The sequence below is a fragment of the Bos indicus genome, chromosome 28 (genome assembly GCF_029378745.1).
Source record: "Bos indicus isolate NIAB-ARS_2022 breed Sahiwal x Tharparkar chromosome 28, NIAB-ARS_B.indTharparkar_mat_pri_1.0, whole genome shotgun sequence".
NCBI lineage: Eukaryota > Metazoa > Chordata > Mammalia > Artiodactyla > Bovidae > Bos > Bos indicus.
The window spans coordinates 29,837,500-30,687,776 of NC_091787.1; the positions used below are offsets into that span (position 1 = coordinate 29,837,500).

At 38.2% G+C, this 850,277-nt stretch overlaps 4 protein-coding genes and 2 pseudogenes across 17 annotated transcripts; 4 read left to right on the forward strand and 2 right to left on the reverse strand.

Annotated features, from left to right (window-relative positions):
• The first annotated feature begins 27,510 nt into the window (after nucleotides 1-27,510).
• Nucleotides 27,511-36,066, forward strand: PLAU (plasminogen activator, urokinase). 3 transcript variants are annotated; one of them, XM_019954159.2, is made up of 13 exons: nucleotides 27,512-27,614; nucleotides 28,778-28,882; nucleotides 29,984-30,094; nucleotides 30,427-30,514; nucleotides 30,963-30,996; nucleotides 31,135-31,242; nucleotides 31,864-32,038; nucleotides 32,228-32,319; nucleotides 32,507-32,726; nucleotides 32,937-33,085; nucleotides 33,669-33,809; nucleotides 34,155-34,303; nucleotides 34,946-36,066. In XM_019954159.2, the coding sequence occupies exons 4-13, from the start codon at nucleotides 30,458-30,460 to the stop codon at nucleotides 35,120-35,122; spliced, it is 1,302 nt and encodes a 433-aa protein (XP_019809718.1). In that variant the 5' UTR covers nucleotides 27,512-27,614; nucleotides 28,778-28,882; nucleotides 29,984-30,094; nucleotides 30,427-30,457; the 3' UTR covers nucleotides 35,123-36,066. The 3 variants fall into 3 exon arrangements, with proteins under 3 accessions (XP_070638369.1, XP_019809718.1, XP_070638368.1); XM_070782268.1 differs by having other exon boundaries at nucleotides 27,511-27,614; nucleotides 29,984-30,514; XM_070782267.1 differs by lacking the exons at nucleotides 27,512-27,614; nucleotides 28,778-28,882 and having other exon boundaries at nucleotides 29,966-30,094.
• A 77,668-nt stretch (nucleotides 36,067-113,734) lies between these two features.
• On the forward strand, nucleotides 113,735-222,905 carry VCL (vinculin). 4 transcript variants are annotated; one of them, XM_070782216.1, is made up of 22 exons: nucleotides 113,735-114,013; nucleotides 156,298-156,368; nucleotides 179,018-179,168; nucleotides 179,350-179,458; nucleotides 181,624-181,746; nucleotides 183,162-183,322; nucleotides 191,262-191,355; nucleotides 192,331-192,478; nucleotides 195,866-196,019; nucleotides 196,714-196,889; nucleotides 198,960-199,150; nucleotides 200,381-200,580; nucleotides 201,857-201,985; nucleotides 205,872-206,021; nucleotides 207,561-207,669; nucleotides 208,785-209,087; nucleotides 210,560-210,684; nucleotides 212,387-212,572; nucleotides 215,685-215,888; nucleotides 217,898-218,101; nucleotides 218,506-218,610; nucleotides 220,832-222,905. In XM_070782216.1, the coding sequence occupies exons 1-22, from the start codon at nucleotides 113,846-113,848 to the stop codon at nucleotides 220,976-220,978; spliced, it is 3,408 nt and encodes a 1,135-aa protein (XP_070638317.1). In that variant the 5' UTR covers nucleotides 113,735-113,845; the 3' UTR covers nucleotides 220,979-222,905. The 4 variants fall into 4 exon arrangements, with proteins under 4 accessions (XP_070638317.1, XP_019809320.1, XP_070638318.1 ...); XM_019953761.2 differs by having other exon boundaries at nucleotides 191,265-191,355; XM_070782217.1 differs by lacking the exon at nucleotides 215,685-215,888.
• A 1,893-nt stretch (nucleotides 222,906-224,798) lies between these two features.
• On the reverse strand, nucleotides 224,799-246,360 carry AP3M1 (adaptor related protein complex 3 subunit mu 1). Of its 4 annotated transcripts, none has more exons than XM_019953836.2 (9): nucleotides 246,208-246,360; nucleotides 237,250-237,525; nucleotides 236,379-236,550; nucleotides 232,216-232,353; nucleotides 230,686-230,771; nucleotides 229,855-229,988; nucleotides 228,807-229,014; nucleotides 227,349-227,493; nucleotides 224,799-226,882 (listed from the first exon to the last, which is right to left on the reverse strand). In XM_019953836.2, exons 2-9 carry the CDS (start codon nucleotides 237,520-237,522, stop codon nucleotides 226,782-226,784), a joined length of 1,257 nt encoding a protein of 418 aa, XP_019809395.1. In that variant the 5' UTR covers nucleotides 237,523-237,525; nucleotides 246,208-246,360; the 3' UTR covers nucleotides 224,799-226,781. The 4 variants fall into 4 exon arrangements, with proteins under 4 accessions (XP_019809395.1, XP_019809394.1, XP_019809392.1 ...); XM_019953835.2 differs by lacking the exon at nucleotides 246,208-246,360 and adding an exon at nucleotides 245,861-245,980; XM_019953833.2 differs by lacking the exon at nucleotides 246,208-246,360 and adding an exon at nucleotides 245,615-245,849.
• ADK (adenosine kinase) lies at nucleotides 246,087-796,368 on the forward strand. Of its 6 annotated transcripts, none has more exons than XM_070782218.1 (11): nucleotides 246,087-246,196; nucleotides 291,534-291,608; nucleotides 320,674-320,727; nucleotides 422,537-422,615; nucleotides 512,228-512,400; nucleotides 515,855-515,963; nucleotides 629,347-629,517; nucleotides 691,095-691,130; nucleotides 703,185-703,299; nucleotides 764,296-764,382; nucleotides 795,570-796,368. In XM_070782218.1, the coding sequence occupies exons 1-11, from the start codon at nucleotides 246,132-246,134 to the stop codon at nucleotides 795,692-795,694; spliced, it is 1,089 nt and encodes a 362-aa protein (XP_070638319.1). In that variant the 5' UTR covers nucleotides 246,087-246,131; the 3' UTR covers nucleotides 795,695-796,368. The 6 variants fall into 6 exon arrangements, with proteins under 6 accessions (XP_070638319.1, XP_070638323.1, XP_070638322.1 ...); XM_070782220.1 differs by lacking the exon at nucleotides 246,087-246,196 and adding an exon at nucleotides 272,107-272,264; XM_070782222.1 differs by lacking the exon at nucleotides 764,296-764,382.
• Nucleotides 467,182-468,052, reverse strand: LOC109553633 (axin interactor, dorsalization-associated protein-like; annotated as a pseudogene).
• A 33,811-nt stretch (nucleotides 796,369-830,179) lies between the features above and the next one.
• LOC139180421 (large ribosomal subunit protein eL24-like) lies at nucleotides 830,180-835,087 on the forward strand (annotated as a pseudogene).
• Nucleotides 835,088-850,277: the final 15,190 nt, after the last annotated feature.

Consider the following 850,277-nt stretch of genomic DNA (forward strand, 5'->3'; position numbering starts at 1 on the left):
AATGGTTTCTGTTTATTGAAGTATGGTTGATTTACAATGATATGTGAGTGTCAATTAAACAGTAAAGTGATTCAGTTTTATATTTTTTTCTGGTTATTTTCCATTATAGATTATTACAAGTTACCAAATATTGTTCCCTGTGCTATGCAGTAAATCCTTGTTGCTTGTTTATTTTACATATAGTAGTTTGTATCTGTTGATCCCATACTCCTAATTTATCCCTTCTGCTCTTCCTTTCTCTTTTGGTAACCATAAATTTGTTTTCTGTGTCTGTGAATCTGTTTCTGTTTTGTCAATAAACTCATTTGTATTATTTTTTAGATTCCACATGTAAGTGATATCATACAATATTTGTCTTTGATTTCGCTTGGTATGATAATCTCTAGGCCCATCTATGTTGCTGCAAATGGCAATGTTTTATTCTCTTTTTTAAGGTTGAGTAATATTGCACTGTCTATATATACCGCATCTTCTTAAACCAATCCTCTGTTGATGGGCATGAAAATGAGGTATTTAAAAGCAAGAGGGGGCTTCCCAGGCGGCACTAGTGGTAAAGAACCTGCCTGCCAATGTAGGAGACCAAAGCAAGAGGGATGACACTCTTGAAAACAAAGAATAATTACCTGCTTGTTAGGGGTTGTTGTAAAATAAATTTGAAGAGAATTCACTCTTGTACTATAAGGGGTTTTGAAATCCACAGAACCCTATGGGTTACATGGTCATGCTCCAGCAGCTGCTCAATATACTGGGGTTCCATGTAAGAGTTTGTTAAGAAAAGAGTCCTTGGCTAAAAGAAGTCCCTGAAAGAAGTTTGAAACCCACTGGACCTTCTGAGGTCCCCTCCAGCTCTAAGATTCTATAATTAACTTTGGAGAATTAGGAGTGATGAGGTCATGGCCTTTCTCTACAGACTCTGAGAAAATTTATTATTTTGAGGCTTTTGAAACTAGTGAGAAGATGTGATAATGAGCACAAGTAACAATGAGAAAGACAAATGAAAACATTTAAGTAAGTAATTCCCAAACTAGGAGGGGATGTGGGGTGCCCCTCTCCCCTGGAAGACACTTCAAATCACAACCATGAACAGAAAAGTTGATATGACCCATCCTCAATGAGAACTACTCCCAACAAAGCCACTGACCTTGATGAGAGTGTTTTCCCATCCCCACTATGACTGAGAGCTGGAAAAAAAAGGGTTAAGAACCACAGACCAAATCAATGACTGCAATATTTCTTAACGGAGAAGCTGAGGTTAAGTGAGGGACTCAATTCCTATTGGGCATAGGGGATGAGATTTTGGGGTGAAAGTCTGAGAATGTTTGGGGTGAGGGCTAAAGCATTTGGTGTGAAGAACTGAGGTATTTGTAATACCTATGGTCTGAGATACCGAGCTTGGAGCTCAGAATTTCAGGTGAGTTGTAGGAGTGGGTTTCAAACGAGTTATGAGGAGTCAAAATAATTGGAGTGAGGGGCTGAGGGGTCAGCAGGGAGGAAATGCCTTCTATTTTCCAGCTAGAGGGCTGGTTCTGAAAGGCAGTTAGATTCTGCCTTTGGGTCCTGCAAGTCCAGATCAGCGCTCCCTTGGCCTCTCAGCCACTCTCCCCTCCACTATCTCCCACAGACTCTGTGCTCCTTGAGGACAGAGGGTATCAGATCTTTCTCCCAGTATCCGCAACTCCTAGCACAAAGCCTGGCATATACTAGGTGCTCAGCATGTATTGTGGAATGAATGAAGTATTGGGGCAAGGGGCTGAGATAGTTCGGGTGAAGAGGTAGCACCGGTAGAAAGGTGACAGATTGTCATCACAGAAAAAAGGAACTGAGGCGAGGGGCTGGCTGCCTGCATCAGCGGGTATGGCTTGGGCATGCGGGGCCCCCTGGTGGGCAGACCCGAGGTGCACAGGGTGCTTGGAGGGAAAGACAGAAAAGCCAGAGAAGACGATAAAAATGACAGTTCTCCATAACATCTGTGGAGAGCTTGCTACACAGAAGACACAGGCACAAAGCACTCAGCAGGGGCTATTTCATTTAACCCCATTACCGCCCTGCCAGTGTAGGAGCCAGCAGCCCCATTTTACAGAAGAGGAAACTAAGTTTAGAAAGGGAAAGCGGCTTGCCTGAGGGCAAATAGCTACTCTGTGGTAGAGCTGGGATAATGTGATTGAAGGGAAGTGAATAGAAAGAGATGTGGGGTGGCATGGGGGTTCAGTTTGAATATGCTTATCCAACCTATGGGGCCTTCCCTGGTGGCTCAGCTGGTAAAGAATCCGCCTGCAATGCAGGAGACCTAGGTTCAATCCCTGGGTTGGGAAGATCCCCCGGAGAAAGGAACAGCTACCTACTCCAGTATTCTGGCCTGGAGAATTCCATGGACTGTTCAAAGAGTCAGACATGACTGAGCAACTTTCATATCCAACCTATAGGATCTAGATTGGATTCTTAAACCTAACCCACATTTATCCCAATGTAGACCTGGTCCTGAATCCAGGCACTTACATAGAGGGGACACTAATCCATCCATTCTTTTCTTCACTTTATTAAGCACCTTTTCTCTTCCCTGGGTTTCCTGGTGGCTTAGATGGTAAAGAATCTGCCTGCAATGCGAGAGATCCAGGTTCGGTCCCTGGGTTGGGAAGATCCCCTGCAGAGGGAATGCTAACCCACTCTAGTATTCTTGCCTGGAGAATTTCACGGACAGAGGAGCCCGGAGGGCTACAGTCCATGTGTTTGCAAAAAGTCTGACACAACTAAGCGATTAACACTTTCACTTTTTCTCTTCTAGTCACTGGGGAAGCAGAAGAGAACAATACAACCATACGACAAAACTCCTACCCTCAGAGAACTTACATTCTTGTGGGCAGGTGGTAAAGCTACAAAGAGGTCATTTTAGATTGGAATTCTACAGAGAAAGTAAAGCAATGGGTCAGAGAGCCAGGGATGGGGAGGGACTAGAAAACTCCTTTAGCTGAAGTTCTTAGCTCTGGCTGCCCTCGGAAAGTGACTTGTAAGGGGGACCTAAATGATGACAAGGAGCTGGTCACTTCAAGATCTGGGACAAGACCATTCCTAGGGGAAGAAAGAGCAGTGATAGCCTGAGAAAAAATATTCAAGGGGCGGGAAGAAGACTGGTATGGTGGGAGCAGAGTGGGCAAGTGGAGAAGTAGGAGGAAACCAGGGCTCAGAGCCTTGTCAAAGCCCGCCGCCTGGTACCACTGCCCTAGTGCTCCTTCCACAAGGACGGGCTGCCTCTGTGCTCAGAGGCACAAGACCCCAAACCCCAACTCAGTGTGAGAAGATCCCTTGATCAGAGATGGACATAAATCTGGGCCTGAAGCTGGGAATGATATTCCTTGGATACCATAAAGGAGGGTGGTGAGATAAGCACAGGATGCCCTCTCAGCACTCTAGGGCCTCTGGGAGTGGTGTGCAGAGGGCTTCTTGCAGAAATAACCACTGTTGTTACTCTGCTTCTTACAGAGCCATCTACTGACCCTGAGTTCTGGTGAAGGGTAGTACAGTGAATATTTCAGGATGCCAAGCAAGGAGAACAGGCAACTCATGCTCAGAATATCCAAACTTCTTGATGGCTTTCAGGGAATGGTTTTTAAAGGCAACATTAGGGGTGAGGGTTGCAGGGTATGTGATCAGCTCAACAACTTTGTTCCTTTTGGTTGGTGGTAAGGTAACAGGGTGATGTTTTGGGAATCTCCGTCATTAACTTTCTGGTTCCAACCAGTCTGGGGTCTAGAGCTTGTGGTCAGAGTATAGTCACCATCCCCCACCTGGGTCAGGGTGGGGGATAGTTTCTGCAGAACAAGTCAAAGATATGCATCGAATTGTTATCTGTATCTCTTCTGGAGGAACCAGGAGTCCTGTGATTATTCTAATCATTAACCGCTCGAATCTGCTCTTTGAAATTCCAGGAAGGCCTAGGAGACTAAAGCTTTCTCTATAAACAAGAAATGGGTAGACACAGAGGGTCTCTTGTACCCAGGAAGGCTCTAGAGTCTTGTTCAGTTTCAACATCCCCTCAGTCCATTTAGATAACCATCTCCCCAGAATGGGTAAGCTTCAGTCCTAACTCTTCTAAGGGATAGAAAGATGGGCCAGAAATAGTTCCTGCCTTAAAGGAGCTTTATTCCCTGGGGACAAGAAGATAAGCATGGTAATAGAAGGACAATATGAAAGATTAGTACCACAGTACAAAGGGCTGCCTGAATCACATTTTCCCTCCTCTGCCTACCCTCCGTTTCTCTGCTGAGTTGTCACTTTCTCAGAGTGGTTTTCCCTGGCCTCTTGACCAGATCAAATCCCTATCATGACAGCCCCCCAAAGTCCACACACCACTCCTTCAAAGCACTGGTCCCAAGTGTGATCTCACATTTGTCGGTATGATTATACCTCTTTTGTGTAGGGTGTTTATGTTCATCCTGGTATCCTCCATGTCTAAAGCCCCTGGGATATAGTAGGTACTCAGTAAATGCAAAGAAGATAAAAGCAAAGTACTATGGGGCTTTGAGTCTTGTCAGGTGGTGCTAGTGGTAAAGAACCCACCTGCCGATGCAGGTGATGCAAGGGGCGTGGGTTCAATCCCTGGGTAGGTAAGATCCGCTGGAGGAGGACATGGTAACCCACTCCAGTATTCTTGTCTGGAGAATCCCATTGACAGTGGAGCCTGGAGGGCTCCACTGGGTCACAAAGAGTCAAAAATAACTGAAGCTCGCATCCATGCATGGGATTTTTAAAGGGGGAATAATCAGATCAGTTGGAACCATCAGAAAAGACTTAATGGAAGAGAGAGAAGAAGGGAAAGGATGTTGGCAGATGGGGGTGGAGATGGGAGGGCATTGCTGGCAGGGAAGAGAACGCAGGGGGTGCCGTGGTGGCCTAAACGTTAGTTTTCTGGCTTTCACTGCCACAGCCTGGCTTCAAGGGTTTAATCTCTGGTCTGAGAACTGAGGAGAAAAAAAGAAGAGAATTCAAATCAGGCCTTGAGATACGGAGGGCCTGGCAGACGTTTGGGCGACTGTGTGGTCAGGGGAGGGCATGAAAAGGAGAGGAATGGGAACCAGCCAGATGAAAATAGTGTCTGGCTGGGGATATGCTTACAGGTCAGGTAGGGATGGCTTCAGGAAGGACCAATGTCCAACTTTCTGGACTCCAGAGCAGGTCCCAAGGCTCTTAGATTCCAGTCCTGAGTTAAAGATGATCACACATCAGATAGCCCCACTTGAATGTCCTGCTGGACCCCCAAATACAACATGGATGGTTGGTCTATGGTTCTGATACGGTCCATTTTCTTGGTAGTGGTGCCATTTCGTGTACTCTTGACCATGAGTCTAAGGATGGAGAACTTGGAGATCTTGGGGGCAGAGAGGTGTGGAAGTTGGACCTCTACCCCAAAAGGGCAATGATTCTGCTTGTCCACTAGAGGCCGCGGTAGGCCTGGTTTTAGAGAGCCAGCAGGGCTGTGGCTTGCTCAGTCGACCCCACCCCCAGGAGTCATTTCCAACAGCAAGTCTGTTCTAGAACCCAAGGCCACAAAGAGGGCCTATCAGTGTCTCTGGCTTCAGTTTCTTCTGATAAGTCATCAGATTCCCAGATGTGGGACAAGTTAGCTCCAGAAAAAGTTGCTGATGGCAGCTAGATAGCAGGAGAAGCACCAAGTAGTTCCAGATGCCCCTGAATTAGCCAAATCAAGGAATGTATATGGAGCGACCTACTGAGGTCCTGCCCGGTACCATGCAGCGTCCCAGACTCCAGATCTATCTCGGTGAACCGGACAGACTCTGTTTCTGCCCTTCCTGCTCTTATGATCTGAGGAGACAATTAAACATAAAATCTAAAATAAGCTGCAGACATGGTTTAAATTCCAGGATTAGTTTTTCCTTGCGTCTTCAATTCACTGTGGATCAACCCATGTGATATCTACCTAATCTAGAGAAAGGAAATACAGGCAAGAAAAGAACCTTTGCCTGTATTTGGAGAATCGCTGTAGGGCCCCCTCCTCTCTTGAGGTGGAAGGATTCCCAGTGGTTCCTAGCACATCTGAGGGTGTCTGGGGGCAAGGAAGTTCCAGGGCACATCACCACAGCCTTTCTGGTCTCCTTTCTCCAAGCAGCCTAGGAGCTTTGCTTGGGAAGGGAAGTAGATTCCCCAGATTTTGGAGTGTGACCCAGACTTCTGGCTTTCTCATTGCTTTCTCTTTACCTCTCTTTTCTTTGTTCCTGGTCCTCAGGTTATCAGCAAATCAGTATATTTACCAGATGAATAGTATGTTCAGGGCATGTTTTTTTTTTAAACCAGGAAACATGAGATTAAGGAAATTGCAACAGAGTTGAGTAGATAAGATAACTAGAGAGAGGGGTAGAGATAGACACCCAGGCTATGCAGCATTTTGATAAGGGCAAAATTGGTAGCTGCAGGCAGTCATTGTCAGGGTTGATCCCTGGGGGCTCAGGTGGTGGGGGAGTTTTGCTTCATGAACAAAGTGACCAGGCTAAGAATAAGCCCTCACTCTGCCCAATGGTGGGGTTTTTCTGGAAAAGGCATCCTTAGAGAAGAGGAAGAAGGGTGAAACATTCCCCACACCCCAGCTGTTCATTCCACTGTGCCTGGACAAGGGCTCAGAGGCCCATGTGCTCAACATTCCTGAGAAGCAGCTTCTGAGTCAGAGTCCCAGAAACAGCTGAGGCAGCTTCAGGCTGGAGTCTTGGCTCTCTTTTCCCCTTTTGTGTTCAAAAGCAACTCCCTCCCTAGCTATTTGGATGTGACCAGAAACCCAAGCAGGGATCTGGTTAGGAGCCTGGCTCAGCCAGTCTGTAAAATGCATTTGGTCCCCCCATCCCCTCCTGGGCGGTGGCCCTCAGGTTAAGGCATGTTCCCGGTGCCACCTGTGCCAGGAAATCCAGGGGTGAGGGAGACTCATCCATTGCCTATAAGTTGCAGCTCCCAATGTGGTCATTGCTGGACTGCCCTCCAGAAAGGGGGTCTTCACTGGGAACTGGCTTAAGACAGCAGCGTTCCCTGGGGCAATCTGCCAGTGCCCTCTCACTGCCTGGGCGTGGGGCCCAAGACATGCCAGGGCGATGCCAGAGAGCTGACTCAGGGGGGCGGCATGAAGGGAGTGAAAAACCCTTTGCCCCTGCCAGCTAAGAGACGATGGAGCTGCCCTGATGCCTGTTGTGACCACCCTGTAGTGCCAGACCACCCACAGGATGTGGGGCAGGTCCATTCCTCAACCACTGATGCACTAGGCCCCACATTTGCTGGGGCCACCAACAGAAGGCCAAGGTTCCCCTTCTCTCTCTATACTCCCCTCTCTATAAAGACCTCTAGATGTACAGGGCTAGGTTCCCAAACTCCCTTCTGCAACTGATTCAGGCAACTCATTGTCACTTTGTTGACTATGACCTTGGGCAAGTCACTTGCTTTGGTGAATCCTAGATTCCTTATATTTAAGGTGGGACAAATCATACCTGCCTGCCTCATGGGGCTGCAGTAAGGATTAAATGAGATCACATCCGTGAAGGTAACATAAACTATGAAGCACATTTATAGCATATTGCTACAGTTATTCCTGTGATGGCCATTATAGCCACTGGGCCCTGAATCTCAGAGTCTTCCTCTTTGCTCTTTGGTTGGACAAGTTGCTCAGAAGCCAGTGCTGACACCTAACTGAGTCCTGAGCCCAAGAAGCATTGAGCTCTTCTGCCTGGTGCTGTGTTCCCAGCTCAGGGATGCAGCTCCCACTACCCCAGCTCTGTTAAACCGGTTCTTTCCCTTCTAATCAGACTCCCTCAGTCCAGTTTGCTTGCAGTGATGACAAAGGAACTTAAAATAGCACAGGTTCTGCGAACACTGCTGGAGACGGCTTGGCGTAAGGTGGTGCCTGTCGCCCGTGGACCTGTCTGGGCATCTCAGCCAGGCACAGCCCTCTGCCCTCCGGGGCCTGGCGTATCTTCCTCTGTGCAGCACCAGGATGACAGTGCCTCCAGTCAGCACTTTGGATGCTTGAACTGGATGACTACCAGAAAGCTGGCTTGGCAAGAGGTCCCAAAAGAAGGGGCTCTCGGCTTCCTGCATCAGCTCCTCACACACAGTCGCAGAACCTCTCCTTGCGCCAGGAGGCCAGGTGAGCTGGACCAAGATGGTGCAGAGCAGCAGCTGCCTCGTGGCTCTGGGGTGGATTGCTGACTGGGAACCAGGAGAGTCTGATTCTGAGGATCCTGGAGCTGGCAGGCTCTGGCTTGTCACTCTTGCTGCAGAACCAGTTTGGTGTAGGCGGCTGCTGGGCCTGCTGAGCGGCTCTGAGACTTCCCATGGGGCCTTCATGTGATTTATCCTGGTGGGAGTGGTGGCTGCCGGGCACATTCAAATGAGGAAGCATACTTCAGGGAGCTGCGGGTAGGAGCTGCCATTCCAGCTGCCACAGCACTGCCCAATTCACTTCAGTCAGTTCAGTGTCCAACTCTTTGCAACCCCATGAATCGCAGCACACCAGGCCTCCCTGTCCATCACCAACTCCCAGAGTTCACCCAGACTCACGTCCATCGAGTCGGTGATGCCATCCAGCCATCTCATCCTCTGTCGTCCCCTTCTCCTCCTGCCCCCAATCCCTCCCAGCATCAGAGTCTTTTCCAATGAGTCAACTCTGCATGAGGTGGCCAAAGTACTGGAGTTTCAGCCTTAGCATCATTCCTTCCAAAGAAATCCCAGGGCTCATCTCCTTCAGAATGGACTGGTTGGATCTCCTTGCAGTCCAGGGGACTCTCAAGAGTCTTCTCCAACACCACAGTTCAAAAGCATCAATTCTTCGGCGCTCAGCTTTCTTCACAGTCCAACTCTCACATCCATACATGACTACTGGAGAAACCATAGCCTTGACTAGATGGACCTTTGTTGGCAAAATAATGTCTCTGCTTTTCAATATGCTATCTAGGTTGGTCATAACTTTTCTTCCAAGGAGTAAGCGTCTTTTAATTTCATGGCTGCAATCACCATCTGCAGTGATTTTGGAGCCTCAAAAAATAAAGTCTGACACTGTTTCCACTGTTTCTCCATCTATTTTCCATGAAGTGATGGGACCAGATGCCCAACTCCTCTCCAATTCCCTGCCACCCACCATGGGTTTCCACCCTTAGGAATTTTCTCATTCATCTCTTTTCTTAAACATCCTTTAGCAAACATGTTCCCTTTCCTGGGTGACTGATGAAGTCTTAGCTTACATCAGGAATCCCAAACTGATGCTTTGTTGCCTAAATCCAACCCTTAAACCTGTTTTTGTTGACATGCACAATTCTAACTGGGAAGTTTTAACATAAAGAAAAATCTGCGTTTCAAATCTTTCTTAACATTTTGTGTCCTTGGTTTCTCCCAGAGGCAGACCCTGAGACAAGGCTTCAGTTGCAAATAGTTAATTTTGGAAAGAAATCCTGGGAAAGTCCTGTCATGGAGTGGAGAAGTGGGATAGAGGAAGGAAGGGATCCAGGGCAAGTTATCAAAGAAATTACCATATGGGCATCTGGAGCTTAATTCTTCCCTGGGAACTCAGGGAAACAGTGTAGAACACATGTTTCAAAGTTATCTCAACTGAGGGGCAAGGGCATTAGTATATTTATCCACTGCACCCATCAGTCATTCATTGGTTGGGAGCTGCTACTGTGTGGGGGAGGTGGGGTACTGGTGGTGTTAATTCCTGGGGAACATCCAGCCTGCTGTACGGTAGGGAAGTGGAAGTAAAAGTAAAGTCGCTCAGTCGTGTCCGACTCTTTGCAACCCCATAGACTGTAACCTACAAGGTTCCTCCATCCATGGAATTCCAGGCAAGAGTCCTGGAGTGGGTTGCCATTTCTTTCTCCAGGGAATTTTCCCTACCCAGGGATCGAACTCGGGTCTCCCTCATTTCAAGCAGATGCTTTTACCCTCTGAGCCATAGTCCAGGAGTGGGCTCCAAAGGCCAGAGGAAGCTGAAACTGACAACAACTGCTGCAAAAGGGAAGATCTAGCAAAATTGGTCCTCAGTTCCTACTTGGCAACAATTCGTGGTAGCTGAAGAGCAGTTGCTTCCTTTAAAGGAGACAAGAAATCTCCAGTCTGCCATAGTCTCTACTCCCCGCCTACCCCCAACGTCCTACCCTCCGCCTGCTTTACTCTTTATGTTACCTGCTTAGCTTTAGTTTTTGTGTTTATGACCTCTGGTTTATGTCTATGTGTGGGCTGTGAATCCCGCTGTCTCTGTTTCCAGTAGGGTGTTTCTTATTCTTCTTTGTACCCCACAGGGAAGCTAGCCCAGTGATTCCAACAGACGCTGACTGATTACTTCTGTTTCTGTAGCCCTGTACTTCGAATTGTTAACTTCTCTGTGCTGAGTCTTAGACCACCTTAACTCCATGTTGTTACATGTGCTGATTCAGAGCATGTGAAATAGACCCTCACTTTGGGGACTGACTTGGGGGGAGGCCCTTGGTTATCTCTTCAACATCTCCAATCTGATTGGCTTTCATCTGCCTCGGGTCAATTCCTCTGCCTGGAAAGTTCTTTTTACTCTTTAAGATAGGCTAACTCATATTCACCCTTTTACGACTTACCTTAAAAGTCACTTCCTCAGTGAAGCCTTCCATATCATTCATCCCTCCACCCCTCACTAGGTTATGTCCTCCACCATACATTCTTACAGTGCATTGTGTTGCTCTTTAACATATCTGCAATAATTACATGAAAGTGAAACTGGCTCAGTTGTGTCTGACTCTTTGCAACCCCATGGACTATAGCCTGCCAGGCTCCTCTGTCCATGGAATTCTCCAGACCAGAATACTGGAGTGGGTAGCCATTCCCTTCTCTAGGGGATGCTCCCAACCCAGGGATCAAACCCAGGTCTCCCACATTGCAGGGGGATTCTTTACTGTCTGAGCCATCAGGGAAGCCTGGTTACATACTTATTTGTAAAATTTGTATTTACACTGGAGTCCCATCGTTCAGGCAGTTAACTTATGTAAACCCAACTATAAACACGCAGCTAAAAGAGCCAGAAACAAAGAAATTACTTTATTTAAAGTCACTTTCCATCATTAAAACCAGATCTTGACACCTACTGCCCCAGGGTCATGAACAAAGTGCAAAGAGAAATAGATGTTATTGCTTGACTTTTGTGCTTCTAAATGTCAAGGTTCTGGTGAATTAAGGGGTCTTCAAGAATAATTTTGCAATCTTTGACTCATGAACTTATTTTAGAATCTACTACGACCCCACAAACACACAGAAGATGAAAATCCACCGTACTATCTGTCTCTCCTTCTAGATTAAATTTCCATGAGGACAGACAAGATGCTTGCCTCCATCATTGCTGGATCCTCGAGTCTAGCAAAATGCTGAACATGTAGTAAGTATTCAATAAACGTTTGTTGGATGGATGGTGGAATGATGGGTGATGGATGGATGGATGATGGAGGAAGGCCTGCTCTTCTACAGTAAATCTCACACTCTACTTTCCCCCAAATCAAGATTTCTGGATTTGAGCCTTATCCCAGACAGCTCAGCCACCTGTGAGTCACTGCACAACACTGCTGTAGCCCTTAGGGCTCAGACTGTGCACACCATCCGGCGGCATGGATTCCTAGGCCAAATCACAATTTCCACATAACCCCCTACTGTGATCCTGCTCATGACTCCCTTCCTACCCTAACCCAGAACTTTGCTTTGACCCAATTCCAGCCCTGATCTTGATCACAGTTGTTTTTACAGCCCTAATGCCAGTCCTGACCTTGACTCTCATCTTGACCCTAACCTTGGCCCAGACACATCCTTGCTTCTGACCTTGAATATATTATAATATTATACATCTATGCTCTTTTGGCTTTATTTATAGAACTTTTATACAGATTATTTAATTTGATGTTTATAACTCTATGTAATCATCTCTATTTTACAAACGAGAAAACTGAGACTCTGAAAAATGCCCAAGGTCACACAGCTAGTAAATCAGGGAACCCAGATGAAATTCAGGTCTTCCTGCTCTAAATTCAGGGCTACAGGAGTGTGGGTTACTGAAGTTCCATATATGGTCTCCATTGTGGCAAAGCAATCCTAGATAATCAAAGACTTCAGGGTACTAATAGTAATGCTGATAATTATAATAACCTTAACTTACTGGGCAGTTTCTCTGTGAAAAGTGAAAAACTCTCTCCATGTGGTTATCTTACTTAGTACACACCACAAGGCTATGGAGTTCTGTAACCCCATTTTACAAGTAAGGAAATCATGGCTTTTGGAGGTTAAGTAATTTGCTCAAGGTCACACAGCTAATGGGGGGCAAGACAGAATTTGAACCCAAGTCTTTCTGACCTTAAATGCAGTTCACGTGAAACTTTACAAAGAACTGAGATGGCAGCAAGGAGCAGCAAGGAGCCTGGGTCTTGCAACCATGTTCCCACCATACCTTTTGGGCTGCACTGCTGATTCCAGAGTGTTGTGTTTGATTACCAAAACTGTGTCAAAAATGAATCAAGCCTTGGTAGGACTGACTCACTGTGGTGTCTGTCAGCTCTACAAGGAGACAGGAAGCCTCAGTGGGCCACAGCCAGCTGACCACTGCCTAGTGGATGAAGGTCCCAGAAGCATCCACCACAAGCCCCGTGGCGGTTAAACTCACATCCCAAAGAAGCATGCAGACTTAAGACTCATTTTAAAAACCAGGCCCGCCAATCCCCATTTCTTTCTCCATACTCAGCTCTACCCCATAATAGGGCTCCATTTTGGCCAGCTTCTCTGTATTTCAGCTCTGACTCCCACACTTTATCCATTTTCCTCATGGACAGATTGCTTTGTCTCTGTCTCAGTTCCCATGCGCATCTCAGCTCAAGACTCTGAACATCTGTGCTGCCGCTTTTTCATGTTCTGTTTCTCTGTGTCTTATTCTCAGTGCCTTGTCGATCCCTGAGTCCTAAGGTCCCCCCTTTTTGCAATTATTTTTTTGCAAAATACACATAATGTAAAGTTTTCCATTTTTAACCACTTTTTACATTTCAATGGTATTAAATACGTTCAGTTTGTTGCGCAACCAACTTTCATTTCCAGAACTTCTTTATCATTTGAAACAGAAACTCTGTGTCCATTAAACAATATTTCCTCCAAACACCTGGTAACCTCTACTTTTTCTGTCTGTATGAATTTGCCTATTCTATGTACTTCATAGAAGTGGAGTCATACAATATATAGCTTTTGTGTCTTGCTTATCTCACTAAAGAATGTTGTCAAGGTTCATGCATATCATCCCATGTGTCAGAATGTTATTCATCTTTAAGGCTAAAAAATATTCCATTCTATGCCTGTACCACCTTCAGTTTATTCCTTCATCTGTCAATGGACAGTTGGGTTGCTTCAGCTTTTGGCTACCATGAATAACGCCACTATGAACATGAACTATGAACTCTGCTCAGTTGCCTAGTCATATCTGACTCTATGTGAGTCCATGGACTGTAGCTCACCAGGCTCCTGTGTCTATGGGATTTTCCAGGTAAGAATACTGGAATGGGTTGCCATTTCCTTCTCCAGGAGATCTTCCCCACCCAGGGATCCAGCCTGGGTCTCCTGCATGGCAGGTGGATTCTTTACCATATGAGCCACCGGGGAAGTCTATGAACGTGGCTGAGCCAAGTATTCTGTTTCACTCCCTGCTTTCAATTCTTTTGGGTATATACCTAGGAGTGGAATTGCTCTACCATATGGTAATTCTATGTTTAATTTTTTGAGGAGCTGACAAACTGTTTTCCACAGTGTCTGCATCATTTTACTTTCCTACCAGCAATGCACAAGGGTTCTAATTTTTTCCACATCCTCACCAACACTTGTCGTTTTCCACTATTTTGATAAAAGCCATCCTAATGGATGTGAAGTGCTATGTGAGATCCCTTTGGACCACAGCACTCCACAAGTCCAAGTGTTCCAGATTCCCAAGGTCTGCTTTGCTCCCTGGGGCTCCCACGAGGCTCCCTGGCTCTGAGAATGGTCTTTCCAGCCAACACACTTCTTTCTTTCCATGCCCTCTGGCCTCTCTTCCGGGCTCTGACAAGATGCTGCCCTTGTCTCTGCCTTTTGCTTACGGAGAGTTGGACCCAGAAGTAGCACAGACTTTGGGAAGAATACAAATTAGATTTCTTTAGGCCCTACAATCTTCTGAGCTGCTTTTTCCATGTTAGCTTCCAGACCAGAGACAACTGTGCTGGCTCCACGCGACCAACTTTATGACTTTGACCTGCCACTGACCTCAGCACTAGAACACCACCCAGCTGCCTCAAGCAAAACTGTTTATTGGTCTTACCAGGACCTAAGGGAACAACTTACATTCTAGCTACACCCCGGGGGCTGGATAAATCAGGACTTCCCTGAGCCTCTTCCTTTGCTGAGGCTCATATTTGGTGGTTTAGGGCTTCAAGATAGATCCTGGGTGTGGTGATTCACCTCCTCATCAGCCTCGTGACTCCTTCAGGGGAACTTGGAGACCTGGAATTTTGGTTATGATACCCTGTTCGTATTCCCAGAACCCAAACTCTCTGGGGCAACATTTCTTTATATTGTTTAATGCTTACATCCTCTCCATAGACCTCTGATGTCAAGGGCGAGGGTGTGTCAAACCTGGCCCCCTGTCCTCAGGCTTTGCTTCAGCCCAGACCTCACCCCCTCATTTAAATTCTTTTTCTTTCAGCCACTTCTTTCTTCCATGGAAGCAGGTGGAAAAGACATCCTTCTGCTTTCACAAAATAGGAAACAGAGGCCCACGGAGGGAAGTGAGTTACCCAGGTTCAAAGGTGGATTCAGCAACTGAGACGGGAATGGAACTCCATTCTCTGACTCCGAAACCACAGCTTTCAACATGGCAGTCACCCATTTCCTTAAGAGGAAGCTCTCGGCTCATGCTTGGAGACACGGCCTTTGTACTTGACAGGAGCCTCTGGGACTGGACAGTGGGACTCTCTGCCCTCAGTTGAGACTATTGTTGAAACTATTGTTCTGGCCTTCAAATATGGATTTCATGGTTCAGCCCTTTAAAAGAACTTTCTAAAGATCTTTATAAAGTAAAACATATGACCCTGCAAGTTTGGAAAAACAAAAGTCCCTAATGATTAGGAACAAAGACAGCTACACATGAGTCTGGGTCCCGTTTCCTCCTTGAATTCTCACTTCCCTTTGGTGTTCTCTTATTTCAGTTCTTACTCCCCCTCTTTACCCAGCACTGGGGGTTTATCATTTCCCCATTCCCTCCAGCTCAAGCCCAGACAAAACGCAAGTTGCTTTCTTAACTTCATTTATTTTCATTGAGACCGGTGTGAATTTTCAGCTTTACTAAAAATCTTATACATATCCTTGTTCAAGAACTTACAGTGCTTTTCCTGGAGTCTATGTTATCAAGTATAGGCTTCTATTTGGCTTTTAAGACTTTTTATAATCTGACTTCACCCTACCTATCTGTACGTGGTTCTCACTGCTCTTCAATGTAAATGCTCCCTAATTGGGCAAGATTTATCACTGCTTACATGCATACACATACATACACACACAGAGTTAAACACACACAAAGTGTACTCTCCATAATATATACAATGTTTATTTAAGCTCCTGTCTTGCTTAGAACTTCTTTTTTCCTGTCTTCTACCAATCGTAACATGACTCATCCTTTAAGATTTGTTCAGGTCCAGGAAATCTCTAATTTCAGTGTCTTTGTTCTCAGTTTTTACTTCATTTATGGTCAGTGTACATAATGTTTAATGTTAACAGTTTTTTTTTTTTTAATTGTGGTTAAAACAAAACAAAACAAAACACAACACAGGGACTTTGCTGGTGGTCCAGTGGCTAAGACTCCGTGCTCCCAATGCAAGGGGCTGGGATTTGATCCCTGGTCAAGGAATTAGATTTTACATGCTGTAACTGAGAGCTCACACGTTGCAATTGAAGACCCTGCATGCCACAACTAAAGATCCCATGTGCCACAACTAACTTTATTTGGCACAACCAAATAAATAAATAAATAATTTTAAAAAACACATAACATAGAATTTACCATCTTAATTCTTTTTGAGTGTACAGTTCAGTAGTGTTAATTATATTCACTTTTCTGTGCAACAGCTCTCTTGAACCTCTTTATGTTGCAATATTAAGCTCTATGTTTTAAGCTCTAAGACAGAGAGGGCCCCAGTAAATAAAATCAGAAGTGAAAGAGAAGTTACAGTTGACCCAGAAATATAAAGGATCATAAGAGATTACTGTGAAAAATTACATGCCACGAAATTGGACAACCTAGAAGAAATGGATAAACTCCTAGAAACATACAATCTCCCAAGACTGAATCAGAAAAAAATAGAAAATATGAGCAGACTGATTACCAATAATAACATTGAATCAGTAATCAAAAAACAAACAAAAGTCCAGGGCCAGATGGCTTCTCAGGTAAACGTCACAAAACATTTATAGAGGAGTTAACACTTACCCTTCTCAAACTATTCCAAGAAGTTGGTAGGAAAGCCATACTTCTGAACTCATTCTATGATGCTAACATCATCTTGATATCAAAACCAGGCAGAGACACCAAATAAAAAAGAAAATTTCAGGCTAATATCACTGATGAATATATATGCAAAAATTTTCAGCAATATATTAACAAACTGAATTCAACAATATATTAAAAGGATTATACTCCCCTATGCCAGGTACACAAGCATGGTTCAATATGCACAGATGAAATGATGTGATATACCACATTAACAAAATGAAGAATCAAGATCATATAAGGATCACAGTAAATGCAGAAAAACCTTCTGACAAAATTCAACATACATTTGTGATAAAAACTATTTAAAAAATGGTACAGAAGGAACATACCTCAACACAATAAAGGCTGTATATAACAGAACCATAGCAAATATCATATTCAATGATAAAAAGCAGAAAGCATTTCCTCTAAGTTTGGGAACAAGACAACATGATATTGTAAGTCCTAGCCACAGTAAACAGACAAGAAATAGAAATAAAAGGCATACAAATTGGAAAAGAAGAAGTAAAACTGTCACTATTTCCAGATAACATGATACAACATATAGAAAATCCTAAAGGCTCTTCCAAAAGCTATTAAAAAATGAATTTAGTACACTTGCAGGATACAAAATTAATATATAGGAACCTCTTGCATTTTAAGACACTAATAACAAACTATCAGAAAGATAAATTAAGGAAATAATACCATTTATAATTGCATCAAAAGAATAAAATATCTGGGAACAAATCTAACCAAGGGGGTGAAAGATCTGTACTCTAAAAAACCATAACACACAGGTGAAAGAAGTTAAAACTGACACAGACCATTGGAATGATATGCCATGCTCATAGACTGGAAGAATTAATACTATTAAAATGTCCGTACTACCCAAGGAAATCTACAGATTCAAAGCAATCCCTACCAAAATATCAAAAATATTTTTCACCAAACTAGAATAAATAATCCTAAAATTTTTATGGAAACACAGAAGACCCCAGTTAACCAAAGCAATCTTAAAAGAGAAGAACAAGGCTGATCATATCAGTCCCTGATTTCAAACTACACTACTAATACAGTAATCAAAACAGGACGGCACTGGCACAAAACAAAACACGTAGATCAATGGGATAGAGATCCCAGAAATAAGCTTATTCATATATGGTCAGTTAATATACAACAAAGGAGGCATGGGCTTCCCAAATGGCACTAGTGGTAAAGAACCCGCCTGCAATGCAGGAGACCCAGGTTCAATCCCAGGAAGATCCCCTGGAGAGGGAAATGGCAACCCACTCCAGTATTCTTGCCTGGAGAATCTCATGGACAGAGGAGCCTGGCAGGCTACAGTCCATAGGGTCGAAAAGAGTCAGACACGACTGAATCGACTTAGCATGTAAAGGAGGCAAGAATATATAGCCTCTTCAATAAATGGTGTTGGGAAAATTGGACAGCTACTTGCAAAAGAATAAAACTGAACCACTTTCTCAAGCCATATACAAAAATAAACTCAAAATGGATTAAAGATTTAAATTCAAGACCTAAAACTATAAAATTTCTAGAAGAAAACATAAGCAGTGTACTCTTCAAGAATAGTCTCAGCAATATTTTTTTGGATCTGTCTCCTCGAGCAAGAAATACAAAAGTAAAAAAAAGCAAATGGGACTACTTCAAACAAAAAGCTTTGTACAGTGAAAGAAACCACCAAAAAAATGAAAAGACTGCCTGCTGAATGGGAAGCTGCTGCTGCTGCTAAGTCGCTTCATTCGTGTCCCACTCTTCACGACCCCATGGAGTGCAGCCTCCCAGGCTCCTCCATCCTTGGGATTTTCCAGGCAAGAGTACCGGAGTGGGTTGCCATTGCCTTCTCCAACTGAATGGGAAGAGATATTTGCAAATAATATATTTGATCAGGAATTAATATCCAAAATATATAAAGAACTCACACAACTCAGTATTTCTTTTAAAAAGCCAAATAATTCAATTAAAAAATTGTCAAAATGTCTATTGACCTAAATAGACATTTTTTCAAGATGACATACAGATGGTCAACAGACACATAAAAAGATGCACAACAGCACTAATTATCAAGGAAGTGAAAATCAAAACCACGAGATACTACCTGATACCCGTCAGAATGACTATGACCATTAACAAGAAAACAACAAATAACAAATATTGGCGAGGATGCAGAGAAAAGGGAATCCTCAGGTATTGTTAGTGGGACTGTAAATTGGTTAGCCATTATGGAAAATGGTATGGATGCTCTTCAAAAAAAGAAAGAAAGAAAGAAGCTACTATACAATTTTACTTCCAAATATTTACGTGAAAAAACAAAAGCACAAATTCAAAAAGATACTTGCACACTACTGTTCACTGCAGCATTATTTACAATAGCCAAGATATGGAAGGAATCTAAGTCTACATCAGTAGATGAATGGATAAAGAAGATGTGGAGTATTTATACAATGAGATATTCAGTTCAGTTCAGCTCAGTCGCTCAGTCGTGTCTGACTCTTCGAGACCCCATGAATTGCAGCAGCACATCAGGTCTCCCTGTCCATCACAAACTCCTGGAGTTCACTCAGACTCACGTCCATCGAGTCAGTGATGCCATCCAGCCATCTCATCCTCTGTCATCCCCTTCTCCTCCTGCCCCCAATCCCTTCCAGCATCAGAGTCCTTTCCAATGAGTCAACTCTTCGCATGAGGTGGCCAAAGTACTGGAATTTCAGCTTTAGCATCATTCCTTCCAAAGAAATCCCAGGGCTGATCTCCTTCAGAACGGATTGGTTGGATCTCCTTGCAGTCCAAGAGACTCTCAAGAGTCTTCTCCAACACCACAGTTCAAAAGCATCAATTTTTCGGCGCTCAGCCTTCTTCACAGTCCAACTCTCACATCCATACATGACCACAGGAAAAACCATAGCTTTGATTAGACGGAACTTTGTTGGCAAAGTAATGTCTCTGCTTTTCAATATGCTATCTAGGTTGGTCATAACTTTCCTTCCAAGGAGTAAGCGTCTTTTAATTTCATGGCTGCAGTCACCATCTGCAGTGATTTTGGAGCCCAGAAAAATAAAGTCTGACACTGTTTCCACTGTTTCCCCATCTATTTCCCATGAAGTGATGGGACCAGATGCCATGATCTTTGTTTTCTGAATGTTGAGCTTTAAGCCCACTTTTTCACTCTCCACTTTCACTTTCATCAAGAGGCTTTTTAGTTCCTCTTCACTTTCTGCCATAAGGGTGGTGTCATCTGCATATCTGAGGTTATTGATCTTTCTCCCGGCAATCTTGATTCCAGCTTGTACTTCTTCCAGTCCAGCATTTCTCATGATGTACTCTGCATTTAAGTTAAATAAGCAGGGTGACAATATACAGCCTTGACGTACTCCTTTTCCTATTTGGAACCAATCTGTTGTTCCATGTCCAGTTCTAACTGTTGCTTCCTGACCTGCATACAGGTTTCTCAAGAGGCAGGTCAGGTGGTCTGGTATGCCCATCTCCTTCAGAATTTTCCACAGTTTATTGTGATCCACACAGTCAAAGGCTTTGGCATAGTCAATAAAGCAGAAATAGATGTTTTTCTGGAACTCTCTTGCTTTTTCCATGATCCAGCGGATGTTGGCAATTTGATCTCTGGTTCTTCTGCCTTTTCTAAAACCAGCTTGAACATCAGGAAGTTCACGGTTCACATATTGCTGAAGCCTGGCTTGGAGAATTTTGAGCATTACTTTACTAGCGTGTGAGATGAGTGCTTAGCCATAAAAAAACCCTTGCCATTTGCAATAACATGGATGGATCTCGAGAGTATCATGCTAAGTGAAATAAGTCAGAGAAAGACAAACACCAAATGATTGAACTTATATGGGGGATCTAAAAAACAAAACAACAAATAAATAAAAACAAAATGAAAACAGGCTTGGAACTTCCTTCAAGGGGTTAAGAATCTGCCTGCTAATGCAGGGGACACAGGTTCGATTCCTGGTCAGGGAAGATCCCACAAGCCAAGAGCAACCAAGTCCATGTGCCACAACTACTGAGCCCACTCACCACAACTGCTGAAAACACATGCCTGGAACCCATGCTCCACAACGAGAGAAGCCACACGAGGAGAAGCCTGTGGAAAGCAATAAAGAGCAGTCCTTGCTCACTGCAACTAGACAAAGTCCACAGGCAACAACAAAGATCAGTGCAGTCAAAATTAAGTAATTAATTAAGGAAACAGGCTCTTAGAAACAGAGATCAAATGGGTGGTTTCCAGAGAGGGAAAGTTTGAGGGAACTAGGTAAAGAGAATTAAGGTTTTGAATTTCCTGTTATAAAAATAAATAAGTCACAGGACAGGGATGTAATATACAGATTGAAGAATATCATCAATAATATTAAAATAACTTTGTATGAGAACAAATGGTTACTAGATTTATTATGGTGTACATTTCATAGTGTATTTAAATGTTAAATCACTATGTTGTACAGTGAAACTAACATAACATTGTATACCACTATGTTTCAATTAAAAACAAAAAAAAAGCTGAAACTTTATAGCTATTTCACAACAACTCCCTAGTTCTCCTTCCCACCAATCTCTGGTAACCACCATTCTCTGTCTCTACAAATTTGGTTACTTTGGATACCTCTGTATCTATAGATATGTGTGGAATCTTATATATCTATGTGTGATTTTTGTGACTGGCTTATTTCACTTAGTATAATGTCCTCAAGGCTTCCCAGGTGATGCAGTGGTAGAGAACTCTTCTGCCCATGCAGGAGACACAAGAGATTCAGGTTCAATCCATGGGTTGGGAAGATTCCCTGGAGTGGGAAATGGCAACCCACTCCAGTGTTCTTGCCTGGAAAATTCCATAGACAGGGGAGCCTGGTGGGCTACCAGGGTGTCAAAGTTGCACACATTGAGTGACTAAGCATGAGCCCGACAATGTCCTCAAGATTCATCCATGTTATATAGCAAGTGACAAGCTTTTCTTCCTTTTAAAGACTGGATAATACTCCACTGTATGTTTATACCATTTTGCTTATCTCTTCATCTGTCAGTGGACACAGATTGCTTCACCATGTGGCTATTGCGAGTAGTGCTGCTATGACATGGGTATACAAATTTATTTGAACTCTGTTTTAAGTTTTCTTTTTGATATATACCCAGAAGTGGAATTGCTGGACATTTGCTAGTTCTAGATTTAATTTTTTGAGGAACTGCCACACTGTTTTCCACTGTGGTTTGCAACATCTTACAATCCCACCAATAGTGCAGAAGAGTTCTAATTTATATCCTTTGCCAACATGTGTTACTTTGTTTTTTTTTTAATAAGTCATCATACATTATTTCATGTATATTCATTTTTTCTTTTTTACTAGATTTTAAACTTCTTCAGGGCAGGGATCATGTCTCAGGGCCTAGAGTAGTGCTTGGCATACATTAGGTATTTGAAAGTAATTTTTAGTTCATTGAATGAAATGAGCAGTTTGAGTTGAGTTCCGTTCTTTTAGTTTTAGAACTTGGCGTTGAATTTTCTTTATGATTAGACTAAGCTGACTGTGACAATGCAGACTGAATAAGTCTTTAGGACACTTTGCAAAGGAGCAGAGGGTGTGCATGGGGAGAATGACACTGCTGCTTCCTTCTTGACTACAAATACAAGCATTGCGGTCATCCCATACGTTGCTGGGTCCATTGTTGAAAGGCATAGTTCCCACACTCCCTGCAAAGGGATAATGCTCTGGAAACCCAGTTCTATTCATGTGGAACCAGAAGAAAATAAACAAATAAACTGACCTTGGGAAGCTCAGAAGTTGGGCCAGCATAAGATCTGTGAGGAAATATCACAGACAGACAAATACCAGTAAGAGACTTCCCTGGTGGTCCAGTGGTCAAGAATATGCCTGCCAATGCAGGGGACACGGGTTTGATCCCTGGTCTAGGAAGATCCCACATGCCACGAGGCCACTACGCCAATGGGCCACAGCTATTGCAGCCCATGTGCCTTGAGCCCATGCTCTGCACCAAGAGAAGCCATTGCAATGAGATGCCAGCACACTGCAACTAGAGAAAACCAGCACAGCAACAAAGACAAATACAAATTTTTAAAAAGAAAAGCACCAGTCAGTACAAGTATTCTCAATTCTTCTTTGTTCTCAGGGTCACTCAGCTTCTCCCAATTTTTCTGAAGCCTTGAGTTGTCAATTTCTTATCCATTCCCATGACTTTGACGGTTACTCTGATTCCCCAAATTCTTTTAGTTTCTACATGGAAAAGTCCCTCCATTAGCCATACGTTTGGCATTTTTAAAACTATCATTATTATCTAAACAAGGAACAAGTACAGAGGTGCTGAAGCAATGAGCTTTCAGAGAACAGATTCTTTAGAAAAATCGCCTCAGGGTGACTGGGTTGGCACAAGGCTCTCAGGTGTACATCCCCTTCTTGATTCATCTGTCTGTGAAACTCCGTCCCAAAGTCAGCCTTCCAGCCCTGGATTTTCCCACCTCTGCTCTCTTCGGGCCTCCATCTCAAAGGATAGGGTTAGAGTTGAAGCCCCAGTCGATAGAAAATGTGTGATTTAGTTGGGCATTCCTAGGGGGAAAAATAAAGTAACACTCCCTAGGCATGCACTGACTGACATTTTCTCCAAGCTTGTTTGATGGTAAGAATCTTCTGGGATGTATATAAAGAATAAGATTCCTGAACCCACTTCTGGACTTAATGAATCAGAATTTCCTAGGAAGTTACCTGAGATTTTGTAATTTTTAAAACATTTAAGACAAGGTTGGAAAACATAACATTAGTAAATATTTATTATTACAGATTTTCGGGGAACCTACTTAACAGGGTATATTTTTTCCCCTCAGAAAGAGGTAAAGGGACAAGACTATTGATATTGACTTGGCTGTGTGTCCTCAACCTCTCAGGGCCTCAGTTTCCTTATCTGAGGGGTGGATACTGCATCTCCTTCACTGAGGATTAAATGAGAGAATGCACACAGGATGATTACTCAACGCCTGCTAAATAAAATCCATGCTCAGTGTAGAGATGCTATTGTTATTTCCCCACAGAAAAACCCTAGGTATCTCCATCATATAAATATGCGTGAATAACAGTTTTGAAAAAGAAAAAACTCACCTTTGATGCTTCCAGAGAGCCACACAGAAAAATAAGCACATGCAGAAGACCCAGTGAACTTCTCTGACTGGACCCTGCAGATACAGCCATGGCTGGGTTTATTAGGCAAAAGGAGGAATATTTTTTCAGTCTGGCTCAAGCTGCACAGATAGGACTCAACCCAGACATGACTTGGACTACTGGGGCACTCTGGGATGGCACCATGGGGTTAGAATAGGGATATTAGGTATAATGACTAGCATCTCCACCTTCCTGACTGAATATGATATTGCCTCAGAGGTAGTTCTCCAAACCCGGGAATCAACAAACCCTGGGTGTGACTCTCAGCTCTACCATTTGCCTGCAGTGTGACCATGGGTAAACTGCTTAAACTCTGGGACCCTCAGTTTTCTCATCCATAAAAGGGTGATATTAATAGTACCTTCCTTAAAGGTTGTTGTTAACACTGAAAAAATGCTGATGCTGCTCAGTCGCTTTAGTTGTGTTCAACTCTTTGTGACCCCATGGACTGTAGCCTGCCAGATTCCTCTGTCCATGGGATTCTCCAGGCAAGAATACTGGAGCAGGTTGCTATACCCTCCTCCAGGGGATCTTCCCAATCCAGGGATCAAACACATGTCTCCTGTATTGCAGATAGATTCTTTACCGCTGAGCCACTGGAAAGGCCAGAAAAAGAAAATGAATGTAAGCAACAGAAGTTGGCTATTATAATCTATCTTCAACAAGGGATAGATTATAATATCCCCTTGGAGAGAACTGACTTCCTCTTTAGTTTCTGTCATATTACTACCATCACTGTTCTCAGAGTAAACAGGAGCCTCCTGGTTAGATTGTCTACGTACTATTCCTTCTCTTCACTCTGCACACAGATCTCTTCCAGGGGCTCCCTGCCATGCCGCCTGCCCCCTCTTCTCACAGACTTCCATACATTCCATCCTCTAGTATCTTCTAAAAGGGAACTGACCTCTCCCCAGGATTTGGTTGCCTCATCACACTGTTATCAATCACCGTTTGGAGAAAAGAAACACCTTCCACAGGTGGGTAGGAAGACAAAGAGACTGAGGGTAGGGATTGAGGGTGGTCAGGAACGGAGGAGAGCAGATTCAGAATAGGAGGGGGAGGCGGGGGAGGAAATGTGTCACGAGGTTCCTCAAAATTGGTGAATTCTGAATCTCATTTTCAGTGAATGAACTCAGATGATTCACTTCCCTTCTTCAGCCCTCTACTTTCCTCTCTGTGTAATGGAAAGGGAAGTGCTGCGTTTGTGTTAAAGGCAGAGTTATAGGATGCAGCGTGCGAGAGTCCTAAACCCATGAAATTATACCTCATATAGGCTGTGGATGTTATGTTGGTTTTCTTCTGAACAATATTTTTGAGTATGCTAGCTCCTAGTTGAACATACTTCCTTTAACGGCATTGACTTCTTGGCAGTTTTTAGCAAACCCATCAGTTTTTGGTTTCCCATTCTAGTCTTTTGTTCCTGGAATCCCTTTTAGCTTCCAGCTAAGAAGCTATTGCCATCCAATAACGTGTTCTGGGCTCCAAGCAGAAGTCCTAGGACCAGGGCCTAGCTTTGTTTCTGGTAGGTGGCCTCAGAATCCAGAAGGTCTGGAAAGCCATAACCAACACTCTTTGAAGTAATAAGTTCCTGATTTAGGAAGTAACCAGATTTAGATTAGGGACAAAGGAAAATCTGGCCAAGGCTCAAAATAATTAACTCAGAGTTCTGAGCTTCCTGGCTTGGGTGGGGCTAGAAATTGGACCAGACATGATGAGGCAGAAATGATGAGAATGGGTAGGGATCGTAAGATGAAGCTGGAGGGTCCAACTTGGCCCCTTTGTTCACTGAGGAAAGACTATAACCTCAGGGTATAGCCCCTGGGCTTTTTGCTTTCCATGAGTAAGGAAGCAAGTATGTGGTTTCCCCCGCCCTACTCTTTCCACAGGCCACTGGGGGCCTAGCAGCTCCAGCACCTCCCCTATCATGTTACAGGCCCCAGACGTGGCTTCCAATGCCTACTGTGAAACAGTATCTTCCCCCTTAGCATTAAACATGCAGAGAGACCCAACATGTCTTCAGACCCAAGGAAATTATGCGACCAGCATTCAGTACCTCCTTCCCAGAACTGCAGAGGAATCTGTCTGTCCCACGAGTGTGAAAGAAAGAAGAGTTTCAGGTCACGGACAACTAAAGAGGAGAAGGAGAGAGTGGGAGTCAGCGCTGTGGGGGTGAGCAGCGCACACAGCTGGCCGGTTGCTGGGAACTGTTGGCTAAGGACATAGCATTGCCACTTGACTGGAAGCCTGGGATGAAGTCCCAGGAATAGCCTGGACTTCTGAGCCAGGACAGTCATAGACAGGAAGGCAAGACAAGCATTTGAGGTAGGAATTATAGTTTACAAATTTCATCCGTGAATCTCTAGCATCTAGAACCGTACCTGACGCACACAAGGCCCATGATAAATACTGAGTGATTTAATAAAGGAATGAACAAATGATTTCACACACGACTATGACCTCATTCAAAGTGAGGCACAGGCAGGGCAGGCGTTGCCTCTTTTTGTACGTGGTCAACTGAGACCCAAAGAATTAACTGTCTTGCCTGAGGTCATTCGACTGGGACGTGGCTGACCTGTGGCTAGACACTGTACTTTATACACAGTACCAAGTTGAATATTCTTGGTACAGCATCCCAGGAAAACATCCTGTGACTCTACATGAACTTCCCTTTGGGTCCTGCTAGTCAGAAAATAGCCCTTCAGTGGGCCAGCTTCCTAGACACAGTCTCAGGGCCAAGTTCGGCATCCGGGTCCTCCTTGCACATTTGGCCTCCGCCTGCTTTTTTATGAGTCTCTCCAGGAAAAGGCGCCTCTCCATTAGTCTCTTTTGCCACATCTAACTTGAGGGGTGTGGACTGCTGAGATGTGGAAGCAGGAGGTTGGTGGGTTTATTCTGAGAGTCAGGAACAGAATGAAACCACATATATTCAGTTCCTTATTTTCTCACACTTGATAGAAACCTCAGATACCCTAGACCACTAAGTTAGTTTCAGGAATTCAGGCAAGAGACTAACTCATAATATAGCCGGGGCCTCCCGGGAGCTCAAAGTCCATGGTCCAAGGTGTGTTTCCAGAAGGAGGTCTCCAAAGCCAGCAAGAGGGCTCCCCTAAGCAGGAACATCTTACATCTGATCCTTCTCTTCAGAGTCTTCTGTTCTGAATCCTTCTCTTTGGAGGCAGTGAGGTATAGAGCACAGGACCAAGGATGAGAAAATCTGGATTCTAGTGCTTGCTTTCCCACTTATCAGTTATGTCTCTTCTCTCCACCTCATTTTCCTCATTTACAGAATGGGAAAAACAATTCCCAACTATGTAAGGCAGCTCTGAGTTTAAAGAGGAATGGTTTGTATCAAGGTGCTTTTTAGCAAAAGACAGAAATTATGTCAGTACTATTTTTTTATGGCAAGGCAAAAAAGAAAAGACCAAAAGGAGGAGGGAAACTTCTAGGGTGCCCCAGAATGCTTTGTTCTCACTTGTTCATGGATTCCTTCATAATAAAGCACCAAGGTGCATCAGGTGCTGAGGGAGAGAAAGATACTTAAGATGTAGTGTCTGCCCTAAAAGAATTAAAAGATGACTGTGCACCAAAAGATGAACACAGATTTCAGAGAGCACCCAAAGGTCACAGAGTGGAAAAGAAATTCTATCTTCACAGAAGCTCTAGGATTGTTCAACCAGGTGAAGAGGCCACAACAGGAAGGAGGGGGAAGAGGAGTGTCATGGTGCATAACGGTCTCCAAGTCTCTTTGTCCGGGAGGAAATGAGGTCATCCTGCTCTCAGAATCAGCATGACAGCCTCCAGCCAAGTAATCTGAAGTCATGAGAGCTGCCGGGAGAGTGCTGTGAATCACAAGAGTCAGCTGGGAATTTCCTGATAACTAACCTACAAGTTTCGGGGTAAGTCCTCAGGCTGCAACATCTCTGTTTACATTTTGATCACGTTTATTTACAATTAGTGGGTTCTAACTCCAAACAAAGCATACCACGATCTTCTAGAGGAAGTAGCAAAACTGGTTCGGAGGCCTCTAGCATTCTGACTCAGTACGTGAGGCTGGCAGCTCAGAGCTGGGCACAGAGAATCCCTCCAGAGGACGATGGGTCACCGGCCTCACAAGCTGGATAGTGAGCTTGTACTTTCCCCAGGCAGAGGCCGGAATCCTGAGACCTCTGGCTGGAGTAGAGTAAAGAGGCTTCCCTTCTTCCTGCTCTCCTGGTACTCTCTCCTACCCGTCTCAGGTGAACCCAGACCCAGGGTCCAGGTTTGCCAGGCAGCAAGATGCTGTAGGCCTCTGGTGGCCCAGACGGTAAAGAATCTGCCCGCAATGCGGGAGACCCAGGTTCAATCCCTGGGTTGGGGAGATCCCCTGGAGAAGGGAATGGCTATCCACTCCAATATTTTTGCCTGGGAAATCCCATGGACAGAGGCTACAGTCCATGGGGTGGCAAAGAGTCAGACATGACTGAGCCTTTAACACTAGGCAGGGAGAGGGACCAAGCCTTATGCCTCTTTGGGCCTCCCCGTGGGTCCCTCCTCCTAAGCCTTGGGAGGATTCAGCCTTCTCCCCTTCCACTGAGGTGACAGGGTGGATTCAGGTGACTCCAAGCCCTGGTTCCCAACACTAGGGGGAAAGGGATGGGGGTGACTGAACTTCAGAGTCCCTACTGTGGTTCTTCAGCTCTGCCTGAGAGACAGGTGTACATGCATGGACTTGTGTGTGTGTACACAACTGGGCACTTGCCCTCAGGCAGGAAGTATAAGTAGAGTTCTTTACACATGGTCTTTCTGAAGACCAATCTTACTTGATGAGCAATTATTTTACCTTACTAGAAACCAGGTTTTATGATATAGAATACTAAATAAACATGCATTTAAAACTGTAATTATCTTTTTGGAATGGGTGATATACAAGGATATTTTCAAAAATTTAACAGTGCAAAAGGCCATATAGTGAAAAATAAATCTTCCTATTCGTGTCCTCCAGTTTCCCAATTCCTTTCCTCAGAGGTTAAAACAAGTTTCTACATTAAGAAGGCTTTATTCTTCCACTGTCTTTATTAAGTGACAATACTATGGATGGTTCATTAGAGGAACTTCCTGGAAGACACATCAAAACTTCAATAGAAAGCATCGACAGTTTGTGCCCTGAGACTTTATTCTCACGTGGGTGAGTGTAAAATCGCCTCAATCGTGTCTCTTTGGAACTTTATGGACTCTAGCCTTCCTGTGTCCTCTCTAGGGAGATTCTCCAGGCAAGAATACTGGAGAGGGTTGCCATGCCCTCGGGGGATCCAACGCAAGTCTCTTATGTCTCCTGCATTGGCAGATAGGTTTTATGCCACTCATGCCACCTGGGAAGCCCTGTTCTCACAATCCTACAGAATCATAGCAGGATTCTTATCCAGTCCTTATCAAGCCCTCACTTTCAAAGACCTCCCTTAAATCAAACTGCAAAAGTGAAAGTCGCTCAGTCGTGTCCGACTCTTTGCGACCCGTGGACTAGTCCACGGAATTCTCCAGGCCAGAATACTGGAGTGGATAACCTTTCCCTTCTCCAGGGATCTTCCCAACTCAGGGATCGAACCCGGGTCTCCCTCATTGCAGGCGGATTCTTTACCAGCTGAGCCGCAAGGGAAGCCCAACCAATCTACAAATTCTCAATAAAATCCGACGCCCTCCCCCACCCCTTGACACGACCAAACTGCCTTACTGCAGTAAGCAATAAACTCAGCTTGTCTTATCCACTGGTTGTGTTGATTTTGGAGAAGCTGGCATACTACAGGGGCAGCTCCAATAAGCAGGGTTTTTGGCTTTTTTTGGTGTTTTCAGCGAGCGTGCATTTTCACATTGAGAAAGACTTCACAGCTGTATGAGCTGCGGGCTATGCCCCTAAGCCCAGGGGTCCGAATCGCTGTCCTAGGCAGTTGGAGGCCGAGGGTGGAGAAGAGCTGGTTTACTGGAGGGGAGCGTCTCCCTAGCGCCTCTCCTTTTGGCAAGTCGGGAGGTGGAGGGTGCTGCACCCGGCGGGCCCAGGCCAGGTGAATGGAAGGAGGGGGCGGTGAATTTAGTTACCTCTCCATGTCTAGGTTCAGACCTGGTTCGTCCCCTCCCCTGGGGACCGCGCTGCCCCTCACGGTTTCGGTTGTGGAAGCCTGCGGGGTCCAAGTGGCGGCGCGCCCTTAGGGGAGGGGAGGGAAGGGAGCGGACCGGGCGATCCCGGGCTGGGGCGGGGCTAGAACTGGGGCGAGTACTAATATAGAGCCTGCAGTGCCGGCTGGCAGCACAGCGCAGAGATTGGAGCCCTAGACCCCGGCGGAGCATCAGAGTGCCTACAAGTCCCCACAGTCCCGGTCCTGCGCCCCTCTGGCCGTAGCCGCGGGTGAGTGTGAGCCTCCCTGAGAGCGCAGAGTGGAGGCGGGGGACCCCGATCCTGCCGGCTTTACTTCCCCTTACAGTCTGCCCCTGCTCGGCTGCGTCTGCGCGCTGAGTCACCGCACCCCGTGCCTATGTATACCCCTACAGCGGCGGGTCCAGGCTGTGCTACGACCCCCTGAACCTCCAGAGAGGGGAGACGGGCCAGGCCCGGGGAGCCAGGTCACCGCGGGCTCGTCCCGCAGGGAACCTAGGGGCTCCAGCCCTGAACTGCAGTAATCCACCCCGTCCGCCTTCGCGCTCCTCCGCTTCTTCCCCTGACTTCTCCTTCCCATGCAGAGCTTCTGTCTAGAGCCCCAGCCTTGCCACCATGAGGGTCCTGCTGGCATGCCTGCTCGTCTGTGCCCTGGTCGTGAGCGACTCTGATGTGAGTGGCTTCCCTGCTTTGACTCTAGGTGGCGGGAGGCGGCTTGCAAGACCCCGGAACAGCGCAGGGGAAGGAAGGGGCTGCATAGGCAGCCCGAGTCCTCCAAAATTAATCAACAGTAGAGCCAAACAGGGAAAAAGGACAGGTGTGGCATTGGGGCCTTGAGAACTGGGGAGCTTGCACTTGCTGGCAAGGGAAGAAGAAGCCGCAGGGACTGCCCCAACCTGCTGGCACCTGATTTGTGAAGCTTATTTGAGTCAGTTCATTTCTCCCTGCTGGAAACCTATGATCTTCCATATGAGATCTAGTTAGACATGAACAGGGTGAGGAGAGAGGCAACTGGAGGGAGGGTGAGTTTTGGGATTGGAGCCAGTTCATCTTCACTCTGGGGTCTCAGGAGCATGGAACCTTTGATGAACTTTCTCTCTCCACTCCCCTTCTCTTCCAGGGCAGCAATGAAGTTCATAAAGAGTCTGGTGAATGTGAGTATCTACCGCTTGAGCGCAGATATCTTGGAAAAGCCTCAGGGGGCAGCCCCTCCCTGTTCTTGCTTCAAGGCTGGTTCTCCCCTGGCCTACTCCCACGCTCCTTGCTTACCCTCCAACCTTTGTGTTTTCCAGCGAACTGTGGCTGTCTGAACGGAGGAAAATGTGTAACCTACAAGTACTTCTCCAACATTCAGCGATGCAGTTGCCCAAAGAAATTCCAAGGGGAACACTGTGAGATAGGTATGGGGGTCCTGACTCTAACTGGGAGGGGACAGGGGTACCAGTGATTTGGGGACAGGGAGACATGGGTAGGATGCAAGAGCAGGCAGGAGTTTGGAGGTGGAGTGGAGGGCATCTTCACCCCCATGTGATGTACAGTGAACACACACTGCCTCATGAAGCTGCTGCTGCTGCTGCTGCTGCTGCTGCTGCTGTTGCTAAGTTGCTTCAGTCGTGTCTGACTCTGTGCGACCCCATAGACAGCAGCCCACCAGGCTCCCCCATCCCTGGGATTCTCCAGGCAAGAACACTGGAGTGGGTTGCCATTTCCTCCTCAAATGCATGAAAGTGAAAAGTGAAAGTGAAGTCGCTCAGTCGTGTCCGACTCTTATCGACCCCATGGACTGCAGTCCACCAGGCTCCTCCGTCCATGGGAGTTTCCAGGCAAGAGTACTGGAGTGGGGTGCCATTGCCTTCTCAGCTTATGAGGCTGGGGCTGCACAAATGTAAGATGGGGGTGGAAAGAGACTCTTTCTAGGACCTTCTACCTCACTGAAATCATCTGAGGCCTGGCAAGTTCTCTAAAATGCCTGTCTGAACTTCCTTCTCTAATATTTTTCTCATCCCCACATTCTTCCACAGATACATCGAAAACCTGCTATCAGGGGAATGGTCACTCTTACCGAGGGAAGGCCAACAGAGACCTCAGTGGCCGGCCCTGCCTGGCCTGGGACTCTCCCACCGTCCTTCTGAAAATGTACCATGCCCACAGATCTGATGCCATTCAGCTGGGCCTGGGGAAACACAATTATTGCAGGTAAGTGGTAAGTAGGGGTAACAAGGACCTTCCTCATGGCCTCACAGAAACCCCTGTTACTATCCTGTTTGCCAAGTGCTGGCCGTAGTATGAGAAATCAAGGCCATTGGTTGAGTCTTCTCTGAAGGGGAAGATACAGAAAAGGCAATTTGGCTTGGAATGACACCCTCCTCCCCTCTATGTTGCCAGGAACCCAGACAATCAGAGAAGGCCCTGGTGCTACGTGCAAATTGGCCTAAAGCAGTTTGTCCAGTTCTGCATGGTGCAGGACTGCTCTGTTGGTAAGTGTCAGTGGCCTGTTTATGATGGTGGGGTGGAAGGTGACAAACTCCTACGTTCCCTTATTGCATCACAGGAGGGATGAGGAGGGAGGCCTGCCTGGCCCTGAAAACTGGGTGGTCAGAGGACCAGGAGCAAAACACTTTATCCTACCTCCCTGCCCAAGACATCCCTTTCTTTCTTCTCCAGGAAAAAGTCCCTCCTCTCCTAGGGAGAAAGAAGAGTTCCAATGTGGCCAGAAGGCTCTGAGGCCTCGCTTTAAGATTGTTGGGGGACAGGTCACCAACGCCGAGAACCAGCCTTGGTTTGCAGCCATCTACAGGAGGCATCGAGGAGGCTCCATCACCTACTTGTGTGGTGGCAGCCTCATCAGTCCCTGCTGGGTGGTCAGCGCCACACACTGCTTCATGTATGTTCCTTCTTTCTTGGCCCTGACCCTTCTGCCCAAAGGAATCCCTTCCTCCTTCCCAGCAAAAGATTCTCCTTATTTCTGATCCCTCAGCCTCTCTCTACATGGCCCATGGCCTTGGGGAGAGGTGATGCTCTCAGGTCATTGTGGTGGGGAGGGGAGAGTGACAGGCTCTCACAAGATCAGATTGTCTGACTGATCTCCCCACAGTGATCACCCAAAGAAGGAGAACTACATTGTCTACTTGGGTCAGTCACGGCTTAACTCCGACACACGTGGGGAGATGCAGTTTGAGGTGGAAAAGCTCATCTTGCATGAGGACTATAGTGCGGAGAGCCTTGCTCACCACAATGATATTGGTGAGTGGAAAACCCTCATCTGCTCAATGATGATAGCTGGCGGGAAGGGGATCTGGAGAGACCTGAGTGGGAAGTTGGGGTTGTAGGGGAACTTGAAGACCCTGCTTTAAAGGGAGCGGTAGGGAAGGGTTCAGAGTGAAAAACATGAGAGCCCTGGTGCTCCTCTGTAGAGTCCCTGAATTTCCAAACAGGGAGCCTCCGCTGGGTGGCAATAGCTTGGACTGGGACGCCCTTTCCGTTGCGGGATGGAGCCTCTGTCCGTCCCAGGATATAGAACTTGGAGAGGGTACTGGGGCTGGTTTCAGCCCAACTACCTCTGTCAGGGCTTTCTGCAGGAAAAAATCCATACAGCTGTATGCAGTAGCCCTGGCTGTGTAAGCCTCTGTCAGCAACTGGAACAAAACCCTTGAAGCATGGAACAGAATAGGCTTGTTTTAGGTGACAGGCTACCACCAGACCTCCCAGGATGCCCTCTGACCTTAACTGATTCAGGAACAGACAGCCTCAGGGTTTGGAGGGGAGTGATGGTAACCCCCTGACCAGGTGGTGATCTTTCTCCTCTGCCTCCTTCCTGCTCCCCTAGCCTTGCTGAAGATCCGTACCAGCAGAGGCCAGTGTGCACAGCCCTCCCGGTCCATACAGACCATCTGCCTGCCCCCAGAACATGAAGATGCTCATTCTAGAACAAGGTGTGAGATCACTGGCTTCGGAAAAGAGAATCCCTGTAAGTGACATTTGGGTCTGGCTGAGAGGGTCCTGGAGAAAGTGCTGTAGCCTGGAAGTGAGCTCAGCTTGATCAAGGGAGGACTGTGGAGAAAGAGGTGGGAGCACGGTGGAAGCAGCAGATGGGTCTAGGGATGGAGTGGGGAGCATTATTTAGGAACTGATGAGCCATAAATTTAAATGGGTGAGGGACTACAGGTGGGGTAAAGACCTAGATTTTGGGTGGGAAAAAAATAAGGGCTTTCCCTGGTAAGGACACTTTTTGGTCCCCTCCCTGACAGAGCCCCAGTGTGCAGACTGGACAGACACATCTTAACATAAATTCCTCCCTGTTTCCTCCATCCAGCTGACTATCGCTACTCAGATGAGCTGAAAATGACTTTTGTGAGTCTGGTTTCCCATGAGGTGTGTCAGCAGCCCCACTACTATGGCGCTGAAGTCACTGACAAAATGCTATGTGCGGCTGACCCACAGTGGGAAACAGATTCCTGCCAGGTGAGAGTTCCAAGCATCTTTCTCCATCACCCTGCTCTCCCAGGGCTTCTGGGCTTTTTCCTATCTACTTTGGGGAGTCTCTCTCCAGTCAAATTCCCAAGAAGCCAGGACCAGGACCGGGGCTCCAAACATTTGTCAAGAGCCTGGCTCTGTGCTAGGCACTTCAGACTCAGAAAGGGACAGGGACTAAGACCGTAAGAAAGAGAAAACATTAGAAAATCGTACAATGCAGTGCTCAGAGTGTCGTGTGAATTATCATTGATCAGCTGTTTAGAAGGAGGTGAGCACCAGCTAGATGGCCATGGCCATGGCAGGGGGCGCTTTAGCGAGAAAGAATGTGACTCTTATCCATAGGGAGGCAGAGGGAAGTCTAGAGAGCATTTCAGTTTGCAAGATATAAAAATGAGAATGACCACAGCATATCTTGGGATGGGAAGGAGAAGTATAGGGTCTGAAAATGTAGATGGAATTGTAGATAACAGGACTTTGAAAGGCAAGCAGAGGATTTTTAAATTTGATGTGGTAGGAAATGGGGAGTCACTAAGGACTTTGACTCTAGGAAACTCTCTTTCCTCTCTTTGGCATGACTGGCCCCCTTCTCACTTCTCCTAGGATTCACCTTTTGTGTCTTTGGCTTAACAGGGAGACTCAGGGGGCCCGCTGGTCTGTACCATCCAAGGCCGCCTGACCCTGACTGGGATTGTGAGCTGGGGCCGTGACTGTGCCATGAAATACAAGCCAGGAGTCTACACAAGGGTCTCAAAATTCCTGCCCTGGATCAACACTCACACCAGGGGAGAGATTAACCTTGTCCTCTGAAGGACCCCAGAGAACCAAGGAAAGCACCACCCACTCCCATGCTGACCGTCATTTTTGCAGTAGGGCCAGCTGCACAGCTATATGTAAGGAAGAAACTGAGGAAGATGGACTCTGCAGAGGTGGTTTTGCTTGTGGTACCCCCAGGGTGAACGACAGTAGACTTAGCCTCACTAAGTCTACTTAATGAGTAGATATAGTCTGGGTGCTGGACGCCCAGATCCTTCCTGATCAGGATGGAAGGGTGGTCCTGAACCGGGATGGTATTGTCCATTTCTGGACTAAAGCTTCCTGGAGTTAAAAATGGCATCTCCTGTGCATAGGTGGAAGGAGACCCAGCTCCCTGGCAGTGGGCCATTCATGAGGCCCACTGTTGGGAAATGAATAATTTCCCAATTAGGAAGTATAACACAACTGAGGTCTCTTGAGAGAGCTCAACCAATGAAAGAACAATGGTTTGGAGAGTAGAGACACTAATAACTTGAGGGAAGGGCTCTGACATTCCATGGATGTATCAGGAAACGTAATATATGCGTGCGTATGTTTGCACACTTGTGCGCAAGCTGTGTCAGTGTAAGAGCTGGTGTTCTGTGTCTGACTGCAAGACTAGATACTTCCCCAAATTGTCTGGATGTGACGTCATACAGAATAGCCTGTTTGGAGAAGTCGTGGGTCACTCCTGGGGCCTCTTGGGCCTCCCAAGTGATGATGTGTATAAATGTATCATTTTGGGGCAGACTGTGAGAAGCACTAAATTTGCAGTTTAAGTTTCACATAGATGTTTTCTTGGCCAGTTATCCCTTCCGACCTTCTAGCTGAGTTCATCCAATCCTCACTGAGTGAGGCAAGGACCACTCCTGTACACTGAATATTTAATGATTATATTCTGGTATTTTTATTTATATCTATTTTTGTAATTTTGAATAAATATGATCAATCAAATGTGATTTTTCTGAAGATTTTGGCTCTTTCCTGGTGCTTGTATGGGAGGGAGTTGGGAGCATAAAAAGTAGAAGATGACGATGGTGGAATGCATCCCAGGGTTTTCCATGGGGCTATATCTTGGACCTAATGGGCCTTCGGGAAGGAGAATCTAGGAGAGTTGTAGAGCAGATCCTCCATAGCACATAAGGTACAAAAAGGTGCCCCAGGGACTTCTCTGGCGGTCCAGTGGTTAAGACTCTACCTTCCAATGTAGGAAGCGCAGGTTTGATCCCTGGGGAACAAAGGTCCCACATCTGGTGGTGTGGCCAAAAAAAAAAAAAAGGTGCCCCAAGCCAGAAGTCCACAACGTGATAAATGGTGTGCAGGCTTTGTCAACTCTCAGTTCCCCTCCCGAGCCTGATGCCTTTGGGCAGTGCACATCGTATTCAACTTTACACGGTGATCCCTCTTTAGGACTGCGTGTGTGCTACGTCGCCTCAGTTGTGTCCAACTCTTTGAGACCCCATGGACTGTAGCCAGCCAGGCTCCTATGTCCATGGAATTCTCCAGGCAAGAATACCAGAGTGGGTTGCCATGCCCTGCTCCAGGGTCTTTAGGATTAGTCTCACCATATTCTCTTCATTCTATCCCCAACGATCCTTGGGCTGAATTCACCAAAGCGGGAGACATGCACAAGCTGCTGATCCAAAACCCAGCCCAGCTTGAGTTGGTGGCATTCAGGAAACAGAAAACGTAATTTCCCATAATTTGTGTATGAGGATGGTGCTGAGTTTCCCCGGTGTGTTAATGAAGTTCATGACCAGCCTTTCCTATCCCCAGTATCGGGAAGTTCAGAATCTAAAGCTGAGTGATATCCTAATGTATGTGTACATGTATTTTGAACCAAACATCAACTTCTTAAAGATTGGATGTAGAAGGCAAGCCAGGAGTTATAGCTGGATGCCAAAATACTGAAATTTCCAAGCTATGTTAGTGAATTTTGGCAGTGTTTCTTTACTAAGTCACCTGAGAACTTTAAAAATAGGTAGATAGTCTATGCTCCACCCACAGAGGCTGTGATTCAGGTCAGGACTGGTGCCAGGGCTCGTGAGTTTAGAAAAATTCCCCAGGTGTTTCTGATATGCATCCCTGATTCAGATCTGTTGGGGACAACTGGCCTGATTATGTGAAGAACTCAGTAAATTCAAGATGTGGTCAGGATATTCTGTTCATTCTCTGCATGAACAGTTAGATTTCTGAGCAGGGTTTGAAGGTACAAGGTCTCCTAGCCTTTCTGTTCAGAGAATCTCCAGACCATGGACCCCTGGAGGGCAAGGACCCAGAGCATTCAGTTTTTAATCCCCATAATCTAGCTTGTTTCATTCAGTATGATGCAGTGGTTCAGAGCATGGATTTTGGAGTCAGGTGGCCCAGACTAAATTCCTGTATGACTTGGGAACAACTCTAAACCTTTTGTGCCTCAGTTTCCTGATTGGTTCACAACAAACTGTGAAAAATTCTTAAAGACATGGAAATACCAGACTATCTTACCTGCCTCCTGAGAAATCTGTATGCAGGTCAGGAAGCAACAGTTAGAACCCGACATGGAACAATGGACTGGGTCCAAATGGGGAAAGGAGTACATCAAGGCTGTATATTGTCACCCTACTTACTTAACTTATATGCAGAGTATATCATGTGAAATGCCGGGCTGAATGAAGCACAAGCTGGAATCAAGATTGCCAGGAGAAATATCAGTAACATCCGATATGCAGATGACACCACCCTTATGGCAGAAAGTGAAGAAGAACTAAAGAGCTTTTTGATGAATGTGAAAGAGGAGAGTGAAAAAGTTGACTTAAAACTCAACATTCAAAAAACGAAGATCATGGTATCTGGTCCCATCACTTAATGGCAAATAGATGGGGAAACAATGGAAACAGTGAGAGATTACATTGTTTGGGGCTACAAAATCACTGCAGATGGTGACTGTAACCATGAAATTAAAAGATGCTTACTCCTTGGAAGAAAAGCTATGACAAACCTATAAAGCATATTTAAAAACAGACATTACTTTGCCAACAAAGGTCTATCTAGTCAAAACTATGGTTTTTCCAATAGTCATGTACGGATGTGAGAGTTGGACTATAAAGAAAGCTGAGCACCGAAGAATTGATGCTTTTGAATTGTGGTGTTGGAGAAGACTCTTGAGAGTCCCTTGGACTGCAAGGAGATCAAACCAGTCAATCCTAAAGGAAATCAGTCCTGAATATTAATTGGAAGGACTGATGCTAAAGCTGAAACTCCAATACTTAGGCCACTTGATGCGAAGAGCTGACTCATTTGAAAAGACCCTGATGCTGGGAAAGATTGAAAGCAGGAGAAGGGGACAACAGAGGATGAGATGGTTGGATGGCATCACCGACTCAATGGATATGAGTTTGAGCAAGCTCTGAGACTTGGTGATAGACAGGAAAGTCTGGCATGCTGCAGTCCATGGGGTTGCAAAGAGTCGGACACAACTGAGTGACTGAACTGAGCTGAACTTCTTCATTGGTATAAAAGAAGTATCTACCTCCCAGGATTGTTATAAGGATTCATGCACTCAAAATCTCTTAGCCAAAACCCTGGCACCTGGTAAAGGCTCATAAAACAGTGCCTACTATCATAAAACTCAGTACATTCTTATAGAATTGAATTAGGAACCCGCCGCCCCCTCTTCCACACCAGGACTGAATACGTGTGTTTTGTGGAGGCTGAAATCTGCTAGGAGAGAAAGGCACAGTGTGAAGGAGCCCAGCCCACACTGAGTTGCTTCTCAGCCTCTGCATTCTCACCCAGGGGCTAAGAAAGATCGTGTTCCAACACGAGCAGCACCAGCATCAGGGCTCCAGACACTGAAAACAGGAAGTATAAACCCCACTGGCAAGTTGAGCAATGCACTGCTAACAATCTTCAGACCATTTCCCAGCCACCTGACTGACCCCCAGCCAGCTGCTGTCTCTTCCCTGTCACAGACTTCACTCGGGGTTAGCAAGGATCAGCCACTTCTCCAGCAACCAGTTTTGTGGCTCCAGATATGACTCTGACACTCACTTTAGGGAATACCTTTTTCTAGTGTCCCCATGTTCTGGACCTTGTGCTAAAGATCCTTCCCCAAGGATCTGGTTTAATCCTTGTAACTATCCTATTGATGGGGGAAGGTGCCATCCTTAGCCCCATATAACAGTAGAGAAAATGGAGGCACAGAGAGATTGGGTGACTTGCCCAAGGCAGTGTGGCTGGTAAGTTGTGGAGCCAGGCTTCTGACCCAGGCAGCTGGCTCCAGAGCACACAGGCCCAGCACTATGACATATGACTTCTCAGCAGGGCCCCACCTGAGGGAAGGTTAGCAGCCCTCTTTTCAAGCTCCCTACTTCAGGGATGCTGGCTTTGGGGAGGCTAGGTGTGTCAGAATTTCAACCCTGGCCTAGATTATAATTCTTCTCTCTTAAAAGACTCCCAGGCCAAGTGACCAGATCACATTCAACCACCAGTTGCAAAATAACACTTCACCCTTCTCAAGTGAACCTCAGCCTTTTTGGTTGAAATCTGATTTCATTGAAGTGGTTTTTGCTTTCACCAGAACCCCACCTTCTGAAATAGTCTGTGGCCCATTGCATTATCAGGGCCTGACTTGATTTCCACTCATGCTCTGCCTTTCCCAAGCCAACCTCCCACAACAACCACACCCCTGCTTCCACCCTCACCCCAACTTGCCCACCTTCTTCCCCAGCTGCAGACACTTGAGCCTGCCCTTTGAATCACAGTGAGAGGAGTTTGCTGAGCTGTACTTTAAACAATAGTATTATTGGGATATACTAATTCACATGCCATACAATTCACCCATTTAAAGTGTACAACTCAATGATTTTTAGTATATTCACAGAGTTGTGCAAATACCATCACCATCAATTTTAGAACATGTTCATTACCTCAAAAAGAAACCCCATACCAGGGAAGAGGGATAAATCAAGAACCTGGGATTAACATATACACTCTACTATATATGAAAAATAACCAACAGGGACCTACTGTATAGCACAGGGAATTCTACTTGGTGTTCTGTGATAACCTATATGAGAAAAGAATCTGAAAAAGAATGAATATATGTACAACTGAAACTAACACAACATCACAAATCAACTATAATAAAAAAAAGAAATCCCGTACCTGTTAGCAATCACTCCCTTTTTCTTCCCAGTTCCCTCAGCTGCTAATCTACTTTCTGTCTCTATGAGTTTGCCTACTCTGGACATTTCACATTAATGGTTTGCCATCTCAACCTCCTCCACTTGGCCCTGAATATTGGGCTCCCCAAGACCAGACCTAAGACCAGTTCCTCTTCCCGCCCTGAACTTACTCCCACACAGTCTTATTCACACTCATGTGTAAATTACCATCAATCAACAGTTGACTTACAGATGCTTATCTCCAGCCAGACATCTCCTCTGAGCTACAAACCCTTAGTTTTTATTGTCTACTTGACACTCCTTTCGGCTTTCACATACAGGGCACTTCAAACTCAGCCTGTCCCAAATCAGCCCTGTCTTCAGGCCCCAACCTGATCGACTTCTATTACTCTCTGTCTCAGGTGATGGCACCACCTCTATTCACATCCAGAAAGCTAAGAGTCATCTCAATGCATCTCTCCTTTCACCCTCTTCATCCCATCCATCTCCAAATTCTGGCATTTTGTCTCATAGTGCTTGAGGTCATCCATGTCTCTCCACTTTCACTACCACCATTACTTGAGCCCCTGCCACCATCCACTCTTGCTTAGACCACCACAATAACTTCCCAAATGGCCTCCCCAGGTTGGGAAGCTATTGACTTCTAGCTTTGACTCTAGAGTCAATTTGACTCATTGACTCTATCACTTCTTTCACTCGCTCCACACTCCCACCACTACCACACTACTGCACAACTGCCCTCATCTCACACGCTAGCAAAGTCACGCTCAAAATTCTCCAAGCGAGGCTTCAACAGTACACAAACCATGAACTTCCAGATGTTCAAGCTGAATTTAGAAAAGGCAGAGGAACCAGAGATCAAAGTGCCAACATCCACTGGATCATTGAAAAAGCAAGAGAATTCCAGAAAAACGTCTACTTCTGCATCATTGACTATGCTAAAACCTTTGACTGTGTGGATCACAATAAACTATGGAAAATTCTTAAAGAGATGGGAATACCAGGCCACCTGACCTGCCTCCTGAGAAATCTGTATGCAGGTCAAGAAGCAACAGTTAGAACCCGACATGGAACAATGGACTGGGTCCAAATGGGAAAAGGAGTACGTCAAGGCTGTATATTGTCACCTTCTTATTTAACTTATGTGCAGAGTACATCATGTGAAATGCCTGGCTGGATGAAGCACAAGCTGGAATCAAGACTGCCGGGAAAAATATCAATGACATCCAATATGCAGAGGACACCACCCTTATGGCAGAAAGCAAAGAAGAACTAAAGAGCCTTTTAATGAATGTGAAAGAGGAGAGTGAAAAAGCTGACTTAAAACTCAGCATTCAAAAAATGAAGATCATGGCATCTGGTCCCATCACTTCATGGTAAATAGATGGGGAAACAATGGAAACTGTGGCAGACTTTATTTTCTTGGGCTACAAAATCACTGTAGATGGTGACTGTAGCCATGGAATTAAAAGATGCTTGTTCCCTGCAAGAAAAGCTATGACCAACCTGCTGCTGCTAAGTCCCTTCAGTCGTGTCTGACTCTGTGCAACCCCATAGATGGCAGCCCACCAGGATCCCCCATCCCTGGGATTCTCCAGGCAAGAACACTGGAGTGGGTTGCCATTTCCTTCTCCAATGACCAACCTAGATAACATATTAAAAAGCAGAAACAGTACTTTACCAACAAAGGTCCATCTAGTCAAAACTATGGTTTTTCCATTAGTCATTTATGGATGTGAGAGTTGTACCACAAAGAAAGCTGAGTGACGAAGAATCGATGCTTTTGAATTGTGTTGCGGGGAAAGATTTTTGAAAGTCCCTTGGACTGCAAGGAGATCAAACCAGTCAATCCTAAAGGAAATCAGTCCTGAATATTCATTGGAAGGACTGATGCTGAAGCTCAGGCTCCAGTGCTTTGGCCACCTGATGTGAACAGCTGACTTATTTGAAAAGACCCTGATGCTGGGAAAGATTGAAGGCAGGAGGAGAAGGGGACGACAGAGGATGAGATGGTTGGATGGCATCACCTACTCAATGGACACGAGTTTGAGCAAGCCCTGGGAGTTGGTGATGGACAGGGAAGCCTGGCATGCTGCAGTCCACGGGATCGCAAAGAGTCAGACACAACTGAGCGACTGAGCCGAACTGAACACCCCCACCAATCCATTCTGCTCATTGGAAGTAAGAAATCTTTTGAAAATGCAAATGGGCTTAATAACTCCCATAACTGCTGCTGTCTAGCTTGGGCACGGTCCAGCCTCTACCTCTTCTCCAGCTCTGCCTGACACCAACCTCTTCCAGGCTTGCCTTACTCAGCCATTCTCTTACTCATCAGTTCCTCTCTCACCACAGGGCCCTTGTTTGTCATGATCCTTCCGGCTGGGGTTTTTTTCGACTGGTTAAGTTCTTTCTATGCTTCAGAGATCACTTTGCCAAGGAAGTTTTTCCTGGGTTGCCTCTATCTATAGATGATCCCAGGGCTTTCCTGGTGGCTCAGACTGTAAAGAATTCTCCTGCAAAGCAGGAGACATGAATTCAATCCTTGGGTCAGGAAGATCCTCTGGAGGAGTAAATGGCAACCCACTCCAGTATTTTTGCCTGAAGAACTCCATGGACAGAGGAGCCTGGCAGGCTACAGTCCAAGGGGGTCACAAAGATTGGGACATGACTAAGTGGCTAACACACACACACAGGTGATCCCACTATTTTGTCTACAATCTCATTACACTATGCATCACCTCTCTCATGCACTTGTCAGTGTTGCAATTTTACTTTTGCTGTATCGTATCTGATCAACGTTTGCTTTTCCCTACCAAGTTGTAACCTCCACGAGGGACCGTGTGTTTTGATCACCACTGTATCCCCAGCACTAAGCATGATGTCTAGAATATGGCAGACGTTTAACAAATGTTTACTGAATGAATGCATTCTGATGCGTTTCTTTCCATTTTTTTCCTCTGCTTCTTTTTTACGTAGTTATGTTCACATTCTATACATAATTTTGTATCTTGTCCTTTGCCTTTTTCATATTTTATCATAAGACACTTCCTGTGGTATAACAAATTTCTCCAAGCCTATTATGTACAATGTAGTTAATAATAACACTAATCCAACCTACCTTTCTGGATTGAGGCATCACAGATAAGGTATGTGAAAGTTATCTGTAATCTATATGTACATATCAGACAGTACTATTTTCATTTAAAAGGAAATGGAGGTAAAATTTCTCTCTGGTGCCCTCCCCACCCTTACCCTTATACCTCTTTACCTTGGGCATTTTTTTGTTTTTCGGTGCCCTTGTTCTGCCTGACCACATAGTTAAGGTTTAAAATAACTCATTAACTTTAACATGCTACCAGCCCAAAGAGTTTCGAAGGTTTTCTAAAAGAAGGGCATTCTGGCCAAGTTGATGAGCGTTGGGGGCTAGGAGAGGACTCAAGATACTTGCTGATTTATTCTTCACTCATTCATTTAACAAATGTCTGTCAAGGGCTGGTCATGGGCCTGGCACTATGCTATGTACTGAGTGTAGAGATGAAAGCTCTAGTTGTGGCCTCAGTGGGCTAGAAGTCAAGTAAGGAGCAGACGTGCAAATAGCAGAGCACAATGAGAGCACAGCTATACGACATTGTAAGAGATGGGCACGGAGGGCTGCAGCCGAATCTTGAAGGGCAAATATGGAAGGGACAAAGACAATCTGAGTAGAGGAACCAGTGCATGGAAGGTAAAGAGGAAGGAGAACACAGGGGGCACTCAAGGAACTGGATTCAACTGGATGGGCTATAGGGCCAACGCTGGAGAGACAATTTGGGTGGAGGGATTGGCGAGAGCTGAAATCTGAGGGCCTAGAGGACTCTGCCAGCCTCGTGAAGGACTTTGGACTTCATTGTAATGAAGAGTCATTAGAAAGTTTGCTGTATGTGGTAGCAGTGTGAAAGACTGAGTAAAAGATTCTTTGGCCTAGATGAGACTATGGAAAGAGAAAACCAGCTTAGAGACTAGTACAGTCAGCTAAGTAGAAGCTGAAGAGTGTTTGAACCAGGGCAATGGCAGTGGTGTGGGAGTGGAGGGTATAGATACGGGAGATTTGGGGGTGGGGGGCACAGGGGAGACTTGGAGTCTGGCTAAGGTGAAAGGAGGAGAAGGACGTATCATTTGATTTAGCCTCCTGCCTTTCGATAAGCAAGATATCGCATAATTTTACAGGTGAGAAACTGAGGTTTCGCTGTAAGTGATTTCCCTAAAGCCATATCTATTAAGTAGGGCTTCCCTGGTGGTTCAGATGGTAAAGAATCTGCCTGCAATGCAGGAGACCTGGGTTCGGTCCCTGGGTTGGGAAGATCCCCTAAGAAGGGAATGGCTATCCACTCCAGTATTCTTGCCTGGAGAATTTCATGGACTGAGGAACCTGGTGGGCTATAGCCAATGGGGTTGCGAAGAGTTGGGCACGACTGAGTGACTAACATTTTCACTACTTCACTTTCACATCTAATAGGTAGTTGACCAGACTTGGGTTACTACTGGTGCAATTTTGGGGCTCAGCTTCTACAGGGTAAGCTAGACCTGCTGATGACCTCTGTGACTGTCCACACAATCAGAACAATTCTCATCATCATAACCGCAAGTGGCACCCAAATGTGTGGGGGTTGACACTTGTTCCCTAAACTTCCCAGGTCTGTTCAACCCTGTGACTGTGGTTCTGAAATGAAGGAACTTCTCTAAAACCTCACAGTCCTGTGATGCCTTGTCAGTGAACTGGTGGATGGGTTGTGGTGTGTATAAGGGGATTAGCAGGTGCTGGATCTAGCTCTTTGCCTTCCAGCTTCCCAAAGCTGAGGCATGACTTCTGGTGTTTGGGAGGATCATACGCACTTGGCACATAACCAAGTTCTGTGCTCAGGGTGTGAAAATGAAGTGGATTTTGTAAGAACTCTGATTGATAGCATTTTCAGCCCAATCTCTCCATTCCCCCTTTTCTGTGACCTGCCAATTGCCTTTACTTTCTCACTCCCTGTTAATATAAAGGAAAGGAAATGACTTTCTTCTGTCCCTTGGCTCTTTGCATCTTTGCTCTGTAGTCTCTTTAGCTCTCTCTCCAGAGCTGGTGTCAATACCATGGGTGAACAGGACTCTAGCTCCAACTTGACTTTCCCCCTAACTAGCTTGAGTGTTACCCACTCCAGTACTCTTGCCTGGAAAATCCCATGGACAGAGGAGCCTGGTGGGCTGCAGTCCATGGAGTCACTAAGAGTCGGACACGACTGGGAGACTTCAATTTCACTTTTCACTTTCAAGCATTGAAGAAGGAAATGGCAACCCACTCCAGTGTTCTTGCCTGGAGAATCCCAGGGACAGGGGGAGCCTGGTGGGCTGCCGTCTGTGGGGTCGCACAGAGTTGGACACGACTGAAGCGACTTAGCAGCAGCAGCAGCTTGAGTATAAGTGTCAACCCCTACTTCAGATTTTCTCTTACTTCTCACTACACCTGCTGGCTTCCCTGGTGGCTCAGATGGTAAAGAATCTGCCTGCAATGTAGGAGACCCGGGATCCATCCTTGGGTCAGGAGGATCCCCTGGAGAAGGGAATGGCTGCCCGCTCTAGTATTCTTGCCTGGAGAATTCCACGGACAGAGGAGCCTGGCAGGCTATGTCCATAGGGTCGCAAAGGGTCAGCCACGACTAAGCACACACACACACCTGTATATCTCTTACTATCATGAGCTGAGAGGCTCTGCCAGGGAAACTCTAAGCTTCTGAGCCTCAGGGGAGCTGGATGTGTATGTGGAGTTAACAGCTATTGATACGATCACTTTTATTCCCCACTGTAATTTGGCTACCATCCTTGGCCTTGGAGAGTTATTAGAATTCTGCCAGGAGGCCCCAGTGGTGAGCTTACCGGAAGTCCTGCTCTGACAGCCCTCTCTAGCAGTCCCGTCAAGTCAAGACTCCCTCATGCACTTACCTCAACTCTTTCTCTCCCCCTGGCTGGACCCCTTCATAGCTGAGAGAATGAGGATGGAGGATGGATACAGGCAAGGGGTGGGATAAACACTTTTCTTAAAACATCCGTCTAAAGCAGTGCTTCTCCAAGTATGGTCTTTCAAATAGCAACTTCAGATGACTTAGCTCTTGTTAGAAGTGCAAAATTATTGGACCCCACTCAGACCTATTGAATCAGCAACTCCAGCAATCTGTGTTTTAACAAGACCTCCAAATGATTCTGTCACACACTCAAGTTTGAGAACCACCCATCTAAGCCATTTATTCTCAGACTTCAGTACACATCTGAACCACCAAGCTTGTTAACAATAGCCTAGTTAAACAAAACTGGATTGGTACCTGGGCAACTGTATTTTTAGCAAGCTTCCTGATATTCTTCAAAGACTGAGAATCACTGATCTAAGGAATTCATTTTATCAGTTAGCTGAATCTTCTGGGGAGGGAGGAGACAGAAGGCTGTAGAAATGTCGCAAAGTTCCAAATGCTACCTGCATCAGAACCTCTGGGGAGCTTGTTAGAGAAGCAGAATCTGAGTATCAGATGTAGTGACCCAAACTCTCTGGCTCTGAAGCCTTGGCAGCCATATTCAGAGTTCTCTAGGTTATTGCTATGCATGTGAATGTTTGACAATTCTAGAACGATAGGTCGGCAGGCATTCTCAACGATGGATGCCCTTTAGAATCACCTGGGAGCTTTAACAATGACCTGATATCTGAACCCCACCTCCAGAGAATCTGATACAATTGGTCAGATACGGGGCTTCAGTACTTTATACAAGTTGTTCCTCCCACCCCCACCCAAGTGATTTTAACATATAGTTAGGGTTAAGAACCATCGGGTTAAAGGATGGTGCCAGACTTCCCTAGGGGTCCAGTGGCTAAGCCTCCACGCTCTCAGTGCAGGGGGGCCTGGGTTCTATCCCTGGTCTGGGAACTAGATCCACATGCTGTAACTAAGAGTTTCTATGCCACAACTAAGACCCAGTGCAGCCAAATAAACAAATCAATATTTTTTTAAAAGGATGATTCAGATCTGGAAGGAATCAGGAAACAAGAGAAAGTGAAGGAGTGCCAACGAAACAATTGGTGGAAGCCTGTGGGGGAGGTTAGTTAGAAATGGAAAGGTGGAAGGGGCCTCAGGTGGGAGGGCGAGCTGCTGCTGCTGCTGAGTCACCTCAGTCTTGTCCAACTCTGTGTGACCCCATAGACGGCAGCCACCAGGCTCCCCCGTCCCTGGGATTCTCCAGGCAAGAACACTGGAGTGGGTTGCCATTTCCTTCTCCAATGCATGAAAGGGAAAAGTGAAAGTAAAGTCGCTCAGTCGTGTCCGACCCTCAGCGACCCCATGGACTGCAGCTTACCAGGCTGCTCCATCCATGGGATTTTCCAGGCAAAGTACTGGAGTGGGGTGCCATTGCCTTCTCCAGGGGGGGCGAGCAGGTTGGCTCAAATGGTGTGGAACTCAGTGTAGGAAAAGGGTTAGTGTATTAATTTTCTACTGTTGCTGTAACAAACTACCACACATTTAGTGGCTTACAATAACACAAAGGTATTATTTTAAAATTCTAGAGATCAGAAATCCAAATAGGTCAGTAGGGCTGCATTCCTGCTGCATTTATTCTGCTCTAGGGGAGCATAATCCATTTCCATGCCTTTTCTAGCTTCTAGAGGCCCCCCACATTCCTTGATATCACTCTGACCTTTGCTCTGGCATCATATCTCCTTCTCTCACTCTGACTCTCCCATTTCCCTCTTCTAAGGAGAGCCTCTTATGCATTGTGATTACATGGGTCCTACCCAGATAATCTAGAATAATCTCCCCATGTCAAGGTCTTTAACTTAATCACATCTACCAAGTCCCTTTTGCCATGTAAACTAATGTAGTGATAGATTACAGGGGTTAAGATGTGATCATTGTTTGGCCTGCTACAGTCTGCCCTCTTGCCCCCAAAGATTCACAATCATCACATATACAAAATACACTCACCCTCATTCCAGTATCCTCCCAAATCTCAATGCACTAGAGCACCAACTCAAAGTCTAAAATCTTATCACCCCCAAAGCCCCAAATTTCATCATCTAAATATTCTTAAATATGGTATCGAAGAGGAAAGTTAAAATTTTACATAACCTCCTTCTCCTTCTGCCTCTGTAACTCAGCTTGCCCCTCGCAAAGTCTAGATCACGTAGGTCACGTAGTCTCAGAAAATGGGGACTTGCAATACTAGGAACTGGAGTTCGTCTCACGCACCCTTGTCCTGCTCTTTGCAATTGCCCAGCCACTGCAAACCTGCTTAATCATGCCTGTCCAGGCCAGGCATCCCCCTCCCCATCTTGACTGCTGTTCCCACTCGCATGAAGCCCCTTAGTTTAAACCAGCCTATTAACAGCTAGTGTTGCCCACTATAGCCTGTCTATAAAAACTCTGTGATCCCTTTGTTCGGGGCTCAGAGCTTGGAGTGTTAACTCCCTTGGGCCCACTGGTGTAATAAACCTGTTCTCCAACTCTCCGAGTGTGGTGTTTGGTATCTCAAGTACTGGTTTCTGCAACATTTCTAGAGGCCCCAGCGAGATTCCAACCATGCCAGCCCCTTGAGCAGCCGGACTGGTGGCTTGGTAGGGCTGGAGTGAAGGACCCCCGAGACGAACAAGGAGGCGCGCCACCTGACGGTATTCTGGGTTCTCTTTCCAACCAGTGTTCCTGCTCTCCGGATGACTGAGCACCAACTGAACTCATTGGAGGAACAGACCAACTCACCAGGAATGGCCACAGGATAAGGTGAGGCCCAGGGGATGGTCCCCAGGCAGGAACCTACCCCAACTGGTAGAAGAGGAGACTGGTCACCTTCTTGGGCTCCCAGGAAGGGAGCATCAGATAGAGAGACCTAGGGACTTGGGAGGAAGGAAGGCACCGTGAATGATAACCTCCTTGGAGCTCCCAGGAAGGGAGCAACAACTAAGGAAACCTGTAGACTCAGGAGGAAGGGAAGCATCATGACTGATAACCTCCGTGGAGCTCCCAGGAAGGGAGCAACAGTTAAGGAAACCTGGGGACTCAGGAGAAGGGAGGCATTGAGATAGCCTCTGAATGATTGTGAGTGTATGATTGCTGATTGAACGAAGTGAGAGAAATTTTTCTTTTTGGAAACTGCAAAATCAATTCTTTTTGCACATGCAATTAAAAACAACTAGCTTGTTATAAGGGGCTTTCCTTGTAGCTCACTCAGTAAAGAATCTGCCTGCAGTGCAGGAGACCTGGGTTCAATCCCTGGGTTGGGAAGATCCTCTGGAGAAGGAAATGGCAACCCACTCCAGTATCCTTGCCTGGAAAATCTCATGGACAGAGGAGCCTGGTTGGCTGCAGTCCATGGGGTTGCAAAGAGTCAGGCACGACTGAGTGACTAACACTTACTCACTTAGCTTGTTATAAGGCCTTCCCAGGGAAAAGCTTGAAGTTAACACTTTCCTTGTCCTTGAAATACACAGCCAGCTTTGCCAGAGACCTCAGCCTTGGGCAAATTAGGACTTCAAGCAAAGAGAAAAAAAGGGAAGGGGTCAAAGAGATATTTTAAATTTCAAACAGAAAACTATAAGATCTCTGTCAGTCTGTCTGTCTGGATTTATGTATGTCTCAGTGTATGTCTTTTTTTCCGATAATATTGTTGAAGTTGTAAATGAGTTCTAATTGGCCTAAAGAAAAGTAAGCGCTTACAAATCAAATAATTCTAAATACAAGAAAAATTAAATAATTTCAGATTCATTTGAATCCAGGAAATGGGAAATATTCAATATTAAATATCTAGTATTCATGTTTGTTTGCTAATCTAATAAGAAAGTAGGATGTATATTTTAATAAAAAATATAAAAAAATAAAATTACATTTTATAAAGGGAAAAGAAAGTACGTCTGACTTCCATGTGGCTGTTACAGAAAGTGATTAAAAGGTTTGTGGAAGGTGAACCCTGAAAAAAAGTTTTGTGCATGGTTGTTACTGCTGCTGCTGCTAAGTCGGTTCAGTCGTGTCCAACTCTGTGCGACCCCATAGACGGCAGCATGGTTAGGACTAACTAATTTAAAATCAATTTAATTAAGTTTACCTAAATGAGTTTAAAGCAAGCTAGTGCAAAAACTTGAATTCGGCCTTTCTCTCTGTTAAGAGGACATACTTTCTTCAAATGTTGAACTGCTTTTAAATAATAGATTTAAGTTTCTTTACCTCTTAATTGATCTGTTCTATATTTACCTTTGAAATCTTTTTAACTTTGGCTAAGTAAATAATTATTATTTCATAGTAACTTATATCATCCTTTTTGACTGAGTGGTATAAACCCTTTTGATATTTATTGACAAAACCTCCTAAATAACTTGACTTCTAACTAACTTTGGGATGCTTCAGAGAGACATCCCAAAGAGCTATCAAGCTACCTGGGTTCATTGGACATGTTAAATTATATGGAAGTACTGTTCAAAGGGTGAAAAATCTTCTCAGGTACACTGTATGGTTGATATTACTAATAAAGATATTCTAAAATTATGTGAAATTCATATAGATCTGATATGCCCTGATAAAATATGGTCAATAATAGTTTTAGTTATCATATTAAAGTGTTATGACCAGATTTCTTTGTCAATTGCAATAGAATCAGATTTTAAACATGCCTTCTATGGTTTTCCTCTCATGCCTTTAGAAGAATACTGCCAGTTCTTCAAGATTCATGGAAAAGACTTTCTAAGACTAAACAGATAAACAAATTTTGTTACTAACAGTAAGCTGGATCCAGTCTGGAATTTGGTCTTCTCTCTGTTTAGAGGACAAAGTTTTCTTAAAATCCAGCTTTCAATAACAGATTATAAATTTCTTTGCCTTTAAATGATTTATATTTGTTTTTAAAATCTTTTTGTTACTTTGGTAAAGTAAATAAACATTATTTAAGATTATGGTACATGTAGACAAAGCTCATTCTGCTTCTACAAAAAATAACCCCTCATGGTTAGACTTTGGCCATCTTGATGTCCTTGAAACATGGCAATAGTCTGCTCTTAAATCAGGAAATTAAAAATAAATAAACAACAGCTAAAAATCAAAGAGCCAGGGCTATGGGAAATCCAAGATGGCTGCTTGGCTTTTCCGGGCTCCCTGACAGACCTCATTTTTATTTGATGGGTTAAAGCCTTACCTGGCTACAGTGTTAATGCCCTCACAATGAGTTCTCCAAAAAAAGAAAAAATTAAGTTTCACTAAATATTAAGTTCTAGTTTTGTTAATTAAGGTCTGTGCTTACTAAAAAGCAAGAGAGTTCCAGAAAAACATCTATTTCTGCTTTATTGACTATGCCAAAGCCTCTGACTGTATGGATCACAACAAATTGGAAAATTCTGAAAGAGATGGGAATACCAGACCACCTGACCTGCCTCTTGAGAAGCCTGTATGCAGGTCAGGAAGCAACAGTTAGAACTGGGTATGGAACAACAGATTGGTTCCAAATAGGAAAAGGAGTACGTCAAGGCTGTATATTGTCCTCCTGCTTATTTAACTTTTATAAAGAGTACATCGTGTGAAATGCTGGGCTGGAGGAAGCACAAGATGGAATCAAGATTGCTGGGAGAAATAACCTCAGGTATGCAGATGACACCGCCCTTATGGCAGAAAGTGAAGAAGAACTAAAGAGCCTCTTGATGAAAGTGAAAGAGGAGAGTGAAACAGTTGGATTAAAGCTCAACATTCAGAAAACTAAGATCATAGCATCTGGTCCCATCACTTCATGGGAAATAGATGGGGAAACAGTGGAAACAATAGCTGACTTTATTTTTCTGGGCTCCAAAATCACTGCAGATGGTGATTGCAGCCATGAAATTAAAAGACGCTTGCTCCTTGGAAGGAAAGTTATGACCAACCTAGACAGCATATTAAAAAGCAGAGACATTACTTTGTCAACAAAGGTCCGTCTAGTCAAGGCTATGGCTTTCCCAGTGGTCACGTATGGATGTTAAGAGTTGGACTATAAAGAAAGCTGAATGCAGAAGAATTGATGCTTTTGAACTGTGGTGTTGGAGAAGACTCTTGAGAGTCTCTTGGACTGCAAGGAGATCCAACCAGTCCATCCTAAAGGAGATCAGTCCTGGGTGTTCATTGGAAGGACTGATGTTGAAGCTGAAACTCCAATATTTTGGCCACCTGATGTGCAGAGCTGACTCATTTGAAAAGACCCTGATGTTGGGAAAGATTGAGGGCAGGAGGAGAAGGGGATGAAGAGGATGAGATGGTTAGATGGCATCACCGATGCAATGGACATGAGTTTCAGTAAACTCCAGGAGTTGGTGATGGACAGGGAGGCGTGGAGTCCCGCGGTTCATGGGGTCACAAAGAGTCGGACATGACTGAGCAATTGAACTGAACTGAACTAGACTGTGCTTATTAAGACTCACTTCTGAGATAGATTCTTGTTATGTTATATTGCTAAAAGGTTTAATTAAGTTATTAAAAAGGACACTCTAAGATTGTTTCCAAAACTTATCTCAGTAACTAGTCTTTGGATAAAGGTCAGATGTTCCATGATGTACAACCAGGAGATTAACACTTGGCTATAGTCATTTAACTGAGGCAGGTGACCTGGGGTATATTGGGCTACACCCAGTGAAACTTCTTGACTTAAATTTTTGCTTGTGACCTTACTAATAACTGCTAGCTATATGTCTGGACCTGGTTCTCCTGGCTAGCCCCTCAGCAGCTTTCCTACTTCTATTAATCTTTGGGCCAAATATCTTTAACTTTCTTGTTAAGTTTGTTTCTCTAAGTAGTAGTATGACAAGAATATCCCCCGGCCAATGCCCAGCAATGCTAGAACAAGCTGCCTTATTCTGTGAATTCTCATTGACCTCACACCCCGAGGTCCTCATGCTGTTCTCCCTTTGAGATCTTATACGGGAGACCACCCCCAGTGATAAAAAACTCAAGGGATGCCACGAACAACTAGCTGACCTGTAGATTTCCCAACACCTCCAGGCTCTGGGAAAGTCTTCCACCATATCACCCAAGAAACCTGAGAAAGGACACCCATTCCACTGGGCAATTGGGTTCATCCCTATCAGCCAGGAGATGAGGTATGGGTTAAAGACTGGAAAAAGGAACCACTTCAGCCAGTTTGGACAGGTCATCACGCAGTCTTCCTGGCAATCCCTACTGCTGTTAAAATTATAGGTGTCATCCCTTGGATCCACCACACCAGAGTCAAGAAGGCAGCAGCTTCCTATAATGAGGACACCTGGAAAGCAGTTTGGGATCCCCAAAATCCCCTCAAGGTCTGCTTCCAAAAACAATGGCCCTTACGTGTGAAGGACGCTGAGCCTTGCTCTAGTCACTCTGGAAGCTGACTAGTCCATGTCCTGCAGAAGCTTGAGGATTCTTCAGCCTTGCTCCAGCCACATTCTGGCAGCTGGCTGGTCAACGCGTGGTGGAGGCTGGAGGATCCAACTATCAAAATATCAATGGATTTTCACTGTCAACCCTGGACTCTATCCCTGATTGCTATTATTTCTGTGCTCTTCGCTACAGGACTAACTTCAGTCACACACCGGGACTAGGATTTGGGTCAGAAGCTGTGGTTAACTGTCTGTTATCTCACTGTAGTGGGAAGGCTCATTCTTATTAGATGTCTCTTATGATTGATCCTCCCTACTAACTAAACTGCTCCACAGTATAGCTGAACCCCCTTCCTGAGAGTCTCAGTTGCTATAGTCGTGACAACCCAAAGATGGGGAGAAAACCTTTTGCTAGTGTTCAGTTATCTGTTATGTGCAGGCTGCTTTGCAGCCTTTTGGTGTCCCTTGCTGTGACAGATGGTGCCACCACCATCAAGGTTTTTTCTTTGTTTGTGGGACAGATGCTTACTTATGTCTACCTGTCAATTAGATGAGTATCTGCACCTTAGCTTTCCTCACTCCCCAGATGAATATTGTCCCTAACAACCAGACTCTCACAGTACCTTTGGCAGCACATACATGGTCAAAAAAGAGCCATCCAGCTTATACCCCTACTAGTTGGTCTGGGAATCACGGCTGGGATAGATATGGGAATAGGAGGAATTGCTTCAATCAACCACCTTTTACCATACACTATGCAAACACTTCACAGATGACATTGAGAGATTGGCCAAATCTTTAGTGGCCTTATAGGACCAACTAGACTCCCTGGATGAAGCAGTTTTACAAAATACGAGAGGGCTAGACCTACTGACAGCTGAAAAGGGAGGACTCTGCCTCTTCTTGAATGAAGAATGCTGCTTTTGTGTAAAACAATCAAAAATAGTCAGGGACATGGCCCAACAGCTAAGGGAACAAATAATAAAGAGAGCTGTTGCTGCTGCTAAGTCGCTTTAGTCGTGTCCAACTCTGCGACCCCATAGACAGCAGCCCACCAGGCTCCCCTGTCCCTGGGATTCTCCAGGCAAGAATACTGGAGTGGGTTGCCATTTCCTTCTCCAATGCAAGCATGCATGCTAAGTTGCTTCAGTTGTGTCCGATTCTGTGCGACCCCATAGACAGTAGCCCACCAGGCTCCTCTTTCCCTGGGGTTCTCCAGGCAAGAATACTGGAGTGGGTTGCCATTTCCTTCTCCAAAAAGGAGAGAGAAACTAATTCCTGGGGTAACTGGAACAATATCTGGAGCTGGGAATCGTGGTTTTTCCGTTTAACAGGTCCTCTCTTCATGCTCTTTGTGATGCTCTTGTTTGGCCCTTGTATTCTCAATGCAATTACTCAGTTCATAACCTCTAGGATTGAATCCATAAAGTTACAAATGATAATAGTTCAAAACAGCCCCCTAAACGATGGGGAGCTCTGAATGTACTACTAGAAACATGAGATGATGCTTTCTACAATGGGTGATAGAAGCATCAAAAGGGGGGAATGAAGAGGAAAAGTTAAAATTTTACATAAACTCCTTCTCCTTCTGCCTCTGTAACTCAGCTTGCCCCTTGCAAAGTCTAAATCATGTAGTCTCAGAAAGTGGGGACTTGCAATACTAGGAAATGGAGTTTATCTCACTCACCCTTGTCCTGCTCTTTGCAATTGCCCGGCCCCTGCAAACCTGCTTAATCATGCCTGTCCAAGCCAGGCATGCCCCTCCCCATCTTGACTGCTATTCCCACGCGCTCAAAACCCCTTAGTTTAAACCAGCCTATTAACAGCTGGTGTTGCCCGTTACAGTCTGTCTATAAAAACTCTGTAATCCCTTTGTTTGGGGCTCAGAGCTTGGAGTGTTAACTCCTCTGGGCCCGCTGGTGTAATAAACCTGAGTTCTCCAACTCTCCGAGTGTGGTGCTTGGTTTCTGGAGTACTGGTTTCTGCAACAGTATGAGTGAGGCACTGAATATAATCAATTCTAAGGCCCATTTTCTCTCTATCTGTGAACCACTGAAACTCAAGAAACAAGTTATCTGCTGCTAGGAATAGGTATACGATAATAGTTATAGATATTCTCATTCAAAAGGGGAGGAAATGGAAGGAAAAAAGAAGTCACTGGTTCCAAGAAATTTCAAAATATTGCTAGACAAACTCCCTTTAGGTTTCAAGGCCTGGGAATAAGCGTCTGTGGCTAAAAGCTCTGTCCTCTGGGCTTGCTCCTCCTCTCTCAAAGTCATTCTTCCTTTTACTGGGAGGATAATATATTCCCAGCAAGAAATTTTATCACCCTATTTCCTACCTGTAGAATGTTAGGAGTCTGACGATCTTTCATTTTGTTTTCTCCCTGTCACTTCCAGTCCAAACTAGCAGTCTTTCTGCTAGTATAAAATTCTCAAGAGTCTTGTGGGTCTTCCACATATATCGTAAACATTCTCTCCATTAGATAAGAAGTTCCTCCACAGATTTTTCTAGATGATCCCTTCTCTGTTTCTGGATTCTGCTGAGATGGTTGTGGGGATCCAATGAGTAACATGCCCAATCCATTTTAAGAGCACTTTGTATTAGTAAATACGCTGACGTTTTGCATTACCGAAAGGTTTCCCAGCCACAACTTTGACTTTCTTTCTAGAGTATTCTCAAGAGGCAGATCAGGTGGTCTGGTATTCCCATCTCTTTCAGAATTTTGCACAGTTTATTGTGATCCACACAGTCAAAGGCTTTGGCATAGTCAATAAAGCAGAAATAGATGCTTTTCTGGAACTCTCTTGCTTTTTCCATGATCCAGAGGTTGTTGGCAATTTGATCTCTGGTTCCTCTGCCTTTTCTAAAACCAGCTTGAACATCAGGAAGTTCACGGTTCACATATTGCTGAAGCCTGGCTTGGAGAATTTTGAGCATTACTTTACTAGTGTGTGAGATGAGTGCAATTGTGCGGTAGTTTGAGCATTCTTTGGCATTGCCTTTCTTTGGGATTGGAATGAAAACTGACCTTTTCCAGTCCTGTGGCCACTGCTGAGTTTTCCAAATTTGCTGGCATATTGAGTGCAGCACTTTCACGGCATCATCTTTCAGGATTTGGAATAGCTCAACTGGAATTCCATCACCTCCACTAGCTTTGTTTGTAGTGATGCTTCCTAAGGCCCACTTGACTTCACATTCCAGGATGTCTGGCTCTAGGTCAGTGATCACACCAGCATGATTATCTGGGTCATGAAGATCTTTTTTGTACAGTTCTTCTGTGTATTCTTGCCATCTCTTCTTAATATCTTCTGCTTCTGTTAGGTCCATACCATTTCTGTCCTTTATCGAGCCCATCTTTGCATGAAATGTTCCTTTGGTATGTCTGATTTTCTTGAAGAGATCCCTAGTCTTTCCCATTCTGTTGTTTTCCTCTATTTCTTTGCACTGATCGCTGAAGAAGGCTTTCTTATCTTTTCTTGCTATTCTTTGGAACTCTGCATTCAGATGTTTGTTTCTTTCCTTTTCTCCTTTGCTTTTTGCTTCTCTTCTTTTCATAGCTATTTGTAAGGCCTCCCCAGACAGCCATTTTGCTTTTTTGCATTTCTTTTCCATGGGGATGGTCTTGATCCCTGTCTCCTGTACAATGTCACAAACCTCATTCCATAATTCATCAGGCACTCTATCTATCAGATCTAGGCCCTTAAATCTATTTCTCACTTCCACTGTATAATCATAAGAGATTTGATTTAGGTCATACCTGAATGGCCTAGTGGTTTTCCCTACTTTCTTCAATTTAAGTCTGAATTTGGCAATAAGGAGTTCATGGTCTGAGCCACAGTCAGCTCCTGGTCTTGTTTTTGCTGAGTGTATAGAGCTTCTCCATCTTTGGCTGCAAAGAATATAATCAGTCTGATTTCGGTGTTGACCATCTGGTGATGTCCATGTATAGAGTCTTCTCTTGTGTTGTTGGAAGAGGGTGTTTGTTATGACCAGTGCATTTTCTTGGCAAAACTCTATTAGTCTTTGCCCTGCTTCATTCCGTATTCCAAGGCCAAATTTTCCTGTTACTCCAGGTGTTTGTTGACTTCCTACTTTTGCATTCCAGTCCCCTATAATGAAAAGGACATCTTTTTTGGGTGTTAATTCTAAAAGGTCTTGTAGGTCTTCATAGAACCATTCAGCTTCTTCAGCGTTACTTGTTGGGGCATAGCCTTGGATTACTGTGATATTGAATGGTTTGCCTTGGAAACGAACAGAGATCATCCTGTCATTTTTGAGATTGCATCCAAGTACTGCATTTCGAAGTCTTTTGTTGACCATGATGGCTACTCCATTTTTTCTGAGGGATTCCTGCCCGCAGTAGTAGATATAATGGTCATCTGAGTTAAATTCACCCATTCCAGTCCATTTCAGTTCGCTGATTCCTAGAATGTCGACATTCACTCTTGCCATCTCTTGTTTGACCACTTCCAATTTGCCTTGATTCATGGACCTGACATTCCAGGTTCCTATGCAATATTGCTCTTTACAGCATCGGACCTTGCTTCTATCACCAGTCACATCCACAGCTGGGTATTGTTTTTGCTTTGGCTCCATCCCTTCATTCTTTCTGGAGTTATTTCTCCACTGATCTCCAGTAGCATATTGGGGACCTACTGACCTGGGGAGTTTCTCTTTCAGTATCCTATCATTTTGCCTTTTCATACTGTTCATGGGGTTCTCAAGGCAAGAATACTGAAGTGGTTTGCCATTCCCTTCTCCAGTGGACCACATTCTGTCAGATCTCTCCACCATGACCCGCCCATCTTGGGTTGCCCATGGGCATGGCTTAGTTTCATTGAGTTAGACAAGGCTGTGGTCCTAGTGTGATTAGATTGACTAGTTTTCTGTGAGTATGGTTTCAGTGTGTTTGCCCTCTGATGCCCTCTTGCAACACCTACCGTCTTACTTGGGTTTCTCTTACCTTGGGTGTGGGGTATCTCTTCACGGCTGCTCCAGCAAAGCACAGCCATTGCTCCTTATCTTGGACGAGGGGTATCTCCCCACCGCTGCCCTTCCTGACCTTCAACGTGGGATAGCTCCTCTAGGCCCTCCTGCTCCCGCGCAGCCATGGCTTCTTGGATGTGGGGTTGGTCCTCCCGGACACCACCCCTGGCCTCAGGCGTGGGGTTGCTCCTGCTGCCCGCTGCCCCTGGCCTCGGGCTTAGGGGCGTGGGGTAGCTCCTCCCGCCCGCTGCCCCTGGCCTCGGGCTTGGGGCGTGGGGTATCTCCACCTGATCTGTCTCTTGAGAAATTTGTATGCAGGTCAGGAAGCAACAGTTAGAACTGGACATGGAACAACAGACTGGTTCCAAATAGGAAAAGGAGTTTGTCAAGGCTGTATATTGTCACCCTGCTTATTTAACTTATATGCAGAGTACATCATGAGAAACGCTGGACTGGAAGAAACACAAGCTGGAATCAAGATTGCCGGGAGAAATATCAATAACCTCAGAGATGCAGATGACACCACCCTTATGGCAGAAAGTGAAGAGGAACTAAAAAGCCTCTTGATGAAAGTGAAAGTAGAGAGTGAAAAAGTTGGCTTAAAGCTCAACATTCAGAAAACGAAGATCATGGCATCCGGTCCCATCACTTCATGCGAAATAGATGGGGAAACAGTGGAAACAGTCACAGACTTTATTTTTCTGGGCTCCAAAATCACTACAGATGGTGACTGCAGCCATGAAATTAAAAGACGCTTACTCCTTAGAAGGAAAGTTATGACCAACCTAGAAAGCATATTCAAAAGCAGAGACATTACTTTGCCAACAAAGGTTCGTCTAGTCAAGGCTATGGTTTTTCCTGTGGTCATGTATGGATGTGAGAGTTGGACTGTGAAGAAGGCTGAGCGCCGAAGAATTGATGCTTTTGAACTGTGGTGTTGGAGAAGACCCTTGAGAGTCCCTTGGACTGCAAGAAGATCCAACCAGTCCATTCTGAAGGAGATCAGCCTTGGGATTTCTTTGGAAGGAATGATGCTAAAGCTGAAACTCCAGTACTTTGGCCACCTCATGCGAAGAGTTGACTCATTGGAAAAGACTCTGATGCTGGGAGGGATTGGGGGCAAGAGGAGAAGGGGACGACAGAGGATGAGATGGCTGGATGGCATCACTGACTCGATGGACGTGAGTCTGAGTGAACTCCGGGAGTTGGTGATGGACAGGGAGGCCTGGTATGCTGCGATTCATGGGGTCGCAAAGAGTTGGACAGGACTGAGCGACTAAAATGATCTGATCTAGAGTATTCTTTCCTGACAGTGAATATGCTAATTTTTTAACATCTTTTCCAATCTAGATAAGAGAACTACCCAAACACTAAGTCCTGGTTCCTTTTTATTTAGAGTTCTTCCCTCAATTTCCCTCTTTCCTCTCATATTTTATTACAAAGATCAAACATAAACCAGGATGTACCTTCAACACTTTGCTTGGAAGTCTTCTAAGCTAAATACTCAAGTTCATTTTTCACAAATTCTGCTTTCTATAAAAGTTTAGGATACAATTCAGCTAAGTTTTCTGTCATTATATAACAAAAGCCCCTCCTCCCCAGTTTCCAATTAAATATTCCCCACTTCCAGGCCCTCACTATACCTTCAACGTCTATATTTTCACCAATATTGTGTTTATGATTTAAATATTATCTAAAACAATATAATTTTTTAAAATCTGCTCTTCACTTCCTTCTTATCCGTCACCAGTAGAGTTTTTAACATCCATAGCTCTACTAACAGGCTATTCAAGACAACTAGACTCTTTTAAAAAAATTTTATTTATTTGACTGCATCAGATCTTCATTGCATCATGGGAGGTTCAGTAGTTGTGGCATGCAGGGTTATTTGCCCTGAGGCATGTGGAATCTTAGTTCCCCAACCAGGGTTTGAACCCACATCCCTAAGTTATAAGGTGGATTCTTAACCATTGGACCACCAGGGAAGTCCCAACCTAGGCTTTTCCTATCCTACCTCTAAAAATGCTTCCTTTCATTGCCTACTGCCCAACTCCAAAGCCTCTTAGTATTTGTTACATCAGTATCCTACTTCTGGTACCAAAATCTACGTTAGTTGCCAATTTTTGCTATAACAAAGACCGCAAACTTAGTACCTTAGAATAATACAAATGTATTATAGTTCTAGAGGTCAAAAGTCCAAAATGAACCAGCAGGATCGAAGGGTCTAGACAGAATCTATTTCCTTGTCTTTTCCAGTTTCTAAAGGCTGCCAACGTTCTTTGGCTCATGGTCCCATATCACTCTGACCTCTGCTTCCTTCATTACATCCCTTCCTCTCACTCTGGTCATTGTTTCTCTCTAAGGACCTTTGTGACTAATTGGGTCTACATGGATAATTCAGGAACATCTCCTCATCTCAGTTTAATCATACCTGCAAAGTCTCATTTGCCATGTAAGGTAACATATTCATAAGTCCCAGAGATTAGCATGTTGACCTCTTTGGGAGGTCACTATTTAACCTTTTATAGTTTGCACAGCTTAATGGGAGTGCAAACAGTTGCTTCAGGGACAGTGAAAGTCAAGCAGAGGTGAGGGTGCCCGTTTGGAGTCCAACCTCTCCCAGGGTTGGGTTGGTCATATCTGGCTGACTGAGATGTTTGGCCAGTCGAACATGCTCATTGGTGTTCCTCAGGCCCTAGACTTTCCCCTCAATTCAGAGAGAGGAGAAGGGAAATGACATTTGTTGAGGGCCCACTAAGTGCCTGTTACTCAGATAAGCAAAGGAGCCCTGGATTGTTAATTCTCTACCCTAAGGCCTTGCCCCTGGCCTGGGACTGTGAAGTCCTTCACAGAGCATCAGGGGCTCTTAACATCCATGATCAGGCTTGCGGTGGTCCTTGAAACCCCCAGCGGCTACTCTCCTTCCTGAGCAGGCGGATGTGTCGTGTGGGGCAGCGCCTTTCCCTCCCTGGCACCTGTGTGTGACTCAGACCCCCAGGTAAAGCCCAACCCAATGGGAAGTGACTAAGCATTGAACTTTGCTTCCTCTTACTGGGGAGAGAGGAGGAAGCCTGAAGCTGGGCCTGGCCCTCCCCCTCACTCAGATGTCTCAAGATAGTGAGGGAGAGGGTTGGGTTTTGTAGGTGACCACACCAGGGCAGTCCCCTAGAGCAGCCCATACGTCTGCATTTACCCTGCGCGTATGCATGGCTGTGTGTGTGTGGGTGTGTGTGTGTGTGTGCACATCAGTGCAGTTCAGGAGATTTGAGGGTGGTGGTCATGCTGGGATCTACCAGATTTTCTCACCTTCTATAGTTTGTTTCCTGCTTTCAGTGAGTCAGTTGTCTTGAGTATGTAAAGTGGGATTTAGGAAATGAGGAGGACTCTGGCTGATTGCCTAAGTTGGAGTCCTGACAGCGTTAAATTACGAAGGCTCTGTTTAAAATGCATCATTGGACATCTCTGTAGCTGCTATTGTAGTTGTCTCTAGGAAGGGAAAGTGGGTGATTGGGCAACAGGAAAGGGAGCCTTACTCTTCTCTCTTACTCTCCTTTGATAACTTTTAAATTTTGTTCCATTTGCAAGTGTTCCCCATTTAAACAGAAAGAATACTTGATAACCCAAGAAAGAAGAGAAAAAAGAGGATCCTTTTCCATATTAGTGCTAAAATAATTCACAATGTTAGTCATTGACTGGATAAACATTATGGCATCCCTGTTGGATGTCAGGCACTGTACTAGGTTCTGGAGATGCTGCAGAGAGCAATACAGCGTTCCTTGCTTCACAGAGATTCCAGCTGGGAGAGCGATTGAGACAGAGAACCAGGCATTGACCATGCAGTGTCAGAAGCGTGATGATGGGGAAGGTGCAAAGGTTTCTTTGCCCAGACTTGGGGAGAGGAAGCCTTCTTGGACCTGGTGCTGTCCAAGCTGAAACTCAGAGCACCTAGGAGTTAGCCAGGGGAGAAGAGAGAAAGAGAGGCATAGGGAACAACACAGGTACAAAGACTGTAGGGGCCACAAAAAGAAACTTGATTACATCCCCGGAATTGCAAGCACTCGATAGGTCTGGAATGTTGAGTTTGGAGGAGGTGTTGGAGAAATAAAGTTGGAGAGGTAAAGTCAGATCATGATGTGTTTTATAAGTGAGTTTTAAGATGAGTTAGTGGTCACTTTGTATGCAGGGGTGGAACACCGAGGGACAGGGGTTAATAATAACCTATAGAAGAGTTGGAATGCTCTTTTGTGCCGGGGTACTATAATCTTTTTAAGTAAGCTTCTTCATTTAATCCTTGCAACAAGCCTAAGATATTTACTATCATTTTTTCCTCTATTTTTTGAGTGAGGAAACTGAGGCTCAGAAAGGTTAAATGCAGTGGGAAATATTACAGAGTCACACAGGAAATAGTATAGATGTTTATGCACACAGCTGTATGTGTTAGTCGCTTAGTCATGTCCGACTCTGCGACCCCATGGACTCCATGCGACCCCCATGTCACCTATTGTGACAGGCCAGGGCTCCCAGCTCTGGTCCTGCCAACACATGGTACTGGAGCCCAGCATTTTTGGTCAATGCATAATTTTAGCAAAAGATAACAAGCAGCAGCCAAGAGAACAGAGACACAAGAAGAATATTGCAAACCTTATTGCCTGAATCTGATACTCTTACAAGTATTCCTTCCACCTCAGTCAAGAGAGGACATTAAGTGGGTTAGCTGCCTGCTCACCGACTTAACACACTGGCTGGGAGCCCACTCGTCTTTCTACCTGTAAACTTCACACTCTTATAAAGTGGATCTTTATAGGAGGCTTGTAAAAGCTCAGAGGATGAGGCAAAATATTGCCTTAGTTTCCAGGATATTTCATGATGGGTACTTGGTCTCCTGATCCTGCATATCTCTTGGTTTCTGATCTTTGTGTGCTAAATCGCTTCAGTTGTGTCTGACTGTGCAACCCCATGGACTGAGCCCACCAGGCTCCTCTGTTCGTGGGGTTGTCCAGGCAAGAATACTGGAGTGGGTTGCCATTTCCTACTCCAGGGAATATTCCTCCAGGGAATATTTCAGGGATCGTACCCATGTCTCTGGCGTCTCTTGCATTGGCAGGCGAGTTCTTTACCACTAGCACCACTTGGGAAGCCCCTTCTGACCTTTAGCTGAACTCTTAACTGTTTCCCTCCTGGTTCTTGTCTGACTCTGTGGTTTGACTCTTGACAGAGGTATCTGTCCTGTTAGTTACTGGACTTTCCAGCAGGCCTTATCTCTGTTCCAGGCCTATGTGAATCATCAAAGCCTTGCCTCTGTCTTCCCATTATAATTTTTCATCTTGCCCATAGTTGTAGTGCTGAGTGAGGTAAAATCATCCCCAGGGTCTAGGTTCTAAGAGCGCTCAGGAAGATCCACCTTTTCCTACATCTGAAAGTCCATTCTTAGAGAGTTAAGTTCTTATAAACATCCTGTGTATATCAAAGCATCCACACAAAAATTCTGCATTAACTTATATTAAGTGGAAAAAAGAGTTTGTAGCCAAATAAGTTTAGGGAATGCTCTGTAGTCTTAGTTTCTTGTCTAAAACAAGGTTTCTCAGACCCCTCGATATATTATGTTCAGGATAAAAATCCAATAAGGGCATTTATACACTTCACAATCCTGTACCCCAAACCCTTGGGATGAGATATATTTGAATTCCAAATTTTTCAGATTTCAATACGGTAGTGCAGTGAATATATGATTTATCCCATAGCATCCCCAGCAGAATGGGAGAGGCCCTGTAATCACATATTTCTGCAACAAAACATATGGATATTCACACTAAGTAGGTTAAATAAAGAATCTGAAAAGTTACATATCAATTTAGGTCATGTTCTGTCCCTGAGTATGAAAAAACATTTATTTTTCAGGACTTTTTAGACTTCAACATTATGGATAAAAGATTGTGAACCTGTATATGAAGCCCCCCTACTCCAAACATATTTGACCACAGAATCCCCGTTTTCCGGGGGCATCCTGCAGGAACAGGATCCACAGACTCTGGAGGACACTCAAGCTATCGGTCTACATTGCAATCTTCCCAGGGGAGGGGACACACTGCCGTCTCACTGGGCACTCACATTAGTCATCTTCTCTGGGGACAACTGGATGAGATGGGGATTCTCATAACTGAATGAGGAGGAAGAGATGAAAAGATGAAGCTCCGACCAGACATAGCAGATCTGGTCAGATAGTCATGGTGCTCAACCTTCAGGCCCCGGGTGGAAAAAAAGAGCGTGAGGAAGAACAGCACTGTGGGAACACAGGCTCGAGTTTGCCTCTTAGCACTCTTCCACATTTTCCTCATTTCCTTAAAACACGTCACTTTTTTTCTCTCCCTGATTGTTCTTTTCTCCTGCAAGGAGTTATTGTTCTGAGTGTTGCTGAGGGAGAAAGGCAGGCCCAGGGCTGATGCTGGGTCTTCGGGAAGAAGGCTTCCCGTTGCTCTGGCATCATCGTCCCAGCCCAGAGCTGAGGTGGGGTGGCTGGAGTAGGGTGCACGCCTAAGGCCAGTGTCCCCTGGGTAAGGAGGAGGATGTTGGATTTCTGGAAGATTTCCAGGAAGACTTCCTGCTCTGACAAAAACAACACAAACACAGGAAAAGGCTCTGGGGCCTAAGGGGAGGGAATAGTGGACCAGAGTAGAGACTTTGGAATGGGACAGCCTGATACAGAGAAGCCTTCCCCTCCTTAGCCAGCTATGTTCCTCCAGCCAACTGAGAGCATTTCTCCACTGAGGGTGAAGGTTGGGAGCTGGAGGAGGGGGACCAGTAACTCTTGAACCCTCCTCACCTTCCTCTTTTATCTACTCTGCACTTAGTGTAATATTTCGCTATGGCTTGGTCCATGGTGGTTGGAGGTGGAGAGGGGGCAGTGAATCAGAGGGCCATTTAGCTAGGGCCTCACATTTGTGAAGGGTCTCAAATACAGACCTTAAATGTGTGTGGTTGCATATCCAACGAGGAGCCTCATTCACCGAGATTAGCAGAAAACATGCATCCCAAACTTGTCCCATTACCAGACCAACCACCTGGGCCAGAAAAAATACAAAAGCTCTTAAAATCTGAATAATGTCTGAATTTAGGTTACAAGTATAGTACAAATGTTAATTTCTTAGTTTTGATGAATAGACTTTTCTTCTTATTGCTGTTCAGTTGCTAAGTCGTGTCCAACTCTTTGTGACCCCATGAACTACAGCACTCCGGGTTTCCCTGTCCTTCACTATCTCCAGGAGTGGTATAAACTATTATTATTTTCATATGGTTTGTCAACTGCACCACTGGCTTCCCTGGTGGCTTAGACGGTAAAGAATCTGCCTGCAATGAGGGAGACCTGGGTTCGATCCCTGGGTTGGGAAGATCCGCTGGAGGAGGGCATGGCAACCTACCCCAGTATTCTTGCCTGGAGAATCCCCACGACAGAGGAGTCTGGTCGCCAAGAGTTGGACATGACTGAGCAACTAAGCACATGCTACATTATATATTCGTATGTATGTGTGTGTGTGTGTGTGTGTCCGGGGGGGTGAGGGTCATAAGCTTTAATTTGCTAAGTATAAACATTTGAAATAGGTTACAATTTAGTAACTGTTTTTTGGCAATTAAAAAACATATCAGGAGCCATAAAAATGGAAGTAGTAAACATTTTAAAATAAGAAAATGGAAATAATCTGGTGCTATCTTCACCTTTGAGAAGGATAAGGGGAGCCCCAGGCAGGAGGCTGAGGGTGCCTTCCCAGCTGTGTGCTGGGATTCAGCTTCTAGAGGACAGGATATTCTGCCAGCTCCTGGGCTCTCCTTTGACAGCTCCTGCCAACTCTGGCTTCATCTGCATCACTCTAGCGACCTCTGCTGGGCTGGGGCTGAAAGGCGACCGAGGATGGGATGGCACTCAGAACCCTGGTTGGGAAGTTGGGTGGGATGCTCTGGTGGGCAGTGTAAGGACATTGGTGTCAGAAGGAACTCAAAGAAGATAAGATCCGAAGACTTCGAGGTTGTTTATACCATGCTTTGCTGGAACGGGCTGTTCTGTTAGCGGTGCTGAGGACGGGAGGCAAGTTTAGGTATGACGGCAAGATGGCTGAGCCCAGGGAGAGAAATGCTGTATTGCTGAGTGGGGATTCATGACTCAGTTTCTCCTCTTCTGAGCCCTGACTCCATATAGTGACCACAAAGGGCTTAGCCTCTCTGAAAAGGGCCTGGCCTCTCTGAAAAGGGCAGCCATTCTCCTCTCTGCAGCAGGGTTGGGTCATGACCTCTCTGATTCAAAGAGAGAGAATAGGAAGTCCTCCGGAGGCCTCTTGCCACAGCTGAGTTCTCTGATGAAGCTTTTACTAAAGGACCTTGTTTTGAGGGCAAGCAGTAGCCTTACCCAGGCAGTTAATGAAAACCCTTCATCTTAGGCACATGGCATTTATTCCTGGGAGGTAGATGGTAACATTCAGGCCTCCGATCGCTTCTTTGAACCTGCTGGTGACCAAGTGAGTCCCAGTGAGTACTGGGAATAAAAATAGCACACGGGAGCCCACAGCTTATTGCAGCTGCCGTGGCTAGTGTCAGAAGCTGGTATTGGGTTATTGAGAAAACAGAGTCTTTTAGGTCTGGCAAAGGCTCACTTCAAACAGACAGAGGTTGTTGTCATCATGAGGAAAGCAGTTTATATCTTGATAGCTTGCTTCCCCCTTTGCTCTCTTTCCCATTTAACAGTGTATATGGAAACTTTATACTGCAGACAAAGCTGCTTAGTTTCATCTGGCCTGAGAACACTTATGTGTGAACTTTGGGCCCTTAAGTTGCTAGTGGTAGCAGCCTCCCCCTCTTTCCTCTTTCTCTTGTTTTGTTTATTATCCAGGGCCGCCTAGGGAGCTTGCCAGGTGACTCTAGCAGTAAAGAACCCACCCTCCAATGCAGGTAGACGTAAGAGACTCAGGTTTGATCCCTGGGTGGGAAAGATCCCCTGGAGGAGGGGATGGCAACCCACTCCAGTATTCCTGCCTGGAGAATCCCACGGACAGAAAAGCCTGGCAGGTTGCAGTCCATAGGGTCACAGAGAGTTGGATACAACTCAAGTGACTTGGCACACACATGCACAGGGCTGGGGAGAGCTGCTGCAGAGCTAACCCCTCAAGGCCATGGGGAAGTTAAGAGGTTCCTGAAATGACGCCCCTCCTCAACTCACATGCCCAGGTCAGCCTGGGCTGCTCGATGGTACAGGGCCTTATCAGGTTGTGGATTTCACAGGACATAGATGATGGTTCAACCACAACAGGGTGGTTGGTTTTTTATCTATTGACAGTAAAGAGGAAGAGCATATCTGGAATAACTGAAAACAAGCCCATTTCTAGAGTAGTCTGTATCTAGGAGTCAGATCTGTTCAGACTCAGGATTACTATCTCCAACGTACAGAAAACTCCCAAAGATTAACAAGAAAAGAGACCAGACATCCAGTGGAAGAGTAAGCAATGGACAGACTAGAAAATCATAGAAGGGAAATTAGAAAAGCTAGCAAGTGTGTAAAGAGATGTTCAACATTAGAAGCATTCTGAATGAAGCAAATTAAAACATAATATCACTTTGTCATTAGATTAGCAAAAATTAGGCAAGTCATGTATCACTTACCAAGTGTTGGCAAGAATGTGGGAAAAAGGGAAATGTTGGTGGAGTATAAACTTGTAGACAATTCTAGAAGCCATCTGACTCTTTTCCATCAGTTTAAATACGCAATGACCTAAGAGCCAGAGATCCCACTCTTGGGTATATTGCTCCCCCAAAACTCTCACACAAGCCCATAATGGAACATAAGCAAGTGTATTTGTCAGGGAATTGTTTATGGAGGCAAACCTGGGTGTCATCACTGGAAAGATGGAGCAGTGAAATGTGTGGGTGCCCTGTGTAGACACCAGACACAATGAACCAGAGGTACCTAGAGTCACACAGCAATCTTAAAAACATGAGTCATGTAAAGAAGAAATACAGTAAAATCTATGGTACAGTATCATTCACATAGACTGAAGTCATATCTCTCCACAAAAGAGCACTATGTATCTTTTAGGAATACCTATATACCAGAGGATATACATTACACGTATTACAGTAAGTGCCCCTTATGGGGTGGGGAGAAAAATAAATGGTTAGGGGAATGAATAGGAAAAATAAATAAATAAAAAAGAGGCTGCTGCTGCTACTGCTAAGTCACTTCAGTTGTGTCCGACCCTGTGCGACCCCATAGATGGCAGCCTACTAGGCTCCCCCATCCCTGGGATTCTCCAGGCAAGAACACTGGAGTGGGTTGCCATTTCCTTCTCCAATGCATGAAAGTGAAAGTGAAGTCGCTCAGCTGAGTCTGACTCTTAGTGACCCCATGGACTGCAGCCTACCAGGCTCCTCCATCTATGGGATTTTCCAGGCAAGAGTACTGGAGTGGGCTGCCATTGCCTTCTCCAACAGAGAGGCACTTACCTACTAATGATGAAATGATGTACCATCAGCTGAAGAGATTTGTCCAACTTTCTGTTCCAGAGACAAAAAAAAAAAAAAAAATTACTGTCAAAACTTTTCATACAGACTGTCAAAAATAAGGCGCATCTGGAGCTTTCCCTAACGATAGTTGCTGGTTGTATAAAGTTTGGATAGACATTTCAAATGAAAGACCGCAAAGATTGTTACAAAATTCTTCAGACATCTTAGAGGCACTTTAAGGTGACCCAGGAATTATATGAATGAGAAGGCAGGTAAAGGCTTAGGCCCCCAAGTGCCATGCCCAAGGAAGTCATGGGATGAAATTACAGTGGAAAGGGAAGATGTACATGGAGGGAAGTGAGACACAATGGATCTAATCTTATCTTGGGTGACATGTCTCCTGATGGGAATTCTCTGGTTCCTGGAATCAACCTGCTCAGAGTGAGCAGGATTTGCTTTACTAAAGGAGTCCTTCCAGAGATCTCATATCTGAGTTCCTTAAAGGCAGTCAACTGAGAAGAACAAAAGGACAGCAAATGTCTGGCCTGAAAGCAAGATGATAGAAAAATGAAGGCAGGCACTGTGACCCCGGGTTAGTGATACATGTGGGGAAAGAAAAGGAGCAGACTTGAGAAGCAGGTGAAATTTGTGAAAACTTTTTTGTCCCAATGCAATGTACTATCCTTGGACATAAAAAGGACGGAAGTGCAAAAACTCATAAAATCTGAATGTCTGAATTTAGGTTAATAGTATAGTACTAGTGTTAATTTCTTAGTTTTGACAAATGGACCATTGTTAGGTGTCTATAAGGGATTAGGGCAAGCTGAGTGAAGTTTAGACAGGAATTCTGTCTTTGCAAATTTTCTGTAAATCTAAAATTTTTCCGAAATAAAAAGTTTTTTTTCAAAGTTAAAGCTCCAGTCCAAAGACACTTAAAAGGAAATGGAAATAAGTAAATATATCAATCAGGTATATGTTACATCGAAGATGCGTGCATGCATCATATCACCTGGGGCTTCCCAGGTGGCACAGTGCTAAAGAATCTGCCTGCCAATGCAGGAGATGCAGGTTCAGTTCCTGGGTTGGGAAGATTCCTTGGAGTAGGAGATGGCAACCTACTCCAGTTTCACACCTGGAAAATTCCATGGACAGAGGAGCCTGGTGGGCTACAGTCCAGGGGGTCGCAAAGAGTTGGACACGACTGAGCAACTGAGCACAACACTATAACAACACGCATATGTGTTTATATGTGTATGAATTTTAAAATTTGGAAGAATTTACACCAAAATATTATTACCTCTGCTGCTGCTAAGTCGCTTCAGTCGTATCCAACTCTGTGCAACCCCATGGACTGCAGCCTACCAGCTACCCCGTCCCTGGGATTCTCCAGGCAAGAACACTGGAGTGGGTTGCCATTTCCTTCTCCAATTATTATTACCTCTAGATCATATTATAACTAGGATGTGGATGGTATAGCTTATTGATTTTTTTCTTTATACTTTTTTGTATTGTATATTTTACATATTATATAATACAAATATAATTACAAATATAATATAAATACAATATAATATATTGTATTATATATTTTACATAAATGCCATAATTATGAGAAAAAAACCTCATCTGGGTCTGCCAAAAGAACAGGGTGCCACACTCAGAAACTTCCTTGCATGTCTTGCATAGATTCCAACCCCTACTAGGTCCCAGGCCCCTCCTCTCCCAGGGCCTGGTTTGAGCAAATCTCCAGCAGATGAGCAGCCTTCTCCTTCTATGAGGCTGTCAGTGAAAATGTGTGGTTCTGCCAGTGTTTAGGGAGAAGCACTGATGCTCTTATTGGTGGTCAGAGAGCTCTGAGCATGCTCACATTCTGCCTGTTGCTGGACACGGAGATGCAGAGTGTGGACTGTATGTATAGACTGATAGTGTTTCTTTCTTTCTTTTCTGATCTTTAGTATTTTTTTTAATTACAAAAGTAATCAATATATGTGCACTGTAATAAAATTCAGAAAGCATAAATGTGTAAATAAAAAAGAAATATCCCCATATATGGCTCAGGAACTTTTTCAAAAATAGACTGTTTAAACAAAAGGTTTAAATTCACAATGAAATTGAGTGGAAGGTACAGAGATTTCCCATATACTCCCTAGCCCCATCCACACACAGCCTCCCCCAGTATTAACACCCCTCACCAGAGTGGCACATCTGTTACAATCAATGAGCCTGTGGGTTTTGACAAATGTACAATGATGTGTACACATGTCATTATGTACACGTCTTCATGTTTTTCATATCATACAGAGTAATTTCACTGCCCTAAAAATCCTTTGTGCTCCACCTATTCATGTCTTCCTTGACATGTTTCATATCAGTAAATGTACGTATTTGTCATTCCTTTGAGTGGTTACATAGTATTCCACTGAATGTTGTGCCATACTGTAGCAACCAAACAGCAACAGCAAGAACAACCATGCTGTAAGCATTTTCTAAGCCTCTGCTAGTACAAATACATCCATACCAACATTTGCACATATATCTTGCGCAGTCTTGCTATTTCTGTGGGAGAAATATTTTCCATGTAAATGTGAATCACACATTTACAATGTTGGAAGAGATTTCCTTCTAAAAGCATTTGTTCATTCAACAAGTATTTATTGGGTATTATTTTGTATCAGACCCTAGGAATTCAGCTATGAATTAAAACAGATACAGTTTCTAGTAGAGGACTCTTGTCACTAAACAAACCACCACACAAACCAATATATTACTGCAATTGTAACTTCTCTGAAGGAAAAGAAAAGGCTGCTGGAGAATATAGATGGAGGAATCTACTTTATACTGAGGGTTCAGAGACAGGCGTCATCAAGCTGAGAATTAAAAGATAAATAGGAATACACTAGGAAGAGTAAGAAAAGCAGAGACATTACTTTGCCAACAAAGGTTCGTCTAGTCAAGGCTATGGTTTTTCCTGTGGTCATGTATGGATGTGAGAGTTGGACTGTGAAGAAAGCTGAGTGCCGAAGAATTGATGCTTTTGAACTGTGGTGTTGGAGAAGACTCTTGAGAGTCCCTGGACTGCAAGAAGATCCAACCAGTCCATTCTGAAGGAGGTCAGCCTTAGGATTTCTTTGGAAGGAATGATGCTAAAGCTGAAACTCCAGTACTTTGGCCACCTCATGCGAAGGTTGACTCATTGGAAAGGACTCTGATGCTGGGAGGGATTGGGGGCAGGAGGAGAAGGGGACGACAGAGGATGAGATGGCTGGATGGCATCATTGACTCGATGACCGTGAGTCTGAGTGAACTCCGGGAGTTTGTGATGGACAGGGAGGCCTGGCGTGCTGCGATTCATGGGGTCGCAAAGAGTCGGACACGACTGAGTGACTGAACTGAACTGAACTGAGGAAGAGTGAGGGTCTGGGAGACAATAGAGGGAGAAGGAGCCTTCCAGAAAAGGTGAAGGCCTATGTGGAGGCCTTGAGGTGGATAGCGGGCTAAGTTCGAGGAACACCATGGCCAGTGTTGGGGAGAAAATCTGGAAGTGAGGCTGAGAATAAGGCTGGACCAGGCCATGCTTGGTCTTCTAGGCTGCCTGATCAGTCTCCCTAACAGAGCAGGAAGCTTTCATTTCCTGTATGCTTGAGACCAGCAATGCTTAGAGGTGCTTTCATCCCTCCATTCTATAATTACATGAACATTCAACACGAGCTTTTTTGAGAAGTGTGTAACAGCTCACGTAGAGATTGTCAGATTCAATATGCACATCAAATTACTTCACAAAGTTAACCAAATTCCCCAAATCCCTGCACATCCCAGCATATTTATTCTATTTTAGGACTTAAAGTATGAAAGAAATTTCCTGTTTTTTTCTGTAAAACCAATTTCTTCATCTAAAGCAAACAGTGCTTGTTCCATTCAGCTCATGTTCCAGAAGCTCCCTCTGGGGCTCCTGGATCCTCCTTGTTCTAGCCAATGAAATGCAAGGCCTGTGTGGGAGGAAGAGGCAGCTGGGCAGCTGGCCTTTTCAAGTCACGCTTCCCAGATACACACTTGATGCTGTGAGTGGTGCTGTCAAATACAGGGCTTTTAGTCTGTATGTCCCGCAGTATCCTGGGATAAACCTGTCATCACAAGGTCCACAGTGTTACTTAATCTTTCCCACTGGTGCTCAATGAGTATTTACTGAACAGATGTATTGTATTAGCAGAAGGTATAAAATATCTAAATTATGGTACATCATTTAATGGAATACTATGCAGGCATGAAAAATGGTGGGTAGATACATATTTACTGATGTAGAAAGATGCCCATGAGCTATTAGGTGGAAAATGCTAGCTACGGAACAGATATAGTACAGTCTTTTATTTTTAAAAATTGTGTACTCACATATATGGAAGACATTTGTGTTTTTATTTACACATTTCTGCATTGTCTGAATGTTACAGTGCACAGATGTGAGTTTTGTAATTAAAATGAATGAAGGAATGAATGAATAAGGGAATTTTTAGGATTTTCAGTGGGCTGAATGGAAAATAAAACTCAGTCTTTAAGTTCCTCTCCCTGATCTATTTACCAAATCTGACTTGTTCTTTCAATCTCTATTTGAATAATATTTTTAAAAAATTACCAAAGGGTGCTCATGATATAATAAGTAAAACACAGAGGCAGAAAACCTGGGAAAATTTTGTGTGTGTATAGAAAAGGGTCTCAGAGCAAAACTGCTTACAGAGCTATCCCTGAGTTCTACTTTTATTGGTTGAATATTTTGCAATTTGTATCTATTTCTCTCTATATCTATATGTATACATATATAATGAAGGGTTAAGTTCTTTTTTTTTTTTTTTTACTATTCCATACTTCTTATTCATTCATTCAGAAAATATTTACTGAGCAAGCACTATCAGCTTGACCCAGTGCTAGAAATTTTTCTTCTTCTTCTTTTCATTTGGCCATTCTAGTAGGGGGAAGTAGTATGTCATTTTTTAGCTTTGATTTATACTTCCCTAATAATTAATGATGTTGAGTAGCTTTTCATGTTCTTATTGATCATTTGTATGTCTCCTTCAGGGAAATGTCTATTCAAATCCTTTGCCTATTTTTAAACTGGGCTGTGGGATTTTTTGGACATATACACACTGCTGTATTTATTTCTTTATTTATGGCTGTGCTGGGTCTTTGTTGCTGTACATGGGCTTTCTCTAGTTGTAGAGAATGGGGGCTACTCTCTAGTCGTGTGCACAGACTTCTCACTGTGGTGCTTCTTTTGTGGTGGAGCATGGGCTGTGTGTGTGCAGGCTTCAGTAGCTGTGGCACTCGGGCTTAGTTGTTCCTTGGCACGTGGAATCTTTCCAGACCAGGGATTGGACCTGTGTCCCCTGAATTGGCAGGCAGATTCTTATCTGAGTTGTGGGATTTTAGTTCTCTGACCAGGAATCAAACCCAGGTCCTCCATAGTGAGAGCATGGAGCCCCAACCACTGAACCGCCAGGAAATTCCCTAAAACATTTTCTTCTTACAGAGCTCATGGTTTAGTGGAGAAGACTCACAAGAAAGCAATGCGGGGACTTCCATGGTGGTTCAGTGGCTAAGACTGTGCTCCAAATATAGAGAGCTAGGGTCTGATGCTTGGTCAGGGAACTAGATCCCACATGCCATAACTAAGACCTGGAGCAGTGAAATTAATTAATTAATTTTTAAAAAAGCAATGTGATGTGAGAGGATATATAATGCCAAGTATTAGGCAGGCCCCCATCTGCCAGGAGAGCCATAGAATGACCAGGGAGGGCTTCAGAGAGGATATGCTGCTTATGCTGAATTTTAAAGAATGAGGAGGTGTTTGCCAGTTGGACAAGGTGAGGAAGGGTATTCCACAGAAAAAGAATACCTTGCATGAAAACACCTTTTATAAAAATCTAGAGAAGTCTAAGAGGCTATCCTGCTCATGAATATTAAATGGATCAGCATGGTGGAAACACAGGGGACATGGGGAGAAGACGGGCCAGAGAAAGACACCCTCGGAAAAATAAGAAGCCTTTGAAGAAATTGTGTGAGCTATAGAGCTGGCATTGTTGTCCCATTTAATAGTTGAGTAAACTGTGTCACAGAAATGACATGCCCAAGGCCACATTAGGGTAGGAGGCCAAGCTGCAGCATAGTTCTAGGGCTTTCATGGTTCAGGCTACAGGGCTTCCTGGTCCAGGTCCTATCCTTGAGAGCCTTCTGATGTTCTGGCTTGAACCACTCCAGTTTGTTAGCAAAGAAGAACAGGGCCGACCTCATAGTAGGCTCTGACCACAGTGGCCACACACTTGGCACACCCTTGTACTAGAAGCCATAGGAGAGCTTTCTAGAGGGATTTTCCTGGAAAAGGACATATGTACACTCAGTCTTGAAGTTGCTGGGTACCCCTTAGAAATGATGGAGGAGGCAGCTTCCTGGAACCTAGCTGTCCTGGGGAGCCACTTTCCATTCTTGCTGCCAGCATGTAAGAAAGTGGTACTTAGTCCTCCTGTTCCCACCGAAGCCAGAGAGTCATGGATGTAGCAGTAGCTCAGATTCAGAGCTTGATGATGCTGTATCAGCTCTGGAATCAGAAAGAGCTAATTCTCACATTTACTCTAATGGCAAAATGAAAAGATTGACAATTCCATGTGTTGACAAGAATGTGGAGCAACTAATGATTTGGCAGTTATTTAATAAAATTAAATACATTCCTACCTAAGAAAAATGTTCATGACAGTATTATTCAAAATGCCCTAAAAATAGAAACAATGTAAATGTTCATCAACAAGTGGGTGGATAAATAAATTGAATGGTATATTCATGAAATCATATGCTATTCAGCAATAAAAAGGAAGGAACTGCTGATATAAATGGCAATGTGGACAAGCCCTAGACATACTATGTTGAGCAAAAGAAGCCAGATACAAGAGCATAATTTCAGTCATATGAGTTCAAGAATAGATAAATCAAATCTATGAGAATAGAAGTCAGATTACTGGTTACTTGAAATTTATGGGGCATGGGTATTTGCTGGAAAGCGACATGAGGGAAAGTTTGAGAGGGATGGAAGTGTTTTAATCTTGATCTGGGTGGCGGCCGCATAGGTGTATGCATGTTAAGTATATATAAGTGACAGTGTAATAAAGTATTCTGTGCATGTGTGTATGTGAGAAAGAGACAGACGACAGAGACAGAGAATTTAAGTCCTGATTCTAGTTCCCAGTTCTACCACTGTGGCTTCTGGGCAAGTTAGTTAACTTTATTTATGACTCCCTTGTCTCAACCACAAAATGGGGATAATAATAGTACTTCTCTCACAAGGTGGTTCTTACATTTTCATTTTACTGTGATTAGAGCACTTAATATGAGATCTACTCTCTTAAGAGGTTTTTAAGTGTAAAGTACAATATAGTTACAGTCACAACACTATACAACAGATCTAGAACTTATTCATTTTGTATTACTGAAGCTTTAAACCTATTGATTAGCAACTCTTCATTTCTCTCTCTCCCTTGGCAACCAATGTTCTGCTTTTGGCTTCTATGAGTTTGACTATTTAAATTCCTTATATAAGTAAAATCATATAGTATTTGTCCTTCTGTAACTGACTTATTTCATTTAGTATAATGTAGGGGTCCCCAACCCCCAAGGACCCTGGCCTGTGGCCAGTTAGGACCTGGGCTGCACAGCAGGAGGTGAGGTGAGTGGTGGATGAGAAAGTAAAGTTTCATCTGTATTTACAGTCACTCCCCATTGCTTGTCACGCCCACTCCCCATTACTGGCTGAGCTCTGCCTCCTGTCAGATCAGTGGTGGCATTAGATTCTCATCGGAACACAGTAAATGTAAAGCACTTGAATCATCCCAAGACCAAACCCCTCCCCGCCCTTGGTCCATGGAAAAGTTGTCTTCCACGAGGCCAGTCCCTGGTAGCAAAAAGGTTGGGTACCACTGGTACAATGTCCTCAAGGCTCCACCATGTTGTAACATATTTTTAGGATTTCCTTTTTTTAAGGCTTAATAATATTTCATTGTATATATATACTACATATTCCTAATCCCTTTATCCTTTAATAGACATTGAGATTGTTTTCACAACTTGACTACTATGAACAGTGTTATGGTGAGCATGGGAGTGCTAATATCTCTTCAAGATACTGATTTTAATTCTTTTAGATAGCTACCCAGGAGTGGGATTGCTAGATCATACAGCAGTTCTCTTTTTAAATGTTGAGAAATTTTGACACTGCTTCCCATTAGTGGCTGTACCATTTTGCATTACCACCAACAGTGTACAAAGGTCTAATTTCACATCCTTGCTAACTCTTCTTTGCTTAAGGTGGTTTTAAGAGTGGAATGAGATGATGCCCCAAACTCTCTGAGTCCAAGAGCCTGGAAAAAAAACTAAGAGTTTGGCAAAAGTTACTCTCACTGTTGCTTCCTCATCCACCACTTACCGCCATTACCCAACCAGGAACAGGCCTCTGATGCCTCACCCCTCAAAAAACAGTTACACCACTGGATTGTGTGAGATCCCCAGGCAGCGCTCCCAAGCCCTAACAACACTCAATGTTGTCATGCTCGCAGAACCCATGAGGCTCTAGTGACTAGAAAGACGCTTCATCGAGTTCTGAACAGGAAGCAGCAGTGGCAGCTGATAATCTGTGACCTGAATATAGCTATCCATTATCTCACTGTGGTTTCTTGTTTCCCTGACAGAGGAAACGCCTACGACTTTCTTGAAGTTATTCTAAACACTCAGTTCCTTGTTTAGCTCTGGCAGGATAAAGTTACCCCTGAGCACTCCTGCATTTTGGACCGGGGCCTCCCTACCAGCCTGGGAGGTCTCAGCTCAGCAGTCAACCTATGGGATAACTGTCCCCTCTACTTGGGAGGGTGGTGACATGCGCAAACAGGGAAAGAGGCCAACAGTATCTATAGCCGTTGGAAGAGAAAACAAAACAAAGCAAGAGACCTTTACCACAACATCCCCTTTTTGTTCCTGTTTAAGAAACCAGCCAGGCAAAACTGCCACGATGGGAGAGAGGGTGTCGCCAGTTTCTTCTCATCATCATTAGTTTCTGAGTTGCCCTTTGCCTCTAGTTGCTTCTCTCTGGTTCTGTTCTCCTCAGGGAAGCAAATCTGTCCTGTTGGTGAGTCCACCCTCCGGGTAAGGAGTAAAGTGCAGGCCCAAGCTTCAGGCTTGAGCAGGAAAGTCCTGTTGACTCTTGTTCTTGTAGAACTTAGAGCCCAGGAGGCTCTTGGACAAACTGCAAAGGAGGCAAGGTTTGTCTTTGACTTCTCATTCCCTTGGCTCTCCTCTGACCAGCCTGTTCTTCACCAAAGCTTTTATGACACCAATATACACCATCTGGGAAATAATTCATTCTGAAGAATTAAGGATTTCAGGTTCACCCTCTCTCAGGAGTGCTTATGTTTTAAAAGAGAACTCAAGATAGTAATGCTTAAATTAAAGAACTACATCTCTAACTGACGTCTGGGGAGCTGTGTTTGGCAGATGCGCAAGGCCTTTGGGCTCTCTCTGGCCCCCTGGTGGCCATCACTTCTTGGTCAGTTCTCCAGATGGAGATGACACAGAATGACTAGTCTTAGAAGACTGCTTTTTTTTTTTTTTTCTTAAGAGGAACAGGAAGGTAGAACTCCTGCAATCGGAACAAAATGGGGAAACTATAAAAGCAGGTGGCTTCAAAACACAGGAAAATGTGTTCAAAAGCTCCTCTCACAGGCCCAGAGTTTGTGCTCAGAGCTAGGAGGCCCCTAGGAAAGCTCGAAGAGTAAGTGGTTATTAATGAGTTCTGATAAAGAATCTGCCTGTAATGCAGGGGACCCAGGTTTGACCCAGGTTTGATCCCTGGGTCAGGAAGATCCCCTGGAGAAGGACATGGCAACCCACTCCAGTATTCTTGCCTGGAGAATTCCATGGACAGAGGAGCCTAGTGGGCTACAGTCCATGGTCACAAAGAGTCAGACATGACTGGGCGACTAACGCTTTCAAGGGGTTCTGAGATGCAGTGGAAGCAACACCAAATTAGCAGGGACAAAAACAGCCTTCTCAAGGCCAGGCTAAGCCATCAGCTAGCCTAACCCTGAGCAATCCTTAACCTCTCTGGTGTTTGTTCTCTTCAGTTAAAATATTCCAGGCAAGAAGAACACACAGTGAGATGTTGACAGAGGTCCTCCCTGGGTGTGGGATTACAGGTGGATTTAGTTTTTTTATTAATATCTGTATCAGCCAGTGTTTAATCAGAGACGCTACTAAGAATGTCATAGAATGAGTTTATTATAATGACTTGACATTTTGCAATTGTGGGAGCTGGTTAAACAGCTTGAGTGTGACTGTAGAGTATGCTTCTGGTGCTGGGCCTGAAGTTAGGAGGGCAGGTGGTCAGGAAGTGTAGCTAGATGTGAACTGTGGGAGAGCAAAGGCAAAGCAAACTTGGAAAAAAAAAATATATATGGTGCTCACAAGGGTGAATTGGAAGCTCTGTCAATCTCTTAGTGGGTCCTTTGTCATGGAGCTAAACACACACTGGGCCCAGGAGTTGAAAAAGCTTCACATGAGATTTAGTGGGAACTGAAGGAACTGTGGGCCTAATTGCTACCTGCGGCTAACAAGGTGAGCCAGCAGATGTGAGAATGTGTGTGAATTACAACAGCACCTGATTCTACACAGATCTTCTGAGCTTATACAAATGTTTTTTGTGGCTAATCCTAGCCCAGAACCAGACAAGGAAAGCAATTCTGAAAAACATAGTTTAAACATTTAGCTAGTTGGACATAGTACAAATTTACCATGATTCCTTTCTGTGTTTGCCAGACCTTCTTCAATTAACCCATATTACTTTAATAACCAGGAAAAATCTTTTGAGTCCCTAAAATATTCAAATGGCTAATAAATCTATGAAAAAAGACTCAATTCACTAACCAGTAGGAAAACGCAAATTAAAAGTGCAACATGATATCCGCACACATCCACCAGAATGGCTAAAATGAAGAAGATGGACAACAGTAAGTGCTAGTGAAACTATGAGCAACTGGAGCTGCGTTCATTGCTCATGGGGGTGTAAATCAGTACAGCTATCAATACTTTGGAAAATTGTTTGGCAATATCTGCCAAAGTTGAACATATGTGTACCCTATGATTAGCAATTACATTTCTAGAAATACATATGTTCACCAAAAGACACATACAAAAATATTCAGAGCAGCACTATTTGTAATAGCTGAAGAACAGGAACAATTCAAATGTCCACCAGTAATAGAATAGATAAATAGTTCATGATGGACTTACATAATCCACTATCCAACAATGAGAATAATAACCTGCATACGACAATAAGGATGAATATCATAAATATAACATTAAGTGGAAGAAACCAGACATAAAGAATTCATACTTCTAATTTCATTTATGTCGAGTTAGAAAATAAGAAAAATTAACAGATACCTTTAATCTATGAATAGGGATTGGCCTTGAGCCATTAGTGACTGGAATGGGTCAAAAGGGGGCTTCTGAGGTGTTCTGAGGCTTCTGAGATGTTCTGTTTCTTCATTTAGGTTTTGGATACATAGCAGTATTTGCCTTTTGAGAATTTATAGAGCTGTATGTTAATGATTTGTGCACATTTCTGTATACAAGTTATACTTCCACAAAAATTTTTAAGAATTAGTAGTCCCTGGCTTAGGGAACTAAAGATAACTACTTTTGTTATATCACAAGTTGAATAGATCAAATTCCACAATGTGCTCAGATGGAAAAAGAAAAAGAAACCCTGATGAATATGTAGACACAGGAATGAAGAGAGAAAATAGAATATTTAATCTGGGTTGGTATCGTTTAAAAAAATGAGGTAAAATTTCCACAACATAAAATCCATTTCTTTATAAGTTTTTTTTTAAAGAGAATGTGTGTGATTGTGTATGTGGAAGGGATGATACTTGTTAGGGGAAAGTGGGAAGGAAAGACAGGTTTCCTAAATTCTTGACTAGCTTTGGCCATGGCCTGCCCTGATGTGACAAGCATCTGCTCTGCTTACTAACCTAAGGTCTTGTGACCAAACAGGGAAATGTCACTGCTCCCCCTGAAGTCAGTCCCTTCATTGATTAGGAGGTGACTCTTCATCCCCCGAAGCCAGGCTGGGCCAAATGATAAAAGTGACTACAAATTTCAGAAATGCCACTGAATCCAGGCCCCACTCTGCTCCCTCTAGTCCAACAACACACATTCAGCTTCACCTGTGACTATGTCTGTCCCCAAAGCTTCTTTCTTCATTAGTGGTCATGAGACAAATCAGGATGACAAGTTCAGCAAGGGCTTTAGTCGTCCAGCGTGGTAGCTGTCATTTTGCTGTACAGATTTGTGACATGTCTGTACTTCTAGACTCACTGGGGCAGCTCTTTCTTTGTTCATCTCGCACACTAGCACCAGCACCATCTGGAGAGGGAAGCAACCCACAGCTCCTAAATACCTACACTGGAGCAGAGGCCAAGGATCCCAGAAGCATTTGTCCCTAACAATACCTGGAGAAAATTAATTGAGTGCCTACTGTATGCTTGGCGTGACACTCCCAGGAATATATCTGAGCCTCTCAGACACCAGCAGAAGGCTTGGGACTCAGCCAACGTTCCCTGAGCTAGAGCTTTTTAAGGGCAAGAGAAATCTGGATCAATTACAGTGGGTGACTCATTCTCCCTCTTTCTAGAAGCCTAACCAGCATCAGACTTTATTTTCTTAAAATCATATTAAATACTATGAACATGTATATAAAGAGAAGTCTGGAAGTACAACAGCAGAGGTTGTCTTTTGAGTCCTGGTGTGAGGATGATATATCTCTTCTTTATACTTTTTTTTTTTTTTTCTTTATACTTTTTAAGGCAGCATGAGTGCATGCTTACTCTGACTCTTTGCCACCTCATAGACCTTAGCCTGCCAGGCTCCTCTGTCCATAGGATCTTCCCCAGTAAGTATACTGGAGTGGGTTGCCATGCCCTTCTCCGGGGATCTTCCCGACCCAAGGATCAAACCTGGGTCTCCTGCATCACCTGTATTGCAGGCAGGTTCTTTACCGCTGAGCTACCAAGGAAGTCCTTTAAGACCACAACCTTCAGAGAGAAAACACTAGGGTTCAAATCTCTGCCTTGCTGTGTACTAGCATTGTAAGTTTGAGCAAGTTACTTCTCCTGTATGAACTTGAATCTTCTTACCTGTAAAAGGGAATGAAAATAAACCTACTTCATAGGGATATTATGAAGTTTGAACAAAATGATGTGACTAACACACAGATGATCACAACAACAGCTCCCATTTATGGAGTATTTTCTCTGTATGTGTTAGTCGCTCAGTCATGTCTGACTCTGCGATCCCAAAGACAGTAACCCGCCAGGCTCCTCTGTCCATGGGATTCTCCAGGCAAGAATACTGGAGGGGGTTGCCATTTCCTCCTCCAGGGGAATCTTCCCCTCCCGGGAATCAAACCCATGTGGGCTGTGTCTCTTGCATTGCAGGTGATTCTTTACCCACTAAGCCATTGGGTGTTACATTTCTATACTATTTGAAAATTTTTTCAACAAACATATTTTTAAAATAAAAGCTGTAAAAAAAACCTTTTTTTTAAGAGAAGTAAAGGATAGCTGTATAGCTGTTAGGGGAAGAGAGTTAGTAAGAGGGCATGTGCAGACGCAGTAGGGATCTGGGCAGGAGGGGGGGGCTCGGATGTGGAGGAGGGAGTGTGAGCCTCTTCTTTGGACTCTAGCTGAGGAGCCATCTCTTTCTGTTCTGGGACACTGCCCCCTGCTCTCTCAGGTCAGACATAAAGACATAACTGGAGACAAACTGCTCCAGTTAGCTCTACTTTGGCAACATCTCTGATTCTCATAGAACCCTGAGACACACTGGCCAGCAGAGGGTTTCTTGCCATATCTGGGTCCAGGGTAACCTAGCTAGCTCAGCACAAGGTTGGTATGATTTTATCTCCTGGTTTGACAGGCTGTGTCTGTGAAAATTGCCCTAAAAGGTTAGCTCCTTGAAGATGCTCTTCATTAGTCCCTGAAGCTCAGGATTCATCTTACTTTTAATAAATAGCCACTGCCATGATATCATCAAGATAACTCTAGACCGGAGATAGTCCTTAGCTGTGGTAGCCTCTCTCCCCTTTCCTAAGGCTTTTCATTTTCTGCTAAGTGGATGCTGGCTCTGGCCCTTCACATCTGGCCTGGTGCTCAGCATACACCGTGAAGTTTGCCTTTTGTCACACTGAGCATGCCTTCTGCAACCACGCTGGGGCACACATTCTCCCATATTTGGGAGTAAGCCGGAGACTTGGCGGCATGTGGGTTTCTGTTTAAAATTCCAAAGCCAGCGGGGCGTATATTATCCATTTCCTCAGATCCAACATGCTGTAAAGCATGAGTCAGAGTCGGATAAGCTTCTTCCCAGGGGAAGTTGTGTCAGTTGGTTAGTGAATGTAATTAAACAAGGATAATGTTCACTGGCATTAGCTGCAGATTAACGCAGAGAAAAACAAAATCTCCATCTCGAGTTTACCATATTCCTGCCAAGATAAAACAACTTTCCCAAGTGTCACTGATCAGAGAAGGCACAATCCAACCTTCACGAAATTTGAGGGGTACAGGAAGACCCTTCCATCAATACTCCCCTTCCACATAAATAAATAATGCAGAAATGAGGACCTCTATGGGGAGAGATTATATTCTGATTACTTTTAAGGTATATTTGTGAGTGGGGTTACATGTTAGCAAATATCCATGAGGGTTATTTTATCTGATTTAATCCATCATCGCTGAGGGCCAGGTGGTTGAAAGCAGACTTTGGGGGAATGGAACATGGGATAGATAAGATTTCATAAGCATTGAGGATAACATCCAGTTTATTGTGCTTTGCATACCAATGGGCCCTTTGGGAGGTTCCTCCCAGAAGCCAGGAAGCAACTAAGGCCCTGAGCTTCAGAAGGGCTGAGGGGGTAAGAGTACCAAGAAGGAAGTTAGGAAATGAGGGGTGGGTCTAGACAGCATTGGAAACCATGATTTTCATAGCATATTTTAGCCTAGAAAAGCCCTTTTCTCAATTATGGAAGCCATAAACAGAAAGACAATTCTAGAAAGGCTGTTGGAAGTCACTTAGTCCAACTCCTCTTTGGAGAAGAGCAAACTGAGGTCTAATCTGAGAGGTTGATTAAGTTGCCCAAGTTTCAATCCCTGGGTTGGGAAGATCCCCTGGAGAAGGGAAAGGCTACCCACTCCAGTATTCTGGCCTGGAGAATTACAGTCCATGGGGTTGCAAAGAGTCGGACATGACTGAGCAACTTTCACTTTCGCTTTCACCCAGCAGGTTAGTGGCAGAGTTGAGACTTAAGTCTCCTCTTTTTGTCTTTCTAGGGATGACAAGAGCCAATACTCAGGTTGATCTCACTGGCCCATATCTACAAATATCTGTCTTGCCTTTTCAAATATAACCTCTACCCAGGGTGTAAAAAGCAATGCTAAACCATTGCTTCTGAAAAAGTAGTCTCCTGCCACTCAGGTCCCTCCTGACATAAATTAACAATTTCAAAATGCATTTTTTTCTTAACTCCACTAAAAAGTATGCTAAATTTCATATGTTAGTTGCTCAGTCATGTCCAACTCTTTGCGACCCCATGGACTTGTAGTCTACCAGGCTTCTCTGTCCTTGGGATTCTCCAGGCAAGAATACTGGAGTTGGCAGCCATTCCCTTCTCCAGGGAATCTTCCTGACCCAGGAATTGAACCTGATCTCCTGCATTGCAGGCAGATTCTGTACAGTCTGAGCCGTGAGGGAAGCCCAAATTTCATATAACTGAGATTTAAAACATGACTAACTGGAATAACTTCTGGAAATAAAAAGGAATTTGTGAATGTTCTTTTAACTCTCTGATGAAGTATTCTCACCCTCATACCACTCCCACCTTCCACCTGAAAAAATCATTTAGAAATATACTTTTTTTTTTTTTTTTTTTTTTTGCATTTCTCTGTGTTTTAGTGTTTTCATGTACCCCTTCTGATTCAGGTCAAAGCATTTTGTTTTTCTTAAATGTGAGATTGTATTCTTTCTGCCCAAAGAGGATCGAAGACTTTTCCAAATAAGGAAGTTTTGCTGGAGAGTGTGTGGCCCCGGCAGCCGCAGTGGCTGGAGTCTTAAGTTAGTCAAATACAGTAGCTCCACTAAGCCGGAAAGCACTTAGGGCTCATTAGCAGTACTGCACAGCTGAGCCAATGGGGGCCGGGGGTGTTGCCAGCAAGTGGTGTGGCAGGGACACAAAATAGATTTGTAGAGAAGGCAAAGTTTGGTTTGGGCACAGCTCTGCTCTCCTCACTCCCTCTTTCCCAGCGCACAAGTCCTGCTTGTGTCTACCTTTTATTCAGAATAGAAAGAGGATGCTCCGATTCTTTGGAATCAGATAGATCCAAGTTTAAAACCCTAGCTCCTCACACAGAATCTTTGTGACCTTATAAATTTGCTCAACTTTTCTTTAAAAGCAAAAGTAATGATGCTTATCTTACAGAGTTGTTATGAGGAGTAAATAAATAAACAGAATGTGCATAGTATGTTCCCAATTCCCCTTTTTAGGTTTTAAAATTACAGTTGACCCTTGAGCAACTCAGAGGTTAGGGTCACTGACCCTCCACGCAGTCAAAAATCTGGGTATAGTTAGCTCTCTGTGTATTCGGTTCCTCTGTATCCTCAGTGTCCCATTCTTGTATTCAATCAATCACGGATCCTATAGTACTGTAGTTTTGACTATTGAAAAAAATCTGTGAATAAGAGGACCTGTGCATCTCAAACCATGTTGTTCAGGAATCAACTGTCCTCCTTTTCCATCCTTTCTCTAGTACCTCCTCTACTATCAGAAACACCTTAGTTTGATTTAGTACTTAATTAGGGATTAGGAGGGAAATGTGATTATTAAAATAATTTGTGGTAAGGTGTGAGTGACTACAGTGAAAATATATTATTAGCCCATATGAACTTCCATAACCAGGGATGTTATTGTAAATGCTATGAAGAATTCCCTTGAGACACTGGGGACATTTAATTTTGCAATGCCTTTAATTTACACCACTATGCCTTGTCCACCTGCCATGAAGCCTTGTCAACCTCTTAAGGTGAGAAGAAGCAAGTGCTCCATGAGAGTCTATAGTATTCTGGAAATCTGATAAATAAGATCATTCTTTTTTTTTTCCCTAGACAGAGGAATGCTAATCATCTTATTTTCAGTTCAGTTCAGTCGCTCAGTCATGTCCGACTTTTTGCGACCCCATGAATCGCAGCACGCCAGGCCTCCCTGTCTATCACCAACTCCTGGAGTTCACTCAGACTCACGTCCATCGAGTCAGTGATGCCATCCAGCCACCTCATCCTCTGTCTTCCCTTTCTCCTCTTGCTCCCAATCCCTCCCAGCATCAGAGTCTTTTCCAATGAGTCAACTCTTCGCATGAGGTGGCCAAAGTACTGGAGTTTCAGCTTTAGCATCATTCCTTCCAAAGAAATCCCAGGGCTGATCTCCTTCAGAATGGACTGGTTGGATCTCCTTACGGTCCAAGGGACTCTCAAGAGTCTTCTCCAACACCACAGTTCAAAAGCATCAATTCTTCGGCGCTCAGCCTTCTTCACAGTCCAACTCTCACATCCATGCATGACCACAGGAAAGATCATAGCCTTGACTAGATGGACCTTTGTTGGCAAAGTAATGTCTCTGCTTTTGAATATGCTATCTAGGTTGGTCATAACTCCTTCCAAGGAGTAAGTGTCTTTTAATTTCCTGGCTGCAGTCACCATCTGCAGTGATTTTGGAGCCCCCCAAAATCTTATTTTAAGAACTTTTAAAAAACACATAATCTTTTAGATTGGTAAATCCAGACCATTCTATGGTTAGTATCTTTGACAGAAGTTTCTTACCTGAACAGCAAAGACCTGTTCCCAATTCCATACCCAAATGGAAAAAATATTAGCCCCAGACCAAGTAGCTCTTAAGACAGTCTTGATGTAAAATGGTATACTTTGTAAAACAGTCTGGCAGTTTCTCAAAAGGTTAAACATAGAGATACCATATGATCCAGTAATTCCATTCCTAGGTATATACCCAATAAAAATAAAAATATATGTTCACACAAAAACTTGCATGTGAATGTTCACAGCAGCATTATTCACAATAGCTAAGTAGAAACAATCCAAACTCTCATCAACTGATGAATAAACAAAATGTGGTACATCTATACAATGGAATATTATTGCTATTTAAGACCATATACCATACGATGCCATTTGTAAGAAATTTCTAGAAAAGGTAAATCCATAGAGACAGAAAATAGATTAGTGGATGCCTTAGAGCTGGGTCAAAAACAGGAGTACTGTTAATTGGTATGGGGTTTCTATGTGGGGTGCTGAGAATGTTCTAAAATTGGTGTGGTAGTTGCACAACTCTGTGAATAAAGTAAAAACCACTGACTTGTACTCTTTAAATGAGTGAATTGTATAGCATATAAGTGCTCAGTCGCTAAGTTGTATCCAATTCTTTGTGACCCCATGGACTGTAGCCCACCAGGCTCCTCTGTCCCTGAGATTTTCCAGGTAAGAATACTGGAGTGGGTTGCCATTTCCTTCTCCAAAGCATAAACTCAATAAAGCTGTTATACACATGTGCGCGCACACACACACACACACACACACACAAAGATAGCACAGTACTTGTTATCTTGTAGGTACTTCCAGATTGGTTGGTTAAGAGGCTACAGGTCTCCTAAGCTCTCCAAAATGAACCTGGTGTCCTGTTTGGAGATCCTAGGGAGTGATCTCTTATGAGTCCAAGCATGGATGGGAGGAACAGGATGAGGACTTCACAAGTTCTGCATTCTGTATTTCTAGTCTTCTGGCTGGAAACATGTATAAACAGTAGAAAATAGGCCAGAAAATGGCTTCTAGTATTGCTACTGTTTTTTCTTAAAAACCTAATTTCTCTGTAAGCCCTATAAATAGAATAAGCCTTATTAGAGGGATATTATTATTTAAGATTGAAGTCACTAGAGAAATCATATGATTACTAATTCCACAGGCAACGAATTAAAATGGAACGTTCAAATCAGCTATAGGGAGATGAGAAAGGATCTTTGGCAAGACGCTAGATTATTAACAGAGTTCTTTTGCATTAAAACAAAAGCCTTAGGGGTCAGCAAAAGTAGTTATAATTGCTTTGTTTCAAAGATTCAAGTGATTGATGGAATAATAAAGGTAATTCTTTGTAGCCTAGGAAATTTAATAGTATGTGTTTCAGGATCAATTTTGGTAAAAATGGCACCCCATCTCCATGAATTTTTATTGTTTTGCTCAAGAAATTCTCCCTCTTTGATTTGTAAAATGGAAAAGAGTAACTAAAGCACAGTTCAGACCTTATGTCATTAGTTTCCATTTCCTCAGTGAATCTAAAATGCAGATACCAAGTAAGTAGTATCGAATCTCTGTTTTCCAGCTTGAAGCATGATCTGGTAATATCAGTGTATTTAAATTAGTAAACACACAAAATTAAGATTGACCTCACACATTTTAAAATTGCTTTTAAAACTTCAAATGTTCAACAGGTTTTGAAACCTGAAACCTAAGTATGATAATTGACATTTGCTTTTCTCCCTGTGTGATGCCATTCCTTCTTCATTCCTCTCCCTTCCCTGTGTTCCATTCCCTCTCCTCTCCCCTCCTCTAGACAAAACAAAATGGGGCACTTTGTAGGGAATGCTGAGATAATTATTGTGGTTTTTAATCATTCATGCCCTAGTCATTAAACATGCACCACTGGAATGTAAACAATGTTATCTTAGTATGTTAATTGGTTATAATATTTTAAATAAAAAAGAAAAAAGTGATATAAAAAAAATAAAACTTCAAATGCAATGCACGGTCATATTAAAAGTGTAAAACACTAGGTTTACAGTTATCTACTTTAATCCTCACAACCATCTTATGAGGCATATTTTCCTCCATTTTCAGACAAAGAAACTAAAGAGAGGTTCAGTAACTTATTGAAGGTCACACATCTTCCAAGTGGTAGAATCATGATTTTAAACCAGGCAATTATATACCTCAATATCTAAGCTAAGTTCCTTTATACATTGAGTGAAGTTCTCATTAACTTCTCCAATCCTCTTCCTCCAAATTAACTGTTATTTTCAGTTTACCATATATTAGAAAGATGAAATTTAATAACTGGAAAATAACCTTTAGCTTTCTCATTCAAATCCAGGTATATAGATCCAGGTATATCATATAATATATAAAACCAATTAAACATATAAATGTAATTAAATATAATTAACTATATATAATTGTGTAAAATTAATTAAACGTATTATAAAATACATCACAATTTTCACAGGCCCAGATATCAACTCCCCCAAAATGAAAAACCAGATTCACACAAAAATGTTCATAGCACAAAAATGTGAATGTTCATAGCAGCATTATTTATAACAGCCCCAAGGTGGAAACAATTCAAATGCCCATGAACTGCTGATTGATAAAGAAAATGTGATGTACTCAAACAGTGGAATATTATTCAGCAATAAACAGGAACGAAATACTGATACGTGCTACAAGGGTAAAACTTGAAAACATTATGCTAATTGAAAGGACTAAGTCACAAAGGACTACATATTGTAAAATTTGATTTATAGAAACTGTCTAGAACAGGTAACTCAGTAGGAATGGAAAGTAGGTTAGTGGTGCCTACAACTGTGGGTGGGAACGGTTGAATGGGGAGTGACTAAAAACAGGTAGCAAGTTTCTTTTGGGGGTCATGAAAATATTCCAAAATTGATTGTGGCGATGGATACACAACTCTGCAAACATACTAGAAACTGTTGAATTGTATAGTTTAAATATATAAATTTTATAATATTTAAATTATGTTTCTTTTTTTAAATAATGAAAGTAGTTTTTAAAAAATGTTTATTTATTATTTTTTTTCTGGCTGTGCTGGGTCTTTGTTGCTGTGTGGGCTTTTCCCTAGGTGCAGTGAGTCGGGGCTTCTCTCTCGTTGTGGTGCGTGAGTTTCTCATTGTGGTGGCCCCTCTTGTCGTGGAGCACAGGTTCTAGGGTGCTCAAGTTTCAGTAGTTAGGCTCTCAGGCTCTGCTGCACAGGCTCAGTAGCTGAGGTGCAAGGGCTTAGTTACTCTGCAGCATGTCGGATCTTCCTGGATCAGGGGTTGAACCTGTGTCTCCTGCATTGGCTGGTGGATTGTTTATCTGAGCCACCAGGGAAGCCCTAAATTATATTTCATTAAAGCTGCTAAAACTTCACTCATGATAGTGAATTATAATCAAAATCCATTTGATTATTTTAACCTGTCCTTGAAATTTAAATAATTAATAAAATTTTAATCAAGAACACCTTCATAAATCAAGGTCATTAGTTTGCTGTTCAGATATGTCAAGGTTATAATGAGAAGAGAAAGCAAAATTTTAAAAACCACAAGAAGCAACCACAACTTACATACTGGTCACGTAGAAGGAAGAAGAGGCTACTTGTACAAGAATCTAGAGTATGTCTCAGCTTTAATCTATACTACTTTGGTTCTTATCTTATTTGGCTTTCAACAGACTACATACTTATTTAACATGATTTTAAAATGTAACACATTTTTGGCAGAATGGCTGGTATATGAACCGTGATGGTGTGGCAGCTAAGCCCCAAAGACAGATCCTGATATAACTCCTGCTATTCATGCTTTTGGGAGAAGGCAGTGGCACCCCACTCCAGTACTCTTGCCTGGAAAAATCCCATGGACGGAGGAGCCTGGAGGGCTCCAGTCCACGGGGTCGCTAAGAGTCGGACGAGTCGGACACGACTGAGCGACTTCACTTTCACTTTTCACTTTCATGCACTGGAGAAGGAAATGGCAACCCACTCCAGTGTTCTTGCCTGGAGAATCCCAGGAACGGGGGAGCCTGGTGGGCTGCCGTCTATGGGGTCGCACAGAGTCGGACACGACTGGAGCGACTTAGCAGCAGCATTCACGCTTTTGTGTAGTCCTCTCCCACATAGAATCTGGACTGACCCTGTAGTTCATTTTTTAAAACTGCTAATAAATTTTTAAAAAATTTACTTTTGGCTGTTCTGGGTCTTTGTTGCTACCCTCAGGCTTTCTCTAGCTGCGTCACGGTGGGGCTACTCTTTGTTGCGCTGCACTGGCTTCTCATTGTGGTGGCTTCTTTTGCTGCAGAGCACAGGTTCTAGGGCGATCAGGCTTCAGTAGCTGTGGCACATAAGCTTGGTTGCCCCACAACATGTGGCATCTTCCCAGACCAAGGATGGACCTGTGTCCCCTGCATTGGCAGGTGGATTCTTAACCACTAGACTACCAGCGAAGTCCCAATTACTAATAATTTAAATTTGATTTCGATACAAAAATTTGAAGCCAGGTGATGAGTACATGAAAGCTCGTATCCTTATATAGTACATTTGAATATTTCCCCACTTTGTTTTGTTTTTGTTTTAACCGGTACAGTGAAAGCGATGACTAGTTCTAGACATAAGCCTTCAGAATACTTTGCAATTCTTGCTTTCGCACTTTTGAAGAGTCTTGAACTGCCATGCAAGAAATCTGGCTCCCCACTGGAGAGGTCACTTAGAGAAGTGACTTAGAAAGGCCATGTAGAAAGGGAGAGACCCTGAGACTGAATGGAGAAAGAGGCCCAACCATCCCAGCAGTCCATGTCCAGCCTTCCAACCATCATCACCAAGGAACCAGACATGTGACTGTGCTGTCTTGGATGTTCCAGCCTCAAGCATCCCCCAAATAATGGCAGTCCCATCTGACACCTCATGGAGCAGAACTGCCCAGCTGGCACCAATCAATCCACAGAATAATGACAGATCATACAGTGAAGCCATTGAATTTTGGTGTGGTTTATTATGCAGCCATAAATAACTGAAATGAATATTTCTATTTTGTTTTCCCTAAGCCTCCTAATCCCACAAGTGTTTGTGGGCTTTGATGTTCTTAGAGCTAGTCAGGGAATAAACTATCACAGTTTTTCACTTTAAAAACTTTTAATTTGGAAATAATTTCAAATTTACCAAAAAAGGAAAGTTGCAAAATAGTACACAGATCTTCCATATACCTTTCACCCTGGTTCTCTGCTTATTATTTCTGAATCATTTGAGAAGGAGTAGTAGACACAATGTGCTATATTATGCTTTAACATCTCAGTTTGTATATCTTGAGTGTAAGGATACAGTACAACAATCAAAATCATGAAATTAACATTGATCCAACAATATCATGTAATCTATGGACCCAATTTAAACATCCCCTATTGTCTCAATGGCAAATAGACGGAGAAACGATGAAAACAGTGAGAGAATTTATTTCTTTGGGCTCCAAAATCACTGCAGATGGTAACTGCAGCCATGGAATTAAAAGACGCTTGCTCCTTGGAAGAAAAGCTATGACCAACCTAAACAGCATATTAAAAAACGGAGACATAGCTTCTCAGCCTTTTGGCTAAGATCAAGTGTAAAAAGCAGAGACATTGTTTTGCCAACAAAGGTCCGTCTAGTCAAAGCTATGGTTTTTCCAGTAGTCATGTATGGATGTGACAGCTGGACTATAAAGAAAGCTGAGCACTGAAGAATTGATGCTTTTGAATTGTGGTGTTGAAGAAGACTCTTGAGAGTCCCTTGGACTGCAAGGAGATCAAACCAGTCCATCCCAAAGGAAATCAGTCCTGAATATTCATTGGAAGGACTGATGCTGAAGCTGAAACTCCAATACTTTGGTCACCTGATGTGAAGAACTGACTCATTGGAAAAGACCCTGATGCTGGGAAAGATTGAAGGCAGGAGGAGAAGGGGATGACAGAGGATGGGATGGTTGGATGGCATCACTGACTCAATGACATGAGCTTGAGTAAGCTCCAGGAGTTGGTGATGGACAGGGAAGCCTGGCGTGCTGCAGTCCATGGGGTCACAAAGAGTCAGACATGACTGAGTGACTGAACTGAATTGAACTGAATGTCTCAATAATGTCTCTTACAGGTCCAGGATCCAATCTAAGATCTAATATAGGGTCGCATGTTGGCTTTAGTTGCCATGTTTCTTTAGTTTTCTTCAATCTGGAATAGATTCTCAGTTTTCTTTCATGATCTTGAGAGTTTCGAAGAGTCCAAGGTAATTGTTTTGAGAATGTTCTACAAATATGGGGGTTTGTCTAATGTTTCTTTATAACTTATTCTATTTAGCAGGAATGTCACAGAAGTGAGGCTGTGCTGGTCTCTGGGCATCATATGAGGAGGCACATGGTGTCAGTTTGTTCCGTTACTGGGGATGTTAACTTTTATCACTTAGTGAAGATGGTAACTACCAGATTTTCCATTATAAAGTAATGAACAATTATTTTGTAGCAAAAACTTTGGGATCATGTGACTATATTGTTTCTTATAAAAATTTCACCAGTTTTAGCATCCATTAATAACTCCCAACTTGAATAAATTATTATTCAGATGGTCACAAAAGGAGGGTTTTCTAATCCTATCATTTCCTTCTAGATTTATCAGATGGAGTAGAGTTTTCCTTTCTCCTAATTAATTGATATCAGTAGAGACTCATGATTTCTCTTTCACTCATAGGGCTGCAATCTGTTATTATTACTTTGCTTTAATACTCCAATTGTTCCAGACTTTGCCAGTGAGAGCTCCTTCAAACTGATAACTTGTAGACATGTTCCCATCATTCTTTGGGGATATCTTTACTTTCTATTGTCCTGAAATGTTACTAACATACCTTGTGTTTTCCCTGCTCCAGTTCTGGAGTCAGCCATTTAATTAAGAGCCCTGTTTCTTTTTAGTGGATAACGGTATCTAGAAACCAAGATCTAAATATGCTCACTGTTATTGGAATGCCATTGCTTCTAGAACTTGCCAGCAAACAAACACACACACACACATACACACCCGCTCACATACAACTATATTTGTCTGTCTAATCAGACCATGATACCAGCATCTCCAATTTTTATGCACCGTTCTAGGGTATAGTGTAGATTTCTCAGTTTTCACAGTTGTAATTCCTTTCCCAGTGAAAAATCGATGTTTATTTATTTCCTTAACCCCAGACATGCCAACCTCTGCCCCTTACTGGATACCAGTGCAAAGGTTGGCCCCAATGAAGGGGAGTGAAAGTGAAGTTGCTCAGTCATGTTTGACTCTGCCACCCCATGGACTGTAGCCTGCCAGGCTCCTCTATCAATGAAGGGTAAGAGGGAGAAAAAAAGGCGTTCCCCCACAATGTGCCAGAAGTTTAAGCAAATATTTATGTATATTCAACCATTTTGACTATGCAGTTCACAGATCATTCATTTTGTTAAACAACAAAAAAATACAATTAAATTTGCTTAAGTCTTCATATATTATAATTAATAAAGGCTTTAGCAAACAAGATTTTTTAAAAAGTATTTATTTTGGTGAACTCTGTCTTAGTTGCAGCATTCAACACTTTTAGTTGAGGTATCAAGGATCTAACCTGAGCCCCCTGCTTTGGAAACACAAGAGTCTTAGCCACTAGACCACCACTGAAGTCCCAGCAAACAAGATTTGTAATGGCATCTCTGAAAGCAGTGGAAAGACATGAGATTGTGAGCTAGAAGGAGCTGGGTTTAATTTCTGTCTCTAAGACTTAGTGGAGAAATCTTAGGTAAATCCCCTAATTTCTCTGAAATGATTTCCTCTTCTGTAAAATGGAGATGAAGACATAACTGTTTTAGGATTAACTGAGACAATACATATGCAATGGATTGTCTTGATAGAGACTGGATTTTGACATTTGAAAAGCAGAATGGACACTGTAACTTAAAATTTACAAGCAATTCCTTCCTAGTAAGACGTGAAGATTTGGATACACATTGAGAATCCACTGCCCTTTTTTTTCTGGAAAAGTTGCCACGTTGTCTTGAAACTATGCAAATGTACACAAACTAGCCATCCACTGGTCTTGGGGAAAAAATTGAAAACAGTAACAGAATGCAAATATAGTGGTTTTCCATAAAGAAATTATGTGTTTGATAATGTAAATAGAGTATAATTTTAGCAACCTTGATGGGGAACCTCTCCTTTCTTCTATGAATTTAGGCTGCCCTTTGTTTACAAATTATTCCTCATTCTTGGAGAACAGTGTAATTTTTTTCCCAGTTGTTTTTTATGAGGGAACCCTGAGAACTGTAGGAGGAACTGTGGGCGTAACTTGAGCTCAGATCAGAGGAGGAATTGTACGGTGACAGACTTTCACACAGTAGTTTTTAAGACAGAATAATCTAGAATGTATTGATGCTGGATGTGTTATTCCAGGCCCTCTCAGATGGTATTAGATGTGAAAGAAATGTATTAAGGAAAATGTCTGAGAGAAAATGGGGAAGGAACCCTGAGAGCTGGGACAGTCATTTTTCATACTGTGGATGAAAAAGGAAAGAGAGTCAGTACAGAGAGGGGGGAATGAAGCAGGAGCCCAGGAAAATATAGAGATAGATTTCTGCCACTGTACTCGGCTACTCCATACTCCTTTTGTTCTGTGGCTGACGAGGGTAGGCTGTACCTCCTAATTTTGATTCTGTGAGATAATCTTCTATCTATGCAACATATGCCTTTTCTGGGGTTGTTTATTTAAATGCATTTGACTCCTAAGAACCACCACCTGTGAGAGAGGTAGCTAAGAGCAGAGCAACACCCGTTTCCTGATGCCAGACTGTGGATACCCATGGAGAGAACTGTGGCAGTAGAGCAGGGAGCACACAGGTGTCCCCTGCCTTGATGATCTGGTCAAGGTCCCTGAGAGAGACCATGAGGTAAGGAGACCAAAGTCACAGAGTCCTACAGATCTAATCCTGACCCCTCAATAGATAGTCCTTCTCACCAGGTCATATTGAAAAGGTGACTTCTTGGCAATGAATGAGTATTGAGTATTTGTTTTAGTATTAATGGACACACGGCTTAAATTTGTAAACTTAGGCTGATGAAGCTCAAGCATTTGGGTTACTTAGATAGATAAAGTAAGGGTTTCTTAACAGGCCTACAATTAATGCTACTTATTTTCCACCTACTATCCAAGATTCTCTGTCATTCTATAAAATGTCATGCTCCAGGGTTGCTTTATTTACAAATCTACTTTAATTTCTGTAGAAATCACTTCTGAGCACATAAAGGATAGCACAAGTCCCCCTTGCTTAGGAAAATAAATAGCATTTTAGGAATTTTGCTAGGTGGCTTACACTCTCTCACTGATTTCCATTTAAAAATTGCCAAATCAGGGGTCTCTAAAATGTGCTGATTATAACAGTATTTACAAAACATGGCAAAATAAAAATAAAATTTCTTTAAAAAAAAGCAACATTTGTATAGATTACTGTAAAGAAAAAAAGAGTTTGCTTAGAAAAGATAGTAATATAGTTATTCACAGTACTCCAAACTATAATACTGTGCTGTCCTCAAAACGAGCCCCCAAATAAAAATATTAAATATGTGCCTGATGCTGAAGGGTGTGTATTGGGAGTGGTAGGAAAAGGGAAAAAAGACCTCTTCTCTTCGAGTGAATTGAATACCTTTATCTTCTCAAACTGGTGCAAATCATTTGGTATACTGTTTCCTCCTTTTTCTCAGGCTAAGGACACAGACAAGACTGGGGAATAGCAGGGTATGTTAACCAGGGCTCTTCTGACTGCTGATGAGAGAATCCTAACTTAACTGAGCTAAAGCCAAAGGGAATTTATTGGTCCTTACATTGGAGCGGTTTAGAGCAGCCTCTGGCTTTAAGCATAATCCATAACTGGATTCAGGGGCTCAAACAATGGGACAAGTTTTTCTTCTTTCCTTGTCTTTGTGCTCTGCTTCTCTCCATGGTTTGGCCTTATTTTTTATTTATTTTTTTCTACTTTACATAGACCTCTGGGGACGCTGTCTTCAACTCCGATTTCACATCTTTCAAGTTCAGTAAGTCCAATGGAGAATTTCTCTCTCTCTCTCTGTCCATTTCTCTTATATGTCAATTTCAGGGAAGGATTTTGATTGACTCTGCCAGGATAGTGTGTCTATTCTTGAATGGTTGACTGTTACCAAAGAGGTGGGATATTATGATTGGCCAATCCTGGGTCATAGTCACTCTACTTTGGTAATGGTGAAGGAAAAATGTTAGAGAAAAGGGATAACTGTAATTAGGAGCCTCACCCGATCACATGAAGAAGGCTTCCCCAATGGCTCAGTGGTAAAGAATTCGCCTGTATTGCAGGAGATGCAGGAGATGCAGGTTTGATCCCTGGGTCAGGAAGATCCCCCGGAGGAGGGCATGGCAACCCACTCCAGTATTCTTGCCTGGAGAATCCCATGGACAGAGGGGCTTGGCAGTCTACAATCCAAAGGGCCGAAAAGAGTCAGACACAACTGAACAACTGAGCATGCACGCCATCATATGAAGAAGGAGAGGAATATGCCAAAGCAAAACGTTTTGTACATTAGAAGGATAAGAAACATATTGAGTGTTAAATATTACAGCTCACAGAGGGTAAGATGCAGAGCCCAATCTAGATTTTTCTACCTTTGGTCTTCCCTATGTCTCAATTTCTTAGGCTAATAAGTATCATTTGCTTAAGCTGATGAGATTCAGTTCCAAACAACATGATAAAATACTCTTTTGCTTTTTCTTCCTATAGCTTTTGAACTTACTGCTCTTTCCTGATTCCTCAGCTTAGCAATAACCATATAACTTATTACCTTTGGACTTGAAGAGACAGTGGCATCTAAAGTTAAGATACAAAATCTGTGAGAAATGAATTGGATTTTAATTTTAGAGCCCTAGTCAAGTTTCTTGAACTTTCCTTCTGCTTTGACCAAATGCTACTTAGAAAAGAAGCAAGAAAAGGCAATAATGGGAAGCATGGGGGTGCTATGCTGTGTGTGAACATTTTACCAAATTTATAAATTTCAGGCTTTCTCTTAAATGAATTTCTGAAAATCATGGCATTCCTGTACCAGCCAAAGAGGTTTTATTTATAGGCACATAGAACTCCACACTGTAGCAAGTATTGTTCTTACAGATGGAGTGGGTAGCTTCCTAGGTTAGTTTTTAGCAAATGCCAGATCTGGGATTCATTGTGTTGGGATCACTGAGGGATCTTATTAACAATACAGATTCTTTGGCCCCTACTACAGAACTACTGAGTCAGAGTATTCTGGGCAGAGCCTAGAAATTTGTATTTTGAAGAAGCTCCCTTTGTTGATTTCAAGGTGTAGTCATATTTTAGAACTACTGACCTAGATATCTGGAAGACTCCATGCCCCTGAAAATTTTGGCTGTTGTCCTACCACAATGCTTGAAATTCTCATGTAATACTTAAATACTGAAGATTACAATTGACGTGCAAACGTTATCTGTGTGTTTTAATTACGGATCTTTCAGTTGTCAGTGATAGAAACCTAATTTAAGTGAACTGGCTGACCCAACTGAGAGGAGGAAGGAGAGGTTTTTCAATCATGGCTTGCTTTAGTGATTCAAATGATGTCATCAAGGATGGGGTCTTTCCAGCTCTCAAAGTAATGGGAAAGAAAGCTGTTGTCAAGCTATGATTCACAATGTGGGCAGGTTGTGGGGGAGAGAGAGAGAAATTATCTAATAGTTTAGCACGATAGTTTCCAAGAGTCTTTGGCCAATCAGAAGTCACATGTGTATCACTGAGTTGGGAAAGTGGTGTGTTCAGCCTCATTTGGACCATCTTAAATAGGATCTCTTTAGGAAAAAAGGGTTTTGTCACCAAATAAAGATGACTGTGATGCTGGGAAGTCAAAAATAAGAGATGATTGCTACAGTATGGACAAGGAACTCATCAGCATGGACCAGTGGCTCAAGGTGTAGTGTAGGGATCCCTTTGAGTCTCTGAAACAGTTCCAGGGTGTCCACATTACTTTTCACAATAATTTAACAGTAAAAATATGTTTTTTATGTTAACATACGGTAGGTTTATTTAAAAATGACTAAATAAATATATGAAAGTTTGATAATTTCTTTAAAGCAGTAAATATTGATAAATGTAGTCACATAAACAAAAAAATCTTTGCGGTCCTCAACAATTTTTAGGAATGTATAGAGGTCCTGAGACCCAAAAGTTTGAGAGCTACTGGCACATGCAGAAATTAGCTAACCAGCACTTTTGCTATGCAGTGGCTTAACTCACTAGGGTTAATTTGGGATCTGCAAAAAACATTGCTGAAAGAAGTTCTCTGCATAAAAATCTAGGACTGAAAGTTCCACTTGATGGGTTAAGAAAACCCATGGGAATGAATAAGATATGAAGAACTCATTTGCACAGCTAAAAAAACATTGTCCTCTGATTATTCCTTTACCATTATAAGTACTTAAAATGTACAAATTAAGGGTTATTTGGAGCTGTTTAAAAGGTATGATTGAGTTTATAGTCATTTTCAAAATAACAGCAGGACAAATTAACAAGTAAAGTACCAGATCAGGCTGTTGGTCAGGAAAGTTAGAAGAAGCAAGAAATACTACATGAAAAAATGGCTTCCAAGAAAAATGAGTGTATCTGTCTGATCAAAAGACATATGAGTGTTCACAGAAGTTTTATTCATATATGACCAAATTTTGGTTAAAAAATCAAATGTCCACCAATAGCAGAAAGGATAGATTTTGGTATATTTATGAAATGAAATACCATGTAATAAAGAACGGACTACTGCTGGATGTGTTTGGATGAATCTCACAGGTATAACAATGGGTTGAAGAAGCCAGGCACAAAAAGAATACATATTGTGTGAGTCCATTTGTATAAACATTAAGAACAAGCAACACTAATCTACGATGATGATAGAAATCAGATTAGTGAAGACTTCTGGGGGAGGGGTGTACTTGATATGTATTTCTGTGTATCAAATTACCTAAACTCTTAATGGCATAAAACAACAAAAAAATGATTATCTCACATAAATTTTTCTGGGTCCAGGATTTAGGAACAGCTTATCTAGGTGGTTCTGTTTTGGAGTCTTTTGTGAGACTGCATTCAAAATATCAACCAGGCTTCAATTACTTGGATGTTATGCTTTAATAACAATTTGTTTTAAAGCAATAGCCTTCCTGGACTTCCCCAGGCTCAGCAGTTAAGAATCCACCTGAATTGAGGGAGCTGCAGGAGATACAAGTTCAATCCCTGGTCATGGAAACCCACTCCAGTGTTCTTGCCTAGAGAATCTCCATGAAGAGAGGAGCCTGATAGGCTACAGTCCATAGAGTCACAAAGAGTCAGACATGACTGAAGCGACTTAGCACACACGCACGACCTTCCTACACACATTGCTCTACTATAAGCTCTGTCTTAGTCACTACTTCTGTGCACCAGACACAGTCTGGCACACAATAGGTGCCTATATCGAGTTCGCCTCTTTTGATTGCAAGTGATAGAAGACCCAAATCAAGGACTTTCCTGGCGGTCCAGTGGTTAAGACTCCATGCTTCCATTGCAGTGGGCACAGATTCAATCCCTTATGGGGATCTACAGCCAAAAAACTAAAAAGAAAGAAAGAAAAGAAACTACATCAAACTGACTTAAACCACAAGATTGGTTTCCTCAGTGTGCTGGTTAATTTTGTGCCATCTAGACTGGACCATGAGGTGCCCAGATATTTGGTTGAACATTATTCTGGGTGTTTCTGTGAGAGTGTTTCTGGATGAGATTAACATTTAAATTGGTAGACTAAGTCAAACAGACTGCCTTCCCCAATGTGAGTGGGCGTCATCTGATCAATTAAAAGCCTGAATAGAACAAAAAGGGTAACCACCCTGGAAACAGGAAATTCTTCCTGCTTGCCTTCCAACTGGCATAGGAATTTTTTCCCTGCCTGAAACATGGGCTTTTTCTGAGTTTGAGCCAGTCAGCCCTTGACAGGAATTATATCATTGGCTCCTCTGGTTCTCAAGCTTTTGGACTTGGACTAGAACTTAATCACTTTCCTGGGTCTCCAGATTGCCAATTCAACTGGTAGATCTTGGGACTTTTCTTCCTCCACGATGAATCAATTCCTTTTAATAAATCTCTTTAATCCCTATTAGCTCTGTTTCTTAGGAGAATCTTGATCAATATATTCAGTAACTGAAAAATCCTCAGGGCAGTCTGGCTTCAGGTGAGAATTGAGTCCAAAATAAAAAGTTTCACTGAAGACATAGTTCTCTCTTTTCTCCACATTGTTGCCTTCAAATTCAAGCTCTTTATGGTGTTCCTCAGAGTTCTAGATTCTCCCATCATGGAAGTGAAATGGCTGCATATGCTTCCATTTTTACACCATACCTTGAGGGAAAAGAAAGCATGTCTTTGGTAGCTCCTATACCTGGGAGTCGTACCTCTTTCTCAAAATGGACCAAATTGGATCAATTGCTTATTCTTGAACCAATCTCTATGAACAGGTGGAGAGACTATAGTGATTGACTTGTGCCCATTAAGGGAGTGGTGTTCCTGTGCATCAGAAAGAGGCTTATATCTACCTCAGAAAAGCAAAAGATTTTTTAGATCTCTGAGTTTTGTTTCATTGAGCAGAATCGATCACTTGGCTATTCTAGTTGCAAGAAAGTCTGAGTATTTTTGTATCCTTAGCTGAGTTCTGATAGGAGGAAGAGGAAAATTAATTTGGGATAAGCAACAGGTAGTGTCTTTTTCTTGGTAGGAGCATGCTGCAAAGCATATGGGATCTTAGTTACCTGACCAGGGATTGAACCTGAGCTCCCTGCATTGAGTCTTAACCACTGGACTGCCAGGGAAGTCTCTAGCACTGTCTTTTATATTAACAACAAATACTGGGGTTATCATAGTTGGTTCAGACAAAGCATGGTTCATCCCTTAGGTTTGGGGAGGGGCCCACCTTCTCTGAGCATATTTGCCTTCTTTGGCAGATAATAGTTTTCAAATGTTCTCTTTAAATGGAATACTTCTCCATCAAGAAGTGAGTCTATGTTCCCTTCATGGAATCTGGGCAGACTCATGTATGATTCATGTGGAAAGTGATATTAGGTACCTGCAAGGCTAGGTTAGAAAAGGCAATACAGCTTCTGCATAGCTCTTGATTTCTTGGGAGATGTGCCTTTGGAGTTCTGAAGTCTGGCTATCCTGAAGTCATCATGCTTGAGAGACCATGGGAGGGATCACACAGAAATAGAAAGAGATGCCTGATGGGTCCATCATTTAAGCCCCCAAGCTCTTTGAGTCTTCCTAGTCCAGTTATCAGACCTATGAATGAAGAAGCTTTTGAGATGACCCCAGCTATAGCTACTATCTGACTGCAATTTATGAGAGACTCTGAGCTACAACTTCCCAGCCAAGCTACCTCCAAATTCCTGAGCCACAGAAAACAAGAGGAAGAATAAAACATTATTGTTTTGGAGTAATTTATATGTAGTAATAGATAACTGATATATTACTCCAAATTAAAAGATTCTACAAGTTAAGGATGAAAGAGAAAATGCCTATTGAGTAGGCAACCAATAGGCATAGATATTTGTTCATCTCATAAGTGGCAAAGATGTTAAAGCAACAATTCAATGCCTATAAAAATAAAAATCCAAGGCTATTTTTTAAAGCACTATTTACAATAATAAAGAGTTGGAGACAAGAGACAACTTAACTCTCCAAAAATAAGAAGTTGATTAAATAATTTATGGTTCTTGTACACTTTAAATGTAATATGTCTATAAAACAACTATAAAAAAATCAAGGTTTGATGAATACTCAATGTCATAGGCATAGTTCTTGGCATAATAATGTTCAGGTGAAAACATCAAGAATAAAAATTGAACACCATAATTTATTTTTACTTTTTTAAAATTTGTTTTTAATTGGGAGAAATTGCTTTACAACATTCTGTTGATGTCTGTCATACGACAATACAAATCAGTCATAATTATACATACATCACCTCCCTCTTGAGCCTCTCTCCCCTTCCCCATCCCACCCCCTCTAGGTCATCGCGGAGCACAGCCAGGCTGGGCTTCCTGGAACACTATATTTTAAAAGAGTGAATTTTGTAGTATGTAAATTATCTCAGACAAAATTTTGTACGATAAAAAAATTGAACACACACAAAATATGTGAGAACAGGAAACAAAGGCTAAAAGGGTATCTTTTAAATGTTATTAGTAGTTATCTCTGGGAGCTATAATTCTACATAATATTTAATAACCTTCTTTGTAGCTTTGTCACACAATGAAAAAGGTTGAAATGCGATAAAAAAGTGAGAAAACTTAAAAAATGTGTAAAACTGGAAAAAGATTTCAATTCACATTGAATTTTTAAAAGATTGGTCAAGAAAGAACAGGATCATATGGTAGTTCTATTTTTAATTTTTAAAAAATCTTTATTGAATTTGTTTCAGTATTACTTTTGTTTTATGGGTTTTTTGGGTTTTTGGCTGTGAGGCATGTGGGATCTCAGCTTCCAGACCAGGGGTCGAACCTGTACCTCCTGCATTGGAAGATGAAGCCTTAACCACTGGACCACCAGGGAAGTCCCTCTATTTTTAATTTTTGAGGACATCCATACTGATTTCCATAGTGGCTGTACCAATTTACACTCCCAAAAGTGTATAAGGATTGACTTTTCTCCACATCCTTACCAACACTTGCTATTTTTTTATTTTTCACCCCACCTTTAAAAAAAATAATGCATTTATTTTTAATTGGAGGATAATTACTTTATCCTGTTGTGTTGGTTTCTGCCATACATCAGCACGAATCAGCTGTTGGTATACGTATATACTCTTGCTCTTGAACCTTCCTCCTACCTCCCACCTCATCCCACCCCTCTAGGTTTGTCATAGAGCATCGGGTTGAACTCCCTATGTCATACAGCAAATTCCCACTGGCTATCTATTTTACATATGGTAATGTATATGTTTCAATGTCACTCTATTTTTTTACTTTTTGATAGGAGCCATTCTAACACATATGAGGTGATACCTTAACGCTGTTTTGATTTTCATTTCCCTGATGAATAGTGATACTGAGCACCTTTTTGGATGTCTTCTTTGGAAAATGCAATCCTAATTCTGGGAATATATCCAAAGGAAACAAAATCTAGTTCTTGAAGAGGTATCTTCACTCCCACGTTCATTGCAGAATTATTCACAATAGCCAAGGCATGTAAAGAATCTAAGTGTTCACCCAACAATAAAGAAAATGTGGTATATGTACGCAGTGGAATATTATTCAGCATTTAAAAAGAAGGAAACTTTGCCATGTGCAACAACATGGATGAAACTGGAAGACATTATGCTAAGTGAAATAAGCCAGACACAGAAAGATAAATACTGCATGATCTCATTTACATGTGGAATCTAAAAAAGTCAAACTCATAGAAACAGAGGGTAGAGGGTACTTACTATGGGAAGGGCTGGAAGGAATGGGAGAAATGGGGAGATACTGGTAAAAGTATACAAACTTTCAATTATAAGATGAATAAGTTCTGGAGACCTAATGTACAGCCTATTAACTATAGTTAATAATAACATATTGTATACTTGAAATTTTCTGAGAGTAGATCTTTAAGTATTCTCAACACTCATGGAAAATGCTAATGATTCAATAAATGAGATGATGCATATGTTAATTAGCTTGATTGTGGTAATCATTTCACAATATATCTGTATATCAAAACATCACAGTTTATCCTATAAATGTAAATATACATATATGATACCATATGCTTTATGTAAGTAAATAAATAAATAAATAGTTTTTATTTGCTAATTATACCTCAAAGCTCGGAATAAAAAAAGAAAAAGAACCACATTTTTTTCAAAATGATGGTGGAAGTGGTTGTGGTTTTGGGTGGGGATGGCGGATGGGGTGGTGTGTATATGCAGCATTTGGGGAAGGGAAGGAAGGAAGGACTACTGACTGAGCCACTGTGTGGTTCGTATGTGGGGATGGCCTGGGGAAGGGCTTGGTAATGTGTTCTAGAGAGAGAAGGTACATCTGTGGTGAGCTGGGGGAACGCTGTGTGTGTGTCTACGTGTGAGTTGTAGATTCACCCATGTGGGCGTGAAGTGCACTGGAGTGTACTGAGAAGGTGTAAGCAAATCCTTAGACACATGACCAACATACAGCAGTCCAAAACCTCATCAGAAGGAGAACACAAAAACACGGAGCAAAACTGAGCATCCCAACTGAATACAGAAGTCTCTCTATCCCTGATTAAAGTTTCTATAAATTGTGCTCATACTGACAGTTGCTATTATGTGTCAATTTCCCAGTCTGTGTAAAAAAAGAGGATGTGTACTTCTTGTTTTCCACTTACCTCAGAGAACTGTTATGGACTTAAAAGAAACTAAAGTTTCCCATGTCATGGACACTGTGTAAAACAGCCACTGTTGATGCTAAATTTTTACATATCTTACAATGTTCCCTATCATTAGTGGTCTTCGGACTAATTACATGGCAAACAGTGATGTTGAGCTAGCCACAACCACGAGCAAATGCCACAGAGTCCTTAACCTCTGTATGTTATAATCTTGTGGAAATTTACCTTTTTATCTTTATCTTTGAGTTGTATGAACATTTACTTCCTTCTGACTAATATAATCACTGTCCTGGAGCATGCTCCATTCCAGGTCTTGCTCATTCTGGAATATCTGTGTCTTGCCTGCCTAACCAAATGTTATTCTTCCTTTGAGGCCAGATTTGATTTCCTCTTGCTTGGAACTTGATCATATGCTCGTTTCCACATTATTTTTGACTTACTCTCATGATGGTTCTTAGTCTCAATTCAGTTCAGTTGCTCAGTCATGTCTGATTCTTTGCAATCCCATGAACCACAGTACACCAGGCCTCCCTGTCCATCACCAACTCCCAGAGTCCACCCAAACCCATGTCCATCGAGTTGGTGATGCCATCCAAACATTTCATCCTCTGTCATCCCCTTCTTCTCCTGCCCTTAATCTTTCCCAGCATCAGGGTCTTTTCAAATGAATCAGCTCTTCGCATCAGGTGGCCAAAGTATTGGAGTTTCAGCTTCAACATCAGTCCTTCCAATGAACACCCAGAACTGATCTCCTTTAGAATGGACTGGTTGGATCCCCTTGCAGGGCAAGGGACTCTCAAGAGTCTTCTCCAACACCACAGTTCAAAAGCATCAATTCTTCAGCGCTCAGCTTTCTTCACAGTTCAACTCTCACATCCATACATGACCACAGGAAAAACTATAGCCTTGACTAGACGGACCTTTGTTGACAAAGTAATGTCTCTGCTTTTTATTTTTTATTATTATTTTATTTTATTTTTTAACTTTACAATATTGTATTGGTTTTGCCATATATCAACATGAATCTGCCACAGGTATACACGTGTTCCCCATCATGAACCCCCCTCCCTCCTCCGTCCCCGTACCATCCCTCTGGGTCGTCCCAGAGCACCAGCCCCAAGCATCCAGCATCATGCATCGAACCTGGACTGGCAACTCGTTTTATATATGATATTATACATGTTTCAATGCCATTCTCCCAAATCATCCCCCCATCTCCCTCTCCCACAGAGTCCAAAAGACCGTTCTATACATCAGTGTCTCTTTTGCTATCTGGTATACAGGGTTATTGTTACCATCTTTCTAAATTCCATATATATGCGTTGCTGCTGCCAAGTCACTTCAGTCGTGTCCGACTCTGTGCGACCCCACGGACTGCAGCCTACCAGGCTTCTCTGTCCATGGGATTCTCCAGGCAAGAACACTGGAGTGGGTTGCCATTTCCTTCTCAAATGCATGAAAGTGGAAACTGAAAGTGAAGTCACTCAGTCATGTCTGACTCTTAGGGACCCCATGGGCTGCAGCCTACCAGGCTCCTCCGATATATTGTATTGGTGTTTTTCTTTCTGGCTTACTTCACTCTGTATAATAGGTTCCAGTTTCAGCCACCTCATTAGAACTGATTCAAATGTATTCTTTTTATTTATTTATTTATTTTTTTTTAAATGTATTCTTTTTAATGGCTGAGTAATACTCCATTGTGTATATGTACCACAGCTTTCTTATCCATTCATCTGCTGATGGACATCTAGGTTGCTTCCATGTCCTGGCTATTATAAACAGTGCTGCGATAAACATTGGGGTACACGTGTCTCTTTCGATTCTGGTTTCCTCAGTGTGTATGCCCAGTAGTGGGGTTGCTGGGTCATAAGGCAGTTCTATTTCCAGTTTTTTAAGGAATCTCCACACTGTTCTCCATAGTGGCTGTACTAGTTTGCATTCCCACCAACAGTGTAAGAAGGGTCCCTTTTCTCTACACCCTCTCCAGTATTTATTGCTTGTAGACTTTTGGATCGCAGCCATTCTGACTGGCGTGAAATAGTACCTCATAGTGGTTTTGATTTGCATTTCTCTAATAATAAGTGATGTTGAGCATCTTTTCATGTGTTTGTTAGCCATCTGTATGTCTTCTTTGGAGAAATGTCTATTTAGTTCTTTGGCCCATTTTTTGATTGGGTCATTTATTTTTCTGGAATTGAGCTGTAGGAGTTGCTTGTATATTTTTGAGATTAGTTGTTTGTCAGTTGCTTCATTTGCTATTATTTTCTCCCATTCTAAAGCCTGTCTTTTCACCTTGCTTATAGTTTCCTTTGTTGTGCAGAAGCTTTTAAGTTTAATTAGGTCCTATTTGTTTATTTTTGCTTTTATTTCCAATATTCTGGGAGGTGGGTCATTGTCTCTGCTTTTCATATGCTGTCTAGGTTGGTCATAACTTTCCTTCCAAGGAGTAAGCATCTTTTAATTTCATGGCTGCAGTCACCACCTGCAGTGATTCTGGAGCCCCCCAAAATAAAGTCAGCCACTGTCTCCATTGTTTCCCCATCTATTTGCCATGAAGTGATGGGACCGGATGCCAAGATCTTAGTTTTCTGAATGTTGAGCTTTAAGCCAACTTTTCACTCTCCTCTTTCACTTTCATCAAGAGGCTTTTTAGTTCTTCTTCACTTTCTACCATAAGGGTGGTGTCATCTGCATTTCTGAGGTTACTGATATTTCTCTCAGCAATCTTAATTCTAGCTTGTGCTTCCTCCAGCCCAGTGTTCCTCAGTTCTTAGTCTAGTGCAGGCTATGAATTGACCTTTCTCTCTGGCAACACTTTTTGATTGGCTGCTGCTGCTGCTAAGTCACTTCAGTCGTGTCCGGCTCTGTGCGACTCCATAGACGGCAGCCTAGCAGGCTCTCCCATCCCTGGGATTCTCCAGGCAAGAACACTGGGGTGGGTTGCCATTTCCTTCTCCAATGCATGAAAGTGAAAAGTGAAAGTGAAGTCGCTCAGTCGAGTCCGACTCTTAGCAACCCCATGGACTGCAGCGTACCAGGCTCCTCCATCCATGGGATTTTCCAGGCAAGAGTACTGGAGTGGGGTGCCATTGCCTTCTCCATTTGATTGGCTATTAGGTGCTAATCCTTTCTATTCAATAAGATTGAAAACATTTTATCCTCTTTTAGAGATGAGAAAACTGAAGCTTTGTAACTTTGTAACTTGCCAAGTGTCAATTTGAAACCATGTGGCTAAGTGCCTAGCTATAAATCTGGGGTTCTGTTATTGTAGAAGAAGAGGAAAACAGACATTGGGAGACATCTAGCAACCTCTGTCATAGAGAGATGGGAGATAAACGTAAAATGGTCATCTAATAGAAGGACAATTGTGATACGTGCTATGAAGGAGGAAGGATTGTATAAACAGTTCAGGCTTTGAAAAGAAGTCAAAGAGAGAAAACTAGATGTGGGCCTTGAAGACAGGTATATTAGTTATTCTATTGCTATGTAACAAATTATCCCACAACACCCACTTATTATCTCAAAATTGTATAGGTTAGAAGTCCTGTGTGTGTGGCTGAGTTCTCTGCTCAGCATCAAAAGGCTATAATCAAGGTGCCAACTGGACTGAGTTCTCATCTGGAAGCTCTGGGGTAAATCTGTTACTGAGATCATTCTTCTTGTTGGCAGAATTCAGTTCCTTGTGGCTGTGCGAATGAGGTCTGTATTTCCCTGCTGTGTGTCAGCCAGGGCCAGGCTTAGCTTCTAGAAGCTGCCTACATTCCTTGATATGTGGCCTCTTGTATCTTTAATGCAGCAATAGCTTGTCAAATCCTTCTTGTGCTTCTAATTTTTAACTTCCTCTCCGTGATCAGCTGGAGAAAGCCCTCTGCTTTAAGGGGGTTAATGTAATTAGGCAAGGCCTGCCTGGAAAACCTTCCTATCTTAAATTCAACTGTATTATATAATGTAAATCATGTAATTAAAACCTATTATAGTCATTGTACCGGGGATTATACCAGGGGCCATAAATCTAGGGGAACATCTTGGAATTTTACTTGGTGGTGGTTTAGATGCTAAGTCGTGTCCAACTCTTGGGACACCATGGACTGCAGCCTGCCAGGCCCCTCTGTCCATGGGATTCTCCAGGCAAGAATACTGGAGTGGGTTGCCATTTCATTCTCTAGAGGATCTTCCCAACCCAGGGATTGAACTTGGGTCTCCTGCATTGCAGGCTAACCCTCTTAGTTATAGGGAAGCTCCATAAGACATAGACAAGCAGAGAGAACTTTCTATATGGGGAAGAAAAGCAGGCAAAACTCAAAAGAGAAACTGCACAACAGATTCTTGGATATTAGAATGTCTGTTTGTGACTGCTCCAATAATAATAGCTTCCTTTTACTGAGGTCTCCTTGGTGCTTGACACAAATTTATTCACTAATCCTTATATCAGCTTTATGAGGGTGGTATTATTTCACTTTTATAAAGAAAGAAATTCAGGCAGAGAGAGGAAAAGCCACCCACCACAGTTCTATTTCAATCAAGTAGTAAAGCTGGCACTATGGCTTGAGCTCTGGATGACTTCCAAGTTTGTGCTCTTTTCATTGCTTAACCCACCTGACTGTGGGTCTGGATGGGAGAGCAGAAGTCAGTCATGTTGGTTTGAGCTCAGTCTGTGGAGGCATGGATGTTAAAATGTGTTAACAGGTGTAATGGAAGATTTTAGAAGGAACATGTGAATTGTGGGAAAGGAAGGGGACAAAAGTAGATATGGATGTGGATGGAGGGGAACACATGGACTGGCTGTGCAGTATGGTATTTTAGGGAGGTTAGTTTGATCAGTCAGGAGGATCCTGGATGACAAGATTGTAGGCAGGGATGATATGTTCCAGTTGACTACTTCGTGACCAAGCCTCTGAATCTCACTGCTAACTTGCAGGAAGTTCACAGAACAGAAGAACATGTTAAATTGCACATAAGTATACAATCAGCAGAATGGAGGCAAAAGGAGGATTACAGATAACAAATCATATACAGTTTCATCATCCAAATATTGCTATTACTAATGTGAAATAACAAACAGGGAAAATAGCTTTGGTAGCTGTGGTGTGTGTTAGTTGCTCAGTCGTGTCTGACTCTTTGGGACCCCATGGACTGTGCCCACCAGACTTCTGTCCATGGAATTCTCCAGGCAAGAATAGTGGAGTGGGTTGCCATTCCCTTCTCCAGGGGTTCTTCCTGACCCAGGGATAGAACCTAGGTCTCCCACATTGTAGGCAGATTCTTTACTGTCTGAGCCACCAGGGAAGCCCAACTGTGGTAGGACTAGATAACAGTTTTAATAGATTTGATAAGAGGCTCCATAAGGAATGGGAGTTCCTAGGGAGCTGTTTAATAATTAAGTCAGTCATGGTCAGATGTAGGTTACCAGCTATGTAACTAGGGCCAGGTTCATGGGTACACAATCAGTGTAGTTACACAGGGCCCTATATTCAGAACTTCATATTTGGGGCCACATGCTTTGCAGTCACTGTCTTGATTCTTAATAATTTTATCTTTGAGTTTGTACTTTAGCAGAGAAGTCCATTGGGACAACTGGAACAAACACCAGGGGCTAGGAGCCTCAGCTACTGCATGGTCCTCCCTTCCACCACATCCCTTGGATGGTCTAGACGCTGGCCCTCAGCTACTGCATGGTCCTCTCTTCCACCACATCCCTTGGTGGTCTAGACGACAGCCCCTAGACCCCAGTCAGGCTCCCCTGCCCCATTTAGTGACTATTACCTACTACTCTGCCTTACTCTGCCTTGGGCAGGGCTCTGTGTGTTCCACCAATAGTATCTAGGGTTAGGCAAGTGGGTGGCTATTCTCAACCTAAGCTATTTAATATCGATGCTGCAGCATTTCTTTGCACTTAACTCAGTGGGGGTGAGCTTCTTGCCTTTCTTTATCATTACAGAGAGGGTCTCAGTGTGGAGGTTGTAATACCTTTGGAGGTCACCCAATTATGTGAGTTTAGGAGGCAGGCCTATGGGAAGGGGAGATGCTCGACTTGGCCTCCTTGTCCTTCGCTGGGAATAGCATGTTAGTCCAGCAGCTAGCAGGTGGGGGCTTCAGGCAGCCAGTAGGTTGCATGGGCCCCCAACTTCCTATGGGGGGATCTGAATTTATGCCAAAGGTATACCCCTGCCCAGGAAGTGTGACATTAAATAGCAGATAAAAATACTATGACAGGTTGAGAGAGAGACCACCAAAGGAGTAAGCTTTACATTTTAGCATCTTTAACTGCACTTTTTCCTGCTTTTTGATCCACATTTTTATTTTGCACTGAGCCCCACAAATTTAGTAGCTGGTCCTGTGTGTGATCTTAGAAATTACAAAGTATCAAATTCTAAGTTTCTTAGAACTTCAGTTCAGTTCAGTTCAGTCACTCAGTCTGTCTGACTCTTTGCGACCCCATGAACTGCAGCACGCCAGGACTCCCTGTCCATCACCAACTCCCAGAGCCTACCCAGACTCATGTCCAGTGAGTCAGTGATGCCATCCAGCCATCTCATCCTCTGTCATCCCCTTCTGCTCCTGCCCTCAATCTTTCCCAGCATCAGGGTCTTTTCAAATGAGTCAGCTCTTCGCATCAGGTGGCCAAAGTATTGGAGTTTCAGCTTTAACATCAGACCTTCCAATGAACACCCAGGACTGATCTCCTTTAGGATGGACTGGTTGGATCTCCTTGTAGAACTTAGAAAATAACAAATAAATGTTAGCTTAAAATAGAGAAATCCATTGCCTATAAGGACATGAAAGCAGTAACAAAAAAGTAGAGCTACTATGAGAAGGAAAAGTAGAGGACTTAGTAACACAAGGTAGAAACAAGATGTATACTACTAGGCAAAAACAAGAATTGCACAGTGAAACACACACTAGTTTAGCCTCTTGCAAAATGCAGGTCCTTGAAAAACACTTGCCTTTGACTTGAGCATCTTCTGCTTGGAGGTATCAATGAAAGTGTTTCATCTTGGAATGGGGAAGCTTAGGCAAGAGATTTTGAGGTGAGGAAGACATTTAGAAGATGTCTTCTACACAGCATGCTGTGAGAAGATTAGGCAATTTGGTCTTATCTATCAAAATGTATGGATTTTTGCATTTTTCACTTCATTTCTAGGTTCTCCTTAAATACATCGAGGGGCTTCTCTGGTGGCTCAGTGGTAAAGAATCTGCCTGCCAATGCAGGAGATGTGGGTTTGATCCCTGGGTTGGGAAATGCCCTGGAGAAGGAAATGACAACTCACTCCAGTATTATTGCCTGGGAAATCCCATGGACAGAGGAGCCTGGAAGTCCATGGGGTGGCAAAAGAGTCAAACATGACTTAGTGACTAAAAAATAACAATACAGAAGCAAGAACCATTATATTCATGCAGAAATGTTGAATAGGGAAAAACCAAAATGTCCATTACTAGGAAACTGATTTCATGCAATGGAATATCATGCAGCCATCAAAAGAATGAGATCCACCTAGACTTGTATTTACCAAGAAAGAGATAACCAAGGGGATTTTATTTAAGGGGGAAAAAAAAATCAAATTCCTGGAAAATGTTTAATCCCACTTACTCAGAAAATATATATGTACAAGATAGTGAGTAGACAGGGCTAAAGCAAAGGTGTAAATCCTGCACACCGAACTGTTAAGAGTGACTATCTCTGAGGATGGGAGTGGGTGAAGTGTGTGTGTGTGTGTGTGCCTGCGCTGTGTGAATGAATGGGACACATGTTCCTCTGGGCACCTCTGCTGTTTGAAAGCATTACGGAGAGGAAGTGGAAAGAGTATTTTTAGGGCGTCGTGTGAAGGGAAAACTTGGGGAGCAGGGAACAGACTAATGGCTCTCGGGTCTCCTCGGACTCCAGCGCCGCCAGAGGTGAGGAGACCCCGCCCCACTGAGGTGATTCTGCAGAGGGGCGGAGTTCTGCAGAGCCGGAGCGGGAGGCGGCCTCGGGGGCGGGGCCCCCGGCTCCAGCCGCTCACTCCGCTCCCACCATGCCCTTATAAGGAGCGCCCGGCGTTAAGGCTCGGGAATCCGGTCGCAATCCCTGCGGCGCAGCCCCAATCCCAGGCCCCTCCCTTGGGAATGGGGGCGGGGCGGGGTCTTGGCGGCGCGGTTGCGGGGGCGGAGCATATCAAAGAGAGACCAATAGGAGTGGAGTCCTGGGTCTGAGCGGCGCTTCCATTGGGCGCGGCGACGCGAGTGGGCGGAGCGCCCGTGAGGCTGGTTACACTGAGGGAAGCCCCGACTCTGTAGTCGTTGCTCAGAGTCCGTCTCTGTGCGGGTCCCCGGCCCCCGGTTCTCAGTTCTCTGTAGCCCGCGGTTCGCCGCCCCGCTCGCCGCCGCGATGCCGGTGTTTCATACGCGCACGATTGAGAGCATTCTGGAGCCGGTGGCGCAGCAGATCTCGCACCTGGTGATTATGCACGAGGAAGGCGAGGTGGACGGCAAAGCCATCCCTGACCTCACCGCGCCTGTGGCCGCCGTGCAGGCGGCGGTCAGCAACCTCGTTCGGGTGAGTGCGCTGGGCCTGGGATGGGGATCGGGGGCGGGAGACGTTCCTGGGGTCCTGGCTCGCCTCACGGTTCCCGGTCACTGCCTTTGAGTTTGCGCGTGGACTCGGGAGCCAGATCGCCTCAGGTTTGAATATTGACTCCCCCGCTCTCTGACCTTGAGCGAGCCCTCGGGCCTCTCTGAGCTTCAGTCTCCTCATCTATAAAATGGGGACAATCCTAATAATGCCTGCCTTGCGGGTTTCTTGTGAACATTCAGTGAGGTGGTATTTATAAAGTGCTTAGCCCAGCTTATGACCTGTAGTAAGCGCTCAGTAAATGCTAGGTGTTAGGTTGTCTGATAGCCCCTTTCCTTAAGCTGGGTGTCGCCCCTCCCGTTGACAGCTTTGCTCTCAGCTCCTTTTTAGGCCTCCCCAGCCTGGCCTCTGGGCTGGCGGGTTCCTCTACTGACTCCCTGCCTCTCCTTCCAGGGATTCTTAAATAGGAGCCACGTTGTTCTCCCTTCTGATACTTCTGCCCCTCACCTTGAAACCTGCCTCACCCACCACCCCTTCCCAGAGCTCCGCGGGTCCGGCCCTTTTGTCCACTTGTCTTACTGACCCCTCAAGTCTGTCTCCTCCCTTCCTGAGGAGTCTACTTCTGCTCACACCTCTGGCACTCACAAACGCCGGGTGACTTCTTTATGCAGTAATTCGTGGGCACCAATCCCTTTCCCCCTTTCGCTTAACCCCGCTGCTTTTCATTCCCGCCCCCTCCCCCAACTCCTGTGGAGATTTCCACCTGGCTTTACCTGCTGTCACACGGCTTCCTCCCCCTGGGGCCTTTCCAGACCCGGGGGCCCTCCTCCTCGGCCCCTCCTCCTGACAGGAAGCAAGATGGAGCTGCCGGGAGAGGCCTGTGGAATCTGGGATCTGCGGCCCCTGCCGGAGAAAAGAACGGGGCGTCTCCTCCCCAAGCCACAACTTTCCTGGATGGCTAAGTGGCTCCGCAGACCCCTGTCGCCCACAGCGGTGACTCGTAACTGAGGTGGTTCCTGGAGGAGGCGGAGCCCGCTTCTGAAATGGGAAAAGAGGTGCCCAGTCTCCTAACACCCCGCTGGCTAATATCACACTTTTCTTTCCCACCCTGGGTGGGTGACTCAGAAGGCTGCTGCCTGTGAGAAGCAACTTCGGAAAAAGTTCCTAAGGCTTCCCCACCGAGCTGTGTAAATAGAGTGTGTCAGGGTAGTTAGGAGGCTGCGAGGCCACTGTGAGTCTGGGTGCGGCTTGGGCTCCTTATCTGATTAGAGCACTTCAATGCACTTCAGCTGCTGAAAGTCTTCCTCAGTCTTCAGGGGCCCAGTTCAGGAGACTGGTAACTAGAAGACACTACTGACCAAATTCCCCATCTGTTTTCCCTGTAGATTTAGTTAGACTGTACTCAGGAAGAATACTGTGTTCACTCAAAATGTCTAGTTCTACATTGTTCATATTTTTTTTATAACTTATTTTAATCTAAGGCTCCAGAGTACATTCTTATGTAGTGTTGTCTAACATGGCTGCATTCCAGGCCTCCATTTTTCAACAAATAGGAAACAATGTAAAGAGACAAGGTAATAGTGTCCCTCCAAGGAGTACTTCAGGAAATGAAATCTTAAAACCACATGTTGCACTTGGAACAGAGCTGGTGTAGTCTAGGGGCTGATATCTGGCTAGGCTATTTAGAGAAAAGTTATTTATGAGCTTCAGTGCATGAATTAATAAGAATTGAATGTCTGTTGTATAGGGAACATTTTAATAAACCAGGTTTTCAGGTTGAAATGTGCATTAGAATCACCAGTGGGGCTTTTTAGAAATAAAGATGTCCAGCTCCCATCCCAGACTTACTGAGGAGGCTGGGTCAAGGTCTTTGTGTTTTTAAGAAGCTCCATAGATGGCTGTGATACAGTCCCTTAGTAAACATTGTAATAGATTCTGTGAGACAAACAGAAGAAACGAGGGCAGTGATAAGCTAAAAACAAAATTATTACATACTTTCCAATACATTACAAAAGAAGAAATTTGATAGGCGTTAGCAGAGAGAAAGTGAGGAGGATTGTGCTGATAGTCAGTGGTGAACAAAAGTACTTGTGATTAAGTCACTTCCAGGTTACAGCAAGTAGATTGTCTTGACTCGCTCAGGGAGGCAAGCTGGAGAGAAACTGGAGCTGAAGTTGGTGCATGCTGTATGGGCAGTTTAACAGAAGTCCAATAAAATGAAAAAGAATGGAAGGGAGAGGATAAGAGTGTGTGAGGGAAACTGTATAGATTGTGTTCTGGGGAGCCCAGAGGATTTACCCATTGCTTGGAATTCTGGGTGACTGTTGTCGCCCTTGTGTATATGCTACTGAATTGTGTACATGTGTCAAGTTCCTAACTAGATTGTGTCTCATATGATATGTATGTGCTCCCCAGTTCCTACCCTTAACATTGGCACATGGGATGGCTTGATATTGTTGAAGGAAAGAAGGAACTATGGGAAGGCAGATAAATTAGGAGACTAAAAATTGGTTGGTCATGAAGAAAATGAGAGGACTTTGGGTTTGGCAGGCAAAATGGAGCAGGAAATAGGACTATTTTAGAAATACAGTAGAAGAAGAATTAGTAGAGCCTGATTATAGAACTCTCAGGGAAGAAATGTGATGTTCCTCTAATGAATCTGATTTTTGAACAAGTATTCCAAAATGTATGCAATTCACATTTCTTTCAGTTACCTTGGGAGGCTATATCCCTATTCCAATGTTTCTCTTTGGGATTTTTTTTTTTTTTTTAACAGATTATATATATACAAATAAATTTGTTTTATTTTGGTCAAGAAAATTTTGTCTGAAGTGGGTATTGCTTAACCTTACTACTATTTTTGAGTCTAAAGTGACTTTTGAATATTTCCAAAATGAAAATATACCCAATGATGATGAAATTCTGCATTGTTAAGCAGTGGTCATCCACTTATCAGATCGGTATTTATTGAGAACCCCCTTTTAACATCAAAGCAGTAAGTATTATGTTGGCCAGAGTAAGTATAATATTGGATTGAAAGTCATAAGTGGCCCAGAGAAAGTGATGTATGGAAGTTCAGAGGAAGATGAGGTCACTTTTCTTGAGAACATGGGGAAGACTTTATGGAGAAGGTAACCTCTGAACTGGCCTTAAAGAAGATGGTATTTGAACATTTAAGGATGTGGTAATCCCGGGGATGGGGGAGCCTGGTGGGCTGCCATCTCTGGGGTCGCACAGAGTCGGACACGACTGAAGTGACTTAGCTTAGCTTAGCTTAAGAAAGGCATTATAGGTAGAAAGGACTACCTGAACAGAGGCATAGAATTACTGAGAATCTGAGGGAGGACCAAGTTTTGACTTAGGGAATCATTAAGCAAAACATTTGGATTTGCAATTTTTCATGTTATTTGTTAAGTAAAAGTAGTCTGGTCACTTGATATATGTATCATCACAATTGAGTCATCACTTTTACTCCACCCTTAGAGAGAGGGTAGGATGAGATTATTTACATGTCTTTTTTCTAGTGAATAAGATCATTTTAAAAAAAACAGCTTTGTTGATATATAATTTACATACCATACAATTCACTCATTTAAAGTGTACAATTCCCTGTTTCTCAGTGTATTTATAGAATTGTACAACATCTCCAGAGTCTAATTTTAGGACATTTTTGTTCCCTCAGAAAGAAACTTCATACCCATTACATTCACTGATTTTCTCCCATCCCCTAATACCCTAGCCTTAGGCAACCATCAATTTGCTTTCGGTCTTTATGGATTTGCACATTTTGGACATTTCATGTAAATGGAATCGTAAAATATGTGGCCTCCTCTGTCTGACTTTTCACTTAGCATAATGTTTTCATCTGTGGTGTAGTATGTGTCAGAAATTCATGCCTTTTTGTTGCTGAATAATATTCCATTGTATAAAATAAGGCCATTTTAAACACAGAGAGTGATTCTAATGCAGTAATAAAACAAAGAGGGGACCTAGGAGAAAGAAGGGTGGGAAAGGAAAAATAGAGGAGGGGTACAAGTTTTAAAAGCAACGTGAAAAATTCAGACGTCTTCGGCTGTCTGTGTTGTAGCATGGTATATAAATTTTTCTTTTTTCCCATTGAAGTGGCCCATAGAAATTTGAGTCTTTGTGACCGTAAAGTCATGCCAGTTTTGTTAATGGGGTTCATACACTTTGCCTTCTCCATTGCATCTGAGGGCATGTGTTGTAATTACTCCTGGGGCTCATGAAATATTTATTTTGGGAGTTTTGTGGCTTTGACTTTTATGAGCCTCACCCATATATCATACCCTGTTGGGACCAGCTCTGGGACAAATAGCAGCATTGTCTTTAAACTGATAGATGGGTAAGACTGTTCTGTTCTTAAAAAGAAATCAGCAGTTTATTTTGTTGTTAATACGTTATCTGTATTAACATCTGAAATTATTCCTACTTTAATTTCTTTTGGTTGATGTTGGACTCACTTCATTTAAAATAGATAGCAATGTTTGGGTGACAGGGCTATGGGTGACCTTTCTCTTCTTAATATTCTGTATTTTCTAATTTTTAAAATGGAAATATTCATTCCTATATTAAGGAAAAATTAAGGTAAATAATAAGAATATATAATTCTTTATAGTTTATAAAATGCTTTCATATAAACATATATATAATCTCATAGCAATCCTTTAAGGTAGATATTGCTATGTTCCCAATTTTACAGATGAAGATACTGTAAATCAGTTACGTAACCTGCCTGCAGTGGCACAGCTGCTTAGTAGTGGAGCTTGGACTCGAACTCTGTTTCTCTCACTCTGGACCCTCTGCTTTTTTCACTTTACTTTGCTGTGTCCACTTGTCCTGGATCTGGCAAGATTATCTGTTTAAAGCCTGCCTTTGGCATGGCCTGTGTGAAGGGCCTATATTAAAAAAATGATGTGAAGGTAGTGTTCTGTTTCACAGCGACATTTAATTCTGCAGCTTAAAAAAAAATAGATACAGATAGTACAAAAGTATTTATGTCTGTAAAAGATAGACTTTTTCTAGTGTATTTAGAGGCTTAGCTTGAAGTCTATTAGAACTAAATAGTATTTAAAGTAGGTTTGTAGGATTTCTTTATATTTAAATAGTATTTAAAGTAGGCTTGTGGGTTCTTTGGGGAATTATGAAGTTTCATTTGGAACAGATCAAAAGAGATATACAAATGGGACTTAAATCTGCTCATGACTGAGAGAATGGAAGAGTTTTGGAGACTGTGTTTCTACAACTATGTTTATAATTTTAGTGGAGCCCCAGTTTAAGTATTTGTTTATATATATACTGACACTATAGAAAGTTGGGCTTTTCTAAAGCTGTTTTATAAATACCACTGGTATAACAGTGGACACAATAAAAGTTATTTTATATTTCATGGACAAAATAAAAGTTATTTTATATTTTATGGACAAAATAAAAGTTAAAGTCCTGTGCTGTCAACCACAGTATCCTAAACTGACTCCTTTTGCCCTTGTCAGGAGTAAGGACGGCTTTAAGGCAACTGCTTTTATGGATGTGGGACTAATTTGGATTTTAATATTTCTTGTATATTTGTTAAAAGAGTAGTCTGGTAATTTTATATACTTAATTACTGGTTATTTTTACACACACACACATATATATCTATAATACTTATGTTTTATATGTATCACAACTGAGAGGGTCATTATTTTAAAAGCTTTCTGACAACTTCCTGGTCTTGCTGGCACACCTTGAAAGAGGGTAGGATGGGAACATCTTAATACAGTATACAGCTAGCATAGCAGGTATTGTTTTTCTCTTTTGACAGCCATCATACTTGGTCAGTATTTGTCTTCACTGGGTTGAAGGTTTCTCAATGGCAGGGACCATGTCTGTGTGTTTGCTTCTTTATTTCCAGTGTCAAGTTGGTAATAGGTATGAAATATAACTTTAAAAATACTAAATACATAGCATTCATTTTTTATGCACAAAATATTATAATAGAAATTTTTGTGTGGCAAATATCTTCCATCCCCAGCTTTTAAACATGTGGTGTACTGAATTTGAACAGTCTCTTCAAATTTATAATAGGCCTCATCTGAAACAAGTAGAATGTATACTGAGAGGGAGGAATGAATGGCTAACTGCCCATTGTTTGAGATAACAAAAGTGTTAGGCTATTTTGGGTTGTGGTTCTCTGTTTCAGAGTCATTTCAACTATGCAGGCCACTTACTAAATTCATAATGTGCGAATATGTTGCCTCCTGTCTGAAAGTGGCATTGAGATTTTGCATTCTTTTTGAATTGTTTTGTCTTTTTAAAATTTAACAGTTTAGTCCAGGGGTTGATATAGTGTTTGGAGCTCTGCTAGTTACAGTGCAGTATCATACCATGAGTCATCAATGCCTCATTAAAAGATTTTTATTTCCTTGAACCATATGGCAGAAGACAAAGATTTCAGAAAGTTGATCTGGTTCTTTTTTGTGTTGTGGCTGATCTGCGGCCCAACTTTTTCAGTGAACCTTATGTCATGGTCACGACGGTGGGGTATATTTTTACATAATAAACCAGCATTAGAGCAGTATCAAAAGAAGTAGCTGTATGGAAAGAGCAAATGTCAGAGATCAGTTGGTATCCCAGCAAGTTTTCTCTCTAGGATAATGCTCCGTGCTCAGGACTCTTGCTGAGAAGGGTTATTCTGTCAGTTCATGTTGCTTTCAGGCCAGTCTGCTTTTAAATCTTCCCAAATAGAAAGGACTAAAAGAAGAAAACAAACTTTAGCCTTGGCTTTTTAAAGCTCCAACAGCCTTCAGTGCTATGTAGTATAAATATTTCAGAGTGAGCTTTAAGGGGTAAAGTTCAAATCTGTAATAAGACTCTGAAACACCCAGAGATGAAAGTTTATATATGTGAGGAAGGACCTCCCATTGGAGGCTTTCATCTGTCTTTCTGTTACTTGTCTGGACCTGTAGAATCCTTACAGTATACATTTGGGTATATTGGGCCACACAGTTAAGTTCAGATAACATACGTTTTGAGTTATCTAGGTGACTACTCCTCTGATTTTTTTTCTGTAATTTTCTTATTCAGTTTCTGTTGGGAATGGTTATGAGAGGAAGGCTATCTTACTTGTTTCTCCTTAATAATTTACAAAAGAAGTTAATTAGGGAAGGAAGTTGAAATAAATATATAAGTAGAGGATTTTTGTTCATTTGTATTTTTATCATAGTTAAACTGTTTTATCTTTCATTTAAAATAATACTAGTGAATAGTATACTATCAATAATTATTTTTTGTCATGCTGAGCCTTCATATAGTCTTTCAAAAAGAACAGTTTTTCTTGTTACAACAGTATTATACTTTTTATTGTTGAAATTTATAAAAATCTATAGTCACAGTCTTCTTACAGTGTTTCTCAGCCTTTTCCAGTCTTTTTCCTCTAGTCCAAACCCATTTGTTTCCACAGATATAAATACAAAGTTAACTATATATAGATGCACCAGTTCTTATCCTTTTCCACCACTAACACCCCTCCTCCCAAACCATTTAATTCACTTTACTGCTCAAAAATTTGCAAACAAAAGCAAGGAAACCCAGTCTGTTATAACTGTCCAGGATTTTCACTGCCATGTGCTGTTTGGGGAGCCATAATACTTAGCTAACAGCTCTTTCGGAGAAGACAATGGCACCCCACTCCAGTACTCTTGTCTGGAAAATCCCATGGATGGAGGAGCCTGGTAGGCTGTAGTCCATGGGGTCGCTAAGAGTCGGACACAACTGAGCGACTTCACTTTCACTTTTCACTTTCATGCATAGGAGAAGGAAATGGCAACCCACTCCAGTGTTCTTGCCTGGAGAATCCCAGGGACGGGGGAGCCTGGTGGGCTGCCGTCTGTGGGGTCGCACAGAGTTGGACACTACTGAAGCGACTTAGCAGCAGCAGCAGCAACAGCTCTTTAAGTGAGTGACGAATGAAATAAGTTCAAAATAATGGGCTGGGTCCGGAAAGAACTTCTAATCTCAACATCCTCTTTAAAGATATGGGGTCTTTACATTGAATAAGTTTGTGCATTTTATGTACACAAAGGGATAAGGTATGATAGAGTAATGAATAAAAGAGGACTTGTATAATTAGATATAGGCAGTTAGGGAGTGCTTGCTTTCTTTCCAGTCCCTTGGTAAAACTTTGTAGATCTTCTGTTCTTATATGCTGGGTCATCAATCTTTGGATAATTGATTTGATTGATTGTGTGCTTGTTACTCTCTCTCTCCCTACTCCCCTAGGCTGTCTCCCTCTAAGACTGCTGGTTTCTGGAGGGCAAAGACTGGTTATATTCTTCTTGATATTCCCAGCATTGTCCTTATCTTGGTATCCCAGGTGGTGCAGTGGTAAAGGATCTGCCTGCTGGTGCAGGAGACTGGAGTTTGATCTCTGGGTCTGGAAGTTCCCCTGGAGGAGAAAATGGCAACCGGTCCCAATATTCTTGCCTGGAAAATCCCATGGACAGAGGAGCCTGGTGGATCCTCTGTCCATACAGTCCATAGGGTAGCACAGCATCAGACATGACTGAGTGCACATGCACATGCACACTTATCCCATCTTGTGCTCATAGTATTCCTGTGATAAATGTGTTGTGCTTTGATATTCACTGTAGCCGCTAGTCATCCTAGGTTTATTCATGATGATAAAGATAGCTCACTATCTCTTGCCTCCATTGGATGACTTGGTATTCTCTTCTGCCCTTCAGTTCAGTTCAGTTCAGTTCAGTCGCTCAGTCGTGTCCGAGTCTTTGCAAGCCCATGAATTGCAGCACACCAGGCCTCCCTGTCCATCACCAACTCCCGGAGTTCACTCAGACTCACGGCCATCGAGTCGGTGATGCCATCCAGCCATCTCATCCTCTGTCGTCCCCTTCTCCTCCTGCCCCCAATCCCTCCCAGCATCAGAGTCTTTTCCAATGAGTCAACTCTTCGCATGAGGTGGCCAAAGTACTGGAGTTTCAGCTTTAGCATCATTCCTTCCAAAGAAATCCCAGGGCTGATCTCCTTCAGAATGGACTGGTTGGATCTCCTTGCAGTCCAAGGGACTCTCAAGAGTCTTCTCCAACACCACAGTTCAAAAGCATCAATTCTTTGGCACTCAGCTTTCTTCATAGTCCAACTCTCACATCCATACATGACCACTGGAAAAACAGATTCATAAATATTATATTGTGTTGGTTACATAATTGGAACTTTAGATTCCAAAAACTGTAACTTCTATCAGAAGTCAGCTTTTTGGATTGGTATGAATGTGGGATGTGTGTATGTATAGAGGATGAGAAGAAGTGAATCTTAGAACTAAAAATGTTTTACAAGTATTGTTAAGTTGCAGAAAATAGACTCTTGGCCCTTAGAGAATTTCCCACTGATAAGATTTCCAGTTGAATGATTTTTAAGGGGAAAGTGGCTGAATTTCATTGCAGTTGGCCACAGTCCAAGCCAAAGTCATTCCTTCTTTTGAAATAAGCTTAACTTATTCCCATAGGTAGGCTTTCTGTGAAGAAAGAAAAATGGTATATTTGTTCTTAGATTTGAAAGTTGAGGGACCAACTAGCAACTTATCTAGCTTCCCTGTATTTCCAGCCTTCTCTCTGTCCCCACCCCATCCCTGGAGAACTGGATCATCTTTTATCTGTAAGGTGGACAACACGTTTTTATTCATTTAATTCAAATAGATAAGGATATCTGAATGTGCCGGTAAATTTCTAGTAACACTCAATTTTCTTATTGTATGGCTGTCACTCAACAGCAAAATTAGTTATCAGACTCTACTATGCACATTGCCTGGTGTTCTGAATGATTTGTTGTCATGCAGTCACTAAGTTGTGTCCAACTCATTGTCACCTCATGGACCACAGTATGCCAGGCTTCCCTGTCCTTCACTATTTCCCAGAGTTTGCTCAAATTCATGTCCATTGAGTCAGTAATGCCATCCAACCATCTTATTCTCAGTTGTCCCCTTTCTCCTTCTGCCCTCAATCTTTCCCAGCATCAGGGTCTTTTCTAATGAGTCGGCTCTTCACATCAGATGGCCAAAGTATTGGAGCTTCAGCTTCAGCATCAGTCCTTCCAGTGAATATTCAGGGTTGATTTCCTTTAGGATTGACTAGTTTCATCTTGCTGTCCAAGGGACTCTCAAGAGTTATCTCCTGTGCCACAATTCAAAAGCATCCATTCTTTGGCATTCAGCCTTCTTTATGGTCCAACACTCAGATATGGTCTGTGGCCTCAAGTTGTTAAAACACAGGTGAAATTTATGATCTTATAAAAGATTTAGCTTATCCACATTCTCTCCATGCATCAAATTATTGTGGAATTTAAATTATTTACTTAAAGGGTTGTGTGTTGATAACAATAGTTTTTATTCCTTGGAGCCATGGAGAAAGTATGAGTGGTCTAGCAGCAGAACGCTCAGGTGGTGTGCCCCCAGTTAGGAAAAGAATTCTGATCATTGGCTTCAGCTTCCCTCTTCCTGTGATTCTCTAGGCACAGTGGGTATTCATTTCCTCAAAGCTGGGTGCTGCTTGTGGGCTATCACATGGGCTGTTCCCTCTGCCTGAGCTACTCTTTACTTGGATTTCGAAGTAAAGCTGTTCTTTACTTGGATCATTTCTGTTAATCCATATTAAATATCAGCTTTTTAGGGTTGACTCTAAAAAGTCAAAGGTTGACCTCCTTGACTCTGCCTTCAAAACTATGTTAGGTCACTCTATCATATGATTATTTTTTTCTTTATTGTGCTTTTTATAATTATAAGTCATTATTTGTGTGATGATTACTTCTTTAACATCTTTTTCCCTCTAGAGTCCCATGGGTAAATACTGGCTCTGCTGTGTTTGCCCCTGAATTTCCAGCACCCATTGAAGTGCTTGACACATAGAAGAGTCTTAAGGAATGATTGTTGAATGAACAAGAGGGAAGACCACTTGCTGCTTCCCTACCCCTAGACTGTTCTATGCTTCTTTGGAAAAATGTATATCATGCATGGGTGAATCTTGGCAAAATTTAGCTGTCAATTAGGAAAGCAGCTGTAAATCATTGCTTAGCATGGGGTATTGCATGCAGTAGGATCATCCAATTCATGTTTCCTGAATGAATAAATTCTAGGCATAGAGTCCTGGAGTGCAGATGGGGATAATCCTTTTCAGCACAGAATCATGCAGGGTATGTAAATGTAAATAAAAATATAGCGTGGGTTTGGGATTCTCTATTAGTTTTGATGCTTTGTAAATGAACAGCTTTGGCAATGTGCATCTAGTATGAGTTAGCAAATACCAAAATCAGATATAGATATAAGGTACTCCCCTGGAGAAGGGTATGGCAACCCACTCCAGTATTCTTGCCTTGAGAATCCCATGGACAGAGGAGCCTGGTGGGCTATAGTCCATAGGGTCACAAAGAGTCAGACATGACTGAAGTGACTTAGCATGCATGCACGCACACAAGGTAATTCAGCCTAGAATATAATGGTTAAGAGTAAACACTTAAGGTTTAAATCCTGCCATTGATTGACACCTACAACATATATAACATTGGAGAAAGTATTTAATTTCTGTTTCTCATAGTCCTCTTCTGTAAAACAAAGCTAATATTAGTATCTGACTTAGAGTGTAGTATTGTGAAGATTAATGAGTTCATAAAAATGTTTAGAACTATGCCTGACAGGTAAGAGCTCAGTGAGTGTTAGATATATTAATATATTTTCACATGATTTTTAAGTTATATTTTAAATGTTAGTCTAATGAAAAGGCAATGTTGATTTTTTTTTTTTAATGTCTAACTCCTAACTTTTACTGAACAAGGCAAAGTGCCAGTGAAAGCTTTCCATAGAATTCCATATGTTGTGGAATATACAGTTTTATCAACTGTGGGGAAAATATATCTCACAGTTTAGGTGCCTGAGCCTTTGATTGCCAGTTTCTTGCGATTTAAATCAGACATCTAAATTTATGATTGATATCCCCTTTATTTGGAGCAATAGTGAGGGTACCCACCCCAATTTAAAAGCAAAAATTGAGACTTAGGATTTGAGCTGTATTCCAAGCATTCATTGTCCTATTTTCTAAAAAAGAAAAACACTGAAGGGGTAGTCACTAAAATAAATGGAATTGGCTCTTACAGGTGGGGTTGAAAACTATCATGCATTTGTGAGATAGAATTCATCTTGTTCTGGAACAGCCAAATTGATTTAACAAATATTTAATGACTACATGTTATGCTGGATACTGGAAAAGGTTAGTATCTCTAGCTTGAAAGGAAGGATAGAATCTCTTCAAATGTCCCATCAATATAAGAGTAATAGGTGGACTTCCCTGGTGAGTAAGAATCCACCTTCCAATGCAGAGGATGTGGGTTTGATCCCTGGTTGGAAAACTAGGATCCTACATGCCCTGAGACAGTTAAGCCGGTATGCAGCAACTACCGAGCCCCTGTGCCACACCAAAGACCCAGCACAGCCCTTCTCTCCCCGCCGCCCCCGTCCCCCGCCAGAAGAAATAGTGAGTTAGAAAAAACTATTATTTCTAATGTTTCAGTGGTTTTCTTTTAACATGCATATTTAGCTTCAAAATCTTAAATTAATTGGCACCTTTACTGTTTACTTGAATAAAATGGCAAAGTATTTGTAATCCCACTGTCCCCTTATATATGGTTGTATGAGATTTTGTTTCTCTCTTGATTTTTTTTCACCCTGTAAATTAGACACTGTTGTTCTCTTATACTGTTGCTTTCCCCCTCATTTACCTATGTGTTCACCGTTTTCTTTGTGATATAAGAGAAACTGAACAAATCTCCCTTCTTCCTGAAGTCTCTCCTTTACTAATATCTTTAGGTGGGTCTTTGGGCAGTACACACTCTAGTTCTTTTATCTGAAAATATCTTTTATTTTGCCATCTGTTTTTTGAAAGATAATTTCATTGGATATACAAAAATAGGCCAGTAGTAATTTTTCTCCAGCACCTTGAAAATATTATTCCAGTGTTTTCTGCGTTCACATCTGCCATCAGTCTAATTGTTATTTTGCTCCAGATGATGATTTTTTTCCTTAGTGAGTTTTAAAGTCCTTATTTATCTTTCTTGGGATTTTTTGGGCTCCCTGATTTTGAGGGTCAGTTTCTTTTATCAATGCTAGAAAATTCTTAACTATCATCTCTTTGAATTTTTGCCTTTCTTCATTTTGTTCTCACCCTTTGGAAGCGTAGAGATTTTCTCACTCTATCCTCTGTATATCTGAACTGCTTATATTTTCCATTTCGTTATTTCTTCAGCTCTTCCAGTTTGTTCGTTCTCATTCAACTGGGTCTAATATGCCATTTAATTCAGCCATTGAGTTTTTAATTTTTTTTTTTTGAGTTTTTAATTTAAATGGCAGTATTTTTCATTTTTAGAATTGTATCTTTTTCAAATCTGGTCAGTATTGGTAGTCTCTTGTTCTTTCATCATACTTTTTTAAAAAGATTGCTTTTATTTTCATTTTGTTTGATGAAAAACATCTTGGAGTGTAAGGAATTATGAGAGTAGAAAGGCACTTATAAAATCTGTTGAAATGCCAGGAAATCATTACTGTTGAAGTCACTGATTCGTTTTTTTTTTTTTTTTTCCCTCTTTTAAAAAGTTTTTATTGTAGTAAAATATACATAAAATTTACTGTATTAACTATTTTTAAGTATATCGTTTTGTGGCATTAAGTACATTCACATTTTTCTTTAGCCATCACCATGATTTCCAGAATCTTTTATTTTTCTCAGTTGGAACTTTGTACCCATTAAACCCTAACTCCCCATTTCTTTCTTTGGTAAGTGCAATTCCACTATCCATCCCACTTAATTTGACTTCTCTAGGTACCTTATGTAAGTATAATCATACTGTAAGAACAGTATTTGTTCTTTTGTGAGTGGCATATTTCACTTAGCAATGTATCTTTGGATTTCATCCATGTTGTAGTAAGTATCAAAATTTCCTTCCTTTTTAAGGCTGAATAATATTCCATTTCATCACATTTGGCTTCCAGCGTTTGGCTAAGGCAAGTAATGCTGCTATTTCATCACACTTTTAATGCTTTCTGAGGTCTGGATTCTGTCCCCGAGGGGTATAAACTGACGAACTCATGGGGGACTGCAAACCCAACTTCTAATATAAGGGAGCAAACTTGTAATCAAAGTCTGAAGGACCTTTTAAAGAGTAAGGTGGAAAGAAGACAAGAGGGGAAGTTCATTCTGTGTTACAGAGAAGCAGTGTTTGAAGCATGAGAGAGTGCTCCAGCCAGAGAAAACCTGGAATGCCTTCTGAGCAGAGAGAATGAAAAGATAGAAGAGTGTGAGTGTGCCGTAGGGAGTGGGGAAGCTTTAGTGATGATACTGTTAAGGTAGATTGTGCTAGTTTGTGAAGGGACTTACATGCCATAATCACTGAACAAACCTTCAATTTTTGAATAAGTGAAAATTTTACCCTGGTTCAGAATTTAAAATAGTGAATTGTCTCCATCCCACCCTTGAATTCCAGCCACCTTGGTTCCCTCCTCAGAGGAAACTAATGGATAAAGGAGACCAAATGTCTTGAGTGTGCTTCTAGAGATAGTTATGCATATTCAGGCAGTTGTATTCCTCTTATACAAATGGTGACCTATTACCTTGTTTTGTTCCTTGATTTTTCCCCACTTAACCTGTTTAGATGGAGAAGGCAATGGCACCCTACTCCAGTACTCTTGCCTGGAAAATCCCATGGACAGAGGAGCCTGGAAGGCTGCAGTCCACGGGGTTGCTAAGAGTTGGGCACGACAGAGCGACTTCACTTTCACTTTTCACTTTCATGCACTGGAGAAAGAAATGGCAACCCACTCCAGTGTTCTTGCCTGGAGAATCCCAGGGACGGGGGAGCCTGGTGGGCTGCCGTTTATGGGGTTGCACAGAGTCGGACACGACTGAAGCGACTTAGCAGCAGCAGCAGCAGCAGCAACCTGTTTAGAAGAACATTTCTTATCAGTTTATGTAGAACTTTCTCTTTTTTTAAATTACATTTTTTTTCTTTCTGGGCCATACCACGTGGCATGAGCGGTCTTATTTCCCTGACCAGGGATCGAACCCCAGGCCCCTGCAGTGGAAGTACAGAGTTCTAACCACTGGTCCACCAGAAAAGTCCTATCTTCCTTTTGTTTTGAAATTGAAGTATAGTTGATGTACAATATTATATGTTATAGATATAGTGTTATAGATACAGTAGAGTAATTCACAATTTTTAATGGTTATAGTCCATTTACAGTTATTATAAGATATGGGGAATATTTTCTGTATTGAATAGTATATCCTTTTAACTTGCTCCATCCAAGCTTTCTCTTCTTTTGATAGTTACATGATGATTCACTGATGGTTGTAACACAGTTTATTTAACTAGACCCTTGTGGAAATACCTTAAGTTACTTATGATCTTTTACTAATTCAGGCAGTGTGGCAGTGAATGACATAGATATGTCATTTTATATGTGTGCAGGTACATTTATAGGATAATTTTTAGAAAGGGAATTATTTTCGTGTTATATTATGTTCATGAACTCTGTTTCATGAACATTCTAAGCCCTGGATGTTTAGGCAGTGGAGGGATTTTAAGCTGACGTTTAACATGGATAGTTTTGAGCTTTAGTAAGACATCCCTGGTAGTGGTGAGGAGATAGATCAGCAAGTGAGACACAGGAGTTGGAGAGCCACCCATTAAAAATGGTTAAGGTTGCCTTCAAGCAGCGGGAGGGATGCAGATAAAGAGGGGACATTCTAGAGAGAGCGTCTTTATTATGTAATTTACATTTGGATTCATAGTATTCTCAACAATATGTCAGTAAAACAAATGTTTTTAAAACTATTTTACGTATCCTCAATTATTTTATTTATACTGTGTGCTTATCATTCCCATTTTATAGGTGGGATAACTAAGGCTCATAGAACCTTGAGCTAGTAAGTGGCAGGGCCAGTTTTAATTATGCAAATAAAATCACTTTGAACTGCATGACAGAATAACTAGAATCCTTATCAAATTTCAAAGAAGTCAACAATTTTATTGACACAGCAAGTTGTATCCACACTTTTTTGATCTCATGTGGAAGCAGGAAAACTCTAGAGAAGACAGAAAGAAAAGATCTAATTGAAATTGGAAGCTCAAAGAAAGGTCTGTAAAGGAAGGACTGACTATACTTACCCTTGAACTCAGGTATGCCAATAGTTTTTAATTACTCCAATGTGTATTCCAAGATGGCATGGAAAGATTTGTATGCTAAGATGTTATGCACAAAACAGCAGACAGATATGTTTAGAATGATCCCATTTTGTATTATTTTATATATGGAAGAGCATATACTAAAATGCGGTGGGATTGAGTCGTGGGATTTCAGGTTAAAATTTTTTGTTTTTCTTACCCTAATTCATGTTTGTCTTTTAACAGTAAACATGTACAACTTTTGAAGTGAAAAAAAAAAGAGATAAGCAAGTATTTTCCCACATCTTTGTATCATTATTGTTTGCATTATTCTCACTGCCTGGAATTATTCTTCCTCTCCTGTTTAGAAGGGGTCCAGAGTTGATGTCACCTTCTCCATGAAGCTCTGTTTAGGTTGCTTAGTTGAAATTAGTCTCTAATTTTGCTATGTTTCCACGAGGCATGGCCATGTTTCCTATTAAATACCACCATGAATTAGAGCTGCTGTACTGTGTGCGTGCCTGTTTGCACCCCTCTTCTTCCAACTCCACCCAGCTTCCAAATTTGAGTTCTAGAAACATGTAGTGTTCCCATTGACTCTGATTGCTCACACTTGATGGAACCTAGAATGTTGAATTGGTTGTATTTGTAGCAGTGCAATATTTTCCTCTGTCAGAGCAAACAAAGATAGATATAAATTCTGAGTCACAATCAGCAGGGTGATTTTTAAATTCTGAGGGCAATGATATATCTATGTACACTGGATGAATACTCTTTCCTAATTTGAGAAGGCTGCTGAAAAATATCTGGAGTGAAAGGAGCCATAAATAAATAAACATCACCTTTATAACTGCCGTATCTATTGGATCTCTAAAACCAAAACATAAAAGCTACATTTTACCCGAGAACTTTTATCTTGGAACTGGAAATTCTAATTTGGGTTGTTTGTTTGAAAGCTTCCACAGAAAGGCAAATTCCTCAGTCATGAACTCGACTGCAGGCACTGAGGAATGGGAATGCAAAAATAACCTTTTTCCCCATCCCTGGAAATTGACCTCTTTTATTATGTTTGTGAAATAAACCTTTTCCTCATCATTTTTAAAAGTAGTGTTTTGTTGATCCTTCCATATCATCTCCCCGCCCCCCTTTTCTTAAAGCTACTTGCCTAGATTAGGCTTTAATATTACCTGTTCTTGAGAGTTGTCTACTAATTTCTCACTCTCATCTATTACTGGCAAGTAAAGATTCTAGGATCAACTCTGATCTCAACACTTTCTTGTCCAGAAACCGGCACCTCCTCCCATTGTTTTCTAAATTCATCTAAATTCCTTTTTCCAGCTCTTTTTAAAAATTGAATATATTTGACATATAACATTGTTAAAATTTTAGGCATACAATGTTTCTTATCAAAGAAATATATTTTATATGTTCATATATTGCAATATGTTGCTGTTTAGTACTATTTATCACTTATAATTATAGTACAATCTTGTCTATCTTATTCTAGCTCTTGATGGTTATTACACTTTACCCCCTTTTGTTCATATTTCTTTATGGAGTAGAGAAACTAGCAAATTACAGCCTGTGGGCCAAATTTTATACTGCCCAGGAGCTAAGAATAGTGTTTAATTTTGAAGTATTTGAAAAGTCAGAAGAAGAAGAATATTTTGTGACGCATGAATTTATATAAAATTGAAATTTTAATATCCATAAATAAAACTGTATTGGAACACAGCCTTGCACACTTATTTACATGTTTTCTATGACTGCTTTCACACTGCAGTAGTGGTGAGAAGTGCTGGCACAGAAGTGCTGTGCCATATGACCCACAGAGCCTAAAATATTTACTCTCTGGCCCTTCATGGAAAAAATTGCCAACCCTTGACCTAGAGTCATAGATTTATAAAGTTGGAAATAAGACCTCAGAGATATTCTGCTCCAACTCTTCATTTTAAAAATGAGAAAGTGTATTCTCAGACGCAGTCAACAGTATGTCTAAAGCAAGGTCCCTTTGGCAGTGGGAAAGCCATGATCAGAGTCACTGCTGGCCCTGTTTTCCCATGGTACCCTTCCATGAAGTCTGTACCAGCCTGCTTAGACTGCTGGCTGTTCATGAACAAACTCCAGTTTGTGTCACCTCCGCTTCTATGCATATGCTGAATTTCCTTCCAAGATGCCTTCTTCCCTCCAGAGATTTTATCCATTCATACCTTAAAGCTCATCTCAAATACTGAAGATTGCCCTTATCTCAGCAACTGGTTGAGCTCTCTGTCCACCTACCCCCAGTAATACTAAGTTATAGCTCCCCGATAGAACTCACCAGAGTCATTTAGTTCTGATGCTCTTCCAGGCCATAAACTTAGTAACAGTGCATCTGTATGTCACCTGAGGAAGTGTCACCAGCACATTGCCTTACACACAAAATTCTGAGGACGTAATGAACCAATCTAAAAATGTCAAGATCCAGAGGCACTTTCAAGATCTCTAATTTACTTCTCTTCTATTAAAAAAGAAAGAGAAAAAATGAAACAGAACTGAGTAGTATTTTTGATGGGATCAGCTATATAGAAGAGTTCATAGGGAATTTACCTACACCATATTCACCTGGCTATTAATGAAGTATATACACCCTGGGAAGAGAACTTGGGTTTGTCCTAAGGAGGATTATCTAACTGTGTGATGATTATTTAAGCCTTTAGTATATTTGTTGATTACTAGGGCTTCAGTACTCTTGCCTGGAAAATCCCATGAATGGAGGAGCCTTGTAGGCTGCAGTCCATGGGGTCGCTAAGAGTTGGACACGACTGAGCGACTTCACTTTCACTTTTTCACTTTAATGCATTGGAGAAGGAAATGGCAACCCACTCCAGTGTTCTTGCCTGGAGAATCCCAGGGGCAGGAGAGCCTGGTGGGCTGACGTCTATGGGGTCACGAAGAGTCGGACACGACTGAAGTGACTTAGCAGCAGCAACAGGGCTTCCCTGGTGGCTCAGATAGTAAAGAATCTGCCTGCAATGTGGGAGACCTGGGTTTGATCCCTGGGTTGGGAAGATCCCCTGGAGTAGGTTATGCAAACCCACTCGTATTCTTGCCTGGAGAATCCCCAGGGACAGAGGAGCCTGGTAGGGTACATACAGTCCATGGGGTCTCAAAGAGTTGGACATGACTGAGCGACTAAGCACAGCCATAGGCTTATAGAAACTTTCTGCTAAGGTAGGAAAACACACAAATTCAACAATAAAAACCTTCCATGGTCTCTTTCAATCTCCAGGGATTTTCTTCTGTCATGCTTTCCATACGAACTCTCAATTTGGGATGACTTCCATTTATGAACTAAATATAGACATTTATTGCCCTGTAATGAACCATTAGGAGAATACTTGATGTTTAGTAAGGACTGAAGAGAAGAAGATTGTAATTTAATGTTTAGGTGTATTGCCAGCATTGTTTTTAGTTTTGTTAAAAAAAAAAACAAAAAACTAGATGGATGAATGGACTCTCATCGTAGTGTAATTCTCTCAGTTCTATTTCTTCCTTTTGCCCAACTGGGAATAAGTTTCCTAAGATGATAGCGCCAGAACTTCCTAATGGGTTTAGTTGTCTGTGGCAACTGCTGAACAGATAGATATCTAGGCTGCAGTATAGATAGTTTGTATTAGGAAGCAAATGAAGCAAAAGGAAATTGACTTTAATATTCTTGTCAAAGTCTTTTTGATTAGACTGATTAGACCAAGGCTTTGTCTAATTTGTTACTGTTATATGAAGAACAGTGATGAAATGCAATCTGCAAAAGGCATAGACATGACTAGTATTGCTGTAGATGGTTGATAACTTTTTTCTATCTATACATCTTGGGCCAGTTTATTTCACTTTTCAACAAGTTTAAAACTAAGTGTGCTCAGCCCATATATAATCTCACTAAGTTATATTTATAATAGTTGAGAAGAAAAATAAAAACATTAAGAAAAGCCTAAAGGTAAAACTTTGGGGGTTTTATAGGTACTATAACACAGGAGTTTTTCCTATAAGCATTATATTGGGAGCCTTAACCATTTGACACATTAATATTACAAAACATTGAATTTCCAGTTCTGGTTGCTTGTAAGAAGCGTGTTTGTAGCTTGAGGTAAGAAATAGAATAGTTTTACTTATGGCCTTAATTGAATGGATCAGAGTGTCTTTACAGCCTAGAGCCAAATTAAATTACTATACTGTAAAGTGACTGAATAATTTCCAGTTACCAAGCAGGATGGTTCCCAACAGTAGTAACAATACTTATTTTTGCCTTTGGGTTACTACTTCAAGTTTGACTGTACTGTGTGTGTGTGTGTGTGTGTGTGTTTTAAAGGGCTATATTGTTGATCATTTCTGATTCAAATTTGAAAGCTAGTTGTAGCCAGGTTGACTCAGTTGATCATCTCTAAGCAAGTAACAGTTAAGAAGCTTAAGCAACTGAAGCCCTAATGACCTTGACCCCTGTTTGCTGTGTAAATCTTCCAACTTCTGGGAAGGAAAATCAAACAACATCAGTTGTTTAAACTTCATCTTGATGGTTTATATTTGCCTGTTGTGAGCTTGAAGTTTTTCTTGTCCCTCTTGCCATCTGAAAGTTCCAAAGAATTGTAAAATCATGCAGAATTACAGCAGAAAACTTGAGACATCATTGAATGTGTCTTCCACATTTTTGAAAAACACAGAATAATGGTATTTGTGACTCTGTGGACTGCAGCGTGCCAGGCTTCCCTGTCTTTCACTATCTCCCAGAGTTTGCTCAAACTCATGTCCATTGAGTCAGTGATGCCATCCAACCATCTCATCCTCTATCGCCCCCTTCTGCTCCTGCCCTCAATCTTTCCCAGCATCAGGGTCTTTCCCAGTGTGTCTTCTTCACATCAGGTGGTCAAAGTATTGGAGCTTCAGCTTCAACATCAGTCCTTCCAATGAATATTCAAGGTTGATTACCTTTAAGATTGACTGGTTTGATCTTGCTGTCCAAGGGACTCTCAAGAGTCTTCTCCAGCACCACAATTCAAAAGCATCAATTCTTCGGTGCTCAGCCTTCCATACGGTCCAACTCTGACATCTGTACATGACTACTAGAAAAACCATGACTTTGACTATATGGACCTTTGTTGGCAAAGTGATGTTTCTGCTTTTTAATATGCTGCTCAGGTTGGTCATAGCTTTTCTTCCAAGGAGCAAGCATCTTTTAATTTCATGGCTGCAGTCACCCTCTGCAGTGATGATCCCCAAAAAACAGTCTGTCACTGCTTCCACTGTTTCCCCATCTATTTGCCATTAAGTGATGGGACGAGATGCCATGATCTTTGTTTTTTGAATGTTGAGTTTTAAGCCAGCTTCCCTGGTGGCTCAGATGGTAAAGAATCTGCCTGCAATGCAGGAGACCCAGGTTTGATCCCTGGGTTGGGAAGATCCCCTGGAGAAGGGAATGGCTACCCACTCTAGTAGTCTTGCCTGGAGAATTCCATGGACAGAGGAGCCTGGTGGGCTGTAGTCCATGGGGTCTCAAAGAGTAGGACACAACTGTTTATTTAACTTATATGCAGAGTACATCATGAGAAATGCTGGATTGGATGAAGCACAAGCTGGAATCAAGATTGCTGAGAGAAATATCAATAACCTCAGATATGCAGATGACACCACATTTATGGCAGAAAGCAAAGAAGAACTAAAGAGCCTCTTGATGAAAGTGAAACAGGAGAGTGAAAAAGTTGGCTTAAAACTCAACATTCAGAAAATTAAAATCATAGCATCTAGTCCCATCACTTCATGGCAAATAGATGGGGAAACAGTGGAAACTCAGTGGCAGACTATTTTTTTTGGCTCCAGAATCACTGCAGATGGTGAGTGCTGGCATGAAATTAAAATATGCTTGCTCCTTGGAAGAAAAGTTATGACCAACCTAGACAGCATATTAAAAAGCAGAGACATAACTTTGCCAACAAAGGTCCATCTAGTCAAAGCTATGGTTTTTCCAGTAGTCATGTATGGATGTGAGAGTTGGACTCTAAAGAAAGCTGAGGGCCGAAGAATTGATGCTTTTGAACTGCGATGTTGGAGAAGACTCTTGAGAGTCTTGGACAGCAAGGATATCCAACCAGTCCATCCTAAAGGAAATCAGTCCTGAATATTCATTGGAAGGACTGATGCTGAAGCTGAAACTCCAATACTTTGGCCACCTGATGTGAAGAACGGATTCATTTGAAAAGACCTTGATGCTGGGAATGATTGAAGGCAGGAGGAGAAGGGGATGACAGAGGATGAGATGGTTGGATGGCATCACCGACTCAATGGACATGAGTTTGAGTAAACTCAGGGAGTTGGTGACGGACAGAGGGGCCTGGTGTGCTGTAGTTCATGGGGTCTCAAAAGAGTCGGACACAACTGAGCAACTGAACTGAACTGCGCAACTGAGTGATTTTAGGCAAGTCAGTTAATCTCTCCGTGCCTCTGTTCTTCATCTGTGAAATGAGATAGCAGTGGTACCTCCCTCATAGGGTTGTTTAAAAGGATTTAACGAAGTAGTAAAGGGCTCCTGACTTGTAGAATGTTCTTAATTAAAAAATAATTTTTTTAAGGATAAAATGGAAGTCACAAATGAGTACTGCAATGGCAGAGGGAAAGAAAAAGGGACTAATATTTATTTAGTATCTGTTATCTTTCCAGGCCATGACAGATGCGTATATATTAGGTGATTTACATGTGTATTGCTACATCCTTCAGCCATGAGAGACATTTTACTTTTTCCCTTTTACTGATAAAGAGATTCAGGCTCAAAGAGATTATTCCTTGCCCCAGGATACAGAACTAGTTTCAACCGTTTCCCTGGTGGCTCAGTGGTAAAGAATCTGCCTGCAATGCAGGGGATCTGGGTTTTATCCCTGGGTCAGGAAGATCCCCTGGAAAAAGGAATGGCTACCCAGTCCAGTATTCTTGCCTGGAGAATTCCATGGACAGAGAAGCCTGGTGGGCTATAGTTCACAGGGTCGCAAAGAGTCAGACATGACTAAGCAGCTAAAACTTTGAAGATTCATTCAAAAGCCCCAGTTCTTTTCCTACCTCTCCATGTTACTGTCTAGGATGGGCCCTTGGTCCCAGTTTTCCAACATAAAAACGGGTAATGTTTCAAAATTCGTTTACAAATTGGTTTGAAGACAGTGTTTTTCCGTAGGGACAGTATTACAAATGAACTAAATCTGTTAAGAAAAAAACACATTTGCAATTCTAGCTATTAAAGTAGAAAAACAGGAAAAATAAGAGTGTATTCTGTGGAATGCTTGGGAAAAGCAGATTTAGTTAGAGGGCAGTGAGGAAAATACACACTGTTTTTTGTTTTGTTTTTTTCCTGAAGAGTAATTTATTTTTTTTTGGCTGTGTTGGGTCTTTGTTGCTGTGTGGGCTTTTCTCTCGTTGCGGTGAGCAGGGGCTACTCTTCATTGAGGTGCGAGGGCTTCTCATTGTGGTGGCCTCCCTGTTTGCAGAGCAGGGACCCTGGGTACTCAGGCTCAGTAGTTGTGGCGCCTGGGCTTCATTGTCACACGGCATGTGAGATCGTCCCAGGCTAGGGATTGAACCCATGTCCCTGGCATTGGCAGGCGGATTCTTAACCATTGGACCACCAGGAAAGTCTTAAAGACTGTTTTGATGCTGATGGGGCCTCTAGGATACTTTAAGGGATTAAACATTTATGGCACAGAGACAGCCTGCATTTGTAACACTTCCATAGTGTACAAAGCACATTTGTACGTATTGTTTCCTTATAATCTTATTTGAGATACATAGGATAGGTGGTAGAGTTGACCTAATTTCTCTTAGCAATATTTAGCTTTCCTTTTTTTTTTTTCATGTTTTTAATCCATGGAGCTAGTCACCTTAATAGAGCCATAGAGGACTAGTTTATAGATATGTCGAATAAATAATGAAAAGAATGAAGGATCTTTTTGAATTAATTGTGGGAGAAAGTGGGTGGTGGAAAGTTATCTGTGCTGATGACCTGCTTTCTTGTTATTAAGAAATTGGTGGCCGCCCAGTGCGCAGGTGTCCATGGTTGTGTCCACAGAAGAATCTGGAGTTGAGGGAGAGAATGCAGTATTTGCGAATTGGAAGACTGTCCACAGTATCTTCATAAATAAGAGATCTAGTGAGCAAGGCTGCTCTGCTAACATTTATCTAGCCTAATTGATACACTCAATCTCATGTTGTGTTAAAACAAGCAACTGTTGCCAAGGCAGCTTAACCCGAGTTCTAAGGAAAGCATGTTGCATCAGGTGAGCTTGTTTGCCATTAGAATTTGCCACTGATGTAGTTCACCTGCTCTTTAACCTGTTCGGTTGTATTCTTATTAATGCACATTTAAGTTTTGGGCAATTGGTCAAAATTTGAACCTTTTAGGTGCTGGTGTTGTTTCATTACTTTATGGATTGTTTCATACCAAGAGTATTGTTGACATGTTTTAAAAATTTAATTTATGTTTTTCTGATATGAAAGCATTGCATACTCATTTAAAAAAAAAATCTGAAAAGTATGGAAAAGGATTGAGAAGAAAATAAAAATCATCTGAAGTTCTACTCTCCATGATGTAATTCCTTCCAGTCATTTTCTTTTGTTTTTTGAAGTGGATATATATTGGGGAGTGACTGAGGTGTTTCATTATTAGTGAAATATCTGAGGCATGGTAAAATTTTACATGATTCTCCTGATATTGGGGAGCTTGCCTTGTGTACTGTGCTAATTAAAATGGAGTCTTTTTGTTATATCAGGTGCCGCAAACTCAAATACCTGCAGAGTCAAGTAGAAAATGAGTGAATCAGGGGAGTTATAGGACACCAGGGAGTGGTAGAGACTGTGGCCAACTGGAAAGTACAGGCCCTGATTGAAGAATACTGTTATTATCTTCAGCTTATTGTTGCCACCTAGAAACAGGGCCTAATGTCTCCAGATTTTCCTGATAATCAATAAAATAGGTCTGTGGGTTGCACTTGTCCCATGCACTCCCATTTTGTCATTCCTGATATAAATACTTCTCAGTCTTTCTCATAGCTCTCATAAGAGCACTTTTAGAAAATATTTAGAGAAGAGTTGGATAAGGAATTTCTAAGAGTGGCTTTAGGAACTTTTAACTCTGTGTAGATACTGAGAGGGTTGCCTAGTATAGGAGTGAAAAACTCTGATATCCACAGGGACCAGACAGAAATGAGTGAAATGGTCTGGTTGTTAACATTTTAGGGAGTGATGCAGAAAGTATACTCCCCATATGGGACATTTGGGGTTCCTACACATTGTTTTCTTACTGAGATTCAGATCTCATATGGCCAAAGCTTTTGATATTTTAAGAGATGTCAGAAATTTGAATCTTTGTGAAGTTTTATTTTTTTTTTTTAAGGACCAAACAAAAATCACCCTTCTGTGATTTGTGCAGACTCAAATTCTGCACAAAGGCCGCTAGTTTGCAACTTCTAGCTTAGAACAGTTTCCCTGAGTATCCTACAAATCCTAGTTCCGCCATAGGCTAATAGGTATTAAGAAAGAAATAATTCTTGGTCAAATGAATTTGGAAAATGTGGGTTAAACAAAATGGAGCAGATTTCCTCTGACTGAAGGTTATTTAAGATCCTTTAATATACTGACATGCCTTGTAAATTCCTAATAAGAACACGCAGCTCATAGACTCCATAGTTTCAGTTGTCTTGTCTCCACTCATTTCCCCCAGTACTCTTCTTGTCTCTTGAGAAAGAGGTGGCTTTCTGATGAAGGCTGGTTTCTACCTGCTCTTCAGAGTCTATCCCTACCTTTTCAGGAACCTTGCTTCATAACCAGAGTCTTGCTTCCTGCCTCTTTTTTTTCACTCTGTCAACATGCTTGATTTACTCCTATTTAAACAAAATAAATAACACTTTCCCTACATCTTACACAAATATTAATACCAAACAAATAATGGACCTAAATATAAGAGCTTAAATTATAAATAAAAAAATAAAGAGGAATAAGTCTTTTTGACCTTGGTTAGTCAAAACCTAAGATACTTTATCAAAAGCACAAAAAACAAAAGAAAAAGATAAATTAAACTTCATCAAAATTAAAAAGATTTTGTGTTGCAAAAGACACTATCAAGAAAGTGAAAAGAAGACTCACAGACTGGGAGGAAGTATTTGCAAAAGACATATCAACCAATTAAAATATGAGTTAAGAATTTATTATTTTTATTTATTTACTGGTTGTACAACTTGGCTTGTGGAATCTTAGTTCCCTGTCCTTGGCAGTGAAAATGCAAAGTCCTAACCAACAGACAGCCAGGGAATTCCCCTGAATAATGGGTTTAAATATACATTTCTTCAAAGAAGATATGTATATGGTCAGTAAGGACATGTAGTGTTGTTCAACATGATTAGCCATTCAGTTCAGTTCAGTCGCTCAGTCGTGTCTGACTCTTTGCGACCCCATGAATCGCAGTACGCCAGGCCTCCCTGTCCATCACCAACTCCCAGAGTTCACTCAGACTCACATCCATCGAGTCAGTGATGCCATCCAGCCATCTCATCCTCTGTCGTCCCCTTCTCCTCCTGCCCCCAATCCCTCCCAGCACCAGAGTTTTTTCCAATGAGTCAACTCTTCGCATGAGGTGGCCAAAGTACTGGAGTTTCAGCTTTAGCATCATTCCTTCCAAAGAAATCTCAGGGCTGATCTCCTTCAGAATGGACTGGTTGGATCTCCTTGCAGTCCAAGGGACTCTCAAGAGTCTTCTCCAACACCACAGTTCAAAAGCATCAATTCTTCGGCACTCAGCCTTCTTCACAGTCCAACACTCACATCCATACATGACCACTGGAAAAACCATAGCCTTGACTAGACGGACCTTTGTTGGCAAAGTAATGTCTCTGCTTTTCAATATGCTATCTAGGTTGGTCATAACACCACTGTACTAGAATGGCTATAGTAATAAGAAAGGCAAATGATAACAAATGTTGCCAAGGATGTAGAGAAATTTGAACTCTCATACATTGCTTGTGGGAATGATCTAGCAATTAATTCTACATCTAGGTATCTACTCAAGAGAAATGAAAACATATGTCCACACAAAAACATTTACACTAATGTTCATAGTAGCATTGTTCATAATAGCTACAGTAGAAATAATACAGATGTCCATCAGCTGATGAGTGATAATAAAAATGTAGTATAACTGTACAATGGAAAACTATTTGTCAATGAAAAACAATGAAGTACTGATACATGCTACAACGTGAAAGAAGCCATTCAGTAAAGACCACGTATTGTATGACTTCATTTATATCAAATACCTACAATAGATAAATCTATAGAGACAGAAAGTAGATTAGTGGTTGCTTAAGGCTAGATGGAGGTGGGAAAGGGTTGGGGATAAATGAAGGGGGGACTGCTAATCAGCTTCTTTTTGGGGTGATGAAAATGTTCAAAAATTGATTGTGGTGATGGTTGGGTTGTTCAGTCTTGTCAAACTCTTTGCAACCCATGGACTGCAGCATGTCAGGCTTTGCTGTCTTTTACTGTCTTCTGAGTTTGCTCAAACTCATGTCCATTGAGTTGATGATGCCATCCAAGCATCTCATCCTCTGTCGCCCCCTTCTGCTCCTGCCCTCAATCTTTACCAGCATCAGAGTCTTTTCCAGTGAGTCAGCTCTTCGCATTAGGTGGCCAAAGAATTGGAGCTTCAGCTTCAGCATCCAGTGAATATTCAGGACTGATTTCCTTTAGTATTGACTGGTTTGATCTCCTTGCTGTCCAAGGGACTCTCAGGAGTCTTCTCCAGCACCACAGTTTGAAAGCATCGATTCTTCGGCATTCAGCCTTCTTTATGGTTCAACTCTCACATTCATATATGACTACTGGGAAGACGATAGCTTTGACTATCTGGACCTTTGTTGGCAAAGTGATATCTCTACTTTTTAATATGCTGTTCAGATTTGTCATAGCTTTTCTTCCAAGGAGCAAGTGTCTTTTAATTTCATGGCTGCTGTCACTGTTCATAGTGATTTTCCCATTTATTTGCCATGAAGTGGTGGAACTAGATGCCGTATCTTAGTTTTCTGAATGTTAAGTTTTAAGCCAACTTTTTCAGTCTCCTCTTTCACCTTCATCAAGAGGCTCTTTAGTTCCTCTTCACTTTCTGCCATTAGGGTGGTGTCATCTGCATATCTGATGTTATTGGTATTTCTCCTGGCAATCTTGCTTCCATCTTGTGCTTCATCCAGCCTGGCATTTCACATGATGTATTCTGCATGTAAGTTGAATAAGCAGGGTGACAATATACAGGTGATGGTTGTACAACTCTGTAAATGTACTGGAAACCATTAACCTTTCTCTAGAGTTGACACTATTTTTCACTTTCTTGAAACTCTATCCCTTTGATTTTCATGACACAATTCTACCATTCCCTGACCCTGCACTCACACATTCCCTTCTCAGCTCTTTTCATCAGCTGATTCCACCAGCCACAACCTATTTCTTCAACCCAGTTAATTAAACTGAGGAATCATCTCTATGATTTCTCCTTGAACATTTGCTTATCTGCGTCTGAACATCCCATAGATAAGAATTAGTTTCTGTCTTGGAGCTGGCTGTCGTCCTCCGTTACAGGTATGACTGTTGCAGGAAGGGGGACCCCTCCAGGGCCCAAAAGTGGGCTCTTGTCTAACACTTGGAAGTGAATTGTCCAAGGAGACACATGAGCTGACAAAGCAAGAGATTTTATTGGGAAGGGGCACCCGGCTGGAGAGCAGTAGGGTAAGGGAACCCAGGAGAACTGCTCTGCTGCGTGGCTCGCAGCCTCGGTTTTTATGGTGATAGGATTAGTTTCCTAGTCGTCTTTGGCCAATCATTCTGACTTAGAGGCCTTCCTGGTGGCGCACACATTGCTTAGCCAAGATGGATGCCAGCAAGAAGGATTTTGGGAGGTGGTCAGACATGTGGTTCTCCTTTTGACCTTTCCCAAATTCTTCTGTTTGGTGGTGGCTTATTAGTTCCGTGTTCTGAGACCTCCTGTCATAAAATAACTCATGTGAATGTTTACCATGGTGCCTGGCCAGGATGGGCAGTTTGTCAGTGTGCTTCCCCTGACATTACCAAGTCACTTGATTCAGAAGTCTGGGCATGTCCGTTGCCCTCTATTTGGACTGAGTGTCATGTAGATGGATTTAGATGGATTTCTTACATCTGCCCTGATATCCATCTGTACTGCTGCTGCTTTAGTTCACTTTTAGTTTATCTTTTACTGAGACTCTAAGCTCCCTGAGGTCAGGGGCCATGTGTATTTTCTTCATCACTGTCTTAATACTTGGCACATGGTATGTTATATAAATATTTGATTGAATAAATGAATTAACAAATGAACTTGTATTTCTAGTTTTTCTCCCTCTGGTCCATTGTTTCTCCTGAGTTTTTCTTGTTGAAATATAAACCTAATATGTCTTTTCCTTAGAACCATAAAATAATTTCCCACTGCTTTAGAGAGTGAAGTCTAAGTACATTGCACATAGGGCCCTCCCTGATGTGGCATTTTTTTTCCTCCAGCTTCCTACTCTCTATACCTTTTCTCCACCCAATACCCTTTGTTCCAGCTGGGTGGGTCTATGTCCCCTGAACTGGCCATAATTTCACATATGCTTCTCCGTCATTGGAAACCTCTTCTTTCTTCCCCAAGTCCCATCACTCCTGGAGAACTCTTATTGGCCTTCTTAGAGTTTCTTTTCCTCTGTGAAGCTTGGATGTAACTCTGTTAGAGCATTATCTTGTCTTACAATGATTTATTTAAGCATTTGTCTTGTCTGTGAAGGGCAAGGCCTGCGTCTCACTTATTTTTTTTGTTCCCATCACACTCAGTGTTGTGCATGGCTATTATGTATGAAGTTCTCAGTAAGTGCTTGATTAAAGGAATGAGTTAGAAATCACAGTAGGTTAAAGAGTCCTAATTTTTCTGGTATATGTGGCTTTTTAAAAACTTGGTTCTGAGACTTGCCTGTTGGTTCAGTGGTTAGGAATCCAGATCCATGGTCTGGGAAGATTCCATATGCCGCATGGCAACTAAGTCCCTGTACCACAACTACAAAGCCCATGCTTTCTACAACAGGAGATGCCACCGCAATGACAAGCCTGCGCAACTGGAGAGTAGTCCCCCTCAGTGCAACTAGAGGAAGCCTGTACACAGCACGGAAAACCCAGTGTAGCCAAAAATAAATTTTAAAACTAAATACATAGACATTTGGCTCTGGTGTGTCATTTTTTTTTAAGCCCTGCTTCTGCTTTTATTTTTTAGCCACTCCGGGCAGCATGTGGGATTTTAGTTCCCCGACTAGGGATTGCATTCCCAGTCCCTGTATTGCAAGCGTGGAGTTTTGACCACTGGACCACCAGGGAAGTCCCTGGTGTGTCATCTTTGAATGACACAAAAGGAACCAGTGAGCGAGTGGATGGATCACAAGTCGGTCACCAACCATTGTAGGAAAACAATCAAAAGTGTTGCTGATATTGAAACACATACATTTTTACTACCCTTGTATGACCCACAGATAGTATTGGACATGGCTATGTATCAGAATGGGCTTCCCAGGTGGCTTAGTAGTTGAGAATCCACCTGCCAAGCAGGAGATGCAGGTTCGATCCCTGGGTTGGGAAGATCCCCTGGAAAAGAAAATGGCAACCCACCTCAGTATTCTTGCCTGGGAAATCCCATGGGCAGAGGAACCTGGTGGGCTACAGTCCATGGGGTCTCAAAGAATCGGAAATGTCGTTGTTCTGGTGTCATATCAGCTTTTTCATTTTGTTAGTGACTCAGCAACAACAACAACCTATCAGAATGGCTGTTCCAAATAATAGATTGATCAGCCTCATACTGAGCCAAGCTAATAGGCAGATGAATGCATATTCCCTTGTCTGGTCACAATCAATAGGTCCATCAGTTGACCTCATACCTTGGCTCGGCCCACTGTCACCTTAACTGTAAGTCAGGGTTACGTTTTCATCATTTGTATCTTCTTGTCTAAATACATTAGCAACTTCTGTTGATTACCATCTCCCTGCCACCATTTTAATATAATGCTCTATAGTTACCGCTTGTACAGTACAAATCACTAACACAAGTCCAACTTGCTGTGTTTTGTCTTCCAGTTTTCTTACACTTAGTCTCGCTAAGGGAGACATCTGCATTAACATACTTTTTAGTCTGGGAAGTGACTTGAATCAGCCAAGCTTTTTTTTTTTTTTGCTAAAAAGAAACCATATCTCTATTATTGAACCAAATTGAGATAAATAGTGATAAAAGAGTATAACAACAGCTGAAGACAAAAGGCTTCTTGCAAGTAACTTGGCACTAAAGTCACAGAATGAACAAAAGATATTTAAATTAACTATGGAACAAAGTAAGAGCTCTTCAAAAGAAACAAGGCTTCCTGCCAAGCCCCTAAAAATGCCCCCAGGTCTTTTACTCATTCACTACCATTATTTCAGTTTATATGTCTAAGGATGCTTTATTTCTTATCTCATTCTCTTTCACCACCTAGCAGACACATAGTTGGCACTTACTGCCTATTCACTGAATGAAGTGGAATTGGGCCTCAAGAGTTAGAAGCGGTTCTCTGAAGAAGAAAATAAAAGAAATTATTTTAGCATTGAATAGAACCAAAAATCTGAGTTTAAGCAAAGGAATGCAGTTTGGAAGCCATAAAATGTATTTACTGTAAAGCTGGATTACTTTGAAAGGGTTGTTGTTGAATGCTGACCTGAAAAACCTGCTCAGGATTTAAGACTATAATATAAAACTAAGACCTTATATGTCATTCTTTTTTATTCATTAAAAAAAAAAAAAACCCTTACCATACAGGTCTTTTTTTTCCAGAGGGAATAAGGCTTATTTTAAGGTTAAAAAAATCAGGCATCTACTTTAGGCATCTCACAGTCATAAAACATACGTATAATATGTGTAGGAAATGAGAGCTATTACATTTTGTATTTATTAATCGTTTTATACCTTCAAAGAATTTGAGGTAGAAAATGAGATCATAAGGTAGAGAAAATAGATTTTCTACCTCAGAGAGCTAAAAGAGAGTTTGGTCAGCACACAGTAGACAAGTAGGGAGACCCTTAAAGAGATCATGTAGTATGGAAGAAATAATTGAGTAATTTAATGATTTATTTGAGGTCACATAGTCATTTATTTGCAGCAGGGAATGGTAATCTACTCTAGTATTCTTGCCTGGGAAAAGCTGTAACTAGAAATCAAATCACCAAATTCCCACACATGTGCTCTTAACATGTATGTAGCAAACATTTGACATAACTTGTCAAGAATTTTGATGACCTGGTACTGCACAGGTTCAAGAAGCATTTGTCAAGATTACCACTGACCCTCCTGTTTGCTCAGTTGTAGTCTGTATTAGGAAATCATACGCTTCCCCATATTAACATTGATCTCCAGGAATAATGTTTTCCTATGAGCCGTGAAGATTCTTGCTAGTTAACAAAGGGCATTTTGTGAATCCCTTTCTGAATTGTTCTGTTCTTTTTATTTGGAAAAAATGGCTCCTGTAGAAACTGTTTCTGTTTTGATAGTGTGGGGAGAGAGAAGGAAAAGTATTATCTCCTGGTTGATGGCTTAAAAACAGGAAGTTTTGTCTCTGGCTCTCCTCCGTAGACTTTTGTCAGCTGTTTACATATAGGAGATACCTTTATGGTCCTGCATATCTTTAGAAACTGGCTTCTTTGAAGTTCTTGACTTGATACTTGATAAAGTGATGGAACACCGAATTGAAAAGATCCAGATCTAGTACAAAGGATGACAGCCTTTGAATAAATGGGCAGGTTAAGTTACATAATCCTCTCTGCCTTCACTTTGGCATACAAAGCCCTTCCCAGGCTGACTCCAGTTAGCCTTTCATTTCTAGCCTGTTTTTCTTGTCTAGTTAACCGTGTGCTCAAACACTTCTGAGCCTTGGCCTGTGCTCTTCTTTGTGCTTGGTCTGTCTGATCCCTCTCTCCTCCACCTGGCAACTGCTGTCTCTCCAGGCCCAGCTCGCTTCTTCTGTGAAGACACCAAGTAGCAAAGGCAAAAAGCAACATTTACCTACCAGATGTATGAAGAGTGAATTAAGGAAGTCTGGAGGCAGGAAGACCAGTTTAGAAAACAGTGCAAGTTCCATAGACTGAAGTTGTCCAGTATGGTAGCTGCTAGCCACAGCTACCATAAATTCACATTAAATGAAAGAAGACAGTTTGAAAAGGTTACATGCCATGTGAGTCTAACTATATGATGTTCAAAAGAAAAGGCAAAACTGTAGAAACAGTAAAAAGGTCAGTATTTTCCAGGGGTTTTGGGTGGAAAGAGGGATGAAAACGCAGAACACAGGATTTTTAGGGCAATATCCTGCTTGATACCGTGATGATGGATACCTGTCTATACATGTGTCTAAATTCATAGAATGTGTAACACCAAGAGAAGAGTGTAATGTAAGCTATGAATTTGGGGTGATTATGATGTGTCAATTGTAGACTCATCAGTTTTAACAAATGTACCATTTTGGTGGGGGGTGTTGATAATAGGGGAGGCTATTGGTATGGGGGCGACAGAGGATGAGATAGTTGGGGCATCACTGACGCAATAGACATGAGTTTGGGTAGGCTCTGGGAGTTGGTGATGGACAGGGAAGCCTGGTGTCCATGGGGTAGCAAAGAGTCGGACATGATTGAGTGACTGAAATGAATTGAATTGGTATGGGGGCAGGGAGGGTATGGGGGCAGGGAGTGTATGGGAAATCTCTATATCTTTTCCTTAATTTTGTTGTAAACCTAAAATGACTGTTTAAAAAATAGTCATATCTCCCAATTCATCCCAGATGTAAAGCGTTACCATGTGTAAAATAGATAGCTCTCTGCATAGCCTAGGGAGCTCAGCTTGGTGCTCTGCAATGACCTAGATGGGTGGCGTGGAGTGGGAAGGAGGTCCAAGTGGGAGTTGTATGTATGTATACACAGAGCTGATTCACTTCATTGTACAACAGAAACTAACACAAGTTTCAGTTCAGTCCTTCAGTTGTGTCTGACTCTTTGAGACCCCATGGACTGCAGCACGCCAGGCTTCCCTGTCCATCACCAACTCCCAGAGTTTGCTCAAACTTATGTCTATCGAGTGGGTGATGCCATCCAACCATCTCATCCTCTGTCGTCGCCTTCTCCTCCTGCCTTCAATCTTTCCCAGCATCAGGGTCTTTTCAAATGAGTCAGTTCTTCGCATCAGGTGGCCAAAGTATTGGAGTTTCATCTTCAGGATCAGTCCTTCATCCAATGAATATTCAGACTGATGCCTTTAGGATTGACTCGTTTGATCTCCTTGCAATCCAAGGGACTCTCAAGAGTCTTCTCCAACACCACAGTTCAAAAGCATCAATTCTTTGGCGCTCAGCTTTCTTTATAGTCCAACTCTTACATCCATACATTATTGCTGGAAAAACCATAGTTTTGACTAGATGGACCTTTGCTGGCAAAAGAATGTCTCTGCTTTTTAATATGCTATCTAGGTTGGTCATAACTTTTCTTCCAAGGAGCAAGCATCTTTTAATTTCATGGCTGCAGTCACCATCTGCAGTGATTTTGGAGGCTGCAATCACCACCTGCAGTGATTTTGGAGCCTAAGAAAATAAAAGTCTGTCACTGTTTCCATTATTTCCCCATCTATTTGCCATGAAGTGATGGAACCAGATGCCATGATCTTAGTTTTCTGAATGTTGAGTTTTAAGCCAACTTTTTCACTCTCCTCTTTCACTTTCATCAAGAGGCTGTTTAGTTCTTCTTCACTTTCTGCCATAAGTGTCGTGTCATCTGTGTATCTGAGGTTATTGATATTTCTCCTGGCAATCTTGATTCCAGCTTGTGCTTCATCCAGCCTGGCATTTCACATGAGGTACTCTGTGAAATGTACTCTGAAGTACTCTTATACTCTGCATATAAGTTAAATAAGCAGGGTGATAATATACAGCCTTGATGTACTCCTTTCCCAGTTTGGAACAAAACATCGTAAAGCAATTATATTCCAATGAAAAAGTCTTAATAAAAAAGGTTAAATTTAATGAAAGTGAAATAAAAGTAATAATTCAGTTCCTCACTTACACTAGCCATATTTCAAGTGCTCAGTAGCCACACTTGGTTAATGGCTGCTGTATTGGGTGGCACAAATTAAATAGAACATAAATAGAGCATTTCCATTGTAACGGAAAGTTCTATTGGACAGCATTGCCAAAAATCAATTCCCCAAGTGAAATGGCATTCATTCTACATAAACATGTTTTATGTGTACCTTAAAAATAGCCATTCATTGTATGTAACCTAATTATAGGCTGAGTGTATTGAAGATCAGAGCAATTATGGATACTATTACTGCGGTTATGAATGCAGCTTAAAATAATCAGATTTAGTACCCATCACTTCAGTACTTAAAAATAGCTTTTAAATAAGTAGCCCTTGAGTATGTTTTTATTGTCTATTTTTCTTCTTCCTGTACCTTTATCTTTACAAAAGAGACAAAATATTTTAATAGAATTCATTTTTAAAAAAAAATTTATTTATTTAGTTGGCTTTGCCAGGTCTTAGTTGCAGCATGTGTGATTTCTGTCTTCACTGAAGCATGTGGGTTCTTTAGCTGTGGCATGTGGGATCTAGTTCCCTGACCAGGGATTGAACTCAGGCCACCTGCATTGGGAGCTCAGAGTCTTAGCTACCGGACCACCAGAGAAGTCCCAATAGGATTCATTCGTTAGTAATTACCTCTACTGGGGTCAGAATACTTGCTATTTGAAAAACGATTTCATTGTTTTGCCTGGTATATTCATGATTGTTTTATCTTTTTATCTTAAATCTTTGCTATATATCAGCCTTCTGGCATTGCTGCCTTTGAAGACATTTTACTTAATTGACCTACGTGTCATTTCAAATTTTTTTTCTCTCAGTCCACTCCCTAATTCCTACTTCACCCATTCCAAGAGCAAGTCCCATTAACTCTTCCTCGAAGAAAATGAATTCTCCATTTCTACTTTCATGTCTTAAGTCACTACTGTCATTCCTCTGGATGACTACAGTAGCCTCCTAACTGGTCCTTCTGCTTCCTCTTGCCTGCAAAGATCACTTTTCCTTATAATAGGCAAAATGACCTTAAAAACAATCAGGACTTCCCTGGTTGCCCAGTGGATAAGAATCTACCTGCCAGTGCAAGAGACACGGGTTTGATCCCTGGATTGGGAAGATTCCACCCAGTGCAGCCAAAGCTTAAAAAAAAATCAGATCAAGTCAGTCTGTTGTTTAGCTCTCCGGCTTCTTGTACTTAGAAAAGATTCCAAATATCTTAACCTGACCTTAAAAAGCTGTTTGTGATCTAACCCGCCTGCCTTCTTCTGAAAACCCAGCCTTATCACCACACCCCTCCTCACTGAGCTTTAGCCACTCTGGCCTGTTTAGGGCTCTTTGGGTATACCCAAACTTTCCTGCATTGGGTCATTTTCTTGCTTCTCCCTCTGGATTATTCTTTCCCAGCTCCTGCATATGTAGTTCTTCTTCAGCTTCAGAGTCTCAGCTCCAGTGTTACTTCTTTGTCCTCTCTGTGGCTCCCAGCTACCCACTCCAGTATTCTTGCCTGGAGAATTCCATGGACAGAAGAACCTGGTGGACTGTAGTCTATGGGGTTGCAAAAAGTTGGACACAACTGAGCTACTAACACTTTCACTTTACACTTTCTTTCTCTTTTCACTCCAACCACATACTCTTCATAGCATCATCTTTACTAATACCTGGCATGATTTTTTGTTGTTGTTGTTTATTTCTGTGTTTACTTTTGTACTATCTCTGTCTACTCCCACTAGGATATAACTTCCATGAGGGCAGTAAACTTTATTTTTACTTCTGCTTTGTGTAAAGTACCTAGACAGTGACTGCACATGCAGTTGCATTCAGTATATGTTAATAATGTTGAATAACTCAATACTTTCTAGAGGAGATATAAGAGGAACTCCCCCCACTCCCCCAGTTTGCTCACTCTTTCTCTGCTCTTGTCTCTCTCTAGCTCTCGCTCTGTATGTGTACACATGGTGTGTAAGATAAAAGGGATTGTCATTTATCTAAGTGTGAGTATCTTTCTAAGCCCTTTATGCTTAGAATGAACTAGTGACTTTTTTCCTGAACTTCATCTTTTCCTTCATGAAGTCATGGCCTACAGCTTTTTGAATGGCTAAGTTTTGTTGGGAGCTCTGGTGAACAATACATCTGGAAATATTCTGTCATGTTTTGATCTGAGAAACTCTAGAGAACTAGCTGCTGATCTGAAAGGCTTTTATTATGATACAGACTATCTATTGTCTACAAAAGCACTGGCTATTACACAGTGGTATATGTGTCTTGCTTTTTTCTGAGCTATTAACTTGAGAGAAAAAAACTTGTATTCATTAACTCATGCCTGACTGGTAATTCTTGAGAATTATTTATTGTATTATTTATTGTAGCTGCTTTACTGTGCATTTGGGATTTTTTAAACTAGTTTTTCTTCTTAAAATTCAATAAAAAGTTAAATAATAGGATTGAGAAAATTTCCATTCTGGGTTTTAAAAATTTCATAAATTTCTGCATTGAAATCTGGTTCATATTTGTGATTTAACACTCCTAAATAGTTTTATATTGATAATAGGGTAAATTTCACTACCCCTTATATAAAAGTTTGCTTCTTTTATATTACTTTGTAATATGATATAGTTAAAGAAAAATTGACATCCAAGCCCTACATAGGAATGATTTTGAAGAAAGGGTAAGTATACATACCATTTGTAGTATAGTAAAAACATATAAAGATACACACAATCTGGTTAATGTGACAGTATTTTAAATTAAAAAAAAATTTTTAACCATTACTTTTTGGAAAGATTTTAGTATAAAATGACAGATAATTACTAAAATCATTTGATAGGAAATAACTGCACCTAAGTAACCCAGAGTAATATGTTAATATTACTTTTTAAAAGATAAAAATTTTATATTCACATTTCAGAAAATTAGAAGACAGAGCATACAGATACAGATTCACTCAAAATTTTGCAAGCATTAATAAACACATTTTGTTTTATATTCTTTCAGGGTTTTGGCCTTATAATAATGATTTAGGGGTTTGTTTTAATCATAGTGTACTTATTATTTTTTATTTATCCTTTAGAATGAATTATAACATCATAAACATTTTCCCATAGTGCTGAGTCTTTATAACCATTGTTTTAATGGCTGCATAGTACTAAGTCTAAAGATATATCTTAATTTAATTAACTGTTCCTCATTGTTGGTTAAGTTTTTTAAAAATGTTTTTGCTTTTTTAACTAGCACGATAGTGAATATTTTTAGAAATATTGTGATTACCACACTTGGTATTATTGCTTATAGGGTATATTCTCATAACTGGAATTCTTAGATAGAACAGTTTCGTTTCTTAACACATATTCAGTTCAGTTCAGTCGCTCAGCCGTGTCCAATTCTTTGCGACCCCATGAATTGCAGCACACCAGGCCTTCCTGTCCATCATCAACTCCCGGAGTTTACCCAAACTCCTGTCCGTCAAGTTGGTAATGCCATCTCATCCTCTGTCATCCCCTTCTTCTCCTGCTCCCAGTTCCTCCCAGCATCAGGGTCTTTTCCAATGAATCAACTCTTTGCATCAGGTGCCCAAAATATTGGAGTTTCAGCTGCAGCATCAGTCCTTCCATTGAATACCCAGGACTGACTTCCCTTAGGATGGACTGGTTGGATCTCCTTGCATTCCAAGGGACTCTCAAGAGTCTTCTCCAAAAACACAGTTCAAAAGCATCAATTCTTCGGCGCTCAGCTTTCTTTGTAGTCCAACTCTCACATCAATACGTGACTAATGGAAAAACTATAGCCTTGACTAGACGGACCTTTGTTGGCAAAGTAATGTCTCTGCTTTTGAATATGCTATCTATGTTGGTCATAACTTTCCTTTCAAGGAGTAAGCATCTTTTAATTTCATGCCTGCAATCACCATCTGCGTTGATTTTGGAGCCCCAAAAAATAAAGTCTGACACTGTTTCCACTGTTTCCCCATCTATTTCCCATGAAGTGATGGGACCAGATGCCATGATCTTCGTTTTCTGAATGTTGAACTTTAAGCCAACTTTTTCACTCTCCTCTTTCACTTTCATCAAAAGGTTTTTAGTTCCTCTTCACTTTCTGCCATAAGGGTGGTGTCATCTGCATATCTGAGGTTACTGATATTTCTCTCAGCAATCTTGATTCCAGCTTGTGCTTCTTCCAGCCCAGCATTTCTCATGATGTACTCTGCATATAAGTTAAATAAGCAGGGTGACAATATACAGCCTTGACGTACTCCTTTTCCTATTTGGAACCAGTCTGTTGTTCCATGTCCAGTTCTAACTGTTGCTTCCTGATCTGCATATAGGTTTCTCAAGAGGCAGGTCAGGTGGTCTGGTATTCCCATGTCCTTTAGAATTTTCCACAGTTTATTGTGATCCACACAGTCAAAGGCTTTGGCATAGTCAATAAAGCAGAAATAGATGTTTTTCTGGAACTCTCTTGCTTTTTCAACGATCCAGCGGATATTGGCATGATCTCTGGTTCCTCTGCCTTTTCTAAAACCAGCTTAAACATCAGGAAGTTCACGGTTCACATATTGCTGAAGCCTGGCTTGGAGAATTTTGAGCATTGCTTACTACCGTATGAGATGAGTGCAATCATGCAGTAGTTTGAGCATTCTGTGGCATTGCCTTTCTTTGGGATTGGAATGAAAACTGACCTTCTCCAGTCCTGTGGCCACTGCTGAGTTTTCCAAATTTGCTGGCATATTGAGTACAGCACTTTCACGGCATCATCTTTCAGGATTTGGAATAGCTCAACTGGAATTCCATCACCTCCACTAGCTTTGTTCGTAGTGATGCTCTCTAAGGCCCACTTGACTTCACATTCCAGGATATCTGGCTCTAGGTGAGTGATCACACCATTGTGATTATCTAGGTCATGAAGATCTTTTTTGTACAGTTCTTCTGTGTATTCTTGCCACCTCTCCTTAATATCTTCTGCTTCTGTTAGGTCCATACCATTTCTGTCCTTTATCGAGACCATCTTTGCATGAAATCTTCTCTTGATATCTCTAATTTTCTTGAAGAGGTCTCTAGTCTTTCCCATTCTGTTGTTTTCCTCTCTTTCTTTGCATTGATCGCTGAGGAAGGCTTTCTTATCTCTCCTTGCTATTCTTTGGAACTCTGCATTCAAATGGGAATATCTTTCCTTTTCTCCTTTGCTTTTCGCTTAACACATATTAGCAAATGCTTTTCCAAAGAGAATGTACCACTTTACATTGCCACCAGCAGGGGATAAAACTATCTATTCCATTACAGCATGTAGCATTATATATGATTTCAAGTTGCTCTATGACTGTGTGGATCACAACAAACTGTGGAAAATTCTTCAAGAGATGGAAATACCAGACCACCTGACCTGCCTCTTGAGAAATCTGTATGCAGGTCAAGAAGCAACAATTAGAATTGGACATGGAACAACAGACTGGTTCCAAATCTGGCAAGGAGTATGTCAAAGCTGTATTTTGTCACCCTCCTTATTTAACTTATATGCAGAGTACCTCATGTGAAATGCCAGGCTGGAAGAAGCACCAGCTGGAATCAAGATTGCCAGGAGAAATATCAATAACATCTAATATGCAGATGACACCACACTTATGGCAGAAAGCGAAGAAGAACTAAAGAGCTTTTTAATGAAAGTGAAAGAGGAGAGTGCAAAAGTTGGCTTAAAGCTCAACATTCAGAAAACTAAGATCATTGCATCCAGTCCCATTGTTTAATGGCAAATAGATGGGGAAACAATGGAAACAGTGACAGACTTTATCTTCTTGAGCTCTAAAATCACTGCAGATGATGACTGCAGCCATGAAATCAAAAGACGCTTGCTCCTTGAAAGAAAAGCTATGACCAACCTATTGTCTACTAAAAGCTATGCAATTTAATAGACAGCATATTAAAATGCAGAGGCATTAGTTTACCAAGAAAGCTTCCAGTAGTCAAAGCTATGGTTTTTCCAGTAGTCATGTATGGATGTGAGAGTTGGACTATAAAGAAAGCTGAGCACCAAAGAATTGATGCTTTTGAACTGTGGTGTTGGAGAAGACTCTTGAGAGTCCCTTGGATTGCAAGGAGATCAAACCAATCAATCCCAAATGTTCATTGGAAGGACTGATGCTGAAGCTGAAACTCCAATACTTTGGCCTCCTGATGGAAAGAACTGACTCCTTGAAAAAGACCCTGATGCTGGGGAAGATTGAAAGTGGGAGGAGAAGGGAATGACAGAGGATGAGATGGTTGGATGGCATCATTGGCTCGATGGACATGAGTTTGAGTAAGCTCCGGGAGTTGGTGATGGACAGGGAAGCCTGGCGTGCTGCAGTCCATGGGCTTGCAAAGAGTTGGACACTACTGAGCCACTGAACTGATGATTAGGGAAAACATCATGTTGATTACTAGTTAAGCTGTGTATTTTCATATATTTGGTTCTAGTTTCAGAGTTATAATTGCTTCATATATTTTCCCAGTTCCAGTGATGTCAATTATTTTCTGAATAGACATTTTGACCTACCTAACTGGATTCATGTACTTTGTGTAGTCTTTGAGAGATGTGGCAGTTTATGATTAAACATAAATAAATACACACATACATATTCTCAATAATGAATTTCTTTTTTTCACTCAGTGTGCTCAATGGTGCCTTCAAATTAATTACTCTAGAGAAAGGATTATATTTTATGTTTGCACTCCATATTGTTATCCAAGTATATTACGGAAGGAAATACAGGATCAATCCTGATAATTTAAAAATAAAACTAGAAATTATCTTCGAATCCAGAAGCTTAAATGATAGATTATTTGTGATTTTTCCCATATGTTTAAGTAATAGTTTTAAAAGTCTGAGAATTTATAATTGAATTGTGAATCTTTTTTTCCCTGTAGGTTGGAAAAGAGACTGTTCAAACCACTGAGGATCAGATTTTGAAGAGAGATATGCCACCAGCATTTATTAAGTAAGTAATTAAACATTCTTCTATTGCTAAGCAGAATAGTCTTTTTGTTAGGAAAGGAAAAATAGTGATCGTAGAAGGAAATTTTAAAATATATAAAGCTCTGGTAACAGTTGAAGTTTCAGTTTTTCATTTTTCAACACTCAAGTTTTCTACTGTTGATTTTATTCATTGGTGTTAAACATTTTTGACATAATTTTTAATCAAACTATGACTTCTGAATTTTGTTTTTCAGAGTGGAAATGATTTAGAAACATTCTGATTTTAGCATGCATGAGTCTGGATTATGTACTGAATACTTTTGCTCAGCAATAACTGTAGATATAAACTTAAAAAAAATATTGTAACATATTTCAGTAGCATTTTAAATTTAAATTTCTAAGCATTTTGACCTATCCTATCTAAAGTAAGCAGAGTTACTAACTTTTGATTAGTTAAAGCTTCTTTATGACAGTCAAGTCCTAAGTAAAAGTAAAGGCTGATGCATAAGACAAAAAAAAAAAAAAAGAACCTCTACAAGTCATTAAGAATAAGATGACTATTCGGTTAAAAAACAAAAGAGGCAAAGAATTTGAATAGGCAATTCAAACGAAAGGAAATCCAAATAGCCACTAAACCGATGAGAAAGTGCTCTATGTCATTAGTCACCAGAAAAGTACAAATTGTTCTATTATAAGCTCCTAAATTAAGAAGTCTGATGTTGTCCGTTGTTGGTGTGGATGTGGAGTAACTGGAACACCCCTATGCTGCTGTTGGGAATGTAAATTGGTACAACCACTTTGAGAAACAATGTGTCATTAGTAAAGCAGAAGATAGGCAGTTTCACTGCCTCCCAGTATGTTCCCTAAAGAAACTTATACCCTGGTACACTAGGATCTATATACAAGAATACTGATATCAACATTGTTCATGATATCATTTGTCTATCTACATTGGAATGGATAAAAACAATCATGGTATAGTCATCCGTTGAATATTAGTAGTAAAAAGTAATGAGAATATCTCATTTTAAAATGGTCAATTTTATGAATTAAAAAAAAGAATGAATGAATCTCAAAAATAATTAGGGAAGTGAATGATAGAGATAGAGATATATAGGTTGTTGTTGTTCAGTCGCTAAGTCCTGTCTGACTTTTGACGACCTCATGAATTGCAGCATGCCAGGCTTCTCTGTCTTTCACGTCTTCCAGAGTTTGCGCAAATTCATGTCTGATGAGTTGGTGATGCCATCTAACCATCTCATAATATGTAGGTAGATTCCATCTATTTAAAGTTCAAAACCATGTAGAAATAGATTGTGTTGTTTAAGGATGCCTGTAAGGTAAAAAGATAAAGGTGAACAAGGAAATAATGAACACAGAAGTCTGAGTAGTAGTGTTTTGAGAATGAAAAAGGAGGGCTATATGAGGGAGAGAAATGCAGGGGCTTCTAAAGTGTTAATAATGTTCCATTTCTTGATTTAACTGTTCAGTTACATGAGTGGTTATTTTGTAATTATACATAGGCTTTTGCAATTTTCTGTATCTATATGATATATCACAATTCAAAATAAAGCAAAAAGTGTTCCTTTATTTTTATCTTCCTTATGCTTTATTATTTTCATTGAACAGATGCAAAATTTCACCCATATTGGTGCCTTATTTCTAACTTACTTGAGTGGGTGCTTCTACAGAACTATGTTTTTGTTAATTCTGCAGAATGTTCATGTGTTAGGAAGTAAGGTACCAGAAGCATCTGTTTTTTGCAGTCTGTTTTGTGGGAGTATCTTTTCAAACTTGCCTTCCTTGGACTTGGTGGCCTCCTAGGTTTCTTCCGGGTCTGACCAGTATGAGCCTACTTTATGTGCCATTTCATCATCATGGTAATAATTAAGAGTCCAATGCTGGCAGTTAAATGTATTATAATTAAACTTGCATTTAGTTTATAATAAAAACACAACTCTAGCTTATACCCATTTATCCCTCACCCCCTGGAAGGTACAGAGCTTGGTGAGATAGTGTATAGGGAAATTCAATATCTGGTAAGTTAGACTTGATGAACCTATAAAAAGTTACTTTTAACCCTTCACATTCAAGTCTTTGAATATCATTTGATTGGTAAATGAATTTCTTTAGGAAACTGATTTCTGCTTGTTCCCAGAACTCAGTCTGTAAAGAATCTGCCTGTAGTGTAGGAGACCCAGGTTCAATCCCTGGGTCGGAAAGATGCCCCTGGAGAAGGAAATGGCAACTCACTCCAGTATCTTTGCCTGGAAAATCCCATGGACAGAGGAGCTTGGCGGGCTGCAGTCCATGGGGTTGCAAAGAGTCGGGCATGACTGAGCAACTAACAGTTCACACTTCACTTCCAGAGATAAACTTTTGAAATACACTGTGTGCTGTCTCACAGGCTTCCTTGGGGACTTAGAAAAATTAAGGAGTACCCTAGTTGTGATGACATTCTCAAAAGAGTAGGTAACTTTAAAACAAAGCAAAACTTCGTTGATCACCCTTGGTGGTAACTAGGTCCCCAGCCCCTTACTCTGGTAATGGAAAATTTAAAGAGTTAAGAGCTTCCTCAAAAAATTGAAAATAGAACTATCACATTATCCAGCAATTCAACTTCTGGGTATTTATGTTAAGGAAACAAAATTACTCATCTTGAAAATCTATCTGCACCCCTTGTTCATTGCAGCATCTTTTACATAGTCAAGATATGGAAACAATCTAAGTATTCATCAATGGGTGAATTGATATAGAAGATGTGAGATATATATTATTCAGCCATAGAAAAGAAGAAAAGTCTGCTGTTCGTAACAACATGGATGGACCCTGAGGGCTTATGCTAAGTGAAATAAGTCAAAGAAAGACAAATATTGTATGATTTATATGTGGAATATTTTGAAAAATGAATTCGTAGGTAAAGAGAACAGATGGGTGGTTGTCAGAGGTGGGGAGGTGGAGGGATGTGTCAAAAAGCACTGACTTCTAGTTATAAAATAAATAAGTCATGGAGATACAACGTAGAGCATGGTGAATATAGTTAACAATACTGTATTGTATATTTGAAAGTTCCTGAGAGTAGATCTTAAAAGTTCTCATCAAAAGAGAAAAAAAAATATAACTATCCTTTCTCTCCTATGTGTACTTTATTTCACAGTAACCTAATAGCCCTAATTGATGAGGGGAATTCTAACCAGTAAATGTGGAATAAATGACAAATTAGAAGTTGTCTTTGTGTAACATTTAATGAAACCATTGATTTAGGAAAGGATCATCAATGGATGAAACCATTTAGAGGTTTTAACCTTTATCATACTATGGGGGGAAATCCCTGGTTTCCTTGAGGAGTCAGAAGAAAACATTGTGTTATGACCAACTGAAGTAATTACTGAGCAGTTTTTTAAAAGTACATGTCTTAATATGCCACTCTCTGAAATGTTACCTGAAAATAACCTGGAGTACAGAAATAATATGACTGTGGTTATCAACCAGATATGGAGAAAAATAAATATTCTTTGGTTTAAAACATCAGGCCTCTTTATACTTTTCTTTGGAATGCAAAATGAAGCAAAAAATAGCTTTAGTAGATGCCTTGACTAGGATGGGGAGGGGACAGAGAGGGAAACAGATGGAAGCAATTAATGACATCCTTGGAACTGTTGAGTAGGACATTCTTTTGGGCTGTTTGGTTGATGTTTGGAAGTTTCCAGGGCATGATAGACTGGTGCTTCCTCTGCCTCCACTTTCACAAGGGTTTCTAAATAGTGTCTGCTTTGGGAACACTAAAAAATAAGTTAAAAAATTTATTCTTAGATCAGTCTCTTCTAGATTGTTAAAATGTCAGGGCTAAAGAAAACAGAAGACTGGTGATCTATAGATGGATTTATACCTAAGCAATCTGATGTAGATGTAGAGATTTTTAAAGGGAAAGATGTCATTTTCAGATTCTTTGATTTTATCAGGTTTTGAGGGGATCTTAAAATCATAGTCTAATTGTGTGACTGGCAATTAAGGGGGCATGCTGGAATGTTACAGAATGTTTTAGTATCAGCTAAAGATTATACATTTGGGTTGTAACTATGGATAAGGGACTTCTAATGATTGGCAATTTGTTATTATAAAACTGAAGACCATTTTAATATATAACAAGATTTGCTTTGTCACACGAAGACTTGTTCTTGGGTGGAGCAAAAGTTATCTGATCCCTGACTGCACTGGCAGATAGAGTTTACAATTTACTAATTTTACCGAAGATTGCATTAATAGCCATGCTGTTGCACAAGAGGTGTAGGGTTGCATGATGGTTGCCATAGACAGTGTGATCTTCATGGACTTCAGCAGTGCCATGGTCATGCTATACTGTTAAAATATTGCTTAGACTCACCCTATAAGAAGTCATTTGTTCCCTTAGAGTCTGGCAGCAGGAGAATCAGCTGCTGTACTCCATGTTTTACTTTGTGTCATCGTCATCAATCACTGTTATCAGGCAGTGGCAGCAGCGATAATATTTATGTGCAATTGATTGATTAATGGGCTAGACACACTAATTGGTTAATTGAGTATTTACTGATGACTTTTTATGTGTGTTGTGTGCTAAGTCCTACATAGAATAGCAGTTTGTATCATTCTTATTATGAATGATCACTGGTAAGATGTATTACAAATTATTTAGTAATAGTGATAAAGTGCCCAAGTTTACAAGCGCTTGGTTTTTTTTTCAGTGTAAATTGATCATATTCAAGATCACATATATAATAACATCCCTCTCATTCCAACTCACTAGGTTTCAGTTTTTTCCTTTTACCTTTTATTGAAGTATAATATGTTCACCAGCTTTTTATTATGCTTTCTTTAGTGGGGGAGAAATTAGTGGAAATATAGATATTGTGGCTGAAAACTGTGCATAATTCCAGGTATACCCAAGAGGGTAGGTCATATATGAGAGTTTTATTCTTCTGTGTATCATGGAGTGAATAAGGTGACCTGCTATTACAGAGAGATTTTTTATTTCCTTTTTTTTTTTCCTGCTCTCTTATTATTATTTTTATATTTTATTTTTAAACTTACAATATTGTATTATTTCCTTTTTTAATATTTATTTATTTTGGCTGTACTGGGTCTTTGTTGCAGCACATGGACTTTCTCTAGTTGGTGGTATGAGGGCTCTCCAGTTGCTGACCATGGGCTTTGTTGCCCCGAGACATGCAGGATCTTAGTTCCCTGACCAGGGATCAAACCTGTATCTTCTGCATTAGAAGGTGGATTCCTAATCACTGAACCACTAGGAAAGTCCCTGCAAAGAGGTTTTTGAGAAAATGCTTTAAGAAGTTTCAAATTGAAGAGGTGTAAAACAGACTGATTCAACTGTAATAGAAGTTCTGAGGAGTGCTATCATTTTAGGTAGAAATAGTAGGAAGACGTTTCATGTAGGAAGTGGGACTTGGGTGGATAGCGGGAGGGAAAAAGGAGCATACTGGAAATGGGGACAGGTGTGGTGAGAAAGGAAAATACTCCAGGTGGAATGAATAGCATGAGTCAGTCATGGGGGCTGTGAGGAAAGGAAGTCACAGTGGGAGTGATGGGAACTGAGCTTGGGTAGCTGGGCCACATGATGCAGCCCTTGGAGGCCAGGTAGGGGAATTTGGAGTTGGGTGCAGGGAAACTTTGCACTTCTCGAACAGTAAGTAGAATGACAAAATGAAGGCAGTTTTTCAGGAAGATTCATAGCCGATACAAGGTGAATAATAGGTAGGTGTTAGTGAAGGAGAGTAAACTGTATGTCAAAACGACCAGATTCATTTTCTGTCAGCATGGATTTGCTTCAGGTTGATTTCTTGTAGGTAAAAAAATGTTTATGGCGAACTATTTTATTTGCCTCAGAAAAATTGCTGTTGTGGTATACAGTGGAATTTCATTCTTATTTCTGCAATGGAGCAGAAATGGATAAGGAAGGCAGTTCTTGACTCTTACCCAGGGGTGTTCAGTGTCTGAGCACGTCCAAAAGTGTCTGAGCATGTCCAAAAGTGTTACCTGTGAGGTAGTCTTGTGGTATGAACTTATTTAAAAGGGCATAGTGCATTTTGTCTGTTGGCAGGCAGATGACAGTTTCATTTAGAGCTGGGAGGTGTCGCCACTCTGTCTCAGGGCTGTTCTGCACAGTCTGCTTGAAATCATCAAAACTTGGATTGAGTCACTAGTTTGGACTATTTTTGAAACATATTGTAATGTTTATGCCTATCAAATAAAAGAATGTTCCTAAAATACTTTGTAAAAGGGTGTATGTGGTATTGGAAATGTACAGAATGGCCATTAATCATATTCCCTAGGAAATTGTCTTGTTTTGACCCTTAAACTTTATTAGGTAAGCACAGTTATAGTCTGTATTTGATATAATTTTATCTTGACTGATATTCATGTACAAAGAAATTTCTAAAGGATTTAAACATGCTTACACTTAATTTAGGTCTCTTCTGACCAAAAGTAGTAGTGCTGTATTTTTAGATCACAAGCCCTCATAATTAGCTTTTTTCATTGCTTTGATCTTGAACACTCTGAATAATTTGTGACGAAATCTGAATTTTCAAACACTCTTCTTGGTGAAAGTGGCCAGCACATCTTTTTAAAGTATTAATTCTTTGATTAATACTCAATGCACTTTGCTTCTCTGGGGCTAAGGTGTGATTCTAATTTTTTTTTCCAAGTGTTTTTGTGATCCTTTCCATTGCTGCTTTAAGAGATTTTTGTCACTTAACATAGCTGACCAAGTAGCATCTGCCAGCTGATTTGTTGCACCTTTGACCTAGAGCAAGCATTTAGACTTTAAACAGTTCACCTTTGAACTTGCCATATTAAACATAGTTGAGTACTACTTGTTTTTCATAGACTTTCTCAAACAAAAATGATTGAAATTTTGAGTCTTCTCAGTAATGAACTCTGAGTATTTTATTAAATTGTGGGAGAGTTCTAAACATGTTGGCAGGGATTTAACCCTTATTTTACTTTGTATACCTTAATAATTAAGAGGTAAACAAGTAATACTTGAAACATGCAATACTTTGGTTTCCATTGCCAACAGACTAGTCATAGTAACATGATTGAGGAGAACTCAAGGGGCCAAGGGGACTCACATTTATTATGTATTACTGGGTGAGGTACTTATGTATTTTTATTTTCTCATGTAATTCTGAGAACACCAACTTCAAAGTATTAATACATTCATTTTATAGATAAGAAAACTAAGGTTTGATAAACATTTTTTTAAATTTTATTTTATTTTTAAACTTTACAATATTGTATTAGTTTTGCCAAATATCGAAATGAATCCGCCACAGGTATACCTGTGTTCCCCATCCTGAACCCCCTCCCTCCTCTCTCCCCATACCCTCCCTGTGGGTCGTCCCAGTGCACCAGCCCCAAGCATCCAGTATCGTGCATCGGACCTGGACTGGCGACTCGTTTCGTACATGATATTATACATGTTTCAATGCCATTCTCCCAAATTTCCCCACCCTCTCCCTCTCCCACAGAGTCCATAAGACTGATCTATACATCAGTGTCTCTTTTGCTGTCTAGGTTTGATAAACATTAACTCACCTAAGTTTGCTCATGTAAATGGAAGAGCATGTTTCCTGTTGATGGTCTTGTGGTGTCCAAGTGCGTGTTCTTTTCATAATCTGACTTCCAAGAAGTCATGTAGTCCACCCCTCTCTTTTTTAGGCAGTAATAACTTTATGGGCTCTCCTGGTGGCTGAGATGGTAAAGAATCTGCCTGCAATGCAGGAGACCCTGATTGGATCCCTGGGTCAGGAAGATCCCCTGGAAAAGGGAATGACTACAAACTCTAGTATTCTTGCCTGCAGAATCATGAATCATGGACAGAGGAGCCTGGCAGGCTATAGTTCATGGGGTCACAGAGAGTCAGACACGACTGAGTGACTTTCACATTTTCCTTTTGTTTTTTAACTAACTTTATACAACTCTGAGGATAACTATTTACAGTTTTCCTAAGTATTTCCAAAGGAGGAATTTTACGGATGTAATTTGTGATGTACTGCACACACAGTTCTTAACCTATATAGAAGTTAAAGTCATAATATTTTAAAATTAAAAAAAATCATAGAGATTATATAATCCAACTGCTTTATTATATAGATGAATTGAGGCCATTGGCTACCCCAACACTACCCTGCAAATATAAACAGAAACACTAAAAGTAATTAGCGACTAAAATTCCCTTACTTATTACCTTCACTATTGCTATAAAGGTCCATTCTCAAATTAAGACGTTCGCAAAATTAGCGCTTTTTTCCCCATCTACTTAAAATCTTTATTGTTCTTTTCTTAGTAGATGCAAGAGAACCTTATAAAAATAGCTCTATTTCTGTTATGGACAATATGCATATAAATGAGACAAGATTTATTTATAAAATAATATTCAGAAACTATACCTGGAGGATAATTGTTTTGTGTATTTTCTGTGCTACAAAGTAAAATGCCTTTGAAATGCATTTATAAATAATGTAAATACATTTTAACTATGGAAAATAAATAAAATTCCGACATTAACAAATTGAAAAAAAAATAGCTCTATTTCTTGAATACCTTTTATGAGCTGGTACTTTCTTTTGTTGTTTAATCCACCTCATCTTGCAGATGAGGAAGCTGAGACTCAGTAGTTCACAGTAATTTGTTGAAAGTTACACAGTACATAAATGGCAGAGTTAAGATTCAAACCCTAGACTATCTGACTCCCAGGCTTGTACTCAATCTAGCATGCTAAGAATGTTTTTTGCCCTTCCTTGTAAGAATCTCTTCTCATAACATATTAGTTACTGTGAGGCTTAAATGAGTGAGATAATATATGTAAAAATACCTGAAAAAAATTTTTCCTGATTATTAGCTTCCTTCTTGAACTTCTCGATCTTTTTTTCTCAGTCATTTTCTCCAAATAAACTCAGTTACTTTTTAAGCTTTTTTCATAGAAGAGTCTCCTCTAATTTATTCTCCTGTAGTAAGACCTTTTTTTGAAAATAAAAGTCATGATTGCTTGTTTTTATTGAATACTTTTTCTGTATCTGCTCAGATAATCATGTGGTTTTTATCCTTTACTCTGTAAGATGGTCTTTGGTCTACTCCATAAATATCAGCTTTTCTGATGGTGACCTGTATATGCATTTCTTTTTCTTTTTTGGCCACTCTGCATAGCTTGCTGGATCTTAGTTCCCCGGCCAGGAATCAAACCTAGGCCCCAGCAGTCAAAGTATGAAGGCCTAATCATTGGGCCCCCAGGGAATTATCCCACCTGTGCATTTCTGAGACAAACACTATGTGATTGTGATTTAGAAAAGAAAATGCAGTGCTAAATTCAACTTTAATATTTTTAAAAGGCTTTGCTTCTTAGTTCCTGAGGGGTCTTGATCTATAATTTTCTTTTGTTATTCTGTTTCTTACCCTGTTTTGTTATCAAGGTTATTTTGATCTCATAAAATAAGATTTCTAGTCTTTGAAACATTTTATATAACAAAAGGATTGTCTATCCTTGAAAGTTTGGCAAAACTTGTTTCTAAAACTTTCTCTGGGTCTGGTGTCCTTTAGAGGAAGAAGAAATTCGATTACTCTTTCAGATTCCTTTTATTATCTAATTCAGGTTTTATTAAATTCATTTTGAGTTAGCTTTAGCAATCTGATTCTTTTCTAAGAAATTATCCATTTCATCTCTCCTTTTTTGTTCAGTATTGTTGACTTCTGCTTTTTTTCTTATCACTCTTATGGGGGGATTTATATTTTATTATTTTTTCCCAAAATCTGTTTCATTAAATTCTGCTCTTATATTCATTGTTTAGTTAAGTTTATTATATGAATATCTTATTTTCAATATTTCTTTTATGTTCAGTATTTCTTGTTTTTAATAAATATATTTTGAGCTCTCAGTTTTGCTCTGACTACAAGCTTGTAAACAGCTTATAGGTACTTACGCTGCTGCTGCTGCTGCTAAGTTGCTTCAGTTGTGTCCAACTCTGCGATGCCATAGATGGCAGCCCACCAGGCTCCCCCGTCCCTGGGATTCTCCAGGCAAGAACACTGGAGTGGGTAGCCTTTCCCTTCTCCAGGGGGTGTTCCCAACCCAGGGATTGAACCCACGTCTCCTGCATTGCAGGTGGATTCTTGACCAGCTGAGCCACAAGGGAAGCCCACTTACATATAGTAGTTCAGCCCTAAATATTTTGTAGTTTTGATGTGAATTCCTCTTACCTATGTGTATTATTTAGTAGTACATTTAAAAATTCCTTTTGCTACAGGCATACTTCAGAGATATTGTAGGTTCAGTTCCAGATTATTGCAGTATTTGCAATAAAGCAAGTCACATGAATTTTTTTTTCCAGTGTATATAAAAGTCATTTACACTATAGTCTGTTAATTGTGCAATAACATTATGTCTTAAAAAAAGCAATGTACATACCTCAATTTAAAAAATCTTATTACTAAAAAATGCCAAAGCAATTACAGTAATAACATCAAAGTTCACCATAACAAATATAATAATGATGAAAAATCTTGAAATATTGTTAGAATTATCAAAATGTGACACAGAGACATAAAGTAAGCAAATGATGTTGAAAAAATGGTGCCTACAGTTTTGTTCAACACAGAGCTGCCACAAACCTTCCAATTTGTAAAAAACACAGTATCTGCTAAATGCAGTGAATTGAAGCACAGTAAAATGAGATATGTCTGTATCTTTTGATTGTTAATATTTCTGATTTAATTGCTTTATGACCAGCAGTCAAGATGTATTATTGATTCTTGGAAATTCTGTGACATAATAAGTGGTCACTGTTGGTAAGTATACTGTGTGTGTTTAAAAAGAAAGTGTATTCTCTTCTGCTTGGGTGTAGAGTTCTCTTTTTATCAATTAGACCAACATATAAATATTATTGATCTGACTTGTTATATAGTCTTACTATAGATCATAAATTGTTTATGATTAAGGTCTGTTGAAATCTACAATAATTGTAGATTTGTCAGTTTTCCTCATAATTGTCAATTTTAACTTTATATGTTTCAAAGCAGTATTATTTAGTCGTTACAAGCTTATGATTCTCTGGGTCCTAAATTATGTTCATTATTTTGTTATTAGCCTTTCTTAAGAATGACTGTTGCTTGATGTTAAGCCTACTGTTGACTTTTATTTCCAGATTTTTTCTTTTTTTCTTTTTTAAACCACATCTTAGATTTTGTAAGTTTTTTTCATAAGTAAAAATATTTTCTTATTGTGTCTGTGCTCAGTTGTGTCTGGCTCTTTGCAACCCTGTGGACTGTAAACTGCCAAGCTCCTCTGTCCACGGGATTATCCCAGCAAGAATACTGGAGTGGATTGCCATTTCCTCCTCAAAGGGATCTTCTCAATCCAGGGATTGAACCCACTGGATTCTCCTGCATTATCAGGCTGGTTCGTTACCACTGAACCACCTAGGAATCTCTTATTGTGTCTATTCCACTTCATTTGTGTTTAGGTATTTACACTTCTGCTGTGTCATTACATTAGCAGTCATTACATTCTGGTGTAGAATAGTGATTGTTAACTTTTTTTCAGCATAAGACCTTCAAGTAATAATGGTAAACTATTACTAGTTAATTAAGAATATATAAGAATAAAGGTTACAATGAATTTATAATGTTTTAAAGTAGATTTTGATTTTACTTATCGTGACAACATCAACATACATTTGAAAACTACTAGTATCTGTAATGGAGAAGGCGATGGCACCCCACTCCAGTACTCTTGCCTGGCAAATCCCATGGACGGAGGAGCCTGGTGGGCTGCAGTCCATGGGGTCGCTGAGTCGAACAGGAGTGAGCGACTTCACTTTCAATTTTCACTTTCATGCACTGGAGAAGGAAATGGCAACTCACTCCAGTGTTCTTGCCCGGAGAATGCCAGGGAAGGGGGAGCCTGGTGGGCTGCCGTCTCTGGGGTCGCACAGAGTCGGACACGACTGAAGTGACTTAGCAGCAGCAGCAGCAGCAGTATCTGTAAGACACACTTATTTCTATGTTTATCTGTTTCTGCCGTAACCCTAGCATGAGATGGAAGAAAGACCAGAGGAGCTGATGGACCTGTAAATAGCAGTGTTCTTGATTGAACCTTGTAGGCTCTGAATCCCCTCTTCCTTCACAGATGCTAGATTTGAACAGGAGGTGAAAGAAGGTGGGGAGAAAGACTAGGACTAGTCTTTCAGGCTTTAAAGGATACAAAAGGTTGTGACTCACACTGTCTTTCAAATAACCTGCCACCAAAACTTGAGGAGGATGTAACTTGGGCAGCAGTGACACTTCAAACCTTCTCATCCCCACCACGCTGCTTCTCTTTCAGTTATCTCTGGGCTTTGGTTTTGTTTGAAGGGGAAGTTGAAACTGGCTGCATAGCTTCTAATATCATATGAAATAAAAGAATTTAGTGAGCCTTTGATGTTTTTGTGTGTTTTAGCTCTGTTATCTCAATGTACATGTTCTAGCAAAAACAGTTTGGTGTTGCCCTTAAAGGGTTTTGAATTTTTTCAGTATGACTCATGACTCATTGTGGTTTTTAATTTTAGTCAAAATTACTGTCACTGAGTTAGGTCAGGAAAGGAATGATTTGTGGATAAGCCCTGTAGGATCTTCAAATCTAGGAGCCCAGGGTTGGAACAGTGTGTTACCATGCAGCGTACACGTGGGTCAGTTGGTGCTAGGCATTTGCTACTTGAGCTAGATTAGAGTTTATCATTGAACTCAGTGTTCCTGACTCCCTCCTAAAAACTGTAACTGCTTGTGGCCTTCACTCAGGTTTCTGGATGACTAATGGCTAAGGCTCCCTGACCTTTCTCAAAATGGCAATGCCAGGAGCAAAGCATATTGGTTTGTCCTGGGTTGCCACAGAATGAGTCTAGCTTTTGCTATTTTAAAGTAAAATTTGTGCCAAATGGCGAGTATATAAAAGAATATTTTCTCATATCTCCCAGAGTCTTTTGAAATCTGTATATATATTATTATCATTTCTTAAAAATTTTATGTGTATGCACAAAAGAGATGAGGATAGACTGGGTTGACTACAGGCCATTCTTCCTGTTTGAGGGGAACTAGAAGGACTGTACTCTCAGTTGTTTATGCCTGGAATTTCATTAGAGCTCATTTGACAGGTTAACAGTTTAAATGCTTGAATACCTAGGAAAGGGGGAATCTTTGAGGCATCAGCAGTCGTTTTTACTGATCTTGGGTTAGGTTCTAAATTTAGGAAAGCAGAGGGTATTTGAGTGCTTACCCCTTACCCTCAACCCCTGGCCTCTCACCCAGGCCTTATATTTGTGAAGGGCCTGGGCTTCAATATTTTCTTCAAATGATACCATGTATATAGTCCCAGAGGAAAAAAGGCAGTCTTAAAAGAAAATCTTTATCATGCAATTAAAATTTCTCAATGTAAAGACTTAAATATTCTACTATGTTTATAACCTTGTTTTGGCATTTCTTTGATGGGTTTCTCAAATGGAAGTGACCTGGCCCTTTCATGATCTCCGAGAGACCCTGCCCAGATAAGAAGGGAGGGGAGGTCTGAACATGCATTAAGAAGACAGCAGGAAGAGCCTGGCCAGTCGATTTTGCCTGTGAGGTCATTATGCCAGGGTCTGCCTGGTTGGAAATGGTCATGTTGGGTGCCATGGCTACAGTGGCGGAAACCTCATCACTAGCTGATTGTGTTCTTTCTTCCTCCCACCTGTTTCCTTCCCATCTACCAAGTGTTGTCTATGCTTCAAGTGATCGGATGTGCTTGTGATCTGACCAGCTCTCTCTCTCTTGAGAGGACAGGTCCCAAGATGTAAACACTTGCTTCCTTGGATGTGCTCCAGGCTAATCCGACTTCCAAGAAATCATATTTTCAGGTGTTCTGCTCCACAGCACTGCAGTCTTTAGAAAACAGAACACATTTTTTGTAATAGTGTTTATAACCTAAGTGACTGTACTGTCTAAGGTTAGGTTTTATTCAAATAGTGAATTTGATATGGGATAGTTTCCACCACCCCTCAACATGTGTTTTAGGGGTGGGGTGAAAGTTTAACTTGCTGAGTGTTTTAGAGAGCTTTCTGGTTTAAAGTTATGGAGCAATATATGTCTATATAGGCCCATAAGACTCTCTCCTTTAGGGAGGCATACCTTGTTTTATTGCATTTAACTTCATTGTGCTTTGCAGATACTGTGTTTTTCACAAAGGTTTATGGGAACCCTGCATTGTCAGATGGTGGTTAGCATTTTTTTTTAAGTGATAAAGTATTTTAAAATTAAAGTGTGTAGTTTTTCTTCTGGGAATCATGCTATTGCATACTTAATAGACTACAATAGAATATAAACATAACTTTTATATGTGCTGGAAAAGCAAAACATTTGTGTGTCTCACTTTATTGTGATATTTGCTTTATTTCAGTGGTCTGGAACCAAACCCTCGATATCTCCAAGGTGTGCTTATATTATTTTTTCCAGCTCTCTTTCTCTCCCTTCCTCATTTAAATCAGTGAGCTGGGATATGATAATTGATTTTGACAGAGTAGATTGAGATTATTTGGCTTCAGGGTGAGGGATTTACCTGTCCTTTGTAGTAGTTAACTGCCCTTCCCTAGTCAAAGCGGGTCTACTGCAAATGTTTATTATTGTTCACAGAAAGACACTTGACTGTGTCCCTGTGAGAGAGTGAGAGAGGCACACACACAGAGAGAAAGAAAGACAGGGAGGGAGAGAAGGAGATGGGGAGAATATGATTCCATGGAAAAAACAACTCAAAGAGATGCTACTAGGAGAATTGTCATTATAAGTAGTGCTGAGCTTCTGAGGGCAGAAGCACCTTTTCTATCACAACTCTTGTAATCTCTCAGTTAAGAAAGAAGACTACTTCTACTTTTGTATCCCCTCAGCATGTGTTGGGCATACTTCTAAATACTAATTATTTGTTTATTTATATGCCTCGTCTTACCAAGGTGGTAACCCCTTAAAAATAGGGACTTAAAAAAAAAAGGTCTAGGGAGTTCCCTAGCAGTCTAGTGGTTAGGACTTGATGCTTTCAATGCTGTGGCCCGGGTTCAGTCCCTGGTTGGGAAACTAAGATTCTGCAAGCTGTGTAGCGCACCTTCCTTCCAATTTAGTTCTAGGACTCATGTAGCATGTAGTAGGTCCTCAATATGTTAGATGAACAAATATATGAAAGAATTAAACTAAAGGAATTTAAGATTAGTAACTCACTTCTTTGATGATGCTGTGAAAGTGCTGCACTCAATATGCCAGCAAATTTGGAAAACTCAGCAGTGGCCACAGAACTGGAAAAGGTCAGTCTTCATTCCAGTCCCTAAGAAAGGCAATGTCAAAGAATGCTCAAAGTACCACACAGTTGCACTCACCTCACATGCTAGCAAAGTAATGCTCAAAATTCTCCAAAGTAAGCTTCAACATTACATGAACTGTGAACTTTCAAATGTTCAAGTTGGATTTGCAAAAGGAAGAGGAACCAGAAATCAAATTGCCAACATCCACTGGATCATTGAAAAAAGCAAGAGAGTTTCAGAAAAACATTTATTTCTGCTTTATTGACTATGTCAAAGCCTTTGACTGTGTGGATCACAACAAACTGTCGAAAATTCTGAAAGAGATGGGAATACCAGACCACCTGACCTGCCTCCTGAGAAACCTGTATGCAGGTCAAGAAGCAACAGTTAGAACTGGACATGGAACAACAGACTGATTCCAAATAGGAAAAGGAGTACGTCAAGGCTGTATATTGTCATGCTGCTTATTTATCTTATATGCAGAGTACATCATGTGAAATGCCAGGCTGGATGAAGCACCAGCGGGAATCAAGATTGCTGGGAGAAATATCAATAACCTCAGATATGCAGATGACACCACCCTTATGACAGAAAGCAAAGAAGAACTAAAGAGCCTCTTGATGAAAGTGAAGAGGAGAGTGAAAAAGTTGGCTTAAAACTCAACATTCAGAAAACGAAGATCATGGCATCTGGTCCCATCACTTCATGGCAAATAGATAGGGAAACAGTGGAAACAGTGACAGACTTTATTTTTGGCAGCTCCAAAATCACTGCAGATGGTGACTGGAGCTTTGAAATTAAAAGACACTTGCTCCTTGGAAGAAAAGTTATGACCAACCTAGATAGCATATTAAAAGCAGAGACATTACTTTGCCAATAAAGGTCCATCTAGTCAAAGCTATGGTTTTTCCAGTAGTCATGTATGGATGTGAGAGTTGGACTGTAAAGAAAGCTGAGTGCCGAAGAATTGATGCTTTTGAACTGTGGTGTTGGAGAAGACTCTTGAGAGTCCCTTGGACAGCAAGGAGATCCAACCAGTCCATTCTAAAGGAGATCAGTCCTGAATATTCATTGGAAGGACTGATGCTGAAGCTGAAACTCCAATAATTTGGCCACCTGATGCAAAAAAACTGACTCATTTGAAAAGATCCTGATTGTGGGAAGGATTGAAGGCTTGAGGAGAAGGGGATGACCAAGGATGAGATGGTTGGATGGCATCAGCAACTCAATGCACATGAGTTTGAGTAAACTCTGGGAATTGGTGATGGACAGAGAGGCCTGGCATGCTGCAGTCCATGGGGTCGCAAAGAGCTGGACACGACTGAGCCAGTGAACTGAACTGAACTCACTTCTGGATGCAGTCTAGAAGAATCTTTAAACATGTCTTGTGGCAATGAATCTTTATAGTCTCTAAATCTGTTTTTCTCTTATTTTTCTTAAATAAAAAAATTTAGCGTAAGTTAAAACATCTTGATTAGTGATAATTGAAATCACATGGAACTGAATAGTTTGGAACCTTTCCATCTCTTAAATGATATGGTGTTATATCATGTAGTAATTTTATGAAGAATGGACTTGGGGGTTATGAGTGGGTCCTGTGAGGCTGTCATTGGTTCATTGATCTAAAGCAGAAGAGCTTTCTACTAATTTAGATTGAAGACTCAAAGGCAGAGAGAAACCTTAAAATGTGTTAGCTGATTGATATAAAGTAGCTAACTCATTATGATTAATATATAGTCAAGATTTATTTTTTTTTAATTTTATAATTATTTAAGAAATAGACTTTATCCCTACTGTCATTCTCTAACATGCTTTTTAAAAAAGATTTGTATTGAAAAGCAGATCACTTTAAGAAGCCAAGCAGGTTGAATGTTTAAGTAAAATCTCACTTTCCATAGACAAGACAGACTCCTTCCTGTTTCTGCCTACTGGTTAGTCATGGTGGGATTTGTTTGGCTTTATGAATCTCATTAAATTTTAATGTACAGATCGGATGTCTTATTGTAGGTAGAAGGAAAGGATGCAGTGTCTGTTTTGGCCCTATCATTTTACCACACAAGGGAACCATTAGTGGAGAATCAAATTGATTCCTGTAAAGCTTTTCCATTTCATCTTTTCTTTTTCCTGTTTCCTTTCTCCATGATGGTTATTCCTTTCATTTATTTTTTGCTTTCTCCAAATTTGAAACACTTGTGCAGAAACTATCTTTTCAAATAGATGCAGTGCAGTAGTTGCATTCTGTAGTGTTTATGTTTGCTATAATTTCATCAAGGTTCATGTTAACCTAGAAATAAGTTTGTGACCTTTTAAAGTTAATGATTTTGATGGCCAGATGATTTCATGATATCCTGTACTTGAAAAAAATCCATTCTTTCATTCAACAAGTGTTTATTGAGTATTTACTGAATATTTCTTATGTGTCAGGGATTGTACCCTGTGACTACAGGAAAGATAAGGTCCTTGATCTTGCTGACAATGGCACCCTACTCCAGCACTCTTGCCTGGAAAATCCCATGGTTGGAGGAGCCTGGTGGGCTGCAGTCCATAGGGTCGCTAAGAGTCGGACACGACTGAGTGACTTCACTTTCGCTTTTCACTTTCATGCATTGGAGAAGGAAATGGCAACCCACTCCAGTATTCTTGCCTGGAGAATCCCAGGGACGGGAGAGCCTGGTGGGCTGCCGTCTATGGGGTCGCACAGAGTTGGACACAACTGAAGCGACTTAGTAGTAGTAGTAGTAGTAGTAGTAGTAGTAGTAGTAGTAGTAGTAAGGTCCTTGATCTTGCTGAACTTACACTCTTGTGGGAGATAGGAAAAACAAAGCCAGGAGGGTTTGTCTCATGAACACATAAGAGAGACACTTATATTATATAGTGTCACTTATATATTATATAAGTGACACATATTATATAGTATTATATAGATTTGCCTAGGTTTTCTGAAAGAAGAGTCGTTTAAAAGCAGCATCTAGTCATTTGTCAACACTGCCTTCTGGGTCAACTGTGTCCTCAAATTTTGAAGAGCACACGTGTGTGCTCTCTTATTCCTTTTGCTTTGTTGCCACCGAGAAAGCAACCTGGGTCACCAGCAGCTCTACTGGAGCCATTCGAGAAAATTTGGCCAGGGTTCTCACTCTTGCTGGTCTACTCAAACCAGCGGGGTCTGATCTGGAAATAATGAACTGAAGATGTGCAGCCAGTACTTGAAGGACATGAGCTTCTTTAACTTGGCCTAAATGAACTCCCTGTAATGGATCATCCAGCACATGTACCATATGCAGAAACAATACTAGCTCTTTGTATATAAAATAAAAGTTTGAAAGCTCAAAAAAAAAAAGCAGCACCTAAGAGAATACATAGGGGTTAGTCAAGCAAAAGAGAGGAGAGAGAAAGAGGCGTTTCAGCTAGAAGGAATGGCTGTTAAAAAAACAAACAAAGAAACCTTGAAGCAGATGGCCAGTGCTCTTCAACTAGTGGTCTTTAGTAAGCATCTGACTATTCCTAAAGTGAAAGTCGCTCAGTCGTGTCCAGTTCTGCGACCCCATGGACTATACAGTCCATGGAACTCTCCAGGCCAGAATACTGGAGTGGGTAGACTTTCCCTTCTCCGAGGGATCTTCCCAACCCAGGGATCAAACCCAGGTCTCCTGCATTACAGGCGGAATTCTTTACCAGCTGAGCCACAGAGGAAGCCTGACTATTCCTAAAGGATTTTTGAGATACTTTGAATACTTTTGAATACCTTGAATATTCCAATTTTAAATTAGAAATAAATTTAAATATTTATTTAATTAAATATTTAATTATTTTAATTTAAATATTTAAATATTTTAAAATCATAAGTTTAGTTGCAAAGTATGTGTTTTCTGCCATATTATGTATTTTGTACACATCTCAAATGTTTCCATGTTAATTTAACTCTAATTTGTGGAAAACATTTGCCACAATATTGGCAAAACCAGTCCTCATTGTCTAACTAGCAAATCAGATTTACTTTTTTTAAACTTCCTGTCTTAGAAAGTTCTTGCTTTAGCCAGTCAATTATCTTTTAAAGATTTAAAAATAAGAAAAAAATGTGCTTTTATATTTATGCACATAGTTGCCATTTTGTGCTCTTCATTTATTTCTGTAAATCCAAACTTCTATCTGTTATAATTTTCTTCCTGAAGGACTTCCTTTAACTTTGTTTATAGTTCATGTCTGCTGGGTGATGAATTCTTTTAACTTTTGCGTAGCTGGAAAAGTCCTTATTTTGCCTTAATTTTTGAAATATTTTCTTTGTATCCACCCAAAGTTCTTTCAGTGCTTTGCTCCACTCTTCTCTGGCTTGTATTGTTTCCAATGAGAAGTCTGTTGTTATTCTTATCTTTGTTTCTCTGTAATATAAAGTGTCTCATTTTTCTCTGGCTGCTTTTAATATTTTCTCTTCATTATTGGTTTTAAGCAATTTCTTACGATGTAGCTTGTTGTGAGTCCTCTGATGTTTTTTGTGCTTGAGGTTTATGAAGCTTTTTGAACCTTGTGCTTTATTCTTTTCATTAAATTTGAAAAATTTGTAGCTATTTTTTCTTCAAATTTTTTTCCTGTCCCTTTTTCTCTCTTACGGGGACTTCAGTCACACACGTATAGGCTGCTTGGAATTGTGCCACAACTCATAGATGCTCTGCTCATTTTCTTTTAAGTTTTGTTTTCTCCTATTTTAAATAATTTTCATTGCTATGACTTCAGTTTCAATAATCTTCGTGCAAAAAAGAAAAAAGAAAAAAAAATCTTCGTGCTATATCTTATCTAGTAGTAATCTATCCAGCGTGGTTTTGTATCTCAGACACATCTCTAGTTGTCTATTTGAGTATTTTTTTTTATATATAATTTTCATTTATCTACTCAGTCTTTCCTTTAGCTTTTGAGCATATGAAACACATAGTAACTATTTTAACCTTCTTGTCTACTGATTCTGTCATCTGTGTCATTTCTGGGTTGGTTTTGAATGATTATTTTTTCTCTTCATAATAGGTAGTATTTTCATGTGTTTCTGTACGCCTAGTGAATTTCAACTGGATGCCAGTGTCCTGTTACTCTCACAACAAACACAATGCAATGCTTTATTTTATAGTTGTGGAGGTCTAAAGTCCAAAATAGGCTAGCAGAGTTGGTTCCTTCTGGAGATTTAAGGAAAGGATTCATTTCCTTGCCTTTTCCAGCCACTAGACACTGTCTGAATTCCTTGACTTATAGCCCCATGTCACTCCAACCTCTACTTCTATTACATCTCTTTTTGGTTCTTTTTTCAGATCATAGTGAGATAATACCTTCAATGTGTTGATAAAATAGTAATCAATCAGAATTCTGTACTACTGAAATAGTCTTTGAAGAATGAAGACAAAGTAGGCATTTTCTTTTTCTTTCTTTTTTTTTTTAGGCATTTTCAAACAAACCAAAATGAATACATTTTGTCACTAGCAGACTCATGAAGACACATCTAAAATATAAGGATGTGTGTGTATGTGCTCAGTTGTGTCTGACTCCTTGCAACCCTTGGACTGTACCCCACGAGGCTCCTCTGACCATGGAATTTTCCAGGCAAGAATACTGGAGTGGGTTGCCATTTCCTCCTCCAGGGAAAATCTTCCTGACCTGGGAATCAAACCCAAGTCTCCTCTGTCTCCTGCATTGGAAGGTGGATTTTTTTTTACCACTGAGCCACCTTTGATCTGAAAATATAAGGATACAGAGAGTTAAAGTTATATCCAATCGAATACAATAGTCAAAGCAAGCTGGTTTACAATGTTAATATCAGCAAAAAACATTACTGGAGATATAGAGAGGTGTCACCTCATGATTTATAGGTTCAAATTATAAGAAAGATATAATAATTGCAAATTTATATGTACCTAGTAAGTTAGCTTCAGTAAAACAAAAACAGCCTCAAGGCGATATGGACAAATCTGTTGTTCTGGTCAGATTTTTTGTCACTCAGTAATTGATAGATAAAACAGACCAAAAAAAATCAGCAAACATATAGAAGATTTGAACAGCACAGTTAACAAGCTTAAGTTAATGAATATATAATTCACCTAAAAATTAAGAGCAAACTTGTTCTTTTCAAGCACATAGAAAATTATACCCTTTAAAATTACTAATTGTATGTTATATAAGTATCATCTCAAACTATTGAGATTTATCAATTTTGGGCTGTCATATTTGGAAAGTATCATATTTAATTATATTAAACTATTAACTACTGGTTATTAATGCCAGTGACGGTTATGACCAACCTAGATAGCATATTCAAAAGCAGAGACATTACTTTGCCAACAAAGGTCCATCTAGTCAAGGCTATGGTTTTTCCAGTGGTCATGTATGGATGTGAGAGTTGGACTGTGAAGAAACCTGAGTGCCAAAGAATTGATGCTTTTGAACTGTGGTGTTGGAGAAGACTCTTGAGAGTCCCTTGGACTGCAAGGAGATCCAACCAGTCCATTCTGAAGGAGATCAGCCCTGGGATTTCTTTGGAGGGAATGATGCTGAAGCTGAAACTCCAGTACTTTGGCCACCTCATGCAAAGAGTTGACTCATTGGAAAAGACTCTGATGCTGGGAGGGATTGTGGGCAGGAGGAGAAGGGGACGACAGAGGATGAGATGGTTGGATGGCATCACTGACTCGATGGACATGAATCTGAGTGAACTCCGGGAGTTGGTGATGGACAGGGAGGCCTGGTGTGCTGCGATTCATGGGGTCGCAAAGAGTCAGACATGACTGAGCAGCTGAACTGAACTGAACGCCAGTGACATTTTAATTAACACCACTGTTTTATAAGGCTGTTTTCAAACAGTCTAGTTTGTCAAACAAATCCATTTGACTAGATGAATGAAAAATTTGTACATTACCTCATGGTTTTTCTTTGCGTTGCCTCCTATTCCTTTGGTTCGTCTGATTATTATTTTTTTCATTTAGCGCAGTGTTTTGGTATTTTGTTTCCAGATGTCGAATCTGAAACTGTTGTCAGTGTTTTTTAAGGGCAGCGTGTATAGGGTGAATAGTAAGGAAACGAAGGAGTTACAGAGATACAGCCCCCTAAAGTAAAAGGTCCAGAATTTCTTTTTGTTATGTTTTGTAGTCAGGAAATAATGAAGAACAAAGGCTTAATGCAGTGAGTGAATGAATGTGCTGCCCTTAATTGCCAATTTTAAAAGCTGGAAACTCTTGTCTATTTTCCATATAGGAAAAAAAATGTGAATTTATCTCCATTGACATCCATTGAATTTGCATGTGATATTCTCCTGCTTGGTTCTGCCAGTGAGTTAACTCTGTGTCCCTCCCCACAGGGTGGAGAATGCTTGCACCAAGCTTGTCCAAGCAGCCCAGATGCTGCAGTCAGACCCTTACTCAGTGCCTGCTCGAGATTATCTAATTGATGGATCAAGGGGCATCCTCTCCGGCACATCAGACCTGCTCCTCACCTTCGACGAGGCTGAGGTAAGGCACCCCGAGGCCCAAGCAGACCTCTTCCTGACAAAAAAGCCCAGTCGTAAAGATAATAATGGAGGATTGAGGATTGTTTAGGATGAGAAAACGTTGACTAGCTACACATCTGAATCACTGTGTTTTCTACTTATCGTTAACACAATTGATTGAATACTCTGAAATATATTTTCAGGTTCGTAAAATTATTAGAGTTTGCAAAGGAATTTTGGAATATCTTACAGTGGCAGAGGTGGTAGAAACTATGGAAGATTTGGTCACCTACACGAAGAATCTTGGACCAGGTTAGTCATATGCTACTTTTATAATAAAATGTTCTATGAATTGTTCTTGGTTGATCAAAAGGAAAGGGGCACTCCTCCCTGCTTTTTTTGTGGAAGGTAGGTAATGATGCTTTGGGTTTTTAGTTATCTCTGCTCTCTTAATGGAGCTGACTCTGTGCTTCTACTGAAGAGAAATCATTGTCTCTGAAAGCTGAATCTGCTTTCTGCAAATCCTGGCTCTGTCTAATGAACTGAACTAGACATTGCAAATGTTGCTGGAGAATGTAGGAAATACTTTTCTATTACTGCAATGCTTAAGGCCACCCTGAATCCTGACCTCTTCATTCCACATTGTACAGCATTCCTTCACTGTCTGCCAGCTGGCCTGAGCTCTCTGTGACCTCTTAGCTTGCTAATTAGCCTGCCTGCTATTATGGATTCATGCCCTTGCCCAAGACTGCATAATATAATCAGACCTAGAAGGAGAGAAGAGCTTCTGTAGCTAAATCTCTGATTGTGTAGTCATCTGAGAATTAAATATTCAAAATACATGAACAGATACCAGCTTTTGGTGTTATAGACATATAACATGAACTTGAGGCTCCTTGAAGTATAAATGAGACTAATGATAAGACATATTAGATGTTTAATTTGTTAGTTTTAAGGATCACATATCATTTTATAAAATTCTTTTTTCTGACATAAAATGATATTTAATTAATAGCATTTTCTGGAGGTTCCAGTGCAGTCATTCTGTACATTTAATGGCAGTTAAGAATTTCTCTGAGCTATCATTGAAGATCACTGAGAAATGCCTTTAGAGAAGTACCCTTTAAACTTGTTTGTAACTATGAAGAAATCTTATTTCTTCAGATGAAATCTAATGCAAAATCTCAACATATGAAAGACAAAAATGGAGCTTGTGTGGATCAAGCAGGGGTATCCCCACCTTTCCATCTCCCTTTGGGTACCCCTTGAGAATCTGTGAAACTAGTTAAGAAATTCTAAGAGCAGTTTGAAAATCAAAGTATTAGAGACTCACATAGCACCCTTGAATAATAACCAAAGTAAACAAAAGTTTCTAGCAGGCTAACTCTGAAATACCAGATTGTTTCAAATGCTGTCATCACCATAATTACATTTATAGCATTTTTGTTTGTTTTTAATTATGAAATTGAGACCCCCTCCTTATTTTGGGCAAATTGGAAAGTAGAGAAAAATTTATAGATGAAAACAAAACATGTTATTGTAATTCTTAACATTTTTTTCAGCTGCTAGATTCTCAGTACAGACACGCATCATTTTATTGTGCTTCACTTTCTTGTGTTTCACACATACTGCATTCTTACGAATTGAAGGTTTATGGCAACCCTATCTCAAGCAAGTTATTGGTGCCATTTTTCTACTTCATGTCTCTGTGTCATATTTTGGTAATTCTCACAATATTTCAAATTTTTTCATTATTATTAGTTATGGTGACCTGTGATCACTGATCTTTGATGTTACTGTTGAAAAGATCATGATTCATTGAAAGCTTAGATGATAGTTGGCATTTTTTAGCAATAATTTTTAAATTAGGGTATGTACTTTGTGTTTTTAGACAGTGTTACTGCACACTTAATAGACTACAGTATAGTGGAGATATAACTTTTATATTCCCTGGGAAACCAGAACATTCCTATGTCTCACTTTATTGTGATATTCACTTTGTTGCAGTGGTTTGGAACTGAATCTACAGTGTCTTTGAGGCGTGCCTGTAGTAGGCTCACATGAGGTTCTTATACATATAGGCTCAGTGGCCAGGTACATGGCATGAAAACTGATATGGAAGCCAGGCAAGGTATTCCCCCGCTCACCACTTGCGAATTGTTTTTTTTCAAATATATATTTATTAATTTCAACAGTTTAAACATATTTGTGAATGTATGTCAAATGTGTGAAAAGTATGTCACATTTAGGATTTATATTTATTAAATTAATTTTAATGAGAAGAATACATTTGTCTTAAGTTAGAACTGTTCTGCAAAACTCAATGTCATAAATGAGAGAGTTCAGTGATAGTATGTATGTTTAAATAAGTGGGCAGTTTGGACTTTCATAGTAATTCATAGTGGATATAGGTTCAGAAAGCCTGACTCTGAATTATTTCACTACTCACCCTGTACAATTTATTTCCTGTGCCCCAGGAATGACTAAGATGGCCAAAATGATTGATGAGAGGCAGCAGGAACTGACTCATCAGGAGCATCGAGTGATGTTGGTGAACTCAATGAACACTGTGAAAGAGTTGCTGCCAGTTCTCATTTCAGGTATTTTCTGTCTGTACTTTATCTTACAGAAGAAAAAAAAAAAAGTGTTTATATGTTCTAAACTCTGGTGTTCATTTTCTTTTCTGTTTAGTTGCATGTCCTTCAGCCTGGGTAAAAATGCAGCTGGTTAGCTAAGAGCCAGGATTCATTTTCTTTAATGCTCTCCTCGTGCTCTTTGTGTGAAACTGCTCTCCTATTGCCTACTACTGTTCTCTTGAAGTTCTATCAAGCTCCTTTTCTTCTCTAGGAACTCTAGTTTTGGATGTATGGATCTTGACCCCTTTATTTGTACTTGGGAAAAAAAATTAGGAGCTGGAATAGATCTAGAACACTATATAGTAGAGAAGTGAGTCCATAATCCTTTCCTAGCTCTTCTCTATGTTGAAGAGCTGATGGTCTATACCAACTAGGATCACCTACCCATTGGGCAGAGCCCAGAAATGCAAACATGATGGCTGCTCTCTCAACTAGCAAAAGAGAATTGTGCTTATTAAGAGTCTCGTATGTATCAGATATCTCTAGTATGTATCACATATCTCGTGGTTTATGTAAATTTTCTTAGTCAGGTTATGTGTTAGTTGGTTTAACTCTAAGAGGGTTTCTTTATTTTCAGAATCTTTTAAGGCATGTCACTGTAATTCCCCAGCTATTGTCTTCCTGCTTTGTCATTTTTCAGGTAGTGATTAAAATAGGAGATGTGAGTATAAGAGTTCAGAAAGCCCTTATATAAACTTGAAAATAAAAAATTGTAAATAGAATCTTACAGTCTTCTCAAAAATATGTTTTTTGAGGCCAACTGTTCTATGTGGCAGGAAGGCTTTTGGGAAAAATATTTCTTTCTAATTTGGGTAACTCAATAAAATGTTGATTAATCTTTGTTTTTATAATTTTATTAGTTTATGAGAAGATATTTTCTTTTCCAATGTTTCGTTATTATTTTCTTCTTTACTTGTAGGGGTTAGATAGTCATTCCTATATGTTAAGAGAAATTGTGGAAGATAACTCAACACTGGGATCTTCCACTAGGATTGAGGCAGCAGCATATTTTGGTTACAGTTTAACTGACAGTTTTTATCTTGTCCCATTAGGTTTGTGTTAGATGGGACCAGTGTTAGGCCTGGGATGGCAACTGATTTAGAAATAGTGGATATTTTGACTCTGGATCTTCAGTACATGCATGTTAAATTAGTTCCCTGATCATGATGTGGTGATGTTTTGTAACTTCAGTTTTCTTTACAGTGAAGGTTGCTGATATTGGAATTTTAATAGCAGACTTGTAGCATTTATTTTCATATTATTTTTAAGACCTTAGAAGCCCAAAACATGTTCAAAGTGTGAAGCATCTTGTGTGACTATTGTAATACAGCAAGATTACATTCCAAACTTAGTTTCTGATCTTTTGTTTATTTTTACAGCTATGAAGATTTTTGTAACAACTAAAAACTCCAAAAACCAAGGAATTGAAGAAGCTTTGAAAAATCGCAATTTTACTGTAGAAAAGATGAGCGCTGAAATTAATGAGATTATTCGTGTATTACAACTCACTTCCTGGGACGAAGATGCCTGGGCCAGCAAGGTAAGTGTTATTGGGGAAGAAATAAGCAACATCCCCAATTCTCCCCTCTTGGGGGTGTGATTGTCTCACATTTTATCTTGTAATTTCGTGCAGCATAAGACTACTTAGATATTATGAAAGTGATTTCTTCTTTATTTCATGAATTACTTGCTGGTTCTGCACTTTTCCTTTGTTTTCAGGTAGAGCAAATAAATAGGTATGTGGGGTGAATGTTGGTTAAAAGCTGAGATGTGTAGCTTTTCTTTCAAACTGGAGTCTCATTTATTGAGTTCGTGGAGGAGTTCTGCTGTGGTGTATACTCCCCTGGGTAGGAGCCCTGCCTTTCATGTGGGTGGTTATTGCTAGGTTACTAAGCAAGATACAGAATATGCCTACGGCTGAATTTTATGGGAAACTTTTCTTAATCAGCTTTTGACCCAGAGAAATCTACAAAGGAAAATGTAGGCATTTCTAGGTGTGTCCCTTTATCATTCCATTCTCCCTAAAAAAGCTTCACTGAAATATTAGTTTTCACATTGTCTGTTAGTTTGAGGGGTCCCTTTCCCCTTGGTCTATAATTTCCTGTTGGACTCTACAAGGGCTGGTGGATTCCTCCTAGACCCCAGCAGCAGGGGTTTGAGGTGCTGCTCTGGCCTGCTTCTCCCTGTTTAGTGATTGGAAACAGAGACACTTCTCTTATAGGAGCCCAAGATCAGGCAGTGGGGGGAACCCACTGTCTCTAGGACCCAGCTTCCCCTACCGTGTGGGCCCAAATGGTATCTCCAGGGCCACCCAGCAGGCTGGTAGCAGACTGCAGAAGGGATTTTGTATGATTTCCCCTGGGTGTCCAGTAGGGCTCTGTTTGTCCTCTAGGACACCTAAAAGTTAAGGTCGAAGCTGGGCCTAGAATTACCAATTCTGTCTCTTTTGTTGCCCAGGAAGTTAAACTAAATGTGTAGGAGAAATTAGTTAGATTATCTTAACCATGGATTTGTTTTCAGAGGCATGAAATTATTGAACAAGTCCTGAGACTATATTTTAAATCCATATGGTAAAATCATATAAAGTCTTTGATATTTTACTTAATTTTGCTTTTGCATGTTTGACAACTTTCACTTCCCTGTTATGACTTCTTTATGCATCTTTTTTTTGTTCTCTTGTTTGTTTTATTCTTTTTCTCACGTTTAGAAGGTAAGCTTTCTCTTGCCCTTTAGTTCTTTCTTACTTAAAAAGAGAAAAAGCATGTCTGTGAGGTTTTCTTGTGCTGTGTGCCATGCCTTATCCCGTGTGCCGGTGTGTAACACTGTGCTCGATTATGCGTCAGAATGTGACTTAATATGGGACTCGGGGCTGTGCTGGGCGGACTGTTTAGCTCAAAAGAAGCTGTTTTTTGGGGGGAAGCAAGAGGAAAGACATTAATATAGGATGTAAGGCTTTCTGTATTTGGTGGGTGCTTTCCTCTCTTTGGAGACTTCCCTGATGGCTCAGTGGTAAAGGATCCCCCTGCCAGTGCAGGAGATGTGGGTTCAGTCCCTGGGTCGGGAAGATCTCCTGGAGATGGAGGATCTCCTGAAGAAATGGCAGTCCACTCCAATATTCTTGCCTGGGAAATCTCATGGACAGAGGAGCCTGATGGGCCATAATCCATGGCCCATCAAAGAGTCGGACACGACTGAGCAACTGAACAATTCCTCTCTTTGAGCAGGCTCCTGGGAACTGCTTTGACCTGGTCATTCCCACTGACTTCTTTTGAGGGGCAGATTTCCCCATGTGGGTGACCCCTAAGTTATCTGTGGATCCTGCTCTTAGCAAAGGAAACTTCCAGCTGATGCCATCTCTGTATTTGCCTCTCGTGCCAGTTTCCTTTGCAGGCTCTGGAACTTGGCTTTTGGAGATGCATCATTGAGGTTTTAAGCCATAATGAAAATAAGTAGGTTAGAGAGTCTCAGTGAGGCACCTGTCCTTCACAGTAATCCAAGCCTGCAGAATCAAAAGGAAAAAGTCGGGTGTACCTAAAGTTTTTCCTAACTTCAGTCCCTGGCTCACTGCATGTTCTGCTGTCGGAGCTGTGAATCAGCCATCGTTCTCTATGACCTCATGTTCCCCTAACCTAATCTCTTTCCCTATTCTCTTCCTTTTGCTTCTAGCAGATGAGAAATAGTAAAAAATGAGGAGCAGGCACTGCAACCATCATGTTTCTATTTTCAGAGGGGGAAAGTCATCCATCAATTAGAATAAGTCACTGAGCTTTACTTTGTGAAAATTTGAGAGCTGCTTCTTTAAAGACCAAAACCAAAACTGTGGTCAGTTGAGGTTTTCAGGAGGAAGATTAGGCACTTGGGGGCATATACAAGGGAAATAGACCTGGTCCCCACTGTGTCACAGTCTAATAGCCGTCTCAGTTTTATGCTGATCTGGAAGGAATCAGACTGTTAGGATACTGTAAAACTATCAGAATTAAAGGAAATAAATAAAATTAGCCCAGCCAAAAGAAACTTAAGTACAAAATGACATCAGAATGAGCAATGAATATTTATTTTTTAACTTCTTTTTGCTTTTGTTATGCATTTACCTGATTCAAAAATCAAAATGCTATAAAAAGATATATATGACATAGCTAACTCTCATCCCAATCCCTTTCCACTCTATCTCCCTTACCCCCTAAGAGTAATTGTTTTTATTAGTTGCAAGAATATTTAGAAAAAAATTTTACCCTGAAAATGGAAGTCAGTAACTAGGATTTTAGTTATTTTTCAGTTCAGTAGCGTTATGCATCTTTCATTGCTCACCTGTAAGCAGTGAATTAATCAGACCGTGTGTCTGTCTGTGACCCCTGGGTTCCCATTCTGTTTAATACATGAAATATTTTTACCTCCTCTCACGCCCTACCAATAAAGAATTAACTTTGTCTTACCATACTTGTTTCATGCCTCCCCATTGGTGCAGTTTTCTCCTGGAAAGTGATGATTCCTCTAGAAAAGTGGGGGAAGAAAGTAAGTGGAAAAAATGCTTGGTAAAAGTGCGTTTTGCCGAATAAATTAAGATTTTAAAGAGGCAGTGCAATAGCTGACTATTTTATGTTTTATACCTACATTCAGATGGCAGATTTACAAATTTAAAAGTACCTGGACTTTAAACCCTTCCTTTTATTTTGAAAATAAAAATCCCCCCCCGAAGTCAATAATCATAATGATTATTAAAAACTAGTTTAGCATTTTTTCTGAGTATACATTATGCGACAAAAAAGTTTAGGGATTGAACAGGATTCACATTTTACCCTTTGTAAATTTAGCAATATATATTAGTCTTTTTTTGGTGTTTATATTACTTGTATTTTGACGCATGTTGAGAATAAAGAGGAAGTGAGAAAAATTTTAAAAATGTTTCGTTACTGAGAATTTTTGAACCCTATGAGGTGTTCCTGTTACTGCACCCTGAGTCAGTTATTCAGAATTTGTCCCTGTGGTGTATCTCCTCCCACTGTGGGCCTAGGTTGGTGGTGGGTAAATGTAGTGAGTGACTCAGATGTCTTTGTGCAGATTAGAGTACCAAAGAAGGAAATACTGCTTAGAACATGTGATCCTATAATACTTTCCCTTACTGCAGACCATTGGGGTTTAAGTGTTGATTTTTATTTCAATTTTGAAAAAATAAGGTTACATATGAGCTTTTTATGAGTCTTTTAATGTGATACAATATTAGTATTCTAGTATGCAGCTAACACAACAAAGGATTTATCTCTTAGAGTCTGAGACAAATAGTTAATTTAAGCGTTTATATATCTTACCCTCTTCCCCAACCAAAGGAGCAAAGCCCACCACGTTAAACTGACATTTCCCTTCTGATCCAAGTGATCTTTTAGTTGATACAACAGATTGTGTGCACATAGGTGGTGCGGACTTGTAGCACTGAGAAGGTATTCTTAGAGATGAGGAACTGGTGCCTGGGAGGCTTGCCTGGAGATTCAGGGCTAGACAACTTTCTCTCCATGGTTAAATGTAGTTTACAAGATTTTGTGTTACTGTCCAATTTAACTTTCCAAAAACATCTTTGTTTAAAATATGGATTTGGAGTTAGAAATGTGGTCAGAAGTGGAATGGAGTGGGAAGGGTCGGGACAGGAGGTGTTAGTGGAAAAAGGAGAGTAGGTTGGGCAGTGAATGAGAGGGGTCCTTAGTCCCATATTTAAAATTTTCAAGAGCATGGGATTGCAGGAGCTCACTTTTCCTACCACACGTCCTCTTGACTGTTTGTGGGAGGAACTCAGTGGTTCTTGGTATTAATATTATTCAGTGTTCTTTAGGTCTAACTCTGTATTAAATTTCAGAAGTATTTCAGTTCCTGGAAAAGCATGGAAAAAGGAGTCTTTTAGGTTGACCTTCTGACTTTCAGTATGTGTGGCAGAGTTTCAAGGAACTGTGTTTCTTTTCATTTAAAACCTGAACTCCTGAGAGTTTTACAATAAAAGGAACCAGAGCAGGAAGGGCCAGAACCCTGCTAGCTGTCCCCAGAGCTGCACAACTATATCTGATCTTTTTTGTATTCACTAAACAAAACAAAACAAAACCCAACAACAACAACAAACAGAGAAGAGGTTGGTGAAGACTTTTCTCTTTCCCAAATTTGAGATATTATAGAGAAAAGTACTTAGTGAAGGTGCAGTTTTTTTCTCTTCTATTTCATACCCAGAGTGTACTCTGGGTACTTAGACCTACATGGCAAGGTTTAACTAAAAGCTCTGTGGTACATAATGTAGTTGGCCACAGAGTTATGGTTATTTTCATCCTTTATAAATGTCTCAAAATTGCTTCTCAAAAATGAATTTGATTTGTAGTTGAATTTGTTTATATTATATCTAGTGTTAGTATACTTCTATTGTTGCTTATGTCAGAATTCTGTTACTTCCATAATAAACAATCCCCTTCAAAAGAAATTCTTATGACATTCTTAGGACACCAAAATGTATGTTCCTATAGACATTTTTGCTTTTAATGTGGTTGGTCAAAAAGGTTGTTGGGGACTCGAACAAACTTTTTGGTCAACCCAATAGATATGACATTTAAATGTATTGTATTTAAATGATTATTTACAACTTATTCCAGAAAGAATTTAATGTGGCCCTCCCATTGACTGTTTTAAATCTCCAAAATTGTCTAAAATTTATTCTGTTAAAGTTTTGCTAACTAATTGAATTTCCCAGTTTAAAAATGCATCTTCATTGCATATTTGCCATTGATTCTTTTCAGGAGAAAATGATAGTAATTATAAGAAATAATGTTAACTTCTTCATATTGTCACATCTCCTCAGGACCAAATTAGTCACATCCTTAGAGTCAGATTCTTTCCTTGAAGTGTAGTAGCCATGCTCTATTAGGGAGAGAAAAAACAGTGATTTTTGAGGATACTGAATGCTGAGCAAAACCGGTTTTTCTCTTGTGTTTCAAATCATTTTTGGGCAGTGGTGAGTAAAAGCAGTCATTTAGGTTAGTAAGAATTATGAATTTGATTTATAGAGCTAATTTTCTGGGCAGTGGCAGTATTAATCAATCCAAAATTGGCAAAGCAAAAGATTTGCTGACTACTGTAAAAGGTTAGTGGAATCTTTGACAACTCTCTTTGGTAAAAGAAAAAAAATTCTTGAATTTCATCTAACAGAAAATAATGAGATTTGAGATCAAATGGGGCTTCTAGAACTGAGCCCCTTAATTTAAAATTGAAGTTAAATGAAGCAATGAGGGAAAAAATGGCTAAAGTAGAACCTAACATGCAAGAAATGCTCAATTAAGGTTAGTTTCCTAACTAATAGCTATTAATGCTAGAGTAGACACTAGAAAATTTCTGATCTTTGTTTCTTCTTAAATTTAGATTTTGAAATATAATAAATATCTATTGAATTTTTCACTGAATATATATGTGTATTAGAGAAATGGTTATTAAGAGATTTTAAATTAAGTATTTTTACATGACTTCAGTTTCTCCTCTTCAGCGTGTGCACAGTATTTCCTAGGTGAGAGATTGTGAATTTTTAAAAACTCTGTATCTAGACAAAGTCCTGTAACTTGTATTAGACCCTGAAGGCTATCCAGCTCTGAGGTTGAGTATTGCCTGAGACTTTCTTTAAAATGATAATAATTTGGGCCTTGCCAATTTGGAATTGAACTAAAGTTGACTTTTGAAGGCAAGGTTTGCTGTACAGAGTGATTAGAACAAGATGGAGGAGGAACAAATACGTGAGAATCAAAGCACTTAAACGCCACTTGTCTACTTGCATAAATACAAATGGATTTTAAAATAGATCCTCCTACCTCTCAGTCTTTTATTGATAGATAGCTATCATAATTTCATACACCTCAGTAATAAAAATATTTTATTTCCATTTTTTCAGTGATTTAGTTCACTTCTTTTTAGTTGCTGTGGAGGAGAATTTGTTATTTAGAGCCTGAGGTAGACAAATTTATAACAGGAGAACAGTCTGTATCTGTTTAGATGGGGAAAGAGGGAATCCAAAGCTGTGAGTTCTATAATTTGACTGAGTACTTCGGAAAAGCTGGGGTCAGTTCTGCTGAAACTCGAAGCCTAATTATGAATGCTCCCTATACTGACTGGTGCTAGTGCTGGGTTTTGTTTGCATGTAAAGTGGGGATGCTCCTAGTGCCCCCCAGTGGAAAACTGGTGGCACCACACCTTTAAGAACCCCGATTTAGGACAGTGGAAATTGAAAAAAGGTGGGGATTTAAGACATTCCCTAGAGTTGGAGAAGGCAATGGCACCCCACTCCAGTACTCTTGCCTGGAAAATCCCATGGGTGGAGGAGCCTGGTAGGCTGCAGTCCATGGGGTCGCTGAGGGTTGGGCACGACTGAGCGACTTCACTTTCTCGCATTAGAGAAGGAAATGGCAACCCACTCCAGTGTTCTTGCCTGGAGAATCCCAGGGACGGGGGAGCCTGGTGGGCTGCCGTCTATGGGGTCGCACAGAGTCGGACACGACTGAAGCGACTTAGCAGAGTTTCAGAGGGCAACTCTGTACTTTGATGGATGGACTCTGTAATAGCCGGTTCCCTGAGTGTTAATAAAAGAGAGAGAGACTGACTTTTAAGGTGTTAGAGACTTAAGAGATGGCCATTCAGTTGTGAGAATGGGTTCATACATATTTGTTATATTGTTTTCTGTATTTTTATTTGCTTAAAAAACCCTATTAAAATATGTGTACATTTTAAAAGTGATTAGTCTGTTTAGACTTCTCATGCTATATCCTGGGAGGTTTTATGCTAGTCACTATGAATCCTGATTGTAAACAATAGACTGAGACCCCCTTATTCTGTCCTGCCTCTTCTTCCAGGTTAGGGGTGGTGAGGGAACTACGGATGAGGAGTGGCAGAGAAGGCTGAATGTATTTCTTTCCTGTGATACATTCAGTGGTTTATTTGTGGAATTAAAACTAAATTGCTAGATTAAAATTTTCAGTTTTCTTCTAACCAGTAATTTCAGGTTCCTCGGGTTAATTAAACATGGTGAAATATCATCCAATGTGTATATTTCAAAACAAGATGTAAGAGAAACTGTGATTTGTGGCACCACATCCTAATGAGGCTTCTCTGAAGCCAGGAAGGCTTTGGCAGGGCTGCAGTGTATGAACGTTGACTAGTAGAAAGGCTGATAATGAGGCATGTGACAAAAGGGCTTTTTCCTGCTGATAATATTAAACTGCTTTGACGTGAGCAGTTTTACCAGTTTTCATAGTTTAGTAATAGGGAGACCAGAAAATAGAATTAACTGAAGATTTGCATGCCAGATGTTGCATTTTGACAGAAATAAGCGTTATGGTGTGATGAGAATATTTTTAAGGCTGTTGTAGGACTACTGTAGCTATTGTATGTTAATGGTGTAACTTCTTCTCTGTCTTACTTTGTATCATGGTATCTCAGTTTTTGCAAAGAAAATAATTGATACTTTTCTTCAAAAGGACACTGAAGCCATGAAGAGAGCATTGGCCTCCATAGACTCCAAACTGAACCAGGCTAAAGGTTGGCTCCGTGATCCCAATGCCTCCCCAGGTAACCCTCTGGTTTTACTTTTCTGATAGATACATAAAAAAACTTAAACCAGGCAGAAAGAAAATGGGGAGGAAAAAAAAAAAGAATTTATTCCATAATCTCATAATTCTGAGATAACTACTGCAACATTTAGGGCATATGCCACTCTCTGATAGTTTTGACTAATTGAAGCATTTCTGGTCCTCTAAAGGATGAAGGGCATGAATTAATTACCTCTCATCACAGAGGAATAAACCAAAGTGAACTGGGCATTCTTTGCCAGATTATTGGTTCACCCTTTCCCTGAATCAGAAAGGTAATTATTTTGCAAAAAAGCTCTTTTCTTCTAGTTCCCATTGGGCAGATTTCCATTTATGCCAACAGAATACTTAATTAAGCAGATGAAATGATGATGCTAATAAGAATTGGGAAGCAAAGTTGACTTGTATAAAGATAAGACCCAAATAGGTTATTGAGCTAGGCTTTATGGATTTTCTAATCTAATATTTATTCAGTTTTAGATTAATATTTGAATGAATGTATAAAGCCTAATAGAGTTTGGAGGTGTTAAGTACTATTAAATTGTTAGAGCCTACTTTCATCTCATCCATATGCTTACCACAAGCTGCTTATTATCTCCAGCTGTTTATGGTTCCAAGGATCTTTTTCTGCAGTCTCTGTGGTTGAAACCTCACCCTACGGTTTAAGGGCACTGCTTGGCTGTTAACTATCAGATGTATTGCCTTCTATTCACTAGTCATTTAAAACCATCCATTCCGTCATGAATGAAATGACTTGTAAAGCATCCTCTCTAAATAATTAATAGATCTGTAATGTAGATATTGAATCTCTCTCTCTCTCTTTTTTTCTGGCTGCCCCTGGCTTGTGGGGTCTCAGTTCCCCAGCCAGGAATTGAACTCAGGCCATGGCAGTGAAAGCCCAACATCCTAACCACTAGGCCACCAGGGCACTCCCTTGAATATCTCTTTGTTTTAGGTGATGCTGGTGAACAGGCCATCAGGCAGATTTTAGATGAAGCTGGAAAAGTTGGTGAACTCTGTGCAGGCAAAGAACGCAGGGAGATCCTGGGAACCTGCAAAATGCTGGGGCAGATGACTGACCAAGTGGCTGACCTCCGAGCCAGGTAAAGTTCCTTTGCTCTTAGCAGAGCACTGGTGGTAACAATTGGGATCTTGCTTCTGATGAAGTGATTCAGAAGCAAGTTTCTGTGAATTTTACTGAGTTCTCTTTGGCTAATAGATAACGAAGGTATTACATTCTATGTTGGAATTGGAGTGAATTTTCCTTCTGATGAACTTTTAAAATATGTAGATGCCTTGTAGTAAAGTTGAAGTTGAAATAGAAATCTGTTTTTTTAGTTTCTAGTCATAGGCTTATGAAAAACAAGGTATAGTGGATAGATGTCTTTTATGAAGGATGATGGAGAGAAAAAGAAACACAAATTGGAGTTATTTCACATATCATTTAAAAAATCAGTTAAATAGATTATCTTCTGTGTTGGTCATATCTAGGCTCTATTGAGTTTCTATTTAATCATTATTCATTTAGTTTTATAATTCTTTTATCTATCTCTTAGCCACTTCAAGTTTTGGCTTTTAGAATCGCAACTCCATTTCCCCAAACTGTATTTAGTTTGCTGGTAAGAAAAGTCAGTATAATAGGTTTGTTTGGAACTCATACATATAGTTAATGAAGTTTTAAAAGATCTTCAATTTTTATGAAATGTTATGCTATGGATATTGAGAAAGTTGAGATATAGACAGAGTTTAATTTTGCTTCAAGATTGTCATGACACATCTCAAGGTAATTGGAATTACCTACAAACTAAGACCTCAGGAACACTCCTTGATGTGTTGCACACCATTACACATGGCCTCAAATGTATTAACATAATGGAATTCAGAATATAGTTCTTTTTTTCCTTTGGCCATGCCATGTGGCATGTGGGATCTTCGTTTCCCAATCAGGGATTGAACCTGCGTCCCCTGCATTACAGAGTCTTAACCACTGGACGACCAGGGAAGTCCTAAATACAGTTCTTAAGGATTGGTTCCTAACCTGTTTTGGACCCAGGTCATTTTTATAATTTGATGAAGACTATCAATCTCTACCTAAAAAAGATGCATATAAACATGTGTATACAATATCACGTGTAATTTCCAGAAGCTCATGGATTCACTGTAGCCCTGGAAGCTCCGTAGGCTTCAGGGAAGAGTCTTTACCTTGAAGGAAGGAAGAAACTGCATAAATAAATGTGATCTCATTGAGTGCAGTGGGCCTTTTCTCCTACTGTGAAGCAGTCTCCTCTGTCATGAGCCTGACAGAAACTTTACAGAAAGGACAAAAAGAAGTTCTGTTCCCATTCGGAGAAATGCCAATGCCTTTTTGACAAGATTCTTGGCTCTTCTAATTTCTCTTGGCTCTTCTAATTTCTCTCTGCCGCCTCTTTTGTCTGCAGCCTTTTCACAGTGTGGTAGACAGCTTTCAGTTGGAATTCTCAAGTACACAGTTGTATGTATTTAGAGAAAGATGAATCTGAACAAGAGAACGAGGTAGTTGCTGTACAGGATCGACCATAAATCTATAAAGAGAAAAGGTTGAAGCAGTGAGGAACCCCAGTGAGTCTGCTTCACACTGGCGCCTGCAATCTCCTTTCACAATGAAAGATTGCAAAGCTGTCTCCCTGTTATCCTTTCTTGGATATGCCTAACTTTCTAACAGTTTAGTGGCTGAAACTCAGTAACAGTTTCCTCTTTAGTATTCTTTTATTCAGTCACCTAGGATTGTTAATGTATATTTTCCTCTCCATGGGACTCAATAAGCTTTTTCTTTTGAATGAAAAATTATGTAGCCCGTAAATATTTTTACTTTTTCACAGTTGGACTCTTACACAAACAAGGTTCCTCATCATGAATTCTTAGATTTGAAAGAAAAAAGCAAGTTAAAACATAAAAAGTATCTTTCCAAAAGTCTCAGACTCCTTTGCCATAAAACGGAGGTGTCAAGCATAAGTAAAACTTGTATATATATTTATATACAAATATTATTGGCAATAAATATTATTGAGTTCACTACCTCAAATATTGGTATACATGAGAAACATAAGTTTAAAAAAGAGGTTAGATAGATGAATGATAAGTCCATAATCCATACTATCATTAAGGGAAGCAAAGATTTTTGGAGATTATCCTAAAATCAGAAGCTCAGGTTATGATCAGCCATGCTATTGGACCAAATGATGGAGTTGTCGCTCGCTATCATTGAATTTACCAGGCTGGGTGGACTAAAAATTATGGATATAAAAAGATGCCATATCTTACTTTCTTATGACTTGGGAAGTCTCTTACAAAGGGCAAACAAGTTTCTAGTAACTCGCATCATTTTTTGTAGTAGTAGCATACCACTTCTGAGAAAGGAAAATAAAGAAACTAGTTCTTTAGGAACTTGGTGAGAACTTGTCACTCTGTGCCCCTTTCCCTCAGTACTAACTACTTTTGATACGTACAGGATGCATAGGGATGGAAGGTAGATATTTAAGATTACCATTAGATTATGATAATGACAATTCTGTAGTAATAATAGTTATATATGTGTATTGGTTTATTGCCAAACTGTTTTCAACTCTTACTTTTTGTTTGGCACCACTCTGTTTGATAAGCAGGGCAAGCATTTTTACCTACCCACTCTTCATTTTCTAAGTTAGAAAACTGAAGCCCAAAGAAGTTATACATCATAAGGTCCCACAGGTACAGGAGCCAGGATCTGAACGCAGATCTCCTTGGTCCTGGTACGGTGTGCTTTCAGTAACACTATGCACGCTGCCTCCCGAAACATTTTCGATATATGTGAAAGTGAAAGTGAAGTCGCACAGTTGTGTCCGACTCTTAGCGACCCCATGGACTGCAGCCTACGAGGCTCCTCCGTCCATGGGATTTTCCAGGCAGGAGTACTGGAGTGGGCTGCCATTTGCCCATAAATAAGACAATCTAATGGGCTGTTTATTTCTAAAGCATACCTACTATGGTAACAAACCCTCCACAGCAATAAGATCACAAGTGCATTTGCCCCTCTAAAGATTAGGTTTGGTTATGTAATCACCACCAAGAGGAAAATTATAATTATCAAAATTTGCAGGTCTAGTCTTAAAGCAGTTATTCAGTTCCTTAAAGCTTCTGTATGATATCGTTGTTTTCTTTTTTGTTTTGTTTTGACCGTGCTGCACGACATGTAGGGTCTTAATAATTCAACCAGGGATCGAACTCATGCTTGTTGCAGTGGAAACTCAGAGTCTTAACCACTGAACTGCCAGAAAAGTCGCTGCTACTGGTTTTAAGATAGTTTGGATGTTTTGCTTTGTTTCTCTCTGTTTCCTTGTGTTATCCCAGATTTAGTGGAGAAAAGGAAAAAGGACAAATACGTTAGCAAAATGATATATACTATGCTTTTAGTATTATTTTGCCATTAAGATTTTGAGAGGGTACAACAGTAACACATCTGTCTGTTTGAGTAGAGGACAAGGAGCCTCACCGGTGGCCATGCAGAAAGCCCAGCAAGTGTCTCAGGGTCTGGATGTGCTCACAGCAAAAGTGGAAAATGCAGCCCGCAAGCTGGAAGCCATGACCAACTCAAAGCAGAGCATTGCAAAGAAGATCGATGCTGCTCAGGTAGTGATGGCGATTTTCAGGAGGGGTGAGAAATAAAAGACAAAGAGAAGTGTTCCATAAATATCCTATATCTCCCTCCCCCCGGTTTTCTGTGGGTGGATAATGGGTGTTTCTAAGTGGTGACTGATTCCCAGCAGTTGTCATTGTTAACATGTTTCCTACTACCACAGGCTTAACACTAATGTTTATCTATATTTTGAAATGGAGATCTTAATTTTGAATACTTCAGTTAGTTAAAAATAAGTGTTCTGAGTACCATTCTCCTAGTTCCTGATGGAGATTACAGTATGTTAAACCTGTTCTTCATCTCAGAATTCACAACTGTATTTGGTCATAGCAATGTTAAAGGGTTAAAAGTTTTTGATACTACTCTACTGTAAAATGATTTTCAAGTATTTCATGAAGAAAAATGCTTAAGAAACTGAAGAATTAATAAGGTATGATTAATTCAAAGATAAGATAAAACTCATAAAGATATTTTATCCTGATGAGAACAAAAAAAGTCAGTTTTAACAAGATGGATTGATTTGATTTTACCTTAGCAAGAACCAATGTAAAATAATAAGGACTAACTAGCATTATTGCTGATATGCCTTGTGATTACTTTTGAAATATTTCTGACGCCCTTGTTAAGTTGAATAAAATTGGTTTATGAGTAAATCACAGTGTGCTTCTTTTTCATTTCTGTGTGTAGAATTGGCTTGCAGATCCAAATGGTGGACCAGAAGGAGAAGAACAGATTCGAGGGGCTTTGGCTGAAGCTCGGAAAATAGCAGAATTATGTGATGATCCTAAAGAGAGAGATGACATTCTGCGTTCTCTTGGAGAAATATCTGCTCTGACTTCTAAATTAGGAGATCTACGAAGACAGTATGTATTTAATCAATTAAATTATGCTTTAACTCCTCCCTTTTCCCCCCTTAGCACATATGTAGTTGAATTTTATAGGTTAAATGCACATATGATGCTCTTCTCCTGTATTCTCATTGATTCTGTGTGACATGGTAAGGGCAGATGGTTTTAAATTAATTAATTAATTTAGGATACCAAGAACACCTTTTTTGGGATCTGTTTTTTAAATTTCTTAGGACATCCTGCTACACCATATTTGTGACTTTTCTGTTTCCCAGGCATATGAGGAAAATAACTTGTGGCTAGCTGTGAAAAGATAGGGGTGTGTGGGGGGTGGGATTGAGGAGACATAAGAAAATATTTTCTTCCTTCCTAAGCAGTGTATTTTTTATGTTTCAATTATAAAAGATCCTTAAATATGATATTCTCACCACAGCTTCTTTTGAAGATTTTTTTTTTTAAATCATTGAAACAGATAAGGCCTTCTTAGCACCTACTTTGATTATATTGAAAAAAGGTGTTGCTTTCTCCTTTTGGAAGATATTTTTCTGTCTTAAAGAAAGCAACCGCATCACATGCTAAAAGAACATTAAGAAAGCGTACAGTGGCAGAAGTTAAGAGGTGATTCTCTCTCCTGCCTCAGTCCTCTAGCCACTTCTCCAGGGATAACGATAGTCCAGTATCTTGAGAGATTTAAGATACTTGAATGCTTCAGTTCCTGTTTTTCTGTGTTTCATTTAACTTGTATGTTTCAGTTCCTGTTCTTCCATGGGAGAGTGCCTACCTTTTTCCCAAAGAGCTACTTTAGAGTTCTTTCAAATCTTACACTGGCTAAGAGAGCAATATTGGCTAAGAAAGCAAACTCCGGCCTCAGACCATGAAATAGAAATGAGTGAGAGCAGGGTGGACATAATTTTTAGGCAGGAGGTTGTGGTGATAGAGAGCAGCTTATGTAATAGCTGAGATTTGATTTGGTATCAAGCTCAGTCAATTGGGGGGTCACTGCTTTATACCCCAAGTCTTAAATTATGTAGGTGGGAAAATGTATAACTAGACAATTGTAAAATACAATGGGTTTCCCAGGTAGTGCTAGTGGTAAAGAACCCACCTATCAATGCAGGAGACATAAGAGATGCGGGTTCGATCTCTGGGTCAGGAAGATGCCCTGGAGTATGGCAAGGCAATCCACTCTAGTATTCTTGCCTGGAGAATCCTAAGGAGAGAGGAGCCTGGTGGGCTACAGTCCATAGGGTCTCAAAGAGTCAGACACGACTGGAGCAACTGAGCACCCACACACGCAAAATACAATGTCTACAAATTTAGGTATCTGTTTATTAATATTAGCTTGTTAGTACAGTCTGCTTACATTTTTACTAGATATAAAAATACACAGAGTAGGAAACTGTGTTCTTGGGATCTAAACACAAGTCCATATACATAGCAAGCACTCATTAATGTTTCTTAATGAAGAGAGAATTAATGATGACTATGATAACAGCAGACCTTCGTGTTTGGTCACATGCCATCATTACTTACAATATATATCTAATATATGTATTTATATAAAACTTCCTGACAGGGCAGTTACCTTTTTTGTCCAGCTTTACAAAAATGGAGAAAGTATAAAAATTTAGAATCATAAAGGAGCTCTTAATATGGTATCTAAATTAGTCATTCTGTCAGGTAGGCTAATATTTGCGGTTTTATCAGTGAGACAGGTACACTTCTCCTGGTTTACTTTTCTATGACCTACTGGACTTGAGCTATAAAATGAGTCATACTCTTGAGGTGGCAGGCTGGAGGGAAGGATCACCTAATCTATTGATGACTGACTGAGCTCAGCTTACCAAATGGTTGAGCTTGGTTGAGCCAGAATGACCAAACTCATATTAAACTATCTTAACTAGGAAAAACAATCAGAATTTATAGTATTAATTTATTTAAGGGCCAAATAGATAAATCCCTTTCCTTTCAAGTCAATAATAATCATTAGCAATTTGTCATTTCATTAGCATTCCTATTATCAATTGAGTCATCTCGATGTAAAGAGTATCTTGTGTGACAGAGTGACTATTTTTCTCTCTGCAGAGGTAAAGGAGATTCCCCAGAGGCCCGAGCATTAGCCAAACAGGTGGCCACAGCCCTACAGAACTTACAGACTAAAACAAACAGGGCCGTAGCCAACAGCAGACCTGCCAAAGCAGCGGTCCACCTTGAAGGCAAGATTGAGCAAGCGCAGCGGTGGATTGATAATCCTACTGTGGATGACCGGGGAGTTGGTAAGGCTATTAGTGCACTTAGCCCTCATTAAACTTATTTCAGTGAAGATAAGCAAGTTGTTGCTAGAGATCCTGTGTCATCTGTGATTAGGTACTGAGGGGCTCTTTAGTCACTGGTGAATAAGTCATTCCACAGTATGACTCCATTTCTAAATGTAGCCAGTAGTATTTCTTTGATTTAATCAAAAGTATTAGCAAATAAATGATTTTGTTGCAGGCAAATAGAAAAGTCCTCATGTTGCAATTGAAACTTTGAGCTAATTGTTTCCAGTTTATGTATACTTTCATTCTATTATATTTCTTTCTGTTATTACAGTCCTTAGAAAGTTGACAGTTAAATATAATTTTTAAAACGAAATAAAAGGTACTTAACCTCCAAGGTTATTTTCAGTTGTGAAGTCTCCTGCATCACACAATCACCTGTAGAATTGATAACCTAAAATTTTGATTTTTGAGAGATTTTAGGAATGGAACTATAAGAATTTAGGTCAAATTATGATAGCAAGCCTGTTGAAGCTGAAAGATATATTTATTTCATTTGCTGCATTCATTGGAAAAAATTTAATTATTTTAATTAATCCAGTGTTGGCTAATCAGGCAGATGTATAATTTACTGGTGGAGGAATAAATTGGTATAAATTTTCTGAATGGCAATTTGGAATTGTATGTCAAGAGCTTTAAAAAAAAGTTCATACCCATTGACTCAGCAATTTGACTTATAGGAATTTATTTTAAGTAATAATTAGAGATATTTCTAAGGAGTTACAAGAATGTATATAAACAACATAAATATTTAATAAGTAAATTGCCAACAATTAGGTTCATATGATAAAATATTACATAAATTTTAGATCTACATCATTAAATAATTTTTAATGATGTAGAAAAATGCTCATGTTAAATAAAAAGAAGCACAGGATAAAAGTTAATGTATAGTTTATCCCAGATTTATAAAAGAGAAATATATGTATGTATATAGAGGAGCATGCAATGCATTAAAAAAAAAACTGGAAGGAAATGTTCAAATATATTAGTCTCCGAGAGATGGGATTATGGGTGGTTTATATTTTTTTACATTTTTTATATTTCTCAAATGTTTTGTCTTTTTACTGGGGGGAAAAAAACACACCACTAAATGTTACTATTAAAAAAAAAAACCCTTACCAGAATGGCACAGTGATTGGCTTCTCCGTATCCATGTGAGTGTCCGTGTTTTCTCTCCTGGTACAGGTCAGGCTGCCATCCGAGGGCTTGTGGCCGAAGGGCATCGTCTGGCTAATGTCATGATGGGGCCTTATCGCCAGGATCTTCTTGCAAAGTGTGACCGAGTGGACCAGCTGACAGCCCAGCTGGCTGACCTGGCTGCCAGAGGGGAAGGGGAGAGCCCTCAGGCGAGAGCTCTTGCATCTCAGCTCCAAGACTCCTTAAAGGTAGAGCTCGGGAGCATGTATCATTGCATTTCTTATGCTTAACTATAATTGAAAAACTAGGGAGGGAGAGAGTTTTAAAAATACATAATTTCCTGAGTCTAGGGAAAGTGAAAAAGATGTGATCAAGAATATAAGAAAATCCAGAGTTTATTAGGAAAAAGCTTATCAGTGTGTGATAGCAATTAAAATTGTTGTTTCCCAAGAAATACAAGAGCTCTTTCATATCTGCTCTACCATGTATCACTTACACTTGTTTAGTCAGCCAGCTTTTTTTCTTAAAATGGACTCCTTTTTTAAACTTATTTAAAAGAAAAGTTTATAATAATTTTGAAGTCAGGAGCTTGATGAGCTAGTTATATTTTTTCTAATATTCTGTAAAAGAAACAGTTATTACAATAAAAACATTTTTCTGTATAACATCTAAAATCTTAGATATCACCAGCCATTGCATGCCTCCCACTTTGAGAAACAGTGGAGGTGACTGAAACTTTTTTGACTATAAATCTATTCTAAGACTTGGATTGGAACTTCCCTGGTGGTCCAGTGGTTAAGACTCCACACTTCCATTGCAAGGGTCATGGGTTCAATCCCTCATCCCCCTGGTCAGAGAAGTTCCATATGCCTTATGGTGCAACTAAAAAACAAACAAAGAAAAACCTTAGATTGGACTAAATGTGAATTATAAAAAGGAGTTTTTTTCATGACTTCTGAGAATTGTCTTCTTTAGATCCATGTTGGAAAATGAATACATATATTGGTTATTGAGTTTTTCTTGAAATTTATTTGAAATATCATGTATCCAAAAAAATCCATTATTGATTTCTTTCCTCTAAATATAAGAAATTACTTAGAAATTTGGCACTGTATCCACAGTATCTTACAGTTACTGAGATCATGTCAGGCCGCTCCAGCATTGGGACTGGTGAGGGATTATCTCATCTCATGGTCTTTGGGCTCAACCCTCTGGTTCTTAGTATTATTTCTTAGAGGCCATCAAGAAATGAAGTAAGATTTCTTGCTTGGGTGGGACAGTCTCTAGGGCAATGTGAGTTATGTCCTTAATTGCTTAGAGGGCAAGATTCACTTCTTATACCTGTTTTATGCTAGCTCAGTGCTTTGTACACAGTTGATACTCACAGTTGATAACATTGAAAGAAACACTGAAGGAATGAGTGGGAAGAGAGGACAGTGGCACATTGAGTGGGAAGAGAGGACAGTGGCCGATGTGCTTTTTGGATATTTATGGAAAATTTCATTTGTAAACAATGTTTTTAAGGATCTGAAAGCCCGGATGCAGGAGGCCATGACTCAGGAGGTGTCAGATGTTTTCAGTGATACCACGACTCCCATCAAGCTGTTGGCAGTGGCAGCCACTGCTCCTCCTGATGCACCCAATAGGGAAGAGGTGGGTGTCCGAGGGCTTCCATTTCTTCTGTTGGCCATCCGTGTGTGTGTGTGTGCATGTGTGAAGGTAAAATGTGACTACAGTGTACATCGGGGTGGTTGGGAAATTGTGGATGAAGAGTACAAAAGGGAAGGAAGGCCTTGCCACTTCTTATTTCAGTCACCACGTATTTCAGCTAGAAATCTCTTTAGGACATGTCTTCACTTGCAAGTAGGGGAAGACCTGACCATCAGAGATGAAAACAATGGGTTTTATTTTTATCATATAATAAGAAACAGGGAGCTAGGTAGCCTTGGCATTGATTCAGCAGCTTGACACCCTGAAAGCTGGCATCTCTGTGATTTTCATGATCTTTCCTGATAGAGATGGCTGATGCAGCCCTGGGCATTATTATGTTCAAGGCAGTAAGAAATGAGGAAGGGGGACACCCCAGTCGTAACCGCCATAACAGTCCCTCTAGTCATAGCTGTCCCTTCAGTGTGTCCTTAGGACACTATTCTTGACACCGAAGTCAGGATACTTCTTTTAAGTCATTTGATGTCATTCTTTTACTCAAACCCTTCAGATTACTCCTCTCTGTCCCAGAGTGAAGCCAGAGTACTTACAATGAACAGTGAGGCCAGTGATGTGCTGGTAGACCAGCTCTCGAGGAGAAAACAAAACAAAAAACAAAAGACTCTGATTTGTAAAGTTTGTTGACTTTCATGATGTAAATACTCCCGTGATGACTGGTTCAGTGTGAAGTCACTGTAAGCAGAATTGGGAAGAGATGGGCACTTCTGGCTCTTATGAGTTTGTGTGAGTTGATACCAGCATCTTTGTCACACCACTGCATCTGAGATGGTCCCCCATCTACTTCTCTGACCTCATCTGGTACCTCTCATCCCTCTCATGCTCCTCTCTCTGCGTTGACCTTCTTGTGTGGTATTCCCAGTATTCCTTGTTTATGTTTATATGTTCTAATATTGAAGCCCTTGCTCTTGTCTTCTCTGGTCCTCCCACAGATAACTGCAAACACTGTTCACTCACTTTCTTCAGCTTTCTACTGAAACATCACTTTGGGGTCACCACCTAAGAGCGCAACCCCAGCCCAAGGAATTTCCTTATCTCCACATCCTGTTTCTTCTTTGTGTTTATCAACATTTGCATATTTACCTCATTTTTCTTTGTATGTTTCCCTCATGTTAGCATGAAAGCTCCATGTGGGCAGGGATTTTGTTTTGTTATTACTTTATTCCCATTTCTTGGCACAATTCTTGGCACATCATTGGCACTGAATAAATGAAAGTAAACACTCCCAGAAATCCTCCAGGAGACTTTCGTGTATGTCTCATTGACTGGAACTCTGTGACAAGGCTGCTACTGCTACTGCTAAGTCACTTTAGTCGTGTCCGACTCTGTGCGACCCCATAGACGGCAGCCCACCAGGCTCCCCCGTCCCTGGAATTCTCCAGGCAAGAACACTGGAGTGGGTTGCCATTTCCTTCTCCAATGCATGAAAGTGAAAAGTGAAAGTGAAGTTGCTCAGTCGTGTCTGACCCTCAGCGACCCCATGGACTACAGCCCTCCATGCTCCTCCGTCCATGGGACTTTCCAGGCAAAAGCACTGGAGTGGGGTGCCATTGCCTTCTCTGTCACAAGGCTACCTGACTGCAAAGGAATCTAGGAAAGCAAGTATTTGGTTTTCTAGACTCTGTAGTACTGGCAGTGAAGGAGGAGTTGGGTCAGGCACCCAAGACAGTGTAGAACAGGTGGGCAGAGGTTTGTGTTATTCTTATTTGCTAATGACCCCCATTTTCGTTCTGTGGCCTTGATTCCTGGGCAGTTCAGCTCATGGTCCACTTAGGCTGGGGTAATTTGCTATTTTTTCATTCCAGACATCTCTTGGTGTCGGATAAGTAGGCAAACTCTGTTGGTAATCTCTACCTAGATACTGCTGGGTACCACAGCATGTATTGTCCTGTCTTCTTCCTATTGGAAATTTGTGAGTTGCCACTGACTCTTCTCGTCATCAATAAAGTAAGACAAGCTAATTTGATCTCACAAATATGTCTTGAATTCTCATTTCTCTTCATGTTGCCACAGCTGTAATTCTGATCCTTGTCCCTTGCTGCCTGAGTGACTATGCAGCTGTAACTGGTCTTTGAATTGGTCACTAAGGCACAAATAAAGTTAAAGGTCTGAGCCTGATATTTTCCTGCTTAAACCTTTCAGTGGTCCTTCCTTTTCGCATAGGAGAAAGCCAGGGCTCTGTGATCTGGCTTCTAATACTCTCCTTACCCTTGTTTTGCACAAAGCCCTGCTTCTCAGTTCATGTCCCAGCAATAAATACTTCTTTGCTTATAGTTTCCTGCCTACTCTGTCCTTTCTTTTCTCTGTGTCTTTGTTCTCTCTCTGTCTCTACCTAGTTATCTTCCCCATCATCTCTTTTGGCTAATTTCTATTTATCCTTTATTCTAGTATCCTTTTCTTTCTGGATAGGTTATGTACCTTTTTCCTCCTAAGTATCAGTGCCTAAATTTATTATTGCAGATAGCACACAACTATTATAGGCATCTGTTTATGGGCCTTTTAAACCCTGCTAGGATGTGAGCTCCTTGAGATGCAGAAATAATGTCTTATTCATCTTTGTATCTTCAGCACCTGTTCCAGAGCCTGGTACATAGTAAGTGCTTAGTAAATTTTGGTTGCATGACAAGAAAATCAAGCTAAGCAGTAGATTAAGTCAAAGGGAGCAGCGGACATGGTCTGGGGTTGAGATGGTCGACAAAGTCAGCAAAAGCCTTGTGTATTCAGAGTAGGGAGACCAGACAAGGAAAGAAACAAGGATGGAGGCCAGGAGAAGAGGACCAGGAGATCAGAGATTTAGGAAGAGATTCTGAGCTTTAAAAATGGCAAGAACCCGTTAATGGCTGAATCAGAGAAGAGGCCAGGATGGAGAAGAGACTTGGGTCAGGTAAACATAGAACCCTGGCAATGAGGAGCCTGTTTTTGGGCCAAGAGACCTTTAGAGAGTGTCTGCTAGGAGCCAGAACTTGACTCCAAGTACAGGCAGGTAGACCTTCTGGAGGAGGTAAAGAGGAGGGTAGACTCTGCTCGGCAGTCCTGACGTGCTCTGTGTATAAACGTCACCCAGGACTGCTGCTGAGCGTCAGTGCTCATAATGTTATTCAGACAAATGACAGAGGAACTCCTGTCCTCTTAAGTTCAGTTGTCCCTTTCGAGGTATGCGACTTTGAAAAATATCCCTGCTGAAGCAGATGTGTGAACTGAATGAACAATTCAGTGGATAGTTTGGCTTTGGGTGATGGAAATCAGGCGAATTTCCCTTGTGTCAGGCCTGGGTGTGAGCACCAGCTATCATTTTTCCTACGGAGGTCAGGGGCAGAACTTTTACAACATTAATGGTAACGGGATATGTGAGGGGAGCTGCCCGAGGATGGGCTCTGGTTAGGACTCCGTGGATAGTCTTGATCTTTAACGCATTCAGCCACCAACCTGGAGTAGGTTTTTCTGACCTCTTCAAACTAGAGGATAAGCCTTGGGAAAGGGGGATTAAGTCTTTGGATGCTGTGAACTTCTTCTTGTAGACCACATGGCTCTGTATGTCTTGTTTGCACTTGGTAAGCATTAGTTGAACTGAAATTCAAGGATGTGTGTGTGTCTGCATACATGTGGAGCTAATGACCAAATCTCTGAGGAGATATGGCAAGGCCAGGACTCAGTGTGTGACTGTTGTCTTATTAGCTGGGGTTTGATGTCATCTGCTGAAGTCTTTGCTCAAGCAGTTGCTGCCTCTACTTAAAAAGAGAGACTTTTCCCTTAGGCTATCTGACCTGTTTTATTGAAATAAAATTACTTAATATCTTTGTTTTTTTTCCTCAAGGTATTTGATGAGAGGGCAGCTAACTTTGAAAACCATTCAGGAAGGCTTGGGGCCACAGCAGAGAAGGCGGCTGCTGTTGGAACTGCTAATAAATCAACAGTGGAAGGCATTCAGGCCTCAGTGAAGACAGCCCGAGAACTTACACCCCAGGTGAGTTTCGCTCCCTTTTTATCATGTAAGTTCACACCGTAGTGAGTAAAGGAGGTTAACTACAGAACAGTTTCTATACATTTTTGAACACTTATTATTATAAAATATCATGAAGAAACCCCACATTTACCCTTAGTGTCAATAAAATCATTTTTATATTGTTTGAATTTTTTTTACAATGATATGATTAGTTTTGAAAGTAGAAGAAACTAGTAAAGTACCCCCCTCCCATACAGAATTAGAGAAAAATTTGATAATCTTGAGAGGTTAGTTGGTTTTGATTTTAGAGTTTATGCATTTCCATATGTCTCTTTGAGGCTATTTAAACATTTTTAGTTGTTTTATACTTAGTTTTCTTTTCTCTTTAATTATATAACCAAGATATACCAGACTGTGAACAGAATATTGGAAGAGTGGGAACAAAAGAAAACAAATCGGACAGGAATTAAAATTCTAGTACATGATAGACGTTCTTTAAAAAAAATCAGTTCAATGTCATTTAGTGTGATGTTTGTGCATTTTTTTTCTTTCAGTTGAATTATAGAAACTTTATTATTTTTTCACTTATTTACTCAGCATATATTTCTTAAATGCCTGTGATACATTAGAAACTGTCTTGGCTTTACAGATTTGTGATACTAGATGTGGTGGGAGCTTGTAAGCAGAGACAGGGGACATTTAGCATGTCCCTTCATTGTTCAGCTTTTATCCATGTGGCATGTTAAAAGTTAGATTCTCTTGAAAAATCAAACATGTCCGTAAAACATGAGTGTATCTAACTTTCGTGAAAAAGTTCCATAAAACATGAAGAATAAAATATAGAATTTCTGTATAAAACCGAGATTCCTAAAAAACAGAAACACAGCAGTAGGCTTAACACACCAACTGTAAAAAGAACCAGGACTTTGGAGACAGATCTGGACTTGAATCCTTTCCTCATATGTAAACAGAGGGAACTCTTTCCTAGTGGATTGCTTTGAAAATTCAGATGTTTATATGTTATACAGCCTATAACTTATCAAATACTCAGTAAATGTTAGTTCCTTCCTCTAGAGCTGTAACTGACTAGCTAAGAGCTCTTGAGCAAGTGACTTCAATTTTCTGTGTCTTGGTTTTTGCAGCTGTGAAATGGAGAAATTACTGTCCTGTCTCTCTCACAGGCTTGTTGTGAGGATTCAGCCTGATAATGGATGTGAAAGTACTTTGTTAACTATAGACAGTTGTTTTTAGTAAATATTCATAAATCTGTTAATAGTATCTTTTTAAATGGTACTTTTTTAGATGGAAGGACATGGAGGGCTTAAGTATTTGTCTGTTTTGTGTATGTTTGGAAGTATCAAGCAAACACTCCTTTACTATGTTACTTTATTAGCTGAGCTGCTTATCAGACCAAGACTAAAGTGTTTGGCGTTAAAGGAGACTCGCCGACTTTTGGCCTTAGAGTGCCACCTGCAGGTGAAGAGGGGGAAGCTTCACTCAAGGCTTGTGTTTGAGAGGGAAGGTGCTCTTGGTGTTTCAAGGTTGCTTTGTTATTCCCAGGTGGTCTCAGCCGCTCGCATCTTACTTAGGAATCCTGGAAATCAAGCTGCTTATGAACATTTTGAGACCATGAAGAACCAGTGGATCGATAATGTTGAAAAAATGACAGGTAGCGTTGTGTGCAAAAATCTTGCTGTCTAATCCATGAGAAACAAGTTCTGAGAAACTCAGGCAGGACCGGTTATGTTACTAAGCTGTAATTGGATAAAGGGACTGTCATGTGCCTGACAGTGTACTTGGCCCTGATTAAGGCCTCTGAGCAGCGGCGGCTTCTCATTCAAGCCTTGCAACTTTGTCCAAAGAGAGACTCTTTGAGCCCCTTTGATTTTAATGCCGCCCTCCCAGTGTGATGTTTATTGTTACAGTTCCTATCTTCTCTGAATAGTGCCTTGTCTCTGTCTGAGCTGGGGTTTGGTTTCAGAGGCTGAGAGGCAGTGTTTGTGGATACAGTAAGTGTCCCTGTCATTTTCAACGGGTTCACATTTCAAGGAACCACAATAGCTACCATTTAATACAACTTGTCTCAGAATTTCCTCCAACTTATCGACTACGTAGTTTTTTCTTTTTTAAAAAGGAGACACCAACAACCAACAGACCTGTGTCTGTGCAGTTGAAGTGGCATCTCTGAGTCTTCTTCATTCTCTGTGGAGGGAGGGATGGGAGAGGAAGAGATGAGGAAGGTAGGCGCTCCAGCTTCCCTGCACGACCTGCTGGGACAGGGGTCCATAGCAGCCAGTGATGAAAGTGGAGCTCCTTGGGCATATGAAGACAGGTAACAGAAACAAGAAACAGGCTGTTAAGGTTACTGGAATCCACCGCGTGGCTCATCTTGGGCACCACAAGCTGCCAACAAGCAACAGATGGCTGGGGAGTGAGACGGGAGGAGAAAACATTCTTAACAGATAATGTGGTGCTGATGCAGCGAAGGTTTCAGACACAATTCTGGTTTCCTCCTGATGTGAAAGCGTTTCTGGGTGTCTGTGGTAGATATAAGAAGGCTGGGACCACGGTTGGTAAAAATGCTCTGAATCTGTTTGGCCTCCTGGGCTACATTCTTATTCCCCCGCCGACCCCCCTCCAGTGGTGCTTTTGATTGTGTAAGAAGGACTTTGAGCTGAAAGTGAGAATTATGAGTGTTGTCCGTTCACGTGAGTGGGCATCAGGGTTTTGGAGTCTCTATTCTTGTAAAATAGAAACTAAATTCCATTTCTATTCTCTGGACAGGGCTGGTGGACGAAGCCATTGACACTAAATCTCTGTTGGATGCTTCCGAAGAAGCAATTAAAAAAGACCTGGACAAGTGTAAAGTTGCCATGGCCAACATTCAGCCTCAGATGCTGGTCGCCGGGGCAACCAGCATTGCTCGTCGGGCCAACCGAATCCTGCTGGTGGCTAAGAGGGAGGTGGAGAACTCTGAGGATCCCAAATTCCGTGAGGCTGTGAAAGCTGCCTCTGATGAATTGAGCAAAACCATCTCCCCAATGGTGGTGGATGCAAAGGCCGTGGCAGGAAACATTTCTGACCCTGGTAAGCAATGCATGGTGTGGTTCACCTCACCTGAGAGGTTAATTCAGGCAGCTGACAGGGAGGGAAAAGAAGATGCACCCCAAAATGCCCACATGCAAAGTCTTGGAGGAAAAACTATAGCCTGCTAGTTTGAGAATGCTAGATTAATCTTTTTCTGTTCAAAATATGTTGGACAGAATATTTCCTGAAGTGTTGGCAGGGTTATCATAAGTTAGTTTCTCTGGAGCAGCTTCTCTGCACTTTCTTCATGTAGTCTGACTAAATAGCTCCTTCTCCTATTGAATCATTATTTTGGAAATTTCTCAAAAGATGCATAATAACCAATTTATCAACCATTTAACTTATATCACTTGCATAACTTCTGCTTTTCTTAAAATGCTTTTTCTCTAGACAACATTCTTTATTTCTGTCAAATTTGGAGGACCTGAGTTGACCTGTGGGTCTCCTAGGTGATTATCTTGATCCTACACCAAAGAATTTGGGTTTTCATTAGCTGAATTTTGGTCATGTTTTCTTTGCTGCTGAAGATGTGTCACTCCTTTCTGGTAGGAACCATCTGAATTCCTTCCTTCTGTGAACCTCCAGTGATTCTAGCCTCTTCTCTGAGTAGGACCCACTCAGTGTGAGAGAGTGGGAAAAAGGGGCTGCCCTCTTCATCCCTAGCCCAGGCAAAGTCTACCTCGTTTTCCCAACCCACCATCACTAAAGACGTGCTCAGTTTCCTAATTGGAGTTTCTAATAGTTTGAGCGGCTTCCCAGGTGACACTCAGTGGTAAAGAATCTGCCTGCCAATACAGGAGACATGGGTTCAATCCCTGGATTGGGAAGATCCTCTGGAGAAGGGAATGGCAAACTGCCCCAGTATTCTTGCCTGTAAAATCCCACGGACAGAGGAGCCTGGCGCGCTACCGTCCATTGGGTTGTGAAAGAATTGGACACAACTTAGTGACTAAACAACAGAAATAGTTTGAGTAAATTCTTTAATTCTAGGTGACTGGATACAGTAGCAGCAGCTCAGTATAGGGGCTAATATGCTGAATGCCAAATGGAGCAAAGGAGTAGGTAGGGAGAAAGGTGAGAAGTACTCCAGGGAAAGTCTGCCCCATCTGAAAGTGACATCTCCCCTGTTCTGAGTGGGGCTGCTTATCTCTTGACTGCTTTATCATGAGAGGTGATGAGCACCACCTGATCCCAAAGCGTTCCTGCCCAGGAGTGTCCCAAGTGCTTGTCAGCCGTCCAGGCAAGAAGGTCCCCTGAGCACTACAGGGAACGGCTGGTTTGTGCTGCTTCTGACTCTTTGCAGGACTCAGGGCATCTGCCTCGCTCTTACCTCCCTTCCCTTTCAGTCACTGCCTGTGCCACTTACTGGCAGCTTCACACCCAGCTTTTGTTACTGAAAACCAGTTCTTCTGGACAGACAGTGCTCCAGGGTACTGACCTACCCAACTGAAAGTGAGGGTGTCTGTGTTTAGGACTGCAAAAGAGCTTCCTGGACTCAGGATACCGGATCCTAGGAGCTGTGGCCAAGGTCAGAGAAGCCTTCCAACCACAGGAGCCTGACTTCCCGCCTCCTCCACCAGACCTTGAACAGCTCCGAGTAAGTAAATCCAGATACACGGGGAGAACTGAGCAGCAGGGTGTTGGGACTGTAGTGGCAGAGAGGTAGTCTGCTCCGGAGCCTCTGTCACTAGGTAGCTTTGTTTTATTTTACTTGAATCTCAAAGGCACAACTCAGCTTTCATTCTTGAATCTAGAGGAGTCCTAACCCAGTGCTTATGCATTGGGTGTGCTGGGTAAGTGGAGAGTCTGTGGTGTTGGTCTGCTTTGATGGGGAGTGACTGGAGCAGAGGAGCTGGCTATGGTCAGTGTGAATGTGATGAGTGATGAGTTAGTGGGGTAGGTTGGTGAGGAGTGGGAAAATAGCTGTATTGGAAATAGCTTGTCCTTAGGAATAGCTTATCAAGGCAATAATTTGATTTAATGTTCTGATTTACTTTCCCATATTTAATGTCCCAAATTTGCTTTCCCATATTTAAGTTTCTAAGTTTGTTGAGGACAAATTTGAGTGATTGTGCCCATAGCTAATGACCAGTGCTTCCCTAGCCACCAACACTTCTTTTTTGACTTGATTCTTTCCACTTGATAGACTGTGGGTGGGTGGTTAGAGTCAGGAGATAGCTCTTCTGGGGAATGGATTCTTACGGGATCAACAGAGTCCTGACATTTGGAATCAAGAACTTAGAAGTCATTTGGTCTAGGCACTCCTCATTGGTAAATGAGGAACCCAAGGCCCTGGGGAGAAGTTCCATGCTTATTCAGCTGCCCCTGAACTCTGGTCCGAAGTTAAGACCAGAATTTAGATCTTCTTTGAGGCTCTTTGGCTCGGTATTGCCATGCATGCCTCCCTGGGATATGTCCAAGGCAGTAGCTGCTAGTTTTTTGTGAAGAAAAAAGGAGGAAAATATGCTTCTGTTGAGACTGAAGCAGGTGGCCCTCGTGCTCAGTGTGGATGATTGTGAATGTGGGTGACTTTTCTGGGGATACTTTTTTTTTATTTAAGAAAAAAAAAAAAAACTTGTTCATTTTTAATTGAAGAATAATTGCTTTACAGTATTGTTTTGGTTTCTGCCATACATCAACATGAATAAGCCATAGGTATACATATATCCCCTCCATCTTGAACTTCCTTCTTACCTCCCACCCCATCCCACCCCTCTAGGTTGTCACAGCCCCAGTTTCAGTTCCCTGAGGCATACAGCAAATTTCCATGGCTATCCACTTTACATATGGTAGTGTGTATATTTCCATGCAACTCTCTCCATTCATCCCGTGTCCACACGTCCCGACCTCCCAGGGTCCACAGTCTGTTCTCTGTGTCTGCATCTCCACCGCTGCCTTGCAAAGAGGTTCTTCATTACTGTCTTCCTAGATTCTATATATATGTGTTAATATATGATATTTGTTTTTCTCTTTCTGATTTACTTCACTCTGTATGATAATGCTCTGGGTTCATCCACCTCGTTAGAACTGACTCAAATGTGTTCTTTTTTATGGCTGAGTAATATTCCATTGTGTATGTACCACAGCTTCTTTATCCATTCATCTGTCGATGGACACCTAAGTTGCTTCTATGAACCAGCTATTTGTAAATAGTGCTGCAGTGAACATTGGGGAACATGTGTCTTTTTCAATTATGGTTTTCTCAGGGTATATGCTGGGGATGCTTTTTAGAGGAAAGGAAAGGATTCTAGTGGGGTAGTTCCTAGGACTTTACTTATAACCTAGCAATTCTTTCTTAGCTGACAGATGAGCTTGCTCCTCCCAAACCACCTCTGCCTGAGGGTGAGGTCCCTCCACCCAGGCCCCCACCACCGGAGGAGAAGGATGAAGAATTCCCTGAGCAGAAAGCCGGGGAGGTGATTAACCAGCCAATGATGATGGCTGCCAGGCAGCTCCACGATGAAGCTCGCAAGTGGTCCAGCAAGGTAAGTAGTGACGCTCTTCTTGTTGAGAAAGGATGAAGAGCCGACACACAGCCCAGGAAGTCTTTTTGGAAAATCACCCTCTCTCTGCTTTGGTTTGTGTTGCTGCCAGGAGCAGGATCCTCTTCTTTCTTGTGATTTAGTGAGATGTTTCTGGTACTTGATGGTTTCTCCTTCTAGCAGCTCAAGTGAGAGCTAGGACACCTGTGGTTTGAGACGAAGGTTCCTTTCCTCTTTCCTCTGGAGTATCAGCTCCCCTGATGGTGGACATTTAGTCTCTAAGAACTTTCTCTTCTTTCTTGGGGTCACTGAATGTTGTTAGATGCTCTCTTGGTAATTATCCACACTCCAAACATGGCACAGTCTTCTGTGGGCTCTGCTATAGCTATATGAAATATTTTCATTTTCCTTCTCTTTTCTCATAGAAGCAGATATTTGGTATCTTAAAAGCTTTGTCCTTTGTCCTGTTATCAGAATCATCTTACCCTTCAATTCAAGACAGCTTCAGGCTAACTCCAACAGATCTGGAAGTGTAAATGTTAAGGTGGTTGGTGAACATTTGGATGCTATAGCAGTCATGCCCCATGAATAACTTTTGCCTGCGTGCATATCGGTTGTGTCTGACTCTTTGCAGTCCCATGGACTGTAGCTTGCCAGGCTCCTCTGCCCTTTCAATTTTCCAGGCGAGAATACTGGAGTGGGTTGCTATTTTCTCTTCCAGGGGATCTTCTCCACCCAGGGATCAAGTCTGTGTCTCTTGTGTCTCCTGCATTAGCAGGTGGATTCTTTACCACTGAGTCACTTGGGAAGCTCCTATTTGGCTCTAAATGATGAAAAGTGAGTGGTAACCTTTCTAGATAAGAGTTAAATTTATTTGTTAGTTTTAAGTCAGTTGTGTTTCTACTATGACCCTACATCTTTATTCCCAACATCTATTTTCCTCTTTTCTTTTTACACTCTCCGTCATCTCAAGCTCTTGTATTGAATGTAGTTCCCAAGGGACCTCCCGCACATGCATCTGATCTTGGGTTTTTTTCAGGCTGGGAATTTGCCCTTGGTTTTTTTAACTCTGTATTTTTCTGAACTGTTAGCTGTGAGTCCAGCTTCACAGAAGGAATGGTGACCTTGCTGGTGTTGGTCTTGACCTGTGGACTTACTTACAATCATATCTCTCCAACAGGGGCATGCATACCCCTGGGACCGTTAGCAGAGTCCCAGTGCATGTGGGGGAGTTGAGTGGGGGTGACAGTGAAGGTTGGTTTTACGTAAAGATTTTAAAGAAAATTTATTTATTTATTTGGCCATACCTCATGGCCTGTGAGCTCTTAGTTCCCTGACCAGGAATCGAACCCAGTCCCCAACAGTGAAAGCACTATGTCCTAACCACTGGACCGCCAGGGAATTTCCTAAAGAAAATTTAAATTTCATTACAATAAACCCAAGTACATTGTTCATAGGAACACAAAATATACATGAATTGTAAAGATAAACATAAACCTTGAGGGGTGGACAGCACGGCCTAGATGTTTACCCCACTCTGCCATTTGTCACCAGAAGTCCTTAAATCTGACTGTGTCTGCTGGTTTGCCTCTGGGGGTTGCTGACTTCAAGCTGTGTGAAGTCAGTAGTTACTTGAACCATGTGTGTTTAGGGAGGTGAGGAGTGGGGTGTGTTTGTTTCTATCAGTCTGTCTTTGTACACTCTGGGACTCTGAACCCCACCCAGGAGTGGGCTGGCCTTACCTCTAAGGAATGGGGATGAGTCCTGGTTGAGACAGTTTAGGTGAAAGGATTTAGAAGGTACCTACACCACATGTTGGCGCTGAGTCCTCCAAGTTATTAGTCATTTTTTGGAGGCAGGCTTCCTGTGCAGATTAAGATTTTTAGGAGTTGTAGCAACCTCAAATTAAATTTGACACAAACTCTTACTTTCTCTTGGTTAGAGATGTTTGTAATCTGAGATTACATACCCTGAGATGTTTGATATAAAGAACCCGTGTTTGTCATTCTTTTTTTTTGCCATTCTTTATATCAGTGGTTTGGCTTCACTGGGGGCAGTTCCTTTCATTTTCTTTCCCCCTCAACCTATTTTTAGCATCTGATCTCCCTGCTTCCTCCCTGGGCTTTCAGAATCCCATCCCTGGTATTAAATTAATTGTCTCCCCCAACACACACAGGTCCCATTCTCTCATGGGCATCAACTTAGAGCTCCTCTGAACTCAGCCTTGGTCAGTTGACAAGGCCATGCATTAATTATCTGTGGACTGTGTAAACTGAGTTTGGGCTGAGTGCAATTGGAGAGATTTAGGTTGTACCCAAAGAGTAGCTTGAGGAGGCAGTTCTAGTGATGGATGCAAAGTGAGATTGTGAAGCGTTGTCTCTGAGGACCTCAGATAGGGACATCTGCTCTGAAGTATGTTTTCCCTAAGGTGGATGCTAGATGAGGTGTCTTCTCGAGGCTACTTCTAGCTGGGTGACTATGGGGTATTTGATAAGCCCGCTTCACTCAGCGTTGTGTTTTCCTTTCCTCTTTCCTGATTTGATATCTGTTGCTTCCAGTTTATTATTTTAGATTCTGGGACTCTTAACCCCAGCAAGAAAAAAAAATTTTGTGTCTGGCAGAGCTGACCCAAGATACCTTCTGTGTCCAGGAAACTGTAGAACAGTGTCCATATGAGTCAGCAGGTTTTCACTTTGTTCTGTTCAAAGCAACTTGTGTGGCCGCATTTACTTTTCCCCTCTGAATTCCTTTTAAAGTTAATAAGCTACTATTGATTGTTTGTTTGGCTTCTCAAAAATGTTCTGACCCGAGAATTACTCTTTGGTAGTAAGTGTATTAAAAAGGAATGCCACTTTCTTTCTTTGTATAAATATGTCTCTGGAAACCTTTGCTACTGGAGTAAGCAAGCCTCTTTCCCTTGCTATGAGCAGATTGGTGCTGGAGGCTGAGAATTCCCTTTCTGCAGAGCTTGGTTCATGGACTCCTGGAGGGAATCCATTTTCTTTCCCATCCTAGGCGAGCTTGGGTTACTAAATCAGCTGAAGCTCAGTTTCCCAAGCCCTACTGCTCTTACTAACACTGTCCATGTTTCTCATCCTTCCTGCCATCGACCAAGCCGGGTAACCCAGCCGCTAAGGTGGGTATAAGTGTTGTAGCTGAGGCAGAGGCGGCTGATGCTGTTGGGTTCCCTGTCCCCCCTGACATGGAAGACGATTACGAACCTGAGCTGCTGTTAATGCCATCCAATCAGCCGGTCAACCAGCCCATTCTGGCCGCGGCTCAGTCATTGCATCGGGAAGCTACCAAGTGGTCTAGTAAGGTACTGATGAGCGCCCCCCAGTGGGGCTGCTCCCTATGCATCCGGCCATGTGCAGCCTTGACACATTGCATCACTCATGATCTGTGCGGGTCCTGTGAGTCTGGGCCGGGTGGGCGTCTGTCTGTTTGCACCTTGTTGTTAGGACTGGCTTCACAAGTTTCATAGGTCTGCGAATGCCAGATTAATTGGATTGCATTCATGTTTAGGGGTTAGAGAGAGATAGGGTCACTTTTTGAAAGGATTCCTTTTCTTATTGACCTTGTGGCCGACATTGGAACCTTAAATCCCTTGGGAAGCTGTGGATGCGTCTCTCAATGACTTTCAGGTCAGGAACCACTATAGACCATTAAGAGGTCATCCGGCCTGATCACTGGGCTTTGCCTGCCCCCCATCCCCAGCTCCTCTCCGCTGACCTCTCACTGATGGCTCCGGCAGAGTTGATCAGGGTGAGAAGCAGCTTTACATGGCAGGGTTTCTGGGGAGGACTGCTTGCTGTCCTGCACTTGGCTGCGTGGCAGATGCTGGCCTTAAGGGGTACCCACAGGGAAGGGAGCTTCACTGACTGCTTGATCAGGGGTTTCAGTGGGCCAGGGTGTGGGAGTGGGGAAGAGAGAGGGCTCAAGGCTGCAGGACAGGAACCAACAGAGCTCTGGCCTTAGGGAGTAGAGGATGGGGATCATTACATTTTCCCCTTTGAAGGTGGCATGTTGCAAGAAGAAAGGTTTTGAGGAGTGATGGGTGATAAATAACTAACCCTGGCACAACACTATCCTCTAACCAAGGTCATGAAATCCTGGAATGATCCCAGGTCTGCAGTGGAAGAGGTGGGCCTAGCCAACCTTGTCTAACATACTCCTGTTCTCATGAGTTCTTCCCAAACTGTGTTCTCTCTGGCCTCGACGACTGCCTGGGAGGTTACGCACCCCCTCGTGTAAATGATCAGCCACTTCCTGGTGCCTGTGGATGCCTCTCACAGAGCACCCTGCCGTGGCATGGTTTGTGTATGCCTCACTGCACTGTCTAGAAACTGGAAAGCATGAGGGGAGAAATGCAGAGGGCCTGGCCTTTTAGGTAGTTTTGAACACTGCATTTATTATTTTTGCTTGCTATCAGCCAAAAGATGAGCCTTTTGAAGGCATAAAGTAAATTACTTGTACATTATGACCCATGAGGGTTATAATGAACCAAAATGTCAAATCTAAGATAAGCTGCTATTAGTTGCCGGAGTTCCAGTTACAGCTTGACACATGATTTTTATTTTCCCAAAGCCTCCCCCAGCATCCTCTTAGCTGAAAGTTTCTTTAATTGAAGCCACTTAGCTGAGGGGACTGAAGAATTGATTTTTGGTCTTTTTAAACATGAAGAATGAAAATAACATGTTCCTTTAGGCTGACAGTACAAACAAGAGGCAGTAGACAGAGGGAAGGAGCTGTTTAGGTCAGAAAAAAATTTTTTTCACCAAGGCTAATAGTTACTTGGTTTAAATTCTAGTTCAGCAGCGGCAATCCTTGGCCGCTATTTGTAAGAAGGGTCAGGTTGAAGAGGATGATTTCAGCATCTGGAAAGGCTCATCTGTACTTTTCCCTTCAGGCCAACTGTACTGCTTTCCCCCCACAGAGAGGAAAATGCCTGTTTAACCCATTCCTTGGGCCCACTCCCATTTTATTGACATGATTAACCTGGAGATGCTGATGTGCTTGTTTAGTGCTATGCCTGGGGCTCACATGTTGCCCTTTCAGATTAATATCCAAGTCCTCCTTTTTTCGGTCCAGTGATCTCTCTCTGTCTCTCTCACTCTCACTGAATGCTAGGGTGAGTGCCCTGGCTTACTCTTCTCTTTACTTCTCCTCTGCTGTCCGTATCACTCAAGAATAGCCTGTGTATTCTCTTCTCACCTCCCAGAGGGCTGCTAGAGCAGCAGGCTCCCTCCCCTCTTCTCTGCTTCTACTTCGCTCCCTAACTTGGCCAGAGTATGGGCTGAGCTCACTCTGTGTCTCGCGTCTCTCCAGGGCAATGACATCATTGCAGCAGCCAAGCGCATGGCTCTGTTGATGGCTGAGATGTCTCGACTGGTCAGAGGGGGCAGCGGCACCAAGCGGGCACTGATTCAGTGTGCCAAGGACATCGCCAAGGCCTCAGATGAGGTGACTCGGTTGGCCAAGGAGGTTGCCAAGCAGTGCACAGATAAGCGGATTAGAACCAACCTTTTACAGGTACTCAGGAAAAGTGTGTGTGTGTGTGTGTGTGTTGGGGGAGGGGGGGAGGAGGGCAGTGGCAGGGGTAGGGAGAAAAGCAGGAGAGAGAAATCTGGGTGAGCAAGGAGGAAGAGGCACCTCATGAAAGAAACAGCAGAAAGGGGAAATATGCATGTGAGTTTGGGAAAGACAGAGTTGGAAAAGTTTATTTCTGAATCAAATGAAAGAATTTTAATGCTTCCATTTTTGGACAAAGAGACTAGACTGATTCTAGGGGGAAAACAAATGGAATTCTGCTGCTGATATATTGAATGCCTTCTGCATGCCAGCCACTGAGAGTAAGAGGTAGATAAGTCTCGCCCTCAAGGAGCTTGCAGGCAAGAAAAACATAGAAACATACTCAATTGAGTTTTCTCTTTTAGGTATGCGAGCGAATCCCAACCATAAGCACCCAGCTCAAAATCCTGTCCACGGTGAAGGCCACCATGCTGGGTCGGACCAACATAAGCGACGAGGAGTCCGAGCAGGTACGTACCTGCTGCTTCTGATTTCTCACCAGCAGCTTCTGTGCCCCTTTAGGGTGATTTAATTCAGCCTTGAGGAATGAGTATTCAGTACATGGTATGGAGTCTTCAGCTCTCTCAAAAGGGCATCTGTGTTGGAGAGATGCATCAGAAATTTGGAAAGGAAAGTGAAAAGCTCTTGTGCAACTTCTGTCATTTTACAAATGAGAAATTGAGGGTTAGGGAGGTTGAGTGAATCAGCAGCAGTTAGGACTCCACTCAGTTCTTTTTCTCCCTGGAATAGGCTTGGCTCTTTAGAGGCCTCTAGGGTGTGTTCAGTCCTGCCCACTGGACCTTTTCGGCTGGAGAATTCCTGCTTCCTTGCCCTCTGGATTATAAGTACCTCAGGGAGGATGAACAGCACTGTCTTTTCAGGGGCATGAGGTGGTTAGGCCTGTGGTGAGGTGGAAATGAAATCTCAAAGGAGGTGCTTCTCTTTTGTTTTTTTTGACAGATATTGAAATAAAGATGGTGGGAATGTTTGCTTAAAGTGTTTCTTGTATGTATTTTGGCAATCCCAGTTTGTTCTCTTCCCTGCCTCCTGGAAATGTGGCTCAGGTCTTTCAGAAAGCCATCATTTGAACACCTCTTCCTCTCCTAAACTCCCTCCAATAGGCTGTGCTGTGAGCCAGACTTCCAATTTCTTCTTATGGAAGATAGCACATCTTTTGTTGAACTGCCCAGACAAGGCTTATCATACATTGGAATATGTATGCGGCACTGTATAACGTGCTATGTAGAGGAGTTAACAAAAGACACAGTCCCTCTCCTTGGAGAAGTCTGGGCCAGGAGACAGGGAAGGAGCACTTGAGAGGAGGCAAGGAGGCTACTTCTCTTGGGGTCAACAGTGCTGCCTTAACTACCATGTTTTAGTTCACTAGCTCTCACCTTAACCCTCTCGTCCCCTAAACCACGCAAACTGGATCTTCATCTGTAACTTCCGTGTATTCTAGGCAGGGTTTGGGCACTCGGCTATTTCCTATCAGGTGATCTCTTCTGCCCCAAGGAAAGGAAATAGAAAAGACAAGGAAGGAAGGGGAAGACTCAAGAATTTCCAACCTTATCATTTAATCAGTTAACCAACAAAAATGTATCTTGGGAGTGTCTACTATGTTCCATTATTCTAGTAGAAAAAGAAACTGACAATGTGGTAGAACGGAAGAGACACAGGACTGCAAGGTAGAAATTGGAGGCCTCATCCTGACTGCTGTGTGAGTTTGGCTGGCAAGTCTCTGAATCTTTCTGGGCCTCAGCCTCTTTATTGACCAAGTGAAAAGATTAACTGATTGGGACTTCTAGTCCATAGTTATGCCTCTCAGAGCCCATAAACCCTCTGATATCACATTCACAAATTTTGTGCATCTGAGCTTTTTTTTCTGGGGAGAATCCACAGCCTTCATTAATCTCACAAAGGATCTATAGCTCAAAAACATATCAGAATTAAAAAAACTACTGGGTTAGTAGATTGATAAGTTACTAATGTGATCTCAGTCCTGTATTTTTTATGTTTAGAAGACTTACTTAGATTTTCATGGATTTATAAGGTGGTTGGTTTACTTGATTACTTTTTCATTCATTCATTAAATATATATGAAATGCCTCGTGTGACAGGCACTGACATAACACCAAAATACAGTAGAGAACAAAACTGACAAAATTGCTTCCCTCATGTTACTTAAATTTTAGATAAAATTAGATAAAACATCAGATGAACCACCTAGATAAAACATATAGTTTATCAGCTAGCGATGACGAGTTCTGTAGAGAAAAATGAAGACAGAACTCGAGGGTGAGGCACACTGGGAGTTGGGAAGGTGGTTTGTGACTTAAAATAAGGTGAGCAGGAAAAGCCTCAATAAGGTGATAACTGGGCAGAGAGATCTGAAGGAGGTGAGAAGTGAGCCATTGGGATACCTGAGGGAAGAGCATTCTAGGCAGAGGGGGAGCCCAAGGCAGGGGCTTGTTCAAACATCGGCAAAGGAGTGTACACTAGATGCCATCTGAGAGTGCAGTCCACAATCATCGATGGTCCAGTTTGGGGTTCTTTTTGGCGATCCAGCTATAAACCACCAGTGACGCCAGGCGCAGGTAGGGTAAACCGCATTCCATTCCTGGCTTAAGCCTGTTTCAGAGGCAGGGCTCCATCAGGGACTCTGAGTAATGGAGAGCTCCTCTTTCCTTGCAGGCCACAGAGATGCTGGTTCACAATGCCCAGAACCTCATGCAGTCTGTGAAGGAGACTGTTCGAGAAGCAGAAGCAGCTTCAATCAAAATTCGAACAGATGCTGGGTTTACTCTGCGCTGGGTTAGAAAGACTCCCTGGTACCAGTAGACACCTGGTTGAACCTGGCTAACACAGAAGCAAGCCCCTGCTGCACAGAACGAAAATGATGTGGTCCCAGGAGCCACCCAAGATTGCTGGGGGGTTGAAAGCCACCATCCTGGCCTGACATACAAATTAGAAAACATTTATACTCTTGTTATGGACACTGAAATGTGTCTCCGTATAAGGCCTGTATTCTCAAACACGGCTTTACTTATGCACACTCTATCCCAATAGGCAGACTGGGTTTCTAGCCCATGGACTTCACATAAGCTCAAAATCCAAGAGTGAACACTAGCCTGACACCCTGCTCTGCCCTTGTTCCCTAGAGGACAGCTCCCTTTCCGCCTCCACCCCCTCATTTTTTCCACTAGGCTCCCAAGACCCAGGGCCCAGGCAAGTCAGTTAAGGAAATCACTGTGCCTCCAACATTTTGGGCTTTCCATGTTGCTGCTGACCCTGCCTGCCTCTCCTGGCTGTGCTTCCTGGGTCTTTTTCAGATGTGAGCTTCACTGCGGCAGGGGAAGGTGGCCTCTGGGGAGCCCCAGCTTGTGGGGCCTGAACTCACTTCCTTCCTTTCCCTAGTTCAATCCTTCTAGTTTCCCACAGTACACAGCCAAATTTCACTTTGTCAGGAGGAAATCACTGTATCATGTGGTTCTGTCTTTACCTCACCCCAGAGCAGTGTCTGTGCTAGGGAACCTTTCCGTCCCACACCCTGCCTTGGCCCGCCAAGGCAGCATCCCCAGAACACACTGTGTGCCCTGGTGCTCTCTGCCACTGGAGAGGCAGAGTAGCCGGGGCGTGGCTCTGCCCACCCTCCTGGCGGGGCCACTCCACGCTTTGTCACTGCCTGCAGAGGTCTACGCTGAGGCCTTATTCATTCATTCTTAGCTCTTACTGTTCTTTCTGAGCTGAAATGCTGCATTTTATTTTTAACCGAATCATGTCTCCTGTCCTGGCTTTTGTATTCTTCCCTCAAACCCTTCCTAGACAAGATTTTAAAGATAAATGTTTGTTTTGTAACTTTGGAAGATCCTTTTTATCCTTTTGAAATTCAGTCCTGAGAATTGGTGCTTGCCCCCAGGAGTGTTTAATGCAAAGGCAATCCTGTCTGAAGGACGCTTCCTACCTAAGGGAGGTGGTACTTGCAGACTGGAATTCTGGCACCCTGGGGGATGAGTCAATGGGAAACAGTCCTCAGAAATTCCTACCTCCCTCAGCCAACACCAACCAAGTCCCTGGCAACCTCCCCTCCCTCCCAAGTACAGCTGTTCAAGGGAGTAATAGGTATAATATTTAATTATCACCGTAAGGTTCCTATTAGCAAAGTGAGAGAAGGGAGCTTTTCCTTTCCTGTACTTTTCACTGCTGTCTAAGCATTCCCCAGCACATGAAACTGTATTTCTTCCCAAAGCCAGAACTGGATGAGTAAAGGAGTAAGACCCTTGCCTGAATGTCTCCCCACCTCAAATGTGTGTTAGATCCTAACATCGAATGTGTAAAACTTGTCTTAAGTTGGTACTGTACACTCAGGCTTCCTCTATTACCTTTTAACTGATGATTTTCAAGGCCCTCAGCATCTTTGTATAGTTGCTTAACTGATATAAATGCAATATTAATGCCTTTAAAGTATGAATCTATGCCAAAGATCACCTTTTGTTTTACTAAGACTACTTAGAGGAAGTAAGAAAAATCATGTTTGCTCTCCAAGTTCTTCCAGTGTTGAGACGCTGGTTTACACTTTACGCCAATGTGCTTTTCTCTAATATCAGTGCTCAAGACACAGTGACACAAACAAACAAAAAAATCCCTGAATGCTGATTAGAGATATCACCACTGAAAAACTACATTTATAAGCTAGGATTTGTTATATGCAAATATTTTCTGCCTCTTCTGTTTAAAACAATAAAGTACATTTGTATAAAGCTTTAAATGATGGGTACGTTATTTCAGCAAGAACTTAAAACCAATCGATTTATCTTTTGGCTGCACTGGGTCTTCGTTGCTGCACGAGGGTTTTCTCTGGTTGCGGTGAGCAGGCCACTGCGGTCCTTCTCTTGCTGGGGAGCACAGGCTCTGGAGTGCGCAGGCTTCAGTGGTTGTGGCTAGTGCACTAGGGCATGGGCTCTCACAGTTGTGGCACACAGGCTTAGTTTCAGCAAGAACTTTTAGATCAGGCTTCAGTTTTATTCTGAAGAACAGCAAGTGAAGCTAATCCTCAAAAATGAAGAAACTAAAGATTTTTATTTAACCCAGTATTGTACTGGAAGAAGTAGAAACCAGTGGTAATACATTTACTTCACAAGTTCTGTGTAATAAAGGACAACTCTGGGGATTATACACTAGAAGGAGCAGAACTGACAAAGGCTAACAGTACGAGGCGGAGAAGGCAATGGCACCCCACTCCAGTACTCTTGCCTGGAAAATCCCATGGACAGAGGAGCCTGGTAGGCTGCAGTCCATGGGGTCGCGAAGAGTTGGACATGACTGAGTGACTTCACTTTCACTTTTCACTTTCACGCATTGGAGAAGGGAATGGCAACCCACTCCAGTGTTCTTGCCTGGAGAAACCCAGGGATGGGGGAGCCTGGTGAGATGCCATCTATGGGGTCGCACAGAGTCGGACACGACTGAAGTGACCTAGCAGCAGCAGCAGCAGCAACAGTAAGAGGAAAGCAGGCAGATGGTACAGACCATCCCCTCGTTGACGGAGTCTGTCTTAGAAGAGTCCAGCTCTCCGAGGAGGCCATCGCTATCCCCTAAGAAGCTAAAGCTGTTACATGTGCAGGAATATTGCGAGTCTACATGTCATAGTCCAAAGTCCAGGGATCCAAACAGGGCTGTGAGGCAGAGATAGCTTTCCTCTTCCTGAGGAAGCTCAAAGAGTAGGAACAGGTTCTTAAGGTGGAGCTGGGACATCAGTATTTTTGATTGATTTTCTAGATCTAAATATCACTAAAGAGGGAGAGTACTGCTGACTACATTTATCACTGCTTTAACTTAGAAAAGCTGCCGACTAGGGAGGCAGATTCTGGGTATTCAACTCACAGGGAAATGTCCAAGGCTACTGAGTTAGCTCAGCAGTATCTGGAAACAGTAGTCACGGCCTCATTTTTGCTACTCACCATATGTTCACTGGTGCGGCCTTCTTCCTGCATTATCATTATTCTCAAGTCAGATGACTCAAAGGACTACAGGATCGCTATCTTCCATGGATTCTTCTACAGTGGCACTTAAGGAAAACCCATCACATGAACTCCCTTTGAATACAATGATGGTGACTCCTTTATGCAGAAAATAAGCTTTTGGGTTATACTCCCTTAAGAAGTTAGAACAAGAGTCTATCTGGAATTCTATGCTTGAAAAATACTTCATTACGATTAAGTATTCATGGATCTTAGTCATCAGCAGGTGGTGGTAGGGAGAGGAGCTCCATCACTTCTTGTTCAGTCTGTGGCTAGAAGGGTGAATCTTAGATACAGGGCTATTAACATAATCAGTCAAGAGAGGAGCATTTGGAAGTGTTCTGCTGCAACCTTCACACCCTGTGTGATGATGCCGAGTAAAATGGGATCACGGCTCAGCTGCTAAAGAATCTGCCTGCAATGTGGGAGACCTGGGTTTGATCCCTGGGTAGGGAAGATCCCCTGGAGAAGGGAAAGGCTACCCACTCCAGTACTCCGGCCTGGAGAATTCCATGGACTGTATACCATGGGGTTGCAAAGAGTCAGACAACGACGGAGGGACTTTCTTTTTCAGCCTGCTTGAACACTGAGGCATGCCCATCTGAGAATGCTCAATTAACAGTCAAGCTAAAAAAATCAACTTGTTGTTTTCATCTTTTTATTGACAGTGTAGCCAGAGCTAGAGAAAGGACTTACTGGATTCCATCAAATTAATAAATACAATAATTTAATTGCAAAAGGAAACAGTCTCCTTGGAAGTTTTAGCAGACGTTACTAGAGGCAAGGGACTCTTGGCATACAATCTGCTGGGATATGGGAGGGTAGCAGAGAAAGAAAATTAGTCCATATATGGATGGTTGAGATGAGGGATTCTGCAGAAAGAAAAGCAAATGTACCGATCGCTCTTTTGAGGTATGAACTCTGAAAAGGAAGACATTAAAAATGAAAAGCAACTGAACTGGGTAACCAACCTTATGCAAAGGGAATACACATTTGGCAAGATCTTAATTTTAGCTGCCAAGCTGATACTGGTTGTCCTAGAAATTGCAAAACGTGATGTTTCATATTAGATGAAAGGCAGGCTTGGTGCCATAGGCAGGCAGAGAACGCTGCTGTGCAGTGGGCTCCCTGCATCAGCACCAACCACCAGCCCTTGACAAGAATGGGGTGAGTGTAAGGGCTATTGTTAGCATATGGGAAAGGGAATTATAAGTTGAGAAGAACAAAACGAATGGAGTTACAGGGAGAAAACTAATAGCAAGAACAAGCACTTAGATCTTAACTTTCTCTATTCTTCATGTCTAATGAACCAAAATAAGTGGGCAAGGACTTCCAAGTCAGCCAAGTTAAATGATAACTGTGGGCTGACTTGCCAACCATAAAGATCAATACAGGTTTATGAGTGTTACCGAGGATTTTGTTTCTGCCTCATTTTATATGTACTTTCACCTACTTGGTCAGTAGAGTAGAGATATTTAAGTACTCCAGTGACAGTTTCAACAATAGTTTCAGAGAGGAATCTTTTGACTATAGCCTTGGGTAGCACTATGCAAAGGGAGTCCCCCTGAAAGCAAAGAATGTAGGCAAATTGAAACTATTAAGAACAGGAAGAAAAAAAGATAAAAGATTAAAAAAAATAATAATTTGACAGTATTGAGGCAGGCACATTTTCTTCCTTTATCTGAACTAGGGCATGAGGGCTTTAGGCTAATTGGTTATAAGTCGTATTAGACAAGCTTTATAAAACATGAAGACAGCAAAGGTTCACTTAAGTTTCTCTTTTACTACGTTAGTTTGTTCAAAATCTCCAATGCTTGTGCTTGCAATAACTTCCTAAAAGCAGAAGTAGAAGTAGTGTTCCCTTTTATTACCTTAAAGCATTTGCCCCTTTGATACAAATGACTTCTACTGTGCTAACAGATGAACTAAGTGGCACAAAACTGAGCTTGTACTTACTGCAGCAAGGTCCCCATAAACCAAAATCAGCTTTACATAAAAATCTCATTTATAAAAAATACAATACCAAGTACAGTGAGAATGGAGCACGGAGCAGCAGTGCTCCCTGCCAGGGCCATGTGGAGTGGCTTTTGCTACAGTGCTTGCTTAATGGCACAAGTGAAAAGCTGAATAAGGCAAACACTTGAAGAGGCAGTTCTTTGTAAACTTCTTGGGTGGGAGGAATTATTCCTCTGTTGGGACAGATGATTGGGGATGGCTACGATCGAATATGACATTCCGCTCCACTTGATACATCACATTTCAGACTAAGACAGCGTCTGCTGGCTGAGACCAGTTCACTTGTTTTAGGGGAGAGGTTATCACTGTAGACTTCTGCCTTGACTGTTAAAATGTGCAGCCTCTAGCTGGTGCCTTCCTATGGAGGAAATCACCTCTAAAATTTTCCTAAGTGGCAAGGTACAAATAAGCTAAGTCATTCAGAAGTTTCCTTAGCTTAAAGTTCCTTAAGAACCCTACATCGATAACTAAGCAACTTTGTTAGCGGTGTGTGGCTTGACACAAATGCTCTAACTAGAATATGTATTCCCACCCAATTGGTACCTAATAGTAATACACTGTGATGACACCTGGAAAACAAATACATCTTCAGGAATTCTGGCCTCTTCTCATGTCCTCACTTGGAACTTTCCAGCTTTTGTGACGTATTTGACTCCTTTAAATGGCTTATATTTCTCCCCGTACATGTCCAAGCGGTTTACTTTTAAGCCTGTGTCAAAAAGAACACGGAAGGAAAGGCACAAATTACAATCCTGGTCACATCAACCAATACAATATTTGCTTACGAAACAGAATTTACTATACAGTAAATCTGACATTAGCCAGTGTCCATTTCAAGATCTGGAAGCAATGTTCCTTCTAGCATTCACAGATTGAAGTACTAGGAGGGTATGATTTTAGTTCAGATTCCCATATGGACAAGCAATGTCTTTTAAGGATAATTCTACTCTGAGTATAAATGATTTCTTTCTTTGTGCTTGAATGAGGGTAGGGGTGAAGGGAAGCTATGTGAAATAAGGTGCTCTCCAAAATCACTCTCATAAATCAAGGAGAGTGAGAGGCATACTGGAGTTGTTGCTCTTTGTAGAGACGGGATGTCAGTTACTCTTCTAAGCTTCTAGCAGCTGACCTCAGCAAAACTCAGTTACCCTTACACACATCAGATTTCTCCTTACCTGAAATAGCAAGCTGTTGGATCTTGAACTGTATGTTGAGGCTTGGATTCTCTTCTGGCTTGGGTGCCCCAGACTGTAAATTTACCAGTCCTTTAAGACTGGGGAGCTTTTGTGGAGTGATTTTCCCCACATCCCACGTTAGTACCTTAAAAAGGAAAAAAACAAAAAACATTCTGAACTATTTATTTTTTGGAACTATTTATTAAAGACAAATGTTCAAAGACAATAAACTTCTGTACAAAATAAAGCACAGTGTCTTGGAATAAGAGACCTGGGATTTCCACTGAGTTTTACCACTAGTTAGTTCTGTGACTCTGAATGGAGAGTGAAAAAAGAAGTAGGTGCATTTGCTGAGCATCTACTTTTGGATATAATACTCTGCTCAGCACTATTCACACGCTGTCTCAGAAGTCTATGATGTAAAACTCTGTGTAATTTTAACAAAGAAACTAAAGCTAGAGTTAGATGCGTTACTGAAGGTCACTTAGAGGAAAGGCTGGGATTTGAACCTAAGGCTATCTGGTATCAAACACCCTTTCCACTATGCCATCTTTACTGTTTCTCTCTGGGCTTAAGTTTAGTTTTCTGTAAAATGAGAAGATGGGCCTAAATTAGTGCTTTTAAACTTTTAGTGATGGAACCCTTTGTTCAAATGAAATACTTATTTGAAGTTACTGAGTGAGGAAGCTCAGTAACAGATGAGAAAGTAAAGCTGTTATGGTTGAAGCTGGGGTGAAGGCCAGGGATCTGGAGCTCCTGCTTAATTTCTCAGCCCTGTGTGGTCTCTGGGGAGATTCTTTGACTCCTTAGGACTAGATTAGATGATCTTTAACATTCAATGATTTTATAGTTAAATAAAAAAAGACTTCACTTACTATGCAGCTCAATGACTCTACTGAGGAAAAGAATCATATTCTTTTACCCAAGCAGGAAGCAGAGAGAAAAATCATCTTTTACAGTTTCTCTGAACTCCCTCTGCTAGAGGCAAATGTATGGAGGGTGAGAAGGCAACTTTCCTAGTGAGCATCCTCTGTGGAAGAGTATGAAATAATGCTTTAAAATTAAAAAGGAAGAGAAAGGTCTTAACTTCTTAACAATTGATATGTTGTAATATCTATTAACCATTAATAGATTATTATATGCACATAATGCTTTTCTCTTTTTAAAAAGTTTTTACATCTTCCTCATTGAAGAGTGAGTGAACCTCTGGATTATCAATGGATAAGAAAAGGCAGACTCTGAAGGAAGAAGGAATGTCTCACTTTTCTGTTCATCGACTTAGCAGCAGATGCAGGATTCTCTCCTGTGGCAGAGCACAGCACAGTCTGCATTCTACGTTGTTAAGAGCTTTAATTTCAACCAAGATATTAGACCCTTCCCTCTGTCCTCCCATGTCCCCAGATCACAAAATGAGGATTGCAGAAACACTTGCTCACTCCTGATTTTAGGTGACTGTACCTTGGTAACTGGATCAAATGTATAGCTGCCTTGTGTTGGTGTCAGGTTCATATTCAACACAACTTTTGGCATGTGAACTGTCACTGTGATTCCTTCAATAGTTTTCCCCATGTTCTGCTTTGGTCCAATTGTAATATCAAATCTACCACAAGAACTGTTCTCCTTGAAACTGATGCTATGTTTCACATACACTGGTATTGCCACTAGACTAAAAAGAGAAAGAAAGACACAACCACAAAAAACATATAATTAATAGTGTGAGCTCTGGAGGTGGCATGAAAACCCTAGTATACAATATCTAATACCTGCAGAACTGCAGGTTCAGTATCTGAGCCAGGGCAGTTGAATATAGCACAGTGTTGTGGAACCACTGTGCTAGAAATTATACAATTTCTGAGCAGTAAGTATACAAATCAAGATATAAAATTACAGCATCAACAATTGGCACAAACAGTCCTGGTTTCAAGAAATGAATTAAGATCCCAGAGAAAGATAATTTAGAATTACACAAACTAAATATATCAGTTTCTCTGTGGTAAGAGCCAAGAAAAAATTCCTCTGCTTTTAAGTTCTGTTTTGATGTTGTCCAAATACTTTCTGATGTTTTCAAGGGACAAACCAGCTACAACCCAGATGCTAAATCATTCATTTAAACCTCAGTGCAGAGAAGAGTGACTTCAAGCCAGTTAGTTGAGGGATGTCCTGGAGAGCTACAGGTAAGTCTATGTCCTTCTATCAGCCATAATGTCCACAGATCATAGTAAGATTATGGCATGGGTTCATGGTTTCATCCAGGTTATGCATGGTCCCAAATGCTTGCTCTCAGGTATATATTTACTATTACTCTATACTCTTAAGATTCAAACCATACTAATTATATTTTCCACATGTATTTTCACCAGTTTGTTCTGGGTCTCCTGGTAAGCGATGGCTAAAGGGAGCAATGGTGAATTGAAGTAACCAACTGTTAGAATGAAACAGGGAAAAAGTGAGTTCTACACAGCACACTGATAGATGACAGAAGATTATGGTTGATGCAACAACATACTTTTGTGAGCTGACACGGTATGATATGAGTCGGAAGTTTCCATCTGGAGGAATAAATGACAAAACTCTTTCAGATTCCCAACGCTTGAACCGAATGCAGGGGTGGAAGCTGACATCATCCAGAAGCCTTGGATTCTGCCATGGAAAAGAGAAGACAACCATATTCATAAAGTGTAATGAATAGGACAACTCCAGTCAGATATATTATGAGATCTGAGAAATATTCTTCCTTAAGATAAAGCAGTCATGTAAGTTTATTATCATGACCATATCAACACAGTCTTATCGTTTCACAATGCTTTCAAGTGTACAAATATTTTATATACATTATTATTTGAATTTCAGTAATTCAATTCCAGTAATTCCCATGAGGTAGAAAATGTGAGTGGTTTCATTTCCACTTCAGAGATGAAAAAACTGAGGTTCAAAGAAAGCTCAAGGTCAGGGCAAGTTAGAGGCAGAGGCAGCCTCAGAGCTCAGTTCTCTTTGTAGTTCTCAGTGGTGTAGCATGCTGAATCTAAAATGATGAAAGATCAATGCCTTTTCATATCAACAAAGCATATAACAATTCAGTAAAAGCTGCACCACAGATCTGCAGAAGCCAGCCAGACATTTAAGCTACTTCTAATATACTCAGAGGCAAAGCCCTCTCCGCAGCCTATCCATAAAGGCAGTGCTCATCATGTAAGCTACTGTCTTTGGAAGCTGTGCTAGGAATATTTCTTACATAATCCACTGCGATCTAAAAGAAACATGTATCAGTATTTATCATTTCATTTAGTACTTCATATATAGTAGGCATGAAGGAGTTACAAAACAGAAAAAAACTTACCATGAAAGAAAGGGAAAGGTCAGGCATTCCAGAGAGCTTAATGCAAGCATCAATGACCCCCTGAATTTCTGCAAAGACCGTAGATCCTAAAGGAATAATAAAGGTATCACTGGAATATGCATGTATTCTAGTAAAATAGCTCTACTTTACTAGAGCTATCACTATATCTGAAGTAATGGAGATATCTCCCAGGTGTCAGACATACTGAAGCTTTGCACAGCTATTAAAAGGTTATTGGACAGAGGATCCATTACACCAGTTCAGACAACTTCTTTACTGAGTGCCATGGCCTGTTCCTATCTCTGGTTGGAATATGATGATTCTAAGGAAAATCAAACCCATCCTTATCTTTATAGAGTTAGCCTCGTAAGACTGCTGGATGTGAAGTTAAAATACTTTTTTCCCACTGATTTTTAAAATTAAAAAAAATTATTCAATTTTTAAAGGTTATTTTCCATTTAGTTATTACAAACATTGGCTATATTCCCTGTGCTTTACAGATACTTGTGAGCCTATCTTACCCCAGCTGATTGTACCTCCCATTCTCCCACCCCTTTATTGCCCCACTCCACGCTGGTAAACACTAATCTGTCCTCTGTATCTGTGAGTCTGCTTTTTTTTTGTTAAAATCATTCGTTTGTTGTATTTTTTTTAGATTCCACATATAAGTGATATATAGTATTTATCTTTCTTTATCTGGCTTATTTCATTTAGCATAATGTTCTTCAAGTTCATCCATGTTGTGCAAATGGCAAAATTTCATTCTTTTTTATGCTGAGTAATTTTCCATTGTGTATATATACACATCTTGTTTATCCATTTATCTGTTGATGAATACTTAAGCTGCTTCCACATCTTGGCAACTGTAAATAATGTTGGTTTGAACATTTTTTTTCGAAGTTCAAATATTTTAAATAAAATTAGCCAAGTTTCTAATGAAATGTTAAGAAGTAGGAACCATTATTCTTTAACAGTAGAGCAACTGTTCCATACAATGGATTTTTATAATAAGAATGAAACTCCCTGTAGAGATAGTGTCTGTAATTCACAGTAAGTCATTTTGACATACCAACTAGCTATGTGACCTTAACAGATTATTTAACTCTTCTAAGTCTCAGTCTCCCCCACATAACATGTGAGAGCTAGACTAGATATTTTTAGTAAAATACTACGATTCTAATACAGTACTGTTCTTTAGTCTGGGGCCTTTACTAGAAGGACTGCACACAATGTGGTTGTAAAAGGTGTGGTGCGTAGTAGATACACATCACATATTAGGCTGGATGAATGGCAAGGTAAATAAATATACGGTAATTGGCTTAAAGTAAGCTGACTTACTCTCTGATTTACAAACGTTTGGCATTTCTCAACTAGTGGTTATGAAAATTGTATGTAACCTCTGGGCAAAATAAACAGATTTGAAAACGAATGCCTTTCCGGTAAATGATACTGCCAGGGGATATCAGTTTTCTATTCAGCTTATGTCACCTGAATGGTTTTTCCCCGATAAGAAAATACGCACACAATTACCTGATTTATCTATAATTGCATCTATTTCTTCAACCACATCAAAATAGGCTTCATTGTTTGTGTACTTTACTCCTGCGCGGCGCCATGGAATGTTGGACAGCTGCCCAGTGGGGAGTGTGTCCCCAACATTGCTACTGCCTAGAAATCAGAAAAACAGAAAGCAAAGCTAACAGATAAAATGGTCACCAGAAAAGCTATTAGCAGAAAAAAAACCTCAAATAGTTTAGCTGCTTGTTTAGTGTTTGGGTTTTTCTCCACTGAGTGTAAATGGTTTATAGAATTGTCAGAGACATATCCATACCAACATGATCAAATTTCTAGAAGACAGAAATAGGCCACATGGTCCTGTGTGTGTCTGCCAAACCAGGTTAAATTCATTTACTTATCTTTTGCTTCCTGTGTGTTACAGTAACCTAACCTAATTCCAGTGGCTTAACAACAGAATCTCCTCCTGCTGCCAGTAATGAAAACAGGCTAGATGTTTCAAAACCCTTTGCTGATTAAATGTTTGTACTGAGAATGCAGAGTGATAAGTAGGCCATTTGGTATCCAGCTTAAATTATACATGAGATGCTGCCAAACAGGTCTCTCATGTGGAGAGTAACTGGATGTGGAGTAACTGGATGAAGAACATACTCTGGCCTTTTAACATTTTAAGGTCAGCACATTCATACGGCATACCCATATGTGATATGGAAAATATTCAAAGTCTGGCTAATTTCCTGGTAAACTGACATATATCTTAAAATAAGTCTGGTTGTCCAAAACATACACCCTTGAGCTGCGACACTTTAACATTCTGGTTAATTTACATTTCCAATTCAAAAGTAGTACATGTTTAACAACAACAATGACATGTGAAAAATTAAGAAAAGTAGCTAAAAACTATCTTCCTATTATAGAAATATAGCTACTATTAACATTTTGGTATATATATTTCTTCAAACATTTCCCTCTGGAGAAGGTAATGGCAACCCACTCCAGTGTTCTTGCCTGGAAAATTCCATGGACAGAGGAGCCTGGGGCCTGGTGGGTTACGGACCATGGGTCGCAGAGAGTCAGACATGACTTAGCGACACACACACACATACACACAATCTCCCTCAAAGCAGGTTGCATCTATTATTTTTCTTCTATTTTGATAATTTTGCTTTCTTTCTGATTTCACTTTAAAATATATAATTGACCCTTGAACAACACAGGGTGTAGGGGTGCTGATTCCTGTGCAGATGAAAATCCATATATGATTTTACAGTTGGCCTTCTCAAAACGTGGTTCTGCATTAACAGATTCAGCCAACTGCGTGGACTGTGTAGTACTATAACATGTATTTATTGAAAAAAATCTGGACTTAAGTGGACTCTTGCCGTTCAAACCCATGTTTGGTTGTAGTTGCAGTCCAATCACACATACAACTTTGTAGTGTGATTATGCCGATGAGCCTGTCTCCAACCCTGCTGCTTTCCAGAATTTTTTAAAAAATACTGCTTTAATCTTCCTTCTCAAAACCTTGAAATGCTATCCCACTGGTTTTATGATAAAAGCTAAATATTTAGCCTAGAATTCAAGGACTTCCTCAACTTAACTTTTTATTTCATGACTCAACTGAAAAACAGCTCTGCTTCCATTAAACAGGTTAACACAATTCAAGATTTTTCCACTGTGTGTTTTTTCTCATATGGTTCTATCTATGAAGAATGTTCTTATTCCTCCCCTCCCTTCCTAAATTCTTTTGATTCTCCAGGTCCCTGCCCTAGGACCACCCACTACAGTTCAAGAGAGATTACTTCACCCACTGAACCACTCTCTTGATCTTTATTGTGTATTATAAACTTTAAAATTTTTTTGGTGGGAATATTTATTTATACAAGCTGGAATCAAGATTGCTGGGAGAAATATCAATAACCTCAGATATGCAGATGACACCACCCTTATGGCAGAAAGTGAACAGGAACTAAAAAGCCTCTTGATGAAAGTGAAAATGGAGAGTGAAAAAGTTGGCTTAAAGCTCAGCATTCAGAAAACGAAGATCATGGCATCTGGTCCCATCACTTCATGGGAAATAGATGGGGAAACAGTGGAAACAGTGTCAGACTTTATTTTTTTAGGATTCCAAAATCACTGCAGATGGTGACTGCAGCCAGGAAATTAAAAGACGCTTACTCCTTGGAAGGAAAGTTATGACCAACCTAGATAGCATATTCAAAAGCAGAGACATTCATTGCTTTGCTAACAAAGGTCCGTCTAGTCAAGGCTATGGTTTTTCCTGTGGTCATGTATGGATGTGACAGTTGGACTGGGAAGAAAGCTGAGTGCCGAAGAATTGATGCTTTTGAACTGTGGTGTTGGAGAAGACTCTTGAGAGTCCCTTGGACTGCAAGGAGATCCAACCAGTCCATTCTGAAGATCAGCCCTGGGATTTCTTTGGAGGGAATGATGCTGAAGCTGAAACTCCAGTACTTTGGCCACCTCATGTGAAGAGTTGACTCATTGGAAAAGACTCTGATGCTGGGAGGGATTGGGGGCAGGAGGAGAAGGGGACGACAGAGGATGAGATGGCTGGATGGCATCACTGACTTGATGGACTGAGTCTGAGTGAACTCCGGGAGTTGGTGATGGACAGGGAGGCCTGGCGTGCTGCGATTCATGGGGTCGCAAAGAGTCGGACACGACTGAGCGACTGAACTGAACTGAACTTATTTATAATTATGGGCAACCTGTTATGGTTGTGTGTGTGTGTGTGTGTGTGTGTTTTCTTTCTTGGCAGTGCTGCATAGCTTGTGGGATCTTAGTTCTCCAACCACGGAATGAACCCAGGTCCCAGCAGTGAAAGCACCGACCCCTAACCACTGGCCCACCAAGGTATTCCACACCCCCTCTTTTTTTCATTTAACAGCACATGATGTGTACCCTCTAATGTCACGACACTGTCTACAAAGTTATGGAATTGTATTTCAGAATCTTACACTGTTATTTATATGTTTAAATTTTTTTCCCTCAGTTTCTCATCCAGAGTTCACATTTTAGGAGCAAAGAAATCTCGTCTTATCTTTCCTTAAATTTCTCCTGATACTTATTCTTGAGGATTAGGATGAATAATGGAAAGACCACATTCTTATAGACCTTGTTTACCCATTTTTTAGGTCAGTGCACTTGGAAAGGAGTTTGCAATGGTGGACAGTATACATGGAGTATATATGGAGTATATACATGGAGTGGCATATAACAGTTCATAGAAATTTTTCTCTAGAAGACTTTGATACTTTCAAAACAATATTGTCATCTGAATAGCTCTAATTTCTAGCTATACTTATGAACTAAAGCAAAATTAGAAGTTTGCAACACAAGTACAAGGCCCATAATGCATAAAATCTCACAAATACATGAATTTTCTCTCTTTAATACATCTTTTATATATGTAAAATAAAGACTTGAAGGAGGTAAGATATACTCTATGGTGCAGAGTCTTAAACTTTCTGTACTCTAATAATTGTGTGGTATGCAGCGGTAAAGAATCTGCCTGCCAATGCAGGAGATGCAGGCAGCATGGGTTCAATTCCTGGGTTGGGAAGATCCCTTGGAGAAGGAAATGGCAACCCACTCCACTATTCTTGCTTGGTAAATCCCATGGACTGAGGAGACTAGAGGGCTACAGTCCATAAGGCTGCAGAGTTGGACGCAACTTAGCGACTGACACAGGGTAATGCCAGTTTTAAAACGCTACTTTCTAAATTTTATTTTTTGTTTTTTTCCCCAGCTTTACTGAGATATAATTGACATATAACACTGTATTAGTTTAAGGTATACAACATAATTATTTGGTATATATATATTACAAAGTGATTACTACAACAGTTAACAGCAGCCAGTACACTGGCTTATGGTTAACTGGGATAATTTATTCAGTGTTAAACAATAGCAATAATATTGCTGTAGTCTTGAAGCAAAACTTATAACAAAAGAGTAATAACCAAAAACTCTTATCATTTAAGATATAGGTTCTTTTCATGAAAAGAAATATACTGATATATCCATTTTAACATTACCACTAACTATAATTCTGGCCAAAATGGACTACCTTAATAATCTGCCAGATCACAAGCAAAAATGAATTGTTTATGAAGTTTTAATGGCTCAGTTCCTAATAGACTGTTTTACCTTACCTGTAATAGAGTTGACGACAGAACGCAGAATTGTTGGTGGTTTAATCAATTCTTTCAAGATGTTAGATTCAGTAGCCAGTGGAAATCCATTGTCCAACATTTCTTCCAAGAGCTCATATACTATGACCACATTATCCTTAATTGCAGCCTCCGAACACTCACCAAAGTAGTCCTAATAAAATACACATAGTATTGCACGATGGAAGGCACGAAAAAGGTTTGCTAAATATTTTTTATTCTATTATAAAGGGTATATTTACAGTAGCATAAGTCACTGTTTAAGATGTTGAAAATATGTAAACCAGAGGGAAAAAAGCCCTCTATAATTCTATATACTATATCAATATTTTCTTAATATTTTTAGATTGAACTGAATTCCTACTACAAATTATGCCAGAAAGTACACTGAAATGTTAAAACAGAATAAGAACTATAAACTTCATTTTCCCTGATTAGGTACTCCAAAAAACACAGATTAGTTTTAAACTACTGGTACATTAAGCAAGATAAGAAAAAAAATAAAATTTAAGTAATGCAAGATTTCATAACCTATAAAAACTTTGGTGCCATTCAAAGAATTGCATGTCGAGGGCACTATTATTTCCTGATGACATAATTTATAATACATTAAAAAAAATACAGTTTCTGTGACCATGAGATTGTTCTGTTCTCATAAAATAGGGGCAGCCGTGTGTGCTACTTGTATGCCCTATTAAAAAGGTTTACATTTTATGAACATATGCTTAGTTAGAAAGAAGAGGGACAGAGAGAGAGGGAAACAGACTGTACATCAAAATTAAAGAATATAATTATGTCCCACCTCGAACTAACTTGAATAATCCAAATTCAAAAGACTTGATGAATAACCAACCTGAAAAGTGTCAGCAACTCGATGTAGGAACTCAATTACAAAGAGAGGTGGTACTTCAGTCTGTATGACAGAGACAAAGAAGAGCTTATCCCGGTAGATACTGATGAGGTAGTGGTGAGGTGTTGAAATAACAGGTGGTACATTTTCAACATCAGCAGCTTTCTCTTGAGCTTCAAAGAAATAATCACAGACAGACTGGCTCACGACGCTCTTCCAGTGCTTCTCTAGAAATATGTCACCGGAACAGTTTATGAGAAACAGACTGTGGATCATTTTCTGTGGGAGGAAAATGTTTAAATTTAGTATATATCAAAGAAAAGTATCTTCGTATTATCTGGACACCAAAACCAGACCAAGGCAATACAAGAAACTACAGACCAACATCTGTAGACAGATGTAAAAATTTTCAATAAAATACTAGCAAACTGAATCTAGCAACATTTAAAAAGGTTATAATCCTGACCAAGTGGGATTTATTCGAGAATGCAAGGTTGGTTCAACATGTGAAAATCAATCAATATACAATTCTCATAAAATAAAAGACAAAAATACAATTATTTCAAAAGGTGCAGAGTATCATTTGACAAAATCCAACCACCTTTGAGATAAAAGCATTTAAACTAGCAACAGAAAGAAACTTCCTCAGCCTGATAATGAGCATCTGTGAAAATCCTATAGCTACCATTTAATGCTTAAAGACCAAAAGCTTTCCCTTAATATAAAGAACAAACAATACTCCATTTTCACTACTTCTTTTCAACATGGTACTGGAGGTTGTAGCCATGACAACTAAGCAAGAAAACGAAACACTGTAGCTATGTGCGGAAACAGTGTTGAGTTCTTCAAAAAGTTAAAGACAGAGTTACCAAATGACCCTACAATTGTACTCCTTTATACTCAAGAATGGAGAAGGAAATGGCAACCCACTCCAGTGTTCTTGCCTGGAGAATCCCAGGGATGTGGGAGCCTGGTGGGCTGCCGTCTATGGGGTCACAGAGTTGGACACGACTAAGTGACTTAGCAGCAACATACTCGAGAAAACTGGAAACATATGTCCATACAAAAACTTTTACACAAATGGTTGTAGCAACATTATTTATAACAGCCAAAGAGTGGAAATAATTCAAATGTATATCAATTGATGAATGGATTCATTAACCAATTAATGGATAAATAATACTGATAAATATCTGAAATAAAATATTATTTAGCCATAAAAAAGAGTGATGTACCAGTGCATGCTACAACAGAATGGATCTTTAAACATTATGCTAACCAGATACAAAAGACCATAGATTGTATGATTCCATTTGTATGAAATGTCTAGAACAGGCAGATCTATAGAGACAAAGTAGATTAGCCATTGCCAGGGGTTGGGTAGAGGGAGAAGAATGGGGAATTACTGGTTTTGCATTTCTTTTTGAGGTGATAAAAATCTTCTGGAATTAGAAATGATGGTTGCACAACTTTGTGACTATACTAAAAGCTACTAAACTTCACATTTTTAGAATACTGTGCACTTTAGTTTTTAGTATTAAAAAAGATGAAGTGAAGTGAAGTTGCTCAGCCATATCCGACTCTTTGCGACCCCATGGACTGTAGCCTACCAGGCTTCTCCGTCCATGGGATTCTCCAGGCAAGAGTACTGGAGTGGGTTGCCATTTCCTTCTCCAGGGGATCTTCCCGACCCAGGGATCAAACCCAGGTCTCCAGCATTGTAGGCAGGTGCTTTACCCTCTGAGCCACCAGGGAAGCCCTTAAAAACTTACCTTAAAAAAGGTTAAGTTTTAATTTAAATTATTTCAATTAACACAAAGTATTCTTTAATACTCTGCAACACAGAAGTCTACCCCCAGGTGGATTGACAGAAATATGTACAAATGTACACAAAAAACATGCATAACAATATACTGTAGTAGTGAAGACTATTACTAGTTATTAATAGTAAATGGGAAAATAAATTAATATATTAAAATGAAACAGCAATGAAAATGAATGAATTATTGCTACATGAAACAAATACGGACAAATCTTACAAATACAATACTGAACAAAGCCAGACACAAAAGGATACATGCAGTATTTATATTAAGTTCTAGAACAGACAAAACTATAGTTAAGAAAAATCAAACGGTTTCTATTATGAAGGAGAATGCGGGTGGTGACTTAAGTGAGGCACAGGGTTGGCCTTCTAAGGTACTGGTAATGTTTATTTCTTGATCTAGATGATGGTTACAAGTTGTGTTCATTCTGTGTTAATTTTTTGGGTTTTTTGTTAAAAGCTTGAATACTTTTCTGAGTGTTAGTTATACTTCAAATAAAGAGTTTATTGTCCTTGTAATGTGGGAGACAGTGGACAAATATCTAATTACGTTAACTCGCTCCTTTCTTTTATATGAATAATATCAGTATCAATAACTTAGTCTTAGAGGTCCATTCATTCAAAATTACAGTGCTGAATGATAAATGTAGCCTAAGGAGAAAGAATGTAAAATCTATTAATATAGTTTCTAAGCATGAAGACAAACTGCAAAGAGGAAAGGAAGAGTTTTCAGAATGAATTCAATTCTATCGACAGGGAAAATGATGACAACCTGACCAGTTCTTTTCAGAGGAAGTCATTTACTTAATGAAAGCAGTTGACATTTAAAGACTTATCTGATAATTTCCTCTTCCCATGTGGTGCATGCTCAATAGTTACTAATTTAAATAATACTAATTAATAAGATGTGCTTTAGTAATTACTGTATTAATAAATATGGGTGCTGTTAATGGTTTAGGCTTCCTATTTATTAGAAAATGTTTCTTTGTTCAAATGCATCTCTACTTAGCCAAGTAGTCAACCTTGATTGAGTTGGCAGCAATAAACCCTGACAGCTAAGGCTTTGGACCTACTAAATTTTTCCAGATTAATACCCATACTCAGTCAACCCAGTCATGCCTGACTCTTTGCGACCCAATGGACTATAGTCTGTCAGTCTCCTCAATCCACGGGGTTTCCCAGGCAAGAATACTGGAGTGGGTAGCCATTTCCAGATAAATATCTGGAACCTGCTAAATTTTTCCACTTTATCTAGTCAGATATCTTGTTTAGTAAGTTTGCTTTGTGTCAGTTTCCATTTGAGTGTTAAAATAGCACCACTGGGATACAGAGACTTACTATTCAGAACCTACTGATTTTTAACTATTACCTCTGCTCTCTGACATGTTAAAAAAAAAAAAAGGAACAGGGCTATCCAGAAATAAGATCTGCGATTTATATACCTTTTGTGGAATAAAATTTTCACCTGAAATATAAAGTACGGATTAAAGTGGAACTTTTGTAATGAACGCAATGAGACCCAGGTTTGAGGACTTCAGGCGAGCCATCTATGGAATATAGCATCTTTCACAATAACTAATTTTCAGCTTCAAAGTGTTTTACTCATTAAAGATGAATGAATTAATAATATCTAAAACTGAATACTTACTGTGGGCCAGGCACTATCCTAGGCACTTTACTTACATTATCTTCTTTAATCCTCATAATCAACGCTATAAATACTTATCCCCATTTTTCAGATTAGACAAGAATGTCTGGAAATGATAATTATGATAATTATCTAAGGTCATACAGTAAGTATCAGAGCTAGGATTCAAACCCACATCCAGTTGAATCTTGAGCTCCTGTTCTTACTTGCCTCCCAGAAGCTAATTATCATGAACACACTCTACTGCAGTAGTGTCCAGTAATATTTCCTGTACTGATGGCCATGTTCTCTACCTCTGCTGTCTCATATAGCAGCCACTGGTCACATGTGAACACTTGAAATGTGGCTAATGCAACTGATGTACTGAAGTTTTAATTTTAATCAAATTTAAATAACTACACGGAGCTAATGGTTATCATATTGGACTGGACAGCAAATGTGCTGTTTGAACTTAAAATTTAAGAGAATGAGTTGAAGGATATGTTTCTTGTTTAGTTAGAAGCCAAATGTATTCTAATAAATTACGTACAGCAGACATTATGTTTGAGAGAGCTGACAGTTATCTTCACCTATTTATCCTAAAGAAAGTATAGTTCGCATGGATCTTTGCTACTTTACTCTTACAATATACCCTAAAAAAGCTGCTGTTGAATAAGTGACTTCGTAGTTTCTTTATTTGAAGGGCCAGATTCCTACTTGTCGTCTTAAGCTGGTGAAAAATTCTTTCCAGGAAAAGTTTCCACCAAAGCTGTTTTTATTGGCACCGTCCAGGTCTCAGAAGAATAGAGTAAGTCAAACCACCATCTGGATTTACTGCTGTTGTCCTGAGCGCTGAGATGGAAGCATAGTACCTGCAGCTTTCAAAGTGCGCAGCTTTAAAACCGATCTTAACCTTCTACTATAGGGAAAGAGAGCTTATTTCTTCTATCCATATTAAGACCAAGGGCCTAGTGCAAAAAACAAATACTGCATGCAGCTGTGTAAATTAAGGTGTTTCTTTAGCTACTTACCCTTTGAGTAGCCGCAGTTACTTCTTCCATTATTTTAATAAACTTTCTGGGAAAGCTACCACAACTATCCTTTTGTTCCAGTGACTTCAGAGTCAGAAAACAGAATTCTCCCAGCTTATATTAAAGCCACTTAAGAAACTGTGTTTAGAGGCAGTTCCATCAGAGCTTCAGTTGCAGCTTAAATATTTCATAAACCCTCTTTACTGAATGTTGAACACATGCAGCCTGATGACTCACAAACAATGCAATCACAATAGTCAAAATACCCTTGGAAGAGAGTGACTAAAAAAGAAAATGTATTCCTTCTGTATATAACAGAATGGAGGCACAGAAGGGTGTGTATCTAAGGTGAGAGAATGAAACCAGAAAATATTTTAGTCATTCTGATTTTTAACCAATATTCTGACCATTGTTCATTCAACAAAGTTTTGTATGTTTTCTATATTAAGCAATGGGGATACAAGTTGAACAAAACAGAGTCTCTGAACTCAAAGCATTTAGAGTTCAGCAAAGAAAACAAACAATTTAATACAGTAAGATAACAGGGGAAATACTGTGCTATAAAAATCCACAAGGCTTCAAGGTGAGAAAGAACATAAGATAAAGAAACCCAGTACAAATTTAGCAACTTCAGAAGGTGGATGGCGGTGGTGAGATAAAAATGGAGAAAAGCAGATATTGGTTCACTTTGTCCCCAGTGCAATGCAAAAAGTCATTTTTTAAATGGTTTTATGCAAGGGATTCATGTAATCCAATTTATAGTTTTAAGAAAGATCGCACTATAGAAACTGGATAATTGGGCAATTGAATATTGTGACATTAGCTGAGAGATGACTTATGTGGGGGCCTATCTAGAGTGCTGACAATACAGATGAAGCAAAATGAAAAGGTAAGAGAAACATTTAGGGTTGAGCAAAGTTTTGGGGGTAGAGACGGGGCAGGGGACATGAGAGGGAAAAGGAATTTAGTTCTGGTCCTATATAATCTGACCCAATTCTGGATATATTTGACCCCAGTGGATATATTCAAAACACCACTGTATACAGAGGTCTGGTGCTTCAGAGGGAAGCCAAACTGGAGATAGATTTGTGAGTACTGTAACCATGATTTTTTATTAATGGAAATTATATATATTAATGGAAATTAAAAGGAGAGTAAAACTGCAAAGAGAGAACGTATATAGTAGAAGAGAACCTATAGAAGGAACTTCAACATTTGAGAAGCATATGGATCAAGTCAGCCTACAAAAAGAATGAGAAAATGTGGCTGAAGATGGATAAGAAAAAAAAAAAGGGAGCAGAGTTTTTTAAGTAACTAGAGTATGTCAGTCAGTGTGTTTCCAGAACAATGGAGTGGTAAACATTTTAAATGGCACAAAGAGGTCAAGCTATAAGAGAAACTTAAAATATCTGTTATTTTACAGTGTTCCTCAACTTTCTTTTCATTATTGCATCTGAAGAGGCCTTTTCAGAGCCCCATTCATTCATACCCCTCCTCCATAAAATTATTAAAATCACAGAATATTTCTGTATATCTCTTTATGTACCATATCTGTGCTTTATACATAGAAAGTATGATTTTTTTTTTTCCTCATAAGAAGCAAATTTTGTCCCTGATGAGAATGTACAATTTAGAGGCTATTGGTGATCTCAGGGAAAGAAGTTTCACTGTAGCTCAGTGGAATGCTGGCAAAAAGATATACTACAGTGGGCTGAGAAGGACATAGCAAGAAGTGGGAAAAACAGAGATAAGAAGACTAGATGATATAGTCAAGAACTATAGCTGTGAAGGAGAAGGCAAGAAAATAAAGGGGAATAGTTCATAAAGTTAAGGAAGGATATTTTTAAATGCTAAAGGAAAAATGTAAGTAGAAGGGAGGCTGATGATGGGAGAGCGGGAATAAGTTAAAAAAAAACAAAAAGAAAAAGAGGACTCTGAGAAGCTAGGGGAGGATGGCACTGGGAAACTTGGTGAAAGCATGTGTCTTTCCTAAGGAGAAGGGGCACTTTTCCCTCTTTAAACAGAAGGAAAGCAGATTTGTATACCTGGTTGCAAGATGATGGCTTCTATTTTTTCTGTGCAAGAGGAGAGAAGGTCATTTGTTGAGAAAGTGAATTTCTCCTCTCTACAAATACCATTTGTTGTGTGTGAATTAAAATATTACTGAGCTACTTAAATATATCTAGTCTGCAGGGAACTCCAATAGTCTATTATGTTGACTATTTAGAAAAACAGTCAACATAATTGTAAAATTACATAAAACTTGTAAAATCCTAAGATTCAGTAAGAAAAGCTAATCTTGTTGCCAAGAGAGCTTCCCAACTAAAGGCATATTAGGATTCCAATAATTTTTCTCTCATCTCAATCCTCTACTTTTCCTATGGTTCAACTGAAAGTGTCCTCTGTCCTTTCCAACAGTAATCCTTTCACTCTAATTCTGATCCCATCCCCTCTCCTCTCTTCCAAGGTCTTCTTCTTTCTTCAATCTTTAATCTTATACATGAGTTACTTGCTCATAAAGTGCCTTGTATCCTTTAAAGCAAACCCCAAACCTTTTAGGGAGCTTGCAAACAATTTTTCTCTTCATGCGCCACATGAAGAAGCATTAGTCTACACTTGCAGTCTCTCCTCTCAATAACTGACTCTTATTAAAGCAGTTCTTGCAAATGACCCAATGACTTCTTAATCATCAACTCCAACAACCTATTCTCAGACTTCAACTTCCTCCTTTGATCTTTGCAGCATTTCATGTCACTGTTAAGTGTCTGCCAAACAAAACAAACACTTATTACCAAAATTATATGAAACTTCACCTGTTTTGGTTTTCACCTGGAAAGTTTTTTTTCAACCTTTCATCTCCATCTAAACTACTGTCTCAAAATGGATATAGCCTAAGTCCTACAAAATTCCTCCTTTCTCACGTGTTGTTGTTTAGTCGCTAAGTCGTGTCCGACTCTTTTGAGACCTCATGGAATTGTAGCCCACCAGCCTCCTCTGTCCGTGGGATTTCTCAGGCAAGAATAATGGTGGGGTGCCATTTCTTCCTAACCCAGGGATCGAACCCAGGTCTCCATCATTGACAGGCAGATTCTTTACCACTGAGCCACTTGGGAAACCCTTCTCAGGAAGACTACTAATTTGAAACAAGTATCAACAAGTCTTCCCTGTAGCTCAAAGAGTTAAGAGTTCTCCTGCAATGCAGGAGACCATGGTTCGATTCCTGGATCAGAAAGATCCTCCGGAGAAGGGAATGGCAATCCACTCCAGTATTCTTGCCTGGAAAATCCCATGGACAGAGGAGACTGGCGGGGTCCGTGGGGTCGCAAAGAGTCGGACACGACTGAGTAACTACTACTACGCTATCAACTTCTTAATCGAGCTCCAACTTCAATCCAAATCCAACTGTCACCTCCTCAGTTTAAATTCCTATTAACTCATTTTTGAAGAACTGCAACACCCTTCTCACCGTATTCACCGAGGCTCATCCAGGTGCCACCCTCTAACAGGACGCCCGCTCGCGTCAGTTAGGGATTTTGTCCTCCAAAGTAGAAGCCTGGGGTTGAGGTCCGAGTTGTCGGTACTCCAGCTCTCCGTGCGTGACAAGACCTTTTTGCCGCGCCGAAGCACGACAAGCGACCCCAATGAGCCTGAACCTCTTGAGCTTGAGGCCTGAGAACACTGGGCTGTAGGTGTACCGTTCCCTTCCGGCCTAGCTGGCAAGAAAGACCGGAAGGCCGGGAGGAAGGCGCGGCTCCGGTCCACAGCACCGGAGGCGCTTCCACACCCCTGGCTGGAAGCGGAGGTCTAACTAGTCAGTCTACTTCCCAGCTTTCGTGATGTCCCCTGTCCGTAGACCACCCCCCCTCCCCCGCCCCTCACACTCACCCCGGCTCCTGGGCCTGTCAGTGATTAGACGCGGGGTCCTCTCCGGACCGAAGCTGAGACAGCTGAGAAAGCCGTGAGGACCCTGCAGTTGGGATGCCCAGTAGATTGCCTGACTAACAGCGTCAATATAACCAATAGTTTTAGGAAGAGTAAACGAGCGGGAAGACGCTGAATGAGAAGACGTCTTTTGAATTTTAGGATATCATCTTCTGAATCATCCAGGTCTAGAAGAATGAGAGCTTTCACCTCTTTTGGACTCAGGCGCTCATCTGCAGCCTAAACCAGTCTGGGGTGTCCCTGGAGTCGAGCGCGCGGGGTCTGGAAGAGCTGTGTACTAGCCAATGGGTAAGGCCAAGAGGTAGGGCCAAAAGACTAGGGCTGGGAGAGGCACAAACTGGGAGGAGCCAAAGGGGGCGGGGTTTAGTGACAAGGAGGCGGTGATGCGGCGAGGGGGCGGGGAGAGGGAGCCGAAGGGGTGGGGCGAGCCCTGGAGCGTAAGTGAGGTGGGAGCGCGAAGATGGCAGCGGCAGAGGAGGAGCCAAAGCCCAAAAAGCTGAAGGTGGAAGAGCCTCCAGCGCTGAGGTGAGCCCTACCTGACATAGGGTGGAGGGCGACGAGCTGCCGCTAGCCAGGGGCCACGTAGGGTTGCGCGACCGAGGCGCTGGGTGGTAACCTCAACCCCCGGTATGGGGCCAACGCACGGGACGGGTAGCTCTGGTAGTTGCCCGCCTGGCTGCGACCCTTTGCCCGCTGTCCACCCAGTTTGGCCCAGTCGCCTCAGGCTCCGGAGACGCTCCGCCGCCCTTGACCAATCAGAGCGCCGGCCGGGGTGCGGAGACGGCTTTGGGTAGGCTGCGGGCGCCACGTGGGAGCCCGCCCCCGCTTGGCTGTGAGACCCGGGAGGACCGGACCGGACCCGATCTGAGCCGAGTCAATCGCGGCCACTTGCTCTTCCCTGGGGGATGATGAGGAGAATGCCCAGCGACTGGCCTACCCTGAGGCAAAGACAGAATTTTGGGGTATTTTTCGTAAAGGTCGCGGAAGGGCGCTTTGACCTTCCTTTTAGTACTTAGGTGGATCTGAATGCTGGTACCTTTGCAAATCCTCTACCAGGAACCAAGACCCCGCCTCCGAGGCTTTGCGGGAGTGGGGTCGGGGATGTGGGGATGGCATTTGCCAAAATGGTTAGGAAAGGTTAATTTTTCTTCTTTGCACTTTTGGCAGCAGTGGAGATAGTTCTACACCTAACATATGATTTGATGTTGCAACTTTTACTTACAATATGCACGTTTCTTGATGATTTTGAAATGCTCCTTGGAAGGCAGTGGGTTTTCTATGTAAAGCTAGATATATAAAACTGATTTAAAACTATTGGGACACTCCTGATTATACAAATTTCGTTTCTTCCAACATGATCCTTCTTCACTTTTGAAAGAACTAATCTTTCATGTTTGAAAAGATCACTTAGGAGTCCCGTGGTCTGTTCACGCTGTTTTCAATGGATGGTGACGAAATCCCTGCCAGTACCTTTAATATATTCATATTACCTTCAAAGGGCCAAAGTGTTAGTGTGCCTACCTTATATAAAGAAAATAAACTCCCCCCCCTCCCCCGCCACGACTCAGGATGTTCTGTTTTCGTTTTAAGCTTTCAAACTACAGACTAAAGCAAAGGCTTTTGAGTCAGACCTACCTGGATTTGAGTTGTTTGGAGAAGCAAACTGACTGAAACCGCCCACTCTGGCCAGGCAATGTAGTAACCGTTTGCCGTGAGTTATTTTACCATAGGAGGTCGTGGTAAGGAACACGGAATTAACAAGCCACCTTTAACCAGATGAATTTGGGAAGGGTCAAAAGGAGACACCACGTGTCCAACCATCTCCCAGAATCTTTCTCACTGACATCCATCTTGGCTAAGCAATGCCTGTTCCACCAGGGAGGAAGGACCCTGAATGAGAAAGATTGGCCAAAGACAACCCGGAAACTAATCCCATCACCATAAAACTTCAGACTTCAAGAAACACGGCAGAGCAGTTCTCCTGGGTTCTGTTAACCTACTGCTCTCCGGCAGGCGTCCCTTTCCAATAAAGTCCCTTGCTTTGTCAGCATGTGTGTCTCCTCAGATAATTCATTTCTGAGTGTTAGACAAGAGCCCACTTTTGGGCCCTGGAAGGGGTCCCCCTTCCTGCAACAAAGGCATATGCTTTCCTTGAAAAGCACCTTCTTAACAAAGTTTCCTCTACCAAATTGAAGACAGCTCCAACTTTTTCCCCTCCTATCCTACTAAAGATGCAGCCTTTAGATTTTTCTCTTATGCGCCTCCATTTTCAAAGTGCTTTCCTCTTCTACAGATGAGAAAATGGAAGCCCAGATGAAACAGTAAAGGAACTGAAGTTTGAACGCAAAGAATCTGGGTGCAAGTTCATTGTTATCTGACTTCACCGTGCCTACTTTTATACAGTCACCCAAGATATGCTTCTCTCTGACATGCAGCCTTAAAAATAATCATAAAAAATAATGTTTAATATGTATTGTTTCAGCATTTTACCTATTTTAACTCAATTCAATCCCTCAACAACTCTTCAAGGTAGACACTATATGTCCATTTTACCAAGGAGGAAAGAGGTATAGAGAAGTAACTTTATCGAGGTCAACTTTATTGACTTCACATTTTGATCAAAAGCCCTAGTGAACTGTTAACTCAGCTTTTGTTTTTTCTTGTTTTGTTTTTTGGTTAGTGTGTATAATTTTTTGTTGTTGCAATACATGAGCATATGATACTTAATAATTCTTAACCGTGTATAATGTTATTTTACAGGTCATCAGTGTCTGTCTACCTAAAACTTGTAAGTCTTTACTATGTGTAGACATGAAGGTAGGATTAGACACTTGAGTACTGGAATAAATCTCTTCATTTTGTGTGAAGACCTTTTGTGATTGGCTGTTCGTACTTTCGTTATATTCATTTGTCTTTAAGGATCTCTGTGATAATGTACTGAGTGGTTAGATTGTGTGCATTATTTATGATGACTTGCTTGACATTTAAGAGGTTAGCTACCAGTTTTGGTTAACTTTTAAGAGGATGGCTTATAAAGTCTGTTGTTCAGTCACCAAGTCGTGTCTAACTCTTCATGACCCCATGGACTGCAGCACACCAGGCTTCCCTGTCCCTCACTATCTCCCAGAGTTTTTTCAAACTCATGTCCATTGAGTTGGTGATATTATCCAACTATCTTATCCTCTGTCACCCCCTTCTCCTCTTATACAGGAAGTCCCCAAAACAAAAAATTATCCAGGGAAAAGTGACAATAATGTGGAGGTTGTAAAAACTCTGCTCTAGAGAGAGCATCTGACAAGTCTAGTTTCCCTTTCTCAAAAAATATTTTTCTTGGCTTTTTAGGGTTACTGAAGTTGGAAATAAGCTAGCTTTATCATGTTTTCACACTGGGTCAAGGAACAGAAGGGAACATTAATTGAGTGCCAGGCACACTAGGTGCTTTATATATGCTATCTCATTTAATCTTCCCAGCAACCTGTGAATGAGCCTTGTGTTACAGTGGTGTATGTAGGCCTGAAAGAAGTCCAGAAGCATTTTGGGGAACTGTTCCCTTGATAAAGATGTTCCATGATGATTCCCTGTATTTAGGACCACTTTTCTCTCTTTTGGGAATGTCATCCAAGTTCATTTCTTGAGCAGTCACCTCTGAGAGGATAGAGTTTCTTCCCAGGCTTTTTGAGCACATGCCAAGTGTATTCTTTTAGTCTTTCAAGTGCCTGTTATTTTAGGCATGGTGCTGAAAACTAGGTACACGAAGTGAGAGAGCAAAGAACCGGTACCATCTTCTTGGTGGGAAAATGACACCTGCGTATTCCAAAAGGTGACAGAGAGCTAACCAGGTGGAAAATAGGGTGTCTGGCTTTAAAGAAAAGTTTGTTTGGAGGTAGAAATGGGAGAGAGCTGCCTCTGCTGGGGAACTGCATCTGTTTGGTCTGACTAAAGCTGGAAGGTATAAAGGGGTCACGGTTTTGTACTGAACACTTTCACCTGTGTGATCTTTTTATCTTATGTCCTTCAGCCCCCAGACCTAATTTGAACTGCTGAATATCTCCTTCGGAGTGTCTTGCTGACACTTGAAAGTCATACATATCAAGCTAAATTCACCTGTTGTCCTAAATCTGCACCTTTTTCCATGGTCTGTATGTATGTTAATGGCGCCACTAACTTCTCTTATTCCAAAGTTTGGAGCCTAGATACTTGGTTCATTTTCCCTCTGTATATGGTTATCAAAGTTGGTCTTCTTCAATTATGTCTGATAAATTCCTTTTCTTTTCCATCCTGCTGCCACAACTCAAGTTTAAGACTTTATTTTGCTTAGACTTTGTATTGACTTTCTCACCAGTCTCAAGTTCTACCTAAGCTTCATTAAGAATAGCTCGATTTATTCATCATAGAAAATACTTGTAAGCTCTGAAGTTGATGTTAGGAAAGGCTGAATCTGAAGAGCCATTGTAACTCTTTCTGATGTTAGTAATTATACATTGTTCTGGGTCGTGGTTTAACAATTACACATTGTTCTAGGTCATGACTTTTATATAACTTATGCATATAAATTATATATAATTTTAATCTTGATTAAAAAGGAAACAAACAGCACTTCTCCAGTCAGCAAATGCTGAACTTTTCTCAAGTTATTGTTGCCTAACCATTTGTCTTCTATGGGCTCCTTTTAGTCTTTCCTTCTGTCTTTTACTTCACTAATCTCTCTGTTTTAAAATTGTGTATTAAACCTCAGAAAAGTCTGTAAGTATTTTGGATGACAAAGCAACAATAAACACTTTTTTTTTTTTAATTTCAGAAAATTCTCTGAAATGTGATTTTTATAAATGGAGCATACTGTTCCCGGGGTGGCCTGTTGTGAGGATTAAATGTGGAAAATGTACGCATAGTAGAAAAGAGAAAGGATGATTGATCATGTGTCCGTAGGGTGTCGCTCAGTGCCTGGTCCTTGGGAGCTATTCAGTTAATGTTTGAGTGAATTATCAGCACAGTGTAGAGTGAGACTACTGAGTTTTACTTTTTTAGATCTTATGCTTTTAACAGTGCAGCCTAAAATCGAGTTTGGCTCTTTTTAGGTGACATTGCATGTTGCTTACATTACAAATTTAATCCTTTAATATTAAAGCTTTTGACTATGAAGGAAAATGAAAAATGGAACTCTTGGAGGTACTTTATATGAATGCCTTAATAAAGTCCTTTCCTAGGCATTATAAATTAGGGCAGAGTGAGGGTGGTGAAAAGGCAGAGTCAGAGGAAAGCCTCCATGGATGGTCCTAGGTGTCTAGAGATAAACATGAAATGTGTGGAGCCCAGGCAAAGTCGGAAGGACTTTTGGTAAAAAGGCATTGAAAACTAAGTTTCTGGTATTAGGTATAGGCCTAGACTGAATAACACTAAATAAAACATGAAGCCAGTATGCTACTTTCTACCTGGAATATGGCTTGGCTTCCCTTCCAGACAATAAAATCCTGTCTGTATGCAAAATATTCAGAGTTAAATAAAAATTGTCGAGCATTCTGGTCAGAATGGAAGCCAGCAGAGGCGTAGTTAAGAGCATGGTCTCTGGAATCAGACCTTTGGTCCTTGGTCTTTATTAGCTGGTAATCTTGGTAAGATTGTTTAATGGCCCCATTCCTCTGTTTTCTCACCTTTTAAATGGATATAATAAAAGTACTTACCATAAAAGATTGTTGAGAGGATTTCATTAAAAAATAAATATAAAGTTGGCTCATAGTATGTCTGCAGTAAATGTTAGCTACTGCTGTTGTGGTAGTGTTTATCCTGCTTTTGGCTCCCTACCCTGTTCCAAACTGCAGTTACACATTTAAGCAGAAAAAGAAAAGATCCAGGTATACTCAAGAACAAGATAAACATCTCCAGGGACTGAAATGAAAAGGAAACATGCATTTAGATTCTGGGTTCAGGAGCAAGTGGAAATAACTTTGTGCAGGGGAGCTGGAGTCAGATACCCCGAGTGAATCTTGTAGCTGGATTGGGGCTGACTGAAAAGAAGGCTGAAAGCCTCTGTTCCTGGCTGTTGCTTTAAAAAGCTGTGAATCTGAAGTGGTGACACAGAAGTGGCTGAGCTGCCAGATGGCTTAAAGTTGGGAACTGTAATTTCTCCATTATCAACTGGTACAAGAGCACCAGACTTGGAGGTCATGAATCTAGAAGAGGGGTTCAGTTCAGTTCAGTTCAGTCACGCAGTCGTGTCCGACTCTTTGCGATCCCATGAATTGCAGCACGCCAGGCCTCCCTGTCCATCACCAACTCTCAGAGTTTACTCAAACTCATGTCCATCGAGTCGGTGATGCCATCCAGCCATCTCATCCTCTGTCGTCCCCTTCTCCCCCTGCCTCCAATCCCTCCTAGAATCAGAGTCTTTTCCAATGAGTCAACTCTTTGCATGAGGTGGCCAAAGTACTGGAGTTTCAGCTTTAACATCATTCCTTCCAAAGAACACCCAGGACTGATGGATCTTCATCAGAATGAAGAAGAATGGACTGGTTGGATCTCCTTGCAGTCCAAGGGACTCTCAAGAGTCTTCTCTAACACCATAGTTCAAAAGCATCAATTCTTCGGCTCTCAGCTTTCTTCACAGTCGAACTTTCACATCCATACATGACCACTGGAAAAACCATAGCCTTGACTAGATGGACCTTTGTTGGCAAAGAAGAGGGGTAGCTTACCTCAAAACCATTGGAAAAAGGAAGGGAAAGTCTGAGCCTGCAAACAGATAAGGAAGACCATTACTTAGAAAATAAACACAACTACCAGGAGATAAACTCCCTTAAAATCTACTGGATTGTTAGAGCAACTTCAGACTTATTTTAAGTATTTTTAAAGATCCTTAAAAAGATAAAAGAAATAATAGTTATTTAAAACATGTTATAAATAAAAAATAGTAAATATGAAGTAAATGGCTATGTAAAATAAAAAATAGTTACTGAAATTAACAAAAGTTGGTTAAACTCCAGTTCAAACACATTTAAAATGAAAATTAATGAGTTGGAAGATAGTACTGAGTAATTCTCCCAGTTGTAGTACAGAGAAATCAAGAAAAATCAAGAGAATATATATATTATATGTATATATACACGTGTGTGTTATGTTCGGTCATTAAGTCGTATCTGACCCTTTGTAGTCCCATGGACTGCAGCATGCCAGCTTCCCTGTCTTTCACTATCTCCTGGAGTTTGCTCAAATTTATGTCCATTGAGTTGGTGATGCTATCTAACCATTTCATCCTCTACCACCCCCTTCTCCTTTTGCCTTCAATCTTTCCCAACATCAGGGTCTTTTCCACTGAGTCAGCTCTTTGCATCAGGTGGTCAAAATGTTGGAGCTTCAGCTTCAGCATCAGTCCTTCCAGTGAATATTCAGGGTTGATCTCCTTTTGGATTGACTGGTTTGATCTTCTTGCAGTCCAAGGGACTCTCAAGAGTTTTCTCCAGCACCACAATTCAGAAGCATCAATTTTTTGGTTTTCAGCCTTCTTTATGGTCTAACTCTCACATCTGTAAATGACTACTGGAAAAACCATAGCTTTGACTATTCTGACCTTTGTTGGCAAAGTGATGTCTCGGCTTTTTAATATGCTATATAGTTTTGTAATGGCTTTTCTTCCAAGGAGCAAAGGTCTTTTAATTTCATGGCTGCAGGCACCATCCGCAGTGATTTTGGAGCCGAAGAAAAGAAAGTCTGTCACTGTTTGCATTGTTTCCCTATGTATTTGCCAGCAAGTGATGGGACCAGATGCCATGATCTTAGTTTTTTGAATGTTTAGTTTCAAACCAGCTGTTTCACTCTCCTCTTTCACACTCATCCAGAGACTCTTTAGTTCCATTTCACTTTCTGCCATTAGAGTGGTATCATCTACATATCTGAGGCTTTTTATATTTCTCCTGGAAATCTTGATTCCAACTTGTGATTTATTCAGCCCGACATTTCATTTGATGTGCTCCACATGTAAGTTAAATAAACAGGGTGACAATACACAGCCTTGTCATACTCCTTTCCCAATTTTGAACCAGTCCATTGTTCCATGTCAGGTTTAACTGTTGCTTCTTGACCTGCATGCAAGTTTCTCAGGAGACAGGTAAAGTGGTCTGGTATTCCCATCTCTTTAAGAATTTTCCACAGTTAGTTGAGATCCACACAGTCAAAGACTTTAGCGTAGTTGATGAAGCAGAAGATGTTTTTCTGGAATTCCCTTGTTTTCTCTATAATCCAACAAATTGGCAATTTGATCTCTGATTCGTCTACCTTTTCTAAACCCAGCTTGTACATTTGGAAGTTCTCCCTGGCAATACATACATATGTGTAAAAATTGAGGCATCAACTAATGTCTAATTAGGAGTTCCGAAAAGAGGAAAGAGTGTGAATAGTGGAGAGGCAATGTTGTTTTGCTGAAAGTTTTCTTTCAATTTAGGATTGAAGGATTCATTAATAAACCACTAGTTACACAGTAAATAATTTCAATATTTAACACAGGATTATTTGACTTAATCTCAACATATAGTCATTTCTTTACCACTGGAGCCACCTGGAAAGTCCATATAGTCATTAAAAGAAAAGAAACAGGAACAATAGAGGCAGTAGCATATGCATCACCACGTTGGCCAAATTCTACATCCAGACTTGAACAGCACTGGGAAGTCCTGAGTAACAGCAGTCTGGAGTCCTAGTGGGGAATAGGGTCCTGGGCGGTGTGTTGACCCCATAGGTGAGACTTCAATTGCAGTTTTGGAGGCTCCTGCTTATAATCACAGGCCACTTGACTTGGTGGTAGCAATTGTGCGATTACAGGCAGGAAGTCCAGGCAAGATCAGAAGTTGGTCAGAGGTCTGCTCCCTTACTTCTGAAGCCTGAACCAGACTGCCTCCATTTTAATTTCCCTAAAACATATTAGAAGAAATGATGACTGAGAATTTTCCAGAATTTAAGAAAGATCAAAGCCCTCAGGTTGAAAGGGTATTCCAGATGTGTTTAAGTGACATCATACGGTATTTGTCTTTCTCTTTCTGACTTACTTCACTTAGTATGATAATCTCTAGGCATCCATGTAGCTGAAAATGGCATTATTTCGTTCTTTTTAATGGCTGAGTAATATTACACACACCACATCTAATTTATCCATTCTTCTCTCAATGGACATTTTGGTTTCCATGCCTTCACTATTTTAAATCGTGCTGCTATGAACATAGGGGTGCATGTGTCTTTTTGAATTACAGTTTTGTCTGGATATGTGCCCAGGATTGGAATTGCTGGATCATGTGGTAACTCTATTTTTAATTTTTTGAGGAACCTCCATACTGTTCTGCCTACTGGCTATACCAGTTTACATTCAAATAGTGGGTTATTTTTGTTTATTATTTTTTATTTTTTTGTATTTTCCAACTGTTCTAAATTGAACATATATATTAGGACTTGATTTTAAGCTGGAGGAACTTGATGTATACTGAATACATATTTTGGTCAAGTGCTGAGTGGCTGAGTATCATCATTATAGAATGGACCTCTGGGATACTAAGTAAATCTGAAACTTTGTAAAATAAGCGTTAAGATTTTCGTATAGGTTATAGTCTTTTCATCTTTATTTCTGAAATCCCCAAAGCTCTGAAAACTGGAAATTAAAAAAAAAAGGTTTGAAATAGAATTAATTTGCCAGCAAAACTTGAACGGGTGTGAGGCTCCCTACAGTATTTATTTGTTGACCCAAATGTGTGTGTTTTGCTGTAGATATATCTGCTTGTTAATGGCATGCTGCATGAAACCTTCCTGGGCAGTTTACAAAATATAGTACATAGAGTGTGTTACCTTCCTAAAATTCACAAACTTGTGAATCTCATAAAATTCTGGCCCTAAAACATATCTTGCCCCAAGGATTCAATAAAAGGATTGAGGGCCTTTTGAAAAATTTAAATACTCAATTTTTTGTTGTTGTTCAGTCGCAAAATTGTGTCTGATTTTGCGACCTCATAGACTGCAGAACACCAGGCTTCCTTGTCCTTCACTATTTCCTGTAGTCTGCTCACTCAGGTCCATTAAGTCAGTGATACCATCCAACCATCTCATCAAACTCTGTTTTAAAAATTCAGTTTTTTAAAGTTTACTATGCAGAGTACATCATGAGAAACGCTGGGCTGGAAGAAGCACAAGCTGGAATCAAGATTGCCGGGAGAAATATCAATAACCTTAGATATGCAGATGACAACACCCTTACAGCAGAAAGTGAAGAGGAACTAAAAAGCCTCTTGATGAAAGTGAAAGAGGAGAGTGAAAAAGTTGGCTTAAAGCTCAACATTCAGAAAACGAAGATCATGGCATCTGGTCCCATCGCTTCATGGGAAATAGATGGGGAAACAGTGGACACAGTGTCAGACTTCATTTTTTAGGGTTCCAAAATCACTACAGATGGTGACTGCAGCCATGATTTTAAAAGACGCTTACTCCTTGGAAGGAAAGTTATGACCAACCTAGATAGCATATTGAAAAGCAGAGACATTACTTTTCCAACAAAGGTCCGTCTAGTCAAGGCTATGGTTTTTCCAGTGGTCATGCATGGATGTGAGAGTTGGACTGTGAAGAAAGCTGAGCACCGAAGAATTGATGCTTTTGAACTGTGGTGTTGGAGAAGACTCTTGAGAGTCCCTTGGGCTGCAAGAAGATCCAACCAGTCCATTCTGAAGGAGATCAGCCCTGGGATTTCTTTGGAAGGAATGATGCTAAAGCTGAAACTCCAGTACTTTGGCCACCTCATGCAAAGAGTTGACTCATTGGAAAAGACTCTGATGCTGGGAGGGATTGGGGGCAGGAGGAAAAGGGGATGACAGAGGATGAGATTGCTAGATGGCATCACCGACTCGATGGACGTGAGTCTGAGTGAACTCCGGGAGTTGGTGATGGACAGGGAGGCCTGGCGTGCTGCGATTCATGGGGTCGCAAAGAGTCGGACACGACTGAGCGACTGAACTGAACTGAACTGATTGTGAGGAAGCAACAGTTTCTCATCAGAATCACTTGCTAAAATATTCCTGCAGTCCCCATTCTACATGTTGATAATTCTAAGTCAATGCTTGTTTCAAAGGTCTTATTTGGCTAGTTTTTCCATAGTACTTGTGCTGGTTATGTCATTGAGTTCTTAGGTTTTTTTTCCGTTTCTGATAGTAACTGACTAAGGTAAAGACTTCAGGTTTTTGAATTTCAAGATTTAGAAGGTGTATTTCACTGGAAGTGGTCTCATGAACTCAAGTTTCACATACTACTTGAAGATGATACCTTTTGAATATTTTCCAAAGCAGATTTAAAGTTGTTGCCCTCTCTTCTATGTTTTACTTCTGGTGTTTTTGTTTGTACTTGTGCCCTCACATGATTTCTTTAAAAATGTTTCCATTTAGAAAACAATAATTAGTTTTCAACATAAGAACATCTAAATTTCCACTTGGAATTTGGCTTTCATCGCATGCGTGCCGATTTCAGCACCTTCTGTAGAATAAGAAATTGTGTACAGCAATTATGTAAGAAACCCAGTTTGCTTCCTTATTAACAGGCTCTCACAATTTTGTCAGCAAGCCGCACTTAGTCATTAGTAAACCCAGCTATTTTTCTGTGTTAGCTGCAAATACAAGATTATAGGTCTGGAAGTAGCCTATGTGATCACTGATCACTCACAAAATTAGCGATTATTGGAAATGATATTGAAGTAGTTACTTGGCTTTTTTGCCGTCTAGAGGCTCAGGCTGGACTTCGGTGTATCCATAGTAGAACCATTTCTAATTCTCTAAGAGACTCAGTTGACTCAAAGAATGGGAAGTCTAGCCAAATATGACTCATTCTAGGAATGCATCCCTAGCTTCTATTATCCTCTGGTATTGAATTTATTTCTCATACAGGCCATCTTAAATGTAGTAAGAAAGACAGCATTTTTCATCCCTAAGCCCACAATCTCATGAGCCCAAAGGCAAGACTTTCCACATCTGTTTAACGGTTTTGAGAATATTCTGATTGGCCCTGCCTGGGTTACATACCCACCATTGAACCAATTAGCGTCTCAGAGGTGGGGATTTTGGCCAGCCTTGGAGGTACTCTTACTCTTTTTCCTGTGTGCGTGTGTTTATATATGTTGGGGAGTGTATGGATGTTGAGGAAGACACTATAATCAACAGCTCTACCAGGAACTTGAAGGGTGCAGGAGGTGGTGTCATTCTCTCAGCAAGAGAAAAATTCATTATGGCACTTAAAGAAAATATTTACAAAAATGAAGAAACAATCCTCTCCTGTCTCCTGCTGCCACTGGAAACCTCATTCCTCAAGGTCCAGACAAAGTCTATCTCCCTTATAAAATTTTCCTAATCGCCAGGCCTGGGAACGGCTCTGTCTGCTGCTTGGTGCTTTATGCTTCGTATCATTGCAGTGCGCAGTGTGTGCGTGTTTCATCTTGTCTACTGCTACTTGAAGTCAGGAAACTAGTTGAACAACTCTCAATGCTTTATAACTAATTACTTCATTGCAACATAGGCCCTAAATTTTTGTTCAATGAATTAATTAACTCTTTAAAGAGGTTTGAAGCTTTGTAGTATTCAGTGGTGCAAAATGGAATCATATATTGACTGTAAATTGTTATCTGTTCAGAAGAGTTGACAGAACTCTTAATGAAAATGTTTCATGGTTCTTGGACCTTTGTTTTTTATTGTCATGGGGAGTGAGCTTGTGTGTGAAATAAATCCAGTGCTGGAGGACAGAGGCCAAGAGATGCACTCTAGACTGCATTTCTGTTCTTTCTGATGACTATAGTAATCTTTGACTGTAATAATCATCTCATGCATTTGTCCATAGGGAAAATTACCTCAAAAGAAATATATTTCTCCTGTATTAATGGCTTCCCAGGTGGCACAGTTGGTAAAGAATCTGCCTGCCAGTGCAGAAGATGCAAGGGACTCGGGTTCGATCCCTGGGTCCAGAAGATCCTCTGGAGGAGGAAATGGCAATCCATTCCAGTATTTTTGCTTGGAAAATTCCATGGACAGAGGAGCCTGGTAGGCTACAGTCCATAGGATTGCAAAGAGTTGGATACAACTAAGCACACACAATCAACCAACCAACAACACTATATTAATAGAAACATATTATTAAGGCCATGTTGTCAGTGTTTTCTTTCTTAAAATAAATATAGTACCACTGCTTATTTGGTGGAGAAATGAATTTTCTGAAAGAGTGAATTTACAAAGAACTCAGTGACCTATCAGAATGGTCAGTCTTTTCCCTATGGGTTTGCAAGTCCACATTTAGTGAGATTATTTACATTGTAATGAACTCCAAAAGCACTGAAGGTTAGCAGTATTGGTTCTTGATTTCATAACATACTGTGTAACAATGTACTATGTAACCAGTAAGTGATATCGCAAAATGGTCTTTTTAAGAAATTTGTCTCTATTGACTCATCCAAGAGGGGTCACTTGAAAACTATTGAAATAGAGCAAAATAATCAAATTCAGATGTCTTAGGGTTCTCAAATTCCTTTAAGCTTGATGTAGCAAAGAAAATAGTTTTACCCTTTGAGCCCTTGAGCTAAAGTTTGGAAACCCATGTTAAGTTTCTGAGTTAAGCAAGTTAAACAATTTGTTTATCTTTTTAAACAAACAGTTCAAATGTGTTGTCTTTGAAGTTAACCGCATTAGAGATTTGAACATTTTCTTATTTTGTAGTCATGGCTGAGGAAGTCTTGGGTTCCTCCTAAAATAGAGTTTTTCAGAAATTGTTTTTCTTATGCAGAGCTTACTAGACCTTCGACTTCACTTCTATGTGAAGCCTGAATAAGCTACATTCCTGAGAAGACTTGTTAGTATCCTGTGACTATCACGTCAGATTCAAAGCTCTTTAAATGCTCTCTTGTTGAACAAGATGTTGCTTCTTTTTACTCATAAAACAGGTTAAAGCAGGCTTTCTTAGGCTTTCCCTTTTAGGAGCTATTTTGGTATTTCCAAAGAAGGCCAGGGAATGCTGGTGTGAGTAGGAGTAGGAACAGGGGTGGGAAGAGATGTCTAGGTGTGCAAACCCTAAGGTAGGGTAGGATCTCATAGAGTTGAAGTTTCCTGCAAATCTCAGTATTAGATGTGGTTTTGAAATGATAATTTACAATTTCACGTGAATTTTTTGAAAACTCTGAACATGTTTTAGACCCTTTAGATTGTCAGTGCCTGGGGAGGTACTTAAAATCAGTCTCATATTTACCTTGCGTTTAGAGAATTGAAGCCCAGTAGGTTAAATATGAGTCATGTAACATAGCTATTAAGTATCTGAAATGAAATTTGATGCCAAATCTTATAATTTCTCATTGTCCTACTTTCTAGAACAGGAAATGAAGCATCAGTTTTTTTTTAAAGATAAAAATAACATATGAATACGTCAATAACTTTCACTTAGATCCTCACAAGGCCACCAGGTAACTACCTTCTGCTGAGGAAATAGACCCAGGGAGGTTAAGCGTCCCTAAGTAGTAAGCTCTCATTTCACACTCAGGACATGTGATTCACATTTCTTGGTGTGTGTATTACACTCTGAAGACAGAAATTGAGAACTTGTCAGAATAAATTCTGTATGTGAGAGATAAGCACACTATTTAAGGAAATTCTGTTTTCTGTTTAGTAACCTTGTTTAGATTTTTGTCTTTCAAGTTCTGTTATTCACATATGTAAGTGTCCAGCCCTCCTCACCCCCTAAAATAAACTTGTGGGATATACTTAATTGTAAGCTTTGCAGTGGATTAACTCATTGAACTTCAGTTTTGAGCAGGTTGTGTTTTCCATTAAAAGCCTTTTTTGCTTGGCATAAGCCAATTTTGCTTATGTTTTGAGAGTTAAAATGTTCCAACTAAGAGAACAATTTCTGATAAGTTTTTATTTACCTTGGAGATTTTGTACTTTTCTCTGATATTGACGATTTGAATGTTATGACTTAGCATTATTAATTATTATAATAATATGGAATAACCATTACTGTCCACAGAATTTAATATGCTCAAGATTATACAATAAATGGCAGAGATAGGGTTCAAACCTGAATCTGTCTTAACGTTTAGTAATTAGCTCAAATATTCAGGTATTATATAAACAATACAGCAGGAATCAATAGTGATTTATGGGATTAAAAAAAATAAGCAAGCCCTTTGCTTCAAAAATACTCCTAAATTATATATGAAACTATTACTAGTAATCTAAAAATCTATTAATTAATCTTAATATTATTAATAATTTAAAATTTTCTAAAAATATTCTACCAAATCTGAGATGGCAGTGGTGAGAATTCTTTTTCATTAGAAAAGGCCTGCAGCCACAATTAGTCTTCGACCTCAAACAGAAAAAAAGCAACATTTTTAAAGAAATGGTAAAATGTTCAGTTAGCCTACTTTTAAGGATATGACTATAACATTTCATTAAATTCGACTGATACTTAACAGCTCAATTTTATAATGCTTGATAACCGTAGGAAGAAGGAAGTAGGAGTAAGAAAATGCAGATCTGTGAAAAGAAGAGGGGAAGTAAAAGGAAGTGATTTAAAAAAAGGACTCAGTCCCTCTTAGCTATTTCTGATTTCTGCATCACTTCCAACATCAGACATCTCTGCTTTTCAGCTTTTCACTCAGCTCTGAAGTGTGTATGTGAGTTTATGAGAAACTTCTTGTTATGAACTGTAGTACCTGTGGTCTCTTAGGATGATATAAGGAAAAAGAGCTTTGCATTATTAATCAGAGCACTTGGGTCCTATTAAGGTTTCTGTCTAGGTTTGTGTATACACCTGTGAAGTGAGTAGTCTAGATTAAAAAGCTTTTCAAACTAGATCATGAATCAATTTGGGTGTAGAAAAAGTGGTATTTTATAAAAGGAAAATAGAAAGTGCCAGTGCACTGAATATGGTAAGGATAAATACTGCTTTGTGAAGTATTTCTGTTATGTGTATTTATGGAGTATTAGTTGCAGTGCAAAATGTATTTTCACAATGAGTTTGATTTTTCTGTCCTAAAATTTAGTGGCTTAAAAGAGCAGCCATTTTATTAGAGTTAATGGTTTTATGGGTCAGGAGTAGCTGGTTAATTCTTCTGTTCCATGTGGTATTGGCTAGGATCACTTGAAAGTATTTAGCTGATAATATGGAGAAGGCAATGGCACCCCACTCCAGTACCCTTGCCTGGAAAATCCCATGGATGGAGGAGCCTGGTAGGCTGAAGTCCATGGGGTCGCACAGAGTCAGACACGACTGAGCGACTTCACTTTCACTTTTCACTTTCATGCATTGGAGAAGGAAATGGCAACCCACTCCAGTGTTCTTGCCTGGAGAATCCCAGGGACGGGGGATCTGGTGGGCTTCCATCTATGGGGTCGCACAGAGTCGGACATGACTGAAGTGACTTAGCAGCAGCAGCTGATAATAGGTCTGGTCTGTTTTGGTAGAGGTGACTGGAAATCTTGGCTGGATTCCTCTTTGTCTGTGTAGTTTGAGTGCCTCTCCCTGTGGTTTCTTCATCCTGGTAGTTGGACCTCCTTGACAGCAGCTCAGGTCTCCAAGAGACCAAGGCAGGAGCTGGCAGTCCTTTATGGCTAAAGCTTGACCGAATTTGTCTATCTAAGCTTTTAATTCTGCTTCTGTCCTTTGAATGATGATTCATTTCAATAATCTACTCTCCTACCCCTCCACTTGCACAAATAACATTGGAAAATGTGTTAACTTTTGGTTTCGAAGTGCGGAGTTTAAATATGTATATTATTTTCCCATGGTATATAGTGAGTTTTAGGTTTTTGGAGAAATAATTTAAGGTCTAACCATTTCTGTGGAGTCTTAAGTTTGTTACCTAATGCTACCTAAAAAGAACTGCCTTCTTATAATGTTTGGAGATTCCATTTGGATTTAATTACTTCTTCCCTTCACATATAGTCAATCTGGAGCTGTTAGGCTTTTGTCAAAATCTGGAAAGTGCGAAATCTGTTCCCATCAACCCCCATTCCACCCCACAGTAAAGAAAACAAAACCATTAAATGTTTTTGTTATAAATCTAAAGGTTGTTATCACAAGAAAAAAAAAATCTTTGTGTATGGTTATGGATGTTAACTAGACATTGTGGTGATTATTTGCAATATATACAAATACCGAATCATCTGAAGCTAATACAATGTTAGGTGTCCATTATACCTGCAAAAAATATATTCATTTTTGTAAAATGTAGATTTTGTGATGTATTTTTAGCTGATAGAGACTTTCTAGAATAGGACTATTCCCTATGATAGAATTGTAGAGATTTTTGTATATATACTTTTTATTCTGTATTGGGGTATAGCCAATTAACAGTGTTGTGTTGGTTTCAGGTGAACAGCAAAGGGACTCAGTCATACGTACACATGTATCCATTCTCCTTGAAACTCCTCTCCCATCTAGGCTGCCACCTAACACTAAGCAGAGTTCCATATGCTGTGCATAGGTCATTGTTGTTTATCTGTTTTAAATCTAGCAGTGTGTACATGTCCATCCCAAACTCCCTCTCACTTCCCTCCATCCTCCTCTCTAAGAGCTGTAGGGATTTGAAGAAATGTCCATGTTAGCGTATCTGCCTATATTTGGAATATTAATAGCAGTCTCTTAGGATATAAATATAAGGGATTTATCTTACCATACCCTTGGCTATTTAGAATCCCAGATCTTGAAGCAGTGTTTGAGTTTAACCCCTGGCTTTTTGGGAATGGGTTGGGCTGGTTATTTGACAAGTTGCACTGGAGAGTAATTGTTTTTTTGCCTCTGTCTGCAGACAAATGTCTTGTTTTTCAGATAAACCACATTCATTTTAAATGTTCCTCTACCCCAGGCTATTCTTTCCTACCAAGAAAGACATGAAGACAATCAAGATTTCCTTCAAAGTAATAAAGGAGGAGAATGTGGAAAATGATAATTTAGAATGAAATTCTGTGCATTTAAATGCCAGTATTTAAAAATAAATACTAAAACCCACCCTCAAATGAAATGAGAGTGGGAGTACTTAGGTATATTTTAAGCTTGTAAATAGGCTTGTGAAGATAAATGTCTTATCTCAACCCCTGGCAAAGTGATATGTTATAGATGCTTGAAAGAAAGAAAGGGAAATCGCTCAGTCGTGTCTGACTCTTCGCGACCCCATGGACTGTAGCCTACCAGGCTTCTCCGTCCATGGGATTTTCCAAGCAAGAGTACTGGAGTGGGTTGCCGTTTCCTTCTCCAGAGGATCTTCCCAACCCAGAAATTGAACCCGGGTCTCCTGCATTGCAGACAGATGCTTTACCCTTTTGAAATAATGTTACATATACACACATACATACATACCTATGTATGTACATATGTACATACATACATATGTACATACTTTGTGTATGTAAACATATGTCAAACCCTGATGATAGTAGTTCTATCACATTGCAGTTCTCTATGAACTTTTATAACTATTGAGGCAATAAAATAATTTATTCTTAAGGTTTCTTATGCCTGATTCTCTCAGATGCAGTGAAGCATTAGAAAATCTGTACAGCCACCCACTGCAAAAGCTAGTGGTCCTTCCTTTCATTTGAGACTACGTGATCACATCAAGTAACCACTGGGTGAAGTATGTCCATTGAAAGCACTCCAAAGAGTGCTGTGGTGTGTGTGCTGTATTTATACGTATATAGTTTTAATTACACTTGAGTTAGAATGTCTGTTGTGCCAACTAAGAGAAGACACTTCAAAGATTACATTTTCCCCAATACAACAGTTTTGGTGGGCACATCTCCCCCTCCCTGGTTTCCCAATAACAATGAGACCACTATCATTACCGCCTCCACCGCCATCACTGCTGTATAAAACTTCCACGTGTTTCAATTTTAAATGCTTCGTTATTGCAGGAAAGCAGTCTGCCCTGTTTCCACAAGGAGGGGTTGCACTGTTTCCTTGAGGTCAGTCTTCAGGCTGATGAGAACCAATGCCAGTCTGTGTCCTGTCCTATAGACTGTGGGAGAAGATGGCCCTCTGCCCATGTAGTAGGGTTGAAGACAGGGCCTTCAGATCTAGATTAGTCCTCATTAGTGGAAACTATGAGATTGCTGGTTACTGTTGTTAGAATACCCTCTTAGGGGAAAAAAAAAGCCCCAAAACACTGGGACTACTAAATAAGAGACCAGTTTAATCATTTCTAAAAAACTCAATAGAAACTACTGTTCCTTAGAACTCTTTGGATAAAGCTGCATATTTTTTACTCTTATTTAGAAAATGATAGGCACCGGTTAGTTAGAGGACATACCCAAGGACAGCATGAATATATAAAAAATTTTTTTTCTTACAGAGGAGCCTTTTATGGACATTTGTGGTTTCAATTTCTGAGTCTTGAAAGATCTTGCTAAGAAATAATTTGTAATTTTCCTAAAGCCTAAATTTGATTTGCACAAGACGAATGGCTGAGATGGGGTATTTTCTTAGTTTTATAGTAAACTGAACCCTTGTACTCATTGTGTGCCTCTGAATTCTTGCAGAGTGGTAAAAAAGATATTTTTCTTTGTCAAAAATCAGTCTTGTGATTTTGACAGAAATGAAACTGTGATTGAAATTTAAAAAATGAAGAGGTCTAAGAGATGATTCTTGGTGGCAATTAGGAGTCTTGGCCAAATTAAAGATAAAAATGGCAGATTCATTGTCTGCTTAGATTTAACTATGAATAAGTACACGTGGAAAAAAAAGAAGCAACTTCTGAAAGTATTTCCTGTGATGCTCCAGCTAATAAGAAAGCTGTTTCTGGACTATTATATTGCATGGGTTGAAGTCACAGTATAGTGGTCTGAAACTTGGATATTTGTAAAAGTCTCAGACTTACGTCAGTCTATCTTGGGTTTACTCTGATCAGACACTGTATAGTGGTAACTAGTCCCAGTTCTGGAGTTATACTACCAGAGTTTGCATTTCTGCTCTGTAATGTGTGACTTTCAGCAAATTCTTTAACCGCTTTGAGTTTCAGTTTCTTCAAGTGTAAATGGTGATAATAAAATGTCTTCTATTACGGTTGTTGTAAATTCAAATGAGATAGTACTTGAAAGATATATATAGCGTGGTTCCTGGCACATACTAACCACTCATTAAGTTGTACCTTGGAGAAGGGCATGGCAGTCCACTCCAGTATTCTTGCCTGGAGAATTCCATGGACAGAGAAGCTTGATGGGCTACAGTCCATAGGGTCTCAAAGAGTTGGATGTGACTGAGCACACATGCATGCAAGTTGTACCTATTATTTTTCTTATATACATATTTAGTGGCTGCTGGCTTCCCTGGTAGCTCAGAGGTTAAAGAATCTGCCTGCAATGCAGGAGACCTGGATTCGATCCCTGGGTTGGAAAGATCCCTTGGAGAAGGGAATGGCAACCCACTCCAGTATTCTTGCCTGGAGAATCCCATGGACAGAGGAGCCTGGCAAGCCACAGTCCATGGGGTTGCAAGAATTGGACACGACTTAGCAACTTAGACAGTGATTGCTAGCAGGTGACTGCTAAGGTAGAATGGTTCCCCTCTTAGGGTGTTGTTCAAATGAAACTGCATATACAATTGTGGACAACTATTTAGTCTATTAATAGAAAACAGTAGGCACTACAGAGTAAGAACGACTAGAAAGAAAAATCTGTTTCCCAAGTTTTTATTTCTATCCCTGACCACTCCTAGAACTTGTCCCTTGAACTTGATTCTTGCCTTTTCCATTTATCTTGGTAATAGCAGCACCATTTACTCAATTTAGCCCAAATTTACCCAATGTTGTCTAAAATCTAGGAGTTACTCTTGATTCCTTTATTTTCCTTACTCCCCTGTATTTTGCAAGTCCTGTCATTCTACCTCCAAAATGTCCATTTACTTCTATGTCCACCACTATTTTTGTGGTTCAGATCAGAATTATTTGTCATCTTTAATACTGTAATAGGTTATTTATTTGGTTGCATCAGGTCTTAGTGGTGGCATGGGGGATCTAGTTCCCCAATCAGGGATTGAGCCTGAGCCCCCTGCATTGTGAACACAGAGTCTTAGCCACTGAACCACGAGGGAAATCCCTGTCACAGGCTTTTAATTTAGTCTTTCTGCCTTCATGCTCCTGTGATCTATTCTCTGCACTGTAACCACATTCTCTTTTAAAACAATATCAGATCATGTCATTCCTCTGTTTAAAACTTAATTAAGTGTTCAGAACTTAATTCCTGTCTTGCTTATAACAAAATCTAAACTTCTTAGGCTCATCAAAGCTAAGACAGCCTGCTTCTTCTCTGACTACAGCCTTTCCTCTCTTCCTTGCCCTTTTTCACACTGGCCTTCCAGTTATTTTAGTCATATCTGTCTGGAATCCCTTCCCCACTTTGCTATTCTTTGCTATTCAGTTTCTTCCTACTGGAGGCCTTCACTGACTCTAAATGAGCCTTTCTCTGTGTTGATTTGCTGGTTTTAATTCTCTGAATAGCACTTATGAGCATTTAATGATCTTATTTATTTGATTATTCATCCATATCCCCTCACTAGAATGTAAGTTCTTTAAGGGCAGTACATATTCTTGGCCGTTGCTTAGTCTCCAGTGTTTTGAGTAGTAGAGTAGAACTCAGTAAATATTTGTTGAGCTAATGAGTGATTGATCTCCTTCCCCCTTTTTTTGGCTATGCCTTGGATTGTGGGGTCTTAATTCTCTGACTAGGGGTTGAACCCCTGACCTCAGTGGTGAAAGCATGGAGTCCTAACCTCTGGACCACTAGGAAATTTCCGAGTGATTCAGTCCTAAAAGCTTGTTTGTGATGTACCAGATTTATGGTAAAATAAAAATAAGAAAAAATCTTTTACATAGAAACTATACTTCATAAGATTACCAGCAATACTTTTGAGTAGCACTATTTATTCTGTGATGGCCTTTTTACATTTTTATGTTAAAATGCCCTTTTATGAAATGATAGTGCTGTATTCAATTATGTAGTTTAAATATATATTCTTGGCAGCATAAATAATTGGGAAGCTGTGTTGTCCTATACTTTTAGGTTGAAAGTTTTCTTTGACTTTTAGAGATTTGTGGTTCACTGAAAATAAAGAAGCACTGTGTGGGTGTTCTTGGGAGGGAGTTTTGCTAAGAATTCTTACTAAATAAAGTTCAATCAATCAAATGTTATTATATTCTTCAAACTCTCCTGGGAAATAAATTGTCAGTTTCCATTTAAAGATTAGGTTCTGTTTGAATATGTCATGGTAAAGTGAAATGTGACATTAGAATCTACGGACAATAATTTAAAGGAAATAAAAATAGTGAACCTCTTATATCTTTTGAGGTAATACATTTAGCAATGTTTCTTTGAATAACCTTGACTATAATGAAAGCTAAGTAAAACTGTATACGTTCTATTTTCATTAAAACTGACCACCTCTTAAAAAAAATCTACTCAATTTGTATTGAGTCACAAGTGGACAGTTGTTTTTTTTTTCCCCCACTTTCCAGTAAGAACTGAAAGGGCCCTGAGATGTTGACTGTAACAGATGACCTTGCATTTCAGATAAGGAAACTAATGGTCAAAAGGCATACTTTTTTTTTTGGTAGGCCTAGGCTTAGAATTCCCACCTCCTCATTCCTGTGCTTCCCAGGTGGTGCTAGTGGTAAAGAACCTGCCTGCCAAGGCAGGAGGTGTAAGAAACACAGGTTCCATTCTTGGGTCTGGAAGATCCCCTCGTGGAGGGCATGACAGCCCACTCCAGTATTCTTGCCTGGAGAATCCCATAGACAGAGGAACCTGGCAGGCTATAGGCCACAGGGTCACAAAGAGTTGGACAGAACTGAAGCGACTTAGCACGCAGGCATTCTATTTTTGCTTAGTTAGGGATGTAATAAATTTTTGCTACTGTTAATGTGAAATAAATAGTATACAAATCCTTGTTCACATTTGCTCTATTTTATTTATGATAGTTGCCTAAAACATGGAATTGGTGACATGTATTGCCACAGAGCTTTCTAGAAATGTACCATTATATGGAAATACTTGTTATTGAACCCTTAACAACAAACTGGTTGTGTTTGAAGAGAACTTTGCTATTGTTTTGGGGTTGGAAGCATTTGTTGAAATGGTAAGTCTACATATTTGTTATGGTATCCATAAATGTATTTATTTAACTATTTGGGGGTTAGCTATCTACGTGCTTTTAGTGGCAAACTAACCACATGATTAGATAAATAGAATGTTTGCTTATCTATCTTTCTATGAGTAAATTATTCTGACTCACTGATCTTGATTCAACTATTTAAATTGGAAGAAGGTTAGTGGAAGTTAAAAATTCCAATTGACTGCTTTTCCCTATTCGGAAAATAGGGATTGAATAGGGAAATAAATTGAATAGGATTGAAATAAATTGCTTAGAAAATTGATCAAAAGTTTTTTAGTAGTTACTCAATAGCTAACCATGTGTGTATTTGTTATGTGTATGGTTGAAAAAAACTGGGTGGAAGAGAGGGTAGGGAAAGATTAGGAAAGGAGCATGAAAAGAGGAAAGGAACATGCTATGAATGAAAAAAGCTGCTGCCTTTATCTGGAAAAACATGTCTTTTATCTCTACCTGATTGACTCTAAAAGAACGATCACACATGAACCCTTTTTACTGAAATAACATTTTTATATTTATACCTGCCAAAATGAACTATTATCTAAGTACATTTTAAATAATACACTTTTTAAAAGTTGTGTTGACTGGTTATGAGTACAAACAAAACAAAAGTATTGATTGTTAGATGCAAAGTGTCACTTCTCAAAAGTTGGGTTTTTTAAAAAGAAATCTTTGAATTTGATATGACTTCAATTTTATTGAATATTTGAACATAGCAGACTTTTATCATCCCTTAATAACATACAATATATTTGTTTAAATGCAGGGTCTCAAATCTAGCTTTTTTGTGTACCACCTTTTTTTCTTTACCTTTATTAGTAAAAATCAAAAGTAAGTGTCAACAAAAGCATGAGTAAAAGTTCATTTATTTTTCACAGGGCCAAGTTCAGGTTAGCTTTCGTATCATGCTTCTCAGAGATATAATTTTAACAAGTGTGGTAATAACAAAGTAGTAATCATGTCTTGTGCTAAGGACTCTATTAGACACTTTACTAGAATGAATTAAGTTTTGATCTTCTCAATGCCATGAAAAGCATGTAATGTGTAAACTCATGCAGGAAGTCATGTAGGGGTTCCAAGTCACTTCTGTCTTGCTACCTTTATAATCTTGCTACTTTCCTTTACAGCCTTGCTACTTAGCATGGCCCACAGGAGAAGCAACTGGCAACATCTGGGAACTTAAGGAAATGCAAAATCTTGACCACAGAGCTTGCTGAATCCTTAATAATAAGATCTCTCAAGTGATATGTATTAAAGTCTGAAAAGCACCATAGTGCATCCCATATTAAAAGTTGCATGGAGATTTTGAAGTTTGTTCTGAGTATTATTCCTGGTTTTACTTTAGTTCATCCGGGTTACGGTTGTTGTTCAGTCGCTAACTTGTGTCCGACTCATGCGGGTTATCTATTAACATTTTCCGTTAGTGGAGAAGGCAAACTGTTGAATTAGTCAATGTCTCCACTGCTTCAAATTGCTATCCTGCTGCTGCTTTGATTCACTTCCTGAGGAACAACTGGCTGGTTCTGCTTGTGGACATTTGGTCAAAGTCTCAATCAGCCAAGACTCTTGTTTTTAATAGCCTTTACTCATGGACTGAACACTTCAGATTTATAGTGCAGGGCTTCCTTCTAGATAGGCATTTTCCAAATTAAAGAAAATAATGTTAAAAGCATTTTTGAAGAAAACTTGAAATCTTTTGGAATACTTATATTTTAGATTGTAAGAAACCACAGATTTGTGTAAATTGATCTACTAATTTCATTTTGTGAACATAATTATTCTGTCACAGGGACAATGGTAGGTAAGAAAAGCAAGGCTGGCTTAGCAGAACAGCACTGTCAGGTAGACATGTAATGTAAGACAAAATTAAACTTCTAGCCACATTAAAAAGTAAACAGTTTAATCTTAATAGGTTTTATTTAACCCAGTGTAGCAAAGTACTATTTTAACATGTAGTCAAGATATATATAAAGACTTGAGATATTCTGTATTTTTTTGTACTGTCTTGAAAAAGTACATATTTATCTGTGCAGTGTCTAAATTTGGATGCTAAATTTTCTACCTTGAAACGTATGCAGTGAAAAATACTGTGTTTAATGGAATAATGTTTTACTTTGCTTTTGGTTTTAAAATTTAAACTAATTAAAAGGAAATAAATATTTAGTTCCTTCAATCACAGAATGCACACTTCAATGTTACGTGTTAGGGTGTGTTTCTAATGTAACTGATTTCAGATTATGGAATTGAACCCCATCCAAAATGCTTAGTAAATGAATGCCACCGGAGGTTATGGTCTGTCTGTTTATATAAATATTTGTACACAGAATAAAGAGGGAATAAACAAAAGCTATTTAGATCATAAAACGTTTATTTTCTAACGCCCCCATGTCAGTCCTTCCTGCAGGTGGAATTGATTTACTGTCTTTTATTAGCGGTTCAGACTCAGTTTTAAGTTCTTTTACCCCCGCTAAATCGCAAAGTTAGCGCCAAGAGTCAGGGTTCTTCCAGTTTTCTATGACTAGATGCTTGCTTCAGAGCGCTGCATCCTTTTCAGGAAAGCGAGGACGTCTGACAATTAGTGTGTCAAGCAGGATAGTCTGGGCTAGTTTGGCCTGGAGGTTTTAAAAGTTACACGTGTACCTGGATAACCCGGGAACTTGCTAAAAATACCATTGTACGGGCCTCACGTTTCTAGGTTCTGATTCGCAAGTTTACACTGAGACCCTGGACACTTCCTTATAAGCTGTCCTAACTTTTTAAAGTCCAAAACGTTTGGGGACCACCATACTCGGCACTTGACTCTTAGAAGGCTGCGAGTTCTAATTTAACACATCGTGCTGCTATTGCCACGCGATCGACTCTCCCCGGACTGAGGTTGCCAGGCGGTTGCGGTTTTTCTGCAGATGGGTTTTTAGGCTGTTAAACCCCCTCTCCGAAGACTGCCCTGACATCGCCCCCGTCCCAAGCCCTGTTAGAGCGACCTGGGCTGGCCGAGGTAGACCGCGCCATGTGACTGATAAACCGGTTGCCTTTCGGGGCGGCCATTTTTGAGGCGGGCACCCAACCTCGTGCACCGTAAGCCGGGAGTGGGGATAGGCAGTTACCAGGACTCAAGATGGCCACCGAGCCCGCTAGCCAGCCCGCTAGCCCGCATGCCGGCACGAGACGCACAGGCGGCTTGCCGTGGCCGGCGGCGCCCTGGCTAGGTCCTTGGGCCGCCAGCCAGGGGCGGAGCGCCCGCCCCTTCCGGGCGCGGCCAATCAGCGTGAGCGACCGGCTAGGCGGGGGCCGCCCGCGCGCGGGGTGTGTGAGGACGCGCTCCCGGGTCGCGGAGTGCTTGAGCCCAGAAGCCGTGGCTGTGGTACCTGCTGCTGCCACCCGTGCGAACGCAGAGCATCGGACGCGAGCGCTGTCGCTTGGGGCTGGAAGGTGAAGCTATGATGGCCATCAGGTAATTAATCTGGGCGGCAGCCTGAATTGCGCGCTAGGTAGGCATTAGCCTCTCGGCTGCTGAGAACTGCCGCCCGCCCCTTCTCTTGGGTGTTCTGGAGCCTCCCGGTGCCACCAGTCCCCCTCATGTGGAGGCTTTCTGCACTTTTCATTTGGTCATTTATGCCTTCCTCAGAAGTTTTGGGGGCTGAGGCACGTGGCGGAGACCTTTGAGTAGCCGCATAGCTGAGGTGACTCTCGCCCAGATTCCAGGATTTGAAGCTTGCTGATGAGTCTAGTGGATTTCTTATGAAAATGTAGCTGTCTTCCCCCCCACCCCCCGAATGGCCTGAGGCCTGGGGAAGTGTGACGTGCACCGGGCGTGTCCTTGCCCGCGTGTCTTGCCTTCTGACAACTTCGTTGTTGGCCCAGTGCAGACCTGCAGTGTTGGCCCTTCGATGCAGGTAGATTGCCCCCAAGTTTTGAAATTGTCCTCACAATGTTTGCTTATGACTGGAATTAGGACTCTGGTTCCCAAGGTACCATCTGTTTACCTACTTTTATCTGAGTTCCAGCAGAATGAGTTTCATAGTATACAATGAGAGCAATAAACGAAAAACTTCACCTCAGTTGCTCTTCCAGAGTTTGGAAGGTTCTTTATTGTTAATGGCCTGGTCCAGTGTCTGTGGGTAGCATTGACCAAATGGTTACCTTATGCTAATGCAACTATTTATAAAAAGAGATAAATCTAAAAGAGAGAGAGATAAATTGCCTTATTTACCCAGTGTTCTGAACAGCCTCTTTTAAAGTAGACCTTGGCCTTCATGGGCTTCGCTGGTGGCTCAGCTGGGAAGGAATCCACCTGCAACGTGGGAGACCTAGTTTCTCTCCCTGGGTTGGGAAGATCCCCTGGAGAAGGGAATGGCTACCCACTCCAGTATTCTGGTCTGGAGAATTCCATGGACTGTATAGTCCATGGGGTCGCAGAGTCCCACACGACTAAGTGACTTTTCACTTTTTGACCTTCATTGTCCCAGAGAAAGGGAGGCCCCAGCACAAATGTGAAGAGAATAAATGAAATTAAATTTTGCTCTGCGAGCTTCTAGCAGCCTAAGTCCTTGTGATTTAATGGTTTCTCACTGGTGATTTTGACTACACAGTATTTTAGAAATTACTTTAGAACCTAACCCTCAGGTAATTTAGGATGTAACTGTTGAACTTGGATGCAGTTTCTCTTAAATTGCATAATTCTATGTAAACTCAGAGTACTTACCTAATTACGCAGAAGGAGGATGGAAATACAGTACTGAAATGTGGGGGCTTCCCAGGTGGCTCATTGTAAAGAATCTGCCTCTTAATGCAGGAGACCCAGGAGATGCAAGTTTGATCCTTGTGTCCAGAACATCTGGAGGAGGAAATGGCAAGCCACTCCAGTATTCCTTCCTGGAAAATTCCAAGGACAGAGGAGCCTGGTGGGCTATATAGTCCATGGGGTTGCCAAGAGTCTGACACAACTGAGCACACACACACACTGAAATGTGGAGATCCACATGGAAAGATTTCACAGTAAATTATATTGGGATGTATAAATTTAGCTTTTAATGCTAACAGTATTTAGGGTGAATTAGGATTATGCTGTTAAACCTAGTTTATGCTCCATCTCCCCATTTGCACTTTCAAATCCCATCATTTCAGTCTGCTACTAACTAAGACTGTGGGGCAAATACTTGCTATGTTAAGGGTCTCTTGTGTAGACTTAATTTTAATCCATCATCATAATCCTTGCTACTTCTTGGTGGAGAAACACCCAAATCTAAAACTTCTGCTGCTTGGCTAGTGACAATAGGATGTGTTTTTTAATGTAGAAGTTGAATGGTGGTTGTATTAAAAAGACTTGATTTTTTTTTTTTTAAACATATATTTTTGGCTGCCTCTGGTCTTAATTGAGAGTGTATGGGCTTTTCTGAGTGGTGCTCAGGCTCCAGAGAGCACAGGCTCAGTAGTGGCAGGCTTAGTTGCCCTGAGGCACGTGGGATTTTAGCTCTCCAACCAGGGATCAAACCCATGTCCCTTGCATAGGAAGGCAGATTCTTAACCACTGGACCACCAGGCAAGTCCCAGAAAGATTGATTTAAAGGTTAATGCTAGTCTTATTTGACTCTTGGAAGGGTAGATAACTAATAATAGTTACATTTATGCTTGTATCTTCAGATAATTAGTCTACATTTTGTATAGTCTTCAGCTATAGTGACATTACTCAAAGGTTTTTAGATATTACCTAAAACCAGTTGCCACATTTATACCTGAGGCTAAGAAAAGTTGAGTGCCTTGAGTAAAATCAGTTAGTGACAGAGTTAGGAACGGAATCCAGATATCCATAATCTAGTGCTCTGCAAGATACCTTTATAAAAACAACATACTACTTAAATTTCCTGAAAGGACTGTTTCTAGAACTTTCCTGGCGGTCCAGTGGTTAAGACTCTGTGTTCCCAGTGCAGGGGGCATGGATTTGAACTTAGGAACCAAGGTACTGCATCCACATGGCGCAGCCTAGAAAACTACAAAATTATATACAGAAAATAAAGATAAAAACTGCTTCTGGGAACAAAAATTGTTAAGTATTGTGAGGGACAACTATAGTAACTTTCTTGCTTTCCCACAGTCCTCCAAAGAACTTAATAACTTAGGTTTAAGAGTAGGTGTGGGGACTGCTGAAGTTGAAGCAACTTTGTATATGTGGTGACAGTTCTAAATGGGTTGGTAATCCTACAGATACCAGCTGGTTCCCAAAGAATACAACATTTAATGCAATTTTATGATACCTTTCACATTTATGTTTATTAATTTTCACATTTATGATGTTACGTGCGTTCCCATTTTGTACTCAGTTTGACAGTAGCCCAGAGGATGGGGACTGCTGACTTGCTTTTACTGATGAGGAGAATGATCAAGGTCACCGAGCTGACGTTATGTCCAGTGCTGTTTTTACACCACACTTAAAGTAATTGCTGGTAAATATAGTAATATGTGACTCTTCACAGTGACTATGACAGAATATAGAAATGGAAACCAGTGAGGGCCAGTGGTCAATATACCTGGGTTCTAACTGACAGTATTTTGCTGATTTAGTGATCTTTTTCTTTTTCTCTGAACATTGGTTTTATGAAATAGTGATGGTAATGTGTGCTCATGCTCAGTCACTCAGGCGTGTCCACCTCTTTGTGACCCTTTGTGACTCTCTGAGCCCGCCAGGCTCCTCTGTCCGTGAGATTTTCTGGGCAAGCATACTGGAGTGGGTTGCCATTTCCATCTCTAGGGGATCTTCCCCACCCAGGGATTGAACCCCCATCTTGACGTCTCGTGCACTGCAGGCGAATTCTTTAGCTGAGTCATTGGGGAAGCCCTCAAACAAATCTCTGGTTCCACTGAGATTTGAACTTAGATCGCTGGATTCAGAGACCAGAGTGTTAATCTTCACAGCATGGGGCCTGTTGTGATGGTAATACAGATATGTATTCCACAGTGTTCTTGAGGAGATATGAAACTTTTTTATATTTTAAGGCATTTTGTAAATGGAACATTGTTGAATGCAATTTGGTCTCCTTAGAGAACGATGTCATCGGAAAATGTTTAAATCTTAGATTTTTAAATAGGAAGCGGACTTACCTAATTCTCTCATTTTACAGTCGAAGAATCTGAAGGCAAGAGATACTGTGATTTGTTTGGGCTCATAACAAGTAGTTGCATGTCTTGAACTAGATCCCAGATCTCTAGATACCTGATTCAGTGCCCTTTCCAGTGCAGCATCCCACTGTTATGAATTCCCAAATAACTATTTACATAAAAAGAATTTTAAAAAAAGCTTATGATTTTTGAATAACTTTGGCTGGAGAATTTGACTCTGACTTTTATTGTTTATGTTCTACTCTGCTACACCATTACTAATGAAGAGTCCAAGTTTGCAGTCTCTTAAACCAATTATCAGAGTGTGTATTGGGTTGGCCAAAAAGTTCATTTGGTGTTTTCTGTAAGATGGCTAACGAAAACCCCAAAGTTTTTGGCCATCCCGATATATCAGATTCCAGCTGGTCTTCACCTGAGAAATGATGGAACATATTTGATAAACTGATGCTTTTGTCATTTTTAATTGGCCTAACAGGAAAGTTGATGCTTGGGTTAAAATTCAGGACACACAAGAAAATGTAGAATGTTAGGAGTATAAGAGAATCGTAGAGAGCACTTTACTCTTTCTTTCTTGGTACTGGACCTTCAGGCCCAAATGAAGAGCTATGTCCTAGTTTGGTAGCAATAGAACGTAAGAGGGAATTTAGGTCTCCTGACTTCTACTTTATGCACTTTTTATAAGTACTAAGCCAACAGTATTTCAAAATACTCCTATGAATATTGCCTTGTTTTTCCAACATGAACGTCTAGTCTGGTTTTGAAAATTGCTTACAGCTTGAGTTTGTGCCATGGAAGATTGGGCAAATGAGGTAGGGAGTCAGGGAGAGTGTTTGCTGTAGAGCTGAGGAACCTATTCTTTGGCCTGCCCAGACAGGTCAGATTTGGTTTAGGACTATTCTGGGACTAGACATGACTATGGCCTACATGATAATTCTGTAACCACTTCTGTGGGTTAAGCCTACATTGGAAAATTTATGTGGGCTGTGGGTGGAGTACTGGGGTATTTTTCTCGTAACACTCAAGACTTTGAGGTACGTCTAGTAGGATCTGCCAAGCCACTCAGATGGAGAACATTCATATGGAGACTAAATTCTGGCTGAGATTGAAGTGTGTTACTTTGTTGAATTGGTTTCTTTAGAATATTTAAAGTTTTTCAAACTCATTTCAGGGCTTGTGTCTTTTATAAGAATTATAAATTTTATATTCCTACACAAACTTTTTTATTCCATGAGGCTTCTTAGTGAAGCTAATGAGCTTTTTAAAATAAAATGAAATTGTTTCATTTATGAAATATTTTGAAGAACTAAAGCAGGAATCCTTTCCTTGGAGAACTGCAGTGTTGTCAGCTGTTAATACTCATATTTATAAATAGGTCATCTTTATTTGAAAAGGCATACAAGGTTTTCTAACTCCAGATCTTTCCAGCCACAGTATTGCTACATTAAGCAGAACTGTCAAAGATGAAATGGAACCAGAATGATTGTCTAGACAGTTTGAAATGTTAACCCTTTCTTGTAACATTGGTTAATGCTCATGACTATTTACCTCTTCTACTTGGTTTTAAAATTGTCACTTTAAAAAATACTGTAATAAAATGTAAGTCTGAATCCTTAATTTCACATAGCACAGCTAGCTTATAAATAGAATGACCATATGTCTCAGTTTGCCCAAGACAGTCCTGGATCATGCCTGTTGTCCTAGCATAATTATTAATAGCTCTTCCTTTATTCTCAGAAGTGTCCCACTTGGATAATAAGTTATCTGGTCACTTACTTACACACTATAGTAATTTTGTGGTAGTAGATTTGGGTTGTTGAAATGTTATTTGACATAGGACCATAAGATAATGGAATATTAGCTTATTTTGGCTAGATTTGGATATTTTTCATCGGTCAGACATTTTTATTAACAGAATTCTTACTGTCTCAGAGTAGCATATTAAACAAGAACATATGTGATTTGAAGTTAGGTATCATTTACTTGTTGTGTGACCTTTGACAGGTTATGAAACTTTGCCGAGCTTCTTATTCTCTTTAACAGTGGTGGTGGTTTAGTTGCTAAGTCATGTCTGACTCTGACGACCCCATGGACTGTAGCCCTGCCAGGCTTCCATAAACACAGATAATAGCAAAACCTATACTATAGGGTTTTTGTGAGGATTTAAAGGCAATAACATACATAAAAATGCATTGTAAGCTTTAAATTGCTGTTTGTTAGTCATTAGTATTGGAGAAGGCAATGGCACCCCACTCCAGTACTCTTGCCTGGAGAATCCCATGGATGGAGGAGCCTGGTCGGCTACAGTCCATGGGGTTGCTAAGAGTTGGACACGACTAAGCGACTTCTCTTTCACTTTTCAATTTCCTACATTGGAGAAGGAAATGGCAACCCACTCCAGTGTTCTTGCCTGGAGAATCCCAGGGACGGGGGAGCCTGGTGGGCTGCCGTCTGTGGAGTTGCACAGAGTCGAACACGACTGAAGTGACTTAGCAGCAGCAGCAGCAGCAGTCATTAGTATCTCACACATGTGCTTCTGAAAATTGAATTTAAAATGAATAATTTTATCTACTTTAGGGAACCTTACTATTTCATAGCAGTCTTTTAGAAGTGTTAGCTGTCATGGGGAGTAGGGAGATAATACTTAGAGATATATGTATGGTTGAGGATTTTGGGGATGAAGGGGAAGAAAAAAATAGATGATGCTGGGCAGAGGGAAGAGATTTTTTTCCTTGAGTGTGCAAGACAGCATGCTAATATGGACAGCCTTAAATGAAGGACTGGCTTCCATAGCCTAAGGGAAACAAAGACTTTCCTAGTTTGTTTACTTTTTAAAAAATGCCAACAATGTAATTCATATATAGTAAAATCACAGATCCTAAGTTCACTGAATTTTTGGGGGGAAAGAAAAGTATTTGTAAAACACCACCCAGATCAACTTAACAAAACATGTTCATCTCCCAGAAAGTTTTTTCTTGCCTCTTTTCAATCAGTCTCTTTCTCCTGCCCCATCCAGGCAATTGTTTTCTGGCTTCTATTAGTAAAGATTAGTCTTGTGTATTCTTAAACTTCATATAAATAAAATCATAGGATAAGTACTGTTTGTGTCTGATTACTTTTGCTCAGTGACAGTTTTGAGATTCATCCATTTTGACATGTGTTTTAGTAGTTTGCTTCTTTTCACAGCTAAGATTCCATGATATGAACATTATAACAGTTCTGCTGATGAACTTTGGCTTGTTTCCAGGGTTTGGTTACCCTAAGTGACGCTTCGTGAACCTTCCTGTATACGCCTTTGTGTGGACATGGGTAAATGCCCAGGTGTGGAATTGCTGTGTTCTAGGGTAGATGTGTGTTTAACTTCAGAAACCACCACTGTTTTCCAAAATAGAAAATGGAATACATTCAACATTCTGTATTATAAGAGTTCCAGTTATTCCGCATTCTTGACATTTTTGATGTCACTTACTCCTTTTCCATCCTTTACTCCTTTTCTGTCCTTTCCAAATACCAAAATGTTTGGCATTTTGGATTTTAGCCATTCTGGTGGGTATATAATTCTATTTCATTGTAGTTAATAGTTCACTGGTGGCTAATAATGTGACTATAGGCCATTTGCTTATCTTTTCTTTTGAACTGTCAGTTCAGGTCTTTTACCCATATTTGTAAGTATAGGTTGTCTTTTTTGTTGCTGGTTTGTTAATTCTTTTGGTATTTTAGATAAAAGTTATTTGTCAGATTTTACACATAAGCATATATACCTTCATGTTTAGCAAATATTTTCTCTCTGAGCCATGTCTTTCCATTTTTGTAACAGTGTCTTTTGGGAGCAGAAGTTTTAAAATGTAATATTGAATTCATTGATTTGATTCCTTTTATTTTATGTTTATTACCTTTTAGGTTCTTAGAGATCTTTCCTTTTCTATCTCAAGGTTATGAAACTATTCCCTTATGTTTTCTTCTAGAAGCCTTATAGTTTCAGCCTTCACATTTAGGTCTGTGATCCATGTTAAGCTAATTTTTTTGCTACAGTGTAAGGGTTTCCTTAAAAGGATTCTCAGTCAATAGATTCGATAGGTATAAGACTTTTCTCAGACTCTCTATTCTGATCTGTTGGTCTGTTTGTATCGTGTTATGCCAATACTACATTGACTTAATTATTGTAGCTTTATAAGGTTGGTGTTGTTTCTTTAAATTTTTGATAGCTTTCAGCAGTAAAGCCATCTGGGCCTAGAATATTTAAAGATATGATAAATGGTTATTCAGATTTACCATTTTTCCCTGTGTCAGTTTTGAATTTTTAAAGAAATCTGTTCTAAATTGCTGGATTGTTATAGAATTACTCATAGTATTCTATTACTGCTTGCGGGAACTGTTTTATGTCCCCTTTTTCATTCCTGATATTGGTATTCCGCCTCCTCCTCTTTTTTTCTTTTTTAACTTTTTGGGCTCAGTCTTGTTAGGGGTTTACCAATTGTATTAATCTTTTCAAAACCCCAGATTTGAGTTTTGTTGAACTTCTGTTTTGGTACTACATTTTCTATTTTGTTTATTTTTTGCTGTCATATTTTTATTTTCTTGCTTCTATTCTTTTGGACCTAATTTACTCCTTTTCCATTTTCTTTTGAGTTAGAAATTCAGACCATTCATTTTAAACTTTTATTGTTTTCTAATATGTGCATTTCATATATAAAATGTTTCATATATATAAATGTTTCCCTCTCAGTACTTCTTTTAACTTCAACATAAAATTTTGACATGCGTGATCAGTTCAAGTAATTTTCTAATTTCTGTTGTGATTTCTCTCATATACAGATTTTAAAAGTTTATTGTCTAATTTCTAAATATTTGGGGGTTTTACAGTTATTTTTAAAAATTGGTTTTCTATTTAATTCCATGATACAGAAAATATATTGTTTATACTTTATAAGCATGTATCTGTATTTTATATATGTGGGCATGCGTGCTTAGTTGAGTCTGACTCTCTGTGACCTCACCAGGCTCCTCTGTCCATGGGATTATCCCAGGTAGAATACTGGAGTGGGTTGCCATTTCCTCCTCCAGGGGATCTTCCCAACCCAGGGATCCATCCCATGTCTCCTGTAGCTCCTGCATTGGCAGGTGATTCTTTACCACTGAGCTACCTGGGAAGCCCCCTTTTTATGTATAGAGAAAAAATACATTGTTAAGTTTCAGCCCTTTGATACCTCCTGAGATTTTTATGATCTTACCTGTAGCCTGTTTTGCTGAATGTTACATGTGTTTTTAAAGTCTTTAATTTCACTCAGCAATATTTTGAGATTTTCAGTGTAGTTGTTCTGTACATCATTTATTCAGTAAATGAATATTGCAGTTGTTGGGGTGTATTGTTCTATAAATGCGAATTAGTTTGCTTGTTTGATTTACTGCATTATTCATTTCAGTTCAGTTGCTCAGTTGTGTCCAACTCTTTGTGACCCTGTGGATTGCAGCGTGCAGGCTTCCCTGTCCATCACCAACTCCCAGAGCCTGCTCAAACTCATGTCCATTAAGTCTATGATGCCATCCAACTGTCTCATCCTCTGTCTCCCCTTCTCCACTTGCCTTCAGAAGGTCTTTCCCTTCATCAGGGTCTTTTTCCAGTGAGTCAGTTCTTTGCATCAGGTGGCTGAAGTATTGGAGCTTCAGCTTCAGCATCAGTTCTTCCAGTGAATATTCAGGACTGATTTCCTTTAGGATTGACTGGTTTGATCTCCTTGCAGTCCCAAGGGACTCTCCAAAGTCTTCTCCAACACCACAGTTCAAAAGCATCAATTCTTCGGTGCTCAGCTTACTTGATGATCCAGCTCTCACATCCATACATGACTACTGTGATACATAATTCACATGCCACAAAATCTGCCATTTTAAACTGTACAACTCAGTGGTTTTAGGATATTCATAGTGTTGTGCATCCATCACCACTATCTAATTGCAGAATATTTTCATCATCTCCAAATGAAGTCTCAGGCTTCCTTGATGGCTCAGTGGGTGAAGAATCTGTCTGCAGTTCAGGAGATACAGGAGATGTGGGTTTGATATCTGGGTCGGGAAGGTCCCCTGGAGGAGGAAAATGCCAACCCACTTTAGTATTCATGTCTGAAAAATCCCATGGGCAGAGAAGCCTGGTAGGCAGCATTCCATGGGGTCAAAAAGAGCTGGACACAACATAGTGACTGAGCACAGGGCACAGGTGAAGCCTCGTCCCTGTTAGCAGTCACTCTCTATTTCCTCTGCCCCTATCCTGGCAATTACTAATCTACTTTGTGAATTTGTCATTCTCTGGTCATTTCATGAGTGGAATCATGTATTTGGGCTTTTGTGCCTGGCTTCCTTCACTGAGCATATTATTTTCAGAGTTCATCCTATGTTGCTACAAGTATCAGTATTTCATTCCTTCTTATGGCTGAATAATATTCCATTGTATGTATAGACCACATTTTGTTTATCCATTTACCAGTGGATAGGTATTTTTATTTCCACTTTTTGACCATTATGGGTAATGATACAATAAACATTTATGTCCAAGTTTTTGTGATGTCACGTGTTTTCATTTCTCCTGAGTATATACTTATACTGGGTCATATGGTTATTGTGTTTAATCACTAAGTTATATCCAACTCTTGCAAACCCATGAACTATAGCCTGCCAGACTCTTCTGTCCATGGGATTTCCCAGGCGAGAATACTGCAGTGGGTTGCCATTTCCTTCTCCAAGGAATCTTCCCGAGCCAGGGATCCAACCCACATCCCTTATGTCTCCTGCGTTGGTAGGCGAGTTCTTTACCACTAGCGCCACCTGGGAATTTTACATTTGTTTTTTCTTTTGAGGAACTGCCAAACGTTGTTTCAAGCTGGCAGCATCATTTTACATCTCCACCAGCAGTGTGGATTCCAGTTTTTCTGTGTTCTTTCCAATACTTATTATTTTCTCCCAATGTTTGCTGAGAGGCTGTCTGTGCTTGATAAGGTGTAACTTCAATGCTCACCCAGGCTTACAGTGCTGCCATAGCCTTTATTTCCCGCTTGTGCAGAGCCCCATGTTCAGAGATGATTGCTTAGTGCCTTTTCAAGTCTTTCATGAGCATGCACACAAGCCAGGGCACATGTACGTGGTCTCCTAGATTCTCAGGAATATTCAGAACTTTTCAAAACCCCTATGGACATCTCACGTCCACACTTTTACTTTTAAGCTTTTTGGTTTGCTCCCAACTGCTTCAGATGGCTGGAGTGTTAAACAATTGCAGATGATTGTTTTTGACAAATGCCCCTGGGGAAAAGGATGTGAGCACTGGGGAAACTGTGAGTCAGGTCAAATGATGAGAAGTGTTAGGAGTAGGGGTTTTTCGGGTAACTGCCGGTTACTCAAAAGCTCAGATAATAACGGTCTCTGAAAACGGGGCTTTGAAAGAGCTCCAGTTCTGTTCCAATTCCTCCAGTGGCTGATAGACTCTTGCTTTCCACTGTGTTTTTGGGGCTCTTGCTTTTAAGGCTGCCATGGAGCTGGGGAGGGAGATGGGAATTCGGCAAGTTAGAGTGCCACAAAGCTTGCTGTTTTTGCAGAGATTCAGCCTTTTTTTTCCCTTTGAAGAATGCTCCTCAGATGTTGCAAGCCTTTGGAGCTCTGAAAGTGTTGATTTTGACTTTTTTTTTTTTTTTGCTTACTGTTCTTGTTGCTTTTATAGAAGAGAGGATTCTTGGAGGCCCTTATTCTACCATTCTTGATGATGTCACCCTAATTGTTTTTTAAACATTTTAATATATTTTTCTTTTGAATACTTTACGATTTCCTTTTTTTTTTTTTGACTCACAGGAAGTTGCAAGAAGAGTACAGAGAGTTCCTATGACCCTTCACCCAACTTCCGCCAGTAATAAATCTTAAATAACCATAGTATAGTACCAAAACCAGGAAATTAATATTGGTATAGTACTTTACCGGGTGGCGCTAGTGGTAAAGAACCCACCTGCCAGTTCTAGGAGATAGAGATGCGGGTTCGTTCCCTCGGTTGGGAAGAGCCGCTGGAGGAGGCAATGGCAACCCACTCCAGTATTCTTGCCTGGAGAATCCCATGGACAGAGGAGCTTGGCAGGCTACGGTCCATGGGGTCACAAAGAGTCAGACACAACTGAAGTGGCTTGGCACGTATAGTACTATTAAGTCAACTGTGAATGTTTTTAGAATATCACCAGTCTTTGCTTACACTGCATTTTACTGGCGTGGTGGTGGTGTATAGTTCCGTGAGATTTTATCATGTACAGATTCCATATTAACACAATTAGGATACTAAGCTGTTCTGTCACCAAAAGAAACTCCTTTGTGTTATCCCTAAATGGTCACTCACAACAGTGTGTTTGAAATCCATCTAGGTTGTATCATAGTTCATTTCTTTTTAATGCTGAATATTAGTCCATTGTACGGGTGTACCACAGTTTGTTTACCTAGTTACCTGTTGAAGGACATTTGGGTTGCTTCCAATTTTTTACTATTACCAGTAAAAGTATTATTATAAGATGGGCTCCAGGCTAGGCATTTAAACTGGCCTCCTGTATACATTTCTTGGGGCAAAAAAAGATGAGCTACAGTCCAGACATTTACAATTAGCCTTCTGTTTGCATTTCTTGAGACAGGAGGTAGGTGGGCTCCAGGTTAGATATTTACAACCAGTCTCCTGTTTGCACTTCAGAATACAAATAACAACAGAAATAGAGTAAAATAGCCAGGCTTTGTCTCCTGAGGACACTTTAAGATAACAACAGTCAGAAACAGAAAGGGGCTAAACCTTGTTTGTGTAAAAGATCAAGAGGTCATATATTTCCCATCCTTGGGGCAAGGGATACATTGCACATGCACAGAAAGGCTCCTTTGGGGGTCAAAAGGAGGAGTTTGTCACTCCGTAATATGTGACGCCAAGGCCACCCTATAGGCCTCTGGGCTGGAATGTATTTTGAAAAATATTTGCACATGCATGTTGGGGAGGGTCCTAGAGTAAGTCAGGTGTGGAAAAAGAAACCATGTAATTGGCCAAAGGTAAACAAATACCCAGAAGAACTGCCCTGTATGAATGATTTAACTACCTCTCTACTGCCCTCCTCCTCTTTAGGGGGGACGCCCACACCGTTTCCCTTGGGTGTGTATTTTTGCCTTGCTCCTATCTTAACTGTTTCTCTGCATGCTCGCCCACTTGTTATGGTGCTGTGCTCTAATAAGAAACTTTGTACCTGCTTGTGCAGTTTTTGCCTTCATGAGAAACGAATTTCTCAGTGGGGGTAAGAGCCAGGGAAAATTTGCTTCTAACCTCTATCCCTTGCTGATCTGGTGGCTAGGATTCCTGGTTTTCATCCAGGGTACACAGGGTCAATTCTTGGTTAGGGAACTAAGATCTTACTTCTTGCGACTACTCACTGCTGCCTCTAAGATCAGTTCAGTTCAGTCGCTCAGTTGTGTCCCACTCTTTGCGACCCCATGAATCACAGCACGCCAGGCCTCCCTGTTCATCAACAACTCCCGGAGTTCATCCAAATTCATGTCCGTTGAATCGGTGATGCCATCCAGCCATCTTATCCTCTGTCGTCCCCTTCTCCTCCTGCCCCCAATCTTTCCCAGCATCAGGGTCTTTTGCAATGAGTCAACTCCTCACATGAGGTGGCCAATATTGGAGTTTCAGCTTCAGCATCAGTCCTTCCAATGAACACCCAGGATTGATCTCCTTTAGGATGGACTGGTTGGACCTCCTTGCAGTCCAAGGGACTCTAAAGAGTCTTCTCCAACACCACAGTTCAAAAGCATCAATTGTTCAGCGCTCAGCTTTCTTCACAGTCCAACTCTCACATCCATACATGACCACTGGAAAAACCATAGCTTTGACTAGACAGACCTTTATTGGCAAAGTAATGTATACGAATATGCTATCTAGGTTGGTCATAACTTTCCTTCCAAGGAGTAAGCGTCTTTTAATTTCATGGCTGCAGTCACCATCTGCAGTGATTTTGGAGCCCAAATAAATAAAGTCTGACACTGTTTCCACTGTTTCCCCGTCTATTTTCCATGAAGTGATGGGACCAGGTTCCATGATCTTCGTTTTCTGAATGTTGAGCTTTAAGCCAAATTTTTCACTCTCCTCTTTCACTTTCATCAAGAGGCTTTTGAGTTCCTCTTCACTTTCTGCCATAAGGGTGGTGTCATCTGCATATCTGAGGTTATTGATATTTCTCCCAGCAATCTTGATTCCAGCTTGTGTTTCTTCCAGTCCAGCATTTTAGTTAAATAAGCAGGGTGACAATATACAGCCTTGACGTACTCCTTTTCCTATTTGGAACCAGTCTGTTGTTCCATGTCCAGTTCTAACTATTGCTTCCTGTCCTGCATATAGGTTTCTCAAGAGGCAGGTCAGGTGGTCTGGTATTCCCATCTCTTTCAGAATTTTCCACAGTTTATTGTAATCCACAGAGTCAAAGGCTTTGGCATAGTCAATAAAGCAGAAATAGATGTTTTTCTGGAACTCTCTTGCTTTTTTGATGATCCAGCCGATGTTGGCAATTTGATCTCTGGTTCTTCTACCTTTTCTAAAACCAGCTTGAACATCTGGATTTGTTTAAATAATATAGTTCTGGTGATACTGTATCGGATTTATTGTGGCTAAAAAAATAGCAGCAGTGTAGAAATTTAGGCAGGGTCTAGAGAGCCTGGTGGGCTGCCGTCTATGGGGTCACACAGAGTCGGACACGACTGAAGTGACTTAGCAGTAGCAGCAGCAGATGGCCTAGAGGGCCTAGTTAAAGGCAGTGCCAGTGGGATGTTGTGGGGGCTCCTGGCAGGTAAACTGTTGGCGAAAGCTAAGAACATGCAGTTATTACTAAGAATAGTGCTTATTGATGGAGAGAGAAGAATCACCTATGAAGATGAGGCTTCTGAATTTAAAGAGAGGACGATGGCTGTAATAGTTAAGGATACTCATCATTAGTATTTATTCTGGCAGCATAGTGTAACTAAATATTTTTGCTGACCAAAGAGCTAATCAATAATAATATATCAATAGAGTAGACAAAGTTTTATGAGTATCTTTTACTTTCATATCTGTGTTAGTGCATAAAACTTGTGGGTTGTCTAACAATAATAATTATAGGTTTGTGTTGGATGGCATCTGAATTATGAGACATGTAAAATTACTGACTAAAAAAAAACCCCAACAAAACCAGTCATTCAGAATCTTTCATCCTAGCATCCATTCCAGGAAAAAGACATTGCTAACATTTAAATTGCTAACAAAATAATAGTCCTAGTATGAGTCAGATAGTTTTTGGCTACAGACCAGTCCATCTTGTTAACATCTAATAGGAAAAGATAAAAATAAATGCTTACTTAAATAGTATTTTCATTATTTGAGAAGGGTGGTACAGTATTTACTGGCCTGGATACTAGTGTGTGTTTAGGAAATTAGCCATTTTAAAGCATTAGTGTTTTTTTTTTTTTTCTGAACTGCACCCAATTTTAATTTTAGGAGCACCTTACACGATATGGCATTTATCACAGATGATATATAAGTCCTCGAGCAGGTCTAGGAGAAAAACGCTTCCACCGCCAAACTGAGTTACTGATCATCCAGCATTAGTGTTTTTAACAGAGTTGATCTGTCATATTACAATGAAGTTGTTTAATAGCTTCTCAGTTATATACAGTGATGGAGAGGAAAATGATGTGAGTAGTCTAAACTCATTTGCTTTTGGAAATAATTGTATAGTTTTTACTTAACTTACTGTATGAAGACACCTTTTATGTGTTATTTTAAATTCTTTTGTCTCTTACCTCTTATATTAGCCGTGCTTGCTGCAGTGGGTTCCAACTAGGCCAGCTTGACAGCATCTCTCATCAGGGCCTATGTTATATAATTCTTGCAGTAAGGAACAGTAATTGGTATTTAAGTTCTTCCCCTTTTGTCCTTTATACAGGGAGCTCTAGATCAACATTTCACATATTCTTATCCATTTTTGTTCATAAGCAAAGGTTTTGTTGGATAAATAGATTTAGAAATGAGTTTAAACATGGTTATTGTGATTCATTGTTCTCATTTCCCACCATAATTCTTTGACTGTAGAAACCATGGGCCTAGAGAGGTTGCATTAATTTGATAATATTATTTCTACTAAATTTTCGAGTAGGGTGTAATAAACCATTTTGAGAGTGCAGGAGATATGCAAAGGACTGACTTCTTAAAAAGAAGTATCACTGTTATATTTCTTAAAACCAGGAGGGAACCAGTTGGGAGTGGAGAGACTGACATGGGGACAGGAGGATATTTTTTTGTGATGATGGAAATGTTTCGTGTTTTAATTTTTATGGTGGTTACATTACTGTCTATATTGAACTAAACACTTAGAAAGTGTGAATAAAAAGAAACAGCCAAGCAGCTCAATAATATTTTCCCTGTGCTTTTTTTTTTAAATAAATAAGAGATCTCTTCAAGAATATTAGAGATACTAAGGGAAATTTTCATGCAAAGATGGGCACAGTAAAGGACAGAAATGGTATGGGCCTAACAGAAGCAGAAGATATTAAGAAGAGGTGGCAAGAATACACTGAAGAACTGTACAGAAAAGATCTTCATGACTCAGATAGTCACGATGGTGTGATCACTCACCTAGAGCCAGACATCCTGGAATGCAAAGTCAAGTGGGCCTTAGGAAGCATCACTATAGACAAAGCTACTGGAGGTGATGGAATTCCAGTTGAGCTATTTCAAATCCTAAAACATGATGCTGTGAAAGTGCTGCACTCAATATGCCAGCAAATTTGGAAAACTCAACAGTGGCCACAGGACTGGAAAAAGTCAGTCTTCATTCCAGTCCCAAAGAAAGGCAATGCCAAAGAATGCTCAAACTACCGCACAATTGCACTCATCTCACACGCTAGTAAAGTAATGCTCAAAATTCTCCAAGCCATGCTTCAGCAATACATGAACCGTGAACTTCCAGATGTTCAAGCTGTATTTAGAAAAGGCAGAGCAAAAAAGCAAGAGAGTTCCAGAAAAACATGTACTTCTGCTTCATTGACTATGCCAAAGCCTTTGACTGTGTGGATCACAATAAAGTGTGGAAAATTCTGAAAGAGACGGGAATACCAGAGCAGCTGACCTGCCTCCTGAGAAATCTGTGTGCAGGTCAAGAAGCAACAGTTAGAACTGGACATGGAACAACAGACTGGTTCCAAATAGGGAAAGGAGTACATCAAGGCTGTATATTGTCACCCTGCTTATTTAACTTATATGCAGAGTACATCATGAGAAATGCTGGGCTGGAAGAAGCACAAGCTGGAATCAAGATTGCCAGGAGAAATATCAATAACCTCAGATATGCAGATGACACCACCCTTATGGTGGAAAGTGAAGAAGAATTAAAGAGTCTCTTGATGAAAGTGAAAGAGGAGAGTGAAAAAGTTGGCTTAAAACTCAACATTCAGAAAACGAAGATCATGGAATCTGGTCCCATCATTTCATGGGAAATAGATGGGGAAACAGTGGAAACAGTGTGAGACTGTATTTATTTGGGCTCCAAAATCACTGCAGATGGTGACTGCAGCCAGGAAATTAAAAGATGCTTGCTCCTTGGAAGAAAAGCTATGACCAACCTAAACAGCATATTAAAAAGCAGAGACATTACTTTGCCAGCATAGGTCCATGCAGTCAAAGCTATGTTTTTTCCAGGAGTCATGTATGGATGTGAGAGTTGGAATATAAAGAAAGATGAGTGCCCAAGAATTGATGCTTTTGAACTGTGGTGTTGGAGAAGACTCTTGAGAGTCCCCTGGACAGCAAGGAGATCCAACCAGTCCATCCTCAAGGAAATCGGTCCTGAAAATTCACTGGAAGGACTGATGCGGAAGCTGAAACTCCAGTACTTTGGTCATCTGATGCGAAGAACTGACTAATTGGAAAAGACCCTGATTCTGGGAAATATTGAAGGCAGGAGGAGAAGGGGGCGACAGAGGATGAGATGGTTGGATGGCATCACAGACTCAGTGGACATGAGTTTGAGTAAAGTTTGGGAGTTGGTGATGGACAGAGAGGCCTGGCGTGCTGTAGTCCATGGGTTCAGAAAGAATCGGACATGACTGAGTGAACTGAAGTGAAGTGAAGAGTTTTTATTGTCCAGGCAAGAATAGTGGAGTGGGTTGCCATTTCCTTCTCCAGGGGATCTTCCTGACCCAGGGATTGAACCCTGGTCTCCCTCATTGCAGGCAGGCGCTTTACCATCTGAGCCACCAGGGAAGCTCAATAATACACAAATTAGGCAGAGAAGTTCCTAATGAAATGATGGTCACATTTTACTGTGTCTGCCTGTTGATCCTTCATTTTCTAAGCATTTAATTTCTTTATTAGACTTTTGATTATAAATGCCAATGTGAATAAATAAATTCATTGTCTTTTATCCCTCCCTCATCAGCTTTCTTTAAATAGAAAAAGGGACAGATTTCCCCTTACTGCATATTCAACCATAGTTGCCCAATCTGTGATTTTACTTTAGTCTTCTAAATCATTTTAGACTGTAAGTGTAGGCTGTACTTTGTTCTCCTAAGGAAACTTTGGTGTATCAGTCCTATTGGTATTAATGATAATCTCCAAGTGGTGAGGATGGTAACTGGTTTGGAAGCAACTGGAAAAGAGCTTGAGCAAACTAGATGCCAGTGGGAAATTATGCAGAGGTGAGTTTTATTGCAGTAACTAGAAGAATGCCCCTCATCGAGGCTGACCCAGCTATGCCTCTAGTCCATTTCTTGCTGTCAGTTGGTATTTCTTGTGGTTCTCAGGGTTCTATCTTTCCCTTAGTTTTGAGCGGTACTGTAGTACTATGGAAAACAGACTTGCTCAAAGTCTGTTAAATGTAATTGAAAATTACACTGTCTATGACACAAAGGTCCCATTCTAGGCATTCACAGTTTTTCAGAGGTAAGCCTGTTGCTTGAATTTTTCCAGGACTTGCTCTGTGCTCTGTAATAAACTTTCATTAGTTAAGCGCAGACGGTAAAGCGTCTGCCTACAATGCGGGAGACCCAGGTTTGATCCCTGGGTCGGGAAGATCCCCTGGAGAAGGAAATGGCAACCCACTCCAGTACTCTTGCCTGGAAAATCCCAGGGACTGAGGAGCCTGGTAGGCTACAGTCCATGGGGTCGCAAAGAGTCGGATATGACTGAGCGACTTCATTTCACTTCACTTCACTTCATAGAGTTAAGTATTCATCAAGTTTGTTGAATATATAAAACTTTATTAAACCTTGAAAAAAAGAACATAGAATTTAATTAGCTTTAGTCATTAGCTATTAAATACTGTGGAAAAAAACCACATGATCTGGTTTCTTCTTTTGTTAGGTTTTATTTGGACCAATTTAAAAGTCATTGTCCTTTCTGAATGGCTTTGTGCTACCGCTAAAGTTTGTTCTACATGTATGTAATAGGCAAATCAAAGGTTTAATAATCTAGTATGTTAGGTTTATTTTCAGGGTAAGGTGAAGATATTTTTATATTTGTGTGCATTTTATACATCACCTTACTTTCAGAGATATTTCTAACTTTTGCTTGTATTGTGTATTTTTTTTTTTTTAGTGAAAATATTCTCTTTGGAATGGGAAATCCTCTTCTTGACATCTCTGCTGTAGTGGATAAGGATTTCCTTGATAAGTAAGTATTGAGCTCTTCATATTTACTATGTAAAACATACATCTAAGTAAAAACTGAAAATGTTAGAGTTGAATTTGCTGTTTAACATCTTCAGCTGAAGGAAAATTCAGGAAATTTAATCCTGATAATGGCAGGTGCAATATCATTATTATTGAGTAATTGACCACAATTTTCCCTGGGAAAACTTTGGTACTTTTGTTCATTCCTGTTGCAACTTTCACTTGAAGTTGATTCTGTTATTCTTTGCAAGGAAGAAGTATATGATTTAATTTCCACATTTTAAAGTTAACTGTCAACAAACTAAATCAGTAATGGTACCATACCATATGGGAGAAGGAATAGGATTAGAGAGAAAAAGAATATGTAGAACATAATTCAAACACTATGAATCTTCCCTATTTCCCCCAATAGTAACTTTTGATATTGTTAGTTTAGCTGAGAAATCATTTTATGTTTATTTATCTGTGGTCATTTGGTACGAGGGAAAAGTTAAGTACTAAAAAAGACTTAATAATGAGAAATTAATATCCCCTTTCTCTTAAACACCCCAAGTTCTATGCCCAGGGGCAACCACTTGTAGAAAATATTATTGATGCAAAATTTACTTAAAATTAAATTCATAATTTTAACTATTTTAAGGTGTACAATTCAGTGACTACTAGTACATTGGCAGTGTTGTACAACTGTCACCACAATCTAAACCCAGGACATTTCATCAGGTCAAAAGAAACTTGTATCCAGTAAGCGGTCATATCAGTATTCCCACCTGCCCTCCCCAGCTTGCCCCAGTCTACCAGTTTAGTTTGTTTCCATGGATTTGCCTATTCTGGATATTTTATTTCATATAAATGGAAGCATGCAATTAGTGGCCTTTTCTGTCTGGCTTATTTTACTTAACATGTTTTTCAAGGTTCTTCCATGTTGTAGCATGTATCAGTGCTTTATTCCTTAAGGCAGAATAATACTGCGTTGTTTGTATATACCACAGTTTATGCATTCATCAGTTGATGTAGACATTGGTTGATGGACACTTAGATTGTTTTGTCTTTTGACTATTATGAGGAAACCTGCTGTGAATATTTGTGTACAAGTTTTTGTAAGAATAGATATTTTCATTTCTTTTGGGTTTATATATTGGAGTGGAATTGCTAAGTCACATGGTAATTCTGTGTTTAGTTCTTTGAAGAACCATATGCTCACCAAAACTTGGTCTTTTCCCTTTTTAAAATTATAGCCATCCTAGGACTTCCCCAGACGTCCAGTGGTTAAGACTCCATGCTTTCTCTTCCGGGGTCACAGGTTCAATTCCTGATTGGGGATTGTAAATGGAGTCATTTTCTTAATTTCAATTTTGTTCATTGCTGATATGTAGAATACAGTTGATTTTGAGGAATAACCATTTTTAGCAAATTCTGTTTTTTAATGTCTTGGAGATTAACTCTTTATCTGTAGAAACTCAAGTGTCACAGGATCAGGCAAGGTTTATAATTGTGTGAATTTGGCTTATTGCAGTATAATAGGAAATAGGTTAGGGAGCCAAGGACAAACTGGAGAATGTGTCTTATCGTAAGACATTCAGATACAAATTTTAAAATACACTCTGCTAATCAGAAACACTCCTGCATACAATTATATTAATAGGTTTACTTCTGGTTACCTTGTACTTTTTAATGACATAATATTCATACATGAAAAAATTTTCTTGTATCAACTTTCAATGGAAACCCTTGACTTCTCCCTATATACAGTGAATTTACCAGTGCCCCTGTTCTTTCCTCTGTTTCTTCTCCTCTACTTTCTAAGTTTTGTTAACTTTCTACTTTAACTCCTGACTACTGCTCTAACTTTTAGCTTTATAAATTCTGTTTAATTATATTTTTATTTTAATATTAAGATTTATATGTTTTCATTCTGTTAGCTATCTATAATTACATTACCAGCTTTGAAGACAAAGTGGTAGTGAAGATTGAAAATCACTTATCCATACTTACACAGTCTCACTGTATTTATTCCTTTTTGCAGAATGAAATAGTGTGCTTAGAGTATAGGGTAGGTTTAATATTTGGAATGTAATTAGAGTGCTTAACTATATTAACAATAGAAAAAGAAAAATAATGTAATCATCTCAATAGACAGAAAAACCATTTGCCAAAACCACTATCTATTTCTGATACAGTTCTGTATAGGATTCTTAGAATAGAAGGGATCTTATTTATTTCTCATAAAAGTTTGGTTAGAGTAAAGCCTCATAACATAATTTCTAATGGGAAAGTCTTTATACTTTTCCCTAAGATCAGAGACAATTCAAGGATTTTGGCCCTTACCACTTCAGAATGTATACAGTGGTCCTGGAGATTCTATTCAGAGCAGTCAGTCAAGATGAAGTAAAAGACATCCAGCTTGCAAAGGAAGAAATAAGCTATTTTTATTTCCAAAAGGCATGATCATTTATGTAGAATAACTGATGGAATCTTCATAAAAGCTACTGCCTGATTTCGAGAATTATTTTAAAGTTATAGTAATCAAGCAGTGATGTCAGTGTAAAGTTTGATTGCATAGAATAGAATGTCCAGAAATAGCCTCACACATAAATGGATGACTGATTTTTGACAAAGGTGCAAGTCAGTTCAGTGGAGAAAGGATTGTCTTTTCAACAGGTAGTGCTGGAACAATTGAATATCAACATGCATAAAAAGGAAATTGTATTTTGTACCATATTTAAAATTAACTGATAGAGCTAAATTTCAGGCCTAAAAGTATAACACTTCTTTAGGATAATATAGCAGGAAATCTTCGTGACTGTGATTTAAACAAGAATTTCTTATATACAGAACACCAGAAGTCTGTTCTATTAAAGAAAAAAGTGATGAGCTGAACTTTTTCAAAATGAAAATTTTTACTATTGGGAAGATACTGTTAGAAGAATGAAAGGACAAACCGTAGGTTTGGAGAAAATGTTTGCAAAGCATATATCTGATAAAGAGCTACCAGTAAGAATATGTAATGAACTCTTAAAGCTCAGTCAGAAAAGAAACAGCCTAATAAAAATGGACAAGAAATTTGAACATTCAGCAAAGGTGTATGGGTGGCAAATAACCACATGAATAGGTACTCAGTCTCTTTCATTATTAGGGAAATGTAAATTAATGATACAGTGAAATACTTACATCCACACTTTTGTTAGAGTGGCTAAAATTTTAAAACTGAGCATACCAAATGTTGGCTAGTTAATGAAGGAACTGCAGCTTTCTTCTCATGGAAATATTAAAATGCTGCACTGAATTTCAGTCTAGAAAGTTAAACACACATCTATTTGATCCAGCCATTTCATTCTTAGATATTTACCCAAGAGAAAGTGAGAGTATGTATCCACACAAAGACGTGTTCACTAATGTTCATGGTAACTTTGTTTTTAATAGCTAGGACTTGGAAGTTACCTAAATGTCAACAGGTGAATCGTTAAACAGATTGTTTACCCATGCAGTGTAATATTAGTCAGAAATTAAAAAGGAATATTGTTTGGATGAAACTTAGAAAAATTGTTTTCATTGAAAGAAGCTAGACAAAAAAGAATACTGTATGATTTCGTTTATACTGAAATTATCGGGAATTCAGTTTATAGTGACACAAGGCAGATTGTTGGTTTCACGTGCATGTGCTGGGGTGTGTTGGAGGACAGGAAGGAGAGATTACAAAGAGACATGAGGGAGCTTTTAGGAGTGTGTTTATTATCTTAAATGTATAATGATTCCATGAGTATATATACATGTCTCAAAACTTACCAAATTGAATGCTTTAAATATGTAAGATGTATGTCAGTTACGTATCAGGAAAGCTTTATAAGTAAAACAAAATAGAGTCAACTGAACATGAACTTCAGGAGTTTGAAGGTAGAGCTCCTTTGCTTCGTGAGATGTTTTATTCAGGAAATCAACTAATTGATTGTCACTGTTTTAAAAATAATTCTAATAGCAAATAAAAATACAAAGTGAAAGTAAAAAATGTGAAATTTTATGACGTGTGTAACCAGTCTTAAATTGTTTTGATGAACATGTGCCTGAACATCTATGTAATAATGTAACTCAGATATATATATATATATATATATTTGTGTTTATGGGATAATACTATGTGTAGTCTTAGGTAATTGGCTTTTTTTTCACTCTATACTGTCTTTTTTAAGGTTCATGCAAATATGATCAGAATGATTATGATCTGGCAGCTGTGTGCTGACACTCTTGGCAACTCAAATAGCTTCTTTGTTTCACTAGCAGCTGATTCTAAATGGCCAGTTGAAGTCTTTTTTTTGGTGGGGGCGGGTTGTTTAATTTAACCTTGACTTTTGAAATCAGTACTTGGAGATAAAAAACAAGTTTTCGAACCCAAATCATAAAAAATGGAGCATTTCCTTTCTTATATCCCTGACCACTTCTTCCGAAATACGCTTGAATGTGTTCCTTATCATCTCAGAATATCATTAAAAGACTGTTTAACTTATGTTTTAGACCATGTTTAGATGAGTGTTTTTTATTTGTGCTGTGTAAAAATAAATAATCCAGGAATAATTTGCTAGGTACTATGATAAATGAATTAAATATGGACTTATCAGTATCTTACATTATAAAAATGAGGTACCTGTTAAAAGTCTTTTGATAAAGTATATTTGTGATTTTGATTTTTTAAAAAGTATTTGGGCTTTTCAATTTAAAAAAGCTTATCATTGTAAAACTAGTACTAGTTAAAAAGTAAACTAGTGCTGAAGATTTTTAAGGAAAAAGTCAGTTCTTTGCTGCATCTTCCATATCCCCTCTTCCCTTCTGCATAAGTGCTGTTTTTCCAGAAGAAACCATTTTATCTTTTTTCCCCCCAGGTATCTGCCTGTTTCTAAATAATGTGCTAATACTGTTTTATGTGACTTTTCATAAGGATGGTTGATTGGAGAGGCAAAGGATAAAAGTTCCTTTAAAGTCAGGAAAAGATACAAGAACATGTTTCCATTGAGATGGATTCTGGAGTAGAGGATACAGTAGCACTCTGTGTGGAGGGGCACCCTTGGTCTTCAAGTTGCTAGGAGAGTAGATGTCCAAATCTTGTTATTGAGTGAATGTGGAGAGGATTCCTTCTGAGCTTCTGAGAACTTAGCTTTTGCCATTCTTAACAGACTTTTTATATTCTCTTTCTTTTTTTTTTAATTGTTGGATAGTCTCTGATGATTAATTCTTACCTCCTTGCTGATCAGGTTCTAGTTACTTGTCAAAACCCCTGTGCATTCCTGAATGTTTCCTGGGAGAATAGGTGAATTGAAGGTTAAAGTCTCAAGCATACCCTAAGCTTAGGGCTTCCTGAGGTCTGTATCTCTAGCTATTTCTTGGTTTGTCAATTTTAGATATTGTGTATTGTCTCTGTTATGATAGCTAAGGATTTAGCTCTGTTTCACTTATATCATTTCCTCTATTTCATATTCCCCATTTTACTATATTACATTAAAATAAAGCTGAAAAATGGTACAAAGTGAGCCTATTTACAAATCAGAAATTGAGTCACAGAAGTAGAAGGCAAGTTTATGATTACCAAGGAGGAAAATGGGAGAGATGAGTTGGGAGATTGGGATTGATGTATACCCACTGCTATATGTAAAATAGATAACTAATAAGAGCCTACCATATAGCACAGGAAACTGTACTCAATACTTTATAATGACCTCTATGGCAATAGAATCTAAAAAAGAGTAGGTATATGTGTAACTGACTCACTTTATTGTATAGCAGAATGTAAAACAACACTGTAAATCAACCATACTCCAAGAAAAAATCAATAAAAATAAATCAGTAATCATTGTGAACAAAATTGCATACTGTGATTACTTACAAAACTTTTTGGTTTTCTTTCAGTGATTTATTATTGCATCATGTGTTCATTTGCATTGTTTTCTGAACACAGAGTTTCAGTAGACACTCTGTTAAGTCTGTCTTGGTCCTGTGAACCGCTTTTCCCCTTATCCCTCCTTCTCAGAATCAGTAAGTGTGTCAACCTCTTTTCCCTGGTGACGTCCATTCCTCAGTTCTCCATCTTTGTGGTCCAGACTGAACTGGTTGTGTTGCTAGACTTGTCTCTTTTTTTTCTCCTTTCAAATAGCAGTCTTCCTGGAACTTCCTTTTGACTTTCTCCTTTTCAATCTCTTGTTTCCTTCATCTCATATCTTCTTTATTGGTTTCCTCTGTGTGTGTGTGTATGTATAACCTCTCCTTCAGAGAAAAACTGCAGGAATACTTGTACAGTGGGTTTTTTTAATATTTGTATTTGTCTGACCTTTTAAATATTTTTCCCCTCACACCTTGTTGACTGGTTAGTATAGAGATTTCTTTGAGAATTTTGAAGGCATGTGCCATTGTCTTTCAGCACCCAGTGGATCTCTTTATATCACCAGTTTTTTCTCTGTGGAAGCTTTGAGAATTTTTTTTTTTGACCTTGGTGTTAGCAAATTATCGTTATATAACATTTTGTTCTTGTGTTATGGATGCGTTTTTGCCTTGTCTTTCTAAGCATATTAATTAGACTTGGTTTTGTTTGGTCTTGAATGTTTCACTTTTCTTTCCTACTTCATCTTTGTTCCTGTAGATTGCTCTTTTCTAATTGCTTATTGTGGTCTTCTTCACAGTGGAGAGTTTCCTCCAATATTAGGTGATTGTTGGCTGTCTGTTCTTATTTAAGGGTGAGACATTAAAGAAGTTTATTTTGTTTATTTGCAAAAGAATAAGAAAAAGTCCGGAAGGATATGTTCTAAACGTGGGCAGCCGTAGGAGGGTAGGTTGGCTAGGGTGGATACTTTTATTTATATTTTTGTAAAATCCTTAATTGTTTCTATGATTTTTTTTTTGAAGCTTTAATGAAGTTATTTACTGTTGTATAATAAGAGTTATCTATTGGTATGTAATACATTACCACAGAACTTGACTGCTTAAAATAACAAAGATTTATTGTTTCACATAGTATATGAGGGTGTGAATTTGAGCGTGTGGCATTGCTGGGGGGTTCTGGTTAGGGTCCCTGATTAAGTTGTAGTCAGTCTGTTGGCCTTCATGTCATCTTCTTTATTGGTTTCTTCTGTGTATGTGAGTATGTGATCATTTCAAGGCTCAACTGTGGTTTCCAAGCTCATTTGTATGGCTTGCCTCAGTTTCTTAAGAGCTCCTCACTCATAAACCTCTGAGTGTCCTAAAAACGTAGCAGCTGTTTGCCCTATTGCCAGTGATTTGAGAGAGAGTAATAGTCATTTTTCCTAGATGGAATCTTCCGTCTATTTTAAAACCTGTTCTTCGAAGCAACATCTTATCATTTTTTCCAGAAGCTTGCTGTTGGTCATACAAACCAAACCTGGTATAATGTGGGAGGGCACTGCATATGGGTTTGAAGACTAGGAAGCGGGGATCGTTGGGGGCCGGAAGGCAGACTGTGATAGCCAGCCTCCAAAATAGCTCCTGATGATCCTCCCTTCCTGGCTTTCCCTTGAGTAGTTCCCTTCTCCCACATTGCACCATGGCTGATCCATGTAACCAGTGGCATATGGCAGAGGTGATGATATGCTTCTTCAAAGTTATTCAGTCACTCAGTCATGTCTGACTCTTTGTGACCCCATGAACTGCAGCATGCCAGGCTTCCCTGACCTTCACCATCTCCCAGAGCTTGCTCAAACTCATGTTCATTGAGTCAGTGATGCCATCCAACCATCTCATCCTCTGTTGTCCCCTTCTCCTCCTGCCCTCAATCTTTCCCAGCATCAGGGTCTTGTCCAATGAGTCAGTTCTTTGCATCAGGTGGCCAAAGTATTGGAGCTTCAGCTTCAGTATCAGTTCTTCTGGTGAATATTCCGGGTTGATTTCCTTGTTGTTCAAGGGACTCCCAAGAGTCTTCTCTAGCACTGCAGTTCGAAAGCAGTTCTTCGGTGCTCATCCTTCTTTATGGTCCACCTCTCATATCTGTACATGACTACTGCAAAAACTATAGCTTTGACTATACAGACCTTTGTCGGCAAAAAGACGTCTCAGCTTTTGAATACGCTGTCTAGGTTTGTCATGGCTTTTCTTCCAGGGTGCAGGCGTCCTTTAATTTCATGGCTGCAGTCACTGTCCATAGTGGTTTTGGAGCCCAAGAAAATAAAGTCTGTCACCGTTTCCATTGTTTCCCCTTCTGTTTGCCGTGAAGTGATGGGACCGAATGCCATGACCTTAGTTTTCTGAATGTTGAGTTTTAAGTCAGCTTTCTCAATCTCCTTCACCTTCATCAAGAGGCTCTTTAGTTCCTCCTCACTTTCTGCCATTAGGGTAGTGTCATCTGCATATCTGATGTTATTGGCATTTCTTCTGGCTATCTTGATTCTAGCTTTAGTTTCATCCAGCCTGGCATTTAGCATGATGTGCTCTGCATATAGGGCTTCCTTTGTAGCTCAGTTGGTAAAGAATCTGCCTGCAATGCAGGAGACCTGGGTTTGATCCCTGGGTAGGGAAGATTCCCCTGGAGAAGGAAATGGCAACAACCTCCAGTATTCTGGCCTGGAGAATCCCATGGACAGAGAAGCCTGGCAGGCTACAGTCCTTGGGGTCATAAGAGTGGGACATGACTTGGTGACTGAGTACCACCACCACTCGGCATATAAATTAAATAAGCAGGGTGACAGTATATAGCCTTGACGTAGTTCAGTTCAGTCGCTTAGTTGTGTCTGACTCTTTGTGACCCCGTGGACTGCAGCATGCCAGGCTTCCCTGTCCATCACCAATTCCCGGAGCATGGTCACACAGATGTCCATCGAGTTGGTGATGCCATCCAACCATCTCATCCTCTGTCGTCCCCTTCTCCTCCTCCCTTCAATCTTTCCCACCCTCAGGGTCTTTTCCAGTGAGTCAACTCTTCACATCAGATGGCCAAAGTACTAGAGTTTCAGCTTCAGTATCAGTCCTTCCAGTGAATATTCAGGACTGATTTCCTTGAGGACGGACTGGTTGGATCTCCTTGCTGTCCAGGGGACTCTCCAGAGTCTTCTCCAACACCACAGTTCAAAAGCATCAATGCTTCGATGCTCAGCCTTCTTTATGGTCCAGTTCTCACATTCATACATGACTACTGGAAAAACCATAGCTTTGACTTTGTCGGCAAAGTAATGTCTCTACTTTTTAATATGCCTCCTAGGTCTTTTAATTCCTAGGTCTTTTAAGCGTCTTTTAATTTCATGACTGCAGTCACCATCTGCAGTGATTTTGGAGCCCCCCAAAATAAAGTCTGTTTCCATTGTTTCCCCATCTAGTTGCCAGAAAGTGATGGGACTGGATGCTTTTTTTTTTTTTTTTTTTTGAATGTTGAGTTTTAAGCCAACTTTTTCACTCTCCTCTTTCATTTTCATCAAGAGGCTCTTTAGTTCTTCTTCACTTTTCTGCTATAAGGGTGGTGTATCTGAAGTTATTCATATTTCTCCCAGCTGTCTTGATTCCAGCTTGTGCTTCATCCAGCGTATCATTTCATGTGATGTCCTCTGCATATAAGTTAAATAAGCAGGGAGGCAGTGTACAGTCTTGACGTACTCCTTTCCCAATTTGGAACCCGTTTGTTGTTCCATGTCCAGTTCTAACTGTTGCTTCTTGACTTGCATACAGATTTCTCATGAGGCAGGTCAGGTGGTCTGGTATTCCCATCTCTTTCAGAATTTTCCACTGTTTGTTGTGATCCATACAGTCAAAGGCTTTGGCATAGTTCATAAAGCTGAAGTAGATGTTTTTCTGGAACTCTCTTGCTTTTTCGATGATCCAGTGGATGTTGGCAATTTGATCTCTGGTTCCTCTGCCTTTTCTAAATCCAGCTTGAACATCTGGAACCTCGTGGTTCACGTACTGTTGAAGCCTGGCTTGGAGAATTTTGAGCATTACTTTGCTAGTGTGTGAGATGAGTGCAATTGCACAGTAGTTAGAACATTCTTTGGTGTTGCCTTTCTTTGGGATTGGAATGAAGCCTGACATTTTCCAGTCCTGTGACCACTGCTGAATTTTCCAAATTTGCTGGCATATTGAGTGCAGTATTTTCACAGCATCATCTTTCAGGATTGGAAATAGCTCAGCTGGAATTCCATCACCTCCGCTAGCTTTGTAGGATGCTTCCTAAGGCCCACTTGACTTCACACTCCAGGATGTGTGGCTCTAGGTGAGTGATGACACCATTGTGGTAATCTGAGTCATTAAGACCTTTTTTGTGCAGTTTTTCTGTGTAATCTCACCATCTCTTCTTAATATCTTATGCTCTTGTTAGGTTCATACTGTTTCTGTCCTTTATTGTGCCCATATTTGCATGGAATATTCCCTCAGTATCTCTAATTGCCTTGAAGAGCTCTTTAGTCTTTCCCATTTTGTTGTTTTCTTCTATTTCTTTGTTTTCTTCACTTAAGACTTTCTTATCTCTCCTGCTGTTCTTTGGAACTCTGTATTCAGATGGGTGTATCTTTCCTTTTCTCCTTTGGTTGTCTGAGGCCTCCTCAGACAAGCATTTTGCCTTGTTGCGTTTCTTTTTCTTAGGGATGGTTCTGGTCACCGCTTCTTGTACCATGTTACAAGCTTCAGTAGTCAATTGTAAAAATTGTCTTCCATTGTGGGTGCTTTCTTTTTTGTGCTCCAGTGTTCTCTCTCTCTCTCTCTCCCATACATTCAGACATCTTATGAGGGGCTCAAATGGCTGGAGATGGAGGCTACTTCCTCTGTCTCTGAGGAACTCGACATAACTAGTGAGGAACTGAGACTTGCCAACAATCATGTGATGTGCGTGAGCCTCAGAAGTGGATTCTCCATTCTCTTTTAAGCCCTGAGATGATTGCCATTCTGGCTGACAGCTTGACTGCAACCATGTGAGAGACCTTGAACCAGAAAAACTCAACTAAACTACTCCTGGATTCCTGACCCTCAGAAACTGTGTGGGATAATGACTTGTGTTTTAACCTGCCAGTTTTTGGGTGAATTTGTTACATAGGCAAAGAGCACCAATAAATAAAGCAAAAAAATTTTTTTCCAAACCCACACACATGCACACACCCATATCCCACATTCAAAACCACATTGGCATGTTGATATGTGTGGGTTCGAAACTGCCAGGTGGTGTTTTGGGGGCCTCCAAGGAGCTCCGGTTCTTTTTTTTTTTTTAATTTTATTTTATTTTTAAACTTTACAATATTGTATTAGTTTTGCCAAATATCGAAATGAATCCGCCACAGGTATACATGTGTTCCCCATCCTGAACCCTCCGCCCTCCTCCCTCCCCATACCATCCCTCTGGGTTGTCCCAGTGCACCAGCCCCAAGCATCCAGTATCGTGCATTGAACCTGGACTGGCAACTTGTTTCATACATGATATTATACATGTTTCACTGCCATTCTCCCAAATCTTCCCACCCTCTCCCTCTCCCACAGAGTCCATAAGACTGTTCTATACATCATTGTCTCTTTTGCTGTCTCGTACACAGGGTTATTGTTACCATCTTTCTAAATTCCATATATATGCGTTAGTATACTGTATTGATGTTTTTCTTTCTGGCTTACTTCACTCTGTATAATAGGCTCCAGTTTCATCCACCTCATTAGAACTGATTCAAATGTATTCTTTTTAATGGCTGAGTAATACTCCATTGTGTATATGTACCATAGCTTTCTTATCCATTCATCTGCTGATGGACATCTAGGTTGCTTCCATGTCCTGGCTATTATAAACAGTGCTGCCATGAACATTGGGGTACACGTGTCTCTTTCCCTTCTGGTTTCCTCAGTGTGTATGCCCAGTAGTGGGATTGCTGGGTCATAAGGCAGTTCTATTTCCAGTTTTTTAAGGAATCTCCACACTGTTCTCCATAGTGGCTGTACTAGTTTGTATTCCCACCAACAGTGTAAGAGGCTTCCCTTTTCTCCACACCCTCTCCAGCATTTATTGCTTGTAGACTTTTGGATTGCAGCCATTCTGATTGGCGTGAAATGGTACCTCATAGTGGTTTTGATTTGCTTTTCTCTGATAATGAGTGATGTTGAGCATCTTTTCATGTGTTTGTTAGCCCTCTGTATGTCTTCTTTGGAGAAATGTCTTATTTAGTTCTTTGGCCCATTTTTTGATTGGGTCATTTATTTTTCTGGAGTTGGAGCTCCAGTTCTCTATGTCTCAGTGCAGAACAACTTCAATGAGAGGCAAGGTGGTAGATATAAGTGATTTATTGGAATAGGATGCTTGTGAAGTTTACAAGTGGGCAAGTGAGATGGTATCATGTTCTAAGAACTTGGTGGGCTACAGTTTTATAATCAAAGAAAAAGTGGGAGGGGGAAAGATCACCTTTTTCCTCATTCTTTTTTTTTTTTTTTTAAATTATTTATTTATTTTTGGCTCTTCGTTGCTTCCCATGGTCTTTTCTCTAGTTGTGGCGAGTGGGGGCTGCCCTTTGTTGTGGTGTGAGACCTTCTCATGGCAGAGGCTTACTGTTGCAGAGCGTGGGCTCTAGACACACGGGCTCAGTAGCTGTGGCACGTGCGCCCTGTGTGGGCCCTGGACCATACGGGCTTCCCATAGTTGTGGCTCATGGGCTTAGTTGCTCTACAGCATATGAGATCGTGCTGGCCCAGTGGTCAAACCTGTGTCCCCTGAATTGGCAGGCAGATTCTTAACCACTGGACCACCAGGGAAGTCCCTTCCACATTCTTGAGTACACATCATGCTTCCATCATCAGCTCCTTTCGGTCAGGTGGAGGCGTTTTCTTGTCCCTACATGGCCAAGCCAGGACTGTCATGGCACTATGGAAAAATTATTTCAGGTCTCAGTACAGTGAGGGTCTTTCACTTTGACATGTCACCCTTCCATAAATTATTGTGTTTTATATGTGCAGAGACTTTGCCCTAGGGATCGTTAATTTAATGAGCTCACTGGGCAGAATGTGGATCTCATGCCACCAGTGTTTTATTGTCTGGGGGCATGTTTCGTGCTTCTGTTGCTAATCAGGCTTGCTTAGCTTTGTGCTTAAGCAAACCCGCTTTACTGAGTGATCAGTAACTTACAGGGGTCTCCCATACTTTTTTCTTTACTTACGATCCTCTAATAGGATTAACTGCTTAACTGCTTTGTCCCTTTACTCTGTCCCTTTCATGTTGGGCTCTACCAAAGGCTTGGTTATGCTACAAGCCTATTTTTCTGAGGGTGTGTGTGTGACCCTTAATGTTAATATCTGGAAGTCTAAAGAATCTGTTCAGTTTCTTTCCAGAAAAGTCTTGAATTTTGCTTTCTGAAAGTTTCAGCCTGGCTGCTTTATTCTGAGTTGGCCAGTGAGAGGGGTACCGTAATTAAGTCGGCAGTTTCACCTGTCCCTCTTTACTTCCTCTGCTTTGCCTTTTGTCGTTCATTCAGAGATGCTTCTTTTTGGTTTCTTGAGGGAATAAACTGGTAATTTATCTCTATTTCAGGTATTGTAGGTTGTGATGGTGATGGTAGTAGTTCATTCCCTTACTTGTGGCTCCATGTCTTATGTGTATCTTCTGAGATTAGGGTTTCTGCAGATGGACTAGGCTTGCTTATCATAAGCAGCTTCTTTCAGTTGTAACTGAGATTTTTGTTTCTTTAGCACTGCTGAGTTCCTCATCTGTTTTCCTTTTTCTGAAAATTTGTGGAAACCTTTTGGCCAGTACTGCTTAGTTACTTCTTTTATATTATTTTTGATCCCATAGATGTTTGCTTTTTTGCGTGTCTGTGCCTTTGTCATCATTTTAACAGTCTTAGATGGAAGAGTAGATAATCTTTCTGCCATATTTAAGTGGAAGTTCCAGGGGTATGACTGTGTGTATTTCACTGTTATTGTATGTACTGTAGCAGGACATATACAATCACAGGAATTTTGAGACAAACTGGACTTTGGAGATAATTTAAATCTCTTTATTCATTTTACAACAAAGGAACAGTCTCAGTGAAGTTACTGCTTTTGCTGTTGATTATAGTTAGCAGTGCAAGCCTGAGATGGAATCTGTATGTCCTGACCCTGTTTGTTTCTTTTTCTACAATGCCACACTCACTACCTTTATTTTTTAATTAGATTATTCAATTATCGGTAATTTAAACCTGTTGTATAAACTAAGAATTAACAACTACATACCCGATTTGGGGGATTCAAAATGAGTAAGCCTGGTTTCTTTGTCAGAGCAATCTCTGGATTAATAAAAATCAATTTCTTATTTACTTTTAATTCAATTCTTTTCTTGATTGCTGATCTTATCTTTTGCTTTAACTGTTTAGCAGTTTGTATAATTTATGTGATGATCTCAGCTTACAATTTGTCAAACAAGTGGTGGTTTTAATTTAATGAGAGGTTTTTTTCCTTTAATTTATGATTTCCTTTGACTTTCTTGACTCTCATTACTGTCTTCTGCTTTCTCATTTCTTGAGAGGAAGCTCAATATTTTTTCTGTTGTATAGGTTTATAATTAAATACCTATAGCATATGCCTCACATGCAGCATTTATAAACATTGCTGGGGAGAGAGACAATTAAGAAAAGTATCTTAGTAAATTTTTTCTGTATGCGCTCAGCTCTTGGTGCAAAGGAACTGCACGATACCTTTTTCTTACATGACTCTTAGCACAGAGCTGGATATATGTTAGGCAACTTGGTAGATAGCATCTGACTGAGAAATATTTTATGAAAGGCCTTTTTTAAAGTGGACTTTTGTGTTCAGTGTTGAAACCTAATGAGGGAATTGGTATTTTCTTCACATATATTTCAGTGAAGATACATTTTTCATGTGCTATGTTGTCAAGTTTTTCGGCGCAGTTTTTTAAAGAACAAGAACCCATCATATTCCAGTGGTCTTTGTACTTTGGACTGGTGTACACAAAGGTTGGATCTAAAGAAGGGCCATGGAGAATCCATCTGAAAAAATTTCAAGGGTAAGGAGAAAAATAAGAATACATTTATTTTTGACAATTATTATTTGACCATGAAGCATTTATTCACTGTGTATTAGGTACATTTTTTATATAATATTAGTTTTGTCGTCATGACAACTTCATGAGGTAGTTATCCTCATAAAAAATAACAGAGCTTAAGACATTTGTTCATGACCAAAAATGTATCAGGCATTGTGCAGTAATTTGAAATACATGCTTGTTTTAATTGTAAACCTGTATTCTATATTTTCTGCTATCTTACTCTGGAAGTATTAATTCGAAATTGAAAAACTCAATTATACATCCAGATTTTTGGAGTGATTCTGTTTTCCTTTAATTATAGATATAGTGTAGATGAGAAAAATGTGTGTTATTTGCTCTAAACATTGTTAACGTTCAGTTTTAATTAGTTTATCAGTATATTAATAATTTCTTTGTACTGTAAAATAATTAGCCTCCAATTAAAAGAAATAAATTAATTTTTAAAAAAGCCAAAAAAAAAGAAACAACAACAAAAACAGAAAGACTCCAGAATTCTCTTTTTGGCTGAGGTTTGAAAACAATGAAGTTCTGTGTTGGGAGGATGATATGTTGCCTCCAATTGACCTGTTTCCAGAATAGAGCAAGCATTGCCATGATTTGGAAATATCAACTAGATAATTATTTGATATTCAAAAATTAAATTTCTTCTAGAGTTTCTGTTCTTGAAGATTATAAAGCTGGTGTTCCCTTGAATAAGAAAAAACTAGAATCTTTATCTAATTAAAAGAAAAGCAAAATTAAGTTAGTTTTGATGTAATTATTTGATGTAAATATTATAACTGAAATTAAGTAGGAACACTTGTTATAGGAAGTAGACTATTGAAAATAATCTTCTCCAGCATCTTGAAGAGACACAGTGGGTGTGAGGAGAGGAGGAAATACGGAACATATAAATACTTCCAGATGGATATTGGTGTAATTATGGAGAGTAAAGGAAAAGGAATGTATAAATAGAGATGGAAAACAGAGGGAAGGAATTTGTAAGACAGATTTGCCTTAATTTTCCCTGACACCAGATAAATACCCACAGAAGTAAGAGAAATGAGAGAATTAATGAAATGGTACTTGGAAATAAAAATCATCATTTGCAATGAAAATAGTTTTAAAAAGCGAAGCTAGAGTAGTTCAGGAAATACGTTTCTCTCATGGATATAAATCCTTAATAATGATATGAACCTTAGGTAAATCTTGATTAATGTAAACAAAAATGAAAGGTATTACTTAATGTTTGCTCTAAAAATACTATGAGTAATAAGGGTTGGTCATAAATTTCACTGCTGATTATTTAGTGTCAGCAATTTAGAGGTGAATCATTGTGTAATTTATGATGAATTACTTCGATAAATGAGTGTATATTAGTTGAAAGGTGAAACATTTGGAGTGTCAAGTAAGACTGTATATAAGGTTAAAAGCTATCATTGTTTTGTTTAAAACTAATTGTGAGATGCTCTGACATTTTTGTAGTTAAATCTATATATAGCTATTTTGCAATATTTTCTTCCGCAAGTCATATCATTTTGCTTTGTATATTTAGGTCTTTAATTGATCCTAAATTGATTTTTGTATATGATGTGAGGTAAGGATCTGGTTTTTAAAAGTTTTCCTTATAGGGAATCAAAAATTATATTATTGTATTGTGAATAGTCTACCTTTACGCACTGATCTGCAGTGCCGATTTTAAAATTTATCTATAGTTTGGTTTCTAGCTTCTCAGTGTTTTTTCTTTCTGTCCTTGAGCTTATATAGCCCTGTAGTTGTTTTGCTAGTAAAGCTTTATACTGAGTCTTTTTTTAAAAAAAGTTATGTATGTATCTTTGGCCGTGCTGGGTCTTCTCGCTGCGTGCGGGCTTTCTCTGGCTGCAGCAGGCGGGGCTGCTCTCTAGTTGTGTCTGCAGGCTCTCACTGCGGGGGCTTCTCTTGTCGCAGAGCATGCGAGCTCATGGGCTTCATCTGGTGCGTGACCTCAGTAGTTGCAGCTCGGAGGCTTCATTACTCTGTGGCATGTGGAATATTCCTGACCAGGTATCGAACCTATGTCCCCTGCACTGGCAGGCAGATTCTTAACCACTTGACCACCAGGGAAATCCATTCACTTTTTTAGATTATTGCTGGTATTTGGAAATGCTGCTGAATTTTGAATATTTCCTTTAGCCTAGTTACCTTTGCTTTTCATTAAAAGAAAGATGATGTTGGCCATTTTGATTTAAAAAAAATGAATTCTATATTCTTAGAATTTGAAATAAACTGATATTTGATTCGGAATCTTTATATTATTTCATATTAAGTAACTGATTGTGAGTTGCTCTGGAGCGTCTTCAAATAAGACCTAAAATACTGATGCTAAATGAACACAGACTTATTTATGAAGACCTCATTTTGACCCAGATATTATAAGATGGTATTCCTTGTGGCTTCTCTGGTATTTAGACCTGATTTTGAATATTGAGGAAAATGGTACTCTTAAGACTTACCTAAGCATAGGTTCATTTTTAGCAGTTGATTTGAACTCAGTACATATTTTTTGGAGCATCTACTTTGTGGTCAGCTTTTGCCAAATAAATTTCTTTCCTTTAAGCAGCTAGTAGTGTAATCGAGGAAACAAATGTAGAAAGAAATCAACTCATTACTGTAGCGTTACAGAATTTGGTTAAGTATAAGGTAAGGTAAGATGGCACAGTGGTAAAGAATCTGCCTGCCAATCATTATAGTTAGAAAATGGTCAGGAGAAAGTTCAATAATACAGTGTTATAAAGGTAAGATTTGATTGATTTAATGAAAAGAGCAAAGGAGTCAGGAGTGATGTTCCAATGTTTAGTTTTGGTGAATGACTAGATGTTGTTATTTATAACTGAATTAGGGAGTATGGGAGGAAGGACATGTTAGAGGTGATGAAGAGATTGGGTTCAGGTTTGTTCATGGATGAGATAAATATGTGTTATCTAGATGGGCATATTTAGGAGCATCTGTGATTTATGTGTCTGGTTGGTAGAGGATTCACAGTGGGAGAGACATATAATAAATAAAGATTATATTTAATTGTACTTTGACCTAATGCCATTCAGTAAATGTTACCTGTTATTACCATTATCATCCTCATTATCACCACCAATACCACCATCATTATATAGGCAGTGTTAATTTTTTTTGATACCTCCAAAAATTATTTTAATACTGGTCAGAAGGCCTAAGTCCCGTGAGAGAGGCACAGCTAGAGCCTGCATCTATGTCACTTTAGTCGTCTCCCACTCTTGGTGACCCTGTGGACTGTAGCCCACCAGGCTCCTCTGTCCATGATATTTCCCAGGCAAGAATACTGGAGTGGATTGTCATTTCCTTCTCCCATAGGTAGTGTTTAAAGCAACTAATAGATAAGCCTTTCTACACGAAAGACATGAAATAAAAAGAGAAGTGGGGTGGAGGATAAAGCATTTAATGGAATGGGTAGATGAGTTACAGAAGGAGATGGCGAACTTTTATTGGGAGAACTAAGACCAGGTCTCACAAAGAATAGTGAGCTTGTATGACAGAGTAGTGAATAGTATCAGATGTAACAGATTGGTAATATAAAACCTACAGGGAGTCCACTGGATTTAGCAGTACAATATCAATGGTGACCTCAGCTAAGTAAATCACAATGGAATGATACAGAGGGACAGAAGCCAGATTAAAATGTACTTAGAAGTATATTGAAAGTGTGATACAAAGTTGGCTAGCTTTGTTGAAGTGGTTCAAGAGCCACGTGGTGATATCTTACAAGTACCAAATGTTAAAAATTTCCTTTAATGAAAATATCTAGCTAGTCATTATGAATAATTATCAGTGATGTTTTTAAAATACAAAGAGTATATTTCTGTGTTGAGGCTTAAATGTAGCTTTATTATTTTTCCTCCTGTTTTCTCTAGCTGAATTTTATTTATTTATTAAAAAAATAAATTTATTTTAATTGGAGGCTAATTACAGTATTGTAGTGGTTTTTGCCATACATTGACATGAATCAGCCATGGGTGTACATGTGTTCCCCATCCTGAACCCCCCCTCCCACATCCCTCCCCATCCCATCCCTCAGCATCATCCCAGTGCCCCAGCCCTAAAGCACCCTGTCTCATGCATTGAACCTGGACTGGTGATCCATTTCACATATGATAATATACATGTTTCAGTGCTATTCTCTCAAATCATCCCACCCTCGCCTTCTCCCACAGAGTCCAAAAGTCTGTTCTTTACATCTCTGTCTCTTTTGCAATCTTGCATATAGGGTAATCGTTATCATCTTTCTAAATTCCGTATATATGAGTTAATATACTGTTTTGATGCTTTTCTTTCTAACTTACTTCATTCTGTATAATAGGCTCCAGTTTCATCCACCTCATTAGAACTGATTCGTATGCATTCTTTTTAATAGCTGCGTAATATTTCATTGTGTATATGTACCACAGCTTTCTTATCCATTCGTCTGCTGATGGACATCTAGGTTGCTTCCATGTCCTGGCTATTATAAACAGTGCTGCGATGAACATTGGGGTACACATGTCTCTTTCAGTTCTGGTTTGCTCGGTGTGTATGCCCAGCAGTGGGATTACTGGGCCATATGGCATCTCTATTTCCAGTTTTTTAAGGAATCTCCACACTGTTCTCCATAGTGGCTGTACTAGTTTGCATTCCCACCAACAATGTAAGAGGGGTAGATTTTCTCTGCACCCTCTCCAGCAATTATTGTTTGTAGACTTTTTGATAGCAGCCATTCTGACTGGTATGAGATGGTACCTCATTGTGGTTTTGATTTGCATTTCTCTGGTAATGAGTGATGTTGAGCATCTTTTCATGTGTTTGTTAGCCATCTGTATGTCTTCTTTGGAGAAATGTCTGTTTAGTTGTTTGGCCCATTTTTTGATTGGGTCGTTTATTTTTCTGGAATTGACCTGAAGGAGCTCTTTGTATATTTTTGAGATTAATTCTTTGTCAGTTGCTTTGTTTGCTATTATTTTCTCCCATTCTGAAGGCTGCCTTTTCACCTTGCTTATAGTTTCCTTTGTTGTGCAAAAGCTTTTAAGTTTAATTAGGTCCCATATGTTTATTTTTGCTTTTATTTCCATTACTCTGGGAGGTGGGTCATAGAGGATCCTGCTGTGATGTATGTCGGAGAGTGTTTTGCCTATGTTTTCCTCTAGCAGTTTTATAGTTTCTGGTCTTATGTTTAGATCTTTAATCTATTTTGAGTTTATTTTTGTGTATGGTGTTAGAAAGTGTTCTAGTTTCATCCTTTTACAAGTGGTTGACCAGTTTTCCCAGCACCACTTGTTAAAGAGATTGTCTTTTCTCCACTGTATATTCTTGCCTCCTTTGTCAAAGATAAGGTGTCCATAGGTGTGTGGATTTATCTCTGGGCTTTCTATTTGGTTCCATTGATCTATTTTTCTGTCTTTGTGCCAGTACCATACTGTCTTGATGACTAGCTTTGTAGTATAGTCTGAAGTCAGGCAGGTTGATTCTTCCAATTCCATTCTTCTTTCTCAAGATTGCTTTGGCTATTTGAGGTTTTTTTGTATGTCCATACAAATTGTGAAATTATTTGTTCTAGTTTTAGATAGGGATTGCATTGAATCTATAGATTGCTTTGGGTAGTATATTCATTTTCACTATATTGATTCTTCTGATCCATGAACATGGTATATTTGTCCATCTATTTGTGTCATCTTTGATTTCTTTCATCAGTGTTTTATAGTTTTCTATATATAGGTCTTTTGTTTCTTTAGGTAGATTTATTCCTAAGTATTTTATTCTTTTCATTGCAATGGTGAATGGAATTGTTTCCTTAATTTCTCTTTCTGTTCTCTCATTGTTAGTGTAAAGGAATGCAAAGGATTTCTGTGTGTTAATTTTATATCCTGAAACTTTACTATGTTCATTGATTAGCTCTAGTGATTTTCTGATGGAGTCTTTAGGGTTTTCAATGTAGAGGATCATGTCATCTGCAGACAGTGAAGAGTTTTACTTCTTTTCCAATCTGGATTCCTTTTTCTTCTCTGATTGCTGTGGCTAAAACTTCCAGAACTATGTTGAATAGTAGTGGTGAGAGTGGGTACCCTTGTCTTGTTCCTGACTTCAGGGGAAATGCTTTCAATTTTTCACCATTGAGGATAATGTTTGCTGTGGGTTTATCATATATGGCTTTTATTATGTTGAGGCATATGCCTTCTATGCCTGCTTTCTGGAGGGTTTTTGTCATAAATGGATGTTGAATTTTGTCAAAGGCTTTCTCTGCATCTATTGTGATAATCATATGGTTTTTATCTTTCAATTTGTTAATGTGGTGTATCACATTGATTGATTTGCAAATGTTGAAGAATCCTTGCATCCCTGGGATAAAGCTGCCTTGGTCATGATGTATGATCTTATTAATATGTTGTTGGATTCTGTTTGCTAGAATTTTGTTAAGCATTTTTGCATCTATGTTCATCAGTGATACTGGCCTGTAGTTTTCTTTTTTTGTAGCATCTTTGTTTGGTTTTGGTGATGGTGGCCTCATAGAATGAGTTTGGAAGTTCACCTTCCTCTGCAATTTTCTGGAAGAGTTTGAGTAGGATAGGTGTTAGCCCTTCTGTAAATTTTTGGTAGAATTCATCTAGCTGAATTTTAATCCTCATCTAGTTTTCTAATGAGAATTTAAAGTATTATTTTCACAAACATTATAACTTTGCTATTTTTTGCATTCTAACTCCGTGGTTTACTCTTAATTTCCTTCTCTACAAGCCTCTTAAATTTCAGCCTTACTTGTTAGTAGATTAACACTTTTGATCCCCCTTTTCTTCCTTTCTAGTATGGGTCTTTTTTGTATGTTTTTAACTTGAAATATCGTTAATTTACAATGTTATGTTAATTACTGCGGTACAACAAAGTGATTCAATAGTACATATATATACATTGGTTTTTAATTTTTATTTATTTTTTTAGAAGAAAATTTATTTTTTTATTTTTTTTTTAAACTTTTTCATTTATTGGAATGATTTGTATATTTATAATTACCTCCTCAAGAGACTGTAATGTCATGAGAATAGTTATAATCTCTATATGTAATAACTACATCTGGTTTTGTACATCACTGTATCCTCAGGGCTCAGAACAATATCTGTGACCTAAGTACTTGCCTATTTTCAAGTTTTCTTTTTTTTTTTAATATTCTTTTTTTTTTTTTTTACTTTACAATATTGTATTGGTTTTGCCATATATCAACATGCATCCGCCACAGGTGTACATGTGTTCCCCATCCTGAACCCCTCCCTCCTCCCTCCCCATACCATCCCGCTGGGTCATCCAGTGCACCAGCCCCAAGCTTCCTGTATCCTGCATCGAATCTAGACTGGCGATTCGTTTCTTATATGATATTACACATGTTTTAATGCCATTCTCCCAAATCATCCCCTCCCCCCGTCCCCCCAGAATCCCAAAGACTGTTCTATACATCTGTGTCTCTTTTGCTGTCTCGCATATAGGGTTGTCGTTACCATCTTTCTAAATTCCATATATATGCATTAGTATATTGTATTGGTGTTTTTCTTTCTGGCTTACTTCACTCTGTATAATAGGCTCCAGTTTCATCCACCTCATTAGAACTGATTCAAATGTATTCTTTTTAATGGCTGAGTAATACTCCATTGTGTATATGTACCACAGCTTTCTTATCCATTCATCTGCTGATGGACATCTAGGTTGCTTCCATGTCCTGGCTATTATAAACAGTGCTGCGATGAACACTGGGGTACACGTGTCTCTTTCAATTCTGGTTTCCTCGGTGTGTATGCCCAGCAGGGGGATTGCTGGGTCGTTTTTTAAAAATAATCTTTCCATTATGGTTTCTCATAGGATATTGAATATAGTTCTCTGTGCTTTCTAACATTTCTTTTTTTTTTTTTTTTGGCCAAAGTGCACACCTTGGAGGGATCTTAGTCCCCCAACCAAAGATTGAACCCAGACCCCAGGCAGTGAGAACATGAAGTCCTAACCACTAGACTGCCAGGGAATTCCCTTAATATGTTTTAATCAACCTTTAGTTTTCAGTTGCAAGAACCATTTAAGCATGTTAAGTTTAAAATCTTGCTCTATCCACACTATCTGATTGATTCTGTCAACTTTATAGAACTTTGCAGGATACCATTAAGGTTCTTTGGTTTATATGGTAATATTTGTAGATTTCTAGAATTTTACTTGTTTGATTCTCAAGAAGGCAATCTTAGTTGCAAATATTTATGGACTATTTATTAACATCCTTCTGTATAGCAAGTCTTAGCTTGGCATTAACTATCTGACATTGGTAGGGCATTTCATTTATGACCGAGGTGTTTTGGGGCTTAACAATCTCTTCAAAGACCTTTCTGAGCCTTAAGTTCTAAGTTATGCTAATCTTCAGGGAAATAACATATTTGAATGAATAATATTTGTTTCAGTCTCGTACAGAAGACTCAGACTTTGTGGAGACCACAGGCAAGATAGAGAGGGCCCTTGCCTGTGTTCTCTCCTGCTTCTTCATCTCCTGATGACTGGAGTGTATGTCTTTTCCCTCTGGTAAATTCAGGTAGAAAAAAGGTTGAGAAATACCACAGTACCCTTATGCTGTCTCTGGCTTTTTTAGGAACTATGTTCATGTTTGAATCTAACAAATGATATAAAAGCAGAACATCTGTTTAATCATGTCTTTAGGAAACAAAACTCAAGTGAAAAATAGTTTATGTGTTGTATTATTCTGGAGAAGACAGAGTAGAAAGTTGAAGTATAGCTCTCCTTTCTTTTTCTTACTAAGCTGAATTTTCCCTTTCAAGTTTATTAATTTAAAACATTGAATATTCAGAGAATAAGTTAAATGTAATAAGAGATTAAAAAATCTGTATATCTTTTGTTCTGCCAACAGAAGTTAGGTTGGCAGAACAAGATCCACTAAATGAAAAAGAGAACTGCATTTAATTTAGTCCCACATTTAAACAGACATTTTAAAAGCAAATATTAACATTAAATGTTTCATTGAGAAGTAGCTCCATTTTATTAGTAAGGATTGTGGACCTGATGGCATATTTACTTTTACATTTATAATTGTAATTTATATCTTGCCTTCCAAAATGAATTTGAGGCAGTGTTTTAAGTATATAACTGTGTCCTCAAACCCTGCAGTTTGGCTTGCTCTTGGTGGTAGGTCAGGTTCTTAAGAAGGAGGGTGCAAGAGTCAAGGAAGAAATAAGGAAGATAAAACTGACTAAACCAGCAAAGACAAAGAAAAATAAAGGTTATTGAGATCTGATGGAAAGTTACCTGGCTTGGGGCAGGGGAAAATCGTATCCGAGAAAGAAATACTAAGGAGAGACTGAACATTTTAAAGTTTGGGATTAGAGAGCTAATCTGCCAGTAGAATAGTTTAAAATGGATCTTGCATTTTGACATTAATTTCTCATTTAAATGCTTTCTTCTCTGTAGTAACCCTCTGTGTTTTTTCAGTCTTTTAACTTTATTGAGGCTTTCAGTAGATAATCAAAGGTCTCTCTTGGTGAATGCTACATTGTACTTAAAAATATGTGGGTTCTTCTCAGATATCTTTGATTTCTAACATAATTCCTCATAATAACCGAATAGACTGTATTAGACCATGAAATTTTTGTACCTTATTTTATGTCCCTGGGTATGTTCCAGTGTCTCCTGATTTATAGTCTGTGGAAACTAGAATTTTTATCATACTGTTGTGTGAAAATTATATAAATCTTAATTATTTTGGCTTGGTTCATAGTACTTTTCAGATTTACTTATCCTTCTACTTTTCTGTGTATTCATTCTGTTAGTTTTTGAGAGTTTGATACTGAAATTTCAACTAAATTAAGATTTATCTACTTAAGAAAATAATTGTAATATATAGTGGAACTACATGTAACTTTGTTCTGTACTTTCCAAGTCTCCTGTAGATGTGTTATCATACTTTCATAATTTAAAAATAAAAAAAGAAAAATAATGGATCTTGTAAATTTATTGTTGAGGACCTGAAGATGTACTTGAATCTGCAAAGTAGAATGTCTTTTGGGTGATTTGATCACAGTTAAGCTGTCCTTGGCTTCTTCTTGCCTATAATATGGATCTTTTTTATGGGCTACCTTCACTATTCTCTTTAAATTCTTACCCTGAGACTTTAAAAGTTGTTGTTCAGTCGCTAAGTTGTGTCTGACTCCATGGATTGCAGTGCGCTAGCAGTGCGCTAGGCCTCTGTCTTTCACTATCTCTTGGAGTTTGCTCAGATTCATATCCATTGTGTCAATGATGCCATCTAACCATTTCCTTCTCTGTCTCCGCTTTTTCCTCCTGCCCTCAATCTTTCTCAGCATCAGGGTCTTTTCCAGTGAGTTGGTTCTTTGCATCAAGTGTCCGAAGTTTTGGAGCTTCAGCTTCAGCATCAGTCCTTCCAATGAATATTCAGGGTTGATTTCCTTTAGGATTGAGTGATTTGATCTTGCTGTCCAAGGAACTCTCAAGAGTCTTCTCCAGCACCACAATTCTTTAAAAGGAGGAAAGGTTTTTTATGGGAAAGGAGCACAGAAGAGATGAAATGGGAGAGGAAGAGAAAGTTGGGCAACAGATAAAAGATGTCCTTTTTTTTGACTCTTACAAAAGAGACAGTACTCCCTTTTCTATATTGTACTTAACTGTATTGTAATATCAATACTTATGACACTATGAGTGGTTACTTTTATTCTGATTTGTCTACTGAATTGTGAGATCCCAAGGGCAAGACAGCTTCCCTGGTAGCTCAGAGGCTAAAGAATCTGCCCGCAGTGCAGGAGACCTGGGTTTGATGCCTTGGTTGGGAAGATCCCCTGGAGAAGGGAATGGCAACCCACTCCAGTATTCTTGCCTGGAAAATCCCATGGACGGAGGTGCCTGGTGGGTTATAGTCCATGGGGTCACAAAGAGTTGGACACGACTGAGTGACTAGCACACACATAAGGGCAAGACATGTTTGTTATTTCTCTTTCACTATCTAGAGAAGGAACGTAAGGGAATTCCCTGGTGCTGTAATAGTTGGGACTCCCTACTTCCATTTCAGGGGACACAGCTTCAATCCCTGGTCAGCAAACTAAGATCCTACTGGCCTCGTGGTATGGCCCCCTAAAAAAGGAGCTAATATTAAAGGTGTTTAATGCTGTGCCACAGCATTGTTAAGTACACGATACATGTTAAAAAAAAAAAGGAAAGTTATATTGATGGAGTTCCTATTTTGTATATATCAAGCACTTTGCTGAGAGATATCATCAAATCCACTGGTTTCAAACTTTTAACTTCCATGAAAATGTTTTGATAAGTAAGTACTTCCTCAGTCATTTAAGTATTTATGATTTTTATATTTTAATGTTAAATAAAACTGGTAAATCATTCTTTTACTGGAGTCTTAAATACCATAGTAGTTTGATACCTACCATTCATTATACATTTATAAAAAGATACAAACAACTTCTTTCTTAACATTAAAAAATTTATATTCCTTTCTCTGTTTAAATTTGTATTTTTATTATACTTTCCCACCAGGTTTCATCCTTTTGTGATGTGTTTTTTATGCATGGATTATGTTTTGCACATAATATATTATGTATACATTATGAAGGCAATGTATTTTTATGCATGCAAGGCTTTCTTGCATATTGATCACCCTGTCGTATGTCTTTGAACAACTATATGTATGAAGTCAAGTTTAAAATATTTTTTCTAGTTATTTTAATTAGCATACAATTAATAAAACAATGTAAATGTATTAAATGTTAAATCAGTATTAAACAAGAAAATGAGAAGTTTTTGGAAATGCATCTTTTAATGAGATGGATGAAGCTGATCTTTTTTTCAATTAATTGAACCTTTTGTGGATAAATAATACCCAGTGCTACAGTAAGACAATGTTCAGCATTAGTTTTATTTCCCCCCTTTTTTTCTTTTAGAGATCTAAATTCTGAGTACTCTGTTTATATAATTAATTGAATGGTAATGGACAGTTTTGTTTCAGAAATTTTTACTCAATTATTTGAACTTTTCTAACGTCAAATGATTTATCATCAGAATTATTTTTATTTATCTATCAGCTGATAATTTGATTAAGACCTTTTTCAGTTTTGTTGGAAGCAAAGAATAGAAATCACCTGACTTGCCAGAGTCATTAGAGTCATTAAAGACTTGAAATTCTGGGAAGTATACCAAAAAGGCTTTATTAAAGCTTCTTAATGTAATTATATTAAGTAGTAATTATATGTTGGTATTTTATTCATAGGCATTGTTCAGGCAGTATTGAGAAAAGCTAAATCTTGTTAACTTCAATATACCTATGTCAAAGGATGTTTCTTTGGTAAGATGTTTTTATCAGATGACTTAAACACGTTTTAACCAAAACCATTTATTCAGTTTAAAGCCACTGTCTATCTTGAAACCTTTTTGGCAAAACTGTTCTTTCATTGTCACACCAATGAGATTTACTTTCATGATGTAAGAAGTCTGACTTCATTTTTTCAATTCAAATAAATTGATTTGATTCATGTTCCTGTAACAACCATCTTTGAATCTTAATCCTTGGTAGATAAATGTAAGGCAAGAAGACTTGTTTAAAGAGTGTTGCTTGGAAGAAATAAATTGACTTTGTCTTTCTTGTTCCTTTTTAGAAATTCTCTTAGCTTTGCTTCACAGAACTCTACTTGAAAAGGAATGTATTCTCTGATGATGAACATGGGCTAGAAATGATGAACTTTTAAAATGAAAATTGTAATCAACTTCTGAATATATCTGAAAATAGAACATTCTATCCCAATTCCTCAGTTTAAATTTCTGTCTTCATTGTTTACTGTAATAGTGTGTAAAACAGGAAGCCATAAAGTCAGTTTGTAGTACTTGAAGAAGGCCTTGAAGACCAAGTATTATGAATCATTCCTTGTTTAATACTTCAGAGATTTTTATACGTAGGCATTGCAGTATGGTTACATTCAGGATGGAAAAGATGTGTGCCATTCTTTTTATAAAGTGAATAAAGGCACTTGTGGAAGGGGAGGCAAGAAAGGAGATTTAGATGACCTCTCTGCTGTCAGACAGTTAGTTTTAGGAAAAGGATGAGTACAAGTGGAAATTGCAGACCTGTCCTTTGTTGTTTGCCTATTTCTGTGACCTTTAGTAGTATGAACTATATGATATTGGAATATCCCTGTTCTTATATTTATGGTAGCCTCTATTTTATAGTCAGGGAAACTTATAGTTGAAACAATTGCCTATGGTCACTAAGCTAGTTAATGGTTTAGTTAAGAATTCCAAAGCTTATTTTTCCTCCTGTGTTACATTACTTAGTACATAGTCTGGTATATAATAAATGTTTACTGTATATTGCTTTTTTCCCTCTCTTGGCCGTACAATATGGCATATGGGATTTTAGTTCCCAGACCAGAGTAAGAACCCACACTCCCCCTGCTTTGAAAGCGTGGAGTCTTAACCACTGGATCACCAGGGAAGTCCCTGCTGCTGCTGCTGCTGCTAAGTCGCTTCAGTCATGTCCAACTCTGTGCTACCCCATAGACGACGGCCCACCAGGGCTCCCCCATCCCTTGGATTCTCCAGGCAAGAACACTGGAGTGGGTTGCCATTTCCTTCTCCAATGCATGAAAGTAAAAAGGGAAAGTGAAGTCGCTGAGTCGTGTCCGACTCTTAGCCCTACTATATATTTAATGAAAGAATAACTTTGTATTGTTTTGTGAACTATTAAATCTTAACCTTGGAGTAGTTTCTTGAATTTTGTACTGCTGGATAAATGTAACATTATGGATGAGTCACTACAGAAGAATATTGAAGATACCTCATTTTTTAAAAGCATGGTCAAGTACATCTCCCTTTCCTTACTGAGGTGGTGTTGGTGGAAGTGACTAATAGAGCATCAAAGAACTCACACATGTTTTTTCAATTAAGATAGAGACCTGTTATCAGTGTAGTAGTGTTTATTTGCTTGGGTTCAACTGGCTGTATGTAGAGACTACAGTCAGATGTCCATGAGGCAAACATACTCATATGTTTATTTTACTAGTATATTTTTGTTTCTGTGTTACAGGTATTCTCTTAAACCTAATGACCAGATTTTGGCTGAAGAGAAACATAAGGAACTGTAAGTGCATTAAACCCTAGGCTATCCATAATTTAGACTCTGTCTGTGGATTAGATGTGTAAACAATCTGATTTTTAAAATTCCATGAGGTTTTAAAATCTAAAGATGTAACTAGTAGTATGTTCTTAATCCTAGTAGGATTAGGATAATTTATACTACATAAGGTTAACAAAGTTGTTACCACATGCACATTATAATATGTTTTAATACTATTGTATCCCATCATCTTGCAAGTCCCTTGGACTGCAAGGAGATCCAACCAGTCCATCCTAAAGGAGACCAGTCCTGGGTGTTCATTGGAAGGACTGAGGCTGAGGCTGAAACTCCCAATACTTTGGCCACTCATGAGAATAGTTGACTCATTGGAAAAGACCCTGATGCTGGGAGGGATTGGGGGCAGGAGGAGAAGGGGACGACAGAGGATGAGATGGCTGGATGGCATCACTGACTCGATGCACATGAGTTTGGGTGAACTCCGGGAGTTGGTGATGGACAGGGAGGCCTGGTGTGCTGAGATTCATGCAGCTGCAAAGAGTTGGATACGATTGAGCGACTGAACTGAACTGAACTGATCCCATCATCTGGACTAAGGGCATATTGGGAAATAAGTTGTTTTGTTTCTTTCCCCAGATAAAGTATTAAATTGTCATTGTTAATTTTGGCTCTTGCTCAGTTGACTTCCACCCTGTGCTTAAGGTGGAGACATGATTTTGTCACCTTACGAAAAAGTAAATGCTTAAGCTTGTTTAGCACAAGGTTAAAAAAACACTTTAAAATTGTAGATGTGAATATAACTTTGTTTCTTTAAAAATTTTTGGTATTCATAGGATTCTCTCTTTCAGGTAAAGTAACTGTATATATGATTTTGGAATATCTCTGTTGCTGTTTTTCTGCCCTATGGTAGTATCTAAAAAAAATTACTGTGTTACAGGAACTGTGAGGTTTTTAGCTAAAAATTACAGACTTGGTAGTTTTAAAAATTCATCTCTTATTTTTCAATATCATAGGATTGTTCCAGGATGGAAGCTAAAAAAAAAATTATATGGTTCTCTTTTCTAGTAGTCTACCTTTTTTTCTCCATCATGCAATAATAAAGTTCTGATAACATTAATTATCATGCAAGTATTTAATATCAAGTAATAATGTAGAGCTAAGAGTTTGAGGCTTACTGTACCTTTAGGTTGGACTTAACATTATTAGTATTATTATTATATGTTTTTAGAATTGAAGTATAGTTGACTTACAGTGTTGTGCAGACCACATTTACTCTCAGTGATAGTTAAGGTTCTATCCTGTTTATAAATACATTGGTGAATTTTACAGACTTCCTTGGTTGTTTCCTTGATGTTTGACATCTAATTCAAGTTCCTTGCTGTTTAGTTTAAATGAAATCTTCATTTGTACCCATGTTTATGGAGAATAACTTTCTGTAGATTAAGTACTTTCCAAGACTCTTATTTTCTTCCCAAGATTAAATAATGATTTTTCTGAGTACTTTTAACTGCTTAAAAAAACTGTGTCCTGGATCTTTTCCAAATTATTTTCTTCCTTTTCTCTTATTGAAGAGATTGTAGAAAAGTGTTAATCATCAAATGGTAGGCTCGGTGTGCAGGGAAAGGATTTCTTTAAGAGTTCTTACAATTGATATATCTCATTATTATGTTAGCCTTCCATCATATTAATCATAAAATGGTAGGCTCAATGTGTAGGGAAAGGATTTCTCTAAGAGTTCTTAATGTTGGTATATCCCATTGTTAATATTAGCCTTTTACCAGTGTTTTTATATTTGTTATAAAATTCATTTAATTATGATTCATTTAGTTATAATTCATTTAATTATGATCTCCAAGTGGGTTCTCAAATTTATTGTCAAGGAGTTTTATGTAATTTTTTTCTTTATAACTAGAAATTGTGAATGAGGGTACATGATTGTAACTGTACCATTGGTTGATTGCTTGTTATTTATAGGTCTTATAGCAGAGCTTTTTTGGTTTGGGAATTAGGTGGTCAACCTAGAAGTTCTTTGGGGATTTCCTGGTAGCTCAACTAGTAAAGAATCTGCCTGCAGTGCAGGAGACCCTGATTCGATTTCTGGTTGGGAAGATCCCCTGGAGAAGGGACAAGGCTACCTACTCCAGTACTATGACCAATATTAAAAATACCAGAAAACTGCAATAGTGTAAATATTTTGATATTATTTAATATGTAACCCATATTAATGTCATTCATTTACAATTTCTCTAGCCATCTATGATATAGTTGACCCTCAAGGATAAACTGATGTTTTTCTTTGACTTTATTATGAAAAATGTACAGTATATAATTAACCATATACTCACCACCTAGATTTTATCATTGACATTTTACTCTACTTACTTTTTTACCTGTCCATTCTTTTGTCCATCCATGAATTCATCTGCTTTTTTAATATATCTCAAAAGTAAATTGCAGACATCAGTATGTTTCCCCATAAGTATTTCAACATGCATACCGTCACCTAGAGTTCAGTCTTTTAAAGTTTTTTGTATTTACATGTAAAAATATTCATATATTGAAACACACAAATCTTCAGTGTACATTTGCTGAGTTTTGACAGATACATGAATGTTTGTGACCCAGTTCTCTATGAAGAACATTATCACCACCCCCGAAAATTCTTCCCTTCTTCCTCTTTGTAGTCACTCTCTGCTCCTACCCTCCGAAAGGAATATTATGATTCTTTTTCAACTATAGATTAAGGTTTTCCTATTCTGAAATTTCTTACTAATGGAGTCATATGTCTGTTCTGTTTTATATAGTGCTTCTTTCACTCAGTATGTTTTTAGCTTCTTTCATGTTGTATGAATTAATTTGTTTTTATTGCATATTAACATTCCATGGTTTATCTGCTTTCTTATTGGTGGACATCTAGGCTGTTTACTTTCATTTTGGCTGCTATGAATAAAGTTGCTGTTAATATTTTTGTACAAGTCTTTTGGTGAACATGTTTTTATTTCTCATGGAAAATTACTCGAGTAGATTTGCTGCTGAGTCACTAGGATATAGGGTAACATTATATTTGGTTCTATAAGGAACGACTAGATTTTCTTCTGAAGCAGGACTGTTTTACATTCCTGACAGCGATATGTGAGAGTTCTAGTTGCTCTTCATCCTCATCAACATTTGGTGTTTGATGGTCTTGCTAATTTTAGGTATTTTGGTGGATATGTAGTTGCATTTCATTGTGGTTTAATTTTCATTTCCATGGTGACAATTGATATTGAGCATTTTTTCATTTGCTAATTGGCCATATGTATTTTCTTTGGTGAAGAATCTGTAAAATCTTTTGCTGATGAAAAACATTGGATTGTTTTGTCTTTTTATTGATGAGTTGTTGAAATTCTGTATATATTCTGGGTACCAGTCTATGTCAGCAGTCCCAGGCATACCTTTTCCCCTTAATAGTTTCTTTTGGTAAGGAAGTTTTAAATTTTTATAAAGTCTAATTTATCAGTTTTTGCCTTTATGATTATTGCTTTCTATGTTCCTCTAAAAAACTTTTGCCTGCCCTCAATTTATGATGATACTCATATTTTTCTTTAAAAACTGTGATTTGAGCTTCTTTTGTTTAGGTCTGTGATCTGTTATGTGTTAATATTTGTCTATGATGTGAGGTAGATGTTGAGGTTCATTTTTCTTTACCTAGATGGATATCTAGTTACTTCAGCACCATTTGCTGAATAGACTTTACTTGTCTACTGAATTGCTTTGATGCTCTTGCTGAAAATCAAATAACCTTAGAAATATGGATTTATTCTGTTCTGTTGATTTACTTGTCACTCTATGCCAGTAACACAGTATAGTGAATATTGAAGTCAGTTGCTATAAGTCCTTCAGCTTTGTTTATGAGATTACTTTGAATATACTAGATCCTTTACATTGGCTTTTATTTTAGAATCAGCTTATCAGTTTCCTCACAGAGACCTTTTGGGATTATCATGGGGGTGTTGAATCTATTTCAGAGAAAAGTGACATCTTAACAGTGTTTAATTCTTCTTTAATACTCAGCAGTGCGTTGTAGTTCTCAGTGAAGAAGTTTTGCTTGACTTTAGGCTACATGAATATTAATACCACTTTTTATGACTGAATTTAGAAACAAAAGATTGAGGGTTTCACATCATATTTTCCCCTTGAATGTGTTAAATTTGGATAGATGATTTTTTCTTCTCGCAATGGAAAATCTTCTGTATTTGCATTCTTCTTGTAGATTATTTCTCTTTGAATATATTACATAATAATTATTTTTGTAAGTTAACATTTATCACTAAAAGTATATTGGAGTTATTATTTTTCTACCATTTCTCCATAATTAGCTGTGTAGGAAAATTAGGTATATTCCTAATCTTTGCCAGCCGTGGTTAAAATGAGTATTATTAGGCCATTCCAGAGACTGGAAAAGAGAGGTAGGTATTTAGCTCAAATTTGTCATAATTAGTAGAGAAACTCTTCAAGGTGTGTAGTGTGATGAAAGATTAATTTAATGCAAATACTCTACAAAAAATTGTATGATATGACAGGAAAATACAGTTGCTTTATTGATTGAAGCAGATTTTTTGATTAGACCTTTTATTTTGTCACTATTTAGCATTAAAAAATTGCATGTTTTCTAGATTACTCTTTGCTTTACTTTATTTAAATTTAAAAAAGATGTTGGAAAGGAGTCTAGAATCTTACTAGGATTTAAATACTTAATATATACACATTTTACAGAAAACACAAATTTTTCAACTGTTTTAAAAGGCAAGTGCCATACTCTTGGATTAATCTTAAATGACTTATTCTCTTTTTCCAGTGCAGTTAAATAGTTAACTGTATAGAATATTATGCAGTTGTTAACATGTTTTTAGGAAAATATTTAATATCACAATGATTAAGTAATTGAAAAAGCTTGCTTACAGATATCATAGAAGAGAACTGTGGTAGAATAGTAGGACTGAGGGTGGTACGGTTGTGGGTGACTTTTGGGTTTTTTCCTTGTCCTTTTATGTGTGTTTTAAATCTTCTCTAATGGGTTGTGTTAATTCTGTAACCAGAAAAAAGAATGAAAGTGATAAATTCCCTAAATTTAAATTGGTTATTAAATATATTATCTGTTTCAGGATGAACTTTTTCAACTTTATGATCATAATTGGTGATCTAAGTTAGGAAACATAAAAATGAGGGTCTAAAGGTTGAAATGACACAACTTAATTTTTTTTTTAGTGCAAAATGAAGTCTTCTTTCTTAATAACTAGTGCTTATGCAACAACGATCTTACATTTGTTAGTGCATGCTTGATTGATTTGGCATTGGTTGATTATCTTAATTCTTTTGACTGCTGGTTCTCTGTAGTTTTTGACCTGTACACCTAAGAAAACTTTCAGTTGGGTATGCCACTGTCAGAACAGAATATTAATTTAAAAAAACTCAGCAGCAGCCCTTCATGAAAGCTGCTTATAAATAATTTCATTTGTATTTTATACTTAAAATAGCTGAGATCTCTTTATGTTTAAGACCAAGCTTTTAAAAATATCATAAGAGGTGTAGCTATAAAACAAATAAAATTATCCAAATTAATAATTCCATGCTTTATTCCTATAAAACAGTATTATTTGCTTTTTAATTATAATCTGAAAATCTTGATTTAAGTTGTAAAAATGCAACATTAAATTAACTGACCTATTGAAAGTCTACATTAATTCCTTATATGCCAATAGGAGAGTATAATAACATTATTTTGATATTACTTTGTGGTAAATATTAAGTATGCTTTTACTTAAAACATTCTTAGTACCCAAGATGTCATAATTCAGACTCCATATACATTTAGTCACGTGTACTTGTTATTTCCTTGTTTGGGGAAGACTGACATGCACTAAAACAGGGAAGATTGGTCAGCAACGAAAGTGACACTTGTTTGTTTTAAGCATAATGGCTTTTCTCAAGTTGCTGTTTTTCTGTGTACTGAAGATGCTAAGAGGTGATTTTTAAGTGGGGAAGGCCAAGAAATTAAATTTGGGATCTGATTAATCCACAAGTATAGAATTTATACTTTGCACTGTATGTGATCCAATAATGAATTGGTTTCATTAGTCTTCTACAGATTTTCCTCAGTCTTCTAGAGTTTTAGTTTTCTAGGTGGAGATACTTAAAATAAATGAGAAAAATATCACTATTTCATTGAATAAGTCTTTTTTCACCTACTTACCAATTGCTATGCTAGGCAGTGTTTAAAGTGAAACATTGATCAATGTAGACTTACTCCCCAGTTAATAGTTCACATTTTAAAAGTTTTGTAATTAGAGACTTTGTAATAGTGCATTCTCTTACTGTTGGACATCTACAGTTATAGGAAATAGAACTCTTGTTTTTATTTATGAATATATAAATCTATATTACATTGAACAGAATATTGAGATCAGATCATAAAGATTCAGATAAGGAAAGATAAAAATTGGCTTGAGTAAGAGATAAATTTCAAAGGCAAATATAAGTAAATTCAAAAGAATTCATGCTGTTTAGCACATACAGAAGTAACTTGATATCTGAGAATTGTTTTTCAGTTTCCTGTACTCCATAAAGCATGGGGAAAGCCTCTTTTTAGAAGAGATTCACATTTATTTACTTGGCTTTTAAATATAGTTGCCAAGATAAAGGGTGAATTTTTACCTTTACCTCTAGAACAGTTCATGCTCTTCTAGATATGGAGCATATTTTACTTATTGTTACTGAATGAATTCTCCTTATTGACTGTTTTTTTGTGTTGAAAATTGTATTTGTTAGAATTAGTCCTTGAATTAAAAAATTTTTGTCTTGCAATAAGTATAATATATTTAAGTTTTTATCAGTTTAGGGTTATGATGAAATGGGAGAAAATGAATGAATTATGTAAGAGGTATGAAGTAGAAGTATTGGAAAGAAAGTGAAATCGCTCAGTCGTGTCCGACTCTTTGTGACCCCATGGACTATAGCCTCCCATGGACTATATCCTCCATCCCTGGATTTTCCAGGCAAGAATACTGGAATGGGTTGCCATTTCCTTCTCCAGGGGAATCTTCCCCACCTAGGGATGGAACCTGGGTCTCCTGCATTGCAGGCAGACTCTTTACTGTCTGAGCCACTGGGGAAAGACACTGTTAGACCTTAATCTTTGATTCAGTGTCAAAACATCAGAATTTCTTAGAGTTGTTAACAATGCCCAGTTTATTAACCAGTAGGGAAGATTTTTAAGTATTTAAGTGGCACGTTTGAAAACATGTTCAGAGCCGTTGGAGACAATCAATAGCATTGTCTGATATGTTCCTAAATTCATTATTATTAATGGTGTGACTTAGTAATTCTTTGAAAATATCAGGATTGTTTTGTAAGAGTAATATAAGAATGTTTGCCTATAAAGCTGATAGATTTTGTTCATTGCAAATACCAAAGAGATAAAAGAAAGCCTGGGAAGTGAAAAGTCAAAACTGAAATAAAGAACATCTAGGACCAGCAATGAGGTTACATGGTTAGTGTTTTATATCTTTTACATTATAGAATGCAAGATTCTAGAAATGAGCCCTAGAATTGGGTTACCCTGCCCTTTAATTACAGCATTGGACCAGAATCCAAATCTCCTGATTCCCAATTAATTGCTTTTTTATCACACCAAGCAGCTCCTTGAGAATATGATTTTTTTTTTTAATAAATGGGGTTGATACTCATTGGCAGATTCACTGATTATAATGAACTCAACTGTATCAAGGCTCAATGGCTAATTAATTTTACAGTATTATGGCTTTAGGAACTACCTCAGACTCACTGAGTGAGTTGAGGACAGTTAATCAAATAAATGCTACGTGTATCTGAATTCCAAATACAAGGCACTTATTCTTCCAAGGAGAGGGTATAATACAAAGCTTTTTGGCCAACTCAATTCTAAAAACTTTTAGAGAAGTTTACAAAATGTCAAATTTGTACTTGTAATTTAGTTTCGTTATATACATATTATAATCACATATAATGTGAAATGATATTAAAATTATTTTTCCTTTTTTACTTGTTATTTGTTTGAATATCCAGAATTTTCATAATCTAATCACCACTGGAACTGTTTTCTCTAGAACACAGCAGTCTTCTTTGATCCAAGTTGTTTGATTTCATGTATAATACTTTCGTAGGACATTTTATTCTAAGCTACCAATGCCTCTTACATGGGAAACATTTTGTGTTGTTGTTTGGGAAATATTTTTTAATTGATTTTTTAATGTATAGTCATGATCTTTGTACAGTAACTGTTCACTATATTGCTTTTTAAGTTGATCTTTAAAAGGTGCCATATAATAACATTATCATGTGTGCTTCTGAAGCTGTGCCTCTAGGAATTACTAAATGTAATTTCAGATTCTTTGTTCCCTTTTTTTTTTTTTTAAACTAATCAGGTGACTTTTGTAAGAATCCCAAACTAGCATTGATTGAAATTATTTCAGGCAACTACAAATGGTTCATACTGTTCATGGGGTTCTCAAAGCAAGAATACTGAAGTGGTTTGCCATTTCCTTCTCCAGTTACAGATTACTCCTTGGAAGGAAAGTTATGACTAACCTAGACAGCATATTAAAAAGCAGAAACATTACTTTGTCAACAAAGGTCTGTCTAGTCAAGGCTATGGTTTTTCCAGTGGTCATGTATGGATGTGAGAGTTGGACTATAAAGAAAGCTGAGTGCCGAAGAATTGATGCTTTTGAACTGTGGTGTTGGAGAAGACTCTTGAGAGTCCCTTGGACTGCAAGGAGATCTAACCAGTCCATCCTAAAGGAGATCAGTCCTGGGTGTTCAATGGAAGGCCTGATGCTGAAGCTGAAACTCCAGTACTTTGGCCACCTGATGTGAAGAGCTGACTCATTTGAAAAGACCCTGATGCTGGGAAAGAGTGAAGGGAGGAGGAGAAGGGGATGACAGAGGATGAGATGGTTGGATGGCATCACCGACTCAATGGACATGGGTTTGGGTGGACTCCGGCAGTTGGTGATGGACAGGGAGGCCTGAGGTGCTATGGTTCATGGGGTCGCAAAGAGTTGAACACAACTGAGCGACTGAACTGAACTGAAAAAATGATTCTAAACTAATCTGTGACCTGAGTTCACCCTTCCGGTGAATTTTTGACTGTGTTATCAGTTTAGAATTCTAGAATTTCGTAGTTTCTTCTTATCTGTTGTTATACTTGGATTATGAAACTTTTGAAATGTTTGTGTAAATGTTTTATTGTTTAAAAGAAAATTATTAGCCCTATCATAAAGGAGAAGAACTCCTTTATGAGTTCTTCCTTTATGAGATAATTTTAGTATTAGACTTGGTCATATATTCATGCGTATATGCTAGATGAATGAAAAATGTATGTTATTAGTGGTGAAACCTTAAAGCCTCAAAGGATTTATCCTAAATTGCCGCCTTTTGTTTTGATGAAATAAATGGTGCTCTAGACTTAGTGTTAGAAGAAACAGGGTTAACATATGTTTTGCTACAGATTGTAACCTTGGTGTATCAGTTAAGACTCAGTTCTGCTATGAGTAATAAGAAACCTATTATAGGGAGTAAACCTTGTTCATTGTGAGAAAAACTAGGGAAATAAAGGGCCAAAAAGGATTAGAGAAAAATCACAGACCAGTCGTGGTGTGTAGGTTAAGGAATTGGAGCTTTCAAGAAGCAACTAGGCACGCCCAGCTGTTGGAGTGAACTGTGAAGAGTTGGTGCATTGTTGGCTCTCTGAAGCTACTACTTCAGTGTATTTTCAGTAGAGGATTTGGTGATGAGTTTGGGCTTGGTTGGGAAGGTGAGCTGGAGGTGGAGTGGGGATAAATAAAAATAAGTTGGAATTCTACCCATACCTTTCTGTCTTCACTACCTCTAAACCAGTAGCTGCCTTTGGAGTGAAACGGCTGATGTTTCACTTGTACCTCCCAAATTGTACATAAATATCTCTTGTAGTTAATCCCAACTTAAAACCACATAGGGAAAAGAATTCTGGGAAATGTAGTTTAGTTGGTATGCTACCGTACTTGGGTTAATCACCTCATCTCCTGAATATAACATCTTCATTTGTAAAATAAAGATACTTTTGCTTTATCTTGTTAGGTTTAATGAGGATTAGATGAAATGTGAAATATATACTGGAGCCTGGTGGGCTACAGTCCATGGGGTCACAAAGAGTTGGACATGATTGAGCACAGCTGCCACATGTATGTGAAAAACTTTTTGAACTATAAGGGACCATAAAGGTTAGTTGTGAAGTAGGTTTTTTTGAGTATGATAATGTTCATAAAAATATTCTTGAACTAGCTTCTGCTCTTAGGGAAGCTTAGCTGTCTTTCACATGTCATTGCGGGCTAAGATTCAATTCAGTTCAGTCGGTCAGTCATGTCAGACTCTTTGCGACCCTATGAATTGCAGCAGGGGACTGGAATGCAAAAGTAGAAAGTCAAGGAACACCTTGGGTAACAGGCAAATTTGGCCTTGGTATACAGAATGAAGCAGGGCAAATACTAATAGAGTTTTGCCAAGAGAATGGACTGGACTAAGATTAGTGCTTTGCTATTTCATTATTATCCATTAAGCAAATAGTTTCTTTAACTACTTCTCTTTTAGTCTGTTTTGTAATTCCTCTGAATATAGTTTCTGAGTTTTAGTATAAAATAGTTCAGAAAAAAATGGTAGTAGTCTTTTTTTGCTTTCTACCTCTTTGTTTTTTTAGTGGGGAAGGATAAGATACCTAAAACTTTGTCCAGAGCTTTTTAGTTCAGGTTAAGTTCATTGATGTTTTGTTGCAAATAATTTACTTGAGGTAAAATACGATGCTGTAAAGAGCAATATTGCGTAGGAACCTGGAATGTTAGGTCCACAAATCAAGGCAAATTGAAAGTGGTGAAACAGGAGATGGCAAGAGTGAACATTGACATTTTAGGAATAAGCGAACTAAAATGAACTGGAATGGATGCATTTAACTCAGATGACCATTCTATTTACTACTGTGGGCAAGAATCCCTTAGAAGAAAAGGAGTAGCCATCATAGTCAACAAAAGAGTCCGAAATGCAATAATTGGATGCAGTCTCAAAAACGACAGAATGGTCTCTGTTCGTTTCCAAGGCAAACCATTCAATATCACGATTATCTAAGTCTGTGTCCCTACCAATAATGATGAAGAAGCTGAAGTTGAATGGTTCTATGAAGACCTATAAGACCTTCTAGAACTGACACCCCCAAAAAGGTGTCCTTTTCATTATAGGGGACTGGAAATCAAAAGTGGAAAGTCAAGTAACATCTGGAGTAATAGGCAAATTTGGTCTTGGAGTACAGAAAGAAGCAGGGCAAAGGCTCATAGAGTTTTGCCAAGAGAACGCACTGGTCATAGCGTACACCTTCTTCCAACAACACAAGAGAAGACTCTACACATAGACATCACCAGATGGTCAATAATGAAATCAGATTGATTATATTCTTTGCAGCCAAAGATGGAAAAGGCCTATGCAGTCAGCAAAAAACAAGACCAGCAGCTGACTGTAGCTCAGACTATGAACTCCTTATTGCCAAATTCAGACTTAAATTAAAGAAAGTAGGGAATACCATTAGACCATTCAGGTTTGACCTAAGTCATATCCCTTACAGTTATACAGTGGAAGTGACAAATAGATTCAAGGGATTAGATCTGATAAAGTGCCTGAAGAACTATGGACGGAGGTTCGTGACATTGTACAGGAGGTGGTGATGAAGACCATTGCCAAGAAAAAGAAATACAAAAAGGCAAAATGGTTGTCTGAGGAGGTCTTACAAATAGCTGAAAAAAGAAGAGAAACGAAAGGCAAAGGAGAAAAGGAAAGGTATACCCATTTGAATGCAGAGTTTCAGAGAATAGCAAGGAGAGATGAGAAAGTCTTCCTCAGCGATCAATGCAAAGAAATAGAGAAAAACAATAGAATGGGGAAGACTAAAGATCTCTTTAAGAAAATTAGAGATGCCAAGGGAACATTTCATGCAAATGGGCACAATAAAAGACACAAATGGTATGGACCTAACAGAAGCTGAAGATATTAAGAAGAGATGGCAAGAATACACAGAAAAACTATACAAAAAAGATCTTCATGACCCAGATAATCACGATGGTGTGATCACTCACCTAGAGCCAGACATCTTGGAATGTGAAGTCAGTAGGCCTTAGGAAGCTTCACTACAAACAAAGTTAGTGGAGGTGATGAAATTCCAGTTGAGCTATTTCAAATCCTAAATGATGATGCTCTGAAAGTGCTGCACTCAATGTGCCAGCAAATTTGGAAGACTCAACAGTGGCCACAGGACTGGAAAAGGTCAGTCTTCATTCCAGTCCCGAAGAAAGGCAATTCCAAAGAATGCTCAAACTACCGCACAGTTGCACTCATCTCCCATGCTAGGAAAGTAATGCTCAAAATTCTCCAAGCCAGGCTTCAGCAATACGTGAACCGTGAACTTCCTGATGTTCAAGCTGGTTTTAGAAAAGGCAGGGGAATCAGAGATCAAATTGCCAACATCTGCTGTATCATGGAAAAAGCAAGAGAGTTCCAGAAAAACATCTATTCCTGCTTTATTGACTATGCCAAAGCCTTTGACTGTGTGGCTCACAATAAATTGTGGAAAATTCTGAAAGAGATGGAATACCGTACCACCTGACCTGCCTGCTGAGAAATCTGTATGCAGGTCAGGAAGCAGCAGTTGGAAATGGACATGGAACAACAGCTCCATGTAGGAACTGTTCCAAATAGGAAAAGGAGTACGTCAAGGCTGTGTATTGTCACCCTGCTTATTTAATTTATATGCAGAGTACATCATGCAAAATGCTGGGCTGGATGAAGCACAAGCTGGAATCAAGATTGCCGGGAGAAATAACAATAACCTCAGATATGCAGATGACATCACCCTTATGGCAGAAAGTGAAGAAGAACTAAAGAGCCTCTTGATGAAAGTGGAAGAGGAGAGTGAAGAAGCTAGCTTAAAACTCAACATTCAGAAAACTAAGGTCATGGCATCTGGTCCCATCACTTCATGGCAAATAGATGGGGAAACAATGGAAACAGTGAGAGACTCTATTTTTTTGGGCACCAAAATCACTGCAGATGTCACCATCTGCAGCCATAAAATTAAAAGACACTTGCTCCTTGGAAGAAAAGTTATGACCAACCTAGACAGCATATTCAAAAGCAGAGACATTACTTTGCCAACAAAGATCCATCTAGTCAAAGCTGTGGTTTTTCCAGAAATCATGTATGGATTTGAGAGTTGGACTATAAAGAAAGCTGAGCACCGAAGAACTGATACTTTTGAACTGTGGTGTTGGAGAAGACTCTTGAGAGTCCCTTGGACTGCAAGGCGATCCAACCAGTCCATCCTAAAGGAGATCAGTCCTGGGTGTTCATTGGAAGGACTGACGCTGAAACTGAAACTCCAATACTTTGGCCATCTGATGCAAAGAATTGACTCATTTGAAAAGACCCTGATGCTGGGAAAGATTGAAGGTGTGAGATGGGGGACACAGAGGATGAAATGGTTGGATGGCATCACTAACTCAATGGACATGAGTTTGAGTAAACTCTGGGAATTGGTGATGGACAGGGAGGCCTGGTGTGTTGCAGTCCATGGGGTCACAGAGAGTTGACATGACTGAGCGACTGAACTCAACTGACTGAACTTACTTGACATCATTTTACTATGTGATATCAATTGGGTAAATACTTACTAGGGTCAACCTGGGTCTTAGAGAGTAGAAACTACTGTGTCGAATTGTTTTTTCTTCTTGGTCTATGGCAGACAAGAATATTTTGAGAGTGAAGCTATGACAGATATCAACTTGAAAAATAATGAAAGGATTATGCTGACACAGTGTATAGTTCCCTAAAGAATTGAGTCAGACTATTTGGAAATGATATGAATTTAGAAGTTTCGGGGAAGTTTTAGTCTGTTAGCAGCTAATGTAGCTCTTGAAAACTACTGACTATAATTAATATTTTCTCTAGTATCTATAATGATTTCTTTTTAGAAAATATTGAAAAATTGAATAACATGAGTAAGGGATGAGAGCAGTTATTTCAATTAACTGTTATGTGCTAATTTAATCTTCACAACAACCCTATGAGGTAGATACAGTCATTCCCATTTTACAGGAAACTAAAGCTTGGTGAGACTCTATTACTTGTTTTATAGTAGAAAAGGGTAGGTAGGCTCCAATTTGATTTCAGTTTTTTTTTCTATTGCCTTTTTGTTGCCTAAGTTCAGTGACTTAAGAAAAAGAGTATTTAAAGAAATTCTTTAGAAGAATGATGTTATTTAAAACAAACATTTACTCTACACACTCTGGTTGTGGTGGATGCTATATTTCATTAGTTTAATGTGATTTACCAGAGAAATACCATACTTTGTAGATAATATTGTGGTTTTTTGGGGAGTTGGCTGATGGCCAAGGTATAAAACCCTTAGAGTATAATCCAAGTTTATGTTGATGAATAGAAATCTAATATTTCTAACTGAGTAGGTCTTTTCTTGAAGTTCTGTGTATTATAAATTTTTTTCCTTGTGATGCTAGCTCCCTCTGTAGAACTTCATTCAGATTGCAACTTGGCTATTTCATTTTGCAAAATGATTGAAACATTATCCAGAATACATTTTAAAATTTTCCTTTAAAACTTGTGCTTTATGTTCTAATCACTTCTAAGTGTTTTTTTTTTTTTGGTGTGTGTGTGTGTATGTGTGAAAATGTTACCTTTATAAAAAGTCTCACTTTGTATATACTAAATTTTAGTAGCAAGTACAAAGGGAAACCATCTTTCCCAAATATTCCTACTACTTTAATGTTTATTTAATTTGTGAAAGCCAGAGATACTTTTGATTTCTAGGTCTGTAGGGTCTGTGTGGGATAAGACCAGAGGAGATAGGAAAAAACCTGATGGAAGATTTTGAAAACAAAATTTTCTGCAAGTATAACTGGTTTCCATATATCATATTCTAAATTATCTTTTTTAAAAGAGCTTTTTCAGTGTTAAATTGGATAAGAAAATGGTCATTAAGGGAAATTTGGGGGGAGGGGTCTTGCAGAAAGGGCACAAACAAAATTTCTGCACGCTAGAAGGATTCATTTCTTTTCAAATTGAATTCAACAAAAAAAAAAAATTCAAAGACTTGCGGGAAATACATACATAGTTTCCATAAACTTATGTTCTTGTGGGAAAATCCTTTATTATCAAATCCTACCACCAATTTTCCTTTGTTGAAATGTGGATACTTCTTTAACCTCTACTTTTTCTCCTTTCTCCTTCAGATTATTTTAAATTTAAATATTGAGTTGTATAATTGTCTCTTCAGGGAAGTTTTCCCCACTAGAATGAGGGCAAAGTGAATGTGTCTAGCTTCCAAAATGAATTTGGAAAAACGGGCAAATCGATGTCAACTTTAAAGCTAGGGACGTTATTAGGATGATGCATGAATCGGCTTTTAAACAATTTTATAAGTTAATTATCTTTGAACACTGTTTGTTAATTTTGAGCGTATTTATTCTGTTAAAGTATAATATAGTTTATAGAAACACAGGTGTACATTATGGTGGCACAAAAAACATCAGAGGTGATTTTTATTTTTTTATATTTATTGAGCTTCACTGAATTTGATAACAGAATTATTTGAAAGTATAATTGAACTATTTTATTGATATAGCAATACTCTTCATGATCTTTTAAAAAACTTGAGATATAATTGATATAACACTGTATTAGTTTCAGCTGTACAACATAATGATTCAATATATGTATATTTTTAAAATTAATTATATAGTTGATATACAATGTTAATTTCTGTTGTACAGCAGAGTGATTCAGGTATATATGTATATATATACTTTTTTAACGTCCTTTTCCTTAATGGTTTATCACCGGATTTTGAAGATACATGTGTATATTGTAAAATGATCACATCTAGTTAACATCCATCACCAACATAGGTGCAAATTTTTTTCCTGTGGTGAGAAGTTTTAAGATCTACTCTCTTAGCCAGCTACTCTCTTAGCAACTTTTAACCGTCTATATTCTTTTTTTTCATAATTCTTCCTAGAATGTTACACCTAGAATTCTTCCTAGAATGTAGCACCTTAGGACCACCTGCCTTATTCTCACCCTTTATCTTCAGCTCACATTCTTTGTTTAATGTTTGTTGCAGTATTTTTTTTTTCTGTCCTATTGATTGTCCACCTTTCTAAGAGACTAGTTTGTCCCATCTAGTTTGACCATGTTATTAAGGCACATTAATAGTTCTCTGTTGGCTATTGGATGAATTGCTCTCTGCCTACTGCCAAAGAATGTTCAAACTACTGCAAAGTGAAAAGTGAAAGTGAAGTTGCTCAATTGTGTCTGACTCTTTGTGACCCTATGGGCTGCAGCCTGCCAGGTTCCTCTGTCCATGGGATTTTCCAGCAAGGATAACTGGAGTGATTGGCCATTTCCTTCTCCAGGGCATCTTCCTGATCCAGGGATTGAACCCAGGTCTCCCATACTGCAGACAAACTCTTTACCATCTGAGCCACCAGGGAATACATGCTAGCAAAGAAATGCTCAAAATCCTTCAAGGTAGGCCTCAGCATTGTGTGAAAGGACAACTTCCATATATACAGATTGGATTAAGATAAGGCAGAGGAACCAGGGATCAAATTGCCAATGTTGTTCAATCATAGAAAAAGCTAGAGAATTGCAGGAAAACATCTACTTCTGCTTCATTGACTATGCTAAAGCCTTTGACTGTGTAGATCACAACAAACTGTGGAAAATTCTTAAAGAGATGGAAACACCAGACCATGTTACCTGCCTCCTAAGAAACCTGTTTGCAGACCAAGAAGGGACAGTTATAACTGGACACAGAATAACAGACTGGTTCCAAGTTGGGAAAGGAGTATGTCAAGGCTGTATATTGTCACCCTGCTTATTTAACTTATATGCAGAGCACATCATGCGAAATATTAGGCTGGATGAAGCACAAGCTGGAATCAAGATTGCCGGGAGAAATATCAATAACCTCAAATATGCTGATAACAGCACACTAATTTCAACAAGCAAAGAGGAATTATAGAGCCTCTTGATGAAGGCGAAAAGAGGAGAGTGGAAAAGTTGGCTTAAACCTCGACATCAGAAAATGAAGATCATGGCATCTGGCCCTATCACTTTGTGGCAAACAGACTAGGGAAACAATGGAAACCGTGACAGACTATTTTCTTGGGCTCCAAAATGGCTGTTGATGGTGACTACAGCCAGGAAATTAAAAGACGCTTGCTCCTTGGAAGAAAAGCAATGACAAACCTAGACAGTATATTGAAAAGCAGAGACATTACTTTGCGGACAAAGGTCCATATAGTCAAAGCTATGGTTTTTCCAGTGGTCATGTATGGATATGAGAGTTGGGCCATAAAGAAAGCTGAGCACCGAAGAATTAGTGCCTTTGAACTGTGGTGTTGGAGAAGATTCTTGAGAGTCCCTTGGACTGCAAGGAGATCAAACCAGTCAATCCTAAAGGAAATCAACACTGAACATTCATTGAAAGGACTGATGCTGAAGCTACAATACTTTGACCACCTGATGAGAAGAGCCAATGCATTAGAAAAGACCCTGATTCTGGGAAAGATTAAGGCAGGAGGAGAAGGGGACTACAGAGGATGAGAAGGTTGGTTGGCATAACTGATGGTTCGATGACATCGTGGATGTGAGTTTGAGCCCGCTCTGGGAGATGAGAAAGGACAGGGAAGCCCGATATGCTGCAGTACCCAGGGTCAGAAAGAGTGGGACAAGACCGAGGGACTGAACAGCAGCAGCAGCGCATGACTCGGAAGCAGTTGATCTGAAACTGGCTTTCCCCCATTAGTTCTATCACCTGCCGAGAGCTTTCTTCTGCTTTAAGCTCCCTTAAGGTCCAATTGCTTGTTTTTGTCTTTCAAGAAAATGATGCTTTAGGAATTTTAGGCAAACAGTGTTAGTTTTTTAAGCATGATATCCAGAATGATAGTATTCTTAATTTTTATTTATAGAAGGATTTTTAAACAGCATAAAATTATTCTGATTTCTTTGTTTTGAATGTTGTAGGAAAATATGAAAAAGATTGGTCTGTAGTTTAATCCTTTTAAAAATAGAATTAATTATCAGAACATTTCTAGAGCATAATTTTATTCCCATGCTGATTTCATCCTTCCACCTTATTTGTTGTCAAGTAAAGGTCAGGAAGTGGGGAAGGGGAAAGATGGAGAGAAAGGTAGGGAGAGGGGAAGGAAGAGGGCAGAGTTAGTTGTGTGTGGATATGTGAGTATGTGTGTTGGGGGGTGAGAGAGACAGAGAATTTCTTCTTTCCTGTCTTCCTCCTCAGGCTTTGTGTGGTGGTATAGTTCAGCTCAATATTTCTGTTGCTTTAAAGACTTCAGTGTATTATGGATATTTTGTACCAAAAATGTCCTTGGAAGTTTCTTATCATTTTAGTGGAAGGAACAAAGATGAGCTTTGCTTTAAGTTTTTTGTATTTAAGTTCAAGTTAATACTGGTCGGGGTATCTTTAATATAAAAGCTGTATAAATTGAGATATTAAATTCCTTTACGTTAGGAAACAACAGCATAACTAAAAGGGAGAAAAATTGCTGCATCTGCAGGATGCTTAGTCAGTGGGGAGAATGATAGCTGCATTGTAAGTCTCATGAGAAAATGGGTTTATGTTTCAGTGTGTTTGTGTTTCCTTTCCACTGTGTATATAGTGCTTAACTTTGTGTAACCAGTAGTTCCTTTTTCTTGTTAAACTGTGTGTGTATGTTAACCAATAATTACTGAAAAAATGTAACACGCAATTTTTATCTTTTTAGATAAAAAAGTGCCTCAAGAAATATGCTACCTTTTTTGGGACTTTTTAATATTTTGATCCTGTTCTCATTCTCCATTTCACCCTTGAAAGCCTATAATTAATGTCCTGGTTTTTGTCTTTAGTTTATTTTCCTTTCCATAGTTGTTACCATTACCTCATAAAATTATGATGTAGTTTATGTTTTGACCATTATCCAGCACAGTACTTAGTATTCAGAAAGGTTTTATTGTTAATCAGCCTTGAGATCAGCCTTACTAATTTAGTTGATTATTTAGATAAACTTATTTTTTAAAAAAAATCAACACTGGGAATTCTCTGGTGGTCCAGTGGTTAGGACTCTGTGCTTTTACTGCCTATGGCCTGGGTTCATTCTCTGGGAACTAAGATCCCACAAACCTTGTAGCATGTTCAGGGTGGGGGGTGGGGTGGGGAACCATAGTATAAATACAAACAACACAGAGCACTATCTTCTCTTTTTTATACTTTTTTTTTTTTTTTGCTGTGGTGTGCAACTTGTGGGACTTTAGTTCTTTGACCAACAGTTGAACCTGGGTTCTCAGCAGCAAGAGCTTGGAGTTCCAACCACTGTACTGCCAACAAATTCCCTATTTTTTCTGAAGATTATCTCATATTTCATCCTCATATCTCGTATCTCATATCTCATCCTCTTCATTTAGTATACATGTATTATATCAAAGGTCTGTTTAGTCAAAGCTGTGGTTTTTCCAGTAGTCATGTACGGATGTGAGAGTTGGACTATAAAGAAAGCTGAGTGCCGAAGAATTGATGCTTTTGAACTGTGGTGTGGGAGAAGACTCTTGAGAGTCCCTTGGACTGCAGAGAGATCCAGTCTATCCTCAAGGAAATCAGTCCTGAAAATTCATTGATGTTGAAGCTGAAACTCCAATAGTTTGGCCACCTGATGCGAAGAACCGACTCCCTGGAAAAGACCCTGATGCTGGGAAAGATTGAAGGCAGGAGGAAGAAGGGGATGACAGAGGATGATTGGATGGCATCACCAGCTTGATGGACATGAGTCTGAGCAAGCTGCAGGAGTAGTGATGGACAGGGAAGCCTGGTGTTTTGCAGTCCATGGGGCTGCAAAGAGTCGGACACGACCGAGCGACTGAACTGAATTGATTATATCAAAAATAAAATTATTTTTATATTACAAATTGACATTTCCTTCTTTTTAAACAAAGACCCAAAGGTTCTGAGGAGATGTTATCCTTAATGGCCTGAGAATAATGGTTAACTTCTTAGTAATTAAAACAATGCTATAATCTCATTTCAGTTTTCAAGTATACTTTTGCTTGCTAATCAAGCCACTGTTTATTATTCATTTATAGTACTTTATAATGAGTCCCTATTGTTGTGCAGTTTTCCCAAAATAGAGTTAATAAGGTAAATGTAGAAATTTATTTTAAAACTAAGGTGATATCCACCAGATGGTGCTATTTCGCCTGTTTTGTTTGTGGGGGAAAAGGAAAGATGAATATAGAAATTTTTAAAAAGTGGAAGATCTCAGTGCTCAGTGAAGAGAAGTATTCAAGTATTGTAAGCTTATAGAATATAGAATAAGTTTACATATATAAGTTATAGTAATGTGTTTTAATAGAGTTATAGACCATTGCTACAGAAGAGAACTTCTATTTAGTGTAAAAATATTAAGTAGATATTCTTTTTTTTTTTTTGGTTTCTCTTTGTTTCTTTTATATTTCTCAGATCGAGAAGAGAGGATTAGGCTTGAATTCATTATTTTTACAAGGGATAACAATGATCCAAGTTAATTTGTATATTACAAGAAAGCAACCGTGTGGCACGCTAGTCATTTAGATACTGCAGTTGAATGACTGACTATCCATTGTAGTTAAAATGGCTAGCTAATGAAATATACTTTTCAGTGACATAGGAAAGATCAGTGAGCATTTCTAGGATTTTAATATACTTTACTTTTTCTGGTTTTACTATCACTCCATATTTGTGTCTGGCCTTGAGATTGAAGCATAAAGGTGTATAGGTCCTGTTAGAAGGATTTGCCAAAGGATTGTGCCAACAATGATTCTGTTTGCCTATGTGAAATTAGAGGTTAAACTTGCATTTATTTCTTATATTTTACTTTCTTCTGTGGAAAGATACCCGTATTACTTTGTAGGAAGGGAAAATTTTTTCCTATACCTTTCTAGGTTATTTTGGCTGGTCTGGTAATTCAATTGTCGAAAGATTACAGGAAAAAAAAAAAAAAACTTAATTACTTATGTATGGGATCCCCATAAAATATGAAACCCAAGGGCAAGCCTGGCAGTTGAGGCCTTCTTGAGGTAAGGAATGGGATGGGGGCCTGGAGCTTTAAAGGGGAGAAGGGTATTTCACAGGACAATAAGAAGAGCAGGTGTTTGGTAATTGTATGTCATACAGATAGTCCATTCAGATAAACTATTATCTCTGGTAGCTGTGTCTCTGAGCCACGCCCCTTATCTGAATGTTTTTTAGGTACTTAAGGGAGAGGTAAAAAGCTCTTCTTGAGTCTTTTGGGCATTGATTGTCTCCAGCTCAAAATAATCCAAATGCTCAAGTGACACATCTTTGGGGAGACTTGTTCTGAACCCCTTCAACTTCAGAGTCAGTGAATGAAACTTAGCTCTTTAGGCTAGGAAATATAGATGGTAGATTTTCTTGTATTTTTAGACTTTGCAAATGAATAGTTTAATCATGGTTATATTAATGTAGTTGATATTACAACCTGAAGATTGTGAATCATCATAATATAATAACTCCCTTTGTATTTTATTTCCTCTGTGTAGTGATTTCCATAATCATAGTGTACTCTGTTGCATTATTTTTAATCTTCAAGATCTTTTCTTATATGACTTTTTATAGTTGGTTTTAAAAGGACCATCTCATTGAACTCTCTTAAAATGATATTAGTGATACATTCTATCATGGTGAAGATAATGTATTTTCAGGTTTTTTTTTTTTTTTTTTTTAATAAATATCAAATCTTGTCATCAGTCTAGTTTCATGTGGATCTTGAGAATTAGAGATGGTCTAGTCTGATAGTGCTCCAAGTGTGGTTCAGGGCCTCTTTGTTGAGGAGAAGTTCGTAATACCTTTTCCAGGGGTTCATGAAGGCAGAGCTATTTTCAAAATGATAGTAAGATATTGCTTGCTTTTTCATACTCTCTCATGAATGTAAGTAGTTTTCCAGAGGTTACATGATATGTGATATTGATTGAATGCATAAGCATATGAGGATGTAGCTGTCTTCTATTAAGCCAGACATTAAAGAGATTTGCAAAAATAATAAACAGTGTAACTCATGTCACTTAAAGATTTTTCGTTTGGAAATAGTTTTTTTCCCCCATAAAATGTTATTTGTTTTGGTATTTAATGCTTCTATTATTAAAGGCAATAAATTAATAAAATTTAATAATCTTAAAAATTTTCTAATATGGTAACCAGGGATAGATATAAAAGCTCTTTGAAGTATTCAGTACTTTTTTTTTTTTAAGTATAAAGAGGTTCTGAGATCAAAGTTTATGAGCACTTCTGATCCTAATTTTTCATCTTCATTTCACAGATGAGAGTACTCTGTGTTCTAGAGAGGTGAAGTAGTTTAATCAAGTATACTCAACCAGTTTTTGGCTTAGCTGATACTTATGTCACTGATTTCTGACTGCCTTGATTTATTTTATTAGCTGTTTTGCTATTTAGATATTTTCCAACCTAATACCAACTCTTGAGTTTCTTAAACTGTTTTGTAGTTTGATATTTTAACTGATTTTATTAAGTCTATGAGTAAATTGGGAATATTGACCTGATTTTTTAGTTACAATAAAAATTTTTCTTACATTAAATTTCTAATATGACTTTGCTATAAAGTATGAACTTTCTAGAAAGAAAAGGGAATTGATAGATGAAAAAGTGTAGCCTTAGTGTCAAAAAAATAAAATTGAGGTCAAAGAGGTAGCCTCTTGTGTTTTAGAGAGTCTTTTACTACTCTTGTTTGTTCGCCATTCATCCACAATAAAACGTAGGTTACAAGCTTCCCTTGACATTTATGGCAGTCTACTCGTAGAATAACGAGGTATTCTCTTCTTAGGTTTGAAAAATTAAGAGGATAATAATTCCACATTCTCTTTTGGTGGATATGCATTATTCTTATGTTGAATTTCATGCTTGAAAGAGTGAATTGTAAAACATTCTCTCTCGTTTTTTTTTTAATTGTTGAAGAAATTTAAATTCATACCATGAAGATGGGTGGAAAACCTGGGTAGCTTTAGCTTGAAGAGAGAGGATCAGGAGATATATATGATAGCCCTCGTCATTTGAAGGACTTTCTTCATTTGGAAATATTAGGTTTATTGATTTATTTGTAAAACCTCAAGTATAGAAGAACCAATGGGTAGTTGACACAGACTGGATCATTTTAGCTGGATAAAGGAAAACTCTTTAGTAGTAAAGAAGTACAGAAATATAATCAGTTTCTTTTGGAGGTACTATGTGCCCTGTGTCAGGAGGTGTTAAATTGTGGACCAGATTGCGTGGTGGGAATGTTGGCAAATGAATTGAGAAGTTAAGGTTAATTGAATTAGATGATCTTTCATAAGATTCTTTCTGTTATTATGTGTTTGCATATACTTGTTGAAAATACCTTGTTAAATGATAAGAATTTATTTTAGAAAGGTAATTGGCTTAGCAGATGTATTTTACTTTTATATTATTAACTAGTCAGTAAACTTCATGGAGCTGTGGTGTTGCCATGAGCAGTATAATCGATTCTCCTTGAAGGACTGTGTGTTTTGTTTGTTCCTTTTATTACAAGCCATTTGAAAAGATGAGAGATTGGTACCAGAAGTTTAGAAGCGAAAGGAATGATAAACATTAGAAAGGAAGATGAAAGCAATTTTGAAGATGTACTTTGAATTGAAGATACTTTGAGATATGTTTTGTTTTATTATTATGATCACAAATATTTTCTGCCTCTTATTACCATTTTTTCCATATCTGTTCCAAGTATCACTACAAAATAAACTATTCTATAATCAGTATTTTTGTGAAATTCTTTCAATTTGCTGGTTTTATAAGTTATAGGCTGCTTTGTAGTATAATCAAAATGATGGCAGCATTAAAACATATTCTTAATTTAACAGTGTTGGCCTGGGAGGGATCTGAGTCTAATATTTTTAACTCTTTTTTTGGGGGGGGGGGGGGGTTTTACTAGAGGAAAAGACATATTCTTACTATTATTAGAAGTCTTAATAAATGGATTATAGCAAAATATTCGACTTTATTTTCATTTGTGAGTGGGTGTCTGTCTTTCTGTCTATGCATGTATCTTTCTCTGTATAACATGTGTATTCTTAATACTTTCAAAAATGATCTGAGATTTTATAATGTCTTGTTGTACATGCACGCACTCGCACATGCAGACGTACACAGTGATTGATTTATTCGTCACACATTTATTGAAGACCTGGCAACTACAGGGCTCAGGTAGGAAGTGAATGAGAGAAATGAGCCAAGTTGGAGAAATAGTTTTTGGTTGATAGGTAGACTGTATTCTCTCTTCAAAATAAAATTTGTGGCACTGTGGAATCTTGCCCTCTGTTACACTGTGTAAATAAGATTGTTGTATTTGATATTTAAATAGTTAAGAAATTCTAGCAGAACTGAGTGCAAGGACTTCTTGGTCAAATTGTCATTGTACAAATTAATCTCCCCGTTATTCAAGAATGCTGAGGTTTTCTTCTATTTATTAATTAATTCATGTGTTTATTCATTTAATTAGCATTAATTAATCTCCTACAGTGTGTAAAGCCTACTTCAGACATTGGATACCGTATCAGATGATAATTTTTCTTCACTCATAGAGTTTATAGTCTGATGGGAAAGACAGATTTGAACATTACATTTCTTATTCAATAAATATTTCTAGTAAAACATAAAGTAAAAAAGCTTAGAACGTGGAGTCTAATGATTTGAGTTCTTATTCAGACACTGTTTAGCTTTTCATCCAGTTAATGCTTGTTATTAACTGTTTATTGTATATACCAGAGACGTAGAGATGAGTAAGATATAACTGCCCTGAAAAAAACTCAGTCTCTCGAGGATTATAGACAGCTAATAGCTGGTGATAAATGCTATGACTGAATTATGTATAAAATCCTTAAGGAGTAGTACATTCCTCTAGCTATGAGGGATACAAGAACCTAATTCGAAGACTGATATTTGAGCTAGGCCTTGAGGATGGTTAGAAATTATTTGGGAGCAGAGGAACCAGTGTGAACAAAGGAGGAGTTACCCTTGTTGACTGAAAAACAAAATACACAGGAACAACAGCCCATGATGTGAGAGCTATGCGTTCTCTTTATCTGGGACTCACTGAAGACTGTAGCCCTGGAGACAGTCTCAGATAGCTCTGAGGAACTGCTGCGAAGAGGTCCTGGGGAAGGTCATTATACTGAATATATGTGATTTTGATCAAGGGGGTATATGCAACTAAGCACACGTCTAAACAGAAGGTTACTGCCAGTCACAAGGAACAGATGTCTTTGTTAATGATTTTAGTGCTGTTCTAGGTATGAAAATATGCAAGAAATTGGACTCATAGAATTTTCTCCTTAAAATATCTAACCAGCTGAAGACCTGTTCTGCCAGTTTTTCCCAGAGTACAGAGTGCCTCATTCCTGATTTCCATGCTAAAATCCTTTCAGTTCAGTTCAGTTGCTTAGTCGTGTCCGACTCTTTGCAACCCCATGAATCACAGCACGCCAGGCTTCCCTGTCCATCACCAACTCCTGGAGTTCACTCAGACTCACGTCCATCGACGTGAAAAATCCTTTCAGGGTGTGTCAAAGGTCACTTCATTGGCTAGGGATTTGATTCTTTAGAACCAGATGGTGAGTAACATTCTTTGGCTTGTACCCAGCCCAATAGAGGGATGTCCATGAATGCACAGAACATGAATGAGCAAGTTTCATGCAGAGAATGATAAACTATTTTGTACTGTTTATAACTCTAGGTATGTTATGGAAGGAGAGGTAACAGAAGAAGCTACACATGTAGGTCGGAGCCAAATTATGAGAGGTCTTATGTTGTCCGGTTGCTAAGTCGTGTCCAATTCTTTTTGACTCCGTGGACTTTAGCTTGCCAGGCTTCTCTGTCTTCCACTGTCTACCGGAGTTTGCTCAAATTCACATCCATTTAAGTCGGTGATGTATGTAACCATTACATCCTCTGCCACCTGCTTCTCCTTTTGCCTTTAATCTTTCCTAACATCAGGACAGAGGAGCCTGGTAGGCTGCAGTCCGTGAGGTTGCTAAGAATCAGACACGACTGAGCGACTTCACTTTCACTTCTCACTTTCATGCATTGGAGAAGGCAATGGCAACCCACTCCAGTATTCTTGCCTGGAGAATCCCAGGGACGGGGGAGCCTGGTGAGCTGCCGTCTATGGGGTTGCACAGAGTCGGACACGACTGAAGCGACTTAGCAGCAGCAGCAGCAGCATCAGGATCTTTTCTAATGAGTTGATTCTTTGCATCAGGTAGCCAAAATGTTAGAGCTTCAACTCCAGAAACCATCCTTCCACTGAATATCAGGGTTGATTTCCTTTAGGGTTGACTGGTTTAATCTCCTGGCAGTCCAAGGGACTTTCAAGAGTCTTCTTCAGTACCACAGTTCAAAAGCATCATACATATAATAGACTTATATACTAGGCTAAGTTGTTCGGTAAAATAGAGAGCTGTTTGGGACCTGTGGAAGGCTTTAAAGCTGGCAAGCATGATTAGACTATATTTTACAAAGATAATTGATAGAATACTGTATAGGATGAAGTAGAGCAAAGGTGAGACTGGAAACAGTTGTACTAGTTTTAAAACTCCTCATATTAGATATGAATGAGATAATGAGGGTCTCTTATAGGGTAGTAGTAGTGACTTAGCAGCAGCAGTGACTTTAGAACATTTGAAATATACTTCAGAGGTTGAACTGACAGAATTTAGTAGTGGATAAGGAGAGAGGACATCCAGGAAGATTTTGAATTTTTGTCTTTGTCATGTGTATAGATAAATGATGGTGCTATTAAATTTGAAAGGGAAAGCAACATGGTTTGGGGGATGTAATAAATTTGTTTTTGTAATGTTAAATTTGGAGAAGTAAACCTAAGAGGAGTGTTGGAGGCATTTACGTTGTAAGTTGAGGAAATGCCTGTAACAGAGATAGGAGAAGTAGGAGAGAGAGGGTTAGCTGTAGGTATGTCATTGAATCTCTTAAATTCTCAGTTTGTGATTTATAAAATATGGCAGGTGGGATCAGTTATTTTTATGGTTTGGAAATAAGCAATGTTTTTGTTATCACAAGTTCTAAATTAATGGTGCAGAAATCATAATGATAATTATGTATGTTACAGACTAATAATATTAGTTAAGATTTATCGAGTGAGTTAAAGTTGAGTGCTCCTGTGAAGCTTAGCTGAAACGTTAAGCATTTTATGTTCATCATCCTATTAATTCTCATGGCAGCATGATTAAATATTATACTGTATGGATTTTCAGAAGAGATGATTTGTTGGTCAAGAATAAATAAGTGAAGGGTTGGGTATTGAAACCCAGGTTAGTCTGACTTTAAAATTCAGGCTCTTAACCACTATGCTAATTGCCTGTTTTGTAGAACATGAGAGCTGTAATAGATCTAAAGACATTATCTAGCCCTGCCCTATAATCAAATATATGTCATAGCTAAAATCTGTAATTAATGTCAAGATTAGCTGTCCAATTTACTTAATAAAAAGCTTACCCAGCAGCCATTCATTACTGCTCTTGTCCTTGTGGCAGGTCTCTGTATGTGTGTGTGGGGGGGGATGGGCTCACCCCTCTACTCTGTGACTTGAGAAAAATCATATCAGTCTAGGCCAGTCATGTTTGTCTCTCTCTCGCTCTTCTGTTGCTAGTAATTAGTTAAGATATGGGTGTGTGACTACATATCTGGCCAATGAGAGGGTATGCTTGATGAGGGGCTTCGGAGAAAGTTTTTTCCCCACTTATTTCTGGATGTTATCCCATCTATGTGGGTACTTGGAATTGTGGGATTTATTTTGTAACTATTTGAGGGCTAGTTGAGTATAAAATTAAACAAAAAAACCCCACTGTATGGCAGAGTGAAAAGATGGAGAGAACCTGGATCCTTAATGATTTTGTTGAGCTGCTAGACTGCCCAGCCCTAAAACTACTCTATCTCAGGACTAAGTATTACGTGAAATTAGAGTAAGTCTCGTAGGCTGTGTGGAAAAAAAAATGAGATTTATTAGGCCATTTTGGATCGGAATTTTTTTTCCCATAATTTCCACTGAAAGAAACCTAACTGTGGTCAGATTATTTACTCTTGATCTGAAGTACAACAGAAAGCATTGTAAGACTTGCATTACTATTAAGGTGCAATTAAAACAGGACTAGTAGACAGTTTTATTGGCAAATGTGCCTAATCTAATTGAGGTAGAATCTATCAGTCAGTTCAGTTCCGTCGCTCAGTCGTGTCCGACTCTTTGCGACCCCATGAATCGCAGCACGCCAGGCCTCCCTGTCCATCACCAACTCCCAGAGTTCACTGAGACTCATGTCCATCGAGTCAGTGATGCCATTCAGCCATCTCATCCTCCGTCGTCCCCTTCTCCTCCTGCCCCCAATCCCTCCCAGCATCAGAGACTTTTCCAATGAGTCAACTCTTCGCATGAGGTGGCCAAAGTACTGGAGTTTCAGCTTTAGCATCATTCCTTCCAAAGAAATCCCAGGGCTGATCTTCAGAATGGACTGGTTGGATTTCCTTGCAGTCCAAGGGACTCTCAAGAGTCTTCTCCAACACCACACTTCAAAAGCAATTCTTCGGCACTCAGCTTTCTTCACAGTCCAACTCTCACATCCATATATGACCACAGGAAAAACCATAGCCTTGACTAGCCAGACCTTTGTTGGCAAAGTAATGTCTCTGCTTTTGAATATGCTATCTAGGTTGGACATAACTTTCCTTCCAAGGAGTAAGCGTCTTTTAATTTCATGGCTGCAGTCACCATCTGCAGTGATTTTGGAGCCCCAAAAAATAAAGTCTGACACTGTTTCCACTGTTTCCCCATCTATTTCCCATGAAGTGATGGGACCAGATGCCATGATCTTAGTTTTCTGAATGTTGAGCTTTAAGCCAACTTTTTCACTCTCTTCTTTCACTTTCATCAAGAGGCTTTTTAGTTCCTGTTCACTTTCTGCCATAAGGGTGGTGTCATCTGCATATCTGAGGTTATTGGTATTTCTCCCGGCAATCTTGATTCCAGCTTGTGTTTCTTCCAGTCCAGTGTTTCTCATGATGATTATATTCTGGAGAATAGATGTTATAGGTTAAAGTAGGAAAGTGTCATTGAGGAAATAAGCCTGTTTATCCTAACAATTTCTGTAGTTAAAAGGAATAGAAAATAGGCCTTCAAATTAGGGTAGGGAATGGAGTTAGCTTTACTTTGTAGTCAGCTAACTTGTTTCAGGGTATATACAGGCCCTTCCAAGGCCCTGAGAGGATCCCAAGCAATATGTTTCATAGTTTTTTTTGGAGGGGGGTAAAATTTGCAAAAGTTAGGTATTTAAACAGTTAGAAACGTTGTCTCTTTCATTTTGAACTTCCTGCTATCTATTCAGTGGTACCCTCACTGAGCTGGGATCTAGTTAAGGGGAAGTTTAGTAGGAGACGCGTTCACATGTGCAGCTGCCCGACTCGAGAGCGCGGGCCTGGTAGTTGTGGCACGTGTGTTTCATGGCTCGGTGGCGTGTGGGATCTTCCCAGGCCAGGGGTCGAACTGGTGTCCCATGCATTGCAAGGTGGATTGTTAACTACTGGAGCACCAGGGAAGCGCCCTTTGAAGTTTTTCCGTGTATACTTTAGTTATTACTAGTCATTCTGACATAGGGATGACTTCTAGGAACATTCTTACTTTCCACTGATACATAGATGCAGGGCCAAGGGTTTTAGAGTAATATGAATATGTTCTTTGTGGTACCAGAATTATCTAGACAAAGGAAGGGGAATATGATTTCAGTATTAATATATGGAGTCAGAAGCTTGTCTGGAAAAAATTTCCAAATCTGAGAGCATGTATATGAAAGAAACTTAATAGGAGTTTTCCTCAATCTGACAGTTCTAACAATGCACATGACCTTACTGGTAATATGTTGTAAAAATGATATAAACTTTCTTAAATTATTAATTGTAATCATTGATCAGATAGACTGGCGGAAATAATTGTCTTTCTATTTTCTTGATATTACAAAAGTGTTGTATGAAGGGACAATAGATCATGCAGCCAGAAATGTAGGAAATATGAGTATTAGAGAGGTGGGTCAGGTAATGAATAAAAATATGCCATTATTTCTGAAATTTTTGATGTTTTTGGCATTAGTTTTTTAAAGTGTGTGATTTGTTGTAATTTATTTTCACATTCTAATTAAATGTTTACTTCATACCTAATTTTGTATTTTATTTCTTAAAAAGAATTCCCCTTGTTATAAGATTTTGGCCCACAAAGCATGGATCCGTTTCTCATAGGAAACAAAAGCTAAGATTTGTTTTGTAGAAGTGTTGAAACAATAAAGTCAAATGACAGTTAAGCAAGTACCATGTTTCATTATTATGGCAGAGTAAGATAGAGGTAAAAAGTTTGAAATGAACACAGGGAATTGGGGTTTTAATAGCTATAGTGGGTTTGAATGACAATGTTTTCCCTTAACATTTTATCAGATTATTTCTGGTGCATGGCAGTGGCAGCCTTGACAATGCTGTCTTTGCTAATGGTCTTCAGGAATTGGAATGGGAGAGATTTGCGGAGTGGAAAGAAGGCCACTACCGTGTGGCAGCTAATGAAGAATAGACAGAATCACTCTCTGTTGTATAATAAAGAATTTGTTTGTTTTTTTGTCCTGGGTTCCTGGTACAGAGCAACTGAAACCCTTGGAATTTCCCAAGTGATGGAAATATTGTTGTTACTCACGAGCTGCTTGAATCACTGTACTATGGCTATCATGATGCTAGTGACTAAGGGTGGGCTCCTAGAAAACCTCATGTGGGGGTGCACTGGTCACCCAGAAAGAGCAGATCATGTGATTACAGGGTAAGGACTTAGAGCCAGCCCAGCTCTGGGGAGGGGGCTCGTAGGTTGTGTTCAGTCATGTGGCCAATGATTTAATCATTCATTGTAAATGAAATCCCAACTCTGGACATTGAAGCTCAATGGAACTTCCTTGTTTGTAAACAAAGTAGGTTCCAGGAATGTGTCCAGCTTTGCTTCCACAGAGGCAGAGGACATGGAAGCTCTCTGAGATCCTTACAGACCTTATTATGTCTCTTCATTTGACTGTTTGAGTGTTATCAATTATAGGATAACTGTGAGTATGCTGCTTTCCTTGAATAGTGTGAGTCTTGTTGTGAAATATTCAACCTGAAAGGGTAATGGTAACCCCCAAATTTGTAGGCTGTCAGTCAGAAGTGTGTGTGGCATCTGATGAGAGGGAATCCTGCTGTGAAGTGTCTTTTAACTTGTGGGGTCTGCCCTAACTCTGAGTGGTTGGTGTCAGAATTGAGTTGCAGTTCCCAGTTGAGATTGGAAGACAATACCTCCAGAAAGGCAAATTCTAAAATAATGTGTGAAAATTGTTGTGTAGTCGCTAAATCATGTCCAACTCTTTTGTGACCCCATGGACTATATAGTCTGCCATACTCCTCTGTCCATGGGATTTTCCAGGCAAGAATACTAGAGTGGGATGCCATTTCCTTTTCCAGGGGATCTTCCTAACCCAGGGCTCAAACCTGAGTCTCTTGCATTGGCAAGCAGATTCTTTACTACTGAGCCACCGGGGAAACCATGTGCAAAAATGCTGAACACAATTTAGGACTTGGTGGTTTGCAGCACCAAAACATGACATCACATGTTATGTCAATTAGAATTGCGTTTGCATGTACTGGAAAGCCCAAAATCACAGTGACATAAACAAGATAGAACTTCATTTTTCTTTTATGTAAAAGATATCTAGAAGTTAGCTAGTCCATATTGGTGTAAGAGCTTAATAGTAACCGGGAACCCAAGCTCTATTTTCTCTGTGCTGGCTTCAATTTTCAGGTTCTTTATGGTGACTGTTAATATGTTTAAGTCTTCTAGAGGTCCTGTCCTTAGCATAGTCTGTAAAAAGACCCAGTTCCTGACCTCCTGGAGTTTATAATGAATGAAGAAAGCAGCTTGTAAAATTGAAGGTATAGCAGGCATCAAATAGTGGCTTCTCTTGGGGAAGGCGGCTAAGGAGAAGGTGATTTCTGAATGGGGTAGATTAGGAGCAAGCAAAAGTGGCAATAATTCTGATGACATAATCAGAGAACTGTGATTGACTTTAATTTAAACAGACAGCAGTAAGATAATTATATGGTATGCTTAAGGAAATAATAAAGGGATTTGTATTAAATATAGAGCCAGCTTTCAAGAAGGAACGATGAACTTTGTTGGGATAGGATCAATGATTCAAGATCAACAGGACAGTCTTCAGATGATTTGGAATCCTCTATCTGGTTTCTTCCTTAACCTCTTATTTATTCAGGCTTATTTATTCATATTCTGGTTAGCCTCAGGTACTCTATTTGCAGTTTGATTGTGCCCCGACTTTAGTGTGTATATATAATTTTCTGTCTGGGAAGTTCTTCCTCTCCCTGTAGACTCATATCTGTTTTTCCTTGAAAATTCACAGTTCCTTAAAAGATTACAAGTCTTTCCTCTATCCACCTCCTTCCATCATGCTAATCCTGCATTTCCACAGCATGATAATGCTTTTTTTTTACATTATATTTAAGCTGTTTTCATTTGTCACATCCTAAAAATTGTATATTACTTGAAGATAGAGACTATTTTGATTCTTTCATCTCTACTGGAAATAGTAAATATTAACATGAAAAAAATTTTACTGTAGTATATTCACTTGCACATACTTTCTCACTATTTCTGTATGTCTAAATATATAAAGAGCTACTATAATCATTATTTTTAAGTATAATTTTCCTAAAATATCTGGGCTTTTAGGTCACTTTTGTATTACATAAATTATGTAATTTTATAAAATCTATTTAAATGCATTTGTCCTGAACATGTATGTGAAAGGATTTTCATACATTTGAAAAATACTAGTATAACCAGACTTAACATCTTTCTGTCTGGAGAGTGCAGAAAGTGTCTGGAGAATGCAGGAGACTCTCTCATTCTATTTATTATTTTTTAATTGTTTTAAGTTACAAAGTTATAAAAATTTATTTTTCTTTGATTTCAGATATTAGCCAATTGCATGTTCCTTGTGCAAGATCAAAGTGATTCCTAAATATATAGAAAACAGAAGGCCCTCAGAATTTCTTATCCATGAGATAACCAATACCAATAACTTGGTATATATTTTTCAAACATTTTCCTAAAAAGTATTTGATATAAACAAAATAATATGTGTAAGTCAGACAGTGAGAGACAAATACTGTGTGTTTTCACTTATATGTGGAATGCAAAATGCAAAACAAATGAATAAATAATAACCAAAGAGAAACAGGCTCATAGATACAGAGAACAAACTGGTGGTTGCCAGAACTGGCAGCAGCATGAGGGTATGAGTGAAATAGGTGAAGAGGATTAAGAGGTATAGACTACTGGTTATAAAATAAATGTCATAGGGATGTAATAGAGAGTAAAAGGATGCTTAAACTCAACATTTAGAAAACTAAGATCATGGCATCTGGTCCGATCACTTCATGGCAAGTTGATGGGGAAACGATGGAAACAGTGACAGATTGTTTTCTTGGGTCCCAAAAATCACTGCAGACGGTGACTCAGTTCAGTCGCTCAGTTGTGTCTAACTCTTTGTGATGCTATGGACTGTAGCAGACCAGGCTTCCCTGTCCATCACCAACTCCTGGAGCTTTCTCAAACTCATGTCCATTGATTGATTCGGTGATGCCATCCAACTCATCTCATCCCCTGTTGTCCCCTTCTCCTCCCACCTTCAATCTTTCCCAGAATCAGGGGCTTTTCCAATGAGTCAGCTCTTCGCATCAGGTGGCCAGAGTATTGGCATTTCAGCTTCAACATCAGTCCTTCCAATGAATATTTAGGACTGATTTCCTTTAGGATGGACTAGTTGGATTTCCTTGCAATCCAAGAGACTCTCAAGAGTCTTCTCTAACACCACAGTTCAAAAGAATCAGTTCTTTGGTGCTCAGCTGTCTTATAGTCCAACTCTCACATCTGCACATGACTACTGGAAAAACCATAGCTTTGAATAGATGGACCTTTGCTGGCAAAGTAATGTCTCTGTTTTTTAATATGCTGTCTAGGTTGGATATAGCTTTTCTTCCAAGGAGCAAGCGTTTTTTAATTTCATGGTTGCAGTCACCATCTGCAGTGATTTTGGAGCCTCCAAAAATAAAGTCTTTCACTGTTTCCACTGTTTCCCCTGTCTCCCCATCTATTTTCCATGTGATGGGCCCGGATGCCATGATCTTAGTTTTCTGAATGTTGAGTTTTAAGCCAACTTTTTCACTCTCCTCTTTCACTTTCACCAAGAGGCTCTTTAGTTCTTCTTCACTTTCTGCCATAAGGGTGATGTCATCTGGATATCGGATGTTTTTGATACTTTTCCCAGCAATTTTGATATCAGCTTGTGCTCCATCCAGCCCAGCATTTTGCATGATGTACTCTGCATATAAGTTAAATAAGCAGGGTGACAATATATAGCCTTGACGTCCTCCTTTCCCAACTTTGAACCAGTCCGTGTTCCATGTCCAGTTCTAACTGTTGCTTCTAGACCTGCATACAGATTTCTCAGGAGGCAGGTCAGGTGCTCTGGTATTCCCATCTCTAAGAATTTTTGCACAATTTATTGTGATCCACACAGTTAAAGGCTTTGACGTAGTCAATAAAGCAGAAATAGATGTTTTTCTGAAACTCTCTTGCTTTTTCAGTGATCCAGCAGATGTTGGCAATTTGATCTCTGGTTCCTCTTGCCTTTTAAATCCAGCAGAATGGTGATTGCAGCCATGAAATTAAGACACTTACTTGCTCCTTGGAAGGAAAGCTATGACAAACCTAGAGAGCATATTAAATAGCAGAGACATCACTTTGTGGACAAAAAGTCTGTCTAGTCAAAGGTTGAAGATGGAAATAGCAACCCTCTCCAGTGTTCTTGCCTGGAGAGTCCCATGGACGGAGGAGCCTGGAGGACTGCAGTCCGTGGGGTTGCACAGAGTCGGACATGACTGAAGCGACTAAGCAGCAGCAATAGTCAGAGTTACGGTTTTTCCAGTAGTTATGTATGCATGTGAGTGTTAGGCCATAATGAAGGCTCAGCACCGAAGAATTGATGCTTCCGAACTGTGGTGCCGGCGAAGACTCTTGAGAGTCCCTTAGACTGCAAGGAGATCCAACTAGTCAATCCTAAAGGAAATCAACCCTGAATATTCATTAGAAGAACTCATGCTGAAGCTGAAGCTCCGATACTTTGGTCATCTGATGTTTAGAGCTGACTCATTGGGAAAGACCTTGATGCTGGGAAAGAATGAGGGCAGGAGGAGAAGGAGACAACGGAGGATGAGATGGTTGGATGGCATCACTGACTGAATGGACATAGTTTGAGCAAACTCTGGGAGTTGGTGATGGACAGGGAAGCCTGGCATGCTGCAGTCCATGGGGTTTCAGAGAGTCAGACACTACTGAGCGACTGAACAGCAACAGTACAGCAGAGGGAATACAGTCAATAATACTGCAAGAATTTTGTATGGTGCATAAAAATATCAAATCACTCACATAAAAATAATATATATATATATAAAATCTTGTGAAGCCTACTAATGAAACTAACAGTCACAAACCCATCCCAATTTTAGAAATAAAATATTTTTAATAGCTTTGAGAATCCCTATGTACTCCCTAAGGATTTTATTCTCTCAAATTCCCTACAGAGGTAGCCGTTCTCCTGAAGGTAGAGTTTTTCTTTTGAGAGTGGGGTTTGTTTTTACAGTTCCTTTTCTGAATGGTTTTCTTCTAAATGTATATTCCTAAATAGTATGTTCTTTAGTTTTACTTGTTTTGAAACTGTATAAAGTTAATGCATTTTTGTATGTTTCTCTGATTGATTGTTGTTGATACATATAGTTCATTGATTTTCATTGTTAACTTGTGTTCGATTGCATGAACATATATCACTTTATTTTTCCATTCACCTGTTAATGGATGTTTATGTCATTTCTGTTTGTTTTGTGATTATGAACAGTATTTTTATAAATTATCTTATATGAGACTCCTCTTGTACATATGCAATAGTTTATTTAGGGTACTACTTATCAAAATACTGTGAATTACAGCTTGGAACAAGAAACACATTTTATATTTCAGTGCATGCATGTAGACACATGCTCTTACAACTGAAACTCACTATTTATTGTTACTAAATATAATAAATATAAAAAGTTAATGACAATATGATTTTAAAATCTACAGAATGAGTAGTGAAAAATGAATATTTATAAATGTTTTGTTTTGGAAATATTTATACAGTTTTGGAAGTTTTTATTACGGGTGTTCTTTCCTATTCATAAATCGCTTTCAGTTCACTTTGTAGAAGAGCAGTGTTTAAATGGCACACTGTTGAACCTGTTGTTTTCTAGTGTTTTTAATTGTCAAGTTGAAATTTTTGTTCATACTAATAGATTTTTGTCAGTGGTAATATGCTCTTTCTACGTAGAAATAGAAATGTCTTTTTGGTCCTACTCTATAGTAATTCATGCTGTTTGAGCACCAAATTTAATGTAATGTTTGATTCAAGGATTAAAAAATGAATCTGTTCTCTAAATGTTTTTCTTTTAAGTTTAAAATTTCTTACTCAAAAATTAATCATGAAATGTTTTACACAGAGAAGTAAGAATTTATAATACATCAATTTAATTCAAACTTGTTTGCATTAATATTCTTTTCAGTAAGGGAACAATGCCTTTTGCTATCCATGGGTATTTCTGTTGTATTAAAATATATCATTACTTGTTCCCTATAGTTTGACATTTATTTTTCTAAGTGTATTGAAAATAATCAAAGATACCTGTTTTGTCCCCCAAGTTTTCAAAAGTACTTGCCTGAAAAGATTTTTATTCACTTTAGAAAAGGATATCTTCTTCCTTCATTTCATACCATCTTCTCTTAGTATTTTCTTTCTCAACAGTTAATTAGCGCTCTTCAAATATAATTCTAAGTGGGTACGGTTAGTTCTAATCTCTAAACAAAATATTTTAGAAAGTCAGCTATTCATGAGCCTCCTTTCATTACATTAACAGATTTTATTACATTTTACCCATGAGATTTGATGGAATTTGTGTGTTAAAGCTTTACTACATAAAATAATGAGTCCAACCAACTCTTTGTTTTAGTAGCCTAGTAGTTTGTAAGAATAGCTATTCTTTTCCAAGCATATATGCTGCTCCATCACTTATAATTCCTGTAAATTTATAAAATTTTAATTTATGCTGATCACTTTATTTAAAAGTTTTTTTTTTTTTTTACATTTTCCATAAAGTTTCACTGGAAATTATTCTAGTAATTTGTCCTGAATATTTTGTGTATTATATCTCTAGTAGACCTTTGATATTCATGAGTATTATACCTGTTATCTTTATGAAACTCCAAAGTATCAAATGCTTCTCTAGCATATATTGTCACTCATAAAATGAAACCAACTACAACTCAAAAAAGTGAACAAGACTCTTTAGGTCCTGTTCTACAAATAAGTAACTAAACCTTTCTAAAGCTGTTAAGTGTTGCCAAAGCAATTGCGTGAATTATTTCTCTTGATTGCATTGGACTTTATCACATCAGATGGCTGAGCCACCTCTGAATAATGCCTTTGTAATAAACCCAGTCATCTGAAATTTAACATGTCCAAACCTGTTCCTCCCACAGTCTGCCTCACTTTGATAGATAATTCCAGGGCAGAAAACTGGAAACTATCCATGGCACTACACTCTCTCTCATTCCCCACCTCCAGTCCAACAGCATGTTTTGCCTACTCATTCTTTCAAAATGCTCTAAGTTCACGCACTTCTTTCTGTCTCCATTGGCCCCACCCCACCTCTTCTCTTTCAAGAGACTCCTGTTTTCCTCTTGCCAATGCTGCATTTTATAATTCAGTAAATGTATTTGACCTAGTTGTTCAGTTCAGTTCAATTGCTCAGTCGTGTCCGTCTATTTGTGACCCCATGAACCGCAGCACACCAGGCCACCCTGTCCCATCACCAACTGCCAGAGTCCACCCAAACCCATGTCCATTGAGTCGGTGATGCCATCCAACCATCTCATCATCTGTCGTCCCCTTCTCCTCCTGCCCTCAATCTTTCCCAGCATTAGGGTCTTTTCAAATGAGTCAGCTCTTTGCATTAGGTGGCCAGAGTATTGGAGTTTCAGCTTCAACATCAGTCCTTCCATTGAACACCCACACTGATCTCCTTTAGGATGGACTGGTTGGATCTCCTTGCAGTCCAAGGGATTTCAAGAGTCTTCTCCAACACCACAGTTCAAAAGCATCAATTCTTCGGAGCTCAGCTTTCTTTATACTCCAACTCTCATATCCATACATGACCACTGGGAAAACCATAGCCTTGACTAGATGGACCTTTGTTGACAAAGTAATGTCTCTGCTTTTTAATATGCTGTTTAGGTTGGTCATAACTTTCCTTCCAAGGAGTAAACATCTTTTAATTTCATGGCTGCAGTCACCATCTGCAGTGATTTTGGAGCACAGAAAAATAAAGTCTGACACTGTTTCCACTGTTTCCCCATCTATTTGCCATGAAGTGATGGGACCGGATGCCATGATCTTCGTTTTCTGAATGTTGAGTTTTAAGCCAACTTTTTCATTCTCCTCTTTCACTTTCATCAAGAGGCTCTTTAGTTCTTGTTCACTTTCTGCCATAAGGGTGGTGTCATCTGCATATATGAGGTTATTGATATTTCTCCCAGCAATCTTGATTCCAGCTTGTGCTTCCTCCACCCAGGAACATTCTCATGATGTACTCTGCATATAAGTTAAATAAGCAGGATGACATATACAGCCTTGACATACTCCTTTTCCTATTTGGAACCAGTCTGTTGTTCCATGTCCAGTTCTAACTGTTGCTTCCTGACCTGCATATAGTTTCTCAAGAGGCAGGTCAGATGGTTTGGTATTCCCATCTCCTTCAGAATTTTCCACAGTTTATTGTGATCCACACAGTCAAAGGCTTTGGTATAGTCAATGAAGCAGAAATAGATGTTTTTCTGAAACTCTGTTGCTTTTTTGATGATCCAGCGGATATTGGCAATTTGATCTCTGGTTCCTCTGCCTTTTCTACAACCAGCTTGAACATCTGGAAGTTCACGATTCACATATTGCTGAAGCCTGGCTTGGAGAATTTTGAGCATTACTTTACTAGCATGTGAGATGAGTGCAATTGTGTGGTAGTTTGAGCATTCTTTGGCATTGCCTTTCTTTGGGATTGGAATGAAAACTGACCTTTTCCAGTCTTGTGGCCAGTGCTGAGTTTTCCAAATTTGCTGGCATACTGAGTGCAGCACTTTCACAGCATCATCTTTCAGGATTTGAAATAGCTCAACTGGAATTCCATCACCTCCACTAGCTTTGTTTGTAATGATGCTCTAAGGCCCACTTGACTTCACATTCCAGGATGTCTGGCTCTAGGTGAGTGTGAATGATCACACCATCGTGATTATCTGTGTCGTGAAGACCTTTTTTGTACAGTTCTTCTGTGTATTCTTGCCACCTTTTCTTACTATCTTCTGCTTCTGTTAGATCCATACCATTTCTGTCCTTTATCGAGCGCATCTGTGCATGAAATGTTCCCTTGATATCTCTCATTTTCTTGAAGAGATCTCCAGTCTTTCCCATTCTATTGTTTTCCTCTATTTCTTTGCATTGATTGCTGAGGAAGGCTTTCTCATCTCTCCTTGCTATTCTTTGGAACTCTGCTATATAAGATGCTAAAAATATAAGATGCTTATATTTTTCCTTTTCTCCTTTGCTTTTCGCTTCTCTTCTTCTCACAGCTATTTGTAAGGCCTCCTCAGACAGCCATTTTGCTTTTTTGCATTTTTTTTTCTTGGGGGTTGTCTTGATTCCTGTCTCCTATACAGTGTCATGAACCTCTGTCCATAGTTTATCAGGCACTCTGTCTATCAGATCTAGTCCCTTAAATCTATTTCTCACTTCCACTGTATACTCATAAGGGATTTGATTTAGGTCATACCTGAATGGTCTAGTGGTTTTCCCCACTTTCTTCAATTTAAGTCTGAATTTGGCAATAAGGAGTTCATGATCTGAGCCACAGTCACTCCCGGTCTTGCTTTTATGACTGTATAGAGGTTCTCCATCTTTGGCTGCAAAGAATATAATCATGTCTGATTTCCATGTTGACCATCTGGTGATGTCCATGTGTAGAGTCTTCTCTTGTGTTGTTGGAAGAGGGTGTTTGCTATGACCAGTGCATTCTCTTGGCAAAACTCTATTAGCCTTTGCCCTGCTTCATTCTGTACTCCAAGACCAAATTTGCCTGTTACTCCAGGTGTTTCTTGACTTCCTAGTTTTATATTCCTGTCCCCTATAATGAAAAGGACATCTTTTTTGGGTGTTAGTTCTAGAAGGTCTTGTAGGTCTTCATAGAACCGTATAACTTCAGCTTCTTCAGCATTACTGGTTGGGGCATAGACTTGGTTTACCGTGATATTGCATGGTTTGCCTTGGAAACAAACAAAGATCATTCTGTCAGGTTTGAGACTGCATCCAAGTACTGCATTTCAGACTGTTTTGTTGACTATGATGGCAACTCCATTTCTTCTAAGGGATTCCTGCCCATAGTAGTAGATATAATGGTCATCTGAGTTAAATTCACCCGTTCCAGTCCATTTTAGTTCGCTGATTCCTAGAATGTCAACGTTCACTCTTGGCATCTCCTGTTTGACCACTTCTAGTTTGCCTTGATTCATGGACCTGACATTCCAGGTTCCTATGTGATATTGCTCTTTACAGCATCGGACCTTGCTTCTCTCACCAGTCCCATCTACAACTGGTTGCTGTTTTTGCTTTGGCTCCATCTCTTTATTCTTTCTGGAGTTATTTCTCCACTGATCTCCAGTAGCATACTGGGCACCTACTGACCTGGGGATTTCCTCTTTCAGTGTCCTATCTCTTTGCCTTTTCATACTGTTCATGGGGTTCTCAAGGCAAGAACACCGAAGTGGTTTGCCATTGCCTTCTCTGGTGGACCACATTCTGTCAGACCTCTCCACCATGACCCGCCCGTCTTGGGTGGCCCCATGGGCATGGTTTAGTTTCATTTAGTTAGACGAGGCTGTGGTCCATGTGATCCAATTGTCTAGTGTCTGTGATTGTGGTTTCAGTCTGTCTGCCCTCTGATGCCCTCTCTCAGCGCTTACTGTCTAAATTGGGTTTCTCTTTCCTTGGACGTGGGCCATCTTTTCACAGCTGCTCCAGCAAAGTGCATCCGCCACTCCTTACGTTGGACGTGGGGTAGCTCATCTTGGCCAGCACCCCGAGCTTGGACCTGGGGTAGCTCCTCTCGGCCACTCATGCGCTGTCACAGTGAGCTAGTTGTATGAGAGTTTAATATTGCTGCAATGTAAAAATCTTAGATTAAATTATCTTCCCACATGTATCTGACATAAGTTGATGGAGTTCTTATCCAGTTATGTCATGAAATTTATGCCATACTAAAATTGAGAGGTTTCTTGATATTTTGTATTAGTACAGATTTTAGGTAGTTTAGTAGTATATCATTATCAAAAGATATAGCTATTAATGTATCAGCTTTTTAAAAAAATGCATCTTCCCCCCTGTCTCTTCAATGCTAAAAGTAGAAAAATGTTCAGTGTCATTGCTTTTGTGATGAGTTTGGCCACTAAATGATGACTTGCTTTTGCAATTGCATCTCCATGAACTATCAAAACAGTATTCTTCATTTATCAAAACATTCTGCTTTTCTTTAAGACCATTCATTTGTCACTATAGAATGGTAGTTATTTTTCTGGACATTTATTTTTTTATTAATCACCTATGATGTCAATTGCAAGGGATTCAGAGGTAGATAAGACTGTCTTCTTTTTGCAGTGTTCCTAGTCTGCTGCTGCTGCTAAGTCGCTTCAGTCGTGTCCGACTCTGTGCGACCCCATAGACGGCAGCCCACCAGGCTCCCCCGTCCCTGGGATTCTCCAGGCAAGAACACTGGAGTGGGTTGCCATTTCCTTCTCCAGTGCATAAAAGTGAAAAGTGAAAGTGAACTCGCTCAGTCGTGTCCGACTCTTCCTGACCCCATGGACTGCAGCCTACCAGGCTCCTCCGTCCATGGGATTTTCCAGGCAAGAGTACTGGAGTGGGGTGCCATTGCCTTCTCCGGTTTCTAGTCTAGTAGGTGCTAAATATGTTAGCAAATTTGACAAACTCAGCAGTGGCCATAGGACTGGAAAGTTCAGTTTTCGTTCCAATCCCAAACGAGGGCAGTGCCAAAGAATGTTCAAACTACTGTACAGCTATTCTCACTTCATATGCTAGTAAGGTTATGTTCAAAATCCTTCTAGCTAGGCTTTAGCAGTACACGAACCGAGGACTTTCAGATGTACAAACTGGGTTTAGAAAAGGAAGAAGAATCAGAGATCAAATTGCCAACATTTGTTGAATCACGGAGAAAGCAAGGGAGTTCTAGAATAACATCTACTTCTGCTTCACTGACTACAGTAAAGTTTTTGACTGTGTGGATCACAACAAACTGGAAAATTCTGAAAAAGGCAGGAGTAGCAGGCCACATAACCTATCTCCTGAGAACCATATATGTGGGTCAAGAAGCAGCAGTTAGAATTTTACGTGAAACAACTGAGGGTTCAAAATTGGGAAAGGAGTACATCAAGGCTGTATATCATCATTTTGCTTATTTATCTTGCATGTAGTCTACATCATGTGAAATGCCGGGCTGGATGAAGCACAAGCTGGAATCAAGATTGCCAGCAGAAATATCAACAACCTCAGATATGCGAATAATAACCACTCTAATGGCAGAAAGTGAAGAAGAATTAAAGAACCTCTTGATGAGGGTGAAAGAGAAGAGTGAAAAAGCTGGCTTGAAACTTGACATTCAAAAAACTAAGATCATTAAGTAGAAGGGGAAAAACTGGAAACAGTTACAGATTTTATTTTATTAGACTCCAAAATCACTGAGGTTGATGACTGTGGCCAAGAAATTAAAGATGCTTGCTCCTTGGAAGGAGAAATATGACAAACCTAGACAGCACATTAAAAAGCAGAGACATTACTTTGCCAACAAAGTTCCATATAGTCAAAGCTATGGTTTTTCAGTAGTCATGTACAGATGCGAGAGTTGAACCACAAAGAGGGCTGAGTGCCAAAGAATTGAGCCTTTCCAGTTGTGGTACTGAAGAAGACTCTTGAGAGTCCCTTGGCCTACAAAGAGATCAAACCAGTCCAGCGTAAAGGAAATCAACCCTGACTGTTCATTGGAAGGACTGATGTTGAAGCTGAAGCTGCAATATTTTGGCCACCTGATGTGAAGAGCTGACTCATTGGGAAAAACTGTGATGCTGGGAAAGATTGAGGACAGAAGGAGAGGGGGCAACGGAGGATAAGATGGTTTGATAGCATCACCGACTTAAAGGACTTGAATTTTAGCAGACTCTGGGAGATGGTGGAGGATAGAGGAGCCTGGCATGCCTCCGTCCATGGGGTCTCAAAGAGTTGTACATGACTTAACGACTGAACAACAATAACAGTCTACTGGGTAGCCAATGAACAGTCAGAGTGGAGATGTGAAATTAAGGGAGTGTTTAAGGGAGTACAGAGTCTTTGGTTGTTTTATCAGTCAGGCAAAGCTTCATAATGGAGGAGTTAAGCTTAGTTGAAAGAAGAGTAAGATTTCATCAAGTAGAGGTGAAAGAGAGCCCTCTGACATAGATAGCCTGTGAAAAGGCAGGGAAGACTGAGTGCAACATTTGTACTAATTTTGTCTCCCTGGAGCATTTTGTAACTTGTATTGGGTATTCTGACAGGACAGAAAAGCAGGCAGGGGTCAGTTCATGGGGTAGGGGAGTGAGTCTGAGAAAATTAGAGTAATCTAAGTTGGTGATGTTTTCAGGTTTGTAGTTTTGAAAGGGTAGTTGCTACTATCCTGGTTGTAGTTTTGACTGTTTTGGCTGGAGCTGATTGTTTAGATTTAATAATAAATTAATACCAAAAAAATTGGATTTCTCTTTGTTTTCAGAAATCTTTATGAACATTATCTAACCTATCTTCGTAGCCTACTTAGTGAATTAGATGTCTTTAAGAAAAAAAATTTTTCTTCTGAAATTTAAACTTTTTGAAGATTTATCTTTCTCAGATAATTGATCTAATGAGTTATGAGCAGAAGTGAAATGTGTTTTTTTTGGGTGGAGCATTTAATTACCAGTGCAGGTCATTTCAGAGCTTTCTTTCTGTTAATTGTGATGACTGGCAGGATTTGAGATTGTGATTGCTCCATCATATTGGTTAGTGAAATGAATAGACATGAGGTGGAGCCTTTAGAAGACCCATGAACGTCTAGTAAAAGTGAGGAAAGGACCTGATTGTCTTAAGCCACTGAGATTTTGCAGTTGTTACCTGATCTTAACCTGACCTCTCTTCACTGATGCACATCCTGTATATTAAAGCAGTCTTAGCTTATAAATAAAATTATTTGAGGAGTCAAAGAAGTATAAAAATAGGTAAAGAAAATTTTCCTATCTGATTTAGAGATATTTAAATCACAATAATTCATATATGTGGCAATGTAAACGTTTTCATGATATATGTAGACTGTGAGTTATTGTGTCTATAAGAAAAGTCATTTAAAAGAGATTAAAATGATGTTATCTTTAATTTTTAACATAAATATAGTTAATGTGATATAAATCCATTACAAACTAGGTAAAAAGTGAAGATAACTGCAATTTTATGTCACAGTGTTAATTTTACACTACATATTATTTTCCAGTAAGTATTTACATAATTGGAAACTTACGGGGTTTATTTGTACTTTGATATTCAGAGTGCCAAAATAATCTACATGTACATTTTGTGATGGTAAAGTGGTAACATTTCAGTGGTAAAGAATCAGCCTGCCAATACAGGAGACTCAGATTCAATCTGTGTGTCAGGAAGATCCCTGGAGAAGGAAATGGCAACCCATTCCACTTCTTGCCTGGAAATCCCATGGACCACGGAGCCTTCGTGGGCTACCGTCCACGGGGTTGCGAAAGAGTGAGACACGACTGAGCAACTAAGCAGAGCACAGCATGAGAGTTACTAAAGCAGTTCACACTTTATTGACATCATGTAATCATTTTAGATAATCATCATTATAAAATTAATTAGGATAATCATATAGATATATGTAACTTAATGTTTATGTAGCACATTTTGGTGGTATTTTGGTTATCCCAATAATGAATACTGAGTAAAAATTTTATTTTAAAATGTGCAAGCTAATATAATAGAAGGGGATAATATAACATTAATATAAGCTTAGGATTGTCATCATTTACTGATAGTAAATTAGATTTCCATACTAAATTATTCCTGCTTATTTAGGCAATACATTTAAACTATAGGAAAAAAATGCAATGTAACTTGTACTGTAAATAAACTATTAGTAACGAGCATCACAGTGAGAGCTGGTAGTATATGAATTATTCACTGAAAACTTATTATCTCTGTGTCATTAGCATGTAAGATAATGAACCTAATTACCATGGCTTTAAACTCAGGGGAATTAGCAATTTATGTGTGGAACTTTGGGGGCTGTAGTTACCACCCACATGGGTATTGAGAGAACTGCAGAACTGTTTTGTTGCTGAGATACTCTTTCTCCTTATTTGCTTCTTTGCTGGTAAATTTGTTTTTGTTTATTTTTAGGTAAAGACAAGAGATTTTCTCTTACTTGAATACCCTTTAAAGGAGTTAAAGGAAACATTTAAATATTTTTATATGTTTTCTTTTTAGTGTTATTTAGGATTATAGGTAGACAAAGTATTATTGATACACTTTCATTGACCCACATAAATTAGCATCACCTATTACAGTAGATTACCATAAATATAGTATTTATTTGAAAAATCTAGGCTAAAGGTTAATAATCAATTTTCTCCTTTTAAAGAATTTGGGCTAAAATGCTTTACTTTCAAAGTACTAGATATTAGCATATAGCCCTTTCAAATCTGTGATACTGTATCTGTAATAATAATTTAAGGTTTTGATGAACTTCTTCTGTTTTCTTTATTATAGTGTAAATTATCTGTAGTAAGTCATTCTAATTAAAGTTGGTAAATCTACAACTTCTTCAATTATACACTAATCAATTATACACTAATTTAATTCCTCTTAGCACGGTATGGCACATCATTAATTGGTTTCAGTCTTAATACAACAGATTTACAAGTAATCAAAATTTAAAGTATTTTATTTAGCTGGGAAAAAGTGAAGGATCATAATGTCAAATAATTCACATATCTGCTAAACTAAGTGGTTTATCACTTTAACAGTGAAAGCATGCAGCTGCCATTTATGTTCCTTGTTGAGTGCTGTCAGGGTGATTATATAAATAGTGTCAGATATTAACAATATACTTGTTTTATATTCTGTCCTTTAAATTTTTAACGTTACTAACTTACTTTCTGTACCATGGTTTTATCTATATATATATTATATGTATATGTAGTACGAGAGTATACCTTAATTCATTGGTTTTCAGCTTTTTCATGTCATGGTCCACACAAAATATTTATTAGTAGCTGGTTTTAAATGTGTAAACATGTGCTATAATTATTGTTTCTAGAATTATATTAAAGAAATAAGATAATTTAATGTAATTAACTTAAATCTTTAGTAAAGTAATCTTTTGTTATGGTTTTATTCTTGTTGAGGTAGTGACTTAAGTGTGCTTCAGAAGTCTTAGGAATGAGTTATAAACTCAGTGTAATAACTTTTCTCAATTAACTACTCATTGAATTAAATGATTCAGATTACATTTCATTACTCATTCTTTGCATGTTCATATTAGGGAATACTCCTTGTCCTGCCCACCTTTCTTTCCAATAAATTATTTCTTTGTAAGAATGTTATATAGATGGGGGTTTCTAGGTTATGAAGACTATGTTAAATGCATTTTACCCTTTTGAGAAAGTTATTTTTGGTAGCAAGTTTCAGGGAATCCCATGGGCCTTTGATCCATTATATCTCAGGACCACTTAAAAAAAACTCCAAGTTAATATATGCACATGGTTAGAATTCAGATAGAACAGATGGTCTTATAATGAAAAACAAGAGAAATCATATCCCACGTTTCCCCTTCCCACTCCCCTAAAGGCAACTGCTTTTAACTCAATCTGTTTTGACTGCATATTGTGGTTATCTTTACCTATAGTAGGGATTGTGTATTATTTCTTGGTATTTCTGCTCTATATTCTTCTGTGATGGGGTGAATCTTTATCTCATACAATCTCTATGTTTCCCTAGCTGTTTCAGCTCTTAAATTGGTTACTTTGTATTTCAGATAACAATAGGAATGTTACATTGTATGGCTGTTCCTTGCTTTCTTTCAACTTCTTTTAACAATATCAAAGTTGATAATACTAAGAATGTTTTTGTATGAAAATAATTGTTGCATGTAGGTAAAAGACTGATTAGTGCCAGGTTTACAATAAAATACAGCAGTTTTCTGCCCCTCAGTTTTCTAGAAGTAACCACTATTTAATGCTATTATTGATAGTTTCTTTCTTATGATACCACTTTATTTCTAAATAATATGGTTGTTCAGCTTTTCTTGACTGACCAATTTTGGCTATAATTATTGACTTTTTAATGTTGATTTGTGAGTCAAATCATAAAACACACCTACTTCTTTCTTCTCTAGTTTAAAAAAATATAATAATTTTGGGTAAATCTGTGAACAGTCTATACTTAATGTTTACATTATAATGATCATGTAAGCATTGAATAACATAATGCACTATAATACATCCATTTACTTAAACAAATATTTGTCCTTTTCCCCTCCTCTATGATTTATTGCTTTGCTTATTCATTTACTTAGTTTTCTGTGGGTTAATTTGCTTATTTCTCCCTATGTTTCAACAAATCTCTTAGGCCCTGCTCAATTTTTTTCCAGAGTTTAAGTATAGGTCTAAAAGCTCATTTTTTTTTTTTTCTAGAGCTTTCTCTCAACTTAATGTTCTGTTTCAGTCTTTTTTAAATGTTTCACAGCCCTGATCCTGATCCTCTGACTTTTCTTTTGGATTATTTTCTTTTGGGGCTGTTTTCTCCTTTATTAGTTTATTTCCTCATTTTACTGAAGTTTATTCTCATATTTTACTGAAGCATATCATTCAAAGATTGCTGAAGAAAAATGTGTTGAAAAGTGAAATTTTTGAGTACTTGGAAGTCTTAAATATCTTCATTCTTTCTTCACCTTAGATAGTATTTCAACGATCTAAGGAATGGAACTGTAGATTGAAAATAATTTTTCAGTTATTTTAAATTATTCAAAAATTTTCAATTTTTTCAAGAATTTGAAGGCCTTGCTTCATTGGTAGCTATTGTTACCCATGAGCGTTATATGTAATCTGTTTTTTCTCTTTGGAAACATTTTGATAGAATTTTTTTCTTTCCCTCTAGTATTCGGAAATGTCTTTATGCGGTTTTTCTTAGGAGCATGTGATGAAACCTTATCATCCAGAGACTTTAATGTTCCTCTTACCATTTTTGTTAAACGTTTTTGGCAATTTTCTCATTACCATTTTCTCTGTTCTTTCTCTGTATGAACTGTAAATTATCTTTATTAACCAGCTTTCTATTAATAAACACTTTGAGTTTTTCATTGCCAAAGTATGTCTGTTATCTTTTTGCACGTTGTCTTTACGCAATTGTGCCAGTTTTAGTAAGCTGTAACTTAAAGTCAAAGCTAACGCCTTTGACTGTGTGGGTCATAACAAGTTGTGGAAAGCTCTTTAAAGAGATGGGAGTACCAGACCGTCTAACTTGTCTCCTGAGAAACCCATATGCGGGTCAAGAAGCAACAGTTGGAACCCTATAGGGAACAACTGATTTGTTCAGAATTGAGAAAGGAGTATGACAGGGCTGTCAGTTGTCACCCTGTTTATTTAACCCACACACTGACCATGTCATGAAAAATGCTGGGCTGGATGAGTTACAAACCAGAATCAAAATAGGCAGGAGAAACATCTACCTTAGATATGCAGATGATATCACTCTAGTGGGAGAAAGCAAAGAGGAACCAAAGAACCTCTTGATGAGGGTCAAGGAGGAGAGAGAAAAAGCTGACTTAAAACTAAATATTAAAAAAACTAGGATCATGGCATCTAACCCCATTATTTCATGGCAAATAGAAGGGGGAAAAATGGAAATAGTGACAAATATGCCCTTCTTGGGCTCTAAAATCACTGTGGATGGTGACTGCAGGCATGAAATCAGAAGACGGTTGCTCCTTGGCAGGAAAGCTATAATAGACCTAGACAGTATTTTAAAAAGCAGAAACATTTCTCTGTTAACAAAGGTCTGTATTGTCACGACTATGGTCTTCCCAGTGGTCACATACGACTGTGAAAGTTGGACTGTAAAGAAGGCAGAGTGCCAAAAAATTGATGCTTTCAAATTGTGGTGCTGGAGAAGACTCCTGAGAGGCCCTTGGACAGCAAAGAGATTGAACCAGTCAATCTTAAAGGAAATCAACCCTGAGTACTCACTGGAAGGACTGATGCTGAAGCTGAAGCTCCAATATTTTGGTCATCTGATGTGAAGAGTCGACTCATTGGATGGGAAAGTATCATCTTTCCTGATGCTGGGAAAGATTGAGGGCAGGAGAAGAGGGCATCAGAAGATGAGATGACTAGGTGGCATCACCAATGCAATAGACATGAACTTGGGCAAACTTCACGAGATGGTGAGGGGCAGGGAGGCCTGGTGTACTACAGTCCATGGTGTTGCAAAGAGTCGGATGCGACTGGGTGACTGAACAACAACAACAGCTTAAAGGGATGCACATTCTAACTCTTCAAAGATGCCAAATTGTCTTTCACAAAAGTATCATTTACTTATGATAGAGCATAATGGTGTTTATTTACACATGCAACCAATGCAATAGAGGAAAATATGACAGCAGTTCTAATAAATTTTCTTTGATATTGAGGACGGTTTTATTGGCCACTTTTAAGCATGTATTTTGCCTTTGTCCTGGCTTTGTCATTTTTCAGACAGAGGGGTTGTTCCCAAATGTAAATGTACCAAGCAAAGCAGAACGCCTTCAGAAGACATGAGATTTTCACCTTAAAATTGGGATTGGGCTTTAATACTGTTTTTCATCGTTTCCTCTGAGAGAAGGAAGGTGGGTGGCAGAAAGCTGTGAGAAGAAGTTTCGTGGTTCTACTGACATTCTGGTGTGAAGCTCCAACATTTGGAATTGCTTTTTCAAGCATGTTTGTTTTCAGTTCTTCACTTTCTTTTGTCCTACGTAGTCATGAATCATAACAAACAAATAGGGGACATGTTTGATACTGATAACAGATAGTTGGATTCATTGAGTATTCGTTTATTCATTCAGTCACTTACAGTGACACTATATTTGATCTCATGGAACATACAGTCCTAGGGATTGGTTGGAGTCTAACCATAAAACATGTACTTTGTACTTCTTAACAATAGAAGGATTGAATAATTCAAAAAAACTTTAGAATTCAAACACAGGCTTACTTTAAAGTAGAATGTCATGTTTGCTTGTTTCTATTTTCATAAGTACATTTCTTAGCTTTTGATTTTTAAAGCTAGGAGAGAACAGTATCTTGGAAGAAAGACCTAATATGTGATCCTTATGAGTTTCTCAACTATTGCAAAACATAAACATTTAATAAGACATTCAACAAAGTAGATTAAATGTTATTTAAAACATATGTTATAGTTGACCTCATGGCTAAATGGCCTGGTTCAAGAATCTATGAATTATCCCAAGGGTAATTCTTATATAGGAGAGCTTTTTGTTTTGTTTTCATGCTGAAATACTTGATTTCTACAAATACTGCACAAGGGAATTGAGTAAGAAGTCAAAAAGTCGTAAGAAAAAGAGAAGCCTTGCCTTTTTACTGATTTAACTAGGACATAGAGAACATTTTTAGTAAAAGACTATGCTTCATCATGAAAATACAACTGTTTGAGGCCTTCACAAATTTGATTTCACTGTGTTCAGTGATGAATGTTAGTAAGCTAAATGAGATGGGAAGCAATTAAACAGGAACTCTCACACTTTTCAAGTGGTTGTGTTGTATAGTTTGTATCATGGATTTTCTTTATATTTTCCTTATAAAATATCTTAAGTATATAGAAGAATTGAACAGTACTGAAACATACACCCATGTACCCAATATATTAAAACGGTGCTATATTTGTTGAAGGTTTTAGTGTGGTGGGGAGAGGGAACCAAACAGACGGGTATAGTTAGGACTTCGTATGTACCACTCTGCAGTCCCATTCTCCCTGTTATCCCAAGTCATGGGAATTTTTAGTTGTTCTTCATGTTTTTAAGCTATAATATATCTCTTATGTTTAATGTGAACACGTGTATTCATGCACAATATGAGTTAATTGATTAGAAGGTTGTAAAACATTATGTAAATGCTGTTTTACTGTGTCTGTCTTTCATGGTTTTTTGTGCAGTATTACTTTTTGAGATTTATATATTTAAATATTATTTATATGTTGTATTATGCATTTAGTCACTTAGTCATGTCCGACTCTTTTGCAACCCCAGTGGACTATAGCCCCTCAGGCTGCTCTGTCCATGGCATTTCTGTTGTGGGTTGGCCATTTCCTTCTCAAGGGGATCTTCCCAACCCAGAGATCAAACTTGTGTCTCCTGCACTACAGGATGAATTTTTTTTTCACTGCTGAGCCACCAGGAAAGCCCTATATGTTATATAATGCATTTAAATTTCATGGACATAAATGTTATAAAATAAATATTTATTTTCTTCTATGTAGTACTGTATGAGTGTGTCACAGTTTATACTCCGGTTGAGGACTTAGAAGTTTTTCAGTTTTAGAAACTTTGCTGCAATTAAAATTCTTGTATTTATGTATGTACATGTGGAATATTCTCTTCGGATGTACTGTCTGCTGCAGTAGCATGTTGATGTTTAATTAAAATTGAGTAAATTTAATTAAGTTCCTCAGTTAAACTAGCCACATTTCAAGTGCTCAGAAGCCATATTTAGCTAGCAGCTAATGTACTGGATATTATAGATACAAAACATATCCCTTTTCCCAGAAAGCTCTGTATGACAGCACTGACTCAGATTTATACCTGTGTGTGGAATTGTCAGTCATGCGCATCTTATACTTTACTAGATATTGCTGAATTGTTCTTGCCATCAGCATCTGAGTATTCCCTTTCTCAACTGTCATGCTAAGAATTGGCGTCAATAGAAATTTTAATTTATTTTTACTCCGATAAGTGTGAAATGTGTCTCAGTATGGTTTTCACTGACATTTAAAAAATGTCTGGTGAAGTTGAGCATGTTTTCCTACATGTTTATTTGCCTATTTTGTGATTGCCTGTTAGTGTCATTTGCTCACTTTTTTTTTTTCTGCTGTGATATTTTAAGTGACTGTAGTTTTTTGTATTTTATGGATACTAACTCTTTGATTGTATTCATTTACATGTATCTGTGTCCTGTGTGTGACTTATCTTTGTGGTGTCTTTTGTTTCATGTAAGTTTTGTAATTTGATGTTAACTAAATTTATCAATCTTTTTCTTGTATACTTTATGCTCTTTTGCTTTAAGAAATTTCTTCTACCTCCAAGTCAAAGAATTTCTATATGTGCCCTACAGAGTTTGATCTTTCATCCAGTTGAATGTAAGTTTTGTGTATGGTGTGAGGTAGAGTTTGAGACTGAATTTTTCATAAATGGATAACCAGTTATTTTGGTGTATTTTTTGAACAGTCCAATGTCATATAGTGAGTTTTCTGTATATGTGTGAGTCCATTTCTGGGTTTTAATTACGCTTCATTCTTATCCCTGCATTTTTGAAGAATTGAAAAAAATGGGTAACATTTGGAAAGTCAGTACTTCTAGACACTTTCAAGTGGTAGGTTAAATTTTTTAAAATTAATTTTCACTTTTATTTTCTTTTGCAATATAGCTTTTTTTTGTTTTCTTTTGGTATGCAACTGAATCACTCACTCCCAATTTTATAAATTGGGTTTGCGGTTTGGCCATAGTATGGAAAAAGAAGAAAAAGCAATATGAGTAGTAATTAAGCAAATGGGTTTTGGAGTCTTACAGCCTGTCCAATAATTTGTGATCTTGGGTATGTGAATGGGATACTCAGAGTAGTAATTTTTCTAAAGTCTTTGTGATGATGACCTGCATTAAGGACTAAGTGCCTGGCAAAGGTGAGGGGCATTCTAAACAGTTGTTCCAAAAGTAACAAGACAGTTGTTGAGAGAGGAATGACGGGAGACTTAAGACAACATGTATGTACATATGAATAAAGGAATGGATTTTGTACAAAGGAATGTACAGAGGAATGGATTTTGAAATAATTATTGAATACAGAAAAACAGTAGGAGATGTGCCTGTGCTGTGAAGGAAGTAGAAAGACAGTGAGTCTCAGATGTGACCGGTGCAGGGCGCTAGGTGGTGCCATTAGTCTAGACTGTTTATTTGATGTCACTGGAGGCTGAACAGCCTCAGGGTAAAAGAAAGTCAGGAATCCGACTCAATGGGCATGAGTTTGAGTAAACTTGGGGAGTTGGTGATGGATACGGAGGCCTGGTGTGCTGCAGTCCATGGGGTCGCAAAGAGTCGGACGTGACTGAGCGACTGAACTGAACTAAAGATGTGAATTGTTTTTTTAAGAGTACCTTTCAAAGTAATGTGATAGTTCTTGATTTTCTTCTCAAGTGATCATTGTGAAAATGTTTCTGTTTTGAAGTAGTTTGTTACTTTTTAAATAGTTTATTTGATGGACAATCCATTTTTCTTTCTAATTTTAAATTAAAGATTATATATAAAAATGTATGTCTATTTAGATTTCATGGTGAAACTAGATAACAAGTTTTCATTTGAGATGATAAACTCAGAAGGAACTTGGTGTTAAGTTTTAGTGACCTTACCTCAGATCGGATTATGACTCCATTAAACTTTCTAAAATACTGAAAATAATTTAATTCCTGTTGATTTTTTAAAAGATTCTTGTTAATTTCCTTTAAGATTCCAGATTGAGAATAATTAAATGCATTATTTGGCTTTTATGAATGATACATACCACTTTTTATTGATATGTGCATTGAACAAGTGACAGAAACCTCTAATTTAGACTGGCTTAAGCAAATGGAAATTTATTGGGTCACATAATTAAAAAGATATGACATGGCCGATTTCAGGTAAAGCTTGATCCAGTGACTTAAATAACATCTTTGGGTCCTCTTCAGCTGTTAACTGTGTTTCTCTTGGTTTTAGCTTCTTTTGCAAATAGGCTCTCATCTCCTGGAGGTAGGGTAGGCTGCAGCAGGTTTATATCCTTCTAATTTTTTCTTTTTTATTTGCATCTAATCTCTCCAAGAAGAGTTTTGGCATTAAATCATGTTAGGTCTGTTTGGCTCGTCTTGGGCTGCCTGTCTACTCCTGCAACTGGGGGTAGAATTAGCTCTCCTGGAAATTTAGAGATTAAGAGTTTCGGAGGGGTAGTTTCTCAAAAGCAGATTTGAAGATTGTTATAGGAATAAAGAATGGTTATAAAAATGATAGTGATTCCTTTAAGAAACTGGACTTAAAACTGCTTTCATTCTTTTGATTTTATTTTGCTAGAGTTTGTTTTGACTCTAATTCTGTTTATGCTATAACTTAGTTGTGCAACTTCTCAGAATCCATTTCGTCATTGTCAGGGGGAATATGACACCTATTGCTGTGGTTATTGTGATGATGAAATACAATAAGTGTGGAATACTTAGCCGAATGCCTGGCATATGTTAGATATATTAGAAATGTTAGTTCACCTCTAAGCATGGCCTAAACTAGAAACTTTTGGGTTTCTGGCTTGTCTTGTCTCATAGTAGTCTGTAGTCAGTAAATATTGCAAGTGTAGTAACTTTTATTGATAAATTTCTAAACTCAATGTAATTTATTGATTAGCACCTTCAGTGATTAAAATGGTAATTGATAGACAGTGTCCTAGTCATGACTTACCTGTACCTTTATATTCTATTGAATGTATAGATTTAGCTTATGAAGACTTTTGTAATTAATCTATGCTGGGAAATATAAATTATCTTTAAAGACAGCAATAAATATAGTTAAATTGTGATAAATGGTTTTATTGTTTGGGGAAATAATATAAACTGTTTCATGTGTTTGAAGAATAGAAAGAAGTTGGCAACAAGAGACAAAGATGAATGATTATGGTTTAAACTTGTTTTTTAATTAAGGTACTTCATTGCTGCGTACAGTATTCAGAAATGTATTTTTAAATGTAACATTAATTTTTCAACTACCATTAATCTTTTTTGAAAATATTACGTACATTTATCATAATATTTTTTCACCAGCCTTAACTTTTATAATCCATTTAGGTTAACTGGTGTGTAGTCTCAAGAAAAGAACCTTCATAATGGTTTTTAAACTATTTAAACATTAGCTATTTGGGAACCTACATTTCTAGCAATATACATAAAACTCATGATAGTGCTGACATAGAATTAATTGTGTTCTTTGTAATATAGTACAGTACTGGTATCTTTTATACAGAATTGACAGTATTGATAGCAAATATAAAAATATTTAACTGTATAAAATTTTGTAACCAAAAATAAAGCTACATCAGACCAAAAGATATTGAAAACTCATGTGGCCCATCTTTTATTGTTGGTTATTGTGTTCATTATTGTTTGTTTTAATTCCAATTTATTTTTTAAAGCACTGTATTATGTATATGTAAAAACAATTAAAAAACAAAATGCTAATGAGAGATATTAATTTGATGATAATTAAAAGTACAGAAAATTTTTTAGATTGAAAATGGTGAAAAATTGATTTGTACAATAACAAATTATTTTGAAAACAAAGTTGGTGATTAAATATGTGAAAAGTATTATTTCTTTGTCACAGTGAGTTCTTGCTTCTTGGTTATATTTCTTGATATTTTACTGTATCAGAAATTAACATGAGGACATTTAAAATTTTTATTTAAACATTTAAAGATAGCTGTAATAAACCCATTATATATCAATATAAGTAACATATAAGTAACATATTTTTGTGGAAAATGATATTTTCTAAAACAGAAAATAATATAAAAAGATTTATATTGTTTTACTTTTTATGTTTTACATTTTTGCTAATTTTTTTAATGTCTGAATTAGTAGAAGCAGGTGGATTCTTACTGTCACCATTCAGTCTGTTGCAGTATATTGTTTTGATTGAAGTATATGAATGAAATATGGACTTACACCAAGATTATAGCATGTATAGCTAGTTAAGAGTGTATAATGGAAGTGGCAAGAACAAATTAATTTGTGAAAATGTCCATGTTAACATCCTAGATCTATTACCTTAAAAAACAAACTTCTCAAAACAAAGTGGAACACAAACATATAATCATTCATTTCATTAGCTAACCAGAGTCATATCATTATGTTATGTAGCCTATGCAAAACTTTGCTATATAATCATGCAAGAATAGATTATAAAATGAAAATAATTTTGCATGTGGATTCTCTGAAAGAATTGTAGGGTCCCTTGTGGTCCATGGACCATATGTTGAGAACTCCTAGCCTACAAACTTGAAAACAATCGCTGTGAGGTGTTGGTAGAAATTCTTTTTAATTTACAGTAAAGTTTAAGAGTTAGTATCAGATATCTATTGATCTTATGTTAAAAGACCAGGAGTTTGAGAATTTTAAGTCTTAACACAGTGTGTAAAAGCTGTTGATCAAATTTGTAGCAGCCAGGAATAGTCCTTTAGGGTTAAGGCTCTTTAAATTTATTTGATACTCAGTTAAATGGCAAGGTAGCTATTGTGGATGTTATAGCTGCTAAAAGGTTTCTTAGGATACTTGTGCAGAAATCATCAAGAAGAGAGAAATTATTTCATGACTAATTTTTATGTGGACAGACCAGGACTATTTTGGAGAAAGAAGCAAATAAAATACATGGATGAGCAAGTTAGGAATAGAGGATAACAATGTATTTTTCTATTTGAAAGGACTCATATAGGGACTGGTCATGTGTGATTGAGAAACAAAGGGGATTTAACCTACTTACATATACAGGCTTCTATATAGAGAACTTTCTTAGTATAACTTATATTCACCCCAATATCAAGTTGTGGGGGATTTTGATACCTTCCAGTTGGCAGTTGTTCAGCTGAGGCATGGAGACAAACCGCACGTTGGTTAGTATCTTGCAGTAATTGTAATTTCTAATGTTGGAAATTTTAGCTCTAATACTACGTATTAAACAGTTTAAACATTCATGTTTTCTTGCTTAAAGACAAAGTATTTCTGTTCTACATTTTTATCAAGTATGTTTTAAGGCAGTTTTCTTTTAAGTATATCATTTGTTTTCTTAATAGTTATTGTTTATCAAAACCAATTACTTGTTATGACAGAGCTACTTAGCATTGTCCTATTAGCTTAAGCTTCTCTTTGATATGTCCAAATAAATACTTGCTTTTCCTGAGTGGAACTCAACTACACTGTAAATCCATTGATACTAAATTATTTGTGAAGAATTAACATGCAGGGAAACCTTAATTATTCAGAATACACTTATGTTATGAAGTATAGATGATTTGTTTACTATCTTTAATGTAACTCAGTCAAAATATATGTAGATTTTTGCATAAAAGGGAAGTGTTGCTAATATCTTTTACATTACTTAATGTTACATGTAAAATTAATTTTCCTTGTTAAGAGATGTGCGAAATTTTTCATTCTTCATTTCTGTTTCTTCTCTTCAATTTCTATGAAAATGTAGATTTGATCTTTTTATAATACAAGGAGAGTAGAACAAATGTGGCAAGCAGCATTGGTTTGTGGGAAGATCTGAAAGTGCCAGCTTATCAGCTTTCAGTCTCAAGTATTTATATAATTCTTTAACAACTAGCAGCAGATTAAGTGGCAGGAAGAATGGTTGGTCCTGACAGAGACACTTTGAGTATAACTCTTACCTCATGTAACCCACTCCAGTATTCTTGTCTAGAAAATCCCATGGACAGAGGAGGAGCCTGGTGGGCTCCAGTCCATGGGTTGCAAAGACACGACTGAGCGACTAACACTTAACCTCATGTAAAAGCGCCCTTGCTCACAATGCTTCAAGGACGCTGATCTTTGTCTTGTTTCTTGAACAGCTGCTGATTCCTATATCGGGGCCTTGCATCTGTTTCCTTTTTCCGGAATACTCTTCTGTATAGTTCTTTTGGGTTTCTTTCAGATCTCAGTTTAAATGAGATTTCTCTTTGCACTTCCCAATATCTGAGGTACTTTATTTTCTTGTTTATTATCTGTCTAGAATATAAGCTCCTTGAAGGCAGGATCTGTGCCCAATTGATTTCTATATCCTGCCCCTAGGAGTGGCTGGTACATAGTAGGACCTTAAATATTGTTGTATGAAGGAAGGTTATATTTAAGTGATTTAAGATGAAATCATTTAAAAATATCTTGTTTCCCAATTCTCATTATAATTTAAAAGATATTATTATAAATGCTTAATCTTATAACCTCCAAGTCGTGATATTTTACTGCTCCTTGTTGTGATGAATAAATTATAAGCCATCCTGTGTTTAATTCTAGTTGGATTTGGTGGAAAAGTTTTCCACTTTCAGAAGTTTGCTGTTAGATCATTTTGTCAACTATTCCCATGTAATTACGTAGTTCATTTACAGCCTTTCCCAACAATTTACAGATAAACTTAGGTCAGTAGGGCCTCCTGTTGCTCCTTCTACCCATATGCAATTTCAGTCTGCCCACAATTTATAGTGTCCCTTCTGTAAGGTGTTCATAGTGCAGATCTCTGCTTGTGCTTTCACCTTAAGCAAGCACACAAATATAATTAGAAGAAGTAGAAAAGAGAAGAAGGGAGTAAAGTGGAAGAGGGGAGGGGATTTTGAGAATGGATGAAATGGGTTCCTAAGTGGAAGTGTGGTGGACATGGAGTTGTGCAGCCACACCCTTCAGGGGGAGAAGAAGGTAATCAGAAAGCTTTCAGCTGTCAGCTTGTTCAAGGTCAGCTTCTGGTGCAGAAAACCTCCTGCCTAAGGTTCAACCCTTTCCAGGGCAGCTCTCATCCTGCACCTGAGCAAGGCAGAGGTGTAAAAGCCCAGCCTTGTTGTTCACACTGAGAAAACCCTGATAAGTAACTACCTCCAGAGATCCCTGCCAGGTTGCCTGAGGTTTTATGAGGTCTGTATTGTAATTTGACTTCTGCCTTGCAATTCTGCTTTCCCCTCCTTCCTTTCACAGGAATGATCTCTAGTAAACATCTTGCATCCCAAACTCTTTCAGTGTCTGGTTTTAGAGAATTCTAGTTGTAACAGGGAGGTCTATGGGTCTCGTCCTTGAATTTTTCATAAAATTTATGCAAATTTGTGTGCGTGTGCATATGTGTGTGTGTGTGTGTATCATTCTGAGAGGGTCTACAGCTTTTATCCTATTTTTAAAGCCAGATTGAAAGCTACAGGTCATTTTTTATCCAAGAATTAAGAAGGAAAGGCTTTCGTTTTAGTTTTTTGGGATTCAGGTTCAGACTAAATATTGTAAACTTCTAATTTTGGCTAACAACTGAGCCAGAGCTTTGTTGACTGGGGAACATTCTCTAATGACACAGCAGTATAGCACCCTGGCAGAAGCCATTGGAGCTGGTTCTCATTTGCTGCTGCAATGGCTCTTAGAAGCTCGGGAAAAGTGATGGCCCATGTTAATTGAAGTCGGTGTTAGAGCTGCTGTTTATCAATAATGTAATAAGGAAGTGTGATAGCGATGAGGGTACCAGCATCATAGAGAAGCTTCCAGTGGTTATTTACTGTAGACGGAAGCTGATGGTGGTTGTTGTCACTCAGTTGCTCAGTCATGTCCAGCTCTTTGTAACCCCATGGACTGCAGCACACCAAGCTTCCCTGTTCTTCACCATCTCCTGGAGTTTGCTCAAACTCATGTCCATTGAGTAGGTGATGCCATGCAACCATCTCATCCTCTATCGTCCCCTTCTTCTCCTGCCTTTAGTCTTTCCCAGCATCAGGGTCTTTTCCAGTGAGTTGGCTTTTTGCATCAGGTGGGCAAAATAGATACTTTTATAAAACTGGACTGTAGTAGTGAAGAAGATGAGGAGATCCTGGAATAGTAAAACCTTGAGAGCAGTACTTAACTGCAAGGAAGGTATATTAGTTTTCTGTTGCTTCCATACAAATTGACGCAAATATAGCAGCTTAGAGCAACACCTGTTTATTATTTCATAGTTCTATAAGTCAGAAGTAGATACCATGTGTCACACTGAACTGCTTCTCTGCTTCAGTTTTCACCAGACTCAAATCAAAATATTGGCAGGACTGCATCCTTTCTGGGGACTCTAGGGATGAATGCTTCCATGCTCATTCAAGATGTTGGCTGAGTTCAGTTACTTGGAGTTGTAGGGCAGTGGTCCCATTTGCTTGCTTGCTCTTGGCCACAAACTTGTATCTGCTTAATCTCTGTTGTTTCTGTAGTTATATATATGTGTATTTTCTCTCTTTTGGGTTTTTCTTTTTGTGTGTATGTATTTTCTAAATTGATCTTTGTTGTACTTTGCTTTCTGTTTCCTTAATTTGTACTCTTTATTTCCTTTCTTTTGGTTATCTATTGTTACTTTCCTAATATCGTAATATGAACTAAGAGTGTGTTCATGTGAACACTTCGCTCATTAATTTACAGATTTTTTTTCTAAGACTTACAATCAAGCTATATGGTTTTTCTCAGAACACTTTTTGTGTGGTATCATGTAGACTTTGAGATAGTGTTTTAACTATCATTCGTCTATAAGTATTTTAAATTTCCCTTAGCAATTTCTTTTTTATTCTTTAATTGGAAATTCTTTTTAAAAATTTGAAATATGGACTTTAAAGAAGTTATCTGTTTGTTTTTTAATTCCAAAGTGTAGTTAAAAAGTTACGTATGATATTTGCTTTTAGAAATTTTTGTAATTTATCTTATGTATACATTTACTCAGTATACAATTACTTTTGTAATTTTTTATGTGTACTTGATATGCACTCTCTAATTGTTGGATGAAAAAAATCCATGTGTTCCATATGTCATTCATTGTATTATCCACTCGTGTGTATATGCTTGCCTGATCAATAATGTAGAGAGGTGTGTAGAAATCTGTTGCAATGTAAGATTAGTAAATTTCAGATTATTTTATTTTTGTTTAATATATATTGCCCATTTTATTAGATGCATGTACTTTTAGAATTACTGTTCTTCTTATACACGTAGCTTTTAAAAAATCATTATTAGTGATCCTTTCTGTCCTAATTGATTTCTTTTACTTTTAATGTTTATCTGACAACAGTTACAATTAAACTTCTTTTCATTAACATTTGATCAGTATATCCTTTTCTTCCTTTCAGAACATTAGATGTCCTTATGCTTTTGATGTATCTTTTATAACAGCCATTAGTTGAACTTTTTCTTTACCTTAAAATCTTTCTCCTTTAGCATATAATTGTGACTTTTAAAATTTGTCTTGCTTGTCTTTTTTTCCTCTTTTCTTGCCTTTAAAAAAGAAGTGTCTTTAACCTGGAGTCTCACTAACAGAGCTGTTAAACTTTGGATGTTTTCCCTCAATTTAATCTCTAAAAAAGGGTTTTCAGCCTACTTCTAATTTGTGTGTGTTTTATAATGAGTGAAGTTGAGGCTCTTATTTCAAAACCATTTGCTTCTCTGTTACTATGTAACATTTTTCATATATTCTACACCACACTTCCTTTTTTGGTGAGTAGTTGATCTTTTTACTGATTTCTGGGAGCTTTTTATATGTTAGGAACTATAAACTGTGTAGATTTGTGTTATAGACATTTTTACAAGATTATAATTTAGATTTTTTTTGTTTTTCTAATTTTATTTTTATTATATTATTGATCTTACTATTTCTTTTAAGACTTCTTAATTCAGTATTTTACTCAAGTTTTGATCGATTTGTTATTTATCCTCATATGTAGTATGGGTTGTGGACTCTACATTTGATCAGTATATCCTTTTTTTTCATAGCTGGTTATTTAGTTGTTCCATACTCTTCAGAGCATTAGATGTCCTTATGCTTTATGATCTAATTGACATTTACTTACAGAACACTGCACTTAAGATGTTGTTGTTCAGTTGCTAACTCGTGTCTAGCTCTTTGTGACCCCATAGCCTGCAGCATGTCAGGCTTTCCTGTCCTTTACCATCTCCTGGAGCTTGCTCAAACTCATGTCCATTGAATCAGTGATGCCATCCAACCATCTCCTCTGTCATCCCTTTCTCTTCCTGCCTTCAGTCTTTCCCAGCATCAGGGCCTTTTCTAATGTTGCAGCTCTTTGCATCAGGTCACCAAAGTATTGGAGCTTCATTTTCAGCATCAGTCCTTTTAATGAATATTCAGGATTGGTTTCCTTTAGGATTGACTGGTTTGATCTCTTTGCAGTCCAAGGGACTCTCAAGAGTCTTCTCCAACACCACAGTTCAAAAGCATCAATTCTCCGGCATTCTTTATGGTCCAACTCTGACATCCATACATGACTACTGGAAAAACTGTAGCTTTGATTATGGGGACTTTTATATGTATTAATTTTTTAACCCATGTCTCTTACCACATTCTCTTATTGTTCATAAGTTTTCTACTGCTTTTTTCAATTTTTAAACTATGTACTTTATTAAACTATGCAATAACATATTCCAATATTTATAGCTCCAATTTCTTTCATTTTGCTAGCGATGTTGACTAGTATTCCAATATGATGGTAAATGGTGATAATAGACTTTCTTGTCTTATTTCTAACTTAGCACATTAGAGTGGTATGTTCTGCCTTTCACGGTACTCCTCCACCTTCAAAAAGTATATTTTCACAAACTCATTTCCACCAGTGAACGGTCTTGCCACATTTTGTGCTTTTCTTCCTACTGCATGACAGCTGCTTTTGACAGCTTACCACGTGTATTTATAGTTGTTCTATACCATCATTGATTACTCTAGCCTTTTCTTATTAGTTTGTAGTACCTACTGACTCTGTTAGAGCTTCTCCAGTGGCTTAGGGGGTAAAGAATCTGCCTGCAATGAAGGAGACACAGGAGATGTGAGCTTGACCCCTGGGTGCGGAAGATCCTCTGGAGAAGTAAATGGCAATCCACTCCAGTATTCTTGCCCAGGAAATCCCATGAATAGAGGAGCCTGGTAGGTTATAGGCCACGGGGTCTCAAAGAGTCAGACGTGACTGATCAACTAAGCGTGCACTGCCTATATTTGTCTCCTACTTTTACTAAAAGTAAGGTGCCGTTTTCATTATCCTTGATGTTGCATGATTTCCAATAGGAGGAAGAGAATGTTCTATGAACATTAAAGTTCTAGTCAGAAGTTTCTAACAGACTTGCGAGCATCCTTAATTAAACCACAGCTCCATTTTTCTTGTTCTCTGTATAGAATTGAAATATTTAGAGTTGTTGAGATTTGAGTACTCTTAGTCCTTTCTTGGAGTACTGGCTGTTGTATAACCAGCTACTTGAAGCAAACATTTTTGGTACAAAGTATTCTAAATCTCAGCAGTGTATTTTTTGCCAAAATCACCTTTGTATTTTCAAGGCAATAATGCTCCATTATCTTCTAGCTTTCTAGTGTTGCTCTGATGAATTCTGATTCTTTATCCTTTGTTCGAAACACTTTTTTCCCCCCCTGCAAAAAAGCCTTTAGGCTTATTGTGTGAGTCTCTTTTTATATGTTTTGCTGCACACATTGGTGGTGGGATTCTTCTGATATGGGTCTTGTCCTGGAGTCTTTTCTTTTTTTTTAACATTTATATTTGTCTGTGCTGGGTCTTAGTTGTGGCATTTGGGACCTTTAGTTGCTGCATGTGGAATCTAGTACCCTGACCAGGGTTAGAACCGAGGCCACCTGCATTGGGAGCACAGTCTTAGCCACTAGACCACCAGGGAAGTCCCTTTCTTGGAGTTCTGAATAATGTTCTTTAGTCATTTATGTGATTTCTTCCTATTTGTCTTTCTTCTCTTCAATACCCCAGTTATTGGGATATTGGACATCTTGGATAGGTCCTCTAAATTTTCTCTTCTAATTTAAAATTTTATTCTCCCTTTTTGAGGAATTTTGGTTTTTACTGTCATATTTTTAATTTCAAAAGGTTCTTATTCTGCTACATTTTTTTTTTAGTAGCATCTGTTCATGTCTCATGGATGCAGTATCTTATCTTTCTAAGGATTTTAATAAGATAGGTTTCATATCAAGGTTTTTTTCTAATGTATGTCTCCCTTTCCTCCAAGTTTGCGATTAATTTTGTTTTGACTTTTGTCTTTCACAACAGAGAGTTTCAGATGTCTTGTAATATTAGCCTCTTTGCTTATTTTAAGAGTGGAAAATTGAAAGATAATAACTGTGCATGGATAAGAGTTGATCACTGATAAATGATCTGCTGTGCTGTTTTGTAATAGAATTCCATTTGATGTTAATGAGATCATTTCTTATACTAGGTCAGTTATAGGAAGGTTTTTTCCCCAACTTCCTGGTTCTGGAGTGAAGAAGGAGAAGAAAATTAGAGGTCCGAAAGTTTAGTGTATCAACTTTTGGTTAATCCTCCTTACGTTTTCAGTATACTTTTATAGCACTCTTATCCGTTTTAGAAAACGGACCTCTAATCTTCTGCATGGCCGAGAAAAAAAGGACATTTGCCCTGATATGTAAAGTACAGAAAGTGAAAGTGAAGTTGCTCAGTCCTGTCTGACTCTTTGCGACCCCATGGGCTGTAGCCTACCGGGCTCCTCTGTCCATGGGATTTTCCAGGCAATAGTACTGGAGTGGATTGCCATTTCCTTCTCCAGGGGATCTTCCTGACCCAGGGATCGAACCTGGGTCTCCCGCATTGTAGACAGACGCTTTACCGTCTGAGCCACTAGGGAAGTCCCATAAAGTACAGGGAGGGATCTTAAGCAGACTTTTATGCGCTAGCTTCACTCTGATTCATAGAGATTCCCAATGCTATCTAGTTTGATGCCTTCTGGGAGTATGGCAGTGTAAATTTGATAACCCTCAGTTTCCTTCTACCTTTCTCCACTGCTATTTGATTTAACTTCCTTGGGTCTGTTGAGCTCCTTGGGTCCATTCTGTTTTATAGTGTCCAAAATTTTGCCACCATTGTTTTCTTTTCTGGAATTTTTGTCCTTGAGAATAGTTTTAGTGGCATTCAGAATGAATCAGAAGTTTATCTAAGTATACAGTTCCTTTTTCTTTTTTCTGAATGTATGACACATGTTTTGAATTGCTGCTTTTTCTTATTTTGGTCTATTAATTTAGATGGAAAACTATTGCATTATATAGTTTTCTAGTGAGATATTCATTTATCAGGATTGAGATTTTTAAGAGGTATATAAAAGGATTTTCCACATTGTTACATATAATGTTCATTTGAAGTATGTAAAGGAAATAATGACAATTGTATATTATATGTAATGTATGAAAATAGTGTAATTTGATTCTTCACATTTTATAGAGTTCACTTGATACTTCAGTTTTTATCACTTATCAAAGGCCCATGTACTTTATGGGAGACTAGGTTCTTCTTTACCTTCAGTGACTGAATTTGAATTAGTCTAAGCTAATCATCATTATTTCATTCCTTTTGATTGATTTAGTAATGACTGGCCAATGACACTTGAAATTTATTTGGGAGGTTTTTCTTTTCTTATTTTTATGATACATAAGAAAGAGATAGCCTTTCTCCTTTGGACCTTAGATAAAATGATACTTACAACTATTTCAGCTATCTTAGGGCATTGAAGGACAAAAGTCATCCTGCTGAGGATGGCGTGGAGAAAACATGAAAACAACCGATGTCAGTGATGATGATGTTGAGTCATAAATTAACTAACTCAGGAGCACTGCTCTAGTTCTGGTACTTTTAATGTGAGATGGTAATTCTTCTAATTGTCTTTAAAAGTAATCAAACTAACCATTATTCTTAGCAAGTTAGAAAAAAAAATCCTAAATAAATAAACATTCTAAAGTTCAAATTACATAAATGTTAAAACTGCAGGTTTCTGAGAAGTTAGTAGCCCGCCCCCCCCCCCCCCAAAACAAGCCAAATTGGGAATTTATATTGTATTCTTTCATTATTACTATTTTTGCCCATAGCTTGTATAACTCTGACATTTTAGTTATTTGGTAAAACTGGTAATTTTATTCTTTTGTTTTGGTGTGATTCAGGTTGACATGACATTTTAATAAATCTGGCTCCTAGGACTGATTAAAGGAACAACTTATTTGTTGAAATATGTACATTTTTCTTCATGAAATTAAAAAAAAAATTTGTGATTTGCCTTGCCAAAGTTTTGGGATTCTATGTTTTTGATACTGGTGTTACATTTTAATTAATACTTAAATGCAAAAGGTGACGGTCTAAAGGATTGTTTTGTTAGTGACTTATCCTTAAAAGCAAGTGGCATTTGGTTTTATTTTACAATAGAATTTAATCCTACATGTTTTTTGTTAAAGTAATGTTACCAAAAAATCTCTTATTGAACTATTTGTGGTGAGCTTTTTAAGGATGTTTAAGATTTCACATGCAGTTTAACTGATCACAGATGAAGTTGTAAATTAATACCTCATGAGTGTATTTGACTGCAGGGCATTGTTTGTGAATCAAAACTCCTTTGTTCCTGTAAACTGTGAAGGAGGTTTAAGCATATGGGTTAAAACTGCATGGTGATACCAGTGTACTTATGAAAAGACACTGTAGTTGGATCATTTAAAATGTACTAAAATATTATGAATAGCCATAAATTGTAATAAGTACCTTAAGCTTTTAAGGGTCGTAAGATTTAGTTTTATTCCTTTGTTGGATTTTACCACCTTAATAATAAATTGCTTTGTTGTTTTTAAAGCTGTGCTATGTGCTAAGTCACTTCAGTCATGTCTGACTCTTTGTGACCCCATGGACTGTGGCCTGCCAGGATCCTCTGTCCATGAGGGTTCTCCAGGCAAGAATACTGGAGTGGTTCGCCGTTTCCCCCTCCAGGGGATCTTCCCGACTCAAGTATCGAACCTGGGTCTCTACGTCTCGTGCATTGGCAGGCGGGTTCTGTACCACTAGTGCCACCCGGGAAGCCCCTTTTAAAGCTGTACATAGTGATAAGAATAGCCTTTGATACAGTATGGTGGTAAGAACAGCTGAAGTTTCTTAGAAAACATGTATTTTTACAAAAGTGTTCACAGCTTTATCAAATAAATGTGGCAAGTTTTTTCTTTTCATTTAAGTCATAGTCTTAATAAAACCTGTAGAATGAATAATTGTTCATTGATATTTTCTAGTATAAGATTATTAAGTAAACATTTTTAGTGTAAAGTCAATTTTTTTTTTTTTGCTCTGTTTCTGTTTTATAGTATATGTTAGCCACCTGATGTAGAATGAACTTTTCTGATTGTGACAAACTGTCAAATATCTATTGAAAAAAATTAGAAAATAGGGACTTCTTCTGGAAGGCAGTGATAGGTTAGAGGAAGCAGGAAGAAGCTTTATTTAACATTTTAAGTGAATAACGCAAACACTAGATCTTACTAGAAAAGATGGTTGGGAAGCTTTTGGGGTTCTGATCTGCGTCACCTTTTTAGACTCCTTCATTCTTTAAAGACGTTGGTATCTGTTTTACAAATATTCTCTTTCTTACTGTCTTCTTAGTTCTGCTGTGCATGAGTAGCAGTCACACAGTTCATTAAACTCCTCTGTTATAACTACCTTTATGTTCATTTCACTTGAGCAACCCTCTTTTCACATTCTGAACCTGCTCAATCCCCAGAACTGTTTTATACAAAATAATCTGTGTTTTCCTTTTTAGCTTCTTCATATTTTCACCTTATTCTCTTTATCTAGCCTGAGTGGCATGGACAGTTAGTTCAACTACCTCTTACCATTATCTTCAACTTTCTGTTCCCTTTGACCAAGCCAGTATCTAAACCTTTGTTAATTTAATTTTATGCCTTGTTTTTTGACGTTTTTTTTTTTTAATCACAATTAACTTATTTTGTCATACTGTACATTTTCAGCCATCTTTGATCCTACTGCTTAAGCCTTCGTAAGCAAGTTATTCACTAGTTGTTGTTAGCAAGTTGTTGTTCAGCACTAGCAAACTGTTCTTATTACCATCTGAAATGGATCTAAAATTTCTCCTTCTTTGCTACTTTCATGTTTATTGCCCATATCGTCTCTTGGATTAAGTACTGTAGCCCTGTCATCTCTGGTTTTATTTCTGCAGTGGTTCTTGCTTTCCACTTTTTCTCTCTCAACAATATATGAGAGATTAGATATTCATCTAACCCTTTCCCCCTAAATTACGAGTCACCCATCAGTTGTTGTTTTGTTTAGTTGCTAAGTTGTGTCCGACTCTTTGGGACCCCATGCACTGTGGCCCACCAGGCTCCTCTGTCCATGGGATTTCCCAGGCAAGAGTACTGGAGTGGGTTGCCATTTGCTTCTTCAGGGGATCCAGGGAATCTGCATTGGCAGGGAGATTCTTCATTGCCAAGCCACCAAGGAGGCCGTCCCTTCAGTAGTAATTCTCATTTGAGGTGCCGAATCGTCTATGTCTCAGTAGCATGTTTATTTGATTTTGAAAACACCTTAAAAATGATTCTCTTCTTCTGAGGTCCTAAAGTGTCTATTGCAGAAATTCCTTAATTCTGTAATCTGTAGTGCTACAGGAACTGTCTTTTTGAAACATGGTTTTGTTTATCTGGTTGGTTGGTTGGTTTGGTTTTTTTGGAGCTGCACTATGGCTTGTGGAATCTTAGTTCCCCAACCAGGGATTGAACCCAGGTACCAGCAATGAAAGTGCTGAGTCCTAACCACTGGACTGCCAGGGAACTCCCTGAAACATGGATTTAACTCACTTTGCAAATGTACAGTCACTTTTTTTTGGGGGGCCATGCAATATTAGTTGCTGGAATAAGGCTAAGGTGTTTGCCTTTGAAAGAAATATTAATGTCACAGTACATCTATCATTTAGTGGGACTTTTATTAAGTGCCAGCTACTTCTTGAACTTGTCTTTATAATAGTCCTTCAGTGTAGATACTGTTAGTCACTCTGTAGATGAGCAAACTGAGTCCCAGTGAACTCTGAGTAATAAACACGTGATAAGTGTTATGATAAGTACTTGAAAAGTTACCTCTGAGAGCTTTGAGGTGGGATGTGTTGGTTAAAAGGATTAGAAGATCAACGATTAAGATTGACTGCAATAGAGATGATGATGTTAGTATGAAGTTAGATAAAGAAACTGATAAATAGGAAGGTGTGTGGGTGGCATGGTTGTATTGTGAACAGCCTTTGCAAAAAACATGCAGAGACTTGAGAAAGCATTTTATGGATACACCACAGTATGACTGAAACATAGGACATGAGTGAGGGACCTGAGAGTGAGTTAGCAGATAAAAGATGTTAAATGCAACCTGGTTTATATATGTTTAAATACCCTGCTAAAACGTTTAGATTTGTTTTCAGTAGGTGATGGGAATAATTTTAAATAGGAGAGTTAATTGATTAAACAGTGTGAGAATGGATTGAAGGAAGGCCTTTCTGCAATCGTAAAGACATGTCAGACTGTTGGAATATCCTAAATACTAAATAAGGAGGCCCTGCGCCCTGCATGTCCCAATGAGATTGAAGGGAATAGAGGTGGAATTTAAAGCCTGTTTGGAAGCTGAAATCAACAGACTTGATGTAAAAACTGAGAGGAGTGATTTCTCAGGTTATATTCAGTGTGGGAGAGCGGTTGTGTCAGTCTAAGATAAAGCATGTTAATAATATATAGTATGTAATGTAGACATGCTTAAGGCATTAATAGGCTCTGAATAAATATTTGTGTAAGCTGCTTCCTAAATAGCCTTCTAGTTTTTTTTATTGGAGTGTGTTCTTTAAACATCTGAACAACTGTGACCATTGAGACCCTTTCATTTATCAAGCCTTAACTAAATATCTAGGGCCCAGTGATACTGTGGTTCCTGTGGGGTGTGGGGGCTACAATAGAAGTTCTGGGACTTGTCCATCTAGTTGAATTTCTTGAATTTAAACAACTTATGAACTTCCAGTTTTCATTTTCTCCAGTACTGGAAGCAGACTTTTTTTTACTTGTGATCATATAAATCAATATTATGGTTTAAAAAAACAGTGACCGTAATATATAGAAGCAAACTTTTAAAATTTAACTACAAAGACATTTACCTGAAGGTCTCATTGTTTTTTTTTTTTTTTAAACCAAAATTTATACATTATTAAAATACAATGAAGATGAGCTGTATTAACATCTATCTCCTTACATACGTCTAGAATGGAACCTTGATAACTAGTGTAGTAGAAAGTAGGATCTAAAATGGGCAACAGTGTTACTTTACTTTTCTTTATTAATACTCATAGAAGTTAGTTTGCCTTAAACTATTTAAGAGTTTATTTATATGAAAAGCAAGTAATGTTTTATAAGCATCACAAGTGATGAGGTGGGGGGTACTTTGAAAATTATATCAATATGTAGAAAATGAAAATATCAGAATGAACCAGTTTACACTTCATTGTTGAATTGAGTCCTAATGTTGTGGATTAATTTCTGGATTAAACTTTATTACAACTCAAACATGCTTCACACACGTACATACACAGATACACACATACTCATTCTCCCTGTCTCTCAATACATGTACATTCACCGAAGTCTTATAGCTACTTTTTTATGACACTCTGCTTTACACATAGTAGGCATTTGATATACTTGTTGAATTGAACTAAATACTATTTGTCAAAGCTGTGTGAAGATTAAGCCTAAGTAAAAATGTCTATTGAACCATGATGAAAGTTAAAATTACATAAAATATACTCTTAAACAGTAATGATTCTTTCTGATTGTTGAGAATTTGGAAAATACATAAAAATACAACAAAAATATAAAGATCGTCAGTAATTTCACATGAATAGAGTACTTATGTTGCCATTTTGTATTTTCTTTCAACTAATTTTTCTGTGAAAATGACACTATGAACTTCCACTTAAAAAAATAAATCATGGGGCTGATATTTACAGTATGGGGAACATAGCCAATAATAATATGTAACATAGCCAATATATAATATAATAATATTATAAAAGATGGTAACTAAACTTACTGGAGTGATAATTTTTAATGTATAGAAATGTTGAATCACTGTGTTGTGTATCAGGAATTAATGTAGTGTTGTAGGTTACTTGTACTGTAAAAAAACAAATGAACAAGCAGAAAAAGAGATCAGATTTATTGCAGGTGGGTATAGGAAGAGGATGTTGGAGAGGGAGAATTGGATAAAAATAGCCAAAAAAGTATAAACTTCTAGTTATAAGATAAATAAGTACTAAGGGTATAATGTATAATATGATTAATATAATTAAAACTGCTATATGTTACATATGGAAGTTATTAAGAGAGTATATCCTAAGAGTTTTCATCACAAGAAAAAATATTTTTTTAATTTGTATCTATATGAGAAGATAGTTACTAACTTATTGTGTCAATTCCTTATGCTATGCACCTTAAATTTATACAGTGCTGTTTGTCGTTTGTATCTCAGTAAAGCTGGGAGAAAAAAAATGGTACTACAGTTTTGAAAGAGAGGAGTACTTCAGGGAAGTTACTATCTACTTACTTTCTTACATTGGTGCTTTTCAAAAAAGATGACTCTGAAGTTTTCTGCTGTAGTGAATTTTATTTTGATGCTTAAAAAAAAAAAAACAACTCTCCCCTTCACCTAAAATAAAGGAAATAAAGTTCTCCTTCCTGGAAAAAGGAGAGAAGATGGAATATATATATGTCATCATACATATGAAAATTGACGCATTTCTGTAAATACATGGGCAGTTAGTAGTTTACTCTTTCTCGATACTTTTACATTCTATTAGGGTTCTTGGCTACATGTGACAGGAAACTTAACTAGCACTAGCTTAGCCTAGAAAAGGAACTTAGCAACTTAAGTCGCTAAAACTGCATACACACAAAAGTGTATGGGTACAAGTTGGGCCTTAGGAATGACTAAATTTACGGAGTCAAAAGCTGTCAGATTTTTCTTTCTTCAGTTTTCTCCAAGAGTTACCTTCAGGATTTTGCTTCCGTTTGTTAGACTTTTCTTTTCTTACTTTGACTTACTGTGTGTGTTATGGTCTTCTGCTAGCTTTCCTTCTTGTTTATTTGAAAAGTTATCAGTACTCTTGATTAGTAATTGCAGATACTGTTTTTACATTTTTATTTTATTTTATATGCAAAACAAATATCCAGAAAAATAATTTGGTTTCATAGTTTTGTAAGATTTATGGTGTGTTTCATTATTTGTCCTCAGAAGAGTAATTTCAAATGAAATAACCATGACTGGAATCTCATTTGTTTAATTTGTGAAAAAGCCTTTGAATTTACCCTAGGGACCTGCTGATAAATTTTAGTATTTGTGGCATTAGTATTCATATTCTGAGGTGTTAAAAGTGCTTTTATGAAAGAAGTTAATTGTTTTACTTAAAGAATGTCTTTTTCCTTTTTTTTTTGTGGTAATTTGCAGTGTTTTCTCCATTTTTGCTGAATGCTTTTTTAAAAAAAGACACTTCACATTGTTTCAGGTTTTTCTTCTTGCTGATCAACTAATGTGCTAAATGTGTTTTGTTAAGGTGACCCTTTAAGATTGCTCTTATAGACTAAGGAGAGGCACTGAATTTTCCAGTGTTGAAGAGGTTATATTTAGCTGTTGGTATTTCAAGTTGGAACACTTCATTCTACTTTGCCTTTAGTTAATGAGTCATCTGGAGAAAATGGGCGGTCTCTTGCTTTTAGGAAGAGTCTGTAGCAAATAATAATAATGAGTTAAACGCTGTGGGAGATTTTCTGCCAAATTGCAAACTTAAAATGGAAAATGTTTTGTAATACATTTTATTGTCCATATGTAAGATATAAGCTAAAGAATATATAAGCATTTTGCTCATTATTATCTTCAGCTGATAAAAATAAAAAATAATCCTGATGTTCCATATAGCAGAAAGAAAGGTGTGTTTTTTTTCCTTTTTACCAAAGCGTTATATAGATTATTATCAGTTATAGGCACATGGGAAGCCAGATTAGCTCTGAAATTCTTTGATATACAGGATATATTACAGTGGTCAAACAAGTAATTGTTAGTAATTGAGGAAACTATTGTGATTATTGATGTACTTATTTTTTTTTCAAATCTTATATCTGCTTAGTTTTTTCCACACTTAAAAATTGTGGTAAAATGCATATAATATAAAATTTGCCATCTTAGCCATTTTTAAGTGTACAGTGGTGTTGAATATAGTTGTTCAGTCATTACCACCATCCATTTCATCTTATAAAATTGAGTCTCTATGCCCATTAAACAATAACTCCTGTTTTTCCCTTTCCCTAGCCTCTGGCAACTACCATTCTACTTTTTGACTCTATGGTTTTGATTACCTCTAAGTACCTCATAGAAATGGAATTATATAGTATATATTTTTTTTATGACTGGCTTCTTTCTTGTTCTTGAGATTTAATTACATTGTAGTATCAGATAGTCCATTGTGCTTATATTTCACATTTTGCTTATGCATTATCTATTGATGGATACTTGAATTATTTCCACATTTTAGCTGTTATAAATAATGCTGCAATGAAAATGGATGTGCAAATATCTCTTTGGTATCAGTTGTTTTGGTCATAAAGACAGAACAAAAAATACATACCCAGAAGTAGAATTGATGAAATATATTGTAATTCTGCTTTTATTTTTTGTGAAATCCTATACTGTTTTCCACTGTGTGTCTGTACCATTTTACATTCCCACCAACAAGTGTACAAGGGCTCCAACGTCTCTCTGTTCTGGTCAAACAGTTACTGTTTTCTTTTTTTTTTGATAGTAGCTTTCCTAATAATAATAATAATTGCTGATAATATTTCCTAATAGTAAGTTTGAGGTAGTATAATTCTGATTTGCATGTATCTAATGATACTGATGTTGAACATCTTTTCTTGTGCTTTTTGGTCTTTTTTTTTTTTTTTGAGAATCATTTATTCAGGTCCTTTGCCCATTTTTGAATCATGCTGTTTGGTTTTCCTTATTAGGAGTTCTGTATAAATTCTAGATCTTAATCTTTTATCAGATACATGAGTTGCAAATATTTCTTCCCATTTTGTGGGTTGTCTTTTTCTTCTGTTGATATTTTCTTTTGACGCACAAAAGTTTTTCATTTTCATGAAGTCTGTCTATTTTTGCCTGCTCTTTCAGTGTCATATCCAAGAAGTCATTGCCTGATACACTATCATCAAAGTTTTTCCCTGTGTTTTCTTCTAAGACTTCACAGTTTTAGTTCTTAAATTTAGGTCTTTGATCAATTTTGAGTTAGTTACATATATAGAGAGAGTTAGATGGAGAAGGCAATGACACCCCACTCCAGGACTCTTGCCTGGAAAATCCCATGGATGGAGGAGCCTGGTGGGCTCCAGTCCATGGGGTCACTAAGAGTTGGGCATGACTGATCGACTTCACTTTCACTTTTCACTTTCATGCATTAGAGAAGGAAATGGCAACCCACTCCAGTGTTCTTGCCTGGAGAATCCCAGGGACAGAGGAGCCTAGTGGGCTGCCGTCTATGGGGTCACACAGAGTCGGACACGACTGAAGTGATTTAGCAGCAGCAGCAACAGCGGAGAGTTAGATGAATGTCCAACTTCATTGTGTTGCATGTAGATATCCAGTTTTCCTAGCACAATTGGTTGAAAAGACTGTTCTTTTGTTCATTAAATGATGTAGGCATTCTTGTCAAAAATCATTGACCATATATGCAAGAATTCATTTCTGGACTGTTTATTGTATTCTGTTGGTCTATATTTCTGTCTTTAAGCGAGTTCATACTATTTGATAATTGTAGTTTTGTAGGAAGTTTTGAAATCAGGAAATACGAGTCCTTTATCTTTGTTCTCTTCAAGACTGTTTTGGCTGTTTGGGTTCACTTAAGATCCCACATGAATTTTTAAGGTATGTTTCTTTATTTCTGAAAAAAAAGGTCATTAGGATTTTTGATATGTGCTAAATTTTTATAGTTTTCTTTGTTACCTCATATTTGCTTTAGTATGACAGCTTTGCAATATTAGAAACTCCTTGAGAGAGTAGCAAAGTATATGGAAGATACTGATTCTAATTTTGGTTACCTTTATGTTATGCATGTCACAATATTTGCATACTTTAATTTTCTCATCTGTGGAATATTTTGTTTCTCATGACTTTTCTTGCAGGAGTGAAAGGAGATAGCATGGGATAAAGAAGAGCTTATCTTTTGGTTCTGCCTTAGTAAAGCCTGCATTTTGGTTTTTGATATGTACAACCCTGTACATGGCAGTCAAGCTATAGGACAGTTTCTACCTGAAAAGAAACTGGAAAGATGGCAACTGCTGTAAAGTCTCTATACTTTTTTCTGGATCTCATGGATCATTTCTTTGCAGTGAAGTAGAATGTCTTGTGGCATAGCTCGTATCCTAAACTCAGCATATCCAAAATCGAACTCTTAATCTTTCTCCAAAACCTGTGCCACCTATAGCCTTCTTTTTTTCACTTTATGACAACTTTTTCCATTTTTTTGGGACTGCATTATTCTTGATTCTTATCTTTTTCTGATGGCACATATCCAATACTTTGCAAATCTTACTGGACCACTTTGAAATACATCCTGAGTCTAGTCAGTTTTTAACCGTTGATACCACAATTGTCATATGTCCCTTGCTTTAGGCCACCATCATTCTTTGCCTTGGTTATTGCAGTAGCCTCTATCAGTTTTGCTTTTTCTACCCTTCTCACCTTCATTATATTCTTAGCAGGGCAGGATGTGTTGAATTTTTAAAAACATCAAGTCAGATCATGATGCTCTGATAAAAAATAAGGTATAGAAATCAAAAAGAAAGGAAACTATAGTTTGTAGGTGAAATGACTCTGTTTTTGTAAAACTCAGAAAATACCAACAAACAAATATTTAGAAACATTTACTTGGTAGGAATTTACTTAGTGGAGGTGATGGAATTTCAATTGAGCTATTTCAAATCCTAAAAGATGATGCTGTGAAAGTGCTACACTCAGTATGCCAGGAAATTTGGAAAACTCAGCAGTAGCCACAGGACTGGAAAAGGTCATTTTCATTCCAATCCCAAAGAAAGGCAATGCCAAAGAATGTTCAAACTACTGCGCAATTGCACTCATCTCACATGCTAATAAAGTAATGCTCAAAATTCTCCAAGCCAGGCTTTAGCAATACGTGAACCATGAAATTCCCGATGTTAAAGCTGGATTTAGAAAAGGCAGAGGAACCAGAGATCAAATTGCCAACATCCGCTGGGTCATCAAAAAAGCAAGAGTTCCAGAAAACATCTACTTCTGCTTTATTGACTATGTCAAAGCCTTTGATGTGTGGATCACAACAAACTCTGGAAAATTCTTCAAGAGATGGGAATACCAGAGCACCTGACCTGCCTCCTGAGAAATCTGTATGCAGATCAGGAAGCAACAGTTAGAACTGGACATGGAACAACAGACTGGTTCCAAATCAAAAAGGAGTACGTCAAGGCTGTATATTGTCACTCTGCTTATTTAACTTAAATGCAGAGTACATCATGAGAAATGCTGGACTGGAAGAAACACAAGCTGGAATCAAGATTGCCGGGAGAAATACCAGTAACTTCAGATATGCATATGATACCACCCTTATGGCAGAAAGCAAAGAAGAACTGAAGAGCCTCTTGATGAAAGTGAAAGAGGAGAGTGAAAATGTTGGCTTAAAGCTCAGCATTCAGAAAACTAAGATCATGGCATCCAGTCTCATCACTTCATGGCAAATAGATGGGGAAACAGTGGAAGCAGTGACAGATTTTTATTTTTGGGGGCTCCAAAAATCATTGCAGATGGTGACTGCAGCCATGAAATTAAAAGACGCTTGCTCCTTGGAAGAAAAGTTATAAGCAACCTAGACAGCATACTAAAAAGGAGAGACGTTACTTTGCCAACAAAGATCCATCTAGTCAAGGCTATGGGTTTTCCAGTAGTCATGTATGGATGTGAAAGTTGGACTATAAAGAAAACTGAGTGCTGAAGAATTGATGCTTTTGAACTGTGGTGTTGGAGAAGACTCTTGAGAGTCCCTTGGACTGCAGGGATATCCAACTGGTCCATCCTAAAGGAAATCAGTCCTGAATATTCATTGGAAGGACTGATGTTGAAGCTGAAACTCCAATACTTTGGCCACCTGATGCAAAGAAGTGACTCATTTGAAAAGCCCCTGATGGTGGGAAAGATTGAAGGGAGGAGGAGAAGAGGACGACAGAAGATGAAATGGTTGGATGGCATCACTGACTCAATGGACGTGAGTTTGAGTAAACTCTGGGAGTTGATGATGGATAGGGAAGCTTGGAGTGCTGCAGTCCATGGGATTGCAAAGAGTTGTACATGACTGAGCAACTGAACTGAACTTGGTAGGAGATTATAGAATTAATACACAAAAATATTTTTTATACTTTTCTTTATCAGATCAGATCAGATCAGATCAGTCGCTCAGTCGTGTCTGACTCTTTGTGACCCCACGAATTGCAGCACACCAGGCCTTCCTGTCCATCACCAACTCCCGGAGTTCACTCAGACTCACGTCCATCGAGTCAGTGATGCCATCCAGCCATCTCATCCTCTGTTGTCCCCTTCTCCTCCTGCCCGCAATCCCTCCCAGCATCAGAGTCCTTTCCAATGAGTCAACTCTTCACATGAGGTGGCCAAAGTACTGGAGTTTCAGCTTTAGCATCATTCCTTCCAAAGAAATCCCAGGGCTGATCTCCTTCCGAATGGACTGGTTGGATCTCCTTGCAGTCCAAGGGACTCTCAAGAGTCTTTTCCAACACCACACTTCAAAAGCATCAATTTTTCAGCGCTCAGCCTTCTTCACAGTCCAAGTCTCACATCTATACATGACCACTGGGAAAACCATAACCTTGACTAGACTGACCTTTGTTGGCAAAGTAATGTCTCTGCTTTTGAATATGCTATCTAGGTTGGTCATAACCTTCCTTCCAAGGAGTAAGCGTCTTTTAATTTCATGGCTGCAGTCATCATCTGCAGTGATTTTGGAGCCCAGAAAAATAAAGTCTGACACTGTTTCCACTGTTTCCCCATCTATTTCCCATGAAGTGGTGGGACCGGACGCCATGATCTTTGTTTTCTGAATGTTGAGCTTTAAGCCAACTTTTTCACTCTCCACTTGCACTTTCATCAAGAGGCTTTTGAGTTCCTATTCACTTTCTGCCATAAGGGTGGTGTCATCTGCATATCTGAGATTATTGATATGTCTCCCGGCAGTCTTGATTCCAGCTTGTGTTTCTTCCAGTCCAGCGTTTCTCATGATGTACTCTGCATATAAGTTAAATAAACAGGGTGACAGTATACAGCCTTGATGAACTCCTTTTCCTATTTGGAACCAGTCTGTTGTTCCATGTCCAGTTCTAACTGTTGCTTCCTGACCTGCATACAAATTTCTCAAGAGGCAGATCAGGTGGTCTGGTATTCCCATCTCTTTCAGAATTTTCCACAGTTTATTGTGACCCACACAGTCAAAGGCTTTGGCATAGTCAATAAAGCAGAAATAGATGTTTTTCTGGAACTCTCTTGCTTTTTCTATGATCCAGCGGATGTTGGCAATTTGATCTCTGATTCCTCTGCCTTTTCTAAAACCAACTTGAACATCAGGAAGTTCACGGTTCGCATATTGCTGAAACCTGGCTTGGAGAATTTTGAGCATTACTTTACTAGCGTGTGAGCTGAGTGCAATTGTGTGGTAGTTTGAGCATTCTTTGGCATTGCCTTTCTTTGGGATTGGAATGAAAACTGACCTTTTCCAGGTCTGTGGCCACTGCTGAGTTTTCCAAAGAACCATAAATGATAAATTGGTATTTTAGTTGCTAAGCTGTCTCTCTTTGTGACCCCATGGACTGTAGCCCAACAAGCTCCTCTGTCCATGGGATTATCCTCTCAAGAACACTAGAGTGGTTTGCTATTTCGTCCTCCAGGGGATCTTCCTGACCCAGGGATCGAATTTGTATCTCCTGCTTTGCAGGTAGGTTCTTTACCACTGAGGCACCTGGGAAACTCCAAATGATAAATTAGCAGCAACATAAACAGAATAGAACTACATACCAAGAGACTAGCACAAGTGGAGGTTCTTCCCTAGTAGCTCAGATTGTAAAGAGACTAGCACAAGTGGGGTTTATTCTAAAATGAAAGGATCATTCAGAATTAGGGAACCTTTGAATACGGTTTACCATGGTTTTTCCCTAGCTGCTTCCCAGAGGTTACTATTATTTGCTCATCAGCTCCAGACCAGCTAAACCAATGCACCGTGCTGTCTGGTGGCTGAACCACACCTTGTCAAATGAAGTCTGATTCTTTACATGTTTTTCCTTCCCCTCGAATATCATATGGGCATTCTTATATCTTTTAGTTACTCTTTTATCATAGTTAATTCTTTATGTTAAAATTCTCCTGTTTAATTTTACTGTGGTTTTAATCTTTTTAGTGAACCAAACTAATGAACCATATTAGTAGATTTTTGGAGAAATTTTATATTTTTTTTTCATAGATGGCTAAAAACGCATTTGCAAAACTCAACGTTTATTCTTCTTTTACTAACTTTTTATGAATTGAAATATAACACACATAGAAAAGTGTACAAATCACAAGTGTCCAGCTAAAGGAATTATCTGAGTAAACATACTTGGTTTAACTGCCATCCAGTTCTAGAAATAGAACTTGGCTAGCAGCCTAGAAGCACTCCTGTCCCAGCTCTTTGTTCCCGAAAAGTATCCACTGTCCTGACTTACAACACAGAGATTAGCTTTGCTGTTTTTGAACTTTAAATAAATGGAATCGTACGGTGTGTATTTTTCTTTCTCATACCATTCTGGCTCATCTTTATTTGTGTGATTTATCCACATCAATTCTGGTAGTACTGCTTCATTCATTTTCTTTTCTCTGTGCTATTCCACTGTATAAATCAATCTCAATTTACTTTTGTATTCTACTGTTGATAAATATTTGTGTTGTTTCTAGTTTGGCTCTGTTATAAACAATGCTAGTGGTGAACATTCTTGTATATATCTTCTAGCGTTAACGTACACACATTTCTTTTGGAATTATGTGTAGCATTGGGTCACTGAGTATGCTTGTCTTAATTTTTACTAGATACTGACAAAAAGATTTCCAAAGTTTTGTATTTCCATTAGCAGGACTGAGAATTCCAGTTTTTCTACTGTTATTTTCAGTCTTTAAAACTTTTGTTTTAGCCAGAGGGTTGTGTAAGTAGTGGTATTTCGTTACAGTTTTAATTGTATTTCCTTGACCATAATCAATAATAAGTTGAGCATTTTCTTATTTGTTTATTTACTGTATGTGTGTATACTTGTTTGTGAACTGCTGCATGTTTAAGGTCTTTTCCCAGTTTTCATTGGGTGGTGGTTAATATTTGATTGATTCATAGGAATTTTTTATATATTTATGTTATGGCCCTTTTTGGTTGGCAAATGCCTTCTGTGATTTTGAGACTTGCCTTTTCACTCTTTAAAGGTATCTTTTTGTGAATAAATGTTCTTCATTTTAATGTGGATACTCCCTTTTGGTGTTCTTCTCTTTTTGTGCTCTGTGATTTTGACTACAGTCAGTGTTATTTCATTCTTAAATGTTCTGTAGCATTCAGTGATAATGCTTTCTCAACTTGGAGTTTTCTTTGTGGGAATATTCCATTAAAAATAGATAAAGGACTTTTTTAGTTTTCTATTTATTCTTATGCCACCTTTGGTAAGATTTGTGTTTATAAGTATTCATACATTTTGTCTAAATAGTTAAATGTGTTGTTTATACAACCCATGTTCGTAATGTCTTCCTGTGATCTCTTAATTTGTATGTCATCTGTGGATTACAAAATGTACCCTTCTGCATTTCTGCTAATGGTTGTTTGTTGCTTCTAAGGGTTTATCAGTTTCATAAACCTTTTCAAAGAGCCAGCTTCGTCTTTGTTGTTCCCCTATTTGTTTTCTGTATCTACTTATTTTACTGTTTGTTGTTTTCTTTAGGTTTAGTTTGCAGGCTTTTTGTTTGTTTTGTATTCTAGAATGGACACTTGACCATAAGAAATAATTTTTTAAAATATATGACAAAATGTTTGCCTAAAGTCAGAAGACAGTTCATGAACTGATCAAAATAATTGCCAATTAAATCGGAGTTCAAGTCCAAGTTCTTTAATATGTTAAGAGCTTCTAGAAGTCAACATGAAAAGAGCAACAATTACATATTAATAATGAGCAATGTCTGTGAGCAGATAACGGACAGAAAAGTTAATATCAGTGGCACTTAAACATACGTAAGGATGTTCATCCTCTCTCCTAAGAGGAATTCAAAGTAAATGCGTTGTGAAAATTCGTGCATAATTTATTGGCAAGGATATGGGAAATGGGTACTTGCATACTATGGTCGGATATAAATTGCCACAACCTTTTAAAGGAACAATTTATATTATTTATCAAAATTTTAAATGCCCTTTGACTTTTATGTATCCATACGTATATTTGTTCTCATATTACCTGTAAAACCAAAAAAAAAAAAAAATCCTGGAAAACATCTGTTAGTATATGTTTATTCTATAGATTAGATTGTAGCCTATGCAATGTAAAGCTGTGAAACCACTGAAGGGAGGTAGTTTGAAGGTGCTGGTTGTTATGGAACAAACTCTGTGAAAGACTGTTTGCTGAAAAATGTATCTTGTTAAAGAGTTTGAGGGTGAAGTGTGAGTTTTGTGTGTGCATAGTGAATTTCTGTATTGCCTAGCTGTGTATCCTGTGTAAGGTAAATGCTAAGTGTTTGTTATATGTCTGTGGAATTGAACTGACTTCATCTGGTATTTATTTAACACAGGAAATTCAGCATTTCTCTTAGTTATTTTGTAATTTTTCACTCATATTATAAATTCATTGAAAATAGATGATATGGACCATGTTACATGCTCTTTATGTGCTCCACGCTACCCATCATAATACACTGAATGTTGTACAGACAGTATTTTGTGAATGCAAAATAGAATTAGTTCACACACAAATATTCATTTCTTTCACATTTTCTGAACCTGGTCATGGTTGCATATGTGGTAGATGGATGGGACAGTCATTATTTAATTTTCATGTTACAGAAGAGTGAACTGAGCTCAAGTGAATAAATTATTTCTTTGAAACAAGGATTGGTAAAGCCTGGGGACCACACCTGTCCCTTCACCTGTTTTTGTATGATCCATAAGCTAAGAATGGTTTTTATATTTTTAATGACTGAGGGGGAATATTATATGACAGGAAGCTTTTATAAAGTTCAAATTTTAGTGTGCATAATTAAAGTTTATTAAGAGATATCATAAACATTTATTTCTGTATTATCTGTGGCTGCCTTCCCGCCACTGTGGCTGACTTGAATAGTTGTGGCAGAGATTCGATGTGGCATTCTCATTGCTTCATTCACACTGTTACTTGGCACACTGCACAGCTCAGTGATGCAGCTGTGATTCAGTAGTGTTTCAAGTGTCACACGTATTTCTGTACCATAACATTTTTTTTTTTGGTAACTGTTGCATATCCCATTATGACAAAACAAGAAAAGGAGAAAAAAGGGGACTTTGAAACTTACGGTTTTAAGGGAGTGTGGACTGTGAATTATTTTATTAAATTAGATGATAAAACATTGGGTTTATTATGTTCTATTAAAAGAATATATAATATATGTCACCCTTACCAGCCTAAGTATTACAGTATTCCAAATGCAGGAAAGCAACTCTCATAAAAATTAGAAATTTTAAAAAATTTCATCATAGCAGATTTTTTTCCCCACAAGTATAAAAAAGGTGAAAATGAGCTGGCTCTCAAAGTAAGGTTTGGAGTGGCTCATTTGTTAGCTAGGCAAAGAGAGCCAGTTACCAATGGTGAGCTTATTTAATTAAACTGTGTTTTATTGCAGTAAAGAAATGTGTTCAGAAAAAATAAATTTGTTTGATTATTAGCCTTTTGATGACAATAATTGTGTTAAGAATTGAGGACATTGGTAGCAACATCAGTAGTCAAATGTAAAAAAGGATAATGATTTTGAGTGGTTTTCCTGACTCTTGATGAGTCAACAGATGTTTACTGACACTGTTCAGTTGTGTATTCAAAGAGGCAATGCTGAGTTTCAAGTGACTGAAGAATTAATTAGTCTCCCTAAGAAGTGTTTGTAGAACAACTTCAGGCAAGATTATTTTCAATGAAGTTGACAACACTATTTCAGTGTAGTCTGAAGTAGAATCGAAAGATACGTTACAAGTGATGGTGATAAAAATACATGTGGAGCAGAAAAAAAGGTAGACTAATTTACAAAGTTTGTGAAAATGTAAAGTTTTTAAAGCCTATGGTTATTCTCTATTTTTATGATTACAGAATTGTGGAAAATGTTTGTAACTGCCATTTATTATTGAGCCAGAAATAATAGTGAACATAATTTGATCTCATAAAGAACTGGTTGTAGTTTTCGTAAGAAATTTGAGCTGTTTGACATAACCTAGCACCCATAAGTTTGATCATTGCAATTTTTTGAGCTTGCAGTCAAGATTAAAAATTTTCTAGACAGGAACACACTCCTTTTACTACTCTTGAAATATTGAATGGCTTGAACATTACCTTTTGCTTCAATCTTCATATTGCTTCTTACTGATTTAATTGATAATATTTCTAATTATGAGGCAAACCAACTCTTATATGTGAAACTTAGACCATGGTAATCATTTGACAGCAACTAAGGCAGCTTGACCTGGACAAGAGAATGGCAACCCACTCTAGTCTTCTTGCCTGGAGAATTCCTTGGACAGAGGAGCCTGGCAGGCTGTAGTCCACAAGAGTCAGACACGACTGAGCAACTAACACACACACACACACACACACACACACACACACACACATACACACACACACACGGCAGCTTGAATCACAAGTAATGTCAATTTGCTTTATATATGTCATTCTGTCAGAAGGTAAAGCAAGGAGTGATATCTCCATTCACACACAGACAGCAGACATATTTTCCAGGCTGGAACTGTAGTTTCAACAGTATTTTTCAGACCTTGATGGAGGTGCAAAGAAGCTTCCTTATTTCAAAATCTTCTAACAGTGCGATTGAGGAGCCTCTACCTAACCTTAAGTTAGAAGTGATTGATCTATAGTGACATGCTAAAAGGCAAATACCAAGAGACTTTTGTAATAGAATTCTATAAATGCCTTATAAGTGATGAATATACTCAATTAAAATCATATGCTTGTGGATTGATATCGGTATTTGGCAGTATATCTGTGTGAAAAGACATTTTCAAAGTTGAAATATGTAAAATCTCATATAGATCAGTGTTAGCAGATGAACATTTGCAATCATTTTTGATGATGGTGAACAGTAGTTTTGAACACCATTAAATGAAATGTTATTCCCCCCAAAAGAATTATGTTCTACTACTAATAGTAGACTTGAATTGCCAAAAGTTTTTTGGAAATTTGTTCTCTCTCTTATTTTATAACTACCTCAATAATACTGTTATTATGTGTTTTTCTCTTTACAGAGAAAGTTTTCTGAAGCCCCTCTCCTCCTGAAGGAAAAATATATTTCTAGTTAGAAACCAGTTATGCATCGATTGTCCTTTATTCTCATTTTAGAGTTCTTGCCTTTAGAAAATACTAAAAATGTTCAAATTTGGGACAGTTTATTGCCTGTTAATATAATTTCAATCTTTGAAGTGTTGGAAATGAAATTCACCTGTAAATTATGTCAGTAGAGGACGTCTACGTTGTACTGAGTCCAGTGTTTTATTTTATTTATCTATTTTTGGCAGTTGACTTAAAGAACAATATGAGTACTTTCAAGTTAATAAGCTTCATGGACAGTTTTAGTTTAAATTCTGTGAGCAATACATATTTTAAGATCCCATATAACATGCCTTGATGCATTTTATAATATGTATTTTGGTAAATAATTGCTTATGAAACAGGCTTTTACATTAACAGCTTAACTTCATGCAAAAGAAAAATGCACCTTCAGGATTTTAATAGAAATTAACCCGTTTATTCCTTACAATAATCTTCTGAGAGTTTATTGTTATCTCATGAGAGTTGCCATCTTTGACCAAAGGAAATATTTGTTATCTGAACCCTTCACCCAATATATTTGTTAGCAATTACAAAGGATTATTGATAGTTACTTTCTGGTCTCTGATCCCTCTAAAATTAGTATATTCTCTTACAAGTAAGTCCTATGTATTGTATATTTGAGCACTAGTGTTTGGTTTTAAAGTTTTCTTTTATGGAGCATTTTTGTCTCTTGGTACTTTGCTTCCAAATTATAGTTTCTTTTTTCTTTTCTCTCTCTCTCTTTTTTTAAAGTCTGTTTATATTCAATGGGATTAAAAACACACTTCCACTTTTAGAGCAGATTTATCATCTCCCCTTCAGGCTGTTCTTTAACGTGGAGCTCTTAAAATGAATATCTTAAGATATACCCCAGATGTTTTAAACTTCAGCAAACTTGCGGTTTTCTTTATTGGAATCTCTGTTTGTAGTACTCAGAAGATGAAAGAAAACATCTCCTCAGTCTCCAAACACTTTTCATACTGGTTTTAACGTCTTGTGCTGCAAAGACATGGATAAGATAAAACTTCTATTACTGATAACTTTTTAGAATCCTTCCTTTAAAATTTAATTATCAAACTGGGAATTGCATTAATAATCATGTAAAAAATAATATTGGTCTGTTGTATGTGCTTTTCAATCAACACTGTTATGTGGTTAGTTTTTGTTTTTTATAGCTGCAGCATTTAGTAGAGCTTGAGGATGTTTTGTTTCAAGTGTTTATCCAAAATGTTGGGAAGTTTGAATTTTTTTTTAATGATGTCAATCATTTAATTCTTTTTTTTTTTCTTTCTAGAGGATAGCCAAATTGCATATTCTGTACAAAACCAGCAACTAAAGTATTTCTCCAGTTATAAAAATAGTTGGTAACATTTATTGAGTGCTTACTGTATTCAAGGCAGTGGCATATTGCTCACGTCAGGACAAAGTAGCCATGATTTGTACAAATTGAAAGATAATAAGGGGTTAATAAATGAGTACAGTAGTGTACTACATACAAACACACACACTTTTGTCATCTTAAACATGTTGTAAAGGAAGCAAGTAGGAGCACCTTATCTGATCTCTACTGTTTATAAATAAACAAATTTTTTTCTTACCAGGTAGCATCATATATAAATATTAACCTAAAGTTTATGTCTTACACTTAAATTTCTCTCGTAGCAATGTTCTACATTCTTATTTGTTTTAGTTCTTCTGATTTAATTTTCCACCTCATGTCTAGGAGGTATCTGTGACATAGGCAAAATTGCCATCAATGTCAAGTTCTTCCTAAAAATATTCAAGAAAAACTTAATTTTGTTAAAATGTGTACAAATTGGCAGTCTGTACCTTCTTAAAAATTCAACACCAGCAGCAGCAAAAAGACTCTTTTAATCCTTCCATAGGTCATCCATCCACTTATCCCCCTTCTTTTTTTTGGCATGCGTGCGCGCTTGTGTGTGCCCAGTATCTGTCGGGCACTATGTTTAAATACTGCAGAATGCAAAACAGTCTCTAATACCATGCTTTACGCGTGCTGCTGCTGCTGCTGCTAAGTCGCTTCAGTCGTGTCCGACTCTGTGCGACCCCATAGACGGCAGCCCACCAGGCTCCCCCGCCCGTCCCTGGGATTCTCCAGGCAAGAACACTGGAGTGGGTTGCCATTACGCATGAGGAAACTTAATCTTGGAGAATATAAATTACTTGCCCCATCTCAGACAATTAGATGAATATGAAATTAAAGCCAGATCTGTCTATACCAGAGCCTTTACTTAAGGAATCTGTCTATCTTGATCACTTGCTATGTAAAATCCTAATTTGACCATATTGGTATCAGACTTGTCTTTTGTGTTCTTGGTAAGGAATTTCAACTATAGGTTGATATCTGCCCTCCCCACTTCTTCCTCCCTTTTAAATCTTTTCCTTTTAAATACTGATATTCCATCTGGTTCCACCCTCCGGGTTCTTCTCATTTGTCTAGGCATAGATTTCTTTGGATTTTTTTTAGCTTCTTAAGCCTATAAGAATGTGTCTTTAATCAAATTTGGGAAGTTTTAAGGTGCTATTTCTTCAAATTTTTTTCTGCACTGCATTTTTCTCTCCCTTTGATTCTTTGATAGCATAAATGCTAGATCTTCTAGTAGTATTTCATAGGTATCTGAGTATTTTCTCATTTAAAAAAAATCATTTTTCTCTCTATTGTTCAGACTGTATTGATTGGTCTTCAAGTATAGTGAGTTTTAATTTTTCTATTGAGTCCATCTACTACTGCTGCTGCTGCTGCTAAGTCGCTTCAGTCGTGTCCGACTCTGTGTGACCCCATAGACAGCAGCCCACCAGGCTTCCCGTCCCTGGGATTCTCCAGGCAAGAACACTGGAGTGGGTTGCCAATCCCTTCTCCAATGCACGAAAGTGAAAAGTGAAAGGGAAGTCGCTCAGTCCTGTCCAACTCTAGCGACCCCATGGACTGCAGCCTACCAGGCTCCTCCGTCCATGGGATTTTCTAGGCAAAAGTACTGGAGTGGGGTTGTTGAGTCCATCTAGTGAATTTTAAATTTTCACTTATTGAATGTTTATTTGATCTTCTTTATATCTTTTATTTCTTTGCTGAGTCGTTCCTTTTTTTCTAGATACTTAAAGAGTTCTAGTAGTTTTTGTTTTCTGGAGTTCTCATTTCTGGTCTCCTAGCCACAGATCTGGGGCTTTATTTTCCCAGTTCTGCCTCAGACTCAGACTTGTCTTGGGCTAAGTAATAGGAAGATACAGAGAAAATATTCTCAGCTTGAATTTATATTCAAACTTATAGTTATTTGAACAATAAATTCTTAAACTCACATATATCAAATTGTTCAGTTCTAAATGTTTACTCTTTTTTATAATTCTAATCCTCTAAATTCTCCAGTGTTTCTAGTTTATGCATTCTTTCCTTTAATTCCTTGAAAATATTATAGTTACTATAAAGTCTCTTTTCTTATTTCCAGTATTTAAATCATTTTGAAACTTCTTTATTGTTTTTTTCATTTTTAGTTGTCAATAAAATTACTTTGCCTCTTTGCATAACTATCAGTTGTTCACTGTTTGCTGTTCACTTTATATAAGAGCTGTTGACCCTTCAGATTGTGTATTCTACCAGACTGTTCACCCATTTGTTTATGAGGCTGATGTGAAGTGAAAGGAGAGCTGATCACTGTAACAAAGTTAAGAATTAAATCTAGGTCAGAGTTGATTTTTGGTTTTAATAGACTTGGTCTACACTGCTTGCCTCTGTTTCTAGAGCTTGACTCTCTAAGATTCTTAATTTAGACCCCTGGGGTCTTTGTCTCAGCTGTGAAACAGTCCACCAGAACGTCTCTCAGAGGTTTTTAGTTTAATTCTTTAGCTTTCTTCCCAGTACATGTTCAAAATTTGACAAATATCTCAAGTAGGAGACTGACATTTGAAATATATATATATTTTCTAAAATTTGAGTATAGTTGATCTACAATGTTAGGTTAGTTTCACCTATGCAGAGCAGTGATTTATACATATATTCTTTCCCAAATTCTTTTCTATTATAGGTTATTACAAAATGTTGAGTATAGTTCCCTGTGCTATACAGTAGGGCTTTTTGTTAGTTATCTATTATATATGTAATAGTTTATATATGATAATACCAACCTCCTAATTTATCCCCTCTCCCCTTTCCCTTTTGGTAACCCTAAATTTGTTTTCTGCGTCTGTGAGTCTATTTCTGTTTTGTAAATAAGTTCATTTGTATCTTTTTTTTTAGATTTCTTATAAAAGAATAGCATATGATATTTGTCCATCTGGCATACTTCACTTAGTATGATAATCTTTAGGTATATCCATGTTACTGCAAATAACCTTATTTCATTCTTTTTCATGGCTGTGTAATATTCCATTGTGTATTATATATAACCTTTTTTAATAAAAGTTTTCTCCAGAATTATGCCCAGGAATGGGATTGTAGTATTGTATGGTAACTCTATTTTGAGTTTTTTCAGGAACTTCCATGCTGTTCTCCATAATGGCTGTACCGGTTTACATTAGGAAACTGATATTTTGTTTTAGACTCTTAAGTTTCCAATTTTATCACTTTAGTACTATGTAATGAATAAAATTATCCAACTTTTTTTTTTAATCCCCCTCCCTTCCACCCCCATACCATTGTTCTGCTAAACCCAAAGTTTGAATTTTCAGCTTCGAGATAGAACCAGGATAGCCACACATCCTCTCCTGCTTCCCAGTAGAAGAGTGTCTATCTTTAGTTTTTATTCTCCCCTCTTCCTGTGGAGTTCATTTCTTGCCTAACATATTTTTAGTTCCTTTGCTCTTGGCCTTTGTTTTGTAAGCACGGCCAGACTGGGCAGACTTTCTGGTTTTCAGGTGATTTTGGTTAACCTCCTTAGTTTGCATTTCATTTTCAGAATTCAGCAAATGTGTTATGGGACAAACCAGCTCTATGTTTGTGGTTCCTGAATTGTCAAATTTTGTCTCTCTGGCCTAAAGCTTGTGAGTACAAATTTGGACAGGTCAGACAAACAGCTGCTGGTTCTGGCCAACTCTAAACAGTTCTCACCTCCATAGAAATTTATTCATTTGGTGATTGTTGCTTCCAAAGATCTCTTGTACCTTTAGTGATTTATAATATGTATGACTTTACTAGTTGTCAGTAGAAATGCTATTTATGACTCAGAATCAAAATTTCTATGTGTTATGTTTTGATAAGAAATCTGAATGTTTGAGTGTTTCTGATAAATGACACTTTTTATAGTTGGATAGAGAAAAATGATTAATTTGTTGCTTAAATACTGTCCATATCCATATCTGTTACATATGTTTATGAAGTGTTTGTATTAAAGAAACTAAGGCCCCATTATAAACCATGTATTCTGTGATAGAAATAACAAAGCAGTAATGGATGAAAAAGAGTATTTTGTGTTTTGGAACTTTCTGTGGACATATGGGTGACACTCTTAAGTTTATCAGGAGACTGTTTGTCTCATTTCGAGAAACACTATCTTACAGTATTTCTCTTTTTCTTATATATGACTTTTTCTTGCATAGTTTAAAAGTAAATGTCAAACAGTTTTACTATTTAATGAAACTTGTACATTGGTTTAGTGAAGTTTCCTTGTATATTTTTATAAGGAGGGGATACATAATGTGTATGCTGTGCATCTGTATTTAGGAATAATTCATTTTATCTTAATCATCTTCTATACAAAGTACTTTTCAACAGTTATTTCTCGTGCAGACATCTTCATTCATCTTCAGAGTTATAAATGGGAATAATTAAAACTTTTAAACGTTTTAGAATTGAATAAAGACTTACCTAAGCAATGCATGCTTAAAACTGCTTTCTTATCAAGGAAAATAAAATTAGAGGTTAGAGAAATACCTTTAAATTACGATCCTCATGAGCTAACTTAACCCTGGTTTTGAATGACTGTTACTTTTTCCATCTTTTAAAAATATGCTTAAATATAAACACATGTGGGAAATGTTCTTTTGGCTTTTATCAAACTGACATTTAAGTGAATTTTTTTGAACCTCACTAAACATTTGTGGTAAAAGATTTCAAAGCTTTGAATCTTTCTACTGGCCTATGGATTTTTCCCCACTGTGTTATTCTATTAACATTTGGTCTTAATAAGTATAACCTGTTTAGAATTAGTGATGTTTTTTCATTTATTATTTGTTTAGATGAGAAGTTTAGGAAAGGAACTTCATCAGAACCCTACTTGGCAGTTATGAATGCTTTCTTAAGGAAGTTAAATATTTTGAGTTTTACTATAAAGATTTTACATGTATCTTATCCTTCATATGTCTTCTTTATGAAGTTTTCGAAATTTTTAATGTTTGGTTTCTATGCTGTGATGTTAGCACAATCTGAGGTCTTCTTTATCTTCTGAGCTCACTCTTTTTCCTTCCAAGACTGGGATAAAAGAGACTTTACTTTAGTTGCTGTGAAAGTGGGAAGCAATTGCCCTAAGATAGAACTAGAAATTATAAAGGATGGTTTTGTGGACATTTTCCTGTTGATATTTCTTTTATTTTACTTACAAGAACTTTTTTAAGGAGGTTTAAGAATGATTGATCCTAAGTTATAGGGTATATGTGAAATTTTCCTTATGATTTCAAGATGCATGCAGAAAATCCTTCTAAAGAGTCATAAAAATAAAAAGAATGATAAGGAAAAAAAAAAAAAAACAACAGGAGAGAAGAAATTAAGTTACAGAAATAGCTCCTTAAATGTTAATGTGTAATTTTTCTGTTCTTAGGTTCAAGCCAGTAAGGTGTATTTTATTCTAAATTATCTTATTTTTACTTTATATGCTTTTAATGTTTTCTTAATTTTTGGATGGATCTCTTAGTCCTGAGTCTGCCACTTACTAAGAGAAATTAATCAAAAATCATTTAACTGGACTTGGAGGATAATGAAAGTGAATTTCCTTGGTCTTCTTAAAACAAGGCACGTAAATAGAATCACATAACCTGCAATTCAGAATTGCTAGACGACAGATCATACTAAGAATTGAAATTTCTTGTAAATACTGGAAGAAACATCAGGTTCCAATAGAGCTCTAACTACTCCTGTATATCTTTACCTCTGGAGAAAAAGGTTGGAGGGTGGAGGACCTTAAAGAGCCTATTAAAAAGAAGGGAAAGATGTGGAGAACAGAGTTCAAGAGCAGATGCAGTCAATCCTGAAAAGTATATACTTCTCAGAGTTAATATTTATAAAAAATGCTGATGAGTATTTTTATAACAATATCTTTGAAATGGTGGGTCAGTTAATGTTTAAGTCAGAAATGCTAAACAACGCTTTAGCATCCTTAGTCACTAGCCTCACAATGACATATTCAGACTGAGTATAGGTTTCCAAACTTGTCAGGGATTAATGTTATGTAATATGAAAAATATCTAGATTGGTAAATCACTTTTTTCAGGAATGTCAGGAAATAAGTTCATATTTCTAAAGTTTTTCTTTAAAAGTCTCACATTTGTGTCTTTCCCATTTGTCTTACCAGTTTACATCGCTGGTAGGGTAATTTATTTAGGGTTAAAAAAGAGGTTTATTTGAAAGAAATTTCTTAACCTAAAAACTGAGTAAAGATAGGAATTAAAAATGCCCTACATTCTAAAACTTTCTTTGAATCTTAAAAATTTGAACTAGATTATATTTGAGCCCCAGATTATAAGGGATAAAACTTAGTTTATCATTCATATCCTTATGTGTGAATCACTGTCAGTGGAATTAAGAGTCTTATGATTGTTTTTTCTAAGGTTTAGTGTATATATACATTGTTTTATTATCATCCTCCGATAAATACTATTCTCCTTAACCTTTACACTCCTGATTTTTACTTTTGTGTGGTTGTTATTCTTTATTCTTGAGTGCTTAACTTTCTCAGTTAGACTCTGCTTGTGTTTATTTCTTAAAACTCATTGAAAAATCATTTAGTGTTTGTTCCTCATTCCGACTTTGTAAAGTGGATACTAGTTGGAAATTTTATGAAATGAACAGTTTAGTATAATAATAAGCAGCAAAATCTAGATACTGTCTTAAAGGTAGCACCATATTTCTCTTCCATTAAACTTTTCAGTTGTTGACTTCTCCATAGTCTTATCTGACCGTGTTGTAGTTGTTGTTTTTCAGTCACTCAGTTATTTCTGACTCTTTGTGACCCCACGGACTACAGCACGCCAGGCTTCCCTGTCCTTCATCATCTTCCAGAGCTTTCTCAACCATAGGTCCGTTGAGTTAGTGATGCCATCTAGCCATCTCATCCTCTGTCATTCCCTTCTCCTGCCTTCAATCTTTCCCAGCATCAGGGTCTTTTCTAATGAGTTGGCTCATCGCATCAGGTGGCCAAAGTATTGGACTTTTAGCTTCAACATCAGTCCTTCCAGTGAATATTCAGGACTGATTTTTTTTAGGATTGACTGGTTGGATCGCCTTGCAGTCCAAGGGACTTTGAAGAGTCTTCTCCAACACCACAGTTCAGAAGCATCAATTGTTCGATGCTCAGCCTTCTTTATGATCCAACTCTCACATCCGTACGTGACTACTGGAAAAACCATAGCTTTGACTAGATGGACTTTTATTGGCAAAGTAATGTCTCTGGTTTTTAATATGCTGTCTAGGTTGGTCATAGCTTTTCTTCCTAGGAGCAAGCGTCTTTTAATTTCATAGCTTTAGTCATCCTCTGCAGTGATTTTGGAGCCCAAGAAAATAACGTCTCTCACTGTTTCTATTGTTTCCCCATCTATTTGCCATGAAGTGATGGGACTGGATGCCATGATCTTCTTTTTTTGAATGTTGAGCTCTGAGCCAACTTTTTCACTCTCTTCTTTCACCTTCATCAAAAGGCTCTTTAGTTCCTCTTCACTTTCTGCCATAAGGGTGGTGTCATCTGTGTCTGAGGTTATTGATATTTCTCAGGGCAATCGTGGCAGCTCTGCTAGCCATGTTGTAGTTAATATAGTAATCACTGTTTTTGAAAAGGTGAATCTCTTTGTAGTATACTCTCCTACATTCTTTTCCATTAATACTTGGCTTGACCTCAATGCCAAAAGAGCTTTTATGCTAAAGGATGAATTATGTTTGGTTGACTATGTTTACTTTGGTCATTTAGTCATTGCCCAGCTGTTCCAAAATTAGAAGCTCTTTGCTCCTGCTAGTAGCATGCTTATGATCATCAGTATTATTTTTATCAGAAGTCTCTGTTATCTTGTAATAGACTTAAAATTTTCATGGTTGATCATTTTCTTATGATAACTTTTCTGTGCGTATTACCACTCTGAGGTATGGTTTAATATTAAACCAGGATTAAAAGACTAGTATTTAGTCACATCTCTGCCTGCCATGTTAGTATTTGAAGTCCTCTCTCTACTCTATTGTTTTTTTGCTTTTCTTCTCAAAAACAAAGCATATATATATAGATAGCATATTTATGAAGTATTTAATAATATGTGATATGAGAGCTGAGAGTGTTACTGAAAATTTAAGTTCTCCTGTACACCATCAGCTTAATACTGTACACAAGTATTAAAATTCTTTAGCAGTATATGGTATATTGCATTCTTCTTTTTTCCATAAGGTTAGTCTTTGAGAAATTCTGAATTATATCCCAGTGACATCAATTTTTATTTAAAATTTTCTTTAATGAAAATAGTTTCATTATGACATGGATCAGCTGTTAGTTTCAATTCTGTTTTTTATTGAGGTGTTTGATACACTCACTGCATTCAGACAAAGAAGCTCAGAGAAAGGAAAAAGTAAGAATGTATCTATAAAGTACAGAAATAGACACATCGCTCCCTATAGAAAAAAAAATCACATTCTGAAATATATTGAAGTTCTCCATCAAAAGTAAAGGTATCATAAACTCTGTTATTTCTAAATAACCTAGAAAATATTTAGGGTTTTTGTATAATTGATTATATCCCTATACAATTTTAATCATGGTTTTGAGGCTTATTAATATTTTAGCTTAACTTTTTTGTTCTTTCATTAAAGATATACAGTCCTTCTTTTCCTGGCATTTTCCACTGAGTGCATTTATAGTTTTGTCATAGACAATGTGGAACATTCATATAAAATCAGGAGATTTTGTATCAATTAGAAAATTGTGTAGAGAAGATGTGCCCAATCCATGCAAGAGATGAAAGAAAATAAATTTTTCCTCCGTGCAGTTAGTTCCCTAAACAGAAATCTTTCTAGGTTTGATAATCACATACTTAGGAGTTCCCTTTTTTCCATATGAGTTTTCTTCTTTCTTGTATTTCCTTTCTTAACACCATCCAACTGGTAATCCAAAGTAGAAGTCTCAGGATTGTTTTCCCTCTCACACATCTTTTACTTCCAGTTATTTATCACATGTGATGTCTTCAACTTTGGAAATGATTCCTTAGCTTGATCACTTCCCTCTAGCCCCTTGTCTCAGCATCGGACTTACGAACTTTTCCAAAGGCTTGCGATGTGCCTGTCTCTCTTTCTCTCTCACTCTTTGTTCTTTTTTTTTTTTGCCCTCAAAAGATGTGATTTTCCCCCTCCACTCTTTTTAAAAAATATTTTGTTTATTTGGCTGTGCAGTTGTGTGTGGGGTCTAGTTCCCTGAGCCAGGGATTGAATCTAGGCCCCCTGCATTGAGAGTGTGGAGTCTTAGCCACTGGATCCCCAGGAAAGTCCCAGTCTGCCTCCCTTTAATCTACCTTGTTCTTAGAGGAGTGCTATTATCATTTAAAAATAAAATCTACCTTTCACACTATCAGTAAATAGATTTTAATAATTCCTAGTTGCCTACTGACTAGTACTGAAGCTTATTAGTCTGGCAGAGAGAGTTCGCTTCTGTCAGTTTTTACTACTTTGATTTTTACCTACATTTTAGTCTGTGTATAACTTATTTCCCTGAATATGTTAGAGTTTTGTTTTATCCTTAGCCCTGAATATTTTTTCTCCCATATCTGTCAAATTCCACTTCAGATGTTACTCTTCCCCTGCCTCTTTCATTCAGAACCACTCACTTCTCTGCTCTGTGTTTTGATTTGTATATAGTTCTATTTGTATTGTTGTATGGAAAAACTGCTATTTTCTTCCATTATAAGATGAAGTAGATTTTTAAATGTTTTTATTACGAACAGTTTCTATGCTTATTACACAATAAAAAAAAAGTATATAAGGTCTGTAATTGCTTCTACTTTGGAGTAAACCACTCTTAACACCTTGGTTGTAATCTTCTAGGTCCTTTTTAGTATACATACATATTGGGTAATTTTGCTTGCAGGATACACATACATATTGTAATTTTCTTGGGTTATATTGTACATATATTTTGGTTACTTAATATTTCTCAATTGAAATATATGGAAAGTGTCAGTAGTATAAGTCTACTTTGAAGAAGTAGACTGAATGTTGAAGAATGTTCAACTATTTAGTAGAATCAGTGCAAGGAGATCCAACCAGTCCATCCTAAAGGAGATCAGTCCTGGGTGTTCATTGGAAGGACTGATGCTGAAGCTGAAACTCCAATACTTTGGCTACCTCATGTGAAGAGTTGACTCATTGGAAAAGACCCCGATGCTGGGAGGAATTGGGGGCAGGAGGAGAAGGGGACCACAGAAGATGAGATGGTTGGATGGCATCACTGACTCGATGGACATGAGTTTGGGTGAACTCCGGGAGTTGGTGGTGGACAGGGAGGCCTGGCGTGCTGTGATTCATGGGGTCGCAAAGAGTCGGACATGACTGAGCGACTGAACTGAATTGAACTGAGAATCAGTGCGTACACACAGTAAAAAATTAAAATGAAAAATTAAACATTTTGAAATGGACGTACCTTGTCTATCAGAATTCATCAGGATTTATCAGACCAAAATTTGAAATACTGCATACTGTAGCATGTAGGTATTTGTTGAAAAGAAATTGAAAAAAATAGGAGCTAATAGTAGTACCCATGTTATAAACTTGTATTGAGCATTTAAAAAAATGATTTGGGTAAAATTTTAAAACAGTTGATTCTGGCATGTAGTAAATATTACATAAGTGTTAGCTATGGAAACTAACCCTAGAACCTCAGAGGGTTCTAAGATCCTGTATGTTCAATAAATAAAACATGTTTTTTTGTTTCAGATATCTCAGTGCTTTTAATATGCTGATATACAATATGAATCTTCAAGATGAGAATAGAATACACAATTTCCTATGCTTATTTGGTCTTGTAATCCTTTTTCTCTAGAGCATCTTGAAAAGCTGGTATTCTTTTTAAACCATAATAGTCTAGAAGGTAGCCGCTAGCCTTGAGGCTATAGATGTTCAAGTGTAAGTTAATAAAGTTAAATGAAATTTAAATTTTTATTTGAAATAAAACATCAGTCACACTGCCTACCTTCCAAGCATGCAGTAGCTAGCTAGTGGCTGCCAGACTGGATGCACAGATACAGAACTTTTCACTATGAACAGAAAGCTCCTTTGGATGGTGCTGGGGGAATTGATAACAAAAACAAAGTAAACAGTACAGATTGTTGTTGGTCTACTGTGGTTTTAGTGTCTGTACTAAGTCTACCCCCCAGTTATTACCAAAATATTATATCTGATTCTTTGTTGTTGGAAGGAAGAAATTAATGATGGAGCAGGTAAGACATAACTTAAGGAAAGATTCTTGAGAGAGTGAGAAAGGATGGTGTTGCTGTAGCAACAACAAACTGGGGTGGCCTTCAACAGAAATTTATTCTCTTAAAGTTCTTGGGAAGCAGAAGTCTGAAATCAAGGTGTTAGCATAGTTGTACTCCTTCTGAAGTGGAGAATCTTTGTCTCTTCCAACTTTTCATGGATGCTGGCATTCCTTGGCTCTTGGCCACATTTGTCCAATCTCTGTCTCCATCCTCACCTCTGTCTTCTCTTTTGTCCATTGTAAGAAGAACTGGCATTGGGGTCTGAGACTTAGCTGAGTAATTCAAGAGGGAGGATTTTACCTCCTCAAGATCCCCAAATCTTTACTTCCTGCAAGACCCGCCACTTTTTTTTTTTCCAAATAAGGTTACATTCACAGGTTCTGATATTTAGATAAATTGGCTTTTGAAAGTGGAATGACCTCAGACAGATAGAGCAATTAATCACTTAATGTTTATTTTGTCCACTGATTCTTCCTTTCTCTTCCAATCTCCAGTATCATTCTTAGCTGATATATAGTTTAGAAAGTAATTCGAAGAGAACATTTCCTAGACTACCACAACTCCCACGTATCTGCATCTGGGACTATGTACTTTTTCTTCTGTCCTGTAAGTATTCAGTTCAGTTCAGTTCAGTTCAGTCACTCAGTCGTGTCTGACTCTTTGCGACCCCATGAATTGCAGCACTCCAGGCCTCCCTGTCCGTCACCAACTCCTGGAGTTTACTCAAACTCATGTCCATCGAGTCGGTGATGCCATCCAGCCATCTCATCCTCTGTCGTCCCTTCTCTTCCTGCCCCCAGTCCCTCCCAGCATCAGGGTCTTTTCCAGTGAGTCAACTCTTCACATGAGGTGGCCAAAGTATTGGAGTTTCAGCTTTAGCATCAGTCCTTCCAATAGATTAGTATTATTCCATTCAGTTCAGTTGCTCAGTCACGTCCGACTCTTTGCAACCCTGTGGACTACAGCACGCCAGGCTTCCCTGTCCATTACCGACTCCCGGAGCTTGCTCAAACTTATGTCCATTTAGTTGGTGATGCCATCCAACCATCTCATCCTTTGACTTCCCCTTCTCCTCCTGCCTTCAATCTTACCCAGCATCAGGGTCTTTTCCAGTGAGTTGGTTCTTTGCATCAGGTGGCTGACTATTGGAGCTTAACCTCTAGCTTCCAGTGAATATTCAGGGTTGATTTCCTTTAGGATTGATTGGTTTGATCTCCTTGCAGTCCAAGGGACCTCAAGAGTCTTCTCCAACACCACAGTTCAAAAGCATTAATTCTTTGGTGCTCAGCCTTCTTTATGGTTCAACTCTCACATCCATACATGACTACTGAAAAAGCCATAACTTTGACTAGATTGAATTTTGTCTTTAAAGTAATGTCTCTGCTTTTTAATATGCTGTCTAGGTTGGTCATAGCTTTTCTTCCCAGGAGTAAGCATCTTTTAATTTCATGGCTGCAGTCACCATCTGCTGTGCTTTTGTGGCCCCCCAAAATAAAGTCTCTCACTATTTGCATTGTCTCTCTGTCTATTTGCCATGAAGTGATGGGACCCAATGCCATGATCCTTGTTTTCTGAATGTTGAGTTTTAAGCAGGCCTTTTCACTCTCCTGTTTCACTTTCATCAAGAGGTTTTTTAGTTTCTCTTCACTTTCTACCATAAGGGTGGTGTCATCTGCATATCTGAGGTTATTGATATTTCTCTTTGCAGTCTTGATTTCAGCTTGTGCTTCATCCAGTCGGCATTTCACATGATGAAATCTCCATATAAGTTATATAATCAAGGTGACACTATACAGCCTTGATGTACTCCTTTCCCTATTCGGAACCACTCTGTTCCATGTCCAGTTCTAACTGTTGCCTCTTGGCCTCCATACAGATTTCTCAGGAGGCAGGTCAAAAAGATAAGGTAAGGTGAAGTCACTCAGTCGTGTCTGACTCTTTGCGACCCCACGGACTGTAGCCTACCAGGCTCTTCCATCCATAGAATTTTCCAGGCAAGAGTACTGGAGTGGGTTGCCAGTTCCTTCTCCAGAGGATCTTCCCGACCCAGGGATTGAACGCAGGTCTCCCTCATTGTAGGCAGACACTTTACCATCTGAGCCACCAGGGAAGTCAGGAGACAGGTCAAGTGGTCTGGTATTCCCACATCTAAGAATTTTCGACAGTTTGTTGTCATCCATAGAGTCAAAGACTTTAGCGTAGTCAGTGAAGCAGAAGTAGATATTTTTCTGGAATTCTCTTGCAGTTTCTATGATCCAGTGGATGTTGGCAATTGATAATCTGGTTTCTCTGCCTTTTCTACATCCATCTTGAACATCTGGAAATTCCCAGTTCACATACTGCTGAAGCCTCGCTTGGAGAATTTTCAGCATTACTTTGCTGGGGTGTGAGATGAGTGCACTTGTACAGTTGTTTGGATATTCTTTGGCGTTGCCTTTCTTTGGGATTGGAATGAAAACTGATTTTTTCCAGTCCTGAGGCCACTGCTGAGTTTTCCAAATTTTCTGGCATTTTGACTGCAGCACTTTAACACCATCATCTTTTAGGATTTGAAATAGCTTAGCTGGAATTCTGTCACCTCCACTAGCTTTGTTTGTAATGATGCTTCCTAAGGCCCACTTGACTTGGCACTCCAGGATGTCTGGCTCTAGATCAGTGAGCACACTATTGTGCTTATCTGGGTCTTTAAGATTGTTTTTTGTAAGTTCTTCTTAAAGGTATACAGATACTGTTGTGAAAACTTTCTAGTGTGTGTTCCTCATGTCTGGCTCCTGTGACCACCAGCCCCCTCTCTCCATGGAATTTCCCAGGCTAGAATACTGGAGTGAGTTGCCATTTCTTACCCTATAGGTAAGAAATCCCTTCCTCACCCAGGGATCGAACATGCATCTCCTGTGTCTCCTGCATTGTCAGGTGGATTCTTTACCACCGAGCCACCTTGTCCACAGTTTGGGCTTTGCCAGTTGTGTTTATTGACATCTCAGGGTTTTATAGATGGGATTTGAAGGCAATTGGAAGTATAGAAGTGGGTATAGTAACTCTGTTTTCCCTGTTCCTAATGTAACCATCTCTGTATTTATCCCTTTTTGCATTTTGAAGTTGTGTGAAAGGTTTCATTTGAGTAAAAAACCTCCTTCTGAGCTTAAAATTTTAAAGTTGTGAAAATAGCACTAGGACCGGTATCTTTCCTGAATACTGTATTCACATCCCAGTCTCTCTTCTTTGATCTTCTGTAACCCTTGCTGTCTGTATTGCATACATTTTGTTTGTGGATAACTTGGTATTTTTAAATTTTCTCTTGTTTCATGCATATTCATCCTTGTCCCTCCAAAACATATAAATCCTTTAAAATAAAGTTTATGCCTATGCCCTTTGGTTATCTCCCACAGCATCCAACATGTTAGAAATGTGTAGTAGGGAATATTGACTTGTCATCTAGATTATTAAACACCATGTGATTTGAGACATTTTAATCAGTTTACTTAGCCCTTTGAGTGTAATACTAGGGATTTACATGCATCACCTTGTATGAAAAGTACTATGTGTAGTTAGTATATATATCTTCCTTTATCAGATGCCAAAGTAATGAAGTATGAAAGCTTTAGATCATCTCTCTCTTCCTCTCTATTTGGCAGATACAGAAACTGTCACCAAGCAACTTTCCTAAGAATCCTGCAACTCCATGTAGTTTTGTAATTCTTTAAGTTTTAAAACAGTAGCCTTTATGATATTTAAAAATTTTGAACTTATTAGAGCATACATTTGTAAGAATTTTAGAGTTCATTTAAAGTAGGAAAATATTCATTGCTTATAAATATTTAATAACTTACAAATTCTTATTTTTACCTTGTTTTTAATGTCTAATTATGGTCACCCTATGTATTTTAAAGTCTCATAATTGTACACTTGTGGAAAACAATTTGTTAAGTATGGAAATTTAGGAAAGTTGTTTTCATATAGCATTTTAATTCATTTATTCAACATAATTATGTAATTCAAAAATTTCACTAAATGTAATTTAATGAGCTTCTAATCAGAAAAATTTGCATTGTGACAACTGACAAATGCTAACTTTTTTCTACTGTGATTTCCTTCTAGGTTTGATGAACTTGTAAAAAAATTCAAAGTTGAATATCATGCTGGTGGCTCTACCCAGAATTCAATTAAAGTGGCCCAGGTTAGTTGATTATTTTAAAGGTGGTAAAAGAAATTGGCTTAAAATGATTTGATACTTTTGGTCATTGTCCATAAGTATTTTAATCTATATGTTTGCTATAGAATATTTTTGTTGGTTTTAAATGTTTATTGTTTGTATATATTTCTTAATTACTTGTGGAATCCTTTGGTTATATTTTATCATGTTTCATGTTATTGATTTGTAGAAGTTCTGCATATTTTATAAATAGTATTCCTTTTTTGGAATTGGAAGTATTTTTTATTTGTCATTTATACTTTAATGACTTTTCACATCTTTTACTCTGCCAAAGTTCTTAGTTTTTTTTAATATAATTAAACTTGATGGCTTTCTTATAGTTCTTAGAATGGATGTTCTTATGGATACTGTAAGTTTTCTTGTAGTATATATAAATACATATATATCTATATATTTGTGTATATTTATGTATAAGTTTATGCATCTGTGTCTGTATCTATATACATCTTCCAGTGGGTAACTGGACAAACTTATTTTGACATGTACTCTTTCAAGTTACTAGTGTAACCTAATTTTAAGTGGTAATGTTAGTGTTCTATTTAAAGTTCCAATTATGAAGAACAGGAAGAGCTTTATAAATCTCTGTTCTTACCTCTTTGATTTGTAAACTAGCTCAGAATCCCTCTAACTGCAGTCACAAGTGTTAACTCTCATGGATTCAGGTCATTTTGATTTTTTTTTTAATTGATTAATGCTTTCCCTTGCAATTTTAATTATGGGCTGAAGAAGTGGAGAATTGTCAAAGATTGAACTTTTATTAAATTTAGATATTTACTATAATTATCCTGCATACTATCAAAGCTCAAATTTAATCATTTGATCATTTAAAGTGTTAAAATATTTTAGGTTGTAAAATACTGTGTTCAGTGGCCTGAGGAGATGAGATCTTTGTGTTTATCAGTGGATTTTGTTTGTTTGTTTGTTTAACATTCCAGTAGTCATTTTGTGATTTCAGGTTAACAGAAAAAAGACAGTTTACTTTTTGTACTTAGGTGTTTTTATTAGTCTTCTCAGGCTGCCACATCAACTGTATCTTAATCTTAGATTTCCAAGCCTCCAGAAAAAGTTTTCTATTGTTCAGGCCATCTGGTCTATGATATTTTGTTACATCAGGCAGAGCACACTGAGACAGGTTATATACCCAAAAGAATTAGTATACAGTATGTGAAATAACTTAGTCACAGGAGTATTAATATTGATGATTCCACCTATATAAGGTACCCAAATTAGTCAAATGCATAGAGATGGTAAGTAGAACGTAGTTTCCAGGGGTTATAGGAAGAGGAAATGAAGAGTTATTGCTTACTGGGCATAGAGTTTCAGTTTTACAAGATGAAGAGTTTAGAGGTGAATAGTGTGGTTGTACAACAATGTGAATATATCTAATGCCATTGCATTGTATGCTTAAAAATGATTTAAAAAGATAAATTTTGTGTATGTCTGTTTTACCATTTTTAAAAATAAATTGAAAAATAGATTCTAGAAATGCTTCTATAGGGTGTAGTATCAACTTTATTCAAGTTTTATATTTCCTTTGCTTATTTAACAATCACTGAGGCAACAAGAACGTAGGCTTGCTCTTGTGGCTATGGGAATCCGTTAAACTGGGTTTGAGTTCAAACTTTGTTGCTTTACTGGCTGTGAAACCATGAGCAACTTTTATGAGCCTTTCATCTGTAAATGTGGAGTTTAATGCATATCTCAAATGAAAGTCATAAGGATTAATGAGATAATGAACATGTTAAAAAGTTATACTGCTTTTTAAGGGAAAGTTTGGAAACCACCAGAGTTGCAGGGCTTCTCCCCCTGCCCCCATTTTACTTAGTTAACAGACTAAACTTACGCATCCATGGACAGAACAACCAGATTTGTGGCTCTCATCCACTTAAAAATACTGTTTCAATCTAGTCTTCAGTTAAACATGTTCTTTGGCTTTTTATTTCCCCTAATATTTTGAGAGTGCTTTTCCTTTCCTTCTGATTGATGATTCAGCTACATAATTGCCCAATTATAATTTATCTTTGGGGTAGCCAGAGAGGTTTGAAAAATGTTCCTATAGAAGTACTTTTCTTTAGAAGGAGAATTCTTCAGATTTTCCATGGCAGTCATTAATGGAAATAATTGATTGCTTTATATGTAAAGTAAATATTTATTGGCATCTGCTATGTGCTAATCATTGTGCTTGGTAGTAGCTGGTATCATAAGCTGTGTCTTCTAAAGTTTAAGTAAAATTTGATACAGTATTTAGAACCTTAACGTGAACGGTTTTGATAAAGCCTTGCTTGAATCTAATGTGATGAATGAATGAGGTTGAACTGTAAGCTGTTTAAAAAGTCTAGCTAGAGATGTCCCATCAGGACAGGTTCCAGACTTTGTTTTCTGTTAGTGCATTTGATTCGTTGGTTTTGGGCTTTGGTCTTCTTTTCTTATCCATTTGTGTTCTCCTTCACTTCAGAGAACAACTGGATTGCTCTTCCATTTTCTCTATTATTCTAGGTGACTGAGAAACAAATACTGGGCAACAAATACCAGTTTAGTGTAACTATGCTAACTGAATGTCTTCCAGGTCCTGTGAACTGTAGATCTAAAATAGGGCCGAGCTCTATGATAGGAATTCAGTCCTCATCAAAGTACTCATAAACCATTTAATTCTATATAGATTTTGTTAGTACATACCATGTGTAATATGTGTTTCCTGTGTGATCTTTTGTAATGGGTATTTTGAAAATAATTCAGTTCTTCTGTAAAGATAGGAAAAATAAAGATAGATGAAATTCATAGATAGTAAACTGATAGCTTTTAAGATTGAGGTAAAACTAACAGGTTTTTTTTTTTTTCCCTTGCCCGTGCCGTGCACCATTTGGGATCTTAGTTTCCAACCAGGGATCAAACCCTTGTCTCCTGCAGTGGAAGCACAGTGTCTTAACCACTGGACTGCCAAATATAAATAGTAAACAAGTAGCTTGAGAAACAGGCAATATTGATATGATTTGTTAAATATAAATAGCAACTAAGTTTGTAACCTGTAAGACTGCCGAAGAGGTAATAAAAAGCTATGCTATAACAAACAATGTTACTTACAGCTAGAAAGGGATGGAAAAACCATATTATGATCATATAATACTAGGCTGACAGTTACACCTGCCCTTGAAAGATCACTCATTAGTGAAACTTACTATGTCCTTATTTCTGGCCTCACAGGTATATAACTTTGGAAAGGGAAATAAAGCCATGACTGCTCAGGTTATTTCCTAAGATTTAGTTTCCTTGTTTTATAATATCTGCCAAGGACTCCCATCTCTAGGCCCCGTTGCTCAAACTGTGGCCCTGTTCTCCTACCTATACCATTATCATCAGTCAGATGAGGTTAAAGGCAGATAATGTGTGAACATTCAGGTGGTGTGGTCCTTACCCTTGTTTGCACGTGAGCATTAACCTACTCCAACACTTTCCCTTGCTTCTTAGTGTGTATTTTAGATGGATGCATCTATGATTTCAACATCTTAATTTGGTCAGGAGGCCCTTTCTGTTCTGTGTCCTGTGGTATAGCTTGCTTATAAAGTACTTGGAGTCTACCAGGGCTTTAAGGTAATTTCACCACACAACACCAGGTTTAGGTCGATTTCTCCTTATTCAGTAGTTTAACAACAATAGCTTGCATGGTAGCTATATTAAAGATATGCTGAAACATTGAAAGGCAAAGTTACTTGGAATAATCATCACAGCTATTAAAGAAGAACTGAAAGTCATATGGAGAGTAAAGGTTAACATTTGACGATGTAGAACTCATTCTGTCAGATCTTATCAGCAATCACACTTTGATATAAGTGATGTGACAAATCATGTCAACAGGAAAATGTTTCCATTAGCTCTTAGATAATTTAATTTGTTAAAACATGTTTTGAAGATTTTAATCAAACTGCAGGCAGCATAAAACAAATTAAGATATCATAATATTGTTGATATCATGCCCAAATATACTTTTTAGACTTTTCTTATCTGCATATTTGACAGACAGTGCAAATTTAAATTTTAACAGATTCTGTTCATTGTAAACTTACTAATGAAAATAAAAAGATTTTATCTTCTAAATATCCTACACATGTTGTATACAAAAAAGTGATGTGATTTGCTTACCTATGAGATTGGTACTTTCATAGAGGACGTTTGGTCACTTTTCAGTTTTTTTAAGTGTACCGATGCACTTAATGTGATTTTTGACTTTAAAAAAATGGAAGAGGATTGCCTCCTTGAACATGTGCCTAAAAGATGGCTATAATTATTGCTGGACCTAGAAAATATGTCCTGCAGTATAATATTTTAAAGATGTGATACAAGAAGAATGTCCTTGTCTGATGTACATTGAAGAGAATGCAGAGAAAGATTACAGTAAAACAAAAATTTATATGCCATTTCTCCATAAGTGTTTGATGATACTTGAAGAGGCCATAAAGAGGCTAAGAAAAACTCATACAACAAACAAATGACTCATTGTTGTGTGATAGGACTGCTTTTTATCTCAAGAGGGATAGAAGGTCACTTTGAAAGGGCAGCTAGCTTAAATAGGACTTTCTCAATGACTTTACTAAAACTGTGACTTACTTGGAATCCAGCTTGACAGCCCAAACTGCAATGACCATTGTGTTTTGATAATGTTCATTTTAGGCATGGATAGTATATGTAATGAATCTATCGATGCAAAGGATATGATTGAATAAACATTTGGAATGCTAAAACAAGCATTTAGATTCAAGGTAGATAAATATTTTGCAGAGCTAGAAATGGATTCTTATACATCTCAATGTCTGTTATTGCTAATAAGTAAAATCTAAAGTATTACATGTTCAGATGCTTTTGTTCAAAGAATAGTTTCATGTCATCATGTTGGATGGACATCACGAATGTGGCCTTGTTAACAGCAGAGCTGTAAGTCAGAGTGAAATTTACATTTAACTGTACCCAGTTTTATCACACATTAAAGGAGATGTTCTAATGGTTTTCGAATCAGTTCAGAGAAGTATTATTGGAAACAGAAATTTGAAATATTCTTTTGTTTTATGGGACAAAATGGAACAGGTTATTGTAATTTTTTTCTAAATTTTGTTAATATCTGTTCAATTCAAGTATACTTAACTCTTCTTTTTAAAAATCTTACATTTATGTACATTAAGAATATACAGTATGGCCTATTGAAATTTAAATATCTAATAAAGAGTTAAGAAAAGTATACAATTTCAATTAAATACTATGGTGGTTTGCTCTGGCTGCCATAATAACATCATGGATTGGGCAGCTTAAAAAAAGAATTTAACTTTCTCACAGATCAGGGAAGCTTAGAAGTTTAAGGTCAAGGTGTTGGCTCCTTGGTTTCTTCTGGGTCGTTTCTTCTCTTGCTGCCTTTTCACATATTTGCCCCTCTGTGCATACCCCTTGTGTCTCTATGTGTTTCTATTAATTCTTACAAAAAGACACTAGTCAGATTAGATTCAGTTCAGTTCAGTTGCTCAGTCGTGTCCAACTCTTTGCGACCCCATGATCCGCAGCACGCCAGGCCTCCCTGTCCATCACCAACTCCCAGAGTCTACCCAAACCCATGTCCATCAAGTCGGTGATGCCATCCAACCATCTCATCCTCTGTTGTCCCCTTCTCCTCCCGCCCTCAGTCTTTCCCAGCATCAGGGTCTTTTCCAATGAGTCAACTCTTCGCATCAGGTGGCCAGAGTATTGGAGTTTCAGCTTCAACATCAGTCCTTCCAATGAACACCCAGCACTGATCTCCTTTAGGATGGACTGGTTCGATCTCCTTGCAGATTAGGGCCTATAATAAATGTCTCATTTTAACTTAATGACATCTTTAAAGCCCTAACCTCCAAGTACAGTTGCATTTTGAAATCTTGGAGGTTAGGGCTTCAACATATGAATTTTGGAAAGACAGTTCAGGACAAGTCCTCATTTGTTATATATCTTTTTTGGTAGTGTACCATTTTGATTCCCATCTTCTTTCCTTTTCTATATTTGTTTTAGTTATTTCCTTGGTGGTTACTTTGGGGAATTAGAGTTTCATTCTAAACTTATAACAACCTAGTTTAAATAGTATCAACTTATTTTCAATAGTATGAACACTTTGCCCCTTTATATCTCTATCCTCCATCTTTACATTATTGTCACTGATTATATCTTTATACATTGTGTGCTCGTTAACATAGATTTATAGTCACTATTTAATTCACTTACCTTTTAAATCCTATAGGAGGAGTTGCAGACCAAAAGTATAGTAATACTGGTTTTTATATTTGCCTGTGTAATTACCTTCATCATTTTTTTTTATTTCTTGATATGTTTTTTTAAGTTATTGTTGTATGTTATTTCCATAACATTTTACAGAAGAACATGAGCAAACTTTTTGGACAACCCAATACTACCTGATGTGCTTTTACTTCAATGTGAATGACTCCTTTCAGCATTTCTTATAGGGCAGGTCTACTATCAGCAGCTTCTTTCCACTTTGGTTTTTAATCTGTGAATGTCTTAATTTATCCTTTATTCTTATTTATTTAGTTATTGGTTGCACCATGTGGCTTGAGGGACCTTAGTTCCCTGATCAGGGATTGAAACTGGGCCACAACAGTGAAAGCCTGGAATCGTAACCAGCAGGCCCCCAGGGAGCGCACTATCCTTTACGCTTAAAGGATAGTTTAGCTCTGTGTAGAATTCTTGGTTGACAGTTCATTACTTGAAATATGTCGTATCATTGCCTTCTAGTCTCCATGGTTTCTGATGAGAAATCAGCTTTTACAATTATTGAGGACCCTTTATTCTTGACAAATTGCCTCTCTCTGCTTTTAAGATTCTTTGTCTTTTGATAGTTTAGTCAAATCTTGGTATGGATCTCTTTCATTGTTGAGCTTCTCTGATGTATAGGTGCATGTATTTCATCAATTTGGGATGTTTTTGACCATTATGTCTTCAGTTATTTTCTTCTGCTCTTTCCTCTTTTCTGTGATTCCTATAATACATAATATCTTGGTATTCTTGATGGTTGTTTTTTTTCCCCTAATACTTCTTAGAGTTTGGAGCTGCCTGTCTCATCAATTGCTCCCTAATTATTGTTTTGCCATTATATACATACGTATATATATATACATACATATATATGTGTATATATATGTATATAGCAAATATACATATATATAAAATACATATATTTACATATATAAAAGTCTGATATATTTGTTCCTGGGCTGGAATTCTAAAAAGTTGGTCACTGTTAAGGCCAATGGTCTATTGATTTCTGTTCTTATACTGGAGCTATTGGTTTTTGTAAACTATTGTTTCTTTGCAATCTTTATTGTATACCAGTGTTGTATACTTGCTCAACCTTTAGATCCTCATGACAGCCTATGAGACAGAAAAAAATATGTGGTTTCTGTTTTAATGATAAGATTCTAATTAAATAACATAGATAAAATGTCATAGTGGTTAACAAAGCAGGTCAGCACTAGAACTCAGATGTTCTAACTGGAAACATCTGATTGCTCTCCTTACTGGAGATTTTTCTCTCCTCCTTAGTGAACTTTAGTTTTGACTTGTGCGTATGCTGCACTTCACATGTTGTCTACTTCTTACAGTCTGCTTCAATTTGGGAAGAGTTGGAGGTTGTCAGAGAATCAAGTAGCCATCATTTTAAATACAGCTCTGACTAAACCAGCTCTTTCTTTCATGCTTCTTAGGGACAGCAGTTTTTCTTGTTTGGATATCTTTTTGCTTCTTGACAGTTCGTATTTTTTCGGACTTACTGAATTTTTCAGAAGTCTGATGACCAGATACATGTGGTATTCCTATATGGTTTTTAAGTTATATAAATCCACTGTTCTTAAGCTTCCTGTACATTTTTTAAAGATTGTTTATTTTTATGTTTGGTTGCACTGGGTGTCTGTTGCTGAGCGCAGGTTTTCTCCGATGGCAGTAAGCAGGGGCTGCTCTTTGTTGCAGTGCGAGGGCTCCTCATTGCAGTAACTTCTCTTGTTGTTGGAGCACAGGTTCTAGGTTCATGGGCTTCATTAGTTGTGGCTTGCAGCTTCAGAAATTGAGGTTCTCTAGAGTGTGGGCTTGGTGGTTGTGGCACATGGGCTTAGCTGCTCTACAGTATATGGAATCTTCCCAGACTAGGGATCGTACCCATGTCCCCTGCATTGGCAGGCGGATTTTTATCCACTGTACCACTAGGGAAGTGCTCTCACAAATTGATTTACTGATTTTTCTAACGTTCTATACTTGTTAAAATTTTGTCATTTTGGATATATTCTGGGTATCTAGTCAGATATTTTAAGTGCCTTCTCAGTCTTTGTTACCTGGAATATAATGTCTTTGGAATCAATTAATTCTCTCTTTCATCCCCTGAAATGTTAAGGCTACATGGATTTTTATAATTCTTTCTTCAATAATAAAGGGTAATCATTTTCTTATTACTTTAATAACTGTCATTTTCCTAAATATATTTTTCTTTCTCATTTGAAGCAAAGATCTTGGGCATCAAATAGTGCTTCTTTCTTTGCTGTAGTTTAAATCATTTATTGAAAACTACTAAATTTCTATATGTTCCTTGTCAAATAGCCCTCTCTCCTACATTTTTCTTTAGAAAGTATAATATGTTCCTGATTATAAATTTTCTTCCTTAATCATAGATATAAATCCATCAGTGATAGATTTGATTCTCTTCTTCACATAAGCATTAAACATTTCGCTTGATCTTTTCTTGAATTCTTATATCCTTCTAATTCTTCACATGGTTTTCTGATTATTGACTTTTAAGTCTTTGTATTTCTCATCTTTCTCCCAGTTAGTTAAGCCTTTGTATTGAAATTTTAACCAAGGTGTGTGTGTGTGTTTTAATTTTTGAGAGAAATCTTTTTTCTCTCAGTATTTTTATGTTTTATACAGTATGACTATGAGGGGTGTGTATTAGGAAGGGTACATTTTTTTTTCATACAAATATCACTTAATCTTTCACTTTTCAGAATTGTTTTAAAGCTTTCCCAAACTCTTTATATATTGAATACCTAAAAACATTTTTTATAAAGTTTACAGTTAATATTGGATTGAATAGAAACATGTTCAACCCAGAATTGTAGGCTTGGTATTTTAAGAACCTTGTAACATTTCCAATTAGGTCATAGCATAATAGAGCACAGCTATGCACAGCCCTTAACACACAGCAGGTTTTCCTGGCATGTTGTTACCAGGCTGTGGTTACCTTGAACTGTTAGTGGTCCTGTTCACCCACTGGTCAGTGCTGCAGTGGTTCCCTCCCCCAGGTGATTAACTATCACTGAGGGACCATTAGTGGGCCCATTCACCTTATGACCAACAGAGTGGTGGTCCCCAGTCAGAGAGTACGATAAGAGTTTACCCTGGCCCTCTCCCCAGGGCTCTTTAGCTCATCCAGCATCAGGTCAGTGAGTGAGCTGGGGTGCCCAGGGAACAGGCTGAAGGCTCTGTCCTGCAGGGCTCCACTACTGGCCGGGCGCAGGCCTTGAGGCGGCAGTGAACCTCTCCCCAGTCTCTGCCTCTGCCACCTAATGGGAGCTGCCATCTGCCTGTGTAACAGTTTACAGAACCTGCCTCTTCTGTGTGGGTGGCCTGTGGAGCCTGAGGGCCAGTTGGGTCCTGGGCACCTGTCTCTCCCAGTGATGTCAGCTGGGCAGGGTTTGACAACCCTGCCCTGAGGGAGCCACCAACTGAGAGCTGCCGCCTCTTAGCCAGGACCTGATCTCAGAGGGTCAAAGTTGTGCCTTGGGGTCTGGTCCTTTCTTGTCAAAACATAGAATAATGTTTCTTTGGTGGAGATTTAAAAGAATGTCATTACCTGACCATGACCTACTACCAAGAAGTTTAGGACTAACCTAAACTCTTCCTCACTTTTCATAGAAAAGGGCTTTGCTGAAAGCTTTTGGGGAGTTTGGGTTTTGGGGTTTTTTTTTGTTTTATTTTAAAAAATTGTTTATTTATATTTATTTTTGGCTGTGCTACATCTTCATTCCTGCATGTGGGCTTTCTCTTGTTGCAGTGTGCAGACTTCTCTTGCAGTAACTTCTCTCGTTGTGGAGCATGGGCGTGGGTTTCGGATTTCGGTAACTGCAGCTCACCGGCTCTAGAGTGCAGGCTGTGTTGCACCAGTGCACGTGGGATCTTTTCGACTAGGGGTTGATCCAGGGTCTCCTGCACTGGCAGGCGGACTCTTAACCACTGGACCAGCAGGGAAATCCTGAGTTTGGGTTTTTAAGGCATGAAGCACCCATCTCTTTGCATGGCCCTCAGTAAACCTTTCTTTGTTCCACATTCTGACATTTAGTATTGTTTGGACTCAGTGTGCGTTGGGCACACGGGCTTGTGTTTTAGTAACAACAGCGTTTAGAAATAAAAATTGATGAAAATCGAGATCCTCATCTTTATTTTTGTAGACTTTTTTTTCTTTTAAAGAAACAAGTCTATGTGGCTTTCCTATATGAATAAATAGTATTCTGATTATTTCATTTTCTGACCAATTTCACTGGAAAAAACTATTTAGAGATTAAAAGGCATTTTAGTAGATATATCTCTGGGAATCTGGGAACAGTCTAGACTGCTTAGATCTAAAGAGAAGAAATGACATTGGAGTGATCAAAGAGAGTTCTCCCTTCTAATGCCTTACACCTGGAGCAGTTGTAGAAACATCAATAGCACAACTATATTTATAAATATCAGAGCAGAATGTGGCAGATGGTGATGCAACACAGAATCTTGTCAAACTTTTATGTCCCTAAAAAGAAGGTTTCTTTTAGTGCCTATTTTAATAATTTTAACTTGAATCTTACAAAATAAAGTTGACTGTTTATATTGTGAATTTCTCCTTGCAATTGAAAAAATTAAGTATGAATTAATATCTTGCTTCTTTGGTAATCTTTTTCTTTGTTGAATTAGACTGTGAATGACTGTTGTAGTAAACTGAGGTGAAAAAAGTAGTGTTTTGTTTTCCTAAATGATATTTTTCATGTGTTTGTGACATCCATCTGTGTTGTTAGATTCTTTAATGTAAAGCAAAACCCGATATTTTCTCTTTCTTCCTTAGCTCCCCATCCTCTTTTTCTCTTTCCTTCTTTCTGTATTTTTTGTCCTTTAGGACTTAATTTATGACTGTGTTTAGGGATTCTTTTGCCACCATTAGTAAAACATGCCTTTGGTTTTGTCTCAGTAGTTTTGGTGTGCTCTGAGGTTGTATAGTATAAATCTATACCTACATATCGTAAAGCATGCACTTAAAAAAAAAAAAGTGTACCTTTTACACATATGGACCTTAATACACGTATGGACCTTAATGTGGTGCATTGTCCCGTGGTATGAAATTAAACATGGTTACAGTTTGATGTTGTGTTTCTCCTGCCTAATAGTAAAGCAGCAAGTGCTTCAGTAAGGAAAACTGGAAATAGCAGGACTATTTCATCCAGGGGATAAAATTTTTTGCCTTGATTCTGTTTCCTGTTATTCTATTTGTAATTACATTTAAATAAGTATCTTGTTGATTAATTAATTAATTTTTTGGAACTGAAAAACAAAGTTGGGACCTCTTCTGGTGTACAGGTGAGTGCCTAGACTTTTTTTTTTTTTTTTTAATAGGGAAGGTTTTTTTTTTTTTAAGACTTTTTTATTTATTTTTGACTGCACTAGATCTTCGTTGCTGTGTGCAGACTTTGTCTAGTTGTAGCAAGTGGGTGTGCAGACTTCTCACTGTGGTGTCTCTTATTGCTGAGCATGGGCTCTAGGCACACAGGCTGCAGTAGTTGTGGTGGTAAGACCGAGCAGTGGTTTATTAGTTGTGGGGCAGGGGCGTAGTTGCCATGTAACATGTGAGATCTTTGCGAAGCAGGGATTAAGCCTGTATCCCCTGCATGGGCGGGTGGATTCTTAACCACTGGACCACCAGACTTTTTGTTTGATTAGTTGGATAGTGAAGACGGTCTTTGCCAGTTAAATGGTACAGTGGTACTGTCAACTGCCGTGTATTTTAAGACAAGCTTTTCTAGAGTATTTCTGTTTTCTTTGGTACTTTTGGTGATAAGGTATTTTGTAAAAGTGAAAAACAAGATAGTAAATTTTTAGCTTAATATTGCGTAGTGGTGGGGGGCTTAGTGATGTTTTGTGCAGTAAAGAAAGCTGGAGAAGTGTAAACTTGGACTAGTTACCTGACCTTTTCAAGTTTCGGTTTCCTTTTCTGTAAAATGGGAATAATCATAGTACTCTTACAGGCTAACATTCTTAGAAGGGAAAATCATGACTCTCAGATATAAAATAAACACATGCCAACAATTTTATTTAACTCGTTGTTAATTAGTGTACAGGTAAGATGTTGCAGTTTATTTTAAGGAGAATTCAGAACTGGAGATACATGTGGTCCAGGGAATCAGTCTATAAATATGATGATGATGGGGTGACATTTCAGTTTTCATCTCTATTGATTTTAATTTTTTATTTTTATAGATAATAATTATTGCTATATATAATATATAATTATAAACTCCTGAAAAGGTGATAATATGATGTGTACTTCATGTTGCTGCTGCTATTTAGTCTTGTCCTACTCTGCAAATCCATGAACTGTAGCCCACCTTGGGATTAGCTTTGTCCATGTGATTTCCCAGGCAAGAACAGTGGAGGGGGTTGCCACTTCCTGCTCCGGGCTATCTTCTCAACCCAGGGATTCAACCTGCGTCTCCTGCTTGACGGGTGGATTCTTTACCACTGAGCCACCTGTGAAGCCTATAATTAATGTTAGGGAAGAATAATTCTAATCTTTATATTTTCACAACTTTTATTAAGAAGAGCTGTTGACAAGTTCTTTGGTGGTAAAGAATCCACCTGCCAATGCAGGGAATCCAATGAGTTGGATCCAATGAGTTGGATCCCTGGTCTAGGAAGATTCCATATGAGGCTGGTCAGCTAAGCCTGTGTGCCACAGCTACTGAGCCTGTACCCTGGAGCCACAAGAGAAGCCACCGCAGTGAGAAGCCCACACACTGCAAGTAGAGAGTAACCCTTTCTCACCACAACTAAAGAAAGTCCATTGGTAGCAACGAAGGCCCAGCACAGCCAAAGATAAAGTAAGTAAATAAATATTAGAAAAGAATAATTGTTGAGTTGATAGCATAATTATTTTTCCTTTTTAGCCTGTTACTACAATTTATTATTGTAATATTTTTCTTCTGTTACTATTGTGTATTCTTTAAAATATAAGCATTATGAGGGTGGGCACTTTGTTTTATTCCTTGCTCTGTGTCCTTAGTATCTCCAGCAATCTGTGTGACTTAAAAGACTTCAGTGAACAAACTCTGAGTGATGGAAGTGATTAAGAGACATAACCCTATATGAGAAAACTTATTTTTCTTTAGTGCTCGATTCTCTGGTTTGTGCTAATTTTATTTAGTTTGTTTTTTTTTTTGGACAGGCTGAAAACGTAGCATCTTTACAAGCATAAATATTTATTTTAATCTAATTATTAATTTTTTTCTTTTAATGTCATGCATTGAAATGTTTTGACTGCAATATAAATAAAGTTTATAATAGTATAATCTTCAGAGGCAAAGATCTTTATTTTAGACCTGGTTATTCACTTTCATATTGAGTGGCCTTCAACTCTTTGAGCATTAGTTTCTTCACAAGTGAAATGATATGATAACTCAAAACATCATAACTTTATAGTTTATTAAGAAAATTAAATGTAATAATAGGCATAAATTACCTAGCAAGGTGCCTGATGCGTAGTAAGTGATCAAAAAGCTTAGCTTTGGGACTTCCCTGGTGGTCCAGTGGCTATGCAAAGGGTTCAAGTTCAATCCTTGGTTGGGGAACTAGATTCCATCTGCTCCAACTAAGACCTGGCAAAGCCAAATAAAACTAGTAAATAAATTAAAAAAAAACAAAAACAAGCTTAGCTTTTACATAACTATTTTTGATTTGAAGGACTCACAGATGTAATGTGATGGTGATTTATCACATTAATAATAGATATGATAGAGTAAAATGTGGGACCCTAAAATACCCTTGTCTAAGTTGGTATTCAGGATGTTTATAGTCTTTTTGAATACATGATATCATAAGATACTCACCATACCTAATAAAATAATGTCATGATTTTTACTTATGTTAGTGGGCAAATAAGCTAACTTCTGAGAGTTAAATCAAAGGTCTGAATTTTGCTTAACACATTTTATGCTATGTAAATAAGGAATTTTAAAGCATTTCTAAGACATGCTCATTTAGGGTTCCCCTTTAAGCCCTAAGTTTAGCTGATAATATCCAAAGTTAAGTGTAGGAAAAGAAGTTTTAAAAAATCTTAGTTGAGTATAATTGCAAAATGTTCTTATTTCCACCAGAAGAAATTCAGAGTGTGTAAAAGAAAATTCTTAAGACAGAGTTTTTATTTTAACAGTACTATAGGAATAGGCTTTTGAATATAATAGCTTATTGATAAAATTTTTGAATTTGTAAATGAATCATCTGTTAAAATCTTTAGAGTTCATATTGTAGTTCACTGTCAACTTTACAGTGTATAATAATGAATTGTTAAATTGAGAATCTGTGATAGTACTTTCCAGGTTCTGTTTATTTGCTTGATACTCATCTTTACTGTAAGAAAGTGAGCTAAGTGAATTCCCTGGCTGTCCAGTTGTTAGGTCTTGGTACTTTCACTTCTGGGGCCTGGGTTCAGTCCTTGATTGGGCAACTAAGATTCTGCAAGCTGAGTGGCACAGCTAAAACATAAAAAAGAGTGAACTAAACTGTTTGTTTCCTAGGACCTACCCTGTGCATTGCTGCTTTTTAGGTGACAACACACTCTGAACTCCCCACTCCCCACTTGTTTCTTTTGTTTTCCCCCTCAGAGGCATTGTTGCCATCCATTAAGAGCCAATAACTTACTATTTTCTAATTTTATTCCTGTACCAGTCAAGATACTCATTCCTTCTTTGACATTTTCAGGACATTGTATTAACATTGATTTATAAAATTATTTGATTATGTATCTGTTTAATATTTACATTGGGCTTCCCAGGTGGTTCAGTGATAAGAATCTGCCTGCCAAGCAGGAGACATGGGTTCAATCCCTGGGTCTGCAAGATCCCCTAGAGAAGGAAATGGCAACCCACTCCACTATTCTTGCCTGGGAAATCTCATTGTTAGAGAAGCCTGGCAGGGTGCAGTCTATGGGGTCGCAAAAGAGTTGACCATGACTTTGCAACTAAACAACAGCAACAATATATTATTAAGAAATGAAAGCCCTGAGTTTTTTGTTAATGGAATTTGAAATAAGTGCAAGGTAAATAAGATAAGGAATATTTTCTCTTTTTAAAATTAGACACTTGTATGGTTGGCCGTAAAGATAAATATGTATGCATGTATACACAGGGGTTGGTGAGATAAATGAAGAATTGACCTAAGGAACCCTATTTCATTCTATTCTCCTACCTGAATCCCTCCCATGTAAAGCATTTAGAATCCAGTATGCAGTGATACAATCCTTGGACTCATTTTCATAGATCTTACTTGGTAGTAATTGCTGTCCATTCTATCATGAGCTATAATTTCCAACTTTTCATAAAGTCTCTGCATGAAAATTAGCAGCTTTCAAATAAGCGGGAAGAAGATTGGATGGTTGGTTGGAAGTTAGCTGACCATTGAGAAGCTCTGTTCTTGGTAAGAGTGGCAGTTTGATTGTAGGTGGTATATAGTTCAATTGATGAGCTTTGTTGTTTAATCTTTGTGTATTTAGAAGTGATTTAACAATATGTAACAGAAAAATATGAACATTTTTATAATTAAAAAATTTGCGATCTGACAAAATGAGCTTAGGTTTGATTTTATGAAAGCAATACCAAGTATTATGCTTTATGAATATGGCATACAGTTTATGCAAATATGAGCAATTAAATAATAGTTCCTTGTATAGATCAGGTTATTTTCAGTTAAGTTCAGAAAAGTAAGTTTTCCTACTTATGGAGCACTAGGTATTCGCACTTTATGTAAAGTTATCACTTTCTCCTGTGTTAAAAATTGAATGAAATGTTCATTGGGTACACTAATGCAATTCACATTTGAAAGTAATCTTTGAACCCTAAGAGTTATCTAAAAATACTGGGGAACTAAACTACTTTTTATTACTACTTTGCTACTATGTAAATGTGAAGCATTTACATAAATATATCATTTATCTTAAATGGTGAAAGATTTTAAACCTCTAAGTATATAGAATACAACTTTAAATTATTTAAAATAGTTCATTTTTCCTTCCCTAAACTTACAGATTTAATCCTACCCTGTGGAAGATTACACTAAATGTGAAAGATCATAGTCACTAATAATGTAGTTAGTGTTGCAGTTATTTTAAAAGCAGAAACTATCAATTTTTAGCCATCTCCTTTAAGCACCTAAGGGTTGAGGTTTAATTTTATAGCAGCAGTGACTGCAAGTACATGGCTTGGGACATGTACATAGCTGACTTGAGAGGGCTCATACTTTTGCATTGACTATGTAGTAAGTGGAGTAGCAAGCTCAGCCATTGGGTTCTTCTGTGTATAATTACACCTTTCATATAGGAAGCTGTAGCAGGTTGATGCTTTATCCTCACCCCCTTAAGGGCTCCTTAACATTTTTTCAAATGGCTTTGTTAAACTTAGAACTCATGTTAGAAAATTGAAATGTAAAGAAAAGAAAAAAAATGACAATTTTTTTTTTCTTCCCAGTTGTATGTGAGTCGGTGTGTGTGTTTATATAGTTCTTACAATTGGAGAACTTGGAGGAGAAAACGTTTGCTTTGTTTTTAAGGGAAATTCAGTTTGTGTCATGTAGGTTTATAGAACGACCAAAACACAATGTTAGGGAGAGTAATGTAAAAAGAATATTGAAAATGAAGGAAAATGGACTAAGAACAGTGTATTTCTTGAATATGGTGCTTAGTTCTGGTAACCATATATATATTTAGATGACATGACAAACTTGTTTGGATGACGTTGGGCAAGTCATCCAAACAAGGCTTCCTGCTGGGCTCAAATGGTAAAGAATATTTATGGACCACTAGGGTTTCCCTGTGGTCAAACAGTAAAAAATCTGCCTGCAATTCAGGAGACCTGGGCGCAATCCCTGGGTTGGGGAAATTCCCAGGAAGAGGAAATAGCAACCCACTTCAGTGTTCTTGCCTGGTGAATTCCGTGAAGTGAGGAGCCTGGCGGGCTACAGTCCATAGAGTCGCAAAGAGTCAGACGCAACTGACTGAATATCACTCTTTCCTGTGCCTCTGTTGGCTCATTTGTCCACTGTAAAATGCACACTGTACACTTGGCTTTGTGAGGGTGAAATGTAAAATATAAGAAGAGTATGTACTACTCAATAAGGTGCTGGCACATAAAATCATTTCACAGATGTTCTTAAACTTCAGTATCATCATTAAAGATTATGTGATTTAATTTTTCAGTGTTTTCATAACATTTGTATGAATAAGTGGTACACACTGACATATTGGCACTGTTCAGAGCCATTTTCAAAATAGTCCTTTAGTTATACATTCAATTGCTGTTTCTTATTTTAGATACAAATGTAAAGATTGAGATATGTGTTGTTATCTCATAAAAATTAAATTCCAGTTCTCTCTGTCATTCTTTAGGTAAATGATAAAAGTTTGTCAGAAATTCCCTGGCAGTCTGGTGGTTCGGACTTGGTGCTTTCACTGCTGAGGGCCCAGGTTAGTCAGTGAACTAAGGGAGAAGGCGATGGCAGCCCACTCCAGTACTCTTGCCTGGAAACTCCCATGGACGGAGGAGCCTGGTGGGCTGCAGTCCATGGGGTTGCTAAGAGTGGGACACGACTGAGCGACTTCACTTTCACTTTTCACTTTCATGCACTGGAGAAGGGAGTGGCAACCCACTCCAGTGTTCTTGCCTGGAGAATCCCAAGGACGGGGGAGCCTGGTGGGCTGCTGTCTATGGATCACACAGAGTCAGACACGACTGAAGCGACTTAGCAGCAGCAGTGAAGTAAGATCCCACAAAGCCATGAGACAGGGCCAAAAAATAAAACTTGTCTTACACAGTTATAGGCATCTTTTTATTTAATTTTCTAATCTTCTATTTGTATTTCCCAAAATGCAGTATGTATGTTTCGGCTTTTTAAAAGTATCGCTCTCAAGTTCTTTGACATTCTTATATTTAAAAGGTGGGGTCTAATTTCCCTGTTCCTAAATATGGGCCAAACTTAGTAACTAGTTTCTAACAAATAGAATGTATGGCATTGATGATGTGCTATTTCTGAGGCTAGGCCCTTAAAGGTATTATTGCTTCCACATTATTTTCTTTTGGATGCCCATAGTAATAAAGTCAACTGGTATGTCATGAGGATACTTAATCAGTCAGTGGAGAGGTCCACATGGGAAGGAACTAAAGTTTCCACCACCAAGGAGCACCAACATGCTAGCCATGTGCAGGAGCCAGCCCCAGTCACCATAACCTAATGAGATACTCTGAGCCACAACTCCTCTGTTAAGCTACTCCCAAATTCCTGACCCATTAAAAACTTCATAAGGTTATGTTTCTTATTTTAAGCCACTGTGTTTGGTAGCAACAGATAACTAAGAGTCACCGAGTCCAAATTTTTAAATGTACAAGACTATGTAGTGAAAAGTAGGTTTTCTTCCTGTTCCCATACTCTGCTCACCCAGCTCATTTAATTAGATGTGATTCCTATAACAGATTTCTTGTATCCTTCTAGAAATATGTTATTCTTTTACAACTATGTGCATATCTGTCAATGTGTGTTTTCTTCATGTGTTATACTATATATACAGTTTTGTATTTTCAATTTTTTTCTTAATGGTATATCTTGGAGATCGTTCCATATCAGTATGAAATAAATCTGGCTGGTTCTTTTTAATGGCTATAATGGTCCATTCTGTGATAGTATTATAATTTGATTAATTACTACTTCTTGACATTTAAATGGTTTATAGAGATGCTTTAGGAGTGCCTTAATATACATGTTGTTTTCCATTTGTATGTCTTTATAATTTAGTTTTAGAAATAGAATTGCTGACTAAAAGAGTATAGACATGGTAAATTTTTATGCAAATAAGCAAATTTGTCCACATAAACATTTTACCAATTTTTATTTCCATCAGAACTGAATGAACATGTTTGTTTTAGTACATCCTTACCATTCAGAGTATAATTGGGATCTTCTTTATCAATATGCTATATAAAAAGAAGATCTCATTGAAAGTTTACATTTCCATTTCTCTGGATGACATGAATTACTTGGATGGAGTAAACTATTTTCTGAGAGAAATAAATCACCAAAACTCATTCTAAAAAGAAAAAAATCTGAGTGGTATAATGCTCATATGAGAAATACAGATTATCAACAAGCTTTCTCTCCACAAGTGTGAAAATCCCAGATGATTTTGCTTAGACAATATACCAGACTTGTGAAGAGTAGATTATTTGAAGATAAACCATTGAGCAGTGTAGGCGAAAAAACCTTATAGATTCTTTTCTTTCAAGCCTGTCTCACATTGATACCATAACCCAACAAGGAAAGCAGAAAGAAAAAGAAAGAAGCAGACATAAAACTAAAAGTGTAGATTAATACTATTTATAACTATTGTGAAGAAAAGCCTCAAGTACAATATTTGGAAGTAAATTTCAGTTTAAATTTAGTACCATGTTAATAATTGTCAGTGACCAAACTGAGAAATAGGATTAATTCTGGGAATGCAAGGATGGTTCATTGTGACAAAATCTATAATTTGGACCCATAGTAATAAAACAAAGGAAAAATAGGATCTTCTCTGGAGATGTTGAAACAACTTCCATTAGAGAAAACAGGTATATGTTTCCTTAGTACAGTCTGCCTCTTTTATTTCTAATGACAGTATCATATTTTGTAGATAAAATGGAAAAATAATTTAGCACTACTTTTGTTGAGGGAATTCCCTGGTGACTCAGACTCTTAAGAATCCACATGCAGTGCAGAAGTCATGGGTTCCATCCCTGGGTCAGGAATATCCCCTGGAGAAGGGAATGGCTACGCATTCCAGTATCCTTACTTGGAGAATGATGACCGAGGAGCCTGGCGGACTACAGTCCCTGGCGTTAGAGAGTCAGACACGACTGAGCGACTAAGCACACACGCACGTTTATTGTGTCTTTTGTGTAAAACCTCAATAGAATGAAGTAAATACTGTTGTCAACAAAGAACTAATACATTAGCTGCATTTAAAAGTAAAATGTTGAGGTGCTTATATTAATAGATGCTATAAACTAAACCTCATTTACGATAGCAAACTAAAAGATAATACAGCTTTTGGACAGACATTGGTCTTTATTTTTGTTTTCTGCAATCTCTTTGCCACCAATCTTCTTTGATATTTCCTGTTTTTATTTAAACATTCTTTTTTTCTGCCCTTATTTTTATTTCTCTTTGTTTTCTCTCTACTCCCATTGTTGTGTGACTTTATATATTCATTACTTTGAGCTATAAGAATAATTTAATACCAGAGACATTACAGATAGTAATATTACAATGCGTACAGAAAATACTACTATTATTATAATTTACTACTGTTGCTTACATCAAGAAGTACAAAAATAAGCTATTCATGGGCTAATTTTTGTTCTTTACAGATGCAGGGAAATGCCTAAATTTCAATCTTATTGATGTGTTTTCCAAGTTTTAAATCATGCTTCTAGTTTTGAAAACCATACTTGATTTTTATTTCTCAGGAATATGATACTCTAAATACATTGATAAATGATTATTTAAGTAATTTTACTTCAATCAAAGTAGCAAGGCCAGAATAATTGAATTTCCCAGAAGAATAATGGAATAAAAATCAGTGGTAATTCTATGTAACATTAGCCTATATTTCTATTTCTTTAACTTTGAAATCATTTGTTGCCTTTAGCTGGATCATATTTCTTGAATTTTACTTTAATAATAATTTGCTAATGTAAAAAATTGCTATATAATGGGATTAGTAATGCCATACTCTATTAAGCTGATGCTCTCTTAAAAATTGTTTATGATAGCAATATAAAATGAGAGGTATATGTAGTTTTGAATGATCTTAACATTACTGTGTATCTTTTTATTTAAGTTTAAAATATACTCATATTGTTTCTATCACCAGTATTTTTCTTTTAGTGGTTAGCACAAAGAGCTATATTATGATGGTGAGACTATGAAAAGGTAAATTTATGGTTAGTTTCCAAATCTGCTCTAGAGTTTATTACCATCTGGTCTCTTTGGAGACTATTATAATTATTCATGGAAGTGTTTTCAACACACAAAAAAGGAAGGTTTGTGTATTGGCAGAAAGCAAGAAATACCAGTGGTTTAAACCACATGTAGTTTTCTTAGAATTAGGCAAGGGAAATGAACTAAAGAACTAATTGAGAATCATTAGTAGTTATGTGGTTTGTCTCAACTTTGTCAGAATTTCATTCATAAAGAACAAAATACTGTACAAGAAAAACTGAAGGTCATAGAAATACAGTAACTCCATTTGGCATATTTTATTTTCATTTTAATCAGTGAAATGTTAGGATGGTCTCAAATCTTGGTGTAAACCTCAGAAATAAGATGAGGAATGTATGTCAAATTTGAGGGCTTTTGAAATAAAAGCAAAAATATATTCATGTTAAAATAATTATAGAGATGAGAATGCCTTTATTAAAGATACTTGTCTTGGATTTAATGCAAACATTATATTAAATAATTTTACATGTGTTCTGGCCTTACGTCACTCTCCGGAGTAGCAGTTTGCAGTGTTTTAAGCTTAAGTTGATTTAATAGTAAAAGGATAAAAAGAAATGTCTTTTTACTTTTCCATTCTCAGAGTTGGAGAGAGGTCTATAAAAAATGAGATGACAAGTCAAAAAATTGAATTCATCTATTTTTATTCAGCAATTTTAAACAAAAAATGGCTGGTGGGCTGGGAATACACAGGAAATTTAAATTTGTGATTGAGAATAAGAAATGCATTTGTGGTTTAAAAAAGAAATACCAGCATGTTGCATTAAAGTTATGGTATCTACAGTATTATACAGTTAGCAGGAAAATGTATTACATCAGGGGGCATGTTGCACTTTAGAGAGCTAGTGTGGGGATGCAGATGAAGAGAATAACTCCATAGAAGGCATGAGCATTAATAATCCAGTCAGAGAGGAAGAACTCTGCTGTCTCGCATGTAACATAAAACAGATGTTACGTTCTATTAAAAACCTCCTTAACTAAAATGAATGTTTAGATCACTGGTCAATAAGAAAAACATGAACAATGGCAGTGTAATGATTTTGAAAATTTATTCCATTTGTCAGTTAATATTGGTGGTAGGGAGGGTGAAGGGAAGCTTGCTAAATGTTATTGTATTTTGGATATCTTAATTTACAAAGCTGAAGGACAGCAGTGAACTATATTTGTTTTTAATTTATTTTACACATTTAAGCTCGTTTCTTTCTCAAATTATTGTAAAAGCCAACAAGAGATTTAGAAACTATGAGTTCTGATTTAATATGTCTGAGGAGGTGATTTAAATATATCTAAAAGTTTTAATTAATTAAATGAATGCTGGAAACATTGTTAAGTAGTTGGCAATGGAAAGAAGACATATGGAGAGAAGGACATTGGGGATGTTACCACAAGGTGCTAGATATCTTTCCTTTTTTTAAAAAAAAAAAGATTTACCTTTTCTCTTCCCTTAATATTTTTAACCATTAGAAAATTTTAGGTGTAACAAGTAAAATTTTAGGTGTAAAAATTAGGTGTAAAGTACATGCAATAAAATTGACTTTTTAATGTACAGTTGTGTCAGTTCTGACATATGCACACAGTCATGTAGCCAGTACCAGGGTACAAGATATATTTTAGTTCCCCTACCCCAAATGTCCCCTGTGCTCTATTGTAGTCAACCTTTTCCCCACCTCAGCTCCTAGCAATCAGTGCTCTGTTTTTGTTGGCAGATATAGACCTCCTTGGCTGGTGTGCCAAGACCATAAGGCTCTGATTGCTCTCTTTCCTGGGACATTTCTCAGTATTATTTATACAGCTGGTGGACTTAAGACATGAGGTAACTGTCTCTTGCCAGACAAAGAGCAGACTTAGTTACTGTTTGCTATAAAATTGGTAGAGTCCCCAAGCTTTATGTTCCTCACCTGCCAGTGGAAACCCAGAGCATATATAGCATCTCTCTGAACCATATCCTATTACCTCCATAGGACTTGGAGCAAGGGGAAATAGTGCAAATATGCCTATATTTGAATGCCTTGCCTTGAGTAAAATAAAGTCTTTCCCTTTGACTCAGGAGTCTCATGTCTTCTGTCAATTAGTATCAGACTTTTTTTTTCCTAATTAGCTTTTAAAACATGATAAAATCAAATCCCATATCTCATGGTTTTCTGTTTTTATAGTTTAACCTTTTACAGTGTTTCATATTGAGAGATCCAGCTCCTGGCTGAAAACCCATGTGTGATTTTTCAAGGTGTCATAGAGATCAACAAAGGTTTTATATGGTGGACTTTAAATGGGAAAGCTGCCCTCCCTACTCCTCACTTGGTACAAAGCCAATCAACTGTCTCTGAAGGGAGTTGCAGTCAAGGACTCGTCCCACATGGCCAACCATGCTCATCCTTACACATGTCAGTATTCCTAGGCCAAGTACCTTCGTTTGGAAACTTGACTGGGGCTTTCATTGAGACCTGGCTTATATTTCTATGTGAAGACCTTCTTATTAGGGAAGTTAAAGAATTTTGAAGACACCTTTCTGTTCTGTGACTTAGTACTCAATACTTTTCTACACCTGGCCCTCCTTCCATCTTATTCCAGACCCAAGGTCTTAAAACTACTGGAGCCTTTTTTTGCAGACTCTCCTTGGAAGGAAAGTTATGACCAACCTAGATAGCATATTGAAAAGCAGAGACATTACTTTGCCAACAAAGGTCCATCTAGTCAAGGCTATGGTTTTTCCTGTGGTCATGTATGGATGTGAGAGTTGGACTGTGAAGAAGGCTGAGCGCCGAAGAATTGATGCTTTTGAACTGTGGTGTTGGAGAAGACTCTTGAGAGTCCCTTGGACTGCAAGGAGATCCAACCAGTCCATTCTGAAGGAGATCAGCCTTGGGATTTCTTTGGAAGGACTGATGCTAAAGCTGAAACTCCAAGACTTTGGCCACCTTATGCGAAGAGTTGACTCATTGGAAAAGACTCTGATTCTGGGAGGGATTGGGGGCAGGAGGAGAAGGGGACGACAGAGGATGAGATGGCTGGATGGCATCACCGACTCGATGGACATGAGTCTGAGTGAACTCCGGGAGTTGGTGATGGACAGGGAGGCCTGGCGTGCTGCGATTCATGGGGTTGCAAAGAGTCGGACACGACTGAGCGACTGATCTGATCTGATCTTGGAAGTGAAGCAACCCCCACGTTGGTTAAGATTCACCTGATCTTTGATCAGTGTACTGGTCTTTGGGGGGAACATATGGAGCAGTAGGGAGCTGACACTTTCTACAATTTAACCTCTTTTTTTTTTCTTTAATTTTTATCAGAGTGTAATTGTTTACAATATTGTTTCAGGTGTAAAGCAAAGTGAATGTTACACATATACATTTATCCACACTTTTTTAGAATCTATTCCCATTCCCATGTAGGTCATTATATAGTATTGAGTAGAGTTCTCAGTAGGTCCTTATTAGTTATCTATTTTATATATACTTGTGTTTATATGTCAATCCTAATCCTCCAATTTATCCCTCCTCCCCTTTGCCCCCTGGTAACCATAAGTTTATTTTCTACATCTGTAACTCTATTTCTGTTTTGTAGATAAGTTCATTTGTACCTTTTTTTGTTCTTCTATATGAAGAACAAAATATATACAGAAAATATATATTCTGTATATAATCTGTATCATGTATTTGTCTTTCTCTGACTTAACTTCACTCAGTATGACAATCTCTAGGTCCATCCGTGTTACTGCAAAGTAGTCTCTTTCTTGTAGTATCACTGTAAGTGATGAAAGACTTAATTAGTTTCAGTTTGATTTGTTGTCTTTTTTAAATTTTTGGTGCACAGCTTATGGGTTCTTAGTTCCCTAACCAGGAATTAAACCCTTGCTCTCAGCCTTGAAAGATAGAATCCAAACTACTGGTGTGCGTGCATGCTCAGTTGCTGTGTGGTGTCTGAATCTTTTTGACCCCATGGACTGTAACTGCCAGGCCTTGTCCGTGGGATTTCCTAGGCAAGAATACTGGAGTGGGTTGCCATTTGTGTCTCCAGGGGACATTCCTGACCTCAGGATCAAACTTGTGTCTCCTGCTTAGCAGGCAGATTCTTTACTGCTGAGCCACCAGGGAAGCCCTCTTAATCACCTGGATCACCAGGTAATTCCTGGCTTGTCTTAATCAACTACGCTGATATCTGACAGCCCATCTTTCTTCAACTCACTTGAGTTCCTGATGCATATAAATGGAATCATTTAGTCCATCAGTTCAGTTCAGTCGCTCGGTCATGTCTGACTCTTTGTGACCCCATGGACTGTAGCATGCCAGGCTTCCCTGTCCTTCACCAACTCCTGGAGCTTGCTCAAACTCATGTCCATCGAGTTGGTGATGCTGTCCAACCATCTCATCCTCTGTTGTCTCCTTCTCCTCCCGCCTTCAATCTTTGCCATCATCAGGGTCTTTTCCAATGAGTCAGTTCTTCTAATCAGGTGGCCAAAATATTGGAGTTTCAGCTTTAGCCTCAGGCCTTCCAATTAATATTCAGGGCTGATTTCCTTTAAGATTGACTGGTTTGATCTCCTTGCTGTTCAAGGGACTTTCAAAAGTCTTCTCCAACTCCACAGTTCAAAAGCATCAATTTTTTGGCCCTCAACCTTCTTTGTGGTCCACCTCTTACATTCATACATGACCACTGGAAAAACCATACCTTTGACTGGATGGACCTTTGTTGGCAAAGTAATGTGTTTGTTTTTTAACATGCTGTATAGCTTTGTCATAGCTTTTCTTCCAAGGAACAAGAGTTTTTAAATTTCATGGCTGCATTTAGTCTATAACTGTTGAATTTTCTTTGCTTTAGTTGGCGCAAGTACATCAGAGATTATCATGCCTTTTGTTGAGTATGAATAGTTTGTTTCTTTTGAGACTGAGTAATATTCCATCATGTTGATGTACTGCAGCTTGTATATCTATCCCTAATGGAGGAATACTTAGATTGTTTCCAGTTTTGGTGATTCCTGATAAACTGCTATAAACATTTCTGTATATATTCTTTATTAGCAAACGTTTTCATTTCGCTAGAAGTGGAATTGCTGGATCACATGCTTCATAAGAAACTGTCAAAGTGGCTGTTATCATTTTACATTCCCACCAGCAGTATATTAAGAGATTTAGTGGCTTCACATTCTTGCCAGTACTTGGTATTGTTGGCTTTTGTTATTTATCCATTGTAACAGGGGTAAAGTAGTTTCTCATTGTTTTATTTATACTTCCTAACGATTTTGAGCATATTATTCTTTTTTTTTTTTTTTTTACTATCTGTATACCTTCTTTAGAGCAATATTCAGATCTTTTTTTAAAAAAAAATAAATCATGTTCATTTTCTGACCCTAGTTGAGGGTCAGAACGATATTCTTCTATATTTTCTTCTAGAAATTTCATTGTTTAATTGTTATATTTAGGTCTGTATTCCATTTGAGTTTTTGTGTTTGTAGAATGAGATAGGTAGCAATGTTTCTTTTTAATCCTCACTTTGGCATATAGGTATCCACTTGTTCCAACCATTACCCTTTGCTGAAATCTTTTTAAATCACTGTAATTGCCTTTGTACTTTTTTCAAAATCAATTCTGTGGTTGTTTTTCTGTACTGTATGTTCTGTCCCATTGATCTACATGTCTTACTCTGTTTCCAATATGCTGTGGTGATTTCTGTAGCTTTATAGTAACCCTTGATGTATTTGTTTTCTGTGGTCTCTATAATCATATTAACTTGAATCTAAAAGTTGAAATTATTACATTTCACAGGTTGAAATTGTTTCACATTTATATTCACGTGCAGGCGTGCTCAGTCACTTTGGTCGTGTCCAGCTCTGTGTGACCCTGTGAACTGTAGCCCGCCAGACTCCTTTGTCCATGGGATTCTCCTGGCAAGAATACTGGAGTGGACTTCCATGCCCGGCTCCAGGGCATCTTCCCAACCTAGGGATCAAACCCACGTCTCCTGCATTGCAGGCAGATTCTTTTAACCGCTGAACCATTGGGGAAGCCCATTTATAGTCATTAACATCTATAAATTTTCACTATTGAATTTTGATTAATGTACATGTTAGAAATTGTTTTCAATATCCAAAGTGTTGTTAACTTACAGTTGAAGAGAATTTTGTAATAGTGACTGTAGTTAATAGTAGTAAGTAGAAAAATTAAATAGAAAAGGGGAAACTTATACATGTTGCTAGTTGTCACTACTTTTAAAAAATATTTTTATTTTTAGTGAGACTTTTTTTGTTTTCATAGGTGGTTTAATTTTTATAGGTTCTCCTAGCAGCAGAACCTAGGACAAGAATTTTAAAATGCCAATTTGGGACATGCAGGTGTCTCTCGAAAGGGTGGCAGGAGGTGATTCAGGGAAGACAGAGCAGCTCATAAAAAGTCATTAAGCCTACTATCACAATAGGATACTGGGGCTTTATCCTGTGGAGAAACTTTAGGAATAATCAGTGTTGATATTGGAGAAGGCAATGGCACCCCACTCCAGGACTGTTGCCTGGAAAATCCCATGGATGGAGGAGCCTGGAAGGCTGCAGTCCATGGGGTCGCTGAGGATCGGACACGACGGAGCAACTTCTCTTTCACTTTTCACTTTCATGCATTGGAGAAGGCAATGGCAACCCACTCCAGTATTCTTGCCTGGAGAATCCCAGGGATGGGGGAGCCTGGTGGGCTGCCATCTATGGGGTCGCACAGAGTTGGACACGACTGAAGCGACTTAGCAGCAGCAGCAGTGTTGATATCATTTTCAGAATTAACTCAGGGAAAATGCAAGTATATTTCCTGTTACTGATTGTGTTGTGTGGTTTAGAAGACTGTGCACCTGCCTAGTGCCCACATGGGCACAGTAGCTTTCATCAGTTCAGGAGAAGATCCCTCTGGGGCAGAGAGGAAGCTTGTGGCATTTAGAAGCCTTGAGCCAGAGTAAACTGTTAGGTTCAAAGAACACGCAGGGACACTGATAGCATCTGTGTCCTATGCATGCTCTATGACTTCTAAGTCCCTTTTCTGGGTTATCGTAATAAATAACTTCAATCAGATCATCCCTATAGTGATATTTCCTAAATAAATTAGATTACATTTTCTGTACTTAAGTGTCTGTCTCCACTTTTTATTCATAAAGCTTCATTAAGTTTTGTTTATTTATCCTTGTCATACTATTTACTTATGTGAGAGACCTTATTAACTACACACTTGGAAATATTATTGTTTATTCCATCTTAAAATCATGTTAAAATGGCAAATAAGTGTATAATACATTTTCATTATCTTTAGCTATCAGAAGAGTGCAAGTTAAAAACATGTGAAGCATTGCACATCTTTAATTAGCTAACATTTTTAAGTAATGACAGTAACAAATCCTGATGAGAATACAGAAGAACTGGCTGTCTCATACATTGCTGGTGGGAATATAGAATGACACAGCCACTCTGGAAACAGCTTGACATTTCTTTTAAAATTGAACATACATTTTCATGACTCAGCAGTCACATTCCTGAGCATTTGTCATAGAGAAATGAAACTTAAGTTCCTGCAAAGACTTCCTACACTGTATTCATAGCACTTTGTTATTGCCTCAAACTGGAAGCAATCCAAATAACTTTTATCAAATGAATGGCTAAATTGTGATACATCTGTATGATGAAATACTACTCAGCTTTAAAAAAGAGTAAAATATTGCTTCAGACAACAATCGGAGAAGGCAATGGCACCCCACTCCAGTACTCTTGCCTGGAAAATCCCATGGATGGAGAAGCCTGGTAGGCTGCAGTCCATAGGGTCGCTGAGAGTCAGACATGACTGAGCGACTTCACTTTCACTTTTCACTTTCATGCCTTGGAGAAGGAAATGGCAACCCACTCCAGTGTTCTTGCCTGGAGAATCCCAGGGACGGGGGAGCCTGGTGGGCTGCTGTCTATGGGGTCACACAGAGTCGGACACGACTAAAGTGACTTAGCAGTAGCAGTAGCAGTCAGACAACAATTTGCATGGATTTCAAGGGGGGTCACACTTAAGGTAAAAAGCCAGTTGCAAATGGTTATATTCTATGTGATTCTAATTATATAATATCCTTGGAATTAAAAATATATGTAGTTTTGAAATATATTAAAATGGTTGTCAGAGGTTTAGGGATGAAGGTGAAAGACAGTGTAAATAGAAAGAATCTTCACAAAAAGCTGTCTTGGTGGTGATGGAACGGTTCTATATCTTGATTGTGGTAGTTGTACAAATCTGTACACCATTAAGATTTTATAAACTGTACACATACACAAACAAGAATGCGTGTGAAACCTAGTGAAATCTTAATCAGATCTGTAGTTTAGGATTGTACCAATGTCAAGTTCCTGGATTTGAAAATGAGCTATGGTTATATAATACATCATCTTTAGTGAAAACTGGGTGAAGGTAATGTAGGAGCCTTCTATACTATTTTTTGCAATTTCTTGTGTATCTGAAATTAGTATTTGGTTACTCAGTATGTTTTATTTATTGACATTCTTTTACATCTTGTAAGCTGATTCTTCATTACAGAGTAATCCCATAGTATGTAATTTAAAGTGTTTTTTAAGTTAGGGCTTAAAAGACTATGAAACTAATTGTATGAAATTTAATTTTATCAAGTGTTTCCTTGTCTGTTTTAAACCTTTTCACAGAATTTCAAGGTTGCAAATATAAATAAAATAATTTCATTTTTAAATGATCTACTTTATAGACTAAATTAGAGAACACTCATGATTTCTTAAGAATTCTAGGTTGTAAATTAAAACCTTTGGTCACTCATCTCATTGATATAAATCTATAATCTTTCCTACTTGTAACATTCTTTTTGGGTTTTTTTGACCTGTGTGTGCCCATTTCTTGAATCCCAGCTTAAATGTGACTTTCTTGTGGAAGTCTTTCTTACTCTGACACTCTTCTTTCAAAATCTTTGTTTCTACTCAGATATATGCTTCTATGCCAAGTCGAATTCATTTTACATATGTACAGAGTGATCAAATAATGGGAAAGTTAATCAACCAACAGTGTCATTTGGTATAAAATTTTGGAGTACATCCTAAATCTTAAAACATATTAATAAATTATTGAAAAGATGAGAGCACCCAACCTATTCTAGTGATACTTAACAGAGATGTATTTGTAAGTGGTAGAAGAAATATCACTCCCTGAGTGTAAGATCAATTGCTGTTCATTTTATTCACCTGAAGATAAATCACTTTTTCAGATTTTGCAGACTTTCCCTTTTTCTGAAAAAATGATATATTAAAGTGAAAGTTTCTTTACTATATCAATGCTAACTTCCTCTTCCTTTATAATACTTCTATATTGAAGGAACCCAGAGGTCAACAGTAAGTCTTGTCTGCTCTCTTTTTTATTTCAATGTTATTTCTAAACAACTTGATGAAATTCCCTTCTGTTTTGGAGGACCATTTTTCACCTGCATATGAGGAAATTTAAACTATTTGAGCTGATATTAACATATTCTATTACTATAAATTATCTATGATTAAAAAAAGTATTTGTCAATTTATATTTATTAAGTATAATTTTAGGATTCAAATCTACTGACCAGAAAATAAATAGTGTTTTTTGGTATGATGAAAAGAAAAAGGTATATGATAATGGTTAATTATCTAAGGAAATGTTTTCAGTGTTTCATCGTGTGTCAGAATTTTGCACTGCTTATATTATATGAGGAAAAACTTGGTTATTTCCCTGTATTCTCATACACTTTTTGACACTTTGACAAGTATGATAGTTTTTATTTCTGCACCTAGTGACTTTTCATTCTAAAAATATTGTTTGAACCAGGTTTCAGAAGATGTATTCTGGTTCCTAGTTTGGGAACTCTGCTGCTGCTGCTGCTAAGTCGTTTCAGTCATGTCTGATGCTGTGCGACCCCATAGACAGCAGCCCACCAGGCTCCCCCGTCCCTGGGATTCTCCAGGCAAGAATACTGGAGTGGGTTGCCATTTCCTTCTCCAGTGCATGAAAGTGAAAAGTAAAAGTGAAGTCGCTCAGTCGTGTCCGACTCTTCGCAACCCCAGGGACTGCAGCCTACCAGGCTCCTCCGTCCATGGGAGTTTCCAGGCAAGAGTACTGGAGTGGGGTGCCATTGCCTTCTCCTTGGGAACTCTATTACTATTCAAAACTAAGCATTTTCATCTTTTATGAAAATGAGGGCCTATGTACCATTTGTTTTGATAAAGTGAGTAGAAATATGGATTATTCTGGGAAGTCTAGAATATATAGTTTTATTGTATATATCTAGATACAATAGATTAAAGACCAGGGGATCAAAATAGAGTCAAGAAATAAATAAACATAACACTGGAAATTCTGGAAGAAAATATATAAAACTGGCAGCCAAGGGAGGAAAACTAAGAAATTACTATTTGTGGGAGAATTTTTTTCTACTCATGTGCTTTCTTACTGTTTTAATCACTTTTATTACATGTTATGTATTATGAATTTTAAGTATTGTGTATAATTTTGAAAAATTAAAATACACTGTCAGATTTTTGTAAGAGCAATTTAATTGTCCATTTGCTAATTATACCAGGATTAGTGTGATATGCAGAACATTGGACACTGTCTTTCAAATGCTTTTTTAAAAAAACAGTACAACCTTCTTCCATAAGAAATATTTCTTAATAAACTATTCATTAGACATACACCATTATCCTTTATGTCAGAAATTTAAAATAAGAAAAATTTTATGACTGGCCTGAATGATGAACATTTGTCCTCATTTTCTTGTGCTCTGGCCTTTGTGATATCCAAAGGTACAGTTCCCAGGTGGCACCAGTGGTAAAGAACCTGCCTGAAAATGCAGGGAACATAAGAGATGTGGGTTCTATCCCTGGGTTGAGGAGAACCCCTGGAGGAGGTCATGGCAACCCACTCCAGTATTCTTGCCTGGAGAATCACATGGAGAGAGAACCCTGGTGGGCTATAGTCCAAATGGTTGCAAAGAGTTGGACACGACTGAAGTGACTTAGCATGCACACACATGACCTTTGTGATATCCGAAGTTACAGTTTTCTACTTACAGTTTTTTTCTTCCTTTTATAGTATACTAACACAAGTATATTGGATGCAACGTCCTAATTTTGTTTTTTTAACGTTTAAATTTTAATTTTTATCATCCTTTTCCCAAGATTTCTTACACTTGCCATACTATATTGTGTACATTGAAATAATTTTGGAAATCATTACTTTTGCTTCTTTCTGTCTCTGGTTTTGTTTTGCTATTTGTGGCCTCTTCAGAGTTTTATATATGTTTGGACTGACTTATTGGAAAATCCACCATGTGTTAGCTCTCCTAATAGTTCCCCATGTCATGCAGCTCCTTACATAACACAAGTAACTATTCTTGGGGTTTTGTATATGTATTTATTTGACTGTCATTTTATTGAAAATTGTTTGACAGTTGTTTACTTATGAAAAATGCAAGACTAGCACGCTCAGTTTGTGCTGTTATAGTTAATTGTTGCTATATGGGTATTTTCAAATTTTAAAAGACTCAGAACAGTAAAATATGTACTTAGCACAAATTTTACCACTCTTTGGTACTTTGAAAACTGTGCTTTAACTTTTTAAACCTTTGTTCTCATGCTACTTCAAAAAAATAATTTTATTGAGGTATAGTTCGTCTGCCAGACTTTTAATCATTGAAAGGGTACAGTTCCATGGTTTTCCCTATATTCACAAATATGTGTGGCCACTACCAGTGTCAATTTTGGTACCTTTTTATTACTTCAAAAAGAAACCCCATACTCTTCAGCTATCACTCTCTGGTTCTCCTTCATGTGTTTTCCACATGAATTTTGGAGTCAGCTTGCACATTTCTACAAAAAATACAGCTTGGACTCTGATTAGGATCAATGTGGGTATTGCTGGCCATATTAACTGTGTGAAGTCTTCTGACTCTGAAAAAGTGGGATGTTTTTTCATTTGTTTAGATCTTTAAATTCTTTCAACAGTGTTTTATAGTTTTCAGAAGTTTTTCACGTTAAAAGAAAGTATTTCCAAATATATTTTATTTAAAAAAATAATTTGTTTTTGGCTGTGCTGGGTCTTCATTGCTGTGTGCAAGCTTCCTGTGGCCGCGGCAAGTGGGGGCTGCTCTCACTGCAGTGCCCGGGCTTTTCATTGTGGTAGTTCTCTTGTTGTGGAGCACAGGCTCTAGGCGCGTGGGCTTGAGTAGTTTCTGCTTGTGGGCTCGGTAGTTGTGCCCCGAGGGATCTAGAGCACAGGCTCATTAATTGGGCTCATGGGCCTAGTTGCTCCCAAGCATGTGGGAATTTCCCAGAAGAGAGATGAAACCTGTGTTCCCTGCATTGACCAGCAGATTCTTAACGACTGGACCACCAAGGACGTCCATATTTTTTCATTTTGGTGTTATTGTAAATTGAATTACTTTTTAAATTTCATTTTTCAGTTGTTCATTGCAAGTGTATAGAGATAGAATTCATTATTCAAATTTTGATCTTATTTCCCGTAGCTTTTCTGAACTCATTTCTAATATTTCTGAACTAAGTTCTTATATTTTTCAGTGAATTCCCTCCGGTTTTCAATGTACTAAATATGTTATCTATTAGTTTGGCCAAAAAGTTCATTTGAGTGTTCCATAACATTGTACAGAAAAACCCAAACAAACTTTTTGGTCAACACAGTACAAATACTTTTCCTTCTTCCTTTCCAGTTTGGAACCCATTTGTTTATTTGTTTCTTTTGCCTACTTGCCTTGACTAGTGCCTCTTTGTTGTTGTTTAGTGGCTAAGTTGTGTCTGACTCCTGTGACCCTATGAACTGCAGCACCCCAGTCTTCTCTGTCCTTTACTATCTCCCTGAGTTTGCTCTTGTCCATTGAATCAGTGATGCATCCAACCATCTCATCCTCTGTTGCCCGCTTCTCCTCTTGCCCTCAGTTTTTCCCAGCATCAGGGTCTTTTCCAGTTAGTCAGCTGTTCACATCAGGTGGCCAAAGTATTGAAGCTTCAGCTTCAATGTCAGTCTTTCCAATGAATATTCAGGATTGATTTCCTATAGGAGTGACTGGATTGATCTCCTTGCTGTCCAAGGGACCCTGAGGGGTCTTCTGCAGCACCACAGTTTGAAAGCGTCAGTTCTTCGACACTCAGCCTTCTTCATGGTCCAGCTCTCACATCCATACATGACTATTGGAAAAACCATAGCTTTGACTGTACAGACCTTTGTTGACAAAGTGATGTCTCTACTTTTTCATACACTGTCTAGGTTTGTCATAGTTATTCTTCCGAGGTGCAAGCATCTTTTAATTTTGTGGCTGCAGTCACCATCCGTACTGATTTTGGAGCTCAAGAAAATGAAATCTGACACTGTTTCCACATTTTCCCCATCTGTTTGCCATGAAGTGATAGGACCAGATGCCATGATCTTTGTTTTTTGAATGTTGAGTTTTAAGCCAGCTTTTTTACTCTTTTCTTTCTCCTTCCTCAAGAGGCTTGTTAGTTCCTCTTCACTTTCTGTCATTAAAGTGGTATCATCTACGTATCTGAGGTTGTTGCTGTTTCTCCCAGCAATCTTGATTCCAGCTTGTGCTTCATCCAGCCTGGGATTTCAAATGAGGCACTCTGCATATAAGTTAAATAAGCAGGGATCTAGTATAATGTTGAAGTGATGAGAGTAAACATCCTTGTGTTGTTCCTTGTCTGAGGGCCAAGTATCCTGTCATTCACAGTGATGTTTACTGTGTATTTTTCTTAAATGTTCTTTATCATATTCACGAAGTTCCTGTCTATTACTAGTTTGTTGAATCTGTTAAACTTGAAATAGTGTTAGATTTGCCAGGTGTCTTTTCTGTGTTTGTTGTCAGAAGCATATGAGTTTTGTTTTCTATACTGTTGATATGATGTATAACATTAGTTGGTTTTGAGATGTTAAGCCAATCTTGCATTCCTGGGATTAAATCTCATTGGTTATATTATATAATTCATTTTTATACATTGCTGGATTTGTTTTTGCTAATGTTTTACTGAGGATTTTTACATTATATTCATAAGACGTATTGGTCTGTAATTACCTTATTTCTGTCTGTGGTTTGGTATCGTGGTAATACTGCTCTATAAAATGAATTGGGGTTTGTCTTTTTTTCCTGTTTTTTGGAAGAATCTGTGGAGAATTTTTAAATTCTTCTTTAAATATTTGTTAGAATTCAGTGGTAAAGTCATCTGATCTTTTTCGTTTGTGGGTAGTTTTTGATTACTAATTACTTCACTAGTTGTATTGGTTTCTAAAGATTACGTGTTTATTCGTGAGTCAGTTTCAGTAGTTTGTGGTCATTCTATTCATTGTATTACCCATCTTATCTGAGTTACCTAATTAATTTTTCATTACAATAGCCATTTCAGGTCTCTTCTGGATATTTGCATGATACATCACTTCCCACCATTTTACATTCAATCTGTTTGTAGCTTTTGATGTAAGGTGTGGTTCTTCTAGACAAACGTAAATATTTTTATATAAAAGTATCAGAACTATTGATATGAAAATGTGAGATTTGTCTCATTATTTTATTTCCATGAATCAGTTTACTAGTCCACAAATTGTTTCCTACTTTTTCTATAAAACTCAGCTTGTTTTTACTAAGGCCGTCAAAGAAATATTTAATAATATTAAGTTTCGTTGTATTTTGAAAGTTCTGTTATTTTTCGAGTTGTAAATTCATTTCCCTTATTTTCATGTCATGAAATGAATTAAAAAATAGTGATTTGAAGTTTCCTAAACACTGGATTTTTATTATATTGAATAGTTATATCTTATAATGTGATCTTCTGGCATGGAGAAATACTATAATGTTAAATATATTTTTAGTTGAATTTATGTATCATTTAGATTTTTCTCTGATAGTTTAAATTTTTATATTGACAGTTTGTTGCATATTGATAAATGCTTTTAAGTCATAATAGTGTGTAATTTAACATGGATTGGCCTAATCCAATGTAATTGTTTAATTAGCTTGTAGTTACTGCAAGCTAGTCTAAATTTTCACTGATTTCCAGTCTTTAATCAGTTGACTTCTGAGATACATTTCTTACATTTTTTTTCCTTTAAAAAAAATTCTTAAAAACTGAGAACACTAAAATCACTTAAATACAAATTATAAAAGTGTTTCATAATGTTTTAAAGAAGCAATCTTGTTTTTGAAATGTCTAATTTTGTGTATAGAGTTCCTTAGGGATTAAAAAAATAGTTTTTCTGGATTACATACATAAAAATTTTTATGTATGGAGAAGAAGTAAGATTTTATAAACACTGTTAATCATTCTACATTAAAAAAGTTTTCCTTTTTCAAAAAATCCTCACTTTAAAATAGTGGTCAAAATATGTATTTAACAAATTAGTGTAAGACTTGTAATGCAGGCAAGTAAACCTGTGGCTTTTTTAGTTTTTCTACTGATTACCACTGTTAAGCAGAAGTTTCATATGGGAATAGGAAAAAATGAACTCATCATTCTCTTGAGCATCTGGAGTAAGTTTACTGCCAGAGGCAAGCTGGTAATTTCTATATTCTTATCCGTTCAGCACATCCTATGCTGCCCTGAAATGAATCACATGCACAGCTTCATTGACTCTCACAGAAATATTCTAGTGCCTATGTGAGTTTTTTTAGCTGGATAAATTGCATCTCTGGGCCTCAATACAATTCCTTTATAAATAGTAAAGATACCCCTATAACACAGTTCCTTCATCCTTAGTATGCTTTGATAATTATCCATGGAGTCCTAAAGTAGGTATGAAAAGAATTATTGTTTTTAAATGAATGTCATATCTTATCAAAAACATGATGAACTTTAACTCTTTTATGGCTATTTAGAGCTGAAGACATTATTTGTATAGTCTTATGGAAAACTTTATAAATATCTGGGATGATAGAAACAGTCAAAGGCCTGATGGGAACTCACAAAGTAGAAAATCTACTCCATGCTCTGCCAGCAAGTAGCTGAGTGATCTTGGGCAAGTGATTCAACTATTTAATAATTTAATAATACTTCATAATTAATTAGATATGATTATTGTGGGGAAATTAACAAGATGGTGCCAGTCAGGCTCTGTTGCCCCACGCTCTCACGCCCTCTCGCCCCATATTCTGGAAACAATGACTTTGCACAGCTGTGTAACAGCTGAGGTCATTTATAACACTGCACATGTGTATCACGAGGTACTCGCTTGGTCATGGGGGCTTTGTGCCATATGCCTACATGAGCTTCACCATGAAAGCCCTGGCTGCTGCTGCATCATGGCTACATTGGAGCTACATCGTAGATATGTTATATGGGACTATGTTTTTGCTATGTTATAATTATGTTATGGTTATGTTATAGCTGCTGCATCAGCCAGGAGAGAGGCTGTGTTATGGCTGCTGTGCCAGCCAGGTGAGAATAAATGTGTCTGTAGTTCCTGGGCTTCCCTGGTAGCTCAGCTGGTACAGAATCTGCCTGCAGTGCAGGAGACCCTGGTATGATTCCCGGGTTGGGAAGATCCCCTGGAGAAGGGATAGGGTACCCACTCCAGTATTCTTGGGCTTCAGTGGTGGCTCAGATGGTGTGGAATCCTCCTGCAATGTAATAGAGCTGGGTTCAATCCCTGGGTTGGTTAGATCCCCTGGAGGAGGATATGGCAACCCACTCCAGTATTTATGCCTGAATAATGCCCATGGACAGAGGAGCCTGGCGGGCTGTAGTCCACGTGATCTCAAAGAGCCGGACACTACTGAGCAACTAAGCACAGCAGCAGTTCCTGCGTCTCCTCGAGTCTTCTTCCAGCCTCTTAGCTCCTGCCTCACCTACCCTGGGTTCAGTGAACAGTGTGCTCAGTGTGAACAGCAAGACAACTGGTGCTGTGAACAGGATCAGCTAGATAATTATAAATTAGATAATTATTTTAGACTTGATTTCTGTGGTCCATATAGCTCCTGAATTTCATGGCATTGCTCCATTTTATTTTATATTGTTTTTTAATCTAAGTAAAAGCAACTATTATATTGACAGGAAAGATCTATTTGCAGGTGAGTTACTAGGTGTGTTATTGCGTCTCGTATTTCATCCACTGCTTCCATTTTTTGTGATTATGTTTACGATATGCATTTGTAATGCATTTTTTTAAGTTCAAGCAGAACACTGCAGTAAGTAACTAAAACTTCACTACAACTTGAAGTTGCCCAGCATCTAGAGAGAGTTATTATACAACTTACTGAGAAATGCTGGGCTGTATGAATCAGAAGCTGGAATCAAGATTTCCAGGGGAAATATCAGTAACCTCAGATATGCAGATGACACCACCCTTATGACAGAAAACAAAGAGGAATTAAAGAGCCTCTTGATGAAGGTGAAAGAGGAGAGTGAAAACCCTGGCTTAAAAACTCAACATTCAAAAAACCTAAGATCATGGCATCTGCTCCCATCGCTTCATGGCAAATAGATAGGGAAACAATGGAAACAGTGACAAACTTTATTTTCTTGGGCTCCAAAATCCCTGCATACGGTGACGGCAGCCATGAAATCAAAAGATGCTTGTTCCTTGGAAGAAAAGCAATGACAAACCTAGACAGCATATTATAAAGCAGAAACATTACTTTGCTGACAAAGGTCCGTCTAGTCAAAGCTATGGTTTTTCCAGTAGTTGTGTATGGATGTGACAGTTGGACAATGAAGAAGGCTGAGAGCCGAATTGATGCTTTTGAACTGTGGTGTTGGAGAAGACTCTTGAGAGTCCCTTGGACTGCAAGAAGATCAAACCAGTCAATCCTAAAGGAAATCCAGCCCTGAATATTCATTGGAAGGACTGATGATGAAGCTGAAGCTCCAAAACTTTGGCCACCTGATGCAAGGTGCCAACTCATTAGAAAAGACCCAGATGTTGGGAAAGACTGAAGGCAGAAAGAGAAGGGGATGACAGAGGATGAGATGGTTGGATGGCATCACTGACTCAATGGACATGAGTTGGAGCAAGCTCTGGGAGATGGTGATGGGCAGGGTAGCCTGGTGTGCTGCAGTTAATGGGGTTGCAAAGAGTCGGACATTACTGAGTGACTGAACAACATTGCTAGCCTGGGGAAAATTCAGAATTCATAGTAGTTTCTTTCTCTTTTTGTCCACGGCCATATGTGGGATTTTTGTTCCCTGACCAGAGATTGAAGCGTGGAGTCTAATCACTGGACTGCCAGGCATGAGTGTAGCTTTCCCACCATCATAATGTCCAAAAATTGTAGACCAAGCCATCCTAAGTCAAGGACTGTCTGTAATACTATAGTAATGAATAATCTTTCACTTTGGAACAGCTGCCGCATGTAGATCGGTTTCTAAATTTTGGAATTACTGTCCTCTGATGCACTTCGCTGGCACTAGTAGCATCCTGTCCTTACTGCACTGTCCCCTGAGGACTGGTGCTCAAAAAGGCAGCACTAAGATATTTCTCTTGCTGCCATTTTTGCCTCAATCTGGAGGTCTTATGTCCTTCTGTCGTAGTGTGTGTGTGTGAGTGTGCATGCATGCACGTGCTTGGATATAGAAAAAGGGAGAAAGAGATGAACAGGCAAACACTGGCTGACTACTTTGTTAGCATGTACCTACAGTTAAATAGGAGACCCTTGATAGTTTTTGAGTTAATGGCTCTTTATAGAAGTAGTGCAGGGTCTCATGGTTAGTAAGTAGCAGACTTGTATTTTGAACTGAGGCGTTTTTTAAAGGTAGATAATATAACCAGAAAATATTGTGCTAGTGGCTAGAATTTGATGAAAGGAGACAAATACATATTTTATATCACATTTGCATACTTTTACCTTTGACTCTCCCTCTGATAGCTCAGTTGGTAAAGAATCCGCCTGCAGTTCAGGAGACCCCAGTTTGATTCCTGGGTCAGGAAGATCCACTGGAGAAGGGATAGGCCACCCACTCCAGTATTCTTGGGCTTCCCTTGTGGCTCAGCTGGTAAAGAATCTGCCTGCAGTATGGGAGACCTAGGTTCGATCCCTGGGTTGGGAAGATCCCTTGGAGAAGGGAAAGGCTGCCCACTCCAGTATTCTGGCCTGGAGAATACCACCAACTGTGTAGTCCATGGGGTCACAAAGAGTCGGACACGACGGAACGACTTTTACTTTCACTTTTCACCTTTGACTCATGAGCAGTCTGAATATTTTCCTCCTCATCCCCATACGTTACACTAAAAAATGTGATAGGCTGTGGCTGGAATATCTCAGGATGAAATTCTTTTTATAACAATATAGGTTTTGTGTAATTAGACCACATTGAAAAATAAAAGTACAATGACCTTGAATAAAAGTTGTGGGAATTTCCCGGCAGGCCAGTGGTTAGGACTCCATGCTTCCAATGAAGGGGACATGGTTTTGATCCCTGCTTGAACAACTGAGATCCTGCATGCCATGAAGCTGGCCAAAAAAAAAAAAAAAAAAAATTAGAGAGTATCTTTATACTTGTTGTAGAATTACCCTGGGATTTCTTTGGAAGGAATGATGCTAAAGCTAAAACTCCAGTACTTTGGCCACTTCATGTGAAGAGTTGACTCATTGGAAAAGACTCTGATGGTGGGAGGGATTGGGGGCAGGAGGAGAAGGGGACAACAGAGGATGAGATGGCTGGATGGCATCACTGACTCAATGGATGTGAGTCTGAGTGAACCCCGGGACTTGGTGATGGACAGGGAGGCCTGGCGTGCTGCAATTCATGGGGTCGCAGAGAGTCGGACATGACTGAGCGACTGAACTGAACTGAACTGAATATCCACAAATATTGATTTTAAGTGACACTCCTTATGTGATATTTTGGGTATTTTTAATCCTGTGTTTTGAGGAATCATTTGTAATGTAAGTTATAGAACATTTTAGAAAAATCCCTAGATTTAGCATTAGCATCAGATCAGATCTGATCCCAAAGAAAGGCAATACCAAAGAATGCTCAAACTACTGCACAATTGCACTCATCTCACATGCTTTGTTGATAAAGTGGTATCTTTGCTTTTTAATATGCTATCTGGGCTTGTCACGGGAGCTTCTCTGGTGGGTCAGTGGTAAAGAATCCATCATCTTTCAGGATTTGAAATAGCTCAACTGGAATTCCATCACCTCCACTAGCTTTGTTTGTAATGATGCTCTAAGGCCCACTTGACTTCACATTCCAGGATGTCTGGCTCTAGGTGAGTGTGAATGATCACACCATCATGATTATCTGTGTCGTGAAGATCTTTTTTGTACAGTTCTGTGTATTCTTGCCACCTCTTCTTAATATCTTCTGCTTCTGTTAGGTCCATACCATTTCTGTCCTCTATCGAGCCCGTCTTTGCATGAAATGTTCCCTTGGTATCTCTCATTTTCTTGAAGAGATCTCCAGTCTTTCCCATTCTATTGTTTTCCTCTATTTCTTTGCATTGATTGCTGAGGAAGGCTTTCTCATCTCTCCTTACTAGTCTTTGAAACTCTGCATTCAGATGCTTATATTTTTTCTTTTCTCCTTTGCTTTTCGCTTCTCTTCTTCTCACAGCTATTTGTAAGGCCTCCTCAGACAGCCATTTTGCTTTTTTGCATTTTTTTCTTGGGGATCGTCTTGATTCCTGTCTTGTATACAGTGTCACGAACCTCTGTCCCTAGTTCATCAGGCATTCTGTCTATCAGATCTAGTCCCTTAAATCTGTTTCTCACTTCCACTGTATATTCATAAGGGATTTGATTTAGGTCATACCTGAATGGTCTAGTGGTTTTCCCCACTTTCTTCAATTTAAGTCTGAATTTGGCAATAAGGAGTTCATGATCTGAGCCACAGTCACTCCCAGTCTTCCTTTTGCTGACTGTATAGAGCTTTTCCATCTTTGGCTGCAAAGAATATAATCAACCTGATTTCCGTGTTGACCATCTGGTGATGTCCATGTGTAGAGTCTTCTCTTGTGTTGTTGGAAGTGGGTGTGTCCTATGACCAGTAGATTCTCTTGGCAGAACTCTATTAGCATTTGCCCTGCTTCATTCTGTACTCCAAGACCAAATTTGCCTGTTACTCTAGATGTTTCTTGACTTCCTAGTTTTATATTCCTGTCCCCTATAATGAAAAGGACATCTTTTTTGGGTGTTAGTTCCAGAAGGTCTTGTAGGTCTTCATAGAACTGTTCAACTTCAGCTTCTTCAGCCTTACTGGTCGGGGTATAGAGTTGGTTTACCGTGATATTGCATGGTTTGCCTTGGAAACGAACAAAGATCATTCTGTTGTTTTTGAGATTGCATCCAAGTACTGCATTTCAGACTCTTTTGTTGACTATGATGGCTACTCCATTTCTTCTAAGGGATTCCTGCCCACAGTAGTAGATATAATGGTCATCTGAGTTAAATTCACCCGTTCTGGTCCATTTTAGTTCACTGATTCCTAGAATGTCGATGTTCACTCTTGCCATTTCCGTTTGACCACTTCCAATTTGCCTTGATTCATGGACCTGACATTCCAGGTTCCTATGTGATATTGCTGTTTACAGCATCGGACCTTGCTTCTATCACCAGTCACATCCACATCTGGGTATTGTTTTGCTTTGGCTCCATCCCTTCATTCTTTCTGGAGTTATTTCTCCATTTATCTCCAGTAGCATATTGGGCTCCTACCGACCTGGGGAGTTCCTCTTTCAGTATCCTATCATTTTTCCTTTTCGTACTCTTCATGGGGTTCTCAAAACAAGAATACTGAAGTGGTTTGCCATTCCCTTCTCCAGGGGACCACATTCTGTCAGATCTCTCCACCATGACCCGCCCGTCTTGGGTGGCCCCACAGGGCATGGCTTAGTTTCATTGAGTTAGACAAGGCTGTGGTCCGTGTGATTAGATTGACTAGTTTTCTGTGATTATGGTTTCAGTGTGTCTGCCCTCTGATGCCCTCTCGCAACACCTACCGTCTTACTTGGATTTCTCTTACCTTGGACGTGGGGTATCTCTTCACGGCTGCTCCAGCAAAGTGCAGCCACTGCTCCTTACCATGAGGAGATACCTGTCGTCCAAGGTAAGGCTTGTTACATTCGTTTAAAAATAGGCCACGTACTGGCACTGCATTTTGTGCATTCTAGCATTGGTCATTTAAAACAGTGAATATTAAACATGTGGGCTCCACGTCTGACCCACAGAACATCCACCCCAAATCTTCTTGTTCTGTGTAAAATATCCACTGTATGTACTATGAAAGTTTTATCTGGGCTCCATTATTAAGTCAAAAGAATGTAAATAGTCATATTATAATAAGCTAATGACTTGTATATTTCCATATGGATGAATGTCAGTATATCTAAATAGGAAATAAATTGCAATACTATCCACCTATATTAAAAAAAATAGAATATCTCCAGATTTGCATACTCATCACTGTAGAAGAGGTATGCAGGTTTTAAGGTTTCACAATCAGTTGTCAGAAAAATAGCAGTTATTCCTGCAATATCTCATTAGCATCTGACTCAGATTATTTTCAGATTACATGATTTAGAAGACATTATAACTCCACTAAGAATTTGTAATTATTCTGAGATGCTTTCATCATTAACTCTAGAATCACTATCAGAAAGAGTAACAATATGATATAGGAAAAAAGCTAATCAACATGACTAAAAATATGGTCACTTTCAGAAGAACAATCTGGTCATCTGGAAAAATCCCAGCTACAACCTGCAAATACTCCCATGTGGGAGACTGGCCAAGGCACATGATTTCTAGGCAGGAAAGCCATGAGATCGGGGTGAATTGAGGCTGTCTCTAAGGATCAGGCTATAAACTTCCAAACTGACCTTGGGCAGCATAATTGGTTCCATTTCCTCTAACGCAGTCTCATGCTCTCCTCCCCACATCAACCCAAAGTCTGCTAAAGAGCATATTGGAGCAGAAATGGACATTCTAGCACATTCTTATTGCTATATTACGTTCGAAGACAAGAACATCCCACCCACAACAGTGTTGTTCCAGGAAGCAGGGTGGGAGTAGTCGTAGATTAGAAAAGAGACTATTAATTGCACAATTAATAAGAAAGTGAAAATGTTTCAAGATCTACAGTAAGGCTGTATCCAAAGGAGTCTGTTTCGTCAGTGATGCTGGACTTTGAATTCTGTGCTAAAGCTTGTAATGAACTCACTCTGGTCTGTCAACCTGTGTCCGGCTTGCTTCCTGCCTATTGAGGGGTGCGTATGCTACACAGAGCTATGATGGATTCTATGGAGTGGTGAGATTCACAGAAGTTCCAGGGTGCTCATGTCAGGATCATTCCTTGTGGAAAGTTTGATGCAGATGAAGATAAAGTGGTTTCTTGGACAATAATTGCAATTTCTTTCTTTTAAAGTCAGTGGGTTTCTTGTATAGTTCTGTTACAGTTGGCCCAGGTTTAATTTCAGCCATCTCCATGAAAGCAAAACACTCGGTGCTGGTAAACCTTTCTTTAGGCTTGTAGTGTTTGAATTAAAAAAAAATAGCTGCACCTTTGGTTAATTTTTCAACATGCTTCTGGAGCTCAATGTCTACATTAAAATGAGCATATGTATCTCCTGTTCTTGAAGCCACAGGAGTATCTTGCACAGGAGTTAAATTTGTGCCATTCAGGTCTTTTACCCTAACTGTGATATAGGGATCAGTGCATTGCCTGGCATCTTTTAGGCCAGTTTTCTCAATTCTGGTAGTAACGTCGTTCCTGGTTCTGATGGCAGCCTTGGTAATTAAATACTGGGAGCTCTGGCAGGAAAGAAATCAGGAGACCCTGCTCCAGCACCACCCTCTTCTTCATCTTCTTCAAATTCCGAATTCTCTTCTGCACCAGGTGCTGAAGTTCTTCTTAAAGGGACAGGCTGAACATCAAATGGGAGTTCTTTATTATATGTAAGAATATTCTTTAGGATTGGTTCTAGCTTCTTCAGATCTTCTGCCTCTCCTAAAATTGGTGCCCCAGCACTGCAGCAGACTTCGAGTCACCTCTGACATGTCTGACATGTCTGGTCCCCACCCCGTCCCCTCCCACCCCTACCCCAGGAAAGGCCGGGCTCTAGGGCGTCATTAACAAGGCCTGGCCCCGACATTAACAAGGCCAGGAGGAAGCGATACGGCCACTGCTGCCACCTGCCAAGGAGCCGCCGAAGCCCATTTGCCTTACCAAGTGTCTTTTAATTTCATGGCTGCAGTCACCACCTGTAGTGATTTTGGAGCTCAAGAAAAGAAAAACTGTCACTACTTGCACTTTTTCTTCTTCTGTTTGCCATGAAATGATGGGACCGGATGCCATGGTCTTAGTTTGTTTAATATTGAGTTTCAAGCCAGCTTTTTAACTCTCCTCTATCACCCTCATCAAGAGGCTCTTTATTAAGAGTTTCTCTTCACTTTCTGCCTTTAGAGTAGTATCATCTGCATATCTGAGGTTATTGATATTTCACCCAGCAATCTTGATTCCAGTGATGAGTAGAAATTTGTATAAAACCATACTCTTTGTAAATAGGCAGAATAACTCAGTTTTCCAAACTAAGTTGCACCCTGAAACATCTTTTCTTTCCTTTTTTTAATTGAGTTATTAATTTACAATGTTGTGTTAGTTTCAGGTGTACATCAAAGTGATTATATATATAAAACTTATTTATTATATATATTTATTCTTTTTTAGATTCTTTTCCATTATGGTTTATCACAGCATCCTGGATATTGTTCTCTGTGTTGTACAATAGATCCTTGTTGTTTGCTTGTTTTCTATGTAGTTGTGTATAGAAGTTAATTACAAACTCTTGATTTATCCTGTTGGTGACCATAAGCTTATTTTCTATGTCTGTGTATCTATTTCTGTTTTGTAAGTAAGTTCACTTGTATCGTCTTTTAAAATTCCACAAATAAGTGACATCATGTAATATTTGCTTTCCTCTATCTGACTTACTTCCTGGACATTTAGTTTACTTCCACATCTTGTTAGTGGCTCACTCATGTCCAACTCTTTGCAACCCCGTGGATTGTAACTCGCCAGGCTCCTCTGTCCATGAAATTGTTTAGGCAAGAAGACTGGAGTGAGTAGCCATTCCCTTCTGCAGGGAATCGTCCAACCCAGGGATCGAATGCGGGTCTCCTGCATTGTGGGCGAGTTCTTGAATGACTGAGCCACTCTTAGTTACTCTAAATAGCGCTGCTGTGAACATCACGGTGTTTAAGTAAGAGTTTTCCTAGATATATTCCCAGGAGTAGGATTGCAGGATTATATGGCAACTCTATTCTTAGTTTTTTAAGGAACCTTTGTAATGTTCCCCATTACGTGTAAGTGGCTGCACCAATTTACATTCTCAGCAACAGTGTAGGTGGTGAAACTTCTTTTCAGTTCTTTAATTTGCTTTTAGCGTTCTCTTTTTCTCTAGATTTTATGTTAATAATTTTTTCGTATCCTCACATCTACCCAGTCTCTTATCCCTCTACCAGGAGATACCTTCCCAGCTTCTCAACTGAGCAACTGTTTTGGCTTTAAAGAAGTGTTTTCAGTGTCTTGTTGTGTAGTCATGCTTAACTGCATCCATATCTTTATTTCATTGTTTCTATCTAATATTTGAGAATTAGTTATTCCACTTTCATTTTATATCTAACATCCTTCATTTGTGCTTTTCTTCTCACCCTTGAGTCTACCTTCAAATCTTATCCCCTCCCTGGTCTTCACTATCTTTGTTATAAATGTGCTTAATTTCTCTCCCATCCCAATAAGAAAATCTCTCTCCAAAATCCTCCTTATCTATCTAGTTTCCTTTTCAGTTGAAATATTTGAAAATGTAGTCTATACTTCTTTATCTCTTCATTATTCTTACCACTTCTCTGAAACTCAGGTAGTAGGAGCCACTGATTATGATTTGGTCATCCAATCCACTGAACACTTGATAGTTCTCATCTCATTTGACTCATTTATCAGTGTTGACTCTACCACCAGTTTGAAGCTTTTTTCCTCTCTGGCTTCGCTTCTGTGATACCTGTTCCTCAGGTTTTCTTCCTTTCTGGTTCCTCTCCCTCCTTTTCCATAGCTGGATCTTCTTCTTTTAATTCTTGCAGTGTTTCTTTCCTTCTCCTTTAAATCTTTACCCACTGTTTTCTCTTGGGTTCTTACAGCCCCTTAACAGATGACTTCCAGCTCGTTTTCTGACATATTCTGACACTCAGCTGGAGTGTCACAGGCACTGTTTGTGATTTCCTCTCCTTTATCTGCTTGACAGTCTTGAAAAGTCTCCCCTGGGTTTCACTGTTCCCCTCTATTATTCTCTGATACTCCTTCCTTCCTTACTCTCGTTTGTTCTTTTCTCAATTATAGGATGATTTCCCTCTGTTCTCGCTACAGCTATTTGTCTCTCCACCAATTTGTGTTCTACAGAGCTGCTGAAAACCCTACTAAAAGACAAATTTTGTGATGTTGCTTCTTTAGAATGCCTCAGTGGGTAACGTTAACAGGATAAAGAGTCTTTCCTTTTTTTGTGTGTTCTTTTTTTCACTGAAGTAAAATCCACATAACATAAAATGAATCATTTAAAGTGTGCAATTCAGTAGAATTTACTTAATTCATGATACTGTGCAAGCATACTCCGTGTCTAGTTCTAGGATGTGTTTCATCACTCCAAATGGAACCCCTAGAATGAAAGCAGTTGTTCCTCACTCCCTCCTGTCAGCCCCTGACACCCACAGATAGGTTATCTGTTACAATGGATTTGCCGTTTCTGAATGTTTCATGTAAATGAAATCATTGCTTTATATGACCTTTTTTATTTGGCTTCTTTTACTTATAGGTAATAATATTTTTGTGATTCATGTAGATTGTCGTATGTATTAGCACTTGATTCCTTTCTGTAACTGAATAATAATTCCATTATATGGCTGTGTCCTGTTATCTATTCATGAGTTCATGAACATTTGGGTTGTCCACAGAGTTTGAATCCCTCTTTTTTATTCATTTGAGTATATACCTGCAGGGATTTAATTGATGGTTCGTATGGTAAATATGCGCTTCTGGAGGAACTACCAAACTCTTTCCACAGTGGCAACAACAATATACATTCTCACCAGAAATATATTAAGGGTTCCAGTTTGTACAGATCCTTGCCAGAATTTATCCCCTCACCCTTTTTTTCCCTTCTTTTCTTTAAAATTATAACCAATCTTGTACATACAGTGGTATTTCATCACTGTTATTTCCCTAATGACTAATGGTATTGAACATCTTTTTATGCACTTGTTACACATTTATATATTTTCTTTGAGGTACTTATTAGGCTGATTGTCTTTTGTTTTTGAATCAGAAATACCTTTTAAATGATCAGATCCAAGATATTTCTGGATTTAATGATCATCAAAGAAGAGTTTACATTTTGACCTTAGAAGTTCTTTATTATTATGGTCACATTTTAAATGGGACTTCCCTGGTGGCTGAAATGATAAAGAATCTGCCAGCAATGCACGGGACCCCAGTTCTATCCCTGGGTGGGAAAGATCCCCTGGAGAAGAGAATGGCCCACCCAATCCAATATTCTTACCTGGAGAATTCCATTGAGGGAGGAGCCTGGCAGGCTATAGTTTATGCCTCACAAAGAATCAAAAATGACTGAGCAACTTATCACGTTATCATTTTAAATAGTTGCTTGAATATTACCAGCATTTCTGGACTCTCTGTCCTTAAAATGCAGCAAGTTGTTTTTTAATCTTAATACTAAAATATCCAGTTCAGTTCAGTTCAGTCACTCAGTCGTGTCAGACTCTTTGCAACCCCATGAATTGCAGCACACCAGGCCTCCCCGTCCATCACCAACTCCCTGAGTTCACTCAAACTCACGTCCATCGAGTCAGTGATGCCATCCAGCCATCTCATCCTCTGTTGTCCCCTTCTCCTCCTGCCCCCAATCCCTCCCAGCATCAGAGTCTTTTCCAATGAGTCAACTCTTTGCATGAGGTGGCCAAAGTACTAGAGTTTCCACTTCAGTATCATTCCTTCCAAAGAACACCCAGGACTGATCTCCTTCAGAATGGACTGGTTGGATCTCCTTGCAGTCCAAGGGACTCTCAAGAGTCTTCTCCAACACCACAAAATCGATTGATTCAAAAGCATCAATTTTTCAGCAGTCAGCTTTCTTCACAGCCCAACTCTCACATCCATACATGACCACTAGAAAAACCATAGCCTTGACTAGACGAACCTTTGTTGGCAAAGTAATGTCTCTGCTTTTCAATATGCTATCTAGGTTGGTCATAGCTTTCCTTCTAAGGAGTAAGCATTTTTTAGTTTCCTGGCTGCAATCACCATCTGCAGTGATTTTGAAGCCCCCAAAAATAAAGTCTGCCACTGTTTCCACTGTTTCCCCATCTATTTCCCATGAAGTGATGGGATCAGATGCCATTAGTTTTCTGAATGTTGAGCTTGAAGCCAACTTTTTCACTTTCGTCTTTCACTTTCATCAAGAGGCTTTTTAGTTCCTCTTCACTTTCTGCCATAAGGGTGGTGTCATCTGCATATCTGAGGTGATTGATATTTCTCCCAGCAATCTTGATTCCAGCTTGTGCTTTGACTTTTTAAAAATTTCAATATAGAATATTTCTACCTAGCACTTCTTCATACCTTAATGAGCAGTTACGAAAAGACAGTTACGAAATATAAGAATACCTTATATTCTCTGTTGTTGACTACTTTCTCTTTTTAAAAAATATTGTTTGCTTTCTTGTGAGTACGTAATAAACATATACCAGGTTAATGTTCCAGTTGACAATCAGGTATAAATGTGAATATAAGGTATAAGTGTGTTTTTTGCAGTCATGCTTATGTGAATATAAGAATCTTTGATTAATTTTTTTGAAGACCATATGGAGTAATTTTGAGGTAATTTGGAAATAAGCTTGTATTTATTATCATGGAGATATGCTAAACTGTTGAGGGTACCTTTACTGATTGTCTAGTATTTTAAATCATAGTGTTTGCTTTTCAAGCAACAGATCATGATGAAAAGTGAATTCACAATGAAAGTTATATATTAGCAATTGTTACTTTTCAGTTTGGCAAGGAAAAATTATAATCTGAAGTTTTATCTACCACCACCACTCCAAAGATAGGCAGTTTCCCTTAACTTTCTGAATGTTTCAGATTAGATTTCTAACATCCCCATTTTTAAAGATTGTATATTTATTTTAACTTATATTCTGAGAGAACTGGAAGGTTTAGCCATAAAGCTAAATGTATGAAAGAGATTGGGTTTTACAAGAGAGAACGTATATCCGTTAATGTTTTTTATGTTACCTCCAAATTTTTCAAAGATGAAACAAACCTGAAATCTACTTTCCAAGGGCTTCATAGGTGGTGCTAGTGGTAAAAAATCCACCTGCCAATGCAGGAGACCTTAGGGATGCAGATTCGGGGAGGAAGATCCCTTGAAGAAGGTAACGGCACCCTACTCCAGTATTCTTGCCTGGAGAATCCCATGGACAGAGGAGCCTGATGAGCTATGGTCCATAGCGTCACAAAGAGAGAGACACGACTGATGTGACTTTGCACTCGCATGCACTTTCTAAATGAAAGGTTTTTACACACAACATTTTTCTGCTTTATCTAAAGGGCTTACTCTACAAGCTTAATTTGAGTGTCTGTTCTCTGTCAGTGCATGTAATTTCTGGAGACTAATTACATCTTTTTGTTTGTTTTGTGTTTTTTGGTTTGTGGTTTTTGTTTAATTACATCTTTTAATAAGGTGTGTTTCTTAGCTCTCAGGGAATTATCAGCATGTACCAATTATTTCTTAGAAATGGGCAATAAATTATTTGGAAAAAAATATTCCATTTTTTTTCCACTTTGCCTAGAAACCGCTTCTCTGAATAATAGACTTTTTTGGATGTCTGTTAATTGGTAATTTTTGGTATCATTTGACTCCTGGGATTCTAGTTGTTAAAAGTTAACTTAATGAAGAATTGTAATTCTTTAAGTAGTAGTTGCCTATATTTTGTACTGTATTTTTTTTTATTAAGTGTCCCGTGATCATTTGTTAACTAAGTCCTTAACTTATGTGATAAATGGGACATTTTTGATCAGTCAGTCAGTTCATTTGCTCAGTTGTGTCCAATTCTTTGCAAATCCATGGACTGCAGCACGCCAGGCTACCTTGCTCATCACCATCTCCTGGTGCTTGCTCAAACTCATGTCCATCAGGTCAGTGATGCCATCCATCCATCTCATCCACTGTTGTCCCCTTCTCCTCCTGCCTTCAATCTTTCCTAGCATCAGGGTCTTTTCCAATGAGTTAGCTCTTCACATCAGGTGACCAAAGTATTGGAGCTTCAGTTGTTCCATGTCTGGTCTAACTGGTGCTTCTTGACCTGTATATAGATTTATCATGAGACATGTAAGGTGGTCTGGTATTCCCATCTCTTGAAGAATTTTACAGAGTTTCTTGTTGTCCACACAGTCAAAGGTTTTGGCATAGTCCATAAAGCAGAAGTAGATGTTTTTCTCAAACTCTCTTGCTTTTTCTATGATCCATTGGATGTTGGCAATTTGATCTCTGGTTCCTGTGCCTTTTCTAAATCCAGCTTGAGCATTGGAAGTTCTTGATTCACACACATACTGTTGAAACCTTGCTTGGAGAATTTTGAGCATTACTTTGCTAGCGTGTGAGATGACTGCAATTGTATGGTAGTTTGGACATTCTTTGTCATTGCCTTTCTTTGGGATTGGAATGAAAACTGACCTTTTCTAGTCCTGTGGCCACTGCTGAGTTTTCCAAATTTGCTGGCATATTGAGTGCAGCACTTTCACAGCATCATCGTTTTGAATTCCAGCTCAACTGGAATTCCATCACCTCCACTAGCTTTGTTTGTAGTGATGCTTCCTAAGGCCCACTTGACTTTGCAGTCCAGAATGTCTGGCTGTAGGTGAGTGATCACACATCCTGGTTATCTGGGTTATAAAGATCTTTTTTGTATAGTTCTTCTATGTATTCTCTGTATTTTATTTTTTTATTTATCTATTTTTTTCAATAAACATAGTTGTTTATTGAAAAATCAGCATTGAACATAATAGTCCAATAGATTTTTTTTTCTTCAATACTCACTGAATTCTTTTTCTTCAAAATTTTGAAGTGTTTGATTCACCAAAGAAATATCATATTTGGGAAGTTGCAGCTGAATCAGGTTTTCAAATGAACACTTAGAAGGACTCTATTTCCTCTTTAGAAATGTTGAGCTTAATTTTTTTTTAATTTATTATTATTTTTTAAATTTATTTATTCATTTTTTTAAATTTTATTTTATTTTTAAACTTTACAATATTGTATTGGTTTTGCCAAATATCGAAATGAATCCGCCACAGGTATACATGTGTTCCCCATCCTGAACCCTCCTCCCTCCTCCCTCCCCATACCATCCCTCTGGGTCGTCCCAGTGCACCAGCCCCGAGCATCCACTATCGTGTGTCGAACCTGGACTGGCAACTCGTTTCATACATGATAGTATACATGTTTCACTGCCATTCTCCCAAATCTTCGCACCCTCTCCCTCTCCCACAGAGTCCATAAGACTGTTCTATACATCAGTGTCTCTTTTGCTGTCTCATATACAGGGTTATTGTTACCATCTTTCTAAATTCCATATATATGTGTTAGTATACTGTATTGGTGTTTTTCTTTCTGGCTTACTTCACTCTGTATAATAGGCTCCAGTTTCATCCATCTCATTAGAACGGATTCAAATGAATTCTTTTTAATGGCTGAGTAATACTCCATTGTGTATATGTACCACTGCTTTCTTATCCATTCATCTGCTGATGGACATCTAGGTTGCTTCCATGTCCTGGCTATTGTAAACAGTGCTGCAAATCAAAACCACTATGAGGTACTATTCTCTGTATTTTAGTAAAAATTCCATTCATATTTAAGTGAATATTCTACATCACTTAACACTGTTAGTTTTTTTTTTCCTTGCTCTCCTCAGAATAATGACGATATTCAGTCCCAGCATGATTTTGTACATATGCTTCATATCCTTCTATATTGAGTCAGCAGGCATGTATTGAATAATTAGTATTTCTTAATAACATTGTTTTAGAATATTTTTTTAACTTTTTAAGTACTTTCAAATCACATACCTTACTTTTTTGAAGAAATAAAAATTTTTATGAATATCTTAGTACTTTCAGTTCAAGGTAATAACACTAGGCATTATTTGAAAAACAGTGTAAAATGTTGTGAAATGGTGATGCTGTCCTAACATACCTTTTCAAGAAAATTGTAACATTTCCCCTCTTTTGGCAATCATTTTTAAAATTGTATATTTCCTATTGATCAAACAGAAGAGGAAAAATACACATTTTAATATTTTCTTTTTGTATTTTTGAAGTCTAAAGGCATTTAAATGAATTTTCTTGTAACTTGTGAAGATCTGTCTACAGTTTCCCAACCAGTAGGTAAGGGATGATTTCACTGGTATAAACCATGCATCTTCCCCTTTTAGAGTTTGTTGAACTTGATTCTTATTAAATAATTCTTTATTATGTCAGTATTGTAAATCGTCATCCCTTAACAGTTCTATATATGAGATCTATGACTCATTTTCTGTGATGATATAGAATTTTCCTAGCCCTTGTACCTCTACATGTCACTGCCCCCCAAATCTGGCATTTCATTACCCTTAATGCATTTAAGTACGCTTAATTTTCTCTCAAACTTATGTAAACATGTTCTCTCACTTTTTGTGTTCTTTTAATTTACCGTGCTTAGCCACCAGCCTAGGTCAGTCTAACTTAGTATCTGCCAGTCTATTCCTTGGTATTGAGATTGTTGAATGCAAATCACAGCACTACTATATGCATGGGTCCTAATTCAAATTCCTGGTCTCCAAACCCACACTTGGCTTTCTGTAGTATTTTTGGAAATGGTAGCTTTTCTTTTTAGAAATTCTAATGAAGATTAGTGTTAAAGTGTTATATAATTTATGTGAATACGTCATTATTCATCCACTTGGAGGATACTGAGTTCTAGCTTAGGAATACATTTTAGAAAGTTGATGAATAGTTGACCCTGAACATTTAGGGGTTAGGCTTGCCAACCCTTCACCTGTAACCTTATAGTTCACTCTCCATTACCCTGGATGTGTACCAACAGTGGATTGTGTAGTACTATCAGTTCAGTGCAGTTGAGTTGCTTGGTCATGTCTGACTCTTTGCAACCCCATGGACTGTAGCATGCCAGGCTTCTCTGTCCACCACCAACTCCCAGAACTTGCTTAAACTCATGTCCATTGAGTCAGTGATGCCATTCGACCATCTCATCCTGTGTCATCCCCTTCTCCTCCTGCCTTCAGTCTTTCCCAGCATCCAGGTCTTTTCCAGTGAGGCAGTTGTTCGAATCAGGTAGCCAAAGTATTGGAGTTTCTGCTTCAGCATCAGTCCTTCCAATGAATATTCAGAACTGACTTCCTTTGGGACGGACTGATTGGATCTCCTTGCAGTTCAAGGGACTCTCAAGAGTCTTCTCCAAAACCACAGTTCAAAAGCATCAATTCTTTGGCATTCAGTTTTCTTTATAGTCCAACTCTCACATTCATAGACGATTACTGGAAAAATCATAGCTTCAACCAGATTGACCTTTGTTGGCAAAGTAACGTCTCTGCTTTTGAATATGCTATCTAGGTTGGTCACAACTTTCCTTCCAAGGAGTAAGCATCTTTTAATTTCATGGCCGCAGTCACCATCTGCAGTGATTTTGGAGCCCCCAAAATAAAGTCAGCCAGTATTTCCCCATCTATTTGCCATGATGTGACTGGATGCCATGATCTTAGGTTTTTTGCATGTTGAGTTTTAAGCCAGCTTTTTCACTCTCGTCTTTTTCTTTCATGAAGAGTGTCTTTAGTTCATCTTCACTTACTGCCATAAGCGTGGTGTCTTCTGCATATCTGAAGTTATTGGTCATTTCTCCCTGCAGTCTTGATTCCAGCTTGTGCATCATCCAGTCTGACATGTCACATGATACACAGTCTGCATATAAGTTAAATAAGCAGGATGACAGTGTATAGCCGTGTTGTGCTCCTTTCCCAATTTGGATCCAGTCCATTGTTAAATGTTCGGTTGTAACTGTTACTGCTTGACCTGCGTACAGATTTCTCAGGGGACAGGTAATATGGTGTAGTATTCCTAACTCTTGAAGAATTTTCTACAGTTTGTTCTGATCGTCACAGTCAAAGGCTTTGGTAAGGTCAATGAAGCATAAGTAGATGTTTTTCTGGAACTCTCTTGCTTTTTATGTGATCTAGTGGATGTTGGCAATTTGATCTCTGGTTTCTGTGCCTCTTCTAAACCAGCTTGAACATCACAAAGTTCTCAGTTCACATACTGTTGAAGCCTCGCTTGGAGAATTTTGAGCATTACTTTGCTAGTGTGTGAGGTGAGTGCAATTGTGCAGTAGTTAGAACATTCTTTGATGTTGCCTTTCTTTGGGATTGGAATGAAGACTGACCTTTTCTAGTCCTGTGGCCACTGCCGAATTTTCCAAATTTGCTGGCATATTGAGTACAGCACTTTGACAGCATCATCCTTTAAGATTTGAAAATAGCTCAGCTGGAATTCCATCACCTCCACTAGCTTTGTCTAAGGCCCACTAGACTTCACACTCCAGGATGTCTGGCTGTAGGTGAGTGATCACACCATTGTTGTTATCTGGGTCCTGAAGATCTTTTTGGTATAGTTCTTCTGTGTATTCTTGCCAACTCTTCTTAATATCATCTGCTTCTGTTAGGTCCATACCATTTCTGTTCTTTATTGAGCCCATTTTTGCATGAAATGTTCCTTTAGTATCTCTAATTTTCTTGAAGAGATCTCTAGTCTTTCCCATTCTCTTGTTTTCCTCTATTTCTTGGCATTGATCACTGAGGAAGGCTTTCTTATCTCTCCTTGCTATTGTTCGAAACTCTGCATTCATATGGGTATATCTTTCTTTCTTCCTTTGCTTCACTTCTCTTCTTTTCTTAGCTATTTGTAAGGCCTCCTCAGACAACCATTTTGCCTTTTTGCATTTCTTTTTCTTGGAGATAGTCTTGATCACTGCCTCCTGTACAATGTCACAAAACTCCATCCATCGTTCTTCAGGAACTTTTATCAAATCTAATCCCTTGAATCTATTTCTCACTTCCACTGTATATTTGTAAGAGATTTGATTTAGGTCATACCTGAATTGGAGAAGGCAATGGCACCCCACTCGAGTACTCTTGCCTGGAAAATCCCATGGACAGAGGAGCCTGGTAGGCTGCAGTCCATGGGGTCACTAAGAGTTGGGCATGACTGAGCGACTTCACTTTCACTTTTCACTTTCATGCATTGGAGAAGGAAATGGCAACCCACTCCAGTGTTCTTGCCTGGAGAATCCCAGGGACAGAGGAGCCTGGTAGGCTGCAGTCCATGGGGTCACTAAGAGTTGGGCCTGACTGAGCGACTTCACTTTCACTTTTCGCTTTCATGCATTGGAGAAGGAAATGGTAACCTACTCCAGTGTTCTTGCCTGGAGAATCCCAGGGACAGAGGAGCCTGGTGGGCTGCTGTCTATGGGGTAGCACAGAGTCAGACACAACGAAAGCGACTTAGCAGCAGCAGTAGCAGCATACCTGAATGGTCTAGTGGTTTTCCCTACTTTCTTCAATTTAAATCTGAATTTGCCAATAAGAGTTCATGATCTTAGCCACAGTCAGCTCCCAGTCTTATTTTTGAAGACTGTATAGAGCTTCTGCATCTTCAGCTGCAAAGTATATAATCAGTCTGATTTTGGTATTGACCATCTGGTGTGTATAGTTGTCTCTTGTGTTGTTGGAAGAGGGTGTTTGCTATGACCAGTGTGGTCTCTTGGCAAAATTCTGTTATCCTATGCCCTGCTTCATTTTGTATTCCAAGGCTAAACTTTCCTGTTATTCCAGGCTCTTGACTTCCTACTTTGGGATTCCAGTCCCTTATGATGACATATGTTTTGGGTGTTAGTTCTAGAAGGTCTTGTAGGTCTTCATAAAACCATTCAACTTCTGCTTCTTTGGCATTAGTAGTTGGGGCATAGACTTGGATAACTGTGATGTGGAATGATTTGCCTTGGAAATGAACAGAGATCATTCTGTTGTTTTTGAAACTACACCCAAGTACTGCATTTTGGACACTTTTGTTGACAATGAGGGCTACTCCATTTCTTCTAAGGGATTCTTGCCTACTGTAGTAGATATAATGGTCATCTGAATTAAATTTGGATGACTTTAATCATCCTATATTAAAAACTATAGTGCAGTACTATAGTATTTATTATTGAAAAAAACTGGACATGGAACAACAGACTGGTTCCAAATAGGAAAAGGAGTTCGTCAAGGCTGTATATTGTCACCCTGTTTATTTAACTTATATACAGAGTACATCATGAGAAACGCTGAACTGGAAGAAACACAAACTGGAATCAACATTGCGGGGAGAAATATCAATAACCTCAGATGTGCAGATCACACCACCCTTATGGCAGAAAGTGAAGAGGAACTCAAAAGCCTCTTGATGAAAGTGAAAGTAGAGAGTGAAAAAGTTGGCTTAAAGCTCAACATTCAGAAAACGAAGATCATGGCATCTGGTCCCACCACTTCATGGGAAATAGATGGGGAAACAGTGGAAACAGTGGCAGACTTTATTTTTCTGGGCTCCAAAATCAGTACAGATGGTCACTGCAGCCATGAAATTAAAAGACACTTACTCCTTGGAAGGAAAGTTATGACCAACCTAGATAGCATATTCAAAAGCAGAGACATTACTTTGCCAACAAAGGTTCGTCTAGTCAAGGCTATGGTTTTTCCTGTGATCATGTATGGATGTGAGAGTTGGACTGTGAAGAAGGCTGAGCGCCGAAGAATTGATGCTTCTGAACTGTGGTGTTGGAGAAGACTCTTGAGAATCCCTTGGACTGCGAGGAGATCCAACCAGTCCATCCTGAAGGAGATCAGCCCTGGCATTTCTTTGGAAGGAATGATGCTGAAGCTGAAACTCCAGTACTTTGGCCACCTCATGTGAAGAGTTGACTCATTGGAAAAGACTCTGATGCTGGGAGGGATTGGGGGCAAGAGGAGAAGGGGACGACCGAGGATGAGATGGCTGGATGGCATCACTGACTTGATGGACGTGAGTCTGAGTGAACTCCAGGAGTTGGTGATGGACAGGGAGGCCTGGCATGCTGCAATTCATGGGGTCACAAAGAGTCGGACACGACTGAGCAACTGATCTGATCTGATCTGATGCTGTTCCAACCTGTGTTGTTCAAGGGTCAACTGCAATTGCTAAATGAAAACACTACTCTTATTTTTTATCCTGCTTTCGAATTGAAATGTATCTTTTTATTTATTACTTGAGTTGAAAGTCAACAAACCATGTCAAAATTTTGCCAAAAATTAATTAGTTTTTGACCTAGAGAAGATTTTTTTGATTTGCAGAATAATGACTTCAAAAGAAGAAAGCAATATTATGATTGTGATAATTTTATTATTGTTATATAATATTAATTTTATTACAGTATATTAATATAACATGAAGGGTATATAAGAATTCTTTGCATTATTTCTGTAAGTTTTCTTTAAGTATAAAATTATTTCAAGGTAAAAATTTAAAAAATAAAGTAATTTTTTATTTAGTTTTTTAAAATAAACTTTTATAGAAATTATTTTTTATTGGACTTAATTGATTTACAGTGTTAGTTTCAGGTGTACAGCAAAGTGATTCAGTTCTACATGTACATATATCTTTTTTTTTCAAGTTCTTTTCTCTTTTAGGTTATTACAGAATATTTGAGCAGAGTTACCTTTGCTATATAGTAGTTCCTTCAGTTCATTTCAGTCACTCAGTTGTATCCACGCTTTGCGACCCCATGGATTGCAGCATGTCTGGCCTCCCTGTCCATCACCAACTCCTGAAGTTTACTCAAACCCGTGTACATTGAGTTGGTGATGCCATCCAACTATCTCATCCTCTGTTGTCCCCTTCTCCTCCTGCCTTCAATCTTTCCCAGCATTAGGGTCTTTTTAAATGAGTCAGGTTGTCGCATCAGGTGGCCAGAGTATTGGAGTTTCAGCTTCAACATCAGTCCTTCCAATGAATATTCAGGACTGATCCTTATTGGTTATCTATTTGAAATGTAGTAGTGTGTGTATTTCAACCCCAAATTCCCAATCTAATCTATCCCTATCCTCGTCTTTCCCCTACCATAAGTTTGTTCTCTTAAGTCTGTGATTCTGTTTCTGTTTTGTAAATAAGTTTGTATCATTTTTAAAGATTGTTCATATTAAGAGTATCGTATGATATTTGTCTTCTGATGTCTGACTTACTACACTTAGTATGGTAATCTCCAGGTTCATCCATTTTGCTGCAAATGGCATAATTTCATTCTTTTTCATGGCTGAGTATATTATATTGTATGTAAGTATCATATCTTCTTTATCCTTTCATCTGTTGATAGACTTTTAGGTTGCTCTCTGGTCTTGGATATTGTAAATGGCAGTGCATTGAGCATTATCTGTGTATCATTTTGAACCATGGTTTACTTCAAATGTATGCCCAGGAGTAGGATTGCTAGATCACACTGTAGCTCTGTTTTAATTTTTTTAATGAACCTCTATACTGTTCTCCATGTCACTGCACTAGGTTACATTCCCACCAACAGTAGTAGGAGAGTGGACTTCTCATTTGGAATAATTTTAGATTTACAGAAAAATTTTAGAGTAATACGGGTGAGTTCCTATGTAATCCTTCCCTAATTTCTTCTCACTGTTAGTTTATTAAATAAAAATATCATTTTCAGTGTATGTTTAGGAGCTGAATACATTTAAAGTCTTTATTCTAACTCTGTTTAAATATAAGCTTTAACATTAAATAGCAATTTTAGTACTTTTTACTTTTGATTTTATTTTGCAAATGATATAGTTTAGATATAATTTGACTGAAAATTTATTATACTTTACATCATAAGATTTTAAATTCTGTGGTTATGTATGTATGAAAATATTATATGTCTTGATAAATTAAAAATTCCATTTTTAGTGATATTTACAAATTTTTGGTTATATACTACAAATATAAATTTTAATAGGTGCCACTTCATCAGTTTGCCAACCATTAGTATGAAAGTTTTAATCTGATTCTGTAGAAATTAAATCAAATAGACTTATATGTTCTTCTTTGGAAATCATGTCACTGTATAATTATCATATTAGTGTATACTGATTTATATAAAATTTTTCTATTAAAAAGTCATATAAAAACTAAATTTCTTGAAGCATGTATATTTTTTAGTTATCCAAAATCTGGTCATATTTTATACATATTCGTTGAATTTGTCCATATGCAAGCATTTTCTAGGCATTTTAAAGGACTCAGACATGTCTGTATCCACAATAATTTGAGTTTCTACTCCCAGCTGTTATTCCCTTCATGTTTGTTTGAAGTAAAAGTGAAAGTTGCTAAGCTGTGTCCGACTCTTTGCAACCCCATGGACTTTACAATCTGTGGAATTCTCCAGGCCAGAATACTGGAGTGGGTAGCCTTTCCCTTCTCCAGGGGATCTTCCCAACCCAGGGATCAAACCCAGGTCTCCCGGCACTGCAGGCAGATTCTTTACCAGCTTAGCCACAAGAGAAGCCCTCCTGTTTGTTTAGATCTCTCTTAATCTCTTTTAACATATTACCCTATTCTCAGCAAGTTACTACATATCCTTCTCAATACATATAACAGAAATCATCAGGTTTCAAGTTTTTCACATTCTCTCCTTATTGTCTTCAAACCTGTTTATATAATTTTAATTTTTAGGTTCTATTCCATTTTTTTTCTCATTCTCTGAAACTGCAAATTGTTACCTTTCCACCTTCCCTTCACTACCCCTAGTTTAGGTAGAAGACTTTATATTCATTATCACCACTGCTTTACCTCCCACTTTTAAGATTTTAACCTTTATCTCTCTTTGGAAACATTATTTATTTATTTTTTTTACAGAAATCACTAATAATATAATGGCTGAAACCAGAGACCATTTAAAAATATGAATTCTAATTGACCCACTCAGGGTTATTTCATTTGTTGATTACTTCCTCAGTTTTAAAACTTTCTTACATTGGCTTTCAAGACAAATAAATAGCACTCTTTCTTCGTTCATGTTAACTTTGAGCTATCTGTACCCTTTACTGGCTTATCTTTCTCTGTCAGTTTCTCACTGTTGTTTCTAATCTGTAAGTCTTAAAGTACATTAAATTAAAAAAGTGGTAGGTGAAATACGTAATAAACACAGATGAAATGAAAATATTTGCAACATTTATCAGTCAAAGAATTAATGTTCCTAAAGTCTTAAACAATTCTTAGAATTTTGGCAGCACTAAGAAAAGAAAAGCCAAACTGAAAAAGTAAACAAAGGATATGATGAGTAATTCAGTTCATATAAGAAGAAATATGAATTGCTAATAAGTAAACCTCAACCCAGTTAGCAATAAAAATGCAAGTTTAAATAGAAGTCACCAGATTTGTGTATCACTTAGTTGTAAATAATTTGATCAGAATTCAGTGTGGGGAGATTGAAAAGCAAAGGATACTTTTATACACTTTTGTATGGGAGTGAAAACTAGGTATACCTTATTGTGGAGCAATTTGGCAGCATTTTAAAACATTTTATATGCACATAATCTTTGATGCAGCAATTCCTAGTTTTGGTATCCTATAGTTGTAGTTAGATATTTAAATAAGGAATATGTAAATATATTAAGGCAGTTTTTATAATAAAGTAGACTGAAAACAAGGTAAACATTCAGCAATAGGGGAAAATTATAGTCATTATGATATACTATTATCTGTGTATGGAATGCTAATTTTCCAATGGTAAAAAATTAAAATACCACTAGCATTTATAGAATGTCAGTTTTATATTAAAGCTGTATATTTAAGAATCCATTGGTAAGGGATTTTACATTTAGATCTATAATCCGTTCTGAAGTATTTTTCTTTACAGGTGAGGAATGGATGGAAATTTTTGTATGTAACTGTCTAGTAATTCTGATTATACAGTGAAAGTGAGAAATAGATTTAAGGGACTAGATCTGGTAGACAGAGTGCCTGATGAACTATGGACGAAGGTTCATAACACTGTACAGGAGACAGGGATCAAGACCGTCCCCATGGAAAAGAAATGCAAAAAAGCATTGGCTGTCTGGGGAGGCCTTACAAATAGCTGTGAGAAGAAGAGAAGCGAAAAGCAAAGGAGAAAAGGAAAGATATAAGCATCTGAATGCTGAGTTCCAAAGAATAGCAAGGAGAGATAAGAAAGCCTTCCTCAGCGATCAAGGTAAAGAAATACAGGAAAACAACAGAATGGGAAAGACTAGAGATCTCATCATGAAAATTACAGATACCAAGGGAACATTTCATGCAAAGATGGGCTCGATAAAGGACAGAAATGATATGGACCTAACAAAAGCAGGAGATATTAAGAAGAGGTGGCAAGAATACATAGAAGAACTGTACAAAACAGATCTTCACGACCCAGATAATCACGATGGTGTGATCACTCACCTAGAGCCAGACGTCCTAGAATGTGAAGTCAAGTGGGCCTTAGAAAGCATCACTACGAACAAAGCTAATGGACGTGATGGAATTCCAGTTGAGCTATTTCAAATCCTGAAAGATGATGCTGTGAAAGTGCTGCACTCAGTATGCCAGCAAATTTGGAAAACTCAGCAGTGGCCACAGGACTGGAAAAGGTCAGTTTTCATTGCAATCCCAAAGAAAGGCAATGCCAAAGAATGCTCAAACTAACACAAAATTGCACTCATCTCACACGCTAGTAAAGTAATGCTCAAAATTCTCCAAGCCAGGCTTCAGCAATACGTGAACCATGAACTTCCAGATGTTCAAGCTGGTTTTAGAAAAGGCAGAGGAACCAGAGATCAAATTGCCAACATCCACTGGATCTTCGAAAAAGCAAGAGAGTTCCAGAAAAACATCTGTTTCTGCTTTACTGACTATGCCAAAGCCTTTGACTGTGTGGATTGCAATAAACTGTGGAAAATTCTTCAAGAGATGGGAATACCAGACCACCTGACCTACCTCTTGAGAAACCTATATGCAGGTCAGGAAGCAACAGTTAGATCTGGACATGAAACAACAAACTGGTTCCAAATAGGAAAAGGAATATGTCAAGGCTGTATATTGTCACCCTGCTTATTTAAACTACATGCAGAGTACATTATGAGCAACGCTGGGCTGGAAGAAGCACAAGCTGGAATCAAGATTGCAGGGAGAAATGTCAATAACCTCAGATATGCAGATGACACCACCCTCATGGCAGAAAGTGAAGAGGAACTAAAAAGCCTCCTGATGAAAGTGAAGGAGGAGAGTGAAAAAGTTGGCTAAAAGCTCAACATTCAGAAAACGAAGATGATGACATCTGGTCCGATCACTTCATGGCAAATAGATGGGAAAACAGTGGAAACAGTGTCAAACTTTATTTTTTGGGGCTCCAAAATCACTGCAGATGGTGATTGCAGCCATGAAATTAAAAGACACTCCTTGGAAGGAAAGTTATGACCAACCTAGATAGCATATTCAAAAACAGAGGCATTACTTTGCCAACAAAGGTCAGTTTAGTCAAGGCTATGGTTTTTCCAGTAGTCATGTATGGATGTGAAAGTTGGACTGTGAAGAAAGCTGAGTGCCGAAAAATTGATGCTTTTGAACTGTGGTGCTGGAGAAGACTCTTGAGAGTCCCCTGGATTGCAAGGAGATCCAACCAGTCCATTCTGAAGGAGATCAGTCCTGGGTGTTCATTGGAAGGACTGATGCTGAAGCTGAAACTCCAGTACTTTGGTCACCTCATGAGAAGAGTTGACTCATTGGAAAAGACTGATCCTGGGAGGGATTGGGGGCAGGAGGAAAAGGGGACGACAGAGGATGAGATGGCTGGATGGCATCACCGACTTGATGGACATGAGTTTGAGTGAACTCTGGGAATTGATGATGGACAGGGAGGCCTGGCGTGCTGCAATTCATGTGGTTGCAAAGAGTCGGACACGACTGAACGACTGAACCGAATGGAACTGCTAGCTCTTGCTTAAAAACTCTTCTTTCTCCAGTGAATTATGTTTGTATCTTCATCCAATCTAGTTTGCACAGATTTTAGAGTCCAGAAAGAAATTTATCCCTTTACGATTAATTGATTTCTGACAAGAATATCAAGAGAATCAAACAGAGAAAGAATGGCCTTTTCAACAAATGATGCTGCAGAAGGTACATACAGTAAAATGAACTCGTACCCTGTCTCACAGCATATATAAAAATTGTGATGAGGATGTTGAGCTGGTAGGATTACAAAATGGTGAAGCTTACTTGGCATAGAGTCTCTCAGTTCCTCAAAAGACTAAAGATAGAATTATCATATGACTCAACATTTCCGGGTATATACCCAAGAGAGATGGAAATATATCTTTACATAAAGAGTTGTACATGCATATTCATAGCAGTGTTATTCGTAATAGCAAAAAAGTGGGAGAAAACCACATGTCCACCAATTGAGGAATAAATAAACAAGATGTGAAATATCTGTACCATAGTATATTGTCAATAAAAAGAAATGAAATACTTATTCATGCTACAATGTGGCTGAATCTTGAAAACATTGTGTTAAGCATAAAAAGCCGCTCACAAAAGTCTACATACTTTATGATTCCATTTCTGTGAGATGTCCTAAATATGCATATTTATAGTGACAGAAAATACACTGGTTGTTTCCTAGGATTTGTGGGAATGGGGGTTTAGGGGTATGGTGACTAAGTGATGTGGGATTCTTTTTAGGGTGTTGAAAATGTTCTGAGATTGATGTGGTGATCCTTGCACCGCTCTGAATATACCAAATTCTATTGAATTGTTCACATTAAATATAAATTATATATGTGTTGACTGTATATCAACAAAGATATTGTGTTAAAAGATATATGTATCCATCAGTCATTTTAACTCTTTGTATAGAAATTCTTCGCACGTGTGACTTCTACTATGGTGAATTATTCATTTGCATAGTTTTTATTCATTAAATTATCCAGATTTTTCAAATGTTTTAAAATGTCTCTCATTTGTCAGTATCACTCACAGTTTCAAGAAAACAGTCTTTTATGTATTGGGAATCTCACAGTGGTGAATATGTGATTTATACAATTATAATTTTCAGTTGAAAGCTCAAATTTCATTATTAAGAATAAATCCTGAGAGTTATTTTTTTTATGTGACAGGCTGACTTTTTTTCATTTTTAAGAATTTATCTGCCAAATACTCAAGTTTTAGTAACTGTCATTTGTCTGTCCATCATTATTTAAATTAAAAGTAGTCTTTCCTAAAGAAAGCAATTTAGTTCGTGTAGAAACTCAACATCACAAGAGTTTTTCCTTAGGAAACCATTTTATTCATTCATACTTTTCCAGTTTCTTAAACAGTGCATTTAAAAGATGTGTATTTAAAGGCTAGTGCTTAATAACAATGATAACTTTTGCTGCTTCAAAAAATTCTTAAATTGGTATCATTTAAAAAAGAAAACAATTCCTTCCAATTTTATTGAAATATAATTGACTTCCAGCGCTGCATAAGTTTAATGTGTGCATCATAGTGATTTGGTTCGCAGACATCATGAAATGATTATGCAAAATGTTCAGGGAACATCATCTCATCTAAATGCAAAAAGAAAAAAAATAATGTTTTCTTGCGATGAGAACTCTTGGGATTTATTTTCTTAACTTTTATATATAAAAAATAGCACTGTTAATTATGTTGTACGTTAAATCCTTAATACTCTTATTTATGTTATAACTGCAAGTTTGTGCCTGTGACTACCTTCATCCAATTCCTTCCACCACTCCCCCACGTGTAATAATCACAGATGTGATGTTTTTTTTTTCTATGAGTTTGTTTGTTTGTTTTTGAACAACATAACACTATGTTAGTTCCTGGTGCTCAGCTTGGTGATTCAGTGTTTCTGTGCATTACAAAAGGATCACTGTGATAAGACTAGTTAACATCTGTCACCATACAGAGGTATTACATTATTGAATATATTACCCATGCTGTTCATTTAATAAATTGGTATCTTTTTAATATGAGCACAAGGTTGTGAAGAATTCAGTGACTACTGTGCTATGGCTCCACTTCCTTTATTTATCTTAGATACCAGCAGTTTACCCGTCATTTGCAGTTTGCACTTTAAAAGCAAATGTCAGCATAGTGAAGAATGCAAATAATATCTTCATATAGTCTGAAACTTGAATTGACTTTGTGAATACCCTGTCGTGTTTTTAGGGTCTTCCAAAGGTCTGCAGACTCTTTCAAGAATAGCTAATTTTCAATGCTTTTTCAGTATTCGTGACCTTTTGTGGTACTAGAAACTGGTTTTTCCAATATACCAGTAGATATTCTACAAGAATGTTCTCCTAATTCCAAATGTTGAAATTCACCTTTTTCTAGTTTTCTCACATAGTACTTCATCCTATATTCTTCAGTTCAGTTCAGTTCAGTCGCTCAGTGGTATCCAACTCTTTGCGGCCCCATGAATTGCAGCATGCCAGGCCTCCCTGTCCATCACCAACTCCCGGAGTTCACCCAACTCACGTGCATTGAATCCGTGATGCCATCCAGCCATCTCATCCTCTGTCGTCCCCTTCTCCTTCGGCTCCCAATCCCTCCCAGCATCAGGGTCTTTTCTAATGAGCCAACTCTTCTCATGAGGTGGCCAAAGTATTGGAGTTTCAGCCTCAGCATCAGTCCTTCCAATGAACACCCAGGACTGATCTCCTTTAGAATGGACTGGTTGGATCTCCTTGCAGTCCAGGGGACTCTCCAGAGTCTTCTCCAACACCACAGTTCAAAAGCATCAATTCTTCGGCACTCAGCTTTCTTCACAGTCCAACTCTCACATCCATACATGACCACAGGAAAAACCATAGCCTTGACTAGATGGACCTTTGTTGGCAAAGTAATGTCTCTGCTTTTGAATGTGCTGTCTAGGTCGGTTATAACTTTCCTTCCAAGGAGTAAGTGTCTTTTAATTTCATGGCTGCAATCACCATCTGCAGTGATTTTGGAGCCCAGAAGAAAAATAAAGTCTGATACTGTTTCCACTGTTTTCCCATCTTTTTGCCATGAAGTGATCAGACCAGATGCCATAATCTTCATTTTCTGAATGTTGAGCTTTAAACCAACTTTTTCACTCTCCTCTTTGACTTTCATCAAGAGGCTTTTGAGTTCCTCTTCACTTTCTGCCATAAGGGTGGTGTCCTCTGCATATCTGCATATGAGGTTATTGGTATTTCTCCCGGCAATCTTGATTCCAGCTTGTGCTTCTTCTAGCCCAGCGTTTCTCATGATGTACTCTGCATATAGTTTTTCTCTATTAGTAATGTAATCCCCACTCAGTCATCCACTTAGAGACTTTATAGTCAGTTTCAACATACCCTGTCCTTCATTTGCCATAACTAAACAGGCCTTCACGGCTTCCCAGGTGGCGCTAATGGTAAAGAACCCGCCTGCTAATGCAGGAGACATAAGAGATCTGGGTTTGATCGGAGTCAGGAAATTCCCTGGAGGGGTGGGCAAGGCAATCACCCTAGTATTCTTGCTTGGAGAATCCCATGGACAGGGGAGTCTGGAGTACTACAAGTGCATAGGGTCACAAAGAGTCAGACATGACTTCAGTGACTTAGCACATGTGAACTCAAAATCAGTCCCCCGTCTTATCCGTTTGGCCTCCAAAAGAACCCTTCTTTATATCTGTGTCCTGCTTTCCTTAGAATTCTTGAGAATAGATCCTTGTCTCTCTTCTTCAGTACTGCATAGCAAACTAATCGGTCTTCCTGTATCCTGTTCCTGATCATCCTCTTCTTTTTGTCAATAACTGTGAAATGTCTTGGATTTTATACCTCTTGCAGGCTAGCAAATTGGTCTGCCACAGCTTCTTAGTTGTTAACAGAGGCCGAGAAGCTCCTGGCTCAGAGACAAAGGATTTTTTCTTTTTCTTTTTACTTATAACAATGCAGGCAGCATTAAGTTTCTATTCTCATTAGTTCTGTTTGATTCCTCAGTCACTGAGAGGCAATGTGGAGGAGAAGCTGTGTTCACAGAGCTTGTATCACAATTGAAGAATACTGAATTTAAGAAATCACAATCTTTAAATACGTTCCCTGAAACTCGCCCAGCCTTTACCCTGACATAAAGCCACTATCTTTATCTTTGAAGACTTTGTTATATTAACATCCTTAAAAAGAGAAAACAAAATCTGATACGACCTACAGAGACATGATAGACCCATGGTGAATTGTCTCTCAATATTTTTTGGTTAGTTTCCTGGATACTGTTGCCAAAATTGTCTTACTAAAATACATTTTTGTCATGTAGCTCAGTGATTGCAGCCTGCTTTTCCGTGTTGTGGATTGCTGGTCCTTTATAAAGTATGCTGTTATAGAACCCATGTTTTACTAATCCCCTGAGTAAGCCATGGACATAGTTTCTCTCTGTTTTTGCCCATATGTTTCTCTTGTGTATAACTTACTTTATTTCTCTTGTTCTCAAACTGATAAGATCTTCAGCCTTCAAGAACCAGCTTATTTGTCATTTTCTGTTTGACTTTCTCATTACTCCCCAAACTTCTTGCTTCTCTCAGAATATTTTGTGTCTACATCTTTTATAACACTCATTGTTTCTGTTTCCATGCTGCCTCCTCCACTGGACTTGAACTCTTCAAGGTCTTAATTTGAGATTGTGTTCCCTCACAGAGTACTTTAGATATAATAAGAGCTTGATAGAAGTTTATTGAATTAATAAGTGTATAATTCCATGGCAGGTGCCCAATAATATTTTTATTTTGATGATGATATAATTCAGCTACTAATCTTTATTGACTATGCAAAAGCCTTTGACTGTGTGGATCACAATAAACTGTGGAAAATTCTGAAAGAGATGGGAATACCGGACCACCTGATCTGCCTCTTGAGAAACTTGTATGCAGGTCAGGAAGCAACAGTTAGAACTGGACATGGAACAACAGACTGGTTCCAAATAGGAAGAGGAGTACGTCAAGGCTGTATATTGTCACCCTGTTTATTTAACTTATATGCAGAGTACATCATGAGAAACGCTGGACTGGAAGAAACACAAGCTGGAATCAAGATTGCCGGGAGAAATATCAATAACCTCAGATATGCAGATGATACCACCCTCATGGCAGAAAGTGAAGAGGAACTCAAAAGCCTCTTGATGAAAGTGAAAGTGGAGAGTGAAAAAGTTGGCTAAAAGCTCAACATTCAGAAAACGAAGATCATGGCATCTGGTCCTATCACTTCATGGGAAATAGATGGGAAAACAGTGCAAACAGTGTCAGACTTTATTTTTCTGGACTCCAAAATCACTACAGATGGTGACTGCAGCCATGAAATTAAAAGACACTTACTCCTTAGAAGGAAAGTTATGACCAACCTAGATAGCATATTCAAAAGCAGAGACATGACTTTGCCAACAAAGGTCCGTCTAGTCAAGGCTATGGTTTTTCCTGTGGTCATGTATGGATGTGAGAGTTGGACTGTGAAGAAGGCTGAGCGCCGAAGAATTGATGCTTTTGAACTGTGGTGTTGGAGAAGACTCTTGAGAGTCCCTTGGACTGCGAGGAGATCCAACCAGTCCATTCTGAAGGAGATCAGCCTTGGGATTTCTTTGGAAGGCATGATGCTAAAGCTGAAACTCCAGTACTTTGGCCACCTCATGCGAAGAGTTGACTCATTGGAAAAGACTCTGATGCTGGGAGGGATTGGGGGCAGGAGGAGAAGGGGACGACAGAGGATGAGATGGCTGGATGGCATCACTGACTCGATGGACGTGAGTCTGAGTGAACTCCGGGAGTTCTTAATGAACAGGGAGGCCTGGTGTGCTGCGATTCATGGAATTGCAAAGAGTCGGATACGACTGAGCGACTGATCTGATCAGATCTGATCTGATCTGAATGAGTCTCCTTGCAATCTCTGCATGTAAATCTTCCCCCGCCCCCCCCCCCCATTCTGTCTATTTTAATTATCTTGTGCTACTCTGTAATTATCTGATGTTACTGTGCAAAAAATACCGTTTATTGTTCATTGCTATTGAATATTTCATTGTAAGTGTAGGTACAGGTGGGATAAAATGTAGGTCTATCAGAAATATGTATATGCCTGAAAAACTGTCCTTTGATTCACATCTGCACTTGGGACTATGATATAGTTGTTACCACTAAGACTTACTGGATAGACAGGCTCAAAGCTAAAGTCTCGTATTAGAGTCGGTCAAAAGGGGCTAGAACTGCCTAAGTACTTCAGCAGTATGTTGAGAATGTCAAGAATACCTTCTTCAAAGACGTATGGCCTCCTCACTAGGAACAGGAAATTTTATCAACATCAACAGTGGCCTCCTTAATGCCGATTTGAAAGCCAGTGAAGAGTTCTTTTGTTTTTTTCAGAGTGCTGCTTATTCTTATTCTATACAGACTGCTAGTGTTCTTTACTTAAATGAAAGGAACGTGTATTATTGCTTATATCGTGTCTGACTCTTTGTGGCGCCATGGACTGTAGCCTGCCAGGCTCCTCTGTCCATGGCATTTTACAGGCAGAAATACTGGAGTGGGTTGCCATTTTCTACTCTAGAGGATCTTCCTGACCCAGCAGAGATTGAACCCACGTCTCATGTGTGTCTTGCATTGGCTGGCAGATCCTTTATTACTAGTGCCACTTGGGAAGCCCAAGGTATCAAATTGAGAAACAGAAATTGAACATACTGATAGAACACTGGTAGTGTTGTTCTCGTTTAGTTTGCTAAGTTGTGTCCAACTCTTTCACGACCACATGAACTGTAGCCCTCTAGGCTCCTCTGTCCATGAGATTTCCCAGGCAAGAATACTGGAGTGGGTTGCCATTTCCTTCTCCAGGGGATCTTCCTGATCCAGGGATTGAACCTGCATCTCCTGTGTCTCCTGCATTGGCAGGTGGATTCTTTACCACTGAGCCACCAGGGGAGTCCTTATATGTATGAGCATTACTCTATGAAGCACCATCCTTATCACAACCTTGCATATTTTTTTCGTACTTATTTTTGAGAGTGCCTTGTACATTAAAGATACTGACCTCTCTCTACCCTTTTGGCATGCACACACTTCTTTGCTTCTCTATAATGATTTTAACTTTAAATCAAGTCACAGCTATCAGATTTTTCCTTTATAGTATTTGGTGTTCTTGCCTTAAGGAAATCTGCCTTTGTCTTAAAGTTATTTTGGAAGTCGCTGGATTTTCTAATTTTCTGGTTTTATTTATTTATTTTTTACATGTTTTTGGTTTAAGTATAAGGGGAAGGAATCACTCCTACCCCCAAAGGCTGTATTCTTATCCTAGATCAGTGTACTGAATAATCCCCTTTTCCCCCAACTCAGTGAAATATCATCTGTAGCCTATACTGTGTTGCCATCGGTACACGAGTCTGAATTGAAACTCTTTTTTATCCCCCACTGATTTCTTTCTGTGTTTGTACCAGTTACAGTTGTGAAATAATACATTTTAAAGGCAGTCTAGGTTTGTCATAGTTTTTCTCCCAAGGAGCAAGCATCTTCTAATTTCATGGCTGCTATTAGGATGGTGTCATCTGTATATCTGAGGTTATTGGTATTTCTCCCAGCAGTCATGATTTCAGCTTGTGCTTCATTCAGCCTGGCATTTCGCATGATATACTCTGCATATAAGTTAAATAAGCAGGGTGACAATGTACAGCCTTGACATACTCCTTTCCTAATTTGGAACTAGTCTGTTGTTCCATGTCCGGTTCTAACTTTTGCTTTTTGACCTGCATACAGGTTTCTCAGGAAGCAGGTAAGATGGTCTGGTATTCCCGTCTCTTGAAGAATTTTCCACAGTTTGTTGTAATCCACATAGTCAAAAGCTTTAGCATAGTTAGTAAAGCAGAAGTAAAATTTTTTCTGGAATTCCCTTGCTTTTTCTATGATCCAGTGGATGTTGGCAATTTGATCTCTAGTTCCTTGCTTTTTCTTAATCCAGCTTGTATTTCTGAAAGTTTGCAGGTCATGTATTGTTGAAGCCTAGCTTGAAGGGTTTTGAGCATAACCTTGCTAGCATTTGAAATGTGCACCATTGTACAGTAGTGTGAACATTCTTTGGCGTTTTCCTTCTTTGGGATTGGAATGAAAATTGAACTTTTCCAGTCGTGTCCCCGTGCTAAGTTTTCCAAATTTGCCGGTGTATTGAGTACAGGACTTCAGCAGCATAGTCTCTTAGGATATGAAGTAGCTCAGCTGGAATTTCATCGCCTCCACTGGTTTTGTTTGTAGTAATGCTTCCTAAGGCCCACTTCACTTCATACTCCAGGATATCTCACTCTAGGTGAGTGACTACACCATCATGTTTATCTGGGTTATTAAGACCTTGCTTGTACAGTTCTCCTGTGTATTCTTGCCACCTCTTATTAATATCTTCTGCTCTGTTACGTCCATACCATTTCTGTCCTTTATTATGTTTATCTTTGCATGAAATTTTCCCTTGGTTTCTCTTATTTTCTCGTTGAAAATTGAATATCTACTATGTGTCAATTTCTAAGGATGCACTGATGAGCAGAACAAATAAAAATTCTACCTCCATGTACTTTTCAGTGAGTTACAACTCCTTGCAACTCCATGCTCTTTGCATGAAGCGAAGAGCAGACTCATTGGAAAAGACCCAGATGCTGGAAAAGATTAGGGGCAAGATGAGAAGCGGGTGACAGAGGATGAGATGGTTGGATGACATCACTGACTGACTAACTCAAACTCATGTCTATTGTGAGAGAGTGAAGGACAGGGAAGCCTGGTGTGCTGCAGGTTATGGAGTTGCAAGCAGTTGTACTTAGCAACAAAGCAGCAACAACAACCTCCATGTAACTTATTTTAGTGGGAGGAAGACATACAAATAATGTAATGTGTTAGGTGTTGACCTTAAAAACTTTTCTTTAGGAAAAATGTGTTGATTCAGGATCAACAAACCATCGTAACTGGGGATCTGCAACCATGACAAGCCTTATGCAGGTCCCTACAAAGGAAGGAGGAGAGGGCTCTTTTATTTATTTGTGTTTTTGCCTGTTCTCAGTCTTCAATGGTGTGCAGGTTTTTTCCTAGTTGCTCTGCGCAGGCTTCTTACTGAGGTGGCTTCTCTTGTTGCTGCAGAGCTCAGGCTCTAGGGCGCCGCAGTCTTCAGTAGTTTCTGCTCCCAGCCTGCAGAACACGGCCCCAGTTGCTGTGGTACATACGTTTAGTTGCTCTGAGACCTGTGGGATCCTCCCGTATCAAGGATCGAACACATGTCTCCATTGGCGGGCAGATTCTTTACCACTCAGCCCCTAGGGAGGACTCTTAAGGAAGTGAAAATAAATTGGGAGTTTTTAGTAAAAGAAGAGCCCATTGGGGGAACTGAGAGGTCAAAATAAGTGACTTTTCATTGACCGAGTGATAACAGTTTCTCATTGGCTGACCTCTTGCCAGGCAAGAAAAGGACCAGTTCCTCCTACTGGTCTCCACACTCTTACTTTAACTGAGATTTCTGTTTATTAAATTTTATAAAAGCAAATAATTAAAAGTAAAGAGAATTGGGAGAGTATTGGGAATGTTGGAACAAAAGGAATGTTTTATAAATAGAGTGTATGTGGAATTGTTTTGTTTAGATTTGTGTAAAGAATTTTTAGATGAGGGAATCACTGGGAAATCTGGCTCACTGGAAAAGTCCAGTCTAGTAGAGTGTCAGTAGTTGCTAAGGGAGAGCATGCTTGGCATGTTTCAGAATCCTGCAAGGAGTTCATTGTGGTTGCAGCAGGATGAAGAGTAACAGAAGATGAGGTTAGAGAGGGAATAGGAGGTACAGAAGATTGGCTTGAACCTGTATGGCCTCACAGACTAATATAAGAAGTTTTGCTTCTTACTGAGTGATCCGAAGAGCATTACAGGGTTTTAAGCAAAGGAATGACATTTGCTGATGTACGTTTTAAAAGGAGGCTGTCAAGAAAGGAGGCAAAGACAGCAAAGTTTTGCAACAGTTCAGGCAAGAGATTATGGTAACTTGGATGAGTGGTAGCAGTGAAATCAACTAAAAGTTCTTGGGGGGAAAAAAAAAAGTAATTAAAATTTGGAAATAAAATGAGAATAGAAGCAATTAGCTTTTCCAAAGGGCTGGATGCAGGACGTGAATTATACCATCCTAACTAATATCTTTTAGGCTTCCCAGGTGGCTCGGTGGTGTAGAATCCACCTGCCAATGCCGGAGATGCAGGAAATGGCAGCTGACTGCCGTATTCTTGCCTGAAAATCCCATGGAGAGAGGAGCCTGGCTGGCTACAATCCATGGGGTCTCAAGGAGTCGGGCACGACTTACTGACTGAGCATGGACACACAACTGATATCTTTATTGCCTGTCTATCTATGGTTTAAAAATCCTTTATATGTAATAGTAATATTGATTCTCATTTAAATTCAATAATTTTGCTTTGTTGTTTAAAACACTTCAGTGACATTCTGTTGCACTCTGTATAAAATTTATGGTCTTTATCATAGCCAATAAGGTGTGCATTATCTGGAACCTATATATGTGTCAAAACTTAGCTACTATAAATAATTTTTTCTTCAGTTTCTTGAATATATGCCAACTTCTGTGCCTTAGAAGTTTTGCACTTGCTTCTCTTCCTGTTTGGAAGGGTCCCCATCCCCTACCTCACTTTTTGCCTATTTAGCGTACTTACGTATTTTATGTCTCAACTTGTTCCTTAGGCAGGCCCATTTTAAGGTAAATTATTTCCTTGCTTCTCTCTCCCATGCCTTTCTCCTTCTCAGCCATTTGTTTTGTTCCTTTTTGGCATTTCTTGCAGTTATTTCTCTGTTCAGTGTTTTTGTTTTATTTGCTTTGCATTTGTTTGTTTTCTTTTCTTTTCTTTTCTTTGGTATCTTCCTGAGGTAAGAACGGATTCTAACTTGTTTAACTTTGTGTTTCAGTACTAGTCTGGTGTCTGCCCCATAGACTCATTCAGTAAGTACTTCAGGTTGGATTGACTGATTAATGCACAAATGAACAACCAAAATATTTACTTTATATGCCAGAGTTACCAGCCCTGAACATTACACCTAACTTAGATTTTTATTGGCTTGTTATTTTGCTGCTCTCCTTGTTTAATCAGCCATTGCATATTGCTAATTGTAAGGTAATCATACATAATTCTTTATCACTAGAAGAAAGTTTTTCCTTGAAATTCATTTTGTTATTAAAATTAGGCAAATCCTTATGTTTCAGAAGATAGCTGTAGTCATTTAGTTACACTGCCTGTTACAATGATGTGTGAAAGGAATGTGAATAGTAGCTTTAAAGATGTTTCCTACCCCCACCCCTTTTGCCCCTTGAAGCCCTTATCTTAAAGGAAGAAAAGGATAAAAGAGAACTCTATGGTGTGAGTTCAGGTTTACTACTGTAAGTATATAAGGAAGGCCCCCTGTTACCATGACAACAAATGGATGAATTTCAAATGGAAAATTTTCAACGTAGGGAACTGATAAAATTGTAGCATCCCTATTCTCTTAGTATAGAATTGCTCTTTGGCAAGTTGTAAAAAAAATTCTGAAATCCCCTACTAAAATTAATAAAATAGTCCTATAATATTGTTTTAAAGTAATTTATTATGAGTTAAAACTATACCAAAACAGTATACTTTCATAGATCTGTCATACAGAAAGTTAAGCATTTAATTTGACATTAAAAATTACTTTTCTAACCTGTACTGTATCTTTGCTTAAATGGTAAATAGTTTAATGTATTGGGAGTTTTTGACAATAGAAAATGACCTGCCACTTTATATATTCCTTTGCCTTAAATGCTTTCTAACTCCAGTGGAGGAAGGCTGTTAAGCTTTAAGTGCTCTGTCATATTGGCAGGCTTTTATAGTCGAAGAGAACCGCAGTGAGCAGTGATGATGGAAAACGATGGCAGGTAGACTTAAAACACCATAAAGCACAGACGATTGTGTGTAATGCCTTGAATTGAATCCTTTTCGAATGAAATGATCAGCCATATGTGCCACCCTTATGGACCCCGTAAGAAGAGGAGAAGAAATGTGCCCTAATGCTAACTGTGCATGAAATTGCAGTGTTAGGAGATATTGACCAGATGTTTCAATCTCAACAAATAGCTTGTTATGTGACTGAGTGAAAATATCTTTGCTGCTTTGATCACACACACCTTGAAAGAAGGGGTAATTTAATCGAGGCTGTCGTAGTTCATCACTGTCAATAAACTTTGACTTGACCTTTGCCTCATGTTTTTGATGTTGCTTCTGATAAGCGTTGATGGGCAGATGTTTACTGCCTTGAGGGATTTTTCTTTCTATAACATGTATGCTAGAAATCGTAAAGGAGAAGGATTTTTCTCAATTCTTCTCTTGCTCTTTGGTTATTATTTGGATTGTTTCTCTGTAGATTTTGTAGAATTTCTGCGCGAATACATCTGAGTGACATTTTTACCTTTAAAGACCCTCAGTGGTTTTTCTCCAAAAGTTTCTTATTCTCCTCACCTCTCTGTCCCAGTTTTAATTGGCCACAGTTAGCTTCTGTGGTGATTTTTTTTCTTGTTTCATATACTGAATATATATATATTTTTTTGTAGTTTGAAGTGATGGATATCTTAGAAAAGCATCATGATTTGCTGACTTTTACGATTGGGAGCAGTGAAAGCTAGAGAGATTAAGTTACTTATTCAAGGTTACTCTTTTCAAAGCTGGCTGCATGTCTGAGAACTGATGATACTCCTCCCAGTAAAATTTTCTTTAGTTCACTTTCTTTCTTATATCTAGAGTAGTGATTGAGAGTACACCTTCTAAAATAATCCAGACTTGAACTTGCCACTGACCTATTTTCCTCATCTGTGAAATTGGAATAGTAGGTATCTATATCGTGCTTGGTAGTTCAGATTAGCTGAGATTACATAAGTAGGTAAAGCATTAGCATATTGTCTAACATAAAGTAAGGGCCCACTAATTTAACCCTCAATTATATTTTTGTTTCTAAAAGGAAGCCTTGCATGCTGCAGTCCATGGGGTTGCAAAGAGTCGGACATGACTGAGCTACTGAACAACATCGTTCGTTAATTACAGTGCTTTTTAGCTGAAGTTGTTTTTTTTTTTTTTATTGCAGTTTTTTCTTAGGTTGTCAGAGGAAAGTATTTAGACTATATGGGGAAAATTAAACTGATTTTAGACATCATTTTTAAATTATGGTAGAAAATATAGATAAATAAAATGTCCTTTAAACTAGAGCAGCTGTTGCTACTATCTCCATTACTTTGAAGTTTCTTGGCAATTGTAGGAGATGAAAAATTTTCCTTGACTCTCATAGGGTCCCTGGCTAGGTTTGAAAATCAAACGGACAAAACATACAAATTTATTTAATATAAATTGTATGTGACATGAGAGCTTTCTTAAGGCAATGAAGATCCAAGCAAACAGTTTGACCTGTGTAGGTAGCTTTAATGAAGAAAGGGAAATCTTGCAGAAATACAATAGGTCAGAGAGTGTGAGCAAGTGTTAACTTGAGGAAATGTAGCAAGGTCTTTTTATTAGGAGTCTTCTCAGTGTCCCTTTGTCTTTGGAGATAAAGGTGCTCTTTTCCTTCAGATACAGGGAGGGCGCTTCACACATGAAGGTTTTATGACCTGTTTCAGGAGAGGAAAGGGATGGTAAGAGTGATCATTTTCCTGCTTCTGCCTTTTTTTTCAAATTCCTTTAGCCACTATGCCATAACTTGGAGTAGTGTGTCTTAAACCCCCTCAGTGTATTGGCTACATATATTTACAACATCATTTCACTTTGTAAGGGAATATAACAAGTTCAGGTAATGTCATGGAAATGTTATATTGAATTCTCTTTCTGAAGACTTTTTCTGTAAGATTTTTTTTTTAACAAATCAAATTTCTCCTTGTAAGACATCTCTATTTTGACCTAAAAGTAAGACTTAATTGTGCATAGCAAGAAAATAAAAGAAAGGTAGGCTTAATTTTTAAAATCTTGGGAGAACATAGAAATAGAGTATAAATTATCTGTTTGGTAGAAATCTTATTTCCCAAAGACCTTTGTTGAATAAAAACCTGAATCCTGTTACAGCACTGTATTCAGGTCCTGTGTTATCTTTTTATCATCTGATTTTAGAGTCTTTTGGAAATAAATCTGGGCTACTTATTTTTGATAAGTGAAGAAATTGAGTAACAATTTTCAAATAATATAAATTGTTTAAAAATGTTTTTGAAAATTTAGATGAATAGTTTTGGATCAGTGGTTTTCTTGGTTCATTTGTTGCTGTCCTATAGCCTTCTTACCCTTATGTTTGAAAAGAAAAAGGCATCTACCCTAGCTATATCTGTGTTCTCCCTACACCATTCCTCTTCCCCCTCCGTCCTCTCTGGTGTGGGTGGTCTAATCCCTTTTAAGAATCTAATGAAATTTGTGAATCCTATCTTCTGAAAAATGTATCAGAATTTCCTTATATTTCAGAGAGTTCATGGATTCCCTGCTTTCTCTCATGTATACCTTGACCTGATTGGAGCCCATGGACCTCAGCTAGGCCACAAATTTCATTAGAAAATAAAATTCAAACTCCTTTCTAATAATCTCAGTATTTAACAATTCACCTTAGAAATAATAGTCTTATTGATACCCATATAATAATTACAATAGTAGTGATTAAAAGAATAGTTAAAATTTTATTCTGTGCCAGTTATACTCCATCTTCTGTTAAACCTTTAACCCAGACTAATGGTTTATTATTAATGATATCTCCAAATGGACTTATCCAGTTTACATTTATTGTGTGCTTTAGAAAATAGTGTATCTTTAGAATACAATTTTAAAGAGTAGATTATAAGCATTTTGATTCTAAGACCTTTGCTGATTTATCTTCATTTATTGCATTTACACAAAATTCCTTTTAGGAATACTGAATTTATTTTTAGTTCTTTAATTTCAGTAGTCTCTGTTTTGCTTCTGAGCCTGTTTGTCATTCTTCTGCTGCTGAAAATTAACTATCCGACCCATACCCACATGTCCCTTATTTCCTACAAATTTCCGTTTGGATTCAGGTTCTTGTATTACCCTTAGGATATCTTCTTTGGTCACTCCCCAAAGCCTAACATACATGCTACTCCTATGTGCTGCAGTCATGTTCTTATTCTCTCTTGCTCACTCGCTCACTCGCTGTCACACTTTATATATATAAAAATGGATAGGATCGGAAGAGTAGGTTCCAGGCTGGTTAATACTTGGGGATCGGAAAAAGAAAACAAGTCTACTGAAAAGAGAATTGTTTCTTTATCTATTATTTACTACAGTAATGTTCAGCAGGTGTTCATTGATCAGAAATAGTTGTCAAATGAGCTAAATGAAGTTACACTAAAATTTATTTTTATTATATCTCAGTGTACTGTTATTGTCCTCACTAGTAGTCTTCAATAGGTACTGCTTCAGGCACTTTACTTTCATTATCTTATTACATTCTCATAATAATTCTACAAGAAATATAATTTTTCATAAAGTATATAATTTATCATCACGTGACTAAATGAACTTACGTAGGTCTGAGTCTAAAGTTTGCTTGTTTGTTTGATTTTTCTAGTAGGCCAAAGTTTCCCAAAATCTCTTCAGAGAAATAGATGTTAACACATATTTAACAACAGAAATTGGAGAAGGCAATGGCACCCCACTCCAGTACTCTTGCCTGGAAAATCCTATTAACGGAGGAGCCTGGTAGGCTGCAGTCCATGGGGTCGCTAAGAGTTGGACATGACTGAGCGACTTCACTTTCACTTTTCACTTTCATGCGTTGGAGAAGGAAATGGCAATCCACTCCAATATTCTTGCCTGGAGAATCCCAGGGACGGGGGAGCCTGGTGGGCTGCCGTCTATGGGGTCACACAGAGTCGGACACGACCGAAGTGACTTAGCAGCAACAACAGAAATAACTAAAAACCTATTTGGGGGATAATAGTAGGATTATTGGGAATCAGTTTTTACTAATGGGTTATATACCAGTAGGTGAAAATGAAGCAGCTTTGGCGGGACAGGAGAATAGTATTAGTCATTGAAGAAGAATGGATTCTTGATAATATTTATGAAAATTTTGTTTCACCCTGACTCACTTGGTAGCATAGCAGTCATCTCAGAGAATCAATCCTTTAAGCTTTGTGATATATGCAGTTTTCCTAACCAACTACCTCAATTTGATTTCCTCATCACCCTTTGTAATCTGCTTTGTTGCTGTTATTTCCCAGTTTTGACGTTTAATTTCTAATAGTTGTGCTTTATGGTTTTCTTGAAATGCCTCATTGGGTTTTCTCTTACAAAATTTTTTATCTTTAGGCTTATCTTGCAAGTATTTTAGTATCTAGGTGTTGTTCTTCATTGTTCTTCATGGATTGAATTAAAGTAGCATTATTTTAGAAGTGAGTGGTTCTTGAGCATCACTGTCATTTATATTGTCCTAAATATTACATTTAGGTGACAAAGAGAAAATTCATCTGATAGGTGAAGTTAATAGAAATCTTTGCATGTCTTGTTTAAGTCTCTTGATGTGAAGCTTAATATGTCATTTATTCAGCTCCTATTTAAATCCAGTTGTAAATTTCCTCCTCCTGATTTCTTAGCTGATGAGATATCATCTCTTATCCTCTCATTTTTGCTAAAAATCCCTCCTGTGCACCCTCTACCTATAGAATGTTGCCTAAACTTCTTAAAGTGGCATTTAATGATCTCACCTAGATATTTGCTCTCATCAGTCTCTTTCCTCACATACTTGTTGTTCAGTTGCTCGCTCATGTCCAGCTCTTTGTGACTAACCCCATGAATTGCAGCACTCCAGGCTTCCTTGTCCTTCACCATCTCCCGGAGCTTACTCAGACTCATGTCCATTGAAGCAGTGATGCCATCCAACCATCTCGTCCTCTGTTGTCTCCTTCTCCTCCTGCCTTCAATCTTTTCCAGCATCAAGGTCTTTTCCAATGAGTCAGCTCTTCGTATCAGGTAGCCAAAGTATTGAAGCTTCAGCTTCAGCATCAGTCTTTCCAATGATATTCAACACTGATTTCCTTTAGGATTGACTGGTTTGATCTTCTTGCTGTCCAAGGGACTCTCAAGAGTCTTCTCCAACAACACAGTTCAAAATCATCAATTCTTCGGCACTCAGCCTTCTTTATGGTCCAACTCTCACATCCGTAACTGACTACTGGAAAAATCATAGCTTTGAGTAGACGGACCTTTGTTGGCAAAATAATGTCTCTACTTTTTAATATGCTTTTTAATAGCTTTTCTTCCAAGGAGCCAAGTGTCTTAATTTTATGATTGCAGTCACCATCTGCAGTGATTTGGGAGCCTAAGAAAATAAAGGCTGTCACTGTTTGCATTGTTTCCCCATCTATTTGCCATGAAGTGATGGCACCAGAGGCCATGATCTGAATGTTGAGCTTTAAGCCAACTTTTTCACTCTCCCCTTTCACCTTCATCAAGAAGCTCTTTAGTTCCTCTTCTCTTTCTGCCATAAGGGTGGTGTCATCTCCATATCTGATATGCAGATGACATAACCTCAGATATGCAGATAACACCATCCTCACACATAATGCTCTGTAATTATATTTCTAATTGACAAATGTTTATTTTCCTTTATTTCTCTTTCTCATTATTTTTATTAACACCGTTCTTATTTCTCAAACTGTGTGCAAGGTCTCATCTGTGTGGACACAGTTTGGTTCCACAGTATATTTTAAATTTTCTAGGGAAACAGTGATATCTATTAGACATAGTACAAACCACTTGCTTCAGATACTTCCATTTTAAAATTGGATTGCAATCTTTCTTTTGGTGGTGTCATAAACTTTGTAAAATTGGGTTTCTGTGATTGGGGAAAAAAAAAAAAGCACTGCTCAAAAATCACTGTGAGACAGGAAATGAGTGTGGTGGTGACCAGTCTGATTCCAAGGTTTGAGAATTTTGTAGTGCTCAACAGGGGCTGAATTGTTATGAAATAAATACTATGTTGTTTAGAACTAACTACTTAATAAATAAAACTTCTTTTTCCTAACACAGTAAAGGAGGCACGTGCTCTATGCTTCTGTTTTCTTTTCCAGTTTATAGCTATTTTTGAAAATTATACCTATCCTTCAGACTAGTTGATCATGTCACCACTCATCCCTGGGAGGCTCTTCTGATCCTCTCAGCTGCAATTAATCTCTCTCCTGGGTGTTTCCTGGTAACATGGTATCTTTACTATTGCTTTCAAAATTGTATTCAACTAATTCATGTGTTTATTTAAAGTTAACAGTGATGACTTTCTGGTTCTCCTGTTAGGTGTAGTTACTTACAGTATAGTAAGAGCTATTTCATATCATTTCCAGAACTAAAGTGCATGTTTTTTAAGCCTATTTCTAATTCTTAAAGCATCCTTATAAGATCACAAGTTATATTATCCACATTTTGTATGTGAAGACATTGGAATTTAAATCACTGTTAATTTCTGTCACACTGCCTACCTCCTAACCTTTGACTGTTCTAGTTACTTCTCCTTTTCCTATTGATAGAACCAGCTTTTTGATATATCCTTAAAAATTCTATTGAGTTTTTTGTTTGTTTTTATTTATTTGTTCATGGCTGTGCTGGGTCTTCAGGGCTGCCCACACGCTTTCTCTGATTGCAGAGAGTGGGGCGCTCTTCAGTTGCCGTGTGCGGGCTTCTCACTGCCATGTCTCCTCTTGTTGGGGTGTATGGCTCTAGGGCAAGCAAGCTTCAGTACTTGTGGCAGGTAGCCTCGTTAGTTGCTGCACATGGGTTTAGTTGCCCCGCAACGTGTGAAATCTTTCAGGACCAGGGATTGAACCCCTGTCCCTTGCACTGGCAGGGAGATTCTTAACCATTGGACCGCCAGGGAAATCCTCATATTGAGATTTTGATTAGGATTTGCAATGGCTCTCTGAATCTATTAATGGAGAATTGTTTTTTTAACAAGTATTGAGTTTTGGGGAATTCCATGGCAGTCCAGTGGTAAGACTCAACACTTTCACTGCTGAGTGACCAGATTCAGTCTATTGGTTAGGAAACTAAGGCTCCACAAACCACACAGCATGGCCAAAAATGTGTGTGTGTGTGTGTATACATATTTTTTCCTAATCCATATACATATTATATAGCACTCTATTTATATAGGTATTTTTCCCCTTTAGCAAACATATATAGTGTTCTCTGTACAGATTTTGCACGTTTTCTTAAATTTATCCCAGTATGTTTCATTTTTTTATATTATTGTAGATTACATTGTTTTCTTAATTTTAAATTTCAGCTGTTCCTTGGTAGTATATAGAATCACATTAGATTTTTTTTTTTTTTATAATGATCTTGACTCCCAAGTCAGGCTTCTCCAAGCCAGGCTTCAACAGTATGTGAACCGTGAACTTCCACATATTCAACCTGGATTTAGAAATGGCAGAGAAATCAGAGATCAAATTGCCAATATCCACTGGATCATTGAAAAAGTAAGAGTTCCAGAAAGACATCTACTTCTGCTTTATTGACTACACCAAATCCTTTGACTGTGTGGATCACAACAAACTGTAGAAAATTCTTAAAGAGATGGGAATACTAGACCACCTGACCTGCCTCTTGAGAGGCAGGCCAAGAAGCAACAGTTAGAACTGGACGTGGAACAACAGACTGGTTCCAAATCGGGAAAGGAGTATGTCAAGGCTGTATATTGTCACCCTGCTTATTTAACTTATAGGCAGAATACTTAATGAGAATGCTGGGCTGGATGAAACACAAGCTGGAATCAAGATTGCCAGGAGAAATATCAATAACCTCAGATACGCACATGACACCACCCTTATGACAGAAAGTGAAAAAGAACTAAAAAGCCTTTTGATGAAAGTGAAAGAGGAGAGTGAAAAAGTTGGCTTAAAAATCAAGATTGAAAAAATGAAGATCATGTCATCGGGTCCTATCACTTCATAGCAAATAGATGGGGAAACTGGAAACAGTGAGAAATTTTATTTTCTTGATTTCCAAAATCACTGCAGATGGTGACTGCAGCCATGAAATTAAGAGACCCTTGCTCCTTGGAAGAAAAGCTATGACCAATCTAGACAGCATATTAAAAAGCAGAGACGTTACTTTGCCAACAAAGGGTCCATCTAGTCAAAGCTATGGTTTTTCCAGTAGTCACGTATGGATGTGAGAGTTGGACTATAAAGAAAGCTGAGTGCCGAAAATTGATGCTTTTGAACTGTGGTGTTGGAGAAGACTCTTGAGAGTCCCTTGGACATCAAGGAGATCAAACCAGTCAATCCTAAAGGAAATCAGTCCTAAATATTCACTGGAAGGACTGATGCTGAAGCTGAAACTCCAATACTTTGGTCACATGATGTGAAGAACTGACATTTGAAAAGACCCTGATCCTGGGAAAGATTGAAGCTGGGAGCAAAAGGGGACAACAGAGGATGAAATGGTTGGATTCCATCACCAATTCAATGGGCATGAGTTTGAGTAAGCTCTGGGAGTTGGTGATGGACAGGGAAGCCTGGCGTGCTGCAGTCCATGGTGTTGCAAGGAGTCGTACACGACTGAATGACTGGACTGAACTGACTCCTGAGACCTTGATAAAGTCACTTTTTAATCCTAAAGCATTTATATGAGATTCTTTGTGATCTCAGATATTCCTTAAACATGCACAGATTGGTCCCCAGCCAAAGTCTCAGTAATTACTCTACATGGATTTCAGCTCATTCCTCTTTGAAACTCTTTTGCAAAATTTCTAGTCTCTTGACTCTCCTTGAGCCTCTGTCTGCTCATTTCAGTGCGAATGCCAGGTTGTGTTTGTCTTCTTCCTCCCTGCACTGTAGTCTGTAAATTGCTTACTGGCAGAGAGACTGCATGATGTCAGGGCTTGCCTTGAGTCTTTTCTATCAAAGATTGCAGTGCAGCTCTTCCTGTTGGCCACTGTTTTAAAATTGTATAGTTTTCTCCTTTTGATTTTCTTTTTAGTTAATTATAGTACAAGGGTAATTCTGAACCGTGCTTCTCCCTCAGAGCTAGATTGGAAATTAAAGATATGTGTTTAATGATGTACTGTATTTACAGGAACAAAAAATGGGGGCAGTTTATTTTGCCTTTAAAAAAGCAGTAATGATTGAATCAAGTTATGACTGAAGGTTGAATCTCTTGTAGAAACACTGAGAATGTAATGATTTTGACTTTGTTTTAGGGACTGTTATTTTCATCATTTTATTCTCTAGTATACATGTATTAAATGTTTAAGAATTGATTTTTTAATCTTTTCCAACTTCCTTGATTATAACATCTTGACTTATTCAGGTAGTTTACTAAATACTTTCTAGCAGTGAGCATGGCTTCTGTTTCTTTTATGTGTCTACTTTGGCTTACTAAACTCTCATTTTAGATTGGCTAACTTCTAAGTGGAAATAACTGATCCAAGAGTAAAGTTCTTTTCTTTGTCAGTGTGCTGATATCAGATATTACCAGAATATTAGCCAGTTGCTTATGATGAAATATTCAATAGTGGAATTATAACATAACCTGCTGAATAGTTCTATTATTTGTTCATTCTTTTTGTTTTGAAGGTTAAAGTAATATTGATTTGTAATGGAAACATTTCAATTTATTTAAATTCTGATTAGGGAAGAATTATAAATCAGATTTAACCTCCATAGTGAAGTGATATAGCCCTTTTTTTCAGACTAGTTTTTAACATATGAAATTTGATTATAATTGTGATTACTATCATTGATGTTTTAATGACATTTTAAGTTATTTAAATGATCATAGTAAAATTTGCTATTGACTTTCCCTTTTTTATCTCACTACCTAAAGCAAACATGGTTGATCATTCATTCATGCTTCTACATGAGTAAAAGTAAATTATTAAAAAAACCCCACAGGTATTTTCTGTTGTTAAATTTATAATTTACCTAAGAGTGGTTTAAAATCTATTAGGTATGGCTATTGATGCATTTTAAGATATTAAAATGCTTCATGAGGTTGACTTATTTTTAATAAATTGATATCATCAAAGTTTGAATAAGTTAATTTTAAATTATTATTTTTAAATTTAATGACTGATTTAGTCATAATATCTTTGTCCCTTCCTTTAAGTTCGAAAATTTTCTAACTTACAGAAAAATATTTGTTGTTCAGTCACTAAGTCATATTCAGCTCTTTGCGACCTCATGGACTGTTGCATCCCAGGCTCCTCTATCCTTCACTGTCTCCCAGAGTTTTCTCAAATTCATGTCCACTGAGTCAGTGATGCTATGTAACCATCTCATCCTCTGCTGCACCCTTCTCCTTTTGCCTTCAGTCTTTCCCAGCATCAGGGTCTTTTCAAATAAGTCAACTCTTCACATCAGGTGGCCAAAGTATCAACTTTCAGCTTCAGCATCAGCATCAGTCTTTCCAATGAATATTCAGCATTGATTTCCTTTAGGATTGACTGGTTTGATCTCCTTGCAGTCCACGGGCCTCTCAAGAGTCTTTTCCAGCACGACAGTTTGAAAGCACCGAATCTTTGGCACTCAGCCTTCTTCATAGTCCAGCTCTCACACGCACACATGACTCCTCAAAAAACCATAGCTTTGACTGTTCGGACCTTTGTTAACAAAGTGATGTCTCTGTTTTTTAATATGCTGTCTTGGTTTTTCACAAAAAAGTATAAAGAGAAGTAAAAGGAACTTCTTTGTACCTATTATATAGATATAACAACTTTTAACATTTTAGCTTTCACTTTCTCTTTTTTTACATAAATATAAATATTTTTTCTGAACCATTATTTATTCTCTACTTCAGAAATTTAGAATTTATACAATACTGTTTTTTGATATATTATACATATTCCAATTTCAGTGATTATTCTAATAATTTTATAGCTGTTTGATTTTATTCTCAATCCAACGTCCAGTAAGGATTACACATTGCGTTTAAATATTTGTTGTATTTCAAATACTTTTGCTTGTCTTTTTTTTTTTAATTTTTATATTCCATTGATTGAATTTATTATATTTTATTAAACCAGTCTTCTGTGGAGGGACATTTTTTCCCCAATAATTTTTCATAACAAATAATGTCTCAAAGAATACTTAGGCATATGTTGTTTTGTATTTGTGGACATGTATCCTCATGGCATCTTGTCCCATCACTTTATGGAAAATAGATGGGGAAACAGTGGCAGACTTTATTTTTTGGGGCTCCAAAATCACTGCAGATGGTGACTGCAGCCATGAAATTAAAAGACGCTTACTCCTTGGAAGGAAAGTCATGACCAACCTAGACAGCACATTCAAAAGCAGAGACATTACTTTGCCAACAAAGATCCGTCTAGTCAAGGCTATGGTTTTTCCAGTGGTCATATGTGGATGTGAGAGTTGGACTGTGAAGAAAGCTGAGCGCCGAAGAATTGATGCTTCTGAACTGTGGTGTTGGAGAAGACTCTTGAGAGTCCTATGGACTGCAAGAAGATCCAACCAGTCCATTCTGAAGGAGATCAGCCCTGGGATTTCTTTGTAAGGACTGATGCTAAAGCTGAAACTCCAGTACTTTTGGCCACCTCATGTGAAGAGTTGACTCAGTGGAAATGACTCTGATGCTGGGAGGGACTGGGGGCTGGAGGAGAAGGGAACCACAGAGGATGAGATGGCTGGATGGCATCACCGACTCGATGGACATGAGTCTGAGTGAATTCCAGGAGTTGGTGATGGACAGGGAGGCCTGGTGTGCTGCAATTCATGGGGTTGCAAAGAGTCGGACATGACTGAGTGACTGAACTGAACTGAACTGATTCAGGATAAATCCCTATATGTTAAATTAGACTGCTACATCATTAGACAGTTAGTGTATCTTTATCTTACAGATTTCTCTTCTTTATCTTTTTTTTACGTTCCTCATCCGTTTTACACTAAATATATTGATACATGCATTTCTTTTCTCCTCCAAATATTTGGGAATATGGTATGATTTTGACATCTTGACTTTGTATATTGAGTAGTTAGCTAAAAAGTTGTAGAAACAAAATAAATGTTTACAGTAACAAAATGACTGTTTTAACTAATACAAGTGTTAAACACCTCAGGAGTTGTAGCCTAATTGGAAAAGATAACAAGTCAAAAGAAAGTATTCATTTTAAAAGAGATTGTCATTAATTTATAGCAAAAAAAGTTTATGAGACTAATGAATTAGAATTTTTAATACTCTTTAGTTCTGAATAAGTAAGTTGTCTTTAAAGCAACTTACTAGGCCTGAACATAGTTTAGCATTTATATTTGTGTATATATATATATGTATACACACACATATATGAATTACATATATAATAGAGACAACCACAGCTATACATCATTTACTGTATACTGTGTACCTTGTCCAACAATACATATACATTAAATTACTTAGTTTAATCTCCAGCAACCTTATGAGATATAATTATTTGCCATTTATAGATGAGGACAGTGAGGCATAGAAATATTAAGTGATATGCTATTACTTATTCAGCTAATTTGGAGAAGGCAATGGCAACCCACTCCAGTACTCTTGCCTGGAAAATCCCATAGAAGGAGGAGCCTGGTAGGCTTCAGTCCATGGGGTCGCGAAGAGTCAGACACGACTGAGCGACTTCACTTTCACTTTTCACTTTCATGCATTGGAAAAGGAAATGACAGCCCACTCCAGTGTTCTTGCCTGGAGAATCCCAGGGACGGCAGAGCCTGGTGGGCTAATTAGTGGCAAAGGCAAGATTTGAACCCACATGGTATTCATTATAGATTCTGGACTTTTAATGACAATGCTTCACTACTTATATTGGACTTGGTATTATTTTTCTGTATTAAGACTAATAAGTAACCTAACATTCTATATGACTTTGATTCTGAGTTCTTAATCAATTGCTCTGCTCTGTTTCTTTCCTTGAAAGAAGTATATTAAGATTTTCTCTAGTTGTTATATCAAATTTGTTATCATAAGTGGTGATACAGGAATAGAATTCCGTTCATAACAGCAACAGCTGCTCACGAAGAAACCATTTTATGCCACCACCCATGGCAGAATACTGAACTATGTGTTCCATTTTTCTGACCCATTAAAATTTTTTTATGTTTCCATTTTTCAGTGGATGATTCAGCAGCCACACAAAGCAGCAACATTTTTTGGATGCATTGGGATAGATAAATTTGGGGAGATCCTGAAGAAAAAAGCTGCTGAAGCCCACGTGGATGCTCATTACTATGAACAGAATGAGCAGCCAACAGGAACTTGTGCTGCGTGCATCACCGGTGGCAACAGGTTAGTGTTCTCTGAAGGCGAGCTCTGTACCAATTGACTGTTTAACCGCTGGTAAAATCTGAGTTCAAATCTGAGTTTGGAATTTAGACTTTGTGTTTATAATGGTTTTAATACTTAATAAACCCTTCTTATATCACTTTTCCTTAAGTTTTTTTTTTTTCCTTTCTTGAACCGGCTATTGTCTCCATGAAATATAATGAAATGGAAATGTGGAGATCATGTGTTCTTGCCTGTGCTTTTTATATGTGTGTGTGTTAGTTGCTCAGTTGTGTCCGACTCTTTGAGACCCCATGGACTATAGCCCACCAGGCGCCTCTGTCCATGGAATTCTCCAGGCAGTTATACTAGAGTGGGTTGCCATTCCCTTCTCCAGGGAATCTACCTGACCCAAATTTAACCGGGTCTCCTGCATTGCAGTCAGATTCTTTACCAGCTGAGCCACCAGAGAATTAGAGTTAAGAATGAAGCACGTTTTATTCAATGTTTTATAGCTAGGTTCTTGCCAAACTGACATTAAGAAGAATGTCCTTTTCAACATATCCTGAGATTGAAATGTTAAAATAAATATTTGCACATATATATTTTAATATATATAAAAATATTTTTATGTATTTTATCATGTATAAAATATTACATTATATGCAGTCTCTTATGGATTACATCATCTAAGGCAGTTCTGGCAAATAGTTATCTGTCCATACTAAACAACTTCAGTCATGGGTAGTGTACTACTCAAAAAACAAGCCATTACATTTCTAAACAGCTTTGCTTATCAGAAGATTTTTCTTTCTGTGAACTTGAATGCTGTCTGTCAGAGCCTGCCAGGCATTGCTTCTTTCCGTGCCTTTTGCAGTTATATCGGGGTGTATCTTCTGTACCTTCATGCTTTGCTAACATCAACATTACCATGTTGCTTATCAGCACAAGCTTTTTTCCTCCATTCGAAAAGAAAAAAAATGATTTTTTTTGTTATTGTTAGAATCCACAAAGATGATCTCTTTTAAAATAACAATTCACTCGATACTTCACATACCTTATAGCTAGAAATGCAGTATGTCCTCCCCCATTTTTTGTCTCCCTTTTTCTTCTTTCTTGCCTCTTGTCTTCTTTTCCTTATTTCCTACCTTATCTCTCCTCCCCTTGCTCCATTCCTTCTTTTTACCTCATTTATTTTTGCACACTTTTGACTTTGCAAACATATGTTAAAAATTCGACGATATTCTACACAGTAGTCATGAAATAGCTAAAATAAAACTTTCAGAAATAGTTATGGTACCAAAGCCATTTTTAAAAATAAAGTTACAGGAAAGTAGTAAAGTTCTCCTACCAACAAAAAATAGTATTTGTAATAAATAAAACCATCAATTGTTGAGATATTGAGATATACTTAATTAGACCTTTCCTCTTTTCAGTTTTTCTAAAATTACCTTTAGTAGGCAGGTGCAGAGATTTCCTGTTAGTGAGAAATGGATCAGCTTTTGCCTGTTTTACCACTCAAGCTACAGTAAAATTGCTAAATTGTTTTTATATGTTGTTATTTTAAAGAGCATTTGTGATAATACAAGGTTTTCCAGATGTCAGCAGCTTAATTTATATACTCATATGAATTGCATTATCAGTATTATTTAGGTAATATTGGAAGTCAGAAACTGAGGAAAACCTTTGCTATCTAACTCATTTTCCAAATTGTAGAACTTAATAAATTTGGATAAACTTTTAAATAGAGCTAGAAACTCTTACTTCTACTATCCCAAACTCAGATTAAGGCAGTATTTTTCTTACCCAGGTTCTTTTTCTCCAAACTCTGAACCAGATACACTTGGATAGTAAGAATACGTGTATTTTCTTTTGGAGGACTAGTTTTCTATTGAAGAGTAGTTTTATTATCAGAATAGAATTTAGTAGCTCATACTAAAAGTATTTGCTTTTATTTAGTAAGCATTTTATGCCAAAATTTTGCAGGAGTCATGATTTCTAAAATATATTTTATAGATTGAGTGGTTATTCTTAATTTGTAATATAGTTATTTTGTATATGCATGTATTGATGCACATCATGCTTATTTTCATTAATCCAATTGAACATAAACAGAATGTATCCTTCAGTTAGTCACTCAGTTGGCATATGGGTGAGTAGAAATATGTTTTTGAAGATAATTGATTTTTTCAAAAGAGAATCTAACCATGTTATCAAAATCTTAAGTGATGATGTATTTGTGGGTTTCTTTTTGTTTTTTTAATCACAACTGTTACCAAAAAAAGTTGGAAAAATTGGCAAGTTATTTTTTCTTATTTCTGGATCAGTAGGAAAAGTATTTTTGTCTGTAATGTAAACAATTATTGTGTTTAATTGTTGGACAATAATAAAAAGTTGTATGTGATACTTGGCAGCAAAATTTTAAGTGTAGTATTGTGGTTAGATTTTTCAGCTTCAAAACTGGACCAGCACAGGGTGTTTTCAACTATAAAAAGTAATTTAAATCTATTATAGTGCATAAAATGTAATGAATTGCAAATTAATTTCTCATAGTAAATATGGTCTACATATATATGTGTGTTTTACAAAATTAATCTCATGCTTGGCTTTTAAAGCATTAAATATCAATGGATATTCTGTTGATACTTGAAAACTGAAGGTTTTCGTTGCATATGTATTTTTTCTGTATAACTATATAGTAGCTATTTCTTACCTGCGTTTTGAACTATTAAAATGTAGAGGGTAGATAATTTTATCATTTTAGTATCAAAAGGAAGCTTAAATGGTAGTTTCTCGAAATACCAGATATTTAGATTAATGTCTGTGTTTTTATCAAGGTAACCAAGATGTCTTACAAAATTTTTAAAACAAAATTAACATTACTTTAGTAAAATCAATATACAGCAGTTTGAAGAAATAAGAATTAAAATGAAAGTCATAGTGAAGTATTTCAGACAGAGAAGGAGATACATCACATGACATCCCTTACATGTGCAATCTAAAAAGAAATGATACAAGTGAACTTACTTACAAAACAGAAAAAGACTCACAGACTTACAAAATGAACTCATGGTTGCGGGGTGGAGGGGGGGTTCCATGGGATAGTCCAGGAATAGTTAAAGACTTTGGAAAGGTCCTGTATATACTGCTATATTTAAAATGGATGATTAACACAAACCTATTGTATAGCACATGAAACTGTGCTCAATGTTATGTGTCAGGCTGGATGGGAGGGGGTTTTGGAGGAGAATGGATACATGTGTATGTGTGGCAGAGTCCCTTCTCTGTTCACCTCTAACTGTCCCAGCGTTGTTAATTGGCTATACTTCAATACAAAATGTTTTTGGTGTTAAATTAAAAAAGAATTAAAATGAAAACAAAAGTTTCAAAAATAGTTAACTGTATAATTAACTATTATAATTAAGTAAATAAGTAATAAGACTGTAAGTAAAAGCCTACTTACATTTTGTTGTTTTAGATCACTTGTAGCTAATCTTGCTGCTGCCAACTGTTACAAAAAGGAAAAACATCTTGATATGGAGAAAAACTGGATGTTGGTAGACAAAGCAAGAGTTTATTATATAGCAGTAAGTATTTGACTAATTCAAATTTCTGGTACATATTTTTACTATAAATTATAGTTGTTTGTTGATGTACATTTAAAAATAATTGTCTCATCCTGCAAATTATATACCCATCTCAAAGCATATTTTGGGCTCACTATTAAAAATTAAGAACAGGAATATGATCATTCTGTGGTAACATAATCTGAATTATTTACCTTTAAGTGTACCTCCTTTTGGATACATTACATATAGATGTTTTTAACCAAGTGTCAAATTCTGTATTAAATGTTAAGGAAGTAATTCTGGAAATTAGCCAGTTATATTTATAGGCTGCATATGAATGATGCATGCGTTGTGTGGGAAAATGTTAGTAATATAATTGTTCACTGCAAACAGTTAGAGCTTATTTGCCTAAAAAATCTTAATTAGTATTTATTCCATAGTAATTACCATGACACCTTTTAATTTAATATTTCAGAGACATTGATCATGACAAATCTGTTAAATATCAGAATAAGGGCAGCATGTAATTTCAATTATTAAGTCTTCTGACATAAAAATAATTGGTTAAGAATTCATTTATAAAATAAGACTGTAATACAAATTCTCCTGAATTAATCACCCTGTGAAAATCTTGTTTTTATTTAATATGAGTTAAATGTGACTGATGAAAAATAAGTAGATACCCCTGAAAAATTATAAGTACTTCATATGCATATATGGTTTTGATATAACAGCTGCTGCCATTTACTACCTGAGCTGTGAAACAGCTGGTAAGATGTGTAAAAAATTGATTATCTAGTAAGAACGTGTTTATTGAAAATATAATTATTTCTTTCAGTCTAGTGTTAATGTCTCCTACAGCATGTTTATGTGCTCTGCTGTAGGCTTTACAAGGTTGGTATTGATTCTTCTGTATAGCAAATCCTGTCCCTTTTATAGCTGTCAAGTAAATGCTTACATTGAGAGGATTATATAGAGGAAAGTCACATTATGTCTTCTGCTAGTATGTAAGAAAAACATCTCAAAATTTAAAAAATTTTCTGTGTTATCTTCTGTTTTGTTTTATTTCTCAAAATTGTCTCATTTTTTCATTAATGTCTTGGTAGCAAGTGTTTGTAGTGTAGCTGTAAGGGGGTCTATGCATTATCTTAAACCATCTTGTATTTGAAAGTCAAAGAGCACATGGTTTAAAGTTTGTTGTTATTTATGCTATATTTTCTGACTGAAATTTGGCAATATATAATGATACAAAAATATTCTTACCCTGACAGTTAAAATTCTTGGTATGTCAATATATTAATTGGACCTCAAGTTATGAGCTAACTTGGAAACAACTCATAATTTTAATGATTATGCACATATAACACATCTAGCCAATTTTGCATGAATGAAATTTTTGTAGCAGTATAGACCCATTTGCAACCAACAAATAATTGTAGCAATTATACACTAGCCAACTTTGGGTAGATGGAATTTTTTTAGTAGTGTTAACTAGTTATTCAAGTACAGTTTTTTTTTTTTTTTTTTTTTTTGAGTACAGTTTTTTATAAAGTGTAGAGTGATCAGTTTTGGTCAAAATAATACAATTGAATTACTTTTGAGACTTGTGTGGTGTATTCAGCCAGAAACAAGTATCAAAACAGATTGCAATTGATTCATCTGTTTGTAGCTGTTATCTCTTAGTTTCTGTGTCAGCAATTTCATAAAAGAATGCTCTTTCACACTGCCAGGTAAATCTATAGTTTGTTCAGAGTTGGCTATTTAAATAGTTCTGGAAATAGTAGATTCATACCGGATACTTAGAATGCTATATATTCTTGGTGAACATTCAACAAATATTCTGCTTAACAACTAAGAAGATAATTATTATTCATTAAAATCTGTGATATTTCTTCAGAAATGTAATGTTATTTCTACAGACTTTCAGCTGTTCTTTTAAATATTTAATTTCCTTTGTGTTCAGAGTATCCGGTCTAGTCTTAGAAAACTGCAAATTTAGATTGAGTTGATAGATATATCTGTACTTATTTCAAGAAATCAAATGGGCTTTCTAACACTTTCAGGTTCTAAAGGGGTTTAGTCATCTCACATCATCATCGTAAACTTTGGAGGTTCAACAAGTTGAAATTGTGGGAGCTCTTTTAAATACAAAAGGTTCTTGATCTAAAGAAGCGGTTCAGTATATCCAGCATATTTCCATAAGTAAAATGTCTGTCTGCATTATACAAAATAATCTAAATCTACATACTTGACTTTTTCCTCACTTTTCCATGAATTATTAATGGTCAGAAGCATTAAGAAAATTTAAAACTTTTCATCATTTTCTCTGTCACATAATGCATTGAATCTATAATTGAAAGCAAAAACTTGTCTTATAAAAAATTGAAGTATAGAATATGCATACACCAGTATTCTCTTTTAGTGTAAACTGTCCCACTTATGGTATATAAACTCAAATTTTCCATGTTTAAACCAAATTCTTAGTAGATATTTAGGAATTCTTGGTTATATTAGTAGCTAATTGATTTTTTAAAACATAAACCGTAGTTGCTCTTTACCTTAGAATCAGATTGACATGTCTGTTTATTGAAAGAAATATTGTTACAGTCGCCCTCTAAGACTGTGATATTTAGGCAAGGTTTATGAAAAAGATGAGGTTGGAGCCATTAATTTTGTAAACCATGTAGTTTTCTTTTTAAGCAGTATTAATGTGCTGTGAAAAGTCAGCAAATTAGTGCTTTATTTCATCTTCCTTCTTGTTTTTTTATAATTATTTTTATATTTTAAATATTTAAAAATTTACATTTTTTTCTATAACCATAATTGTTACAGACTTATTCTGTGTTTAAATGATCTAAGTGATTACCATCCATTTCTTTACTCCATTTACCTCATTCCTTTATTGTTTACTTTGACTGTCCCTCAATTGGCTGCATTCATTAAACATTTCCCAACCAATGAAAGACTAAGAACTCTCTTCTTGAGCTTATTTTCATGTTGTTTTTATATGTGAATGACACCTTGTTTGGTGTAATATTTCATGAAACAAAGTGCCTTGTGGACATTTCTTCATTGTCCCTTAACACTTCTTATGGGAAGTGTAAGGTCAGGTTGGTTTTTATTTCTGTTCTTTACTATTACTTTCTTTTTTTCTGTTTACTTTGAATTTCATTTGCCACTCATTTACTCCTCTTCCTTCATTCTGTTCCACCCCGCTTCCAGCTTTGGAAGAATAATTTATTGGAGACTTTTCTCTTCTACTATAGACATTTAGTGCTGTAAAATTCTCTCAAAGCATTCATTTGACTGTCTCTCACAAATCTTGATATGTTTACATTTTCATTTAGTTTGTAATACTTTCTACTTTCTCTTTGGCTTTTGTATATGACTCATGGATTATTTAGAAATGTGTTGTTTTTTTTCTAAATATAGAGATTTTCCAAGGATCTTCCTCTTACTACCATTATGCGTTTTTGTATTCCTCCTTGCAATTCTGGTTTCTCTTCATATATTTTGAAACTCTTTTATTAGGGGCATAAATGGATGTGGTTGATTATTTGACTCATTTATCATTTTGAAATATTTATCTCTCATAATATACTTTGTCCTCATTTCTACTCTGTCTGATATTAGTATAACCAATATAACTTTCTTTTGACTGTTGATATTATGGTATATCTTTTCCTACTCTTTTACTTGTAACTTATTTGTCTCTTTAAAGGGGATCTCTTATAGGCAACATGCTACTGAGTCTTATTTTTTGTCCATCCTAACAAGGTCTACTTTTTGATTGGAATGCTTATACCATTCCCATTTAATATAATTATTGATATGGTTAGATTTGAGTTTTTCATCTTGATATTTGTCCCATCTGTTCTTTAATGTCTGTTTTCTCTTTTCTCCTGTTTTTTGGGTTAATCTAGTATTTTTATCTCCATTGTTGGTTTAATATCTCTAACTTTCTCTTGTTGTTATTTTAGCAATTGATTCAGATGTTATATATATTTAAAACATTGTAATCTGCCTTCAGATAATGCTGTATGGCATTACACATGGTATAAGAACCTTGCAGTAGTACACTTCAGTTTCATCCTTCCTAGTCTTCGTGCTATTACTGTAACACATTTTATTTTCTAATTTTGTGTTTATTTTTGAAAACAGCTTTATTAATACATTATTCGCTTACCATACACAGCCATATTATAGTTTTACATGTGATAAACACTATAACATATTTGTTGAAATCATCAAATATCTTTTAAAGTGATTTAAATAATAAATGTATATATGTTTGTTTAATTACCATTTCTAGAGCTCTTCATTTCTTTTGTTTAGAATCAGATTTCCACCTGGTATGATTTTCCTTCTGACTGAAAACCATTTTTTAGCATTACATGTGTTTTGGTCTGTTGATGATGGATTCGTTCTGTTTTCTTATGCTTGAAAAGTCTTTATTTCACCTTCATTTTAAAAGAAACTTTTGCCAGGTATGTAATTCTAGTTTGACAGGTTTTTGTCTTTTAGTACTCTGAAAATGGTGCTGTACTGTCTGGTCACTTGCGCTATTTAGATGAGAAATCTGATATTCTAAAATTTGATTTTCTGGATGTCACATGCCACACACCCCTGATTCTGTCTCTTCTTAGAGATTTCCTGTTTATTGCTGATTTTGATCAGTTGATTATTGTGCTTCAGTTTTTAGTTTTAGTTTTCTTTTCATGTTTATTGTGCTTGGGGATTAACTTCTTAGAGCTGTGGATTTATGGTTTTTATTACGTTTGAAATGTTTTCAGCCATTATTTCTTTAAATATGTTCTTGCCTCAACATCCATCACCTCCTACTGGGTCTCGGAGTACTTCTGTATTAGGACACTTGCAGTTTCTTATTGTGATGACTAAGGATTGCTACTAGTAGGTACAGGACAGTAATGTTGCTAAACATCCTGCAATACATGGGACAGAACCACACAACAAAGGATTATCCAGTGGTAGACATCAGTACAGCCAGGGTTTAAGAAACCCTGTTCTAAGGCTAAATAATCCCTATGACTGAAGCAAGATTTATCTATACTTGGTGCAGTGCCCTGTTAATTATGAGTTTTTTTGCTCTAGATGATGGAAATAAATACCATTTCCAGAGGTCTGTGTGCCTAACTATTGTATAATCTTTTTCCCTGTAATACTTTTAGATCATTCTTTCTTGGGCTCTGGTCTGGTGAATGTTCAAAAGCAAACCCTCTGCACATTTCTGGGATTCTCTGTAAAGCTTTTTCTTCTAGGATATCTGGCCTCTGATGTCTGCCTGCTCTGGTCTTCCTTGATTCTCAGCTCTATCTCCTCAACTTAGTGGGCTGGGAACTCTCTCAAGGCAGTAAGCTAATTCAGTTTTGTTGGATTCTGTTTAAGAGAAGCTAAAGGCAAAGGAGAAAGGGAAAGATATACCCATTTGAAAGCAGAGTTCAAAACAATAGCAAGGAAAGATAAGAGTGCCTTCCTCAGAGATCAACGCCAAGAAATAGAGGAAAACAATAGAATGGGGAAGAATAGAGATCTCTTCAAGAAAATTAGAGATACCAAGGGAACATTTCATGCAAAGATGGGCTCGATAAAGGACAGAAATGGTATGGACCTAACAGAAGCAGATGGTATTAAGAAAAGGAGGCAAGAATACACAGAAGAACCATACAAAAAAGATCTTAATGACCCAGATAACCACGATGGTGTGATCACTCACCTAGAGCCAGACATCCTGGAATGCAAAGTCAAGTGGACCTTAGGGAGCATCACTACAAGTAAAGCTAGTGAAGGTGATAGAATTCCAGTTGAGCTATTTCAAATCCTAAAGGATGATGCTGTGAAACTGCTGCACTCAATATGCCAGCAAATCTGAAAAATTCAGGAGTGGCCACAGGACTGGTAAAGGTCAGTCTTTATTCCAGTCCCAAAGATGGGCAATGCCAAAGAATGTCCAAACTGCCACACAATGGTACTCATCTCACATGCTAGTAAAGTAATGCTCAAAATTCTCCAAGTCAGGCTTCAATAGTACGTGAACCGTGAACTTCCAGATGTTCAAGCTGGTTTTAGAAAAGGCACAGGAACCAGAGATCAAATTGTCAACATCCGCTGGATCATCAAAAAAGCAAGAGAGTTCGAGGAAAACATCTACTTCTGCTTTATTGACTATGCCAAAGCCTTTGACTGTGTGGATCACCACAAACTTTGGAAAATTCTGAAAGAGACAGGAATACCAGACCACCTGACCTGCCTCCTGAGAAATCTGTATGCAGGTCAGGAAGCAACAGTTAGAACTGGACATTGAACAACAGAGTGGTTCCAAATCAGGAAAGGAGTACATCAAGGCTGTATATTGTCACCCTGCTTATTTAACTTATATGCAGAGTGCATCATGAGAAACACTGGGCTGGATGAAGCACAGGCTGGAATCAAGATTGCTGGGAGAAATATCAATAACCTCAGATATGCAGATGATACCACCCTTATGGCAGAAAGTGAAGAAGAACTACAGAGCCTCTTGATGAAAGTGAAAGAGGAGAGTGAAAAAGTTGGCTTAGAGCTCAACATTCAGAAAATTAAGATCATGGCATCTGGTCCCATCACTTCATGGCAGATAGATGGGAAACAGTGGAAACAGTGACTGACTTTATTTTTCTGGGCTCCAAAATCACTGCAGATGGTGACTGCAGCCATGAAATTAAAAGACGCTTACTCCTTGGAAGGAAAGTTATGACTGACCTAGACAGCATATTAAAAAGCAGAGACATTACTTTGTCAACAAAAGTCCGTCTAGTCAAGGCTATGGTTTTTCCAGTGGTCATGTATGGATGTGAGAGCTGGACTATGAAGAAAGGTGAGTGCCGAAGAATTGATGCTTTTGAACTGTGGTGTTGGAGAAGATTCTTGAGAGTCCCTTGGACTGCAAGGAGATCCAGCCAGTCCATCCTAAAGGAGATCAGTCCTGGGTGTTCATTGGAAGGACTGATGTTGAGGCTGAAACTCCAATACTTTGGCCATCTGATGCGAAGAGCTGACTCATTTGAAAAGACCCTGATTATGGGAAAGATTGAGGGCAGGAGGAGAAGGGGACGACAGAGGATGAGATGGTGGATGGCATCATCGACTCGATGGAAATGGGTTTGGGTGTACTCTGGGAGTCGGTGATGGACAGGGAGGCCTGGTGTGCTGCAGATCATGGGTTTGCAAAGAGTTGGACACAACTGAGCGACTGAACTGAACTCAAAACTCAGCACTCAGAAAACTAAGATCATGGCATCTGGTCACATCACTTCATGGCAAATAGATGGGGAAATAATGGAAACAGTTAGAGACTTTAGCTTTGGGGGCTCCAAAATCACTGCAGGTGGTGATTGCAACCGTGAAATTAAAAGGCACTTGCACCTTGGGAAGAAAAAGAGCTATGATCAACCTAGACAACATATTAAAAAGCAGAGACATTACTTTACCAACAAAGATCCATATAGTCAAAGCTCTGGTTTTCCCAGTAGTCATGTATAGATGTGAGAATTGGACTAAAAAAGGGTGAGTGCCAAAGAACTGATGCTTTTGAAGTGTGGTGTTGGACTTCTCCAAGAGTCTCCAAAACCAGTCCATCCTAAAGGAGATCTGTCCTGAATATTCATTGGAAGGACTGATGCTGAAGCTAAAACTCCAATACTTTGGCCACCTGATGTGAAGAACTGACTCATTTGAAAATCCCCTGATGTTGGGAAAGATTGAAGGCAGAGGGGAAGGGGATGGCAGGGGATGAGATGATTGGATGGTATCACTGATTCAATGGGCATGAGTTTGAGCAAGCTCCAGTAGCTGGTGATGGACAGGGAAGCCTGGTGTGCTGTAGTCCATGGGGTCACAAAGTGTCGGACATGACTGAGTGACTGAACTGAAAGGAACTGAATTGTTTGCTAAAATTTTGTTGAGGATTTTTGCTTCTATGTTAATCAGTGATATTGGCCTGTAGTTTTCTTATTTTTTGTAGTGTTTGTCTGGTTTCAATATCAGGGTGATGGTGGCCTCATAGAATGAGTTTGGGAATGTTCCTCTGCAATTTTTTGAAAGAGTTTTAGAAGGATAGGCATTAGCTCATCTCTAAATTATTGATAGAATTCTCCTGTGAAGCCATCTGGTCCTGGGCTTTCATTTTTTGGGAGATTTTTGATCGCAGCTTCAATTTCAATGCTTGTAATTTAGTTGTTCATAATTTCTGTTTCTTCCTGGTTCAGCCTTGGGAGATGGAACATTTTTAAGAATCTGTCCATTTCTTCCAAGTTATTTTATTGCCATATAGTTGTTTGTAATAGTCTCTTATAATCCTTTGTATATTTGCATTGTCTGTTGTAACTTCTCCTTTTTTATTTCTAATTTTGTTGATTTGATTCTTCTCTCTTTCTTTCTTGATGAGTCTGGCTAGAGGTTTGTCAATTTTGTTTATCTTTCACAGTACCTGCTTTTAGTTTTATTAATCTTTGCTATCATTTCTTTCATTTCTTTTTTACTTATTTCTGCTCTGATCTTTATGATTTCTTTCCTTCTGCTATTTTTTTTTTTTTTTTTGGACTTCTTTTTCCAGTTGTTTTAGTTGTAAAGTTAGGCTGTCTATTCAGTTTCTTGAGATAGGCTTGTATTGCTATGAACTTCCCTTTTATAACTGCTTTTGCTGCATCCCAGAGGTTTTGAGTTGTCATGTTTTCATTGTCATTTGTTTCTAGAATTTTTTTTATTTCCCCTTTGATTTCTTCCATGACGTGTTGGTTATTTAGAAACATATTGTTTAATCTACATTTGTTTGTGTTTTTTGCAGTTTTTTTCTTGTAATTGATATCTAGTCTCATAGCCTTGTGGTCAGAAAAGATGCTTCGTATGATTTCAATTTTCCTAAATTTACTGAGGTTTGATTTGTGACCCAAGATGTGGTTTATCATGGAGAATGTTCCATGTCCACTTGAGAAGACGGTGTATTCTTTTGCATATGGATGGAATGTCCTGAAGATAGCCATGAGATCCATCTCATGTGTATCATTTAAGACTTGTGTTTCCTTATTCATTTTCTGTTTTGATGATCTATCTATTTGTGTGAGTGGGGTGTTAAAGTCTCCTACTATTATTGTGTTACTGTCAATTTCTCCTTTTTTGTGTGTTAGTGTTTGTGTTATGTATAGAGGTGCTCCTGTGTTGGGTGCATAGATATTTACAATTGTTATGTCTTCCTCTTGGATTGATCTCTTGATCATTAGGTGGTGTCCTTCCTTATCTCTTGTAATATTTATTTTAAGGTCTGTTTTGTTGATATAAGGATTGCTACTCCAGCTTTCTTTTGCTTTCCATTTGCATGGGATATATTTTTCCATCCTCTCGCTTTCAGTCTATATCTGTCTTTAAGCCCGAAATGGGTTTCTTGTAGACAGCATATATATGGGTCTTGTTTTTGATCCATTCAGCTAATCTGTGTCTTTTAGTTGGAGCATTTAATCCATTTACATTTAAAGTAATTATACATATATATGTTCCTGTTCCAATTTTCTTAATTGTCTGGGGGTTGATTTTGTAGATCTTTTTCTCCTCTTGTATTTCTTGACTGTTTAAGTCCCTTTAATATTTGTTGTAAAGCTGGTTTGGTGGTATTGAATTCTCTTAACTTTTGCTTGTCTGTAAAGCTTCTGATTTCTCCATCAGTTTTGAATGAGATCCTTGCCTGTAGAGTAATTTTGGTTGTAGATTTTCCCCTTTTAGCACTTTAAATATATCCTGCCATTCCTTCTGGCCTGCAGAGTTTCTGCTGAAAGATCAGCTGTTAAATGTATGGGGTTTCCCTTGTATGTTTCTTGTTGCTTTTCCCTTGCTGCTTTTAATGTCCTTTCTTTGTGTTTAATCTTTGTTAGTTTGATTAGTGTGTGTCTTATCATGTTTCTCCTTGCGTTTATCCTGTATGGGACTCTTTGTGCCTCTTAGACTTGATTGACTAGTTCCTTTTCCATGTTTGGGATGTTTTCAACTACAATCTCTTCAAAAAATTTCTCATACCCTTTCTTTTTCTCTTCTTCGTCTGGGACTACTATAGTTCAAATGTTGGTGAGTTTGAGGTTGTCCCAGAGGTCTCTGAGACTGTCCTCAGTTTTTTTCATTCTTCATAATTTTTTCTGCTCTTCAGAAGTTATTTCCACCATTTTATCTTCCAGCTCACTGATTCGTTCTGTTTCAGATATTCTGCTATTGATTTCTTCTAGAGTAATTTAATTTCAGTAATTGTGTTGTCTCTGTATGTTTATCCTTTAATTCTTCTAGGTTTTTGTTAATTTATTTTTGTGTTTTCTCCATTCTGTTTTCAAGGTTTTTGATCATCTTTACTATCATTATTCTATTCTGAATTCTTTTTCAGGTAGTTTGTGTATTTTGTCTTCATTTATTTGGACGTCTGTGTTTCTGGTTTGTTCCTTCGTTTGTGTAGTATTTCTCTACCTTTTCATTATTATTATTATTTTTTTAGATGTACTGTGTTTGAGGTCTCTGTTTTGCAGGCTTCAAGGTTGAATTCTTTCTTTTTTTGCTTTCTGCCCCACTAAGGTTGTTGCAGTGGCTTGCTTAAGCTTAACATAAGGTGAGATTTATGCTGAGTTTTTTTCTTTGTTTCTCCTCTGCTGGGCAAAGCTAGGTGACATGGTAATCCTGTCTGCTGATGATTGGGTTTGTATTTTCATTTTGTTTGTTGTTTGGATGAGGTGTCCTGCACAGGGTGCTACTGGTGGTTGTGTGATGCTGGGTCTTGTATTCAGGTGGTTTCCTTTGTGGGAGTTCTCACTACTTGATACTCCCTAGAGTTAGTTCTCTGGTAGTCTCAGGCCTTGGAGTCAGTGTTCCCACTCCAAAGGCTCAGGGCTTGATCTCTGGTCAGGAGCAAAGATTCTACAAGTGGTTTGTTATGGCATTAAGTGAGATTAAAACACATACCCCAAAACGAGAAACCAAAGATGATCCCCAGACAAATGATGGTTACGAAATCAGGCAAATAATAATAATTAAAATAATGGAATATACACATATACATATACATCCATAAGCAAAATCAAAAGAGTCCTACAAAAATAAAGTACAATAGATTGACCCAGCAAAGAAAGGAAACCAAAAATTATATCTGTTAGTTAATAACAAAAACTAGCTAAAGCACAAACTGGAAAACAGAACTAAAGCAAGGTGCTGACTGGGGAATAAAGGAATGAAAGCAAAACTAGCAAATATGTTGAGAGGAAAGGAAAGAAAAAAAGAATAGATATGCAAAGCTAAATAGAGGTACATGAAGATTTATATACATTAAAGATTAACTGCAAGGGGAAAAGAACAGTAGGAAAAGCAGACAAAGGACTGAATGTAGAAAAAATAATAATAGGTTTTAAAAAATTAAAAGAAAAGGAAAAAAAAGGAAAACTCCACAAAACTGCAAAAGCCCAATGCAGAGGCAGAGGTTTATAACAACAATAAAAAGTGTGATTGGGGGAAAAAAAAAAAAAACTCAAAGCTTAATAGATTTTATAGTGCCCTTAAAATCGACAACTACAGTGGAAGGGGGCAGCAGTGAAGGAAAAAAAAAAAATCCAAAAGACACTACAGAACAAGTCAGAACATAACAATAACAAATTTTTCTTGAGTCACTGCTGTCAGAGTCCTTTGCCTCACTGGGAGTCACAGCCCACCTCACTTCCCTAGGATGTCCTCCAACACTGTGCTGGTCTCTGGACCTGCTGTGGGGGCAGCTCAGATTCTAATCTGGTCCTACTCCTGTGTATTCTTGCCTCCAGTGTCCACAGCTATCAGAGCTAGTGTGTTTTTTTTTTTTTTTTTTTTTTGAGAGCTCTCAGTCTTCTTTTATATATTCTGTAGACACAGTCTGCCTAGTTGATCATGTGGATTTAATCTGTAGCTTGTACAGCTGGTGGGAAGGTTTTGGGTCTTCTTCCTTAGCCATACTGCCCTGGGTTTCAGTTGTGGTTTTATTTCCACCTCTGCATGTGGGTTGTCCACTGGGATTTGCTCCTGAGGCTGCCCTGGAGGACTTGGGTCTGCCCCAGTGAGGGCTCAGGTTTGGAGGAGGTGCAGCTGCTTGGGTTGCAGGGGTTCTGGCAGCACCAGGTACTCAGAGGAGTTGGCGGTTAGGGCGGCAGGAAATACAGTGCTCCAGAAGGGTATGACAACCAGTACTGGCCAATACACTCCAGTGTTCTTGCCTGGAGAACCCCTCCGATAGAGAAGCCTGACAGGCCACAGTCCAGAGGGTTGCAAAGAGTTGGACACGACCAAAGTGACCCTGTGTGCATAGAAGCAAGACATTTATTTTTGCCTGTGGTGGCTCTGCCCAGTGAGGGTTGAACATGAAGGTGGCGCAGCTGCTTGGGTCATGGGGACCCTGGTGGCTCCAAGTGTGCAGGGACACGGAGTACCTCAGCCTCTGGAGTTACGGCCCTATCAGCCTTTTTTTGAACCTCTGGTAGCTGACGATCAGAAGATCTCTTTGGCTAGTCTTTCTCCATAGCTCTGCCTGTTCAGGCACTTAGAGGGCTCCCCTACCGGGGGTCCTTATCTGTTGTTCAGTGCATCAGGCAGATAGAGGTGCCCCCATGGCTGGGGTCCCACTCTGTAGATCGGCACATCAGGCACTTAAAGGGGGGCTCCTGTTCTGTAGTTCAGTGTGTCAGGCCCTTGATGGGCCAGCCTCTCTGTTGTTCAGATGCCAATGCTGGCATGTGGGGAGAGAGAGGCTCTGGTGGTGGCTCTACCCACTGTGTGTCACTCAGCAGTATTGCCTTGCTTCCATGGCTGCCTGGCTTTCATCCGCAGGCATTTTCTACCTCAATCTCCTCCCTCATGTCTCCTCGGTCCATCTGTCCACAGTCAACAGCAGCCCTTGCCTTGGGATTGCTCCATCCACAATCCCTAAGCTCCGGCTCCCAGCTGCTTCACCTTCTAGGGGACCTGTGTCCCTGTCTGGGATACATGTGGCTGTGGCAAGGACTGTCTGATTCTCATTCCATTTAGGCTGCAGATAATCTTTTTCACTCTCAGCCTTAAATGTTTCTCTTCTGACTCAGACAGTTGCCCTGATGTGGGGATTGGACCCCTGCTTCAGTTCCTCCACCCACTGAGGGCACGTCCAGTCCTAGTAACACCTGTGTTTTCCCCTCTAGTTCCTTTGTCCTGCTGAGTTTTACGTGGTTCCATATATTCTTTTCCGCTGGTGAGGTACTCCTGTCTGCTCTCAGCTGGTGTTCCACATGCACTTCTGTATTGGAAGGTGTATTCCTGATGTATCTGTGGAGAGAGATGTACTTCACATCCGTCTACTCCTCCACCATCTTGTTCTCTCCACCCAATGTATTTTTTATCTCAGACATTGTAGTTTTCCCTTTGTAAGTTTGATAATGGGCCTTTTTAACTCCTGCTCTGTTTACTCTACATATTCATACTTTTTACCTGAGTAAAAGGTATGAAATTTTAGAAATTACCTCCATTTCTAAACTTATGGGATATAGTTATAATACGGGTTTTAATACTCTTGTCTGCAAGTTCTGTCGTGTTTTTTTCTGGTTCTTACCTTGACATTGGGTTTTTTCTTCATGCACATATGCTAAAGCCTTGATGGGAAAGCCTTGCAGATCTCAAGTTCTCATTTTGTACCTCTTTCTTCAAATGGCTGTCTCCTGATTGCAGACTAGTGGACTCTGTTTAGGTTCTCTCTGCCTTGACTGCAACCTGGAAATTATCTCTAGTAATTAAGTTTAAAAATTGTAGAGATCACTTGATCTTGTCTGTCATATGATTGTTGTCCAGTTTCTCAAAGTTGTTGTTTGATATGTTTTGCTCATTATTATAGTTGTTTAAGATGGGACTATAAATCCATTTCTCATTGTTTTCATCTGGGTTAGAATTAGAAATCTCCTGGCTTTGTTTTTCCTTTTTTTAGATGACTTTTATTTTTCTGCAAGATTACCTAAGCTTCTTTATGAATTTGAACAATTTTAAGGTTCATTCAGCCTAGGAAACTCTGTAAGTTATTGTTCTAGATTTTGTAAAATTCTCTAGCTGTGTATTTTATTATTTAAAAATGTAAAAGTTCTTAGCTAATATATAACTGTCATCCATGTGTAATTAAGATGTTACGGTAATTTTTCTAACATTTTCAGTCAATTCTTAGTAGTGTTTTGGCCTGCATTGTGAGTACAGTGGGATTTTGCATAGAAGTTTATGCATTATTTCTGAAGACTTCTTAATGAGAAAAAGTTTCTGTATGTCAAATACATTGTAAAACACTAATCAGCTTGCAAGTTTAGGCTTATACAGGGAGAATTTTTAACTTTAGAGATCAAAGTGATATTTAAGAAATAGGTTAACAAAAGCTTCCAGTGCCATGTTACTTAACTTCGTGTAAACTGAGTCACCTCGTGTGTGTGTTCTTTTTTACTGATTGAAAATGAAGCACTATAAATGAAAAAAAAACAGTGAATCATAGTTTGTCAGTGATTGTTTGAGAATGCAGGGCCAGTAATTTGAATTATCCTTTGACTCCTGTGCATATTTTCCTCTTTCTGCGATGTTTTCAGTTTTAATGGCTTATCATAGATCTTTTACAGCCTACAGTCTTGCCATTTTGGGTAATATATTTTTTGTGAAGGTAAGGTTTTAAGTGTTAGTAAGGTGACTCTTGAGAGTCCCTTGGACTGCAAGGAGATCCAACCAGTCCATTCTGAAGGAGATCAGCCCTGGGATTTCTTTGGAAGGAATGATGCTAAAGCTGAAACTCCAATACTTTGGCCACCTCATGCGAAGAGTTGACTCATTGGAAAAGACTCTGATGCTGGGAGGGATTGGGGGCAGAAGGAGAAGGGGACGACAGAGGATGAGATGGCTGGATGGCATCACTGACTCGATGGACGTGAGTCTGAGTGAACTCTGGGACTTGGTGATGGACAGGGAGGCCTGGCGTGCTGCGATTCATGGGGTCGCAAAGAGTCGGACACAACTGAGCGACTGATCTGATCTGATCTGAAGGTTTGCTTCTAGAATGATGGGAGATATGATTATGGATGATTGGAGGAAACATGGTTTGAAGAAGTGTACATGCTTAGAGAAAAGGAATAGAGTTAATACATGGTAAGAAATAGGATCTTTTGCACATAATGGACAACTAGTATTCAGTGACAATTATTTAGGTCGTAACTTCGTTCGGCCTGGTTGCGTTTTCTACTAAAATTCTTAATAACGCCATTAGTAATAATTTATCTTAATAGAACTGTTACTTGGACTCAGTTACAATTAAATATCTTTGTTGATATTGTGAAAGCAATAACTAAAGTCATTAAAATGAAGGATTCATTTTGATATTTGGCAAAACTAGTGCAATTATGTAAAGTTTAAAAATAAAATAAAATTAAACCTAAAAAAAAAAAAAAAAGAAGATAGTATTAAAATTCTTCCTTGTTAATCAGCTCTACAGGAAGAAACAAATATATGAAAGAAACAAAATTTTAAATTATGTGTTCAAAATTTAATAAAATAATGCTGTAATTTCAAAAAAAAATGAAGTGTGATAAATTATAAAAAATGTAGTCTAGGAGATCATAATTTTGAGATTTTACATATTAGAAATTTTTTCTGTGCATGTTGAATAGCAAATTAGAATGAATGTATAATGGAATAAGATAATTGCTGTTTTTTTTTCAGGATTTGGTTTTCTTCAGATAACATTTGCTAAAAAAATACACTTAGTATAACATGATTAGAATTTTAAAGACATTTTGATTATACTCTATTTAGCGTCATCTAATATTGTAATGTTGTGAAAAAATTTGAGAGAGATTCTAATGAAAAGGAATGAATTTGTGTTGTAATTGTAACCTAATAGAAATTAATGTACAAAGGAATGAAAGACACCTATTAGTTTAATATATAGTAATATATTATATATATATATATATATATATATGTGAGATTTATATTCCTTCCCCCAAAATATCTGGATAGGTGAAAATAGAAAAATTTTGCTCAAGTATGGACACTTAAACTTGTTACCATATACTTATTATACTATAGAAAAAGCCTTTGTAATATCATCTTCTGAAAAATGTGCTAATATACTGAATGAACTTTGATAGAATAAATAAATGTATTTTTAAAAGAATTTAAGCTATTTTGTATGCAAGAATTGATTTAATAAGTCACTTAATAAGCTGTTTATAAAACATTTAGCTATGAATGAAGTCAAAGCATTTTTGAAATTTATTAATCTTTGTCATAATCTTCTGAGATCATTAGTTAAGGAGTTGGGATGGTTGAACTATCTCTTTTCATCTTATCGGTGTTCTAAACGCAGTTTTTCAGTGCTTATGTATTGAAACTCCCATTGCATTGGTCAAATTAAACACCATCATTTGGTTTTACTCCTGCATTTTTTTTAGAAACTTTAAAAATTTTCTGAATTCAATTTTAAGTTGAGCTGAGTCTTCGTTGCTTTACACAGGCTTTCTCTAGTGGCAGTTTTCGAGCTTTTCTTGTGGAGCACAGGCTCTAGCTGCTCGGGCTTTAGTAGTTGCGGCTCCTGGGCCCCAGGGTGTGGGCTCGGTAGTTGTGGCGCACGGACTTGGTTGCTTTATGGCATGTCTGCTCTTCCCAGAGCAGGGATTGAACTTGTGTTACCTGAATTGGCAGGGAAACTCTTATCCATTGTGCCACCAGGGAAGTCCTATTCCTGAATTTTTATATTGAAAGGTTTTGACTATACTGTTCTGTTTTGTTTCACTGACTTCATTAGGAAGTAACTATGACTTTTTAAGCTTTAAAAGTTTTTTTTACAATGTCCTCATAGGTGACATTAACTATTAACATTTATAAAGTCAAAATATAAAATAAGAAACATTTTCCCCTGTCTTATCTGGAGTATTACACGTTTGTGTATAATTTCTGACATTTAGTATAGTAGTCCCCCCTACCTCACCCCCAACCCTTATCTGTGGTTCTCCTTTTTGTGCTTTCAGTTACCCATGATCATCTTTGGCCTGAAAATAGTAAATGGAAAATTCTGGAAATAACAATTTATAAATTTAAATTGTGCACCATTCTGCGTAGGATGATGAAGTCTTGCGCCGTCTTGCTCTGTCCTTTGTCCATCACATCGGCACTGTACACTACTTGCCTGTTAGTAATTTAGTAGCCATCTCAGTTATTAGGTCAGCTGTTGCAGTATCGCAGTGCTTGTGTTCAAATAACCCGTATTTCATAATGGCCCCAAAGTGCAAGAATAGTGATGCTGAGAGAAATGTAGTCTATAAAGTGTTTAGTACTATTGGCAATTTCGAGTATACCTTGACGTTCTTGGAATGTATTCTCCACAGATAAGGGGGATGCTGTACACATGAATCTGTGTCATTCAGGAGTTTAGAGTTTTATGGACCAATTTGACATCTCTTCAAGTAAAACTCCCAACTGTGTGGTAAAAGACATCCATCTTTAACTTGGATACAGGATAGACAGAAAGAAAAAGACTGTTAATTCTTTTGCTTCTTAAACATTAGCATTGGAGTTCAGTTTTTAAGCTGAGAAAATTTTCTGAATGTTCTATCTGTCCAGTGAGTTACACAAATGATTACTGTTCTTGCTTCTTCCTTATTAGAGAGAATCTTTGATTCATACTAGAACATTTTTCAAATGAAAATGTGATTTTTAGAAATTCTATTTGTATTTGTTTTCAGTTTGTCTAGAATTTTTTTCTGGCAAGTTAAACTCTAACAGTATCACTTCTTAGACTAATACTTTGTGAAAAATATATAGAGATATTTTCTTCAAGTTGAGCAATTTACTCCTGTACTGTGCTAAGTCGCTTCAGTTGTATCCGACTCTGTGTGACCCTATGGACTATAGCCCGCCAGGCTCCTCTGTCCATGGGATTCTCCAGGCAAGAAAACTGGAGTGGATTGCCATGCCCTCCTCCAGAGGATGTTCCCGACCCAGAGATTGAACCTGCACCTCTTATGTCTCTTGTATTGACAGGTGGTTTCAATAGCACCACCTGAAATGCCAGTTTACTCCTATATGCCTATAATTTTTCTTGAGTTTCATTTTTAGCAGGCATCAAAAGTAAAACTCTATAGTAGGGGGATGAATATATGGAATATTAAAGTAAAGTTATCTTCAACTAAACAGAATAATCTTTTTACTTGCTTAGTAGAGGTAAGATAGTATTGATTAAAGAAGCTTTGGACTCTAAAGATAGAAAGATAAAGATTGAAAGTATTTGTGTTTTAAACTTGTGGCTTTATAATTAAGTCTTGGAATTTTATGTGATGTTGGAAAGCACACTGTGTGCTAATTGCCTTAGAAGGTAAGAAAATAAACATATGTATAGCAGTTAATTGTTAACACAGTAGGTTCTTATATGTGGGTGTGTGTGCACTCAGTCATGTTCAACTGTTTGTGATCCCTGCAACTGTAGCCTGCCAGGCTTCTCTTTCCATGGGATTTTCTCAGGAAGAATACTGAAATGGGTTGCTCTTTCCTCTTTTAGGGGATCTTCCCGACCTAGGGATCAAACCTGTGTCTCATGCGTCTCCTGCATTGGCAGGTGGATTTGTTATCACTGAGCTACCATATGTATATGTATAACAATTAATTGTTTAGACAGTAAGTTCTTTTACAGAACCCCAAATGAATTAATAAACCATCTACTGAAGTGTTTCTGCTTCAGTTTATATTTCAGGTCAATCAGCAATTGCTTGAGAAAATGTTTATTAAATCTCTTTAATAAACATGTTTAAGAGGGGAAATTTACAAGCATTGTGATGACAGTATACATTTTTACATGCTAGTTGTCACGTCTTTGATATTGTATATAAATTGGACATAAACAGTCTAGTATCTGTAGATGTATATCTTTTTTCTAACATATTTTATTGTACATTCTTTCTAGCTTAATATGATTTAAGCCGTATGTTCTGCTGTGTCTGTTCTTCTATAATGGATAAATAAAACTTAATCTCTTTATAGCAGCTTTTTTGAGATATTTATATCCTGTAAAGTTCACCTGTTTAAAGTGTACAGTTCGGTGATTGTTAGTTTTGATATATTCAGAGTTCTGCAGCCATCACTATAATTTAAAACTTTAACGTCACCACAAAAAGAAACTTTGTACCCGTTCGCAGTTACTCTCCATGGTTTCAGTATTCAATTTTATATCCATATTCTATAATTGTTTGTATGATTCAAGTATTATGGCTATAAATTATATAATTTTCCTAATTAGATGATGAATTTATTTCTTTGTTCTTTAACACACATAGTAGAAATCATAATGTCTTCTTTGTTTTCTTCCTTTTACCTATTTCTCCTTTGCCAGATACTCTATAAAGAGTGGCTTTTAATCTTTTATGCTCATTTATTTGTTCTAAATATAATATTAAATGTTTTGGAGTCAGTTCTTTACAATAGCACTTAATTTTTTTTTTTTCTGATCTGAGTGGATGACGTGTAGTAGGTGAAGCTTTAAAAACTATATTTGGTAAAGTGGGATGAAAACATGAGAAAAGTTTTCTTCCTTTTCAGTACTTACTTAGACCTATTAGATTCATATTTGCTATCATCCAATTTCAGATCAGTATAATTTCAGATCAGTATAGGTTTCTAAACTACATGCTGCTGCTGCTGCTAAGTCACTTCAGTCGTGTCCGACTCTGTGCGACCCCATAGTCGGCAGGCCACCAGGCTCCCCCGTCCCTGGGATTCTCCAGGCAAGAACACTGGAGTGGGTTGCCATTTCCTTCTCCAATGCATGAAAGTGAAAAGTGAAAGTCAAGTCGCTCAGTCGTATCCAACTCTTAGCAACCCCATGGACTGCAGCTTACCAGGCTCCTCCGTCCATGGGATTTCCCAGGCAAGAGTACTGGAGTGGGGTGCCGTTGCCTTCTCCGTCTAAACTACATAACAGGGCTCATTTGACTCTAACTTCTTATGTCTATCGTGTGTTTTCTCTCTACCCCTTGGTATATTCATATTAACTTTTTCACTGACTTTGTCCTAATATAATTAAGAGCATTAGCAAATCCTAAATAATTGAAGATGTTTTAAAAGATAGATTAATACTCTTCCAAATTGCATTCCTCATGTACAGATTACTGGCACAAGTTTTTGTTTAAATTTTGATAAACCCTTGAACACTTTTCTATCTCCCATCTTCCCCTATAAATACCTTTAGCCCAAACACAAATTTTGTCTAATCTCTCACCTCTGTTTAACCCTGCTGTCCTGACTAGTCTTTTTATGTATTTATTTTTCAAATTATTATTTCTTACTTCATTCTATAAATAATATAGGACCAACTTATATTGTTATTGTTAAGTTTAAGGAACATGACAGAAATAGTCACAATCAAAACAAAATATGAATATATAGTAACCCACCAAAAATATCTTGGCTCAGTCTTTTCAGAAAGACATATATATACAAACTAAAAGAGTCCCATATATTCCATTATTCATCCTACAAAAATAAATATTTTTACAGATATGTAGTTTCTTCTAAGGTTAATATTTATTTAATTTGATAGTGATAATAAACTAAATTAAATCTTTAAAATATTATTTCGCTTAAAAATGTAGACCAGCATTTCTCAGGCAGATGTATCTGCTTAGTATAGTACATTTTTATTTTTTCTGAGTTTTGAACCATTCCAGAAAGATACATTTACTCATAAAATTTTTGTAGAGTTTTTGATAGTTCATGGATATAAGAAGAATTTTTCCTAATTAATGGAGCCCAGGTCAGTAACCCCTGTTTAGTAAATAATGAATGAAGTGATATATAATTCCAGTTATAGTTCCATATTAAAAACTTCCATTCTGGATTTCTAAAGCTTCTCTAGTCGTGTCTATATGCTTGTTTTCTTATATCATTCAAGAATTAGATTTTGTAAAAAGGTGTTAAAATGGAGAATCGTGCCCACTGGTGAAATGATGTAGTTTAGTGCCAGTGATAGAAGAACAGAATTCTGTAAAATTATTCAAATATCTTTAATTCATTCAGTCTGCCAAAGTGGCCATTGCGATGTTTTCAGATAGACCACAGCGTTTTTGCTTCCTCATATGAGCCAAATTGGGACTATGCTTTGTGGGAAGGTTTTTTTAATACAGTATGTAGACGTGGGTGAGAATCGAAATGTCCACTAACTTACTAGTTTCACAGATGCTTCCATAATACTTAGTGTACCCTTGGGTTTATTAAATTATCGTATCCTGACAGCAATCCTGAAACACTCCAGTCCTATAAAGCCATGTTTCTAAGAACTAAAGCAAGGTTGCAGCGAACCATATCTGACATGCCATGTTAATTTCCATAACTATCATTCTGGAGGCAGTAGTATTTCTAAGGCATGGAGAATCTTGATAAATCTACCAAGTAAAAAATGAGAAAATATCTACGTTTTTCCTGGGTTTCCAATTATGAGGTTTGGTTTCTTTCAGTTCTAATCGAATTGCTTCAAAAATAATGATAAGCATCTTTTTTTCTCTTATCATGGATTATACAGTAGTTATTTAGGTATATAGTATGTCAAAACACAGTATCATCTTTTTCTGTTTTTATCATGTCTAGTGTTCATATTGTGAATGAAAACCTCATTCTCTCATCTCATAGTATATTTACGTATACATATGATTTTTGCCTTAAGTAGAAGGGAAACAACTGACAGATACATAGATTAATTTCCTTTTTAAAACTGCAGCAAACTGTTCTATGATTCTTTTGTGTGTTTGGGACTGTTTTGTGGAGAAAGAATTTGCCAAGCAGCATTTGAGGGACATTGGCCTTTTGTGTACCCTTTCCTAAATAAACTTAAACAGAAACCTGTCAACTCAAGAATAAAATATTTCTTTGTAAATTTTCACCTGCAAATTATTGATAATAGAAGGAGCACCTTTTAAATCCTTATATCCTCCTTCTCCTCAACAGCTTTTTGATTGTAGATAAACTTCCGAGCTCAGTAATTAACTGAGCTCAGTCACTGCACCCCATATCATGTGATTTTTTTTTTCCAGTAGAATACATTATTAGAGCACTTACACAGCCAGTCTAGCTGCAGCAGCCCAGGCGGCAACAGCAGTGCCATTTTTCACAAAGAAAATGTTGAACAGGAGCCAAATGTTTGGTGGCAGTCTGTTGCTAGGAAATCAAGGTCCTGAGGCGATTAATGACAAAGCAAGCAATAACAAGAAGGCAGAATTACAGATTTAAAAGAGAAAAAAGTGGTTGGTGTTATAATTACCCAAAGAAATCCGCACTCATTAAATTGGCTGTTTTTATGATTGACTTTAATTGGAGGTTAGCTCAGATATTTAGCTCCTTTCCCACCCCTTTAAACACACACAGGCACATAATCTGTAGAACTGCAGACTTGTTTTTCTAAGCATTGAGAGGAGCTTGCCCTGTAATTTGATCCCCACTGACAGATGCATTTTCTATGCTGCCATTTTGAATTAACCTATTGTAGAACAATTTTCTTCAGCCCTGTTGAATAAAACATCTAGTCCGATTACCTCTGAAGGATTTGATAGAGTAAAAGAATGTACTTCTCATTGAAGTAGATTGTTTGCATAGACTCTACTGATTTTGAACTCTGCCAATAAGCACAATCATTTGTAATAAATTTTCAAAGAAATTTGTGGGGAGAAGGTAATGAGAGTCACCCTTTTATAGTTTAATGTGTGGGTATCTGCATCAAAACAATATTATTCTTTCAAGAAAGCGTTATTTTCCCAATAAAGATGTTCATAGGCATTTAAAAAAATTTTATGAATCTTCATTTATACTGTTGATAATTTTAGGAATAGAATCTTGTATTTATGTGCTTAAAATGACTAATCCTCCTCTCCTCCAACAGTATTTTAATTATAGGACTCATTATGCTTCAAAGACCCTCTTGTAAAACTATTTTTAATATATAAAATATTTAACTAAAAAGATTTTAAGATCTGCCTGTTTGAATAAATGTTTGATGTATTTATATATAGACAAAGAATTCCTTTACATTTTCTAGAATTTGATAAAGTATATTACCAGAATGACATTGATCAGTCTTTCATGTACAGATGAAGCATCACAGTTTATTTACCTTTTACAACCTTAAGAATAAAGTTACATGATGCCACTGCTCTCCAGATTTCTAATCAAACCCTGAAACAAAAGAGCCAAGCACATTCTATCTGACAATACACACACTGCTAATCAGATGCCAGTGCCAAGCTGTCTGCTTTGTTAAATACTTAGCTTCCTAGAGGCAGGAAGACAGCTGCTATAAGTATGATAAAATTTGGTAGTTCAATCTATTTTTACTACCCTTGAGCTACTAAGTTACTGTTAATTTAGACCACCCCAATTGGTACACTTTAGGGAGTTTTTTTTTAAGAGTTTGTAATTAAAATGATAAAGTATTATTATTACATTGAATACCTCCTGTAAGTTTTACATTTGGCAGATACCTACTGAGATAACTCCAGCATGTAATTTACAATGATGTAATGGTTGTAATTGCATTTTGGGGGGGCAAAAGAGGAAGTATAGGAGAAAAGTGCTTCCTTTAGAAGAGTTTTGAGATCTGTTTCTATTTCATTTAAATCCACTCTTATCCTAAAATTGGCTACCTATAATTGACTGTAGCAGCCATAAACATAAAGCATTAAGAGTCTATCCAAATATTATTTAAAGTGTTAATGCATACATTACCACCAGGGGGAGAAAGCTAAAAAGTCTTTGATGATAACACTGCCAGCAAGTGACTTGTGCTGCTTAGACCTATATAGTTAATCATATCTCCAGATAACAGTGCCTTTGGGGTCATGATTCATATACAATTTGTATATGAAATCAAATGTATACGAAATCTATACTAACTTAACTAAGTACCTAAATGTAAATTAAATGGAAACTCCTGTACTGCATGATTTTTTTAAGAGAGGATACAAATAAACAAGTTGAAGATTTTTATTATTATTTTTCTCTTAACTGTCAGTCTACTTGAGCTATCCTTCTGAAATCTACTAAAATCGAATATTCACATGATTGATATACCAAATTTGAATAGTCTGTGGGATGGCTTTCTAGTTTATTGTCCCTACACTGTAGTTGTGGTGTTGGTTGGTTGGTTTGTTTTAATATCTCTCTAGTTAACCATTTACAGTTCAATACTAAACATTTGTATGAGCAAAGCTTACAGAGTCTTTCCCTGGAGAATACTTTATAAACGTATAAAATAGGTGCTTGGGACTAGACCCCAGCTCCCAACCATGAAAAATGTCAAAGTTGATCTCATGTCTCTTCTCCAGTCTAGAACTCTAAAGTGATACAATATAAACACTCCCCCATAATGTTTAAGCATGGCCTTTCCTCACACTTTTGTGTTTTATTCTGTGAAGAATCATCAGTTTTAATTCTTATACTTTGATTTTTAATTATGGAGATATTAAAATTATAAATGTTGGGCAAAGAAAATCATTGACTACAGAAGACATGGAGATGAATTTTTGTCGTGATAGAACTGTTCTTGGATGGTACTGTAGTGGTAGGTACATGACGCTATGCGTTTATTAAAGCCCATAGAACTGTACATCACAAGGAATTAAGGTGAAAATATTTTTTAATGTAAGGAATCCTAGAATTAGGACAGACTTTGAGAGATGAATCTGTGTTCCAAATATATAATATTACCTTACTGGAAGGGTACAGAAAAAAGGAGCTGACATAAGTAACTTGGGAAATGGTGTCTTGACTGGAAAACGTTAAGTTAAATACAAAGGAGCACTATAGAAACACTGTAGTTGGCAGATTTGTTTCTTACAGGCGTATGAGTTAATAATTCTGAGCCCACTTTGTATATATACTGGAGTTGGACAACTATTGAAATAGATGATGGATGGTGGGATTCAGGTTTCTCACTGTCGGAGAGAGATGTTAAAGATATACAAGATAACCTGGGGTCGGAGGGAAACTAGAATAAACTCTTGGTACTGAGTTAGAGTTGGAGATAATAGTATGAATTCTTGTTCAGCTTAATATATAGAAATAATTACAGATACACGTGTGTACATGAGTTAGTGTACATACATATATTTCCTAGATCTGTCAACTAAGAAAGCTTAGAAGCAGTGATACCCCAAGCAACAGACATACTCAGCGCCCAGACCTGTGTTGAAAAATACTATTCTCCACTGAAAGAACCCAGGGTTCCTTGGAGAAATGGCTGATTCTATGACTGGAACAGGGAAAATAAACTTGTAGTATCTTGTATTCTTCCACCCCCATCCAATCATGAGAACATCAGACTAATCTCAACTGATGGAAACTTTTAAGAAATACCATCGAGTACTCCTCAGAACCTTTAAGATTGAAGAAATCAGGAAAGACTAAGAATGTGCCACTGATAAGAGGAAACTAAAGAGATATAATAACTAAGCACAGAGTGGTTTCTTGGATTGGAACCAGAACAGAAAAGGAAAATGAATTAGGTGTGGACTTTAGTTAATAGTAGTACAACAGGTTGGTTTCTTTCTTTGGACAGATATACCATGGTAATGTTAACATTAGGGCAAACTGGAATAAGAGCATCTGGAAACTCTTTACTATGTTTGAAGTTTCCCTATATATCTAAAATTATTCCCCAATAAAACTTTATATAAAAATTAACCTGTATACCTATCACCCGTCTTAGGAAACAGAAATTTGTCAGTATCTTTAAATCTCTATTTGATCCTTATGATCCCCTGTCTCTCTCCAGCCCCAAGGTAACCATTATCTTGAGTTTTATGAATATTATTCCTGTGGGCTTGATAATTTAACCATATTTGTATCCCTGATCACTTATTCGCAAAACCTTTCATCACTTGCATAATTTCCCTGTCTTGTCTTTGCTACTTTCCGGATTATGATGTATTTTCTGATGTTTCTGATTATGTCTTCAGTAGTGTCTAGTATTCTGTTTTGCCTCTCCTTTAGAATCCATAACTTTAGTATGGATACTAATTTTCCATAATTTTAGTATCCATAACTTTATTTTTCATTTTTATTTGTTTCAGATTTGCTTCTTGTTTCATCATTTTGGTAAACTCTGACTCCTTTCTCCTGTTTGTACTTCTTTCTTTTATTTTTTAAAATATATTAAACTTTTTATTTTGTGCCTAGCCTAATAGTTAAATCTTTTGCAGTTCTGATTTTGTTGTTTTTGTTTCTTCTGGCTCTTGCTCAGACTCCCTTATGTTTTATGTGTGAGCTCACATTCATTATTTGTAGTATTTTTGAGGCTGAAATGAAGGTGAGTTTCCAGAGAGAGGATTTGCATGGGAATCTGCCAAAACCCTAGGAATACAGTCAACATGGAGACACATTCAGATAAATTTTAGGCTTAAAGTTTTGTGGGCTGCATAGGTAGTATGAGTTCTAGACCTTTAAACTTCTATGAGGGTGGGCTTGTGGTTAAATTTTCAGGAAAGATATTTTTACCTTCACCCATCAGCAAGTTTGAAACAAGCATATTTCCTTGCTGCCTCTTTCTCTGGGATAGGCTTACTTCTGTTTCACTCTTACACTCAAAGTGTGCAACTCTTTAGAGTTTCAGCTTTATGTTGAGATCTGTAGTCTCCCTATCTTCAGTTTACCTAAGATTTCTTTTCTAAACCTTAGGTTCAGTAGTGTGCTGGTAAGGATTTTAAAACTTGCTATCTAGAGGGAAAAAAAAGTCTTGATTTGCAGTATTTTTCAGTTTTATGTTACAACTAATTTCAAACTACCAATGTGAAGTCAGTGAGCATGAATTTGGGAAGAGATATGTACAGTTTGCTCCCACAAGTCATTTCCAGGGTACTGCTGCCAACTCTGTACATGGCTGTAAAAAGTAAAGCTCAATTCATGGAATTTGACATGTCTCTAGAATGAAAGACATTTGGGTGTTGCTTACCTCCCTGGATTTCCATTTTTACTTTGTTTTAGCTTTCCGAGTGTTCTGTGTCAACCTAGCAATGCATTTCAAAACAAAAAAGATTCTTTTCTTTTGATTTTTAACTCATCATTTGTTGTTTTCAGCAAAAGGGCTTTGTTATTATGGTACCTAAAGTCAGTTTGACTACCAAAAATAGAACTTCTTGTTTGCAAATATAATTTATTGTTTTTTTTGTATTATAAACATAATGCATGACAATTACATCAAACTTGAGACATACAAAAAGTACAGCAAAGAATATTAAAACACCCATAATCCCATTACACATTTATCTTTTTGTGCATACATGTGTCCCTTTGAGTTTTTATATATAATTTGCATCATACTATATCTTCTGTTTCATAATATGATTTTTATTTCTTAATGTTTAAGGAATGTTTGCTCATGTCATTAAAAATTCCTCCACAAGATGCCCATACCCCATTACACAAGAGTAAAGAAAAACGTCTTCACAAAAAAAAAAAAAGAAAAGAAAAACATCTTCACAAATATGAATTAGTTAAACTGGGAATCCAGGCCTTGTGGTATGTTAAAATAATTTGCGAAGATTATTTATTTCAGTATTTATAATTGTAAAAGTATTAGAATGTATGTAAATGACCAATCATAGGAGATTGATTGAATAAACCGTGGTACATGCACACTACAGAGTACAATGCAGCTTTTTTATAAACAGAAATGAATTGATATCCAGGAAATAAGATACAAAATGAAAGCACAAAAGAGCACATGTAGTGTTATTTTTTTGTGTAAGAAAAAGGGAAAATAAAACATGCATATATGCAGGAAGGGTAAAGCAGAACACAATAAAATCAGTAATCCATATGTGGCAGAAAGTGTGGTGGAAGAGATATGGGTCTCACATGACACTTCTTGGAGTTTATTTTTTGGTATAGTTTCAAATTGTGTTAATATCCTGCCTATTCAAAGGGCTTCTCTGATGGCTCTGCAGTAAAACATCTGCCTTCAATGCAGGAGACACGGGTTTGATCCCTGGGTTGGGAAGATCCTCTGGAAGAGGAAATGGCAACCCACTCTGGTATTCTTGCCTGGGAAATCCCATGGACAGAGGAGCCTGATGGTCTGCAGCCCATGAGGTTACAAAAGTTGGACATGACAGCAACTGAACCACTGCTGTGTATTCAACAGGTTAAAGAAAAATGATATCAGTGAGATAGCAGATCTAAAACTAAGCATACTAAAACAAATGAACATAATTGGTTATCAGAAGTCAAATGAATACTGTATACTGAAAGGTAAAGAAGAAAGAAGGGAGGAATAATTCAAGTAATTTATTAACACAATATTGGATGATAGGACCGGGGAGCCTGGTGGGCTGCCGTCTACGGGGTCGCACAGAGTCAGACACGACTGAAGTGACTTAGCAGCAGCAGCAGCAGCATCCTCAGTTTGGGGCAGAATGGGAGAGGCAAACAGTACTGCATACAAATCTTGAACTTTTTTCTTTATTCTGTTTGTTTATTTTGGTGGTTTGAGCAAGCTAATGCTGAAATTATTTTGAGTGAATGAGTAATTTAGTTAATATTGTTTGGAGCCTGTATTTTCACTGTGGAAAAATGGACAAACAAGTACAGAATGAGAGAAGACAGAAAAGAATGCTGTGGGAATGGATTGGATTGGAGGTGTCTGTGTAAATATCTACATTCCTGTGTATAAGTGACTTATATGTGTGTGTGTACTTATATATTTGTTTATGTGAATATATACACATTTATGCCCTAGTGCTCTTGCCAAGTGGACAAAGGAAGAAAGTTGCTCAAGTAGTAATGACACAACTAGCACCATATCTCATTCTTTTAGCTTCCTAGGGCTACTGTAAGAAATTACCAGAAACTTAAAACAACAGAAATTTATTCTCTCACAAGTCAGGAGACTAGAAGTTCAGAATCAATGTGCTGGCAGGGTTTGGTTAAGTCTTGATCTTAGAGGCGCCGAGGGGGAATCTCTGCCATGCCTTTCTTGTAGCTCCTAGTGGTTGCCTGTGATCCTTGAAGTTCCTTGCCCTGTGGCAACATAGCTCTAGTCTCTGCCTCCGTTGTCGCATGCATTTTCTCTATGTCCAGATTTCTTTTTTCTTATAAGGACACCAGTCATTGGCTTAGGTCCCATGGGGGGTAGTCTCCTCTTGGTTATATCTGCAAAAACTCTTATTTCCAAGTAAGCCTGCATTCACAAGCAATACCAGCAGTTAGACCTTAAACATATCTTATTGTGGGGCACAGTTCAACCCACGGCACCACTTAAAAAAATAATTCAGGACTCCTTGTTGAAATGGCAGGTTCCAGGGCCAAGTATAACATCACAAAGGAAGCATTCAAAATAATGATGGATGGTTTATCTTAACTATATAGGAAAGAGCTGGAAGGTCTCCCATTGGCCAAATTTGGGACAATTTGAGCATCAAAATAATTAAATACCATAATGAATTATGAACCATTGGGAAAAAAGAATTTTGTGAGATTATGCCAATCATAGGTGGGAGGGAGGAAGAAAAAGAAAGAAAACAAGAAAAAGAAGGTATCTTGCTTACAGTAGAATGCTGCAGGTTGAATGGCAGATGTGGAAGGTGTCGTGGAGTTGGAAAAAAGCAAAACTGAAAACAAACCTGACATTGTTTTGCAGCTTCCAGGGTAAAAATTAGAGCAAGTAAAAATTATCAGTAGAGGCAACAGGTTGATGAGGAGGAGGATATTTGCATGGTCTTAAAGTAGCTCCCCAAAGAATGCTTATTAGTTGTAGGGTTGAAAAGAAATTGCAGTAATGCATCGGAGATGTCAAGCCCTAGTGATGAAAATTATCACCAATGAGAGTCAGATGGCCAATGTAGAGGACACAATGTCGCCTATGCAATATGCTGTCTAGAGTGCATTATCTCAACTTAATAACCAGGAAACATTAGAAAATGCACACAAATAGAGAAAGACAATACTAACAAGTGCAAATAAATAAAGCAAATAAAATAAAAGTGTTAACAGGGGAACCTGAGTAAAAAGCATAGGTATATGGGGTTTTTGTACAATTTTTATTTTTGGAATTTTTCTACATTTGAAATTATTTCCAATTGAAATTCATATAAACTCTATGACAAACCTACATAGTATATTAAAAATCAGAGGTATTATTTTGCCGGGAAAGGCCCATATAGTCAAAGCTGTGGTTTTTCTAGTAGTCGTGTATGGATATGAGAGGTGGACCATAAAGAAAGCTGGGTGCCAATAAACTGATACTTTCAAATTGTGATGCTGACGAAGACTTGTGAGAGTCCCTTGGACTACGAGGAGATCAAACCAGTCAGTCCTAAAGGAAAACAACCCTGAATATTCATTGGAAGGATTGATGCTGGAGCTGAAGCTCCAGTACTTGGCTACCTGGTGCGAAGAGCCAGCTCTTTGGAAAAGACCCTGATGCTGGCAAAAGGAGATTGAAGGCAAAAGGAGAAAGGGTAGGCGAAGAAGGAGATGGGTTTGATAGCATCACCAGCTAACAAGACATAAATTTGATAGCATCACCAACTAACCGGACATAAATTTGAGCAAACTCGGGAGCTAGGAGAGGACAGAGGAGCCTGACATGCTGCAGTTCAAAGAGTTGGACAAAACTTAGGAACTTAACAACAACAACAACAACAAAATTCTTTGGTTACTGAGAAGAAATTGAGAAAACCATCTTAAATTGGACTCAGATAGTGTACAGTCCCAACTGACAATTAGCCAGTCTTTTTAGTGAGTATTATTCAAACTTTTTAATTAAGAAACTGATTTTGTGTTAACTGTGAAATATCTTATTACACTGACTTTATGCTTCTTAAAGCATTAAATTATGATGCCTAGAATCTCTTTGAGATTTAACATACTTATACATAATTATAGTTAATATATAATTAGTATCTATATATTATAGATACATAATCAGTATCTGTGGGGAATTGGTTCAGGAACTATATCCCCCTCCAAGGACATCAAAATCCTTGGATGCTAAAATCCCTTATATAAAATGGTATGGAACAGTCAGTCCTATCAAGGTATTTGTCATATCAAGGTATTAATATCAAGGTATTTCTGCATCTACATTTACAGAAGGCTGGCTCTGTGGTTAATACATACAACTTGTAGCAAAGTATCTCAACTCTTTCCATTAATTCCAATCAATTTTTGTATGCATAAAAGACATCATTAGAGTTATTAGAAGAAACCTATAAACTTATAAGACTAGTGGCCTTATTAATCATTATTCATATCTGTAATATTATAGAGATAGAGAAGGAAGAGATTAACAATATATCCGTCAGCTCTTTCAATCAAGATCGATATAATACAAATGGATTTTAAGCCAAGGCAGATTTCATGAGAAAGAGAGGAGGAGAAATTCTCTAATGCAGAGGAGAATTTTTGTGGTCATCCATAATCAATTATACAAATTACACAAATATAAAAAGAAAGTTTTGACATGTGATATTCTCAAACTTGGATATTCAGAAGAGTGATTTTATCCATGCACTGGAAGCAAATATATCTCTCAGGACCATTCATTTGTTAAGTGCTTATCATGTGCTGGACGGTGTTTTAGGCACTTAGAACATAACTGTGAATAAGAATTGTATTTATAATAGACAATATAGCAGAAAATGTTCTCTGAAGAATTGTTAATAATGGATCACATTTGTGTAGTGACACATACCATTGTGTAGTGACACATACCATTCTAAGATCTTTATGTATTTTAGTTAATTTCCCTTAATTAACCTTGTGAATATTGCCACTGTTATCACCTCCATTTAATGGTTGAAGAAACAGAAACATGGGGATGTTACTTAACTTACTCCAGGTCTCACAGCTAGCATATGACCAACCTTGAATTTGAACACATTGTATAGGCTCCTGTGTCCAACCCTCTTTTTTAAAAAAATTAAAACTTTTGAGATCACTGAAAATTCCTATGTCATTGTAACAAATAATACAAAGAGATCTCATATACCTTTACACAGTTCCCCCAAAACACTATACTGCAATAGCACAACCAACATACTGACGGTAATATAATCCGGGTACCAAACAGATCCATCACAAGAATCTCTCATGGTCTTAGTTTAGGCTGCCATATGAAAGTGCTGCAGACTGGGTGGCTTAAAAATAGGATTTGATTTCTCACAGTTCTATAGGCTGGAAAGTCTAAGATCAGAGTGACAGCATAGCATGGTTGAGTTCTGATGAAGGTCTTTTTCTGACTTGCAGATGGCTACCTTCTTGCTGTAGCCTTACATTGCTGTAGAGAAGGGACTGTCTCTCTTGTCTATTCTTAGAAAGGCACTAATCCTTCTCATGAGGCTTCCATTCTCATGACTTAATTACCTTGAAAAGCCTTACCTCAGAAACATTGCACTGAGAATCAGGGCTTCAGCATACAGAATTGTAGGGACATAGACATTTATTATATAGCATTGATGTTGTCTCTCTATAGCCACACCCACTTAGCTTCTACCCCAACCCCTTCACATACCCCCTTAACCCTGGCAACCACAAACCTTTCTCTGTAATTCTGACATTTCAAGAATGTATAAATATAATCATACAGTATTTCACTTTTCAAATTGGCTTTTTTCACTCAGCAGAATCCTGTAGAGAGTTATCTAGATTGTTGGCATATATCAATAGTTCATTCTCTTTTATTAATACATAGTTTGGTACGAAATGCCACAGTTTGTTTACTCATTGGAAGACCTCTAAGTGGCTGCTGCTGCTGCTGCTACATCGCTTCAGTCATGTCCGACTCTGTGCGACCCCATAGATGGCAGCCCACCAGGCTCCCCCGTCCCTGGGATTCTCCAGACAAGAACACTGGAGTGGGTTGCCATTTCCTTCTCCAATGCATGAAAGTGAAAAGTGAAAGTGAAGTTGCTCAGTCGTGTCCGACTCTTAGCGACCCCATGGACTGCAGCCCACCAGGTTTGATGCTATTATAAAAAAGTTTCTATAAACATTTGTTTATATTTGTATTTTTCTTAGCTACTACTAAGCTTTATCCATCCCTTCATATCTCTTAGTACACCGAATAGACAGTAACTTGCTGGTAAGGTGACATTGGGAGAAGGAAATGGCAACCCACTCCAATGTTCTTGCCTGGAGAATCCCAGGGACGGGGGAGCCTGGTGGGCTGCCGTCTATGGGGTCGCACAGAGTCAGACACGACTGAAACGACGTAGCAGCAGCAGCAAGGTGACATTGAGAAGAGGCCTGAAGGAATTAAGGAAAAATGCCATGTAGCTATTTGAGGAAAGCACATTTCTAGCAGAGGGGAGCAGTTAAGAGGCTTTGAGGAAGGAATATGCCTATAGTATTTACAGCACAGCAAAGGAGGACATTGAGACACACCACAAAGAGAATGAAAGCAGATGAACTCTGAAAGGCAGCTATGAGTCAAATCTATAAGATATGTAAGGTTTTAAATTTTCCTAAGATGAAACAGGCAACTATTAAAAGAGTTTGAGTAAAGGAGTGGCATATTCTGTATTATATTTGAAAACTCATTGTAACTCCTAAGGAAAATAGATGAAACTTGAGCCAGGGAGAACAATAAGCAGGCTTTTACAATAATATTTGGCAAATACATGATGGTGGCTTGCACTAGTGGTGGAGCTGTTTAAGATGGGTCAGATTCTGGATATATTTTTGATAGATTGATTATTGGATATGAGAGAGAGAGGAGGGAAGGATGATTCAGTTTACTGACTGTGCCGAAGCCTTGCACTGTGTGGATCACAATAAAATGTGAAAAATTCTGAAAGAGATGGAAATAGCAGATCATCTGACCTGCCTCTTGAGAAATCTGTATGCAGGTCAAGATGCAATAGTTGGAACCAGACGTGGAGCAACAGACTGGTTCCAAATAGGAAAAGGAGTACATCAAGGCTGTATATTATCACCCTGCTATTTAACTTATATGCAGAGTACATCATGAGAAATTGTGGGCTAGATGAATCACATGCTGGAATCAAGATTACCAGGAGAAATCTCAATAACCTCAGATGTGCAGATGACACCACCCTTATGGCAGAAAGTGAAGAAGAACTAAAGAGCCTCTTGATAAAAGTGAATATGGAGAGTGAAAAAGTTGGCTTAAAGCTCAACATTCAGAAAACAAAGATCATGGCATCTGGTCCCATCGCTTCATGGGAAATAGATGGGGAAACAGTGGAAACAGTGTCAGACTTTATTTTTTGGGGCTCCGGGAGTTTGTGATGGACAGGGAGGTCTGGTGTGCTGCAGTCCATGGGGTTGCAAAGAATCGGACATGACTGAGCGACTGAACTGAACTGAACCTGCATATTCTCTAGCCATAGATAAATTTGCATTTAGAGCTCTATATTTTCTCTTTGATGACATAGAATCAGAAGAAATTTCAGTCTTTAGTAGCATGTGCACATGATAACTTCATCTCTTCATTAGGACCTGAAAATGTGAAGTCCATTGTCCATAGTTCCTGAGCTCTTGTTGAATAGGTAGTATTAACATTTGCCTTTCTCTCTCTTTTATGACCTGTCAGCACTAACACAACTCCTAACTTCAACATAACCTTTCTATAGATTTGTTAATATATTGAAACAATCTATATTGCTTCCCTCATCTTGTTATGGTTTCCTAAAAGGTGGTATGAATATTCCTTATTTACATGTATCATTGTAATGGCAATAGTGATAAACAATAAACATGTTTTTTATTTGTATAAATTTAGTATTGCAATGAGTATTGCTGAAACTTAGTTTAGTGATATATCGTTTATCCAGAATTGTCAAGGATAGTATTACATCTTAACAAACGAAATACTGAGTAAGAGCATCTTTAAAATTTTACTCTTTCAGATAAAGCTGTAGCTGTATAAATTCACGATCTTTTTTATCAGTTCTGTGAATATAATTGTTTTCTCCATGTCTCAAGATTTCATATGCAGTATCTATTGTTATATGGGTTTGTTGTGTGCTTTTAAGTGGCTCCAAGCAGCTATGTATTTTCAGTTCAGTTCAGTCGCTCAGTCGTGTCCGACTCTTTGCGACCCCATGGACTGCAGCATGCCAGGCTTCCCTGTCCATCTCCAACTCCCAGAGCTTGCTCAAGCTCATGTCCATTGTGTTGGTGATGCCATCCAACCATCTTATCTGCTGTCGTTCCCTTCTCCTCCAACCTTCAATCTTTGCCAGCATCAGGGTCTTTTCAAATGAGGCAATTCTTCGCATCATGTGGACAAAGTATTGGGAGTTTCAGCTTCAGCATCAGTCCTTCCAATGAGTATTCAGGACTGATTTCCTTTAGGATTAACTGATTGGATCTCCTTGCAGTCCAAGGGACTCTCAAGAGTCTTCTCCAACACCACAGTTCAAAAGCATCAATTCTTCAGTGCTCAGCTTTCTTTATAGTCCAACTCTCACATCTATACATGACTACTGGAAAAAGCCATAGCTTTGACTAGGTGGACCTTTGTTGACAAAGTAATGTCTCTGCTTTTTAATATGCTGTCTAGGTTGGTCATAAATTTTCTTCCAAGGAGCAAGTGTCTTTTAATTTCATGGCTGCAGTCACCATCTCCAGTGATTTTGGAGCCCAAAAAGATAAAGTCTGTTACTGTTTCCATTGTTTCCCCATCTGTTTGCCATGAAGTGATGGGACCTGATGCCATGATCTTATGTTGAGATTTAAGCCAACTTTTTCACTCTCTTTCACTTTCATCAAGAGGCTCTTTAGTTCTTCTTCGCTTTCTGCCGTAGGGTGATGTCATCTGCATAGCTCAGATTACTGATATTTCTCCTGGCAATCTTGATTCCAGCTTGTGTTTCATTCAGCCCGGCATTTCTCACGATGTACTCTGTATATAAGATAAATAAGTACAGTGACAGTATGCAGCCTTGACGTACTCCTTACCCTATTTGGAATCAATCTGTTTTTCCATGTCCAGTTCTAACAGTTGCTTCTTGACTTCCATATAGATTTCTCAGGAGGTAGGTCAGGTGGTCTGGTATTCCCATCTCTTGAATAATTTCCACTGTTTGTTGTGAAACATGGTCAATAAAGCAGAAGTAGACATTTTTCTGAAACTCTGTTGCTTTTTCTGTGATCTAACAGATACTGGAAATTTGATCTCTGGTTCCTCTGCCTTTTCTAAATCCAGTTTGAACATCTGGAAGTTCACATTTCACGTACTGTTAAAGCCTGGCTTGGAGAATTCTGAGCGTTACTTTGCTAGCGTGTTGAGATGAGCGCAATTGTTCAGTAGTTTGAACATTCTTTGCCATTGCCTTTCTTTGGGATTGGAAAGAAAACCGACCTTTTCTAGTCCTGTGGCCACAGCTGAGTTTTCCAAATTTGCTGGCATATTGAATGCAGCACTTTCACAGTATCATCTTCTAGGATTTGAAATAGCTCAACTGGAATTGCTTCGCCTCCACTAGCTCTGTTTGTAGTGATACTTCCTAAGGCCTTCTTGATATTGCATTCCAGGATGTCTGGCTCTAGTTGAAGGATCACACCATCGTGGTTATCTGGGTCATGAAGATCTTTTTTGCATAGTTCTTCTGTGTATTTTTGCCACCTCTTCTTAATATATTCTGCTTTTCTATATAGATACTTTGTATTAAGTTTACCTCTGCTAGCTTTGTTCATAGTGATGCTTTCTAAGGCCCACTTGACTTCACATTCCAGGATGTCTGGCTCTAGGTCAGTGATCACACCATCGTGATTATCTGGGTCATGAAGATCTTTTTCGTACAGTTCTTCTGTGCATTCTTGCCACCTCTTCTTAATATCTTCTGCTTCTGTTAGGTCCATACCATTTCTGCCCTTTCTCGAGCCCATCTTTGCATGAAATGTTCCCGTGGTACCTCTAATTTTCTTGAAGAGATCTCTAGTATTTCCCATTCTGTTCTTTTCCTCTATTTCTTTGCATTGATCACTGAGGAAGGCTTTCTTATCTCTTCTTGCTATTCTTTGGAATTTTGCATTCAGATGCTTATATCTTTCCTTTTCTCCTTTGCTTTTTGCTTCTCTTCTTTTCACAGCTATTTGTAAGGCCTTCCCAGACAGCCATTTTGCTTTTTTGCATTTCTTTTCCATAGGGATGGTCTTGATCCCTGTCTCCTGTACAATGTCATAAACCTCAGTCCATAGTTCATTAGGCACTCTATCTATCAGATCTAGTCCCTTAAATCTATTTCTCACTTCCACTGTATAGTCATAAGGGATTTGATTTAGGTCATACCTGAATGGTCTAGTGGTTTTCCCTACTTTCTTCAATTTCAGTCTGAATTCGGCAATAAGGAATTCATGATCTGAGCTACAGTCAGCTCCTGGTCTTGTTTTTGCTGACTATATAGAGCTTATCCATCTTTGGCTGCCAAGAATATAATCAATCTGATTTCGATGTTGACCATCTAATGATGTCCATGTGTAGAGTCTTCTCTTGTGTTGTTGGAAGAAGGTGTTTGCTATGACCAGTGCATTCTCTTGGCAAAACTCTATTAGCCTTTGCCCTGCTTCTTTCTGTATTCCAAGGCCAAATTTGCCTGTTACTCCAGGTGTTTCTTGACTTGCTACTTTTGTAGCAATGAATCATCCTTAACCAGCCCCCTTTCATGAAAGTATTTCTAATTTTTTAGGGCAGGTATGAAAAATCTAGTTACGTAGAATTTTTAGAAAAGAGGAAATAAATATTAAATAATTTAGGTATTTGACTACCCTGGGACCTTTTCAGCTCCCTGATTCTCTTTTTCTACTCTGCATTCCTGAAAGCCTTTACAAAGTAAGTCAGGAATATCTCTATATGTCGTTTAATTTGAAGTCCTTTCGTTCTGTGGAAGCAAATACTGCCCATTATTAGCAACCTGACATATTCTGTTGATGAGAAAATGAGCAATTTGGATCATCCATAATTGTTTATACTGCAAACAGTGTATCAGAAATGTCATAGTCTCATTTCATTAAAAAATTTACATACACACAGATTTTAGAGTACTCATTCATGATGAAAGTCTACTTCCATACTGTTTGTGTTTGGAAACATTCAGTAGCCACTCTTGAACTTAAAAATTTAATTGAATGCTGAAAGAATTATAAGTGTTCCTTTTCTTAGCTCTAATGCTAACCAGAGTGCTTTTCTAAACTGCTGAGAATGGACTGAAGATTCTGCTGAGGGCTGTAGATACTTATCTCCCTAATTGAGCCATCATTTGTTGACATGAGGGGAAAAACCACGTGACCTGCTTTAATGCATTTCTCAGTAACAGCAGGAGGCTAGAATGTAGTTCATTCAAAAGTAAACCAGCAGCAGTATTATTAGACATGTGAAAATAGCATTGGTTATGGAGTGGTTTTAATAAAAGGTGAATAGTAATATAAAAGGATATAATCTTATAAAGTATAGGGAATGATTTTTAAAAATCACTTGTTAGTTATTCATTAACTGTTTACTGATTTTTACACTTGCTAAGTATGTTAAGGTAATTGTTGACTTCTCAAAATTGATTATTAGTATAAATTAGTGGTAAAATTTGAAATTGGTGATTTATCATGCTGTGCTAAAGCAATGAAATATTACTGAATATTTCTGAGTAGATAGGAATGTAGTAGGATGAAAACTTTACTGACTACATCAACGTCAACTGGAGTAAGAGACATCAGTTGGCTTTGAGGGCTTCCCTTGTGGCAATTGCAGTTAGTATTGCTGAAACTTTGTTTAGTGATATATCATTTATCCAGAATTGTCAAGGACAGTAGTGCATTTAACAAACAAAATGTTGAGTTCAGTTCAGTTCAGTCGCTCAGTCGTGTCTGACTCTGCGACCCCATGAATCGCAGCACACCAGGCCTCGCTGTCCATTACCAACTCCCGGAGTTCACTCAGACTCATGTCCATCGAGTCAGTGATGCCATCCAGCCATCTCATCCTCTGTCGTCCCCTTCTCCTCCTGCCCCCAATCCCTCCCAGCATCAGAGTCTTTTCCAATGAGTCAACTCTGCATGAGGTGGCCAAAGTACTGGAGTTTCAGCTTCAGCATCATTCCTTCCAAAGAAATCCCAGGGCTGATCTCCTTCAGAATGGATTTTTACTCTTTCAGATAAAGATGTAGCTGTATAAATTCATGATCTTTCTTTATCAGTTCTGTGAATATAATTGTTTTCTCCATGTCTCAAGATTTCATATACAGTATCTTTGTTTGAATAGATTGTCTACATTATCTACATTAACCTGACCTGGACTAAGAGACATTAGTTACAAGAATATTAGTCAGCAGTGTTACTTCAGTTTGCTACTGCTAAGTCACTTCAGTCATGTCCAACTCTGTGCGACCCCATAGACGGCAGCCCACCAGGCTCCCCCGTCCCTGGGATTCTCCAGGCAAGAACACCGGAGTGGGTTGCCATTTCCTTCTCCAATGCATGAAAGTGAAAAGTGAAGTCGCTCAGTTGTATCTGACTCTTAGCGACCCCATGGACTGCAGCCTACCAGGCTTCTCCGTCCATGGGATTTTCCAGGCAAAAGTACTGGAGTGGGGTGCCATTGCCTTCTCCCAAGTCTTACACAGTAGTGCCATATTAGAGTTCGTATTGGAGTGGCTTAAAAATCCAACTTGGCTTTCACCACGAAGAGTTTGATATGGACTCCACCGGAGAGATAGTGATAGTAGACAGATTACATAAAGAGTGTTGGATGAGAATAAAAGTTTGTTTAAAGACATAATAGATCTGAGTTTGTATATTATCTGAATAAGATATGATAGAAGTCTGATGATGGAAATGGAAGAATTATAACTAATAGATGGAATGAAATCAAAGGCATATAGATGAAGGCTTTATTGTTGGAGGAAATTTTATACTTATTTAATATTTTGTGTGTTGTTTTTATTAGGTGTTTATTTTGGTCCTCACGGGAATCCAGTGAGTTAGGCAGAGTATAATTTTTATAATTCATTCCTTTTTACATGGAAGAAAATGGAGAAAAAAATTCAGGTTCCTTGAGGCTTCCCTAGTGGCTCAGATGGTAAACAATGTGCCTGCAATGCAGGAGACCAGGTTTGATCCCTGGGTTGGGTAGATCCCCTGGAGACGGGAATGTCTACCCACTCCAGTATTATAAATAAATGGTATAATGAATTTAGTTTATGAATAACTGGCTCTTCACCTGAAAGGAAAAAAGTTCAGATGCCTTATCCATTATCACATGGTTAGAGAATAGAAATCAGAGAAGGAATGACACCCAACTCCAGTACCCTTGCCTGGAAAATCCCATGGATGGAGGAGCCTGGTAGCCTGCAGTCCATGGGGTCGCTAAGAGTCGGGTACGACTGAGCGACTTCACTTTCACTTTTCACTTTCATGCATTGGAGAAGGAAATGGCAACCCACTCCAGTGTTCTTGCCTGGAGAATCCCAGGGACGGGGGAGCCTGGTGGGCTGCCGTCTATGGGGTCGCACAGGGTCAGACACAACTGAAGCGAATTAGCAGCAGCAGGAGCAGAGAATAGAAATATTGTGATGCCTAGTTTTATACTAATAATTACTATCATGTTTGAAAATAGGAAAAGATTTTTGAAGAAATAATGGCTGAAAACTTCCTAAATTTGTTGAAAAACGTTAATCTACATGTCTCAGAATTTCACTGAATGTCAGGTGGTATAAATGCAAAGATATGTAATAGTCAAAATGTTGAAAAACAAGTACAGAAAAGAAATTGTGAAAAAAGCAAGGGAAAAAATAGTCATCACATAAAAGGGAACACCAATAAGATTTAGAGACCAGAATACAGATGGTAAAGAATCCACCTGCAATGCAAGAGACCTGGGTTCGATCCCTGGGTTGGGAAGATCCCCTGGAGGAGGGCATGGCAACCCACTCCAGTACCTACTAGCTCTCCTTTCTTCTCTGAAAGACATAAAATTATATAAAATAATACATATAAAAATGCATTCCTGGGTTTGTCACATACATATAGGCTTAATATGTAATAATAATAGCATAAGAGAGAGGAGTAAATAGAGATGTACAAAAATAAAGTTCTATATCTTACTAGAATTAAGTTAATGTGAATCTGAGGTAGATATAATTAAGATGTATATTCTAAGTTTTAGGGCAACCAAGGAGAAAGTCACAAAAGTTATAATTTAAAGTTATTAAAAGACCCATATAAGTATGTTCAACTGATTTTTGACAAAAGCATAAAATCAGTTCATTTGAGGAAGGATAGTCTTTTCAAAACATTGCAGCTGAAATAGGATATTCGTAGGTCCAAAAATGAGCCTTATACAAAAATCCTCATACCTTATATAAAAATCAAGTCAAAATGGGTCACAGGCTTTAATGTAAAAAGGAAATTATAAAACTTTCAGGGAAAAAAATGGGTGCAAATCTTATCAATGTAGGACTATGCAAATTTCTGTTCTATGTTGTACTAGAAGTACTAATCAAATCAATTAAGCAGGAAAAATAATGGACAGCTAGAAGAGAAAGTAAAACTATCTGCTGTAGACTATTTGTGTCCCTTCAGAATTCATATGTTGATTGCTAATAATTTAATCCTCAATGTATTTAGAGGTATGGTTTTTAAGAGGTGATTGGGCCATGAGGACAGAGCCCTCACAGGTGATATTAGTGCACTTAAAAAAAGAGGCACCAGAGGGATCCCTTGCCCTTTCTGCCATGTAAGGACATAATGAAAAGATGCCCATCTATGAAACAGGAAGCATGCCCTCATCAAACACTTCATCTTCTTCTTCCCAAATTCCAGAAATGTAAGAAATACATTTGGTTTTTTCCAAGCCACTCAGTCTTTGGTTTTTTCTTATAGCAGTCTGAATGGACTAAAGACATTGTATTTGAAGATAGGATGTGATTTCTCATGTAGAGAATTTTAAGGCATCCAGTAAGGGGGGTGTGGGGAGAGGAAAAGGATATGATAAACATAAATTAGAAGTTAATGAAATAGAAAATAATACAGACTTAAACCTAAAACCTACTTGTTTTAAAAAGTAATCAGAATAGATAATATTATCTGAAAATACTAATAAAGTGAAAAACAGGAAAAGAGCCCATTAGCAATGAAAATGATGTTTAATCAGTAAAGAGAGGGAAAATTGGGGCCATTATATTTAAAAGTTTGATACATTCTGAAATTTTCTCATTTATCTTATATATTATCTTCATAGTTAGACTTAGCCATACTCATGGCTATAAATACCTTTCATAGAGAGTTGTGATTTCCAAATGAATTTTTTTGGCGTATGCCTCTTTTCTAATTTCCAAGTGTAATACCCACTGCATGCATTGGAGAAGGAAATGGCAACCCTCTCCAGTGTTCTTGCCTGGACAATCCTAGGGACGGGGGAGCCTGGTGAGGTGCGTCTGTGGGGTTACACAGAGTCGGACATGACTGAAGCAACTTAGCAGCAGCAGCAGCAATACCCAATGGTTAGTCGATATATGCCAGTGGTAGTCTTGAAACACCGTTGATCTTGTTTCTCCCTTTCATCTAAAACATTTCTGTGCATGGCATCACTATAAGGTTTGGCTCAATGTTCTCTGGCCAAATCCTAAAAGTCATCCTTGTTTATTCCCTTTCCTTCAAGAAGTATCTGTCTTTAAAGTTTATCAGGAATGCATCTGTTTTTCTTGTATCTGCAACTACCTTTCTATTATAAAACTTTAGTATTTTATTTTTTTACTGTAGGCCTACTGCAACAACTGGTCTCCCCGGTTTTACCTTTTAACTCTTTCTAAACCATTCTCCACAGAATAATAAGAGTTATCTTTCTAAAATGCACATCAGTATAAGTCATTTACTGCTTAAGTTCCTTGCATAGTTGCCAGTTGCTTATAGAATAAAGTCTGAACTTTATGCAGTGATATATAAGATCCTACATGTTTTATTGCTTTCTCTTAACGGTCATATCATCTTATTCCATTCCTCCCTCATTGACCATTTCTTAAACACCTAAACTCCTGTCTTCTTCAAGTCCTTCCCTCCTATTCCTTCTCTCTAGAATACTCTTGGCCAGTGTTCCCTAACGTTTTTGGCTTTAGGGACTGATTTTGTGGAAGACAAGTTTTCTTTGGATCAGAGGTTAGGTGGATGGTTTCTGGATGATTCAGGCATATTACATGTATTGTGCTCTTTATTTCTAATTTAATGCTGCCTCTGATCTGACGAAGGTGCCAGTCTGCAGCCCAGAGATTGGGGATCCCTGCTCTTGAGTCACGTTTTCTAAGAGCCGACTCATGCATACTCTTCAGCTTTCAACTCAGATAGCATTCTTTTAGCAAGACACTTTCTGGTTACCTGTGTAAGATTGCTTCTCCTGCTTCTTCCTGCCTTTGTTATTACATACATGTAACATATTCCCCATTCATTATATAATCATATTTGTTACCTTTTTTGAGTCATCTCAGTTGGTAATTATCTTTATTTCTCCTAAGATCCTAACTAGATGAGAAGGTAAACAAAGTTCTTGCCTGTCTTAATAACCACATTAACTCTGGCGGCTAGCACAGTGTTGAGTATTTAATTTATATTCAGTATGCATCACTTCATGGGAAATAGATGGGGAAACAGTGGAAACAGTATCAGACTTTATTTTTTTGGGCTCCAACATCACTGCAGATGGTGATTGCAGCCATGAAATTAAAAGACGCTTACTCCTTGGAAGGAAAGATATGACCAACCTAGATAGCATATTAAAAAGCAGAGACATTACTTTGCCAACAAAGGTTTGTCTAGTCAAAGCTATGGTTTTTCCTGTGGTCATGTATGGATGTGAGAGTTGGACTGTGAAGAAGGCTGAGTGCCGAAGAATAGATGCTTTTGAACTGTGGTGTTGGAGAAGACTCTTGAGAGTCCCTTGGACTGCAAGGAGATCCAACCAGTCCATCCTAAAGGAGAACAGTCCTGGGTGTTCATTGGAAGGACTGATGTTGAAGCTGAAACTCCAAAACTTTGTCCACGTGATGCAAAAAATTGACTCATTTGAAAAGACCCTGATGCTGGGAAAGATTGAAGGTGGGAGCAGAAGGGGACGACAGAGGATGAGATGTTTGGATGGCATCACCAACTCAATGAATATGAGTTTGGGTGAACTCCAGGAGTTGGTGATAGACAGGGAGGCCTGGCGTGCTGTAGTCCATCGGGTCACAAAGAGTTGGACATGACTGAACGACTGAACTGAACTGATATATATATAAATATATAAAAGAGATACAACAGATACTGTATCTCTTTTGAGTTTCTTTGTGTTTTATAGTGGGTCTATTCCCTCCTTTCTCCCTTTTTTAGATCATATAATCATTTATATTACTGATGTGTCTTCGGTTTCATGTGGCATGTTCACATGCCTATGGTGCCTTTGGTCAGTGTTCTTTTCTCCCTAAGTATGAGTCTTTTGAATAAAAACTCTCAACTTTCTATCGTGATCACCTTTTAAAGAACCCTTTTATACGTTCCACAGAACGCCTCTTGTTTTTTTCTTGTTGTTAGGTTAGACTGCCCAATTAGGTGTCAGATAAATTTGCTGCCTTTGGCACACATTCTGAACCAAAATTTTAATTCTAGAGCTTAGGGGCAGCATTTTCCAAGTGTGTTAAACTGTAATCCTTTATAAAATGTTATATGTAAAATAGTGAGTAATTTTGAATTTACTAAAAGCTGAGAAAGTTATTACTTTGGCTTTTCCCAAGATGACTTAAAATTTATCAAAAAGGATTATAGAAAGAACAGATTTATAGCAGCTGTCTGATATATGCCCAGAATCCCCATGTTCAACTAAAACCACCTTGCCCTAGGCTTTCTAGAGCATAATGCCCATAGCAAGCGGCTTTCAACAGCTTTTTCAGGAAGCAATATTTTCCTTCAGTAAAAGGGTCACTGTACTGTTTTTCTTTTTCCTTCTCCTGTCTTATCTTTTGAGTTCAGGAAGTACTTTAAATTTACAGGCAGCTTTGAAGGCATGAAGCAAGTTCAGGCCTAGAAGTATTTCCTGTTATGGCATTAATCTAATTCCATGAAAGTAGAGCTGATTTTTCATCTGTAAAGTAGATAAAGTGCCTAGAGCAGCCGACCATTATTCTGGGTTATCATGATAAAGAGGCTTAGTTTTGACACGAAAGAGTTTATCAGCCTAACCAGTGGAAGATTTCATCCTTTTTGTTGAAAGATATATTAATGGATTATAATCTGTCTTGGCTTCCAAAAGAGAAAATTCTCCTTCATATTGAAATTGTTTACTTAATTCAGCAAATACAGTTTTCATGTTTATAAAGTGTGTAATACACAGTAAATCAAGACAACATATTAAGGGCATCACATAAAATTAAATGTTAGAACATTTTTTCTTAGTGTTCAAATTAATGTCCCAATTTGAAATAACCACAGCTTCTCTAAACGAATCAATATGACTTAATTTTAGTATATAGACATGTATAATTTCCTATAACCATTTATATTTGGTATTAGTAATTCATGTTATTAGGTCATATAAAGTCTTCTATCAACTTATATAAATACTTTTCTCATAACAACATATTCTGTTTAATAGTCAAAGTTATTTGTTTACTTGTGTTATTATGGACGTTGAGTATATAAAGCAGGCAAATAATAGATAATTCAAAAAGTAAAAGTTCGTCTTTTTCCCATTTCTGCCACCTACCCACTGGGCTAAGATGTTTAGATTAATCCTAGTACTTTGTTATAGGTTGAAGAATGTATTTTGTTTCAAAACTGATTCCACATTGGACATATTTACAATGTTTTCTTGAATAATAATAGCTTATTTTAACACATCTTACTCCACAGTAATACATTACATATTTACTCCCCTTGATACTTCTCTGTTTTAAATTCTGTTACCTATTTGGAAAATGCGGCTTCCCTGGTGGCTCAGCGGTAAAGAATCTGCAAGCAATGTGGGAGACCTGGGTTTGATCCCTGGGTTGGGAAGATCCCCTGGAGAAGGGAACAGCTACCCACTCCAGTATCCTAGCCTGGAGAATTCAAAGGACTATACAGTCAGTCCATGGGGCCACAAAGAGTTGGACATGACTGAGCATCTGTCACACTTCACTTGGAAAATACAGAACCTGAAGTTAAAAGAGGTTAAACAGTTTGCTCAAGATCACCCAACTAGTAAGTGGTAGATTTGGGACTGGAACTCATGCCCTCATTATAGATTTATAGAAGTAGACAGTCATTTCCTGATCCTGCCTTTTATACCTGACAGGAACAAAGAATCTACTTACCACTTATTTCATAGTTAATGAGAAAATTGCTAAAGCTTTACCATATTCTAATGAGATGATACCTAGTTTTATGTTCATTTTGTTTAAAATAAGTGAACTATCTATTCATGCTCATAAACCAAAATACAGACATTGCTTTGTTGTTGAAATGAATAGTTTAAAATGTAGATCATCTGAATGTGAAGAATTTCTGGCCCAATCCGAGATACACTGAGCATTAAACTTGTGATTAGGGAATTTGGAGTTTTGTTGTTGTCTCATTAATTCGAAGTACAATTACCTGTGATTATCATATTTCAAAAGGAGTTTGAATACTATCCATTCTATCTTAGAGGATTTTGAGAAGTTAGTATGAGATGTCATGTTAAATTTATTAATTGAAGCATTATTCATTGAGTCTGCCTACTGTGTGTATTCTGTTAAGTAATTTGACAGGTACAAAGATGTAGAAAACATGGGTGCTGTCTTTATTGGACTACCAGTTTTTTTAGGAAGAATGAGATCTGGCAGTATAAATTGACAAATGGTTACTTAGTATATGTGAGGGTCCCCCTAGCTAATCTGTGGAAAGTAACAAGTATAATTCCATCAGCTTATACTAATCTATAGCTCTGTAAACTCAAGGCCTTACGTCTACTTTCTGAAAACACATACACGTACATATACTCAAAGCAGAGGTTTTTATAAGAACATGAAAAAGTGTTCCGCTTTATTAAGGATCAGAGAAATGTCAATCAAAACCACAATGAGATTCATCTTCACACTTCGTAGCATTTTCATAATCAAAATGGTAGATCATCAAGTGTTGACAAGGATGTGGAGAAAGTGGAACTTCATGAAATACTGCTGGGAGTGTGCCAGTTCCTTAAAAGGCTAAACATAGAGTGACCATATGACTCAGCAATTCCACTCCGGATATATACCCTGGAGAAATCAAAACTTTTGTCTATGTAAAAATTTGTACACAAATGTTTGTAGCAGCATTATTCATAATAGTCAAAAATTAGAAATAACTCATGTCCATAAACTGATAAATGTATTATAATCTTTGAATTTATACACTGGAGTGAAAGTGAAAGTTGCTCAGTTGTGTCTGACTCTGTGTGACCCCATGGATTACAGTTCATGGAATTCTCCAGGCCAGAATACTGGAGTGGGTAGCCGTTGCCTTCTACAAGGGATCTTCCCAACCCAGGTCTTCTACATTGCAGGTGCATTCTTTACCAGCTGAGCCACCAGAGCAGCCCAAGAATACTGAAGTGAATAGTCTTTCCCTTCTCTAGGGGATCTTCCCAACCCAGAATCAAACCGGGGTCTCCTGCATTGCAGGCGGATTCTTTACCCAGCTGAGCTACCAGGGAATATTATTTAGCAATAAAGAGGATCCAATATTGGCACATGCTACAACATGCTGCTGCTGCTGCTGCTGCTGCTAAGTCGCTTCAGTCGTGTCCAACTCTGTGCAACCCCATAGACAGCAGCCCACTAGGCTCCTCTGTCCCTGGGATTCTCCAGGCAAGAATACTGGAGTGAGTTGCAATTTCCTTCTCCAGTGCATGAAAGTGAAAAGTGAAAGTGAAGTCGCTCAGTTGTGCCCGACTCTTAGTGACCCCATGGACGGAGACCTTAAAAATATTATTCTAAGCGAAAGAAGCAATTTACAAAATGCCATAGATGCATAATTGCACTTATATGAGAATTCCAGAATTTGATAAGAGACAGAATTTAGGTTGGTAGCTGCCTGGCAGGATGTGGAGGGGAACTGTGGGGATTGGGGAGATAGTGATGGATGATGGAGACTGACTCCTGGGTACAGGCTTTCTTTCGGAGGTTACAGAAGCATTCTAAAATTGACTGTGATGATGAGTGTACATCTCTGTTACTATACTAAAACCACTGGATTGTGTACTTTAAATGTGTGCATTGTCTGGTCTGTGAGTTAGATCTCAATAAAGCTATGATTTAAAAAGTAAAATGTAAAACAAAACATGATGTTAAGAATGTTTAGACTACTTAGACCTGTTGGCACACCTAAGAACAAAGTATCTAAAACATTCGTACTTAGAAGTATACTTGTTTGTTGTATTAAAGGCATAGAATTAGAGAGGGGCATGTTGAAGAAATGTATAATGTAAAAGTATTATTGTTATTATATTTATTCATCAAAACCATGGTGGTGTTAATTTATTTATTCTCTGTAGTCCCATTGGTTAAGTAGACTGTAGTACTTAGAATGAGTCAAATATTGGTAATCCATTGAGGAAAGAGTTCATATCAGAACTTCGTAGAACATCTGTCACTTGCCTCTCCATTTCAGGCATGTGCAGGTGACCTGACTGTTAATATGATGATCTCTTTGGCCCTTCGTCAGTCATTTGCCAGATTATCCAATGTGAGCAAATGATCAGTATAGCCAAAGTATGTTTGTAATTTTGTTGTTTAGAGCTTAAAATGCATTTCACCACAGGAATTATCACCCTGTGCAAAAGCTGGTTAATTCCCCACAATATTTCATAAATACTTAATATAACTAATTTAAAGCATTATTTAGGTAGGCAGTGAAAGAGGAGGAAGAAAAGCCTCTTTCCTGAGGATAAATCCTGGCTCTGAGGTTTTACACTTTTACTGGGAAATATTTGTCTGTTTTGTGATGAACACATGTTTGGGAGTTAAATAAACTCATGGGTCTTCTGTTTCATCCCAGTCATATAACTGATTTTGTTGCGTTGTGTTAATTGCTCAGACGTGTCTGATTCTTTGTGACCCCATGGACTGCAGCCTGCCAGGCTCCTCTTTGGAATTCTCCAGGCACGTATACTGGAGTAGGTAGCCATTGCTTTCTCTGGGGGATCATTCCTACCCAGGGATCAAAACTAGGTCTCCAGAATTGCAGGAAGACTGTTTACAGTCTGAGCCACAAGGAAATCTCCATTTAACTGATGTTTGTGTGCTCAATTGTATCTGACTCTTCGTGACCCCATGGACTGTAGCTCCTCTGCCCCCAGGCTCCTGTGTCCATGGAATTTTCCAGGCAAGAATATTGGAGTGGGTTGCCATTTCCTTCTCCAGGGAATCCTCCCAACCCAGGGATCGAACCCACATCTCTTGCATCTTCTGCATTGGCAGGTGAATTCTTTACCACTAGCGCCACCTCGGAACTTTTAAAAGAAGTTATTCCTTCGAAATTCAGAGTTAAGGGATTTACATCCTTTTTCTTCAGCAAAAAGAGAAAGAGGTGATGGTCATTAATCCTGATCCATTACTTTTCATGAAAAATACGACATTTTTCCTGTATTGGTTCATTTGTCTGACTGCTTTATTTCCCACCAAAAATCACAAGATCCATTTTGTGTGAGAGTATAATAATTTTCATAACTTCTGCTTATAAGGGCATATACACACAGAATATTAAAGATATGGATTAGAAAAGAAGTAATAAGACATTGAGAATAAATATCCTGGTAGAATTAGTTTCTTCAATGGCATAGTTACTAATTTCAAAAAATAAAAGTAAAAAGTGATGTAAATATGTTGTTCGGTATTTTTCTAAAGAATTAGTTCATTGCATGCACATTTAATTTTTACACACTTGCCCCAAAAAAGTTTTTTTCTCTCCCTATTATCACATGAAAATTACAGATGTAATACACAGCCTCTGTTGAAAAAACCTTCCATTAAAATCAGCTGCCCCATAGAGTGATTAATATCTTAATAACAAGTGTGAATATCATTAATGTATCTACATTTAATTTCATTATTAACACCTCATGTTTCTTATTATTCATTCCTCAGATGAAGAATTTTCCAGTTTATAACTAAGTGGCAATTATATTTTTAAAATTTAATAAAGAGTAAGATGCTGTTGGTAGTACTACTAATTCATATATAAGTTTAAACATGCTTTTCTATTCATTCTTTTATGTATTTGTCCACTATTATTCCATATTTTAAGTGTCTTTGAGTGAACAAAAGTGGTTGAAATATAAAAGAAGCTACTTGGAATGTCTGTAATATCACATGCCCTAGTGTGTTTACACCTGCTTGAAGGAAAGAGTAAATTATTTCCTGAGAACCCCACAGTCACATAGCTAGTCCCACCTCTGATCTGCTCTGAGGCATTTAACCTCTCTTAACCTTGGTTTCCTTATTTAGAGGAAGTGGCTGTTGAGCTTTATACCTAAATCATAAAGTGAGTGCAAGTAATTGTTTACTGAGAATTCTAAGAAAGGGTAATGGAAAATGTCAAGTATAAATGAAAGAGTTATAACTGCTCTCCTCTCTCAAAGGAATTGCAGTTGAGTCGTTGAACTATCATTTTTAAAACTTCTACCTTTTCAAAAAGAGCTGTTTAAATAAAAATACATAAAAGATTTGCTTTGTTATCTCAATAGTGATTTTGAATTAATTAAAGCATACAGCATAAATATTTTGTTATTATTATTACATTTAAATAGTAGATTAGCAAAACCCAGTAAAGAATTTGGAAATAGGTTCTGCCAGATGAACCATAAAATGGATGGTACCTACTTTGAAGGGCTTTAACTTTTTCTTTTATACTGATTTAAGATTGATAATTTATCTCCTTACTCATTAATTACTTGAAATTGGGGAGGGGGGGCATCCTGCCACTAATTGTATAACCTTTTTGTAAGTTATTTCTCAGAAATCCTTCCAACCTTCCCCCCTCCTTAATATGCTAATGTTCATTTTGAATTTGTAAGAGGGAGCTATGCAGCTCTTAAAATTCGTTTGCCACTCAAGCCTTTTTCCCCAAAGAGAGCTTGTTAACCTCTCCTCTGGAAGAGATTGTGAAATGCTAAGATAGGTTGTTTATGGAAGAATGGGTAGGAGGTTGTAATAGAAAAATGGAGTATGGTAGAAAATATAAAAGTTGGAAGGACCTTATATTTCATGGTTAAAAGTATAAGCATTTGGGGACCACGAAATCTTTTTAGGAGAAATGTGGTATAAGACTAATTTGGAAGAATACTTGTGAGACATTAGATAATTGTCCATTTGTTTTTAACCATTTATGCTAGTGGTTCCCAAATATGTAAAATGAATGAAATACAGAAGAAAAAGCTTCAGCTTTTCTTCAGTTTCTTGTTGCTTTTAGAGCTTGGAAATACGTTGAGATATTTTTAAACCTGTTTCATCAACTATTATTTTCTCTGTTTTATATACTACAATGATTTTAAGCATACTTTTACCTTGATTTTTATAAGCCAAAAGCATAAGTGATTGCTCTCAAAACACCTCATGTTCCTCATTTGTGTTGAGAAAGCTTTGGGGTGTTGTTTTTGTTTCCTTAATGCTTTAGTGAAACCATTTCACATCATCTGCCCTTCCAGTAATAATTTCTATCAGACATCTATTATTATGTTCATAATGAATATTAACTTATTAGCTATACTATTTGCTAACTTTATTTAAACATCTTTCTGTTTCCGTATTCGCCAGAAGATTGTAGCAGAAATTGGCTACAGGCTACTCATTAATACTAGGATGCTGAATGAAGATGCACTTTAAGATTTGGCTAATATCCTACTACTCTGTCAATTTCCAGCTTTAGTTCCCTCATCTTTAAAATGGAGGTGAAAAATAAATAAATAAATAAAATGGAGGTGATGTTAGCACTTCGCTCAAAAAGTTGTCAAAAGTTAATAAATACATGGGAATTTCCTGGCAGTCCAGTGGTTAAGACTTCACACTTACTGACTAAAGCCCGGGTCATGTCAGGGAAATACAATCCCTCAAGGCAGCATGGCCTAAAAAGAAAGAAAGAAACAAAGAAAAAATAAATATATAAAAATGCTTAATAAAATGGCCTAACGCATGTTAACTGCCCAATGAATGATTCATAATGCTGTTAATAATCATTTCCTTCTAAGAGTCTGTAGTGCAGAAGAAAAAGTTGGATCTCCTAGAGTTAGATAGGCTTGTATTCAAATTCTAATTCTGTCACCTGTTAGTTATATGACCTTGGACAACTCAACCTCAGCTTTCCTATCTGGAAATAGAAATGATAATGTTTAGTTCATTAGATTATAAGCATTAAGTGAGGCAGCATTTATCAGGCATATGATAAGTTTCATTATATGCCACTTCCTCTTCTATATAAATTTTCTAGGCTTCTTGTCTTACCCCAGGTGTTAAGCAGGTTTTATGTTAAAACTGTGTCCTCTCCTTCCTTGTAACACACCTCAGTGCCAAGTGAGGTGCTCTGTTCATAAAATAAAGTTTTCATTGACAATTTAGAACTCCTCTTCAGTTTTTCTCTATGATTAGGCCCCTTTCATTGAAAGTTGATGTTTAAGCCAAGAATTGTTAGACACATTCAGCGCAGTTCAGACTTGTGTATTTTGTATACTCACTTTCAATAATGTATATTGGTTTCCTTAATTGATAAAATGCCCATTTTTCCAGTTGAAAAGCAGAGACACACATTCTTTGAAAATGTCTGAGTATAATAATTGTGTGATTTGGAATGAGATTTTCATCAGTCTGGGTTCAACCAGAGAAAGAGAACCAATAGATACATTTGATACACATGCATACAGAGATCGAGAGAGAAATTTCAAGGACTCGACCTTTATCCTTGTAGAAACTGGCTAGGCAGTCAAAAAACTATACAGGACAGGCAACCAGAATGATCACCACCAGGCTAGAACTCCATGGGCATGGGCTGAAGCTATCTTCCATAGGTGGAATTTATTCTGTGAGGGAAACATTTGGCTATGTTTTTGAGGCCTTTCAACTGATTCAGTCCAGCCCTTCCAGATAATCCAGAATATATCCTTATGAGATGTTAACTGATTAGGGGTTTTAATTACATCAGAAAAATACCTTCACAGCAACACCTAGATTAACGTTTGAATGAAAAACTGGAGTCTGTAGCCTAGCCAAGTTGATCTCATTAAAAAAACCATCATAGAGGATAAATTTTGGTGAAAGAAATAGCAAGTTCAAGGTATTTCCTCTTTATTTTGATGTATTATGTGGATTTTTTATGTTTAAAGTATATAATGTAATTGAATAAGAAGTAATAAACATATTCTCAGTGTTTGTGCTTTTATATATTTCAAGTTTGTTTTGTCTTTAAAGTATTATAAAGTTTCTCTGGTTGATATCTTTCAATGCTTTTCTGTGTAATGAGATAAAGCAGTTGAATATAAAGGAAAACTGTTTGTGTGGGGATTAAAGGTTTATTGTATAAATGGCTTAAAGTTTTCTATTTTTGCTGCATCCCTCTGCTTCTGACCAGGGACTGTACTCAGCCCAAAACAGTAGAAGTCTATAATCATAACCACCAGGCCACCTTTAAACTTCCCCTAAATGGTTTAAAGATTAATTAACTGTGCTATCTTTTTACTTTCCTATAGAGCTTCTCTGGTGCCTCAGATGGTGAGAAATTCACCTGCAGTGCAGGAGACCTGGGTTCGATCCCTAGGCCAGAAAGTTCACCTGGAGAAGGGAATAGCAACCTACTCTGGTATTCTTCCCTGAGAATTCCATGGACAGAGGAGCCTAGCGGGCTACAGTCCATGGGGTCACAAAAAGTCGGACACAATTGAGCGACTTTCACTTTTACTTTCCTATAACAGATCGGTCATCTGTTGTTCAATTGCCAAGTCATATCTGACTCTTTGCAACCCCATGGACTGCAGAACACCAGGCTTCCCTGTCCTTCACTATCTCCTGGAGTTTGCTCAGACTCATGTCCACTGCCTCAGTGATGACATCCAACCACCTCATCCTCTGTCACCCTTTTCTTTTCCTGTCCTCAATCTTTCCCGGCATCAGGGTCTTTTCCAGTGAGTTGGCTCTTTGGCCAAAGTATTGGAGCTTTAGCTTCAGTGTCAGTCTTTCCAGTATATATTCAGGTTGGTTTCCTTTGGGATTGACTAATTTGATCTCCTTGCAGTCCAAGGTACTTGCAAGAGTCTTCTGCAGCACCACAGTTCAAAAGCATCAATTCTTCAGCACTCAACCTTCTTAATGATCCAACTCTGACATCCATACATGACTAATGGAAAAACCATAGCTTTGACTAGACAGACTTTTGTCAGCAAAGTGATGTCCTTGCTTTTTAATATGTTGTCTAGGTGGTCATAGCTTTCTTCCAAGGAGTAGGCCTCTTAATTTCATGGCTGCAGTTACCATCCACAGTGATTTTGGAGCCCCCAAAAATGAAATCTGTCACTCTTTCCACTTTTTCCTCGTCTGTTTGCCATAAGTGATGATACCGGATGCTATGATCATAGTTGTTTGAATGTTGAGTTTTAAGCCAGCTTTTTCACTTTCCTCTTTCACCTTCATCAAGAGGCAGAAAGTTACCTGTTAGTACCTAGAAACTGTTTTATTTCCCATTTTGTTCTCACTTCTAACCAAGTATCAGAAAAATGTCAAAGGAAAAAACAGTTGGACATCTTTTCACTTTTTTGTGCTTTTAAAATTTTTAAGAAGTACAGCTCCACTGCTATTTAAATTTATTTTTTACCGGGATCTTGTGGAAAAAGTAAAATACTAATTCCATTTATTTAATGATTTTCTTTTGAGTTTATCCTCATTTTATAATATCTAGTCATTTGGATATTATAGAGAGTCTCTTATGGGAAACAGTAGGGATCAAAGAATATCTTACTCTGATGGCTTTTTAGTGGTTTTATTGCTAGAATGTGAAACATTGCTTTATTGTTTATTTTACTCAGTAAACTTGTCTGAAAACTAGGTAACAAAATGCAAAACAGTATATTTACTTTTCCACCTTTTCCCAAAGAGACAATAAAAGCAGTGTCTGTTATCCAGTGGAATAATTTGCTACCTGTGTTCTTCCTTGGCAAATACTGGTAGCTTTTATTACATGATTATAGATATATACAAAAATGCTAATGATGAAAAATGAATATAATATCTATTTGTTGAAATATGACCAGAAATTTAGAAATGAAACCTGTTTTTCTGAGGTGACATCTAGATATGCAGTTCTTTCTTAACAAATGACCTGATCTGTTTTTTCTAGCAATTCAAAAAAAAGGTGAGAGTGGGGCCTAATATATAGCAAAGCTACTAAAGTGACTATTTGAGTTTTTCATTCCATCTATACTGGATATCACGAATTTGACACAAATGGATGTAATTATTTTTCATTTTATGAAGAAATAAAGGATTGATCAAGCCATCCTAAAATGAAGGAGTAAATGCCAGGAAGAATGGAAGTAAAAAGAAAACTAAATACTGTATTCTTTAAAGAATAATAATATAACTCAATGTATAAAAATGAAGTATTTTAGAGATTATTTGCTTACTTATTCCTGTAAGTGGCATTGTTGGGAAAGGAACTTGAAAGTACTTGATCAGAACCAATACATTGATTAAACGTCTCAATTGCCTGTTTTGCTTATTAACGGTGTATCAGCTATAATTCAGGGTATAGACATATGTTTCACAAAAATTAACCTATGTATAATTAAAAGAAAGCTACACCTTAACTTGAGTTAATACTATTTGTTTTAGTAAATTTGCAACTGAGGAAACGGACTTGGTTGACAAAATATGAAAAATATATTTTAGATAAATGAATTTAAAACTTTCAGATTAACCTATAATTTTATCTGTATTTGGTTATATCATTAGCTGAAATGTGGAGCTAGTCATTCCTTCTACTTATTGACAGCTTCTAAAGTACTGAATTTATGTTATAAAGCTTTGTGGTGCTGCTTGCTTTATAGCTGTTAATGATTTGCTGTTTCTAAAACAGTGTTTGAAGTCGGTCTGTAGTTAATTGATCAACACACATGAATGTGGTAGGAAGAAATGAGATTAGGCATATAACCTCTGTTTTTATTTCAACACTATAAAACCATGAATTTATAAATAGATATAGAAATAAAATACTTCAGATGTATTTTGGGAAATTTATAAATGAGAGCTTGATTTTGCTACAGAATAGTAGTAATAAGAATTCTTTCCAGAGGTTTTTAAGAACTCTGTTTCCTGGCCAGCTGATTGTGGGTGACCATATTCATGTTAACTCCAGTTTATCTGATGACTGGCCACAAGTTTTTAAAATACACGTTTGAGTTTACCAGATACACTTAATGATGATTAGAATAGCTCTTAAATTAAAAGAATTTATTTTGAACAAACAGTGGACACATTTCTGGTTTGCCTGTTGCCGTAGACTTATTAGGAATTTTTCTCAACTTGTTTTTGGTTACTATAACCTCTCAAGTTTACAACGATGATGGTGATAGGTATGGAGGTTTTTACTATAATAGAATTTAGAAAAAGTTATGTAAGCTTTATGCTTTATAGGTATGTAAAGATACTTTATCAGATAGATACACTGATTTTTAAATTGTCTTCACTTTGCAGTTATTTTTCTTTTTGTGCAAACCATAGTTCAACATAGGAGCAGGTGATTAGTTTCATGCTAACAGAGATAAGTTTAACTAAAAATCAAATTTTATAAATCTTTCTGAAAATCACACAAACGAGATAATTTCTTACAGGGTCAAGAAGTTACTAATTTTTAAAAGTTTGAACACCTGGTACCATCCAGATGTTTTATGAATTTTTTTTTAAAGCAAGAATCCAAATAGTGAATAGCTAATTTGTTCAGCATTTAAGATTCATTTCTATAGGACTAAGAACATGCACCCCATCTCGTTGACTATGGTTCTAATTACCTCAGCTTGGACTGATCAATTTTTGATCTTTTTCCCACCATACAAACATGTTACTTTGACTCTGTCTCTTTCTCTTCCTTTTGGATAATTTGCAGCCATGTGAGAATGGTTCATTTTGTTTGTTCTCTCTGGCTAGAGGCCAAGGGTCTCTTATTAGTATAATGCAGCTCATTGATGTGAATTTGTTGATCTCCTGGGTAGTTTTTCACAAATTTAAGGCATTTAAAAGCTTTTATATAGCATTTCACTTGAAATTATTAGTGGCCTTTCAGTGATTTTGCTTTTAAAAATTACTTCATCATTTTATAGTTATTTCCTTTCCTTCTCATTTCTCTCCCCTTTCCAACATATAAAACCCTAAAAAAAAGATTTGAAACAACCATTTCATTGATAGATTTCATAAAAAGCAACAATTTATAAACTTGTAATTCAATAACAGTATTTTAATTAACAATTTTAAAGGACTAATGAAATTTTTTGTTTTGAAATAGTTGTTTAAGTATATGGATATTCATAATAGAAGCATGAATCTGGAGAACAATGACAGGAATTGGAGGTCAAAATTATTTAGTAACTGCTAAAAGCAAAAGCATATATATGTGTGTGTGTGTATATATATATACATACATATATTTCAAACTTTTGTTTTTCAATGAGGCAAGTTTGTTTCAAAATTAGAGCTATATTAATATCTTAAAATTTTCTCATAGCTAGTAGTTGCCTGTGTTCGCTCCTTAACCTTTGCAGTGAATGGACCTTTTTTGAATACATCAGAAGTAAGAAATGTTGAAGACCACCTGAGTCTTAAGGAATGCTCTTATTGGATTGATTAAATTAAAATCTTTTTACTTCATTTGTAATATTAGTAATCATTGGTATCATTTCTTTATTCCTCATCCATTTAAAAGATTATTTATTGAGTTGTTGTTTTCAACAGTTCCATGGTGGTCCATTGGTTAAGACTCTGCACTTCCACTGTAAGAGATGCAGATTTGATCCCTGGATGCCTGGTTGGGGAACCAAGTTCCCACATTATCATGCAGTGTGGCAAAAAGTGGTATCTGTCAGTAGCAAAGTTTCAATTACATTACTTGATTCGATTTGTTTTGTTAGTATACTTGATTAATGTAAAGAAACCATCACTAGAGTGTATCTCAGGTAACTTGGAAAAGTCAAAGTATTGCTATCAGTATATGAAATATCATATTCATTTATAGAGACATTCTTTATGTTTTCCATTTTTTAACTTGAAAATATGTGTAAAAATAATAGACACTTAATAGGAACTTCATGCTAAGATAAGAATATATTATTTTGGTTGAGAAAGTATGCCTTGAAGTTAAACTATCAGGATATAAATCCAAGTATCACTGATTACTAGCTGTGTTCTCTTGGGCAAGTTAACTTCTAAACATCATATTCTTCACTTCAAAATAATACATATCTCATAAGGATAAAATAATTATGTGTAGGTTGTTAGAACATTGTGTGGCCCACAGGAAACACTTGGCAAATATTGTTATGCTGCTCCTGCTGCTGCTGCTGCTGCTGCAGCTGCTGCTAAGTTGCTTCAGTCGTGTCCAACTCTGTGCAACCCCATAGACGGCAGCCCACCAGGCTCCGCCATCCCTGGGATTCTCCAGGCAAGAACACTGGAGTGGGTTGCCATTTCCTTCTCCAGTGCATGAAAGTGAAAAGTGAAAGTGAAGTGGCTCAGTCCTGTCTGACTCTTTGCGACCCCATGGACTGCAGCCTACCAGGCTCCTCCGTCCATGGGATTTTCCAGGCAAGAATACTGGCATGGGTTGCCTTGGCCTTCTCCAAATATTACTATGAAGATGTTTTTATTATTTTTCAGACTTTATGTTAAATTTTATACAGGTTTATTCCAAAATTAAAGCTATACCAAGGAGAGAATTTGAATCCCAACAAAAAGAAAATCAAAGAGTTGTTAAAAGAAATAACATATTTTTCAAGTAGTGTTTTTGTATTTAAAAAAAAAAACCAACAACCTGTTCTTTATACTTCATTGAAGTAGAACTGTGTACAAAGGAAGCTCATGATTTAGAAAATGTAGTTAACTCTTGGATTTATGGTCAAGTTATATCGAGTAGATAAAATTTATTTCTTGGCTGATCAGGAACACTTCAGAGAGTTGACATTCTCATTTTTACAAGAAATAAAGTGATTTGTTAATTTGAACAATATGATCAGAAGCTTCAGGTTTGATTTCATTATTCATAGGTGAATTTCATTAGTGTATCATAGGAAATATTTAACTTTCTTTTTTAAAAAATGTTGCTTAATCTAAATTAAAGGAATATTTCTGAAATGATTTGTTACTTTGCATTGCAGTGGCATGACTCTAAGATGCACAAAACTATTATCTCTCTCTTCCTCTAAGCAAATCTCTTTTTTCCCCAAGGTTTTTATTTATTTATTTTTAATTTTAGCTGCATATCTCTTTAACCAAGAATTTAAGCATCTTTTTGACATCCAAAAGAGGCCTTTCCTTGGCTGATTTCTACCTAGCTCTCTTGCCTGTTTTCAAACAGTGTTCTGAGTTTCAGCCACACTGGACTTCTTTCAGGTTTTATTCTTTTCTGATAAAACAGTTCTTATATTCTTACCTTCCATTACCTAGTTAACTCTATAGTTCCATCAGATTTTGTCTCAATCATCACTTCCTTCATCAGTTCCATTTAATGTACTTTTGTTATCCTAACAATATTTACACTTTTAACAAATATTAAATGAGTCCATACTATGTGCTAGATACCATGTATATATTTGTATATACATATGTATATACAAATTTTTGCTTTCAGTAATATTTCATTCCAGAGAGGCAGGGAAAGAGGGTAGGGCCCAACACATATAGCATATATATATATATATGCTATATATATATATATCAGGTGGTAATAATAGTTTATGGAAGTCACATGACAATAAGTATTTTATAAAAGAATAAATTAGGGAAATTGATTAGCACTTGATAGGTAGGGATTGGTAGTGTACTCTTTTAAACATGATATTCTTGGATGATCTCTTTAAGGAGAGGATGTTTACTTGAGACAGAAATTATTTGAGGGGAAGATCATGTATATATCTGAATGTTCCAGGCAGATAGAATGGACAGTACAGCATGCTTGATATTTTTGAGGACTAAAAAACCTTTGTGATGAGAAGGGTGGCAATGTTTTGTGGCCCTTTAAACAGTAGTTAGCACATAGCCAGTAAATATCTGTTGAATTTATGGACTGATATTTGAAACACTGGCCCAGATCATTATTTTCCTAGAAAAACAGATTGTTTATTTAGAAACTTGGTCTTTTGATCAGCTTAAGACCTTGTCTTTCAAACTGGCTTGAAAAATATCAGGAGTATGTCACATTTTCTTGGCTATAAAATTGGGAGTAAATGTTGTTTGTAAACATTTCAATACAGAATTCTCATAATTTTTAAAAATGATGACCAATAATTTTTAGTTTATGATTTATCCCTCAGATTCCTCATGTTTCCACCACATCCCAGTTTTTAAGTTTGTGCTCTTTTCTGTCATTCAGGAGTGAGTACGTTGAGACCTATTCCAAAAGAAAGGTGTGTATCATCAGCTTGGCATTGAAATTTTTTTGTACCGTACATCTAATGAGGTCATCTAGTTTCAGATTGGTACAGGCTGTTCCATTTACCACACCTGTACTATCAGCTCCCATTTGTCTCAGCTCCCAAAGCAATTAACTAAATAGCTTTTTTTTCCTTCATATTTCTTTCTGAATACTCATCTACCTTTCTTCTGGGACCAGCCTACAGACCACCTGGTGGTTCTTCCCTAACCATAGAATTCTTTAGATTAGTTAGGATTTAACATGAGAAATATCAAGAAATGATAAAGGAAACTTGATTAAAAGATTTTTTTCTTTAAACATACACATATATACCCTACCTTAACATATAGTGAAAAGCAGTTTTTCCTAAATGAAAGAAGAGTTTCATTTCCAAATTGCTGAGAAAATAAATGTAAAGATAGGCAAAAATTGAACAGATTTCTTTACTGTGAAACAAAACCCTTTTTTCACAGAACATGTTTTTACATATCAGGAGACACTAGGGTTCAGCAGGACACTATCTGGAAAATACCAATACAAAAAATCAGCTCTCTATACCCAAGAGTCAAACATTTTCACAGCTAAAATGAGGCAGATTTGTTTTTCCCCTAGCTTAGTTTCCTTGTGTTGAAAGTGAAGTCGCTCAGTCGTGTCCGACTCTTTGTGACCCCATGGACTGTAGCCTACCAGGCTCATCAGTCCATGTAATTTTCCAGGCAAGAGTACTGGAGTGGGAAGAGATTTGGGTTTGGAATCTGTTTCTCTGGCTATCTAACTGTTCCCCTACCCCAGGGGGAAAATACTGTGAAAGAACACCTGGTATTAAGTGCTCTTCGAACATTATTCTTCCAGATAAAGCAGGTTTTGTTTTTTTTTTTTAATGGAAAAAACAAAGCCTTGTGATACCTGTGTACCAAAAGGTCCTTTTGACATAAACTGTATAATTCTAATATTCACATGTACACAAACTCATTTTGATTGTTGCAAATGGGAAGGGTGGAGCTTATTTCATTTGTTGTGCTTATGAGTCTGCTATTCTATAGTTGTGAAACTTCAGATATTAGTATGTCTAATTTGTTGTTGATTTGACTCATTTATTACCTAACACATGTACTATTGTTGCTATTGAAAAAAAAGTGATGCATGCGTGTAAAAAGATTATAGTTTTTTTTAATGTACATGAACCCCAATAGGTTTTGTATAATTCTAATAATGAAGAGATTTCTATTCAAGGATGGTTTATTTTTCTTAAAACTTCAGTTATGATTTTATATTCAGTGTAATTTATTCCATTTCATCTCTAGTGCCAGATTATTCTATTTGCCTTATCCCTGCCATATACAGTTTAAACACTCTATGCCAGTGACTAGTATAAGCAAAATTGTTCCTAACAAAGGTGAAATCTGAAAGAGTTTTGTTTGTTGTATCTTTTTCTCTGTGAAGTTGTTACTTCAGGGTAACATAATATGATGTGAACGTTCTAGTGAAGTGTTCCTTTTATTCCATGGATTACAAATAGCTTGAGAAAATATTTAAACTAAAACTGTAATGATTACTCCTGGTAGTCTCTATTTTACTGAGAATGCCTTTGTCAGAAATTATGTCATCACAATGGACTGTTAGCCAGGAAGTTCTGTCTAGCAGATGAATGAATTAGGAGTACTGAGATTCTAATAAAAGACTCTGTTGTAATATTGAAATACTGCTGGTAGGGGGTTGCCAGTTTTCTGTCTTTAAATTTACAGAATATCTTATGTGATTAAGGTAAGAAATACTTAAAATAAATCCTTAGAGTAAACCAACTCTAAACTTGAGAAGCCAGAAATAGAAAATGATATTTCCTTTTAATAATGCCATTTAAGTTCCCAACTTTTCTGAATTCAGTTACCAGACACTTGTTTCTTTGTCTCAAAAGCTCCTAGAAAAAAACAATAAATATACTTCTTGTTTTAGTCAGCTAACATCTAATTTTATCTGCACATTAATTCCATTTTAAAACTTTTCTCACGTTCCTAGTCTGAATGGTTTATGTAGTCCTCCATTGTTCTGATTATCAGAACAAAGATTTTGATTCTTTATTTTGGAAAGGAAAAATATCCTGACAGTACTATTTGCACATCATTTAACTGTTTCCTTCCAATTTAAAATATGAACTATTTTAGATACATCTCTGATCTTTCCCTGAGTACTAGTTTTTTCGGTAATTCATATTGCAATAGTATAACATCTTCCAAACACATATCCCCTTTATGCCTGACACAAAGCTTTACATATAGCAGGTATGCAATATAATAGGATGGTTTGGAACTCACACATTTTCTTGGCTAAATATAACCTCCTGCTGTTTCATCTACTTTCTTAGCTAGATTTATTTTTAACTAGACTTCATGACATTTTACAATTAGTGGTAAATTCATTATGCACTATCTTCTATAGTAAATATAGAAAAATATTTTTGCAATATTGTTCCCCAAATCATGGCTTCCTAACTAATAGTAAAATATCTTATCTGTACTAGAGTTTTATTACACAATAATTACAGCATTTTATAGTGCTGTATCATAGCCCATTAACTAAAAATAGCCCAAATGGAAAATAAAATTATCCTGTTGCTTGAAAATATCTTAACTTGGGTTTTATTACAGATTGCATATGGTATCTGTTAGAACTTTGAACCTATCTTGCTTGTTGAATTATTATGTGGATTAACTGTTGTGTTTAAAAGTTCTTGACTCTAAAAGAGTATGTCTGTTTTAAATCTTATACAAATGTTCTACAGGTTTTGAGAAGAGTCTAATTTCTTCATTGTATGTCTTTTTGGTTTATTTGTTTTGTTTTTATATCAGAACTCGATGTCCTAAGCACTCCCAAATTTAAAACATGGCTTTATATTATATGGTATTATTGATATTGGATAAAATTACCTATATTACTGACATGGGGACATGACAAAAATTTTAAGTTTTGAAAAATGACGTTATACAGCATATTAAGATTAAAAAAACCTATTTTATCATGGTACTCCCAAGAAAAATAAAATCTCTTTAAGAGTACATTTGAAGAACTTTTCTATAATTCTGTAGATTGATCTATAGAGAAAAAAAGTATAAGAAAAATAATTTTTAAAAACTATGCAGAGACCACAATTTCTTCTAAAACTAACTTCTGAAGTTTTGGGAAGTAATTTATTAAATAATGTAGAGTTCATATCTAGTTTCAAAAATCCAAGTAATTTTTGTGTTTTGGCTACCAAGTAGAGCCTTACAGTTCAGTTATATTTGAGTGTGTCATCTACTTCAAAATGAAAGAACAAGATAGTTCTTGCCCTTTCATCACAAATTTAGCTTTCATAATTTGACTCACATTTGCCACGATTTTAGGTAGTGAATGAATCTAGTAAACTATCTAGCATCCATGTGACATATTTTCTTCCCTAGAGCTTATCAAATGTCAGTTGCCCCTCTGAACTAATGAGAATTTGGATTCTTTCTGAAAACTTACCTTTAAATGAGAAGAGTAGATTACTATAAAAATAGAAACTGATTAAGTTTAGAGATACACATTAAAGAAAGATGACTGAAATACAAAATTTAGTATTTTTAATTAACTGCCTCATAATTCACAGATTTAAGAATTTGTGATAGTCTCAAAGTGTCTTCTGGATTCCAAGAAAGTGATGACTCAGATTTCGTAAATAAACATGAGTTCGGTTTAGTTCAGTCACTCAGTCATGTCCCACTCTTTGTGACCCCATGGACTGCAGCAGGCCAGGTTTCCCTGTCCTTCACCATCTCCTGGAGCTTTCTCAGACTCATGTCTATCGAGTTGGTGATGTCATCCAACCAGCTCATCCTCTGTCATCCCCTTCTCCTGCCTTCAATCTTTCCCAGCATCAGGGCCTTTTCCAGTGAGTCAGTTCTTCACGTCAGGTGGCCAAAGTATTGGAGTTTCAGCTTCAGCATCAGTGCTTCCAATGAATATTAAGGACTGATTTCCTTTACAAGTGACTGATTGGAATCTCCTTGCAGTCCAAGGGACTCTCAAGAGCCTTTTCCAACACCACAGTTCAAAAGCATCAATTCTTTGGCGCTCAGCTTTCTTTATAGTCCAATTCACATCCATACATGACTACTGAAAAACCATAGCTTTGACTGGATGGACCTTTGTTGGTAAAGTAATGTCTCTGCTTCTTAATATGCTGTCTAGGTTGGTCATAGCTTTTCTTCCAAGGAGCAAGTGTCTTTTAACTTCATGGCTACAGTCACCATCTCCAGTGATTTTGGAGCCCAAGAAAATAGTCTGTCATGGTTTCCATTGTTACCCCATCTATTTGCCATGAAGTAATGGCACTGAATGCCATGATCTTCGTTTTCTGAATGTTGAGTTTTAAGCCAACTTTTTCACTGTCCTCTTTCACTTTCATCAAGAGGCTCTTTAGTTCTTCACCTCCTGCCATACGGGTGGTGTCATCTGCATACCTGAGGTTATTGATATTTCTCCTGGAAATATCATGAACGTGGAAAAGTATATTTCTAAGAAATCCTTGAGAAATTTCTACCTTAAGTGACGTTGTTGTCTTATTTTTGAAACAAGGAACCTCTATATAGATTTCCTAGTCTTTTCAGTATTTTCAGTTTTTCATTGTATTTTTCCTTTTCCTATGGTTATTAGAAAACTGCAAGTAAGTCTCTGTTTTGCAGCTTATGACATTGTGTTTATTCTGTTTTTTTCTTTACCAGTACCTTTTAATCATGGTCTTATCTTTTTTACATCCTTCTCAACCACCTTAATCCTCAAAGAATTCGGTAAAGTGTAAGTGAAATACTTAAAAAACTCAAGAGAATGTTCTTAGATTCTTACTTGCCAACATATAGATCCTAAATATAAGAGAAAAATCATGAGCAACACTTCATTGTCTTTACATAATTAGAAAGTACTGTTACTGTTATGATTACTCTGAATTGATGTATTCTTATAGATACCCAAAGATTCTTGTATATAAGAGTTATTTGCATGCTTCCAAAGTTATAGAGAGTTTGTACTAAAAATGACTAGCAAGAAAATTTTCAGGAATATACCTAGGATATATTTTATATGTGACAGCTTCTCCTGAGTCCTTTGTGTTCTAGTTTTAGAAAGTTTCACTTTTTTAACAGCAGTACATAAATATTTTCTTAGCTCTATGTAAGTAAGAATCTGTAAACAATTTATGGAATGATATTATATTATAGTTTTGTTTTAAATTGTTTCTGTCATACCTTGAGAGAATATTTCATGAACTTTGAATCATTTGTCTTTAAGAGGTACATGAAATAATTTCAAAAGATACCTTACCATGACAAATGTAGTTAAATTTAAATATTGTTTTATATGTTTACTTCATTCCTAATACTGAGTTACTATGTATCTGCCACTTTTTCTTGGTGCTGAAAATACAGTTGTGACCAAAACAAATAAAGATTGCTGTCCCCAAGGAGCTTACATTTTAGTGTATAAAGACTTCAAACAAAATATATAGTGTATTAGATGGTAATAAGAAGTATAGAGGAAAATAAAATGGAAAAGGAGTGTTGGGTCTGCAGAGAGTGGTTGTACTTTCAAATGGCCCCATTAGAGAAAGCCTCACCCAAGAAGGTAGAATTTAAATAAAGTTTGAAGAAGTTCAATGAGCCAGTCACATACATCTTAGGGATAAAAACAATCTAGACACAAGAAATGGATACCAAGTATATCTACAGTATACTTGAGAGGAGTGAGGAGCATAGCATATTTCAGAAGCAAGGAGACTAATACAGCTGGAGTGGAGTAAGCAATGGGAAAAGAAGTAGAAGATGTAGTTACAGAGGCAAGGATTTGAGGGGCGTATTGAGAACGACTTTACACACCGTAGTAAAGAGTTTATTTTTGTTTTACTTTCAACGAATAAAATGTCTTTAGAGGCTTTTGTGTGGAAGAGCAACATAACCTGACTTTATTTTAGTGTAGCATTATTCTGGCTGCTTTGTGGACAAGAAACTGAGTGGGACAAAGATAGACATTGGGAGATTAATTTGGAGGGCTTTGCAGTTATACAGGAAAGAGATAAGGTGGCATGAACTTGGATGCTGGCAATGGAAGTGGTGAGATGTGGTCAGGTTCTGAGTATAGTTTGCAGGTAGATGTAATAGAATATGCTATTGGATTGGAAGTAAGATATGAGAGAAAGAAGGAAGTATTATATATATTATTTACATGATAAAAGATGGAAATTCCATTAACTGAGATAAGGGAATTGGGAAGAATTTGGTTCCATTTTACACAAACTATGGGAAGTTTTAGTCTCATAGCCCAGTGGCCTGTGATTAATATAGTCCCTTGTCCACAGTGAATGAGTGATAGGTCATTTAATATTTCATTTTGTCTCAAACTTAGTTTAGACTTAGACCTTGATAAATTTGTATATTTACGATGAAGAAATTGGTCTTTTTTAGTTTATTGATTCTGTTGTTTCTATTTTATGATGCAATATGAGGCACCCTAATGGAAATACAACTTGAAGTTCTTTTCTTTTCTTTTCTTACTAACATTTAAAAAATAAGTATATATAATGTCTTTTGTCTTACTAACGTATTTGTACACCCTCCCCCTTCTTGGCAAACTTGTTTGAAAGTATAGTGTTACACGTTATGTCATGGGTATACTAGAGCACATGTGTTCAATACAGTTCATAAATGGAAGCAGCTGGCTTCCTGTGCAGTTAAGAGAAGGCGTGCACACAGCTGAGATCTTCAAACTTCAGAATCATTGGATTCAGTTTCTATCTTGTGTGATCATGTTGTAAGTTCAATTAGTACAGATGTGTAACAAGCTACCTTAATGGCTTAAAAATTATTTTATTTCAATAGTTGAACTGTTAAACCTAGTTAATGTTCTTTCCCCATGCCTTGTCCCAACTCATCCATCCTACCTCTTAAAAAAGCACATTATACCTATAGGCTTAGTTTTATATTCGATTCTGAAAAGGTCTTGGCAAGAGGCAAAAAAGTTACCATCTCAAAGGGAAAAGCTGAATTCATACACAGGAACTGCAGGATTACTTTGGCGTTTTACTAGTCCCTTGTAACACTAGCAAGTCCCATAAATACCTAATGGAAAAACAGCAGAAAATGAGATCTGCAGCAGCCTTTTGAGATCGAATTTATGTTGCTGAACATTTTTTTTGAGGTTGAGTGTAAAGGTCAAAAGAAAGTGGATAGATTAAACTTGCTGATTTTTGCAAACTTAAGGCCATGTTTAAAGGTTCCTCTTTCTGTAGCAAGAAAATTTCAAGATAAATGGCTTTGCTTCATTAGTTGAAATGTCATGTCTTCATTTATTATCTGTTACATGAGACATTTAGTGATTTAGTAGTATTTACATGCAACAAATGAAATCCTCAATCCAGTTTAACAAATGTAGATAAAGAAAAGAAATTAATTTTTAAAATTGGAGATCTTACCAAGGTAAGATAAGTGAATGTATATGATTTTGTTTGTATTTTTTAAATTTTAGATATTTTTGGAAAATGTAGAAGGAAAAGATAGAAGTCAAAGTTTTCCTTTTTGTTAGTATAAGTTATTGATCCAGCATAGTATTACCCATCTCTTTTAAAAACATATTTTATCTATTATAAATACTATTTCAGTGAAAGTAAACTTCACTGAAGAAAGGACATTAATCTTTTAGCATTAAATTAAAATTCATAGATGTTTTTACTGGTCCCTTTACCTTTTGAACGGGCTTCCCTGGTGGCTCAGACAGTAAAGAATCTGCCTGCAATTCAGGAGACCTGGGTTCCATCCCTGGGTCAGGAAGATCCCCTGGGGAAGGGAATGGCTACCCACTCCAGTATTCCTGCCTGGAAAATTCCAGAGGAGGAGGAGGGCTACAGTCCATGAGGTCAAAAAGAGTCTGACAAGACTAAATGACTAACTCTTTTCTTTCTTCTTTCTTTACCTTTTGAATAACCTTCTGTCCCTATATCACTATTTTAATGAATCAAAGAAAGTGTGAGCTACGAGCATACTATAGACTTTGTACAGTGAAAAACTATAAACTTCCATTCTGGACACTTCTTTTTTGAGTTGATAGTACATAAAGCCGCAACAAATATTAACTAAAAATTATGAATTATCTGTATCTCCAGGACTTGCCTTCTGTCTTTGATTCCACAGTCCAGATTGTCAGTCATAGATAACTCAGAATCCAAAAGAATAAAATAAAAAATTTTGGCATATTACATTGAGTACTACATTACAATAAAAGTTATAGAGTAATAATATATTAAATCTTTTTTTCTTTTGTAGTAGTTGAGAATTACTAGTAAAGCCATTTATTGTTATCTCTAAGAAGTGGGATTATGGACAATTTTTCACTTTCTATTTTATGGGGTTTTTTTAAAATTCATTTTAATGACACAGAGATTAATATTTTTAATAAGGTACAATTCACAGAGAAGATAGACATCATAAACCATTAGACACCAAAGAAAGAAACAAAGATACATAAAGCAAAAATCAGAAGATAGATAAGGGAAAAGAAATCTATTTTGTTTTTCTCTATTTTAAGCAGTTTTCATGACAAAACACCTTAGTAAGGACAGTATTAATTTTATTATTTTTGTTTAAAACTATATATTAAACATCAGCTGATCTTATTGATAACCTGGCATCACAGTTTATATAAAAAGTTACTTTCATATGAGTCTGAAGTCTTAATTGATCACTGTTGTTCTTTATGGCACTAGACAGAGATTAGATCTGTTGACAATGACAGCTGGTTCTTAAACCCAGGTCCTGTATTATACCACATTTCCTCATTAGTTTGCACTATACTCTATGGGCAATTTCCTCCTCTTAACTTTTTGTATTTTATTACTCTGTTAAAGTAGAACTATACTTCTCTTCCCAACTGCCCTTTTCCATTCAGTACTGTTTCTATTCAGGGTTCCCAAGTGGTCAGTTATTCTGATTGGGGAGAGGGAGTGGGTGTTGGTATAGCTAGTGGGATTAAAAGACCATTAGGAAAGTGGGTAGCTGTATAGTTGTTATACCTCATTAAAAAGAGCCTGCTCTCACCTTCTCAAGTCAAAGGCTGTACCTTAACTGACTTACTGCCATTCTTATTTTTGAAGCCACCCATTATTAGGTTCAGCTTTGGGCTGTTTTTGATGTTGTTGAGGTAAGGAACTCAAAAAAAATGAACCAAAGTTCCTTGAATTTCAGAGTTTTAATAAACTTGTGTTCTCCAAATCTTCAAAGGAATGTTTAACAATACTCTCAAATATGACATACTGTCATGTGAGTTTTTAGTGATAATTGTTAATGGGACAATTCTCAGTATTTTAGCTAGCTGTAGAGGCTGTCATTGAAACGTATAATATATATTCTGTGTTCATTTGATAGAGCTTTTATGAAGGAGTCAGTATTGTATACTAGAGAGAGCATTAGATGGCAAATTGTGTTTCAAATATTAATCATAGTTTTGTCACTAGTTTATATAATGTGCAAGTTTAATAAACTTTCTAGACCTGTACTACTAATAAAATTGGAAGGTGAATAGGATTATCTATAAAGTTGTTTTCAGCTCTAAAAAGTGTAATTATTTAAATATTTTATTATGGAAAAATTAAAATCATACACAGATATGAAATGGCACAATGAACTCCTCTATTCCCATTACCTACACTCATATCTTAACATTAACAGTAATCCCTAGTGTGTTCTAATATCTAGTCCATGCTAAAATTTTCATATCATCTCAGTAAAAATAATTTTCATTGTATAATTGTTTTATTCAAATCATAATCCAAATAAGGTGTGTGTGTTTATCATCTAGCTTTTTTGACTTGTATGTGTGTGTTCAAAAACACCTAACAAAATTTATCTTCTTAACCATTTTTATGTGTATGGTGCTGTAGTACTAACTGTAAGCACATTCTTGTGAAACAGATTTCTAGAACTCTTTCATCTTGCAAGACTGAAACTCTATCCATTAAGCAACAGCTTCTCTTCTCCCAGCTCCTGGCAACTATCATGCTACTTCCTATTTCTAAGAATTTGACCATTTTAGATACCAGGTATGAGTGGAATCATGCTGTATTTTTATGTTGCTGTTATTAGCTTATTTCTCTTAGAATAATATCCTCAAAGTTTCCCATGCTGCACCATATGATAAGACTCTATTCTTTTTTAAGGCTGAATAGTATTCCACTGGTGGTGCTAGTGGTAAAAAACCTACCTGCCAATGCAGGGGACGGAAGAGACACTGATTTGATCCTTGGGTTCGGAAGGTCCCCTGGAGGGAGCATGGCAACCCACTCCAGTATTCTTACCTGGAGAATCCCATGGATAGAGAAGCCGGACAGGGTACAGTCCATAGGGTCACAAAGAGTTGGACGCAACTGAAGCAACTTAACACACAGTATTCCACTGTACATACTTATCGCATTTTTATACTACATTTTGGGCTTCCCAGGTGACTCAGTGGTTAAAAATCCTTCTGCCAAGCTGGAGATGCAAGTTCGATCTTTGGGTTGGGATGATCCCCTGGTGGAGGAAATGCAACCCACTCCAATATTCTTGCCTGGGAAATCGCATGGACAGAGGAGCCTAGCAGGTGTCTCAATGAGTCAGACACAACCTTGATGACTAAACAACAACATTGGCAAAATGCATTTAAGATTTACTCTTGTAGTGTGAAGTCAGTCATATTTATTATGTAAAATAGTTATTTTATAAATGAGTTCTGTCATTTTATATTCTTTCTGTTTCTGAGGTTATTTGTTTTGTTTTTGTTTTAAATCTTTCCTGTGGTCTCTTCTTCCCCCTAAACCCCATGCCTGCACTCTGGTTTATTTTGTATGTGTTTGTTTTCCATAAATTTTTAGGCTTATATTTTTCTTCTGATGATTCCCTTGTAATCTGTAACATCACATAAACTAATTTTTTTAAGATATTAACTGTTGATTCTTAGAAATTCCTCAATCTCTTTTCTTACAGTGTTCCCACCCCCCTTTTGTATTTTTAAGCAAATGTAGACTACAGTTGCATGGTTCATCAGCTTTTCAGAAGCTCCTTGACCCCTGACTATGAAAGAAGAGGAAATCTTAGTTAATACACTGTCTCTCACCATTCACTCTCAATTACGGAGAGAGAAAGCATCCATAAAGAGGTTTTATAACATTTACATTCTGTTCTATAACCAAAACCACTCATCCACCCAAATTTTTTGTTTTTTTCTTAATAGTTAAAAAGAGTCAACATTCATTGCCAGACTTTTATTAATAGTAGTCATCTCTGGTTTGCAAAAGTTTATTCTCAGCAACTTCTTCAGAAAATCACATAGACATTATATTCCTCTAATTCTTTTATGTTCAAAAAAGTTGTCATTTCAGTTTTACTTACATGTTAATTTAGTCACAAATAAAATTCTTAGCTAGACTTTCTTTCCTTGAGGAGAGTGTGGTCATTGCTTCATTATCTTACATCTTTCGATGATGCTTTGAAGTATCCACATACTCACATAGATGTATTCCTTCTTCATTGGTAACTCTCTTTTACATTATGCAGTTTCATTACTCTATGGTCTGGTGTATGTATTTCTTATTTATTTGTTGTCTGTCTCCATCCCATAGAATGAAAATAATAATAATGAAGAGATTTGGTCTGACTTGATCAGTACTGAATTCCAAGAGTCTCTGTCAGTGTTCATTACTTGTTCAGTCGCTCAGTTGTGTTCGACTCTTAGCGACCCCAGGGACTATAGCATGCCAGGCTTCCCTATCCTTCATCATTTCCCAGAGTTTGCGCAAACTCGTGTCCATTGAGTTGGTGATGCCATCCAACCATCTTGTCCTCTGTCGTCCCCTCTTCCTCCTCCTGCCTTCAATCTTTCCCAATACAAGGGTCTTTTCTAATGAGCCAGCTCTTCTCATATGTGGCGAAAGTATTGGAGCTTCAGCTTCAGCATCAGTCAGGGTTGATTTCCTTTATAATTGACTGGTTTGATCTCCCTGCTGTCCAGGGGACTCTCAAGAGTCATCTCCAGCACTACAATGCAAAACCATCAATTCTTTCATTCTCAGCCTTCTTTATGGTCCAAATCTCACATCCATACATGACTACTAGAAAAACCATAGCTTTGACTATATGGACCTTTGTCGGCAAAGTATTGTCCCTTCTTTTTAATATGCTGTCCAGATTCGTCATAACTTTTCCTCCAGGGAGCAAGCATCTTTTGATTTCATGGCTGCAGTCACCATCTGCAGTGATTTTGGAGCCCAAGAAAATAAAGGCTGTCACTATTTGCCTTGTTCCCCCATCTGTTTGCCATGATGTGATAGGACTGGATAGCATGATCTTAGTTCTTTAAATGTTGAGTTTTAAGCCAGGTTTTTCACTCTCCTCTTTTACCTTCATAAAGAGGCTCTTTAATTCCTCTTTGCTTTCTGCTATTAGAGTGGTGTTATATGTGTATCTGAGGCTGTTGATATTTCTCCTGGCAATCTTGACTCCAGCTTGTGTTTCATCCAGCCTCACATTTTGTGTGATGTACTCTGCATATAAATTAAATAAGCAGGGTGACAGTATACAGCCTTGGCATAGTCCTTTCCCAATTTTGAACCAGTTTGTTCTTCCATGTCTGGTTCTGCTATTGCTTCTTGACCTGCATACAGGTTTCTCAGGAGGCAGGTAAAATGAGGAATTTTCTCTAAGGATTTTCCACAATTTGTTGTGATCCACACAATCAAAGGCATTAGCATAGTCATTGAAGTAATAGTAGATGTTTTTCTGGAATTTTCTTGCTTTTTCTATGATCCAGCATGTGTTAGCAATCTGATCTCTGGTTCATCTGACTTTTCTAAATCTAACTTGTCCATCTGGAATTTCTCAGTTCACATACTGTTAATGCCTAGTTTGAAGGATTTTGAGCATTACCTTGCTAGCATGTGATATGAGTAATATTTTATGGTGGTTTGAACATTCTATCACATTGCCTTTTTTGGCATTGGAATAAACACTGACCTTTTCCAGTCCTGTGCCCACTGCTGAGATTTCCAAATTTGCTGACATACTGAGAGAAGCACTTTCACGGCATCATCTTTCAGAATTTGAAATTGTTCAAATTCTGAAATAGCAGAAATTCTGTCACCTTCACTAGCTTTGTAGTGATGCTTCCTGAGACCCACTTGACTTCACACTCCAGGATGTTTGGCTCTAGGTGAGTGATCACACCATTGTACTTATCTGGGTCATTAAGATCTTTTTTGTATACTTCTTCTGTGTACTCTTGCCACCTCTTGTTAACATTGTCTGCTTCTGTTAGGTCCGTATAGTTTCTGTCCTTTATTTCGCCCATCTTTGCATGAAATGTTCCTTTGGTATCTCTAATTTTCTTGAAGAGATCTGTAGTCTTTCCAATTTTATTGCTTTCCTCTTTTTTTTTTTTGCATTTTTCATTTAGAAGGTTTTCTTATCTCTCCTTGCTATTCTTTGGAACTCTGCATTCAGATGGGTATATCTTTCCTTTTCTCCTTTCCCTTTGATTTCTCTTTTCTCAGCTGTTTATAAGGCCTCCTCAGACACCCATTTTCTTTCTTACATTTGTTTTTCTTGGGGATGATTTTGATCATTGCCTCCTGTACAATGTTATGAACCTCTGTTCATAGTTCTTTAGGCACTCTGTCTATCAGATCTAATCCCTTGAATCTTTTTGTCACTTCCACTACATAATCGTAGTTGACTTCAGTCACTCAGTCATGTCTGACTCTTTGCGACCCTGTGGACTGTAACACACCAGGGTTCCCTGTCCATCACCAACACCTGGAGCTTGCTCAAACTCATGGCCATCGAGTTGGTGATGCCATCCAACTATCTCATCCTCTGTCGTCCTCTCCTGCTCCTGCCTTTAATCTTCCCAGCATCAGGGTCTTTTCTATGACTCATTTCTTTGCATCAGGTGGCCAAAGTATTGGAGCTTCAATAGCAGAGCTTCCAATGAATATTCAAGACTGATTTCCTTTATTGACTGGTTGGAGCTCCCTGCAGTCCAAGGGACTCTCAAGAGTCTTCTCCAATACCACAGTTCAAAAGCATCAATTCTTTGGTGCTCAGCTTTTTTATAGTCCAATTCTTACATCCATACATGACTACTGGAAAAATGATAGCTTTGTTGCAACTAACTTTTGTCAGCAAGATAATGTCTCTACTTTTTAATATGCTGTCTAGGTTTGTCATAGCTTTTCTTCCAAGGAGCAAGGTGGCTGCAGTCCCTATCTGCAGTGATTTTGGAGCCAAAGAAAATAAAGTCTGTCACTGTTTCCATTGTTTCCCCATCTATTTACCATGAGGTGATGGGACCAGATGCCATGATCTTTGTTTTCTGAATGTTGAGTTTTAAGCCAACTTTTTCACTCTCCTCTTTGATTTTCATCAAAGGCCCTTCAGTTCCTCTTCACTTTCTGCCATAAAGGTGGTATCATCTGAATATCTGAGATTGTTGATATTTCTCCCAGCAATCTTGATTCCAGCTTGTGCTTCATCCAGCATGGCATTTTTCATGATATACTCTGAGTATAAGTTAAATAAGCAGGGTGACAATACACTGCCTTGATGTCCTCCTTTCCCAATTTGGAACCAGTCTGTTGTTCTGTGTCAGGTTCTAACTGTTGCTTCTTAACCTGCATACAGATTTCTCAGGAGGCAGGTCAGGTGGTCTGTTATTCCCATCTCTTGAAGAATTGTCCACTATTTGTTGTGATCCACACAGTCAAAACCTTTGGCATAGTCAATAAAGCAGAAGTAGATGTTTTTCTGGAACTCTCTTGGTTTTTCTTGGTCCACCAGATGTTGCCTTTTGAGCTCTGTTTCCTCTGCCTTTTCTCAATCCAGTTTGAACATTTAGAAGTTCTTGGTTCACGTACTGTTGAAGCCTCACTTGGAGAACTTTGAGCATTACTGTTGAAGCCTTGATTGGAGAATTTTGAGTATAATCATAAGGGATTTGAGTTAGGTCATAGGTGAATGACCTAATGGTTTTCCCTATTTTCTTTAGTTTCACTCTGAATTTTGCAATGAGTTCGTGATCTGAGCCACAGTTAGCTCCTGGTCTTGCTTTTGCTGACTGTATAGAGTGTCTCCATCTTTGACTGCAAAGAATATAACCAGTTGAATTTAGTATTGACTGTCTGGTGTTGTCCATGTGTAGAGTTATTGAAAGAGGGTGTTAGCTGTGACCGTGCATTCTCTTGGCAAAACTCTGTTAGCCTTTGCCCTGCTTCATTTTGTACTCCAAAGCCAAACTTGCCTTTTACTCCAGGTATCTCTTGCCTTCCTGCCTTTGCATTACAGTCCTCTATGATGATAAAGACATCTTTTTTTGGTGTTTGTTCTAGAAGGTCATGTGGGTCTTCACAGAAGCGTTCAGCTTCTTCAGCATTAGTGGTTGGGGCATAGACTTGGATTACTGTGAATTTGCATGATTTGCCTTGGAAGTGAACTGATATCATTCCGTTGTTTTTGAGATTGTACCCAAGTACTGCATTTCAGACTCTTTTGTTGACTGTGAGGGCTACTCCATTTCTTCCAAGGGATTCTTGCCCACTGTACTAGATAAAATGGTCATGTGAATTAGATTTGCTCATTCCTATCCTTTTAGTTTACTGATTCCTAAAATGCCAGTGTTCACTCTTGCCATCTCTTATTTGACCACTGCCAATTTACCTTAATTCATGGACCTAACATTCCGGGTTCCTATGCAGTATTGTGCTTTGCACCATTGGACTTTAGTTTCACCACCAGACACATCCACAACTGGGTACTATTTACTCTTTGACTCAGCCCCTTCTGGAGCTATTTCTCATTCTGCTCTGGTAGCATATTGGGCACCTACGGACCTGGGGAGTTCATCTTTCAGTGTCATATCTTTTTGCCTTTTCATACTGTTCATGGGGTTCTCAAGGCAAGAATGCTGAAGTGGTTTGCCATTCCCTTTGCAGTAGACCACGTTTTGTCAGAGCTCTCCACCGTGACCCATCTGTCTTGGGCGATCCTACACAGTATCAGTTCAGTTCAGTTCAGTCACTCAGTCATGTCCAACTCTTTGTGACCCCATGAGTTGCAGCACGCCAGGACTCACTGTCCATCACCAGCTGCCGGGGCCCACCCAGACCCATGTCCATTAAGTCAGTGATGCCATCTAACCATCTCAGCCTCTGTCGTCCCCTTCTCCTCCTGCCCGCAATGCCTCCGAGCATCAGAGTCTTTTCCAATGAGTCAACTCTTCACATGAGGTGGCCAAAGTACTGGAGTTTCAGCTTTAGCATCATTCCTTCCAAAGAAATCCCAGGGCTGATCTTCAGAATGGACTGGTTGGATCTCCTTGAAGTCCAAGGGACTCTCAAGAGTCTTCTCCAACACCACAGTTAAAAGCATCAATTCTTCAGCACTCAGCTTTCTTCACAGTCCAACTCTCACTCCATACATGACCACTGGAAAAACCATAGCCTTGACAAGACGGACCTTTGTTGGCAAAGTAATGTCTTTGCTTTTGAATATGCTATCTCGGTTTGTCATAACTTTTCTTCCAAAAGTAAGCGTCTTTTAATTTCATGGCTGCAGTCACCATCTGCAGTGATTTTGGAGCCCCCAAAAATAAAGTCTGACACCGTTTCCACTGTTTCTCCATCTATTTCCCATGAAGTGATGGGACCAGATGCCATGATCTTCATTTTCTGAATGTTGAGTTTTAAGCCAACTTTTTCACTCTCCACTTTCACTTTCATCAAGAGGCTTTTTAGTTCCTCTTTACTTTCTGCATAACTGTGGTGTCATCTGCATATCTGAGGTTATTGATCTTTCTCCCAGCAATCTTGATTCCAGCTTGTGCTTCCTCCAGCCCAGCTTTTCTCATGATAACTCTGCATATAAGTTAAATAAGCAGGGTGACAATATACAGCCTTGATGTACTCCTTTTCCTATTTGGAACCAGTCTGTTGTTCCATGTCCAGTTCTAACTGTTGCTTCCTGACCTGCATACAAGTTTCTCAAGAGGCAGGTCAGGTGATCTGGTATTCCCATCTGTTTCAGAATTTTCCACAGTTTATTGTGATTCACACAGTCAAAGGCTTTGGCACAGTCAATAAAGCAGAAATAGATATTTTTCTGAAACTCTCTTGCTTTTTCCATGATCCAGCGGATGTTGGCGGTTTGATCTCTGGTTCCTCTGCCTTTTCTAAAACCAGCTTAAACAACTGGAAGTTCACAGTTCACGTATTGCTGAAGCCTGGCTTGGAGAATTTTGAGCATTACTCTACTGGCATATAAGATGAGTGCAATTGTGTGGTAGTTTGAGCTTTCTTTGGCATTGCCTTTCTTTGGGATTGGAATGAAGACTGACCTTTTCCAGTCCTGTGGCCACTGCTGAGTTTTCCAAATTTGCTGGCATATTGAGTACAGCACGTTCACAACATTATCTTTCAGGATTTCAAATAGCTCAACTGGAATTCCATCACCTCCACTAGTTTGAATTAATAAGATGAAGGTCAGTTTTCATTCCAGTCCCAAAGAAAGGCATTGCCAAAGAATGCTCAAAGTACAGCACAGTTACACTCATCTCACACGCTAGTAAAGTAATGCTTAAAATTCTCCAAGACAGGCTTCAGCAATACGTGAACTGTGAACTTCCAGATGTTCAAGCTTGTTTTAGAAAAGGCAGAGAGGAAACAGAATCAAATTGCCAACATCTGCTGGATCATGGAAAAAGCAAGAGAGTTCAGAAAAACATGTATTTCTGCTTTATTGACTATGTCAAAGCCTTTGAACGTGAGGATCACAATAAACTGGAAAATTCTGAAAGAGAGATGGGAGTAACAGACCACCTGACCTGCCTCTTGAGAAATCTGTATGCAGGTCAGGAAGCAACAGTTAGGACTGGACATGGAACAACAGACTGGTTCCAAATAGGAGAAGGAGTACGTCAAGGCTGTATATTGTCACTCTGCTTATTTAACTTATATGCAGAGTACATCATGAGAAATGCTGAGCTTTAAGAAGCACAAGCTGGAATCAACATTGCCGGGAGAAATATCAGTAACCTCAGATATGCAGATGACACCACCTTTATGGCAGAAAGTGAAAAACTAAAGAGCCTCTTGATGAAAGTGAAAGAGGAGAGCGAAAAAGTTGGCTTAAAGCTCAACATGCAGGAAACAAAGAATATGACATCCAGTCCCATCACTTCATGGGAAATAGATGGAGAAACAGTGAAAACAGTGTCAGACTTTATTTTTTTAGGCTCCAGAATCACTGCAGATGGTGACTGCAGCCATGAAATTAAAAGATGCTTACTTCTTGGGAAAGAAGTTATGACCAACCTAATCAGCATATTAAAAAGCAGAGTCATTACTTTGCCAACAAAGGTCCATCTAGTCAAGGCTATGTTTTTTCCAGTAGTCATGTATGGATGTGAGAGTTGAACTATAAAGAAAGCTGAGCGCCGAAGAATTGATGCTTTTGAACTGTGGTGTTGGAGAAGACTCTTGAGAGTCCCTTGGACTGCAAGGAGATCCAACCAGTCCATCCTAAAGCAGATCAGTGTGGGTGTTTTATTGGAAGGACTAATGCAGAAGCTGAAACTCCCAATACTTTGGCCACTTGCTACGAAGAACTGACTCAATTTGAAAAGACCCTGATGCTTGGAAAGATTGAAGGCGGGAGGAGAAGGGGACGACAGAGGATGAGATGGTTGGATGGCATCACTCACTCAATGAACATGAGTTTGAGTAAACTCCAGGAGTTGGTGATGGACAGGGAGGTCTGGCATGCTGCAGTCCATGGAGTTGCAAAGAGTCGGACACGACTGAGCGAACAATCTAATCTGAACTAAAAGAAAAGTTAAATAAAATAAGGTACATTTTTAACATTGTTTTTGCATTAAAAATCTGTATTATAAAGATTCAGTATTGTCAGTTCTCAAGCTCATTTGTAGATTCAATGCAATTCTAGTAGAAACCCTAGCACACGGAATGTATCTGTGTGTAAATTGACAAACTGATTCTTAAATGCTTCTGGAAATTCAACAGATTTATAGTATCTGGGACTCTCTTAAAAATTAACAAAATGGCAGAAGTTAATTTTGGATGTAAAGTTATAGTAATTTTGATATTGCTGTGATGATAATGGAATAGAGTACAAAATCTGAAAGCACACCAACAGATAAGAGTCTTTCATTTTTATTAATGTGGTAAATGTTGCAATAAATGTGGTAAAAAACTTTCAATAAATGTTTAAGATTTTATCATAAGTATGTACATATTCTTTTAATCAAAATCTGTTTCCTTGGGAAATTGAGTGATATGAATTATGGCCTTTGAAATATGATCTGAGTTTAGGTCGCAGTTCAGTCATGTATTAACTTAGCTATTTGTGTGAAGGCAGTTATTTAATCATTGTTAGTCTGATTTTCTTTATCTGTAATATAAAATACTAAAATTTCCCTCTCAGGATTTTGGTGACAGAAGTAACAAATATAATCCTCCCAGCACATTTTGGTATTGATAATGGGTACTTTTTATTATGTTTCTCAGAAACCATGAAAATTTTTCTTTTTTGGTAAGAATTCATGTAATTCATGTTTCACAAATTTGGATATCCTATTTATTATATTTAAGCTTACCAAATAGCCTCTTTTGTTATGGTTGCCATTGGGTAATTTTGTTGTTGTTGTTGTTATATGATACTCCTAATCCATTTGGATTTTTATTCACGATTAGTTTTCATGGTTTAAGAAAAGCCTATTATTGCCTTGTATTCATAAAGTAGTTTTGTAAACACTGATTCAGTTCAGTTCAGTTTCTCAGTCATATGGGACTCTCTGCAAACCCATGGACTGCAGCACGCCAGGCTTCCCTGTCCATCACCAACTCCCGGAGCTTTTTCAAACTCACGTTCATTTAGTCGATGATGCCATCCAACCATCTCAACCTTCGTCATCCCCTTCTCTTCCCACCTTCGATCTTTCCCAGCATCAAGGTCTTTTCTAATGAGTCAGTTCTTTGCAGCAAATGGCCAAACTATTGGAGTTTCAGCTTCAGCATCAGTGCTTCCAATGAATATTCAGGACTGATTTCCTTTAGGATGCACTGGTTGGATATCCTTGCTGTCCAAGGGACTCTCAAGAGTCTTCTCCAACACCACAGTTCAAAAGCATCAATTCTTCGGCGCTCAGCTTTCTTTATAGTCCAACTCTCACATCCATACGTGACTATTGGAAAAACCATAGCTTTGACTAGATGGGTCTTTGTCGGCAAAGTAATGTCTCTGCTTTTTAATATGCTGTCTAGGTTGGTCATAGCGTTTCTTCCAAGGAGCAAGTGTTTTCTAATTTCATGGCTGCAGTCACCATCTGCTGTGATTTTGGCGCCAAAGAAAGTAAAGTCTGCCACTGTTTCCATTGTTTCTCCATCTATTTGCCATGAAGTGATGGGGCCAGATGCTATAATCTTAGTTTTCTGTATGTTGTGTTTTAAAAGTGAATTTTTTTCACTCTGATCTTTTACTTTCATCAAGAGGCTCTTTAGTTCTTCTTTTTCTGCCATAAGGGTGGTGTCATCTGCATATATGAGGTTATTGATATTTCTTCCTGCGGTCTTACTTTCAGCTTTTTTTTTCATCCAGCCCAGCATTTCTCATGATGTACTCTGCATATAAGTTGAATAAGCAGGGTAACACTATATAAACACTGATTATTGTAGCATAATGAAAATTAAAAACCCCCAAAATGATTAATGTTTTAAAAATTATTTAAAAAGGGATAGCTCTATTTTATCATAAGTCCTGTTATAGTAATTAAATGAGTAGAACCTAGTTTTTGTACATGCTAAAGATAGTATTTGCTTTTGAGAAATTTTATCTAATATAAGATAAATAAATTACATATTTATCAGTATTGTGTTTAGCTTCCTGTCAGATCTTTTGGGAAAGACTTCACTGTATTGAGCAGTGTCCCAAGGTGAAGAGGTTTATCGGGTCTTTAATAATGAAAGTAAGGGAAGTTCCAAAGATAAATTTGGATGAAATAGAATAGTTTAAAGAGTACATTGAAGCTCTAACAGAAAATTGTCTTTCACAGTCAACATATTACTTTGTTTATCTAACAATCATATATTTTTAACCAAGCAGAATTTTTAGTCATTATATATAATCAGTGCTTCCTGAATATATATGCCAGGGCTTCTCTGGTGGCTCAGATGGTAAAGAATCTGCATGCAATTCAGGATACTCCGTCAGAAAGATCCCCTGGAGATGGCAATAGCTGTCCACTCCAGTATTGTTGCCAGGAGAATTCCAATGATAGAGGCCATGGACAGAGGAGCCTGATGGAGTGCAGTCCATGGGGTTGCAAAGAGTCAAGAGATGATCGAGTGACTTCACACTGTAATCATTTAATAAGATAACCTCATATTAAACTTAGAAAGTTAGCCCAACCAAGTGATTCAATATAACATCTTTAATAATAACTTAGTGTGTTTCCCAAGGCATACAGTGAGAAATACAAAGCATCACCTATTTACATCACCTTTAAAACACTGAATCATCACTACTAACAAAGCTAGTGGAGGTGATGGAATTACAGTTGAGCTATTTCAAATCTTCAAAGATGATGCTGTTAAAGTGCTGCACTCAATATGCCAGCAAATCTGGAAAACTCAGCAGTGGCCACAGGACTGGAAAAGATCAATTTTCATTCCAATACTAAAGAAAGGCAATGCCAAAGAATGTTCAAACTACCACACGATTACATTCATCTCACACGCTAGCAAAGTAATACTCGAGATTCTCCAAGACAGGCTTCAACAGTACATGAACTGTGAACTTCCAGGTATTCAAGTTGAATTTAGAAAAGGCAGAGGAACCAGAGATTAAATTGCCATCATCTGTTGGATTATAGAAAAACTGCAGGAATTCCAGAAAAACATGTACTTCTGGTTTACTGATTACTCCAAAGCCTTTGACTGTGTGGATCACAACAAACTGTGGAAAATTCTCCAAGAGATGGGAATATCAGACCACCTTACCTGCCTCCTGAGAATCTGTATGCAGGTCAAGAAGCAGCAGTTAAAACTGGACATGAAACAACAGACTGGTTCCAAACTGGGAACGATGTATGTCAAGGCTCTACAATGTCACCCTACTTATTTAAATTTTTGCAGAGTACGTCATGCGAAATGCAGGGCTGGATGAAGCATAAGCTGGAATCAAAATTGACAGGAGAAATATCAGATTATGTCACATACAGAAATGATACCACCCTTATGGCAAAAAGTGAAGAAGAACTGAAGAGCCTCATGATAAAGTGAAAGAGGATAGTGAAAAAGCTGTCATAAAACTCAGCATTAAAAAAACTAAGATCATGGCATCCAGTCCCATCACTTCATGGCAAATAGATGGGGAAACAATAAAAACTGTAACAGACTTTTATTTTCTTGGGCTCCAAAATCACTGCAGGTGGTTACTGCAGCCATGAAATTAAAAGACGCTTGCTCCTTGGAAGAAAAGTTACAACCAACCTAGAAGGCATATTAAAAAGCAGAGACATTACTTTGGTGACATAGGTCCATCTTGTCAATGCTATGTTTTTTCCAGTAGTCATGTATGGACGTGAGAGTTGGAGTATAAAGAAAGCTGAGCACCAAAGAATTGATGCTTTTGAACTGTGGTGTTGGAGAAGACTCTTAAGAGTCCGTGGACTGCAAGGAGATCCAACCAGTCCATCCTATAGGAAATCAATCCTGAATATTCATTAGAGGGACTTATGCTGAAACTGAAACTCCAATTTTAGGCCTCCTGATGCTAAGAACTGACTCATTGGAAAAGACCCTGATGCCGGGAAAGATTGAAGGTGGGAGGAAAAGGGGACAGAGGATGAGATGGTTGGATGACATCACCGACTCAATGGACGTGAGCTTGAGCAAGCTCCAGTGGTTGGAGATGGACTGGGAAGCCTGGCGTACTGCAGTCCATGGGTTCGCAAAAAGTTGGAGATGACTGAGCAACTGAACTGAACTGAAAACACTGAAATATCAGACCAGTCTTGACTGTGGAACATTCTATAAGACAGTGACCTGGCATCTCAGATATGTCACTGTCATTAAAGACAAAGGGGAGAGGGTGGGAGAATACTTTCAGAATTAGGGACAGTGAAGAGACTTGACAAGCAAATACAGCGCTTGATTGAACCTGAATCCAAAATTTTTCAGTAGAGGAAAGGAACTTGCTGCGAAGAGCATTTTTGAAATGATTAAAAAATATTCTAATATTTTTTATGAACTATGTGTTAGATAATATTATTATATCACTTATATCTTATATTTATATAGTAAAATGTTTTTGATCTTTATGGAGAGAAATACTGAAGGACTTAAGGATCGTGATGTTTGGAATTATTTTCCAGCAGTTCAAGGGGGGAAAAAGTCGTTTGTGGAGTATGTTCCCGTTTGTAAATATAGATGCTCTAGGAGTGTTCATTGCACTTTTCTTTCAACTTTTTCTACAAGTTTGTTGAGCTTTTTGCCTGAGGCTGCAACATGCAGCTTGTGGAGTCTTAGTTCCCCAACTAGGTATGGTACCTGCACCCCTTACATTGGAAGTGCAGATTCCTAAGGACTGGACTACTGAAGAAATCCCAGTTTGTTATTTTTTCAAACAGGAAAATTGAAGAATACTCTGCAGGGGAAAAAACACATTTTAAAAAATGGTAGCAATTATAATAATAAATTAATACACTAAATATGCTTTTTTAACTTTTATGAGTTACTTTTTTAGAAATCAAGTTTCTATGGCAGAGTTTTTTCCCTTTTGATAACTTTTAAAAAATAATTTTCTAAACTTTATATACTGGGAATGGAGAAATCCAAAAAATGTTGCTCCTGCCTCCATGGGATTCTCCAGGCAAGAGTACTGGAGTGGGTTGCCATTTCCTTCTCCAGGGGATCTTCCTGACTCAGGGATCAAACCTGGCTCTCCCACATTCCAGGCAGACGCTTTAACCTCTGAGCCACCAGGGAAGCCCTTTTATTTCACATCTGAATGCTAATGAAAACTGACCTTTTAAAACATTAAAGTCATTTAAGTTATCTAACTGGGATTCATTGTTTAGCTTTGACCATCAGATTGTATTCAACATTTAGGTGTTGTAGTAAAGTAGCTAATCTCTATGATTATCCAGGTTTATACTGATTTTACAGCTTACCAACTACATGATCTTGATGAGTCATTTAACATATCTATGCCTTAGTCTTCTCAGGTATCAAATAGGGAAATAAGAATACCTGTATCTTAGGGTTTTAGTAATGATTAAATGAGTTAATCTATTTGGAGCACATACAAGTATTTTAAAAAGTGTACCTGCTGCTGTTGCTCCTGCTGTTGTTGTGTTTGTTATAACCCGGCCCTTTTCTAAGAAAATGTGAGTAAGACTGTTAAGACTGGACTGCCATTGAGGAGTTCACAGTGCAGTAGTTTGACTCAAAGAGAAGGTAATTTTACATTTTATAATAGAAGTTCATATAGAGCATTGCTTATTTGTTTAGTCATGTTTTCAATCAGGTACTGAGTTCTACGATATAAAGCATAGCTTTCAGCTCAAGAGACAGGTAAGAATATACTTTGCAGAGTGTTTTTAAGTGTCACAGTAATACTACTCAGAGAAATTCAACAAATTGGCATCCGTAAAGAAAGCTCATGATTTTTGGATAGAGATTAGAGAAATGGGGAAAGGAGACACTGCGAGCTGGGATAATGACTTGGGGAAGGGCACAGATACATGTAGTACCTCCAGTGGATTTGAATGTGTATGTGTGTATTTATATAGGAAAATAATCTTCAGAATGTTTAGATTTGAATTAAATTCTGATTTTAAGACTTCATTTTCTATATCCATCTTATTTTTGATAGCATTCTGTTTCCTAAGTCATACTTTGAAACAGGGATATATATATATATAATCCTGAAAATGCTGCTATTATTCCACCACAGTTAGAACAAGAGAGGATAATTTTCTGATTATCCTCCAGTTGGATCAACCTAAGTTCTGTGCATAGTTACTAAATACAGACTCAGAATTAAAACTATTTCCAGTTTACTTGTCAAAATGGAATTCATAGTTTGTTTTTTTAGGCCTAACACACAGCTAATATATATAACATACTGAAACCACCAAAAGTCAGGGAGAAAAGTCTTGTGTAAATTGGAATAATATACTGGGGTTTGAATTGCTCTTAGAAATTCCTTTAAGAATCATGTAAAATGATTTGAGTTTCTATAAGTTTGTTGGATTACAATGGCCCACATTAATGTTGCCTTGTTACAATAAAATTTTAACCCATATTTTTCAACATGATGGAGCATTTAACCAATTATTCTGAAAATGAATTGTTTTTCCAGTCATAATCTCTGTACTTAAAAATTCCTTCCATTAATTAGGGAAACCACCATTTCTCTTCACTGGGTACATTTACAACCATTGTCTTGAACACCGTCTCCCATTCCTTCTGTCATTTGCTTTGGAGAGTACTGTATCTACACAAGGAGCTGAGCTGACCTTCCTGCAGGGATGCCCTGGAGTCTACAATGATCAGAATAATTAATTTATTTGTGTCTTCTGTTATGTTTGTATTTTTTGACAATAAGAATCCTTACTACTTAAAAAAAAATTCATTCTGTTTCTTTAAAATTCATAGCACCTATATTTGGAAAATATATCAATAAGGAGGAAACTAAGCATTTTTAATTGTGTTAGAAAAGATTTTCCAAATTAGATAAAAATGTTTGACAAAATAAAATCTTTATGAATTCATTTCAATATTGATTTTATCAATGTGTTTCTGAAAAGATACTTTTATAGTAATTTTGAAAAAGTTCAACATATGGTATATATTACATAATTAATGATAGCATAAAACTATGTTAACACATAAAATATCGTCAGAGATTTACAAAAAGCCACAAACTTAATTATACTGAAAAAAATTGCAATTGAAAATGCAGTCCTTTGTCTTTTTACATTCTCTCTGTATATTTAGATGGTACCAGAGATATTATAGGAGAAGGCAATGGCACCCCACTCCAGTACTCTTGCTTGGAAAATCCCATGGACGGAGGAGCCTGGTAGGCTGCAGTCCATGGGGTCGCTAGAAGTCGGACAAGACTGAGCAACTTGACTTTCACTTTTCACTTTCATGCATTGGAGAAGGAAATGGCAACCCGTTCCAGTGTTCTTGCCTAGAGAATCCCAGGGACAGGGGAGCCTGGTGGGCTGCCGTCTATGGGGTCAGGAAGAGTTGGGCACAACTAAAGTTACTTAGTAGCAGCAGCAGCAGCAGCAGCAGAGATATTGTATCCCTATGTAGTATATGATCTCCAGCATATGTTGCTGAATTAGGACAAAGCTTCAGTGCCTAATAATTAAAATTATTTTCATAGTGCTATATTAATACTAAATAACAAGAAAAAAACTCTGATCTAGTGTCTTACTGTCAATCTTCTAATTGAAATGATCCAAAAGTTCAAAGATTTCAGTCAATACATTCATTTCTGCCTAATAACGAAGTTTTTTGCTTTTGTTTTATCCTTGGGCATCAGTTCATCTTTGTCTTAATTGTCTTAATTTTCAACTGTTAGGATTGAACTCAGTAATTTTTAGTGCTCCCTCCAGGTTGAAAATTCTGTTGATTTTTCTTTTATTAACTCACAGATAGCTTCCCAGGATGGAAGTAGTGTTGTACACACTGAGATATCAGCTATTCAACCATATTTGCACCCATAGATCTGTGATTAAATTTTACTTATTTATATGAATTATGTAATTCTATGGAATGTAATGTCTATTTCAAAAATATGACACATTTAGTCACTCAAAATAATAACCCTATAGAATTCTAGTAGTAAGTTTTTTTTAATTAAATATTAAATTGCTTAAAATGAACATGAGAAAAAGTTGTCTGTTTACAAAGCTATTTATAAAAGTCTTCATAGTTCTAACTTGAGACAAAGATCAGCCTTTTGTCCACAGTGCCTTGTAGACAGAAGATACATAGTGAGTTTTTGTTAAGTAAATAAAATGTGATTTAATTTGCTATATTCCATTTCCTTAAATTTTTATTTTATTACAGAAGTCTTCAAAGACACAAAATTGCAAAAATAATGTAATGTAGCCACATCTACCCATTACTAAGATTCAGCAGTTACTAGGATTTTGCCTTCTTGCCTTTAAAAACATTTTTACATTCAAAGATTTCCCTTAAAATATATGACCCCCCCCCTCCTTTTTACGCTATATTCTTTGTATTTTAAAGAAAGTAGTCTTTTTTTTTTTTTTTTTCTATTCCTGAAGACCTCACTTCTGAGGCCCTTCATTTCTTTGCTTCAAGCTTTTTACCTTTTCTTCACTATTATCCTGAAATTCCTTTCATCTCTGATCTGTGTTGAATCCTTAGTTTCTAGAATCTCATGAGTTCTTCTTTAGTTAAATCCTTATTTGAAAGGTACACATCCTCTGTTAATCTTCTGAGAAAAATACAAGGGAGATAAATATTTGGAACCTAAATACTTCAGTCTTTACCATTTACTCTCATGCTAGATTAATAGTTTGGCTGCATATGGAATTCTAGAAAGAATATTTCATTTCTAATGTTGAAATATTTGCTCTATTATATTCTACACTCAGATGTTGCTTTTGAGAAGTTTAAGTTCATTTATTTTGTAAGCCATTGTTTGTGATCTGGTTTTTCTCTACAAGCATTTATAATCTATCTTTGATTTTTAAAAATTCCCTAACAATGTTATAATGACAGAGGTCTCTTTTAGTTCCTTGTATTAACTTACTGATTCCTGGAAATCTAGACAATAAGAAAGTTTTGGTGCACTTTAAAATGCAAATGTAAATGCTGTTCTATGTAATTTCCTTCCTTCAATTTTTCTATTCTTTTTTTTTGGAATATGTGATAGAAATTTGGCTTCCTGGAATGTCCGTCTACTATTCTCATTATTTTTCTCTCAAACCCCTCCACCCACCCCACCCGCAGCATTTTCTCTGTTCGTTTGAATTCCTTTTTTATAGCTTCACTTTTTGTTGGAGACTCTTCTCAAATATCTGGTCATGCTGGTTGTCCATTTATATTTAGGAATGATGTGCTAAATATCTCATTAGACTTTACACAAGTGAGACATTTTGATCTTAGAGTATTTGAGTAAAAGACCACTTTGTCATGGGAAAGGTAGCTTGTGCCAGCACAGTGTCTCAGTGATAAAGAACCTGCCTGCAATGCATGAGGTAGGAGTTCATCCCTGGGTCCGGAAGATCCCCTGGAGACAGAAACGGCAGCCCACTCCAGTGTTCTTGCCTGGGAAATCCCATGGACAGAGGAGCCTAGTGGGCTACAGTGCATGGAGTCACAAAAGAGCTGGACATGATTTAGAGACTAAACAACAATAACAACAGGGCTGTTTATTCATAGCTTCTCCAGTGTAATGTCGATCCTCCAGTTTTCTGTTCAAGTGAACTTGAACCTGAATGCTAGTCAGGGAAAGTGTCTTAAGGACTGACAATTTGTAGTATGTAAATTTTCACATAATCACCTTCACCTTGGCCCATTTTCAGCCTAGCACTTCATTCTGAATCCTGTCTTCCTCTCTACTTGGGAGTTCCTGAATCTGAGCCCTTGTAGTTCTTTCATAGTTCTTTCTCCATTATCCTTCAGAGGCAAGGGAATGTGTGGTTCTGTGGGATGTGAATGGGAATCTGAAAGTACAACTCTTAAGTCATTTCCCCAATTTTTCAGCCCCACTAGATACGTGGTTCTACCACTTTTTGAACTTCACAGGGTTCTTTGGATGAAGTAGCTTGTTTCTTACTAATATATCTGCCAGCATTTATACTGTAGCTTTCTGTACTCTGCTCACCTAGGTACTACTTTTCTTTATGCTTTCTGCCTTCAGATATTGTAACCTGTGATAGGTTCTTCTACCTTTATTTACAAAGGTGTTTTGTTTTAGTTTCTCCTCTATATTATTTTGAGGTAGTTTTTGGCAAAGAATGTACATTAGAAATGTCTACACTCTGGCATCAGAATTGCTATCTTAAAACCAACTCCGTATCTTTCCATTTTCTCTCATTAAAGTCTGTGAATAATTGGAAATGATTATAATAAATGAAAATTTCCTTAGTGTCTGAATTTTAAATAATCTACTTCATATAAATAAGTATTTAAGAATCAGTAATATTGATAAAGCTTTCTATATTGAAATCCAGAAGCCTCCACTGACTACTAGGATCAAGCAAACCAATTCTGTTTAAGTCATGAGAGCCTCTGGATTGCTAGATGCTACATCTCCATAGACTCAAGCAAATGCATTCTTTCTCCCTTGGGTATCTTACTTTTACAATTTAATTGGGTAAATTGTTTGTTATTTTATTGAAAGTGATTCTCCAAAGAATGAAGCAGATTTCAGGTTTTTTAGGAGGATAAAGAAATGAGACAGAAGGTCATATTTAAATATCAAAGTATCCATATGCATAACTCAAGCTGAATCGAACAACCTCTGGGTATGATTTTTAACTGTAATAGCATGAGATCCCTTAGCCTAATTCACTCCTTCTTAGTACAGCATCCTCAAAGTGAAGGAGAAAAAAGAATCAATAATATTTTATGGTTGAAGATAGATAATATTCTATTTGATCAGGGCAAAAGTATGGCATTAATTTTGGCAGCATTTCCAGATTAAAATAATAACATACTATTAACATTTGCCAAAAATAATGATCTATCTTATTTGCATATGCATTTATTGATCACTTACTATTAATCATCAGAAATGGTGACATTTATTGTTCCTTGAGTATGTGTAGTCCTGCTTTGAGAGAAGAAATGACTTTTGAATGATCACTCAGTTCAGTTAGTAAGTTTTGCCTATGAAAAAAACAAAATTATGGGTTTTTAAATTAAAAATTAAATACTTTGTGTGTGTTTACTGAGTTTATTTATACTTTTGTTTTAGTGATTACCTTTATACTTCCACAATTTCTTATCTTCTTTTATAAGTCTTATTTAACCTTTTACTATCTGGTTTATCTGGTTTTATTGATACCCTTTAACTCTCATCTGTCACCTATTTTGAGCTTATATATTTCCTTCTGTGTTTGTCTTTTCTTTCCTTTGTTAGTTACATTATTTCTACTTTCTCCCAATGTAAAATTTGTACATTAGTCTTTCATCTTTATTTTTATTTTAGTCACAGATGTACCTGTATATATTTTTTTAATGTTTAGCCCCATTTTAAAACTGTAAAAAATTCTTCAGAAATACTCGTGAGTACACAATACCCTAAATTCTGTGTTGAAACAGTTTTTCTGTAGTCTTAATATATTTAAGGGATACCTTAATTGGACATAAAAATCTTTGATTGACTCATTGAGATTTCTGAAGTTTACCGTTCTAGTGTTGCCTTGCTTTATGTGTTGGTTTTGAAAAGTTTGATAGCACTCTAATTATTTTGCCTTTTATACATTATTTGACTAGATGTTTGGAGGAGTTTGTCTTTATTCTTGAAATTTAGTGGTTTTGCTCTGATATATCTCTAGGTTGTTCTTGTGTTACTAACTTGCCCAGATATCTGATGGACTCTTTCCATGTTTAGATTTAGGTCTGTCTTATTTTTCAGAAGTTTCCTGGGATTATAGTTTTAAAAATTAATTCCATTTACTAGTACTTTTTTTTTAGGGATTCAAACAGTGTGAATGTTATTACTCCTTTTTCTGTCTTCTTTTTCCATTATTTTTTCTCTTTTTACTTATTTCATTATCATTCTCTTAATATTCCGTATTTTTTCCTTTTTTAGTGTCCCTTATTACATTTTCATTTGAGTTTATTCTTTCTTAAGCAACCTGTCTTTGTCTTTTGTCTTCATTATTGAGTTCAGTCCACTCTCTTTTCTTGTTTTCTTAATTTTTATTAGTTTTTAAATTTTAGTTACATGGTAGGTTTTCATATCTTCAAATGCTTTCTTGAGTATAATTAATTCCTTTTGTGGTACTAAATTATTTTCTTTTGATTCATGGTTGGTTTTCCTTTGTGGAGCTTTCCTTGGTTGATAGGGGCTTCCCAGGTAGCTCAAACAAAAGAATCTGCCTGCAATGCAGGAGACCTGGCCCTGGGTCGGGAAGATCCCTTGGAGAAGGGCATGGCAGCCCACTCCAGTATTCTTTCCTGGAGTATTCCATGGACACAGGAGCCTGGTGGTCTTCAGTCCTTGGGGTTGCAAAGAGTTGAACATGACAGAGCGACTTCTACTTTCACTTCCCTTGGTTGATACATGTTGATTTTCACTTTTGATGTTTCCTAGCTATCTGTTGCCAAGAACTCAATGGCACCCCACTCCAGTACTCTTGCCTGGAAAATCCCATGGACGGAGGAGCCTGGTAGGCTGCAGTCCATGGAGTCACTAGGAGTCGGACACAACTGAGTGACTTCACTTTGACTTTTCACTTTTATGCACTGGAGAAGAAAATGGCAACCCACTCCAGTGTTCTTGCCTGGAGAATCCCAGGGACGGGGGAGCCTGGTGGGCTGCCGTCCATGGGGTTTCACAGAGTCGGACATGACTGAAGTGACTTAGCAGCAGCAGCAGCAGCTATCGTTGTTGATGTTCAGTCACTAGTAGTGTCTGACTCTTTGAGACCCTATGGACTGCGGCGTGCCAGGCCTCCCTGTCCCTCACCATCTCCTGGAGTTTGTTACTATCTGTTACTAACAGTTTGCTATTTGTCCCTCTGTCTCGTATTGAGAGAGAGAGAGAGTGAGTATGTTATTATGGTCCTTTAAATAACTCTTGGTATAATAGTGCCCTCTTCCATCAGTAGGTCAAAGTGCAAATTTGTTAGTAAATTTGTGGAGGCACTGGGAGAGACAGGAGTTGTTTTCAGTGGATTTGTTTCAGACGGGATTAGGGATTATGAATTCCCCTACTTTGTGCTGTCTTTCAAAACTCTAAAAATTTACCCCTTTGATTCTTATTCTTTTCATGACTCAGTTGGCAAAGGGACTTCTTCTTTTTTTTTTTTTTACCTTTTTTCCTCACTTAGAAATTATTCATTTCATAGAATGGCCCTTCACATTTCTGTGCTTTTAAATTCCTCCTCTGATCTACCTGGACACCTATTAAATACTTTCATATTTAGGATGGAGGTCATCTTTCTGACAGTGGTTTTATGTTGACCTTAGTCCCAGTTACCAGCTTTCTTGTTAGCCAATATTTTTTGTCAAACTACCTTTGCTCTCCACAAGGCCTCATGGTAGAATGGAGGTGGGCATGAATATAAGAAAATCTTGCAGTGGTATATGGTGATCCTTCTTTTATTTGCAGTTATTTTCTACTTTAGGCATTGTTTTTCTCATCTTATGCTAAGGACATGTTGTTTGGGTAGATTTATTTTTCTATGCTGGCACTGTAATATTTCAGAGGGAGACAAGACTTACATGGAAACTACTGCTTCAACTACCTGGCATTTCTCAAATTAATTTGTTTTAATTTTATATACCATCTCTTCTTCCCTGCTTGTCTTCACGTGAAGTTCTAGACTCCTTCATTCAAAAAGGATTTAAAATATTTTTATCTCTGTATGTGAAGTCTTCTAGGGATGCAGTAATGAACAGAGCAGATGTTATTGCTCTCATATATATATCATTCCAGTAGAAGAAAGAAAGAAAGTAAAGACGTATATAATATAATGTTACATAGTGATGGATAGTATGTTTAAAAATAAATGCATTAAGCCAGGCAGAAATGACAAGGCTGAGGAGTTTGTAATACTTTGTACAATAGTTGATGAAGACCTCTGAAGAAATGTTATTTGAGCAAATTATGTTATAGAACAGTAATGTACATCTCCTTATATTAGCATTTACTTCATATAAATCCTAAAGATTGCTGTTGTTCAGTTGCTCAGCCGTGTCTGACTCTGCGACCCCATGGACTGCAGCACACCAGGCTTCCCTGTCCTTCACCCTGTCCCGGAGCTCAAACTCATGTCCACTGAGTCAGTGATGCATCCAACAATCTCATTCTCTGTCATCCCCTTCTCCTCCTGTCTTCAGTCTTTCCCAGCATCAGGGTCTTTTCTAATGAGTTGACACTTTGTATCAGGTGGCCAAAGTATTGGAGCTTCAACTTCAGCATCAGGCTTTCCAATGAATATTCAGGGTTGATCTCCTTTACAATTGACTGGTTTGATCTCCTTGTAGTCCCAGGGGCTAAAGAATCTTGTCTAACACAGTTCAAAAGCATCAGTTCTTCAACACTCAGCTTTCTTTATGGTCCAACTCTCACATCCGTACATGACTAATGGAAAAACCATAGCTTTGACTGTACAGACCTTTGTTGGCAAAGTAATGGCTCTGCTTTTTAATATGCTTTCTAGGTTTGTCATAGTTTTTCTTCTGAGGAGGAAGCATCTTTTAATTTCATGGCTGCAGTCACCATCTGCAGTGATGTTGGAGCCCAAGAAAATAAAGTCTGTCACTGTTTCCATTGATTCCCCATCTATTTGCCATGAAAGTATGGGACCCGATGCCATGATCTTCATTTTTTAAATGTTGAGTTTTAAACCAGCTTTTTCACTCTCCTCTTTCACTTCATCAAAATGCTCTTTAGTTCCTCTTCGCTTTCTGCTGTAAGGGTTGTATCATCTACATAGCTGAGGTTACTGGTATTTCTCCTGGCAATCTTGATTCCAGCTTGTGCTTTATCCAGCCCAGTATTTTTCATGATGTACTCTGCATATAAATTGAATAAACAGGGTGACAATATACAGCCTTGACGTACACCTTTCCCAATTTGGGACCAGTCCGTTGTTCCACATCTGGTTCTGTTGCTTCTTGACCTGCATACCGATTTCTCAGGAAGCACGTAAGGTGGTCTGGTATTCCCATCTCTTTAAAGAGTTTTCCACAGTTTGTTGTCATCCACACAGTCAAAAGCTTTAGCGTAGTCAATGAAGCAGAAGTAGATGTTTTTCTGGAACTCTCTTGCTTTTTCTATGATCCAGCAGATGTTAAATCAAAAAAATGTCTAAAGTTTGTAAAGATCTTACTAGACCCATTCCCATAATTTACATTTTATTTTTTTATGTTTTTCATAATTTACATTTTAAAATAACAGGATTAGCCAGAAGGTTTTTAGAAAGGAGAAACTGTCTTCAAGCAGGATACATTGTTGTTATATAATCCTTAGTACAGAATTTAAACTGAGTTGTTTGTTGTCTAATCATCAGTTCCAGGCTTAAAGAAAAAACTGTTTTATGTGACTTAAGACCAAGGAATGTAGAGGGAAAAAAAAAAAAAAAAAAAACCCAAGTTTGTTCTTTCCTCCTCCTTGAGAACCCCAGACCCCTATCTCCGCTTCAAGAGCCCCAGACCTCTTTCTCCTCAGGGATCCCCAGACTTCTTATCAACCTGCCTAGGAATTGACTCTCTCAGTTCTTATACGAAAGTAGCATTTTTCATCTCTTCAAGAATGAAAGCCAGGTAAGCGAGTGTCTTACTTTTAGCTTTGGCTCTCAAGAAACTTAGAACCCAGTTCAGAGCCAATTCAAGCCATTCAAGACTCCTGTGCCATGTATTTCTTTTTCCCTCAATCTTAACCTGTTTTAAGTGATATTTTCCCTCACCCTTTTTCTCAAAGTTGCTTCATTAATTATGGAGTGTGACTGTGGAGCATATAAACAAGTAAGCAGATGTACGAGTCAGTAGACTGGAGTGCAAGCACCTCCTCACTTGATTATTTGTATGACCTTAGGGAAGTAGAGCAACCTCTCTGGACTGTAGTTTCCACATCTGCAGAATGGGTTTATAGATCAAATCTTTCTAACTATAGAACCGTATTTCCATGGGAAATTACTCAGATGTAATTTGAGTTCAGCCCAGTGCCATAGCTGCAGCCCAGTGTGTGTTCAGCCCTATGCCACAGCTGCAGGGAAGCTAATTATGATATGTTCTTAATCTAGATATAATAGTCAGTTACCTCTTGGAACAAAAAAGCATAACTTTATTTCACTACGGCCAAGTTTTATATTTTGCTGCAATCTCCCTTTCTCCAATCTTCATAAAGATTTTGAGTTTCTCTGTGATGGAGTAGAAGTCTTAAGAACAATGAGTAGGTATTTCATTATTCCAGAGCAGTGGTTTTTGTATTTTAACATGCACCAAAGTCACAAGGGGCCTTGTGAAAACACAGTTTGCTGCATCCATCCCACGGTTTCTCTTTCGATAGGTCTAGGTTAGGACTCAGAATTTGCATTTTTTAGGAAGTTCCAGCTGATAATGAAGCTGCTGATTCAGGAATTGCACTTTGAGAATTACTGTCCTATGTCTGTTAAAAATGCATTTTAGTCAGTTTTCTTATTTTAAAAATTATGTCAGATCGTGTAACTTGATAACAGCCAAGACAAGTAATGTATAATATAATATGTAAAATAATATTTAAATAATATACAAAGCTTCTGATGTGATGAAGCTGTCATATCTAGCAACATGGGCTTTCCACACCTTTCTGATGACTTGTACTACTGTTATGAGTGGATAGATACCAATCCAGCAGCAATCTGAGTTGGCTTCAGCTATAAAGCAATTATTCAAGTCTAAAAGCGGTCTTCTCCTATTGACGTGCTGGAGACACCTAAGCAGAAAATGTCAGGGTCAATATAAGTGCATTTACTGACAGTTTAGCTCTTTGCCATGTCACAGAAGATGGGTTGAAATTTGGCTTTTATCAAAAATAGAAACACCGACCACTTAGAATGATAAAGCAATAGCTTTCAGCTTAGTCATTTTCCATTTATAAAGCACTTTTATAGAAATAAGCAAGCGGTTGTTTATTTTCACGTAGTTTCATCTTCATCATTTCTAAACTCAGATTTACAACAACTGTGTCCAGAAGTAATGGGGAGAAATCACTAGTTTGCATTGCATTAAAGTAACAACAGAGGATCACTTCAAGACAAAATATAACCAAAAGGAACGATCGTCTCACCATAGGTTCTTACAGATCACTTGTGTTCTCTAGTATTTGTGTTTCAGAGCCTGATCTATGTGTTTCGTAAAATTTAATCTTAGATAGAATTTTTAATTTTTCATTAAACCCTCAATTAATTAGTTACATGAATCAGCAGTTATAATAAGTTACATTTCTAGCTCACTGAGACCTATCAGTTTCTGGATGAAAGGGACTCCTTCAGACTATCCCTTCAAATGTTTTTTAAAACACACTTTTCATATGTACATGTTTTTTATGTTATTTAATGCTTCCAAAGGTATTTTAAAATCAGGTATGAAAAGAAGAAAAATGTCTATAAATATATAGTTAAACACAATGAATTATATCCATGCAATATGGTATTATTTGGCAATAAAAGGAATCAGTGTACTAAATTCATTCTATACTATGAGTAAACTTCCTATATGTTATGCTAAGTAAAAGAAGCTGGGCATAAAAGATCACATAATGTATGATTCCATTTTTTGAAATATCCAGAATAGGTAAATTCAGAAAAACAGAAAATAGATTGGTAGTTGCCTGGAGCTAGGGGCTGTGAAGAGCTGACTCACTGGAAAAGATCCTAAAACTGGGAAAAATTGAAGACAGGAGGAGAAGGGGATGACAGAGGATGAGATGGTTGGATGGCATTACCAGCTCGATGGACATGAGTTTCAATAAGCTCTAGGAGTTGGTGATGGACAGGGAAGCCTGGTGTGCTACAGGCCATGGGGTCGCATAGAGTTGGACACGACTGAGCTGAACTGAACTGAGGGGCAATGTAGGGTTACTTCTTAACGGGTATGGGATTTCTTTTTGGAAGTGATGAAAATGTTTTGAAACTATATATAGGTGATGGTTGTACAACACTGTGAACATACCAGATGACATTAAATTGGTCACCTTAAAATGGTTAGTTTTATTTTATGTAAATTTCACCTCAATTAGGAAAAAAATGGGGTAACTTGAAACCTAACTGAATTCCACAATTTTTGACATGGACGGGCTTCTCAAGATCATCTACCCATTCTCCTGTCATGAAGAAACTGAAGTTCATTAGGACTCTCCCTCAAATATTTACATGTAGCTTGTCCAAAACATAGACCAGAGTTTGAAATGTCTGAATTTCTAGTCCAGCCACTTTTTTAAAAGTGGGACTTGCTGCTTTATTATCTTTTATCAGGTTAAATATTTTAGGTGAAATACTACTCCACTTGTTACTTACGCATTAAAATAACAACAAAGAAACATAGCTTCATAGCAGGTGTTTGTTTTAGTAATTTGCCAAAAAGCAGACCAGAGCTTGAGTTAAAAGAGGGTTATTTTCTGCAGTACATAAAAGAAGGCACCCTGTATTTTAATGCTAGTCCACAGTTGCCTGGTTTGTGAACCCTATGGTTCTACCATTATTATGATTCATTTTTAAAAATTCAAAACTATTAAATTTTTGTTAGCTTTTTACCACTGACAATTTTTATTTTTCCAACATAGAAGAATATTCACAGTATAAAAACTAAATGTTCCTGCCTACCTTATGGTGGCCAAAGGCTCTGTTTACAGCCATTATCCTCAGAGGCACCTAGGGAGAAATACTGAGTGGGACTAAAGGGTATAGACAGAGCAGCAACTGCTAACACAACATAACTTATGTCCTTTAAAACTGAGTTTTATACTCATATGTAGGTAGGTAACTAGCCTTGATTTAGTGCTTACCTCAGAAAATAGTTATATGTTCTTATTTCAGGGGAAGACACCAGAAAATACAGAGTTTACCCTTGATCAGTGTGGGAATGTAATGGTGCCATCATCCCATGTAGTCAAAAACCCCCATCAGTTCAGTTCAGTTGCTCAGTCGTGTCCGACTCTTTGCAACCCCATGAATCACAGCACACCAGGCTTCCCTGTCCATCATCACCAACTCCCGGAGTTGGACGTGGACCCAAACCCACGTCCATCGAGTCGGTGATGCCATCCAACCATCTCATCCTCTGGCATCCCTGTCTCCTCCTGCCCTCAATCTTTCCCAGCATCAGGGTCTTTTCAAAAGAGTCAGCTCTTTGCATCAGGTGGCCAAAATATTGGAGTTTCAGCTTCAACATCAGTCCTTCCAATGAACATCCAGGACTGATCTCTTTTAGGATGGACTGGTTGGATCTCCTTGCAGTCCAAGGGACTTGCAAGAGTCTTCTCCAACACCACAGTTCAAAAGCATCAATTCTTCTGTGCTCAGCTTTCTTTACAGTCTAACTCTCACGTCCATACATGACCACTGGAAAAACCATAGCCTTTACTAGATGGACCTTTGTTGGCAAAGTAATGTCTCTGCTTTTTAATATGCTTTCTAGGTCGGTCATAACTTTCCTTCCAAGGAGTAAGTGTCTTTTAATTTCATGGCTGCAGTCACCATCTGCAATGATTTTGGAGCCCAGAAAAATAAAGTCAGCCACTGTTTCCACTGTTTGCCCATCTATATCCCATGAAGTGATGGGACCAGATGCCATGATCTTCGTTTTCTGAATGTTGAGCTTTAAGCCAACTTTTTCACTCTCCTCTTTCACCTTCATCAAGAGGCTTTTTAGTTCCTCTTCACTTTCTGCCATAAGTGTGGTGTCATGTGCATATCTGAGGTTATTGATATTTCTCCTGGCAATCTTGATTCCAGCTGGTGCTTCCTCCAGCCCAGCGTTTCTCATGATGTACTCTGCACACAAGTTAAATAAGCAGGGTGACAATATACAGCCTTGACATACTCCTTTTCCTATTTGGAACCAGTCTATTGTTCCATACCCAGTTCTAACTGTTGCTTCCTGACCTGCATACAGGTTTCTCAAGAGGCAGGTCAGGTGGTCTGGTATGCCCATCTCTTTCAGAATTTTCCTCAGTTTATTGTGATCCACACAGTCAAAGGCTTTGGCATAGTCAATAAAGCAGAAATAGATGTTTTTCTGGAACTCTCTTGCTTTTTCCATGATCCAGCAGATGTTGGCAATTTGATCTCTGGTTCCTCTGCCTTTTCTAAAACCACATATGATCAACTATATTGCAATAAAAATTTTAAAAAGAGAAAAGCCCTGTATGTCGCTTTAGAGTCACCCTCCACATCCATCCATAAGCATCCACAGATTCACCAACTGCGGATCGTGCAGTACTTTCACATGTATTACTTGGGGAAAAAAATCCATAGATAAGTGTACCTGAGCGTTAAAACTATTGTTGTTCAGGATCAACAATATATAGTTGTTGTTAGTTGTTGTATATAGTTTTTTTCTCTCTAAGCTCACTTTATCATTCATTTTCTTCATGCTGTTCATTCTTACGAGGAAGCTACCTCTCATATCATCCTATATTGGATTTCCTATTAATTTTTCTCTCCTATGTTCATTTTATCTCAGTGGCATTTTTTACTCAGTAGGTTGTATTTCCTACTTTTCCTTCAATCCAGGAGTCAGCAAAATATGTCATCTGGGCCACATTTGGCTCACTGACTGTTCTTGTAAATAAAGTTTTATTGGAACACAATCATTCTCCTTTTTTGTGTTATTGTATATACCTGCATTAGTATTAAAACACCAGAGTTGGGTGGTTGCAACAGAGATCACAAATCTAAAATATTTACTATTAGGACTTAAAACATTTACCAGTCTTTGGTTTTGTTGTCCAAGTAGAAGGCGAAGAATAGATTCTACAGAATGAATAAATAAAACCAGCAAATGATAGGATACGGGAAAGTGTAATAGAATTTGTACTTAAGCTAGTTAGCAGCTCTGTGTGGTCAGTAAAAAAGTTTCTTGAAGGTGAATCATCAGAGAAAATGTAGAAAAGACAGATTCCTGTCGTACTTACTAGTTTTGATGGCATGTCAGAAATGAGGTGTATTGTTTAGGAAATGAGCCATGTAAGCTTTTTGAGCAAAGGAGCTTTGCCAAAGCAGGATACTGTTGCAGTAATGTTTACAAGCCAAATGAGGATTGTATTAGTGGAAAATTAATACTAATGTATTAATGAGGTAGAGCATAGTTGTAAGAATTTCTAGAGATAAAAATGATAGGCCATTTGATTTGAAGAGAAAGAGTTAATAATTCTCAAACTTCATTGAGCAGGAAATTGGAAAATTATTTATACATATTTTGGAGATGAACTGATTTTTATGGAAGGTTTAAGTTAGTGGTGAAGGATTATAACATTATATAGCGTAAGAAACAACATTGTTTACTAGGTATCAGCGATAGCAAAGTTATTAGGGAATCTCAGCCAAAGGCAGTTTTTCATTGGCCTCATTTTACCAATGAAATTGTAGCCTATCCCATTTCCATCATCTAATTAGGGTCCATCTCTTTATAAAATCCTCTTTCTTTTGGTCTCCAGAATTCTACCCTTACACTCAGATTTACTTCTGTTGTCTCACGCAGAGTAAATTACTGACATTTTCTAAATACTCTGAATCATGCCCGAGAAGGGCTTTAGCTCTCTCAAATAAAAATTCTTATCACAGTATTTCCTTCAACTAAAGCCATGATTTGCAGACTCTGTACTGAGACATTCCATGGTCCTGCTGCAGCATATTCAAGAGTTTTGTAGGGGGTTTTGTATCAGGGTAATGCATAGTCCTAACATCAGATTGTGATGCATTCCTTGGGGATGATGTCCTATGGGAATGGTTGCTGTGATTTTTTTAAAAATCCTGAAAATTAGTGCAGAATAGGAAATGAGAGTTGCACTATTCAGTTAGAATCCAAGGCTTGAAGAGTTGTGCAATACCCGTAAGCACCATATCCCATTAGTAAGTGTTGTGCTGGTTTTTTAATGAAGTAAAAACTTTTCAGTTTATATGTATTCTTTTTTCAAACCATGTAATAAACTGTTAAGATTATCAGTAGTTACTAAGTTGTTCAGATCTGTAGATCTGACTATTATCAAAAGTAGAACTCTTACGTATTTCTTAGGGCACCATGAAAAAGTTGTTTGTTCACTAAGGGTGTTGTGAACTGAGAAAGTTCAGATTCTATGACCTAAAGAGTTGTCCAACTCTAAAATAAATATACTCTTCCTTTAGCATGTGAAAATGCATCAATCCTTTTATTTCTCTTTCTGAAACTGCATTTCATAGAGTCACAGATGTAGAAAACAAACTTTGTGATACCAGGTGGGAAAGGGGGAAAGGATAAATTTGGAGATTGAGACTGATATATACACACTACTGTCTATAAAATAATTAATAAGCACCTACTCTGTACCATCCCCTGAAGGAGGGAATGGCAACCCACTCCAGTATTCTTGCCTGAAGAATCCCATGGACTGTGTAGCTTGGCGGGCTACAGTCCATAGGGTCACAAAGAGTTGGACTCTGAGTGACTATGCATTCTCATGCACTGTATACCACAGGAAACTCTACTTAATCCTCTTTAATGATGTATATGGGGAAAGAATATGAAAGAATGTGGGTATGTGTATAACTGGTTCACTTTATTGTACACCTGAAACTAACAGTATAAATCAGCTATACTCTGATAAAAATTTAAAACAATAATAGATGGAAAAAAATAGCATTTCAGTTACATGGGATTTTATGTAGAATCTCAATAAAAATTTAATCAGATATTTTTAAATTATCTGTACACTGTGCTTTGTGCTATCAGATCAGATCAGATCAGTCGCTCAGTCATGTCCAACTCTTTGCAACTCCATGAATCGCAGCACACCAGGCCTCCCTGTCATCACCAACTCCCGGAATTCACTGAGACTCACGTCCATCGAGTCGGTGATGCCATCCAGCCATCTCATCCTCTGTCGTCCCCTTCTCCTCCTGCCCCCAATCCCTCCCAGCATCAGAGTCTTTTCCAATGAGTCAACTCTTTGCATGAGGTGGCCAAAGTACTGGAGTTTCAGCTTTAGCATCATTCCTTCCAAAGAAATCCCAGGGCTGATCTCCTTCAGAATGGACTGGTTGGATCTCCTTGCAGTCCAAGGGATTCTCAAGAGTCTTCTCCAACACCACAGTTCAAAAGCATCAATTCTTCAGCGCTCAGCCTTCTTCACAGTCCAACTCTCACATCCATACATGACCACAGGAAAAACCATAGCCTTCACTAGATGGACCTTTGTTGGCAAAGTAATGTCTCTGCTTTTCAATATGCTATCTAGGTTGGTCATAACTTTCCTTCCAAGGAGTAAGCGTCTTTTAATTTCATGGCTGCAGTCACCATCTGTAGTGATTTTGGAGCCCAGAAAAATAAAGTCTGACACTGTTTCCACTGTTTCCCCATCTATTTTCCAAGAAGTAATGGGACCGGATGCCATGATCTTCGTTTTCTGAATGTTGAGCTTTAAGCCAACTTTTTCACTCTCCACTTTCACTTTCATCAAGAGGCTTTTGAGTTCCTCTTCACTTTCTGCCATAAGGGTGGTGTCATCTGCATATCTGAGGTTATTGATATTTCTCCCGGCAATCTTGATTCCAGCTTGTGTTTCTTCCAGTAATAAAAAGTACTTTTAACCTTAACTTTACAATCAAGTTAGGGAGGTAAGACAAATATAAATTGCTTAAATTATTAAGTAAAATAAATAGTCTTGGTTATTTATTTTATAGTATATATTATGGAGGTTCAAAGAAGAAAGAGTATATCTGTTGGTAGGAATGCAGTATGACTTTGTGGGATGAATGTTCAATTTAAAATGGACCTTGATGGAGGGGTAAAAGTCCAACAGGTAGAGGGGGTGGATATTTTAAACAAACAAAACCATAATGACTAAGAAGATTTATTTTGGGGAAAGCAATTCATTCTATATGAGTGAAGGAAGGACATACCTTGTAGAGTAGTAAAGGTTACAGCTGATATACTCTGCAAGTTGGAATATTATTGTGGAGAGCTTTGAATGCTGGGGTGTGAGACATTTGGATTTAATTTGCTAGTAAAAGAAGACTGATTGGGGTGATTAATCTGTCAGCAGGATATAGGATGATTAAATCAAGGAGAGATAGGAGGCAAGGAGTTTTTGGAAAGGGAATGATGGATTTTGTTTTATGTATTTGTATTTCAAAGGAAATACTGAGCTCTATATTCAAGTTTAAAAGCATATTTTTGAGCAGCATTATAACTAAGAGCTATAAAATAGAACTCAATATTAATAGAAAAACAAAACTTTGTAACGCTCTTGATATTACTGCAGAAATAATATTAATAAAATGTTAATATGTGTGGAGTGCATGCTTCAAGCCAGGCATTATATGAAGCATTCATTTAATTTTCACAACAACCTTAATAGGCATTAGTATTCCCATTTTATAGATAAAAACCTAGGGAAGTTACATAGCTCAGGTTACATAAGAAGTACTAAGACTGGCAAACTGTTTAAATTAAGTATCAGTTCAGTTCAGTTCAATCGCTCAGTCATGTCCGACTCTTTGCAACCCCATGAATCGCAGCACGCCAGGCCTCCCTGTCCATCACCAACTCCCAGAGTTCACTCAGACTCACGTCCATCGAGTCAATGATGCCATCCAGCCATCTCATCCTCTGTCGTCCCCTTCTCCTCCTGCCCCCAATCCCTCCCAGCATCAGAGTCTTTTCCAATGAATCAACTCTTTGCATGGGGTGGCCAGAGTATTGGAGTTTCAGCTTCAGCCTCAGTCCTTCCAATGAACACACAGGACTGATCTCCTTTAGGATGGAGTGGTAGGATCTCCTTGCAGTCCAAGGGACACTCGAGTCTTCTCCAACACCAGAGTTCAAAAGCATCAATTCTTCAGTGCTCAGCTTTCTTCACAGTCCAACACTCACATCCATACAAGGCCACTGAAAAACCATAGCCTTGACTAGATGGACCCTTGTTGGCAAAGTAATATCTCTGCTTTTTAATATGCTATCTAGGTTGGTCATAACTTTCCTTCCAAGGAGTAAGCGTCTTTGGATTTCATGGCTGCAGTCACCATCTGCAGTGATTTTGGAGCCCAGAAAAATAAAGTCTGACACTGTTTCCCATTTCCCCATCTATTTGCCATGAAGTGATGGGACCGGATGCCATGATCTTCGTTTTCTGAATGTTGAGCTTTAAGCCAACTTTTTCACTGTCCTCTTTCACTTTCGTCAAAAGGCTCTTTAGTTCTTCTTCATTTTCTGCCATAAGGGTGGTATCATCTGCATATCTGAAGTTATTGATATTTCTCCCGGCAGTCTTGATTCCAGCTTGTGCTTCTTCCAGTCTAGCGTTTCTCATGATGTACTCTGCATATAAGTTAAATAAACAGGGTGACGATATACAGCCTTGATGTACTCCTTTTCCTATTTGGAACCAGTCTATTGTTCCATGTCCAGTTCTAAGTGTTGCTTCCTGACCTGCATACAGGTTTCTCAAGAAGCAGGTCAGGTGGTCTGGTATGCCCATCTCTTTCAGAATTTTCCTCAGTTTATTGTGATCCACACAGTCAAAGGCTTTGGCATAGTCAATAAAGGAGAAATAGATGTTTTTCTGGAACTCTCTTGCTTTTTCCATGATCCAGCGGGTGTTGGCAGTTTGATCTATCATTCCTCTGCCTTTTCTAAAACCAGCTTGAACATCTGGAAGTTCACGGTTCACGTACTGTAGAAGCCTGGCTTGGAGCATTTTGAGCATTACTTTGCTAGAGTGTGAGATGAGTGCAATTGTGCTGTATTTTGAGCATTCTTTGGCATTGCCTTTCTTTGGGATTGGAATGAAAACTGACCTTTTCTAGTCCTGTGGCCACTGCCGAGTTTTCCAAATTTGCTGGCATATTGAGTGCAGCACTTTCACAACATCATCTTTCAGGATTTGAAATAGCTCAACTGGAATTCCGTTACCTCCACTAGCTTTGTTTGTAGTGATGCTTTCTAAGGCCCACTTGACTTCACATTCCAGGATGTCTGACTCTAGGTGAGTGATCACAGCATCATGATTATCTTGGTCATGAAGATCTTTTTTGTACAGTTCTGTGTATTCTTGCCACCTCTTCTTAATATCTTCTGCTTCTGTTAAGTTCATACCATTTCTGTCCTTTATTGAGCCCATCTTTGCATGAAGTGTTCCCTTGGTATCTCTAGTTTTCTTAAGAGATCTCTAGTCTTTCCCATTCTGTTGTTTTCCTCTATTTATTTGCATGATCGCTGAGGAAGGCTTTCTTATCTCTCCTTGCTATTCTTTGGAACTCTGCATTCGGATGTTTATATCTTTCCTTTTCTCTTTGCTTTTTGCTTCTCTTCTTTTCACAACTATTTGTAAGCCCTCCCCAGACAGCCATTTTGCTTTTTTGCTTTTATTTTCCATAGGGATGGTCTTGATCCCTGTCTCCTGTACAATGTCACGAACCTTCATCCCTCGTTCATCAGGCACTCTGTCTATCACATTAGTCCCTTAAATCTGTTTCTCGCTTCCACTGTATAATCATAAGGGATTTGATTTAAGTCATACCTGAATACTAGTTCATTTAACCTCTGGCTCTGAGCATTGAGTGAATCCATCTCAGATTTTGACAAATTATTATTATTTTTCTTAAGTATGTCTTCTTTTTTATTAGTTTATTTTTCCCTATCATTCCTGATCTCTCCTAATTCTTCTTCACTCTATGGATACTCCAATGTGTTTGATATGTGTCTTGCATGCTTGAAAAATGAGTCATCATGTTTTACGTGTGTGCACGTGTGTGTTTATTGTACACAATATATAAAAGGATGAACTATACACAATCTGATGCATATGTTTCTAGTATATTACTTTATATCTTTGTATAATAGTATGTATTCACCATATTTTCTGTGTCTTTTTCCCTAGAAAGGGACTTTCAGAATGCTTCACATTTCCTTTTACTTTCAGCAAAGCTGTGTTAAATATCCTTGCATGTAGCTCCCTGAAATCCATGTTCTTTCTACTATTGCTTCCTCCTATTACATGCTTTTGGAGGTGTTTATTTCGTATGGAAGAAAACCTGACATCTTTTCACCTGTTCATGTTTTTTTAATCCTGAAAAAGATTAATATATTTGTGGGATGAGTGATTTTATTTATGCTTCCAAAAGGAGCCAAAAGGCAGGAAGAACTAGGTGAATTATCCTGTTCCATTGTTGGATTACATTTAGTCAATGGTAAAATAAGCGTTACAGCATCACTAGTATATTTTTTCTGACTTTCTTCTTTTAGTGATTCTTTTCCTGTTGCTATAAGTAGTGCATATCATAGCATTGTAATTGTAAACAATTTATACATTATCCTAATGTTGGTCGAAGTCAGTATTTTTCTTACAATCATATAGCAACTATGCTTTGTAATAATTCATACTTGATCCTACAAGGAAATACATTTTATACTCCAAGAGGTTTGCAGAACACATAGGACCCATTAAAAGGAAGAAAACACGCTGTATGATTTTTGTATTTTTTTTTTTTTGGCTTCTTATTTATTCATTCTCTCAACTAGTCTAGACTAGTGTTACTATGGCACTTTCGTTATGGTGTGGAAAACAGACTAATTATGTTCTTTAAAACAGACAACAGTCGTACATCTTGAGATACAGCATCTGGTACTCTCAGCCATCCCTCATCAGTGCTAGTCTGCATTTGGTAGGGCTTCTAGTTGTCCAAATATTTTTATGTTATGGTATATTCTTATTTTTTAAAATATTTATTTATTTATTTTTGGCTGCGCTGGGTCTTCATTGGTACGTGAAGACGTTCATTGCGGCGAGGGGGAGCTATTCTAGTTGCTGTGAGCAGGCTTGTTACTGCAGTGGCTTCTCTTGGTGTGGAGCACAGGCCTGGGGCGGGGGCCCGGGGAGGGGCAGGTGCAGTTTCAGTAGCTGTGGCTTCTGACTGCGCAGGTTCAGTCATTGTGGCTCAGGGGCTTAGCTCTTCCATGGCTTGTGGATCTTCCTGGACCAGAAATCAAACCTTTGTCCCCTGCATTGTCAGGCAGATTGTTAACCACTGGACCACCAGGGAGGTCCCTCTTTTAAAGAGAATGATCAAACCACTTCACCAAAATTTCAAAAATAAAAACATGAAAATCACCCATAATTTTTCTACTGAAATTTGACCATATCTGCTTTTGGAGTATTCCCTAGTAGATTCTTTTCCTATTGATATAATATAGTTTATAACCATATTTTGCATATACTGCTTGTATAGCTTCTGTTTCATTTAACACTTGTGTGGCATAAACATTTTCCAGTTTGCCGCTTTGCTTCATAATTTTCCTTTTTAATATCTTCAAAGTATTCTCTAGAATAGCATTATCTAGTGGAAATACAATAAAACCCACATAATTTAAAATTTTCTAGTAGAGACCTTGAAAATGTAAAAAGAAACAAGTAAATTAATGTTAACAATATATTTAACTTCAAATATCTAAAATAATTATCATTTCAACACATATTCATATAAAATTATTAATTATATTTTTAATCTTTTTTTCTTTGAAATTGGTATCTGTTTTACATTTGTAACACAGCACAGTCACTAAATTGTCAATGGTCAAAATGAAATGTAACCGTACCAAAACAATAAAAATGTGTTTAATAGAAGAATATTTTTCCTTCCTTCCATTTTGAAATTTCAAAAAAATTAAATCAGAAATTCAGTTCCACAGTCACACTAACCACATTTCATATGCTCATTATCGACATGTGGCTTCTTATATTTAAATTAAAATTAAATAAAATTTGAAATTCAATTCTTCAGTTGCACTAGCCACATTTTAAGTGATCCATAGCCAAATTTAGAATGGGTCTATATGCCAATTCTTACTTGACTACTTATTCCTCTATTACTGAATATTTATGTTTAAGTCACATGTATAGTATACTGATGTGTTCCTAAATGAATATTTTCCATATTTTGAATTATTTACTTGAGGTAGACTCTTAGAATTATTGCATCAAAGAATATGAATTTTATATTTCGTAATATTTTCAGTTTATTTTCTTGGAAAAGTGTCAGTTGTACTCCCATCAGCAGGAATAATATAGTGATTTTTAGCAACCTTTCCTCATCATTAAGTTACTACAATGATTTTATATTCTATGTATTTTATTTTGTTAATTGAACTATAGTTGATTTACAGTATTACATTAGTTTCAGATGTACAACATACTGATTCTATTTTTTAATAGATTTATATTTCATTTAAATTATTAGAAAATGATGGCTCATTTTCCTGTCATGTACAGTGCATATATTTACAGCCTATTTATTTTATACGTAATAGGTTATATCTCTTAATCCCATATTGCCATCTTGCCCTGCCCCACTTCTGGTAATCACAGTTGTCTTTTTATATCTATGATTATTACATTCATATGTGATAATAAAAAGTATCTGTCTTTCTCTGTCTGACCTATTTCATGAAGTATAATACACTCTAGGTCTGTCCACATGGTTGCAAGTGGCAGAATTTCATTCCTGTTTATGGCTGAGTAATCTTTATCCATTCATCTTTTGATGGACATTTAGTTGCTTTCAGCTGCTTTGAACTTTGGAGTGTCTTTATTGTTTTGAATTAGTGTTTTTGGTTTCTTTGAATATATATTTAGCACTGGAATGGCAGGATCATATGGTAGTTCTATTTTTAATTTTTTGAGGAACCTCTATACTGTTTTATGTAGTGCCAGTACTAATTTCCATTCCCACCAACAATGTTCAATTGTTCTTTTACTCCATATTTTTGCAAATATCTATTATTTATAGACCTATTGATGACAGCCCTTTTGACAGATGTGACATGATATCTCACTGTGGCTCTGATTTGCATTTCTCTAATGATTAAGAATCTTTTCATGTGCCTATTGGTCATCTGTATATCTTCTTTAGAAATGTCTACTCAGATCTTCTGCCCATTTTTAAAATTGGATTGCTTATATTTTTGATATTGAGGTATATAGGCTATTTATATAGCATTTCAGATATTAACCCTTTATTGGTCAATTATTTACAAACTTCTCTCATTCCGTAGATTGTGTTTTTATTTTGTTGATGGTTTCCTTTGCAGTACAAAAGCTTTTAAGTTTAATTAAATTCCATTTGTTTAGTTTTGCTTTTATTTCCTTTGCTTTAGGAGACAGATTCCCCCCAAATTGCAATAATATCTGTCAAAGAGTATTTCACCTCTGTTGTTCTCTAGGAGTTTTATGGCATCCAGTCTTACATTTAGGTTTTAGGTCTTTAATACATTCCGAGTTTATTTTTGTATATGATGTTTGAGTATGTACTAATTTCTTTCTTCTACACGTAGCTGTCCAGTTTTGTCAGCACCAGTCATTGAAAAGACTGTCTTTTCTCCGTTGTTTATCCTTGCCTCCTTTCTCATAGATTAATTAAACGTAATGCATGAGTTTCTTTTGGGCCCTCTATTCCTTTCTGTTGATCTATGTTTCTCTTTCTGTGCCAGTACTATACAGTTTTGATGACTGTAGCTTTGTCGTATAGTCTGAAGTCGGGGAACAAGATTCTTCCAGCTCTCTTCTTCTTTCTCAAGATTGCTTTGCCAATTTGGGATCTTTTATAATTCCATATAAATTTTAGGATTATTTGTTCTTGCTCTGTAGAAGATGCTTTGAGTTGTCTGATGGAGATTACAATGAATCTATAGATTGGTTTTAGTGATATGGACATTTTAATCTTTTTAATTCTTCTATTCCATGAACATGGAATATCTTTCCTTTATTGTGTGTGTATTATCTTTCATTTTCCTTCATCAGTGATTTATAGTTTTCAGAGTATAGCTCTTTCACCTCCTTGGTTAAGTTTAGTTGTGGGTATATTATTTTTGATGTGATTTTAAATGAGCAGTTTATTTTCTTTTAGTATTTTAAACACTTCAGTTCCTTACACTCCCCCATATTTAAGCTACCCTGAGAAATCCTCAGAGTGGCTGACTGACAAATCTGCATACTTGGGATTTCCAAATTTTATATCTGCCTCTGATTAAAAAAAAAGGTTCTTTGGCTCTGCCTTGGGCCTTCCCCATTCCTTTTCCTCCTGCCTTTTTGTTCTGCTTCAGTTTTCATTTTAATGGATAAAATTGTCTCACTTCACCCTCAGTTCTGATTAATATTAGCCAGTCTCTAAGAGTTAGGATCTGCTTTGCTTTTCATTGTTCTTATGGCCAAAGAGCAGCAGGGCTAACTGTTGTGCTGACTGAAATTCCTAATTAGGTTATTACAAGAGTTTTGTTGATTCTATAGAGTGTTTTTCTAAACTATAGCTCTCTAAACTATTGGTCTGTTTTTATTACAAACCTGTTACTTGAAAAAAAAATTTATACTGGCACTGTTTTTATTTTTGGTGATACTATACTCTGAAACATGTGGCTTAGCAATGGATATAAATCAAGAAAGAAAAATTATGGTTGGCATCAGTTTTAGGTCTTTGCACTCTAACAGAGCACAAATCCATAATTGCTCAAATACTAAATATTTACTTAAAGAGAAACAAGAAACAATTCAAAAAATGGAATTAATTTAAATTGTGAATTTGCCTCAATTAAAAACTGACCTTTTTTTTGTATATTCTTTGTAAAATTGACAAAATGGAAATTCTGCTGTCCACATCACATGCTCTTATGTTGCATTTTAAAGTTAACACACATACAACATACACACATTTGGAATGAGGCCAAATTTAAACTCCAGGGGCATACTGTTCTGTACCTTAAATTACAATCAGATGTATTTTAGCACAGATCAAATTTTCAGTCTGAAGTTGGTGAGAAGCCTAATTATTTGACCAGGTTACTATTTATGTAGACCATTCTATGGCTGTCTGTGGTTAATCCACAGCTGGCAGAGTGCTAACTCTGGGAGGTTTTTATTTCATGCTGAAACAGTTTGGGGAGAATTAGGAGGAGGGGAGAGTTTTAAACTCTCCTCATTAAATGAAAGACTAAAGAGCAAATACATCCATATTACTATGGAGACAAGATGCTATATACACTGTTCATCTTAATTCTCCAAGTGACAAAAATAGCAAAGCAGCTTGAATGCTCATAGTTCGCAAGTGACATGGTATTTGGTTAAAAAATGAAGATGAAAAGATTAAATGATATTACCTAATAATAAATGATGTTACCTTTCTAAAGAGTTGAATATTGGTAAAGAATTAATGGATTAGAATTTTAAATGATGAGAAAATTTTATGTTATTTTGATTGGAGAACATATTTCTTATAATTTTATTAGCAATACTTTAGTAAGAGATAATTACAAAGTTCTTTCTAAATACTTCAAGATTTTTAAGGGAAAGATACCCTTCAAAAATATACCCCAGTACACATGACTTCTGCCAGAAAGTTGATTTTTTAATGTTCAAAATCTTATTTTCTCTTTAAACTTTTTGAGTTTGCAAGAGGGATGTCGTTAGTCTCTCATTATAAGTGAGCATTTCAATAGCTCTTTTGTAACTTAAGGTAACTCTTCTTCTCTAATGAAATGGCACATATTAAGCATACACTACTCATATGATAAACTTTTCTCCTGATCAAATGCTATAGTTTCCTGCTTTGCATTTTATAATTGCATTTTTAAGGTTTACATTGTAGAGGCTGTGCTTCCCTTGTGGCTCAGATGGTAAAAAAAAATCTGCCAGCAATAAGGGAGACCTGGGTTCAATCCCTGGGTTGTGAAGATCTGCTATTGAAGGGAACATCTACCCATTCCAGTAGTCTGGCCTGGAGAATTCCAGGACTGTATAGTTCGTGGAGTTGCAAATAGTCAGACATGACTGAGCAACTCTCACTTTCACTTTCACTTGTAGAGGCTTTTGTATTATGTATGTTGTTGGTGTTGTTAAGTTGCTCAGTCATGTCCAATTCTTTGTGACCCCCGTGGGCTGCAGCATGCCAGGCTCCCCTGTCCTTCACTGTCTTGTGGAGTTTGCTTAGATTAATGTCCACTGAGTTGTTAATGCTGCGTAACCATTTCATCCTCTGCCAATCCTTTCTCCTTTTGCCTTCAATCTTTCCCAGCATCAGGGTCTTTTCCAGTGAATCAGCTCTTCACGTAAGGTGGCCAGAGTATTCAAGCTTCAGCTTCAACATTAGTCCTTCCAATGAATATTCAAAATTAATTACCTTTAGGATTGACTGGTTTGATCTCCTTGCATTTTATGGGACTCTCACGAGTCTTCTCCAGCACCACAATTTGAAAGCATCAATTCTTTGGCGCTCAGCCTTGTCTGTGGTCAAACTCTCAGATGTATTCATGACTACTGAAAAAACCATAGCTTGAACTATACAGACTTTTGTTGACAAAGTGATGTCTCTTGTTTTTAATATGCTGTCCAGGTTTGACATAACTTTCCTTCCAAGGAGCGTCTTTTAATTTCAAGGCTGCAGTCACCGTCCACAGTGATTTTGGAGCCCAGGGCAAAAAATCTGTTACTTGCTATGAAGTGATGGGGCCAGATGCCATGATCTAAGTTTTTTGAATGTTGAGTTTTAAGCCAACTTTTTCACTCTCCTCTTTCACCCTCATCAAGAGACTTTTTAATTTCCTCTTCACTTTTCTGCCATCAGAGTGATAGCATCTGCATATGTGAGGTTGTTGGTATTTCTCCTGGCAGTCTTGATTCCAGCTTGTGATTCATCTGTATTTTGTATAGATTTACTTGTATTCTCACTGAGAATGATTCTGTGGAGATAGCATTTCTAATTTCTCCTTTTTTTCTTTATCCAGGGTTTTTTCCTCACAGTTTCTCCAGAGTCGGTTTTAAAAGTGGCTCACCATGCTTCTGAAAACAACAGAATTTTCACTTTGAATCTGTCTGCACCATTTATTAGTCAGTTCTACAAGGAATCATTGATGAAAGTTATGCCTTTTGTTGACATACTTTTTGGAAACGAGATGGTGAGTAATTTTTTTAGATAAAAGTACCTTGCTTTTGGTTTCTGTTTGTGTATGTGTTTAGAAATACATAAATAAAAACTTAAATAACTGCATAAGTACACTTGAGAATTACACAGTAAAATGGCCTCAGTTTGGTCCAATATAGTTCATTATTTTCAGTATTTCCTTTAGAATATACTAATTCCTTACATAATAAACAATTAGTCTTTTAAAAAATTTGGTTGTTCAGGTTGCTAATTTACACATGGTAACATTCACTCCTATGAGCTCCTATAACATTTCTGTGAGCTCTTGCAAATGTATACCTGTTATGTGACTTGTAAGCATAAGAAAGATAAAAAACATTTTCATCATCTTTGTCGGTCAAGCCTTCCCCTAATCCTTAGCCCTTAACATAAACTGTTTTCTGAACTGTAAAATAATGTTTTTGTTTGAAATTTTCATGGATTAAGATACGTGATATCTAGTTAAAATAAATGTTTTATGAAGTTAAGTACATTTTCAAGGTCTTGAGTCAGTTTAATAAATTATGATTATATGGTTGTATATTGTAATTTGTAGTTAAATGTGTTTAATCGAGATTATAATTTCTTTCATTCAAACTTTAGTGAAAAACAAAATTTTTTTCTTATTTAATATTCATACCTTCTGTCTTACCTGTAGACTATAAAAATCCATAAATACTTGTGGACTATAAAAATCCTTGAAATAGAAAAAAAGGAGACGTTTGCTATATCTTCCTTTTATGAATGTGTGAAGTTGTGTGAATTACCTCAGAAGTCCATTCTGATTCAGATTCTATGATTCTAACTTAGTTTGATTATATTCACCAATTTTATATCTAAATAAAATAACTATATTGTCTGCCTAGAATAACATAAAATTTGACCTGGAAGTAACTTGTGGGTTATTGGTGTGGAAATCATATGGTGTGGATATCTTCTAAGGGCCCTTAACCAATTGAAGGACATGCTACATTCTTAATGACCAACAAACTGACATAATGAGAAAAAATAGTGGTAAAAACCTTGATCTCCTAGGTATCTGCTAGAGGTCTCATTTGACTGAAATCTATGTTTCAGATTTTCCGTATTGTCAATGTTATTTTCTAGGTACAGGAAGCTCTTAAGAAAAGTGCTATTCTAGACTCTTTAAATAACGTTAACGAGTTGGTCATTAGTATAGCAGTCTGAGAGTGCTTGGGAGAAGTTGATACTTGAATCCAGAGTCCTTTATAGTCAGAAACAGTAGAATGGCAATACTTAGACTTTAAGAAGACAAACTTTAAAACTTTTAAAAAAGATAAATGTCATTCTAAAGAATGAGATTTGGAAAGTAAAACTTGAGAGGGTTGAATACCAGCAAAAATTCAGTTATGACTTTAAAATCTCAAATGACCTTAATTAAAAGGAAAATAAAGAAGAGCCTTAACAAGAATAAAAAGCTTGGAGAACATACAGAAAGCTGTTTAATAAGAGCTCACATTTGTAAAACATATGTAAAAATGATGGAAAGCATTTACAGAATGAAGGAGCAGTGCTGAAAGTTTGGCTGAGACATAGGAGAATAGAAAAGAATAGAGGCCTAAGAATGATTAGTTTTGCAGAAAATGCTGATAATATAAAAATGTTCTTTATTGTTTAAAAAAACTTCAAAAGTGCAATCAACAAAAAAAGTAATTGGACTTCATTAAAATTAAAAACCTTTTTGCATCAAAGGACACTATCAAGAAAGTGAAAGACAACACATGGATGGAAGAAAATAAATACATCTGATAAGGGATTAATGTATATCTCAACAACTCAAATATATCTCGACACAGGAAACAATCCAGTTTAAAAATTATCAAAGGACTTAAACATTTCTTCATAGAAGACATACAGACTGGCAATAAGCACACATGAAAAGATGCTCACCATCAATGATCACTAGAGAAATGCATATGAAACCAAAATGAGATACTACTTGGTACCCTTTTGGATGGCTATTGTCAAAAAATGGAAAATAACAAGTATTGCCAAGAATGTTGAGAAATGGAAACCCTTGTGCATGGTTGCTGGGAATGTAAATGATGCAGCTGCTGTGAAAAGCAATTTGATGCTCCTCAAAAAGTTAAACAGGGAATTATTACCATTGTTGTTGTTTAGTCACTCAGTCATGTCCAATTCTTTGTGACCTCATGGACTACAGTATGCCAGGCTTCCCTGTCCTTCACCAGCTCCTGGAGTTTGCTCAGACTCATGTCCATTGAGTCGGTGATGCCATCCAACCATCTCAACCTCGGTCATCCCCTCCTCCTGCCTTCAATCTTTCCCAGCATCAGGGTCTTTTCCAATGACTTGGCTCTTTGCATCAAGTGGCCAAAGTATTGGAGCTTCAGCTTCAGCATCAGTCCTTCTAATGAATGTTCAGGGTTGATTTCTTTTAGGATTGACTGGTTTGATCTTCTTGCTGTCCAGGGGACTCTCAAAAATCTTCTCCAGCATCATAGTTCGAAGGCATCAGTTCTTCAGCGCTCAGCCTTTTTTATTGTCCAGCTATCACATCCATACATGACTACTGAAAAAACCATATCTTTGACTAGATTGACCTTTGTAGGCAAAGTAGGCAAAGCACTGTCTCTGCTTTTTAATATGCTGTCTAGGTTTGTCATTGCTTTTCTTCTGGCGAGCAAATGTCTTTTCATTACATGACTGCAGTCACCATCCACAGTGATTTTGGAGCCCAAAAAAGTAGCCTGTCACTGCTTGCATTGTTTCCCTATCTATTTGCCATGAAGTGATGGGACCAGATGCCATATTCTTTGTTTTTACTATTACCATATGATCCAACAATTCCACTTATAGGTATTAAAAAAAAAAAAAAAAAAAACTTCAAAGCAGGGATTCAAATGCTTTTACACCAGTGTTTATCAGCATTGTTCACAGTAGCCACAAGTTGGAAGCAAAGCAAATGTTTTTCAGTGGTTGAATAGATAAATGTGATATATTAAATACAGTGGAATATTATTCAGTCTTTAAAAGGAATGGATTCTGGTAAAATACAGAATAAATTAAATAAAATCTTTTACCTGATACATGATAAAATCTGAATGAACCTTGAAGACACTTATGTTAAGTGAAATTAGCCCTACCTATACAAGCAGACACATATTGGATTTTCCTATAAGAATTCCTCTGAAATGAAGTATTTAAAATAGAAAAACTCAGAGAGAGATAGCAAAACAGTGGTTACCAGGCACTGAGGGGAAAGGGGAATTAGGAGTTATTATTTAATGAGTACAAAGCTTCTGTTTGGGATGACAGAAAACTTCTGGAAATGGATAGTAGAAATGATTGCAGAACATTGTGAATATAATGTCAGTTAATTTAACACTTAAAATTGTTAAAATGGTAAAAGTTTACTACCTTATGTACATTTTATCACAGTTTTAAAAATTGATTCTACAAATCAGTAAACTTTAAAGTTTGACTAGAACTTAGTATAGCTTATTAGGGAAATTATTTTTCCTTACCTAGAAGAGGAAGTAGTCAAATTACAAGCTACTACATGGCTCAAAAAGGGCTTCCCTGGTTGCTCAGTAGTAAAGAATCTGCCTGCAATGCAGGAGATGCAGGTTTGTTTCCTGGGTTGGGACTGCTACTGCTAAGTCACTTCAGTCGTGTCCGACTCTGTGCGACCCCACAGATGGTAGCCCACCAGGCTTGCCCATCCCTGGGATTCTCCAGGCAAGAACACTGGAGTGGGCTGCCATTTCCTCCTCCAATGCATGAAAGTGAAAAGTGAAAGTGAAGTCTCTCAGTCGTGTCCGACTCTAGCGACCCCAGGGACTGCAGCCTACCAGGCTCCTCCGTCCATGGGATTTTCTAGGCAAAAGTTCTGGAGTGGGGTGCCGTTGCCTTCTCCGCCTGGGTTGGGAAGATTCCCTGGAAAAGGAAATGGCAACCCACTCCAGTATTCTTGCCTGGAAAATCCTGAGCCTGGCAGGCTATAGTCCATGGGGTCGCAAAGGGCCAAACACAACAACCAAACAACACAACAACAGAACTCCAAATCATGTCAGGATGACTTTAACTTTTCTGATATGATTGTTATTCATATGAATTCATTTCACTAGATATGTAGTACTTGTATGACAGTCCAATAAGCAGTGATATACATATATAGTATATTTGAGATGATTTGTCATAATATGGATTATAGAATAATGAATATTGGATATAGGGCAATTTGATATATTTGATAATTATTGAACCAGTCTCAAAAAATTCTTCTGACAAATTAATACTGATATGCTTCACTATAAATGATTCAGATAAACTTGTGTTTGTGGATAATGTAGATATAGAGAATGCAAATAATGGAACATGTTAATAAATTATCAAATAAATTAAATGTCAAAATGAGACTTCTGACAATTTTAATAGATTAGAAATACCAGTTAAGTGATGAAATTTAATAAGGATAAATAAAAATGATATCATATTTGATTATAAAAAATATGGTATTATAAGATTTATCTCTTTGATCTCATCTTTTTTTGTTTTCCTCAAATATTCTAGTAATAATAAACTATTTTCAGTTCTCTAGGGAAAAAAGGGGGCATTTAACTTATAAATTGCAATGAAGTGTGAAATATATTTCTCAGCGTATACATTCAGGATTGCTCTGTCCTTCCCCCCACCTCTTTATCCCTCAAACCTCTCCCCCAAATCTACTGTGTTTAATATAAATTCTCAAAATGCCAATACCTAGCCAAAACTAAATACACTTGGCCCTTATTTTCTACCTAGTGCCATTTTTTTCTTTCATAGGATGTGTGCCCTTTGATTAACCCAGCTTACCACTTGAAGAGGGTTCCCAGTTCATTGCAGAGGAGAACCCACGTAGAATTCAACAGTCTCTTTCAGTTGAGGAAATGGAGCTGCAAGTTTGGGAAGTCTAACAGCTAGCCAGCTAGTTTGCAGTTCACAGTACCTGAAGGGAAAGAGCTACATAGACAAAGAACACAGGAGATTTGCGGAGTCCCACCCAAGTCTTTGAGCTGAGTACTGATCAGCCATGAGGAAACTAATGAAGGCTGAGGGAAAAAACCAACACTTGAGAAGATCTTTGGGCATAATCTTCAGAGTGCACAGACAGCCTGTAACCATCCTTATTGTACTAGCTAGAATTGAGACCCTTATCATAATTCATGGGCTTCAGATAGAGTACTTAGAACATCTCTGGGGCAAAATTAGTCTAGAATGTGTCTTCTTTTGTGCCTTATAACAATATTATCCCAACATGCATATGGTCCCCTGTATTGGTATGAAGTTTCCTTCTATTCATATTCAGAATACTGAGGGCTTTTTTCTAGAATGGATGTTGGATTTTGACATTGCCACCCCACCCCAATTTTAGAAAACCCAATCCAATAATACAAAAAAAGGATACTTCATTGTGACCAGGAATATTCAGTTGATTTACTGATCAATATAGTTCAACTTAGTAAAAATAAAAAGCATTACCATCTTAGTAGATACATAAAAGAAGATGTCAAAATCCAACATCCATCCCTGATAAAAAGCCCTCATAGTACTTAGAAGGGACCTTCTTCAACCCAATATGAAACATTCACAAAAAATATACAGCTAACATCATACTTAAATGATGAAAAACTGAGTGCTTTTCTCTAATATCAGGGACAAAGCAAGGATGTTCGCTCTCTCCACTTCTATTCAGCATTGTCATGTATGTTTTAGCCAATGTTAACAACATATGAAAAATATCCAGGTTAGAAAGAATGAAGAAAAATTATCTCTATTATTAAACATAATGGTTGTCTTTATAGAAATCCTATTAAATCTACAAAGATATTAGAAATAAAAATGAGTTCAGCAAGGTTGTGGGATATAAGATAAACACACAAATAGCACTTGTATTTTTATATAGTAACAGCAAACACTCAGAAATTTTTAATCACTATTTTCATTACCAAAAAGATGTATAACATACTCTGGGATAAATTAAAAGATGTGCAACACTTGTGTATCACTTACTACCAAATATTGTTCAGAAAAATTAAAGAGCTAAGTAAGTGGAGAGAGAAGGCCTGTTTGTGGATTTTAAGAGTCAATTGTGAAGATGTCAGTTCTCAAATTGGTCTATGGATTCAACATAATTTAATTTAAAATCCCAACAGGTTTTTTTGTTTGTTTTGTAGATGTCAACAAGCTTATTCTAAAATTAGTGTGGAAAAACATTGGACTGAATAGTCACACACGATTGAAAAAAAGTCAGAGGACCTGCGCTACATGGCGTCAGGACTTAGAAAGCTGTCAATGCAGTGTGTCACCTGCCTAAAGATAGGCAGGTTCCTAGCACCCCTTATCGAAGAGATTATCTTCCCTCCATTGTATATTCTTGCCTCCTTTGTCAAAGACAAGGTGCCCATAGGTGTGTGGGTTTGGTCTATCTTTCTGTTTTTGTTCCAGTACCATACTGTATTGACTGTAGCTTTGTAGTATAGTCTGAAGTTAGGAAGGTTGATTCTTCTAGCTCCATTCTTTCTCAAGCTTGCTTTGGCTATTTGGGATCTTTTGTGTTTCCCTATGAATTGTAATTTTTTGTTCTAAATCTGTGAAAAATGCCATTGGTAAGTTAATAGGGATTGCATTGAATCTGTAGATTCCTTTTGGTAGTATTATCATTTTCATAATATTGATTCTTCCAATCAATATTGGAAGAACATGGATATTTGGATACCTCTCCATTTGTTTATATCATCTTTGGTTTCTTTCATCAGTGTCTTACAGTTATCTGCATACAGCTCTTTTGTCTCTTTAGGCAGGTTTATTCCTAGGTATTTTATTCTTTTTTGTTGCAGTGGTAAATGGAATTGATTCCTTAATTTCTCCTGATTTTTTATTATTAGTCTATAGGAATGCAAGTGATTTCTGTGTATTGATTTTGTATCCCACGACTTTCCTGAACATTATCTTTAGGTTTTTCTATGTATAGTCATATCGTGTCATCTGCAAACAGAGTTTTACTTCTTCTTTCCCAGTCTGGGTTCCTTTTATTTATTTTTCTTCTCTGATTGTCTTGGCTAGAACTTCCAAAACTATGTTGAATAATAGTGGCAAGAGTGGACACTGTTCAGGATCACTGTCTTGTTCCTGATCTTAGAGGAAAAGCTTTTAGTGTTTCACCATTGAGAATAATGTTTGCTGTGGGTTTATCATACATTGCCTTTATTGTGTTGAGGTAGGTCCCCCTCTGCCCATTTTTGAAGAGTTTTTAATCATAAATAGGTGCTGAATTTTGCTGAAAGCTTTTTCTGCATCTGTTAAGATTATCACATGGTTTTTATCTGGATAGCTATATGTGCAACAATGAAATTAGAACACTTCCTAACAGTGTACACGAAAATAAACTTGAAATGGATTAAAGACTTAAGTTTTAGACCAGAAACTATAAAACTCTTAGAGGAAAACATAGGCAGAACACCGTATGACATAAATCGCAGCAGGATCCTCTGTGACCCACCTCCTAGAATTATGGAAATAAAAACAAATAAACAAGTGGGACCTAATTAAATTTAAAAGCTTTTGCACAACAAAGGAAGCTATAAACAAGGTGAAAAGACAACCCTCAGAATGGGAGTAAATAATAGCAAATGAAACAACTGAGAAAAGATCCCCAAAATATACAAGCAGCTCATACAACTCAATACCAGAAAATAGACTACTCAATCAAAAAGTAGGCAGAACACTTAAACAGACATTTCTCCAGAGACATAGAGAAGGCTAATAAACACATGAAAAGATGCTCAACATTTCTTATGATTAGAGAAATGCAAATCAAAACTACAATTAGATACCACCTCACATCAGTCAGAATTTCCTTTATTAAAAAATCTACAGACAGTAAATGCTAGAGAGGATGTGGAAAAAAGGGAACCTTCTTAAACTGTTGGTGGGAAGTATATTGATACAGCCTCTGTGGATGACAATATGGAGATTCCTTAAAAAACTGGGAATAAAACTACCATATGATCTAACAGTCCCACTATGGGCATATACCCTGAGAAAATCATAACTGGAAAAACACACATGTATTTCAGTGTTCATTGCAGCACTGTTTACAATAGCTAGGTCATGGAAGCAACCTAGATATCCATCAACAAATGAATGGATAAGGAAACTGTGGTGTATGTATATATATATATATAGGAATATTATATATGTGTGTGTGTGTGTGTGTATATAGGAATATTACCCAGCCATAGAAAGGAATGCATTTGAGTCAGTTCTAATGAGCTGGATGAACCTAGAGCCTATCATATAGAGTAAAGTAAGTCAGAAAGAGAAAAACAAATACCATTTATTAATGCATATATCTGGAATGCATAAGATGAGACTGATATGCATTTGAGTCAGTTCTAATGAGGTGGATGAACCTAGAGCCTATCATATAAAGTAAGTCAGAAAGAGAAAAACAAATATCGTTTATTAATGCATATATCTGAAATGCATAAGATGGTACTGACAAACCTATTTGCAGGGCAGCAGTGGAGCTACAGACATAGAGAACAGACTTCTGGACGCTAGAAGGGAAAGGAGAAGGTATGACAAATGGAGAGAGTAGCATGAAAACATACACACTACCACGTGTAATATAGTTCAGTTCAGTTCAGTCGCTCAGTTGTGTCTGACTCTTTCCAACCCCATGAATCGCAGTAATATAGTTAGCCAGTTGGAATTTGCTGTATGACTCTGGGAGCTCAAACTAGTGCTCTGTGACAATCCAGAAAGGTGGGCTGGGTGGGAAGTGGGAGATAGATTCTAGAGGGAGGTTCAGTTCAGTTCAGTTGTTCAGTCATGCCTGAGTCTTTGCGACCCATCGACTGCAGCACACCAGGCTTCCCTGTCCATCACCAGCTCCTGGAGCTTGCTCAAACTCATGTCCATTGAGTTGCTGATGCCTTCCAACCACCTCATCCTCTGTTGTCCGCTTCTCCTCCTGCCTTCAGTCTTCCCAGCATCAGGGTCTTTTCCTGTAAGTCAGTTCTTCCCATCAGGTGGCCAAAGTATTGGAGTTTGAGCTTCAGCATTAGTCCTTCAATGAATATTCAGGACTGATTTCCTTTAGGATGGACTGGTTTGATCTCCTTGCAGTCCAAGGGACTTTCAAGCATCTTCTCCAACACCACAGTTCAGAAGCATCAGTCCCTCAGCACTCAACTTTCTTTTTAGTCCAACTCTCACATCCATCCATGACTACTGGAAAAACCATAGCTCTGACTAGATGGACCTTTATCGGCAAAGTAATATCTCTGCTTTTTAATATGCTGTCTAGGTTGGTCATAGCTTTTCTTCCAAGGAGTAAGCATCTTTTAATTTCAGTCATCATCTGCAGTGATTTTGGAACCCAAGCGAATAAAGTCTATCACTGTTTCCATTGTTTCCCCATCTATTTGCCATGAAGTGATAGAACTGGATGCCATGATCTTAGTTTTTTGAATATTGAGTTTTAGCTTTTTCACTCTCCTCTTTCACTTTCATCAAGAGGGAGGGAACATATGTATATCTATAGCTGATTCATATTGATGTATGACAAAGCAAAGCAATATTGTAAAGCAATTATCCTTCAATTAAAAATAATTTAAAAAGAAACTGTATCAAAATAAATACTCCTTGATAAAAATCCTAAAATAGAATAAAGATAGGCAAATAGATCCATTAGACCAACAGTTGATTTTTTTTTCAAAATTTCAGAAGCCATTCTGTAGAGAATAGTCTTTTTAACAAATTATACTATACCAGTTGAATATCCATACCCAAAAAAGTAAGCTTCAAGCCATACAAAATACAACTGAATACAGCATACAGTAGCTATTCAAGTGTTCAACATTAAAAAGTTTGACCATGCCAAATATTTGCATGAGCTAGTTGAACTGTCAGATATTGCTGATGAAAATGTAAAGCGGTACAACTCCTTTGAAAAAATGGTTTCTTATAAAGTTAGATATATACCCACCATTTGACCTAGCTGTATTATTCCTTGGTATACACCCAGGAGAAGTGAAAATATATATGCATACAGACACATACACAAATGCTTATAGGAATTTTTATTATATTCAGTCTGGAAGCAACTTAGTGTTCATTAACTGGTGACTAGATAAATTGTGATATATCTATGCAGTAGAATACTACTCTATAAAAGAAATGTATTTATACATACACCAACACAGATGAATATACATACACCAACACAATCTGAATATTTATGCTGAGTGAAAGATGAGCTGCCAGACAAAAACTACATTCTGTATGATTCCATTTAAGTTCTAGAAAATTCAAAATTTGTAGATTCATGGTTGCTTGGGAAGGAGTTATGCTGTGAGGCAGTGATCACAAATGGACGTGATGAATTTATTCCTTATCTTGATTGTGGTTGTGGTTTCAGGACTTCACGCTTTTGTCAAAACATTAGATACTTTAATTTGTGCAGATAATTATATTTGAATTATATCTTATACAGCTGTTTTGAAAATATATGTACTGTGTGATTCTGTTTACATAAGTTTAAAAATGGAGAAAATTAACCTTGAGTTATTCAAATAAAAAGCTCTAAAGAATCAGTGTTAAAATGAAGACATGAAATAGGTGAAGGAAGTTGAGGTATCTCCCCTAAAAAATGAATTGCCAATTTTTTGTTTGGTTCACCACATACCAAATTTCTTGTATTTCTATGAAAGATCCCTTGTATTTCAAGGGCAGTATCAAGTCAGAGGAGGAGTATTTTGATAGTCCTGACTTTTAATTTTGACAGATTATTTTAAATTATCATACTTTATCATTAAATAATGCTTTAAAATTACATTGGGCATCCACAATAATCATCATTTAATTTGCACATCAGTACTGTGGCTGGTTTTCTAATGCACGGGAAGTTTTGGCTTGATTCATAGTAAGTACCATTGACCTCTGAAAAACACAAAGGTTAGGGGTGCCAACTGTAAAGGCAATAAAAATTCTGCTTATAGTTTATGGTTGGCTCCCCACCCAAGGTTCCAAGCAAAGGCAGATCGAGTAGTGGTCCAGTATTTACTACTGAAAAGAATCTGCCCCTGTATGGAACCCTCCACAGTTCAAACAGTCTTGTTCAAGGGTCAACTGTACTGAGGTTTTGTTATGTACTGTTGAAGGTGTCCTTTGGAGTACTACTATTCTGCCTCTCAAGTTTCACTTAACTTTCTTGAAAAACATGCACTCTCTGTTCCATTGTTAAAACATCATAAGTAGTACCAAGTGAATAAGGAAAAAATGTTAAGCTATTTAGACTATTTTCTGATCGACCAGCTTTTTTTTCCTACAAATTTTTTTTTTCTGATCGAGAGTCAATTTATTTGTTCCTAAGCCTTTTTACTGCAATTATTTGATTGACTCACTTGAATAATTTTATTTTTATGCAGTTATAAAATACAGTTCAGTTCAGTTCAGTTGCTCAGTCGTGTCTGACTCTTTGCGACCTCATGAATTGCAGCACGCCAGGCCTCCCTGTCCATTACCAACTCCCAGAGTCTACTCAAACTCATGTCCATCGAGTCGGTGATGCCATCCAGCCATCTCATCCTCTGTCGTCCCCTTCCCCTCCTGCCCCCAGTCCCTCCCAGCATCAGGGTCTTTTCCAATGAGTCAGCTCTTCGCATGAGCTGGCCAAGGTATTGGAGTTTCAGCCTCAGCATCAGTCCTTCCAATGAACACCCCGGGCTGACCTCCTTTAGGATGGACTAGTTGGATCTCCTTGCAGTCCAAGGGACTCTCAAGAGTCTTCTCTAACACCACAGTTCAAAAGCATCAATTCTTCAGTGCTCAGCTTTCTTTATAGTCCAACTCTCACATCAGTACGTGAGTACTGGAAAAACCATAGCCTTGACTAGACGGACCTTTGTATGCAAAGTAATGTCTCTGCTTTTTAATATGCTATCTAGGTTGGTCATAACTTTACTTCCAAAGAATAAACGTCTTTTAATTTCATGGCTGCAATCACCATCTACAGTGATTTTGGAGCCCAAAAAATAAAGTCAGCCACTGTGCTTCCTCCAGCCCCACATTTCTCGTGATGTAGTCTCCATATAAGTTAAATATTATTGAGCCCGTCTTTGAATGGAATGTTCCCTTGGTATCTCTCATTTTCTTAAAGAGATCTCTAGTCTTTCCTATTCTATTGTTTTCATTGATCGTTGAGGAGGGCTTTCTTATCTCTCCTTGCTATTCTTTGGAACTCTACATTCAAATGGGTGTATCTTTCCTTTTCTCCTTTGCTTTTCGCTTCTCTTCTTCTCACAGCTATTTGTAAGGCATCCTCAGAAAGCCATGTTGCTTTTTTGCATTTCTTTTCCTTGGGGATGGTCTTGAGTCCTGTCTCCTATACAGTGTCACGAACCTCCGTCCATAGTTCATCAGGCACTCTGTCTATCAGATCTAGTCCCTTAAATCTATTTCTCACTTCCACTGTATAGTCATAAGGGATTTGATTTAGGTCATACCTGAATGGTCTAGTAGTTTTTCCCACTTTCTTCAATTTAAGTCTGAATTTGGCAATAAGGAGTTCATGTTTTGAAATGTGAATTAATTTAATGAATTAAGTTCAGGGACAAAACTCAATAAAGACAAATTGCTTTAAAAAATTGTTCTTGAGGACTTCCCTGGTGGTCCAATAGTTAATCCACCTGCCAATGTTTGATTGCTGGTCTAGGAAGATTCCCTAAGCCACGGGGCAACTAAGCCCATGTGCCACAACTACTGAGCTCACTCGCTGCAACTACTGAAGCTCGTATACCTCTGACCTTTGCTCTGAAACAAGAGAAGCCCATACCAGATCTAGAGAAACCCTGCACACAAAACAGAGCCTGTGGTGCCAACACTAAATTAGTAATAATTTTTAAAAAGCTTCTTGAATTAGGTGTGAGCACACAAAGTTTGAAAGAGTAAAGGTTGAAGAACCCATAAATATCTGCACTCAGGGGTGTTTCATAGAAGTCTTCAAGTTTTGATTCTGCTTTAAAGAAACTGAAAGTGGAATCCATGAACTAAGAATTGTGGATCTGATTCTGTAGGATAGACTCTGGAGTATCAGTCAGCATATATACACTGAAATCCTTGACTCTACTGTAAATATTAACAAATGATGTATCTTTATATGTATTAAGAAAATGTCGATAGATTTTTTCAATTAAAAATTTTAAATTTAGTCAATTTGCTGATTTATTAGCCAACCACTGTTCCTTTCCTCTCCTGATAGGTAAAGTGAGGGATTTATATAGAAATACTAGATGATCTTTTAAAATTTTCCTTATAACCTAAGAATGTTTTTTTCAAAAACCATGGATTCATTTTCTAATGAATCTAACATTCTGATATTCAGTAACACTGACCAGTTTTGTTATAAATCAGCAGGTCCTTGTTCTGAAATCTAGAATATTACAGTCCCAAACATTAACTTTCAATAGTCTTTTTCATTGTTAATAGGCTTGACTATAATGTTTTATAAGCTAGATTTTCCCCCTTCTTTTACTTCTACTATTTCTTTTCTCTGTCTGATATGCCCTGGGAAAAGAATATTCTTCTCTAAGGGATATCTGAAAATATTCGGTTGAGCTCATTCTGAAACAAAGTACAAGTGTTCACAGGAATACCAGTGCTCCATTAATATGATAAAAAGAAAGTATAAAGTATTAACTGATGTGACTTTTTTTCTTTCTTCTATCATGGTAAAAAAGTACATAACAAATTTACTATTTTTGAGTGTATAATTCATTTAAGTACACTGACAGTGTTGTGCAATCATCGTCACTATCCAGTCACAGAACTTTTTCATCTTTCCAGTACAGTAGCTTTGTACTCATTAAACAATAACTGCTAATTCCTCTTTTCTGCCAGTGCTGGGTTATCACATTTCTACTTTCTCTATGAATTTGACTACTCTAGGTAGCTCAAAAAGTGGGATCATACCATAGTTGTCTCTCCAGCTTATTTCACTTAACATATTTTCAAAGTTCATCAGTGTTGTATCAGAGTTTCCCCTTTGTCTGTTTATTCATCTGTTGATGGATATTCAGTTTGTTTTTACCTTTTGACTTTTGTTAATAATACTGCTGTGAACGCTGGTATTACAAGTATTTGTTCAAGTCCTTGCTTTCATGCTTTTTGGATAAGTGGAAGTGGAATTTCTAGGTCATATGCTAATAATTCTCCTTTTAACTTTTTGAGGAACCACCAAATTGTTTTCCCCAGCAGGTACACTGTTTTATACCCACCAGCAATGCACAGGGGTTATTGTTTCTCTACAACCTTGCTAGCACTTGTTATTTTCCTTTTTTTTTTTCTTCTTTTTTTGCAGTAGCATCCTATTGGTGTAATGTAGCATCTCATTATCTCATTGTAATTTTGATTTGTGTGATTTACTTTTAGAAATTCATAGTGATAAATTTCTATGATACCTCAATTAAAAATATTGATAATCTGTTAAATTGCATTTTGTACTTTTAAACTGCACACCTGAATTTATTGGTTGTTGTTGTTAAGATAGTTTTAATATATAAATTACTTAAATGTTTGTATTTTAATTTGTTTCTGACATCTTCAAAGTTTAAAGCATTTCCCTTGAGCCACAACCATTTGTTACCTAGAGTCACATGTAATCAGCTTAATGAAGGACATTCTGCATGCAGGTAATTATATTCATTGATGTCTGCTAATGCAGTCTGCTTTGTAGTCATTATCTAGCAGTACATGACTAAAGAATTTGATTTTTCTTCTTGTTTTCATTTTTATTAAATTAAGGGTTTTTTTTTTTTTTTTTTGAATAGTGTCATCTTGCAAATGGTTCTTAAGAATAATACCTTTCAAGTCTCTGTAATCACTGGATAATTAACCTGCCAGGATTAAGTACCCTCAACTTTGCTTCAGGATACTTAACTCTCAAATAAGGTCAATTATCTCATGATAATAACTGCTTTGTCAAGAGTTACCACTTAATTCCACAGTGAAACGTCATATTACTGGTACAGTGTGCTTTGAGATAGAGTTTAAATAATGAAATACAGGTAGAAAATTGGGCAGAAGAATTCAGTTACATTATTTCATAGATATTAAGAATGCTACATTTTAGATAAAACTCCTTCTCATAGACCTAGTGTTTTGAATCTCACAGATGATTTCTATTTATAAAGATTATGTGTTACTCGGTTTCATCCATCCTTTTGCTGGCAATATTCCCACACTGTACATTTTCTTACAGGGAAATCCATTTTAAACCTATGGATCCTACAGAGGATTCAGTATATTAAAAATCTCTAGTGCTGACCAGGAAAATTGAAATGACTCTCTTTTGTAAGTGATGATTTAACTTAAAAAAATATTTTATCAATCAATGAATTATAAAATAATAAATACAGCTCTGCACTTTTTTGTTGTAGTTTTTGTTGTGGCTTACTAGCTCTTAAATCATCTTACATCAGTGATGTGCAGCCAAAAACAGGAATGCTACTTGATGCATCAGGACACTGAAAGAAATGTAAAATTGGCTTTCGTTATTTCAATCCATGTTTTCTAAGCTTAAATCCTGATCATTTTTTTTACTAAACTAGGTGGAATAGGCTAACTTTTTCTTCTTTTTGCCTGGAAAGGAAGGGGACCTTTATTGACATTTATTGTTTACACCGTTAAATTCTTCTTTATCTTTCTAATGGGCTTCCCTGGTGGCTCACTGGTTTAAAAAAAAAATCCACCTGCCAATGTAGGAGACACAGATTTGATCCCTGCGTCAGGAAGATCCCCTGGAGAAGGAAATGGCTACCCACTCCAGTAATCTTGCTTGGGAAATCCTATGGACAAGAGGAGCCTTGCAGGCATAGTCCATGAGGTCACAAACGGTCAGACATGACTTAGCGACTAAACAACAACAATCTTTCTAATAGCCATTGATTCTTTTTTTTTTTATTCTTTTTTAAATTACGTTATAAAAATTAAGAATTGGAAAACAGAAATAGTTTTCATTGTAAATAATTTTTGGTAAACTCTATCTTATCTGAAGTATTCTGTCAGTGTCTATGCAAAGACGTCATTTGCAATTTCAATGTGAAAATCTGTGTAAATCTTTAAATTATGTGCACCAAATATAATAAGTGCTATACAGGCATACATCGTCATCCATGTAGTCTCTGTTTGGTTAGAAGACTATCTTTATAAAGGTATTATTTTTAATTTGGGGGGAAATTTCCTTTCTCTCTCAAGTCTGTGCACATTTTATCCTCAAAGAATTCCTTTCTGAGTTCTTGTATCTTTTTATCAAATCTAATTCTTTAAGATAACATGATTTCCAAACACTTTCAGAGAGCCAGGTTGTCACCAGATCCATATTCTGACAGTGTAAGAGATGGTCTTTTCTTTCCTCATATTAAGGTATTTCCAACATGAATATGGGAAATAAGGCTGTATCTAAAATGGTAATCCTACCCTTTTAAGTATACAAAAGTGTCTAGTTTCTTCCAAGGAAACATGGAAGTCACCTTCCTCTGACTGTTTGTATAGGTTTTTCCATTCCTGTCTCTTTTCTATCAGTATAAGCAAAGAAAGTGAGAGGAGCCTATGATACAGACAAAATCTAAGGTTATTATAAGGTCAGTCCAGGCAAATAGGAAATGATGTTTCAGAGAAGATACATAACCCCTTCATAAAAATTAAAACGTATGGTGCTCTTATAAGATTCTGATTTATTTTCTGTTAAGGATAATGAAATTTCAATTAAGATAATGCTGTGGCATTGCAATGCTGCTTAGTTTCTAGATTTAACTTGCTACTCAGGGTCTTTCTGATGTATTTTACTCACCTGGAAAAAAAATGAGATTTACTACAGCACAAGGGAGTCTTCTAATGTCAGTGACATGTTGTAAAGATAGGCTGTGGGAAGGATTTGGAAAGAGCCAAAAGTTATTTAACTGTAAGTTCTGTGCATCTTTTCCTTCCTTTCCTCTTTTTCTCTTCTGATTCCCACCAAATACCTCCTCCCTTCATTTCCCTCTCATCACCAAACTACATTGCCTCTGTAAGGATGAAAGGTCTTTTAATCATTCCTAAACTCATCATTTGTTAAAAAAAAAAAAAAAAAAATCCTGTGATTTGAAATGGTTTGAATTGCTGTGGAGATGATCATATTTTAGGCAGTAATGCTTTTCTGTGTTACTCAGGATTTCAGTTACTTTTTATTTGAATTTTTTAGTTCAGTTCATTTCAGTCATTCAGTCGTGTCTGACTCTTTGAGACCCCATGAAGTGCAGCACGCCAGGCCTCCCTGTCCATCACCAACTCCTGGAGTTCACCCAAACTCATGTGCATCGAGTCGGTGATGCCATCTGGCCATCTCATCCTCTGTCATCCCCTTCTCCTCCTGCCCCCAATCCCTCCCAGCATCAGGGTCTTTTCCAATGAGTCATGTCTTCACATGAGGTGGCCAAAGTTATTGGAGTTTCAGCCTCAGCGTCGGTCCTTCCAATGAACACCCAGGACTGGTCTCGTTTAGGATGGACTGATTGGATCTCCTTGCAGTCCAAGGGACTCTCAAGAGTCTTCTCTAGCACCACAGTTCAAAAGCATCAATTCTTCAGCGCTCAGCTTTCTTCACAGTTCAACTTTCACATCCATACATGACCACTGGAAAAACCATAGCCTTAGCTAGACAGACTTGTTAGCAAAGTAATATCTCTGCTTTTCAATATGCTATCTAGGTTGGTCATAACTTTTCTTCCAAGGAGTAAGCGTCTTTTAATTTCATTGCTGCAATCACCATCTGCAGTGATTTTGAAGCCAAAAAAAAATAAAGTCAGCCACTGTTTCCACTGTTTCCCCATCTATTTCCCATGAAGTGATGGGACCAGATGCCATGATCTTCGTTTTCTGAATGTTGAGCTTTAAACCAACTTTTTTCACTCTCCTCTTTCACTTTCATCAAGAGGCTTTTTAGTTCTCTTCACTTTCTGCCATAAGGGGGGTGTCATCTGCATATCTGAGGTTATTGTTATTTCTCCCGGAAATCTTGATTCCAGCTTGTGCTACTTCCAGCACAGTGTTTCTCATGATGTACTCTGCATATAAGTTAAATAAGCAGGGTGACAGTATACAGCCTTGACGTACTCCTTTCCAGATTTGGAACCAGTCTTGTTCCATGTCCAGTTCTAACTGTTGCTTCCTCGCCTGCATACAGATTTCTCAAGAGGTAGGTCAGGTGGTCTGGTATTCCCATCTCTTTCAGAATTTTCCACAGTTTATTGTGATCCACACAGTCAAAGGCTTTGGCATAGTCAATAAAGCAGAAATCGATGTTTTTCTGGAGCTCTCTTGCTTTTTTGATGATCCAGCAGATGTTGGCAATTTGATCTCTGGTTCCTCTGTCTTTTCTACAACCAGCTTAAACATCTGGAAGTTCACGGTTCACGTATTGTTGAAGCCTGGCTTGGAAGTAAGGCAATGCCAAAGAATGTTTTAATTACTGTTCTATAAATGTGGCACTATTATAGTATTATTTGTCTGGTATGCCATGATATAAAGGCAATGACAATATTTAAACTTTTGCTTAATGAATTTTAATATTTTCTTATGACTAAAATTATAATGAAATTGACTGACTTGTAAATAAAAGCTAAATTTATATGACATATAAAGGAGCCTACGGCTATTTTTAGAATTTTTAAAATGTCTATTTTTTGACTCAGCTTAAATTTTTTCTGTAGCTTTCTTGTTTGACATTAAGAGGATAATTGGGGAATTTTTAATAGGTTCTATAGTATGTTATCAACAGTAATTTCCTAGCTTTGATGTTTTTAAAATGGTTATGTTTAATGTCCACATTTGGAATACTTTTCACTCACAACAGCTGTATACATGAATGTTGTTTCTAATGGAGTTATTTTAATGTTTGGTTATTGACTATTTTTAAGGCACTGCCATCAAATAGAATTCATTAGAAGGGTCAGAGTTTAGCCTTATTTCAAAAAGTTGGTTGCTGCAAGAATTAAACTGAATTAAGACTATAATTGACTCAGCACCTATCAGCCTATTATTTTAGCACAATAAAAATAATCCAGTAAATTAAAAAATGATCATTTCTTAAGATATGAACTTTAAAGACTTACATCTCATTTTTGCTTGTGTAAAATCATTCAATGAATATGAATGAATCCTCATTATATATTAATAGTTTTATCTTTATTTTCTTTTCTCCTGCAAATCCCTCTTTATCCTGAACTTCCTAACTGGTCAGATTTTCCAGAGTGCACCATTTAATTTTTGCCTTCATGTTTTTTCATCTTTCAGTCCTTCTTTCTTTATCTTTAATGTCTCTAATTCTTTCTGGCAAACTTCTAATTATCCATTAAAACTTGCATTACTTCCCTTACCTTCTCCTCCCCTTCTCCTCCATCCCAATTCACTTAGTCATTTTAAAAATTTGATTTAGTGATATTTTATGTGTAATTATAACACATTTTTCTTAACACTTGCATAGTTTAGTAATTACATGTTTATTTTCTTTTACACTAATATATTCATTCACAGTAGACTTCTGTTCATTATTATAGTACTACCGCCTAACAAATAATATGCGTTTACTAAACATTTAATAAATGAATGGGTGAGGTTTTTTTTCCCCCGTTGCTGGGAGTTTAAATCTTTGCAAATTGTATAGAATGGTTGTCTTTTTAAATACGATTTTCCTGCTTAGTAACCGCTGTTTTTTTTTGTTTGTTTGTTTTGTTTTAATCATTACTTTTGATCTTAGGAAGATTTAGAATTTAAGAATTGGTCATAAATATGAATCCCCCAAACTAAACTTTTAGCTATTTTAGGCTATATTTGACACATTTAAACTATTTTTAGGTAATTAAATATTGTCCTTCAATTTGACCACTATTTATTAAGAGAATATTCTGTATCAGGCACTGTGTTCTACATCTGTATTGTAAAATCCTTTTAGAATGTCAGCAGTGCTATTACACAGTCACTTGCTTATCACCATCCTTTTTCTCTCAACTTTTTGAAAATAAGAATCTGCAGTATGTTTTCACAATATGAAATTCAGGTATGGCTTAGGGGTCCCAGTTCATATGAATAGTTTTAAGAGCCTCAGTTTTGTGGTAACCCTGTACTAACTTCACAAGCCCAGGGGACCATAGTTTCCACCAGAAGCATTTTGTCAGCCCTCTTGTTACTCTCTGGTTTCAGTTCATAGTGTAGAGAAGGGAGACAAGGGAACTGAAACTTCAGCTCCCTCTTGTCAGATTTTGCTCCCTAAGAAACAAGATTTAAACGTATCATCTTTTTCTATACTCAGGAAATGATTGGCTCCTCCAACTTTTAATTCTTTTTCTTTGGAAGAGTGTCCTAATGTTTTTTCAAAAATATGACGCTCATAGGATTGATGTTAGATATTTTTAAGCCAAATAGATATGGTATCCCCCATGACTGTTGTTATAAATGTTACTATTCCTTTTGAACTATAATGAAAAATGCCTTTTAAGAAGCAGTGTGTATTTTCAGTAATTGACCTGAATGAAACTAAATATTAAGTGTGGAGACATCTGTTAATAGAGTGGATATTAGTACTAATTTATTCATATTAGTACTAATTAGTCATATTAAGGTGGAATATTTAATTTGACAAGTAAAGTTCTTTTATTACAACATCAAGCCAAATAGGGTTGATAATTTGTACAAAATTAATTTTTTATAGCACAGGGAAACATAAGTTTTCTTTCTCTCAGCCTGGTATTAGTTTAAAAATGACCTCTTCAGTACCTACCTCTTTCAAGGGGGCAATTCTGGCTTGGAGGTAAATTCAGTTTACTCCTTCCTAATCAAATTTCACATTTGTTATGTAAAGTCAGAGTCTACATTTCTTGATATATTGAACCCCAAAATGCACTACAAGGAATACCACAAAATAAATCAGTAGAACTTCTGTTTGTTGCTCAGAACAATTTAGACCAGCTATAAAATAGGTGAAAAGATACAAACCTATGAAGCAATGTTGTCACAACTGAATGGTACTTAGCACTAGTTTTCAAATAACAAATGAAAGAAGTGGAAACTTTAGGAGAGGGGAAGATTTAGAAGGGGCCTTTTAAATTGTGATTTTAGTATATTAATATCCGTATGGCAAGAGCATAGGAAGAGATAGAGACACAGAAGTAGGGAACTGTGAAAGTGAAGGTTGCTCAAGTCGAGTCTGACTCTTTGCAACCCCATGGCGTATACAGTCCATGGAATTCTCCAGGCCATAATACTGGAGTGGGTAGCCTTTCCCGTCTCCAGGGGATCTTCCCAACCCAGGAATAGAACCCAGGTCTCCCTCATTGCAGACAGATTCTTTCCCAGCTGAGCCACAAGGGAAGCCCTAGGGAATTGTAGAGGATCCCAATTCACCCCACACCAAGGAGGAAAGGGGGTGTGGGTGAATTGGGAGATTAGGGTTGACATATACGCACTTGTTGATACTATGTATAAAGTAAATAACTAATGAGGACCTACTGTATAGCTGCTCTTTGGTGACCCAAATGGGAAGGAAATCCAAAAAAGAGGGAATATATGTATAAGTATAGGCAATGGCAACCCACTCCAGTACAGTTGCCTGGAAAATCCCATGGACGGAGGAGCCTGATAGGCTGCAATCCCTGGGGTCGCAAAGAGTCGGACACAACTGAGCAATTTCACTTTTACTTTTCACTCTCATGCATTGGAGAAGGAAATGGCAACCCACTCCAGTGTTCTTGCCTGGAGAATCCCAGGGACAGGGGAGCCTGGTGGGCTGCCGTCTATGGGGTCGCACAGGGTCAGACATGACTGAAGCGACTTAGCAGCAGCAGCAGCAGCATAGCTGATCCATTTTGCTGTACTGTAGAACTTAACCAAACTTTATTACTCCAAATAAAAAATTTTTAAATATTTTTATCTCTATTTGTCTAGCTATTCTCAGATTTATACTGAGTTCTGTATTTTCTTTTTCTTTTGTTATAAACAATCAGAACATTACTCCCATGATGTCATTGATTTAGTTATCATAGTCCCTTTATCTCTTTGTATAATAGGTAACAAGTCCAGGGAACATTTCTAAAAAGATTACTCATGCCTAGATTAGTTTTATAGTAGAGCTTTTAAAAATTAAGAAAAGCTGTGTTGTAAGAAAATAGAACATCTTGGATAGTAGAGAGAAGAGTAGAAATAGAAGTGGGAGAGAATATGGACAAACTTCCAGATGATCGGATACTTTTTGGGAACCTTCATTCTTAGAAATGAATGTGTTCAGTCTTCTAATTTATTTTGTAATGATCTTTTTTTAATATGTTAAAAATAAATTTTTATCCTGAAAGTCGATAAATAAGACAAATTAACAAGTCATGGACTATATATTTTATCAGACCACCTTTTAAGTGATTTTTAACTCTTTTCCAACTATAATAATAATGCATGCTCATATAGAGAATAAAATGTAGAAACAGTCAAAGATAAATTAACTTTCATTTCAGCATTACTTATTCTAAACAATTTTTGTGTGTTTCCTCACAGTGTTTTTTTCATACATATTTTTTAGCTTAAAGATTTTTTTACTTTTTATTTGCCTGCACTGGGTCTTAGTTGTGGCACTCAGGATCTTCAGTCTTCATTGGGGCATGTGGCAGCTTTTAGTTGCAGCATTCAGGATCTTATTATGGTATGCAGACTCTTAGTTGAGGTATGTGCCATCTAGGGTCCTGACCAGGGATCTAGCCCAGACCCACTGCATTGTGAACAGAGAATCTTAACCACTGGACCACATGGAAGTCCCTAAAGTTTTTATTTTGAAATGATTTTCAAATTTAAGAAAAGTTGTAAGAAGAATACAAATAAATTTTTCCCATAAGCTTTGAGCGTCTTCTCTTTTTGCATATGATACTCGGCGTATATTCAGATTTTTCTTGTCTTCCAGGAATGTTCTTTCTAGTAATTTTGTTTCCCTACTCCAAGACCCAGTTCAAGATTGTGCGTTACCTTTATTTGTCCTATGTCTTTGGTTTCCTTTCATCTGAAACAGTTCCTTAGTGTTTCCTGTCATGATATTGGCGTTTGTAAAGAATGTAGCAAACTGTTGGGCATATGCAAAGTTTTAACGAATTGAAATTACTTCCATTATTGTAACTTTATTTCTCCTTTTCCGCTTAGCATTAAACTTTCATTATTTTCCAGTGTCATTAATTGTTCTTTCAGTTATCATTTTAGGTTGCTGTATAATGTCATTTATTTTCATTAATCTTGTATTGTTGAACGTTTTTACTGTTTCTGATTGTTTCAGTATTGCAAGTACCATTCTGAAGAACATCTCTGTAAATGAATTTTCAGTGTAATTTTCGTTTCTGTCTTCTTCATCTATCAAGTATTTTTTAAGTGCTTATAACATGTAGCAACAAAACAAAATTCCTACAGAAGACAATAATTGAGTGTTAAACTCTGTGATCCTGAATATAGTTAGAATGGAAATTTGGAAAGGGGGAAAATTACCAATTAACAAGATTGCCAGAAACAGCTTAGAAAATGCAAGATGTCCGTTTAAATTTGAATTTCAGATGGAATTCACAATGTTAGAGATATAATTAAACTAAAAAATAATTAATTGCATATATGAAATTCAAATTTAACTGGTAATCTAGTATTTTACCTGGCAAGCATATCAGAAGATTGAATGTTCAGGAAACCTTCATGGTATAGAGTAAAGATGTTTTACACAGAAAAAATGGCTTCAGAAAGCCACTGAATGAATGCAAGAATGGAGTATGCTCCACAAGGATGAAAGCTTTGTGTCTCATTCATTGCTGTATTTCCAACCCGTTAAACAGTATCTGCACACTGTAGACACTCAGTATTTTCTGAATGAATAAATGAATTTTCACTATGAATACAACTGGGACTCTTTTTTTTCTTTTTTAAACAAGACTTACCTGTTACAACTAAGTTGATGAGGATCAAATTTCCATGATGCTGGAAAACCTCACAAAAATTTTTTAACTTCCTCCCTTTTTTATTCATTTATTTCATAGTGATTTATTAAGTGTCTACTACATATCCAATATTAGGGATACTTAGTTGAATAAGAACAGATATGGTCCCTACCCTTAAGGATTTTATAGTCTAGTGGGAGTGACAGACATTATTAAGGTACTTCTTAATTTATAAGTACAGACTTAAATATTATGGAGAGAAAGTACTTTGTTCTGAATTCATATAAAATAAGGGTGTGTTCTTAAATACCTGACCATGATGAATGTAGAGTTGTCTCTACATTGTGTCTCGAGGGACATGTTGTATCTTGAGGGATTGATGTAATTTATTCTATGAAGTTTTCCTTCATTCATTAATTTTCCCCCTGAGTTTATAGAACTCTCTTTGGGCTGTCACAAAGAGGTATAATTTATACCTATAATAGGTATATTTATATGTTAACTCATTGAAGTTATAATGGAGCTTTTAATAGCCATAGATATGCCATGTACATTAAGATTGAGACTATTTCTGGATTCTTTGAGGACATTTATGTCTAGTTGTCATTCTTAGTTTATAAATCTGAAGTGGAAATTTTAGGTCAGAGGTATCTATCCAGTGGTTTGCAGTCAAGGAGCTTTGGTATCCATTGTCGCTTTAATCAAAATAGTTGTGTTTGAATCTGTGATCAGTCTATATTGAAAGTCTAATTACCTGATACCACCTCTTCTAACTTCTTCCTAGTTCATAATGCTCTTATCACTTCCTGGATTATTGCAATAGACTTAGTAACTGCTCCCCACTCCCCAGGTCTTACCACCTTGCATCAACAACAGAAAAATATTAGAGGTTTTAAGGCAGTGATAGTAACATTATTAGATCATGCTTTGACAGAAGTATGTTGTGTTCAATAGATTGGTATAGGGATAGAGTAAATGTGGATTGATTTGGAAAATACTAACAGCAATGTTGGGCTTCCCTCATGGCTCAGATCGTAAAGATTCTACATGCAATGCAGGAGGCCTGAGTTCAGTCCTTGGGTCGGGAAGATCCCCTGGGGAAGAGAAAAGTTACCACTCCAGTATGCTTGCCTGGAGAATCCCATGGAACAAGGAGCTTGGTGCGCTACAGTCCATGGGGTCACAAAGAGTCAGACACAACAGAGCGACTTTCACTTTTCACTTTCAATAGCAATATTAGTCTTTTTAATTTGCATCTTGTTGCTTATTAATATACATTTGAACCTTAGTTTATAATGAGTTATATTCAAATGTAATTGAATTGCTTTTTAAGTAAACTTATCTATTTTTATTGAGATAGAATTGACGTGCAGAATTATATAAGTTTAGGGTGTACAAAATTCTCCAAGCCAGGCTTCAACAGTACGTGAACCGTGAACTTCCAGATGTTCAAACTGAATTTAGAAAAGGCAGAGGAACCAGAAATCAAATTGCCAACATCCTCTGGTTCATGCAAGAGCGTTCCAGAAAAACATCTACTTCTGCATTATTGACTATGCCAAAGCCTTAGACTGTGTGGATCACAACAAACTGTGGAAAATTCTTAAAGAGATGGGAATTCCAGACCACCTGACCTGCCTCCGGAAAAATTTGTATTCAGGCCAAGAAGCAACAGTTAGAACTGGACATGGAACAACAGACTGGTTCCAAATCTGGAAAGGAGTACGTCAAGGCTGTATATTGTCACCCTGCTTATTTAACTTTTATGCAGGGTACATCATGAGAAATGCCGGGTTGGATGAAGCACAAGCTGAAATCAAGATTGCCAGGAGAAATATCAATAACCTCAGATATGGAGAAGGAAATGGCAACCCACTCCAGTATTCTTGCCTGAAGAATCCCATAGACAGAGGAGCCTGGCAGGCTACAGTCCATGGGGTCGCAAGAGTCGGACACGACTTAGTGCAATGTCTCACCCCAGAGATCCTGCCACATATACCACAAAAACCAAACATCCCCCAGTGACCTTGGCCCCACTGTTCCAATCACTCCCAGGTGGGAATTCAGGCACATGTCCACAGAGGTGACATACAACATACATACGGTTCTGTTATGTCCCATATATTACCCTTTCATGTCCCAAGGAAGACATTTTCTTTTAGAGATTTTCATTTAGTGTATCTTAAAAAATCTTGTGTTAAACTTGCCTCCATCTTTTTCTTGGGTAAGGACAACCCAGAAATGGCCCTTTTGTGTCTGTGATGTTGCCATTCACAGCTTTCTGGATAGGCCTAGTACAATCTTGAGAACAGGGCTGCTGTATGCTGAGTGTCAGACGGTAGGTCTCAGCTTTGCCTATCTTAGGTAGTTATGCTGTGCATTTTTTATTGGTGTATCATGTTTGATTTGTCCCTAATACCTTTGAAGTTTTTCTGAGAAATGAAATAATGCAACATGAACTTATTAAAATACATTTTAGGCCTTTAAAAAAAAATAACCTCTGATATGCAGATGACACCACCCTCATGGCAGAAAGTGAAGAAGAACTAAAGAGCCTCTTGATGAAAGAGGAGAGTGAAAAAGCTGGCTTAAAACTCAACATTCAGAAAAGTAAGATCATAGCATCTGGTTCCATCACTTCATGGCAGATGGATGGGTAAACAATGGAAACAGTGACAGACTTTATCTTTTGGGGCTCCAGAATCACTGCAGAGTGATTGCAGCCATGAAATTAGAAGACGCTTGCTCCTTGGAAGAAAAGCTGTGACCAACCTAGACAGCATTTTAAAAAGCAGAGACATTACTTTGCCGACAAAGACCCATCTAGTCAAAGCTATGTTTTTTCCAGTGGTCGTGTATGGATGTGAGAGTTGGACTATAAAGAAAGCTGAGCACCGAAGAATTGATGCTTTTGAAGTGTGGTCTTGGAGAAGACTCTTGAGAGTCCCTTGGACTGTAAGGAGATCAAACCAGTTCATCCTAAAGGAAATCCGTCCTGAATATTCATTGGAAGGACTGATGCTGAAGTTGAAGCTCCAATACTTTGGCCACCTGATGCGAAGAGCTGACTCATTTGAAAAGACCCTGATGCTGGGAACGATTGAGGGCAGGAGGAGAAGGGGACGACAGAAGATGAGATGGTTGGATGGCATCACCGACTCTACGGCCGTGAGTTTGAGCAAGCTCCAGGAGTTGGTGATGGACAGGGGAGCCTGGCGTACTGCAGTCCACAGGGTCACAAAGAGTCAGACATGACTGAGAGACTGAACGGAACTGAACTGAGGGTGTACAGCATAATGATTTGACCTATATACATCATGAAATGATTATCATAGTAAGTTTAGTGAACTTTCATCATCATATAGATATGAAATTAAATAAATAGAAAAAAAATTTCCTGATGAGAACTCTTAGGAATTACTTTCTTAACAACTTTTGTGTATAACATACCACAATGTTCATTGTATTTATCTGTACATTACATCCCTAGTTCTTATTTATATTATAAGTAGAAGTTTATAGTACCTTTTGACTTCCTTCATCCCATTTTCCCTCTGTCCCCACCCACCATGCCACCTGCCTCTGTAAATGCAAATCTAGTCTCTTTTTCTATGTATTTCTCTGTATGTTTGTTTTTGAAGTATAATTGACATACAAGACTATGTTAGTTCCTGTTACATAGTGATTTTAGGTAAAGTTTTTATTTTGTCTACACAGTCCTATATAAAATGTTTAAGACAGTGTGGAGTTGACTTAAGTATAAGCTAATAGACAAAGGATAGGGTTCAGAAATAGACCCACACATGTACAGTCACCTAATTTACAAAAAGGCACCACTGGCAACTTGAGAGGAAAGGATGGTGCTGGCGATCTCCTGAATGTTCAGGTAAAACAAAGTTAACTTTGATTCCTACCTTACACCGAAAATCCATTGTATATGGATTGTAAATAAATATAGAACAGTAAAGCTTCCAGAAGAACTCAGGAAAATATGGTCTTAATAGGCCATGCCTGATGAAAGACACCAAGTGCTAAAGTGCTAACAAGGAAGAAAGATAAGTTGGAATCATTAAAATTAAGGTCGTTTCATCAAAAGACGTCATTAATGAAAGGGAAAAGATAAAGTACAAAGTGGACTTAAGAATTATGAGAAGTTTGGCAAGGAAGGCTAGTGGAAGGAAATATGGTTATGTGTAATTTTTTTCCACACTGTAAAGAATATGAAAAGTAGAGAAACCTACATTTAACTAAAGCTAGAAGACATTTTGAATCCTTATTTGTTCTGATCTTCTGCCTATTACTTAGTAAGTATCCATACCTTAGGCTTACAGATTCAGATATATGTTGCATACATATTTTAGGGTCTTTTTAATGGTTAGAAAAAACTTGGTTTCCTCCCCTACTCTTTAATTCCTAGCCAACTATGAAATATGCCACATTTATCCTCGTTAAATAGTGAGATACCTTAGCCCTTTCCACTAATTTTTTACACTGATTGAAAAGATTTAGTTAGGTGGTAATGTTAGACAAACCTAATACGAATTGTTTTCATAAGTCACTGCTAGGAGCTATTATTTTAAATTTATTTGAAATAAAGACATTTTGTTCTTTATTTTTACTTACATTTTTTAAATGGCTCATTAACTGAAAATGTCTTCTATGCCTAAAGCAGTTCAAATAGTAAACTAGGGGTGGAAAAGAGATTGACTGTAAATGGAGGTGGAAATATCTCTTGGGGCTAATGAAAGTGTTCTAAATCTGAATTGTGATGTTTGCAAATGTTTGCAAAAACCATTGAACTGTTCTCTGAAAATGTGTGACTTTTACAATTAAGTTGATATCCTAATAAAGCTACTTTTTCTTTTTTAAATGACACCATAAATATAATGAATAGGCCAACTGCAAGTTCCCGGAAGCATTTACAATTCATGTATCTGACAAGGTTTGTATATAGTATATATAAAGAACTTCTACAAATAAGAAAAACACAATAGAGGAAAAAAGTGGACAAAAGACATAGACACCTCTCAAAGGGAAATAATGTAATGGCCAATAAGGATCTGAAAAGAGGCTCAACATCATTAATCGTTAGGGAAATGTAAATCAACAGCACAATGAGATACCATTCCCCACCAACTTTAGTGATTGAAATTAAAAGAACTACCAAGTGTTGGAAAGGATGTAGAACAATTGGAGCTCTCATTCTTTGCTGGTAGTATCGCAAATTTAAGAAACTACTTGGAAGGGTTTATATATATATATATAATCTTAACCATACATCTACCCTATTACCTAGCAAGTTACTTACCTAAGGAGAGCAAAAATATATGTCCACAAAATGACTTGCAGAAAAATATTATAACAGAAAATAGGTGACCATCAGAAGGATAATTTTTCAACAAAATGTGATATATTCATACAGTAATATATTACTCAACAATAAAAAGGAATAAACTACTGTTACTCCTCCCCCCACCACAGGGATAAATCTCAAAGAAGTAAGATCCATAATATAATATTTGTGCTCTGTATTAATCCATCCAAATAAGCAAAAGCTATCTGATATAAATCAGTAAGTATATATTGACTGGTATAGGGCAACAGAGACCTTTTTAGGATTATGGAAATGTTCTATATCTTGTTTTGAGTGAACATTTAAGACGGGTACATCATGTTGTTTGCAAACTATAACTCAATTACAAGAAAATACAAAGTGCTATAAATGACAGCCAATTGCAAGCCAAGCAAGCATCTCTCATAATAAGTCTCATCATTTTTTAACAGGAAAAGTAAATCCCCAACTTTTTCTGAAAAAAGAAACAGTTCTTTTTAATGCTATTTTACATATGCTTACATATGACAGGTTATATAAGCAAATAGGATAAATATTCTCTATGAAAAAGCATGAATTATTTGTCTTATTGAGTATGGTCTTCTATTTAGTGAAACAAGTTGCTTTCCTGTGGTAGCCTCCTACACTCTGTTCTCTAATGCTTGCTTGTGGTAAAACGTGAACTGTGATGTGCTGCCCATAAAAGAGTAATTATACATCAGTTTACTCTTTTTCTTTTTTCTTATTCTTTTCCTTTTTTCTCATTATAAATAATTAATATCTATCAAAGAATGTATAGAACATATATCTTACAAGTAAATGCCTCTGCTTCTTTCCTCATCTGATACATTTAAAACTCTTTTCAGTCTCCTCCAAAGCTACTGCCTATATTTTGACTTCTACATTATCTGGAATATATATGTGTATGTATACATATGTATATATTTATACAATATATTGTTGTTCTGTTTTATTTTTATAGAAATGATATAAATGTAGTCTCCTGAATTTTCTTTTCATTCAGTAAAATGGTTCTGATATTCATCCATGTTGCTATATGTAGCTAAAATTTATTAATTTATGTTGCTATATAATATTGTTGAAAAAAAAATTGGTCCCTTTTTCTTAACCCTCTTTCTCATCCTTTAACTACAATCTGTAGTAGTAGTTAAATCAGCAAAATCATGAGTGACTTCACATATATGTAAAACTTCTAACAAAGTTGAAATTATGACTTGGAAATACAGATACCATTAGAAATACTTTCTATTTCTGTAAGTATAGTAAGCTATATGATTTGCATTTTTATAGTAGAATATGAGTTATATACTTATACCAATAGCTGCAGAGTAGAAAGTTTTAACACAGTAGAATGAAGTGGATCTTCGAGACATTTCTTGGTGTCTGAAGATCAGTATGCTCTGTATGGTGCAACTGAACCAGTGAGTTTGAAGAAAACATTGCTATTGCTGATATAGCAGAAAGTGGATTACTCTTTTATACACAAGTTTATTGTCTTTCCAACTTAATTTATGTATGATAGTTGTATGTATAAAGTGTATTGATTATAAATATAACCTGCTTTATTTAACCTGTATTTTTTCTCCAAGTTCCAATAAAATTATACTATAGTTTCTAAGTTTATTACAATTAAAAAAAAATAACAACCTCCAGGTCTAAGTTAATGGCAAGTTATAAGATGTGGTTAAGCTTATAACATTGTCATTTACTATGAATAGTAAACAGTTCTGATGGGTTTTTTCAGAAGTCCATCTTGGTATTAGTATTTGTTTATTTAGCAGTGTTTTATTTCCCACAGAATATGATTCTTTATAAAAGAACCCCGAAGTGTGTATTATATAAAAGCATAATTTAAGTCATTGGTGTGAGATCCCTTTAGCTGTCTCATAAACCAAAGAAAGACATCCTTTCCATCACAGGGGATAGGACTGCAAAAGTAAGAAGATACCTGAAAAAATAGACCAGTTTGGCCTTGGAGTCCAAAATGAAGCAGAGCAAAGGCTAACAGGGTTTTTCCAAGAGAACACATTGGTCATAGCAAACATCCTTTCCAACAACACAACAAATGACTATACACATGGACATCACACAATGGCCAATACCAAAATCAGATTGATTATATTTTTTGTAGCTAAAAATGGAGAAGCTGTATACAGTCAGGAAAAAATAAGACCTGGAGCTGACTATGGCTCAGATCATGGGCTCCTTATTGCAAAATTTCGGCTTAAGTTGAAGAAAGTAGGGAAAACTGCTAGGCTCTCCAGATATGATCTAAATCAAAGCCTTTATGATTGTACAGTGGAGGTGACGAATAGATTCAAGGGATTAAATCTGGTAGACAGAGTATCTGAAGAACTTTGGGTGGAACTTCATAACATTGTACAGGAGGCAGTGACCAAAACCATTCCAAAGAAAAAGGCAAGAAGTCAAAGTGGTTATCTGAGGAGGCTTTACAAATAGCTGGGGAAAGAAGAGAAGCAAAAAACAATGGAGAAAGGGAAATATATACTCAACTGAATGCAGAGTTCGAGAATAAGAAGGAGAGATAAGAAGGCCTTTGAATAATGCAAGAAGTAGAGGAAAATAATAGAGTGGGAAAGACTCGAGATCTTTTCAGGAAAAATGAGAGACTAAGGGAATATATCATGCAAGAATAGACATGATAAAGGACAGAAACTGTAAGGACCTAACAGAGGCAGAAGAGATTAAGAAGAGGAGGCAAGAATACACAGAAGAACGATACAAAAAAGGTCTTAATGACCCAGATAACCATGATGGTATGGTCACTCACCTGGAGTCAGACATCCTGGAGTGTGAAGTCAAGTGGGACTTAGGAAGCCTTACTCAAAGAAAGCTCGGGGAGGTGATAGAATTCCAGCTGAGCACTTAAAATCCTAAAAGATGATGCTATTAAACTGCTGCACTTAATGTGCCAGCAAATTTAGAAAACTCAACAATGGTCATAGAACTGGAAAAGATCAGTTTTCATTCCAGTCCTCAAAAGGGCAATGCCAAAGAATGTTCAAACTGCTGGACGATGGCATTCATTTCTTGTGCTAGTAAGGTTATGCTCAAAATCCTTCAGGCAAGGCTTCAGCAGTATGTTAACTGAGAATTTCTAGATGTACAAGCTGGGTTTAGTAAAGGCAGAGGAACTAGAGACCAAATTGCCAACATTCATTGGATCATAGAGAAAGCAAGGGATTTCCAGAAAAACACCTACTTCTGCTTCATTGACTATGTGAAAGCCTTTGTGTGGATCACAGCAAGCTGATAAATTGGAAATACCAGACCACCTTACCTATCTCCTGAGAAACCTGTATGCAGGTCAAGAAGCAACAGTTAGAACCTTGAATGGAACCGCTTCACAATGGGAAAAGGAGTATGACAAGGCTGTATAATTGTCACCTTGTTTATTTTTTATGCAAAGTATATCATGCAAAATGCTGGGCTGGATGAATCACAAGTTGGAATCAAGATTGCTGGAAGAAATATCAACAACCTCAGATAGGCACAGTATACCACTTCAATGACAGAAAGTGAAGAGAAACTATAGAGACTCTTGATTAAGGTGAAAGAGAAGAAAGAAAAAGGTGGCTTAAAACTCAACATTCAGCAAACTAAGATCGTGGCATCTAGTCCCATCACTTCATGGCAAATGGAAAGGGCAAAAGTAGAAGCAGTGACAGATTTTATTTTCTTGAGTTTCAGAATCACTGTGGATGGTGACTGCAGCCATGAAATTAAAGGACACTTGCTCCCTGAAAGAAAAGCTATGACAAATATAGACAAAATGTTAAAAAGCAAAGACCTCATTTTGCTGACAAAGGTCTGTATAGTTAAAGCTATAGTTTTTCCTGTAGTCATGTATGGATGTGAGAGTTGGACCATAAAGAAGGCTGAGTGCTGAAGAACTGATGCTTTTGAACTGTGGTGCTGAGGAAGACTCTTGAGAATCCCTTGGAGTGTAAGGAGATCAAATCAGTCAATCCTAAAGGAAATCAACCCTGAATATTTATTAATAGGACTGAAGCTGAAACTCCAGTACTTGGGCCACTAGATGTGAAGAGCCGGCTCATTGGAAAAGATCCTAATGCTGGGAAAGATTGAAGGCAAAAGAAGAGGGCAGCAGAGGATAAGATGCTTAGATAGCATCACTGACTCAATGGACATGAATTTGCGCAAACTCCAAGAGATAGTGAAGGACAGGAAAGCCTGGTGTGCTGCAGTTCATGGGGTCACAAAGAATCAGACATGACTTAGGGACTGAGCAAAAACACCACAAAGTCAGAATGATGGATTGAAAGAGAGGAAAGGAGGAGGGGAAAGGGTGAGGGAGAGAGAATTGTCAGAGAAACTTGTTAAGGTTTACATTCCTAAGTGACATCATACAGAAAGTTTAAAATTAAGTATACAATATTATAAATATCTCATTAAAATACAGGACAATAAGACTGTTCTAAAAATAGTCAAAATCTTTGGATGATCTTTTTTTCTAGATTGCTCTGGTAAGAAAGCACTTGGAAGATTTAAATAACACTGGTGCCAAATCAGAGATTTCTTCCCCTATAATCAACTATAAACTTGACCTAGCTGGTCCTAACAGTAGACTCAAAACCCTAGAGAAGATAGTCGGAGCATTTTTTCTGTTGACCAAGACTGAGACTTCATCCAGCCTTAAATCACATAGGACATTGCACTTGTTTTTTAGAAGCCTAGATCTGTAATAGTGGTAGTAATAGTTATATCAGTAGTTCTTTATGAAGCAACTAAAACCCTAGGATGAAAGACAATATTCATTTGTTTTCTTGAACGGAGCAGGCATTAGAGAGAGTGAACACTTATTAAATGTGATTTAAAAAAAAAAATAGAAGGTGTAGAGTTTTATTCTGATAAGTCGTGCAACAAGGGAATTTAAGTTATTGCAGCTCCAGGGCAGCAATTACTTACATATTGACAACTTATACATGTTTTACATGCCTGTTTGCTCTGTTCGCCACTGAAATGTAGTTACCATAGCAATGAACACATCACATGGTTCCTGTGCTAGTTCTAAAATAGAGAACAGCAATATGCCATATGAACCATGCTTATTTTGTACATAAGGACTGCATATACAACTAGAGGATATTCCATTCCCTTCTCAGTGCAGATAGCTTATCACTGATTTAGAAATCTTTCAAAGTAAAAAGCAGTTGGCAGGAGAGTATTTCAAGTCTCCAACCTCTCTTGTACTATATAATTTGTATTCTTTGCCACTGTACTAAAAGAACAGCTTCACTAGCTTTGACCAGCAGGGACTCTGCTATTGTATATTTAACCAAGTGTCTTCTATGGAGCATCACTACTACTCAGAAGATTTGACCTAGGGGCATATATATAGCATTCATGGAAACATTTTTCAGTCTTATTGACCAGTCCTTATCCAATCTTAGCTTTTCTCCCACTGTCTTCTTTTATGTACTAAGTTTAAAAAAATGGAGTCTGTTTTAGAATTTGAGAAGAGAAGGATGCCAGGCACAGCTGGAGGCATGCAGTTAGTTCCCTTTTAGGACCATTAATTGCTCTGTGAGATTTAAGTGTAGGTTACACCGCAGTGTATCTGTAAAAAAAGGACTTCAGATTTCGTGATTGATGCTGTCAGGTCCCCACGTCTCCCCTACTCTTGCATTCTTTAGAGTATGTAGAAGGCTGTCAGACCTCAGAAATAAAATAGGAGCACATGCCTGTTACTCTGGATCTTACCAGATATTTATTTTCAACAGTCCCAAGAACTATGACACATTAGAGAATGGTGCTGCTCTGTAACAACCTCTAACACGTACAAAATAAGAAAATGAATTTCTACATGAGCTGCCAGCTACATTACACCTATTTCACTGGAAGTATGAATTAAAAACTTGTAAACTTCTTTGTTGAAACTACTAGAAATAGCTATAATATAACATAGTAGAGGCTCCCCTGATGGCTCAGCAGGTAAAGAATCAGGAGACACAGGAGATGCAGGTTTGATCCCTGGGTTGGGAAGATCCCCTAGGGGAGGGCATGGCAACCTTAGTCCATTATTCTTGCCTGGAGAATCCCATGGATAAAGGACCCTGGCAGGCTACGGTTGATGGGACCGCAAAGGGTAGGACATGACTAAAGCAACTGAACACAGCACATAAATAACAGAGGAACGTAGTGCTTAATTTTCCACCTATTTTACCTTATATTCTTGACTGAAGTTTGTAGCAGGTGAATCATTGATCTTCAGACACAAATTAGTCAATTAAAAAAGCTAAATGCTGCTGCTGCTGCTGAGTCACTTCAGTCGTGTCCGACTCTGTGTGACCCCATAGACAGCAGCCCACCAGGCCCCGCCGTCCCTGGGATTCTCCAGGCAAGAACACTGGAGTGGGTTGCCATTTCCTCCTCCAGTGCATGAAAGTGAAGTCGCTCAGTCGATGAAAGTGAAGTCGCTCAGTCGTGTCCGACTCTTAGCGACCCCATGGACTGCAGCCTACCAGGCTCCTCCGTCCATGGGATTTTCCAGGCAAGAGTACTGGAGTGGGGTGCCATTGCCTTCTCCCCCCCCCAAAAAAAAGCTAAATAAGCATATATATATATCAATATTTGACTACCTATTACTGATGGGATATATGTTGAGGGTATATTTGCGTTTGCCCTTTCATCCCCCTTGTAATTTAAAAAATGTGATTTAGTATTACATAAACTTTACAGTATCAGATACTTCCCTACCCAAATAGTATACAACAAGGTAGAACAAATGACTGAGGATGTCATGGTTATATTGAACTTTCTTTTTGCTTAGTCATTGTTTAGAAATTGGGTTTTACAAAACTAGATAATGCCAAAAGGAAACTCTGTCACAATCCCACCACATCTCGTGAGATAATCTCTGTTGTTAATTTTAGGTATCCCTTCCAAATTATTTTATCTTGAAAAGTGTTTTTAATATTCATTTTAATGAGGTTGCACTGTAATTCTGCTTTAAAGCTTTTTGCCTAACAAAATACATAGACCTCTTTTCCTGTTAGTACTGATTTCTCTTTGGTATTTTTTTTATAGTACTCATGTTATTGTATGCATACACTATAGTTTGTTTTTCTATTGAAGGCTGGTGGGGTGTTTTCTATTTTTTTTGTTGTTATAGTGTTGTAGTGAATATATGTCTGTGTACTTAAGTGTGCATTTTTCTATAGGACCAATCTCTAGAAGTAGAATTGCCAATGATTTTTAGTTATATTAAATTTTTCCAGTTGCCCTCCTGAGAGTTTCTGCCAAATCATATTCCGAATTTAAGTGTGTTTTTAAGATTGGCCAAAAGGATCAATTTAAAGTGACATCTCATTGTTTTAATTTGCATTTCTGGAGTTATTGTTGAAGTTCATAAGTTTGAGAGCCATTTCTATTTTAATCTGTCATCTCTCAAATTCTTTGCTCAGCTTGCTTTTGAATGATGCGTTTTTTACTACAGTGTTTATCCACGGGCCCCCCCCCCCCCCCCCCGCTTTGTTTTTTAGGGAAATAATACCTAATACATTCCTGACTTGTAAATATTTCTCACAGCTTGTCTTTTCACTTTATTTTTGGTGCTTTCTTATATATGGAAATTTTTCATTTGTATGTAATCACATTTGTTGGTTTTCCTTTTTAGCTTATAACCTTTAAATTTTAGTATTGTATTCATCTGGGTCTAAAGTATCCATTTTATTCACTTATTTTCAGAATCTAATCATTCGAGTCCTATCGCACACCAAGTGTCTGGAAACAATTGGTCAGTACTGCATGTACAATCAAGGAATATCCTCATACTTCCAGCAGTGAGGTTTTAGGCTAGCAATAGGCCACAGTCTCTAGAATGACTAGCAGCTTCTTCTAAATATTGTGGTAAAGCAGAGTAACTTGTAACATAATCAAATTCTCAAGAATTATTACTAATCATTTCTGAATATTGCCTTAAAGTTAAGGTAACATGTAACATGTAAAAGCCAAAGTAAAAACCTATATGGAACAAATGATTTGTCCTTTTCTGAAATTTGATTTTGTCTCTTATGTGTCTTTATGTTTACTTTTAGTTTTGTGGCTAAAACATGTATGTCTTTCCAAGTTATGGTCTTATGAAAACATGAGTACTAGCATTTCTCATAAACAGGAAAAAAATTCCTTTAGATAAGAGACAAACCACAATTATCCTTATTTTGCATAGTACTCTGCAAATTATCAAATTAATAAATACTTATTGATTTATTGCTACACTCTTAAAAGAAAAAACACTAGTTGGTTTGTGTTTTGTGTGTTTTTTTTTTTAAGTCTGAGTTGTAACCCTCTCTTCAAGAAGCTCATGATCTCTTTGGAATATATGGCATAAGTACATCAAAAGTTAAATAATAAAATAAATGATAATTGCCCGATAATATACAAAGACTCCCTACCCAAACCAAAATAATACAGAATGATAAAAAGTATAAGTTTCTTCTGTAGAAGTAATATATGGTAAGAAAATGTTACTGGTGTGAAAGGTTTGGCTGTGATCATTTCTAGAATCACAAAATGAATAAATCATAAAAAAAAAAGATACCTGGAGGTAGCCAGTTTATAGATAGACAGAATACGTGGTCATTTGAGAGTTTGTGAATTTATATGTGTTGGAGAATATCCTTATTTGCTTGCTTATTTCACCATTTGCCAGATACTCCTTTGTGTTGAAGCTTTCACTTTTATTAAAGTAGACGTACCTTGTGGAAATTTTAAATACCAAGTGTTGTCACGTATTAATACTTCAGTGTGAATAAATTTTAATCCTCTCCTCATCTTAGTTTTGGATAGGGAAGGAGAGAGACAATGAGAAAATTAAAAGTCTGGGGAGAAGATGAACCATGAGAGTCTAGGTTTGTTTACCTTTGTACACCTTGGAGTGACATCTGAATACACCCTTTATCTGCACATTGTATATGTGTCTACTCCTCATATCTACACATTTCATTGAAATTGATGGGAACAGTTAAAATATTTTAAAGTGTTCACTCTTTGTAGCTTATACAGCATCATTATGTGATGTCATTATATGAATCAAAATTGAAGCAGAGGAGCAGAACCAGTAGAACCATATAGATAATATGGATTTCTTACAAAGAATTGGCTTATACAGTTCTGAAGGCTGACTAAAGTTTAAAGTCTACTCAAGAACAGAAGATGATGAGCAGGTTAAAATCCTACGGGTGTATGTGGGATAGAGTCTCTGTTTAGGGAAAGCCTAGGCTCTCTTTTGGGTTTCCTGGGGGCTCAGTGATAAAGAGTCTGCCTACCAATACCAGAGATGTGGGTTTGATCTCTGGGTCGGGAAGATCCCCTGGAGAAGGAATTAGCAACCTCTCCAATATTTTTGCCTGGTAAGTCCCATGGACAGAGGAGCCTGATAGGCTACAGTCCATGCAGTTGCAAAAGAGTCAGACACAAGTTAGTGACTAAACAACAAGCTCTCTTTTGTAGGGCTCACTGATTATGTCCCACTTGGGATTTACTTTAACTGATTAGGGACTCTAATTTCATCTGCAAAATTCCATCCCAGCAGCAGATAGATTAGTGCTTGGTTGAATAACTGGGAAAAATAGTTCAGCCTAAGCAAGATGATGTGCCCCTGCTGCTGCTGCTGCTGCTGCTGCTAAGTCCCTTCAGTCGTGTCAGCCATCAGAATCATTTAGACATAATTAAGCAATCATTGTTATCTTGGCTGTAATTCACAAAAATAATAGTTCCCCTACAACTGGTAACCTCAAGAATCATTTACATTAGCACCATTCACACTCAGAAACTAACCTTTGTTGCTAGTCTTAAAATAGATCTCCTTAAGAAGTAATCAGTCTATCCCTTCATTTTGCAGGTGTAAAATCTAAGGCCCAGAAAGACTGTGAAATTTAATTTTGTTTTAATACTTGAAACATCTCATTTAGGGATATATTGTAGTTGAGTTAGTCTTTCCCCTAAAGCCCTGCAAGATTCATCTAAGAGTGTAGATAGAGCACTGAAAATACTCCATTTTTAGTTCAATTGTCAGTTTGTAATATTATTATATATGAGAGATCTTGGTACTTATATATATGTTTCTTTGAGTATACAACTTAAAATCTGGATATTTAATGAAATTTGTAGAGATGGCTTTTATGAGAATGAATTTTGTCCTCTTTGGAGGATTAAAAACATGTTTTAAGTGCTCTCATAAGGATTAGTGACACAGTTTTAATATTTCTCCATTGCCTTGCCTGCTACCTTTTCCTTGTAATTTTTTATACTGGATCCCTAGTTTGCCCTTTGATATTATGGTGTATAATTAAAGTTTAACTGAAATTTGGTTTTGAGTTTTTTTGTGTGCTTAATTGTGTATATATGATGGAGAAGGCAATGGCACCCCACTCCAGTACTCCTGCCTGGAAAATCCCATGGACAGAGGAGCCTGGTGGGCTGCAGTCCATGGGGTCGCTAGGAGTCGGACACGACTTGTGCGACTTCACTTTCACTTTTCACTTTCATGCATTGGAGAAGGAAATGGCAACCCACTGCAGTGTTCTTGCCTGGAGAATCACAGGGACGGGTGGGGTGCCGTCTCTGGGGTCTTACAGAGTCAGACATGACTGAAGCGACCTAGCAGTGTATATATGATGTTCTTGAGTACTTGCATAACCTCCCATTTAAGGTCCGTAAAGACCGTATATTAATTCAAAAATATGTAAATGACTGCTATGTGCCTAACACTTCTCTTGATGCAGTGGTGAGCAAGATGGATAGTCTAGTAGGAAAATGATACAGGAAACACCAGCATTAATTATGGAAAGTATCTGTACTGGGAAAGTATAGAGACGTGATTCATGGTTTTTGTTTTTTAATTTGGCCACTTCCTGATGTGTGTGTGTGTGTGTGTTAGTCACTCATACATGTCCGATTCTTTGGGACTCCATGGACTGTAGCCCACCAGGCTCCTCTGTCCATGGATTTCCCATGCAAGAATACTGTAATGGGTAGCCATTTCCTTTTCCAGGTGAATCTTCCCAACCCAGGGATGGAACCCACATCTCCTGAGCCTCCTGCATTGGCAGGCTGATTCTTTCATTTCATGCTCTTAGTCTCATTGTTCCTGACCTTTAACCTTTGTTTTGAGATCGGTATATTGGTTTGAACTAATTGAAACTGCCAGTGACCAAGTGAATACAACATAACTAAAAAAAATTGAAGTCCTTATTATGTTGCTGCATCACTAATCCAGGCTTCTAGCTAAATTCCAGAATATAAATTAAATCTCTTATCAAATGTGGCACATAAAATTTTAGGATCCTTTTTAGTGTGGTACATGTGTTTTCAATAAATGCCTGCTTTGGCAAGAAATTAAATCAGCCTTCTTTGTGTCAAGTACACTTGCATTATATTTTATGCTCTATAACTTTAAAGCTGTTCTTGCAAACCAGGTCAAAGGCAAAACTAAATTTGATTTCTGTATTTGGTTTTATATTCAACAGATACCATTTTTTCTTTGTTTGGTTCTGTTGTGTTTTGAGGATTTGGTTTTTTGTTTTTTTTTTTCGTGAACAAAATTCAGAATCCATCACACCATCTTTCCACTAACCAATCTCCTGTCACGGTGGCCTATTTGCAGTTTTAAAAACTGTTGACCTATTTCTCTTCTTGTCTCAGACTTCTTTCATGTTCTTTTCCCTCTGCCTTGACCTGTAGTATTAACTTTTATTCACCCACTAAATTATTCATTCTTTAAAGATTCCTTCTTCATTCACACCACCAAATCTTAGTTAGATCCTGCTTAATAGTTTCTTCTGTATTTTGAGTTGCTATTAGTTCCTGGTACATAGTGGTAAGTGAAAGGATGGATGAGTATACTGAGCACTTATTATGCTCTAATCAATATAAAATGCCCTCAAGGAACTTTTAAGTCTGAGTTCCAAAGGCCCATGTTACTTTGTAAATGATATTCTTAGTTTCACTTTATGGGACAAAATTACCAGTTCTGAATGGAGTAAGTATAAAGATATAAGAATGTACATTTATGTAAATGCATGTATACCTGTGTCTGTGTGTGGCATGTTACAAAGTAAAGTGAATATTTTACTGTGGTTGCTGTCAAGAAACCTTGAAAGCTACCACTTTAGTGGATGCTGTTGTGTAATAATTTCCTAACAAGTATTTCCAGAAAAGCAATCTATTTCACTTATCAACTTCCCCAGGCATCTCTCTGTTTCTACAGCTTTGGCTTCTCACATTTGTTTGCTTAGAGTCAAAAGCCAAAATCAGAAATCTCCCAGAAAATGCTATTAATATTAAGTTCAATGAGCCCATCAAAATTTGGAGGAAAGCCTCTTGAAAAAAAGGAAACACTGGATAACATTCTACCTTTAATTTTCAAAACCTGAAAACGTTCTCAAGCCTAGGAAAGTTAATGGTATTTCATCTGTTCTCTTTATTGGACCATGTGCCCCATCCTGTGATTTTCTTACAATTCTATAATACTTCATATTTTTATGCTTTTACTTTGTTTTTCTTCTCAGGATGATCTTTCAGGGTCTAGCAGAGAAATCCTTTTTCTCCAACAAACCCTTCTAATTTTTTTAAAGCTCTTTGAATTTTCTCACCATTTTGGTATATATATTTCTCAATTTTTATGTACTATACCTTCATGTTCTTGGTTATATAAACATTATTTTGTATTGGATGTAGGCTTTTCTGTGTTCGTTTTATTCTTACTCCTTAATTTCACATTTGTCTCCACCCAAAAAGTTGTCGCTTGAATCTTATTTTCCTTAAATTTAGTACAATTTTAAATTGCTTTCCTGGGAAATTAAGCGCACATCATTATTGGGGTGCTTTCCTTCACCTACCCAGAGTTCTTACACCAAGTATAGTACTCAGGGAATTACCACCAATCTCCACCCTCTATCTTCTGTCCACATTGGCTCTGCTGAGATCCCTAGCCGTTAGCTATGGAAGTTCAGCGGCTCTGCTGCTTCCTCTGCATGAAAGTTTTGGCTAAGGTTGGTAGCTTTAGTAGCTTATATTTAATTTTCTCTGTTGGATATTTTCTGTTGACCCTTCAAGATTGACTTTTTACTCTTTCCCTTCCCTATTTTGTGCCCGAGGATCCTTAGAAAATTGCTGAGTATTGGTAGCATGGAGAGAAAAGGTCCTTGTGAGGCCCTGAATTTTTTAAAATACGGTTTTAAATCCCTGGGAGCCCCAAGATCAGGTGAAAGTAGAGGAGTTCAAAAAGAAGAGGGGGCAGATTAGAGCCTGGAAAGTCAAATGATGGGTCTTAGAATATAGCCTAACTCCAGGAACATTACTGTATCCTTTCTATGGGCTTGTTGAGTTCTATACTATTCCCAGCTAACTGAAGGAGAGAGTTAAATATTTTAACAATTCAAGATTGCTGATTATGAGACTGGCGATTTTTAAACAAGTGATCATATCAACAATAAAGCATAAATCTTGTCTTAATAAGGCACCACTTGTAATTCTGTTTTTCAGATTAATGAATATGATTAAAAATAAGATAAAAACTTTAGAAAACGGTTAACTAAAATCCAAATTGGATGTGAAATAAAGGCCAAATTGTTATTTTCAGTCATGTGGTGCATATTTCCATATGTTCTAAAAATCCTTAAGAACTTGGCATAAAGTTCTGCTAAAATAATTTCTGCTTCTTAAATGACAGGTGTCCCATCTTTTATTGTAGTGTTAACTCAGAATCCATACAGTATGAAAATGCATAGTACAAAAGATAAATTTGTAAGCATTTGCCTCAGTGTACTACAGTGTACATTCACTTGCAGCCTATTTCTACATCCTTACTCTCCTTCACCTGGCCTCCTTATGTCTTTACTTTCACCTTCTTTTCATTTTAACCACCATCACTTCTCTATCAGATGGTTCTTGTTTCTACTTCTGAATACATTTAAATGCCATTCATGCAGTCATAAATTCTTATTAAATTTATGTTTAAACCTAGTGGGATTCAGCAGTCATTTGAAACTGCAACATAATTATTAAATGTTGATTTTAATACCAGTGATGATTCACATTTTCCAACCTCTGTATTTTGCAATTTGTTTCTCTTGGCAAGAGTTTGTTTTCATATACATGAATAAGGCAAAAGGTGTCTTGAATTTTGGCTTTCAGAAAGAAGGAATGAATCTTTTACTGCCTTCTGGTGGTTTGGTCACTAAGTCGTGTCCGACTCTTGAGAGTCCATGGACTGTAGCATGCCTGGTTCCTCTGACCATGGAATTCTCCAGGCAAGAATACTGGAGTGGGTTGCCATTACCTTCTCCAAAAGTGAAAGTCACTCAGTCCTGTCCAACTCTGTGACCCCATACAATCCATGGAGTTCTCCAGGCCAGAATACTGGACTGGGTAGCTTTTTCCCTTCTCCAGCGGATCTTCCCAATCCAGGAATCAAACCAGGTTCTCCTGCATTGCAGGCGGATTCTTTAGCAACTGAGCTATCAGGGAAGCCCCACACTATCTTCTAAAATGTTGCTTTACCTTTAGCAAAAAGATATAAGCAGTAAAAACTGACAGATATTTAAATCTCACTGATTTAGTCCAGTCATTTCTTGGTAGAGTTTCTGGACCTTCTGCTTAAGGAGCTTTCTCTAATAGGCTTTCTGTAGTTCTTAGGGACCTTCCAAAAACTCATTTGTATAGTAATTGAATTTTAGACTTAGACAGACTTTAGAAAGTATTAAGCCTCTCATCCTCAAGATGAGGAAACAGAGAGTTTGCCTTGCCCACAGTCACACTAGAGGCAAAGTAAGACAAAGAAAGAACTAGAATCCAAGTTTCTTGATTCCAAGTCCAGGATTCTTTGATTTTATTTCATTATTTTATGTAACTTGGAAGGAAAGCCTAAATAAAAAGATTTGCCCAAAATTTATTATATTGTGTATATTTTGTAACTTGTCATTTCTATACTTTACTCTTTGAGTTAAATTATTTTGTATTCATCACCTGTTCTCTGATCTGCCATCTAAAAATCTTCTCCTGTCTTCCCTTTTATATCCAGTCTGTATATTGCCACTAGGTAAATCACTCTTTCTAAAGTGTAGTCCTATTTAGGGTGCCTATCCACTCAGAAACTATAATATCTCTCACCTCCTCCATCTGTCTACCACATAGTTAAATGAATTAAATCCAGTCTACTAACTCATTACAGTGTAAATCTACCTTTCAAATCTTAGTGCTTTCGAGTCCTGTATTCATACCTTCTGATCCACCCAAATTGGACCACTTGCTGCTGACAGGACACACCTGTCATTTTCTGTACCCTCCTATCCTTCCTAATTCTTGCACAGAATCCTCATATTCTTGCACAGTGCCTTATAACTTTGGAAATAAAAAGTACCTAAAAATTCTTATGAAAGATAGGGTTGCTAAATTTCTTATGAAAGATAGGGATTGCTACCCTCCCTATATTCCTACAATAGGTAGTCAAAAATCTGTCCAGGTCGTTAGAACCAAGAGAAGTCCAACAACTCCCATGCCTATCCAGCAATCAATAGTATCTGACTAACATTGTCATGGTGATTACATAGAGGCTGGAGATACAAAATACCTGTTATGAAATGCCTGTTCTAAGCCTATTACAGTCACCAAATTTCACATTTTATGCAAAAACTGTAAAATATACAATGTTTATATTTTGCTTTGGAGGGACTAACATGAGGGCTTTTTTTCTTATGCAGTTACACATAAAATTATGCCATGTTCTGTGGCAGCTATGTTTTCAGATGCTGTGCGTGATAATACACTGAGGAATTTAGGATGCTCCTGAAAAGCCTTAAATAGAACTTGATTTTATAGAACTTGATTTTAGTATTTTTTCATATATGCAGTTTATGTAGTTTGCTTCTTAAGAATGTACCGTTGCTTTTTTGTGAATCTTGACTTTTCTTGCCATCCTTTCAAAGAAGAAAAATAAATTACTCTCTACCTATTAATTAGCAGAGGGTAATTGAAGAAAGTAGGGAAAACCACTAGACCATTCAGCTATGATCTAAATCAGATCCCTTATGATTATACAGTGGAAGTGAAAAATAGATTTAAGGGACTGGATCTGATAGATAGAGTGCCTGATGAACTATGGACGGAGGTTCCTGACATTGTACAGGAGACAGGGATCAAGACCATCCCCATGGAAAAGAAATGCAAAAAAGCAAAATGGCTGTCTGAGGAGGCCTTACAAATAGCTGTGAAAAGAAGAGAAGCGAAAAGCGAAGGAGAAAAGGAAAGATTTAAGCATCTGAATGCAGAGTTCCAGAGAATAGCAAGGAGAGATAAGAAAGCCTTCCTCAGCGATCATGCAAATAAATAGAGGAAAACAACAGAATGGGAAAGGCTAGAGATCTCTTCAAGAAAGTTAGAGATACCAAGGGAACATTTCATGCAAAGATGGGCTCGATAAAGGACAGAAATGGTATGGACCTAACAGAAGCAGAAGATATTAAGAAGAGGTGGCAAGAATACACAGAAGAACTGTACAAAAAAGATCTTCATGACCCAGATAACCACGATGGTGTGATCACTCAGCTAGAGCCAGACATCCTGGAATGTGAAGTTAAGTGGGCCTTAGAAAACACACTACGAACAAAGCTAGTGGAGGTGATGGAATTCCAGTGGAGCTATTCCAAATCCTGAAAGATGATGCTGTGAAAGTGCTGCACGCAGTATGCCAGCAAATGTGGAAAACTCAGCAGTGGCCACAGGACTGGAAAAGGTCAGTTTTCATTGCAATCCCAAAGAAAGGCAATGCCAAAGAATGCTCAAACTACCGCACAATTGCACTCATCTCACACGCTAGTAAAGTAATGCTCAGAATTCTCCAAGCCAGGCTTCAGCAACACGTGAACCGTGAACTTCCAGATGTTCAAGCTGGTTTTAGAAAAGGCAGAGGAACCAGAGACCAAATTGTCAACATCCGCTGGATCATGGAAAAAGCAAGAGAGTTCCAGAAAAACATCTATTTCTGCTTTGTTGACTATGCCAAAGCCTTTGACTGCCTGGATCACAATAAACTGTGGAAAATTCTGAAAGAGATGGGAATACCAGACCACCTGACCTGCCTCTTGAGAAACCTATATGCAGGTCAGGAAGCAACAGTTAGAACTGGACATGGAACAACAGACTGGTTCCAAATAGGAAAAGGATTACGTTAAGTCTGAATATTGTCACCCTGCGTATTTAACTTCTATGCAGAGTACATCATGAGAAACACTGGGCTGGAAGAAGCACAAGCTGGAATCAAAACTGCCGGGAGAAATATCAATAACCTCAGATATGCAGATGACACCACCCTTATGGCAGAAAGTGAAGAGGAACTAAAAAGCCTCTTGATGAAGGTGAAAGAGGAGAGTGAAAAAGTTGGCTTAAAACTCAACATTCAGAAAACGAAGATCATGGCATCTGGTCCCATCACTTCATGGGAAATAGATGGGGAAACAGTGGAAACAGTGTCAGACTTTATTTTGGGGGGCTCCAAAATCACTGCAGATGGTGATTGCAGCAATGAAATTAAAAGACGCTTACTCCTTCGGAGGAAAGTTATGACCAACCTAGACAGCATATTCAAAAGCAGAGACATTACTTTGCCAACAAAGGTCTGTCTAGTCAAGGCTGTGGTTTTTCCAGTGGTCATGTATGGATGAGAGAGTTGGACTGTGAAGAAAGCTGAGTGCTGAAGAATTGATGCTTTTGAACTGTGGTGTTGGAGAAGACTCTTGAGAGTCCCTTGGACTGCAAGGAGATCCGACCAGTCCATTCTAAAGGAGATCGGTCCTGGGTGTTCATTGGAAGGACTGATGCTAAAGCTGAAACTCCAGTACTCTGGCCACCTCATGCGAACAGTTGCCTCATTTGAAAAGACCCTGATGCTGGGAGGGATTGGGGGCGGGAGGAGAAGAGGACGACAGAGGATGAGATGGCTGGATGACATCACCAACTTGTGGACATGAGTTTGAGTGAACTCCGGGAGTTGGTGATGAACTGGGAGGCCTGGCGTGCTGCGATTCATGGGGTCGCAAAGAGTCGGACATGACTGAGCGACTGAACTGAATTGAATGTAAAGGTATCGGAGTAGGAAGAGAAGTTATTGATAACTGAAAATCTCTATAATAATAAATCCACTGTTTGGTGTTGGTTGTCCAAGTGAATGTTAACCATGGCAGTGATATAGTGAATTACTCTGTTTGAAGTGGAAGTGAGAGATATAGCAATGTGCTCCTTACCTTCATTTTGCAACGGCTAATCCAATATTGCCTAATTACCAGACTCTTCTGAGTTGGTGAGCACATCTCAGGCAGGCCCCTGTTGTGTCCAAACCATGTCTAATCTGCTCTGTCTAGTGAAGAATTGACTTTCCTTTTTTGTGAGGTATAGTGCCTGTTAATTAGAAGTGTAACTCAGATCATTCCTTTCACAATGAAGTTTTTAGGTATGCTATCATTGCTTCTAGCTTCTGTTTCCAAAGGTTCACTATCTAAATTAGATCTTGTTCTTGGAAATCTTGGGCATCCCTGGTGGCTCAGATGGATAAGAATCCACCTGCAATGTGGGAGACCTGGCTTGATCCCTGGGAAGGGAAGATCCTCTGGAGAAAAGAAGAGCTCCCCACTCCAGTATTCTTGTCTGGAGAATTCCAGGGACAGAGGAGCCTGGTGGGCTACATACAGTCCATAGGGTCGCAAAGAATTGGACATGATTAAGCAGCTAACACTTGGAAAACTTAACACATAAGATCAATTTATGAAGATCAGTTTCTCTTCTTTTGAAATCAGAAAATTTAACATTAGGTCTTGAACTGCACATGAACGGGGTGTTATCTATAATGATATGTGCACTGACAGTGAAAAATGATATGTATTACATTGGATGTATTAGCATTCATTTACTAAAGGAAGAAAATACCATTTTAAAGTTGTGAATCCACCATAATGGGTTGTTGCTGGTTGTAAGCTCATTTAGACTTCTATTTCTATCCCATGTGCTATAAATTCTCTAATTATCACATATGTCAGCAAAGTAAAATAGTAGCTTATCATAAAACCACCTAGTAGATAACTTATCAAGTCCTCAGACCTGAGTTGAGACTTGCTATCTATCCCTGTTATTTAATCTGTATGGAAGAGGTTGTTTTGTGGGTTTTGTTTAGTTATTTTTGTTGGTTTTCTTTGTAGCCGTTCTTGCTACTTCCATTATAAATATTGGTGCTTATCTTTGTTGAGCTGTATTAGGCCCTTTGATATCCTCTATCTGGCAGTGACGTCTAGACTGTGCCTATCTTTGAAAACATAGTTTAATATTTCAGAGTTAACCATTCTTCCAGGAAAAACTATTTCCGTGATTATTTGTGTGATACTTGGAAAGAGACAAGTGCCAAAATCCTTAATGGTAACTTCCCAGAGCAGGACAACTGCAGAAATAGCACGATATACCGATTAAATGAATACTGTCACGGAACACATAAGGCCAGCAATTTGCTGGCCAAATCTTAGATTTCATTCCAGATAAGCTCAATATACATGAGTAGAAAGATCTTTTACCTTTTAAAATATGTTTCTTTTAAAACAGCTTAACTCATTCCAGCTCTCATTTATTTAATTCATACTCTGTGTGAGGCATAATTCTAAGATACGATATAAAAATTAGTTCTTAAGAAACTCATAAGCTAGGGGAGAAAATACACCAGGTAAATAAATTGTAAAGCAGTGTAAGAAATAACAGAGAAACATACAGAGCACCAAGATCTCTAAAACAGAAGTATGAAGCACAACAAATCAAGTCATTGATTTAATGTAGAGGTAGTTCTTCTTTGCTTAATGTAGGTGAGTGCTCTGTCCTTATCATTTGGTAAATCAACAAAGATTTATTATCTGTTCTGGGCAGAGCAATATACTAGATGTTTTGAGGAGATAAAATAAAGAAGTTTCTGTGCTAAGAATTTATAATCTAGTAAGGTAGATAAGCTGTCTATACAAATAACTATTTCCAGTCTGTACATAACTGCCAAAAAAAGAAACCTTTACAATTTTAGCAAAACTCTTCTGCAGTGCAGAAAGCCACTTCTGGAGATGGGAAGGAAAGACCATGAACAATTCAAGAAGGCTTCCATTAAGGAGAAGATGGTTGAACTAACCCTGGAGGGATTGGTAGGATTTTGACAAGGGTGGTTGAAGGGTATTCTAATTCATTTAGTGCCTACATGTGCAAAGTAGCATGAAGGCAAAAAAGCCTGAGGCATGTTCAGAGAATAACAAGTATTCTAGTTTGAGTGGCATCTGGTACATGTACAAGGGAATAGTAAAAGATCAGGCTAGAAAGAAAAAGTAGGGACACTTTATGGAGGACCTTTGAAAGTCAGGCTTTGGAACTTTTATCAGTACTTTATCAGGAAGCAGTAGGTAGCTTTTTGAACAAAGGCTAATTAGAGTTGATATTTAGGAAGGTGGATCTAATGATTGGGTTTAAGGATGCATTCAAATACGCATTTAAGAGACTATGGCAGTAATCTAGGCAAGAGATAATACAGGCCTGACCTAGGTTTCTGTGGGTAAGAATGACAAGACTGTATAGGCATTGTGCTTATAAAATGTACTTGGCAGAACTTGGAAGCTGTCAAATGTGAAGAGAAAGAAAATGTCAAAGGGACTCTCGAAGTGAGGAAGTATATCTGAGGATGATACCAAAAAAAAGGAATAAAGGAAATTACCCCTAAAAAATGTGAAGAGAGGAAAGATTGAAAAGTTGATAGCTGAATTTCTAGGTAAGACTACGTTTAGGGAAGTTAATGAATTTGAAGATAAGCAACAGGGAAGGTGAGAGAGAAAGGGAAAGATGATATATATGTAACAGAAAAGTAGAGAGGAATGTTTCTCGGAGAGGGTGGAAAAATTCACACTCTAAAGCATCAAAAAAAAAAAAAAAAGAATTTCAGTTTTTCATCTGTTAAATTATCCAATAAAATTGGAAAAATGCAAGCAAGAGGGCTTAAATATGTAGGAGTAAGTGGGAAGACTGACCAAAGACTAGAAAGAGGGAAAATATTTATTCAGGAAATGAAGACTAATTGGTGATGCAAAGAAATTTGGACAGGGATTAAAATTATGCTTCTGAAGAAACAGAAGGAAATGGCTGTTCTTAAAATAGAAAATAAATATTTCTTAAAATAAGTATTCCTAACTTTTACACTATGGAGAAATCCTTCATCACTCTAGAAAAGGGATCAAGTCCTATTCAGAAAGGTGAAGGAGAAAGCCAGGATTGGTGACCAATGGGAAAAGTTTCTGAAATGGATATAGGTAGAAGCCGGTTTATAATACTATGTACAGTAAGTCAAAAATACTTTTAACAAAAATCCCATTTGTCAGCCCATCACTTTATAAAGTTCAGTACAATAAAAATGCCCTACGTTGTTACTACCTCTGTGCTGAATTACCTTCATTTCCCAGTGTGTTGTTGGTATCTAATGGAAACTCATACTTTGTTACAGAGACTCCTAAGCACATAGGCAAGCACTTGGATTAAATGTGTTGTCTCAAATTCTGACAAAAGGTTTGCGAGGAGGAGGTGGGGGAAGGGAATTCCCTGGCAGTTCAGTGGTTAGGACTCCTCACTTCCACTGCAGGGGACAACAGGTTCCATCACACATGGGGTGGCCCAAAAGGAAAAAAAAGAAAGGTTTTCAAGGTAGATAAATATCTCTTGGTTCTAATTTGTAGACTTAAGATGATTATCTCCCATTTCACTATCAAATGCAATACTGGCTTTTCAAAAGTATCTTTTTAAACCTATTTATCCTAGAGGAAGGGTAGGGGAGTTATGCTTTCAGTTAAATATTTATGGAGATACATATTATGTTGGGTGTTTCCTATCATCTTTCTGTAATTATTTTTTTAATAGCCTGACTTTTTTCCCTTTGACTTCTGTGTAGTTTCATTTTTGTTGTGGGTTTTTTTTTGTTGGTGGTGGTGTGTTCTTCGCTTTCTTTTTTCTTTTCCTTGAGAGACCTGTATTGATTGTTACCACCATGCCTAACCTTGTTCTTCCCAGTGGCCATTATGAAAATTCTAATTTTGTCTATATTAGACTTGTTTCTAAGGCATAGTGCTTCTGTATACTTTCTGCATAATTATTGTGAGTCACCTGGCAAAAATGAAAATAATACTGGGTTTTGGTGATACTTGGATGGAATGTGTTATATACATATCCGTAGTTTAAAAATTATGACCTGAGGAAGAACTACCTTTTCCACCCATGACCGCCATCCCCAACCAGAGGTAGGAGATTAGATACTTCTCAGCATCTAATTAGATGGGTTTTTTTGTTTGTTTTTTAACTATTTTTTGTTATGTTATTAAGTCACAATGTGGTCCTATAAGTTTCTTTTTAAGTTCATCAGTAATATTTTGGATTGTGAATGTTATTATGATTTCTGATTGTTTCCTCTTCTCCCTCAAAAGACCAAGAGACTCAATAGAGCAGCTTTTATGATAGGTTCTGCTGTTAGGGTCATTAGGGTGGCCATAGAGGGTGGAATCTATGTAGCAGTGATTATCACGCCTTGACCTTAGGAAGGTGTGATAGGAAGCTTAGGAACTTTAAGAAGCTTAATGCATGAAATATAGAAAAAATAAAGGATATTGGTGCACATATGAGAGAAAAGAATTATATAAAAGATACTTAATAAAAATGCCAATCTCTCCCCATCCTAAGGTCTTCCTTTCCTTTTTTGATCTAATTTTTAACACTGATCAGTAATACCTTTCTCATTTCCCCACATAAACATGTATCTAAACTTGTAAGAATCAATTATTTATCTTGTCTTTTACTGTTTTTTATTAATATAAGTGATTTGAGTTTTAGATTTTTTTCTTTTTCCAATAAATGAGGGAAGTAAGATCTGTCTAAAGATACATTTTACTTATCTTAAGGTTAACAAGCTGTAGCCTGGTCTCCATAGCCCTTCAGTTCTTCACTGGTAATGCAGTAAAGAAGAAAAATGTCTGTTTTAAAACTTATAAGTATTCTACTAATAGCATAATACAGGGATTGCTCAAGTTCAAGTGACCTAACATATATATTTGGAGTCCTGGAGAGGAGAAACAAAAAGATACTTGAAGTAAAAAAGAGTGAAAGTGTTCCATATTTGAAGAATACTATAAACCCAGAAATCAAAGAAGCTCAACAAACCACAAAAGAAACAAGGAAAAAAACTACACCAAGGAACATTATAATCACATTGCATAAAATCAGTGATAAAAAATCTTAAAACAGATATTTAAAGATACATTCGATACAGAGAAACAAAGATAAGAATGCATCTGAGGGCTTCCCTGGTCGCTCAGGGATGATCTGCCTGCTGATGCAGGAGACATGGGTCTGATCCCTGATTCATGAAGATCCCACCTGCTGCAGAGCAACTAACCACGTGCCACAACTATTGACTCAGTGTTCTAGAGCCCAGAACCAAAAAAAAAACAATGCATCTGAAACAGTACAAGCTGAAACTCAGAGAAAAATTGTCAATCTCAAATTCTATACCCTGCAAAAATATCTTTCAGAAATGAAAATGAGGTAAAGACATAAAACAGCTAAAAGAGTTCATCAGTAGCAGACCAGCACAAACCATTCAGAAATCATCAGATCCAGATGCCAGCTATTATGAATACATTTTATTTGGTATTGGATATGTACTTTAATGTCTCTGAACCTTCAGATTTTATTTATGAAAGGAGAAAAATACCTATTTTATGGGATTTTTATGAGGATCAAATGAAATAAGGAAAATAATTGACACCTGTAGAGTGTCTTCATTATGCCACGCACATGGTATCTCACTAGAAATGGAAATAAAACACCCAATAAGAGGCCTACTCCCCTAATCGTTTTCTTATCCTATCACCTCTCCTCTTTTTTTTTAGCAGCTGAAAGACTTGGATTATTCTACAAGTTAGCCCAAATAGCTAGTCAATCAAATTTTGATGAAATACATTTCCTAAACTTGCTTTCCTTTACCTACCATCATTAAATATGCATAACAGTGGGAGTGATGAACAGCTTTCCGTGGTAAAACAGACACATCACCTAGTAAATCATTTTGTGAAAAGATTAAGTATGTTCTAAACTGAACCTAATTTATTTGGCTTATAATTCAGCTAAGTAATTTTTTTCAGTCATGTTTATGAAGGTATACTTTATACACTGTTTAATTTTTATCATTGGATAGGGGCCATGCTTGTCTTTATAGCTTATACATTGCCCCACAGAGTTTTTGACACTCAATAAATGTTAAATAATATTTCTATTCAGCATTCTGCAGGCAGGAAGCATATGGTAATAAATGCCAGAGCACAGGTTGAAAATCTCCCAGAAGTTGTATGTTCTTTGAAAAACCAGTACAGATATTTTCATGAATGAAACATTTTAAAAGGGGTTTCTCAGATTTATATTTACTTAAAAATATTCTCCAGCCTTTGTTTATTTACAAGTTAAAACTTTTACTCTTCACAAATAATTTAATATTAAAAGTAGTATACCATTAAAGCAATCTCATAGGAAAATATGTAAATATTTTAATAAATAAGTACAAAGTACATTTTGTAAATAGTACAAGGTAAAAGTAACTCACAGTGTGAAGGATAGCATGAAGAAATATTTAGAGGCTTAAGCAGTATCAGTTAGTTCTGTTCAGTCGCTCAGTTGTGTCTGACTCTTTGGGACCCCATGGACTGCAGCACACCAGGCTTCCCTGTCCATTGCCAACTCCTAGAGCTTGCTCAAACTCACGTCCATTGAGTCGGTGATGCCATCGAACCATCTCAACCTTTGTTGTCCCCTTCTCCTCTCACCTTCAGTCTTTCCCAGCATCAGGGTCTTTTCAAATGAGTCAGTTCTTTACATCAGGTGGCCAAAGTACTAGAGTTTCAGCTTTAGCATCAGTCCTTCCAATGAACATTCAGGATTGATTTCCCTTAGGATTGACTGATTTGATGTCCTTGCAGTCCAAGGGACTCTCAAGAGTCTTCTCCAACACCACAGTTCAAAAGCATCAATTCTTTGATGCTCAACTTTCTTTATAGTCCAACTCTCACATCCATACATGACTACTGAAAGAACCATAGCTGAGGTGTTCGTTGCCTAAGAAATGTCTCTGCCTTTTAATATGCAGTCTAGGTTGGTCATAGCTTTTCTTCCAAGGAGCAAGTGTCTTTTAATTTCATGGCTGCAATCACCATCTGCAGTGATTTTGAAGACCAAGAAAATTAAGTCTGTCACTCTTTCCGTTGTTTCCTCATCTATTTGCCATGAAGTGATGGGACCAGATGCCATAAGCCTATTATTTTTTGAATGTTAAGTTTTAAGCCAGCTTTTTCACTCTCCTCTTTCACTTTCATCAAGAGGCTCTTTAGTTCTTCTTCGCTTTCTGCCATAAATGTGGTATCATCTGCATATCTGAGGTTATTGACTTTTCTCCCAGCAATCTTGACTCAAGCATGTGCTTCATCCAGCCCAGCATTTCACATGATGTACTCTGCGTATAAGTTAAATAAGCAGGGGGACAATATACGGCCTTGACGAACTCCTTTCCCATCTTGAAACAAGTCTGTCGTTCCATGTCTGGTTTTAACTGTTGCTTCTTGACCTGCATACAGATTTCTCAGGAGGCAGGTAAGGTGGTCTGGTATTCCCATGTCTTGAAGAATTTTCCAGTTTGTTGTGATCTATACAGTCAAAGGCTTGAGAGTAATAAATAAAGCAGAAGTAGATTTTTTTTTTTTCTGCAACTCTCTTGCTTTTCCATGATCCAGCAGATGTTGGCAATTTGATCTCTGGTTCCTCTGCCTTTTCTAAATCCAGCTTGAACATCTGGAAGTTCACAGTTAATGTATTTTTGAAGCCTGGCTTGGAGAATTTTGAGCATTACTTTGCTAGCATGTGAGAGGAGTACAACTGTGCAGTAGTTTGAACATTCTTTGGCTTTGCCCTTCTTTGGGATTGGAATGGAAACTGACCTTTTCCAATCCTGTGGTCACTGCTGAGTTTTTCAAACTTGTTGACATATTGAGCGCAGCACTTTACAGCATCATCTTTTAGGATTTAAGTAATATAAGTCTTCATAGTGCTACAGTCCATGGGGTCACAAAGAGTCAGACATGACTGAGCAACTTAACTGAGCTGACTTAGGGAAAAAAAATAAACAGCAGATAGTTCTTTATCATTAAATGTCAGCATGACTCAGAGGTGTATCACTGCTACAACTAAGAAATGGTTCATCACAATCAAGTATAGAAAACCATTTAGATAATATGTTTCTAAATTATCTTTCCTTTATTTTCTCACCTGTGATTGATCTGTTAGCCCTGCTTGTTTGGTTTGACTTTTGCGAGGATTTTTTTAAGGATTAGCATAATCTGAATAGAGAGATTTTCTGAATTGGACCATGTTAGTTAACCTCTTAGAGGCTTAGGTTCCTCATGTATAAGATGTGGATAGAGAAACTGGGCACAGCTTAGTCTGGTGCCTCTCAATTCAGTCTCTTACAAGGCTGAAGTCAGGATGTCAGCCAGGGCTGTATTCCTATCACTGCTTGGGGAGGATTCACTTCCAAGCTCATTCACGTGACTGTTAGCAAGCCCTAGGTCCTCTCTGATGGTTAGTTATGGGCCGCTCCATGGGGGAACTCACATCATGGCGGCTTATTTCCCCTAGAGCGAGAGCTGAGAGAGAGCGTGTGAGCAAGAGAACGAACAAACAAGACATCCCATCACTTTTGGTCAGGTATTTGTTAAAAGTGAGTCTCTTGGTCCAGACAACACACATAGGGGAGGAAATTTTACAAGGACTTGAATACCACCAGTTAGGGACCTACACAGTAGGCAACCAATTTAGAGGCTTCCTGCTACATACACATATGATCCACAGATAGGACAAATCATGGAATGTACTCTGGATGCTCTGAAATTCATTTGCTTAAATTTTCCTAAGATATTACCAAAAGCTTGAATTTCATAGGTGATATGATTTTATAGTTCACATTAAATATTTTCCTTATTCCTAGTAATAATCCAGTCAGTTTTGTTGGCCTCAGTTTTACTAATATATACTGAGTGACTTGCCCAAGATTACATATCAAATGAGCTATAAAATGACAACCTTAGTGTAGGTCTTCTAAGCCAACTACTCTTTCCATTTGGCTGTAACTGCTTCCTGACCAGTACTATCTTGCATTTAACACCTTCAAAGAAGGCTTCATACATATAATTGTATAAAAATATATGAATATTCTTTATATGCAGAGATTTTTATACATAGATTTATATAGAGACAGACATAGATATCATTCCATCTTAGACTCTCATGTACACCACACCATTTAGGATTTACAGTATTGTTTCAAATATTGCAAGTCAAAGTCTAATAAGGTGTATAACAGCTGTAACACTGATGTATCTCTAGCATTATAATATCTGTTAGCCTAAAACTATCCTTGCAGGGTAAATACTAGTTGGATGGAGAGATGAACAAACAAAATAGCAGAACTGTTTGGTGGTTCCATTCTCCCTTGGCTTTTCCCAGAGCTCTGGTTGGACTCCTGTGACTTGAGTGAAGACCATGCAAACTCCAGTGAGTTTTCTGCTTCCTGTTTGCATTGGAGCAGCAAAATAGCTTGTTTTGAATGGATGAGCTGCCTTCTGTGGATAGTCAGAAGTTATCTTTCTTTGGTCCTAAGTTAGTTTCAGTCAACACCCAAGATCCCTCGTGTCCAATATCAAAAAACAGAGTGGTAACATAAGCAAGCAGATAATAGCTCGAGATGTGTTCAGTGCCTTGAAATGTAGAGCCAGAAGTAGGAGAGCAAGGGTTATGAGCTAAGATAGTGGTGGGTAGTTAGTAGTTACACCCTTCAGATTGCCCTGGAGGAAAGAGAGAGGATTTTAAGGCATGGAGAGAAGATTTTAAGGCATGTTGCTAAATTCTTAAAATAACTTTGTGGTTTGGGTAGTAGGAACATCTTGTTTCCCTGAAGGAAAAGGATAGTTCCTACAAGCAGTAAGTTAATTTGGCAAAGTCTCAGGATATAAGGCCAGTAATACAGAAATCATTTGTATCTCAATGTAACTAGTAACAAATAATTAGAATAACAATATGGCCTACTTATGGTTTTAGTTTTACAGTGACTACAGATAATTCTACATAAATTAAAATCAAGGTGTTATCAGGCAAAATGCAAAGAAAATAGTTTTCTTCTTAGATATAAAGGAAATTGTTGTATTTTCATACACACAGACACACACTGGAGTTGTTCCTTCCTTTCCTATATACCCTGAGAACCGTGCTTTTTAATAGTGGTTTGCTAATCCCTTTAAATAGTTCTTCATGTAAGTATTCCATAGTTTTCATTAACCATGAATTTCAGCTTTATTTTTTAAACCTCTGCTCAAAACCTGTACTTGGTGGTTGTTTCATCCTTTTAGCCTGGTCGGTGAAGCAGGGAGCCTACTGCAAATCCTAAATAGCGTGGTGTAGATGAGAGCCTAAGACTTTAATTATATGTCATTTTATTCACAACACTTAATTCCAGGAAGGAAAAAAATGACTTTGTTGTTGTAAAAAGACATATGTGAGTATCATTCATTGTAAACCAAAAATGATACTGTATTATAGCTTAGACAACAATGGGAACTGATTTTGAAAATGTGACCTGTGTGAGAAACTGAATAATAGTGAAAGTTATCAAAATGGAAAGTAGTGTTAATGTGAAATCCAGCCTTCTCAGAAATACTCTTTCCTGGCCTGTTTCGTTTTGCTTTTGTTGCTTGTCATGCATGAATGAAAGTGCTACACTCTCAGGGGAGCAGGAAAGCCTCTGTGTCGGTTGTTTATTTCCTTAATCCCTCCTCCTTTGTGATTTTTGATGTCAGATCTAAAATGGAAAGCCTGTAAATATAATGATTATCACATGGATAATCACCTGCATTAGGAACCGCCATGCTCCTCTATTCTAACCCTAGCTGTTCTCCACATGTCACATCCACTCTGCGGTTGGATTTTAACCTGACTGCTTCATTAGATTTGTGAAACTCAGTACGTGGCGCCCTGGGGCAGCACAGATGGGGACTTGCTTGTTTTCTTTTCTCACTTTTACTGCGAAGGCACGCTAAAAAGTCCTTTTCAATTTAGTGTGATCAGTTCACTTGGAATTACCCCTGATATTTGGAACCTGCCTTACTGTTCTGCCCACCCTTTATGCCTTTTTTCTTCCCTGATTTCTGACCTAATGCCTTTTCTTTTTATCCCTCCATGCAGTGAATCTTAGGACTAAAATTCTCCTTCAGATTCTTACTGGGTCAAACTGTTCCTCTGTGTTGTTTTATTTGTTTTGCTGTGAGGGAAAAATAAATGTTGTTCCATCGTTGTATCTACAGACACCTTCAGATCAGAGGTTAGCTGTGGGAAAGTCTGCAGTGATGTGAGCCAGCTGCCTTTACTAATGGATTGACTGGGGGCACCAACCCAAGATCAAAGGAAGGTGGGAGGAAGTCAGGAGATAAGATCTTTTTAAGCTATAGAACAAGTGCTTAGCTTTTCAGTGATAGGGCACAGCTCTGCAAACCTGTGTGAGGGGGCGCTAAGATAGAAAATTGAATAGACTTCTTCAGCATGTCCTTCCTCAGTCAGAAATACGTTAGTGCTTGGAATAGTTTACAGATGTGGAAGAGTCCTAGGGCTCAGTTTCGTTGAAGAATAATGATCTGACATTGGTCAATGTGCCTTCTTGCAATTAGTCAGTTCTATTGTACCATAACAGATCACAGTCTATTGCGTCTTACTTTGGGGAGCAAAACTGGACATTAAAAAGGCAACCTATCTACTGTATGTGACTTTTGAGTCTTTATGTCTTAGTACAATTTTAGTTGTACAGACTTGTCATATTAACTTTGTCTTACAGTCCTTTAGGTTTCTTTCATGCCTCTGATAAAGCTCCATATAAATAAGTAGTTCTCACAAAGCTATTTTATTGTTTTTTTCATATAAGAATTAGCTTGGTTAATTCTTGAGTTGGACAACTTGGAAAAATTCTACATTGCTATCTTTTGAACCCTATCCTTTTCCTTGACATCCAAGCTAGTAAATATTATTGACTGTCTGGTATACAAGATTCTGGTGTAAGTAAATTGTCAAGAAGGCTAACCATCCTTACACCAGTTGTCAAGATCATGATTTAATTTTTTTATCTGTATCAACTAAGGTTAACTCAATCAGTTTGATGCTTCTCTAGTGAACAGCCTAAGGAATTGTACTTTCAGCTTATCACTTTCTATTAACTTCAGTGTTTGATTGTAATAGTATTTTTCAATCTTCTCAGACCCTCAGAGTGGTTCTTTAAACTTACATGGTATTAGTATATTGGACGATAAGTGCATACATACTTCTTTTCTCTGTGTTTTCCTTAACATGTAGATAGTACCCAGATTTGTGCTGGAGACATTAACTGTAGTTTCTGCCTTACATGGTTTGGTGCAGCAGTCATTTTAGTTAAGTTGGATCTGCTCACTACTCAGGCTCACATCCCATCCTTCTATTAATATCTCTTGGCAAAGATAATTTTGGAGGAATGTAAGTGAAGATGTAGAGACTCTTGACAGTTGTCTGCAGTTTTTTTTTTCCATCTTCAAGAGGGAAGTGGAATTGAAAAGTAATATTGCCTCCATTTTCTGTATCAGTACTAAAATGAAAATATATGCACAAAGCAGGGAGTGAAGAAAAGGAAAGGATTTGGTTACACAGATGTGGTTTTGTCATTTGATAGCCTATTATAAGGGCATTAGATTATATAATAATGTTCATCAGATTATGCCCTTAAGATATATTTAATATCTAGAAAAACATTGTTTAAAAATTTTTAACTAAATTTTAAAAAATATTCAGCGTTTGTTACCCTGTCATCTTAAATCAGAGAGAAATGAGGGGGTAGGCATTTTATTACACAAATTTTCAAACAGGCAAAAGATAGTAATACTGAATACATCTAGATACATTAATATTTTGCCATTTTTGCTTCACTTTCTTTTTTTTGTTTTTAAGTTTTCTAAAATAAATTACATATACCATGCCATTTTATCCCAGGATACTTCAGGATACACCTGAAAATCTAGGATTTTTTCATATCAAGTTGATAATTCCTAATATTATTTGATTTCCATTTCATAATCAAACTTACCCAAAATGTATTTTATAACTGGTGTGTTCAAAACAGTTTCCGATTAAAATGTGTACATTACTCCTGTACATTTTATCATGATGTTGACTTACTACAAAGACCAAGGTACTTGTCCTGTCTAATGTCCTACCTTATGGATTTGTTTATTAGCCTTCTCAGTGTATCATTTAACTTGTTCTTCTATCCTCTATATATTTCCTGTAGACTACAAGTTATTGAATAAAGTTTTGATTAATTCATGTTAAAAACTTTATAGATGGTGCTCTGTACCTTATACTACATTATGACAGAAGCCACAGACTATTTGGTGATCAGAATATTAGGTAATAAGATTGATCACTGGGTTAAAGTGATGACTGCTTGATTCTTCCGCTGTAAAGTTATACTTTGCTCCTCGTGACCAGCATATGATCTTTGATACTTCGATTCCATGAAATAAGCAGTTCCCCATCATTCTTTAACCTAATGAATTGAGCATCCATTGATAACCTTTGCCTGAATAAATTTCATCAGAGATTACAAAAGGTGGGTTTTCTGAATCTAATCTATACATTTATTAGCAAACATTCTTCTTACAGAAGAGTTTTCTGAAAGGTATTGTTTTAATTAAAAACATAACCATCAGCATCTTCCTTAGGTTTCAAATGATTTTCTTTGTCGGGGTCAAAACATCTGAACTCATGGTGACAGCTACAGTAAAAATATGTAGTACATCTTCTTTATTTCAGCTTGTGAAGTGTGTTGACATTTGCTGCCTTTTTTTTATGCCAAGGAAAAAAGAAATCTTTTTTTTCCGTGTAAGAATAAAAATTGAACTATGTGAGTATATTGAGATAATTGTGTAAAAAGAAGACTGTTTGAATGAGTTTCAAAATGGATTATTTCTTCATTACCTAGCACTTTATAATTAACTGTTCTTTTTTTTATTTCAGGAAGCTGCCGCTTTTGCTAGAGAGCAAGGCTTTGAGGTGAGTTAACCCACAATTGCACACTAAACAGATCCTAAAGGTTTTTTCTAGCTGATAATGAAGTTCTTTTGGACAGTGATTGATGTGCTATTATACTCTCAGAGCCTCGCAGCAGTTGCCATGGAAACTTGGCAGTCGTCATGGTTTCTTTGTTCTGCCAGCACAGTGTTATGACGCACTCTGCTAGGTCTGCACCCAACATCGCCTACAGATGTTATTTATTGAATTTTGAAAAGCCTCTTGGGAAGCCAAGAGGTTGGGCACGGTTTCAAGCTGCCTCTGCAGATATGGGGCCTGTCAGTTTGTTCAGTTAAAAAGCTACCTCATTAGCTGCATTACATTTCATAAGAATTCACTGCTAAAGCAGTGGTGGAGCAACACTAAATAGTGAAATATAATGTCATTTAAATAATTTCAACCTTACCACATGTAGATTATCATTATGTAAATTAATTTCCAAAGGTTATACTTAACTGTTGTTAGGAACTGACTAGTTTAAATCCTTCTCATATGAACTTCCTGTTTGAATCTTTTTTTTCTTTTTCCTCTTTTCTTTGATAGCATAAAACATATACATTTTCTGAAACACAAAATTGATAATTGATTTAATTTTCAGATAATGAATTCTGTTTTCCTTATAGAAATATTATCCTGTTGAGATTCCAAACTCCATATAGTTGTTGTTGGCAAAATTAATAGCCAAGACCATGTTTTTACATATGTAGTATCTACCTTCCAATGGATTGTTGGGACACACTGACTAATCTAAACCCAGGTTAACTGACAGAGATTAACTGAGTGTGTGATTTTTATGACTATCATATTTATTTAGCCAGAACTCTGTAGAATATTATGTTCTATATAGCAACTTGGAATGTTTGATGGATGTAAGTTTTTTTAAATTTAACCTGACTAGATCTGGAATATATAGAAACTCTTTCCTTATTTGCATACTCAGTATTGTCTACCATGTACAGAAACTGTGAGCATTGACTGGATATATTAGTAAGCTCACTTTGAACTCTTTAGAAAAAGGTGTTTTATAAAATTGTGAAGGAAATGTTATTTAAATGTACTAAAGACAGATTTGTTATTAAGCAACAAAGTGATACATGTGTATGTTATCCATGTCATAGGACTTGACAACCAAGGTGCTTCTTTTTCTTGGGGGAAGATAGTGAGCATGTGGTATAAGTATTCTGCTCTCAAAGTCCTATATAAAAACTATCAAGGCAGGAAGCTGCCTCATAGTGCTCAATTAATGGAAACTATCATCGTTTCTTGGGAGTTTCCTGTTTTTATTTTAACATATTCTCATGAATATAAGGTCGAGTCACATGAAGAAGCAATAAAGATTTCCAAGTAATTTTTATCTAATTTAAGTTTCCCTTTGTAATTTCCCAAACTGGCAATTGCTGTAGAGGGCTAAATGTAATGAGGGGAACGTTCAATTTAGAAAGACAAATGTTTTGATCGTGAAACTATAAGTAAATATTTTAAGTCATGTTTTAAAAGTTTCACTGATTCTAAATTTCAGTATTAACAATTAATATTCTCTGTTGTTACATAAAAATTATTCAAATAAAACATATATAGAGTATAAATTTGTGTCCTATTTTATGTGCTAACATTTAGAAATGTATTTCAGTTCTAAAAAATAACCACTTTTAGAAATGTAACATGTTGTATAACAAATGATTCTGTAGTACCTGATAATAATTTTAATAATTTATTAAACCTTACTAATTCATAGTTTTATTGTCCCTTTGAGCTACATGCTTTGAATATGCCTGGTTTAAATTCAGTCTTAGCAACAAGCTACTTTTTCTATTTTCTACTAACCAGCACCATATTAACCTTTCCATTAGTTCTTACTTATTGACTCTAAAGTTGTTTCTTTTTACCATAAATCTGCCATAACTGATTACAACATATGAACAAAGTGATGATTATAATAGTATACCTTATTACCTCCTGACATAGCAAAACTCAGTTGGTAATTTGACAATGATGTGTTAGATTGTATAAAGCATACAGTGTCTTGATGTATCCCTTCATGGGTTCCCTAAAATACTATAAGTATTTCAGAATCTGTAAGAGCCTTGATTAGAATACCCCGAAGTCGGTATTTTTAATAAAATATAACCCTTGTACTGAATGCTATCTAGAGAAACTGAATGATTTTAAAATGTCATTGAAGTTTCCTTAGTTGGTTAGATAGTAATATGAAAGCATAGATTTGAATCTCAGTATTTTTAAAGACTCAAACAAGAATAAATCATTTAACAGTTTAATGTCTGTGGGAATGTGTCAGTGCTTTCAAGTCTTGTGACAAACTAGACAAAATCTGTATCTATTTCCTCCCAACTTTAATTTTACCTCTTAATTTGGGACGTGAATGAGAGGAGAGAAGTGAAAAAATTAAAGAGCAAGGAAAGGTGGGCACTTTTTCTTCCCGTAAGTCCTACCTTCATTTTCTGTTATAAATCCCAATCAGTTCCCAAAGCCACCGAGTGTTGCCACTAGTGATCTGTCTGCTAAGAGACCAGTCCAAATGCCTCTAAAAATAACCAGTGTTTATCATCAGGAAATATCCTCAGTGACATTGTTTATGATATTCTGGTTAGCTTCTCTGCAAATTTCAGATAATCTTTCTTTAAGAAAAAAATCTTTAATCTTTAAAGTGAATTGGGCAATTTTCAGTAAGAAGCAGCAGCTTAGGAGTACACTGGAGAATGAGATAAAAACTGGAACTGGCCAGAGCACAAAGCAGAAGAGAGACGAATATATATATATATATGTAGGCTGAGGGAAAATTGCATAGTGCCTGATTTAAATGATAGACCTGCTAAGAATTTAAAATGACAATTCTTGGTGTAAAAAGTTTCACGGGGCCTTTTATTATTTTGAAAAATCGGTTCAGACTGCAGTGTGTTTTTAAACCAACCTTATCTTAAGTTGAACCGATTAAAGGTTTGTATTTTTAGAACCTAAATAGAAATGAGGCACTTAGCAATATGTTTCATTATGAAACCTCTTAAAAGCACTATTGAAAATTGATTTAAAGTGAAGAACATACCTCCAAAACCTAAATAAAACTATTCTTTGTGTTCTCATTCTCAGTGCAATAGAGTATATGCCAAACAATGAAGAGAATTCACACCTTTTCTACTGTATCAGTTACTCGGTTTTACTCCAAGCAGCAAATTTTAATTTTCTTATTTTAGAGCTCTAAAATATAATACTTCTAACCGTAGAGGAAATAAAGCAATCCTTTTCCATTTTCCCACTTCCCTGCAGCCCATGACTCTGCCCAGAGACTTCCAGGCTTGTAGTCTTTCTCTGACCAATGACAGCTCTATCATCTTATACCACTGAGAGAAGAAAGTATTGAAAGTGCTATCCAATAGGCATCCACAAGGCATGTGTGGCTATTTGAATTTAATAAAATTACGAGTTCACTTCCTTAGTCTGTAGGCACATCTCAAGTGCATGCCTATGTAGATAGTAACTACCATATTGGACAGATGTAGATCATGACATCCTCACAGAAACTTCCATTGATTAGCACTGGATAGTAAGTCCACAGAGAGTTTCAGAAGGTATTGATTACCAAAAGTTCTCCAAGATTTTTCTAATGTTCCTGTGTTCCTCACAAATAGAAAGAATGCACAGTGAACGATCACCAAGAGTTTCTGGAAATGAGACACTAAATTAGATCATGTTTGTTGATAGAGTACAGTGCTGCTTCCCTAAGTGACTGAGTCCCAAGTGATAACAGTTAAAAAAGCACTCAGTTAACAGAAAGAGATATAATAGTCGTGATTCTCTTGATTTAATCACTTACTCATTCAACAAATACTTGCTGAGCACTTACTTTGTGCCTAACACTTCGATAGACCCTGAAAACAAGATAGAAAGAATGAAAGTGTACGGTAAAGGAAAAGGTGGGAGTCTCCTATTTTAGATACTCTGATCATTGGAGTGACTCTCTGAGGAAGTAAAACTAAAAAACACAAATATCTAGCTATGACAGAAAAAAGCAAAACAAGCAACAGGGAAACAAACCAGACAGAGGGAACAAGAGTTCACAGGACTTTAGACACAAGAGAGCATAATGTACTGTGCACTCCAGGTGGTGACAGGAGGCCAGTGCACCTGCAAAGGAATGAGTGGCGAGGAAGTGGTATGAGACAGGATGGAGACTGACACGTCGTATGACCACCCTGATTATTACACGAAGCAGAATATGTGTGATTAAATGGGGCGATATGTATGAACACCATATTTGCTTTTCTATAGGAGTAGATAGGTGGTGACAGTATTCTTTTACATTTGTATCATCAGCTTGTTAAAAATGGAATGAAGACAATATATTAATTTGGAAAACAATGCTAAATTTAAAATGTGTGACCACCAGTGACAATAAAAGCATAATTTGACATTTATGAAATGATTCAAAGTTTACAAAACATTTTCTAACATATCATTCATACATTTAATATTCATACAAACCTTGGAGGGGTAGGTAGGGCATGTATTGCCATATCAGTTGAACAGAAAAAAAATAAACTACATAACATGTTCAGAGTCACATAGCTAACAGATAATGGAATCAGAATCTGAGCTCAGCTGTCTTGAATCTGGTAATCTTTATAAACTAAACTTCTTTCTCACAGTCTAACATATTGGAGGAGGAAATCAGATTTTCAAATGACCTTGGAAAATGAGAAATATCTGGAAATTCAGAAGTTGAAATTCACTAGGGTAAAATATAAACCAGAATAATTAAGAAAAATATCATGTTTAAATGCAGGATCAGCAGTGACTTGTGACTGTTCCATATAATTATTTAACGTGAAGATGCTTTAGTTTTGTGATCACAACAGAAATCACATAACCAGAATTCATAGACGCAGTATGATCTGTGGATAACAGGTAAGAGTGTTGGAATCAAGACTTTGTGGATGCTAGTCCTGGCTCCACTTCTTAGTATGTTTATGACCTTGGGAAGTTACTTAACCTCTCTGTGACTCAATTTCCTCATCTATAAAATGGGGATATAGTAATAGCACCTATTTCCTAGAGTAGTTAAGATTTAATGAATATTTTAGAGCTATATACATGGCTCTTGCTTTCTGCATCTATAAAATAGGGACATAGTAATACATACTGTCTAGACTGGTTAAGAGGTAATGAGTATTTTAGAGTGCTCATAGCTGTTTATACATGGCTCATATTTAAATTGTGAGCTTCCTTCTACTTTTTCTTCCTTTTTTCTCTTTCTCCTCCCTTACTGGATAACATAATTGAATTCTCAATACTCAGAACTCTTCAGAGGGCTTCCCTGGTGGGCCAGTGGTTAAGAATCCACCTCTTGGAAATGCAAGAACACTGGTTCGATCCCTGGTCCAGGAAGTTCCTACCTATTGCTGAGCAACTAAGCAACTAAATGTGTTACAAATATGAGCCCACTTGCTACAACTAGAGAAAGCCTATGGGCAGCACTGAAGACCCACCACAGCCAAAAAAAAAAAATCTTGAGGTCCTTTCTAGGGATTTTCAGGCAACTTAGGATTTGACAGTTTTGGAGCATATTTAAATGACAGTAAATATAGGAAATACATTAATATTTATTAAGTACTTGGCATGTGCTAAATACTACATTCAGCTCTTTCACTTACCTTATTTTTCCTCCTCATACACACACACAAAAAAACGATTTAAACTTTCTATTTTGAAACAATTTTAGATTCAGAAAATTTGCAAAAATAGTGCAGAGAATTTCTGGATACCTTCACTTAGCTTCCCCTAATGTAAACATCTTACAGAACCAAGGTATAATGATCAAAACCTGGAAGTCAACATTAGTACAGTGTTAGTAACTGAACTGTAGAATTTATTCTCATTTCACCAGTTTTTCCTCTAATTTCTTTTTTCTCTTCCACAATCTAGTCCAGGGTCACACATTGCATATATTTGTCTTCTTAGTCTCTTCTTATCAGACAATTTCTCACGCATTCCTTGTTGTTCATGATCTTCATGCTTTTGAAGACTGCCTGTCAGTCATTTTGTAAAATGTCCCTCAATTTAGGTTTGTCCAACATTCAGAAAACTAAGATCATGGCATCTGGTCCCGTCACTTCATGGCAAAAATATATGGGGAAACAGTGGAAGACTTTATTTTGGGGGGTTCCAAAATCACTGCAGATGGTGACTGTAGCCATGAAATTAAAAGACACTTGCTCCTTGGAAGAAATTCATGACCAACCTAGATAGCATATTAAAAAGCAGAGACATTACTTTGCCAACAAAGGTCCACCTAGTCAAAGCTATGGTTTTTCTAGTAGTCATGTATGGATGTGAGAGTTGGAATATAAAGAAAGCTGAGCACAGAAGAATTGATGCTTTTGGAGTGTGGTGTTGGAGAGGACTCTTGAGAGTCCCTTGGACTGCAAGGAGATCCAACCAGTCCATTCTAAAGGAGATCAGTCCTGGGTGTTCACTGGAAGGACTGATATTGAAGCTAAAACTCCAATACTCTGGCCACCTGATGCAAAGAGCTGACTCATTTTAAAAGACCCTGATGCTGGGAGAGATTGAGGGCAGGAGGAGAAGAGGGTGACAGAAGATGAGATGGTAGGAAGGCATCACCAACTCGATGGACATGGGTTTGGGTGGACTCCGGGAGTTGGTGATGGACAGGGAGGCCTGGTGTGCTGCGGTTCATGGGGTTGCAAAGAGTCGGACACGACTGAGCGATTTCACTTTCATGCGTTGGAGAAGGAAATGGCAACCCACTCCAGTGTTCTTGCTTGGAGAATCCCAGGGAGAGCAGAGCCTGGTGGGCTGCCGTCTGTGGGGTCACACAGAGTCGGACACGACTGAAGCGACTTAGCAGCAGCAGCAGCATTGTGCCCTTATCAGTGCATCATAACAGGGATATACATGATATCCCAATGTCTTACTGTTGGTGATGTTAACTGTGATCACTAGGTTAAGGTGGTATTTATGCTCTATGAAGTTAAGTATTTTCCCATTGTAGTTGATAAAATATCTTGGGGGTGATACCTGTGCAGATATCCCATTTTACCCACTAATTTAAGCATCACTAAAGTTGATCCCTGGGGTAAAGGGATGTCTGTCAACCTTCTTCACTATTAGCATTTCTATTTTTCCTTCTGTAATGAATAAGTTTAGAGGGAGATACTATAAGACTAAACAAATAACCTGTTTCTCTTCAGACTTTTGCCCACCAATTTTAGCATACTTCACTCTCAACATCTTTTAAGACAATTACTATTGTCTTAGTTTTGTAGATAAGAAAATGGAGTTTCAGAGAGGTATATTTACCTGCTTTGCTGTTCAGTTGCCCTGTCATGTCCAACTCTTTGCAACTGCGTGGACTGCAGCACGCCAGGCCTCCCTCTCCATCACCAAGTCCCACAGTTTACTCAAACTCATGTCCATTGAGTCGGTGATGCCATCCAGCCTGTCTCATCCTCTGATAGCCTCTCCTCCTTCTGTCCTCAATCTTCCCTAGCATTCAGGGACTTTTCCACTGAGTTATCTGTTTGCGTCAGATGACCAAAATACTGCAGCTTCAGCTACAGTCCTTCTAGTGAGTATTCAGGGTTGAGCTCCCTTAAGATTGACTGGTTGATCTCCTTGCTGTCCAAGGGACTTTCAGGAGTCTTCTCCAGCAGCACTGTTCAAAAGCATCAGTTCTTTGGCATTCTACTTTCTTTATGGTCCAGCCCTCAAAACTGTACATGACCACTAGGAGGACCATAGCCTTGACTATACAAACCTTTGTCGGCAGTATAATGCCTCTGCTTTTCAACACACTGTCTAGGTTTGTCATCACTTTCCTGCCAAGAAGCAATCGTCTTCTGATTTCATGGCTGCAGTCACCATCCACAGTGATTTTGGAGCCCCAGAAGAGGAAATCTGTCACTACTTCTATTTGCCATGTAGTAAGGGGGGCTGGATGCCATGCATGATCTTAGTTTTTTAATATTTAGTCTTAAGCTTGCTCTTTCACTCTCCTCCTTCACCCTCATTAAGAGACTCTTTAGTTTCTCTTCATTTTCTGCCATTAGAGTGGTATCATCTGCATATCTAAGGTTGCTGATGTTTCCCCCTGCCTATCTTGATTCCAGCTTGTAACTCATGCAGCCTGGCATATCTCGTGATGTGCTCAGTGCATAGGTTAAACAGACAGGGTGACAGCAGACAGCCCTGTCGTACTCCTTTCTCAATCGTGAACCAATCACTTGTTCCGTAAAGGGTTCTAACTGTTGCTTCTTGGCCCACATACAGTTTTCTCAGGAGACAGGTAAGATGATCTGGTATTCCTCTCTCTCTAGGAGCCTTCCACAGTTTATCATGATCCACACAGTCAAAGGCTTTAGCATAGTCAGTGAAACAGAGATAGATGTTTTTCTGAAATTCCCGTGCTTTCTCTATAATCCAGCAAATGTTAGCAATTTGATCTCTAGTTTCTCTTCCTTTTCTAAACCCAGCTTGGACATCTGGAAGGTCTTGGTTCACATAATGCTGAAGCCTAGCATGCAAGATTTTAAGCATGACCTTACTAGCATGGGAGATGAGTACAACTGTCCAGTGTTTAGCATCTTATTTGGTACTACCCTTCTTGGGGATTGGGATAAGAATTGACCTTTTCCAGTCCTGGGGCCACTGCTGAGTCTTCCAGATTTGCTGACATAATGAATGCAGAACCTTGATGGCATCATCCTTTAGGGATTTGAATTGTTCTGCTGGAATTTCATCGCATCCACTAGCTCTATTAACAGCAGTGCTTCTTAAGGCCCACTTGACTTCACACTCCAGAATGTCTGGCTCTGGGTGACTAACCACACCATTGTAGTAATCCAGTTCATTAAGATTTTTTATACAGATCTTCTGTGTATAAAAATTTACTATTTGAGGTCACACAAATAGGAAGAAAAGCTATGACCAACCTAGACAGCATATTAAAAAGCAGAGACATTACTTTGCTGACAAAGGTCCATATAATCAAAGCTATGGTTTTTCCTATAGTCAGTGTTCATTGGAAGGTCTGATGTTGATGCTGAAACTCCAATATTTTGGCTACCGGATGCAAAGGGCTGATTCATTTGAAAAGACCCTGATGCTGGGAAAGATTGAGGGCAGGAGTAGAAGGGGACAACAGAGGATGAGATGGTTGGATCTCACTGATGGTTGAGGCATCACTGACTCATTGGACATGAGTTTGGGTAGGCACTGATGGTTGAGGCATCACTGACTCATTGGACATGAGTTTGGGTAGGCTCCGGGAGTGTTGGACAGGGAGGCCTGGCGTGCTGCAGCTTGTGGGGTTGCAAAGAGTCAGACACGACAGAGCAACTGAACAACAACATCAAAATTAGTAAATCCAGTTGTGTCATACTCTAAAATCCCTTGTAATTTCATCATTCTGTTAAGATATGTTAGAGCAGATATATGGGAGAAAGAACTACCAGGAGATAAGGAAGAGGTTCATGTTTTCAAGTTTTACAGAACTCGAAATATATGTTGTTAGGAAGACAAAATTGAAGTTTTAAGAAAAGCTTTTATACTAGATGGGAATCATCTGTTGAGGGCAAAACAATGACTCCTCAAAGCTTAGTGTGGGATACTTTGATTTGGTGCACAATGAAGCTATAGATATGGATACAAATAGAATAAAGCTTATTCTTTCTGTGAAAATTTATATCTGAAAAGTTTGTTTCAATCTTGAATTGCTGTTTTTATAAGGTTTAACTTGAGGCAGGTTAAAAATGTTGCTTTGATTAGGTTACCAAAACTCCCACAAAAGATTCTCTTTTTTCACAGGGTTGGTATAAGGCAACCAAATCTCACTCTTAATTTATTCCTTATACCATTTTTAAGAAGGATCTCTACTTAAAAATCATCCAGTACATGCATAAAATTCTACTCCTAAGGTGGTAAAGTGAATCTTTCTGGAGTTTGCCTCCTATCTTTACTAAAAATGAACTGTACTCAATCATAAGCAAAAATCCTATATTAGTGAAATATGTCTGTAGTAAAGAGATTTGAATACTATATGTAATTTTAATGTATATATTTATTAGAAGCATTATTATTATAAGACATTGTCATTTGGGGGGATAGACTTCCCTGGTGGCTCAGACGGTAAAGTGTCTGCCTACAATGCGGGAGACGCAGGTTCAGTCCCTGGGTTGGGAAAATCTTCTGGAGAAGGAAATGGCAACCCACTCCAGTATTCTTGCCTGGAAAATCCCATGGACAGAGGAGCCTGGTAGACTACAGTCCATGGGGTCACAAAGAGTCAGATACGACTGAGCAACTTCACTTTCAAATGTTACTGGTCATTTTTAATAGTCTTTCCCCTCAAACTGAGGGAATTTCTTTTCTCATCTTATCAGAGTTTCAGGCATAGTTCTTTTCTAAAATAAGCAAACAAAAGTGAAATAGTCAGCATGTTTAAAAGGTCAGCAGCATTGTCCAACCACAAAAGACTATTTTTTTTTTTTTTCCCAGAAATAGCAGTCCTCAGGAATCATGATGTTAGGTTTAGGAGAAGCTTAGATTCATATATCATCCAGAATCTTAAGTATTTTGTGACTAAACAGCATACAAATATTTCACTAAAGATTGTCATACCTTTAAAAACATAATGGTTTCTGATGTTGTCTGTAGCCACTGTGACTTGTCTGCTTTGCCTACCTAAATTTTTCTGTCCTATATATCCTAATTAATTTCTTTTATTAGATATATTTCCACTCTGGTATATATTTCTCTCTCCATACCTTTTTTAAACTTTGCACAGTGATAGAAGAAGCTACCAACAAACTCCAGACCATGCACAATTTTAGCAGCCCTCTGAATTCAAACATGGGTTTTTAAATTATCTAAAATTGTTGAGGACTTCCCTGGTGGTACAGTGGATAAGAAATCTGCCTGCCAATGCAGGAGACACAGGTTCAGTCCCTGGTCCTGGAAGATGCCACAAGCCGAGGAACAGCTAAGCCTGTTCACTGCAACTATGGGCCCACATGCCACAACTGCTGGGCCTACCTGCCACGAGTACTGGAGCCTGCAAGCTCTAGGCCCAGGAGCCACAACTCCTGAAGCCGTGTGCCTAGATCTGTGCTGCACAGCAAGAGAAACCACCGCAGTGAGAAGTCTGCACACCACAGCTAGAGGATGGCCCCTGCTTACTGCAGCTAGAGAAAGCGTGCACGCAGCAATGAAGACCCAGCATAACCAGAAAAATAAAATAAATTAGTTTTTTAAAAAGCTAATGAAAATACATTTTTTAATTCAAAAAAGTTGAAAACATGATTCTAAAAATCTAACCCATAGCTCAAGAATTAGATTTCAAGACAGAACATTTATGATGTAAAACTTTGCAGCCTGTGTGATCATGAAAAACAGCGTGAGGGTTTCTAGAACTAATTTGTACTTTTTTAAACTTTATCTTTAAAAAAGCTAAGTCTCTAGAAAATGGTTAGCATCTCATTTTAGTTCTTTGAAAAATTTATTATATTAACTGCATTATTTCCAGAATCAGCATAATTATGCTCTCTCTGTAAGCCTCTAAAATAATTCAGTAATACTCTTTTTTATAAATCTCTCATTAATTGGAAATTTGAAAACTGACTTCTGTTGATATTAAAGAATTATCATTAATTAAAAATATAATAGATGGTTATGTTTGAATCATTACCTTTTAGAAATACATAATAAAGCATTTTACATGTGGCATTATATAGTATTTGAGATTTCCTTAAGAATAATATGAAAGGTAGGTAGATAAATAGAAATAAGATTCATCATAAATTTCAAATCATTGCAGCTTGATGATAGGTTCCTTGAAGATTGTTGTACTATTCTGTTTACTTCTGTATGTAGTTAAAATTTTTATGTAATTCTATGATCAAGTCTCTCTTATTTTGAGCATGAGAAACTAAATCCTTAATCTACTATAAAATTTTAGTTTATTGTATTGGTTATGAGCATATTTTTCCTCCTTTCTATTAATAGACTGAAGACATTAAAGAAATAGCCAGAAAGACACAGGCTCTGCCAAAAGTCAACTCAAAGAGGCAGCGAATTGTGATTTTCACCCAAGGGAGAGAGGACACCATACTGGCTACAGGTACGTGGGGAAGCTGTGGGGAAAACCCGGTATTATGGAGATTAATCATTATTTTAAAATGTTATATACTTTCTATTATAAATTACTCAAAGCAGTGTACATTTTTCTTTTTAAAATCTCCTCCATGTACTTTACGCACTGTCACCCCCTCCTCCAACTCCTGCTGCTGGCATCCACCAATCTGTTCTCTGTATCTGTGACTTGGAGTTTTTTATTATTTTTTTTTTAATTCTACATATCAGTGAGATCATGCAGTTTTTGTCTGTCTGACTTACTTTGCTTAGTGTAGAGTACTGAAGTTTCATTCATATTGTTTCAAATACTAGCATTTCCTTTTTTGTGGCTAAATAATATTTCACCGTGTGTGTGCACACATGCGTGAGCTGATGTATATATACCACATTATTTTTATCCATTCTGAAGTCTGTCCATCCTAAATGTCTATCAGTGGACACATAGGTGTTTTCCATGTCTTGGCTATTATAAATAACACTATAGCGAACATGGGGGTGCAGATATCTCTTTGGGTTAGTGTTTTTGTTTCGTTCATGACGCAGAAGTAGAATTGCTGAGTCTTATGGTAGTTCTACTTATTTTTGAAGGGCCTCCATACTGTTTTTCATAGCAGCGGCACCAATTTACATTTCCACTAACAGTACAAAAAGGTGCCTTTTTATCCACATTCTTGCCAACAGGTATTTCCTATCTTTATGGTAGTTTAGCCATTCTAACAGGTCTGAGATGATACCTCATTATAATTTTGATGTGTATTTTCCTGATGAGTAGTTATTTTTAGTACCTTTTTCGTGTACTTATTGGCCATCTGTTGTCTTCTTTTGAAAAACTGTATGTTCAGATCCTCTGTCCCTTTTTAAATTGGATTGTTTGCTCTTTTGCTGTTGAGTTGTATGAGTTCTTTATGTATTTTGGATGTTAACCCCTTATGAGGTATATGACTTGGAGATATTTCCTCCCATTCTGTAGGTTGCGTTTTACTTTGTTAATAGTTGCCTTTGCTATATAGGAGGTTTTTTAGTTTTAACTCCCACTTATTATTGTTATTTTAGCCTTTGCTTTTGGTGTCAAATCCAAAAATTCATCATCAAGACCAATGTCAAGGGCTTACTCCCTTTGTTTCCCTCTAACAGTTGTTTGATTTCAAGTCTTGGCTTCCAGTCTTTCATTCACCTTAAGGTGATGCTTATGTATGTTGCACGATGGTGGTCCAGTCTCATTCTTTTGCCTATGGCTGTCTGGTTTTCCCAATACCACTTATTGTGAAGAAACTATCTTTTCCCTCTTGTGTCCTCTTGGCTCTTTTGTCATAAATGAATTGACCTTATGCGCATGTTTGTCTCTGGACTCCGTTCTGTTCCGTTGGCCTGTGTGTGTGTCTTGTTCTGCAGAACTGTACTGCTGTGACTACTCTACCTTTGTAATGTCATTTGAGATCAGGAAGTGTGATGCCTCTAGCCTCATTCTTTCTCTCCAGATTGCTTTGCTATTCAGGGTAGTTTGTGGTCCTTTGCAAATTTGAGGACTGTTTGTTCTATGTCTGTAAAAATGTACCTTTTATTGTTTATTTTAATAAATACAGCTGTCTTCTCCCAGTAAAAAAATCTTTCAAGAACTTATATTTATTAAAATTCACTTGAGTAAATCCACTTTGATTTTGTTTATTTGTTTTGAAACTTTGGAGATATTGTCAGTCTAGAAATGTCTTTCCTGAAAATAAATAAATAAATAAATTTTACTTACCAAGTATCATGCTTGAATAAAATAAACTTATCTGATTATGAGCAAGTAGAATTCAGAAATAAGTTACTTTCTTATTTTTAAACTTCAAGAAGAAAACCTCATTTCTGTTTTTACTCAGCCATCTATTTTATAACTGTTATAGAAATAGATTTGTCATGAGTTAATAATTGTGGCAGCTGGGTGATGGATATATGGGGGATGGTTATTATGTTATTACTTCCACTTCTTCATATGTTTTAAAGTCTCCATAATTAAAAGTAAATGAAACAGAAAGAAAAGTAAAAAAAAAATTTTTCAGACAAAATTCAGAGTTATTAAGGACCTTTCCTAAGACACATTGATATCCTTGCTAAGTCTTGAATTTTAGGAGGAACTTAAAGAAAGGAGGGCAGTCCAGTCAAAGAGGATCATGTAAGCAAAGGCACCAGGTAGTATATAATCTTTAATTGTTGTGACAGGAAAAGCCATGTTGTAAATGTGTACAAGGGAGAAAAGGGTCATGAAAAGATAGCCCTGCATTAATAATAACTACCTGGATTGCTGTCTTCCTATACCATGTGGCCTCTTCCTGTCTTAGCAATGAACTCTTTTTGGAAAAGTGAAAAACATGCAGATTTTTTTATCTTACAGGAACTGGTATACTGCCTTCAGATTCAAAACATGCAATTTGTTGCTCTTTATGGAGACATTTATTTTAAGGCTTTATATATTCCAGATCTACATATTGTACAAGTGTCTTCCTCATTGTGAATTTGCACAATTTTCCCAAAATTGAAACCTTTAAAATTAGCCTCCCCTTCCTATGACTGAATTTCCTTGTCAACTCATTTTGTTCTTTATTAAATCTATTAAACCATGCTTAGGGATGCTTACCAGCAGGAATTTATTTGAGGAAAGACACTGGCTAATCTTTGCTGTTCCTACTCTATGAAAATGAACTTAAATTAGAGGATGCACTATATCTGCAATGCATGATAAATACAAGATGGATAGAGAATCTGTTCAGTGGTGTCAGCTACAAAAGCAAACATGATAAATGTTAATGCAGTTTTGAGCCCTGGGATAAGCTATTCAATGCAGAAGCATAGCTGAATCTCTTTGCTGTGTTGTTATTCATGGCAGCCAAATAAATGTCAATAATAAAAGAGAATTAAAGATTTTCATTTCCCAGAGGCAATCCTCTAATACGGCTTGATCTTTCATTTCATTTGTAATTCGTTCTTATGTCAGGATGCAATCATTTGCCAGGCTCTGGGTGTCATGTTAAGTCATTTAATAATGATTAAGAACATAAAAATGCTTGGCCTGTGGGGCAATTCACAGAAGAGATGCCAATTTGTTATTGTTTTTCCTCCTTCCCTCTTGAATATGGATCAGCTTTTTCCCACCTCCTAGCATTAAAATACTAATGGAAGATGGGGAAAGAAAGTATCCCTTAATTTACTGTAAGTGACATTCCAGAATGTTACAAGGCAATGCTAACACACTTATTAAAACACTAATTAGGAATCATTGTTCCTTAAACCTTGTGCTGTAGAGTACTTTTCAATGATCATTGCTAAGTTTGTGGCATTTAGCAATAATGTAACAAAATTAGTTTCTTGGTATTTAATTCTGGAGACCTTTCTCCTTTTGAGATAGAGTCAATAAACTGTTTTCTCTTATATTATAAATGTAATTCTTTGAATTCCTCTTCCATAAATTGCTTGTGAATCTAAAGACTTTTCCACTTACTCCTTTTTTTTGTTTGTTTTGTTTTTGGTCACTTCTATTTCATTTGGGAATCCATCCTCTATCCTTCCAGCCCAGAGGTTTTGTCACATACTAATCATTGGTTCATTGCTTGCAGGCTAATTGAGTTCTGAGCTTTTTGGGGAGTGAGGGGATTGGAGAGGGACTGGAAAATAATGAGCAAGAGACTAGGGATGAAGGCAGGAAAGAAAAGTTGATTCTATCCATTTTGATCCTTTTAATAAATGTTGAATGAACCTGTTGGCAACATGGGAGTCAGGTTAGGGAAATCATTTCTGTGTCTATAAACTTTAGAAAAACTAAGACTGAAGATTACCTACCGCAAAGCAGCTGCTAATAAGGTCTTCAAATATTAACATAAATATAATCTTACTAAAATAAGGATTGTAGTGGAAAAAAAGATTTTCTACATACACATGTATAAATATGTACATATATGCACATATATACATATTTATATCTTCGTAGCAAGTTTAAGTTTTTCCAAGTTTCTGTACTAAATATATCATAGAAAATTGGAAGAAGCAATAGGACTTTTGTTCTGAATTGAAAATAACACATTTTACATAGTAGCTGTTATGAGACAATAAAATAGGGACACTGAAGAATAAGCTGTAGACTTTTCTGAATACTTCCAGAGTGCTTTCTGAGCTGTTTGAATTGTAATTGTGCCCTAAAAGAAAAAAACAGACTAGGTCAGAGGTTCTCAATTGGAAAACTGGTGCTGTTATATTAGAATCACCTAATGGGCTTTTGGTAAATATTGCCCTCCCTTCATAAAAACACCTTCCCCTCAACCTGATACATCCCTGTGAGGAGTTAGAATATATATCCTCAAGAAGATGTATAAGAATGGAGGTGATAGAGTCTGGGGGAAGAGAAGTGCAAGGTTGTGAATTTGTTGAAAAAACTCCCTTAGGTGATAATGTGTGTGCACTTAGTCACTCAGTCAAGTCCGACTCTGCAACCCCATGGGCTGTAGCCTGCCAGGCTCCTCTGATCATGAAATTCTCCAGACAAGAATACTAGAATAGCCATTCCCTTCTCCAGGGGATATTCCCTTCTCCAGGGGATTTTCCCGACCCAGGGAATCTTAAACAGATCTCCAGCATTGCAGGCGGATTCTTTACTGTTTTAGCCACCAGGGAAGCCCCTTAGGTGATATAGCAATGCTACTATCCTCTTCTCTCACTTTGAGAGCCACTGGATTAGGTGATTTGATAACGTTGCTTCAAGTTCTATGATCCTGTGGGATAATGGAAACAAAATCTTTAGCAGCTAAGCATCTGATGCCTCAATAAGTCAGGCCTTGTTGAATCCTTCTCCTTCTCAATAAATCACAAAGTAACAAGGACTCATCCACAATAAAAAGCAATCTATATACATACTACTTTAAATAGTCTCCTGCCTCTGGGAAGTTCGTAATTTAGGATAGACACATCATAGTGTCTTTTGTCATTTTCTTATGAGTAAATGGGGTTATTGAAGTTTTTTGTTTTCATGTTCTTGAGTCCTTAAACTTGTCACCCCATTTGCTAGTTAAGTTTTCATGTTCTTTGAAAACACTCAAGGCTGTCTATTACTCTCTAAGAAAAGCTCAGTATGATTTGCAATTCTGGTAGGCATAAAGCACAGAAGGTGTGCAAAAGAAAATGCGAACTCTAAAGGAAAAACAATCTCAGCAGCTGAAAGAATAATGTCAGCACATCATCACAACTGCTACTGCTATAAAATATTATTATAAATCACTTTGAAAATGTTCTCCACTACAGCCAAACCAATTTTAAATCTTGTTCTTATTGGCATAGGTACTGGTAATGATGTGGATGGAACAAATTAAGTAGCATTCTTTCCGAACATCTATGCATGGCATTCTTAGGAAAAAGTTCTTACCAGATAAGGTTTTACACAATATGTATTTTTCTTAACTATTAACGTAAAAAGGTAACTTATTAATTCATGTTCCATTTAAAATGTTTTGTAACCACAAAAGACAAAGTTCTTTAATCCAGAGGTTCAAAATAATTTAAAATGACATATGTGAAACTGTCTTGTTCCTGACAAAGTATTATCTTTGGGGCATGGTTTGTATGGTTTAGTGATCTCAGGCTTGTCAAGAAATGAGACTTCTTTGAACACCCACCTTTCTATCAAAGCTAGAAAGCAAAATGGAAGACAGCCTACACTAGGCAAATGTTCTCCTCATCATAGAATTTATTTTTAAAGGACCTTTAATCAGATTTATTAAGGTATAGATTACATATGGTAGAATGCACATATATTTTACCAATTAACATGGAACAGCCACTGTAATCAAAATATAAAATAGATTATATGGTTTGTTTTGAAATATAGTACAGATACACAACTGGTTCAGATTTTCATTATGTTGGCACATCATACCTACGATTTTCATACCTATGCCAGTGACCATCAAATCAAGTAGAAGAACCCTTCTAGCGCTTTAGAACCCACACCTTGAACTCCCCTCCTAAATCATTACCCCCACCAAATTTACCCATTATTTTCACTTCTACTGCTCACAATTTGTTTTGCTTCTTTTTAAAATAGAATCACCCAATGTATAGGCTTTTTATCCTGCTCTGTCCCCATACTTTTTTAAGCACTACCTTCCTTTTTCACAACATAAGATGTTCAACTACTTCTTCAAATAACCCTAGCTCCTTTTACTAGCACATGTTTTTAGAAAGCCAAATCTGGGTACTAGATATGCTCATTGCTACTTAAGAATCATTGCTTCTAGGCCCTCTTACAAATAGATTGGCTGCTGCTGCTGCTGCTAAGTCGCTTCAGTCCTGTCAAAGTGAAGTCGCTCAGTCGTGTCCGAGTCTTGGCGACCTCATGGACTGCAGCCTACCAGGCTCCTCCGTCCATGGGATTTTCCAGGCAAGAGTACTGGAATAGGGTGCCATTGCCTTCTCTGACCCATGACTCTACACCTGTTTATATTTATTTCTCTATCCATGTATATATTTAAATTCCATGAGTTCAGACTGATACCTTTGATTCCAGTTTATTGTTGGAACAATAAAGTTCTTTCTGACCGTCTTCCTTTCCTTATTTATAACTTCTCACTCTGATATTGAAATTTCTGGTTTTGTTATATAAGCTATAGTTAGTATTTTTTTCATCCTAAAGTAGTTTTTGAGCTTCCCTGGTGGCGCAGTGGTAAGGAGTCTGCCTGCCAATATAGGAGATGCATATTCAATCCTTGGGTCAGGAAGAGCCTCTGGGGAAGGAAATGACCACCCACTCTAGTATTCTTGCCTGGGGAATCCCATAGAGAGAGGAGCCTAGCAGTCTACAGTCCATGGGGTCACAAAACAATTGGACTCAATTTAGCAACTAAACAACAAAGTAGTTTTTAATTGCTTTCCCATACCCTTGTGTGAAACATATTTCCTTGACATACAGTGTTAGTTTACAGTTATTTTTGTCTTTGACCGTGTGGTATCTAGTCAGTTCAGTTCAGTTCAGTCATTCAGTCGTGTCCGACTCTTTGTGACCCCATGGACTGTAGCACGCCAGGCCTTCCTGTCCATCCCCAACTCCCGGAGTTTGTTCAAACCATGTCAATTGAGTCAGTGATACCATCCAACCATCTCATCCTCTGTCATCCCCTTCTCCTGCCCTCGATCTTTCCCAGCATCATGGTCTTTTCCAATGAGTCAGCTCTTTGCTTCAGGTGACCAAAATATAGCAGTTTCAGCATCAGTCCTTCCATTGAATATTCAGGACTGATTTCCTTCAGGATTGACTGGTTTGATCTCCCTGCAGTCAAGATGGTGTTATCCAAAAGTAACTCTAAGTTAGTTCTTATTATTCCATCCACTTCAATATGGTTACATTATTCATTTGTAATAGTTATATTTATTAGAGTTTGTATTCTACTTTGATTTCCTTTCATATTTGGGGTTTTTTTTAATTTATTTTTTAATTGAAGGATAATTGTTTTTTAAATAAGTAAAAAATTTACTCTTTATAGTGTCACTTTCTGTGTTTTGACAAATGCATATGTTTATGTAACCACTACCATAGTTAACAATTCAGAATTTTCCAAACTGACGGTACTAATTTATATAGAATGACTTTTCCCCCTCACATTTTCACCAGCATTTGATACTATCCATCTTTTTAGTTTTGTCATTCTGGTGAGTATATACTAGTATGTCATTGTGCTTTTAATTAAAATTTTCATGTTGTAATGAGGTGGGGCACATTTTCGTCTGCTTATTAACATTTGAATATCTAGTTTTGTGAAGTTCTTGTTAAGTTTTTGTGCTTATTTGTTGTCTTATTGATTATAATTCTTACAGTCAACATGCAAGTCTTTGGTTAGAAAAGCCTTTAATTTTATTTATTTACTGTAAAATTCTATTTTGTATTCTTATTTCCTGTAGCACAATGTATGTAAATATCAAATCATTTTGTTGTACACCTGAAACTAATGTAATTTTTAATGGAGTATAGCTGATTAACACTGTAGTGTTAGTTTCTGCTGTACAGCAAAGTGACTCAGTTATACATATACATATATCACTCTTTTTAAGATTCTTTTACCATAAAGGCCATTAAAGAGCATTGAATCGAGTTCAATTACAGTTAGGTCTTTATTAGTTATCTATTTTATATATAGTAGTGTGTTATACCAATCACAATTTCCTAATTTATCTTCCCCGCCCTTTCCCCCGGTAACCAAGTTTTGTTTCCTACATGTGTAACTGTATTTCTGTTTTGTAGATAAGTTCATTTGTACGCTTTTTTTTTTAGATGCTACGTGTAAGCAATATCATATGATATTTGTCCTTCTTTCTCTGACTTACTTCATTCAGTATGACACTCTCTATGTTCATCTGTGTTGCTGCAAATGGCATTATTTCATTCTTTTTTTATGACTACTCTGAGTAATATTCCATTATATATATATATATATATATATATGTATGTATGTATGTATGTATGTATACCAGATCTTCTTTATCCATTCTTCTTTGGATGAACATTTAGGTTGCTTCCACGTCCTGGCTGTTGTAAATAGTGCTGCAGTGAACCTTAGGATGCAAGTATCTTAGAAAAGCCTTTAATTTTAATATAGTCAAATTTATAGTGTTTTCTTCTGTGGTAAATAAACTTTGCTGTTTTTTTGAGGAAAATCTTTACATATGCCAAGCTCATGTCTTCATATTTTCCTGTTATTTTTTCCTAATGTTTTATTTTAAAAAAAGTTTTCATGTAGATCCACAGTCCATCTAGAATTAGAGCTAGTTTTTGTATATGATGTGATCCAGAAGGCATGATTCATTCATTTTTCCCATATGAATAACCAGTTGACCCATCATTGTGTTCCTAACTGCACTAAATTGATACCTTTGTCATATTTCAGATGATCTTGTATCTGTGATTCTTTTTCTTGACTATTCTATTCCATTGTCTCTTTATTCTTATACTGGTTTACATTGTCATTTACTTAGTTTATATAATCACCTTTATTATCTGATTATTATCAGCTTTCTAACTTTGTTCTTCAGGACTCTCTTGGTTCTTCTTGGTCCTTTGCATTTCCACATAAATTCCAGAATCTGTTTATTATCACCTCCTCTCAAGTTTTATTTTTTGTGTCAAATTCTTAATAGAATTTTTTTTGAGATTTTATTGAATCTGCATTTCAGCTAGTGAGAATTGATACCTTTATAATATTGTGTTTTCTAATCCATAGAGTATTTCCCTCTGATATTTTAAGTGGTCTTTAATTGTTCTCAAAATGTTTGTTATTTTCAGTGTAATCATCTTATAATATCTATCTTTGTTAAATTCCAGGTTTTTTGTCTTTTAGTGCTGCTGGTGCTGCTGCTAAGTTGCTTCCCCTCTTTAAATGACATCCTTTTAGATTTCAGCTTCTATTTGTTTTTTTATTGATGTATAGATTTTTTTTTATAGTGACCTTGTTTTCATTTTAGTAATGTATCTGTTGGTTCTGTAGGATTTTCTATATATATAATGATATCATCTGTGAATATTTACAGATTTACAATTTTGCTTCTTTCCCAAATATTTACTTTTTTTTTTTTGGCTATATGGGCTTTCTCTAGTTGTATCAAGCGGGAGCTACTCTCTAGTTATGATGTGCGGGCTCCTCAGTGCGGTGGCTTCTCGTGTCATGGAGCACAGACTCTAGGACACAGGTTCAGTTGTTCCGCAGCGTGGGGGATCTTCTCCTGTCAGTGATTGAGCCAGTGTCTCCTGCATTGGCAAGTGAATTCTTTATCACTGAGCTACCAGGGAAGTCCCACAGATGTTTGCTTTCTTTCAGACTTTTTATCAACTGTATTATCTAGCACAGTACAGCATATCAAATATAAATACAGTTGAAATAGTTATTTTGAGCATTTTTGTCTCATTTCTAACAGGTGAAGTCTCATTTCAGCACTTCATCAAAAATGATATTTGCTATATTCTCTTTGTTGATATTCTTTATCAGATTAAGGAAGTTTCCTTCCAGTAATAGTTTACTAAGAATTTTATTGTTGTTAAGACTATTTTTTATTCATGAAGGAATGTTGCGTTTTATCCAATAACTGTCCTGATCTATTAAGATTGCTATATGATTTCTTTCTTTTTTTTTTCCTTTTAATGTGTGAATTATAGCTTGGTTTTGGAGTGGTAAAACCACCTTCGCATTCTTGAGATAATCCCAATATAATTGTGATATTCTTCTATTAGATCATTGGATTTGATCTAATTATGTTTTGTTTCTGATTTTTGCAGTGTTGCTTAGAGAGAGTTTGCCTTATAATTTTCCTTTCTTGTAACATTTTGTTACTTTGGGTAGGAACATTATGATGATCTTATAAAATGAATTAGATAAGCGCCTTTTTCTGTTCTAGAGGAGTTTTATTACACTGATGTTAGTTTTATGTAAATATTATAAAGAATTCACGCTTCAAAATGTCCTGGCCTAGGAAGTACTTTGTTGGATGACTTTTCATTGCAGATTCAGCTTCTTTCATTGAATCAGAATGTGTAGCTTCCATTTCTTTCTATGCTAGTTTTGATAAATTGTGCTTTTTCCAGGAATTTTCTTCATCTAAATATTAAAATCTATTAGCATAAAATCATTCATACTATTCTCTCACCTTCCTGCTTACTATAGGATTTATAATGTTGTTTTTAAAATTCTTGATCTTGGAATTAAATTTCTGCTCTTTTCCTTGATCACTTCCTAGAAGTTTACTTTAGTTAGGATTTTCCAAGAAGTAGATGCCAAGATGAAATTAGAGGGACTTGCCTAGTTATCCAGTGGTTAAGAGTCCACCTGCCAATGCAGAAGACACAGATTAGATTCCTGGTCCAGGAGGATCCCACATGCCTCAGAGCAGCTAAGCCCATGTGCCACAACTACTGAGCCTGTGGTCTAGAGACCATGAACAGTAGCTCCTGAGCCGGCATGCTACAACTGCTGATGCCTGCGTGCCCTGGAGCCTGTGCTCATCAACAAGAGAAGACGCTGTAAACAGAAGCCTGCACGCCGCAACTGGAGAATAGCCCCTATTCGCCTCAACTAAAGGAAGCTGGTGGGCAGCAACAAAGACCCAGCCAGCCACAGATAATTAATTGTTTACATTTTTGAAAAGATGAAGTTAAACATCAAAAGATTTATTGAAGGAAACACCTGTGAAGGATAATAAGATGGCAGTCAGAGGGGGCAAAGAGACCTGTCAAATTGTGATGCAGGTCTGTTCCCTGTGTTAGAGAGAAGGAAAGTAGGTAGGAAAGAAGGAAAGTAGGAAGAGGCTTAGGTTGTAATACAGTTAAGTTTTGACAGCATCAGTGAGGATTCCTCAATCCATAGTTGCTCATCAAGCCAGGCTGTCGAATGGAGTCCCACCTCTCAAGAATAGGATTCCAGAGATTCCCTGGTGACTCAATGGTAAAGAATCTGCCTGCCAAGTGCCGGAGACTTGGGTTCAATCCCTGGTCCAGGAAGATCCCACGTGCCGTGAAGCAACTAAGCCCATGTGGCACAACTGCTGAGCCTGTGCTCTAGAGCCTGGGAGCCACAGCTACTGAGCCTACATGCCACAACCCAGAGCCTGCATGCTTAAGATCCTGTGCTCTATACAGGAGAAGCTACAGCAGTGAGAAGCCTGCACGACCCAACTAGAGGGTAGACTCTGTTCACTGCAACTAGAGAAAAGCCCATACAACAACAAAGACCCAGCACAGCCAAAAAATAAATAAATGAAACAACAGCAAAAAAAAAAAAACTCCACTGCCTTCCTGCTGTGCTCAGTCCCCTGCTGTTGGGAAGCATGGACCCAGCATGAAAGCAGTGATGGATTCAGAACATAGCTAGTTCCATCAGTCAGTTATGGCCCATGGCAGATCTGAGAGGCACATTTTGATGGCCTCCACAGGGTTGATCAATTATTATTATTCTTATAAAGAATCAAGTCTGTCTTCATTGATTTTTCTCAATTATCTAGTTTAATTTTCATCTTTGAAATTTAAATCCTTAAGTTATTTAGAAAGTTTTGCTTAATTTCTGAATATCTGGAGATTTCCTAATTATCTTTTTGTTTATGACTTTGTTTAATTTTATTGTGATCAGATATGTTGGATGATTTTAGTTCTTCAAAATTTGTTGTAATTTTGTTTTTACTGCATGCCATACGGTTAATTTTATACATATTCTTTGGGCATTAAAAAATGTAAATGCTGATATTCTTATATATTGCCTTATATATACAGTTAGGTCACATTTGTCAAGTTTGTAGTGCAGACCATTTATATTCTTGTTTATTTTTGTCTGCTTGTTTTATCAGTTATGAAGAGAGGTTTATTAAACAGTCCTACTCTGAGTTGAATTTGTGTATTTCTCCTTTTGGTGCTATCAAATTTTGATTTATGTATTTTGAAGGTATCCTATTACATGCACATAAGTTATTTTGTTTACTATATATTTATTTATTTTCTACTGCGCTGGGTCTTCTTTGCTATACATGAACTTTCTCTAGTTGCGGTGAACGAGAGCTGGTCTTCACTGTGGAACACAGACTTCTCATTGTGGTGGCTTCTCTTGCAGAGCATGGGCTCTAGGCATGCAGACTTTGTGGGCTCAGTTGCTCTGAGGCTTGTGGGGTCTCCCAGGGCAGGGATCAAACCCATGTCCCCTACATTGGGAGGTAAATTCTGAACTAGTAGACCACCAGGGAAGTCCTGTATATAAGTTTAGAATTCTTTTATCTTCATGATAAATTGAATGTTTTATCATCTTGAGATGTCCCTCTTTACTTCTAACAATGCCTCTTGCCTCAATGTCTGTGGTATCTGTTATTAGTGTAAATATGCCAACTTTCTGTGCGTTATTATTTGCATTGGTGTATGTCTATTCCTTTACTTTCTACCTTTCTTTGGTCTTAATTTAAGATTTTTTTGCAGTTGGCATATAGTTTTTTGTTGTTTTGCAATTCTGACAATCTTTATCTTTTGGAATCTTTATATTAAATATAAATAACTCATATAATTGGATTCATGTTCTATTTTCTCATAGTTGTTTTCTTTTTTCTGTCCTTTCCTGCATCTTTTGGATTAATCAGGTGTTTTTAATTCTCATTTCTATCTCTATATGTTTGCCAGTGGTATATCTTTAATGTGTACCCTAAAGATTACAGAATCTATCCTTGACCTATTAAAGTCAAATATAAACCATAACTTTTGCCACTTCTCATACAAAAAAAAAAAAACAGTAGGATCTTAGAACATTTTAAATCCGTCTAAACCTTTTAATCTTTTGTATTATTGTTGTCATTCATTTTAATTCTGCATATATCTTAATGCCTTGTAGTGACAAAATACTGTTATCTTTTGCAGTTGAATATACTCCTTCCATTTTTTTCTTTCCCTTTTGCATTTCTATGTTTTCATCTAAGTATTTACAAATTATTACATAATTTTTCTTCTGCCTAAACAGCCCCCCTTTTAGTGTTTCACTTAGTGTGTGAATTCTTTTGGTTTTTGCTTGAAAATGTTTCTATTTTATGGAACTCAATATACTGGGTTATATTACTTGAGCTCTTTAATGATCACCTTCCATTATCTTTTGGATTCTTTTGTCTTTGTTGAGAAGCCACAATTAGTCTTATTCTTGGTCCTTTGAACATATTTTCATTTCCTATTAATGCTTTTTGGGATTTCTCTTTGACCTTAACGTAGGTTTGTTTTTTGACTTTTTATCTTGTATTGAGTATAGGTAATTAGCAATACTCTGATAGTTTCAGGTGTACAGCAAAGGGACTCAGTGATACATATTACATGTATCCATTCTCCTCCAGGAGAAGGCAATGGCACCCCACTCCAGTACTCTTGCCTGGAAAATCCCATGGATGGAGGAGCCTGGTAGGCTGCAGTCCATGGGGTCTCGAAGAGTCAGACGTGACTGAGCGACTTCACTTTCACTTTTCACTTTCCTGCATTGGAAAAGGAAATGGCAACCCACTCCGGTGTTCTTGCCTGGAGAATCCCAGGGATGGGGGAGCCTGGTGGCTGCCGTCTATGGGATCACACAGAGTTGGACCCGACTGAAGTGACTTAGCAGCAGCAGCAGCATTCTCCTCCAAACTATACTCCAACCCAGGTAGCCACACAGCACTGAGCTGAGTTTTCTGTGCTATACAGTAGGACCTTGTTGGTTATCCATTTTAAATCTAGCATTGTTTACACATCAGTTCTAAACTCCCTGACTATCTCTGACTTTGATCCTTCCCCCTTGGCAAGCATAAGTTTGTTCTCTATAGTGAAAGTGAAAGTGAAGTCGCTCAGTCGTGTCCGACTCTTTGCGACCCCATGGACTGTAGCCTATCAGGCTCCTCCGTCCATGGGATTTTCCAGGCAAGAGTGCTGGAGTGGATTGCCATTGCCTTCTCCAGGGGATCTTCCCAACCCAGGAATCGAACCCAGGTCTCCCGCATTGCAGGCAAACGCTTTACCATCTGAACCACCAGTTCTTTGACTTTAATTTTGTATTTGGTTTTGTATTTATCCTGTTGGGATTTTTAGTGCTTCTTTCATCTTTGACTCTGGATCATCTTCTTAATGTTGCTTAACACTTTGGGGAAATTCTCAGTAATTATCTCTTAGATACTGCATTCTTGTCTTTCCAATTAGAGACCAATCACATATCTTGGGCCTTTTTCATTGTGTGCCATATGTCTTTTTTACCTTTTTTGTATCTTTTATCCTTTTTCTTCCCTCAGGCTTCAGCTTGTGTGTTTTGCAGTGACCTAGCATTTAGTTCACGAATCCTATCTCTTTTGCTTTCTCCTATCTGCATTTCAACATATCTGTTGATTTCCTTATTTCAGTAATCACATTCTTCTTTTTCTAAATTATTTGTTTCTTTTTTATTTATCTTAGTTTTATAATGTTATCCTCTACCTTGTCATTAATTTTTCAAACATGTTAATTATAGTAAAAGTAAACTGCATGTCCAAAAGCTTTATCTCAGTTATCTGTAGATCTGTTTCTTTTATCCTTAATAAATTATAGCATTTCTGTTGATGATACTGTCTTTTTGTAGAAGGCAGCTAGAGTGAAGCTAGATCAGAAAGTGAACCAACACAAGGGTTTGTTGCAGTTTTTATAAGGCTCAATCTATTTCTGTCCCCACCCCCCCCCCCACCCCCCACCCCACTCCTGAAATTCTTCAGGTCTCCAAAAATCCTGGGGTATTTGCTAGGATCCCTACTCTCCAGTAGGTTCTCTTTGGCACCATATAACTGCGAAAAACATTACTCTGCCTTTTAGAGATCTTCTACTTAATCTGTTGACCTCTTGTCCTGCTGCCTTACAAATTTGGCAGATACCTCAAAGGAGAAAACCCCTGAGTACCAGTCTTACTCCACTGTATTCCCCTTCATGATCATGACACTTCAATTCAGATTGCCTTCACTCCAGGCAGTCTCACCAGGCCTGCAGATGGCCAGAAACTCCATTGGCTCTGTTGCCTCTTGTGCACTTAGTTGCTCAGTTGTGTCTGACTCTGCGACCCTGTGGACTGTAGTCTGCCAGGCTTCTCTGTCCATGGGGACTCTCTAGGCAAGAATACTGGATTAGATAGCCATTTCCATAAACTGTGGAAAGTTCTTCAAGAGATGAGAATACCACACCGCCTGACCTGCCTCCTGAGAAACCTGTATACAGGTCAAGAAGCAACAGTTAGAACTAGACATGGAACAATGGACTGGTTCCAAATTGGGAAAGGAGTACTTCAAGGCTGTATATTGTCACCGTGTTTATTTAACTTATATGCAGAATACATCTTGTGAAATGCTGGGCTGGATAAAGCACAAGCTGGAATCAAGATTGCCAGGAGAAATATCAATAACCTCAGATATGCAGATGACACCACCCTTATGGCAGAAAGTGAAGAGGAACTAAAGAGCATTTTGATGAAAGTAAAAGAGGAGAGTGAAAAAGCTGGCTTAAAGCTCAGCATTCAGGAAACTAAGATCATGGCATCTGGTCCCATCACTTCATAGGAAATAGATGAGGAAACAATGGAAACAGTGACGGACTTTATTTTCTTGGGCTCCAAAATCACTGCAGATGGTGACTGCAGCCATGAAATCAAAAGACACTTGCTCCTTGGAAGAAAAGCTATGACAAACCTAGACAGCATATTAAAAAGCAGAGACATTACTTTGCCAATAAAGGTCCATCTAGTGAAAGCTTTGGTTTTTCTAGTAGTCATGTATGGATGTGAGAGTTGGACCATAAAAAACCTGAGCACTGAAGAATTGATGTTTTTGAACTGTGGTGTTAGAGAAGATTCTTGAGAGACCCTTGGACTGCAAGGAGATCCAATCAGTCAACCCTAAAGGAAATCAGTCCTAAATATTCATTGGAAGGACTGATGCTGAAGCCGAAGCCCCATCACTTTCGCCACCTGATGCAAAGGACTGACCCTTGGGAAAAGACCCTGATGCTGGGAAAGGTTGAAGGCGAGAAGAGAAGGGGATGACAGAGGATGAGATGGTCATATGGCATCACTGACTCGAAGGACATGAGTTTAAGCAAGCTCCGGGAGTTGGTGATGGACAGGGAAGCCTGTGGAGTCCATAGCAGTCCATAGCAGAGAATCAGACATGTCTCAGCAACTGAACTGAACTCCTTCTTCAGGGGATCTTCCCAACCCACGAATCAAACAGGGGTCTCCTGCATTGCAGGCAGATTCTTTACCAGCTGAGCTAAGGGGAATCCCTTTTAGCATAAGCCAGTTCCCCATAATCTCAGTCATTCACCAGAACCAAGAATTGCCAGGTCCTGAAGGAGAAAGTCAACTTTTAGCACATCAAGATAGCTCTTTAAGGTTCTCTTTTCTCAGAGGTCCTGTCCCATCAAGTCTTGGCTACTTTGGCAGCTCTCATACCTTCATTTATTTAAAAATTAAAAAAATTTTTTTTCAACTGTTCTTGTTGTTTATGATGTATGAGTTGGTTTGTTACAAGCAATAGCAATAGAACCTAATGTCCTTAAAAAATATCTTTTTATTATAAATTCGAAAAGTATATGGTCCTGGAAAGTTAAGAGGGCTGATCTATTTGTTATGTAAGGTTGTTAGCTGATTTGGTAATACTGCACTCCATAATCCACTTTGAAAACTGCTAGGTTAGGTAATTTCCCCATGACACTAAAGTTAGAGGCAAAAACAGCTGGATTAGAACCTAACCTTTTGATTCTTAATCTTGTGTAATCTATTCTGTACTATGGTGCCTCATGTATTTATTACAGCAGTGGTTCTCAACTTGGAGCAGTTGTTCTCTTTCCTTTTGGTTGTCACAATGGAATAGGTAGAGGAGGGTTAGGGAATTCTACTAGTATCTAATGGATAGAGGCCAGAGATGCCACTGCTGCTGCTGCTGCTGCTGCTAAGTCGCTTCAGTCGTGTCCAACTCTGTGCGACCCCATAGACGGCAGCCCACCAGGCTTCCCCGTCCCTGGGATTCTCCAGGCAAGAACACTGGAGTGGGTTGCCATTTCCTTCTCCAATGCATGAAAGTGAAAAGTGAAAGTGAAGTCGCTCAGTCGTGTCTGACTGTAGCGACCCCATGGACTGCAGCCTACCAGGCTCCTCCGTCCATGGGATTTTCCAGGCAAAAGTACTGGAGTGGGGTGCCATTGCCTTCTCCACTATACATCCTTTAATTCACAGGATAGCAACTTACAACAAAGAATTATCTGACCCAAAATATGGATAGCACCCGGTTTGGAAAAACCCTGGCTCACAGTGTACCTCAGAATGTTTATTTAAATGATCACTGTCTCCTTCCCCATTACACACTTAACTGTAAGATCAATAACAATAAATCTTCATGTAGGAATACACCCAGGGGCCCCTTAATCTAAGAAAGCATCTGTGTATGAACTAGTCCATACTATGTTTTTTAGAGTTTCTCCCAAATACCCTCCAATACTCTTTAGTTAGAACCTCTTAGAGCTAGAAAACATTCTGATGAAAAAGAGTGTGTACATATAAATGCATTTCATGTATGTGAATAGGTATGTTTAGCTACACACTGATAGATAGATAGTGAGCTCAGTCACTCTATCATGTACGACTCTTTACAACCCTGTGGACTGTAGCCTACCAGGCTCCTCTGTCCTTGGAATTTTTCAGACAGTAATACTGGAGTGGGTTGTCATTTCCTGACCCAGGGATTGAACCCATGTCTTTTGTGTCTCCTGCATTGGCAGGCGGATTCTTTACCTTAGAGTCACTTGGGAAGCCCTAGATAGATAGACGTTAGCTTAAATAATTCTTAGAGAATGTATCTGTTGTGTTTTAAGACTATATATAATCAATTTCTATAATTTAAAGCTCTTGAAAGTATACAAATGGATATTTACCTAAGAAGTATATTACCAAATATTTTTCAGAGTAATTATTGATTATACCCAGTAAGTTATTTTTCTGCAGTTCAGTTAGACACCAAAATTCAGTTTTCAGAACATTATAACTTGGCGGCAAAATTTTATTTTGGCTTAAACACCACATGCAAGTTTTTGGCTCAGATAAAGATCTTTGGAAGGGTAGCAGATAAGTATAATTCAGATAATTGAACAGCTAAATTTTCCCTCAGTTAAAAGGAATAAAGTGTTTTTACATTTAATATGAAAAATTTATTTAAATGCAGACTTAACTGTTGCCTTGTTCCTATTATTAGGATCAGACAGTTTATCCCAGTTAAATGTCTTAAGAAGCTCACATCATTTTTGCATCATTGATTTTTAAAGTAGCCCTACAGCAGCCAGTATTCCTGAGGACTTTTCCCCCTTTGTTTAATCTTGGTCCATAAAGTTTATTTAGCTTTTCCCTGTTTCTATGAAACTATTTTAAGTTCCTATATTTAGAGCTTTTCTTGTCCCAAGAAAGTGGCCTATTTTTTTGTCTCATTATTTTGCACTTAATATCAGCAATCCCCAACCTTTTTGGCACCAGGAACTAGTTTCATGGAAGACAGGTTTTCCATGGCCAGGGGCGGGGGGGGGGGGGGGGGCGGGTTTAGGGATGATTGAAGCGCAGTCCTTTTTTTTTTTAATTTTCTACAACCTTAATTATTAATATTCTTTTGACATTAATTTTAATTTCCATATATTAAAATTTAGATGAACCCTTTTTAAAAATTTATTTTTAATTGGAGGACAGTTGCTTTACAATGTTGTGTTAGTTTCAAGCACTATACGTTTATTGTATCCTTTATCTCTATTGTTATCACTTCAGCTCTACCTCAGACCATCAGGCAGTAGATTCCAAAGGTAGGGACTCCTAGTTTATATGGTTTACTCATTGTAATGCATTTTGGCTGTACTCTTAATGATTTCCTAGAATTTCACCCATACTCACCTATAACAAAGGGAAAAATGTTTTAAATGCCTTGTGAGGAAGCAGTACATTCACATGGTTCAGAATTCAAAACGTATAATAATTAGGGCTTGTTCAGCTGTCCAGTACTTGTGAGGAAATAGTTTTTCATTATTTGAATAACCATAAAACTTGTCTTCAAAACTTACATACTTTTGGAAATGGAAGGGGGTACTATTAATTGTAATAGGACTATCCTGGGTAAACCAGTCAATGTGGTCATGGAAGTCATTATAGATATTTAAACGAAAGTATTTAGTTAAATGAATTACTACATTGGTTGATGTTTTGGATTTATGTTATTTCTGACATTTCTTCCAACTCACAAATCATGTGCTAAGAATATGCCGGATAATATAGAATTTAAGTCTGAGAATCTAACTCCAAGAAGAACAAGTTGGAGGGGCAAGATACCGATAGATTAAAACAGTAAAGTAGCAGTACAAACGAATTCAAGTCAAGGTTATTTTATTGAATGCCTTCTATATGTCAAAACTTGTAGTTATAGAGATAAAATAAGACAAAATCTCCTTTTCTTGGAATCTAGAAGAGACACAGCCCACTAATACAACATGAGAAGTTGTATACAACTTTTATGAGCAGATTTTTATAGGATAAAGAATGAAGAAATTTGTAAGTTTCACAGAGGAAGTGGTGTTTGAATTAGGCTTTGAAGAATACTTACAGTTTTGGCAAGTTGATATTACAAAAGAATTTAAGTTAATGGAGCACTAAGATCAAAAGGCAAAGAGGCCTTAAAGGGTATGATGTATCACAAAGAAAGTTACATATCATGGAGATGGGTTGTGGGTAAGCATGAAATGGTAAGTTGTAATAGGCCTTTGAATGCTGTACTGCACAGGACATGATTAAGTGCTTAAAGTACATACTGAGAAGAAAGAGATTTGGGCTGAGAAACATTTTGTGGTCAGTTTATCATAATTCAGTAAAAGAAAGGAACTATACTTACATTTGTTTATAAAGCTCTGTTTCAGAGGGATCAACAAATACTAAAGATGAAGATCCTTTTTTTTTTTTTTTAATTAAATGCCAAAGAATAAAAGCTGCAATAATCCCTCTAAAACGTATTAGTGATGAACAATCCCATGGGGTTAGACTGAGACAAATTTGATAGGGTTAGAAAAATCGTAGAGAAAAGAAGCTATATATAAACTGTGAGGAACGCACTAGGGAAAACGCCTTAGAAAATTAATAAAGATTGGCTTGGTTTAAAGATGATAAACAAAGACTAATGCAAGAGGCTAATGAATTCAGTCATGAAGAAAGTTTATACTAAAGTGCTCTCAAAAAGAATTGCTGCTGGCCTGGTTTTTATTAAGCATTTTTCCCTTAAATTAGAGGGAAAATATAAGTAACCCATTAATAAAATTTGCAATTTATACTGAATTAGGCGATACTGTCTCTGTTAATAAAATGATGGAAATTCTGATAATAATAATTACTGTAAGTTGGATATAGAAGGTCAAAATAGTGTTTAAAATAAGATAAGCTATATGTTTCCCATTTTTAAACCCACATAGAAGCAGCAGGTAGCATTTGAGAAATGTCTCCATTTCCAGGAGATATTCTTGGTTTAAGGGTTTTAAGAACTGAATGGTAGGACCTCCCTGGTGGTCCAGTAGTTGAGAATCCACCTTGATATATAGAGGACATAGGTTTGATCCTTAGCCTGGGAAGAGTCCACACTGCAGGGCAAGTAAGCCCATGTGCCACAGCTAATGAAGCCTGCGTGCCTAGAGCCCATGTTCTACAACAAGAGAAGCCGCAGCAGTGAGGATCCCATTCACCTCAATTACAGAGTAGCCCCCACTCACCACAACTAGAAAAAAGCCCATGCACAGCAGCAAAGACCCAACATAGCCATAAATAACCACTTAAATTTTTTTTTTTTTTTTTTTAGGAAAAGAACTGAATGGTAGAGACACCTAAAATGTAGGCCTGTAGGAATATGTCTTCACTGAAGAGTCTACATTTATATGATGTATAATGTATATTCTATGATTCAAAGAAGATTTTTTGTGAAACTTTTCAGATAAATCTTTGTCACTGAATTTTCTGTAGAACATTTCTTTCTGAGACTCACATTTTAATGAAGGAATTATTTTAAAATTCTTACTCCCTCTTGATGGTGTTTAGATACCTAGAGGAGGATGTGTAGGTCTTAAGAAGTTAGGTGAGGAACAGTGGATGGAGGTCTAGGCAAAAAGTGTAGTTCCCTGGGACAATTATATAGTTCCCTTAGCAAGGTTCCTGTTTCAATCTAAACTGCTATTTGTACTGAATGTGCTCATGAGCTCTAGAAAGTAAACCATGGCCTTCACTTTCCATATCTTGCAGTAGATTTTACCATAAATTAGAAATTGTAGTGTGATTATTTGAAAGATCAAAAGTGTAATTTGTTAGGATCAAATAAACAGTTTTCCAGTCAACTATTCTGGAATCTGTTGACACATTTAGACTTAAGCCCTCATAGCAAATCCATAGAGATTTAAACTTTTTAGAACCTGGACTCTAGCTACTTTGAAAATTTGACACAGGGAGTAATTTTAAAAGATTTCTTTTGAAATGACCTCAGGTTCATCAATCTCTATTCTTATACTACTCTATAAAGAATCTCTATATTCAAGTTTGGTTGGATGTTTTGTAAGTACAGAGAACTATTGGGTGGGCGGGGCAGGGGGAGGAAGGAGAGAAAGAGGAGAGGGAGAGAAGGAGGTGTGTGTGTGTGTGTGTGTGTGTGTGTGTGTGTGTTTTCAACCTTAATGGAACAGTTGGCTGTAGTAAACTTCTTGATATTCATTGGTATATCAACTTAAGAAGTGGATCATAAAGAAAGTCAATAGGTTTCTTTGACACATGATAGCAAGAACCCAATCCAGCATGCCACTTGTAAGCTTATCTGTAAAGCATGGAGGCATTTGTCACCACTGACAGTACTGACATTTAATCTGGGATCTGTTTGCAACTCAGCTTTCCATGTGTTCCCGTGTATATGGTAGTCTCAATTCAGCTTCAAAGCATAGCTTTGTCTATCAAGTTATTCTGAATTTTATGTAACAGAGGAAAACAGAAATATTAAGTAGATACTGTTTGGATGATTATTTTTCTCCAGATGAGTTATGCCAACCAGAGAGTTCTGGGCATTGACATCTTGTGCTGTTTTTGTAATTCACAAGCCAAAACTGTTGTAAGTTAAATTATGGGAAGTTGATTAATGATCCAAGAAGGAGGCACAGTAGATCAGTTACATAGGAAACTCAGGAAAGCCAAGTCAATAAGAACTAAAAAATACTTAACCCAGATGAGGCAGATGTTTAAAAAAGATGTCCTGGTTACACAAGTTGATAGCAAATCTGGTGTCAAGTCAGTTTGGGTATAGTCTCCACAGGAGTACAACAGCCTGAGGAATTCTAGTATGAATCCACTAAGATATTATATGAGCTGGGAATGGTAGCAGGAAAATGGAAGAACTGTTTCTCAGGAATCAATCAGTGTCATTCACAGAGGTTTATTTTTATATAAAAGCTTCTGGTTTAGTTGCTAAGTCATCTCCGACTCTTCGGAGATGGAGACTCCAGTTCAGACCCCATGGACTGAAAGCTCACCAGGCTTCTCTAACCATGGGATTCTCCAGGCAAGAATGCTGGAGTGGATTGCCAGTTCCTTCTCCAATAAAAGCTGCATTGGTCTTCTAAAATGGAAGGTTCCCAGGAGCTGGCACATATTAAAATTCCTAGCAAACACCTTGGAGTGAAAGCCATCTAGATTTAGAAGATAGAGACTAGAGTGTTAGGAAGGCTAATACTCAGGGCTAAAGATAGGGAATCTAGACCGGATCTCAGTTTAGTTCTTAGGATTTACTGATGCAGAAGACAACTTATTAAGATAGAACAAAAGATTTGTGGTCACAGTTGGGCAACCACAGCTTACATCTGAATGTCTGTTAGTCCATGTTCTACTCTTGACAAGTATTCTACCCTTATTAGAATTAGCTGAAACTTGGTACCCAGCTCTGCAAATGCAACCTAAACTACAAAAAACTAGCAAAGATATAAGTAGAGCAAAATGAAGAAGGACCTCATGCAAGCAAAATCAGGACTTAAAATGTCAGCAGATAGCTGTCTGAACATGTCATGGCAGAAAGCAACTTGGAACCTGTTGAACTATTACAGTGCTAAAGGGAACCACTGCTGTGTGTAACCTACTGTGCTGAGGTAATGTTGGAAACAAAGATAAACGGCCTTTATGGCAGACCTTATTCTTGAGTAAGGCAGGTGAGATATATACTAGAAAACAGAATAAGAAAGGATTATATGAATTTTACCCAAAAATACACTGTAGAAATAATGCAAGCATGAATTCATTTTATACTAGTGATCATGGAAACAATATATTCTAAAGGGAACATGTAAACTAACTTGTGGAATGTAAATAAGATTTTGATGCAAATAAGAACTAGAGATGATCTTAGAGATCATCTGGTACATCTTAGAAGTTTGAAAAGTAATTGAGACCCACTCCAGTGTTCTTGCCTGGAGAATCTCAGGACAGAGGAGCCTGGTGGGTTGTGGTCTATGGGGTCGGACAGAGTCAGACACGACTGAAGTGACTTAGCAGCAGCAGCAGCAGCTGGTGGGAGAAATTTTGTACAACTTTCCTGGAAGATAGCTTGGAAATACATATCAAAAATCTTTAAAAAATGTATACCTTTGACTCAGTATCTTTACTTATAAGAAGTAATTCTGTGGAATAATTTAGCATGTGCACAAAGATTTATACACAAGGATGATTGTAACAGCATTGGTCTTAAGTTTTTAACTTCTCAATTTCTGCAGCAAAATTGTTAAAAATAATAGATATCTTCCATATATTAATTACCCGGCTTTCCTAAACTTTAATATTTCGTGTAATTATAGTAAAACGATCAAAACCAGGAAACTAATACTGATTTAATAGTATTAATAAAGCTACAGGCCTTATTCATATGTTGCCAATTATCAGTAATGTTCTTTTTCTGGCATAGGATACAATCCAGGATCCCACATTGCATTAGTCATTAGTCAATTCCTCTTATTCTCTTACAGTCTGGCATAGTTTTACAGTCTTTCTTTTGTCTTTTGTGACTTTGACACTCTTAAAAAGTACTGCCCAGCTATTTTGTAGAATGTCTCAATTTGAGTTTGACTGTTTCCTCAAGATAAAATTCACATTACGCATTTTTAGGCAAGAATACCACACAGATAATATTTTGCTCTCCTCAGTACATCATATCAGGAGGCATATGATACACGTTTGCCTCATTGGTGGTGACATTAACATTGATTACTTACGTAAGATGGTGCCTCTCACATTTCTCCATTGTAAATTAATGTTTTTCTCTTCTTAATCAACAAAGTATTTTGTGGAATGATACTTTGAGATTGTGTCTTTCATCTCCCCTCCCCCCATTATACTTTTGCCCTCAAATTTTAACATTCATTGATTGATTAGTAATAATGATTACTATAGTATCAGCCAAATAATGATTTTTTAATTTTTATTATTTGTCATATATTTATTAATTGGAATTCTGTCATCAGAAGGAGCTTTCTCTTCTCTCCATTTGTTTATTCATTTACTTATTTATATCAGCATGGGCTTACAGATATTTATTTTATTCTATGGATGCACATTCATTAGTATCATTATTTGTTGCTCAGATAGTTCTAGATTTGGCCAATGGAAGCACCTCCAGGTTGTCTCTTGTGCCCTTTCAACATGCTCCTATCATTTCTTTATTTCCTTATGTTCTCACACAAGATATTCCAAGATCATCTTGTACTTAGCCCTAGCCATGGGATCAGCCATTTCTCTAAGAAGCCTTTGATCTTTTTATTGGCACTGGCCATTCTCATTTCTACTGGATTGTCTCTGTTTTTAGATTTCTGTGGTAAGATTAAAAACTGTGTGAATATATAAACACGCTTCAGCAATATGTGAACCATGAACTTCCTGATGTTCAAGCTGGTTTTAGAAAAGGCAGAGGAACCAGAGATCAAATTGCCAACATCTGCTGGATCATGGAAAAAGCAAGAGAGTTCCAGAAAAACATCTATTTCTGCTTTATTGACTATGCCAAAGCCTTTAACTATGTGGATCACAATAAACTGTGGAAAATTCTGAAAGAGATGGGAATACCAGACCACCTGATCTGCCTCTTGAGAAATTTGTATGCAGGTCAGGAAGCAACAGTTAGAACTGGACATGGAACAACAGACTGGTTCCAAATAGGAAAAGGAGTTCGTCAAGGCTGTATATCGTCACCCTGTTTATTTAACTTATATGCAGAGTACATCATGAGAAACGCTGGACTGGAAGAAACACAAGCTGGAATCAAGATTGCCGGGAGAAATATCAATAACCTCAGCTATGCAGATGACACCACCCTTATGGCAGAAAGTGAAGAGGAACTCAAAAACCTCTTGATGAAAGTGAAAGTGGAGAGTGAAAAAGTTGGCTTAAAGCTCAACATTCAGAAAACGAAGATCATGGCATCCGGTCCCACCACTTCATGGGAAATAGATGGGGAAACAGTGGAAACAGTGTCAGACTTTATTTTTCTGGGCTCCAAAATCACTACAGATGGTGACTGCAGCCATGAAATTAAAAGACGCTTACTCCTTGCAAGGAAAGTTATGACCAACCTAGATAGCATCTTCAAAAGCAGAGACATTACTTTGCCAACAAAGGTCCGTCTAGTCAAGGCTATGGTTTTTCCAGTGGTCATGTATGGTTGTGAGAGTTGGACTGTGAAGAAGGCTGAGCGCCGAAGAATTGATGCTTTTGAACTGTGGTGTTGGAGAAGATTCTTGAGAGTCCCTTGGACTGCAAGGAGATCCAACCAGTCCATTCTGAAGGAGATCAGCCCTGGGATTTCTTTGGAAGGAATGATGCTAAAGCTGAAACTCCAGTACTTTGGCCACCTCATGCGAAGAGTTGATTCACTGGAAAAGACTCTGATGCTGGGAGGGATTGGGGGCAGAAGGAGAAGGGGACGACAGAGGATGAGATGGCTGGATGGCATCACTGACTCGATGGCCGTGAGTCTGAGTGAACTCCGGGAGTTGGTGATGGACAGGGAGGCCTGGCGTGCTGTGATTCATGCGGTCGCAAAGAGTTGGACACGACTGAGCGACTGATCTGATCTGATCTGATCTGATCTACTTCTATATCTGTGTATATGTATTTTTAAAATATGGGTTCATATTGGTATTGTCTACTTCAGTCCAACACTGGAGACTTCCCTGCACATCCTGGTTCATGTTAACTTTTTTTTTTTTGATATATTGAAAGTTACCATGACTACATACTCAGTGAAGTATCTCTCCCCACTCATCCTTTTTTCCACATTCCAGTTTTCACTGTCTTTCATACTTTTTGTACCCACCAGTAGGCAGCAGAGCTCTTTAGTTTCTGACTATTCTTCCTGTATTTCATCTTTTTTTCCTAATAGTTTATTGAGATAGAATTCACATACCATACCATTTACTCATTTAAAATGTGTAATTTTGTCTTGGGGATATATTCATAAAGTTGTGCAATCATCACTACAGTCAACTTTTAATATTATTTACAATCAGTTTTCTTCACCCCAAAACATACCATTTTTCCTAAGTTCCTCTCTCTTTCAGCCCTAGGCAACCACTAACCTGTCTCTCTATCTATGCCTTTTGTCTTATGAGTTTTTTAATTTATTAATACATCCATATGGCAGAAATTGATTTAGTAATGAAGGTGTTTTTATTAACATGGAAAGATATACACAATATATTTTTCTGTAAATTTTTAAATTTATATTCTCAGTATATAATACTTTCAAACAATACATTCCCTTTTATATCAGTCCTCTTTCATTTAGTATGGTATTTTAGAGGTTTATCCATGTAATATCATCTATCAGTATTCCTTTTTCAGTCCAGTCACTCAGTCATGTCCAGCTCTTTGTGACCTCATGGAATGCAGCACACCAGTCATCCGTGTCCGTCACCAACTCCCGGAGCTTCCTCAAACTCATGTCTATCAAGTCAGTGATCCCATCCGACCATCTCATCCTCTGTCGTCCCCTTCTCCTCTTGCCTTCAATCTTTCCCAGCATCGGGGTCTTTTCCAATGAGTCAGTTCTTCACATCAGGTGGCCAAAGTATTGGAGCTTTAGTTTCAGCATCAATCCTTCCAATTAATGTTAAGGACTGATTTCCTTTAGGATTGACTGATTGGATCTCCTTGCACTCAAGGGGACTCTCAAGACTCTTCTCTGATACCAAAGTTCAAAAGCATCAATTTTTTGGCGCTCGGCTTTCTTTATGGTCCAACTCTCACATCCACACATAACTACTAGAAAAATCATAGCTTTGACTAGACAGACCTCTGTTGGCAAAGTAATGTCTCTGCTTTTTAATATGCTGTCTAGGTTGGTCATAGCTTTTCTTCCAGGGAGCAAGCATCTTTTAATTTCATGGCTGCAGTCACCATCTGCAGTGATTTTGGAGTCTAAGAAAATAACGTCTGTCACTGTTTCCATTGTTTCCCCATCTGTTTGCTATGAAGTGATGGAACTGGATGTCATGATCTTTGTTTTTTGAACGTTGAGTGTTCGGCCAACTTTTTCAACCCTGTTTCACTTTCATCAAGAGGCTCTTTAGTTCTTCTTTGCTTTCTTCCTTAAGTGTGGTGTCATCTGCATATCTGAGATTATTGATATTTCTCCTGGCAATCTTGATTCCAGCTTGTGCTTTGTCCAGTCCAGCATTTCGCATGATGTACCATGCGTATAAGTTAAATAAGCAGGGTGACAGTATACAGCCTTCTGGTCCTCCTTTCCCAATTTGGAACCAGCTTATTGTTCCATGTCCAGTTCTAACTGTTGCTTCTTGACCTGCATACAGATTTCTCAGGACGCAGGTCAGGTGGTCTCGTGTTCCCATTTCTTGAAGGATTTTTCACAGTTGTGATCCACACAGTCAAAGGCTTTAGCATAGTCAGTGAAGCAGAGTAGATACTTTCCTGGAATTCTCTTGTTTTTTCTGTGATCCAGCAGATGTTGACAGTTTGATCTCTGGTTCCTCTGCCGTTTCTAAAACCAGCTTGAGCATCTGGAAGTTCTCAGTTCATGTACTGTTGAAGCCTATCTTGGAGAATTTTGAGCATTACTTTCCTAGAGTGTGGGATGAGTACAACTATGCGGTAGTTTGAGCATTCTTTGGCATTGCCTTTCTTTGGAATTGGAATGAAAACTGACCTTTTCCAGTCCTGTGGCCACTGCTGAGTTTTCCAAATTTGTTGGCATATTGAGTGCAGTCCTTCCAGAGCGTCATCTTTTAGGATTTGAAACAACTCAGCTGGAATTCCATCAGCTCCACTAGCTTTGCTCATAATGATGCGTCCCAAGGCCCACTTGACTTCACATTCCAGGATGTCTGGCTCTAGGTGAGTGATCACACCATTGCAATTATCTGGGTCACTAAGGTCTTTTTTGTATAGTTCTTCCATGTATTCTTTCCACCTCTTCTTAATATCTTCAGCTTCTGCTAGGTCTATACCATTTCTATCCTTTATTGTGCCCATGTTTGCATGAAATGTTCCCTTGGTATCTCTAAAATTCTAAAAGTAGAGCTTCATTTCCTTAATTTCTAAAGGAACTTCATTCCTTTTTATTGCCATATAATATTGCATTGCATGACATGTTAGTTTCCTAGGACTGCCATAACAAATTAACATAAACTGGATGGCTTAAACAACAGAAATTTATTTTCTTATAGTTCTGAAACTTAGAAGTCTCCAGATATCAGTATATAGAGCCGTAGAGATATTAGTTGGGCCACGTTCAAAGACTATAGGGAAAAATCTTTTCTTGTCTCTTTCTAGCTTCAGGTAGCTCTTGGCAATTAATCTTCAACATTGCTAACATTCCTTGGCTTGTAGCTGAATCACTCCAGTCTTTGCCTCTGTCTTCACGTGTACTTATTGTATGTATTTCTCTGCATCTTCATCTCTTATTGGGCTTCCCTTGTGGCTCAGCTGGTAAAGAATCCGCCTGCAGATGGGAGGAAGGTTCAAAAAGGAGCGGTATATGTATACCTATGGCTGATTCATGTTGAGGTTTGACAGAAAACAACAAAATTCTATAAGGCAATTATCCTTCAGTTTTAAAAAATTAATTTTAAAAAAAGAATCCACCCGCAATGCAAGAGACCTAGGTTCGATCCCTGGGTTGGGAAGATCCCCTGGAGAAGGAAAAGGCTACCCACTCCAGTATTCTGGCTTGGAGAATTCCGTGGATTGTATAGTCCATGGCGCAAAGATTTGGACATGACTGAGCAACTTTCACTTCACTTCACTTCACCTCTTATTATAAGGACTTCAGTCACTGAATTTTGGACCTACTCTAGTCTGCTACTGCTGCTGCTAAGTCACTTCAGTCGTGTCCGACTCTGCATGACCCCATAGACAGCAGCCCACCAGGCTCCCCGTCCCTGGGATTCTCCAGGCAAGAACACTGGAGTGGGTTGCCATCTCCTTCTCCAATGCATGCAAGTGAAAAGTGAAAGTGAAGTCGCTCAGTCGTGTCCAACTCTTAGCGACCCTGTGGACTGCAGCCCACCAGGCTCCTCCATCCATGGGATTTTCCAGGCAAGAGTACTGGAGTGGAGTGCCATTGCCTTCTCCGACTCTAGTCTAGTATGATCTTATTTTAAATAATCAGCAAACATGTTATTTCCAAATAAGGTTATAGCCTGAGATTCCAAATGAATGTGAATTTTGGGGGGGTGCTATTCAATGTACCTCTGTATAAATATGGGCTTCCCTGGTAGCTCAGAGGTTAAAGCGTCTGCCTGCAATGCGGGAGATCTGGGTTCGATCCCTGAGTCGGGAAGATACCACATTTTATTTATTCATTCATTGGTTGATGGACATTTCATTTTTATACTTCTTTATGCCCAAAGGAACAGATACATGAATGTTATTATTTCCTTTTCTTTTCATGTGAAAGGTGGCATACTGTTGATACTCGTTTGCACTTTGCTTTTATCACTGAAGTATATAACTTGGATATTGCTCCATACTACTTCACAGAGGTCCTACCAATTGTAGTCAGACTCAAAAGAGTAGATAGGAATAGCTCCTATCAAACCAATCCTTTCTCAGGTAGCAATTGTAACTCTGGAAAAATATTAGAACAGAAAATACCAGGGTGTTCTCTGGCGACTTAGTGGTGAAGAATCCACCTTCCGTTTCAGGAGATGTGGGTTTGACCTCCGGTCTGGGAAGATTCCCACATGCTGCAGAGCATCTAAGCTCGTTCATCATAACTATTGAGCCTGTGCTGTACAGCCTGGGAGCCACTATTACAACACTTGAGCCACAACGAATGAAACCCATGTGCCCTAGAGTGCTCAGCAGCAAGAGGAGTCACCATAGTGAGAAGCCCATACACCAAAACTAGAGAGTATCCCCTCATCACCACAACTAAGAAAAAACTTGATTCAACCACAAAGACTAGTACAACCAATAAATAAATAAATATTCTTTAAAAAAATTACTGAGAGATACTGGAAAACAATGAAAATCAGGTGGAAACTGAAAGAGAATACATGCAGTCTTACAGACATCTGGAGCAGATAAAGAGTTTGGGGTGACTACATCAGGTAGAAAGTGAGCAAAGAAATTCCTGAAAGGAAAGAACCATAGAAAAGTAGCCTGAAACTCTGCATAAAGGTCCTGCAGTTGTGGAGAAGGAAGAGATTTGTATGACCCCCGAATTACACATATACAGAGAAGTTCCAGGAGCTCAACCAAAGCTAAAAGAACTGAATGACAATTTCTGTTATTGTCCATTGCTGGAACCAGGAGTTTAGAATTTGAGTTTAGCTAAGTTTAACTGCTTACTTAGTGGACACACAGCCACACCCATTTCCTGCTTTCTGCCGCTGCTTTAGTGCCACAAGTTGGGGACTAAAGTCTTGTCCTTTCCGTACATTCATTTAAAAAATAGGGTAATAATAATTATGGGCTTCCCTCATAGCTCGGTAAAGAATCTGCCTGTAATGCAGGAGACCCAGGTTCCATTCCTGGGTCGGGAAGATCCCCTGGAGAAGGAAATGACAATCCACCCCAGTGTTCTTGCCTAGAGAATCCCATGGACAGAGGAGCCTGATAGGCTCTTGTTCATGGGGTTGCAAGAGTTGTACAGGACTTAGCGACTAAACCACCACCACCAACTGCTTACTTTAAAAAAAAAAAAAATTAATCCTTTTCAAAGATACATAAATGACCAGTCTTTACAATAGAGGTCAACCAACTATTTTTAAAGGGCGCAGGAGTAAATATTTTATAGAGTTGTAGGCCTTGCCTTGTGGTCTTGAAACTACTCAACTATGCCATTGTAATGCAAAACTGTCCATAGAAAATCTGTAAACAAATGGACTTGGCTGCATTCCACTAAAACTTTATTTAGAAAAGTAAATGACTGTCCCTCTGGTTATAGATTGCCCAACTTCTGTTTCACATCCCGTGCACAATATTCAGGATATAATCTCAGATTACAAGGAAACATTCACGCTGAAGAGCAAAAACAATCAATGGAGACAAGCTCTGAAATGACACGGATGTGGAATTAGCAGATAGGAGTTTTAAAGCAGTTGTTTTAACTGTATACTCCAAGATGTAAAATATGCTCATATGAATGAACTAATTAGAAAAATCTCAGCAGAGATATAGAAGCTTTTAAAAATAGAAATTCTGGAACTGAAAGTACAGCTTCCGAAATTAAAAATTCACTACCTGCTCTGAGCAATTTAGAGATGATAAAAGAGCTAGCAAACTTGAATACAGATCTATTGAAATTATCAAGTCTGAGGAACAGAGAGAAAAAAAGACTGAAACAGAATGAACAGAGTTTCTGTAACCTGTGGGACAATATCAAAGGGCCTAGTGTATGTGTATTTAAAATCCCAGAAGGAAAGGAGAGAGAAAATGGGGCAGGAGAAATGTTTGATTGAATAATAGTTGAACGTTTCATAATCATGATTAAAACCATGAATTTAAGGATTTGGAAAGCTCAATGTATACCACAAACAGAATAAATACACAGAAAATCAGAACTAAACATATTATAAAACTACTGAAAACAAACGATAAAGAGAGAAAGTTGCTAAAGCAAAATAGCACATTACATACAGAGGAAACATTCAATGAATAATTGCAGGTTTCTCATCAGAAGTGTTGAGGGTCAAACGAGAATGGAAAATCTTCAAGTCATTGGAGATAGAAGTCAGGTTATCTTTGGAGGGGATTAGTAATTTCACGAAGGGAATGTTTCCACATAACATACCACCTGACAAGTTAGTAGCTTAAAAAAAAGTTTTATTAATGATTCTGTAATCAAGAATAGGCTCAAGTGAGCAATTCTTCTACTGGTCTTGACAGTAGTCACTTGTATGACTGCATTCAATTAGTGTGTTGCCTGCAAGCTGGATTTGTTAGGGTTGCCTGGAAGCCTCTCTGTCTCCGTTTAGTCTTAGAGTCAGTACTTCCGGCCTCAGGCTTACAGTTTATACCCCTTTTAAATATGTGTTATACTTCAATAAAAAGTTTACTTTCAAATGGGGTACAATCAGTGGAAAACCTAGTTGTTAAAGAATAATGTAGCAAACACAGTTATTACAGAATGTTTCAGAGAAAACAAGTATTTCCTATCTGTCTAGTGTAAAGTTTTTGTAAGGAAAATTAATAGATGACAGAGAAAAAAAATATTTAACTTTAGGTTGCAGTTAGATGGCTCCAACTTCAAAGGATGTAAGAAGCTGTTAAAAGAGTTTTGAGCAGAGGACTCGTGTGATAAGAACAGTAGTTTAGGTGATATAATTTCATGCTAGTGTATAAGATCAAATGGAGGAGAGAGAGGTTATAATCAGGCAGACTTGTTTGGAAGCAACGATTCAGATGTGTACCTATAAGCATTTGAACTAGAATGGTGGAAATTTAATGAGAAAGAAGGTAATAAAATTTATTTATTCCATATACAGGGATTGAGGACCTACTATGTTCCAGGCACTGGGTAGGGAACTCACAATATATGAAATAGAAGTATAGAGAAATAATCACAGTTTGTTGTAATCAGAGTTTTAACAGATGAATGCTTAAGGGGTTAAGGACACAGGATGAGGAATCAACTAATTATATGGAAGAGTCTAATACATGTTTTATACAAGAGTAAACATTAGGTGAGTATTTGCAGTTTGGCGAGCAAAAGCCTAAGTAAAGAAGAGGAGAGCATCTTGCACTGAGGACGTGGCAGAGTATGTCTGTGTGTCCAGGCGAAGCCACAGGCACGAGGAGCTAGAAAGACAAAGGAAGGATTCCATGGCCAAGGGCAAAAGGTGCCATGACAACGTAAGTAGGCAAAAATTACCCTAAGAAGAGTATGAGTAACTAGAAGAATGATAATACAAATGGGAACTCCATGTTAAGAATTATGCAGCCTATAGATATTTTTCATCTGAGTGTACCTGAAATACCCAGAGAGTATTTTTTTTATGTATGTTTGAACACTAAATGTGTTTCATCGGTGAAATTCTGAATATCATACACTCATCATAGGTTTTTAAAGCCAACAAACAACCTAGAATTGATTATTGACCATTGGCATAGTTTTTTTTTTTTCAAAATTACAATATGTAAAATAAAAGAAAATTTACCTGAATTTTTCTTAACTCAGAAGAAAAGAAATAGGGTAACTAAATGAGAAACAGAACTGTTACAAATGTTCCAAAGGTTTGGATCTAAATTATCAAATTAATTCCTCTTTCATTTGTTTTAAAATACTGTTGTTTCAAGAACCACCAATTATCAGCTAATGCTAGATCTATAATTATGTGTTAATATATGACAAGGCTGGCAGTCTCCACAGAAGACTGGCATTTAGCAGATGCTCGAATCTGCTGTTGGTCCAATGAATCTGTAGCTCAGAAATTTTCCTACAAAGAACCTCTATTGTTCAGGTTACACATCCATTTTTGAAGACACAATCCACTGACTGCAGTCAGTATTACCTGAAAAATTACACAATAATTGATTAAAAATCCAAATCAAACTTTGATACTATGGATCCATTATGAGTGTTTGAGAACTAGGGGGCAGAAAGAGATAGAAGCTTATTAAAAAACACAAGGGGTAATTGTGAAAGTAATAGATATGTTGATTGTCTTGATTGTGGTGATAGTTTCATGGATATATATACTACATACTTAACAAATTATACACTTTAATATGTGCAGTTTACTGGATGTCAATCTGTTACCTACCTAGGTTCTTGGACTCTTTAATCAATAGAAATTGATAAGAGGTCAGAGGAGAAATTCAGGCCAAGATTTACTAGGACTCATACCGCAGCACAGGGAATGAAAACAAGTTCCCTTTATCTCTCCCCAATGCCCAATGTGGGGGTGAGCTGGTCCTGTTAATGGAGTGAGGGTAGGGGCAGTGGCTGGGGCTCAAGGGGTGGCTTAAGTGGTCTACCCAGCCCCTTGGTGGTGCTGTGGGCAAGGATCACGCACACTACCCTGCTTTTGCTCTGGTACCTCAGAAGTACCAACTGGGACTTGGCTTTTTTGTATATTGTTCATAATTTGCCCCAGCTATGCATGCATGCATTTTTAGTTTCTTAGTGTTTCTTTGAATTTTTTTGCTCTAGGAAACATTTGTCCTTGTACAAAAACTCCAGTAGAGGGTTCCGAGCCATAGGTTTCAGTATGTCTCAAATCATAGCTTAGTGCAGCTGTTATTAAAAGAAATTAATCTTAGAATGGTCAGATATAATATTTGGGATCCTGCACCGTTATTCCGGAGAAGGCAATGGCACCCCACTCCAGTACTCTTGCCTGGGAAATCCCATGGACGGAAGAGCCTGGTAGGCTACAGTCCATGGGGTCACTAGGAGTCGGACACGACTGAGCGACTTCCCTTTCACTTTTCACTTTCCTGCATTGGAGAAGGAAATGGCAACCCACTCCAGTGTTCTTGCCTGGAGAGTCCCAGGGATGGGGGAGCCTGGTGGGCTGCCGTCTATGGGGTCGCACGGAGTCGGACACGACTGAAGCGACACAGCAGCAGCAGCAGCAGCACCATTATTCATATTTTAAAAGATCTAGTCATTTTTAAGTGGATATACACAATTTGAACTAATCTAGGTTACCTGAATTATAATGAATTGAGTGTGGTGATTTTTTAACCAGAGTCTTAAGATAATATGCTTTATTAAGTATAGATTTGTGTGTTTGTGAATCTGTGCTGAGGCTCCCCAGGTGGCTCAGGTGGTAAAGAATCTGCCTGCAATGCAGGAGACCCAGATTCAATCCCTGGGTCGGGAAGATCCCCTGGAGAAGGGAATGGCAACCCACTCCAGTATTCTTGCCTGGAGAATTCCACGGACAGAGGAAGCCTAGCGGCTGATTCTGGATAATTTCTTTTTTTGAGAATGTATTTCTGTGGACTGGATATTTAAATTGTCCTTCAAGCAGGTTTTATAATACATCAGTACCACCTTAGTTTGAGTAGTTTTTCCTTATGAGAGATGCAGAAAGATCGATGTCTCAAGTGCCCCAGATCATAATAAATACTTTAAATACTTTTCTTACCTTTATACACTTTTGCTTTTATTAATGAGCTTTAAAAAAAAAAACTGAACTATTAATGGCTTTCTCCCAGTGTCATACTAGCTGTGAAAAGTGAAAGTGTTAGTCATTCAGTCATGTCTGATTCTTTGCCACTCCATGGACTGTAACCCACCAGGCTCGTCTGTCCCTGGAATTCTCCAGGCAAGAATACTGGAATGGGTAGCTGTTTTCTTCTCTAGGGGATCTTCCCAACCCAGGGATTACAAGAAGATTCTTTACCCTCTGAGCCACCAGGAAAGTCCATCATCCTAATTGTGGTTGAGACTAATGTGAACTCTAGGTTGGTTGGTTGGTTTTTCTTATTTTCTTTCTTTGAACTCTAGTTTTTAAAGGTTAATTCTATTGGTAGAACATAGATGTATTAGAGTACATAAGGACTCTGATAAAAGATCAACTGAGGATATGTGATATAAGAGGATCTTTTAAAAGAATTGGTATTTGATGCTTGGGGGTGTAGTCAATCAGATGCCTATATAATGTTACTAAAATACAAATAAGTGAAAATATTCATATCCTTTAATACAGTATTTTCAGTTCTTAAAATTTAATCAAAATAAGACTATATGTGAAAACAGTTATATCATTTTTATGCATAATAGTAAAAATTAAACAAAACTTGATGGAATGGATAAAGTATGTTATTTACTTAAGGCTACCATTAAAAATGATACTGAAATTTTAGACTATCCTTACATATTGTGTTAGATGAACAATGCAAAGTGTTTGTTCATTTTGTGAAACATAATTACTTAAAATTTGAGGACTTTTCAATAGTATACAAAAATCAGAATATTAAATTACCTGCCACTACAGTCAAAACAGCAAAAGTGATTATGTTGGAGGTGGGGGTAAGATGATAAGTACTGTGTGTTTTCCATATCTTATTTCTATATATTTTTAAAATTATGTTGTTTTTAAAAGAACACAAGCCTTTTAATTAAGTATACAAATTTAGTTACCCTAAAGTAATATAGACTACTAGTGTCTGAAGCTCTGGGGTTTCATTAGTACAGTGATGACTTAATTAACAAATCCTCGATGAACAAAACCTCTTTCCCCAAGACTGGCCTTGGTTCAGCAGACATGAGGGAAGGATCAATTTTCTCTGAGCTAGATTGGTGGCAGCAGGGACTAATGAGGCAGGGCCCTGAAAGTAGCTCTCTCTCAGATCTGACTCCTCAGGGGTTAGCTAGAGCTGATGCTAAGGGCACTGCTGTGCTCCTGGGACCTACACAGCCTGGTTACCCAGGTGTTAAAAAAACAATTTCTGTGCCAAGACCATATGTGGCTTTTAAGAGACTCGGCAGGACTCTTGATTTAGGCAGAGCATTCCTAGTGTGGAATGAGTAGGCTAGAAAATAGCAAAGTGGGAATTCCATGTGCCAGGAAGCTTCCACTCGTCTTCTGTGTGCTCAGTGCGCTGCTTTTTTTATTTTCTGGGTTTTATTTTATTCAACTATGAAATGAAAGGACTGACGAGAAAATCTCTACTGTATCTTTCAATTCTAATGGTCTCTGTGTCCAGATTGCTCTAATGGTCTATATGTCTAGATCAGGAGTCAGCAACCTTTCTGTACAGGGTCAAGATATATGACCTCAGTTGAGGCTGTTTAACTCTGCCTCTAGTTTGAAAGTATCCCTATATAACAATACATAATCAAATGGAAATAGCTAGATCTGGCCCATAAGCCAGAGTTGGACAACCTCTGGTCTAGATTTTGTCTTAAGATTTATATATTTTTGGCTGCTCCGGGTCCTCTTTGCTACATGCGGGTTTTCCCAGGTTGTGCTGAGTGGGAACCGTTCTCGAATTGCGGTGTGCAGGCTTCTCACTGAGCTGGCCTTTCTTGTTGCAGAGCTCGGGCTCTAGGCACAGGAGCTCAGCAGCTGCAGCTGTCCGGCTCTAGTGCGCTGACTCAGTAGTTGTGGTTCGAGGGCTTAGTTGCTCCATAGCGTGTTGGATCTTCCCCTGCATTGCCAGGCAGATCCTTAACACTAGATCACCAGGGAAGCCCCGCTCTATTTATTAGTGTAATGTAAGTATTAAAAGAATTCTTAGGGGGCTACAACATAAACCTTGTATCAGAGGGCCCATTCTCTCAGATTTTTTACTTTTAAGGTTACTGAAACATAAATGGTATTTCAGAGAGTTCCCTGGTGGCCTGGTGGTTAAAATTCCAGGCTTTCACTGCCATGTCCTGGTTTCATTCCCTGGTTGGGAAAGATAATAGATAAAAAGATGAAAATAAGTAAATAAAATGATATTTCAAAGTCAGTGTTTAACAGCTTGGAAGAAAAGGATAAAATACCTTGTCATCAAACTATTATAGTAAATTATCTGGAGTAGAGGAGCCCTGTGATTCCCAACTAAGGAAGAAATGGTATCTATAATACTTGTGACTAGATTCTTTAAAATCCTCAAAACTGTCAACCTAGTAGGAGAGAAGTTCAACAGCCTGTTAATATCGTTTCTTATAAAATAGGCTAAATCAGTCCTTTCATGGTAGTGTACACTTCAGACCGTGTGTGTGTGTGCACTTTTCTAGAAAAGGCCAACTGCCATGCTAGGCAGGCTTCAGATTTCCATCTATCTTGTGTTGGGCTTATATATCTCAGTCTTAGGTTACCAGGATTCCAACATGGAAATCAGAGTATGATCACTTTGGAGACCTTTGCTAGTTCTCCCACGTTAGGCCTCATCCAGTATACTTTGTCTAGCATTTATAGCAAACTGTATACTTTTGTTTGCTGTAACAACAAAGAAATCATAGGTTGGGTTAATTAACTCAGGCCTATTATTATATAAAGGGATCAGTACAGTGATACTTTATCTGCCTGCTGCTGCTGCTAAGTCGCTTCAGTCGTGTCTGACTCTGTGCGATCCCACGGACTGCAGCCTACTAGGTTCCTCCGTCCATGGGATTTTCCAGGCAAGAGTATTGGAGTGGGTTGCCATTGCCTTCTCCTGCCAAGTCGCTTCAGTTGTGTCTGACTCTGTGCAACCCCAGAGATGGCAGCCCACCAGGCTTCCCCTCCCTGGGATTCTCCAGGCAAGAACACTGGAGTGAGTTGCCATTTCCTTCTCCAATGCATGAAAGTGAAAAGTGAAAGTGAAGTCGCTCAGTTGTGTCCGACTCTAGCGACCCACCCCATGGACTGCAGCCCACCAGACTCCTCCGTCCACAGGATTTTCCAGGCAAAAGTACTGGAGTGGAGTGCCATTGCCTTCTCCATGCCTTCTCCTAGGGAAGTCTAAAACATTCTTCTCAGCCAGCTTGCTTTCATCTAAACACTTGGGATCTTTTACTTTCTAAGCTGCACAGCATGAACTCTTTACTGGCCTATCCCACTAAACACAGCTGTGAGCACAGCAGAACTGACATATTCTTTGAGTTACAGCTTGTCCAGAATGAGCAGTTGTACCATCCCAGCATAGGAACATCTATAGCTGTTACTTTGATACAGCAGTTTTCAGGGTGTGAACCCATTGGAGGTATCCAGGACACTCTCAGAGTGTCTTCCATGAAGGCAGAACTGTTTCACAATAATACTAAGACATTGTCTTTATGACTCAATTTCAGTAGAGTTTTCCAGAGAGTGCATAATGTGTAATACAGCAACAGATTTAATACTGAAGTACATATGAAAACCCTGCTGTCTTTTATTAAATCAGACATTAAAGCGATTAGCAAAAATGCAAGTTTTCAATAATATTTTTATTTGGAATATATTATTTTTATAAAAATATGTTAAAATTTAATAGGTATATTAATAAACTTTTCCACCCTCTTTTAAAATTTCTAATACAGTAAGTATTGATAAATATAACTTACATAAACAAATGGCATTTGGGGTCCTCAATCTTTAAAAGTATTGTATATGTCCGAGAACCCAAAAGTATATCTCCCAGTTACTAATAACAATCTCAGCATATTTTCATACATAAAATGTCAACTGAAATTTCCCCATTCAGCCAACAGATATTAAGAATTTAGTGCTTATCCTTTCAGACATCTTTCTACTGAGTGCTTGCATGCCTACAGTACATAATTTTTTATATATAGAATTATATTGTACTTTTTCTCTGAATTCTTATAAAATCCTAAGGTCTTTAGAAGGGCATAGGAATCACCTTATTTCATTCCCAACTCAATTCAAGAATCCTTTCTAAAACATGCACTGCCTAGCAGATTGTTCATTTTGGTTTTATAAACCCTAAATTGTTAGAAAATTCTTCTTTCTGTTAAACAGAAATTTACTTTCTTATAAATCTCTGCATTGGTTCTAATTTCACTTTCAGTAGCTATGTAGAATCCATCTTATCTATCTTCACTGTGTCTCATCCTGGATATTTTCTTCTGACCTATCTTCCAGTTCACTGATTCTTTTGTAAGCTGCATCTGAGTTTCTTTTAAATAGTATTCATTGAATTCTTATTTTCAGTTTTTGTTTAAACCAATGAAATTCTTATCTGTTTTTCATACTTTATAGTCCTCTGCTAAAATCTTCAGTTTTTAACTTATAATCAGTAAGTACAGTCATTTCAGAGTTTCTGTTTGATGGGTTCATTATCTGGACCACTTGGGGCTACTTTCTGTTGTATAATTTCTGGTGGTTTTAATTTCTTGCTTTTCTTATATTACTATTTTTTATTGTGTTTGAGACTTTGTATTTGGAAAATTCTTTGTGGAAATAATTCGAGGTATAGGCTAATTCGTGTTTTCTTTTGGCAAGCACGAGTCCACTGGCATACTAGAAGCATCTTGATCTAAGTTTAGGTATTTTGATGATTGGAGTATAAACCACAGTCCATTGCTTAGGCCTGTCTACCTCCTGTATACCCTAAACCTGCAGTTCTTTGGAGGGCCATCTCACTTTATAGGGTCTAGATTCCAAGTTTTGTCCTCCAGCGATATCAGACATCAGACTCACCTCTCTGGGCTCTATTATCCCTTATGTCCTACCCTGGTAATTTTTCACTCTTTTGTTAGGGCATCAGTACCTTCAAGCACATTTTAAGGATATTTTTTGCCCATTCTAATTCTTCTTCATGGGATGGTTGGTCCAAACTGCTTAATCTCTTACTATCAGAAGCCCCTAAAACCTGCTTAAACTCATACTAATATTTCTCTATTCTTCTAGGTTGCTAGAGAAACTATTAGGGAGCAGAGATAACCATGAAAGGGCGTCCTCATAGACACATTTTACCATCTGTACCACATTTATCCAGATGCTCTTTAGAACACATGTTGAATGTTTAATCTGATATTGCATTTCATTTCAGACACAGTGAAGGTGTTATCAAATTCAAATAAGCAGTTATTCTGTAGTCTTCATCTCATAATTTTGAAATGTTAAGATTAATAATGCAGTGCTACCCTTTTTATATATATATTTATTAGCCAGGTTAGGCTAAGGCAGCAGCCTACTAACAAATAACCCTCAGAATCTTAATGACATTCAATAATAGATATTTCTTTTTCTCTTGCATTCTTTTTCTTCACTTGGTAGCTGAGGCCCTCATCCACGTTTTCTCCTGTCTGGGATCAACACGGAAGGGCAGTCCCAATCAGGGGCATGTTATTTGCATTAGAGGGGTAAAGGCATGATGAAATACTACACAGTAGTTGCTACATCTCTTGCATCATCTCCCCTCACATTGCATTAGCTGAAGCAAGTCATGTGGCCTGATAATAATCAGGTAGGAAGTACAGTCCTTATTACAGAACGTATAATAGTTCCCCCCAGGAATGAGCCCAGTAAGGAGGAGCAGTGAATACGATGTATCCGTGGACCCGTTTTCCGTCCTGGGTTTATATTCTAGTCTTCTTGAAATATAGTCTAGTCTTCTTGAGATAAAACTAATGGTCTTATTGTAATTTGGGGTTATATCCTAAATTTATCATAAATTACACTGACAACAAAAAAGTCAGAACATGCTATTCTTTAAACCTTAAATTAAAGTAGAGAGTGGGGTTTGTTTTAAAAGCCACTTGCATTGCCCTTCTTTAAAACATAATTCTGTGTGTGCACAGTTTCTTTCATCTGGTGTTCTCTAACTTCCTTCACCCCACCTCTTTTCCCAGTAGTGATAATGGAATTTGTTTTTCAGGGAGTTAAATCTTTCATATTGACCTCTCGGTATTACAGCATAGCCCAGTTGTTCTCTTGTTTTGTATTATACCTTCATTAGCACTAAATTTTTCATCCTAGCTTTCCTAGGATTTTTATTTTTATGGGTTTTTTTTTTATTCTTTAAATAACATTTTCCCCATTTATTTGCACATCTTCTCTCTTCTTGATTGTTTCATTGTCCACCCACCAAAGATATATGTACTGTCTCTTATCTTTTCATTCATCATGTATGCTCTTAAATTCTAAACTCAGAGATTCTCAGTCCTCTTTTATAGTTACAGTGTTTCTCTAGTTGTTCTCCTATTACTATTCAAAATGTTTTTGTGATGTATTGGGATTTTCTTCAGTGTTTGAGGTTCTCTAACACTGAACTGAACTGAACTGAACGTGTCCTTTTATTTTCATGCATCAGACCAATTGCTACTATATTTGTATGGATTCTCATATAATTTTTTTTAATGAGGAAAGTATTGAGCAGCATCAGGATTTTATTATTCCTTACTCTAAAATATAACATTTATTTAATAATGAGATGAAAATACAGGCTTTATGAGATATAATTCCTGTGTCAAAAAGCTGTAAGTGCTTCTACTGTTTTGTGACACCCTGAATGATGTCTGCTTTCTTTGTGTTAAATCTAATAGTAAATGATCCCAAGGACTATCATAAAATCCCCTGTCATTAGCTCTAGAAATGCCTTGATGAGTAACTTGCTTGATGGGATAAAAGCTTCAGTAAACTGATGTCCCCACCTGAGTGATTAATTCCTAAATATTATTTGTCTAACACATTGTTGTCAATGACAACTGAATAAGAACTTTTAGGAGCAGTTGGCTGTCCAACGATCGCAAATTTCAAGGCTATGCAAATTGTGCCAGTTCAGCCCAGCTCTTTTCTCTATTATCATATCAATTGAGTCAGTTCATAGTAGACAAAGCAAGGTTATGGGAACCACCTAGAGCATCATGCACCATTTAACATCAATGCAGCATACAAGAACATCTGCAACTTCAGTCTTATTAACAGTGGAGAGAATGGAAGGCAATAAACAGCTTTCTTCACCATTTAATTGCAAAATAGTATTTCCTAATGTTTGCATTGTTTATCAACAGGAACTTCATCAATAATTGTATAATTATGGTTGCCTAGATTACATAGGCAACCCTCATGCATCTTGTCATTTATCACAGAGAGGTCTGAATTCAATCTGAATTTGAACACACAATTCAAGACTAATAATGTAAGTCCTTTGAAATGTGAGTTGTATAATATAGATAATTTGTGCAGTAGGAGAATGGCAGTTTATGATTTTTCAGTCACTTTGGGGATTAAGTTAACACAGAAAAGACTGAAAGGCAGTGAAAAATGAGGGGAAGCCACTAGTTAGATTCTAACATAGATCCATTGAACATGAAAGTAGGTTATGTTCTTTAGAATTAATCACGAGTAATTAGATGTTTGCTTTAGGCCAAAATTGGGCTGAATTAAAACAGAATTATTATGCTGAGGTCTTCCTCTCAGTCTCTATACTTAAAGGGAGAAATGGCAGAAAACTACAAGTATACTGAGAAAAAAACTATGGTGGCCAAAGTTAGAAATTGTAAATGCAGAGGAAGACTTGACATATCTGTTCAGTCTTCGCCTTTGTTGCTTTTTGAAGCCATATAACATCACTATCCCTAATGAGCAAAATTTGAGTGTTTGTAGCAAGCAACCAAGTGCATTCTTTAAGCTCTGCGGAAGCAGGGAGTTTCTTTTGGCATACACTGCAAAATAGCCAAGAAAAATGAGAGGAAATAATATAAGTCCGGTAACAGTTATTGGTGTGGTCAGTGGGAGTTGTCTCATAATAAAACACGAGCAGGAAAATGTGAAAAATAAGAGGTACATTTGAAGTAAGTCAGGCAAGGGACTGGTCTGAAAAGTTTATATCTTTTAAACAAGAAAATCTCATATTTTTACTTAGATTTATTTTGTATATGAGGAAAACCAGAAGCCTATTCATGAAATTAGGTCTGAAACATTTCAATATTTAGAATATTTTCTCCCCCTGATAAGTCTGTATTTATACCTTTAATATTCTTCATTCATCTTCTATCACTTCTTTTTAAAGATTGCAAGAGGAAGAAAAAAAAATTGCTATAGTGAAGTATCCACAGAGTAGAAGAATATATAGAGTTTTTGTCCCATTTTTTGGTTGGTCTGGGTATAGTGAACATAACTGAAGCTTTCTTAACATGACAGTTGACCTATCATTTCCTCCACCTGAGAGATTCCAAGAACGGATGTGCTGGAGGTAATGCTTTGACCTGTAATTACATAACATTATGCCTAGAAACTTTTTTTTTTTTTTTTAAGTTTTAAGTAGTTACAACCTCTGCTATAAACTTTGAAAAAGTTCTAGCTCTGAAGAATGAGAGTGGAGATTTTATACGCATGCATATATATATAGATATACATGCATATCCATATATATATGTCTCTCACTTAAAATACCTCAAGGAAAACATCTGTCTATGCTGGGGCTTTGTGTAAATATGTAGTGCCAATTCTGACACTTGCACACCTTTCCTTTAAAGAACTTATATGCAAACATTATTCAGGAACCTTTTCTAGGGGCTATTTATCAAAACTGCTATGATAATAACTCTATCATAATGAGTCCTGGTCTCTGTTTAGGGAGTAATCGATAAACTAAAAATTAATGTTCCATAATTCACATTACAATGCACATGTAATTATTTGAGATGAGGCAAACCCTGTGCATTTAATTTACAACTATAATTAAGTAAACTCATTTGATACTAATTAGGTGAGCCTAAAAGGATCATAGGTTTGTGTATTTAATTATCAAAGTACAATCAGCAACCAATTTCTGAAAAGCTTTCCTAGCTTGAGTTCAACATTGATCTTTGCCCACACTACAATTTTATCTTCCTGGACCTTCAGTAAATTAAAAGGCAATGTGAATCATGGAAAATCTACTTGGTGGGTTAGCTTTTTTGGTAATTTGTAATTCACCATCTGAAAACAAGGGCTTATATATACTGGAGTTTTATATCTGTTAAAATAGTACATCAAAAATGAGGGAGAAATTAAGATATTTCCAGTTAACAAAAGCTAGAGGAGTTCATTACTGGTCAGTCAGTCAGTTCAGTTGCTCAGTTGTGTCTGACTCTTTGTGACCCCACGAACTGCAGCACACCAGGCTTCCCTGTCCATCACCAACTCCCGGAGCTTACTCAAACTCATGTCCATCAAGTCGGTGATGCCAGCCAACCATCTCAACCTTCGTCGTCCCCTTCTCCTCCCGCCTTCAATCTTTCCCAGCATTAGGGTCTTTTCCAGTGAGTCCTTGCATCAGGTGGCCAAAGTATTGGAGTTTCAATTTCAGCATCAGTCCTTCCACTGAATATTCAGGACTGATTTCCTTTAGGATTAACTGGTTGGATCTCCTTGCAGTCCAAGGGACTCTCAAGAGTCTTCTCCAACATCACAGTTCAAAAGCATCAATTCTTCGGCGCTCAGCTTTCTTTATTGTCCAACTCTCACATACATACATGACTACTGGAAAAACCAAAGCTTTGACTAGACAGACCTTTGTTAGCAAAGTAATGTCTCTGCTTTTTAATATGCTGTCTAGACTTGTTATAGCTTTTCTTCCAAGGAGCAAGTGTCTTTTGATTTCATGGCTGCAGTCACCATCTGTAGTGATTTTGGAGACCAAAAAAATAAAGACTGTCACTGTTTCCATTGTTGCCCATCTGTTTGCCATGAAGTGATGGGACTGGATGGCATGATCTTAGTTTTCTAAATGTGGAATTTAAAGCCAACTTTTTCACTCTCCTCTTTCACTTTCATCAAGAGACTTTTTAGTTCCTTTTCACTTTCTGCCATAAGGGTGGTGTCATCTTCATATCTGAGGTTATTGATATTTCTCCCAGCAATCTTGATTCCAGCTTGTGCTTCATCCAGCCCGGCATTTCTCATGATGTACTCTGCATGTAAGTTAAATAAGCAGGGTGACAATATACAGCCTTGACGTACTCCTTTCCTGATTTGGAACCAGTCTGTTGTTCCATGTCCAGTTCTAACTGTTGCTTCTTGACCTGCATACAGATTTCTCAACAGGCCGGTCAGGTGGTCTGGTAATTCCATCTCCTTAAGAATTTTCTATCATTTGTTGTGATCCACATAGTCAAAGGCTTTAGTGTAGTCAGTAAAGCGTAAGTAGATGTTTTTCTGGAACTCTCTTGCTTTTTCGATGATCCAGTGGATGTCATTAATGGTAGACCTGCCCTATAAGAAATCCTTCAGGCTGAAATGAAAGGATCCTGGACAGTACTCAAAGCCATGTAAAGAAATAATTCCAGTAAAGGTAATTACATAGGTGAATAGCCAGTGTTCTTGTGTTTTGAGTTTCTAACTCCTCTTTTGTTTCATACATGATTTAAAAAATACATTTAACAGTAATTATAAATATATGTTAATGGACACATCTGCATAAGATGCAATTTGTAGCACCATCATAATAGGGAAAAGGAACAATATGGAAGCATAGGTTTTGTGTGTTGTTGAAACTAATTTGGTTTCAATTCAAATTAGATTGTTATATATTTAGAATGTTAATTGTAATCCCTGTTGTACCCACTAAGAAAATATTTGAGAAATACAGAAGTTTCCTCTATTTTATTAAAATAGTATCTAAAAATTATTTTATGAGAAAATGTATTTGTTTGCTAGCTTAGAAGTCTTTTAATTCTACCATTAGTCAATCACCAAATACTTATTATGTACCTAATAATGGGTTTCTGCTACATTTCAATAATTATCTCCATTTCTTCCCACTAAATGTATAAACATATAATCAAGAAAGACTTGTTATATGATGTCTAGAGTGACTTCATAGACTTGGAATATGTTAGATAAAATGTTCACATTTTCTTTCTTTTTAAAGAAATTACTGTGTCTCTGCTGGAGTCTTCATTGCTGTGCACGAGCTTTCCCAAGTTGTAGCAGGTGGGGGCTACTCTCTAGCTGCAGTGTGTGGGCTTCTCACTGTGGTGGCTTCTCCTGTTGCGGAGCACAGGCTCTAGGCTGCATGGGCTTCTGTAGTTGCAGGTCTTGGGCTTAGATGCCTCATGGCACACAGGATCTTTCCAACAAGGGGTTGAACCTGTGTGTGCCATACATTAGCAGGTAGATTCCTAACCACTGGACCTCTAGGGAAGCTCTTCACATTTTCATATTTCTTAATGGCATTTATTCTGTAAAGAATGTGAAAACGTGTGCCCATGACTTTCCCTGAAGGTGTTAAAGATGTTTCTGTCTGCATACCTTTCAAACCAGGGTACCTGGATGTAGGTAGAAGGCACCTATATGATCCAGTATGTGTTCCCTTCACTCTCAGCATATTAAGGGTATTGCCATCACTACCAGAAAATGTGAACCGTAGCCACAGATGCTCAAATTCTAAGCTTTCAGAATGTGCTTCATGCGAAACATAAAGGCTTTTCCCTTTCCTTATCAGCTACCACTATGGTAAAATAAAAACTAAACTGCTGATGCAAATGTTGCTCACAGAGAACATTTACTTAACATTAACTAAAATGTGCTATTAAAATAGGTGAATAAATTCATACCTGGCCTATTGATGCTTCTTTATTTCTTTGGGAATACTAGTGCAATTTGTCAGTATTAAAACAGAGACTTTTTGTTGTTGTTGTTAATAGCAAGGCCTAAATTTCTTCTGTCCAGATATAACCAATGTCAAGAAGTCACACCCCACACAATTAAGGACACCAGCCTTGCAGCACTGACATCTACAGCCTGTCCAATTTGTATCTTGTCTCTGGGTCATCTGAGGAAGTATAAGTGGTATTGTGGGCTGTAAACAGACCAAGTCTAGCAGGTGCCATTTACATAAACTAGAGTATCAGTAGTATCCGCTGCAGCTGTACAAGATGGTTTTCTTAAATTGAATTATCTCTCATCTTCTTCCAGTCTCAGAAACAAAGATGCTGGGTTTTGGGGGGTTTTTTTGTATCATTTGAAGAACTATCTAGTAGTTTAACATAACTAGCAAAGTATAAAGACTTGACACCTAATGGCTTCTATTCTATCCTCTCATGGTGAAAATTATTTGGTGACTTCAGAAGAGTAATAGACATTTAGAATGACACTTTGGACAGGAAAATCGAAGCAGCAACTAAGGATTATTAGTAGAACCAGTTCTAAGAGGCATTAGCAGTAATCGGCTCAGTATTAGATGACAGACACAAGCCTGTTTGGAAAGAGGGTCTTTATCATTTTTTAATAGGGTTGTGCCATTCTTTTTAATCTACTTATAGGTATGAGTATGATCCTTAAACTATTCCTGCAACTTTTCAAAAATCTGATGCTACAAATTCTGTTCATAAAGAGTAGTGAGGAGTACAACCAAGCTTAAAGAGCAATATAAAATATTGTAATTGAGAGGTTTTCTTCAAACAGGTAATTAACCATACGTTTATACAATTTAATCTACTTTTAAGTGCAAGAGAGATTGGTAAATGCCTCAATAAAGAAAAGTGTTCTGTTTAAATTGGACAAAATTGTTGTTTACTAGTGTTTATCGCTGTACTCCAAGTAGTCAAGTGATCTGTGAATCCAATTTAGTTTATTGGACAGTAAATAGAACTCATAACTTTTATCAGTATTTGTCAGGGAGCCCTCTGAAATTCACTCCATACTTTGAGGAAGTTTAATTTTATTGTATAGAATAGACTTTAATTTTTTTTGTTTCCTTTTAAACCTATGACATTACCTTAAAGCATTATCATCCCTGCAAACCAGATTGCACTAAACATTAGTGATATTTTGTTAATGCTTTCTTGCTCTAAGATTTCTTAATCCATAGGATAAAAAGGGAGCCATTGGTTCCCTCATATCTGATACAGCTTTTCCTTTGCAGACTTAACAACATTACCATTGCCACCACCAGCAATTCAAAAAGAAATCTTACCAATAGAAAGCCCATGATTAGAAGTAATGGTATCAGTAACATCTTCATTGATAATGGAGAATAGCTTTGTACATCCATATCCATTTGAAAATCTTTACTGTTATACTCAGGAAGAAATACATGGTTTTAGAAAGGGGTCCATTTAGAATACCAGTAGTATCTTATATCCCCCTACTGCAGTGATTAGGACTAAACCACAAGAAAAGAAGGACAGGAAGGATGGAGGGAGGGAGAAAGCCATCAATGTTTGATTGCTCAATTTTTTCCATAACACTACTCAGTTCAGTTCAGTTACTCAGTCATGTCCAACTCTTTGTGATCCCACGGACTGCAGCACACCAGGCTTCCGTGTCCATCACCGACTCCCGGAGCTTGCTCAAACTCATGTCCATCAAGTAGGTGATGCCATCCGACCATCTCATCCTCTGTCATCCCCTTCTCCTCCTGTCTCAGTCTTTCCCAGCATTGAGGTCTTTTCCAGTGAATCAGTTCTTCACATCAGGTGGCCAGAGTATTGGAGCTTCAACTTCAGCATCAGTCCTTCCAATAAATATTCAGGACTGATTTCCTTTAGGATTGACTGGTTTGATCTCCCTGCAGTCCAAGGGACTCTCAAGGGTCTTCTCCAATACCACAGTTCAAAAGCATCAATTCTTCAGCACTCAGCTTCCTTTATAGTCCAACTCTGACATCCATAGATGACTCCTGGAAAAACCATAGCTTTGACTATCTGGACTTTTGTTGGCAAAGTAATGTCTCTGCTTTTGAATATGCTGTCTAGGTTGGTCGTAGCTTTTCTTCCAAGGAGCAAGCTCATTTGATTTCATGGCTGCAGTCACCATCTGCAGTGATTTTGGAGACCAAAGAAATAAAGTCTGTCACAGTTTCCATTGTTTCCCCATCTATTTGCTAAGAAGTGATGGGACCGAATGCCATGATTTTCGTTTTTTGAATGTTGAGTTTTAAGCCAGCTCTTTCACTCTCCTCTTTCACTTTCATCAAGAGGCTCTTTAGTTTCTCTTAGCTTTCTGCCATAAGGGAGGCGTCATCTGTGTTTCTGATGTTACTGATATTTCTCCCAGCAATCTTGATTCCATCATGTGTTTCATCCACCCTGGCTTACTCTGCATATAAGTTAAATAAGCAGGGTGACAATATACAGCCTTGACATACTCCTTTCCTGATTTGGAAGCAGTCTGTTGTTCCATGTCCAGTTCTAACTGTTGCTTCTTGATCTGCATACAGATTTCTCAGGAGGTAGGTCAGGTGGTCTGGTAATTCCATCTCCTTAAGAATTTTCCATCATTTGTTGTGATCCACACAGTCAAAGGCTTTGGGATAGTCAATAAAGTAAAAGTAGATATTTTTCTGGAACTCTCTTGCTTTTTCTGTGATCTAATGGATGTTGGCAATTTGATCTCTGGTTCCTCTGCCTTTTCTAAATCCAGCTTGAACATCTGGAAGTTCACAGTTCACGTACTGTTGAAGCCTCTTAAAGAATTTTGAGCATTACTTGATAGTATGTGAGATGAGTGCAATTGTACAGTAGTTTGAACATTCTCTGGTATTGCCTTTCTTTGGGATTGGAATGAAAACTGACCTTTTCCAGTCCTGTGGCCACTGCTGAGTTTTCCAAATTTGCTGGCATATTGAATGCAGCACTTTTCACAGCATCATTTTTTAGGATTTGAAATACCTCAACTGGAATTGCATCTCCTCCACTAACTCTGTTCATAGTGATGCTTCCTAAGGCCCACTTAACTTCAGACTCCAGGATCTGGCTCTAGGTGAGTGATCACACCATCGTGGTTATCCGGGTCACTGAGATCTTTTTATAGTTCTTCTGTGTATTCTTGCCACCTCTTCTTAATATCTTCTGCTTCTGCTAGGTCCATACCGTTTCTGTCCTTTATTATGCCCATCTTTGCATGAAATATTACCTTGGTATCTCTAATTTTCTTGAAGAGATCTCTGCTGCTGCTGCTGCTGCTGCTGCTAAGTCGCTTCAGTCGTGTCTGACTCTGTGCAACCCCATAGATGGCAGCCCACCAGGCTCCCCCGTCCCTGGGATTCTCCAGGCAAGAACACTGGAGTGGGTTGCCATTTCCTTCTCCAATGCATGAAAGCAAAAAGTGAAAGTGAAGTCGTTCAGTTGTGTCCGACTCTAATGACCCCATGGATTGCAGCGTACCAGGCTCCTCCGTCCATGGGATTTTCTAGGCAAAAGTACTGGAGTGGGGTGCCATTGCCTTCTCCATTTTATAGTTCTTCTGTGTGTTCTTGCCACCTCTTCTTAATATCTTCTGCTTCTGCTAGGTCCATACTGTTTCTGTCCTTTATTATGCCCATCTTTGCATGAAATATTCCCTTGGTATCTCTAATTTTCTTGAAGAGATCTCTAGTCTTTCCCATTCTATTGTTTTCCTCTATTTCTTTGCATTGATTACCAAGGAAGTCTTCCTTATCTCTCTTTCTAATCTTTGCAACTCTGTATTCAAATGGGTATATCTTTCCTGTTCTCCTTTGCCTTCCTTTCGCTTCTCTTCATTTCTCAGCTATTTGTAAGGCCTCCTCAATCAACCAGTTTTTGTTTTTACATTTCTTTCTCTTGGAAATGGTCTTGATCACCGCCTCTTCATCTCTACTTCACCTCTAATATCACTTTGGCCCACTATGGCTCCAAGCCCCCTTGTCATGGATACCTGTCTTGATCAATCTCACCTAATTATAAGGATGAGTTGCTCAGCAAGAGAGAGAAGGGGAAGGTGGGGGGGGGGGTCTTGAATTAAAATTTTAAGGATAAGTGGGCTTCTCCAATCAAAGGTAGGTAAAGCACACTTCAGGTAGGGAACTTATATATGAACTATGGGGTATAGAAAAATAATTCTACAAGTTTGTATTTTTTCCAGAATGTTACTAAATAGTTGCATCACAATTTGTTGAACAAACTTTCTTCTCCCAGTGTAAAATGACAACTTCTACATTAATCATATTTTAATGTGTATGTGATATTTAATATAATATTTAATATGATAATTATCATTTAATATGTATATTTCAGTCCATTTGAGCTGATATAACAAAATACCACACATGGAGGGTAACCAAGCTTTTTATAGCCCAGGTCCTCTATATTGAGTATTCTACCCCTGATGTGGCTACTTCTTGCTACTGTAGTCTCAATTCAAACATCACCTCCTCAGTGAGAAAGTAGCACCCATCTAAATTAACTCTCTTCCCCAGTCATACTTTTTCATCCTGTTTGTTTCCTTAATGTAATTTATTGTTATTTCAAATTATCTTCTTCATTTTTGTGTTATTTATATATTATCTATCCTGACTAGAATGTAGATCCTGTGAGAGCACGGATTTTATTTGTCCTATTCACATCTGTATTCTCCCTCTCTAACAAAGGTCCTGACAGATGATAAGCTCTTAATAAGTATTTGTTGAGTAAAGTAGCTGAGCCAAAACCAGACTCAAACAGTGGACCCTTTGAGTCCTAATGCAGTGTACTTGCCATCATTCCATTTATTCTGCCTTTCATGAAAGCACTTATACGTTTGGAACTACAATAAGGATTGATGTTCAGAATAATAACATTAACATGTGCTATAAGATTCTCTATTATCAAAGAAAATTTTCATTTGAGTTCAATAAACTAAACTAATTAAAGCAGGGATGTCATGGTATGTTATTATATTAGTACATTTAGAAAGATTTCCAACTAAAGAGACTTTCTGCTTTTTCTTTAATCAGAAAATTAAATTAGCCCAGAGTTCTTCATTCCCCCAAAAGTCCCTGTTAATTAGGAGTGTTCTATAAATCTGTATTATTAGCAGAATTTGTCATCTGTTTCATTATCCTGTTTATTAGAGCAGTCTGAGCAGGGTGTCTTTGCTCATATCCTGGTTTGTGTATCACAGTGAAAAGAAAAATTATTTCCTAGATTCTCTCTTTTTTTCCTATTCTGTGACACAGGCATATTTCATGCTGTTTGTTTAACAACTTAATTTCCTTGTGTCAGTTCCCAGTATAAAGTAGGAATGATATTATTGAGTTGGCTATTAAGTCAAATAATTAGATTTAGAGTCTACTTAAAAGCATTAGTGCTTTGAAACATTGTGGTAACTGAAGATTGAAAACAGCCTAACAGTCCATCAGTAAAGGACTGTTTGTAAAGTATAGTATGTCCATTTAATGGACTATTATGCAGCCATAAAAAATAATGGGGACATTGTCTGCTTACCAACATAGAAAGATCACCTAATGAAAAAACACAGTCCAGGGCAGGCTGCATAGTGTTATTCTTTTGTTGTTGTTGTTTAAAATAAAAAGAAGAAAAATAACTATGTATTTTGCTTGTGTGTGCGTAGAGAAATTATGGAAAGATATACAGGGAAGTAATAACAGTGATAACCAGATTGGAAAATAGTAGGACTAGAAACGGGAAATAGGAGAGACTAGGGAGTGGAATGTATACCATGTCTTTCTTTTCACAGAATAATATTTGGGGTCTATAGGTTATATATTATCTGTAGTAAAAATTGAAAGGTTAAATTAAAAAAAAAAAAAAAAAAACAACCCATAACTAAAAGCATTGTGTGGTTCTGGACTGCATCTTATAGAATTTAAAAAAAGTGCTATAAAAAACATTAAGGGACTTCCCTGGTGGTCCAGTGACTAAGACTCTATGCTCCCAAGGCCAGGGGCCCAGACTTGATCCCTCCTCAGGGAACTAGATCCCACATGCCACAGCTAAGAGTCTGCATGCCACAAGTAAAGATCCTGAGTGCTGCACCTAAGACCTGGAACAGCCCAAAAAAAAAAAAAAAGCCTATTAGGACAGTTAATAAAATTCAATTATGGAATATAGATTAGAGGAAATAACAATATTAAATTTTTAAATTTATCAACCATACCATGGTTACCTTAAAGGATATATTTGTTCTTAGGAAATACACACTGAATTACTAAGGAATAAAGGACATGATATATGCAAGTTATGCTCAAATGACCTGAAAGAATAAATAAAAATATGTATGTATGTGTATATACATACGTATCAGAGGATTGATAAATTTTGACAAAATGTAAAACTGATAGATCTGAATAAACATTCTCTGTATTTCTCTTCAAACTTTTCTGCTAGTTTAAAATTGTCTTTTAGTCGCTAAGTCATGTCTGATTCTTTACAACTCATGGCCACTAACCCGACAGGCTCTTTTTTCCATGGAATTTTCCAAACAAGAACAGTGGAGTGGGTTGCCATTTCCTTCTCCACGGAATCTTCCCAACCCAGGATTCAAATCCACATCATGGATTCTTTACCACTGAGCCACCAGGGAAGCCCAGTTTCAAATTATCTCCACAGCCCCCCCCCCCACCCACCAAAAAAAAAAGGTTAATAAAAAACAAGCAAAGAATCTTAGAAGTTCAGGTGTTTAAACAGTAGTGCTTATCACTTTCTGGTGAAATTTTTGCCATCAGTTTTTTCCATGACTGGTAATGCTCATCAAGAGGCAGTGGCAAAAGTGGTGACTGACTACAGTCTACTTTATGGCTGAAAACCATCTGCCTGTCTACTTCTTATCCTGCTTTCTGTCTTTTTCAGTTTATCTTCACTGCAACTTAGAGGTGACATTTGTGATACAGTGACAACACATTGCATTTTAATATTCCTTGAACAAAATTTCCTAAGGATATTAACTGTCTTGGCACTTTGTGTATAGGGCTAAAATATATAGTTCATTTTGTAGTGGTAAAGCTACAGGAACATTTAGTCTGGTTGCGTGGCATTGAGTGACTGAATTTGTATTATTATTTTTGAGTTAGCTATTTTGGCATTTGTATGAACTACCATCTCTAGTATAAATGACTTAACATTATAGTTGATTCTAGCCAGACTGGCCTCTTAAGTGCTTGAGAAGTAAGGCATATGTCACAGTAAAGTGAGGAGTAAATTATCTGCTTGTATAAACTGTCCAGAGAATGTTTGATTTTTATTGCTTTGTATTTTAAGTATGTTAAATTTGATTGTTCTGAGTGAAAATACCCTAAGGTCTTATCTAATAAATGACACTGACGCTAAACAAATCTGGTATCAACTGAATTGTTAGTGTTTGTTTCCTGTCTGTTTAGGGAAGCACATGATTTTGTGGTACTGTAGAAGTCTGGAAAATAGGAATAATAATAATTCCCATGGGATGGGGAGGGAGATGGAAGGTTGGTTCAAAAGAGAGTGGATTTATCTATACTTATGGCTCATTCATGTTGAGGTTTGACAGAAAACAACATAATGCTGTAAAGCAATTATCCTTCAATTAAAAATAAATCAATTAAAAATAATAATAATTCCCAGCCCCTTCTCTTCTCACTTTATAAAAAAAAATTGGGAGGAATTGAGAGACAGTAGCACTTAAGCTCGTACTTGATCAGAACTAACAGTGTCATTTTTCTATAACTAAGGCAAACGGCTGTTTTTACTACTTTTCCCACAGCTACTCCAGACCCATTTCACACCTTTGAAAACTAGGTCCCAGGTAGAGTAATGTGAGTTTCTTGGGCCTCATTAGCTGAATAATGCCCATGCATATAAATGGGTCTTTGGATTTAGTTAAATACTTTGTATTTTCATGCAATAAATTGACTAGATGGCTATGAAATAGATCATGCTGGCAAAAAACCATTTACTTAGTTTGTGGATTTTTTAAAAAAATAGCTGTCTAAAACAGCTTAGGTCATTGTCTTTCAAAATAAGAATTTACTGAAAATATAATTGAATATTATTGAACATTGCTTAATCCCCTTTCAATAATTTGAAACACCATTCAAGGTCTTGGAATTTGGGGGGTTATTATTTTGAAAAGAGTTCTTATAATATAGCTCTCCGTATGCAGCAGATAAAAGATTCCCAGGTGGCTCAGTGGTGAAGAATCTACCTACCAGTGCAGGAGATGCAGGTTCAATGCTTGGGTCGAGACGATCTCCTAGAGGAGGAAATGGAACCCACTCCATTTTTCTTGCCAAGAAAATCCCATGGACAGAGGAGCCTGGTGGGCTGTATACTCTGTGGAATCGCAAAGAGTTGGACATAGCTGAGCAACTGAGCACACACGGTGCAGCAGATAATAGAGCCTGGACTACGTCTATACCAATTTATGACAGCGCTCTATACATTCTTAATATTCTTACATATTTATTTCTATTAATAAGTACAAAAGGTAGAAAATATTTCTACTTTGTTTTAGGAAATTGAACTTCACATGACACCTAAGGATAAAAGATTTTAAGAATCTACACATACATCCAGAAAAAGTATAGTAAAATTTCATTCACTTAGAATTTTTGCTAATGTAGACCAAAAGTCGTGATTCTTAAGAACATAATTCAGATAAACTCTTCCATTGTGAATTAGGTTTTATTCATAAAGATTTATCCAATTAAAAATCAATAACATTTAAATAGGAAATCAAGGAATTATATCTAATTGTGGCTTACTTACCATTTATTGATAATTATTTTCAAATCTCTAATCCAGTAATTAATTCTTATATTAATTCTTATATTACCTAAAATGTTTTATAGACATGTTATATTATTACATAATGTAACCCTCTTATAAATTGTAATGGTGTCATTAACTTAGCTCGTTTTACTTGTTTAGTGCCTATTCGTTCTAGTTTATAATTGTTAATTCCCTTTATAGTAGGACTTGTACTTGGAAGTAATAAAATCAGATTTCTTTATAAATATTTATGGTACAGACCTTTCCATAAACCAGACTGTAGCCCTTTCCTTTCCTAATTATTTCCAATAAACTCTACTTATATCTCTTTTTTTGGCCTGTATAGCAGTCTATACTACATACTCCCTAGGAAATTTAATCCTGGATATTTATGCCTTAACTTCCAATTAATCAAAAACTTGTCAACTTCATGTATGTCTCGTGTTATAAAGTGTGGAAAGGTAGTACTTAGAGTTTTTAGATAGATACGTCTAACATGAAGTCTTCTTAGCATCTATAGTCATAGGGATCACTAAGTGAATGAGTCCTCTTCTGGAGTATCAGTCTTTCCAGGAGGATCTTTTTCTCATTATCTTAACATTGTTTATCTCTTGCTGAAAGTATCCATTAGTAGCAGGTAGCAAAAAGCAGGCAGAACATGCTTTTTGAAAGTCTGAAGTTCTTCATTAAGACCTTTAAGTTTCCAAGATCTCCTTTTCTCTCCCTGTTCATCTTAGGTGAGATTGAAGGTTACAGATTTTTGGCCACATCTGTCACCAGAAAGGATGCAAATTTGTGGTTTGAGAAGTTCCAGACACCAATAAAAAGCACTATTCAGTCTTTTACAAATGTCCTCAAGGCCAGATTTCATCACAAATGCAGTAGCTTCCCGTACCTGCAGGGGGTATGTTCCAACAAATTGGATTCCTGAACCTGCAGAGTAGCAGACCCTATATATACTATGTTTTTTGTCCCTGTGCATACGTAACTATGATAAAGTTTAATTTATAAATTAGGCATAGTAAGAGATTTACAACGATGACTAATAATATAATAGTTAATAATCTGTAATAAAAATTATGGTATGGGAATTGCCTGGTGGTCTAGTGATTAGGACTCCATGCTTCCACTGCAGGGAACCCACATTAGATCCCTTGTTGGAGAAATAAGATCCCGTAAGCCTCACAGCACAACCAAAAACAAAAAAAATTATATGAATGTGGTCTCTTTCTCTTTCTCAAAGTTATCTTATTGTACGGTCTTCACCCTTCTTATGATGACAGGAAATGATTCAGTGCCTGTGTGATGAAATGAGGTGAGATGAATGACACATACTGTGATGTATTATTAAGCTAACATTGACCTTCTGATGATAACATCAGAAGGAAGATATCAAGCCATGATGTCAATGGTTGGGTGTCAGCAGCAGATGATGTCCATCATTGGGGATCCTTGATAGTTGAAGGGTATTTGTTTTTGTTTGTGTTTGTTTCACTGAAATCTTTTAGAAGAACATGGTAATTGGAAGTTGTCTCTTTTTAACATATCAAAGTTTTGCTGCCATGGTTGAATCCTTCAGTAATAATAAGGGTAACACTTAATACTGCATTCCATCCAAGAATCTTGTTCCCTAATTTTATCCTTTAAAGTCTGTGTAATCTCAAAGACTTTAGCAAATTTTGGTATCATCTGAATTGCTGGTTCTGTTTCACTCTCTTCTTTGTAATCTTTCTCTTTCTCTGTTGATGACTCAACAACTTCTTACAGTTTCTCATCTAGTAACACTTCTTTCTCCATAGTTTTCTATGTGTTCTGCTGCTTCATCAAGCATTTTGGCAAATCCTTCTTACTGTGTAAATGATTTTCCTAACTTTTCTGTTGATTCCCAGGAAGCCTTTAAAATCACTCATGACTGCAGGCCTTTACAATTTCTAATTTAATTAATCCACTGCAGCTTTGATGAATATTATTGTATCCGTAATAGTGAATGATTTCCAGTATGGCATTGTGTCTAGATTGGAGTCTGCATCAATTGCTGATCGAATGTTATCAAATACCAGGAAGGTATATGTGGCCTTGACAAACTGAATGATGCCCTGGTCAAGGGGTTGAAGCAGTGAGGTTGTATTTGAAGTTGTAAACTTCTAGCTTCAACATTTTCATGTTTATAACAGTTCAGGTTGACTAGGTGCATTATCCATTATTAATAGGACTTTAAGTTCCAACCTTTCCTCTTGTAAATATTTTTTCACTTGTGGGATGAAACATGAGTAAAAAAACCATCCAATAAATGAGGCGACTGTCACCCCTGCTTTTTGACAGTTTTTGAGAGCAAGTGAGTTCTTTGTCCTGCACACTCCACATATTACTCTGGACTTTATCACATGCCCTGCAGTGTTGCCACATAGTCAGAGTTCATCTGTCCTTCCATGTTTTATACCCTGGTACCTTCTTTGCACTGTTACGAATGTAGCTTCTATTGGGCATCTTCTTCCAGAAGAGCCCAGTTTCATTGCCACTGAAGACTTGCGTTTATGGTATCCTTTCTCCTTAATCAGTTCTAACACTGTCAGGAATGTGGCAGTAACTTCTTCATCAGCAGACTCAGCCTCTCCAGTAATTTTTATATTTTTCAGTCTAGATCTGTTCCTGAATCTGTGTAACCTTCCTTTGGGTGTGGGTGTGATCAGTCACTCAGTCATGTCCGTAACTTTTGTAGTTTGAGGTGCAACATCAAATGTAGCATAGATTTTCTTTTTCCTTCTTCACAATTTCACAGATAGAAGATTCATTCTTACTGTAGATCTTAGAAACCTTTTCACTTAAACGAAGCACTTCATGGCTTCTTTTTGGCATATTCAAATCTCCAGCATCGCTACTCTTGGCCACTGATAAGTAAAATAAGAGTTACTTAAACATAACCTCTGCAGTACAGTGACAGTTAATCTGGTAACCGAGGGGGCTATTGAATGATATATGGGAGGCATACATCACACAAAGGGATGATTCACATCCAGGGCAGCATAAATTGGGACAGTTCTCAAAATGATATGGAACTTAAAATTTATGACTTGTTTATTTCTGGAATTTTCCATTAGACTTCAGCTGACCGCTGGTAACTAAAACCACAAAAAGCAAAACTGTGGATAAGGGAGACTACGGTAATGTCATTCCACTGTCATCTGCCAGGATTAAAGTCGTGTATTCGGTTACTCTGTAGTCAAAACAACCAAGCCCTAGTCCAGACTGCTGTAAGACAAGAGTTCATTGCACTGCCCCTTTTGTTCTGCCCAGGCAGAGGTAGCTTTTCCTTTTGTTGTTTGACTGATAGTTTGGAGGAAATAGTGGCTCTTTTGTAAAAAGTAACCAGATTAGGTTAATTGTAATAAACCAACTAATATCAGTAATCCTTGCCATTGGCATGAAGTATTATTCAGAACAGTAGTTATATTTTTATTGTGCCATTGTGATTTTCTATACAGAAACACCCAAGATTCATTATTTCTATTTTTTAAATTTATAGCTCTTTAACTATATCCAAGATTTCACTGCCGGGGCTCTGCTGGTGGCTCAGTGCTAGAAAATCTGCCTACCATTGCAAGAGATGAGGGTTTGAGGGTTCAATCCCTGGTCCGGGAAGATCTCCTGGAGAAGAAAATGGCAACCCACTCCAATGTTCTTGCCTGGAAAACCCCATGGACAGAGAAGTCTAGCAGGCTGTAGTCCATGGTGTTCCAAAGAGTCGGACATGACCAAGGGACTGAACAATAGGATTTCACTGGCAGGATTGTAGGCCAGGCTTGATGTTTTGTTAGAGACCCATGATATAGTACTTAAAAGCACTTCCTTTAGTTCATAGCTTCTGTTCAGGTATTTTTTCCGTCCAAAAAGGTGCTGCTGCCATTTGCAATCGTTCCTCAAAAATGTGAACCGCTCTCAGTATAACTCTTAACAAAACACATGGCATCTGTGTGCTGAAAATTACCAGAAGCACATTGCTTACAGCTGGCTTTTCACCTTGGTTCCCAAGTGCTCGTGTACAGAATATGGACCTCATGTTCCATCTCTCTCTTTGAATGATGTAGGAGCTTTAAGCTTTCCTGGGTTACTTTGTATATTGAGTATTACAAAGAGAAGTCATTCTGCCTTGCTTTGGCTCTAATTGCAGAAAGTGAAGTCACCGCTTTTGCTGTCTTGGATCAAGACCAGACAGAAATTGTTGATACCAATGGAGCTGGAGATGCATTTGTTGGAGGTACAGACTCATTTATATGATTCTTACTTATAAGTTAAACATTTCCTTTAACCCTATCTTTGCCACATGGCCAAGATTTTTTAATTTAATAACTTTTAATTTCTTCTTTTAAAGAATTAACTCCTGGTATTTTTTCCATATGCTTCTATAATTTTTATGAAGGGTATATTACCATAGAAAAATACATATTTTGGGCTTAAAGGTAATTTACTGTTATGCTATAGCCCAGTCATTTTCACAAGATTAATTGTGTCTGTCAGAATATTGTGTAAACAAGCTGCATCAAGTATAGTACATAGTATATTCATAGCCCTTCTAGCTGAAATGTTAACACATTGTTGTTCTTTAAAACAAGTTGTGAATATTAATAGTATGCTAATAACTAAGAATGATGTCTTTGGATTATATCCTTTGATTGTATCATCTGTTTCTAAAACAATGGTTGGATGTTTATAAGAGCTAAGTCTTTTTTGGAGTGAGTAGTCAAAAATAAAATCAAGAAAATTGGCAGAGTCTTGGCTTCCTGACTTAGGGATTCCCTGGTGTCTCAGACAGTAAAGGGTCTGCCTGCAATGCAGGAAACCCCAGTTTGATCCCTGGGTCGGGAAGATTCCCCTGGAGAAGAAAATGACACTCCACTCCAGTATTCTTGCATGAAAAATCCCATGGACAGAGGAGCCTGGCAGGCTACAGTCCATGGGGTTGCAAAGGATCAGACACAGCTGAGCAACTTCATTTTCACTTGGCTTCCTGACTTAGGTTGATGTAAAATCTGATTCATAAGTTCTGAACTCCTTCTAGCTAAGTGTAGTTAAGCTAGGTTAAGATCTCTAGAAAGCTTTAGATTCCTGAATGATAGCCCAGAAGAGTCCCTCCTGATCTTTAGTTCTCATAACATCAAAGAAAGAAAGGTAAATGGAACTGACCCTTGTCCTTTTTCCTTGGAGTATAATTTGAATTGTGGGAAACTTATTTGAGATTATGTAACGGTTTTAACTTAGTATTGTTTAAAATATTTATATTCTTTTTATTTTAATATTCTATTTCACTAGCATGAATTTTTCATGTTTCCTTCTTTGAAACTTTTCATTACTAGTCTTAAACTGTTAACCATAATACTGGTAGCATGCACCATGCCCTGTTCTTTGGAAAGAGTACATGTGCATTCAACAAATACTGTGCTACTTTGCTGTCATTCATGTATCTTTTATTTCTTTGCTCTGAAAGTTTTCACCAGTGATTAGAGGATTTTGCAGCTGTTTTTTCTATTCCATGCTGCTTCAGAGGTCTAATACCATGTAAAATCTAATACCATGTAACCTAAAAACACCTTATCCAGAATTGGTTCAAATTCTGTAATACCTTAAGGAGACACTATTGATTTCCTGGTTAAAAATTGGTTAAACCAGTAATCTTAGTACAGAAACTTATAAACTTATAACTTTTGTGTGTATTATTTAAGCATTTAAAAATACTTAAAACAGTTAGAATTCTCTTTCTTTGCTATTTAGTTTGGTACTTCCTGAGGCCACCATAAATATAATGATGATGATATGATGATGGTGGCCTAATTAGCCACTACTTCTGATCCTCAGACCTGGGTTTCCTAGCCTTGCAACAGCAATTCCATTATAGACCCTTGCTGCTGCTGCTGCTGCTAAGTTGCTTCAGTAGTGTCCGACTCTGTGTGACCCCATAGACAGCAACCCACCAGGCTCCCCCGTCCCTGGGATTCTCCAGGCAAGAACACTGGAGTGGGTTGCCATTTCCTTCTCCAATGCATGAAAGTGAAAAGTGAAGTTGCTCAATCGCATCCGACTCTTGGCGACCCCATGGACTGCAGCCCACCAGGCTCCTCCATCCATGGGACTTCCCAGGCAAGAGTACTGGAGTGGGTTGCCATTGCCTTCTCCATAGACCCCTAACCTCCTATAATGTTTCCAGTACAAGGTAGGAATATGTAGACTTCCTGAGGAAGAGAAAAGTCATTCTTAGGATAGGAAAGTAGGAACAGCCAGTACCCATTTGTATTATGGTTAGAGTGATAAATAAACTATATCATCAAAGCACTTGGGCTCTTCGAGGATTTTCAGCCTGTTTATCTTGTTTTTCTTACTCAAGCTCAGTATATACTTATGGTTGGGGTACAGTGAGGTAAATAAAAAGGAAAGAGTGTGGAACAGGGACCTGCAAACTTTTTTTCCTAAAGGGCCAGGTAGTAAATATGTTAGGCCTTGCAAACCATATACAGGCTATATCGCATATTCTTCTCATTTGTTTTCTGGCTTGTTTCTTGTTTTGTTTTTTCATTTTTTACAGTACTCTAAAACTGTGAAAACCTTTCTTCTCTCTCCAACTGTAAAAAAGCAGACCACAGGCTGGGTCAGACCCTTAGGTTATGGTTTGCCAACCTCTTTTGTAATATGTTGGCAGCTTCCTCGCTTGATTCACTTTCATCATACCCTGGATTTCACTACAGATTGTTGAAATCAGTATAGAGAAAGTGGAAGGCAGGCTGAAACTAGGCAGAACTTTACTGATAAAACCTCAATTCAGTTCAGTTCAGTTGCTCATTCATGTCCAACTCTTTGCGACCCCATGGATTACAGCACAACAGGCCTCCCTGTCCATCAACAACTCCTAGAGTTTACTCAAACTCATGTCCATCCAGCCATCTCATCTTCTGTCGTCCCCTTCTCCTCCTGCCTTCAATCTTTCCCGGCACCAGGGTCTTTTCCAATGAGTCAGCTCTTCGCATCAGGTGGCCAAAGTATTGGAGTTTTAGCTTCAACATCAATCCTTCCAATGAACACCCAGGACTGATCTCCTTTAGGATAGACTGGTTGGATCTCCTTGCAGTCCAAGGGACTCTCAAGAGTCTTCTCCAATACCACAGTTCAAAAGCATCAATTCTTCTGCACTCAGCTTTCTTTATAGTCCAACTCTCACATCCATACATGACTACTGGAAAAACCATAGCCTTGACTAAACAGACCATTGTTGGCAAAGTAATGTCTGTGCTTTTGAATATGCTATCTAGGTTGGTCATAACTTTCCTTCCAAGGAGTAAGCGTCTTTTAATTTCATGGCTGCAGTCACCATCTGCAGTGATTTTGGATCCCCCAAAAATAAAGTCAGCCACTGTTTCCACTGTTTCTATCTATTTCCCATGAAGTTATGGGAACAGATGCCATGATCTTCGTTTCTGAATGTTGAGCTTTAAGCCAACTTTTTCATTCTCCTCTTTCACTTTCATCAAGAGGTTCTTTAGTTCTTCACTTTCTGCCATAAGGATCATGTCATCTGCATATCTCAATTAGGTATCCATTTTTTCATTTAACCTACTCTCATTGCTTCACAAGATAATCAGATCCTGAAAGACTGAGTCATGCAATGAGATAAATAATGTTATTTTAACAAAGAATTTCCTGAATTTTAATAAGTGTTATTAAATTCCCTGAATTCTTTAATAAGAATTTTAATAAGTGTTCCCTGGTGGCTCAGAGGATAAAGCATCGGCCTGCCATGTGGGAGACTCAGGTTTGATCCCTGGGTTGGGAAGATCCCCTGGAGAAGGAAATGGCAACCCACTCCAGTATTCTTGCCTGGAGAATCCCATGGATAGAGGAGCCTGGCGGGATACAGTCCACGGGGTTGCAAAGAGTCGGACGCGACTGAGCGGGTTCACTTCACTTAACAAAGAATACTAATGTTGGCTAGTTCAGCACATTCTGTTTACTTAAGTCAAGCAATACAGTAATAGCAATAAGTGACACGTAGTGCCCCAAGCCAGTCAATATCCTATGCACTTTACATGTATCAACTCATTTAATGTTCATAAAAGCTCCTGGATAAGTCATATTTAACCCCATTTTACTGATAATAAAGCTGAGAAACAGAAGGGTTGGGTAACTTGCCCAAAGTCTCATAGCTAGAAATTAGCAGAGATAGGCAGTATGAACTAACTGTTCTGCTTCTGTAAACGTTTAGGGAATTCTCATCATTAGGACTCAGAACCACAGACCAGCCTTACTAATAATAATTGGTTTTGCCGAAGAGAATTTTCCTGTCGTCTGCATCGATGACTTCATTTATTGAACAGAAGCTCTTGTTATCTGATGGGATTCTGAGAACTCTAGGGTAAGATTGTTGCAGAAAAGAAAGAGGAGAAAGGGAAGAGAATCAAAGGACTGGAATTCCCGGTGAGTTTGAACCGGGAACTTCTTGCTAAGCAGTGGAATTGATGGCGCTACAGAGGTACTGAAAGACAGATCATAAACTTGCTTGGCCAGCATGGAATCTGAATGGAGGGAGTTATATGAACCAACTGTTTAACAGCACCAGGCTGATGCATCTGTCTTACAATAGAGATGGTCTTGTTAGTTTGAAAAGTAAAAAATCCATTGGTTAAAATCCCCTACTTCCATCTCTGTACCTGGGAAAGCATACTCCTTTGGCTTGAACATGAATGGAGAGGCAGTGGCAACATTTGCATGTGTTATGTAGTTTCTTTTTTGTGCTTTATTGCCTGATTAATATACCTCCTTTCTGATTGACACATTTTATCTTTAGATGGTTAAAATATTCCTCCTATTACTTTCAAGTTTTGCTGGCTTAAAAGCATTTCTTTCTTTTGTGAATTTGCATAACTGTATTCCAGTCCCAAATTTAAGTTCTTAGATAAATGATGACTTCACCTACCATGTGGTGATATTGCATATCACAATACCAGAGTGCCATGTATTCTTATTAGCCACATAAAAGGGACATGACTACATCATTGATGTATAATTTTAAAATGACTACCCCAAATGTACATAAATTAAATTCATAGTTCCATCTTAAGGGTTTAGTGACGGTGACAAATACCTCTGACCTCTACAAGCATACCTCCTTGTTCTGTTTGTAGATCTTCAGCACTTTTCTTACGTGTCACTTGCCAGCCCTGATGGAACTGCCCTTTTCACATTCTCCCTCAAAAGCCCAAGCACTACGATTGTACCCTTGGAAATGGAGACAATTCTATAATCTCTAAGTATGATTTCCTAATTTCCCAGGTCAGTAGAAAATTTCTTCCTGTTGTCCTGCTGTGCTTTGTCACAGCAGGTCTGCCTTTTCATTTGGAACCCTCTTTGTCACTGCCATAGTAACAAATGGAAACATTGAGAACATTTTGTGACAGGCACTGTCATTGTTCCCAGTGAAATCCCTTCCCCTGTGTCTTCCCAGTAAATGAAACTGAGAAGAAAAATCATAACAAATACCATGAAAGGGGACCTAATCAATATGTTCCCAGTGGGCTATCAATACCAGCTTGTGTTAATCTAATATGATTTAGTCATGTTTCATGGCAGCTGTAGGAATATGGACTAGATTTGCTAATCATTTTTAGACTGAGTACACCTTTGACAGATTATTCCCAGGCACATATATATTAATATAACTCTCAGATAAAAGACTAGAGACCTCACTCAAGGGCCAGCATTCTTAGGATTTAAAAAGCTTCATTAAATAATGGTTAAAAGCCATATATAGCTTAGAACAGTTTATTTGGAATGATAGTAGAGTAACTGTGCTGCCTTTAATATTTTTATTTTCAAATTCCCATGACAGCTTTTGCAGGGAAAATGAATTTTCCTAAAAGATATTACCTATAATATGCAAATAACTTTTAAAGCTACTTAGCAATCACACTGTAAATAATTATCCTATTTCTCATCTAATAAACAGGAGCATTAACTTCACTTTCTAACTTATGTTCAGAAAAGATGGTTTTTTTTTAAATGATTTAAGTTTCTAGAGCAGAGATACTACTTCCTTTTCAAGTAGCACCTGTCTATATTTCTAAAAACCATAGGGAATCTAAATTATGTTTGTATTTTCTATTTTTACCTTGCCTTTTGTTCCCAAACATTTGTATTAATAGCTTACTCTCCCATTTTTCTAAACTGCTGCTTCATTATGCTACACAAAGAAGTGATGCAGAATTCTTATGATTTTTTTTTTCCTGCACAACCCCCTTCCTTTGCTATCAACTCAGAGGACTAGAAAATAGCTTGGTACATGTTGAATATATCATTTCTCACACTTCTTTATTCAAAAACCAAAACCTTCATATGACGCACTGTATGCAGAAGATTTACTTGTGCATGGTAACCGAGAAGATTGCTGCATATTCCTACCATGTCCCACAGCAACAACAATCCCTTCTCTGTCTTTTATCTCTAGCAGGATGTCTTTAGTGTTCAATTTCTTAAGCAGTTTCCCTTAAAACCATTAAATGAGGAATAGAATACACTTGGCCATTTGTTGTTGTACAGTTGCTCAGTCGTCTCTGACTCTTTGTGATGCCCTGATGGCAGCACACCAGACTTGGTCATTAGGAATTTGACACACAACACAGACATCAGCTCAAGTTCATGCAAGGGGGAAGGGAAAAGAGATTCACACCTTGCACAGTCCTAGGATTCTTCATGACATGCTATGCTGATGTTTCACATCTAGAGATTTCAATAAGCTGACATTGGACCAGGACCAAATTTCATGAACCTTGCCAAAGATTATTTAAGCCTTTGTTTGTCTAAAGAGGTAAAGATGATCCTCAAGCCTTAACAAAAAAGAGAAATAACTTTCATTCACATGGGATACAGGATGATTTTAGGATAAAGTCTGAAATTTCTCACCATTAGAAATGTTCCCTCAAAGATATAGTATCTTGGATGGCCTCCATCTAGAAGCAATTGTTAATAGATAATGGAATCCAAAGGACTTTGTCTTCCATTTGGATAATTTAGAGACAGGCTGAGCCGTGTAGGCTATCAGATCCTGAAGCTTACATATGAACCTTGTTATTGTTTAGTTGCTAAGTCATGTCCAACTCTTTTGTGACTCCAAAAAGAATCTGGCAGTCTCCTCTCTCTGTGGGATTTCCTAGGCAGGAATACTGGAGTGGATTGCCATTTCCTTCTCCAGGGTATCTTTTATGACCCAGGAATCAAACCCACGTCTCCTGCATTGCAGGTGGATTCTTTACACTGAGTCTCCTGGGAAGCCCAAAGATCAACCTTACATTTCCTGTGTTTGAAGGCTATTGAGAAATGCTTATTCTAAGGAAACAGCGTTGGTATTTATAAGATTTCATTTGGTGGAAAAGGGCAGAAGAAATATCCTAAGCAAAACTTTCTGAAGTTGATTTTCTTAGAAGTGACATGATAAAATTTATGTGTGTAAGTTTTCCAACTTTTAACGTTTGTGAGTCAAATAGAACTAATTTGAATCCAGCAGCAGTTTATGCTGCTATTATATGGATTTGGTCAGTGTTACCTACCTTATCTGTCTGATTCATACAGCCAGTATCATTTAGGTTTTGCTGTGTGACACACCACCCTCAAAACTTAGTGACCTGAAAAACAACCATTTATTTAGCTCCACAAATCTGTGAATTGACAGCTGGGCCCAGGCTCAACTGGGAGTTCCTCTAGTCTCAGAGGTTCGAGAGATTAAGTAATTTGCCCAAGGTCACAGTGAAAGCCAGGATTCGAACTTAAAGTTTGACTGCAAAGTTCTTAACTCTGATCATTTTGTTATACTCAATTCCATTAGTATATCCTTGTCTTCCCCTCCAAATGAGGAGAAATATCCAAAGTGCCTTTCTAACCACTAGTCTGTAGACTGGGGCCAGTCGACAGAAATTTCATCAGTCAATAGCAAAATGAAAAAAAAGGTAGGAGCAGTATAGTAAGTTTTCACAAAGCTAAATAATTCAATTGGAAATCTTGTCTCAGGAATGTTTGGATTTGTTACCATGTGCCTTTATTGGCTTTGTTATTAGTATAATCAAATAAATTATTAGAAACAACATCCAAACTATATGAAAACTTGTATGAAGTCTAACCTCTGTTGTCAGATGGCTGTTTACTGTCAACAGAAGTCTGAATAAAACAAAAATTTATCGACATGATCACTAAATTCACAGCTATTATCCCATCAGATATGAGTTCCCAAACCTGGGGTATGAACACAGGATCTTAATTTATTTTTCATTTAATTATCTAGTTTACATTGACGTTTTATGAAGTTAAGATATGTACCTTTTATTTCTAGCCCATGAAATAAATGGCAAATTAAAACCAGTCTCTGTCATCAAGTGCTCTTAGAATTTTAAAACCACCCTGCTGTGAAGAATTGTCAGTTGATCAAACACAGGTTTTTGAATTGAGTTAAATAGTAACAAAATTACTTATCTTGCATATGAATTGAAGCATAAATAATCTTACTATCATCTCCTTATTCCCACAGCTATGACTTTGTCCTGATGTGCCTTTTTGTTTTTAATTATTATTGCTTAAGATGTTAGTGCTGAAAGGGAGTATTTTTTTAAATCATGTTTCCTGGTTTTCAGGTTTTCAAACTGTTTTCAATAGTGAAACCATGTTCAAATGAGGTCTTATCTGAATCAAAATGAAATTAGGTTAAACAAATCCCCCATATGACCTTATCCACATTTTATTTAGCAGTTCATAAAAGAGTTCCCTTGAATGGGTTGATGTTAGTTATGAAAACCTAACATGATCTGTTAAAAAGCCCCCATTTGATGGATGAGGAAAGTGAGACCAAAGAAAGGGAGTTAATTGCAAATATGCAATACTAGAAGCTAGATCTCCTAATTCATTAATTCATGATCCAGTAATTACATATGTTCATAAGCCAAATGAAAGTTGTCAGTTAAGTACGCCTTTTGGAAATATATAGGTCAAGAGTCAATACCCCAAATGGATAGAAGCCTTTGATGTAGTTTTTTTTTTGTTTTTGGTGTGTGGGTATCCAAGATGTTAAAGCTTTCACAATAAAGAGAAGCATGTGCTAAACTTTTATTTTTGGAACCACATCAAGAGCTCACAGGTTAGGTTTAGAATTCAGATTCTAATCTCATCGTGTACGTTGTTGTTCCATAAGGAGTAATGATCATTACAGCAGTATTTTGAAAGGGGTTGGGGTGTAAGGGCACCTTATCCATACAAGTAAAACATACTGCTTTCTGGTACTCTTTAGGAGCTTATTTTCTGAATTAGGAGCACTGAAAGGTTTTCTTGGTTTGGGATTTTTTTTTTTTTATAATTCAAATGTAATATCCCACACCATGTTAATAGAGTTTGACAAGTTTCCATTTTCAGATACCAGAGAGAGGAAATAAGTTATCCTCATTGTTACAGCACTGATCACTGCCTGTGTATTATACCATACTGCTCAGTCGCTGTCTTTGTGTGGGAGAGCATATTGTGCTGAGCTATCATAAAGGAACCTTCGCTCTGAATTGACTTCCTGTCCATGTCAGTCACTACACCATCTGACACCACTTAGGCTTTGGTTTTCATTATGCAAATATCTGCTAGGTCAGACCTTACCCTTACAGGCACAGTAGCTTTTTAAGTTATTTCAAAACTTAATGTTTGTTGATTTCCTTTTTCCAGAAAAATCTGTGTTTTTTAACATATGAGTCACAAGTTGTTTAAGTTCATGACTAGCTGGTAGTCAATATGAAGTCAAAACAAAATTTTACTAACTAAACTACATAGAAAATGAAAGGAAAAAAAAAAAAGCTTCTGTCTCAGGCTTTTTCAGCAGGGGGAAACCATTACTTTGTCACATCTGGGTAGTCTAAGCCAGCCAAATTGAAGTGGGAATTTCCTGCCATATGTTAGTTCTTTGAGCAACCTGTGAACATCTAAAAGAGGGTATATGAGTTCTTGTTTGGTAGAGCTGTAGCCACTGTGGAGGCTTGCGCCTAATAGGTAGCAGACATTTTTATGTACTGCCACTCATCAGGAGGTTGTGTCGTCTGTCTATAGCTAACAGTGTTTGCTCTTGTTAAATACGTTAATTTGGAAGACCTAATTTGGAAGGTAGAACATCAGGTCTCAGATGCTATGGCAAGAGTGAACGCTGTGAATTCCCAAATTTTGGTGATAGTTTTGTTTCATTAATAAAAAGAAGGTAAGACTGAATCACCATGGGTATTCCAGATAACTTGAATAAGGTTATTTTATAAAGTCAATGAAGACCAAAATAAGCCACTTAATATAAAGGAAAATAAAGATTCTGAAAAGGCAGAAGAAATATCAAGTATTTACATCAGCTTTCTGTTCAGATGCACATGGGAATTAGGAGGTAAAAATTTCATTCGGAAGAGTTGTGCACAAAAGGTAGAAATGCTTCATCCATTTGAAACAAGAGACATTTTTAAGGGGAAAAAAAAGGCTTTCCACATGATCTCACTGTTTTTGTCATCCTCTGTAAGGGAAAATATTGACATTTGCCAGACTGTTTGCTCCAGCTTTCTGATCTCCTGCAGTTTATTTTTATAACAACCTTATCGATGGGCCTCTTACCCAGCTCTCTAGGTTTAACTGAGTTGAGTCGATTTGTTACCACAGCTTCAAGTAGCTGTTACAGAACAAGCAAGACATCCTAATAAAGCTGTAAATGTGTTTACTCAAACAGAGTATTGATTTTACTTGGAGAGGGAGAAGCTGGTGCTTAGCACAGTGTCAGGGTGGATGAATTTCACTGCAGGTTTTCATTGTCATCTGTCATGGTTGTGAGACACTAAGTAAAGCCATCAGAGGATAATTAGAAGTACCAGAAATTTAGCCCCTAAAATCAGTTAACCGCCTGGGAGTTTTGTAGGTTAATTAACTTTTATTTAAAATTTCCTCTAGTAATAATAATCAAGCATTTTTAATGGTGCTTTCAGATAGAGCAAGATTTCAAGGTCGTGACTTGTTAAATATATAAATTTAATGGCTAAGGGTTTTTCAGACTTTTTTTCATTCTTGTAATTTAAGCTAACATTAGAACACAATGTAAGGAGACAGTGATCTGTACTCATATCAACAGACATACGTGGTCTTTCTGAAAAATCAATTTTAAAGAAACAGTAAAGCAATTAGAAAGTAATTAAAACACATCCTATTAAGGAAAAAAATTAGCCAGTTAGCATCTTTAGTAAACCTAAATGGTTTTGTAGTGCAGCATGACCTGGACGCATAAAACTAAATGCCACCCTTGTTTCTTAATACCTTCCTTCATTAAAGAAGAATCTAAAATATTCTAGCTTGCTGTAAGTCGTTATCTTGAAGATAAAAGTTGATTGCACAACTGTGAAAAAGACAAGAGTCAGATTAAGAAGTTACTTACCTTCTATAAAAACTATATGAGCTATTGAATTTGATAAAAGGTGGTCATATAAACACTTTACTTGCCTCCTTGCAAATGACTAGAATAAGTCACAGTTGAAATGAGTTATACCTAGGATGATGAACATAAACTGAAAATTTATCAAAAATAAGTTTTACCATTATAGATTTTTTTAATTAGTCTTTTCCCCATCATCTACAGTCATTTATTTGCTGCCTTATAAGAAACTCATGCTTTCTTGCACTACTGCCCAGCTTACCTAAATGACTCATTAAAATGATGATATCTAAGGAATGACCATTTCTAAAGCCTAGGAGTAACAGACTCTGTCAAAAAAACAGTGAAAGATATTGAAGCATTTTCTTTGCCTTTGAAATGCTATATAGTTATAAGCCAAATTCTACCCTGAGTTAAACTTTTAAACCTTGAAGTAGCAGATTGTAAAATTTTGTTATGTAACTGGGCACCACTAGAGCTGCTTCTTTTAATTTTTCAGAGGGTAGAGGAAGAAATTGATTTTTCAGAGCTGTATTTCCATCTTTATTCTATGTTGAAGTAGTCAAAGACAGAGGAAAAGGAAAGGATATAGATTTATGATTATAATATATCATTCTGTTTTTTATATTTTAAAATCCCTACAATATAGTAATTAATTTTGTTCTCTTCGTTTCTAGAGAATGATAGCTATATGAGGAAGCTTGTTGTCATGGAAGCAGGGAGTGGTGCAGGATCTAGTAGGGCAGCCATACTTTGGCTTCATCTGACTCCTTTGGTCAAAGGAACAGAAACCCATTTCATCTAGCTCAGAATAAGGATTGTTTTTTAAGGAAGCACATTAGCATTAAAGGAGACATTATAACATAGTGGTTAAGACAGTGGGTCAAAAGATGTGGATTTGAGTCCTGGTTCTGCCATTAACTAGTTGTGGAACTAGTTACTTGACATCTCTGAGCCTCAGTTTTCGCATCTATGAACAGAGGACAAAGTAACTCTCATTTGGGTTATTGTAAAGGTTGAATGTAACAATGTTTACAAAGCACAATACATAATACTTAGTAAGGACTCATTAAGTGTTACCTGTCATAAAAGGAATCTCAGGCAAGAACCATGACTGGACAGGTTTTTGCTGAGAATGGAGCCAGATGATGATTCTAGAACCCAACAGTTCTAGAGACCTCAACAGCAGAAATTCATGGATCTTTACTCCAGTGCTTATGCACTAATGTTACTCAGCTTCACTGTATCTCTGCTTCTTCCTTCTTGGTCTTTCTTTTTTTTCCATTCTGGCTCCTCAAAGAGAACACCAGGTTAGCTCAATTTACTTCTTGTGCTATTCATAAATAGGACACTGGAAGAATATCTTGGGTCAGATGTCCTGGCCTTGATCCAGAGGTTGATTTGTATGCTCAAAATACATCAACTGACCACCTCAACAATGCTGAAGGTGAAGCAGTTTTTCTTTTCTTTTTTTTTTTTTTCTAATTTTATTTTCAAACTTTACATAATTGTATTAGTTTTGCCAAATATCAAAATGAATCCGCCACAGGTATACATGTGTTCCCCATCCTGAACCCTCCTCCCTCCTCCCTCCCTAAGCAGTTTTTCTTAAAAGGGTGATGGATGGAGCCTTTAAAGGGCTGCGTGTACATACATGCCTTGTCTTTACCCTTTTTCTCGTACTTAGAGTTCCGAAAATGTTCCCTACAGCATGATCCATCTATCACACAACACATGGAACATCAAACACCTTATATCTTAAGCTAGAAATCTAGGGATCATACTCAATATTTTCCTTTCCCTCTGTTCAAACCTTCAGTGAGTTCTTTTGACTCAGTTTTAAGGATATATCTCATATCAACTCATCTCAAATCCATCTGTTTTTCTGCTTTATCAGATCTACCACTTTAACTCAGGCCTATTTTTTACTTACTACAGTAGCTTCCCATGTGCTTAGTCTCTCAGTCATGTCCAACTCTTTGTGACCCCATGCACTGTAGCTCTCCAGGCTCCTCTGTCGATGGGATTCTCCAGGCAAGAATACTAGAGTGGGTTGCCATGCCCTTCTCTAGAAGATCTTCCCAACCCAGGGATCAAACCTAGGTCTTTGGCATTTACCATCTGAGCCACCAGGGGAGGGAATTCTGCCTGGCCAAATTCTGAAAATCGTCAAGACAAGGAACTCCTTTCTATATCTGTTCCATTTTCTTCCTTCTGGAATAGGAATGTCTATAACTATTATCATACGCCTATCCCACCACTGCATTTGGAAAGCAGGAGCCCTGTTGATGTCTTGTTTCTCTGATTCACAGATGCAAAGGAATTTTACCCCAGGGTTTGACCTGTTGCTGATTTAGATGATCTAGATGAGATTTGGGACTTTTGAACTGATGATGTTTGGACGAGAGTTTAAACTTTAGGTTTGAGACTTTGGGGAATATTAGGGTAGGGTGAATATATTTTGCACAGGGGACAGACATAAATTTTGGGGTCCAGAAGGCAGACTGTAGTGGGCTAAAGTTCACCTCCATAAAGATATGTCCATATCTTAATCCCCAGAACCTTGGAATGTTACCTTATTTGGCAAAAGGGTCTTACAGATGTAATTAAGTTTAGGCTCTTCATATGAAATTATCCTGGATTATCTCAGTGGGCTTGAAATTACAACAAAAATGTCCTTATAAGAAAGAGGCATAGGGGGATTAAATACACAGAGCAGAAGTTACTGTGAGGACAGAGCAGACAGGGAGATGTGGCCATAACCCAAGGAATACCAATAGCCACCCAAAGCTGGAAGAGGCAAGGGGAGATTTTCCTCTAGAGCCTTTGGAGGGATCATGGGCCCTTGATTTTGGACATCTGGCCACAACAACCATGAGAGAATAAATGTCTGATATGTTAGGTCACCTAGTTTGTAAGGAAACTAATACAACTAGTAAACATTTTAAAGGGTTTTGCACTTTTAAAAAAACATTCTGAAGAAAATCTGCATAAATTTCACCTTTGCTTGCATGCTCTAGCTATGCAAGCCTTCTTTCAGGCCTTAGACACTTTGTACATGGAATTCCCTTGGCCTGGAATGCTCTTCCCTACTTTGCATGGCAGTGTCTTTGCCATCCTCAGTCTCAGCTTAACAGTTTTCTCTAATCATTCTGTCTGACATGGCTCCATTCACTCTTCTGTACTGCTGCACATAGTCATTTTCCTAATAGCACTTAACATTCTCTGGAATTATCTTACTTATTAACTTATTCACTGACTTATTGCTTCTTAAAAAATCTCCCCCATTAAAATACAAGCTTTAAGAGAATAGAGTCTCTATGTGTCTTATTCTCCAATGTATCCTCAGGATCCACCACAGTACCTGGCAGAGAATAGACAGTAAATATTCACTGTATGATATAAAGTCAGTTAATCACACACATAGTTAGAACCAACTTACCTCCTACATCAAATAAACTTAGTATATCTAAGAACTTGGCTATTGAGGGATTTTGTCAGAAAAGGAATGAGTCAGGAAATAGCAGGTTAGACCATACTTTAGTATCAGGGCACCTTCACCTAAGATTAAACTGTGCTACTTAAATGACCACTGATAGAAGGTTAGATAAAGAAGATGTACAATGGAATATTACTCAGCCAGTAAAAAGAGTAAAATAAGGCCATGTGCAGCAACATGGATAGACCTAGAGATTGTCATACTGAGTGAATACTGAGTGAAGTAAGTCCAGTAGAGAAGGAGAAATATTATATGGCATCCCTTATATGTGTAATCTAAAAAGAAATGATAGAAATGAACTTAACTTACAAAACAGAAACAGACTCACAGACTTAGAGAATGAACTTACGGTTGCCAGGGGGAAGGGATAGTTAGGGAATGTGGAATGGACATGTACACACTGGTATATTTAAAATGGGTAACCTTCAGGGACCTCTGTGTAGCACATGGAACTGTGCTCTGTTTGTTGGCAGCCTGGATGGGAGAGGAGTTGGAGAGAGGATGGATACGTGTATATGTGTGGCTGAGTCCTCTCACTGTGCACGGGAAACTATCACAACATTGTTAATTGGCCATACCACAATACAAAATTTTAAAGTTTTTAAAAAATAAATAAAAGTGAAAAAGCGAAAAAAAAAGATTGAACTTTGCTATTATAAGTGTGTGGATGCTCAGTTGTATACTACTCTTTGCAACCCCAGAGACTATAGCCCGCCAGGCTCCTCTGTCCATGGGAATATCCAGGCAAGAATACTGGAGTGGGTTGCCATTTCTCCTCCAGGGGATCTTCCTTCCCAACCCAGGGGTTGAACCCTCCATCTCTTACATCTCCTGCATTGGCAGGCAGGTTCTTTACCTCTAGTGCCAGAATATGAAAACTGATTCTCAGGATCATAATCCTGAACATCAGTTCCTGATGTTAATAGGCAATAGCATACAAGCCAGAGGCTCCCAGGAAGATTTCACAGAGTGTACTGAAGTTACCCAGTAGATGTCTAAATTTGATTTGCTAAAGTGCCTAGTGGGATGTCCAGTGCCTCCAATAACAGTGCCTTTGTCATGTCCTACCTAGGATCTTTACTGCTATTTCTTACTGAAAGTGTTGTGAAATGCAGCTTCTCCACAGGAGTAGCAATGAGACTCCGATGAAGAGCGTTTGACGTACACTGAGCATACATACGTATGCCTGGGGCATAACCCTTGTTTCATTTTCTACACAGTTACCTAAGCTTTAAGCCACAGAATTGTTCTTAACTTTTTAACTTTCATCAGCACCCACATCAAATCACTGTTTATTCTCCTTCCTACCCTTATTATCTGTCACTTTAGACCTGTGGTTCTCAAACTTGAGCGTGCATTAGAATTCAGAAACCCATGGAAGACTTGTTAAAAGATAAGTTGCTGGGTCCTGTCCTCAGAGTTTCTGATTTGATAACGTCTGGGATGGGGGTTAGGTTACGCTAAAGCTGCTGGTATAGGAACTGCACTTAGAGAAACACTCCCAGAATACTGAAGGAGATGCCTATGTGAGCTCTCTGCCAGCACTCTCTTTCCTAGTGAATTCATGTTACTCACTTCTGCCAGGATTATTTTTAAAGTATTTATATGGCTTTCCTAAAAACTGTAAAATCCTCAAGGATTAACACTGTTTTATCCATCTTTGAATCCTTTGATGTCTAGCACCTTACCTAGTAATGGCAGGTATTCAGTAGCTGTTGGTTGATTGAATCAACCAAAATACTTTTGATAGCATTCTAGGTTTTTATTTTCATTTGCTTCTTATACAAGTTTGTATAAGTATATGAGTGTTAGCGTGATAGTGGCATGAGTCTAATAAATTGAGGATTCAGATTAGTCAGTGTTTTAATTTATAGCTTATTCCCTCTCTTAGAGCAGGCATGGGTAATAAAAATAAAAGTACAGCTTTTAAGTTGACTGTCTCATTTGCCGTGTGGAAGCATATATCTGATAACCATTGGTTTAGAAGGTATAGCAGACCAGTCTAAGGGAGCACATAAAATCATCACTGAAGTGTAGATACCTAAGACAGATGGAAAATAACCAAATATTGAAAATCAAATTGACCTAGAAATGACAGCAAAATTTTCACGAAGAAAAGGACAGGGAGAATATAGAATTCAGCACTCTTAGTTGCTGTAAAATATTATATCAGGTTTGCTTTAATTACATGGTAATGCCTCTGAGAACAAAGGTAATTACATGATAACTTATGTTACTATTCCCATATTATCTCTTAATAACTATGTGATTAACTCATCACTACTATACAGTGTGTAGTTCAATATTACTCATGTATAAAGAACATTGATGATGAGTTGGGGTGGGATGAGGGATGAAGATAGTAGAGAAAGCATAGTTTTATAAATATCTAGAATGCAAATGATTCATTAGCTCATTGACCTAGTCCTCAAGGATCTGAACCAAAGCTGTGGAGAATACCATCAGTGTCTAAAATGAATCATGTGGCTTTGAAGACAACATACATAAAATATAGTAAGTTTACTGTGAGCAGTGAAATAGATAAGTGATTATAGGACATAAGGCATATACTTTCATGTTTTGAGAGGTTTTTAGTTTTAAGTAAGTATTAAGATTTATTTTTTAATGAAAAAAGACGTTCTTTCACCCATATCATTAAGCAGCATCTTGAGTTTGTACGTGCAGACTATGTGGTGAGGATGTACAGCACCAGAAACTCTTCATTCATTCATTGCTGATAGGATTGCAAAATGGTACAGCCACTTTGGAAAACGGTTTGGCATTTTCTTAAAAAACACACTCTTACTGTAAGATCTAGCAATTGTGCTCCTTGGTTGCCCAAACGAATGGAAAACTTATACCTACATAAAAACCTGCACACGAATGTTTATAGCACTTTATTCATAATTGACAAAACTTATAAACAGTCAAGATGTCCTTCAGTAGATGACTGGATAAATAAACTGTAGTATATCCATTCCATGGAATATTATTCAGTCATAAAAAGAAACAAGCTGTCAAGCCATGAGGAGGACACAAAAGAAACTCAGACATACCACACTAAATGAAAGAAGCCAATTTGAAAGGGCTACAGATTGTATGAATCCTTTACTGAAAGGATAAGACTATGAAGAGAGTAAAGACATCAGTGATTGTCAAGGGGTGAGGAGGGAGTGAGAGGTATGAATAGATAGAGTACAGGGGTTTTTTGAGCAGTGAAACTATGCTATGTAGTATTGTAATGGTGTGTAACAAATCATTAGACATTTTCTTTTTTTATATATCTTTGAATCCTATAGAATGAACAACATAAAGTGAACCCTAATATAAACCATGTACTTCAGTGAGTCATTATCGGTTCATTAATTGTTAACAGCATACCACACTAATGCAAGACGTTAATGATAGGGGAAATAAGGGATGTAGCAATGAGAGTGTATATAGGAGCCCTGTACTTACTGTTGAGTTTTAAATTAAAAAAAAAAAAAAACAAAAAAGGCCAAAATGGAAAGACCTTTCTCCCACCCACCTCATTTTACTAGTATCTTCAGTTTGTGTGTGTGCCTTAAGTCTCCCAACTTCATCAGTTACAGTGTTCTGAGATTCTAAGGCCAGTATCCTATGGCCAGTGATCTCACCATTTTTACTAAAAAAGCTTGTTCTATTGATGCTGAAGCTGAAACTCTAGTACTTTGGCCACCTCATGCGAAGAGTTGACTCATTGGAAATGACTCTGATGCTGGGAGGGGTTGGGGGCAGGAGGAGAAGGGGACGACAGAGGATGAGATGGCTGGATGGCATCACCGACTCGATGGACGTGAGTCTGAGTGAACTCCGGGTGTTGATGCTGGACAGGGAGGCCTGGCGTGCTGCGATTCATGGGGTCGCAAAGAGTCGGACCGGACTGAGCGACTGAACTGAACTGAACTGATTGATATCACATAATGACCACTCTATCCAAGTACAGTGAACCTTTCTGCTTAATTCTGGCAGGAATTCTCCCAGAATCCCTGCTAAGGAAGCATTGGTCCCTGAATTTCCATTTCAAAAGATGCAGACTGATGTATTTGGCATATGCCATCTACAAATGAAGTCTTCATGTGGGGAAGAAATACTGTACTAAGGTTGCCTCAAAAACTCTCTAAGGTGCCTCCTCTAACACTGCCTGTGTTTCCCTAAACCTCAGAATATAGAAGGTAGTGAAGATCTTTAGTTCTTGAGAAATCCTTCTGAGAATAATGACCAATTTCATTGTACTTAACACTCATACTGATTTACTTTACAGAAAGCTGTTCCCAAGTGGCTACAATTATTAATAAATTCTAAAAGCATGAATGGAAAACTATCAGAATAAAACATCACTTAGCTGAAATTCTTGAATGAGTTGTTCATAAACATTTTCTGAATAATTAAATGTTCCATGTTATCCTTTAAAATGTTTATTGATTTTTTTCTAATTATAAAAGTAATATTACTTACTATAGAATATTTAGGAAATAAAAGGAAATAGGAAGTAAAAATCATCTCCGAAATCTGGAAATGATCATAATTCTTCAGACATATAAGAATTTTGCTTTTTTACTGTTTTGAATAAACATGTTTCTAAAATACATTGCAAAGATCTGACCAAAGAGTAAAAATGGAGGGAAACACATGTAGGAATTTAATAAAATCAGAATGAGTACAGATGTACTCTACTATCTTTGCAACTCTTATGTAAACCTAAAATTATTTCAAAATAAAATGTTTGAAAATGTTTGGAACAAGATGGATTACTTAAAATATAGTGGTGGAACAAAAATGTAACTCTGGGAAAAATGAAAGTTGGTTACTACCAATCATGACACTCAATTTCTAAATGGAGTAAATAATTGAATGACCATAAGTGAACTAAAAGAAAATATGAGCTGATATTTATCTGAACTCATGGTATGGAAGACCTGTCTCAACCCAAATTCAGTGAAAAAAACTATTAAAAGATAAATATATCGATGTAGCAATAGAAGTAAAAGGCGAGTGACAAAATAACAGGAAGTACTCTCAACATAAGTAGGAGACAAACTGGAAGAATGTCTTTTAGAAATCAATAATAGAAGAGAAATACTCTGGTAGGAGAACAAGTAAAAGCTGTCATCAGACGGCTCATAAAAAGAAGCACTACAAATGGCTAGTAAGCATATGAGCAAAAAAAGTTTTCAACCTCCCTAATAAACAAATAACTGTAAGTTAAAACAAAATTCTGCCTTTCACTTTTTAAATTATCAAACAGATTTTTTATAGCAAGAATGCTGTTGGGTATATACATTAATAACATCATTTTGAAAAGGAGTTTGGCAATATGAATAAAAAGCCTTAAAATTAATTACCTTTGGGGCTCCCCTGGCGGTCTAGTGACTAAGACTCTGAGCTCCCAATGCAGAGGGCCTGGGTTCTATCCCTGGTCAAGGAACTGGATCCCACATATACCAAGATCTGATGCATCTAAATAAATAAATAAATTTTAAAAATTAATTACCTTTCAAGAAATATATCCTAAGAAAATTAAAATTTTAAATTGTGCACAATAAGTGTTACTAAAATGTTATAAAGATACTTACTACAATGTTATTTATAGTAGTAAAAAAAATTAGAAATACACCTAAATATCCAGTAATCAGTCCAGTTCAGTTCAGTCATTCAGTCATGTCTGACTCTCTGCGACCCCATGAATTGCAGCACGCCAGGCCTCCCTGTCCATCACCAACTCCCGGAGTTCACTCAGACTCACATCCATCGAGTCAGTGATGCCATCCAGCCATCTCATCCTCTGTCGTCCCCTTCTCCTCCTGCCCCCAATCCCTCCCAGCAATATCCAATAATAGGATTAAGTAAATTATACTGCATCTACATTTAAAATGCATGGTCTCTAAGAATATTTAAAGATATGGGAAAATGTTTCTAATAAAGTTTTTATTACAGAAATAATACCTGTAAGCAGTAGAAAATACAACAGCACAAAAAGGAAATATATATGTATCATAGAAGTACTATATTTATATGTAATGAAAGGTAAGCATTGCTTCCACCCCAGGCCTCTAATTCCCCTCTGTGAGGTAGCTTTGGTTGCTGGTATTTATTGAATCCATCCATAAATATTCTGTGTTTGTGCAAGTTTGTATATGTATACATATCCTAGTTTTCATCAAATGAGAGTATACAGGGCTTACTTGAGTTTTCATTTACTTTTATCTTGGAAATTGTCTCATAGCAGCTTAATGAAGATCTAACTCATTTTAGTTAACTGCTTTCTATAATTCCGTCGCATGGATTTAACTGGTCACCTCTTCAAATTGTTGGATTTTTTTTTTTTTTTTTTTTTTTACATAAACCATGTAGCCATATGTGATGATAATCAGAAAACCTAACTTGTGTTTTTACTGTGAATGTTGAATGAACAGTAATGGAGTCTACTGGGTTTTTAGTTCCAGCCACCACGAAAAATATTAGTAAAGGAACTATATATGAAAAGGAAAATACTGACTTGTAGATTTCATTCATTTCCTTCTAAAATTTTCCTGGCTGCTACGTGTCTTTAAGACTTTCATAATTACTGACAGTATTTCTGTTTTCTATGGATGACACTAAGAAAATTCTACATGTTGTATGTTTTCTACAGTAACTACATGGAATGGACAACTTGAGCTAGGAAATCTCATTGCCTTTTGCCCACACTAGCCATCACGCCTCTCTGTGCTTTGAGAAAAAAAACGTAGTACTCCTTTCAGCACAGTTTAAATTATGTGTCAGGTCTCATCTCAGACACTGAATTCATGCTGATTGAATGCTAAAATTGACCACTCTCTTTAACAGCAGTAAAAGAAAAGTCCAAATGAAATTAACCAGAAGATAATAAACCATTCTGGTTGTTAATGGACAGAGGTTTATTCTGAGAACTCTGGGTCTGTGATTGCTCCAAGATTCAGAGCCCTAGAAACCAAATTCAGTGTCAGTGAGAAGCCTTCAGGTACTGTGCCTCAGCAGCCCGAGACCTAAGGTCCATGACGTGACCAAAAGTGGGAGAGGCCCTGGAGTAAGCCTATCCATGAAAGGATCAAAGAGAGGTTAAGAGTCACAGAGAGAAGGCACTCAAGTTAAAAGGGACAACCACTGCCTCAGCATGTGAGTTCTTGATTTGGAAACCTGTACTGCTGTTTCTCGTTCACCAGTTGTATGCCTCCTGTTCCTGTTCTCATGGTTGTTTTGCGAGGCATATACACAGAGCCTTACCATTCGTTTTTAACATGATATACTGACAAGGACCATAAGCTAATGGCCTCCCCACAAAGAGCTTCTAAAGTACTTTTTCATATTGAACACCCATGCCAAGTCAGTTATTTAAAATTTTACTTCTTCTTTGGCCGAGTCTTTACTGAAACAGTACAAAATTCTTTTTTAATTTATCTGCAAGCCATATTTATCTGCTGTAGTGTCTGCTAGCCGCAGTCTTTGTAATTCATCACATTCAGTGAATGAAACATGAATAAGCACTTTGTTTACCTGCTGGCACAGTATTTGTATATACTCACAGCATATTGTATTTTTCCTACCTAAAAATACTTTATTGAAATAATATCCTAAAAATACAGAGAACTTTAAAAAACTGGGGTGGGAGAGCCAAAAATTCTACAGAAAAATAAGCAAAAGATCAGAAAAAACAATTCACAGAAAGAGATTAGTTTTTTAAACATAGAACAAGGTCTTCAATCTCACCCATAGTAAGAGAGATGCAAATTAAAGTTACATTGAGATATGTTTCTAACCCATCAGATTGGCAAAAAATCAAAAGCTTGACCGTGTACTCTGTTATTGAGGTTGTGGGGAAACATGTGCTCATAAACATTACTAGTGGAAATGCAAAAGGTTTAACCCCAAGGAAGGGGAATTTGGCAGTATCTAACAAAACTACTTACGTATTTATCCTTCAACCCCAAAAATGCCACTTCTAGAAATTTACCCAAAAGATACACACACACACCCAATAGCACAAAAGCACACATGCAAAATGTTATTCATTACAGAATTATTTGTAATTTCAAAGCATTAAAAACTGGTGAACATTCACACATAGGAGATGGAGTGAATGAACTGTGGTGTATCCATACAATAAGCTGCTATGCAGCTGTAAAAAAGAATGGGGAAAATCTCTTATGTATTAGTGTGCAGTGATGTCAGGAGATATTTTAAGTGAAAAAAAGGCAAAGTGCAAAAGGGCATATATTCTGTGCCACTCCTTTTGTAATAAAAAAAGAGGAAATAAAATGCACAGATTATCTGCTTACTTTTACAAAAATAAATACAGGAGTTCAATTCAGTTGCTCATTCATGTCCAACTCTTTGCGACCCCATGGATTGCAGCACAACAGGCCTCCCTGTCCATCACCAACTCCTAGAGTTTACTCAAACTCATGTCCATTGAGTTGGTGATGCCATCCAACCATCTTATCCTCTGTCGTCCCCTTCTCCCGCCTTCAATCTCTCCCAGCATCAGGGTCTTTTCAAATGAGTCCTTTGTTCTTCGCATCAGGTAGCCAAAGTATTGGAGTTTCAGCCTCAGCATCACTCCTTCCACAATGAATATTCAGGATTGATTTCCTTTAGGATGGACTGGTTGGATCTCCTTGCTGTCCAAGGGACTTAAGAGTCTTCTCCAACACCACAGTTCAAAAGCATCAATTCTTTGAGACTCATCTTTCTTTATAGTCCAGCTCTTGCATCCATACATTACTACTGGAAAAACCATAGCTTTGACTAGACGGACCTTTGTCAGCAAAGTAATGTCTCTGCTTTTTAACATGCTGTCTAGGTTAGTCATAACTTTTCTTCCAAAAAGTAAGCGTCTTTTAATTTCATGGGTGCAGCCACCATCTGCAGTGATTTTGGAGCCAAAAAAATAAAGTCAGCCACTGTTTCCACTGTTTCCCCATCTATTTGCCATGAAGTGATGGGACCGGATGCCATGATCTTAGTTTTCTGAATGCTGAGCTTTAAGCCAACTTTTTCACTCTCCTCTTTCACTTTCATCAAGAGGCTCTTTTGCTCTTCTTCACTTTCTGCCATAAGGGTGGTGTCATGTGCATATCTGAGGTTATTGATATTTCTCCTGGAAATCTTGATTCCAGCTTGTGCTTCATCCAGTCCAGCATTTCTCATGAAGACAAACCAAAAAACAGTGAAATTGGGTACCTCCAATGGTGAGAACATAGGGTAAAAGAAAGTGACACTTCTCTGAGCATACCTTTTTTAGAATTTTTAATATTCTACATATGTTTAAAGAAATATTAAGTTAATAAGGATGAAAGTGAGGGATGAAAATTGAAATCGTGACCCCAACATTTTTTTCGGTCTTAAGTAAGTGAACCATTCTGAAAGAGTCAGTTCCTAGGCAGGCTGATAAGAAGTTTGGGGGTTCCCAAGGAGAGAGGGGTCTGGAATTCTCAAGGAGGAGGAAAGGACAAACATTTTTTCCCTCTACATTCCTTAGGATTATATAACAATAATGTATCCTGCTTGAGGACAGTTTCTGGAAAAAACCTTCAGGCTAATCCTGTTATCTTAAAATGTAAATTATGGGAGTGGGTCTAGTAAGGTCTTTACAACCTCCAGACATTCTTTTGATTCACTGTAATAGCTAATTAAAAGTATATAACTCCATTGCTAACACTAGTGAGGGGGTACTCTTTCTGCCCCCTTCTGATGTCTGTCAGAAGCTTTCTCTATCTCTTTTATACTTTAATACAACTTTATTACACAAAAGCTCTAAGCGATCAAGCCTCATCTCTGGCCCCGGATTAAATTCTTCTCTGGAGGCCAAGAGTCCCGGTGTCTTTCGTGGTTCAGCAACAACCTGTCAATTCTGAAGTGGAGTAAAAAGGAGAACCAATGTAAAGAGCGTACTGAACACAGTATTTGAGCACATTGGAGAACAGCAAACCAATTCTAAACTGTTTTTAATAGATTTGGGGTTTTGTAAAATTAGTAGTGAAGCAATTTTGAAGCTATTTTGGAGATAGTATAAAACTGAGCCAATAAATATTTTGATATTGTTGAAAGCTAGGGTTTTCACTATGGAAAAAAGTACAGAATCATAATAATGGACTGGAGAAAGGTAAGAAAGAGCACTATAAGGGTGGATTGGAACTGAAAGTATTGGTGTCAATTCAATATCTAAAATAGGTCTGTGTACACATGTATATACATACATACACATTTATGTGTGTACACATAATACGTACATAAATGTGTATGTATGTATGTGTATCTGTATCTGTACATGTGTATAAGTACATACTTCCTAGCTTCATTTGCTGTCAGGGTCTAGAAGCAAAGAATGCACCTACCTCCCACACTGTGGTCTCTAATACCATTTTACCCTAATAGGAAATAGGTATCCTTGGGAAAATGGCAGGTTCTAAGGCTGAGATAGGGTGGGTTTAAGATGAGCCAAGAATATAATTCCAAAAAGTAAGGAAGTACTCAAAGATACTATGAGGGCATATCCAAGGGCACCTGAGCCAGCTTGTAGGTGCTCCCACTGGTAAAAACTGGGACATTTTGAGCACCATATAGAGCTGTATTGAATTATAAACTATTGATTAAAAAATAAAAGTCTGTGCCTCCTTATTGATACATAAATAGATGAAAAATAGTAAATGAGATAAGAGATAAGCTCTTACATATATTGTTGAAAGCTGACAGGTAAATGTGAAGGGAGTGCTGGAGTTAGAAAATCATCATGGTTTAAGTTGCTTCAGTTAGGAATTATGAGTGAATACTAAATTTGGGAGAAGGGATTGGGATTCTTTATAGGGAGCAGAATATTTGCATGGTATTAAAGTGTCTACCAGCAGACTCCTTGTTAGATGCAAGGGAAAAATATAACTATACAGTGGAGAAGTAGGACATCTTGATCAGGTGATCAAAATTATCACCAGTGAATAGCAGCCAGACACAATGTGTTCCTAAATATGATACCCTTGAGAAGCACACAACATAATTTTTCTAGTATTCTGGCCAGGAATGCATAATCTGAATTTAATCATGAAGAAATATCAGACAAACCAAAATGAGCATTACTCTATTAAATACCGAGTAGGGGAAGACTGCATTCATCAAAAATGTCCTTGTCACAAAAGTCGAAGGAAATGTTCAAGATAAAGGAAACTAAAAAGATGACAAATCCTAGACTAAATTCTATCCTAGATGGAAGAAAAATGCTATGAAGGGTATTAATGGGTCATTGAGAAAACTGGAATATGAACAGGCAATTAGATAACAGTATTCTAACAGTATTACTGAAGTCGATGACTATGGTTATCCATGAGACTAGCCTTATTCTCAGGAAAGATGCATAGATAGATTTAAAGGTAAAGGGCATGACAAATGCCACTTCTTCTCAATTAGTTCAGTGGAGAAAATTGTATAAAAAAGAGAAGATGGGCCCAAAAAGAGCAAAATGTTGACAGTAAGTACATCCAGGTAAAGGATGTATGGATACTATTTGCATTGTTTGCAAGTTTTCTTTCTTTTGGCAAGTTTTCTGAATTCGAAATTATTTCCAAATGTAGTTTTTAAAAAATACATTTTAGGCCAGCTAACAATAAAAATCTAAACTTAAAAAAATTGTACTGAAAAACATTATGCTAAGTAAAGTAAGGCAGATACAAAAGGCCAGGGGTGGGAGGGAATGGAGAGTTTAATAAGTATAGTTTCTGTTGGAATAATGAAAATATTCTGGAAATTGATAGAAATGATGGTTACACTACACTGCAAATAAACTTAATGCCTTGAATTGTACACTTTAAAATGGTTGAAATGGTAACTTTGAGGTTATGTATATTTTATGCAATAAAAAAGGTATCTTGGGAATGTTTCTTATTATGAAATAATTTCCTATGATTCTTTAAATATAAGCTCCTTTATTTTTTTAAACTATTTTGTACAACTTGTGAAGACTCATATCAGCTACTTTATGAAGGTTCAACTTATAACTGATTATATAACATCTGTAGTTCATCTCAGTTAGAATTTAAAAATAGTTTGTTAAAGAACCGATATTCACTCAGGGCAAAGGTCTAAGCTTTTTTTCTCCATCCAGGTTTTCCCACTTGTCAAAGCAAATGTCTCTTCAGGGGACTTCACTTCAATCATCAACTAGCTCTTCTATTATAAAGAGGATGCTGGTACTTATGCTTCTCAAAAATATTTCATAAACATAAGCTTTCTTTTTCTCAGAAAGAACATACCAGGAGGAATGAGGAAAACAGATGTTCCTTATAAGTCTTCTAATAGACGTGTTTCCATTGTAAGCCGATCTGACTGAATTTGGCATCTGCTCCATTCACTGTGTGGGCTGAACCGTTTAGTCTCACAGTTTGGCTGAAAGTTAATATTGACCTTTGACTGTTACCTGAAAACTCAATGATAAAATACTCTTACTAAACCTCTTGAGAGAATGATTTCACATTCTAAGCAAATGTCTTCAAAATACATCACTCCATTAACCAAATTAATTATTCTTTGGTTGGGCGTACTTATTTATTTTATTGGATACAGCATTCCCGAAATCTGACAAGGGAGAAGCCTGTGTGGTCAGAATGGTAGAAGAGAAAGAACATAAATCTCTTATAATGCTCTCTACAGGTCACTATACCACAGCTTTTAAATTAACCTTAACCCCTCAGCTGCCCAGGGCCGATGAGGCCTAAAAGTCTGGCTACAGAACAGTTCCTCATTATCATCTATTCTTCTGCGTAGAGTACTGCTATAGCATCTTGGGTTTTCCTTAGAGGGGAAGTAGCCCCAGGTTTTTCTGTTGTTGACTATGGTATTTGTAACTACAACAATTTTTTATGTAGTTTTATTGCAGTATAATTGACATACAATAAACTGCACATGTTTAAAGTGTACAGTTTTACAAATGTTGACATATGTATACACCCATGGACCATCACTATGGACACATTTACTGCGTCCGTACTATTTGGATTGCTTCCAATTTGGGGCTATGCCAAATGAAGCTGGTCTGAACATTCAAATACAAACCATGGTTAAATACCCAGAAATAGAAAGACGGAGTCTTTTGATAGGTGTATGTTTTAAGACACCGATAACTGTTTTCAAAAAGAGTCTTACTTTATAGTCTCATAATCCGTATTTTGGGCTTTCCGGTGTCTCTGAGGTAAAGAATTTGCCTGCCAGTGCAGGAGACGCAGGAAACTCAGGTTCAGTCCCTGGGTTGGGAAGATCCCCTGGAGGAGGAAATGGCTACCCACTCCAGTATTCTTGCCTGGAGAATCCCATGGACAGAGGAGCCTGGCGGGCTGCAGTCCATGGGGTCACAAAGAGTCGGACGCAACTGAATGACTGAGCACATGCACAGGCGATTGGTACTGGAGCGTTTCAGTTCATCTGTGCTCTTGCCAACACTTGCTTTGTCAGTCTTCTTTCATTTTAGCCTTTCTAGCGATGGGCAGTGGTATTTCATGGTGGCTTTAATTAGCATTTTTCTAACAGATAATAATGTTGAACATCTTTTCCTGTGCTTGTATGACATGTTTATCTTCTTCACTAAAATGTTTGTGTAAAAGTGTTTAATTTAGCAAAGTCAAAATTATTTTTTCTTTCATAAAAGTTTACACTTTTTATGTCCTAAGATCTTTGGCAAGTTCAAAATCACAAAGATTTTCTCATAAGTTTTCTTTTCAGTTTTATAGTTTTAGCTCTTGCATTTAGACCTATGATCCATTTCAAGTTAATTTTGTGGTTGGTGTGAAGAAGGGTAGAAGTGTATGTGTTTTTTATGTTCTCACATATGGCCCATCCAGCTCTTCTAAGAACATTTGTTTAAAAAGAAGTCTATTATAATAACATGGAAAAAAAGAAAGATTATCCTTTCTCCATTGAATTGCTTAATACCTTTATAAAAATCAGTTGACCATATAGAAGTAAGTTTATTTCTGGATTGACTGTTCAGTTTCACTGATTTATTTGTCCATTTTAATGCCTGTACCACAGTGTCTAAATTATTTTAGTTCTATAGTAAATTTTTAAATCAAGTACTCTTGTTTTCAGAGTTCTGTTTTAATTAGTCTAAATTCTTTGCATTTCCACATAAATTTTAGAATCAGCTTGTCAGTTTCTTTTAGAAAAGCTTGCTGGAATTTTGGTTGATATTACATTGAATCAGTAGAGGTGATAGCCATATTGAGTCTTCTGTTCTCTGAATAGTTTATAGCTCTTCATCTTACTTAGCTTGTTTTTTATCTCTCAGCATTGTTTTTTGTTTGTTTTGGGTTGTTTTCTCAGCATTATTTTGTCATTTTCAGTGTTGAGGTCTTACACAGCTTTTGTCAGATTTAGGTATTTCACATGTTTGGTAGTATGGTGAAGAGTATTTTTAATATCAATTTCTAACTGTTCATTGCTGGCATGTACAATTGCTATATATACACACATTACTAGTACAAAAATTCAGTTGATTTTTGTATAGGAATCTTACTTACATCCTGCAACTTCACTAAACTAACTTAGTAGTTCAAGTTAACTTTTTTCTAGATTCCATAGGAATTTTTAGATAGACTAGGATTTCTCAGTTTGGGTATTATTGACATCATAGGATATTTAGCAGCATCCCTGGGCTCTACCCTCTAGTTGCCATTAGCACCCTCTGGCACAAATATGACATTGCCACATGTTCTCCAGGAGGCAGAATTGCCACTGTTGAGAACCATAGATATAGGTGGTCATGCCATCTGCAAATGAAGACAGTTCTACCTCATTTTCAATTTTGATGCCTTTTCTTTCTTTTGTTTGCCTTAATGCACGGGCTAGAGTCTACATTACAACGTTTAAGAACAAACATTCTTTCCTTGTTCTCAATTCTAAGGGAAAAAACACTTCATCATCCTCTATTAAGAATGATATTAACTGCAAGGTTTTCATAGAAGTTCCCTTCTGTTACTAGTTTGTTGAAAGTTTTTTTTAGAAATCCATCCTGGGTTTCATCAAATGCTTTTTCAGCATCTATGAAGATGACCTTATGATTTTCGTGATTAATATGGTAGATTACATTGATTGATTTTTGAAAGTTAAACCAACCTTGCATTTCACCTTATCATGAATTACTATCTTTTTAAATATACTGTTGGATTGGATTTGCTAAAATATTTGCATCTTTTCTGATTATACTATCAGAGTAAAGCTGGCCTCAAAGAGTGAGTCAGAAAATATCCTTTTTAGTTTTCTAGAGTTTGTATAACATTGGCATTATTTTTCTTCTTTAAATGTTTGGTAGAATTCAGCAGTGACACCATCTGAACTGGAATTTTCTTTATGGGAAGCTTTTTAATTTTAAAATTAAATGTTTAATAAACACAAGGCTATTCAGATTATCTGTTTCTTCCTGAGTGAGCTTTGATAGATTGTGTATCTCCAGAAGTTTGTCTTACTTGTCAAATCTGAGCACCTTATAGTTCTATAACACTTTGTTGGCATTAAGTTGTTAATAACGTTTCCTTATCCTTTTAGCGTGCGTAGATGCTATGGTGATATGATGTCTCTTATTATCAGTAGTGACCATTTATGTCTCTCCTCTTTTTTTTTCCTTCTCAGTCTGTGTAAATGTTTATCGTACTTTGATTCCTATTTCCATCTTCTTAACTCGGTAACTGTCAGGCTCTGCCTGGGTTTTCCTTCCATGAATCATGGCCTGGTAGTTTTCCTCATTTGTTTCCCTTCTTTCATGTATCTTTTGTGACTGATGTACTATATTTGAAAAACTTAGTTTCATATACTTTGTTTTTAAAGTTGTTTCTGAAGAAAGGGTAAATCTGATTCTTTTATTTCATCTTGATTGGAAGCAAAAGGCCTCAGCATTGTTATCTAATCATATTTATTTTAATGTCAAACTGATCCATGGTGCTTGACTCTAGATATTATTTCTCTGATACTTCTGGGAGTGAAAAAGGTATATAAATGGTCCTTCATAACTTTTCAACTCTCAGATTTGTTCTTGGAGAGATATCCAGATGAGCGAGTTTTTCCCAAATAACAGTTCTCTAGGAATAACAGCAATACAGGAATTTAGAGAGATAGGCAGAGGTTTTAGAGCTCTGCTCTAAACCTATTTAGAGCTCATAATTTCTCAGCTTATAAAGACCAAAGATAATACTATTTGGCCAGTAATTCTTTCTTACAACCTTTTATTGTCAAAGTTAAAGGAAAGCATGAGCGTTTATGCCTAGAAAGACTAGACTGACTTGATGATGGGTTGTTACGTCCCAACTTGAGCTCTTTAAAAGAATTCTTAGGGAAGAACCCTCTAACCCCGGAGGTTTGACACTTCACTATCAAGACTAAAGAAAGGCATAGGTATGTAGACCATATTTTGTTCTGACCATATGACATTTCTGATGCTATTACACAGTACTCATGTTTCTCCCTTCTGTCTGTGTTCCAGGTTTTCTGTCTCAGCTGGTCTCTGACAAGCCTCTCACTGAATGCATCCGTGCTGGCCACTATGCTGCAAGTGTCATAATTAGAAGGACTGGCTGCACCTTTCCTGAGAAGCCAGACTTCCACTGATGGAAAAGCATGAAACTGCATCCCAGGAGTACAGACACTGCCCTGATTGTTTCCTGAGAATTCCCATATTAATAAAAAAGAAAATTAAATGCCACCTTTCCTACTATAATAATGTTGATTCTTAATTTAGGGGGTACAGTAATGCACAATAGAATCTTTGTTCTCTCAACAACCTAAAGTAGGAGGTTTATTTCCATAGTCTGATAGTGCCAGGTAAATGTCAATTAAACAGAAATATAGTATTTCAATTGATTTTTGTTTCATTTTCCATTGCATTGTAAATTCATGTGTACTAAGCAAAGTGATCATTTTTTTACATTTCTGCTTTGAATGCAGATGCAATTTAATATAATAGATTTTTTAAAGGAATTAAAGATAATACATAAATCTTTAGCTTTTATACAAATATATTTAATTCAGAAGTGTGTTTATACACATATACACACATGTGTTCATATATGTACCACATATATACATGACAAATGGTTAAATAAGGTGCAGAAATATTTATCTTTGCAAGTTATGCAGGTTCATCAGTGTGTACTCAAACATGTAATAAATTTTGGATAATTAATTTGCCAAATTATAAGCTATATTACAATATTCAAGTCATAATCTTATATTTACTTACGGTACTCTGTATTTGATACAAATAAAAACTTGTCATAAAGGGCTTTTTTTCTGTCTTTGTCCTGTACTCAGCAAACTAAGGAAGAAAGATAACTGTCTAATCCTGGGTCCTGAAATAGCTGATCTGTTTATGGAGATAGAAAAAACAACATAACACATCAAAAAATAACTTAGTATTGGAGACCAGTAAGCCACTGTTTTCAGGAAGACGGAATGGTATGATATAACTTATGGGGAATGCCCTGGCAGACCAGTGGTAAGGACTTCATATTTCTGCTCCAGGAGGCACAGCTTCAGTCCCTGGTCAGGGAATTAAGATCCTACATGCTGGGTAGCATACCTCCCACCCCCCAAAAAATCTTAAAAAAATGGAACCTCTAGAGTCAGACTTACTTACCTTGATAAGAGCTTAGCCTCTTGAACGTCAATTTCCTTTCTATAAAATGGAATCATAACCCCTATGTATGAGGTCATTGAGATGATTCAAGAGGAGATACTAGGTACAAAATGCTTGTTACAAGTCTAATAAGAACCTACTATTGTTATGATTATTGTCACTGAAGAAGAAGAAAATCATAGTTATAAAACCGAATTCATAGAAAAGTGTTCAGGTTTTTGTTTTATGTTTAAGAAGACTTTTAGGTCTTCTGTGCTAATCTTTTTTATCATTGTTGAGATAAAATTCATAGGCCATAAAATTTTTTATTTTAAAGTATACAATTCAGTAGGTTTTCGTGTATCCACAAAGTTGTGTAGCTATCACCAATATCTAAATCAAGAACATTTTCATCACCCCAAAAGGAAACCCTTTTCTTCCCAATTCAATCCCCATCCTCTTGATAACCACTAATCTATTTCCTGTCTCTCTAGATGTGCCTATTCTTGATGTTCATAAAAATGGAGGCATATAATAATGTTTTCTTTTGTGTCGGGCTTCTTTCACTTAGCATGTTTTCAAAGTTTACTTATCCTATGATATTTTCAGTACTTCTTTTTATTGCCAAATAATATTTCTTTGAATACATATGCCATATTTTGTTTATCCATTCATGTTGATGGACATTTCAGTTGTTAATGACCCAGGTAACCCTTTGGGGCTATTATGAATCATGCTGTCATTAACATTCATGTCCAAGTTTTTTATATGGATGTATGTTTTCAATTCTTTGGGGGTATATACCAGAAGTGGAATTGCTGGATCACATGGTAATCCTATGGTTAACTTTTTGGGAAATTGCCAGACCTTTCCAAAAGGACTGCCTTATCTTGCATTCTCACTGAAAAGGTTTGTGAGTTTCAATTTTTTCACACCCTTGCCAACACTTGCTACTCTCGTTTGATTATAGCCATCTTGGAGGGTATAAAGTGATATCTCATTGTGTTTTTAATCTATATTTTCCTATTTATTAATGATATTGTATTTACTGACCATTTGGATTTCTTTCTTTGGAGAAATGTCTATTCAAAGTTATTGCCCATTTTTCTTTTTTTTTCTTTTTTTTCTTAATTTATTTTATTTTATTTTTTAACTTTACAATATTGTATTGGTTTTGCCATATATCAAAATGAATCTGCCACAGGTATATACATGTTCCCCATCCTGAACCCTCCTCCCTTCTCCCTCCCTGTACCATCCCTCTGGGTCGTCCCAGTGCACCAGGCCCAAGCATCCAGTATTGTGCATCAAACCTGGACTGTACTGTCCATTTTTAAATTGAGTGGTTTGTCCTTTTATTGTTGAGTTGTAAGCATTCTTTGTATGTTCTGTATATTATCAGTCATGTGATTTACAAATATTGTCTTCCACTGCTTGGGTTGTGAAGCATAGTTTTTTTTTTTTTTCCTTTTGGCTGGGCTCTGCAGCTTGTGATTGGGCTTCTCAGGTGGTACTAGTGGTAAAAAATCCTCTTGCCAATGCAGGAGACACAAGAAACGTGGGTTTGATCCCTGGGTCAGGAAGATTCCCTTGAGGAGGAAATGGTAACCCACTCCACTATTCTTCCCTGGCAAATCCCTTGGACAGAGGATCCTAGTTGGCTACAGTCCATGGGGTCACAAAGAGTCAGACACGACCGTGCACACGCGTGTGGCTTGAGGGATCTTAATTCCCTGATTAGGGATTGAACCCGTGCCCTTGGCAGTGAAAGCATGGAGTCCTAATCACTGGACCGCTAGGGAATTCCCCAGATGTTTTTAATTTGTATGAAAGCCAGTTTCTCTTTTTTTTTTTTTTTTTTTTTGGTCAATTGTGCTTTTGGTTTCATGTCTGAGAAACCATTGCCTAATCCAAGGTCATGAACAATTAACATCTATATTCTCCTCTAAGAGTTTTATAGTTTTTGCATATATTTGAGTTGGGAGGTCTAATTATCTTGCTTCTGGATATGCAGTTGTCCCTATACCTTGTTAGAAGTGACTAGTTTCTCCACTATTGTATTGTCTTGGGGTTTCCCTGATGATAAAGAATCCGCCTGCAATGCAGGAGACCCAGGTTTGATGCCTGGGTCGGGAAGATCCCCCGGAGAAAGGAACATTCCAGCGTTCTTGCCTGGAGAATTCCATGGACAGAGGAGCCTGATGGGCTACAGTCCATGGGGTCACAAAGAGTCAGATACAACGGAGCAACTAACACTTTTACTTTCACTTTAATCGTATGGTCTTGGCACCCTTGTCAAAAATTATTGGCCATAAATATAAGGTTTTATTTCTGGACTCTGAGTTCCATTAGTCTGTATGTCTGTATATTATCCTTATGCCAATCGGGACTGTCTTGATTACTGGAGCTTTGAGTAAGTTTTGAAATCAAAGTCCTCTAACTTTGTCTCTCAAGGACAATTAGTTTTTGAGTGTTAGAGTATCTTTATCATATTAAAACTACTACAGAATGTCTTCCTCTTAGATCAGTAGTTCTGACACTGATAAACCTTTCCTATTCTTTTTTTGATAAGAAAGTCCTTTACCCCAAGGTTATTGATAAGTACCACTCACTGGCTAGACTTTTATGACAGTCACTATTTTTAAGAGGTTCCAGAAGCATGCTTTCTGGTAGTAATTAACATGCACACAGATCACATAACTTTCTTGTATTAGCAAAATAGTCATTGGGATGTGTGTATTTTTTTCTTGGATTTATGGCATACTTTTTTTAGTTTTCTGTTTTATTAAAGGACAAGGGAAAAATAATTGCTAGCCTTGCTGACCAGGTCTCAAGAAAACTGCCTCTTAACTGGCTGTCAGGCATCCTCTTCTCTTGGCTAAATTTTTCTATCTTGGAATGATGAATAGCTAACCTAGTTCCCCTTTATAACATCTTGATTTAACAGATAGCTGAGGGAAGACATACAGGACTGGGAATGGGGGAAGGGATAGTGAAGTTGTCAAGAAAACATGGGTTCTGGTCTCAGGTTGGCTTCAAATAGTTGAGTGACTCTCATTTTATGTATTGGGTTGGCTAGAATGTTCATTTGGGATTTTTGTATGATGTTACAGAAAAATCCTGAACAAACTTTTTGGTCAAACCAATAATTATGAAAATATAAATGCTTTGGTTGTGACATTCCTAAAGGATATTATGTATGAATGGTTTTAACAAGGCTGCTTTCCTGAATCTGGGAAAAGATGGTCTTTACAAGCCATTCATTTGCTTGTTACAGTTGGGTGAATTGGGTGGGCATAGGAAACCCATGCCTCAGGGGTGAACCTAGGTGATCTGGAAAATTAGATTAAAAAATACATGTACTTACTTTAATTGGGGATAATTACTTTACAATAGTATGATGATTTTTGCTATACATCAATAAGAATGGGCCATAGTTATACGTGTGTCCCCTCCATTCTAAACTCCCCTCCCACCTCCTGCCTCACCTTATCCCTCCAGGTTGTCGCAGACCACCCAGCAGCTTTGGATGCCCTGCTTCATACATCAAACTCACACTGGTTATGTATTTTACATAGGCTAATGTATATGTTTCAATGCTATTCTCTCCAATCATCCCATCCTCTTCTCCCACTGAATCCTAAAGTCTGTTCTTTATGTCTCTGTCTCCTTTGCTGTCATGTATGTAGGACTGTCAGTACCATCTATGGTATTTTTCTTTCTCTTTCTGACTTACTTCACGCTATATAATAAGCTGTAGGTTCATCCACCTCATTAGAACTGACTCACATGCATTTCTTTGCGTAAGAGAATTAGATTATTGAGGCTGGCCTAGTCTCAGCAGGTGATCAAGTTTGCCTGAAAACTGCTGCCATGATGTGGAAAAGAAAACAATACCAAACATTTGGAAACAGGCTGGGTGCCCAAGTATTAGTATAGCAGAAGAGAAGAGAAAGAAAAAAACAAGAGTGGCTATTGAGTTTTCTTCTAGTTTTTATTGAAGGCAAAAGAGGGTGTCAGAGGATGAGATGGTTAGATAACATCAATGACTCAATGGATATGAATTTGAACAAACTCCAGGAGACAGTGGAGGACAGAGGAGCCTGGTGTGCTGCAGTCCATGGGGTCTCAGAGTCAGACAAGACTTAGCAACTCAACAACAACTCATTTTCGTATCTATCTTCATGGCATATACCTTTAAGTATTGTTTCTGTGAATCACGGAAGAGTAATTTTGATTTTAGATCAGGGTGAAAGAAATACATTCTTTATCTTAAAGTCCAAGCAACCTTTGCTAAAAGCTATTGTTCTTACTCAGTTATGTAAAGCAACTGTTATAATTCTGTATCTTTTCTAAAAAAAAAAAGGATGCATATTATAGATTGGGTTTTTAGGAGTTTGGGGGGGATTTTGTTGTATTTTGTCTGGGTTTTTAGGGGCATAATTATTTGGGGGCTTGGGGGCAGTGTTTTTTGTTTTTTTTTTTTTTCCACACCACGCAGCACGAGGCACTTCTACAACCGGGGATCAAATCTGAGCCCCCTGCAGTGGAAGCACAGAGTCTTAACCACTGGACCACCCGGGTAGTCCTAGATCGTTTTAGATAGACACAAGCCTACAAAAGAAGCATGTGTTTGGCTAGCAGTCTGAAAATACCACCTGTATTGAAATATAAAAACATGCACTTACTCATTTTTGTTACTCCATTACCCTCAGAAAAAGTGTCCATTTAATAATATTTTCACTGGCTATAGTAGGTTTAAAATGTGAACAGTTTCTTTATGATTCAAAAGGTCCTTCTAGTCAAGGCTTTGGTTTTTCCAGTAGTCATGTATGGATGTGAGAGTTGGACTGTGAAGAAAGCTGAATGCCGAAGAATTGATGCTTTTGAACTGTGGTGTTGGAGAAGACTCTTGAGAGTCCCTTGGACTGAGATCCAACCAGTCCATTCTAAAGGAGATCAGCCCTGGGATTTCTTTGGAAGGACTGATGCTAAAGCTGAAACTCCAGTACTTTGGCCACCTCATGCGAAGAGTTGACTAGTTGGAAAAGACTCTGATGCTGGGAGGGATTGGGGGCAGGAGGAGAACGGGACAACAGAGGATGAGATGGCTGGATGGCATCACCGACGCGATGGACGTGAGTTTGAGTGAACTCCGGGAGTTGGTGATGGACAGGGAGGCCTGGCATGCTGCGATTCCTGGGGTTGCAAAGAGTCGGACACGACTGAGCGACTGATCTGAACTGAACTGAGTAGTTCCAGAAGTCCTTCACTTTGTGTCCCCTTGGTCAAGTTCTTGAACTGCCCTAAGCCTTGGTTTTCTCAATTCAAAATGAGGAGAATAGTGAGTAAGAGAGTGTTAATAGGAGAATGAGACCATTTTATCAATAGTAAAATAAATTTGAATATGTGGTTTGATATTTTACAAAAGCACCAAAGCAACTGAATGAGAGAAGGAAAATCTTTTCAATATACAATGCTGTTACAACTTGATACCTTTATGGGATAAAAAATGAAACTTTGACCCTTTACCTTACACCATACATAAAAATTAAAAATGAATCACAGCTGTAATAAAAGCTAAAACTATTACACTTCTATAAGGAAATAATATTTTCACAGCTTGGGGATAGGCAAAAGTTTCTTGTTGAGGACTTTGAAAGCACTAACCATGAAAAAAAGATACTGATACATTCAAAAAAAACTTAGTCCTATCGTTCATCAAGATACCATTAAGAATATGAATAAACAAGCTATAGGCTAGGATAAAATACAACATATATCTAACAAAGAACTTATATCCAGAATATACTAAAAAACTAATTCAATAATGAAAAGACAAACATGAAAGAAAATACGTGAATAGTCATTAAGTATATAAGAGTATTCAACATCATTAGTCATGAGACAAATAAACATTAAAACCTCAGTAAGATAACTACTGCATTAAAATGACTAAAATTTAAATGACAGCACCAAATGTTGGAGAGGATGTGAAGCAACATTGCCAGTGAGAGTGTAAAATGAAACAACCACTTTGGGAAAACACGGGTAAGTTTTAAGAAACTTAAAAGTTAAATGCGCCTCTTCTTTGCTGCAGCCATTCTACTCCTGGTATTTATATGAGAGAAGTGAAAGCATATGTCTGCATAAAGACTTGTATTAGAATATTTGTAGAATTTTTATTCATTGTTGCCAAAAGCTGGAAACTGGGTTAGTTGCCCAACAGCAAGAGAAGAGATAAAAATGGTGGTGTAGTCAAACAGTGGAATAATACTCAGCAAAAGAAGGAAATTGCTGATAAAACAATATGAATCAATCTCAAAAAATTTTACCGGGTGAAAGAAACCAGATACGAAAAAGAGTGCATACTGTAAGGTTCCCTGTGTATGAAGTTCTACAACAGGTAAAACCAACCTGCAGCGCGAAAGTTCAGAACAAGAGCTGCTTTGTGGGAGAGGGGAGAAGTGGAAACTGACTGAGAAGGGAAATGAGGGGACTTTCTAAGCTGACAGTGATGTCATAATAGGGGTTGCTATGCTAAGTCACTTCAGTTGTGTCCGACTCTGTGCAACCCCATAGACGGCAGCCCACCAGGCTCCCCCGTCCCTGGGATTCTCCAGGCAAGAACACTGGAGTGGGTTGCCATTTCCTTCTCCAGTGCATGAAAGTGAAAAGTGAAAGTGAAGGCGCTCAGTCGTGTCCGACTCTTAGCGACCCCACGGACTGCAGCCTACCAGGCTCCTCCGTCCATGGGATTTTCCAAGCAAGAGTACTGGAGTGGGGTGCCATTGCCTACTCCGATAATAGGGGTTACACAGGTATATTCATTTGTCGAAACTCAGGGAATGTCCCACTTAAGCTGTGTGGTTTTTGAAACTCTCACACACAAACTAAGCTAATTTTGAACTCTAGTTAATGATGTGCATACTGATAGATATGAAGTGTATTAATGTCTGACTTACAGTGAAGTGCATCAAGTAATAAGATAAATGGGTAAATAAGTGATAAGTCAAATATAGCAAAATATTAGTTGTAGAATATAGAAGGAAGTGGATGTTTGCTGTATAATACTTTTCAATGTTTCCTTATGGTTGAAATTTGTCCTAATGTTCAAAAAAATATAGGATTTTCCTTAAATAGGAAAATCAATTAAATAAGTATAGCTGATTTACAATATTGTATTAGTTTCATGTATACAACAAAGTGAGTCAGTTATATGTTTTTCCAGATTATTTTCCATTATGGATTATTATAAGACATCAAATATAATTCCCAGTGTTATACAGTAAATCTTTGCTGCCTATCTATTTTATGCAGTTTGTATCCGTTAATCCCATAGTCTTCATTTTCTCTCCCCTTACCTTTAATCTTTGGTAACCATAAATTAGCTTCCTATAACTGTGAGTTTGTTTCTGTTTGGAATATCATTTGTATTATCATTACTTTTTGGACTCACATGTAAGTGGTGTCATGTAATATTCATTTTTTTCTGTGTCACTTATTTCACTAAGTATAATATTCTTTAGGTCCATCCATGTTGATATAATGGCGATAGTTCATTCTTTTATGGATGAGTAATAATATCCCATTATGTATGGAATACACAGATGATAATCATCTGTTGATGGGCACTTGGATTGTTTCTGCCTTGCTTATTAAATATGATTGATAGCAACATTTCATGAAGAAGGTAAAACAGCACATGATGCAAAACCACATATTATTTACTTCAAAATGTAAGTTTCACATGAATTCTCTGACAAAATTAGCCAATCCTTGGGCTGCTGCAAGGTTTCTTGGGGCTTTTTGCAACCTCCAAGCTCCTCTTCTGAGTATGGAACACCCTCTCCTCATTCCCTAACCCACCTAGCAATTGGAATATTCACGAAGTACCTCTGTAAACACCAACCAGACCTCTTCCCACCCAGACTCCTAAACCCACTGCAATCTGCCCCTACCTTCTCTGTAGCATCCCTTCTCCTGATAACCAGAAAATTCCTAATAGTCAGACCTAACAGCCAGTTTTCAGTCCTCATCCTACCTCATCTTAGCATCTGACTTGGAGGACCATGCTCTCTTGACTTCTTATCGCCTTAGCTTTCACCCAGCCACTTTTTCCTCATTATCTTGCCTCCTTCACCTCCTCTTCTTAGCGTGCTTTCAGAACACCTCTGTCCTTTTCTTGTGTCAAGGTGCCTCCACCCCCACAAGCCTTTTGTCACTATAAGCTCCCCCTAGGTGTTCAATTTGACTGCCACGAATTCACCTATCATCTAATTACTCTCAAATCTCTGTTTCTAACCCCGACTGCCTTCCGAGCTTTAGGCTCAAAACCTATATAGGTCAGCCCCTTGGGATATTCTGCAGGCAAGTTGATTATCAAAACAGAACTCCCCTTCTCTTGAGCTCCCCAGCCCAGTCTACTTCTACTTTTTCTATCTCCATTAATAGAAGTAATTCCCAACTTTCCCCTTCCTTGCCCATTGATCTAATTGATCACCAAGTTCTGTCGGTTCTACCTCTCCTAAAGCTCTTCCTCACCTCCTCCTGCTCTCAGGTGTGGTTTAGACTTTCATCATCTCTAACTAATTTGCCCAACTCTAGTTCTTCCCCTTTATTGGCCATTAGTCAGTCCTCTCTCACCACGGGGGTGGCCTTCCTAAGAAGAAACAGTCACACTCCGTGGTCTGGTCATTGGCCATCCACCCCTAATCACTTTAACAGCCTTCCCACCGCCATCCCTCTTTATAACCCTTCACCTGAGCCCAAATATGCCTTATAACTGCACTCTTGCCTCTATGCAGATTGTTGTTTTCCCATTACAACTACTCATGTGTAAGAATCCAACCTCAGAAGTCAAAAGTTTAAATGACAACACCAAATGTTGGAGAGGATGTGAAGCCCGACTGCCAGTGAGAGTGCAGAATGGAGCAACCACTTTGGCAAAAGGCATGGAAGTTTCGTATAAAGGTAAACACACCTATTCTTCGATTCAGCCTTTCCACTCCTGGAATAAGTGTGTCCTTTAAAAAGTTCTCTGTAAACCTCCCAGGCAATTAGTTCCTGCTCCATCCTTTTTTTCCTCTCAAAGTACATTGCAGATTTCCTTATTGTAGTTTATACAATCACAATGTATCATACGATTTTTATTGGTGTATATGTCTTCTTCTAAGGCAATGGCACCCCACTCCAGTACTCTTGTCTGGAAAATCCCATGGACAGAGGAGCCTGGTAGGCTGCAGTCCATGGGGTCGCTGGGAGTCAGACACGACTGAGCAACTTCACTTTCACTTTTCACTTTCCTGCATTGGAGAAGGAAATGGCAACCCACTGCAGTGTTCTTGCCTGGAGAATCCCAGGGACGGGGGAGCCTGGTGGGCTGCCGTCTGTGGGGTCGCACAGAGTCGGACACGACTGAAGCGACATAGCAGCAAGGTAGAACTATCCACTGCCACACAGTACATGCTTAATAAATGTTTGCTCAAGGAAGGCCTTTCTCAGTTCTCCAGATCTCTGCAGTGAGTCAGAGCTTAGAGATGGCAGGGTCACCAAGGATATCCGCTACTACAACAACTATTAATTGTTACTATCTGGTTATGTTGTAGCCACGCGTTCTGGGAAACAAACTCACTCAGAAGGACAGTGCAGATAGTGGAGTGCAGTTTATTCCACTGGCGGGCCCAAGGAAAGTCTCCTCTTAGCCAAGGACCCTGACCAGTTTTTCTGAAAACCTTATATACCCTAAGTGTACGTGCCCAAACCCACCTCCCCAAATTCCCTGAAACTAGTGTGAACAAAGGAAAAGAAAGATATGATCAAAGTTAATCCCTGATTCATATGCCTTAAGCCTAGGTAGTTAACAGTGGACAATTATCAATAGGCCTGTGGTCATACCCCAATAAGCATAATAGAATGTATGATTCTATTTGGTTACACAGATAATTAGGGTATTCTTTTAGGCAACAGAGAGTCTAGGTACAAGCCCTGGGGCTCTTCCATCCAGGGGGCCTGGTTTTCCAGTTGGTATGTCGTTTCCACAGATACTGGGCATATAGCTCAAAGTGCACAGTCCAGCCCAAGACGGAGTCCAGCTTTCAAGATGGAGCCTGTTCTGTCTGTTTCCTCCTTCAGTTATACTTCTGCTCACATTTTCCATAATTGAACTCTCCCTGCCTTTCTTTTTAGCTCCATTCTTCAAAGACTACTAAGTAGGCAAGTGAAAAGAGTATCCAGATTGCCACAGTTGAAATACCTTCTCTCCCCCTCCCCAGTCACAAAATCTGCATGCACATAAATGAAACCTGATCATGTGATATGGAATAAGCTTTTATCCTTTGTAACTCTGATCCTTTTTGAACTCAGAAAAAGGTCGAGGGTAGAAGATCTGGAATTTGAGGACTGATCTCTAGTCTAATCCCTGCACTGACTAGCTAGTGAGAGAGGGGGAATGATTCCACAACTCTGAGCTTCAGTGTCTCTCCTTTAAAAATGACTTGGAGTGAGCCATTTGTGAAAACCTAGTGTAATGTATGTATATGCAACAATAACTCATTTATTCAACAAATATTCATTAAGTATTCATACTTTTTTAAATTCATGTAAAAAGTATCTATATCTGCTGCTGCTACTGCTGCTAAGTCGCTTCAGTCGTGTCCGACTCTGTGCAACCCCATAGACGGCCTCCTACCAGGCTCCTCTGTCCCTGGGATTCTCCAGGCAAGAACACTGGAGTGGGTTGCCATTTCCTTCTCCAATGCATGAAAGTGAAAAGTGAAAGTGAAGTCACTCAGTCGTGTCCGACTCTTAGCGACCCCATGGACTGCAGCCTACCAGGCTCCTCCGTCCATGGGATTTTCCAGGCAAGAGTACTGGAGTGGGGCCTACTAAATATCAAGTAATAGGTTAGGTACAGATATATTATAGCCCTCAATGAATATGTTTTTTAATAAGTGTCTATTAGAATTTCTTAATTTTTAAATATTCTATATAGTACTATTTCCTCCCCATCCTATCCTCTTTTGGCCAAAATAATTTTTCTCTGAATTCCTCCTTTAAGGTCTGCTAAGTAGCATGGAGTAGTAGCTAACAGCATGAACTTTAAACCAGACTTTCAAGGTTTGCACCTGGGCTCTACCACCTTTTAACTTGAGACTTTGGGTAAGTTGTTTAACTTCTTAATGTTTTGCTTTCTGCATTCTTAAAGCACAATAATATCTACTCCATTAGGTTATTATAAAGAATGAAAGTGTTAATACATGTACATCTTAAAGTGTTGCGTGCACTAAGTAAAGTGCTTAAGTAGTGGTAGCTATTATTATTTGCAACCTGTGGTTCATAGGGTCCCTACCTTGCCATGAAAACCGTTTCATGGAAAAGTATAAAAAAGCAATTAAAGACCTTACTTTTCATTTATATTCCTTTAAATAACTCTGCTTAGAAATTTTCTTATAAACCTACACTGTCCAACATGTTGGCTATTGGCCATATGTAGGTATTGAGTACTTGAAATGTGGCTGATTGGAAGAGTAGGGTTGCAAGTATAAAGTAAACCAGATCTTTAAAATTTAGAGGAGTGACATCAGTGAAAATAATAGAGTAAGAAACACCTAAAGCTTTCACCTCTAAAAGTACAACTATAAACTGGCAAAGACTGTCAGAATCAACTTTTTCAGAACTCTGGATGGTAATCAAAAGCTTGAAGCAGCTTGGGAAGCATTTTTTTTTTTTTTTTTTTTTTTAAGAAAAACAGTAGCATCCTGATAAAAACAGTAAGCTTTGTGGCATTTTAACTTGCCTGAGTCCCATTTCTTGTACCCCAAGGGATGCAAGAAATAAGGAAGTATGGCCCATACATGGAAGAAAAAGCAGTCAATATAATATAACTGTTCCTGAAGAAGCCAGACATTAAACTTGACAAGGATTTTAAATCAGCCATCTTAAGTAGGGTAAGCTCAAAGAAAGTCACATTGAATCATATAAAATCTAACCATTTTGGAAAGAAGTTTGGAAGTTTCTTAAAATGTTAGATATGTAACTACCACATAATCCAAATATTACTTTTAGGTATTTTCCCCCCTAAAATACAACATATGTCCATACAAAGTCTTATACATGAATGTTCATAGCAGCTTTATGTGTAATAGCCCTAAGGAGGAGAAGTGCGTGACAAATGATGAGATGGTTAGATAGCATCATCAACTCCATGGACATAAGTTTGAGCAAATTCTTGGAAATAGCAAAGAACAGCAAAGCCTGGCATGCTACAGTCCATGAGGTCACAAAGAGTTGGACATGATTTAGCAACTGAACACCAACAAAAACTGGAAATAACCCAAATATCCATCAGTAATGAGTGGACAAATTAATATATATAAATATATATATGCTATTCATCAATAAAAAAGAAAGAATCATTGATCTGTTCAACACATGAAGCTTGAAATACTTATGCTGCAAAAAGCCTGTTGAAAGGTGATTCCATTTATGTAAAATTCTAGAAATTGTAAGCTAAACCATAGTGACAGAAAGCAGATCAGTGTCTGCTTGGGAATAACAGGGTTATGGAGTGTGGAAGGATGGGGGAAATGCATTTCAAAGAGGCATGAGGCAAATTTTGGAGTGATGGCTTATGACCATTATCTTGATTATGGTTATGACTTTACAGATATATACATGTCAAAACTTATCAAATTATATACTTCATATTAGTACATTTCATTGTATATCAATTATACCTCAATAAAACTTTTCTAAATTGCATATGTGTTGATAATATAAAATGATAAAGCCATTTTTGACACAGCATGGAGTTATCTGTAGTCAGCAATTTCACTTCTACATATCCACATTCTACATAAAGAATGCTCCATAGCAGCATATTCAAAATAGCCCCAAATCAGAAGCAACTCAGATGTCCATATGCTGATCAATGGATAAACAAATATGCTATAATAACACACTGGAATATTATTCAGCCATAAAAAGGGATTAAGTACTGATGGATGCTACAATATTAATGAACCTTAAAAATATTATACTAAGTGCAAGAGCCATCACAGAGCACCACATACTATATGATCCCATCTGTATGGAAAGTCAAGAATAGGAAATTCTCTGGAGACTGAAAGTAGATTAACAGTGGACTAGGCCTCTGTGTAGGGGAGAATGGGAAGTGACTGCTTATGGGTACAACTTTTCTGTTGGACATGATGAAAAAGTTCTAAAATTAGATTATGTGATGATTGCACAACTCTATAAATATACTGAAAAACATTAAATCATCTGCTTTAACATGTGAACTTTATGGTATGTAAATTATGTCTCAAAAAAAGCTGTGAAAAATTACATATGTGGCTGGCATTCTATTTCTGTTGGACAGTGCTGTTTCAGAGAAACACAGCTTGGTGCAAAGTATGGGCCAAAGGTAGATGGGAGAGCATAGTGGTGCTCATTATATGACTACCCTACATATGAAGTTTTCCATGAATATTTACTCAATTGTTAACGCAGAACAAATGCTATAGGTAATAAAAATATATTAGAGGGAATTTTTTGACTGCAGGATTTTTTTTTAAATATGTGTGAAAGATTTTAAATACTCCATTTACATTTGCTAAGCAATAATTAAATTATCTAAAATCAGCTTGCATATATAAATTACATTCATGTCTTGGATAATTTGTGCCTTTAAGGATTTTCCTGTCATCACTAAGAATGCCATCCCCAACTCTGCCCACCATCTACATCAGAGTTTCCTCTGCATCTTGCAGATCACGGCCTTGGAAAAATTTAGACAGCAGCGAGCTTTCTAATCAAGTGCCACTTAATGGTGTGTCAATATTTGGTGATCTCAAATATTAAATCCACCAAATGAGCCTGATGCCAGAATCAAACAGCTTTATGATAATAAGCTGAAAGCATGATGTCTATTGTGAGTTTGGGGCATGATGTGGGCAGTAGTTTTATTTTTTCCAAAAGGATGGAATTGTCTTCTTCTTCAAGGGACATGATGATTCCAAAATATCCTGTGTAGAAAATAAAGAGATGAAAAAAAAAACTTTGATAAACATAATAATCCCACAAAGATGCCTACGCCCTAATCCCTAGAACATATGAGTATATTATATAAAATGGTAAAAGGGCATTGCAGATGTGACTAAGGTTACAAACTTTAAAATAAAGAGATTATTCTCTTTGATCTGGGTGAGCCCAGTCTAATCACATGAGCCTTTACAAGCAGAGAACAGAAAGAAAAGTCAGACAGACTTGAAGCGTGGAGACTCAGTGCATCATTGCTGGCTTTGAAGATGTAGAAGCAACGTGACAAGAAATATCAGAAAACTTAAGGGGCTGAGGGGGCTCCAGGCTATCAGCCAGACAGTAAACTAGACCTCAGCCCTACAAACATGGAACCATATTTCACTAGCAACCAAAGTGAACGTGCTAGTGGATTCTTACCCAGAGTCTCCAGAAAGGAACAAAGCCGTGTGAACACCTTGATTTTTGACATTTTGAGATCTGGAGGCACGTACGTTGCCAAGCCTACCAGACTTCTGACTACAGAACAGTAAGATGATAAATGGAGCTCGTTTTACGTTTGTGGCAGTTTGCTACATGACCATAGAAAATGAATACAATAGCTATTAGAAAGGATTTCAGAACCCCAGTGCTGCAAAGGTTCTCAGGTAAGGTAAGAAGGCTCATAAATTAAAAAACTGGAAAACACATTCAGGGATATAAAGAAGAACATTATGAGCAGTATTATATTATAAAGCTGGATTTAGAAAAGGCGGAGGAACCAGAGATCAAATTGCCAACATCGGCTGATTCATCGAACAAGCATGAGACTTCCAGAAAAACATCTGCTTTATTGACTATGCCAAAGCCTTTGACTGTGTGGATCACAACAAACTGGAAAATTCTTCAAGAGATGGGAATACCAGACCACCTGACCTGCCTTCTGAGAAATCTGTATGCAGGTCAAGAAGCAACAGTTAACACTGGACATGGAACAACAGACTGTTTCCAAATCGGGAAAGGAGTACGTCAAGGCTGTATATTGTCACCCTGCTTATTTAACTTACATCATGAGAAATGCCGGGCTGGATGAACCACAAGCTGGAATCAAGATTGCTGGGAGAAATATCAATAACTTCAGACATGCAGATGACACCACCCTTATGGCAGAAAATGAAGAAGAACTAAAGAGCCTCTTGATGAAAGTGAAAGAGGAGAGTGAAAAAGTTGGCATAAAACTCAACATTCAGAAAACTAAGATCATAGCATCCGGTCCCATCACTTCATGGCAAATTGATGGGGAAACAGTGGAAACAATGGCTGACTTTATTTTTTTGGCTCCAAAGTCACTGCAGATGGTGGTTATAGCTGTGAAATTAAAAGACACTTGCTCCTTGGAAGAAAAGTTATGACCAACCTAGACAGCATATTAAAAAGCAGAAACATTGCTGACAAAGGTCCGTCTAGTCAAAGGTATGGTTTTTCCAGTAGTCATGTATGGATGTGAAAGCTGAACTATAAAGAAAGCTGAGCACCGAAGAATTGATGCTTTTGAAGTGTGATGTTGGAGAAGACTCTTGAGAGTCCCTTGGACTGCAAGGAGATTAAACCAGTTTATCCAAAGGAAATCAGTCCTAAATATTCATTGGAAGGACTGATATTGAAGCTGAAACTCCAATACTTTGGCCACCTGATCTGAAGAACTGACTCATTTTAAAAGACCCTGATGCTGGGAAAGATTGAAGGCGGGAGGAGAAGGGGATGACAGAGGATGAGATGGTTGGATGGCATCACTGACTCGATGGACATGAATTTGAGTAAACTCTGGGTGTAATGCTGGACAGGGAAGCCTGGTGTGCTGCAGTCCATGGGGTCGCAAAGAGTCCGACATGACTGAGCGGCTGAACTGAACTGATATTATATCTCAGAATCAAGGTTTGGGGCTCAGTGCCTGGTTGTGTATTGGACTCTGCAGCAGGGATGGGACTGGCCTGATAGATTTAACTACAATTGTACAAATTCACAAGGACTCAGAAAATGAAGACAAGAAGTGTGACTCTAATTTGTATATGATGTTGAGAGATTCTTTGAGAAAGAAACAACGATCATGCTGCTTTTTGACCCTAGGTTCATCACCGGAATTTTCTATTCACCTCATACATAGCAAGTCCATCACTCGTGTCCCAAAGCATCAGTCACGTGTTTACTGGCAGAGAGTATGAACAGCTGTAGGATGAGAGCATATTTGGTATCTTCCCTGGATGAAAAAAATTAGCTCTTTCAGGAAGTAAACATACAAGGCCACTGTTATCCCATTTGGGGACCAAACCAAAACAAGAAATACATTTCTTGTCATCTGAATTATTGTTGTACAAATCTCTGTTCTCGCCCAATTTTATACATTCTTTCAAATGTCTGAGATTCAAGAAACCAGTGCCTTATCTCAGTTCTAATCTTCTACTCTGAACTTTATGATTTAATGTGATTGTCAAGGAGTAAGAATGAAACACTTAATTCCAGTGCTATATAAGCTATAGAAATAAAGCAAGATTCTCAACTTATTTTATGAAGTTAAAATACACACACACACACGCCAGATCAGACTCGTCTGACTTAAGCTACTTATATGGAATTTATAAACATATATTCCAAATGGAATACTGCCAAATCTAATCCGTTAGTACAATATATTAAAATAACATTCCATCACCAAGCATTCCATAACATTCCATTCCAACCTACCATCATCACCCAGAAATGCAAGGATAGTGATCAATACTTCACGATTTATAAATACTGTACACAGACCATGTGCATAGACCATGTGCTAGTATAATCTGGGTATGTAGCACTGTGCCTAGCACACAGTATTTGTTGAAAGACTAAATTAGTATTCGCTGTCAATAATCCATTTGAAAATAAAATGAGAAGATACATATCCCATTCAAGTAGCAATTACAGAAATTTTATATAAATACATAAAATGTATACATATAAATATTAAAACTTACATAAATACATAATTTACATAAATACATAAAAATGTATTCCTTGTTTTATTGCAATTTACTTTATTCCATCACATTTTGGTAATTCTTATAATATCTCAAACTTTTTCCTTATTATTATGTTTGTTATGGTGATCTGTGATCAGTGATCTTGAATGTTACTGTTGTAATTGTTTGGGGGAATGCTACAAACACACCCATGTAAGATGCTGAACTTCATTGATAAATGTTTTGTGTGTTCTGACTGCTCCACCAATTGGCCATTCTCCCATCTCTCTCCCTCCTCTTGGACTTTTCTGAGACACAGCAGTATTGAAATTTGGCCAATTACTAACCCTAAAATTGCCTCTTAACTGTTCAAATGAAGGGAAGAATCACCTCTCTCAGTTTAAATCAAAGGATTAAGCTTAGTAAGGATGGCATGTCAAGAGCTGAGACAGCTTGAAAGCTCAGCCTCTTTAGCCAAATGTTAGCCAAGTTGTGAATGCAAAGGAAAAATTCCTGAAGGAAATTAAAAGTGCTACTCCAGAGAAAACAAATGATAAGAAAGAAAAACAGCCTATTGCTGATACAAAGAATGTTTTAGTGGTCTGGATAGAAAATCAAACCAGCCACAACATTCTCTTAAACCGAAGCCTAATCCAGAGCAAGACTCCAACTCTCTTCAATTCTTTGCAGGCTGGGAGAGATGAGGAAGCTGCAGAAGAGAAGTTTGAAACTAGGAGAGGCTGGTTCTTGAGGTTTGAGGAAAGAGGCCATCTCTGTAACATAAAAGCATTAATTCAAAGTGAAGCAGAAAGTCCCGATATAGAAGCTGCAGCAAGTTAGCCAGCAGATGTAGCTAAGATAATTCATGAAGGTGGCTGAACTAAACCACACATTTTCAATATAGATGAAACAGCCTTCTACTGGAAGAAGATGCTACCTAGGACTTTCATAGCTAGGGAGGAGAAGTCAATGCTTGGCTTCAAATCTTCAAAGGACAGGCTCGTGTTAGGAGCTAGTGCAGCTGGTGTCATTCAGCTGAAGCCAGTGCTCATCTGGCATTCTGAAAGTCCTAGGGCCCTTGAGGAATGACGCTAAGTCTACTCTACCTGTGCTCTATAAGTGGAAGACAAAGCCTGGATGATAGCACATCTGTTTACAACATGGTTTACTGAATATTTTAAGTCTATTCCTGAGACCTACTACTCAGAAAAAATGATTCCTTTCAAAATACTGTTGCTCACTGACAATGCACCTGGTCACCCAAGAGCTCTGATGGAGATGTACAAAGAGATTAGCGTTGTTTTCATGACTGCTAACACAACATCCATTCTGCAGTCCTTGGATCAATGAGTAATTGACTTTTCAAGTCTTATTATTTAAGAAATACATTTTGTAAGGCTATAGCTGCAGTAGATAATGATTCCTCTGATGGATGTGGACAAAGTCAACTGAAAACCTTCTGGAAAGGATTCACCATTTCAGATTCCATTAAAAGCATTGTGATTCATGGGAAGAAGTCAAAATATCAACGTTAACAGGAGTTTCAGAGGATTTGGTTTGCTCATGGATGACTTTGAGGGGTTCAAGACTTCAATAAAAGAAGTAACTGCAGATGAAAATAGCAAGAGAACTAGAATCAGAAGTAGAGCCTAAAGATGAGACTGAATTGCTGCAACCTCATGATAAAACCTTAATGGGTAAAACTTGAAATGATAACAAAGGATTTAGACTATTACATAAACTTGATACAACAACAGCAGGGCTTGAGAAGATTGACTTCAGTTTTGAAAGAAGTTCTACTGTGGGTAAAATGCTACCAAATGGCACATATGCTATAGAAAATTATTTGTGAAGGGAAGAGTCCAGTGAGGTGACAAAATTTGTTGTTGCCTTATTTTAAGAAATTTCCACAGCCACACCAGCCTTTAGTAACCACCACCCTGATCAGTCAGCAGCCATCAGCATCAGGCAAGACCCTCCACCAGCGAAAAGATTACTACTCACGCAAGGATCACTTTTTAACAGTAAAGTATTTTTAATAAAGATACATACTTTTTATACATGATACTATTGTATATTTAATAGGCTATAGTATGTAAATGTAATTTTATATGTACCAGAAAACCAAAAAAATTCATGTCGCTCACTTATTGTGACTTCCACTTTATGACAGTGGTCTGGAACTGAATGCATAGTATCTCCAAGGTATCCCTGGATATATGTGTGCATATATATTTGCATGTATGTACATGTATATATATATCACTGGGAATAAACTTAAAAAAAATTTTAAAATGTATGACGATCTACCTGAAGGAAAGAACAAAACTTTACCAAGGTACATTAAAAAAGATAAATACATGAATAACAATGTGGCTGTAGTTACTGTACTGTATTTTACACTTGAAATTGCTAAGAGGGTAGATCTTAGGTTTTCTTACCACAAAAATGAAAGAGAAGAGGAAAGAAAAAAGTAACTATGTGAAGTGACGACTATGTCAGTTACCTTGATTGTGATAATTTTCTACCATATATGAATATCATATCAACAAGTTGTACACCTTAAACTGATATTTTACTTTTTTAATTCTTAAATTCGTTATGAAGCAAGATTTGGCATAGACTAGACAGATCAGTAAAATTAAAGCCATGAAACAGACGTAAGTATTAGTATATACATGTGTTTAGTATATGATAAAAATAGCATTTAAATCAGAGGTAGAGTGGCAGTGGGTAAAATTGGTTAAGAAGGTTAAAAGGTATCATCAGTCATCAGTTCAGTCACTCGGTCGTGTCCAACTCTTTGCAGCCCCATGGACTGCAACATGCCAGGCTTCCCTGTCCATCACCAACTCCTGGAGCTGACTCAAGCTCATGTCCATTGAGTCGGTAATGCCATCCAACCATTTCATCCTCTGTTGTCCCCTTCTCCTCCCGCCTTCAATCTTTCCCAGCATCAGGGTCTTTCCAAATGAGTCAGCTCTTTGCATCAGGTGGCCAAAGTATTGGAGTTTCAGCTTCAGCATCAGTCCTCCCGATGAACACTCAGGACTGATTTCCCTTAGGATTGACTGGTTGGATCTCCTTGCAGTCCAAGGGATTCTCAAGTCTTCTCCAACACCACAGTTCAAAAGCATCAATTCTTTGACACTCAGCTTTCTTTATAGTCCAGCTCTCACATCCATACATGACTACTGGAAAAACCATAGTTTTGACTAGACGGATCTTTATAAACTTCAATTTATAAAATAAGTAAGTCATGGGGATGTAACGTACAGCATGTTGACTATAGTTGATAATTCTGTATTACATACTTGAAAGTTGCTAAGAGAGTAAATCTTAAAAGTTCTCTTCAGAAGAAAAAAAAATCTGTACCTATGGTGATGGATGTTAACTAGACTCATTGTGGTGATCATTTTGCAGTATTTACAAATCTGAATCATTATGCTCTATACTTTAATACAATGAGATATATCAATTTAAAAATCAGAGGGGGAAAATATTATTCAAGCAAAGAGTTCTGGGATAGTTGGTTTCTCTTTGGAAAAATTAAGCTAGAGTTTCCACTGCATACCAATCATCAATATAAATTTTCAAATATGAGTTATTTTTTAGAATACCTTAAAGAAAATAACTAGAAAATATAGAAAGTGCTTATATAATTTTGAGTCATAAATGTTTTTCAAAGCAAAAATCATCAAAGGTACGTAGATGTGCCTGCATAAAAGTTTGAAACAGATTTAATTTAAAAGAATGAAAAGCTAAACCACAAACAAGGATAAAATGTTGGCACTATGAAATGTAGACAAAGGCTAAATGTCCTTAATTTTAAAAACTCTTGCAGGGCTTCGCTGGTGGCTCAGTGGTAAAGAATCCACCTACCAAAGCCGGAGACACAGGTTTGATCCCTGCTCCAGGAAGATCCCACAGGCTGTGAGGCCACCACGCCCTGTGCCACAGCTACTGAAGCCTGTGCTCTACGAGAGAAGTCACCACAAGGATAAGCCTGCACTCCACAACTGCAGAAAGGCTGCGTGTAGCAACAAAGACTTAGTGCAACCAAAAACAAATGAAATCATTAAAAAAAGAAAAAAACGTGCAAAACAGAAGGGAAAAGACATATATCTCAATTTTTAAAAAATGCAACAAAAGGCAATTCATAAAAGTAGAATACAAATGAAAAAAAGAAATGTTTTCCTCACTAATAAACATATGAAGTTATCTTTTTATATATCCCAAATTGACAGTAATGAAAATAGTATAGCTACTGGGAAGCAATGACCTCATATACTGCAGAAGGCAGTTAAAAAGCCTTAAAAACATGTATCTAGAATTTTCTTCTGAAGAAAAGATCAAGGGACACGTGTAAAGATCTATATCCAGGGATATTCATCAAAGAATTTTTAAAAAGTTATTAATGGAGATAATAGAAATGTTCTACAGAAGAAGGCTGTTTTGGTACATCAGTCCATGTGTACAATGGAATACCACAGAGCCCTTAAAAATTATGTTGAAGAGTACATTCTAACTTGGTAAATACCAGAATGTTGAAGCCATTGAACTCTAAAGTCAGACCTGGATGTAAATCCATCTCTTCCCAGCTTTGTGTTATGGGACAGTTTTCTCTCTCTAAGCCTCAGTTTCTATACTGACCCTTTAAAGTTGTTGAGGGAGATCAAATGAATCATTTATAAAATGTACTTATAAACACAATGCCTGGCATTCAGTGAATATGCTCTGCTCATACAGAGTTGAAGTCAGTAATACGAGCCTACAAAAGACATGTAATAAACATCTTTGAATAAATATGATGAACATGACAGGAAATTTTACTGAAAAAGTTGTGTTTAAGTCAAAAAGAAGATGTGGCTCTAAAGTAATGGGACCTTGGTTTTATAGGACTTCAAGAACTCAGGAGGAAATGCCAAAGGAAAGCTTTCAGAAGGATTTTGAACAACAACAGCATATTGAAATAAATGTACACAGCCTGGATAGTTGGAAACACATTTAGATGTAAGTGTTCTGCTAAAGTGTATTTTGACATTGTAATGTTGTAACTGTTCTTTACATGGCCCACCTCAAAATACCCTTAGTACTATTCTCATTCAACACTTTCTGAGCACTGACTGTGCTAATAAGCACTGCCACAAGCTCAAGGTCCTCGTGGAGTGTTTTACTGTGATCGGGTGACATAGTCTCTCCTCCCAACAGGCACTTTGGCTAAGCTCTGGAGAGCCTGGCACTTTGACTCAGGAGAACCCCAGAGTCCTGACTGTGGACCTCAGTCTTCTCATCTGTAAAATGAGAGCATTAGAAAGACAACTTCCTTTTTTTCTTTTTTTATACCACAAGCTGAAAGAAATCAGTTGTGACCCAGAACATACTCACATTTACACACAGACACACAAAACATAAAGCAATTTCACGAGTGCCAAGACCACTTCCAGCTCTGAAATGTTTGTTTTTCTAGTGGAAAAAGGTCTGGCAAGGAACCAAAAGCCCTGATTGTTGGTGGCTGTCAGCCTTATGGGATCTTAGGCAGATTATTTCAGCTCTTCACACACTTCTCTATGAAATCAGGTTCTTGGACTCGATCTCTGAAGTCCCTCCATTTCTGAAATTCTGTTTTGTGATCATTTAATTCTTTTAAGCAACCATTATTGAGTATCCTGTGCCAGGCACTTTCTAGGGCCAGAAGAATGACTCTTGGACCCACCATCTTACTGAGTGAGTCACAAAGATGGAAACAGGTGTGTATGCTTTCTCCAGAGTTGGTTTATAACCTGCCGGAAGGTCCTTAATAAAAGGTTATGATCTCCGCCTGTCTCCTGTCTGGGCCTCAGCCATTTTTCTGGTTCAGTAAATGGGCAGTAAATGCACTGACTCACCAAACACATATTTTCACCACATTTCCATCACCCCGCATCCTGAAGGAAAGGAGTTTCCAGGGGGGACGCACTCCGTTCTCTGTGCCCGAGCCGGCAAGCCCTAGTGACAAGAAGAAATGCTTGCCGTGTGGCACAGGCTGCAAGTTGTGAAGGACAAATGGAGGATACATAAGATAGCTGAGTGCTGAGTTAATTATCTTAAAGTCCAAATGTTATTTTTCAGCCCTCACTCCCCCACCCTGTGAGCTGCTTTTTTATCAGATTTTTAAAATCAACGTCATGCAAAAAAAAAAATTCCATTCATATTAATCCAAAAATGTTTCTTCATTTGACCCACAGCCCTATCCATGTGACCACTTTCCATCAGAAGATAGCTGTTTGAATTGTCAGCTCAAAAGCTCCCACTGCCTAGCAAGGCCAAATGCCAACACACAAAGCCACCCTTCAAACCAGTTAAGTTTATCTCTATGCCAAACACAGCTTTGAAATACAAGTTTAGATAGAATGGGAACTGCTGATGAAGAATTGCTTCCATGGACTCAGCCCTGTAGAGGGCCAGAGGAGTAAACATGATCTTCCATGTGAGTGAACTGCAGTGGCTGCATATTGATGAGACACACTCAAGTCTTACCTTCAGTGGTGCAGTCAAAAGTAGACTCCAGCCCCTACTCACAAAAGTCTCCAACCCTTCTATCACTTGTGCGGATACTGCCTTTCTTTGTCTCTAAAGAGTGGTCTCCAACCTTTTTGGCACCAGGGACCGACTTTGTGGATAGGGTATCAAAGCCTATCTATAAACAGCTTTGCCAGCTCTGTGGTGCTAGACAGTTGGACAATTGAAAGAGAGGATGGTAAGTTCTGCCTATTAGCAAGGATTATTCTGTGTGGCTCTATAAAAGCAGGGCACTTGGTCCTGTCCCCCATTATGGGAATCAGTGTCTCATTCTTTTAGGGGCCCCTGCTCCTGTTCTCGGTCTCTGCCCATTACTGTTTAGCCTTAGCAGCAGCAGAGAAGCAAAAGGTAGAAGAGCCAAGCACAAAACAGGCCAGTCCCAGCGCCAAGTGGTTAGTGTTCTCTGTGTAGGAATTGCTGTTTGGCTACAGATCCATTACTCAGAGTGATCTCAGGGTGGTTTAGGGTAGACGTTTTCTGGGAAGCAATAAAGCTATCGAGGAAGCCATTGTAAACCACATGACCCAAAAAATGTTCCTCGAGACCTAATATATACCAACAAGTTCCAGGTCCCGGGGATGGGCTCCCTGCTCTCGTGGAGCACACACTTAGTGAGACAGGAACAATAATAAATAATTACATCATGTATCATGTGGTTTTCAGGGTAAGAAAGATAAATCAGGACAAGGGGAAAGATGCTATCCTAGATAGACTGCTTAGACAAGTTTCCTCTGACAAGGCAGTATTTGAATGAAGGTTGAGTCACACACACATCTGAGGCAAGAGTTTCAGGCACAAGAAACAGCAAGAAAAAAGTCCTGGCTAGAGATATGCTTGGCATGTTTGAGGACCCAAAGGTGACACTCTGAGGAGCCGGTGACAGAAATTCCTCCTGGGGTGCCTCTTACAGGAGATAACTGAGTTGGGTGGCGAATAAGGGCTTTCTTACTACGATTGCCAGTGCTCTCTGCATGTGGGTGGGGGGTTGATCCTACCCATAATGTGCACTCACATCTTCTAATCCCTCCATCCAGTCTCCTCAACATGTGTTTTTTCAAAGTGCCAAAGTTGCTACAGTCTAAGCTGCTTCACAGGCAAAAACCCACAATAGAATGAAAAAAGAAAAACAAGTCTGGTCTTAAAAATACCTGTAAAGAAAAATAAGTCCTTGGTCATTTTCTGTTGATCATCTACTAAATACAGACACACATTATATGTATACACACACACATATACATATAAATCATCCGGTACATAGGTGTTATTATCCTTTTACACATGAGTAACCTGCATCCTGCTTTGAACCCAAGCTGTCTGACGCCAGGACCTGTGTTCTTTTCCACTGTAGAGCATCAACTCCTGTGTGCTGATTATGTGTATTGGATACTACAGACTCATTGCTAGCCCAGCGGTTACAAAGTGTTGTCAGAGAGCAGACTTCCAGATTTGGTTTGAGACTGTGCAGCTCCCCCACCCCGACCCGTGCCCCTCAGTGACTGGCAAACTGTTGTACGTGGCAGCTGTCAATTCTTCAAAACCTCTGTTTCTCCTCAGTGTGTGTCATGTCTCCATTGCAAGTTCAGCCATCCCACAAACCTAGGTGATGGAACAAAATGCCACCTTCAGCCCAACTTAATCTGAAGACCTCAGGGGATGAGATTAGGGCAGGGCCTGCTTGGCTCTCAGAGATATTGCCATATGCTTTCACAGTTAACCAGTGCTTTCTTCTAAACTAGCACCCACCACATATGAAATGGCACAAATAGCTTAATACTCGTTTTCCTTTCTTTAAAAAGACATCTAGTACCTGGAACCATGGAATGTTGAGCATCAAAATGGACCTGAGATTTTTTTTTAAGACCCACCATCCTCTGATGGTTCTCTTGCTGCCCCATTTTTTACCCAGTGGTCATTCTGTTCATGCTTGAACACTCCAGTTTCCAGAGAACACACTAGCCCCTGAACAGCTCTTCTGTTTCTGAGTGGCTTTGAGCAGCTTCCTAATACTCCGCCAATGTCGTTCCTCACTTAGGCTCTACTCTGTGAAATTAATTCATACTCTTCCTGGGAGGCTATGCAGTACATCTAATCCCTGTTACAGGGAAGCCAAATATTTGTCCTATACTTTTATTAACATAGCCTAAAATCACAGCCTTTTTTGGTACTCACATTATACTATTGATTCACATTGAGGCTTTCATCAGCTAAAACTTGTGGGGCTTTTCTTAAACTTACTACTGTTAAGCCATATCTCTGTGTCCCTACTAATGCAGTCACTTTAATAGAAAATTCCAAGGCATTTATCTCTATTAAAGGTTTATCTTGTAATAGAAAATTACAAGACGTTTATCTCTATTAAAGATGCACATCTGTTAACTAGGTCTTTCTGGATCTTGATGTTTTTGTCCATTTTCTTGCTATCCCTCTCACTTTCACTTCATCTGTGATAATTTGGGAAAGCATCTGTCATCAGGACTTCAAAAGTCAAATACCTGTAGAGGCCCAGGAGTGGATCAATGGGGCTGGTTTTAAGTGTACACCCTGAGTGATGTGGGCTCTGTGAACAGGGGAACAAGAGTCCCTTGGCAGAGGAGCAGCTACTACTTACTTCAGCTGACTGTTGCTCTACAGGAATGCAAATACACTATGACCTGATCACCAGCTTCTTTTAAAATCTGGAATTCTGGATTTTTTTTTTTAAAGTCTACTGATTTCAAAACACAGACTCTATTTTTTACCAGCATATGGGATACAAGTATCTATAGAACAAGTGTCCTGTGGGCCATCCGTTTGCAATCAATTAATTAATTCCACACTAAAGTAATTGAACAGTTAGAGGCTGTGACATCACTAGAAACTACCCTCTGAGGCATTCTGAATTCATTCCCCAGCCCCCTCTGAACCTGGTCCTTCAGCCACTTATTAAGTCATCTACCTGGATTGATATCCAGCCCTCACTTGCCATCTTGCCCAGATACCCTGGGGACTGCTCCATAGAGGAAGTGTTTCATTTCAGAAGTGAATACGTACAGTGTAGGCAGAGTCCAGGCACTGCTGGGATCTCATCTTTCCCCGTCTACTTCCTGGCTGTGTGACGTTGGGCAAATTCCTTCACTTCTCTGTGCTTTAGTTTTCTCTAAGTAAAATGAGGATGATAGTGTCTACTAAAGCGAGTTAACATGAGTACTTTACAAAATCATACCTATAGGATGCTTAGCTCAGGGTCTAGCACATAGGAATTGTTCAATGAATTTTACCTACATTTATTACTTTTACAGTTATATACTTAGTACTTTGTTATTGATATGAATCACATTATTATATCTGACACATTCTATAGGTAGTGACTGGACAGGAAGAACAACCCAGTGAGCACAGTTGGAAGTTGGAAATATCTCCAGCCTTTGTCCTTCACTCGTGACCCCCTCAGCCTGGAAACCTTGGCATATTGCTAAAGCTCCTCTTAGAGAAAATAGCTCCAATGGTGAGAGTTGAAATCTCAATTTTGCCTCCATATGACACACACCAGATCATGCTGTTCCTCTCCTTGAAAACTGTCAACGTTTCCTCTTTCTTGCAGAATGGAGTTCACACTCCTTTGCCTGTGATTTAAGGTTCTCTCCCACCTCCTGTCTGCCCACAGCTTCAGCTCTTCCATCGGGAGAACTTCCCCAGGGGCCTTCACCTTAGGAACTCTCTGCCTACAACTTGCCACTCCCTGGATGTGTCCCAGGACCTTTTGTACTCATTCTATGAGCTCATCTCCCAGGTAAGAAGCCCTCACCTTGCCATTCACTGACTAAATCCCATTCATCCTTAAAACCCTGTGAAATTCAAGTCTACTGTGAGAAGTTCTTGTTTTAAATTCTTTAGCATTTACTGTTTCTACCACTTACCTGGCCTTAGCATGTTCTGCTTTCTGTTGTTGCTTGACTGGTAAGCTACAGAAGAGGGACTGGATTTTGGCCTTTTTTTGTGAGTCTCCCCTCAACACACACACACACGCATGCGCGCCCCACATAGCACAAGGCTGAGAACACTGAGAATGCTCAATAAAGAAACATTTTTGGCCTGAATGAATGGCCTGAAGGACTGTTCCTTTCAACAATTATGGCCCAATAAATTATACTGGCATTGCCTCCTAGAGAGAAAGGCCACACTAAGGCTCCACAGATGGGGAAACTGCTCTGTCTGCCAAAACCCAGATTCAGGGCAGCCTTGGCCCTGTTTGGCTGTCTACCTGAATCTGGGTTTAACAACTTGGACTACAGTTTTACAGCCTAAGTCACCAGGCTCAGCACAACAGCATGAGTTCTTTGTCCACATGCTGGTGCCAGGTGTTAAGGGAACTGGCTCACTCTGCTTAAGGAGACCTGCAGATGGGGGAGGGGCTGCCTGTGCTCCAAGCTGTCAAGCCAGGGGGCTTGTCTGCAAAAGGAGCCTTCATCTGGATCCTAAACAGGAAAAAAGAAATGAGGAAAGTTTATAACATGAGGATTTCGGGCTGGATGCTGGGGAAAGGAGGGTGGGGAAGTAGAATGACCTGAAGGTCATGACTGAATGGGACAAAGCTGAGAAAAATGGCCTAGACTCAATCAGATTTTATTTCCGTTGTTGTAAGAGTTGCACAGTCCTAGGAAGGTGAAAGAAGACGGGAATCCATCAAAGTAAATCTTTAGAGTTGAGGTTACTTTTTTTTTTTTCCCCAAACCGTGCGGTATATAGGATCTTAGTTCCCGGACAGAGATCAAACCCGTGCCCCCTGAAGTGGGAAGCGTGAAGTCCTAAGCACTGGCTGTGCTGTGCTGTGCTTAGTCACTCAATCATGTCTGACTCTTTGCAACCCCATGGGGTGTACCCCACCAGGCCCCTCTGGGGGAGGAGAATCCATGGAAATTCTCCAGGCAAGAATACTGGGGATCTTTCCAACCCAGGAATTGAACCCAGGTCTCCCGCATTGCAGGCAGATTCTTTACCAGCTGAGCCGCCAGGAAAGCCCAAGAATACAGGAGTGGGTAGCCCATCCCTTCTCCAGGGATCTTCCCGACCCAGGAATCGAACCAGGGTCTCCTACATTACAGGCGGATTCTTTACCATCTGAGCCACCAGGGAAGGCCCCTAACCACTAGACCACCAGGGAATTCCAAAAGTTACATATTTTAAGACAGGGTCCCCAACCTCTGGACCGTGGACCAGTCAGTACCTCTGGTCAGATCAGCAACAGCATTAGATTAGACTAAAGTGCACTATAAGCATAATGCCTTTGAAGTATCCTGAAACCATCCCCCCCATCCCCAGTCCCTAGAAAGATTGCCTTCCACAAAGTTGGTCCCTGGTGCCAAAAAGGTTGGAGACCACTCTTTAGAGACAAAGAAAGGCAGTATCCGCACAAGTGATAGAAGGGTTGGAGACTTTTGTGAGTAGGGGATGGAAGGGTCTCTGGCTACATGAGTTGTCCCTTTTGGGGTTTTGAAGTTATCGGTATAGCAGCTATAAATGGGGTTCCAGCCATGGTGTGATGGTTAAAGCTGAACAACCAGTTCTCAAAAAAAAGCCCTGGCTTGTAGCATTTGCAGATTTCTGTGGTGTAAATACACTCACCATGGTCAATTTCAAACTACTTGGTGGAGGCTCAGAATGTGGGGTTGGGAAGTGCTTGTGCAGCTGGCTCCTGTGAGCCTGGGCGAGTGGTTACAAAGGTGAAAAGTCTGAGTCACCACAAGCTCACCTTCTCAGCTGAGGCTGAACAAGCTAGTGTGATGCCTCCTCGTTTCAGCTTCAACTCTAAATAAGTGTCCTTTCTGGTTGTATTAAGTGCCAACTTCTTCCATTTTTACCCCTTTGGTTGCTGTTTTCTCTTTTTAAAATGGTCGGTTCCTCAAGTGTAGTGCTGAAGTGCTGTCCACTCTTCCTGAGAGCAAGAAGGCTCTGATGTGCCTCACAGAGAAAACATGAAGATAAATTTCATGCAGGAGTGGATTATAGTGCCATTGGTTGTGAGTTCAATGTTAGTGAATCAACAGTATCTATTAAATAAAGTACTTTAAACAGAAATACACATAAAACTAGGTATGTATGGATCAGGTGACAACCCATTATGACCAGAGGCTCTCGGGAACCTAATTCTGTATTTCCCTGAAGACTGGTTCACTAATTCAGTGTTTGTGCCAACGTTATAGGGCACAGCTACCTCGAATGAGAATTGGTCGTGCTTTCAGAAAGAGTGAGGGGCTGCAGCGGCCCAAGGCAGAGCATCAGAGCCCCAGCAGGATGAGCGGGGAGCCCTGCAGGAGAAGCTCAGGGTAGAGCGTCAGAATCTCAGCAGAGAACAGAAGAGGTAGCCCAGGTGGGAAAGATTAATTGTGTACTTAGGTATGAGTCAAATAGAGAAACATATTAAATGTAATGGAAGCTAGAATTCCCTCTATTTCTATCTACTGCAAGGACCCAGAGCAGCATCACCCCAGTGGCACAGAGCTCGCCTAAGGCCCAGATCTTGGCTTCTAAACACTACTTTTTCCATGGCTTCTTGGAGGAAGAAATGATTCTAGGGCTAGCAGTGAACACATGATTCTGAGTTTGATTTGTGTGCTATAAAGGACATCATTAGGACTATGGACAAAATTCTTTTGAAGTCTGAGGAGTTAATGGTGAATATATTAGTGTTCATTTCCTGATTTTAATGGCTCTGTTGTGTTACACAGGAGAATGTCCTTGTTTGTAGAAAAACACACACTAAATATTCAGAAGTGATGGGGCATCAGATTGGCAACTTACTCTCAAATGGTTTGGAAAAAAGTTCTTTAAATTGTACTTTCAAATTTTCTATAAATTTGTGTTTGTATTAAAAATGTGTAATCAGGTAATTGATTAGATTTATAATTTTTAAGTAGAAATATTACCAAGTTTATATATAGTAGTGAAACATTTCAGAAGAATTAAGTTCACCATATCTATTTGTTTAATTTATTAGATTTATAAAAATTACTTAGGTACTTGGAAGGGTTTATCAGTTAAATAATTGAAGTACTTTTAAAAGGAAATAGAGTATATTACATTTATAAATGCTGTTTTAAATAGTTCAAAGTATTTAATGGAATCTATAAATGGGGCCAAATTATTATTTTTAAAGTAATCACTAAAATGTGCTAGACTTATAAATAGAATAAAGCCTTCAACTGAATTTAAAAGTCTAATTAATATTAACCTTTAAAAGCCAGAGTAAATATAAATAGTTTTTCATGGGTAATACAGATTCAACAGTTAACTAGCACTGCTTTAGCACTAATTTTGTGCCTAGAGCAGCCAGGATAAAGAAGAAATATAAAACATAATCTCTGACCTGCTAAGGAGATTATAACTAATCAGTGCCATGAGATCAGCACACAGGAGACAATAACAAATAAAACAACATGGCAAGTATCAGAAACTGAGATTACGTGGCATATGCTTGTGTACACCTGTATAACCCTAGAAGGCAGAACTCTTATCAAGAGGAAAATAAATGGAAGCAGTTACAGTACTCAGCTTTAACGCTCAGGATGGGATTAGTCTACACTACAAGAACAAACCAACCTTGAAGTCTCAGAGGCCTAACAGGAAGTTTGTATCTTGCTCACGCAAGGTTAAATGCAGGCCAAAGTAGCTATTTGCCCTGCAGTGAATTTAGGCATTCAGACACCTCTCACCTTATCGCTCCACCATTTCCAACCATTGCTTCCAGGGTTGCTGCAACAGGAAAACAAGAGAGTGGTTGTTAGAAGAATTAAACTATGATGTATCATCAAAATTAAAGGGCTTAAAAAATAGTTGTTGGTGTTGGTGTTGCTATTATTATCATTATCAAGCCATCCACCAGTTGCACTTTGTAACTTAGAAACCAGTGAGTTTCCTCTTACTAGGAGGTATCTAAACAGAGAGAGGGCAGCAGTTGATCCAGGATTCCATGAGAAATACTCAAAGACTGGGTCAGGCTAGACCTATCAGGACCTTTCATGGAGATTCTGTTCTGTTCTGAGTGCGCCAGAAGATGAAGGAAATTGGTGTGAAATAGAGGAGATGAGCCTTGAAAGATGGGGTCAGTTGGTCATGGCCACCATAGCACTTGACTTCAGAGTGACTATTCATCACCAGAGTGACTCACCATCACTTTGGTGGCCCCAAAGGAAAACATGAAGTCAGAAGGACTGGCTACGTTTTCTTCTGCCTCTTTCGAATGTAACATTCGCTTTTTCATTAAGAGTCTACATGCTGTCATTTCAACAGATGACCCTGGGGTTACTGGATATTCACATCTAAAAGAATGAAACGGAACCCCTTCCTCTCATGCACCACGTGTAAAAATTAACTCAAAATTGATCACTGACCTAAATGTAAAGTTTAAAACTATAAATCTCTGATAATAAAACATAGGTGTTAATCTTTAAGACTTTGGGTTAGGCAGAAGCAACAAAAGGAAAATTGACAAATTAGACTTCTTCAAAATTAAAAACTTTTGTGATTCAAAGAGAAAGTAAGAAGACAATGCAGCAAGTGAGAAAAAATGTTTCCAAGTTGTAGATCTGATAATGGTCTAGTTTCCAGAATATATAAATAACTCTTATAGCTAAATAACAAAAAGAAAAACAACTCAGCTTAAAAATGGACAGAGAATAATTCTCCAGAAAAGACATACAAATGGCGAATAAATACATGAAAAGATACTCAACATCATTAGTCATTAGGAAATGCAAATCAAAATCACAGTGAGATACCACTTCACACTCGCTAAGATGACCTTAATAAAAAGATGGGCAGTAATAAGTGTTGACAAGAATATGGAGAAATGGAAATCTTCACATGTTGATAGTGGTACATTAAATTGTGCTGCCATTTTGGAAAACAGTTGGCATTTCCTCAGAAAGTTAAACACAGTGTTACCATATATGATCCAGAAGTTACACTCTTAGGTATATATTCAAGAGAGATGAAAACATATGTCTACACAAAAAGTTGTATACAAATGTCCACAGCAATTTTATTCATAATAGTCAAAAAGTGGGAAAAACCTAAATATCCATCAACTGATGAATGATAAACAAAATATGATACACACATACAATTGAATATTATTCAGCCATATAAAGAAGTAAAGTATTGATAAAACCTATAACACAGATGAACCTTAAAAATTATGCTAAATAAGAGAGGCCATTCACAGAACATCACCTATTATATGATTTTATTTACATGCAATGTCCAGAATAGGCAACTCTACAGAAACAGAAAGTAAAGCAGTGGTTGCCTAAGGGTAGAGGTGTTGGGGGGAAATGGGGAGTGACTGCTAATAGTCATGGGTTTTTTCTTGAGGTGATGATGTTCTAAAATTGGTTGTGGTTATGTTTGCACAATTCTAAATATATTAAACAATTAAATTACACACTTTAAAAGGTTGAATTGTAAAGTTTGCAAATTATATCTCAATAAAGTTGTTATATTTTAACAGCTTTAAAATGCATACCTAGAATGGGATTATATCCAGAATATGCAAAGAGCTCTTAAAACTCAACAATAAGAAAACAAACAACTGAGTTTAAAAATGATCAAAGGATCTGAACAGATCCTCACCAAATAAGTTATGCAAATGATAAATAAGCATGTGAAAAGATGCTTAATATCATGTCACTAGAGAGTGCAAATTAACTCCACACCTTTAAAAATGACCAAAATCCAAAGAACAGACAGTGTTAAATGCTATGCTAACAAGGAGGTGGGGAAACAAGAACTGTGATTCATTGTTGGTGGGAATGCAAAATGGTATAGCCACTTGGGAATACAGTTTGACATTTTCTTACAAAGCTAAACATAGTCTCACCATACTATCCAGCAGTCACACTCCAAGGTATTTAACCTCAGGAGTTAAAAACTAATGTCTGGCCCACCACTGCAGCCATGAAGGTCGAGCTGTGCAGTCTCAGCGGGTACAAGACCTACCCAGGACACGGGAGGCGCTACGCCCGGACCGACGGGAAGGTTTTCCAGTTTCTTAATGCAAAATGTGAGTCGGCATTCCTTTCCAAGAGGAATCCTCATCAGATCAACTGGACTGTCCTCTACAGAAGAAAACACAGAAAGGGACAGTCGGAAGAAATTTAAAAAAAAAAGAACTCGCCGTGCAGTCAAATTCCAAAGGGCCATAACTGGTGCTTCTCTTGCTGATATAATGGCCAAGAGGAATCAGAAACCTGAAGTTAGGAAGGCTCAACGAAAACACGTTATCAGGGCTGCCAAGGAAGCAAAAAAGGCTAAGCAAGCATCTAAAAAGACAGCGATGGCTGCTGCAAAGGCTCCCACAAAGGCAGCACCTAAGCAAAAAATTGTGAAGCCTGTGAAGGTTTCTGCTCCTTGAGTTGGTGGAAAACGCTAAGTTGGCAGAGTGGATTTTTAAATAAAGATCTGACTATTAAAAAAAAAAAAAAAAAAAAAACTAATGTCTGCACAGAAATCTGCAGAAATTAGTTTTTAACTCACGAGGTTAAATACCTTGGAGTGTGACTGCTGGATAGTATGGTAAGACTATGCACATGAATGTTTATAGCAACTCTATTCATAATTGCTAAAAGCTGAAAGCAACCAAGGTATCCTTCAAAAGGTGAGCAGATAAATTACGGTAATCTGTAAAATGGAATAGTATTCAGTGATAAAAAGAAATGACTGATCAAGCCTCAAAAAAAAAGCATGAAACAACCTGAGATACAGAGTGCTAAGTAAGGGAAGCCAGTTGGAGACGGCACCACAGTATATGATTCCAGTTATTTGACATTACGAGAAAGGCAAAACTGTAGAGACAGTAGGGACTTCCCTGGTGGCTCAGATGATAGAGTCTGCCCGCAGTGTGGGAGACCCGGGTTCGATCCCTAGGTCAGGAAGATTCCCTGGAGAAGGAAATGGCAAACCCCTCCAGTATTCTTGCCTGGAAAAGCCCATGGATGGAGGAGCCTGGCAGGCTACAGTTCTGGGGTCACAAAAGAGTCGAACACAACTGAGTAGCTTCACTGCCACACATAGAGACAGTAAAAAGATCAGTGGTGGCCGGGAGTTTGGGGATGGAAGGGAGAAAAGAAATGAGTGGGGCACAGGAGATTCTTAAGGCAGTAAAATTATTCTCTATGATAGCATAATAGTAGATGCATGATATTATGCATTTGTCAAAACCCATAGAAAATATACGACATAAAGCATGAACCTTAATGTAATTTATGCACTTCAGTTTATAATAATGTATCAATACTGATTTATCAGTTTTAGCAATTATACCACATTAATGCAAGAGGCTAATTATAAGGGAAACTGTGTGTGCTGGAAAAGCATATATGGGAACTTTCCCTACTATCTGCTGAATTTAGTATAAATCTAAAACTGCTCTAAAAAATTGTCTATTGATTAAAGAAAAAATAAGGAATGAATATGGGCTTCCCTAATAGCTCAGCTGGTAAAGAATCCACCTGCAATGCCAGAGACACCAGTTCGATTCCTGGGTCAGGAAGATCCTCTGGAGAAGGGATAGGCTACCCATTCCAGTATTCTTGGGCTTTCCTGGTGGTTCAGATGGTAGAGATGATTCCGCCTATATCTGGGTTCAATCCCTAGGTTGGGAAGATCCCTTGGAGGAGGGCATGGAAACCCACTCCAGTGTTCTTGCCTGGAGAATCCCCATGGACAGAGGAGCCTGGCGGGTTACAGTCCATGGGATTGTGAAGAGTCGGGCACAAATGGGTGACTAAGGACACACACACACAAGGAATGAATGTGGAAAACAGATTAAAAATACACAAGACTAGTACAAATCAGACCCCAAAATATGAACAAATGGTACTCTTTAAAAACATTAAAAAGAATTTAAAGTTTTCTTCAGAGTCTATGTGCATCTCAGAGATACCTGCACTTTCACGTTCATTACGACATTATTCACGAGAGCCAAGATATGAAACCAACCTAAATGTCCATCAATGGATGAATAGATTAGTAAACGTGGTATATACAGCTGAAGGAATATTATTCACCCTTTAAAAAAGAAAGAAAGGGAGCCATTTATGACAACATTATGGTAAGTGAAATAAGCCCAACTGCTGCTGCTGCTGAGTCGCTTCAGTCGTGTCCGACTCTGTGCGACCCCATAGACGGCAGCCCACTAGGCTCCCCCGTCCCTGGGATTCTCCAGGCAAGAACACTGGAGTGGGTTGCCATTTCCTTCTCCAATGCGTGAAAGTGAAAAGTCAAAGTGAAGTTGCTCAGTCGTGTCTGACTCTTGGCGACCCCATGGACTGCAGCCCACCAGGCTCCTCCAACTATGGGATTTTCCAGGCAAGAGTACTGGAGTGGGTTGCCATTGCCTTCCCCAATAATCCTAACAGAGGAAGACAAATACCATATAGTATCACTTATACGTGAAATCTAAGAAGGCCAAACTCGTAGAAGTTAAAGTGTTAGTCACTCAGTCGTGTCCAACTCTTTGTGACCCCTGCTCTGTAGCCCGCCAGGCTCCTCTGTCCATGGACTTGTCCAGGCAAGAACACTGGAGTGGGTAGCCATTCCCTTCTCCAGGGGATCTTCCTGACCTAGGGATTGAACCTGGGTCTCCTGCATTGCAGCTGGGTTCTGTACCATCTAAGCCAGCACAGAGTCAAACGGTGTTTGCCAGGGGCTGGAAAGAGGGGTAAATAGGGAAGCGATGGTCAAAGGTTACAAAGTTTCAGTTATGAAGATAAGTTCTGGAAATCCACACAACACAGTGCCTGCTGCTGACAATATTTTACTCAAAAACTGCTGAGAGGATAGATCTTACATTAAGTGTTCTTACCACAAAAATAATAATAATAAAAAAATAAGGGGGGTGAGAGGAAACTTTGGGAAGTGATGAATATGCCTATGGCTTAGATTGTTGTGATGGTTTTAGGGGTGTATATTTATCTCCAAACTCACTGAGTTGTATACATCAGTAGGTACAGCTTTTTTTACATGGCAATCATATCTAAGTAAAGTGTTTTTATAAATAGAGTCTACGTGCTTGCCAACTATGATGTGTCTTCTCTTGCAAAGGACAGATGATGTCATGGCACTGTGTCTCCTTGTCGCTACTCAGATGCTTGGGACAAGAGCAATACTACAACAGGTATCAGAAGCTCTCCTGACAGCCTCAGGAAGCCAGGGAGACCTCTGCTCCAAAAATTTAACTAGGAGAAAAAAATGCATTCTCTACTTTCATTCCAAACTTACTAGTCACTAAGAGTTATTCTGTGTCACCATGATCTGTTCTTTTTCGGTATGTGTCCGTTTAGAATACAAGCACTGGGAAAAGCAGTCATCACGGGCTCCCATAGCACCAACTGTCTTTGCTTGCTCTGCCAAAGCTGTGGGAGGAATGCTGTCCTTGACAAGCAGGAATAAGCCAGAACGTGCTTGGCCACTTAGGTCCTTGTCAAGAAAAGAGCAAGAACTACTACACATCAGCAGTGAACTAGGGTCTATGGGACAGTGGTTCTCTACCCTACTCTGCTTGGACTCACTCAGGGATCCTGTCAAAATCACAGGCACCTGGCTCTACCCTGTTCATTTCAGTCAACAAATATTCAGTAAGCATCTTTTTTTGTGTGCCAGCCACTGTTCTGTTTACTTCGAATAAAGACTGACCCTCCCCGCAAAAGACAAAAATGTCAGTGCTTTTGTGGAGGAACAAAAAGAATAAACACAATAATTAGTAAATGGTGACTGAATCAGACATGACTGAGCGACTGGACTGACTGATGGATGTGATAAGGAACTAAGTGCTATGGAGCAAGATGTTAGGCGAGGAAGATGCAGAGTTAAGAGAGGTGAGAGGAGCTGGTTGCAGTTTTAAATCTCAGGGGCTGGGTTACGCAGTAGGAAGACTAGCCCTGAAGATGGGATGTCAGCCACCCGGCCTCAGGCAAAGGAAGCAGTCTCCAGGGCTGAGGGAACAGGATCTGCAAGGACGGACCTTGGCTGGAATCGAGGTGTCTGTCCTCTGCCACTTAGAAGTGGGCCCACCTGGTTTCCCTTTCTCTGTCTTGGAGTTTTGAGAGGTGTGACCATTAGGAGCTCTTCTGACTTGGAACTCTGGTGGCAGGTTGGACCTGGTGGCAGGTTGGAACAGGAATGAGAGAGATTGGAGGGGCTGACACCGGTGGAAACACCACTCTGACTTGTCAAAGTGAGTGACAGCAGACACGAAAAAGCCTGAGGCTGCCGCCCAGTTCCGTGTGCTATGGATGCAGACTCAGAACAGCGCATGGGATGCAGTGTGTGGTGTGACAGCAGAGACAGCTGCAGTTTAAGGCAAACTCGACAGTAAGTGTGGCTCCTGCCTAATGCATTTACTCATTAAGTGTGGAACCTGTTCTGATTTCACACAGGTTGCGTGCTTTTGTGCTAAATTGCTTCAGTCATGTCTGACTCTTTCTGACCCTATGGACTGTAGCTCTCCAGGCTCCTCTGTCCATGGGATTCTCCAGGCAAGAATACTGGAGTGGGTTGCCATGCCCTCCTTCAGAGGATCTTCCCAACCCAGGGATCGGACCCATATCTCTTTGTCTCCTGCATTGGCAGGCGGGTTCTTTACCACTAGTGCCACCTGGGAAGCCCCTCACACAGGTTAGTGAAAGTTGCTCAGTCATGTCAGAGTCTTTGCCACTCCATGGACTGTCGTGGAATTCTCCAGGTCAGAATACTGGAGTGGGTAGCCTTTCCCTTCTCCAGGGGATCTTCCCAACCCAGGGATCAAACCCAGGTCTCCTGCATTGCAGGCAGATTCTTCACCAGCTGAGCCACAAGGGAAGTCCAAGAACACTGGAGTGGGTAGCCTATCCCTTCTCCAGGGATCTTCCCGACCCAGGAATTGAACCAGGATCTCCTGCAGTGCAGGTGGATTCTTTACCAACTGAGCTAGGGATTGTGTAAAACAAGTGACATCAATGTGTATATATTTTCAACCATTGTTTAAAGAGAAACTTATTGCTTTAGGGAATTTCATCTACACAGTTTGTGGACATGGATATGGGAGCTATTATAAAACCCAAATGCATGCTTGAAATAGAAAAGGTGCTAAATATGACTTCACTCCACATAGCAGGGTGCTAGTCAGGATAAGGTATGTTGCCAACAACCCAAATCTCAGTAGTTTATAACAACAAGGTTATTTCCACTCCATCTACAGGTCTATCATGAGCTGGCTGGGGCTACTGCCCCACACGTCCTCATTCTAGGGCCCGGTCTGGGAAAACAGCTGTTGTCAGAAACATTACCAGTCACATAACATCTTGGAAGGGTCTCATACTCATAATTCAATGCTTGAGCCCAGCCATTGTACTTCTGCTACCACTAAGAACGTCTAAGAAGGAGAACATGACGAGGGCAAACTTTGTAGCAGGTTATGTAAAAAGACAAAAAAAAAAAAAAAAGCCTGCATTCTCCCCAGCTCCAGCCCAAAACCTCTGAATGTCTCAGGAACTGGGATTCAAAAGGAAAATACCATGTTCTAAATGTGCCAAAGTTTGAGAAAGCAGAATTTCCAGAGGGCTGGATCCAGCAGGCTGAGAGACATAGGTTCAAAGTCATCTGCATTGAGCTGAGAACCAAGCCAGGAAGAATGAGGGGAAAATGTCAAGGACAAATGCCAATGGCCTCAGACAATGAAAAGAGACATCAAGATGTCAGAGGACCAGGAGGGCACGTCCAGGACAAGGGTATGAAGAGGAGGGCAGCCATATGGATTTGGTCCCGGGGTTAAAGGGTATGTCCAGGCAGAGGGAATACATGAGCATGCCAGAGGGTCTCAGCTTAGACATGGCACCCTGAGAAACCCTCCCTGGCTTCTCTCCATTGCACCTTCAGCCCTCTTGAAGTCTGCCTCTGCACACCCCCATCCCTCTCCTTGGACCAGGGCTCCTTGGCGCCTGAAACAGTGTTTTGTTCACTGTAACACTGTCTCCTCTGCACCCCCCCAGTGCCTAGCCCAGTGCCTGACACTTAGAAGGTACAAGATTAAATGCTCAACAAATGAAGAGGTAGAAGAGGAGAAAGAGAAGGTATATCCAGGAACTAGTGACGACTGAAGCTAAGGTTTCAAATGGAGGAAAAAAATAGAAAACAGGAAAACAAAGATAGATGCAATTTGGCTTAATTCAACAAATAATGTACTCAGCCTTCTGGGGGAGGAGATGGGGGTTGCGATACAGGATGTGAGAGGACACGGGTCCTGTTTGCAGGGTGCACACAGCAGCCCAGTGGGGAGAGACCGCAGGCCACACAGAACCCCAGTATCAGAGTCAGGGAAGCGCTACAAGAGACTCACAGAGTGCTATGGGTGTTTAAAGTAGGGAGAGATGGAAAACCAACCTGAAAAAGACGGTGTCTGAGATGTGCAGTTGAAACAGGGAGTGGATTTTCCAGGAAGATGAAACAGAATGACAAAAGGCACCAGCCCAGGTAAACACAGCCTCCTGAAACATGGGTCATTGGCATCTAGAGTTGGAAGAAGGAATCACTAGTGTGTTAATGAGGAATGTGCGAATTCTTCTTCATAGAAATTACTCTGTGTAAACACCAAAATGTGAGCACAGATGTACGACTCAGATCACAGGCAGTATCTCTGCTCTTTTGTGTGGTCACTGAGCTGCTGTCACCAGGAACAAAAGTGCTCAAAAGGACAGATGCAAATAGAAGGTGTCAGAGCCACCCTCCCCTTCTCACCCACTTAAGACCTACATGAGGAAAGCAGAAAACCACTTTTATCATTGACATCACTGGCCCCCTAAAAAAAAAAAAAACTTTCTGGCTCGTAGTCTTTCAAAGTCTGGAAGGAATTTTAATTTATTTATTTATTTATTTATTTTTTTTTTTTAAATCATGTCTCATGGCTTATGGGATCTTAGTTCCCTAACCAGGGATTGAACCTGGGCCCTCGGCAGTGAGAGCATGGATTCCTAACCACTGGACTTCTGGGGGATTCCCTGGATGGAATGTTTAGATTTTATATTTCATGATTAGTGACTGTTTTATTTGCCATAGTCACTTGCCAGTTTGGGACACTGGCAGAGTAACCAGACACTTTGATTGGCCAGAGGCCCTGTCCCTCTCACAAAGACCTCAGAGATTTTCCAAACAAATTATGCAAGAGGCGAGAACTAATGATGCTGTGGCCATTCCATGCCAGAACTGAACTATGGTGACCGGGGCCAGGGAGTGGGGACAGAATGAAGGGCAGGACCCCAGGTAGAGGACACAGTTACAGGCAGGCTTCATCTCTTCCCTGGCAGAGCACAGGAGAACAGGTGCTAAGCTCCCTGTGGCCCAGCAGTTCTGCTCCTCTGCATCCCAGAAGGAGGAGGGCCTTCCAGTGTTCAGCATTACTTATTCCTGTGGATGAACGCAAACCTCCTGAGTTTCTCTTTGTAAAACAGCCTTCTATAACTGTCAGAAGTGGAGAGATCAAAAAGTGTCTGTACCCTCTCCAAAAACAGATCAAAATCTCTCCTTGATCTAAATAAAGTGACTTAACAAGTTTTCACTTAATATAGAGATAGGATTTGCATCCAATTCAACAATCCACCTGCCAAAAAGGCACTTTATGGAAACTAAAGCAGAGTTATGAACCTCTCAGCAAACTTGTGCATAATGGAAATTATAAATCAGCAGCAATGATATAATTATGAAGGATATTTTACAAGAAAAAATTCTCTTAGCATGTTTAGAGATACTTTATGTTCCATAACATAAAACACAAATCCAGGGCTAATTGGAAACAATGGCATGGTACATAATAATGAATGTTCCCCCCAGTGAGCCCAAGTATTCATCTGAGTCCTTATCTTGATCTTTTTGGGTAATTAGATTTAGAAATCTTAAAAATCTCATGTGCTCAGAGGCAGGTCATGGCAACTTCACCCAGGGGTGAGCAACAGAGGAGTGCAGTGAAATAAGAACAATCAAGGGCCAAGCCCCCAAGGGCAGCAGAATGCGTATCTGGCAGCAAAGCCTGGTGGCTCCACTGTACCATCCTAAGTTGACCCCAATAAATTCAAATTAGGTGAAATGAAAAAAAACGTCATTTTTCATAGGATATAGCATTTCAACCCTGGGGAAGGAGGACAGGAAAAAATCAGAAATTCTCATATGTCATGTAAATGGCCAGTGTGTTGGATGTGGAAAAATGCTTCATGAAAAGTAATATTTCCCAAAATATGGTACCCAAGATCACTTTAGGGGATACAGAAAGGAATCTGTTTTTAGGGGGGTTGTTTTATTTGTTTGAAATAGTTCTTTAAGAATTTCTTTTTTTTTTTTACTTTGGAACAATTCAAATGTGTATGTTAATGAACAAAGACAAGTGATACTGGCTTTTCAGCTTATGATATTGGCATAAAAGTTTCCTTTTGGCTACATTTCAGTAAAGCAGCAAGTTCATTTAAATTAAACTTCTAGTAAATAATAGCATAGTCAGCCCTTAGCTAATAGTAAAACAGAGACACTGATGCCCCATTGTGAGGTCTGGGAAACAAGAACAAAAACAGAAATCCTGGACCTTCTGGATATGTCCTTTTGTCCCAGAGTGGGAAGAGTTTCTTTCATTCATTCATTTGGCTTTTAGCAAGTGTTTTTTAGGTGCTTTTCATGTCTGGACACTGTTCACTGGCATCTGATGGTGAACAACAAATGGTCTGTCCTGAAGGAGCTCCACATTAGAGGGGATACAAACAGAGAGACAGTGGGGGGCTTCCCTGGTGGTCCAAAGGCTAAGACTCATGCTCCCAACATAAGGGGCTCTGGTTCAATGCCTGGTCAGGGAACTGGATCCCACATGCCACAACTAAAAGATCCCATATGCCTAAATGATACCTGTGCAGCCAAGTAAATATAAATATTTTTAAAAATAAATTAAAAATAAAGAGACAGGGACCATATGCCATTAAGTGAGAAAAAAGGATCAAGGCTAAGTAACAGAAGAATTAGATGCTTTAAAACAATGGATAGTAAATTATACAAATATCTAACAGTGAGAAAAAAGAACGATAATATATTCATAGCAAAAATAATGGTGTATTATATTAATGAACAAAGATAATGTTTCAATATAGAGCCTTTAGCATGTAATACTCTTTGCATATATTATTTCATTTATTCCTTACCACAACACTGCTAGTTCCTTGTTATTAAATTTATCTTGCTGCTGCTGCTGCTGCTGCTAAGTCACTTCAGTCATGTCCAACTCTGTGCGACCCCATAGACGGCAGCCCGCCAGGCTCCCCCGTCCCTGGGATTCTCCAGGCAAGAACACTGGAATGGGTTGCCATTTCCTTCTCCAATGCATGAAAGTGAAAAGTGAAAGTGAAGTCGCTCAGCTGTGTCCGACTCTTATCGACCCCATGGACTGCAGCCTACCAGGCTCCTCTGTCCATGGGATTTTCCAGACAAGAGTACTGGAGTGGGGTGCCATTGCCTTCTCCGAAATTCATCTTACAGGTGAGCAAATAGTCATCTTCAAACTCACACAGCAGTGCTGGGATTCAAACTTAGATCTTCTTGCTGCCAGAACCTGAGCGTATTCACTAAGTCATGTTGCCTCACTAGAGCAGATGTGGGAGGAGCAAGGGAGAGAGTAGGGAAGTGGAATTAAAGTGTGGAGCAAAGAGGAGGAATAAGAGAGGAGAAGCAAAGAGGAAAAAGAAGTCAAGGAATGGATGAGAAGAATAGGAAAGCAGATAAAGGAAGAGGAAAAGGAAGGGGCAGAAAACCTGTATCTCTGTGATGGGGGAATTAAGGAAAACTCGAATCAACTCAGGCAGGGGGTGGGCTGGGTATGGTGACAATGCCAAATCCATTGTTCAAAATCCTTTAAATTGAAGACATGGAATGTTCACAGTATGAAAATATACAGAGAAAGACAATAGATTTGTGGTTGCCCATGGCTGGAGGCTTTGGAGTAAATGACAGGTGACTGCTAATGTGTACAGGATTTATTTTTCAGTGATAAAAAAGACTCTAAAATTAATTATGGTAATTGTTGTAGAACTCTGTGAATATACTAAAAACCACTGAATTGTATACTTTGGGTTAACTGTGTGATATGTAAATTATATCTCAATAAAGTTGTTATTAAAAAAAAAAAAGAATCAGAGAACTTGAAGATAGGTCAATTGAAATTATCCAACCTAAGGAACAGAAAGAAAAATGATGGAGAAAAAGAACAGAATCTCAGAGACCTGTAGGAAACCTTCAATTATATCAACATATGCATAAGGATATTCCAAGAAGAGAGAGAGAAATGGGCAGAAAGAATATTTGAAGAAATAGTGGCTCAAAAGTTCCAAAATTTGAGAAAAAATTCAATAATCTACATAACCAAGAGCTCTACAAAATCAAAATAGGATAAATTCAAGGAGGTTCAAATCTAGACTCATAATAAACAGTTGAAAACAAAAAATAAAGAGCGAACCTGGAAAATAGCATGATAGAAAATACACAGTCACATACAAAAGGCCCTCAATAAAATCAACAGTTAACATCTCTTCAGAAACCATGGAGGCCAAAGGGTAGTGGGAACACATAGTCAATGTTCTAAAAGAAAAAACTGTCAGTCAAGAATTGCATATCCAGCAAAATTATCCTTCAAACATTAGAGAGAACTCAAGATATGTGTATACCAATGTTCAAGTAGTATTAATCATAAGAGCCAGAAGGTGGAAACAAACCAGATGTCTGTCAACAGCTGTGAAAGTCGCTCAGTCGTGTCTGACGCTTTTCGACCCCATGAACTTCTTTAGGCCAGAATACTGGAGTGGATAGCCTATCCCTTCTCTAGGGGATCTTCCCAACCTAGGGATCGAATGCAGGTCTCCCGCATTGCAGGCGGATTCTTTACCATCTGAACCACAAGGAAAGCCCCTATCAACAGATAAATGGACAACAAAATGTAGTATACAGACAGATGAAATTCTGACACACACTGTGGAAGAACCTTGAAGGCATTATGCTGAGATAAACTGGACACAGAAGAACACTGTATGATTTTACTTATATGAGGTACATACAGTAGGCAAATTCATAGACACAGTTGAATGGTGGTGCTCTCTAGGGGCTGGGTAAGAGGGATTGAGGAGTTAGTGTTTAAAGGACACAGAGTTTCAACTGGGGAAGATGAAAAAGTTCTGGAGATGGATGGTGGTTATAGTTGCACAATAATGTAAAGATACTTAATGCCACAGAATGTACACTTTAAAATGGTTAAAATAATAAATTTTATGTTCTGTATATTTTGCCCCAGTAAGAAAAAATACAATGTTAGATTAAAATAGCAAAAAAAAATTAAGGTGAAATTATGACATTCTCGGAGAAGGCAATGGCACCCCACTCCAGTGCTCTTGCCTGGGAAATCCCATGGACAGAGGAGCCTGGAAGGCACAGTCCATGGGGTCTCTGAGGGTCGGACACAACTGAGGAACTTCACTTTCACTTTTCACTTTCATGCATTGGAGAAGGAAATGGCAACCCACTCCAGTCTCCTTGCCTGGAGAATCCCAGGGACGGGGGAGGCTGGTGGGCTGCCATCTCTGGGGTTGCACAGAGTCGGACAAGACTGACGCAACTTAGCAGTAGCATGACATTCTCAGATAAACAAAAACTGATAGAATCTGTCAGTAGCACACCTATCTAATGGAAAATACTAATAGGAGTTCTTCAGGCTGAAATGAAAGAACACCAGAGGATACTTTGAATCCACATGAAGAAATAAAGAGCATTGGAAGAGGTAACTAAATAAGTATGTATGAAAGACAGTATATATGTATCGTTTGTTTGTAACCATTTTTCTCTCCAATCTGATTTAAAAGACAACTACATAAGCACTAATTATAAACTAATTGTGAAAGATTCAAAATATATGTTGACGGTCATATATTATAGAAAGATGTATTTGCTTGACAATGATAGCACAAAGGAAGGGGAGGAATTGGAGCTATGTAGAAACAAAGTTTTGTATAATTTTGAAATTAACTTGGAACAGTTCCAAACTGGATTGTTTCAAGATGTGAAACATCTTCAGTCTTCAGGAAACCACTAAGAAAATAATTCAAAAAAAATAGTAGAAGAAATGAAATTAAAATGGAACATTAGAAAATGTCTACTGAACAGAAAAGAAGACTGTAATGGAGAAATAGAGAAATAAAAAATAATGATAATAAGACATATAGTCAACAAATAGCAATGACTGGTGTAAATCTTACCTGTGTGGGATTGTGCTCATTTAGTTGTTCAGTCATGTCAAACTCTTTGCAAATCCATGGACTGCCAGGATCCTCTGTCCATGGAATTTTCCAGGTAAGAATACTGGAGTGGATTGCCAGTTCCTCCTCCAGGGGATCTTCCCAACCCAGGGATCGAACCTGCATCTCCTGAGTCTCCTACATTGGCGGGTGGATTCTTTACCACTGAGCCACCTGGGAAGCCCAAGGCTTACCTTATAAGGTAGTTGAATGTAGATGGACTAGATACTCCACTCAGTAGGCCAAGATTTTCCAAAAGAGTAAAGAACTAACTATGTACTGTCTACCAGAGATACACTTTAGATTCAAAGGTGCAGATAAGTTAAAAGAAAAAGGATGGAAAAAGACATACCATGCAAACAGTAACCAAAAGAGAGCTGAAATGTCCATATAGTTGTCAGACAAAGTGGACTTTATAATAAAAATTGTTACTAAAGTCAAAGCAGATTACATAATTAAAAAATGACCAATATATAAAGGAGACATAATAATTATAAATATACACCTATCAGAGCCCCAAAACTCATGAAGCAAAATAGTCATAATTGAAAAATAGACAATTCAGTCATTACAGTTGATGAATTTAATATCCTATTTTCTATAATGAAAAGAGTAGGTAGAAGATCAAGTAAAATGAAGACCTGAACAACACTATAAATGAACTTGCACACATCTATAAAATACTTTAACAATAGCAGAATACACTTTCTTCTCAAGTGCTCATGGAATATTTTCCAGTATTAGATCATATGTTAGGCCATAAAATTTTTTTCAATAAATTTGAAAGGCTTGAAATCATACAAATATGCTTCTGATCATATTTTCATTTCACAATGAAATGAAAGTACAAATCCATAGCGGAAGGAAATTTAGGAAATTCACAAATATGTGGAAAATATAAATATTCTCTTGAACAACAAGTAGGTCAAGGAAGTCACAGGGGAAATTACAAAATACTTTGAGATGAATAAAAATGAAAGCCCAATATACCAAAACTTATGGAATGCAATGAAAGCAGTGCTTTGGAGGAAATGTACGGCTTTAAGTTCCTATATTAATAAGAAGAAAGATCTCAAATTAATAACCTAACCTTTCACCTTAAGAAATGAGAAAAATACCAAAACCAAAGACAAGAAAGGAAAACTACAGATCACTATCTCTGGTGAATATAGAATGGAAGAATTCTCAACAGAATATCAATAAGCCAAATTCAACAATAATTAAAAGGATCAAATTAATTTGAAAATAAATAAAATGAAGACTTTTTAAAAAGAGAATTCCCTGGTGGTCCAGTGGTTAGGACTCCATACTTCCATTTCAGGGGGCACAAGTTTGTTCCTTTGTCTAAGAACTAAGATCCCACATGCCACCCAGCACAGTCAAAGAAATTTTTTTTAATAAGGAAAAAAAATACTTTTAAAGAAGATCATATACCATGATAAGTGCCATTTATTCCAAGGGTTTAAGGATGATTTGACATCCATAAATCAATCAATATGGCACACCACATTAACAAAATGAAGGATAAAAATCATATGATCATATCAATAGATGAACAGAAAGCATTTAACAAAATTCAACATCCATTCATGATAAAAACTGTCAACACAGTGAGTATAGAGGGAGCATAGCTCAACATAGGCAAAGCCATATATGACAAACCCATATCTTACATTATACTCAGTGGTAAAAAGCTGAATGCTTTTTCTCTAATATCAAGAACAAGCCAAGGATGCCCATCCTCACTACTTTTATTCAACATGGCATTGGAAGTCCTAGCCACAGAAATCAGGCAAGAAAAAGAAATAAAAGTCTTCCAAATTGGAAAGGAAGAAGTAAAACTGTCACTATTTACAGATGACATAAGGCTACAAATAGAAAACCCCAAGGACTCCACCAAAAAAAGTTAAAACTAATAAATGAATTCAGTAAAGTTGCAAGATACAAAATCAATATACAGAAATCAGGAGTTCCCTAGTGGTCCAGGGGTTGAGACTCTGCACTTCCACTGTCAAGGGCCTGGTTAGGGAACTAACATCCCAAAAGCTGTGTGGTGTGGCCAAAGAAACCCAAAAAACAGAAACAGGTTGCATTTCTGTGCACTGATAACAAGTAATCAGGGGACTTTCCTCAGCCCCAGTGGTTAGACTTCATGCTTCCAGTGCAGGGGGTGTAGGTTCAATCCCTGGCAAGGGAACTAAGATCCCACATGCTCCATGGGGGCAGTCAAAAACAACAATAATAATAAGCAATTAGAGAAATTAAGAAAATAATCCCACTTACAATTGCTTCAAAAAAGAATAAAATACCTAGCAATAAATATACGTAAGGAGGTAAAAGTCTTGTAAACTATAAACTATAAGACACTGAGAAAAGAAATTGAAGACACAAATAAATGGAAAGATGTTCCATGGTCATGGATTGAAACAATTAATAGTTAAATTATCCTTATTACCAAAGCAATCTACAGATTCAGTACAATCCCTATCAAAATTTCAATGGCATTTTTCATGGAGCCAGAACAATTCTAAAATTGTATGGAAACACATAAGACCCCAAATAGCCAAAACAACCTTGAGAAAGAAGAACGAAGCTGAAGGTATCATATTCCCTGATTTCAAACTGTATTTACAATGCTATAGCAATCAAAACAGTATAGTATTGGCATTAAAAACAACAACACATAGATCAATGTAACATAATACCTAGAAATAAGCCCATACATATTACAGTCGGTTAATTTACAAGAAAGGAGACAAGAATATACAATGGGGAAAGGACGATCTCTTTTAAGAACTGAAAACCAGACAGCCACATGAAAAGAATGAAACTAGACCACTACCTTACACCATCCACAAGAATTAACTCAAAATGGATTAAAGGCTTAAATATAAACCTGAAAGCATAAAACTACTAGAAAACAGGCTCGTTGCTATTGTCTTAGTGATTTATTTTTTGATTTGATACTAAAAGCAAAAACCAACAAAAGCAGAAATCAAAAAGTGAGACCACATCAAAATAAAAAGCTGCTGAGCAGCGAAGGAAACCACCAGCAAAATGAAAAGGTCACCTATTGAGTGGAAGAAAATATTTGCAAATCATGTCTCTCATAAGCAGCTAATATCCAAAATATATAGAGAATTCATACAACTCAATAGCAAGAAAAACAAACAATATAATTTTTTAAATGGGCAGAGGCTCTGAACAGGCATTTTTACAAAGAAGATAAACAGATGGCCAAAAGATACAGGAAAAAGTGTTCAATATCCCTTGTCATCAGGGAAATGCAAACCAAAGCCACAATACAATATCATCTCACACCTGTTAGAATGGCTTTTGTGAAAAAGATAAAAAGTGTTAGCAAGGATGTAGAGAAAAGGGAATTCTTGTGCAGTGTTGATGTGAATGTAAATTGATGCAGTTACAATAGAAAACAGTATGGAATTTCCTCAAAAAACTAAAAAAATAGAACTACCATATTACCCACCTGGGTATTTATCGGGTCAGGAGGTCAGGAAGAGGACCTCTCACACACGTATCACTCAAGTCAACACAAATCCCATCAGGGAGAAATACACCTTGTGTCTCCAGCAGAAAGTAGCATGACTTTACTAGTGCCAGCTGGAAAATCCCATGGATGGAGGAGCCTGGGAGGCTGCAGTCCATGGGGTCGCTAAGAGTCGGACACGATTGAGCAACTTCACTTTCACTTTCCACTTTCATGCATTGGAGAAGGAAATGGCAACCCACTCCAATGTTCTTGCCTGGAGAATCCCATGGACGGAGAAGCCTGGTAGGCTGCAGTCCATTGGGTCGCACAGAGTCGGACACGACTGAAGCGACAGCAGCAGCAGCAGCAGCAGCAGGAAGAATAAAGATTTTCTCCTTGCCTGGCAACAGCTCAGCCAATGAGAGACTGTCATAACTCAGCCAATGAAAAGCCACCCTCCCTCAAACTTGTTTCCTCCAATTAACTTGTTGTTTCCTCCAATTAACTTGTTTTTAACATCCCCTCCCAACTTTTCCTTCTCCTCTGTAAGTTTCCTCTCCTTAGCCTTACTGGACTTGCATATAGTTCCCCATAGTTGTATGTCCTGAATTGCAGTTCTTAGCTGCTCCTGAATAAACCCATTTTGCTGGTAAAAAATAATTGGCTATTTTTTTGTTTTAGGTTAACAATGAACATTTAAACTGTCTCTGTTTTTCTCTCTCCCCCCGACCCCCGCCCCCACTGCCCTTTTTTTTTTTTTGGACTGCACTGCATGGCTTCTGGGTTTTTTAGCTTCCCAACCAGGGATTGAACCCAGGGCCTCAGCAGTGAGAGCATGGAGTCCTAACTACTATACCACCAGGGAATTCTCTACCTCCTTTTTTGTTATACAAAATGCCACAGTGGAAATTTAAAAATCTGTCCTTAGAGCACATGTGGGAGGATTTTTCTAGGAAGGGAATTACTGGATTGCGGGGGTATTTTCTTCTTAAATATTATTAGCTATTGCCAGTCTGCTCTGCAAAGAGCACATCCCATTTTACACTGGCTCCCAGTGTATGTAGAAATTTCAGTTGCTGCACAGCCTAACCAGTCCGTGAAATATCTCTTTGTGGTTTTAATTTGCATTTCCCTATCCCTGGTAAAATTGAACACCTTTTCACATGTTTATTTGTGGTTTAGGCTTTTCTTCTAATTGCCTGTTCATGTCCTTTGATCATTATTCTGCAGAGATATTTCTCCCTCTTTTTAAATTGATTTTTTAAAGTTTTTTTATATGTTCTAGATACTAATCTTTTGTTGATTATACACAATCTGTTGTTGATTATATGTAATGCAAATATCTTCTCCCCTTCTCTGACTTGTCTTTACTTTTTTTTGTGATATCTTTTGTTGTACAGAAGTTTTTAATTTTTAGACAGTTGAATATCTGAGTTCTTTTCTTTCAAGGCTCATGTTTTTTGCATCTTGTTTAAGAAGTGCTTCTCTATGCCGAGGTCATGATATTTTCTCCTGTTCATTATTCCTTTATATTTGTTAATACAGTCAGTCTGGTTGGTGTTAAGAGGGAAAGGGAAGATTGATATGTCCCCTCAGAGGTGACTTGGCATATCTTGCCTGGATTCTTAAATGCTGATTTCATGGTTTAACTCTCTGTGGGCAATTGTATTCTTATTTCCAGGCTCCAGGGAAAGCTTTACTGAAACTTCCAATTCCTAGGCAGAGTTTTATTTGATTGGCCTGGAGTGGGGCCCAGGGATATGCATTTTTGATATGTAGTCCAGGTGATTTTGATGCAGAAAGTCTCTTTTTGAACACCTCTGGCAGTGCTTAGCCACCCTTCCAGGTATCTGAAAACTTTGCAGTGAACCCAGTTTTTGCTAACCAATGACTTAGCCACTCTCTGCCTCAGATTCCTCTTTATAAAAATATCTCCCTGGAAGAATTCTTCCATGAATGGTGAGTCTCATGATGAGTCTCATGTATGAAGACTTGAACTGGACCTGGCATGTGGAAGGGCTAAGTAAAAGATGAATCTTCATTAGCCCTGGAGGTCTCAAGCTCTGGGATGAACTGGCCCTGCCTCCCTGCTAGACTCAGCTCCCACCATGCTCCCCATCATGGTGGCAAGTCACTTAACCTCTCAGAGCCTTAATTTCATTATATGTAAACTGGTACTAATAATCCCTACTTTATGAAGTTGTTGGAAAAATTAGAAATGGCATAGAAAATGCCCAGGACAGTACCCAGAATGTGGTGGGCAAACTGAGCTGTTGTGTGTTTAATTCTGGAGAAGCTGAAACTTGAAGTTCAGAAACTGTTCTTACTGAGTAGCCACAGGCCTAGGGAGTCCTGGGGCATCTCCCATGTCCCTTCCCAGTGGCCAGAACAATCCTAGACACAGGCTTTCGGTAAAGGCTTGGTCAGTTCATGTTTCTTTCCAGTGTAATAGACAGCACCTCCAAAGGATCCACAAAACTGGAAAACTTTTTATTATTTTATTTAATAGGTGTTTGTACAGAGCTTACAATATGTCAAATCCTGTTTTAAATGCTTTATATTAATTAACTCATTGCCTCTTCATAATAACTCCATGAGGTGGATACTTTTATTATTCCTGTTATATAGATGAGGGAACTAAGCTGAAGGACAGCCCTGTACTGAGTGAATTGAACCTTCCAGCTGTCTTGCTTTCAGAATAGCAGAATTAGACCCCCGGAAAAAAGGTTCTACAACTGCTGGTCCTTCTCAGAGTTTTCTATCTCTGATTAAGGTGGCTTAATAGGAGAGGAAAATAACCTTTGACTTGAAAATAATATGCTTGAGCAATATTAGTTTAAAAAAATTTTTTGTATTTTAAAACCCTTTCTACCACTTCATACCTATTAGGATGGCTACTAAAAACAAACAAGAAAATGACATGACAAGTGTGGGTAAAAATGTGAGAAACTGGAACTCTTGTGCTGGCCTGTTGGTGAGAATGGTGTAGTTGCTATGGAAAACAATATGGCAGTCCCTCAAAAATTAAAAAATAGAATTACCATTTGATCCAGCAATTCCTCTTCTAGGTATATATCCAAAAACTTGAAAGCAGGGATTTAAAGAAATGTTTGTATACCCATGTTCATAGCAGCATTTTCACTACAGTCAAAAGGTGGAAGCAGTTCAAGAAATTGTGGTATATATGTACAATGGAATGTTAATTCAGCCTTTAGAAGGAGGGAGTTTCTGATACATGCTGTAGTGTGGTTGAAACTTAAGGACAGTATGCTAAGTGAAATAAGCCAGACATAAAAAGACAAATGTTGTTTAATTCCACTTATACGAGGTACCTCCCATAATCAAATTTTTTGATTCAGAAAGTAGAACAGTGGTTGCTGGGGGCTGGGGGGAGGGGTAGAATAAAAAGTTACTATTTAATAGGTATAGAATATCAGTCTTGAAAGATATGAATGTAATTAATGCCACAAAGCTGTATGCTCAAAAGTGGTTAGAATAGTAAAATTTATGTTATATGTATTTTACTGCAATAATAATAAATAGTTAAAGGAGAGAGCAAACAAGCTACTTATGTGATGGTGGAAGAATGAACTGTAGGCACCAGGAGACCAGTGACGTCTTCTCTGTTCATTACTGTGTGTGCTCCGCTCTTGGTCTCGTTGCTGCTTAAAGATGTATGTTCGTGCTAAGTCACTTCAGTCATGTCTGACTGTGTGTGACCCTATGGACTGTAGCCTGCCAGACTCCTCTCTCCATGGAATTCTCCAGGCAAGAATACTAGAGTGGGTTGCCATTTCCTCCTCCAGGGGATCTTCCTGACCCAGGGATCGAACCTGCATCTCTAAGTCTCCTGCATTGGCAGGCAGTTTCTTTACCATTAGTGCCACCTGGGAAGCCCCCTACTTAAAGATAGTGGATAAATGAACATTAGATGAATAAATGAACATTAGAAAACAAATCCTTCAGCTAACTCCTATAGCCCATTAGGGGCTTCTCAGATGGCCCTGGTGATAAAGAACCTGAAGCGACTTAGCCCACACATGCATGCATAGCCCATTGCTGCTGCTGCTGCTAAGTCACTTCAGTTGTGTCCGACTCTGTGCAACCCCATAGACGGCAGCCCACCAGGCTCCCCCGTCCCTGGGATTCTCCAGGCAAGAACACTGGAGTGGGTTGCCATTTCCTTCTCCAGTGCATG

Excerpts from the sequence above, each read along its gene's own strand:
- AP3M1 (XM_019953836.2), bottom strand. The coding sequence starts at position 237,522 with ATGATCCACAGTCTGTTTCTCATAAACTGTTCCGGTGACATATTTCTA. Across the intron at positions 232,354-236,378 it reads TGTCGTCAACTCTATTACAG|GCAGTAGCAATGTTGGGGAC; the intron begins GTAAGGTAAAAC and ends TCTGATTTCTAG. Across the intron at positions 226,883-227,348 it reads CCAACAGCTTGCTATTTCAG|GCTTAAAAGTAAACCGCTTG; the intron begins GTAAGGAGAAAT and ends TTTTTGACACAG.
- PLAU (XM_070782268.1), top strand. The coding sequence starts at position 30,458 with ATGAGGGTCCTGCTGGCATGCCTGCTCGTCTGTGCCCTGGTCGTGAGC. Across the intron at positions 30,515-30,962 it reads TGGTCGTGAGCGACTCTGAT|GGCAGCAATGAAGTTCATAA; the intron begins GTGAGTGGCTTC and ends CTTCTCTTCCAG. Across the intron at positions 34,304-34,945 it reads GGGAAACAGATTCCTGCCAG|GGAGACTCAGGGGGCCCGCT; the intron begins GTGAGAGTTCCA and ends TTGGCTTAACAG.
- VCL (XM_070782216.1), top strand. The coding sequence starts at position 113,846 with ATGCCGGTGTTTCATACGCGCACGATTGAGAGCATTCTGGAGCCGGTG. Across the intron at positions 201,986-205,871 it reads ATGCACCCAATAGGGAAGAG|GTATTTGATGAGAGGGCAGC; the intron begins GTGGGTGTCCGA and ends TTTTTCCTCAAG. Across the intron at positions 215,889-217,897 it reads CTACCAAGTGGTCTAGTAAG|GGCAATGACATCATTGCAGC; the intron begins GTACTGATGAGC and ends GCGTCTCTCCAG.
- ADK (XM_070782218.1), top strand. The coding sequence starts at position 246,132 with ATGGCAGCGGCAGAGGAGGAGCCAAAGCCCAAAAAGCTGAAGGTGGAA. Across the intron at positions 291,609-320,673 it reads GATAAGGATTTCCTTGATAA|GTATTCTCTTAAACCTAATG; the intron begins GTAAGTATTGAG and ends TCTGTGTTACAG. Across the intron at positions 320,728-422,536 it reads GAAGAGAAACATAAGGAACT|GTTTGATGAACTTGTAAAAA; the intron begins GTAAGTGCATTA and ends ATTTCCTTCTAG.